This window comes from Rhinolophus sinicus, chromosome 6 (genome assembly GCF_057876585.1).
Source record: "Rhinolophus sinicus isolate RSI-liver-muscle chromosome 6, RSI-T2T, whole genome shotgun sequence".
NCBI lineage: Eukaryota > Metazoa > Chordata > Mammalia > Chiroptera > Rhinolophidae > Rhinolophus > Rhinolophus sinicus.
In genome coordinates this window covers 51,987,835-53,071,388 of record NC_142506.1, presented here as the reverse complement: position 1 = coordinate 53,071,388, position 1,083,554 = coordinate 51,987,835, and the positions used below count along the sequence as shown (strand labels likewise).

General features: G+C 39.4%; 4 protein-coding genes across 27 annotated transcripts; 2 read left to right on the top strand and 2 right to left on the bottom strand.

Annotated features, from left to right (window-relative positions):
* Positions 1-241,849: 241,849 nt before the first annotated feature.
* On the bottom strand, positions 241,850-250,513 carry ZBTB18 (zinc finger and BTB domain containing 18). 6 transcript variants are annotated; one of them, XM_074316837.2, is made up of 3 exons: positions 250,303-250,426; positions 247,873-247,956; positions 241,850-245,495 (listed from the first exon to the last, which is right to left on the bottom strand). In XM_074316837.2, exons 2-3 carry the CDS (start codon positions 247,883-247,885, stop codon positions 243,913-243,915), a joined length of 1,596 nt encoding a protein of 531 aa, XP_074172938.1. In that variant the 5' UTR covers positions 247,886-247,956; positions 250,303-250,426; the 3' UTR covers positions 241,850-243,912. The 6 variants fall into 6 exon arrangements, with proteins under 6 accessions (XP_074172938.1, XP_088655241.1, XP_074172940.1 ...); XM_088799115.1 differs by lacking the exon at positions 250,303-250,426 and adding an exon at positions 249,413-249,537; XM_074316839.2 differs by lacking the exon at positions 250,303-250,426 and adding an exon at positions 246,091-246,123 and having other exon boundaries at positions 247,873-248,754.
* A 151,163-nt stretch (positions 250,514-401,676) lies between these two features.
* Positions 401,677-655,512, top strand: AKT3 (AKT serine/threonine kinase 3). 4 transcript variants are annotated; one of them, XM_088799111.1, is made up of 14 exons: positions 401,677-401,957; positions 412,312-412,468; positions 532,883-533,008; positions 554,205-554,316; positions 566,308-566,452; positions 573,669-573,800; positions 588,290-588,355; positions 589,705-589,773; positions 605,970-606,092; positions 614,419-614,547; positions 625,935-626,149; positions 632,130-632,217; positions 643,308-643,410; positions 649,917-655,512. In XM_088799111.1, exons 2-14 carry the CDS (start codon positions 412,423-412,425, stop codon positions 650,000-650,002), a joined length of 1,440 nt encoding a protein of 479 aa, XP_088655237.1. In that variant the 5' UTR covers positions 401,677-401,957; positions 412,312-412,422; the 3' UTR covers positions 650,003-655,512. The 4 variants fall into 4 exon arrangements, with proteins under 4 accessions (XP_088655237.1, XP_088655238.1, XP_088655239.1 ...); XM_088799112.1 differs by lacking the exon at positions 589,705-589,773 and having other exon boundaries at positions 401,703-401,957; XM_088799114.1 differs by lacking the exon at positions 412,312-412,468 and having other exon boundaries at positions 401,722-401,957.
* SDCCAG8 (SHH signaling and ciliogenesis regulator SDCCAG8) lies at positions 655,133-866,480 on the bottom strand. Of its 7 annotated transcripts, none has more exons than XM_074316832.2 (18): positions 866,044-866,480; positions 854,742-854,894; positions 853,956-854,041; positions 850,093-850,206; positions 844,497-844,622; positions 835,188-835,328; positions 829,327-829,391; positions 827,101-827,289; positions 818,750-818,888; positions 809,009-809,161; positions 803,376-803,510; positions 800,513-800,629; positions 771,513-771,655; positions 740,358-740,485; positions 738,159-738,267; positions 728,358-728,489; positions 664,806-664,932; positions 655,133-661,154 (listed from the first exon to the last, which is right to left on the bottom strand). In XM_074316832.2, the coding sequence occupies exons 1-18, from the start codon at positions 866,108-866,110 to the stop codon at positions 660,858-660,860; spliced, it is 2,421 nt and encodes an 806-aa protein (XP_074172933.2). In that variant the 5' UTR covers positions 866,111-866,480; the 3' UTR covers positions 655,133-660,857. The 7 variants fall into 7 exon arrangements, 6 of the variants coding, with proteins under 6 accessions (XP_074172933.2, XP_019602382.3, XP_088655235.1 ...); XM_019746823.3 differs by having other exon boundaries at positions 655,133-655,474; XR_002138627.3 differs by lacking the exon at positions 655,133-661,154 and adding an exon at positions 727,699-727,753.
* Positions 866,481-867,087: 607 nt separating this feature from the next.
* On the top strand, positions 867,088-976,194 carry CEP170 (centrosomal protein 170). 10 transcript variants are annotated; one of them, XM_088799108.1, is made up of 22 exons: positions 867,088-867,227; positions 892,801-892,946; positions 899,609-899,698; positions 906,479-906,560; positions 913,681-913,736; positions 913,833-913,995; positions 915,134-915,268; positions 923,058-923,534; positions 927,888-928,051; positions 928,238-928,531; positions 940,302-940,451; positions 943,034-943,160; positions 944,607-946,433; positions 953,449-953,683; positions 956,367-956,429; positions 963,159-963,336; positions 965,332-965,502; positions 969,897-969,985; positions 971,380-971,473; positions 972,230-972,281; positions 973,852-973,977; positions 974,465-976,194. In XM_088799108.1, exons 2-22 carry the CDS (start codon positions 892,842-892,844, stop codon positions 974,473-974,475), a joined length of 4,689 nt encoding a protein of 1,562 aa, XP_088655234.1. In that variant the 5' UTR covers positions 867,088-867,227; positions 892,801-892,841; the 3' UTR covers positions 974,476-976,194. The 10 variants fall into 10 exon arrangements, with proteins under 10 accessions (XP_088655234.1, XP_074172926.2, XP_074172925.2 ...); XM_074316825.2 differs by having other exon boundaries at positions 953,557-953,683; positions 973,852-976,194; XM_074316824.2 differs by having other exon boundaries at positions 963,159-963,255; positions 973,852-976,194.
* The last annotated feature ends 107,360 nt before the right edge of the window (positions 976,195-1,083,554 follow it).

Here is a 1,083,554-nt window from a genome sequence, read left to right as displayed (position 1 = left end):
GTTTTGTGGAGATGGTCTAGAAGCTTCCTTGAGGCCTTCCCCAAAGTCTGCTCCTTCAGCCCTTCCAATGATTTTTGTAAGCATCTTATTATCTATACCAAACTCTTTCTGTTTCCTATATTGACCTCAGAGTTAAACATAAAATATATATTGTTTTTGGTCCAAATTTTCATATTGCATCTGATTATCTACTGGAGAAGACTTGCCACAAAAAAAAAAGAAAACAGTACATCTAAACATTCACTTGAGAAAGAGTCAACCATGGGGGAGGAAACTGAATGCCTGGGTGACAGAGGTGGGAGAAAGCCTTACATTTTTACAGTTTACCTTTTGTGCACCTTACAAATTTTGTACTATGTATGTGTGTGTGTGTGTGTGTGTGTGTGTGTGTATATATATAGTCACAAGCTGCTTAACAATGGGGATATATTCTGAAAAATGCGTCATTAGCTAATGCCGTGGTTGTGTGAACATCATAGAGTGACTCACACAGCCCTATAGCCTAGCCTACTACTGTAATTGTACCTGCTATAATTATATGTGACTGGCCGGGCAGTAGATTTTTCTTTATACCAGCATCACCACAAGCACGTGAGTAATGCATTGTGCTATAATATTACAATGACTAAAATGTCACTAGGTGATTTTTCAGCTCCATTATAATCTTATGGGACCACCATTATGTATGTGGTCCGTCATTGATCGAAATATTGCTATATGGTGTGTGACGTAGAAAGACAGCTGAGCCTCTGATTTGCAAAAATGTGGCCAACAGTGTGGCATTGGACTGAGATGCCTATGACCCGTGGCAAGTCATTTCCCCACTGCAATGGACTGAATGTTTGTGTCTTCCCTGAAATTCAGATGTTGAAACCTTAACCCCAATGTGATGGTGTTAGGAGATGGGGCCAAGGTGAAAGGTCATGAGGGTGGAGACTTATGAATGGAACTAACGCTCTTAGGAAAGAGACCCCAGAGAGCTCCCTAATCCAGTTTCTGCCATGTGAGGACACAACAAAAAGTCAGCAGCTTGCCACCTGGAAGAGGACAGTCACCAGAAGCCCACCATGCTTGATCTTGGACTTCCGGCCTCCAGAACTGTGAAAAACAAATTTCTGTTGTTTATAAACCATCCAGTCTGTGGTGATTTGTCATAGCAGCCCGAGCGGACGAAGTCACCTGCTCTGTACATCAATGAACACAGTACCTCTCTGGAAGGTTTACCGAGGCAATAATGCGCGTGAGTGTTTTGTGACCTGAAAAGCACCTTTAAGAATAAAGAAATATGAGTTTCTATGTATGAGCATATATTACATGGCAGGTGACATGTATTAACTCACATTAGCCTCCCAGAAACCCTATGAAGTATTACTGCTATTTTACTGACAAGATGTACTGAGACATAAAGCAGCTTCTACAAGGTCACCAAGGAACCAGGATCAGAAGCCATTTGGCTCCAGAAACATTTACCTTAACTACTGTACTATACTGAAACAACCACAGAGCACCCAGACCATTAGCCAATACAAAACTGGAATGACCTGCAAGAAGCAACAACGAGGAAGGAGAAAGGACTGGAAGAGTGTGATGCCTCCCTTTTTCCTTTTATAGTCAAAACTTAACTTATTGTCCACAGGCCAGCTAGCTGCTTTATTTCACCTCCGAGCATGTTTTTCAAGCAACTTGAAAATTTTCAAACAAGATTCCATTATAACAGAACTGTTTGGCAATCCATGGCGCCTGTTCATTATTATGTAATGTGTTTTTACTTCCAGGACTGGCGTGATTATAAAATAAAAAGAAAGGAAGAAAGAACAAAAGAGAAAATTTGAGTCAGCAGAGCTGAGCTCTTCCTTTTTTTTTTTTAATTTTAATTTTTAAAAAATTACAGTTTGCCATTCAATATTATATTAGTTTCAGGTATACAAGGCAGTGGTTAGACATTTATGCAATTTACAAAGTGATCCCCCCAATAAGTCTAGTACCCATCTGGCACCATATATAATTATAATACTACTGACTATATTCCCTATGCTGTACTTTACATCCCCTTGACGATTTTGTAACTGCCAATTTGTGTTTCTTAATCCCTTCACCTTTTTCACCCTAGTTTGCGCTCTTAGTTTAACTTGCAAAGCTCTGTGACGCCTGGGGTTTTAATTCACTAACAGTGCCATGCTGGAGAGAAGAATGCAAGATATTCAGGACACTGTGCTCCTAACAAAGAGAATACAAAATGTGGCTCTGATGATGGAGTGATTACTCAGAGCCTAGAAATTCTGCATCAGCACCATAGGGACTAAACCAGTCCTGGGTTGCCATGCTTTGGCCATGCCATAAAAACATTTTCAGAAGAACCCACAACGGCCCGCTTTGAGTCTAAGCCTAAGATCCCAGAATAATCAGAAGACCCCGGGAGTGGTAACAGACCTGGCATTTTGCCTCTCTGCAGAATTCCTCTACCATGCATATAAGGGATGCCAACCACATTTTGTGACAGTAGTTATCATTGCTTGAACACCTAAGAAAATGTAGTTTGCAAAAGGATAGGTCAAGTCGTTTTATTTTAGTCACCCTTAAAAAATAGATTCACATACCAAATCTAAATGTGATAACTTCCATCATTCCCATACTCAGCCAACACTGCACAATCACCGTTCTCAACACCGTGAACAACATAACTTTCATCTCCTTTAAAGTGTATAATTTTTTTAGTTGCCTTAATAGAAGATTTTTCCTCAGACGTGCCCCAAGTAAAACTTTTCCAGAGCAAACATGAGTTCTATCTGTATCCTCGTCTTCCTTCATTTCAATTTCAAACGGGGAGTAGGAAACTGTAAACAGTTTCCTTTTTTCAAACTGAAAACATAATATGCTCAGAGTAAATAATGATGCAAAATAATATTAAAACCATCCATAAACAACTATTTTCATTTTTTATATTTTATATACATGTATATGTATGTACTTAAATACTTGAGCCCACAGCAGATATTCTATTTTATATTCTTTGGTTTTCATTTAACAATATATCATGAAATATTTCCTATATTGCTACAGAGTATTCTTAATTCTAATATTTAGTGTTCTTTGTTTGGTGAGGCCTGCCCATCACTCAATTTAAAACAGAACTCCACTCTACTCCCACCCCCAGACTCCTTATCCATGCTCTATGTTTTATTTTTTCCCCAATGCTACCATCATCTGCCATACTGATGGTTTACTTATGTATCTTGTTTATGTTTGTCTCCCGCAGTAGAAAGCAATCTCCTTGAGGGCCGGGAGGTTTGTATGTTATATTCACTGCTGTGTAACTGGGGCCAAGGATAATAACTGGCACACGGTAGACATTTAATAAACATTTATTGAATAACTGAATATGTCGTAATTTATGAAATCCCCTAATATTAGACATTTTGGTCAGGCTGAACATTTACAAATATATTTTGATTCTATTTAATTTATTTCTTAAGCTACATTCTTAAGAATGAGTCAAGATTGAGCATCTTCATGGCTTTTCTTTAGGAAAATTTCAGCCACTTTCATTAATGAATGCTGGCTTATAAACCACTGTGGTTAGACTCCCAGGGCACAGAAATTAAAATTTAATAATCAATTTTTTATTATGCTGATTCAGAAGGTGAACTAAGGTCAATGAACAAAAGATGTGCCTTGCAACAAATTTCCTCAAAGTTAATATTTAACATGTTGACTTCAGGAACAAATATGTAAGATTTTTTTGGCCAACTTTCTCAGCAACATTTTGGTATTATAGAATACATTATGGATCAAATCAGAATTTTATAAACTACAATAACATAGTAAAAAATCCTGATAACATTTGCCCATTTATGGTAAAAATTGTTTTAGCAAACTACGGGAGAACTTTCTCAACCTGATAAGGAACAGCTATTAAAAACCTACAGCTAGTACCATACTTAATGGTGAAAGACTGATTTCTTCCTAAAATGAGGAGCAATGCCAGGATGTTACTCTCACCACTTCTACTCAGCGTAGTGCTCAGTCCTATCCAGTGCAATAAGGCAAGAAAAAGAAATAAAAGTCATGCAGATGATAAGAAAACTGGCCCTATTTGCAAATGACATAATTTCTATGTAGAAAATCTTAAGGAATCTACAAATAAACTCCTAAAACTAATAACTGTTTTTAACAGCATCACAGGAGACCAGCTCAACATTTAAAAAATAATTATATTTCTGTACTTTAAGTAAAAAATTGGAATCAAAATTTAAAACAACTGTTTACAACAACTAAAAATAAACATTGTGTATAACTTTAACAAGACATGTATAGGCTGTGTATGCTGAAAACTACAAAATGCTCACAAAAGAAATCAAAGAAGACACACCACATTTGTGGATTAAAATATTCAACATAGTAAGGATGACAATTCTCCCCAAATTGGTTTGTATGGTAAAACTTCCCAGCAGAATGTTTTGTAGATGTAGACGAGCTTATTCTCAAGTTCATTTGGAAATGCAAGAGAGCTAAAACAGTTTTGAAAAAGAACAACCACATGCAGACAGAAACAGGATGGGAAAGTTCTCAGCTAACAACCATTATCTACCAGACATTTTATATATGGTGTTTCATTCAATCCTCAAAAGAGTCCTGAGAAGTGTTCATTATTATCCTGAATTTGTAGATGTTAAATTGCATGTTTAAGGTCACACAGCCAGTGAACAAAAAAAGCCAGATCTGTTTGACTCCAAAGCCCATTCTCCTACTGCAGTGCCATTCACTCATTGACTCACTCAACAAATATTTATTGATCAAAGACTTTTGCTTGGCACTCTACCAAGCACGAGGTAAAAAGCATTTAGCAAAAGATATGTGGTTTTGCTCTCGTGTTACTTACATGGTGGAGAAGGAGAAGTCAGGCATTAATCATAGAATTGCACAAGTCAATACAAGTTACATGAGTCAGCAACTGCTGAAACACAGTCCTTTGACAAGGCACCTCCCAGGTAGTCAAGAGTCTTTGTCCCCGCTTTCTTTTTCAGAATTATAAAGGAAAAGGCTTAAGAACCAGTAAGTCACATTTGTGTCTGAAAACCTGGACATTTTCCCTGGTACAAAGCATGTGTGAGAAGCTTTCCTCATGGAGATGGGCTTTCTAAAGTTTAGAAAACATTTTTTAAAAATTGGCATCTATTTTTAAGGTAGGAAATAGTTAAAACTAATATTGGTTAAATCAAAGCTTGGTTCCTCCCAGGACAGTATCAAGTGGAACCAGTGGTAATTACCTGGTCACTTCAATCAAATTGTGAACCTCAATTAAATAATAATTCACAAGTTATCATTTAATGAATGTGTCCAAAGAAGGGGCTGGAGCAGGATATTAAATTCAGGGTCTCAAGATGCTAATGTTATTTATCTAGTAATTTTAGGAAAATTTAAGGAATAATCAGGGGGTGGCATTTAAACTAGTGTGTAAATGGCAGCAATTGCTTTTCTAGATGAACTTTATAACAGCAGAATCCTGGGTGCTCCCTTTCCTTGGAGGTGTGGCATCTGTACTCATGGCTTGGTGGAAGTTGGGTCCCTGCTCAAAGCCACACCCTACTGTCCTGCCGGTGAAGAGAAAGTATGCAGGTGGGGGGGCTCTTTCAGAATTGGTATGACCCATCAGTTGAGTCATCCGAGGAGTCTGACAGCAGCCTAGCTGACTGCAGCTAGGACAATTGCTTCCAGCTGGCTTTGAGCATGTGCGTTGTGAGTGAATGTTTAGAAAAGGGTTTTTAGTAACTGAGTTACTTTGACAGTTCCCTATGGCTTCTGTTTCCTCAGAAAGACTGACTGCCCAGTTCAGGAAGTTCGTTACTTACCTCTTCCTTCTTCTTCCACCTTCCCCGCAATCCTACTGTGAATTCTCCTGCGTGAATGCTTTTCTCTTCCTCCTTCTCCAGTCTAAATCCCACTCATTCTGCAGGGCCTAATTCAAGTCCTATATCATCTCCTACAAGGCATCTATTCTGAGTTCCAAATGGTCCAACGTTCACCTCTGAATTGCCAGAGCCCTTGATCAATTTTGTTATGTATTTTGGTTCTAAGACCTTTCCTCATTGGTTTATTGGTTTCTGAATTCATTTATTCATTCTATTGTTTAAGAAAATATTTAATGAGTGACAACTTTGTGCCAGGCCTTGAATAAGGCTCTAGAGATTCTTTAAAGAGCAAGACATGAGTTTCACACCACGTCTTGCCTTTCCAGATTCAATGTAAGCTCATAGATGTTGGAACTGTATTGTTTTGGTCATTGTCATTCTCCCACCTTATTGTCTTGAGAAGTGTTTCCCATCCAAGGATGTGCTCTATGCACTCTCTGGAATGAGTGCATAAAATGAAAGAATCCATCACTGAGTCCATCAACTCAGTAACCTGGTAACCCAGTTAACCGTTTGTAAGCTTTGTTCTTCTTGTGTCATAGACCACCATCTACCTTAGTATAAACATGTCCCATTCCTAAGAAATAAAAATCTTAACCTAAAACTATGCAAATTCAAAGTTGAGAGGTATGAATATTCACTTTGTAAAAAGAACTCTTGGCTTTCCAAATGGTTGGCCACACAGTTTCTTTAAATTGTGAGCTCCTGTCTCTAGAACATTTAAAATGCAATCAGCGATTTAGTAATGCAACCACTCAGTGAGAGGAGAGAGATCCACAGGCAGTAACAACCATACTGGTGTTACCTGCGTGGGCTGCAGTGGGTGGAGACTTCCTTATTCTTAAAATCGGTCCTCTGTGGACAGCAGTTACTTCCGCTGCCTCCTGGTGTTGGATATTCTGCACAGGTGCACTGCAGAGCTATAGGACTTGATCCTGTTACATCACTCAAAGGGGATTGTGATGCACCGTGGGTTAGAAAGTTTGGCTGGGTAATGCCTTTCAGGCCTTGGGCTTCTTAAAAGTAGGGGTCCTTTGGTCTCTGTGTGAGCCCAACTGCACATGAAAGAAGGGGTGAAAGTTAGTGTGGAAAGGAAAACCATGTGGGCAAATAACCCAGATTGCTTAATCACTAGAACTTTCTTTTCTATGAAGATTATTCCAAAGACAACATAAAGTCAAAGGTCTGGGTGGTGCCGTATTGGCAAGTACTGCCCTTTGCAAGCTGGGATTGAAAAAGTCAGGGTTGGCGGAGGGGAAAAACGAGTCCAGCTCTTCCTCCTGCTACTACTGAAGGCATCAGAGGAGGCTTTTAATTGTTTACAAATATAGTTTAAACCAGTCCATGGAGCATCGCAGCAGCCTGAGAAGAGAAGAATGGCAAGTGTGTTCATTCAGACCCCCCTTTACCAAAACCAAAACTAAAATAAAACACCAGTATTAACCATAGTCGGCTGGACCGGATACAGGAACTTCTCTGAGTTAAGTAGAGTTTGAAGTAAAGTGTTTCTGTAAAGCTTCAGGTGGCATTTAGGAGAGACCAGGGGCTAGGCTGGGGCTCCCACTGGCAGCCTAACTTCTATGGAACAGACTCAAAATAGTTTAATACCAGAGTCTTGGTGACAGCATTGTGTTGAAAGTAGACAGGTAGAGAAATTTAAAATATAAGAACAGAAGCAGTATCCTGGGCTCACACTAATAGAAATGGTAAATGATTCTCATATGTTGGGTAAGCACCTTCTGTTGCCAGGCATTGTGTTAACTATTTGACACATACCATCTCCAATCCCAACCATGACCATGGAAGGTAAAAATATCTCAATATCTCAATTTGAAATGAAGGCTAAGAGAGGCTAAGGAACTTGCTGAAGTCAGACAGCCAGGTTATAATGAATCTAGCATTTGAATCCAGCTCTATCTGACATTGAAGCCCAGGTTGCATTACATTTTGATTAAAATATGTTAATTTTAATTTTAAGAATAATAACCCATATTCTTCAAAAAGGAGAAAACAAATAAACAAACAAAAAAATTCAGTATTATTCATGGAACGATACCTGGCAATACGAAAAAGGACAAAGAAGAAAGTTAAAAAACAAACACAAATCTCACTAGTCAGAAATTAGCATTGTCCATAGTTGGTGAACATTTTAGCTGTCATTCTAAACATAAATGGATTGTCATTAAGCATTAGGTAGCATTATAAACTGAACTAATTTTAGAAAACTTAGGATCACACTATACACGACATGTATGTAAAATACAAAAATGTAACAATTAAATTTAAAAACATTTTTTGAAAGTGTCAAACCAGAAATAATGATGATTAATCTACACAATATAGGAGGTTGTGTGGATTAGTCATCATAAATTCCTCTAAACGATAGGGATTGTTTTTGCATAAAGTTGCTCATTGATATAAGTTTCTTCAAGCTTGTGCCAGGCTTATTGACCTCTAATACAGTCTTCCATTCTCCGGCTTTAAAATGTCCCTCAAATTTATCCCCTGGGTTTTGTAAATTGCAACCTAATGCTTCCTTTTAGGAGAGTATTTGTGGGATGCTCCTATAAAATTTGGCCATAAAGTTATCAATCCATGATTCTGACATGTCATATTGTCATTTGAATCTCTCAAAAGGCAAAATACTGCTGGGTAATCCTGGCCACCATTCAGAGAGGCAATCATCACCTTTTCTTACAATACCCAGATCTGATTTTCAAGTTTAGAAGTGTACTTATTAAATAACTCTTCCCCAGGATCCACTGTTAGCTCACTGTTTGGGGTCATTTTCTCTCCACTTACTAGCTCGTTTCTTAGTTTCTTTCCTGGTGACATCAGAGAGCTCTGAGATCTTCATTTGCATAGAACATCTAAATATCCTTTTAAAATAAAACATGTGTTCATAATTCAGATAACACAGAAAAACATAGTTTGGAACATTAACATAATCTGAAATCCTTCAATCCAGGGACACCACTTTTAATATTTGAGCTCATTAAACGTATCACAGCTCTTATTGGGGTAGGGTGCTGTGGTATACTCAGAGTTCCATGAGGGTTGACACGAGAGAAGTCCTGACTTCTAATGACCCACACTTCATTCTGGGACAGAGCAACTGCTTTCCTGAAACATCTCCTTTCCTTTCCTTGCCACCTTTGAACATGGAGACAGCCCTACATGGCAGGTTCCTCTGCCATTCCTCTGGTCCCCTTGCTGGCTTCTCCTCGCTCTCTAGCCTAAAGGTGCCTTTCAAACAGATGAGCCTTTTAGTCACAAAGAGTGTGAGGCCACTATAGTGAAGAATGTGGTATCCCACCCAGATTCTCCCCTCCAGGACTGATGCATTTCCACATCTCCTTAGAGTGTATGTGACCACTTGATAACCCACAACTGATTAATCTTAGTTGTAGGTCCTTGCTTTTCATCACTTTGAATATTTCCTGCCAATCCCTCTTGGCCTGCAAAGTTTCTGTTGAGAAATCAGCTGATAGTCTTATGGGAGCTCCCTTGTAGGTAACTAAATGCTTTTCTTTTGCTGCTGTTAAGATTCTGTCTTTGCCTTTAACCTTTGGCATTTTAATTATGATGTGTCTTGGTGTGGGCCTGTTTGGGTTCATCTTGTTTGGGACTCTGTGTTTCCTGAGCTTGTGTATCTATTTCCTTCACTAGGTTAAGGAAGTTTTCACATTATTTCTTCAAATAGGTTCTCTATCCTTTGCTCCCTCTCTTCTCCTTTTGGTACCCCTATGATGTGAATGTTGTTATGCCTGATGTTGTCCCAGAGGCCCCTTAAACTCTCCTCATTTTTTTGAATTCTTTTTTCTTTTAGCTGTTCTGATTGGGTATTTTCTGCTACCTTGTCTTCTAAATCACTGATTCAGTCCTCTGCTTCATCTAATCTATTGATTTTCTCTAATGTATTCTTCATTTATGTCATTATATTTTTTATTTTTTATTGATTCTTTTCTATGTGTTCTATCTCCATTTTTATGTTTCCTATCTCTTTGTTGAAGTTCCTCCTGAGATCATTGAGCATCCTTATAACCAGTGTTTGGAATGCTGCATCTGGTAGATTGCTTGTTGTTTAGTTCTTTTTTTCTGGAGTTTTGTTCTGTTCTTTTATTTGGGAAATGTTTCTTTGTCTCCCCATTTTGGGTGCCTCCCTGTTTTTGTTTCTATGTAAGGCTGCTATGTCCCCCAGTCTTGGTAGAGTGGCCTTAGGTAGTAGGTATGCTGTGGGGCTCAGTGGTGCAGTCTACCTGGTCACCAGAGCTGGATGCTCCAGGTGTGTCCCTTGTGTGGGTTGTGTGTGCTCTCCTGTTATAGTTGAGCCTTGGTTGCTGTTTGCATGTCAATGAGAGGGATTGACCCTCAGACTGATTGGTTGTAAGGACTGGCTGTGACTACAGTGGAGGAGCTGTTGTGCAGGGGCTGACCCTACAGAGCTGGATTCACTTTAGTGGAGCTCTGATACCTGCCCAGTGTGCCCTTTGGGTGTGTCATCCTTAGAGGTGGTTGGGTGAAGTTCTGGCCCAGTCCAAAGCTGACCACTCAGCTTGCCAACCTTGGGGCTTCCTGAGAGGAGACGTGCTGCAGGGCAAGTTACACTTGCCTGTGTCCTGCCCTGGGGTCACCTGGTATGAGTCACAAAGCAATCCAGAGATGGCTGAAACCCACACTATGCTTAGAGTTGCCTTGAGAGGTCAAGCTGGAAACCAAGGCTGGCTGTTGCTAGTGCTAGGCTTATGGCTGCTCAGCCAGAGGTACAGGACATGCCGAAGCCAGATGCTGCTTGTTTAGATTTTGTGAACCTTTGAGAGATTTGAGGAAAGTTAGCAGCATGAGCCAAGGCAGGCTGTTTATACAGAAAAGCCACTGGAAGTGGCTTGGCTGTGCCAGAAATTTGGGTGGGGCATGGTCTCAGGGAATCACTAGGGCAGAGCAGATAAAAGGTGTTAGCCAGTTTGATGGACACTTTGATATGGTGCCTGCCAGTGTCTGCACACAGGGAGGGGAGGGCTCAACAAAGAAACAATGGCTTCCGCCAGCTCCTCTCTCTGGGAGAAAGCTGCCCCTCCAGTCCTCATACTGAAACCAGACAACTCAGTTGCTCCCCAGGTGTCCCCGGTGCCTTTGAAACTGCTGCTCCAGCACTAGAGCTCAGAGTGAGTGAATCCATCAGCGAGTAAGTCTGTGTATGGGCCCTTAAAGAGAAGTGACTGACAGTGCAGCTGCCCTCCATCTCACTTAGCCATAATCTCTGCTGATTTGCACAAACAGACATTATGGGGACTTCTCTTCTGGGAACTGAAACCCGGGGCTGGGGAGCCTGGTGCAGTGCTGGGACCCCTCACTTCTCTGGGGTGGACCTCCACAGCCAATATATCCCTCCTGATTTTTAATGGTCACACTTAGGGCTGGGACCAGCACATTCTGCATCTCTGCCTCTCCTACCAGCCTTCAGGTGGTTTCTTCTGTATGTCTATAGTTGTAGGACTTCAGTTCAGCTAGACTTCAGATGATTCTCGATAATGGTTCTGTGGTTTAGTTGTAATTGATGTGGTCCTGGGAGGAGGTGAGCACAGCATTTACGTACTCCACCATCTTGACCAGAAGTCCAATTTGACTTTTACAAACCTAATGTTTTTTAAGTCGGCATGTATCTTCTCTTCTTTGTGAGAAGCAGTGTAAGTTAGTTAAGAGCAAGAAATTTGGTCTGTCAAAGATATAGGTTCAATTCTCACTGTACTACATTACCAGTTCCATTGGTCATTTCTTAATCTCTAAGGTCCAACAGTTCCTTTTGTTTGAAAAGTGGCAATAATGATATTTTTAAATTAAATGTATTGAGGCAACATTGGTTAATAACATTATATAAATTTCAAGTACACAATATTATCATATGATATCTATATAATTTTTTGTCTGCTCACCACCAAAAGTCTAGTTTCTTTCCATTATAATATATGTTTGTAATAGTATTATTATCTCTAGCATAGAATTGTTGTGGGGAATAAAGAATAAATGCCTATAAAAACAAGTAGCACAATGATTTATACACGGTACATTTCATCAGGCATTAATTGTTATCATTATTATTTCTGTTCTGGTGCCTACACAAAATCACTCAGTCATTAAGTGGCTGGTCTCTGATTCCTAATTCAGCTCTGAAGTCCTGAATCTGAGTCCAGTGCTCTTTTTAATGAACTACAGGTGGGAAATTAAGGAAACAAATGCTTCTGCCATCTCAGACTCAAATGTGCTGCGGTTGCAGGTTGTGTAATGACACGTGTATGCCTATGGCATTCAGTTAGACCCAGATGTCACTTTGTCATCTGGCTCCTTAGGATCTAGATAAGATTACTTCAAACCCAAAATATCATTACATGAAAAAGTCTTAAGCCCTCTCAAAATTTAATCAAATTTGGGGCTGGGGAGATAGCAGGGTTATGGTTATGTTCTTATGTCATTTTTTTTTTTTTACTTCAAACTCCAGCTTCTTCAACTAATAAGTGTGATAGAAAATGCTATTCATACCTCAGTAGCCATTCTGTTCTTCCTCTTGACTAAGAGAATCCTCAAATTTTAGCTGAATGTATAAGACTAAGAGACCACAGAGAGGGAAAGTTGTACAAGGAACCTAATCTAGCAGAGAGGCTCTGAGGGGTTAGGTTCAGGGGAAGGGACATGCAGTAGGTGTTTTAAAGCCAAAAGACCAAGAACTGCTTCTGCTTCATATTAGGAAATCAGCATATGACATTGCTGATTGGCTGGCAAGATCAAGGTTTGTTGGTTAGATGAGCACTGAGTTGGCTGGAATCTGTGCTACTCGTATGTGGGGTTCCTGCCTTGGGTCATGGCCTCCAGTGGCCTCCGATGAGTGAGGATTGTAGTGCCCAGCGAAGTCTGCACCAGTGGCAGCAGGCTGGGTGACCAGGTGGTGTTCGTCACATCTACAAGTGGTTCTATGTCTAATTCCGGCCAAGTAAATGCAACTGGAAGTGTTCTGTGTTGTCTCTGGGAAATACCTTTTTAAAAAGAGGTATGCTCATCTTCCTGTTGGGTAAAAATGCAGATGAGATGCTGGGATTTGAGCAGCCCTGGGACTGTGCGATGGGAGCCATGCATTTAGGACAGCAGAACAGTAAGTTTGAAGAAGGCTGGCTCCTGCATGATTGTGGAGCCACCACCATAACCCTTGACTGTTGTTCTTTGGGCTTTGTTGAAGCTCTTCTGCCAAGCCAAACCCACACATGTGCTGAGCAGGACAAGACTTGCCTTCCTTAAAGGCAATTTTGCTTTTAAATAGGACTTTCCACCCACTCACTCCCCTTCATTCATTCACTTGTTGAAAAAAAGAGTTAAGTATCATATACTCATAATTCCTTCACTTTCTACTTTGGAAAGGACAGGAATTTGAGTACAAAGATAGTGACACTGAGAAAGAGCCAGATGTCATTTTCACCGACATCCTAGTTTAGTCTCCAAACCTTGTATCGCCTCTGGGAAGAAAGGATTGACTAATAATGTGTTTGGCACAACACAATCAGAGTTTGCAGCCATGTTTTTAGTGCTAATAATAACCCTAGTAGGATATGAGCCATTGTATCATTTTGTTGTGGAAACTCTTCCCTTTTTTGCAGCACCATATAGCATGGCAGGCAAGTGGAAATATTTGTCCTTGCCTCCTAGGAGGCTTTGAAAATTAGGTCCAGTTTTTCTGATGCTAATCACTTGGGCTCTGGCTCCTTGATACAGGGTCATTGGGAGGTGTAAGACCCTAGAGAAAAATGCCTGAGATGGGAATCTAGAACATGGACCATAGTAAAAATTAAGTTTATAGAAAATGAAATGCAAAAAAAAAAGTTGTTTACCTAAGTTTTGGAGCAAGAGTCACTTTTGCTAGTCGTTTCAGTTTCTGAGCTCTTACCACCAGCCTGACATATTGTTGAAGTACTTTATAAGATTATTTTTCTTAATTCTTGCAATGTTATGAGGTGGGTACTGCAAAACTCATTTTACAACAGAAGCGAATGATACCCAGAAAAAGGCAATAACTTGCTCATCATTACACAAGCAGAAAAGGTAAAAGGAAGCTCTGAACCCAGGTCTGTGTGGCCCCAAAATTTTTGCTTTGAACCATGGATTTTCATGGCCTCTGTGGGGCATCCTTCAAGCATAGTGGGAAGGCTGTGGGTCAGAGACCTGGGCTGGCACTCAGTAGCTCCCTGTCTTTGGCTGTGTACGAAGTTGGGCCCATCAGCAGCAGGAAATCATTGCCCCATGACCCAGCTTTCCTGCTTCTGTGGTTTCCCATCTTGTTATTTCATGCGATGACTCATTAATGTGGAGAAAACTCCTGGGAGGAGTTTATTGGGCAACAGAATAGGTGATGTTGGGGAGGTTCCTGCAGAAAGAGAGGGGATTGCTGGGGGGGGTGGGAGGTCTCAGTTCCTCTCCCATCCCATCACCCTCTGACTGCAGCCCTTTGTCCCCTGAATTGGGTGACTCAGCACTTGTGAGGGGAGCCAAGTCTGAAATTGCCAGAGGAAACCAAACAATTCTTATTTACCAAACTGTCAAAATCCTATCATTGCAATTAAGGAGATAGGCAATTAACTGTGTCTTAATTACAGCAGCTGCCATTTCATCTGAATGCTGTAATTTACAGAGAGAATGGGAGGAGACTTCAAATTAATGTGTGTCTTTAAACAATGAAAAACAGTGATGGAGCCTGAAGAAAATTGTCAGCAGTGGTCGCTGAGGCCCCTCCTGGAAAGAGGCATTGTGACAGAGATACGCTTCCAGAACGCCATGATTTCCTTTGCTTTTGTTGCCTAATGGCTGCATTCTTAATAAATACCAGAGTGACATTTTTATAGCCTATTTTGTATACAATGCAATTTAGTGATTTCAATAGCAATATCATCTGTGAAGCCCTCTGCAAGTGTCATCTCAGTGGTTTTTTTTTTTTTTTTTTAACTCATCTTTAAAACAAAGATTTTTAAACAATCAGTTCAGACTCATGGACAAAGAAACAAGCTTCTAAATTCAGGATTTTAAAGGATAGTCAGATTTGCCTCTGTACAACCACTCTTTGAGGTAAGCTTTATCATCACACATTCCATACGAGGAAACCCAGGTTCAGAGAAGCAAATAAATTTGCTCAGCGTCACAGAGCAAGTTATGAAGTGGCCAAGTCAATAGCAAGCCCAGATATGACTCCAGAGTTTGCTTTTCCCCTAAAAGCTGGTTGGCAACATGAGGTCAAGATACCACAGTGAAAGACCAAACAGGGAGAGGACAGAGCTGTGGTATATCCAAGGTGAGCATCACTTAGAAATCACTGGGTGTCAAGGAGGATGGCTGGCAGGTCACAGACTGGACTCAAGCTGATTCAGAGCTCTGCCTCAATTCCTGGGTGGACCCAAGGTAGAGTGATAAGAATATAAATCTTTCAAGCTTGAACTCTGGCTCCTTGAGACAGTGATATCTGGAAGAAATGGATAAATTCCTAGAAACATACACTCTTCCAAGACTGAGTCAAGAAGAAATAGAAAAATCTGAACTGACTGATTACTAGTAATGAAATCAAATCAATAATCAAAAAACTTTTAACAAACAAAAGTCCTGGACCAAATGGCTTCACAGGTGAATATTACCAAACATTCAAAGAAGAAGCAACACCTATCCTTCTCAAATTATTCCGAAAAATTCAAGAGGAGGGAAGGCTCCCAAACTCATTTTATGAGGCCACCATTAATTACCCTGATTTCAAAACCAAAGATATTACCAAAAAAAATAAAAAAATAAAAAAAAAAATTATAAGCCATATCCCTGATGAACATAGACGCAAAAATCCTCAACAAAATGTTTGTGAACCCAATTCAGTGATACATTAAAAAGATCATGTACCATGATCAAGTGGGATTTATTCCTGGGATACAAGGCTGGTCCAATATCTGCAAATCAATTAATGTGATATACCACATAAACAAAATGAAATCTAAAAATCATACAATTATATTAATAGATGCAGAAAAAGCATTTGACATAATCCAGCATCCATTTATGATAAAAGCTTTCAGCAAAGTGGGAACAGAGGGAACATATCTCAACATAATAAAGGCCATATATGACAAACGCACAGCTAACCTCATACTCAATGGTGCAAAGCTGAAACCATTTTCCTTAAGATCAGGAACAAGACAAAATGTCCACTTTCACCACTTTTATTCAACATAGTATTGGAGTTGCTAGCCACATCAATCAGACAAGAAAAAGAAATAAAAGATATCCAAATTGTAAAGGAGGAAGTAAAATTGTCATTATTTGCAGATGACATGATACTGTATATATAGAGAACCCCAAAGATTTCACCAAAAAAACCCTATTAGAACTGATAAATGAATTTAGTAAAGTAAAAGGATACAAAATTAACATTCAGAAATCAGTTGCATTTGTAGACACCAATAACAAACTATCAGAAAGAGAAATTAAGAAAACAATCCCATTTATAATTGCTTTAAAAACAATAAAATACTTAGGAATAAACTTTTACCAAGGAAGTAAAAGACCTGTACTCAGAAAATTATAAGACATTGAAGAGAGAAATTAAAGAAGACACAAATAAATGGAAACATATACCATGCTCATGAATCAGAAGAATTAATATAATTCAAATGTCCATACTACCTAAGGCAATACAAAGATTCAACACAATCCCTATCAAATTACCAATGAAATTTTTCAAGGAACTAGAACAAATAATCCTAAAATTTATATGGAACCATAAAAGACCTCGAATAGCAATGGCAATCTTGAGAAATAAGAACAAAGTGGGAGGTATCATGCTACCTGACATCAATTCATACTACAAGGCTATAGTAATCAAAACAGCATGGTACTGGCATAAAAACTGACACATAGATCAATGGAAGAGAATAGAGAGCCCAGAAGTAAATCCATGCCTATATGGTCATTTAATCTATGACAATGGAAGCAAGAATTTACATTGAGGTAAAGACAGTCTATTTAATAAATGATGCTGGGAAAACTGGACAGATACATGCAAAAAAAAAAAAAAAAGAAAGAAACTGGACCACTTTCTTATGCCATATACAAGAATAAACTCAAAATGGATTAAAGGCTAACGTAAGACGCAAAACCATAAAACTCTTAGAAGAAAATATAGGAAGTAAATTCAGAGACATTACCCTTAGTAATATTTTTTCTTTTCTTTTTTTTTTAATTAAAGTTTATTGGGGTGACAATTGTTAGTAAAGTTACATAGATTTCAGGTGTACAATTCTTTAACACATTATCTATATCTCACATTGTGTGTTCACCACCCAGAGTCAGTTTTCTTGCCATCACCATATATTAGACCCCATTTACTGATATAGCCCCTTGGGCAAGGGAAACAAAAGAAAAATAAACAAATGGGACTACATCAAACTAAAAAGTTTTTTCACAGCAAAGGAAACCATCAATAAAACAAAGACATCCTACTGAATGGGAGAAGATATTTACCAATGATACATCTGATAAGGGGTTAATATCCAAAATTTATAAAGAATTCATATAACTCAGCACCAAAAAAACAAACAATGCAATAAAAAAATGGGCAGAGGACATGAAGAGACATTTCTCTAAAGAGGACACACAGATGGCCAATAGACATATAAAAAGATGCTCAATGTCACTAAGCATTAGAGAAATGCACATAAAAACCACAATGAGATACCACCTTACACCTGTCAGAATGGCTATCATCAATAAATCAAGAAACAAGTGCTGGCAAGGATGTGGAGAAAAGGGATCCCTCGTGCACTGCTGGTGGGATTGCACATTGGTGCAGCCACTATGGAAAACAGTATGGAGGTTCTGCAAAAAATTAAAAATAGAAGTACCAACTGACCTCATCTTAATTTAAGTAATGACATCTATAACCACCCTTTTCCAAATAAGTTCACAGTCTGAAATTCTGGGGGCTAGGACTTCAATATATAAATTGGGAGATGAAGTAGTAGACACAATTTACTCCATAACAACCAGGATGGAGGTCATATAGTCTGGGTGATGTATAGGACACATTGAGTGGAGGGCAGAGGGAAGTGAAGCCAGAGAGAGACACTGGGGCAAGATTTTCAATAAGATGTTGATTATTAATAATAATAATGGCAAACATTGGTTGAGAAGTTGTTTTATTCTAGGCATTACTCTCCATACTTCACATAGAATATTTAATCCTTACCATTTTTATCGATGTGGAAATTGAGGTACTGGGGACATACTTTGCTCAACTTTGAAACTTTCCCAAAGTTTCTCCAAAATGGGTTCATTTAAAAAAAGAAAGGAGGAAATGATGAAGAAAAGTCACATTTTCTGGGGTGCAGGAAAGCTGCTTTAATCAGGTTTCTGGAAGCTGGTTCAATGTGCCTCCTCATTAACTAGCCTAAATAGTTTTTTCTCTCCTGAAAGTTGACTGGTCAGGGAGCTTTGAGTCAGGATTGAGTCATGGCTATGGTATGTTCTTAGACCAGAAAACATACTTTGTTTTTTAAGCCACCAAGGAAACGTTTGAATAAAGGAGATGTGCTTCTATAGTTACAGGTCATCTGTGACTCATGATTTTTTGAATGGTTCACAACAGAGTTTGTGGATATTCTTTGCACTTAAAGCTGTCTTCTACTGCCTTTCCCAGACTGTCCGGCACCACTCTTTGATGTCTTCTCAAAAACAAATAAAAAACAAATCAAAAATTCATAATAATTCTGAAACTGGGCAAACCAGTTTAACGGGCCTCAGTACAAGAAGAAAAAAAAGAAAAGAATTGAGTGGCAGATTATTCTTCTCTAATTATTGGCCTCGCACAAATACCGTCTCTGGTATTTCTGAATTACACCCCAAACCCCCAAATTCCAAGCTGGCTTGGAGACAGAGAAATGTTTCTGTTTTCCCTGATGCAGGAACTTTTACCCAGAGATATCGATAACGGCACTATTTTAATAAACAGATTGAGAAGCCTCACCTGAATGATGACTGGGCCATCAGACGATACACTTTCAATGATCATGGAATCACAGAATCACATGCTAGAAGCGACCTCAGACAGCCCCAGTGCCTTCCTCATGTGTTAGGAGTGACAGACGCCACAGAAACAGCAGTGACTTGCCAGGGTCGCAGAGCTTGAGTCCATACTCTTTTATGCATTGAATGCCTATGATTAATTATGACAGTGGGGTGGACACTTGCAAACAATAAAAACTGACGTGTGAGACATTTTTTTCTTTGTAATAACACTTTCATATATAATTTTCTCATTAGAAATTTGTCAGGCCAAATCTATACCTGGAAACACCATTGAGTCTTTTCAGGGACTTAGAAATCAGAGAACCCCTTGATAGGTTTGAATATATATTGGCTTAGGAAGGCAAGGTTAAGGTTTCTGGGGGATTTTTAGGTTGTAATTTCTACAAGTTCTTTTATATTCTCTTCCTCATCTATCCACTCCACTGAGTAAGCACCCTGCTCAGTAAGCCTTGAGCCTAGAGGGGGCCCTGTATCTAGTTAGGAAGAAAAGGAGGGAAGAGCGGGCCCTCTGAAAATCACTTCCAGGACCAGATGGCAGTTGGGAGCTTACTTGTTTGAGGAGGAGAGCTGCTCGGACAGTTAGATGACCAAGTGAAAAGACAGTTATGTTAATCCTCCACAAAAAACAGGTCTAGTATATTTTTCCCAACGACAAGCAAATTGCCCCACTATCATTGATTGAACACTTGAGGTTTTATTTTTTCTAGGTGATTATGTCACAGAAAGTGAGAGAGACTTTTAATGCTATTTCTTTGATCTGTCAATCCTGCAATGGTTGTACACTGGTTTAATTATTGTAGTTTTACAGGACAAGGCCTCCTTGTTACCTGGGTGGGCAAGTAGAGACAGCACTTATTGCCCTGAGAGACCTGTGGGTACTTGGCCCCTGGCACTGGTCCACAGTGCAGAGGGACCCGCAAATCGTCATTGGGAAGCTTTGTTGCTCTGGTTTGACCATGGCCAATGGACCTTTCTAGCAGACCATACATCCAGCCCCTGCTCCTCTTGGACTGCAAATCAGAACATGTTCACTGTAGCAGTTATTTGCACTTTGTCTCAGTTATTTGCCAAGCCAAATCTGCTATATTTTGGAATATAAGCTCCATTTAAAATTGATTTTTATTTAATCGGGCAGTCCAATTTTGTTTGGCTGTCTAACTCCGTTTTAGTTTCCTCTTTGCCACTTCTTCTTGGGCTCATTTTCCTTCTTCTTATTGTCATAAGCTGTCACGGTGTTGCTTCCCCTCGCCTTGCAAATCCCTTAGCATACTCCAACAGTTTTCATGCAAAAATACAATCAAGTTGCCAAAGAAAATGCAGGATGTCATGCACTATTTGGGACTTGCTTTATAGAGTACCATGTAATAGTTGGGACGTACTTATACTAACAATTATTCATTGTTTATCTGAAAGTCAAATTTAACTGAGCATCTGTATTTTTATTTGCTAAATTTTGTCGTCCAAAAATATAGCTAACTGCCTCTGTGCCTCCGAGGTGCAATAATGTACAAGCGGGGTCCATGTCCAGCTCACTGGGCTTCCCTTCCCTTCTCTATCTCTAAAAATCAATGTCCTTTTACTGTTAAGAACATTGGCATAGAGGGGAAGACAGTAAGTTAAACCTAAAGATTTTATTATTCCACGGTGGATATTTATAATATAATTGAATTGAAAATTTGATTTCTTTTTTTCTGACTTAAAAGCAAAATGGAAAAAAAAGAAATACCCCCCTCCATTCAGGCCTCTTGTTCGGGCTTTCCAACCCACAGGCGGACGTGAACTGTCATGAGCACCCCAGGATACCATCCCCTCTGCCTGCACTGGAATTCCTGTGACCACAAACATACCATGGCTGTCATACCCACGTCACATCATGTTAGTCTTTGAGTCAAAATAATCCATGCCGGCCTCCCAGCCCAACGCTGAACTGGAGACACTTCCTTTTTATTCACACCTGAGATGGCCCAGCTCCAGAGAAACGAGGCAAACTTTACACTCTGCTCAGTGACCATAAAAACACAGGCCTAATTCCTGTGTGGTGAAGACTTCCTGGGACAAGTATCTTCAGGGCGGAGCCAATGACCCTCTGGTATTGAGCAATGTTTTCTAACAAATGCCGTCTGTGTCAAGAGGGAAATAGCATTTGTTTATTTTTGCTTCTGTTTCCCTTGCCTTCGCGGGGAAGCGGGGGTGTGAACTGGGTAAAGGGGGTCAAATCTACGGTAACAGATGGAAACTAGGCTTTTGATGGGCACTCAATAGTACACAGATGTTGAATAATAAAATTGTACCTGAAATTTATATCATGTTGTTAAACAATGTTACCTCAATTAAAAAATTAATTTAAAAAAAGGAACTATCCCTCCCACAAAACTTTTTAAAGAAATGAACCAGAATGGTTGAAGGTGGTTTCATTCCCTTCTCACCTACTTTCTGAACCTCAAATGGCAACTAAATTCTCAAGTGATTGTGCATCTACACAGGTGAGATGTTAATGTAGTGTCACATTGTTCCTCCAGTTGATAACAGAATCCTAGTGGGTAGGATTGTCCAACGATTTCTCCCAAGTGCTTCAGAGCAAAGTTATTGGCTTTCTGTATTCTGAACGTCTAGATCTTGTGTGAAAAACTATTCCATTTATGTTAGTACATCTGCCTCTAGAAAAATTACCCGTGGGATAATGATGCTCCCATTCCTATTTCTTACCTTTTGGATCCATCACAAACCCTGGTATTTAAGGTCCTAAAGTTAAATATTCTGTCATGAAGCATGCAATATAAAATACAAGTTAAATAATCCTTAAAGAGAGGCCATATGCCGAAGCAGACAGAATGCACCTTGATGGGGGAATGAGCGTGTTAAGATAAATCATGTCCAGATTGCAAGGTGCAGGATAGTATGGTCTCCATCCAGATTCCCCTGCAGATCTGAAGGACTCTGGAAGTGCTGCTGGCTGAAAGCCTTCAGCTGTCAGTCCTCTCCAGAAGTTGCCCTTGGCTGCAGAGGGCTGCCTTGCCCCAGGTCATGTCCTTTGCACGGGGCAGCCTGTACCCAATGACTGTTCTTTGCAAGGGTGGAAAGGCTCAAATCCCTTGCCCCAAATCATGACAATTCTGAGTGGCCATCGCAGTATCAGAGCTCCCCATGGGGCCAGCTGAGGATTTTGTTGAGACCACAGCACAGTCCAACTTCTCCTTCCCATTATTTTTTTCCCCTTCTCCAGGGGTGTTACTCCCAAGAGCACCTCTAATATGCTTCCTCCATGCTCATCTCCTCCTCGAGGTCTGTCTCTCAGGGAATCAACCTGTCCCTGATGCTACCTGGAATAGTCTAAGAAACTGACGCTAAGACAGGATTCTACAGCTGAATCACCTGCTGTCTTGTTAGCAATGTTGACCTCGTACGGCTGGTGGTTGGGGAACAGCTTAGTCCAGGGAAAAGGTAGCAGTGCAATTGTTAAAACGTTTGCTAGTAGTAAATTTGGATGGTGTACCACTGGGAAGAAATATGCTAGTAGGTGAAATGTGTTAGGTATTTGAGAAATATGGGGGGAATGGAAATTAGAAGGACAATGGAATTGGATAACTGTTGCAAGAAGCAATTGATGTTTTGAAAAATGAAAGGCTGACAGTGATGTCACAAATGTCAAGGTAGTTATGAAAGTCAGAGGCGCTCTTAGAAGCAGATAAAGGAATGCTCACTCCTTTTAAGCCAGAGGATGCTCTCAGGATCTAATCATAAGAGGAGCGGAGCTTGGAGAGAGTTGGACTCTCTGACTTGGTAGGTCTGCTCTACTCAGGTCAGGGCTCTGATTAGTAAAGAAAGAGAATGCAGACATGAGGTGGGAACATCTGGGTTGATGCACTTGAATATCCTGATTTCCTCAACCCTCTTATCCTGCAGCATTAACTCCCTCCTCCATACAAATGGCTAGCTTCCACCCCACATGCTCGAAGACTCTGCAGAAGTCATTCCCTGGCAAGACAGCAAGCACTCTCATCAGGTCTACCCTCACCTGCCCACTTGGTCATTAAGCCAATGACTAGCATGCAGTCATACTGTAAGCCATCTGGGGAAGGGCTGGACCTGCGGAGGGAGAAAAGGAACTAGCCACTGAAGGAGCTCCAGGACCTGGCCAACATCTCCTGGAGGGAGCCTGCAGAGTACATATAGGGCTGGGTTCTGAGAGTGCTGAATCGGAGAGTGGAGGATGAGGTAGGAGGTTGGGGGTTGTACTGACTATACATTCTTGTTTTCTGTGTTCTTGATGCTCTGGCACTTGGGGCCTTGATCCAGAAGAGACGGCTACTCCCAGGGCTAGCTAATTCCTAGTGCCAACAAATGACTCTCCTGCGAGCATGCCTTTCATATGTAAACCAGCCAATCCCAAACCCATGTATCCCAATTGTTTCCTTTAGAAAGCTCCTGGCCTACCTTACCCCAGGGCCAGATACTAGACAACTGTAGACCAGGTCTGTAGTCCAGAGCCCGCTGAAATTATTCAAACTGTCCAATCCTAAACTTACTCAGTGTACCTTTCCTGCCTCACTCATTCCTTCCCAGGAAAACCCTGATAGAAGCTCTGGGCCATGCCCTTCCTCACCTATTTCTGACTCCTGACAGTCCCTTATCCTTCCCCATTTGCTCTGCATGGCGTGCCATGCCTCCTCTTTCTAGGTCTCTAAGTATAAACCTCTTCCCTCATGACAATCATTTCCAGGTTTGCTGTCTTACCATACCTGATTAACCAAATCCTGGATACATTTTTAACATAGGGGTAGAATATAAAGTTGGGCAAGGGAAATTATATATATATATTGGCCAGTTTTTCCTGGAGTTTCCCAAGGAGAGAACAGAGCCTGGGAGACCACACACCCAACAACCTTTTGTAGCCGGCCCGAAAGGGAGGTGGCACACTTGGAAATAAGTAGATTGGAAACAGACAGGAAAACAAGTCTTGAGTTGGGTCTGACGACTGTACCTGTACAGGGTACCCAGCCAACGCTCAGGGCCAAAGGCGTCAACCAAGTCCAGGTCAGGCCAGGTGACCTTCCGGACCGTAACCTTCTGGACTGTGACTTATGACGTGTCACTAGCACAGTTCGCTCAACGAAGTTTGGCTAGATATTATTGAAGACCACCGATTTTAAAGTACAAAGGACTGGATTATGTGAGATATAAACAACAAGATTTCTGAGAGAATTATAGGCTGGAATATATGAAATTTTCAAACGCAGAACTAGGATTCTAAGTGGGGGGCATCCTTCAACAGGCTGGGAGGATGCGTGGGAGCCAGACTAGAGGCTTCGGCAGCAGGGGGAGAAGATAGCCTCCTGTGTCATCAGCTCTGAACTCCTCACACTCCTGGTACCTTCTTTATAGTCATTGTCAAAGCTAATCATTGTATGAGGGGGAAAAAAAGAGGAAAAGAGAAAAATTCGGGTAGGCTAATGAAAGTACTATGGGAGTTTGAGGGATGAAAGGTAAAAATTAAACATAAGGAAAATAAAATTAACATGGAGTGAAATTTATAAATAAAATAAATAACCCACTACTAGACTTATCAGGGGGATCACTATATAAGTTATATAAATGTCTAACCATTTTACTGTACAGCTGAAACTAATATATTGAATGGCAACTGTAATTCAAGAATTTAAAAAAATTAAAAACAAATAAATAACCCACTAAATCTGAAAGGTAATGGAAAATAATAAGAGACAAAATGTCTGAGATTTAAGTAGAAGATTAAAAGGTGAAACCCTTTTATTAACTAAATCAAAAGATGAAAAACCTGGGGTGATAGATTTTAGATTGGAAATTGAACTATGTATCACAGGCAAAACAGAATCGCATTTCTCTTTCTGTGATAGGAATGAAAAGGATAGAAAATCAGGAAAGACAAAGTTGGCGTGAAAGGGAAAAATGTAAGTCTATAAAGTCAAGTTTAAAAGTAAAAAGTGGAGGCATGCAGCACATATGGCAATGGTGGCCTTAGAACTGTGCCTGGGTGCCTGACCGTGTCACAACCATTTGACACTGTACTAGGCTGACCGTGGGAGCACACCCCACATCCTAGGCTCTGTGACCCAGACAGGCCTCTCCACTCTAGTCCTCTGTCTGGCTTGAACACAGCCTCTCACAGTCATGGCCAAATTCTAAATCAGTTCCCTCTGAAAATGGATCTCATGCATCCAAAAAGAATATTTAAAGCCCTTGAGGAACACTGAACATGAGAAAAGTCAAGGCATCAAGATAAGAAAAACGGGGTTCTCATGCTCCTTCCTATCCAGTGAAGAAAGGCTGTCCCCAATCTTCAGAGACCTGCACACAAGACGAGGAATGTTGGTAGAACCTGTGGAAGCTCAAATATTTGACATCTTGTCTTATTCTCTTCTGAATGTTTCCCCCATGAAAACCTTCAAATAATATCAAAACCAGATTTAAAAAAATTGAATGCTTTGTTTTGAAATAATTTCAAGTGTATAGTAAGTTGCAATAATAGTACATAGAGAATTCTGTACTGTGAACCCCCATTATCATTTTCTGAATCATTTGAGAGCAAGCTGCAATGGTAATGTGGTGTCACTGTCACCCCTAAATGCTGCAGTATATATTTCTGGATACAGTCCTGTTGTGGGTTAAATAATGTCCCCTCAAAATGTATGCCTACCCTGAACCTCAGAATGTGACCTTATTTCAAAATAGGGTCTTTGCAGATGAGATCGTCCTGGGTTTAGGATGGGCTCTAAGTCCTTAAAATGAAAAGACAAAAAAGGACTCCAAGACATATAGAGAGAAAGGCCATATGAAGGTGGAAACAGAGGTTGGAGTTATGCTGCCATAAACCAAGTAATGCCAAGGATTGCCAACAACCACCAGAAGCTGGAAGCAAGGCCTGGGATAGTTTTTCCCTCAGAATCTCCAGAAGGAACCAGCTCTACTGACTGATGCCTTGATTTGGGACTTCTGGCCTCCAGAACTGTGAGAGAACTTTCTGTTGTTTTAAGTCATATACTTTGTGACAACTCTTTATGGCAGCCCTAGGAAACTAATACAAACCCTCCAAGTGAGCAAATCAACATTGGCACACCACCACCATCCAATCCACAGACCCCATTCAAATTTTGCCAGCTCAGCCAACCATGTCTCTCTTTTCTTTCCAGTCTGGGATACAATCAATCAAAGAACAGGCATTTCGTTTACTTGCCATGTCCCTTCAGTCTCCTTCCATTGGAATATTATCTCTGAAGTTCCCTTTCATGTCCTTTAGTTTTATAGAGAGAGTACTGGCCTTTTAGGATGATCGTAGACCTGGTTCCGTCCTGTAATGCCTTTTAGTCAGAACTTGCTATGCATTCTTGATAGCAGTGCCACAGAGAGGATGCTGGGCTCACATTACAGCACATGATGTTGTCCTGTCCCTCCAGTGGTGACGCTAATCTTGATCACTTGATCATGTTGGTGTATTCCAGGTTTGTCCCCCCAGCAAGTCACCACATTCTCCTTTGTTATGACACGCATTTTCTGGGGAGATTTTCTGGAATGGTGCCAACATTCTGGTCCTAATCAGCCTTAGCATTCATTGATGACCTCTATCTGAATAAATCGTCATCGTTATAGTGTTACATAGTGGTTGTTTATTTCCATCATGCCTTCTATATTTATTACTTGGCAGTCTACTGAAAGAAAGAGCTTTTACACACACACCCACTTAATTATTTATTCATTTGTTTATCAACATAAATTCCTATTTTACTTAATAAGTCATCCCCACACACTTATTTCCTTATTTATTCATTTATTTATCAATATAAGTTCTTATTTTATTTAATAAGTCAAAACCTGATACTATTATATTTCATTTATCTTATCTTGATGTGTAATCTAAACAATTGGTTCCCAAGAAATTTGAGCCAACTTGACACTTCTTTTCCATTCTTTTTTTTTCCTCATTCATATTCTTTTTTCTAAAGGAAATTTAATTTTTAAATTAAAAAAAATTGTAGAGATTTTTATTAAAATATAGCTAACATAGAATATTATATTAGTTTCAGGTGTACATCATAGTGTTTCAACATTTTTATACCCAAAGAAGTGATCGCCATGATTAAGTCCAGCAACCATTTGACACTGTACCAAGCTATCACAATGTTATTGACTATATTTCCCATGCTGTACATTACATCCCCATGACTTATTTGTTTTATACCTGGAAATTTAGACCTCTTATTCCCCTTCACCTTTTCCTCCCATTTAAAAAATTTTCAATTACAGTCAACATTCAATATTATTTTATATTAATTTCAGGTATACAGCATAGTGGTTAGAAATGTATATAATTTAAGAAATGATTAACCCTGACTAGTCTAGTACCCACCTGGCACTATACATAGTTATTACCATATTTTTGACTATGCTTCCTGTGCTTTACTTTACATCCCTGTGACTATTTTGTAACTACAAGTTTATACATCTTAATCCCTTCACCTTTTTCACCTTGTCCCCCAACACCCTCCTATCTATCACCCCAACAAATCTGGTACAATATAACACCATACATAGTTATTACAGTATTATTGACTATATTCCTTATGCTGTACCCTACATCCTCGTCATTACTGTGTAACAACCAATTTGTACTTAATCTCTTCCCTGTTTTCACTTACCCCCAACCCCCCTCATCTGGCAACCATCAATATGTCCTCTGTATCTATGAATTTGTTTCTGTTTTGTTTATTTTGTTCTTTAGATTCCACATTGCATCTGTCTTTCTCTATCTTACACTCCACTCAGCACAGCACCCTCCAGGTCCATGCATTCCACTGCAGATGGCAAGAGCCCATTCCTTCCCGTGGATGAGCAATATTCCATTGTATATATGTATCACCTCTTCTTCACCCATTTATCCATTAGTAGACACCCAGGCTGCCTCCGCATCTTGGCCATTGTAAGCAATGCTGCAACAAACATGTCCCCTTGAAGTAGAATTTGGGTTCCAGACAAATACCCTGAGTAGGGTTACTGGGTCCTTCTTTGTCTCTTGTCATAGCCTTTGTTTTAAAGTCTATTTGTCTGGTATAAGTATTGCTACATCAGCTTTTAAAAATTTTTTTTTGTTGTTTCCATTTTTATGAAATATCTTTTTCCATTGCTTTACTTTCCATCTCTGTGTGTCTTTCAACCTGAAGTGATTCTCTTGTAGGCAGCATAAGGGTTTTGTTTTCTTATCCATTCACCCCTCCTACGTCTTTTGAATAGAGCATTTAATCCATTTACATTGAAAGTGATTATTGATATACATGTAGCTATTGCCATTTTATTATTCATAATTTTGAATCTCTTTTTTTTTTCCATCTTAAAGAAGCCCCTCTAACATTCGTTGTAATACTGGTTTGGTGGTGATGAACTCCTTTAGTTTTTTCGTGTTGGGGAAGCTTTTTTTCTGTCCTTCAATTCTAAATGATGGCTTTGCTGGATGATCTTAGTTGTACGTCCTTCTTTTCATCATGTTGAATATTTTGTGCAACTCCCTTCTGGCCTGCAAATTCTCTGTTGAGAAATCAGCAACAAACTTATGGGAACTCCCTTATACACACACGTAAATTACTAGTTGCCTTTCTCTTGCTGCTTTTAGGATTTTCTCTTTGTTTTTAACCTCTGTCATTCTAATTATAATGTGTATTGGTGTGGGCCTGTTAGGATTTATCTTGTTTGGGACTCTCTGCACTTCCTGGACATGTATGTCTGTTTCCTTTACCAGGTTAGGGAAGTTTTCAGTCATTATTTCTTCAAATAGGTTCTAATTTCTTTGTTTTTTATCTTCTCCTTCTGGTACCCTTATGATGCAAATGTTGTTACACTTCATGTTGTCGTAGAGGTCTCTTAAACTATCCTTATTCTTTTTTCTTTTTTTCTTTTTTCTTTTTCTTTTTGCTGTCCTGATTGTGTGTTTTCTGCTTCCTTGTCTTCCAAATTGCTGATTTGATCCTCTGCTTCATTTAATGTGCTGGTGATTCCTTCTAGTGCTTTCTTCATTTCAGTGATTGTATCCTTCAATGCTGACTGGTTCTATGTCCTTTTTTTATGCTTGCTATCTCTTTGTTGAAGTTCTCCCTAAGTTCCTTGAGCATCCTTATAACCATTGTTTTGAATTCTGTCTCTGGTAGGTTGCTTGCCTCCATTTTGTTTAGTTCTTTTTCTGGAGCTTTCTCCTGTTCTTTCATTTGGGACGTATTTCTTTGTTTCCTCCTTTTGGCAGCCTCTCTGTGTTTGTTTCTATGTATCAGGTACATCTGCTATGTCTCCCAGTCTTGGCCAGGTGGTCTTAAGTAGTAGGTGCCCTGTGGGGCCCTGGCCCAGTCTCCCTAGCCACCTGCTCTGAGTGCTCCAGGAGTGTCCCTTGTGTGGGTTGTGTGTACTTTCCTGTTATAGTTGAGTCTTGATTGCTATTGGCACATCAGTGGGTGGGATTGACCCTCAGTTTCATTGGCTGTGGGGTTTGGCCATGTCCACAGCCTACAAGTTGCTGTGCAGGGGGCTTACCCTACTGAGTGGATTTTGCCCCAGTGGGCTCTGGTTCCTGTTGAGACCACCCTTTAGGTGTGCCACTTGTAGGGCTAATTAGGTGGTGCTCTGCTGTGGTCTGAAGCCAACCTCCAAGTATGTTGGTTCTGGGGCCTCTTGGGAGGGGCTCTGGTGTAGGCCCATGTCATCCACTGCCTGTGAAAGGCCAGGGAGCACCTAGTAGGAGCTACAAAACAATCCATGGTTGGTTGCTGCCTGTGCTAACCCTAGAAGCATGTAGGAGAGGCCACACTGTGAATTGAGGACAGCTGCCACCAGTACCAGGCTTGAGGTACCTCCACAAAAAGCCAGCACACCCCAAGTTCTGCTGCCATCTGGCAGCTCCCTTAAAGTCCAGCACTTGATACAGCCTTGTACAGTGCATGAATTGGGTGAGGCAGGGTCTAAGGAATCACCAGAGTGGGAAGAATTGTGGTCAACAGATTAATGTAGACTCTGGTTTGGTGCCAGTGCTGAGCCTGGAGCTACTCAGCAACTCTCAGAGCACACTGAGGCCAGCTGCCACCAACCTGGATCCTGGGGACTCCAACCGTTTTTCAAGAAAGAGTGCAGTGTGGGTGGGGTTGGCTCTCACAGAGAAAGTGCCTTTGGTATTGGACGAGTTGGGTGGGGTGGGGTCCCAGTAAGTGAGCAGGATGGAGTGAGAGGAGCTTACCAGGCCAATCAGATTCATATTTGGCCAGCAGAGGTGGGCTCAACACCAGAAAGATGGCACCTGCCTGCAGGCTGCATGGAAAGAGGACTTCACACAGAGAAAATGCTGACTGTCCTCCAGTCCTCCCCCCCAAAGCCACACACCTCAGTCTGCCCCTCCGTATCTCTCTGATGTCTCTGATGTCTCCCGAGTCACCATCCTCCACCGGAGCCCAAGGTGAGTGCCTGCAAGTGAGTGAGTCTATGCTCGGGCCTTTTAAAAGGATGTCTGGGTTTCCCGCAGTCTTCTGTCATACCCGGACGGTTGGAATCTCCACTGTTTTTCTCAGCCTGCTGTTGTGAGGGCTCCTCTTCCTGGCAACAGTACTCCGGGCTGGAGAGACTGGTTTGCAATTGGGGTTCCTTGCTCCTCTGGGTGAACCTCTGTGGCTAAGATATCCCTCCTGGTTCTCAACTGCTACATGAAGTTTGGGGCTAACTCGTTTTGCATCTCCACCCCTCCTACTATTCTCGATGTGGCTTCTTCTTTATATCCTCAGTTATAAAACTTCTGTTCAGCTAGACTTCAGATGGTTTTCCAGGTTGGTTGTTTCATAATTTAGTTGTAATTTTAATGTGTTCACAGAAGGAAACAGGCAGTTTTTATGTGCTCTGCCATCTTGTACTTCCCTCTTTTTCCAAACAATTTCAGATTTAGCCAGTGGGCTCTCTTTCAACTGGCTCCTGTATCTTTTTGACTTGTCTCTATCATTTTTTAAACATCATAGTTTCTGGTACAAGAAGATATTTCAGGGTTACCTTGTTCCTGTTCTAACCCTAGAATCAGCCATTTCCTGGTTCCTTTTAGTGGAGAATGTATTTAGAAACCAAGGTTAGAGTCCCATGTGCTCATTGCTACAAGGATGTTGTTTCTGGGTCCTCTCAGAAATATATACACATTTTAAGAAAGGAAAAACTATTAAAATTACCCTGATGATAACCACTTTGAACACCTCTTTTAATTGCAGAAGTCAAACGTGACTTGTATTCATCTTTTGTTATTGGTATATATTGAGTATTACAATTTTGATACAGTTTTTTCCTTTCTTGAAATGTGTATACATTTCTCTCTCTCTCTCTCTCTCTCTCTCTCTCTATATATATATATATATATATATATATATATATATGCATATATGTGTGCATATATGTGTATATATATATATATATATATATATATTCTAGCCCAACATAAATTCCAGCTCATCACTCAGCCCTAGACACTGAGGCCCCTAAGAGAGGAAGGGAAGGGAAGAGAAAATTGAAAAGCAGTTTAAAAGAAAAACATGGCAAAGACGTGTCAAGTTGGTTCAACCATCTAGGAAGCCAATGGCAGAATGTGAATTTTGATTTTATAGCACTTTATTTTACACTTAAGTGAAGGAAGAAGTGAAGGGCATTACATGATATTTGGTCAGAAGAAGAGAGGTCTGAATTCTACCTGGCTCCACCATGAGGTCTACAATTAAGTAAAGCCAGTGGGAAAACAGTGAGCTGGTGTGTGTGTGTGTGTGTGTGTGTGTGTGTGTGTGTGTGCAGGGGGAGGGAGGGCGCAGAAAGAGAAGGAAAGAGGTGAATATTAGGGAAGTCAAGAACTACAGTGGCAGAAATAAGGCTTTTCAGAAAGTCCTGGGGGCAGAACTCCTTCCCAGGGTCTCCTCCTCACCCTCTGACGTTGGGGGCAGTTCTTTCCCCATCCCAGATCTGGTCCTTCCCCCTCTTGGTCCCGCTTTTCCTTTTCCCCAGCACCTCTCCTCCTGCCCCTGCACTAACACTGGGGGTACCCTTATCATAGCCCCACCCCAGGCCCTGATACCCAACCCACTTTCCTTTTATCCTCAGGGCTCCCACTGCCATCTTTAACCTCTTGGGGACGTCTCCTCTCCCTACATTCTTATGCTGTAGAAAGCAAGGTGGATCTGAAGTCAGGCAACTTGAGGATTTTAAACCCTATGCTTTCCACTGTCTAGCTGTGTGTGTTCCTGGGCAAAGGACCCTCTGAGCACCTACTTCATCACCTTAAAACTGCGCACGACAATATAAATCTCTCAGGGCCTATCTGAGTTGTAAGGGAGTAAACTAGCGTTTCCTTTCTTCCTGCACAAATCAGGACGGCTGATGTTGGGCTGCTCATAAGTTCCCATCTGTCCAGAAGCAACAGTCAAGTACAGTACTGGCAAAGACTTGGAGGAATGACCTTGTTTGACTACACTAAAAACCTTTCCTAAGTAAACTTCAGATATTAGGAAGGAGACAGAACTCATGGCAAGAGAAAGTTAGCCAAAATAAACTTCCCGTGACTGGGTGACCTGGAGGAAATTGATAAGTATAGTTGACTTCTGTTTTGAAAGAAGGAAACAGCAAATGTAGTATTCCAAAAACGGCATACAGAAGTATGTACTTAAGTGGATTCTGGCACTGGGATTCAAAGAGTTAAGTCTAGTCCTAATTCTCAAAACTGCTTCATTTTAATTTTAGTATTTCTTATTTGTTATTTCCTAGGGTGTGTTGTAGATCACAGGGCCATTAGGGGGAAAAAAGTTACTGGAAAACCTGTGCAAGCTAACAGAGTGGGCTCTGACTGCCATCCTCCCTGTGACAGCCCCTCTCTACCGTCTCTGTCCAAGTGACACTTTCCAGTGTGGGTGAGGACTTCTTACGGAAGTGAGGCCAGGCACTTGGAATGTGTCACTTGAAGCAAGAACAAGTCCTCTTCTTTCCTCTGAGCAGTGATTGCCCTTTATTTTGGCAAAGATGCTGATTTGCCAATGGGACAGATTTGTCAGGTGGGGGCGTCTCTCCAGCCTATCGTGGAAAGTTTCAGTATTGAAGTCACTCAAGAATCTCCTTTTAAATCAGCCTCCCTGAGGGAAGGCATGGAGGCCCAGGCTGCTCCTAGTACCTCTAGCGTAGCCACTTCCCCGAAGCTTTGTGCTTTTTGGCCTCGTCCAAATAAATGGCGCTTTTCCCGTAGCACTGAAAATTCACTCTGTGACTTTCTTACTGGCGGATTTGGTTTCAGAAGGGAAACTAGCAGCCCTTTCAGCTGCTTCTGTACTGGGGGCTGGCTGCCCACAGGGGGCGCCAGTGTGTCATTGTCCCCAACTAAATCTGCCCTGGAAAGAAGCAAGAACAGCTTCTCTCCCATCCAATCCATTTGAGGAATTGCTGCCAAAACACATCTTCCTAATGATTGAGTTTTCTTCTCTGCTCAAAGCCCATCAGAGACTTCCTGTCGTCTGCTGGAAAAAGCCAAATGATCAGTGGTCTCGGCTTCAGATCAAGCTGAGATTCAGTCTTGTCTGAGGCAAGCAGGATGATGAAAGAAGCATGGGGCTTTGGGGTCGGAGTAGAGGGAGGAGGTGGTTTGTATCTGGGCAAAGGAGTTGTGTTAAATAACAAAACCAACTGAGGACATTTGAAGATCTAATTGGCTTTATTAAGTGATTCGTGAATCAGGCAGCATGCCATCTAGCAAGGAGAAGGGCTCTCCAACGAGTGGTACCAAATGGAAGATTTTTATAGTCAGAAGGGGGTGGGGGGCTGAAAAGTTAAGAGCGGATTGTTTCAGGCAAGGACACTGTCCCTTAGGGGAAGGCAGGGATCTTATCAGGCAGGTCATCTCAGGAGCGTTGGTCCGGAAATTCCAGGCTGCTTGGTTTAAAATTAGACTCCTGGAAGAGGCTGAAACTGCAACTAGGTTAGTTACTAAGTTTTGGTTTGTTGACCTGGCTTAGCAAAAGTGACTCCATTTTGGCCTGTTGTTTCAACGGAAACAATAAAGACAACGAGCGAGAGGCAGATCCCCTGATGTCCATCTCTGTTTCTCTGTAGAGAGAGACTGTAGGCAGAACCCACAGGACCTACTTTCACACAGGAGTGGGGACTCACGCTTTGGTGCTCACTCTGCAGGTGATAAAATGTGACACACAGGGAGGGAGGGAGAGGGGCTGTCTCCTCTGCCTCTGCATGGAACACAGTGTGGCTCCAGGGGTGAGGCAACAGCTGCCACAGTGGCAGTCCTCACATGGCTCCGTGGGCAACAAACAATGAAGGCACCAGGCCCAAAGAACACGAGAGGACTCTGTGAGCCTACAGAACAAACCCCAAGGACCCCACAAACACTTGAGAGGATTTTGCAAAGTCAGATAACTTCTAATTAAGGGTGTCAGGGCACGAGCCAATGAAATAGGGTTAGGACGGTGGCTGGGATCCCATTAGCACCTGTAGGATGAGAGGCAGAGTAGCTGTCCTAGTTCCTTCAAGGGGTGGCTTGTAAACAATGGAAATTTATTTCTCACAGTCTGGAGGCTGGAAGTTCAAGGTCCAAGTGCCAGTGTGGCTGAGTTCTGGTGAGGACCTCTTCCTGTCCTCATGTGGTGTGAGGAGGGAGAAGCTCTCTGGGGTCTCATTTTGAAAGGCATTGATCCCATTCATTAGGGCCCCCCCATGACCTCATCACCTCCCAAAGGTCTCATCTCCTAAAAGCATCACATTGGGGGTTGGGATTTTATTATGCATTTAGAGAGGAAGGGGACAAAAACATTCAGGCCATAGAAACAGCCACATACTTTATCATCCTGAAGGATTTTACTACTGAAGTAACTCAGGAACTCCTCCTTGTAAACCAGTCTTTCCTGGGTATTTGCCATTTTATGACTAGAAAAAACTATTATTATTTTTCTATCACTGCTCTCAAATATATTCGGTCAGAAACTGTTTCTCCACTCCTGGACAATGGCTTGGGCAGGGCCTATAACTTCTCCAGTCACAAGAGTCCCCATTTTCACGCATTAGAGTAGTGTCACTTTTGAATCTAAAGTCAGGGCTTCAGTCTTTCCGCCGATTCAGGGCTGAGGTGTAACCAGGTCAGCAGGTCTTGCTCCAAGTCCTCCGCTCACTCTGCGGCTTCTGGGTTGGCTGGGGGAAGGGATGAGAGCAAACTGTGACACTCTGAGCATGAAAGGGGCACTGGTAATAATTGGAACATTCCCCAACAGACTGGTGCAAAGCCATCTTTTACCGCCTGGGTGGCCAGGCCCCACCCTGCTCTTGCAGGCTTATTTGTCATGATCCTCATTTCTGACAGTGATGTGTTTGGGCCACGATGGACTGTCTCTTCCCACCCCCTCTGTCTCTCCCAGGCTTCCTTGGGAAACTGATAAAATGTGAAGACCCAGACTAGGACCTTGTTTATCTAGCGGATGTAGTGCTAGCGCTGTATCTTATCTACTGTGCGATTGTGGGCAAATCCTCTGTCCTTCCTGAGTCTTGCCTTCTTTACCTGTAAAAGGGGAAAGTGCCATTTGTTCCCCCGGATTGTGAGATTAAATGACATACAACATATGAAACTATGAGGTGAACGTCACACGACCATTCGAATACTAGGATGTTTTCCTTACCATTTCCCCCGCTCATTTATTTCTAGAGGAAAAGGGAGCCATGAAAGTCGTGTGGAGAGTGTGGGGGAAATGGCACAAGTGTTTGTATTTTGCTCTCTCAGACGTTCTCAGGATTTGTTTGATTCTTCACATCCTGTCCGCCTACACGGAGAAGTTTACGTTCTGACAATGGAAGCGTCTTGGGAGCTTTGTCAGGTGTTTCAGCGATTTCCCCCTGGTACCTACATCAGTTTCTGGCACATAGTAGGAGCTCCATAAATATTTGCTGAGTGAATGTAGTTTCTAAGATAATAATACGAAATATATTGGTTGTGCTCTTTCCAAGCCCATTTATTTCCTGCCTCCGTTCGAGATTCCCGGCTCTGGGCTTGTTCAAAAGCTGTTTGTTGAGCCCTGATTCTGTGCTGGAATCTGTGGAGGAAGTGAGGAGTGGCAGATACAGAGATGAATCAGAAGACCCCTGACCTTTAACAATTTAAAGCCTAAAAGGGAAGAAAGGATACAAATATAAATGAATATAACCCTTCCCTTTACTGTCTCCAGATGAGAAAGTATTACAAGTATCTTAGTGCTTAAGGAACACAAAACTCCATGCATTTCAGGGACCAAATTATGTACAAAAATATGCCTTCACGAAAAACACGCATTTTTTAAAGCCCCCTTTTTGAAAGGACTTCATTTTGCCTTTTTAGTTTTTCCTCTTAAACTGTCTGATAAATTTCTAATTTCCTAACAGTGGTCATCCCTACCCATGACATGCCAGCATCTTTTATCCTCAACCTGGATATTAACTCGTAGTAAAAAATCTTTAAAGATGAAACAGTCATCTAACTCAAAATGGGAATCAGGACAGCCCATTGCATTGGATTCCCAAAAGGGGCTGGATTCCTGGGATGAAGAGCTGCTCCTCTCTGACTGTGAAGACGAATGGGTAGAACCCCAGCTGAACACAGAAATGACTCTGTGTTAAATGTTAAATGCAAATTCCTAATGGGTGAGCAATTGGCTGGAAGGAACCAAGACAACTGGGCCAGACACATGACCTTCAGAATAGGTGGCAGATGGGCAGTGTGAAGAACAGCTAGAGAAGTGACTGGAGATCAATTGAAGAGCTAAGGAAGTAGCAGTGGGGTCAGGAGAGAAATACGGACAAGTGAGGCAGTGTGGTACTTTGGACAGAGACTGATTCTGAGGCACTGGGGGGTCAGGGAGGCCAGGGAGACTCCAGTCTGGAGTGTCAGGCAGACACCTGTCTGAGGACTTTTGTACTAAAGCAGGAGGTTGAGCGCAGAGGAGGCTGGAAAGCAGCCTGGCTTCAGAAGCCTGGGGTTTAGTCCTGACTCTGCTAAATGACATCCAGAGTCCCTGCAGCTCCCCAGACCCTGGTGTCTTCAACTGCCTAAGAGGGGCTACAGCACACCATTGGTTCTCAGGTTTCACTGCAAATTAAATCGCCGAGGGGTTTTTAAAATCTACCGATGGCTGGGTTCCACCCCCCAGACGTTCTGATTTAATTGGGGTGGGGCCTAGACATGGATACATTTTAACAACTTTATTGAGATATAATTCACATGTCCAATATCCACCTTTGCAAGTGCACAATTCAGTGGGTTTTAGGATACTTCCAGAGTTGTGCAACCATCACATCTATCTAATTTTAGAACATTTTCATCGCCCCCAGAAAGAAACCCATGTACCTACTGGCATTCGTTCTCTATTTGCCCCTCCACTAAGCCCTAGGAAACCACTAATCTACCTTCTGTCTCTATAGGTTTCTCTGGACATTTCATAAATGGAATTAATATGTGATCCTTTGTGAGGGTTTCTTTCCCTTAGCAAAGGGTTTCAAGGTTCACCCACGTTGTAGTGTGTATTAGCACTTCATTGATTTTTTATGGCCTAATAATATTTCACTGTGTGGATATATAATATAGTAAGCATGGATAGATTTTAAAAAAATAGACTTTTTTTTTTTAGATCAGTTTTAGGTTCACAGCAAAACTGAGAGGAAGGTAGAGAGAGTTCCCATGTATCTCCCGACCCCACACATGCTCAGCCTCCCCCACTGTTAACACCTCCCACCAGAGGGTACATTTGCTATAATTGATGGACCTACACGACATGTCATAATCACCCAGAGTCTATGGTTTACATGAGGGTTCACTCTTGGTGGTGTACATTCTATGGGTTTTGACAAATTCGTATAAATGACATGTATTCATCCCTCCCTCCCTGTGAACCATTGGCAACCACTGATCTTTTCATTATTCCTATAGTTTTGCCTTTTACAGAATGCCACATCCTGGGTAATTTTAAAGTTCTAATGGGCAGCCATGATTGAGAACTGCCGGCACGCATGGGTGGGCCAGGAGAGCCAATAAGAGACTCTGTCTGGCCAATAAGAGCCCGTCTCCAGCGGTACCGTGTATGCGTCCTCACTTCCTGGTCAGCTAAGAATTTGTAACCCTTATTTGGCAGTGAGCTTGGTTATTGGTGCTCTGAGGCTCTGCTTGGATATGTGGCTGTGGGTGACTCTTTGATGATGAGGCCAGAAGGTTATAGGTTAAGATCTAGAAAAGGGAAGAGAAGGTGCTGCTAGAACCTGAAAGTGATTCCATGGAGGTTGTGTAGAATACAGATTGAGTTGTGAAGGTCAGAATAAGGTCACTGGTGGAGTGCCCTTGCAGCCATGCAAGTTCCTCTCCTAGAGCCTTTGATGGGCCCTTTGGCCTATGGTCCATTCAGCAGAAGACCCCAGCTGGGTTCTTGCCAATTAGATGGGTTGGTGCCAACCCACTGAAATCACCATTTACTGGGTCGAAAGAGATGGCCACATCTGTCCCCATCCTGTTCGGAATCTTTATTGCACCCAGAGGTGTTTCAGCAGCTGTTCAGACTATTAGTGGGAAGTGCGCCGATACTTCTGTTTCTGCTTTTTTTTTTTTTTTTAACCTTGAAAGAAACAGTGATGTTCAACGCTATTACAAAGCAAGATGAAGACAGATGAAGGTGTGAAAATCACAAATGTAGCCATGAAGACACCTCCCATTATTCTGGGGCTCCCAGAAGGGACCCCTGCTTCCATAACTGTCCCCACCAGGCTCCTCTCATTCAGCGGCCCCTGTGATCTTTGTAAAACAGAGATCAGGTAGCATCTCCCTCTCCTCAACTTAGCACCTCTCAATTGCTTTCTTACCGTTAGGATGAAATCCAAGACACTTGAGCTGGTCTTAACCTGCCCTGTGGATCTGGACCTTGCACTTGCCTTTTTCTTCCCCTCTCCAATATACACACAACCCTCTGTCTCAGCGTCAATGTCTTTTCCTTAGAGACACTTCTTCCTCCTCCACCTGCTGTCAAAAAATTAAACTTTATTCCTTTCAGAAGAGTCGAACATTCTGGAATAGCTATCACAGGAGATAAGCTAGGTTGCCAGCTGAATTTAAGGAATGGCAAAATTAAATTAAAGCCTATTCTTACTTTTCTCCTGATATCCTTTGATTGCCTCATCACACAGCTCATCACCATTTGGAGTCTACGTTTCTCCTGTTTAACAACCTCGCTTCTACTAGACTGAGCTCCGTGTTGGATGTGCTCCTACTCTGTCCCCCTGTGCGGTGCCTGGCTGTGGTTTTGTGCTCACCGAGGGGATTGCACGCATGGAGGGATTCCTGGGGGTCTGCAGCCCTGGGGGTGATGGGGTGAGGGGACTCTCTGGGGCTGTGAGTACCTGTGGGAGCTGGGAGAGCTTGGGAAGGTTATAAGGAAAGGAGATGTCTGATTTCCAGAAATATAGTAATGCCATCAAGAGTTTTTGAGTTTGTGTGTGTGAGTGTGTGTCTGTAAGAGTATGTGTGTGAATGTGTGTGTGTGTGTGTGTGTGTGTGAGTGTATGTGAGTGTGTCTTTGGAAATGGTGCAGCACAAGGAAGGGAGTATGCTGACAGCCACAACAGTTAAGAGAGATAAGACCCCAAGTGTGTGGAATAACCTTGCCATCTGTCCTTCCTTCCCTGCCGGCCAGCCTGGCAAACTCTCGAGAGGTGAGCATAGGGCCTAAGGTGGGGGCTTAATTGTGGCCCTTTGGCTACACTCTCTTCCTGACCCCACCATTAGAAAAAATCCCTGCTCTCAGGATGTTCGAGTGTCCAGAGGGAGGTGGGGAAATTAATGGAGACGAGAGAGCAGCAACGGCAGAAAGATGTCCCAAGGACAGGTCCAAGCTGCCTCGTTTGGGAGGGTAGAGAGTCCATGTTGAGTCTGTGTCTTTGGGTTGGATATTGCTTGTAGAAGGCTGCAGAGAACAGTTGTTTGAAGGGGAAAGGAGGTTAATTGTTTTAACTTGAGCAGAGTAAACTTGGAAAGTGAGAAACCCTCCCTCTTCCAATAGGTCTCTGGTCCAAAACCACACCTGGCCTCGCATCCTTCTAATGATAGTCCCCACAGAGTTCCAGGTGTTCAGCCCAGTGACTGATTATGCGCCCTGCCGAGTTGAGAGGGACAAGATGGAGGCTATATATAAATCCCACAAATTTTCAAAAGGTAAAAAGACGCGTGACCGATTACGAAAGCCCACACTGCTCTGGGGGAGTGCTGAAGCTTTCATTTCTGTCCTGGCTGATGTCTTGCCTTTGTTCCTTCTTGGAAGATGAGGAGGTCCTGTGGCCACAGTTCCCCATCTGTGAAATGGGGTGAGATTATCAACCCTGTGGGAACTCGTCTGTGTGAGGCACGTTTGAAGGCCTCAGGGTACAGCCGCTCAGTGCACTCTGGAGAGCTGGTGCCAGTATTCCCAATGGCAAAGGCACCAGGGCCAGCTGACACTTCAGGTGGTGTCTGAGAGACCGGTGGGGGCAGAGCTGGCAGTGACGGCTGCCAGGGAGGACTGCAGAATGGCGGCAGCTGTGGGGAGAGGTCAGCAGGCAGCCCCAGTGTCAGGCAAGGTGGTGCCTCTTGGAAGTTGATGGCTGGCATCCGGCACTGCTCTGTCTCTGCTGCAGTCATGGAACCGTGCTCATTGACAGAAGGAGGCTAGCACTTGGTGATGCCAGGAGGAAGGAAACTTGGAAAAGTCATGAAAGGTGAGCACAGAGTTATTCAACAAAATGCAGTCTCTTGAATTAGGACGCACCCTGTGAGAGCTGATTCTGGGGTGAATCATGGTCTCTTAAGATGGAAGAGGTAGGAGAGATCCTCTTCCCTAATTCCTCTGTTTTATAGAGGTGGGAACTCAGGGTCAAAGAGTATCGGTGGCTTGCCCAAATCTTACAGCTAAATAGCAACAGATGAGTAGTAATTTCTTAGTGCTTTACTCTTTTCAAGATAACTTATGGTACATCATATGTCAAACTTTTGGAATTTACTTTTCCCCCAAATAAAAGTAGCTTAAAGAGGCAACGTGGTATGGTGGATGGAACTCTGTCTTTTGGGGGCTTGTCCATACTCGGCTTCTACACCAGGAGATAGCCTTAGAAATGGCAGTTAGTGCAGTAATAAAATGTTTGGCTGAGACACCGCCTTACCTAACCCCTTGGGGTGAGAGGTGGGAGATGCACGTCCCCTGGGGAAGCAGAGAACTGACCCTGAGTGGGAAGAGACGTGATTCTGGAGCACAGTCGGGGGTGATGAGGGCTGTAATTAACATAGTCCCGTGATGGGACTTTCAGTGAACTACCCTTCAGCCCAGTTTCTGGAACACACATTTCACAAGCAAACAAGATGACCTTCCTGGGAGCCCGTGGGCTGTCATCACACTCTTCCTTCCCCCACCCTCAAAGTCCCACTGGCAGCTGCCGCAGTGCTGGCGACCATTGTCAGAGCTGTGGTGAGAAGCCTGCTGGCAGAAGTGGTGAGAGCTCAGCAGTGCTTCATCAGTGCCTACAACAACCACAGTGACACGGTCCTCACCCTGCCCGTAACACCAGGTGACCCTCATGAAGGGGAGGGGGCCTAAACCGTATTGAATTGTTGATCCACAGCTTTGGAGTAGGGCAGTCAGGGTGCCACTGCTCACCTGTGGATCTTAATGGTTGGGGGATGTTGAACGAGTCACTTTACATCTGAGATTCAGTTTCTAAGACTGCAGAGTTCCTCTATGATGTCTAGTAACACCGTAGAGTAATTAGGGCTATTGTAAGAATTAAGTGAGATAACAGGGTACAGTACCTGGAAGAGTCCCAGGGTTCCAGGGGTTGTTCAACAAATGGTATGTCCTTCCATTTCCCCCTTAGGGTTAAACCTCATTGAAATTGTCACCTATGTTCTTAGTTGTCTTCCATTTGGGGAAGTAAACATCACACACACACACATTCATACATATACTCTTGTACATAAATTCTACAATTGAAGAATCATAGACTCTTAAAGGCACCTTGGAAATGCCCCAGGCTTGAGTTCTCATTACACAGGTGAGGTACATGAGGCCACAAGAGGTGATGTGGCTTGGCCAGTGTGGCACAGGCACAAGTGACATAACTTGTACTCAATTCTAAGTCATGTATGGTCTCCACAATTAGTTGTGAGGTGTTTTGGGAGTGTGGTCCCATTCCTTGGTGGTTGATATCTAAGTGCTGAGCTGTGTCTTTTGATACCAAGACCAGGGGTGGGGCACGAGGCTGATGCATTATCTGGCTGACCCAGCATGTCTGATATAATTTCTTCCTCAAATATCTCTGGGATCAGAATGCATCAAGCCTGGCCTCATGCAACTCAACCTGAGACCAGAGATATTTGAAAACTATTACGTTGCAATCTTCTGTGTACCATGATTGAGGTTGCCTCAGTTTTGTGGGGGTTGGTGGGAGAGGGGGGCCGGAGTCAAGGTCTTTCAGAGAAGTTGTCTTGGCTCATACTAGATAATTCATGTAGAACACGGAAAGGAGGTGTCTCACTCTGCACACACAGCACGTACACGCACATGCACACACGTGCAAGCTCTCTCTAGCATGATTGCCAGCTGTCTGTCACCTCTTTCACTTGGTAAAAGGGAAATAAGACATGTAAAGGTGAACTAGAAAGAAGTCACCTATTGGTTCCTAGCCCGTTTCAGAAAGGAGCCTAAGTGTATTTTCTATTTCCCACCTTTCTCCTCTTTTTCTTTTTCTTTCTTTTTCTTTCTTTCTTTCTTTCTTTCTTTCTTTCTTTCTTTCTTTCTTTCTTTCTTTCTTTCTTTCTTTCTTTCTTTCTTTCTTTCCTCTCTCTCTCTCTTTTCCTTCCTTCCTTCCTTCCTTCCTTCCTTCCTTCCTTCCTTCCTTCCTTCCTTCCTTCCTTCCTTCCTTCCTTCTTTCTTTCTTTCTTCCCTGACAAGACTGGAAATCCCCTAAAAATTGTTAGATTCCTTCTCATCTCTGCTAGCAAATGTTTTCTCTACCTAAACCTGTAAAAATAAATCATGATCAGACATCACTTAAGGGCAACATCCTTCTTGCTCATCTCTCCTGTGTATCCGCCAAGAAAATCAACTAACACAAACACACTTCACTCCCAGGCTCTAAAGGTGGTGTTGATTTTTTCCTGACTTAATATTACTTTGCTCATTATGGAGAATTTGAAAATCATGTAGAAGTAAAACAAAGAAAAGATACTTATAATCCTACAAACTCTGGAGCGATCTGTGTTAAAATTTTAGTCTTCTTTGTTCTTCAAGTAAAGACCATTTATTAAAAAAAGAAATCCAAACTAATGCCAACAGTAACATTTTGAGTGTTTTTATTTTCTTGACATTATAGCAGGAACTTTTCCCACGTCATTAAATAGTCTTTGAAAACATAATTTTTTATGACTGCATATTACTTCCTAATTTCACTCTTCCTCAGTTTATTTAACCAGATTCCTGCTGTTGTACCTTTAGATTTCCAATTTTCCAATATTATATGTAATTCTGTGATTAACCTCCTTGTATACAAACTGTTGTCCACATCTCTGATAAACCCAGACATCAACTGCAATTGTCCAGGTGAAATGGTCTCAAAACCCCAATTCCAAAACCAAAGGAAGCCCAAGACGTCTTAAAGATGTCTGCTGCTTGATCGGCACGGGTCCCCTGGCCCCCTCTGCCCTGGGTGTGAGCTCCCCCTGGGTTCTGGGCCAGGTTCACCTTGACATGGAACTCAGCTCCATCGTTGGCTTTCACAAGAGGAAACCACTCACACAAAGCAGCAATGTGTTTAGAAGACGTGACTGAAGATTTTGGGGTCCTGGGGTGGGGCTGCTCGGTAGTCGTCTCCCTCCCTCCCCTTTCTGCTCCTCCCCGTCCAGTTCTCCCCTTTGGTTATGCAGAGCTGAGACCTTGTCTTTGGCAGGCGTGAGGCCACCGGCCACCCAGGCCCTTGAGAGTGGCCTCCCCTTCTACCCAAGCACTAATCAAGACATTGTGTTTTCTTAGTACAGAGAGTTCCCTACCTAAGAGGAATTCTGGTGCCAGCAGTTAATTCTCACACTTAGAAAAGATGGTAGCGTAGCAGGGATTGAACAATGTGAACACTAGGCATTAAAAGGTGTTCAAAGCCAAGAATTAGGTGTTGGATAAGAATGTAAATAACAACATAATTTGTTTACACTGCCAGATTCCAGAGTCACCGTTTCAATATGAACAGCTGACTTAGCCAGAGAGCCTACGCCTGGGCGTTACATTTGCCTATTAACAACCCGATATCATACATAATCTAGAAAACTACAAATCAGAAGAGATTTTAGTCTCTGCCTAAACCACGCCACTCCTCTCCGTCCCCCATCCTGCCTTGCCCAGGTGACCTAACAATATGTCATGTTCCTGGCACGTGTCAACTCCTCTTTCTGGAAGAAACACTTATTAATCCAGCCTTAGAACCAATATTGGATGCATCTAGAACTCTGTTAATTCTGTGAGTGATATGTGTATTAAAATGGATACAAAATATGGAACAGGTATATATTTCATCATATAAAACTTGACAATTAAAAGTGAATACCTAGAAGAGCATGGACTAAGTCACTCAGTTTTAAATGGTGAAGGCTGACAGAGTGAACCTTCTGGAGGTGGTGTGATCAGGGGGAGCCTTTAGTTCAGTCAGTCAATCCAGAAAATATTTATTAAGGTTCAGATGTGTTTCCAGATGTGAGAGAGCAGCAAACGTTTGTAAGAGAAAAAAACACTGGGAGGCTGGGGCCTAGTAAGTCACAGCCCAAATCCCAGGGGAAAAAGATGCATATGGGTTCTCTGTCCAGGAAGAAATTATCAAGCCTGAGGCTTCGAGTATTCTGAGGGTGAGGTCTTGAGGGTCCTGAATGTGCAGCTCTGGTGTCCTCAGGATGTGTTACCACATTGATGTGTGACTATCAACCAGGGAAATTCGCCTAGGATTTGAGTGTTCAGAGTTTTTTTATTGGGGTTTCATTTTGTAGGCCGGATGAATTGAATCATTGACCATGGTGATTGAATTGAATCTCCCTGCCCCAGAAACTGGGCTGACATCACATGGGTCAAAGAGTCACACCTCTAATAACATGGTTGAGTTTTCTAGCATGGCAAGCCCCATCCTGACAGTATTTAGGGAGCCACCATGAGTCACCTCGCGAGCATAAACTCAGGAGGGGTTCAAGGAGTCCACCATGAATAAGACATTCCCATCGCTCCCGAAATTCAAGGGTTTAGAGGCTCCCTCCCAGTAACCAGGGACAAAGGCCAGTCAAAATCTTTATTATACAACACATATGTGGTCAGACAATTAAGTTTGCGAACTCATCCTAGAAAAAGTGCTACATACCTCATTGCTGAATATTACTATGGTCACCTTCGAAGTACTCCCCTTGGGAAGCTATGTGCCGAAGCATTGCCTAGTCCACACTTCAAAGCAATTTTGGAACTCTTTTTCTGGAATGGCCATCAGAGCTGTCGTCGTATTACCCTTGATGTCCTGAATGTCATCAAAATGTCTTCCTTTAAATATTTTGTTTATCTTCAGGTAAAGAAAGAAGTCATTGGGGGCCAGATCAGGTGAGTAGGGAGGGTGTTCCAATACAGTTATTTGTTTACTGGCTAAAAACTCCCTCACAGACAGTGCCATGTGAGCTGGTGCGTTGTCGTGATGCAAGAGCCATGAATTGTTGGCAAAAATTTCAGGTTATCTAACTTCTTCATGCAGCCTTTTCAGTACTTCCAAATAGTAAACTTGGTTAACTGTTTGTCCAGCTGGTACAAATTCATAATGAATAATCCCTCTAATATCAAAGAAGGTTGTAATATAGTTGCAACAAGTTTGCAAACTTAATTGTCAGACCTTGTACCGTATTGCCAAGTTTTAATATATTTCCTCTACTTCTTCTCCCCAAACTTTTCTGAGATCTGATATATAGGGTAGGAATTATAACTACTGGGTTATATATATAAATCTAAAAAAAATTATCCTAAAATTAGTGTATTCATCCAAATAAGTGAATTCACTGGTCTATATTTAAAGCTGGCACTGCCCCCTCTTCCATTGCGTCCATTTGCCAATCACAGATGACTACGTGGGTGTGGAAGCACCATGTGGCAGCATATCCTGAAACATTCTCCCCCCCTGACCTTCTGCACTGTCTTGGGCATGTAGCTGGCACTGAAACCCGATGCTTGCATTTCCCAGGCCTATCTTCTTCAACACATCACTGAAAACTAATGGTTTTGTCTGCAGTCTTATTGTGTTCACAATCACTTTTGCCTTGTCAGGTCATATACACTTTAGCCCAGAGAGTTCAGCCACCATTCCTTTAATCCCTACTCTCATTTGGCTCATATGAGTACTTAAAAGTTATGGGAAAGCTCTGAAGAAAACCCTCACCCTCTAGTACCTTCCTGTGGAAAGACCCTGACTGCTAGCTATCCGTCTCCCAGTGAACAAAGGAGGTAGAACCACCGACTTTCAGAGGTGGCCTGAGGAAGAGAGAGCCCCAGGGTTCCATCCATAGGTTGGTCCTTCTGGAAGATGCTGGAGCAGAACAATAAGAGTGAGGTGTGGGGAAGGAGTGGCTTCTCTGATTGTGGAGTTCTGGCTTGTCTCTAAGCACTTGAGAGGGAGCTATTCACTCTGCAGGGCAGGGTATAACTTTCCCCCTTCTATCCCTCTGACCTGCCACAGGACTCCCCTTAAGACACAGCCTGCTTCCCTCTTCTGTATCCCTCACCAGCTAAAACACACAAGCTCACTGGTGACACTCAGGATCTGAGAGGAGGCTTCCTGAGGATGGGCCCAGGTGAACCACAGGTGAGTGTGGAGCTGGCAGAGCCAGCCCCGGGGGAAGATGGCCTGGAAAGCTGAGTCATACCTCTGCACCACTCACCCAAAGATGTGCTATCTCTTTGGCTGTCATGCTATCTTCTCTTTGCAAAACTGTTGATCCTGCTGCCAAATATACCCTCAGCTTGCCTCCTGCATCAGCAAGATGTGACAAATTGAGTCACGGGAGGACACAGAAAGGGCCAGCCTGTGAGTGGGAAGCCTCTGAGCTCAGACTATTCCCTTGGACATTTTGTCTGTAGGCCCAGCGCTGGCTGGCCCGCCAACCCAGGCAGAATTGAAATTTAGCACAAGGTGAGGACTGCAACATTTGGGTTGGTTCACCAAGTCCAGAGCTTGGCACCAGACGTTCTTGGCTTCCTCCAAACAGCTGCACAGAAGCAGTGGCCAAGCCTGTCTTGTGTTTGATGAGTCATCGCGAGTCAGCACCATCCTATAGTGCTGCTTTAGCTGCTGCGTCTGGCTCAGGCTTTTTCCAGAAGACAAGGTAGCCCAATACCCAAGCCCCAACTCTAATGGGCACTTCGTGATTCCATGTAAGCAAACTTTAACCTCATCTCCATGCCTCATTATTTGCTCACTGGCTCTATGAAGAAAGGTGGGAGAAAGTGGTTTGACTTGAATGGGAAAAGTGAAAGCAAAGAGAATTTGACAGTTTGAGCATTTAGGAAAGCATATGCCAGTGTGAATCCTTCTCTGTTCTTATCCTAAGGCCAGGGCTTTATACTATAGAAGGGTTAAGCAGCAAAACAAGTTTTGAGTCTGGAAAATTTTTACCAAGTATGATTAGAGAATTTATTTCTTTAGAGATTTTTTTAATATAAATGTGTACTGTGTATAAAGTTTCCGAGGTCACTTTTTCTATGCCTTATCTTATTTAAGCTTTACAAAACTCTAAGAATGAAGCATTTATTATGACCTCCATTTTACAGAAGAGAAAACAAGGTTTGTAAAAATGAAATGATGTGCTCCAGTGTTCTGCCACAAACAGTTGACTGGTACTTCAACAAAGAACCAACAATCTGATTCGAAATCCAGTCTATGTTTTCTCCCAAACAATCCAATCTTTTCCCTGAGATATCTTAAATGAGAGGCTGTCTAAATATTTTGAAGAATCCTTCAAACAACCTGTGTTTTATGATACTTAGCAATTGGTTTGATGGAAGCCTGCGCATCCCGCATGTGGCCACAAGATGGCAGGATAACCTCGGTGATGGAGAAATTGGCTCCATTCCTCGCACCGGTAGAGGGCTGTAGTTCCTCGTTTCAAAAAGGGAGAAATGAAAACAACACAAAAAAAGGAAAAACAATACAATAAAACTTCAGTCTCTACGCTGATGAAATAGGATGGTGGGAGGTTTGTTTTTCTTTTTTCTTTTTCTTTTTTAAATGAGGCAGTGAAAGTTCAAACAAGTCTCCATTTTCACCACTGTGTTTGCTTTTAGAGGCACGAGGTCAGGACTCGGGCCAGCCGCCTAGCCTACATTATTCATCTGTCCAGCTCCAGTCCTGGAACAAATGTGAAGAAATGAAGTAGCTTCAGTCGAGGGGAAACAGTGTTGTTATTGTTGCTGGTGACAGTTCTATTTGCCAACAAACATAAAAACATACTTTGGAACCCGGAATGGGCTTGTCAGAGGGAACTTTTGTTCCATGTTTGGGCTGGGACGCTTCCAGATAGAAATCAGGCTGGCATTTGAACTTCAGGAGGCAGGGAGAGAGCTGCGCACAGCAGCGGCTGACCCGAGAGGCAGGGCCATCAGCTGCAGTTTTCATCTGGGTGTTGTTTGACTGCCGTCCATGAGCCTCTGCCTTGCCAGCTCGGGTCACTGCCCTGACTGGGTATTACGGGGGAGGAGGGCAGGGCTCGCAGTCAGGATGGCAGGCTCGCCACAAAAGGGGATGCACAGACTTTGGATTCCGAGCTTTGGGAAGCTAGGCCTCACTTTGGGGCTTTGGGAGAGCGCAAGCGGGCCTGACTTTGCAGGATTCTTTTGGCGTCAGGTCCCAATTATCGCGAGATTGTTGGCATGGCTGTTGCTACATGGATGAGTTACTCTAGGGATAAAGCCGTCCTTGCCGTGTGTGCTGCCGAGAGTTTAGGAGAATCAACTCATGTTAACGCCAGGCCTAAAGCATAATTCAGAAGACCAATCTGCAGGTCCCTGCTACTGTTGCATAATTCAAGTTGGAGGGCCTGTGCGGAGCTGTCTGGGGGCTGCCGCCTCTCTCTGCAGGTGGGAGAATCTCGCGTGATGGACTGGACTTACCCTGCAACGGTATCTATTTGGAGAGAAGAGAGTGCCATGAATGACTACCTTGGTGAGTGTCATTCACACACGTAGAACTGAAAGGACTTGGTGAACAGCATCTCATTGCTCCTCTCATCACCCTCTCCAAGGCCCAGCATCACTGGACGATTTAAATTGAGCTTTAAGCTGGAAAGGCATCTTAGCGATGATCTGGGCTCGAACTGTCCTGTCTAAGTCGGGGAGTTCCCCATAGGAGGAGTTCAAGAGATGTTCAATGAATGGACGAGCCCCTCCTTTTACAGACGAAGTGAAGCGATTGCCCCAATCAAACACCTAATTGATGGCCGACCAGGGATTGGAACAGAGCCATCCACTCATGTCTGCACTGCTTCTACTCCATCTTGCTTCCTCACATTTTAAAACTCTAATCTACAGTTTGCTTCAGGACAACACAGTGATACGCCAGAGGCAACCCAAAGAGAGACCTCTTATTTCCAACTTTCAGATTCATTTGAATCTCAGTTCCATCCATTGGGCCTTGCAAACTTCAACTGCCTCTAGAGCAAAAAGTTTTACTTCCATCATTCAGCCTCAGATTTATGGACGTTTGTGATAAAGGAATAGAAGGCATTCAACAGAGCAGACAATTTTTTTTTTTTTTTCTGTCAAGGGTCAGATGGCAAATATGTCAGGCTTTGCGGGCTATACAGCCGTCTGTCACAACGACTCAATTTCGTGGTTCTAGCATAAAAGCAGCCATTAGAGAATGCACCGATGAGTGAGCATATATAACCTTACTTACAAAACCAGGCGGGAAGAGGACTGGATTTGGCCTTTTGGCCAAAGTTTGCTGACCTGTGCAATGGAAGACTCGGTCTCAGACTTGTTCATCTTCAGCACATTCCAGGTCTAAGCAGAGGGATATTGCTCACCTTTGCAGAGTGTACTGATGTTCAGTTGTGTCGACTGAACTTAATAAGCAGAATTCTTAATGGTTTCGATCAGGAACTTGATGGTCCTAATGAGGTGACTTGTTTGTGTGGGGCTCTTCTGTTTGTGTATTAGGCCATTGGAGCCTGGGAGATCGGTGGATAAAGCAGACATGATACCAAACCTTTGAGATGAGGAAACAGGCGGGGGAGGAGTGAACACCTTTGTGACTGTCCAAGGTGTCTAATGTGTGCCGGAGGCTATGGTATGGCAGGCCCTGTGCGCCATCATCTCAGAAGATCCTGGGAGAGTTTCATTATGCCAGTTTCAGAGATACATACTCAGAAAGATTAAGGAATGTGCTCAACTCTTGTTCTAGAAAGCAGCGCAGTCTCCCCTGTACCACACTGCCTGTTTAGTACTTAGAAGTAATCACGTGCTCCAGGGCAAGGGAGGCATACTAAGAATCTGCACATGCTTAACTCCTGTACGATGCTTAGTGCTCAAGAAATGTTTGCAGAATGTTAAATAAGTATTTGGTGGGATGACAAGATCTTTTCCTTGCGATTTTCCCCCCTAATGTTTTCTATAAAAAATAACTGTCCCCTCCGGTCCCACATTGGCTCGACCCCCAGATTTGAGCTATTAAGTGTAGGATTTCCCCGTTATTCCGAATGATGTGGTGCAGGAGCCCTCCCCACACCCAGCAAACAGCCACGGCTGCAACCAGTGCCCTGGGTGGTGCCAGGCCAAGGGAGGAAACATCTGGCGACAGGGTTCCTGGTTCCTCACAAAGTTCCTGTCTTCCATTCCGAGTGGGCAGAGGAAAGCCACTGATGGAAACAAGAAGCACCGTCCAGAACCTCAACGATGTATTATTCTTTCTCAAAATTCGTGGCAAATATAGCCATTCTCTGATAAAGCCTGGGGTCTGCAGACCAACCTTTGTCATTTGATTGGGCTGGGAACTGCGGCCTAGGCCTTGTGATTATAGAAGTTGGTTTGCTTCTCTCAGTTTCAGTTTCCTCCTGAGGCCGTCCCAGGTAATCCCCGATGCCCCATCCAGTTAGAGGAAGAGAGCAGCCAGTGACCCGCTGTTGTTCTCCATGTGAAAGCCCGAGGGGTAGTGAAACCACATACAGATAAAGAGGTGACGTTGTCCGTAGTGAGGACCAGGCTTTCCCCTGATCCAAAGGCCACCTTGTGTGTGACACACTCTGGAGACGTCTTTGCACCTGGACTTCTTTATGGAGCAGATCTCAGTTCATTCTCAAAGAGGAATCTGAAATAGCAGAGAGAGGGGAAATTTCGCTTCTGCCAAGATCCAGGGAAGATGCGCTGTGTTAGAATTTTGTCAGGGGAAGTGATGGAGTGAGTGGTTGGGAAATTGCTGAAGCTACAGGGAACCAGCCGACACCACCCTCCCCTCTGAGGAGGTCTTGCTGTGGCAGGAGACAATGGGCTCGGGGAGGGGGATTTCGCTCCCCTCCCCCCCCAAGAGCTTGTTAACATGGACCAAGTGATTGCACTGTCTTTGGGTCCATTATCTGTAAAAGAAGGACATGGGATAATAATTTCAAATGTGTATTGCACGCCAAACACTGGGAGCTGGATGTCTGGAGGGTCAGGCCCTTTTTTGGAAGGAGGTGTGGTGTGATGTTATTTTAAAATATTAACAGTTTTGAGCACTGTATAATAGAAAAGATTAATCCTTTGTCATATTTGATGCTAAATTATTATCCAGTTTTCATTTAATTTTTTTTGACATATGGAGCATTTGATGTAGTTAATTCTAGAAATTCTTTGGTGATTTTTATTACATTGATTTTATGCTTTCAAAGTTTCTTCTTTCTCATACAGAGACAAGTATTCATGCATTCTTTTAATGGTTTTATTCTCTAGATTTAACTTTTAAACTACTATTTTTTTTGTTTTAAAATTTGAAACTAATGCTTAACTATTTAAAAATGTTGACTAGCATGTATATATATAATTTATATATATATTTTTCATGAAAAATTGAAATGGCAGGTTCACACCCAATCCCATTACCTTCCCCAAAGACAACTACTGTTAACTATTGATGTGTGAATTCAAACTTTCTCTAAATTTATGGCATATGTGTGTACATGTGTATGTGACATCTATTTCTACATAAGTAAAATGCACACACATGCATATATATATATATGTGTATATATATATATATATATATATATATATATATATATATATATATATCATTCTATAGCTTGGTTTACTTCACGTAACACTAGCTCTTGGAGATCTTTCCATGCCAGTGCATGTAGCTTGACCTTATTCTTTTTAATTGCATGATATTACATGCTATGCATGCACTGTAATTTCCACTTGACTTTTAAATTCATCTAAAATTTGTGTCAATGAATGGTGTGAGTGAGATGAGGGTCTAAATTGATTTCCTTTCCCCAAACAACCAATTTTCCCAAGAGCAACGCTTTCCTATGTGTTGAGCGGCGGGGGAGGGTGTTTTATTTTATAGACTGCTTTCTAAGTTAGCACACAGGACAATACACTTTAGAAATAGGTACAGGGAAATGTGTATGCCACTCTACAAAGAGAAAGTGCGTTCCCATTTGTAATCTCTTTTGAATCTCACTGTGACTCTCTGACATGTGAAGTATTATTTTTTCTATTCTATACCTGAGCAGGTGAGATATAACGTGTGAGGTATAAGGTCAAGGGGCTGCCCAAGGTCACACAATTAAGGGTGGACTGTGTCTCCTGACTTGGAAGCAGTAAAGAGGGAAATTGCTTCTCCCTTCCTTGCTCTCCCTCCCCGCCTGTTCGTCCTTCCTTCCTATCGAGCTTCCATTACATTCAACAATTATTTATTGAACCTCTACTATGTGACAGGTGTTGTGCTGGCCTTTGCCATAAACAAGCTTCAGGACTTCCCTCTTCTCAGCTTCAGCTTCCTCGCCTGCATAATGATCTGGGAGGTACCTTCCTTTAAACTCCAAGGTTCTATGTAAAAGGTTCTTTCAGTTAACAAGGAAATTAAATTCACCAAATCACCAACTTCCTTGAGCATTTTGTTTAAAATCAAGAACCTACTATATTATTTTGGGAACTTCATAGGGTCCCAGCCCTGGAAGGGACTCTGTGCAATCAACTGTTCTGTCAGGATTCTTGCCTCCGACAGGTGGGTGATGGATCAGTTTTTCAAGAGAGTTGTTGCTTAGGCTTTCTGTTCTTTTTTTTTTTTTTTTTTTTTAAGGTTGATAACAAGAAACATTTATTACTTCACGATCTCTGTGGGCGAGGAATCTGGGCATGGCTTGACGGGGTCCCTCTGGCCCAGGGTCTGCCACCAGGCCGCAGTCAAGGGTGGGCCTGTGCTGGAGTCAATGTCAAGGTTCGTCCCAGGGAGGACCTGCTCCCAGGCCCTCTCTATGGATGTGAGCAGGATTGCTTGGCAGGATTCCAGTGCTCACTGGCTGTTGGCTAGAAATATCAATTCCTTGCTCTGAGTGTCTTTCCATGGGGCAGCTCACAACATGGGAACTGACTTCTTTCAGAGCAAGTGAGCAAGAGACGCTGTGCCAAGATGGATGCCACCGTCCTTTCGCACCTCATTTTGGAAATGAGATCCCATCACCTCTACCACAGAGGCAGGGAGCTGGGGGCTGGCTTAGAGACCGCCGACCATCGTAGGAATTGCTGTTCCTCAGCTGAGGCCTAGAGAAGATAGTAACTTTGCTAAGGTTATGCAAGTGGCAGTGGAGAGGCTGGGTGAAAACCAGGTGGTCTGGCTGCAGACCTGGCGCTCATTACCACGTGGCTCTCCTGCCTCACGGTTAGAAGGTGGTGCAGACTGATGTTACACTTGTGGGTTATACAGCGGAAAAGCCCGAGTAGGGCAGGCATCTTCACCTTTTCTTTGCAATAGGATTAGAGGAAAAGTTAGCACCTGCTTAGTTAAAGTAGGCTATTGGCTGCCTTTCCTTTGTCTGAAAATTTCAAATACATGCCAATACTAATAATTTTCAAAAAAAAGAGTAAAGAAGAATGTAGTCCTCAGTTTCTTGTGTCTCCTTCCAGAGACATTCTATGGATGTACAGGACTTCTGAGGACAGCCTTTCTGCTTTTTTTAAAAACAAATACACACATAGAAGTAAAAAGTCAACACATAGAGTGGGAGAAGATAAGGACTCAGTATTTATTAAAAACAAACAAACAAACAAACAAACAAACAAAAATCCTACAAATCAAGGAGAGGTGACCCAACGAGAAAATGGACAAAGACATTTTATAAAAGACAGAAGGGCCACATGCCACTAGACACAGAAAGAGGTACCAGACTTCACCCGTCATCAGGGAAGGTTACAAAGCAGCAATGAAACACCAGTACAACCCACAGGATGGTGACAGCACAGAGGGTGGGCGATACCAAGACCTGGTGGCCACCAACTGGCATGGGTGTGCCAGTTTCTCCATAGCCTCATCAGCACGTGGGCTGTCACTGTATTTCACTTTCTCCACTCTCATAGGAGCACAGGGTTATCCCATGTGGTCCAAAATGCATTTCCCTGATGATTCTAAACGTCCCCCCATATGTTCACTGGCCCTCTGTATATCCTCTCCTGTCAAATGTCTGTTCCTGTCTTTTTTTCCATCATTTAATTGGATTATCTATCCTTTAACTGTTGAGCCTTGAGCATCCTTTATACATTCTAGGTTGTTCCTTTTAAAAAATTTTTACTCATGAAATTTTTGGGGAAAGCAATGACTATACATCATGTGAATTTTCTGGTTATTTGTGAGAAGCAGCAGGTGTGATCAGAGCTCTTTGATTTCAACACTGACTTAAAATTTGTCTTTTTATGAAATATTTCAATACTCAGAAAGGTGTAGAGAATAATATATGGGCTTACAGAGACATTTATCGAATCTTAACATTTTCCATCTTTGTGTCAGATCACTTTTTTTTAAAGAAAAAATAAAAACAGGTAAAGCACTCTATGCACTTTTTCACATTCTATTTCTGCTGATCCAGCTGTGACTGCTATTCTGAATTTGTTGTTTATCATTTCCATGAAAGTTTTAATGTTATTTTTATCCATAATGATATATAATACTGGTTTTCATGTTTTAAGCTGTGTCTACATGCTATCATACTGTACACATTGTCTGGCAGTGTGTTTTTCTTTTCTTTTAATTGAACATTATGTTTTTGAGGGTTCTGTGTTAATAGACTTGTATATAGTTCCAGCTTATTCATTTTAATTGCTGTATAGTATTCTGCTGTACCACAGTTTGTTTATCCGTTATCTCATAGGTGGGTTTTATTCTGTCTTTGTTTTACCCTCCGTTAAAAATAGCACATCTCTAGGAGTTGCTAGAAGTGGAATTGCTGAATCAGAGGTGTGTCTAACATATTAGTCATGCTTCTGAAAGGGTCTGTACCAATCAGTGTTCACACCCCCGTAACGTGAGAGTAGCGTTTCCATTTCTCTTCTCTACCTCTTCACACGCACCTAATATCATCGGCCTTCTTCTGTTTGCCAATCTGTTGGTGGGAAATGGTATTTCAGTAGTAATTAATTTGCAATCTCCTGACTTCCAGCTTGGCTAAATACCTTTTCACATATGTGTTAGCCACTGGATGTCCTCTTGTGAAAAAAACACATCCATACCTTTTGCCTACATTTTGTTTGGACTATCTTTTTTTTACTGATTTGTAAGAGTTTTTCACATATTCTGGATTCTCATCCTTGTCAGTTATCCTTATTATGAATATTTTCCCTCATTTTGCTCAGCCCATGATTTGTCTTTTAACTTTGCTTAAGCTGTCGTTTTTGAATAAAAGTTATTAATGACAACATACTCAAATGTATCAGTCTTTTTCTTTATGATTATTGTGTATCTTGTTTAAACATTTTTTTCTCTACTCTGAAAAACTCTTCTATTTTCTTCTGAAAGTTTTGAATTTTGATTGTTTTTCAGTTAGGTATTAATTCATATTTTGTTTTGATGTACGTTAAGGATATACTTTCAATTTTGTTTTCCAAATGAGATAACCTATTACCCCAGTATTGTTTATTAAATTTTTTAATTTTTTCCCCCACACAGTCAAAATGCCATACATGAAGTTTACAGATATGTCTGGGTCTGTTTCCTATTTGTTTACTCTTGCACTGATGTCACAATCTCTTAAGTACAGTAGGCTAATAAACATTTTTAATATTTCATAGGCATGTTGGCTTTCCTTGTTCTTTGCCCTCAAAATTGACTTTAACTGTTTTTGTTCTTCCATATACATTTCTTTTTCTTTTTAAATCAGTGTGTCAAGTGTTATCTAAACCCAAGAGCTATAGAGAACTGGAGAGAATTTGTGAAGAATTGACATATTTATGATTTGCAGTCTTCTCAGCCATAAGTATGGTCTAATTCTCTATTTATTCAGGGTTTCTTTTTTGCCTTTTGATAATATTCAGTAACTTTCTTCAAAGAGGCTTGACCATTGTTAGACGGGAACCTTGTTCTTTGATCTTGATTTCTAAGAGGAAGGATTTCCCTGGAGCACACTCTGCTTCTTCACCCTCTTCACCCTTGGAGAGATGGAATGATTCATCTGAGGTCAAATTTGCAAAGACCAAGTCAGTTTAACGCCATCCTTTTTTCTTTTGGGGAATAAGAAGCCTGTAGTGAGCTGACATTTTTCTTGTTTCTCTAAGGTAGGCTTGTTTTGTGCTGGAAGTTCTGTTGAATGTAAGTTATGACAATAGCATCCTTCTCTCATTGCTGACCTCAGAGAAGTTTCAACGTTTTTTTTTTTCAATTAAGTATGATGTTTCTTGTTGGCTTTTTCATAGATACACTTTATCAGTTTAAAGTAGTGTCCTATTTCTAGGTTGCCAAGAGTTTTTTTCATGAATGGATTGTTGAATTTTATCAAATTATTTTCTGCATTTATTAAAATAATCATATTACTTTTCTCCTTTATTCTATTAACAGGTGAATTACACCAATTTTTTTATAACTAAATTTTTATGTAATTTAAAACTTATATAAAATTAATTTGCACAAGGAACTTATAACTCTTTACCTATATTTGCTAGTTTACATTTTGCCTCGTTTGCTTTATTGTTTTTCTACATGCACATATACATGTGCATGTTACTTATTTCTTCTGAACTATTTTAGATTAGATTGGAGATATTATGTCCTTTCACCCATGAATACCTCAGTGTGTATTTACTAAAAACAAAGACATTCTCTTATATAACTAGAGTTCAATAATTAAGCCAGGAAATTAAACATTGATCCATTACTATTCCTATGTGTGAATGTTAAACCAACCTTGCATTCTTAGAACAAATTCTACTATGATATGACATTTTGTCCTCAAATATCATTGAATTTGATTGGCTTTTTTATTTTTTTAAATTTGTGTTTAAGAGAAAGCTTGGCCCTATAATTTTCTTCTTGGTAATGCCCTTCCTCAGTCTTAAAAGGCTGGGAAGCATTCTCATTTTTTCTATTCCTTGTAAGAGTTGTAAACTATTGGTATTATTTCCTCATTAAATGTTGTAAAGAATTTATCCCTGCAGGGGCAGGAAAGCTTTTAAATTTTGGATTCAATTTAGTAAATGTAAGACTAGATTTTCTCTTTTTGTGTTCATTTAGTAAATGTTTTTAAGAAAACTGTCATTTAATCTAATTTTCCAAATTATCATCATAAAGTTGCTCATAATACTATCCTATTATCTTTTTAATATATGTGGATATATAGTCATATCTCCAATTTCATTCCTGCTATTTTTATTTGTTCTTTCTCTATTTTTTCCTTGATTAGTCTTGTTATGGATTTATTAATTTTGTTAGTCTTTAAATAACCAACTTTTGGCCTTGCAGATTCTCTCATATATTTATTTTCTAATTTATTTATGTTTTTATTTTCTTCTTTTTTCTTTCTATGGGTTTAATTTGCCATTCTTAACTACTTAAGGTAGATATTAGAACATCGATTTTCAGCCTTTCTTCTTTTCTAATATATGCTTTTAAGGTTATAAATTTTTCTTTAAGCACTGCTTTGGCATCTTTCCATATGTTTGGATATATATAGTGTTCATCATAATGTCAAAATACTTTCTATTTTCTATTGTGATTTCTTCTTTGACTCTTACATAATGTAGTAGTTTATTATTTCATTTAAGTATATATGGAAAGTTTCTATTTTTATGTAATTGATTTCTAGTTTCATTTTACTGTAGTCAGAGAATATACTTTAAATGATCGCTATATTTTCAAAATTTTAAAGACTAGTGTTATGGTCACTATTGGTAAAAGGTGCAGGTATTCTTGGAAAAGAATATTATTCTTTAGTTTTTAGGGACAATATTTTTAAATATGTCCATTAGTGCAAGTTGGTTAATGATCTTGTTCAGTTCTTTTACATTCTTACCAATTTTTTTTGTCTTTATCAGCTAATGAGAAAAATGTGTTAATATGTTTTTATGATTTTGGATTTGACAGTTTCTCCTTTGTTATGCCAATTTTTGGTTTATGTGTTTTGGAGCTAAGTTATTAGCTACGTAAAAATTTAAAATTATTTCTTAAAAAGATTTTTATTATATAGCTAACATACAATATTATATTAGCTTTAGGTGTACACTATAGTTATTAAATATTTATATACCTAAAGAAGTGATCCCCATGATAAATCCAGCAACCATTTGACACCATACCATGCTGTTACAATATTATTGATTATATTCGCTATACTGTACACTATGTTCCTATGACTTATTTGTTTTATACCTGGAAATTTAAAACTCTTATTCCCCTTCACCTTTTACCCCCTTTTAAAAATTTTCAATTACAGTTGACATTCAATATTATATTATATTAACTTCAGGTGTACAGCATAGTGGTTAGACATTTGTATAACTTAAGATGTGATCCCCCTGACTAGTCTAGTACACCTGGCACTATACATAGTTATTACCATATTATTGACTCTATTCCCTATGTTTTACTTTACATCCCTATGACAATTTGTAACTACCAATTTGTACTTCTTAATCCCTTCACTTTTTTCATCGTGCCTCCCAACCTCCCTACCATCTATCATACCGATAAACTAGTACCTATCTGACCATACATAGTTATTACAATATTATTGACTCTATTCCTTATGCTATACCCTACATCCCCATGACTACATTGTAACAACCAATTTGTTCTTCTTAATCCCTTCCCTTTTTCCACCCACCCCCCAAAACCCTCCCATCTGGCAACCATCAATATGTTTTCTGTTTCTGTTAGTTTGTTTATTTTGTTCTTTAGATTCCACATATAAATGAAATCACATTGCATCTGTCTTTCTCTGTCTGACATACTCCACTCAGCACAATACCCTCCAGGCCCATCCATGCCACTGCAGATAGCAAGAACCCATTCTCTCCCATGGCAAAGCAATATCCCATTGTATATATGTACCACCTCCTCTTTATCCACTCATCCATTGATGGACACCCAGGCTGCCTCCACATCTTGGCCATTGTACACCGTGATGCAGTGAACATATGGATGCACATGTCCCCTTGAAGTAGCATTTTGGGTTTCTTGGGATAAATTCCCAGAAATGGGATTACTGGGTCCTTCTCTGTCTCTTGTTTTAAAGTCTATTTTGTCTGGAATAAGTATTGCTACCCCAGCTATGTGGCTGGCTTGGTCTGTACCCTGGTCTGCACTCAGCCGCTGCTTACCACTTTTTGTTTCTATTACAGAGGACTCAACAAAGAAATGATGGATTCTGCTAGCACTTCTGTATGGGAGAAAGCTGCCCCTCCAGCGCTTGCCCTGGAGCCAGATATCTCAATTTCTCCCTGTATGTCCCTGGCGCCTTTTGAGCCACTGCCTCAGTGCGGGAGATCAGAGTGAGTGAGGCCATCAGCAAGTAAGTACATGCGCGGGCCCTTTAAGAGGAGTGCCTGAGACTGCAGCTGCCTTCCATCTCACTCAGTCACAACCCAATTTTTAAAAGTCACACGTGGGTGTGGGACCAGCCCATTTTGTGTCCCTGCTCATCCTACCAATCTTGAGGTGGCTTCTGTATGTTCTTAGTTGTAGGACTTTGGTTCAGCTAGACTTCAGGTGATTCTCAATGATGGTTGTTCTGCAGTTTTGTTGTAATTTTGATGTGGTCATGAGAGGAGGCAAACACAGTGTTTACTTACTCTGCCATCTTGACTGGAAAACCCCTTAAAATTGTTATCTTTTCCTGATGAATTGAACTTTTTATCTATGGCTGAAAAAACTCCAATCTGATAATCTTTGTTTTTGTTTTTTTGTTGAGTTTAATCAGATTTCATTTTTGTGATATATTTTGACTTATATTTTCTAATATTTTTCTTCAAGTATCTTTTTTGGCACATTCTCCCCACTGATTCCTCTTGAGAAAGTTATTGCACCCCCCTCTCCAACTTTGTTTCTCTGCTGGTTTGGAATTCTTCAAATATCCATTGATCACAGTCACACCTGCTTCATGTTTTGCTATAATTGAAAACAACTTTAACTTTCTAATTTTAATAAAAAATTAGATTTTATTTGTGTTTTTTACTGTCCATAATTACAATTGATATTCTATCAATTTCCATACTCACCATTTTTTTTGCTTGCTTGCGTACCATAGTTTATCTTTGGGTTTAGTTTTGCTTTCTTTTTTTCTTACTAAGGAACATCTTACAGTAAAAGTGTGTGGGGGTTTAAGCAATCTTAATCTTGACTATCTGAAAATATCTTTCTATTACTCTCATTGTTAAATGGTAGTTGAACTCAGTATACAATTCTAAGTTAATGCTTAGTTTTCCTCAGCATTTTGAAACTCCATTGTCTTCTGACCTCTGTTCAGGTGGATATGAAATTTTCTGAGCGTCTAATTGTTATTTCTTTGTAGATAATTTGTCACTTTTCTCTTGTGGCTTTTAAGATTTTCTCTTTATCTGTGTAGTTCTATAGCTTCACTATGATGATTTATTTACTAGGGAGTTGAAAGACACTTTTCTCTAAGATTTCATGCCTTCCTTCAATTATGGAAAATTCTTAATTATTATCGTTACAAATATTATTACTTCTCTGACACTCCCAATGTTCACTTCTTTTTGTAATCCTATTAAATGAGTATAGCAGTTTCTTTCTCTAGCCCCTATATCTCTTAACTATGAAAAATACATATATACATTATATATATATATACATATAACCAGGTTTTATATATATATATATATATATAAAAATTCTCTCTCTCTCTCTCTCTCTCTCTCTATATATATATATATATATATATATATATAGAGAGAGAGAGAGAGAGAGAGAGAGAGAGAATTTTTTTTGTTCTGTTCTGTTTTCTGAGTGAATTCTTTTGTATTCCCTTCTAATTAGCATATTCTTTCTTTTACAGTGTTCAGTGTACAGTTGATTTCATATATTGAGTTTTTTTAAATGAATCTATTTTTGTATCCATCCTTTCTAGTTGATTCTTTGTCATATATACCTGTTCTTTTTTCCTTCCCTTTCCACGTTTTCTTAGTGTCTTAAAATGAAAGTTATTATTTCATTTATGTCTTTGTGCATTAGAAACATACTTTTTTATTAAAAAGAAGTCTTTTCTAGGCTGCTCCATACATTTGATTTAATAAGAAATGAATTCACATTCAGATTCTTGATTTCATTCTCATTGGCCTTCCTCATGTTTTGGGATTTCGGTTATTTTGAGTGGGAGATTTTTGTTTATGTTTTTTTCTTTCTCCCAACCTCACCCTCTCCACATATTTGCTTCTCGCTGTAGTGATTTGATAATTGTTCAGAGCTGTTGTCATTCAGGTCTCTGATCTTGAGTCATTTCTACTATTGCCGGGCTTTCCTTCCCTAGTAATATTGGGGATATCATATTTACAGTCACTAAATTTGATTTAGGTTCTTGTTACAAAGCTTTTTCCTTGTCTTCATGTCTCCCTGGACTGTAAAACCAAAGCCTCAGACACTATCTTATCAGCAGTTAAATTTTTCAGATTTCTTGCACAAAGAGGACCCATCCAGCTATTGCCTTTACCAATGGAGATGACTCTAAGTCTCCTCTCACAGGGAGAACTGGTAATCTCTTTGCTCTGCAGGAGTGAAATTCTAAACCATCATTACTTGCAGGCCTGTGGTTTCAGCTGCCGTTCACCACTTTTTGTTTCTATTACAGAGGTGATTATTTTGAGCCCACTTACTTTGCTTGTTTTGTTTCTTACCTATTATTGATATGTCTTTGCTGCAAAGGGGTGTGAGATACAGCTTGAATTCAATGCTGGCTTGACCAGGGTTCTACCCTGTTTTTAAAGATCTCATCCTTCTTCCTCCAATGAATGTGTGCCCTTATGGTCAAGTAGGTTTGGATATAGCTTTGATGCTGGGCCCAGGTGAAAATCGAGGACTCCTTTTACTCTTAGCTCCCCAAAGATATCCTGAGTTATATCTCAGGGACCTCTGCCTAGGAAAGGAACAGAGGAGTGTGAGATAGCAGCTGCAAAGATCACAGTGTTCCTTATGTGGGTGGTACTGGGAGAGAGGAGTGGATGGAGGGTGAGGGGCCGGGCTTGTTCTCACCTTGCTCTCTTCCACCAAACTTCCCAGAGTAAAGCACATTTTTAACTGCTAGAAACATAGATATGGAAATGTTGAAAGAACAAATAATTAGTTGCCTAAATTGTATCTCTTTTCTATATTTCTTATGACACTATAAAAACCTCAAAAATTTCCAATTAGGTAGAAAATAAAAATAAAGAAAAATTGCAAATGTTTTTGGTACCATAGACTAGAATATGGAGTAGAATCAGAATTTAAAATTTCTGCTGTAGTTATTTTATATTACTTGTTTCTAACGAGGAAGATTTGAAATCTTTAAGGAAGATTGGAAAAAAATAAGCTAGCATATTGAAATGCTCTAACTTACATTAATTAGTTGATATTTCTTAAATAAAAAATTTCTAGTGAGTTTGGATTGTGTAAAACTCTTGAATTGGAACAAATCTAGATCAATTCCCCCCCACCCCCCAGGATAAAGCTGAACATAACAGCTGGTTCCGTGTGAATTGTCTCTTTATAGCCTGTTAACACAATATAGAGGCACATTCAATTTTGTGTGCCTGTGTATGTGACCACAAGGGGTTAAAAATCTCAGGTTCTCTTAATTCTGAGAGCATGTGGTGGCCAGCCCAGAGCCAGATTGAGCCATGTTAATTTCCCAGAAGATTTCAAAGAATTATCTTTTGAAAAGGGGAAGTTCGGGCTAATAAAAACCAGGATAACCTCCGGCAGTCACATGGAGAAGAATAGAACAAATTACTCCTGGCTTGTTCGACATCGTTGCCAGGGGCTTTCTCTGGCCTAACCAGACTGCTCTGTTTTTCTTTATTCCAAAGAGAGAAGTTATTTCAGTAATGTCCTGGGAAAGGTAAGGGCAGCAAAGTTGTGCCAAGTGCTCCTCTGTGTTCTGTTGCTTTGCTTCAGCTCTTTGGGAGGCGTGTAAGGATTGTAAGGGCTTTGGAGCCATCAGTTCCTGGATTTGATTCCTGTTTTGCCACTGACATCCAGGGAATCAGGGAAATTCATGTTTCCATTCTGAGGTTCAGTCTCTGTATTTCTTAAAGAAGATAGTTAATGCCTAGCTCACGGTCACAATGATGAAGATACGGATACAATGAGGCTTGGAATCAGTTGGACATAGTAGGTACTGAAAGAATGCCTAGGGGCACCAGAATTCCCCTTATTGGATCAGTTCCTCTCTTCCTCTCTGACGGTTCCTGAAACCTCACCTCTTTTGTAAATAATTTCTTGAAGGTTGGGGCCAGATGATTATTGCAGGTTTAGTGTTAGAATTTTTAAAACAAAAGATCAGGTATCTATTGGCTGTGTAACAAATTACCCCCAAACGTAGCAGCGTAAACAACCATTTTACTGTGTTCACAGATTCTGTTGGTTAGGAATTCAAAAAGGTCCCAGCCCCTGATGCTGTGGCCTCAACTGGCAGAACTCAAAGGCTGGGGGTGAAGGGTGACTGATCAGCTGGAGAAAGAAACCTCCTTGAGGTGTCTTTACCCACAGTCCGAGCTGTCAGTGTGGCCCTCACATTAGAAACTCCTACACATGGCATCTCTAGGTGGCTTGGGTTTCCTCACCATATAGTGGCCTGTACTAATAATATGATAACTAAGGGTCTGAAGGCAAGTCTGAAGAGAACCAGGCAAAAACTGTAAAATGGTACGTAACACATTTGAGGTCCCAACCTGGGGAGTCACATGACGTCACTTCTGCTGAGTCTCAAGCCCCTCTGAGTTCAAAGGAGGAAACATAAACTTCACCCCTTGATGGGAGGAATGTCAAAATCACAATGTAAGGACACAGGAATGGGAGCTATTATTGTAGAATCTTTGGAAAAATACAATTTGCCACTGGGGTGAAGCAATAATAAGTCCTTGAAATTTTTGAGTGGATCTGTCAGGAGTGTGAAAGATAGATTTGAGAAGAGTAACTACAAGGTCATTGCCACAGTGATTCAGTTGGAAATAATGAAGGCCTGAAAAAAGCAATGACAGAGAGAATGGAGAGAAGGGGATGAATGTTGCAATTGGCATCCGGATAGGATCAGTCTCATGCCGGCAAAGAGGAAGAAGATGAAAAGGGGGAAGAAGAGTCCACAAAGGCTCTGAGGTTTTGAGCATGGGTGCTCAGAAGGGTGGGGCTGCCATTTACCTGAAATGGGGAAATCACAAGGAAGAGCAGGGACCCCCTCTTCCCTCTTCACTCACCACAGACTTGCTCATTTTCCAATCACTCACGTATGTACTGCCTCAATCTATTTTGCATGCACGCCCTTTGCTGTTCGCAGATCTGCATGTGAGCTCAGATCCTGAAGCCTCAGCAAGTCCCTAAAGGGCTGGGAGGGTGACATCAAGCGCTATGCCACAAATGAAGCCATTTGCGAATGTGATTTGGAGTCAAGCTCCTATGGTAACTGAGCGTACCGAAATAACTGAAAATCCAGGGAGAAACATTTGCACATGTGGAACTTCTACAGAAGGTCTTAATACATCACGGAAGGTGTGATGCAAACATTGCCTACTGGAGGCTCCGGGGTTCCTTTCTTATGGCATCATCTCTCATTGGAGGTCAGGCTCGTGAGGCTCCATAATTGATCACATTTTCATGGCTTTGCTGGCAGCACCCTTTTCTACCTTGGTCTCTGTTATCCAGGCCACAGAGGTGGTTTAAGTACATGGCTTAACTTTACTTCGTTCCGGAGAATATTGGGTTCACAAGAGATGTGACAATGAAGTTAGTTGTAAGGTTATTTTAAAACGTTCCAAATGAATGCTATCGGTCTCCTGGTGGTAACAGGAAAGACAAAGCAATTGTTCCCGGGAAACTGCTGTTGCTCAAATATTTTAGGAAGTAGCTGTTAGGAATTGCTTTCAGAGTCACTCTGTGAACCATCGTCACTATATACCTTGTTTTTGATCCCAAATTATCTTACTGTATAAGTCAGAACACTTTCATTTGCAAGTGACTTTGAGGATTAATCAACTTAAGTGAAAAAACAAATGCATTGGTTCACTTAACTGGAAAGGCTGGAGCAGCTGGCATCAGGTATGACTGCATCCGGGAGCTTAAATGGCATCATCGGCTCTCTGCCTCTTTCACTTCTCTCTGTGGGTTTGGCTCCTTCTCTGTCACTGCAGGTGGGCTTCCCACAGACCCAAGATCATGTCACCCCAGTTTAGTAACCTCAGGGAAAGGAGGCCTGATCCCCAGTGACCCCCACTGCCCCTTTCCCACCATTGTCCTTACCTCATTCCCAAGCAGAACTCTGATTGTCCCAGACTGGGCCAAACGTCCATTGCTGAGGCTAAGAGGGAAAGATGTGTTACTCCAAAACAACAACAACAACAAAAACAGGGCAAAACACAGGCTCTAGGAAGACAAACATAGTAGTGGCCAGTGGCTACCTCATCGCTTTGATCCTCATTCTTGCCATAGGTTAACCTTTAACTGTTCCCAAAACCTACCCTGAGAGCTTGTTAGAGATGCAGACTCTCGAGATCCATCCGAGCCCTACTGGGTCAGAGCCGCAGGTGAACCTCAGGTGAGTCTCACCTACATGGATATTTGGGAACAGCTAGGCTAAAGGAGAAAGGCTGTGGTAGTGCCTCTGAAGGAGCTTTCCAAAGAAGGCTTTGAGAAGGTTCTGTGCATGGCAGCATGATGGCAACAGGCAACCATCCTGCCCAGGTAATACCACCAGGAAGGCGGAAGGCAGCAGGCCAGTCATGGATGCAGACACCAGACTGCGACCCAAGGTCAGAGTTAGACTAAGCAAAGTTCGTGCTGCTGGTTCTGCTCAGCTAGGAGCAAGGCACTCCTTGAGCTCCCTGAGTGGAGCCAAGTGGGTGCTGGAGCCTGGGTGGGCCATGTCTGCAGGAAGTGCCTTCAGTGGCTTCCACAGGGTAGAGAAGAAAGCATCAAAGCCAGAAGAGTCTGTTCCAGGGCTATCATCATATAGTCAAAAGGTGACATTACCTCTCTCTGTGTCTCTCTCTCTCTCTCTTTTTTTTTTTTCAGAACCTGTACTACAGTCAGTTATAGTGATTCTGAAATTTGGATCCTACCTAGTTGCAAATAGAGCCACTTCATGCATAAGAGTTTATGCAAAACACAATCATACCCAGACAGACTTTGCCCTTTCCCAAGCAAATTAGTCATAGGCATTAGATGTGGAAATTAGATCAATTCTCAGTTGACTCAATCAGTCCCTTCTCTTTTATTTGCCTATTTTAAATAGAATATTCCTGTAAGAAGGGTACAGAAATGAAAGCCAGTGGAAGCGTAATTAGATGGAAAGGTGTAGAGGACTCGGGGCCTGGACCAAAGACTGGAATGGCTTCCTGCTGTTGTCTCAAGGATGGGAGGCCTTGGGGGCACAACCCTGGAATATAACACAGGCTAGAAGCCAAAGAGATGGGGAGCGGATTTTCCCTGGGTCTCCAGGCTCCTCTGTCCTCGCACAAACAGGTCTCACACAGTGTTTTTCACATGTGGGTATCTTCTCAGGGCTGCCCACAGTGCCAAGAGCCTGGAGACACTTTTGTTTCCAACAGACTGTCAGTCCTAGAGTGTGGGGGTTAAGGGCACAGCTTCCGGAATCAGATCCACTGGGTTCGAACCGTTTCTTTGCCACTCATTACAAGCATGATATTGGACAGATTATGTAAACTTCAGTCTCGTCGACTGTAAACTAGGGCTGGTAATAGGATCGTTATGAGGCTCAGAGGAACAAACGTGCAGGACGTGAGCCGGCTGAGGTTTGTCTTCTTCCGAGCACTTGGCACAACGTCGGTATTCGCCTCTGACTGAGTGCTACTCCACTTACCCCATGCTTAGGCAGGCACTCGATCAGGAGTCGCTGTTTTTATTCCCTAGTCTTTGTTCGATTGTGTATGCTTTCCTTCAAGGTGCTGCCCTGTAAGCGCCCACACCGACTGTAAATTAATAGTAACTGAGTCTTGAGCTTGTCATGACATCCCATTCTTGAGATCATTGGAGACATGGTGAGGTCTTGGAGAAACGTGGAGTCCTGAAAGAATTTAGAGCTCACACTAGGCAGTTATTGGTCTCGGTCACATTCCTGAGAAGGTTCTGGCACTCCCACTCACTCTTCCAGGTCCCTGTGGCTCCTCTTGTAAATAGCTTCTTCCCAAACAGGACTTGAGGGACTTCAGTTAGTGGTTCTCTAAGAAAGATCACCTCATTCTTTTCTGTAATTTTCAGTACTAGGCCTGTGCTCACATGAGTATTTGGGTTCGTGGCCTGGGTTAATTTTTCCTGTATTCATTCCTTACAGTTGCCGAGCCTCTCATCTGTGAAAGGCAGGGTGTGCTGCGCCGGAGGGAGATAAATGCCGGCATCAGATAATCACTTTGTCCTCCACGCCTCTGTCTCCATCACTCCCGTGGCTGCACTTGGGAAGAAGCAGGCAGGGTCCCATCCATCTTTCCTTCACTCTGCAGAGTCTCTCTCCTTGAAGGTATCCCTGGTTACTGGAAAGCCAGTGATTCCACAGACTCTACCTGTGCCCACAACTCTTTTCCAAACTCAGGACTCATGTTTTCAAGTCTGGTGACAAACGCGTTGGCTGCTGGCTGAGCCTCCTTCTCAGGGGAACTCTAACCAGTATCAGTCCACCCGAATTTTTGAAGGGCTGTGATGATCTGGCTTTGGGTTCGTTTGCTTATTTGTTTCCTGACTGGCAGTTTTTCCTGAGCAGATCTCTGACCGTTCTCCCTTATTGACTTGCCCTAGCAAGTCTTTCCTCCTAGAACATTCTGCTTCTCTCACTTCCCTGCCTTCACCTGGTTATGACTATGACCCGTCCTTAGAGGTACAGTTGGGCCCGAATGACCCCAGAGTCAGGCCTCTGAGTGACGGTGTTGGGGTGCATGTACCATCCCCTTTACAGATGAGAAACCCCAAGAGGGCAGGAGCCATTCCGCAGCTTTCTGTCTCACGGAGCCTCTAGCAAAGTTTTCATTGGCTGGATGACCTCAGACGAGTTACTTACCCTCTCTTCATCTGTGGGAGAGGATCCTGTTACCCAGCCTCAGAGAATAAGTCATCGAACAACCTGGCTTCGTGCCCCATGCAAAGTCATCATTTGATATCTCTTTATTTCCTTCCTCATTCTTTGCGCTTCTTAGATATTCAAGACACATTTCCTGAATGGGTGAGTTAATTAATAAATACATAAATCAGATGGATTTTTTTATTCCAAAGTGCTCCCAGCCCTGTTGATCTTCCGTGATGCTGATGACATGATTATTACGTGAAGACACCTGTAGCTATGGTCTGTGTCACCAGTTTCTCCCTCTTGGCATTGTTTAGGGCTTGGGGTAGGACAGAAGAGTAATTCAGCCTATGTAAACACTGGCTGTTATTCTTTTAAACTTTTGCAAACCTGACAAAAGAAAAAGTCTATTCCACTGTTGTTTTAATTTGCATTTCTCTGATTACCAGTGATTTGAAACATTTGTGAAAAAGCAACAGAAATATGCATTGTGATCCTCTTGAAGGCTGCTGAGAACTTCTGTGACCCACCAGGCACAGGATTTAGAATGGCTGGGCGGGCAAGCTAATGTAATCAAATTCCCAAGTTTTCCCAGGTTGTGAGGTCATGCAGACTGTAACAGACCAATTGTGTGGCCAGTGAAGACTGGTGTTTCGGCAAGGGCCACTCCCTGGCAAGCCCTAGCAGCCTATGTGAGCCTCTGACCTGCAGTGTTGAGCTTTGCCCCCGTCAGTAGACACAGCCCCCCACAGAGACTCCCCTCCTTAGAAAATCTCCCTCCTGTTCCCTAGCCTATCGCCAAGTTCCTGGGACCATCTGACCTCACAGGACGACCCCTGAGCACGTGTCTCTCGCCCAGAGTCAGAATTTGACTTCTCAAGCTCTGGGGAGTGACCTTCAAGGCCCACTCCTAGGTGCTCACTCTTATGTCAGAACAGACTCCTTCCCCAGATGGATGATAGGGAAGGAAAGTCACTGTCCCATCAAGGCGACTCCACCTGCTACCTGTGAAGCCCAGCCTTGGCTTTCTGCTTCTGTGGAACAGCCTTCACATACAATGACTGGGCTCTTCAGTCTTGAACAGTCCTACCTATGGGGCTTTTGTAGAAAGTCAAGATGGGTTTTAGCAAACCCTGTCTGGTCCTTTTTCTGGGGAGCCTTGCCTGCCCAAGTGATCATGGCTTGTGACATCCAGTCTCTGCCCCTGACCTCCTGTGAGCCAGTACTTGGAAAATAAAGTGAAAACCATTAACCAAGAACAGGAAATATTTTCCAGAGACCATATAATCTAAACCCATTTTTAGGAAAGTAAGAACAGGTTGTGCCACCGTGAGCAACCTTTTACATGATTCTGTGCAGTGATTTACCCTTCCCATTCTGGAACTGGATCTTTTCTACCCCTTTCTAAACCAAAAGTCCCTCTGAATTACATTTTCCTAACATAAGGGGAATCATTATGTCTAGATAAACCAGTTCACTATAAAATATCTTGTCTTTTCCCTGGGTTCTAATGATCAAAATTACATACATGCTGATAGATAGATAGATAGATAGATAGATAGATAGATAGATAGATAGATGATAGATTATAGATATAGAGATGTATGTATGTGTGTATGTATGTATGTATGTTGGGTTTCAGCCAGGTTCCATGAGTACACATATAAATGTCATTCTAATAGTAATTTAGTGAGGCAGGAAGAAGGCAAAGTCAGTGTCAGAGCTGGATTCAGAACACCTATAAAAGGGGTTGTCACCTGTGGAGGGCTCTACCTGCCCATACTTGAATAATGGAGACAGAAGAGCCAAAGGCAAGGCTTCCAGGATTGCCATCAGCCTCATGCTGTCCTTGGATCTCTCTTCCAGGCAATGACCATATAGCAAATCAATCAGTGGCCATAGAGCAAATCAATCAATAAACATTTATCCAGTGTCTGTTAAGTACCAGATCTGACTCAGTCTCCGAGAGAAAAGCAAAAAAAGAAGAAGGAATGACTGAAACTTACCTTTATTCCTGTAGAAAGAGAACTGCTAGAAGTCTGTCAATGTCATGGAAAGTAGTAAACTGTACACCTTCATGCGCCATAAAACACCTTTCTAAGAGAAGCACTGTGATGTTGGATAACTGGGCGAGTGAGGCCCTTTACCCTTATAAGTAACTGGGTTAGTAAATAGTAAATGCCTGGGTTGAAATTTTGGCTGTGCCACTTACTAGCTGGGTGGCCACTCTGGGTCTCAGCTCCCACCTCGGTAGAACGGGGCTAATAGTAGCTACTTTCGCCTCCGCATAGGGCTGCTGGGAGGATTCAAGGAGGTAATTCATGTAAAGTGCTTAGAATGGTACCTGGCGCATAGAGGAAGTGCCATGAATGTTAGTTACAATTACCACTGACCTCCATTCTGACTGTGAATGTCCAGGTCCTTGGCAATCCAGACGCAGAGCTGACTTATGTGGGGAGGTCTATAGCAAGAGAGGCTGTAGACCAGCAGAAGATAGAGCTGCTCAGATGCAGGAGGTCAAGGAGTGGTCAGGCAACATCCATCCTGGAGTGTTTTTTCTTTTGTTAGGAAAATGTACAAACACACAAAACAGTAGAGAGAACTGTGTAATGGATGCTGACCAACCCAATTCCTGGATGTGACGGTGGTTCGCATATTTATCGTATTTATTTTCTTTTTTAAAAATTTCACTTAAGTATTTTAAAGTAAGTTGAAAATATCATCACTTTCCATCCCTCAGTGCTTCACGGTGCATCTCCAAAACATAAGGACATTTTCTTCCAGAACCACAGTAGCATCAGCCCACTTATCATATCAATGATTTCTTAATCCAACACCCAGGCATCTTGGAGTGTTTTGAATGACCCTTTTGATTCCAAGATAGATTATGCTGGAGAGGAGACCTTTTGAAGACAAGATATGAGTCACTGTACATAGGAAAGAAAGTTCCAGGTGTTGGGAAAGAGAGAGGAATGTAAGGTTGGCCAACGTCCCTCTGTGGGCCCTCCACATACCCATGGAAAAACAGCCTCGCCTGAGATCCTTTGTGTAAATGTGCTCATTACAATTTGCTGCTTTCTAAAGGAGGAAAACATGTTTTTGAAGGCTGCTTGACAGACAAGAAGGATATTAATAAATGGCATGCAAATTTCTTAATTTCACTTTGGCTGAATATGTGATTGCTACTTCTGAAATACAGGCTGGTGATGGGACTTCTTTTTTAAAAAAGATTTCTTGAACTCTGAGTATCTTTTGGGCTGTCCAGCTGAAACTTGGTTGGTGACTAGAGGCAGGATCATTCTGACCCAAGAGGGGGTAAAATAAAGACACATTCAAATGAAAATTGGCCCTAAATCAGAAGTTGACAGTTTAATTTTAAGACTGTGTCTTGTGGGGAGATACTGCAAAGGGTTGACTGAAAAGCAGAAAAGTGCTTTTTATAGCTCTGTTGCTCACACATGAGAAAGCAATTTCATCGATCGGTCTTTTTGCACTTAACTTTTGGGCTGTTGCTGTTTCTCTGTTTCTCCCTCCATTCCACGTGTTGCGGAGTGCGAGCCACTCTTCACTGCCCCAGCTTGTGTATTGGGCTTCCCAGTTCAAACAATGCTTTTCCCTTTCTCCCGAAAATAGGTGTGAGGGCCGCTCCTCATTGGTCTATGCGATATGCAGGGCCCCCTTTGGTCTCAGTGTTGGCCGGTGGTGTTGCAGGGTGGGAATCCCATAGTATATACCCTTGTGATAGTTAACGACATGCTCTGGCTCAAGAAGACTTGGACTCAGAACCTGCCTCCACCACTTCCTGTTGGTTCCCCTTTTCTCAAGGGCAGGGATGAGCCAGTCTTTCAACCATCCCATTCTCTTATATGTACATCTTTGTGAAGACACTTCCATTTGTTCTGGAAAAGATTATCGTTCCCCAAGAAGGAGTGAACCACTTTCTTACATAATGAAGAAACATCACAACTGCAAATTGAAGGTGAACGTTAAAAGAAGATGACCATTTGTATTCTGCTAGGTGTTCTTCACTTCCTGGCTTATTCAGTTTTAGTAGAAGGAACTCAGTTTTCATCTCCTCTTCTGTGAATAGATATGTCTTTTCTTTCCTGTCTATTTTGTGTACTTAGAGTAAAACTCTACAGTATCCCAAGTTCAAGATAGAAAAATGGCCGGTTATATAAAGGAACATGTTTATGTGATCCAGTGGTCATAACCAAGCATAAGTCAAATAGAAGTTGGTTGTGTAAAGCTATTATTTAAAAAGTAACCCAGTGTTTATAAATCCCACTACGTGGATTTATAAGTCATACATTGTAGTCTTCCATAAATTGAAAATAATATCACCAGCTATTAGCAAGTCATGAGCTTTGAAGAATTTGTAAAATAGTGTTTGTCGATGCTAATAGCGACTTTGAAAGATCTGAATATTGAACCTTAAACTTAGCCTAGTGTCATTGTTCAGAAGTCAACTGGTCCTGGGTGGGCATCTCCTCAAACCAGAGGATGACAGCAATGCCAGGGCCCAATTCTTTAAGCAGGTCAGGAGAGTACAGATTCTTTAAGTCGTTCTTTACGCAGGTCAGGAGAATACAGATTTTTTTAAAAGATTGAGAACTGGGAAGAAGTGCTGAGAGGTATAATCAATTGTTAAGCATTGGAAAAAGGGAATTTAAGTAGCCTTGTGTAACATTCAGCATAAGGAAAAAGAAGTAAACGAGAGAGAAAAGGAATCTCTTCCTCGACACAGGCGTAAATGAAAGCTACGTGTTCAAACATGAGCCATGTGAATCAACCACCTTATTGGTAATGCATGGTGATGGTCTCATGAGGCACCAGGAGAGTGGAATTAGAGGACACAGCTGTAATCTCACTCTTTCCCTCATTCAAGGCCATGGGAATCATAGAGCTTGGGACCCCGTTGCCTTTGTTCAGATGCCATGTCACTGTAGCCATGGATTCACTGTGAACCTAGCAGACAGCCCCTGAAATTGTTTGGTAGGATGGATCCTGACTTATAGACAGGTACCAACATTCCATGCCAGGTCCCAGCTACTGTGGTAGATACAACTCATTGTTCACCCATCACCTACATCTTAGGCTTTCTTACGTAGCCTCAATGTTATACAAGGACGATATGGCTGAGTAAACACACTCTTTTTCTCAGTCTTCATCACAGCTGGTGGAATCCACTTAGCGTAGTCTGGCCAGTGAGATGGGGGAAGAAGCCCTTGGGAACATGTGCTTTTTAAATAAAAAGGCCAAGCTTTACGAAGAGAAAGCCTCTTTTTACCTTTGTTTCCTTCTCCCCCACCCCCCTGAATGTAAATGTCAAAGACACATGTGACAGTGAGTTAGTATGGAAACCTGACCATGTTAAGAATGGAGTAAGGAGTAGAAAGATGGGAAGGACCCGGGTCCCTGACAGCTCCACTGAGTGACGGCACCTGCCCTGGACCTCAACCTCCACACCTAGTCATGGGACAGAAATAAAGCTTATTTCTTTAAGCTGCTATAGCAATGCTTTCTGGTTTTTGTAGCCAAATGCATTCATAACTGATACTGATCCAAAGAAAGGTTCTTCCAGAAAACCTGAGCCAAAGTCGCTTAGCAATTTATTAGCTGCTTCTCCTAGAAAACAGCACATTTTCAGCTCTAAAAATCCATCTTAAAGGAAACTTCTGCTGTTTCTTCTTTTCCAGATATCAAATGTGTGAGGAGCAGTGGTTCTGTGCTGACACTGTGTGACTTCATCCTTCTAGTATCGCGATCTTAATGAAAAGAAAAAAGCCTGTTGACTACAATATTTCAGCTTAGTTTCTTTGCTCTCTCCATTGCTATCAAAACGCTTCAGTATTGGGCACCCAGGAAAAGGCCATGTTACTTTAATTTATATGGCATGACCTTGACCACATGTCAGATAGAGGAAAAGCATAAAGCACAGAACAGCTTCAGACATCCCCTTGTATGTTTCAACGGTCTTCACAGACGCTTTACCATTCACGAAGGAAGTGTCCTTGTCCTGAGATGAACAACATCTCAACACCCCACGGAGTGTGTATTTGTGCCAAAGTCCCTGTCCCACTCATTCACAAGGTAAACGGGCCAAAGCCAGTCTTTTTCAACCTAAGCAATTAAATCGTGTTCCTGGATACCAGATGAGAACTGAAAAGCAGACCAGGAAGTTTTTATGGACACTCAGTACCCTTTTTCATCTTTATTGACTATGGGAAAAACCCCACAGTGGGATGAGTACCACCGGAAAACACAGTGTAGTTGACTACCCCTGAATCCTTCTTGAGGCACATGGCATGGTGCTGTGTGTTGGCCACAGTTTGACGAAAGCTGAGGTCGACAGCCGCCTGAGCTGTGTCTTGGCCATCTGTCAGTGGTGTCAGCTGTTGGAGTCAAGGTGGCTCAGCTGGGTCATAATGGCTTAAGGACTGTGGTCACAGAACTGGTCAAACAGGTTTTGCAGGTCCCTAAAAAGCTAAAAAATAGAACGAAAGCTAAGAAGACTAAGTCCTTAGTCCAAGGGGCCAGAGGCATTGCTGAGATATCTATAGGATCTGTCAAGCAGTGGAGTGGAATTATTAATGCAGCAGAATTTTCTAGAGCCTGCAAGTTGTTTCACAAGCAGTCCTAGTTAAAGAATTCTGATACATTATGAGGAAGCCCATTTTAAACTGACCTGACTAGCATTTCCAGATTGAAAGAATCTTGCCTGGCTTGACAGAATAACCCCAAAGTGAGACTTTGGAACAGGAGACTACCGTGCTTCCCCGAAAATAAGACCTGTTGGACAATCAGCTCTAATGTGTCTTTTGGAGCAAAAATTAATATAATACCCTCAGTCTTATTTTACTATAATATAAGACCCGGTATAATATATAATATAATATAATATAATATAATATAATATAATATAATATAATATAATATAATATAATACCGGGTCATATTAATTTTTGCTCCAAAAGACGCATTAGAGCTGATTGTCTGGCTAGGTCTTATTTTCAGGGAAACATGGTAGTAGAAAATCTGAAAGTCTGTAGGGCTTTGATATAGACCTGCTGTCACGTCCTGGCTGCTCTGATGGGCCCTAGTCCTAGAAATCTTATGTGTGCACACGGAGACCACAGATAAACCTGGAGTATTTTCCTGGATCATTGATTTTGCTTGATGATAAATAACCAAGAACATTGTTACACTTAAATAATATATGGTGGAATACAATGCAAAATTTGCATGAATTTTAAGGAGAAACACAAGCCGTCAAAGAAATTGGCATTGTTGGTGGGTTGTTAGGCAGTCGAATCCATGCTTCTCTGAACCAGCAGGACGGCTCTGGGGGTAAATAGGTGACAGATGTTCTCTTTAGAGCAGCATCTCCTTGAGGACAGGGCCATGCGTTGTTTGTCTTCCTCTCCTTAGTGTCTTCCAAAATAATACAGAAGAGAATAAGGGGGAAAAAGGGGGAAAATCACTCACTATTTCATCCTCTGCAGAAAACCACAGGTGACATTTTGGTGACTTCTTTCAGGATACCTCTTGATGTGTACATACGAGCACAGCATAGATGTATGGAGTCCCTTTACATAAAGTGCTCATATTTGTCTGTGTGCTTCTGTAATGGGCAGGAAATGTTTAAATGTTCAGATCAGTTTGACGTAGGTTGGCTCCCACAAACTAACATTTCCAGATACTCATTGCAAACAAGTTTGCACACCAGTGTGAATAGGGAAAGCCGTCTACGTTTATCAAGATGTAATAAATACCATCACTCGCTTTAAAAAAAACCAGCGACACAGAAAAGGGACTTGGAGGTCCTCAATAAATGAGTGTTGGATGTGTTTCCAAGACTGGAAGTTATGGTGGCACGATTCTCTAGGCCAGAAGGCACATGTGCAAGTGCAAGGGCTCTCAGGTCGTTTTGGGTGTGAGGCCTGGACTACAGGAGTGTCACTTGCCAGCATCTTTCTTAGTTTCACCACCTGGGAGCCTCCAGGGGTGGGATGAGACCCCTCCGAGGGTGAACTAGAGAGCTGAGCCCATCTGCCCACACTGATGGATCCCGATGTGACAGGAGCCTGCTGGGATGGACATGTGCCAAGAGTGGCCGACAGCAGGAGGCCCAAGTGAGTGAAGTGGGGCAGGGAGGCAGAAGAGGCCCTTCACGAGCTCCTGGGTACAGCTGTCGCCAGCATGGTGTGGGGGGCTCTGCCGGGAAAAGCCAGCCCCGGGCACACCTGCCCAGTCTGAGGTCCTGGGCTGCTTTGAGTAACAGCTTTGTTCTGAGAGCAACTTTGCAAGGTGGTTCTATAAACTGTGGCAGGACCTCAGATGGGGACAACAGACCCACACCTCTCTCCTCTGTTTTATGTGCACTGAGGCTGCAGGCTCTGCCCTGACTTTCAGTGCCTGCTAGAATATTCTTCCTCCCCACATCCCCACCTTTCTCCTCTCTCTCTCTCTCTCTCTCTCTCTCTCTCTCTCTCTCTCTCTCTCTCTCTCTCATTCACACACACACACACACACACACACACACACACACACAGAGTGCTTATTCTACCCCAAGGTCCATGAGTGGGGGGATTTTAGGCGCTTCCTTTCCTCTGAGCTAATGTATTTAAAAAAGGTGGTCTCTGTAAGGGTAACACATAAAAGTGGGTCCTGGGGGGTAAAGGGGAACCACTAACTCCAAATGCTTGGACATTTTTTTATGACCTGTGCATCATGACTAAGACACTGGTGTTTAAATCAACCTGGATAGGGCCATAGTTGTTTCATCTATGAGCCATAAGACCAATGCCACCTTATGTAACGTGTCCATGCAATGGGGAAATGGCTGCAGAAGGCAGGAAGGATGGGCTGACCACCTAGCAGAGTGCTGGCCCATGGGAAGTGCTCAAGAGGTGGCAGCTGGATAGAAAAATCTCCCTATGGGCTGAACTTCCCAAGCCCCAGATTTCTTGGTGCTGGACACTCTGTTGAATAAGGATGTAACCCTTGAAGGCTTGGCCCAGGTTCCACCTGTTCCCCAAAGCCTTCCTTCTGTGGCCTGGCCATGCCTCAGTCATGGTTCAGCATCCTGTGTGGGTCTCAGCTCCTGCTACCCTTCAAACTCTCAAGCAATTAGGATTTATCCTTGTGCATCCGTGTCTGAGTCCAGCACGGCATTCCGTAATGTACAGCGCTACGTTGGATACAGTGTAGCTTACTGGCTAAAGGCACAGGATTTAAATTCTGACAGAAATGAGTTTGAATTCCAGCTCTGCCACTAGTCACCTATGCGACTGTATGCAAGGGTTTTTAAGCCTTCGGGGACCAGATTCCTGAATAGAAACATGGGCGTAATAAGAGCATCCTTATAAGAATTAAGTCAATAGTATTTGTAGACTTTTGTAAAACACATGGTAGACACCTAATAAATATGAGATATTGTTCATATTATTAACACTTTTATTATTAATGTATTTTAAATTAAGTTAGTACTGAAAATAAAACATGACAGCACTGATGGTTTTTGACCTACATAGAAGAAAGCTGCAGCCTGTTATCCTCCCCACATGCCTGGATGCCCTGAGGCTCATTCTTATCTTTAAGGCAGGTACAGAGAGAGGAAAGAGAACTGTCCCCACCTCTGGCAAAGGAGGGACAGTCCCCTGTCACGCATAGGGACTTACCGCTTTGCTCAAAGCTCCCTTGGTTGCTTTGTGGCAAGTTCTGCTTTCCAAGACCATTGGCTGATTCCTGTTTGTGATGCTTTTTGGGGAAAGACATGAGATCCACACAAGGTTAATTACTATGATGCAAGGGAGAAAACCCGCACAACTGGTCATAGTCCTCTTGGGCAGCACACATAGTCATTTCCCTTTTTAAATTATGACTCTTAATTTTCATTTGTTTGGTATCTTCTTCATTCTGTTTCTGAAAAAAATAAAAATGCAGCCGCCGCCATGTTAGATCATATAACTCTACTTAAAGTCTCTCAACTTTTCCCCTGCCACTCAGATATAATCCCAGGTCCTGCCTGACAACAGCTCACACAGCACTGCAGGACCTCCACTCTCACCCCTCACTCACTCACTTCTTCTCTCATGCCTTTTGGCTTCTCGGTTCCAGCCACCTGACTTACTTGTAATTCTTGAAATATGCTGAGCAACCTCTTCCACAGGACCTTTGCACATACTGTTCCCCTGCCCGGCATACTTTTCCCTCAAGTGTCCTCCTGGCTCACTCCCTCAGTTCTCTCAGGCCTCTATGTAGAGGTCATCTTATCAGAAGGGACTTTCCTGACAACCTCATCACACTCTGTTCCATTTCCCTCATTTTGTTTTCCTGCACAGCACTTATTACCTCCTGAATTGTGTGTGTGTGTGTGTGTGCACGCACGTACTTCTCTGACTTCTCCCACTAGGATGTAAGCTCCCTAAGGGCAGACATTTTTACTTTGTTCACTGCTGTAGACCCAGCACCTAGTGCCATCCTGACGCACTGTGGGCACTCAGTAAATACTGAATAAATAAATACTGAGTGAGCAATACTCTCACTCCTGATCATGTGCGCTGAGCACGGAGGATGGACCATTTTTGTAAATGCCCTTCATTCAGAGAGGCTTCAGGGGCTCTGTAGTGAGGGCCCAGTCACTCCATGGAAGACAAGATCCAGGATCGGTGGCACCTTTTTCCACTGTGGTGCCCATGACTGTTTTGTGCAATGGGCCTGAAACACAGCACAGCCAGCAGGTGAGGGGGTGGCTTTCTGACAAACAATCTTACATATCATACATGCTCAATGCATATTTAAATAAAAAGTACTAAAGATAAAAGGGGGAGAAATGGCTATGTAAAAATCGACCTTATGAGATACATGTTAGTTTTCTTTGCAAGAGGGTTGGGAAAAAGGATTCGTATACTCAATGCCCTTTTCACTGCTTAATCATGAATTTTCACGAAGACAAAAAGGTGAAATTTTACTTTTTACAGAGATGGATTTTTTTTATGGCGACTTTTTTTTTTTAAGTAAATGCTCTTTGTAAGAAAAATAAAAGTCAAATAATGCAGAAGAGAACAAGGAAGAAAAATAAATGTCCACGCAGCATCTCATCCTCTGTGAACACCATATACTATAACATTTTGGTCACTACCATTTGGAGACCTCTAGATAAATATGTACAGCGTAGATGCCTGGATTCCATCTTCACCCCTTCTAAGCTGCTTTCTTCACCCATTACTATGTTTGGAGGACATGTTTCTATGGCAAGATATGTAAATCTTCACTTTTTAATAGGCTTTAGTGGAATCATGGTATTTTGTTGTGTGTAGCCATTTCCTCACCGATAGATACTTAGGTTGTTTCTGACTTTGCTAGTATATGAGATTGTATATACAGGCGACTCCATGGGCACAGTCCAGGTGGCTCCTGTCCCAGCTGCCCCTTTAGTCACCTATGGCATCACCATCACATAGGCCAATGGTCTCTCTTCCCATGCACAGCCTAGAATGCACTGTCAGAAAGGCTCCCGAAACCCAGTTCTTAATATCAACCAAATAGGCTCTATGCGGTGCATCTACTACGTATAGAGAAGGACTTGCTTACTTGTTGCTGATTTCCTAGAAAAATTCAGAAATGCTTTTATATTGTACTTGGTGTCAATTGTGGCTCTCTAGAATCCATTCCCTCTCGTTCTGATAACCGCAGTTCATGGAGGGTTATCCCTCTCCTGCTGGATATGCTCCGGATGGATTTGAGGGTAGGGATAGGTGGACAGTCGTTAAAACCTGGTGTATGGTTCCCTGAAACAGCCAGCCTCCACTTCCATTCCTTCCCTCTGACCTCCTGGCACCCCACAGCCTCCAGGTCACAGGTTTGGAAGCCACTGGGATTGGCATGAGAGCCTTTCACATGGCAGACCCTTCCTCAGCAGAGATACCAGGAACGCCCTAGGAGAAGGTGTGTGCTATCTCAGAAGGTGCCTTAACTATCTCCTTTCCTTTGTTTCAGGGCACAGGGAGGAGCAAAGTCTTGAAATAATAGACTTCAGTGCTATGTGGGTTTATTTTTCTTTTTAATTTCCTCTCATCTTGTCCCATCCTTATACTTAGGGAGGCTTCTTTTGCTAAACTCTGCCACGCTGGGTCAAAGAGGCCCTCACTATTATTAACCTGTTGGACAGCTGAGGACACAGAAGCACCCAGAAATGATGTGACCTGCCCAGGATCACGTGGCAGTGCCCCAGAGTCCTGGGACTCAAGCTTATGATGGTGGGAGCTGCCAGCGGGGGAGGCGGCTCAAGTTACAGGACCAGGTCATATGCTGGGGGGTCAGCTGCTTTTCTTTTTCTCAGTTCAATGTCAAAAGAGCCTTGGAAGGATGTGGTGAGGAATGCTGGTGATCTCGTTTTCAAGGGTCTCTAGTCACATTCTAGAGATGGATGGCGACATCTTCCTCAGGTCTGTCACTAGTATGGGTGGGTTGGGAGCTCCCAGGGTGGGTAACTCAGTCGTTTACTGAGGCCCTCCATGGACAACACTATGTACCGAAGGCTTTCAGCTGTTCAGCCCAAGTGACCAAGTTATAGGAAAGAGGAGGCGGGGGCAGGCAGGAAGGAACTACTCTGACTGAAAGTCTGCTCTGAGCCAGGCATCGTGTACTGTTTCATTTTCTCCTCGTGCCAACCTGGAGAACTCAATCAACGACTTTGACTCTTCTCCTCCTGTGAGCGGAGGAAATACATGATCAGAACTGCTAAGTGGAAAGTAGCCATTACGTGATGGAGATGGGGTTTTAATTCCTTTGTGTCTCGATTCGAAAGTTAAGCTCTTCCCTGATACCACATTGCTGACCAGTAGAACGCTTATTTGTGCAGTCAGTCTCTTTGGAGTGAGACGTCTTCCTGCGAAGGAAGGACTAAATCTCCCACAGACTCACTTTTTCGTTTTCCTCACTGACATGTCATCTGAGGAGAACGATATCAAAAGTTGGTGTTTTTTTCTCTCAAACTCTTGGGGAGTCTCTCTCCAGACTGCAGTCGGCTCAGGGGCACCATTTTGGCTGCAATCCCGCAGAGTTTCATTTTCACTTTTTTATTGGAAAATCGAAATCTGGGGAATTAGAACCTTTCCATATTGATTTTTCAGGGGCAAGTGAAAATTACATTCTGTGCAGGACCAAGAAAGTGCCACCCTGAGTGGTGATAGGGCCGACATTGAAGTGACGTGCAGGAAGGGGAAGGAAGGGGCGCACAGATGTAGTTTCTGTGTAATCTTTCAAAGTGACAAAGCAACAGCGAATTTTTGATCCACATAAAACAGATTCCCGGAAGACAAGTTTTATTTTGTTTCTTCTTTTAGCACGTCAGGGATGGAGCGGTCATGTCCACACATGGCCCCGACCTCCTCCAAGCCCGGGACTGCAGGACTGTGAAGAGAGCCAACCAGAGTTCTGGTTTAGTTATCACTTTGAGGGCCAGGTAGTTCTGGGCCCAGATCTTGCTCTGCCACTTCCTATCTGGATGCCCTTTTGCAAATGACTTAATTTCCTAAACCGCAGGTTTTTTTTTTTTTTTTTCCATCTGTGAATGGGGGATAATAATAGAAACTACTGCATAAGGTACCAGTGAGGATTGACTAAGTATTAGTTGGCCAACTGAGTGAATAAAGCAGATGATTCATGGAAAGCATTGGGTTTGACAAGACAGGTATCAGCTGTGTGGAGTGGCCATGGCCTGTGTCTCAGCTGGGCCAACCCCCCAAGAAGTGTGAAGTGTCACAGAGCTCGGGGCAGGTGGAGCCATCTGAGCTATGTGCTGCCATTTTGGATTTTATTTCTGTTTTTCCCCCCGCTGTTCTGTCAAGGTAAATGCCTTATAGTTAGCTGCAGTTGAAAAGCTGTTGTCCCCTTGGAAAGTCAACCTCTGAGAAAAGACATTTGGAGTTAATGTCCAGAAACAATCCCTTCTTTTCTTTTCTTCTTCTTGCCTCCTCCTCTCTCCTCTTCTCTGTAGCACCTGTAAAATGTCCCATCTTTTTCCTTTTCCATATGCAGTCTAATTGATAACACCAAACAAAGCCCTGAAACGATTCTGGCAGGAAATAAATAGGCCCCTGAGAAGTAGAAGAGCACAGGACTTTGGAATGGAAGATGTCAGCAGCCCCAGGATGAGACGCCCACACCAGGCAGGGGGAGCGGGGCCGAGCCCAACTGCAGGATGCCTCTAGGTGTCCCCCAGGCACCCTGCTTTGAAGGTAACCCACGACCTGGCCTCCACAAACGTTTCAGCCAGATGTGCAGCCCTAGGAGTGAGAAGCCAAACAACTGCTTTGAAGATGAAAAGCCCAGGCGGGGAGCACGCTCAGCAGCTTCACTGTTACCGGGTGATGTGTGTAGCTATGCAGAGGCATCCCCTCCCAGCACTGTCACTGCTGGGAGCTGGTGAAAGGCAAACTCAGCCGGAAGTGCCAAGTGCAAAGAAGAGGAGCAAATAAAATGCTGGGGGCGGGAGAAAGGGGAGGGGTGGGTGCCTGTGCTTTGAAATGCTGCCACGGAAAGTTCTCTTCAATGGATCTTCTTCCAACCTGCCCGAATACAACAACTGGACGTGGCATGTGACAGGCGCTGCAGACAGATCCCGTTTCACACATGCAGCTGTAATATCTGGCACACAGGTGTTTGGTTCTGTTTGCCAGCTGCTCTGCAGCGCCCTGCTTCTTCGCCGGATGGGGCCGGTGGGGGGGGGGGGCAGGGGAAGAGGGGGAAACCCTCTCACTTGTTGCTGCCAAAAGCAAGGAGGGGGCTGGAAATTCCTGCCACCTGGTTAAGTGCTCACTGTTCCAATCAGTGCTTGAGTCCCCCTGTGCCTTCCTCTGTGGGTCCCCAGGCCTCTGCCCCTGTGCTTTCCCGGGACAGGGGCTGTGGTTGAATGGGAAGGGATGCAGAGTGACTGGGAAGTCTCCAGCAAGCTGGCCAGGGCCCGGTAAGCTCAGTTAGGAGGTAGTGAGCCCAGGGAGATTAGGCCACTTGGCTTTTGAGTCAGGAAGACCCGAGTTCAGGTTCCAATCAATGCCACCTCTGAGTAACTGGGAAATCTCAGCCAGGTTTCTTAAACTGTCTGGGCCTCATTTTCCTAATCTATAAAATGGAGTATGTAATACCTGATCCACCGAGACCCTTTGTAAAGATTTACAGCATGTAAAATCTTCAGGGAAGCAGCACTCCTAGGAAAGTGAGAAAGGGCAGGGACTCCCCAGACTCCCGGGATGTCGCCCTGGACGCCTGTCATGCAAGCTTGGCCCAGGTACCACCAGTGTCTGACATGGGTCATTGGTTTCCTGCTCTTTTTCCTTTCCCAGAGAGGGCTGGCCATTCCAAAAACTGAAGTCATGGAGGAAAGGAGAAGCAGAGAGTTTGCGTGTGGACCCCCTCCCAGCCCGCTGGGCCAGGCTCTCTCCTTTCCCTTCCCAGCACTTACCAGTTTGAAATTCTGCAGGACTGTAACGGTTATATGGAGGTCTCTTTCGCACACTGGACTCTCTGGGGGCCACGGGCCATGCCCACTTTGCCTACCATCTGTGTCCAGCACATGGGAGAGGACTGATACACGTTTGTCGCAGGAGTGAAGGTGTGAATGGGTGGATGAGCAGGAGGGTGCCCTCACTGCCTCTGCCGTCCCTCTTTTAAGGACAGAAAGCATGCATGTTCAAAGGATGGACAGTGGCCACATGTCCTGCCCCATGTCCCTCCCCGGCCCTCAGCCCTGCCCGCTCTATTCCTCCCAACACTTCTCCCAGCAATCCTCCCTGCTTTGCCCCTTGGTTTCCTGCTCCGTGACCACATTTTGCCTTCTCCTACCTCCCCTCTCTGTCCACAGCTCCATCTCCCCTGCCCCATCTCTCCTGAGACTGGGACTGCCCAGGTCAGAGCAAGGTTCCAGGAGGAAGAGAATGACGGGAGCTCAGGGGCAGGGGCAGGGGCGGTGCTCTGCTCTGTGCTTTGGGCCTAGTGGCTAATGGCTGCCTTTCTGACTTTGCGTCTTGGAGGTTGCAAACTGTTTGCTGAATGAGCATCCTCGGGTCTACATCCCTCATGTGCATATTTTTTCTTTTTCTTTTTTTTTTTAAATCACCACAGTCTCATTTCTCTCAAGGAGTTGTTCCCCTTGGAGCTATGCTGGGCCAGTGGGAGAGCTCTTGCCACAGTCCACCCCACTGCTGGGCCTAGCTTAAGACATCTAGCTTAGCGTGCTAAGCTAGATGTCTCTCCCAGAAAGACCTCCCTCTCTAGCGTAAACCCCCTCAACTACCCCTCTTTGATCATTGCCAATGTCCAATTAATTTTCCCTTCTGGTGAGAGGGAGGAGTATGAGGAAAGGAAACTAGTGTTTATTTAGCACCTGTTAGGTGCCAGACACTGTGATAAGCACTTTCTAATCAGCGCGCCACTGAAGTAGGTGCAACCACTCTCCCCACGTTACAGATAAGAAAATTGAGGAAGAGAGATTCGAGAACTTTCCTAACATCACATAGTTGGTAAAGGGCAGAACTGGGGTGTGAACCCTGGTCTGTCAGATGCCTCAGCTGTGGCTTTTTCCATGTCATTCAGCCTCACTAAATAACCTTTACACTGATTTGTGCAGATAAACTAATAGTCATAGCCTACGGGCCTGCATCCTTTCTTTCTGGATATCAGTGTCCTCTTGAGGGATAATGCCAGCCATTTATTCAGTCATTCATCCAACAAGTAGGTATTAAGCACCTACTTAGAACTAGGCTGTTCTAATAACAGGAGGTAAAGTGATCAATTACATTGACAGCGTCTCCCCCCCACCCACCGAAGAGCCAAGCACTGAATGGACGAACACATAGCTCAATGAACGGGTTGATTATAATTATATGAAGTGCTATGAAGGAAGAGTGCTGGGAAGAGCTCGTCTGGGAGAATCAATGAAGTCTTCCCTGAGGAGGAGACAATACTCCCCTCTGTGCTGTCAGCCAGGCCAGTGACTCGAAGGGCAGTCACTTGGGGTGAGGACAGTCCTGGCTGATGGGCGGGGGAGAACCCAGATTGTGCCATTTCAGACAGACGTGGATCTCTCAGGTCTCCAGCGCCTCACATCGCACTCTGAAGGAAGTAACAGCATAGACACCTAAGGAAGGAAAAACCCACACCAGCACAGAACCACGCTGTCTTGGCACCAGCTGGCCCACGCAGCACGTGGCTTCTGCTTGGGTCTGTATTTTTCCTGGTGCCTGAGGGATTGTCTCAGTGACCCTCACATGTCACTCCATCAGGAATGGAAAATCACTTGTTGAAAACATAAACAGAGCATATAAGAATTGGCAAGGCACACACAGCTAATCACCATTCTCTCTCCTCCTGCCCGTCCTCTGATCCTGTTTATGAGCCATAGTCTCCATGTTGTTTATCACATTTTGGCTTTGCTCTTAAGAACACGCAGAACAGCTCCCAGGAGACTTTTACTTAATCCAGATAGAATCTCTCTGTGTTGTAGGCTGCAGGCCCCTTTGGTCATGTGACCCAACACAGAGAAGGGAGAAGCAGGGGTACAAATCCAGGCTTCCCCAGCCCCTGAAAAGTCTGGTTTCTGATGGGGTAGACCAAGCCCCCCTCACGTCCCTCATCACCATCATTCAGTGAAAGCTGCAAAGATTTCTTTCCTGCTGAATTCTGAACCTTGCCCCAGGGTTATTTTGGGCAAGCTGGACATCAGATCTCTATCGTTCCTTCCAAGATATGAGCCAGCCAGAGGGACACAAGAAATGCTTAGCCCACCTTTCCTATTAATGAGGTATCTGGGGGTACTCTGGGCTGCATAAAAGGAAATCGTCAGATCTTTTCCGTGGAATGCCGGAAAGGAGCCGTATTTCCCGATCTGGTCCTCACCAGCCAGGCCTGACACTCATGGCAGCCATGTGCTGTCTCCTGACCACTCTAGCATCACGAGGACCCAGAAAGACCAAAGCCCTGGTTTACAGCCCTGACTTACCAGCAGCCAGCTTTCCGGCTGAAGGTTCAGCCTTGGGAAGGGAATGGGAGACTCAGGTTGGGAGATGGGCTCTTGATGCTAGAAGACCGTGTGGTGAGCTTAGCTGACTTCGCTGCTCCCACACAATGCCTCTCTACCTGTCAGAAGACAGAAGGTTAACTCACTGGCTGGCTGTGCCCACAGGATGCAAAACCACTGGTCAAATTGTTTTGTTTCCAACACCTCAGCGTGGCTGTCTTGGCTCTTAAACACATCCTTGGTCAGGGTACCTGTGTCTTCTTGGTACTTTCCTCTTCAACTATAAGCAACATTTCTACCCCATAAGCCTCAATGTACACATCCATAAATGGGACTTCGCTCTGAAAACAAATGAATCTCCTGAAGTGCCACACTTCTGAATCAAAAGGCACGAAGGCTTTCTCCGTCTGTCCCAGCAGTTACATTCTTGCTGCCTCCAGTGTTCCTTGGGACCATTTCTCCAGAACTCCAGCGGCTACCTTTCCTCTTGGCGACTCTGTAGGTGGGCGGTGGGGGTGGGATGAGGAGTCTCCTGTAGTGTTAAAACAGTCAGGGTTGATAGGAGGTTATCTAACCGATAGGCCCTGCAGACTCTGAAAACAACCCAAGTTTAAGCAACTGTCTGATGTGTCATCTCAGCCGGTATGATCTAGAGATCTACAAAGAAAGTTGCCTTTTTTTTTTTTTCAGAGGACACTTAAATGTTCCGTTTTCCTTTGCCTTCTGTGTCTGGCCAATACAGTCTTTGGGGTCTGTAAGCAGCCAGAAAGAGCTCTAACAGTCTGTTTACAGATTCTTTCTTTCTTAAAAAAGTGTGTGTGTGTGTACATGTACATATACTCCCATACCCTGGGCACTGTCCAGCTCCCAATGAGAAGGGCTCTGTGAGGATCAGAGTTTTGGTTTTACCCACCCCGCACTTCCTCCAACATGAAGGTTTTGAATTCGGAAATTGACCCAGCCTTTCCCTGAGAAAATGAAATGGACACTCTATAGTTTCCATGTCAAGGAAACACGTCGAACACATTCAGGCACTAAAAGACTTTTCTCAAGGCTGGTGATAACACCCCACTTTCTGTTCTGGCATTTGCCATATTAGGTGGTTGAGATCGCTGGAGAGTTTTCTTCTCTTTTTGTTCGGGAAAGTTAAGAAGAGCGACGGTCTATTGAAATTCATGTAGAACTGATTTCTAATCAAGTCCCAGTGATAGACAGATTTGAACTATTATTATTGCTATTAACTCTCTGAGAGTTGACACACATACTAGTTTCCTTCAGCTCAATCAACACGGAGCCCGAGTCTATCATTTTGACTCTTTGTTGTAGGCTCACTCTTCAGAGCTACAGAAAAATGAGCCCCTTCCCTCCTCATCATTGCCTCTAGGTGTGGAGACAGTTGTCATGTGTCTTGAAAACCTCGGTGCTTTTCTCCAGGAAGGCCAGCATCTACTGGGTCCAAACCACTTAGAAAGGGCTCCTTCCAGTTTCTCCCTGACCAAGGACTCTACTGCTGGCAGGGCCTGGGCAGATTTCAGCCCTGCTGAGCAGACTTCCTATGGGTCTCTCATTCCAACTGTAAGGCTTCCTTTCCTCATTGCAAATGATGGAGAATTGATTATACCACCTTATCAACAGACCTATGTAGAGGCCTGAGCTTCTCAGCTCCATCTCTGGATTTCTGTGAAAAGGTTCGATTAGGGAATAGTATTCAGCAGAAATGTGAATGCAGGAAGACAGAAGTGGATGGGGACTCTCCCAGCTCATGATGCAATGCCTATAAGGAAAAGAGGAAAGTCTGTGGCGATCTTGGTCCATAGATTTTGTAGACAGGAGTATGGAATTCTTTCTTGAGTCATTTTGTTGAGGGTTATGGCAAATGTTTTATTGACACAAAACCCCCAAATTGAGGCCTTTGACCAAGGAGATTCTTGCGAAAAGAGCTCTTCCCCATTAACCTGACACCAAGGGCTGGCCTATTAACTGCCATCCAAAGCATCTAACTCACATCCTGATTCCTCTTTAACACCATCAGCATGGTTATTTAAATCTGCAGATTTCTCATTGAAACCGCTTCAATTTTTGCTGGTACAACCACAAGGGAGAAGTCTGCACGTATTTAATGGTCAGATTTCATCCTACTTCTGGTTCCTGTCAACTTTTTTGGTAGTAAATAGTATTTTCTGAGTGTCCCTAATAAGAATTCTCAAATAGGACACAGGTGCTGTATCATGGAACTCACCATTGGCAGGGGATCTGTTCTCATTGGAGGCAAGAGTGCCCAGCCCCCGTGAGGGCTGGAGGAAATGACAGAGTAGATTATCTCAGCTCTCACACCCCCTCTTTCCCACTGTCATGACCCAAATCACATCATTATGCTGAGATTTACTATGATCCTTCCAGAGCTCTCTTTCTGCTCTTCCCAGTTTACTCTCCCCACTTCCACTGGTCAAACTAATTTTCTTAAGGCATTGCTTTGTGTATGTCACTCTCCTCCTCAAATGACCACTAGTTGATAGCAGCATTTCTTAAACTCTGTAAAAGGATTAATAGGCATTCCATGGAAGAAAAAAAAAAAGAGGATTTTGTAGACAAAACAAAATTAAAGCGTTTCTTTACAGCAGGACTTTTTGGAGCCTTAAGATGCTAATAAGCATTGCAAATTTTCAAGCATTTCCCCCAAATTTACTTGACTGGGTTCCTGGCAGGAAACAGATGGCTCATTCAAAGGAGTAATTGCAGGGACTATTAGCAAAAGTGTGAACAGATTAAGGAAACCAACAAGGGGATGATGGAGCACCCAGGGACTAGCAGCAGAGGGAATTTGGGATAAGGGAAGAGAACAAGAGCCTGGGACAGGCACCGCCTGACGGGCTGAGACCTTCTGCACAGGGCCCTGCCACTGCCAAACACAGAGTAGCAGGGAGGAGCCAGTGGAATCACCACCGTGGCCCCTTTCGCCTCCAATCCTCACGTTATCTGGACCCAACTCGGAGCCAAAGGGCATAGGAGTCCAAACCCTATGGTTCATAGAGTTCAGTCTTCCAGGACCAGAGGGAGACAAAGAAGGAAGCTGGAGAGTGGATACTGAGCACACCTTCCCCCCGCCCCCTTGGAACATCTGTTAACAGCTGGTAGAATACTATGTTTTCCAGAACACCATCGGGCCAGCGCTGGCCTAAACGTAGAGTCCACACCCCTAGGCTGGGTGATTGAGTCCCTCTATCCTCTGTTCCCCACCCAGCTCCCCAACCTCTTCACACACACCCCCACTTCCTCCACAGGGCCTTTCAGCCTTTGTGTCATATCATTCTTGCTGTTGAGAAAGCCCATCATTTGTGACTTGTCAGCTCAGGCTCCCCCCATCTCCCTTCTCCTCTAGGGACTTTAATCTGTTGACCATCTCAGACAAAAGTTCACTCTTTGTGTCCTCGGTGTCAGGGACCAGTTTCCAGTGATCTGAAACAAGGTTTTGTGTGGCTTCCAGAAGCGAGAGACAATCTAAGTGAAGGTGTCTGTGTGCCCCTATACATCAGAAGGCCTGGAACGTTTCAGTGCGCTATGAGGACAGAATATTTGAGAGCAGGGCTATCCTGGGAAGCTCAGAAGCCTGGGCACGGGGCCCTTCGGACTTTCTAGTCAAGCTCCTGATTTTGCACTTAGACTCGGTGCCTGGATTTCCCCTTAGTCTGCACCAGTACTGTATCTTTTCTCTCTATAAAAAGCTCTGTGATCCTTGAGTCCACAGACACGTGCCATTTCCCCTCCTTGCCCTGAGCTGTCATAGTAGCAGGTGTCCCAGCGGTGCTGGGAGGGGAGGGAGTGTGAAAAAGGATCAAACAGTGGAGCTACGGCTTAGAAAAGAGATGCCATTTCTGTCTGGGAAGCTCACTGTTTTGGAGGCTGGGATGAAACTATCTCTGATCTCCCCATTCAGGGCGGGCAGATCCGTGTGTGTTGGGGCATTGGGGGGAAGGAGTGGCACTGCTGGCACTGAGAGCCTGCTGGGAAGGAAGCGCAGGGCCTGCCAGCTCAGCCTTGACGTTTGTCTTCACCCCTCCTCCTGCCCAGCTCTCCTGCACAGCACTCCATTCTCTTGCCCCAGTTCCAGTTTCACTGGATGACAGGCAATAGAACCTTTGGTTACCTCCTTATTCAGCAAGGGGGACAGTGTGACATTTTGCGGGAACTGGGGATTCGGGATGCTAATTTCCCTTTCCCTAGACTTATGTAAATGTGCTGGCTTCAATATTCCAATGAGTCCCCCATTATCTGAACTTTTTCAAATCACCCCATTGGAGGGAGTGCAAAACACTCTTCAGCTGGTGCCTAAACAGCTGGACGATACCTCCCACAAAGGGCTCCAACCCCTCTGAGGGAAACCTTACCCGCAGGTTCTAGATTTTCAGGGAATGGATGAAGAAAATTGCACCCCCTGCAGCATAAAGTTTGAATGAGACTTTAGGCCTTCTTTGTCAATTGAATGCATTGTTTTGAATCAGCCATTTACAAGGCACTGAGCTCAGAACTTCTGGGGACCCCAAAATACTTAAAATATAGTCCCTGCTCTCAATAAGTTTGACATTTACAGAGGTTAATAAAGCAAACATACCTGTACCCCTCCGGCCAGGCAGACCAGGGTAAGTGGCCCTAGAGAGGGTCAGGCCACTATGGGAATGTCAGCTGGAGCCAGGCTGGCCAGGGCCTTTGTGAAGCACTGATGAGGTGTCCAAGGAGAGACTCTGCAGAAGCAACAGGCCTTGGGGAACCCTGGGGGTGTGAGCAGTGGCCACCCTTCCCTATCTAGGAACTGCAAATTGGACAGTTCTTTACTTCTGCCATTCCCCAGTCCCCACTCCCACCCCCACCCCCACCCCCACCCCGAGTGTTTCTGCTCATTACAATCCAAGACCATGGGGTGAACACAAGGTCTGTCTGGGGAACTCAGGGGAAGGTTCTGGATCTCAACTGGAGCCTCAGACCATCCTTCTCAAGGCTGATTTGTCGGGCATATTTCACCGTGTATATTAAGTGAACTAGAATTCCTTCAGAATTTCTGTTTTCCTGGGAAACGCCACTGGTAACACAGAAACTCTTTTGACAATGGGAGATGAACAAGTTAAGAAACAAGAGCTTCCTTTTTTCCCCTTTTTCCTTTTTGGCAGTATCTCCTCTCTCGCTCCAACAAACAGAGTGGTGCAGGTGAGATAGCATTGCATTTTTATTTTTTTTTCTCCAGCAATTCTGCTTCTCATATTCTCCCTCTGGCCTCTCTTTACTTTGACACAGAATCTCAATGCAGCCAATTACCTGATGTGGGACAGGCTGAGAGAGAGCGCTTATTATAGCACGTTCTCCTCTCAGCCCCCGAGGCCGGCGAGCTTTAGTCTCCCAGCTCCTCCCCATTTATGCCACATTCAGTTTCCAGATCACAAAGGCACACACTGTAGTCCCCTAATAGATCAGCGTGGCCTGATAAACGCCTCTCACAGTTAGCACTTTGTGCGTCTCCCGGGAAAGGCGGTCACTCTCCCTTTAGACAATTGGCAGGTGGAATCAATAGCTGCATGGTCTCCTGGGATGGGTGCCTTGGTTCATTCCAGCCACACTGGAGCCTCCCCACCAGGCCCTGCCAAAGGTTTCTCCTTCAAGGGCAAGGTCAACACCATCCCTAGGTGGGGAGGGGCAGAGGAAAGGTTCTGAAGCTACAGAGTTACAAAAGGACTAGGAAGAAATGGCAACTGACTTCTAACGCTCCTCCATTGCCTCAGACTTTGTGATTAGAAAGCAAAGAATGGGGAGAAAACATTCATGGATGTGAAAAGGGGCTTTGATGGAGTGATTGAAATTGACATATATTCGTGTCAAGTGTACAACGTAGAGATTCAATATTGGTATATATTATGAAATGATCACCACAATAAGTCTAGTTAACATCCGTCACCACACATAGTTACAAGTTTGTTTTTCTTGTGATGAGTGATTTATTTTATTTTGATTATTTGGCTAAGACCTATTGGCCAGAAGAGATGAGTATCTTCACTGTGAAATATCTAGTAACTAGGTGTGAAGGAGGGTGAGTGTGAATGTATTGATGTCTCCATGTGTCCAGGTGTCATAATCCTGCGTTTTTGTGATGCTGTGACATTCTATGCTGCTCCCCAAACTTCTCCCCCGCCTGCACCTGCCCACGTGCTCCTAAAAGTACTGTATGGGATACAGCTTTACATTATGTAAGAACATGTATTATTATACATTCTTTCTACCAACATCCATCCCACATTTAAACTTCACATCTTTTTGGAGTCATTCAAATGTAAGAACCAAAGTAAAACAAAGTTGATTTTGGAAACGTTCTGAAAATTTTGGCTCTCCTCCCATATAACTTGATCGCCTTGCCCACTGGTATGATGGTGGGAAGGCTGGCAATTCCTTTTCCAGGAGGGCAGTGAGGGACCGCAGCCAGCCAGCATTCTTAGCCTGATTGTTACAGGTCTGAGATGTGCAGTGTCCTCATCTGCTTGGGCTGCCGTAACAAAAGACAACACACTGGGGGGCTTAAACAACAGTTCTGGAGGCTGGAAGTCCAAGATCAAGGTACCAACATGGTTGGGTTCTGGTGAGATCTTCCTGGCTTGGAGACAGATGCTTTCTCGCTGTGCCCTCACATGGCAGAGAGAGAACAAGCTCTCTGGTATCTCCTCTTATGAGGACACGAGTACCTCCAGGAGGGCGGTCCCTACCCTCATGACCTCATCCAAACCTCATCACCTTCCAATGGCCCAACCACAAATACCATCACATTGGGGGCTTCATCATATGGATTTTTTTTGGGGGGGGACATAATTCAGTCCATAGCATGCAGCTTTTGTGTGTTTTAATGTTGCTCCTGTGTTAGTAGCAAAAATGTGACCCAACTTATCAGAGCCTCTGTGATGTGCAAATCCTGGAAGATGTGTTTGTGTGCAATGTCAGATTAACTTCCAACCCCCAGCCACACACATGACCCCAATGGGTCCTCCCAGAGCTGGTCCACTTGTCCTCATCTTCAAATGAGGAAACTGAGGTCTGCTGGCATTAAGGAGTCTGAAGTCCTTCTGAATTTACAGCGGAGGTGTCACAAGAACTCTGTCTCCTGTTTGCTCATCTAGTCCCTTTTTACCAGGCAGCATGCTTCTGGAACCTTCTTTCTAGATGGGAGGCCAAGCTAAGAACAGAAGACAAGTGGAAAATAATGGAGAAGGCACACAGCATAGCTGCACAGAGACATATGCTATGTACCAGGTTGTGGGATGAGACTGCTAAGAAACCCACACTTCCTTCTTTCCACTGCTTGGACATGAGTTGCTTTCCTCCTGAGGGTCGGCGGCGCCTCCTCTCAGCTTCCCTGCTTCTTCTCAGCCTTTCTCCTCCCCTTAGGCCAGAGGGCACAGCCACGTATTGCAGTTGTTCCTCGCAGCACTTAGCTCCTGCTTCCACTGGAGTCTCCCCTTAAAGAATCTTGGCAACACTTACAGCGTCTAGTTTCTGTTTTTAGAAACAGCAAAACAACATGAAAGGACAGCGCCTCTCTGATAAGAAGCCACCTGATAAACATCAGCTTCCTCCCATTGCAGCTGCGATTTGGGGGCTCTTTTCACTGCCCAGGTTGGCGCAGGCATTTGGGACCACACCCCTCCTCTGCCAACAACAGCTTCCCTGGCACTGTGTCCCCTTCGCCAATCCTGCCTGGACTCCCTGCTACTTCGTGGTCCAAATCAGAATACACACACACACACACACCAATAGGTATGTTACGAATGTATATGTATATACATCTATATAGGCTGATATATGCATCATAAATGTGTATATATGTGTGCATGTATATAAATACACACATACATATATACACACACACGTATATAAATACATACTTCTATGCATGTATATATGCACCTGTATACCTACCTTTACTAGCATTTGCAATGCAACCTGGCACTGCACTAAACCCTTGGCTTATTTTACTCCCATGCCTACTCTATGAAGCAGGTATGGGCCATTCTGCAGATGAAGAAACTGAGGGTAGGAGTTGTTTGTCAGCAGCCCAGGGGACGTGGCTAGTAAGTCGCAGGGCAGAGTGCAGTCCAGCGATGCATTCTTGCCCTAAGATTTTCCCAGTCCATTTGGCCAAGGGATGGACCCTCCACCCTCCAGACCCCCGGGGAAACTTTGGCCTGGGCTCATTTTGGAGTAAACTAATGTGGCTGAGCTCTTGCTCTTTGCCCAGACCTGAACTTTTCTCCTTCCTATTCTTTAATGTTATCGAAAAACAAAACAAAATACCAGAAAGCATGGTTTATAGTGCATGGGGCTTAACCTGACTTAATATATGGACCGCACATATTTCTCAGAAATCCCTTATGTTTAATCGAATGCAGGCTGTTGACCACGTCTGAGGAAAGGCCTGAGCCACCAAGGGCTAGGGTTCATCCACAGTTCACATGGCAGAAATGAGTGAGTCACTCATCAATGGCACAGCCAGGGCTGGATTACCCTGTGGCTTCCTTCCTTAAATGGACAGAGATTCCAACTGCTGCGTGAATAACAAAGACCGTAATGTCCCACTCACCAATGGGGAACAGGCCAGTGAGCAAAGGAACCGCAGCAGCTGTTTTTTTCCGGAGTGCTGAAGGCTGCAATCCTAGCCCCCCTCAGCTGTCATGCTCAAACCTTGTGGGGTCCTGCCGGCCGGCCGAGAGCACAGATGGCCCAGGGCCATCGGTCCCACCCCTGGAAAACCGCAGGGGGAATTAGTGTCCTGCGGACAGGGCGCCCCCAGCACACCAGCTCTCTGCCCAGGGGAGCGTGGCGCTTTTATCTGAGGGGAAATTGCATTAGTTGGCAATGCTTTGGGCATTGGAATGCCGCTAAGAATGCTCAGGACAAAGCTTATCTTCTCCCTCAAACCTTTTATGCCTTATCTACCCTCACTTTCTCCTTCCTGCCTTTTCATTCTTGATTCTCCGTTTGTGTGTGTCTTTTGGAGTATTGGGTAAGTGTTGGGTAATTATTAAGTGTTAAATGTATTAAATAGTCATCGTGCAATGTGCTTCCTTGTTAATTAAGCTACAACAGAGGAATACAGAAGGTCACCCCCACCCTGACTTCTGATTCTTTCCTGCATAAAGTGTAAGTCTGTGAAACACTAAGCTTTCACATTCATTATAATCACTTATAAAAGCGCATCAGGACAGAAAGAACACTAGAAAGGGGGTTGGGAGCAGAACAGTTCTGGGACCAGTGTGCAGGGCTTCCCGTGCCAACTCTGTCATTTTCTCGTGGGGCCCTGGGCAAGTCCCTTAAGTAATCGGAACCTCGGCTTTCTCATCTGAGAAATGGGAACAATCATACTGAGCTTCCTAGGGCTCCGGTGAGGATCAGCAGTGCATGAGGAAACGTGGCGTGCTCTGCGGTTAGCAAGAGGGAAGCAAATGTGAGCTCCATTGTTCTCCTTCTCCCCCTCCTCCCAAAATAATGGTATTTTCCAACTCCAGTGCAAACATCACTTGGATAGGCTTTGGCAGATAACTTAAGGCAAGCTGGTTGCCCAGAGGAATTTGCTGCATCCTCAGGCCTCTTCATGATAACAGGACCGATTGTGTGGAAGCCGATGGAGCCTTTGGTTTCTGGCCAGAATGCAGAGGCATGAGGAACCCTTTCATGCTGTGAATGGCAGGGTTTGGTGAGCTTCTTTGATGAGCTTCTTTGTCCATATTCAATGAGGTCAGTGTCCCTTCCCTAGAATGGGAATGGGGTCAGTGTCCCTTCCCTAGAAACACTGCACCCACATCTCTGCCTCTTAAAGAGGCTGCTTTGTTGTTGCTTTATCTAAACTTTCTTTAAATTGACCTCCTTTCTCCACTGTTGGCTAAAATTCTGGGCCCTGATCAAATGTATCTGAAAGGAGCCCTAATGCCTTTGGTTAAATGCCAAAGGAACAACTCTCCCTCTGGGAGGGGACCCTCTTCTGACATCCCCAAAGCCCTTCAGAGCATGCGGCATGCTGACCCCTGGGTACACCGCAGAGGGAAAGAATCTCAGGTCTCTCCCCAGAGAAGAGAGCAAGCGGTGCCTGCCTACACGTTCCAGGGCCATCTCCCCACTCTTTGCCCCGCAAGACACCCCTGTCTCCGGACTCAGCTACTGGTCCAGGATCAACAAACATGTTGACTTACAGTAAGTCCTCTTGGCTCCCCAGTCCCCTGCTGCCGCCCAGTGCTAAGAGCTATTACATGGTATTTAAATGTGGCCGAGAACCCAATGAAGCTGGTGTGGTTTGAACCTAGTGAGCCTGACCTGACACTCCACCCGGCTTGTTGGGTTTCAGTGGCTAAAACGGTCCAGTGTGCTCATAGTTATTTCTTGACACATATTTCACCCTCTAAAATGACCTCACAAATAAGGATGGTGGGCATTGTAATTCCATTTTGACGATGAACGAGAGAAAGAAAGAGAGATCTGGAAGAATACAAACCAAAATGTTAACAGAAGTTACATCTCCACTGAGGAATTGTAGTTCATTTAATTAATTGATTTTTCTCCTGTTTAGCTATATTTTATAAAATTTCCCTAATGGCCATGTTTCAGGCTTGTAATAAAAAATAGATAAAAATTTATACTTTAAAGTAAACATTACTAAAACAGTAGCCCATAAAATTCATCATGCTTTCCCCCAAGAGGAGCCAAATACTGAGTTTTCCTTTTTTTCAAGTATAAATCATTATTTGCTCCGTGTGAGTTGGTGACTGCTATTTACAAGGCTATTTTAAACTAACAAGCTTGTTTTGGAAGGTTAGGATAGAATTAGAGGGAATTACAGGATGTGAGTTGGGCAATGTCTTGGATACAGTACCTGTTTTGATGGACAAGAGAAGAAACGATGTGGTGCCTCTTTGGCTGAAAGGAATCAGGATCAGGCCTCTTTAGGTTTACAATGGAATCAAGTGACTGCCGTTTTTACATGTCAGTTAAAAATCCAGCACCCCCTAATGAGGTTAAGCATGGATCGTCTCTCTCTTTCCACTTCTTTTCCCAAGACTATTTGGTTAAGGAAGGGGTTTGGCCTGAATATGACCTTTAGCGTTTGCAAGTGTGTGTGCCCCTTGGTGAGGGACTAAATCATTTTTCAGAACAAAAAGGCAGAGTTTGTACATAAACAAGACACGTAAAATAACTCAGATCGCGCGTAATGGATACACAGAAGCGCTTTCTGACCTGCACTGAAGCCCGAAGAAGATAGAGGGCGCTGTGGTCGGATTTCCCACTTACTCCCCAGGTCCACTGTCAGGACCACGCCTTTTCTTTCAACTCGATTGCTTTCTCTCTGTCTATGCATAACTGGACTGGCTGGTCCAGTGTTCCACTGAGTGTTTTCTGTCGGCCTCTGTTGTGCCCCGGAGAGATGCCGATGCTCCAGCGCTCGAGGGCCTCTGTGCACGGGCTCCGGGTGTGGAGGGCAGCTGCTGAGGGGCTGGCACTGCCGGCTGGACCCGGAGCAGCAGCACGGGGCAGTGGGATGCCAACTCTCAACAGAGCAGATAAGGCTTGATGGACCCTGGCTCTGGGCAGGCCGGGTGAGCCCGCTATCCTGGAAAGGCTTAGAAGGTGTTGCAAGAATTTGGCCAGTATCATCTAGCTACAGAGAATCGGTGCTTCTCCATTCAGTGAAACTTGGTGAAGACTTCATGGAGTAGGAGGCTGGTGCCCGGATTATGGCTAAATAGATTTCCAGAATATCCTGGGGGCTAACCTAAGGGAGACCTGCTGGAGAATTGCTCTCAGGATGGTTAGGAAAGGAGCTTGTGATGTTTTCATGGGAAATGGTTTGTTTCCTCTGTGTGAAAAGCACTCATGAAGCATGTTCCTGCTACATGTTATACATGGTTTTGTGTGTAGAGCCAATGGGGTGGCTTGAGATCTAGCGTGTTCAGAAGAATCCTAACTCTGGTACCTGTTCTACTTTAACACAGTTTTTCAAAGAGAACATTTACTATCATGCACTGTTCACTTGGGAAATGGGATCAATATCTGACTGGATATTGGTTAGTTCTGCTATTTGACTGGATATGGCTCACTGGTGGAACTTGGCTTTGTGTAATAGGAGGTCCATCAGAATTGTTTATAAACTGTTCTGTGGTGATGGTGGTGGTGGTAAAACTTGTTTTCATGTTGACGTACATGGCAAGTTCATAGACCGCCAAAATTACAAAGATAAATCTTAATTGGGGGCCTTACAAATTCAGAATTCGTGATAACTCAAATGTGATCTATGAGAGTTTATCTTTGTCTACTTAACTAGCTCTTTCTTCTTAAAGAATACAAATTAGTAGAACAAAAAAAGGATGAACAACGTTTGAAATTGATGCAAGACACTTTTCAAGCACCCTCAAATATTTTAGAAGAGCTAATTACAGGAAGAAAAGTAACATTGTTCCAAATAAATAAACATGTTTTGAACACTTGGCTAGTTACTCTTGAGGGTGGGGTGGGGAGTTAAGAATATAAAGATAACCAAGACAATGGGTGCTCTCAGCATTTAATACCAATGCCAGGGGATCAAATAAATTGGATGTGAGACAGAATGCTTTAAATACATCCTTTTCACCCTCAGCTTTCTTAAGAGGGGATATTACATTTCTTGCTGTCCCTCTTGCTGCTCAAATTCAAATCTTAAACTAATGAAGCCCAATTGCCAATCCTACCAATCAATGGACACATTTAGCTTCCACAAATCAGTAGTCAATCAATAGCTTGTCTCCAGTTCTCTTCTTGCTTAAAACTTTAGCAGCATTTGATGTAATTCACTGTTCTGAACTTGTTACACTATCATGCCTATCTTTTTTCCTGCTTTCTGGTTACGTGCCTCCTCTGTGAATATTCTTTTTCTGTCTCTTACTAGCTCTTCTGCCTGTTGTGTCCAGGTGAGAGGTTACAAGATGTTTTATACATCTTGATCTGTTGTGTCATTTACTTCACTTCCATTATGTCTCTTGCCACAATATCTTGAGTTGTTTGTTTATGCGTCTGCCTCCTTTACCAGGCTATTTGAGGGGAAGGACCATGACTTTCATTTTTGTATCTTTAGCCCATAATTAACATTGTAGCATAAAGTACTTGTACCAATAGGGCGGCAGTAGGATTAGAGAGAAGCGCCTAGGGAAGACATTTTAGATGTTGGGTACCTGTTGGCCAGTTAGATGGGAAGCCTGAGGAGGTGGGAGAAGCTGAAGAGGACTCTGAGCATTGGTCAGAGTGACTGGTAATGCTGCGATCAGGCACACAGAAAGAAGGGGGCCCTGGAACCAACATGCTGGGTTTGGGATGCATAGAGATTAAGGCCCAGCAAAATTGGGATGTGGAAATGTTTAGGAAGCAGATGGAAGCACAAAACTGTACTGATCTACTGAAACTAAACACATTAAAACTGGGAATTTTAAAAATTACATTACTGATTGAATAATGGCATCTGTGGGTTTAGAAGGTCTTTAAAAATCATCTGGTCCAGTTGGCTATCGATTGCTTTAATCCTCTCTAGAACTTTCCCACGGACCTTCTTCCACTTTGGTCTCAGTTGGCGAGCTTTCTCATTGTTTACAGAAATTTTCCTTTTGTATTCATCTTCAAAGACTGTGGTCTGTTTTACTCCCAGTATTAAGTTGCTCTGGCCTTTCATCATTTTATATATATATGTATGAAAACTTTCATTGAACATTTCTTTACCTGGCTTGGGTGTCCATAATTTTACTATTGGACAATCTGAAAATAGGGTTCTTCCAGACTCCATAAGAGAAACTTTGGGTTAATTGGGAGACAAAAGGTAAGAACTAGCTTAGCTCACAGCAACTGCCTCCTCTTATCTCCAAGGTGTCTACTCCCCTTGGATTTTCTATCTCTTAAGGAAGTTGGAAGGAAACTGCCTGGGAGTGGATCTTGGCTACACTATTACCTACCAGCTGAGAGGTATTGGACAGGTTACTTAGCCACTCAGAGCTCTGGCCCCTCCCAGTGAATGGAGATACTGAGGGTGTTAACCTCATAGGGTCATTGGGAGGATTGCATGTGAAACGCTTAAATAGTTTCTGCCCTGTAGTAAGTCTTAATAAATAGTAGCTCTTATTATTACTATCTCAGGCAAACCCAGCCACACAAAGAACAATCTCCACTGGCGGAAACATGCAGTGAAGGAAGAAACCTGGCAGAAGTAGTCCTCACCTCACCTAATGACAAAGAAAGGAAATGGCTAGAATCAGTGAGGTCTAAAAGCAATGGAGGGGGAGCTTCAGCCCTGAGCTGAGGGTCAGCGACTCACAATATTCCAAGGGAGAGAATTACGGGAAGACAGCTTCCGGCAATTAGAAGTGAGAATGTTTTCTTCCTCATCGTGAGGCCTATTTTAAACAGTTTGGCTAATTTGGTGATGATTAAATTAACACTGCTCCCATATGTTTTTGCTTTCTTTTATGCAGAATACGTCTGCCTTAAAAGTTGTAGGTAAATTATTAAGGAATTCTTTGATACTTTGCACATAGTAAGCACTTAAATGTGTTGAATGGTAAATTATTTTATAAAGCTGATAACAATAACAGTTAATATGTTTGAGCACTTACTATGTGCTTCATATTATTATCTTATTTAATTCTATAAAGTTGGTGCTATTACTATTTCCAGTTAACTCTTGAAGAAACCGAAGTCTAGAGAGCAATGAATCCTGGGTATTGTCAAGATCTCTCTGTTATTTCTTAGTTTGCATACTTGAATTTTTGTTGTTGGGTATTTTTAGAATAGAATGCACCTGCAGGAGGAATGATAGAAATGACTTTCAATAAATCTCTAAATAGACCAGGCTGCTAAAGAATCAGGAGGGATGCATATGGCTGAGCTGGGGAGACGAACTATGGAAATGGTGTGGTGATTCTCAGAGGAGGAAGAATGAGGAAAAGTGAACTGAAGCCACCTGTGAAAACAGACTCACAGAGAGCCCTTGGGCAGAGCAATTACAGGTAAGCCTGAAGGATGCTGGCTTTCCCTTCACCTAAGACAAAACTGGCCCATTATACACTGACCCCAGTCAACCTGTCTAGTTCACCTATTATTTCCTCTTCTCATGCCCTACTTTCTCAATACAGTAAACTCCTTTTGTTGCCAAAACATACTATTTCTTTTTCCATGTCTCTGTTTTCACACACAATATCCCCTTTATCTGAAATGCCCTTCTTCACAGCCCCAGCTGGTTAATTTAATGAAGCCACCATTTATTTTGTGTCCATTTCACATAGATTATCTCTAGTTCTTCTTCTGCAGGTCAGGCATTATTATTTCCATTTTGCAGATGGAGAAACAGAGGCCCACCAAGGCTAAATAATAAATCCAAGGTTACACAATTAGATCTAGGGCTAGAGTGTAGGTCTGTCTAATTTTGAAGTCTGTCACTTTCTCCTTTTTCCCATTCCTTAAGAAATTCCCAGTCACTCTTCGAGATGGAAACCTAATACCATTTCGCCTGTGAAGCCTTCACAGAATTCCTCAGATAATTGCATATTCCTCTATAATCTTGTAATACTCTATACACACCTACAAAAGCAGTATTTATTAAGGTTGTATTCTAATTATATGTCTGCATGGCTGTCTTGTTCCCCTGGTATGCATTTCATAAGGAGAGGAAAAGGATGTATCTTTATACATCTTTGTGCTAATATCGTCTGTTTCCTCCGTCTTCCAACTAAGGCTTCCACGTTGCTTTTCATATAATATACACTTAATAAATTATTACTGAATTAATGAATAAATTAATTAATGCTAGGGAGCTCATTTATGAAGCTGTGAACTTCCTCCTCTTTGCCAGATTATTGATTCTGCCTTTAAGTATGTTCCTTGTCTGCATCCCACACAAGTGTGATGCACTACCCAGATGGCTAGCCATGGAGGCGTCCATCTTTGGAGCCCAAAGCCCGCTTCCCCAGCCAGTGTGCTGGACATGAATGGAGCCCATACCAGGCCCTTGGCTCCCTTCTCTGTGGCCCCAGCCGCAGCAGCAGCTCCAAATCTAAGGACTGTGTGAAACTTTGGATTAACCCTTCAGGATCTGACCTGATAGCAGAAGTCCTTGGCTTTTCTGATCCAAACCCATTTTAAAGCATTTGCTGAATCACCTCACGTCAACATAATTCAGCACAGACACGCTTTAAATGTGGTGGCTGCTCTGTCTGATGTTTTCCCAAATGTATGCTGTAGCCAAACATCCAAGCCCCAACACTAATCTGAAGTTTATGTTTTAATATAAGCAGAATCACTTAACCTCTTGGAGGTTCATGCACATTTCTTGTCAATCATTGCTTGGCCTCTCTGTCAGTCTTTGACCTATCTTCTTTTAGATTTCATCCACCTCTCCTCCTTCAAAACATGATGTGGCTTGTTTCCAAAACAGTTATCTAAAAATTAGATAATTGGATAATGAACTGAGCCAGCCTCCATCATTGAAAGGGTTAACACCCCTTCCCCAAGGACTGACCAGAGCTAAGCTGCCACCCAGGTACAGATAGTGACGTGTCTATACAATCAAAACAGTGTAACTGGGCAGCTTCAGTCCTGAAGAGGCATTTTCATCAATATTTTGGCCACGATGTACAGTGGCAATCGTCATTTAATTTTTTGTTTTTCCAAGTCAAGTTGTTGTCCTTCTAGTCTTAGTTGTGGAGGGTGCAGCTCAGCTCCAGGTCCAGTTGCCATTTTTCTATTTGTAGGGGGCACAACCCACCATCCCTTGCGGGAGTCGAACCGGCAACCTTGTGGTTGAGAGGACGCATTCCAACCAACTGAGCCATCTGGGAGCTCAGCAGCAGCTCAGCTCAAGGTGCTGTGTTCAATCTTAGTTGCAGGGAGCGCTGCCCACCATCCCTTGCGGGAGTCGAGGAATGGAACTGGCAACCTTGTGGTTGAGAGCCCACTGGCCCATGTGGGAATCGAACCGGCAGCCTTTGGAGTTAGGAGCATGGAGCTCTAACCGCCTGAGCCACCGGCCGGCCTCGTCATTTAATTTTGATTCTTAGAGTTGTTCTGTAAGGAACATAGACTCCTTGCTAGAGTGACAATCTGTTCTGGTTTATGTCATTGTTCCAGTGTCATCCTGTCCAGATTTGCATTTGTCACAGACAGAAGTGTCCAGGTTTGGAAGATAAAAGTTTCCTTACTCCTTGCTCTCTCCTTATCCAGCGCCATCCTGTTAATAGGACACATGGACCCTTGTCCAGCTATGCGCTAACTGTAGCCAGGGAATATACTGTACTATGCATCTGGGCATGGGAAGTAACCCAGCCAGCAAAGGGCAGGTGATTCAACAGATGTGGGCAAACAAATGGTGAGCTCGTTAAGTCATGCCGACCCGGCTCTAGCCCAAGCAGGGCAGGCAGCTGTTGGAGGATTATGGAAGAAGACCCACCCAAAGGTGGCCCCTGTCACCAGGCAGGACAAGGCAGTGCGTGTGTGAGCCTAGGAGCTTTTAGGAGACTGCATTTTTCTGGCTGAAGACATTATGTAAATGGAAGAACCATTAACTGATTAACAGATGAGTATGAATTAGCTTGTATGATTAAGTAATTAATACCCATTGTGAACTAGCAGAGCCTGAAGACAATGGAATCTGATGAAATGAGACTAAATATTTTGCCTATGCCATTGCAAGGTTTTTAGGTAGATGTGTGGCATCTCATTTGGATGTGATTTCTTCTACTTTTTTGTCATAGACATGCTGTCCACACTGCTCATCACATCAATCCTCCTAGGAGCCCTGGGAGGAAATGTCTGCTGTCCCCACTTTATAGATGAGGTGATTGGGCTTGGAGGGACCAAGAACATTGTCCAAGATGGCAGAACCAGGATTGATAGCCAGATGGACCCAAATCCCATCACCTTTCCATGGGGCCAGCCTTCCACTGATGGATGATGGACACATTTAAAGGAAAAGTGTGGCATGTTCTTGAAAGTGTTGTAAGAAGCCGTGGTGGTTGTGAAAATGATGATAAGAAGAAAAATGTGAAGTTGGTCATGGTGATGACTGCTTTAAATACTATGTGCCAGGTACCCTGCTAAGCCTTTTACATTTGTTGTCTTATTTAATCCTTATAAAATGCCTGTGACGTAGATGTTCTGAATCTCTTTTGGCAAATGATAAAAATTAATCAGTAACGGAATGGTTGTGTCAGAACTCAAACTCAGCTCTCTCTGATGACAAAACCTGTGTCGCTGGCCCTTGCATTTGCTGACCCCTGGTCTGCTGGAGTGGTACCCAAGGACAGACAAAAAACTTTCAGCTAGATACTGATGCCAAGAGGTCCTGAAGTGACCAACTCTGGAGCTAGAACTTACTGTTCTCCAGCAGGATTTTGACGCAAAAAGAAAAATCCTGAGTAATATAATACTAAGAAAAGTATAGCATTATATTAAGGGTCTAAAATAATTAAATATTAGCTAGAAAATTATGGATCTAGAAATATATATTTTCTTAAATTTGTTTCTCTGCATTATTTTTGTAAATAAAGATTGACAGTCATGTTTAACTAATTTAATTGATTACTATTGAGATAGGGGAAAAGATAAGGAAACCTCTTAAGGTCTATTATAGGAAGAGATTGACAATGGACAATTTGAGATCTTTGTGTTCCTAGGGATGGGACTCTACCAAAAGAAATTCAGGATGAGGCTAGAGTACTGGAATACAATTTTTCTTTCCAAAATTTCCTAGAGATGGGGCTGAAACTAAATCCAGAGTATTTTACTTGGGAAAAGCCAATCAAATGCACGAATAGAAAATAGGATAGTATTCACTTTGCTTAAGTGAAGACAAAAATTGACCTCGCTCAATGAAATAGAATAGAAAACCCAGAAATACACCCACACTTGATGGTCAATTAATCTATGACAAAGGAGGCAAGAATACACAATGGAGCAAAAGACAGCCTCTTCAATAAATGGTGTTAGGGAAACCGGACAGCTACACGCAAAACAATGAAACTGGACCATGTGTTTATATCATATGCAAAAATAAACTCAAAATGGATAAAAGACTAAATATAAGACCCGAAACCATAAAACTCCTTGAAGAAAACAAAAGCAGTAAACTCTTTGACATTGGTCTTAACAATATTTTTTGGATATTTTTCTTCAGGCTAGAGCAACAAAAGCAGAAGTAAACAATTGGCACTATAGCAAACTAAAAGGCTTTTGCACAGAGAAAGAAACCATCAGAAAAAAGAAAAGGCAACCTGCTGTATGGGAGAAGATAATTGCAAACGATATAGTGGCTAAGGAGTTGAGTCCGTCACCACCAGCCTTCCTATGGGTACCCAGCCCCTGACCTCACACAAGTCACACTGCCAACCCCAGCCTTCTTTTCCCTAATAATTTGTGTCAGAACCGCATTTGGGTCAGGACCCAAAGGAGAAATCCCTTTTGTTTAGCCCCACCCCCTGAGCTTCTGAAGGCAACAACAGGGGTTCCCCCACGTGGAGCCAGCACCTGGTTCCTACAGGTATTGACTAATGCCACCAACACTCGTGAGAAGAGTGCTCAGAAGTCATCTGTCCCCAACTAGTGGCTCAACTCTATTATCTGAGTAATGCTATGACCCCAATAGACCTGTAGGCCAGTTTTTCCTCCCATTTTTAATGTCTTGTCTCTGATTTTGCATGTATCCCTCCAGATTTTCGCGTTTCATCCCATATATTCTTGAAACCCATGTGTGACATAAGTCAGCGTGTAACTAAACCAGCAAACACAGAGCCCAGGTTTGTAGGATTATCACAACCTATTAGCAGGCCGTATTTAAAGCCTCCTTTTAAGAAGCATGACAATATTATGACAGCTCGCTTGCTGTCCCCGTCCTCAGAATGATCTTTTGCTGGATTTTTTCTTTGTAACATTACGTTATTAAGAGACGATCTCGGTGTACGTGTGGTGGGTACATTTTCTCCTGAAATTTCCCTTTCTCCAGTCCTTATTTTCTACACTTTATGAAGTTCCCCTGACAAATGTTAGTGCTCTGACTGCCACACATGCATTCCAGCTTTAGATTTTTTAATATTTGCAAATAAGGTGGAAACACTGCTTACCCCAAGGGACAGGGCATCAATTCTGTGGAAAACTAGGGCACAACAGCATTAGGGGACCTGGTCCCCGGGTCCCTGGAGCAGGAGAGCCGGTAAATCAGAGCCCGATCTGTGCCCAGTCTTGGCCACGCTGTCCCTGTCACTGGGGTTGGGAGGCAGCTGAAGCCAGGTGGGTGAGGAGCTGAGCGGCTGTGCTCTCTCTAAGGTAGCCAGATGGCAGGGAGCTGCCTGCTGGGCACGAGAATGGCCAGCCCAGGCATGGGCACTTTTTGCTGGAATTTGCTCTCTGCTATCAGGGCGCCAGGTGAGATGGGTCATCTTCCGCTTCGAGCCAAGTCACAGGACAACAGGAGAAATCTACCACCTGGCCGAGACACCTCGGTGAACAGCCCTCACACAGGCTGAGCTGCAAGTTGATGCTCAGAGAACAAAACTCTTTCTTGTCTGGTCCTAAAGAGCTCCCGCCATCCAGTCCTGTGCAGGAGCTTGGCCGTTGCCGGCCTTTGAGGGCTGAGCTTGATGTTAATTTACCAGCCGAACCTCTCAGCTGACCCCGAGGTGTCTCACTACTGTGCTGCACCCCTCCCTCTGTCCCACCCCAGGCCCAGCTCGGGTCCTCGCCCCGCCATCTCTTTTCTTCTGTGCTGCTTATGGAAGGAATGTGAGTCACAATAGATTTAGTAGGGGTTGAACTAAATGACTTTACAAAGAGAGACAGTTTTATATGAAAGTAATAGCCTAGAAGAGAGGGGGTTGGGAGGGGATGTAGGTGTGAGCAGTGCTGTTCGACTTCTAGCTGGGTAATCTGCTTGGTGGTTTGAACCAGGAAAGGAGACATTTTAGGGAGATCTGCCTTACAGGCCTTGTCAGCACTCCCGACAGGGTTGTTACCTCTCAGTGACTGGCAGGTACTCGACACAGCATCAGAATCCAAAAACAAGGGTCTTACAGTCATTCAGGCTGACCTCGTCCCTTTAGCAGTGAAGGCACTGGTGTTAGGTGTTTATGGTGGGAGTGCCCCCCACAGATTTGGTTAACATTTATTCATGTTTGCATACCTTTTGGGGGCCCCTTACCCCTCCCACTCCTGCCAACAATTTGAGAGAGCCCCTGTGATATGCAAATTATGGCAGAGAAAAAGGATGGTCAAGTCCTCGTAAAGAAAATTGTGAATTTCACCTGATTTGCACTCCAAATTGTAGGCGACGAACCTTGAAGAACAAAATGGGAATTTGGCTGAGGAGAAAGACTTGATTCTTAGTTCTGTGAGACCAGGCTTTTGTTTTTCACACACACATCTTTAGGTCTCTGGAGAATAAATGCTGACTTGGGTCCTAAGGTGAACAATCTTTGCAGGTGTTGATCAATCCAGGAATAATATTAAAAATGGGACAATCAGAGGACCCTCTTGGATATTGTCCTGCTTGGCGCTAAAGAGAGTTGTACGTGGTAGACAGGAGACAGGACCATGGAGACAAGACAGCTGCGGGAGCATGAGGAGACTTCAAGGAGGCCTGGCATGCCTGGGGGTCCCTGCAGCCCCAGCAGAGCACAGACCTTTGGTGCCAGGCCTCAGCGCTGCTGGGAGGTGGCCAGGCTGTGACCCTAAGACGGTGCCCAGGCAGGTGGGAGAGAATGAGCAGAGTGGCCCTGCAAACAAACTGAGGAAGGACAAACACACAAATGAGGCAGGATGAGGGTGAAGATGGGGTCAGTCAGGTAATGGCCTTGGAGAATGTTTTGTGCTGGGCAGCGTCTGTTAAAGCTCAGAGCCCTGCTCCGGGTCACGTCAGCTTCCGCCTGGAGGTGTCTTGCAGTCTGACAAGTACCTGGAAATGTGGGGTGTGTGCTGCTGGTTGGAGGACCACACCTTGAGCAACTGGGAACTCAGTAGCCTCTTGGGGCCCCTCCCGGCCTCAAGCTGGATGACCTCATCTGAAGATTCTCTGAGGATAAACCCCAAAGCCTCACACAGCATTTCTGACACTTGGAGGTTCCAGGAAGGTTGCCTGTGAGAAAGGAAATCCAAGCCTAGGCAGAGCCACCCTTTGAGAGCTGGAGCCAGGTGACCTGCAGGAAGCTGTGACCTCACAGGCACCACTGGTGCTTTCTAGCATAACTTGACCCGAGCTCAGGTGTCGGACCTAGAGGCTAACTGTGGAGTGTTGACAGGAGTCCCACCCATCTTTCAGTCTTTGCTCAATGTCCTCAAAGCCTTCCCAGTTTTCTAGTTTCCTCACCTCTTTCTTCCCTCTTCCCTATGAAAATCTCTTCTCCTACAAATAATTTTATAAGTTCCTTTATACTGGAGTATAAATGATGGAGAAGTCTTACACATTCCAGAAAGATTGATATTTTAAGAAGGTCAAAACCTTGACCCAAAGGAATGAAATCTTGGCAGTGTCAAATAAAAAGTCCCAAACATTGGTGTATACAGTTAAGCACATTTAAGAGGATCTGCACAATGTGTGTATTGACCTTGATTAGGGGGGACTTTTAATCCTATGTGGAAGGAATGGCCCCGGCATTTTTGAGGTGTGGTTTTATTGTTGGGGAGGTGGTGGTGGTGGAAGAAATGCTGAACTGTTGGCTGTCAGAATACCTCCCCCTGAGGGTCTCCATTCTCAATCTATAAAGTAAGCAATCTGGCCCAGGTAGATGACCTTTAAGAACTTTCCTGTTCCTGAAGTCAACAGTTGCCCTTATCACACGGGATCCACCATCCTGAACCAGGAGAAGCGGCTAAGAACCCTGGATGCTCCATCAGGGGCCATCTAGACAGCAATCCCATCAGAATGAACCCTAGAGGATTTGGAGCCTTTCAAAGTAGTGTCAACACGATACTTGTACCTGGTGGTCTCTTTTGAAAGGAAGGGGGAAGAGAGAGTGAAGGTAAACTCCAAGAGAGGGGAAATCTCCTGTGTGGCTCCTAGCGCTGACCCCAGGCCAAGACCAGCCTAGAAGGGTTGGTATCAGTGATATAAAGCTTGAAACTTGATCCTTTCCCAGGGAACAGAGTGGGGGTGCAGTTCCTGAGAAACTAGACTGAACAGAAATTAGCCTTCACCAGCTGCTCTTGTAATTACATTTAAATTCAGTTAAACCAATTTCTCACACTTGATAAAAGCAGTTGTCTTTCCAAATTATTCTCAGACACAATATAAATACACTGTTCCAAACACAATATAGATACACTACTGCCAGATTAGAAAGGTCTTTCTCTCTGGGTCTCTCTGTCACACTGTTTTCTTTGTCCTTTTGCTGGGACACAGTATTTTGTTAAGAGTTCAGAAAACTGAACTGTCCTATCAGCATAAGATGCTGTGACTCATTGACTCACAGATTGTAAATCAGGCTAACACTGGATTTTAATTAATTATATTAATTTTAGGGGGAAACAACAAAACTGAAGAGTCTGCAGTGCTTCATTTACTGAGAAATTCTGAAATGTCTTTTATTTTTAGCAAGAGCCACAAAAACATCTTATACCGAACTAATGTAAAAATCAAGGAAGAGTTGCATTACTCAGCGTGATCACGCCCTTTAAAAGGCTTTGACATTTTCTTTATTTTTGAAAAAAATTTTAGAAAGAAAATTATATATATATGTGTGTGTGTATGTGTGTATATATATAATATATTACGTACACATTTACACAAGCATACACTGTATCAGGCCCTCTTTGTAACAGTATTTACTACTGACTATAATTCAGTATAAGGTGTTTCTATCTTATATTTTTAAAGATATGCAAGACCTCCATGGACAAAATTTTAAAACCGTATTGAGAGATATTAAAGGAAACTTAAACAAACTGAGAAATATACCATATTTGAGGATGGGAAGACCCAATATTGGACAGATTCTAATTTTCTCAAGTTGATTTGTGGAGCCAATATAATCGTAATCCTAATCAAAATCCCAGCAAGTTCTTTGTAGAATTTGACCAATTCATTCTGAAACTTAGACGTAAATTCAAAGAATATCTAACTCTCTTGAAGAAAAGCAACAAAATGGGAGAACTTGCTCTACCAGACTTGTTTGAAATTATAGTATAGATGGTACAGTATTATTAGTACAGAGATAGACAGTGGATCAATGGAAAGGAATAGAGAGAACACAAAAAAGATGTGCCTATGTGTGGGCACGATATGTGATGAGGTGCCTGACAGATCAGTGAGGGAAGAGATGCCATTTCAATGGTGAATTCCAGGTAGATTAAAGGTCTAAATGTGAAAGGTAGAACTATAAGCTTCTAGATGATGATATAGAATATCTTCATATAAGAAATATATGCAATATCTCTTTAAATGAGATGCAAAAAGGAAAGATATATGAATTTGACTACATTAAAATTAAAAACGTGTATTCATCACACATAAAACCAATAAAGGGTCAAACTGTAGGTTGGAAGAAAATATAAAAGTTATGTGTTCAGTATTTTTAATTTTAACTGACAATACATTGAGAACATATAGAAAAACTATTCCATACCAATCAGAAAGACTCAATCCAGTAGACAAATGGATAAAACCCAACAAATTACCAAAGAAGAAATCCGAATGACCAATAAATATGTGTAAAAGCATTTTATTAGTAATGATGGAAATGCAAATTAAAACCACAAAAAGATAACATTATGTACCCACCAGATTTGCAAGAATTAAAAAGTTTGACAACACGAAGTATCAGCCAAGATGTGTAATAATGAGAAGGCTCATATACTTCTGAGGTGGAGGAGAAAGAGGTATAAACGGGTATAACTGCTTTAGAAAACAATGTGGCATTATCCACTACAGCTGAAGATGTACACAGCTTATAACAGCACTTCTACACATGTCCTAGAGAAACTCATGGTTGTGTACACCAGGATATATGTACCAGAACGTTTACAGCAGGATTGCTCATAATAACTCAAAACTGGAAACAAGCCAAATATTCTTCTACAAAGTATGGATAAATCAATTGAGATAGTAATGCAAAAGAAGACCATATATCTATAAAAATAGATGCAGTTATTTGCAGCACAAATGACTCTCATCTAGGGTTTAAAAAAAGATAGAAGAGAATGCATGCGGTATGATTAATTTAAAAACAGGTGAAACCAAAGGACAGAGACCAAAGAGGTGAAACTATCAAGTCAAGCCAGGAAAGGATTATCAGAATACTCAGAACAGTAATTTCATCTATGGTACAGGGAGAGGGATGTGACTGCAGAAAGGTTATGGGGGCTTGCAGCCTGCAGGAAACATTCTCATTCAATTACAATAGGTTCACTTTATTACTATTTGTTAAACTGTACATGTATTTAAAACTTTTTTTCTGAATAACTATTACATAGCACAACAAAAATATTTTTAATTGCACATATAATTGGAGTGTTTCCCCAAATTTTCAGTTTTCTGGAATTACTCTGCCCTTTAATATCCAAATAAGAGTAATGAGTCTTACTCTGTAGGGAGTCTAATCCCCACAATCATGAAATGCTTTTAGATCTTCTCATTGTTTTAAATGGACTTTCACTTCAAACTACTGACTCAGGTATCCCCTGGGCTACCTGGCCTCAGAACAGAAGACTGGATGCTCTCTGCTACCCCTATTCCAAGCATAGGCACAATAATCTCCAATCTTTTTTGATCAAGTGAAGTATTTTTAAGCATGCACAAATATGTGACTATTTACTTATTTATAATTTTCATACATGTACTACTATTTCAAGTGGATGTAAATCCATATTTCAAAAATGTTCACTTTTTGGTCACCATCTTGACAGATGTAATTAGTCATTATTATTGTTTTCCTTAAAAATGTGTTTGATGAAGAGCTATTTTCTTGGGGTCAGTTTGTTTGCATTATCAGCATTAACTTTAATCTCCATTTTTTTTCTTTTTGGCAGAAATATTTTAAAACCACTTGTCCATTTTTTTGTGAATATGAATTTAGTTAAAACTAGATGATGTTATCCATAGACTCACTCAACTGCCCATGTGTAAATTACAATACATCTCAATAGGTCAGAAGTGATGAATAACACTATTTCAGTTACATTTTGTGGGGTAAAAAAGTACCTTCCCAAACTTAATGGCTTGAAACAACAAACATTTATTATCTCATAATTTCTGTGTATCAGAAATCCAGGCCTGGATTAGCTAGGTGCCCTTGTCTCAAGGTCTCTTATGAAGTTGAAAGTGTCATCCAGGACTGCAGTGTCATCTGAAGGTTTGCTGGTATGAAGGTGGGGATAAGGAAAGAGGGGTTATCTACTTCCATGTCAACTCATGCGGTGGCTGGCAAGCCTCAGTGCCTTGCCACATGGCCTCTCCATGGAATTGCCTTACAACACCCCACAGGTGAGCAATTCAAGAGAGAACCCAAGACAGACGTCGCCGTATGACCACAGGAGTGAGTCTGCAGCCAGGGCCAGCTTCACGGGCATATGACCAGCGCAGTGTCACTTGGTCTAGCCTTAGAAGGGCCCTACACTTGGTTTAATGCTCTGCTGTATCATCTTGAAATGCTTAAAAAGTTTTGAACTAGGGGCCTTAGGTTGTCATTTTGCTGGGAGTCCTACAATTTATGTAGCAGGTCCTGTACCCCCAGAAGCCATGTTTTTACTAAATGTCACTGAACTCAGATTAGAACTACATTGTAGCAGGTAAGGACAACTAACATGAGGACAATCACAGGCTCTCTCAGGAATTTCAATGAGAGTCAGAAACTGGGAATAGGAATCAAGTCACAAAATGGCAGAACTCCAAGAGAAAGTCCAAAAACATGTTGCTTCTGGGTCATCAGAGCAACTTTGGGGCTTCCCAAGTCCTAGGCATTCCAGCTCTTCCTTGAATTGTTAGACCCTAGGCTTTTTCCAATAAATTTCTTTTTGCTTCATTTAACTGTGTTTGGGATCTATTCCTTGTAACCAAAGAACCTTAATGAAGTTAATCAATTTTGTTGGTTTGTGGTGCTTTGGCTATGATGGTACAATAGATTTTAGCCTAGTCAGAGGTATGCTGGAGGTGGCTTGCCCACACTTGCAAGAGTGAATTTTGTGCATTTCTTTCCAACTTCATGTTCAGTGATGTCATAAAGATATCTTCAAATTAGCCAAAGTGGGAGAATTTACACCACAGAAATCAGAAAATGTTATGTATCAAGAATTTCCCCCCAGAGAACCAGTTGTTAAACAATTACCAACTCACTACTCGACCTAGTCCTGCTTTAGGATACAAAGAGAGAGTTACATGGGACTAGGCTCTGTTAGAATGAGGCAGGGGTAAAAAAAGAGACAGCCCAAACATCACAACAAAACCCAGATCCTCAAAACTAATGTTGCAATGGCTGCCTTAGAGTAGTCTTTCCAGCACAGAATGAGAATTGATCCCACCACATGTCTGCCTTTAGCAGCCATGAGTGCCTCCCATCCCATTTATTGGAACAGAGGTGAACACATCATCTGAGGTGGACCAATCAGATTCTCTCTCTTGGAATTTGAAATGAGGACCCAGAAGTTTCCTGTTCAAGATGGAAGAATGAGCAAAGTATTTATTTCTCTTACTCCCTCTCAAGACCCCAAAAGAATAAATAGGAATAAATCCACAAATATGAAGAGAATCATTAGCAGACAAGGTATTTCAACATATTTCTGGAGTATGAAAAGAGTGAAATCCTATTGACAGACAAAACAGTGAGGATGCATCAGCCCAGGTGACCCTGGAGGTTCTTACAACAGAGGGGCCCACCTGCCCCACAGAAGCTGGATGTACTCCAAGCTTAGTTGGCAGGTACAAGATTCTGCTTACTAAATCACAGCACCAATATTTTCTCCATGCTTCTCTCCCCTCTCCTCTCCATCATTCTTCGGAAGGTAGCCCAGTTCTTTACCCAAAGGCAAAACAAAAGAGGGCTCAGCCTAAACAGAATTAGGGCTACTGGGTGGATGTCACTGTCCCTGGTTGTAGACCTCTCCCTTATTGCATTTGGATGCCCTCCCAGCCCCAAATCTGGTACCCCACCTGGCCAACTCCTCCATTGCTTATTCTGAAGTAAATCTTGCCAATTGTTGAGCCCTCCTTACATCTACAAATTTCCTGACCATTCTGTTTATGGATGAGCAGGAGAACAGACATCTACATACAATAGCAAATAAAACCCAACTACAACCCAGAAACAAATCAAACCACTCTCCCATCCTTAATTATAAGGAGACAAGCAAAGTTAAGGAGACCTCAGAATTAAACAGGTAGCATGAAAACCAGACAAAACAGAATGAAACACAGTAAACTCACCCTGCAAAAAAGGAGGTCACTAAAACAATACAAGAGAAAATTGAAAATCAAATAAATACCCAGTACAAACATTTAACGTGCATCCTAAGTGAGATACAAAAAGGAGGGGCTTCACATAACAAGAACAGGATGCTTTGAGAAAGGAACAAAGCAAACAGACAAGCAGTGCAAATGAAACAAGAAAGAGCTCCGGCATGCTAACCATTCAACAAAAAATTCTAATACAGATGTGGCCATTTTCTCCGTGAGGGATGGAATTAAGGAATATTTTAAAACTCAGAAGCTGGGCTGACTATGTTTCCCATGGGAAAGCTGCAGCAGAGCCAGCCAACCTTCAGAGAAGAGCGAAAAGTCAGAGGAAAGAATAAACAGAGCAAGAGTACAGCTGGATTTTCAACTTCCTCCCAGCTCCTAGTTCGCGCTCCTTGAGAAGCCCCACTGCCTTTGAGTTCTCTGAGATACCCCAGTAATTTCTTAATAAATTCCCTTCTTGGTTCAAACTAGGTCAAGTTGGTTTTTGCTAGAAGACAAAAGAGTCTTAACTAAAACGTAGGATTGAAAACTGGAAGGCAATCCAATCTTCAGTCCTTTAGGATCAACTGGAGTTAAATGGGGGTTCAGAAGAAGAATCAACTCCCGTGGGAATCTTGTGCCCTTGTTCCTTTGGTTGACTTTTCCTAAATATTATACTGACATTCAAATTGCAAAGTTGGACAGCAGATGCCCCACATGCAGTGTTCCCTGCATTTACATTTATTTTCTTAACGTCTTGAAAGAAAGATGGGGCTTAGCCTGCCAAATCTCTAAGTACCTTATAATAACCTATTCAGACATCATATGGAAGGATTAATTTAGCCATTTCACACATTAATACAGTAGCAAACAAACTAACCTACCTTTTTATGTATCCAAGGCAGCCTGGGAATTTTAAATGTGACTGTGGATGTACCTGAAAATAATATATTTTTATGCTTAAAGCCAGAGTTGGGGAAAAAACAAAAAAGCAACCTAAAGAGGAGCCTCAGAGAAGCAATTTGAGGGGGAGACCATTGTATCAGCTCCTAATTCTCTTGCTTTCTCCTCAAGATGTTTTCCCAAAATGTTCTTCCTTCACGTTGCCCTCCAGAAGGCACTGGGAACTGCTAAGGGGGCTTTGGCGTGTTCTGATATGGAACTAACACACATGGCCCTGGTATGATCCAGCTAAAGAAGAGAAATTAAGCTTTTCAGGAGAAAAAGAAAAAGATAAGTTATCAAGAAAGTGGAGATCTCAAAGCAAAAGATGAAAGAGATTTCACAAAATGGAAGATGCAGGTAATGGGGGAGAAAGCCTTCCTGATCCTGCAACCGGCTGTGCCTTTTTCACATGCACAATATTTTTATTTTCCTTTATTGATGTTGGTCTTGTTGGTTTGTTTGTTTGTATTCCAGGCTTGAGACATTTTGCCTTCTCAGCCCAGCCACATTCCACGAATTTGTTGTTTAACCGCAATACAATTGAGTGCTGCAGGAAAGACGAGAAGAAGCAAGAAGCATCTCACACCCATGTGGCCGCCCCATAAACAAAGGGGAGTCTCGCGGTGCCAGCTCTTGGCCTCAGCTGGGCCCAGTGGGAAGCTGCTGTCCCTGTGCCAGGGTGAGGGCAGCCACTGAAGCAGATGCTGGGCAACTGAGAAGAACTATTGATTTCAAATGCTCAAATTCCTTCGGGTGACTGCTGTCCTCCTCCTCTCAGTGGGAAGATGGAGGTAGCTGGGAGCTGTATCGTCCACCACTGGCTGCCAACATAGCGTGACTTGGGAGAGTTGTCACCAGCCTCTGTCCCCAAGCAGGAGGTTTGTTAGGAACCAGCATTGTCTATTTATGAAGATTTTTGGAGAAGCCAGCAAATATTAGGCTTTGAAGCAGAACTCAGGTGAGCTCTCTCCCCTGCGTGGAGGATTCAGGAAGGCGGTCTGGATGATCAAGAATGATGTCCTTTCCCCTCTGGTTCCCATTGGTATTCCAACCTGGGCCTGGCCTGGGAGGAGAAGCAAAGGTGAGGCGTGCATGGCTTCTGGCTATATCCATGCTTCTTCAGAGAGAAAGAGAGACACTGGCACTTTTTGTGGCATCTCATATGGAGGGGAAAGGCCAAGATAAATGGATAGTTTCAAGGTCATTAGCTTCCTGAGTTCACAGTTTGCTTTCTCTGCCAGAGGACTGTGTGGAGAGGTTATAAATGTTTGCGGCTGGACCAGGGGAGTCTGTTGTTGGGTCTGGGGCCCTGAGACCTGCTGCCAGTGCCAAATTTGGACTCTGGAGCTCTGGAGTGTACCTTCTCTCTTTTCATACGCTCACCCTGAAACAGTCTGAGCCACAGAAGACAGGGTCCAACCTCCTGGACACTCCAGGGCCCCCATCATTGGTGACTGGCCTTCAGAGAAGGGACCTGGGAAAGGCCCAGGGAAGAACTCACAAATGAACCATTGTGTTCTAACATAAGAGAAAAAGAGACAAGAATTACATAGAAGGCAAACCTTTAAACAGAGAGGGAGATAGAGGTGGGCCGCCTGATAGTGAGTGGGTGGAGGTGGGAAGGCAAGGCAGGGTGCAAGGAGGTGGGGTGCGAATAGGGAACCACATTCTTTCTCCCCTGTGATCTGAGTTTGTGTTTGGTTTCTCTTCATTGCTTTCTGGGCCCTCCAAGTTCTCTTTGACTATACACATCCTCACTTCTCTTCTTACTGTTTTAGATTTTAAGATTTTTATTAAAACATAGCTAACATACAATATTATATTAGTTGTAGGTGTACTCCATAGTTATTCAACAATTATATACCTAAAGAAGTGATCGCCATAAGTCCAGTAACCATCTGACACTGCACCACGTTATCACAATATTACTGACTCTATTCTCTATGCTGTACATTACATCCCCTTGACTTATTTATTTTATACCTGGAAATTTAGACCTCTTATTCCTCTTCACATTTCTCCCCCATTTTTAAATTTTCAGTGACAGTTGGCATCCAATATTATTTTAAATTAATTTCAGGTGTATAGCATAGTGGTTAGACATTTATGTGATTTATGCAGTGATTCCCCTGACTAGTCTAGTACCCACCTGGCACTATACATAGTTATAACCATATTATTGACTATATTCCCCGTGCTTTACTTTATATCCCATGACTATTTTGTAACTGCCAATTTGTACCTCTTAATCCCTTCACCTTTTTCACCCTGCCCCCAACCCCTTCCCATCTATCACCCCCAAAAAATCTAGTACCCATATGACACTATACACAGTTATTGCAATATTGACTATATTCCTTATGCTCTACCCTACATCTCCATCATTACTGTGTAATAACCCATTTGTACTTCTTAATCCCTTCCCTTTTCACCCACCTCCAAACCCTCTCCCATCTCGCAAACATCAATATGTTCTCTGTATCTATGAATTTGTTTCTGTTTTGTTTATTTTGTTCTTTAAAGTCCACATATAAGTGAAATCACATTGCATCTGTCTTTCTCTGTCTTACACTCCACTCAGCACAATACCTTCCAAGTCCATCCATGTCACCACAGGTGGCAAGATCCCATTCCCTTCCATGGCTGAACAATATTCCATTGCATATATGTACCACCTCCTCTTTATACATTCTTCTACTGACGGACACCCAGGCTGCCTCCATATCTTGGCCATTGTAAACAATGCTGCAGTGAACATATGGATGCACAAGTCCCCCTGAAGAAACATTTGGTTTCTTCAGATAAATACCTTGAATTGGGGTTATTGGGTCCTTCTTTGTCTCTGACTATGCCTTTGTTTTAAAGTCTATTTTGTCTAGTATAAGTATTACTACCCCACCTTTTTTGTTTGTTTGTTTGTTTGTTTCTGTTTTCATGAAATCTCTTTCATCCCTTTACTTTCCATCTGTATGACTTTCAATCTGATGTGATTCTCTTTTAGGCAGCATATGTAAGGTTTTGTTTTCTTATTCATTCAGCCCTCTTATGTCTTTTGAATGGAGCATTAATCCATTTACATTGAAAGTAATTGTTGGTAGATATATAGCTTTTGCCATTTTATTATTAATAATTTTGATTTTTTGTTTCCATCTTAAAGAAGTCTCTCTAACATTCTTTGTAATACTAGTTTGGTGGTGATGAACTCCTTTAGCTTTTTCTTGTCTGGGAAGCTCTTTATCTGTCCTTTGATTTTAAATGATAGCCTTACTGGGTAGAGTAATCTTGGTTGTAGGTTGTTACTTTTCATCACGTTGAGTATTTTGTGCCAATCCTTTCTGGCCTGCAAAGTTTCTGTTGAGAAATCAGCTGACAATCATATGGGAGCTCCCTTATAAGTTACTAGTTGCCTTTCTCTTGCTGCTTTTAGGATTCTCTCTTTGTCTTTAACCTTTGCCATGTTAATTATAATATGTCTTGGTGTGGGCCTGTTTGGGTTCATCTTGTTTGGAACTCTCTGCACTTCCTGGCCTTGTATGTCTATTTCCTTTGCCAGGTTAGGGAAGTTTTCTGTCATTATTTCTTCAAATAGGTTTTCAGCTCTTCACTCTCTCTCTTCTCCTTCTGATGCTCCTATGATGTGAGTGTTGGTACAATTGATGTTGTTGCAGAGGCCCCTTCAACTATCCTCGCTTTTTTGGATTCTTTTTCTTTTTGCTGTCCTGATTAGGTGTTTACAGCTACCTTATCTTTTAAATTGGTGATTTGATCCTTTGCTTTAATCTACTGTTGATTCCTTTTAATGTATTCTTTATGTCTGACTGACTCATTCTTATGGTTTCTATCTCTGTTTTTATGTTTCCTATTTCTTTGTTGAAGTACTCCCTGAGATCATGGAGCATTCTTATAACCAGTGTTTTGAACTCTGTATCTGGTCGATTCTGGTTTGATGCCAGTGCTGAGCCTGGAGAAACTCGGCAAAAATCTCAGAGCATGTGGATGCCAGCTGCCACCAGTCTAGGTCCTGTGTACTTTGACAGTTTTTCAAGAAAGAATGCAATGTGGGCAGGGGTAACTGCTCACAGAGAAAATGCCTCTGGTGTTGGGCGAGTTGGGTGGGGTGGGGTCCCAGTGAGTCAGCAGGATGGAGTGAGTGGACCTCACCAGGCCAATAAGATTCAGATTTGGCCAGAGGGGGCAGGTTCAACACAGGAAAGATGGCACCTGCCTGCCGGCTGCACAGGACTTCACGCAGGGAATAGGCCGACTGTCTTCCAGTCCTTCCCCTGAAGCCACACATCTCAGTTTGGCCCTCTGTATGTCTCTGATACCTCCCGAGTGACCATCCCTCCATTGGAGGCCAAAGTGAGTGCCTGTGAGTGAGTGAGTCTGTGCGTGGGCCATTTAAGAGGATGGCTGTGTTTCCCGCAGTCTTGTCGTACTTGGGCAGTTGGAATCCCCACTGCTTTTTCACAGCCAGATGTTGTGGGGACTCTTCTTTGTGGCACCAGTACTCTGGGCTTGGAGACTGATTCACAGCTGGGGTTCCTTGCTCCTCTGGGGTGAACCTCTGTGGCTAAGATATCCCTCCTGGTTCCAACCACTACACGGAGGTTTGGGGCTAGCCTGTTTCGCATCTCCACCTCATCTACCAGTCTCGATGAGGCTTGTTCTTTGTATCTTTGGTTATAAAATTTCTGTTCAGCTAGACTTTAGATGGTACTCCAGGTTGATTGTTATATAATTTAGTTTGTGTTCATGGAAGGAAGTAGGCCCAGTGTTTATCTTCTCTGCCATTTTGGATCTCCCCTCACTTCTCTTTTTAAATTCAACATTTTTATTGTGCTCTTAAACATTTGACAGGGAAAGAAAACCAAAGTTAAAGTTTCAACTATATGCATGATTCCAAATTTCTCCTCAAACCTTGAAACTGTACATGGACACCTTTCTACATCAATGTATGCATACATTGCATATGCATTCTGTGTTGTCCACATAATGAGATTTACCTACAAATTTGCATATATTAGCATAGATCTCATTTTTTATCTCTACATGGCCATAGAGTAGTCACTGAAATGATATTTTAGCTTTGGTCATTCCACTATTTCTGGATATTTGAGTTGAATATCTCTATCTCTATAATTTTGTCCCAGGACTAAATATATATATATATATATATACACACACACACAAACACACACATGTATGTAACATATATACATACATATATACATATATCACTTCTCTGGGTTATACTTAGAGCTCCAATTACCAGGATAAAAATATATAAATTTTCATAGTCCTTATTACTTACTACCAGATGTTTCTCCAAGGAATGGAAACCAAACCCTGATATGCAATGTTGGGAAACAGGGTGCAAATGAAGGCTGTTCCTCTAATCACAGTCAATGTTGACTTGTATCATTTTTCATTTACTTTTGCAAAGCCTCCCCTCTTCCATTTCTTTTTGCTCTAGTTGTCCTTTTTTCCTGCACTCATTTTCCCAATCCTCCTCCTGTATATCCTGTTTCTCTCCTCACAATCTATTATTTAGTGAGAAATCTAGCACACTGTACATTTGGCAAACGACTGGCCCCCATGCAAGCTGCCCAATAAAATGGCCTAGAGAGGTGCTTGTTGTTGGCCCATTAAACACCCCATTGTGAGGCTTGACCTCCAGATGCAGAGTTTCTGAGCAAGAAGGTCTTCTCACTTCTGCTGTGTGCTGAACCTCGGTGTTTTCCAAATTCACCTTCAAAATGTAGTTAATGGGTTGATGGGGGTAGGAGGTGAGGCACAGACCACGGCCCATGTCCCCTGGTTCAGCATTTTAGATGTGGGAAGGCAAGGAGCAGGAATGAGATGATTTCCAGAGGGATCTTGCTGTGCCGTGGTTCACTGCTCAGAAAAGACCCCAGTGGCCAGCAATCCTGCAAGTGGCCATCCCTACCTCCACCATCTAAGATGCTCACACACTGCTTCCGTAGAGAAGAATGGGGACAGGCAGCCCCCACACTTTCCGCAGGACTGAAAAAGTACACCAACGTGAATTTGTCTCTTGGTGAAAGGAAGATTAGGGCCCTGGAGACAGCACACAAACCAGAACTCTCTTGCAGTGGGGTGACTTCCTAGGATTCTAGACCCACTGTGTATATCCTTCAATCTCTCACTCACAGAGTTGACCAGTTGGGATTAACCAATGAGCAGGCACTGATAAAGAGTAAAACAAAACACCCCAGATATGGTATTGTCAGGGTGCTTGGTACCTGTTGGTATCTATATATTGTTTGGATCCATCTATAATTGTGGATTCATGATGCTCCTAAATGGGCTGTCTGAGCAATTTGACTTGTGGGTGCTTTAGGGAAAAGCAGCTAAGACTTCTCAGCAAGTGAGTAACATTGGCCCTGCATAATTTTGGATGGAGCAGGCCCTTTTCACCTGCCTTTGCGTATATCTCATCGGATCTGTAACCCATACTCCGTACCCCATATAGGGCAGGCGGTGGGAGAGGCTGCAGTACATAGGTGTTAAACAAATGAATAAGCAAAGGTATGCTTATTGTCGTCACTTTAGTGATGAGGGGACTTTGGTCAAAAAAAAGTTCAATGTCTTGCACCAGGGACATGGGTATTTAACTGGACACCTGGACCAGAATCAGGCTTCTGTTTGCTGGCCGGACAATTTCCTCTTTGCCTGTCTTATGCGGTGGTGATGACTAATTATTGCTCATGTCTTCATAGGGCCAAATTTGAGAAACTAAAGCAACATAAAGAAGGAATTATTCACCATCAAGGTAGCATAGCACCAGAGTGCACCAGAGGCGAGCTCTTGATTCTCTCTCCCAGGGAGACTTTTAAAGAAAGAACAGACCAGTCATCTCTCTCTTGCGGACAGTATCAGCCAATCACCAAGCCCCATGTAGCGGGTGTAGCTTTGTGCTGTTCACAGAGCAGTTTGCATTTGCATCACCTCATTGGATTCTCAAGCAACTTTGTACAAATAAGTATTGTTGCATTTACTGATGAGGAAATTGGGATGCAAAGCAGCTCTGTTCTTTCCATGATCACACAGCTAGTAAGAGGCAAAGCCAAGATCAGAATATCCATCATTTCCCATAAGCAGTCAACACCAAAGATTAGGGCCAGGTCCCTGGCACCGGACTTTCCTGGGATCATTAGAATAGCAAACATGGGTTAAGCGTTAGTGTGCCAAGTATTAAGTCATCTGGTTCTCATGGCAACCCTATGAAGTGGGCACTAGCCTCATCTGCATTGTGCAGGTGAGGAAATTAAGGTACAGAGAAAATAACCACTTGGTCAGTGTCACCCGGCTGGTAAGTTGCAGAGGCAGGATTTGAACTCAGACAATCTGATGTTAGATCTTAACCACTAACCACATGTCTCCAAGGAAAGGTGCCGATGCGGTTATCATGTGTCTTTTGGAGAGTCCGCATGTTTCTTTAAGGATAGTATGCCTCTGTTGCCCTGACAAGCAGGGGAATGCCTCCCCTGCAGAGATAGGACAGGCTGATACAGAAACTGGCCCCACATTTCAGAAGACTTTCTGACTTTAAGTTCTGAATTCCCCAAAACAGGGAGCGCTTAAAGCTGAACCAAAAGAAGTGAGAATGAACGGGGGAAGTGTGGCTCCTGCAGAGCTCAGAGCTTCTCAAAGGGCCAGGAGCAGCATGAGTGGCACCCCCAGTAAGGTGCATGGTGGCTTGGCCTTATGGGGTGTGCCTAGGCTGCAAGGGCAGGTCCAAGAGCTGGGCGTGGGTCTGTGTGATGTCCCTGAGAAAGAAGACAGAACAGCAGCACAAACAGAAACGGTTAATAACTCAGATGCATCAATAGTCCGTTAGTAGCCCTGACACAGTTAGGGACTCCCTTAGCCAAAAGAAAAGGAATAGCTTTTGCATTTTTTTTTGAAACTGCTTGCTGGGGGCTGGGAGGTGCCATCTCCAAATGTCAGAGAGGGACAGGGGTCTGGAGAGTTGCTAGATGAAGTGACTTGGCCCCAGCAGCGGAAGGTAAATTGGCAGGGTTCCGTGAGGCCTGGGCTGCAAGGTGACACGCATGACTGGTCCCGGCAGCAGCATGGGTTCTGACACCGAGCCCAGGGAGGCCTGGCGGCTCAGAGATTGGAGATTGGCGCCGAGAGCCTCAGAGTTGGACAATTGGACTGTTCACAGTTGGGCCACTCTGGGCTGCCACTAGCGCCGGCTTTTTCTGGATGCCATTTTTCCTTTTCAGAAGCCTTTTCATTCAGGGTCCCCTTATCTTTCCTTCTGTTTCTATCTTCATCCTACACAAAGGAAGAGGAGGCTAAATGTTCAAGGGTTCCCTTGCCCAATATCCAGTGAAGTCCCTCATTTATTAATTCACCCGTTAATCACTCATGATTAATCATTCCATCATTGACTGGCCCCTGCCTCTCTGCTAAGCCCCTTGCTAGGCACTGTACATGCAGCACAGATAGAAGGCAGGCATGGCACCTCCCTTGAGGAGTTTCTAGACTGTTAGTCTGGGAGGTGAAAACAAATATCAGTTTCAGCAAGAAAATAATTAAGCAAGGCTCTGTGAACACCTGTACGTGTTAGAGTCAGAGGTAGGGCTGATTCTGGTTACTTAATGGTCCCTACGATAATTGTCCTTGGTTGCCGTCCTGTGATGTGAGCATCCTCATACGTTTCTGTGTCTTCAAAGAGGAGACAAGAGTTGAAACAGGAGCAGGGTAGAGTCCAGGTCCCTGGCTATCCTGGTGACTTATGTGTCCTCACCACTGACAGAGAGAAGCATAATATTGAAGGACCTCACAGCAAGGTCTTCCCCCAGCAGGGTGGAAGTGTGGGGAAGGGATGGCGACAATTACCTGGGAGGAAGCATTTTTAAAAGAAATCTTATGTTCGAGAACACTCTTATGAGTATCTGCCACATCGTGGGGATTTTATTTCCTTCGCCTGTAACCTTGGAACGAGCCTGAGAGGTGGGCGTGGTAATCTCCACCCTGTATGTGTAGCAACTCGAGGCTCAGAGAGGTTACATGAGCCATGCCAGGTCTCACGGCTGGTTAGAGACCTAGCAAGTGTTTGAACTCGCAGAGCAGAAATCCCCACAAATAGATAGGAGGTTCTGGTCAACTGTTCCATTGATGAGTGTGTAACCGGGCCAGCCAGACTTGGGCACAAAAGTTCATGAAAGAATTTCCATGGAGGAATCAGTCAGCTGAGCTGAGATTCTTGATGAAGGGATGATTTGAGTTTTGTTTTGTTGAGCTTCTGGTCTTTGTTCATGTACTTAAGGAGAAGGCAGGGAGAGGGCTCTGCTCTGCGTTCCTGGACAGGAGAAATAGCTCAAAGCTGTCTGACTACAGCTGGAGTTGTACCTGATTAACTTTGCCTGGTCAGTCACAGAGTGAGTACCTAAGAAGGGACATTAGAAATAGTGATGGGGACAGAGAAAGGGCCTGGCTGAGAGTGTGCACCCTGACAGAAGGGACTTTGGGGGGCTCGGCAGCCAGCTGAGGTGGGAGCACCTGGGGTACTGAAGGGAGGAAGGGCTATTCCTGACATAAGGTGAAGAGGACGGCACCAGATACTTTCAGCAGCTTCACCATCAGCTTAGAGCTGGTCCTGGAGGAAAAGAGATGGCAGGGCGTGTCCCACTCACAGATCACAGACTTTTAGTCCTTGAGAAAAACCTTGAGATCATATAGGCCACTTCTCTTATGCTGCAGCTGAAGATACAGGAAGGTAAAGTGACTTGTCTAAAGTCACAGAGGAAATTAAAGCTATAGCTGAGGCTGATTTTTGAACTCTGTCATGTACTATTTCTATCATATCATATTTGAGACCACAAGTCAGGAAACTCTTTCTACAAAGTGCCAAATAGTAAATATTTCAGTCCTTGTGGACCATCCAGCCTGTGTGGCCATTACTCACCTCTGCTGATATAGGCCTGAGCTGGCCACTGGCGGTGCATAGACCAATGTGCATGATGTGTTCCAATAAAACTTTATTTAAAAAGATCAGGGGCAGTCTGTATGTGCTCCATGAGTCATAGTTTGCTGACCTCTGCTCCAGGTACTTCCCTTCTTCAGCTTACCCTCCATGTAAGGAAATGGTCGCAGGTTAGAGTCAGAGTAGTTTGAAGGACAGAGGTTCATCTTAACAAAATTCAGGGCACTGAGAGCAACCGCAGCCCTGTGCTGCATCATCTTTAAAAGAGTAAAAAGAAGTGGTGATGGTCGCCAGATGGGAGTGGGGTTGGGGGGAAGGGTGAGAAAGATGAAAGGAATTGAGATGCACAACTTGCCAGTTATAAAAATAGCCACGAGGATGCAAAGTACAGCATAGGGAATAGAGTCAGTAATGTTGTAATAACTATGTATGGTGTCAGATGGGTACTAGACTCACTGGGGTGATCCGTTCATAAAGTACCGAAATTTCTAGTCACTATGTTGTATACCTGAAACTAATATAATATTGCATGTCAACTATAATTGAAAAAATTGAAAAAAAATTTTTTTAAAGAGTTAAGATGTCAACTTTGTGAACTTGAACAAAAAGAATCATTTGAGGAGAGAAAGAGTGAAGAGAGACAACCCTTCCAAATAGTGCTTTCCAGCTTACAGAGAATCACGAATGAGAGCTGATGGCTAATTATGAAAGAGGGCTAGAGCATGTACATTTTCTAATTTACCTCTAGCAAGCCTCTTCTTCATTTCAGGAGGGGTTCACATTAGAATTGATTGGAGAACTAAAACAGGTAGAAAATTATTCCCCGGAAGCACCCCCATTTACCTTTCAAGGGCACACAGTTCCCATAAAACTTATTCAAAAACTTGAAGGTGTCTGGCCATGTTACAGCTCAGTCCAAGAATGTGTGGAAGGAAGAGCATTGACGGGGCGGAGATAGAAGGAGAAGTGATTTGAACCCAAGCGATTGTATATTAAATAAAAGAACACCTTTCCTCATGATTTTGCAATGATGGGTTTTTATGCATTTTCAAATTTGGAATCTTAGTGTCCTTGATGGGAAAAATCTCCACAGCAGTCACTTTGTTTCAATGGCATCTTTAGAATATATATCTTTCTGGTAGAGCATATTCCTTCTACTTTATAAGAGAAGTGACCTTTAAAACTTTAAAGACTTTGGATTTCCTAAAGAAAAGACTCCAAAGGGGCTCATAGGTTTGTGGTGTTTGGCTCACTTGGAAATATCTAGAATGTGAAGATTAGCAGAGATAAATTTTATCAATCCCTTCCAGTTCTGATGGTAAAGTTTATATATTCCAGCCACTCCCAACTTCCTGTTTTCCCACTGTGGGGGTTACTAAGAGTTCTTGGAACTTGGAAGACATAGCTTCTCTTGAATCTTCCAGCTCTTGTCACTATGTCCAGGTGCAGGAAGGTGAGTGGCAGCAGCAATGGTGACACTGGGTATTTCGGAATTGATTTATAAGATTCCTTACATATGCCGCTTGGCGGGACACAAGTATAGCTTATAGATAGGTTCAAGCCAAACCATTTTGCATGACTCCTTCAAGAGCTTAGAGGAGGAACTAATGGTAACTGCTATTATAAGTACCTATCTGGTGGTATTGGCTATAACGTTAAGTTTTTAAATTAACTGTTTTTCATGCCCAGAGATTGTGATCTCTTGCTTTAAGCCTGTGATTCTACACGGCACGTGAGTACCTCTGGCACTCACTTTATCTATCAGTTCTCTATCTTCTCCCTATTGAAATGCTTTTGAAAGGCAATTAAAAATTGTTGATTATCCCCATTAGGTGATCTCAACTTACCTTTGGGTTCTGTGAAGTGAATTTTGATTGCTAGGAGCTGATTCCTTTTTATCCAAGTAGAAAGAATATGGAAACATTTCTGCCTTGCCCTTCACGTTTGATTGATACGTTTCACTTTGAAAGCTAATTATATGTGATGTGAAGGGAAAACGGATTCAGAAATATCAGTGTTCTTTTCATGAGTTTCCACTCTGAAAATGTGGGTCATCTGTTCAGTTTTCTCATGTCTCCGTTTACTGATTAACCAGCTAAGGTAATACTCCTCTAAGAAGAGTGAGTTACGGAATTGACCATTACAACCCATGGTCTCAAAGAATCTCAGTCCAGGAAGAACAACCCAGGTCATTCTGTCTGACCCTTTACTCACTGGAGGAATGCTCTTCAGTGGCCATGACATGTTGCATTCAGTCCCTGTGCAACTTTTCCAGGGACTGGAGCCCTCCATATTCAAAGCAACCGTTTAATTTCTGACTAGGTCTAATTGTTAGAACCTTCTTTCTTATACAGTTGACCCTTAAACAACGTAGGGACTAGGGGCACCCCACGCAGCCAAAACTCTGCATATAACTTTTGATTCCCTCAAAATTTAGCTACAGTCATCCATCAGTATTGGTGGGGGATTGGTTCCCAGACCCCCATGAAAGCCAGAATCTGTGGATGCTCAAGTCCCTTATATACAATGGTGTGGAACAATGTATGCAGTCGGCCCTCTGTATCCACAGATTCCCAACTGAGGATCAAAAAACTGTTTTCCATACACGGTTATTTGAAAATCTGTAGATGAGAAACCTGGGGATATGTAGGGTGGACTGTATATTTACTGAAAAAAAATCCACATATAAGTGGAGCTACACAATTCAAACCCATGTTGTTCAAGGGCCCACTGTACCCGAACACATTCCTAAGATATCTACCTATTGGTTTTAGTTCTGCCTCTTCAAGCAAAGCAAAACAAATGGAATTTCAACTCTTCAGTTTGACTTCTCTTTTATAGGCGTATTTGTAAGCTGTTTGAGGCACACTGTGAAGAGAGCGTTTTGAGAAAAATGAATGTGTTGTTGCTTTTGTCATACTCATTCCTGTTATTCGTGAACTCTCAAGTAAACAAACAAAAAGTAAAGTGGGAAACCTACTGGGTATATTTGTTCAATACATTAGGCTTCCGAGACATAGGTAACCCAATTTCTGTACCACACATCACTAAATCCTGCTTATATGATGGCTTTTCTCTCATCTGCAGTGTTTACATAGCTAATGAGATGGCTGCATTTTATGTCTGATGAGGAAGAAAAGGACCTGAAAGTCCCCTAAGACTTTCAGATATGTATAATAAATGTTAGCACTTACCATCAAGATGTTACAGCACCATTTAGGAGAAATTTTATTGAATCCCCTACCTTAGGGGCTGGGGGAAGTATTATTACTCAATTATTTATTCAACAAATACTTGTAGAGTATCTATTATGAGCATGCAATGTTCTAGATGTTTCTGTTACATCAGAGAACAAACAGACAAAAATTCTTGTCCTTTAAAGCTTATATTCTTATGAGGGCATCTAAAAAATGTGCAATATAACATCAAAATATACGTAAATTACACTGTAGGTTAAAAGGTGGCAAGAGCTTTAAAGAATTGAAAACAGAACAAGATTAGGGGCAGGGATACTGGCAGCGTGGGGTGAAGGTTGCAATTGTAAATGCGGTGTCAGGGTGGGCCTCCTTGAGAATGTGACAGTGGACAAGGAGACTTACTAGGAATGACCAGGGAGGTAGAAGGAAAATCAGGATAAAATAAAATATAAAAATGTTGTCTTAAGTATTTTAAGTCACGGTAGAAATCATTGAGGGATGCCTTTGAAAAGCTTACTACGATTTGGTCATCATGAGCTATTATAGCTTTGTGAAAGATCTTCTCTTGGGTGTGAGTGCTGGTCCGTCAGTATGCTGAGAGGGGAAAGGTGAGCCTTCCACAGGGCTGACTGTAAGAGAGCCCAGAGGGTAGAGTGAGACAAAACCAAATCTGCATAGTCAGAGTCACACTCAACAGCCTAAGGCAAGAAGGTTGGACGTGATTCAAGATGGCACCTCCACAGGACAGAAGAGGACAATGGCTCCCACCAGTGTAAGCAAAGACAAGATAAAAACAGAAGGAGGAACTCCTGGTATGTCTATGGCAACTGAGGGTACAGTTAAAATATACATCTCAGGTGATAACTCTCCACACTGTTCTGAAAGCAGAAGAAATCGGGAGATAAATAAGAGAGACACTCCCCTAAACTGAGCTGAGAAGAAGGGGTTTGCACCATCTCTTAGTTCTCACCAAGGTTTGAAATAAATGAATGAGCCTAGGAAATGTGCCTAGGACCTAAATCCTAAGGAAAGTCACTGCTGAGCCAAATGATAGAATGTAAATTCAAAAGCATACTACCTTGGGTTTAGAAAGACAAAGGATGGAGTTTTTGTCAGAAGAAACTATCCTCTGAGGAGTTAAAGTTCTATCAAACAATTGGGAAATCACGGAAAAGGACTGTCGTTCTTCATTCTTCGGGTGTTTGGAGCCATACTTGTGACAGATCTCTATAGTAGAGTGTGCACTGCCCTGATATCCCCTTCCACCACAGGATGGCTTCCTTGGGCACCTAAATGAATTTTGTGTGCTCTATTGTGAAAGAACTACTGGGAAACTAGAGAGCTGGGGGAAGTGAGCTCATAGGGATACAAGTTCAATGAATGGAATTCCCCACATGATACTTTTTCCCTTGAGAACTTGGGGCAGCCCATTCCAGCCATTAAGCACCATACAAGGTATTTAGGGGTCCAAGAAAATATCTCCGATCTGAAAAATTTATTGGTCCAAAAGAAAACTATAAAGTTGAAATGAATAAATATTAATTTGCATAACATGCCATGATGACCACTTCTTTAATTGCTAAATTTAGTGGTCATAAAAATTACACTGAACTTGAAAACAACGTATGGATTTTCTCTTTACAAGATTTCCTATGTAGTCACAAGAGCTGCCAGCAAACCATTGTGTATCATGATTTAAATTACTCACAGCCAAATAACTTCAAAGGCAAAATTACAATTGTAAAATTTATTTTTATAGCAAAAAAAAAATACCCTCTAATGTGTGATGTGGGGACGTTTTAGTAGGTGTGGTGTGGAGTGGAGTTGGGACCTCCAGAAGTAAGTCTAGGGAGTAAGAAGCTGTGAACATAGCCCTGACCTGAGGCCATATGTTGGATGTCAGGAAGACAAGCACTCATTTTAATCCATACAGTTGGGAAGCCAAGGTATATAAAGACAAAATATCAGTTACATTACAGGCTTTAGAAAAAGGGTCTCCAGTTCACGTCTCAGGGTGTTTTGGTAGGAAAGCCTCTTTGCTGCAGCTTCCTGTGCGTTAACTCTGCCCAGCCCCCCACCCTCACCTCTACCCCCCCTCTTCCTTCCATAACGTGGCCTCATTCATTTACTTCAGTGACTCCTTTCTGGAACAAATTCTCACACAGCAATCCTTTCCAGAATGCTACAGTGACAGAGTTCTCAAAGGCTGTGATTGATGGGATTTGAAACACTCTTTCTTTTTGGAAATATTTATATTTGATCCCTTTTGGACAGACTGCACATAACTAGAGCTTATCACATTGCTGGAAATCATGGGCAGACTCTAAGAGACAGCAACCCTGAGTTGCCGAGGCCTGGAGAGTAAAGATTAATATCCATTTGTGCTTTGCCGTCCTCAGCCCCTGATAACTGTAAATAACGTTTGGAAAAGACCAGGGTGCATCACGATCTGTTACATGGTGGCGGTGATTCTGGTTGTTACGTCCTCCACAGTGATTTATCCTTCTCTGCAGTGACACAAATCACGGCTCTTGCCTGACACTCTGGAATGTACAATGATCTGCTAACTGTAACAGTGATGAATTTGTGCTGATATCATAACATTTTTAACCTGAGCTAAACCTGACCTCCCATGCCAATTTGGAAAGGCATTGAACAGAAATTTTTGAAAAGCTCTTTGGTTTTGCTGGGATTACACCAAAACTCTCTATTTCACCTCTTGGGGGGACTAATTAGAAGTGGTACAAAATAGTGAGAAGGCCAAATTTGAGATAAAAAACTTTTCTCAACTTTTTCTTACCTGTTATCCTTTTAGCAGAAATAATATAGTAAGAGATTCGTACAGACTTGTCTTGTTCCAACAATGGACATCCTTATGAAGAGGAAGAGAGTTTTGGTAGTTTGATCTTTCCAAATCTGAAAAATCAAGCAGAGTCTACTGCTCTCTCCCTGGGTTTTATTTGAAGTATGTGTAGGCCTTTGTGGACAAGTGTTTGTGTCTGTATGCACATATATATACACACTTGTCCCATGAGTGGGCAAGCCATGGAATCCAGGCTTTCTCAGGCTACTGATAAAAGTGAACTGGCATCTTAGGATGACTAACCATAGAACTGGAAGGTCTATGGGCGGAGCTGGGCTCCCTGTTACTCTCTAGTCCTGATTTCCTGTTAAAACTTTATGGTTCCAGCTTCCGGAAGAGGGATTCATATAGGCACCCATCTTGGGAAGAGCTCTTCTTTTTGCACGTGGGCAGCTGGCCAGAGGTGTGCGTCCTCCCATGGCTGTGGTGGTGTTATTTCTTTTTCTTTCCCAAATAAACTCTCTGGTGGTGAACTACCTAGAGAATTATTTTGTCCAGTCGACATTGCCCTTCAATGATTTTCTCTGAAAATAACCAATATTCTCTGAAACAGGGTATGGGGACTCAAGAAGGTCTATGGGAGGTTCTACATGAAAATGCTCTATTTCTTTGGATCACATTCCTTTCTGTGAAGTGTGGGAGCAGTAGGAAATGCAGAAAGAAAGAAAAAAAAAAGGAAAGGAAAATCTCATTTTTCCTATCTGGAGCGGTCTTTCTATTCTATTCAAATTGATTGCCTTTTCTCATTCATATGAGAAACCCAAGGATTTGGGGTTAGGAAATAATATTTGAATTGCAATTATTCACACGTAAACGCATAACTTAGAAAGGAAACAGTTGCATTTTAGACCAAAAACTATTTTGTTTTAAAGGTATTTGTCCTAGGTTCTCAGTTTTGAGATAGAAAATGAAATAATGCTCCAACCTGGTAACACGGGGAAGAGGTGAATTTTCCCCCAGGTTCCACCTTGCTCAGAGCCCCGGCTTCTCCACCCACACCTCAGTCAGTGTTGCCTCACCTGATGCCCGCTCAGTGTCCTTGCTCATGCAAGGGGTTGTCCCAGGTTTTCAAATGCCTGTCAGCGAGCTAAGATGACAAATTTGCCTGTGATAAAGCACTGAGGCAATATGCATTTTAGCTGAAAGTCTCCTGGAATCAGCTCTGCTCGGGCTGCCGAAGCCTGCAGTGACTTTGAGGGCGAAATTTCAGGTGAGTGCAAATCCAGGGAAAATGGAAGCACGTTGGTATTGGTTACACCCCCCCCCCCCCCCCCCCGACTTCTTTGTCGGATGAACAAAGAAGATCCCATCTTTTTTCTGCCTTCGTTTTCTGATGTTGAGACCTGGAATTCTGAGTCAATGTCCAAACAATAGAAATTGCACAAGTATTACCAAAAGTGACATTAATTTGCTCATTTAAAACCTGGATGAAGAGGAATGACAATGAATTTTCAGTACATACCAGCACTTTGCACAGTACTCTGTCGTATATAGTGGGTTATTAATACCACCCAGAGCCTTGGCAAACACCATCGTTGCCACATTCTACTTTTTCATAAACATCTTATCTCATCCAACCTAACATAACTCCTAATACTTTATATAACCATGAAATTCAACACTCCACCTTCATTGGATATATCTTCTTGTTCAAAGCCCAATCTCTCTTAAACTCGCTTCATATGACAACAACATTAATTGCTATTTTATGCACATACACAGACAGACTTCTTCACAACTTTCCTTCTTGGTAACTTACAAGTGCACTGGTTGACAGCACCCTCAATTAGCAGAGTCATTTCCATATCCTGGACACATACATTGATCAGAAAAGATGACAATTTATTTTTAGACAGACGCAGACTGCATATTTTAAATATATTTCCCATTTGGCAAAAATGGTGTTGTAGCTAATGTATGTACAATATTTCCAAAAACATTGGTACTTTCCCATAAATATCTTCCATATTTTTTTCAGTGAGTAATAAAAAAGGTTGAGGTGGGATGTGTTTTATCCCACCACATTATATCATTCCTATTTTTCCTCTTTGTTGGATGGCAGTCAGGGGCCCTGATGCCAAGCTTTGGAAGCAACAGCATCTGGCTCCTTGGCAGATCCTGTAGGCAGACTTGTTGCCAGCCTCTAAGCTGTGTCTGGGTCTGTTGCATGGTTTGGCTGCAGATGGACGCTCTGGGTTGCCTCGTGCTTCTGGAAGCCAGTCCTGGCTTTCCTTTGATTCTGAGGACTTTACTCATTTTTATTCATTTGTGAAGAAGGGCCCATCCAAATGCTTTATGAAACAAACACTGGAGAACATTAATGGATCAAATTTTGCCTTTGAAAAGGCAGAGGTCAGTGTGTATTTGGACAGGAGACATGGCATGCTGAAGATGCGTCTACACATGCCCATGCGTCTTTCCATGAACTTCTATTGTGAGGAGCTTGGAAAGAGGCCCATTCTGTGTTCACATCACTCCCTTCCCGGGGATGGGGCTGTGTGGTTACCTGGAGAGACAGAAAGAGGGGAGAGCTCCGACTTCCTCAGATCAGGGAAACCACCCATTCCTTTTGTCTTTTCAATGAATCAGACCCTGAGGAAATGAACACACATGACGAACGTCTGCTCCTCTTCTCTCCTGTTCCATACAATTGCCCATGTGAATATGGGATCATACATGGTAGAGAGAAGGTGAACAGTAAGTCTTCATTTAGTTTGAATTAAGCACACATATCAAAGCCACGTCACTTCCATTAGTGGTCCCTGAGACTCTGGTCTCTAGGGAAAGGCTATCCAATTTTCTTAGCATTGTGAAACCCTGTCACCATTTATTTCTTAAATGAGTCTGATCCTCTAAAAAACTCTATAACCCCCCCCATACACACCCATACTTTAATTAAAGTATAATTTATTTCTTAAGGATTATTATAAGAATTTCATGACATTTCTTGAGTACATTCACTTGATTCATTTGTTAGCAGCCATTTATAGAACACGAATTATTTGCTAAACAGAAAATTCTGCTGTTATGGAGTTTGCGCTCTACGAGGGGAAGATGGGAAATAAAATGATTATCAAATCAATTACCAGGATAATTTTAGATAGTAATAGTGCTATGAGGAAAAGAAAACAGAGTCATTTGATGAAGAGTGTTTGTGAGATAAGAGAGCGATTTAAGATTGATTGGGAAGGATTATTCAAGGGAGTGACATTAGGTCTACCTAAATGACAATGAAAGAAGTCAGCTAATCTGGGAGGTCAGTGTTCCTGGAAGAGGAAAGAACAAAGGCAAAGGCATTATGGTGGGAATAATACTGGCATGTTTGAGGAACAGAAAGATGTGAGATATTATATTAGAGAATGCAGAGAAGAATTGTAAGAGATCCTATTGGAGAGGCAAGCAGGGGCTAGAATACACAGACAGTGCTGCAATACTGTGGGTCATGGGAAATGCTTGGAGTTTATTCTAAGAGCAATGGGAAGCCATTGATAGTTTTAAGAAGGGGAATAACATGATCTAATTTATATGTTTTTAAAGAGTTACTCTGGCTACTCTGTGGAGGAGTAAGAATAGGGAAGGTGAACTACGTAGTTAAAAGGTTGTTGCAATAGTGCAACAGACTATTTCAGACAGTGGTACTAGTAATGCCTACATTTATTAAGTGCTTACTGTGTGTTAGGGATTGGCACTGCTTTATCTTAGGTGATCCTCATAAAAAACAAACAAACAAACAAACAAATGAACCTGATTTAGAGATTATCTTCCCTATTTAATAAGTGGGAAAAAAACCACAGGATTTCAACCTACATTTGTTGAATTCAGGCAGGCATGTTGCCTTCTCATGCTATGAAACCAAACCAGAGTAGAAAGCATACATTCAGATATCAGAGCATTACATATCAATGAAATGAACAAAGTTCTTTCACAAACTCTATTTGGGATTATAAAATAACATGGCAGATTGTTCTCAGAAAACACAAAGAACTCAGACAGGGATCTCAGTTTATCAAGGCTTAGGATGCCTTTTTGTGCAATTTAAGAATCATGAATGCAATTCTGTTTTCAATACAGAAAAGCTGGGTTTTCCTTGAAAACTTTGCCTGGCTTTTCCTTCAACCCTAAATTCCAATGGCTCTTTGAATGCCTCTTGGCATACCAATGGGCAAGGAAAAGAACTTCCTCTGAATTTTTCAGGTGATATATTTCACATGCCTTTTAGGCACCAAAGTTATCTATTTACTTGAACTGAAAGTTTCTGGAGATACTGAGAAAATTAAGTTCTAATATACCCAGAAGTAGGACGGGGCTCTGCCAGCAAATAGGTTATTTACTGTTGACTATTGTACAAAAAACAAAGAACTGTAACATAGTATCACTCTCACAGAGACATACATAACTACCTAATATCTCTGTGGGAGTAAATCTGCAATGCAGTATTTGTGTGTCAGTTTAGTTCTCTACCAGATTTTCATATCTAGAGTAACCTTGGACAAAAGAACACTATTCTCAGATCGTCACTTCGTGAACTTCACCAATTCTGTTTTTTTCTTTCCTTTTTTCACTTATTACAAATATCAGTTACCCATTACTTTTATATTGGTTCCCACTTCTGGTATCGTATCATTTTTGTAAATAGCAGAAGTTTGTTCTTATAAACTTATGTTAAACATCATCAAACTCTCTCAATTAGTCTAAATAAGTCTAATCTAATTAATGTAAACTAAAGTTTTTAGCCCTATTGAGCAAGCAGAATCCCCTACCAAGATGATAAGCTCACTTGGATTCAAATGATTGAATCCTTTGAACCAAATAGTCAGAGATTTTTTTAAATCAAATATTTGTCTGAATCAAGTGGGCAATGGCCTGAACATATCAATTAATGTAATTAAGAAAATAGGACCAATTATGTATACATGTTCCATTATAGCATTCAAATCACTTTCATTTGAAGCCCATATTTTTACTAATACCTTTGGACAGAATATTTTCCTTTATATCTCATATAAAGGAAAGACTTTATATACTCCACCTAGCAGCAAATACTTCCTCAAAATACTGCCACTTGGTTTATGTCAGTCAAAAGTCTTATATCAGCTTGAAGTATTGTGAAATCTTCACTACAACTTATTGTTGAAATGTAGCTAGTTTCATGGCCTTATTACCACAGACATTAATATCCGGGCATACTGACCTTGAGATTCTTCATTTAGACGTGAGCAGTGAGCATTATTACTTTAATAACAACACTACAAAACAAAAAAGGGGATGATCTTGAAGGCCGAAGTACCTTCTTTACTAAATTGGTTCAGGATCTTCCTAAAACATTTACCTTTTCTGGACTCAAAACTAATAGCTTTTGGGGTTCTTCTTTTAGCTCTGGAGTTCTTTGAAAAGATGATATCTGAGTTAAGGTGATTAGGATTAATTCTAGGAGAGGGGGTGTGGTCAGAGGTGGCTGTCAGAAACCCCAGCAGTTCACAGGGCTTTTCCCTTCAGTGTAGGCAGCGTTTGGTTGGGTGACTGCATATTGTGTTATGTGAGTTCCACATTATAGCATTTTGTGGGCAGTCCGGTGGCACAGTTCACAATAATAAGTCTTTCAGAGCCACTTGATCTCCTGAATAGATCATCTCTATGGTGTGGTAAGGTGATTGACCTCGTTGGTCTCTAGTCCGAGGATCCACCTAACACAAGCAAGGTAGGACTGATCTGTGGAATAATTGTGAAGGTTTTCAGCTCCCAGGAAAGGCCCTGAGACTGAAACAAATGGTCAAAGTATGTCTTAGTAAACATTAAGAAGCTTATTTAAGTTTCCTCTCCTCTTTCCCCATCTGAAAGTTCCCATCGACTTTCTGCTTTCCTTGACACCTGATGGTGTTCTGAGGACCCTGCTTTCCTCAAAGCTCTCACAAGCTATTTTTATCCTACATTCCACATATCACAAGTCCTAAAGGTGCCCCGTGGGCATCTTTTCTCCCTTTGCTTCTTCCTCTTTCCTTCTTCAAAACCCTCCTTTGACATAAATATCATCAGACTTTACTACTCATAGTTCCTCCTTGTTTTTTGAGCCTACGGACCTCCAAGTTCCTCTCAGTCTTTCAGATGTGAAGGACTTGTTTCTGACCCCGTCTCCCACTGTCATCATTCATGGTGACTCCATCCTCCATGTTGATGATCCAGCTGACATCCTGGTCTCTTAGTTCCTTGACCTCCATTGCTCTACAGACATTTTCCTATAGAGCCGGCTACATATTCCCACGGCCATACCCTAGACCTTGTCATTAACAACTACACAGCTTCCAAAATCTCAAGTTTAGGAATCTCACTCTTGGACCACCATCTCCTATCATTCCTGTTAATGTTCTATTATCCCCCCTAATAGTAGTATGTCACTAGCATGAGTGACAATCTATTGGCCCACCTCTATTATTTCACTATTCCGTCACCACCACCACTACTGCCATCCACACACATATATTCTCACTTCCTTTCTTAGCGTAGATTCCTGGCACTGCAGTATAAACATTCCTTTGCAAATACCCTTAACCACTATGCCTCTTTCTTCCTCAATCATGCATGCTTATTAAAATTCCAATACTTGCCCAACCTACCCATTCAGTTATTCTTTGCTGGGACTCAAAAAGCTGAAAGTTACCGAGCTGAAATCACTTTGTCTCCATTTCAATGGACATACACCTGCTTCTTTCTTTTCTCTTTAAAAAAAAAAAAAAAGTGTTTTTAGTTTTCAGTTATGGTTGACATACAGCATTACATGAGTTTAAGGGGTACAACATAATGATTAGACATCTCTATAATTTATGAAGTGATCACCCCAATAAATCTAGTACCCATCTGAAACCATATATAGTTATTACAATGTTATTGACTATACTTCTTATGCTATACCCTACATCCCCATGACTTCTGGGTAAAAACAAATTTGTACTTCTTAGTCCCTTCCCCCTTTTCACTCACCTCCCAATGCCCCCTCCTATCTGACAACCATCAATATGTCCTCTTTGTCTACCGTGTTTCCCCCAAAATAAGCCCCAGTTATGATCATCAGCCAGACGGACGCATTTAGTACATTATGACGATGCTCCCGAAGAAGATGACGTGACTGTATTTAAATAAATTAGATTGTTGTACATAAAAAAAATAAGACAACCCCTGAAAATAAGCCCTAATGTGCCTTTTGGAGCAAAAATTAATATAAGACCCAGTCTTATTTTTGGGGAAATACAGTATAAGATGTGTCTTATTTTCAGGGAAACACAGTATAAGTTTCTTTCTGTGTCTGCACCCTAGGAGAGGAGAAGGCTCAGCAAAGGAATGAGAGCTTCTTCTAGCCCTTCTGTCTTGGAGAAAGCTGACCCTTTAGCCCTCGTCTCAAAACCAGACAATTCATTTCCTCCCCCTATATCCCTGGTGTCTTTGGAGCAGCTGCCCCAGCGCTGGAGCTCAGAGCAAGTGAGTCCATCAGCAAGTGAGTGTATATGTGGGCCCTTTAAAAGGAACACATATGACTCCAGCCACCCTCCGTCTCACTCAGCCACAATCTCTGATGGTTTTCATAGCCAGAAGTTATGGGGACTTCTTTTGCCAGCACTGGAACCCTGGGCTGGGGAGCCTGGTGTGGGGCTGGGCCCCTTGCTCCTCTGGGGGGAGCGCAACCTTGCTCCTCTGGGGGGAGCTCAACCTGTGCAGCTGAGCTATCCCTCCCAATTTTTAACCACCACACGTAGGTGTGGGACCAGCCCATTCCACTTCTCCACTCCGCCTACCAGTCTGGATATGACTTCTGTATGTCCTTAGTTATAGGACTTCTGTTCAGCTAGACTTCAGGTGATTCTCAATGATGGTTGTTCTGTAGCTTAGTGGCAATTTTGATGTAGTCATGAGAGGAGGCAAGTGCAGCACTTACCTACTCTACCATCTTGCCTAGATACACCTTCTCTTTTCTATGGCTAGTTCATCCATTTGTCATCTGAATCTCATCCCTTATGCTCTTCTCAAGGACTTTACTTCTGCAATTATTTCCTCTCTCTCTTCCTTAAATTTTCTCTGTGTCTTATATTCATTCCATTAGCATCCATATTAAACACAAATTCCCTGACACCTCTTCCCATTCTATGTTCAACGTCTTTTCTGTGCTTCCCTTCATAGGAAATTCTTTGAAATAATTGTTATAACTCATTGTTTCCATTTCTTCACCTCTCAATCTCTCCTAAAACTAATCCAATCAAAATTTCCCCCGTCCGTTGCACTAGAATGGCTTTGTTCAAGGTCACCAATGCCAAAGCCATGATTCAGTTCTCTCTCCTCCTCCTCCTAGACCTCTCAGCAGCATTTGGCATGGGTCACTACCCCTCATTCTTAAATACGTTATTTCCTGGGCTTCCAGGACACCACATTAGATTGGGTGTCCTCCTACCTCATTGGTTCTATGCTAAATTCCTCTGATGGCTCCTAGTCTCCATTCTATGTGTTGAGGTCTCCCAGGATTCTGTTCTTGACTTTCTAATTTATCTATTAGGTTGGTGCAAAAGTAATTGTGGTTTAATAGGTTAAAAATAATTGCAAAAACTGCAATTACTTTTGCACCAACCTTATATGTTCTCCAAGGCAATCTTAACCAGTCTCATGGATTTAAGACTTATCTTTAGCTACTGACCATTACATTTATTTATCCAACTTTGACATCCCTTTGAGCTTCAGAATCAAATGCTCATCTGCCTACACAACATCCCCACTCAGATGACTAACAGGCACCTCACAATCAACAGTGTCAACACTGAGTTCTTGATTTTTCCCCCTCCCCTCAGGTCACTTCTACTCCATCACAACCAAGCTTTCCCCCTTTCAATATACGGCATCACTGTCCACCCAATTGCTTAGATTAAAAACTTTGGTGTCATTATTGATTTTTATGTTTTCTTCAAACTCTACATCTAACCCATGATTAAGTCCCATTGGTGCTACTTCTAAAATATATCCCCAAACTGACCACATCTCACTATCTCAACTACTACAACCATGGTCCAAGGTCCCATCATCTCTCATCTGAAGAGTTTCCCTGTCCCTCTTCTTGCCCCCTACTGGCCACCTTGCACAGGGACGATGAAGTAATTTTTCTAAAGCCTAAATAAGATGATGTCACTTCCCTGCCCAAAGACCTCTGATGTCTTTCAATTATGTTTAACCTAAAATTCAAGTGGCCACCATGGTCTGGATACTGCCTTCCCTTCTAACCTTTCCTGGACCCCCCTCTCCCTGTCGCTTTCTATATTCCAGCCTCACAGTCCTTTCAGCCACACAATTATCCTCATTGGAGACCATTGCACCTGCTGTCCTGACAGTTTGGAGTATTTGTCTCTCCGATCTTTGTGTGCCAGCCTCCCTCTCACTCGGGCCTCAGTTCCAATGGTGCCTCCTCAGAGGGACTTCCTCATGCCCTTGCTCAAACATTGCCCTGCCTCCCAGGCCCAAACCCAGGTGCTCTCCTTATAGTGCCATATTTTATCTCAGGGCACCTAGAAGTACCTGGAATGATCACATGTGTTTGTTTTTCAGGTTTGCTACCTGTCTTCATTAATTAGAATATAAGACGTTTGACAGACTAAATGCTAAGATTATGTTTCTTTCCATCAATCACAGAAAAAGAAAAACTGTGGTGTGATTTAATAAAATGAGCATATCTCTTTAATATAATCGTTCTCATCAGCAATTCTCATCCTAATGAAAACATCAAAATACACCCAGTGACTACCCCCCCACGACGCTCAGGGTTGATTGCTTTTGTATTTCATGATGATTAATTGGCAGAAACAGGTGTTTGGAGAGTAGGGATGCCCTTTTGGGAGACTTTGGTAATGTCTACAGTTGAGCTCTGTGTCAGTCATGTGAAAATACTTCAAGTCCATGCTTAGGATGTGTGTGTTCCAGTGAACTCCTGTCAGTTTGGTTTGCTCACTTTCCAAAGTGAGCAAACCACTTTTGTTTGGACTGACCCTAGATACAACCGCTACCTCCTGAAGACACAGAACTCTCCCCATTTGAGGGCTTACTCGGGGCCTGTGTGTCTAGGATGTGGAGGGATAGGGGGCGCATGAGTTCTGATGGTAGAACTTCCTTAGTCATGAGACAGTGAAGCCCATGAAAGCGCTGGGTGACCAATCCCCAGGAACCACCCCAGGGGGGAGGCCAGTACGGGTAATGCCAGAAGCTATGGAGGTGGTCTCATGTGGCTAGAAACACCTTCGGTGAGGCTTAAGAATATTACGAGCTACAAACTGAAGAAGCAGGGGTAATGGCAAAGGCATTCCAAGAATCTCTTTGCACTGGGAGTACATGCAGGAGGAAATCCTATCTGGGAGGGGAAGTGAGTCAGAGCTTGCTTACAACACTGGCGAAGGAGGACAATCACATTGTAGGAGAGACTTGGCAGTATATATCCTTGGGTTTAAAAAAACTCCAATTTCTTCATGTTGCATTGTTGAATCCTAGAACAGGTGTCTTGGGAAGGGTCTTTAGGAGAACCTGTCTGTGGGGGGAGGAACAGGTCTGGACCCTGCTCTGAAGGACAGCCGCTCTGGAGAGCGCTAGGAGGGGCCCCTTTAAGGCATTTCCGGTGTACCCAGGGCCTTCCTGGGGAGTTGGCAGCTGTTCAAGAGCTATGCCTTACTCCATCTTGTTAGAATATGAAACTAACCGTGGACATGGCGCATTTAGGGAGCTGATCCGTCGTTTACATCGTGCTTCAAGTTCCTGAAGCCAACTACAGTAAACGCTTGACATAAATTGTGGGAAATCACTCAAATAATCTTGCAAACATCCATCTAATGCTTAAACAAAGGCCACCTAGAGATGAGAAAAAGGCTGCCAGCAAGCAGTGTGCAGTTTACCTGGGAAACCCCAAGGAGCAGTGTGAGGAACACGCAGAGAGGGAACTCGCCCCTCTGGGCTTTAAGCAAATTCCACTTATTCAATTCTCTTTTCTTCCAACCTAATTCCAAACTCTGTCTCAGAAACTCAGGAAGAACACCTGTTCGTTTTTCACAAGGTAACCAGCAAAAATACCCCTGTGAACGCTGGGGCGTTCTACTTAAAGGATAAACCCTGAATATACCATCTCCACCCACTGTGGACGGTCTTGTTGTGACTCATTTTGCCATTTGGTGTGAAATTCTCATGTGAACTGAACTATTGATGGCCTTAGAGGAGGGAAGGAGGCTGATGCCACCACTCATCTCCTTACGAGGAAATGGCGAACCAACGATAAAGGCAAACAAGCAAACAAACCAGTGTGTGCCCAGGCAAATAGCGCCTGATGAGCCACAGATGAGAAGTGTCATGGTGCCCCTCTGCCTTACCTCACACGGGTCCCCCCACTTGCACCTTTCACAGCCTCCTGCTTAGAATTTCAGTTGTTCCTCGCATAATGTCAAGGGACGATAAGAAACTATTTATTACTCTCATGGGTCCAGACTCTTGATGTAGGCCATCACCTTGAAAGATTATTTCAAGTGAGATTTAGCAAAATTTATTTGATATTTATTCAACAACCTTCATTCTCTGTGGGTCAGCCTTGTGGACTCACTGGGAGTCCAGAGAAAGAAAAGATACAGTTCCTGCTGTCACGGAGCTCATGGTTCTGTGAGAAACAGACCAGCAAATCAACAATTACAATCCCCAGGGCCGTGCTGTCTTGAGGGTGGGGCGGTGGGGGTGGAGCTGCAGAGCAGGTGCAGAGCAGGTTAAAGGTAAAGCTGCTTAAGTTAAGTTTTCAAGGAGAAATAGAAGTTAGCCAAGAGATTGTCAAGTTAGCCTAAAGGAGGAGAAAATGCATTCCTAGACCCAGAACAACTGATACTTGGTTTGGATGTGTGAGGGAGCAAGGAGGCGCTTCCAGAGGTCTGGCTGGAGGGAAGGGTGTGTGTGGGCATCAGAGAGAAGCTGAGGTGGGCAGGGACAAAGCAATAAAAATCCTTCTAGGTTATACTGAGGGTGCTGACATTTACTCTGAAGTCTGTGGAAAACTTGGTATGATCAGGCTTATATTTTAGAAAATCATTCTGGTATCACTATAGAGGACAGACTAAAGAGGGAACAAGACTAGAGGTTTAGGATGAAGGTGAAGGTGTGAGACTGACAGATTGTTCCTAGTAGAATTGACCAGAATCAATGACCCACTGTATAAAGTGGGAAAAGAAGTTGGATGTGATGCCCAGGTTTCTGATTTAGGCAAGTCCAGTTTTGTTTATAAACGCAACATTGAAAGGATGTATTTTTTTTTTTTAAAGGAGACAACACTTTTAAATTTTCCAAAGCAAACATTGCAAAGTTCCTAAGGCAAACTCAAATATTTTAACTTTACAAGCTTATTCTAGGTTTCACTTTGACTTTGAATCAAGAGGCAGAGCGCTTTAAGCCCCCAAGAGGAATCTGGATTGCAGACTTGAGTTATGATGGCTTGATGTTCTCAGGGTATATTACAATTCCCGCTTAGATGGGGTGTGACCTTGAACACACAAAGGGTGAGGATCCCAAGAATAGAGATTCTGCTGCCGTGCAAGTGAGATATATAAATATGAATGTCAAGTCACTCCAATGCATGAAAGGCTTTAAAATGCCTGAGAGTTCCAAAGTGCACTGGGCTTCACACAGCACAATGAAATGATAATGAAGACAACCAGTAGCAGGGACCACCCACCAGCGGTTTTACTGCTGTAACTAGGAATGAAGGGTCTCCCTGGAACTATTGACACTGGATGGCATTGTCATTTTTAGCACATGCTAAAGCTGTGATTGTGAAAGGAATTGTCTCTGTTAAACCAGAGCCAGACTATTTATGGACGTCCCTGCTCCCACCACATTCCAGTGCCATGGCCATAGGTAAGAAAAAATGGAAAATGGCTGCTTGGTTGCCACACATTTCCCATCAATTCCTTGTCCATGCTTAATTAACCGAGGAAGAAATATGTTTCAGAGGCCTCTTTCTAGAGGCCGTTGAGCTTAAGTTCAGCATAGGCCCCTACCTTTCTATCTATTCCCTGGTCTTCTGGGAAACCTCGGGTCACACTCCCATCTCAGGCCACCCACAAAGCTATAGGTCAAAGGACTGCCCTTAACCTTGATTCAAGTTTCTTTCTGCAGTGCTAAGAAGAGATAAAATCACTTGCTTTAGTAAGTGGAATGCAAAGATCAGATAATAATAACCTTATTGGCCCTACTTTAGAAACACTCACACACAGGCATGTGCACACACATATACCAAGTGCTCTCACAATTTATACTGTAGGAAGTGAGCACAGGAAAACAGTGTTTGTGTTGGTCTTTTCATTATTCCCTAGTGAAGAATACTCAGGGAATGAAGAGTGTGGTGAGGCTTCAGGAGTTTTGAAATCTTTCCTACTCGTTTTTCAACTCTATAGTCCAAGCAGAAGGATTGGGAGGAAGACGGAGTGGTGAGAAGTAAATGGTCAGTTTTGGTTTCGGCCCTATCTTGGGAACAGACCAAGAAAAAGAACTTTGGGGTTAAGTAAGTTTATGCATTTTCTTCTCCTCTAAGAAGTGTGGTTTCATTGATCTCAACTGCTCCGTTCGGCAGCATATTTGGCTTTTTTTTTTTTCAGGTGACTTCTAGAATGAGGGATTCAGGAGGGATTCATTCATTCAAAATATGCTGTGTGCCTGACACAGCCCTCACTCCCTTCCCAGCACCTACTAGGCTTGCTCCATGTAGCAGGAGTTCTGTCAGTGCTCATATGCGTTCTGCCAATTAAGTTCCCAAACGTGTTGAAAGATGTTGCTAAACTTTTTTTGATATCAGAGGGATTATTCCTTATGAATTTGTACCAACTGGACACTTAACCAAGTTTACTATTTGGAAGTGCTGAAAAGGCTGCATGAAAGTTAGATGACCTGAACTTTTCACCAACAATTCATGGCTCTTGCATCACGACAAGGCACCAGCTCACACGGCACTGTCTGTGAGGGGGTTTTTAGCCAGGAAACAAATAACTGTATTGGAACACCCTCCCTACTGACCTGATCTGGCCCCGAGTGACTTCTTTCTTTACTTGAAGATAAAGGAAATATTGAAAGGAAGACATTTTGATGACATTCAGGACATCAAGGGTAACACAACGACAGCTCTTACGGCCATTCCAGAAAAAGAGTTCCAAAATTGCTTTAAAGGGTGGACTAGGTGCTGGCGTCAGTGCACAGCTTCCCAAGGGGAGTGACCTTAATGATATTCAGCAATGAGGTATGCAGCACTTTTTCTAGGATGAGTTAATGAACTTAGTTGTCTGACCTCATAAACTGAGAGGAAGTCCTCAAGACCAAGAAAACTTGCAATGACAGACACCCATCTGACAAGCATTGAGGCCAGGTATAAAACAAAAATTAACCATCTCTGCTGATAGGTTGGTCACTTCATAGGGACTCGGGGAATACCAACACGAGGGGTGAAGGCATTGGGGGAAGGCCCAGTGAATCCTAAAGCTAGCAGCTGATGAGCGCTCTGCAGTTTCAAAGACAGCCATGGAACCATGGCTAATACACCGGAAGCCATGGAGACAGTGCCCCAACCACAGCGAAGCACACCTGTTGGAAGAGTCAGCACTGGAGTGAGACACACCAGGCTTGGATTTTTACCTTTGCCTTTCGTGGGCTGTATAACCACAGATATGTCAATCTCATCAAGACTTGGCTTCCTCTTGGTAAAACTGGGTATGAAAACAATATAACTTTCTTGTGGAATTATTATGAAGTGATGTGGAATTATTATGAAGTGATGTGAAATAGTGCCTGGAACATCTTAGTTCAATACTGAATTAGCTATTAGTATATGATTATACTTTATGGGGCCAGAGCCCAGAATACGGCTAGCGGATGGTTTGGGCACAGAGTAGGGGGCACATGAACTTTGACCAGAATTGTGACTTCCAAATTAGGCATAGCTTTGGAATAAAATACATATTCCGAATATCACTGGCCTCATTCATGTCTCGCCTTCCCACCACATACACAAACACTGCTTATCTGTTTCACTGCTGATTCCAGTTCATGAGGGTTCAAAGGACCGTGTCAGGCCTTCACCACCAGGAAGACCATCTGTAACACAGTTTGCCTTCATCTCCCTAAACACGCAGGAAAAGTACATGCCTGAGAACCCACTACCCTTATTTCATCACTTTCCACAAATTTTTAAATTGTCTGCAGCACAAATTTTGCTGGATATCCAGCAAGTGCGGTCTACCCAATGGGCCTGAAGTTATAGACTGCTAAGAAAACTTTCCATTTCCTTCCTAAGGGGAACTTTTGTTTGCCAGCAGCCCAGACAAAAGCTCTCCAGATTATAGTTCTGACTTTGAGTAAGCCTTAGATGTGTCTACGTCTTGTGGACAAGGTGGGTTATAGGTAGGTAAGGGAATTCAGGCAAATACACACAGCTTCCCACTTGTTCAGAGTTCAGGATGGTGGAGAAGGGAAGGGGAGAAGATAGAGGGTGGGAAGGAGAAGGAAAGGAGGTAGATAAAGAAGGTAGACAGGAATGTGAAAGAATTACCTATATACTTAGTATTACAGATGGAATCTGGCATGGCTTTAGAGAAGAAAAATCCCTGAATTCAGAAATAATAACTTTTCTAATCTAATGACTCCAACTGAAAGAGGAATAATTTTTATTGGCAAATTTGGTTATTTTTCACTCCTATAATTTCTAAAGATAAATATGTATTTCATCTCTGATTTGTTATTATTAGGTTGGTGCAAAAGTAATTGCGGTTTTTGCAATTATTTTTAACCTTTTAAACTGCAATTACTTTTGCACCAACCTAATACAATTATCACAGAGTGCAAAATTGAGGATACAGGATGGCAAAGTGCAGTTCATGCAAAAAACTGGATATTTGTACCAAAATAATGATTCCCTCTTACCAATGTCATATAAACCACTCTGGGCCTATGTGTAATATCTGGATAGTACTTGTTACAGTATTGGCTGCATTTAAAAGTAATGGGATTGAGAGGTTATAACTAATAATCCTTGATATAAATTCTATGGTGTTCTCTGTTTTTTTTTAACCAGCCTTTGAAATTTAAGTTTGTATAGAACTGAGTTAATAAGCACTTGCATACACAAAAGGACTCTGAATACTTTCAGTTAGATTAAATTTTTCTAAAAAAATGCTCAGTATCTGACACAGATACCTTTGTTTTCAGTTAGATCTAAGCTCTTTATCCTCAGAAAGCAACTGAATATAGCACTATTATTCACAATAGCCAAAAGTTGAAAACAATTCAAATGTTCATCAGCAGATAAATGACTAAACAAAATGTGGTGTACACATACAATAGAATATTATTCAACCATAAAAAGGAAGGAAATTCTGATACATGCTACAACATTAATGAACCTTAAAAAATTATGCTAAATGAAATAGGCAAGTCACAAAAAGACAAATATTGTACAACTTCAATTATTTGAGATACCTAGAATAGGCTAATTCACAGAGGCAGAAAGAATAGAGATTATTAGGGACTAGGAAGAGGGGAGTTATTGTTTAGTGGTTACAGAGTTTCTGACGAAAATGTTCTAGAAATAGATTGTAGTGGAGGTTACATAACATCGTAAAAGTACTTAATGCCATTGATTTGTATACTTAACTCTTTTGCCATGATGGTCGCATATATCCGAATGAATATATATGAAATTTTTATACATAAAAGTAATGTCATTTATATACAAAGCAGCTCAAATAGTTCTTTTAAATGCATAAAATAGTCAAAATGTCAACTTATTGTTTTTTGTGGATTTCTGACACATTTTGGAAAAAAACCTTGAAATAATTAACGCAGTGAAAGAGTTAAAAATGGTTAAAATGGTAAGTTTTGCTATGTACAGTTTACTGCAATTAAAAAGAAACAAACAAGCCAGAGAAATATCAATAAGCTCTCACTACTGCCTATGACTGGCCAGGGGCTACCTGGTAGGAACTACAAAGCAATCCACAGTTGTTTGCTCTCTGTGCTGGACCTGGAGGCTCATGGGAGAGGTCACACTACAAACTGAGGACAGCTGCCACCAGTACAGGGTCTGGGGTAGCTCTGCAAAAGGTCAGGGCACCCTAAGTCCTCCTGCCACCTGTCGGCTCCCTTAAGTTTCAGCCACTGATAATGCCTTGTGTTCTACATGAGTTGGGTGAGGTAGGGTCTCAGCGAGTCACTAGAGTGGGAAGAATTGTGGTCACCAGGTAAATGTAAATTCTGGTTTGGTGCCAGTGCTGAGCCTGGAGAAACTCAGCAAAAGTCTCAGAGCACACCAAGGCCTGTTGCTGCCTGCCTGGACCTGCCAGACTGATAGTTTTCCAAGAAAGCGTGCAATGCGGATGAGGCTGGCTGCTCATGGATTAAATGCCTCTGGTGTTGGACGAGTTGGGTGGGCTGGGGTCCCAGTGAGTCAGCAGGATGGAGTGATCAGACCTCACCAAGCCAATCAGATTCAGATTTGGCCAGAGGGGGCGGGCTCAACACAGGAAAGATGGCGCCTACCTGCAGGCTGCACAGGAGGAGAAGGACCTCGCACAGAGAAAATGCTGACTGTCCTCCAGTCCCCCCACTGGAGCCACCCACCTCAGTCTGCCTCTCCGAATGTCTCCGATGCCTCCTGAGTGACCGTCCCTCGGCTGGAGCCCAAGGTTAGTGCCTGCGAGCGAGTGAGTGAGTCTGTGCGCGGGTCGTTTAAGAGGATGGCTGGGTTTCCCACAGCCTTCCGTCCTACCTGAACAGTCAGAATCCCCACTGTTTTTCACAGCCAGAGGTTGTGGGGGCTCCTCTTCTCAGATCCAGTACTCTGGGCTGGGGAGCATGGTGAGAGGGGCTGGGATCCCTCACTCCTCAGGGGGGAACCAGGGCAGCTGAGGTATCCCTCCTGGTTCTCAACTGCCACACGCAGGTGTGGGGCCCATTCTGCATCTCCGCCCCTCCTACCAGTCTTGGTGTGACTTCTTTGTATTTTCAGTTGTAGGACTTCTGTTTGGCTAGACTTCAGATGGTTCTCCAGGTTGATTGTTCTATAATTTAGTTGTAATTTTAATGTGTTCACGGAAGAAAGCAGGCCCAGTGTTTATTTACTCCGCCATCTTGGATCTCTCTTCTAGTGCTATTTTAAAAAATACCACTCAGCAGCTCGTATATTAGCCTATCCTAAACACTCACTTGTAGTGATTAAGATTATTTGTACAAGGGAGCTGTTGGGAAAGGGCCAGGAGAGTAGTTTCCAGGCTCTCGGCCTCACGTGGAAAGGTGCTGGCTTGGTTATATAACGTAACATGCAAGTACTCGTGTAACTAATTGGCCCTCAGCTGTCACCAGTTAGCTGTTGGCCACTATTGTTTTGTATATAACTGCCATGGCTATGTTAGCAACTGTGGGTGTCGCGGGTGTCACAGATCCTACTTCCTGTGTCTCACCCTGTGGCTATCAAGAGTGTGGTGCAGGAAGACCCCTGGTTGGGGTATTGGCGGATGTTTGCTTCTTGTGTCTCGACCAGCCGCCATCGAGAATATAGTCGTATGAACCCCCTATCAGTGGCTCCGTTGTTGTTCCTTTTCGGCCTCACAGTGTCCTGCATTCACCTGGCGGGAGCTGAGCCCCAGCATTACCTCTGGCATTACAGGAGCCAATCCAATTTCCCCTGAAAGTCATCATAGATGAGGCCTCTTAACTTGGGACATGTTGCCACAGAATTGCTGGAGATCAACAGCTTGGTCAAACAAAATTGGGATTATTTTGAAATAAAATTCTTTAGTCTAAGAAGTATGTCCTAAACTGCAATTGTTGGTACCCTTGGTGATGACATCAGGGGAGCACACACTCTTAGGACTGAGAAAAGATTGCCTGATGGGCTTTGAAAATAACAGTGAGTGTTCCAGCTGACATCAGCCAGTTCAGTACCAGGGTATTGAGTTTTGAGTGTTAACATGGCAGTAACCAAGATGCAGGGTGGGAACCCATTTAGAGAGAACCAATACTGCATTTCAATCAAAGTAAGATTCTGGTGGCTAGGTGCCCATGTGCCCTGTTCCTACAAACTTTCACTATCCCCCAAAAGATAGGAAGAGGGGCAGTTAACATGAATTGATCTATGATGTCCATTCCTCCGGGAGACATTGGCCTTGAAGGAAGAACCAAAGAAGCAGCTGGGTGCAGTTGCACGGTGGGAAAGTTCAAGGAGGGTATGTAACCAGCGTCTCTATACTTAAGTTGTCAATTGCCACAGCTAGAGACCTATCAGTGGTTGTTAACAGTGAAACAAGTCTGTGGGACTTAAAAAGCATTGTAATAGAGTTGAGTGGGAGAGGGACATGGCAGAATTGCCTGTATATCCATTACAGATACACTCTGATGGGATTTTAGAGATGTGCTTTATGCCAACTGAGCTGAGAAAGAACTGCTGTGTGACTCCGTCCTAACAATTCACATGTAAGGATAACTTTTGGCTGGTGGTCACAGCTGCTGTTGACAGTTTTGTGTGACTCTGCCTGTGGCCTGCTTTGCACAATAGGGAGTCATTCTGTCCCTCCCTACCAAGGCCAGGGGCGGTCAGCCTGTTTGTTGCTGCTGCCACTGCCACTGCTGCTGCTGCTGTTCCTCAGCTGTCCACAGCTAGGCCATGTGTTTGACGCTGGGCACAGTGTGCCTTTGAGGGGGCTCTTTGGCCCATTCATTGCAGCTGTCCCACCTGTGCTGGCACGGAGCAGCTGCCGGGCCCCTGCACACATCCTGCCCACAGAGCCCAGCATTCTAGGAGGCTGCGGAAGCCACGCCTTGCTATCTGCTGTGACTGTCTTATGTCCAGCACTGGTGGCTACCTTTCTGCCAGTTGTTTCGTGTTTCCTGGGCCCAGGTCAGGAGTCTCATGCCCACGTGGGTGGGTTAGTTGCCCACACTTGTTCTGTGACTCCACAAGACTCTGCTAACAAGGAACCTCATAAATGTAAGCTCCTGATTGTAGGGGAGACTGGTCAAGAAAACATGGTGAACTGATGGAAAGGTGTCACTCATACTGCAGACACAATTCAGAATTTACTCCCTGTGAGCCATGGCTAGTAGGAGCCTCGCTATTTCAAAGGGAGCACATTGGCCTCACCAGCTCCCTGCTGAGCTCGGTCTTTCAATACAATCTTGCCTTAATGAAAGGTTCTGCCTCTCAGTGACTTCTTGACTGCACAACAGAATTTATTGATCATTTAAAATCTTATATCATTTGTATAAATCGCTGGCTGTGAGGGGCCTTTCATTGAAGAGGGCTGGAAAACGAACTTAGTGTTTGCCCAATCCAGTGTAATGAGCGGAACTTATAAATTAGATAAAAATAACCTCCGTGGACTCTATGTGTATTTCAGACTTCAGGACATACACTGTTTCTACAGGATTGTCTCAGGGCTAAGAATTGTACTGACAGGGTATTGAATTAAAAATCTTTCCCCAGGGGGAGTGACACTATCAAGATGACAACACAGATCGTCCCGACTTTAGTCGCCCTCACAAAAAACAAAACCCAACTATCCACTATCCATCGATAAGACACTACTGTGAAAATCCCAGAACATGGGGGTGAGGCTGAGGCACCCCTTAGACCACAGGGACCGAGAAGGACCACATGAGAAGAGGAAGAGGGGCAGCTACACTCTGACCATGTTGCCCCTCCCCCAGGCCAGCACAGCGCTGCTCTAAGAACCTGTGATTTCTCCTGTGGGAAAAACAGAGCCCAAGGTGGACATCCACTCTCTGACCATTGCTGGATGTTTCCCAGGAGGCCTGCCTGGGTCTCACATCACAGGGATCACTGGGAAATCTGCAGGATTCAACCACTGGAGATCAGATAGAGGTGGAAAAGGGAGACAGGCTTATAAAACCAGTGCTCAGACCATATTCCTGCTTGCAGTAGGGCCTGTGCAGAGATCCCAGCCAGCAGCTCTGCCCTCGTGCCCTGCTGGTGGGAATGCGAATCGGTGCAGCCATTGTAGAAACCAGTATGGAGGCTCCTGAAAAAATTGAAAATAGACCTACCACGTGGTATATAATTCTACTTCTGAGTATATAGCCAGAGGAAATCAATTCACTAACAGGAAATCAATTCACTGTCTGTAAGAGATATCTGTACCCCCATATTCATTGCAGCATTGTTTACAATAGCCGAGACATGAACACAACCTAAGTGTCCCTCAATGGGTGACGGATAAAGAAAATGTGATATGATATAGACATAGATGACATAGATATAGATATAGATATACACATACAACACACATATAGTATGCTATACACACACACAACAGAATATTATTCAGCCATAAAAAGAAGGAAATCCTGCCATTTGTGACAACATGGACAAATTATAAGGGCTTTATACTAAATGAAATAAATCAGACAGAGACAGACAAATACTGCATGATCTCATATGTGGAATCTAAAAAAAAGAAGAAAACCAACTCATAGAAACAGACAGCAGAAGGGAGGTTGTTGCCAGGGCTGGATCAGGGGGGTCAAAAGGTACAAACTTTCAATTATAAGATGAATAAATTCTGGGGCAATTATGTATATATAGTCTGGTGACTATAGTTAATAATAGTGTATTGTATATTTGAAAGTTGCTCTTTTAAGGAAAAGTTCTCACCCTACGTGCGCGCGTGCACACACACACACACACACAAATTGCAATAGTGTGAAGTGGTGGATATGGTACTAACCTATTGTGGCAATCATTTCACAACATATACGTATATCAACTCTTTATATTGTATACATTAAACTTACACAATGTTATATGTCAACTACATCTCAATAAAGCAGGAAAAAAGAAAAAATATATTTCCCCGGAATTTCTGAGCCAAATTTTTAGAACAAGCTAGCTTTAAGACCACTTGCACCTTAAAAGCTGCCTGAATAAAATAAGAAAACTGATATTAACTTGATGCTCAATCCTGTTCTGTATAAATGCAGACTGAAATAGGAGGTCACTCCGTTGATAAAAAGGTGAAACAGGTGATGAAACGCCATATTAATCAAAAAGGTATCATTTCAATGAGACTTGACCCTTATCTTCAAGGCACTCATGGCAGAAAGGAAAAAGCTGATAAATCACGATAACTGCAATTCTCAGTTTGAATTTTCCTGTCCTTGCAGAGGCTTCAGGGGTTTAAAAATTAATACCTGATTTATTAAAATTAAAAATTCACAAGTTCACAAACCTAATTTTAAGGTTGAACCTTAAGCTTTTAGGTTCAACTTACAAATCTTTATATTCTATTCATACATCTACTACATTTTTACAACCACTTTTAAGAAACCTTTCACTACTTAATTGAATTCCCTTAAATATTTTAAACTGTACTTATGAAAATAATATACTCAATTTCTTTTATAAATGCTTCAATTGTCTGATTAATAAAAAACTTTTCCCAAGTACTTACATTGCTCTTTTAAAACTAATAAAAGGAAACTTATACATATAATGAATATTAAGCTCTTTAAACTGTTTCTATATTGTTTACAACCTTGGTAATATTCTCCTATATTTTTCAACTTAGAGTCATAGTCAAATTAATTAACTGAATTTCATATTTTAAACTGAAATGTGAAATTAGAATGATGTTCTGTTAGATGTTGAAAAGTGCCTATTTCTCTTAAATATTCCAAATATTCAATAGAGCACATATACACATATTATTTCCAAGGTTAGCTAAAATCTTAATATATTTGTTTGATTTATTCAACATTTAAATATTTAATTCTATATCTTCCAAGTGTTAAAAAAAACAAAACAAAAAAACCAAAAATCTTACCCACCAAAGAAACAACTTTGTCATCCTAACCCAAGAAAGTACAATGAGGTTTCTTAAAGACCTAGGGTTACGCCTTCTCAGAGAATGGGACTTGATTCTTGCTGCAATGATGATTAGACACAATGAGATCACTTTGTTGTCAGTATAAAAGGTACTCCAAAATTTGATAAAGGGATTGGTCTTTTGTCCACGCCCCAAGACTTAAATTCTATCATTTCTTAATTTTCTGTCTACTCCATGAAATCTGCAATCCCACTAAGATGTAATTAATTTCCTCCACTACCTCAGTTGGATTTGTGTTTCTTCGACCCTTTTGAGACATGTGAATATCATCTTAATGGATCTTGAATATCTCCCAAGTGTTTGCCTGCAAGATTCTGTACCTACAACCAAAACCATGCTAATGGCAACAGTAGGCCACATTACAGACAATGAAGGAAATATGCAGAGATGCTATGGATGAGGGCTACCTAACCCAGCCTGATACAAAGGAGCTAGCAAAGTAAGAATGGAGGCATCCTGGTTAAATCCATGTTTTAAGGCGAATACCTTGGCGGCAATGGGGACAATTTATTTGACAAGACTGAAGGCAGGGAGGTGAATGCAAAAAACCCTGGTGAAAGATGGTATTAGGGAGTCAGAAGTTACACACAAATGAGAGGAACAAATACATAGATATGTAAGAGATAAATTAGAAAGATGGTGATAGATTGGAGGGTAAAGAAGAGGAGTCTGTATTTTTCAAAACCCAGGATCTTAAGCTAGCTTCAGAAACAGTTGAGTCTGGGCTGAATGTTTTAACAAGTATCTGTAGGTAGATAGTCCATGTCGTTGCTTGAAGTGAGAACAGAAGTTTCTGAATGACAGCTGCATTAGGGTTGGGTAGGAGGACAAAGCTGTCATTTTGTTATGAACGTACAGGAGACAGACTTGTACTCTCACGCCTTCTGAAGGTCATCTCCTTTAGCGTAAAGGTCACTTCTTCAGGAGAGCCTTTCCTATGCTCAGACACAGTGAGGGTGCCCTTTCATACACTCTCATAGCTCCTTCTATGTCTTCCTTGAAGCACATATCCAAACTTCCAATTAGAGAATTATTCATGTGAGTACTTGGACAATATCTCTCCCACTCTGAGAGAACTGGGGCCATGCCTGTCTGTCATATTCTCTGAAAAATCCCCAGAACTTAGCACAGTGTCTGGCATTAAAAAGAAGCTCAATAAGTATTTATTGAATGAATGAATGAATTAAAGTAATAGATAGCACAGGTCCCTGAATGTAGAGACACTCCAATATGTCCCTTACAATGGGACTCTGAATATTTTTAAGTCTGTGCAAAGCTTGAAGAAAGCAGAGCGTAAGAGTGGTTAAACGCATTGGTTTCAGTGTCAGACAAACCATGCATTCAGCTGCCTTTTACCATATGTAACCTGGGTGATTTCAAACAATTCCCTTAAACTTTTAACACTTTAGTTTTCTCATTTGTAAAATGGGAATAACTATGTTATAGTGTGCATATGTTCAGCTTTATTTCAAATAGTAGATGATTATATGTGAAATAATTTTAAGCCAGCAAATATCTCAAAGCCAGCCATGCAATATTCACCTTTGTCTTACTTTGCTTTAGATGTAAATGTATAGAACCTTCTAGAATAGAGGCAAAGGTATCAGTTTAAAAGTGGTAAATAGGACGAAGAAGATAGTGGAGGGCAGCCTTTAGACCTGAGATGTTAGGCAACTCTTAGAACATTTTGTGCAGCTCTCAAAAACAATGAGACGAAAAATAATTCCTTTGTGAATCATGTTAACAAAATAATTAAAAGTAATACTCAGTTGCAAACACGTTAAATGATATTTTAACATAGGGCCTATGACTAATTTAATCCCAACATTTCATGTAAACACTTGTCATAGGCATTCAGCATAATTACTTAGGATATTACATTTTGAAAATACAAATTGTAGAAAAAAAAATTATTTTTATCACTGAGGAATGCTGACTCCAAGCCTTACAAGAAAGGTGGCGTCTCAAGTCTGTCACCATATTTATGATACTCTGATTCATAGTAACATTTTAAAAAATACAAATCGTAGACTTGCTTGATATCAGTGGGGGCTTCGACTCCTAACCTCAGACTGAACGTGGCCTCTCAAGTTTATTGCCAGATTTATGATTTTATAGTGCTTTGATTTATAGTCGCTAGAAAAGTTACTGTACAGCGTTCTAGTTTTTATCATAGTCATCTTTGAATGTTTATTTATGATCATGTGAATATTGTGCTTCAGTAGTTTTGTGCTTCTGAAAATGTTATGACCCGTAAGAAAAGAATCCATGGGACATCTGCTCTGCCAATGATCCTGGGCCTTCTAAAGCCATGGATCTCATCAAATTTATTGACATGGTAGCTTACTTCACACGAGGCAACAATGAAGGGCTGTGCCTTTTTTAGTTACTAAGTAGACATAAACCAGTGGCTGTTTGTGGCTGTCCACAGATCACATTTTGAGCCCCCCTGTGGTATTTTAGAGCCTCCTTTTAGTAGCAGGATGTAAGAGGGGTACCAAGTGGGGAGCTAGGGTGCACAAAGTGTGACTTTCACTTTGGTGGGTGTTGAGTGTTATTCCTATTCCATTTGGAACTGTCTGCATGGCCGAGGGGGTCTGCCTGGGGAAAGCGCCTCCCGAATGTAAAAGTTCTGGCTTGTATGTACTCTACACAGAGGATGTATTTATTCAGGCCAAGATGCAAACTCAAACCCCCTTGCCTTGTGGAAAAGCAAACAGAACTCAGAATTGCTGATGTTCCCTCAATTCACTTGCAGTTTAAGGAGAAGGGAGGCCTCTTTGCCATTTTCTCAAAAGTGTGGGCTTTCCAAAGATAGGGAGCCCCATGCACTGCCGTGCATGCATCTCGATTTAGTCACAGTGAGGAGGGGTTGGGTGTGGAAATGTCAGGACAGTGGCTTCAGTGGAGTAGCCATGGTTCCCATTGGCACAGCACAGGATTTTGAGAAGCAGGGCTGCATAGGAGACGAGGGTGTCTCTGGAATACTCACCTGTGGTCTCCAAATCCCTGAGGAAATCAGTGTGTCTGCAGATACCTTGATAAATAAGCAAAGCACAGAAAACCCACACAGCCTGTGTGTATTCTGGGGAGCTGTGACTCCTGACCTTACCTTGGGCTTCTGGAGTCCATCTCCTTCCCTGAGCTGTTTCCATGTGTCTGGAGATAAACACACAGTCCACGCTCTGCCCTCTGTTGCCTCTCAGAATGGTGACTCATGGGCACAGTAAGTATATTCGCAGTCCACCAGGTGAGGCACCTACACATCCACTCATGTCGGCGCATATGGGAGATTGACAGGCTCTGTGATAGGCTAGCAATTCAAAGTCTGCTGGTTTGCATCCCTGCGGTGCTGTGTGCGACCCCAGGTCAGCCTGGTACCATTCCTTCTGCTTCAGTGTCTGCATCTGTGAGGGGGAGGACACGGCAGCACAGCTGGGAAATATTAGTAACGTGTTGCTGTTAAACTGATGGATGGGAGGCCCTCAGGGCTCTGTCACCTTCTCCTTAGAGGATGTGGAAGGCTTCCAGGACATGAACCCTTGAAGTGTGTGCTTAGATCCTCACATAAATATGCCGCATCCCATTTCTGGATAAAACCTCACTGCACCCCTCCTTTCTTGGCCAGGCATTGCCCTTGCTGCAGTTGCCATTGGATGCCAGTGGCAGGCTGACACAGTAAGGGAGAAGCTAAACAGGTGGAGAAAACGGGAAAGTCAGAGACAAAGAGGCAGAACATAAAACTGTGCCCATGCTGGAGGGGCTCAGACTCTTAGGGACACCATGGGTATTAGAGTGAGACAGACTCAACATCAAAGCCCCCAAACTGCCTTACACCTCATTTTCTCCATCAACAAAATGAAAATGACAATAGCCCTTACGTCAGAGTATTGCTGTGGAGATGAGACCCATAGGTGCACGCAGAGCCCTTAGTACCTGGTGAGCGTTCCATACACGAGAGCTAAGTGTGACTATTAATGCCTGTGCTCACCCAATAGTGTGACTGAAACATAGAGGGTTTTTATTTCTTATTTACCATCCTGTCTTTTTCTATATATGTCTCGTGGCCTAAATTGGGAATGGAGATCTAGCTGGGAGAGGGACATTCTCCCAAATGTGGATTTGTTCTACGTTCTTTATGCACCTTTGGAATTCACCTACCCCTTCAACGTTTCCCTGCTCACAATAAAGCATCATCTCCTGCTCTTCTGTGGGAGCCAATGTCTTCTGAAGAAGAGGCATGGAGTGTAGCCAGAGCAGCTGGGTATAAGTCAGATGCGCTATGGAGGGAGAAATGTGTCTGGAAGAGCCTTACAGGGAGACAGCCCATCACACAATGATGTTATAATCGCTTGTCTGGTTACCTCTCTGAGTTGTCAACTTCTTAGGGGCAGGGAGCCTACTTCCCAGGGGTTTCAAAGAGGGGTGTGTGTAAAGTTCTCAGTACAATGACTGGCACATATTTCTCATGAAATGCTACCTGTTCAAATGTTGCTTCTGATTATGAAGTTTACGATGTGTATATTCTTAGGGTTTGGCTTTTAGGAGGCATGTTTGTTGAACTTTTTGTTTTTAAGTCTGTTGTGATCATTTATGGAGTCTATTCCTGTGCTGCCCTGATGGTTTGATATTCTTGAGCTTACCATGCAAAAAATAATGGGAAGAAAATTCTATGTTGTCTGAAAGTCCAGGATATGTGGTGGCTGAACCTAGGGGGATGGTTTCCCATCATTCAAGATTGAAAGGCAAACACAGGACAATTCTCACACCTTCCCTAAGTCACCCAGTGTCTAAAATATCCAGATGAATTTATTCTCAATAAAGTGGATGTTTAAAAGCTGTTTTAGTATTCAATGAATGTTGTTTTTTCATATCCACTAACATTATGTTGAACCATTTTAACCTTCCATTTTTCATGGATCAAAGATGGTCAAATATTGGCATCGTAACAATAGAGGTGACTTACACATACAGGTATTGCGTTGAAATAAAACAAGAATTTGTCTAACAGAGATGCTTTTCAGTATCCATTTGTCAAATAAGAACCATGTAAGAGGTCAACAGTTCCCACTCGACATGTACAAAGTTTTGACTAAAATGATCTGTATTGTCCCTTTCTTAACAATAGCCTGTATACCCACTGAAAAAAGATTTAGTCTGAGTTTTTGATTCATTTTTTTCCCTAAGGCTTGCTGTGGAAATTGCATTATCACTAAACAATTTCTTTTTTTTAATTTAGCAGAGACCCAAACAGAGCTTATGTGCCAGGCACTGTTGTAAGTACTTTATACATATTGTTTATCCTTTTCGCAATTCTATGAGATAGGTACTATTATTATCCATGTTTTACAAAAGAGGGAATTGAGGCATAGAAAGGTTGAAGAAATTTGCCCAAGTTCACACATCTATTAAATAATAGAAACAATCTACACTTTTTACTGTTCTAATGTTCCTTCGTGCCAAAGACGGGCACTAAAATAATGACTAATGAAACACACAGATGGACTAATAAGGTGTTTTTCATGTCTACGCAAAATTGTCTATTCTATGTTTTCACCTGTTGTAAATGGTCAAATAAACTGGAGTGACTACCCATCTTATTCGGTCCATTCCACAGAACAACATACTAAGGTAACTAGCTGAGAAAAGATTTAAGTGTTCAAAAATGGTTTTGTTGGCCTGTGTGCCCCTTTTGCTGTAGTATATGTATTAAAGAAAAAAGATGCAAAGGAAATCTAAGAAAACTTGGTACCAGAGAAAAGTATAGCTGAATTGCAGCTCTGCTTGTTACCAGCTGCAAGACCTTGGAGAATGTACTTGACCTTCACGAGCTTCCATTTTTCTTCTGTACAGTGGATGTAATAACACGTCTCTCAGAGAGTTGTAATGATGATAGGAGATAACATACATGTGGTGCCTAGAACAGCGTCTGTCTCATGATAGGTGATTAACACATGTGCTCTTCCAGAGCTCTCAAAACGGGCAAATAATAGAGTCTACCATGCCCAAAGCAAATTCTTAAACAAAATTCTAGCACATCATGTTTCTTCTCTGAATATGTTTTCAACCATTGTAAGAATTTTATTCTAGTCCATTAAAATTGTGAGTCATCCATTCAGGGGATAATTAGAAAATAAGAAAATTGAGCTTAGACATTCAAAACAAAGATGCAAGAGTAGAGGTTTTGCAACAAAATTTTAGGAAAGAAAGGCAGCTAAGGGAAAGGGAACTAGGTTCCTAAAAGTAGACTTCTTTGCTGAAAAAGAGAGAATTGAGCTGTGCATATAAACCTGTGAGCTTTTCAGCACCTGTGTAATGACCCTATAAACAGGTGTGTCGTGGGGAGTGGCATAAAGCCTTTTCTAATTCAATAATCCTAATTCCTATAAACACTGAAAAACTTGGAATGTGAGAATCAAATAATATAAGAAAATTTGTGTATTTGAATGGAGAATCAGATAGAGACTTAGTACCATTATTATTTGCAAGAAAGAGATACGCACACATAACCATCTGATTTAAATGTTGGAAAAAGAAATCCTCGTAGACAATATATTATAGATATAAATTAATTTCATGATGTTTATTATTTCTAGTTTGAGCAATGAAATAGGTCATTAATGTTTATTACTAATTGCTGTGCTGTTTTATTTTAAGAGATATGAAAGTATGTACAAAGTTTTCATAAATTCAATCTGTGACCTTTGCCCCAGTAACCCTGTTTCTTCCTGAAAGATCTTAAGTTCCTTGGCTGTGGATTTTCTACCCTTCAAAGTAGGAAACTAACTGTCACCATCTGAGGCACCACTGAATGTTACATCATATTATTTATGTATTTCAGCTGCCTTGGTAAGATGCTTTGTGATACTTGATTGGTACATCTGATGGAAGCTTTGAAATGCTGTGACAATAAGGAAGTATACTTTGAATGACTTGTTCACCACTGTTTTGAGTGCTCAGAAAACATTTTGTGAAAAATGGTGTGGTACTGCTATTTGTTCCCTTTGGTCACCTGAAATAGCTCATCATTACGTGACCACATATGCCTGGCCAGCCAGGAAACTCAGCCAACCTCTGTGCTCAGCTGGGATAGCTTTTCTCATCAAGATTTCTTGAGATCTTCCCGTCTTCTTGGCTACCGCTATGTTTTCTCTTTAGTCTTTTGTCAATGATTTGGGACATTATTGTACCTATGCTTTTATTAGAAGTTGCTGAAATCACCCCCCTTTTTAAAAGATGCTTATGGTATATAAGGAATGAAATAGTAATTTCAACTCCTAATATAGATGAGACTAGGAGACATTGTTCAGCTCCAGTCTTTGTGTGTATTCTTCTCTTTCTCCCGTGTTTGAAAGTGTTGGTTTTCGGGACACTGCTGCAAGACCCACGTTTCACGATGCATTTATTTCGCTGACTGGACACATTTACATTCGGTGGTTTCTGCCTGCATTTGTAGTCCAGGTTTTTTCAGGAGCACTGTTGACTATTTAAATGAACTCTTCATGAATGCGTTTAGATATGCTTCTATTTGCATTTAATATAGATGCAAATGATTGTTCAGGAGATTGCATTTTAGCCGGTGGTAAATTATAGACCCACAATAAATAACAGTAATAGCACGAAGGAAAAATTTCCAGCTTTATGTACAGGTAGCAAATGCTGAAATCATAAATTGAAAGACAAGAAACAACCAGAGTAGTCATCAAAACTCTGCTTGCCTTCACCGGAAATGCTAACCTATACCAGGATAAAGAGTATATCTAACAGAGTCTTGAAGATTTCTAGAGAAACAGCCCCTCCATCTAACAAGACACCAATTTCTAAACAGCTTAATTGAATTAACGAGAAGATTATTCACTTGGCAGGATGTTGTGTGTATGTGGTGGGGGTGGAAGTTGTTGATAACAGAGCCAGATTCGGGCACAATTGGCTACTGCTGTCAATTTAATTAGTAGTATAGATCCTGTGTCAAATAGTCCCTTATTCCAGTGTTTGGTGTGAAAAGAAGTATCAATCATCCTTGGTCTGTTTGGTTGCGTGCATAAGTTTCTTCTCTGCTTTTTCTTTCCCATTCATTCACTCGACAGTGAGCACCCACTATAGGTAGGAATTGGGGATACAAGATGGCCCAGAACCTGAAAGGCATGTGCGTGGACTCGAAGGAGACCACCTTACTTTGCATCCAAAGAGCTTTCCTTTATGGTTTCACTGATAATATTGGGGTTTGTTTTGAAAAATGTGTACATAACAGCTTATGAAAATGTTCATGTCAGAATCCTAGGGTTTAAAACAAACCATAGTTTTACCCCCTGGTTTGTGACATTTAAAATTATGTGCCCTGACATGCTTTGAGTTACATGTTCCCAGGTTGTCTTTTAACATGGAGGAATTGGGAATTCTCATTGAGGGGCCCACAGAACAGGCTGGCCTCAAGTCACTGAGCTGGCGATAGCCAGTGCGGTCCGATTTGAAGAGGTGGTAGTCCCCAAATCCCCAACTCTCACCTGTCTTTTCCCCCCTAGAGCATCACAATTTTGGGTCTCAGAGGCTGAAGTGACATCAAGAGTTCCCTTTTAAGTGAGAAATCTATGGGACAGCATGACCGGGACAGGAGCACCTGGGAGGTGGGGAGCAGAAACCTGGAAAGGGGGAGACAGAGGAGTTGGAAGGGGAACCAGGGTATTCTGCAGCATCCATACCGTGTCTACTTTAGATCCTCTCATCCAGAGATGCTTAGAGATGAGGACAGAAGGCAAGTATGTGGTTTCCCCCTTCCTCTGTTGTGAGAGAGGGGCTGCCCTCCCTGATTCTGGTGAGGTGTTTGATTGCTGTCAGCACCCGTTGAGTGGAACCCCTCTGAAGACCTGCTGTTTCACAACCATCACACAGGTGAGCACTGGCTCAAGGAACAAATCTTCCTGGGGGTGAGCTGAACCATTTTTTCTCCAGGGCCAGGCGTCTGTGCTGCTAGTGGGTTGGCTAACAGCAGAACCAGACTGATGAAAGAGGGCCCAAACCAGAGAGTGCCCTGTGTAATAGTGAATAGATATTTGATTAGATATAGAGTTTAATCTCAGTGATCTCTCCACAAGCCCAAGTAAGAACCTGGTACCCCTGTGTTGCTCTGTAGCTGGAAAAATGATTTTGTCAACGTTCTACAGGTAGGAACCCAATCAAAGCTTTTGCTGCATAATTTTAGTGTCTTCAAGAAGACATGTTCTCGTAGTCAATGGTTCTTACCTAAAATGAGCATCATTAAAATGAATCCTTTTTTGTCCATAGTAACTGATGAGAGCAATTTGCTTCAAAATAGAGGTTATGATTGAGAAGACCATCTGTGTGCTTAAACCATTCCAGAAAGGTCATAATTATGCTTTTAAAAGAATGTTTTATATGTGAGAATTCATAACATTAGCCATGTACATACAATTCTTTTCAATGTTTAAAGTATAAGCAGCAGCATCTAAAAGTGGTTTATATAATAATGTCAATTCTTTAAAGAGAGGATATTCTGGTTATCTACTCCTGTATAACAAACCACCCATTAGTGGCATAAAACATCAAGAATAATAATTTGTTGTTGTTGTTTGTTGTTGTCTCTCATGTGTTAGGGGGGTTGATCAGGCTCAGGGAGGCAATGATTCCCTCAGGATTTGTATTTGCTGAATTCTCTTTGTTTAGGCATCCAAACGTCAGGTTCTTTGTTTAAACTGTGGGGCTCCTTTCTGATCATCATCTTTTACCCATGAGACAGTCTGACCTCAAGATCGTCTTCTGTTCATTCCAAAATAACAACAACCACTTCTACAGCTTTTCTTGTGTTTATTCAGGGTACTTCGGTCCCTAATTTTCAAAATACTGAGAATTACATAGTAATTCATAGTAAATGATACTACATTCTACTTTGCATCTGAATTTTTTTGTGTCTGATTGTTCCTATTTAAAGCGCCCAATGGGTAGGGACTATTTATTACTTATTATTGTGTCTTTTATAATGTTCAGTCAAACGCCTCAGACAAACTTTTGTTGATGGTACATAATGTTGAATCTATGCGTATATTGTGTATCTATCATACCGTGGTGTAATCACTACCTATACTTTTCTCAACTACATTGTGTTTCATGTGACTTTGTATGCCTAATAACTGGTACTTAGAATGCATGCAAAAATGTTTTTGAATGAGATGTTCGTTGAATAAACTTGTTGGATGGAAGGAAGGATGGATGGATGGATGGATGGATGGATGGAAGGAACATCAGCTGGTAATTTTAACCAAAACCAGAATAAATTAGAACTTTAAATTACACAGGTTTACTCTCCCTTTCTTCCTTTTAGGCAGACTTTTTTTTTTTTTTTTAATTTTATTAGTTTCAGGTGTACAAGACAAAGCAATACTTAGACGTTTATCATTTATATCCCGCACACTGTGTGATCCCCCCTCCCCCATCCACTACCCCTCTGACATCGCACACAGCCATTACATTTCCACTGTCTCTATTCCTAATGCTGTACTCTGCCTCCTGTAACCATATACATACACATATATACATATATAAAATTATAGTTGGCATTCATTATTGTTCAGCTTCAGGTGTACAGTGCAGAGATCAGGCACCTACATCACTCCTGAGGTGGTCTCCCAAATGGGACACGTGTCCATTGGATACCCTACAAATCTTTACATTATTGATTATGTCCCCCAAATTAATTTTCAAAACCCCGTGGCCATCTTGTGGTTACTGACTGTTTTCTAATCCCCTCACCTTCCCCCTTATCCCCACCTCCCTGCCCATCTAGCAACCCTCAGTTTTTCCTCTCTGTCTCCAAAACTGTTTCTGATTAGTTCATTCACTTATTCTTTTCTTTAGATTCCGCATAACTGAGATCATATGGTATTTGTCTTTCTCTGTCTGACTTATTTCACTTAACATAATGTTCTCTAGGTCCATCCATGTTGTTGCAAATGGTAAGATTTTTTCTTCTTTATGGTTGCGTAATACTCCATTGTATAAATGTACCACAGTTTCTTAATCCAGTCATCTACCGATGGGCATTTCGGTTGTTTCCATGTCTTGGCTATTGTGTATAGTGCTGCAATAAACATAGGAGTGCATAAAGATTTTTGAATTGGAGTTTTGGATTTCTCCGCATAGATACCTAGGAGTGGGATTGCTGGATCATAAGGTAGTTCTATTTTTAGGTTTTTGAGATACCTCCATACTGTTTGCCATAGTGGCTGCACCAATCTGCATTCCCACCAACAGTGCACAAGCGTTCCCTTTTCTCCACATCCGCGCCAGCACTTGTTGTTTGTTGATTTATTGATGACAGCCATTTTGACTGGGGTGAGCTGGTATCTCATTGTGGTTTTTATTTGCATTTCTCTGATGGCTAGTGAGGTTGAGCATTTCTTCATATGTCTGTTTGCTTTTAGGCAGACTTTAATCTGATTCAATGGTTATCTGTTTAATTACCAGTTAGTTAATTAATCCATTTGTTAACTAATCCATTTAATTAAGTTGACTTTTAAGCGGTGTGCACATGTTCAGAAATGATTTTGTTTACAAATGATAAAGGAGGAGGGAAAGCGGCTGTGCTGAAGTTGACTGAATGGAGTATCCCAGACGTGCCACGCTCTGCATTGCACAAGCCCCCCAGTGCTAGTGGTACTCAAGTGAGTCAAATGCCCCTGCTTCGTGAGCACCAAGATATCTGCAGAAATGCATGGCTTCCGTAGTATTTGTTTCCTGAATAACAGCAGCAGAATGCTTTGGGAAGAGGCCCTGAGCTACTTGGAGGAGCAAATGGATCTGAAATGCTTGAGGAGGTGGAAAAGAAAGCGAGAGAGCTGAGAGATCTTGGAAGGAGAGGACTGGGGATGCCAGAAATGAAACCGAGTCCCCTGCTGCCACCTCCGCCAGGCTGTGGCATTTCGCTAAGCCTTGGTTTCTTCATTAGGAAAATTTGGGGGTTGAACTGCTTGATTTTTGAAGTTCCTTCCAGATCTAAATTATCTTGGTTCTATGTGAAGCCAAAATAAACAAAAAAATGGTATCTCCTTGTGCATATGTTCCTCCAGATAACCCAGTGGGAAAGGAGGAAGCCTGTTTCCAGCTCCCTGCTTTAGAGAAACCAATTCACAAGCCATTCTGTAATCTCAGGGACATTGTGCGAATACCTTAGGAAAGTGAGTCTTGGTTGTGTGGGAGCCAGGGCGCGTATGTGTCAGAAAGAGCGAGCCAGAAAGCTTCACGTGTCGGTCCTCCGTATTTGGACTATTATCCCTGACTGTCAGAGAGCACCTTCCTGTTCAGGGTCTGGTCGACTCTAGAATTTGCAGACCTCTACAATATTTTAGATACAAACCTTTCCAAAACATTGCCTCTCCTAGTTTCTTTTGGAAAGGAAGGCTTATCTGCCTCCATGTAACACTCCATTCCACTGGATTCTTTACTTCTTTTTTTCTGACTCCTCCAGGGTCAGAGCTGGGCATGCATTTTGTTGTTGTCTTTGTTTTAAAACGACCTTAACATACTGGAAAGGGATCGGCAGATTCAAAGAAAGGAGGCATCATTCACACTGAAGCCACTTTTTGGGGAGAGCACTCACAGTGCAAAATGAGACTCTTCAGTGCCATTTGCCAGGGAAAGAGAGTAGCAGGGAGACAGATGTTTGTGTCATTATTTGTATTTGTCACCACCATCACTGGTCTGATAGGTCACCATCTGAAAGGGCTGGTGCAGAGCAGAACAGCTGTGCATTACCTATTCTTGTGACTTCCAGCAAGACTGGGGAAGGAAACTGTGGCTTGCATTTTCTTCCTTAATTTAGAAACCATGGTTTTTAGAATAAAGATATTGAGCAATCTTTCATTTCTAATGTTATGAGACAGACCTCCCTTTCCTCTTTCCAACTAGTATCTTATCCCATTGCTCTTGGCAGGTAGAAACTTTGTAAGAAGCCAAAAACTAAGGGAAAGTGGACAACATCAGGGTCATATGTATATCTCTCTTTTAGTCTGTTTTGAAACATACATGTCACTTTTTCATATCCCAAAGGCCCAACTAATTTATACTGGGGTTTTGTTGCGTGTTAGCACCTTTGGACCTGGGTAATGACGTTCAGATTTTCTTACTCAGTGAGAATGTGAACATCTTTCCCAGGGTCACTCAAACTCATCCTTCAGTGCTAGACTTGAGCAACTGACGGGCTGGGAAATGCTGCATTCTTGTGTGCATTGGGCAGGATTTCCTGCGAAGGGTCAAGAAAACATATTTTCCCATTGTCTTTGTTTAAACTGTAGAAAGTCTTTGTGTCCAACTGGAGACCCTTTTAGTCACTGCCATGGCAACTAAGGAAGATGGGCAGGTCAATCTTTGGCACTGATGGCCATTTTCCCAACAAAAACAAACGAGAACCTTCAGCTCCCCATTCCCGTTCCATTCACCTAGTTAGTAAAATGGGGGAACTGCAGCTGGAACCATATAGAAGCCACAAAATAGGAACCAATACTCTGGAGGTGCAATTGGGTTTATTAGTGCTTTTGCTTAATACTATTTTTTATAATGCATCTCTGTGCGAATGATACAAACGCATATCAGTATATAGGAAAAGGGGAGAAGAGGGTCAGAAATAACTCTGTGAATCTTGAAGTGATAGTCTCCAAGTCTTGCCTATAAGAGATACATTTATAAAGGGGAAGTGCTAACGTTATGATGGGGAGCCAGAAGATGGATTAATGATCTGGAATGTGGAATGTCAGTCCCAGGTTTAGTATAGGGAGTTGGCAACAAAAAAATCACAATAGAAGCAGTAAGCAGGAAATCTTGGATCTCAGTCTCCAACTCGACAGATCTGAAGCTCTGCTAACCGCAACCTGGAGCCTGTTTCCCACACTGCAGGTGTCTGTCAGCTGAATTTCCCTTATTATTCAACCACCGTCTTCCTACTCCCTTGATGCCCTTTAAGCAGCGTGCACTCTGTGACTTTACAGAATTTGTTTGTGGCTCTTTGGAGATGGACATCTACAATGAATGCATTGGGGCCATTGGCTAGGTCAGTGTTTCCCAGAATGGCTCCATTAGGAAGCTACATTTCAAGGGCTTCTTTCCTTATCTCTCAGAACAACTCATTTGCTGTGGTCCTGAGTGCATGGTAGAGGTCAATGTCTACCAGAACACTGAAAATTGAGAAGTCTTATAACAAGGCTGAAAATGAAAGTGAGTGTATAGAAAAGTATTCTCAATAGGGTTGCATGTTGGTTTTGGACAAAGGTCCTGCAGGGCTTTTAGCAAGCGTTAATGCCAGTAATCTGTCAAACGAATAAACAACAAAAAGAAAATGAGAATTGGTCATAGGTGTAAGGATCTTTCAATAGCATTATGGCAGCCGGTGTTTCCTAGGTTGGAAAGTAAGATAAACCATCTGCCATACCATCATTAATGGGGCACTGTGACATTCTTCTCTTGTCAATCAATAACGTCACCAGAAGGAAGCTGTGAAGCTAAGAATAGTGTGGCAGATAAACCCAAAAGGTCAGCAGTAAGTTAACTCCTCTCTGGAGAGCTGTCCGTTAATTCCATTAGGATGGAAACAACTTTTTTATTCTCATGCGCATTTTCAGAAATTCTGCTTAAATTAGGCAGTGATAAATTGACCCAGAATAATTTTACACACACACACACACACACACACACACACACACACTCAGAGTGTGTCCTGGAATGATGACTCGAAGACTGAAAAACTAGATTCCCCTCCTCAGACAAGTTCATGGTAAAGTCTGAAGTCTACATCTCCCTGAACTTGGATGCATTGAATGGGCTGAGGAGCACACACTTTAATGTATTCTGTCTAAAGCACTGTTCCAGATTCTGTTTTTTTCTGCCAGGAAGTTACATAAAGAAACTTGCATTCTCATCATTGAAAAAAAAAAGACCCACAAAATTTATATAATATAGCAATCCAGACATTATGCTCTCACTACCTAAAGATAAAAACTGTATGATTCCATTTGCATAAAGTACAAAACAGTGAAAACTGATTCAGGCGATTAGACGTCAGGATAGTAACTCTCCTTGTTTGGGGAGTGGGAGTTAGTGATTCTAAAGGGCTTCTGGTAGCATTCTGCTTTTTTAAAATCTGGGTGCTGGTAACATGAATACATTTAGTTGTAATACTGTCAAGTTCCACATACTTTTTTCAATTAAAGTTTCTTTAATTACCCAAAGGTGACATAAACCTTAGGACAGAAGTGCAAAGGAATCACTCAGCAGGGTCTGGAGAGAATGAGATTGAAGCAGAGTTTAGATTGATGGGGAGGATTTGAGTCAGTGGAGCCAGTTCAGCCAATATTTTTGCATGTATGCAAAATCAGTAGTATGGGTCCTGTAATTTTCTTGTGGTGTCCTTGTCTGGTTTGGATGTCAGGATAATGCTGGCTTTGTAAAATGAATTTGGAGGTATTCCCTTCTTTTCTATTTTTTGGAAGAGTCTGAGAAGGAATGGCATTCGTTCTTCTTTGAATGTTGGTAGAATTCGCCATATAAGTCATCTGGTCCTGGCTTTTGTTTGTTGGGAGGTTTCTCATTACTGACTCAATCTCCATAGTAGTAATCGGTGTATTCTGATTTTCTTCGTGATTCAGTCTTGGAAGTTTGTATGTTTCTAGGAATTTACCCATTACTTCTAGGTTGTCCATTTTATTGCTGTATAATTGTTCACAGTAGTCTTGTGACCCTTTGTATTCCTGTAGTATCAGTTGTAACATCTGTTTCATTTCTGATTTTATTGTTTTGAGCCCTCTCTTTTTTTTTCTCGCTGAGTCTAGCTAAAGGTTTGTTGACTTTGTTTATCTTTTTAAACAACCAGCTTTTATTTTCATTGATCTTTTCTATCGTTGTTTTAGTCTCCATTTCATTAATTTATACTCTGATCTTTAGAATTTCCTAGTTTCATTGGCTTTGGGCTTCGTTTGTTCTTGTTTTCCTAGTTTCTTGAGGTGTAAAGTTAGGTTGTTTGAGATTTTCTTGTTTCTTGAGGTAGAGGTAGGCCTGTATCGCTATGAACTTCCCTTTCAGAATGCTTTTGCGGCATTCCATTAATTTTGGTATGCGGTGTTTCCATTTTCATTTGTCTCATTTTTAAAATATCTCCTTTGATTTCTTTGTAGTCCCATTGGTTGTTCAGTAGCATCTTGTTCAATATCTACATATTTATGTGTTTTCTAGTTCTTTCTTTGTAATTGATTTCTAGCTTCATACCATTGTGGTCGGAAAAGATTCTCGATGTGATTTCAATCTTCTTAAATTTATTAAGACTTGTTTTGGGGCCTATCTTAACATGTGATCTGTCCTGGAGAATGTTCCATGTGCACTTGAGAAGAATGTGTATCCTGTTGCTTTTGGATGGAATGTTCATATACGTCTATTATGTCGACATGGTCTAATGTGTCATTGAAGGCTGCTGTTTTCTTACTGATTGTCTGTTTGGATATCTATCCATTGATGTAAGTTGGGTATTAATGTCCCCTACGATTATTGTATTGCTGCTTATGTCTACCTTTAGGTCTGTTAATATAAGCTCTATATATTTAGATCCTCCTATGTAGGGTGCATAACTATTTACAAATGTTACATATACTAGCACACTGGAGCATGGCAGAGGGAGAGTGTAAGGACAGTGCTCATCCACAGGCTTTAGTGAGGCAGAGGGAAAGCACAAAAATGCCGCCCACCGACACCTCTATCCCTGGAGACAATCCCAACAGGCCCCTCCCATGGATGCTTTAAGATTAGCAAATGAGTCTTCTTCCCATATAGTCTGGGTGCTTTTCTAACTGCTGCTTCCATGCTGGGCCCTGGGATGAGGCGTCTTCCTGCAAGTTCTTTAAGAGCAGTTTCTCCTTTTGTGATAGCCGTTGGGATTTCATGGATGCAAGCCCCATTGGTTTTGAGGCTAGATGTTTTGGGGGCTCATCTCTCAGGTGCAGGTCTTAAGAGTTGGATTGCCTGAAGTGGGGTATGAACCCTTGGCTCCTCAGGGGGAAGCTCCAGATTTGTGCGAACCCTCACAACTGTGGCTCACTGTGTCAGGGGTGGAGTCTTTGGTGAGACTGCATTTTAGCCTCTCCTACCCACCTCAGTGTGGTCCCTTTCTCATTTGATGTGAAGGGACTGTTCAGCTGGTTGTCAGGTCTTTTTCAGAGGCAATTGTCCCATATGCAGCTACAGATTCAGTGTGTCCGTGGGAGGAGCTTGCCATCTTGGCCCACCCTTCCTGGCAGCATGACTGAGCATAAATAGACAAGCAACAAGTGCTTACAGCATTAATGAGTAAATTAATGAGTGGAAACCTGCTTCTCAAGCAAAGACGCAATTTGAATCCTGTCCTCTGATCTGAAGTTCATCACTCTTGAGATTATGCTAACCTGATGTGCTCATGGATAATATAAAAGCTTACCTGCCAGTTAGCTTGGAATGTCTCTGTCAAGAGACTCTTTTCCCCAGCTAGTATTAGAGATACGTGCACAAGTTATTTTTCTCATGTATGCATTCATTCATTTCTCCAACAAATTTTTAATGAACAGATACTGCTGGCCCAGCACTGTTAGTTAGTCCCTCTGAGATTTAGATAGATGGTATGCAAAGCAGAGTCATTGCTATCTTGTCTGGTTATCAGAAGAAACAACTACTGTTGGGACAAAGAGAGTAAAGACAGAGTTCATGTCCACAGGGAACTCAGTCTAGTGCGGAAAAGAGAAGAAATAAAGTGAATACAGCAAGGTGTCCTGAGGAATTTGTCTTAGTCAGCTCGGGCTGCCATAACAAAATACCATACACTGGGGTGGCTTATAAACAACAGTAACATATTTCTCAGAGTTTTGGAGGCTGAAAGTCTGAATGCCATCAGGGTGTCAACATGGACAGGTTCTGGTGAGAGCCCTCTTCTGGGTTGCAGGCTGCTGACTTCTCATTGTATCTTCACATGGCAGAGAACAAGAGAGAAAGTAACTGCTCTCACGACTCTTAGAAGGGCAGCCATCCCATGCATGAGGGCTCCATCCTCATGACCTCATCTAGTTCTAAATACTGCCCAAAGTCTCCATCTCCTAATAACATCACATTGGGGCTTAGGATTTCAACATATGAATTTGTGAGGGACACAAGCGTTCAGCCCATAAGAGAAATGTGTGGATGAGCCTTTAGAGAATATTAGTTTTCTTTGTTTTGCCTTTCTGTTACTTTGGTACCAAATAGAGTCATCCACTCCAGAATCACTAGCATTTCTTTTAATTATTTCTTAACCATTTGATAAAGGTCATGGAAAAATTGGCTAATAAGCTATTTCCCTTGAAGATGGGTGCTGCCATCTTTCAATGCATGTGGCACTTGGTTCTGTCCATTAGGTATACATTGATACTATCAGAGGGTTCCTATTGTGTGAGTCCCTTTTGGAAACTTCAAAGGCTATTGACATCTTCAAAATCATTAAAAGTTTATTTGTCAAACAAGGGTGTGACTTGGACAGAAAATCTTGGTACTTCTTGAACTGATGAAGCACTTGCTATGCTTGGCATCAACCCACCTGGTTTCGCTTCTTTGGTAAATGAGGAGCACAACATCCCATCATGTCTCATTACTTTTGACACTGGCATGTGCTCACATCTAAGACGTGGCCAACAATTTTGAAATTGTGTTCACTGCTGTATAACATTTGTCAACTTCATCAGTGTCAGAGCCTTGAATTATCCATTAACTGTGTATAATGAAGAAGCGATCCTGTTCAAGAGCTTTTTGTCAAGGAAGTGGAGGAGAATATGCTATTCTTCTTTCATCCACATAAATTCAGTGACTTCCCAAATGTCAAGTCTGGAAGGATTTGGTTGAACCTCAGGCAGAAGTGATTTTGTTGTGGTTGGCTTGTTTGCACTGAGAAGAAAGAAAGGCTCTCAGAACATAGAAGAGATTATTCATGGGCTTGACTTACTTGGCAGGTAATTTTTTCCATAATAACACCACCAATCTTTCCGTTCAAGGCCCTGCAGGCATCATTATGGGTGCTCCTGCTCTGAAAGAAGAGAATGAGGGCAGGCAATTCTGTAAACTTTCCAGTTCTGGAGGAAGTACTTCTGTAGGTTGAAGTCAAAAGGGCTAAACCTTGCCAATGTCTTTGAAGGAAGATAATCTGTTGTGTGGTGGTCAGCCTCCAGAGTGACCCTCCATGAATCTCACGTCCTAGCATTTATACCCCTGTGCAGCCCCCTCCTGCAATAAGTAGGGACGATCAGTGTAACTAATAATAGATTACAGAAATTATGGTGTGTAACTTCTGAGGCTAGGTCATAAAGACGTTCACGTCCATACTCGTTTATGTTGAACCTTATCAACCTCCATTTCCAAGTGTACTAGTTTGTAAAATTGTACTCCCATTTAGGAGGTGTATCTTTTTGAGGCCAATAGCTCCCAAGCATCTGGGTACTTGGAATTCACTATTATGGAAATCAGAGTAACCAGTACAAGGGGTTGGGAAAAACAAGAGGTAGCTTCCGCAACTGGCTACAGCTTGGGGGTGCTGTCTAGTGAAAAGCATCATGGGAATTTCCTCTGCCTGCTTCGGCACTGCCCAACCTGCCTGCCCCTCTGTTTGGGAGAAAATCTGTTTAAAAAGAATCACCGACATTAAGACTTAGGGTCAGGATTTCATGTCCACTTTTTGTGTAAAGCTGAACAAATTTTGTCTAGGGATGAGAAAAAGGATTTTTAATCTTTCTCCCAAATTGAAAGGTATTTAGATATATTCATGCCTTGCATTTAACTTTCCTTTATTAATTAGGAGGGACATCTGCATTAACACAGGATCATTAATTTATGATCTAGTGTGTTTTTTCTCACCTTTAACTTCCCTGATGAAAGAGAATGAAACAAAAAGGGACTGTTTGATCAAGACTTCTCCCACAGATTTAAAAGATGGCCCTTGAATAACATTAAAGATATTGATTTTGCTGTGGTCTGTCTAGTTTGTTGTGAGACAAACATGTTAAACAAAAATGGAGGCATTAAATTCAGATTTTGTGTTACTACTTGCTAAATGACTAACATGAAAGCATGTTGCCATTCTCTCTAAATTGTAAATAAAACCAAACATCAGTAATGCCATCCTCAGATGTATCATTTCTTAAAGCTGAAATCACAGTTGCCTCTGAGGGACTGGCAGAAAATGATAAATAGTTTTGTTAGACTTGCTCAGTCAGGGCACATCCTTCCATATCCATTTTCTTCTCTGTCAGTGTGGTATGAGTTTGAGTCTTGGTGAATTTTTCTGATACTACGTTCTGGACACAATCAGAGTCATTAATTCCAAAGAGAATCCTCAGAAACATGTACCACAAATGTATCTGTTTCTGATGGCTGTTGTAACACGTTTCCACAAACTCAATGCTTTAAAATAACTATTGTCTTACCATTCAGGAGGACTGAGGTCTGACCCAGGTCTCAGTGGGCTAAAATAGTGGTGTCCACGGAGTTCTGCTCCTTCCCGGAAGCTTTAGTGGACAGTCCATGTCCTTGCCTTTCACAGTTTCCAGAGGCCCCCTGCATTCCTTAATTCACGATCCCCTTTCTCTGTTTTCAAAGCCAGCGACGGCAAATTAAATCCTCGTACTGCATCGCTCTGACCCTTCTCCTGCCTTCCTCTTCCATGATTAAGGACTCTTGTGTTTACATTGGGCCACCTGAATAACCTGGGATTATCTCCCCTTCTCAAAACCCTTAATTTAATCACATCTGCAAAGTCTCTTTTGCCATGTAAGGTAACATACGAGTATTCACAGTTTCAGGGATTAGGATGTGGGCATCTTTGAGGGATCATTATTCTGCCGCCCACAACAATTATAAGAGTGTCTAAAAATAACATTCCAACAATCATGTAGGATACAGTGCATTCTTCCTTCTGAAAAACGGTGTTTTACAAATTATAAGGAGCAAACGAGTCCTCCAGGTCTGTAGCCACTAAACTATCCTATAGACAGACCAGGGCAGCCAACAGCAGGGTATCTGCTTCCTTTGCAATGAACTTCCCTCTGATCTGATCATGAAAAGAAGAGCAGGCAATGCACAGCTCAGTGCCATCTAGAGAGGACCGTGCATTTCACAGTGGTGCCATTGTTGCTGTTCGTAAGATCCCATCACAGTATCAAGCATTGGTCCTATAAGTGTAACTGTTATATTTAGACATTTTTATTTTAAGAATATTTGATCCATAGGGAAGAAATATATGTCTTAAATTTGTTACATATGAAAGAAATAGGGAAGGCAGCCATGATTTCTTTCCATTTGGGCTTACTCTAGTCTCTCTCCCCAAGAGGCAGGCACATCATGGAGCCACATTTTGGGTCATGCTAACCATTTACTTCTCAATAGTCATTATTTATGGACGTGAGCAAGCAACACATTACTTAACCATGCCCTTTTCCTACTAATACTTACAGTGTTTTCATATGCAAATTCATAATTGTTCTTATTCGCATGATATATAATTGCTAATTTATAACGTTGGAATGGTTGCATAACTCTGACAGTATGGTATGTGCTCAGTAATTTAATATATGTGAAATTCATTCAATTTTGATCAGATTAGAAAAAAACAAATGAAAATGAAATAGCTACAATTACAAAGGACACATGTTTAACCAGTCAAAAGTTTCTGTCAAATATGCATTCCATATGTGAATTTAATATACCTGGAAAATGCCACGTGGGATTCCAAACATGAAATAAGATGAAACAGTGTCCATTTGGGCTTCTCAGATAGAGTTAGGGCAAGAGTGCGTAAAGGAAGATTTATTTCTCTGTTGGGCAAATGGCACCAGTTTCCTTTTGATGGTCAACTGTTTCCAACCCAGTTAGAAGGGGCCCTGGTGTTGCAAACTGCACCCTCCATCATAAACATACTTATAGTTACAATAAGGGTAAATGTAAGACATGTGCAGCCCACATTTTTATTCCTATAAAAGTACCTTGGACAAGTGAGAAGGAAAGACAATGTTTTTTTTCAAATCCTACAAGTGGTTTCAGTTACTCAATATGTTTGTCTAATTGCTCAAATGTTACCTACACAATATTGAGAACAGACATTCTTTTGTAAAGTTTCTTCATCAGCTTCTAGATATTGCCTCTCTAGCATAAATCCCCTTTTCCTGTATGCAAAAGCTGAAAGAAGCTGAGTTCTTGCCTTACCTTTGCCATTTAGTCTCAAGAAGCTTTATCTGACAAGCATAGCATTTAAATATATATATATATATATATATATATATATATATATATATATATATATATATGCAGGGGACTGCCAACAACTGCTAAGAAAACAACTGTAGCCCCCTGCGTTAGTAGCTTCCCCCTCTAACTTCATAGACCTGTGGTGTTGGCAGTAATTGGAAGGTGGGTTACAGGGGCATTTCTCTCTCAAGGGAGACAATAAGAATATTAATATTAATGCAATAGCTGCTCCTTCAGATGGCAATGGATAAGATGAAATGATTTAAAGGAGGCTTGATCAATCATTCCATTTCTTGGCAAGAAAATGATGCCTTTGCATTTAAGAAAGAACATCTGGGCAGAATCACAGTGGTTAAAAGCATTGGGTGGTTGGCAACCCAAAATTCACCTCTTTGATAGAGTTAGATTCTCCCCCCTACCCCCCACCCCGGGGACTTCTGGCCCTGCTGGGGGCAAAAGCAAAACTTTGAAATGCTTTACTTGAAAAGATGTGCTTCCATTTCAGAACTCTTTTTGTGACCTCACTGCTTACTGATTTATTAGCGGGGTCTAAGAAGGCATCTGGAGTAGCTGGTCAACTTGTCTGATTCTGAAGAAAGGGTGGCCACCTGGGAGCCTTTCTGACTCTGTGACCGCACATCTGGCCCACAAAGCTTTTTCTGCTCCCATGATAGCTTGAGAAGTGTCTGCAACCAAGAGCTCTTGGGAGCAATGTGGACAGTTAGCCAAACCTTTCAAAGTCTGAGAGTCAAGAGGTTGCTGCTTGCTTGTGACCAGGGCACCAGCAGGGCTGCAGCACAAAGGGACCTTGCACATGGCAGATAGACACGGGTGTCTGAAGACATTAAACAGTTCAAGGTTTCGCTACTGAATGCACAAGTGATGCCTTGTGTAGGAAACAAAAACGTGTGGCCTCAGGGAGGGGGTGGGGGCACTCTGCTCCTTTTTCTGTTCTCTCTCTGAATAGTGATGACCCAGCATGGAGACATTTGTGACCTGCGTCCCCCTTGCCAGATGCCAGACAGCCATTAGTTCACTGGAGGAGCGTCCTTCCCAGTGATATTCCTGCCATCCATCCACTCTCCCACCTTTGAGGGTCGTAGCTGTGGGTACAGAGCGAGATGGGGCTCATCAGGGCAAAATCAGCACAAGAAATAAACGGGGAGGATTATGGGAAGGCAAAGACACCCAACTGCATGTCAGAATAAGGAGGGAGCTATTCAAAGAGAGGCTTCCAACCTAATAGAAGCTTTAAAAATCAGAGTCACACCCCATCTTCCCAAAGAGCATTCACTCACACAGGACTCCTTCCCCCAGTTTGTATATTTATGCATAATACCTTAATTATACGACCCCCCTAAAATACCCTTTGCTACTTTAAATACAATGAGGCTCATCCTAGAATTCTTGACAGAAAACCTGGTAATAACTGTATTGGCTACAAGAATCCCTACCCCTCTCTCCTTTTCTCTTATATCCTCTTATTCCTCATTAATATGTGATGCTTTGATGTCGTGTTCTTGCCAAGTATTTAAAACATCACTAAGAGCATCAAGGAACACTTTCACGTGTGTATCTGCACGTGATGTGACATTCCTCGTTGCTTAAAGATAATTTTCTTGTTTTCCTCATTAGAATATAAACTCCCTAATGTCACTGAGTTCCCAGTACCTAGAACTGTACCTGGAATTTAGCGACTTAATAAATAAATACTTGTTGACTAAATGAATGAATGAATGAATATAAATCTATTCTCCACCCTCCAAATGCAGAGAGCCCAGGAAAGAACTACACACAGGACCAAAAGCACAAAGGAGGCTGACATTTAACCAGGCTGTGAAATACTGGCCAAGTTCTAGTTCATCAGATGAGGATTGATTTGATTAAATAGTATTCCATTTTTGGACCACAAGCAGGTGAGATGGTTCAAAGTCCTCCATGGAAACATGTGTCCATACACGTGGTTTCTAAAGAAACTCTATTCTACTCTTTAGTACATTATGTTATTGCTATGGAAACGGTAATATTTTAAAGAAGAACACTGGAACTTTCCAAAAACAGTATTTATTCTTCTTATACTAGCAAAATAATGTGTTTTGCCTAAGAACTTGTTAGGTGGCCTGCAGCTAAATATAAAGAGACAGATTCTCATCATGTGTAAGTCTATGGGAAAATTTGGACCCCCGGCTTCAAGATCTGTTTTAAAATAAACTCAGTGCAAAACTCTAGACATATTTGAGGCCTTCAATGAAACACTTAATATGTTAGATTTGTTTTTCAGTTAGAAAAACTATTTATATTTGAGCCCCACAAACACCCTCTGCGGGATTACAAACTGACATTGCCTTTGGATTTTCAGAGGCCCAGTACCACTTGCTACTTTTGTCTGTTACTTCATCTGTGTGGTCCTAGCTTTCCTGGACTGGCATTCCATTTTGACCAGAAGGTTATGAGAAAAAGTATGAACCCTTGCCTAGGCCGTAATAGCACAAAAGAGGAACAAAATCGGATTCGATGAATGCCATCAAAGGGTCACTCAGCTCTACTTCACAGGCGAAAGTTCAGCAAGTATCAATTGATGATATCCATACGTACAATTTGGCCTTCTTCACTGATCTGTTTTTAAAGCAAACCTAGGATGCATATTGAAAACCTCTCTTCGTGCTGATAAAAAAAATTCAGGGGCAATTTGTTAAATAGCCTAGTGATCATAGTTCCTATGTTGTGTTATGTGCGAAAGAGATTTTAGCATTTGGGAGTTTGTTTTTAGTCCAAATAAGTTATGTGTGTGCAGAGGGGGTAACACCCTTCTTCTTTCTGAGTGATGGAAAGAACACAGACTTGAAGCCAGAGAGGCCTAGATATGTTCTCCACCTCTGTCACGTGGCGAGCTGTTTGCCCTTGAGCAAATTACTGCCTCCCTCAGTCTCACTCAGCTCCCCAGCTTATAGGGCCACCCAAATGAAAGCACACAGAGAGAGCTTAAAATAGGTCTCAGTAAACTTTGTTATTTTGTCTCTGGTACTACCATGTTTCCCTGAAAATAAGTCCTAGCCGGACAATCAGCTCTAATGCGTCTTTTGGAGCAAAAATTAATATCAGACCTGGTCTTACATTATACTGTATTATATAAGACCCAGTATTATATTATATTATATTATATTATATTATATTATATTATATTATATTATATTATATTATATTATATTATATTATATTATATTAAAATCCGGTTTTATATTATAGTAAAATAAGACTGGGTCTTATATTAATTTTTGCTCCAAAAGATGCATTAGAGCTGATTGTCCAGCTAGGTCTTATTTTTGGGGAAACACAGTATAAAATAACCATTGCATTTCTCTCTACTTTTTTTTTCAGCTTGTCACAGTGCAAGTGTCTTTAAAGATTTCAGCAATTGAAAGATATTAGAATCATGTTTCTATGGACATAGTTCATTTAAACCAAACATTTCTCCTGTTAGTAATTTAGTTCAGATAAAGGATAAATACTTATTTGACAAAATGTATTGCTCACATTATTATAATTTATAATTATGTATCATCCATCCTCTATGCAAGAGCTCAAAGGGCTTTACAAATGAAACAATACTTGTAGTCTCTAAGAATATAGGTAAATATTTTATTGATAGGTAAACTAATAATAACAAATGAAGTGATTTGCACAGACTTTATGCTACTTTTATGACATACAACACAAAGCTTCTGTATTCTATCTGTACTTCATGAATGGCAAGTATATGACACACGTGCTCCACTCTCAGCCATCACAAATTGATCAAAGAATGGTTTCATGTTGCTTCTCAGAATTTTCAACACAACACACACCAAGCAGCCACCATCAAGCTGTAGAGTCACTTTATTAGTTAACTCTATGTGCTTTCCTTGAGTTAGACTGTTTTCCAAGTGTGTTGTCTACATTACAAATGATGTCACATAAAAGACCACAAAGCTTCATTTGCATGCTTCCTCTCTGTTAGTTTTAAATGTTCACCAGAACATATCCTTGAAATTTTACTTGTATGTCAGTTTTAATTGGACCTGTCACAATTACCTTAACCCTGTCTCAACACCTTAACCCTCAGAGAGAGAGAATTTGCTGAAAATCCTCCCTCCCTCCTATTCAGAGAAAATAATATCCACCTCCAACTTCTCCAAGACCTCCCTTGAAACCAACACTGGGCTCCATCTTTTTACCGACTATATTTCACCATTGATCGTTTCTTCTTCCGCCTACTCCATGACCTGGCTCCATTATGTTTCTTCTTTCTGACTTCTATCTTTCACATCTCCTTTTTCTACATCTTTCTTTATTCACATTTTTAGAAGAAATCACCATCCTGTCCGGCTCCACTGCTAGTGCATGTTTCCGGTATCAGCTGGGCCCTCAGAACTGCTCAGCAGTTCTTCTGGGTGACCATAGTTGGCGCCTTTCCCCATGCATTTCATCAGACTTCCAAATCTTCATCAGTCTTCTCAGTCTCCACCCCCTGGCTCCCTTGACTCAGCAGATGCCAACCTGTCAAGGAGACCACAGATGCCATTGGGTATAGACTCCCCAGCTCCCCTGAGCTCCATCTGAACCTCTGCATATACTTGTTCTTGGCTTGGCGTCACCTTCTTTCTCCGCAATATACAGCCCTCCCCTTGGCCACATGCCACTCACCTAATCCAGGATTCTCTGTTCTTGTTTCCCACCCCTCCTCCAACATACCTTTAAAATTCCCGAGCCTAGAAATGAGACCAAGAATATTTCTCACCAAAAATAAACAAGCAAGGAAGCAAGCAACAACAGAATACTTTCTTTGAACTTGAGCCTAACGCTTGTGCTTCATCCCATCTCTGTGTGTTTTTCCTGCTCCCTCTGCCTGGGTAAGATCCTGCCTACTCCTTAAGACACAAATCAAATGTATTTTCCTTCCCCAAATGCAAATAGCCACTTTCTCAAGCTTGCATAGCAACTTGTGCCTCTCTTATCAACAGCGTCTCTTCTTTCTTGGGTCATAATTACGTGTTTGCCTCCTCTCATAACCACTGGAAGTTAACTGAGATCAGAATCTGTGTCCGACTTATCTTCTATTCCTAAAAGCACCCAACATGTGCCTGTATACAGCAGGAACTTACTTAGTCACCACCATTATAGCGAGATTAAGAATCTGAGGCCAGACGTTCTTAGCAATATGCTGTAAATCACAAAGCTTGTAAGTGGCAAAGTTGCCACAAATGTTAGTGTTCTTTCAACTCCTTGAGTCCAGTACTAAAAATTTTACTGCATTGGCATCACAATCATACCATTTTTGTAGTCTGTAGCAAGTTTCTTTAAATGTCTATTTTCCAAAGGCTTTTCCAACGCATTATTTCATATTGCACATAGTAGGAGTTAAATAAATGTTAAAGAAATGAATAGAAGAATACGTTTTGGAGATGATATCCATAAAGCTTACATTTATTAAGGGCCATCAGAGGTGTTTCAGGGAGAGGGAAGCCCAGGGGAGGGGTCATTCTGCTCACATGCCAAGGTCAAGTGCATACTTTTCTGTGGACTATAGTACTGCTCAGAAGGAGATGAGTTGCCTGTTGGCCCAATCATGAGGCTCCATTCTTTTTGCTGTGCTACATTTCCATACTCAGGATTTTGACAATTTAACATATTTTAAAATTACAATGTAAGTGTCATTTGTTTTCCAAATCTAGTTGTCATATTCTGATCCTTAAGATCTGAGATAAAAATATTACCAGTCATGAGGCAAATATTAGGAGATGATTTACTTCTGCTCCCAAATTTCATATCAAGGAAGCATCTTTAAATGTCAAGCCAGGAGAGCAATTCCAGATAATTAAAGAAAACCAGTCAAGACCAGTTTATTGTCCACTTTCTGTAAGGCCAAGTAGAATATAAATTTCAGTATGTTCAGTTGGGACATCTCTGGTGAAGAGAATTTGGGTGTCTTTGTTGCTTTTCAGGTTATTTACAGTAATTGGTGTCCCCTGGATCTAAGTTTTATTATATTTGACAATGATAGGATTGTCAAATGCTGAGGAATGTACACTGTTATGGATGGTACACTTCATGATTCTGAACAGGGCTGGTGAAAACGTTCACCGGAACTCAGAAGAGTCTATTCAAAGAGTGTAAGAACTCTATTGCACCTTAAATAAAAAAAGACTTTGGTAGTAGGCAAGAAAAGGGAAGTATTAGCCCTCAGCAGAATTTTCAGTAGTTGCCTCATGGAAAAGGTTCTAAATAGAGTAATCACATAAAGGTAAACTTAATGGTATAAAGAAATGATTGAGCACATTCAGGTGAGACAACTAAATGCTGGATGTATTTGTTTTTCATTCCTCGTAAAAAGGCAGGAGCTGTACTTCATATCTGTGGGAAGGAGTTATAGGATTGAATCTGGAGATTAAAATACATCCTAATTGCTTTAGTCAAAGGAACAGATTTTATATATGAAAGAGACCTGTAAGCATAATTTAGGGAAGGTTTTGGCATGGAAATGAAGTATCAGTTACAACTCCAGTTCCCAACCACCTTACACAACTTGTCTCCTCAAGATGGATATTTTAATCTCTAATTTATTAAAAGATGAAATGTTGGAATGTTGGATAGATTGAAATCATTTGTCAGATCACGAAGTCCTCATAACATTTCTCAGCCTTAATAACACATCTGCTCTTAGAATGTGGTCTCTTGATAATAGCTGTCTGAAAGTGTCTGAATTTAGGGATTATTTGAGACAACAGATTTCCTTCTATTTGGAATTCAATGAGGCATCTGCTCCTTTACCGTTAGCTTTGTGTGATGGTCTCAAGACATTCATAAAAGGGCAGATCATTCTGAACATGATGAGAAGAAAAAAGGACCTCTGTTGACAATATGAGATTTGGAAAGAGGGACTGAGAACGTTTAAAGGTAGTTTTTTATGTTTAGAAATATTATCCCACAATTCCTTTTCCAATCTGGGGAGAATATGGTGGCTGGAACTGAAGGAGTAGGAAAGCACTCCAAAACCAACAATTTAGAGAAGCCCTTGATAGAATGCTAAGTAGAAATTCACCAAATTTTATCTGATTTGATTCAGTACAACCAATAGGACTCAGCGGAAATGGACAACCAAGGTCATTCCAGAGACCATATGCCAAACGAAATGTCCAACTGCAAGAGTAGACTAAACAGAATGAAAAATAATGTGTAAAAATTACCTTCTCCAAATTTTACTTCTAAGAGAGAATGTTCCAGAAGTTGAAACCATAACAAAACCTTGATGCACTTCAGGGATAAACTGTACATACAAAGAAATGCAGGTCAAGAGCTCAAATATCTTTGAAGGTGCTTGACTGATAAGGAAGAGGCCATTATCAACTTCTTGATGGCGTTTAATTATAAAAATTGCCATGTAGAGTTGGGCAAGCTCATTTTGAAATGATGGTGTCACCCTTTTGTTTCTACACACACCTACAAACATATTCTTTACATTGAGGAAAAAGTAAAAGAAAAGTTTAAGCTTCCTGATATTTGCTTATTGTCATCCTACAGATAGTTCCACAGATGGCATTAATGGATTTATAACAACACTGAGATAGCATTTTTGATTATAAAAACCATACTTTCCTATGAATCAGCCCACATTACATGTACATATACATCTATACAACTAACACCTATATTAGATATATGGCATTTTAAATATAGCTCAATTCTCCGATTGTATAACTGCATGAACATACTTATAACGATGAAACATGAAAATTGGGCCATGCTTGAAAAAATCCAGCTGTCCAATCATTCAACATATAAGATAACACTGAATTGTTTGAGAATAACTACAGGTGTTACGAAAAACACCTCTCCAATTGTCTTTTGTTTTCCAAGGTGTCCTTATTCGCTGATCTTTTTGTTACAATCGATCTTTCTGACACCATCGATTACCCTCCCTTTGGGAATATTTTTGCCTCTGGATTTTCTGCACCCTACTATCTCTTGGTATCTCTTAGACAACTCTTGCCCTAAATCCAGATTTTCTTCTTCCCCAGAGGGGTTCTCAATGGTGTCGGGTTGGAGGGTCAGGAATCACATCCTGGGGAGAATTTGTCTGTGTGGGGGGCCTTTCCAGTTGTCCCAGTGATTGTGAAGGGCTATTGGTATGTAATGGGAGGAAGGTGGAGGAAGGAGAGAAGAACAAGAATGTTAATTTCCTGGGATACACGGAACAGTTCGAAATGACAAGGACTCATTATGCCAAAATGCAAGTAGCACAATACTTTTGAGAAATACTGAGTAGGAAAATCGAATTCTTGACCTTTTATTCATTATTTCTGAACCCCTCCTCTTGAGCACTTTGCTTCAACTAGGATCAAATATCCTCTCTGCCCAAGGCTCCCCTATCTGTCTCTCCCACTTTGCCCCTGAGTGTTACTCCAAGGTCTGAATGCCAGTTGCTGCTGAAGATTTCCCCATGGGCAGTTCAGACTAAGACCCACCCAGAAGCCTAGCAGATGGCTCATCGTTTTTGCTTCCTCTTTCTCCTTTATCCCCCATCCACGTGATTGAATTCTCTTAAATGACAATGTTTTTTGGAAACGTTTCTTTTCCATTGCCACAGCTATCCCTTGGCAGACACCTGTGGACCCCATAGCTCTCCAGCCACACCCCCAAGGCAATCCCTGCCCTTTACCGTCCATCCTATACACTATTGGACAACAATTCTTTTATGGAACATAAAAGTTTTGATCATCTGCTATGACAAATCTCACCTATTAATTCTCATTGTAACTCTTCATCTCACCCTCAACGATCCTCATCTCTGTCTCCCAGGTCACCCTTCATTTTTTGCTGTCTCCTTGTTTAGACCTTCTGTCCAGCCAAGCTTATCTCCTTGACAGTATAATGTGAAGTTTTCACTCCTTTCTTGGTACTTTTGTACCTATCATTAAAGCGGACCCCATCTCCGCTCCTGCCCTACTCGCAAGCTCAGTGACAGCATGCTGTGGAGCCATAGCAGAGCCTGAGAAAAAAGGAAAAATCAGTAATATCAGTCCTGTCTTTCTTTAAAATTTTGCCATTTGTTCATGATTAATTTTTTGGTATTAGGTTTTTTTTTTTAAAATATGGCATTAAAATCTTCTTTGTCTTGATGACTGAGTTTTTCGCAGCCCCTTAAGTTTTGCCCCAGAAGGAAATGCCTCACGTGCCTGGCCCCAGTGCTGGCCTTACTCTGGTTTCCTCCTCCCCACTCAGCTCCTCCTGCAAGGTGTCCCTGATGAAGACTTTCAGAGCTGGGAGCCCTCTTGATCGAATGCTGTCTGTCCCCAAGTGCACTGTGACTATATGTGCTTGTCATCTGCAGTTTTGGGGGTATTTGGCCAAAGCTGCTATGCTTTGCTCTTCACAGGGCTCATTACCACGCTCTACCCAGTGAATGCTTAATACATATCCACGAGCATCACAGAATGTAAGAGCCAGACAGTGGCTGAGACTTCAGAGAAGACATAAAGATGAAATAATAGCGATGTTGACCTTAGAGAACGTTAAGAGAAATAGACAAAAGAAATCCTCACATTATTCCACGATGATCTGTGAATAGGTCAGGATGAGCTCATCAAGAATCATGGAAGAATCCTTTTCTGTAAATAGAAAAGTCAAACGGGCAGTAGCTCCATCACTATGGCCACTTGGGGGTGAGTCTGAGCAACCCCCGGGTTGTTCTGGGTCCCCTCCCACGAGTCACTTCCAAAACTGCCCCTTCTAACTGTCGCCAGACCCTTTTGATTCAAACAATCCATCTCTTTTAACTGTGAAAAAGACTTGGAACAGCTCCTCCTACCTTGGTGTGAAAACACATGGCTATCAAATAACAAGGTTAAGTATTTCCGAGGCATGTGGCAGAGTAAATTAGTTTCATCTCACTAAAGAAAGAAGCCATACCACGTTTGAAGATAAGCACATGTGAAGCTGAAAGTGGGACTTTAGGCACTGAACAGACTCTCCGTGACACTGCTTTGAAAATGAATACATTCAGAAATTTGGACTCTTTAACTTCACCCTTGTAACAGTTCTTTTCTCCCCCTCCCCCCAGCATTTGATTGGATTCTGATATTCAAAGAATGGGCAGCTGGGAATGTAGGTCAAAGCTTCCTCTTTCCTCTGTGCTTCCTTCCATCTCTACCTCCTCTTCACTCTCTTTCCTTTCCAGCTGCTTTCTTCTCCTTTCCCACCCAAATCCTCTGTCACACTTCCAGATATGGTTAATAACTCTAACGGTACTAGAGCAAAACTGAGTAAACTTGATGGCAATAAATTATTTCTCTCTATAGCCACCTTTTTAAATAGTTTCATTGTGTGATGCTTTTTCATGCAGAGCAGACACATAAATTATATGTAGGCGGTTCCAGGCACTTCTAAAATGCAATCACTTCTCTCTAAGATTTGATTATTTTGAACATTAGACAGGGGACAATAACAAATATCTTTTTCAACCAGAAAGGAACAGGAAAAGGGGTTTAAGTAAACATGGATTCTCTGCTGCTGTTCCATTGGGACCCACTTAACTACCCAGTTTTAATAGGGTTACTCAAGAGGACTTACATTGTCTGGGTCTCTTAAAAGGCAGCGTGTTCCCTCAGGACCACACAGGATGATGGAGGGCAGGGGCTGAGCAGCAGAGGAGACTCAGCCGTGGGTCTCTGTTTGGCCCATCTCCCCTCCCAGCAGGGCCTTTTCCCCCAGGTATTAGCTCACTGCATCTATTGGCATCAACAGAACTTCTAGCGCAAAATTTAGAATTTATTGAACAAAAGTTCTCCTATTTTAAAACCCGCTGGTAAGCATTCTTGTACCATCAGTATTTGAAAAGCCAAGAAGAAAGACATTGGAAAATCATTATATATCTGCCCAAACAATGTTTTCTATTTTCTGACCTCTAAACAAAGACATTTAAAGAAACCAGTAAGAAGCATGGACAGTGAGGTCAGATGTTAAAAGAAAACACATGGAATGTGTTTTATTGAAACATAAATATTATGTATGTATTAAAAAAAAAGGAAGGAAGAGCATACAACTCAAGGAGATTATAAAAGTTTGGGAAACGTATAAGAATAATCTAAGGGAGTGTATTCGTTTCCTGCAGCTGCTGTAACAGATTACCACCAACTCGGTGGCTTCAAACAAGAGGAATTCTCTCACAGTTTTGGAGGCCAGAAGTCCAAAAATCAGTATTGCTGGGCTGCAGTCCAGGCATCAGCATCGTCTGTGCTCCCTCCGGAGGCTCTAGGGGGGAAACCATCCCTTGTCTCTTCCAGTTTCAGGTGATGGCCACCATTCATTCTCTCATGGCCGCATCCCTCCAATCTCCACCCAGTCACATTGGCAGATGTCTCTTCCATCTGTGTCAAATCTCTCAGCCTCCCTCTTAAAGGACGTGTGTGATTATATTTAAGGCACACCAGCATAATCTCCCCATCTCAAGATCCTTAAATTAATCACACTTGGAAAGTCCCTTTTCCCATATAAAGTAACATTTACAGATTTTGGGAATTAGGACCTGATATGTTTGTGGGCGATTGTTCAGCCAACTACAGCAAGCTGAAGCCCAGGACAAGCTCAGGATGACAGAAATGGCTTATTGGGCCACATTTAGAGAGAGATGATGAACAAAGAAGGCATAGGCTTATTTCTAAGCAATGCAAATAAAAATGGAGCTACCCATTGCTATTTAGCTTCTAGTTTTTTGAAAAGGGAGAATAGTCTTCACATTTGAAATGGTTAAACAGATCAACAGGCAAAGACTAAGTTAAGCAAGCAACTACTAAGTATGTGTATTTAGGTTTTTTTTTTCAGTGTGTGAATTCAAACTTGCCTGTCAGGCTCTAGAAGAGTTGGCAGATGTGGTCCCAGGATCTCACTGCCATGTGATTTCTCATTCGTCAGGTTGTGGCTTAAATGTCACTTCTTCAAAGAATAGTCCCTGACCACCCTAAGGATTTATCTGTCCCCACACTGGCTTGGGAACTTCATTGGACAAGGATTATTTTCTTGTTAGTCACCATTGTATACCCAGAACTGGCCATAGTCCTTGGTACATAGAAAATAATTAATTACTGCTTATTGAATGAATAATAATAGCTAACAATTTTGAGTACTTTGTATGTGACAAACACTCTTCTGAGTGCTTTATATGTATTAACTCAGGAAGGAAGAAAGGGAGGGAGAAAGGATAAACAGGGAGGAAGAAGAAAGAGTAAAAAGAGGGGTATGAGAATATAGATTGACAAATGTCTCCATTTTCAAAAGGGGGGACAGCAAGAATTGGAAAAACTGAAAATTGGTAAGCCCAATGTTTATCCCCATTAAAAATCTAGAATAAATTATTAAACAGAGAAACAGAGAAAATCTAGAATAAATCTCTAAAACAGCCTGGATTTAGGTCCCCCCAAACCAGTTCTATGAGTACAGTGTGAATAGAAATATATGTGAAACAAAATAAAGTGCAAACCTAAAGCTCTTAGCCTACTGCATGCTTAGTATCAGTTGCCATTAGGCTCCAGCCAGGGGCAAAATGTTGTCACCATCTAATGCTCCAATCACAGCACTAGAGTATCCCAGTTATGGGAATCACAGAATTATGGGCAACACGGCAAAGCGGAAGGGACATGAGTCAAGTTGACCTAGGGGACGTGAGAAAATTACTCAACAGATCTAAGGTTTTCTTTATTTACCTATATAATATATGCCTGAAGGAATTAGGAAGATTAAAATAAATAAAGAATGAAGGTTCTGGCACATGGTAAGTTTTAAATAATGTGAGTTCACTTATTCCTTTCTCCTCCCTTTAACCTCTATCGTACTTTGTACAAGGCCAATCATGGATAGAACAGTGAATTCAATTCTGGTCACTACGTTTTAAAGAACGAAATGACAAACTATAGGTACAGCACAGGAAGGATATTAGATCAAGGAAGTTGCTGAAACTATGTCTTATAATAATAATAATATCTTGTGTTTTCATAACATCTTCTAATTTTCAGAAGGTTTCATCCCCCAAACAATACTGTCAAGTAAGTAGACAAATACTAAAATGACATTTTATATAAATGCCCAGAGAGGTTAAATGGCCCCCCAAATGTCACACTGCTCATAAATAACTAACGTGGGATACAAGTGCAAGTTTACTGAGCATAATTTCTTCTGTATTACACTGCCTCCCTCATAAGCAATGGTAGAAGGAACTGGGAAATATTCTGCAGATATTTAAGGGAAGAAATGATAACTGCCTTAAAATATGGAAGGACTGTCCTGTAGTAAAGGGAATAGACAACTCACCCAAGTGCGGACCAGGTTTCATGGGTAGCTGGACAAGCTTTGGCTCCAGTTCATGGGCAACTTTAGAGTCAAGAAAGGTAAGCAACACGCGACTAAAGTTGACTAGTGAGGTATTCAGGGATGCAAAGCAGGGATGTCCACATTGGGATATCAGTTCAACTAGATTCATTCATTTAGTCCATTGTTAAATACATAATTATTGAGCAAAATGCTGGGCTATGCCTTGTGGGAGATAAAGAGTTAAGCTGGTGCCCCTGACTATGTTATGTCACCTCAAATGTTCCCCAGCATTTTAGAAATCATGATTGTGTGACATTTTTATTTAAACAGATTTTTAAGACATTTGGGAAAACAAATGGGCATCAGCAACGAGACTTCTTCAGCTGACAGTGGTGCCTACATCCACCTAAACGTTGCTTTATTTTTCAATATCGGATGGACATATGCACAGCTGTATGAGCATTGTGTTCATCCTTTAAACTAGAAATAGACAACGTGACAGCGTGACGGTTGTTTTCTCTTGCTCCATCCTCCTTCTGAGGGACTCAGTCTACTTACATTCTCGGACAATCTACAATGCTAGCTGCAATGTGTAGGGAGGTCAGTTTAATTCTCCACACCTTTGAAATTTTAAAAATGTAACCATGTGCTCTTCTGAAGCATTTCAATATTTGCATTTCTAATTTCTATAAATTATAAGCATTTATGTTATGAAACTTGGAAAGATCACTATTTGTCTCGAATTATACCGGCATCCGAATTATGCCGGCATCACACCAGAACACAGAATTGTGGAACATATGAGACAGAAACCTGACACTCAGTTCTCTGCGATGTGTTAAACAGAGAAAAAAAAAAAAAAATTGTACTGCTGTATAAAAAGCTGGATAATCAGTCGCAAACTTCAAATTATGAGATTAAATCAATAAAGAAAACAATTGAAAAGGTACATACACTCAAATCAAAACCTTTGGAGAGAGTCCAAGGGGCGTAATGGAGAGCTGAGTAACGAAATGAAAACGCTCTCTTGAACTGCTATGGAATTTATAATCTGGATTAAATATGGATTTTGCTCAAAACAATAACTCATGTATGTTTTTCTTAAAATGGTATATTGAAGTGCCTTGGGGGTGTTTCGGAAATTTGTTGCTGCTTCTTAAAAGAAGAGACTATTGCACTCAATGGCACATGGGGAATGATGTTTTCTATGATTGAAAGAAAAAAGACAATAATTATCTTTTCCAGTAAATTAGTTTTAAAAGCTAGACTTAATGGTTCACAAGCAATTCCCAGCCCACCAGATTTTCCCAGGCCTTCTCATGTTTATTAGTGTCAAAATAACGATGCATCTAGTAAGAGAAAGCCATCCGAGCCTTAAGAAATCACCAGAAAACTCTGATCTATGGATCAGAGTTCCAAATTTTATTAAAATTCTTACTTCTCACAGACTGATTTATCTCTGCCATGATCTCTCAAACCCCCATCTTCCTCCTAAGTCCCCAAATCTGTGATGTTCACAAATTAAGTAGATTGCTAGCTACAGTTGGACTAATAACACCTTCCACAGATGTTTGTGGAGTAGAACTTGGATTCCTGATTCAACTGCTGCGTACGCAAAGATTTTTTTCTTTGATTAATGATTAACTACTTTAAGAAGTAAAAATTTAGACATTCATTGTTTCAAAAAGCTATTACTTTATTTCTTAAGTTTTCACAATAGAAGTGAGCTACAAATTTAAGGGTTGATCAGTGATTGAAAAATTTGCCTCCCCTGTAGGATCAGTGAAAAGGAGAAATGTTTTTCTCTTTTCAGCTGTGTCATAGGATTGAAACTTGTACCTCCAGAACAAGAAAGAGACTGGTCAAATTGCATTTAATTAACAAATATTAAATCAGGATATAAATCCTCTTACTTGATTCATGCCCTTCCTTCTGCAATGACTCATTTCTTGTCTAAACTGTTATTTTAAGGTTCAGAGTAAAGGAATCTCATCCAATTTTGACTCTCAGGCTTCTCTTACTGGGGTCTGCATACATTTGCCTACATGATATATCGCAAAAGACTTGTTACTAAAAGAACGTAATGCCAGGGTGCTATTTAGAATTGTATGATTATAGAATCCTATCGCAAAAAAGGCCTAGACCCTTCCTTTGGATCTTCTCCACTTCTGTTCAAAGGAAAATCTATCCTGTGTTTTAAAGGGCTACAGTGAAACAGATTCTGTCATTTTCCTCAAGGCAGGTTCCTGCATTTCACAACTCTACCATGGGAAAATATTTTATATATTTGACCTACATCCTTCCTGTTCAAGCAAATACCTATGTATTACACCCCAGTTTAAGAATAGTTGTGTTACCATCCTCTGTGAGAGACCATTGTGCAGGTTCTGGTCAAATGTTCCCATTATGAATGATTTGCTTCAAAGTGTGTATTCCATGGTAACCACTTTAAGAAATCTAAACTATGTATTTTCATCTTTCATATAATGATTAAAAGTACCATTGTAGGTGTCAGGCCTTAGTCCCTATTCTGACTGTGATTTATTAGCTGTGTGATCTTGGGCAAGTTGCATACTAGGGTGGGCTGAACACACAGAAGTTTGTGGGCAAAATGCAGTAAGATAATGCTTAGCACACTGCCTAGCACAGTCCTTAATAAATAATAGTTAACATCTCTTCAATAATTTATAAGCCTGGCTGTCAAATTTATAGATTTAGATGTTGAATTGTTGTAAAGGAATTGCCATGAACTGGAAAGTTAGCCTCTTAGGTAACTTCAAAACCTATATGATATCCCACTTGAGATTTAATATTGGTTCACGTGGAGTGATTTCTAAATCACTCCCTAACATTATAATAACATTATAAGCACAAGAAATACTCTAGTACCATGGGAAGTTTTGAGTGGACAGAGGTTTAAATGATCTAAGAGATGGGCCATCCATGATGAATCTTGTTTGCAGGTAGATTTGGGCTCTTCAGGATAGTCCAGTGCTTTGCAGATTTTTTTTCTTTCTTTCTTTTCTGAAAAATGTTAACATTTTCTTTAACCTATCTAGGGGAGGGTAAGATGAGAGAGTGTCCCTGACCAAATCAGGTGGCAAATAAGAGAAGTAAGGCCTTAGAGAAGAGACTTCCAGGATATAGTCTGAAATGTGAGAAGCAAAGAAAGAGTTGATATAGCAGGGAGTGTGGTTGCAATGAAATGATGCCCGGAAAGAAAGTGAGCTTGATGGCGGCAAGCAGCCTGACTTTGTGTTGGGTCCTGATTGGGGGGGGTTGGGGGGCGAGGCAGTGGGGGGTGCAGTCAGAAATGTGGGTTGACTAATGGACGGAAGAAGGGAGAGTCTCAGGAATACCGTCACAGGCATCCTTTGGGTTGGGAAAAAGTTGGCTTATACCCACATCTTAGAGAGGGTTTTATGGTATGCTAATGTGTGCTGAGCCGGAGGTGGGGAAAACACTGCCCTAAATTACACTTCTACTTTCCAAAGCATCAACTATCAAATGATATTTTAAAAGACTCTCCAGGTTACTTCATGTAATTGGGTCATGATACTTCCAGGGTGCTAGGAAAACACCTTGGTCCCCCACATTGTTCTGCAGTACCTAAGCTCAAGGGTCATAATGGGGTCAATGCACAAATGTTGCTAAGAGCAATCAACCACACCTGTGTACTTTTCCTTACTTTCTCCCTCCCTGCCTTCCTTTCTCCTCTCCTTTTCTCATACAAATATGGAACAGCTTTCTCATTCCTTAGTTCTGGATCCTCTGTAGTTTTTCAATATCTGAAATGCACCCCAGTGATGAAAATCTTCTCAACACAAAGTACTTAATATGGAGTATTTATTGAGACACGAGGAAAGGAAGGTTTTCTAATTTTGTTTTTAAAATAGTATAATATGTACTCATATATAGATAGATATATGATAGATGATAGCTAGACAGATAGATGATAGATGGATATAGAATTATGGGTTGATATAACTATAGCTATAGGATCAGAAAGAAAACATTTCTGTATTAAAATGATATCTCAGAATAGGCCTTATATTTTATGGTATTCACCAATAAAGTAGACAAAATTATGAGGTTAACCATTTTTTAAATCTATCATATCTCACTGTGTAGGCATTGACCCCAAAATGAAGAATGTTGGTTTCAAACTTTTAAAAAAATGCATGTCTGAAGGTAAATTGTACTTTAAATGAGTATTAGATGTTCTTCCTAGAGAAGCCTCGGGAAAGAAGGCAAAATTTCTGTGATTTGAAGGTAAAATACCAAAAGGGTAGAAGCCTGAGTTAATTGCTCACAAAGTATCAAATCCTAGTTTTGATGAAAGTCTTCTTTTGGTGTTTCAGGATCCCATTTCCTAGACTCAGGGAGTGTTCAGACTGAAGGACATTGGGTGTTCCTTAGTTCCATTTTCTAGTTTCACACTGGGAACCTAAGACCCTCAGAGAGGTAAGAGACTTGTACAAGATCCCCCATTTAGTAATGAGCAGAGCCAAGCCTGGAAGGGAGGGCCCTTGAGTCCCAGTTCAATGATTTTTCCACTACAACGCGCGTTTTCTCTTAACAGAGATGGAACCTGCATCAAAAGTCTCCTGAGAGATGCCATGTGGGGTTTTTTTTTTTTTTTTTTAATGTGATGCATTTTTTATTCCACTTTGAGAAAAATACTGCCAAAGTGTTCTTTAGGGAGTAGAGCCTCTATAAGGAGAGGAGGGCTTTCATGTTTGGAGATCACAGTGAATAATCATTCATTTAACACCTAGACTGCACCCCAAAGGCCAGAACCACCCTGGGGAAGATGATCAGATGGAGAGCATTTGAGTTGTGTTTGGGAGAAAGAGACACAGAGAAAAGTTAAGGAAATTGGCAGCCAAGAGATGGTGGAACAGAACTGAAAAGTGAGCAAGACTGGAGAGTGGAAGAGCTATAGGTATCAGAAGAGATGCTCAGATCATCTGTCTCATCTAAACATACGATTATCTTTATACAACTCTAAAATATATTTTCTTTGTATACATTGGGAGCCCAGTAAGGAACTTGACAGATACCTCCTGGCTCTCTTAGGGGATTGGGAATCTTGCATCTTACATATATGTCTGTATGTTTTTCATCCATTAAACCCTTGGGGAGCAAGGGGACAGTTTGGGAGAATAAAGGAGTCTGGATGGGGTCAGACAAAAAGGAAAACATCAAGAGATGAATAGAACTGAAACCTAATGGCTGGATGGGACTAGCACAAAGTGGTTTGTGCCCAGTTCAGCGGTGAATCAGGGTTCAGTTTCCTTAAGACAGATAAATTCTGAGGATTTCCCCCTTTGTTTTAGGATAATAATAATATTTTACCAAATTTTTACCGAAAAGGTAATTTAACGCTAAGTCCACAGAATGAGTCTAGATATTCTATTAATACTTGGTACACAGCAAAATTCCACATCAGAATTTAAAATTTTTTAATACTTAAAATTTAAAATATTTCCCAGAGAGTATTAGATGTTATTATGTCCTGTTGCTTCTTGTCCTGTTTCTTCACCTGTAGTCGGTGCTGAATATATAGATACTGGTTTAGTAGCCATCCAATGGTTTGTTAATGGACTTACAATAATATTCTATGTGTAACACGAAGTTCCTGGCATATGCACACTCAGGAAGCATCCTTCCTGTGTTTTCTTCTCTAAACAGTCTCAGAGTATAAGAAATGTTTTGAGGTCTCATATCTAATAGTTTCATTTCCTTTCTTTTTTCAATGATGTGGAGAGAAGAGTCTTTTCAGCTATTCCTAGGGATAATGCAGTTGTACACTTAGATTTTTCTCTGGATCGCCTGACCATGAAGTAATGCAATGGTGGGAAAGAGCATATTCTCTCTTTACAGCCAAGTTCACATTCATTCTGAGAGCAAGACTCCGGGGATCTCCATGTTACCCTAATGATCAATGCAGACAAAGAGCACGATGAAATAAAAGACAGGTCTCACTTAAGTCTCTTCCTAAGGGTCTTAGGTCCTCGTCTGTGAATGTAGACTGTCCGGGTCCCTCTCAGATGACTGCCTACTGCCCACTGCCACTGTCACAGAGAGGAGAGCTCCACAAACACCAGTGTCTGCAGGGTCCCCAGATTTCCAGAGGGTTCCAGGAAAGGGCCTTGGGAATACGGTTTTGCATTTGAAAGAGCAGTCCCTAGTTTGGACCAAATTTTAAATTATGGCTTCCTCAACAGAGAGCATCTGAAAAAAACAAAACCATTTCTACTCACATGAAAAAATACTCAGCAGACATAAAATAAAATCTCTGTCCAGATAAGTATTAAATTTCCACTACAGAATCACCAAAGTCATCAACACTGCAGGTGGCTTTCTGGGACTCCGAATCATTTATATCTCCTCCAATAGGCCCCCAGGCTGAGACAAGCAAACTCCAGAGATTTATAAAGTGACCACGCCTTCTCCCAGTGAGGGATTTCTAGAAAGATGCAGAGGTGGCATTGTATTTCATCCAAAAGACATATGATTCTAGGCAAGTTTTCCTTTGTGACTTAAAATCCACTTTTGATCAATGTTACTTCCTTTCTTTCATTTCTAACAAGTAGTTTTAATAGAAAAGTCGTGATTTTTCTAATACAGCCTTTTAAGCAATCCTAACAATTCTCGCCACACGTCATCATCACTATTATTACCATTATTTCCAAATTCAAGGAACTCCACTTCCACGTGTTTATTTGGAGTAACTTAAACCAGATCATCCTTGAAAACACTGCTGTATTTTGTGATCCATTTGAATTAAAGTGCTTAGGCTTCCGTATCAAGCAGAAAATGACCTTAAATACACCTAATTTATTATTGAGTCCATTAGGTTTATGTTAATAAGTAAAACCTCTGCAAGTCTTCATAATAACAATAATGTCTTTCAAATGATTCTGCACTTAACGGCCAATTTCAGAACATTGTAAGTTGTTAACAATCAATTTCCTGGATATTACTATGGGTCAGTTTATAAATATCAGGTTATATAGGTCCTAGCATTACCTTTGCAGGCCAGTTACAGGATTATATTAATATTCTGTGAGACATTGTGTCATGATGATTTTTTTTTTTTTTTTAAATCTGATTCTCGGCAGGTTCCTAGGCTTTTGCACTGACACTTTTCTCTAACTTTTTCCCCCTCAGGATCAGGTAATTAAAAGGGTATTGATGCAAAGGGAAGCTGAACACCACATGGCTTGGCAAAGTGTTTCCATAAACTCCTATCCTGTAGCTGTGGATACAAACTCAAGCTGGTCATGTGCAGGACTCCAGCACGTCGAGCCCACTACCCCTCGGCACCGCCAAATGTTTCAGCAGCTGCCCTTTTGTCCTGTTTCTTAAATAAACAAAGAACAGATACAAATTAATGACCTAGATTTATGGCAAAACACACTGCCTTCCCAGAGCAAATAGCCTTAAAAGAACAGATGCTAAAATCGCATTTCTTACTCACAGACCCCCAGAGAAGATTCTTCTGTGAGCACGTTAGTTTCTAGTCTATAGAAATTAATAATTGGGAGAAATGTAATCAGGTTGGGCAATGTCACGCTTCCCCCGATTTCATGAGCTTCCAGGCAAGAGCACAGCACACCCATAGTTTGGTCCACGATCGGCTGCCCCCTTTTTGTTCCAGGACCTTAATAGCTTTATTTCACGTTTGCATTTCATTTGACCTTTCGCCAAGGAAGATCAAAAGATCATTTTCTCAGGATGTTAGATAATACTTCATGATTGGATTTCATTTAATATCATCACTACAATGGTTTCTAAAGAGCATCGGGAATGTCAGGAAATACCCTTTGTTTTACTCTGAACCTCAGGATGGAATTGTATGAAAATGGGATTGTTTCTGTTCGACTCGGTTCAAAATTGGCTTTCTGCTTTTTTTTTTCTTGGTTTTTGTTTTAGTCAGTGCCAACTACACATAACAAAACCTGATAGAAATAATGAAAACCTCGCTGGTGATTTTGCATCCAGAGACGTAGCAGAAGCTTCATAATTTATGGCAAATGGGAGTGGAGCTAGGTCACCTCCAGGCAGGCGTTAGAATGAAAAGGTACAGTCTGTCATTGGCCACACGTTGCGCATTCTCTTTATCCCACACTGTACAATATTTCCAATCTTATTCAATAATTTAATATACATTTTCTTGTCAAGCTTCTTGGCAGCAGGCTATGCAGCTTGCAAGATGGACTGAGAATGCCACAGGTGGGCTGATTAGCGGGTGGCATTTCTGAATTCTAACAAGCTGTTAGCATTATGTCTGTTTGCTTTAGGTACAGATGTGAAATGATTTGACAGTAGATTTCAAAAGTGTGTTAGTACATTTTTGTATGTCAAACTATGGTAATATGTTTTTTTTTTAATTTCACACATCGATGGTATGTATTGTATTTATTAATTTCAGAAAGTGTATGCCACTGACATGGCATAAAAATTAAGCAGTATCCATAATGTATAAAACGAACAGATTGAATAAACATCCCACCCCCGGTTAATCAGAAAGTCTTATCTTGTGCTTCAGAAAAAGTCAGAGGTTGGAATAGCTCAGCCAGGAAATATGAGTCTTTGAAAAGTTTGTTTTAATTGGTTTTATAGTGCGATGGTGATTTTTAAAAAGGAGGGGGGGGGGGAAGAAGCAAAAGGGAAAACAACGACCACATGCGACAAATGGCGTGTGGAACGCTCGCCAGTCACATTAAGTTACATCTGCCCTTGTCTAAAATTTCAAAGGTGATTTCAAGATGTATAAAGAGAAGTCTGCTTAACATGTGAAAAGGAAATTTAAAATAAATGTTAGAAATTTATCTTTCGGTGTATACTTAAGGCTCCGATACAGACTTGTCACCAGAGATGCCTGAAAGGTAGAGAGTAAAGTGGGTGACGTCTACAGGTAATTCCAGGGAAAGCTGGGGTGGGAGTGTGGAGGAGGCTTTCTTTCTGACGGTGGGTCAGCTATGGCACAGGAGGAATTCAAGGGGAGACGTTTGTGCTCAGGCAGGTGGGGACAGTTCTCCTTTGGGCAGCTCTCCTAGGGGTTAATGATGGCTCACCACTCTCCACTGCATTCTCTTTCCCAGTTCTTGGAGAATCCATCCCTAACAAAAGTAGCCACACCTCTACCTGTAAGAGCTTTACAGTTTATGTAGATGGAAGGATGCCACAGTCCTTCTCTGGTAGGACCTGAGAAGTCCTTCGATCCCATTCCAGTAGGGTCAGAAGGAAAACCTCAGTATCTGAGCACAGATACTAAAGGTAATCCTGATGTGTATACAGAAAGCTCTCGAGTGTGTGGACACCAGGGAGTGTAAGAAGGAGGAAGGCCCCCAGGGAAACATCAGTCAGAATTCTGCAGCCTTGAGGCACAAAGGTAGAAGCTTCCAGAGAGAAGTGCCCAGTCAGCACATCGACCAACAGGCATGAGAAGTCATGGCAGCAAAAACCAAGCAGCATGAAAGAGCGTCATATTTGGTCTCCATCGTTGATGTTCAGAGCTCTAAACGATCTTAAAGAATAGCTAATAAGACACTCTGATTTGAAAGATGAAAAAATCGTGGCTTAGACAGGGAACATGTCAAATCTTTTTACAAGCAGTGCTTCGTTTGTTCATCCCAGCAGTGCTGTGAGGTGAGCTGAAAGAGCATGCTTCCCAGGTGAGAGAATAGACTTGGGGGTGAGCTGTTTGTTCGTGGTCACACAGCTGGGCTTCGAAACTCTGAGTCCACTGCAGTCAAGTAGTCGCTAAATATCTTTATAATCATACTATTCATTCAGCCCATGCTTATTGGGCAACGACTTTGTGCCGGACATTTTTCTAGTTGCTGAGACTCAACAGTGAATAACACTGACAAAAATCAGTTGTTCCGGGGAGCCTGCCTTCTGGTGGGAGAGACCGTAATAAACAGAATGGAGAAGAGACTTTCATAGTATGTAGAAAGGTGAAAGGGCTCTGGGGAAAAATAAGCTGATGGGTGATTCTGAGTGTGGTGGGTAGAAGGTGGTCAGGGAAGGACTTTCTAGAGGAAGGGAGGCAGTGAGCCACACAGAAGGGACACGTAGAAAGGCTGAGGTGGGAACTGGCCCTGAAAGATCATGGACCAGCAATGACTTCAGTGCAGCTGGAACAGCAGGAGCTGGGGGAGGGCCGTCCAGAGGCTGCCCAGGAGGTACCGGGAAGGGTGCAGGATTTTGAGGCCACTGTAGAGACGCAAGGCATTTTGGGGCATTACCATGGGAATCTCACTGTAGTGAAAGGTCCTTATATTCTGATGTGAGAAAGCATCCCAAATTCCGCATGACAGACCTCCAAGTGAGCTTCTGGATCCCAACTCATGTAAAAACTGGACTCTGCCCTTGAACATGTACCGGGCTTGAAACAACACTGTTCCATCTGGGGTTCAAGCACTTTGCATATAAAACTAGAACATTCTTTTGTACAAAACGGCTCCTTTTTGTTTTAAACTTCTGCCATGGTTTCCCCCAGTGTATCGTGTCTCCTCCTCTTACCATAAGGGTGTTCCCTAGTCATTTCCATTTATTTCAACATCAATAGTTTTTAATAATAATAATTCTAGCTCTAAACCTTAGAGACAAGATTTCTTTGTCATTTTTATTAGGCTTTTCCCTCATAAAAGACCTTTGGCTAATAAAATAATTTTTTATTAGCTTATATAGTCTACCATCTCAAATATATCCAAACTTTAAAAGTAGTAAGAAAAACGGCATAATATGGAGTCCACATGGCAATCCTTGAGCACTCAACCCAAGTGAGGTTCTGTGTGGTTACCCCTTAGCCTCCATGCCTGGATATTGTAGGCGCTTAGCAAAAATCTGTTGAATATTAAAAAGGCATTTGCATCAGAAAAGAAAGTAGAAAGCAAAGGAAAATTATTTTTCATTTTACTTTCTCAATACAATGGCAATGTGGGTTGTCTCCTCCTCCATCGTACCAGCTATTCCAGAGATAGCATTTGCAGGAGGAATGTGACGCCATTTTTGAAGGGCATGGAGCCAGCAGAAAACCCATCTCTCCTGGGTCATCCTCTTGGGAGGGGGTTTAGACACAGAACATCCATTGGGTGTTATTCCTGGGTGATGGGCTTTGATGTCTCCTACCAGCCAGGGATGCTTACGGAGAAGTCAATGTCCACAAACACTGCCTGACCTCCAGCGTTTGTCCAGCTGCTGCAGGTCGTCCCAGCCTCCCCGCTACAGCCCAGCTGCTTCACGCTGCCATCGCGTGCCTAGCATCACTCACCCTGAGGGTCAGCCTCTAAGACCCTGCAAGTTTTCCTCAGGGCTGGAAAGTGACTCCTCCCCACCCCCAACATCACTGTACACGATACCTTTAAAAAGCTCAAGTCATGAAGTAGACACCAGTCTACATTTATTTCCGGCACAATGAAAAAAGTAGTCTTCCTTAAACACACACACACACACACACACACACACACACACACACACACACACACACACACACACAGAGAGAGACTCACTGATATTGTTAAAGAACATTTCTTTATTGCAACCTGCCCATCTCTGTGCAGAAAGGGAATGCCACTGGTTTGTCTTATGGAGGACCGGCACTTGAGTGATGCATTTGGAGAGATGATGAATTTGCACGGATCCAGCCCCACTCCCAGCTTGCCCGGTCCCCCCTGTGACCAATGGCAGGCATTTGTGAGACAGCTGGCGGGGTGAGGGGTGCAAGCTGAGGCTGTGCTAGAGCTCACTGGCCTCTGCACGGATCAAAGGCTCATTAGCATCCCGCTCTCACCAAATCAACTTATTGGCTCAGACAATCTGTATTGCTTTAAACCTTTAGACAGCTATAAAATGTATTTGTCAGTGAGGCAGGGTTAGGATCTGATTTTTTTGACAGGTCCCATCTAAAGACACAAGGGACACAATCCGAAAGCCATACGTGTTGCCTATGTCGTAATTCTAGTTTTCTTGCAAATACAAATTAATAATTATTTCCCAAATAACTTTGGGTTGTAAAGTATGACAAATAAGTCATTAAAATGCAGAAAATATCTCACCTGGAAGATCTGGTGACAAACTACTCAAAATATGACTTACGGTTTATGATGTTTCCAGGATTTCCTGAAAGATTTATAAGATCGTAGAATTCACAGTGTGGCAATGCATGTTTTCTGATCTATTGAATATTCTTTTTCTGTGTGTGGCTCAATAGACAAAATGAAAGTCAAGAACTCAAAAGATATTCAATTCTAATTTAGATTTCACCATTGACTTACTATGTGTCTGATAGAAGTTATTTTACCCCACTATTTGCTAATTTTGTCAGAAATAAGATGGGAATTACAACAGTCAGCTACTTACCCTTTGGGTAAACTGTGGAAAGAATAATAAAAAGAAAATTGAAAAACCTCTTTATGAAATATAAAGGTCTAGCACAAAGATAATGAAAATTGCTTTCTTTCTAAGGGAAACTTGACTGTGGATGTGGCAAACTTTACATGCTTGCCGTGGAAGTGTGCCCATCCCGACAGTTTCTCCGTGTAGGCTGTCCGGTCTGTGGGAAATAGCGAAGGCATCAACATTTCTGCTGTTCATTTTCCTTTTAAGAATCCACCAGTTCCCATTATGTTAGTGCCTGGGAGGAAAAGGAGGCGGCAGCCTGGTTTTCAGTTGGAGCTTGATGTTATCTGTGTGGTTCTCAGGTACTCAGAGCACAGGGAACCTTGCAGGTGTTGTGACTCCCGTCCTGTGGGAAGCCTCCAGTGGCGACGTCGGCAGTGGAGCTGGCACCATGGTAAAAGCTAATAGGACTGTGGCCGCCTGTGGCTCGGGTCTACCTGTCCAATTGATGGAGATGTTAAGCCTAGGATGGCCAGACTCTTGGTTTTGTGGTGTACACATAGTAATTGGGAAGGAAGGAAGAACAGTCATTTTGTTAGATCCCAAAAGGAAATCATGGAAGCTATACACTAGATATCTTGAATGTGTGTGTGTGTGTGTGTGTGTGTGTGTGTGTGTGTGTGTATACATATATACATATATTGTGTTTTTTAGAGCGCCTCACATTGCACAAAGTGCAAGCAGGAAACAGCTGTTGAGTGGAGGGGATAATGGATGGCTGGTCTGGTGAGCAGCGTGCAGGAGATGGCTCAGTGGTCCTGGGCAGGGGCGCGGATGCGCCTGCCAGGGAGAAGGGAGTGCATAGGAGCAATAAATCAAGTCAGGAATTCCAATGACTGGGTTTGCAGTGAGGGTTTGCTTCTCAGTGGGCTGCCTTTTTCTCACTCATAATACTCTTCAGTAGAAAAGAGAAAAAAGAGAGAAACTTTAGGACCATTTATATGATAAGCCAATTCGAGGGGCGGGGGGGAGGGGAGGTGACATCAAATTACAAACACTGACCATTTTCAAGCCAATCTCTAAAGAAGGACTTTCTGCCTTTTTGCTCAGCGTGTAATTAGACACTTGAATTCCTACCCAGACTATATATTGCCAAATAAGGGGAGTACAGTTTACATGACTTAAAATTGACTTTAAAAATCGAGATTCTCGCTCTATTAGTCCTTCAATGTTTTTAGAGCCTTGATGGGTCACGTTCCACATCCTGGCATCTTTATACAGTAACTCCCTCTATACTATTTTATGCAAATTAAATAGTATGTCTACAGGCACGTTAGCATTTTTAATAGCTTAAAACCTTTCATTTGAGTATAAATAAATTAAAATTTTCAGATGCCTTGCCATGTATTTGTACTTATTTATACAAGGTTAAGTTTCTAGTAGACTAATAAGCCAGTTCATTTCTTAAATGATAATAATGTATAAAGGCTTTTAGTGAACAATGTGTTTTTGCATCCAGATTGAGACGTTGTTGCTGTTAGATTGTTTTTTTTTTTTAATCCTATACATTTTACTAAAAATAGTTTACCAAAAGTAAAGTCTGGTTTCATTTAATTGTGCTTTAAAAAAAATCCATTATCTGCCAGGAATTAGTTACAGTAACATTAAAATTCGAAACTATAACCTGCAAAAGTGAAATCCCAAATAAAAGAAATTTCACCATCAGGATGCAGAGATGCATCCGTTTCTTGGTCTTTTCCCCTTCACTTCCTGTGCTGGGTATTTCACAGTTAATGGCGAAAGGAAAGGAATTAGAGGCAACCTGGTGTGCTATGAGGTGGGCAGAGTTCTTTGCTGGGCACCATAGGATGACGGCATTCTCTTGATGCTGATACAGAAAGAAGGGTCATAACTATGCCAGGACAGTAACAGCAGGGGCAGCTGCCACCCCCACTGGCACATGCCACTTGACTCGGTGCCTAAAGATAACAAAACAGAGCCATAGGAAAACAGAAGAATTCCATTAGCCGGAGCAGTCATCCTCCGGGAGAGGTGAGCAGGCTTCAACCTGCCAAAGTTCTGTGAGTAATGAACGCGGCTCCAGAAAACTCATGGATTCCACTACAAGGTTTTTCTATGTCTATCAGCAATTTTAAATGTATGCTTCTCTGTTGTCTCCTCCACGCCATGCTGAATTGGCAGCTTGGAAAGAAAGCCGAATCTCCTCTTTCCGGGAGGGGCTCTTTCCTCAGTGAGAAGAGCTGGGTTTAATATTTGGGATAGACAAGGAGAGGAAAAGGAATAAAGTAAATCAAAGTAGCAGGGAAGCAAAGAAAGAAACCATTTAAAACATTGATGTTAATCTAGTGCAGAGCAAAGGAATAGACAATAGGCAATAAGAATCATACCTTCCTTCTTCAGGAGAGCTTCTTGGCTTATTCAGAGAGAAAAAAGAAACATATATATATATATATATTATATTATAATATTATACATACATGTATTATAATATACATGTATTATACATGTATTATAATACAATGTTATACATGTATTATAATATTATACATATATATTATAAATATATAAATATATAAATATATATATATATATATATATATATATATATATATATATGTATATATGGAAAAGAGAAATCAAGAGGTACAAAGAAAAAAAATTCTCCAAGCAAAGAAAAGAATGACTACAGCAATAAGATTAAAAATGTGAGGTACACAAAAATCAGACAATTTGAAGTACATCAGGAAACACCATAGGAAGGTAATCAAGATGTCTAAATATTAGATATCAACATGAAAGTCAAGGAATAATAGAAAAAGCAACCAAAAAGGATTTCAATCTTGATCTAAATTATGTGGCAATGCCATCTTCTGGTAACCTGAACTTCTGGATAGTTCAAAGTGAACGTGGGAAACCTTAACTGCCCTGGTAAGCACAGCTGAGTGAACACAGTTAACTATTCCCCTGAAGACTGAGGAATTCTTGCCATCAAGTCGTCAGGAACTTTAATTCTTATTTTCTGCTAGAAGCTCATTTTCTCCAGCCGAGTGCAGTGTTTTAACAGCGTGGGCTCTGGAGTCATACAAACTTGAGTTCAGATGCTAGCTCTGCTCTGTACTAGTTGTCGGATTGGTTATGTAACTCGTTACAGTTACAGGCAAGTTGCTTAAAACTCAGCTCTATAATGGGGATAATAATAGTAACTTATTCATCGGGTTTCTATGAGCATGAAACGAGATACTGGATGTAAATCACTTTAGTACAATGTCTGGTGTGCAATAAGCACTCAGTAAATCTTAGTTTTTGTTGTTTTATTATTATTACCATTTCCACTCTGTCTGAGGAGATATAAATTAGTTCAAATATAAATTAGGTCAAATATATTGGTTCAAATATATATTAGTTCAAATTTATTTGTCATATCATATCACTATTATAAACTTATTTTCTTAGAAGGCTCAATTGTCTCTGCCTTTCAAATAGAATCTAACAAGAGAGAAGGTAGATAAACCAGGAGGGGAGGGAGAATTCGTTCGATTGAGGATTACGGAGAAGTAGCCTACAGTTAATGTTCATTGATATTTCAAATTTAATGAATTATAGTATATAGTATATAGTATATAGTATATAGTATATAGTATATAGTATATAGTATATAGTATAGTATATTTAGGAACAAAATCATATTTATCATTTTTTTCCAGTCTCCTAATCGTAAAATGGAAATCCACTACCACTTTCTGTTCTACGTCTACCAATACTGACGTTCTAGTTTTTAAAGCAACTCCACGTGTAGCCAATTATCTCAAGCAGAGCGTGACATTCTCAAATTATTTTCAAAATATTGTTTAGCCTAAATTACTTAAAATAATACAAAAACCAAGCAAACAAACAAACAAAAAACCAACAACTAAATCACACAGCCTATTTTTCATGGACCTCCAGAACTCAGGGGCAGCTCTAGAGAAGCTGGCTGCTCAAAGAGCCCAGACTCCCCTCTGCCCACTTGAGAAGGGAGTTTACTATGTGGGTTCTCCACAAGTGTTGAGAAACTGAGAAACCCGTGGAGGCAGACAGTGAGTAGGACGTTTCCTGATGGATCAGAGACTTGAGTCAACTCGGTTTTAATACCTGTCTAATAGGAGACTGAATTCCCAGCCCAAACTGCATCTTGGGAAAATCTGCTGGGTGAGTCTTAAAAAATATAGATGTTTGCAGTCTCCATTTGATGTTTCATTTTAGAAAGTGGTATTTAACAGCCCAGAGACGCCTCACCTGATGTGGGGAGCACGCACCGTCTCAGCCCCTCAGGTACATCTTCCCTCCACAAGACCGACCCTGCTTTGCATGAAGGAGTTGACAAAAATCACAGCCCAAGATGGTATGACAGCAGCTTGATTAATAACGATTATCACAACAGATGGAAAACCGTAGACAAAACTTTCCATAGAATGAGTCTACCACGAAATTTCTTGATGAGACAGAAGGATGGTTAGCTACCACAGAATTATTCCTTACTTAACAGAATAAAATTGCTGAATTTCTACCCACCCCTTTTGATAATTTTTCACAAATCTGCAGGGACTTCCATTTGAGATGCAGGCCTCTCACTGACATGTGAAATGTTCTGCTTACTAGGCGGACGTGTGATGCTTCTCAGGGCAGCGAAGTGTGCGTCCCTCTTGGATCTGAGAAGAGTGGCTATCGAGGACGTCCCTGCAGCACTTTATCTTTCCAGTTGGGTGCACGTCCTCGGACCTCTGCTGCTGAGAGAAAGCGAGTTTTACAACCACCACTAGAAGGATTTCTGATTATTTGAGCTGTTTTGCTTCATCCCTGCTTTTTGTGGTTTAATTTCGTTTGCAGCGCAAATAGCCTCAGCAGACACTAACCATTAATTCTGGAAAACAGAGCCAGTGTCTCCATTTATTCCCTCCTTCCCTGCACGGCCCAGCTCAGCTTGGAACAGAAAGGACCCTGCTTTTCTCATTTTGCTGCTGCCGTTAGGAGGAAGTGCCCTGAGTTCCCTCACACGTGCTGCAGGACAGAGGACCGAGGAGGACCGGGATTCTGCCTGTGAGATAGAGGGAGGTGACAGGAGTCAAAGCAGCAAGAAGCAAGGAAAGGCTCTTCTTTCAGCTCCAAAGAGCCTTCCAGTGCTGGGTAAAGATGCCAGTCGGTGCCTGAGTCTTCAAACACCGCTCTGCTCTCCCTTCCCTATACCAAGGGGAGCCCCCTCCAGCAACTTTGCTTCATTACCCTGTCCTGAGAGGCTAGAAAAGCCCCTTAGCTGACTAGTCCACAAATGGTGCCTCAACTGCCAGCAGATTCCCATCACGTATACGATTCAAATATTCATTATGCTACTGAACACTCTGTGTTTCTGCCTCCCTATTAAAGAACTGGAATAGAAAAGAAAATGCATTTGCTAAGCAAACTTGAACACCCAAACCCTATCAGAGAGAGGCTGGAGGCACGGGAAGATGGAGAAATAACGTGTTTGTGCCATTGGGTTTTAAACTTCTGCCACCAAACAGTCCTGGGTGAAAACTGAAGGGCTAAGCCAAAAGAATGCTGAGCTTGGGAATCCAAAGACCCAGGTTCCATCCAATTCCTGCCTCCACCCCTCATCTGCGTGCCCTTGGACTAGTCACTCATCCTTGCTTGCAGTCTCCCTGACTGTAAAATTGAGTTCACAAGACTATTGTAAGAATCCACAAGAAAGCAAAAGTGAAAGCACTTTGTAAACTCTAAGGGGCTGTAGTAAGTTCTAAGTCTGTGCCTAGAATGCATGACGGTGTTTCCTTGGCACGAACCAACAGGACTGAGGAACAGGTTCGAGAAGGACTTACCCTCTCAGGTGTAACTTGGTGATCCGTGTCTGCTTACCTGGCCCCAGCGATGGTGAGACTGCCAAGGTTGACTCTGAAAAAAATAGGGCAATGTGTATTTCATATTCAGTGGGGAAATATAGGATAGTCGAGATGAAATGTAGTTTTGGGGCCAGAGATCCTGGGCTCAAAACCTCCTCTACCCTTTGCTGTGGAACATTGGGCAAGTTATTTAACCTCACTAGGCCTCTTCCATCTCCTCAGCTGGAAAATGGGGCGTAATGGCATTGTCCTTCCTAGGGTTGTGATGATGATTTAATGAGAGAATGTACGTTAAACATTCACCCCAATACCTGGCACCTGGTCAGGGCCAATAAATATTACCCAACCTTTGTCCTGTGGAGTCCAGAGTACAAATCTGAACTGTTCTTTGCAAATACAGTTGACTCTTGAACAACGTGGGTTTGAACTCTGCAGGTTTTTTTCAATAAATACGGTAAATATATTTTCCTTACGACTTTCTTAATAACATTTTCTTTTCTCTAATTTACTTGATTGTAAGAATCTAGTACATAATACATATAACATGCAAAATATGGGTTGACTGTTTACGTTACCACTAAGGCTTCTGATCAACAGTAGGTTATTAGTAGTTAAGCTCTGGGGGAGTCAAAAGTTATATGCAAATTTTCAGCTGCGTCCTAATCCCCACCTTGATGTCCCCCACCCCGTGTTGTTTGAATCAGCTGTGCAATAAGCATTATGTGACTTGGTAGTGTTCCGCCATTCATGGAGCCCATTTTGAAGCCATCAGAGTCAAATGCTATCACAATCGTAAAAACCTTTCTTGATCCCATCCCAAACCCTGCTCCTGGGTTTTATTAATCTAAGTGTTGCGTCAGGACCAGCTTCGTGGGTTATAGGGCCTGTGCCATTTGAAAGAACACACACTTACAAAGACCCCTACACTGGCCTTAATGTTCTGCTGTTGTTCTCTTTTTGAACAGGGGACCCTACAATTTTATTTTGCACTGGGCCCTGTAAATTATGTAGCTGGTCCTGGCTAGAATGCTTTGTTTTGCCTCAATTCTGCCTTATAAATATTATGATTTGTTTTTAACATGCCTTTTAGAATACATAGTTCATCCTCCTTATTCATGAATTCCGTATTTGCCAATTTGCCTACACACTGAATTTTTTTGTAATCCCCAAATCAATACTCACAGCATTTTCAGCCATTCACAGACATGCACAGTGGTGAAAATGTGAGTGCTGTACACACATTCTTCCAGCTGAGGTAGAACAAGGCGACACTCTGCCTCCTTGTTTCAGCTCAAATTCTGTGAACAAGTGTCCTTTCCATAGCCTATTTAGTGCCATGTTTTCCTAATTTTTGTGCTGTTTGTTGGTGATCTTGCTGTTTAAAATGGCCCTCAAATGTAGTGCTAACGTGCTATGTAGTGTTCTTAAGTGCAAAAGGCAGTGACGTAACTTATGGAGAAAATACGTGTGTTAGACAAGCTTCCTTCAGCAAAGAGGTACAGTGATGTTGACTGTGAGCTCAGTGCTAATTAATCAGTAATATATATTAAGTAAGCTGTCTTTAAACAGAAACATACATAAAGCAAGATTACGTATTGATCATTTGATGAAAATGTCATGACCAGAGACTCCCAGAAACCTAACTCTGTATTTCCCCTAGGAGCAATGGTTCAGTGTTCTCTTAATTCAGTGTTTGCAGCGATTTTATAGAACATAAATGCTGCAAATAATGACAATGGCCTGGAACTCCTTTAAGGGCAGTGACTCTGTTTTATTCATTTTCTCTTTCTCCCATCATGTTTGCCCCCTGCCCCAGTGCCGAGTAGAGTGCTGTGAACATATTGGTATTCCAAAAAAGTGAACTGAATTAAGTTATGGTTCTGACTTTGAACAAGGATTCAGAGCTGATTGTCCATTCTGAGATTTTAATGCTACTTCCCTGTGAAATCAAAGTCCCCTTGTGATATTATGGTTATATGAAAGACTGTTCCACACAGCAAAAGCTGTAGGTTACTCTCATTTTTTCCCCTGGTGAAATGAAAAAGTTTCGTAACAAATGGTCATGAATTAATGCACCTAAATTTTTCATGATCCTCAAATATTGAAGGCCTACACTTGAAATTTAAGAAGAACGTGGTTATAGCGCTCTATGTAGCAAACTAAGGGGTCTGTATTCTTAGGAAAAACAAATTTTGGATATAAGACAGACCTAGTTTAAATCCTACTCAAGTGATCCATTTATAAGAGGTTAGCTGGAATAAATAGCCTGGCAAGGAATGGCATCACTACTTGGGACAGGCATTGAAAACTTCTAGAATAACAAATTTATCATCTGTTCAAAGCAGATAGGATTACTGGATCCCAGGCTGGAGTCTGCAAAATGCAGAAGTGGATGAAATAATTTGCCCAGTAATCAATACGATAATGGAAATGCCCATTCTATCATAGATGAGTTTCCAAATCTGAGGAACATGCGTTTTCTATTGGCTGAGTCCAAAACCTACTGAGACTATCATTATTCTCCTTGGGGGGGAAAAATTGACTTAATCATTTTATTCATGGCATGTGAGGAGTAACTTATATCTAAAGGGGAGAAAGAAGTGAGAACCTGACCCCCAGAATAACTCCTTCCACTTCCCTCTTCCCATCATCCATCTCCATGCTCTTGGCTCTTGGCCCCTGGTTGTGGGCTCTGACCCCTCTCTCTTTCCTCAGCCTTTCCTTCTGTGGAGGCATGTTCATAACTAGAGAGGCTGCTTTAAAAGTGGCCTTCTTCAAAAGTAATCGGCATAGACCACTAAGTAAACAAGTAACACTGAGACAGACTTGGGCACAAGAAAGATGAGCTTCAGAGTAGTTGGACAAGCCACTGATGAAACAAGCATGAAAGCATAGCAGGTAATGAAGAAACTATTGATGCGTCCTGACAGCTGATGAGTATAAGGATTTAGACAATGTGTCTTTTGAGAAGAGAACCTAAAAGATGCTCACCACCCTTGATGACATGTCTCTTTGGGTTTGGCTAGTAAACAGCAATAAGGTTATTTGAATTGGAAGGCAGGTGAGAACGAGGAGGTTCCAGCTGAGGAAAAAAACAGTCCGAAAGGCCTGGAAGAAAGGTATGGAACGGTGAATAGTCCTCTTGGGTTAGAGTGTAGAGCATGAGGTCGAACGTGAGAGGGGAAGAGGGAATGGAACCTCAACTATTCATCTGAGTCTTATGATAAAAGCCCATGAATTCAAGGAGAAGGTGTACGTCGTAAGCAGTAAGCAGTGGGGATCCACTGAACATCTCCCAGCAGGGGAATAGCATCCTGAGAAGCGCGCTTAGAAGATGAACACAACAGTGGTGCATAGACAATTGGAGAAAGACAAGAACGGGGAGAGAGGCCAGTGAGGAGGCTTTGGCTGGAGCAGACAGCAGCGAGGAATGAGTGTGGTTCTGGTGGGAGTAACACGGAGATCGAGTCTGTGGGCCTGGAAACTGAGTAGGTGGGAGGGGTGGGGGTTTTGCACAGAGAGTGGGCGATTCAGTGATAAGGATTTTGGGCTCCAGTGACTGGGAAGCAGAGGTGTTAGGTGAGTGAGGTGAATAGAAGAAGGTTTTGGCATGTGGTGTTTAAGATGCTGCAAGCAATTGAAAATTGGCAGACTCTAGATATGACTTCATCTGAATTACATTTCAGATATTAATGCACCAACTGTTCCAACTTTGTTTCTTTGTTACCTACCAATAGTTCTCCAAGAAAGAATGTCCAGGCTTGATTTCTCATACTTGGGGTAGTCTAGGCAGAGTTTAAACCTGGCTCCGATACACTGCTGTGTTAGAGACGATGTTTTTCCCAAAAGACTGAGCAGAGATTAAAGTAACATCTTTACATCTCAAGTTACTTATAGAATTAGTAAAATCTTTCTCTTATCCTTTTTACCCCTCCTCCAATCTCATCCTTCCAATTACACACACACACACACACACACACACACACACACACACACACACACAATATCGAGTTTCTATTATTCCAAGCCTAGTGCTAGCATCTGTGAAGGATAGACACAGAGGAAAATAAGACATAGTGCTATCTTCAAAAGAGCTTATAATCTGGTGAGGACTCCAACGGTTGGCTACTTTTACGGTTACTGAGCACCCACTATGCACTGAGCACTGATGTAGGAGGCTCTAAGAGGCACTATTGCCCAGTGGTCAGGCATGGATTATAATGGTTACTGTGTGGGCCCTGGAGCCAGAGTAGCTGGACCCAAAGTCTGGCTCTGCTGCTTATTCATTGTGAGAACTTCAATTATTAAGGGATAGTACCTCGGTTTTCCTGTCTGTAAAATGGGAGTAATAATACTTTGTAGCGTTTTATGACGATGAATATAAGTTAATAGCTATAATCTAGTACATAATGTGCTACAAACCCACACATGTTCCGAGCACATGAGAAGCACTTAATAAACCTCTGCATATATTATTATTAGACAGCACCTTTATGAATAGGATCTCATGTATCCTTGTATTAGTTGTGCAAAACTAGTATGATTTCCTCAGTCATGAATGAGGACCTCAAGACTCAGGGAGAATAGCTGATTAGCCCGAGGCTCAGCAATGCAGCAGTACAGCTTGTCACAGGGTGGAGCAAATGAAAAGATGGTGCTGTACATCTCAATCTGATCTAAAAGTCTCAAAACGGGCGACAATCTTTAAGGGGCTGAAAATTAAATAATCGATAATGATTAGAGCTGCTAATATAATTCCCTAATTTAAGCTTTCTTAACAAATAAGCTTTTAACATTATTTGATTGTGATAATGAATTAGATTGACCAGGTATTTTCCTCTTTGATTTTGTGAACGATCTCCGGAGACATGGCTTATTGAAAAATTAGCTCCTAATTTCCTATGGCTGAAATCATTTTGCTAAAACTAATAAATAAACTGATGAATTTTTAGAGGTCAAGTTATAGTCAGACATCTAAAGGCTCTGTATGAAAGTTAACAAGGGATATACACAGAGAAGCACACAAGATCAGATATGAGGCCACAGGATGAGCTCTGGGTTGCCCAAAATGAATCACATCATAGGGTGAGTCCTGGCCATCAAGCTGATGTGGAGAAGTCTAGGCCAGGCTGACTTTCCCTTGGGAAAAGTCATAGCAGTTTGATATTCCTCATTTAAGATTCCTTCCAAGCTCTACCTTCAATTTGCCATCTGGTCAACCTCTAAGGACTGGGCTTGGGTCAGGCTTTTGCTTAGGCTAGGTCAGGTAAGAGGTCTGCCTAGAGTGGTCCCCAAATCACATAATCCAAAGGGAGAACATCAAACCTAGCCAAAAACGAAAACCAGCAGCCAGTAAAAAAAGAGTTGGACCAAGTACCAAGACAGAGACACAAAAATTAGACTACAAATGAAAAATGGGAAATAAATCTCAAAAAGATCCAAATAGTTCAAGAGCAACTCTGCTGGGTATAAGGAAAAACCATTCCTTACATGTAGGAGGATTCCAGGCCCATTACTACTGGGAGGTAGCCTGGATGGACAAGAAAGTAGCTATTTATACACATGTCTTCTCTAAGCCTTTTGAGACCATGATGTGTGTCTTGTCATTTTTGTACTATCTCCCATAGAGTCTGACATATGGCAGACACTTAGCAAATATTTGTTGAATGAATGAAATGATGAATAGAGTTGAAAAGGCTACCACCAGCACTACTACTGCCTCAACCACTAATAACATTTATCACTTTTTGGACATTTGCTATGCACCCAAAATTGTGCCAAGCACTTGATGTATATATTTTTTTATTTAATTCTCACAAAAACCTTATAAAGCAGATGCTATTCTTAGCTATTTTATAAATGAGGAAACTAAGACTTAGAGAAGTTATTTTTCTCCAAAACTGCATACCTAATAAGTGGCAGAAAAAGCATATTAACCCAAGTATATCTCACCCCTCAGTCCGTGAACTTGACCACTGAATTGTACTGTTTTGGAAGCTCAGCCTTGTTTGAGCCTGAATTGGATTCTAAAGGTCATATAAGAGAATTCCCTTGCCTCCCTTTAACTCCCACCACCCAACTGAGTTCAGGGCCCCTCTTCTGTACTTTTTGGTTATGTCTCCACCAGTACATTCAATACATTGTCAAATAATTATGTTTAGATGAATGTCTTCAACACAGGGACTCATGTTTGCTTACGGTCCCTTATCAGGAATAGTGTAATATCTGGAATATGGTAAGTGCTAAATGAATGTTTGTGGTGTTGATTAGTTATTGACTTCTAAGAAAATGGTGGTCATTTTGAAGACTATGCTTAAGAGAGACCATTTTGATTTTGACCCATGGATTCCCTCATGTAAGGACTGAAAGATTTGAGAGATAAAATAACAAGGCTGTTTCAGCCTTGTCAGAGGAGACCTTTAGGGCTGGATTTATTGTGCTCTTGGGTGAAGTGTTGGTCCTCAACTTTGCTGAGCTGTCAAGAACAGTGAGTTTAGGTATGGGGCTGGCACTGGAAGGGGAGATCTGTTATGAGGTGTTACAGGACCTCTGGACCTCCAAGGAGGTGAGGCAGAGGAGGCCAGGAGAAACAGAACACCATTTCCCACCTTAAAATTAAAATAATAAAATAAAGGAAAAAAACTAAGCTATAAGAAATGTAAAGCTTTTAGTAAAAGGAAAAAAAAATAGCATCCTCAAGTAATTGGTTAATAGCACAGATTTTGAAGTTAAATTTATTTCAAATTCTGATTCCTCTCATTACCTGTGTTTATATAGAGCAAGTTACTGATTCTAAGTCTCGGTTTTCTTGTATCTGAAATGGTACTGATAAGGTCTACCTTATATGGTAAGCATTAGGTAATACATGTGAAATATTTAAAACAGCACCTGTTATATAGTAAAGTCTCAATAAAAGATAGTTGTTACTGAAACAGTTAAAGTTTATACATTTACTTACTAAATATTTATTCAGTACCTATTGCGTTCCAGGCACTATGCTTTCCCTTCAACACAGAATGGTGAGGCCTGTGCCCTCGTAGAGCTTCATGGTGAGCTGTAAAAGTAGCTACAGACTCTTCCCTTCTCTGTATCCCCACCCCCATCATGCACTTTGAGTGACTTCCCACTTTGACTCTGAACTTAGTTGGCCCTGTGACTTGATTTGACCAATGGGATGTTAGTCAACATGATACCGTGTTTCCTGAAAATAAGACCTAGCTGGACAATCAGCTCTAATGCATATTTTGGAGCAAAAATTAATACAAGACCCAGTCTTATTTTACTTTAATATAAGACCCAGTCTTATATAATATAATATAATATAATATAATATAATATAATATAATATAATATAATATAATATAATACCGGGTCTTATATTAATTTTTGCTCCAAAAGATGCATTAAAACTGATTGTCCAGCTAGGTCTTATTTTCTTTTCAGGGACACACGGTACAATTAGAGGCTTGAAAAAGCCTTGTGCTTAATCCCTTCCGGCTGTTCTTAGAATCCCTGTTGTCACCACCATGTGAAGGAGCTCAAGCTAGCCTGCTGGATGGTGAGAGATATAAGACCCAATTGCTGTGTCTTCCTGGCTAATAGCTGCCAACTTCTAAAATATTAGTGAGGCCATACTAGGGTCATTGCTTCCAGTTGACCCACTAGCTGAGCACTGACACATTTGAAATCAGCTGATCAGTCCTAAACCAGAAAAGCTACCTAGCCAGCTCAGAATTGTGAGATAAATAAATGGTGGTTGTTTTAAACAATTAAGTTTTGGGGTGGTTTCTTACACAGCCAAAGCTGACTGATACAAACTTACAGACTAGCACAGAGGTCAATAAATGTTTTCTGCAAAGTGTTGGATGGTAAATATTTTGGTTTTGCAAGCCATAAGGTCTTTGTTGAAACTATTCAGCTCTGCTGTTGTAGCCCAAAGGGAGCCATAGACAATATGGAAATGAATAGTATGTCTGCTTTGGCCTGAGGGCTGTTGTTTGCTGACCACTTCTATAGCACGGGAAACAGACATCACTCAAATAATCCCAAAAAGAAATGTGTGCATATAAATTGTAATAGCTGCTATTCAGCCATGGCCCACTGTGCTATCAGAAAGAATTACTGGAGAACCTGTCTCAGGCTGGTAATTCAGATACAGGTTCTTGGTCAGATTTCCCAAGAAGCAAACCCCGAGGTAAGGATTTGAGGGCAACTGATCAGGCCCTGTTTGGGAGGTGACCTCAGGAAGCTCGGTAGGAGAGTGGAGACATGAGACACAGAAGAAAGCCAATACAGAGCAAGTTCATGAGCAGGTTGCCCCGTGGGCAAGTGAGGCTTAGTCTGCTGGGACCTCCAGGAGAAGCTCTAGGTCACCAGGGGGGGAGGAAGCTGGGCTGTCTGTTCCCCAGCTCCCATCGATCAGTACAGGTTTGCTGGGTATAATTTGGTGGAAGGTGGCCCCTGGAGGAGTTCCTCCTGCAGTGCTCTGGCCTCCCCCACCGCCTTCCCTCACATACATACGGCTGCAGCCCGAGAAAGCGCTCGGGCGGAGAGTAGCAGCTCTCAGTAAGCAGCTGAAGTGGGAGGGAGGAGGGCCGGGGGGTGTGGGTGGACGCCGGCTGCATCTGCTGCAGAAGGCCTCCCTGTGGGAGTCAGGTCTGAGTCGAGCGCTACAAGATGGAGAGGCTTTAAGGTGGAGAAGCCACAGCTGAAGCGTAGATGTGGATGAGGTCACTTGGGGAGGAGGATATGCTGAGAAATGAAGAGAAGTCTGGAACTAAGTGTTTAGGGAAACTTATATCTAATGTAGGATGAGCCTGAAAGGGGACTGTATTAGTGTCTTCGTGTCGCCGTAACAAAGTACCACAAACTCAGTGGCTTAAAAAACAAAAACGTATTCTCTCACAGTTGTGGAAGCCAGAAGTCCAAAGTCAAGGCGTGAGTAGGGCATGCTGTCTCTGAAGGCTCTAGGGAAGGATGCTTCCTTGCCTCTTCCCGGCTCCTGGTGGCTTCCAGCAATCCTCACCCTTCCTGGTTTTGGGGATGCCTCTCTCCAATCTCTTCCTCTATCGTCACGTGGCTTTCTTCTCCCTGTTCACGTCTGTGTGCAAACTTCCCTCTTCTTATAAGGACACCAGTCATTGGATTAGGACCCACCCCAATGACCTCATCTTCACTTGATTGCATGTGCAAAGTGGGAAGACCCAGTTTTGAGGGACATGTTGAATAGGAAGGTGACCAACACAGTGCAAGGTTCTGAGGAGACAGGAGAAGACGGTCCCTGGGACCAGGCTCCTCTGTCATAAAGGCAGGAGGGAGGAGTGGAGGCCCCAGAATTTTCTCCTCTGTACTTTAAGCCCTGCTTTTCCCTCTAGTGGTCCCATTTGCCCATCCCAGGATAATCTATGTGGTAACAACTACCACTGATGTGCCCCCAGGGAGAGTTGTTGTTCCACATTTTCCTAGCAACGCCCTTTCATTTGTGACCCTTTACCAGTGTTTATCAATAAATGTCTTTTGTGTCTACCAAGGTCCTGTCTAGAAGGCCTGTCCTGGAAGGAGGGAGCACAGGATGCAGGGCTTTCGTACATGCATGCGTTATCCCCTTGACCTTGAGAACAGCTCCACTAAGGAGGCAGGGCGGGATTATTAGCTTCACTTTACACAACAGGAAACTGAGCCTCTAAGAAGGGTTTCAGACAAGATCACGTGAATTTAAACCCACTTCCTCGGATATCTTGTTGGGGCTTTTTCCACTGCAAAGAGCTGCCTCCCTCAATGTGGTATTAAGAGTGGTTTAGAAGTTACATCTGAGCAGGAATACTGTGGTTTCCAGAAGGAAATGGGTCACTTTTTCAAGATTTGTAGAATAACAAGAACTATTCATGGCCTTGCTTTCCTAGGAATAATGAAGGGGGTGGTGTCTTGGGAACTAAATTTACCTTCCTGAAGAAGGTCATAAAACAAAATGGTCCATACGAAATTATTATAGAAGAATGATTTCTCATCATATTAGAGCATAATCTATCCAGCACACATTTACTGAGTTCCTACTACGTGCCAGGTATAGTTCTAGGGCCTGAAGGATAGAAATGAATTGGGCATGGCCTCTGTTCTCGAGGACCTCAGAATCTGGGAAACAGACAGACACGTGTGTCGGGGGAGGGGGGCAGGGGGCAGAGCAGGCCACCCTGGCCACGCGGAACAATGAACTCTAGGAACATACTCATGTGTTTGGGGAATGACGATACTTCAAAGATATCGCTAGGACATGCAGTCTGTGAGAAGAGAGGGATGGGAGAAGAGGGTGCCCCATGAGGGGAGGAAGTGAGTTCAGGCTAGAGAGGCTATAGTAGCAATAATAAAATATAATTCTGTGGCATTTACAGTTTACCAAACACTTTTATATCATTTCTTTCGCTTAATCTGCACAGCAGCCCTTTGAAAAGTAAACAGTAAAGCATTTCTCCCTACACGGGTCGCTCTGGTAAATGAGCTCTCTCTGAGCAGTAATGTATTCAAAATGAATAGAGTCAGAAACTTACCCATCTTACACTGCATATTCATTAGACTCATCTTTCGGAATTGCACTTGACAGTTTTTGCTTGGTTTGGGGGGACTCGAATTTATCAAGCTTAGCCTAAGCAATGTTCCACACGGTCCTGTCTTAAGGTTCCTAATTCTGCCAACGAACTCTGAATGTTGGTTGAAGTCCCAACTCCTGCCTTCCCCACGTCCTGCTCCCTCAGCCAAGTGTGTGTTATCTGCCATGACACAGCTGCAGTCCTTCCTGTTCTTCTGTTAACTGATCACCAGTGTGGGCACTGAGAGTTGACAGCTTCAACTGGAAAACTCATTCAGGTGGAGTTCTCGGCAAGCCTCCTAACGATGAACTTCCTTCTTAATGAAATGATTCTTACACCACAATTCATTCATCCATCCATCCATTCATGCAATAAATAGATCCAGTGCTGCTACACGCAAGACACATGGATAGACCTTGTAAGGACTCGAGATAACAAGACACGCGCAAGGTGTGTGGAGTCTCCTGGGAAGGGTAAAATGAGCAGATCAAAGAAGTAACATGCAGGTCAAAGGGACACGGGAGGAAAGGGAGCTAGGTTCCTAATTATTCTGTTTCTTCAGTGATCACTTATTAAGCACCAATTGTGGGAAAGGAACTGCGTCAGGTTCTCTGCCAGATGGTACCTTATTGAATCATCACGGCAAAGACCTAGATGCTCTTAGCTCCATTTTTCAAATGAGAAAACCAAGGTTCTCCTTACATCCCTCCATTTTCAGTGGCTTCCTGGAAGAAGTTTGCTGTTTGGGGGTTTGTGCTGTTTTGTTTGATGTTGTTGCCGTTGTTCAAGTTTGCATAGGATGTTAGCATTTGGATAGAAGAGGATTTAACATGACCCTAAGAAGTTTGGCCTTCAGGGACCCTAACTTACACGGGTTCCTTTCAGGGTCCTAAGATGAGCCACAGAAATGTTTCACGTTTTCATATGGTTTTATAAAATTTGCCAAAGTAATATATTTTAGCATTCTTTTTCTTAAAAAGGCTATCCCAAATTGAGTACACTTCAGAGTCTGGATACGCCTCTGCATGTAAAGATAGAATGAAGGGCCGGCGGAAAAGGAAACTGCTGAGCAAACGCCGTCAAGTGGAGAAAGGTCGGGCCCACGTGGGAAGGTGTGTGTGTGGCCTGTTGTGCGCAGGAGCAATGCCAGGCAAGGCTGGGGAGGATGAGACGGTGATGTCCCCAAGTCCTGTCCCAAACCCCCAGGCGAGTGTGCATTTGCCGCCTCTTGTCCTCTTCGCAACAGTGATAGAGGAGCATGGCTTCCCAGGGCCCAGCTCTCCTCCTAGACTCAGTGGGTCCTCCCAACAGCTTTCTCTATGGACCATTCCCTCTACCTCCTGGACCTGACCTGCTCCTGCGCCACTGGCCCCTGCCCAATAAGGCGCAGTAATGATCCCCCGTTGAGGGAGATGGCGGGTGGGGGGAGAATAAGAAAAGAAAAAGGTCTTTAGAAGATTTCTCCTCTCCAGACTCAGACCGTTCGTTTTCTTCTCCATTCTTGGCTGAAAGTTCTTGACAGATCGTCTTCACTTACTGTTTCCATTGTGTCACCTCGGGTGACTTCTCAACCCACTGCAATCTGGCTTCTCCCCCACCAGCACCAACTCCTCGGAAACTTCTCGTGCCAAGGTTGTCAGCAGTCTCCTTATTAAAGACACCCAACAGCACTCTTCTGTCCTTATTTTCTTTGGTGTCCTGACCCAGGACCCACGTCCCAAAGTTGTCCCCCTGCCTCCGTGCCCCCTCCCTCTTTGTCTTGGTTGCAGGCCCTCCTTCGCGTGCCCATCCTTAAACACTGGTGTCCCTCAGGTTCTGTCTTAGGCTCTCTGTGTTTTCTCAATCACAGTGACTATTTCAGTGCGTCACAGACACTGGATCCCATGTTGTCCCAAGCTGAGCTCACCCCCCCCACCCCCATCCAGACCTGAGACCTGCTCATCCTATGTTCCCTTCATCTACACAGTTGCCCAAGCCAGAAACCCGTGAAATGGGCTTGTCACCTCCCTCCCTCCCTCTCACCCTCTACCTGAAATAACTGCCAAGACCTGCCAACTCAACATCTCCAACATCTTTCATATCTATCCACTTCCATCTGCCGCCAAGGCCATGGTCACTTTCACTGAAAGTGCTTCCTAACTAACTCCCTGCCTCCCTCCTCCTCTCCAACCATTTCTCCAAACTGCAGACAGAATGAGCTTTCTCACATGCAAATCTGTTCACATTACTCTCCTGCTTAAACACTTCAATGGCCTCTGTTGCTCCCAGGATTAAGTCTGAATTCCCGGACAGGTTTTTCAAGTCTTTTGCAATCTGGACCCACTCCCTTCTATTGTCCCTTTCCTCTCATAGGCTGAAACCATATTGAATTGCTCATATTCTCTTGCCTCTGGGCCTTTCGCTATCCTGTACCCTCTCCATTTCCTGTCCAGCCCACACCCACTTGCCTTTACCTGGCTCACCTCCTATGCCTTCTTCAGGTGACTGTAGACAAGTCGCTTTTCCCCAGAAGCTTTCATGGACATCCTGGGACTGGATTAGGGGCTCGGGCTATGTAGTTCCAAAGCACCCTGTCTGCGGACCCCATTACACTGGGAGATCCTTGAGAGAGGCACCCAGAGTTTGTTGTTAGGCATCCACAGTGGTGATCTGATCCCAATGCCTGGCACATGGAGAGATATGTGTTGAATAAGTAATGAATGAAAGGTTGGAGGAAACCAGACGAACTTGTACAATGAATGCTAGGCTGGGGAGTTTGTACTATTTTATTCTGTGAATGAAGTGGAGCCACTGCAGGATTCGGAACACAGGGGAGAGTTGACCCGACTTGTGTTTTCAGAAGCTTCACGCTGATGTGGTGGTTAATGGCTTGGTAACGATGGACGAATCCTAAAGCAGAAAATGCAGTTGGGAGGCTCTTGTGAGGGTCCAGGCAGAAGGCAGCCCAGCCCTGCACAGGGCACAGGAGCACATGGCCAGTGCCATGAACTGATGGGGACGTGGGTATGAGAAGAACAGAGCAAGTGGTTGTGGGTGGCCCTGGGATGGACTTCAGGAATGACCAAAGGACAGTCTTGTCTCTTTGTCCTCCGCAGTTTCAGGATCTGAGGTTTTGTGCTTCTGCCCCAAGCCCTTAGGTGGACAGCAGATGTTTGCCTAGACTTGGGTTATTCTTGCTGTTTGGGTTGTTATTTATCCAAAGAGAACTTGAGTGATAAAACTGACAGTGGCTTGCACTGGTGTCTCTTCACACAGAGAGAGTATAACTCCAACCCCGTAGGACTTTTAAAAATAGTTATGGTAGAGGATGGTGGGTTTGGCATTTTATTTTGTTTTTCAATCTTGAAATGCTCTGTCGTCCCACCTGGGTGGAGCTGTCCCCCATTCACCTTTCCTGGGCAGCGGCAGTGGCCATCACGGTGTGGGCCATCATGCCACAGCCAGGGTGGCAGCCACCAGGCCCACCAGAGACAGGACCACAGTCAGGAGGCCCAGCTGGTGCTCCACTGGGTACAACTGACAAGAAGCTCACGTCTTCTCCCGTTTCCCAGCAGATGCAACTCCAGGACACAAGGTTTCTCTGAATGCGATTCGTCAAGCATAGCCTTGTGGGGTTCCCATGTTCAGCAGTTTCCCCAGGCTCAATATTTCCAAAGCACTTATCTCTGCTGGACAAGCTATTACTGGTGAAGCAGGAAGGGTAAAGCCGGGAAATGTTCTCACTGAGTTAAAGCGGATCCTGTTGCACTCCCGGGTGACAGCACAGGACAGGCAGATCTATGATGGTTATAGTTTAGAGTGTGGACCTGGAGGTCAGACCACCTGGAATCAAAGCCCAGCTTTGCCATTTACTGGCATCGTGACTTTGGGCAAGTCATTTAACCTTTCTACACCTCTCAGTTTTCTCATCCATGAAATGGGTGTGATAAAAGTAACTATGGCCAGGGTTATTATGAGCGTTAAATGAAACGATCCTCGTGAAGCGCTTAGCACTCAGCACATTGTCACCCTTACACAGTGAGATTTTCCAACCTGCAGACCCGTCAGCAGAGTCAATAATTCTAATGGCCATCTGATTCCCACCCCGGTCTTTAGGGTTCCCCAGACCCACGGGCTTTCTCTTACTCTTATTCTTTTTCTATAGTCATGAAATTGTATTCCTTCTTGAAAAGAGCTTCCAAAATGTAACTACCCCTGGAAATGATTTGTAATAACTTTCTCTTTTCTTGCCTTTTTTCAAATGGTCGTAAAATACAAATATAAAATTTACCCTTAGTGACATTTAGTACATTCTCAATGTTGTGCAACCATCGCCACTATCTAATTCCAGAATATTTCATCACCCAAAGGGAAACCCTGTACCCATGAGCAGTCACTCACCACCCATCACCCCTCCCACCCCACCCAGGCAACCACTAATCTGTTTTCTGTTTCTATGGATTTGCCTACTCGGGACATTTCATATTAAATGGAATGCTTCTTCATTCCTAAGACAAAGTTTCATTTCCACTTGAAGAAGTAAGCTCAGTCAGGTCCCCCAGACCTAGGCCTGGCTCTGTATGACTGGCGGGGGGGGGGGGGGGGGGGAGTTGACATTTCTACAGCTTGGTTTCTTCCTCTAAAAAGCAAGGATGATCATAGGATCCTCAGCCAGAGTCGTGTGACGGATAAGTGAGATGACACATGTCCAGTGCTTAGTAAGTGCCTGTGCGCTCTCAGTGATCATTAGTGCTATTTTCAATCACACAAGTAGTGCAGGCTCATTGAAATAGATTTGGAAAACAGAAGTGTCTACCTGAGAAAAGAAAAATGCCCACGTCCCTCAACTACATGGCCGCTGAGGGTCACTGGCCACATCTTACCTTAGTGCCAGCAGCAGTCTCAGTAAGTGGACCTAGGCCTGCCTCTCTGCACTGTCCCTCCAGGGGTGACCTTGGAGAAGCCACTTAGCTCCTGTGAACCCCATTTCCTCATCCGCAATAGCAGGAAGGCATCCACTGCTTAAGGTCGATGTGAGAATTGCAAGAGATGTTCAATGTCAAGTGCCTGACTCATAGAAGGGTCTCAGCAGCAATGGTCATGACTGGGCCCCAGGGATGTCAGCATGGGATAAGAGGCAGTAAGTGCAGAGTCGGGGAAGAAGGACATCCAGAGTCAGACGCCAGGAAGGACTTTGCAGGCAGGGAGCTGAGCATGGTAGGGCTGTGAGCTGTTTGATTTCCCTCGCGAACCTTCACACTCTGCTGCCTCTATCCCACTATCCCATTCCCTCTTCTCCAGGTCCCTGTGTTCATAGGGCAGTGGTCTGTGGGTGGTGCAGACGATGGGGGAGTCGTGAGAACAATAACAATAGCAATAGCAATAGCTGGCATTTACATGGAGGGTCGCTGCTTGCCAGGCACTTCCCAATCCCTTCCTCATTCCATTCTCAACTCCAAGGGAGAGCGGGATAGGGAACCCTGTGGTACCAGCCCTCTGAGGATGGGGGCAGAGGGGCTGCTAGAGTGAAGTGCAGTCCCACCCGCCCGTTTTCCCCAGGGCTCAGCTCTCTCAACCACACCTCCTTGGAATCTGAGGAACTCAACACTTCTGAGAAAGGACCAACGAAGAAGGCAAACACACAGGCTTTTGTGCTCAATTCAGAAAGCCTCTAGAAAGTAATAGGCCCGCTTCCCTCGGGGATTGGAACCTCCTATAGGAAACTCAAACTCCTAGGCCAAAGCTGCACACTTTTTTAAAAAAGCCGAAGCAAGGCCACCTCAGCTCAGAATATGTCAGACTTCAATTAAACGTAAGCTGATCCCTTAATGCACAGCGGAACTGAAACAGGGCCGAAGCTGCTCACGGGGTGTTGCCCACATGGCACCAGGGAAGTCTGACTCCTGGCAAAGGGTACGTATAGATTGGCTGTGTGTCTCCCAGATCATGAACACTGTTGGAAATAACTGCCCTGCAGTTTGCTCTATCAAACCAGAGCTGACTGACCATTCCTAGCACTTCGGCGGGCTGCAGATGAGCCATCTCCTTTACCATCCTCAGTAGTGCTGGATGGCAGAAGAGGCACTAGGCAAAACCAACGGTTATCTTTCCACCACGAGTCTGCTGTGTGACCTTAGGCCACTCACTTAACCTCTCTGGGTCTTAATTTCCATGCCCGATAATGAAAGATTTGCCTGAGAGAATCTAAATTCCTTTCTAGCTATAAAATCCTTTATTGGGTCTTTTTTCATTGACTTTGGAATCAACCAATGAGGCCTAAAGAAGCTGTGTCTACATACTCTTCTAGGTTGAACAACAAACCCCTTGGACAGTCTGAGAGATTGTCCCTTTATGAAGCGGGCTCCTGACATTTGTGTCTCCCATAGGAACACACGCATTGGCATCAATGTCCCCTGAGAACCAGGAGGCTCCAGGTGGCCAGACGCTGAAGAGCAGAGGCCTCTCCACCACCTGAAAGAACAAGCCACATCCCCCAGTGGGGCTGAATGTGGGGGGACCCTTTACCCTTCGCACAGGTCCAGCCCCAGGGAGCCACACAGGTTTTATGCTCACGCTCCTGAAACATCATTGTAAGTAAATACAGTTTTAGTCCTGCCCTCTCCGCTTAGAAGAGCAACAAGTATGAACAGGAAGGAGAAGAGCAAGAGATGAGCGAGGCAGAGCTTTGCAGATGAGACTGGAAATCCGCTTGAGAGGCAGGACGGAGAGCTGGTGTTGGCTAAGGGGAGACTGGCTGCCATTCCATCTCCTGGGACTCAGGTGGTGTTTCCCAGTGTGCTCTCACCCCCGGACTAGACTGGAGAGTCTAACTCATGTTCCTCCTTGCTTTACCTGCGGAGATTCCAAACCCAGAGAGAGAAGCCATGAAATCTGTATCAGGAAAATCCTGGAGCAGAAAGAGAAGGTTGGTTGCCAGGTGAAATTAGAAAACTCAGGAGGTGGGAACCACAGTAACACCCAGTGCCAGCACAATGCCTGGCCCACTTTGAGTGTTTGTGAGCGAGTGGGTGCGTAAATGCAGGAAGGAATGAGTGAATGAATGAATTACAGCAGGGACTAAATTAGACAAGTATTTGGGTCCCTCTTCAAGGGTGAATACCGCCCATTTCACAGCTTGTGCTGCTTTAGTAGTAACAAGTGAGAAAATATGTATTGTAGGTTCCAGGACAGTGGAGATGGTAATTTGTGGGCAGGTCCCAGGAGAGAAAGGCTGCAGGTGGGGGGAGCCAGCTGCCCAGGAAGCAGATGGGAGAGACGTAGGAGGTGGGCGCAGCTGAACCGTGGGGGGAAGTCCGGGCAGGAAAGGGGGTTGGTCAAGCAAGGACAGGAGGGGGAACTGGCACATTTGGGGTGCCCACGTGGTGGTCTGGGCCCTGGGCCAAGCACCCTGCGTGTGTCATCATTTAATTCTTCCAAGAGTCCTAGGAAGTCAGTATTATCTCCATTTTATTGAGGAGAAAACTGAGGCTCAGGGAAAAGAAACACAGCCAAGTTCAAGAAGCTGGAAAGTGGAAGGAAGCATTGGGATTTGAACCCAGGGTTAGCCAATTCCAGAGGCAACATTCTTTCCTCCTTCCATCTGGAAAATCATAAATTATGGAGGCGACACAGCATAATGATACAGGATCCATGATGACCCATAAGCCTCCATCCTGCCACCTGCCACCCCACAGCCAATCAACTCCAAGTCCTGTCGATCTGTGATCCACTTCTTTCCATCCCTCGCTGAGCTGCTATCTTAACCCGGCCCCTCCTCATGTTCACCTGAACCACAGCAACAGTCTCCTGATGGACCACGGCCCTGCTTCCATCTCCTTGTCCATCTACCCCCAGTCCATGTGCACGAAACAACGAGAGTGTGCTTTCTGCCATGCAGATTGAAGTGTCCCTGGCCTGCTCTGGGATGAGGTCCCGGTTCTCTAGGACCTGGCCTTGCTTATCAGTCCAGAGCTTCTCTCACTGCTCGCCCTCTATAATGGATTGCACGATGCCCCCCATCTCCTGCAAAAACAAGACATGTCCACATCCTAGCACCTGGACCCTGTGCATGTGACCTTATTTGGAAAAAGGGTCTTGGCAGATGCAGTTAAGTGAAGGACCTTGAGAAGAGAAGATCACCCTGGATTACCTGGTGGGCCCTAAATCTCATTACAAGTGTCCTTGACAGAGACGCGGGTAGAAGGCCACATGGAGGAGGCAGAGCGTGGTGCGCAGCTAGATGGCAGGATTTCAGAGACAAGGGAAGAGTCTCCTCTAGAGCCTCTGGAGGGAGTGCAGCCCTGCTGACCTCCGGATCGTGGCTTTCTGGCCCCCAGAACTATGAGAGAATACATTTCTGCAGTTTTAAGCTACCAAGATGGTGGTAAATTGTAATGGCAGCCCTGGGAAATGAATATGCCTTTCCCCACAGTTTCCCAGACATACTGACTGGCCTGAGACAGAACTAACAGGCTCCTCAGAGCTGCCTGGTTCTCTTTCTGGGCCTTTGCACTTGCCGTTCCCTCAGCACAAAACACTCCTCCTCCCTCTTATTGTGTGACCACCTCCCACTCTCCTGTCACTTCTGCTGAAACACCTTCTCTGACACGTCACCCAGGTTAGACTCCCCTTCCTGTGTGTCCCTGCTTGCGACATAACACTTAGGCCACTTTAGTATAATTTTTTTGTGCCGTGATTTCATTCACCGATAAGTCAGTTCTAGAGGACTGGGCCAAGTGTACAATTGTCACTTAAAAAATATTTGCCCTCTGCCATAGCACTTTCTTCCGACCCTCCCACACCCAACTCAAACTTGCCTTCCCGAGGCAGGAACCCATAACTAGAAACTATCCTTGGTTCCCTGGGAAAATCTTCCTCGCCTCTGTGTAGGCCCCTCAAACTTGGTATAGTTCTATTTCCACCTCTGGGAGGCTTGTAGTAAGGCTTATACTAACAGGGGCTGTAAAGAAGCCATTATATGGCCCCCTCAGTTACCCCATTTTCCGGGTAGCAGTGGCTGGCTTGTGGGTAAGGATATCATCTAGATCAGGTTAGATTCTTCCCTTGGGATTTAAACACAGATGTTCAGAGGATGCCATCTCTTCCTCCTGGGGTCACTAACAGGACAAGGCCAGCTAGCTCCATCTTTGTCCGTGCCCAGTTCCCCCATCATGTGAGGAAAATCCACCTGCAGCTGTAAATACAGAAGTAAACCCAAGAAACGGGTGGGGAAGAGAATGAGAATGAACTTCATGTCATCAACTGTGTCCTGGTACCCAGTCAGCCCTGAGGCCAGTGCCACCTCCAGCTTTCCCCAATACATGAGCTAATAAATTCCCTTCATTTCCCGAGCTAGTCTGAGTCCATTTTCTGTCCCCTGTGACTGAAAAGGTCCTGGCAGATGCCATGCTTCCGCTGCTTGAAAGGCATCATCTCGCCAATCCTCACGCCCTTCTAGCGGGAGTTACAGACTCTCTATTGCAGAGGAAACGCCTGCCCCCGCTCACCGCCGTGAATCAGGGAGGCCGGGGTCTGAACCCACTGCTGCCACCTTCAGAGCCCTAACTCTTGTCCTATCCTGTCTTCCCAGCTGCCTCCCACGAGGCAGGCAGGATGAGGAGAAAATCAACAAGAACTGGAAAAGAGGCAACCTCCTTTGTCAGTCTCCAAAGGCCCTGGAATGCAGATCACGGTGATCTGAGCAAAAACAGCAATCCTGAAATCCACAGTGCCTGAAAGACTCCCATTCTCCAGAGTCTGTAACACTCTGCATCAGTGAGGCTTCTGCTTCTCCTGCTGGGCCGTGAGGACTTCACTCTAACCAGTAGGCTTCTTCAGACTGATTATTCTGCATCTTTAGCAATGGGACAGCATGTGCCTAAGGAGTGATGAGCCACACGTCCCAAACCGTCTGTGTCTGCCATTTAAAACTCTCTCCTTCCAACAGGCAGGTGCATTTTCGAGCTGTGACACTGGCTGCATCTGAGAGGGTTAATGCAGCTTTGTTAGGGAGCCAACACCTGGCTCTGAGCACCTCATTCACATTAACCAAAGCTCTGGACTCATGCATTCCTATGTCCCCGGGGAGAGAATGCATTTCTCGCCTCTTTGTTGCACGGCCCCCTTCCTATGTCCCCAACATGTAGAAAGAGAGGACGGTCTTCTCCGTCCATTGCGCTCCATCGTCTGATCACCCCTGCCTCGTCCACAGGGCACCTGGGTCACTATGAAACAGCCAGGCGGTAAGGTCAGAATTGAGTTCTGTGGCCTCACCAGGCAGGTTCATAAAAATGTACACAAATATGCTCCAAGATTACAAGACAATGGGTAACTTGAGAGAGAGTAGATGAACTAAATTGAATGAAAATTAATGTTTTACAGTACTTAAAAAATCATACATATGTCACTTAACTATTGAGCCACGGTTAGAGATTAATAACTTCTGTTAGACCCCAAGGTAGAACATATTATTGTCACCTCCAGATAAATAATATTTTGTCATCATTTTCCTTTAATTTCAGTAGAGAAATGTAATAGGCCCCTATTGTTTTGTAAACCTAGCACCAGCCTCATTTCAGGGAATCTGTCCCCTGAACCCAGGGGACCACGCCCTGCCCCTCCCACATACGTGCCCACCACTTGAGTGTGACCACCATGGGGCCTGCAGGTTGGTACAACGGGCCTTGCCCTTGGCACAGCCCATTGGTCGAGCAGTGGGCACCCGATCCAAACAGACCAATCAGAATTCTCCCCCAGAATTTGGGAACTGCAACTGACAAAAGAAGTCAGCCTGTCCCTGGGTGTCTGAAAATGAAGACATGTGAATGCAGAAGCAGTTGGCAGCCCTGTTCCACCATGTGGACTGAGGAATAGAAAATGCCAATCAGCAGAAAGAGAATCAGAGGCAAGGAAAGGAGAACAAATCCTGACAGCCTTCGAGCTCTTTCTCCTAGCCGCTCCCAAGGCCTATCCATATTTCACTTTTGGATTTCACTGAGTCCAAGTAGCCTTATAATAAAATTCTTCGTTGGCTTAAACTAGCTTAAGTTGGATTCCTGTTCCTTGCAACCAGAAGAGTTTTAACTAATACAAGAATGCAGTCCTATTTCAGTCTCGCTTACATGCTAATCTTGAATTCCTCAACCATTTTACTTTGTGATTTCAGAACGTAAAATATAAAAGCGAAAATATTTGAGTTGACTCTTGTAGAAATGAGTCCACACTCACTCCTCCATAGTAGGATGGCCCTAAGTACATGCTAGAAACACCGGGAATGACTGGGTCAGTGGCCTGGCCCCCAGTGGTGGAACATGGCATTTTTATGACAGTCACTAAGAATTTGGTCTTCCCCAGTTTTGGAGCCCGCTTGTGAGTGTGGTGTGCTCTCCTTTGGTGACCTACCTAACTCCAATGATCTTCAATCTGTAGACCTGTCACCAACCCCCTTGGACACTCCAGATTCCGCGAACCACACCCCCAGCTGTGGTCGTGGGCATGCCTCTTCCTAGGGAAGGTGCTTATCCACCAGAGCTGGTCTTTTCGGACGCAAAGCCCTGTGCTGTCCTAGAAGACAGCAGGGAGCTGTCCAACCAAGACTGCCGAGGAGCTAAACACGCAGAAAACCACATTGCAGGACTGACAGGGAGCCCCCTCCACTAAGTTCACTGCTAATTAAAATAACGCACAATAACAAAACAGGTGCTATTTTCCTCATCCCCTTTCCCCAAAGTAGGTGTGTAGTACAAAACTAAATAGATAAATAGACCACGAAACTAAAGAAGCACTTGCTTGATAGAACCACTTAGGTCCCTCAGGTTTCTCCTATTAAAAAATAGAAATGCACTCAAAACTCACTGGGCTTGCCCAAAGCCAAGGAAGCATATGTCTAGCACATGTCTGGTATGTGCACATGTAAATATGGTCGGATATCGAAACTCCAAAGGCCAGTGGACATGCTCCCAGCCCTGCCCGGGCCCTCCCTCCTCTGAGTGAATGTGCCTTTGATCCCAGGGAGCGTCAGGAGCCTGAGCAGCAAATTAGTCACCGTTTTTACTCTAACTGGAAAAATATTTATGAGCCCCAGTTTTCAGCCCCAGTTCAATCAGCATGGCAGTTACACAGGTCTAACTACCCGAGAATTTAGAGCTGGAAAGCAGCTCAGAGTTCTTTGGCCCAAGAGGTGTATGTGAAAACTGAAGAAAAAGAAGGCATCAGAGAGGTGAAGTCCCTTGTTCAAAATGGCACAGCCAGTTAGCAGAGGACTGGAGAGGAGAATGCATGTCACCCATTCCAAGTTCCGGGCATAGAAACCGGCCCTTTGCAGAAAGCCTCCTGGGTCTCTGAATCGCCCTGCTCCTGGGCAGCCCTGCTTGTGTGGAGGCTCCAGAGGTCCAAGAAATGAAGGGCACTGCCTCTTCTAAATTCTCCAGGGAGAAAGTGCCAAGGCGCTAGGGGCTGGTGCGGCAGGATTTTCAAAGGCCTGCAGTGGGAGCCCGGTGCACAGGGACACAGTCCAGATGTCCTCATGTCCCCTCTGCAGACGCAAGGCTCACACTGCTGCAGTCCACCCCACGCCACAGCAGAGCTGCACCAGGCTCCCCCAAGCCCTCGGCACCCATTCAGATCACACCCAGGGACACCGCTGAGATTCTCACCCGAGGGGAAGGCTGCCCACTGCAGGGCACGACATGGTTCTGTCCTTCCCTCCCCTCAGCCGCCTTGCTGGGAAACAGCAGAAGAAAACAATGAAACTGCAGGGCAAACAGAAGTCAAACTGACACATACCTCACTCCACACTTGGAAGACAGGGTCCACTAAGCAGCTTGAGTGGGACTGAGAAAAAACTGTGGGTTTTCACAGAGCAGGTGGGGTTCAGGGCGAATCCAGAGTGTCTGGCTAATCATTCGAGATGGCACCTTTGTTCCGTTTCAAAAGGTGCAGTTTCAGGGACATTTTTCTTTCCCCTGGAAAAGGAGGCTGTAAAGACAATGTAAATTTGTTTGAGCTCAAAATGTGAAACAAACTGATGTCATGCCTTCTCAGCTTTCTGAGTTAGGGATGAGGGTGGAATTTAGCATCACCTGAAGCTAAGAGTCACCTGAGTAGAATTATAGATTGTCATGAACCCCCACTGACACCTCCAGAGACGTCTAATTCTCTTGGACTCACACGGATGTAAAAAACCAGTTATCCTCTCCTTGCCCCCGATCTTCTATTGAACAGTAGATGTACCCAGGACATGTAGGTTTTGGAGCTTCATTGGGGAGAAGAAGGATGTGGAGATTTCTCCGTCCCTATTATTTCACACTCTGTGTATGGTTTACGTGTCAGCTGCTACCTGAACAGAGGTGGCAATTCCACATAGGCTGGCCAAGAGAAGAAACCTGTTCTCACTCGGGTTCTATAAATTACTCATATTCTCACTTTAATATCAAGTACGATATGTATTAGAGTGCATGGTTTGGGCTAGACTCAATTTGGAAGGCTGTCAAATAAAAAACAAAATAGGAAAGTCAATCCAAAGTAAAATTCATGACATGATTTTACTCCCATTACATTCCACTTCACAAATGCATATGTTTTACAATATCTTTAATAATAATTATTAAACATAGTAAAATACTTCCAAACTTGGCTCATTGCATAATTGTACTTCAAGTGAAAAAAAAATGATCTGAAGGCTTGTCAATATGCCACTTCCTCCTCCCCCAGCTTTTAACAGAAGCAGCCTCCAGTGGAATCATCCAAGCTGTGTTCAAGAAGTTGGCAAGTAGGTCCAATTAAATGTGGTTTTACTGTATTCTGGCGTTTGCATATCTAGTTTGCCAAGAAGTAATCTTTCACAAAAAAAAGAAAAAAAAAATCTGTACTGGCCCAGACACAGCCTGGATGGTGCAATGCATCACATAACTTTACCCCATGACTAAGATAATCATTTTTTCTTAAATAGCTGTGGAAAACGTATCATCCCATCCATCATAGTCCTATATGAATCCCAAAACACCATCCTTTACAGAGACGCTTACATTTATACATGACAAACTGAAATTCATCTTAATAGCTCTGTTTATTTTAATTATTAAACTCAAAAGGAGTTAGCTTTTAGCCACCTGAGCTGGATGTATTTATTCAGGTGTACTCCAGTTGGATTATCTGAACGAGGCTTTCAATGATCCTGTTGACTATTAAATGCCGACTTGTCAAAGCTGTAGTCATACACATTCACAAACCTAGGTACCTGAACTCAGGAGTGAAATGCTTCTCTGAGATTTGCAAATGAAATCCTGGGCCTTTTTTTTTCTGATGTTTTATATACACTCCTGATCCCTCATGGGGGAGCTGATTCTCGTCGCCCTTTCCAGCTAACCAAGGCTCTACGTGAACCATCAGCTGTATCCAAAGTCCAGATGGAAAGCTGTCAGCAAAGAGACTCCTTCCGCTCTGCCTGCTGCATGATTCATCCCTGGCAGGAAGACAGGCCCGGAGGTGGCCACACCACCTTGACTCCCGTAGGTGAGCCAGGACAGGACCCCAGGTGCCCATTCCTCAGGTCAGCAGGGAGGGATCGGGTCAGAAAATACCATGAAACCCACAACCTGCCTTGGTTGTTAACCATCATGAGCTCATTAAAAACACATGCAGAAACGGTTAAACCAAATCCTCTAAACCTTTTGCAGAATTGCCAGTCGATTAGAAGGTCTGAGCTCACAGCAAAGTCTCCCTTCCAATGTGTGCAATGGAGCAGCTAATGTCCTTTGGACTCTTGTCTGTGGCACCAAGCGGAGGGAGGTGGCGGGGAGGCTTGTTTGTTTTTGGTTCTTCCTGTTGGTTTTTTTTAACTTTTTTTTTTTTAAACCAAACTCTTACATATATCAACCAAAAGGACTGTTTCACCAACCATGTATTGCTGGTATCACTGCCTTTAAAAATAATCTATGAAAATGATAAAATAAAAAGGAAGATTTGTATCATATCCAGGGGCAAAAGAAGGAAAAGGAAAACAGATGACTGGTGCGAATGCCTTTGTGACGTGGCACTGCCTCAGAGGGCGCAGTGGACACGCTGAATGGGGATTTTGAAGCCTCTTATGTGGAAAAGTTGGATTTGGGCAGTACTGACTCCAAGTTTCCATCTCAGGAACATAGCAGCATCCCATGTCATCGAGTTGTGGACTCAGCCAAGAGCATCTTCCTCCGAATGGATTTATTTGCTATGATGCAATTTGACCATAGAGTTGCACTGCGCCACAATGTAGCTCTAACAACACGTGAAATAGTCTGAGACTGGGATGCTCTGAGCGCTCACCTGGCACGTGCCACCTTCTCCCAGTGAGATCAGAGTAACTCATTTAAATCCTGGGTTAATCATTATAACATGTGTGCTTCCCTGGGGAGGTGTCCCTGTTCGTTATCAGCATATATATTAATCAGACTGTGTTTTATATTAGGATACGAGAGTAAACATAAACTGAAGGTCTCGGTCTTGGTCTCTTCAGCCTTCAGGGAAAACATATCTGTATCTGACTTAGGTTTTTGGATTAGACGATTCAGATAGAGAGCTGAAAGGGCTTTGAGAGCTTTGGCAAAATGAACACAAGATGATGTAAGTTGTAGGAGGTTCGCATAGCTAAACATGTACACACCTACACACCCACCTGAGAATGTGGGTATCACCTTTTCATTATTACAGTACTTTAATTTTCACATTTCATATAGAGATTGCTTTCCTCCAGGCCTGCTGAAAACTGAAATGAACTTGAGACCATTAGTGCTCAATGAATTTCAAGCATAAAAATCTACATTGAAAAAAAAATCCACATTGGTAAGAAGGCTTTATGATAGAGAGAAACTTCAACAAGAATTATTATAATAGTGATGTCCCCTCAAATGTACATAGCACCATTTTTTCTGAGAACTTACTGCTTTTGCATGTTCATTTTCACATTCTCCTAAGGAAGAAAGCAAGATGAGTATTATTATCCTGGCTTTACAAATAGAGAAGCGAAGGTATCAGGGTGGGCTTCCTCCCCACCTCATTGGTAGACCTTCTCCAACTTTCTCTCAAGTCTCCTTCCCAGCAGATGATGCTGAGACAAGGAGGTGAGAAACAGTCCAAGAAAGCAAGACTGAAGTTCAGAGTACGTGGGAAAGTATTCAAGTCTCCCATTTCGGCAGCAAACAAGTTCTGAGGTCCCTAGTGGCTACCACCCTCTGTCGTGGATTCATGTTTCTCCTTTCCCTCTTGCACGTCCAGCAACAGCTCTGTCAGCCTTGCAGTTTCGCCTGCAAGTAGCAGTGCCTCGCTGTGGTTGAACAAATAACATGTTTTGGAAATCCAAGCAACCCTTTCCTGGCTGGGAGCAGACAGGGAGAGCACTTCAGTCAGGAGAATCCTGCCAGGGTTTCAGCTCTTGGGGAGCCGGAAGTAGAGAGGCCAAATCCTGTCCTCCTCTGACACCAGGAGAGGCTTTTCTGCTATATTTTTTATATAGTTGATAGCATCCAAGTCAGAAAAAGAAATTGTATGAAAACCACCTTGGGTTCAGTTTGTAAATATATATACAGTAGACCATAGTAAGGGCAATATGCTAAATATATATTTACATCAATGCATATTTGATCACTTGGGCATAACCAGAATGTTGATTTCCGATTCGTACTTGATCAAGGATGTGCCCCGAACAGGAATCACACCTTCATGGGCCCCTAAAGAGAGGAAAACCTCACGTCTAAAATGATAGCTAGTCAATGGTTTGGGGAATGTATGACATGTTTGCAAAGTCCTTTGACTGTCTTCCTTTGCCCCACGCTTAGCCCTGCACCTGCCACTCCACTTTCAGGATGAATAAACCAGGCGTCCCTTGTGCCCCTTCCAGATCTAGTTTTTGGGATTTTGGGGTTAGTCTCTGTGGAAGAACATGTGATCTGTAAGGGGAGAATATGGGACACACCACATAGGTCTTCAAATAATGGGGAATAATTGGGCCATTAGATTATTATCAAATTCTGGCCCCCAGATTTTTGCAATTTGAATAACAAAATTAACTCATTATTTCAATAGCAACCAGTCCAGAATGCAAATTTTAAAATTCAGGATACAGATGTAAGCCTGGAATTGCTTTTGATTGTAATGCTTTAAAGTTACATTATTTTAGGAGAGAGAAAAATCAGGTAGGTAGTGTAGATAAAAGTAACAATATGAGGATTGATTGTCTCATTTTTCAAGGGTGTTATTTGACTGACTTTTAAACAGCAACACTCAGTCATTTAAAATCCTTTCATGCTGGTCAAACCTACAAACTACCTGTATTTTGACCAAAGTGTTTTGTTTTTGTTTTTGTTTTTTGTTTTGTTTTGTTTTTGCTGCAAGATAAGCACCTTTACGAAGCAAATTGAATAACCGATGACAAACCCTCCCTGCCTCCCCCTTTAGCACATAGGATTCTAGTACTGCTTTGAGGTGTCCCTCAAGTAAAATAACATAAATAGAATGTGAGAAATCACCACATTTTCGAGACACTTAGTGTGAAAACCAAAACTTCATTGTGCCCCGACATGTCCTCTATTTTTTTTTTTTTTTTTTCCTCTTAACCTAAGGATTTCATCCAGTTCCATATTGAGTACCCGGAAATGTCTGGGCATATTTGTCCAGCCTCCCTCACGGCATAGAGGTGGGTTGCTGGTGCAGACGGTTAAATTGGGCCAATCTCAAATGTAGTTTTCATTTCAAATTTATTTCAATTTTGTTTTCAAAATGGTAGAAATTCAGATACGAAAACAACTTGGTTGGAACGCAGCTGTGTAACCGTGTCAAAATCACTCAATGCATAAAATGTACTGTCATATAATTAATAAAGGACATTGAGAAAAACAGGGGGCAGACCATCAAGTATGAATTTTAGTTGGAGTCTCCACAAAAATAAGAACCTAAACGAATCTTCCATCTGCCAGCCTTTGGTTTCTTTCGGTTTATTCAGTTGCAAAATCTTGGGGGTTTTGAAGAGAAACAAATTTTATACTATGGGCTCGGGTGCAATGTCTGTGCTTTGCATATACCATTTTTTCTCCTGTCACATCCTTAAGGGACCCTCTTTCTGAAAGGTAGTTAGTTATAGAAATAACTTTATAAATTAGCTTTTCTTGGAATATGGTCCTATGCTCTAATTTCTTCTATTCAATGAAGATTTTAAGTAACAGGGAAACAGTTATAAATTATAAGAAATGGATTTTTTTTTTATACTAAACACAAATAGATGGCACTAACTTTTATGGCTGTGACTCACAAGCATAAATACTTTTCTTAAATGTTTTAATTATCTATTATTGTACCATTATGCTTTTCCAAATATTGTCTGAATCGACATCTTTAGGTAGCATTGCTGTCTGTCTAGTAAACATGCAATAGGCATTTCAGTATTACGAAACAGCTCATTTACATGATACAGTTCCAACGAAATGGTCCACCAAAAATGTAGCTGTATATTTTTGGTCTGCTTTTAAACACAAATTTAAGAGGGTCATAGGAAAAGTCTAAACGCTCTGATTTTGATCAAAGATCATTTCAGAGCATTAGACATAGAAAAACGTTAGGGTCTTTGATAATCCTCTCAAAGGTGAAGTACACACTGTATTATGATTTTTAATGAAGTGAGTATGTCCTTTTTTATACTTTTAAGTAATATATATTTTTAAGTCATAGACGGTTAAGATCTATTCTGTTAAGCTGTGTCACATATAAAAAGTTAGGTATGGTTTGGCATAGCACAGATAAATAAGGTTGTGCTATTCTTTCAAGTTCAGTATCATTATATGTTGCGTATTGAAACATTCTGTATTGAAACAACAGATTTAATCCATCCTGTAAATATTTGCCAATATTCAAATACATTTTTCCATGTACCACTTCATATGAACTACAAATATACCTTTTATAAACTTCAATATTTAGGCCAACATGACTTTAAAAAATTCCTATATAGTTATTGTAAGCATGCATACTGACATTTAATAAAAACAACTTAATTTAATGATTAACTACAGAGATCATAACAAACTGTAAATAAGTCATTTCCATGAATGGACTCTATGGGTGTCACACGGCCTCTCAAAGCCACTCTTAATATCCTCACTGAAACTGTTACTGACTAATGTGCTACATTTTAAAGCCAAATTGGGTTTTTACTCTTCTCTTGCCAAACTAACTAGAGAGAATGCCTCCTATAGCAAAATGCAAGCTCAACTGCAAACCCATCCCTAAAGAAAATTAGGAAAGGGGAAGAAGTGCCTGAAAATTTAAGAAAAAATTTAGTTTTGAAAGACTTGTTTTGTAAACTACCCCTTCAGCCCAAGGAAAGTACCATACACACATAAACCCTAGGGAATGTGATTTAACAGTATACTAGTCAATGTCAGAACTAAATCAGGAAAGTTAACTAGATAAATCATCCCTCTCAAAAAATTCTGATTTCTTTCAAGTGCTTGAATATTTTAGAAAAAAAATCTATGAGCCTGAATTATCTGGATAATTCAACAATTAAGTGTAAGCAGATTCTCATAAGGTATTTGGGCTTGAAAGAAAACCTTTTCAAGCTACTGTTTCATTTCTATGACCTCACCCTTTCCTGTTACAAAGTTTTAAATTAAAGAATTCAGCTTCTTTTACAAGAAATTACAAAAATTAATTAGTAAAGATTTTTAGGGGGTCAGTTTGCAAAAATACTGAAAGTTTAATTTTTAAAACGTCTCTGAAAAATGAATTAATATTTCTAAAAACCTCCAGTGACATCAATAAGATCTGACTGCTTTAGCTATCCTTTTATAATATTAAGAAAACTTGAGAAGGGGTGGGGAGGGTTAACAACATAAACGGTTTCTTTTTATGTAACTAAATTGACTTGAAGTCCAAAGATAAGTGGTTCTACATTTTAGACCACAGGATCGCATTCTGTAAGCAAAAAGTAGTGAAATTTTAACATAAGGCATAAAATCCTATCCGTGTAATAAATTTGGGCTATAGCCAAAATGAAACTCCTAAAAGCTATTTGCTTTTAAAAAATAAATCTATTGCCTTATTTTTAAAAATGGTATTATCTCTAGCATTTTAATGGCAAATGACTTTAATGAAAAGGATTGAGCTTACTCGATTCACTGTACGTTATCAGCAACTTCAAACATTACAACAAACAATTACAGCAAAAATTTAGATCAATATCTACAAATTAAATCTAACATTATCTGGGTTTCCTAACCAGAAGTATGTAAGTTTCCCTCTTTATATTAGAAGTCAAAGAAATGTAAGTTCTGTAGAAATAAAATATAGTCATAAAATTCAGGAAATTTTGAGATCTTGAGACTTTTTTATCATCTGATACAATGGGATTTTTCAAATCTAGTTTTTATATACTTTGGGTTTTATTGATCAAACTTGGGAGAGTCGATTTTTTTCAGTAGTGTTACTTCTTGGGCAAAAAGAAAATAACTGTTTTCTTTGATGATAGTTCAAAAAAAAAAAGATTTACTTGGAAAATGAATATTTCAGCCATTTTAATGTGCGCTATTATATAATTTTAATAGTGTTACCTTTTTCTAACCTTCCAATAACATGTTTGTAGATAATCATGACAAGTCTGTTAAAGAAAAAGTCTACTTGATTCATTTATTAATGTGATAGCATAATTAACTAGAAGGGAAATCCAAAACCTAGCACACAATGCTGGGCCCACAGCCATCTAGGGCATAATTGATTATCTAAAAGAAACAGATGTTTTCAAAAGTAAATGAAACCACATATTTAAAATACACGTATGTATCAGCCAGGTGTCAAAGTTGGGATCAATCTGAATGGTTTCCAACATGATTACATGGCAAATTAAATTTTTTTTTAATGTAGGGAGTAAACAACTGATTCCTTCACTTATCAAATGTGATGATTTGCATAATTATTCTCCCAAATTACATGTCAAAATAGTTTTTATAAGTATATCCAGTTAAGATAATGCTCCTCATTTTAACTTAGATGCTAGTAAGTGGAACTAAATTATAACTCTCAACATCTTCAGAAAGCTTTGAGATACTGTGACCAGTTGCTACAGGAACTGAAAACAAAATCCACCCCCCTCCTTTTTTTCTTTTTTTAAATAAGCTTGTAACTGCTCAAGAAATTATTTTGTGGAGCTCAACTATACCTTTTCCTTTCATGGAAACAATGTTTGGTTGGTCATGAAACCAAGTGTGAGTTGAATGTAACAGAAATCCTGTCTCAGTAACAAAAAAAGGGAAATGTAGAATTGCAAACTGTAAACTACTGATTGTGCTTTACGATAAAATCTTTTCGGATTCCCACCCAATATCATCAGGGAGCTTACAAACAGTACAGTTTCAAGCTCTGGATCTTATACCCCACTTTTTCTATAAAATATTAATCTTACTATAGGCCACTTGACATAAATGTATTTGATTTTGACGGTACTAATGTTAAACTATGTTTTCACCTGGATCTTTAAGGCTGTCAGGTATGGGCCATTCCAGATTTTGGGACTTGCAGAAACTCTCAGGTCCCTGCTGTCCGGGCCAGCACTTAGGACCATATGAGAGTGCCCTTACAATAGCGTCAGCAAGTGTGAGTGTTCCATCAATTCCTTAGGTCAACCCGGAACGTTTCTCACCCTGCCAAGCCCAATGGGACAATCATGAAGTTGGGTAGATCACAAAAATTAGAGAACAGAGTTCTTTTGATGGTTGCATGTACCTAAAACTTGACAATTAAAAACTGGGAACTTTTGAGTTCTCCCCGGAACTAAAAGGATATATGAACTAATCTTGAACAATCGAATGCCTGCTAATTTGTTTGCCTAGAATTCCAGTCATTAGCCAAGCAGTCTTCCAAATTCAGACATCCAGTCTCCTTCAATTTTCCACTTAAACCAGAACACAGAATAGATCTGACCAATCAATTTAGGATAAAATTACTCACGAAATGACTTATGGTGTATGGATTAGCTGTGCAGCAGATCAGGAAAAACCAAACCTATGTTGCCACTGGAAGTTTCATGGATTCACAAATTTCTAGGGAATTACCCTAACATTCTTCATCTAGGTTATAGAAAATGGGTCACACTTTTAAAATGTGCATTTAGTGTCTTCTTAAATGACTAGAAGCAAAAATGTTTGCACGTTTCCATTTGAATGATTTAAAGCATTCTAATAATTTCTTAAGTTCTGAATAGAAAGGACATTAAAAATAAAGATACACGGATGATACACATTTAGGATCTATGTAGTATATAATCACCACTAAAATAACGCACAAGAAATTCTGAGTTCATATAATTTATTGCAGTTAGCACACAGTTTAAAAATTCACCAACACACCAATAGTACAAAACTAAACAGCATTATAAGTTATTCCCCCCTCAGGAAAATAAAACATACTATGATTGTCAAAGCTAGATGTCAGTCTAAGTTTTAGAACCAAGGAAGAATGTGAAACTAATAAAAGGAAAAAGCAATCACTCACAATGACCACAAAAAGAAAATCCAAAAGAAAGTCCGTTTTCTCACAGACATTGATTGTCTTCTCTAAATTAATAAAAATTATTTTAACATAAACTGTATTTAAAAAAACTAGAAACTCTTCAAGTAACTAAAGATAATGCTCCAAGGCCATTTTCACAGCTTTTTTTGTTTGTTTGTTTGCTTTAAATGCCATTACAGCCAAATTAACACACATTTGACCAAATATTTCCAAAACAGTCCAGCAACACACAATGGAGTTTTCCATTCAGTATCTTAAGCACAAAAATAGGCTATGTTTACAGTAGTTAAGGCGATCAAATTTTAAACAAAAGCAATTTAAAAAAAAAAAAAGGGAAAAACAGCAAACGTTTTCCATGCTACTCCCATAGACCTTATTTGTAAGTGCAAGACAGGAAAACAAACACTGTGCAAAATGCTCTTGCCCTGTGTGCTGGTCATTAAACCACACGCTGGGCTGCAGCCTCTGCTGCCACGATCCATAGTCTACTAACCCCCTTCCCCATGTCAATCAAGGCAGTCCAGTCCTTTCAGCCTGGGGCTTTTTCAGTCCATAGAATCTTTTCATGAGTTGGTGGGGAGGGAGGGTAAGGAAGAAGGGGAGAAAAAGAAAAGGGGAGCAAAAAAAAAAAAAAAAAAAAGAATGACCTATTGTCAATTTGTGCAGTAGTTATTCTAAAAATGCTCAACTGGGTAAATGTGTACACCTAAACTTTGAGCTGGCATGGGTTTTGTGCAATTAGAAGTTTGTTATAAATGCACACTGCACATGCAAATCTTTAAGCCGTTTGTAAACATTTATATTTTCCTTGTTATGTAGCAAAGTTATCAATTTGCAGCTTAAGTTTTTATTCAGCTTAACAGTTTCAACTTAAAGACAGTGGGAAAGTCAATTTAAATTATATAAAATAAAAGTAAAAACAGTGCATTTACGTTCTTCATAACACCAGTTCTTTTTCCAAATGGTGCTATTTTTCTAAGGAAATTAAATAATTTTAAACTCACTCATTAAAGTTATACAATGCAAACAAAGACAAAAATATATTGAAACTCATGCATTTCTGTAGCGTTAATATTTACTTTTCAAGACTCAACTAAGAGCATCAACACAACCTGTCAAGTTCTTTGACACCCCCCCAGCCCATGTAATCAATTACAGTATACAATAACAGTAATTCACATTTTTCAACACACAGTTCAACACTGCTGAAGCTGCGATATCCTTTTTCATCCCAAGCAAACCTTCACAAAGACAGCGTCCCAGAGATCCCAGTGTACTTTCAGAATTTCTCTCATTGGGAACCGTCAGAAAACCAGAAGTTGCCACAGAAAGTTTTTAAGTCAACTGCTTGTTTAAAAATAGATAATCCAGCATTTCAGAAATTTTCCATTTGGGTCTAAAAGCATTCAGGTTTCCAAAAGCCAGAAAAGATTCATGCAATTTGAGACATATAAAGAGGCTAATAAAACTGGAGGGAATTTCTACTTAAAAAAAAAAAAGTGGGGGAAAAAGAGAGAGCTCAAAAGACAATGCAGTGTTGACAAAATTAAGCCCTATGATAGGCATTTTGCGATAGGACGATTTGTTTCAAAGGTTCTTATTGGCTTACTTCCCCTACCCCTTCGAAAGAAAAACACTTCTCTATTCTCCGACTTGCTCTAGTTTCTTTTATCAGAATGCTAAATTAGTGAGATTCTCATGCTATTCTAAAGTGCAAAAACAAGTTAATATCCCAACTTTTTAGTTCCAGGAAACAAGACTGCTTTTAGACCGTACCACAACTATATAGAGATCTATTTATATATATGTATATATATATATATTATTTATATATATATAAAATTATTTCCAAAGTTCTTGCGAGCTATCTTCTAAGGTCCAGTCTCTGACAGTGGGCAAGCTCAGTGCTTCGCTTTTGACAGACAAGGAGTTCACCAACTCACAGTGGAACTTGCGGATGTGTCTGTACAGGTCCCCCGACTGCGTGAACCTGCGCTCGCACCACTTGCACGCGTGCGGCTTCTCGCGGGTGTGCACCACGGCGTGGCGGCTCAGGTTGTGCGAGTACTGGAAGCTCTTGCCGCACTGGGTGCAGGTGTAGGGCTTCTCGCCCGAGTGAGTCCTCTCGTGGCGCTTGAGCGTGTACATGCAGGAGAAAGTCTTCCCGCAGAGCGAGCAGGTGGGCACGTTGACGTCCGCGGCCGGCTTGCTGCGGATGCCGTCCTGCTCGCGGAAGTGCGTGCTCAGGTGGATTTGCAGGATGTGCGGGCTGGGGAAGACCTTGTTGCACAGCGGGCACATGAAGATCTGGCCGGCCGGGCTCAGGATGTTGGAGACGTAGGGCAGCAGGCTGCTCTCCATGCCCCCCTCCACCTGGACCCGCTCGTTCTCAGGGGTCAGCATCTCGTCGTCGCTGGCTTTGTCCTCGCGCTCGAGCTCCCTCAGGACCGAGTCCTCCCTCAGCGGAGCCAGATGGGCCGGCTCGTACTGTACCCTGTTATTAGTGCTCACACTGTCCTTCCCAGTGCTACGCTCCATGTCATAGTCATTAGTGCCAACATCACTCTCATCACAGGAGGCCTCTTTCTCCACCTTCACCTGCACCAGGTTGCTTCTCAGCACGTCCTGTGAAGAGAAATAAGAGCTGTTCAGATTTTCAACTCCTGAAAGGCTGGACTTGACAGACAGGTCCAGCACACAGTCAACATCTGCCGAATCCCTCACGGAGGTGACAGACCTCTGGGACAAAGACTCTGTTGAGCTGCAGGGGCTGGCTACTGTTTTTCCAGCTGCTGTGGCGTGTGGCTCTGCCTCTCCGCCCGCCTGGGGGATGCCTGCTGAGTCTGAGGGCAATCGCATCCACATGTTCCCAGGCTCGGCTGCCAAGTCCCTTTTGCTGGGCAGGATGTTCAATTTCTCATCTTCTCCTTCATCTTCATCACTGGGCAGATCGCCGGCCATGTGGCTGCTGCCATCGGAGAGACTCTCGACTTTGTCTGAACAACTTGAAGCATCTTCTTCCTTTTTGGTGCTGTCTGCCTCCGTGGTGGCTTTCTCTTTCAGCTTCTTTTTGCAGACTTTGACAATGTCATACATGTGGAGATAACTGGCAGCTGCTAGCACGTCTTCAATGGGCAAGTCTTTGAACTGGAGTTTCCCTTCATACATGAATTCAAGCAGGAGAGCGAAAGCTGGGGCTGTAACAATGTCGCTGTTCAGATGAACAATGTCTCTTTTGTCCAGCTGGTCCTTGTAAAAGAGGTGGAAGTACATGCTGCACGAAGCCAGTACAGCTCGGTGCGCTCGGAACTGGGCATCTCCCACCAGAACAGTGCAGTCACAAAGGAAACCCTGATGCCTCTGCTCGCTCAGACACTGCAGCAAATGTCTACTGTGGTCTGGAAACTCCATACTGTCTTCATAACCTGGGAAGAGAGACATTTCTCATGAGAGCCTAGCCAGGAACAACTTTACAACTTTTCAACGCGAGTCCCCCCTACAAAAAAATCATAATTCAGCTCGGCCTCCGAGGTACATGTTCCTGAATTTTAATCAGGCATATGACCCGAGGACTACCAAATCACATGCACAAAACCTAGTGCAAGAAGAAAAATGCACATTTTTCCAAACTTCCTTAACCCAGCCAGTCACTGATGCATCCCCACCTTCCTTGAACTTTTAGTCAAGTTTTAAAAGGCTTAATTTCAGGATAGTCTCTTACTGAGAATAAGAGTTTAGATCTCTTTCGGAAGAAATTTAATTAACTCTACTCAACAAAATATGTCCTACAAAACCTACAAAATAGGTTTAATTTCAAAGGGAACAACTCATATAATGAACAAAGAAAAGTCCCAAACGCATTCTGAAAGATTCACAAAACTTGTTCGACCATCCTTTTTATTACTTTTGATACTTGACTGCACTTAGAAAGCACAATTTAAACACACATATTCGGCTGAATCAAAGAAAGAACCCATAATGAAATCGCATAATTAGTCCAGAAATTAGCAAACAACTTACTTTTAAAGTCAAAGTGTTACAACAACAAAAGCCCTGTGTATAAAAACAGATGTTAATGCCTTAAGATTTGCAGGTATAGCACACATGTATGAGATCAGAAGGAACTACACCAACAGATGGAAAAGATCATCTTTAGTATGAACAAATCCAAATATTTTTTAATGAATTGAGAAAAAAACGGTTATATTTCTTTGTGAAATCTGTACATCTAGAATATTAGGAGCCAGAGGGCTTTATTTAACTCTGAAAATTCTTATCTGAACTTTGATTCTTTGTAAAGCAAGAGGAGTTCCATATTAAAATTAATTCAAACTTTTAAATAAAGGCATATTACGTTCAAATGAAACTGGAAAGCTTTACAGGTTCAACATAAAAAAAAAAAAAAAAAAAAAAAAAAAAAGGCTTGCTAGAAAAAGAAACTATTTTTTTTTCCTGACTCTGCCTTACCTCTGTCAACAGAAAATACTTTGTTTCAACATAACTTGATATATTTTGATTTCCCACTAGCTTCTATTCTTTCAAATATGCATTGTTGTCCTGATTTTCTGGTGGTGGTGTGGGGGGGTGAAATGGAGGGAGAGGAAAGAAAAGCTGTACAATGGGGCAAAATTCAACTGCAAAACTCAACTCCTTAAAATAAAGAAAACCCAACTTTCCCTTTCCTGTGACCAGAAGCAAGGTTCCACACTATCCATCTCAGAAAGTGTATTTTGGGAATGGACACATATTAATTTAATACTTAGAAATCCCTTCCCTGCTTCTTCTACACTTTGCCCAAGATGGACTAAAACTTTCATCCCAACCCCAAATACATACTGCAACATGCCACTGCTAGAATAAACCAAGATTTACAATACAATCACTTTAAGTGCCCCACAGCTAACATCAATCCTAATCCTTGGGAGGGCTAAAAATAAAGATTGGAGGGCAGCTCACAAGGTAGCCGTGATCAAATTAGGAGGCTGAGAGGACAGAGAGGGACGAAGAAGGAAGCTTATAAACATCTGATCCAGCTGACTGTGGCCATATGGCAGCTGCTGCCCAGATAAAGAGATTAAGAATAGAGGAGTGCGATTACAGCTGTCTGGCCAATTCAGGCAGCTCAAATCTACAAGTTCTAAATTAGTCGCTAACACAAAAACTCCTGCAAATAATTATTGTTATGCTGAAATAAAAGATCTCTTAAATATATATTTGAAAGAGAAATGAGGAAACCAGTCAAACTATTCTCCTGAGGACAAAAGTTTTTTTTTTCCTTTTTGAAAAACCTTCGGTTTCAAAAGTACGATACAGCTGTATGTTTCAGTGGTACTGCTGAATGTTTTGAAGAATAAAGTTTCACAGTGGAATTAATTACACAACAATCTAGCTTCTTAACTAGAATAATCTTCTCATGTAAGTTTGAATGCTGGATTCCAGAGAGTTTACTATTTCTCCCCCGACCCCAAAAGCAAAAGGAATCTAAACAACAGTCAAAAAAAAACAACAAAAAGCATTTTAATCCAAAGCTATCTCAAAAAGCAGTATTTCAAAGCCTTTCTTAACATTTCAAAACTTGAAATATTTCTGTGTATTAAAGTAATTTACTTGCTCAAGCAAAAGGGATAAAAATCAGAACTAAACAAGCCCAAGACTTTCAACTCCAATAAGATGTTCATTTAATACTCAATTTCATACATTATTCCTAAACTGGGTTAGAAAAGTAATGTGATTTAAAAAAAAATTAAATAAACAAAACACCAAAAGACAAATATGCTCCATCTAATCTCTTGCTACTCCTACCTTTAGGACACATAAACCTGATTAAGTCCTTTCCTCTGAGTCTCGCTGGCTCCAGGTCTGTTACATCGATGGAAAAAAAGCAGACTAAGAGAGACAGATGCAAAGTGGAGATGATGTTAGAGAGGAATGAGATACCTTCTCCACCACAGATCCGCACACACTAACTCCCTGTCTGTGTGTTAGAATAAAAGGCTGAGGGATGGCAGGCTGTCAGCTGCTCTGACATCATGTTCAGATGGAAATGCTACCTCCAGCTGTGCTCCTTTTAATGCCATATGCTACTCCTCTACACTCCTGCCACCAGCTTTTTCTTAGGAGAACTTTTCTCTTCTGTTAGTATAAACAAAATACTTCAAAGTCTCCCTTTTTTCCCCCAAACTTTCTAACAGAAGAAATTGGAAAAACTCAGCATATGGAGTTCTACTGTATTTATGGAATAGCAACACTTCTGTCTTAAGTTGGTGGACTGGCTTACATACTGACAGCACACTCAAGCCACGGTGCTATTCAGGAAATCCAGACTCACTTTTATTCAACTCCAACGTTTAGTTTCAAAGGCAGTTTAGGGATATTTTTAAACCAACCCATTTGACATCTTTAGTCCCATTTCAACGTTATTACGGCACTTTTTTCTTTTTTTTTTCTGCTGAGATAATGAATGGTATACATATCTCAGGATGTTGGACGACTATTCAGGACTAATACTTCAGCCTGGTTCACCTTATTATTTCACTCTTATTTAACTACTTATCTACATCTACCTTCTCAGGAAAATTTCTCACATTGCCAGTTAATGCAAATTTCAACTCTCAGTATCAACAAACTGAAAGTGCACTTTCTGAAATCCTGGAAAGTACTTCAGTTCAAGGAGACAAATTAATAAAGCCATACAACCTGCTGCAGTCACTTAAAATGAATGCCACACCTGCATATCTGATCTTTCTGCTCAGAAAATGCAGAACCTCGTCTTCCCCTTGATCTGTGTCCCATAACAATCTTTTTTTTTTGGGGGGGGGGGGTCACTGTAATGTGCAGGACAAGAAAACCTTTCAGGGAGAAAGGGTGGGGGAGCCAGGTCTAGTAAGTTTGGGAACTTTTTAGCTAGACTTTGTGGGTCTTTTTTAATGGCTGATGAAATCAGAACGTAATACAGGCTAGGCTGACCGGTGCCCGGCAAGGTGCGGCGACATCTGTGAATGTCAAATACATCTCCGCAGACTGCTGGGAGGGTGAGGAGTAGAAAAGGAACTGGGCCTCAGGCACAAGTGTCGCAGCCCTGGTGATAATCACTCCGTTCTCGTTAGAAAACCATGGCAAAGAGTTAAAAGAGTAACAAAAACCAACGTCTCTGTCCTGTCCTTTCTCGCTTTCCCAAAGTCGCAAACCTAACTTTCTCTGACTTCGCGATGAATGACATAATTACGAATGCCTATTTCAGGAAGCACTCTTCGGAGATAAATTCCTTCTCAGCCACACAACCTATTCCCCACAAACGCCCTCGCCCCATTCCAATATATCAGACATTAATCACCCCATTTACCCAGTGGGGTGGGGGGTGAGTGACAGTTTAATGAGTCCCAAGCACCGCAATGGGCCAGCGGCTCCCACTCCACAAATCAATCCCTTCACGTCCAGCTACCGCGGGTCCGGAGAGGTTGGTGAGGTTGGGGTTTTGTTTTTCAAAGAGGTGGGAGCAGGGGGGCGCAGTGGCAATGGGGGAAGAAATGCAAATCTTTGCGTAGTTGGCTGTGCATAAAACACTCGGGGAAAGAGGAAGGTTAAACCACAGGGAAGGAGGTGGAGGGCGCAGAGCTGGTGCAGCAGGAAAACACCTTAAACAACAGACGAGGAAACAGAGCCGGGTCACGGCAACAACAAAAGAAAAGTCGTAAGAAGCAGCCAGGGGAGGCGAGTGGTTGCTACCGCTTCCCCGCCGCCCCAGCGCGCGAGCCCCCGGGGCCTCCCGGCAACCGCACCGGCCCGGGGCCCCTCCCCCGCCGCCCCCTCCCCCCCGGGCGCCGCTGCAGCTGCACCGGTCCCTGGAGCCGCGGCCGTCCCGGGCGCCACTGCAGCTGCGGCGGCTCCCAAGCCCCCTCCCCCCCAGCCCGCCGCCCTCCGCACCCGGGAGGCGCCGCCGCAGCTGCACCGGCCGGGAGCCCGCCCCGCGCCGCAGCTGCACCGGCCGGCCGGCCCGCACCCCCCCCCCCCCGACCCCGCAGCTGCAGCGGCCCCGTCCCCGCGCCCGGGCCTCCCGCAGCTGCGCCGCCCCAACCACACAAACTAACTCCACTCGCGGGGGCGCCCCCGGCCCGCCCTCCTCCCGCACTGCCCTGCCGGCCGCGGCCGCACAGCTGGCGTCCCCCGCCTGCCAGGGGCCGGGGCGCGGAGGGGGCGCCGGGTCAGAGGCCGGGGGCCGGCGCCGGGACTCACACGGAGCGGCCCTAAGTCACCGCGTCCCCGCCGCCGCCGCGTCCTCCGCCTCCTCCTCCTCCCGGCCGCCGCCGCCGGACTTGGTGGGCTTCCTCCTCCTCGTGCCCCCCTCCCTCCCGGCCCCCCCACCCCCCCAATCCCGGCTCCGTCGCCCGCTCCCCCTGCCCCCTCCCTCCCTCCCACCCACCCCCGCTGGCAGCCGGAGGAGCGCGGCAGAGCGAAGAGGGCCCCACTCTCAACGGCTCCCCATGGCAGCAGCCCAGCGGCGGCCGCAGCCTGCCAGACACAGCGAGGGAGCGAGCGAGGGAGCGAGCGCAGAGCCGCCGGGCGGGGGGGGGGGGGGCCGGGGCGGGGGGGGGGGAGCGGGAGGGGGAGGGGGAGGGGGCGGGAGGACGCACCACGCACGCACGCGGCGGCGCCGGCCAGATGTTTCCCCCCCCCCGGCCCGCCCCTCTCCTCCCACTGCCTCCCTCCCTCCGGGCGTTGGGCTTCTGCGATTGACCGAAAGCGCCTGGACCCGCGCTCCCCGCCCGCCCCCAGGCCGCAGTCTCCTCCAGTAGTAGGGCGAATTTTCAGGAGGGCGGAGGCAGTGGCGGGCAATCGTGGGACAGACAAGAGGACCCAGCCAATGGGAGAAGCGAACCGGAGCTGCCGCTCGCGCGTGCCAATCGCAAGCAGAAACTGTTGGAGTGGGCGGGGCCCGGGCGGGCGGAGGCCGGTAGCGGAGCGGCGAGGGGCGGAGTCCTCGGGCGCAGCGGCGGTGGCGGCAGCGGCGCCCCTCTGGGTGACTTGGCCGTGAGAAAGTGAAAGGAGCCCGCAGGCGGCGGCGACAGCTGCGCTGGGAAGGGCCTGTTTCCATGATCCGAGGCCTCGCGCGCTTTGGGGGTGCGGAGCAAGCTTCCGTGTGCACCGTGACAACCATAAATATACTTTTAAACGTAGTGGGGCTTGGCCGCTCTAAGTTACGCAGGTATCCTCGGGAGGCAGGGCGCTCAGGGACAGATGACTCGAGTCCGGCATTAGGTGGCTCCCTCCGCTCCCTGTGCTGTGGGAAACGACGCCCAGGTCCTCGCCTGCCCTGACGCTGGGGACTAGGACTAAGGAACGTTCTTGCCCCGTCCTGCGGTGTCCCGTTTCCAGGTGCACATCGGGGCGGGGCGGACGCGACCGGCTCCGTGAGACTCAGTTTCTGGTCGTCATCTCCTCACGTCGTCTTGTTACAGGCAGAGCAGAGCGCCTGTATTTTTCGCAGAACCCTCATGTCACATGTGCTTGCACTGTTACAAGTAAAGACATTACCAAGTGACCAAATTTTAGGGAATTACAGCAAAATTGATACTTGTAGAAGCCTTAGCCTGATTCCTTAATTAGTACGTACCAAGCCACAACTTTAAACTACAGAGGGAGGATGTAAGACTGTTGTATTGCTTTTCCTGCCTTCAGATAAACTTTCATTCGATTCCTGTTCTTTGCAATTAAACTGTGTTAATTACAGCTACGAAGAAATATAGAAACTTATACCCTCTAGAAATTGTAAATCTTGCTAAGGAGGCAAGAATTACAAGTAAAAAGTTGAATAACAAATGAAAAAATGGTTCGAGAATATCAAATAGAAAACTGCAGAGTAAGGCAGTCAGTAGTACACTAGTAATTGTCAAATGAAATGTGTTTATTCTTTGCTAACTGAACCAGGACTGGCAAGCCTGTTGCTAACCAACTTGCCAGGAGACCTTTCAACTGGGCAAAATGTGTTCTCATTTTGTTCCAGGTAAATGGGTAAACTAAGTTGAAAGTATTGTGTGGGCAAATCAGACGTGGAATTACTAATGAGGTGAAAACGGGCACACAAAATTCTGGAACTGAAATACTACTGTAATATCCTCTTGGATATTCTGTAGTGATGTTCTGTACTGTCTTCTCAACCTTTTTATATGCCCTGGTGATTGATGGCTGAAGTCAAGGCCATCCATATGATAAATATAATTTTTTTTTATTCCATGAAATAAGTTGTTTATGTGCTTTTGGTGAATTCCAGATCTTTCAGTCTGTTGGTCGGAGGCCCAATTTCAGTCTAACCTGTTTCAAGTTAGGGAAATTTATAAATGTTCTTGAATGAAATACTGTATAAAAAAGATGTGAAAAGGGGTACATGCTTTATTAAGTTCAGGAAAAGAGGAGGAAAAAATGTTTGCATTATTAGAGCTGTTTCTCACCTACTAAAAGTTAAAAATAAGTAACAGATCTCTGGATAAATAGACAAAGTGAATTGATAGTGTCAGGACATTAAGTAATAAATTCATGAGAAAAAATAGAACATTCAGATTGCCCACAAAAAGCCTAGAAATTCAGCTCTATGGCTACTAGAGACAAATCACTGCTCTAACAAAAGATTGTAGAGACCACACCTACGAGTAGAATAATAGCCCCAGATATGTGCTGGACAGACATTGATAGATCAAAAGTTGTGAGCATTGTTTTTCAGATCTAACAGTCTTTACTAGAGTCCATTTTGAGGGCTGATTAGTGTAGCCAGGAAATACAGATTAAATGGATATTTAAGGAAGTAAGTATGTTGTCCCTCAATTATGTAAAAGATTTTAGAAATTTATGAAAATGCATGGGATATTCATACATTGTCCGAATCAGTAAACATGTTACTGGAGTATTTATCGTGTTCAAGGAAGGGACGCTGATGGGACACGGAAGATAACAAAAAAGTATGAGACAGGCTCTCTCCTTTCTGGGCTTAAATTTTAGTTGGGGAAAAAAAAGGCATAAATATATAAAAATCTGAAACAACAGAGAAGCTAAATAACAATAGCATATGAGTGTCAGCTAAATTTACTGTTCAATTGTTACACGCATCTTCTCCCAGGTCCCTGGAGCAGTTGTATTTTTTCTGCCCTTTTTTTGCATCCAAAAAAAAAAAAAGTCTTTCTTACTCTCTGATTTCATTTTAGTGTCTTACTGTAAAAATGATGCTTTTAATCATCTTTGGAAAGTCAACATACAAATTGTAAATAAATAAAAGACTGATATTAGACATATTATAGTACAGAATGATTACTATTTCTTTGAGCACCCACCGGAACCATGGAAGGTCATAAATCAAACTCTAAATATCTTCTTCAAGTAAGAGCCCCAAAACAGGGTCTTACCTCAGCACAACAGATTTAGCAAATCACCATGGTACAAAGCTATTGACAGAGTTGGAGAACCAATAATCTTTCTTTTTTCTCTCCCCCAGTGAAAGAAAAAAAAAAAAGCAAAATGTACAGTCTCTAAAGTATCAGAAAAATACTATTGCTTCCCTTTGGAGGTATCCTAGTCCTGTATCTTTCCAATTATTCCATACTTTTCTGGGAGTCCTGAAATTATAAATGAAACAAGTCAATCTAACTATTCATGGTTAGATTTCTTGCCAGAGAACAAGTTTTATGTTTTAATAACACATGCATTTCGACCAACAGCAATTTAACAGTATAAAATGTTGATAGATCAAATAAAATTTAATTTGATGAGCAAATCCAGAAAATGAATTTCTGACTTTTAAATGTGAACCACAGATTGAATCTCTGAAAAATATCAGTGTTTTTATTACACTTTGTGCAAGAGGTCATGTTGAAAAAGTTATCTATGAAATTAATTCATTGACTTTTTATAAACTTCATGTATAATTGGATTTTTTTCTTAAAAAATTAGGGAGGCAACAATAATAAAAGACAAGATATTTCAAAGTGTAAATTTTAAATATAACTATAAAATGTAATAAAATGTGAGTAGACATGAACTTGGTTGGAACCTAGAGAGAAAAAACACTGAAATGAAAAATTTGTTGAAGCTTCTATTAAGCCCATTCACTTTCAATGTCATAGCACACATGAAATTCCATTAATTTATTTAGTGTCTCTCTCTCTTTCTCGCTCGCTCTCAGTCTCTTTGGGCTGTTTTAGAAATGAACAGGTTGAAATGGCCTAAAGGGAAGAAGAGACACAGAAATACTACTGAGACAATAGTAAAAAAAGTAAATGAACAAACTGGAACACACACCACAATAATGAAATAAACAGGGAGCATATTCCCTAAAGCACTATTTAAAAAAAAATACATAATTCTGCAAAGCATTTTAAATACCAAATCATTCCCTGGATTATACATTCTGTAATCCTGGAATCTTTTTATTAAATTCCTGAACTATGATAAGCCATAAATACGAGATAATTTATTCTAATTCTCAGCCCTGAAGACAGAAATAATGTTATCATAAACTCTTGAGGAAAGGTCTTTAGCAGATTTACACTGGGCATTTGGGATACACCCTCTAGACTGAAAGCACAGTGAGCCTGCACCAGTAATTCAAATCTATTTGAGGGTTAAGGGCAGAGAAAAGCAAAAGATAGTCTTCCCAGAACTGTTTTCCTTGTGTAGCTTTTACATGACCATCATAAATCCAGAGTCGGCATAATGGCTGAAGGAAGCTGGTAGTTCAGGCTTGGTTGATAACAAGACTGGCCACTTAGGAGAATTTAGAAAGAAAGCAAAGAGCCACCCAACCCACACCTTTCTCTTTCTCAGTCTCTCTGATCTTTTCTCTCTCTCTCTCTCTCTCTCTCTCTCTCTCTCTCTCTCTCTCTCTCTCTCTCTCTCCTCATCTCCTCCTTCACCCCCCTGGAGAAAATGCATTATGCCTTCTGGCATATGAGAGGAAAAAAACATACAATGATGCTTTTTACAGTTAACTTTGTGCTATAATACATTTATTATTCACTTTGTGTATGATCCCAGGTGACTTTCAAATCCCAGGTTAGCTTTCTTCCTTGCTACACAGAATGCCTTCCTGCCATCCGTCGATGTGAGTTCAAGCAGTTAAAAATTATTTAAATACTACCCTATACAAATATATATAAACAAGTCTACTGCCCTTGAAAATCACACTGTACCTCCAAAATCCAGATGTTATAGTTGATCTGTTATTTTGGACTTTGCATTAATTTAGATAATTAAAAGATACATTCATTTCATCTGTGGGATTTTTAGGTTTAATTCTTTGAAATAATCTGATGAAACATGACATTTCCAGACGAATAGATTCTGTTAAAGAAAGATTTAATATGAAACCTAAGCTATTCATGCCTAATTTTTTAAACAATGTAAATCTTTAAGAGTGTTGATTGTTTTAAAGTTCTGTAAAATATATAGTAAGTAGAGGTAGTTTGTTTTGTTTAAAATGAATAAAACTTCTAAAGATTTAAATGCTGCTATTCTTAATTATATTCATTTGCTTAAATTGGGTCTTGTATAAATTGGGATGCAAATAAACTTCGGTAGAAAAGGTGAAGTAAAGAGAACAAGAGAAGTTACCAGTAGGTATTGGTGCTATGCACCTACTATGTATCAAGGGCTATGCTTTTGACCAAAAGATAGAAACATCTATCTCTCTGCATTGCAATACAGGGAGAAGTTTTTCCTTCCTTTTATGCTTGTTCTACCCTTGAATTCAGCATCTTCTCGGACTTTAAACCAGCAGAAAAGAAAATGATACATTCAAAAATTGTTTACTGAGAACTTACGTACATTAGAGAAATAAGGAATGCATTCTCACAGTTCTTGCACAATTTCCATCATGTGCTAGGTGCCAACAATACATGAAATAATGTAATTCCCCTTATATTTAGGACTTCATTATGCGTGAATGTCATTGTGAACCCACTGGACAAAGATAACATTTCATTTTTTTCTTTCAGTGGCTCAAAATACATACCAACCCTAACTATTGAAATAATATAAAATTGTCTTAATAAAAATCTTTTTTATAAAGAAGTGCTATCCATTTAATGCAAAAGTCTTGATACATACCAGATGCAAACTATTCCTGGTAAGAAGAGCAGACAGAAGGTTAAATCTCACTCCAGAAATTTACTTCGCCCTTAGTGATAACATACAACTCAGGAAGTTACTTCCCTTACAAAGAACTAGCATTTATGCTGAAGACTAAAATGATTATTTTTACAGTACCCATTTTACAATGCAAATGGGTATCTAAATTAAACTCAGTAAAAATAAGCATTTTCATGTGAAGCTGCAGTGATGACTGTGGGAGACAATAGGAAAAGTGTGAATAACTCAGATTTTAGATTCCTTCTAGGTGCCTTGATGCTTTCTGTGTTCCTTAAGGGATTGGCAGTTGTTTAACTGAGAACCCATTGCTATGAAGTTGTTTTACAAAACTGAGGCTGTTCGGCAAGGTCGCAGCAAAAAAAAAAAAAAAAAATTGAGTCAACACATAAAACGAAAAAACCAACGACTAGTCTACAATGTCAAGCCATGCCTTAACACTTGGAATATGGGACAGATGCAAGAACACAGGCTCGCTAAGACAGAAGAGCAACAAGAGTCTGCGTAACAAAGACACACGCACAATAGAGCATTTTTGATAGAGACAAATGACAGACAGAAGAGCCATAGAAGGGACAATAGCCTTATGGGGGAGAGGTAGGGCTGTAAAGAACAGTGAGAAGATGGTGACAATACAGAAGAATAATGGAAGAGAGGAGGAGAGGAGGAAAATGATCCCAACGGGCAGTGGTGTGTGGTAGAGGTCTTGGTGATGGAGATGGTGGCAACAGCAAGGCAAATAAAACAGAGACGTCAGTATTCCTTTCTGGGCTCTGCGGATCCCGTGCTACTCTTTTTTGTCAAATTACATCTTGTTCATTGTCCTTAAATAATACTGTATGAAACTAGCCCCAAAGTATAGAGGATTAGAATATACTTGGTATTTAACTCTTCCCAGACATTAAGTTGCCATCATCAGGGGACAGGCACACACACACTCAGGTATCAGTTTGGCTGATTTTTCTGATAAGACCTGTTTGATATAAACTAGATTTTCTTAATGTAAAGTCAGAGCGTCGTGTCACACTCATTATGTAGTTTTGGGTTCACCTTTCTTTTGTGGGGATGTATTGACATTTCATTGAGGAATATGAATTCTTTATTAACCTAACTAGTCACATATCAGAAATTTATTCATTCAACAGTCATTAAACATCTAACATACAGAGGACCTGGTACTAGGCATGTTGGCCTCCATGTAAAACATCTGGGCTGGATCATAACCAGATACATTCATCAGCATTGGAAAGAAAGAAGGTTGAACTACCTCAGCAAAGTGAACCAGGAAAATTCCTATGATCTAAGTTACAGACTCTATGTTAGTTTACTATCTTCCTTGACAGGACATAAGCTCTCTCAGGATGGGGACATTTTCTATGACATTAGCAACTTCACCCTACAATGGTGATTCGCACATAATAAGCATTCAAGGACATTTGTAAGCAGGCAGGGAGGGAGAAAGGTAGGAAGGTAGGAAAGGAGTGATGAAAAGAAATAACTTCTACATTTGCATTTTTCCAGAGACTGGGGGGAATGGCAGTACCTGACATCTTCAACTGCTTCCTTCAAAATCAGGAAAAAGCGAAGTACAGCTTATTCTGTAGACTACCAGAAAAGTGTCAACCTATTTTCTTGGGGGGGTATTCTGAGGGGTACTCTGACCCATCATAGAAATAATCCAGATGGATGTGGTAGAGACTTACTTCTGGCAGAATCATAGCAATTCTTTAGCATATGTAAAGAGTATTTCATCTTTGAGATGTTTTAGAAATGAGTGATTCCTCAAAATAAGATGTGTTGTTATTTTTCGTTACTTGGAAGAGAATGTTGATACAGGATGGGTAAGTGGTTTATCCAAGGCCCCAAACTAAGATTGGTGGATTGCAAAACTAGTTAGTCGTCATCATTGTTCTTCAGATATTTAGGCCACTCTGAAACTAAAAGGAAAACCTCCATTGTTTTTAAACAAATCAGAATCTGCTAATCTTTGAAAATAATTCAATCTATCATGTCTTTATCTTTAAGGAAAAAGTCCATGATCTCAATTGAATCATGCAGACAAACTAAAAATATAATGAAAGGAATTATTCCTGACTTTCCAAGTGTAGCTTCTACTAAAGACATATGCCATCGGTGGATATAAATCAAGGTGCCTCCAAGCAAGAGATGTTTTCTCTTTCCGGAGATTCTATTAAGAGAGTAGCGTCCTAATAGCAGTAAATCTGATGCTGAGGAATCTATAAAACTATATATATGTGTGCATCCTGTGACTCTGAGAGATAAAAGATTATATTTTCATTTGCATGGTTTGCAGGATTTTATTTGGCAGATAGAATGACATGGACTATGCAGAGCCCATAAAACAAAGTGAGAACAGCAGCTCATTTGGTGGCAGAATGTAATGGTTATGGCTAAAGGGCTTACATAATTCATCTCAAACCCTTATGCCTATATTTATTGTTGTTTAAATGAAAATCAAACTCTCACAGCCATAAGGAGGAATCTGGTCAGAAATTTGATTGAGATCTTTCTTCTTATGCAGCTTCTGAAGTTATCAGTCCACAACACTTAAGAACAGCTACAGAAATATCCAAGGGTGAGGACATTAGTATTTCATCTCTCCAATCCTGCTTCTCTAAACAACTCTAAAACTCCCACAGAATGAGAGGAGAGACCCTGTTCATTATTCTGACCGGGAAATCCTAGTTAGTTAGACTCAGAGAAGACTCAGAAACATCATTAGCCATTGTTAAGAGACGATGTTTAGCATTCAGATGATGTTTAGTACAAGATAATACTTTGAGGCGGCTGGGAGGGGCAACACAAAAGGAGAGTTGAATGTGATATTGGCCCCAACCATTCATGCAAGTGTAGTGCCTTTGAATATTATTTAAAGTACTTCTGCCATATACTTTGAAAAGAAGATTTTTAAATTCATGATTTGTAAGTACTTTATTCTTGTTATTATATACTACAAGAAAACTTTGGCTCTTAGTTGTGAATGCTCAAGACTGTGGATTTTGCTGTTTTGGGGAAAGGTTTTCGGTTTGTTTGTTTGTTTGTTTGTTTGTTTTTAAATAACCAGACCTGAAATATAGTTTGTTAAAAAGAAACCTATATTGAATTATTAAATGCACATCTGGATAAGGTTTAAAAATATCAGTGATTATCACACCAATTTAATGTCAGTGGAACTAACTATGTGGCTTAAAACAATAACATTTTTATTTTTTGCAGATCTCATGGAGGTGACATATATGATATTGATATATAAACATACATTTTATAATGTTAATTAAAATTGCATGCCATTCAATGAGATAGAAATGTTTACTGTTTCTGGGCTATTATATTTGTAATTAAAGTAGTCTTGAAAATAAAACAATACATTATCTCTTAGTCATTTTTAAATGATCAGCATACCCTCTCCAAACAAGTTAAATAGGTATGAAAATAAATAAAAATATATGGCCTAAATTTTACCCACCATGAGCAAGTTGCTATTTTTGAAACTGTGCTATCCCTCTTGATTTTAGAAATTTTTTGTTATTTTTAGGTAAATCAATGTAGTATTAAAGTGAATAGCTCTAAGTTTCCAAATTTGGAATTTTTATGCTATTTAAGTTATTATATGTACACATGAACCAATTTGGAGGGGAAAGACAAATACAAAAAAAAAGTTATTTTAAACCACTGCTAACTGCAAGTGAATAATTTATTTCTTAAGTAATGAGATAATTGACAGACTTCATCTTGCTTTGGTAGTAAGTCTGAGCTGTGTGTGTGTGTGTGTGTGTGTGTGTGTGTGTGTGTGTGAAAGCATAGCTTTGATTGCAAATTCCTCAAGTTTAATAGGACTCAATAATTAAGAACACATCAAGGAACATCCCCAAACATAAGATATTATACATTTTCATTTGAAACAAAAATCTGGATTTTCATGAATGTATTGTAACCTTGTGTATTTATTCTCATCAGGAAGATGTTTCCTTGCTAATCCACATTCATCTTTCAATCAGTTGATATTGATGTCCTCCCAGTGGATGCAGGGAAAAATCTGACAAGTAAAAAGGGGGGGAAATGGTAAGCTAACATGGAGTAAGGGAATTTGAGAAAGAAAGAGAAGAAAAGATCAAAAGGGGAAAAAAAGAAGAAAGGAGAATGGAGAGAACCAAATAGAAGTAGACGAAATTTTAGGAATAAAATAATTATACAAGGTTTTAGTTAATTCATTTTTCAAAATATGTAACTTTTAGTTGGAAATAGTCTGCCCTAATATGTTAATTTGAAAAAATCTCCCATCACTAAACTAAAAAATGAGGCACCTAATGCCTTGTAAACATGAATATTGAAATTCTAAAATCTTGATTGCTAAAGGGGCTATGCTACTATTTTGGGCCGCTACTCCAAAAGAGATGTATGGACTTCTGAAGTGAGAGAAGAAGCAAGTAAGCAAACAAAACAAAACAAAAACATTTTTTTTCTTTCAAAGACATTCTAGCATGAAGAAGCATCACTTTCTGAACTGCCCGTTATCAAGGCAAGAAGATGTTAATTTAGACAGAGTGAATATTCAGATACTACTATCCTAAATGAGTGAATGGAGTGATTTATAGTTTCCCCACCTCCATGCTATGTGCCTTCAAACCTCACCTCCATCACGGATATTTTTCTTTAATTTTTTTTTTTTTTTTACTTTTGAGTTCCGAAAGCATATTATTATTATTATTTTTTTTTAGTTTTGCACTCTCCAATAGTCCTTATTTTCACTCAAAATTACAATACAGGGGACTATGGCCAATGCTATGCAGATGGCCAAATAGATAATAAAGACTCAGTTCATGAATAATATCCACTCAGAAAGAGGACAAAAGCAACAGGAAAAAAGAACCCAAATTGGACAAAATGTGCGTGCTATATTTAAAAAAAACACACACGCGATCATTGTGAGAGATCATTAAGGGTGCCCTGTAGTTTTAATGATATGCCAGGGGCACCAATTTGATGTGACTGTTTGCTCTTATAGTCAATAAAAAAAGTCGTAACTGCCATCAAATTTAAATTTAATTTATTTTCTACCCAGCCCTTTCTGTTTTCCTTGGTGTTTTTTTTTCTTTTATAACATTGACACTTTTTTTGTTAAAAAATGTGTGAAAGATTAATTTGTAGAATGAGGGGAGCTGTGGGTGCACAGCACAGGACAGATGGCATGGGTGGGACATGACAGTTTTCGTCTGTGGCATCATTTTGTTGTTGCTGTTGCAAGTGAGCAAAATAAAGCTACCGCTCCTGTGATCATTTCTATGGGAGCCCCTCAGATAAGGTGTGTTGCTTTTCCTCATGCAGGGCCCTGTCACCCTCCACCCTATCTCTGGCCTGCTCATGAGCATTCTTAATCAGCCGGAGAGCACTTGAATTTTAAAATTGTATTTATATAGAATTCCACCTGATTTTTGTACACAACAGAATGAGATTCCCTTCTTGCTAAGCTGACTATCTTGAAATGAATTAATAGCCTGTCCTCTTTGAGATCCTGTATTGTAAACCCAAATGCATGAGACGATAGATGCAAAAGAGGATCATGTTTTTTAAAGGAGAGGATTTTTTTTTTTTTCACCAGTCAAAATTCTACTCACATTCAAGGGAAGGGCGAAACCATGCAGATTTATATATACATGTTTGATTTTTGCTTGGAACAGCCCTAATTTACACGTAGGTATAGTAGGAGTTTGCTACTGGAAAGGTTCTTATTGAAGAATAAAGCAATTACCACAGAAAATCGCTGTCATATGGCACACACAGACATTCCGAGAAAAAGTAAAACTTTGAGGAGGAAAAGGGGAATTCAGGACAGCATGTGGGAGGGAAGATGCGGATTCTTTTTATGCACAAAGAGATCCATTAACAATATCTTTATCAGTTTCCTTCCTTCTTCCTTGTTCTCCACCAATTTGCAGTGCCCAGGATATGTGAACGTGATTACAAATAAATGATTGGTGGGAGGGGGGAGTAAATAAGTGGGCGCCTTTGAAAATGGTTGGTGGTTAACTCATGGCAAGACAAGATTTGCCTGAAGAAAAATCTCCACAGAACCTTTGCCTCAGACGAGCGCTTCTGTCGCAGGAAGGCAAGATGGGTGACAAAAGGATGCTAGCAGCCACAGAACTGACGTGTCCTTCTTCCGCAGTCATGCGGCTGCTTCACCCTTCAGATGGCGGTGTTCCGATGGATAGGGCACTCTTATTCAAGTCATTTAGTATTATTATGTTATTTTCCTAATTACACCATAGGCTTTCCCCTGGCGGGATCCTCCCACGTAAGGCAGTGCTCCCCAAATGTGTTTCGTTGACATACCAGCACCGTGGGATCCTGGGTTTAGTGAGGGGCCATGTGGAGACAGCACTACAGGTGAGTACAAAGCAAGAGGTTGAGAAAATGACCGTTGGCCCCTACCTGTGTAATTGTAATCGAGTTAATTTAACATGCCTGAGCCTCAGTTTCCAGCTCTATAAACACAGGGAAGACAATAATAGCATGTATCTTTACCATAGGGCTAGTGCAGAATTAAAAAGATAGTCCTTTGTAAAGCATTTAGACAGTACCTGGCAGGTAGTGAATTAGCCCTCCTTTCCCAGGAGTCACTTTCTGGACACTCCCAATTCCTGATGCCCAAAGGCACTCAAAGGCCCAAATCTTTGAGATGAAACACTTTATCTTCTGTTTCCTTAGGGGTAGTGTGGGCAAATATAGTTCTGGGACGGATGTGGGTGGAGAATGAGGGAGAAAGATAGGTACATTTTTAATACCAAATACTCAGTATTGCATGGAGGGAGTGTGTTACTGATGTCATAAGAAGTAGGGTATGTTGGGGAGGAACAAACTTTCTTCTATCCTCAAGGTTCTTCTGTTTGTTCTAATAATCAAATAGACATGAGACTGATTAGCAAGAGATAATAACCAAATATAATACATACCTATGTATGCGAACCCCATATACCTTAGAGAGTCAGAGACCCCACATGCACAAGAGGTTCAGAGAGAGAAAGGGGGATTGTGGTATATAAGACCTCCTGAGAGAGGGATGAGGTAGTACATCTTGGGGGCCTCAAAGGGTCATTGCAGGATGATAAGAAAAACAGATCTTTAATAAATAGTAGTTTACCCTTATAAGTAGATCAAAAGTGGTTATCTTTGATAATCTCTTATTATGGGCAAGGCCCCTAATTCAAATTCTTCCAGGTAGTTAAAGGAGGGGCAGAAGTTTCTCTTGGGCCTGAAGGTAAAATTGCCTTTAGTTCAAAGTAATCTGTCTACAACTGAGCACATCTTGGGGGGGCTCATTCTGAACCCCCACAGTTGAAATCTGGTGTAGGAATTATATGCCTGTCAAATAGAGTACACAGAAAGGAAACATAGTAAAGAAAGGTGTCTACCACATTATCTAATTTAAAGAATTATCTATTTTATGTTTATTTGTTCTACCAGAATTTCTCCATGGTTCAATACAAGTAGCAGGCATGGAAAAGTAGTACAGTTAAGTTCTTGCCATTCACTCAAACACATGCACAGACATAAACAGACTCAGAATAAATAAACAGACTCTCCATAAATCAATACCACAACCACAATACTAGCCCTGCTTAAATGGAAACAATTGCAGTCTTTTATTTATACTCATATGTGCATGTAATTACTTATTTCTATGCATCCTAATATACAAAATGTAAAGTCTCCCTATTCTTCCTTTGTTTTCTGATGCAATTATGTTTATGCCCAAAACACTGGAGAATAGTTAACTCACTGACTCCAGAGGAATTCTGATGGGATGAGACTGTGCTGGAAATGGTAAGCTGTACGCATTACATATTTTTGAATATAAATAAAAATTTGTGTATATATACACAGATGTATATCTAAAATTGCATTTTGTATAAATCAATTTTTCCTTCACAGTAAGAAGTTTGTACTTATCAAATGCAGTAAAGGCTTCTGGAACTCTACCCCTATAGTTGTGCTACCTTTCTTTAGTAATAAAACTATCCATTTTTACTAAGTACATGGCTACCCAAAATACCTAGCTTTCTTTGCAGCTAGGTATATCCATATAATAAGTTTTGGACAATGAAATATAAGTAAAGTGTTTTGTCACAGTTTACAGAAAGTCCTCTTAAAATGTTAATATGACTTTTGACCCCTTTCTTCTTGGTCCCTTTCTAATATCTGGAATACGGATGTGATGGCTGGAGCTTGGACTGACACAGCGGACCAGAAGAATGAGAGCTACACTATAGGGAGGCTGGAGCCGTGAGCTAGATGAAGCTTCTAAATTTAGTGACCTCCTAAAGTAACCACACCAGCCCAGGACTTCCTATTTCTCGACTTTGTTTCTGTAAGAGAGAATTTATATCTATCTTATTTAAGGTCTGGTTATTTAGAATTTCTTCACAAACAGCTGAACCAAATTCTAACTGATGATTTATATATGCCTTTTCCCTAAAGTACAGGGGAAAGTAGGGATACAGGCTCACCTCAGAGATACTGCGATCTCAGTTCCAGACCACCATACTGAAGCGAGTATCAAAATAAAGTGAGTCACATACATTTTTTGGTTTCCCAGTGCGTGTTTATACTATACTATAGTCTTATTAAGTGAAATAGCATTATGTCTAAAAACACAATATACATACCTTCATTAAAATATACTATTGCTAAAAAAATAATGCTAACCATCATCTGAGCCTTCACAGAGCTGTAATCTTTGCTGGTGGAGGGTCTTGCCTAGATGTTGATGGCTGCTGACCGATCAGAGTGGTGGTTGCTAAAGATTGGGGTGGCTGTGGCAATTTATTAAATTAAGACAACAATGAAGTTTGCTGCATCGATTGACTCTTCCATTCATGAACTATTCGTAGGATGCAATGCTGTTTGATAGCATTTTATCCACAGTAGAACTTCTTTCAAAATTGGAATCAGTCCTCTCAAATTCTGCCACTGCTTTTTCAGCTAAGTTTATGTAATATTCCAAATCCTTTGCTGTCATTTCAACAATCTTCATAGCATGTTCACAAGGAGTAGGTTCTATCTCAAGAAATCACTTTCTTTGCTCATCCATAAGTGGCAACTCCTCATTTGTTAAAGCTTTGTCATGAGATTGCAGCAATTTAATCACAGCTTTATGCTCCGCTTCTGACTCTAGTTCTCTATAATTTCCACCACATCTGCCGTTACTCCTTCCATTGAAGTCTTGAACCCCTCAATGTCATCCATGAGGGTTGGAATCAATAATGTTGATATTTTGACCTTTTCTTATGGATCTCAAATGTTCTTATTGGCATATAGAATGGTAAATCCTTTTCAGAAGGTTTCCAATTTACTTTGCCCAGATCTAGCAGGAGAATCACATATAGTTGATGGCAGCTATAGCCTTATGAAATGTATTTCTTAAATAATATGCCTTGAAAGTCAGAATTCCTCCTTAGTCATGTTCAACAGAACATATCGTGTTAACAGGGGAGTTGGGTGGGGTGGGTTCCCAGTGAGTCAGCAGGATGGAGCGAGTAGAGCTCACCAGACCAATCAGATTCAGATTTGGCCTCTGGGGGGGCGGGCTCAACACAGGAAACATGGCACCTGCGTGCCTGCTGCACGGGAAAAGGGCCCACACAGGGAAAATGCCAACTGTCCTCCAGTCCTCGCTATGCAGTCACACACCTCTGTCTGCTCCCTGTGTGCCTCCAACGTTCCCCTGAGTTACTGTTCCTCCGCTGGAGCCCAAGGTGAGTGCTTGAGAGTGAAAGAGTCTGTGCGTGGGCAGTTTAAGAGAATGTCCGGGTTTTCCTGCAGCCTTCTGTTCCACCTGGATGGTGGAAACCGCACTGTTTTTCACATCCAGATGTTGTCGGGGCCCCTCTTCCTGGTACCGGTACTCTGGGCTGGGGAGACTGGTTTACAACTGAGGTCCCTCGCTCCTCCGGGGGGACGGGGGGCGCCTCGTTGGCCGAGATATCCCTCCTGGTTTTTATCCACCACACAGAGGTTTGGGACCAGCCCATTTCACATCTCCACTCTTCCTACCAGTCTTGACGTGGCTTCTTTTTTATATCTTTAGTTATAAAACTTCTCTTCAGCTAGACTTCAGATGATTCTCCAGGTTGATTGTTCTATAATTTACTTGTAATTTTAATGTGTTCACAGAAGGAAGCAGGTACAGTGTTTATTTACTCCGCCATCTTGGATCTCCTCCATGTTTACTTGCTTTTAGATCCCACATATAAATGAGATCATATAATATTCATCTTTTTCTGCCTTATTTCACTTAGCATTATGTCTTCAAGGTCCATACATGTTGTCACAAATGGCAAGATTTCATTCTTTGGCCAACTGCTGTTCTTTTGATTCCTACTATTATATTGTTCTTTCTCCTTGTTTATGTGCTTTTCCCTTGATGAGAGGTAATTCTCCATCTTCTATGGAGGACATTAAGGACGTTTCCATAAGGTTTTATATTGCTCAAAAAAAAACAAAAAACAACAGTTAAAAATGCACTTAAGTGGTGGTCTGGGAATATATTGCTGGAGATTACAATGGATCATTACGGCAGATAGAGCTTTTCCATTTCTTCTTATACTACTGTTGTGTATTTTATAGGCTTTGTGATTATGTGCTACCTGATACTCATGCAAAATAAGATCATTTAGGGTATTTTAAATAGAGTTAAACCTTCCAAAATCAGCCTGAGAGAGAGCAAGATTGAAGGACATAGATATAGATAAACAGGTGGGTGGGTGGATGGATAGATAGATAGATAAATAGATAGACAGATAGATAGATAGATAAAAGTCTATCTTCCCTCCAAAAATCAATCATAATGATTTTATTGACTTAATGCTTCCTTCAAATTATGGACAATTATTAAGGACAATCCATTTGAGGTAACATGAATGGGATAAAGAAAAATAGATTCAAGAGGAATGAAGTCTAATATTCCATTTCAACTGAATTACTAGTTTGTATCCTGCATCATAGGGCCAATTATTGTTTATCACATTTTACATTGAGAATCTTTCATTTTAATAAAAAGTTTGTAGCTTCCATTTTCAGATCCATCCAGAAGATGTTATTGTTAACTATTATTTCCTTTCATGGTTTGATTTTGAAGTCCAGCTCCCTTCCAGAGGTTTGAGGACTATGATGGGGAGAAGGTAAATGTTAGAGTATTTGTGTGTTTCCCAAGTGAAATATAAAGTAAGTTTTAATGTTTTGGATTATTCATTCACTGGAAATATAGGAGTGAATTTTAAATTTTTCTATCAACAAAAGAAATCTGAAGTATTGATGTTCATATAGAATAACAGAGGAAAGCATACAAAAAATGCTTTTGCAAAACCAGGAAGAAGATAAAAGTGAGATTTTCAACTGACTTCTGTATATTTCAAGGAAGCTCAAATTTGGGATTTGGGCATTTAGGATTACTTGGGCCACATGTTAGGATTATTTGTTACACATGCAATAAATCTGGCACATAGTAGGCTCTCAGATATTTCTGAATGAATGTATGTAAATGACCAGGAGCCCAGAGGACTGGAAGAAGAGAGGGTGAGAAATGAGAGGACTCTCAATGGTGCCTGGTCCTGCAATCCCAGCAGGAGGCACAGCTGGACAAATGGGACTCCATCATTCCTAGCGATGTAGCAGATAAGGTTGCCAATCTGAATGGTTACTGCCCTCTTGTCTGCCATGAGGAAATCACCAAGCATCTGACAGTGTTTTGTGGCTTACAGAAAGAGATTTTTCTGACCATGGCTCTGAGGTTTAGGAAAACCATCAGGAATTCTTCAGTCTTCCAGTGCTTTTTTGGTGTGGAGCCAGAACTGGGCTAATCTCTCGCTAGGTATTCAGGATTGGAGGTCTGGCCACAGCCTTTAGTGCTCATGAGAATCATCTTGGGGCTTTCCCCAAAATACCATTGCCAGGGTCCTACCTCAGACTTACTGAATCCAAATCCCTGAGGGGAGAGTCTGGGCAGGGGCTCTGGTATGTGTGTCTTAAAAGCCTGCGCATTGAATCCATTATTTGTCAAAGATTGAGAAACCCTGGCCCGTGTCACCTCTGCAGTTGAATGAAAACTCAGCATTAATTGGGGCTTTGAATGCAGTTGTCACAGCTCTTGGTCACTCATTGTTAATAGAGTGATCATGGATAAAATGTTAACCTCACTGCAGTCTCTGTCCCCACCTATAAGACGCAGGGTATAGGCTAGGCATTTTTATAATGTGCCATTGTATTAAACACTTAGAACTTAGCTATCTAATGCCTAGCCATTTAGACTGAGTTCTTGTGAATATATGAGCACTAGAAAAAAAGAAAGACTGAGTAAGTGCAGGTGGACTATTAATAGTCAGAAAACCATAACTAACAGTCGGCATACTCATTTAATGTCGTTAAAGAAATTAGTACATTTCTTAGTAAATAAGAGGCTAGAGCATGATGAAATACAATTAATCATTTTTTGTTCAGAAAATCCAGAAAGTAGATTATATCCAGTTAACAGCAACCTGGTCTATAACCAAAGACATGTTCAAATAAGAGGCCAAAGTCAAAAAAGTAGATTGCAGTTATGAGACTATCAAATAACTAAAAAATGGAATAATTTCCATTGTCATTTTTCAGGTTCTTTTTATTATCGCCATCGCTTTAATAAATTGCAGACAGACAGGAAGAAAGGACTGTTGGGATTAGTGTTGTGTGGTGTTTTTTTATTTAGCCTGCTGTCTTTTTGAAATACCGGTTTCTATCTATTCCAAGTCTTTTGATATAGATCAGTTAAACCTGAATGAACAGAATCTTCTCATTTAGTTTGCCTTATCCGAATAACAAGAATGGAGTGTACTTTTTTCCCCCTTCGATAGTTTATAAATAGTTCAAATGAAAGTACCTTTTCATACTTACTAAGCTCGTTATTGAAAAATTACATCCCCTCATACATCTGGGCCTTTCTATATCTAAATGAAACCCTTTGCACTTAAATGTACATGGCAGGAAAAATCAGCAAATACTAATGTTTGAACCCCAAGGGGGCAGCCTGTACACAGATGAAACTATGACCATGCACGTACACAGATTTTGTTGCCTGATACCAGGCCTAGAGGAGAAAACCAAAGCCTGCAACAGAGACTGCACTCAGAGAAGTGAAAGAACCCAGTACTCGGGTGTATTCAAACTCATGTAAACTCAAAAAACTCAAAATCCTGACTTTGTTTCAAACCACGGCATGAGATTAACCGTGCATAAACCACAGCACATTTTTGTTAAATTCACATTTATTTAGGAGAACATTTCACCAATTTTGCAGTCAGACGTTGCGGCAGCAGGCAAGAAGTTATGTTTAGGAGTCTAGCCAAAGACCATTTGCTCCTTCATGAGTGGGTCCTAAAAAGGCCAAAGCCAAAATATCAAGAGGGGCCATTATCTGGGCAGTGGCTACAGGGCCAAGCCGCCCCCACAAAGGAGTGCCATTGACTGCACTGGAAACTAGATGAGAGCCAACATGTGGTTAATACAAGCCCATTACTATTATGAGGAAAACAACCACAAGTATCAATGCTGACGGTGGTCAGAGCATTTTATATTCAAAGAGTGGCTTATGGATTGGTTTGGCTAAAAGTCTTGACCAAAGGGCCTAACGTGCAAAATTTATCTAAAGACTAATTTGCTTCTCAGGAAAGAGATTTAGGTAAGGGGGAAACAATAGCAGCAATTACAGTGAAACTGAAAGGCAATTTACTTGGTTCCTATTGTTTTCTAACTGTTACCAGAGCGGCAAGACCATAGCTTCCAGTTCTCATCAAGACAAATTATGGCAAGTCAGACACGGTTTCAGGCTTAGAGAATGACTTTTTGATGTGATATAACTCGGGTATGCTGGGAAAGAACAGCGATAAGAAATGACTCCCAAAGTTAAGGATTCACAATGCCTCATTCATTCATGTGTTTGTTCAAGCAGGCTTTGTGGAACTCTCTCCACAAGGTGTGAGAGATACCAATACACACAACACTGTCTTTATCTTCTAAACCCCTTCATCATACTGTTATTTTATTTATTATTTTTATTTTTAATGGTATGTGGAGTATTTATTTAGACCAAGAAAAGAAATCACAACAGATTACACATTTTAAGAAGGCTGCAAATAGTACTACCATTACAAAATCAAGAAATATAACATTTAATTAACTACCCAACATACCACCGATCGTTTTTTCCAAAATTTCTTGGCTATATACTCCTTGATTATCTCTGCATATGACAATATTTCGGTTTGTTTTTTCCTTACTAGATTCCCTTTGCGGGGATCCTGGTATATGACAGGTTTCGTACCCAGGTGCTTTATACACCTAACCTCATTTCCTGTCACAGCAAGACATGAGATTAGTGTTATGAATATGACAGTGATTTTTTAAAATAGCTTTTTAATAGAGAGGATAAAAAGTTAATTTAGTTTTTTAGCTTCTAGCGTGGTTGATCAATTTGTCTTTATTATTGATAATTGGGATGCATAAAAAAATCACTTCACACATATAATATAGGTATTGCTGCAGAAATTCTGATTAATTCTATTTCATGCGATTCCTGTTTTAAAAAAGAAAAGAAAGAAAATGTATGGTGAATTTTAAATTATACACACTGCATTATTAAGTATATTCCTGACAGGAGAGAACTCCCAATGTGGTTTGACATCAATGAGAACCAAATTTTCCACTTATAATTACACACACACATACACACACACACACACACACACACACACACACACGGTGCCAAAGAAATGTATACACATTTTAAGAAAGGAAAAAAATCTGTTTTTAAATTGTAGTACTCAATATATACCAATAACAAAAGATGAATACAAGTCATGTGTATACATTTTTTTGGCACCCCTGGTATATATGATGAAGAATTTTCCACCGACTATGTTCTGGCTCTTCATATTTCAAACCTTCTTTCTCCCAACTACCCCATACTTCCAGTGCCAGCCATGTGTTCATATCACATCATGACCTCTAGCCCCGCACCTCCATGACAGAATGTTGGGGTTCACAGGAGTACTCCTAGAATCTATTGCCAAACAAAGACAGCCAGCAATAACTTAATTCAGTGTAAGTGAGATTGCAATGGAAAGACACACTCTCCTAGAGCCTGGGAAGAGACCCCTGGAGCTTTTCTCATTAACTTCGTGATAAATCTGCCTGTTGTAGTTACTTTTAATTTTTACAAAAGTAATCTGTGTTCATCCCAACTGGTGAAGCCAATCAGAAGTTAAAAAAAAAAAAAAAAAATCAAGGACAGGACAAATAAAATAAATGCTTGATCAGAAAAAGAACAAATCAGAGGAGAAGCACAACAATCACTTGTCCATAGTAATTCCAGAACTCTGCTGGGATAGGTATTATGAAAGGTAAGGAAGGTTCTTCGCTTAAATCTTGCTCTTCTTTCCCAGTATCCCTTGTCCATTGTACTCCGTGGCCTCTGGCTTCACTATTCTACAAAAGGGTGTTGGGAAATATACCTTCCTTATAGGCTGCTCACTTTCTACTGCTGCAAATATGAGATGCAAAGGTTACTTTCCAACTCAAGTAATCAAAGGATTTCTTTGAAAACAAGATTCCCCCAAAAACTTGGTAGGCCTCTGTCAGCAACATGTGCCAATAACCACACCCAAAGTTCTTTCCTACATGTAATTCTCAAGCCTGATTTCCATTTCTGCTTTTCTTCTCCAGTTTCTCTCTCTCTCTCCCCCCAACCCCAATTTAATAGGGGTTATCTTCAGGTCAACAGACTTGGATGAGAAGACCACACTCTTAATCAGACCTTTGATGTGAGCATGTTTAAATAGACCTTTGTTATTCAGTTTTTTAATATTGTGTTTTCTATCTGGGTGTCTAGAAGTAGTCAGTTTTCTAATATTTTAGCCACCAAACTTCTAGCTACATTCTCTTTTATTTATGCTTGGAAAACAATCAATTCTTGCTTGAGCTTTTCTCTTTCTTGTAATGCTTTACTAAATTTAGCAAATAGTAGCCAACATATGCTATTACTCTAACTCTTTCCCAAAACTTCCTCTAGGGCTTACTGGACAAGTAGTGTGCCACCTTCTAAGCTGTCACAAGCAACAGTTATAGCAAATCTTTTGCCATGACATACCAGGGCTCTGAACTAATCCAAACTGTAAAATCTGTTTCCACACCATTCTCAACCCTTGATGAATTCAAGGTCGCATGTTTTGGTTCTTTTTTCCTTACAACAGCATTCAACTTCAAGGTTTCATTTTCTGTATTAGTCACGATAGATTGACTGCTATTACAAACAATCCCAAATTTTCAGTTGGCTTAATAGAATAAAAAATTTTCTCTCTTATCAGTATCTAATGCCGATGATCAGGGCATTTCAGCTTCATGAAGTCATTCAAGGATCCAGGCTTCTTGTGTCTTGAACTCCACTCTTTTCAGCCATGGTTGAAGAACATAGATAATCAATCAGGAAGCTTTTATGTCCTAGGCATGGAAGTGTGTACCTCATTTTTATTCACAGTCCATGGGCCAGAACTTAGTTGCATGACCACACTTAATAGAAGGCGAGGCTAGAAAATATTGTCTAACTCTGTGAAGTCTGATGGTCCTCAAGAACTGAGTGGCCTAGGAGAAACTGGGTCATAGTTGTGTAACCAAGGCATTGTGCTGGAGGAACATGATGGACGATTGAGTTTCTTCCTGCAGCCCCAGGTGATCAAAATGAGGTCATTGTGACAGACCCTGCCAGGAAGGAAGATAGGTGCCTCAAAAGTATTTCATCGCTCCTCCTTCGTGCCTGCCAAAGCTCTGGCAGAGAGGTGCCTTATTACAGGAAAGCATGCATGTGGCCTAATTACTCATCACACTCTTCTGTCACTAGACCAGACCTCACAACTGTACCTCCTGGCAGCTTCTTTGGATAGCATGTCCCAATTTCCAGCCACAGTTGACTGGGTCTCAGAAGGATATTCCATACACACTGGGCCAATCAGAGTCCAAGACAGACACAGTCATAGCAATGTGCATAAAATGATGAGAACCTGTAAAGCTGGCCAGGACTGCTCCACCTGCAAATTAGACTGGAGAGGAGGCCATGGCAGTGTGGGCGGGAAGATCTAGGAAAGCAAAAATAGTATTGATACCGCACTGCACAGAGCAAATGGGTAGAATCCCTCCCATAGCTCCTCGCCTGGGTCTCGGGGTGGGTGGGGTGGGGAGGGTGCCTGAGGGACTCATACTGTCATTTCTTCCTCTCCACCTTCTTCCCCTCCTCCTCCTCCTCCTCCTCCTCCTCCTCCTCCTCCTCCTCCTTCTTCTCCTTGTAAACAAATACTCTACACAGTTCCTTGAGTTTCCCCTAAGAGGAAGGGCTGAAACATCTACCTATACTTGTCATCACTATTCATTTTTGGGTAATGGTTCTCATTTTGATGACTACAGCAGAAACAGGATTTCTGGCCACACTTTCCCTAGGTGGAGCCAGGGGACTCATTCTGTCCCAAGGGCTGAGAAGCTGTGACTCTTACAGGTTGAAGCTCACAAGAGGTAATGCTCACCCCTCCAGTTGTCTCTCCTCCTGCGAGGACAGTCGAGGAGGCCTCATGATGAGATGGCAGAGTTGCAAGATCAGCCTTGGTTGTCGAATTACATCATGGTGGACAGACACCTGGGAGGGTCACCCACCCCTAGTGGACTTCCTAAGTGAGACACAGACCCTTCTGGTGTTAAGTCATTGACACTGGGGGCTGTTCTTTACTGCAGAGTAACATAACTTATCCAGCCTAATATCATTAATAAGTTTTTGTTTTGCTTAGGACTTTTAGAGGAGACAAGAAATCACCAACTCTGTAGAAATGGAAGGAACTTTACAGATTAATATTAGACTCACCCAGTGCAGACTTATCTCTCAATGGAAAAATAAACTTCTCTCCCTGTGTCATTTATTCCCAAGCAACCCCACCACACCGACTCTTCCCAGGATACTTGGCTGTGATAGCTGCTGTCTCCCCCAGGTCTGGCTTCTTGTGGCACCCAGAATACCTCCAGGAATTCTGGCCTCAGTGTGTCCATATCTCTTTTCTTCTCAGTTTAGTGGAGGCAATATTGGGATTTGCCAAGTGGAACCTTATTATTAAGAAATGAAGATAAAATCAAATACAAATATATAGAAACAGATGGGTTTGCTGAGTATAGATTTCTAATCAAAGTATATTTGATCCTCCTCTACCAAAGTGTTGGCTGGATATTTTGTGATCCTTGTGTCTTTCACCCAATTAGTGAAGGCTATACCTGAAACAGGAAGGGGAGATCCCGACCATCTTACAACTTGGTGAGATGCTAGCTTTGTTCATTGCCCCAAAAGTATGACAACGTATAAAACACACTCCTTTCTACAAAACAATCATATTCTTTATGAACAATATAACTCTTCCAGAGCAATAATCCCATTAATAATTAATTTGTGATTTTAGAGCCCTTTGTATATTCAAAGTAATATCTATAATATTGTGAACAATAATAGTCATCACCACATCTTAAGCCTCTTCACACACAGAAGGGAATAAGGAAGTTCTTTATAATGTAAATTATTCCTAAGCTCTAGAAAATTCAGTTTACCCTTATAAGCATTACTTAATTTCAAATTCTTCTTTTAAAATATATCATTGTTGGGGCAGCAAACTCCATATTTAATTGCCAATTCTTTCAAAGTAAAACTATATTGAGTCTTTGAGTGAGAGAAAAGTGACCATAGATGGCAAGTTAATGCTTTTAGGGCATGGTTTAACTAACTCCCTAGAAGAAGTAAATCATATATTTCTAGTGTGTGCTATGTTTTAATTTACTATAAACCCAATGTTTGGTATATGGTTAAGAGCATGGACTCTGAAGTTAGGCTCATGGGTTTTAATTCCTCCTCTGCCACTTATCTAGCTGTGTGACGTTGACCAACTTTTTTAACCCTCCTGGACCTCATCTTAACTGTAAAATGAAAAGCTTAATGGTCCCTACCTTAAAGCAGTACCCAAAATATAGTAAGCTGGGTACTATTGAATTGCAAGTGCATGCAATTCAAGTACTTGTTGAATAAAAATGAATTCATAAAAACTAGCTGTGAAATAGAAAAATGGTGAAAAACACCAATCCTTGATTCTCCATCACATCCAAAGTTGAATGCAGAACACAAAAGTTCCTGATGCTAATCCCCATCTAGCCACAAAAAGCAAAAGAAAACAATGGGTATAGGAACTGGTTGTTTGGGGAACTCAAAGTCAGAGGACTCAGACTGTGGATAATTACATAATAGTGAGTTAGTCCCTGGAATATGCCAAAGTTGGACTAAAGATTTCCTAGGGCTACTGGAGGTGCACAGGAGCACAGCTGGTGGGAGTGAAGCCCAGTACAGGTGCCCACTGAGACCTGGCATTGAGTGCAGGTCCAAACTCACACATCTGCTGCTACAGAATCCAGAAAGTTCTGACAACCAAAAATCATTTGTTTATTTGTTTGTTTGTATTTAGTAAGTGAAGAGCAAACTCATGTGGCATCAAAACTTGTCTGGAATGGAGATGAGGCATTTGTAGTCTTTATTTCTCCCTCTCAGTGAATCTTCATATGTGTCACTACAGAAACAATAATGCATTTGTTTTGGGGTGCTCCCCAGATCTCGCTGGGATGTTATGTGATTTATGCACCATGTTACCTTTCTAAAATCTGAAAAACCCTGAATTCTAAATCCCATCCAGCCCCCCAAGTTTCAGGTACAGGATTATAGACCCAAATCTTCTTCCATGTGATGCTTTCTGTTGGAAATGGGGAGCCACTGACAAAGCTACGTTGTGCTCAGTTCTGAGATGTGAGCTCCATGGAATCTTTTCTCTCACCTCCTCAAGGCCACAAGGAGAAAGAATGGAGCCTCCAATGAGGAGAGACAGAGAGACAGACAGAAAGAGACAGAGAGAGAGACAGAGAGAGAAAGAGAGAGAAACTTTGACAAAATATTAGAATTGTTTGCTCTGTGAAGTCTTTTCTCCATGGGAACTGCTGCTGGGAGGTCTGCTGTAAAGATTTGCAAGGGGTGGCTGGATGGGGACCAGGACACAGAAGACATGGATGACCAAACCCTAGAGGCTCAGCAGTGGCTACATTCCCTCCCCAGTAAGCTGCGGACAAGACACAACCATACAGGGATCTAACAGAAAGGCTATGCTGCCACCCAAACCGTGTTTGTGTTTGAGCCTGATCTTGAAGTTCTTCTCCAGTCTCACCCACCTTGCTTACTTGGAACATCCCAGAAGGCAACCAAGTAGTTAAAGTGATGGGAAGTCAATTCCCCAGCTATTCATGGGGATTTGCATCCTGTCATGGCTGACCATTTTGAGGGGTGGGACCAGGTGGCCTCTAAGCTTCTCACCTATATACTCAGCAACCCCTACAAAACTATGTAACCCAGACGACCCCTGGTCACTCTTACCTCTTGAAACCAAGACGATTAAGACTTGGGCCCTAAATCCACATCCTGTAGAAGTCAATATACAGCTGTGGCAAGGGAAGCTCCATGAGGTTTAGTGGCATGCTGTTTTAGTCCGTTCGGGCTGCTGTAACAAAAATACCATAGCCCACGTGGCTTAAACAACAAACATTAATTTCTCACATTTCTGGAGACTGGGAAGTCCAAGATCATGGCACCAGCAGATTCGGTGTCCAGTAAGAGCTCACTGGCCATCTACTTGCTGTGTCCTCACGAGGTAGAAGGGATGAAGGGGCTTTCTGGGGTCTCATTTATAAGGGCACCAATCCCATTCAAGAGGACTCCACCCTCATGATACAATCCCTTCCCCAAGACCTCATCTCCAAATAGCATCACATCGGGGGTTAGGTTTCAGCATGTGACTTTGGGGGACACAAACATTCAGTCTATTATACACATTTGAGTCCCAGGACCACAGGTAGCAGAACCTGAGCTGAGATCTGTGCCTTCTGGCTCCTGGTTCTAATGTCACTAGCACATTTCACTGTCTGTAGAGTCAAACACAAACTTTAATGGAGAAGCAGAGGGGTCCTATCTAGAAAATTGCACAAGTCCATAAGCATACATTATGCAAATATCTTGGTATAAAGCCTAAAAAAATACTTGTCATGGCTTCAGTGTTTCTATTCAGTGAATGTGACTATTGTCTCTCTCAGTGGCTTCCATTTTAATGACACAGCACTGTCTCCAGGAGGACACTGTCTGGTGAGGGCAGGTAGGGTCAACAGGATTGAAACTGCAGTAGACGTCACAGACGCTCCAAGGTGGGAGAATGCACTAATTGAAGTTGTGTTAGATGATTGTCTTAACCATTGCTAATTGTTATCGAAGCAGGGCTGCTTCAGAGTGATTCAGGGCCACCTTCACAGATAAAACTGCTTTTCAGGAAAGTGGGTGGGGCACAAAACAGTCAAGCGTATTTCACAGATGCTTAATGAAATAAGAAGCAGAAAGAAAATAAATCAGTAAAGCAGTTAACCCATTCCTATTTATGTTTGTTTCAAACCAATTGTAATTAGGAGACAAAACAGAAGATTAATAAATCAGACCCATTATCACTTGTCATTTTAGTCATCAAGCCATATGTCCACCGTGCTTCTTTGATAATAGCTGAACACAAGAATTGGGACAAGAATAAAGAATTGTGGTCTCGGGAAAACGGTTTTCCTCCCCCATAGAGCTAACTTTGTCACTTTTCTGAGTGATAAACACAATAATGTTATATGTAGGGTTGTTGGATTTAGCAAATTTTAGCAAATAAAATATAGGACACTCAGCTAAATTTGACTTTGAGATAAAAAAGAAATAATGTTTTAATGTAAGTATATCCCAAGTACTACATGGGACATAATGCAATATTTAGGACATACTTATACTAAAAATTATTATTTAAAAAAAGATTATACTTTTTATATTACATTCAAATTTAACTATGTATATTGTATTTTGTCGGGCAATCCTAACTGTATATTCATCGTGCTGGTATATGCCTCATATGTATATTTTGAAACAGCATTAATATAAGAAAAATAACAAACATGTAGCACAGACACAGTCTTCTCTAGGCAGTATTTCACAGTTGGATAAAGACGTTTCTCCTAACTTTATAGAATTTCCACCCTAGAGAAATGGGGTATGGAAGAAGCCGCCGAGGGTCACCCAGTTAACATGCAGTGGAGCTAGGATCCAGACCCAGGTCTGCAGCGTCCAAAACCTGCCCTTCATCATGACCTTGCATCACCTCTCAGACATCAAGACAGTAATGCATGAAACCATTGCTTTTTTTTTTCTTTTTTTTTTTTAATTCTGGTAAAATAGATATAAGATAAAATTTCCCATCTTAACTACTTTTAAGTGCAATTCAATGGTGTTGATACATTCACATTGTGGTACAGCAATCTTCAGAATTGTTTTCATCTTGCAAAACTAAAACTCTGTACCCCTGAAACAACTCCCCATTACCCTCGCGCTCAAGCCTTGGTAACCACCATTCTACTTCTGTCTCTATGAATTTTACTATTCTTGGTCCCTCATATAAATGGACTTATACAGTTTGTGTCTTTTTATGACTGGCTTATTTTACTTAGCATAATGTCCCCAAAGTTCATCCATGTTGTAGCATGTGTCAGAATTTCCTTCATTTTTATGGCTGAATAATATCCCATTGTGTGTATATATAATATTTTGTTTATTCATTCATCTGTCAGTGGGCACTTGGATTGCTTCCACCTATTGTGACTAATACTGCTATGAACATGGGTGTACAAATATCTGTCCCTGCTTTCAATTCTTTGGGGTATATACTCAGAAGTGAAACCACTGAATCATATAGTAATCCTATTTTAATTTTCTGAGAAATTGCCGTAGTGTTTTCCACGGCAGCTGCAGCATTTGACATTCCCACCAACAGAACACCAGTTTCTCCAAGAGTTCCAATTTCTCCACATCCTCACCATCACCTGTTACTTTCTGGGGTTCTTGTTTGTTTGTCTTATATTATCCATCATAATGGATGTGAGGAACCATTGCTTTCTGTCTCCACGATAAAATCAAATAAAAATTATAGTTTGATTTTTTTTATTGAACTTTTTTGGAATCTGCAGACTATTTGACTGAGTTATTTATTTTATTTGCCACCATAATTGTTATCAACATCAGTTAATAATAATAATAATAATGACCAATGTGCACTGAACACCTACTGGAGGAGAGGCACTGTGCTAACTGTTATGCAGTTGTTCTCTTGTTCAGTTCTCACCACAACCCTACGAAGTAGATACCTGCTGTTATGGTTCCCATGTGACAGGTGAGGAAAAGGATGCTTAGACAGAGGTTAAATATCTTGTCCAATGTAACAAAGCTTGTAAAGCTAGGATTTAAATCCAAGTCACCTTCCAAATCAAGTTGACCCATCTTAATAACTCTGTGTTTAATCCCTTAGGGAAGTGCCAGACTGTTTTCCAAAACAGCTGAACTATTTTACATTCCCACTAGCAATGTGTGAGGGTACTGATTTTTCCTTATTCTTTACAACACTTGTTGTCGTCTGACTTTTTGATTCTAGCATCTTAGTGGGTATGAAGTGGTATTGGTGTTTAAAATTCGCATTTCCCTGGTGACTAATGATGGTGAATATCTTTTTATGTGCTTATTGGTCATTTGTATATCTTCCTTGGATAAATGTCTATTCAGATGCTTTGCCTATTTTTAAATTGTGATTTTCTTTTTATTACTGAGTTGATAGCGTTATTTATATATTCTAAGTCATATAAATCAGACATATAATTTTCATATATTTTCCTCCATTCTGTGAGTTGTCTTTTCATTTTCTTTATGGTGTCCTTTGAAGCACAGAAGTTTTTAATGTTGATAAAGTCCAACTTATCTATTATTCGTTGTAGTTCATGCTGTTCATGCTTTTGGTATACATCTAAGAATCCTTTGCCAAATCCAAGGTCATAAAGATTCCTTCTAAGAGTTTAATAGTTTCTCTTTTACATTTAGGTCTTGGATCAGTTTGAGTTAATTTTTGTATATGGTGTGAGATAAATATCCAACTTCATTCTTTTGCATGTGACTATCCAATTGTTCCAGCACCATTTGTCGAAAAGGTTGTTTCCCCCATTGAATGGTCTTGGCACCCTTGTTTAAAATTACTTGACCATAGATTTATAGATTATTTCTGGACTCTAAATTATATTCCATTGATCTATATGTCTATCCTTGTGCCAGAACTGTACTGTCTTTATTACTATTGCTTTGTAGTAAGATTTGAAATCAGGAAGTATGAGTCTTCTACTTTGTTCTTTTTCAGATTGTTTTGACTATTCTAGGTCTCTTGAAATTTCATATGAATTTTAGAATCAGCTTGTCAATTTTTACAAAGAATTCAGCTGGTAATCTGATAGAGATTGTATTGAATCTGTAGATCAGTTTGAGGAGTGTTGTCAGCTTAGCATTAAGCCATCTAATATATCGACATGGGATATTATTCCATTATTTAAGTCTTCTTTAAGTTCTTTCAGAAATGTTTTGTAGTTTTCAGAGTATAAGTTTTGCACTTCTGTTAAATTTATTACTAAGTATTTTATTCTTTTAAACACTATTGAGAATTGAGTTGTTTTCTTAGTTGCATTTTTGGAATTTTTGTTCATAGGAAGCATATAGATACACAGCTGACTTTGGTGTATTGCTCTTGTATCTTGCAACCTTGCTGAACACACTCATTAGTCTTAACAGACTTTTTGTTTGTTTGTCTTCAGGACTAAAACTTTAAACCTTCTTGATTTTGTGGAAGAATCATTGATCTCATGAGATTTACTTTCAGAAAATAATTTATTACGTTAGTAGTCCATAAGATGAGATGTGAAATCTAATTAAAATATGAATAAAATCTGAAAACCGTCTGGAAACTCTAAGATAAAAGTTAATAGATCATTATGGAAGAGTCTCTCATTTTGCATAATAGGATTGAAGGTGCCAGTTGTTGGTTAGGAAAAGTAAAATGATGCAACATTACCCAATACAACTTTCTGATGATGACAGTGTTTTATATATGCATTGTCCAAAACACTGGCCACAGGGGTATATTTAATTTAAAATAAAATTAAGTAAAATTTGAATTTAAATAAAATTTGAAATAATTAAAATTAAATAAAATTAAAATTTCAGTTCCTCAAATCAGTTCCCTATTTCAAGTGGTCAGTATATATGTAGGTAGCACAGATACAGAATATTTCCACCATCACAGAAAGTTCTATAAGACAGTGCTGCTCTAGAGTCTCTGGTAAAGTAACTACAGCTGTGGGCTGGAGGGAGCTAAGAGAGGAAAAAGTGGTATTTCCATTTAAAAATGATTTATTAAAAGAGCAAATTCAGTATATTAGGTAATTAATTAATACCTGTATATAACTCTTACAGAGATCTCAAAAGAAAAGGAATTCACAATTCATGGTCTCCCTATATCTTCAAGAAAGGTTGAAATGTGACAAAGAAGTAAAAAGGAAAAAAAGTAATTCTAGAGAATCATGATTTTGAAAATCTAGTGTTAGTTTGAAGGAAAAAAGAAAAGTAATAAACTATGGTGTTGTAACGATTCTCTGTGAAATCCTGCAGGCTCTCCCTGCGTCTAGCTGCAGTGACTAAGTCCAAGCGCCACACTTAACAAGTGACCTTGGGCGAATTAATCTTTCTTGTTGAGGTTCTCTCTTCTGTAAAGTGAGGAAAATCATGTAAAGCACTTAGACATACATCTAACAAATAGAAAGCATTCAACACATATTAGCTATTATTATTATTACAAGAGGGTAAGATAATATCGTACATAATAGTGATTTGTGCTTAAAACCCTTCAAATGACTTCTTGTTGCCTGCAGAATAAAACCCAAGGTCCTCAGTGTGGCCCACGGGGCACATACATGTTTGGTCTGCATCTACTGCTCAAGTTTTCTCTCTCAGGGATCCCTTTGAATTCTCAGCTTTATTAACACCACATAGCTTATAGTTTTTCCAAACACCATGTCATTTTATATTTCCATGACTTGCTCATGCCACTTGCTCTGCCCAGAAGCCCTCTCCAGTTTTCTTGACCCAGTTAACAGGTAGTGATCCTTTATGATGCAAAGAGGTTGGGTTAGAGGCCGCTCCTACAGACTTCCACTGCTTCCTAATGTGCTGTTTAATATTGAAAGTATCTGTTTAGGTGTCAATCTCCTCCACCAATAAGTAGAAAACTCTTACTATGTGCCACATACTGTGCTATGCTTTGAGGGTGTAAGGAGGAATGACAAATATGGTCCCTGTCCCCACTAAGCAGAGTTTGGAGGCAGGGAGGGACCATGTCTCTGGTGCCTCTTTATATCCTCAAAGCATAGCAAGCACATACTTAATACATAGTAGGTTCTTAAAAATGTCAATCCAGCCAGAATCTGACATGTGGAGAAAGGACAGCCTAGTCTAGTAACGCACTTCCTCTTAACATGTATTTTGTTTCCATATGGAATTATAAGGCTGTATGGAGAGACATTCTGGGGGCCAGTGAAACTTTTCAGCATCCTCAATTATAGCTAATTTGTACTTCTCCTGGATGAGCATTAGTGGGTCAGTTTCTATGTTTAATATTATACCAGATGAGGATAGTATTTGATATTATATTGGATAATATATTCTAACTAATATGATTCGGGAGTTCAGTCCCATAGATAGTTAAGGTAATGACTTAGTCATAAGGACTATAACCACATGACCCCCACCCTCTGGGTTTTTCCAATACACAGCCTAAGACAATCAAGAACAACAAGTATGCACCATGTTGGATAAAGACGCATAGCTGTTCCCCACTACACTGTGAATTTCATGAAGGTGGAGCCTCGGGTCCATTCATCTCTGAATCTATAATGTCTAAGATGATGCTTGGCCTATAGAAAGAGCTGGAACATCTTGTTGAATGGGAGAAGGAAAAAGGCCAGGAAAAAAGGAGAGGGATAAAATGGAACCAAGAATTATCTCAGACCCCATAGGGCCACAGATGGTGACTATCCAGGGACTTAAAGGGATTAAGAAGTACAAGTTGCCAGTCCTAAAAATAGTCAGGGGAATGGAAAGTATATTATTGACTATGAGGAATATAGTCAATATCATAACTGTATGGTATCAGGTAGGTACTAGACTTATGGGATTATCACTTCATAAGGTATATAAACATCTAATCACTATGCTGTATACCTGAAACTAATATTAGGTTGGTGCAAAAGTAATTGCGGTTTATAAGGTTAAAAATAATTGCAGAAACCGCAATTAGTTTTGCACCAAGCTAATATAATATTGTGTGTCAACTGTAATTGAAAAATAAAATTTAAAGAAAGAGAAAATTAGGAACAGGAAAAATAAAATTTAAAGAAAGAGAAAATTAGGAACAGGAAAATTAGCCAACCAACTATAACATGGAATTACCTTTGGGCAAAAGGTACAACAGTTGAATTAAATCACTTTTACCAAAAGCTCAGTTTCATTTCATTACTTGTTCAGAAATTGCACAGACTATTATACATTTTATCAGTTACAGGAACTTGTCATAACAACCCTTTTCCAATTGTTCATAATTCTCTAAAATTTCTGAGAAATAACTTTCACAGTATTTTTAATTTGGTAAAATTAAATCCTCATCATTTCCCCTTTACTATAAAACACAAAATAGAAACAAAATCAAAGATCTTTCCAGGGTGAATCAATAAGAACTGGGGGTCCAGGTTAGGAAATATTAATTACTCTCTTTCTCTGAATCTTTAAAAATAACATTTTTGTTACAAATTTTACTTTTTACACAGCATAATGACATTTTCCCTTTAAACAACCCAAAGCCCCAGTGCTAACTTATGTTTTCCTTCAAGGAGGATATAATTTCACATTCAACCAGCACAGCAGTTTCAGGCCTACCAATTAGGTCCTGGAAGGAATTATCCCCCTTCCAGTTACCATCGTTCTCGCCTAGCAGAAACTGCAGAATGAAGTGAGAAGACCCACATAAAGGTTAGGAAAGCAATCCAATAAAGTGAAGAAACCTGGATGCTGCATTCTGAGAGCACCATTTATCCTCACTGTGCTTGGCATTAATAATTAGTATTCCTGCCTGGAGAGGAGATATTTCCAAACTTGGACTTGTGCATTGATTAAATTTGGAGTTCGATTTTGCCTCGTAATCTTTGTTGGCACTGGCACTGAGCTTGCTCTTTTATGGGTGCCCCCCTCGAACAATACAAGTAACCATTTGAAAAGTCAAATAACAGGAGTGGTTTTTAGGGAACCAGGAGCCAAACTGATTCACCACGTTGGCCTCCTGCCCAGGGGTGAAGATAATGCTAGGTGGTTGCAGCAGTAGGGACTGTGGGTGGGGGAATATGATTACACTCAGGATTCCCCACTGCATGGCTGGACAGGCAAGTTAAGGGATGTCTAGGTTGGGAGCAACAATGGAGGTGACTGGGCTAGAGCAGGCCCTGAATTAAGTGGCTACATTCAAAGTTGCCATAGAAACCCTGCCTGAATGTCCACACTTCTGCAGAATTGGTTTGATGTTTAAATGTGAATATGCCTTCCTACGTGTCATGATATATGAAACAGAAAGTAGATGAATGAGGGAGAAAGAAAACATCCCCTAATGTTTGAAATACTTAAGAACTGGATACTTTTCCAAAACTAAGTCATCCTTTTAAACCGATGACGGAAGTAGAAGTAGCGTGGGGAGCCAGGCTTGGGAGCTGTTTCTGCCTTTACGTCAAATGCGTGCTCTGAAAGGCACTGCTGTAATTCAGCGAGCCCAGCTTGTACTTGAAGCCAAATGAAATGCAAAGTTGCCTTTCAATAGCAAACCTCACTGAGGAAGTGCCAGTTAGCGATTGGGAGAAGTTTCAGCTACCGTATTTTCACATATTCAATGTTACCACCAAATGTCCGTGAGAAAACATTTGGAGGCTCTTTAAAGCTGCTTGCATGATCAATTAATCTATAGTATGTTTTAAATAAATATTTCTGTTAAATGTAACAAAAACCGGCATTTGTATGGCGTGCACCTAAATTATCTTCATCATTGCAAAGCAGATGCGGAACGCAAGACGAGGCTAACCATCGGCGCTGTAATTTGCCCAGTAACATTGTTTTAGATCTAATTAGTGCTTATGCAGATTCTTTACAAAAATGTGAAAACTGCACCAGGATGTAATTGTTTAATGAATTTAGTGCAAAGCACATCGGCATAAATTCCATTTTAGCTGAAAAAACTAAGTTCAACTGCTATTTGCTCCAGAGCCAAAACATTGTGAATTGTGCCCACTGTGCTCTAGCCCTGCTCTGCTGGCTTGGATATTTCAAATAAATACTACAAAGTTAAAGCCTCCAGCTGCAGACCAACCCATCTGTAGATGTTTGTTATATTTGGCAGTATTGTAGAATGATTGTGCCTTCCTGCTGGAAAAAAAAAAAAAAAAATGAGAGAAAAAAACAAGGTTCTGTCAGCAAAAAAAAAGTAAAAGTTTGAAATATGCATCACCCAACAAAAGCCAAGTTTCGAATCTGAGTCTAGTTTACCTAGCAGTGAACTTGAAATAACTGTTCCCGTTGAGCCTATCATGTAAACCGAAGAATATCTTTTTTCTCTGTTCTCCTCAACATTTAGTTTCTATCACAATCACAGAAAATAGAATTGGACAGAAGTGTGATGAAAATGGAACCTTTCCTTAAACTTTTCTGGGGTTCTACTAGTCAATTTTTGTGATCAGTGTTTAAATATAAAAATCCGTAACTTCTACAAAAAGAGATAAGTTAGTCATGGATGTTTGTATGAATGGCTGGAAAGGTGCCACTTCCCAGTATTTGGGGTTTTGGGGGTTTCTTGTTATTATTTTCTGTTTTGGCTTCTGCTTTTGTGTGTGCAGCACAATGAACTGCTGAACCAAAGTTGTTTGTTCCATTTAATGATTTCTGCACACATGGGGGTAGTGGGGTGGCCGGCGGGGCTGGGACTTGGAGGTGTGCAGTATTCAGATGTTTGGGCCTCCGTTAGAAGAATTTTGTAAAATGGTAAACTGCAAATATCATTCTTCATTATTCACCTGAAATGTCCCAATTTAGGCTGACACAACCCTGAAAAGCTTGCAGTTACTGTTCTGATGAAACCAGAAATGTTCGTTCTGTTTTTGTTATTTATCTATTGTGGATCCAGTCTCAGGCTGTCTGAGGTTAAGGTACCCTGGGAAACCCACTGAGAAGGCCTGCAGGAAGTTGGGGGGAGTGGCGGGCATGGGACCCACACCTGTGAGGGGGTGAAGGAGGAACAGGAATGGGCAAAAGAAATTGACTTTTGGTGAGGTCACAACAGAGACCTCAGCCAACTACATGGGGTGCTCTGAAGCTGGGGTGCACCTTCTGAGTGCGACTGAATTGAGGCAAGGGCCCTGGGCCTTTTCATCCTCACCTCAAACAGGCATCAGGTGTGGGCTGCCCCTGGGCGGGGGATAGGCCTGCTGAAGCAGCTCCCTTTGGCTTGGGGACTCCATTAGCTGGCTAGAGGCTGGGGAGATGAGTGCCTGGGTCCTAAGGGGGCTCTTGGTGGTGAACCACCACACGGACTCCAGTCCAGTCCTACTTTGTGTGGTAACTTCCCCTCATCTGGGAGCCATGCCTCTAGTATTCTCATGGGTCTCTTTTCCTGCAGAAACTTCAAGAGGAAGATCAGTGTGGTGAACAATAGCCCCAGTGACTGTCACTGGTCTGAGGACTAACTCAGATGCTGCTCATCTCCCATTCTATATGCCCCTCACTCCCAGCTAGCACCTTTGCTAACACAGATGGCTTACCTGGTGGGCAAACCTGAGCCACATACCACAGACACCAACATAAGTTACCTGGGTGGCAAGCAATTTCTCCTCTGCCCCTTGTATGACAGCGACCCTACCTCCCCTTATGATCAGAGTCAATTACTCCCACCAGGATGCCTTGTCTCATCCTTGCCTGGTAGTCTCTGGACACCAGGATCCCAGTGGCAGGTATAGTTCAAGTTCAGTGACTCTTGCTCTGCCCCCTGGTGGAAGCATTGCCTTTCTTGGAACCAAAACGTCTCACCCCTGCGGAATCTAGCGTGGGAGGGATGGGAAGCACCAATTCCCCTACTGAATCACTGGGAGTGATAGTAAGTGGAGCTATTCCTCCTTTCAAGCTTTGGTTCCCAGACCTGTGTATTCTACCTACTGGAGGTACAGTGCCATATGATGGTCATTGACGTAGAGTCCTAGAGGGTGGTGTCTCATACTTACAAGGAATGATCTTCAAGCCAGTGACTAAACTGCTCCTTTACAAGACGCCTCCATCTCTCTCGTTCAGGCCAGCAGCTTCTAGGTGGTACAATATGTGACAGGACCAGTTAAGCCCTTGGTCACATATTTCCTGCTGCATCTCCTTTGCTGTAATGGATTGCTTGGTCTAATGCAACATCATATGACTCCTGTGTCTGTGGAACAAACACTCTGTAGGCCTTCAGGTAGTAGCTTAGACCCTGTAAACTAAACCCACACCTGGCATATGTACCAAGATAAATCACTTCTCCTTCTGGGTGGATAGGGTGCAATGCAACTAAGTTCCCACTAAATGGCTGTTTGGACCCTTTGAGGGATGGCATTCCAGTTGGGGCTCAGCATTTGTCATTGTGGCTTTCAGTGGCAATGACTAAGACGACCTTGATGAGTGGGTGCCCACGCTGGCGAGCCCATATGTAGCCTCCATCCCCGTGGTAGTAACTACTGTGTTTATGTACCAATTGTACCAGCGCTTGGGTAGCCATTTATAGAAGCTGGCTGACAACAGCCAGTGAATCGTTTTGTGTTTTCATTGTTCAGTACCTTGGCTGTAGTAGGTGCTCTCTGGTGGGCATGAAGAAGTGACATAAGGGACTTCACTCGCTGTGCTACTCCCATAGTTCTACCCACGCGCCCCGTCCCCAGCGTCCTCGTCACTCTCCTTTCCAGTCTTGCTCCTTCCAGGTCTCTGGCTTAAACTTTGCCATGAGTGTCTGCATGGGCCACTTCTTTTTCCTCCAAAGTAGATGATCACGTGCATAGTCCAAAGCTCCTCCTGTGGAGGAGGATTTCCCCTTCCCTCTGTCTTTCAAGGCTGGTGAATTAAATGAGGCCTATGATTAGAACCACTACCTCCAGATACGTTAGGTCTTTATGGGTGGCAATTATCTCTAATATTCTCTCTAGGCTATAATATTGTTTTCATCCAGTATTTTGGCTGGGAGGGGAGTTTCAGAGGCTTCCTATTTGGCCTTCTCTACTACAATAGTTATTACTCCACAAAATCACAAACTAAGGATTCAATGTGAGGTTCTGCCAATGACCAAGTTTGTCCATTCCAATTCTACATTCAGAGACTGAGGAAATGATCACTTGGTAGGTTTATGGGCCCAGGGGACCCCTATTAATCAGTCCAGGTCCAGGTCTCCATTTATGACTCGGCCCCCCATACCCTATTTTAACAGAAGGAGCATGACAATGCTTCAGATCCCCAGGCATCAATTTGAACCCAGACCCCATGGCCAATAATCCTGGAAATGTCTGGCTGTTCCCTTTTCTCTCCTTATGATCACCTGAGTAAAGGGCTATTGGGCCCTTTGGGGAAAGACTAGGCAAATCATTATCATATACAGTTGCCATTACTAATCCTGTCTGGATTGGGGAGATGCCCTAAAGTGTCTCCTGTATTCCCAACATACTCTTCCTCTTGACTGTGAGAGTTCCTCAGACTTGCTTTGTTTCTGATGATCTTGACATTTCTGAGAAGTATTTTGTAGGATGCCCCTCTGTGGGGAGTTTTCTGATGTTTTTCTTATGTTTATACTGGGGCTACGGGTTTTGGGAGAGGAAGACCACAGAAGGAAAGTGCTGTTTTCATCACATCATATCAGGGGTACATGGTATCAACAGGACTGATCCTTGTTGATACTAACCTTGATCACATACCTGGGGTAGAACTAGTCAAGTTTTTCCACTGTAAACTTGTTTTCCCCCTTTGCATAGTGTCCTCTTTTGGAAGGACATCAGTACTGGCAGCCCAAACTGAAGGAGCAAGGAATTACATGCCCCTCCTTGAGGGTGGACTAGTTACATAACATATTTATAATTCTTCTGCACAGGCGATTTGTGCCTTCTCCTTTATTTATTTATTTATTTATTCAATCATTTACTTATATCAGTATGGATTCGTGGATTTATTTTATTCTTTGTGTTATAATCCAATACCACTTTATTTATTTTGTTGCTCAGATTGTTCCAATTTTGGCCATGGGGAAATATTTATTTATTTATTTATTTATTTATTTATTTATTTATTTTAAGGAGGGCGCAGCTCACAGTGGCCCATGTGGGGATCAAACTGGCAACCTTGGTGTTATTGGTGCCACACTCTAACCAACTGAGTTAACCCCCCCCCAATAATATGCTTTTTAAAGCTAAATTCACTTGGGTTTCCTGGGGTTTTTTTTTAACCCAAAAATCCTACTTGATAGAGCTTCCCAAAACAAGATCTTGCTAGATCATAAATTACCAATAAGTTAGCTGTGTAGTGCTTTTAAAAATTTTAGCAAGGTATGTACAAACAGGCACGTTGCCTGAAAACGTCACATTTACCTTTCTTCCTGTGTTGCTTGGCCTGATGTAATTATAGAATAAACAAGCACATCATTCTTCTCAGGAAATGAATACTGGTCCTGGACCTCCTACTGACTGGCTGAGGAGCATCATAAAGACAAATGGTGAGATTAACCAGACCCAAAATCGGGCACCACAGTCAAGGACACTATAAATATTTAATCAGATGTATGGATACCGTTGGTAATGATACTTCTGTTACAAAGAGAGAAATCACAGGAAAAGAGATGCAATTCAGTAAAAATACATGTCAACTAATGTATTTTAGTATTGGACGTCAGAATTTCTTTGGAGACCCTCATGTGTCTGATCCTCAGCTTCAGGAAGTCTCAGCCTTTCGGAAAGAAGTTTCCTAATCTATCAACAGGGGATGATACTGTCTCACTACTGGAGCCACAGGGTTAATTTGCAAAGATAAAAAGGAAGAGATAACTGTAAAAATGCTTTTAAAAACTTAAGTACTATGTAAATCCAAGGTACACTTATCATGAGAAAGTTAACTCTGTCCAAATTTGTGAACTAATTAAGGTATTGATGCAATTAAGCGCATACCACTTTTTCAGTCCTTTTCCAGGATTAGAAATCTCTGACACACCACATTTTTTGTAGATAAATTCAAGTAAATGAACATCAAGAGCAGGGGAGAAGAAAACCAGTCGGGAAATGGTGGGAGTATATGTGGATGTGGATGTGGATGGAGGTGTAGTCTGTGTGCACGTGTTTGTGTGTGGATGTGTGTGAGCCTGTGTCAATGTGTGTGTGTGTGTGTGTGTGTGTGTATAACAGCGACAAGCCTACATCCAGCCTTGCCTGGTATTGGTAGTGGCAGTGGAGGAATTGGACTAACAGGCTGAGAGGACAGTGACAAGTAATAAGAAAGGAGAAGTAGACAGATGGAGACTAGAATTCAGCCTCTCTTTTCTTTCCAGTCTCAATGGACAGAGCCATCTCTGCCCCAACCAACTACATCCCAAGTCTGGAGGCTCGTGGCAAAGTATAGGGCCCAGGTGAACTCACTCTCTCCCAGGAAGAGCGGTCCCAAGGCTTGAGACAACCATTAGGGAGGAGATGGGCTCTCCTTCCCTAGATAGTTACCAAGTTACTGCAAACCTCTGTGCCAAGTACTGAGGAAGTGGGGGAGGGGCAGAATTCAAAATTATTGGGGAAAGGGAACAGGACTTCATTGGGGAACAGTGTGTACTTCCAGGACTTTTTTCCAAGTCAAGTTGTTGTCCTTTCAATCTTAGTTGTGGAGGGCACAGCTCAGCTCCAGGTCCAGTTGCTGTTGCTAGTTGCAGGGGGGACGCAGCCCACCATCCGTTGTGGGAATCGAACTGGCAGCCTTCGGAGTTAGGAGCATGGAGCTCTAACCGTCTGAGCCACCAGGCCGGCCCTTAATTTTTTTAATAAAATTTTTAATAAAATTATTTTTTTAATAAAAATATATTTTTTTAAGTGACCATTTTTACAATTGGAATATTTTACACTACTATCTAGATTTCTGGCTTCTCTTAAAATTGTGAGATCTGGCAAATCTCATGCTGAATTAATTTGCTGATGAGGACCCTTAGCTGGAGCTGAATGGTGGCAACCTTCTCCTTAGTCGGGGGAGGAGGAGTCTCAGGTTTCCCAAAATCCCATCCAGCCTTCTTTTGTTCCCAACGTACTCACCCATTTCAAAAACCTGTGTGACCACAGTTAGCATTTTGATCTTATAAACCTGTTCTGTGGAGGAGGAGGAAAAGAAAGATGGTGAGAGGTAAGAGAAAGAGGCGACTGAAGAAACTGGGGCTACAAAAGAATGAGCTGAAGGAAGGAAAACGGAGTCTTTAAAAAGATAAAATCTTTTGGATGAATAATACAAATTAGCTAGTGGGAAATACTCCCGACTAAAGATTTTTGAGAAAAAAATACTGGGGAAATCCAACAGCTATCTTTCCCTGGTGCTTAAACATAACTGACGTGGACAATGAACCAGATGCACTTTATGATGAAGGATTTTGTAAAATACACATTTACAAAGTTTAATCAGGGTGACGGAGTCTAAGAAACTCTAAAAAAACAATTCCCCCTGGTTTGGAATATTATTATAAAAAATCTTTTTAAATTAGCTCTTTTAAAACCAGTTTCCCCTGCTCATTTCAACAGTGGATTCAAATCAACCAGGTATATTTCAATTTCTGCAAAAAAGAAACATTCTACGTGGTGTGTATCTCTCCATCTAAAAAAAAAAAAGTGATTAAATTCAAGTCCTGGGTATTAGAATTATAAAGAAAGCATGTAAAAGGGAAAAACGCGTTTTTACAGAGGTATCGAAGTAAAATTGTCCCATTTGATTAAAAGTATTCCATATATGCCCCCCAAAACTCTTAATATTTAGGAATAAAATTACGACAAATAGACTGGAGCTCTCTAGGACATGTGGCTAGAAAGGCTGACAATGAAATCAGCAAGAAACTGCTTATTCAGACTCTTCAAACAAAAATGAATTGTTTTGATGAATGAGAATTCTTTAATGAATTACCATATGACATGCCAGTAATTTTTTCAATGTCAGGCAGAGAAAGTTTTCATTTGTCTTTTGTTCGGCTACAGCTACTTAAAAATAATGGAAGGTCATGGCCGCTAAGACAACACTTCCCATTATGGTCCTCCAGAGGCAGGATATGCCCACACTGAACCCAAAAAGAAGGAATTAGGGTGGGATTCAAATCTCCAAGTCTCTGCCTCGTTCTTGTTTTCTCTACATGGAGATGTGTGGCGGCATTTAATGAACCCAGCAGATGACATTTGGCTACCAGCAGTGTCGTGTCCAGATTTCACACATTCTACACTGTCAGCACAAGTGTTGCGTGGCCACATCTGGAAGTCTAGGCCATAGGTTGGGGACAGTGTATGAAAAACTTGAGGGATGTTGAGTGACTGGAGAGGTGGCTGCTGGAGCCACAGTTGGAAAGGAGAAAAGGAAGGCACCTGAGGGGCCAGTAAAGGAGCAAATGGAAGTGAAGTGACCTGTCCCAACCAAAGGTCTGGAGCCAGGAGGGCCACACGCAGCTCAGATGTCCATCCAGGAGCCTCCCTAGGGCTCAGGTGAGCCTGAGCTCAGCGTGTGGACACGCAGCGTTGGGTGGACTCACCAGGACATCCTCTCAGGCCTGAATTGTGAAAGGCTGCAAGCTTGGTCCTGTTTTAGTGCTCAGGCGGACATTTGGGGTCTTCCCTGCCCTGTGTTGGTCCCTCTCCCCACTCCGTCCACATGGGTTTTGTGGCACTGGTCCCATCCCTGGCTCCTGAGGTGGGTATGTGACTTAGGCTAGGCAAATTAGAACAAAAAGGACTCAATTCTAAGACTTGTTCGATCTATTGGGGAAGAGAAATTATTCCTATGGGGCATCCTGAGAAGGCAAGACTTGATAAGGCCATAGCTACTGACAGCCATCTGCATTCCCAGAACCAAAGTGACCCACAGGGAAAGTGGGCAGGAGCTTTTAGGAAAGCAGAGCATGATGGTTAATTTTATATCAACTTGACTGGGCCATGGGATGCCCAGACATTTGGTTGAATATTATTGTGGATATGTGTGTGGGGGTGTTTCTGGATGAGATTAACATTTGAATCAGTAGATTGAGTAAAGCAGATTGCCCTCCTTAGTGTGGGAGACCTCAACCAATCTGCTGAAGGTCTGAATAGAACAAAAAGGATGAGTAAGGGAGAACTGCTGTCTCTCTCTGCCTGATTGCCTTTGAGCTGGGACATTGGTTTTCTCTTGCCTTTAGGCTCAGATGCAAACTGGAACTTACACCACTGGTCTCCTGGGTCTCCAGCTCACTGATTTCAGATCTTGGAACTTTTCCGAGATAGCATAATCCAGTTGCTTAAGATAGATAGATAGATAGATAGATAGATAGATAGATAGATAGATAGATAGATAGATAGATAGATAGATAGATAGATAGATTTGTGAGGGAAATGGTACCACTCTTGCTCTCTGGTTTGTTGGAACTTCCAGGCCATAATGATTTCCGGTGATAGTGGATATCAGGGGTGAGGCTTCCTGGTAGTCAGCAAATCTTGGAATGCAGCTGGGATGGTAATAGAAAGAGGATCCAACTCTGAAGGGGCAGGACAAGGACCTGGCAAGAAGCAGGTGAAAGGGCAGCCAGGCTGAGGTTGGGGGCAGGCTTGGTCCCAGGAGGAACTGGACCAAGGACCCAGCCAGGACCTGGGCAGGAGATAGTAAGGCCAACTATGATGCAGGCTGGGGATCTAATTAAATGCTCATAAGGGAGCTCAGTTATGACATCAGATTCCCTCAGTATGGAGGAGTCATTTCCAATGCCCCACCAAACTGGGCATCCATGGTCCTGGGTTTGGACACAGCAGAACATCTGGGAGCAAGTCCCACAGGACCCGGTAACACAAGTAGAGACTGATAGACACTAAAGCAAAAAGGGACACGCATTAGATTACAAACCTTTAGTTGTATTCCCTTGCCTCATCTTCCACCAAAATATGTAAATATACACACAGCTCTTTTGGAGAAAAAGTTTTCTTAACGAAACCTTAAAAGAAATTCATCACGTGTCCTTGTACAGGGACATCTCATGTCACCATGGATAAAGTCCATGGTGAACTTTGAATACAAACAACATATTTTAGACCAAGTTTATTTGTAAAGTCCGAACATATAGCATTAAGTTGTGGCATATTGAAGGCATTCTTTACAGCGTTGTGATAATATGACCCAAGAGCTTTTCTTCCTGATTGTCTAATGTCACACAGAGATGGTACTTGGAGAAATACACAGTACTCGGAGACACTCCCCAGATGAGTCATGCATAGTCAAGTCTGTGAGTAACTGTGCCTGCAGGTCAAACATGTTGATTAACTGCCTCTCAAATATCAGACATCCAGAGTGAACCCGGGCAGTGTCCAGTTTTCGTTAATTCTCGAATGAACTTCTAACCACTGCCTTAGTGCAAAGGTTTAGGATTGTTGGTTACAGTGAGAACCATATCTTTTAAAACCAGATGCAAGGAGGCAAAGTTGTCATTTTGTTGAGGAAGTTTAAGAATAAGATGCATATTTTCACCATGTGAGAAGTCCAACCTCCTGCATGAGTTGGAAACCTTTCCCTGAGAGAAAAGGGTTGACTCACCCTCAAGGACTTGTACAAGTTCTCTGTTAGCATCTGCAGTATGCCTTGCAGAAGGGATGTTGATGTAGTTGTCAATAGAGGGTGATTTTGCGCTCCAGGCGACATTTGGTAAAGTCTGCAGACATATTTGGTTGTCACAACTGGAGGAGGGGTTTTGCTGGCATCAAGTACCGTATTTCCCCGAAAACAAGACCTAGCTGGACCATCAGCTCTAATGAGTCTTTTGGATTAAAAATATTATATTGTATTATATATTATATTGTATTATATTATATTATATTATATTATATTATATTATATTATATTATATTATATTATATTATATTATATTATATTATATTATAGTAAAATAAGACCAGGTCTTTATAATATAATACAATATAATATAATATAATGTAACATAATATAATATGATATAAGACTGGGTCTTGTATAAATTTTGCTCCAAATGACGCATTACAGCTGATGGTCTAGCTAGGTCTTATTTTTGGGGAAATACAGTAGGTAGAGGACAGGGATACTGCTACATAACCTACAAAGCAAATGTCCTATAGGACAGCAAAGAAGGGCCACATTCAAAATATCAACACTACTGCTGTTGAGAAACGGCCAGAATGAGCTCATTCAAAAGCACACCTGCAGGGAGGTGAGTGGACAGATCCACTGGATGGACAATGCACCCACACCCACATACACACACATACACTAGGAAGCTGGTGTGGCACGGTGGGACAAGTGGTGTCAGGTCACCTGGAAGACTCCAACAGCGGTGTTACGAGGTCTTGCCTGTGTGTTCATTTTCCCCACTGAATGATGAACTCTTTGACAGTCTACTCCATCTCCAAATCCTCAGTTAATCATTCCTTTATTCAGATAATATTCGTTGTATGCCTATTTTGTGTTAGATGCTAGAAATTCAACCATAAATAGTGCTTGTCTCATAGCCCACAATCTGTAAAATTTTGTTGAATGATTTTCCCATTCAATTTGAGAATGTTTGATGGGTAAGGCACTGTAGATTAATTATTGGATTTTATTATGTGGCGACATTGATGTTTATGATGTAGGAAGTGTATGTAAATATGTACTGATCCAATGAGAGCCTATAGACAAACAAACAAAACTGAGAATCCTTACGGTAAGAATCCAAGGAAGTGTCTTAAATCAGTGTATGAGCAGGTGCTAGGAATGAATGCAGGACCCACTGCCATTTATTGAGCTCTGACCCTGACCCTCATCCCTGTACCCCACCCTAGGCAGCATGAAATGTGACTTCGCATGTGGCACATACAGACCTGGTCACAGCCACTGAGAGACCGCCGTAATGTCATAGTGCATAAAGGAAGGAGGGTGGCATGCAACGGAAGGCTAGGAGGTGGAGCATAATGACAGAAAGTGTTCGCCAGGGGAAGAGAGGTATAGTGACTCCAAGCCCTTTGGAAAGACATCTGATTAACTCTCAGTATCCATTCTCTCCTTTTCCTTTTAATAACCAAACTCCCCAAATTTTAGCCGAGCAATGACTACCCAGTTAAAGATTGTATTTCCCCCACCTCCCTGGCAACAGATATGGCCATATAAAAAGATTCTGGCCAAAGGGATGTGAGTAAAAGTGATGCAACTTTTGTGTTACATCATTAAAAGAAAGCTGTTTGCCCTGGGTTATGAACTGAATGTGTGTGCTTCCCCCAATTTATCTGTTGAAGCCCTCATCCCCTTGTGCTGATATTAGGAGGTAGCTTCTTTGGGAGACAGTTAGGCTTAAATGAGGTCATGAGGGTCGGGCCCCGTGACAGGAGTAGGCCCCTTACAAGAAGAGGAAACGACCAAAGCTCTCTCTCCACTGTGTGAGGATATAGCACGAAAGTGACCATCTACAAGCCAGGGAGGGAGCCCTGGGCAGGGCCCGACCCTGCGGGCCTGATCTCCAGAACTGTGACTAAATGTCTGTTTTTTAAGCCACCCGGTTGTGGTGTCCTTGCAATAGACCAAGCTGACTAATGCACTCTGCTCCCCCTTCCCCTCTTCCCGAGGGCTGGGACACTGACATGGGGCTTATGAGCCAGTTTTGATTATGTAGATGAAGACAGCACTCCAAGAGATGGCAAGCTACAAGAGAGAAGGAGCTGGGGCCGCTGGGATACCCCTGTGGAGTGGAGCCTAGTGCCAGCTCAGACTTTTATATAAAAGAGAGCGGAATCTTCTATCTGGTTTAACCCTCTCTTTGCCTTCTCTGTGGAAACATCCAAACCAATATATTAACTAATAAAAAAGTTCAAGCTGTAACTACAACACAAGGACACAGGACTCCTAGGTAACCCCCACCCCACTCCTGGCTCTCGTCATATTGTAAAAGGCAGCAGTCGCTTCCAAGTAGTGGTCTGTGGGTCAGCTACATCGCAATCGGCTAGACAAGGAGCTTTAGAAAACTTAGAAGGGCATTGACAGCTATCGCTTTATCCAGATGATTCTGATGTACAGCTCCTAGACCACAGCACTCATGCCACGTTTTGTCCCTCTCGGCACTCAGCTCCCTCTCGCGCAGGCTGCCATTAACATCCCTATCTGCCCTTCTCTGTTGGCATCTGCTTGGATTCTTTCCTCTGGCTTATTATCACCTTTGGCTCCCCAGCTGGTTCGCAGCAAGGACACACCTTCCCCAGGTGTGGAATCACAACACTTTCAGATTTGGGGCTCTCCTCCCATTAGCCTGGAGGAAGTCTCCCCTCCACAGTGTCAGCCTCCCCTCCCCTCCAGGGGAATATGACAAAGAGAGCCCCGGGTAGGCTATGTCCTGTCCTGTGATGGTGAGGAAAAACCAGCCAGCTTATGTTATAACCTTCAGTGAGAGCCAAGGCCAGACCAGCTTGTAAACTGAAGGCCTCCCGGAGGTTTTCCTGCATTACCGGCATCGATTGCAGGCCTGGCCTCCCCAATTCAGGACCATGGGCCTCTTTGCAGTCCCCCGGGAGATGCTCTGCCACCCATGGACAGCTGAGCCCTGGAGACTTCTCGGTCCCTTTCCTGAATCACTGCGGAGTACTTCTTGGAAACGCCCTAGCAAAGATCCCCAGGGAGGCCTCTAAGTCACTGGTGCCCCCAGAATCTTCTGGAGGGCTTGTCACAATGCAGTTAGCTGGGCCTCAGCCCGGAGTTTCGTGTGCAGTAGTTCTGGGGTGAAGCCTGAGCACACACGTATCTAATAGGTTCCAGGTGATACCAAGGCTGCTGGTCCAGGGCCCACACTCAAACCACTGCGCTGAGTGTCTGGTGTCTCCTGGGGGAGAAGTTCGCGGGACCTCCCTGTGCAGCTCATGGAGTTTAGGTGGAGTAAGTCTCTACAGGTAAAAAAGAAAAAAAAAAGAAAAAGAAAAAAAAGCCAATGGGTGGGAAGGGAACTGAGAACAGTAGGCAAACAATATCTCAGACTATGGACTCTAACAGAACTCCTTGGGGTCTGATGTTGTCCTGTACTGGCTACGTGACCAATATCTCTGAATCTTGTAAATGGGAATACAATACCCACGCAACAGGATTGTTGAGAAGATTAAGGGAAGGAATGGCTAGGAAGCTCCTGCAGTGCCTGACTCAGGTAAACAGTAGGTAGCCAGGAAATGAGCGTTCAAACCCCTATGTCAGTTTCCCACATTGTTCCCCATACAGTTTTATGACATTATTCAGAAAATCATGAGGCACTAGATTCCATATGTGAATCGACTTCTTATTTCTGAGTCTCAAAGTGAAGGAAAGCGCCTACCTCCTTAATTTACACTGTAACATTTTCTAAACATTCTTTTCTACTTTAGTAGTTTTCTCTGTGAACAACTCACCCAATAGACAGAGGAATTGATTTCATTTTCTCTAAAATTACCTACAAAGGGCATGTTTTCCAGGAAGATGTGCTTATAACTTCTGTAATTTAGATCAGAAGCTTGCTTGCCTTGTTGGGAGTTTTTGTGGTCCTTTCCAGTGAAAAGGTGAGAGGGAGAGAAGTGGCCAAAGTCTATAAAATTCCAGCCTCGATACTTCTCAGTAGCTTCAAGCAGCCTGCCAGCACCTCTTTCTAAAACAGTCATCTGCCTCTGCTGAGCGCCCAGCTTCTGTCTGTGGAAACTCCCAATAATCAGCCACACTTCCCTTAGTTTGTTAAGAGTTGATTGTGCAGTTTATGAGCTACCTAGGTGTTTTGCTTCTACGTTTTCTTTTCTCAGAGGCATTTCTTTTTTATCTCTTCAAAAAACTAGTAGAGTGTTGTGTACACAATGGGCTTAGTAAATATCATTGTCTGGCTGAATAATGTCTTCTGCCTGCCTTTTTGACATTTTTCTGTTCACAAGTTCCAGAGGAGTCAGAAAAAGCTAAAAGAAAGGACACTCAAAAGAAGTAGTGCTTTTTGGGCAACTCGGATAAATGTATGGGGGAAGGGCTTACAAAACCAGAAAGGTGGATACTAGCGGCTTAGTAACCATATTGAAGAATTTCCGAGACTAAACCATCCAGATTCTTTCCTTCCCAACATCGCTGGGGTGGTAATTTCATGTCCCCTCCCAGTTATTTTACCTAATAACCTTCCCATACTGGTTGTCAACTAGTTAGGAAAAAAATTTCTCTACAGCAGGGCCCTGAGCAGTGAGTCAGTGCTCTGTGGAAGTAACCAAAGTGGCCCTTTTGGGGTACATAGAGGTAACCAAAGTGGTCTATGAGGGGCAACAGGGGCGCAGAAGTAGCCAGAGAACGTGGCTTAACTATAAGCATCACAGCCTAACTTCTCCAAGTGTTCCTTCTCTCAGTGAATAACATCGTCATCCATGACCGAGCCAGAAATCCAGGAGTGATTCCTGGCACCTCTGTCTCCCCATATTAAATCTAGCATTGTGTCCTACCAATGCAATTTTACCACTTAACTATCTCTCGCATCTGTCCATTTTCTGTTACTTCTGCACCACCCCAGTCCAAACTATTGCCTGTCATCTAGAAACTGCGATAGTCTCCCATCTGTCTTGCCTGCAGCCATGCCCATCCCATTCCAATCTCTCTTCCACACTGTGGCACAGTGGTCTTTCAGCATGCGATCTGATCGTGTTCATACCTTCTTAGAATTGTTCAGTGGCTTTCCTTTGCTTTTAGGACAAAGACAAAACTTCACCTGACTCAGGACAGTCTGATCTCTGCCTACCTCTCCAATCTCCATATTCACCCAATGCCTGATACATAGGAGACCCTCAATATTTATTGAGTAATGAATATGCCACATTTAATTCCAACTAAATGAATAAATTAATGAATGAATAGGTAAATGAGTAGGTCACCTTCCCCTTAGGACTTCACAAAATAATCTCTCCATCCACCAATGGAATCTTGAAGGAGTCTTCATGTCATGACAACAGACACAGGCTCTAATAAAAAATTAAATTTTATTAGGCTTCACTCATCCCATAGCTAACTTTTGGCTTCCTTTTCTCAATCTATGCAGACAATGATTCTACTTACTCTGTTTCCCCGAAAGTAAGACCTAGCTGGACAATCAGCTCTAATGCGTCTTTTGGAGAAAAAATTAATATAAGACCCGGTATTATATTATATTATATTATATTATATTATATTATATTATATTATATTATATTATATTATATTATATTATATTGTATATGACCAGGTGTTATATTATAGTAAAATAAGACTGGGTCTTATATTAATTTTTTGCTCCAAAAGATGCATTAGAGCTGATTGTCTGTCTAGGTCTTATTTTCGGGAAACATGGTAGTAACTCAGCCATCTTCTGAATACATTTTAATTCTCTATAATGGCTCCTATGCCCCTCCAAGGTTGACTATCCCTTGGGGCCCTCCTTTCCTTCTTCCCACATGGGCAGCTCCCATCTGGTCTGCCATGGGATCATGGGAGAGACCCACACATATCCAATAATTTTCCAGATGTCAAGGCCACCGAGCCCAGAGACACTAGTTCAGTATCTCTTAGAAGGGTCACAGAATCTGTATTTTAATCAGCTCTCCAGATAATTTATTTTGCTGCATCTGGGCAACAGCACCTACCCCAGTACTTGTCTTAGGAGTACCTCTGCTGATTCTCTGTTTTCAGCTCTGTGTCCCCCCTGCCAGGACGCCAACTTTTTCTATACCAGAGTCTAAAGGGATAGTCTAAGGAAATAATTATCCCTCTGATACAGGACTTCTTGAACCATCAAAGTATCATTGAACAAAGTTTTATGGATAACATAATGCAAATTTTAGTACAAACTAGAATTTTAATACAACAAGAAGATAATAGAACTGTTTTTTCAGACTATACATTCACTGTCATGAAATACATGATCAGTTTATACTTTAAAACTCTGGTTATCACTCACATAAAAAAATGCCTTATGAAGATCTTAGCATAGCATCTAAAACAGTCTAGGTGCTCAATAAATATTTTTTGAATAAGAAAATTGTTCAAATGTACTCCCCGCCACCAAAAACCACCCTCTCTGATGATGTTATTAATGAATTCTCTTAGAAATCGGAGCTGGCAATTGTAGAGACAGGTGTCTTCACAAGCATGCTCTCATTTTCTGTATTTGGAAGTTGAGGGCCAAATACCAAGCAACTGAATCCTGTGTGACTGAGAGCAGAGTTACTGGTTGGGCTCAGTGTCTAGGTTTCTATTGAGAGAGAATATTAGTCAGATCATTGAGTGAGTTTTGAAATAGTCTCTTTTGGTATAAAAGCTATTAAAGTACACTTAAAATCTAACGGCTTGCACATTTTACTCTGAAAGCCCTACCAATCAAATGTTGGAATAGCCTTGGTTGAAGTCAAATGAATGTTTTTTTCTTTTTCATATTTGGAAAGACAGCGATAATATGTTAAAACTGAAAAACAGCAAAGTAGCCAGGGATGTTGACTCCCTTGAATCTAATCCTGGATGAACACACCAAAGAAGAGATTAAGAGGCTGAAGCCTAAGCACCACAGAGCCGAGCTCAACAATTAACAAGGGAGGAGTGTGGTCTGGAGTGGGAGAAGGCCAGAGCCACTGGATTCCTTCCTTCCTATTGTTCTGTTTCCCTCATTTGAATTTCTCTGGGGAGACAATTTTGTGCAGCAACATTAGCCCAGCGCCTAGGAAAGGTGGCTCTGGAAAGATAACATGAGGGCAGTATCAGTACCCACCAGAATAGGAAACATGGCAGAGAGGCAAGCAGGCTGGTAGGAGTCTGCACACCTTCTCTTTGTCATCCACCTATGAAGACAGAAGCACTGGGAAATTCTCTGGGGCACAGATGATGCCTAAAACAGACATCATCTACAGTGAGTGGTTGAGCAAGAGTGCAATCTAAGGGTCTGTTTACCTTGAAGAGCAGCCCTACCCTCCAGACCTAAACTAGCCTGGAAAGCACAAGCAAGATTTTCTCATTGCCTCCCCCAAGGGCAAACACTGGTAGTCAATGTAGCTGAGTGTCCCAACAGAAGAAAAGGCAAATTCAGAGAAAAACAATAAAACAACTGTTGCAGAGAAAGAAAAAGTAATGGGAAAGACAGAACAATAATCTTAAAGAACATAATTAATAGCCCCCACATAAAGAAGGATATTGTACATCTGCAAGAGGAACAGCGACTTTGAAGAAAAAGCTATTAGAAATATTGTATACAGAAAAAAGAAATAATAATTTTCCAAGTAAAAGATTCAGTGAGTAGACTAAATATCAGAATGGATACAGCTGAAGAAAGATTTAATGAGCTGAAAGATCAGGTCAAGGAAAGCATCAGGAAAGGAAAGACTGAGAAAAAAGTTAAGAGGCATGGAAAACAGAAGTAAAACCATCATTGTCTGCATAATAGGAGTCTCTAAAGAAGTGAAACAAATAAATAAGGAGAAAAATATTTAAAGAAATAATTTCCCAGAATTAGAGAAAGATAGAATGTTTAAATTGAAGGTCTCATCCAGTGCCAAACAAGATAAAAAAGAGTGGGGACAAAAACATAAGTAGACACATCATAGTGAAATTTAGAAACATCAAAGCTAAGGAGAACATGCTACAAAACTCACAGAGGGGAAGAGCATATGACCTTAAAAGGAAAAGGAACCAGACTGATATTCACATTCTTGATAGCAGTAAAGAAATATCTTCAAAGTATTAAAGATAAGGAACTTTGAACCTAAACATTTTTATTCAGCCAATCTTTTATTTACATGTGATGACAAAAATGAAGATATTATGACGCATAGTGGGTCTAAGAAAAATGTATGCCACAGATGTATGTCTCTTTGCAAGACTCCTTGGGGGATACACTTTACGAAGGGAAGTTAATCCAGAAAGAAGCAACAAGATATTAGGAAATAAAAAGAAATAAAGTACTGATTTATGATTTAACATAGATGAACCTTTAAAGAAGCTAAGTGAAAGAACCTAGTCTTAAACCCAAATATTATATAATGCCCTTTACATGAAATGTCCATAATAGGAAAATCCACAGAGACAGAAAGTACATTAATGATGCTGGGGGCTGAGTGAAGGAGTAACTACTAACAGATAAGATGTTTCATTTGGGGAGGTGATGTAAATATTCTGGAATTAGATGACAGTGATGGTTGCACAACTTTGTGAACATACTGAAAACCAAAAAATGTATACTTCAAAAATAATTTCTCAATAAATTAAAAGAAGATACTAGGAAAGTCAGTATTATTTTAAAAATGTGCAATGATCCCCCCTGCTTCGCCTGCCAGCTGCCAAAAATATCTATAATATTTCAGACTCAAAAACTCCAGACAATAGCAACTACCAGGAGGTGAGGGTGGAGGAAGAAGAGACCAGAAAACATACTAAGAGATTGTTTTCTTATTCAGGGGGAAGACATAAATATGCATAAGTCTTACACATTGATAGGGAAAAATAAACATAAGTGGAAATCTAAATAAAGCGGGGAGTAACCACCACAGAAATAGCAATATCTAGTGTGGTTGAGTTCAAACATGTACATGTTACTTTTTGACAAATTCTTCGTATTTATTTTCTTTTTACATTGAGTAAATATATTTTATATACACTGTGTATAAATAAAATATAGTATCATATATAAATAAAAATCCATTTTATATTTTTGTATATAAACTAAAATACTTTATATGGATTTCCTATTTATATATTTACATAAAATAGATTTTAAAAGTGCATTTTATGCACTTTAAAAATTATATTTGTAGATATATTTTCTATGAATTTCATATCAAGGCAGTAAATGGACCATTACAAACGTTTTTTAAAAGAGATTTGTGTTTGGTGGAGTTGAAAATCAACTGCTCCACACCATCCCAAGGTATCACCTCACTACCTGATATCTTTCCTACTTATTTCTCTGTTGTTTGTGTGTGTGTGTCTGTCCCGCCTCTGGAATGTAGGCTCCATGAGAGCGAGGTCATGGCCTGTCAGCACTCCATCCTGTCCCAAATGCCTAGAACAGCCAGGCACACACAAGACCACACTCAGGAATCACGTCTGTTCATCCACACTGCTTGCCTGCGAGGAGCACAGCCTGAAATGGCTTCTCCCAAAGAGCCAGGCGGGTCAGCTCCGAGCCCCCACAATATAAGGAGGAGGAGATTGAAAGTGCTTTAATTAGCAGAGAACCATGTGATTTCACTGATATGTGGTATATAAACCAAAAACAACAAAAGAACAAGACAAACAAATGAGAAACAGAAACTCATAGACACAGATAATAGTTTAGTGGTTGCCAGAGGGTAAGGGGGGTGGGGGGTGGGGGGTGGGAGATGAGGGTAAGGGGGATCGAATATATGGTGATGGAAGGAGAACTGACTCTGGGTGATGAACACACAATGGGATTTATAGATGATGTAGTACAGAATTGTACACCTGAAATCTATGTAATTTTACTAACAATTGTCACCCCAATAAATTTAATAAAATAAAATTTAAAAAAAAGAAAAAAAAAGAAAGTGCTTTAATTCAAAGAGCCCTGGCACGGTGGTAATGTGTCCTTCCACCCACTCTAACAAAGGAGGCCTGTCCATCCCTAAAAATTTATCAATGTAAAGAAAACCTCTTTGGACCCTGCGGCTGCTGCAGGAACCAACTTTGCAGTTGGGACGTGATTCCCAGAACAGCCTCTGCCCAGGAAGCACTGTCCCTCTGCAGAGAAGGGCATCGAGAGTCTCTGTCCACCACCTCATCCTATCCACAAAAATTCCGTCAAAACCTCACTGAGAGGGTGAGAGCCTTGGAGACAAGTAGATCAGCAGTGGAGGGGAGGGGACTCAGAGGAAGCACATCCTGTGGTCCTTTATCAGCAACCCAAGCCATAGAGAAGCCGGCCCTGGTGACACAGGAGAACGTCTGCCTAGGCTGGCTGTGGGAATGACTGGGAAGACTTATCGAAGTGCCTACCACCATCTGGCCACTGAGGGCCGTCAGTAAACATCTGACACATGGAAGAAGAAGGAAGGTGCTCAGCCCAGTGCCTGACTCAGGGTTGTCGTTCGATTAAAGGCAGCTCTTAGAGGAAGAGAGAAACAGAACACCCAGGTTTGAAGGAGGAGGGTCAAGAACAGCAAGGAACTTCCGAGGGTTCTCTACAATATTTTTGAAAATAAGTTTGTTTATTATAAATTCATTTGGGGAACTACCTTCATTTGGCAAAGTGGTTCCTAGCTTGAGAAAACATTCACCATAGATTTGCTTTAAAAACGAAATCTTTTTCAAAATAGCGTTGCACATATCACACATTTATTCACATTCCATTGTCCTGAGCAAATACATTGCTTTGATTGAATCACATCTGTATTAATATTTGAAATATTTTAATAATATAAAAAATGGTGAAGGGATGCTTACTACTTCACTGGGGAAAATGGAAAGAAATTAGTTGAATTACAGTGGGAAAGGCTTAGTGTAGGCATGAGGAAAAGCACATTGGTATTGAGGGCAACCATAAACACAACGTAATTCCCAATTAGTTTTGTTAGGTGAATACCCTCACAGTCATCATGACAGACACCAAGTAGTCCCCTGACATTGGAATCAAGGGAGTCAATTAGGGAGGTCCCTAATATTCACAATTTCCATATTTTACAAAGGCACTTCCAATTTGGTTATTGCAAACTTTTAGATCTGAAAGGAACCTGAATGGCCATTTAATTGAATCCTAATATTTTCACAAGTGGGATGTGAGACCGCAGGAGGTTGAGCTAATTTGCCAAAGATTGCAGAGCCTGTGAACTGTGCACTCGGGACTGGAACCAATTCTCTCAAACACCATTTCGATGCTCTTTCTAGCATGCTATCTTATTGCCACCCTCTCACTCCTTTTCGTTGCTGTTCTCCTAAGTCTTAATTCATTCAGCTACATCCCCTATATCAAATCCAAATTGAACCCCAAACGCCGTTCCTTTTTCACCTTCCTGCTCAGCGTCAATGGTCCACCATTGCTCAGTACCTTTTTCATTTCACTTTGTTGAAGCCATAATCTCACTGTCTGAGGGCTGTGTCTCCTCCAATATTACATGTGACAGAAAATATATTCAACAAGTTTAATAATAATATTCATGATATTTGATTATAGTAATGAGGTTTTGCAGGTGTAAATTATGACTTTTGCCATTGAAACCATAATTTTTACAAAAGGGAAGAGTAGTGTGGGAAAATATTCTCACCACTGGTGAAAAATCACGTTTTCACAGGGTTTGCAAACAGGGAAATATTTGTGGTTTTGTCTCATATGTTTTGCTTTTTTTGGCAAAAGCAAAAGGCAGTTTTCTTTGCAATAAAAACGGCCTTTCGTTTTCGCCAATGCTTCACATCCATTTTTGCCAAGCAAAAAGCTGTTTTCCCGGGAGGAAACAGCTCAAGCTGAAATAAAAGTGAAGCACAATTTGTAAAATTTCCCTCTTTGAAAACAAAAATCACACCACTCAATGCAAATGCCACCTAAGGGGCCTTGCACAGAGACAGATAATGGTAAAGCATACATATAAATAAGCTTTCTTTCCAGTAGACGCAGAAATAAGTCCCAAGTCATATGGGTAGAAATTTTTAAATCGTGCCCAGAATTAACACAAAGAGTCTAGTCTTCACCTCTGTGATCCAAATGTGCCTCAAGAATAAGTCTTAAAACACTGCTGGTTGGATCCATCTGTGTCATTTACTCTGCATGGCTTCTGTCTTAATAATGTCTTACAACTTAATATTATACCATGGTCCACTTTGCTACTTAACAAAATTGTGCAAATTAGGAAGAACAAGCATTCTCTCCATTTTGTGTAACTTCACCAGACATTTAATGGACAGGAAGGGGTGTGGCTCTAATGGCTGTCTTAGGTAAGGACACTGAAGCTCACTAGTGTTTCTTTGCCAAGGGGAGTACGTGCCAGAACTTGGAGTAGAATCCAGATGTTCGGACTCCTTTGTGCCTGATGCTGGCACTTTTTATAATAAACTCTGGTCAGAAGTTCCCAACATGGTCATGGAATTTTATTTCTGTTCTATTTTGTTTTGCTTTACGTTTTCCTACGTATGGCGATAGCTGTGCATCCTTTGAAATGTCACAGCATATTCTTTATCCGGTCATCTCTGCTGCTAGAAAGACAACCCTTATAGAAAATTTCGGTTTTGAAAAAATCAGAAGTTTCCAATAGCCTTGGCAACTGCAAACAGATGATATACCTAGCATCACCTTTATGGAAGTGGGTCATTTATTATGTAGAAAAATAGGAAGAGTGAAACCATTTTTGACTCATAGCAATATATAATGAGCTATTCTTTGAGACTTCACCTCTGGAGAAACTTTATTATTGGATGTATTCAAACAAAAGCTTTAACCAGGTTGCAGAATGGGCCTCAAGCTCCTAATGTGTTTAAAATAAGATTTTTGACTCTAAAATTCAGTATTTATCAGAAATATTATTTTATAATTTATTTTTCCACATTCAAGCAGCCACCAAACATAAGAGTAAATACTTTGCTTAAATTCCAACTTATATGTGGACGTTCAGGTAAACCCTGTGGGGGTGTCACACACCAATTTCACTTTCCCCTGCTATCTATCCCCGTCCTCCACCATCTTCTTTGAACAAGAGCTCAAGTCACACCTCCTTTGAGAGCATCTGACTTCTCTGATCTTCCACCTTTCCCGGTTTCTCCATCAATTCTAGTCCATCTTACAAATTTTATCATTATGTTACAGAACTGTACCTTAAAACGGTAAAATTTTATGTTAAATTATATGTATATGTACCACAACAAAAAATTAGGAAACATGATTTTATTTTAGACAAGGCCATGTTTAAATCTAAAGAGCTTAAAAACAAAACATTTATGCAATTGTTAGCTTAAAAAAAGTTACCACTTAATTGTATATTGTTTGGAGGGTTTCACTTGTGTACATTATTTATTATGTCTTCCTGACTGGATTGATTGCAAGCTTCCGGCAAACTTGAACCATGTCTAAACCTTAGTAAGTCCCTCTCACGACTTATAATAGTACTGTGACACAGCAGATAATAAATCAATAATTATTTATTGATTAAGAAGGATTTAGTTGGACACATCTCAATCTGATGCTTCCCTTAAATTTTTAAATAAATATTGAAAGGACAGCCACATGGAAAGTCACAACATCTCATTGCATTTTATCTCAAAATTCTCAATATTATTTAATCCATTTATTCTTTATCCACATTTATGTTTCATATTTGTGTGGAGGAGATGTCACAGAAACAGCAATGAAGCCTACCCTCTGGCAGTAAACAGCAATGTGCAGTAACAAACTACAGGGTGTGGTACCTCGGACAGCGCCTTGGCGTGTTGTGTGATTTCCACCCACATTCCATGAACTGGAGTGGGACATTACATGCAGTAAGCCTTCAGAAAGCAAACAACTAAGAAAAAGAAGAATGGGCAGGGATGGAAGCAGCATGACAGGCAGCAGAACCGTGGTACTCAATTAGTGCATTAGTGTACTTCAGAAACCCCGAGGGTACCACTTGGAAGCTTTGGGCTTCCTGTCTCCTAGTATATCATGGGAGGCTGGGGACTCCTCAGCGTCTACATCAGTCAGATGATTGCAGGACATCTGGAGCACGTCTGCCAATGCTGAGTCACCTACACTGACAAGAGGAGAGGAGGCTGGGCCAGCTCAAGCCGTGTGGCTCTAATGTGTGTACACTGTTTGCCCTCCAGCATACACCGTGGAAGGGCCATCAGTTCCGCAAGGGCAGAGTGGTGTCTGTCACCCTTCCCTCCCCAAAGTGAGTGTTACGAAGCTGACATTTATCAAAATGAACAAACAACCGTTGCCTGTGAAGTGTGCCCTGAATAAAGGGACATCAAAGAGCATCTAGAGTTGGTGACGAGAACCAGACGCTCTTGAGACAGTGCCTCCCAACACAAGCTTTCACTCACACTGCATGACATGTTATTCTGTGTGACCAGCTATACCCTCCAAGAAGGAAATCCTCTGCCCATGACCTGACTTCAGAGGATAGAGGGAACAGCAGGCAGGTTTCTTCTTGAGATATAGCCCAGAGTGTCAGCCTCTTGTTTCTTATTTCTCATATACAGCAGTTCATTTATATTCCACTGGGCTTCTGCACATAAAATTTATCTCTGTGTGGGTGGAAGTAGCCCCAACTTACTTCCGTGCTGTTCACAGAGTTATTCTCATTATTGGTACATGATGTGCTGTCTCTGTAACTCACTGTACTTAGAGAAACAAGTGTTGGACTCTGGAGAGGTAAAATCTAGTTTAATTGCCTTAGCTCTCTTGTTGCCATCAGTGTAAACATTGGCCCCCCTCACTCCTCATCAAATGCCTATTATCACCAAATTTGGGTCAGTAATAAAACGAGTGTGGATTTCACTAGAGACTTAGGATTTGAACTGTGCTCAGTGCCCTCTATTTCTACCGCACAATGCAAATTGGTAAACTAATTTCCAGTTTCCATATCCCCTGCTGAGAAACTTACTCTGACACCACACATGATCTTAAATATAAGTTCAACCGTCTATAGGTAAGGATTTGTCTGGTTTCAGGAGACAGTACTAACACTTATTGAGTGCTTTCCATGTGCTAGGTATTTCCATAGGTCTTGTTTCATTAATTCTATTCACAATAGTTGTGGAAAGTGAGTATTGCTAACCTCATCTTCTGGATGAGAATACTAAGGCACAAAGCTTAGGTTAAATAAATGGCCAAGGGCCATGCAGCTGGTAAGTGGCAGAGCCAGGATTTAAGTCTAGGACCGCCTTTTCCCATGGTCCATGTCCTTTCTGCTCTGCCGTGCTGCCTCTTCTGATGGATGCAGAACCTGTGGACGAGAACTGCCTGTCATCAAGCATCAGTTGGAGTGCAGTTGAAGAGAAAGCCAAGTGGACCTTGTTGACAAGTCATAAATGCTTCTTATTCTGCCCGGTGTACAACAGCATGGTGCTTGAAGAAAGAAGCGGGCCTCCATTCCTCAAACCCTGTGAGAGGCGGCTGAGTACAGCTGGATCCCTATGCCTTCTTTCTATCTCGTTTCTCAAGCATCGTAAGGAGCCATGAGCCTTAAATGACTCCCTAATATCTGACTCTGGTTTTCCCACCTCCAGAGATAAGAGACTGTACTTGAGAGGGCTGCAGAAAAACATCCCTCCTCAAACCAAGATCTCAAAGGAAAGAGCACGCGCGTTCTCAGCCTCCAGCAGCTCTGAAGCCAGCCTGTCCAGGTTCAAATATGGCTCTGCCACTTACCAGCTGATTGATCTTGGGCAAATTGCTTCTTTTTTCTGGGTCTTGGTCTCCCCATGTATAACAATGGAAATAATAACAGTATATATTTCAAAGGGGTGTGGTGAGACTTAACAAATTAATGTACATACAGCACTTCCATGATACCTGGAAAGGTCTTTTATCCATTGCTGCCATGTAGGTAGATTTTCCCTATGCACCTGTGGCAATGGCCCTGGGAGAGATTTCCTTGCCTCCCCTGGGTTTGGGAAATGCAGTTTTTGTGTTTTCTGTTTGATTTGCCCTTGAAAGAACCCAGTAGACCTGGGTTATTTTCTTTGTATCCATGGATTCATTCCTCATTTCCGTCGTCTATTATTTGGAAAAGGCAAGGAGGCAATGCAAGATGCCTTTGTTCTGGTGAGGCTCTTTGATTGGGAATGGAACCTTCACAACCTTCCCCATGGCCTCTCCCTGGCATCTATCATGACAATATGCCGTTCTATTTCAGCCCATTTTGTAGGCTGTGGATGGGTTCTATGTCCCACAGTTGGTTTAGTGGATCCAAAAGAACTACTGAAATGAAGGCTCTTGACCTCAAGGACCTTCTAGCCTGTATCCTTTTAGTAGTCCCCCAGTTTCCTCTGCATCTACATAGAAAATCCGGCTTATTGATTTGTTGCCTTTCTGATGGTAGCACCTTGACCTCATGAGTTCAGAAGTTTGCTGAAGGTGGCAACTTTTACTGTATCCTGATAGCTTGATATCGCTGTGGTTAAGAAACACTCCTGAGTGCCTTCTAAGACAATTAGTTTTAATGTCCCTTTCTTCCTCCATTTCTACAAGTAGAAATATTTGAAAAATGTATAATGAGATGTTTTTATAAAACCTTGTCCAACACTTAAGAAACATTGGCCCACCTTAATGGGCCAAGTATTATTCTTAGCACTGGGGAAAAAACGAAAAGAACAAAGCAGGCAAATCTTTTGCTTTTATGAAACATGCATTCTAGGGGTGGGAACAGCCAATAAGCAGGTAACCAGAAAAGCAGGATCATTTGTGTTAAGTACTAGGGAGAAAAAGGAAGATGAGGCAGAGGAAGAAGAAAGAGGGGGACAGGGATAACAGGATGATATGACAGAGGGTGAGTTACAGAAGAGGTGGCAACACCAGGGTGATTTGAGATTGAGTACATGGGAAAGGCCTTTCTGAAGCAGTGGCATTTCAGTTGAGACCTAAGGGAAGAGAGAGCCAGGCACTTAAAGAGTTAAGGGGAAAGCATTCCAGGCAGAAGGAACAGCAAGTGAGAAGTCCCAGAGACAGAAAAGAGCACGATATTCAAGCCAGGGAAAGCACGACAGTGCGGCTGAAACGAGGAGCGTGGTCCAGCACATGGGAAGGAGTTTGCATGCGATGGTGAAAACATGTCCAGCGTGTCAGCGACTTGTACAGCATGCTGGGCCCCACACAGAGACCTTGCCTTCCTTTGAGCTGACATACTCTTGTTCCAACTTTAAAAACCATTTGCGGGGGCCGGCCCAGTGACTCAGGCGGTTAGAGCTCCATGCTCCTAACTCCGAAGGCTGCCAGTTCGATTTCCACATGGGCCTGTGGGCTCTCAACCACAAGGTTGCTGGTTCAACTCCTCAAGTTGATGGTGGGCAGCACCCCCTGCAACTAAGATTGAACACGGCACCTTGAGCTGAGCTGCCTCTCGAATGGCTCAGTTGGTCCATGGCTCAGAATGCGTCCTCTCAACCATAAGGTTGGAATGCGTCCTCTCAACCACAAGGTCGCCGGTTCGACTCCAGCAAGGGATGGTGGGCTGTGCCCCCTGCAACTAGCAACGCAACTGGACCTGGAGCTGAGCTGCGCCCTCCACAACTAAGACTGAAAGGACAACAACTTGACTTGGAAAAAAGGCCTGGAAGTACACACTGTTCCCCAATAAAGTCCTGTTCCCCTTCCCCAATAAAAATCCTTAAAAAAAAAAAAAAATTTGCTACGCAAAAATTGTCAACAGTGCTAAAGAAGAGAAAGCCTAGGTAGGAAGCAAGTTTTAAAGAAACTGTGCCAAATTTGGATGGAAAGTTTAAAAAAAAAATCTTTAGTCGAGTGCTCATATTAAAGACAAAGACTGGTCAGTGAACAGGAATTTAAGTTCTTTTGAGTAACAGTTTTAATTGCTTTAAAGTGAATTATTGGTATCAGAAAGGGCAAAGTTTATGTTATGCATTCAACATCCCAGACATAATGCATCAATTAATTAGTATAAATAACAACGTTTTCCTGGTTCCTGGATCTGAACTTAAAAGGAGACAAGGCTAGGGCAGCTCATTTCTCTGATGGGTGCCAGAAACCAGAGTCTTGTGTTCAGAAGCAAAACCTAAGAGTGAAAAAAAGTAGCATGAATCCCTTAGAACAACTTGATATAAAAGGGTATTTTGGATAATTGCGTGGTATAATTTGTTAGTTTACGCATTAAATGTTATTTCCCCATTAAGAGAGTATCCATTGCTTCTAGAATGCGATCCAAACTGTTGTTTTAAATAGCTAATCAAATAGTATTTAGGAAATGAATGCCATTTAATTTTTTAAACTCTTTCATTTTATTGTTTGCTCTAATTTATCTAAAGGCTCTGCTCTTTTGTAACATTCAAAATGAAAAGAATAAGAAAACCTTTAATAGCAACAGCACACAAAAATGATCATTTTCCCGATTACAGTGAATAGAAAAGAAGCCCCTTGATTTAGGAATAAGAACTTGCTCTCTGGCTGGTTTAATTAAATACCTAAACGTTAATAAAGCATTTGTCAGTGAACTATTTAATTACTCTGAAGGCAAAACACTCCCCCATGTTCATTTTCCAGATGAGAATAACGATTTAGGAAATAATCTCCCAGATAATGCACTTTACAATCTCTAGCCAGGAAGAAATCATCTCACCTTCTTCTCCTTCTTGTAAAACTAATGCTAACCATTGTCTTTCCATGTATTTCAAGCCAGAAAGGAAAGATCTTCCCGAATTTACAAAATAAAATCACTTTTCTAACAGTTCCTTTTAGAATGGGCTCCAAGTTGCAAAATAAAAAATACAGCATACAGCTCTTCTCTGTATTTATATCGTCTGTATTTACATCAGAAGTGAATTTTAATTTAGGAAGCACAGCAACTTGTATTTTAAGAACAAATTAGCCTCATTAGCTAGTACAAAATGCTGCTCTTCCAGCTATGATTTTGAGATTTAAAAAAAAAAAAATTAGATTCATCTTTCCTTTGCTATCAGAAGCCAACCTTCAGATTAAATGACAACCTCCAGCCACACATAGATAACATGGCAGATCAGTTGTTGCCTTTGGTCACTGCCTTTGCAGATATCAGGGGCACCCAAAAAGATGGAAAAGATAAGCCATCTGCCACAAGCACTTACACTAATACCAAATTTTAAAATGGCCCTGTCTGAGCAGAGCAGCATCCGGGAGATTTCTGAGGTTCTGACAAATGAGCAGATCCACTTAGTTCTTCAGTGTTGAAGGGTCATGGCCAGGGTAAATCTAATGGCTTTGGAATGAAAAGTATGATACCAATGTAAACTCATATTTTCCCAGCCATGGCCTCCTTTTACTCCCCCCAAAAGATACTATAATAATCTCATAGCTTTTACTCATAGTTTTCCTTCTTGTAAATTTCAGTTCTCCATTTGAAACTACAATGTGTACTTTTATGCTAATTACCTTTTAGTAATTCTTGACTCATAGGTAAAAGATCAGGGAAACACCCTTAAATTTAAATGCTCCATTCTTGTTACTTTGTTAAGTCAAATCACACAGGCCATTTTTCTCATAAATCAGCCCATCACTTGTTAATCACTTTTGTTGTTTTGTGCTGATTTCCCTCTAGTTCCTTTATATCTGTCTGCTCCCAAGATACACAGACCTGAACAATATTTCAGGTGTGTTTCTGCCAAATGTACTAAATTACTCCACCTCTCCTTCATGATATGATGTCTCTACACATTCTAGCCCCAAATCACATTAGCTTCCACGGGATATTGCAAACACATCCAATTTGTTGTCCACTCTCTCCTCGTCTCTTTGGCATTACTGTTTTCTGCATTTTCCCCTCTGGTTGCTTTCTTCTCTAGTTTGTTTTTCCCCTCCAAAGCATTAGGGTTACACCTGCCTGTCTTAATTCTCATTTTGTTTGATCCTTTCCATATTTTTAACCTCAGAAACCCAGTGTTGCGTTTCTCTTTATTCACTGGTGTGTTTCCAATGCTTCTTGATTTAATTTCATCTGTAAATCTAATTAACATTCTATTTACTAGATTTTTTTTTCCAGGTTACAAATGAACGTGCTCAGGAAAAAATAGCACTAACAGGAATTCCCAGGGCCCTTCTCAGCCCCTCTCCTACTGGGACAGCCTTGGAAAGTGCAATTAACTTTCTCCAGCTCGAGGGATGGCTGCTTCAGTCACTTTACACCATTTTGATGGACAGCTGGGTCTCTCCCCTAATCAGCCAATTTGGAGATACAACAATTACCAAAGACAGCAATTACTAAATGCAGTCTGTCATCATGAAGATGCAGGTTGAGAGGAGGAAGAGGAAAGAAGAAATGGCCCAAGTTTAGAGTCAGAGGATAAAAACGAGATCTCAGCCCTATTGAAGGAGTGGGCCTAAAAGCGGGACTGTGAAAAGTGAAGAGACTGGGAGGTTTGAGGAGGTGAAAATGCAGACCTGGTTTTCCAGCCTTCAGTAATCAAAGGCTAGTGCTTGCTAGTGTTGTTATTCTTAAAGATTCCAAGAGTTTCTTAAAATCATGCTCTGATAGGTAACAATTACTCTTAAGGTATGTCTTTATGTCTTTCTGGGATTTTTTTTTGTCGTTGTTATAATCTAAGTATATTTCACTTTGTTTTTTAAAGTGAATATAATGACAGGCAGATCTTTTTCACAATGATTACAATCCATAGAGCTTTGAACAGATGTCCTTTCACTGTTTTCTTTTTCTTCCAGCTCAGTAATTCCAAGTTCTTGATCTTTCCCTAAGTTCACTTTAGCACCATATATTTTCTCTAAGTTCACTCAAAAACACCATACACTTTCTCCATATTCACCGAAAAGACCCCAACATGGGATACTAATCAATGAGAGTGTTATTTCTCAAATGTAATGCTCATAGTCTTATAAGATTAGAAAAACATCATAAGGAAGACAATGTATCTCTATTTAAATATGTATTTAATTAAGATGGTTTCTAATTAAATGTATTTTTTTTAATATGGGGAGCAGGAGAACAAGAAAGGCAATTTTTTACAAACTGGGTCAGTGGAGCTTAATAAAGAAATTGTCCCCAACATCTATTGGCCATTTGTCGGGAAAGAGAGGGAGATACACTAAAAGTATGGTTGCCAGGAAAAACTTTTTCATATTTGAGGGGGAAACAAATGTCATTAAAGGATCTTATGAATATTTTACAAAAGTCTTCTACCTTGTTTCTCTCCAACTCTTTTTCTGTTCACATAAAACAAAGAAAAGGAAGAGGAAACCACATAAAAATCTACATTTCTGATGAGCATTAAAAGGAGAAAAAGGGTTTTAGAGTGGTGGTGCCCGAGAGAGATGAGAATTATGAAGGCAATCAAATGTCCTCTGTCAGGTAACTAGAAAATAGATTCTGGAAAACTTTTGACACCAAAGCTTATGGAACCCAGAAGCAGGTGAAGCTCAAACTGGAAGCTCAAACTGGAGGCTTTGGACAATCCTAGGCTTCAGAATAACTGAAGCTCTGTAGGTAAAAGCAAGTTAAATAATTTTCTCTCCAGAACAGAATGCAATGCATCCAAATTGGATTTAGCAATGATCTTGATCCCTGGCTTTGTCCCCTAATGGTTGTACGGTCTTGCTTAAGACATTTGATCTCTCCCTGACTCAGCTTTCTCATCTGTTCAAATATCCTCTCCCACCGGGTTGTACTAATGATCAAATGAAATAATGGAAGTGAAACCTCAAACTTCATACAGAAATAAGACATTTTTCATAATTGCTTTTCACAGAAACTTGAAATGTTTTCTTGTTAGTGAGAGTATTTATAGTGACCATTAATCATCACTAGAAAAACACTCAATTTTATATTCATTAATCCTAGACCAGTGATAGTAACACTTTCATTTTCAAGCAGACCAGGAAACAGATAAAAATTAAACATTTGAAATCTTAAAACATTTGAAATGTCTATTAAATATGTAATTGCATATGCTTCTAATTGTGTTGATTATGTAACAACCTATTTAAAACAATTAGACTTAGCATGCAGTTTTTCATAGGCTTTCAATCTGAATGTTTATATTTTGGAATTATTCTATCATGTAAGTACTTTTAAATATTTTGCTATGTTTCCATTTATTCTATTTCTTTATCACACATGATATGCAGTAAAAAGCAAATCATGTAATGTGTACCACGCTGAAATGATCAAATATTTGACAATCACAGTGAAGAATTTCCAAGCTATGAATGACGTAGTAGATACTTAAATTCATTTAGCTATTAATATTTATAAATATTAATTATAATATTATAAGTATTATATTATAAATATTAATATTTAGCTGAAACAACTGTACCTCTCATTTGTGAACCACTTATATATTAGTGAACAGTTGACCCAATTTGGTTGCAAATGTGGCTGAAATTAACCAGACTACAAATATTTATTCTGATTACTGTAGTTGCTAACTGATCAGTGGTCTAATCTATTACTTACTGATTATCCTGCAAATGGCCTGTGCATGTGGACACACAAAGCATGTTATAATTTAGATTTGGCCTCCAATAATGTACAGGCAAAAAAACAAAACAAAACAAAACAAAAAAACACACCTGTAAAGTATGCTATGAAAAAATTCCAGGTGTGTGTGTGTGTGTGTGTGTGTGGATATGAAATTGATATTGCGAATTGGTGTTTCTCTAATAAAATGACTATCAAAGAACTTTTGTTACCAATTAAAGGACTCCTGGTGATTATATAAAGATACTGAGTTATCCATTTGTGAAAAGAAGTTTGAGAATAGATGAATATAGTCTAAAGGATCAAGAGTACACACACCTGAAGTCACCGGTCAGTTTAGCGTCACTAAAAGTGGGACAACAGGATATTGTGTGCCTCATAACATGATGCAATAAGAAGTAGTGACGCAGAACCAACTATGAAATGTTCCTGCCTACAACTGGAACCAGAATCTAATCAAGCCCAGAGCTCTAAATACCAGGAAATACAGGGACAGAGGGCCAGGTTAAATGTCTTGGCAAGGAAACACTTGGTCAAACTCAGAAAGTAAGACATTCCAAAGGACAAGTGACCTGTTTATCCAACTAATCAATGAAATGAAAAAAGAGAGAATAAAATAAGCTTAAGAGCTGTAATGAGGACATCGTTTGGAAATTGATTTCAACAAACTAACTGAATAAACATACCTCTGAGACAGGCAGAGGACTCTGAAGACGTACTAGGAATTAGATGATATTGAAGAAATAGTATTAGTTTGGGTTACTTTGGTTTTTAAAAACTGTTCTTGTCTATTGAGGATGACTGAAGTAGTTCAGGGTGAAATGATATTTTGAATTTGCTTTAAAATACTTCAGGAAAGGGAGGGAGGAAGTGTGTGAGTGGCTGATAGTGGGAAACATGACACAAAATTGGCAAAATGTTAACAATCTTTAAATCTTGGTGATGGATACCTGAGAGCTCATTACTCTAGTCTATCTACTTATTTTGTAAGTGTTAAATGTTTTCATACTAAAACATGTTTAAAACAGTAAATGTATCTACACTTCAACTGTTTATTCATATAACACATTCATAGATATCAGAATGATAGTTTTGGGGAATAGATTGTAGCTTACATCTTGATTTGCTTGCAAGATCTATACCACGAATCACCAACAATAAGCTCAATCTAAGCTGCAATTAAACAACAGCCCAGTAATCTCCATACAGGACTACTCTTGTTTCTCTTTAAAAAGCAAAAACAAAAAAGTACATTCCATCTAATTCTCATCTATCACTTCTTCCCTCCTTTCCCACTTCCAATAGACTAACAAGAGTGAGTCGTTTCGTAGCTGTGTCATTGCATCTTGATAATCATCACACAGTATTCTTGATGGGACCACGGAGGGAAACACAACAAGGTTGGTGCTGTACCCAGTGCGCGAGTTGATGCTCATGACTCCAAAGGAATGCTGGGACTGGGGTCTAGTTAGGGGCCTGCAGCTAGTGCATTGGGAGAATAGAGTGAGGGTGGAAGGAGACGATGTCTGAATATAAAATATCCTCAATTCTTGAAATTAATATATAAATTTCCCTTGGATTTTTGTTTCACATTTGTTTTTTTTTAATTAAATTTATTGGGGTGACAATGGTTAGTAAAATTTCATAGGTTTCAAGTGTACAATTCTGTAATACGTCATCTATGTATCATACTATGTGTTCACCACCCAGAGTCAGGTCTTCTTCCATCACCATATATTTGATCCCCCTTACCCTCATCTCCCACCCCCCTCCGCCCCTTACCCTCTGGTAACCACTAATCTATTGTCTGTGTCTATGAGTTTCTGTTTCTTTGTCTTGTTCATTTGTTGCTTTCAGTTTTATATCCCACATGTGAGTGAAGTCATATGGTTCTTGACTTTTTCTGTCTGACTTATTTTGCTTAGCATAAAAATCTCAAGATCCATCCATGTTGTCACACATGGCACTGTTTCATCTTTTCTTATGGCAGCAGAGTAGTATTCCATTGTGTATATATACCACATCTTCTTTATCCAATCATCTGGAAAGACATTTCGTGTTCATGGATTGGAAAAATCAACATATGTAGTTAAAATGGCCATATTATCCAAAGCAATATACAGATTTAATGCAACTCCCATCAAAATCCCAATGGAATTTTTAAAAGAAATAGAAAAAAAATCATCAGATTTGTATGGAATCACAAAAGACCCCGAATAGCCGAAGCAATCCTAAGAAAAAATAATAAGGCTGGAGGTATCACACTCCTTGACAAACAGAGCAACAATAATCAAAACAGCATGGTATTGACAGAAAAACAGATACACAGACCCAATGGAATAGAATTGAAAACCCAGAAATAAACCCATAAATATGGACAGATAATTTTCAACAAAGGAGCCAAAACCATACAACGGAGAAAAGAAAGCCTCGTCAATAAATGGTGCTGGGAAAATTGGAAAGCCACGTGCAAAAGAATGAAACTAGACTGCTATCTGTCACCATATATTTAAATTAACTCAAAATGGATCAAAGACCTAAATATAAGACCTGAAACAATAAACTGCATAGAAGAAAACATAGGTACTAAACTTATGGATGTTGAGTTCAAAGAGGATTTTATGAATTTGACCTCAAAAGCAAAGGAAGTAAAAGCTAAAATAAATGAATGGGAAAAGCTAAAATAAAATAAATAAACTAAGAAGATTCTGCACAGCAAAAGAAACCATCAACAAAACAAAGAGGCAACCAACCAAATGGGAGAACATATTTGCAAACAACGCCTCCGATAAGGGGCTAATATCCAAAATATATAAGAAACTCTTATAACTCAACAACAACAAAACTAACAATCCAATTAAAAAATTGTTTCATATTTGTAAATGGTTTTATTTTACATGGCTATGCTTTATTTTTGTTCCCCACCTCTCCAACATCACCAATACTTTTTTAAGCCTAGGGGGAAAAATGTATCCTAGTTTGCCATGTGCAAAGAGAAGCTGCCCCAGGGACAGTGGAGGGCCACAATGTGCAACAACGGTTTCAAGGGTGGAATGAAAGCACATCCTGAAGTCTTGGAGCCGAAGAGAAGGAAAAGAGTATTTACATAAGATGAGACGCCAATCAACTGGGAAGTTCAATGTGCTTAGAAATACATAGTGGATGGGACAATGATGGAAGAATCACATTGCGGCAGCAGATTGCACCTTTCATGTTTAATTTTCATTTAATTCCTGAGAAAGGCAGAGGCTCAAACGAATGACTCACTCTCATTCTTATCCTTCAGAAAAACTTTTGCCACCTCCTCAAATGCCAAAGCCTGGAAATAGCCCTATTTGTTACCCCCTCTGAATTGATTGTTTTTCACGTGGCGTTTATCGATTAGAAGCCATGTTCGTCTGAGCATCAGCCACAAAGCGGTGTTTCAGATCAGTTGAAGAGGTACAGAATGGACATTTTCAGGCTTTTCATCTAAACTCATTCATCTGTCATCATCTTGGTGCCCGGAGAGGGCAGTCAGCCCTCCCCTTACCTCCTCCACTATCTCTTAGTTGCTCTATGTCATAAAAGTACAGGTAACAAATTAAAGTATTTTATCTGTTTTAAGCAGAAACATTTTTGTCATCTCAGTCAAGAAATGAACTAAAGTTAAGTGATAGAATTAAAGTTCTGAATAATAAGCAGTTTCGTTGGGTTCATCATGAGGTTATAGCACAGTTGAAGTAATGGAGAAATTGAAATCAAATATGTTTAAATGACTTTAAACAGTTGTTTTTTATTAAATGTAAGTAACAATATGCATGGTTATCTGGAAACAAAGACAGCATGGTTTTAATGGTCAAGAACTTGACATGCAGTGAGAAATAATTAACCCTTATTGCAGTGGTTTCCCAAAAGCCTCAGAACACATACAAAACATTCACTGTGCTGCATTGATTATGAATATTATGCTGATTTTAGTTCAAAATAAACTGGAAAACCTAAAGAATGTTGACTTTCCTTGGAGATAGAGAGTAGATGACATTCGAGTAATCTTTTTCATCTATGATTTTCCTTGGGGGAAGGAAATTGGCTCAAATGGATGTGTTAAGTTTCAGTCTTTAAGAACTGAGAAATGATTCCCTTTGTTTCTTCCTAACAGAAAATTAGCCATTAATACTGAGGGTGATTATTGATTTTTTTAAAATTCTGAATTTGGTATTTCTTAGATCGTAGGTTCATTTATTCAGCAAGAATTTATGGAACATATACTATGTTCCAGAGAATGTGTGTATAGATTTAAAACCATTATTTAATCCTTTGTTTTGTAAAATTATTTTATAATTAAGTAAAGTTTTTGGCTCTCCCATCATATGAACAATAAAATTGTTTTTTGTCACAATAAAAATATTACAAGAAAACAGTGATTTCTAGCCTCTAACAAAAGAGTTGCTTTGTTCTCTCAACTTTTCATCTGACATTAAATGTCATTGCCCAAAAGATTATATTATATTGTATTTTTAATTCAAACCCAAATCATAACATTTTAGATGAAATTAGAGCCAAGTCCCATTGGTATTTGAAAGTGGCAATATCATGATTTCTCCATATTATGTATTCCAGCTTTTTTTTTTCTCATTTCCCAACCTGTTCTGTAGACAGGTTTCCAATTCAGTACCATGTCTTCAAGTGTGATTCTAGGAAGGAAATTCAATACAATTGGAAAATATTCATTATATTTTAGAAACAAATAGCCCTCTAATTCGATAATGAATTTTGGTCTAAATGCAAAGTGTACTTTTATTTCCAAAAAGCTGACCTTTATTTTCCACAAAACTCCTAGGAAGAAATCCCATTCATGAATTTTATCTATATCAGAACAAAAATATCTAATTGCCTCTTCTATGAAATCTGTATTTATCAATTATGGCTTTCTCAGGGAAATTCTAATTTGCAAAAATGCTCTATATTCCAAGCTTTAACAGTTGGAGGTGGATGTCCTTAAGGATGGAGGAGAAAAAAAGTTCTTTTTTAAATGGCACATTTACTAATTATAAAATGCTCTTATCTTTCTGCAGCCAAAGCCAAAATGAACATGTGCCTTGTACTAAGAAATCCCAGGATTGTCACAACTTGTGCCAGCTGTTGAGGTTATGACACCTGTGCCAGCATCGCCAGCTCTGCCCACTGTCATCTGTTCCAACTGTTCCATCTGCACTGTTTGTACCAATTCTCCCATTTCTGCATCTGTACCTTCTGCAGAAATGTTTCCAACAATGCCAGCTGTGTCATTGGTGCCAAATATGCCAGATGTTCTATTTGTCCACCCCGGGCCAAATCAATGCAGTTTTGTGCTCATTAGTTTTAGCTGGTAGATTCTATTTTACAATTTTTTGAGATGTATTTAGATTGAATCCAGGCAAAAATTCCCCTTACAATGATTTTACATCTATCTATCTATCCATCTTTTTGCCACCGCAGCTTTATCTAAGGACATAAAGTAGGTCAATGCAGTCTGGTTCATATTAAACCCCTTCAAGATAACAAGTTCAACGTTAATTGTAGGAGGGCACTGCCCACAATGTAAAGCTCTATAGAAGCAAATATTGCAAAAGCCATGGAACAGAACAATAAATGGGCAAAGTGATTAAAAAGGAATAAACTTTGTTCTGATAAACAAATTGAGAATGTTCAAAAATCAATATGTTGAGCCGATTAGTGTAATCTATGGCATAATGTTCTATTAAGCTGCCTGTTTATTGGTCTTTTCATTGACAGAGCTACACATGTGGATTAATGTGTGTGTCATACAGTCCATTTTCTGGGTTCCGCTCTACAGAGTGTTAACCAAGGGCACACATGGGTGGTACGGCCAGACCTACTGCGCCTGCCACTTCCTGGTAGAGCTAAGCAAGTTCAGGAGCTGGTCCTCCAGCCAGAAGCGAGCTTCTCTCTCATCTCGCAAATGTCAATTCTACCAGTGCCAACAGAAACCAGTCTATGAATAAGAATGCTCTTTCAGCTTTAAAGTTAAAAAAAAAAAGTATTTTCATACTCACAACCTCAGTATTCCACATCACCACCAGCCAGAAAGTAGTGTTTTTTTCTTCTCTCATTCAGAAAAGCTTTTTTTAAGGAACCCTAACACTTAATGTCTGAATTTTAACCCAGATTCTTGCCTCTCAAATCATTTTCTGAGGCGGAGGATAAGCTTAGGGTTTATTGCTTGAAAACTGATGGTTTAACGGAGAATGTGAGGTCCAGAGGATACAATGCTACCTCCTGTTTATTCAGCCTGGATTATTTAACTTACCCTTCCCAATGATGAAAGTTGCATCTGTTCCCTAATGTTTGAACATGTTAATGATGACGTTCTTGACAACGGATAAAATGTCAGCTCACAATTATGCCCAAAGATTTGTACTACCTCTACATGTGACAAGGTCCAGTGAAGAAATGTCTCACAGCTTTATTAGGTTTTCAAAATCCACTCAGCAAACACTAAGCTTCCACGATGAATCATCGAATTACCCTAAAACTAATGAATTTATCTAGGTCTTAGGCTAAAAATCCCGGTGACATCATTTGTTCGCAAACAAGGGTCTGTGCACAGTGGTCTCAGTACATGCCAATATCCCTGTGTGGGTAGCACACCCTCCATTCAACCCTACTTCCCCTTTACAGGGTCGGTGATTATTTCCCAGTATCCCAAGTCTTTCATTCTTCTACCTAAATTTTATCTGTTTCTGATCTTCTCACTGTGTACTTTTTCCCAATCTTCTCTGAACACGGAGAGGACAATTGCAATTAACTAAGATGGTGGCTTTCTATCAAAATATACCCACTTCCTAGCTTGAGGGATCCAATCTGAGTCTGCTGACCTTACTTCTAGAAATGCCACAGATTTTTTTCATTTTAATTCCCTATGTTACTTGATGCCAGGAGGGAACATCCTTAATTGGGATTAAAATAGTTTTATGACTCGTTGGGAGTGCACCCTGTACCTTCTCAGAACATTTTAATTAATATAACTTCTGCTCCCTGCTGACAAAGACATTTCCGATGGTGTTTTGGCCCAACATATTTACCGCCTTCATTGATGTGAGTCATTTGAATACTTGGAGGAATTCATAAACTTCATGGTTTTATGTAAAATAGAGAATTCAGCGTTAGAAGTGCCAGGTAGACATACACAGCTGAGGATATTTTTTATCATCTATCTGACCTCTTTTACATAAGTCCTTAATATGTTGACAAGGAGAACACTCTGATTTATGGGTAAAGCACAGAAAACCACACATTTCAAGTTTCCAATGGCAAAGCAGAGAAAAAGACCCAAATGATTTTGAAATTTGCTGTCATTCCATTTAACTTCTCCTTTAGACAGCTGTTTCTCTGGAATGAGTAAGTCACCACAGAGAAGAATACCGTCCACTGATTCTCTAGCCATTTGGAGTAAGCAGACCTCAGTCCTCTTAAGTTGTTTGAGTATTTTTCTACCCACTTCCCTAATATCACTGTCCACACTTTCAAATTGGGAAAGAAAACAGAAAATCTTAACTTTGCCATTGCATCATTACCAGATACATTAGTATACTATGAGTGTCATTCTTTAAATCACAAATTTACTAGTAGTTGTATGGTCAACATTTATGAAAAAATGATAAAAGGTAACAATAACTCACACTGAGGTGCCATGGCTCAATTGGTACCATTGCTGTCATTTTCATAATTTTCTCACTCATTTCTACACTCTGTTATTTTCAGGCAAATGACATTGCTTGACTCACTAATATTCCAAGCTGTCGTAATCAGCTCCTATGTGAGTGGTAGTCCCCAAACTCCAGTGTTGACATATGTAGATAAACCATTTACATCTTGAAGTGAAGGAAGTCTGTCAAAATGCAGAATAGTTTGAGAGATCAGAAGAGAGGTTAATCAAAAACAAAATAAGGCAGGGACAGAAAAGAATAAATCACTGTAGCAACTCAATAAGATAAACGGCAGGAGTAGGTTGTCTTGGTTAAATGAAACAAGGAGAACAGAGATCATTAGGAATTAATAACTCACAAAGTTACCGAATCATCCAGTAGAAAGGAGCCTCACACTTACTAATCCAATCAGAAAACTGAGGTCCTCAGAAGTTAAGTGACATATCCAAGGCTCACACAGCTAATTAATGACAAAATCGAGCCTAGAATCAATCTACCCTCAGCTTCCTCATCTGTCACGTGGAGATGATGATGAATTTAACCCATAGAGCTGTTGTGAGGATTAAGTGAGGACAGGGGTATAAAGCTTCTAGAACAAGGTCTGACAGATAGTAAATGCTATCATCATCACCGTCATCATCATCAGGGTGCTTGACCCTGTGTGATTTTTACTTCTCTAGGGTCATACTAGCTGCCTCTTGCAAATCTCAGCATTAATTTAAAGTCACACTTCGATCCCTGGCTATCCATCATCTTATTTCCATGCTTGCTTTTTGATCATCAAACTTGTCCTCTGAAAAAAGAAGTTGGCATGTGAGTCTGGAATTCAGCTGTGGCCCAACTACTTGATTTTCTGCATCCTACCTGGCACACAGTGCAGAAATTCAGTCAAAGCTGAGAACTCAGGGGTTCCCACGTTAATGGAAGGAAGCAAAGGCGTGATTAATCTGGACTAATAACGGACACAGAAACAGCAGTGTTTGGCTCTAGAAAGAAAGCAACTCTCAATCAGTAGCACGCTCGCAAGTACTCATGCAGATACTTTCCAGGTACCTCTTTTGTGCCAACCACAGGTATGTGGGTCCTTGCCGGGCGATAGAAAGGAAGGCCATGGGGACTCCACTCCAAATGGACTGAGCTAAGCATGCTGGGAAATTAGGAGGAGAAGACAGAAAGGAAAATATAGTGGCTACAGAGTGAAACGAATGTCTCCTATTTGTAAAGCACTTCACAGTTCTCAATTTTTTTTTACTATTACCTTCTGATTCTAGGCTTCAGTATTTGGTGCCACAGTGGAATCACCTAGGGTGAGGGTGGAGGGGGCATTTGAAAAGTAGGGTGCCAGACCCATTGAATCAGCATCTCTCCGGGATGAAGAACCAGGCGCCAGTGCTTTTAAGAGACTCACCAGGCTATTCAGATGCACCAGAGGGTTAAGAACCACTTTTGTAAGCCCAGCCAGTACTCTTTACTCTTCATTTAAAGCAGCCTCCTAATAGAGACATTTAAATAAATTTAAATTAATTATTTAGAACTTCAGAATTTTGAGCTTTAAATGTTACTGCATGGGAAAAGGTTGGGTTAAGCCTCGTTAACTTTTCTTTTCCAGGCTTCTGTTTTCAGATTCGTTTCTTGCTTCAACTCAATACTTTGAAGGTGGACTGAATCACAAAAGCCAGAGATAGAACATTAGCTCCTGAACTTGCTCCATATGCTCCTGTAGGAGTTTGCCTCGTTGTTAACCTTGTTACAACTCAAGATCCATTATAACGAGTGTTGCGATGAGTGATGACACAGACGGAATCGTGTGAGAGATACGTCACTGCACTGGTAGTGCTATTGCAAATGCACAGGGCTCTACCTAAATTCATTCACAGCATCGTAAGTATGAATCCACAGTGTGTTGGACATATATTAGATAGCTTTTTTCAAGCAAACCTTTCAAATCATGTTTAAAACAGTTCATGGCACTTTCATGCATGGAAGCAGAGTTTCCGAGCCTGTAGACAATGGTGCACTTGTGTGGCCCAGATGGCTCATGGGGGTGCCAGGACAGTGACCCCTCCATCCTGGAGGCAGCTAGAGCATCTGGGCTAGTTGTCTTCAGACCTTAACAACCTCACCCCATTGGCAAGACGAATATTACCATTTTCTACATGTGCCATGCCATGAAGAATATTGGAGAACACTGAGTAGCATGAGTCAAACCCTGGGGAAGCACTCTCTAGGCAAGTTTTTATTTTGTTGACTATCCCAAGTCTTTATTTTGGATATTAATGCAAACAGCCATCACCTGTGACTATCATTCATAAAAGAAAAGGGATTATTGAGCTACTGGTTCCTAAAATGCTTTCATTTTAAAGTAGTTAACATCATGCAAGAGAGTGCAGGCCAAACATACAGTGCCAATAAAATATTTTCTCGAGAAGAATCAAATTTTTTCTTCCTGACTTTCATTTAGAAATTTTTCAATCCTACAGAAAAGCTGAAATAACATCACCATAAATATCCACATTCCCTTTACCTATAGTCACAAATTGTTTACAGTTGGCCACATTTGCTTTATCTCTACCTTTTGTAACAAACAGCATTGCCATCCTCTCTGGCCCATCTGTGAGGCTGTTTCACTAAGGCCCAGGAAACTGAGACATTCCTCTGGAAGGCTGTACATCCTACGAGATAAGGAGTCATCTGTGTAATACAACTTGCCTGTCTCAGAAATAAGCATAGGTGTTCATAAACCCTTCAAAAGGCAAACATTGTATCAGGGACCCTACATTTAATACACGTTTAGGAGAAGGAAGTTGTGTTGGTTTCCTAATGCTACCTGTAGGGCCATGCTCCCTCAGAAGGCTTTAGGAGAGGATCCTTCCTTGCCTTTCCAGCTTCCGGGGGGTGCAAGCCAATCCTTGGCTTGTGGTAGCATACCGTGAATCACTGTCTCTGCGGTCACATGATGGAGTTCTTGTGTGTCTGTGCCTGTGTTTCAATTTCCCTCCTCTTATAAGGATGCCAGTTACTGGATTAGGGCCTACCCTAATCTAGTATGACCTCATCTGAACTTGATGACATTGGCAAAGACCTATTTTCTAAATCAGGTCACATTCACGGGTAGCAGGGGTGAGGATTTAAACACATCTTTTTGGAGGACACAGTTCAACCCACAACAGAAGGAAACTGCAGCTTTTTCCCCTTTGTGCTTTGCAATGAAAGGAGACTCAAAAATGGTTTTTAATAAGCTCAGGATGCTACAAAATTTCCTAGGGGAAAAATGTTTTAAAGTTACACGAAATAGAGAGATTATAATTTTAAGATGCACACTAAAAAAACTAAAAGACAGAAAAACCTGAAAATGTTATCTGCATTATTTGATTTTATTTTGAACTTTTAACACGTGAGTCAAACCTGCTAATAGGATTGATGAAGACCTGCAGAGACAGAAGCACCATTTGGGGGCAGTTGGGTAGATAACTGTTCAGACATGAAAGTGAAAGTGAAAACAATTCTGTGGGCCCCCAAGATTAGATATTGGTAGTAATGGTTTTAGCACCTCCAGAGATTATTAGTCATTTCAAACATTTAAGATTGCCATTGCAGAAACAGGGCATATAGAGTCAGAACACCAAGGTTATGTAGATATTTGCAATCTCATAAACTGTCCTCGTGTCAAGCATGAAAAATGCACTAGGTGCCTCACATAACCAAACACCGGGCATGGATGCCCAGACCAGATCTATGATCTAAATCAGCAAAGACAGTTCTCCATACTGCTTTGAAAAGAATGGCCACACGTGTTACAGTTTTATACAATCATCTCTTTCAGCAAAACCAAATTGCTCTATCACCTTTCAATCCAGATCATCAGAGGAAAATGTTTTCAACCCAATTTGTAGCATTTTGCTTCTGAAGACCACACCCTGCCTGGCCAGTCACTTTTACAATCACCATTTTCTCACAGAGCTAAGTCCCAGGATACCAGAATCTTAAATAAATGGATTTATAGCCACTCTAACATTGCAGGGACATCCTAGCACTCCAGCTAATACCTACAAAATCACTGAATCTATAAAGCGCAACAGGATTGTCAGAAAGCAAAACCGACAATATTAAGTCACTCTGTGTTTGGCTGTCTCACCCTCAGTCACTAAGGTAGGACTCGAGAATAAATTAGCAGTCACTATTTCGGCCATTCATCTGGTCTCCTGTGAAATAGTTCCAAACCAACTTCTACCCAACTGTCAGCAGGAAGAGGCCTCAGATATAATCTGGTCCATGGAAGAACATACTCAAGACTGAGCCAGCCTCCCAAGTCACCGGTCACCACCTTGATTGGTCAAGGTGCACTGGAGACTTTCCACAGATTGTCATCTGAAAGACATGCTAAGATTCCTCTGTCCTATAGTATTTCCTTTGCCAGACTGAACCAGCATTTAAGATACTCAACTTTGTAAAAGATTTCTATTAAAAACATAGTTAGCATACAATAGTAGTTTCAGGTGTACACCACAGTTGTTCAACATTTATATACCTGAAGAAGTGATCACCGTGATAAGTCCAGCAACCATCTGACACCGTACCACGCTATCACAATATCATTGACTATATTCCCCATGCTGTACATTACACTCCCATGATGTATTTATTTTATACCTGGAAATTTGAACGTCTTATTTTCCTTCACCTTCTCCCCGCTTTTAAGGTTTTAGAAGTTACGGTTGACATACAACATTATTTTATATTAACTTCAGGTATACAGCACATTGTTAGACACTTATATAATTTAAGAAGTGCTGACTAGTCTAGTACCCACTTGGCACTACGGAGGGGTTAATCCTCTAGGGTCACTCATGTCATCCAATTTACAGGCAAAATAGAGCACTAGGTTGTTTGCCTCCATTTCGTTTAGTTTTTTTTTTCTGGGGTTTTCTCTTGTTCTTTCATTTGAGACATATTTCTTTGTTTCCTCATTTTGGCTGCCTCCCTGTGTTTGTTTCTATGTATTAGGTAGGGCTGCTGTGTCTCCTGGTCTTAGCAGAGTGGCCTTATGTAGTAGGTATCCTGTGGGGCCCAGTGGCGCAGTCTCCCTGGTCACCTGAGCTGGGTGCCTCAGGAGTGTCCCTTGTGTGGGTGTATGTGCCCTCCTATTATAGTTGAGTCTTGATTGCTCTTGGTTCATCAGTGGTGCCAAGATGGATTGACCCTCAGGCTGACTGGCTGTGGGGCTTGGCCACATCCACAGCTTACAGGCTGCTGTGTAAGGGGCTTACCCCACTGAGTGGGATTTTCCCCAGTGGGCTCTGATGCCTGTTGAGACCACCCTTTTGGTGTGCTGCTTGTGGGGCTAATTGAGTGGTGCTCTGCTGTGGTCTGAAGCCAACCTGCAAATGTGTTAGTTCTGGGGCTACTTGGGAGAGGCCAGGGACTACCTGGGAGGAGCTACAAAACAATCCTCAGTTGTTTGCTGCCTGTGCTAACCCTGGAGGTGCATAGGAGAGGCCACGCTGCAAACTTAGAATGGCTGTCAACAGTACCAGGCCTGGGGTAGCTCCACAGAAAGTCAGGACACCCCAAGTTCTGCTGCCCCCTGCTGGCTCCCTTAAGGTTTAGGCCCTGGTAAAGCCTTGTGCAGTACACGAGATGGGTGAGGTAGGGTCTCAGGGAATCACTAGCATGGGAAGAGTTGTGATCAACTCTTTTTAATGTAGACTCTGGTTTGGTGCCAGTGCTGAGCCTGGAGCTACTCAGCAAAGTCTCAGAGCACACTGAGGCCACCTGCCACCAGCCTCAGTCCTGTGTACTTCAACAGTTTTTCAAGAAAGAATGCAATGTGGATGGGGCTGGCTGCTCACAGAGAAAATGCCTCTGGTGTTGGGCAAGTTCGGTGGGGTGTGTCCCCGTGAGTCAGCAGGATGGAGTGAGTGGAGCTCACCAGGCCAATCAGATTCAGATTTGGCCGGAGGGGGCAGGCTCAACAATGGAAAGATGGCGCCTGCCTGCCTGCTGCACAGGAGGAGAAGGATCTCACACAGGGAACATGCCGACTGTTCTCTAGTCCTCTCCCTGAAGCCACACACCTCAGTCTGTCCCTCCGTATGTCTCCAACATCTCCTGAGTGACCATCCTTCCGCGGGAGCCCAAGGTGAGTGCCTGTGAGCAAGTGAGTCTGTGCGCGGGCCATTAATTAAAAAAAAAAAGAGGACGTCTGGGTTTCCCACAGCCTTCTGTCCTAGCTGGATAGTCGGAATCCCCACTGTTTTTCACAGCCTGATGAGGGGCTCCTCTTCCCGGCACCAGTACTCCGGGCTGGGGAGACTGATTTGAGGCTGGGGTTCCTCGCTTCTTTGGGGTGAATATCTGTGGCTAAGATATCCCTCCTGGTTCTCCACCGCTACCCGGAGGTTTGAACTTTCACGTCTCCGCCTCTCCTACCAGTCTCGATGTAGCTTCTTTATATCCTTGGTTATAAAACTTCTTTTCAGATAAACTGCAGCTGGTTCTCCAGGTTGACTACTCTATAATTTAGTTGTAATTTTGATGTGCTCACAGATGAGGCAAGCACAGCGTTTATCTACTCTGCTATCTTGCATCTCCTCTCAAGATTCTCAACTTTCATGTCTCTCCTGCTTTCTCCCAGAGCCCCTTTCCAAATGCTCCGGCTGTGCTCTGCACAGCACTAACCACACTGTGTGTCTGCCTTTCCCACTAGGTGACGGACTCCTTTAGGCAGGGACTTTCTCTTAGTCATCCCTCTACCGGCAGGGCCTAACTCAGCGGCTGACATGTGGTAAATGCTCAGAAAGTTCTTGCTCAATGAAAACAATCTTTCTAGAAATATCAGTGCATGAAGCCTGCCTTTACAAGCTGAGTATAAATTCACTGTATTGAAATTTATCAAAGTAGTTATTTCACAAGTCACAGAGGGAATGAGATTTGATTTGAGTGCATATGTTTTCATAGGGTTAGCAGGAAGAATGAAGTTAGAATTTAGGGAAACTGTTAAGAAAAATTATAGGTTTAACAGCAAATTTCAATCATTAGCAGGGTAGGATGAAGTGTTGGGAGAGGGATGGCTGACTGCTAGGGCAAGTTGAGGGCACTGGGGACCTTGAAAGGTGGTCAGAGACTTCAAGATGGAAAAGCAAGTGGTCTGGAAAAAAGCATTTCTCCACTTTTCAAAGTGACTTAAAGCTGTTCCTACCATTGCTCTTTTCGGCAGGTCAGGGTAGTTCCAGGGTGTTTAACATTCAAGGGATTTAACACGCGTGGTTTTTTGTGTAGCCTAAGGTATAACTGTCACAGGCTAATTACCAACAGTGACCACAATCCCCTTTTATGAACGAAGTCAAGAAGACTCTGAGTCAAGAAAGCATCCTCGCTGCACAACCAACTGAGGAGACAGAAGACCCACCACTTGTCTGGCTTGGTTCTCTCTCTTTGTCCTTTCCCTGCAGCTGCAGCCATGTTTAGTTTCGCCCTGGTGTCCTCTTTGGTGATGGACTCCAACATGTCTGGTTCTTTCTCCCTACTCTCCCTCAACACAGGACCCAAGTTTGGTGCCTTTTTCCTATGTTGAGTCAAGTTAGGTCATAACTTGCATGAGGAGCCCTCTGTGAGGGGACTTGCGCACAGGCAGATGTACTGTGAAATGAATGAAGTTTAAGATTCAGGGCCCTTCACTTGCCCAGGATTCTTCTGGGAGGGTCCTCAGCAATTTTACATTGCCCTTGTGAAATATTCTTCACAAGTGTGAATACATACACATACATACATTGACTTACACCCTGTAAACTTTGGCCCCCACACCAGCATCTGGGTCTTGCATAATCGTTCTGGACAATCACCGTCCTTCTCCGACTAACTGGCTGTCAGGCAACCTGACCTGGCCTAGAAAATTCCATTCCCCAAATCCAATCCTTTCGGCTCTTTCCAGGTCCCTCCACTGACAACAGCTCTCTCGTCTCCCCATCTGTTTATCATAGATTACGACTTGTCTCTGATCTCGTTGAGCTTTCCTTGACCAGAATCTGGGGTTGTGCAGATAAGAGCTTTGTCTCTGCCTTGGCTTGCTTCTTTGTTTTTTCTAAGACTTCCTCTTTCTAGCCATTTCCTCCTCCCCACTGAGAATACAGTTCTCTCCTGCTTTTAAAGGCACATGTCATGGTACAACATAGAATTCTATTTGGTAGTGAAAAATTACTGAAAAAAGCACTACTGAAAGTCTTAGTATATAACTACAGTAGAATTCAAGGTCAGTCTATGATGGATTCCTGAGCATTTCAGCCTCCCTTTGAAATGATAACTTGAACTAGATTCTGAATTACTGGTTAACTTCAGTTGTTCAGTTAGTTCAGTTCATCTTCACTTAGGCATTTTTTCCTGCCCTTGGGTGCTGTTAGGGACGCAGTTCTTATGACCTCATCTCATAGAAGCCTTCTTTAAATTCATTAAAGAAGCAAGCTCTTTCCTAGGCATTTGAACCCACTTTTCCCTCAGTCCAAACACTCTTACCCCATACTCATGAATAGGCTGATTCCTTCCCATCCTTCATGACCCAGGAATAAATAGTAAGGCTACTGTCATTTTCTCTTTGCACATTTTGTTTCCTTATCAGAATATGTATTAGGTTGGTGCAAAAGTAATTGCAGTTTTTGCAATTTTTTTTTAACCTTTTAAACCACATTTACTTTTGCACCAACCTATGTATAGTAGGTTGGTGCAAAAGTAATATACACATATACACATATATAAGTACATATACACATATATATGTATATATAATATATATTATATAATATGTAATATATATGTTTTAGTTCATTTGTTTGTTTACTTCTTTTTCTTTTCTGTGCCTTCCTTCAAACCATAAGTGCCATGAAGGTAAGGACCATGCCCACCTGTTTTCTCCACTGTATTCACAGCACAAAGCATGAGGGAAAATTGTCATTGCCACGACAACAGGCCAGATCACCTTACTTGTCCTGGGCTTTCTCTCAATCCAGGCACTTGGGCTTAGAATGTTGTCCCAGGCTCCTGGGTGAGCGCTTCTTAAATGGGCAGGAACAAGGAAGCCGTTATTGTCATTGTCTCTTTCAGAGCTCAGGAGCTTCCATTTCATGTGTTATTGGTACTGGTGTGGAATCGCCAGAGCCTCTATTTTCTGTCCTTCTCACGACTTCCCCAACAAGCTAGCTCTCCTGTGCTTGCTTACGGACTCAGAAAGAGCAGGCCAAAGGCAATGGACACCATAACGAGCTGGCTGGGCTTCCCAAGTTCCAGCTAGGACTTCCCTGCACTTGAGACACAGGCATTATTTACATAACTCTCCCCCACAGCAGAGACAGGCGATGGTCTACTTCAATACCAGGGACAGCTCCCCCGAGAACGAGGGAGGCCCATGACTGCCTGGGCCCTGGTGCCGAACAAGGTTTCTGGGATTCGGCCCCTGTCCCATGCCCTCCTTTGTTACAGCTTTGAGCCTCTGTAACAACTTCAGAGGTTCAGAGAGCATGAGAAGGCTATACTGGGTTTAAGGCCAGGCTTCAACCAGCCTATTGCTCAGGGATTTCCTATGGAATCCAGTATCTCAGACTCACCTTTGGGTACATTGGGCATGTGGTAAGGCGGGGGCGTGGTGGGGGCAGGCTCAGAATCCCAGCTTCTTCCATCAGGAATGTATAGTCTGGTAAAGTCTGCATTAGTCTTGGCAGAATGTTAATGTGGAAGTTAATTGTTCCGGCTGCCTTTTCCTTCTGTTCATTCCTACAGAAAGGGATATTTAGATTGATGCTGGCTCAGATGACAGAATCTAGACCTTGCCTCTAATATTAATGGGAACAAAGCAGGGTCCTCAAATGGCTTGGAAATTTCTAGGACCCAAGTCCTCTATTAGCCTTTATGGATGTGGATTCCTTAGAAACTTGGAGTCAAAACAGAGCTGAGAAACAGGGGATGTTCTCTCTGAAACATTCACCCTGAGGCAGTTGCACATGTTTACGGCTCTGAGGCCAGTACAAGCCCATGTGCCTGAGATAGCTATGGAGCTGGCTGAGAAGGCAACAGCAGTAGCTGCTGCCCCTACCAATAGTAGCTGGCAGGAAAAACCACCAGCAAAGATCCATGTTCGATGGAGAACAAACGGTTTCTTAGGAGTGGTCCACTGCAGGCAGAGTACTGTAACCCAAAGGACTTAGCAGAAAGGGACTGCAAAGGAGGCCTTTCTTGGATTTCAGCATTGTACTGTGTTGTGCTTATATGTTTGGTATTGATTGAGAAGGTACGTAATGGTAAAGATGCTATGAATTTGGCAAGGCCTTTAATGGATTTATATCTAGTTCAATTAGCCGCAGAAGCATCTACACACAATTTCAAAACAGAATGTGCGTGGTTGCATAAGGCATCCTAGATTCAGTCTCTGAGGGACATATGGATGCCTGGACCCCTTGCAACACCTCAGCACAGCCCAGGCATGACAGCTCTCATATGCTAACCATCAGTCTATGGTATAGTATCCAAGGGCTTAGCTCATCAGGCATGACAGAGGCATCAATAGGGTTTGTTCAATGGGGTGATGAACCCAGGCAGTGGGCAGGCCCTCAGGAACCAGAAACCAGGTGGATGTTGGGACTGCTGACCAAATGGGTGGGCAAAGGTGTATGGTGTGGCTCAGCTCCAGGGAGGAAGGCTCACAAGAGCTTTGTGTGGTATGAAAAAAAACCTGTCCTGCAGGCTAGGGCTCAGGGCTGGACTCTGCTAAGGAGAGGCTATCAGAGGTAGGTGTTAGAATAGGCAGGCAGCTGGTGAATGGAGCATCACGGGATATGGCGGATGCAACAACTCAACAGACCTACAAGAGATCGAAGTTTATCCTTGGCATTGGTTGGGAGCAAAGGACATTGGCAGGTGTGACACAGCTGTGGCATCCTGAGTCTGCAGAGCCTCTGACTTGATTTCCAGAGTTAGTGGATGGTAGATAGGGCTGAGAATGCAGACATCTTTCTATCATCAGGATTGATTCAGGTCCTGGAGCCAGACTGAGCCAGCCAGTGGGGCGTCAGAACGTTCAGCCAGACGGACTGAAGGCAGTGGCTTCTGAGGCAACAAGGAGCTGCCCATAAGCCCAACAGGACAGGACATCCCAGCCTTATAAAACAGTATCACCCAGGCTCACCATACACCAGCAGACACTCCCGAAGATGCCGAGCATTCAAGTAAGTGAGAGAGAGAGAGAGAGAGAGAGAGAGAGAGAGAGAGAGAGAGAGAGAGAGAGAGAATATAATTTTTGAGGCTCCCCTCTTGTTGCACTCTACATGTATAATTGCATTCAGTGGGGGAAAACATTAATACTTGGGGCCTCATTTCCAAGAAAAGAAAACAAGAGTCAAACAGCTTTAGGGGCAGAATCTTTGTGGGCTCTCTTGATTCCAATCCTTATTGTAATTCACGAGCCAAAAGCTTTTCCACACCGCCCCCACAACTCAGACTGAAGCTGCCTCTCCAGACTGTACGAAGCAGCTCCTGGAAGCAGCCCCCTCCCCACGGCCTGCAGAAGCAGTTCCACATCCTTTGTCTACGCATCAAAAACAGGATGATTAATGTAGATGGGGATGATGCTTAAAAAAGGATCCCTGAGACCCAGGGATGTTATCTAACTGCAAGCGTCTCAAAAATGCTTTTCCCAAACCTCAAAGCCCTCTCCATCAAACACACCCAGTGGAGCAGCCCCGGAAAGCCAGGACAATAAATTGAGATGAGTAGTGCTCAGAATAGTAAAAAGTGCTAGGAATGGCCTAAAGTCCAAACAATGCATCGTGGTGGGGAGGGAATTCTGCCCTGAGATGAGCATTCGTGGAAGGTAATAAATAAAAACTTCGGAAAGAAGGGAAAAGCCCACGCCAGGAAAGGACAAGCACATAGCTAACTGGCTAGGAGAGTCTTTATGACTCTGACAGGTGACACACACTGCCAACCGCACCTGAAAAGAATCGCTTTTTGGCAAGAGAGGATGCTAGTTAATTCAAGAGGAAATTTCCAGGCAAAGCCCCTAATGTCTCTGCTCTGTGTTAGTGCAAACCTTTCTGAGACAGTAGCATCCCTACTCAGACTGAACTTTCCACACAGCCCATACCTAAAGTTGGCACCTAAGGGTAGGACCCTGACCCAGGCACCCCATCTGTAAATCAGGTGGGACAGCTGCCTCAAAGCATGAAGGAAAGCCTACGTCCTTCTGGCCACTCAAGTCACAGGGCAGAGTTTCTACAGGTAGGAGGGGCCATGGCTGGTTCTCTTCCTACTTCATCACCCCTTCCCCCCATGAAGGGGAAGTTCAAAATGTTTAGTTCATCCTCCAAGTCACCAGCCTTTAATACGTAGTAACAAGAATAGCACCGAGAGCTGGCCATTTACTGTCTATGGAAAGGGCTCAATGACATGTGCTACCCATATGAAAGTGACGGTCTAATGGCTTCTGTTTGCCTACCCAACCCCTCCACTCCTGCCATCTTTCTTTCTAGGGGAACCCTGATCAACCTCTCCCCTATGAAGCTCAAGCGATACATAAGAAATTGACCTGGTCCCCATCTCCAGACGTAGGTGCTGATGGTTCTAAGTGAATCATAGTAAACCCATTCTCCTTGCCAGAGACTGGCTCGGGAATGTAGGCACAGCTCCTGGTCTCCCTCTAGCAACCACACTAGTTTATGTGTGGGCATGTGACCTAAGTTGGCCCAATTGGCCTGAAGGCAAGGATTTCTGCTCCATTCTCTCTTTCTCTCTCTCTCTCTCTCTCTCTCTCTCTCTCTCTCTCTCTCTCTCTCTCTCTCTCTCTCTCTTTCTCTCCCCATTCTTTCCTTCGTTCCTGTCTAAGGAGGAAGTCTAGTTCTGCTGCTTTTCTAGCTGTGTGACTTTAGGCAAATCCATCAACCTTTCTGGTCTTCAGTGTTCCTCATATTTAATAAAGGAGCTGAAATAGAATGACCTGTAAGATCCCTTCAAACTCTAGCATTTATGATATAAAAATTAAATAGTGCAATACTGCTACTAAAATACAAGTGTCATATTAAATAGGGAAACCACTGAGATTAGTTCAAACTAGTACAAGCTTAAGGCAGAGAGTTGCCAAGGCAATAAAAAGAGAAGGCTTGAGAAGACGTGAAGCAACCTCCCATACACAGCAGACTTCAAGTCAATGAACACAGAAAATCAATGAGGCGAAAACCATGTACCCCTGAGAATGAAAGAGGTGAAAATAAATTGACCACAAAATCGCATGTTCCCTTTATACTCGGCCAAATATACTCTTGGTTATGCCTCCTGGCTCTGACTACCCAAAGAAGATAAGGAGAAAGGGACCCAATGCCTTATTCATGAGAGAAGGACAGCAGAAAGCACTGGAATGATTGGGAAAGAAGAAATGTTACACGGGCCAAGAGGCTCTGAGAGCCAGTCTTAGCAGCATGTTTTGCTTTTCCTTCTACATTCATGTGGCCATTTTGTTCATGTTGAGTCTCCAGTGCACAAAGACTGTCAGCTCGGACTAGTTTTGCCCCAGTAATGGACTGTTTGGGGAGGCCTGCTGCCACTACCTATCTATTCACTCCAACAAGGCAGGGATGCAGTGAAAGAATCATGAGCGCAAGTACTGGGTGGCAGACAACCTGGGGGTGAGAGCAGGAAAGTACCTTGCTTAAGGATCCAGGAACAAGTAAGGCAGTCTGTGTCCCAGGTAGTGAGGGATGCATTGAGAGCTTGGGAGAGGTGGAAGAGGATGTTTCTTTACACTGTGTGGGATTCCCCGCAGGGAGGCAGGGAAGCATTCACAATTTAGCATGATCCTGGCATGAAAAATGCTACAAATTGTTGTTGCATTGATGACCAAAGGGGGTCAAAATACATGAAAGTCAATGAAGACACTTTATGGCAACAAAGTTTAGGGGAAATTGAACAAAGGTAGAAATTGGGGATAGGGGTCTAGTGCAGCAGAAATATATTTATGTTAGTGGTCCTCAACCCTGGTTGCACTTAGAATCACCTGAGATTATAAGAATAACAGTCATGATGCTTGAACCCCACCCCAAGGAATTTGGATTCAACTGGTCTGGATTCGGGTTAAAGTTTGGAACCACTGTGGGGGGCGGGGGTTGGGAGCATGGAGTGAAAGCATGGTTCCAATCAGTGTTTACTACTGGCTCTTCCAGTCTACAGGGTTTGACAAGCAGTTGGCAGGGTGCTTTTTATAGGACGAGGGTGTGTCTGCACACCACCAGTGAAGTGCCATCCCAAACCCTTTCCTCCAGGACTTTCATGGCTCTCATTTTCAACACTTGCAGGTTAAAAATTTCAGAACAAATTAATGGCTTTCTTAGACCTCCCATCCATGTGATCCCTCAACAGCAGTGCCATCCTTTACACTTAGACATGTCCCAGGGAGATTTCTGAATTCCAAAAATAAAGATTAAAAAAAAAAAAAAAAAAAAAACCTTTTCAGAAAATTAAGTTATGAGCAGTTACTTCAAAGGAAAACTCTGGAAAACACACCACTGTGAAGATTTGTCCCTTGGTGGACCCATTTGTAGAAAAAAAGGAGGGACTAGAAAAGAAGCTGGTTAAAGATCATTAGATTCTTGACTGACAGTCCACCGAGTGGCTGCGAAGCTAATCTCCCAAAGGCAGGCTCTCTTTAAGCTCATTAAAGTTTATTTAAAAATTACTTAAGCATTTTATCAGGAATATTAATTTCTTCCCAGAAGGAAATTGAGAAATACATCATGCAAAATGTTCTATGCAGACGAGGTTTGGGACAATTTTGCCTTTCCCGTGAAAATCTTACAATTTTCCAAGAAACTAAAGCAAACCTCTTTGCTTTAATTTATTTTAAAACAAAGAAAATCATTCCAGTATCATCCCATACTTAACCTTAGAACCAAAATGAGCAATGTTTTCAAACTTTCTAGAAAAAAAGTTGTGTGATCCAAGATTTCTATACATACTTGATAATAATTATTCATACGTAAGGGCAAACGTAAAAATATTTTTGTCATGCAAGGATTCCACATGTATCCCATTTTACGTTTTCTGAAAAACTCATTCAAGGAAGTACTCTAGCAAAACAAAAATAAAATTGCAACAAAAATTTCTAGGAAAAGGGAAGAAATTGTATAAGAATTATGGTAAGCAATTGATTAAGTAAAACTTAGAGTTAAATAGGTGATGCTAATGTTATTGTAAAATGTAAAGTAAGTGCTAACAAAGACTTCTTACAAAATGGAAGCATGAGAGAGAGAGCAGCGCAGCTTTGTAAATTCTCTTCTGTGTTATCTATTCCTTTTATGTTGTTTTGCCATATGGCCCCAGGGAGCATATAGATAAATGGCCCATGAGTCTTCTGCCTGGTGGACTGGAGTTTTTGTTTTGTTTTGTTTTGTTCTGCATACTGATCTTAGCTTATAGCAAAGTGCTTCTTACTCCAGCAGCACCAAATACTGACATGTTCTCAACTCATTCCGAAACATGGCACTCCTTAGGGAAAACCTTAGAAAGCCATCAATAAATAAAGCTAGAGATATAAATATGAAAATGATCAGCATCTTAAGAGTTTTGCCCTCTTAGTCTCAAAGCACAGAGCAAAGTCCAGCTCCTCCAAAATGCCTTCCATGAAGAAGCTAAAGGAGGAAGTGCCTGGCACATGGCAAGCAATCTATACTTCTTTTTTTTTTTAAAGGAATTAAATAGAAACAAGTAACTTAGCTGATTTACGTTGCCACTGCCGTGATTTGTTAAGAATACATTTGATAAGTGATGTGCAACCACAGTGAGTAATCGTAGAGTCTCATTCACCTGATTTACTACAAGTCAAATCACAGGTAGAACCCCCCCAACCCCCATCTTTAGTAGGCGTGCTCCATCCCTTACTTAGAACAGAGATGTTTGGGTGGGTGGGGGTTTGTGAGGGTTCCACAGCTTGGGCAGGAGGTCACATGCCCAGCCATAGACTGTAGAGTCTCAGCCCCCTCCTGGCCACACCCTTGGAGCCATTCCCTACAGCCTACCAGCCTACAGTCCCCTGTCCTATTCTCTTCCTCTCTAGCTAAAGGGGATATGAAATTCAGAAGACCCACTGGAATGCAGCAATGGTGGCAAGTTACCAATTTATCTTTCTCCATACCACTCACAGATGTTGAAAATGTTAAGCTAAGAACTTCATTCCTTAGTCAGTCTCTCTCTCTCTCTCTCTCTCTCTCTCTCTCTCTCTCTCTCTCTCTCTCTCTCTCTTCCTCCCTCCTGTTTCCACCCACCCTGATACCATAGCCTATTCCAACATACTCAATAACTAAAGGCTCCCTTGACAGAGGCTAAAGTGACCTGGGCTCACTTGCTTGGCTCCCAGGGACCAAGTCAAACTCAGTTTTTAGAAGGTGTAATAGGAAGCCTCATCCTGCTTGTACCATTCTCTCGCCCTGAGCCCTCTTATCTGTGACTAGGAAGGGGCAGACAGTGCCTAGCACCAAACATGGCTTTCTAACTGACGATTCGTAGAAAGGTCCTATCAGATCTGAACCTTTATTTCCAGACAATTCAAACATATGCTTGGAGTTTTCTCCATGGCACATTTTCTTCTATCTTTTTGGATACAGTCTCTCTTTAAACATCCAGCAGTTTGGCTGGGATGCTGTGTAGGTGGCAGGCGCAGTGAGAATTCAGAAAGAAACAGGAAACGAACCCAGTGGTTCCCTCTGTTTGGCATCCTAGGGAGGGTCCTCGGGGGCTGAAGTGGGGAGGGCAGCTCTGGAGACCCACATGGAGTCCATGCACTGGGCTTAGGTGGGGCTTAGCTGGCAGCAGGTAGGGCCCAGACGCGGGTGGTTTTCCTGCGCTGCTGGCACCAGGGAAATCTTGGAAGGAATGAGAGGAATGAGCCGGGGTGACAGTCTTGCTTTCTCAGCCGCCTCGCCCCCATTCACCTCCAGGGCCATAATCCCCCCTTTGTGCTCTCAGCAGGCACCAGGCATTTGTAATTCCCCTCTCTTTTCCAGGTCCAAAGCCTAGCTCATTAAGTCCCTCTCTGACGTGCTGGGGAGCTCTGGGCTGGACAGAGATTCCAGCGAGTTCCTGGGCCCACTGAACAGGGCAGCTCTTCCCACACTCCCGACCTGGGGGTGGCCTGCATTCTGATGAGAGCAGAGGAAGTGGCCCAGCCAGATCTTGGGGCCTGAGAGGGGGACTGTCAGCCGAAAACACTTTTGGGACCCTTGAAAGTGAAAGTGGCTCTACTTTAAAAAAAAAAAAAAAAAAACCTGAATCCACTCCGGAGGTCCTAGGGGAAAAGATTAGAATTAGCTCTCTTTCAGATTTGCTTATTACTCAGGATGCTAAGAATTGGTCCAAAATTCCAGGGAAGGGGGTAGGATAGGGGAGCTGGGATCCAGCTTTCTACATTGAAATGCCTGTTGTCTACAGTGTTCTATAGGACACTGCGGGGTAACATTTAGAAAAAGAATCGCCTGTGAGAGAGAAGGGGAAAAGAAAGTGATTCAGAGGAGGGTGGAGGAAAGCAACCAGTCAGTAAACGTAACCCGTCACTGAACACTATCTATAGGCCAGGTAATGGTCTAGACTGCTCCAACACAATATATCATTTAATCTCACCGTAGTTCTGTGAGTCTGAGGTAGAGCATACTATTCCTATTTGCGGACGAGGACAACAAAGCACCAGGGTATCAAACAAACTTGACATTGAATGGAGATTTGAGCTGAAAGTCTAGCTCCCGAGCTCTGAGCAACTCCGGGAGCACTGCTCCGTTTCTACTTTGCAAAACCAGGCTAGTTGGCAGGCCTTGGGGAATTTACCTGGTTTTAGGTAAACTCTAACTCCACCGCTTAGGCAAGTCACTTAATCTCTGAGTCCCAGTTTCTTTATCAGGAAGCAGGGTGACAGTTGTTGATTTTTCAGGAATGTTGTGAAAATCAAATTAGATAGTGCATTTGCATTTAGTGTGCAAAGGAGAAGGCACTTACCAAATATAAAATAATTCCATATTGTGCTAGTCCACCCCTGGAGTGGAAGCCTTAAAAATATCCCTTGAGAAGGGGACCTGTGTCACTCATTAGCCCTCAGACAATCTTCCACTTCCACCTCCATTATTTGTTACACAGACCTCGAAAAAGCCCCTATTCCAATGGGGCCTCCTTCCCCTTTGACAGAATTTTTGTTCAGTCTCTTGAATATACTACTGAATTTAGGTTGCTTCCCACAGGTATTTCCTCGTAACTTAGAAACAAATGCCTAGATATTATGTTGGTTCTAGGGTTGATATCTTGGTCTGGGGGTGGGGAGCCCAGTTTCATTTTAAACATGGGGCCTGAGCTTAGGAAATCACCAGCTACCTCTTCATTCACTCACTGCCTAGGTCCTGCCTCCATAGCTATTGTGTGTGTTGGGGCGTGAGGGGAGATGCTCCCAGGCCCTCCCCTGCTTTCTAAATGCTGTATGAGGGAGTAACTGAGAAAATCAGTCAGAAAAGCTCAGCGGACGCCCTTCGGGAAAGGAAAAGGGAGCATGCAGGATCCCTCCCAAGGCTGGTGTACTAGTCTAGAGCTGCTGCAGCCAGGCACCATGGACTGAGTGGCTTAAACAACAGAAATGTATTTTCTCACACTCTTGGAAGCTGGAGTCTGAGATCACAGTACCCACAGGATGGGTTCTTTCTGAGGGCCATGAGAGAACGCTCTGTTCCAGGCCTCTGTGCTTGCCTTGTAGATGGGCGCCTCTCCCTGTGTCTTCACATGGTCCCTCTGTACATGTCTGTGTCCTAACCTCTTCTTCTTATAAAGACACCAGTGATATGGATTAGGGCCTACCCTAAAGACCTCATTTTAACTTCAACGCCTTTTTAAAGACGCTGTCCTCAATTATAGTAACCTTCTGAGACACTGGGAGTTAGGATTCCGACACACGCTTTTGGGAGGGACACATTTCAGCCCAAAACAGCTGACCTGGAAATGGGGTATATCCTCTGCGACACATCTGAAAATATATGCTTCTTTAGAACCCGCACATAAAGATCTGACCCTCTATAACGAAGTCCTTCTGGAAGAAATACCTCTGTGCTGTACACAGGCGAAGTGTCATATCTCAGTTACGTGTGGCTATTGCTGATACAGGGTGGGAAGCGTCTACTGTACTCATTATCAGTTAAGGTCATTGCCCATTACAAGTATCTGTGGCCTATGAAGATGCATGGCACAACTTTTAGGAAGGCCTGAGAGTCAGGAGACATTTGTATCTTTTAAAAAAGTGGCATGCCTGTTTTTCGACGAAAATGTGAATTCTGAAATTGAGACTATGTTATAATTTACTGTATTTCCTTTTTGGCTCTGGTAACCAAGAAACTTAGATCCAAATTTGTCAGTCGGTCTTGGTAGCAGTATAAGACTTTATGGCCGGTGTATCTCATAATATCTTGTATTATGGTCTTCCAATCCTGTCCACATTTTCTCTAACCCTGATTCTCTATTTATGTATGTTTTCTCTATTATTAGACAGTATGTATTCTAGATACTGCATCCTACCCACTGTGGAGTGTGGTAAGGAATATAAATCAATAAAACAAATCTTCTACATCTCTCTGACACCAATAATGAAACATCACCTAGGAAAGAGTTGCCTGTGCTATGTGCCTGGCTCTTCCATTTACCTAGGAAGACACTGACTTACAGGAATTCAATGAGAATTAACAATATAGCTGCTCTAGAGAACTTTAAGCTACTTCAGGAGCAGAGAATTTATCAATAAAACCACGACACCCAAGGAAGTTAATATTCTTCTGAAACCAAGTAACAGACCAGCTCTTGATGTCCTGCTCAGCTCCTGTTCCCAGCCCAACTCCAGTGTTCCTATTGCTTTATTTTGACAAGATTTTGTTTTTGTTTTTGGGTCCCCCGTGCTATAACTTACAAAATTGCCCCTTGCGATCCTAAATTCAGAATACCTAGTTGGCAAAACAAAATGCCAATAATCAGAGACGATATTGTTTACTATTATCATTATTAGATGCATTATAGAGTCTGTTTTTGTGTCATATGGAGGACAGGAAAGTAAGGTACACTGTCCAAATATTTTCCATGGAGGTGGCAGGAGATAAGACAGCATGAGGGCTGGTGCCACCTAATGCTAAATCATCACTCGATATACAGAGTGAATAGCTGATATCCAGAAGTCAGCATCGAGCTTCTTTCTAATATGATGAGCAATGGCCATCTGTCCGCACAAAGCCAGACAGCGTGACCTTCAGTTCCAGGCGTTGCTAGCACCGGCTCTTTCCCATGATGAAGGATGAAAGAGCTGCTTTAATAAGTTTCTGTTATTAGCAACAACAAAAACCGAAGTGCTGGTCCATATTTTTATTACATTATTTTCTCCTAAAAAAAAAAAAATAGAGGAAAGATCAATGGGAACCTGGGCAAGAAGTTAAAGCTTAGAGATGTATGATTCTATTTTCTTAGAAGGAAGATGTATGCATATAATTAATATGCAATCAAAGAGCAAAGCAGAGATATGCATTATACCAGAAATTCCTTCATGTTTTATTAATCTAAACTCCATGGAAATATCTGGCTGGAACAAAAGCCACAGATCAAAACCTCAGGCCACTAAATCTCTATTGACAAATTGTAAGTTGCTCTAAACTCTGTGACTACTGTTGTTGGCACAGAGACTGTAAACAATAATAGAGGTGGGTGAGAAAAAAATCACTACAGAGAAATAATCTTGCCAGTGAGGGGTTTGTAATCTAGATTGACTCATTAAACCCTCATGTGAATTGAGTGCATTCCCCCATTTGTCTCCTGCATTCTTTTCTGTGTCTGTCATCCTTGGGATCATTAGCATCACCAGAACAAAAAAGGGGGTTGGGGGAGGAAGTGGCTGCTTCGCAATGGGATCCCATCATTTGACAGATAGTAAGATAACTGTGTCCAAGATCAACAGAACCAGACATTATAAAATGTTTCTTTAAGCCTGAGTGGTTCTCACAATATCAAGCAAATATGTATGCTGTGTGTTATTTTTGTAAAGAATTCCATTTTTCCATAACCTTTTACTTAGCTCTCAGATTTAAAAAAAAAAAAAAAAAAAGCTTTTTTTTTTTTTTTTAAATGTAAGTCATTTCCTAAGAACTTGGTTTAATAGATCATTTAAAGAAACAGGAGACACATAACAGATGTTGGTGTATCCCTTAGCTAGAGTTAGAACTTGAGTTAAAAACCAACTAGCCATGGCTTAAGCCATAAGAATTGGCTTATCCTCAACAAGAGTCGGGAGGGATGGGTGGCTTTAGGGTACTTCTCCAGCACAAAGGTACCTCGAGGGCCTAAACTCTTTCCATTCTACTGTTCCATCATCCTCTGTATATTGGCATTTCATCCTAATATTTGTTGGCTCAGAGTGCACAGTTGACTAGCAAAGCTCCAGCTGTCATTTTCTCACTGGCATCCCACAGCAAGAAAGAGAGGGCAGAGGCACACCTTTTGTCCTTACTAGGCTCCCTCTTTATTCCAGAAGGGAGATTTCCCCTGGGATCTTATTGGTAGAACTGTTTGCTTGTCCCTCTATAGACCAATCACTGGTGAAAATGAAAAGAGGTTTAGGCCAATCATGATTCACTTTCTGAATGAAATCTCTGCCCACTACCTGCTGGGGAGAAGACGTGGACAAATGGCTATTGGGAAGGCAAGGGACACTGTCCATCCCAAGGGGCCAGGCCCCAGCAGTCTCCTCCCTAATCTCCAAAAACTCTACTGTCACATGGACTTTACTTGAACCTTTCCATGAACGGCCCGTGTGAAATAACTGCACATCAGATAAGGTATTATATTCAAACTCTGTTTCTTTTCTGACTTTCCAGGCATTTTCTTACAAATTTTCACCTTTCTATTAGTCTAGCTATATAATTTTTCTTCTGGCAGAATCTGTCTGTTTTACTCTTAGGTTTGTCTCTGAGCCTTCTCTCCTGTTGCCTCCCCTGTTTGAATAAACTTGTCTTTGTAGATCTACTGATCCACTTCTATTTCACAAAAAATGAAAAACTCAGTGGAGTCTGATTGTAGTTATCTATTCAGTTTTATATGGTTAAAACTGTGAGTCAGTCTGTGGGATCAGAGCTGAGAACAGCAGGGCAATTTTCCTCCGTGACAACAGGGATGGGGCAGAGGCCAGAGCTGGGCCCTCCTTAAGGCTTTTGTTATTGGGCTGGACACTGTACCCTGCTTGGCCACGAGTGTCCCTTCCTCATTTATCTTCCATGAGCACCTGTTAGATGCATTTGAAAAAACAAACGAACAATCTTCTTTGAAAGAGGGGTTCTCTCAGACTGTCCAGTCACCAATGCTGCTTTTGGCCTCTCCCGCCAAGGCACGGCCCAGCTCCACGCCACGTCTCCAGAACAAGGGACCAGCCTGACCTAAGGCAGGACATACTCCATCAGTGCCACTTCACTCCGTGGCTCTCATTGATTGTCCAATCCTAAAAGCACATTATCAGAAAACTGTCGGCTTCTTTAAAAAAAAAAAAGAAAGAAAGAAAGGAATCCAGACCTGCTGGGTGGGTTGCCAGTTAAGGGAGATTGTCTCTTGTGGGGAGAGCAGTGGGATCGTGAAGTCCGGCGTTGTTCTCTGTGAATCTTCTCTGATTGTCAGCCTCACCACAGGCCAGGCTGGCCTCGCTGGGGCAGTGGTGGGAGGAGGCTGCCCTCCCTCCCCAAGGCCTGAGTCCACACCTCCAATTTCCTCTTAGTATCCTGTGCTACAAGTTGAAGTGAGGGCGCAACACGTAAACAAGACTTTTCTAAAAAGGCAAGAAAAAGGAAAGAAACAGAAGTGATTACTAGATTATCTAGCTTACTACAAATATGGTTTCTTCGTTGTCTTCTTGGGGTCCACCTGCAGCCTGGCTCCAGGCTCACCTTTCTGTATCAGAAGCCACTGGGGACAGAATGCTAGGACAGGGGCTCTCTGCCAGAGGCTGACAGCAACATGCGACTCTAAAGTCATGCTTCTTGACCAGGGATGATTTTGCTCCCCAGGGGACATTTGGCAATGTCTAGAAATGTTGGTTGTGACAGCTGGGGTGACGCTACTGATATCTAACAAGCAGAGGCCAGGAGCACAGCTCAACATCCTAGAATGCACAGGACAGGCTTCACAACAAATAATTACCTGGCCCAAACTGTCAGTAGTGCTGTGGTCGAGGAAACTTACCCTAGAAACACTACCCCACCTTTGCAGGAAAAATGGGGAGCCTGTGGCCCTGATTCTGCCCTATCACCTACCTCCCTGGAGGCTTATAAGGGTGGTGAAGGGGACGCAAAGGACTATGTATAAGAAAGTCACTGGTGGTCTCTGTGGAGAGTGAAGGTCTGATTCCCCCTTACTTTAAGCCTGAGTAAGAGGGGATTTCAAGAAACACATTTCACCAGCTTGATATGGGTCCTCTGAAATTTAGGTGAAACAGGCCCTGGCATCTAGCTTTTCTGGGGTAACAATATAAATAGAAGAGGCTGACTAGAGCAGCCAGAACACAGAGAGGAAGAGCTGTATTGGGAGCAACTTGTATTCTAGCAGCAGCAAAAAGGGCTGCCCGGGGTTGCCTTAACCAAGCAAAACCAAACCCTATCTGCAAAGACCCTTTGAAGGAACAGACCTCCCCAGCTTGGATGAGTGGCTAGAGTCCCAGCACAGAGAAAGTAGGCTGTAGGATGGGTGCAAATCCCTGAGGGGCTGAGGTGAGTTCCACCACTTTCTCTCCCACAACAGAGAGCAAGCACACTGGAATGCAGGTTCCTGAGAGTGCTTTCCGGAGGGATAGTCTTGAACCTGCTCTTATGCGTTTCTTTTTTATTTTGGTGCTTGGTTGTTAGTAATAACTTACGTGTCAATACACCTCCAAACAAATGCTACCACTCTGACAACTGAGAACTGAAGCCAGCTATTGCAAAAGAGCTTTGACCTGGATTCAAATCCTGGCTCTGCCACTTAGGATCAGGACCTTGCCCTTGACATCTTTGTGCTTCAGATGTTTTATCTGTAAAGTAGGTCTACAGTTGTTATGTAGATTAATAAGATAAAGCACTTAGCACAGGTGTTAGAATAAATGGCAGCCTTCTGTGTATGTGCATGTGACCTAAGATGGAACTCAAGAAATTGCAACACAGAGAATTTTTCTTTAATTCTGCCAGGGTTCTTAATGTAGGAAAAAAAATAAATTATGAGACTCTTTCTGCTCCTATTGCCAAACTAATGTACATGTAACAGTGTTTCCCAGGGCTATTTGTATGTGTTAGGATGCTTTCCGTTACAAGAACAGAAAACCAAATGCATTTACCTTAAACCATAGAGCATTTATTAGCTCACATAACAAGAACAGTTCTAGGATTAATCAGCAACCCGATCTATGTCATCAAGAACCTTTCTTTCTACTGTCCCATTCCCAAATGTTCTGACTTTTATCCTTAGGCTTATTGCCTCAGGATCTCAAGATGGCTGCAGTAGCTCCAAGCATTTTATCCTTACACAATGCCATAAAGAGGTGGGAAAATAAGATTGTTCTCTAATGTTTTCTTTTGAAAAGCAAAAACCCTGTTCACAGAAGATCACTACTCAGAAACCTTCCTTTGGCATCTAATTGGCTGGAATCTTAGCACACGCTCTTACTTAACCAATCACTGGCAATGGGAAATGAGACCACCAGGAAAGACTTGGACCAATCGAGATTTACCCCAGGAGTGAGGCAAGCCCTCTTCCCAGATACTAGGACAATGGAGATAAGTAGACACATAATTGTGGTTACTAAGCCACTCAAAGTATCTCTAGACTAAGCCATTGTAAGAACACATGAATTTTATCCCTAGTGCAGGGTAAATACCGTGTTTCCCCAAAAATGAGACCTAGCCAGACCATCAGCTCTAATGCATCTTTTGGAACAAAAATCAATGTAAGATCCGGTATTATATTATATTATATTAATTATATTACTGGGTCTTATAGTAAAATAAGACTGAGTCTTATATTTGTCAGTGGCTTTTGTTATTAAACAAAAAAAGCTGAATATCTCCTTAGTTGAGAAAATTAATAAATCTCCCCATTCTTATATTCAACACTTGATATCAATGGCTAGTTTCAGGGCTTAAAGTAGAAAGGGTCAGTTGCTTACAATTCAGTTCTGCACAATAACTTTTCCCCACAAGCATCTTGAGGGCTTTTTCTGTCACTGTTGATTCTGTGACAAGCCTTTATAGCTACATATTTTTGTAAAATATCTGCAAAATAATTATGTTTACTTAGAAAATAAATATCAACATATTAATCTAGTTTTTTTAAAAATAAAAATTCCTTTTATCTAACACTTTGCATCAGATATTTCACAATCCCCCCCAAAACAGGCATCTCATTATATTGACTAGATATATTCCAGCAATGTGTGCATGCATGTGTGTGTGCGTGTGTGTGTGTGCGTGTGTGTGTGTGTGTGTTGAAGGTGAGTGTGCATTTTTGGAGAGGGGCCCTGCATCAAGTACTATAATGTATTTTGCCCCCATTGATGTCTACTCAGGTAACAAAAATATCAAGGTAAAGGAACAAATAAACTGCAGAAATAAAGGCTTTCTACATAGTTGTTGCAGAAATACCAACTGCGGGCTTTTGGAACAAATGATTTAGCCGCTCCCCATTGATCAAATATGGTCTTTCACACCTCTGTTCCATTTAAACATGCTACTGCATTAGCCCCAAACCGTCTCACTCCCACTACCACTTGTCACTCTGCTTTAAATGGGACCAAGTCTCCGCTGACTGCCACAGAATCAGCTAGTCAGCTTTTCCAATGCAGGTTCCCTGCCTCACCTTCAGAAATTCTAACCCAGTGGGGAGGGGATGAAGCCAGGAGATATGAATTGTTGTCACCTCTCTAAGTCATTTGAAAACATGGGCGAATTGGGGAACCATCGTTCATATCCTCCTCAAATGTCACTTTCTCTTGGAGGCTTTGCCTAATCCTCTCAGCTTCCTCCAGCTTCTCCCAAGCATCGTACTTATTCTTATAACCTGTATCTTAGCACTCGCCACACTCAGACGTGTGTTCCCTGCTTCTTCTCCCCCTCTGCTCCCCGTAGAGGCCTCTCAAAGTAGGATCCCCACCATGTTACTCTTCCTGTTCCTGCCACAAGGCTCAGAATATTGTAATCCCTCATTCATTTTCGTGGAATGAATCAATCAATGAATGACTGAATCAGGACAAATGGTCCACTGTTTTTGAAAATGAAAGGTTAAGATGGGATCTGATCCTTGGTGCTCAGGTGTGTCTGCTGAGACCCTCTGGATTCCTCTTCCAAGGGGGACTCTCATTTTTGGCTGTAGGTCCCTTCCTGCAGCCCCACAGAAGTGGCCCTTCTAGGAGGCCTGACACTTCAGGCTCCACTCCCAAGACAGTTTTTCTTTCATTTTGACCAGGAGTGGGGTTGCAATATTAAACTTCAACGATGTTGGAGTTTACAGAACGATGAACATCTAATTGGGCAAGACTGCACTTGAGATTCCAGGCACTAAAATACATCAAATTTGAAAGAAAGAGAAACGTGTAATTTAGGGGAGAACTCAGAGTACATTTTGATAGGGTTCGATCCATAAATTTATCTCTTGGCTTCCACAAACACCATAACACATTTGTCATTTCCTGGGAACTGACTGTTAAATTAGATGTGTATGGACAATTATCTACGAACAAGCTTCTGAAATCCTCACAATGATAGGAAGACAAAGTGGTTGCATGAAGAAAGAAGAAACAAAACAGAGAAATAAATGTGTACAGAAGGGCATTATACCATCCAAACGCTAATTCGAATTTTGGTGGTCAGAAAGGCCGCTAGGCTGTCTGAGAGGGCTGAATAAACGGGAGGGAACAGTGCCCCTTCCAAAAAAACTGTGAAAAGCAACCAGAGGACGTAGCTGTTTAGGAATGCCTGCTTGGCGATTCTTATTTACCACTGCAGAGCTTAAGCCTCGCTGCCTACGCGGTCACAATATAAACAGGAAGGATTAGCGTGACCCCACGTCCCCAAAGACTGAAGCAGTTCTGGAACAGCTCCGGTTACCTTGCATCCTGAGCAGCCTGCCCTTGATGACAAATGTCCCAGATTCGGGCGTTCTTTTTGTAGTCCATGGGAAAGCACGACTAATCCGCGCGCACACTCGTCGGCACCATTCAGCTCCCGCGCACAAAGCGCTGGCTGCGCTCCCGGGGCGCCCGCCCCGACGCCGGCTCCAGGGCCAGACCAGACCATGCACGCACGCCCAGCTTCACCTTCAGGTGGGCGCACCGCGGTGGTGTTCTCCATGCAGAAGTGGGGCGGGCACCAGGAGAGTCGGAAAGTAAAGAGCATTTCCACCTCCTCAGGGGTAAGGCTTTGGAGAACAGAGAAAAACAAGTTGATCAGGTTGGTCTTTTTCTCAAACCAGTTCTTGTTCTAGCTGGACCCATCCCACTTTTTAAACTCTCCATCTGCTTCCCTTTCCTTTTCCATTCTCTTGGTTCACTTAGCACTTTCAGTGGAAGGTTCTATTCTAATGCCTTACAGGGACTGACTGATCTAATCGTCATAACAACCCTGTGACATAGGAACATTTTACAGAGGAGGAAACTGAGGCACGAAGTAGCCCTGGGGCACTGGACATGGAACCAGGCATACAGAACTCACTGTCTTCGCCCCATAAGCTCCACGTTGCTTGGGGCTGTCACTAGTACAGGTTTCTGTAACCCACCTCTATTTGCATCTCAACTGTCTCATTTGGAGAGAGCTAGGAGTTCACACACCAGTCAGATGGACAAGACAGTGTGGAAGAGGCAGGAGAATCGGTTCACAATTTATCAAGGGATTTTCACCAGCAAAGGCCTGCCCAGAGGAAGTTCCCTTGCTTGTGTAAGCCCAGGGTCAAGGAGCTCCCTACTGCCACCAGCTCCAGTTTCCCCATTAAAGGACTTAAAGAAAAGTCTCTGCCTCTGAGGAGGGGTTAAAAAACCAAGTTGTAAAAAACGTGAACCAGATACTTTCAGTTAGATGGATGAAAGGAGGGTGTTCTACTGGGTGACGAGTTTCTTAATTGGTGACAAGTGATCTTGGTAGCTTGAAAAATGCCTAAAATAGTATGTTAGGTACCTGGGAATAATTTGATAATTCAGAAAACAACAAGGCAGTCAACAAAATCCAGAAAGTCCAGGCAGATTTTTTAAGGTTTGAGGACAGAGTAATCAGAAAATTGTGCTGAATATGAGTGTTGGGTGAGGAGGTGGGGCTCACCTTTGTTAGTGATTAAAAAAGTGAAATTAAACAACAAAGAGATACCGAATTTTAAGCTGGCTAATAATAATAATGGCTAATGATGTCGAGTGTGCCATGTCATATACTGCCGGTGGGAGTGCAAATTGGAGCGAACTTACGAGATGATTTGGAAATGCTTATCAAAAACCTTCAATGTAAATATTTTTGACCCAGCTGTTCTACTAGGGAGTTTTAGCCTAAGGTAATGATTTATTTATTTTTTAAAAATATTCTTATTAAAAGTATCACTAACATACAATATTATATTAGTTTCAGGTGTACAGCATAGTTATTCAACATTTGTACACCTAAAGACGTGATCACTGTAATAAGTCCAGGAACCATTTGACACCGTACCACACTATCACAATATTACTGACTTTTTCCCATGCTGTACATTACATCCCCACGACTTATTTGTTATATACCTAGAAATTTGGACCTCTTATTCCCCTTCACCTTTCCCCCTCCTGCTTTTTAAAGTTTTCAATTATAGTTGACATTCAATATTATTTTATATTAATTTCAGGTGTACAGCATAGTGGTTAGACATATATATAATTTAAGAAGTGATCCCTCTCCTACAGTAATAATTTAAAATATGTCAAATAATTTGAATAGAAGAAGAGTCAGTACAACACTGTTGATAATAACAAAAGAATAGAAACATCTAGATGTCCTACAGGGGGCTGGTTAAATAAATTATAATAATCCACACAATTAAAACAGCTTACCATATATTGATAACAGAAATAAAGCAGATTTTTAAAAGTGTGCCTATCACAATGCCTGTTTTGTTTTTTGAAAAAAAAAAGTCTATAGAAATAAGAAGGGCATACAAAATGTCAATTCCCCATGATTGTGTTTTATTTTCTCCTTTCTATTTTCCTGTATTTTCTAATTTATCATCCACTAATACGTAGGAATAAAGAAAAACAAAGTATTTATTTGTCAGGACAAAAACCGATGTCTCCTATGTCTGCCACAATGGTAACATGAGAGCAGCAGCCTCTGAGTTCAAGGTAGGACAGTCCTCCAGTTGGGCAAGAACATGCTCAGGCTTCATGATTTTCATAATAGAATGTGAATCTCGGCTCATTGGGTGCCTGGTGCCCAAGCAGAAAAATGTGCTTCAGTCAACAACACCGCTTCCATCCATCCACAGGTCTCAGGCCGTCTCTAGAGAACTGAACTGGACAGTGTTGTTATCCAGCTGGGCACATGACTATCCAAGAGACGTGAGGTGGTCAGGGGCTCACTCGCCACTGCTCTGTGGGTACTCAGCATAGTACCACTCCACAACAGTCAGACCGCTAGCTCTGCACACAGACCTCATCAAATTAGTAGTCTGCAGAAATGCCTCTGCTTCTAGAGGGATTTACAATGAAATAGTCATTTGAAGAATTCCTTTCCTAAAAATTCTGTGTGCAAATGTTTTCATGTCATGTAGTACCTCTGTGTATGCACTCTCCTGATAAAATCTCTTCATAGCGGTGGCGTTTAAACTGGGCTCCCAGGAGATGCAGCGGGGGCTGAGGCCCAAACCCCTCTCCCACTAGAGAACTCTTCTTTTACTTGTTCTGTCACAGATGCCAAATATAGGGCAGTTTCACCCCCATCCAAAATTAACACTCAGAAAAGAGGAATTCCTCATATATTCCTCATATTCATTTTTTTTACCACAAGATATTATTTTGGAAGGACATAGCCTGATACCATCTTAGTCAAAACTAGTCTTGAATATTTTAAAATAAGGTGAAGAAATTTAACACAGATTTAAGTAGCTATTTCTGGAGATATGACCTTTCAATTGGAAATTTCTGGATGCCATAGAAATACGCCTTTTAGAGTTGTGGTTTTTTTAAAGCAATAAAATAAATGATTATGTTGTAAAGATCATAAATACATATTGTATTTGTTTCCTAGGACTGTTGTAACAGTCTTATAAACAGAGTGACTTAAAACGACAGGAATTTATTGTCTTGTGATTCTGGAGACTAGAAATCTGAAAGTAAGGTGTTGGCAGGAGCACGAGCCCCCTGAAACCTGTAGGGCAGAATCCTTCCTTGCCTCTTCTAGCTTCTGCTGTTCGTTGGCAATCCTTGGAGTTCCTTGGCTTGTAGATGCATCATTCCAATCTCTGTCTCCATCACCACATGTCCTCTTTTCCTGGTTGTCTCTTGGCTCTCCTTGTTGGATATTGGCTTAAGGGCCCACCCTATTCCATTATGACCTCATCTTAACTAATTACATCTACAAGGATCCTATTTCCAAATAAGGTCACATTCTGAGGCACCAGGGGTTAGGACTTTAACATATCTCTTTGGAGGATACAATTCAACTCATAACATATTTCTACCGAACACATTCTTTAAAAACCAACTGTTTGGTCTTGTGTAAATGATATTTGTGTCTTGCGATAAAATTCCAATGACTGCATCATACGAGAATTCAAAAACTGCTATATCCCAAATAAATTAGATGAAAAGATAATATTCTCTAAATAAATGTTGTAGATGACTCAAAAAGCAGCTCCATTTGATGACACTGTGGGATAGTTAATTTCAAGTGTTAACTTGACTGGCCATGGAGTGCCCAGATTAAATATTATTTCTGAATATGTCTTTGAAGGTGTCCTGGGATGAGATTAGCATTTGAATTGGTGGACCCAGTAAATTAAATGGACCTCCCCCAGGTGAGTGGGCATCAGCCAATCTATTGAAGGCCAAAATAGAACAAAAGATAGAGGAAGGAGGAATTCACCCCTTCTGTCTGCCTCACCATTTTCTCCTGCCTTAGAGATTTACACTATTGGTTCCCTGGTTTTCAGGCCTTCGAACTTGGACCAGGTTATACCACCAATGTAATTGATTTGCGTCATACCAATGTAAGTTTTGTTTATATAATTACACCCGTGTAATTAAATTTTACACCAATGTAAATCTACAGTAATGAAAAGAAGGGCTTTTCTGAGTCTCTAGCTTGCAAACAGCAGATTGTGGGACTTCTCAGCCTCTGTAATCATGAGCCAATTCCTCATAATAAATCTCCTTTTGTATATGTAAATATATGTATAATGTAAACATATAAATATTTAAATATCTATAAATACCCTATTGATTCCATTTTCTGGAGAATCCTGACTGATGTTGAAAATTCATTTAAAGAGTTTGAATAAAATTATTTCTTAATATTTGAGAGTTTTAAATTAATGTTCTGTTTTACATACTCAGGATCCCTTAATATATAATATATATTGAGTTTCCAGATGTTATTCACTTGAAATAGGATTCCAGTTGCTTTTTTAAGTGTGAGCATAATCCTGGGCTCTTCGCTTAGTATTTTAGTATATAATTTCTTCTAATTCTATCTGATTTTTACTTTTCAATCTTTTTTTTAAGAATGTTATTTGTGGATGTCTACTATATATACAAAAATACTTGCTAAACACAGGGGACATAGTAGTGAATAAAACAGACATCCTTCTTGCTCCTATGGAGTCTCCATTATTCATACTAAAAATTGCCTTTAATTCTGTTTAGAGTTGACTATATTAATAACATAAGGGGCTATAAGAAAGAAATAATAAGAGATGAAAAGAAGGGACAATTCAGTGAGGGATTATTGGTGAACAATATGTGGCCTCCTAAAACTGTTAATTTTTAGAAATTTGTGGTCAGTTTCTTCATACTAACCTGGAAAAAGATGGACTAGATTAGAAAAGAAAAAGAGCGTTGCTTCCAGCAATCATTAAAACAAACTCCTGAGCCACTGCCATGTGGTGCTATCCCAGGGTTATTGGCCTCATTGTTCTGGATCCCAGCGCCCATGGTCTGTCTGTACGACAGCTCACTGGGCTGACAATTTTTTCTCATTTTCTTCCCAGTCATAAACCTGCTCTTCTACTATTCTCCTTGACAGAAAATGGCACTACCGTGTTTCCCCGAAAATAAGACCAGGTCTTATACTAAGTCTTGCTCCAAAAGATGCATTAGGGCTTATATTCAGGGTATGTCATCCTGAAAAATCATGCTAGGGCTCATTTTCTGGTTAGGTCTTATTTTCGGGGAAACACAGTAGGTTATTCAAATGTACCAATCAATCTTGACTTCTCCCTCTCCATCGTACCTACCAAATTAATCACCAAGACTTGGCAATGCTACTTAGAAAGTATCTTCTGAATCCATGTACTTATTTCCATAACCACTGCTACAAGCCTAGTATTAAAAATAAAGATTAGCATTTATTGAGCACCTAATTTATCTCAGGCGTCATTTAAACTCCTTGTTTGTAGTAACTGTTTTAATTCTGACTCCAACTCTATGTAGTAGGTACAATTATCCTGATTTTAGAGATGAGGAAATGGGGTACATAGACATTAAGTAATATTCTCAAGGTCACACAATGAAAAAGTGACAGAGCCTGGGTTCAACCCACAGAAGACTGCCTTCCGAGCCTGCGTCCTTAATGATAACACTGTATAGCCCAATGAGCCTACTACTGTTCCCTAAAAGTGTGCTTCCTCTCTCAGAGCTGAGCACTTCATTCCTCATGTTTCTCATCCCTCTTTGCCCTTCCCCTACTCTCAACTGAGGACCTTCCCTTCCTTGAAAAAATAGACGCCACCAAATCCACAAACCAGCCCTCATCAGTCCCCATCTTTGCTATGTCCTTGGAAGAGGTATCCACGGACCCACAAGGAGTCCATGGAGAAAATTCATGAGTTTTATGAACTCAGATGAGAAAAAGATCATATCTTTATTTTCATTCATGGAGCAAGCCACAGTTGTATTAGAAAGGCTTTTTAAAATCGTTATCAGCGGTAGAAATCACAGGTGTTTTGATATGACACTACAGTTTTGCAACTATCTCCAAATACCATTCCTGCTTCATCACAATTTCAAAATTACAGTAGTTATTAGACCCACTGCTAGATCTTGTAACATAATATATTAATAAAGAACCACACCTATAACTATATAATAATTTGATTTTTTAATACTGTATTCACTATCAAACTCCTCCTCCAAACTCTAGACTCGTAGATCCAACTGCCTCCTGTCATCTCTAGTTGAGTGTCTAATAAATATCTCAAAGGTAATATATCCCAAACAGAACTCTTGATTTTTCTCCCCAAACCTGTTGCTCTTCTCAGTCGCTCACATCTCAGGAGATGGTTCTACCATCCACTTGGTTGCTTACACCCAACTTACACCCAACCTAGGAGTCCTTCATTCCCCCTTTCCTCTCAGTCTCCATCATCAAGTTCCCTCTGAGGTCACTCCCCGGCACGCTGCTCTCCCCACCACTGCAGCCAGCCTCCCAGAACTTCTTCCCATCCCTGAACACTCCAGGCTTGCTCTCCTTTCAGGGTCTTGGCACTCACTGTTACCTCCATTCGCATATCCAGATTTTCACCTGCTTTTACTTCCTCAACCTTCAGGCCTCAGCTCAAATGTCACGACAGACTATTTTACAACCTGTAGCTCATGTTTCCATGTACTTTGCTTGTTTTCTGTCTGTCTCCCCTCTAAAACATGAGCTCCGTGAGGGCGAGGATCTTTTCTGTGCTATTCACTGCTGTATCCCCGGAGCCTGGATGTGGACCCCATAATAGACCAATCAAAATGTATTGAATTAATAAATGCTTAGTCAACTAATTAATATGTGGCTACTCTGAAGATTAATTAAAATAGTGCAAGTTCATCCCTCAGCACGGTCCCACCACATGGGGAGGGGTCAGTCACTTTTCCCCATTGAGGCTTCACTTTCTCACGGTAACACCACTGTGGAGATGACCTGAGGTTGGCCTGACAAATGTGTTCTCCTGATGACTCGAACATAAAGCTGGAATTTAATTTAAATCACAGAAGAGGACACTGCATGCACAGATAAAAATGCCTTTGGGCAAAATGAAAATAAATGTGGGGTCAATTTATTAAAACATGCACCCCAGCAAGAGGATGGATTTTGGAGCAAGGTGGTCCTGCATTCAAGTCTTTTCCTTTCTAGGTTTGCATGTGGGCAATTTCTTCAAGTTCTCTGAGCCTCAATGGCCTTGGCGGTACAGAAGGATAACAGTATCTACATTACAGATGTGACAGCCGAGTGACATACGAGTAGACTAAGAAAACTCATAGCAGACGCTCTCTATAGTATCATTTTCCTTCGCCGCTATAGCAAATCCCCTTAAAAAAAGCAAGTACTTAAGCATGGAACCTGACAGAGCTCCTGTTTGGTCTCATTTTTTGATATTTAGTGTTAGATATAATAAAGTTTTTTTTTGTTTGTTTTTTGTTTTTGTTTTTTTAATCCATGCACTTCAGAAAATAGGTTGTTGCCAACAAGGAGAATTTACCAAGCGTTTCTTTATGCCACAAAATTTTTTTTCTTTCTTACCAGCATTGCATTTGAATGAATCCTTTCTCCAGTGATCACGCTGACATGGAATCATATCTGTATTCAGCTTAGACTCCCACTGTTCTTTAGGGGTAATTTTCAAATCTTTCTACACAAGTCGACAGGCAGTTCCCATTGATAAATAGCCACCTTGGTGCTTGTCCCCCCTGCGTACTATTTTGACAGATCACCCCCTTGAAGAAGTTTTCTGTGCTTAAGAAAAGTAATTTGTCTACAGGAAGAGGGTATTTTGAAACCACCCTTCTAAACTATGTCAAATAACAGGAATGAAAGAAAAAAATGAGCTTTGGAGTAAAAGAGATAACACCTGAGTAAAAGAAATCTCAAAATTAAAAGAACAGAAAAGATCAAGAGATAACAAAAAAGGAAACTAGGAACCTAAATATGTGTTAGAAATAGGCAATGAAAGTGTAACTGCTTTCTTATCCAGTAGCGACAGTTTTAAGTGACATGAGCATGTTAAAAGAACAGGAAAAGAGGTATTTCAGATCTGTGGCTTTGCCCTTTGAAAAATTCTCTCTCTCTCTCTCTCTCTCTCTCTCTCTCTCTCTCTCTCTCTCTCTCTCTCTCTCAATCTTTCTCTTTTAGAATTTCAAGATATTGAGAACCCATTGCTGGAGTTAATACACAGACACAAGTCCTTCACTGAAAGTGATTTTCCAGGAATAATTTTAATAAAAATTATAACTTCAAATGAATAGCACTAAGAAAGTAAGTTATAGTCTAACCCTTAAACATATCAAAATGTGAATCACTAAGACTTTCTGTTCATTGAAGTACCAAATAATTCGTTGGTGCTTGGAACCCTTTTCCCCCAAGAATTTCTTAGTAACCCTTCATAGTTGATATAAATTTATCCGTAAGTTTCTTTGTTTGTTTAAATCACTTGTGATTCCACTTTTTAATACTGTTTGGTTAATACCGCTCTACTCTCCATCTCATTACCTGTCTCTTTAGAAACACCTTCATATGGGTAACATGTGATAGCTTTCATTCTAAGTAACCCATTCCTGCAGCTGTATAAATCTTCATGCCCTGTTTATACATAGGAAGGCTTTTACCAATCAAGCTCTTTTGGTTTGGTGATTAGTTATGGAAAGGAAGGTACCCACTAAGAATGCTATCCTTCTGAATGCTTCCAGGGTAATCAACATTTCTGTTAGTTTGCCTAAAATCAAGGCGTTTGTAGAACTTGTGTTTTAGCATAATTAGTAATTTACTTAGATAATTAATAATTATGCACACCTTTTGTCCTGTAGCATAAAATAATACAGAAAAATAATAGCCATATAAAACTACAAAGTAATAATTTGCACTGAAATTCAAATTTTTAAAAAAGAGTATTGAAAGATGTTGGTTCTCAGTGAAACATTGTTATATTACTTCTATCTTTATGTCTGTTATGGTTCCCGGGAAGAAATATTCCAAAAGACTAACATTTATTGATCCCAGCTGATTTTGGCCATAAACAACACAAAGCATATTTGTTCTGTTAGCTATTAGACATATATGTACATTCTTGGCAATAAAGACACACGTATAATGAGAAGAAGGACCCAAAGTTGGGAGGCCACTCACTTTTTTGGGGGAAATGTTGTAAGAATTATAAATGGAGGTATTTGCAAATAGGAAAGATAAACATGAATTTCAAACGTGTGGGACCTTAGTAGCTAGTCATAAGAGCTTGCAATAACCCCGCACAACTTGTAATGATTTTTTTAGGGCCCTTATTCCTGAGGATTCTATATCTGTATATATGTGCTGCTTAAATATCAAGTTGCAATTTAAAAATTCAATCATTCTGATGAATTCTCTATTTGAGATTTTTAAAAACCGTAAGTACCTGGAAACCTCATTTAATGTTCTGAACACAGAAAGAAATTATAGCTTACTGGTCCAAAGCTTGCCTGTTTCCTTATACCTCAATCATATTCTTAATCACTGAAATAATTTAAAATAAATGTGGTCATTTTCTTTCATGTTTGAGTAGCATATGTTACAGTCAAGAGCCTCACTCACAAATTTTGCCACCTTTCTCATGTCCTCATTTATTCTTTTCAAATGTTAATAGGTGCTAACATATATTGTACATCTACTATGTTTTAGATATAGTATGATAGACACTTTATGTGCACTCTTTCACCTGCTATAGTTTCCGTTGTATAGCTAAGACATTTGAGGCCTATGGAGAATAAACCACTTGAGTGAGACCACCCAGTTTTTGGTATGGATCTAGTATTTGAGTCTCTAGTGAGGAGGTCTAGATTCTTAACTGCAAAAGTTGAAACTGACTAACTGGTTTTAGCAAAAATAAAAAAAATGTATTAAAAGGACGATAGACTATGTATAGAATTTCTAGGAAGGCTGCAGAAACAGCTATAGAAAAATGGCCAGGAGAAAAGGGAGGCTGTGTAGGCAGAACCATCGCCCAAATCATGACACTAAGCTAGTCTGGCTGATTCTGCTGTGCAGTCCTGCCAGACGTGAGTCACAGTAACTTGCAGCCCCAACAGTGCCAGCACAGGGCACTAGACATTGGTGCCAGCACCACCATTCTTAGAGCCCGAGAAATTGGGCGTTGTAGCTACCACTGCTGCCACCAGAAAGAATCTTTCATTTTACCTGTTTTTCGAGTCACCAGATCCCACTGAGAAGTCTGGGGCGGGTGAGTCTAATTGACTGAGTGTAGGTCATGTGCCTGGGCCCTAACTGCAAGGAAGACTGAGAAATGAGTAGTTTGGCCCTGTTACCTTCACTAGGGGGAAGTGGGTTCTAACTTGTACCGAGATTCCTATGATGAAAAATTTTCCCCAAAGAGTAAAAGGACCCATTCCTTTTGTTCATCATCATATCTCAAGCATTTAACACAATACTAACACTAAGTAGATGTTCGATAAAAATATATAAACTGAACAAATGAATGTATGATCCAGTTGTCTCTGGGAGAGGCAAAAGGAAAAGCAAGAAAACACTATCAACAACTGACAGCACTATTGAAATGGGGAAATAGGTAAACCAGACTCAGTAGAAGGTTCTGGGTAGTGAAGCTGAAGCTGACAAGGCTGGGACTGGGCTGCTTCCTTAATTCCTGGGAATGTCATTCTTCTGTAAGAGAATGCCCCTAAAGAGCCCCAGTATTGGTCACTATAGCTGTTGTCACCTAGGTCAGAAACAACTCATTCGAAAGTGTGGGGAAACAGAGAGCACTTGCTGAGGACTAAAGATTTTATGCACATGCTCTCATGTAATCATCAAAACAACCCTGTGAAGTAGCTCCTCTTTGTAGCTCCATTTTACAGAAGAGAATAGCAAGGCTTAGGGAGATTGCCTAAGGTTGCACAACTAGGAATTGGCAGAACCTGGCTTTGAACCCAAGTCTTACTGACTCCAAATCCACCACCCTTTTAAGAACTACACATCACTATACAACAAAAACTTAAAACTGTACAAGTAGGTTATTCTGCAAGACATTTCTGTTACAAAATCCACTGGTTTCACTGTCAACTTACTTCATTCTTTTTTATTTCATCATTTTACAGAAGAAACCAGCCTGCTCTTGAGCTGGCTCCAATGAGGGAAATGGAGGTCTGAGCTTGAGCTCTCCAAGGTTCTGAAAACCAACGTTTGAAATTTTAAATTTAACTGCCAGAATAAAGGTAGCATCATTTTATATTGGCTCTTCAATTTTTACACCCAGGGCAAAGCCATCTGTGAGCAGATGAAAAATGAAATAATTATGAAATTTAGGCAGTTCTTAAGAAACTAAGTTTTCAGCACACCCACATCCATTCACTAAAATTAAGGAATATGAACTCTGAAAACAGACTTCTTTTATACACGTTTGGCTTTCCTCCACAATTATGAAAGTCAGTCCATGCCAGTAATGTCTGAAATCACGATGGGAATTTTCTGAGTGCTGCAGTAAATATATCCTCCTGGTTATGCATCATCATTCCTGGAACGTAGCTGAGGCCAGGGTAAGCATCTGGAACCAGAGTACCTGGTGGCATAGGAAAGAGACAGCCAGTGGGGTGAGGATCAGAGTTAGAATTGGCAGCAAGAGAGTCTAGAAGAAGAGAGGAAATCAAAAGGACAGGAGGGGTGTCAAGATATGAAATAAAGAGAAAAAAACCCTACAAGCTTGAATGGGGCCAGTCAGAAAGGAGGTGAGGCTGTGTGGCCAGTGGCAAGTCGTGGCTTTCAATCCATGGGGAGAAAGGTATCATCTGCTCTCTCTTTACGACTAACACCAACTGCAGTGATGCTGTTTCTTTCCAAGTCTTTCTACATAGCTCCACAGGGGTTGACATTGGGCTGGACTGACATCTGCTGCTACTTCTTGCTGCATTCTGTGCTATTTGGAGACATTCTATTGATATCATCCTTCTTTGACCTTGCTTCACTCTTCCCCCTCCCAACTCTCCTTCCGCTGTCCTATTTGTAGCAATTGCTTTAGTCCACTAACAAGAGCTCTTTTATCTATTGGTGATGCTCTTGCTTTTGTTTCCCTTCTCTGTTTGGAGTTAGCTTCTTGATATAAAGCCAGCACGAATTCTCCCTTGTCCTTGAGAAACTGTTAAACACAACTGACTTGCAAGTTCTACTGCAGGTAAAAGTATAAGCTGATTCTGTACTTCATAGTAGTCTGTTCAGCAGCCTCAAGCTTTAGCTAAGCAAATAACCATTTTCATTTGCAGAAATTGTCATCCTGCCCTGGTAATCACAATCTCTAGCCACGAGTTACAGAGACCACATGTGTTTAGAATAAATAACTAAAAAGAACTGAGCTCCTGTCGTATGGATTCTGGCTTAGGCTGTTTGGACCCTGCCATTGCAGCTGAAGATGAGTTTCTGCTTACAGAATACTAATTGCTATTACTATGCTGAACTGGTCTCTCTTGTGAAAGGAAAAAAAAAAAAAAAAAAAAAAAAAATATATATATATATATATATATCTCAGAGAAAAACTTATTTTGGGTTGGTCACTCAAAATCATAAGCTGAGTTGGGAGAAATTCTATGTGCCAAATATATCTCCAGAATTTTTACTGAAATGCCTTTGGGTTTGTACCAAGTCAGAAGTATCATGATATTTTAGTTATCATTTAAGTTTTGTGTGCTAACTTTGTCACAACAGTCTGTCAACAATATTTACGAAGGGCTCGTATGTACACAGAATAGTAGAAGGCTGATCTTATTGTTTGTTGGACTCTATTTAGATAGAACAAATTGATCTAAAAATCTGTTGACAAGAGATTCACCATTGATCACACATTCTTTTTTTAAAGTTATAAAATTTTTCTTTATTCTTTTATTTTTATTAAAATATAGCTAACATACCATATTATATTAGTTTCAGGTGTACCTCATAGTTCAACAGTACCCACCTGGCACTATACATAGTTATTACCATATTATTGATCATATTCCCCATGTTAAAGAAGTGATCACCATGATAGTCCAGCAACCATCTGACACCGTACCACACTATTGTAATATTATTGACTATATTTCCTATGCTGTAGATGACATCCCAAGACTTACTTGTTTTATACCTGGAACTTTGAAGCTCTTATTTCCCTTTATCTTTCCCCCTTTTTAATTTTCAATTACAGTTGACATTCAATATTATTTTATATTAATTTTAGGTGTAAGCATAGTGGTTAGACATTTATATAATTTACACAGTGATCCCCCTGACTAATACCCACCTGGCACTATAAGTAGTTGTTAACATATTGTTGATTATATTCCCTGTGCCTTACTTTACATGCCCACGATTATTTTGTAACTACCAATGTGTATTTCTTCATCCCTTCACCTTTTTCACCCTGTTCTCAACCCCCCTCCCATCTATCATCCTGCTAAATCTAGTACCCATCTGACATCATTCCTAGTTATTGCAACATTATTGAGTATATTGCTTATGCTATACCCTACATCCCATGACTACTGTTTAACAACCAATTTGTACTTAATCCCTTCCCCTTTTTCACCCACCCCCAACCCCCATCCCACCTGGCAACAATCAAAATGTTGTCTATGTCTATGAGGTTGTTTCTGTTTTGTTTGTTTGTTTTGTTATTTAGCTTCCACTTGTAAGTGAAATCATATGACATTTGCCTTTCACTATCTGATTTACTACACTCAGCACAGTACCCCCTAAATCAATCCATGTTGCTGCAGATGGCAAGATTTCATTCTTTTTTATAGCTGAGTAATATTCCATTATATATATATATATGTATGTATGTATATATATATATATATATATATATATATATATATATATATATCACCTATTCTCTATCCATTCGTCCATTCAGGGATACCCAGGATTCCTTCATAGGTTGGCTATTGTAGATAATGCTGCAATGAACATATAGCTGAGCATGTCCCCTCGAAGTAATGTTTTGGGTTTCTTCAGATAAATACCCAGAAGTGGGATTACCAGCTCCTTCTTTGTCTCTTGTTATAGCCTTTGCTTTAAAGACTATTTTGTCTGGTATAAGTATTGCTACCCTAGATTGTTTGTTTGTTTTAATTTTCATGAAATATCTTTTTCCATCCCTTTACTTCCAGTCTGTGTATCTTTCAATCTGAACTGAGTCTCTTGTAGGCAGCATATGTAAGGGTCTTGTTTTCTTATCCATTCAGACCACCCATCTTTTGACTGGAGCATTTAATCCATTTACATTGAAAGTAATTATTGAGAGATATGTAGTTATTGACATTTTATTATTCATATTCTTGAATTTTTTTTTTTTTTCATCTTAAAGAAGTCCCTCTAAGATTCCTTGTAATACTGGTTTGGTGGTGATGAACTCCTTTAGCTTTTTCTTGTCTGAGAAGCTCTTTATTTGTTCTTTGATTCTAAATGATAGCTTTGCTGGATAGAGTAATCTTGATTGTAGTTCTTGGCTTTTCATCACTTTGAATATTTCCTGCCAATCCCTTCTGGCCTGCAAAGTTTCTGTTGAGAAATCAGCTGACAATCTGATAGGAGCTCCCTTGTGGGTAACTAACTGTTTTTCTCTTGCTGCTTTTAAGATTCTATCTTTGTCTTTAATCTTTGGCATTTTAATTATGATGTTTCTTGGTATAGGGCTGTTTGGGTTCATCTTGTTTGGGACTCTCTGTGCTTCCTGAGCTTGTATATCTATTTCCTTTGCCAGGTTAGGGAAGATTTCTGTCATTATTTCTTCAAATACGTTTTCAATTCCTTGCTCTCTCACTTCTCCTTTTGGTACCGGTATAATGTGAATGTTGGTACACTTGATGTTGTCCCAGATGCCCCTTAAACTTCCCTCCATTTTGGGGGGTTCTTTTTTCTTTTTGCTCTTCTGATTGGGTGTTTTCTGCTACTTTGTCTTCTAAATCATTGATTCGATCCTCTGCTTTTATAATTGACTGTTGATTCCCTGTAATGTATTCTTCATTTCTGTTATTATATTCTTTATTTCTGACTGGTTCTTTTTTATGTTTTCTATCTCCATTTTTATGTCCCCTGTCTCTTGAAGTTCTCCCTGAGATCACTGAGCATCCTTATAAGTACTGTTTGGAACTCTGTGTCTGATAGATTGCCTATCTCTCCATTTTGTTTAGTTCTTTGTCTGGAGCTTTGTTCTGTTCTTTTATTTGGGGCATGTTTCTTTGTCCCCCCATTTGGCTGCCTCCCTGTGTTTGTTTCTATGTATTAGGTAGGTCTTAGTAGAATGACCTTATGTAGTAGGTGTGCTGTGGGTCTAAGTGGCACAGTCTTCCTGGTCACCTGCGTCTTTCACTCCAGATGTATCCCTTGTGTGTGTTCTGTGTGTCCTCCTGTTGTTGTTGAGCCTTGGTTGCTATTCGAATGTCATTTGGACTGATTGACACTTGCGCTCATTGGGTGTAAGGACTGGCCATGATTATAATGGAGGAGTTGTGGTACAGGGGCTGATCCTACAGAACAGGATCTGCCTCAGCAGGGCTCTGGTGCCTGCCCAATCCACCCCTTGGTTGTATCGTCCTTGGACGTGGCTGGGTGATGCTCCAGCTCATTTTAAAGCTGGCCACTGGGCACCTGGGAGGGGACCTGCTGCAGGCCAAGTTTAGGTGCAGCCCGTGCCCTACCCGGGGCCACATGGCAGGATCCACAAAGCAATCCGCAGATAGCTGCAGCCCTCACCATGCTTGACAGTGCCTTGAGAGGCCAAGCTGTGAACCAACACCAGCTGCTGCTAGTGCTGGCTTAGGGCTGCTCAGCCATAGGTATATGACATGCTCAAGCCAGATGCTGCTTATCTGGGTCTGTGAAACTTTGAGAGACCCTAGGAAAATTTACAGCATGAACCAAGGCAGGCAGTTGGTACCAAAATGCCACTGGAAGTGGCTTGGTTGTGCCTGAAAATTGGGCAAGGTGGGTCTCAGAATCGAGAGGGTGTGGGGAATGAATAGTGTCAGCCAGCTTGATGGAGACTCAAATATGAGTCTTCCACTGCATGCAGGGAGGGGGAAGGCTCAACAAAGAAACAATGGCTTCTGCCAGCTCCTTGTGGGAGAAAGCTGCCCCTCCAGTCCTTGTCCCAAAGCCAGACAACTCAGTCCCTTCTCCAGGCCCTATATGTCCCTATTGCCTCTTCAGATGCTTCTGCCCCAGCACTGAAGCTCAGAGCCAGTGATTCCATCAGTGAGCAAGTCCATGCACGGTTCCTGTAAAAGTAGCGCCTGGGACTTTAGCTGCCCTCTGGCTCACTTAGCCACAATCTCCGCTGGTTTTCACAACCAGAAATTATGGACACTTCTGTCCCTGGCACTGAAACCCTGGGCTGGGGGGGCTAGTGTGGCTCTGAGGCCCCTAGCTCCTTTGGGGGGAATCTCTGCAACGAAGATATCCCTCCTGGTTTTTAATGGTCACACGCGGGTGTGGGAGAAGCCAGTTCCTCATCTCTGCCCCTCCTACCAGTCTTGCAACTTCTTCTGTATGTCCTAAGTTTCAGGGCTTGGGTTCAGCAAGATTTCAGGCAATTCTCAATGATGGTTGTTTTGTAGTTTCGTTGTAATTTTGATATGGCATGAGAGGAAGCAAGAGCAGTGTCTGTCAAGAGCAGTGTCTGTCAGCAAGAGCAGTACTCTGTCATCATCACCAGAACTCCTGGTCACGTATTCTTTGATGTACCTTCTTTTGAATGAGCTTAACATCAGATCTTAGCAAACTTGGAGATAAGAGGACAGTATTAACCCTTGCACCCAGGTGAAAGTTTTCCTGGTTTGGTGGGAAGGCTATGGATGCACAGTCGGGGGACTGAGGATTAAACCCTGGCCCTGTTACTTACAAGTTGCTTGAGCTTAAGCAAGTAAATATGTTTGAGCTCTAGTTTACCGTCTCGAAAATAAAGGTAAAAACCTTGCCCTGACTATAATCACAGGATTATCATAAGGATTAAGTGAAACCATGATAAGCACCAGTTTTATACACTGTAAAATACCCTACAATGTAAGGGATTAGAAACTTTGATAATAATTTAACACAGTGACTGTGAAATGTACACAGTGACTGTGGATCACAATTCAGAGGATGGCCGCTTCCAATTGTCAACCTGCTTTCCCTAGTACAAGTCAATATCATTATTATAAATTCACAATATGCTTCAATTTTTTCCTTTTGGGGTTTTGTTCCATTGGATGAATTAAAACTGAAAAATTATTGGTAGGGCCTGGAAGTAATTTTCTTCAACAAAGCTCTTTCCATTTTAACAATATTTTTATAATGCATGTACAGTAAAGAGGATGATTAAAGTAATCTAAAATATATCTGAAAATGTCTCACCAAACAAATGAAGCGATGCTACACATTTCTGATTAGTTACCTCCTCCCAGGCATCTAATGTAAAGTGGGACCATTAGCAGGACATCTAGAGAGACGCATCCTCATTGAAGAGAGTTCTAACAGTCATTAGAGAGCATTCTAAGAGCATCCTCTCCAGATGCATGTTTTCCGGGAAATGGTATCTTCCCTGTTTCAGGCAGTGATCTGGCAAAGGTCATTGAAATTACCACAGAAGAACTGAGGAGGGGATTGAAAAGCTAGACAGAGATTTGACCTAGATCAGCAAAAGTTTCTAGTTTATGGTCCTCAACCTTTTCCCCCAAATTGAAAAATAAAACAAAACAAGTTTGTCTTCACACACACGCACAAAGTGGGATAGCTATAAAATCACAGAATAAACAGTCTGCAAATATAGTCATTTAGCTTATTAATAAAAACCACTATATTGTCCTTTGATTTCCTCTTATTGCAAATCAGAAAAACTTCTTCTAAACCCCACACTAGTTATTGGGCCAATATTTGGTAGTAGTTCAGGAATCCTTTAAACTTTGAGAGACTGTGATCACAAAAATGTATTAAAACAAAATTACTTCTTGTTCTTTGAGCACAAAATAATAATTTTTGCTTAGAGTGTATAAACAGCTATTTGTAAGGTTATGGGTAATTTCAAATTTTGAGAGCCTCTGCCATCATCAGAGTTTTGATGAAAAATCGTTTGATACATTCATCACTAACTTCTGGCCACTCACCATCATACAATTAATTCACTTACAGAGCTAACAGAAAAATAGGAAGTGGAAAGCAAACTAGAAAAAAAATCTATTGCAGATTTTCCCTTGATAAAATTGTACAACCTGTTCAGATACTGTAAAAGAGGACACTTGACATTTTCCCCAGGTGGAAGGAGGTGGAAGGTTCGATTTCTCAGGATGTTGCACGAGTGACTTCAGTTGCTCTTTGCCAGGAGTGCTCTTTTCTGTTTCTATTAGCTGTGAGTTTCTCTGCATTCGAGTTCCATCTGAGAACCCGACTAAACTTAGCTCATTGCAGAGAGAACAGCTCCCGCTGGGAAGGTGTTATTGGATAAAGTCCCATGACCCAGGTACCTGAGAACTACAAAGCTTTGCTATTTTGTTCATCATGAAAGAAGAAAAAATATATTAAAATACATTTTTGTTTTTCCTAGCCATAATCAGATAGTCACTGGAATATCTGGACCATTTTATATGGAAGCTCAAGAATCAGGATAAATTGTTTCTTAGCAGAACAAAGAATTTTTTAAAACAAGTGATATATTTCCTGTAAATGGAATGAATAAGATTGTGACTGTGCAATAATATTTCAAAACTTAATAAATGTGCTATACATAGCCCTTCCTTTTAGTGTTTCAGGTACTCTCTGCCCAGTGGAGTGGCTGCGATGCATCATAATTGTTTCCGTCAAACTCAGGTTTCTTTTTTTAAATCTCCTGAAGAGGCAGAGTGGATTTCTTGTCCTTATTTTCTCCCTGTTATCACAGCGTTCTCTGAACCTCAGCAAATGGAGGAGAATGAGTTCAGGGAAAATTAACCCGTGCGGCACTAATGCTCATACACATTCATTCACTCACTCATTTACTCTGCAAGTATTTGCTTACTGTCTAATCCAGGCAAGTCACTTGTGCTAAATTCTGGGATTCCCAAAGTGATAAAAAGAGTTCACAGTGTGATGGGATCAAGTTAGCACGCATCAACCCCAAAGTGGTCAGGACAGTATTTCTCAAAATCAAAACTTTTTTTGTTACTACAAGCCACAGTAAGAACTAAACTCTATTTCCTAATTCGGTGCTCATATCGACACACGTGCACCTTCATGCACATACATTCAAACATTGATGTAACCAACACTTAACAGAAAGACAATTTCCACAAATCAAACTTACCCTTTCTACATGTGATGCACTATAATATTTTCTGTTCTATTCCATTTCATTTTTTAAAGGCTGACATGACCAACTATTTTGATTTCAGAGCCCACTGTCACAACATGCAGTTTGAAAAACAGTGGTCTGTGATAGGGGAGTATGCAGCTGGAAATATCCAGAAAAATCTTGGAAATAAAAACAAAAGATTAAAAAAATTAGAATATTTAGGCTTATTAGATATTAACCACAGGGATATATGGGACATCCTCTGATGTGGAAGTGATAAGCTTGGATCTAATAAAGTACCACTTCACAAAGGATACTCGCTGATGGGTAGAGAATTTTAGGCTTTGATTATACTGCAAGTGATAGTAAATATGGAAAAAAATGAATAGCTAAAAATTACCAAAAATTAATTCTATATCTGTTCAATGCACTTGCACCCTACATCTTTTGCAGTCTAAAGAGAAGAAGATAAAGGTGAAGCAAATATCTGATAGAGTTAGTTTTCAGACATACATCCAAATCTTATAAGAAGCAGCAGAGAGAAATCTGAGATATAAATATAATTATTGTTAAACACTTTCAGAGACTAATTGCTAGATCACCTCACAAACGTCTTAAGACAGTTCTGCTTTTATTGCATCATGTTTTTCTCAGGGATGTAACTTCCTGCCTACTTCATCCCAGTCTCTATTGGATTGCCCCCCTTAGCTGCTCCCAGATTGCTTCTCTTTTATTGCGTACCTTCTCCTTAGGTGATCCATCCATTCTCTTGTGTTGAACTTTCATCTGAATGCACTGACAATATAGCCAACCCACATCTCCTCCAGACACATTAATTTGCTACCAGTTGGGCCAACCAATCTTGGGGTCCTATAAATGCCTAAAAAATGTTTATATCCAAAGCCAAACTGTCCCCCACCCCCACCGTGAGATATATCAGCTTCTTCTGTTCCTATGCTTCCCAACACTAAATGCTACATAGAACCAGCCCATTTCTACGTAGGAGGCATGCTTTCTCATGTCCCCCACCCAATCAATCGAGTCACGAAGTTCTGCCAATTTTACCTCCTCAGTATATGTTTGAGCTGACCCCTTCTTCTTCATACACATGCTTTCTGTCTTTGCTCCAGCTCTCAGCACCTCGGACTGGTGCAGAATCCTTTCTGCTGATCTGCCTCTGGCCTATCCCTGTGGTGCACAGGCCCAGTGTAGCTCCACTCGCTTTCCTGAGAAGCCTTAGAGTGCCTGCCCTGCCTCCAGCCTCCAGCCCCTCTCCTACGGGTTTTGTAAGCCCAGTTGCTTATGCTTTACCACAAACCCCACGATACCCTTAGCTGATGAAAGAATCAGACCCAAAGGCAGCCAATCACAAGCCTAGGAGGTGATCCAGCATCAGATACCTGCCCAAAGGGGTAAGGGTAGGGGTGCTTTACACTGGTTTAAAACTGGCTGCCAATCAAATCCTCCCTCTTGGGGAACTGAGATACACAGAGAAAAGCTCAGAGAACAGCTGTCTCTGTGCAGGGAGGCACCAGGGACAGCCTAATGCTGAGGGGCTAACAAGATAATGCAGGGACTTGAGCTGCATAGAACGATCAACAACGTTGTTCTGATTTTCATGTGGTCTCTAGCTGTGCAGTGGCTGTCATGGTTACATGTCTTCCCTACTTTCCCCATGAAGCCTTTCAATTGTCCCCCATGAAGTAAGCAAGTCTCTATCCCTTAAAACTTGAAAAAGCCTGACTCTGCTCATGTTTTCTAATCCATATCCTACATGGCTGGCTGCAAAGGAGCCTGCAAAATACTAACGTGAGGTTCATTCCTGCTTCATAATTCTGTAAGGCTCCCCTTCCTGACAGGAGGGAAAAAGCTCAAGTTCTGAGTGTGTCATGATGTCCGGTCTTGCCTTCTCTGCCTGCCCAGCAGCCCAGAGGAACTCTGACCTGTGCTGAAATCTCACATGCATGACCCTATAGAACCTCTTCCTTCAGCCCCAATCCCACTCCCCTGTCCCCTTGATAGACTTACATTCTTTTCCTTCGGTATTACCCTTTCTGTCTCCCAGGTTTACATGGAATGTCTGTAAAATTCCACATAAACCACCATCATGTGCACTGTAAATGTGCACAAATCTGTCTAACCTTTCTGCATCTAGGATGGAAAGGCAGGGCATTGCTTTGTAATTCCTAGCAGTCTTCATTCTTTCCCTTATTAAGGAAATACTTATTGAACGCTTACTATGCACCAGCCTCTGGAAATACAGCACTAAATAAGACAGCCTCTGTCCTCCCTGAGCAGGGAAGGTCAGCAGCAAATTACACACTGTGCCCAGTGCCATGGCACTGATAGAGCAGGACATCATGGGAGGCAACAGCACAGCGGGGGGAGGCCTTTGTGGCCCTAGTGATATTCACGTGAGACCCAAGTAAGGAGTGAGCTCAATGGGAAAGAGTTTTGAGGAAAGGAGAAAAAGAGAAAAAGGGATGGGAGAGAAGGTTAGCAGAAAAGGAAACAGCATATATGGAATCATTAAAGTAAAAGAAAGCTTGGTAAGTTGACAGAAAAAGTAAGTTCCTTGGGGCGTAGGAGAGGCTGGCAGCAGTCACTCATGGTAAGCTGCATCTGTCATACTATTGATGGAGCATTTTCTTCTGAGGGCAGTGATGGTTTTTAAGCAGGTTTTATTCTTAATGATCAAGTAACTTGAGTATCAAGTTGAGGGGAGAGTTGGGAGGTGAGTCAAAAGGCCTTTAGAATAACTTAGGTAAGCTCTGGTGGCAGTAGAGGTGAGAGAAGTGAATACAACTGGGAGATTCAGAGGTTGACAGATCAGGACTGGTGACTGATTTGATATAGGTGTGGTGGCTTTGTAACGTGTCGTCTTGGCTGGGTTGAGCTACTTTTCCTAGAATTCCCTTTCCTGTGTATTTCCTGTTAAGGTGAGCTGCAAGAGAGACTCTCGTGGGAAATCTGGAGGATAGAAGTTGTTGAATTAGTTAAACAAAGAGGCCATTAGACTGAGGTGGCAGTCATGCCCGGGAGGCCTATATAAGCAAACCAAAACCTAAGCCTGTAGATGCCTCAAGGTGACGAAATAAAAATGCTAAGGATCTTGAGATTATAGTGCTAAGCGAAATAAGTCAGACAGAAAAAGTAGAGAACCATATGATTTCACTGATATGTGATATATAAAACTGAAAACAACAAAAGAACAAGAAAAACAAAGGAAGAAACAAAACTCATAGACACAGACAACAGTTTAGTAGTTACCGGAGGGTAAGAAGGGAGGGGGTGGTAGATGAGGGTAAAAGGGATCAAATATATGGTGATGGAAGGAGAACTGACTCTGGGTGGTGAACACACAATGGGATTTATAGATGATGTATTACAGAATTGTACACTTGAAACCTATGTAATTTTACTAACCATTGTCACCCCAATAAATTTTAATTTAAAAAAAATGCTAAGGACAGCCAACCACAGCACATATGGAATCATTAAAGTAAGAGAAAGCTTGGTAAGTTGATAGAAAAAGTAAGTTCCTTGGGGCGTAGGAGAGGCTTTCAGCTATAGCCAACCGAATAATTTCCTTTCTTTGCTTCCGCACTTTCTCTCTAATGTCTTTCCCCAGCTCCTAACCACTTCCAGTTTAGCACACTCTGATTGGAATTGATAAATGCTCAAAGAAACCCTTAAAATTTTTTTTAAAAAATATGCCTCACTTTATCTTTTAACACAGTGAAGCAACAAACATTTTGTAGCTCACACACGTTGTCACTTATCTTCAGGCACATATACCTCAATGTGTGAGGCAGCTGCCAAGCCAGCAATTGCTTCCCCCCCCCCCCCCGGCTGTGTCCCCCTTCAGCCTTTCCCACTCCTGGACCAGCTGTGCGTGGCGGTGTTTGGTCCCCCACATCATCAAAGCCAGAGACCTGACATGGGATTCAGTCTGTCCTTAGGGGCTCCAGTTCATGTTTATGAGTTCTAGATGGTTCTTACCTTCTCTCTCTTTACATTCATCTTTCCTTCCTGACTGCCCATCTTGTGCACTTTAAGCTCCAATATCAGATACAAAGAAAATAGCCTTTCAGAGATGGCATAACCAGTGTCCACATTGTGTAAAGTCAGTTCCCTGTAACAAGTCCCTTGTATAGGTGTGTATATACATACACGTTCATGTCTATCTACTTATACCTATCTATAGATAAACATATGCGTAGTGTGCAAATATCTCCTGGTGCTTCTTTTCTCTGATTGCTACAGTAGGGGTTCAGGGAGAGATGGGAATCAAGAATAATTTCTAGGTTTCAGACTTGGGCAGCTGGATGGATGGTGATATTATTTATAAAGATAAGTCCCCAGGGCAAAGAGTAGATTTGAGGGGAAGATGAAGAATTCCGTTTTGGACATAATTAAGTTTGTGGTACTTGCAACACCTTCAGTTCAACAGGTAATCAAACAAAGCAGGTCTGAACTTGAGACCTACACAGCATCACAAACCCAGTTGCAATAATAGAATTGAAAAATAAAAAGAACCCAACCAAAATCTCTTTAGTAAATTTAAAGAATTCTACACAATAAAAAGCTTAAGCATTAATTTTCCTTCTTGCTTAGTTTAGAGTGATCATTTTAAAATGTTGAATAATTACGAAGCTAATTTAGTGTTTTAGATCACAATAATAGCTCTTAGTTTGCTAGCTGATGACTGATAACCCAACTTTCTAATAATTTTCATAACTTACAAGAGCATACAAGTTTTATTGAGCCTACAAAAGTTCCATCAATTTGTATATTTAATAAAGATAATAGCCTCCTCTTTAGTTCCAGTTAAACCTTTGATATTCTCATCACATTCCCCCCCCACACCTCACCAGACTAAAAGAACACAAGAATCTGCTTTTAAAAATGTCTTTTAATGTACCCTCCCAAAGAAAGATGCTCAAAAAAAAGTAAAGAAAAGAAAGAAAGAAAAAAAAGGAGAGTATGTGCCTTAACTTCATTTATACCACTAACCTATTTTTATCATGTGTCTGATACCATATTTAAAAAAAAAAAAAAATGGTTGTGCCATGAATTAGTTTAGATCTCAGTTCTTTGGATTATAGTGTTCCTTTTTGAAATGACAATAGCCTAGCAACCTATCCAAATCATTGCATCTTTCAAAATGTGCTTGTTATTCTAAGGGAATCATATACACTTGGTGAGACTGTCAATACAAAAATACTCTTGAGATTTTCTTTACTGACCTAAATAAATAGTTGCATGAGTTGCGTTTGCACATACCCACTGTCAATATCAGAATGCCAATAGAAAAAGAGCCCAACTAAAAACTCCTTTCATAAAGTTAAGATATTCTACACAATTAAAATCTGAATCCAGTTTTTTTCATAATCTTTTGTAGGGCGAAAATACCACATGATCTCAATGTTCTTCATAATAGATACTTTACATACTTAGTTTACTCTCACTACTCTGCCATGAGATGAGTCATTATTCAGTTTTCATATTTTCCAGGAAGAAATACCCAGGAGTTAGGTGACATGTGGTAACATAGTAAGCAGCTGTGTCAAAACTGGAATTTATAACTTTTAATTCTCAATACCCAGGGTATTCAAGCCACAGTCCTACAAATTTTACTTTCTTAGTAATAAATGTCAACTATATTATATATCTGACTTGTAAAATGAAATCTGCTATAAAATCCCATTTACTATTTTAAGTAGAAAATCAGAAAACACAATCCAGGAGAACGTGAATGTTAAAACTGTAGCTAATCTTCTTACAAATTGAAAACTGCTTAATTAAACCAATAGGGCAGGTAAGGCAATTCTGTTATTTAATGACAAACCTCAAATGTTTGAAATAACCATCTTAATAATCAATATCATGTTGAGACTTTCACCTCACATTTATTTTAAGGGATGTCTTGTTTTGAACAATCATTTCAAATCCTAGTAAACTGAAGAATTAATTAGCAAGCACGGAGGCTCAGCAAACTAATGCTTTAGTCTGTCCAACCATCTGCTCAGGAGCGTCCTTCTCAGATCTTGGCACTACTGAAGATGGGGGAGCACGGTGCTTCCCGTGCTTATGCTGGGAGACAAGTTGCTCCTCAGTAGTTAACCTTCCATCTTCCAAATACTCACGAAGAAACACAATCTTAGGAATAAGCCCATGAAAGCTCTGCCTCCCTTTGCACTTACAGTCAGAACCCCAGTGAGGCCAAGCTTTCTTTAAGAGCAAGGGTCATTGCAGAACGACTTGTCTACCCAAGTGAGTATTATCCCTTGCGAAACAGGTACCTTGGGAGGTTCTAGTCTTATTCCAAGCATAATGCTCTTCAGATCATTTTTTTCAATTCCATTTTTGGAATTTTGTTTTGCATATTCATTCTCAAACACTGGGAAAGAATCTTTGTCTATTGAATATGGTTAGCTATTTCACGTAAAAATATTATGCAGTCATAAACTAATGAGACAAATCTTTTTTTGAGACAAATTTTACTTTATAGTTTGTAAACTGAATCAGGAGGCAATTCAAAAATCGGCGTGATTTGAATAAGCACATAGCTTGCTCAAGGGTCTGTTCCTGGTTGGATGTAAAGGACTGATAGACTTGTTTACAAAAAAGTCTCCTATCCTTAAATAAACCCAACATATTTACCAATTGAAGTGTCAACCTGTTGGTTTGTCTGCTCAGTACTTATCCTTCCCTCTTCTGATGATAGTGCACTAATTTCCCTTGGGAATAGGCCCCTTACCCACTTTCAGTCCACTTGGTTTCTGGGGAGGGTGGGCGACTTGACCAGACTAATCCATCACCATGGCTACTGATGCTGGTTCAGGGTTGGTCCCCAGACCCAAGCGTGAGATTGAGTTCTAGGACTGTGGCTGCAACTGTTGGGCTAGAGAAACTTGTTTTCTTCTGGGGTTACCAAATTAAAAATATGAATCTGTAACTTCTAGAAACCATCAGGCATATGGGGATCCCTTCCTGCGGATGAAGCCAAAGCAGAGTGAGCTAAAGCTGAAAGATAGAGAAAGGAGGTCCTGATGACATCATTTGAGTAGCTAGATCCAGCTCTATCTGAAGCCAGGACCTTGAATTTTTCAGTGATATGAGCCAATAAATTCATTAAAAAAAAATTTACACCCACTTAAGTGTGTTTCCCTGTACAATAGATTCAGTCAAGAAAAACAAAAACAAAAACCAGAAGATGTTACAGCTTATACATATACAAATATTAGGTTGGGGCAAAAGTAATTACGTTTTCTGCAATTATTTTTAACCTTTTAAACCACAATCACTTTTGCACCAACCTAATATAATGTGATTTCTGTCACTTATTTTGCCATGAAGTTTCGTTTGACATCTTTAATTGTGTAGATTTCATTTTTCAATTTCATAGCTACATAAAGTGTTTTTTAATTTCTGAACTCTTTTTATGGTGTTGGAGGTTTAGTGGTAGACGTGGGGAGGAAAAGGTGGTTAAACCGTAAGGCTATTTTCATCAGTGATTCCTTAAGTTTGGAATATAACGATTTTGAATAAGGTATGTTCAAAGCCAGCAATGTTACCTTAAGAGGCTGAGAGAATGTAAACCAGAAATCAACCCTAACATCTTTCACCTTCCCTACTGTTACAGCCTTCCCTTTGTCATTCAGGTTAGCTGCCCTTTGAGTCTTTCTGGCAGGATATTTCCTGGGCTATCATAAAAAACAAAAAAAACAAACAAGAAAAAACAGTCTTGGTCTATCATATTTCAGCACAGCAAACCTATTGCAGGCTTTTTTTCTCTAAAAATCTGATCAATACATCTGTTTCCCGAGGGTAAGAAAGAACAAACAGCAAGTCCTGATAAGCCTGCCCTGGCATTGCTCATTTCCTCAAATGCTATACGTGGCAGACACTCATTACTTTAGTCCTCTGCTATTAATAAGCCTTCTTGAGGAAACGCTAAAAGCTCTAATTCCATCCAGATGCAAGAAGTATGCAACACACAGCACCTCATCCCTGATGTTCTAGCGAAATTACTGTTGTAATTTTGACTTCATGACTCAGATGTTCTCTCTGTCCTAAAACCTTAAAGCAGGGAATCTGGAGCCGGCTGCCTTTTCGGCAATTGACTTTTCAGCTACTGTAACTCATACCATGACTGTGTGATATATTTTCTCTCCTTGCAGAGGAAGGCAAGTTCGCAGTAAAGAATTAGCTCAGGACTTCACTTCCACGTACTCCCTCAGGGGAAAATTACAATGCAGCTCACTGCAAATTCAGTGTCACGGAAAGAAGATTTCCAAACAAGTCCTGTGCTGAAGATTCCACAATACTACCACTCGACATGCAAAGAGTCAAAAAAGCATTATTCTGTCAGGCCCAGTGGAGAGAAATGAGCACGTGCCAGGCAGTCTCTTATATGTTGAACCAAATCCTCAGACGCAATGCAATGATGAGCCTATGATTTCCATCTGTTTCTTTTTCTGCAGAAAACGCAATCTCCTGGTCCCCAGTTGCTCAGTGAAATGTGCCCCGCTGTCATTTCTCCCGTGGTTCTCTTCCACAGCGATATGTATTCTGGGTATCATATGCTTCTGAGAGGCAATGGCATTGAATAGCTTTAATAGATTTTTCAAGAAAAGTGTTCTGGAACCTTTGTAATAGAAAGTTTAGGAAAAACTATTTCAACCATTAACATTTCTTTTATGAAGAGCTTACCTAGACCCCACACACTCCAAGTGAGGCTATATTAAAGCGGAATACCTGTTCAGAAGAAAAACAAGTGTATGGGAAACTACTGCTTCCATTTGGAATAATCACTGGCTGTTTGAATAAGATTATACCCAACAGAGGAAGAGAGCAAACTCTGGGAAGTTTAGAAAGGGCAGGGTTTTTCTAGAACACCCTTTACCCTATTAGGTCTATTTTGGGGAAGACAAGTCAGAAATGGGGGCGGGGAAAGGTAAAAATTTTAGTAAAAGAGTGGATATTTATGCAAAAATTGTTAAGGAAAAAGTTGTTTATTCAAAAAGTTGCTGTTTCTTGAATTCATTTCAAATGAAGCTCTCTGTTTAAGATCTTTGAAAGTAAGTTTATACACCATCACATTAATGGTCGGTTTGAGCTTTCTTTTGTCATTATATAACTTCCAACTTGGAGAAAAATACTAGTATTTATAGATAGTATTCACAAATTATGCAAATTGAAAACATAATAGACCTTTACAGTGTTCACATCACCACATAGAGTGACTAATTTTTCAAATTAGTAAAGGAAGTTAGAACTATGAGTCAGTGAGTGGATCACCCTAATGAATGAAAACAAAATTTATGCTTCTCCCAGATGGACTGTATTTTATTTTAAAAATATTTATTAAGGCTTATTAATTTTGTGCCTAAATTTTGTTAATAGTTTTTCCCCATATGCATTTCAACTCTTCAGTATGTGATAGTGTTTATACATGCACAATCTAATACTGAGTCAGACAAGGAACGAACCTTGACAGATAATGCCAATATACAAATAGTACAATGTATTCTAACCCACTCAGAAGTACAGGCATCTCACTGTAGTTTTGAGAATGATTTCAATATTTAACACAACCTTTAAGGCAGGAAAATAGTTCTGTGCTGTTAATCTACATACCACCTACTAAATTATAAAAACAGTGATGGAACCATTTATAGGTCCATTTTTTTAATACCCTGTCAAATTTTACATGTAATTAGATTTGGGTAGCAAGTCTTGTTCTACGTAAAAAAACCCCCAAAACCCAAACTTAGTATAGACTGTAGCAAGTGTATGACTATACTTAAGCACTGTTTATTTATTCAGCAAACATTCTTGAGCACCTACTATGTGCATGGTACTATTCTAGGTGTTGTGGTGACCAAAGAAAAAGGCACAGGCTCTGTATTTAAGGAAGTTCACCCAGCATAGAAGTGGTCATGTGAACAGATATGACACATACATACAGGAGCACGGTGGCATGCTTCCAAAAGTATAAAGAAACAGCCACTGAGGGAACTGTGCACAAATTAGAAAGTATGAGGCTGTAGTTTCAAAGGGCAAAGAATTACCATTAAGAGAAGCAGTTGGGCTGATGATGAATGCCCTTTAAATTTACAAAAAAAAAAAGAAAAGAAAAAGAGAAAGCACCAAGAGTTCTATAACAAAATATGGAGATTAATAATGTGGCCAAAATCTTTTCCTGAGGAGAAAAATTGAGGTCCAAAGGGAAAAATGTTAAAAATCCTCAGGGAGGAGGGACTCACTTTAGTAGCAAAATGAAGCTAAGTCTGAGAGCGTACAAGTGTTACGCAGTCTACAGGGGCTTTAGCACCAAAGTTCAGCAGCTGTGTAGAAATCCAAGTATAGTTAAAACAAACCTTAGATGAGTGCAGTGGAATCAGAGAGGATAATAAAGTCACCTTTTAATTAGGGAAGCTTAGTGTTGTAGCCCAGAAACCTTTTAATGCCAACCTGACTTAAAGCCTCAAAAACCTCGTAGACATGGTCTCGTTCCAAAGGAGAGTCAGGATGGGTTTGACTTCCTTCCTTCTACTGGTTTTTGTTGAATTCTAAAGGAAAATTGGGGTTAGGATACATAGTAATTACAAATAGACTGATTATAAAGGTGTCACAGTTGCCTAGGTATTTCTATTTCTTTAAATTTTACTCTGGAGTAGTCCAACCGACTGTACTATACTGTAACATGTGTGGAAAGCCATTGCAATAAAGATATATATGTGTAAAAGATATGTGTGATTGAAACTAATAATCTTTTCTACTCTCTTAACTATGTTTGCGGGGTGCTTGGATCTTTGGGGGCCATAGTTCCATAAATGAGCACACCCTCCACACTCACAGACCTAGAAAGGCAGATTATCTTAAATGCAGGCAAGATATTTGAAATAACAAGAACAGCTAACATCTGCTGAGTTTTGCTATGTACCGGGCACTGTATTAATTATTTTGCATGTTGTGTTTTAATTAATTCCCTCAACTACCTTAGAATCTAGGAACCATAATCATCACCCTCATATATGTGAGGGAACTGAGAAGAAATTTGCACAAGATTGCACAGCTGACAAGTGGAGAAGCCAGAATTCTAGGCCAAAGGAGATCTGACTCCAGAACCCACACAGTGCAAACTCGTTTGCGTTTTTGAGGTATAAGGAGCAGGTGGGTAATGGCTTCTGAGTAAGAAAGAGAGAAAACTAATCCAGGGTGGGAGCATGAAAGGGAAATAGGGAATAGAAGTCGTGGAGAACAGAGGGACAAAGAGCAAAGACCCAAAAAAGGAACACAGTAAAAGTGTGGTCATTGAAAAACAAACAAACAAAAAATTCCTGACCACTTCACTCCCTTCTCACCTTATTCCCTATCACCAAACTCTCTTCTTTTCTTTCAAAACACTCATCACAATCTGTAGTTTTCTTTTATTTTTAATCTCGTTTACCTCCCACACTAGAAAGTCTGTTTAGCCCCCAATGTACAGATAGCACAGAGCACGGCATGCAATCAGCAAGCAAGAAGCACTTATGGAATTAATAATTAAATCAATCAGTCAGATAATACAATTTTCAGAACTAGGCGCTAAATTCCCAGTAACGTTTATTTTTTACCAATCAGCTAAGAATTATGGCTGCTATTCTGTAACAAGAGGACAGACACTAACTAGAACATATTCTCATGGACTTGGTCTCTGCCTCTCAGGCTGGTGATTCACATTTGCTTAGCAGTCAAGACTCAGGGACATGTGGAAAATAGGGGTGTTTAAGGGGGAGGCGTGTGGACCTCCTGGAGATCAATGATAGAGTCTTTTGATTAGTAGATTCTGTGCTATTTAAATTTGTCATCAAAATAGTTTCAGAATTGCCTCCCCAGAAGAGGTGAGCTTTGTTGGAGGAGTATGTAGGAGAAAGGTGATGTCAGATGGAGAAGAGAATTTTGTTTCCACCACGTAGGGCCATGTGGAAGCACATGAGGAGGTGGAAGTATAAGGGGAAAGTGGGAGTGGTAAGCAGTTGTGATTGAATAGAGTGGAGGTAGCAAATGTGGGAGGAGGAAGAAATGACAGGACTCAGTTGAGCAGTGGGTTTAACAATCTGGCAATAAACTGGGAGCTAACAAGGCCCACCTGGAGTGGTTAGCGACAAAAGAAACATTTGTAGCTCACCGAGAAGATTTAATTGAGGAGGAAATAATATGACGTTTGGCTAGCATGAGACTCATGCTGTATCTTGGACCCAACTTCTTTTGGAATTTTGAAATGGGCAAGAAATGACTGACATGTTTGTATTTCTGGATGGAAAACTTGTTTCTTCGGGGATATTTTAGCACCCGTGCCAGCATCGTTGTTATTTGCACCATAGTGATTTTGACTTGACTTCCATGCTTCTTAACATGACACATTTTGTAACTACTATCATCCTTATTTAAATGGTTTTGTTTTATTCTTTGATTAACTTCTTGGCACAGATGTACTTTCTGCTGCTAATCATAGATGTGTTCCTTTTCACTTTTTTACTTTCAATCTTTTTCATGATAGTTCGACTTTGCTTGGTTCTTCTGTCTGCTGTATACATATAAAACCTGTCTTCCATTTTCAGCCATAAAGGATTCATTCACCTTTAGAGATCCCAACGTTCATTTTTTTTAAAAGCCTACAGCCCATCTGTTGCCATCTCCTCTGATATTAAATTTTATTACCCTTTGTTGTTTCCTCCAACTTTTGGCAGAAGAGAGTATTCTCCAATAAGCCCACTTACTTCATATGACAAGAAATGTATCAAGCTTTTACCAGCTTTCGCTGCAGACACATCATTAAGCATACCCCACAATGTGTACACTTGCCACTTGTTTATGGAATTGATGCCTTCCAGGGCAACAAGAGAGAATCTCACTCTGTTCTAATAAGACAGTCAGTCTTACATAACCTGATGTAATGTGCAAGGTGGGGAGAAGAGATCCCAGTTAGAAAGAAAAGACTCAGAAATTGGAGCGCTGTATTACTTATCTATGGCACTATATCAAATTACCACGAACATGGCAGTTTAAAACCAACATAATGCATCATTCTCTCCCAGTTTCTGCAGGTTAAGAGTTTGGGCACGCAGCTTAGCTGGGTCTTCTTAAGGTCTCACAAGGCTGCTGTCCAGGTGTCAGCCAGCCTGCTTCTTCTCTGGAGCTTAGGGTCCTCCTCCAAATTCAAGTGGTGGTTGGCAGAATTCCATTCCTTGCAGATATAGGACTAAGATCCCTTCTATTGCTGGCTGTCAGCGGGGCCATTCTCGATTCCTAGAGGCCACATAGAGTTCATTGCCGTGTGCCCCCTCAGGGGTCCTCTTACATGACAACTTACCTCTTTCTAGGCAGTAGGAGAATCTCATTTAAATTAGAATCTCCATTCTAATAAGGCAGTCTTACATAACCAGACATACTCACAAGAGTAACTGTCCCTATAACGTTTGTGACACAGCTGTGTCAATGGAGACCCCCCCTTCAATAGTAATGAGCTGTTCCTCCCTCTCCCCTCTGAGTTAGGTCTGTGGAGTCCTATAAAAGATACAGGACTTCCATGACCATCCGTCATACCGTAGACTGAATTGTGTCCTCAAATTCTTATGTTGAGCCCTAAGCCCTAAATGTAACTGTATTTGGAGATAAGGCCTATAAGAAGATAGTGAAGGTTAAACGAGGTCATAAGGGTGGGGCCCTGATATGCTGTGACTAGTGTCCTTATACGAAGGGATCCCGAGAGTGATGTCTCCCTGTCTCTATCTTTATATCTCTCTCCCTCTCTGTCTGCCATGTGAGAGACATTACATGTCTGGCCATCTACAAGACAGGAAGAGAGCTCTCACCAGGAACCAGACCCTGCAGAACCTTGAACTTGAACTTCTAGACTCCAGAACTGTGAGAAAATTAATTTATGTTGTTTAAGCCACCCAGTCTGTTGTATTTTATGACGGCAGCCAAACCTAACTAACACACGTCAGTAACAAGGCCAAACTCCCCCCACCTCAATGTCAGTGGAGGCCATGTGGGGAGCAATAATGAAACAATCACTGATTGCATAGATATTAATAACAATGTCTTGTAGGGATTTTTAATAAAAGATATGTAATTAAAATGCACAACTGCAAAAACATTAATTTAGTAAGTATGGAAGGAATTGGGTTCAAGCCTTGTTTTGGGATTTTTTGGGTTTTTTTTAACCTCCCCCTTCACTCCAGGAGGAGGGTAAAGGTATTGATTAACTTCAGATATTGGTATGTTAATTTTGCATGTTGTAATTTCTAAAGTGATTACTAAAATAATAGATAAAGAGAGTGATTGCCAAATCAATAGCGGACCGGAAAAAAAAACACACGATAAAAAATAATCAGTCAAAAAGGGGGCCGGCCCGGTGGCTCAGGTGGTTAGAGCTCCGTGCTCCTAACTCCGAAGGCTGCTGGTTCGATTCCCACATGGGCCAGTGGGCTCTCAACCACAAGGTTGCCAGTTCAATTCCTCGAGTCCCGCAAGGGGGCAGCGCCCCCTGCAACTAAAATTGAACATGGCACCTTGAACTGAGCTACCGCTGAGCTCCCGGATGGCTCAGTTGGTTGGAGCGTGTCCTCTGAACCACAAGGTTGCCAGTTCGACTCCCGCAAGGGATGGTGGGCTGTGCCCCCTGCAACTAGCAACGGCAACGGCAACTGGACCTGGAGCTGAGCTGTGCCCTCCACAACTAAGACTGAAAAGACAACAACTTGAAGCTGAACAGCACCCTCCACAACTAAGATTGAAAGGACAACAACTTGACTTAAATACATAAATTAAAAAAGAAAAAAAAAAAAAAAAAAAAAAAAAAGAAAATGCCTCATAGATTAAAAAAAAAAAAAAAAAAAGAATCCATTCTTAAAAAAAAAAAAAAAAAAAAGGATATAAGAAAGATGTTGGGCAAAGGGGCATGAACATATATACCACTAGCCTGACAGAACATAAATGTAAAGTCACGTTTATTAGGGAAACTTGAAGGCAGACAGCAGCTGAAAAATACCACTTTGGCCCCGTTTCTCATCATCCAGTAGAGAGGAAAGCTTGACGGGCAGAGCTCCAACAGGACACTGTCCTATGCTATTCTCCGTGTTTATGGAAGAAGGCAGGGGACACCAATTCAGCTCTGTAACAATGGGAACATCCCGGTCAAGAAAATGGCCTTATTAAAAGCGCTCTGGACCTCAGCAGTCTACATCCTCCCACTGAGTCAGGATCTGCTGAGGGAGCTTGTTAAGCTACAGAAAGTAGTAGAACAAATGGAAACCATCAAATAGGATAAGAGATTTTTAAAAAAAAAACAGTTTTGTTGATTGGTATAGGAAAGGCAAATAAACTAAATGCTCTGGTTAAAAGACAAAATGGTCAGATTTCACTTTTAAAAATCCATACAAAGCATAAGTATACAGAAAAGTTTAAAGAAAGATTTAAAATTAAAGGATGAAAAATCATGTAAATACCAACCAAAAGAAAGTTGATATAGCTTTATACATATATATAAGACACACATATATATAGAGAGAGATATATAGATATGTATATATATATATATACACATATACATACAGCTTTGATTACTATACTAAGACTGACTAATATCCTATACACATATTTATCTAAAGTAGTCCTTTTAATTAAGAATTTTTGAAGACAAAAGAACCAAATGTTAAGCAGACGTAAATATTCCTATATATTAGAAATACAGCATCTAACTGAGGGTTTAAGTAAAGAAAATGGTACTTCATATAAATGTTGGTCATTTGACCCCCTGGAGCATCATTAGCTATCCCTCTGAGCTTTGTTTTTTGTCTTTTTAAAAATTTCTTCATTTTTTTTCCCCTTTTATTTTTTCAACTGAATAAATTTGACATGTAACATCATGTAAATTTAAGGTATACAATGGTTTACTTTGACGTATTTGTATATTGTGGTATGATTGCCATTGCAGAAATATTTATCACATTACTTAATTATAGTACTGTATTGTTATCTATATTCATTATACTGTGCATTACATCTCTGTGGCTTCTTTTACCACTCATTGCAAGTTTATACCCTTAAACACCATCAATCTTATCCCCCATCTCTGGTAACCACCATTTTATTCTCTAGTTTTTATCTGTTTGACTTTTTCATTTCCACTATGCTGTAGGCTCTCCCGTAACGTTATCATAGCACACCTAATTGACAACTTGGGGCTTGTTTTTCATGTATTAGTCAGATATTAAGCATCAGTTGAATTGGAGAAGGGAATCAGGTTAATCATGAAGAAATTGAGAGAAAAAAAATCTAAGTGGAGCTAAAAAGAAGTTGGAATGTAAATATGCTGTGTTGTTGAGATCTGTCCTCAATTGAATTGAAGTCTGAATTGAATTCTGTACTGAAGGAAGGGCCTGTGTTTTGTGGCAATGTGGTTTTCTTTTCTTTTTTTTTTTTTTTCTTTTTCAAAATCAGGACATTAATCGTGTAATTGGTAAATTAATTTAAAAAAAAAATACTCTGCTTCTGATGAACATAGAAACAAAGAAAAATAAAGTGAGGAAAGAAGGTAAGGTCTCAGTTTGAAACCTGCCATTTTGGGGAAGAGTTGAGGTTGTTAACCCTCTATGCAATCATTGGGCAGTCAGGAGGAGTTCTGAAGGTGTCTTGACAATTTTTAAAGTAATTCTGGAATTTGCAATAGAATAAGGTACTTAATGGGAAGCCAACTTGCCTCCTGTTCTGTTTCCCACACCTGGGGGATATTCATTTAAGCATAATTGGCTATAGGGTAATTATTTAATTTGTAATGATTTTTTCTTACAGTGATTTGGGTGATAAATAGCTTTTATATTTTAAAAAATGACCCTTTCTCTTTCTGAAGTTACAATATTATGATTTTGAAAATACATTGGTTGAATTACAGTACTCAAATGCAACCAGATTCAAACGCTGAATAGATGGGTTGACAAATGAGGACACTGTTACCAGTTTAATCCCCATATGGGCCAATTAGTTTCACATAGAGAAGAACTCTGTTCCAAAGCCACAGATTGCACCATTAACCCCAGTCAGCCGCCTCCAAATTGTGTGCCATTGATCACAAGAGGCCCAGGTATGAGTGTCGATAGCTCAGAGCAAACCCATCATCACCTCTGAGAGCAGAGCCATTTTGTCATCTCCTATACTCTTCATCTCATAGATGACAGGGAAGATTACAGTAAAATAGAGAAGTTGAAGGCCTCTCTGTTCCCCCATTTCCTGTACCCTGTAATCTAATCATAAAAGGTGAAAAATTACCATTGCATAGCTTCCATTTTTTAAAGAAATCTGGATATTTCAGAGGAAACTGACAAAAAGCATTATTGATAAGCAATGCTACAAGAAAGCAACAAACAATTTATGGATTCACTTCATCAATACTCTGTGGTACCTTAGACACCTTAAAATTGACCCAAACAGCTAAGAAAAGCCAAATACATGCTTTCTAGCTCTTGAAACCTTATTACTTCTGGTTAGTTTGTGAAGTAATAAAAATGAATATCAGAAGTAGAATTATATTAAATATGAAATCTGCAAAATATGACACCTGAAACATTCAATGAGTCTAAAATATAAATTTTTCTTAATCTTGTTTTTTCTCAAAGCAAGGAAATCGTACCTAATTTCTTGCTATGGGAAAAGTTTCCGAGCCATCCTTAACTTGGGACTCAGCCTGAAAAATTATCTCGAAAGGTAATTTGGGGTAAAATGAGGTCAAATAAAAATAATTTAAAAATAAGCATTGATAAAAATAGTGTCATCCTTACCATCACTTCTGCAAACCTATAATAGATGTTTTGATATGTGGATCCATTTAGCATACTTATCTTTTGGTAATAAAATGTAATTAAGTTAATGGTAAAACTGATTTTAGCAAAAAGCTGATGCAGTTTTTTGTAACAGAGCCAACATTCTTGGTTCTTTACATATCTTTTGAATTAAGCCAAGAATTTGGAGAATAAAGGCAAATGATTTAAATCTAATGACCGGGAACTTGGGTAAATTCCCTTTGTGATTCACTTCTCTGAGGCAGGAACTGCTTTGCATATAAGACCTGGAGTTCATGAACATTTTCTAAATATTGAAACCATTATAGTCTTCTTTACCTTACATTCCACATCATGTTTATTATTCACATTACTTATCACTCTTGCCATTTCTCACCCCCCAAAGCCACCCAACCACTAAATCGTGTTTCTTTCCCTTTCCTAAGTGCTATAGGGGTAAAAGTTTCAGAGTAAAGTATAATAACACAGCTCTCACCTCCTTGTGAATGTGGACCCCAATTGGGAAACACAATAGACAAGGCGAGCATTGGGGGAAAAATGGTGTCTGAGACTGTTTCTGATTAGTTCATTCATTTATTCTTTTCTTTAGATTCCACATATAAGTGAGACCATATGGTATTTGTCTTTCTCTGTCTGACTTATTTCACTTAACATAATGTTCTAGGTCCATCCATGTTGTTGCAAATGGTAAGATTTCTTTCTTCTTTATGGTTGTGTAATACTCCATTGTATAAATGTACCACAGTTTCTTAATCCAGTCGTCTATTGATGGGCATTTCGGTTGCTTCCATGTCTTGGCTATTGCGTATAGTGCTGCAATAAACATAGGGGTGCATAAATTTTTTTGAATTAGTCTTGGATTTCTCCAGATAGATACCTAGGAGTGGAATTGCTGGATCATAAGGTAGTTCCATTTTCAGAGACATAGAGGAAAAACTGAGGGTTGCTAGATGGGAGCGGGGGTGGGGATAAGGGGGAAGGTGAGGGGATTAGAAAGCACAGTCGGTCACCACAAGATTGCCAGGGGGATACGAAAGTCAATTTGGGGAATGTAATCAATAATGTTGTAAAGATATTGTAGGGTATCCGATGGACACTTGTCTCATTAGGGAGACCACCTCAGGGATGATGTAGATGCCTGATCACTGCAGTGTACACCTGAAGCTGAAGCTGAACAATAATGAATGTCAACTACAATTTTATATATATATATATATATATATATATATATATATATATATATGTGTGTGTATATATATATTCTGGTGTCCCTCTATTTGAGGGACAAGTCTGCTTCCCCCATGACAAAAGAAGCCTGCTGTGCAGGTGTGGCCTGTGGTTTTCTGATTCTGGGGTGGAACATTAAATTAACAAGCTTGTCTGTAGGCTTGTGTGTGTATATATATATATATATATATATATATATATATATATATATATATATATATGTATATATATATATATACACACACATATATATATATAGTTACAAGAAGCAGAGTACAGCATTAGGAATAGAGACAGTGGAAATGTAATGGCTGTGTGCGATGTCAGAGGGGTAGTGGATGGGGGGGATGGGGGTTGTCTCTGTGTGAGGGATATAAATGATAAATGTCTAACTATTATATTGTTTTGAGCACCTGAAACTAATTAAAAAAATGTTTTAAAAAATAGTGGCTTTACATTAGTAAAGGTTGGGTTGGACAATGCGCAGTTAGGCCTACAGACAAGCTTGTTAATTTAATGTTCCACCCCAGAATCAGAAAACCACAGGCCACACCTGCACAGCAGGCTTCTTTTGTCATGGGGGAAGCAGACTTGTCCCTCAAATAGAGGGACACCAGAATGGCCTAAGTGTCCAGTTATTTCCACCTAAAGTCCCCAATCAGAAAAATCCCTGGGGAGGAAGGAATAAGGGATGGGAGAGGTCAGGAGTATAATTTTAATCCACATGGAAACAAGAGGATAGGAAAAAAGGAGATTGCTGCTCACCACAGAACTATTCATCCATGAAACTGATTTTCCCAAGACATGCTGGCATTTTCACTCAGGTCCGATTCCCAGGTGAGACCAACTCTGAGATGGAGATTGGCTTGCAGGACGTTCTGGGGATGTGCTCGCAGAATACACAAGGAAGACAACTGACTGTGCACACGTGTGTGTGTGTGTGTGTGTGTGTGTGTGTGTGTGTGTGTTAGGATGGGGGGCTCTGGGAGAGCTGTTGGGGAGCGTAGGGGTATGAATGGTCCTACAGACTTGTTCCAAACTGAGGCAAGGGGCTGGACCTTACAATCCCTTGACTGAACAGTCATTAGGAAGGGGGTATAATCTGGGGCACAGTGGCTCTCAGTAGAGGACAATTCCTGGAAAGGGGGCTTAATTTAAAAATGTCAGCAATTAACATTCCTAGCAGCTGGAGAAATGTCTCTTTTAGTCCCAAAAGAAGGGGTTGCAGATCTGGGCACTACAAAGTTGAAGAAACTCAATCAAACATAAGACATATACAACCTTATATTCAGGCACTAAAATGCAAGGTGTTCTGATTCAGTCTTCATCCTACCTGCATCCCACAAGCATTGCCACTTGGTCCTTCCTTCTTCATGCCACCAAGCGCCAAAGCTGTCAAGTTTCCTCCACTTGTCTACAAAACTCTTTCTATTTCTGCAAGTCCTTTCCCTCTTATCTGGTACAAGTACCCACCGCCATTTATGGTTTATCCTTTTATTTTATTCTCCTCCCATATCCTTTAGAATCATTCCTCCATAAATAATCCCCTTCTTCCCTTCATTTTCAATCTCTTCCCCTCACCTGGCTCTTTTCCCTTTCCCCATTTGTATTGTCTAATTTCTCTTACCCTTACAAAAATGAAAAGTCTCATCACCCTGGATCCCCTTCTGGCTACCACTCCTCTGCTCTGCCAAAATTTGTGAAAGAGCAGAGTGGTCTGGTATAAAGAACACTGGCTCTGGTGTAAGACAGACCTTGGTGTGAGTCCTGGCGTTGTCCCTTGTTAGACTGGGAAAGTTCCTGAATCTCTCTGAACTCATTTCCTCATCTGTAACCTGGGAATGCCAATTCCTATTTAATGAAGTTGTCATGAGGATTAAGTGTCATAGAATAGATATGGTGGGCCTGAACTTAATTTCTCAAATGCAAGTGTTTAGGAAATGTAACTTTATTTCTAGAACTCAACTTTACTTATATGTTGAGTCTCCATTGTGCTGGGTGGTTAGAAACTTCCTTTTGGCCTGGGGTTTTGATGAAGTTCTGTAGGGAAGGCAGAGGGGAGAATGACTTACATGGTATTGATTCATAAGGAGAGAAAGGGCTGTTGGTCTTGGTTGTCTGTGCACACTGTGTTGGTCACCTCAATTGCCCCTTGGTTGTTAGTCCTTCAGAGTTATAACTGAGTTGTCCCTCAGTCCTTTTAGTGTCTTTTGTTGATGTATTGGAACTGCAGAGCTGATCCTGCCTCATAATTGAGCTAGGGGATCTCAGATGTCTACCTACGCTCAGAAATCCTGGTCACACAAACTATGTCGTTGCCCAAGTCACGCTGGGTCCCAGGAAGCTCTGTGGGGCCTGAATGCCTACATTAACCAGAGGGACAAGTCAACCTTTGGTTCTTCCCTCCATCCAGGCTTTCATGAGGAAGAAACACAATTTCCCTCTGTTTATGGAATCCTGAAGGCTGTCAGTTTATTTATTCATTCCCCCAGCTGGGCTGGCCCCATAGGGTAGGATATGAGGCCTGCCCTTCCGCAGAAGCCCACCCATCTACTCCTGCAGTCCCTTCTTTCTACTAGCCTGAAGAACTTTCTAGTGGTGGTGGTGGTGGTGTACAAGTGTGTGAAGCCTCGTCTTGGCATCATGGATTCTCCCAAGTCTGCTGTTTTCAGCCCTAGAATCATTTCCACTTCTTCCCCAGGGTTAGGATTTTGAAATAAAAAGCCAGGAAAGGACTCCTTGCCTACTCAGTCGGCCCTGCCATCTCTTTCCTGAGGGAATGAACTTTTCCAGCTCTTTAAATGCTGGTGAAGAGCTAGGGGAATCAGAAACAAGAAAACAATTGTTAATATTTCACAAGAGTGTCCTGTCACACTTAAGCAAAGTGCCAGTACAGAATTCGGCTCACAGTAGGTTTGAATAAATATCAGTTTCTACTCCCATCACACCCCTATCCCCTCTTTCTCAATTGGCCATTTTCTCTTTAGTTCAGTGAAGCTTTCAAACCCATTGCACGATGAAATTGTACTTCCACCGATGACTCCCCAGCTGTAAAATTTGGTAGAGACCTATCAGATTTTCTCCTGTATTTGACTTCCTTTGCAGCATCTCCACTGGTGACTATAACCCCCTTTTGTGAAATGCTTTCCTACTTTGGCTTTATAGCTTCTTGTTTCTCTTCGTACTCATTTGGCTAGTTTTTCTTCATCTCCTTCTGCCCTCAAGTGTTAGTGTTCCCCAAGGCTCTTTTCACCACCTTGCCCACCATCTGATTACTCAGTCCTGATGATTCCACATCATGTGACTCTGGAGAGTCTTCCTTCTTCTCCCTGTCCACCATTCTTACATAATTATAGGCTCTTATTTCCTCTCATGGTTATTGTCAAGCCCAGCTCAAATGTCTTCACATCATTGAAATCCTCTCTGCACCCATTTTTTTCTTCCTGGAGTCCCTGATGTGAAATCTCTCTTGTATCACTTTGTGTTCCTTTCACAATCTGGAATGTCTCTTACTGCCTGATCAACTTCTGAACTCATTTAAAAGCTAAACTAAAATGTCATTCGCTTTTCTTTAGGTTGACCTGACTTATTCCTTTTCATTCCTTTATCAATTATTCCCAGGATGTGTTCTCTTATCCTTTTATACATATTTCTATTGTCACACTTGTTTGTCTTCTAGTTGCTTATTTATGTTGGTCTACCAATAGATGGACTGTCTTGAAAGTAGGCACTGGGTTGTTGTATTCATATATGTCTCTAGACCTTTGTCTGTATAGAAAGTCAACAAGTATTTATGGAATTATGTTGAAGTGATTGATAAAATTTGAACTGTATAATCGGAGGTGTAAAAGATTTTGCTAGGGCTGACCATAGGACTAGGCAAATATGCAAATGGTTTTATGAAATCCTGGCTGGAGATTTAATAAAAAGAGGTTACGATAACCCATCATTAAAGAGAAAATGCATGAAGAATAAAAGTTGGGAACGTTGCCTTTTTCCTCACTCTTTGAATTGTCCCTTACGAATCATCTAACGAAACTTTTGCTCATAAGTAAGTTTCCTAGATGTCACGTAACTTGAGGACTTTCTCAGATATTTGGAAGAAGACGTCTATAAAGAAGAAAGTTTTCAGAAAATGAGAGGTAGAAGGAGACCTACTGTGTTTAGTGCACAACCTGTGTTTAGCAAATTGTTACTCACTGACTTGCATACGAAAAGCTCACAATAAAAAATAAAATAAATAAAATTAAAAAAAATAAAAGCTCACAATAGCAGTTTGAATAGAGCAAGAAAAAGTTAAGGAGTTTAAACTAGACACCAAAGTCCAATCATTTTCTGAATTTTTTATACTTTGATATAGAGCAAAGGAAGGCAACTCCTCTTTGGTAATCACAGACATTAAAGAAAAATCAAGGCAGTCTTCCATTAAAAAAACTCTATCTGATTTGAGATTCATGCCTGCATCCAGGGGTTTTCATGGCTCAGTGTAACCTTCATTGAAGTGACCAACTCTTGATCCAAATTATACTTCTATGTTTTTATTCTGTGGCACGTTTTTATACCATAGGCTCTTTAGAGATAAAATTTCATAGTGTTCAATTTTAGATTTTTTAAAGAAAGACTTGAAAAATTAAACAAAGACAAGAGTATAAATATTTAATATCATTAATGTAGGTAACAATGTATGAAAAAGCAATTCGATGTCATATTTGTCAAACAAATGCACACAAATGTAGAGAAGATGTTATTTAATTTTGTGCCTTGAACACCAGTTAACCTTAATATACTTTTTCAGTAATAGCTGGTAATTTTTATACACGTAAGTGCACGTCTACATAAGAAACAGGAAATACTTACACCATAGAGAGAATATGCTTTTTAATAGGAATTTAAAACTGAAGTTTCAACTGAGATCCCAAAATACAAAAAGTATGTAGTGTCAAGTTAGGTTATTTGAAGGTATTGTGAAGAAAATAGTTTAAAGCCTATTCTATGACTCAAATGTTCTTGTTTACTTTAAGAATATAAAATAGTGGAGAAAATTCAAGATGGAGGAGATTCGTGAAGGGACTATACTGGGGAAAAGTGAGCTCCCCATCTCCAGTGAGGAGAGGGTGGAGGACGCTTCTTCAGCTCATGCCAGGGGGCTTCCATGGGTTTCCATGGGATCATGTGGGAACTTGGGATGTTTTCCCTATAATGAGGGGATTCTGTGGAAACTGGGAAACAGGCTGCCCAACTGATTCTGTAGCAGAACCAAGAGAGAGAGAATGACCTGCAGGGCAAAGAATGTGTGAGTGTTTCCCATGGCCCAGATAAAGTCCCATGGGAGAGAGCGAGCTGGCCTGGAGCCATCTTGAGTCCTGCCTCAGAGACCTTCTGCCAGAGGGTTTGAGGACTCCAACAGGGAGACTGCAACAGGACTGAGGAAACAGAAGCTGAAGGGTGATCAGGAGTAGCAAGCTGAAGGCAAAGGTGCATCAGCCATGTCAGGGGGTTGACCTTTAAGAAACAGCCAGCCAGCTATTTCTCCAGCAAAATGGGATTATTTGGGAACAACAAAGAGTTGTAATTTGGTGCCTGTGGTCTAATGGTGGGCCATGGATAAGTCCAGAGAAACAAGGGAGAGGAAGTCTCTTTTATGGACAAAGAGTCCATCTTCCTGTTGGAGATGCAAGGTACATCTCTTCCCATTGGGGTCTACGTGCCTGAGAGTTCTAGCTTCTAACCTCTGACTCCATTTTAAATGAGATTTCTGTTTATTAACTTTCACAAGGGGTTGCAGTTAGAGGAGCGCAGAAGCAACTCTCCGAAGAGGCCCTGGAGAGCCAACCTCAAATACATGCCAGCAGCTACAGGGCTGTGCGATCTGTGCACACCTGCGCACACCTGTGCACAGGGACCTGAACTTGCTTTAAGGCTCTGCTGCTGCCACCTTGAAATTCTTAATTCTTTTTCAACATTTTCATTCTGCACTGGGCCTTGCATATCCAATTGCTGGTTCTGTGTGTTGGGCTGAGTGTGTGCAAAGCTGGCTTACAAGGGTACCAGCTGGATAAGAAGAACGGTTTTGTCCTTCACCCAGAAACTGATTTGTGGGGTGGAACAGGAAAACAAGATGGGGAAATAGAGAAGCTGAGCTTGCCTGCTTTCCCACTACAGGCTTTCAGCCTAAAGAAAGCCAAATTATAAACTCAAATTCAGTGTTTTAAATTAAAATCCAACTTCTGAGTTGAGATAGAATTTGCAGCTTAAAGTATCTAGTAACTAATGGTCAATAGAAAAAAAATATTGAGACTAGATATCCTCTTATTATAAAAAAGTAAACCAGTATTATTTAATGAATTCAACAACTGAAGTGTCCTTCGTGGTTAAAAAAAAAAAAAAAAGTCATGGTGGGTTTTAAAAAAGTCGGGTGTAGATATAGAACTTTCCAGTTGATTCTGAAAGTATTTTCATTAGCAGAAGAAATTATGTTCAAAATGGGTGGGGAAACTTTCTGGAACAGAGCTGTATTACATGAGACAACTGAGGAAGGAGTTGAGGTAATTACCTAGGGTTGGAAATTTATTATCATTATTTTACTGCTGGCTGTTGTATTGAAAAGTCCAGTCCCCACAGAACAGATTCTGAAACAACTAGAAATGCACACCACTTCAGGAAGTTAAAATTATATCCCAAAATGAGGCTTTGGGATTACAATATGTATGTATTAGTTTTATTTGCATACCTTGATTTTCTCACACAGCCAGGAATAATAATTATGTATGCTTGTTGGTTTGGAATTAGGACATGAATTCTAGCTCAATGTCCCACAAGCAGTTGTTTAATTGTGGTCAGTAACTTTCTGTGACCCAAGAGTCCTGAAATACTAAATGTAATGTCTAGAGATTGCTTAATTGCTAACAGACGTAGCTGTCTGAGAGAGAGTGACAATACTGTCTCTCTAGTAACGTAGCAGGGGGGAAAAAAATCTGACAATGAAATAAGAGGGAAGTTTCCAGAGGGCCTTTACGTATCCCAGTTTCACATGGCATCCGATTAGTGCGATACCTGTTCCTTAAGTATTCTCACGAATTACTGATACGGACATTTGACCTATGCCTTAAGAAAGACATTTGTGAAAAAGAGAAAACGACAGTTAGTACTGATTACTATTGCAAATGACTTTTGTGCTACTTATGTGGATATAAACTGTGTTCTTTTGGAAATTGTTCTATTAATCATCTAGGATATTCACTAATTACAGCTGTAGGCTTAACATGGCTGTTTCAGAAATCAACTGTCGCAGAGACTGGCTGGCTGTTCATCAGAACTATTTCTTTTTCTTCCCAGCCTAGACTCCACTTCATGGCCTGCCTTGTCGTTAGGTGGCTTGGGAGAGTTGTCGCTAGTGGAACATGAATGGAAGTGACGTACATAAAACCTTCCTTGAATGATTCTTCATGCTTTTCCCGCTTCTGCCAGCTTGAAGTTGTGATTATGTGATGAACATTTCCGAGCTCTAATGTGGAAGAAACTTGGGCTCGAAGCATTAAGAATAAGTGCTTAAAGGAGTCTTGCTTGTCATTCAGAACTTTACACGAATAAGAAATACACTTCTATAGTTGTGTGCCAGGATAGAATTTTGTATTTATTTGTTGTAGCAGCTATTGTTACAGTGAATATATTCACATTTATGGTAAAGGAATTTTAGCTGGCTGACCAATCACTGTTTTAGATACTATCTAATACTTCATCACATTTAATTCTCTTAATAAGCTGTTGAAGTAGTTGGAACTGTCATTTCACATATGAGGAAATTAAGGCTTAGAAAAGTTAAGCAACTTGACTGAGACATAAATTCTGTTGAGAGGGGCTTTGAACTCAGGTCAACAAGTCTCCAAATGCATTCATGATCTTTCCAATAAACCAAGAGGAAAGTGCTATGTAAACTGCACATAGGGCATGGATCTATTCGTTCATTCATTCATCCATTCATTCAATAAACACTTATTCTATGTGTACTTTGTGTACCTGTTGTAGACACTGGAGACAAGAAACCCTTTTTAATAAGACAGAGAAGCAGTAACTTTATTTTTGTTAAATTAATTTTCGATAAATCTCCAACCCTAGGTAATCCGATGTCCTGAAATTCTAAATGTGCCTTCAACTTTAACTTACTCCCAAGAAATGGTGGAAGTACTAAGAAATAGCTCTCAGTATCTAATTTACTCATTGGTAGTCAAGAAGAGTGAATATTTTTCTTAAGATGCATAAATTACTATTCCTGAGAGATGTTAGCCTTAAGAATATCTGGCTTAAAAAGAATGAGGGCTTTTTGTCTGAAATTTAGGAAGGACATTTCCATGGGTGAACATGCTGCTTCTCCCCATATTATTGGGATGTGGTAACAATAAAGATAAGAGACATCTAGCATACATTCTGTTCAGAGTACCATCATACCACAATTGACAGAGTCTGCCAAATTCATGATGGCACAGTCTGAGAAAGAACAATGCTATTTAAATAAATAATAGTTTTATAATAAATAATTCTATAACAACTAACATGCTTTTATTATAGAAATTTATGAAACTATTATAGAAGAGCAAAGTAGAGCAGAAATAAAAATTTACAATTTTTCAAATACTGTACAGGAAGCCTAGAGTATATAATCCATTGATAGTTGATATGAAACTTTAGTGTTTAATCCACCTAAGATTTAATACCATCTGATGAGACTAAGAGAAATATTTTGAGGCAGTATGGCTCATAAGACAAATTTGGTTTTTCCAAATATGTTGATGCTAAAGTTAGAAACAAAAATCGCAATTGATGAGATATCTAGTAATTCAGAATACTGTAACTCTCAGAGTTAAATATTTAAAAGAGCTTTCCAGATACTCTTTTTAGTGGTGGTGGTGTAAGGAACTATTTTCTTCAAAATAAAAGTGGATTGGGTCACTGTAGAATAGAAATTTGACCCATTTTTGTGTTTTACAGCAAGAACTGTAATCGAATCATTTTGCCAGTAGGGACTGTTAGAAGTCTGATAATTATGGGAATAAATTACGTATATTTCATACACAGATAAACTGAATAAAATTAAGATACAGTCTTTTATTTTTCATTTTACTTAGTTCACCATGTGCTGGGAAATATGGGGAAAGGAGAAAAGCAGATATTGAGGACTTTTCTCTCAGGAGAACTGTGTATCTTAAAATGGCAAGTTTTTAAGGTATAGAATGGCCAGGGAAACCTTACCCTTACAAACGGAGAACATTGACTTAAAAAAAACAAACCATTTTTTTCCCTTATTAGGTTTCATACTCTTGTCCACAATCCCAATAGATGTGCATTTCATAAGAGACCAGATGTAGACATAGTTGTATAAATACAATTCACTATATAAATACCAGGGATATAGTACAAAAGAATGACTACCATCAATATTGTCAGGACATGGAAAAGCAGAGAAGGAAGTGCTTGTCAGGAGGAGAAACTGTTCTACAGAAATAAGCCAAAGCATTAATAAGAAACCTTGCATTAGGAGACATAACAGGTATAGTGCCCTGTGGTGAAATAACATGGTTTTTTCAAAGTGTTCAGAAGTGACAGAACATGCTGTAAGAAAAAACAAACTTTATGGAATGTGATGTATGGTAAAACATGGCCATTTTGCAAAAACAGTGTCTCCATTGCAAATATTCTCAGGAGCCATGAACTTACAAAGAAAGAAACGGTATCTTCTTCGTAGCGAATGCAATACATCATGGCTTCCCCAAAGTCAATGAAAACTAATATCCCTAAAAAAGGAGTAATTTTAAGAGTGGATTACGATCCTACTGCAACCTGGGTACTATGTGTGGTTAGGACTGCTGGCAGGAAGCGCTGTGGGTGGCTCTCCGGAGAGGTGTACTTGGACTGGACTCTTGGGACAGAGAGAAATTGCTTTAGGTTTTGGACTGACACCTGAGGTGCAGATGGGTGGGGTCCGTTCCCGCGTACCCACGCTTTCGGAGTTACCTCCGCACAGAGCACCGCACTTCTTGGTGCGAGTGCTCCGTGTGCCCACCGGACTACCCCCGGCACCGCGGGGGGCGGGCGGAGATGCCCCCGGGCTGGCGGCGCGCGTGGAAGGCACCGGGCTCCTCAGCGGGCAGCGAGCCTCCACGCCCCGGCCTCGGGTGCCCGCCGCGAAGGCGAGGGGAAACCCAGCTCTTCCCGCCCAGGAATGACGGCCCCCACTCCCAGCTCCGGCTGGCTGGGGGGATGTTCTCGCGAGAGGAGAGGGGGCGCGGGGCGCCGCGGGTTTGGGGGGCGCGGGGAAGCCTGCGGACCCGGGCCTGGCCGGGAGGAAAGCGGAGGCGGCGGGCAGGCCGGGGACGCGGGGAAGCCGCTCCCGCCAGTCGCCGAGAGCCAGCCCCTGACGTCAGGAGTTTTCCTCAAAGTCAACAACAAGCCCCGCGGCGGCGGCGGCGGCGGCGGCGGCGAGAACCGAGCGGCGGCGGCGGCCCCAGGAGGGAGGAAGGAGGGGGCGGGGAGGCGGCGGCGGGGTCCCCCCGGCGAGGCGCGGCCGGGAGAGGAGGCCGCAGCCCCCCGACCCGTGCCGGGCGCGTCCGAGGGCCCAGCGCCGCCGCCCGCCTCCCGCCGCCGCCTCGCCGGCGTGGCCCGGCCCCCGCCCGAGCGGTGTTTTCTGGGGATGAATTGAATTTGTAGCCGATATCCGATTCCCAAGTAGAGTCTCCGCCTCCTCCCTCCCCCGCCCGCCGCCGCCGCCGCCGCCGCCGCCGCCGCCTCCCGCTCCAGCTCCGCGGCCCGGCCCGGCCGGCTCCCTCCCTCCTCCCCTGCAGCCCTTCGCCTGCCCTCCCGCCGGCCGCTCCGGGCTCCAGGGGGCCAGAGGCTCTGCGGGGTGGGGGGAGGACAGGAGGGGAGGAGGAGGGAGGGGGACCCCCGAGTCGCCCCCTCTCCTCCCCCCGCCCCCCCGGCTCCATCCTCCGCCGCCGCCCGAGCAGCTGCGGGGCCGCCGCCGCCGCCGCCTTTGCAGGTAACAGCCGCCGCCCCCACTCGCGCCCCCTCCCCGCCTTGCCTCCACCCCCTCCGGGCCCCCGGCTTCGTCCTCCCTCCCGGCCTCCCTAGGGCGGGGGGCGGCGGCCGGGTGGGGGGAGGCGGGGGCGTCGGGGTTGTCACCGCGCCGGGGGCGTGGGCGGGGGCTGGGTCAGCGGAGGCTGCGGTGTGGGTGGGGAGGCTGGGGGATGCCCGGCGTGGATGACACGGGCACCCCCTCACTTTCCAGGGGAAGCTGGGGACGGCGGTGCGCGGGGGGCTGCGGGAGGGTGTCCCCGGCCTAGCGGTACCGTCCGCGTCTGGGCTGCCCCGGCCCTGGCGCCTTCAGTCTCTGCGCAACTCCACTCCCTCCGCTCGGCCCTCCCCGCCGGGCGGCGCGGCGTGGGGAGGGGGCGCCCGCTCGGACCGGGGGGTGGCGGCGAGGTTACATAACGCGTGGAGCGCCGGTGGCAGTGTTTGGGTTGGGGGGAGGGGGCTGTCTGCCGCGCTCCTGCGCCGGGGCTGCCGGTGCGCGAGGGGTGGGGTGAAGGCGAGGATGCACCGGCGTCCCCCGGGGTCTCCTTCCTCCCCACCCACCCCACGGCCGGCGCGCAGGAAAGACGGCGCTGGGGCGGTGGGTAACGTGCTTGTCTGTGTTTTTAATAGTAGTGGGGTTTCGATCCGCTTGGGACTTGTGTGCTAAGAATAGAAATGTGCGGAAGATGCTGGGTTTGGCGGATCCAGTGATGCTGTCGCTGCTGGCGGCGGCGGCTCTGGCTGCAAGTAAACAAACCAGCCTCTTCCCCGTCCACCACCTCCTCCTGCGCCTCGGTCTGCATCAGCCATGATGCCGGTGGGGCCCTCCAGAGCCCTAAGTTGAAGCTAGCGGGTTTGCTGCGTTCACCCTGACTCCTAGGCGGGGTCACCCCTTGTTTGGGATTTCCCGGGAATAGACCGTTAGGCTAGATTGAATCTCATTGGGGCCAGGTTTTCAGTACTGATACTTAGTTTATCTTCTGAAAAGCAGAGGAAGTGCTTACCCATAAGTCAAGGCTAGGAAGCTCACATTTCTTACCTCAAAATAATGTGATGGAAATAAAACCAACTCATTTCACCAGTGTGGTAAATTGGTTGAAAGTCCAGTAATTTGTAATTCATAACGTTTCCAAATAGAAATTCAACAGTGAAACCTATGTCTATTGAGTAATTTCTAGTATTAATAAAATGTTCACAATCTTTAAGTTCACCTTAAATCGAAAAGGTACGAAATAATCACTTTTTTGCAGTGAAAACATTGCTAACTGCCTCAAATCATCGGTTTAGATATGTGTTCCATGTTTGGTAAAACGTGGTTATAGAACTTGTAGTAGACTGTAAATCATTAGACAACCACTGGATTTTGCTTTTGGTGGAAACTCATTAAAGTAGATCATAGATTGTTAGGAAATCATTGGAAAAAACCAAAGGTGGAACAGTCCAATAAAGATGGTTTAGGAAACTTTCTCTTCCCAACTTGAGTGTCATTGCAAAATATGTGTAAATGAATATGAATATTTCAGGGGGTGGTCGACTAATAAAACACACATGTTCAGGACATAATTGTCTAAAACATGAAAATATTTTTATTAAAATATCTATTAATGAATTATTAGTTTTCCAAGTTATATGACTGCACAATTATTTGAAAGATATATATCAAGACTGTAGGTATTTTTTCTTTTGGCAGTACATAATCTTGACTTTGAAAGTTTACCAAGGAGATTATTATATTTGAAGATCTGCTTTTTGTTTTTCTCACTGGGGTTGACCCCGATATCTTTGATTGGCTTGAGCTTCTAGTTTTAAAGTGAGAGAAGTATGCATATCACATGAATGAGACAACACTGGAATTGAGATGAATGTAGAGTTTTAGTTTCTGTTGTATATTTGTACTGTGTATTTGCAATAGTATGTTTGCTTATAGTATTAAAGAAATAGTCTGATTCTGCCAAATAATTTATGAAACTTTTTTGTATTCATTTTTGTCCTGTACACTTAGCCTTTGCATAATTACCTTAGTGAATTGTTTTGCAACTTTAACTTTTAGTTTGACATCAACTTAGTTTAAGTTTTGTGTGTCTGAGTACTTAAGGGTTCGACTTTGGACTTTTTTGTTTATGTAAGTTTATGGCTGTAAAATATTTTAAATAAGATTTCATTCATTCATTCAACAAATGTTAGCGTGAACTGTGTTTGGAGCTGGTTTGATGAAAAACTTTTCTTATTTACATTTCATTCAGAAGATCACTACCATTAGAAAGAGAATTTGTTTTCAGATGACTGCAAATGATCACATGTTTAACCAAAACATGTCATGGGACAAATGTACTTAGCATAAAGTCTTGGGTAAAGTACGGATCTAAGATTTTTTTAAACTCTACCTTTTGTTTTAAACAAGTGAAAGGTTTTTTTTTCTTACAAAAGTTCAGTGGAAATTTCCAACTATTTGGGGTTCTTTAAAAAGAGGAAACTGTTTTACCAAATTGATTTTGTGGAAGTTTAGAGTTTACTTCAAACTTTGCATATTTTGGTGAAAGGATAGCTACACTTTCTTTGTTGTTACACCTTTTAGTTCAAGAATTCACCCTTGGGAAGATAAGGTAATTATTGTTAACAATGTGTTAATTGGATTTTTAACATGATTTGATAGAATCTTGTCTTTAATCACAGTGTGATTAAGATTCAAGCATTAAAAAACATTGAAACCATTTAAATTTGAATAACATAACATGCAAGACAGAAAAATAAACCATTTCATTTTGTTTTGACCAAATCGGTCTTGTAATTTGACTTGCATTTTAATTTTTCCAAAGTTAATAAAAAATTAATGCACATATTTTTTATAGATTTGTGTTAGAATATTTCATTCACTTAAAATTGTTCTGTTTTTAAACTCCAGGTTTCAGAGTGTACATCAGGATTCTAAATCCTGGTTTTATACAACGTGCACTTTTCTGTAGTCTCCTGGAAAGATAGCCCTGAATCATCTGATGTTAACTTCAGTATTTCATTAGGGTCTGGTATGTCTGATAGAGCTAGAGTGAGTGTAGACTTAATACTGTCCAATGCCTGGTGAGCTCTTGTCATGTGCCAGGCACTGTTATACGTGATTGACATGTATAAATTCATTTAATCTTCATGATAACCCATGCTACACTTCTGAAATCAGTGATTTTCACATGAGAAAACACTTATTGTGGCACTATAAAGATGTTTCATTTTAACTTTTTTCGTTCTGAAACACTTCTTTTTAGTGTTTTTCCTAACTTGTTTGTGCCTATTATTAGAGTTCACAGTGACAGTGCTAAATTTTGATAATGTCGTGCAATAAGTTTCCACAGAAATCAAGTTAATATAGTAAAACGTTTATTGACTGATCCATAACATCCTTGTTTCGTTTGTTTCAAATGCTGAACTAAATGCCTGAAATGTCTATAGCACCATTCTTCAGTGTATTCGATGTAAATACTTTTCATTTGCCAGGTGATCTTCAAATAGTAGTTGATTAATAAATTAATGTATGCTTCTTGACCTGTGGGTTTGCTTTTTAGTTCTTTTTCCTTTTTCAGTACTCTTTATTTCTTGCCAACTGAAGATACTTTACACATCTAAATAGGTATGTTTTCTTAACATTGAAAGGGCAAAGTAAAAAGATTTACTAGAAGAAATCACTAGAAGTGTTTCAAATGAGAATTTCTCTCCCCTACATTAATTAAAGAAAGCCTCTGACTATATTTGTGGGGCTGGAGTATTGGAGGGGAAGGAAGATGGTATTTTCCCAGTACTGGAGTTCAGATTTTGTCTGCGTGGAATTGGTGTTTGATTATTTTCCCAACTGTATTGGACTTTGGAGGACAGGAACTGTGTACAATCACATACTGTCACCTACGATGCCATTTATAAATAAAGTAGATACTTAGTAGATTTGAACTTGAAGAATGATAAACATTAGCTATGGGAGAGCTGTAGAGTTCTTTAGAGTTCATCTAATGCTACACTTTTATGTTTATGGCTAAAAAAGCAGACACAGAATTAAAGGACCTTATACAACATCGCTCTGGAGGGGGCAGAGTTGGGAACAGGGACCCAAGTATTTTGGCCTGTCCAGGCTCTTCCTAATGTACCATGGTGATGAACTTTGTTACAGGATTCCATATCCACTGGTTAGCTCAGTGTAATCAGATACAATCTGTCATACTGATTCTTGGCATTTAATGGACCATACACCAATTGTATGTTGTACAGGTGTGTGATTTATTTATTTTTTTTCATTTTATGAGGGAGGTCCCCAAGGCAAATTTTAGAAGGATTTTACACATGTATTGGAAAAATATGGCCAACTGTGCAACCAATGTTCTTTTACCGTGTTTCTCCGAAACTAAGACCTAGCCGGACAATCAGCTCTAATGCGTGTTTTGGAGCAAAAATTAATAGAAGACCCAGTCTTATAGTAAAATAATTTATTCTATTAATTTTTGCTCCAAAAGACGCATTAGAGCTTATAGTAAAATAAGACCGGGTCTTACATAATTATATAATAATTATAAGATTACATATAATCTTATATAAAACCTGGTCTTACTTTGCTATAGACTGGGTGTAATATAATATAACATAATACCGGGTCTTAATTTTTGCTCCAAAAGATGCATTAGAGCTGATTGTCGGCTAGGTCTTATTTTCGGAGAAATACGGTAGTAACAACCCTTGACCTGCCCCTGTTATTACAGGTAACTTTACATAGCGACAAGCCCACATTTTACATGAGAAATATAGAGAATAATTTGTCAATAGTATGTTCAGTGGTTTAGGAATCAGAGGGATCCAATAAGCATTTTCCTAATTGTTCCACATTAGAATATTAAATATATCACCTAGTGGAAGTTGCTTTTTAATTGGATTAATAATGACCGTGGGTTGAAATGACACTCAGCACCCTAACCGGGTAGGGAAGAGAGGGGAAATGCCTTATGTTTCTGTATATATATTTCAAAGTTTGCAAAGTTGATTCTTAAGCATTGGCAATTTGAAAGAACTGCTATTTTGTGTGAAAGTCAGAACTCTTACCTATGCTTATTCAGGCATTTTCCCATAATGCAAAACTCAGTGAAGGTAACTATAGAAATAATTTTAAGAAAATCCACATAGTGTATTGTACTCTGAAGAGAGGGAAGGTATTCAAAATTTAATTTGTGTGGCTCACTTCCCTATATGGTATGTTTTTTTAAAACAGGATAATAACTCTTGAAAGGGACGGACTGGCTTAGAGTTAGTTATTCAAAGTGCAGAGCAAGTTGCCTTGAATTTCCCTGCCACTTCAGTATTTTTCCTTTCCCTCAAATCCTTTTGCAAGTTTTATATAGATAGCCTTATGCATTTATTACGGCATATATTAGTTTCACCTATTTCTAGTAAATAGGTGAATACCACAAACTTATATTATGGTTACCTTTGACCATCATTTGTATTAGTATTTTCAAAGTAGCACAATTCTGTTGTATATGAACATTAATTGTCTTTATTAATTCAATTTGGCTAGCATATCTAAAGTATATAAAAATTGTGGTGTGGAGCAATTATATTCTATATAGTGTTAATTATAGACAACTCTATAGTTTAGAGAAAGTTGTAGTACATAATTTGTTGTGGTTTTTAACTTAGAAATTGACATAGTGGAAATTATTAACCTAGGATTTTTTTCTTGTAAAAATGAGAATTGCTGGGGTGCCCTTTATTATAACTTTGTCACCCTGCCTTTAGTCTTCTGTTAAAATTTCATGTGTGATACCACAGTTATATCTTAATTTAAATTTATTTGAATATGTTGTACTTTAGTGGACTTCTGAAAAATACCTTGATACGGAAAAAATTGTTCAGACCTATTCTCAAATGTTACACATATTTTTGAGAGTTCATATCATGTTATTTGGTAGAAAGCATACCAAACTTATAGAAGACTTGAATTGCAAATAGTCATTCTTGTTACTTGTCACTAACTTATTCTGGTAACTGGGGGGAAATAACGTCAACATTACTGCTTAGTCACAGTTTTCCTAGGTTCAAAATTGTGGACGCAATAGCTACTGTATGGGTTTGTTTCTAGAGTCAAATGAGGTTAGATATGTGATAGTACTTTGATGACAAAGGTTTGGAAAAGATTTTTAAATACTTTGTTTTGCTTGCCTCCCTGTATCTGTAATATAGTCCTTGTCACAGAGTAGACAATCAATACATATTTATTAACTGAATATATATTATATATAATTATTTTCTTGAGTGAAATTTTTAGAAAATGTTTGAAGTTTAATTTTTGCTTCAAATTGAATGATTAGTTGCCGTAAGTAAACAAGTATCTTTAAAATATTATTGTAAGTATCATTAAGAAAATATGCCATTCTTTTTCTTTTTTCCTCCCATAATGGATAATTTTGGGCAGTCTTGAGGCTTGATATGTTTAGGAATTGAAACTTGAGCATTTCAACAAAAAATGTCAAAAATGTCTAGAACAAAAGGCTAATTTTAACGTGTGTTAGTCCTTACAACTAATGGAGGTCTATAGGAAACATACTTCAATGAGTAGGGAAGAATATTGTAATTTGAATTATTTATATGTAGGTGCTTCTATAATGTTCAAGTTCAGGATTGTTTTTAAGATGGCTTAATCCCATTCTCGCCATTGACGTAGAATGTTAGTTTGCTTAGTCTGTTCTTTATTAGTTATCTAAAGCTGCATCTTCATTCCTTGGTTTATCCACTCATTCATCTATTCCAGATTTGTTGAGCATCTCTTATGTGTCAGGCACTGCTCTACTAAATAATAATGCTACTGAATGAGGTAAAAGATGTGAGAATGTTTTGTAAATTGTACAATGATGCAATTCAGATGCAATTACTATTATCATCAAATTCTCAAATAGTTCTGAACAAAAGTGCCTTTAGTGTAACTGCTTTGTGTAAATTCTACATTGAATCTGCCAAGAATTTTGTGTGAAATTTTTTATAAGAATGAGATTACCTAGCAATGAAAATTTTAATGCAATAGGCTTAAAAGAAAAATAAACGAAATTTTGTCTGTTATAGCTCATTGGAAAGAACACATTTCGAGAGAATTTAGGACTGTGAGGAGGAGGTGAGGTTCACTCTACTTTAGGAAACAGATCACATCCTGGAAGGCCAGCTCATCGTTTTGCAGATTAGTGTTCCTTGTGACATGGGACACTGAGTGGCAGAGTGGAGATGAGTTGGTGCAAGAGTGTGGCCACTGTAGGAACATGAAATCAAAGAACGTCGTTTACTGCTTACAAGTCAGTAGCTTTGTTTTGATACACAAAAGACAGCATTTATTTCTAGTGTATTGATCACAATTGTATGTAGTATACCTTAGAATGTCTTTTAAGTTATGTTCAAAGAACGTGTCATTTTAGTCAGTAGAGACACGAGCAGTTTTTAAAGCTGAAAATTATGGCTATGGGTAGAATCTGTTAACATCTTAAGATACAAATGGATAAAACCATCTCTATAATGTGTGTGTTCACTGGCCTTGATGAAGATGATAAGTTTTGTCCTCTTGATTCAACATATATTTTAGCAGTTTCATCTAACTATAGAAGCACTGATAAACATTTTTATCTAAAATACTAGTTTTTTGAAACAGTTTCATTATGAAACAAAATTCATTATGTCTGGTTGATCTGGATATTGCAGCATATTTTTTATACTAAAGAGGCAGTGCTGGTGGAAGGAGCATGTGCCTGGTTGTCTCCTAAAGTAGCTGTGTGACCTTGTGCAACTCACTTCATCTGTCTTGCCTCTTTTCTCAACTGTAAATTGACGTTCTTGTCCAGTTAAGTTTCTTCTAATAAAGAGATGTCCACTTAAAAAAATAGAATCAATTTTCATGGCTTTGGTTTTGTAGCATTTTTAGTAAGAGTATTGTAACACACATTATTTGAATAGGAAAGTACGTATTTTAAATACGTTTATTGGATATGTATTATCTTTTGGTATTGCTAAGTGTTGATCCCTGGTATCTTTCTTCCATTACAATTCCAGGAATATTGATACGAATTTTCTTTGACCCAACTTATATAATTTTATAGGCTTTGATAGCTATGAGGCCCTTTGCTACAATACTACCACAGAGAAGTTCTGCAGTGCAGCTCTTTTGAAGGTACCATTTTGTGATAGTGTTCCCAATATTTAATTTCCTTGTAATGATTTATGTAGTGTAAAGAGTTAACCCCTTTTGTTATCTAGCTCTATATGTATTATGTAGCCAGTTGACCATGTTGAGTTCTTTAGGAAGTTACATAAATCAAACTAAAATGATCTTTGGATTCTTTAGTGAGGATACTTTTGTTTGTTTGTTTGTTTTGCCTGGTTTCAGTGGTAAATTGGGTCTTGTCTTGTGGCAATGTGGTCATATCCTGTCGCCATTTCCCAAAGTGTGTTCCTCTTGATATCAATACATGTTACTAAAGAAAAAGAGCCCTCTGTGTTCAAATACATTTAGGATGTGCTGACATAAAGTTACATGCATTTTGTACCTTTAATATGTTAATAGTGATGTTTCAAGAGAAAGACGTGGTTTGTAGAATTTCCCAAACTTACCTGACCAAAGAATTGGTTTTCTTTTTTCATCTTTCTTTTTCTTATTTTTCCATAATTTCTCTTAATAGTCTGTCCAGCAGATTTTGGGGAAATTCACCCAGATTCTGGTATGCCTTTTGACTCTACAGTAGGAGATCCTGCCGATTTTGAGGACAGGCTTGGCCCTACCGTAGATGCTGCCCTGGGCCCTGTGGCACATGGTGCGGGTGGGGTGGCCTTCCCTCAGCCACACCAGCTTTGTAGGCTTGCTTAAGAAATTGTTAAGTCTTGATTCCTGACTGCTAAATGATGAGGCTCTGCATTTAATTTGCACTGTAAAAAGAACTGTAATTCAGTTCAGTAGTGAAGGAATCCAACCTTGGAGTTACTGTTAGGCATTATTTATCAAAACCCAATTTAAGAAAAATAGTATAGTTCCATAATCCATCTATCCATTTTGCTTATTAGCTAAAATTTATGCCTGTGTTCCTGGACCACGTTTTTTGGTCCCTCTCTGTGGAAATGCTTTAACTCAATGTTATCTTGGTGTTTTCCTTTTTAGGTTGAGAGGGACAATAAGAAATTGCTCTGTGAAACTCATTGCTATGTATATGTGAGGATATTTTTGAGGACTTTGGTTTTTACACTATAAGGTAGCTTGTAAAGACCTGTGGGATAAATTTCAGATTTTTGTCCCAGGAAGAAGTGTATTCCTTCTGAGCAACTTCTTTTTTTCTTTTTAAAAATACTTACGACTACTGTAAATATTGAAACTAACTGTGTTTCCTTATTTACATTGCTTCCTGAAAGCTTTGTGCCAAATTTGTGGCCCAATCTTCCACAAATATGTAGATTTTTACTCTGGCTTCTTTTTATCTTTATTTAAGGTAATACAGTTTTGGAGTTGAGAGTGCAGGCACTGGAGTCAGACAGCCTGGATTCAGGTCTTGGCTCCATCATTCATTAGCTGTGTTAGAATTGGGCATGCTGCTTAATTTCTGCAAACCTCAGTTTCCCCATCTGTGAAATGGAGTTAATAGTACCCTCTGAGGGTTGTAGTGAAGATTACCTGAGAATAATAGATGGAAGAACCTGTAAGAGTTCTTGACGTATCTCTTTTCCACTTTCATATTTCCATTGTTTCATATTCCCTTTGTCTACTTTAAAAATATTTGATTCTACATTATTTATAATGTTTTACTTGTAATCAACCTAAAATATTTCTTGGAACAAGGCAGAATAAGCATAAATACATGGTGGTTTTCTTAGCAAATTGTATTTTACAGAAAATACAGCAATGAAAAACATTCACAATTGCTTTCCCATAACTATTTCTAAATTTACAGAAATTTTGAAACTAGACATACATGAAGATTTACTTTTAGTCCACTTAACTTTCATTCTCTTCCCTTTTCAGCTCAAACACACATCACCAAACAAATTTTCTGTATTATTTGTGTAGGTGTGATAGTGGTTTTCTTAAGACAGTTTTTTGTTACACCCTCTTAGGTTAAAAGTTTCACTATCGTTTGAAATCTGTCACAAGACCAGGGAAGTGCATTCATTATAGAACTATTTAATAAATAAGTTCCCCAGTTTGAAGAGCTAGACTTTTATGTGAGTTCAGGCCAGTTGAAGACATTTACAAAGAATTAGTTGTTTGTTATTGCTATGTGAGTTGCAAGAATGGAAAAAAAAGAAATTCTTTCTTCAATACTTCCTTCCAGGCTGAGTCATCACTAGAGAGTGGGAAGGGCAGCAGCAGCAGAGAATCCAAACCCCAAAGCTGATATCACAAAGTACCATTTCTCCAACTTGGGGGCTAGAGGGGAGCCATCATGAGCGATGTTACCATTGTGAAAGAAGGTTGGGTTCAGAAGAGGGGTAAGTGTTCAACAAAACCAAAAATCATATGGTTGGTAAGTGTGCTACCAGTTAGTGGTGTCCTGGAAGTTGATGTTTTTTCTGATGCTGTTAACAAAGTAAACTGTGTCCGGTAAGAAAGAAATGATATGTAGCACGTGTGTTAGAAATTTGCTTGTTCTTTAGGATTTCTTTATAATTCTTGATTTCGATCATTTATAGTCATCCAGTATGTTGTGTGCATGCATGTTACAGAAAATTTGTGTTGTATTTTTCCTGTATTGTCTACAGACTCTATAATCCAGAGAGGTATCTTTAGAATGATTTAATATCTAGAAAAGTGTCTAACTTGTATGTATTTAAAGACATGTAAGCATAAATAAAATTATTTAATTATATTAAGCCAATTTGGGTGGTGGCATGGGAAGGGCTTAAAGTAGTAAAGGGGAACGGGTTCACCCACTAACTCATGGATTCAGCAGTCTCATGAATTAGGTAAGTAAAGTCCTGAAGCAGAAGAGCAAGTGAGGAAAGGGTTTCTTTGTGTGTTTAAGTTTATGTCTTTATTTTTTATGATCTACTTTTAGTATTTCTTGTTCACTCCTACTTTAGATAAATAATTCATGTGCATTACTGTACTTTTGTAATATCACAGGAAGAACTCTTCAGTATAAAACTTAGTTTATCCTCTATGAGATCACCTACTAATGTGGTCAATGTGTTTATTAGAAATCTAGAGTTTAGACTAGTTGCCAGGCAACTACTGTGTATCCACATGGCCATGTTGAGTAGGATGAGGGCTGTTCATTACAGTAACTTAAATTTGAAGTTACTGTATATCTGTTTTCTGGTTAAAAGTTACCTCTTAACATGGTGATTTTAATATTCTTTTAAGGTCTGTGCATACCTATACTGAAAAGCTGTTGACAGTAGTTAAATGTGATTATGTATTGTCGAGTTTTTAAAAAACCAGTCTTAATTGAGTTATAATTTACATATAATAAAATTCACCAATTTTAAGTGTACACTTTGATGAATTTTTCTATATTCATACAGTCGTGTAACAAACACTATGATTATAACATAGAACATTCTGTCACCCAAAAAGGGTCCCTCATTCCCTGATGCAGTCAGTCTTCTTCCATCAATCCTAGTAACCACTAATCTATTGTTGCTATAATTTTGCTTTTCTAGAATTTCATATAAGTAGAATCATATAATACGTAGTCCTTTATGTCTGATTACTTTCACATAGCATAATACTTTTAAGATTCATCTATGTTGCGCATAGCATTAATTTCTTTTTATTGTTGAGTAGTAGTCCTGCTGTCTGGACATAATGACAGTTTATCGGTTTGCCAGTTGACACACATTTGGGTTGTTTCTAGTTTTTGACTATTATGAATAAAGCTGCTATGAACATTTACGTGCATGTCCCTGTGTGATGTGTCTTCATTTTTGGTGGGCAATAACCTAGGAATAAGATTGCTGGGTCATATGGTAAGTGTATGTTTAACTTTATAAAAACTGCCAAAATGTTTTCCAAACCGGCCAACTATTTGTATTGATTTCTTTTATATTTGTATTGATTTCTTTTCTTCTAATATTATAAACTCAGAAAGCATTTTCAGATTGCAGTGCTCTATGAGGTATTCTTTTTGTTTATTTTTTAACTTGTCTATTTTACTATTTTTCTTGTTTTTTTGGGGGGTAAGGCATGGCAAGTCACTTAAACCTCTTAGAGTTTTACTTTAATAATCTCTAAAATCGGTTCTCACAAGATCATTGTGAGTATTAAATGAGATAATAGATATGGATATGTTTTGACAATTTTAACACAAATATAAGCTGTTGCTAACACCACATTTTATCAAGGGTTTAAGGTGATTCTTGAGTCTATTTAATTAATTGTGTCTCCTCTGAAATACCGTAGTAGAAGGTTGGTATAGTATGTGGGATATAGAAAAAGGAAAAAGTAAAAAAGAATTTCTCAATGTTTTTCCTGCAGTGGTTAGGGAAAGAGGATTCGTGTGTGCGCGCACGCGTGTGTGTATTCAGGAAGTAATAGTCTTATAAACATAAGAATTTGAATAGTACACAAAGGTATAAAATGAAAAGTAAAAATCCACCTTCTACCTCTTCCAACTAGTTTTTCTCCTCAGAGATAACCATTTTAGACCTTTTGTATTTATAGTTTTTCTGCTGATTAGTCCAGTTTTATATGTAATATGCTAAATTTTATTTTTGACTAATCTTACATAATCTAGTATGTCCCCATTGTGAAAAATGAAGAATTTAACTTTTAATACCTATTCTCTTCATTTTCCCTTTTTTTTTTTTTTTGGCCTTTATGGTTAAACATCTAGCTTGCATACGATTAATTCTATAAATTATTTAGACATTATTTTGCCACTTTATAAGCTGAGAAAAATTAGTACCTTTCACAATGTTTCCCTTGAATTTCTCAGATTCCTTTCCCAATTTATGTCAACTGTAACATTTATTTTATATTGTCAAGGTTTAATAGTTATACTTGTTGATTCCGAAAAGCAGTAATCAATATTATGCTTCTGTAAATAATATTAACTACTAAGCAAAGTAGTGTGATGAGTGTCGTGGTATCTATGGAGAACAAATGGGTTTTTTAATACACTGTTGACTTTCAAGATGTGGTACAGTAGTTTGGCTTCTAGTTTGGGCTACAACTGTTTTTCCTAGGTTTTCTAATTGCCACATTTTCTCTCTATTGGTAGAAGAGTATATGCCTTCATCCTGTAAAGCTGGTTATCCAGCTTTTTAATCATACTATTTGTTGAAGTTCTATTATGAGCTGATTTTTTTCTGGGTATGGTGCTCAGCTAATAACTATGTTATTTGCATTCTTGGACAAGTTCTGTGTTCTCTGAGATGTCATGTCTCTTTTTGGTTTGGATTTATTTCACAATTTGCTGCAGTGCTTCCTGAAGTAATTTTTTCAGAAAGCATGTGTACGGGTCCTTGTCAACAGTGTTTGAAAACTTTTTCACTTTCACACCTGATACATATGTTGGCAAGGTACAGAATTCGGTTTAAAGACACTTTTCTCCAGAGTTTTGAAGGTTGTATTCCATTATGTTTTAGTAACCCGTTTTACTGATGAGAGGTTTGGTGCTAATAGGAATATTTTCTTTGTAGGTACCTGTTTTGGTTCTCTGGAAGCTTCTTGTGTTGCTGCCTCTTTACCCTTGGCATTACAACATTTAGGGAGGATGAGTAATAGTCCATTCTAATTCATCCTGTAAAGCATTTGGTGGTGGACCCTTTGAAAATGTAGACTTTCGTGTCTTTTTTCAGTTCTGGGAAATCTTCTGTATTTCTTTTATTACTTGTTCCCTCTGTGCTCTCTATTCTTTTAAGGTTTGTTTTTTTTCTTTAATTTCCCCTAGAGCTTCAATATCAATGCACTGTTTTAAAATTTTTCCTTCATTATTTAGGTCTTTTTTCCCCTCTTTGTTCCTTGACTTTCTCTTCTAGCCCTTTGTTATTTATTTCAGCTATTATTTTATATTCCTGGAAATTCATTGTAGTCTATAACTACCTGCTCTTATTTTACATATATAATATAATCTTAATCTTAGGATACTAAATAGGTTTTATTTTTAATTTTTTTCTCCTCTTGGAATAATTCTTTCACTTTATTTATTTTGGTTCTTTTTGGTGGTGTTAGTTTTCTTCAGGTAACTGGTGATCCCTTTTTGTCTGGGTATATTTGTGAATGAAAGACTGGGGTTACTGGTGGTGTCCTCTGTCTATTTTTACAATTTATGTATTTTGTCTATACTTATGACAAGTTAGAGTCACTGAATGAGGATTTGTGATAGTAGTGTTTAAATTTAACTGTACTCTTGAAGGCATTAGTTGAAATATTAGGGGAAACCAAATTGGGCATTTTTTCCCTGCAGCCTTCTTAATTTATTCCTTTAAAGAGATTCAGTATTATTTTAATAATAATTTTGTGTTTTAGTGAAGTAAATTTCAGTGTATAATCTCTTGGTGTTTGGCTATATTTTGGTTTGAAGAATTTATTCTAAAAGAGCATTATTAATATTTGCTATCTGTTTACCCTGGGCAGATGGTTACCACCTGAACTTGGGTGTACTCGTTTAAGAATAAACATGGTAATATCTGCTGTCTTTACCTCACTGTGGTTTAATATTACAAGCTAATGTGTGTAGAAGAGTGTTTTTAAAGTATTAATAAAGGGTACTGATATAAAAAAGTTATAGCCCTTACTTTGAATATCAGTCCTTTTTCTCAGACCCGTTTTTATGAATCAGTGCTTGTTAGTTTCTATTCAGATATAATCTCACTTTATTTGTACGTCTAATGTGGATAAGTTGTTTTTCAGTAAATATCTTCCAGAACAAGGGGGGAAAAAAAAAGACTTAAAAGTAATTATTGACATTGTGTAGCATCATCAATGCTTTCCTAACTTTGTTATTAGTGGCATATCAGTAGTGAAGCCTTTTTTCTGTACTTTTCTGGAGCAGTTGCAGAATGGTGAGTATTAATTGAGATAACATGTTCACATAGTGTTGTTGATATTAGAAATGACAATAAAAGAAACAGAGAGTAAAGTATTGTCTACATTTTCCTCCTTTATGGCCCTGGCGGAGCACCTCACAATTTGGCTGCACTTCAGCGTAGGAGATGTCTGCATATACAGTGAACACTTGTCAGGTTGTCTCCTTTGAAGAGCAGCCTGTAAGGTACATTTCAGGGGACTCGAGATCTCTAAACTAGATGTCAGAAGTTTTGCTTTCTTAGTTTGTTCCATTACAGCTAGTGGTAGTATTTGCTCTGAAGAAACTTACTGTGTTAAATAAAGGGGAAATTTAACCATCTTAAAAGATCTAAGTTGCAGAATTAAGTAGATTGCAATAATATAATCCAGGGTTTATTGTAATGTATAAAATTTTGTTTGCTTAATAGTACAGTTTGTTGAAAACCTCATTATGCAGTGGAGAGCCAGTTCCTTGATAAGTTAAAATCTGTAATGTTTTTCTAGTCAGCTCATAATCTTACTGTTTGGAAATTGGTACAGATTGAAAGGTGGTTTTACCATTGAAAACATTTTGATTGATGAAAGTGCTGTGTGGATGTGTTAATTTCTTAAACTTTTTTCGCATGGTTATCTAACAAATTGAACTTTGATGTGTGTTTTGTGTACGGAACCAGTTTGTGCTTTCAAAGAACTTTTCCCCTTAGTTTGCCTTGTACTTACAGTTTCCATTTCAGGTATATCATAAATGTGTCCTTTGAATTATATATTTGTTTTATATTCTGTATAGTAGTTTGTTTAGATGAACTAGAACATTAGTATTGATCAATTCCAAGCTAAAACTTTATGAATCTCTGAGTGTTCTCACAAAACAGCTTAATCCCACTATGCAAAATGTACTTAATAACATAAAGATTGTAAACTGGGTTATATATTAATGTGTGATTGTTGGGATGTAGTCAAAATGCATAGTTTTTTGGGTGCTCATCTAAGTCCAAGGGCCTTTGCTTCTTCTGTACATTGTATGTACTTGTGTACCTTTTGTTCATGTTTTATTCACGAAGTGACTTTTGAAACAAATTATGAAGTGATTAAGGAAAAAGAAAATGACCGTATGATTTCCTGTTTACTACTCAGCAGCAAGCATTTTCCATAGAGAGAAAAGAGCCGTGGTAGTGACTGTATGAACCACATGAAGCTCACTTTGACTCTTGACCTTTTATAAATGGAGAAGAAACATGGAAAAATTAGATTTGTTGGTAATGGCGTTAAAAGTCTGAGATTTCATGTATTTACAATAATGTGAAACTTGTTTCTCTTATAGTTTTAATATATTTGCTTTGAAAATGTTAATCAAATGCAAAGACCCATCAAGTGATGAACTTCTACATGGATTCTAGAGTTAAAGAATTGTAAAGTTGCTGTTACATACATACACACACACCCCCTTCCCAACTAACAGTTGAGTTTTGTATATTGCTTTGTATCCTGCAGTTTGGTTCAATTCTTGTTAATGTTACTTACTTTTAAGACTTTCTGTGTAAACAATCAAGTCCTTTGCATAGAGCCTCAGTTCTGCTTCTTCCTTTCCAATCTTCATGGCTTTAATTAATTTTTCCGTTTTATTTCATTGGTTAGGACCTGTAGTACAACGTTGAGTAAAATTGTGAGAGTGGACGTTTTGCCTAGTTTCTCTTATTGGGCAAGCATTTATTTTACCACTAAGTATCATATTAACTGTAGGTTTTCCATTGCTGCCCTGTACTGGGTTGAGAAAGTTCCTTCTATTCCTAGTTTGCTGAAAGTTTTTTTCTGTTTTCTTTTTTTTAATTGTGAGTGAGTGTTCAATATTTTCAAAAGATTTTCCCTCACCTATTGAAATGACTATTTGCTTTTACCCCCTAGTCTGTTAATATGTTAATATGGTGTATAGTGTAGCATACAACTTTCATTGCTGGAATAAAGCCCGTTTGGTCATGATGTATCTTTAATATAGTATCAGTTTTGACTTAACTAATTTTGTTAAGGATCCTTTTTTTTTTTGCACTTACGAGAATATTAATCTATAATTTTCATTGCAGGTTTTGATATAATGGTTATGCTGGACTCACAGAATGGGTTGGGAAGTAGTCCCTCCTTAATTTTTGAAGGAATTTGCATAAGATGGGTTTTATTTCTTTTGTAAATGTTTGATAAAATGCATCAGTGAAGCCATCTGGATTGGAGATGTTTTTGAGATTTTTTTAATAATTCAATTTCTTTAATAGATATAGGGCTTTTCAGATTTTCTATTTTATCTTGTGTCGGTTTGGGTAAATTGTGGTTTTTAAGGAATTTGTCCGATTCATCACAGTTGTTGATTTATTAGCCATAAAATTGTTCTTAATATTCCCTTATCCTATTAGTGTCTGCAGAGTCTGTAATGATAATCCCTTTATTAAATTCTGATTTTGGTAAATTGTGTTCTCTTTGATCAGTCGTGCTACGGGTTTATACATTTTATTAATCTTTTCAAAGGGTCAACTTTTTGCTTTGTTAATTTTCTTTGTCCTTTGTTTTCTATTTTATTGTTTTTGCTCATTATTATTTTAATTTGCTTGACTTTTTCTGGCTTAAGATAAAATATTACATCATTGATTTTAAATGATTTTTTTAAATATAGCATTTAAAACTATGGATTTATCTTCCGTGCTTAACTGTATCCCATAAGTTTTGATAATATTGTATCTTCATTATCTTTAAAATTTTTTATTAGTTTCAGGTGTACAAAGCAATGTAATAGTCATACATTTACACCCCTCACAAAGTGATAACCGCCCTCCCCCGCCATTATCATTTAGGTAAATGTTTTCTAACTTCCGTTGTGATTTCTTTGAACAGTGGGATATTTAGAAAAGTGTTACTTAATTTCAAAATCTATAGGGGTTTTTAGATATCTTAGTGTTATGATTTCTATTTTATATTTGATTGTGATTACAGAAGGTGTACTCTGTAACAAATTTCAGTCATCTGAAATTTTTGTGTTTTTTTTTTTTTTAATGGTCCACCATATGTTCTATCTTGATTTTTTGCTGTTGTGGGTGTAGTGTTTTATGAAAGTCTGGTTAAGATGGTTGATAGTGAGTCATATTGTCTGTATATTTACTGATTTTTTTTCTTCTATTGATTATGACGGGTAAAATCTCCAACTATGATTGTGAATTTGTTTCTTTATTCTGCCTGTTTTGCTTTATATAGTTTGAAACTCTGTTATTAGATGCAGCCACATTTACGATTATTACATCTTCTTGATGTATTGTCTTTTATCCTATGAAATGTCCGTCTTTATCTTTTATTTTGAAATTCAGTGTGTCTGATAGTACTATAACCACTCCAGATTTTTTAGATTAATGTTTGCATCTTAGATCTTTTTAAAATACCCTTTTACATTTAGCCCCTCTGTGTTTTATATTTAAGCTGCCACTTTTGTAGACAGCATATGTTTGGGGCTGATTTTTTAAAAAATTTCATTTGACAGTTTTTACTTTTTAATTGGATGTTTAGACCATTCATATTTATTAATGGAATTATTGACATGGTTGGGTTTCCTATTTGTGCCATGTGTTTTTTGTTCCTTTTTATATTCTTGCATTTTTTCTTTTGAGTTAGTATTTTTTTTACTATTCCATTTTATTTCTGCTATTGGCTTGTTATGTCTCTTATTTAAACATTAAAAAAATCTATAGTTAATGTTGATACGGTTGAATTTAGGTCTACTGTTTACTTATTTTCTATTTGTTTCATTAAAAAATTCCTCTTCATATTTTTTTGCCAGAAAAAATTCTTTTAGTATTTCATTTAAGTTCCTCTGTTGGTATCAGTGGGGGTTGTTGCTCCCATGGAACTATACTTGGTTTTTGGTGGAGGTTGTGAAAAACATATCTTACTATGTTTTTGCGTCTCCAATAGGGTGCATTATATAAACAAATGTACAGTATATCTGAGTATTCAAATTTTATGGGATGGGCTAGAGTTATTAGGAAAAAAAGGAAAAAGGGCTTGTTAGGGGGCCATGATGGAAAAAACTTTGAGAAACACTGCTCTGTCTTTATTTTAGCTTGCATTGCTTACTTAGTGGTTGTTGTAGGGCAGTGGTTTGCAACCACGGTTACTTTACTCCCCAGGGAACATTTGGCAATGTCTGGAGACATTTTTGATTTTCATGACGGGGTGATGGTGCTACTGGCACCTAGTGGGTAGAGGCCAGGGATGCTGCTAAACATTCTACGATGCGCAGGACAGTCTCTCCAAGAAAAACAGTTTTCCACTCCAAAATATCAGTAGTGCTGAGGTTGAGAAACCGTGCTTTTGGGATTACAATGTGTATCCCTAATTTATCACATTCCATACTGGGTTAATATTTTACCCCTTCATGTAAAATACAAGACCCTTGTAGTACTATAGTATTACATCCCTTGAGTGCCTTGTTCTCATGTATGTTTAGATATAAATATGTAATAAGCCTCACGGTACAATGTTGTAATTTTTGCTTTGTCTTTTTATGTCTTTTAAAGAAGAGCAGGAAAAAATCGCTTTACTATGTATTATATTAAATTCAGTTTTTTTGATTTCTTCATTTCTTCCTATAGATTTGAGTTTTTGTCTGATATTATTTTCCTTCAGCCTGAAGAGCTCTCTTTAGCATTTCTTTTAGAGCAGATCTGTTGGCTACCAGTACACTCATTTTTTGTTTGTCTTAAAACTTTTTCATGTCATCTTCATTTTTGAAGGATTTTTTTTTCATTGTATATAGAATTCTGATTTGATAGTTGTGTTTCTTGCCTTAATTTAAAGCTGTTATTTCGTTTTCTTTTGGTCTCCATTGTTTCTGATGAGAATAAGGTATTGCTTTGTGTTGTTCCCTGTATATAACATGTCAGTTTTTCCTGGCTGCTTTCAAGATTTTTCTGTGATTGATTTTCAGCTGTTTGAATATGATGTGCCTAGGTGTTGTTTTCTTTGTATTTATCCTGTTTTGGATTTACTGAACTTTTTTCTGATCTACAAATGTATGTTTTTCACTAAACTTGGGAAGTTGTTGGCCATTATTTCTAAAGAACATTTTCTATTCTGTTCTTTCCTCTGCTTCTGGGACTCTGGTTACATCTATGAAGACCACTTGATAACATCTCACACACAGGTCGGTTAGGCTCGGTTTTTTCTGTTTTTTGTTTTTTTTCCCCCAAACTTTTTATCTCTGTTCTTCAGACTGGATAATTTTTATTAAGTTATTAAGTTCACTGACTCTTCAGCCATCTCTAGACTCTTAACCCATACAGTGAATTTTTCCACCTGGTTCTTCTTTAAATGGTCCTGTTTTTTCCTCTGTTGAAATTCTTTATCTCTTCATTTATTATGACCATATTTTTTAATTCCTTGAGTATTTTTATAATAGCTGCATTAAAGTACTTGTCTGCTAATTCCAACATTAGGATTTTCTTGGACTTGGTTTCTGTTTACTGTTTTTCTTTGCCTATGATTACATTTTCTTTCCTCCGTGTCTGGTAATTTTCAGTTGTATACAGTTCATTGTGGTGATATATCATACAGACTCTTGATCTGTTATTTCCTTACGAAGACTGTTGGTTTTTGTTCTAACTGCTGCTTACCTTGAGTCTACATCTCCACACTTTCTTTCCCTTTTTGTGAAGAACAGCTGAAATCTGCTTTGCTGCTTTTTTCTGCTATTTTTTGCTTTCTTCTTTCAGGGTCTTTGGAGTCTTTCCTATGCATGCACAATTCAGGGGTTAGCCAGAATTTGGGCAGAGTTTATATGTAGGTTTTGGGGCTCCCCTCTGTGTTTCCCTTTTTTGTGTGTTATCCCTCTCACTTTTCAGCCATTTTGGCAGATCTGAACTACGCCATCTGACTCCTTAAGCCAGCAAGACTATGATTTTCAACCTGAGTTTTACCTATCCTAATTCAAGGAATGGGGGCGCCCCTCAAGCAAAAAAGCATATAAATGTGAATCTCACCCAATGCAGTTCAGTTCTTTCAACTTCCCTCCAGTTTCTACTTGCTTTTGGTGCTTTCCATTGCCTTTAAATAGTTGTTTCTATATTTTGTACAGAGTTTATAATTTTATGTATGGGAAAGTTAGTCTAATCCAAGTCACCCTACAACTACTGTAAGTGGAAGTCCACTAGGTATATGTTTTAATGTATAGATGTAAAGTTTTGTTTGAGCTTTATAGTCACTTGGTTTTGTTATTTATCTAATGTAATTTCTCATAACAAGTTAGGAGTAGAAATTTGATCAACATTTATAGTTGAGGAAATTAATGTTTTAAACCAGCTGAATTCCAATCACCTGGAAATATAGCTGGACCTTTTTTCTAAGTGAATTTATAGAATTTTAAGTTACAGGAGACTTTGGAAGTCGTCTATTCTTATCCCCATTTATTTTACGGCTGAGAAAACAGGTCATTTTCTTTTTTTTGAGTTAGAGGCAGAGCCAGGACCAGTAGTGGGGATTCCTTTATTTCCAGTTTTATCATACTTCATATTTTGTTTCTTTCTCGACACTCATGAATGTATCAAAGTTCTTTTAAAAAATCTTTTATTAGTATTGGTTAGGGAGGGCTTGGAGCTGTTGGCCAGGAGGGCTAAACCCCTGAGAATGGAAAGGGGAGCATCTTCCGTCTCCTGGAACCCTCACACTGAGTAGGATCATTCCCTGTTCTGTGTTCCAGCAGGAATGTAGGGAAGATTGTATTATTGCCCTTGGAGAAACCTCTCCATAGTTTCTATATCCTTTGACATAGAGAAACTTTCTTTAATTATCTGTTGGCATTTTATAGTCCATCACGTTATCTATTGATGTGATAATCATGCACCTACCACTGTATTTTCTGCTACATGTGCTTTTGCTTATGCCTGTTTTTCTACTTGACATGTTTTTTTCCCTTTGTCTTTGTCAATGAAAATCTTGTATGTCTTTCAAAGCCAGATTCTAATATCACCTCCTCAATATTTTTTCAGATCGCAGTCTTCAAGTTAGAATGTTTCTTGTTGTCTGGAATATTACTTCACTTTCATGCCTTTGCTTTCTTATGGCTTTATATTGACTAGTGATTACATAGATGCAGTATGTCTGTTTCTCCGTTGTAGATTCCCTGAGGGCAGGAACTGTGTCTAATACAACTGTTTATTTCCCGTATAGGGCCTACCAGTACCTCGAACATAGTAGGTTCTTAATCAGTCTTTGATGAATGAATGAGGAAGAGGAAGAAAACAGTTGTGGAAGTTCAAATGGCAGTACATCACAGGTTTCGAGGCAAGGAACTAGAATTGGGGCAGCTAAGGCAAGGCAGGGAACACAGACTAGATCAGGGTCTGAAAGCAGCCTGTGTCTAGGATAGGGTTTTGGAAAGGACAGTGCTGCGATTCTAGATCAAGTTGTATATCTGTCAGGTGTTGTGTGTAGGAAATGGAACAAACAGCATAGGAATTGGTAGAAACTGAATGGTTATTCGTGGCAGAGGTAGCGGGACAGAGCCCTGATAGTCCTGGAATGGATTAGTATGTAAGGTATCTAAATTAGGTAAGTGGGACACTTGTGCGAATATAGCAGTAGTCACAGTTCTGGAACATTTATCCATATTTTAAGGGTAATTTTTGTTTTACTCTTAGAACTGCAAAGTACTTCTGAGTTCATGAAACTTAACTTTTCAAGTCTATACAAAGAATCTTTTTTACTGTGTTTTTGATGGACTGTTCATCTCAGATACTGTGGGTAACTAAAATCTCACTTTATGAGGTGTAACTGTTTCTTTATCTAACAGTTCTGAGCACTAGTGGTCTTTGTTTTGCCATCCTGAGCCATAGGAAACCAATAGTCTCCCAGGTGACGGCCTTCAGCTATTTCAAGATCACTGATGTCTACCCAGAAATCTCCTTTTTAAGCAAAGTGTTCCCTTTTCTTTATTTTTTTTTACTGTGTGACATGGTTTCCAGCTCTCTCATTCATAATCTTGGTGTCCTACTGGGTAAATAGCTGTTTGTCAATATTTCTCTTGAAATGTGGTGCCTGGAAGTGAACATAATACCACAGGTACGGTCAGTGCAGGGAAGAGTGCCCCTGGACCGTTAGCTCCCAGCCTGTCATTGCAATCTAAGGGTGAAGTTTCTTGCTTCAGTTTTACCTTTTAAAAGAACTTTTTAAAATGTTTTGTTTATGCAAGTCATTTACATATGCCAGTTTGGTGTCCAGTTTGCTACCAATTTACATTACTATCAGTAGTTTGTGAAAGTTGCTGCTTTCTCATACCATAGCCATCATTGGGTGTTATTCTTTTTAATTTTTACCATTTTATTGCTGTTTTATTTTACATATCTTTGTTACTGAGGTTTAACTTTGTGTTAATGCTTTTAAGCCATTTTTTTCCCCTCAAATGAATTGCTTGCTTTTGTTCTTAGTCAATTTTTATGAGGCCTGTCTTTAGTCAAGTTTATACATTTTATATGTTCTAATTTATTTGTGAGAGCTTTTTATATTTTTTGAATACCATTATTTTATTAGCCTTTTTTTTTTGTTGCAGATGTTTGTCCTGGTTTGAATATACCTTTTAACTTTGTGGTATGTTTTTGTCATGTAAAAGTTTTAAATTCTTATGCAGTCTAGCAAACTTTTTCCTTCTAAGGAGGCCATTGAGATCATATTTAGAAACTAACTCTTGCCCTGTCTTTTTGGAGCATCATTAGGATTTTAAAAAAAATTGTAATTAAGTAATAGATGAATTCCTTTTGTAAAAGATTCAAGCAGTAAATATATAGAGTATGACATGATTCCTCCACTCCCGTTTTCCTTCTCAGAAGTACCCACTGTCAAGTGTGATCTGTCAGCACAAAGCCTAACTTTTCCTTAAATATTCAAGAACCAGAAAGATACTTGCCACGTTATAAATAGTTTTTGCCTCTTGTAAAGAGATTCAGATTCAAGAGATCAGGCAGGGGACAGGAGGAAGGGTAATTAAAGAAATGGTACTTTTACACTTTATTCTATATAAACATTGGGATCTTTTTGTTTCATCTCACTTTACACAAATGGCACTATAATCACTTTATATGTTATAGAGATTTGCCTGTGCCATTGGAACATGGTGACTCAAAAGAAAAAAATGGCTAGTGTGACATAACTTGCTTTTAGTGAATCTGTTCTTCTCATCCATCAACTTTTCTCATTTTTAAGTACTGATATACTGTCAGTTTTGTGCAATGGTTAAGAGGCTGAAACTTAACTTTAAATCTTGGCTTTGCCATTTATTAGTGAATGTTGGCAAAATACTTAATATACCTTAAATAAACTTCTCTTCTAAAATGGAGATGACAATAGTATGTGTTTTATATGGTTGTAAGACTCAAAGCTCTGAATGTTTGATAACTCTTATTGCAGTGCATGGGAAATACTAAATAGTTAACAGACAATAGCTGTTATTATCATTTAATAATCTGTTACCGAATATTGCTAAATTAGACATCAAGTTTACTAATATTTAACATTTAGGCTTATCCGTTGTTTTCTTCCATAAAAACAATAATGATACTTGCCCTTTTCAGTTTTTTTTCCTTAATATCCTTTGAATACGCTACATTTCTCCAAGATTATTGATGTGAACTGGCACTCAAATTGGTAAGTTACTGTGTACTCAGCACCTTTGGTGTCCACAATGGGTCCTGATGGTCCTTTGTGGGAACATGGGTATGAAAGAGTTGCTCGTCTGGGATCCTTCCCTTGTGTCGGGCCTGAATGTATGCTCTCTTCCTCAGTCTTCATCTTTTACAACTTAAAAATTCGTGTTTATCTGTAACAAGCTATTTCAGTTCGTCGTACGATTTACAAGTTCTATTAGTTGTTTCCTGTATTTGTTCTTCATTATATTTCTCTCATCTTGTTCACTTTTTCTTAAATGAATTAGTGCTAAAGCAACAAGTATATACACTTTTTTCTTCCTCACTCAGGAGTGGGTAAAACCAAATGACTACATTTTAATCCTATGGTTGAACTTTATGATTAAAAATGTTTGCGTATAAGAACACTAATTTTCTTATCTTACACAGTTGAAAGCTAAGGCATTCTCTCTACAATTTGTGGGTCGAGAAATGGAGGCTTACGTGTATTTTTTTAAACATTGTAATATATCAGCCACTAGAAAAGCTAAAAATGAAAATAAAAGTAATACAAATTGGGAAGACGGGGAAGGGGAACTCAATTTCTCACCTTCATAGTGGGAAGTCAGTTGTTGTGGTTACAGATGATAAATTAAGGAACAGAGTCATAAAGCCCAAAGTATTAAAAGTGGCTATTTTCGAGAAGTGGACTGGAGAGAGGTTTTGTGTGTGTGTGTGTGTGTGTGTGTGTGTGTGTGTGTATGGTGGAAGAGATACTTATTTTAAAGTCATTCATATGCTACTAAATTTCTTTTTGCATATATTAATAAACTATATCCTTCATGATCATAGTTTATAAAAATAAAAACATAGTTTTGTATATTAATATATGTATAAAAATTGATTAGAAGGAAATATACCAAAATATTAAAAGTGATTATTTGTAGGTAGTTTTTTTCTTTATTATATTTTTCTGTATTTTGTAAAATTTCTAAAGTGAATATATTGCTTTTATATAGTCAGAAAAAGTATTATTAAGGGGAAATATCTAGGACCTCCTGGATTAAATTTGTCACTTATTTGGCATCAATATGACTGTTTTTTATTTGTACAAGTACTGTAACTTTTTTTTAAATTAAAGGAATTGTACACCATTTTCTCTAAATGTGTGTAAATGTATTAGTAAAGCAGGCATTCTGCTAAAAATAACAGAAAACCTAGCCAACAGTAACAAGACAAAGGCAGATTTAATTTTTTCACTTAGGAAGGGTAAAGGTGGGCAGTTGCTGGTCATTTAGTAGATAAGGATAAAAATCATCAGATTCCAGCAGTCTCTTTCTGTGGCTTCACCTTTCGCTTGTTGGTTTTTCGATCTTACACTTGTTGCTTCAAGGTTTCAAAATGGCCGTCCTAACAAATAGATTACATTCCTGTTCAAGGCAAACAAATAAGAGATGGCTAGTGTCAGCCCCTGCCCTTTTTATTAGGAAAGCAATAGCTTTCTCAGAAGTTCACTACCAGACTTCCTTTTATGGCCTGTTGTCCAGAACTAGGTTATGTGTTCCCATAGCTGTGAGAAGGCGAATATCTGGCTTTTAGTCTTTGTAGTGGGAGGTGGCAAGGGCGAAGAGAATTGGGAAATGATGTCACGTTAGCCAAGCAACAGTGTCTGCCACAAAACGTTTTGATATCTGTCATTAAACGTTTTGATATCTGTACTTCAGTTCTCAATCAGATTTCCAGGACAGACAACAGCCTTTCTAGAAGTCAGATTGAAAATTGGGCACACAACTATTCTCTCAAATTTAGCCCTGTGAAATTTATTCTAAAATTGCAGACATTTGTCTGGTCATAGGAGTTCTAGGCTTGTACTCCTTAATGAAAAAAGGTACTTTGTTATTCTGAATAGTCAATTAGGAGATATGTTTGTAAAATGACCCTCAGTTTGACTTTATTCTTGCAGGATTGAAATTTCAGTTTCTAGCCAGTAATCTGAGGATTGTGAGTTTTTAGTGTGTTAGACTATTATGTAAAGGTTTTCATTTTTGTTTTTTGTTTCTAAGGCAGAGTATGCAATGAGACTGGTAGTCACAGGTTTTATAGTTGGCAATTCCAACTCTACTGATCTAGACAATACTGGGTCAGCCCAAAATACCCAAATTATGTTGTTCAAAGTATTAGATCTTATGTTCACTTGGATTTTTTTTCATCCGCATACTTAAATGGGTATTACCCCTTATTTTGTTACTCCTCTGTCACTGACTTCTTTAAAAAGACTTTTAACTTGCAGATTTGTATAGTTGTCATTGTGATAATTATGGTTTTCAACATTAAAATGTTACTGAATAAAACATATTACTATCAAATTAGACTTGCTTATAAAAGTTTAGGTCTTAATACCTGGGTTTATCAATGAATTGATAAACATTTATGGTCTTCTTTTTTTTTTTTTTTAACCCAGTAACCAGAAATATTTACTTAACTCCAGGCCATTTTTTTCTTAGTCCCAAAGGTGTTATCACCTTGTGCTTTTGAGGAGAGAAAAATTGTCCTTACAAAGTAAATGAGCATATTCATTTGTAGTCCTTGGATAAGCTAGTTTATGTAGTTATAGAAAAATATGTGCCAGAGACTGGGGAGGATATGAAGATGAAGAAACAGGTCACCTACCTTCAAGGAGTCGAGTCTTATGGGGGGTAAACACTCTTTAAGATGAATCAATTTCCTCATCTGTAAAATGGGGGTAATGCTAATCCTTTCCTACTTCCTGAGGGTTGTTGTAAAGATTGAGTTAAATCATATGAAAGGCTTAGAATTATGCCAGACACATAATATGTGCTTCATAAATGTTAGCTGGCATTACTATTATTATTACAAAACAGAGACTTGTACAAAGTGCTTTAGGAGCACAGAATAGGCAGGTTTGACATCCTGAAAAAATTAGGGGAGTGATGAGATTTTGACCTGCCGTCAATTCCACTTCACAGTTTCCTGGCTCGTCTTTGCCATGCTAATGCCTAGTGTGTAGTCAGTCCTCAAAAACTGGTGAGTGACTCAGTCAGAGAATGAGCTACACTTATACAACTGGGATTTGCTTAAAACACCTTAAAGTAGAGGTCAGTAAAATCAAAAAATTATTTATTGTCCAATCTTCCCTGCCTGACTTAATCCTAGGATCGAATTTAGAATAGTTTTTTCAAGTAAGTAAATAATACAAGATAATTCAAGAAATTGAAAAGCTGTTTTTCCAATCAGGCTTTTGAAGCAAGCTGGATTTTAAAACAGTGTAAATTAATATTTTCTAGCAAAGATTTCGGATACAAATATCTTATACTTCAGACTATAGTTATATCCATATATTTTGGCAGTATCGTGTTGTTTTAGATCAGTATAGCAACATCAGTTATCCATTGCTGCATAACAGACCACATGGCACTCAGTATTTTAAAACAATTACTCTTTTTCAAGATTCTGTGGTTTGACTCAGTGTTTCTACTGGTGATCTCTCTTGAGGTCACTCATGTGGCTGCATTTCGAAGGTAGTTGGGCTGAACTGGGAGATCCCAGCTGCTTTGCTGCCATGTTTGGGTCCTTGGTGCTGAGTGCTGGCTGGGGTGCCTCAGTTCTCCTTCCCGTGGCTTTCTCCAGCAGGGCAGTTTGGACTACCTTAGAGCATGTGCCTGGCTTCTGAGAATGTAAGCTACCAGCCCTCCTGAAGGCTAGTTTCAGAGATGGCACAGCATTTGTTCTAATACATTTTGTTGGTCAAACAAGTCGCAAGGCCAGCCTAGATTCAAGGGGAGGAAACAGAGTCCATCTCTTGATGGAAAGAATGGCCAAGAATTTGTGGCCCTCTTTAATCCACAATAGTAGTATAGTGCCTTATTATTTTTGATTGGGTATTTACATCCTACCCTCCATATTTATCATTTATTTTTTTGTTGTTTTTGTTTTTCTTTTCTTTAAAGATTATTGGGGTGACAATTGTTAGTAAAGTTACATAGATTTCAGGTGTACAATTCTGTAATACATTATCTATATTTCACATTGTGTATTCACCACCCAGAGTCAGTTCTCTTTCCATCACCATATATTAGACCCGGTTTACCCTCTTCTAGGCCCCATTTACCCCCCTTCCCCTTACCTTCTGGTAACCCCTAAACTATTGTTTATGTCTATGAGTTTTTGTTCTTTCTGTTGTTTGTCTTGTTCTTTTATTGTGTTTGGTTTATATACCACATATCAGTGAAATCATATGGTTCTTTACTTTTTCTGTCTGATTTATTTCACTTAGCATTATAATCTCAAGATCCATCCATATTGTCACAGATGGTCCTATTTCATTGTTTCTTACTGCCGAATAGTATTCCGTTGTGTATATATACCACAACTTCTTTATCTATTCATCGATCGAAGGACGTTTTGGTTTTTTCCATGTCTTGGCCACCGTAAATAAAGCTGCATTTCTTACCTTGTGTTTTATTTCTGTCCTTTTTTATTCTCAGTGAATATTTGCAGTTTGTCTTAGGTTTCACAATTTAAGTTTCTGTTCTTTTGATATAAACTTGCTTTCTACAGTGTGGATTTTAATTCTGCCTTTGTGTTGGTACTTTGCCTGTGTGTGCTTTTCTTTTCTCTTGTGTCCTGCATTTTAGCGATCTCTTTTTTCCTTGTATCATTTATTTTTACTGTTATGGAATTTATTAACATTTTTCATTCATAACATAAATTGCAGGTGTACTAGTAGGACTGGAGGTAATGTCAGAAATCGGGGGCGGTGTCTCCTGTATCATGTTACTGATGTTAGGTCCTCGAATCTTTGGTGTAGGGATCCAGTGGAAGATTGCCAGGTAGCCCCTGTTGACTGAGACAGTCCTAGTGGTAAGCCATAATAAGATTCACAGAAGACCCACGGAGGTGTTTCTTTTCTTTCTCTTTTTCTCTCTTTTTTTCTTTTAAAGAGAATTGAATTGGCAGAAACACTGTCAGCTTGGATTGAAAGGGACAGAGATCATACAAATGAAAAGTGGTCTTTGGATCCCTGAACCTCTACAGGCAGGAAGCATGCTGAGAATACCACATAGCTTCAAACATGAGCTCCCTTTATGGAAAAGAGAGGATGACTCAGAAAGCAGAACCAAGAGCCTGGAGGGCAGAACCAGGCTTTGAATTCGAATCAGGAATTGCCTGTATCCCACTGGATTTCAGGATTGCTGTGAGCCAGTGACTCACTCCACCTCCTGCTTGACCCTTTTTGAGCACCAGTGCTATGGTAGTTTCCCCATGCTTTTCACGATGTTGGTCTTGAGTTTCTGACCCACAGCAGCTGTGAGCTAATAAAGGTTTACTGGTATTTTAAAGCAGTGAGTTCTGTGGTGATCTGTTATGCAGTGATAGACAAGTAACTAATGCATTGACAATGAAGTTTAAATTGGAAGACTCAGAAGAAAACCCTGCCCAGATGGCATGCTGTGGGGTGGGGGAGAACATTACCATGGAGGAGAAATAATACCTCTGATTTCAAAGGTCATGACCTGTTAGAATCATGGGATGACGATATGTTACTGGAAAAAGATGTAAACTCAAGAATATTCCTAAATGCATATTCAGTTAAACATCAGAGAAAGGAGTTATCTGACAAATGATTGTTGCTAAGAACTACAATTTTATGTGTAAAATGGGGAAGAACTTTTTCTACTTATTTTACATTTAGCTTAATCATTTGGCCTTGTTTCTTAGTGAATGAAGTTATGTTTACATAGTACATATTCACAGAGGTTAACTTACTTATTTTTTAAAAGTATTTAAATAAATGTTAGATATTGTAGGGCTCTATACTCAGATCTTATCAATTAACTTACCTTTAAAGTGAATGGAAAGAAGAACAATTACTTTTACTTCCTTTTATTTTGAAAATGTTAAATATAAAGAAAAGTTGGTGTTAATGAGCACATAAACATCCTTAAAATGTTTGCCATATTTGCTTTATGTATACTTCTTTTCCCAGCTTTATTCAGGTACACTTGACAAATAAAAATTGTATAGATTTATGTTGTACAGCGTATTTTGATATATGTATACATTGTTCAGTGACTACCACAATCAAGCTAATTAACATATCCACCAACTCCCAGTTATAATTTTACTTTTATTTATTTATGTTTTGGTTGAACCATTTGAAAGGAAGTTGGAGATACTTCTCCATCCCTAAGTTCTTTTAGCCCGAATTTCCAAGAATAAGGTATTCATAACGACAGTACAATGAACACAACTAAGAAAATGAATATATTCAGTATTCACATGTAATATGGTAGTCCAAAAATATTTATACATTTTAAAAAATCCAGGATCCATACCCCATATTTGTTACGTATCTAGACAATTTTATCTGAAATAATAAAAATCTGACATATTTTTATTATATTGATGCTAATTTTTTTGAGGATTTTATACATCAAGTTTCTGCCTTGTAGAATGTCCCACATTATGGATTTGTCTAATTTTTCCTCATTATTACATTCAGGTTGAACCTTTTCTGGTGAGAATACTTGATCAAGAAGGTGACTTCTGGATCTTTTCACTTTAAAGATGTAATTTTCCCACTTATGAATATGTAAATACGTGGGATCATATAATAGTTTCCAACAACCTTTTACTTTGGTTTTAAACTTTCATTGATGATACTTGCTGAATCAATTTTTGCATTGTGAATTGTAGGGAAATTGCTTTTTAATGACCATATGTAATAAATCTATATTTGCAAGGAAAAAATGCGCTACCACCATTGAAAGAAGCCACTGTTGCTTTTCTTTCTAAAAATAAATAATATTATTTGCACTGTGGATTTGAAGGTATTTATTGTCTGAGTTCCATGTATGTTTATTTTTATTAATGAGTAATTTTGTAAAACTCTGATTTTTGTTTAAAACAATAAGTTACAAAATTAAAAACAAAGTTAATAACAGACCTATCCAGTAGTTTTTAGAATTCCTAATAGTGAGCAGCTCATCAGTCATGCAATATTTATTGACTACCTGCTAAACTTCAAGGAATTGTACCAGATAGTATAATATACTTAACATTAAAAATTGTAGTCCTCAAGTACTTACCCACTTGAGAAGATAAGACACATATGCAAAATAGAAGAATATTTACAGCAAGAAACTGCCAAATGACTGATTAGTCAATAAAATGCTTCCAGTGCTCAGAAAGCCGTCAATGTGAACTTGGGCATGTGCAGAGCGGTGTAGGTATATGAAGTGTCTTAAGGTGTTGCTAACATTCTGAACCCGGGTCTTGCAAGTCTACTGTCCAGTAAATAACGAGTATCTACCATATTACAGCAACTAAAGAAACAAAAAGGATAAAACATATTCCTTGCCCCTGAAACATAATTATTGAGTGAGATTAAGAATACAGGAATGTATACTACATAAAGTCATGGAAATGATGCAATAAAGTTATCTACCTAAGTGCCATGGCTGTATAGAAGCGGGAAGCAGGAGTTCATGCTTTTGAGGGAGAGGTGTGTGACAGGAATGGCCCCACAGGAAGTAGCATTTGAGTATGACTAGGAAGGTTTTAGATTGAGAATGGAGGAATATTCTAGCCAATAGAAAGATGGACCTAAATGCCCAGAGGTGTGACAGTGTGTGCCATAGTTTTAGAGAGACCAGTGATGAGTTTTCAGGAAATTTAGGGGTGGTACTGATTTGGGAGGGGATAACATAAATGGTTATTCACCCTCGTGTGTGTGTGCAATTTTTTTGTATACACGAGAGTAACACTTGAAATTTTAATGTTCAGTACAATTTTTAATAAAAAGTGTATGGAAATATGAGCACTGGACTGAAGCATGAACCTGAGAAACACTTAACATACTGACAGTTGGGGAATGGGATGAAAAGGAGACCTGTTTAGGGAAGTACAAAAAGTCGCTAATTAAGAGAAGAGAGCTGAAATAATGTCATTACAACGAATGGATAAGAGATTTTACATGAGGATAGTTCATGATATACAAGAGTAATGTCAAAGGAAATGAAAACAAAAAAAATGCCGTTGGATTTGGCAATAGAATGTCATGAATTCAGTTTCATTGATCTTGGGGTGGCAGGTGGAAGCCATATTTCGAGGGAATAAGAGAATGATTGATGCTTAAATATCAGATTCAAACTATTTGAAAAATTTGGTAGTGAAAAGTAGGGTAGGAATAAAACGAAGACAGCTTGGTCAAGTGAAGATTTTTTTTTAAAGATAGAAAACGTAGTATGTACAGTATATGATGGCAGAGGGGCGCCTGGTCGTGGGGGAGGGGATACTACAGTTGGTAGAGAAGGAGTCATTGATGTAACAAAGGGTTGGGAGGAGATGCGAACCTAGAAGAAAGGGCTTGTCTTGAAGGAGGAGAGGAGAACGTCTACTTAGTCAGAGGGAAGGAACTGAGCATGAAAGACGAGCAGAGAGAAGGAAGGATTGTTAAGGAAGAGAACAGGAAAGATGGACTCACATGACGGCTATTACGTTCTTGGTGAATTTGGGGAGCGCAAAGTCATCTTGGTTTTAGACTTCCCCTTCTATTTATGTATCTCAGGGTCCCGAATGGAGGAAGTCCCCACCCACCCAGCCAGCAAAATCTGTAGTCAGAGAGTGGCATGGCGTAAAGCAAGCTAATAAAGGGCAAGGTACTAGACACACGGGCTTTTCTACCATTAGAAGACTATTGTAAAGAAAAGATTGAACACCAGATACTCTTAATATTATTTTGAAATGCAATTGTTAATACGTAAAGATTTACAATCACCTTATTTAGGAGTACTAAATGTATTACTGGGTTTAGTTTTTAAAGGTTAGTATATAAATTTAAACTACATTTTATATAGATAAAATTATTTTAAATGTTTAAAAATTTGCAGCATAGTTTCTTTCCCCCTCCCCCCGAGGACTTTCCTTTATGGAGATAATTAGGTCTCTTAAAATTAAGTAATTAAACAAACAGGATGATTTCTTATAGCAATAAGCCCCACCAAAAAGTAAATCATGGTATGCACTAGAGACTTACCCTGGCTGGGGACAGGGATAACGTTGCATGGGGTGATCTTGGAAGGAGTCTTCAAAGAGGTAACTTACTTTTTTTAAACCTTACTTTGAAAAATTATTTTTAAAAATTGTGGTCACATAGACATGACACAAAATTTACCATTTTCGCCATTTTTAAGTATACAGGTTAGTAGCATGAAATACATTCATGTTGTGCAACCACATCCATCTCCAGGACTTTTTTCATGTTACAGGACTGAAACTGTCCCCATTTAACATTGACTCCCCATTCCCTTCTAAATGAGATGACAACAGGACACAGAAGTTGCTATACTGTTTTGAAATAAGAAAGCAGATGGACAGGCAGTAACTGACTTGGCAGAGAGGAGAGGTCCCAATACCTGAAAGTGCACGGTACCTGGACGAAGTTTACTGTTGTGTCCAGAAGCTTCCAAGGACCTCAGCACTGGGAGGCACCAGACACTTAAGGATGGAAGAGCCAGTGGTGGACCTGAAAATGGGGCTTGGTTGGAAAATCTGTGTGCTTACAGGCACATGGGTTAGGTTCTCTCCCGAGATACCCTTGTAGATAGGCGGTGACTCCCTCCACCACCAACCTCCGGCCTCAGGAGACCAGGGTTTATTCTTTATAAAATTAAAGAAGTTCCTGCATTCTGAAGCCAGGAGCAATGCGTTTCTGACTGATTTAAAACAAGATGATTAAGGGAAATCTACTTCTGAACTGGGGAACTTCTAGCTTGTTTCCTGAAGAATTCTGGAATTCCTCCTTTCAGAATTCCACTCAGGCCTGACCTGCTGATCTGCAGAAATACTGAGATAGCTTCAGACACCGACAGGCTCACCACCACAGCACGCTAAGTGAACTCTACCAGTGGACAAGGCCTGTTTGTCCACACAGCTCTCCATCAGTGCTTTTCAGAACCTCGTTCTTAAATATGAACGATCCAAGATCATTGGACTTTTGGGAAAAGTCTCAAAAAAAAAAAAAAGATAAAGAGATGGAGGAAGGAATGATACTTAGAGTATTGGGAGAAAACAGACACTTACAGGGATTAAAAGAAAGCCTAAAAGAAAGCAACCCTCTAACGATAATATCAGAGAAGTCACATGTTTTTCTCTTCTCACTAAAACGATAGAGAAAGCAAAAGCAAAAATCCATGCGGGTAGAGAGACGTGGATGAGAGGTGACAGCAGACAGAAGATAAGAACTGAAGACTGGAAGCTGAGAACCTGATGTGGGAGTGGTGACTGATTTACTAGAGCTGAGAAAGCAAGAAGCCTAGTCCCCTGTTGTGCCATCAGAAATTGGTTTTCCTTTAGTTATGATGGGCTGTGCTTTATTTGGACTACTAGTTCTTAGGTTTTGAGTAGTATACTCTTCTCTCCCGATTGGAGCTGTTAATAGGCTGTCCACCAGTGGAGAAATCAGAATTAAAATGCAGTCCTTGTTTCCTTATAGTTCTCCAAGTGGTCGTGCTTTACACCTTCTTACTGTTGTAAGCCAGCATTTCATGGGCAGGCACAGCTAATGCTTAGTACCTGGGTGGCAGTGACTGTGTTTGAAAAGGAGGTGGAAAAGAAAATACAGACAGTATTCAACCTAAGAATGTGTTCTAAATTTTGTTTGTCAAGTAGTTGTTTCAAACTTGGTACTTCCTGTTGGAATAATGTAATAAATGATTATTAGATTCCCAGACTAAATTTTAAAGGACTTTTTATCAGCAACTAAATGGACATTGGTGAGTTCTCTCGGAGTCCTGACATCTTTGTGTAATACTTTCTTATGAAGAAATACCTTATTGTGGATTTTGAGTCAGACAGACTTGAATTCAAATCCTCCCTCTGCCATTTTTCTGTTATGTAACCTTGGGTAAATTATTTAATATTTTTGAGTCTCAGTAAAATGAGAATAAGACCTGATTCAGACGGTAGTTGTGCTGATTGAGTGACATTAAAATAGATAAAGCACCTAGCTCCCTGGACTCTGTGGGGTCCATAAATGGTTGTTTCCTTCACTTCCACCTTTGTGTGGTATGTAGATTATTTTTCTAGGACTTAAGGGAAGTGCAGATCAAGGGAAGGTATGTAACATTTTTGAAATGGAATTCCCGTGTTTTTAAATTTTGCCTTATTTATTTACAACGCTTGTGTTCCTTGTCGTTCGATACATTTGCTATTGTAATGCTATAGAAAGCAGGGCAATGGGACTCAGGATATCCAGGGTCTGGTCAGCTTCCTTTCCTGCTACTAACTAGACGAATGATGTTCATGTTACGTCCCCACTGTGGGTCTCATTCCTGATCTGCAAAGTGCAAGTGCTTTATTACAAGGTGATTTCTGAAAGTTTGTTTCTGTTCTCACATGGTACGATCGTGAGATCTGTGAAGCTGGATATCTTTTTACCACCTGGTTTTTATGGGGTGTTGAGGAATGGGATACATTTATTGTTATAGACTCAGTTTAATGTGTCTGGAGGACTTGAGGTGATTGGGCATTACTAGAAGAATCACTGATGTTTGTCTTTTTCATTGGAAAATACTTCTAGCTATGAAACCTACCTTGGAGTGGAAATATACCAGGGGTGGGCATTGCTTTTCTTCCTACAGAGATAACCATTATTTTCAAAGTCATAGTGATTTTACCAATGCTCTTACAATCCTTTTCCTCCCAACAATTATGGACATTCTTATTCCTGGGATGATTTGGGGTGTGCATGTCCCTGTGTGTTTTAAGTAATGTTTAATGTTTGTTACACTAATCTCAGCTCACTTGTCACTACCAAAGGAATCCTTCTCTGACTCTGGGTTAGATCATGTTATTTCTTTACATGGTATTTTTCCCTTTTCATAGTCTGGTTTATGCGTATGTCTGGTTTCGTAATATCTTTCTTGCGAGCTAGACTGCAAGCTCTTGGAGGGCAGGGACAGAATCTCTTTTCTGACTTGCATCTGTAATGTCTGGCACAGAGTTGACAGTCAGGACATATTTTTTGAATAAATGAATAAATTAAAATTGTTTCCCAACAAATATTCAATGAGTAGAAATATACTGGTAAATAAAAGCTCAGAATACTTGTTAGAATGAACGATTGTAGCTTTCGCTATTACTAAACATTGAATTTAAAAGGAAAGAATAATCAAGGTGGTTGTATAAATGACTTTTATTATTGTTTGTGCAAGAACAGTGAACATTCCCTAGTACAGGAAGCAACTTTTGAAAACTGCTGGCAGAACTAAGAAGTCAGACTGTCCTTGACCCTCAGATCAAATGTTTTAGAGCCTGAGTTTCCTTAAATCCTCTTCAGTTTGGAATAAATATTTTGACACAATGAAAGATTTATTCTGTAATTTTTGGTCCTCATAAACAAAGAGCTTAACTAAATTTGCTAAAACAAAAACGAAAAACTTTCTAATTTTTACTAGTTCCATTTTTAAAAAAGTTCATTTCCTTTCAAGTGCATAATACTTTGAAATGAGCTCAGCTGTATTAGCAGATAAACATGTTGATTCATTTGGCCCAAAGCTACTGAATGAAGCCTGGAGGGGCACAGTTTGTTCTTTCTCCCACCCCGCAGCAGAATGTTTTTCTTCCTCTCCTCCCTAGTAAGGGAGGGGACTGGAATAAGTGACTCCCCTTCTGTAGGTTCACCTGAATTGTTTTGGAGGGAAGGGAAAAAGAATTCTTCACTATTTACTTTTCCTTTTTAAAATTTTAATTCTTATTAACATAAAGCAGGTGCGTCTCTTCCACTGTGCATACTGTAATCGGTATGTTGAGTAGTAACTGTCATATATAACTTCACCGTTTTTACAAAGCCATCGATTTTACTAATCTGTTCTGAGTAATGAATCTATTGTTATGAGTCAGAGGTGTCTTCAAGTGTGTTTCATTTTGAGGATGGACCTGATTTTGTATGCTGCATGCAGTGGTGTTGGGATAATAGATACACTCACAAACAGTGAATTGTGATAGCAATATTGTGAAGTACACGAAGAACTTTTATAAAGAAATTAGTATGATCCTTGGTATTTTGGAATTGTTTTTTAGGAAATGACCAAAATATGTGGCTTCTGCTATTACATAAACCCTGTAAGCAATTGTTTGTTCAGCATTGTTTCCTGTGTATTGTGCTGTGAATGTGCAAAGATTACTAAGAGATTCTCTCTGCCCCCATGTAGCTTACTATCTGTGTGCTATTTCCCAAAGCTTACATCATTAATGTCTAAGTGTTCCAGCAAAATAGATCTGTCTTTGAATAATTTGGAAATAACTGGAATGAACAAAACTGAAGGTTTCTTTAGTATAAGGTTCTCAAAAGTATACATTGTAGAATTGCAAAGAGGAATTACACTTTATAAGGTTGTCCAGAATTCCTTCACACGATTTTTTCCCTCATGAGACGTATGGTATGGAATCTGAGGGGAAAGGCTGGCAGTAGCATGTGGAGGAAGAGGGTGATGAACACGTCATTGAACACTCTGTGGGAAACACTGGACAGTGTAATATTTTTATCAGGCCCACACCTCTGAACGCCGACTCAGAAGTCTAGCATTTGGTGTTGAATCTGTTTATGCTGCTTAACCCTTTCTAGGGTTGGATGGGGGGTTTCGATCTTTTGACTGAATCAGTAAATTGGAGATGGAGATGAGTAATGAATATGAAAAATGGCATCTGTTATCTCAAATTCCGCCTGTCTCAAAGCAGACTAACAATCTCTCCCAAAGCAGTTATATCTCCTAGTGTTTCTATTTGATTGTACTGTTTTACCCCCTCGCTAGGCACAAGACCACACTCATTACTGACCTTTTCCATTGTCTTACCCATCCATAGCCCCAGTACCTGTAACCAAATGCTGCCTACTTTCTCCTTATCATTCATAAGTTTTTCCCCCCATTCTCACCGCTGTTATCCAGCTTAGATTCACGTGAAGTAAGTGGACAGTAAATATTTGTCAAATGATGGAATCTGGACTACTGGAATACCCTCCAGTGACAGATGTGCTTTAGGCACTGCCTGCTCTTTTCAGTCCTGTGCTACTTTGGTTTACGTTATATTGTGCGATTTATGTTGAGTTCCTGCTCTAAGCCCTCAGTAGCTCACTGTTGCAGAGGAAAATGGCTCAAATGTCATAGCCTGGTGCTGTCGTCTGGCACCAATCTACCATCCACTACAGTCTGGACCTCGTTACTTTTTGATTTATGTCATACACTTCTTACTGTCACTACTACTCACCGTTTCCCATGATGTTCTTAACTTTCACAGTTTCTACCTGGTGGCATATGTTGTTCCTTCTACTTGGAACACCTTTTTTCCCCCCCACATATTTAATACCTAAGCTCATAACCAAAATTCACATGAAATGCTGATACCTCCATGATCTCTCCAGCTGAGAATGCCATGTTTTTTCTTTGAACACATCACTTTTCTCTGTAAAAAAAAAAATATAACTTTGTACTATTTTGGTGGTGTTCATACGTATTATAATAGATATTAATATACCTGGCATGTGGGCTCTAAACTCTGAGTTTCTTGAGGCAAGATGGTACAGAGTTTGCTGAAACAGGTAAACCTCCAAATCTCAGTGCATTAATATAATTTGAGCTTTGTCTGTTGCTCAGTCAAGTCCAAACAAGTACAGTGTTTCTGATTTGCAGGCTCCTTCTCTCCACCGTCTTGAGCACATGGTCCAACCTGTGCTCCATCTGCATGAAGCACAGGGGAAATCACAGGGAAAGATGACCGTGGAGGCTTCTAGTGGGCCACGCCTGCAAGTGGCACTCATTTCTCGTGTGTCACTAGCTAGTGCTCAGTCAGATGCCCGGTATGACTGCAGGGAGAGTAGAAGCAGGTGCCTGCGAAGAAGAGGCTTTTGTGAACACAGGGCAGTTTGTCCAAGTGCCCAAAAGCTTGAACCCTGAAGTCAGACAAACCTGGCTTTTCATTCTGGCTGTGTCACTTACCAGCTGTATGATTTTGGACAAGTCACTGATCTATTCATCTGTGAGATTTAACTAATAACGCAGGGAAAGTACTTGGCATGTACTTCTTAATACATTTCAGCTGTCATGATCGTCCTTATTGGCATATCTTGTATCTGGTTGCATAGGTGCTTATCGAATATATGTTAAATGAATTTAAACATGGCTAGTTTAAGGAATTCCTTGTGTCATAACTCCTTTTCTTTAGTTAATAGTATTATGGTGAGAACTATCAAAGGAACTCAACAAATGATACTATACCAAATTACATTTTTGCCAAACTGAGTATTTCATAAACATATTTTGAAAAGAAGAATGAATAATATTTTTGGAGAGGTTAGAAGATAAAGTATGGAAATCTCCCAGGAGGTAGAGTAGAGTAGAAGAAAGTAGAGAATAGGAGACAAAAAGTTAGGAAAATTAGAAGATTGGTCCAGAAATTTTCCAAATCAGAATTACAGACTTTCAGAAAGAAACCAGAAGAAACAGAGGTGATAAAAGTCATTAATGAAATAAATCAAGGAAGTATTGTAGAACTGAAGGACAAGACTTTTTTCAGATTGAAAGGGCCCGTCAAATGCTCTGTACAGTGGTTGATGACAGACCCACAATAAGGCACATGTGAAGTTTAAGAACTAGACCCACATACAAAGGGTCAGTAATCGATGCCTTTAGGACTCTTTAACAATAGTAGAAGCAGGAAGACAATGGAGCAGCAGTGCCTTTAAAATTCTAAAGAAAAATGATATCTAAACCTGTCTAACTATACTGTTAATCAAGTTTGAGGATAAAATAAAGGTATTTTCGGAGAGACAATGTCTAAAAAAAATTCATCTCCCACAAGCCCTCAGAAAGCTAAGGAATGTACTCCATCAAAATGAGGGAATATATCAAGAAAGAGGAGGACCTTGTAGAGAAGAAAAGGGGTTCAGACCCAGCAGAGCGTGAAAGGAATACCCGGGATGGGAGCTGTACAGCTGGCCCAGGGCAACCAGTCTAGTGGGAGCAAGACAAGACAGGGAGAGACTTTTTCAAGAAGATGAAATTGATAGAAATCTGATGTGAATGAATATATTCAAAGAGATTTGTCAGACTGGAGAGTCGGGGGTTAATCAAGGATAAATGCATAGTAGATAAGAATATAAGGATAACTATGTAGGAAACCATGTCAACCAGAAACTAGACAATTACGAATTCCAAGGAAGACAAATGTTTTGTAGGAAAAAAATGGTAATTATTGTTTACTGCTTGGCTCAGCGCTATGCAGTCATAATTATTTAAGCCTTAAATATTGACCTAACCAAAGTATTGAGAATGGGGGTGGCAAGTGTGGAGGGTGGCAGGACTAGGAAACAGCTAAATCTTAAACTTCATCAGTAGGCAATCACTAGATAATACCTCCAACTGACCATTTGAGAAGCAATAATAAAAACATGTTATATCACTTAGAGAGATCAAGGTAAATTTCAAAACAACTAAAAGTTTTTTTGTGAAAGGAAATGTTGAAAAGAGGGGCTGGACACTAGTTTTCCTTAGCAAACCTTGTAGATCTAGTTGATTTAAAACAAAAAACAAAAAAACGGAAGCATTTGAGATTTTACAAATGTGTTTTAAATTGCTTCCCAGCAGTTATTGTCAGTTTTGGCTCAAATAAACTATTATAAAAAATTAAAAAAAACAAAAAAAAAAAACACCAAAAAAAGCAACTCTGTGGGTTTGGAATGTTTATTTCTGAAACTGTAGATTTTAGCAGATATTTTTTCTAGATCAGAATTTTTTCAGTTGTTTTAGCATCTTAGTTAAATGTTATTTTAGTTGGGTTAAAGTTTCTGTAGTGTGTAATTGGATTTGAACCATGTAAATCATCTTGTCACCGTCTCCATCATTCATCCTCAAAGACCTTACTTACGGGTGAGGTGGTGGCTGCCAGTCCTTCCACATCAGGCTCTCTGGGACCAGCGTTTCCCAGTTTAACCTAATCCTACAGTGCTGTTATTCTGTCTCTCACTCCTAAATTTATAGATTCTGTTACATTATGTTCTCCTGAAATCAGTTCTTCTATGGACCTCCCCCACCCCACCCCACCCCTGTTTTTTTGCCTTAATTTCTTTGCAGCCTCTGTTTCTTTAGCATTTCAGTAGCAGGCATACTTTGTTTGGTGAGAAGCCACTCTGCCCCTTGCATGACACCTCTCCCCCCAGGCGTGGATGGAAGGGCAGAAGAGGAGATCTGCAGGTGAGTGGCACAGTTGAGCAGCGCTGTCACCTTCCAGCATTTCGGGTTCAACAGCTTCTCATCGTTAGTGCTGTGTTACCTTCAGATGCTGTGAATAACTTCAGGGTCATGAGTGACTGGTTTACTTATCTGTCAGCTCAGAGTTCTTAACTGTATGTAAAAACTAAGTCACTAGCAGAAGGGGAATTTGTTAAGAATATTGGAGGTCTCTCTGAAGTGATGGGAAGGCCAGGCTGTGAGATTGGGGCTCCACGGCTGGGAACAGTGCCTCCGTTCCTCAACTAGCTGTAGAAGGACACTCAGTAACTGAGCACGCTGCTTTTGAAGCTTGTCGTCCTTTATTACATCAATACAGCTGTGAGACTCTTCAATGAGCAAGTTGTAAGTTGAGGAATGATTACTTTTCCTTTCAAGTGGAGATCACTGGATCATTGGATCAATGGGATGCCTGGATTTGTATATCCTGGCATTTTAAATCCAGAGATGGGGAGAAAGAGGAAACAAATTTTCAGGAGATGAAAGCGTAATTTTGGTCTACTTTGTGCTGAATACCCTTTTTGAAGCAGAGCTAGGAGATAACCTTAGGTCAGTGCATTTCTCAGTGTGTTCCGGGTACAGCCCCTGACCCAGGGTAAGAAGGCCTCCAAGCTGGCATCTCACATGAAGGTGCAGGGCTAGAGGCTGGATGGTGACATGAACTTGTATTGTGGCAGCCAGCCAGCCCTGGGAGAATGTGGCTAATGGAGCAGAAACCAAGATTGACCATTTGCAAGTTTGTTGAACATTTTTCTAATCTTACAGGTCATATGTGAAAGATACGTAAAAGAGTTTTTCACAAATTCGACATTTTGAAGTATTTGCATGACACTACCAATAGTTGTAAAGCTGAAAGAAACTTTTCTAAACTATTAGTAATAAAAAACAAAATTTCACTCTCTAGATAAAAGACTTCTCCCTGGTCTTCCTGTAGAAAATGCAATTACAAAATCATTGTCATATGAAGAGGCATTTAAGTAGTAAGGTCAACATATGTAGGAAAATTATTATAAAAGGGTGCCATGGAGTTAATTATTAAAAATATGTTATTTAGAATTTTTTGATGCGGTTGACAACTCTTAAAAATTTGTAATTTGATATAGTTTCCTTTCTCATAGTAAATAAATATTCAATTTAGGACCGAATTTTGTTTTCATAGTTTTGTATTTCTTTTCTGAAGAGAGCCCTACCCTCAATTGCGTAAGCTTCAAGCTCCATTAAAACCTGGATTTCCCCCTGGATTTCCTCATCTGCCTCTTTAACCTCATCGTGTAGACTCACCCCCTAACTCAGTGCAGTCCGGATAGATTTATCTTTTTATTCCTCAGATGGGTTATGTTTGTTCTCATGTCAGGCCTGTGCACTTGCCTATTACACTCTTTCCTTAGCTTTTCGAAGGATTTGACATTATTTACTTCTCAGGATAGGTGTCAGTCTTTGACCCCCCCAATCTGAAGTATCCTTTTCTTTCTCTCTCAACTCAACCATCGCCTGTTTCATTTTCATAACATTTTGATATCCGGCTTTTTGTTTGTCCATATTTTTATTGACTGCCTCCACTTTTTAGGGTGTAAGTGTTCACTGGTGTATCCCCAGAGCCTGGAATAGTGCTGGGACTCAGTGGATATGTGTTGGCTGAAAACTGATTCATGAGCTGGAGTTTGTACATTGTTACTATTTATTTATTTGCTAGTACAATTTCTTAGTTTGTTATTTTTTTTTTGCATGTAATTTGTGTATTCACTGAATGTGCTGCTGGGTTGTCTTATCAGTTTGTATAGACTCTCTTTTGATCCCTTCTGCTGCAAATACTGCTTAAGTCTATTATTTGCCATTATGTTTTATTTAAAACTATTCTGTTTTAGAATATTTAAACAAATAGAAAAAGTATAGAGAATAATAAAATGAGAACTCAAGTATGCATCTCCTAGCTTTGTTATATTTTATTATCCTTTTATTAATTAGGCATTATAAATACACTTAAAGTTTATGCATTCCTTCCTAATATTACGCCCTTTCCTTTTACCTTACTTATCCAGAGGTATACCTACTTCAGTGTTTTAGCATTCTTGTGTCCTTATATTTTAACATTTTTATGTATAAATAATAGAACTAGTATGTTTTCAAATTATATAAGTGATACCATACTACACATCTCTTCTGCAACTTTTTTTTGGGCATTACGTTTTTAGGATGTATTTATATAAATACATGGAGTTCTGATTTCTTCATTTTCACTGCTGTGTGGTTTTTACATGTTCTGTTGAGGGTCTTTAAGTGGTTACTAATTTTATCCCTATTACAAACAGTGGTGCAATGAATTTTTTTGTACATGTTTCATGTGTTTGTGTGAAATTTTTTCTGGGATATATTATTATGAAGGGGTTCAGAACAGGCCTCCCCAAGATGTGCCAGTTTGGGCTGTGAGTTTTTTTGAGCTGAAGACAGTTTGGACCCTGCAGACTCAGAAGGGACTTACGCCCCTCCCATAACTACTTAGAAGGATCTAAATTACGGTATTCTGCCAAGGGCATAATTATTCTCCTAATCTCATTTATTGAATAATCCATTATGATTGTTCTATTTATATGTGGGTTTGTTTTTGGGTTCTCCCTACTTCTCTTTTAAGTCTATTTTTCTATTCCTATGTCAATACCACTTTATAACAAGTATTGATGTCTCTAAGGCAAGTCTCAAACTCTTTGTTCTTCATGGTTGGTCTGGCTTTTCTTGTGTCCAAGCAGCCACTAAAAAAGGAATTGTTAAATTCATTTGATTTTTAGAATCAGTTTTCCAGGTTCCATGAAAAGTCCTGTTGAGATTTTGCTTATTTTAAGGAATATAAAAATACGACCTTTTCAAAATTAAAAAAAGTAATAGGTGCTCATAAAGATTTGTGAAATACAGATAAGTTAAAAATAAAACTTAGGAAAAGCATCCATAACCCCATTATCTAAACATCACTATTATCGTAGCATTAGGAATCCTACATACTAGATTTGATTTTGTAAAAATTAAATCTTCTCTGTAACAAAGGTGTCAATATGTTTGGAAAAAAATAGGATTAACGTCCTTATACAGTGTGCTTCCATAAATCATTAAGAACAAGATAAACATCCTAATAGAAAAATGAGCAAAGAATATAAACAGGCATTTGACAGAGGAGGATGTACAAATAGCAAAGAACAAATGGAAAGATTAGAAAAAATGAAATAAAACAAAAAACGAAGCAGCAATCTCCCCACTTGTACAGTATTGTGTATAAAAAGAAAAAAGTTGGAGACAATCTTAAGTACCACCAAAAGAGGAATAGTTACATAAGTGCATCCATATTGTGGAATTCTGAGCAAACAATCTAAAAAAAGATTGTTCTATTAATGATATGAAAGAATGTCTACGGCTTCATGTTGAATAAAAAATGTAAAGTGGAAGAATGGTTTCTATAATGCGATACTATGTTTATAAAGAAAATTATATGTATATCTTTATTTGTTTGTATGTAATATTTTAGAAGTCTATATAGATTTCAGAGTAGTTGCCCAGGAATGTGGAGGTATCTAAGAGAGGAGACTTTAATTCTACATTATTTGGATTTTTTTCAAAATCATGATCTACTTTGCAATTAAAAAAATGGTTTGTCTTTTTTTGGTATACCGTATGTAGTTCCCCATAGTGTTTGTTTTTTCCTAGGCATAAATTTATTTTTATTTTTTAAAACAGTAATCTATAGATAGATAAAATTTTACGCCTTACATTTTTCAGTCAATGGAAGGATTCATTGAATGGAGTGTTTCAGAATGCAGGCTGGAGTCGGCGTCAGTCTGGTTTCTAATCTCAGATGTCCTAGAAGTTTTCATCTTGACATTATTTCAGACCCACAGAAAAGTTACAGGAATTACAAAGAAGTCCATATGCCCATTCCTCAAATGTTAATGTTTTTCTACATTTGCATTATCTTTCTTTTTTATCTCGCTCCTTTCCTCTGTCTTCTTGCTTTGTCCTTCTCTATATGATTTTAAAATACATATTTATATGGAGGCATTTTAAACATACTTCAGTATATTTATCTTTAAATATAAATTTTTTGGAAACATTCGGGAGTAAATTTGAGATATAACACCGCTTTTACCCTTACATACTTAAGTGTATGTTTCCTCAAAAAAGGATATTATCTACATAATTAAAGTATAGTTATCAAAATCAAGACATTAGCATTGATACAATACTACGATCCAGATACTGCCAATAACCATTATAGCCCTTTCTTTTCAAAATATTCTTGGGTCATCATGCAGGTCTCATTATTCAGCATCCTGGTGTCTCATCATGCACCCAAGACGTCACTTGTCATGTCTCTTTAGTCTCCTTTAATCAGGAGGCACATAATGTTGACTTGTCCCAATCTTAGTGATGTTACCTCTGATTACTGGTTACAGTGGTGTCTGTCAAGTTTCTTCTCCGTTGTAAAGTTATTGCTTTTCCCTTTGTAATTAATAAAAATCTTGTGGTGTGATACTTGGTCACTGTAAATACCTAATTACTCCTCAGACTTTGGCCCCCCAATTTCAGCATCCATTTATGGTTCTTGTTTGAATCAATAATTAATGATTCATTGTGATTTTCTAATTCCGTTGTTCCTTTTTCATTTTAATTGACTTTTTATTAATACTATAAAGACAAAATTTCTCCCTCATCAATTTTATTTTATTCAATGGATTAAATCTTTTATCATCGTTAATTTTGAAATGCTCAAATTATTTTAGATTTGGCCCATGGAAGCTCCTTCAAGCTAGCTTCTGTATTCTTTTGATATGTTCCCATCAATTTGTGAAGACTTTTTTTTCTTTTGATGCTGCGGGATACATTTTAATGACATGATAGCATAAATCTTCAAAATGAGGGCTGGAGAATTTAACTGTAGGACTCAGTTCCCAAGGCATCAGATTGTCAGTTTAAAAAAAAAAAAGTTTTTAAATTTACAGTTGACATTCAGTGATCTCACTTATGTGTGGAATCTAAAGAACAAAATAAATGAACAAACAAAACAAATAAACTCATAGATACAGAAAACAAACTATGATACACTTGTAGATACAGAGAATAACCATGTACGGTATCAGGTGGGTAATAGACTAATCAGAGGGCTCACCTTGTAAATTATATAAATGTCTGACCACTGTGTTGTATACCTGAAACTAATGTAAAATAATATTGAACGTGAAGACTTTTTTTACATTCTGACACAGTAAGATACTCTGGGCTCATCATCTAGTTTCCCTTTCCTAGCTCTAGAATCAGCCATTTCTTTAGGAAGTTCTGGTTTCTTATAGTGGAGAACAGTATTATATTTCTTTTATTCTTAATTACCTATATTCTTCATTACTGTATTCTTTTTATGCTATTCTGATCCGTTCGATTTTTGCATGAATACTGTACTGCTGTAATGATTCAAGTTTTGTATATATCTATTTTTCTAGTGTGAGTTTATGTTTTTATTGTGAGATATACATACAAAAAGTTATCTCAACATATGTGACCATATTAAAGGATAATCATAAAGCAAGTACACATGTACAAATAGCCTAGCTTAAGAAACAGAATATTAGCAGTTTATAAGGAGTACCCAGTGTGACTTTTTAAAACAATTAAATTTATTGGGGTGGCACTGGTTAATAACATTAGATAAATATAAAGTCAGGTGTACAACTTTATAATATGATGTCTATATACTCTATTGTGTGCTTAGAACTTAAAGTCTAGTATTCTTCTGTCACTATATACTTGACCCCTTTTACTCTCTTCATCCTCTCTCCCTGCCCCCTTCCCTTCTGGTAACTACTATTCTGTTTTCTGTATGTATTAGGTTTTATCTATTTGTTTGTTTGTTTGGTTTGTTCGTTTTTTATTTTATATCCCACATATGAGTGAAATCATAAGGTTCTTGTCCTTTCCATCTGACTTATTTCACTTTGCATAATACTCTCAAGATCTGTTCATGTTGTTGCAAATAGCAATATTTCATCCTTTTTATGGCCTAGTAATATTCCATTGTATATATGTACTACCTCTTTATCCAGTCATCTGTTGAAAGACACTTGGGTTGTTTCCATGTCTTGGCTATTGTGGATAATGTTGCAATGAATAAAGGAGTAGATAGATCTTTATGAGTCCATGTTTTCAGATTTGTCGGGTAGATACCCAGAAGATGGGTTGCTCAGTCATATGGTAGCTCTATTCTTAATTTTTTGAAGAACCTCCATGTTATTTTCCATAACGGCTAAACCAATCTACATGACAATCAGCAGTGTACAAGTGTTCCCTTTTCTCTGTATCCTCTCCAACACTTATTTTTTGTCTTATTGATAATAGCGATTCTAACAAGTGTGAGGTGATATCTCATTGTGGCTTTGATTTGCATTTCCCTTATAACTAGTGATGTTGAAAATCTTTTCATATATCTATTAGCCATCTATATATCTTCCTTGGAAAATTGTCTATTCAGGTCTGTTGCCCATTTTTTAATCAGGTTGTTTTTGTTGTTATTGAGTTGTATGAGTTCTTTATATGTTTTCGATATTAGCCCCTTATCAGAGGTAAATCATTTGTAAATATCTTCTCCCATTCGGTTGGTTGCCTCTGTTTTGTTGACGGTTTTTTTTTTGTGTTTTTTTCTGTGTAGAAGGTTTTCAGTTTGATGTAATCCCGTTCATTTATTTTTTTCTATTATGTCCCTTGCCTTTGTGATCAAGTTCACTAAAACCCCACTGAGACCAAGGTCCTTAAGTTTCTTCTGTGTATCTTACTATTTCAGGTCTTGTGCGCATGTTCAAGTCTTAATCCATTTGAGTTAACTTTTATGTATGGCGTCAGAATGCAGTCTAGTTTCATTCTTTTACAAAGTTTTCCCAGCACCATTTATTGAAGAGTCTTTCCTATTTCCATTGTATGTTTTTGGCTCCTTTATCAAAAATTAGTTGCCCATATATGTGTGGGTTTATATCTAGGCTCTCAATTATGTTCCATTAATCTGTGTGTGTGTTTGTTTGCCAGTACTATACTGTTTTGATTGTTGTAGCTTTGTAGTATGGTTTGAAATCAGGGAGGAGTATGATACCTCTGGCTTTGTCATTTTTTCTGAGGATTGCTTTGGTTATTTGTGGTCTTTTGTGGGTTCATACTAACTTGAGGATTTTTTGTTCTATTTCTGTGAAAAATGCCATTGGGGTGTTGATGGGGATTGCATTAAATCTGTATATTGCTTTATGTAATCTGGCCATTTTAACAATGTTAATTCTTCCAATCCAAGAACTCTGAATATATTTCCATTTCTTTGTGTCATCTTCAATTTCTTTAAACAATGTCTTGTAATTTTCAATGTATAGGTCCTTCACCTCCTTTGTTGATAAGTTTATTCCTAGGTATTTTATCCTTTTTGTAATTGTAAATAGGATTGTTTTCTTCATTTCTCTTTGTGATATTTCATTGTTAGTATATAGAAACACACAATATATTTTGTATATTGATTTTTTTATCTTGCAATTTTACTGTCTTTGTTTATTGTTTCTAATAGTCTTTTAGTGGAGTCTTTGGGGTTTTCTATGGATAGTATCATGTCATCTGCAAATAGTGACAGTTTTACTTCATTCCCAATTTGGATGCCTTTTTTTCCCCCTTGCTTGATTGCTCTGGCTAAGGTTCTGGTACTATGTAGCGAGAATGGACATCCTTGCTAGTCCTGTTCTTAGAGAAAAAGTTTTCACTTTTCCACTATTGAGATGGTATTAGCTGAGGATTTCTCATATATGGCCTTTATTCGGTTGAAGTACTTTCCTTCTATACTCATTTTATTGACTGTTTTTAAATCATAAATGGATGTTTTTTGTTGTTAATTACTTTTTATGCATCTATTGGGATGATCATATGATTTTTTTTTCATTTTATTAATGTGGTGTATCAAATTGGTTGATTTGTGGATGTTGAGCTATCCTTGCATCCCAGAAATGAACCCCAATTGATTGTAATTTGTGATCATTTTAATGTATTGTTGTATTCAATTTGCTCATAATTTTGTTTAGGATTTTTACATCTATATTCATCAGAGATACTAGCTTTTAATTTCCTTTTTCGTGTGTGTTGTCCATGCCTGATTTTGGTATCAGGATAACGTTAGCCTTGTCAAATGAGTTGGGAAGTATAATATTCCCTCCTCAATTTTTTGGAAAAGGTTGAGAAGAATTGATATTAAGTCTTTTTTGAATGTTTAATGAATTCACCAGTGAAGTCCTGGACTTTCTTTTTTTTTAGGGGGTTGGGGATGGTTACTGTTTCATTTTTCTTTCCAATGATAGGTCTATATAAGTTTTCCAGTTCTTCGTGGTTCATTCTAAGATTGTTGTATATTTCTAAGAGCTTGTCCATTTCTTATAGATAATCGAATTTGATGGCATATAGCCTTTCATAGTAATTTGGTATATTCCTTTGTATTTCTGTGGTGTCCATTGTACCTTTTCCTTTCTCATATCTGATCTTGTTTGAGTCTCTTCTCTTTTTTCCTTAGTGAGTGTAGCCAGGGGTTTGTCAGTTTGTCTTTTCAATGAATCAGCTCCTTGTTTTAGTAATTATTTCTATTTTCCTTTTGTTCTCTATTTTATTTATTTCCACTCTGATTTTTATTATTTCCTTCCTTCTACTGACTATGGGCTTCATTTGTTCTCTTTCTAGTTCTTTAAGGTGCAATGTTAGATTGCTTGAGATTTTTCTTGTTTCTTGAGGTAGGCCTGCAGTGCTATAAACTTCCCTCTTGGTACTGCTTTTGCTGCATCCCCTGAAATTTGGAATGTTGTATTTTCATTTTCATTTGTCTCTATGTATATTTTGGTTTCTTTCATATCTTCTTTGACCCAGTAGTTTTTCAGTAGTATGTTATTTAATTTCCACATATTTGAGGTTTTTCCAGTTTTCTTCTTGTACTTTTCAGTTTCATAACATTGTGGTCGAAAAATATGTTTGATACGATTTCGGTCTTCTTAAATTTGAGACTAGTTTTGTGCCCCAACCTATGGTCTATCCTGGAGAATGTTCCATGTGTACTTGAGAAGAATGTGTAGACTCTTGTTTTGGGACGGAAAGTTCTAAAATATCGAAGTCCATTTGGTCTAATGTGTCATTTAAGGTTGATACTTCCTTATTGACTTTACATCTGGTGTCCCCTCCATTGCTGTCCATGGGGTATTCAGGTGCCCTACTATCATTGTGTTTTTGTCAGGTTCTCCCTTTAGGGCTTAGTATTTGTTTTACATACTTTTGTGCTGTCAGGTTGGGTGTGTGTGTATATATATATATATATATATATATATTATGGCTTCCTGATGAATTCTTCCTTTTGTCATTATAAAATGTCCATCTTTGTCTCGTTACTTTTTATCTTGAAATCTATTTTGTCTAAGTACTGCTACACCCACTGTTCTCTGGATGTCATTTGCTTGAAGTATCATATTCTACCCCATTTGCTTTAGAGCCTGTGTTTGTCTTTGCCCCTGAGATAAGTCTCCTGCAGGCAACATATAGTTGGATCTGTTTTTAAAATTCATCCTGCTACTCTGTGCCTTTTGATTCGAGAGTTCAGTCCATTTACATTTAGGGTGATTATTGATGAGGAGGATTTACTATGTCAATAGTAAAGAGGACTTGCTCGATGTTTCTATTGTTTCTTTCTCCTTGTAATTCTGTCTGCTACTTTAGTTTGGTGATTCTCTGTGATTTATTTCCTGTTCCTTCTTTTTTATGTTTTGAGTCTTAGCTCTGGATTTTTGTTTTGTGATTACCTTAGGTTTGTGTAAAATGTGTCACATATACAATAGTTCTTTTTTTCTGATTGCCACCTATTTTCATTCACATGTATCCATTCAGTCCTTTTTCTTCTCCCCTTTTATGATTTTGTTGTCACAAATTATCCCTTTATATGTTGTGCATTTGTTACCAAGTTGCAGTAGATGGTTATCTTTAATGTCTCCTTTCCTCTTTAATCTTTATGTTATAATTGTTTAATAACCTATTCTGAAGTAGATTTGCAGTTTCTTGCTTCTGCTAATCACCTTACTCCAAGTTTTGTATGCTTTTGTCTCTTTGTTCTTGGTAGAAGAGCTCCTTTCAACATTTCTTGTAATGCAGGTTTTGTGGTGGTAAATTCTCTCAGCTTTTGTTTGTGTGGGAAAGCCTTTGTTTCTCCTTCTATTTAAAGGGTAACTTACTGGATATGTTATCCTTGGCTGGTGGTTCCTCTCTTTCAATATTTTGAATATTTCTCCACTCTCTTCTTGTCTTACAATGTTTCTACTGACAAATCTGATAATTATCTAGTGGGGTTTCCTTTATAGGTTAGTCTTTTTTCCCCTGGCTGCATTGAGAATTCTTTTTTTGGAAGTTTGAATAAAACGTGTCTTGGGGACGGGTCTTTTCTCATTGATGTAATTAGGTTCTGTTAGCTTCCTGTATTCTAAAGTTCGGTTCTTTCCAGAGGCCTGGCAAGTTTTCATTCATTATTTCTTCGAGTAGGCTCTCAGTGCCCTTCTGCCTTTCTGCTTCTTCTGGTATGCCTATGTTTCTTAGACTGTTCTTTCTAATGTAGTCAGACCGTTCTCATAGAGTTCTCTCTCTCTTTTTAAATTCTGGTTCTCTCCTTTCTTCCTCCTGGGTCATTTCTAGGTCTTTATCTTTGAGTTGGCTAATTCTCTCTTCCATATGGCCTGCTCTATTTCCAGTGGTCGCTAATGCATTCCTCATTTCATTTATTGTATTCTTCAGCTACAGAATTTCAGTTTGGTTCTTTTTTATAGTTTTAGTCTCTTTGGTAAAGTACTCCTACTGATAATTAATTTTATTTCTTGAGTTTCTTCATAATTGCAATCTTGAATTCTCTGTCATTTAAATCGCAGTCTTCCATGACTGAGTTTGGTTTCTGGAAACTTTTCATTTTCTTTCTGTGCTCCCAAGTTACCTTGGTTGTTCTTGGTATTTGATGGATTGTTTCTCTGTCTGTACATTTGAGGTAGTGATCTCTTTTCTTGTGTACTGTTTTCTTCTCAACCATTCCACAGGTTAATAGGTAGGGTACTTCCTTTAGTTTTCCAGTAGGTGGTGCTATAGCGCAAGTTTTTGTTTTCTCTTAAGTGCACCATTTGGGCCTCTGGGATCCTGGTGAGTGGTGTCGCTTCAGTTAAGGAAAATGCCAAGTACCCACTGGAATGGTAGGTATGTGTGCTCTGTGACCAGCTCACCTCATTTATGGGGCACCACCATTGTGGTGGGGGAATGTGGTAGGTGGTGGAGAATCCATTTTGTGAGAATCCAGAGGTACCTCCTTTTGCTGCTGTATTTTTGGCTTTACAGGGCTCTGCCAGTGCATGTGGGGCAGAGGGGCCACATTTGTGATCTCTCAGCTCCTTCCCCCTTCCAGTAATGGTGATTGGCCCACTGTTTCGTTTACAGCTTCCTAGCCACCTACCCAGCTCTGCCTGATGGGGGCTGGGGAGAGTGGGGGGTGGGTAAGAAGGGGGCGGAGTGGGTAAGGGTGTTGCCTTTTCTGGGAGGGAAACTGCTTCGTCTCTCTTGTGCTGCAGGCCTTAGTGTGAGGCCAGACTTCTCTCTGCCATAGTTGGGTTCTGGTGAGAGCTGTCTTCCTGATTGCAGACGGCCATCTTCTCATTGTGTGCGCACATGGTGGAGGGTGACAGAACAAGCGCTCTGGTGTCTCTTCTTACAAGGGCATTAACCTCATCATATGGGCTTCACCCTTGTGACCTCATCTAAACCTAATTACCTCCCAAAGACTTCATCTACAAATGCCATCACGATGGGGGGTTAGGGATTAAACATGAAATTTTGGGAGACACAAACATTGAATCTATAGTTATGAGAATTAAATAATTATGGAAAGTAGTTAGCACTGTGCCTCAACATAAAAAGTACTGTGTTTATTTTATCTATTATCATTATCGTTATTTTGACTTGGCATACATTTTGCATACGCAGTAACTGAAGAAATGAGAAAGGATTTGGTGATGTTGCTCTTCATTGATGGAGAATATGTGAGAACATTAGTGAAGAAGGGAAATGGAGGAAGAGGAGCAGGGTTGTAGGCAGGCTAATGAGAGAGGCTTTCTTCACTCTGTTAAGGAGAAGATGGATGCACTTGTCAGGTTTACAGATGTAACATAACTATGGGGAGAGTAGACGAGATGAGACCCTCTAATATTCTTTATATGGATGTGACCTTAAAATGCAGTTCTTTGTTTTTATTCAAATCTTTATTTTCTTTTCTCTGATTTCATTGATAAGGTTGAGGTTTTTTTCTGAGCTCAGGAAAGCAGAAGTACCACTTAGATCTTTATACTCATAATACTAAATTTGATTTGCTGGATTTTGAAAAGTTCTGTTTAAAGCATTTTGAATCTTTGACATATTTTGATATTTTAAAATTGGAGTGCAATCTATTCCTACCCCCTAGCTTTCAGATTGAAGCTTTCCTCTCTCTAAGTAAGTGAATCAAGGACTTATTTTTCTAGTCTTTCTAGAACTATTAAGGATCGCCAATTCTTTTACTTTGGGCAATAATTGTCTCCACATTTACTTTATAGAGTCCTCTTTGGTGGAGCCCACAGGTGGAGAGGAAACACAGGATTCATAAGATGGCGGGCGGGTGAGTTACTGAGAATTTGGCCTGGAACTTGGGGAAAAAAGTGGTAGTGGTTACACCACAAGAGGAATAAAATTTGAAATATAAATTTGGACATTATGCTGTCATGGTGAGGTCTATAAAGACAATATCATGGTTTTGAGTTTTTTCTTTATGGAAATTTTGTTCATTATTTGTTTTGTCTATAAAGACAATATCATGGTTTTGAGTTTTTTCTTTATGGAAATTTTGTTCATAGCTATCATGCCACCTGTATTATGATTCACACAGCAACTCAGGACACAGTTGACAGTTTGGAGTTTGGGGAAATACAGAGCAAACAGTTCTCCGAGAGTACATCTTTCCTTTGGTGATAATGGTCAAAGGTATATCATTAAATTGTGGTTTGGGGCTTTTCTTTCTTGTTTTAATAGCAATATTTTAATAAATACTGCTTTACTTGTGATAAGCAGACAAACAACCTTCTGGAACCAATGAAATCAAACTTCAGAGAAAGAAAATAAGAAAACCTACAGGGAGATGACCTCTAATTAATATTAACATAAAATAATCATCAAGTGACATTTTCATTCTGAAGAAAAATTCTATGTCCAAGATCAACTTTATTATAACTATATGATACAAACTCAAAGCTGTGATTTTATACAATAAAATCAGTATATCAGCAATGATATAAATAAAGGGAAAAAAGGCAGTAAATTGAAGTCATAAAAGGAATGGAGCCTGTAAGAGTGGAACTACATATAAAAAAGAGAAAAGTCTATGGGTCTGTATCTATGGCAGGTGTTTATATTTTTCAGTTTAAAAATTACCTTAATTTGGTACACTGGTTTACTGATGAATTTATCAATTTTATGTGCCTATGTGTGGTGGTATGTGTTAGATGAGACTAATTGTAAGTAATATTATGAAGTAGAAAAAGTTTGTCCCTAGGACCCACTTACTGCTCTTTTCTTGTTCCTTCAACCTTGTCATTTAGTAGTCACCCTCTGTAGGTCTTTTCCCCTGTCTTATCACTGTCAAAAGAAATCTCCAGTACTTTTGGGTCATGGGTTATCTTTGAAAGATAAATAGACACACTAATGGCAGATTATTTTACATTTAAGTGGGGCTTTTGAAAATCCAAACAGAAATTCCTTATGGTTAAACTTCAAATATTGATGTCTGTTGGGGGAAATATTTTTAGAGGAGAGAGTTTTTTTACTCCACTGCATAAATTACAACCTGTTGCCAGGAAGGAGAAGAGAATTAACTCTGTTATAGGCCTGATACGTGCTAGTGTCTGGGCATCTGTGCTCGGCCCCTGAGCTGCACAGTATCATTTGGGCCTCACAGGGAGCTGGTGAGATCCGCATTCTTACTCACATCTTACAAAAGAGGAACTGACGGGGCACAGATTGATGAAGTGACCTTCCTAAAGAGGTCACAGTGGAGGCACATCTTCAAATCAGGACTCCCAGATGCCAGACTTTTACCTTTACCACTAGACCAGCATTTCACAGCTGTTTTATTCTTTCATTTTACGCATACTTCTTTCTGGTGAACACGCAATATCTTGCCCTCAAGATTCCATACATGTTTTATAGGGATGCTTCCCCAGCTCCCTAGGCTTTGCTGCTTGTGGTTGGTGAGTCTCACTTGAACCTTTTGTTGTGTTTTTGGCGAGAAGTGCCTTATAAGCAGAGATGGCTGACGGCCACAGCATTCCTGTCTGAACAGAACTGAGGTAGGTTTGTTTGTTTGGAGTAGATTGGCCAACGCTGAAGTTTGTACTGCTAATAAGGTACTAGTATTGATGTGTTATGTGTGAACTGTAACGTTTGGGGAATTACCTCAGCAAGAATTAAATTTCTTGTTATTGACATTTTCGAACAGATGCATTTAGTATTACAAACAGTTTGAACATGTTCATTCAACAAAGGGTTATAAAGTATGTCCTATGTGCCAGGCCTATGTTAGAGTCTATACTGAACACAATACTGAAAACACATGGTTTCTACCCTCTGTGAGATGATAGTTTAGAAGGGAGACAAACGTGAGCTAACTATTAAAATACACTCCAATGATGACAATGATGGAGGTCTGGAGAAGGGAGAGTGCGGGCACTGTGAGAGGAATAGTGCTTGGGGGACGCAGGGAAAGATTCAGAGAAGTTGGAAGTTAAGCTGAAGCTTGAATTTATTTGTGAATACCCCCCTGCTACAGTATGTATGTTTTACAAGACTTCTCCTGTAGCTGCTCATTTGTCTCCCTTTATTTTTCTGCTCTCCAGCTCTTAAATTTCTCTGGTTTTTGGAAGCAGGCAGACTTAATTTCTGGGGGGTACAGGAAAGTCAAATTAATGTCGATTGCTCTACTTCTGCATTCTTTACGACATGTCGTCATGTCATCGTGCGTGAGGTATCACAATGGTGGCAGGAAATGATGAACAGAGGAGGGTAATGGAACTAGGTACCTGATTGCTTTATCATATTTACTGTCACACAAATGGTTTTCTTCTGTTTAGGATCATCTAAGGACTGAGAGTGTGACTAACTATGCTCCAGAGCTAAAATGAAGTTAAAGGACAGTTGTCTGGAGGAAAGCATTGTATTCAATAGTATACAATTTTCGGGCCCATTTTGGTGGTAAGGCTTTGGGTTCCTCTATGATTCAGTATTTATAAACATGCTTATTTCTGTCTCATATGCATGCTGCTTCTCACAGGCACCTTGGCAGGTGTTCAGCAATTCAGTTTACTTGAGAAGCCACATGATATTATATTATGGAAAGAGCCCTGCATCAGAAGTTAGGAGAGAGAAATTCTAGTCCTACCTCTGCCTCTAACTAATTTATTCTCTGCCTTTGAGCTAGTCAGTTAACCTCTGTTAGGTCTCAGTGTCTTGCATTTTAAATAACAGGATAGGATAATGCTCTCTAAGGGGTTGCTCAGCTCAAAACTTTTATCATTTTAATATTGACGGGCAATTATTCAACTACCAAATTTTTAACGAATGCTTCCCACATTTCAGACCCTGTGCTACGTGCAGTCAATAAGAGACATGGAAGAGAGACATATAGATAGAGCAATGGAAGAGAATTTAGAGTCCAGAGACAAACCTATACATCTCTGGTCAGTTGATTTTCAGCAAGGGTGGCAAGACCATTCAACAGGGAAGAATAATCTTCAACAAATGATGCTGGGACAACTGGATTCCTGCATGCAAAAGAATGAATTTGGACCCCTACATCACACTATATAAAAAACAACTCAAAATGAATCAAATAGCTAAGGATACGAGCTAAAACTATAAATCTCTTAGAAGAAAATTGATAAATCTTTGTGACCTTGGATTGGGCATTGGCTTTTTAGATTTAACATCAAAAGCACAAGCAACCAATGAAAAAATTGATAAATTGGACTTCATTAAAATTAAGAAAGACTTTTATGTGTCAAAGGACACTATTAAGAAAGTGAAAAGATGATCCACACAGAATGGGGGAAAATATTTGCAAGTTGTGTATCTGATAAAGACCTAGTACCCAGAATATATTAAGAATTTTTATAATGCAACAATAAAAAGACAAAATAAAAATGGGCAAAGGATCTGAATTAACATTTCTTCAAAGAAGATACATAAATAGCCTACAATACATGAAAAGGTGCTCAACATCATTAGCCATCAGAGAAATGAAAATCAAAATCATCTGAGAGATCACACCCATTAAGATGGCTGTAATAAAAAAGACATAATAAAAAGTGTTGGTGAGGATATGAAGACATTGGAACCCTCATACACTGCTGGGGGGATTGCAAAATGGAGCAGCTGCTTTGGAAAAGAGTTTGGCAGTTCCTCAGAAAACTTAAATATAGAGTTACCATATGACCCAGCAGTTCCATATCTATGTAGGTATATACCCAGGAGAATTGAAATCATGTATCTATACAAAACATATATTAATGTTCATAGTAGCATTATTCATAAGCGCCCCAAAGGGAAAATAACCCAATGTCCAATAACTGTTAGGTGGATAAACAAAATATGGAGGAGTCTATAAAATGGAATATTGTTCAGCCAGAAAAGGAATGGAGTACAGCTAGCTACCTGCCGTGACATGGATGAACCTTGAAAACCTTAATGCTAAGTGAAAGAAGCCAGACACACAAGGTTACGTATTGTATGATTCCATTCGTGTGAAATGTGCAGAATAAGCAAATCCGTAGAGACAGAAAGCAGTTTACTTGTTGCCAGGGGCTGGGAGGAGGAGGGAATGAGGAGTGATGGCTAATGGGTTCAGGGTTTCTTTTTGGGGTGATGAAAAGGTCTGCAAGTAAATAGTGGTGATGGTTGTACAACCTTGTAAATATATTAAAACCCACAAATTGTATGCTTTAAAATGGTGATTTTTATAATGCGTGAATTATATCTCAATAAAACATTTTTTAAAAAGCATGGCCCTTCATGGTGCTAAAATGAACTGTTAACAAGATAGGGATAGAAAAGGGTTCTGTGGGAGGATACAGTATAACATTCTGTCCAATTATTTGGAGTTGGGGTCAGAGTGTTGGAATAAGTAATATTGAAACAAAGATCTGAATGTCCAGTTGAAATTATATTCAGGTGAAAAGATGGGCAGTAATGGAAATGAGGAAAGAGGGAAGAATATATCAGTTAGAATTAAAAGCTTAAAGCCAATTTCAGCTGTAATAGGGTATAAGCTCCTACCTCTCTGTCACAATACAAGGTTAGTAAAGACTTTTTGCATTAAGTAATTTAATTATCCTGGAACGTTTATTATGAAAAAATATCTGAGCTTCTTCAGGGGAAATCAAAGCATTTATTTTTCATGATTTGATTCTAAATATTTTTAAATTTTAGTCTATGGCATTTTATAATTTTAAAATTTCATGAAACCAGAGCTGGATTCTAGAAGTTGTTTATGCTAGGATTTTTTCCTCCCCTCTGTCTATTTATATATTTTATAAACTAAGTTTCCAACCTTCCTTCCTATAGAAATTCTGTTTTCATTCCTTTTGACAGTTTGAGGTTAATTTCAGATCCTTGTAAGCATTATTTATTACAGAGTTAGGATAAATACATATATTTATTTTTGCTTTGCTCAAATATTTATTTTTGTTTGCTCTTAGGTAGTAAAATATTTTATTAATAAATTTCAAACATGCAAAAGTAAGAGAATAGTATAATCAACACCCATGAAATCAATACCTGCTTTACAAAATTTTAACTCATGGCCAATTTTATTTTATTATATATCCACCTATATAGTTTTTTACCTCCTGGATTATTTGGAAGCAAATCTCAGACATCACATGATTTCATCTATATTATTTATTTCTAAATAATTCTTTTTAAAAAAAACTTATTGAGTGTTAACTTGGAAATTTATTTCTTATGAAAACATTATTTGAAAAGTTATGAGTTACTGGAAATGAATAGTTAACTCTTTTATGCAGTTTAAAAATTACTTACATATTCATTTCTTCTAATAAATACTAGGTATGCTTATAAAATAATAAAATTGATGCTATGAGGATGTGGTTCATATACAGTCTCTATGCTCCTTGTTGTGATTATATTAACTACCCTGTTTCCCCGAAAATAAGACCTAGCAGGACAATCAGCTCTAATGAGTCTTTTGGAGCAAAAATTAATATAAGATTTGGTATTATATTATATTATATTATATCCAGTCTTATAGTAAAATAAAACCTGGTATTATATTATATTATATTGTATTGTATTGTATTGTATTGTATTGTATTGTATTGTATTATATTATCTGGTCTTATTTTACTATAAGATAGTGTTATAGTAAACACTATAAGACTATAGTAAAATAAGTAAGACTTATAGTAAAATAAGACTCGGTCTTATATTATTTTTTGCTCCAAAAGATGCATTAGAGCTGATTGTTGGGCTAGGTCTTATTTTTGGGGAAACAGGGTAGGACTTAGGTGTTATCAAACTCTACAGCTAGTAATTATTTCCTTCTCCATGTTCAGTGGTCTTTACTGTTTTGCCTTCTAGGAGAATCTGTATCATTTAATGTTATTGACTATCCACTCATTGAACACACGTGTCTCTTGACTTCCCTGACATTTGACTTTCTTGGTTCAGCCCTTTTACTGACACGCTTTCTTTTGATGCCTACAAAATATAACTGTATCCCATCCTTACTCTGTTCTTGTGGCTCTTCTGCCCTCTGTACAAATTCATAGTTCTGGTGTCATGGCTACGTGATACATTATCTACGTATTAGTGAATCCCAAATATGTGTTACTAGTGAATGAAAGAACCTCTCTTCAGTGTTCTTTATTTAGTGTTCTAGTTGAATATTTAAAATGTTCCCATGGATATCCCATTGTCATCATAAATTCAGATAGTCAAAACTGAATCCATGTTCTTTTTTATTAATACTGATTCCCCTTCAGCTCACCTCTAATGACAGATCACTAGGTTTCTTCTTCTGATCACTACGCTGTCTTTCTCTTCCTCCAGTCCCCTATGCACATGCTATTTTCTTGTCCTGTTAATTCTTCAAAGTATGTAAGTTGTTTGCATTTTTCATTATTATTGCCTATGCTAGGCATTTTCTTGCTTTAGGAAACTTTCTAACTATTAGTTCAGCTAACTTCTTTGTAATCCCATAAACCCCAAGTGTTTTCCACAGTCAAGAAGATCTATTTACATGTTTCTCCTTCATTAGAATTCAGGCTCTTCAAGGGCTAAGACTGGATTTTATTCATGCTTGCACCATACATAATACATGAGACATTGTAATATTCATTAAATGTTAATTGAATGGAACTCCTAATCTCTTCACCTATATTCCTGCAAAATCTACCTAACGTCTTATCTTTCCTTTGCGGTATATTCTATATAAAGTAATCTTAACCCTTTGAGAATCTAATGAAAGCAATAGTCTCTGTTAATGTACCATTTCCATCATGGAACTTATTGCAATCTGAAATTATTATTGCTATTTTTATAATGGTTTCGCCTCCTGGAATGTACCCTCTGATTTTAGGGACCATGCCAGTCTTAGACATTTTTGTGACCTTTAATATAACACATGGTAGGACCTTAAGGAATATTTACTGAATGGGTATTCTACCACCTCCCCAGTTGATGCAAATGTATTATGCATTTATACATAATACAAATAATTTCACAATAGTTAACCAACCTTAGACTTTGGATCTTTGATTTATTGTTATCAGACTAATCTTTCTAAATAGTACTTTTATTAATGAAAAGTTCAGTCAGACTCCTGTGCCAGATCTAAGATAGGTTCTGGGAATATAAAGGTAAATAAGCACATCATGCCTGCTTTTTATGGAATTTAGAAATAAAGAGGAAGAAAAGCTTAAGTCTCCTTGAGGAGGTCAAGGAAAGATTCCTAGAGGACATCTGATATCTCAAAGGTGTTTTTCAACTCAAAAATCACTGTTGCCCTTTTCCTTAGCACACAGAAGACTGGTGGCTGCCAGTCTGTTCCTGATGCCGCCCTCATTCTGATTAACTTAAACATTTGCTTCACCCCAAGTAGTCACTTTGGAATTAAAATCTAATTCCTTACTAGACAGAGATTGTTTTTAGATCCTCCATTATTCTGTTAGCTGAGATAACTGAAAGGAGAATTCAGTGGTGGTCCACGTGGCTTTCCTGAAGCCCTTGCAAGCTTTTGTTGTTTGTGGTTTGCTTGGCTTTCTTTTGGTTAGCAATGGAATCAGGAGACATTAGCACTTAGCACTAATGTACTGTATTTATTAGGTCATTTTCTCTTTCATTCCCATTAAAATGTAAGCTCTGTGAGAACAGGATTTTTTCCTGTTCTGTTCATTGCTTAAAGAATATTTGTTGAATGAATACTTAGGCCATTCTTGGTAGCCTTAACACAGGAGTTGAAATAAAAATGGTAGAGATAGAAGCTGGTTTACCTGGTTGAGGGTAACTCAGGCTGGTAATTCAAAATCAAACAGGAATAGTTTTTTTTGTTGTTTTTTTTTACCTTTTAAAAAGTTTAGTAAAGAGAATATTTATGAAAATGCTCTTCTTAGTTACTTTTGTTTTTACTGCTGATAGCTTGTAAACTCTTTTTAAAATGAACATGTCCTCTTAGGTTTCTTTTTTGTAATTTATCTAAGTTTTATAATCATGTAATTTATTTGCTATTGTAAGTCATATGATCTCAATTTCTTATGACTTTTTTAGACTTTTAGAGAAAATGAAAATTTTAGGTACTTTCTTCTTTAACCTAAATGCAGGTATCAAATTATATTAATAAATTTTTAGACCTTAGATTAATTTTATTTTTTAATTACTAAGCAAATATGCTTAGTAGTTTATGTGTAAATAACTTTGTTATTCAAAGCTAGAATTAGACATCTGTCTAATGAATGCTGTTCTAAATGTTGCTAAATGATTAATAGTAATTAAAAGGTTAAATATAAGCTGAAGAAAGCTTTGAATTTTTAAATGTTTGCAACAGCTAGTAATCTGACTGATGCAGACATTTTTGTCAAAGTTGAAAAAGTTAGAGCTAATTAATTTCTTGGGAGACATATGATGAAATTGTAGGTGTGATAACATATTTGAGTAACATATGGCAGTTATGGGGCACCTTTCTAATGACTGAGCAGCCAGTTAAATATAGACTTTTTTTGGTGTTTTTCTTTCATTTCCATTCTTTGTTACTTGTGTTTTTTAACACCAATTTTGTTTTCTAGAGGTTCATAACCAGGATTTAATGATTTATATTTAAAACATTAACATGAATATGTAATTCTATTCTAAATAGCATAAATTTTAGTAAAAAGTATTTTTTTTTATTGTAGCCAATCATATTTTCCCTCAGTGTATACTTATATGACTGAGTAAACCTAATGTATGGGGAATTATACTCTCCATATATGTTCATCAACTTAGATTACCCTTGAATGAGGACCAAAAAAATGTTAAGTGGTTTTATAGATACATATTTTTAAAATTTAGCTGTATTTTTCTCTTGTAAAGATTCACTATTTGCATTTTGACTAATTTCCTTCCTCCCATTCTTACTTTCTGAATATTGCTTGATTATGGCAACAAATTAGAAAAGAAAATAACAATTCTGTTATTCAAATAGTACCTAAAACTTTGATAGAGGAATTTTGAGTTAAGAGTTTTGGAAACAGAGGTAATTTAAGTAGTGAATTATAGTTTGTTTTCATTTTTTTTAAGTTGGATTTTTACCACAATTTATATGATTGTAATCTGGTGTATAAGTCTAAAATTTTCTGTCATTCAGAAATATCCACAGTGAAATAAGAGTTCAGGATGAAAATACATCTGTTGTTCTCCAGAGCCAGCCACTGGAGGGTGTTCAAGTTAACTTTCCTTAGTCTCAACATTCCGCTGATTAGATTGATGAAATGAAAAAGTAAGTGAAGGCTGTGCTTTTCCAACTCGTCTGATATTAAAGCAAAAGTAGTATTTATATCTAAAATGAAATAAACTGAAAGGCAATATAATTTTAAACCTTGAAAGGTGATGTGTAAATTCTAGAATTTTTAAGGTGATTAACTAGAACATTCCTTTGGTTTCTATTCTAGACCCTCTTCAAAATATTACTGTATTTTTTAATATACTTACTTTAGAAATTTGCATATCCTATTTAGAGGATCTAACATGCCTAGAAACCTTCCAGATTGACTTACTAAACTTTTTTGATATTATCATAATTGTTTTCATTCAAATTTGAGTATCTTATGAAGAATGTTGGTATGGACATCTGTTCTATGAATTCTTCCTTGCTCTAAATCTGTAGCAGAATTTTTCTTGTCAATTGACATGCTTTTATCAATAGTGATAAAGACGTATCCATGAGGGACCTGCTGGAATATTTTGTCGCACGTGGGCTCTGAACTCAAGCCTTATGTTAAATAGTAAAGGTGAAGTTCCAAGTGATTCACAGTAAAGCACTCACTTCTCATTCATTTAATAAAATTTGTAAAATTTGGATTATTATCTAATTATCTGTGAACACTCAGTTTTAAAGATAGCAGGATTCCCTGAAATAACAGCTTACTCGTTTGAAAAATGACTCGAAGGATTTATTCTGGGGCTGTAAACTAGAAATAATTTAATTGGTAAGATTGTACTGGTGGTTAGAATCCCCAGGAACAAAATCCTGGTGGATAGGCTATTTATTCACTTTTTAAAGCATGTCTCAGTAGAGTAAAATGATGATTTAGAAATTGCCTGTTTAGTTTTATTAATTATCAACAATAATAAACTTTAAGTTGAATCATTTTTCTTTATTAAAGTAATATTCCATGTAATTCTGTTTAGCTACTAGGCAGAATTTAATGAAGAATGGAAAGATGATAATTTTTCATTCAGTAGGAAAACTTGATACTTGATTTGATTTGATAGTTGAGTAATTACGCTTAGAAATACTATTTTTTTTTGCTTTCATAAGTTGTTAAAATATTTTCTATTCAGATAAGTATTTTTATGTTATAAATAAGTAAATGACAGATATCAGATCTATAAGCCAATGTTAAAATTCCCAATAAAATACTTGGCCCCAATCCTGAAAGCCATGGTTCATTCTAGAAATGTTTCTGGAACAGTGAGCGAATGATTTTGGAAGATTAGAAGATTTACATTTTAAATACAGTGTCAACAATCTTTACCTTACCATGCATAATTTGCATTGCTAGATGTGCTGAGGTCAGTGTTTAACCACGCACATACCTTATTTATTTTCTGTAATTACTTAGTCTTGAAGGGACTTATGATTGAAAAGAAGGGTTTGAGAGAAAATATGTTCCTAGTCTTCTTAACAGTATGGAAAGCAGTCCATGTTGTGGCGCATGATGCACTCTGCCACACAGAGACGTGGTTTTGGATGCTTTCATAGCCATCTGTAGAGGGTGGATCATAGATTATACATGAGTCAGATAAAAAAGATAATTTTGACATTATCCTTCCTCCCTGAATACCTTGCTTCTGTAAAATGGTGTGCTAGCTTGAATAAATCATTACAAAGGAATCTCAAAGTTGGCAATTAAAATATATACAGGAAATTCATTGTTTATGATTTTATTTTAGTGTTTTCTGTTGACAAGGACAGTTTTAAGAACATATGATCAGCAGTCTAGCCTCAAAAGAAGTGCTTATTTTTTTGCCTCTAGGAATGAAAAATTAATTTTAATAAACATTTTAAGTCTATCCATTTTACATAATTTAGTCACTAAATACATGCCAGAACTTGTCAGAAACTCAGAATTACGATGAAGATATTAAACTTATTCTTCAGAAATTTGGGGGAAACTGTAAATGCTTTATGCATTTACAATAACCGGGTATACTGACAAAATCTATTGTTTTGACTTTTGTTATTTGTTTATTAAATTTATTGGGGTGATATGGTTAATAAAATTATATATGTTTCAAGTGTACAATTCTATAATACATCATCTGTTTGTTGCATTGTGTGTTTATCCAATGTCAAATCTTTTTCTGTCACCATATATTTGACCCCCTTACCCTTTTTTACCCCCCCACCCCCTTTCCCTCTGGTAACAACTAAATTGTTGTCTGAGTCTATGACTTTTTGCTTGTTTGTCTTGTTTGTTTGTTGCTTTCAGTTTTATATCCCTCATGTGAGTGAAATCATATGGTTCTCAACTTTCTGTCTGACTTATTTCACTTAGCGTGATAATCTCAAGATCCATTCATGTTGTCACAAATGGTAGTATTTTATCTTTTCTTATGACCTAGTAATATTCCATTGCATATATATACCACATCTTCTTTATCCAGTCAACTATTGAAGGGCACTTTGGTTGTTTCCATATCCTGGGCACTATAAATAATGCTGCAGTGAGCTTTGGGGTACATATATCTTTACAGATAAATGTTCTCAAATTTTGGGGGTAGATGCCCAGAAGAGGGATTGATTGCTGGGTCATATGGTAATTCTATTCTATTAATTTTTTGAGGAAACTCCATGCTGTTTTCCATAGTGGTTGTACGAATTTACAGGTCCACCAGCAGTGTATGAAGGTTCGTTTTACACCACAACCTCTCCAACACTTGTTCTTACCTGTCTTGTTGATAATAGCCACTGTAACAGGTATGAGGTGGTAGGTATCTCACTGTGGTTTTGATTTGCAGTTCCCTAATAGCTAGGGAAGTTGAGCATCTTTTCATTTGTTGGCTGTTTGTATACAGTCTTCTTGGGAGAAGCGTCTGTTCAGGTCCTCTGCCCATTTTTTTATTGGATTGTTTGTTGTTGTTGTTGTTGATTTGTATGAGTTCTTTATATAGTTTGGATATTAGCCCCTTATTGGAAGTGTTGTTTGTAAATATCTCCTCCCATTCGGTTGGTTACCTGTTTTGTTGATGGTTTCTTTTGCTGTGTAGAAGCTTTTTAGATATACCTAGTGCCGTTTATTTATTTTTGCTTTCACTTCCCTTGCCTTTGGGGTCGAATTCATAAAGTCCTCTCTAAGCCCAGGGTTCATAAGTTTAGTACCTATGTTTTCTTCTATGCATTTTATTGTTTCAGGTCTTACGAGTATATTTAGGTCTTTGATCCATTTTTATGTATAGTGACATTTTAGAAATTAGATGCCAGATTTGGGTTAGGATCAGTAGGTCATCCAGCAAGAAAGATTCCAGGATAAAGGAACCAAAATTCATTTTGTCTTCAACAATAAAATGCTTAGTGTGTTTCTTAAAATGCATTCATAGTATGTTCCTTGAAAAAAGTATGTCTTTAAGTTAACTGGTATGCCTAATGTTAAATCATTACTATATATCAGGCATAATGCTGTGTGCTTTGCATTAGATGACATTTATGTGTTTAAACGGTTAAGGATAAAGCAGAGAAAGATCATTAGATCTCTGATCATAGTCATGGGAATGGTCGGTGTCTTATTTGGGCCCAGACATTTAGGTACCTGGGACATGCCATTCATTGCTGGATATTGATACTGCAGCTGGTTTCCAGTGATCCCAAGGATGTGAGAAATCTTTCCCAAATATTGCTCCTTCCCTGATTGAGTTTTCAGGAGCCAGGCAACATGTTCTATCAACTCCTAAACTTAATATTTGAAATTCAGTTAAGTAGTTGGAGTAAGGGTAAAGTAGGAGGGCTTACCGAGGGGGACCTGAGTCTAGCTTCAGTCCGCCATTCCCCAACCATTCATTTGTCCATTCAGTCAAGGATATTTATTGAGGACCTACTATGGAGCTCCACAGAAGTGAGGGGGATAGCAAATAAACAAGACAAATGCATAAAGCTTATGGTACAGTAGACAATAGAGAAAAATCAAGTCTGGAAGATAGGATATGAAATGTCAAGGTTGACAGGGATAGAGAGGGGTTGTCTGGGTTGAAATTTCAGATAGGATGGCCTGAAGAACATGAGATAACACTAGCCACGTGTGAGGGACAACTGTTACAGAAAGAGGGACTAGCTAGTGTAAAGACTGTTGAAGTATGTTCTTTAGAACTTCCTTTACCATGGCTGGCTGGTGGTAAACTCTTTAGTTTTTGTTTGTTTTTTTTTGGTAAAATATATGTAACATAAAAGTTACCATTTTAGCCATTTTTTAAGGTACAGTTCAGTGACAGTAAGTGCATTCACATTGTTATGCAACCATCACCACCATCCCTCTCCAGAACTCCTTTCTTCTTGCAAAACTGAAGTTGTACCCATTAAACAATAATTCCCCATTCCCCCTTCTTCCAACCCCCAGCAAGAACTATTCTTTTTTATCTCTATGACTTTGACTACTCTAGGTACGGCAGTTAAGGGGGATCATATGGTATTTGTCTTTTATGACTGCATATTTCCCTTTGCATAATGTCCTCGAGGTTCATCCATGTTGATAATACCATGTGTCAGAATTTCCTTTTTAAGGCTGATCATATTCTGTTGCATGTGTGTACCACATTTGTTTATCCATTCATCTGTCGATATCTTTTCATTTGTATTTGTATGAAAATGTATTTATTTTGCCTGCATTCTTGGAAGATATTTTTACTGTGCACAGAGTTCTAGGTTGGGATTTATTTTTTACTCAATGAAGATAATCATTCCTCTGTTTTTGAGCTTCCACTATTAACTATTGGAATGTTAGTTGTTAGTGTAGCTGTTGAGCCTTGGAAAGCAATCTGTTTTTTCTCTGGATACTTTTAAGATTTTTCTTTTTGCTTTGTGCCTAGGTGTGGATTTCTTTTTATTTATCATGGCTCAATATTAATTAGCTATCTTGAATTATACAGATTAATGTTTTCCAGGAAAATTCTTAGCTGTTCACTCTTCAGATACCCATACTCTCTCAACATGTTCTCTCTCTGATCTCCTAGGATACCAATTAGAAACTTGTAAAATCGTCCCTGTGTGTCTGCTATGTTATCTTGTCCGTTTCAGTGTTTTCCTTTTTTTTTTTTTTTCTTTTCGTCTTTTTGTGTTTCATTCTAGATAGTTTCTTCTGACAGTTTCCCAGTTCACTATTTCTCTTCAGTGGTATCTAATATGATATTAAACTTGCCCACTGAGTTCTTATTTTTGGTCATTATATTTTTCAATTCTGGAATTTATATTTGTGTTTTTCAAATGAGCTATCATTTGTATAGTTCTATATTTCACTGCTGAAAATTTCAAGTTTGACTTTTACCTCCTTGAGTATACTAAGCCGAGTTGTTTTATTCACATTCTGTGATACTTTCAATATCTGAAATCCTGTAGGTCTGTTTTTGTAATTTGCTGTTTCTGAAGGTTTTTGCTTCCGGTGTCTTGGCTCATCAACGTGCTGGTGATAAATATTGTCGTTTCTTGTTATGCATGGGAGCTAGGTTATATAAAGTAGCTACAAATACTGAATTGTTGCTTTTAGGGAAAATACAGGATTAGGTTCCTACAAGCCTCTGGTCACAACATTTTCATCAATTGATCGATACGTAACCTTTTATGTGTTTCTGTTTAAAGACACATTATTTAATACACATTATTGATTTATTCACATCAAACTCACAGCCAACCACACCGCAACTCATGCCTGAATGAAGCCTACCTAAAACACGTGTTTTTCTCTGTAAAGCCCATCTTGCACTTGGGAACACTAGATAGCCCTTCAGCACTACTCTTGGGGGACATTTTAAACAGCCAAATCACTAACAAAAAGCACAAAAAGGTGAAAAATGGGGTACTAGATGTTCTGTGTAAGGACACTCTCAGTAGGAGAGTTGAAGCAAGAAGGCAGAGTATTGCCTTGTGGGATTTCACCTGGAACATGGGTGTTGGGTGATTCAAATATTTTGCAGCTCTGTGCGTGTCTGCAAGAGGACCCTTTGTATTGATTTTTGGATTATACATTTTAGTGAGTAGGCAAATTTGCCAGTCAGAATCCAGGAATAGTGAGAATTGACTTCGTATGCTAGATACTGTGTTTGAAAATTTTTTGTCGAAATCAGAAGCCTTGAATTGTGATACCTTCCCCAAAGGGATTTTCTTTTGTGTCTGCTAGATGCCTCAGAGGCATTAGCAATCTAGGAGCACCTTCATCCAAGTTCCAGTCGTGAGGTTGCTGATCCGTCCACTCCCAAGTCATGAAGTTAGGCTGCAGATCTGTGAAAGACGAAGCTGATTTTTTTGGTTCTCCATTACCTAATTCGCTAATGACAGTAGTCATTTGTGATTCCAGCTTAATGTGGGAGTTCGTTTATTGGCATCCTTATTTTGTCTAATATTTTAAATTATTCTCAATGGCTATCCATCTGAATTACCTAATCTTACATTTACAGAAGGAGAATTTCCCTTCCTTTTCCCTTCTTCTTAATTTTAATTTCTCCTGTCTCCTTGTCATGGATTTCATATTACTGTCGCTCTTCCCTTGAGTTTTCTTTGGTATTTGAAGCATTCACCATAATTGTTACAATATTGAATAACTGTTCTCATTTAAGTACATCTTAGATTTACACTAAGAGGTGGTTTTCACATTACTTTAGTAATGTCAAAAATAAATTCACTGATTAAAAGAAAAGCAAGAAACCTGGAAGTTAGAACATGACCTGAATTTTTTAATGTTTTTTTTCCTTTAAAAAAAATAATTTTTAGAGTTAAACCTCAGCCCTCATGTTATTTTAGAAAAGTATAGTATAAAACATGACTTTTCAACATAGCGTTCACTTAAGTTTTTATTGTATTTTATGCTATGGGACTGGCTGTTGTGGAGAAGTTAAATTTGTTTAATGTTACCTCCTATCAAGATTGTCCTTGTTCCCCTGTCACCCATTTCCCAGCAGAAGCTCCAGTGCTCCTGTCAAACTTAAGTCAGATGGTGGCTTCTCTGCCCTGAAACCTCCCATAGCTTCCCATCTCACTCAGAAGAAAAGCCACAGTCCTTTCTGGGATCCACAAGGCTCTACAAGCTCCTCATGGTCGCTGTGACCCTATTTCCTACCAGTTCCTCCCTTGTTCTTCATGCGCTAACCATTCCAGCTTTTGTGTGTTTCTGGAATACGTCAGGCATGTTCCCATCTCAAAGCTTTGCTGTTCTCTATGTCAAGAAATCTCTCCCCTCTCCAGATAGCTGTATCTCGTTTCCTCACATCTTTTCACTTTTTCTTACAAGTCAGCTTCTGGATGATACATACCATCCTTCGTACCTTATCTAAAACCTCAGTCCTCCTCCCAACACTTTATATTCCCTTCTTCCCTGCTCTGTGTTTTTCTCCTCAGCATTTATCAGCCTCTAACACACACTACACACCCTACTTGTTCCTCCTCCATCAAAACAGAAACTCCTTGGAAGCAATGTTTTTTCTCCACTTTATCCTGGTGCCTGTCATAGAGCAGGGCACTCAATATCTGTTGAATGAATGAAATGTATTATTAGAACCTATTTAATTAAGAGCTTTAATTGTTAGATAAGTCTATATGAAAATGCACAGAGGGAGTGGAAGTGTAAAAACCTCCACGTTTTATTTATTTTTTATTTACATTTTAAAATAATTTCAAACTTACAGAAAAATTGTAAGAATAACTCAGGCTTTTTTTCCTGATCTGTTTGAGTGTAATATGCTCCATTACCCCTGAATACTTTGTTTGTTTGGATTTTTATTACAAACAAAACATTCTCCTATATAACAATATAACTGTTAAATCAAGAAGTTAATATTGATACATCAATCACTGCCATCTAATTGTCAGGCCCCATTCAAATTTTGCCACTTGTTCCAATAATGTCTTTTATTGAAAAATTCTAATCCAGGATCTTGCCTTGCCTTTGGTTGTCAGTTCTTTTTAGCCTCCTTTACTCAGGAATGGCTCCACAGTCTTTATATTTATGACCTTGGTGCTTTTAAAGATTACATGTCAGTTATTCTGTAGAATATCCCTCAATGTAGGGTCGTCTGAGGTTTCTTCACTGTTAGATTCAGGTTATACATTTTTGGCAGCAGTTTCTCAGAAGTGATGCTGTGTTTTTGTTGTATCTTCCCAAGGTGGTGTTCAGTTTTGATTTATCCCATTACTAGCGATGGTACCTTTCAGCACTTGACTGAAGTAGCGACTGCTTGTTTTCTGCACTGTGAAGGTCCTCTCTTTCCCCTTTTGGTATTATTACTTTGTAGGGAGAGCATTTGGGACTATATAAATATCATATTCCCATCAAATGGGCACCAATTGGTTTTAGCATGTGTTGATGTTTCTTGCCTGATTTAATTGTGACTAAGATGGATGTCAAATGATGATTTTCTAATTCTGTTATGTTTTATAAATTCAATACGATTCTTCTATAAGAGTTGGTTGGTTTATATCAAATGGGCTCACAGATTCTTGTTTCATTCAATGAGTTATAATTCTTCATTGTTATGTATTTTGATGGTCAAATTGATTCAGATTGGGTCAGTCAGTGAGAGCCCCTTCAAACTTCTGTGACCTTTAACATGTCTCCTCTGTTATTTGAGCACCTGCCTATGAGATGCTCCAGGTTCATCTCCCAGTATCCCTGCCCCAGCTCTGGAATTCCTGTATTACAAGAAGCGGTGTCTTTTGATGTAGAAAATGATAATTGGAATCCAAATCTGGGCATTAATTGTGTTGTCATATTGGATATCACTGTTCTCAGGCCTTTTTGGCAAATAGCTAGGAAACAGTATATGTGGATGTGTGCATACATTTTTATGTGTATTAATTTCTGCATCTATATATTGAAAAATGAGTTGATATTAATGTCTCACTTCCTGTTTAGCACCACAGGGTTCTTTCTAGCTTTGCCCTTTCTATATAACTTACAGTGAGAAATCTGGGTTCAATTATCTTTAATATATTACTTATTTAATCAGTCTCTTGCATGTGACCAGTGTCTTAATACTTGTGTCCACTTACATGGTTGGACGCGACCCCTTATGTCAGCTTCTGCCTACAGGTTCCTAAATCCCGTGACCAGGCCTAAAGACGGAAGGAAGAATAAAACCACCTTCACAATGTAATGCTTACTCTGGAATTCTGTAGCCTCGGTGAAACTGCCTTATAATAAGGGATTCTATCGGTGTTTTAACACATTTTTTGCGGGAAATGAGTAAACTCGTCATATCGCTTTTTATACCAAAGCGCGGGAGACGAGAATAACACATATTTTGCACCTCTTTTTAAACTAAAACACTGAAAGTTTCATAGAAAAATATCAAATAGATCGAAAGATATGAATATTTTACAGAAAGTCTAATTTTGGCGAGAAAATGTCAAAAAAGCCCCGTGTTACGACGCGATTTGGCGGGAAAATGCCCGCTTACAAAGTTAATAACTGTTCATCTTTGATGGGGTGCAGAATGTGGCTAAGCCTTAGAATTTTATTCTGGTCTTTATGGACGTCGCTGTGTTTTGAACTTACCTAATGGCTACCTTGAAGCGAAGCCTGTTCTAATTAAATTGTACTTTATAAGAAATGGTTTGGAGAACCCTGAGAGTTTTCTTTGTAATTTAATTTATAACTTTGATAACATGGAGAACTGTAAGGGGAAGCTCACTGAGGTAACAGTTTTGCTCTTTTACAGCTAATCTGTCAATATATTAGTAATTGGAGCATTTCAAAGATTCACTTACACTTTAACCCTTAACTTCCAGTCTTTCACGTGGGTTTGCAAAAGTGACAAACAGCAGGCAATGCGAGAAGAAGCCCATATGAGGAGAATTACTAAAGGGTCTTGAGTGATGCATTGATTCATTAATTTATTGACCATTTCATATACATCAGTTCTGTTCTGATGAGAAGATTGTGGTTCAAAATAGACGGGGTTCTTGCCCTCATAGAATGGGGTTTCTCAACCTTAGTACTTTTGGACTAGATATTCCTTAGTTATAGGAGGCTGTCGTGTGCATTTTAAGATATTCAGCAGCATCCCTGGCTTCTACCCTCTAGATAACAGCAGCTTTCTCCCTGCTCCCCCACTATCCCCAACATTTGTGATAACCAAACATGTCTCCAGATATTGCCAAATGTCTTCTGGAGGTGGGGAGCAAAATCACCACTCCTGAGTGCCACTGCTCACAGAACTTACAATCAAGTGCAGATACAGATATTAAACAGCTAGTCATTCAAATATATAAATATTTATATATTCAATTATATATACAATTATCAACCGTGATAAGTACTAATTAAGAAAAGTACAGAGAGCCATGAGACTAATCAAGAGAATACCGTGTTTCCCAGAAAATAAGATCTAGCCAGACAATCAGTTCTAATGCATCTTTTGGAGCAAAAATTAATATGACTGGTCTTATTTTACTGGGTCTAATATGATATGATATGGTATGATATGATACGATATGATATGATAGTGGGTCTTATATTAATTTTTGCTCTAAAAGACGCATTAGAACTGATTGTCCAGCGAGGTCTTATTTTTGGGGAAACAGGTTAGCAGCTTCATACTGCATATGGAGTTCAGTCAAATAGAAAAAAGTTCTTATTGAGTATATGTGAGTATTCTGTACTTGATATGAGAAAAGAAACTTAAGAAACTTAGTCTTTTACTTTAAGGATAGCATAACTAATATTGTATCATCTAAAGTAGGACCCTTTTAAGAGTATAAGAGTGCATTATTAATAACGAAGCTGGGACAGTAGGCAGAAATGAGGCAAATCCTACAGATCGACTTCCATAACCTACTTCCACGCTTCCATAATTTACTCAGGGAAAAAGGCCCATGTGTCATCAAACAGAGAGAATAATTCAAGGCAGTGTATCAATTAAGTGCCAAACTATGTTACCTTATTAGTACAAGAGGCGGTTCATTGGTATTTCTCCATCTTGACTTGATAGAAAGCTTCATGGAGAAAGATTGGATTCTAATTGTTCAACTTAGCTTTTGAGGTTCTTTCTAACACGACTCAGCTGTTCCTCTTAAGTTCTTACTGCTGCTGCTTGACCTCCTGACCTGTTGAGGAGTTTGAACTTGATGTAGCAGACAATAGAGAACAACTGGAGAGTCTCCACCAGGAACGTAACATGAGGAAATGGTTGTATCTCCTGGAAGGAACCCTTCCTTTCTATACCAACCTTGATAGTATCAACATTGGGTTACAAAAGAACAACGTTATGCAACTACCAAGTATATATACTGAAAGAAAAATTCTTTTTTAAACCAAGTATCTCTAAGTCTAGTATTTAAAAAAAGCAAAAAATACTAGGGTCACTTCCTAGAATTATTTTTATACTAGATTAACTTCATGTTCCCTGATTTCCTTTTTTAAATGTTGCTTTGTTTTAATTTCTATAAATTTAAGACACCATAAATTATAAATTTGAGTTAGAAGTATTTAAAAATTCAAGTTACCTTTTAAAGGTTTAGGCGTGCCTTTTCACTTAGTTCTTTGAGTCAGTTTGCGGTCTTCTGGTGCCTGCTGAAATCAGATGTTGGGTGAGGGAAGACTAAAATTTGAAATATGTGGCATTTGGGGAAGTTAAGGCAGATCAAGGTGGTATGACATCATGGAAGAGACATGAAGACCCTGAAACTGGTAAAAAGGACATAGAAAATATGCCAAAGGTATACTTCCCCATTTCAAATATTTGCTTACGGCCAATTCTGTGCCTGGGAAGAAGGTTAAAAACTTTAATTTCCTTTTCCCCACCCTTTCATTCCAAGGACCTAGATTTAAGGCTGTTTTAGCTGGTACAGATTAGTACTTACTATTTAACTGAGTTAAATAGACCTTTGTGACATCCTCAGATTTAACAACTGGAGTATTATTCTCTGGAACAAAGCATTCAAAGTATCCAAAAGCTACCAGTGAACTTAAAGGCCCCTTACAAACTAGGGGACTACCTGCAAAGTGTTAGTTATTTAAAAATTTAAAGTTTATTTGAGCTTGAAAAAATAAAATTAAAATTTGAAAACACCAAATCTAAGACTTTGTGTGTAATTTGAAATGAGGTTGTTTTAGAAAATTAAATTTGGCAAGTGATTAATCCTTAATAAGGAATAATTGTTTTATCTATTTTAGGGAAAAATTAATTTAACAAACCTATTATTATGTGAAATTTAGGTAATGAACATGGGCAGCACATAATTTCCATAACATTTATAGCACTGACCACAAAAAGGGCTGAATTATATCATCAGATACAAAGAATGTTCATTTCAGAATCAAAGCTGTGCAGGAAGTACTGCTCGTGGTTACTATGATTATTCAGCATTGCAGGACTATTTAAAATGCTGTGTCAAATGGCTTTACCTTTCAGGTGCTTATGCTTGCTTTTGGATAAGCATCATATTTTTTGTACTTTCCAGTATTGAGTGGATTTTTTTCTTACTTGAAAATATTTTCTCATCCAGTGATTTTTGGTTTTGTACCAAAAGTAGAGAAACTTCCAGTTACTTTAAATAATAAAACAGAGGTCTCCCAACAAGTGCCATTTGGGAGCCCTTGACAGCGTTAGCCCTGGCCCAGGGGCCGGCTGTGATTGGCCAGCCAGACTTCCGTAGTGAGGTTGTCCCTCCTCTCCCTGTAGCCGGTGGAGTTTTGATTGGGTGGGACGTCAACGTGAAGAGCAGATTATCTAATCACAGTAGTCCTAGGCAGTCCTGGCCCCAGAGTTGAAGTTCCTGGAAGGCAGCCCACCTCCTGAGCCCTCCATGATCTCGAGGAACTTGGCCATGAACCCCTATGCAGATACTACTATTCTGTGGCCCCTCCCCCACCCAGCCGCCCAGTTCTGCTGTGGCTGGGTCCTGTTTCAGTTCTTCCATGCGTATCTGAGGCCTATTCTTGTTCATTCAGGAATAAATGTTCCTTTCTTCTCCGTTTTGCATTTTTGAATTGGAGTCCCCATGTCCCTCCCGGATCAAAGCACCTCTCTCCCTCCGACAGCAGATGAGATTTGCTAAGGCTCTTTAGAGCAGAGCCACACAGCAGAATATCCTTACTTTCTCTTCAGTGGATTAAAAAGACAAAGCAAAACAAAAACAATTTATCATTTTAAAAGATGAATATAGGACTCCCCCTCAAAAAAGGAAACGAGAGAATATTATGTACATTAAAATTTAGGTATAATTGCTATTTATTAGACTATTAACTCATTTCAGTTTTCTTGATAATTAAATCCAAATGTAAGCATTTGGCCAGAATGTCCACTTCCTGTATCATTGCCTTGGATATACTTCAGTCTGTCTTAGTTGGTCTGCTAATGAGTCTTCGCACACACTAAAACCTACCCTGTGGCAAATGTCTTCATAGTATAGAAGCTGGATAGACGGATGCATCAAGTGTAGTGTTGTTCTTCACGATTCTGTCCTGATGACTTGCTACAAGTTCTCTTTGCTGTAGTAGTTTTTTTTGAGAAACATGAAGCATACATATCTGTTTTGATGTGAATTAGAGTTGTGACATAGAACGATTTTCACAAGTAAAATTGTGTTAGATAGCTCAGAATTAGTTATCTTTTCTCCAGAGCATCGTCTAACTTCCTATATGTGTGTATACCTAATAGTGTGAGTACCAGCAACTAAAACAAAAAGGAAGTCAGTTTTCTTTCTTTTTTAAAACATGATTTTGTTTCTTTTCAGTGAATTGACTGATTAGTCACGTATTAGAAAGCCTTAATCAAAAAATGTTTACTAAGAACCTAGTGTGTAAAGAGTAGTATGTTTAGATTGAGAACATTTTAAAGAAATATCCACAATTAGGGGACAAGGGCATTGAGCTTGCGACCCTAGTAAAATACAGTGTGTGTGTGTGTCTGTTTGTGTGTGTGTGTGTGTGTGTGTGTGTGTGAGAGAGAGAGAGAGAGAGAAAAGAGAGAGAGAGAGAGAGAGAGAGAGAGAGAGAGAGAGAGAGAGAGAGAGAGAGAAAAGGGGGCGGTTAGGGAAAATGGGAGGGAGGGAGAGATGGTGGGTGAAGGATTTATATAGTAGCAAGTAAACATGATGTAAAATTTATAAGACCTTAGGACACATCTAAAGGTGACATAAAATGTATGTTAATACAATACAAAAGTGGGTTCATCAAAGACAATAAATTATGATTGGAAATAATCAGGGAAAGTTTAAATGAAGTAGGTTTAAAGTAGTATTTTAAAGGAAGGAGAGAAGATTAGCAGAATGTAAGTTTGGATAAGTTCATAGGCAGATTAATTTCCACTTACTAACTGAACCACTTTCTTATCGAAGCAATACTTTTGGCTCTTTACTTTGAAGTCTATAGGAGGGCATATTGTATTTAGGCAGTATAAAAAGAAGTAGGCAGGGAAAGAGTTAGGAAGGAGACAGGAAAAAAAGAAAAAGATTGCTCTACCATAGAAGCCAAGTGAGAGCAATTATCACAACATCATGTAAGGATTTAAGCAGAGTGAGGCCTGAAAAGAAGCCACCGATGGCCTCATTAGTGACCTTCTAGAGATCAATTTCAATAGTGACGATAAAATGCACATTACAAAATGCACATTACAAGGAGTTGATGACTGAATGGATATTGAAGAAATCATTATTGATTATTCTTTTGAGTTATTTTTTGATAAAAGGAAAGAAAATACATCGGGTCAATGAAAAATGATGTTTGGATGGGATGAGCATAGTCATAGGTTGTAGGCTAAGAGTCAAAATGCAGAGGGAAATTCTAAAATTTCAGGAGAGATATAATCACTGGCAGAACCAAATTTAGAGATAGATGACAATAAAAATTGGACACAAGAATAGGGACTACCTCTTGAAAAAGAGGGTGTATGTGTATGTCCTCTGAAATAGAGAAAGAGATTATCTCAAATAGAGAGATGGTTTCAAATATAGAGTTGGGAAGTTGAGGTTATTTACATTCAGTAGTTTCCATGTTTTCTAGGAGGTAAGGTTATTATAGAATGAGACAGTTGGGGTTGCAGAAAGAGAGGTTTGAATAGGGTAAAGAAGATTGATTGCTGGTAAATAATCATCTATCAGTTTGACTTACAGATGATCAAGTCAACTAGAGACAATTTTCCAAGGTTGTGTGAACTATGGTAGATTCATTTGGCTTCGTTTCATGGTTTAATACAGCAGCACTCAGAGCAATTACACAGAAAATAGATCACATAATTTACATAGGGTGGAGATTTATAAAATGAGTTCCATGAAAGAAAAAGTAGATAGAGAAACCATAGAGAATGAGATGAGTGAGGGTGGAAGGGAATTTATAGACTGGGAAAACAGGGAAAGAATGAAGGACTCGAAGTGGTAAGGCAGAGGAAGGAGGAATTCAGTAGGAGTAGGGAAATTGAAATACTAGCTTAAAATATTAAAGGTAGAGCAGCTGATTCATGCAGTAGTGTTTGTGTGCCTACCACGTGCAAGGAAGGGGACTGTTCATTTGTAGTTCTCTGAGAGATGGAGTACTGAATACGTACTGTGCAACGAAGCCGCCACTAGATGTCACTCTGACTCATATGGCAGTGCTAGCCTTGACAGGCAGTCCGGAAGACACAAGTCATTTAAACAGAATTTTTAAGAATTTATGCAGATTGATTCTTGATTATCCAGGTATCTTACTTGTACACCTACACCTTGAAAGAATACCTCCTTTAGAAGAAAAGCAAACCCTGGAAGGTTCCTGTGATTGATTAATACGGCTTTGCTGATTTAGTTGTACTACGGTAATCACACTAACTAGTAGTTTTCCTCCAGTACTTAAAATTTTTGTAATTGTACCGCAAAGCTTGTGAAGTCGTTTTCTTTCCTTAACACCATTTTAGTTATTTGTCTGCTAGATGGGTTCTGGTTTTATGGGGACTAATGAATATTTATAAGCAGTAATGAAGCTGCTTATTTCTAAGTGGTGAACCTGGTGTGTGTCTTTTCCATAGCTGTGAGTGTAGCTTTGCTTTGTGTGTTCTCAACTGTACGGAAGAACGCAGTGTTTATCCATCAGTTTTTTTTATCTCATTCTTGTTGTCTGCTTTAACCAGATAGGATCACCAGGCATACTTTTGCTTCTGTATCTTTATGTTCAAATAAAGCAGTCATGTTTAGAAAGCTTGTCTGACATCCTGCCTACCCACAAGGTTATCCAACTTGGTTCTTTCCAAACCTCTGAACAATTTTGGACAGCTAGACACTGTAATTATTAAACATAGCAGAATACATACTGTAATTATTATGCAAAAAAAAGACAAGCCGATAATCCTATCTTGTTTACTTCCTCAGAAACATGTATATAGAAAACACTCCAGCATGCTATATATTTTATAGGATCTGCTTATGTTTTTGTGTTTCACTTATGTTAATTATTCTTCATTGGACTGAGGAAAGATTGCCAGAACTGTTGGGTCTCAGTATATAACCATTTGAAGATCATTATAGTAGAAAAAGCAGTGTCACATTTTCTGCATGTGATATGTCTAACCATGTATCTCAGTGCTTTTTACACACCTCATTTCATTGCTGACCCATAGCTTCCACTATGATCTTAAATCATTTTTAGCCATATTTGCAAAAAACCAATACTATGTCTTAAGTAAACTGTCTTAAATTTATCCCTTTTGAATTGTGTTGTGTTCATGGACAAAGTCAGTTTATATTTTAAGGTAGTTTTCTGTGGTACTCCCAATGTAATATTAACACTTCCATTTGGAAAGGTACCTGTTTGCTAACATCATTCCAATCTGTATAAAAACAAATATTAATCAGGAAATCCCTTTGCGTCAGTTGGCCAGGAACGGGACCTGTGCCACCAACATGATAAGCTTCAAAGAAGGAAAAAATACATTATTTGGAGTAAGTGGAAATAGGCAGAACATGGTACTACAACTTACTTTGACAATTGTATGTAAGACTTTTCCTTGACTGGGAAAAAAATGCACCTTTTTATGGGTTTTTAAGAGTAGATGTTAGGTAATATTTTGGTCTCTTAATTGAAGATATCTTTCTTTAATCCCTTCATGTCTCTTAGGAAAAAAATTATTTTGCTTTTTGGTCATGTGAACAGGAACATGTTACATCTACTGAGGCATCCTGGGTAGAATGCTAAAAAAGAGCAGGCAGTAAAAACTTCCCAGCAGTGACGTCATAATTCTGCGTTCTCAAATGTACGTTGAACCAATCATCATGGATTATAGCCTCTATGATAAAAGGCATTAAAATATGATGCAGAGGGCTAGCCCGGTGGCTCAGGCAGATAGAGCTCTGTGCTCCTAACTCTGAAGGCTGCCGGTTCGATTCCCACATGGGCCAGTGGGCTCTCAACCACAAGGTTGCCAGTTCGATTCCTCGAGTCCCGCAAGGGATGGTGGGCAGCGCCCCCTGCAACTAAGATTGAACACGGCACCTTGAGCTGAGCTACCAGATGGCTCAGTTGGTTGGAGCATGTCCTCTCAACCACAAGGTTGCCGGTTCGACTCCCGCAAGGGATGGTGGGCTGTGCCCCCTCCAACTAGCAACGGCAACTGGACCTGGAGCTGAGCTGCGCCCTCCACAACTAAGACTGAAAGGACAACAACTTGACTTGGAGAAAAAAAAAAAAGAAGTCCTAGAAATACACACTGTTCCCCAATAAAGTCCTGTTCCCCTTCCCCCAATAAAACTTAAAAAAAAAAAAGGGAAAAAAATATGATGCAGAAATGCCCCATTAGTGAAATTCTCTGGAAATTATTCTACAATTCATTTTTTACTCTTTAATTCACTTTGCCATATCATTTTCAAAATGAAACTTCTTTCTGACTTTTTTTTGTTGGCAACTGGAAAGAGTGTTCATTTCATTTCTTCGTTTGGAGTTTTACAGTGAAAATATTACATAGTCCCTTTTCAGAATGCATTCCTTTGTTGTGCTAGGAACAATAAGTTTATTTAGATAATGGCCATCTCCACTCTCTATCTCTAATCCCCAAAGGCCTTAACCTCCACTAGGAACAAATGGAGATGTTTGTTTGCTTCAAATAGCTTCCTGGGCATGTAAAAACTCTTTTGACATCATTATTTAGGGGCTCCCATCCTCCCAGTGGAATCATGGCCTAATACAAAAACTTTGCAGCTGGTGAGCTCCCAAAGCCCCTTTTGATGTTTGTTTTTAAGCTCAGCATGGCCGCCTGCAGTTGTTTCTTTCCTGTACTGGAACCACTCCTTCACACCCCCCCACCCATGTTCATATTATTCAAGACAATAAGAATTCTCCAGAGGTAAAATACAGGGCTGAAAATTTCTGATGCCTTCTTCTTCATCCTCTGTTGCATATTCATAAAGTTTATTGGAGATTTTCAAGGGAAAGATCTTGAAACTCTCTTTTTCTTTCTCTCTCTCTCTCTCTCTCTCTCTCTCCTCCCCCCCCCCGCCTCCTTCTCTCTCTCTCCTCTGATCCCTCACGGTCTTTAATAAATTCATTTCTTTAACACAATTTTTAAAAATCAGCAGCAGTAAATACCCAGAAGTTATGGGACTCGTTCTCTTCTCTATAGAGTGTTTTTTTGAGACAGACTAGGAGTCAGAGTCAGTCTGCAGTTCTGACTGTGGCCTAGTTATCAAACTTGGAAGTTTCTTCCTTTCTTACTATGATCTCTGTTGACAAAATGGGGGTACAAGTAACCCAAGCAAGTAATGACTTACGAATTCAGTAGCAATTAATGAATTACTAACTCAGTGACGCACGGATTGACAAGAAATTGTCTCTAAAGTTTTTTTGTGTTTTTAACTGGCTTTATCAAATATATGCTTGTATTGGTATTATTAGGATAAATCATGTTTAGTTCATTGAAACATAAAGTTGGAATACACTTTAATTGAATAAGTTGGTATGATTTAGGTATTATAAATATTTAAATAAATATGTGTATATAAAACTGAGAAGATCTAAGAAGACATGGGACTGGGACTGAAAGACCAAGTTAGAGATGAATGTTAAGCTACTGAAAAAAAAATAATATATATATATATGTATGTATATATATATATATATATATATGTGTGTGTGTGTATATATATATATATACATATATATATATATATACACACACATATATATATATAGAGAGAGAGAGAGAAACATGTTTGAATATGAAGTACTACCTATATTTTAATTTAGTAAAGTAATATTGTACTAGGGCTAACTGGAAGTAGAAACAGCAAGTGAAAAATCATCCAATGAACCTGAAAGTTCTTTTCATTGGGAATTTGTGTTTTTGCAGTTTGTTGACACTTGTATTAAAGTTATGTTCTAGAGTCAATGTAGATTTTGCTAAATTATATTTTTGAAAGTCTACTTAATGCATCTTTTAATTGAGATATAATTGATATATAACATAAGTTTTGGGGTACAATGATTCAGTATTTATATATACTATGAAATGACCATCACAGTAAGTCTAATGCATTGTTTGTTTGAAAGCTATTTTCAAGATGAATACCACAGGTACTGCAAACACTTAATATAATTATTATATGTCTTGAATTCACTAAGTCCAACTCCCAAAGCATCCCAAAGGAATTCCCTTTGCATGGTAAAACCTCTGTTCCTAGTCCCAGTGATTAAATGGGCAGGAGAATACACTAGAGGTAAGAGTAAAAAACCCTCATTTGCAGAGCTGAGTGTTAATATCATCTGTTACCACCTATGTTAGTGACTTTGGGCAAATCACCTTACTTGTTCTTTTTGTAAAATAAGAGGAATTGATTTCAGTCATCTCTAAAATCCCTACATGTTTTAACATGGTGCGTTATTTTTAAAATCATTGGTTTTGGTGTCATATTTCTTTTTCTTATATGGATGTGCCCTATACTTCTATTTTAGAATTGAGATCATTATAAGAAATTTTAAAAACCTTCCTTATCACTTGCAAAAGAAATATATTTTTGAGACTAAAATATATATATATTTTAAATGTCTGTGGACTAATAAGCATAGTTATCACAAATAAAATTTCCACGTGGTAACGCAAATAGCCATTTCAAAAATTACCATTGAACATAGCAAGGAATATTGGGACCAACAGATGATGGTGCAAAATATAAATCAAGGGAGTGTATTTCTGTTACAAGTAATAATGTTTTAAGGTGAACTTTTTCTTAAAGTATAAAATACCTACAGAGAAGTAAAAGAATCATAAGCATACCCCTCTGAATTTTCACAAAGTGAGCACATCGGGTAAGTAACCCACGTAAAAAACAACCTCACCCCTGCCTTCTAAGCCTTCTTCAACCAATGAGTCTCTACCCTCCACCAAGCTAATAGGATGACTTCTTCACCATAGGTTAGTTTTGCCTGCTTTTGCATTTGGAATCATATGGCTTCTTTTTTATTGTCTTTGTAAAAGTCACCCATGTTGTTTGCAACAGTAGTTTATTGATGCCCGTTGTTAAATAATGTTTTCATTGTATGACTGTGCCACAGTTTATTTATCTGTCGTCCTGTGGGATACTTGGACTGTTTTTACTGTGTGGCTGTATGTCTTTGGTGTGCTACATACAGATTCTGTTTGTATATACCTAGAAGTGGGACTGCCAGATCATAGCGTATGTGTATGTTCAGCTTTTGTTGATGCTGTCAGATACTTTCCGAAGTGTTGGTTCTTTACATTCCCCTCAGCAGTTTGAGAGTTCCATTTGTTTTTCACCAACACTTGAGAGTGTCTGTCTTTTCACGTTCAATAATTCTGGTGGGTGTGCAGTGATACTGCATCGTGGTTTGAATTTACATTTTCCTGATGACTACTGGAGTTGAGTACTTTTTAATATATTTACTATTCATTTGGAATACCAAAATAATTTCATGATACTACATTTCAAAGACATTAAACTTCTTTATGCTAAGAAGGGACCTTGTAAATTAGCATCGAAAACATTTGGTATAATGACTTGCTCTATTTCGGTATTTGATAAGTTGTGAAAGTCTATGAAAATCTTTTCTAACTTAATGAAACTACTCTTGTATTTCACACCACAAAGTTAATTTCAAATGCTTATCTTTTAAGTGTTCTTAGGGCTAGTTACTGATATTTTTGAAAAAGAAAAACTATCAAAATGTAGTGTAAATAAATAGTATGAATCTTTTTCCCACCAGGTAAAGAAATACTAGACCGTGTAGAGAATATAAAGTTGATCTATCTACCCAATCTTAGTTTTAATGGTCAGTTACAACCTTATCTTGTAACACAGGGTTTGGGATTACCTTGAGCCGTATTGTAGAGCCATGTTTCTGAGGTAAAGGCCTACTTTTCCATGTGCTCCTACATTTTCCAGCTTTCCATGGAGTTATGGTGGATCCATATGACTAGTTTCTGACCAATGGACTGTGAGTGAAAATATTACGTGTCGCTTCCGGGCCGAGACACTGTACCTCTTCCCTTGATCTTTTTTCTTGCCATGGTGACCTTGGAGACCATGTACCCCAGAGCTTATATATTAAGCCAGCCAACACTTGTCTGTTGTAGCAGTTAATGTTCAGTAATCTAATACGGTTTCAAGTCACTAAATGGTCTACACATTTTTTCCCCCAAAAAAGTTACCCTGAAGCCCCTGCGTTCCTGAGCATTCAGAATGCTGGCTTTCTTAAATACTGGGATTCACATAGTATGTTTATGAAGAGAAATAGGTATCTGATAGGAAAATGAAAAAGACTAAAAAGTTTGTTTTACTATACTACCAGATGAGAAGAAAACATGAAAAGCTAAAGTTTAAGGTTTCTGGTTACCAGAGAGTCATATTTATCATTTATATGGAATCCCATTTTTTCATGTGATTTTAACTGGTTTGCTTTTTAAAAACATTTTCAATTTAGGAAGGTGACAACTCTAACAGAAGGCATATGTCATAGAATGTATTGAAGATTATGAAAAACATATAGTCTACAAGTATTTGTTGAATATTGTGAATACAAAGAACTTACAGCCTAATTGATATGAAAAATAGAAAACTGAGGTCCTTTTCATTTTCATTTATCATGTAAAACATTTTGCACAAAAGTGATTTCTTTGAAAAGTTCTAATTGGTTTATTTCTTATTCTTGGTTTTCTTCTAAAAGAATTCTCAGCAACTAAAAATAAACCTGAGTTAGTACTGAGGTAGGAAGTATTTTATATACCATCATGTGTTTCTTCTTGTGTTTAATTACTTAAGCAACTTTAGTAGAAAACTTTGGAAATGTGAGATGGGTGGCACCAGGGAAATGATCTTAAATAGACAAAATTGGTTAAGAAATTGAAATGAATAATAAGCATGTGGTAAAAATATGCAGCACTCTCATTGACCTATTTAAATATCTTATGTAAGATTATTGTTGGACTATGTTTTATAAATTTTATAAAAGGAAAATCTTAATTCCCTCTGTTTAACCTCTTCTGTAGTTATTGTCAGGATTAATATTGTTACATGTAAATTCTCACAAGTACGTGTGATAGAATTGTCATTGGCTAAAAAGTTAAATAACATCGATATGAGATAAAAAGATAAATGCTCCTTAATATATTATTGGAATAGTTTTTTTACCAGTGGTACTGGAAATAGGTAACCTAGTGCCATTTTTTGTGTAATTTGATTTGTTTAGAGGAAAAAACAGAAACATTCAAGGAAACAAAAATCAATAATGTCCAAAGACAAACAAGCCTTTTGCAGAAAATACAGGTATATGTTTTCGTAAAACAAAAGGTCTAACATGAAAACACTATTAGTCTTTAAAGAACTAGGCTGGAATTTAGACTGATAGTGTTCTTTATTGACCATATAAAGAATATACAGTCATGTGTGTGATAAAGTTAAATTAATGATAAAAATTTCCCAGATGTAGCGCCAACATTTCCTTTAAAAAACAGATTTCCAGGTACTTCATAGCTTGACCAAATACTTGACTGAGGTCCGCTCCTCTCAAATTTCACACCTTAGAACTTAATGCCTAGAAAATCACATAGATCAAATGTTGGTGCTTCTGGAGGACCTGGTATGAATAATTACTCTTTCTTTTCTGGCCTTCTATACAATATTAGATGTAAAATGAAGAGTAAAGATGATGGTAGCCAAAATATAGTACTGATGAAGACTAAATTGGAGGTCTTAGTGTGAGGGTCAAATGAATTGCTGATTGAATTGCAGTATTAGGCAGATTTTCCCTTGTGCATTTCAGGTAATACAAGGAAGACAGTGCCATAGAGCATGGGTCTTTTTCTGGAAAGGGCCAGATAGTAAATATCTTTGCAGGCCATGTGTTTTTTGTCACAACTCTTACCTCCTCAACTCTGCAAACTAATGGGTGTGGCTGCATTCCAATAAAACTTTATTTAGAAAAACAGGCAGCAGAACTTGTGTAGTTTGCTGATCTCTTGCACAGAGGGACAAAGGCAACTTTGCATTTTTGCAGCAGACTAGCCTCAAAAGGAGTAAAAGGGGTTGAGCTTAATTCTGCAAACTAAGGTGTTTTTTTTCGCCTCAAATTTATCCACCAGGTAAATTACTCTGTCTCACCAGAATTTGAGTAAAGGGAGAGAAAGAAGCCTGGAATTATACTAATGAATCCCCCTTCCAACAAGTAGCTTCGGAAAAGTTTTTCTCTAATCTTTTCCAGTGGACACACAAGAATCCATTAGGCACAAAGTGTTACTTCGTACTGAATATTACAACTTTGAGAGTCTTGGTATTTCAGTGTTAAGTCTGGCCTAGTTTCTCATGGTCAGTCTATTTTTGGCCAGTGATAATGAAACCATGCAATGAGCTCACAGGAGGGCTCTTGTCTTCCTGTCACCTATGTTGACATGAGCACATATCTTGGCTTCACTTAAGATAGCTCAGATGACTCTGTTGATTGATTCATATTTACTGAGTGCCTACAAAGTGCCAGGCGTTTTAATAAATGCTAGGGATGCAACAGTGAACAAGAGTGACATGGCTCCTGGCCTCACAGGAGCTTGTGTCCTGTAACAGGAAGGGATCTGAGAAGAGAAATGATCTCTAAGTGGAAACCTGGAGGACGAGCTGGAGGTTGCCAGGTGACAGGGAGGGGAGGAAGTCGAAGGGACAGAGCTCAGGATGTTCCTGGGAAGAAGCCTCGTTTGACTGGAGCAGAGAGTAAAGGGTCAGTGGAGATGAGGAAGACGAGTGCAATGTTTCAGGGCCTCCGAGGAGCGGGGTGTTGTCAGGAGATCACTACGCAGCAGTCACGGGGCTTTAAGCCATAGGATGATGTGAACGCTGCGTTTTTGAATACGCTGTCTGATTAGAGGAGGCAAAGATGGAAGGCCTACAGGTCTGGTGTCCAGCCCAGTAGCCATGAGTCCCGGGCACGTGGCTGTTGAGTATTGAAAATGTGGCCAGTGTGGCTGAGGAGCTGGATTAGGAATTCTGTTTCATTTTAATTTAAAAACTGAAGCAATAGTAAGTATTTTTCCTTTAATTTTTTTGGTAGGACCACTGTAATGCATAAGCAGTTGAAAATGTAATGTCTAAATTGAGTTGTGTGCTGTAGGTGTAAAATACACACTGGATTTTGAATTCATGCTTTGGAAGAAAAAAGAACATCGAACATCTCAATAATTTTTTTTTTATTGATTACTTGTTGAAAGGATAATACCTTAGATATCTTGGTGAAGTAAAATAATAAGTTGAAATAATTGTACCTTTTTAAATGTGGTTTTGAGAAAATGTAAAGTTCCATATGTGGCTTGCGTTGTGCATCTGTTGGATTGCTCTGGCCGGAGATCAGTCAGGAGACTTGCAGGAATTCAGGTGAGAGTTGGTGATGATGAGACTTAAGGTGTGGGCAGCCGGGTGAGGTGGATAAATCTGAGAGCTATCTAGGAGGTGAGACCCAGAGGATCTGGCTTTTGATTAAATAGAAGAGGTGGAGAATTAGTCAAAAGGAACAAAAAGGAGCCGCCAAGCATTGAAGTAAGGAAATGTATAATAGTGATAGTAGCTGATAGCAGATTATACAAACCAAAAATGCATGCTGTTTATCATTGACAATTGAAATAAAACTGTGTAGTCAAAACAGTAGTTTTCTCCTTCTACTATTGGACTTTTTAGCATTTTTTAATGTTTGCTGTTAAACCCTTTCCTAGGTACTACCTAGGAAATGGTTCCTTAGAGTTATATAATTTAAATTTCTTAGATTATAGCCAAATGCTAAATTTTATAATGTGCCCGTGTACCATCTTTATATCCTTGCCATTCATCTCCTTCAATCAGTTACCAACTGGTAAGAAGGATACAAAGTTTATGTGTAATTTTGAGTATATAAATTCTCTAAATACCCTCACATTTGATATGATAGTTGAAATTTATTTACACCTTTTCTTTAAGCTTAAGCTTATTCCTATTTAAAAGAATAATTATTTACGTGTGGAGTTTTACTAGACCCCTCTCTATTTTAAAGTTGAAGCCCTAAGTATCTGACAAATGTTAAATGTTTAATACTTTTTTCCTATTGTCCTCCTAAGAAATAGGATGCATTTCTGGCTTCATTTTCCAGTCTCTTAAGCATATGAAAGTAGTCGAGACAGTTTGTTGACCCCAAAGAGACCTTTTAGTCTCTGGCTTGTTAGACAACAGGGTCTGCCCTCTTCATTGGCATTCAGATCACAGGCGGCCCCTGGGCTCAGCGCATAACCAAGCACAGCTTTAGGATTTAGACAAAGCCACTCTGGCAGAGGGACCCAGTTGTCAGGGTAGCTGGCTGTATTGTAAAGAACTGTTGCATAATGGGCAGACCAAGTAGAACTATTAGGATGCAAATGTGAAAAAAATGGTGGAGCTAACCTGCAAAAACAAACATTTCTTTTCTGGTGAAGAGTCTATTCATGGTGCTTTCTTCTATTGAACTTCTCTGGTCTATAGAGGTAGTTGGTGCAATTTGAGTATATTAGTTTATCTTAATCTCTGGTCTTAATGCTACTCTATATTATTTTAAATGAACAGCTAATTTGTATGAAGAGACTAGAGTACTTTAGTGTGTTGGGATCTTTTCATAATTTACAAGTGTGTCTGTCCTATGTTAGCCTCAGTCTGTTTTTGTGATTTTTACACCCAGATTAGGAGGATGAGGAATCCCTTTGGCCCTCGATTTCATTTCATCTGATTTATAGCAAAATGGACACCCAGTCACTTCCCCCAGTGGACTCTCATTGTTGTCTTATTCAGTGGAGAATCTTTGTAGGCTCAAGAGGAACGTACGAAATCCTTCAAACAGGAGTTCAATTTTGTTTCACTAACGTCTTATTAAGAAAATTCACCCTTTGCCTTGTCTTTTTCACTCCATTCATTCCTGTCTCGAATGCCGCTTTTCCTTCTGCCTTCTACTTCTTTCTTCAATTTTATTTTTCTCTTTTTACTCTTCATCTTCCTTAGCAAATATGATGGAACCCACACATTGGTAAATGCTGTGGTAGGGAAAGAGATATAATAATAATAAGTAAAAAAGGGGCTTTTAATCTAGACTTAGGTATCAGGGAATAACAAAGGTAGGCAGGCTCTATTAAACAGTCACTACTGGCCGAGCACTATTTTAGCTGCTTCACATGAATTATCTCACTTAATTCTCACAGCAATCTTATGAGGTAAGCACTATTATTATCCCCATTTTGCAGATGAATATACTGAGGCGCAGAGAAATAGTGACTTGTCTAAGCATACACGTCTTGTTGCAGTTGAGTCAAGAAAGGCTTTCCAGAGGTTGTGAAGGTAAGACTGAGTAAGAGCTACCTGTTAACAATGTGAAGGGAAGCAGGTTCCTGGGAGAGAGACCAACAAAAGGTGACAGAATGGAAGCAATCTGGCACCTTTCTGGTAGTACAGGAAAAGTGTGGGGCTGAAGGCAATCTGTGAGGTACTAGTAATGATACTGGAGAGGGAACTCCTCTGTATTCAGATACTATTTGACATTTGCTGTTTAAGTGCGCTATACTATAGTTCATTCACTCAGCAGGTATGTGTGTGTCCGCAAGTGCCAGTTACATGGGAACTGTCCGTCCGAAGGGTGCAGAGAAATACCCAATACGGGGAGCATCCGTCTGAATGGAACTTGATGGACTTGGAGGGTTTTTTTAATAGATGAATCTGCAACAATCTGCTTTGTTTTGTTTTAAACTGGTATATGCTTAACTTTCTCATTTTGTAGTTAGGCTTCCATTTTTTCAATCTTAGCATTTAGCTCTTTTCAAGGTTCCTGAGTTCTTTAAGATTCTGTTACTGTTTTCTCCATTCTTGTTTGGTTTTGTCTTTGAAATATGTTTAAGAACAAAGTTGCTCTGCAGCTGGCATTTTCCTGACTTTTAAATCTTTATCTCTTTTCTTGCTATTCTTGCTTTTCGTTTTCTTCTAGGACAGTGCTTCTTTCAGCCTCATTGAGTATATTTCACTTTTGGTAAATTTTATTAACATTGGGCATCAAGTACAGCCATTTGAGGACTTTTCGTTTTTTCCTTTACCTCAGTTTTTGTTTTTTTGTTTTTTGGAAGCTGAATGTTGGTCATTATAGCTGAATAATGATCAGTGATTGTAATTTCTAACATACTGATCACTCACTACAGTATATGCCAGGCACTATGCTGATTGCTTTGTATATATAATGTAAGCCTTATAATAACTGTATGTGGAGGGCAGTACTATATTTTTGTCTGATTTTGTAGTGAAGTAAATGGAGCTTCAGAGGGATTAACTCTAGATTACGCTGATAGTAAGTTGGAGAGCCAGGACTTGAACCCAGGTATGTGACTGTAAAGCACACACTTTTTACCGTCATCTCAAGCCTTCTGTCTGGTACTTGCATATTTTTATGTTTACAGATTTGTGTTTTCTAAAATAAATGTGTAGCAGATCGTTTAGACTATATATAACCAAAGCTAAATGTATATCCCCCCCATCCCAATTTACCTACCACTATACTTAATGTTTACTTAGGACATACTTTGCATTTATCACTAGCAAAAGGGAATAATTTCACTTTTTAATAACAATTGAATGATTTATTTTCAAGTTCAAATTCATTCTGCCATTCTACTTGTCTTCCCATGACGCCATCTTAGATACCTATCATTTTCTTCCTCTCCTTTCTGGGTCCTTCTAAAACGTGACCCTTCTGTTGGATTTAGATTTTGTTTTCCACACATGATTGTGTAAAACATGCCTTGCTTCTGTAGCTCAGTCTAATAGAAAAGGAGGGAAACAGCTGGAAAAACTAGTAATGACGATGATGACGACAAGGATGATGGTGATCAGACTTAGCCACTCGGATGCTGAACTTCGTTTCTGGGAATGCTACACTAGTGTCCAACAATGAAGAAAAAGGGTGGAAAATGTTACGAAAGAAATAGAACAAAATATTTTTCCAGCTGTAAAATAATATTACTATTTTCAGTATGAGTAGCCTGTTGTTACAGTTTCAAATATCTTACTACAATGATATTTTAACAAGTATTTTAAAGTGATTTAATAATATGACTTTTCCTTTTTATTGCTCACATTTTTAAAATAGTATTTTGGCATTTCAGTTTATTTGTGGACATTATGCACTCAGTCACTCACCGATACATTCATTCATGTATTCAGGAACTCTTTATTGGTCAAATACTTACTGTTTACTGGAAGTGCTAACCAGGTACAGTGGATACACTGACACATGAGCTGAGACAGTCTCTGGTGGCTCTGACTTGACATTGTATCTAGTATTTTGGGTTTTAGGAGGATCAGCCCAACCAAAATTTTCCTTTCAAGAGGTCCTGCCATATTTGGCTTTTGTGTTTTTTGGGCTTTGTATCAATACATTTAAAAATCCTGACTTTAGAATTATGTTTACGTTTATATGGATATTGATTTGGTTACTATTTATTTTTATGATGGTTAGACTTTAGCTCTTGGCATTCTGAAATTTCCTTTTTTCCACTCAAGTGTTATGTTTTTGTGCTCGACCCACACTATGTAGTTATAGCTATAGCTGTAGCTGTTGGTAGGTCATGCCTTTTAACTGCTGTATAGTATTCCATTTGAGTAAATAGCATTACATTTTACTTATTCTTTAGTTGGTGAGCTTTTATAATATTTCCCCTTTTCTGCTTCTATTTAATCAACACTACAGTAATTTGAGTCTCCTCTGAGTCAAAACTTTAAACAGCTTTAGAAAAAGAACTATCTTTTGTCCCATTATTAAATGTTTTAAAGCAAAAGTTTTTGAGTTTTCCATTTGGTATTTTTGATAAGGCTGTTTTCCAGAAGGTTCTGATTAAGTAAGTTTAAATTGACTCCGGTCTGTCATCTGTCTCTACCTTAAGAGTGAAAGCCCTGACTGAAATGGTCATTTTACTTGAGTGCGTGAGTTGGCACAGCAATACTGAACAGGTAAAAGTAAACAAAGTGTAGGAAAGCAGCTAATTATAGTGATGGCAGCTGGTTTCAAAGTACTCCTAACAGTTTGTGCCGAACGTGCACTTGGAAGCATCAAATGGGTGCGAGTTGTGAAACAGAACACCTGTGTGTTGTTAAGCATGTGTTTATGCAGATGACTGTTGTCAAAGCACCTTGATGCAGACTCGTCCTGTTTACACTTAATTCTCCCCAAAGGATTAACAGTGTTCTCTCCATAAATTTGCAGTCTATTCTCCTCTCAAAGGCTGCTGTTTGGAGGGTGGTGTGAAAGAGGCAACAAGTGCTTGCTAATCACTTGAAAATCCGTAATTAGCTGCAGTCTGGTGCACTGGATTCCTTGTAGAACCTTTACAGTACTGGTCGCTCGGAGCAATAGATGTGTTCCCTGCAGTCGTTGAGGGTACTTGTTTGTTCGTTGGTATTTATTCTTTACTTTTTCTGAACTTGGGCTAAGTTTTTGTCATCAGAACTCAAACTCTTGTTCTCTTTCGTGAACCAGTGCCAGTTATACAATACTCTTTAAAGTCACTACTAAGGAGCAGTGTCGCAAATTTCTGCATCACCCAGAGTCGGAGGTTACTATTTAAAAACATGGATGTATTTAGTATAGTAATTGCAGTAGTTGAGAAACTTTCCAGTTTATTGGATAGCTATACTCAATCCACACGGGAGGATTTTCAGACCAATTTAAAAAATGTAAGTTTGAGTAGATCTGTCCTACAAGCAAAGAAACAGAACACATCCTCCTGTTTCCTAGTGTCCTAGCTTTGTACCACACTGTTGAGTAGTTCTGACTGCACCTTGAAATGTGGGTGCAAATGAGTGTCATAGGCATGACCAATAGCCTTCCAGAACAGCCCTCTGCTGTCCTCGTCCACTCCCCACCCACTCACATCCACTCAGGGCTGATCCCCAGGAAGTTGTGGGCAGAGGGGTGCTCACTCACTTAGCATTTTAGGGGTCTAAGTGTGGTTTTCCTCCCTCCATGAAATATTCTGAGAGCACCATCACACTGCAGATGTTCTGATTTAGAAGTGTTAACAAAGAGGACACTATTTGTACGGATTAGAGAGGAAGCTTGTTACCTTTATCTCCCCAGGAGGCGATAGTGTTGGCCTATTTGACTGAGAATCCTACACATTTCCTAAAGTGTGACATTTGAGATTATTTTAGGTGCTACAAGGGGGACTACTTTAAATTTTGTTAGTTATGTACTTATTTTTGTATATTAGAAGAATGTAACGAGCCTGTCAATCCTGTTCTTTCATGGTGTGGACATCAAGGTGACTACCCCCAATGGAGGCCAGACTGATCATTTGTTCAGAGCTTGCCTGGCCAGGGAGCCAGCCACTGGAACTTACATTTGGCTGATCTTCAAGGCAGGCAGAGGAGTGGGGAAGCTTTATGGTAAAAAAAAAAAAAAATGAGGAAGGGGCGCTTCAGGTGTGCCCGGATTGCAGGTGGTTGGCAGCGAAAGCTGAAGGTGGGCATCCTGTGTGATGGTTTTGGGGATCACATTTAACTTCCTCTGATTGTCCCGAATTGGAAGCAGCGGCGAACATTTGGGAAGTGGCAGTTTTTGACCAAGTCCTGAGTGTTCTGGGCAGTCTGCTGCAGACCCTGTGGTTTTGGCTTCCGGGGCCGGTTGCCAGGGTCAGAGTCCTTTTGTCATATAGATAGTCTGGTTTTCCTAGCCAGCCTTTCAGCAGGTAGAGTTGTGAAGGTAAGACTAAATCCTTTTAGGAACCCAAAAAATGTAAACCTATGTAAAGAATATTAAAAAGATGATACACATAGCATGTGAGATGACAAAAACTGTGAAGGTGGTACATAAATCAAATTAGGGAAGGAAACTAAACATTGTTGAATTATAATTATGTATCAGGATTTTCACTAGGTGTTTTTTGTATTTTATTTCATTTATCCTCTTAAGAGCTCTACAGGTAGAATATTCAAATCCTGAAATTAAAAATGAAGATGCTGAGAGTTAGTGAGTGGTCCAAGGTTACGCAGCTAGTAAACAGAGGGGTTAGAATTCAACCCGGAGCTTTCTGACTTGAAAGTTACTCTAAAAAGAGGCATGAACTCTTAATTTACAAATGTAATCATGCCATGAGCTGAGATATTTGCATGAAAATGTTTTACTTATAGTGCCTTCTTTTTTCTCATCACAGATACTTTTTGGATAAAGGGGGGCTAAAACATAACTTCTCTGTTGACTTAAATACCCACGACTGCTAGTTTCCAAGTCTGTGGCCACTTGCATCCTTGTTTGGAGTTGGCCCTGCTATGTGTGTAGAGGAAGCTTGGCTTCCCCACTGTTACTGTTGTACTGAGACCATCCAGTAAGTCACTTGCGTTTTGCCATTACCTGTTCTTCTCGCTCCCTCTGTTCTTGTTGCTGTATCAAGCAAATGTACTCTAAATTCTTGTAGACAGTTCTCTGTGGTCTTATCGTTGGTGATCTTGTCATGCTATTCGACTTAAAAGTATGCCCAAATGAACGGCTACAACAACACAGTCTACAGCTGTAGCAGGTCACTGCGTTCTTTGCTTTCATTTGAGCTTATGGTGGGTTGCGTTTAATGTCCCAGATACTTACATTAACATTTTATGTTATAAACAAAAATCATGCAAAGATATTTTTGAAACATAAATATTTATGCTCATAGTAAGGAGTAAATAGAGAAGGAGATACTAAAAATGCAGGCAGGATGAAAAGAAATTATTCTGGTATTTAAAATGACCCATTCTCATTGGGGGAAAATTAAAAATATATATAAAGAAGAAAATTATAATCTTTGTTAATTTTACTCTCCAGAGACAAGTTATTAATAGATTGTGTTTCTTTCATTTGTTTTGTCTTTGCATATATTTGTATGTATTTGAAATTCAGGGCGGGGAGTGGTAGATGAGGGTAAAAGGGATAAAAAATATGGTGATGGCAAGAGAACTGACTCTAGGTGGTCAACACACAATGTGATGTATAGATGATGTATTCCAGTATTGTACACCTGAAACCTGTATAACTTTACTAACAATGTCACCCCAATAAACTTTAATTTAAAAAAAGTGCAATATTTGGAATTTTGTGCCTACTTTTTTCTCTTACTACTATAAACATTTTCCCATGTCATTAAGAACTTTTTTCATAAGCATTTTATACTATAATTTACCTAACTGTTCTCCTTAATCGTTAGATAGTTAAAATACATTTTGGGTTTTTAGAAATTAAAAACTTTTTTTCAGTTACAGTTGACATTCAATATTATATTAGCTTCAGGTGTACAGCATAGTGTTTAGACATTTATATAGCTTACAAAGTGATCTCCCTGCTAAGATCATATCCCACTGACACTATACATAGTTATTACCATATTATCGACTGTATTCCCTATGCTGTACTTTATATCCCCATGACTATTTTGTAACTACCAATTTGTACTCTTCAGCCCCTTCACCTTTTTCACACCAGGGTGTGTGTGTGTGTGTGTGTGTGATGAGAAGTGCATAAGGATTATGATACAACAGTAATGGATTCAAAAAAATCTTAGCCAATTGCCTGTTGATACTTTTCAGTGCGTAGTTGATGGGTATTTCAGGAAGTGGCTGGACTGAACAATCAGACCATTTGCCTCGGCCAGGGTCTCCAGGAACAGTGAAGTCCTGTAAGTTGTTTAGGGAATTGACAGTTTCAGTCTTTAGTTTCCAAGTCGTGTGTGTGGTTTCTGTTAAGCTATTCACATCATAGGATTACAACATTTTACTTTTGGCTGCTGAATGGCAGTTTTTCACCTAATTTAGAGAGATGTGGCTGAATGCCATATAGTTAGGTCAATTATAAATTGCCAGACCTCCTCTATGGGTAACTATCAAGTCAGTATTATAATTCTCTTATCTATTTATTTTTTTAAAGTCAGGTTAGGGTCAGATCTATTAAATTATTGAGTTGATGTTTATAAAATATTTATGATGCTTCATTTTCTTGGTTCTTTTTCTTCCTTTTGGTATAAATACTTTGAAATATGAGGGTGAAGATTCTTTTACTGTAGACAAGAAAATGTGAAACTTGGTTTCATGAGTTCTAAATACCCTTTAGGTATTGTTTAAAGAATGCGGCTTTCAATTTTGCATGTTTCAACCCATAAATTGCAATTGAGGGCAAGAACCCTTATAATAACCTTTGGTATTGTGGGTGGATTTTTGAAGACTGACCCTAGGATTAAATGTCCATTATTGCCCATTTTTTCCCTCCCTCCCTTAACAGATGTCAGGTTGAGCTGCCTTGTCCTAATTTTGTGAGTATTCCACTTCAGTATGTTACATAGGTTTGGCTCCTTTTAAATGTTACCGTGTTCACTTGAACTGAAAACATTTATACTGGTGTGAATTGCTCATTTTCTGTCATAACTGGGGGTGTGGAAGGAATCTGCTGAAAACTGAGTGAGGCTGTTGACAGGAGGCAGGTTTTACCTCAGTGACATCTTTTTGCTCTGCTCAGGCGGGGAGCCCTGGCGAGGCCACCTATGCAACGGCCCAAACAGGATGGGATTGGCAGACTCTTACCTGCTTTTCTTTGACTTGATGTGGATAGATTTGTTGAAGGATGCCAAATGTTTGGGTAAAACGAGTTCCTTTTGGGTAAAACAAGTTCCTTTTTGCTCTCTGTCTTTGTCCTTACCAAATTACCAGCTTTTTCGTGAGGATACGGTGTGAGAACCATGAAGAAGACAAATGTGACTCTTATTTTGAACCTTCTATCTTACACAGTTGGTCCATGTTTTTTCTTAATTTTTTTGACAGCTCTTCTGTAGCTGTGGGACTGTGCGCCTGCCCTTTCTCTTGGGTTGAGAAAGAGAATATTGGTTGAAGCTGAGCAACTGAAGTTTTTCAGGAAGATTATGGTCTGTTATTTTGAGAAGTTACTGTTGTAAGTTTATCATAGAACCTGAACTTAGATATTACTAATATTTGCTATATTTTTAGGTTATTATCTGCAGTAGTTGAGTTCACGTTAACGTATAAAATATTTTTACATCTAGTAGGTAGGTCAAATGATATTAACCCTACTTTTTTTGATAGATTAAAAAAACAACAACAAAAAACTGGATTCTTCAGGGAATTTTTCCAAATGTTACCACTGGAATTCACTTATACATCCTCTAACGCATACATAATCAATCTTGTTGTTATTATTTACCTTTTATAAACAATTGAAGTAGATTTGACCTACTCATTGAGGAGCAGATTATCCCCCTGTTGGAACTCCAAATTCATCAAACTGAGTATTCGATATAATGCCCAGCAACAGGGTAATCAGAACAGACTTAAAAAGACCATTAGCACCCACCAGCATAATAGACATATCATCGTTGGCTGTGAAACTGCAAATCTGCCCTGTATTAGATCTTCATGAGTACTAACCTTTTCAAAAGGGCAAGAGCCTTCCTGATCTTCTACCAAGAGCTTGATAAATGAGTGAATGCACATAACCACATGTCTCTGTGTACTTTGAGCGACTGCTCTGAAAATTGGGATAGTGTGTTGCTTATTCATTTTGAACAGTGGTGACATCTTTTAGCCACATATATGTGGCATTTGTATGCTTTTCATTAATACACCTAAATCTTGTAAACTATTCCCACTTCCATTAATTTTTCTTGGCAATGATGTTTTCAAAGAGTTACATACATCTAACTGTATATTGAAAAAGCCAGAGTGGCCTTTAAAAGGAATGCAAAGATACATGATCTCTTACACATATTATTTTAATTTATGTAGTTACCATTGAGGACCTGAATAAGTGAAGTTACTGCTGGAGTGTATTATTCTTGTGTTTGAAGTAGAGACAGAAAAAAGGCTGAGATCTACTGCTTTGTTATCCAGCGGTACTGGTCACCTTTTCCCAGAGAGTGGCCTGTAATTTCTTTTCCCTGCCCCTTTGTGGATAACACTTTTCCCTCCTGGAGCACTTTCTTCGCTCTAGTCAGATGGCGAAATCCTACCTATCAGTCCTTCAAGATGTAGTTCAAGTTTCATCTCTTTTATCCTGGTTCCATTGTCCCCGTATGAAAATGAATTCTCCCTTCTGGAACTCTGCCAGCACTTTTGTCAGAAGTATTCTGATGTACTTATCATTGTTTTGTCATTTGTGTACCTGGCTTCCCCTTTTCTGTTGTAAGATATTTTAGAATAGTCGTTGCCTGTTATTCATCTTTTTCTCCCCAACATCTTATCACTGTTTGTTGGCCACCGATATGATGAAGTATGGATTTTAATTTAAAATTCAAATATGTTCTCTCTGTAGAAATTTATTGCTTATTATTTCTTAAAGAGTGGGCTATAGTCCATCAGTATTAGAATTTCTTGGGATGCTTGTTAAAAATGCAGTTTTCTAGAAACTGGAATTCCTAGGTTTGGGATTTTGTAAGATGGGTACATTTGCATTAAGCACCCCTGGTAAGTCATATTTACACTAAAATTTAGGACTACTCTTAAATTTTGATGGAGATCAATAAGAAAACGTATCTCAGCTTAGAGTTTTTATTTAATACATAATTTTGTCAAAAATACAACTAACTTTAAGGTATAATAAGTATTACAATGTAGAAAAATTTTCCTTATGTTTATATTTGAAAAAATTATGTCTTTGGAAACTAACTTCCATATTGAGTCTCAATTTTTGATCTTGTTTACTGATTTGTTCACATAATAGTTGTCTTAATGTTTGCAGGTTTGTACAACTAAAAATAGAGCTAACAAACTGGTTCTGTTACTATCGTGTTTCCCCAAAAATAAGACCTAGCCGGACAATCAGCTCTAATGCATCTTTTGGAGCAAAAATTAATATAAGACCTGGTCTTATTTTACTATAAGACCTGGTCTTATTTTACTATAAGACCAGGAATATAACATAACATAACATAACATAACATAACATAACATAACATAACATATAACATAACATAACATAACATAACATAACATAGTATAATACAATATAATATAAAATAAATGTAATATAAGACCGGGTCTTATATTAATTTTTGCTCCAAAAGATACATTAGAGCTGATTGTCCAGCTAGGTCTTATTTTCAGGGAAATGGGTTATGTAAAGTAGGCAGTAGTACAAATGTGCCCTCAGTAAGGAGTCTTACTTTTCTCTGAATTCTTAGTGCTCTTTTCCCCTCAGTTGTTCTTGACTTTGCCTCGCCTCCCATTGCCTCTGTTGTTTCCCGGGTGCAGACTTGTCCCTTCAAGGACCTCAGAGACGAGGGCCTTGTCTTCCCCACCTGTCTCCTTGGTACAATGGCTCAGAAAAGTGTTTCTGAATAATTTGAGGAGTATTTATAGGTTACTTTTAAAATTGAATTTGTTGTATCTGACTTGGAAAAAAGTTGTGCATTTTGTAAGAATCAGTTTGAAATGAAGTTTCATGAGAGACACAACTTTGTTTAACTTGGATTTTGTGGTGTCTTCTAAAAAGCCAATGAAAGTTCTCTGTCCTTTGTTGTCTGCTTTCCTGAGGGGGTGGTGGCTTCATCTTACATGTACCTGTGAAAGTAATGTCGGGTTGGTAGAGGCTTTGAGTATATGGATCAGAACCTTGAACCAGTAACAGTACAAAGTGAGACATGTTAATGTAACCTAGTGAATTACCTAGAATTCCAGAGAAAATTTAACTTGCCTTCTTGGATCTGGAGCTGGAGGGGCAGTTGAGTCAGAGTCGACAGGGTTCAAAGGGATAAATTCTGTACTTACGTCCACTAGGACATATAGAAAAAGAAAATACTTTGAAAGTTTGGATCTTTTTTTTTCCATATTTTCTTCTTGCTGTTTTTTTTCCCTTGATCGTTTTGAATAGTGACAGGCATCTATGAATAGTGATGAATTCAGGAAAACTCCTAGGCTAGGCATTATCTTGACAGTTGGCGGACAGATGCTCCTGATTTGAGTGTGAGACTGAGGTATTCAGAAAGCACTTCAAAACACCGTCCTGTGCCAGCCAACTTTATTTTCGTTATATTGAGCCCGAGTTTTTAGCTGCTCTGTAATTATGTTCTAAGCCGCTTTGTAATAATGCTTCTTGAGGCACGGTCAGATAGAGAGCTGTGTCAGATATTTATGGTTTGTTTATTTTGAGCATAACAATATCTAGTCATCTTTATAAATTGTCTTTCAGACCTTATTATTTGTAAACTGACATATAAGGAAAAAAACACAAAATGTAGATATTGACTGTTTCACTTTGAACACTTCAAATGGAAATGATAAATGTTGAATGAAAAATGGCTTTGATAATTTTGAAAAAGAGTATTTAGATTTATTTCATGCATTTCTTGAGAAAGATTAATTACTTCATAGACAAGTGATATGTTTTTATATCACTCATGTCTGATGTATTTGAGGTATGTTTCGTCATGATAGTTCTTTTCTGAGTTATGTGATATTTTATTAAAGACATGGATCTTTCATTTCATTTTTCTGCATTTAGGAAGAACGTGGCCTTTTCCCCTGGGGATTGAGTAGGGCATTCTTACCCAGGGTTCTCCAGTTTGGAATTTGTTCTTGTTTGAAAGAATTTGTTGACTCACGGTGTAATGTAGGGACCCCTTGACTTTATTTAGAAGCTGTGGCCTGGGAGCGGAATATCAGGTCCCTGGGAAGGTGACGTTTTGTCATTGAGGAATGCCTTTGGTAAAACAAATTTTGGTAGTTATATTATTTTCTCCTTAGCACTTTATTTATATGCATGAACTCAAAAGCATGAATAGAATATGTTTTAGAAATGTAAAAAATGAGGTAACATTGCTTTGATGGAATTATGACTGTATATAACAAAGTAAATTTAGGTTTGTTGCTGTTTCAATTATGTATCTATTTTTCTAAAGTTTTGTATTATAGCATGTTTCTCTTTTATGGTAACAAGTTCAAATATAAGCAGAGTATAATAATAAATACTTAAGCCAGCAGTCTAGTGCTTGCAGCATGAATTTAGCAGATGTGTCAAAATGTATGAATTGTTCCTAATGTCAAACATTTTGTTCATGAGAATAACATAACACCTGCTGTGACCTTTTAAGCTATGTAAATTTAGTGACTGTAAAATTAAAATGTATTCATTTCCGAAATGAGTTATGAAATTATTTGGAATGTTTTATGCTTGGCTCTTTTAGAGATTTTATTATGTAATATGAAGAGATTCAAATCTGGTATAAAAACTGAAGTGTATCGTAATGCCTAGGTTTCTTCTGTGTTTTAAAAAAGTTATCTGTAGGGTAATCTCCCTGTTGTCCCTTGTCCAGGAGTAACAGAAAGCGTTATTTAATACCATGCTAACATCTGTTTCTTTTTAGCACTGCAATTATTTAAGTCTATGGATATACTGATAACCTTCTTAAAGATAGGATTACATTGGAATAAGGAAATTTCCAGGGTTATTAATTCCCTTTCTCTATAGGATATAAAAAATAGTAAGAAAATATAAGAATTATAAGACTACTACTTATTTATCTTTCCTAGTCCTGTTTGCTAGTGGAATGTGTTGCAGCACATACTTTAAAAGAATGGATTTATTTTTTTTCTGAGATACACTGTGAGATAGAAAAAAAAAAAAGAAGTGGTGATGCATTTTGATTTGCTCTAAATTGCATTAAGCCTTAGTGTTTATACTTTACAGTTTTGAAAGATAATTCATATTTGAGTAGAATACCTCTTTAGCTGGTTATAAACACTTGAATTAAGGCAATATTGTGATATTGTCAAGTCTGTTTTTTTCCTCCCTCACATCTCAGAGAATCCAGGCCAAGTCGGAGACCCTATTTAGGAGAAAAATCATTGAACTCTATGTAATTTGGTAAAGCACATGAAGATTCTCACATTATTTTTTACTTGTATTTGACACTTACTCGTATTTGATTTGTGTGTGTGTATCTTACCAAAAAGATTTTAAGCTCCTTAGGAACAGAGACTGCTTTCATTTTTATCTTTCTCTCTCTTTTTTTTATTGTGGTAAATTATACATAAAATTTGCCATTTTAACCATTTTTATTTGTATGGTTGCTTTCATTTCTTATGTGTCCCTCATAGTACAAGGTAGTTAAGTGAGAATTTATTAAGAATATGCATTAGATGTTCAACATATTAGGCATTGGCTACTTGTTCACTAAATCCATTTGCTCACCCCTCTCCCAACCTCAGCACACAGCTAGACTATATTTCCCAGCTCTTTCGATGTCAGGTGTGGCCAGGAGACTGTAAGTTCTGGCCAATGAAATATGAGCAGAATGAAGGTATGTCACTTTCAGGCATGGCTTCTTACATCTGCTGTGTTTAGCCCTCTTTCTTTTATCTCTTCTAATGGCAATCATGAAGCCAAGGAGATGGTAGAATCTCTAGAAGGAAGGAGTCTGGGTCCCTGAGTCACTGCCTGGAGGAGAGCCAGCCACTGAAGAACAGTTGTTTGACTTTACATGATCACAAAATAAGATTTTGGTTGTGTTAAGCCACTAATATCTCATGGTTTATCTCTTTCAGCAGTTCACTAATACACTCAAAACTTAATAAAGAGAATAGTTTACTCAAAATTTAAATCTCGTTTGTTAGGAATTGGAAGTGGGAATCAGGAAAACAAAATGGAATTGTGAAGTAAGAAATTGAGTGTGATTCCATTTGGAGGAGGAGTATTTGTGGCACTCAGTGAGGGGAGATGAATAAAGGACAGGAGCAAACTTTGGAATGTTGTATTAGAAAAAACTAAGAGCAGGGAGTTAAAATATAAACAAACGAGGAGGGCTGTCCTTGGGAGTTGGAGGAGTAGGGGACATTGTGATAAGAAAGTCAAATCTCAGAGTCGGATAGGATTTTAAACGCTAATGGTTGTAAAATGGGAATTTTGCCTCATATGCAATTTACAAATGTATTTTTTGCTTATTGCAGGCTTAGTTACTATCCTGACAAAACATGATATTCAGAAAAAGGTGGCATGTTTAAATGAACAGAGTTGCAAACTTATATACTAGTGTGCTGTGATTTAGATGCATCACTTGAAATATTTTTTGAATGAGTCATTCTCTTATGTATATGAAAAGAATTGAATTATGGCTATGTTTTATGCAAATATAAAATGCAGTGTATCATATTTTTACTATGCCTAAATACATGTGAAATTTACCTTGTGTTTTAGAACTTCACTCCAGAACCAAAACTATGTAAGATACTGGATAGACTATTTTAAAAGGAAAATGTTCATCACTTCATTTTCTAGCATTTACTTTCTTTCAGATTTTAAGTTGACACCATTTAACCTTTTGCGCCTCAAAACTTGATTGTATAAGCTAATAAAAAAAGCACATTGGTAAAATGTTCGTGGCTTAGATGACTTAAAAAAAACACTTTAAAAATGAAGAGTTAATCCATGTAAGTTAAAAATATACTACATGAGTGTCCTGATGCTTTCGAATTTTATCTCCTATGTAAATGATTACAAAGTGAATCTGTGCAGTCATTGGCTTCTGAATACCCTCATCGCAGGTCTTACATATGGTGGCAGTGGCTGTGAGATGTGGGGATTTTGTTACCCACTGTTCACAGCTGCTTTGGCAGCAGATGAAATTACCTTTTAACCAGGTGGTAAGAGACTATCTGACCTGCGCCTTGGGTGTCATTGTTATGGAAGTAATGGCTACTTCTGATTGAAGGGAAAGGCCCTCTTTCTCCCTGTGTGTAACATCCAGCACAAAAGGCATATAGCTCCTTCTTTTATCTTACACCTACTCCCAGGCAGGTCCAAGATCATAGATATGTTGTATTATGTTATGTCCTGGTTCCAGTGTCCTGGATTTTAAAAATAGAAATGCTATTTTAAAGGTGATTTGAGTTTCCAAGATTTCTTACAAGTGTAATGTAGAATGTATGCTTTATGATCTCCAGGTTCATAGCTGGAAGTGCGGTGGCATTGAAATCAAAAGAACTGGTCCATGGACATGTCTCTTAACAACTCTGCATCTTTGTTTCTAAATCTGTAAAATCATAATTTCCTAGAGTTTTAGTGTTAAAAGTGACCTAAGGAGCAATTTGGCACAATCTTCCACTCAAATTTCTTTTAAAGTATCTTTATATATGGTCATCCAAAGGTAGGAAGTTCAGTATCTTATTATCTTCTCTTTTCCGGTACTTATTGTTTCAGAACTCTTAAACAAAACCTCTCTCCATTATTCTGTGCGTGTCATGTGCAGGGACAGAAAGACAGATGGGAATATTGGTACATGACCTGTGTGTCTCACATGTTGAGGGGAGGATCACATTGAATCATGGGAGTGAAAGCAAAGTGCTGTAGAAAGAACAAGTCTTGTAATCACTGCGGAGCAATGCTTTTTCAAATAATATAGGCAATAACTATATTTATATCAGTAAAGGTTTTTCTGTGGTAAATTACGTTTTAAATCTCTGACCAATTAAATACAGTCATGTGCCATGTAAAGAAATTTTGGTCAATGAAGGACGGCATGTACGATGGTGGTGTTACAAGGTTGTAATGAAGCTGAAAAATTCCTGAAGGCTAGTGACGTTGTAGCTGTCGTATCATCCTGGCACAGTGCATTACTCACGTGTTTGTGGTGACGCTGGCGTAAACAAACCAGCACTGCCAGCCATGTAAATGTATAATTCATACCATTATATACAATAATACTTGATAGTACACTACTATGTTACTGGTTTGTGTATTTACTATACTATATTTCTTATTATTTTAGGGTGCACTCTCACTTATTAAAAAATAAGTTTCCTTTAAAACAGTGTGCCGTGTTACGCCATCAGCAGTGTCATACATGTCATGTTACTGCATCACCTGGTTGCATCGTTTTCTCTTGTACTTGATTTAATCTTATGTTTTGTTCATTGTGGCCCCTAAATGTGCAAAATCCACTGCTACCGTTGGCAGTAAGATACCACATCGAGTGACTGACCTGGAAACAAAATTAAAAGTGATTAAGGTTCTGAAGGTGGGGAATCAGTGGTGCCCAGTCAAGCAGATCCCATTCCACCACAGTTACGATTTTAAACAATGAGAATAACATGATGGAAGCTGTTAAAGGAACTGCTTCATCGAGGCAACGAGACTAACACAAGTTTGAGGGGGCCTATATCAGAGGTGGAGAAACTACTAGTGACCTGGGTTGAAGACCAGACACAGAAAGCGTATCCCACTCAGTACCATGAAGATCACGGCCAAAGCAAAAAATTACTTTGCGATGTGGAAAGACAAGGCGGGTCCCCACTATGATGTTGAATTTATGCTAGCTCTAGGTAGTTTAAACAATTGAAGAATTGTTATTCATTATATAATGTGAAAGTGAGAGGTGAGTCTGCGAGTGCTGATGTGAAGGCAGGTGAAGAATTTTTGGAAACTTGAGAGAAGCTGATTGTGGAGGAATATTCGTTGCCAGAGCAAATATTCAATATAGATGAACCTCCCTATTCTAGAAACAGATGCCTGGAAGGACTTCCGTCCACAAGGAGGCCAAGTCAATGCCAGGTTTCAAGGCTTTTTAAAGGACAGGATAACAGTCTTGTTTGGGGGCAGTGTGGCAGGCTACAAATGGAAACCTGTTGTGATCTGGCATGGAGAGAACCCGGGACTCCCAGCATATCAGTGAGCACCCACTGCCAGCGCACTAACTAGAGGAGCAACCAGAAGCCACGATAACCCGGCTCCTCTTCCAAGAAGCCCTCCTGAATTGCTGTGCCAGCGAAATGGGGAAATACCATTTGGAAAATAAGAAACCTTTCAAGAATTTGCTTCTTGTTCCTTATGCTCCCGGACGTCCTCCCTTTATTGATGATCTTCATCCCGATATCAGAGTGGTATTTCTTCCTCCAAACACCACCTCCTTGATCCACTTGGACCAAGGTGTTGACCTGCTACCCGAGGAGGACCTTTGACCTGGCCATCACTGCACCTGAGAAGGGCACTGAGAGACACTGATGCAGTTCTGAGTCATAGTGACAACATCTATGACTGCATCAAGACCCTTGCTTGGGCTTGCGGTGATGTCCCTGAGGAGTGTATGAGTGGCCCTTGGAAGGTGACACTCAAGAGGTTCATTCGTCCATGACATCAAGGATTTGCCGGAGACGTGGAGGCTGCAAAAATCCACAAGGCTGTGGGTGAGATGGCAAACAACTTGAACCTGGGTGTGGATGGTGACATGAGGAGCTTCTAGAGGGGCTTCCTGAGGAATTGACTAATGAGGAGGCGTTAGAACTGGACCAGGAATGTATAGCTGAGGAAGAGGCAGGAGGAAAGGACATTGAAAGAGAAGAAAAAGAACAACTCTCAAGAAAATTCACAGTGAAGGGGTTAGCAGAAGCCTTTGCAGACCTCTCCAAGCTTCTTAGAAAGTTTGAAAACGTGGACCCAACACCGGCATGTTTTCATTAATGGAGAGGAACGTTCATGGTGCATTATCTGCCTACAAGCAGATCTATGATGAAAAAGGAAAGAAACCAAGCAAACTGGCGTGGACATGTTTCTGAAAAGAGTGACGCCTCCTCAAGGAGAGCCTCGGGCAGCCCCTTCAGGAAGTCCCGGAAGAAGGCACTGTTGTCACTGGAGATGACAGCCCTGTGCAGGTTATTGCCCCTGAAGACCTTCCAGTGGGACAGGAGGTCGTGGAGGCGGGAGACGGTTGATGCTGATGCTGCCGACCCTGGTTTAGGCACGTGTCTGTGTTAGTATCTTAGTGTTAGCAAGAAAATTTAAAAATTTACAAATAGAGAAAAGCTTATCAAATAAGATATATTTTTTGCGTACAGCTGTTTTTGTGTTTTAAAGCTAAGTGTCATTACAAAAGAGTCAAAAAGTTTAAAAAAATTAAAAGTTTATAAAGTAGAAAGGTTACTAAAGTAAAAAGTAAGCGAAGGTCATTTTATTGCAGAAAGAAAAATATTTTTATATATTTAGTGTAGCCTCTCTGTACAGTGTTTGTAAGTCTCCCGTAATGGACCGTCACTTCTCAGGCCTTCACACTCATTCCCCCTCACTCACTGACTCACCCAGAGCCACTTCCCGTCCTGGAAGCTCCCCTCATGGCAGGTGCCATGTACAGGTGGACCATTTTTTTTATAGCATATTCTTCCTGTACCTTTTCTGTTTAGATACACAACTACTTACCATTGTTACAGTTGCCGACAGTATTCAGTGCAGTAACATGCTGTACAGGTTTGTAGCCCAGGAGCGGTCGGCTGTACCATGTAGGCGAGGTGCGTAGGTGGCTAAACCATCAAGGTTTGTGTAAGTGCTTGTGTCATGTTCACACAACGAGGAACCTGCCTAAGGGCACATTTTTCAGATCCTTTCCCCGTTGTTAAGCAGAGCATGACTAACCTGTGGAACCCTACCTGTTTGTCAGATGGAGTCTGCAAATCCTTCCAGTATTTTTCATACTCCCTAGTTTTTGAAAATTAAGTCTTGACCCACAATTTAAAAACTATTGGACAGACTCTTGGGAAGACATTTAGATTCCTAGTGTATAATAATAGTAACTAAGATTTGTATTGTAGTTATATGGAAATCACTTACATATTTCTGCCACAAGATTAGTGTTATTTTTGAATATATTAAATAAAAACTTCACTAGTGTAAAAACATGACTATTTTATGTACTAACTCTGAATGATAAGACTCAAGTCGTTTTGCCTGGATGTTGTAATAGTTCTCTCTAGAAGGCATATAAAACATAAACGAGTTTGGGGTTCAATTTTTGTTTTTTAACATATTCATTGACTTATTCCACAAATACTTCAGTTATTAGTAATTTTTCCAGTTGCCAAAACTAATCTAGTAAACTAGAAATCTGTTTCTTGAAACACACACACACACACACACACACACACACACGGCTGTATGTACTAGAGATTCCAATGATTTATTGCTCTGTCTGTAGCCCTTTGTAAAGGGAAGCTACTCCACCCTCATCCATTGTTTGGGGTAGACAGCCCTGCCCTAGTCAAGCTGATCAGCAGACACCTGACCCAAGAGCTCCTTCAAGGACTTGGAGAGGTGAGAGACTGAAGCAGCTAAGAGATGGAGAGGTGAAACCGTAACAGTATGTTGGGGTTAGAATTGCCACTGAGGGGCTGACTGCAAGGTGTCCTTCTGAGGGAACAACACCTGTGAGTAAGCTGAGGCGCTAGTGGGTAGAGAGAATGTGGAAAATGCAGCCGACCTACTGAGAGATGCAGGGGGAGAGGTCAGAGACTAGAGACAGAGACCAGACCAGGCAATCCCTGAAGAAGACGAAGGGAAGTGATGTCATTTTCCAGTTCTAATTTGCTTAAATTCCGCCTACACAGCTCTCTTCCTTGGATTACGTATTTGTATTCTTATAATAAATAACCCTTTGCTTCTGTTAGCTCCAATAGGTTTTTGTTCCTTGCAACTGAAATAGCCCTAAAAGATCGCTAAGTTTAACCTGGGATCAGGCTTGGCATCATTGTCAGGGCATCAGTAGACCACTGCATTTTTTTCTTAGTGGTAACAGACTTTCACCAGATATTTGCAAGTATTTGATAAAAGTACCCCCACACATTATATTTGGTATTTGGTACCTCTTAAACCTGTGATGAAGACTTTGGTTATGCACATTTAACAAGATAATACCTACCTTTTACTTTTGTGGTATATATGAGCTCTTAAAGAGACACTGTAGGTAAATCAAAACGAAAATGCCTATGAGACATACTAGTATCGTTTGGTTCTGTAATTCCAATTTATGAACATCTTCTTAACAACTTAGTCTGAGTTTAGCTGTTCCCATCGCCACCCCCTGTAGGTAAAGGATCGTCTTCAGAACTGTGATTACACAAAGGAAGAATTCTTCTTAAACTACTGTTTGTATTCTTGACAAACGCTTCTTAGTTGGAGGGGCTTTTTAAAATAGTCTTAATTTATCCCTATGGACAAGTAGATATTTTGGCATTGTTACTGACATAATGCAGAATGGTTTTAGGTAGTTTAGAAATTGTTGACAGAGTTAAGAAAAACTGATGATCTAATGTCATACCAGCACTTTTTCTGAAGCCAGCCCATTAGTCATTAAATTTTCAGATCTTAAATTCACATCCAACATTCTAAGTATTAAAACTAAATGGAGGTTTCAGCTTACAGACATTTCTGAAACTTGATTTTCCTAACAAGAAGAATCAAGTTCTTGTTTCTCCACAAAGAATGGCTCTTCTTTATTGTTATGTGATGAAGACATGTCATTTGATGGTCCCATCTTTGAATCTGTTTTCCAACAATATTTTTCTTATTTCTTTTGCTCATTTAATTAGCCAGGATACTTACGATATAATTCTGCACAGTTTTGATCCCCCCTCCTTGTAGATTGACCTCTTTTTAAACACCAGTGTCATGACCTTGTTAATATGATAGGATTCACCTGGTTTCCGAGTATGCGACTCAGACATGTACTGCTGGTCAAATCATTCCCAAGCAGCACATCAGCGAATGTCAAACCAAATTCTGATCTAGCATAATGAGCTTTTAGGACCCACGGTAATATAACTTGAAAATGTTTAGTAAACTGTAAAGCAGAATACAAAAATGAAGTAATTTCATCTGAAGGTAAATTTATCCTCTGGCTCAATACAATTAGCATAAAGGGAAGCCACTATACCAGCGGTAGTAGGTGATCAAGTTTCTATCTTCTAAGATAGAGATTTAGCATAGAAGATCAATTATGGAAGTTACTGGATGGGATCGTTTACTTCTGAATGTAATTATGGCTACCTCCCTTGGTGGGATTGCAATCTTTTACAGAATTGGAATTTTATATACCGTGTTTCCCCAAAAATAAGATCTAGCCAGACAATCAGCTCAAATGCGTGTTTAGGAGCAAGCATTAATATAAGTATTGTATTGTATTGTATTGTATTGTATTGTATTGTATTGTATTGTATTGTATTGTATTGTATTATATTATACCTGGTATTATATTATACCTGGTATTATACCTGGTATTATATATTATATTATATTACATTATATTATATTATATTATATTATATTATATTATATTATATTAATTATATTATATTATATTATATTCCCGGTCTTGTAGTAAAATAAGACCAGGTCTTATATTCATTTTTGCTCCAAAAGATGTATCAGAGCTGATTGTCTGGCTAGGTCTTATTTTTGGGGAAACACAGTATATAAAACTTCAACCTTGAGCTGTATGAGCTAATAATTCCTTAAAATATTTCACTTTTTCATGTTCCAAATATATTGATCAGAACAGTACTTGTGATACATGTAAATTGTAGAAATTCAGACCTATGATTTCTGTCCCTTTGAAATTGTAATGATTCATATGAATTCTAGTCAAGTATTTCAGAGTTTAAAATGTAATTCATAGAAGGTAGATAAACACTTTACCTTTTTCCTAAAAAGGCACACAGCTGGCATTAAAATGAATTTGCTTTTTAGAGAAAAACAATTATTTTCTGCACAATTTTTTTATCAGAAAAATGTCACTTTGATATACTCGTATATTGGATTGATAAGCAATGCCCTAATGTCATTGAAGACTTTTTTCAAACAGAAGGCAGATTTTTATAGAATTTTGAAGTGAACAAACAAAAATAGTAAGTCAGTGGATGTTCAGATTTTATTTTAGAAATGTGAAAACTTTTCAACATTGTATCATCCTCCCTGTGCCTAGCATGGTGCTTTGCATATAGTATGTAATAACTATTATAGATAGATAGATAGATAGATAGATAGATAGATAGATAGATAGATAGATAGATAGATAGATATATAGAGAGAGAGGAGTTACATCTGCTTCAGTGAAATATAGAATTGAACCAGATGGTCTTAAGGGAAGGTCATTCTCTTGATGATTTGGTATCTTTGAAATGGGTGGGTAGGACTCTTTCAAACATCCATAGCTTATTCTTTGGAATTTTCAGAATATGCGGTACCTTCACTTAGCAACACTCCAATGAACCTATATTCATTCTTTTTTATTGAGTTAAAGAAAAAAACATTTTATAAAGTGGACACATTGTTTAATTTTGTTTTGCATTTACTAGATTGCAGTGCAAGGCTAATAAATTAAACCCAGGCAGTTCTGTTGCTAATTACACACAACTTCTCTTGAGTATCAGATATTCAAATCCATTTTATGAATATGGTAGAGAGAATAACAACTGTAAAACAAAGCAGTGTGCATGTAAGTGACTGTTAGCGTGCATTTCAGAAAGGATAAATGCTCACCATATGGTACAATTACTGTGTCCAAGTTTTCAAATTAGCTTCTCTCATCCTCCTTATTACTGTCTTTAAAAAGAGAGGAAAAAACCCAACATGATTTATCTACTCTGCAGCAGAACTCTTGACGCAAAACAGCAGCCCAGTTCTGTCCAGTTTTTTTTTCCCCTTAGCATAATAGAGGCTGTCGGACTTTTTTATACTAATTACTGTGTGAGCCTCAGATGAACCCCCTTCAATTCACAGGGCTTTGTTAAGGGAGGAGCTGTCAATGTGTCTGCCCGTTTGCAGCTGTGCTGTGGCTTTAGCTTGCTTAACATTATGCTGCTTTTTAGACTTGACAGAAGGGATTTTTTTTTTTTTTTTTATTAAGGCAAAGCAGCCTTGTAGCGAAATGGTTTAAGCAGCTGCATTGTAGGGAAGCACAAAGAAGTTATTATTGTGTCTGTTTAGGGGGGGAGGGTGGAGGGGGAGATATTCGGCTGCTGTTCATGCCGATTGTTGACTTGCCATCTGCCAGATAGGGAGAAGAAAAAAATGACAGCTCCAGCAGGGTGTTCAAGAGGTTGTTTGGAGAGACGCGTAAACATGTGCAGATGTCGAACTGAATAATGGCTTGAACTTGAGACGGTTTATGATGCTGCTGATGTTTGTGCATATACAGAATGAATGTATGTGTGGATTTGGTTAACCAAGGGTACATACTAATTATCATTGTTTTCCTGCATGCCCCCCTCCCCTTATTTCGTTAATTAGTTTAGGGCCTTAATACTTCCTCTTCTTTCTCTTATTCACATCTAGTTTTAGAAAGCAACTTCTTTAAAGAGCAATACAAACTTTCCTATTTCTCCACATAGAGGATAGCTAATCTATTGGGTTCATATTAACGGCAAACTGCTAACTGATAAGAGGAGATTTTGATTAGGAAATCAGGTGAATTGCGTGCTCTTAAGGCATACATAACCAGTTTAACACTACCCACTATGTAAACTATTATTTGAAACTGAATTGATTTGTTTCACCACTAGGGGTGAGATAGAGAGTACCAAATTAATTTTACTAAGTAATTCCATCATACTTTGAACTTAGATGTTGCTGCTTGTGAAAAGAGTTGTATGCGAACCTGGCCTTCTTGGTCAGTATTCTTGCTCTTGGTGTCATTGATCATCACGTAAATGACAGGCACTCATTTTCATCATGGAGTAATGAATTGGTTGTATATTTCCTTCTAATCCCTTCTTGTCATTAGGTATTAGAGATTTGCTATATCGGTAATGTTTTTAAATGCTCTGATAACACTTACATTTAGGGTGAAGTGAATATGTTTATTTAAATATCCATTTTATTACTTTGACCTTAGATAATTGAGAAGAAACAGGGATGTTAAGTTAAATTTCCCAACGGTATTTGTATTCTAGAACACCTCAAATTTTTAAAAAATTTCAAAACCAATCATAATATGAGTGAAATTACTAGAAAATGAAAACGATCCTTGACTTCTCCTTTTTTTTATCTTTCCCCCCCTTTTTTTTTAATTGTTTGGATTTATATTACAAGAAATATTTGTGGAATTAAAGAGTATTTTGACTTTCGGTAAATTCATGCTTTCCGAAAACATTTGGGGTATTATTGCATAATTATTAAGCAAAAATGTCTAAACTGTCTTTAAAAGGTAAACGTACTGATAGAGCTTTGTGTCCAGAGTAATGCCTCTCTGAAAGGGCTAAAGGAAGATTAGCTGTTATTTTCTATTCTTCATAAAGAAATAAAGACCAAATGTATTTACAAAAATTTTCTGTCTCACTGTCTTTTTGCCCCTCAAGTCACTTGAATCTGTATTTGCTGAAAAGGTGTGGAGAATCATCCAACAGCTACACTGGACCTTTCCTTTGTCTTGTATATTTAGTTTTGTTTGTTTTTTTGTAAAGCCATGGATATATCTATATCTTTGTATGTGGAATTATGCCCAAATATTTATAGTTTCGTAGTTAGTCTTGATATCTCTGCTAAATTTGGGAGCAAGCCACATGCCATTTTCCAGGTAGAGGTATTATTAAACTGAGAGAGTGGTTGACAGCCATCAGGATGTCAGTGAGTGGCTGAACAAAAGCAAGATTGTATAAAAGCAAACTTGCAATTGTATGCTTTATTCACCATATCATATTACTTCTCATTTCTTCAGAGTTATTTGTAAGATTTGCAAAATCTTACTAGTACAGGCTAGTAGTCTACTAGTCTACATACTAAGGTGTTTGAAATATTAAAGACAGGGTGTCTTTGAAGTTACATAGACCAGATTTAAATATCACTTAGATGAGTAACTTTATGAAAGTCCCTTAACCTATTTAAGTGTCAGTTTCTTTATCTGTTGAAAGAAGGAAGCAGTAACTGCTATTCTAGGATCTTGTGAGGGCTAAATAAGATAATATATTTAGAATGTCTTCAATAGTAGCTGTTAGTAATATTTTTAGGTGTGATGTGTAAGCCTAAAGGTCTAACTATTGTAATTGAGTGCTTATATAATGCTTTGACTGTTGCAAAGTTAGCATACAAACTTTTAGAGGCTACTTTTGAGATGTAGATTGTTTTCTTAGAACCTTATGTTTATTTGGTAAAATCGATTGTTTAAAGAAAGTATAAAGAAAACCATTGAGTGTAACAATTTTTGGGGTGTGGTTTGAGTGGTTATTCAGTAATGATGATTTTATATTGTATACTATAAAGTCATTTTTCTACTTAAAAAATCCAGCATGAGATTGCAAAAATTGTATTCATGCCTTTAATTCAATATTAATCTCATGTATTTGGGCTACAATTATTTTTAAAGTAAGATTTTGGAATATATTACAGTTAATAAATAATGATTGTAGTGAACAAACAACACTAAAAATAATGCTTTACCCCCCTCATGGAGTTTTACAGCGTTATTTAATTGTCACAACTCTTTATTTTGCAGATAAAGAAAGTGATGAAGCTCATATAGTGATGAAGGTGCTGGGATTAGCAGAGGTGTTTTCTTAGAGGAGTAAAGTGGAAATGGCTTTGATTGACTGGAGGGAATCAATAAATTCAGTACAGGGGGGCTCATTCCCGCACAGATGTAGGTGGTTATATAAGCTTTTTCTTAAATCTTGTTGTTTCTGTTAGGCATCGTCTTTTAGTAAATACTACTCAGTAGAGGGATGTTGTACCTTGGAGAGCTGTCTGATTCAGTTTCTAAGAGTGATTAATAGGACAGGAGGACTTCAGTTTTGGTTTTGAAGAATAAGTCGGTTATGTTAAAAAAAAAAACACAGCAAAAACTCAATTTGAATGCTATAAAATACAATGCTAGCTTCATATAAGGATATTTTAATGTTTAATAGTACATGGTGATGGACGCTAATATTCATATACACATAGTTAAGTGTTATAGTCTAATTTAAAAAAAAAAAAAGGTGTGTTTACCAAAAATAACTCCTATGCCAAAGAAGTGGAAATATCCCATGGCCTATGAAATGTTTCATAGATAAGATGAAACTATTTAAAATTTTCACATATGAATGAATCTGTACTTTGTGTATTTTCAGGATACTTAAAAAAAAGAACAAAAAAACTTTAGGAACTTCTAGCTTTAATGGTATAGAGATGTATTTGAATTGTGCCTCAGAAAAATCCTGCATGAATAGTAATTTTTTAAAATATTGGCCAGTAAGTTGAAAACAGAAGAGAGTATTTCACTGTCTGACATATTCTTTAAGGCATCTTGCTAAATGTTTTGGCTTAAAATTTTTAATGTGTTTTCGTTTCAAGAAAATCTGATTAAAGATGTTGGTAAACTTGGTAGCACTTTTTAGAACAGAAGATGATTAAGATACAAAGGCAGAAAGGCATAAACCGTGAAGTTCATGTATTTTTTTGGCTAGGCAAGTCACTTATTTGTTTGAGACTGGAACACAGCATCAAAGTTCATAATTTTGTACTTTTAAGTGAAAGCACATAGAGCAGCAGCTGTTGTTTCCTGGCATCTTTCTGAAGAGATATTTAAACTTAAGTATATATATTTGTTATAGAAAGTAATTTTATGAAATGACCTTCTTTCCAGCTCTGCATATGCATTATGTTGAACTGACTCTGTTAAGATAGCTCTTTGTACTGTTTTTTTTTTTTTTTTTAGTAAAATAAGAGTTGGAATTTAATTAAGAATTTTTTTCTTTGACCTTAAAAATCGCCATGGTATAATATAATTTAAAAAGAATGAAACTTTAATTCCAGTAGTGCATATTTTAGAAACCTAGTTTATTCAAAGTTATGTCAGGAATGGGATAGTTCCTGAGTGGAGAGTAAATACCTTAAGATGTAGAAGCAGGACTTTTACAAAAAGTAAATACAAATTCTAAGTAAAAGCATATTTCTACTAAATGAAAACCATGTGTCAAGAGCTCTTACAGTATAAAAGTAAATTTTGTTATTCACCTACTTGTGATCATTTTTATCTCCCTTCAGTAGGTCATTCGTGATAAGATTGCTCTTTGCTTCTTAGGCTGGTTTATTTGGGGGTGGGGAGGTGGTGTCTCTGACATGAAAATTAGCACTTTTTATGTACTTAAATGCACAGTCTGTCATGCTACTGGATTAGATAGGGTTAGTTATTCAGTGTTTTGTACATAAAAAAAAAAAATGTTTGGCAAGTAAATGAATGCCAGAAAACTTGTTTCCTACTTTGTGTGAAACAGGTACTTTCTGAGGTAAAGGAATGAAACACTCATCGCTCATTACATTAGGTTCTAGAAAGTAAACTGATAATCCTTAAGCTGTGTAAAGATTTTTACAGTTTCAGAATCAGTATGAAAAATAAGTGGGTGCTTGGATCCGACACTGCCAGTTTGTCATTTGTATTATATTTTATTAATAAGCAAGTGATTCGTAACAGATGAGCCTATTGGCTGTTGGCTGCTGGAAGAAGAAACCTGATCACCTATAGTTTGGGGCTGATGTTAATCTCTTTGAATTACTTAATCTTTATTGAAAGATTTATATGTTCTGATGTCCTGCAATTTTTTAAAAAAACAAATTATTCTACAGAGACCATTATAACAGGAACTTAATAGAGTATTTACACAATGCAGAATCATTTCGTATGAAATTTTCATTTCATTGTGTTTTGCATGATTTCAAGGCTTCAAGTCATTCTCCTTCATGATCCCTTGATTTTAAGAGAATCTTTCCTTTCAAACTAACTGGAAACAGTTGAAAAGAAGCATTATTATGCTTATAGAGGTATTGACAATGGCAAGGAAAGAAATACCTATATATGTTTGAGCAATTATACGTTTTTCAGGGTTTTTTTTTAAATTATTTTTATTAGAATGGTAGGTAAAGGTTGTTTTCTGAAATTTCTGTCTATGTATTAGGTAATACTGCCCTCAGAGGGCCAAGGTAAGTAAATTCATTTTTAACATTGAGGAGCAGCTTTTCTGCTGTTTATCTGATCTGTAAGTTTGCTTTGGGAGGGAGAAATGGACTTCTTTAAATAATTGCATAGTGTGCAGTTTGTGGTTATATTTCTTTCATCTGTTCTTTTAAAAATGTTAGATATATCTGTGCACTTCAATTTGATGATAACATTTAAGCACATTTAGTTTTTTTCTAAGAAAGTGGTAACAGATGACTGGCCACAAATTGCCAAATTAGAGTGGCTTACAAAAAGGATAAGAAAATTACCTGGGAAAATTAAGGTGATTTTACTTGGGTGTGTTTCACTTTCTATCTCTTTGATAACAGATGATTCTGGTATTCAAAATGATCTGAACCACACTTTTGAATATATAGCAGCATTCATTGAAATGGAAGCATTGTATTCCCTTCAGTTTATAAACTTAAGCATAATCACATGTTTAAAATACAATATAAGCCAAAAATAACTTACTTCACTGGATATCTAATTGTTAAATATACATATACCAGAAGTTGAAATATACCATTATTCCTAAGCATTTCTAAAAGCCTAACATTCATGTGTGGTTTGACATGTCTCTGAATTCAGAGTATTTGAGATTAAATGATAATTAATTTGTGCAATGAAAAATGGGAAGAGTGGGAAAAGCCCAATTTCAGAATATTGAGTGGCACACTTTTGCTTTTGCTTTTCGTATGTAGTAACTTTCTTATGCAATAATTTGAAAGGAATGTTGAGGTAAATATTTAGTGGTAAGTCCAATGGAATGCTTGACTTTTCCCCCTAGTTTTACTTGATATTGAGTTAAGAAAGATTTTATTTCTGTGACAGCATCATGTTTTTAAGAAGGATTTCAACTGAACGAGCATAAATGACGTGCAGCTCATGATCAGTAATAATGGGGGATGAGGACAGGACATTAGCAAAGTAAATAACAAAACCTGGAATTTTATACACACAACACAGCACCTACTTTACAACTAATGCGCAACAGTGATAAGTCTGGACAAATGAAATTAATAAATTACATTTTAAATGTTTGATTTACTTTTGTGTAGTTTAATACGTTGTACGTATTAGGTACTCACTAAATCTTTTTTGATTAGCCATACTTTACGATGTTTATTCATTTAACAAATGCTTGTGTAATACTTACTATGAGCCAGATGTTGTTCTGTGTGGTCTACAAATCTTAATCTCTTCTTCACTATTACTGTCCCCATTTTCCAGAAGAGAAAGTGGAGGCCCAGAGATTAAGCAACATGCCCAAAGGCATACAGCTAGTGAGTGGCAGAGCTGGCATTTGAACTCTGTACTTCAGAGTGTGTGTTCCCAACCACCATGATATATACAGAGGGTGCCCAAGAAAATGTATACACATTTTAAGAAAGGAAAAAACTGTATTAATTGTAATACTCAATATATATTGATAACAAAAGATGAATATAAGTCACGTTTGACTTCTGCAATGGCAAGAGGTGCTCAACGTGGTTCCCATCAGCGTCCAGACACTTTTGATTACGGCGAACTACTCCTTGAGCATAGATAACATCTCTTAAAATGTGTACACATATTTTGGCTCCCTCTGTACATGCTGCTTCATGTTGGAAGCTTGAGCAGTGAGGCACAGTGGGACTTTGTTGATTTCAGTAGGTCTCTTTTCAAATCTTAGCTTTGTCCTTTACTTGTTCTCAGTGTCTCGTGCCTCAGCGTGGCCGTCTGTGCAGAGTGAGGGCGCTCTGTCACCAGCCTCTCCACGTTGCTGTGAAGAGGTCTCTTTTGGGTAAAGCCTGACTGCTTGGCTCAGGTCCTTTTCTTTCCTGTGCTCCCATTTGCTTACCTTTCACCATTTACAGGCTGTGATCTGCCTCAGTGCGGGTATTTCCTTACAAGGAAAAAACAAAAAAGAGACAAGAGGCATTATGAAGGCCATGGATTTACCCTAAGAGTAGTAGAGTTTGTGGTTTGATGCAGTGTCATTTTGGGGTCCCAGGCTATTGAAAATTTATTGTAGGAGGCACCTCACTCCATTAGTGAGAGTCTAAGATAAAACTCTCTTCTACCTCATCGAGTTTTGTCCTCTAAGGTAGTTGTTCTAATGCAGGGGTAAAGGGTTGGATCACCAGAGGGTTTCCCACTGGCACAGGGTTACTGATGAGCCACACACTCCAGCTTCTCTGCGGAATCTCGGTCACTGCCACAGAGAGACACTGGCGGTGTGTCCTGTCCATCAGTGTGTCATCACAAAGAAATGGACGGAGCTACACGGGGTTGTGTCATACAGTGATATTTCCGCATGAGAGCTTTTCTGACGTGTGTATCATCCTTATTTTGCCCAATGGTGGGATTATTTATCCCTTCGATTAATGGGTAAATGCCAGCCTGCTCTGTGGTAGGTGCTGGAGCTACGTGGCGAGTAGCTTTGTGTTATGGACTCACTGTTTTGATATTTGATACTCATTAAGGCTCTTTATTGTAGTGTATATATAATACAGGGTATTAATGACATTGATTTAAATACTTACAGAATATGGTGTGGTAAAATGGAAAATATTTACTGGAAGGAAGTTGTAAAATTTCTAATGAAATTATCTTTTTCAGTTGGTTCAGTTCTCTGAAATAGTTTAAAATTCTGTGGCCCTAGTTACTTTGTTAAAATAGTACAGGAATGATGGTGTGTTTAATGTAGTGTGTAGAGTTTGAGACTTTGCTGTACTGCAGAAAGCAGATGAAAAAGAAAGCTCTGCTTTCACAGTCTACAAGGGCGTAAATGTAAGCAAAATAATAATTTAGCTCACATTTAACCCAGCAGGAAGCTGAGTGCAGATTGAGTAATTCTCCACAACATATCTACTGCTATGTAAACTAATCTCACAGTTTATTCTTCCTTAAATTGCCAAGATGGCAATTTTTCTGTTGGCTAGTTTGTATAGATGCTTTGTTCTCTCTCTTTCTCTTTTCTCTCTCTTCCAGTCTGTTTTCCTTGCTTTCGCAGTAAAACTTAATACTATATTAAGATGTTCTTATGTTTAAAAATAATAAGTATCATATTTTTGGTTTAAAGTGTAATGTTTCCTAAAAACAAAGGGAGCCATAATTGGATTGACTAATTTACAGAATACCATGCAACAAATCCCAGAATGCTTAAAGACAGATGATAATGGTGCAGTGTTCTGGATAACAAAGGAAAATGATAAAGTAGATAAAGTACTGACAGACCAGCCCTTCTGAGATCTGAGAGAGGTTGGCATTCTAACATCTTGTGGTGCTCAGTGCATAGGTACTTTTCTCATCATTGCTTCAGCTTCAAAGCAAAACATGGACCCCAGCCTTCTTTAGGAAGTAGATAGGAAAACTATTCTTAATATAAAAATGACAAGTTCATGCATTATGCAGTGGAAGCAAAATTTTTTGACTATAATATACTTTTCAAAATAATCATGAAGGAGCATATGTGCAAATCATAGAAATGTGGGTACATCTGGAAAGCTTTTAAGGCATCTTGGAAGCACAACACAAAATCACCAAAATTGTAAACACCTTCCATCTGGCCAATTGCAGTGGTAACACTGACCAGCGCAGAGCAGACACATCTCTTGGTGACCTTACGCGATAGCCAGACAACCTGGGTGAAACCACCATAAAGATTTGAGTGTTTTGCAATCTGACCTCATTAATCAATACCGAGTAGGAAACCACGACAGAAAAGACCAGCATGGGCAGTGTCTTGAAACTTGAAAGGCTAAGGTGTGTTCTGTGTTATGCTAGATGAAAGTAGCAGCGTAAACTCTATTGCCATGTTCCTGCTTGTATTGTCACGAGGCTTCGAAGAGGAATGTGTGCAGCACCTCATCTTGGCATCAGCACAGCAGCAAACCAATTCTTTCATGAAATATTGAAGGATCAGATGCTGATATTCCATCTCGTCCCTTCCGCCACAGCAATGCACCAGCCACACATACTATTGAGTACCCTTTTCACAAAGCACAGAAGATGCATGCTATTTGGAGATGCCAAGGCATAGGAGATACTGCCATCCCTCGGTACGACTTCCTGGATTGCTAAGAATAGTTTAAAAAGTGGGAGACATGTTCATTTTGATTTAATTGCTCAGATCACCTCGTTTTCTCCAGTTCTGTGTTCTCACAGCTGCCGGCTACACTTGAAGCCGCAAGAGGGCAGGTATGAAGCCTGTATCACTCATTGCTGCATCCTCAGTGCTTCTACATATGTTGACTCACAAAGTATTTTTGAATGAATGAATCTGTTAGAAGCCTGTTTCCCCCCATTCTAAAATAAAAATGTTTGCAGAACCTTATCCTTTGATGTGTGATACTCATTGAGCAGTACCTCAAAATGAGCTGGGCAGCAGTCCGTAATACTTTTGGCATGTTTTGTAGACATCCCCTAATTTTCAGTATATCAACACCCCCCCAAAGCTGGTTGAAGACAGTTGGTCAAAGAGACTTCATAGATGGGTCCACAGAACTTTACACTTAATTTGCCAAAGGGTAAGGGAAGAGCAGATTTGAAAGGAACTGATAAAAGGGAAATGATAACCTAAAAATTTAAATTTGCAGGAACTGGAAAATCTGCTCAAGATATATTTAGTAAATACTGAGAATACACAAAAGCCTTTTCCTTTGGTAAAAAGTTACATTTCAGATTGTCCCTGTATAATTGAAAAATTGTTATGCTACCTACTGTGTTTCTCCGAAAATAAGACCTAGCCAGCCAGTCAGCTCTAATGCGTCTTTTGGAGCAAAAATTAATATAAGACCTGGTATTATATTATATTATACCCGGTCTTACATTATATAATATAAGATCCGGTCTTATATAATATAATATAATGTCTTATAGTAAAATAAGACCGGGTCTTATATTAATTTTTGCTCCAAAAGACGCATTAGAGCTGATTGTCTGGTTAGGTCTTATTTTCGGGGAAACACGGTAGCACATTGCAATGTAGATAATACAAAAATTTCTTTAGAATTCTTTTTAAGACAGCTATAAAAGACGGTGATAATTTCAGTGAGAAACACACTTCTTCTACTCCCTGGGAGACATAATAGGGCTTTCACTTAGAACTAATTGGAGTATGGTACTTGCAATCCATTATATAAAAATGTAATGGGCATTTTTAAAGATTACAAATGTTTTATTATGTTTATCATGTATTTTTTTCAGTATATTTGGCTTTAAGATATTTAAGATAGTGTATGTACACTATTATAAATTATTTATCAGTATTTGTTTATGGTGCTAATAATTATTTATGAAAATCCACTAGTGGAAAAAATCTGCTGTGTTTTCTTTTAGGTAGTTCATCTGTGTAAGTTTAGTTGGCGTCTGACAACAAGCAACTAAATATTTAGTGTGTTATGAACCATGAAATTAAATAGATTTTATACTGAAATCAACATAAAAACTTATTTTGTCTTAGGTGAAAATTGATCTTCAAGGCTTTCACTTAACGGTTTCTTAAAGTCGTATCAATTTATTTTTACTGAAAGCTGCCATTTTTTTTGTTTTAAACTTCTTTGGAAATTCTTAAACTATTTGCATTTTCATGGTATGTCATTGTGTATGTCATTTAATAAAACTAATTCAGAGAGATCTAAGACTTGCTCTTTTTTTTAGAACACTAGTGACCGCACTGATATCCTACCTCTGTGTTAAAAAAGAAGTAAAAGTCATAAACCAATTCCATGTTTTAATATTGGGTAGCTTTTTCGTTTCTTTAGCTAAGATTCAAGTTTTATGTAACTGACATTAACTAAAGAGACTTTTTTTTTTTTTTTGGCTGCTGTAGTAAATTTATTACTGATTTTGCCTGTTGCCTCATTTATGTAAATACTCCTGAGCAAATGCAACACTGATTAGTAGGCTATTCAATGTGAAGTTGGAGATGGATTATAAATGATATTACCATAAGTGATAATGGTTCCATTTAATAATAAAATCTACCACTTTGGTATATGTCACATAATGTTCTAAGTGCTTTTGCATTACGTCCTTAACAAAAATCCTTCAGTGAGTACCATTATGATTCTCATTTTTCAGAGGAGGAAACTGAGGAGTAGAAAGTTTTAAGTTTCTGCAGCTAATAAATGGAAGAGTCAGGATTCAAACACAAAGCGTGTGGTTCCAGAATCCTTGTTCTTAACCACTACTTTGTTTTACCCAGAGGATTTTAATGATGTGAGGGAGTAGGGAAAGAAATGAGGCCCACTTTGAGAAGTGTACTGACCCTGTATTGACCACAGCAATTTGCTGTAACTTTTATTTTACAACATAGCATTTGTTTTAGGTCAAGTTTCTTTTGTTCTGAAAATGTGGCCATATACCTTACACAGTGACTTCTTTTTTGTGTAAATAGTAATGGCTCCCTCCCTCTGTAAATAATGAAAGTTGTAAAGAGGTTGGTTTTTATTAATATATGCATTAAGTCTGAATATCACCTGTTCATTTTTTTCCCTCAGAGATGACAAAGAGAAATAATGATACATCTTAAAAACTTGGATTGTGATTAAACATGGAATGAAATATTTTTTAAAAATATTCTCAGGGAAGCTAAGTTTATAATTGTTTCAACTTTATGATAAATCAAAACAATAATGCCTCTTTCCAGACATACATGTGAGAATGTTTTCACCCTCTTCCTTAGGGAGGGATTAGATTTTGAAGACTGGTATGTTGTAGCAAGTGTGAGTGGCCATTAGTAATTTAAAAAGTTGTATTGTTTGGATCTATTACAGAAATCAGAGTTTCAGTTTGCAATACAACTGTTGGTAACCAGCATCTTTTTTATTTTCTTTGTATTTTATCCTAGGAAAGTAGCATATTTTTAAAGTGATGTTTGACTATTTTGTCTAATTGAATTCTAAAGGATCACGATTTTATGAGATTTGTGAGAAACAGTGCTGTGTTGTGTAGATTTCTTTTCAATTGGATTGTATCTGTGTCTGTTTTAATAACATCTCAGTGAATCCAGCTAATTGTGTGTTTAGCATAGCCCGTGGCAGTTTTGAGGCTAGGCCTCCAGTAGATGAACGAGTATGTCTGCACTGTTCTCAGCCAGTATGTCCTTCATTGCACAACTGACGTTCTACTTGTGAAATGAGAGTTAGGACCAGGCTGTAGAATACAACTTAGCCTTAAAACGGAATTAAATGTTCATTAACGTCATTTATTTTTGAGGACACAAGCTGAATGATTTCAAAGGCTCTTTTTTCTGTATGCATGTCTGAACAAATCTAGACATCCCGTATTTATTCTAGATGTAAGACCATTTAAACATTTTAATCTGTGCGTTTTTCATCCTTAGACATTGTTCCTAGTTCCTGCTTTGGCACTTTCTGATGACTTTAGCATTATAAAGTCCAAGTGTGATTCTCAGTAAATTTAAATGAAATAAGGTCTGTAGTATATGAGGATTAATTTAGATTGAGTATTATTAAATAAAAATGTAATTTGAAATTAGATGAACAGTAGGAAATGAGCACTGTCAATTTTGTTGGATAACCCTCAGTTGAATGGATCTTCCCTAATAAAGATGATCTATTTGAATAGCCTATCACAATATTTTAGGTGGAACGTTAGTATGAATTTAAACTCATACCATCTCTCATCTCACGTTATTATTAAAGATTAAGCTTGAGAGCCAAAATATTTGTACTCAGCCAGCGAAATCAAGAATGTCTTCTATGGCCAACATTTTTGCCCAAAAACATTGAGGTTTGTTTGTTTTAAGAGATTACAGGAAATAAATTATTAAGGTAAGAAAATTAACAAAAGTCCAGAAACTGAAATTGTAATAACTAAGTAAAACTGTGCACCCTCGTGAACAGCCTGGCCCAACCCCGCCCTTCACTCTACTATTTGTAGCAATGGTGTGGATGGTCCGCTTTGCATTCATTAAGTATTAACTGTGAGTCTCTATGCCATTCATACCCAGAACTTAATTAATCAGTAGGGTTTTTTGTTTGTTTGGTTAGTTGATTCTATAAACCTTTGCATTTGTTTCTTAGGGCTGCTGTAACAAATGACACTCAAACTGGGTCGCTTAACTCGACAGACATCTATTCTCTCACCAGGAGTAAGAAATCAGGGTGTCAGTAGGGTCACCCTTCTGTAGGGCATCCTTGCCTCTTCCAGCTGCTGGTGTTCCCAGGCGTTCCTTGGCTGTAGTGCATCACTCCAGTCTGTTTCCATGGGTACATTGCGTCCTCCTCATCCCTGTCTGTGTATCACATCTCCCTCTGCCTCAGTTCTTATAAAGTATTTGTAATTGGTTTAGGGCTCACCCAGATAATCCAGGATAAACTCCTCCTCTCAAAATCCTAAACCGATCACATCTTTTGTCACATAAGGTATTTTTCCCAGGTGTAGGGACTGGGCTGTGCCTATATTTTGGAGTTTGCCATTCAGCCTCCTACAGAGGCAAAAGATCGGAATGCTTATTGGGAAGTATGTGTTTTGACGTTGGTAACATGGCAACAGCATGCTTCAAAATACATAAAACCTCCCGCCAAGTACGAGAAAGCATTGGAAGCACCCATTAAGGAAGATAGAGAGTTAGGACGAGGTTGTGTTGGAAATCTTGTCCAGTTGGGACTTTGGTGCATTGATGAAGGTTTCTCATGGCAGTGCCTACACTTTTGAATGGCCATTGGTAGGTACTCATAGGGCGATCTCTTTGAGGACGTGGTGCCCCATAAATGCTGCTGTGTTTTTTTTTAAAGACTTTCTCCCCGTTATTACCAGGTTGTCTCTTAAATTGGTTGAAACCTATGGGCTATAAATACAAAAACATGATGCTACTTCGTTTTAATACAGCCGGTATAAACTTAGGTGTAAATGCTATCTTTAAAATATCAGATGGGGTTGACCTTAAAAGGGTTGGTGTTGAGAGGATACCCTTGTTCTGGACATCAGCCCTTAGGCCAGGATGCTTTGGCTGTATATTCAGAACAGCCTGAGAGTATGTACCTTACCTGAACACTCACTGCCTCAACTACTGAGTCCGTGAGGGAAGAGTTCAGTTCCTTTCCCATGACCAGCTGGATAAGATTGGTTTTCTTGGGAACCTCAAGGCTGCGGGAACAATTCTACTTTATCATCAGTGTGCACAGGGTCCTGCCAAGGCATCCTGAATAGCTATAACTTTACGCTCTTTTTAGCTAGGAAACTTCTCCTGCACTGGGTCTAGTAAATGGCAATAAAGCTTGCTTGCTATATTTTATGTGAGCTTGTGTCGCCTGTAAGGCCCCTTCCTTTGGAAGAAAAAGAACCTCTTCTCAGTTTCATTTTTGGAACTAGAAAATGAATATTTAATTAGGCCAACACATCATGCTATTATAAAAAAAGGATCTGCTTTCAGAAAATATTCAGAACTCTTCTCCAAATTTTAGGGGGCACTTGAAATCTAGTGTAATACTGGAATATCAGCTCTATGAGTTAGAGACCTTGTCTTTTTTTTTTTTTTTTGGTCCACTATTATATCTCCAGCACCTAGAACAAATTAGTAAATAAACGAACTCTAAGCATCTTCTCAGAAAGTCCATATTATAGATGGAAAATGGCAAGAAGTCAAAAATAGGATTTGCGTGTCCTCATTGAAACTTGGCAGATCCACTGTTAGCTTAGTGTGACAATACAATTGTTGATAAATTTAACTGAATTAATCAAAATTATTAATAAAATTCTATGAGAAATAGTATTTTTTATCAAGAAGGGAAATTTCTACTTTTCCATTTTTCTCTGTGTGAATGACTCTCTCATTGTCTTGTATTATGTATTAGGGATGCATAATAGAGTTACTTTAAATAACTTTTTGGCGACCAGAAGTCCTACTATAGACCACATAAAATATATTAAATTTTTGAAGATTTGTTTAATAAAAAAAATACATGTTTTATGTGGTGACATTTTGTGTCTTCCAACTGAGCATATAAATACTTAATGGCTGACAGGAAATATTCTTAGAAATGAAAACTTGATTTTTATTTCATTTAATTTCGCATTTTTAAATAAATATATTCAGTACTTCTATAAAACAAGAAATGGTGTTACTTCAGATTTTTAAAATGAATGGGTTTCATTTTATCCTTGGTATAATTATTAAACTATTATTACTTAGCTCAACAGACAGCATCTTGTACTAATATAAATCTGTTACTGTTTTATAGCATTTAAAGTCTAAGTATTATATCCCTAATTAGAGAATATAAAATAAGGTTAAATTTTATATAGGAATACATAAATAAAAGTGGAAAAATAAGTGCAATCAAAAAGGGAACTATTTTATTGTTTTAATTGGAACTATGAGTTTAACGTTCTGGTTTTATAAATTTGGCATGCGTTTGTTATATTAAGGCCATATGTTTTCAGTAAAACAAAGAGGAGTGGTGTTAGGTGTCTTTTCTTCCCCTTTAAGTTTCCTTTATGTGCTCATACACCTGTGGGGATGGTGTTCAGATACGTATCCTCCATTCATTCATTCATTTAGTAAATTATTGTGCATCTGTCAAGTGGTTGGGCCTGCGGTGGGAACTTGGAGTATATCACTACACGGAAAAAGAATTGACATATTTACTGCCAATAGTGAAAATCAAGTTTTTAAGCAAAAATTAGAATTTTGGAGAATATATCTTCCAGCGTGAACTTGACAGCTTTCCCAGTGCTTGCTTTTCTGATGAGATTTACAGTGGTAACAAATGAGATTGTATAATGAAATGTGTCAATATTTGGAAGGTCACTATAACTCAGTGGACCAGTGTTTTCTAAAAGACCAATGTGTGTTGTTACAAAATCATACATTGTATGAAAGATCCATTCAGTATGCACTATGGGCGAGTGGATTTTCATGTAACCGAGCACAGAAAGTTCATTGATGGGGTTTCAAATTCCACATTGCAAGTAACCTGTTAGAAAACTACCACTTGTCAAATGCTGGTGTAATATCAAAGAAAGATACCCATACTATCTGAACACTTCCCTTTTCCAGCTGCATATCTGTTGGAGGCAGATTTTTTCCCCCTATATTTCAACCAAATTAATGTACTGCGACAGATTGAATGCAGACGCAGATAAGAGAATCTGGCTGCGTTCTATTAAGCCAAACATTAAAGAGATTTGCAAAAATGTAAAGCAGTTCTGCCTTTCTCACTAATTTGTTTTGTTTTAGAAAATATAATTATTTTCATAAAAATTCTTGTTCCATGTACTGAGTTTATTGTTATTTTTAAAAGAAGTAAAGGAATTTAAATTTTCTTTTCAATTTCACAGTACAGTAAACATTATAGATGTCATCCACATAAACAGAAACTTTGGGGGGAAGGGTTTCAGTAATATTTATGGGTGTAAAGTTGTCTGAGCTAAGAAGGTTGAGAGTTGCTGATTCCGAGGAATGATTCCACAGCTGAAATTCCTGTTGGCGGGAGGTTATGGAGGAGCTTACATTTTATGCTGAGAGACTTGGCACTTTACAGTAAACAGTAAGGAGTCTGAATATTTTTGAGCAAAACAGTGATATAATCCAAGTGGCACATACAGACATAAGGGTAATCTGGAGGTGACAGATGCATTAGGATGGAAGGGGGATGAGTAGATGGGGGAGCGCTCCACAGCGGCTTAGCAGAGGGCAGGTGTAAGGTGTTAGCCCAGGTATAGGTTGGGCTAAAGGACAGAGATTTGGGAAGGTGATACTGATAGGATGAGGGAAGGGAGAAGTCAGGTGTTAGGTTTGAGATTGGAGAACTGCGGTGAAGAGAAACTGACTTGCAGGGAAATTGGAACTGCTTCCAAATTGTTGTAGTACTATGCTGAAGCATTCAAGATTAAATAACCAGGTAGAAATGTCAAGTAGAGAACTGGAAGTTGAGACCAGGTGTCCTTCCAGCTCTGGTGGATTCCCAGAGCATTTCAGTTGCCTACAATTCTGAAGAGTTCTTTATGAGGTGAGCAAATGGTGATCTGGTTGTTAAAATTTATATTTTGGTAGGTAGGTGGTAGCTTTTATCAAAATCTGATAAAAATATATACACTTACTGACTTTTATGTGCTTGGCAGTGTACCATGTGTTCTTACAGTTATGTTTGTGTATGTGAGTGCGTGTATGGTTTTTAAGCTCTAGTAACCCATGTCCTTTCGTTTCCTTGACTTGTTTACAGTATTGTACAGAAAGTTATTTTCCTATGTAGAACAATGAAATGTTACTTAAACAAGTCATGATTTAACAAAAAAAATACTCTTATCACTTTCTTTTTAAAAAAACGACACAATTAGTCTGTGGTACATGGAAGAGAAACATCTATTTCATGTCCCTCTTATGCTAAGTGTTTTTCATAGACCTTCCCTGATGCTGTATGGATGATTTACCAAAGCTTTTTAAAACGGCTGAAAATATACTCTAACAACCATCTGATAAAATGAAAAACTGAACAAAATGTGTACTCAGATGAATGATTCTCTGAAGAAATAATGGGGCAAATGAATTATCAAAGTGTGAAATCATTAAAAACAAAACATGTTTGGGTTCTTGTTGAATCTTAATTGTAGGCTTACGTATTTTCTTTTGTACGCTAAGTTAAAAGAAAATTGCCTAACTAAATTTTTGGAGGGCAATGTTGTAGGACATATATTGTGCCATAATTTATTTTTCACATAAAAGCTGCTGTTCATTTTTTCCCCCAGCATTAACATGCATGCTTTCCTCATGTAGGAGAATATATAAAAAACTGGAGGCCAAGATATTTCCTTTTGAAGACAGATGGCTCATTCATAGGATATAAAGAGAAACCTCAAGATGTGGATTTACCTTATCCCCTCAACAACTTTTCAGTGGCAAGTAAGTTCATTGTAATTGTTGATTCACCTTGCATTTATTTATTTGCATGACCTTATTATGTGTCAGATATCTTAAAATACGAGAAGCCTATGAAAAAGTTTAGGTTTGCATTGAATCGCAGAGAAGTTTTCAGCTTTGATAGAATTTCAGTTCCTCAGCATAGGGATTACCAATAATCTGTGGTCTTGTATAATGAATAGTTTAGTCTTTTTTATTAATATATGCGTTTAATAGTTTAATATTTTTATAGTTAACACTTGAACGTGATAATTATGATTCCCCAAATACATACCTTAAGTTTTCCTTTATTAAATGGAAGCAAAGACCTTTGAACTTGGTTACTAGTGTGAACTTGGTTTGAAGATGTCTCAGTACTTAGTGCATTTCTAATCAGTTTCCTATCATAATCTTAGCTCTTTTGATGGATTGGATGATGAGAAACAAGTGATTTACATTAGAAATTATTTTCTGGGAAGATTTTGTGTTTGTAGTTAAATTTTTCTTCTTTACAAATATCTAACAAAGTGTTTGTAATTTAAACTTATTTAGAAATTGTGTATTTGTTTGACTATAGCACAAAGTAAACTGAGGATAATGATGATGAGAATGACAACAGTTATTATTTTTATGTTACGAGCACACACTTCAGACTGTTCAAATACTTATTAATCAATGAAAGAGCTTTATCGTGTTAATTCAGAAGTAAAGCATTTTAAAGTTAGGTTAAAATAAACTTGCATAACAACCAAAGTCTGTACCGTTGAGATAAAATCTTTAACTAGACACCATTCTTAATTTTGATTTTGCTTTTATGTTGTTATCTGTTAGCCACATTTGGAAAATATGAGGGAAATTTGAAGCAAAAAAAATAAATAATAATAAATACAATTAAATAGTAACAATAAAAATTCCAAGATAACAAAAGACCTTGAATGTTATAAAAGTCATTTTACCATAATATAGAGCACCAACCTTTTTTATAGATAGTATCTCTTAATTTTTTTAAAGAAGAAGATAAAACAATAAACCAAAGGTTTGTGAAATCATTTGAATGATAAAGATACTAACTTAAAAAAAACAAAAAACAACAACCTCTCTATTTATGTAAGTGGATTCTTATGTAGGGATTTCATTTCAGAAAAAAAGTGAGAACTATGTTATACATATGTATAAGTTAAGGAAATCAGTTTTCCCCTCCCAAATGTTCATTAGATATTTATAGCTTTCTTTCAGTAGAAAATTATTTTTAAAATCCTATTGTGAGTTGAAATAATATCTTGTATTTTGTATTGACTTAAGAACACATTTCCGTTCTAAAGATCTTTTGGGCGAGTATTTGCTTTAAAGTGATAGAAATGAGCTTTTCAAGCATTAGCAGCATACATTGCTATTGGCCTACCCAAAGTCAGCATAGTTTCTTAGTTTCTCGATTTTACTAGCAAATGCTATTGGTTTGTCTGAAATAATATATAAAAGTACAGAACTCCTGTATCTGCTGATCAAAATGCAGCATTTTTTGACCTTATGAAATTTCACACCCCAACAAGTTTTAAAGACGTACTGTATGTCACCGTCTGCCAACATCTGCTCCAACACTTCCACTGGCAGAGGCTGAAATAAATGCTGCACTCTTGGGGAGAGATTCTATTTAGTGACTGACAGTCAGCATAGCCACAAAATAAGTATTAGCCGACATCTGTAATCTTTATATGTATAATCCAGTAGTTGTGGGGAGGTCACCCAAGTGAACAAGTAAAGTTGTAGACCAGCTCCTTAATTTTCAGAAGTGTGTTAACATGGATCTTACACTAACTAAATTCTTTCAAACCGATTATTCTTAAAGCCTGATTTATTGCAATCTTAAATTTTATAAATAATAATGACCCGAGGACATAGTGAGTAGTGAAATGGGCTCTGGTTAAAGAAATGGTGCAAATTTCAGCTTTGCCATAAGCCTTAAGTATGACCTTGGGCGGGTCATTGTCTGAAATTCTCTGGTCTTTATTCCCTTCATCAGCATTAGTGAAAACACTTGGATTCAATGAATTTGGAAGGCCCTTTTTAAGTCTCTAACATTCGGTGATTCTGTGAGGGGGAAATTGAGCGGCCCTTGAGGAGTGAATAGGACTTAAACAAATTAAAATAGAGAAGGATATGCTGGGCAGAGGGTGACAAAATGTTTTTATGAGACATTAAAAGAAAGAATAGTTGGAGCAAGTGAGGGTGACTTCACCAATTGTTTCTCTATTGTCCAGACCCCTTGGGTATATGAGAAAAGAGACTGTTTTACAAGGTCTTTCTAAGGTATCTTGGGAAATGTTATATTAATGTATACGTATATTCCATTGATAGCTACGGTGAGTCCCATTTTTCCTGATAATTAAAAATGTTACTTAAAATTAATCGATGTGGGTTTTAATGGTATTTTACCAAAATTGGCTTTTTACTTACATGAAAAAAAAATAAAGTATGAGAACTGAAGGGACTTAGAATTGATCTTCTGAATCTTCATTAAATTTCAGATTCCTTCCTTTCTGATTTATAATATCCAAAAAGACAGTCTGTTCTCATTGTTTCTACTACTCAACCTACTGCTGTCTAGCTTCCCCTCTTATTTACTGTACTTAATTGAAATCACTTTTAATATATTTTCCAGTGACCACTTAATTGCTAAGCCTCGTGGACGTTTTTCAGTTCTTTTTTCTGGCCTTACATCCGGGCTGCGTGTTATACTATCGACCACCACTTCCTCCTTGGGACGATTTCATCTCTTCTTCTAGAATGTCTCTCTCTCCCGGTTTTCTTCCTGTGTCTGTTGTGTGCATTTTGGTGTCTACCTGGGTTCTGGCCAAGGACCCTTCTCACTTTGTACCCTCTGCCTGCGTGGTCACATTCACTTCTAAGGTTTCAGTTACTACCTGCATGCAGCTTACTCCCTCCCACACGTGGATATCTTCAGGGCAGGCCTCTCTCCTGAGCAGTAGGTTACTGAATTCACCTAATTTCTGAATATCTCTACTTAGGTTGTTTTTGGACTCAACGTGTCCTAAGCTGAGTCAGTTTTCCCCCTATATTCAGTATCTCAGTTCTGTCTTGAGCAGAAATCTGGATCTAGTCCATGACTTTTTTTTTTAAATCTTCACGTCTTCACCCCAGTCCCAATTCATTTCTAGTCCTGCTGATTTTGCTTCTTATTTATTGAATTTAACGTCTTTTCCTGTAATTACCCTAACACAAGCCCTCGTCATAGATTCTTAACTGGAGGCTCTGCTTCTAGTTTCTAGCACTTCTCATACTTCCTTCACATGACTGTCAAAGTGATCTTTCTAAAATTAAATCTTAAGTATGTAATCCTGTGAAAGCCCTGCCCTGGGTCTTTATTGCCTAGTGGATGAAGTCCAGCTTCCTTAATAAATCACAAAGAATCTCCTCGATCTGGCCTTTGCTTTCAACTCTCGCTTCATCTCTCTTCTGTGCAATTCTACGTGGGCAGGACTGAACTGTTTCTAATTCCTGTACAAACTGGGCTGCTTTTCTACTCTGAGCCTTTGTGTATGCTGTTCCCTCTGATTGGAACGTCCTTCTGTTCTGTGTTTGCCTGGATAATTTTTTTCTTCTTCATTCTTTAAGACTTAATTCATAGTTAAATCCCCAGCCTCACTCCTTGCTAAATTACCTTTTGTTGCTATCACATTGTTTCTGGGTTATCTTGTTCACGTGTGTGCCTCATCCACTAATCGTGAGTTATTTTAGAGGAAAGAGCCTAGTGTTATTTATCTTACTTCTCCTAGTGCCTGTATATTAGGGCTTAATAACTGTTTTTGAATGAATATCTGAAAACATCTAGTTTTCCATATTTTTCAATTTGGAGATGAGAAAAATGGAGCCCTTAGAAATTCAGCGATTTTTTTTTTAAGGTTGCTCTACTAGGTAGTGGTAGTTAAGTATCAAGATTAAAACTCAAATTTCTCTACTGTCGTTTAAACATGTTATTCCCCTCCCCCACCCACGTTTTGTGATATTTTCCCTAGATTAAGCCTTGAGATTTGATTTTGGGTGGGAGTTCCAACACTTAAATTGCTAGATACCCTTTGCATGCAGAATGTAAACTCTCCAAGCCCTATAAAATGTGGATAATAACCTTCATCCTTCAGATGGATCAAATACGAACTACATGTAAAGTGCCTTCTAAATAATAGTGCTGTAGAAATGTAAGTAAAAATAGTTTTTAAAGAAACGTACATTTCTAATCAGACTTGTGGTTTGGTAAACTGCTAATTATGGATGGAGATTATCTTTGCACAGGAAACATTACAGTTTGACTGAAAATAATGCAGGATACCCACAAGCATTGTTGCAAAGGTACTGGGAGCATAATAGTTTGCTTGCCCAGTATTCAGGGTCTTCAACACCGACAGTTATCAGTCGAACTCAGAGGTAGAAGCAGTTCCTCAATGGACAATCTTAACATCAACGTGCATATGTCTGGGGCCTCAACCTACTTTTGCTCTCTTCCCTTCCTTCTGTCATTGAGGGGAAGGGGGCGATGCCAGGCTCTGTTCCCAGGAGCTCCTCCTAGAATTCTACCGTCTTCCTTATTACAAATATTGGCCCACTCGGACAATATCTTTTTCCTCTCTGAAACCTGCCTTTAATCCCGTTTTTAAAAAATAGGTGGGTGTTCATTCTTAGGCCAATTTTAAAAGTGAAATGAAGTGTTGACTCACTGACCCATTTTTCTTCTTCTGTTTGAAAAAAAATAAGGAAATTACGGGGCTTAACCCTACCAAAAACATCCTTACCTCTGAATGAATAAATATTAGACTCAGAGATTATAAATATGTAGAAAAACCTGTTGATTCCTACTAGTGCTTCCACTATGGCGGGTCATGGGCAGAGAGGAACAGCTGTGACTTGAGCCGTAGTCTTGAATAATACACACTACCACCCAGAATGAGCAATCTTCTAAATCTAGAATAACCCTATGCTGTATAATATACCAGGATTAGGAGATCAGTATAGCTCACTTTTAAAGGGTTTATTGGTCATTAGAACCACATTAGATACTAAACGGAGTATTAGATACAATTTTTGTATGTAGGAATTTGTCATTGGCTCTGGAAGACATTCACATAAAACACACAGCAATGGGAGGAGAAATGAGATGAGTTGCCAAAATGAACTTTATAAAGAAGGAACGCTGTAGAAGGTGAGAGAAAAGGTAAAGGTAAGCTAGGGTGACTAGCTGTTCATGAGATGAGGGTAACAGGAGCCCTGAAGGAGAGGTGATATGTCGGTTTTGGGAAGAAGGAAGCCATTATCAGTGAGGTTAACTACATAAGCAAACATCCGAAGTCTGGAATTAAGGAGTAGCTTGTTTTATGAATAGTAAGGTAATATCCTAGATGGATAGAGAATTTGTTGGAGAAAAAAAAAAAAATTAGGTAAGTTGTAATCAGATTGTAAAAGGTCTTGAATACCAGTTGGATGTTTTTAATGGAAACCGATTGGAAACCACTGAAGGCTTTTGATCATGAGGTGTCCAAATCAGTGTTTGATTAAAAAAACAAAACAAAACAAAAAACCTGTCTGGTTATAGTGCGCAATAGGAGGGATACTCATACATCTGTAGACAAATTGTTCTCTTTCTCTTTTCCCCATGAGTCCCACAACATAGTGTCTTGTTTTCCTTACTTTCCAGTCTCACTGCTACCATCCTACTTGGGTTCTTCCTCAGTTTCCCCTGGATTATTTCAGTAGCCTCCTAATTGATCTTCTGCCTTCAAATGTTCTCTTCTCTGGAGTGTTTGGAAGCAATGCATTGGGTAGATTTATCTTCCAAAAAAAGTTCCTTTGCAAATACCATCTCCTTGCTCAGAAAAACATCTCAGATTTTCTCCATTTTTCACAAGAGGAAGATGAGAATTATTATTTTTTGATGTATTATATATCAACAATTAAACACTTGCCAAAATCATAATTATGTTTATACTCTATATGGTTTCAGTATTCCTTTTTTCTTCTATTACTCCTTTTTTTTTTTAAATAAGGTGTTTTTTTAAAAATATTTTTGGGGAATATTGGGGAACAGTGTGTCTCTCCAGGGCCCATAAGCTCCAAGTCGTTGTCCTTCAATCTAGTTTTGGAGGGCACAGCTCAGCTCCAAGTCCAGTGCTATTTTCAGTCTTTAGTTGTAGGGGGCGCAGCCCACCATCCCATGCAGGAATTGAACTGGTAACCCTGTTGTTCAGAGCTCGTGCTCTAACCAACTGAGCCATCCAGCCACCCTTCTATTACGTCTTAATGTCCCACACATTTTCTTTTTGACACAGATTGCTACATCCTGTTAGGTTCAGTTGCATACAGAATTCCTAACCCTATTTTTGTTTTGAGTGATTTTCAGACCATTTTATATACTTAATCATTTGAAGATTTGGTGGCTTCCCCCCCCCCCATAATTATGAGCAGATTTTGGGCAAACAGAAAGTTATGTCTGATGCATCTTATTGTAAGAAATAGATGCCTTACTTTATGAAATTCATCGTAAAGTAAATTACTATAAATTTAATCAAATTTACCTCCTACCTCTCATTTTTATAGGTGGTACTACTATATTCTTGCATTTGTAAAATTTAACCTGTAGACCACGTTTAGATTGGGGAATGGAGAAAACCTATTTGAAAATCACTTTAAAAGGAGATTGTTTTTAGTAATTAACAAAGAGTGATAATGCCATATTTAGTCACATAGTTCAAACACACTCCAATTTGACAACGAAAATAATCTCCACAAAATTTCTATTTTTCCCTTTTTTCCTACATTATACAACAAATGCACAAAAAAGAAAAAGAGCGATCCCATTTAAATGGCTATGACAATGCAGTCTAGAATCTCCCGTCTGGCTCCTGGTGGGAGAGCAGCCCTCTGCACCTCTGAAAGGTTTCATCATCTGCTTGTTTTCTATAAACATAAATCTACATGTTTGTCATTTGTGTTTCCTATTAGATGAGCTCACTATTTTACTTCCTTCATTACTACAATATAGGTGACCTCAGATGCCTGTTAGAACCCACATTTGCCCTCGTATCTTTCATTATCCCTCACCCTTCTTTCCTGATTTACTCTGAAGCTAATCTGTTTAGTTAGTCTTTGCCTTCTTAGCCTCATTCATCAGAACATTAACATGTATGGGCCCTACGCAGAATCAAGGAGAGACAGAAACTTCTGGAGCACAATGGCTGTGTATACTCATTTAAAAAATTCCCTTTAACATTTATTACAAGCTCTAGTATACTGAAAGGTCGCTGGAAAGGTCACTGGAGTCAGGAGCCCTGAGTTTGAGTTTTGGTTCTGCTACTTTATTAGTTGTGTGACCTTGGGCAAATTGCATAACCTCTCTGATCTTTTTTCTCATCTTTAAACATGAAGTAAATAATATCTACTCAAGTTTATGGTGAGGGTTAAATGAGATGATATAGTTGAAAACATTGTATTATAACGTGCTGTGCAAATAAAATTATTAATGTAAGATAGAAGATGGTGAGTACTATTTGCTCAGTTGAGTTAAATGGTAGCCATTCTTCTCTCTCCAGCTGAATTACACTGCAGTGGGGAAGGGAAGTGCTTTATTGGATTTTTCTTTAAAGACCATTATACGTTTTAAGTAGAACCTATTTATAATACAAAAATCTTTTGCAGTTGAGGTCAGTGGCTATGGTTTGGTTTGGGAGAAGGAAAATCCCTGTTTCACTTAATGCCACGGACTTGATCTGTAGGGACTGGTCCTTCTTATAACTCAGTAATGTGAGCCAGACCCCTAAACCACACCATAGCCGCCTCTGGCCAACGAAGACCTCACTGCGGCTGAAAGGGTAGCACCACGGGCTTGGCCTCCGAGGAAATGGGTGCAGCCCACGTTCCTCCAGCCCTGGCCTTTGGAAGACACAGCTTCATCGGTGGATGAAGGCCTGTGTGACTGTCATTACCCCTTTTTAGTTAGAGGTGGTTTTTGGTTTTTAACAACAGTAATAAAATCCTTAAATATGTTTCTGACTGTTCTAAGAGTATCCCTCCATTGGGTAAACCATCCCCAGTGGATGGAAATGGTTACCATCCATTGGGAAAAATATTAAAATTAATGTGGGTCTTCCATTAGATGATTGCTTGTTTGTAAGATGGAGGATGCAGTGGGATTGTTCTTAGGGAAGGCAGGCAAGGAGTGATCAGCTTCAATAGCTTACAAACGCGACGTGAGGACGTCAAAGAGATCCCAACAGAACCAACCTTCCTCCCTCCCTTCATTTGCTGCTTTTCCCTTCCTCCCGTCTCTCTTATACTTCTGCTAAGGTCAACAGTCAACTATTACTTATCCAAGGATACTTAAGTAACAGACCACCATCTGTGTAGTTATTTTCACTGAATTATTCTTAAGTACTTTTACCTCTGACTCCTTCCTTCACTTCCTTTTCTAATCATCCCAAACAACACCGCACACATTTATTCTGATGTGAAATGTCCTACCTCGTGTGCGTATGATTTAAAGTAACACAATGTAGAAACATAGAGGAGCTATCCCAAGTAAATTTAAACATATTTTTTTAGTAAATCTAAGTTCTAATGAACATTAGAGAGTTTTTATTGAGGGGTTATTGTGTTCTCAACGTTGTACCAGGTTGTGAGGGGAAAAAAGAAGGAAATAAGGAAGGAAATCAACCTTTCTTTGAGTGTTACTATGTGCGAGCCCCTTTGACATATGTTATGTCATTTAATCTTCACAACAACATCTGAGGTAAGTATCTTATTCTCCTTTTTGAAGAGACTGAGCGAGGTTACGTGACTTGCTTTGGGTCACTAACCTGGCAAGTGGTAGAGCCAGAATTTTCAGCCCATGTCTACCAGATGCTAGCCTTGACGCCTGGTTCGTTGTATTAATCCACAGATACAGGATGTAGGCCTTGGCTTTGAAGAATTTATAATCTAGTAGCAAAAATCTGCCACAGACCCTTGGAATTGGTATTTTGAGATGTTTTATGGTTCAGTTCTGAAGTAAGTTTATAATTAATATATTCAGTCAGAGTTGAGGAGAGGGAGGTATCATTAAGGACTGGGTCATCAAGGAAAGCTTCATCGGAAGTTGGGATTGTTTGGAGAGAAAGTAAGATTTCAAAAGTTAAAGTACATTCCAGGTAACAGGGATACCATTAATTTGAACTTTACCTGGACCTCTTATTGTTGCTTATAATGGGCATGGAATCCTCATGTGAATGAAAGCTCCAGGGGGTATTATTTCTTGCATCCCTGTATAGAGTGAAAAATATAAAAGGAGCAAGAAGGATAAATGATACAAATAAATATGACAATTGAAATAGTTAGCAGACTGCTGTAATCATGTAGATACTTTGTTTTCTCAGGGTCAGAGTTAGGCACTAGGTCCCTGGTTAGCTAACCTGGAATTGTATGTGGAGTTTTGGTAGTGACAGTGCCGTGCACTTCTCCCCCCCGTAGAATACAAAATAATGTTACTGATAGAAATAAATACTCCATTTTAAAATCCCATCGTAAAGCACTATTTTTTCTTTAGCTAAAAAGGCTTTACACTCTTTTAGAAAAGGGTACAATATCTCTGTATCTTTTTATTTAAAAATGTCCGATGACTTTCATGTAGGAGAGGTGAGGGTGGTGTGGATGGGGGGTGAGTGGGGGTGGGTGATGTGGGGGCCTCTCCACCTGCAGCCTGTGTGTGATAAGAAGCCGTGGTCGGTTTATCGTGTAACTTTTACATAAAGTTAATTACTAAGGTCAATACTTCTTAGTTTTTCTGGTAAACATTCCCTGATTGTATAACATTACCCAACACCAGCCAGCCTTTGATACTGAGGGTCCTTGTACTGTTGTTTTATCTTATTACCGATCCCAGCTTTTCACACCATGACACCATTCTGTCTCTGAAAGGTGAAAGTAATTCTGTTTGCACACCTTTCTGACTATACTCATTTGTGACCTGATTAATTTACAGTTCATTTTTCATTAAGTTGAATGTCGAAGTCTACCTGATTTATTTAGTATTTATTTGTTTGTTTATTTATTTATTCCTCTTCTTCCACGCCCCTCAACCCACTCCGGTTCAAGCTGTTGTTTCTTGGTCTAGTTGTGTAGGACACAGCTCCCGGCCCATGCTGGTGTTATGAGCCTTGCGTTCCTCCCGGCTGAGACAGTCAGTCGCTAGTCTAGTCATTGGTTGGCCACTCACAGCCGCTCACTGCAGCCCAGCTCCAGGGAGAGCTGTTGTTCACAATCTTAGCTGTAGAGGGCGCAGCTCACTGGCCCATGTGGGGATTGAACTGGCAACTTAGGGGTTAGGAGCACAGCACTCCAACCACCTGAACCACCAGGCCGGCCCTTAGTATTTATTTTTTAACTTACATTTTTATTTTCTGGAAAGTAGAAATTATTGTGTAATTTTTAAAATTGTAAATTAAAAACTGGTTACATGCCTATCATATTTGGTGCTTTAATTCCATTTTATAATTAATACATAAGAAATTAAGAGGGACTTAAGGAAGTAAGGGAAGACGATTGACATTTTTTAAGTGCCTACTATATACGAGGTGCTTTATTTATATGATCACATTCTGTCATGACAAGAACATCCTGAAATAAATATTACCTTAAAAAAGATCCAAAAACCTAGGTGATGAAACTAAGACCTAGAGAAATTAAGAAACTTTACCAGAGTCTCAGAACAAGTATATGGCAGAAGTGTGATTTGGACTCTGGTCTGTCTAACACTTGGCTTGAATGCATTTAGTCCTAGATGGGGTTCAGAGATGACAGCTCTCTTCAAGTAATGTTTAGTCAGCACCTACAGAAACATTGTGTTATGCCAAGTGTTATACATAGTAGGTTACTAGCAGACTCTCACAGTTCTCGAGAGTTGTATTCTATGTACCAGTGGTACTTATGCAATAGCAGAGGGACAAGCATAGAGACGGTATCCAGGTGGCTGATTATTTGATAGAAATTTAATATTGGGTCAGTCACTTAACCACCCTGGGACTCAGAGTTCTGTCGTCTGTGACATGAAGGAGTTAGACTGAGGGATTTCTACAGTCCTTTCTTCTAAAAGTCAATGACTTGCTATCAGCAGCAGTTAATAATTTCTTGAAACATTCAGTGTATTGAGAGTTAATGATAATAATTACCGCCGTTGAGCACCTGTGTGCTATGTACTTTACATGTATGTTGCTAATGCTGATAGCATTTTGCAGGATACACAGTCTCTCTCTTACAGCTGGGAAACTAGGCTCATGGAGTTTGCCAGTCATCATGAATCTACTAAGGGATGGAACTGGAGGCTAAAGTCACAGCTTTCGGGTTTCAAGGCCAGTGCTTTTTCCACACCACTGCTTACCTAAAGCGTCTCTGGTTGCCGTAGGCTCTCGAGATAAGAAGTTTTCTAGTGTGGGCAGTTCAGAGGTGTGGGCTTTTGATGGCTCTAGGCTAGTTTATATGTCAGTATCATGGATCAAATCTTGCCATTCTCACCTAGTACATGAAAGTATGATTCAGAGCTTCTGGACATTTCTATTTAAGGAAACTGAAGCTTACTACAGAGGAGTCACTGGGATATGAAGATTTCAGCTTTGCTGTTCTAATTAAATCACAGAAGTCATAGGAGAAACACTAATTTTTAGAGACAGAGTCATCTGGATATTTAGTATGAATTGTATGATCATTGCATTTTTAACAAATGGGGCTTGAGGGGCACGTGTTTTGCTGCTCTCTCTGCAGTTATACACTAAATCACTACCTTTCAATTTCCCCCCACCATAGCTTCATGTTAATTTAAAAGCATATTTTGTGTAGAGTTACATAAGGCCCAAGACCACAGTGGTTTGGAAAGACCTTTCAGCTCTGGAATTTAGGGAAGATATAGAGGCATTCTTTTGGGTTGGAAATAATACATAATCAAGCAGATGCTAATGAAAAAATGAAATGTAGGGAAAGAGAAAAGAGAGTAGGGCGCCTGTGTGAAAGCTGTATAGAGGCGAGTACATTGCCCCTTTATTACAATAATGTTTCTGCACTATAATAAGGTCTTTCATTGCAAGTTCAGCTTTTTTCATTCATTTGTTTTGTGCTCTGCTTCCTGTTACTAATTGTCAGCACAATAGTCTTCCAACTATGAAGTCTCAGTGTCCTTTTGGACCAATTTGTCATTGTCTTTCTCCCTCACCCCCAACCCATGCACTCAGAATCTATTACTATGGTTACATTTTTAGACATTTGAAACATGCCAGAATAGTTCATGATAATTGAATCATCCAACCAGCAAGTTACTGCTTCCAAAAGCACAAAGTTCCTATCTCTATAGGATACTCTTAGAACGTAATTAAAAATAAACTTACAATATTCTCTTTATAACATTATTTCATATACATTGTTTCCTTTGAGAGCTTCACAATCGTCCTCTGGAAATAGGACATTTTGTTAAAATATTTTTGTTACCCTGTATTGTTTACAGATTCACTGCTTGCCTCATAGATTGTTTGGAAATCTGTGCCTTTCAGAAGTTACATTTTTTCCTGCTAATGACTATCTTATAGATGGTTTCAGTATGACTAAGGAATCAACAAGGTTGGCTTAGATTGACAAGCGTAAACAAGTCTGATACCAACCTCCAGGCAACTGTAGTAACATGTTAATTAATGTTAGATTTTTAATGTTTTGACCAATAAAAATTTCAAATGTGCTCAGATTTGCACCAATAATCTAATATTTAACAGAAAGATATATTTTCAAATATAATTTCTGTAAAGAAATCCTGAAACGGTATTACTCCTTAATAACTTATCTATCACCTAGAACTTTCCCTATCTTGTTATCATATTATCAAAGGGCACTGGTGCTTTTGAATGTAATATTCTCACAAGCCATGGCAATTATTTCTAATGCATGTATACAAAACAACAAGTTTGGTCAATTTTCTTTGGGGAAAACTATTTCAATACTCTATATACCACCTCTTTATATCAATTTAATTGCAGAAAACTAGTGAAGTATGTAAAGCTTGTTATAAAGAAGCATACTTTTATTATTCTTTCTCGTAAGCAGCCACCATCCCTTAAACAGTATGTGACATACTAAGAAGAGCCAAGAATTTAGAGCTAGAAAACCTGGACAAGAGACTCAGTTTTACAATCTTAGTGACTTAATGATTTTGAACACGTGACTTAAAAATCACACAGCTTCTATTTTCTTATTTGTAAAGTAGAAATGATGAAAATACTTTAGAGCTTCATTGGGAGGATTAAGTGAGAAACAATGCATATAAAATCTTTATGTTCTGGCGAAGCAACTGATAATATGCAAAAATAAAAAATAATGACTTAGTTGTAATTTTAAAAAGAATAAATTTCGGGAAAAATGTAATGGAAAGCAGTTTCCCTACTAACCTAAATGGGCAGAAGATTTAAGATGAGGTTTTTTGTTTTTTTGTTTTCTTTTCCTATTCTGTTAAAGGTGAATGAGCTGATTATTCCAAAATATGTTCTTCATTTGACTTGCAATCCATCATGAACTGTTTTGTGCTATAATAAAGATCCAGAGACTTCTTTATGGTTGTGGTTGAAACCTTTTAAAATCAGGATAGCTTGTTTGGTTAAGGACTATGTAGCAGATGCTATTCTTGTAGATAATGGTTTCGAGTGACTGGCAGTTAGGGAGAGGGAAGGCAGCACTCAGTGTGTTTACTGTTTATTCACCGTGGTGTCATTGATAAGCGACTATGAAGTAGTAAATACATGAGCAGAAATTGATGCAAATAGTTGTAACTTTGAGTTGATACAAAATAAACTGATTATTTTGCTGTGACACCTTTAAACTTCAGTGCCCAATGAAATAGTCTGAACTTAACTTGTGATAGTTTCTTTAACTAGAGCTGTCTTTATTTTAGATATTTGTCTATATATTTTATATTTTAAAAAGTTTTTTCCACATTCAACCGTTTAAGCCTTTTGTAGTTTATTTTGGTACATACATGGAGGAAAGAATCTAGTGTTATTTTGCAGCGGGCTTCTGTTTTTGACTTTTTATCATGAAAATTTTCAGACATACATATAGATAAATAGAGAAAATAACTTATTGAATCCTCATATATCCGTTACCTAGACTTACCAGTAAGCATTTACCATATTTGCACCATCATTTTGTTAAAATATTTAAATTATGATATGACATTTTTACCCCTAAATTCTTGAGTATGAATTTCTGAACAATGAGAACATTTTCCAGCATAATCACAGTACCGCTATCTCACCTAATAAATTTTTAAAATCTTCAATATTATCTAATAGCAATTCATATTCAGATTTCCCTGGTTGTTGCCTAAAGCATCTTTTACAACTGGCATATTTAAACCTGATACATTAAGGACCAAACGTTGCATTTGATGGGTATGTCTCTAAGCCTCTCTAGTCTAGAAGAGTTTTGTATCCTGTATCACCTCCCCCATCTCGGTTATAGTCACTTATTAAGGAGACCAGGCTGTTTGTCCTATGGATAGTCCCCCTCTTCTGGAATTCTCTGATGGCTGTTTCTACAAGGTGCCGTTTAACTTTTTCCTCTACCACTGTATTTCCTGTAAAACGGAAGTTCGATCTAATGATTCCATTAAATTCATGTTCAGTATTTCTGTCAAAACTATTTCCTTGATGATACTATGTACTTCATATCACATCATGTCGGGCGGTACTTCATATTTGGTTGACCATCTATTAGTGATGCTGTCATTGTTCATTGGTTTCAGGTGGGGAAAGCTTGATCTCTCCATTATAAAGTTAGGTTCCCCCTTTGTGGCTGGCAGGTAAGCGGTGGGTTGACACATTGGCACCATGCAGTAGTCAGTTCTTCATCAGTTATTTACGTGATGATTTTAGTATCCATTGATGATCCTTGTCTGAACCTATTTTATTAGGTCTAGATGATCTTTTAGCGGTTTTTGAAAATGTGGTGTTAGTTAGCAAAGACACAAATTCGTTACTAGATTGGGCTAATGTTAGTCATATATTCTTTCATTCTGTTTACTTATTTATTTGAGACCTGCTCTGTCTAGGCACAGTACTAAGTACCAAATAATAGGAACCTTGCCCTCAGGAAATTTTCAGTCTAAGATACATTCTTGTTGGATTGTTTAAAAGTTGTTATCAAATTCCAGTTTCATCATACTTCAATTATAAATTAGTTTTTCTTATTTAGTTAAAGCAAAAATAGTGCTCATGATTATTTTTCAGATTTCAACACAGTACTCAATAGTAAGCTATGTTGAAAGTGGTTAGATATCATCCTGTTTATATCTGAATAATTCACTTCTATGTGTTTCATGGATTATGATCATAAATGAACTGCTTACTCTGGTTTATGAGTACAATGGAGTTCCATGTTCCATTAAATCCAATGATGTGTATGTCTAATGAAATGAAAAATATTTACAACCTATTAAGTGAGCAAAGCACTTATGTAATAGATTCCTTATAGTCTCATTTTAAAACAATGCTTAGAAAAGAGCTGAAATCTATATGAAAACATTAGCAATGGATATATTTGTGTTTTTTTAATTTTAGTTATACCTACTTATGAATATTTCTATAGTAAGCGTGGGTGATTTGAATATGAATTTGTACAATGAGAATAAATGAAGAAATACGTTTAAAAACCAACTTGCCTACACAACAACGTGAATGCACTTAATGCCATAGAAATGTACATTTTAAAAATGGTTAACATGGTAAATTTTATGTTACGTGCTTGTTTGTTTCCTCCCTCCCACCACAAAAAAAAAGGCCAAAAGGCTGTGGCTATTATACGGCAAAAACTAAACCAAAAATAACTTGCTTGATCATATATTTTGAGTCCAGTCCATGTTGCTTGACTCATAACTTTCTCTGTTAGTAAATGCCTCATTTATGTCTATATCCTAATTATCCCACAGTGAGCACAGTATATTTTTAATTGAAATTTGAAGTATGCAGAGAGTATGTACAGAACAGTTGTGCTAGGAGACTCTTCAGGTGCGTGGTTGTTTATTTATTTAATTTGAAGGACAGACAAGGTGGAGAAATGCTGATGGGGAAAAGGTTGGCTCTGAAATGTACTTTTGGTAAATGGTGGTATGTGTGGTGACCATATTCATTAAAGGAAAGTGTGTTAGAAGTTCACATTAACATGTCGTGATACCAAATTTAATTTAAATCCACAAATCGTAGCCTGTGGCAAAGTTTATGATAATTAAGTCAAAATTTGAAACGTGTAACATAAAGTAAAAAACATCTTTTAGAGTGAAATATAACTTTAGTAACCCAGTCTTACTCTTGTCATTTGTAGAATATTTTGTGTTACGAAATAAAATGTAAGAACTTGTGTTCTCTCCTGTTTCCTTGTATAGAGAAGGGTATGTTAATTCTGGGTAATAGGTAAATGGTTCTGACACAAATAGCCAGAAACATGGAGCTGGATCGATGCAGGTTTGGGAATTACTTTGCCAGCATTAGTAACTGGAAACTTTCATTATCATTGGCTTTATTTGTATTGCAGGGGGTGCGACCCAGAAGTGAAAGGACCCAAGGCGCTGCTGCCCTCCTTCCCTCTCCTTTCTCTTCTGCTCCTCATTCTAAACCACTTCCCCCCACATGCCTGCTTAGAGAAGCAAAAGGTGCCAGATCAGGACCCTGCTAGGGGACAATCCTCATCCCTAACCATCCCTGTGCTGTGTTCAGGCCAGGAGCAAACACATCCGGGCCCTCTGCCTCCTCAAACATTGTTGTCCAGTGAAAATTGTCCCGGATGTTTTTGTAGGAGAAAAGGTGTCATAGAAGCATGGGGAAGATACTGGAAGCTGTAGAAGAGGGAATGCACGGTCCCATCACTTCGACAGACAAGATTCCTGATTTTTTTAAGGCGATTTTTGTAGCGTATATTCTCTCCCAAAGATCATGGAATTTAAATTCACATAGACCTGGGAGTCAATCTTCTACACTTACTTACAAGCTGTGTGTTTTGGGGCACGTGATTTAACTGGTCTCAGTCTCTGTTAGCTCATTTATAAAATGGAGGATAATGCCATAACACCTCTTAGATTTGTCCTTCAGATGAAATGAGTAACATTAGTACCACCAGCCTGGATCCTCCTGGGCTTGCTGTCCCCAAGGCACCTGCCACACCTACAACATTTGCCTCTCAGTGGATTGAATGACTCTCTTCAAGGTTGATGTGTTGAGGCTTAATTGGGCACTATTCCTTTTTGTTCCTGAATAGTAAAAACTTTAAACAAAAGAAAAAAAAATGCCTTTTGCCCCTTTTAAAGAATATCCACAATAATAATTATAACTGGGGGCTTAAAAATAAACTCTCTTTATGGGCGTTATAACTCACAGCATTATTTCATTATGTGATTTAATTAGAAATAAAACCTATTATTATGCCTTTGTTTTTCACATTGAATGTTAGTAGGATTTATTTTTAAAAGAATGAAGTTAGTACTTAAAACAGGTAAAGAGGTTGAAATAAAATTTACTCGTTTAAAATCCAAACACTTGATATCCAGAACAATTCTTTTTGGTATATAGTTTTAGATGGGGCATGCTGTAGTTCCTTTAATTGGCTCTTAGGTTTACAGAGAAATTATAGCTCTGAATGAATTTGGCTGTCTATGGTTCAGAATGGTGTAAAGTAAACAGTGTGTTTGAAATTTAGCTTGTAGTTTAACTTGGTCATGTGAGTTTAACTAATATAACTAATATAACTATCTAACTTAAATACTGGCGTAACAAATTACTGAGAATTATTCATGGGTTATGATATAATAAAAGTTAGTTACGGGCATTTTATATAAGACACTTGATTTATTCATGTGTATTAAATGGTTCCAGAAATCACAGATTATCATTTGATCAATAGCTTTTTAGACTCCCTAGCTGAAAGTTCCACTTTTGTTTTTAAATTTTAAATTTGCCTAGCTTTAATTGGGAATCTTTATATAACTAAAATGAAAATATTCTTCTAAAAAAAGTATTGACTATTTATTAACCACCATCCACTTTAAGACATCCCCTTTACGAACAGGAGTCCCCTTTAAAAAGAAGAGTTTTTCGACATGAACCATGTTCCGAAAACTTGCATGGCGTATTTTTCTTCATTTTACAAAGAGCTGTGGGGTGTGTTCATGGTTCCACATTCCAGCTAACATAAGAGAACCCATGTTTTTATGTTTACTGGCTCACTTGTTTTAACATGGTATTTTGAAGTTTCAGCTGTTGTGAATTCAGACTCGGGTCTTTAATTACGTTTGTGTATGTGTAGCGGTGAACCTGAGACATGTTGGGAGACTCTTCTCTTCTCGTGGTTTTGACCCAACTACCATTTGAATATCCTGAACCAGCTTTTGGTAGCGGCTTCTCTCTTGTACGGTTTCAATCGAATGGGTATTTAGAAATTGGATTCATTTGTAGAGTATTTCATACCAAAACCTATGAAATATGGGTTTATGTCCATTATACTACTTGTTCATAATTACATGTAACATTTTTGTTGAGCTAGAGGACCTGATGAAAACCTTTATACCATGAGAGAACTAGTACTTTATAATTACATGTGGAGAATGATAATAATAGAGTTTGGCATGTGCTGTGGGCTTGTAGAATTTCTTAGTGCGCCCAGAAGCTTGTATAGTGAGTGCACGGCCCTTAGCTGTCATTTCGTACATGTGGTTGAGTCCATGAAGACTTAGCAAATTTAATCAAAGCAGCCAAGTTGTACATAACTACTTATATTATTATTTTAATATTTTCCCAAGCCATCCTATATAAAAATATAAATATTTTTTTCTAAACAGTTCCATTTCAGTGGTCTGCTTGGGAATGGTAATTAAAGTAATAACCTTTATCATTTTTTAAATTACAGTAATTGGTAATCACTTGGAATCTCATGTAGTATTTTAAATAGCTCTTAAAATGATAGGGTTGGGAAGTTCTTTAAATTATAGCATTTACACATTAGGTATAGTGTTGGAAAATGCTTCATTTAATGTTTGACTTTACTTTCTGATAGTGCTTTTAAAGATGAGAAACGTGGGGGTGTAGAGATATAAAGTGTTTTGCCTGTCACACAGCTGAGAGTGTGACAGGCTGGATTGAGTCTGGTATTGTAATTTTAAAGTCTGTTCTCTTACTTACCTTGATACCACCACAATGGGGACCTTAAATAACCTCAAATAGGTGAACCTTAGATGGAACATTCCTTCTTTTCTTTTCTGTTTTTCCTCTTTCCCTCTACTCCATAGTTCATTCTTGAGTATTCCTGTCAGGCCCGCCCCTCTTTTAAGTGTCTGTCCTCTGTTCTTTACATTAAAAGCCAGTTGGTGAGATGTTCAATCATCAAACATTTATTCTGTACCCTTCCGTTCTGTCACTGGCTTAGGTGCACTGAGGAAGAATTATGCACATAATTCCTAACTTTGAAGTAACTTATCTAGCTGGGACATCAAATGAACACATATTAGACACCTATAAGACTGGAGTTTTATAAAGAAGTAAATCGCAAGGAACAGTGGGCTTCAGAGACAATCACATTAGGTCTGGTTTTAGGCATTGGGCAGTGAGAGTCTGAAGGAGATTTTGCATCAGTGGAAAAGCCAGGTAATGGCAAATACTAACAATATCAGAAAAGAAGATCTCCCATGTTTTCAGTCTGGATGATGGAAACATTAGGAAACCGGGAGGAGGAACAGATTTAGTGGAAAAGATTACTGGATTTGGTTTTAGGTGTGGTACCAGTAATTCAACGAGGTAGAAATAGCCACTGTATAGTTAGGTATGTCTGTTATAAAATAGAAATCCAAGAGGGAAAGAGGTTTGGCTTTTGATATTGTTGAGCTGAGAGATGATGGCTGAAACCATGAAAGTTGTTAGAAAAGAGAAGAAACCTAAGCAGAGGTCCTCGGGTGAATGATCATTTTTAGTGTAAAATGTCAATAAAGAATTAGTTCAATGTGGTTAATGACTTGGTCCTATAAACACATAGAAATTGTAGTTGCTAGTTGCCAATGATGGAGCTAGGACAAAACAGATAAGCAACGAGAAAGCAGCTGAACTTTTCAACTAAAGGCAAATTAGTTTCTTTCAAAAGAGCAGTGTCAGCAGACAGCACTACTCTACTTTCTCTGGTCCAATAACATGTATCCTTATAAAGTCTGGCTCAGTCCAGTCCTAATAATAATAGCTAATAGCTAACATTTAAAACTTATTATGTGTCACACCCTATGCTAAATGTTATACTGATTTATTAATCCTCACACCAATTTTTTTGGTGTAGATACTCTTATTGTTTCTCATTGAATACTTGAAGACCAGAGGGGTTAATTAACTTACATGATTGCATTGGTAATGGTAGGGAAAAAACACAGTGAATTCAGCCAGACACACTGGTGTTAGAATCCATACTTTTCGCCACTAGACTATTGTGTTTTGGTCCTTTTCTTTGAAATCTCCCTAGATGTTCCCTGGCAGCATTTATTACTTTCTGGCTGACTGGCTCTAGGGGCTGCGATTACTAAGAGTTATAGGTGGCATGTATTGTCAAAGGGCTCATAATCCAGGTAGAGATAAGGACACCTTCCTAAAGTGATAAATAATATAAGATAGTCTATTTGTCACTTCGCAGTGAAAAATGAGGGATACAATAATAAGTTATGAGAATATGGCGGTGGGGGCGGGCAGGAATGGTCAGCGTAGAACCAGGTTGTTATAAAAGGCTTCGTGGAAGGAGTAGGATTTGACCTGGACCTTAAAGAACAGGTATTCTTTTGACTGTTGGTGATTGCGTTTGGATAGGAGTAAAATAAATGGAAAGCATTCCAGATAGCAAGAACAGCTGCAGCAAAGGTATTGCTATAGGAAAGAGCAACAAGGTGTATTTGGGGAAGGTTATGTAGTCCAGTTTGGCTGGTTCGTAGGGCACTTGGCTAGAATGGGTGACGGATTGGAAAGGAGTACGGAGGTCTGAGTGTGACAGCCTGGATGGGAGAGCCGTCGAAGGCTGTGAGGTCGCAATGGTTTTGGTTAGGATAGAACTCTATTGTTTTCAACTGTTTATTTCTTGGTGTAAGTGTAAGTATATTCAAAGAGACATTTTATTTTCTTTCTAGAATGCCAGTTAATGAAAACAGAACGACCAAAGCCAAACACATTTATTATCAGATGTCTCCAGTGGACCACTGTCATAGAGAGGACATTTCATGTAGATACTCCAGAGGAAAGGTAAGAAACTCATTTTTTCCCCCCATTTTGTGAAAAAGCAACAATAGTCTAAAGATGGGTGTGTACCTGACGTCACCATTTGTAAATATATGTAAATATATTTGTAAAATGCTGTAGTCCCTTAATTATTTCTCTGGTATAATAAATGAGTAACAGAGGCTTGCAAACTTCGCAATCAAAACCTCTAGAAGTTCTGTAAGATACACTTAAGAGAAAACAGAACATTAAAAAGTTAAACTACGAATTAAAGAACACATTTTTATAACCAAACTACCTTTTAAAAAAGAATTGTGGATTGATTGTGTTCATGTTTGGAATTCCAAGGGCAGAGATAGCAAAAGATTTTAGGTAGCATACCACTATGCTAGTGGCTGCCTGGATATTATTGAGAAGGGTGCTGAGATTGGGTCCAAGCTCAATTAGAAAAAAAATACCAGGACTGATTGGCACTAAAGATGGAGTGACCGCGTATTCCTAACCCGCTCACCTGCTTCACCAGCACCACATTTTCACCCTCCTGATCAACTACCAATTTCTACAACCCTCCCCACCCCCAAATTCTGTTTAATACCCTTTTATGTGGTAGCTCTGATACAGTTAGGTCCAGCAACCACAGCCATAAAATCATTTTCCTGCACATATGTTATCATATTTGATCCAAATCAGCAACTTGGTGAAGTTAAATATTATTAGCCTTATTTTCCAAGTGAATAAATTAGGTCTTAAGAAACTTGTGTAAGATTAAAAAGAAACCAACAAAAACAAACTCTTCCAAAAACCTAGTAAATAGTAAAGTGTTTTTTACAAAGTACTTTTTTGATCAATAAACAGTAAATGGTAATGTATGATTACTTTAGGGGGAAAAAAGAAAGAAAAACAGAAAAGAACTAGAAATTACTCATAATTCTAATTCCATAACCAGAGTTCAGGACTGGTATTTTCTTTTATGCACTTCCAATCTTATTCTGTGAGATGTATTTGGGTAATTAATATACATTGAATTCTAGGTGTCTTCCCCACGCACCCCATCTTCCCTGGGCTTTTCTGTATGCTGAGTCCCCCGTTTGCTTATACCTTAACCCATTTGGGCTAATTCCTATGTATATTTCAGATCTGACCTTAAAATGTCATATTTCCTCCAGACCTTCTCTGACTCTTGTAGACTACGGTAGGCCCCCCTGCCATATATTTAGCTGTCTTCTTGTATCTTTTATATCAGGTATATCACTACTATAATCTTAATTTTCCTTGTTCACTAAACTATAGATTCTTGCCTGGCAAGGATGATGTCTTCCTTGCTGATTATTTCATCTTTAACACACAGTTCAGGTTCTGACATACTAGTTGTTGACTTGTTGAATGAATGGAACTTTTCTCATGTCAATATATATTCTTTGAAACTATTAGTCTTCATAGATTCATAACACCCCATGAAACATGATTCATTTTGCCATTTGTGTTTGCAAAGCTGGACTTAAGCCACATCTTAAGACTTTAAAATAGTTTGCTGTCCCTGCAATATCCCACTACTTCTCTGAATAGTCAATCAGTTTTGGTTTTCTTTTTTCAAACTGAATAATATTCCATTCTATATTTATGCCATATTTTCTTTATCTGTTCATTTGTCAATGGACATTTGAGTTGTTTCCACATCTTGGCTGTTTTGAATAATGCTGCAGTGAGTGTGGGAATGCAGATATCTCTTCGAGATCCTGATTTCATTTTTTTTTTCTGGATAAATATGAGCCCAGAAGTGGGATTGCTGGAGCCCATGGTAGTTTTATTTTTAATTTTTTGAAGAACCTCTGGTATGTTTTCCATAGTGGATGCACCAATTTACATTCCAACAGCAGTACACAGAAGTTTCAATTTCTCTACATTCTCACCAACACTTGGTATTTTCTGTTTCTTGTTTGTTTTTCATGATCATCCTAACAGGTGAGGTGGTATCTCATGTGGTTTCACCTTACATTTTTTCATATATCTGTTTATCATTTGTATGTCTTCTTTGGAGAAATATCTATTCAAGTTTTTTGGCCACTTTTAAACTGGATTGTTTGTTTTTTTGCTATTGAGTTGTAGGAGTTCCTTACATATTTTCAGTGTTAACTCCTTATCAGATATACATTTTCTTTCATTCCATAGATTGTGTTTTCACTCTTGATTGTTTCCTTGGCTGTGCAGAAGCTTTTTAGTTTGTCGTGGTCCCACTTGTCTATTTTTGCTTCTGTTGCCAAGAAACCAATGCCAAAACCAATGTTAAGCTTTACCCCTGTATTTTATTCAATGAGTTTATAGTTTCAGGTTTTGTGTTCAAGTCTTTGGTATGATGTAAGATAAAGATGCAGTTTCATTCTGTTGCATGTGGATATCCAGTTTTCCAAACACCACTTAGTGAAAAGGCAATCCTTTCTGTATTTTGTGGTCTCAGCACCCTTGTTGAAGATCATTTGACCATGTGTGCATGGGTTTATTTCTTGGCTTTCTATTTTCCGTTGGTCCATATGTCTGGCTCTATGCCATCACCATACTGTTTACATTACTGTAGTTTTGTAATATGTTTCAAAGTCCGACTTTGTTCTTCTTTCTCTTGATTTTTTTTTTCTTTTTTTTTTTTTTTTCTGCTATTTGGACTCCAGATAAATTTTAGAATTATTTTTCTATTTCTGCGGAAAATGTCATTGGATTTTGACAGGGATTGCACTGAATCTGTAGATCACTTTGGGTATTATGGGCATTTCAGCAATATCAAGACTTCTAATCTGTGAACACAGGATGTTTTTCTATTTCTTGCTTTCATTTCTGTTTATCAGTATTTTGTGGTTTTCAGTCTACAAGTCTTTTGCCTCCATTGGCTCCTTGGTTAAGTTTATTTCTAAGTATTTTATTCTTTCTTTTTGATGCTATTGTAAATGAGATTGTTTATTTAATTTTCTTTTTTGGATGTTCATTGTCAGTGTATGGAAATAAACCTGAAATGTATGTTAATTTTGTGTTCTGCAACTTTGCTAAATTTGTTTATAAGTTTTAACAGTCTTTTTGTGGAACTTTTGGGGTTTTCTACTCATAAGATCTTGTCATCTGCAGAGATAATTTTACTTCTTTCTGTCTGATTAGCATGCCTTTTATTTCTTTTTTCTTGACCAGTTACTCTATGACTTTAAGTACTATGTTGAATAGAAATGAAAAGAGTGGGCATCTTTGGGTGGTCTGCTATTAGAGGAAAGCTTTCAGTTTTTCACCACTGAGTATGATATGAGCTGTGGGCTTTTTATGTATATAGACTTTATTGTGTTCAGGTAATTTCTTTCTATTCCTAGTTTGTTGCGTGTTTTTATTGTTCAAGAGCATTGAGTTTTGTTACATGCTTTTTCTGCATCTATTGAGATGATCATGTAATTTTTTATCCTTCATCCTGTTAATGTGGCATATCACATTGATTGATTTGCATATGTTGAACCATCCTTGCACCCTGGGGATAAATCCTACTTGATCATGGTGTATGATACTTTATGTGCTCTTGGATTCAGTTTACTAGTATTTTGTTGAGGGTTTTTGCATCAGGGATATTGGCCTGTAGTTTTCTATTCTTGTGGTATCTTTTCTGGCTTTGAGTAAAATTCTAGGGTTATGGCATTTCAGGGTGATGCTGGCCTTATAAAATAAGTTTGGATGTTTTTCCCTCTTCTATTTTTGGAAGAGTTTAAGAAGTATTGGTATTAATTCTTCTTTAAATGTTTGATAGAATTTGCCAATGAAGCCATCTGTTACTGGGGTTTTCTTTGTTGGAAGGTTTTAGACTGCTGATTTAATCTCCTTATTTATTATTGTTTTTTCAAGCTTTCTACTTTTTCTTAATTCAGTCTTGGTATGTTTTATGTTTCTAGGAATTTATCCATTTATTCCAGGTTATCCAGTTTATTGGCGTATGCTTGTCATACTAGTCTTTTATAATCCTTTTTATTTCTGTGGCATCAGTTGTAAGGTTTCCACTTTCACTTCTGATTTTATTTGAGTTTTCTCCCTTTTTTCTTAATTATTCTAGCTAAAGGTTTGGCAATTTTGTTGATCTTTTTAAAAAAATCAAGTGTTAGTTTTATTGATTTTTTTTCTATATTTTTCTATTTTGTATTTTGGGTGTTTCTGCTCTAATCTTCATTATTTCCTTCTTTCTGCTAACTGTGAGCTTAGTTACTTATTCTTTTTCTAGTCCCTTGAGGTATAAAGTTAGGTTGTATGTTTAGGATCTTTCCTTTTTTTAACGTTGGCATTTACTACTATAAACTTCCCACTGAGTATGTTTTAGCTATACGCCATCAATGTTGGTGTGTTGTATATTTGTTTTCATTTGGCTCAAGGTATTTTTTTTTTTTTTTTTAAATTTCTCACTTGCTTTCTTCTTGGATCAATTGGTTGTTCAAGAGTGTTTTAATTTCTGCATATTTGTGGCTTTTTCCAGTTTTCCTTCTATTGAATTCTAGTTTCATTCCATTGTGGTTGGAAAAGATAGTTGGTATCATTCATTCTTCTCAAATTTGTTAAGACTTGTTTTATGACCAAACGGGTGATGTCTCCTGGAGAATGTTCCTTATGCACTTAAGAAGAGTGTCGGTTCTGCTGCTGTTGGGTGGAATGATCTGTATATGTCTGATAGGTTCATTTGATTTATAAAACATTGTTTAAGTCCTCTGTTTCCTTACTGATTTTATGTCTGGATATTCTATGCATTATTAAAAGTAGCATTTTGAAATCTCATATTGTGTTGCTGTCATTTCTCTCTTCAGTTCTGTCAGTGTTTGTTTCATATATTTGAGTGCTATGATGTTCAGTGCTTAGATATTTATAATTGTTATATCTTCCTGATGAATTGACCCTTTTATCACTGACAGTTTTTGATCTAAAGTCTGTTTTGTCTGGTATAAGTGTGGCCACTTCTGCTGCTTTATTTTGTTCACCATTTTCATGGAATATCTTTTTCCATCTTTGTACTTGAACTATGTGTGCCCTAAAATCTAAAATGAGTCTCTTTCGACAGCATATCATTGGATCTTTTTAAAATCTACTTAGACTTAGATACTCTGTCTTCTTATTGAGTTTAATCCATTTATGTTTAAAATAATTACTGGTAGGGAAGCGCTATTGCCTTTTTGTTCATTGTTTTCTGTCTATCTTATTTCTTTATTGTGCTTCTTTTTCTCTTTTGCTGTGTTCCTTAGTGTTTCATTGATTTTTTTTTTTTTTTTTTTGGTAGTAATGTGCTTTGATTTCTTTCTCATTTTCTTTTGTGTGTCTTTCATAGTTATTTTCTTTGTGGTTATGTTGGGGCTTTTATAAAACATCTTTAAGTTAAAACAATCTATTTTAAGCTGATAACAACTTCAGCTGCACACAAAATGCTACTCTTTTATTTCAACCCCCGTGCTTTATGTTCTTGATGCCACAAATTATCTTTTTATATTGAGTACCCATTACCATTTTTATATTTATAGTTTATTAATACTTCTTTTATCTTCTATACCAGAATTAAAAGTGATTTACATTCCACTGTTAACAGTATTGCATTATTCCGTATTTGGTCTATACATTTACCTTTACCAGTAAGCTTTATACATTTATATCTTTTAGCATTTCTGTCCTTTTGTTTCGACTTGCAAGACTCCCTTTAGCCTTTTTTGTAAGGCAGGTTTAATGGTAATGAATTTCTTCAACTTTTGTTTACCTGAGAAAGTCTTTATTTCTCCTTTACTTTTGAAGGATAGTTTTGCCAGATATTGTATCCTTGGTTGGCAGTTTTTGTCTTTTAACATTTTCAATATATCATCCCACTCCTATTTAGCCTGCAAGATTTCTACTGGGAAATCCACTTAGAGAGTTTTATGGGGCCTCCCTTGTAGGTGAGGAGTTGCTTTAATCTTGCTGCTTTCAAAATGCCCTCTTTGTGTTTAGCTTTTGACAATGTGATTATAATGTGTCTCAGTGTAGACTTCTTTTGATTCATCCTAGTTGAATCTGGATGTTTATTCTCTTCCCCAGATTTGGGAACTTTTTTGCCATTATTTTTTCAAATAAGCTTTCTGCCCCTTTCTCCCTCTCTTCTCCTTCTGGGACTCCAATAATGTGTAATGGTCCATTTGATGGTATCCCATACATTCCTTAGGCTTTTTAGAATTCATTTTCATTCTTTTTCCTTTTTGCCACTTTACCTGGATAATTTCAAGTGACATGTTTTTGAGTTTGCTGATTCTTTCTTTTAGTTGATCAAGACTGTTGTTGAACCTGTCTAGTTAATTTTTTTAATTCAGTTATTGTGGTTTTAAGCTCCAAAAAACAACAAAAAAATGTATATATTTTTTCTCTCTGTCTTTGTTGATATTCTCATTTTGTTCGTGTTTCATTGTACTGAGGTTATTGAATATCTCTCCGATGGCTATTTTTAATTCTTTGTCAGATGATTGACATACCTGTCTTTAGAGTTAGTTTGTAGAGATATTTTTGTTCTTTGGATTGGGCCATGTTTCTCTGTTTCTTCTGGATCTATGCCTATAAATCTCCAATTACAGGGACTTGCAGGGTTTTTTATTTGTTTGTTTTTAGGTGTGCAATCCCTTGTTCTCTCTAGTGCCTGTTCATGGTACTGCAGATTCTCAAGAGCTACTTTGAGCCCCTTAGGTTTCTTTTGTTCTCAGTACCCCCTAGGCTTCTAGCTTATGACGTGTCCCATCAGCGTTCTGAGTCTCATGAGACAGAAATCAGAATTAAAAATGATTTACATTCCACTATTAACAGTATTTCAGTCCCTGAAAGTCCAGAATATTGGACACACACTCTTCTCTTCCACGCCTCCCTCCCCCCCCCCCCCCCCCCCCCCCGGGGAGAAAGGCTGCTCAGCTTTACCATCCTTCGTACTTACGTCCTCAGGAGCAGCAGCAAGTCACCCAACTCTGTTTTCTTGTCAGTAGCCCTCAGGCATCTATAGTATACCAGGTCTTGTCAGCACTTCGAGGTGGGCGAGGGAAAAACTAGTTCTTTGGGCTCCCTCTTGAATTGCTAGAACACTGCACACATGCTCCAGCTCTTTCCCTCCCCAGGGAGAAGCTGCGAGTTATAGGTTTTCTCCTACTAGTTCTGTGCTTAGCTGGGAAGAGGGGCTGTGATGAGTGAGTATGTGCTAATCCAAACTGTCTCCTTTGTTCTCAGTATCTCTAATTTGTCCTTTACTATCCATGCTTTGATTAAGGCAAGACAGAGGCCAGTCTCTCAGGCAGCCTCCCAGACAAGTCAGAACATTGGATGTGTGGCCCAGTCTTCTCTTTCCCTCCCCAGTGGGGAGCTGGGAATTTCTTTCTATCTTTGCCATGCGGAGCCAGGGGAGGGACTGGAGTAATTGAGTGCCACAAACTCCTACCGGCTCTGATGCAGCTGGTTTTGTCCTCACCTGGGATACAGGAGCCTCTTACCTGATTTTTGGATTTCTCACAATGGGAATTAATCCATGTGTTGGTGTAGATTTGAGTTGGTGTTTACATGGGTGAAAGGAGAATCTGGGGCTTCCTATTCTGCATCTTGCTGATATCTCTAGGGCATTATTTTAGGTGAACTTTAGGTTTTATTTTTAAGATCTAAGCAAAATTCCTGTTAGTATTTTGAGTGAACTACCTTAAAATTATAAATTAATTTAGAAAACATTGATACTTTTATAATATTTAGCATTCAACTATATTACATGCTGTTTATACTTAGTTAATTCCGCCAGTAGATTTTTTTTTCTCTCTATTTAAAAAAGTTAATAGTAAGGTTATTTTTAGCTATTTCATATTTTTATTGCTGTTGTGATCAGAATGTTTTTCATTATTTTTCTTATATTTCTTGTATTTAGAAGGAATGCTGTTGGTCTCTGTTTATTATGTAACTAAAAACATTTATTCTTTTGCAGGCATGACATCTACAGATAACAATTTTGCCTCTTCCTTTCTGATCGTTTTATCTATTATTTTTCTGTTTTTCAGCAGTATTTCATAATTTTTGTGATAGCAAATGTATTTGTTTTTTCTCTGATGTAATGAATGCACTATTTCAAATAATTCATTCTTAAATGTGATTTTTATGTGTACTGTATTATGTCATGCAGGAATATCCACATTACAGGCCCAGGTGTTTTCCTTTCTTACAGCTGGTCACCTGCCTTGTCACTCCCATGGCCCCGTCACACTCACACCTACGTGTGTCTGCACACGCACTCCCCTTATGTTACCACTGTGCTGAGCTGCTTATCGTCTCCCAAGTACTAATTCTGTGGTGGGCTCTCACATCACCTAGGGCTCTTTTTGGCTCTTTCACCCCTACGCCAGGAATACCTTCCCTTGCTTATCTCTTCCTCTTGCTATTAAGTATCAGTTCACCTTGTACATCTCCATTCACAAATCACCTCCTTCTTTGGTCACCTTCCCAAACTTACTATTGTTTTTGTTAGAACAGCACTGTGCTTAGTGCATTGCTGTTCTCGCTTTACCTATAAAACTTAATTAAATTTACTCACAATATCAAGCTTTCCCCTGCCACTGTGAGTTCTTACTACTCCATGGCTTGTTTGTGCTTTAGTAGCATACACATTAGACCTTTTAATTAAATGTTTGTTTTCAAATAAATGATCAGCTTGTGAAAATTAAGTTTTTATATTAGTGGTATATATGTTTGAAAAATGAATTTATTTGCTTCATAGTGGTATCCGTTCTGTTTTCCAAACTGACTACATTTTCCAGCATTACTTAAGAATTGGAAGAGTGGAAATCCTCTTTCAATTAGTGAGACACTTGGGCCCAATACATTTTAACAATACTTTTTACTGGATTCACCATAATTTAACTACACAGCCTATACAGTTGAACCTTGAACAGCACATGTTTGAACTGCACATTTTTTTCAATATATGCTGTAAATGTATTTTCTCTTCCTTACAATTTTCTTAACATTTTCTTTCCTCTAGCTTACTTTATTGTAAGAATACAGTATATAACACATATAACATACAAGATACATGTTAATTGACTATGTTATCAGTAAGGCTTCTGGTCAACAGTAGGATATTAGTAGTTAATTTGGGGGTGAGTCAAAAGTTATATGCAGATTTTCAACTATGCAGGGCATTGGCACCCCAACCCCCGCATTGTTCAAGAGTCAACTGTATATGCCTGTGTAGTTCAATTATGGTGAGTTAGGTCATTTAGGTCCACCTAAGAACTACTAGAAAAACAGGATGAAATGTTTAAAGAGAAAGGCTGCCAAGAGCCAATAAGGGTATGAAGAGTTATGGTGCTGAAAGCATATGGAAAAAAAAAAACCCAGAGAGATGAGCCCAGTCTTTCACTAAAGGTGCCTACCGATTTTAGAAGCTGTGTCTGAGATGTTGAGAATTAGAGTAACTGTCAGAGCTGAGAGTCACATTCTGGAATCCAGGGCCTGCGGAAGAGAATGCGTGGTAAATCATGATAGCTTAGTCTGGTACTCTAAGGGAGTATACCCTAGAAGAGAGGGTGAACAAATATAGACTTACCTGTTAAGAATTGAAAACCAGCTATAAATTATTTCAGACCTTAAATTTGGTTAACATGATCCACTTTTGCTAGGATCCTAGGAGCCTCTTAAAAACAAATATAAATAATCTCTAATGGAAGATTATATCTTCCTAAGCCCCAAACTATTTCTTTGCTTTTTCATGTACATTGTTCAAGACGCATCAAAAAATAAACAAGTACACAAAGATACAAGACAATGTGGCTAAAACCACAGAAACAAAACAGACAACAGAATCAGATTTGTAAGCCCCAAATGATGGAGTTGTCAGACAGTGATTTAAAAAATTATGATAATGAAAATGAGGCATATCAAAATTTGTGGGATGTAGCTACATGAGTGCTTGGAAGGAAATATATAAAATGCCTATATTTGAAAAGGAGGAACTTTTCAAGTCAATAATCTATCCTTCTGTCTTAAGAAACTGAAAAAGTGGAGTAAAATTAAACCCAAGACAAACAGAAATAAGGAAACTATAGAGATCAGAAATCAGTGAAGTAGAAAGCAGAAAAATAATAGAGAATAATCAATAAACCAAAGCTAGTTCTTTGAAACAAAATTAATAGAATTGAAAACACCTTGGAAGACTGTTAAGAAAAAAACAAAATAGAGAAGACACAATTTACCAATACTACTCCAAGCAAACAGACAACTTAAGCAGCCCAGCATCAATGAACAGAATGGAGTTAGAAATTAAAACACTTTTACTCAAGGAAAACTCCAAGTGCAGATGGCTTCATTGGTGTATTCTATTAAATATATAAAGAAATATTACCAATTCTACACAATCTATTTCAGAAAATAATGGAGGAGAGAACACTGCCTAACTCATTTTCTAAAGCCACTGTCACCCTCATTCCAAAGTCTAGGCAAAGCTATCATAAGAAGATAAAACTATACTTATGAACATAGATGCAAAATTTCGACAAATAGAATTTTAAAAATATGTAGCAAGGTAGTACATCATGACCAGATGGAGTTTATCCCAAGAATTCAGTTGCATTAACATCTGAAAATCATTCAGCTAAATTCACTATACTAATAGGATAAAGGAGAAAAACTACATGATCATTTCAACAGATGCAGAAAAAATATTTGACAAAATTCAGCACCCTTTTATAACAAAAACACTGTTGACTAGAAAGAGAAGGGAACTGCCTCAACTTAAATAAGGGTATCTACAAAAAATGCTACAGCTTACGTAATACTTAAAGGTAGAAGGCTGAATGCTTTCTCTGTAAGTTCTGGAACAAAGTAAGAATGTCTCTTCTCACCACTTTTATTTAACATTGTAGTGATGGTATTATAAGTCAAGAAAAGAAATAAAAAGCAAACAGAAAGGAAGAAGTAAATCTGCCCTTATTTGTACAAAAAAGTGGTTACATGTGTAGAAAATCCAGAAAAATAAAAGCTGCTAGAACTAAGAAATGAATTTAGTAAGGCTGCAGGATACAAGGTCAACAAACAGTAAGAAACTGTATTTCCTAATACTAGCAAGAAAAGTTTGAAAATGAAATAAAAAATAAATCCCTCCACAATATCATAAAAGAATACTTAGAAATAAATTCAATTAAAGATGTGCAAGACTTTTTCACAAAAATTACAAAACATTGCATTGGGATATTAAAGACCTATATAAATGGAGAGCTATGCCATGTTCATGGATTGGAGGACTTAATTTGTTACTTTGGCAATTCCTCCCAAATTGATCTACAGATTTAATGCAATTTCATTTAAATTTCTAATAGACTTTAAGAAATTAACAGGATGATTTTAAAATTTATGTGGAAATAAATGATCCTTGATCTGATGGGACAACTATCAAAAACTAAAAGCTTTATACTGGTGCTCAAGAGACTTATTTAAGCTACAATTTTTGCCTATCATTTTTTTATAAAATGAAACTTACCTGTGATCTGGGAACAGTGAAAGATTTGGGCCTTGAAAACCTTTTCTTATAATAGAACTTCCGTTGGACCACAGTAAAGATCTTGAGTATGTCAATGATGGACTTAAAATGGCTGAACAAACATTTAAAAAATGCAGCAAACTCTTGGGGGTCAATTTACTTTATAGATAAGATGTGTACAGACACTTAACTGCACTTCTAAAGGGTTTTAACTGAACTTTCTTATAATTCTTTTCTTCTTTTTCTCATTTAACATACCTCCAAATAAATACTATGGCAAACTTTAGGGCTGTAATGTAAAATGCGTTTGGGATTAATTTCACCTTGGAGTAAGGGTGAGAGAATACGTTTGTGAGTGTGTGTGTGTGTGTGTGTGTGTGTGTGTGTGTGTGTTATCTGTTATCCTGGTATAGACTTTCTTTGTGTACATTTCACACTTTATAAAAAAGGAAATATTTGAATTATTTACCATCCTTTGTTAATAAGAAATTTTACCTGTTATAATTTTATAGGGAAGAATGGACAGAAGCTATTCAGGCAGTAGCAGACAGACTTCAGAGGCAAGAAGAGGAGAGGATGAACTGTAGTCCAACTTCACAAATTGATAATATAGGGGAGGAAGAGATGGATGCTTCTACAACCCATCACAAAAGAAAGGTAAAAATAATAACTATTCCCCTACTCAGCATACTTATGTGTATGGAAGAAATATGTTAAAAACTGCCATATGGAAAAAATGGCAGGCAATGATCTTATATGGGTGTGGTCGGTTTGGGGGTGTGGTCAGTTTTTATTCCGGTGTATCTGGCATACCTGTCCTTGTTTAAAATCAAATAATTGAACCATCAGTTCATTTCAGTGGTTCAGCACTGAGCACCTACTACTGACAGGGCTTGTTAGGGAATTGTGACTGGTGTGCCATTATGCTACTTTGTAACTTGCATTTTCCCCTTATTGTTTTTAATACCATTTTAGAAATTTGGAAATAAAATATTTTCCCTAATGATTCGGTCCTTTTCCATTTGGCATCCGGTGTGCTCCTGAAAGAAGCAGCGCAAATGGCTCTGGTGTACTTCCTGCTTGGGGCCCGAGCTTCACTAATGTCAGCAGGAAAAGTGAACAATCTTGGAAACAATCATTTTTTATTTTAATGGCTGCCCCTGAGCCAATGAGGGAAACAGACTTTTCCTTCCCTCAGTGCTCCAGAATAATAAGCACCATTTATATATTTATAAGCATTGTAAATTATGTATTTCAGTGCTGTGGGAAATTGAAAAGCAACTTCCTTATGTAAGAAATTGTATTTTACGGTTAATCTAAAGGTGTAAGTGTTCAAATAGATGACCATCCCATTTATCATGTTAGAATATATTTGCTATAATAGATTATAAATTAATCTTCAGGTAGGAAAACACTGATTTTTAAGGTAAGTATCCATGTACTTTCGTATTAGCACAGTGTTTCAGAACTCTGGAGTTAGACTGAGTTCAGATCCTCCTATGTGCCAAGTGTGTGAACTAGGTGAAATTATACAGTCACAGCTTAGAGATAATTATCTTTCTCTGAAATTCCAATTCTAATTAGAGTAATATTCTATGCTTGATCTTAGCCAACTGGCTGAGAACCCTTTGTGTCTTCCCTAAAGATTTATCCTTTTATTTGTTGCTTGAACTGGATCCCTCTTTTTTTTTTTTTTTTTAAAGTCAACCCCTTGGTCCTCAGTCATTGCAAAACTAAAAACACAATCTAGCTTTACCCACCTACTCAGATAAGAAGGCTTCTCTTCCAAGTGTATGTGCACATTACACAATTAACTTGAAATTTAACTGTGCTTATAATTTAAAATCTGATTCCAGTTAATCTTATCTTTTGAATTACAAACTATTCCATTCAATAACAAGTTATACCAGCTATACCCTGTTTAATTCTGTGGAATTCCTGAAATTCTGCTTAATCACTAAGATTAATAATAAAATACCGTTGAGGTAGTTAGAGGTTGAAAGTGGGAGTCTATAACATCCTAACTAGAAATATTGTTATTAATGGATGGAACAATTTTGGAAAGAATATGGAAATTTACCAGAAGAATGCTGAATAGAGACAAAAGATGTAATAATGGAAAAGTATGGGAGGATTATTTTTTTAAGTCTGGTTATATATAATTATAAAAACAATACGTTTTCCTCTTTTTACAGTTGTGGGTGTGGATTATCTTAGAATTCATCACCTTCACTCATTAACACTTCTGAGCATTTAATATGAGCTTTTTTGTTCTAGGCTCTGAGCTACTTTTATATATCTTATCTTATTTAATTCTCATAAGAATCATCTGAGGTAGGTACTGTTATTATCCCATGTTACAGTTAAGTCATCTGACATTCAGAGAAATTAAATATCTTGTTCAAGCATAGAAGGATTTTCAGTTATACACTGTACAACTTCAGTGTGCAGCTTCTTTCTATTTACTGATTCATATATCTTGAGCCTCACTAACCTCTATAATTGTTACACTCATAACATAACCAAGTTATATTAGAAACAAAAATATACAGATATTGTCTCCTGTGATTATACTCTATTTCTCAAATTATTATGTCAAAATGTTGGACTTAAACAATGTTTGGATATTACTTAATTTTATCTTAGAGTACTCTTGGAAAAAAATCAGAATTTTAATATTACCGAGTAGTGGTAAAAAAAATGAGATCTTTGGGTCCTACAGCCTGGGTTCAAGTCCTGGGTCTACCATGTGTGTAGTTGTGTGGGAAGTTTCTTAATCCTTCTGTTCTTTGGTCCTTTCATCTATAGAAGGGAGATAACACTGGTACTTAATTCGTATAGTTGTGAGAATTAAAATGAGGGAATACGTGTAAAGTGCTAACATGCTAAGTGCTCACTGAATATTAACTCTTATTGTTAGGTAGTATTCTACTTCGTCCACATAAAGATAGTTAAAAACATACACATCTTTTTAAAGCCGATTCTCTGAGAAGTCTCTCCCTGAAACTGAGTCTGGAAAATGAAAACTTGATAGGAGCACTTTGAATTTTGGGGGGTTCATTGTCTTATTTGGCCTGTATCTGATTTCCATTTTTTTAAAATTTCATTTCATTTAAAATTAAATAGCATAAAATAGTTTTAAATGAACAAGTGTTCAGAAAAAGATCGAACGTTGTATTGCTACTACTACCTGTTCTATATTACCGTCACTTCCCTAAGATATGTCAGTGGCTCTAGAACTGCTTGCTTTGTGTGTCTTCAGTTATAAACAGGGCTGGAGAAGTTCGGATTAGTTTTCATTTCAGATTGTGAACACAGAGATTCTGAAATAAGAATATCCTTCTCCTGATTTACAGAGCACATTTTCTTCTCATTCCCTTTTTGAAAATTGAGCAGTAGGATGAGGAGAATGGCCCCTGACGGTCGCTGTGCTTAGCGTCGCCTTCACTCCGTCTCTTGCCTGGAGCAGGCAGATGGTCACTTCCCTGAGCGGTGGGGTGTAGCCACTGTATCTGCTCTGCAGGCTAAAATCTCTCTTGGAGAGAGAAAGACACTGCATGGTGGAGGAAGGAGGCACAGGCATCACAACTCGATTTAAGCGCTGTTCTGTGTTTAAATTAAAAGATGTTTCAAAAGGTTTTCTTAGAGGACTCAGAAGTGCCTACTCGTGGCTGTCAAGCTGCCATTCTCCAGATCCTGTCAGGGGTGCGAAGGGGCACCACATAAAGGGATCAACAGCCAACTGAGACTCCATTTTGCTTAATTTTTAAGTGACCATGTAGGCCTCTCTGGGAGCAGCTGGTTATCGGCTCACGATTTATGGATAAATTGTAAGCCATACCTCCTGTCTTCCCATTGAGTCTGACACCAGTTCTTGGAATTTTATTACCTACTGCCTGGCTACGGTAACTCAAAGCAATGGTTAGCATTGGGAGAAAGAGAGAAGGGAAGAGACGGTGGGACCTGCTGAAACCATGTCCTCTTTCACTGCCTGCTCAGAGAGGGAGCAGTGGCATAATCAGTGCAGGAATTGATGGATTCGATTGAGTTTCCCCTTCCCTTGAGAAAGAGAAGCAGAGGAAGTGGGAGGCGGTGTGGGCAGAGAAGTGAACTTGTTGATACTTCCCTCCCCACTCCTGCTTTTCACTTAAGTGTCCTACAGAGCTTGATTTGGTTTAGTTCTTATATTGTAAATGTATGTGGAATTTATCTTTTTTGACTAAATTTACGAAAACTTCTGTATTCTTTTCCAAGAGATTCTTTGTATTCCTCTTCAGTTATGTATTCACATTTTAACCTAATTTTTAGACTAGACGGTCTTTTTTCATGTATTCTAGTGTATGTGATTTGAATATATTTATAGTTGGTTATATATGCACATGTATTCTTAACCTAAAACAGCCACATTGATATGTAGAGATTATGTAAAGGAAAGAGTATCGTTATATGAAATACTTCCCTAATAAATTCTTAGGATTGGGTTTTGGAGGATTAATTTTTCTGGCAAGTATCTATGCTCTCATTTTTTATTAATAGCTTGTATCTTTTCCCTTAACACCATCCAAAAGAGGAAAGCATTTTGTAATAGGTTACATTTCATTTGTAAAGACTAGATAATTACTGTGTATACTGCACTGAACATGAGCATTTGGTATCAAAGATACTCTTTAAAATGTTCCGAAGTTTTGTCAAAATAGATATGAAATCTGTTTTTTTATTTTATTACATAGAATGCTTTTTTTTAAAACTAATGTCAATTTCCATGCAAATTCCTCTTTTTTTAAGGTTGACAATCAAACTGACAGAAGCTGTGAAATTTAGAGTTAAGGCTGTCGTACTTTTAAAAAACCTCCCTGTCCCTAAGAAGTGCAATCCTAAAGGACTATAGTAATGTTTTATAGCTATGTATTGCTTTTTATCTGAAAAATTTCATAAGGCAGTTTACAATTTTTACCCCCAAGAATTCAGTTTGAGTTTATGTGATATTTAGTAATAGGACACAACAAGTATCATTTTCCAGGGCTTTTAGATAAAAAACAAACAAACAAACAAAAACAATGAGGAGGGTGCTGCTCAAATGAAGCTTTAAGCAATAAAATGACATTATGGTTTATTGATGAGAATAACGTCTCTCTCTATTGCCATGGAACAAACTACCCAAGTTTAATGTCTTAAAACAATAACAGTATATTATTTCTCCTCTTTTTGTGGTTTGCTTGGGCAGTTCTGCTGGTCTCAAATGTATCTGTCAAACAGCTGCATTCAACAGGCACGCAGGCTGGGCTGGAAAAGGCAAGAAAGCCTTTCTCACATGTCTGGCTTCTTGGTTCTCCTCCACGTGCTCTGTCTCTGCATGTGGTGCCTCATCTCCTAGGGCCTCTCTGTCCTGCCTGGACTTCCTACAGCATAAGAGCTGGCTTTTAAAGAATGACTCTTTAAGAGGGAGAAAACCTAAGCTGACAGGCTAAGGCTAGGTCTGGAAATGGGACAGTGACACTCTGATCCTATTCTGTTTTCCAAGATGGACACCATGGCAGCCCAGGGAGAGGGAAAGTTGACTCCACCTCTTAATGAGAGGTGTCATGTGCACACAGGGAGAAGGGGAATTAGTGCCATCCATCTTTGGAGACTACATAGCACAAATGGCTTTCTGGTTCTGTAGTATTCCTTGATTTTTAAAATTTATTAATGAAAATGAAATTACCTATTATTTGTTCAAATGACGCTGGCTTTGTTAACTGTTTTCTGTATATTTAGCCCTACTTGTTTGATTTTCAGTTGAATTAGTAAATGTACTTTGTTATTTTCCCTGATATCTTTTGCTACTTTTCTTTTGAACTAGAGATATTATTGAATGGCTAAACGCATTATAACTTGACATTTGGGAAAACTATCAAAATTATAGGTCGCAAATAATGTTGAAAATGAACATAAGCATGTATAAAAATTTTAAGAGTTTTTGTGTATATATATATATATAACATGAGGGATTTTGGTTTGTAGTTTTCTTTCAATGTTTTTCTCTGGTTTTGGTATCATGATAATGATGACCTCGTAGAAAAAATTAGGAAGTAATCTCTCCTTTCCAATTTTATGTAGGAGTTTATGTAGAATTGGTATGTTCTTCCTTAAATATTTGTTTAATTCACCAGCAAAACCATCTGGTCCTAGAGGTTTCCTTGTTGAAAAGTTTTTTGTTTATTTGTTTTTTACCACAAATTCAGTTTCCTTAATAGACACAGGACTATTTGAGTTATCTACAGCAGGTCCTCTAATAACTTTTCGTTCATTGTCATTTCACTATAACATTGATGAGATGCTGTAGGATTTTAACTTGTGTTTATATTAGTTAGCCTATGGTAAAAATTGGTTGTGTTATAAGTCATTTCATTTAAAGTCACAGAACCTGTCAACAATGTTAGATGGGGATTTACTGTATTTGTTCTTGAGTGAGCATTGATAATTTGAGACTTTCAAGGAATTTGTCCATTTCATGTAAGTTGTCGATTTTTTAGATATAAATCTGTTAATAATATTCCCTTGTGATTATTTTAATATTTGTAGAATCTGTAGTGATGTCATTTCTCTCTTTCCTGATATTCATAATTTGCATCTTCTGTCTCTATTTTTCTGACCAATTTCACTAGAGGTTTATCAATTTTATTATCTTTTCAAGGAACCAGCTTTTGGTTACATTGATTTTCTCTACTGCTTTTTGTTCTTTTTAAAAATTTAGTTGATTTCTGCTCTGATATTTATTATTTCATTTCTTCTAATTCTTTTGGGTTTAATTTGCTCTTTTTCTAGTTTCTTAAGATAGAAGCTGAGGTCATTGATTTTCTGACATTAACTTCAAATGGGTGGTAAACAGGAAAAAGTAGTTTCAAAAATCTTCAATAACTTCTCATTGCCTTTAAGATAAAACTCAGATCTTTAGTTGTTCATAAACCCACCTACCTAAACTGAATTTAAATTTAAGATGATATACTGAGCATACTGAGTTACCTCCCCTTCCATCTAAAAGCCTATTAAAATGATAGTACAGGAATTTTAAAAAGGGATAGGTCCATAAAAATGAAAAGCTGGATATTGGAAGATCATTAGTGGACAAACAATATGAAAATTTTGGAAGTTTCTGGAAGGATGTTGCTTGAACAGGAAAAGCATATACAGAGGGAGCTGTAGAGAGCGAATAGCAGGTCAGCTTGGCAAAATCCTGGGAATCACTTGATTTAGAAATGGGAATGAGAAATGAAACTGAAAACAGGCAGATTAATTAAAGACATTCTTAGAGCTTCCTGACTTCCTGTTCTGAATTGCATTAATTGCTTTCTCAGAAGTCGTACCACTATCTGTTTTAGATTTCTTTGCACTGGGCTTCAGGAGATTGTTTTCAATATTTCTTATATACCTTTCTCTTTATTGGATTCCATCCTCATTTTACTGGAGTAGATTTTCAAGTATCTCTCTTCAAAAGTACTGTTCCTTTGGATGTATTTGGAAATCTTTGTGGGGGCATTTTTGATTATTACATTGTCTGGGGGTAGTAGCACTACTAAATCCTTAAAAACTCAGATCCTTGAAAGTGAGTGAAAATTGTCTTTCCCTTTACCCTTGCACTTGATAGGTAATTTGAGTAGCTGAAGAATTCTTGTCAAAATTATTGTCCCCAATATCTGAGAATTGCTTATATGATTTCCAACACCCAGCATTGCTGATGAGACAGCCAATGCCAGTCTGATTCTTATTCACTGAAGTACATAAAAATTGGTAAAATTTGCTTTTGAGTGGATATTGCAAATATATACATATATGTTTACAAATAAATTGTATCAAATATTTCATATTATATTTTTTAATTTGTATTTTTCAGACAATGAACGATTTTGACTATTTGAAACTACTAGGTAAAGGCACTTTTGGGAAAGTTATTTTGGTTCGAGAGAAGGCAAGTGGGAAATATTATGCTATGAAGATTCTGAAGAAAGAAGTTATTATTGCAAAGGTAACTGAAATTTTTGTTTATGCTCTGCACATGTGTGTGTGCTCAGGCATGCTTATGATTCATGTAGAAATTCCATTACATAACCAAAATGTTGATTGTAGGCTACTGCTACAGTAATATCTGTATATTAATATTTATATTAAAGCTTCAAAAGTTTATAATGTTATCAGACTATTATATAGTGAAACTATTTTATTTTATTCCCTTGAGGAGGTAGAAATATTTATTGTATGTGTGTTTGGGAGAATGTTTTTACTATATATTTGTGACATATATCACTAATTATACTAATGTTGCTTTTTAATGCTTTCCCCCAACATTATGAATTTCTTATTAAAGAGTGATTAGAATAACATAGATGATTTGTACCCATAAATTATACAGCTTCTATAACACTAAATGGGAAAGCATCCTTAATAGATTTCAAAATACTGAAATAATGAAACTAAAAGAAATGATAGTCTTTGAAATTCTTTCAGGAGGTCCTATCCTCTGCCCTGTAACTTGATTCAGCTTAGACCTGTACAAATCATTAACATATAAATGATGCCAATTCTCATTCAGGGTTCTGAATTGAATCCCAATTCTCTCAGGAGAAAAATGTCATACTTTATAAATTGGTCCATGCTTTTTGTCTTGGCCTAATTCAACAAGTGACATGTAATATTATTGTTATACTTTATAGGCTACTTTAACTTGCAGTTATTTGCGACAATAGTTTCCTCATCTGGAGTGTGTTGCTCCACACACTTTATGAAGTTATGCTCCCCCATCTTTGTACATTTGTTTCAATCTCAGATCCTTCACAGTCAGTGTCTGGTATTGGAAATAACATTGACCTGAATTCATACAGGCCCAGGTTTATATCCCAGCTTTGCATGTTATCACCTAATGACCTTTAACAGCCAGCTTTGGGGGACAGGGGTACTACTCCTTTGGGGACATTTGAAAATGTTTGTGGAGGAGCATATTTGCTCATCACAATGACTGGGGTTGGGGGACAGTTACCAGCTAGAGGCCACACATGCTAAATGTCTTGCTGCAGGGTCTTTGTTTTTTCATTTGTAAAAATTTTATTTGTGATAAAAACTATTCCTAAACAGGAATATTATGAGGATTAGGATATATAAATTATCCAGGATGTATTATAATTAAACTGGTATTTTGGGAGGAGTAGTATAGTAGTAGCTTCTGCTATGTACTAAATGATACTAAACAAATTACTCAACTTTTCATGCCTTTGTTTCTCATCTGCAAAGTGAGGATAATAATAGTGCCCATCTCCTAGGGTTGTTGTCAGGATTAAATGAATGAATAAATTTAGTTACATGTTATTAAATAAAATTGAATTAAAATTAAAATAGTGTAAAATAAATATATTATTGTTATAAATATTTGCCGTGATTATTAATATTACCATCTAGTGTGTGTCACATGTGTAAATATCATTTCCATTCTGTTTTTCCTTTTATGCATAAGCCTCACTCGGATCCTGTCTTATCTCACTAATTAATTACACTTTTCTAAGTAACTGTACAGAATTGGGTGTATTTCACAACTGATAGAATATTCTGATTGATACAGATCCTTGCTACTTTCCCCAGCAAATCCATTTATTAATTTCTCAAAGGAAAATACTCATACACTTATTCACAGCAAAATGATTAACAGTGTGACGTTTTAGAGTCTGACAAGACCTGGGGTTTGAATCCTGAGGTGCCCTTCTCAGAGCATCATATCACGGAGTAAATGATGTCCGTACACCTTATTACTGTTGACAGTAACCTCCAGCACTTGATTAAACTATTGTCTACCAGGTTTCTCTGTTGTAAAGTTAATGTTTTTCTCTTTGTAATTAATAAATGTCTTACAGGAAATACTCCTTGAGAGTATGCAAGTATCCTTTTCCTTTTTAAACTTTTGCTTACTATTAAACATCGATCAGTGGACATTGTCTACAGCAATTACTACTGTGGTGATTTTCTATTTCCTCATTCTTTATACATTTATTCTTAGTCAAACTAGAAGTTTGTCAATTTTGTTAAGCTTTTCCGAGAACCAACTTTTGGTTTCATTGATTTTTCTCGTTTTTTTTCTGTTCTCTTTTTAATTTATTTCTGCTCTAATCTTTATTATTTTCTTCCTTCTGCTACTTTAGGGATAGTTTGTTCTTTTTCTAGTTCCTTAAGTTGTAAAATTATGTTGTGGATTTGAGACCTTTTTATTTTTAATGTAAGTGTTTAAGGCTATAATTTCTCCTTTGACACTGCTTTTGCTGAGCCCATAAATTTTGGTATGTTGTGTTTTTGTTTTCATTTATGTCTCAGTATTTATTAATTTAATTTCCCTTGTGACTTCCTTTTTTATCCATTGACGATTTAAGAGTGTGTTCTTTAATTTCCACAAATTTGTAAGTTTTCCAGTTTTCCTTCTGTTTTTGACTCTAACTTTATTCCATTGTGGTTGGAGAAGAGACTTGGCATGATAGCTATCTTTTAAAATCAATTGAAACTTAATTTGTGGCATAACGTATGTTGTATCATGTAGTATGTTCCATGTACACTTGAAAAAAAATGTTTACCGTTGTGAAATAGAGAGTTCTGTGTGTCTCTTAGGCCTTGTTGATTTATTGTGTTAAGTCTTCTATTTCCTTATGTATTTTGTCTGGTTTTTCGATCCCGTTATTGAGAGTAGGGTATTGAAGCCTCCAACTATTATTGTACAACTATTTTTCCCCTTCAATTCTGTCCAGTTTTGCTTCATACATTTTGATGGTTCGTTATTAAGTACATAAATGTTTATAATTTTATTTCTTCTTACTATATCCTCTTTTTTAATACATAATGTTTTTCGTCTCATAACCTTTTACTTATTTATTTATTTGGGTCTAATAATGCGATAGCTGCCCTTGCTCTATCAAAATGTTTTATTGTACTGTACTCACTCTTCTTGTGATGATGTGAGATGATAGGATGCCTATGTGATGAGATGCAGTGAGGTGGATGCTGTAGGCACTGTGCTATAGTGCTAAGCTATATTGACCTTGTACTGTTGATGATGTGTCAGGAGGAGGATCATTTGCTTTGTGTGATCTTGGATCATCAAGCCATGATGATTGACTTTGGATAACTGAAACTGTGGAAAGTGAAACTGCAAGTAAGGGGGCACTACTCTAATGTGGTTTGGTGTGGGTTTCTGTGAGTTTACCCTGCTTGGAGTTCATTGAGCTTCTTGGATATTTTTATTTTTGTCTTTTATCAAATTTGGGGACCTTCAGCCATTATGCCTCATATATTCTTTCTGTTTTTTTCCCCTTCTAGAACTCCCACAGAGCTTATGTAGGTCCACTTGATGGTGCCCCACAGATGCCTTAGGCTATGTTTGCTTTTCTTCAATCTTTTTTCTCTTAGTCACCCAGACACTGTAATTTCAATTGTCCTATCTTCAAGTTTGCTGATTTTTTCTTCTGCCTGCTGAAATCTGCTTTGAATCCCTCTAGTGAATTTTCCTTTCCAGTTATTGTACTTTTAAGCTCCAAAAATTCTTTCTGGTTTCCTTTAGTGTCTTCTATCTCTCTTTTTTTAAAAAATGTAGATGTTTTGTCATTGGATTAACCTTTAATTTTGCCAGTCCTAAATATTAAACAGCTTACAGATGCTCTCAGATTCACTCACTAACTTCACTCACTTACTGACGCTCTCTTTCTTTCTCATTCAAACATTTATAGAATGTGTGCTGCATGCTAGGCACTGTGCTTACAAGCCTAAAAGAGAGGTCACATCTTCAGCCTAAAAGAAAGGTCACAATCTGGTTGAGATAACCAATACATAAATAGATAATTACAGTGAAATGATAGAACTAGGCAAGAATATGGTGGGAACGTACAAGAGGCTAGCGAGGGTAACCAGCGATGGGTCAGGGAAGGTTTCCTGGAAGAGGTGGTTTGACCTTAGTCCTTTTTTAAAAAATTCACATATAATTGACATATAACATTATATTAGTTGCAGGTGTACAACATAGTGATTCGATATACGTATATATTGTGAAATGATCACTGCAGTAAGTCTGGTTAACATTCATCAACTCAGAGTTACGCTGTTTTTTTCTTGTAATGAGAACTTTTAAGATTTGCTCTTTTAGCAACTTTCAAATGTACTATACAGTATTAGTAAGTATAGTTACCACCCTATATATTATATCCTCAGGATCATTTATTTTTAAAAAATTTTTAAGTACCTCCATACTGTATTTTCCATAGTGGTTGCACCTGTTTACATTCCCACTAACAGCAGAAGACTTACTATCATCATTTTGTTAATTACTTTCTATTTGTTTTGTAGTTCCTTTGTTCTTCTCTTCCTTTTTGAATTGATGCTTATTCATAGTGGTATATACTTTGATTCTTTTCTCTTTATCATTTGTGTGTCAGTTTTTTGCTTTGTGATTATCATCATGTTCATAACCATTTTACAGTTATCATAGCCTATTTTAAGCTAATAACAACTTAAGTCTAATTATATAAAAAAGTTCTACACATTTGTTTTATTGATGTCCCAATTTACATCTTTTTATGCTATGTATACATTAGCAAAATAGTATAGCTGTAGTTTTTTTTTTTGGTTTTTTTTTAACACTTCTGTCTTTTAACCTGTATGCTGGGGGTCAAAGTAATTTACACACTACTATTACAGTATTAAAGTATTCACGAATACTCTAATAGAGTGCAGTATTAGTGAATTTGACTATATATTTACCTTTATGAGTGAATTTTATACTTTCATATGTTTTCATGTTACTAATGTGTATCCGTTTATTTTCGCTCAGAGAACTCCCTTTAGCATTTCATGCAAGACAGGTCTACATGTGATAAATTCCCTCAGCTTTTGTTTTTCTGGGAAAGTCTTTATCTCTTCTTTATTTTTTCAGCTTTATTGTTAAGTGACATTGATGGAGAATAAAATATAATGAAAAATAGGTGTCACAGTACTTTAGAAACAGGAAAATAAAAGTAAAAAATATTCTAAGTAAAAATAGGCCTCTGTTAAGAAACACAGCAAAAGGTACAAGGACAGTGAGAAGCACATAGTTGAACTGACTACTAAATGTCATCAGAGAGGTGGATTGGAAAGAAACCATCAGTCCTCCTATTTTATGAATACATGATAATGAAAGGACCTCACAATGTGACCCCATTGAGGTTCCTGGGTAGGCAGCTCCCTAAGATTGCCCCAGGGGAGGCACTGGGCAGGAAGTTGGGTGGAATCTTGAATAGGAACAAAGGAAGGAGTGTTTTATGGTTATGCATAAATGTGTAAATTCAACCATCAAAATCCACATGTGTCTGAGAATTTCTGGGCCACCTCAGACTATTGCTTTTCTGCAGTCCCTAGTCAGGCCAGCATGACAATCAGTCATGCAGCTACCTATCCGGATTGCCTTTGTCCTGATAATTGGTTGACATTAAGGAAACCAGGGACCAGGAATAATGACACACACTTCTCCAGTGCCCTGTGCAAGTTGGCCAGTTAAAGAAGAAACCATAGTAGATTGCATCTTCCTTGCTGTTTTCACCTCTCCAGAGGCGTCTGACTATGCAAAGTGGAGAATATACATGTTACTATTTTCCTTTTTATGTCACCCCAAGAGTGTCCATCTTGTTTCACTGATGGACTCACTCACTCTGAGCTCCAGTGCTGGGGCAGCAGCTCAAAAGATGCAAGAGACATACAGGGAGAAACTGAATTGTCTGGCTTCAGGGCGAGGGTTGGAGGGGCAGCTTTCTCACAGATGGATGTGCTGGCAGACGCCATTTTTCCTTTGTTGAGCCCGCCCCCGGCCCAGCCTGCACATATCTGAGCCTCCATCAACCATTATGGAATGCCTCACTGAGATAAAATTTCAGCAAACATTTGAAGGATGTGAGGAAGCAAGCCATTTGAGTATTTGGGAGGAAGGAAGAATATTCCAGAGAGAGGGAATCACAGTTGAAAAGGGACTGAGGAAGCAGCATACTTAGCATGATCCCAGAATAGCTAGGAGTCTAGCATGGCTTGTGTAGAGTAAGAATAGAGTACGATTATTTAGGTACTTGTAGATGTTGTAAGGATATTGAGTTTTACTCTGAATGAAGTAGGAAGCCATTGGAAATTTTTAAGTGGTATAATAACATGATCTCATTTTTGTTTTAATGGTATAACTTTGGCTGCAATATTGAGAATAAACTGTGGGTTGGAGTCAGGGAGCTTGTTAGGAATTAATTGCAATAATCCAGATAATTGGTGATAGTGGCTTGCACTAGGACAGTAGTCAGTCGTGGAGGTGGTAAGACATAATCAGATCTTGGGTATATTCTGATGAATAGCCAACAGGACTGCCTGACAGATTGAATGTAGGGTATGAGAGAAAGAAAAGAGTTGAGGATCACTGCCAGGGTTTTGGCCTGAGCAACTGGAAGGACTGTGTAGCCATTTACTGTGATAGGGATGATATTTTCTCTGTGGGAGAAACAAGCTTTTAGATGGCAGATTATAAATTAGATTTTGGATATGTTACATTTGATATTTTCTGTTAGACACTCAAGTTGAAGTCATCTATTAAATATCTGTGTCAACTAGGCATTTCTGGAGTTTAGGGAAGAAGTCTGGATTTGAGAAGTCCAAGTTTGGAAGTCTGTCACCATGTACACTGAGCCACAGTCTGAATGAAGTCACCAAGGTAATGAGTGTACCTAGAGAACAGAAGAAGTCTGAGGAGTGAGTCGTGGGGGCACTCATAGAAAAAGGATTCAGAGATAAGGAACCAGAAAAAGACTGAGAAAAGGTGACCACGAAAGAGGAGGAAAATTAAGAGATTGTGATGTCCTGGAAACCATGTTTTCAGGAGAAATGAGTAATCAAATGTGTCAAATATTATTAATGACTTCTGTTCTGAGTAGGATGTAAGATCACATTTTGAAAGTGGGAGGGAATGAGGTTGAGATAAACAGAGACAAGTTAATGAAAAGCTCCTGGATTTGAAATCAGATAGATCTGGGTTCCAACCCCAGCTCAATAACTTAACAAGGGAAGGTCACCTGGCAGGGTTGTGTGTACATTTCAGCATAAATACTGAGCATGTGAGGAGAAAGTTTTGGAACAACCAGATGAGGAATGGAAGAGTGATCTCAGTAGGGATGAGTGAAAGAATCCTCACAAGAGTCAGCTGAGATCGGAGAGGGGATTATCAGCGTGCTAGTCAGTATCTTTACGGGGTTTCCCCCTCCTTTTCATGTGGAATATAAAGGTGAGATTGTAGAGATTGATTTATTCCAATCCGGGAATTGGAAGGGGCAGAGGGAAAGAAGGGAATGTAGTAAAGGGCAATAGAGACAAGCACCGTACTCTACAATTTAAGACAGACTAGCTTCTGAAGTGATTACATCATGGTTGCAGTCAAAGGAATCCATGCATCCCTCCATCCAAGTCATAATTTGGAACAGGACCGTCAAGAACAAAGCATCAAATGACAACACTTGAGAAAAGTGATGTAGTGTTTAGACAACAGAGAGCAATTGCACTTTCATTTTTCTCCATCAAGGTGAAAAAAATCTTCAAAAAAAGAGAATAGAAATAGAAATCAAGGAACAGTGAGAAGACAGTGTGACAAATGGAAAGTGGGAGAAGTCATGCAAGTCTGCATCTGGACAATGCCCAAGTTTTCAAAAATGGGGAAAGTTAGAACCCCAAATTTAGAGCTTGATTATTGTGCTATCTTTCCTATGGGGAACAAAAATATACATTGCTAACATATGGCTTATTAAGATAGAGAACAAGTAAATAATGACCACTGATGGTCATTGTGGTGTAATTAACAATAAGTGTGCCCAAGTATTAGGTTGGTGCAAAAGTAATTGCGGTTTAAAAGGTTAAAAATAATTGCAAAAACCGCAATTACTTTTGCACCAACCTACTAAAAGCTTCTACCCTCTTCTCCCTGTTTCCCCACCTGCTCCATTTCTATAGGTATCATTTATTCCTCTCAATGGATGAAGGAAATGCTTCAGACAGGATGTACCTTGATTTGAGCTAGCTTCGGATAGTCAGTCATGATAGCCTTGTGTTCAAGATGGAGAAAATAATGTGAATAGAGTTAAAGTACCTAGTTAAGTAGATCCTAAGCTGTTTGAAGAAGATGGAAGGCAGTGTTGTGAAGTGGAAATGACCATTAACAGTGAACTTAGGTGGGATCAGTCGTGATTTTCTCACCTGCTCTTGAGCAATTTAACTTCTATGATACCTACCTGCTGAGTTGCTACAGGGATTAACGGAGACGGCACCCTTGGTGTCCCTGATAATGGAGTACAGATGTTCTCTCCCTCCACTTCTGTGCCATTTCCCACTCCTTATGCCCTCCAACCCCCCCAAAATCCAATTAACACAAAACAGCAAGTGGGGCAATAAAGAGAAAATTTGAGACTGTGTGTAGTAGAGAGGGAATGATAAATTGGAGAGGATTGGGGAACTAAATATGTGGAGGACTATTATTCTGCTTCATGTCCTCAAGAAATAACATCCCATTCCCCCTAAAGCTTCACTCTATAAAAGCAATTATACTTAAAAATTCATTATTTGGTATTTTACTGCAGATACAGTCATGTACCACCTAGTGCCCTTTTGGTCAACAGTGGAATGCATCGAAGGCAGTGGTCCTGTGAGATAATAATGGAGCTGAAAAGTTCTTATATCCTGTTGACATCATAGCTGTGTGCCGATGTCATAATGCAAGACATCGTCACATGTTTGTGGTGACACTGATGTAAACAAACCTACTGTGTTGCCAGTGAGATAAAAGTGTAACACATGCAATTAGGTACCGTACGTAATACTTCCTGATGATGATGAACGACGATGTTACTGGTTTGTGTATTTACTTATACTGTACTTCTTGTCATAATTTTAGGGTGCACTCTTTCTAATTATTAAAAGAAGTTTAAAACAATGTGCCATGTTACCCCAGTAGCAGCGTCGTACATTTCATGTTACTGCATCACCTGGTTGCATCATTATCTCTTATACTTGATTTAATCTTATGTTTTGTTCATCGTGGCCCCTAAACGTGCATAATCCACTGCTACTGTTGGCAGTAAGATACCACATCAAGTGACTGACCTGGAAACAAAATTAAAAGTGATTAAGGTTCTGAAGGTGGGAAATCAGTGATGTCCAGTCAAGCAGATTCCCTTCCACCACAGTTACGATTTTAAACAATGAGAACAACATGATAGAAGCTGTTAAAGGAACTGCTTCATTGAAGCAACGAGACTAACAAAAATTTGAGGGCGCCTATATCGGAGGTGGAGAAACTTCTAGTGACCTGGGTTGAAGACCAGACACAGAAAGCGTATCCCACTCAGTACCATGAAGATCATGGCCAAAGCAAAAAATTACTTTGTGATGTTGAAAGACAAGGCGGGTCCCCACTATGATGTTGAATTTATGCTAGCTCTAGGTAGTTTAAACAATTGAAGAATTGTTATTCATTATATAATGTGAAAGTGAGAGGTGAGTCTGCGAGTGCTGATGTGAAGGCAGGTGAAAAATCTTTGGAAACTCGAGAGAAGCTGATTGTGGAGGAATATTCGTTGCCAGAGCAAATATTCAATATAGATGAACCTCCCTATTCTAGAAACAGATGCCTGGAAGGACTTCCGTCCACAAGGAGGCCAAGTCAATGCCAGGTTTCAAGGCTTTTTAAAGGACAGGATAACAGTCTTGTTTGGGGGCAGTGTGGCAGGCTACAAATGAAAACCTGTTGTGATCTGGCATGGAGAGAACCCGGGACTCCCAGCATATCAGTGAGCACCCACTGCCAGCGCACTAACTAGAGGAGCAACCAGAAGCCACGATGACCCGGCTCCTCTTCCAAGACGCCCTCCTGAATTGCTGTGCCAGAGAAATGGGGAAATACCATTTGGAAAATAAGAAACCTTTCAAGAATTTGCTTCTTGTTCCTTATGCTCCCGGACGTCCTCCCTTTATTGATGATCTTCATCCCGATATCAGAGTGGTATTTCTTCCTCCAAACACCACCTCCTTGATCCACTTGGACCAAGGTGTTGTAGCAGCTTTTCTGACCTGCTACCCGAGGAGGACCTTTGACCTGGCCATCGCTGCACCTGAGAAGGGCACTGAGAGACACTGATGCAGTTCTGAGTCATAGTGACAACATCTATGACTGCGTCAAGACCCTTGCTTGGGCTTGCGGTGATGTCCCCGAGGAGTGTATGAGTGGCCCTTGGAAGACCACAGTCAAGAGGTTCATTCGTCCATGACATCAAGGGTTTGCCGGAGACGTGGAGGTGGCAAAAATCCACAAGGCTGTGGGTGAGATGGCAAACAACTTGAACCTGGGTGTGGATGGTGACATGAGGAGCTTCTAGAGGGGCTTCCTGAGGAATTGACTAATGAGGAGGCGTTAGAACTGGACCAGGAATGTATAGCTGAGGAAGAGGCAGGAGGAAAGGACATTGAAAGAGAAGAAAAAGAACAACTCTCAAGAAAATTCACAGTGAAGGGGTTAGCAGAAGCCTTTGCAGACCTCTCCAAGCTTCTTAGAAAGTTTGAAAATGTGGACCCAACACCGGCAAGTTTTCATTAATGGAGAGGAACGTTCATGGTGCATTATCTGCCTACAAGCAGATCTATGATGAAAAAGGAAAGAAACCAAGCAAACTGGCGTGGACATGTTTCTGAAAAGAGTGACGCCTCCTCAAGGAGAGCCTTGGGCAGCTCCTTCAGGAAGTCCCGGAAGAAGGCACTGTTGTCATTGGAGATGACAGTCCCGTGCAGGTTATTGCCCCTGAAGACCTTCCAGTGGGACAGGAGGTCGTGGAGGCGGGAGACAGTTGATGCTGATGCTGCCGACCCTGGTTTAGGCACGTGTCTGTCTTAGTATCTTAGTGTTAGCAAGAAAATTTAAAAATTTACAAATAGAGAAAAGCTTATCAAATAAGATAAATTTTTTTTTGCGTTTTTGTGTTTTAAAGCTACATGTTATTACAAAAGAGTCAAAAAGTTTAAAAAAATTAAAAGTTATAAAGTAGAAAGGTTACTAAAGTAAAAAGTAAGCGAAAGTCATTTTATTATTGCAGAAAGAAAAATATTTTTATATATTTAGTGTAGCCTATGTGTACAGTGTTTGTAAGTCTCCCGTAATGGACCATCACGTCTCAGGCCTTCACACTCATTCCCCACCACTCCCTGACTCACCCAGAGCCACTTCCCATCCTGAAAGCTCCCCTCATGGCAGGTGCCCTGTACAGGTGGACCATTTTTTTTATAGCATATTCTTCCTGTACCTTTTCTGTTTAGATACACAACTACGTACCATTGTGTTACAGTTGCCGACAGTATTCAGTGCAGTAACATGCTGTACAGGTTTGTAGCCCAGGAGCAGTCGGCTGTACCATGTAGGCGAGGTGCGTAGGTGGCTGAACCATCTAGGTTTGTGTAAGTGCCTGTGTCATGTTCACACAACGAGGAACCTGCCTAAGGGCACATTTCTCAGAACAGCACACCCAGCATTCCCTGAAAATGTGTTTCAGAACTTTTTCATGAAGACATTATTATACTTATGGTATACCCAAGCATTTTTAGCACTCTTCATTTGCATAACCACGATCAACAAATGGAGTTTTAAGAAACATCACATTGTTTTAGCCACTGTTTTATCACTGCTATTTTTAACTTTTGGTTCTTACATGTTGCTTTTAACTGTAATTAAAAATTATTGGCATCTGTGTTTATTTTGTAGCTTGTGCATACCTTATCCTCATAGCAGAAACTAATTAGTATGTGAAATACAGTACCATTAAATTTGCATTAAAGGGGAAATTCTAATCTGATCAGATGTGAAATATGGTAGAAAATACATTTAAATATATTAAAGTATGTATGTGGTATTAATGCCGTTTCATTCTTGTAACAAAGAAATACTGTTTTAGCTTTTGTATACATACGTTTTTACTTGACTTTTTCAATGTGTTTAGGCAGATTACAGAATTTAGAAAAAATTAATCTCAAGACAGTTACTAAGTGATTTAGAAAAATAACTATTATATGTGATGGCCTTGTTTTAACAAACTAGAATGAAATATTTCACAGAAATATTTTCTGAAGCACTAGAATATCTTTTCTGGTTCCAAATGGGTTTCATACTTACCCTAGTTTACTGCCTCAAATCACTTAACATCCTAAATCATAACAGGTAAATGTTCTCGTCTGTGAATCTTTCTGACCACCTATAAAGAAGTATTTCTTTTGCTTCACCCTCCTGTTGGAAATATATAACTTTTATGCTACTACTGTTAATTTTATATGTTACAAATATTTCAAAAGTGTCTCCTTTTTTCCTGTTCCTGCTGCTGTCATAGTACTCCAAGCCATCGTCACTTCTTTCTTGGAATACTGTAATTGTCTCCTAATTGATCTCTCCTATTTTTGCTGTATTTCTTCTCAGAGGACCCAGAGTAAACTTCTCAAAACAGAAATCAAATTGTGTCACCCTCCCCACCCCATCCCTCTACCGGCCACAACATCCCATTAACCTGATTATACTCTTCAGATAGCATTGGTTTTCCTTCATTACTTCATTTACAGTAGTGGATACCCCTCATTTTTTCTTAATACCGTTTATCAGAATTGGTAATCATATATTAAATTGGATATTTATCTGTTTATCTTTTCCACTAGCCTGTGAACTCCATGAGTGAAGGGATCGTGTGTTTTTTTTAAAGCAGTTTGTACCTGCACTACCGTTAGTATTTAGTATGTGCACATCAAGGCTTTTATTTTGTAATGAATGAATTTGATTCTGTATATCACAAAATATCCACTTGCCTAATCTTTAAGGATTTCATATTCGTTATATTCTCATAAACTGCAATATCCCGTTGGCTTTGTTTTTTCCTCTAATACCGATCACCATCTGATTAAATAATGAGAGTTTCCTGAGGGCAGGACTCCTTTCTGTGGGGTTCACTGTTGTCTGCAATGTGTAGAACAATACCCAGAATCTATCTGTTGCACATTTGTTGAAGGAATGAATGATTGAATAAACGAAGTTGAACACACTTGACATCTTGGAATTCATTCCTATGGTAAACAGTTCAGTTCAACAAACATTTATTAAGTGTCTACTGGATGCTAATCATTATGTTACACACTATGGGTATAGAAATCGGTAAGTTGTCGTGTCGTTTCTACTGATTTATTTGTATTAAGATATTTGCTATTGTTCTAATTAATTTAGTAGTTATAGTGTGACGTGACAGGGGCTTGTTTGAGCATTTAAGCCTGACTCTTAAATTAAATAAGACTGGAGTGGTTTCTTGCTCATGCTTTGTTTCACTGGTTTTAAATACTGTGTCATTATTTACACTTTATACTTTCTGTTCAGACATAATTGGTCTCACCCTCTTAGAATGGTTTTTGGGTCTTAGCATCTTTGATCAATCTATTGTTTATCTTCTAGGTCTGACTAAGGTCAGATGCTTTTGTAAAGACAATACAGTGTCCTAAAATTTTGCTGTTCACATCTTAACTTATAATCTAATTGTGAGTTGCTAACAGTGGTAAGAAATGAATCCAGCTAGGGTTTTGTTTAGGATCTTGCCAGAAGCAGAGACCAGAGATGCTGTGTTGGTTTCAGCAGTTATCTTCCTTTCTTTTTTAAGATGGAGTTATTTTTGCAACATAAAACGTTTTCCATTTCTCCATATGTTGAAGAAAATCTCTCCTAGTTCACTTTTGATGTCAAGATGAAATTTATGTACAGAATTGGGGTAATGCGCTATTAGTGTATTTTTGGTTTGAAATATACCTAGATTTCAAACTTGTCATTTAGACTAGCTTGTGACCTTTTTCTTTTTAAAGAAGCATGTTAAAAAGCCACAAGCAAAAGATGGAATTTTTATACTATGTTCCTATTTCTAAAAAGTATAATTTGGAGTTAGGTCTTATATGTGTATTCTCTGTTCCCCTTTCCAATGACTGATTTTTCTTTTAAGTAGGAGACTTACAAATTCTATGATCTTTCCTGAAACGTATTGTTTATATCCTCCTGAGTAAAACGTATTTCAGTCATGGAAATATTAATTACTCCATGCCTAAACGTTAGTTGAGAAGGCATTCCCTTCAAGGGGATGCCTTACTCTTTAATTTTCTACGTCCCAGATAATTTTTTGGTGATTTTTGTGTCATTATTGACATACATTGATTAAGTATGTCCGAGTTTATATGACTTCATACCTTATAGCTATCTGATTTAAGTCATTAAGTTGATCTTTTTTTTCTGGTGCAGGGGAAGCTTACCAATAAACGGAGCATGTCATCGCGTTCTAAAATCTTTTTCTGTCTGTAGGTTTTGCCTCTTCTGGTCTTAGAGAAATAGTGAAAATTTTATATTATTAGTGCTCAGAACGTATATTAAAGGTTTGCCTTTTTCTTTTGTAGGATGAAGTGGCACATACTCTAACTGAAAGCAGAGTATTAAAGAACACTAGACATCCCTTTTTAACAGTAAGTGACTAGAGGACAGATGTTACAACATTTTAAATTTAAGGGAGTTTTATTACAGAAACTAAGCTATGAAAATAACATTTTACATAACATTCATCTAGATACGCCATTTTCTGTGTGGGAAGACTGTAAGTCAGATTTCTTTGAAGTTATCAGAATGCATGGCTTAAGTTTATAATATGCGTGCATTAGTAATCTCTCCCATTATACACCTATTACTCTTTTGAAATTTCACTGCCTTCAAAAAGAAATCCGTAGAGCAAATAAATTACATGTGGCATTTTGAGGATGGCATTGTGAAAAATAGTGGACTTAAAAGAGGTTCTACTGAAAAGGTTTAGGATTTTATGTTGCTTTTGTTTATTGGCTTCTAATAAATATATAAATTATCAGGCAGCATTGTCTTCAAATATGAAAGGCAGAAATCTTTACTGAATTTTTATACAAATTGAAACTTCTTTTAGTTATAGAATACTTCTAAGAACTAACAGGAATACGAATACATTAAATTAAAGATCGAATAAGTCATGGTATGTTTTCTTCACTCGACAAAGTATAAACTTACTTAGTTGTTATGAACTGAGTTTTTTAGTCCTGTTTCTAAATTGCTTGTAATCGAGGCATAATTTCGATTTGTGTATATTTCTGATTTCAGTGAAGTAATTAAGAAAAAAAATAACAAAACAGCTAGACTTTCAAAAGGGGGCAGCTTTTAAAGATTTGGGATTACTTAAAGTAGGAATTTTTAGAGGTATCATCAGCTACCTAGACTTACGTTGTTACATTGCTGTGTGTTTTTTTGTCCAGTGTATTAAGATAACTCTAAAGTTCTGGTATTTTTATAACTAATAAAATTACATGAATCAACTCTGTTGGATTGGGTCATGTTATGCACCCAATATGCAGTAATTTATGTTGTAACTATGGTAGATCCCCAAATATAACTATTACAACTATATTCCTAAGACTTCCCCTAGAGTAATTTGTAGGCCTCACTTTAAGGTTGCATTGGTCCCCTTTGGGGACCAATACAGTATGAAATGGATGGCACTTCCATAAATGGATGGCATTTCCACTTCAATAAATTGGGAAGTGCTCATTACACAATCACTAAGTTTATTTTATTTAAAATTTTTAGTTTTCCCGTAACAATACTCATTGCTGATCTAAACATAATTTGTTTTATGTCTCATAAACTCTTACTTGAGTATGCACCCTTAAGGAGTAAACAGACTCTTCAACAACAATAACAATTCATTTCGTCAATCATGCTTACTGTGTCTAAGTGTTCTATTTTGGTGCCATTATAAGAATGTAGGATTATAACATTTTTTCTTTTTCATTTCAAGTCCTTGAAATATTCCTTCCAGACAAAAGACCGTTTGTGTTTTGTGATGGAATATGTTAATGGGGGAGAGGTGAGTCACGAAGTGAATCCCGCACTTGCATTTGCATGGTAATATTGTCATTAGTTTTAAAAAGCTATTTAAAATATAAGTCGTCATATCACAGTTCTCACTTCTTGATAGAGATCGATGTAACTCTTTTCTACTATTGAGTAGATGGAAGCGTAATAATTCCTAATGAAATGTAATGATTGTTTGTCTTTTAATAACTCTTTTATATACTGGAAAGTGTAATTGTATTCTTCTTTTCTATATTTTTCAACTGTAAAAAAATTGTACCAAAAGTAAAATCATGAAATCATGTTATTTAATTTTGAAAATCTTCATATAGGATGTACGATGCTTTACAAAGTTCTTCCTCAAGTTTTTGTGAAACTTGTGAAAAATATTTTACTCATTTTAAACTCAGTTGAACAATAGTCCATAGGCTCATTGTGGCTGCATGGTAGTTAGAGTAACCTCAGCTATAGTTTTTTATTTTTAGGGATTTTAAAGGATGTTATAGTTTTGAGGAGAAATTCAGTGATATTAGTAGTACATTTCATCTATTCCTTTATTTCTTATCCTGTCTCCTCCCTATTTTGATGAAAATCAATGTGGGGGGAAATGAAATTTATTGGAATAGTTAACTGGAAATAATTTATGTTGTGGGCTTTCTAAAATAAATTTAATTATTAAACAGGGGCCTGTAGCTCACAGACTTCAAAAGTCTTATTTTCCAAAATAGATTAAATAGAAAATCCTCTATAAAATATTTGCTGCTATTGAATTATCTGACTTCGGATTAGTTCATTGTGAAAATTTGTTTATTCATTTGGTAAGCACATTTGGAATACCTAGGCAGTGTGGGTTTATCAAAGTGTATTAAAACAACATCCTTTCTATGAAGGAGTTTCTAATTTATCTTCTTAAGTGTATTACAAATTAGAATATATAGCGAAAGACCCAAGTGCTAATAAATTCATAAAAGAAAATGCTTTATGCGTTAGGCCTTAAGTGAAATCTCAGCAGGGGAACTGCCTTGAGAAGATGTTTCAGGCAGAGAGGATGATGGGACCAGGATCACTGGTGGGTGAGCAAAGGGCACGGAAGGACCTGAGCAGAGTGAGAGAATAATAGCCCAGGCATTCAGGACTGGGCCCTGGCAGTCAGAGGTTCTCTGAGAAAATACAGACAAGATGGGTGTCGTGGAATCGTATAGGGTTGTATGCCTTAACGACTGGTTAATTGGATGTGGGTAGAAAGGAAGAAGTATCAAAAGTGATTTTTGGCTGGAATCAGGAAGAAATAATAGATGTAGTGAACTTATGAAGAATGTGTTGAAGTTAAGGTTGTAAACTTGGTTTTGAAAAGGTTTTTCCTGATGCTCCAAGGAAATACGTATGTGGTGATATCACAGAGAATAAATACAGGGTCAGAACTATGGATACCGATTTGGAGCCATTCCTAGAAAGGTTATAATATAAGTTATGGAGGTGGATATTTTCTGTTTCATGGGAAATTAAATTGATGAAACTTCTATGTTAATATCTATCAAAATTAAAAATGCACATTACTGGAAGTGGACCCAGCAATTTCACTTCCAAGAATATACTGCACAGATACACTCACAAATATGCCACGGAATGATTTATGGGTAAATGTATTCACAGCAGCATTGTGATGCCATAAGTGAACATTCAGTAAGGAGGCTGCTTCAGTAAATTGCATCGTATGTATGAAGTGGAATACTTTATGTCTGTTAAACAGAGTAAGGCAGTGCAATATGGGCTAATCCAGAACGATTTCTGAGGTACATGATGAAGTAGAGAAAATAGTGCACAGACAGAGTGTAAAGCACGCTACCAGGGTGTTGAAAGAAAGGAAGACTGTATATATGTTTGTATATACACTGAATATCTCTGCAGTGACACACTGGCCATTAGTGCCTGCCTTTGGGAACATGAACTGAGTGGCTGTGGACAGGTGGACAAAGACTTATTTTTCACTTAAGTACTGTAGTGCAGCTTTTATACTTTGTGCCACGGATATTTTTTACTATTTAAAAAGTTGAAGGGAGGAAGATAGGCAGGCAGATGCATGGATGTATGGATGGATGGACGGACGGACGGACGGACGGATAGACGGATTGGTGAATGACCAGGGGAGAGAATCATACAGGGAAAATGATAAACTGCAGATAAAACCTTAAGAGAAACACTCTTAAATCGGAGGAGTACTCTTGCACAGTGTCATGTATTTACATCAATTATAATAACTATCACAGTGTTTTATAATTACCTATTTACTTGTCTGTTTTTCCCACTGGACTCTGAGTTCCCTAAGCGGCTTGTTCACTAATATAACCCCAGCACCTTACACATTACCTGGCACATATTTGACAAATATTTGCTCATTGATTTGAACTTCACAAATATTTACTGGATGATTTGAATGAATTAATAAGTGAATGGACGAACAAATTCTCTCAATGGGAACTGCTGAGGAGTAGGAAAGAAAAATAGGAAGTAATGTACTATGTGGTTTATTTTAGAAAAAAAGTTGAAGATTTGTTTTCAGGAGGGAGTATCTTTGTGTTTATAAAATACATATTTATTGAGTCTTTGTGCGAGGCACTGTGGTAGGTATTGTGGGCCTACAAATCTCAATTAAACGTAGCTCTTACACTCAAAGTTATAGTTTAGTGTGGAAGATAAAGTACAACGTTTACATTAAGTGTAAAAGTGATAATTATTATTTGTTATCAGAAGTGCAGATTAAGGGCTGTGGGACCTCACAGGAGAAAAAGAATTTTGTGTGGTGGAATGAAGGGAAAATTTCTAGAAGCTTCCTAGAAGACGCTAGTTAGCTGGCACCTGTACTTTTATTCTAAACCTAGAAGACTTATGAGATTAATTAATTGATGATTGTTGAAAAAGTTTACACATAAAAGCAGATTTTAAGGCTAGCCAGATGGTTTTCTTTAACTTTGAAACTCCTACATTGTTTCTCTCGTTTGGCATTTCTTCTCTTTTTTCGGAATTTCTGTTTTGGGAGTGTGTTCTAGATAAAGACTGAATTGCTTGATGTATTGGAGCAGATGAACTGATTCTGTATGTGATATATAATTTTGAAATGCATAGATAATAATTCTAGCATTGTCACATGTGTGTGTGTGTGTATATATATATATACATATATATATATATATATATATATATATATATATATATATATATATATATATATATATACACACATACACACACACACTGGGGTGCCAAAATTATATATACAAGTAAACACTTTGATCAGTGTTGCTCAAGCAGTAGTTCGCCATAATCAGAAGTATCTGGATGCTGATGGTAACCACTTTGAGCACCTCTTGTTATTGCAGAAGTCAAACGTGACATGTATTCATCTTTTGTTATCAGTATATATTGACTATTACAATTTTGATAGTTTTCCTTTCTTAAAATGTGTATACATTTTTTTGGCACACTGTATATATTTATGAAATTTAATTATTGACATTCACACAATTTTAGTAAAAATGAAAGTTTTGTATATGTAATCTCCCAATTTTTTATTCTTTTATCAAATGTACTTTTAAATAACATTTTAAAATGTATTTTATAAATACTAGTGGTTATTTAGTTCTTGGGACTTAATGGGATAATTTGAATTCTTGAATTTATCATTTCTGGGGCAGAAATCTATGTTCAGTATATCCTTACGGTGATTTATTTAATGTTGGTTTTGCTTTAGGTTCGTCATGTTGTTTATTCTGCCCAGGGATTTTTCTTAGAAATGCAGAAAACTATATTGCTATAAAAAAAAAACAACAACAACAAACATAAAAAAAGAACCTAAACATAGTACTTATGTTTTTGAATAAGATTGAAATAGAAAGAAGTGAAGTAAGGGAAGCTATGAATTCACACAGACAAGACACAGCAACACTTACAGATACTCCATGGGTTACCCAAGGGGGAATATCTGTATGATATATATGTAGGAGACTTGAGCAGGAGAATACTATCCTGTAGAAAAGTACGCTCCGGTAAATTGACAGTACTTACCCAAATGGCAGCACCCTCAAATCTCTACATCCAACTTTTGCCGCGATCAGCTCCTATCGTGGGCCTATTGAAGTAATTATAACTAGCCCAGCTTTTATTCAACTCATTGTCTGTTGATTTTTAATTAGCGATAGCATCCTTTTAACCTATGTTCTAGAATATTTGTCTTAAAATATAAATACAGCAGTTGAGACATTCCTTTTCTTATACTTTCTTCACATGTTGTGAGTATCTGGACTTTTTTCTGCCTCATATACTGCACAGGACTTTAGTATGCTTGTGGCTATGCTTGTTATTATCATGCTATTTGCCGTATTGTTTAAAGCACTAAATAATCTTGATGGAAGTGGATTGTGAGATAAATACTGATTGTGAAAAATCAGCAGTGGCTCTTTATAGACCTATCAGTATAATGGACTCATATCATAATTGCATTTAACTTTTATGAATTCAAAGAAATAGGTTCAGCGAGAGATTGGATGGATGGATGGATGGATGGATGGATGGATGGATGGATGGATGGATGGATGGATGTAATATGGTGATTCTGCTATTCTTCTTGATGAGTGTACTCAGAGAGTGACCTCAAGATGAGAGACATATAAAATTTTCTGTTCTTTACTCTATGTCAGTTCCTACTTGCCATCCTTAGAGTTTCATGGGATATAAACTCTGGAGCTTAAAAATACATAGTTTTTATAAAACATTGTCGTTAAGTACATTGTCACACAGGGGTTTATCTAAAGAAACTATATTATTTCAATGCTGGGGGAAATACTGTGCTGGTCTTAACTGTATTGAGACAGTATGTTGGTCTCCAGTGTAGTACTCTCCTAGAGAATGCAAGGGTAATTTTGATTATACTTGATAATTTATGTGTTAACTTTAGAACCCACTCCATTGTAGTTCATTTGCCTACTAAATACTTAAAAAGCAATTACTTAATGAGCAGTTACTTCTCCACTTAGGACTCTTCCCCAAATCTTATAACTTTATTTCTTAGAGACCTACAGATTGGCCCCTTGTAACTCTATTTCAAGGCTGAAATCTCCTGGAAGTTGAGAGATTCATTAAGGGGCAAATAAAAAATCATTGTGTAGAAATATTATTTATCCTTAAAGTTTTTATGTGGGTACAAATGCACCTAACACTTTCAGTTATTTACTGTTCTTGTCCACATTTAGCTCATTGTATACTCTATATTAATTTCTTTGATAAAAATTCATTTTATATATATATTTTTTCCCCCTCCCCTCATTTTGTATTTTTGCATATGATTTTCAATTTCATGCCAGTCTTGAGATCCTCTCATACTTATTTTAGATTCTCATTATTTGGCTGGCATTTTGTCTTCAGTGAACCAAAATCATCTCATTTTAAATTTACATAAGGCAGAAGAGCCGGCAGTCAGCATTCTCGTTCTACTTACTAATTTATGGAGGTGTGATTTGGGCAATTTTTAAATTAAAAGTATCATTTCATATTCATAGTGATGATTTTTTAACTTTACTAAATTTATAAATATATAAATATCTTTATTGTCAGGAGTCTGACAAGCTAATTTCTTTGCTAACTATTTTCATTAATATACTACATAGGTTATATCAGAATTCTATTGCTTTCACCTAAAGCTTTTTCAAAAATTCCCAAATCAAGAAGGATTATAATAGTCACATTGGCATATAAAGTTCAAGGCAAAATAAATTTGGGAATATTCTTAGTGTATACTTTTATAATATTTCAAGGTTAGTTTCCTAAAATAAATCATTAAACTAATATATCAGTGCATCTACAGTAGTAATGCAAAGACATGACTAGCCTCAATGTCTAAGATGCGGACTTTCATATCTAGAATCTCAAATGAGGTGACTGGAACTGCAAGAACTAACCAGGCATTTGTCTGTTTCCATGATTCCTCTCCATGTGGTTCTGACACAGCATGGAAATTTCAGGGTAGTCAGACTTCTTACACAAAGATTGGATTACCCCAGAGTGAGCATTTCAAAGTAGTGAAAACAGAAGATACAATACAGTATAATTGGAGACCATGAATACTTGAGGATTTCCATATTTCTCTTTCTTTCCTTCTCTCGTTCTTTCTTTCTCTCTCTCTCTCTCTCTCTCTTTCTCCTTCCTTTCCTTTCCGTTCCGTTCCGTTCCTTTCCTTTCCTTTCTTTTTTTAAATTATAATTTACCTGTGTTCAGAGAATATAGTGCATAGTTTACATCCTTTTGAATATATTGAGATGTGGTTTTAGGCCCAATATATGTTCTATTTGGTGCATGTGCTATGTGTTCTTAGAAAGGATATATAGTCTGGTACCCTGCTATTCTATAAATACCAGTTGGTCAAGTTTTTTGACAATATAATGTTCAAATGATCTATACTCATACTAACTTTATGTCTACTTTTTAAAAAAACAAATATTGAGACAGTGCTGTTGAAATCTCTAGTCACAATTGTGGGTTTATCTATTTTTCCTTTCATTTTCTTATAGGCAGTCTAGAGTTAGTTCATATTTCTTTTTAAATCCAATCTGATAATTTCTGCCTTTTAAATTGGGAGGGTTTAATGTGATCATACATATGGTTTGGGTTAAATATTGCTATTTCTTTTATTTACCCCATCTGTTTTTTGTTCCTTTTTTTGAAAAAAATCTCTTTCTGCCTTCTTTTGTCTTGACTGTTCTTGCTGTTTTCCATTTTATATTATATTTTGTTGTTTTCCATTTTATATTATATTTATATTATATTGGATTAGTTCTGCTGCTTTGTTTTGTTTTCATAATGGTAGCAGTAACAAAGATTTGTTGAATTCCTATTCAGTTCAAGCCCCTGAGAAGGCAACTGTACTCATACAAAGTTCTTTCTCTTACACAGTTCATATTATGCAATTATAAAGAAGACTTACAAGTGAAAATTTTTGTTAATGGAATAATTTATACATTTGTTATCTCAAATTAATAGAAACTGTACTTAGTATCAGATAGATGGTATGCTTTAGAGGCAGGTGACCTAAGTTGGAATCTTAGCTCTACCATTTCATAGCTATGTGATGCTAGGCAATTTTCATAACATCTTTTAGCCTTAGTTTTTCTATCTGTATGATAGAGATAATAATTGTACCTATTTCATAAGGTTGCTTTGAGGATTAAATGATACAATGCATGTAAGTTACCTAGCACAATGCCAACTAATAGTAGCAGCTCTCAAAAATAATGCGTAATATAATAGTAATAGTAATATAACATATATTTATTATATTTAAACATCTGTAATATGGAGATAGCATTTTGTAACTTTCATGATTGTTGTTAGATTTAATGCTCAAAATGATAATGATTATTATTTTTTACTGTATTGGTATTAAATATATTTCTTAAATAACCTAGATATTTCACATATGTGCCAATAGAGTTAAATATTTAAAAATAATTACCTTGATAATTTGTGCCCTTTTAAAAGTATATTTTATTCTCCAAGTGAAGAATCTATTAACATTTAATGTGGTAGAACCAAGCAGTCTCTTTTTAAAATCTTGCTAATATCGTTTTAATATAGTACTTCACTAGAAATCATTTTAATTATAGAAGTAGATTGGGAATTAAAATTGTTTCTTAAAAGGAATTATTTTTTATATTCATCACTTATTAAATATTTTCATTAGCTGACTTTTAATCCCAGAAACTTTCCTTAACTTTTCTCTTGCATTACTTCTTTAAAAATTGCCACCTTATATCTACTTTTTCAGATATCAGAGACCTAGTTGGTGATCTAGAATTGTTTTTGCATTTTCAGACTTGTAGAAGGGTAAGAGGGCAAGAAGTAAAAGAGTAGGGCTTGGAGTGTTTAGCTGATCATTAATAGCTGACACAATTACTACCAAATAGCGGTTTCAGGGTTCAGTTGTCCTGTAGCATCCTAAGCGTTTAATTTGTATTTTAAGAAATTTTATATTGAACTATCTTATTAAAATATGACATTTTTATATTTATATCTTATGTCTATATCACTCTCCTTTCTGAAAGAAATGTACTTCAAAAACTAAATGTGAATTTGTAGTACTGTGCATTAATTTTTCTCTGTGAAATGCATGCACACTGTGAGCTCAGCTTGTGAAAAGAGTAGCCATTATCTGGAAGATAATTAATATGAATTACCTGCTAAGTGAAAGGATACATTGGCTTGTTCCCTAAAAGTAAGCATTAAATGCTCATTTTTAGTGTAACTAATACTTTTAGTTACAGTATATAGAGTATTAGTATAGTATTTGCTCTAGACGAACATCTGTGTCCCCCCAAAACTCATATGTTGAAATCAAGCCACAGGGGGTTGGAGCCTTTGGGAAGTGATTGGGCCATGAGGGTGGAGCCCTCCTGAATGGGATTAGTGCCCTTATACAAGAGAGCTCAGGAGAGGGCACTCTCCCCTTCTACACATGAGGACACAGCAAAAACACAGCTAACTGCCATGAACCCAGAAGTAGGTTCCCACCGTACTCCCAATCTGCCAGTGCATTGTTCTTGGACTTCCCAGCCTCCAGAACTGTGAGAAATAAATTTCTACTGTTTATAAGCCACTCAGTTTGTGGTATTTTGTCATAGCATTGAGCGCGGACTAAGACAGTTTGTCAGTTAGTTTCCTATAGGTGAGCTAGAGCCATTCTTTTAATCTTGGGTCATTTTGCAAACCCAAGGGATGGGCTAAGCAACATGATTGAACAGACTGCCATGTCTTAGTGCTTAATTAATTAGTTGTCTTTAGGATACTCAGGTTCCAATTTCAATTAATATTATGACAAACGTAGTCATTTACATTAACGAGACCTGTATTGAGCATATTTTGTTATTCTCTACTTAATCAATCTTTTACTATTACAATGGAATAACTGAAAACTGTGTAGGCAGTAAGTATTTGCAAGAAGAAAACATATAATTGAGTTTAAAATCTAAGATTGCAGTGGTAATTCTGAGGACTTCTTTTAAGCCCAGATCTTTATTTTGGGGGAAGTTTGTTGCATTAAGAATATAACTGTTGTTCAAATATAGCAATTTATTGTCAAAATAAGCATTCTGAGTTTGTGCTGAAATATAGACTATATATTTAGTAGGTTAAAATAATCTATTTATATTGCTGTGTTTTCTAAAGCATGGCTAAGCACAACACGCACAAAAAAAAAATCTAGTCTTTGCCTAAAGGAACTTAAATTTCTGAAGATAAGCTCCTTGTTTGAGCAGCAAAAACATTATTTTTTAAAATAAAAACAAGGTTATTCAGTTATTGCATATGGTTCATTTTATGTTTGTTTCTAACAAAAATACTTTACTTTCAGAACCTTAGGCCTTATTTTCCTTTTAAATAATTCTTTGGGAAGTAGTTTGAATTTAACTTTATTCTTTGCAATACATACGTATTAAGCACATACGTATGTGCCACATATCAGGCGTGGTGCTGAGGATGCAAAACTATAGAGTACTTGCATAGTCTTTCTGTTTTCACTGTGTCTCCGCCAAGAAAAAAAATATTATAGAGTATTAAATTTGTCATAAGCCTAAGTCAGTACAAGGATCAACAATATATTTATTAGAAACCTATATATAATTTTTTGATTGTAAAAGTAACAATACTACATACTCATCACAGAGAACATCAAAAAGCCATAAAGCTATTTGAAACAAAAGTTTATTGGCTGCTTGCTACAAACTGGTTACTGTGCTGTATGCTTAGTAAGTACTTACTATAGGACATGCATAAGTCAGGGTCTCTGCACTTACGGAAAGCACAGTGTTCTGGGGAATAGATATTAAATAATTACAAACGATTTTTAAGGTATAAAACAAGATAGAAACCACTCTAAATCTCACCATCTAGCACTAATTACTATTACCATGTTAATGTATTTTTTTGTTTTTTTACTGGATGTATATTTTCCATTCTATGTAATATTGTAAAATATATACTTCTCTGCTAATTAATTATGTAGAAATACTATTATTTATTAAATTTACCAAAATTGTAAACATTTAGGTTGTTTCCATTACTTAACTTTACTTGGGTGCAGTCTACATAGTACAATAAGATGGACTCACTCTAGATGTACTCTTACATGACTTGACAAACATATATATGTGTAGTCCCCAGACACAGAACATTTTCATTGCCTCTGTCAAGTGCTGCCATGCCTCTTTGCAGCCCCATCCCCACACCCCCTCCTGCACCTACACGTGGCACTAGGCAACCATCAGTCTGCTTTCTGACACCCAAGATTTGATATACCATTTCAAAACTTCCTTAGAAATGGAGTCTTACAATATGTACTCTTTTGTGTCTGCTTCTTTTCCTCAGCCTAACGTTTTGGACAATATGCCTTTCGTTGTTTCTCTCAGTAGTTTGTTCCTGTTTTTGTTATGACCCACGCTGCAGGCCTCTCTCCAGTGTTTGCTGGTCGTTCCGCACGCCAGTGGAGGGCCTTTGCATTGTTTCCAGTTACTGCCTTGTGTGAGAAAAGCTGACATACACGTCCATGTCCAAGTTTTCTTTTCCCTTGGGTAAACACTGAGGGGTCTGACTGTTGTTTGTGGTAAGCACAGGCTTACATTAAGGAATTCAGAAACTGTTCCAAAGCAGTGGTGTCATTTTGCCTTCCCACTATCAATGTGATGAAAATTCGAGTTATTGTACATACTCACCACACGTGGTAAGTCCTTTTAATTTTAGTCATTCTAGTGAATACAGAGAAGTGTATTATTGGGATTTTTAAGTTGCATTTCTCTGATGACTAATTATATTAAATATCTTTGCACATACGTACTGGCTAGTCACATACATGTGTTGTGACCTGTCTCTTCAAATGTTTTGCCTATGAATTCATTGGGTTGTAATTTTATTTTTCAACATGATTAGAAGGCTGTTTTCACATTTTTGTCATTGTCTATATGACTGCAGAGAATATCCTTGTGTAGGAGACTTCTACAATTCCTTTTTTTAAGGAAATTTCTAGAAGAGGCACTACCGTACTCTAAAAATTACCTTATTTGTTTCCTATTGCCCTGCAAAGAATTTCTGTCTCTTTCCATACCAACCACCAGTATATAAAAATACTTAACCTCACTACACTTTCACTGACAATGCTATTTCTCGATGGGTTAAATTCTCGTTTATGTTTTTATCTCTACTTCATTGATTATTTTAATGTGGGATGTTTTTATATACTGTAATTTATATTCCTTTGATGTTAATTGTGTGCTTTCCCCTTTTTTCCTTTGTTTTAGTCTTTTTATATAATTTATTTATATATTAAACATATGGACTTTGTAATATTTATAAATACCCAGTTTTATTTATATTTTTCTACTCCATATAGTTAATTCTACCAATTTTTCCTTTTATAATTTGTTCCATTATCTTTATGCTTGGAAAATCCTTTATCCTGAGATCAGATAACTGTTGATTCATATTTTCTAATTTTTTTAAAAAACTAGTGTCATTTTATATTTAACTATTAATCATATCTGATAATTTTTTTGTTATGATGTGAGATGAAAAGAATTTTACTTTTCTCCAAAGTTAAGCAGTTATTGTGGCATCATGCATTAAATAGTCATTTTTTCTCAAATAGTTTGTCACATATTATCATCAAGTTTTATCATATATTAAATTCTTATAAAGTAACCTATTTCTGGCTGCCTCATTTCATTGATCTTTTAATTTGTGTGCCTATTCCATATGAATTGTAGCTTCATAGTGTCTCACAATTTCTTCAAGCAAAAGTTTTCCTGAAAGCATTTTTAATATGTTGCAGCAGAAATCTTCTGTTTCAGTAACATCTTGGCTCATCTCATTCACTTTTTGCTGAAGGAGTCACGTGGCATTTCTATTTTTACATTCTCTTCTGAGCTTATGAAAGTATGACATCTCTTCTCTGAAAGGTAACAAATGACCTAATTCCTATGCCCCGTAAACGTTACTTCCTTCCCGAAACTTTCTCTTTTAAAAAAAAAAAAATTTTATTGGGGAGGATTGGGGAATGGTGTGTTTTTCCAGGACCTGTCAGCTCCAAGTCAAGTCATTGTTTTCACTCTAGTTGTGGAGGGCGCAGCTCACTGGCCCATGCAGCTCACTGAACCCGCGACCTTCGTGTAATGAGCACTGTGCTCTAACCACTGAGCAAACCGGTCGCCCCCCGAAACTTTATTTTCCTTCATTCTTTAGATATATTTTTCTTTCCTTTTGTACTTCTCTTGGGACTCCATCACAATATCCTGTTCTGCTTCTTTTTCCTGTCCTTATGTGCAGTGGTGCCCTAAGATTCTGAGCTTCATTCTGTTTTCAGTCTTTACTGAATTCCTGGGCAATGCCATGCTTCCTTGGTTTTAACAAGATCCTTTATGTAAAGGACTCCTATATCTACCTCTATACCCTTGGATCCCATAATGTCAAAGCTGTGGTATCAAATGCTTATTTGTCAACAGGTCAGAATAAAACCCGTTGCTCCCCTGTCCCCATTCCCATTCTTTCCCTCTACACCACCAGCTGCAATATCTACTCAGCCATCCACAGGGAAAGCCCAACTTTGCTGTCCTCTCCTTGACCCAAACAGTTCCCTTTGGGACATTGACTTTCTTGAAATGCCAGTTACTGTCACTCTCGTTGAGGCCCCCCCAGAAGATCTTACTTACCTCATATGTAATGTCTGATATTATCAAACATACTAATTCATTTATTTAAATGTGCTCTCTATTTTATAACTGCCATATATTTAGTAGAATTGTTTATATACCTGGTTTTTCTAACCAAACATGGTATCCTTGCAGATTGGTACCATCTCCCCTCGTTGTGTCTGCAGCTCTTCACAACAGTTGACCTAAGTTTTGTTGTACTTCATGTACTGTTTACCTGACTGTCGTCTCAGATCTTTTTAATTGATTCTCTAATTGCTGCCAGAGTTGTGTTTTCAAAATGATGCTATTTTTTTTAATCCAAAACTCTTTGACGCTTTTTATCTACAGAATAAATCTCAAAGCCACATCTTGGCCGTCAAGGTCTGACACAATGCAAACTTGTCTTTTTTTGCTTACATCCTACCAACCGTTGCCCTGAATGTGTATTATTTAGCTACATGTGTTCTTTACTTGTGTTTCCTTGCTGTTGCTGTTTTTTTTCTTTAGAATTAATTCTTTCATAAACATATTAATTACCTATTATGTGCAGGTACAGTGTTAGACGTATAAAGATGGATAAAACTTGCGTAACAGTCTTTTGTAGGCTTCCCTTATATTCTCCATTTGTGGAAAAAAAAAAAAATCCCATCCTTCAAAACCTAAGTGAGATATTACCTTATGTGTGACGTCTTCTCAGATCATCCCAATAAAGATGAATCATCCAAAGCATTTTTAATATTGGAATTACAAAACTTATCACAGCCTTCTTGTTTTTTTTGTGTGTGTTTTTTTTAATTAAATTTATTGGGGTGACAATTGTTTTTTTTTTTTGTTTGTTTTTAATCTATGCATGTATCTCCTTCATTGGGTTGAGTACCTTGAGGTCAGAGGTTATGTCTTTTTTTTTTTTTTAATTTATTGGGGTGACAATTGTTAGTAAAATTACATAGATTTCAGGTGTACAATTCTGTATTACATCATCTATAAATCCCATTATGTGTTCACCACCCAGAGTCAGTTCTCCTTCCATCACCATGTATTTGATCCCCCAGAGGTTATGTCTTAATCATCATTATATGTCCTCTTTTTCTCTTTTGAGTACCCAACACAGTGACTTTAAAATAATTGATGCTTATTAAATGGAAAGTTGGTTCAAAGCCAAGGAATATGCAGAGAGTGAGGTGGAAAATCAAGAGAGGATTGTATTACCAAAGCCAAAAAAACTTGTTTTAGGGAGGAGAGTGCCATAATAGGTGGTGTGCTAAGCTCCAGAAGAGGAAGTCGGGTGTAGACTGTAAAGAGATTGACAGTTAAGAGGTTCTTGGTTATCTTAACTAGAATAAGTTTCATAAAGTAGCAAGAGTAGACATCAAAGGACAGCAGACTGGGAAATAAATAGAATTGTTCTCCTTAAGTATCCTGTTTAGCTGATATATTTATAGAAATTGGCTGGGAGACAAATTGAAAATATATGGTCTAAATAAAGATCTAGAATCCTGCATGTATTATATTGATTTTGAGAGCATCCATATCTTTTGTACAGTCGATGAGTGGGTAGTAGGCTTGGCATTATTTTAAGAAAGTTTATAAATTTAACCACTACTTTCATTCCATTAGAAGACTACCATAAGTAATCTACGTAGAAGTCACAAAGTTTCCTTCATCAAAGTTGGCGATATTTTGTATAAAGCATGGCAGAAATTATTTTGACCCAGAAATTATTCAGAATGATTTTACTGATGTTCACGCTTCTTTCTACTTATTGTCGTCATTTGAATGGTCGTGAATTAAGTGTGTGTGTGTGTGTGTGTGTGTGTGTGTGTGTGTCTGTGCATCTGTCTATATAAAATAAATAAATTTTGAAAAATTTCCCTGAGTAATTGTATACGTTGGCTTGATTTTTGGCATACTGTATTTGATCATTTGTCAGACACATTTAACATTTCTGCAATCAGAATGCCTTTTAAATATAAAAATGTATATTTATATAAAAATATCAAGTATGATGGTGCCAGTTTTAATTGGCAACATTTTTTTTTTCTTTCTTGGTGTTAACATAAAATGATGATAGAGCCCTAGTGATAGCATCTTAGATTTGATAAAATATGACAGTGGAGTAGAGAGCATTAAAGAGTAGAGATTATCTGCCTAATATTTTAGTTATACTGTAACTAATGTTGAGCCAGTTTTGTTTTTTTTCAATAGTTGCATGATATTGCCTGTCTCTGTTTACTATGACTATGGGTGATGTATAAAGTTTGTGTTAAAACAATGGTAGACTCTTAAGCAGAGGTGAAGGTGGGAAAAGGGGAGAAAGAATCTGTAGGGAACCTCTTTTATGTACCAAAGTTACGATTTGGTGTGTGTGGATCAAATCTTGTTAACCGTAATTGTTATAAATTTGTAGAAGCACTAAGAGTCAGTAATCCATGTTAAGTTAATTTCTGATGTTGCAGTCAAGGATACGTTGACCGATCAGTTAATTTAATCGCAGACATGAATTGACTATCTAACATGATACCTGGCAATGTACTCAGCACTGCCAACAAACTTTCATGGTTCTTGGGGGTTTCTTAACTACAGTGAAACGAAATAGTGCAACAAAGGTCAATAGTCAATTCATAGTACCCGAAACCTGCTCCTTCCTCACATACACTGTCCAACTGAGAGTTGACAAAGGCAGCTTCTTGAATAAAGAGCTGGTCTAGATGGAGCGCTGGATGCTTAGCCGCAGGGAGCACCCAATAAATCCTTGTTGACTACTGAGTGGTGATTAACTGACACATGGTTGGCCTTACAGTTTAAGTGATTATATATGAGAAAAGAGTGGTGGTGTAGTTTATTATTGAAGATAGAATATGCATTGAGAATCATAAGGGGAATGGGCACTTCTCAGACCACTTTGGGCATTACTAAAATAAAAAGTTAAATCCTTAGAGTTTCTCACCATAGAAAACATTGACTCAAACTTTGAAAACCTTTCTAGGTCTCACGATGAATATCATGATGAATCAACCAAGGTAGAATAGAAAAGTTCCCATAAATCAGCGTCAGCAAATCAGTAGTCCTTTCTTTGCAATCAAATGTAAATCAAATAATTAAGTAGAACTATTACATCTATGCTCGTGTTCATTTATTTTCATAATGTCTCAGTGCCTTGAAAGAGGGAAGCCACCGTATAGGAAGGGGGAGATGCAGTCCGATGATGCATACTCCTTTCCTCTGGTAACTGAAGGTTAAATGGGTAGCAAGCAGAATGCCTTAAACAAGATTGGTATATTGATTAAAACGCTGATTTAACAGCTCGCAGTCTCCCCTTGGAAACCTGGAAAAGATAAGCCAGCTGCTGTCTAAGAGTGCTGAGTGCCCACGGAGAGTACACTATCTATCATCACAATATGGTGATGAGAGGTGTTTTATGTTTGTGTTAATTTCCCCCACTAAATCAGTAATTATTACAATGGTGTCCCTGCTGTTTACCCTGCAGCTGTTTTTCCATTTGTCGAGAGAGCGGGTGTTCTCTGAGGACCGCACACGTTTCTATGGTGCAGAAATTGTCTCTGCCTTGGACTATCTACATTCCGGAAAGATTGTGTACCGTGATCTCAAGGTAAAAAGAAAAAAAAAAAAGTAATCAAAATTTGTTTTTGCAGAGACTATAGGGACAAACAATGTAATTACAAAGTTACATGGCTTGGAGAAAAGCAGATTTATTTGGGAAAGAAAACACTCCGTTTAAGATTAGTTTACGGCATTTGAGAGGAAATTTCATTCACTAATAATGTGTATAGTTCTTTATGTCCAAGTTTTTGGTGTGTGTGCCAATGAATTTCTGCTTGACTTCTCTGATTAAGTATGATCTACCAGAAATAGTTTCATTTTTCTGTAAATGTTTTAAGTAACGTTAAACATCTGATTAAGAGTCAAGTAACTTTGCAAGTGACATTTAAAACTAAGTCTCATTATAGTCTAACATCTTATGATACATTATGAGGAAACTTTTATAATAATACTTTATTGGGAGGAAATATGTTTTGATTTTTATATTAACTTTTTGATGGGTTTAAGTATCTAAAGCATTTCAATATAGCCTTTCATTAATTTGTTAGTTTCTATTTTAAAAAGTACTGTTTGTATTTCATTGGTAAGAGTGACTTGACTTCTCAAAGTGCCTTTCTGACGATATCCTCAGAATAACTCAGGGATTGGCAAATGTTCTTTAAAGGCCATATAGTAAATGTTTTAGGCTCTGCTGCCTAGACAGTCTCTTTTGCAACTTGTCAACTCTGCCATTGGAGGGTAAAAGCCGCTCAGACAGCACATAAATGAGTGCATCTGACTGTGTTCCAGTGAAACTTTATTTACCAAAACAGGCAGGAGGCTAGATTTTGCCCATGGGCTATAGTTTGCTGACCCCTGGGGTAGCACATAAAAGATTGTAGTGATTCTCTGGACACAGTTTTGAATTAGATCGACCAAATTAAGGAAATTTGTGCCATGACACATTTTGAATAGATTCTAAATGTGGCAATCTTACTTTCTCACTAAGTAAATTACATAATAATCTTATTAAAATTAGATCCAGAATTGCTTTATTTATCAACTACTAGGTCATTTAAAATATAATTTGATTTGTAGAAATAAGAATTACATAAATCTTTTGTGAAATTCTGTTTGTATGAAATGAGGTATATCCATATTACAGCATAAAGAAATCACAATTACCCTCTTACTCTCCCAGCTCACTCATTTTTAAATGCCTGTGATTCTGTTATCTAATTATTTAAAGATGCTCCTATCATATACCTTTATGTTATAAATGACCCTAAGGAGTGACTGTCTTGCAAAGTATTATTGTACACGATGACAATGAAATAAGTACGTATATTTGCATAATATTATTACTTGTTGAAGTTTAACAGAAGCTATAAAATACTGTATTTAGGAAAAATGAGCTACGCAACTATAAAACATCAAGGTGAGGGATGATCAGCTAAGTGCCCAAGTGGACCAGAGATGAATCCAAGTCAACAACACGATTATATTTAGCCGGAAGCTTTTTATAACCAGGAATGTGGCAGCATTCAGCATTCTTGTATTTGATGTCTGCATGGCCAGATAATCCCATAATGTTTAAATGTCTTGAATCTAGATTTTTAAAAAAGAAATTCGTTATATGACATGACAAAACTTAGAACGTAAGTTGTATGGCATTGCCAAATTTTCTGAGAAATAGTTAGCTCTTCTCTGCCTGAATCAGCTCCCCTCTCCTCCCACTTTATACTTTAAGGGGGAACTTCAAAAAGAGGGAACTTCCTGGACTTCAGGAAATGTGAATAATTTTGAAGTGCTTGGTAACATGTCCAAAATGTTGAAAGCTGGAAAGTAGAATTATTAGCTTAAAGAAACAAAGAAAAGAATGCTCATTTGATTGTCAGCATTGATTAAAGAATGATATAATTGAGATGGTCTTGGTCAATATTTACCACTAACCGTTTCTTATTAAATGAATTAACATATTGGTATATTGAAGTTCACTAATATGAGTTTCATTACCTCATCCCTTCTGATGATGGAATTAGACTAAATTTATGAAACTGTAATATAAAGTACCTACTTTGTATGTGAATGCCAGTCATGTAGTTACCATCTGCATAGACCACTAATTTTATGACACAATTAGGTGGTCTCCTTATTTTAAATATAGCCTTAACTTAAAGGTCTAAGGAAATGTATACAGCATGGGACAGAAACCATATGAATATACTTCAAGAAGAATACATACAATGTCAAAAAGCCAAACATTCAAAATTTATACAAGTTATTTGTATCCATGGTTCACAAGATTATGCATGAGAGTGAGAGCCTGTAGGTGGTATCACAGAAATTTAGAGCTGACCCATAGTTTACAAACGAGGTCTTTGAAGCTTCGAAACCTAGTAAGTGACATGCTCAAAGAAATGGACTAAGGTGGTGACATAGCCAAGATTACTGGAGCCCATGAACTTAGCTCCAGGTCTGATGTTTTTTCATCACACCATTCTGACTTTCTAGAGTTGAAATGACATCTAGATAGGAGAGGGCATTGAGAACTCTGGGAGAGCTTTGTAAACCTAAAATTCTAATAAAGCTGCTGAAGATAATGAATGTTTTGAATATGTTTATACCAGACGTATTAAAAAAAGCATCATCAAAGCCTGATTTAGGTATCCACTTTGATTGATCAGTCTCAGATTTGTCTCTCTCATCTCCTTACCTTGTGTTTACTCAAATGCAAATCTTTTTGAGATGCCTGCGGTAGCTGCGCCTCACAAGAAAATCAGTACCCATTCGCCTGCCCCCCATTTATCACTGGAGGTAAAGCCTTACTTCATGTGCAATTTAATAAGATATTTTATTAGTACATGGTTTCTAATAACTTAATGTTCGTAACAGATAAATTAGCACAACTTTCGTTGCATCTTAAGAAGTAAGTTTGCTTAATTTGTCAATACATATCATAATGAGAAGTTTTGTGTCAGTAGCACCCAAATTCCTTGTGATTACTTAGGAAAAACTGATGTTTTTCCTAACTAATCTTAGGAAAATTTTGAAGAAATCTCTTCTAAGAATTTGCACTAGTGCAAAAGCGTTAAAATTTTGAAGAAATCTTAAGAATTTGCTCTAGTGCAAAAGTATTAAAAAACCTCTTTTCTGCTTAGTTCTTATTTTGCAAGTACAACATTTTTTTTTCCCAACAACCCTGACCATCCAACTACAGAGTAGGCTGAATAGGGACATTTGCAAAGTACATATAATGATACTAGAATTCATTAAGAATTAATTTCTCCCAGTTTATGACAGGGTGGTGGCGGGGGACAGAAAATAATACATAAATTGCTACTATGTTCTATTTCTGGAAAATCTAATCTTATTTTCTATCTAATCAGAGAGTTAAATGGTTAATTTAACCACTTACGTTATTACCATGAGAAGCCACTAAATAGATTTAGATCATTTCTAAAGCTCGGTGATGGTACAAAGGGATGGCTTCAGTGTTTCACCGCAGCCCTCCCTGTCTTCGTCAGTTCCCGGACGTTCACCCCTAATAAGCTCACAGCTCAAATAAAGACAGCTTGCTTGCGTTACACGCTGAGTCTCCTGGCACATCCCCCAACTCCTGCTTCTAACCAGACAGTCACTCTGCATTCCCTCTTTTATAGAAACTTGAAGCCACTGCTATTACGACCCCCTCCATCTCAAAAGTGAAAGTGTACTATTGGGCTATGTTCCTAATAAGTAGTAACTTCTTAAATAGCTTAGTAACCTCCCTGAGGGCTTCTCTATTGTGCGTGAGGAATCCTTTTCCTTCTTAAGTAGGAAGGGTGAAAGTGAAGAAATGTTTTCTTCAGTATTTCAGCACACCTCTTAATTAAGTTCCTGCCGGCCAACGTGGGGGACATTTGATACCCAAAAAAATCCCTTGCTCCATTCTTGGGCCCGAGGTAGTCTTGGTACCCAGCACTGAGTTTGATGCCTCTGTGCTAAAGGGGGCATAAGAGTGAGTGAAGGAATCGTTTCTTTATATTTTTGATAGTTATCAGATCCCTTAGGAACTGCTATTTTCATCCCTTTGTTTAATAGCAACGTCAGCCATTTCAATGAAAGATACATATGTTAGAATATATACCTCTATTAGAATATTATATTAGAAAGTTTAAAAGCTTTTAAAAATTTTCTGATAGCTCGCATGGCATGTGTTAGAGCAGAGCTTCCCAGCCTGTGTGTCACACGTGGGTTACAGATGTACTCAAGCCACGCCTCCCTCAGCCCACAAAGTGGTGGGAGGAGCCTCCGAGCCAGTCAGGTCCAGTGCCCGCAGCCTGTCCGCCCATCCTGGTACTCCCTACCAGTTTCACTTTTTATTGTACTAGGAAGTATAGTAAAAGTTTGAGAAGCACTATAGTAAGCACAGCTAGGATTTTTAGTTTAATTTTATTCTAGGTACCAGCGAGAGCAGGAAGGAGCATAATACTTTCTTGCTATAATTTATTTTTCACAAGCACAGAGGAAAAAAGATTGCCAGATAAGATTGCCAAATCTACCATTTGTCTTATATAGACACAGAATCAAGACCCTCTACCAGATAATGCTTATTCACTTCAACTGGGTAAAAATATGTTGCCTTTTTCCATGGCTCCTCTGTGAGGTATATGTCTAATATTTTTCTCTCTTCAAAGCGTGAACTGTTGACAACTATCCTCTGATTATAATATTAATAGTAAGCACTACCCTGATTTTTAATACATAATCTTTTCCGTCACACGTCCTGTTTGACTCCATCATTGCTTTCTGCCAGCAGATGCATCCATTAAGCCTAAACCCAATGTCCTGCTCTCTGTCTTGGAAACTAAGACTGACTGGAGATAAAACAGATGCATTTAAAGTTTTATAAATAGAGAGTCCCTGACCAGTCAGTGACAGATGTGCATTTTGCGTTTTTTGACTACAGAAAAGGAAGGAAAGCCATGAGAGTTAGGACAGAGAACCAAAGAAAGACTGTTTGTAAATATTTTTATTCCCCTTAACGTAGTGGAAGCGTTCCTAAAAATGTTCAACTAAGTCCTCTTTGTCTTAGTGTTCAGTGCCCTGAGGAAGTGATTGGCGTGCAGGTGGTTGCTATGTGTAGACCTTTCATCTGCTTTGAAAAGACTTCAGGTGCTTCTGGGCATCCTTCGCAGTTGTGAATCACAGCACTAATGGTTCTTACATTTTACGGAAACGGTTATGCGTCTGTGTAAAATTTTATTTCCTTTTTAACAAGACTAGGTACTTAATTACTCCCTGACTTATCGTTGTATACATTGGATTTGGGGATATTTTTTAAGGTGATGGATCTCTGACTATCACTTACACTGTGGAGGGACAAATTGCTTTGTCATTCATGCTCAGCAAAATGGTATTTCCGGAAGCTGAGAGAAGAAAAAATGGGAAAATGGACACTGTTGTTAAATACCTGGCTTTAAAATAATGAAATATTTATGTTTTTCTGTTTTATTCAAAATAAATGATTTCCTATTGAAAAATGTTTTTAATGAAATCACTGAGCTGACAAAAGTGTCTTATAAGGTTTCATTCTTGAACTTTGTTCTTTGCCTTTAACAGTATGTTGCCTAAAAGATCGCACACCATTTTGATAACTTATAAATCAACCATTAAACTCTCTGTTTAATAATGACCAACACATTCATTGAATGTTTACAGTGTATTAAGTTCTGCATTCAGTATCTTATTTAATTCTCAGAACAATCATACTGGGTTGTTACTGTTATTTATACCTCTGTTTTATAGACGAAGTTGAGGCATGCAGAAATCAATGGCATGCCCAAAGTCACACAGTGAGAAAGGGCTAAAGCTTGAGTTTACGTGTAAGTTCTCTAGCTTGACTCCCCACTCTTACCCATTTTGCTCTCTACTGCCCCCCATGCAGCATGCTCTCTCACCCATCATCTTGACCCTTACCCATCTCTCATTTGTCATCCCTTAGGCTGACCTTATTTCTTACTGTGTCGTTGTAATTTTTTAAAGTTCATTTGTAATCAAGGAGGATGACCAACTGCCCTGGTTTGCCCAGCACTTCCCCAGTTACAGAACGTTTAAGTCCTGCATCCCAGGAAACCCCTCAAGTTCTGCGCACACTGAGACTGTCAGTCACCTCCAGCCCATTCCTTACCCAAACCCCATCCGTGCATCTCATTTCATTCCTCACCCTGCAACCCTTGGTACGAGGCTCAGAGATGAAGTCTGAGCGGAGAGAATTAGTTGCAAGTCAGGATTTAAAAATACACACACACACACACACACACACACACACACTCAATGCTTGGTATTAAAAACAGTGTTTGTGCATTTTGATACTTCTGTCATTCACTTCAAAATAGCCTTGTCAAAATACGGAGAAACAGTGCCTGATATCATGTTTCCATGAATATTTTCCCATACATATACATATAAAGCACATAAGGAGGATTGGCATAATAATGGAGTAATAATTCATCCACGTTGTATGCCATAGTATTATTTGAAGATTTTATAAGAATTTTTTATATATTATGTTGGCAAAAGAGATTTATTAAATATTTTTTAAAAGATCATACAGCATTTGAAGAACTTAATTTGGTTTTGTTTGTTTATATTGTAACATATTCCTATAGTAAAGCCATAAGCATATTCTTTAAAATTAGGAACAGGGCATATACATTTTTATTCAACAAAAACAGCAGACCTTCCAATATACATTTCTTTCTCATTATGGCAAGTTAGGAGAGGGAAAAAGAAAGAAGGTATTGTTTTGAAAGAGGAGAAAAAAGGACAGACAACCAGAAGCATGAAGAAGGGAAAGACAAACCAAGGCCGAGAGGAGGAGATTAGGAAGAAAGAGAAGTAGACAGACTCTTTCTTGATGTTTCTGATTGGTTTCAGTATTCAGGGCTTCTTGGCACTTGTGCAAATTAGGCTCTATTTTTAGGTTCCAGTTAGTAGAGAAGCATTACGGATGATGCAGGATATCTGGATTTAGATAAAATAAAAGAACTTCTCTTTTTGAAAGCTTCAACATTATATCTAGGGTTCATTCAGCTTTCTGTAGACTGGTCAAAGATAAACTCACTTCTCTGAAGTAGATGCAATAAGTACGACATGTTTGCATGTTTACGTCAGTGGGTAGCACATGGAAGCACTGCAGCCAAGGGCTGGTGTCTGTCCCATCTTCCCTTCAGTGAGCACAGCTTGCTTCACTGTATTTAGTTTCTGGTTTATAAGACATTGGACACGATGACAGTATATCATCACCTTTTATTTTACATGATTGGTATCTAGTTCTGTTCTTACATGGAGGTCTGTTTTGAATTTGCTATCGACTTCACAGTTCAGGTAAGCTCCTTCATGTATCGTCACATGAAGGAACAGAATAAGTGTCTACTTCTTAAATAAGTTAATTATCATTCGTCCTGCTAGTATATTTTTCACCTGTGTTTCTTGTGTGTGCATTTCTCGTGTGTACCTTTAGGTTGTATCTACATGAGTGGGCAAGGTTAGGGCCCTCGTCTGTGTACGGCTGTGGCACTCATGTATCTTGGTGTGAGATCACCAGAACTTTGGTTTCAAAAGGGGATAAAGACATAATCCCGTTATTGTTGTTATTTTTAATTGTACTGGCTTTGCGCAAATCCTTTGCATTTCATAATTTTCACTTGAGGCGGATAATCTTGCTACTTGGTTTAATCTTGAAGATTCTCTTTGGTGTTTTTTTTAATTAATGGCTTCAAAGAGATTCCAACTGCATAATATTTGTGCTATATATTTTCGTTAACTATTGAATGTTTGACTTTGATATTCTTTTTCTCTTTATGTTTAAAAGGGTTGGTATTTCTTTATTACAAAGAACTGCAAAAGAGGATATCGCCTTACCTTACAAAATAAGATTTAGGTTTGATTTACAACCACCACCAAAAAACATTTCTGTAAGTGAATATTTTATAATAGCAATAGATTCCCAAGAGAAATTGTTGAAAACCATCTGTATATATCCAGAAGAAGATGCCCATCTCTTTGGGATTGTTTAGATCACAATTTATTTTTTTTAAAAGGAGGATTGATATTTGCTTTGGAAAGTTAATTAGGCTTTAGTCCTCAGAACTCATGTATCTCACAATAATGGCTCTTACTTCCATTGGTTTAAAATCAGTCATTTTATCATCATGAAGTAGTTGATTAAAAACATGTTTCTTTTTACACGTGAGTCAGGAAGCTGCAGGGTTTGTAAGTACTGACAGTTCTATTAACTACAACCACGTCCTCGTTCCAAAATACCTTACTCAACATTCAGTTTTTCAAAACAGTATTTTCCTATATTTGAAGACTATAGAACAAACCATGTCATTTTTCTTACTATGCAGTTGGAGAATTTGATGCTGGATAAAGATGGCCACATAAAAATTACAGATTTTGGACTTTGCAAAGAAGGGATCACAGATGCAGCCACCATGAAGACATTCTGTGGTACCCCAGAGTATCTGGCTCCCGAGGTACGCTTGCTTCCAGTCATAGAAAAGAATAACATTGACGTCATGTTTTACGAAGTACACTATTTAAGTGTTAAAAAAAAAAAAAGCAGTATCTACTACTCTTACCTGGACTTAGACATGAATGAGATCTGTTTTGCTCCCCTTGTTTAATGTGGTATTATAGGGCAAGAATATATAGAGATTGAATTTTATAGACTTTATGAGCACAGAAGTACAACTACAATATATAGTGAATCAGTTATGATTTCTTGGCCATTACATTTTACTTCTTGAGTATGCTCATTTTGATTCATTTGTTAAAATAGAATAATTGAATGACGTCAGCAGGAATGTTTACAGTTGTATAAGCCATTTGGATTTTCCTTAGACACAAAGAAATAATAATTTGGGTTTGTAGTATTGTGGGTTTCCATACTTAAGTATTGGAAAGTATTTCACTGGGAAAGTTAATGAAGTGACTGTAGCTACATGTTAGAATTCATACCAAAGCCAACTCTATCCAATGACCATCCATGTTGAGGGTTCCCAGTAATTCATTTATTTGTATATTCAACAACTATGTATTCTGTGTCTACTATGTGCTGGGTATTTTTCTGGATGATGTGGTTACAGAACCAAGACGTGAAGGACGCTGCTCTCAGGGAACTTAACTCCTGGGGGAGGGAAACAGAATTAAAATAAATCAATGATATAATGTGATGTAATGAATAAGTGCCGGGAAGAGAAAAAAGCTAGATAAAGGGAAGGGTGTGGTGTGGTGGCTATTTTATTTAGATAATGTTCCAGTTACTATTGCTGTGTGAAAACCACTCCAAAACCTCATGGTGAAAAACAACCATTTGATGTGATCGTGGATTCTGAGTCAGGAAAGCAGACGGGAATCTTCACTCCACAGTGTATGGGGTCTCAGCGGAGAGCTTTACAGTGGTGGGGAGGGGGGAGGTGGCTCTACAGGCTGGAGGCTGGAATGCGGCAGCTTCTTCACTGACGTGCCTCACAGTTGACTGGCTGTCAGCAGGTGCTGTGACAGGACGGACCACAGGAGGGCTTCTGGGAGCCTCAGCCTTTCCTGTGGCCTGGGCTTCCTCATAACCGATCCAAGGGGAGTCACACTTCCTTGCCTCTGGGTTCTAAAAGTGACTATCCTGGGAACAGGTTAGGAGCTGCTTCCTCTTTTTTATTTTTTTTGGTTCCACCTAGGAAACCGTGAAAAAATGTTTTATTCATTTTCGAAATTTTCTTTTCATAGTCTGTTTTTTATAATTTTATTGGAGTAAAAGTCACCATAAGATTGAGCCTTTTAAAGTACACAGCAGTGGTTTTCAGTATGTTCACAGAGTTGTGCAACCATCACCATCATCTAATTCCAGAATATGTTTATGACTCCATCAGAGAAACCCCATATCCATTAGCTCTCTGTTCTCCCCCTCCTCCCTGGGCAATTACTGATCTATTTTCTGTCTTTATAGATGTGCCCGTTCTGGACATTTCATAGAAATGGAATCCTACAATATGTGGCCTGTTGTATTTGGCTTCTTTCACTGAGTCTATGGTTTACAAGGTTCATCCACTTTGGGGCATATCAGCATTTCCTTTTTATGGCCAAATAATATTCCATTGTATGGAGAGGCCTCATTTTGTTTATCCATTTAACAGTTGCTGGACATTTGCGTTGCTTCCAGTGTTCAGCTCTAAAACTGCTGTGAACATTTGTGTATGCATCTCTGTGTACGTCCTCATTTTGGAAACCACACACCATCCTTCTGTCCTGTGCTCATTGGTGAACCAGTCCTAAGCCTATACAGATTTAGGGTGGGCTGTAGACCCCATGTCTCTGCCGTAGAACAGCATGTGAGATTGAGATATTGCTGCAGCTGCCTTTGGCATATAGAACCTTCTACAGATAGGATGTTCAGAGAAAGTGATGTGGGACAAGAGATCTGAAAGCCGAGAAGCAGGCAGCTGTTGGCAAAATTGAGGGGAAGAGCATTCCGAATATGGAGAGCAGCTGCTGTAAAAACCCTGAGTCAGGAACCAGCTCGGTTCTTCCCTCAAACTCCAGGGTTAGTTCGGCCAGAGCCACAGGGAGACGTTCATCTTTGATGGATGAAGATTACTATTTATTGAACCTCTTCTATGTGCCATATGCTACATAAGTATATTGCATATTTAGAATAACCCTTTTGTGATAGCAAACCTGATTTTTTTTAAGGTGAGGGAACTGAGGATCAGTTTTTGTTTTTTTGTTTTTTATGTAAACTGTACCCAGCTTGGAGGCGGTGGGGATAGAATCACGATTCTGAGTAGGTTCATCTTATAAAGCCCACTTGTACTTCTTTTACTGAATACATCATGGCCCCAAAAAGGCACAATTTAAAAGCCACTTGAAGATGTCAAGAATTGTCATTTTTAAAATAAATGCTTTGTAAAGGACTCAAAAGAAAAGGTAATCAAAAGAAATTAGCAAGTAGGAATGCATTCAGAATGATTCCCTTTTACATACAGAGTAGAACTCATGCCAGCTCATTACAACAGTCCTTTTCAATTAGGGATTAAATTTACATTTCAAGAATGTTGAACTATTGTAAATAAGTGCAAATAATTTGAAATACAGTAGATTTCCAAATATTATTTTGAGGACTGCTCAAAATATCATTTTCTCTGTTACAAAATCTAGAGTTTAAAACTGTCCATTTTTGTGGCTGAATTAGGAAAAATTTTAGAAACAGTTCCTTGTTTATTCAAATACAAGATCATATTTTCTAGAATAGGATTGTTTTTGTGAATGTCATGGAAAACAAATTCTTTGTTTCTCTGAAGTTTAATTACCCCTGCTATACATTTGCCATAGATGATGTTATCCCTTATTTAGAATAACAAAATTAGTTGTGTTACAATTAGGGGAAATTATTTCTGAAGAAGATAAGTACATCTCATTTTAGAAGCAGATGATCTTCTAAGAAACAAAGATATTGTTCTATATGCAAATATCATCAACTGAAGAACAAAACCAAGAATTTAATTCAAGAAGAGCCCAATTGTTTCTAAAGGGAAAGTTTACAGTTCACAAGAAATTATCAATTTCTATTTAAAGGCAAGTAAGGAAACATTTCTTCATATATATATATATATATATATATATTATTGCAGAAGTTTGGTCTTTAGAAGCAGTTTATGTTCCCACGGCTGATACTTGCTGATTCATAATTAAAATCTCGACACCTCATTTTTATAGGGGAGAGTGATCACTGTAGTAGTTACTGTTTGAGGATGACAAATCTTGAAACAACTAACTTCTCACGCAATTTTAATTCTTAATATTTTAAGTACTTATGTCAAACACTGCATGTGTGTTAAATCAGGTAACTTTGAATGTGTGTACTCTCACTTTTAAAAACAAGAAGTTAAGTCTTTATTCTGGTCTCTGATATGGACCATTTCCCTAAAGAAAATTCTTTCATTCACTAAGGACTATTTATTAGGTGCCATGCATTACATTAGGTGCTAGGAATGCAATGATAATAAGAAGTGGTTTTCATCAAGTATCTCTCTGTTTACTAAGGTGATAAGATATGGAGAGTAATTACTACTGTGCAAACAAGAATTGTTTTATTGGAGTTACGTGGGGTGTAGCGGAAGGGACAGGAAAGGTGTGAGCCTGCAGGGAGGGTCTGGTGGCAGGAAAAGGAAGCCGGGAGAGGAGAGGCTGGACACAGAGAGGGGATGGGAATGCACATTCAGATTTGACCTCATGGAGAAGGGAAAGCCACTTTGGAGTAGAGAAAGGCAACACTGATCAGACATACGTGGTCAGATTTAGGGAAGGACTAGCAAGAGCAAACATCAGCCTCTTCCCTTTGCTTCAGACGGTGTCTCTCACTTTTTCTGAACCCCCAAATTTCTGGTGTGTACCCTTGTTAAATGCCAGACTTCCCCTGATCGTATATAAGTGGTTGTCTATCAGACCTCTGACTACTGCTTTCCTGGTAAATTTCTCACCATCAGAATTTCCCCTTCTCTTCCTGTAGAAAACTTGTTTACACATTATGGAGCGGTCTCCTTGTAGTTTCTGCTTCATCTAGCAATGGTCATCCTTTACCTGTTAAGGTGTTGAATCTGGTAGAAACAGCAGTTTAAAGATAGGTGAAGGGTGAATACACAATGCAATATACAGATGAAATATTATAGAATGGAGCCCTTGAAACCAATATCATTTTATCAACTGATGTCACCCCAATACACTTAATTTTAAAAAAAGATAGGTGGAGGGCATTTAAAAGATGCTTCAAAAAGACTGTTAGAAATCAGTTCAAACCTGATTTAACTGTCCTATATATCAGATGCATAGCCGATTTTAAATAAACTTCAGTTTTAAATGACCTTAAGTTTCTTCTTGTGGTAAAAACCACCAAAAAAGATAATTACTATAGTATAAAAATGCCATTTGTTGAAAAACGAATATTTTTAAAATATTTGTTCTCTTATCTCTTTTGATGAAGAATTATATATAGATCTTTAGTGTTAAAGGGAAAAAATCATGTATTTTTAAAGAGGTTGCAGAGGTACAGTCCTAGCAGGCATATAAACTGTGCATTTAGTGTGATACAGCTCTAAAAATGCATTAGTATGAGAGTATCTAGTTTTAAACGAATGTGGTTTTGCTCTTCCTAACATGAGAAGGAAATAAACTTGACCTGCCATGCATTAGGGACCATAAGATATTTTGACGGGATTTTGTCTTTGTAATCTATACTATATTTTCACACCTAGAGATTATAAAAGAAATTAGAAATCACATATAAAATCTTACTGTTAAATTTTATTTGATTTGGCTCTCATTGAATCCAAACCATTTTATGCAGTGCTAATTATTTAGTCTCAGCTTTGCTCTTGAGTTAGCAGTACCTGATCAACTTTCCAACTGTAAAACAGTTTGAAAATCAAATGTAGCTTACATGCAAGACCCAACAAAATTAAAAGTGTTAAGTACGTTTTGGCAGTTCACTTTTATTATGCCCAGTCCTCAAATGTACCAGCAGATAATCATCTGAATGTTAGTTATTTTTCACATGCTTATGTGATCACACAAAAAGTACATGCTAAAAAGAAGCAGATGGTGACAGATGGGGAAGGTTGAATAAGGTGGTTTTGGAAACCTAGAGAAATGCACTTCTGTAATAGTGTAAAAATAAAAATTATTTGATAATCAAGTTAGAACTAACGAAAAGATTGCAGAAATGACTTGATTGTTGGAAAATACATAGTATCTTGTTCTGGTTCCTATTCAGAGAAAAAATGTATATACTTTTGTCTCATATAAGTGTAAAAATTATTGTTTTCAGTGGCTGAAAATGTGTTTTTTGATGCATTCTTAGTTTTTAGAACATTTTTAGAAAACATTCAGTTGCTGTCATTTTATTCATTTTTCTTTTGAAACCTACCAACTTTAGTATCTCTTTATATAATACATATTCTGAAAATACCTGAAATAGACCAGAATATTTTGATAACTATTTTGATACAAAAAATAGCTCAATCATTGTGATGCTATACAAATAATAGCACAAATGGAAATGAAATTCTATGTAAATTTAAAGCCAAAGATATACATTAACTTCTTGAGAATGAGTTGAGAGAATCGTATAATGTAAGGATAAGGGTAGTTGCTAGCATGGAGTGGTGTAGGCGGGGGAGTAGTTAGAACCTAACATGATTTAAATATGTTGAATGGAATTTTATTTATTTATTTTAAATACAACAAAGAATAAATGTTGAAGACGTCATCTTATGGGCTCTGTCAATTTTCTCTTTAGGAGAGCTGAAGAGAAATGAATGAGGCCAAAGTTACTTACGTATGCACATTTAATCTATAGGTAAAAACAGTAGCACACATAGTTACATTTTGCTTAGCCCTTGGACAGAATTCTACTGTTTCTATCAAATTGCGAAAGTAAGTCTTAAAATTTGTAAGCTTTTTATAGAAATAGAAACCTGTTTTAATAGCCTTTCTAAAATGTGTACATGCCTAACATTTTATTTAATTATTTATAATTCATGAAACACCTGTCCTCTTAACGTATCTTTGAAAGCCTTCATTTTCCTGATGGTTTTGAAAAGGTCTCCTCACCAATATTAAGGGGAAAATTACATAAAGGATCACAGTGATTAGTTTGGGTAGAAGTTGTATGCTTTATAGTCAGAATTCATATTTAATAACTTCTGTCGTATGTGTTGGGTTAATACTGATACTGTTTCTGGATAGTACTAAAAAACATCCCATTTTGTCCCCAAATTGGACATTTTTAAAACATGAACTAAAATAATATTTTTTTAGTTCAGTGTTAATGTCTGTTTGTGTTTATAGGTAGCGGCTTTTACTGGCTTAGAAGTCTGTCAGTTCTTGTAGTAACTGTAGTAACTAACTTTATTCCCCTAAAGTTTTTTTTCATTGTTATGTGTGTGTGTTTGTTTTTGGTTTTTTTTTGCTTTAATAGTCAGAATATTTGCATTCAGTTTAGAATGACTCTAGTTTAAGCACAGTTTGATCTTAAATACTCTGAAGCATAAGAACGTAACAGAACTAACCCTAACTGGTAACACTAGTGATAACCTGTAGTATCTTACAATGGCTATTTTTACTTGGGTTACAAGGACCCAGTTTCTGGGAATCCCATAATGTCTGCTGCTTCCGGTTAAAAAGGAAGTATAGAACTCTCTGGGAAGATATGTGTAAGTATGATTTAGTCACCAGTATTGTATCCACTTAGCTTTTCTCTTGTTCAAGAACATTGCCTGTTCTAGCCAGAGACTGCTTTTGTAAGTACGATGTTAGCTGTATCCAAGAATTGTGTGTGAATGCTAGGAACAGTCATAGGCTTACAGCATTCTAATTCACAGCACATGGCAGCTACGGTTTCAGTCTCTTAAGAATTATTAGAGCATTTGAGAATATATATTTATGAAGAAAATACCAAGAACCCCTGGAATCCGTACTTCTTATGAAATATATACTTTGCCTGAAGCTGTAATACATTTTAGAATCTGATTTACAAGACTTAAAGGTCTTTTTTTTGGAAGTAAGTTCCTATGATGTTAAGAATATATAAAGGGTTTCCATAAATGGTAAGGTATATATAAGTGTGTGTTTATGTATAAAACACATATATCAGTTACCTGAAATATAAGGTTACCAGAAAAAAAAATTTTTTTTTTTGAATTAATGGTAAATTGGTTCATCCAAGTTCGCAGTTTACTTTCACAACATAGGTGTGCAGAGAGTTTGTTTGGATGTTTAACTTTCCCCCCATCTGTTCTGTCAGGATTATTGATCGAGCAGTAAGCCACTCTAGGGCATACGTAGCCTCCTTGCAATTGCTCGCCTTGGGTGCATTGTGTAGCCTTGGCGAACAAGCTGAGAGAGGGGTGTCTTCAACCTTCCAGTAAATCCTGATTGGGAAAAGAATTTTGGAATATGGTTTTTGAAAGTGCCCACTAGCCAAATACATATGTACATTGGTAATTTTAATTGATGATAGCATTTTAAAATGGATGGTTTATTATTTAATATCATTCTTTTAAATTAGTAACCAATCAACTGCTATACGTGGTGATTTTTTTTAACTCACATGGTTGTCTTATAAATGAAAGTGTCTACATCAAATATTACCAAGTATTAATCAAATATTACGAGAATATTTAATAGTAGTTGGTACCTGCTGTGACCTCCTTGAGTCTTAGGTTTTATTATATCAGAAAGTGAAGCAATGTCTGGCTACTGGTGAAATTGAAACCATGCCTTGTTCCCTAGAGTTTGTGCACTGTTTGGGTATTGCTTTGATGTGTCCTCCCATGTTTCCCCGAAAATAAGACCTAACCGGAAAATAAGCCCTAGCATGATTTTTCAGGATGACATCCCCTGAACATAAGCCCTAATGCATCTTTTGGAGCAAAAATTAATATGCGACTCGGTCTTATTTTCGGGGAAACATGGTATCATCATTTTTCAACATTTACATCCTCTGTTGTGCTTTATCTCTATTTGAGCATTTGTAGTAAATGTAGTTGTAAAGTAAAACTACATCTATGGTGACAGAACAATAAGGATAGAAGAAAAAACCAAATGTCTATATCCATATTTAAACCTTGAGTTTTGTTTATGTCAGTAACATTGATTTTTATGGCAAAGAGATACTTTCTTTAGATTAATTAAGTGTTTTAGTGGATTATTTCTCTGGGAGCAGGTTTTGATCTACATTTATATCAAAATTATATGATAAATTGCATTGTAATGGAGTTGAAATGTACGCTACCATTGTTGTACCTGCACATTACCATTTACCATGCCCTTTGCAGCAGCCCTCAGGATAACCACGAAGTAAATTAGCCTTTTTGCTGGGGGGGCTGGGGGGGGAATCATCAGAGGTAGCCAGAAGGAATTACAACTCTTAGGTTAAAGAATGTAAATTTTATGTTACTGCAATTTTGGAAAAAGAAGTGCTTTCAGTAAGGGAGAAAATTATCTTCCAAAAATAATATAAAAGAGGCTGTGGATTTTTCACTCTGGAATTTCTAGAGTATTTCAAAGTATTGTGTTTTGAAATAATTTATATTTAAGGAGAGAAAGAAAGGATTTTATGTGAATAATGGTAACATGTTTTATATTATTATCCGTATGTAGAATATTTAATCACTTTTATTTTTATTTCTTGCGTATTTCATCTTCCAGCTGTTTGGAGGTAGGAGTTGAAGAGAAGTCTTTCTTTTTAATTGATAGCAAAGACTCTTAGATAAGAAGGATGGCTGAATTGTTAGGGTATTTTTAACATTGCCTTTTAAGTTTACATGTCAAAAAAATACTGAATTGCATCAGATCTGTTCAGTACAAAGTGATACAGTATACAGATCTAATTGTGCATTATATCTGTAAATTAAAGCACATTATGTTCAGAAGCAAAGCCACTTAGTTTCAGAATCAGTGTTCATTTTACAAAGCTAAGTAAAATACACTTTAGTTTATCAAGCAGATTTTTTTACAATGCAGTTTTATTTTTCGGATGTTTATTTCTCTTCAAAAATAAAACCTTTTTTTTTTTTTTTAATGTACTCACTTTCCCTCTGGCTGCAAACCAGGTATTTAAACAAAAATAAAGGATTGCCAGTTTTGCCAGCTGGGGATGAGAACCCGGCTGGTGAAATGTGGGTTCGGGAAGCAGTTAATCCAGCTTTTATGCTTTTTATGGTTTTATGGAAACAAAAAAAAAAAGAGGTTAAAAACCACATTTGGCTCTTTTTTGTGTGTGCCACTGTTTTGTTGGTGTTGTAGGAATGCAGTGAAAGATTACTTAGATTAAAAATTTTTTAGGTAGTAGGTAAAAGGCTGGATCTGTAAGATAAAGGCCCCAAAACAGTACATTTTACTAATTGGACATTAGATTCTTAAATAATCAAAAGTGACTGGTATTTAAAAATTATATATGCAGCATTTCCTTTAACGAGTACACAAGTAGAATTCCTCTGCTTCTTTAGGTTATTTCTTGTCTTCTGTATGTTCTTACATTACTCATTTCAAACAAATAGACATTTGAAATATTTTTGGCTAAACAAGAATTTGTTGTTTTTTTTCCCAAAAATATTTTGCTTAGTTTGTGATTTACAAAGTATTTTTGGAAAAACATAGGAACTGGACTCATGTTCTTATCTTGCCAGTGTAATTCCTAGTACTCTTTAGCCAGAAAACAAACAATGAAACGATTGAATTTAAAATGTTTTCATAGCATTTGAAAACACTACTAAATATATATTTAAGTTTAACATAGTTCCTTCTTGAAATTATATGCTCCATCTTTAAATACCTTGCCTGCTAAAGTGCCTTAGCTATCAAAAATACCATGTACAAGTCTACAAAATTGAATTATTGGTAAATTTTAAATAAAAGTCACAATAGGAGTAATCTTCAATAGCATTTTTACTTATTTGAAACTAAGAAAGTTTGGAACATGAGTACTACGTACTTTGTTCTGTATCAAATTCTCTTATATAATCAGTTATAAGATTTTTTAGTTGATAAATTTCATGTGTATGATTTTCTTGATCTATTTATCCCAAAGCTGAGGATCAGAAAAAGTAAGCATTAAGATGATTCAAATATAGTGGCTTAAAGTAAAATACTGAAAGTTCCAAATAAATGCATTGAATTCCATTGGATAAGGAACATATCTAATAAAAAAGTAGAATCAAAGTTTTCCTGGGATATGATAACATGACAAGTTATCATGTTTTGATTTGAACAGGTTGCTCTAGCCTGAACATAGCCTGATACTTTCATGTCATTTCTTACTAAATTTAATTTCCATGTAATGTAATTTGGAAATCAAATTTAAGGATACATTACAGGTAATTGAGTCCATGATTTTTGTTTTTTGCATTTAACAAAAATTGTTGTGAGGTTCTAATGCTTTGGATACCAAAGTTTATTACACCCCAGACAATAAATCTTCATATTCACTTTGTTGACTAAATATTTCCGGAAAGAGTTTAAACATGGAGAGGACTCCACAATTTTTCAGATTTTTTTGCTTGGTGGTCATGCCTGTACTCTTTTCTGTGACATTGTGTGTGTTTACTCCTATCTTTCACTCTTTGATTTGTGTTATTTCTTCTTAATGCAGGAATGTGTAAAGCACATCATAAGCCTTATCAGCATGTCTTAGTTCTAAGTTGTGACTTAAAGTCCCCATTAGAAACCAGAATGAAAAAGGAAATAGACCTAAGAAAAATATGCAAATATACTAACGGTTTTCATTTGATCCTTAGTGCACTCATATACTCACTTACTTGGAATTGCTTGTGTGATTTAACCTCTTTCTTATATACTGAACATTTTGGAAAAATGGAAAATTTCACATACCGTGTTTCCCCGAAAATAAGACCTAGCCAGACAATCAGTTCTAATGCATCTTTTGGAGCAAAAATTAATGTAAGACCCGGTCTTATACTAAAATAAGACCGGGTCTTATATAATATAATAAATGTAATATAATATTATAATATAATGTATATAATATATAATACCTGGTCTTATTTTACTGTGATATAAGACCGGGTCTAATATAATACCGGGTCTAATATAATACCGGGTCTTATATTAATTTTTGCTCCAAAAGACGCGTTAGAGCTGATTGTCTGGCTAGGTCTTATTTTCGGGGAAACACGGTATTTGGTATGATTTATATCTTTTCTAGGATGCTTCATAGTTTAAATGTCAAGCTGTAAAAGTAGCCTACCTAAGCTTTGAAAATTAGGATTAATTTTTACTTAAAAATCTTGTTTTATAAATAATGCTTTAAAAGTTAATGTACAATAATCTTTTTTACTGGTTTCACTTTTAGGTATTGGAAGATAATGACTATGGCCGAGCAGTGGATTGGTGGGGCCTAGGAGTTGTGATGTATGAAATGATGTGTGGCAGGTTACCTTTTTACAACCAGGATCATGAGAAACTTTTTGAACTAATTCTAATGGAAGACATTAAATTTCCACGAACACTCTCTTCAGATGCAAAATCATTGCTTTCAGGGCTCTTGATAAAGGATCCAAATAAACGGTAAGCCACAAATAACAGTGAGTTACTGATGAATGTGGTTAGAAATTGTGATATGGAAATTAATTCAAATATATATATAACTAATTCTAAGAAGCAATGTATTTGGTGTAAACGTCTTCCCACTGAGATCCTGACTTATTTTTAGCTGCATAATATAGAACATTTAAAAAATTTCCTCAACTGTTTCTGACTTGGAAATTTTATGCAGATTTTACCAAATAAGGATCTTGAGAGTTGTGTTATCCCTAGTATGAGTGAACTTTCTTAATTGCCCTCGTGCTTGCTTTTATGGGAATAAAAGGACCCCTTTTGGTCTTTTCAGTCTCTGGGCCTTTATGTTTCTGCCGATTCACCTTATAAAAAAGGATAGGCCTGCTCGTACTCCCTTCCCACCCCTACTATGTCAACATATTTAACTACCTTTTTTGCTTACTGTTTGAAGATATTCTTTTCCACGTGTGGCTGAAAGGACTAATGGCAAAAAAGTAAATAAATAAATCTTGATACAATTTGTCTTTCTATTTCAATAACTTAAGCCCTTTGCTTAATGAGCTCTAGGATTCTCATTTTTATGTTTATATATTCATTTACACATGCGTTTTATAAGTCATGTGAAATGACTATTAATTTTAACATCCCTTAATATGTGTGTTTGTGTATATCTATGTATATATCTCCATCCTTCCATCTAGATGTGTATGTGCGTGACAGTATTTTTCTGAAAATCTCTTAGATCTTAAGCATCCTGAGGATAGACCATTTCACATATTGTTGAATATATTTCATAACACTTCACATAGTGTTTTTTGTTTTTTACAATATTGTTTATTGTTGATGATCAGTATGCATTTGTTGATATGAATGAGTGAAGGAATAAATGAATAATAGATAAATGAATCCTAAAATGTGAGCTTTGTCTACCTTTGAGGTGCTTTCCATTACATGCTTCTAGCTTTTAAATTTATGAGGAATGTGATTTTACCTTCAGCAGAAATAAGCAAACGTAATAAAAGGTAACATCTTTTTTTGCTTTGTGAAGAACCATTCAAAAAGGTACTTCATAATTCTAGTAACTGCGATTTTACATTTGTAATGTGATTCTTTTTATTCAGGACATTTTCATATCTATTGTCTTCGTTGCCTTTTCAGTTCCCCATAGAGAAATAGAGTAGCTGTTATTCTCATTTCCACTGGCTTGAGGAGAAAACGGAGGCCCAGAGAGGCTTAAATAATTTATCTTAGGTCTCACAGAAAATTCATATAAAACAAAAGTAGAAATCAAGTTTCTTGGTACCTATTTGATATTTTTTTATATATCTTTATTACAATGCATTAATTTCTCAGTTGGTTTAGGTTTATGAATGTATTCCATTTAATGTGATGATTTACACACATTAGTGTAACTGGTAGTACTTGGTGATAGATAATTTTTAAAAAGAGCTGAGATTTCCATTTTATCTACTTGATTTTGGGGTTTAATATTTGGCTATGGTTCCAAGGGCAGTGAATTTTTATCCTATCCTTTCCTGATTTCTCCAGGTAACTTTCACAACCCTTTCCTTTGTGGCCCCTCTATAAGTGGCTTGTAGAATAAAATTTTACTGGGGTTTTCATGTCTATGTCGCATTCATTTTTTTTTTTTTTTGTCCCTTCCTCCCCCACAATGGATAGCACCTAGTAGTTACTTAATAATTGTTCAGTAAATGTAAGATAAATTTGGAATGTTAGTGGCCAGGCATATATTACAACTCAAAGGTTTGTGTACCCAGAGGCTCCTATAGTCTAAACAGAAGCGGTATTTTCAATTATCTGCTAATAATTTCCTTTTATAGTAGATGTGTCAAGTCCCTCCACTGCTGCTTTAAAACATTGGGAATGCAAGGATGAAGAGCATATTCTCTGCTCTAGATGTTCATAGAATAACATGGGGCCCAAAACATGTATTCACAGATGCTCAGGTTAAACTACACACAAAATGCTATTGAAATTATTAGCTCTGTCTAGGGGAGTGGAAGACTTGAGCTGGCTCATGAAGGAGTTGGAATTTGCATTGGCGTTTATACAGAAAAATTTACATGTAAAGAACAGCTAGAATTGCAAATGAACATGGCATTTGAGAAGTTCAGTGACTAGAGTGTAGAATATGAGTTGGGTAACATTGGGAGATGAAGCCGATATGTTGGATTATAAGGACCTTATGTTTCTTAGAAAATATTTTATCTTTATTCAGAAGGGGATAAGATGCCACTAAATTATTAAAAGTAAGGGGTGGATAATCAGAGTTGTGCTTTGTAAAGGTAATTCTGGCTGCTTTGTCATGGATGGATTAGCACAATGAAAGGCCAGGGGCAGGTAGGCAGGACAGGTAAGAATGTGAATGCAATAAAAGATGGGGTCCTTTCTGAAGCAGTGGAAACAGAGCGAGAAGTAGAACTTTGTGAATGATTAAGTGGAAATGGTGAGGATGTGGAAGGAGCAGGGATGCCTCAGGTTGCCAGCATGGATGACTCGTTTGGAGAATGGAGTAGTGTTAACAGACAGGAAATGGAGGCAAAGGAAGAGGCTTGATGGGGTGGGTGGATGTTGATGTTAGCTCTGGCTATGCCAAGTCTGAGGTGTCTATAGAAAACCTAGATGGAGATGTCAGGCAAGCTGCTGAGAATAGTACCAATGAGTAATTAGGAGAAACCCAGTAACTGCACATCTGGGTTAGGGATCCACAGCCACCTGGGAGGTAGATGGAGCCAGGTGAGTGGTAGAGAGAGCAGAGTATAGAGAAGACGGCCCGGGACAGAATCCTGGGGAACCTAAAAAGTCTTTGCAAACACAATCAAAGGTAGCATTAGCGTATACCGCCTTATTCCTGTTCAGCCATTTAAAATACTGCCTGCATTTTTCTGATCCTCTTTACTGAATTGTTGTCAGTTCTATCACATGGCCAACTGTCATTTTGCTTTTATTTCGTATTCTCCATTACTTTATGATCATTCTGTTAGTATTACCTTTGTCCTCTGCAGCGTTTAGAGGAAAAGCACGACCTCATGTTGCATTCAATAAATTAGGAAAACAGGAATTCTGTGATGTTTCTAATAATGAAGAATCCCTAGGAGCTGGGGATTCCGTGTGGCATTCTGATGCTGGAGTTTGGCATTCTTAGACCTATAGCTCAGTACAAATCCTACTTTGATATTATTTTGAAGTCTTCAGTTGTGTATTAGGGAGCCACTGACATGGAAATGTTTGACAGCTTCACACTTCGAGGAAACTTGTGTTAAAGAGTCTCTCCCAGCTTCTACAATGGCAGTCTAAGATTGTCTTCTTAGACTGTGCATGGCACCCATGGCTGATACCTCAGTTGTGTATGTATTTGATAAATACAGATCAAGTCCTAGCTATGTCTAACGCTGAACTGCTAGAGTACTGAGGGGTGACACAAAAATGAAGAAGTGAAGCTGGATTAAACCTTTTCTTTACAAAACGATTGCGGTTCTCCATCGCATCTCTTACCTACCTCATCCTCCATCTCATATATAATTCAAAATGAAGACATCGAAATACACAGTAAGATAAGTATAAGAAAACACAACGAGCTTCTGAACTTTCTCATGCAGATTACTTTGATGCATACTTTGAAATGTTAAATTCTTCTCGGAAACATGTGTTTTGGTGCTTGCTTTTCTGGCTCCTTAAGCACAAGCTTAAAATGCTTTTTGGGTAATCCAGTACTGATCCCCGCTCTCAAAAGAATTCCCAAATCTTCGGGGGCGGGAGGTGGTGGGAGAGACATACGCAGCTTGAAATAAAATGAACAAGAGTGAGGCCAGGAAGTGGAGCGCTGAGTGTTAACCTAAATACACATGGCCAGCCTGAAAGTTCCAAATGCGAACATGGCTGAAAGTTCCAAATGTGATCCAATCTGGAAGTTCCATATCTGGGGTGTGGTTCATGCTGTATGGATCTGGGGCAGGGGACCTCGATTGTAGAAACCACTGAGCATCACTAAAGATGTTCAGATATCAGTTAATTCTATTATTTTCCAGTCTGACAATGTGTCAGACGATCTTGGATTCTTCCGTATTTCTTATACCTAATCACGACCAGAATTCATTAGACTAGTATAACGGTTAATTTCCTACGACCTATTTGTTTTCCTTCCTACTGAGTGATGTGTGGAAGTTGGCACGTACCAACTCATAAGAGCCAGTTATATTTCAAGAATTTAGTGACCTGATTGTTTAATACAGTCATTATTAAAAATTAAATTATATAAGTTTATAAATTAAAATATTAAAATCAAAAGTAAAAAAAAACCCTCAAAACTCATCACTCCTTAATAATTTCATTACATTTTGAGCTTACTCATACCTGCAGTATCTGTATAGAAATACTGTATAATAGTTTGCTTCTGGACATCTCTTCCCACTTCTCTGTTGAGTGACATCAGGTTAATAACTTGAAATTGGCCATGGTGGGAGTATTTACATCACCAGAACTGGGAAACCCTGTAAGTCAGGGCTTGATTTATTGTTTTGTGGATTGTTTATTCTTAAGAAAGTGATAGATAGAAGGTTAATAATACAGATTAAATCTTAAAGGTTATTTTATCTATATGCATTACGCTATGAATGGCACCAGAAATGAGGAAATATTCTTCTCCTGTTCCCAAACTATTAATCATTCAGCAAAGAAGTCACTCATGTAACTGACAAACAAGTGAAGTTCTGACATATGTCTCTGTTGTATGACTTTCAGCTTAGTCTTTACCATAAACAAAAATATCAGCCAATACTCATGTCAGAACTACTCATAAATCAGTTCGTGGCTTTGGAGTTCAGCATAAAATAACAAAAGTTTTGTGTGAGCACCAATTGGTTAATTTATAAAAAAGGACATTGTGTGTTTTTATTATTCTTTGTAAATTTTGTAATTCACCTTTATATTAGTACAATTCATTATAAATACATATATTATATGCATATTATATGTGTGTAATTTCCCCCAGAGACCAGGTTGTTAAGAATTTACCAGGGCCCATCATTCCTAACCATGAACGAGACCGAATAAAGCTTGCTGTATCAATTTGCGATTTAAATAGGTTTCCTTGACTTTGTTTTCTTCATTCTTTTCCTGTTCTTTCTTTTCTCTCTCTCACATTGCCCTCTTTCCCTCCCTCCTTTCTTCCCTCTCTGTTTTTTCTGTTTCTCTCATTCTTTCTTTGTCATGACTAGTATGTACTATATTACCCGAGGAAGCAGAAAACACCTGAATTTCATATTGTGTCAGGTAGCAGTTAGATAAGAGTACTGCCAAAGATGGAGATGGGGGCGGGGGTGTATTTTTAAATTTTTAATTTATATTGAAACTTGCTTAGCAAATTCCATTGTAATGATTTCCTAGATTAACAATATAATTTCTGTGGAAACTCATTTGAGATATGAAAATAGTCCATGAGTTTCTATTAGAAAAGTTCTACAAATTGTTTGTCTAACCAACTTAGCCAATTCAGAATTTATGTTAACAAGGGTGCATTTTTGACTTGAGTCATTCTGAAATAATTTTGGTTTATAGAATTGACAATGATAATAGCTAACATTTGTTGGGCTACATGCTTACCTATGTTATTTCTAACCCTTGCCATAATCCACTAGGCTAGTAGTATTATTCCCATTCTACAGATGGGAAAACTGAGATTAAGCAACTTTTTCATTGTTAAATGTCTTGTAAGTTCCAGAGCTGGTTGCCTATTTCAGGTTCGTCTCCATAGCCTATGCTCTTTTCAGATACCATACTCTTCTGAGGCTCATTCTTATTAATAATATATTAGAGAAATTAGATGTTACAGAAAAAGCTGTTTATTTTTAATGGGTATTTATCAAAAACTATGTATCACACAGAAAATCACATTTCACAAAAACTTTTTGTATGCATTGGGCTTATCTAAACGTTTTAGACTCATTTAATTTTTTTTTTATCCTCATAGTCTTGGTGGAGGACCAGATGATGCAAAAGAAATTATGAGACACAGTTTCTTCTCTGGAGTAAACTGGCAAGATGTATACGATAAAAAGGTAGGTTATCTTCATGGCATCATGGTATTTGTATACTTTGGCTAAAAAAATTTTTCAAGTGACTGAAATTTAATGATACAATGTAATTTTACATTTTTACTCTATTGTTTAATTGAGTATTGAACTTCTCAGCACAAAGTTTTATTGATAATTTTGACTCCCAAAATACATACATGAAATTGTATTCAATATGGTGAAACAGTTGATTTTTCTTTGTTACTTTGCTTTGCATTGTTTCCTTACTTCAAAAAAATAACTAGCCAAAAAAGATTATAATTTTAAAATTTGTCCTTATGCCTTTAAATTTTAAAATGAACTCTTCAGATATATTTATACAAACCTTTATTTTAAAAGGAATTTAAAAGCAGTTTAGTTTTAACATTTAACAAAGTAATACATTTATTTGTCTTCTTTTGGACTTTTCCGTTATTTGAAACAGAACTTTAATACCTGTGAAATGGATGCTACAAATTATGTACCTTTATTTTTATTGTACTGTGATTATTACTTGTTTTTAATGCTGAAGTTTCTGCTTTAATTCGGGAGCAGGGTATTATTGTGTCGGTTCTATCTTTTAAATTTTTGTTTATTTTATTTTTACTACTTCAGATATTGTAAGTATAGACACTGATTTAGATTTTTTGATTTTCAAATGCTCATATAGAATTTTTACTGTGAAATTTTCATGTAAGCCAAGATTTGCTAAGAATTTTTATCCAGTTATTTTGTGTAGTTTGTCCTTCCATTTCAGTTTATTCCAGCTTTTCATATTTTCTCTGAAAGATGTATCAGTCAACATTTATGTAGTGTCTGTTTTGTGCCGAATATTCTCTGTTAGTCCCTAAAGCAAAGGTAGAATGATATCATATGAGTTGTAAGGAAGTAAGACAAGTACTTCTTTCCTGTATTATGTTATGATAAGAGGGAGTGTGGTGATTTTCTAAGCGTTTCTTGTAATGAGGTGTTTAAAATCGTTGCCCCATATTTTATTCCAACTTCAATTAAACTCTCATCTCTTGAGTTTTGTACCTTGTATAAAGCACTGGTGGGTATCAGATCCTTGTCAACCCTTATGAGAAGCATGACCATCCTTAAATGCCCTCAGTATTTATTCACTTCCTCTGGGCAGCTCTACATCCACTTTATAACGCTGATGATGTTCCTTATGAGTTGTACAATCTGTGGCCCTAATGAACTATGTACTGTTGTTACCGTGTTAGTCCACTACAGAAGAACCTGAGAGAGATCCAGGTCTTGTCATGTCTCCCAGAAATAACACATGGTCAGAGGTTTTCCTTGGTGCGCAAGCCACAACTAAATATCCCTGTTGAAGAAAGACTCAATCAAAAAAAAAAAAAAGAAAGAAAAGTAGAAAAAGAAAGAAAAATTATTTTAAGAGATAATTGTGAAGCCCTAGTGTGACACTGCTATCTTAAAGAAGAGGCAAAACATGGACTTTCTTCAGTCCTGTTAGGAGACGAGTCGCTACAAAGATTTCCTCATGAGTTTGGCTCTCATGTTAAATGGTAGTTTGGGGTCACCTGGAGAAAGCTCTGAGACCCCAGCTAGCCCACCAGTGAGAAGCCAGGCTTACCTGTCTCTGCTCCACTGGACTAGACACGCCCAGAGTGGAGGTGACATGAGACACCCAGGCAGCTGTCTTGTGGTGAATGGAATCAGAGGCGTCCCCAAGTGGGACAGGGAGGGAGAAGGAACTGCCAAAATATAGCTTTAGATGATGTGTGTGGAGAAATGAGTTTAAATTATTAGAACTGATAAAAAAAATAGATGATCCTTAATTTGAGCAAAGGTTAAGTGTCTTGCACAGAAAAGCATACCACAAAAATTACAGTTTCCATGAGCAATGGAATTAGTCATAGCCTGACACCTGCTTCGGGTTTCCTCGGGTCTCCTGGGTGTCAGAGACGCACCATGTCTCCAGCCATCCTCACGTACTTGGACAGCAGCGTGAGAGCAGCAGCCTGACATTTTAAGTCTCTTTCTAAAATGCTGTGAAAATGGGATTTGGGTCTATTTAGGGTTGTATTGTATCACTAATAAACAAGGAAATAATTATGGGAATGTTGATACCAGTAGCTATTTTAATGAATTCAATAAAAATTCTAGTGCTTTGGACAGTACAAATTATAAAATAATTTATAAAATCAGGCATTTTTATAGGACCCTTATATCCTTAAAATGTGCAACTTATTCATAAGAGGTTAATTCATCCCTAAGATCAGGCATTTTGAATTACAGTTTTAGTATGCTTTGGGAGATATTTTATTCTTATATGAGTATTGGCCATTTTTCTATACATTGTGGCAAATCGAGAGATGAAAATACAAGTAAAGATGCTGGTATCTTTAGAGAAAATCTGGATCTCTCCCAAAGTAAAACATGAATTAATCTTAATTATGAGGGGCTGATGTGGCTGTCTGAAGAGGATAGCACTGAAATGTGGAAATTCTTGTCCTGGACTTGCTTCTTCCTTCCCAGGGTGGAAATGGACAAGTCATTTTACATAAAAAATTATGATCTCTGAAGTGCCTTTGACATTGTCTGGCGGGATGTCCTCAATATGAATTTATCTAGATAAATTTCTATATGGGTTTTACACTCAGTTTGTCAGCTTCTACAAAACAAGTCTGCTGGATTTTATGTGAGATTATGTTGAATCTGTAAATAAATTTGGGGAGAATTGACATTTGAACAGTACTATCTTAGATCCATGAACACAGTGTATCTCTTCATGGATTTAGGTCTTTCATTTCTCTCAGTAATGCTTCATAATTTTCAGTGAATCTGACTCATATTTTAAAGATTTATCCTTAAGTATTTCATGTCTTCTGATGTAAATGATATTTTAAAATTTCATTTTCACATTGTTCGTTGCCAGTCTATAGTTTATTTTTGTAGATTGACCTTGTATCCTGCACTCTTGCAAAACTCACTTATTAGTCTTCATACCTTTTTTCTGTAGTTTACTTACGAGTCTTTTCATGATGATCACATCGCCTGTAAATAAAAAAGTTTTCATTCATTTTCGATCTGTATGTATTTTTCTTTCTTTGGCCTTATTATACGGGCTAGGACTTCCACTACAGTGTTTAATAGAAGTGATGAGAGGGGCATCCTGGCTTTGTTCCTGATCTTAGGGAGAAAATGTCTTTTACTATTATTATATGATTTTAATGATCACAGCTAGCACCGAGCTCTTGCGTTCTAAATATCATTCTCCAATAAGAGGAATCAAGACTGCTTGGAGACGTGGTTGGTTCCAGAGCTGAAATGAAGAAAATAAAAGATGAGCCCAAGAAATTTCCCAGAAAAGTAAAAACCCAAGAAAGATAGATAGAAAGGGGCATGTTAACAGGCCACAGGAGCCAACCTTAAGGAATTCTCGGCGGTGAAAGCTGGAACAATTTCAGTAACTAAATAAATAAAGATACCGTCTTTATAGTGTTTGTAGTATATGTGATGATGACCTCTCTTTTATTTCTGATACTCGTCATTTACGTCTTCTCCCTTTTTTCCTTGATTAATCTGACGAGAGGTTTGTCAATGTTATTGAAATGTTTTCAAGAACCAGCTTTTGGTTTCATGGATTGTTTTGTATTGTTTTTCTGTGTTCAAATTTATTCTGCTCCATATCATTTCTTTATTCTACTCTTGAGTTTAATTTGCTCTTTTTTTTCTATTTTCTTTAGGAGGAAGCTAAAATTATTGCTTTGAGACCTTTCTCTTTTTCTAATATAAGCACTAGTGCTGTAAGTTTCTGTCTAAGGACTGTTAGCCATGCTTTGCAAATTTTGATATGCTGTGTTTTTATTTCAAAATATTTTTAATTCTCCTTGTGATTTCTTCTTAACTCAGGGATTATTTTGAAGTGTGTTGTTGAATTTCCAAATATATGGATTTTTCAGACATCTTTCTTTTATTGTCTCCTAAGTTAATGGTCTTGTAGTTGGAAAACATAGTTTATATGCTATTAACCCTTTAAAATGTATTCAGATTTGTTTTGTGGTCCAGAAAATGGTTTTCCTTTATGTTTGAAATGGTTCTTTTTTACTTTTTGACTCAAATGAAAGGTGAAAGAAATGGAAACACCAAGCATTGGCTACACAGAAAATTGCAGAATAGAAAGAAGGAGCAATAACTGAATGGAGCACAGCCTATAGATTCCCTTCAGAAAGAAAGAGAAAACTTGCTTTTAGAGGGTAATGTAGGCACTGGGTAGTTAATTTTGGTCACTTGGTTCATATTCATTTCAATGGAAAGGCAACTGTTTAAAAGATAATGCTTATTCTTATTACTCAAGTGCAAGGAACAGACGGGGCTAAATGAAATAATCGCTCTTCTGAAAGGGTCTAAGCCAATTTTTCGTACATTACTAATTTAATTTTAAGGCTTTCAATTCATTCATTAAACTCCTGTGTTCCTATTTGAAGATTGATCTTCATCTCTGTCCCAGATTCTAAATTAGAATTTTTAGTATTTGTATAAAACTACATGTTTACCATTTAAAATGCTCTTCATTCTTCTTTCAAATTAATTATTTTTTTAACTGTGATATAATTCACCCTATAAAGTATACACTTCAGGAGGTTTTAGTGTATTCAAAGAGTTGTGCGGCCACCATCACTGTCTAATTCCAGGATATTTTCATCTCTTCATTCCTTCTCGAAGATTCAGGTTTCTTTCTGGTATCATTCCCTTTTAGCCTAAAGAATTTCCATCATCATAACTTACAGTGCAAGTCAGCAGGAAAGGAATTTGTTTTCTTTTATCTGATGTCTTTATTTTGCCTTCATTCTTGAAGGATAGTGTCACTGAATATAAAATTGTGAGTTGATAATTTAGTCAGTGCTTATTCAATTATTTGTTCCCTTATAAATTATGTGTTGTATTTCACTTGCTGCTTTGAAGATATTTTTGTTTGTATGGTGGCTTTAGTCAATTTGACTAGGCTAAGCTACATTTCCCAGAATTCCCTTTGGTGTGTAAGATTCTTGCAGGCAAATCTGAGGCCAGAGGTGAAGCAGCAGCCATTTTGTAGCTCGTCATGTTGTTGCTTATCTGTTAGTTCACTTCATTGGCCTGAGGCAGTGGTCAGGCCTGCATCGGCTCTGTCTCCCCCTGCATTCTCTTTTAGCTTTTCCCACTAGTATGCCAGGGTGTACGTTTAGCTCCATGGCAGGCACGTAGCTTGTGTAGGATGTCCACATCAGAGTCAGAGGCAATACGAAATGGCATGGGTTTCAGCCTGTCCAGGTAGGCCCCAGCTCATGCTTTTTGAGGTTCCACTTTATTCTCCTGCTTTACACACATCTTCTCTTCTCCCCTTCCTGTCCTATGGACACCAGGCTCTGGCATTAAACGTGAAGACAGAAGCCTTACAGAGACTGCATAACCAGCTCTCACAATTGAGTAAATTCAGATCTCCATAATCTGTTCACACAGGCACACACACACCACACAAACATGCACGCATACATACATCACACATAAACTACTGCTACTACTTCTGTGCACCTGCTAACAAAAGTTAAAATACATAAAACAAAAACTAATAAAACTGCAAGGAAAAACAGACAAATCCCAAGAAGTAGAGAGAAAATCATTAAATTTGTAGAAGATTTTAGCAATACTATCAACCAACTTAATCTAATTGATACGTAGGGAGCACCACCCAATAATTGAAGAACACTCATTCTTTTCAAGGTCATCCAGAACTTATGGTACATATGTTATACCATATTTAGAGTAAAACAACCCTATAAAAGTAAAAGGATTCAAATAAGTTAAAGTATGTGCTCTTTGAATGACAGGGAATGAATATAGAAATCAAAACAGAAAGCTACATGGAAAATCCCCAAGTATTTGAAAACTAAATAAAAGTTTAAATAATCCATGTGATAAAAAAGAAACCAAAAGGGAAATTAAAAAGTATTTTGAACTGACTAAAAAGGGAAACAAAACATGTTTAGCTGTGGGGTACAACTGATGCAATACTTCAAGGGAAATTCCAATTCCAAATGACTGTATTCGAAAAGAAGAAAGGTCTAAGATCAATGACCTTATCTTTCATCGTAAGAAACTAGAAAAAGAAGAATAAATTAAATCCAATGGCCAATGTGATGAGGCAAGAAAAAAAAAATGTATGCAGATTAGAAAGAAAGAAGTAAATCTTAGTCTTCATTCATGGACAACATGATTATCTATGTAAAAAATCAGATGGAATGTACAAAACAGCTACTAAAGTTTAACCCATAAATAGATTGATATAAGATAAATATATAAAAGAATGCAGGGTACAGAAACAACTGTAATTTTTTATACAGCAGCAACAGACAATCTAAAATGAAAATTAACAAAAAATGTTATTTACAATACCAACACAAATATGTTTACTTAGGAATACTTTTTACTTAGGAATATGAAGTACTTAGGAATACTTTTGACACAAGATGTGAAAGACTTTTATACTGAAAATTAAAATATATTGTTGAGAGAGATTAAAACAACCTAAAGCAATGGAGCGATATGTGCCATGTTCATGAGTTAGAAGACTCAATATTTTAACAATATCTATTCTCTCAAGATTGATAAATTCAACACAATCCTAAACAAGATACTAGAAGGCAATTTTGTAGAAATTGTTAGGTTGATTAAAAATTCATATGTGATGCAAAGGGCCTAGAATAACCAAAACAACTTTGACAAAAAACAAAGTTGTGGGACCTGTACTACTCAACTTAAAGACTTATTATTAAGTCACAGTAATCAAGACATTTTGTTATGGACAAATAACATCCTAATTGCCCGTAAAGATGGGTGAAGAGACCAGTGAAATATAATAGAGAGTCTGGAAATAGACCCACACATACTGGGGGTTCCAAAAAAATGTATACACATGACTCGTATTCATCTTTTCTTATCAATATATATTGAGTATTAATAGTTTTAATAGTTTTCTCCTTTCTTAAAATGTGTATACTTTTTGGGGGGCACTGTCTGTATATGGTTAATTGAAAATAGTTCAAATTCAACAAATGGTGCTAAAACAACTGGACATCCTTTTAAAAAAAACAAAACACGAATTTGCAGCTTATAAAACATTAATGCAAAATGGATCATAGTCCTAACTGTAAGCCTTCTAGAAGAAAGCACAGGAGAGAATCTTTGTGGTACTAGATAGTACAAAGATTTCTTAGATAAGGGCAAAAGCATGATCCGTAAAGAAAAATTAATAAATTGCACTATCAAAATTAAGAATGTCTGTTCTTCAAAAGACATGCTAAGGAAAAAGCCACCAACTGGAAAAATACTTGAAAATCCCAAATCTGATAAAAGACAAGTATGCAGAGTATGTAAAGAACTTTGGACTTAATGACAAGGGCAAATATTTGAACAGATACTTCACCAAAGAAATAAACTCGTGGAAAAGATAATTATTCATTAGGGAAATACCACCACAGTGAAATAACACATATTAGGATGTATGGTATTGAAGACTGACCAAACCGATGTTGGCAGAAATGTGAAAACAGCTGTATAGCTCTCATGCACTGTTAGCAGTGACCTAAAATGATGCAGCTACTTTGGGAAACAGTTTGGCAGTTTCTTAAACAGTTAAACGTACCTCTCACGTTTGACCCAGCCGTTCTGCTCCTTGGTATTTGTCCAAAATAAATTGAATCTTATGTCTATACAAAGACTTGGAAATACAGATTTCTAGCAGCTTTATCTGTAGGGAGTCCCAAACTGGAAGCAACCCAGATATCCATTGACAGGTGAATGGATATACAAGTTGTGATACATCTGGAGGATGGAATATAACCCAGCAATAAAATGGGTAAGCTATTGATACATACAGTGACATTGATGAAGGTCAAAATCATCATGCTAAGTGAAAGAAAACATACAAAGATTACGTACTATCTGGTTCCATTTTACATAAAAGTCTAGAAAATACAAATCAGTTGTGGCGGACAACATGTCAGCCCTTGCTAGCCGGAGGATAGGAAAGAGGACGGGTTTACTTAGGGTCATGAGAAAGCGTTCGCAAGTGATGGTTATGTTTACCATCTTGATTGTGGTGATAGTTTTATGGGTAGATACATATGTCAAATGTCAAATTGTATACTCTTAATATGTACAATTTATCGTATATCGTCATACCTCAGTAAAACTTCTTTAAAAGCCCTTGCCCTGATTGAACTTTTATTGAGGATGAGGTGTAACGGTAATTACATTAAACAAATGAATTTTGTGTGTGTGTGTGTGTGTGTGTGTGTGTGTGTGTGCATGCGAGTATGTAAGTGTGTATTTGTGTCAGATGTTGAAAAGTCTTTTGAAGAAAAATAAAGCAGGGTGGGGATAGAAAGTGATGGGGAGGGCAACTGTTTGAGAGGGGAGGTCAGCTCAGTCTTCTCTAATATCCGGTGACATTTGAACAGACTCAGTTCCCCTGTGATCATTGGAACACTATTTTTAGGTCTGTTTCAGTTTTTTAAAGCTACAAGTGACCATTCTCTCTCTCTCATCTAAAAGGATAGCCGCCTTCCCCTAACCTGAAGCTTTGCAGATTCAAGTTTTTGCCATGAGACAGAAGCCGAGCAGGAGGGTGGGGAGGGTGGGGAGGGTGGGGAGGGTGAGGAGGGTGAGCAACACCTACCCTACCTGCCCAATAGGAGCCCATTTCTGCTGAAAGAATTTCTTGTGGTTGATTTTTGATTAGAAGGATGAAGGCCTATTTCTTTGCACATGTCTCGGGTGGTGAGTCAGTAGACAGTTACAATCAGAATCCCAATCTCCCATTTCCTGCCAGATAAAGGCTGTTACCCCTCAGTTTCTAAAAGGAAAACCCCCAATTCTCCAGTCTTCATCACCTTTGGTGTTGCTATGTGCAGGAGCATGGTGCTGGTGAAAAGAATGCCATGTGTCTGAATGGGAGAGGGAAGGTTCCCATCAGTGGAGTGAATGGCTTGCTTGTGTCCAGTGGACCTATCAGAGCCACTGGAGAGAAACTTGTTCTGGTGCCATCGCGGGGGTCTCGTCCCCACAAGGAAAGGAGCGTGTTCCGCGGGGTTGAAATTGCTAGGGAGGAGCCACGCTGTTCTGTAGTAGCCATTACCAGTTGATATGGAACCTGAATTTGATTTGATCCCCAAAGAGTGCCTGCTAATAATAGAGACTTTAGAATAGCTGTGTATTGGAACAAAGAGAAAGAATGATAGAAAAGAGATTAAAAATGCCATATAACATGTGCCATAAGCTGAAATGTGGTCCTTGAGTTTGAAAACGTGCTTTTAATTCTAATCATGCCCTGGTTTTTTTGTTGTTTGTTTTTTTTTTAAACATGGTCTGTCTAGAGAATAATTTAAAGCTTTTTGCCTTATTATTTAACATAAATTTGGTGACAGTAAGAGTGGGAAAATGCATTGATCTAAAGCCAATTGTGTATTTCTGTTTCTGTAAACTTTTGATAAAACATACTAATTCCTGTCATTCTATTTTTCTGTTTTCTGTCCACGTGGGAATTTTATTGTAAAAGCAGCATGTCGTGTTCTGAATGGTAGTGATCGGAACATGTGCTCTGACTCCAGGCCCTGGGACTGGCCTTCCTGTGTTTTACAAGAACCTGTAGGCTCTGCCTGTGAGGAGCTGCCAAGCAGGGTCTCCATCCTGGCTCCAGCTCCCCCCCATCCTGATTCCAGCTCCTCCCCATCCTGGCTCTAGCTCCCCCCCATCCTGGCTCTAGCTCCCCCCCCATCCTGGCTCCAGCTCCCCCCCATCCTGATTCCAGCTCCCCCCATCCTGTCTCCAGCTCCCCCCCATCCTGTCTCCAGCTCCCCCCCCATCCTGGCTCCAGCTCCCCCCCATCCTGGCTCCAGCTCCCCCCCATCCTGGCTCCAGCTCCTCCCCATCCTGATTCCAGCTCCCCCCCCATCCTGACTCCAGCTCCCCCTCCATCCTGACTCCAGCTCCCCCCCCATCCTGGCTCCAGCTCCCCCCCATCCTGGCTCCAGCTCCCCCCCATCCTGGCTCCAGCTCCTCCCCATCCTGGCTCCAGCTCCCCCCCATCCTGATTCCAGCTCCCCCCCCATCCTGACTCCAGCTCCCCCCCATCCTGGCTCCAGCTCCTCCCCATCCTGGCTCCAGCTCCCCTCCATCCTGGCTCTAGCTCCCCCTCCATCCTGACTCCAGCTCCTCTCCATCCTGGCTCCAGCTCCCCCCCCATCCTGATCCAGCTCCTCCCCATCCTGGCTCCAGCTCCACCTCCCCATCCTGGCTCCAGCTCCTCCCCATCCTGGCTCCAGCTCCATCCCCCATTCTGGTTCCAGCTTCCCCTTATCCTGGCTCCAGCCCTCCCCCCAGCCAGAGGAAGTTCTCATTGCTCAGGCTTCTGTAACCTGTAGCAACCCCAGACTTACCCCACCCTCCACCTGCTGCAGGCCTGAGGCAAATGAGTCCTGTCAACCTCAGAGTAGTTACTTTTCATCTCTTTTGGGTCACAGTCCCCTTTGAGGATCTGATAAAATTTAATAAAACATTTGCACATATCCTGAGGGGCTGCCTAGAACCCCTGTTCCAGAGCAGGGGCAGGCATTAATGCCCATCTCAAGTCAGCCGAGTTATGGTTCTTTGCCAGGTACAAGGGCAGTGGTCTCTGTGGCCTGGGGACTGTTTCTAATAATAAGCCATTGGGCCAGGTACCAAGAAGGGAAGTGACGGGGTCCTTTTACTGCCCTGGGAAGAACCTACATTTGCTGCCACTATCCACATCCACATGGTTTTGTTGTGTGTTTGTTGTTGGGCAAAAGATTAGGACAGACTTCTCAGTATCCTCTCCCCCCTATTCTTTGGTTCTCCTTTGCTCTGTTTCGCATAATCCCTCAAATTTAATGCAGAATGACCATCATCCTGCTCTCCTGCGCTGAGACTGCCATTGAGGAAGCCCGGACCTCCTCTGCCTCACAGTGACTCAGCAGCCTGGTCTCTCCCACTTTTCATCGAATTTTATCCTAGAAATCAAGCTTTCTAAGTGGAAATCTGCTGACAGTGCTTTTGCTTTCTCCTTACAGCTTGTACCTCCTTTTAAGCCTCAAGTAACATCTGAGACAGATACCAGATATTTTGATGAAGAATTTACAGCTCAGACTATTACAATAACACCACCTGAAAAATGTAAGTAAATCTAGAAGGCAAATGACAACATACCAATATAACCAAAGAAAACAGTCACTTTTTTTATTAGCTATTTTCAAGATCAAATCCCACAATGACTTAGTTCATTCCATTTAAGAATGGAGTTCCCAGTGTGGAAATATAAAGACCGATAGCTGAGAGAAAAGGTTTTTCAGGTGGAAACAATTGCATATGGAAAAATTGTAAACTGAGAATTATAGACTGAATTATAGAGTAATTAGCCCTCACTGTTCTCTAATAGATTCTTTTGCTATCAGCCGAAAGGATTCTGAAAGAGAGAGCCCGCCTGTGTCTCCCACTCACATACCTCCTTCAGAATTTTGCTATTTCTGGTCTTCCGCTTAATAGTTTTAAAATTCACTTTAAATTGAATCACTCTTTTTTACCTACCTTTGTCGTAAGCAATACTATCTGTGAAGACTTAATTTAGTTTGCCAGCAATTTTTGATGCATGTAAATTAAACTATGTATCTATTAAAACTATATGTTCAGGTGCCAGTTCAAATCATTGCTCATACACCGGTATATGCCCCACACTTTGATAAATGTTCTAAATAAGTGGGATTTAATGGAAGAACAAGTTATTAAATATAATTTATAAACATTCTGATATGCTGACATAGGTCTGTATCTGTCATCATTAGTTTAGGACTGAGAATACAATTGAGGCGCAGGGACATTATTTGGGTAGCTAAGAGATTTCTTCAAGTCACACATCTTTTGGCTCACACAATAACATCATGTTGGTTTTTCCTTTTCTTTTCCTTTATGTTATTTCCTATGTTTCTTTTCCACTCTTTCCTTTTTAAAAAGCAGAGGAGTTGATAGTGCTGAAATACACTGAGTATCCCAGAGAGGGAAGACTGAAGCGCAGTGCTGTTCCAACTATGGACGTAGTCAAGAGATTGCAGCATCGAAGGGCAATCTAGGAGTCATTTGTCACTTAGGCCCAGAGTTTTTAATCTGGGGCCCATGGCCTGACAACAAGGGACTGTGAACACCCTGAATTGAAAAATATAATCACGTGTGCATAAGTGCACTTTGCTTTCTTTGGACTTGCAAGAATAACCCCTTAACTTTCATTTTATAAGGGAAGAAATTGAAACCAAAGAAAAATCAAGCTTCCCCAAGTCCCACAGTTAGTGTCAGCCGTAGCCATAAGCAGGACTCACCAGCCTGGCCGAGGCCCAGGTTAAGGTGTGAAACGTCTGTTGCCGAATGCTGCTCGTGGTATGTCACCAGTGCCGAGGCAATGGGCTTCCTTTCTGTCTCGCGTGCCACTGCTAGAATCTTTGAACCTCTGAAGCTTTGAAGACAGGTTAGAAAGTCTGTGGAGTTGTGGGCGAATAGCTGAGGATTGTCTGAGAAGAAACAGTGGGCACTGGCCTTGGCATAGTGTCTGTCTGGCCCCAGGCAAACCAGTGAGCTGTGAATTAGGCCGAGTACTTTCCAACACAGAGCGTTCGCTAGGCCTCGTTGTTCAGCTATGACCTTCATTGTAGTAGTCCGACCACATCAGTGTCCTGCTTAAAACCTTCCAACGGCTTCCCATTGCTCTCCACATCCAAACTGCACACACTGGCTGCCACAGCCCTGCCTGACCTGGGGCCCATCCCCCTCTGTGACCTCATCCTGTTCCGTGTCCCCTCACTGTCCCTGTGTTCCAGCCACACCTGAACACACCATGCCTCACCGTGCCTGGGACTTGGCGCTTTACTTGCTCTCTGCCTCGAGTGCTCTCTTCCCACACATTTGCGGGAGCTGCTCCTGCTTGTTCTCCAGACTCAGCTTAAATGTCACTTGATCAGAGAGCTTCCTGTAACCTTCCAACCTAAAGAACAAAATGCAGCGCATCGAACACCGCCCCCCATCCCTTAATTCTCTACACTGACCTTTACTGGATGATGAATTTGGTGTTTTGCTTACTGTCTGTTTCTCCAACTAGAATCCAGTCGCTCTGAGAAGGACTGAGTGTCTCAATCACTGCTCGCCCCAGCTCTTAGCTAAGTGCCTGGCCCAGGATAGGTAGTCAACAAATATGTATTAAATGAACAAACCAATGATGCTGAGGGCCTGGTGGTTTCAGGGCCTGAAGGAGGCCCAGTTCCTTCCAGATCGTGCAGTTGCCCATCAGCGTGCAGAATTTTGTGTGTTTGGCCTCCCCAGGTGATACCCACAGTGGGCATTGGAAGGTAAGCTCCTAACATGTCTCTGTCTCGCCCTCAGCCTCTTTGAGACAGTTTCCTTTGTTGAATGGAGCTTTTGGCATGGGGAGCCTCCTTTCAGGACAACTGAATGTTGTTTTGGAAGTTATAAACGTAGGTGGGCTCTGTAGAGGCCAAGCCTTGGGTCCATCCATATGTTCCTTCAGAAAGCTGAAAGTAAAATCCCAGTACAGAAGAGGGTGGTAGGGGTGCAAAGCCCGGGACTCAGACCCTGCTTCGCATCCTGGCTCTGCCACTCACTGGCTCTGGAATGTGGCAGGTGAAGCCACCTCTTTAGGAAAGACACTGAGAGTCCTACAGGTTTGGATAACCCTAGTTTTCAGGTTGTATTTGAGCCCCAGATTAACCAGTGTGTGGTGTTTTTCTGTGATCCTCTACATGAGGAGCTATGACTGGCTCAATCCAGGAACGCTGAGCAGAGAGAGTGGGCGTGAATGGAGGGCCACCGCGAAGGGACTGACCGAACACTAACCGATGCTGGGAAGTGGAAGACTAAAATGACCACAGCAAAACAGTTTTAACATCTATCTGAGGAGGAACAAGTCAAATTAAAAGCTTTTTAATATATTCCTCTGTAGCCATCAGTTTCTATTTTTATGAATGACTTGAATTTCAAAGGCCTGTCAAGAAACAGAATCTCTTGGAGATTCAGCTTACCTGCCTTATCCCTCACTACACTCTCACGTGGTGGTTGTCATGAGAACATGAATAAGTATTTTGAGAACTTCTCAAATGAGACGGAAATATCTGGAGTTTTAAGTCACCCGGCATCGTTTCTAGAATATAATCCAGACCTAGTGACTCAGCTCCTTGATCAACAATAGAATGGAACTGAATGTTACAATTGAAGGTTTTTCCTGGCCTGTCACATTTTGTCACTAGCAGCAAAACTCTGTTCTTGAAAGAATATATATTGTTACAGACATGGGTAGTGCTGGATCAGCCCAGTGACTCAGTGTGTTTAAAAGCTAATACAGCTGAGACAAGACTGGATAACAAGCCCGTGCACTCTGCTGACTCCAGGATGGTGTCGGAATCCATCTGGTTGTAGGTCTGGCCGATCTGGTTTGCGGGTGTGGCCCTGAGCGGCCCCAAACTGTGAGTCCAGCAGCGTCACCTGTACCTGACAGGGCACCAATCTGTGGTCGGGAGGGCACTGGACGTGCCATCCTGTCTCCCGATGCAGGGTCCAGAGAGGAAAAGCAGATGGAATCGCTCAGCAGAGCAGTTGGAGGCCAGGCGGGCCCCACGGCCTGTCCTGTGTGGCTCAGCTGGGGGCTCGCTCGGCCCTCTGGCACCAGGCTGCAGCCTGGGCTCCTGCCAGGAGGGGCCTCGGTGGTAGTGAATGCAGCCCTGGGTTCTTCCAGGGCACAGGGCAGCGTTTGTAGTTTGATGGTCCCTGGGTATGTGTTTCCTAGATTCCCTTAAGAAGCAGCCCCAAGGAGAATCAGTGAAACCTGGAGATGTGCTTACATTCCACATGCTCGTCCTTCCTGCAGCTTTGAGCTGCGCCCCGTGAGGAACCACCGTGCTCCTGCCGCTGGCACAGAGGCTTGGTTCACAAAGCCCGCGGTGCTACCATGCGTTAGCAGTGGTCTTCCCACTCGCCACCTTGCTTGTCTAAAACAAAATGGAGTTATTTCTTAGAACAAATCAGCAGTTAGAAAGGCAGAGTATTCCTTTTCTACAAACAGCTGCAGTAACATGCCAGATTGTCCTCGCTGGTGTTAATTAATTGAACAGATTTTGGAATGTGTCGTCTTGCATTATATCCATTAATGATCCTCTGCCTTCCCTCTTACAGAGAAAGAGGATTGCTTTGAGATCTATCCTAGTAGCTTTTCCTGCCATATAATTACATTTGTTAAATGTTCTAAGAAAATCAGGCAACTGACGCTACTTGGATCCACATTCAGACGTTGAACATTCTCTTTTCTTTTTCCAGATGTGTGTTATTTGGGTTTGGGGGGCATAGTTCATGTTCATTATCATCATTGTGCCCTATGACCTCCTTTCAGAGCAGGATTGTATAGATATATAGTCAACTGGGTGTGACAGGCTCTGGCCGGGCTCTTAGCTGTCACGTCATTGTCATTGCCATCTAGTGCCACCCTCCACAGCCCCACCTGCCTGTGCAGCATGGAGGGCCCAGGGGAACTCCTCAGTCCTGCTTCTCCAGACTCACAGCCCTCACAGTGACCAAGTGTGAAAATCAGGAGGGAGCTTGAAGGAGGAAGGGATATAACTAGCTTTAAAGAATATCGAGGTGAGGGCCCTCATATACCTGTGAGATTTAGGTTTCTTTGTATTCAGAAATGTGATGAATTTGTTACTGAAGTGACTCTCTCTTAAGTCTCAGCTACCGTGTAATAACGCCTCCTCCTCAGAAAGGACCTCCCACACCTCCCCCTGTCCTGAGCCTGACCCACCTGGCATGAGGCCTGGTTGCGGCCCAGGAGCCAGATAGCTTCTGCCCGTCTCTGGCTGTACAAGCACCAGGCGTCCTGCCCGTGCCGTCCAGGGCTGTCTGCACGTTCACTGTGCAGAAACACACTCAGCCAAACAAAGCTGTTAGTGGGGAAAACTGTTTCTTTGAAATATGATTGGCACATGTCAGAATATGAACATTAAAATTTCAGCTTTTTCTCGAGATAGTTTTTATACTTTGTGACTGAACAACAGGTATGCCATCTGCAGCTCCTACCATCGTTAGTGGAGCTGAGAATACTGTGGAAAGTGTTTCACCTAAAAGATGCATGTGATTTGCCTGGTACCTCACCAATATTTTCTAATCAGGAGGCAGAGATTTCCCTAAATAATACTCTTCTTGGGAAATGTGTAGTTAAAAGCAGAGAGGCCCTCAGAGGTTTCCAGGGAGCCGGAGCCAGAAATGCTCCCTGATGGGCTGAGTCACACCTAATGCAATGATACTTTCTAGTACATTCGAGGCCACAGATTTTGGTTAGCAGCGTGATCCCATTTCTAGACTCTTCTGTATTAAGAACAGAATATCAAAAAGAAGCACTGTGAGAAAAGAGCAGAAAAGTTCGCTATTATTCAGAGGACCGCAAAGCATCATCCTTTGTTGTGGGCCCGGGTCAGTGCCCCACGATACAGCGGGTCTGGCCTGTGTTCTTTCTCCCAGTGCATGAAATTGATGATCCCTGGAGAGGCTGGAAAATGGAAGAGTTGGTAATGTACTTCCTTTATGTATTTGAGGAAATGGAATTGTTTTGCTTGACGAAAAGAAGCCTGGGCATTTGAAAGACTCCCTACTCACTTCATTGTAGGACAGCATGCAATCAAATGTACTTGAGTAGAGTGGGAGATTTCAGGGGATGCCTCCCCCACAGACAGTGCCCTGGAGGGCGGCACCAGGGCCTTTGCCGAGTCCAGAGCAGAGCACAGGGAATAGTGTAGATTGCGTGAGGGAACGTGTGAGCACAGACAAGGAAGAGCATCCTGTCATTGTGGGAATAGTGATGGGAAAAGGTTGGGAGCCATTGGTAATCTTTCAAACTCAGGAAAAGAGGAGACATGAGAGACAGGAGCAGCTTAAATGTAAACAGCCTGTTTCCCTGCTTTCAAGTCTCTTGTCTCTTCTTGCTATTTGTTTCCTCGTGAATTAGTACTTAGATGCTGACAACTTTCCCTCTTTATCTATTCTCTTTATTCTAGTTTAAAGTTTTATCATAGGAAAACTGGGAAGGGCGAGTGAAGGCAGATAGTAGATAAATCATGTAAAATCTTAAACATGTAATCAAGGACGCCAGTGCAATGGAATCATATGAAGCTTTATTTTTCAATCACACCTAAAGCACCATGAAGAAGAAATGCAAGCATTTGAAGACAGTTGATACTGGATTCCAGATAGACAGCTCGGGTGCCTTTGAGTCATTGACTTCTGTCATTTTGATGTGCACTTTCATGAAATTCAAGGTTATTGAAAATTGTTCCTTCTAATTTAAAAAAAATCTTGTTTTCTTCAATAGTATTTTTTCACAGTTTTTTATTGAGTCTTACAAAGCTGGTGTCTCGAAGGTGATGATTTGATAATATTATTTCTTCATAGACCATGGGTTTGAAAATGAGATAATTTTGAAATAAGTTTAGTGACTGTATGTTTTGTTCAGGATAAACCATGTTTCTGAGTGGTTGCGTCGGTTCCTCTTTATTATCATAGAAGTTAGAACTGTACAGACCAGACAGAATGTTGTCAAAAACAAATGTGACGTTAAAATAGCTGTTTCCTGCCCACAGATGATGAGGATGGTATGGATTGCGTGGACAACGAGAGACGGCCGCACTTCCCGCAGTTTTCCTACTCTGCAAGTGGACGCGAATAAGTCTCTCATTCTGCTACTTCACTGGCATCTTAGATCTATTCCTGAAAACGGTTCCCGGACACCACACCAGTCCTAGCTCTCACAAACAGCAGCAGCGCCTTCAGACATCCCAGACCGATCCAGGGTCTCCACCCCTCACCACCTCTCACCCACATGAGAACACACATATACGCAAATACACTCCACTTTTCGTTTGTGCATGAAATTGTATCTCAGTCTAAGGTCTCATGCTGTTGCTGCTACTGTCTTAACTATTATAGCAACTTTAAGAGGTAATTTCACAATCTTCGGAAGTCATGAGCCCACCATGATTCATTTGTGCACCGATTGTCATCTTTTGATCTTTTAGTTTTTGTTTTTCCCTAACAGTGAAGGATAAACGAGATACACTGATTCTAGGTACAATTTTTTTTTTTAACTTTCTAGAAGAGAAATCAAAAACTAATTAGACTAAGAAGATTCAGTTTATAACTCAGAACAAGCGATTGTGGAAGGGTGGTGACGTGCATGTACAAGAGTTCAGTAACGCGTGTCAGAGCCGCGCCGGAGGTAGGCGTGTGTCAGATCTGGCTGAGAATCACTAGGAAGCGCTTGAGAGACGGACTGAACATCTGTTGAGATCCGTATAAATCCCAGTATATACATATGCGAATGCCTGTCGCTGGGTACCGCAGAGGAAGCCTGGGATCTTATTTGGACGTCCAGATTTCATGGGCAGTCATGGGCAAACGGACATGGTTCTACCAAGGAAGGAAGCAAGCATATGCACAGCAGACGAGCTCACTTACAGGGTCGATGATAGAATTTGCACCAGAGAGCATTTTTTTCCCTGTGCTTGGAAACCTCTTTTCCATTATTAATATTTATCGCCTCTGATGGCTGAAGAATGTAGACAGGTATAATGACCCTGCTTTTCACCAAAATTTGTACACCAGGGTAAACAGGTGTTTGCCTTCTTGTTTTAATTTTTACTTTCAGTTCTCTGTGAGTTAGCTTTTTCTCAGATGTTAAAACTTTGAATGTCCTTTTATGATTTTGTTTATATTGCAGTAGTATTTATTTTTTAGTGATGAGAATTGTATGTCATGTTAGCAAATGCAGCTCCAACTTCACATAAACTAGACTTACTGCAGTTTATTTTGACCCATGTGCGAGGAATGTACACACCGATGAGAATCACGCACTTTTTCTCCTACGTGAAAAATTTTTGATGAGGCTCTGAAATTGTACATATTGGTTAGAATTTGGCTTTGGGAGAAGAGATACAGTCATCTAACCCCTTGGCACTAAACATGAGAAAGTCCCCAACTAGCCATGCCAAGGGGTTAATGAAACAAATGGACGTTGATGTTTGCTCACTTGAGAATTGAGATGTTATGACAGCCCGGCAACATAATGGAATGAAGACAGTTGAGACCCGAATGATGATAAAAGTGAACTTTACTTGGCAAAATGAACACATCTTGAGTACTTGCGAAGTAGGCAGTAAAGGATAAGAACCGGGTGTGCTTATTCTGATCATGGTACATTAATCGCTGAATTAAGCCATCAGGGAAACAAAACAAAAGAACACCTCCAACTTTTCTTTTTCTGTCTATACTCATGTCCCCAGATCCCACCATTTCTCACTGAAAGGGGACATGTATGCAAACCTCATCTTCCTCCTTCCTCAGTGACGATCTTCAGATGAAACCCTTTGGTGCTAGGAGCTGACATTTCCCCAAGCAGCCGATGAAGTCCAGGGGCTGGGCGCCTTCCTGCGGCGAGAGGGAGGCTGTCCGCTCCGTGGGGTGACCATGGAGATGTATTTTAGTTACACTATCCGACAGCTCCCACATGGAAGACTACAGTATGACGTAGTATCCTGATTGCATTGTCTGAAAGAGCATGTGACTTTCTCAGTAGGATGAGTCCTTTATATGCAGATGTCTTAGCCTCTTGATGCTGGGAGTGTGGATTTATAGACATGAAACCACTGCTGGCAGTGGGTGGACCACTGGGACCGACGGGGGGTTACAGGGCATTTTACTAAGGCAGCTAAGACATATTCAGACATAGATTTTATCCTAATTTTTCATATCTCTACCCGAGTGAAGTTCATCCTTAATATAGGAAGTTATGGTAGCAAATGGTAGTTCATTCTTAAACTTACACATGTCGCTCAACTTTTTGTTGTTGTTTATTTTCCACTTGGAATTATGTTGAATGTTTCACTTTGACAAGAAAGTAGACTAAAAGGTATGTCTTGTAAGTTGTCTTGCATTCATTTTATAAAAAAGAAACAGGTGAGAGGAAGAGAAGAAAGCTGAGGCTGGCCGATGATCACAGCGTTCATTCCTTTAGGAAGAAAGTGTGACACTAAGCACATCGATAGCTTTTTTTTTCTTCTTCCATATCTTAAGGTGATTTCCATGACCTTGGCCAAGGACTCCTGCGTCCTAAGGATTAATGACAGAGTTGACAGGGCCCCGGGCTGGCCACTCCTCACAGCTGGCTCTCAGTCCCCAGCCAGTGTTGGGGCTCAGTCACTTATCCCCTCCAGGATTCCGTTAGTGTCACCAAGGTGTTTTCTTGGCTTAGATTTTTGAGAAACCCTTCCTTTCACTCCCAGATCTCGATCAGCTGGCATAGTGGAATAATAGAAAAACAGGAATAGGGGTAGGAGATAGCTAAAACTTCCCTTGTGTCTGCCCATAGCTGTAGCTTTGGATTCTGGCAGATGGAAAGGCCTAAAACTTGGAATCATTTTATCAGAACACAGTTCAGACATTGCGGACTCCATCTTGAGCTGACTGTCATGAAGTCTGCCCTCTTGTCGTCTTGGAGGAAACTGGCCATTTCTGCTTGGAGTTTCGGCATGGTCGCTCACAGCTTTGCTTTCTACACTAATCACATAGCATTATTCCAGTATTGTTTTCCATCGCCCATACCTGATTTCTGGCTTCTTAAAGCTGACTGTTCTTGCAGGGGCCACTTGCTTCTCCTAGAGTACAAAAGTAAGGGTCTTCCTTACTAACTGCAGGGTCTCTATATTACACCTCAGTGTACACACTTTGCTGCTACTGTTTGTACTGTCTTCAGTAGAATTTCCTTATCTTGCTCCTGGTAGTGCATTACAGGCAAGCATGAAATGTAAAGTATTTATTTAAATAAAAAGAAAACCTCTAAATTGGTAATTGAATTACCTTCCTGTAGCTTTATAGTTTGTGACATTTCTTGACCTTGCTAGTTCTTTCATCAGATCCGCGCAAGACCTAGTCATCTGGTTAAGGATTTTAAGCAGACGCAACTACGAACCCAAGAAACTGTATTACTATTACTGTTGGTCATACGAAAACTGTTTATTTCCTTAAGTATATGACCCACAAGGATGTGAAATAACTACAAGAAACTGTTTTGTACACTGTACATCCTTAGTATTTTTACACGTATATAATAGGGGTGCACATTATTTTCCTTCGTACAGACAGCTTAAATAAAGCACTATGGCAATCTGCTACTTCTCTGTTTATTGTTGTGGGATGTGGTTCTGTAATCTCAGAAAATTAAATACTCTTTTCTGAAAAAAGAAAAGAAAGATTTTTAATAGCTCCACCTCGTGTTAACTTAACCCTGTAAAAAATGTGACAGGAAAATATGTAAATTTCTTGTAGCTCAAAACACATGCAGGATTATTTTATTACTTCAATAAAATGGCAATGGTGCAGTTGTACAAACTCTGATGAAGGGCTACGTCCACAGGGGGAGATGCTGACCTCCCAGCACTGGGTGTCGGACAGACCTGCTGTGAAGCCAGGGACGGGAGAGGTCTCCTGGGAGTTCCGTGAAGACCCTAGTAACCTTCACACCAGATGGTTTGCACCCAGAATTCTTAAGGAGAGTAGCTCACTAGTTATGTCTTCCTGATCATGTGTTGCTCTGCATACTTCCTTTCTGAGAATATATTTTTAGAACTTCATGGCAGATTAACAAACTTAGACGTGGGTAATAGAGGGGTAAGATGGTTGGACTACAATCTGATGGACCTAGAGTCATTTTGGATGGGGCCTTTTTCTGATTTTACCTCATAAACCTCCTATTGTAGAAACTTGGCTTTGCTCCTGTGACTAAGCCAGAGAGAGGAGTGGCTTTGGGACCAAAGTTAGTCAAGCATGTATGTGTATGTCACACAGCCAAATTCGAGGGCATTCTTACATGTGCTCTTCTCTCAAAACCACTGGGGTTGACAGATCCAGGAGACTAAAATAAAGTGACCTCTATAATTCTTTCAAGGTGCTATTTTTAGAATATTGTATAATTTATTTACTGTATTCCTAAAACAATTAGGGACAATTAACCTATCTTATGTGACAGCCTTTATGTCTAGCACATTTGATGAAATCAAAAACTTCTGACTCAGAATAGAAGTTCTACTCTTTCAGGCTTGAACCTTTTCATGCTCAAGAGACTCTAATGGTCTTTGCATGTGTATCATCCCACCGCCTCCGAAGCCTGATCCACCTGCCGTGATGCTGAGAGGCCTTGATGGGGATGATGGTGACAGATCGCTGGCCAGGGACAACAGCCTGAGGTCAGGGATGTGCCCCCAAGGCAGCCCTGCCTTTAGTGTTCCATTGTCATCTTCAAAGACAACGCAACATTTCAATGCCCATTTTTATTACTTTTAAGCATTTGAGGGCTTAACTGTGTATAGTTGAAATACTATTTTAAACTAAAATGATGTGTGTACAGATATCCGATAGAACTTTGAGAAATGTTGTAATTTCACTAAATACGTTTTTAGGTTCCTCTCAAATACTGCATATTGAAGAAGAAACGTGACACCACCCAGCCAGAGATGCTATTTCGTCTGTTTTTTGTTGTTGACAGAGTGGAGAGAATAACGCGTCATGCTTCCTGCTGTCTCCTGACTGTGCACAAATTAGCAGGACGATAAATTACGGAGTCTTATCGGACGTTGATTAGAGGCAAAGTTGAAGGGTGATATGTAGATCAGAAAGAGGGAAAGAAACATGAATGGCAGGGAAAAAGAGTGTGGTTCTTAATACCCTTTGGCCTAGTTGATATATGTGCCTTTTTCGTGTGTTTTGTTCATCACTACAAGGTAAAAAGTAAACATTGCAATTCAAGTCTTTAAAAAGTTCATTTATTGGAATCCATATGTGTAACATAGCATACAAATGAGCAGATTTAAAAATATAATAACTTCAAGCCATTTCTGGAAACATACACCAGGAGGTCTCCTCGTCTAGTGTCAGACGTCAGCTCCAGCTCGTCTCTCGTGCAGGGACCGCTCAGCCTCAGACGTGGCGATGACGGGGCAGCCCACTGCCCTGTGAGGCGGGGGCCACCGGAGTCGCGGTGCATTGTGACATATTACGTGCAAATCAGATGAATGTAAATATCTCTTTGTAAATCATTTATTTCACTGTTTCATCCAGGTCAGCAATCAGATTGTGGCATGCTGGGTAACTGGAAAAAAATGATAATAAAAAGTAAGTTTAAATAGATCCTCCTCCTCCATGTGATTTGTCTTCTCACTGGTTTAGTTAACTCTTCTCCATTTTTGGAGAAAAAAATTCCTTTGGCTAAAAATGTAGACGTTGTATGTAACCCAACTGTATGGAAAGTTTATTCCTCATCTTTCCCGCAGATCATGTGGGACTAGAAGGTGAACTGTGTTGTTTTAATGTGTTAAGTCAGAAAACAACTTGTATTGCAGACATCTGTGTGTCTCCTAAAAAGAGCAGTCTGGTGACAGCATGTGGCTAGAGAGCCATCTCTTCCCCTGTCCAGTTAAGGAGACACTTGATTCGTGCCAGTGACTGAAAATCACAGCGAGGGCAGCGAGAACAGTGGGAGTTAGGCCGAGTGTCCCTAAGAAATTTGTTGTGAGACAATACACACTGAAACCTCCAAACTTTTAGCAGACAACTTCCTGTAACATATAAAGACATTTTCTGCAATTGAGGATTTGGTACACGGGGTCTCTTAGTTTTAAACAGGTAAAACTGTTTCAGAACTAGCTCATGACAGTTGGGTTGGGGAATCACAAGTTAGGAAAACACTGGCTGGCGGGCTGTTCAAATGAATGGAAACCACATCGGGAAGGGATGTCAGAAACTGCTGGGAATAGTAGTAACGTTCCACAAAACATGTCTGAAATACCTGCTCTTTACTTTGTGGGAGGATGAGTAAGACCACAGGCCTTGCCCTCCAGAGTGTAAAGTCCCTGAGATGAAAGGGACTAGACAGAGGCCTAAGACGGTATCTTGCAAATCCCAGTTTTCACTGCAGCAGATAATTGGAACGCAACATAGGCACAGGCCCAGCCTGGTCTCTGTTTAGAGGGGCATGGTCTTCATGAAAGACAAGGGCGCCCTGCAGGCCCCTGAGTTAGGATCAGAGGGAGGGCGCTTGTCAACCCAGTTTAAGCCATGATTTCTTGTTGAGGATTTCCAAGGCGGGACAGTGAGTGAAACCGAGATCAGAATTCACGCATGAAAAATACGAAAATCAGCCTGTTGCCGTTTTAAAATGAGACATGGTAATGTTACACTTCAAGTAGATTTCCCAGTGTGTGTGAGATACTGACCATGACAGTTTAATGCATGAGTCTGAGTAGAATGGCTTTGACACAGAGCAATCGTAATATGTGTGCAGCCCCATCTCACACTGAACACGTGGGGTCTACAGCAGGAGCCACTGCGTCGCGGGAAACGTGTGGTGTATGCGTGCCGTCCTGGGAGAGCTGGAGGTGGAGCAGACGTGGGTGCACCCTCTTCCTTCGAGCCCACAGGGGCTTGTGTTCTCCGGGCCCCTCCTGACTGGGCCGCAGGGAGCCCACCGCGCCCCAGGGCCCTGCCTTGGCAGAAAGGGTTTCCCTTCTGTCTTCAGTGTGCTACTCGGCAGAGGCTGCCACCAGCTCGATTCCACCCTCAGACGCCGGGTCTCCATCTAGAGCAGCTCTGCCTTCCAGTCTCCATGGAACTGACCCAGTGCAGTTTCACCAAATGACTGGCTTCCATCACCCTCCAGCTCCAGGCTCCTGCGGGCGGGCTGCCTGGTGACCTGGGTGCTCTACATAGAGTGGCTTGCTTTCTGACTTTAGGCACTCAAGGATGTCTTTGAATGGGAGGATAAGCATACACCGCACCGGGCACATTTCAAAAGAAAAATGTAGCACACCCGTAACTTGCACAATACAGAACAGTGGGAAGGGCCTGGAGGTGATGGAACTGGGGAACAGCAGCATTTCCCGTGACGGCCCTCGGTGTGGGTTCCAGGGCCATCCAGGGCCAGCATCAGCTGATCTCCCTGCTGGCACGCAGACCACTCGCTGAAGCCAGTGACCCCCAGCTCCCGTGTGTCAGGACTGACACAAACGGACAGGCGGGAGTCCCCCGAATTTCTCTCCTGTAGCAAACCAGCTGTCATTTCCCCTCCACAGTTTTATGTTTTATTTGGTTTGGGTGCAAAGCCTTCTATTCACCCTCACTTTTATATTATATACTCACTGCTCAGTCCCCAGTGCCTACAAGTGCCCGACCCCTGGTGACATTCAGTAACTGTGAATGAATGAATGAATGCATGACCCTATTACGTCACTGTTTTGTCTGCTTCACACAGTATTATGTTAGCCTCGGCCTGCTGAATCTTTAGAAAAGAACATTGCTCAGTGCTCTCTCTGTCCTATCGTATGTCAGAGACAGAGTAGCTTTAGTTACTGCCCACCTCTGGCTTCTCTGCCATCACTTCTCGGGGATCCTGGCCTCGCTTATTTCCAGGAAGTTGGTTCCTTCGTCCACACCGCGGGGTCACAGTGTGGCTATGCAGGAAGGATGAGGAGGCGTGTGCCAGTGGGACATCAGCCGTCTGAACTGTGGCTTGAACCCTGACCTACCATCTTCCCTTCCTTCTGCCTTTCAGTTTGCCACCAAGGCCCCTGGCTGTGGCCCTGTGGTCGTGTGGTCACATCTGCAGTTGTCTGCAGCTGCCCTCCAGGTGAGAGGAGGGCCCACAGGGCACCCCGGCAGCTGCTCTGAAATGGTCTACAGATGACATAGAAGCCCCCATCAGCAAGCCTGCTCTTGCCTACCCACTTTCTTCGTTCTCATTTTAAATCCTAACAGAGCCTTCTCTCCACAAGCCCTGACTTTTGTGTCTGATTTATTTCTGAAGTTTGACATTAAATTCAGAGTTTCAAGAAGAGGTCCCTTTCAATGACCTCAACTGCTCCACAAGCGACCACCATGCTGTAAGGTCCAGCTGAGTCTTTTCTGCTGCTTTGTCCCCAAGCCTGTGCCCGGGGCATCATGGCAGCCCCTGGGCTGCTCACAGGAGGAGCTCCCAGCCTCAGCCAGAACACGTCTCCACCCCAGCCTCACAGCAGCCCCTGCAAATGAAATACCCCTCCTTCCTGCTCTCCCCCTCACTCATGTGCAGTTTGTTTCTGTGTGGCCAGCTCAAAAATGGGCCTTGTCCGTGGGCCTCTGGCAAGAAAGCATCTATTTTTAACCGGAGAGGGCAGGACCCCTCCGCCCACCTCCATCTGGGGCATTTCAGTGCTTGCCCTGGGCTGACAGAGCTCCGGGGAGGCCCAGCACGGCCCTGGCTGTGGCTCCCCCAGCCCAGCCCCGCGAGGGGACAGAGAAGCCTCCTTCCCATCAGTATAGGCAGCTGCGCCTTCCATGCAGCCTTGGCCCAGGGAGTGAACACCAGTCTCTCTAGAAGTGACTTTCCTACCCACTTACTTCTCAGTTCTCTTCATCTCACCTTTCAGGGCCTTATTTTTCTATCGGTACAAAAAGGATGTTGTTAGACAATTATCCAAGTGGCCCTTTCATGCCTACAATGATCTCAGTGGGGACGCTGCTGGCTTCAGGTCACGGGTAATGCGCGGGGCTCCCTCTTAAAGGGAAGCTGGCTCTATTATTAATTTTTTTTAAAATCAGAAACCAGGGCTTTGAACCTAAGCAATTGGACCTCAAACATCCAGGCTCGTTAACGCTGTCCTGACCAGCTTCCTGAAAGAGCACGTAAGCAGGCAAGTTTGCATTTGTGGGGTAAAGCAGGAGTCAGACTGGGCAGGCAACCTGGAACCAACAAGCCAAGGGAACAACGGGTGGTCACCGATGTATTCAGGAGGCAGGTGCCCACACCAGCCCTCTAGAGAACTCGTGGAAGCGTGGCCTTCAGATGTGACTGCTGACCTGTGAGAAGGCTTGGGGTCCACACCTGTGAGAAGGTTGTCCTTCCCCGTCCACGGCAGGGCTTGGGGTCCATGCCTCTGAGCCAGTCGAGTCCTGTGACCCCCAAGAGACAGAAACTCTGGCTGAGGCCCTCACCTGCTCTGGGCACAGCCTTTCTTGGAATCTGGCTGTTGCCAGCTGCAGAGCGGGCAGGAGTTCACGGCAAGGGCACAGGCCCCAGCTATTCACTCTTCCCTCCCAGCTGCCGGCTGGGCCGCGGACGATGAAGACCCTGCGGCAGCTAGAGTTCAAAGCCCCGTTTTCCCCAGACTCCTGGCCCGGATTTGCTGCCTCTGGGCTCCAAACAAGAACAAGCACTGTAGAAGCCAGAACAGTGAAAAGGTAGAGGCAGGAAAACAGCGTCTTGGGACCTGCGACTTGGGACTGGACCTGGGGCTGTGACGTGAGCGGAGGCAGGGAACCCAGTGCCCAGACGGGAGGGGTCAGACTGAGAGGACACCCACACCCAGGGCTGGCATGCTGCCATCTCTCCTCCCCGGAGCTCACTCAAGCAGAGTTCCCTCTGCAACTCGCGGGAGCCCGAGTGTGTAATCTTCCAGCTTTCTAGAATCCCAGAAGTCATCGGAGCTCCTCTGCACATGGGCAGGTGTCTGTGTTTTACATGAACCATGTTTCCATAGTAAATAGATTTTAAGAATTCCCAAAGGACAGACAGTGTCACCAACAGCAGAGAGTGGAGCGAGCCTCTGGCTGCCTCATGTTTGAAAGCGTTAAAAATAAAGACAACATTGACATTTGGGGTTGTAATGTAACGGAATTACAGTCTTTTAAAGGCAAGAACCACTTATCTACACTACATGTAATATTCAGTGTTTTGTTCACTTGTCTAATTGGATTAAAATATTTAGCTCCCTTTAAAATCTTGATTGTGAATTTATATTGCAAAATGCAATGTCTGACTCGGGAAGCAATAAGTGCAGCAAATGTATCTGAAGCGATATAAAATTCCAGTTTATTTTTCTTCCATGAGTTTTCTTCTGAAATTATTCACTCTTGGACAAAGTGAACTGTTAACGGAAGAGCAAGTTTGGCTTAAATGAAGCCGTGTATGCTTTTCAATAATAATTACGCACAGGACCTTCAGTTAAAAAACAAAAAGTTAAACCATGCTCTTTCAGTTGCTTGGGAAGTTTCTCTGAGGTCGTAAGACCCATATGTTAGAAATGCAGCGCTAGAGGTCTTATGTCATTCTTTAAAAACACTCAGGCAACGGGGAGTTAATGACATTTTAGCTGCATATGTTCAAGTTTATTTAAAAAAATATGCAAGTCACTTTGGTTGACAGTGTCTTGTACACAGTTTTGAAAGAATCAGGGCAAACTTTAACAGAGTCAGTTTTTATTTGAAAAATATTTTCTGGGAATGTATCAGTGTTTATTTTTGAGACTGACAATTCGGGTGAAAATCAGGATAAAAACAAAAAAACAACAATTTGGTTGAAATCAAATTGTTTGTTTTCATCTATTTGGAATTCTTTCCAAAAAATCTTGGTTCAGGAGGACGCTTTTTAATTTATTTTATTCAATGTATTTCCTGTTCTATTTCACCATCTGTCTTCCAGGTAACTAACTTCGCAGAAGCTCCTATGTCAGCTGAGCGAAGTCCCCAGGGTTCAGGGAGGGACGCAAAAACCCTGCGAGCACCTCCAAGCAGGCCTGGTGTGCAGGAGCGCCCCCTTCCGCTGGCCCCCAGCCCCACAGGGCACTTTGAGCCCATGTTTCTGAAGCCACCCTCTTCCCGTCGCTCCAGGTCACACGCGGGCCTTTCTTCCCTTCGTCGTCTTCTGGGTCTTTGTTTCTTGTGGTTTGCAGCGCTTTTCCACGAGTCCTTTGGCGCAAGGAGACGATGTCCATGATTTTGAACATAATCACATATGGCTGCTGGATCCGCACACAAGTTTAAATCAAATTAGAAAGTAAATTCACTGCCAAAAATACTCAAAAGTCATAGGGCCAACTGATTAATCACTGGTAAGTCAGTTTCAGATGCTGTTTTTTAAACCGTAGAAGTGAATCATCTGAAGGGACTAAAAAGCAACCCTGTCCAGACTGAACACGGGACAGGACCAGCCTGTTGAAACGGTGGCTATCAGAAAATGAAACTCAGCTGAAACCATATTCATCACCAAAGAAACATACAAACAAAATCAGATTGATGTATAAACCAGTCCTCTAAGTGGACAGATAATTTCCGTTCTTTTTCATCTCTCAGATGCCATTCTCCCCAAGGAAGACACTAATTCCCTCACCAGCTGGCACCACCCTTCCCGGCCAGATGTTAGAGCCCCAGGCGCTGGGTCACAGACCCCTGACCTGGCTCCAGCTGCCAGGCCTCGCCTGACCTCTCCTGGGACCCTGGACACCAGTCCAGTACTCCCCCTGCTGGGGTGCCTCCCAGCTGCTGCTCAGGGGAGGCCCGACACAAAGACACTGGCCCTGCAGACAGATGCAGGGGAGTCGAGTCTAGACTAAGGCCGGGTTAGTGCTTCCCCGTCTCTGTCTCTCCACAAGGACTAGTGCAGCATCTCACGAGTGAGGCAGGGGATTAATAAAGCCATTGTTTTTCAGTCGGTCTTAAACTAAGAACAAGTCAAAAAAGGAGATGAGCTTAGTAGTCAGCGCCCTGAGCAATGAGCACTGGGTCAGGCCCGGGGTTGGCCCGCTCTCACCAGAGTGGCTCTCACCCCAGCAGCTTTTAAGGGCAAGATGGGAATTCTCACGGCCAAAAATATCACTGTGGCATAATTACAACGATGACCAGCTCCCTCTGCCAGACATGTTGTACATGTTTCAGAATTTAAGCAGAAACAATTTAGGAGAATAAAGCCTTCTAAATGGGCTCGATGCTTCCTGTCAGAGGCCACAGGCCAGCCCCGAGCCCTGTCACCTGCGTCAGGGCACAGGCTGGGTTCACAGGAGCACATGAAAGGGACGTGACTCAGTTTCCAAGCAGGTGCCCAGGCCAGAAAATATCCATTCTCCTTTGGGTATTAGGTAGACAGAGCTTTTTAGAGTTTGACATGCAAAATTCAGTGACTCTGCTTAGTTCATCCAGGCGGAGAGCATGGAAGCCTGCGGATGAAGCATCCCTAAACCAGGACGAACCTGGGAAACCAGGAGTGTGGCTGGTCACTCTAGAACCCTCAGGAGGCCGTGCCCTCTGCAATACCTGCGGGATAAACAGCCCTACCCGCATCAAGGGCTCACTGTAAGCCAAGCTCACAATTCAAGTTTACTCCACGGCTGAAGTAGGTCTGACGCCAGGTTGGGTGGGAAGAGTAGGCCTTTGGTTTCAGCAATCAGCAGAGCTTGCAAACCTGGGTCCCTGCCTCCTCTTTGAACACTAGTATTTGCTACTGAAAGCCAACAGTTCCTCTACCAAACTTTGTTTGTCGTGTTCATATTAAAATAACTCCAAATGTAACATGTGCATCTGAAAGACCCCTTTAGAGATGAGCCAGATTGGCCCATATCAGAGAGCAGAGGATGGTCAAATCATTTATGTCGCTTCAGGCAAAGGAAGAAAGGCCTGCTCGTTTTTCTGAGGATTTTCTGAGGTTTGGGTTTTTTTTTGGTTTTAAATGTATTTCACGAAAATTTTGCAGTCCATGTGGTAATTACCAGATTTTTTTCAGCCCTGGAAGAGGCTTCTAAGCATGAACGGTCCAGGGTAAGATCTGAGTGGGCTGTAAGGTAGGCAGATGGGGAGTTAAAAGGAAAACCCCAAATGAGAATGATCTGATCCAGAGCTGAGAGGGAACTGCCGTGTGCTTGGAGCTTGTGGAGAAGACACCCCACAATCCGCTCTTCAGTAGTTCCTGGCTTTTAGAGGCCGGAAGACTTACTCACGTCATGTCCCTCAACCACACATGGCAGGAACCCAGTCACCTGCCTGGAGACCCACCCAGTGTCCCGACCTTTGGTTGGCACCACGTACGCCTCCCACAGGACTTGCCCAGTCAGATTCCGGCCCAGGTGAGGGAGGGGTGCCTGAGCGTGTCTGAGAAGCAGGGGAGAGAGGAGTGGGCATTGCCACCTCGGAGCTGGCTTCTGCCTTCCCAGGACTCCTCCCGGGGCCTTCTCAAGTTTTAGGAGGAGAGAGGAAAAGAAAACCCTGATATTTCTTCAGCAAGAGACCCTGCCGAGCACCTCACAGCTGTCCTCGTTTCACGACCATGACCCAGTGTGTTAGAATGTAGACTCCTGGGCCTTGATCCCAGAAGGGCTGCCTCAGTGTGTGTGAGGACAGGCCCCGGAATCCACGTTCCTTTTATCTGCTTAGAAGCGTCCAGATGGCTGTGGTGCAGGGTACATGGCTTGGACTGAGGGCAGCGTGCACCATCCCTTCCCTGTGAGCAGCTGCGGAGGCACTGGGGACAGGACAGGTGTGTCCCCGTCGCCAGGCGTTAATCCAGTGACTGGCATGGGGTGGCGGGGTGTTCACTTACTATCTGTGGAACAAATGAGTACTTTGCAGAGGATGTGGTGGGCTGAGTGGGAAAAATCACTCAGGAGGTAATGGCTCCCCATACCCATTCAGCATGTGGTCATTTTGAAGGGACAATGAGAGACAAGTGCTCATCCTTTTCATTTCCAGATGCGTTTTCCCATGACTCATTCCCAGCACGACAGTGTGACGTCCCCCAGGCACTCACAGGGCACCTGGGTGCAATCCTAATTAAAGGCTAAGGCCACGCAACCCATCTACCACCTCATTATGCTAACACATTGCTTCCGGGGCCAAAAACTGCAGCTTCTCTGACAGGAGGAGAAGCAATTTAAAAAAAAAAAAAAAGGGGTTTTATTCCATATTCCAAACTCACTTCAACCCTGTCTTTCCTCAATTATCCCTGCTTATGGCCCCAGGTCTAACCCGAACAGGGAAAGCCTAAGCCATGGAATGAGACTTAGGTTTCATTTCACTGTCCCTACCTGCCAGCTATAAACACTTGTTTGAGCCTCAGTTTCCCTATCTATAAAACGGAGACTGATCAATCCTGAAGGCTTGTTCAATGGTCAAGGGAGTTACTGCATGTTATATATGTGACACTGCTAGGCTCTCTGCAAGAACTGGAAATCTTAGCTCAACTGTCAGTCAGCTAATTTAGGACAAGACTCCTGCCTTCCAGTCACAATGACTCCCCTCACTGGGAGCCTCTCGTTCCTCAACCAATTCAAACCTCCAGGGGCAGTTCAAAGCCAGCCTCCTACAAGCCTCCTGAGGACCGTAGTACACCCCACTTCACCCCTACAGGCCCCCTCCTCCCGCACCCCTGGCTGCGGTGCCTGCCGGACACAGCTCAGCTCTCGATTTGGCTCCCTAAAGAGGACAGGCCTGCAGCCCATGGGTCTCGATGCCCCATTGTGTCCAGCAGTTCTCAGGATCGTCCTCCTGCCTTATGAGGTGAGGAACGTGATCACTCTTCTAGTTAAGATGCAGCTCTGCAGGCAGCCACATGCAGACCCCAGTGCGTCCCCAGCGAGGGAGTTCGCCCTGAGGACTCGCACCCCAGCCCTGGGTTTGCACAGTACCTGGGATCGCAGACGTCCCACCTCTTCCGACAGGCTCTGCCTCTCCAGCAGGAGCTGGTTCTGCTTGTTGAGCAGCTGCACCAGTTGCTGGGCTGTGGCCTGGCTCTGCTTGTCCAGCTGTTTCAACCTGGAGGAAAATCCATGGCAGAATGAGACATGGGTCCTGAGAACTGAGAACAATGGGCTTCCGAGTGAAGGAGGACGATGGCTCACTTCACTCCTTTCACTGTGTCCCTTTGTTGGTGTATCTGGGGTGTGCCTGACAGTGAACTTTAGGCTGTAAGTCTAGGGCGATTCCAATGTGCGAGGCTTCGCTAGCAGTGGCCTTGGAACACATTTGTTAAGTTGAATGTGAAAAGAAATCAGCAGCCTTCGTAATCAGAAAACACACAGATAGGGCGGATGGGTGGCTCAGTTGGTTAGAGCGTGAGCTCTGGGCAATGGGGCTGCCGGTTTGATTCCCACATGGGCCAGTGAGCTGTGCCCGCCACAGCTAGAATGAAGTCAATGAGCTGCCGCTGAGCTCCCGGATGGGTCATTGGTTCGAGCGCGGGCTCTCAACCACAAGGCTGCCGGTTGGACTCCTCGACTCCTGCAAGGGATGGTGGGCTGTGCCCCCTGTAACTAGCAACGGCAACTGGACCTGGAGCTGAGCTGAGCCCTCCACAACTAACATTGAAAGGACAACAACTTGACTTGGAAAAGTCCTGGAAGTACACACTGTTCCCCTTCCCCAATAAAATCCTAAAAAAAAAAAGAAGAAGAAGAAGAAGAAAGAGAGAGAGAGAGAGAGAGAGAGAAAGCGAGAAAGCGAGAAAGGAAGGAAGGAAGGAAGGAAGGAAGGAAGGAAGGAAGGAAGGAAGGAAGGAAGGAAGGAAAAGAAAACACAGATAAGTTGGATAAGTAAAAAAACTAAAAACTTAAACTCACAGAGGTCAAAGATGAGGGGCCTAAATGCCACCATTGTTCAGTTGGAAACATCTGGAGCAGAGGCCCGCCCTGGCTGGGGAAGTGGGTGAGGGATGATGGAAACACTAGACTAAGGGTTTTCCATTATTAATCTCTCAGTCACAAGCTCCAGCGTCGCTGACCAGATGTCTTTAAAGATCCTAAATTTGTCATTCTACTAATGGGCTCTCCTCTCCAGACTTGCTAATTCACTCAAACTATTATCCTCATTTGTCCACAGACGGCTTCCTACAGCCAGTAGCACACACACCCGTGGAAATATAGGCGTGGATTAAATTTAGAGTTGAACTACCCGGAACTAACTGTTCTGGAAAGAAGTTGGAGGTGTCATACGGCCTTCCTCACAGTTCTTTCCACCAAAAGCACCAACAGTGAAATTAACTTGTGTTTTCCCAAGATAAGGATTTGAAAAGCACAGGATGCATTTCAAACTCCAGGCTCGGTGTCCAGTAGCTAGCCACAGACCTCGAAGCCAGTTCTGCAGACCCCGGCCTTAGGCTGCCCTTACTTCAAGTTCCCCTGCAGGTGTTTCTGGAGGGCTGTGAGTGCAAATAAACATCTACCCGAACAGAGATCCGGACCTTACGGGTGGGCAGGCCCATTTACTGAAAATCATGCAGCATCAGGAGACAGGTAAACCTGCTTTCTGGGAAACCTAACAACAGGCTGGTATTTGACTCACGCCCTCCCTACATTCTCTTGCCAACGGCTTCCCAGATGGCACCCACCTCCTACGCCTGCTGCCCTTCTCGACCTCGGACGGATGGATTTTGCGGGCGTCTCAGTTTAAACTGCCCCAGAAGGCGCACTTATTGCCACTCCCGTGCCCACCTGTCCCCTTCTCCGAACACTCTGTGGGCTCCCGGTTCTCAGTCACACCGGGGGTTTTGCTACTGTTCCTCTGGTTTGTTCCTCGCTTGCACCAGTAAGACGCGAAGAAACTGGACCCCGCGGCGGCACCGAGCAGGCACTGCGCATGCTCACACAGCCGCGGGGGCCTCAGGTGGGCCGCGCCCTCGAGCCTGCTGCTGCCTGCTGGTCCTGGAGGAGGAGCGTTAAGGACCAAGGGCACGACTTGGTTCTTCCTTCTGTGTCTGCGGCTGCTCAGGGTCGGTGCATGTCCCCGAGCCTGGGCTGCGGTCGGCCCTGTCCAGCCTCCCAGCTCCCGGATCAGGCTGGGGCAGAACCACACAGCAAGGACGCTCCATCCAAGTGGGAGTCCTCCAGCTTCTGTACTGTGTCAATGACAGTAATGTCCTCCTGGTCCCAGTTACACATCCTCTGATCTTGGAGGAAGAAAAAGGCGGTTTCCTCTGGTGAAGCCATGGCATTGCAGCGCTAGGAAGCCCAATCTGCCCCCACCGCCGCCCATCACAGTCTCAACTGGAAATCGTTTTTCCTGAGAGCACAGTCTCAAAACCACCCCAATGGCATCAGACCAAAGAGAAGTTTTCCTGCACTACCTCCTGGGCAGGTAGCACCTGGGAGAGGCAAGCACATCCTGAGCGACAGAGAGGCTGGGCCAGCCGGCTGGCCGTTGGGTGGAAGGCTGGGGGTCTGGGGGTGGGGGGAGGGCATGGCCATTCTGCCCAGGTCGGCCCCCTGACAGATGCAGGCAGACACCACTCATGTGCACGGTAGTCTGCTGTCCAGCACTAGAGTGGGTCCCATTGAAGATGCAGAGATGAGAACAGCCGGTTTCTTTGAGAAGCAGACAATCTAATGCTTGGCTTTTTAAATCAGATGATAAGCACCCTCATTAGCACTTGAGCTCTCTAAACCCTTAGGTGCCTTTCCCCCTCCGATTAAGTCGTGGGTGTGGAGAGAGCCACAGGCTCAGAACTACTGAGGCAGCAGCCCACTGGCTTCGAGCTTGCTCGAAACAAATGGAACAGAATCATGACATAATTAGATGATCCCATGAAGGCTTATAGGTCAGAAGGCGCTGGGCATGGCCATTCTCCATGGGGTCCCTTGCCCTGTGCCCTGACGGATTCGGGATAAAGGTCCTGCAGACTGATGGGTTCAGGTGTTGTGGGCTCCTGAAGAGAGGCGGCTATCCAATCCAGAGCTATCGCTGACCCACAGCCTGCTCACGCAACACAGAAAGCTGACTGTGGGCTGGCCGCACCGGCTCACCACTAGCCAGTTCCTGTCTAGACCCTCTTCCTGTGGAGCCCTCGGAACTGAGATGAAGCTCGGTTGGTGGTTTGCAAACTGTGGGCCACGGGTCCCTGCAGCAGTTCCCGGGGAGCACGCAGGCCCCACCTGCACCCGCGGAATCGTGTCCCTGGGTACCAGCCCATATCACAGCAGGACACCAGCTGCCCAAGGTTTTCCCAGCAGAAGCAGCACGGAGGTGAGGAGGGAGCCCCTCGGAAAAATCCTGCCTTCCCTTTGGGACGCTGACACCCTCACTAGCCTCATGGCAACAGAGCTAAGGACGGATTCACTCTGACTCAACTTAAGCCAACTTGAACACTTAAGCAGTCCCTCTCAACAGTGTTTTTCTCTCTAAAAAGTACGCACATGCTCCCTCCTTTTTCAGGGTCCACCTCTATTCTGTCACTCCACGTACAGCAATGAAGTCAATAAGAAGCTCAGAAAAGGTGAAAACAACACCCAAACTCACATTTGCTGAAAAAGCTACTCAGATTTTAGATAAAAGGGACTTGCTAAGGAAATATATTTCAGTGGCAGCTCTCTCAAGGCCTATTCTGAATATTGGGATAACAGACTTTCTTTTTTTTATTTAAAAGTTTATTTTTAGAACAGACTTCCCCAAATGCTGCACACCCCAGCCTACACTCTGTTCATGGATGTTTCATTACTATCAATGAGAAGATATTTCTTGGGGTGCGCTGCTGACACATTAGCTGTCTTTGATTTTCCACTGTGGTTATTGCTCTCATTTTTGTTGTCCTAAGTTCACGTCTGCAGCCAACCACAGCTGCAGGGACCACCACTGACAAGAGCTAACACTTACTGAGCCCTGGGCTTATTCCTTCACACCGACTGTATGATTAAAAGCTCACTACAGGGCTGGCCCGGTGGCTCAGGCGGTTAGAGCTCCGTGCTCTTAACTCCGAAGCTGCCGGTTCGATTCCCACATGGGCCAGTGGGCTCTCAACCACAAGGTTGTCAGTTTGACTCCTGGACTCCCACAAGGGATGGTGGGCTCTGCCCCCTGCAACTAAGATTGAACACGGCACCTTGAGTTGAGCTGCCACTGAGCTCCCAGATGGCTCAGTTGGTTGGAGCGCATCCTCTCAACCCCAAGGTTGCTGGTTCGACTCTTAGACTCCTGCAAGGGATGGTGGGCTGCAACTAACAATGGCAACTGGACCTGGAGCTGAGCTACGCCCTCCACAACTAAGACTGAAAGGACAACAACTTGGAAAAATCCTGGAAGTACACAGTTCCCCAATAAAGTCCTGTTCCCCTTCCCCAATAAAATCTTTAAAAACAAAAACAAAAAACACTACAATCCTATACGGTAGGGGCTAGCATCCCATTTTACAGATGAGAAAACTGAAGCTGAGAAGTTTAATTAACTTGTACAAAGTGACACAAGAAGTAAGCAGTAAAATGTGCAGGCAAATGTAGGCGGTACCAAGGTGTTTTTAACCTTTGTTAATGGTTGGCTAATTCATTGAGTTAATTCAGCAAACCAACCAAACCTTGGTAAACACCTCTCCTGGGTCAAGTACCAAGGTGGATACTGGGCATACACTGAGAATTACAAATGGTCCCTGCCCTCGGGGGTCCCCAGACAGTTAGGAGAGATGAGCTTGGAAACCTAAAGTTGCTTCACTGCAACAGGATATAAAAGTGAAGGTATAAAAGTGTTTGGTCAGTGGGGCAGGTACAAGGTCCAGGAAGGTTTATCTACTCAGGAAATAGACCATCATCATCATCATCATCATCATCATCATCATCATCATCTATTGAGAGCTAACTGTGTGCCAGGCACTGTGCTAAGTACTTATCACTTATTAACTTTGTAGTGCTTATGACAATCCCACGAGGCAGGAACTAGAATTGTGTCCACTTCCGGGATGAGGACATTGAGGCACAGACAGGTTGAATGACAAATCCAAGGTCAGCCGGCTGGCAAGCCGGGTTGTGAAAAGATAGATGGGTGTTGGTCTGGCAGGGGTCAGGGGCTGGGTCTTCCCACAGGGAGGCAGCAATCAAGGTGCTGGTGTCTGGAAACTTCACGTGTGCAGTACAGCTCAGCCAGAGCCTGCAGGCTGCTCAGAGAGGGTGATGCTGGGATCCAGTAGAGCTCTGCAGCCCAACTAACAAATGTGGACGTTGTCTTTCAGGCAATGGTGCCATTTACCAAGAAAGAGAGGATGGGAGAGGGACAGGCATGGGTAGAGGTTCGGGGGCCAATGGAAGTACCTGTGAGCCAGCCAGCCACCCCTCCCACCGTCCCCCGCAGGTACTTGGCTTGGGGCCTAGGAAGGGTCTGGCTGTATCGCCAGCTGTGTGGGTCAAACCTGCAGACATGGGGCAAGAGTCACCCAGGAAAGCCTGGCAGAGATTTTCTAGTTTGTTAAAAATACAGCTACCCGAGCAGCACCCCCGCCCACAGAACACTGGCTAAGAACCCCTGGTGCTGTGAGAGGAAATAAGGCAGGACAGGGTCTTGGGGAGCAGCCACATTTAAAGGCCCACAGGGGACAGAGAGCCAGCAAGATGACCGGGAGGTAGGAGGAAAGCCTGGACAGAAGAACCTGCAGCTAAGGAGGAAAGGGCGTGCAACGAGAGCAGTGGGCATGTGTGTGACATGCCGCCTGGCGGTGACACGTGGTGCGGATGTGCTTGTCCTTTCAGTAGGAGGTGTGGCAGAAGCCTGATTGCGGGAGAGGCGATTCTGGAGAGGGGCTTGGCTGGGGGAAGGCAGCAAGAGGGGCGCAGACGGTAGGAGAGCCTTGCGCTGGCGGGCAGGCTTTCCAAGGCAGCAGGGCGCCCTGGGCAGAGACTGGGGCCCTCCTCCCTGAAGCTGAGGCTGGGGGAGCTCCTGCTCAGCGGCCCCCGTATTCTGGCCCCGTGGAGGGCACGTCTGTTTGCTGAGGAAGGAGGCAAGGTAGTGGCCAGGGAGCTGCTTTGAAGGATGCGGGTGCTCGCAGGGGCAGGGTCGTAAGGGCCAAGCTGAGGGTTTAGACACAGGCCCCGACTTACCCTTTGGATGATTCCACCCCTTGTCATATCCCAGCAAGGCCTGGACCAGTGGCCGAAGCTCCTGCTGTCCATCTACCCAACGCCCGTCTGCTCTTCCCACCTGTGACCTTTGCAGTGGGGGTTCCCTCTGCTGGGAACAGGCTCCCCTTGGTGCTCTCAGGGCTGGCAACTTGCCAGTGTTCAAATCTCAACACAATGGTCATACTGAGAGGATGCAATTTGTGGGTCTGCTTGGGTCCCTCGCTTTGCGCCATTTCCTCTACAAGACATGAGGTAATCAAAGGATGGGGTGGGCCTGTGGTGGAGCCTGCTTAGGCCCCTCCTGCAAGAAGGAGCCCCCGCAGCCTGCAAAGCACACACAGGCTTCTCACAGCGGGAAAGAGATGGAATCATCACATTTCAGAGCACATCCCTACCGGGGATCCTTCTTTCCCCTGTATCTCATGTCCGGGAGAGGCAGGTACTCTGTCCTTTCCCAGAGACACCCGGATGTACTCATCGTCTGCATCACGCTGTTAGGGTGCCCAGGGGAGCTGTGGCCAGGCCCAGCCCATTGGGGTGGGAGGCCCTCCGTGCCCATGAAGCACTGGTGGGGGGTGAGGCCCTCCGTGCCCATGAAGCACTGGTGGGGGGTGAGGCCCTCCGTGCCCATGAAGCACTGGTGTGTGGGGGGGGGAGGCCCTCCGTGCCCATGAAGCACTGGTGTGGGGGGGGGAGGCCCTCCGTGCCCATGAAGCACTGGTGGGGGGGGAGGCCCTCCGTGCCCATGAAGCACTGGTGTGGGGGGGGGGAGGCCCTCCGTGCCCATGAAGCACTGGTGGGGGGTGAGGCCCTCCGTGCCCATGAAGCACTGGTGTGGGGGGGGGAGGCCCTCCGTGCCCATGAAGCACTGGTGTGGGGGGGGGAGGCCCTCCGTGCCCATGAAGCACTGGTGGGGGGGGAGGCCCTCCGTGCCCATGAAGCACTGGTGTGGGGGGGGGAGGCCCTCCGTGCCCATGAAGCACTGGTGGGGGGTGAGGCCCTCCGTGCCCATGAAGCACTGGTGGGGGGGGGAGGCCCTCCGTGCCCATGAAGCACTGGTGGGGGGTGAGGCCCTCCGTGCCCATGAAGCACTGGTGTGTGGGGGGGAGGCCCTCCGTGCCCATGAAGCACTGGTGGGGGGTGAGGCCCTCCGTGCCCATGAAGCACTGGTGGGGGGGGGAGGCCCTCCGTGCCCATGAAGCACTGGTGTGGGGGGGGAGGCCCTCCGTGCCCATGAAGCACTGGTGGGGGGGGGGAGGCCCTCCGTGCCCATGAAGCACTGGTGGGGGGGGGGGAGGCCCTCCGTGCCCATGAAGCACTGGTGGGGGGTGAGGCCCTCCGTGCCCATGAAGCACTGGTGTGGGGGGGGGAGGCCCTCCGTGCCCATGAAGCACTGGTGTGGGGGGGGGAGGCCCTCCGTGCCCATGAAGCACTGGTGTGGGGGGGGGAGGCCCTCCGTGCCCATGAAGCACTGGTGGGGGGTGAGGCCCTCCGTGCCCATGAAGCACTGGTGGGGGGTGAGGCCCTCCGTGCCCATGAAGCACTGGTGGGGGGTGAGGCCCTCCGTGCCCATGAAGCACTGGTGGGGGGTGAGGCCCTCCGTGCCCATGAAGCACTGGTGTGTGGGGGGGAGGCCCTCCGTGCCCATGAAGCACTGGTGTGTGGGGGGGAGGCCCTCCGTGCCCATGAAGCACTGGTGTGGGGGGGGGAGGCCCTCCGTGCCCATGAAGCACTGGTGGGGGGGTGGGAGGCCCTCCGTGCCCATGAAGCACTGGTGGGGGTGAGGCCCTCCGTGCCCATGAAGCACTGGTGGGGGGTGAGGCCCTCCGTGCCCATGAAGCACTGGTGGGGGGTGAGGCCCTCCGTGCCCATGAAGCACTGGTGGGGGGTGAGGCCCTCCGTGCCCATGAAGCACTGGTGGGGGGTGAGGCCCTCCGTGCCCATGAAGCACTGGTGTGGGGGGGGGAGGCCCTCCGTGCCCATGAAGCACTGGTGTGGGGGGGGAGGCCCTCCGTGCCCATGAAGCACTGGTGTGGGGGGGGGAGGCCCTCCGTGCCCATGAAGCACTGGTGTGGGGGGGGGAGGCCCTCCGTGCCCATGAAGCACTGGTGGGGGGGTGGGAGGCCCTCCGTGCCCATGAAGCACTGGTGGGGGGTGAGGCCCTCCGTGCCCATGAAGCACTGGTGGGGGGTGAGGCCCTCCGTGCCCATGAAGCACTGGTGGGGGGTGAGGCCCTCCGTGCCCATGAAGCACTGGTGGGGGGGTGGGAGGCCCTCCGTGCCCATGAAGCACTGGTGGGGGGTGAGGCCCTCCGTGCCCATGAAGCACTGGTGGGGGGTGAGGCCCTCCGTGCCCATGAAGCACTGGTGGGGGGTGAGGCCCTCCGTGCCCATGAAGCACTGGTGGGGGGTGAGGCCCTCCGTGCCCATGAAGCACTGGTGTGGGGGGGGGAGGCCCTCCGTGCCCATGAAGCACTGGTGTGGGGGGGGGAGGCCCTCCGTGCCCATGAAGCACTGGTGTGGGGGGGTGAGGCCCTCCGTGCCCATGAAGCACTGGTGGGGGGTGAGGCCCTCCGTGCCCATGAAGCACTGGTGGGGGGTGAGGCCCTCCGTGCCCATGAAGCACTGGTGGGGGGTGAGGCCCTCCGTGCCCATGAAGCACTGGTGGGGGGTGAGGCCCTCCGTGCCCATGAAGCACTGGTGGGGGGTGAGGCCCTCCGTGCCCATGAAGCACTGGTGGGGGGTGAGGCCCTCTGTGCCCATGAAGCACTGGTGTGGGGGGGGGAGGCCCTCCGTGCCCATGAAGCACTGGTGTGGGTGGGGGAGGCCCTCCGTGCCCATGAAGCACTGGTGTGGGGGGGTGAGGCCCTCCGTGCCCATGAAGCACTGGTGGGGGGGTGGGAGGCCCTCCGTGCCCATGAAGCACTGGTGGGGGGTGAGGCCCTCCGTGCCCATGAAGCACTGGTGTGTGGGGGGGAGGCCCTCCGTGCCCATGAAGCACTGGTGTGGGGGGGGGAGGCCCTCTGTGCCCATGAAGCACTGGTGTGGGGGGGGGAGGCCTTCCGTGCCCATGAAGCACTGGTGGGGGGTGAGGCCCTCCGTGCCCATGAAGCACTGGTGGGGGGTGAGGCCCTCCGTGCCCATGAAGCACTGGTGGGGGGTGAGGCCCTCCGTGCCCATGAAGCACTGGTGTGGGGGGGGGGGAGGCCCTCCGTGCCCATGAAGCACTGGTGTGGGGGGGGGAGGCCCTCCGTGCCCATGAAGCACTGGTGGGGGGGGAGGCCCTCCGTGCCCATGAAGCACTGGTGTGGGGGGGGGGAGGCCCTCCGTGCCCATGAAGCACTGGTGGGGGGTGAGGCCCTCCGTGCCCATGAAGCACTGGTGGGGGGGGGGAGGCCCTCCGTGCCCATGAAGCACTGGTGGGGGGTGAGGCCCTCCGTGCCCATGAAGCACTGGTGTGTGGGGGGGAGGCCCTCCGTGCCCATGAAGCACTGGTGGGGGGTGAGGCCCTCCGTGCCCATGAAGCACTGGTGGGGGGGGGAGGCCCTCCGTGCCCATGAAGCACTGGTGTGGGGGGGGGGAGGCCCTCCGTGCCCATGAAGCACTGGTGGGGGGGGGGAGGCCCTCCGTGCCCATGAAGCACTGGTGTGGGGGGGGGGAGGCCCTCCGTGCCCATGAAGCACTGGTGGGGGGTGAGGCCCTCCGTGCCCATGAAGCACTGGTGTGGGGGGGGGAGGCCCTCCGTGCCCATGAAGCACTGGTGTGGGGGGGGGAGGCCCTCCGTGCCCATGAAGCACTGGTGTGGGGGGGGGAGGCCCTCCGTGCCCATGAAGCACTGGTGGGGGGTGAGGCCCTCCGTGCCCATGAAGCACTGGTGGGGGGTGAGGCCCTCCGTGCCCATGAAGCACTGGTGGGGGGTGAGGCCCTCCGTGCCCATGAAGCACTGGTGGGGGGTGAGGCCCTCCGTGCCCATGAAGCACTGGTGTGTGGGGGGGAGGCCCTCCGTGCCCATGAAGCACTGGTGTGTGGGGGGGAGGCCCTCCGTGCCCATGAAGCACTGGTGTGGGGGGGGGAGGCCCTCCGTGCCCATGAAGCACTGGTGGGGGGGTGGGAGGCCCTCCGTGCCCATGAAGCACTGGTGGGGGGTGAGGCCCTCCGTGCCCATGAAGCACTGGTGGGGGGTGAGGCCCTCCGTGCCCATGAAGCACTGGTGGGGGGTGAGGCCCTCCGTGCCCATGAAGCACTGGTGGGGGGTGAGGCCCTCCGTGCCCATGAAGCACTGGTGGGGGGTGAGGCCCTCCGTGCCCATGAAGCACTGGTGTGGGGGGGGGAGGCCCTCCGTGCCCATGAAGCACTGGTGTGGGGGGGGGAGGCCCTCCGTGCCCATGAAGCACTGGTGTGGGGGGGGGAGGCCCTCCGTGCCCATGAAGCACTGGTGTGGGGGGGGGAGGCCCTCCGTGCCCATGAAGCACTGGTGGGGGGGTGGGAGGCCCTCCGTGCCCATGAAGCACTGGTGGGGGGGGAGGCCCTCCGTGCCCATGAAGCACTGGTGGGGGGTGAGGCCCTCCGTGCCCATGAAGCACTGGTGGGGGGTGAGGCCCTCCGTGCCCATGAAGCACTGGTGGGGGGTGAGGCCCTCCGTGCCCATGAAGCACTGGTGGGGGGTGAGGCCCTCCGTGCCCATGAAGCACTGGTGGGGGGGGAGGCCCTCCGTGCCCATGAAGCACTGGTGGGGGGTGAGGCCCTCCGTGCCCATGAAGCACTGGTGGGGGGTGAGGCCCTCCGTGCCCATGAAGCACTGGTGGGGGGTGAGGCCCTCCGTGCCCATGAAGCACTGGTGGGGGGTGAGGCCCTCCGTGCCCATGAAGCACTGGTGTGGGGGGGGGAGGCCCTCCGTGCCCATGAAGCACTGGTGTGGGTGGGGGAGGCCCTCCGTGCCCATGAAGCACTGGTGTGGGGGGGTGAGGCCCTCCGTGCCCATGAAGCACTGGTGGGGGGGTGGGAGGCCCTCCGTGCCCATGAAGCACTGGTGGGGGGTGAGGCCCTCCGTGCCCATGAAGCACTGGTGTGTGGGGGGGAGGCCCTCCGTGCCCATGAAGCACTGGTGTGGGGGGGGGAGGCCCTCTGTGCCCATGAAGCACTGGTGTGGGGGGGGGAGGCCTTCCGTGCCCATGAAGCACTGGTGGGGGGTGAGGCCCTCCGTGCCCATGAAGCACTGGTGGGGGGTGAGGCCCTCCGTGCCCATGAAGCACTGGTGGGGGGGTGGGAGGCCCTCCGTGCCCATGAAGCACTGGTGGGGGGTGAGGCCCTCCGTGCCCATGAAGCACTGGTGTGGGGGGGGGGGAGGCCCTCCGTGCCCATGAAGCACTGGTGGGGGGTGAGGCCCTCCGTGCCCATGAAGCACTGGTGTGTGGGGGGGAGGCCCTCCGTGCCCATGAAGCACTGGTGTGGGGGGGGAGGCCCTCCGTGCCCATGAAGCACTGGTGGGGGGGGGGGAGGCCCTCCGTGCCCATGAAGCACTGGTGGGGGGTGAGGCCCTCCGTGCCCATGAAGCACTGGTGGGGGGTGAGGCCCTCCGTGCCCATGAAGCACTGGTGGGGGGTGAGGCCCTCCGTGCCCATGAAGCACTGGTGGGGGGGGGGAGGCCCTCCGTGCCCATGAAGTGCCTGCTGCTCCCCGGCTGTCACAGGGCTCAGCAGGGTCAGCTAGCCCACGAGGAAGGCCACTTCCATCCACTCTGCACCAAGGCTGGAGTTACCTGCTTACAGGTCCATTTCCTTAAGGGCCTGTGGTGCATAACTGTCACCGCTGGGCAGCACTGGGGCCTCTTGGGGAAGAACAGCGGCTGTACCCATGCTGGGTACAGTGGTCAGCAAAGGCTCCCCAGGCATTACAGGCGGCAGGGGCAGCGGTTACCATGGGAACACGCCTGTCTTCCTAAAGCCCAGGATGCAGAGGCAATGAAAGGGGCTGGTAAGTGTGCTGGGCCCCGCACGTCTCTATTGGTCCAACAGCCGTCCTCTCCGTCACACCCCGCAGGCATGATCAGAACCAACATTTTTTTTTTTTTTTTTAATATGCAAGACTTTAAGTAAGATGGAGCAAGTGGTGAAATACAAAACAACTTTATAGAGCTGAGTGGAATCTTATGCAAAACAGAAGCAGTGCAAGCTGCCAGCTCTGGTCCTATGCTTCAGACACTCGTTTGCAATGAATACTGTGAAAGCAAGTGAATACATATATTTAAATTTTTTTATGTTGTATGTGATACACACAAAATATATGCAGTGTATAAATAAGTTATGAGGTATAATAATCAAATGAACACTTGTGAACCTGGGACCCGTACTGCGGGGCCACTCCCCGTTTCCGTCTCCAGGCCAGACCCCTTCTTTCTCCAGAGACGGTCCATAGCCTATAAGTGTTTTGATTAGAGGTTTTAGTTTCATTCAACAGTTTCACTCAACAGTTTCACCTCCTGGGAGCTTCATACAGACTATGGTGGGTTTTTGTTTTTGTTTTTTCCGGTGGTAAAATGTCTTTTGTCCTGAAATATTTTCTGATCAGAATCCTTTCCTTTGGTCATTCTGGTTACAGTAAAGATTTTCTTTCCCCTTCTTTGATATGTGTTCTCAAAATGCTCAGACCCACAATTTCCCTGGGAGAGGGGCCTCCTCATGGAAATGAAGAACATGTTTCAACCAACACATGGATTTAAAAGGTGCAATTATTCCAACTGTAAAACATGCACTCCGTTCTTTGCTACTCCCAGCAGAACGCTCTAATATTTACTGAGCATGTACTATGCGCCAGGGAGCATTGTAAGCACTTCATATTTATTAAGTGATTTAATCCCAACAATACCGCATGGTAGGAGTTCCTATTGTCTGCATTATTATCACCTGCATCATTCCTGACACGAGAAAAGCAAGGCCCAGAGGAGTCAGACGTTTTCCCAGGCTCAGGCAGCTAGAAGGGGTGGAGCTTACCCAGCCACAATGGCACACTCCTCCCTCTGCGCCCCTCTCGCATGGGTGGGGTCTCCCCAGTCACCTGTCTCCCACCTCCTTGCCTCCTTCCTCTCAGTAAACACAGCCCAGCCTCCCAGTTCTGTAGACCAGTCGCCTGAACCTTCTGACCCTTTGCAGCCCATCTATCCTCCCATCGCCCCTGTGCTCCCACCCACACTTACTTAGCCTCTCCCACAAGCTGTGGGTTCCTCAAGGACGGGAACGGGACCTGTTCAGCATCCAGCAAGCAGCCTGCCACTTAGACCATGCTGGATAATGTGTCAGAATGAGTGAACCCCTTTACCAAAGGACGATATTTACACCAGATATAAGACCTGTGATTTCATCCATAGTATCAGGATGCTTTACTATGTAACAACTCTGTTCCTGAAAGAGCATAATGTATAAATTAAGTAATTTCAACTATGCCATTGAAATTTGGCTTTTCATGAAAAGAATCCTAGGACAGATGAATGAATGAGTATTGAACTTGGAACCAGGAGACATGGCTTCAAAATCCCACCACAAATTACCTACTTTACTTGGACAAGAGGCTTGATCTCTCTAAAGTCAGCTTCTCCATTTCTAAAGCTGAGACATGAAGACCACCCTCCCGAAACAGAAGCAGAAACTCCGGGCGGGGGCCCAGCGGTGGATGCTTCAATACGCCCTCTCTCTGGGTGATTCTGGTGAATTCTCAAGTTTAAGAACCACTGGTGCACAATTCCCAATGTTAATCGTACATACAAAACAAGTTCTTCTGGAGAATTTCTTTTTTGTGTGGCTCCAATTCTGATCACCAAAACAGCCAACTGCCTACATGAAAACTATTCCAGTCTACTCCAAAGTTCTGGAGTCAGTCATGAAAAGTTAAGTAAATCAGGTGAGCGCTGAATCTCAGTTTCCTCACATGTGAAATGAGAGGGTAAGTTGGCGCTGGGCTCAGCACACTTCACACCACACACCAGACCCAGCCTGGTCTACTGTGAGGTAAGGATGGCTCTTACATTTTGAAATGATTGGGAAAAAATTGAAAGAAGAAGAATATTTTTGTGATGTGAATATTCTATGAAATTCAGCTTTCAGTGCCCCTAAGTAAACTTTCATTGAAACTCGGCCACGCTCGCTCCTTGGAGCATCCTCTGTGGTGGCTTCCGTAGTCTTACGGCAGAGTTGAGTGGCTGCGACAGAGAACATATGGCCACACGCAGAGCCTCACACATTTATTACTTGACCCTTTGGAGAACAAGTTTGCCAGCCTCTGGGTTAGAGGATGACTGGGTTATCTTTCAGCTCCAAACCTGTACAATACTGTGACTTTACAGAATTTGACCATGTTCCTGCCTTCAAACACTGTCAGCTCTCTCCTCATAATAATACACCTAGGCGTCCAAGTTGAAGTTTGAAAACCCAATTACCGTAATTACTGCTCTTGGTAATTAATTTTGGTGAATAAGCCATATTAATTTAAAGTTGCATACTTTGTTCCAATACCCGAGAATTGCTGCCACATTTTACATAATTCCATCTCGTTAATGTGGTCACACAGAATCAGCACGAAGAAGCCACGTGCTTAGGGATCTGGAACACATTCCAGCCAGTTACCCTCACTTAGAAAATTAAGGCAGTTTCAATGGCTGGTTTGCCATTTAGATTTCTTTTGCCCAAAGCCATCCTATTCAATCATGATTTTAATAGAAGTAATTCACTCTATAAGGATCAAGCGATTCTGGGGTGAATTTACATTTCCAATAAAGATAATTTACATTCTTGTAGTACCCCTTTAATTTTCCATTCTCTCAAGTTTCCAATCAGCCTTGGCTGCCTGTGGAAGTAGAGCAGGGTCATCGTGTTAGAGCTGAGAGGCACCTCGGAGGTCATTCAGTGCAGCCCTTTACGGTGAACCTGAGGCCCAGAGAGTACAAGTGACTTGCCCAACGTCACACAGCCTGTCTGTGGTAAATCTAGGATTGGAACCCATGTCTCTTGACTCTAAATCCAGTGCTCTTTGCAGCATTTTAAAATCCTTTTTTAAAAAGCGCCTGACTTCTAGTCCACACGTAAAAATAAGGATTTCAGGCAAGGACCTGGACAAAGGTAACACAATAGCCAACTTCCTGGGAAACGGCTGACACAGAATCATTTTCTGAGACCTAAGGGTGTGGGAAAAAGAAGGAAATTCTCCAGACAAGTGCTTTTCCACTAGCTCATTAAAGAGAATCAGTTTGGTTCTGTTTTTTTGTTCTTTTTGAACTTCCACTGTATTACCGACTGAGTTTTGTGAAATACAATAAAAATGCTGTTTGCACCAATTGTTATAAAAATGTCTAAGCACTCTCAGTTTCTGTCTCCTATCGTCACTGACCAGTTTGCGGACTGGATCTGGACCTGGTCTGCAGGCGGGTGTTGGCAGGAAAGATGGAGAAATGGGAAGGAGGCCGGAAACTCCAAAGATCACCTTGAGAGACTTGGGGCTGGTAGGCTCCCCTAACTGCAGCGCCCTCAGGGAACAGGCTGCCAGTGCACAGGGACAGCACCCTGAAGCCTCCCACAGTGTCACCTGGGCTCTCAGACCCACTGCTTTAATAAGAGCTTCCACCTCAGCTCACGTGGGAACATCTGCCGCACGGCGCTACCTGGAATCTTCAAGAGCAAGTGCTGTCTGGCCTGGGAAGGCTGGGCATGAATAAAGGAGCCTGGTACCATGGAAAAGCAGGGACAGGTGCTGGCATGTCAAGCATCTCAAGGTTTCCTGAAGAACCTAGGAGAGCATTTGCCTTAAGCCTCAGGCACCTTTAACCAGCTCTTTCTAAAGCAAAAGTAGAGCGGTGGTGAGTGCAGCACCCTCCCATCCCCCCACCCCGTGCAAAGAAAAATAGGGCAGAGGAATGAAAACTGCTGAAAATCACAATCTTTGCAGAGTAGAATCCAGGCCACATCTGGCTCAAGGCCGTTTAGAAGCACTCGCAGAACAAAACACACTGCGTCTCATACCATACCCCACCTAAACGTAAGCACCCTCTTTTTCAAAACTGTTTATCTGGAAGTAATTTCACACTTATAAAAAGTTGCAAGGATAGTACCAAGAATACCCGCATACCCTTTATCCAAATTCACATATTGTTATCGTTTTGCCCCATTTTTTATTCATTCTCTCTCCATGTATGTTTATTTGTATGTATACATATATTTTTTTCTGAATCATTTGACAGTACATTATGTACACTATTGTCCTTTGCTCTCAGACCTCAGTGTTTACTTCCTAATGATAAAGATACGGTCATATGCCCATAATATGCTCTCAACTATATAAAGTTCATACATTTATGTATCAAATATATAAAGTTGCCACAGTAACTTTAACATTGCTATGATACCTTCATCTAACTACTGAATTCCAGTTTTGTCAGTTGACCTAATAATGTCCCTCTTCTTCCTTCCAGAAAAGATCCTTTGCATTTAGTTGTCACATCTATTTAGTACCCTGTCATCTGGGACAATTAAAAGACCCATTTTATTTTGATGAGTGCTAGCTGCAATGAAAGCAACCACACTCTTAGAAGAGGACCTGGAACTATCAGGATGCATGGGGGTCTTGCCCAGATGCCTGCTCGGGTTTTTGCAGCATGGTGTGGTGTTTGCAGGCAGATTCTGTTCTAAGCATGGCCTCCTGGTGTTTCCAGGGCCGAGACCCCTCGGGAGTGGTCCTGGAGGACGTCAGGTTCTGCACTGTAGTGAGGTTTCCCTCTGTTTCCTTCACATTTGATCATCCCTGGGGTAGTCAAATTGGTCACAGAGGTGTGATCGAATAAGAGTGAGCCCATGGCAGCTAAGTCACCAGATTCAATCACTGCAGTGCACTTACCGGCACACATCTTAATTAGGTTTTAATGCAAGTAATTTGATAACGACTCCTGGCCATCCACTACAGAACTGTCAGTGCTGCAAGCTTTTTATTTAGCTCCTCTGCCGTCTATATGGAGGCAGCCTCCCCGCTGACCCTTGTCAAAGAACCCCATCTGCTGGTTGCCACGGTAACTGAAGGCGACCAATTGAGCTGAACAGAGTGACTCAGAAATAAAATCTGCAGCCAAAGGAATTCTGCTAAGAGTAATAAATCATTTAGTAAAAGGGGGTCCTCCACACGGTGATGAGTGTTGGGATAATATGATGGCATAACTCTTCTAGCTAGAAGGTCCACGGCAGATCAGTGAGGCGGCCTGCTGGGGGCTCATTTGGTTTCTAGTGGGCTCCAACAGCAGGAGAGTCCGATCCTGCCCAGTTACGTGCCATCGTGGTGGACAGGGAACCAACAAAATCAATTGTTTAATGTTTGGGCTGCGGGATTTTGAATTTTAAGAAGTGGCAAGAGAACCAGTCTAGGCTTCCAAGCCTCCTTACTCTATTTTTTTTTTTTTTAAGTGGCTCAAGTAACCAAAATGCTCCATGTAGCCTAGGAGACCACTGTGGCCTTGAGGAAGGTGACAAAGAACAAATATTAAGATTGCTTTGGAATGAGAAAGCCTAGCCCCACATCTCTGTCATCAATCAACTCGTACGTGCTGCCAGCAGAAACCATCCATATACAAGACACTCAGCCCTGGAGATGGCAGGGAGAAGGGGTTCACTCTGAGGGCTGGGACAGTCACCACAGGTCATCTCAGCGAGTGTCAGGGGCCCTACCTCTTACAGGCAGGAGCTGTCAGTGTTCCTAACTGAGCAAAACACACGTCTTTCCGAAATTAAGGTCTCCTGAGTAAGAGCAGCAGAGGGGCCACAGAGGGGAGGCCCTGCGGGGGCTGCTCTGGAAGATAACAGGCATCACACCAGGGGGCACCCCTGGCAGGGGGCTCAGCGCTCTACCCACTGTACCCCAGCCCCTCACCGCACAGGCCACAGCTCCCAGGCATGCACCCCACTCCTGGTGAGCACCTGCTGTGTAGACTAGGAATCCCCTGCAGGCAACAGTGCCCAGATTTTAAGAAGAAAAAAAGCCTCCGACATGCTAACATCATCCATACAGCATTTAATCTCTCCCTGCCAGCCCCTTGGAGATTGCTAGGGGAGAAGGCAGGCCTCAGGCAGTGGAAACAACTGCCCTGACAGCCAGTTACAACAGGGGGGTGAGGGGCTGTAGGCCATAAGGGGCTCTGGGGTGTGTGCCCGGGGGTAGGTGGGGGTGGGGGGGTAGAGGGAGGGCTGGAGACAGCCTCTCTGCACAGGCTGCCTACCACAGTTGTCAGAGGTGTGGGGCAGGACACCGCCATCCTCCCAGCCCCTGACCCACCGGCTGTGGAGCCCCCCCCCCCCATACTAGTCACCCCAGAGATAATTTCCTGCTTTAGAAAAGAGCAACTGCCAACCAGCAGGTACTTATAGGTTTCTCGCCCACGCTACCAACAAAAGGTTTCGGCTTAGAGTTTCAGTGAAATCCAGTTGACGAGTTAGGAGCGGTTGTGTGTGCTCAGGACCAGCCGTTGCCGGTGCCCAGCTCGTCCAAAGATCCCACCCATCAAAGAAACAAAACACCTCCCAGCGCGTCTCCCACCCCCTTGCTGGGCGACTGTGCTTCTCTGCAGGTTGAAGCGTCTCAGCTCCACGCGCGCCTGCTCCCCCAGCCACCTCGGGCGCGCCGGGGCTCGGGGTACCGCTCTCCTGCGCTCAGGCTCCGAGCGCCCCGCGACGGGCCCTGCCGGCCGCGTGCCCGCTGCGGTCCCCGCCCATCCGGACCTCCGGGCGGCTGGGCCAAGCACCCCGCTGCCCCGCGGGAGAGCCCGGCGCCTCCGAGCGGCGGCGCCCGCACCTGGAGGGCAGCCACGGGCGTGGGGTCGGGGTGCGGGGGCGGGGTGCGGAGCATCTGGCTCCGGGGCTCCGCGGGTGCTCGCAGGGCCTCTGGACTTTGGCAGGAGGAGAGGATTAAACCGAGATGGCAGTTGAGGGAAGGTGATGGGTGAAAGCTTCATTAACTCCGAGCTCACGTCCCAGTTTCCTTCCCCTGAGAAGCAGTGAGAAAAAAAATTTTGGTTTCCTTGTGATGAGAAAGGTGATGCGTGCTTTTCTTATTTTTAATTTCTTATTTGTAAACAAAAATATTAATCATTGTTTGTTGATGATCACGGAGGATTCAAATTTTAATTAAACAGGAAAAAAAATCTTGGCTAATGGAGAGGACAGAGAAATATTACGACCCGTTTTAATTTCTATGTTAGTGATTAAGCTTCTCATGTGACATAATTGAAACTGGCAAAGGTCTTAAGAACTCAGAGAAGTGAAAATTAAATGGTGCTGAGAATGACATTTCTTTATTTTTTCCGATTGTCGTCCAATAACTGAATTGATTTTTATGATCAATCCTTAAATGTGCCCTGCAAAACAGGACTTCTTAATTCCATAAAAATGTTTTGAGTGCTGCTTTATGACACAGTTGCTTATACTTGAATTACCCCTCGTTCCTTACAAAGTTACCATTAGTTTCACTTCTAAACCCTACATCCCATCCTTTATCTCTGCTCACTCTGGAGTTCTCCATATTTCAGTTCCCAGACTCTCTTGAACTGTTGCACACGCGGGGAGGCTGAGCCCCCAAAGAATAATCAGTATATTAATTTCGCTAGGAGACAGTGAAATTTTTCTAACACAATTTGCCCAACCTGAACTCTTCCCTTCAGAAACACTTTGCGTTTAAAAAGAAACTCCCAGCATGAACTCATAAGGAGAGACATGTAACAGACAGTACATGTGGCCGTTGGGCATACAGCTCAGAATTAAAAGAGAATTTCTTATGTTGTTTCTTCTGTGCCATGTGCATAATGTACATGTGGATGAAACTGACATCAGACATTTAAAGCAAAAAGGGGGAGGGGGAGGAGGATGTGATAGTGGCGGGAAAGAGAGAGAAAAATATGTTGATAAAAACAGTAACTTCTGTTAATCTACATTTTTCAGTTACTGTCTTAATTAAGGTTGTTAGGAAATATGTCGCAGTTTAATTGCATTGTTTCAAGAGATTCTAATGCTGACAAATTTAAGCCCATGTACTTGGAAGGTAAAAAAGATTAAAGTGGTAATTTCTTCCAATTGGGAGATGATCAAAATTATGCTTTCAATAGACACTGCCCCTCCAGACCCTAAATTCAGAAGACAAAGGAAGAATATCCTAACACTTAATGTGTTCAGAATGAAACAAGCTCTGAAAAAAGGAATGTGTCTTTAACCTATGTATATACGATAGGAATCGTTTTTTTAAATACCAGTACAAAGAATTCACAAAAATGAAATAGCACTTTATCTGAAATTTCTGGGTGACATCTTTATCCCTGCAGAAAACAGTTATTGATGAAAGAAGTTGGTACCAATCTTCAAATGATTCTCAGATGACTTTGTTTAAGACGGTACAAATCATGTGTCTCAGCCACAAGTTCATAAACATAACAGTTTGAAGATACATTCAGATCTCCAGGCCCTGTGCCCTTTTCATCTACTGGGATGCAGTCACACTTGCCCTAGGTTTCACTTATTTCTCTTTTCGGGGGAAGCCTTTCCGTGTTTACTCAGCAAAATAAATTAGAATGTATTTCCATTGCTCAAAGTACCTTGGATGAAAGTTGGAGTAGACACATAGATCCCTAGTATTTCCTCCAGATGGCCACACCTAACTCACTTTTAACCCAGGGGCTGCCTTTCTTACTGGATCCCATCTCCCATGGCTGTTAAGGTGGGCTCACTGCCTGTGAGAAGGGAGGTAGCCACTAAAACCCTCCAGGAGCCCTTGCCATCCGGTGCCCTTTTCTCCTTGGTGTGCAGCACGAAGGAGCACTGATGAGCAACTCCCACTGACCCGACTGGCCTCTGCATTCAAACTGGTTGGATGATTTGGTCGGATAAATGGACCAGTTCTTTGACAGAATCAACTGCTTGCTTCCCCTTCCGTTAACCACCATTTATAATTCACCTGGAGCCTCGGAGTTTGTTATCTATCCCACTGAGGAGGTGGACCTAACTTTTCTAGCAGCTGCAGATATTGTCTATATGTGCAATAGCTGCAGATATTGACTGTATGTGCAGGGAAAAAATAAGATCAGCTTGCCCTCAAATGTAGCTGAAATGTCCAAAGAGCTTGGCTAAGAGAACAGACTTGAAAGATTTGCTGTCACTGGGGGGTCTCAGGGCTCCTTCCGCCTCAGCCTCTCAACACACGAATGGTCAGCGCACTTGCCCTCAGTCTGGAACTCCACCGATGTGCTACCAGGATCACAGGGTCTCAATTATTAAACTCACATCTGCACTTTGCACTGGGAAGTGGCATCGTGGGGTCTCAAATCGCTGAGTAAATGGCCTGCGTGACCTAAAAGTCCACTGGTACACAATTAGTATAATTTTGTTTAAAATGCCACACACAAGGTCCCATATAGCAAAGGGGACACGTCTCTCAAGTGCTCACCACCTGGGACCACATAAAACTCTCGGAGGACTCACTGAGAAAGAAAAGATTTTCCATCTGCTGGGGTTTCTGAAACTTCTGGTGGGAGGACACATCCCCCCACTGCTGGGCTGCCTCCCTGAGAAAGGGCTTTGCCGAGCCTGAAGCCCTGCAGAGGGACAGGGAACAGGAGAGCATTCCTAATTACCAGGTCGGAGACAGACAACAGGCAGGCCGACCCAGAGGTGGGCAGAACCCAGGAGCGTGATTAGAAGTTGAAAAGTTCTGAGTCAATCTCAGAGTTCGAAGAACATTAAAAGAAGAATACAGAACACTGAGGGGGGAGGGGGGAGGGAAGCAGTACCCGCCTGAGGGCCAATTGCCTCTCCAGCAGCGGCAAGGCTGTTCCTGGGCTCGCAGGACCATTTGTTCCATTACACAATCTCCTGAAGCCATTTAGAGAGAGCTCAGACAACTGCCTGTACCAACACGACACATGGCTTCCCATCCCGACTCTTTGCTAATCCAGACGCTCCAACCATCTTTCTTTAAGATGCCATATGGTTGGCAGAAGCCTGTAGATCTAGCAGCACATCTGCTTGTACGTTTCTTCTTCCCTCCATCCCCCCAACAAAAGAGGGCGAGAGAGACAGCCCGAGAGGAGGGCATGTGTGTGTGTACCTCTGCCTCTGTAGTGATTTCTTTTTCAGCTTTCTAACTAAACAAAACTATTAAAGGGATGATAGAAATGACTCAGGCCTGGATCATTTTTAACTAGACAACCTGGCAGTTTATTTGCTTGTCAACGATTTAAAACCAGATTAGAAAAACAAAGGATGGATGGGGTCCTCTCTCCAAAGGCTGATTACTTGAAAAACCACTTCAAAGCACTCCTTCTGAGTATCCTTGTGAGGCTTTCTTCCTGCAGGAGAGGGCCAGCACCCTTGCCTGAAGCTATTTTTCCTCTTTTTGGTCAAGGAAGAGGATGAGCTGAGAAGCTAGCAGATACCCAGAGCCTGCTTTGTTAGCAAGCACTGCCGGCTGTATGCTAATGAGTCGGCACGACACACTGCTTTTTTGGTATGATGAGCAAAGATTGTTGACACTGTCGAAATCCTGGCTCTCCTGGCCTGTGAGCACACGGCTGCGTCCTTGGAATCCGGCCCCCAGTAAGACAGGCTGCAAAAAAATAATACATTCTACTCTCCTGATGACTGAAATCTGGCCATTTGTAACAGAGCAGTTGGAGGTGGGGGGAGGGTTAGAAGAATATTCTAAAATAGTCTGTCAGGCCAGGAGTCCAAAAGACACAGGTAAAAATGATGTGTTTCTTCCAAACTAAAAGTTAAACCTGGCAGACACATGTACGTGGTCAGGACCAGGATCCTGACTTCAGGGGCAGCCTCTGCCTCATCGGGGCAGCTGGGACGTTTGCTCCACACCTGGCTGGAGGGCACTGCAGGTGGGACAGCCCTGTTGATGGTATATCCCCATCACAGGTGAAAAGCTAAGTTTCTGGTCTTCTTGTCATTTTCTTCGAATTATGTGTTAGTTGACCCTACATGGCTTCCCAAGTCTGTGGGACTATAAGACAGCAAAAACACAAAGCAAACATTCTGTTGTTGCAGAAATAGGCCTTTTTTTTTTATCCCCCAAGATCAAGAGTGGAAAGGGAAGCGACATATCCCGAGTGCTGAGCACGTTCAATAAAACATCCCTTTACCTGCTTAGTAACTCTGAGAGGTAGGTATTATTATTCCAATTTAACAGATGAGGAGACTGAGGCTTAGAGGGATTAAAAAAAAAGAAACAGAAAATTAACAGGAGAAAACGCCCCACAAAACTTTAACAAAGCTATGCAGCCAGGAAGTGCCAGACTCAAAGCCCATGCCAGTGTCCTCCAGCTGGTGCAGGGACACATACACAGGTGCATTTCCTCCTGGATACATACGCTCGGGGTCCAGGAAGCCAGCCTGAGCAGATATCACTGTTAGCTGGTGAGCAATAAGCCACTTACAATTTGTATGCGGGCAGGGGCATCAAAATGTAAATTCCGTTTACTTGTAATCTACAGTATGAATGAAAATTCATGTAACTGATGTATAAAAACATGAGGAGTGACTAAAGAAGCACTGACCAGCACAGTGAAAATATCAGAACGAGTCCATTCAGGTTAGTCACCTTGGGGACAGCGAATCTATTCCAACCTCTCTGCCATAACCTAGGACTTGCTGACACAGTCCTTCTCGTTGGAATTTCCCTCATCGCCGAGGCCTCCGTGAGTGGGTGTCTGTGTAAATCTGTGAATGAGTATTAAATGTATTTCATAAAAATTGTACGTTTTCATATAAAACGCGTACAGTGTATGCCATACTCCTCAATGATGACACAACAGCCCAGACTAGGTGATATGAGCTCGATTTCTATTATCGGCAGGAACAACAAACTATTATTAACAATTCTATTCTTATCATTGAGATGTGGCTAAGTAGAATGATGAGATTGAATTAAAAAAAAAAAATCTAGGTTGAAATCTGAGCGTGATTACAGGCAAATTCTTCCAAGCCTGTTTCACTTCCGTTATAAAAGGGTTCTACCCACCTCACAGGATTCTTGTGAGACCTGGAGAGAGTATGTGAAGTACCTGGCACTGAGTCAATTCTCAGTAAATGAAAATACAATTGTTCTTGTGATTATTTTTAATAGTGTGTGAGAGCATTTACCAAGTGTTTCCACACACATTAGCTCATTCAACTCTGACAACAGACTGGGAATGTAGGAAGAGTTTCTTCTAGCTGATGAAAGACATAATTGAGATTCAATAATAAAATAAGTAAAGCGACATGAGCCATTACTATTATTTTATTTTTACTATTTTTTGAGCCCTTCGTATGTGCAGTTACAACACTAAGTGCTTTTCCAGCCATCTTGTCATCAGAACAGCCACCCTCTGAAGAAGGCATTATGGTCCTCATTTTATAGCCATGAAACTGAAGCTAAGAGATGTTACCAATATCTTGCCTAGATTCACAGAGCTAGTAAGTGGCAGAGCTAGAACGCAGTCCCAGGTCTGTCTCCCAAGCCCGTGGTCCTAACAACAGCTGTGAACTAGTGAAGACAGGCCTAAAAGCCAGATTTCTCTGTTTGAAACCTGGTACCCTTTTGTCTACACCACATAAGGCTGGAATGTACCAAAAGCTACTGGACATTTGACAAGGAATTCCTAGCATAAAAATCCTTGTCCTTCCCGATTTCCATGTAAGCTGCCGTGTTCTATCAGGGCTCCGGGTTCAAGCATCCTGCGTGCTTCTGCACACTCACGCAGAGCTTCATGCTGGGTGCTCCGACAGCACCGTCAAACATCAAAGTGTTCTTTCTAAGATGGCAGGACATGACATATGCATCTGACTGCATCACACACTTAAACACACACCAACAAAGCTGTCATTATGTATTCGGAATCTAATTTAACATCACGGAGGTTGTCAGAAATTTCTTAATCAAGAGGATAGTCTTTCAATAAAAATTAACTACCAATTGAAGGCTTGCAAATCGAAATGACCTGTTAGGGACGCTAGAACATTTGGAGGTGGCTGATCAGATGCTGACATGAGGAAACGGGAGCGGGGGCAACCAAAATCTGGATTTATGGTGCACATATGTGCTTTTATCCAGACAACTCTTCAAATACACCCTCAGAGCTGCTCTTATGAACTCTAGCTTCTAGACAAGGGGCGGTAATCTCAGGTGTGTTTTCTCAACTCCTCAGCTCCATTCCAACCAGCACCCGCATCATCTTTATCCGATTGGACCTGGACTCATTACTGAGGGTCAAGTGCCCCCACTGGTTCTCTCCTCTACTCCCACAGCTTCCAGTCTCCTCATTTCATTGCTGAGTCCAACCCAGTTCACAGCAGAACAGGACGTCAAACAAGCAAATAAATGAACGAGCAGACAAAAGCCGTGGCTATCTCTCCAGTGAGCCCAAGTTCATAAACTGTTTATCGCATTGTTAGTCATTGGTCAACAGCAGTTTCCAGGGGGATCTGAGCACAACAGACTGTGAATGGATGGTTTCCTTGGAATTTAGTGCTGGGTAAGTGCCCCGCTGGTTTCCAACTTAAAGGACAGAAATCTCGAAGGCTTCTTAAAAGTATTCCTGAAAGCATCATTGGGAGGCACCTGCCTATTAACTGTCCGACTGAGAGTGAGACTAGGTTCACCAGAGGCAGCTATTTTAAATTCTTTGTCCTTCATTAATTTGATAGGCTGGAATAGTCCTGGGCTGTGGCACGAGAACAAAAATGCTGTTTTATTCTAACTTTGCTAAAGGGTAAGATGCCCTTTCTCTATCAGATTTGAGGATGCTTTCCTGAGCCAGCTTATCCACTCTGAAAAGTCCTTTTTAACACGCGCCTCCTAGAGCATAATACGAGCCCTGATTTCCTAGGACACGTTGTTTCCCGTGCCACGCACAGTAGGAACTCACACAGATAATGTTTGTTGAGCACTTACTATGTGCCTGACACTGTCCTGAACATGTCTGTGTAATAACTCGCTCAGTCCTGTGAGCTAGATAACACAAGTGTCATAATTTTATAAAGAAGTTTAGGCCCACATTAAATGGCTTGTCCCGACTCACACAGTACGGAAGAGGTAGAACTGGTGACTCAAGCCAAGCCATCTGGGATCAGAACGCACCCGATGCCCAGCCTACCAGCCATGGGAATTTGGTGACATTTAGCCTCTCTGAGCCTGAATTTCTTCAGAATAAAATCTAATTTTAACAATACTCGTCCCACCTATCTATCTCATAAGGTTGTTGGGAGATTATATATTATTTCCCCCTCGCACACATGTTCCTGCTTTCTTTTCCCACGTGCAACGGTCTCTTCTAGGCCCAAATGGGTTGTGACCTGTTTGAGGGGAGGGGCCAGGATCTAATAACATATTCTGGTGGCCACTGTGGCCAGAGCTGATAGATAGTGATCACTGCATCCACCACAGCCTGTAAACTTCCACTTTGGGTGCTAACTGCGACCCCCAAAATGAGAAACCAAGGAGGCTTTGCGTTGCCAATTCAAGACAGGGGCAAAGGATCACTCATGCTGTATTTGGTGCTGAAGTGCTTTTTCCAAATGGTCGCAGGTGAACGGAAAAGGCGGTGCAATTAGCCAGCCTCACTCACTAAGATGTGAAGAGATGGTCTGACCTGGAATAGCCTAGGGCAAAACAAGGGCATCTTCTCTTCTGGAAGCCTCTGCGATCAGGTTTGTCCTCTGCCCGTGGTGCCAAGGGATAGTAGAAGCAAGACCACAGCTGACTGAACACAGCTAATATGATGAAAAGGGTGAAGCGATAACACATAAAAAAAGAAATGCTGCCTTTCTAGAGACAGAGAAAATTGTTAATACAAATGAACAGCTGTTTGGGAAGAAAACATTATTTTCAAAACCCAGACAAAGCTCTATTTATTACATTTCAGAGACACTTAAATTATAGTGTCTGAAAGCTACCCTTTCATGGGTATCTGTGATACCTAAATTATCCACAAACCTGAAAGGTTAAGCCAAAAAAAAGACTTTACTGTGAGAAAGACTTATACAGAGAAAGTTCCTCTTTTTCTTCAAGGGAGGAGGTGAGTAAATCCACTGTGCAGCATAACCGATCCAGCACGAACCGTCATGAAATTCCAATTGAACATTAAATTCAAAATTCATTCAGAGATGTTAACATAGGCTGTTTTAAAATCTAAATGCAAACGGCGCTATTCCCATTGTGCTGTTGCTATTCTTATGTTCATGTGGGTTCTCTTGGCCCCCTGCTCTGCTCCAGGCCTCCCTGGGGGGTTCCACAGAAGTCAGGGGCAGCTCTCTGAGCTCCCAGTGCTGGGCTGTACGGGATGTGCTGCATGTACAGCCAGTGAGGCAGGCCTGGGCTCCAATGTGTTCCCATACAGCCTGACCCTTCTGGAGGAGACCAGGGCTCACCAACGCCTTTCCCATCAACTAGCATGGGTCTGGCTGCCTCTAGGTATTTCCAGAGAATGGCTTGTCACACTCTGGTTAAAAAAAAAAAAAGAAAAAAAAAAGTCCTGACTGAGGAAAAATAAAGAAAATCATATTTGGTGCGCCTAGGGGAAGTTAAACAATGAGTCAAGTGACAGATGAGGGGTCCCTGTCATAGTCCAGTGTAGATTTCATTCTGCATCTTTTCAGTTCATCACTCCAGTCAATTCAATTCAAATAAACTACAGACTTCAGTTCGGGTTGGAAAGACAACAAAACAACAGCATAAAGAAGTGTACTGAAATCCATAATCACCTGTGATATTTACAGGTACTTTCAATCTGTTTCCTTACTATGGGGTGACCTGAGCTTGAACGCCAAGGCTTTCTCCAGCAGGAAGGAGTCTTTGTCACACGATGCGAGCACACTACCTTCCTCCCTTCGTCAACTTCTTGTTTATTGTTCTACCTTACTTCCTACACACCTCACCGGGTGTTGTGCAGTTTAGTAAGTTAGGGAAGGCTTGCGATTTTTCTAATGAAAGGTGTTATGCTGTTATGTAAATACACAGTATTATTTTGTCTTTATTCCAGCATTACTGGTTTGAAATAGTTCAGTGTGTGTAAATATGCTTAATAATGTGTATTAATTGGATTTTTTTTTTTAGTAATTCCCTGGCATCTCAGTTAACTAAGCAGTAGCAGGCTTACTTGCACAAGGAAATATTAAGTATAGTCTCAGACAACTATTCACTGCTCTTTGTCCCTTCCAAAAAAATTCTAGCTACAGGAATCCACCAAGCACCTGTAGTCATTTGCTTGAATGCTAGACAGACGCAATAATTTGTGACCTCCCATGAACATAAACAGAGGCAGATGTCAAGGTTAAAATTTATAACATCGCAACTAACCCACCCCCGAGGATGGGAACAAGTACGTAAGCTCCCTGTAAACAATTAGCATAACTACAAAACAAGTGTACAACACTCAGACAAAAAAATTTTAAGTACCACCAATACCACCACATGTTTTAAGTTGGAATCTCCAAAAATAAGTATTATTCTGAGGCTCGATTGTCACTCAGGGCCTTGTCAGCTCTTGATGGCCATTTTGGTCCAAGCATGTTAGCAATCTCAGGTCAGGAGGACCTGACCCGTGGCAACTCAACTTTCTTCACGAGGTTCTGAATAAATGGTTAGTTCTAGTCTTCTCTGTGGACAACAGCCCCCTACCTCAGTGGCTTTCATGGGGATACCGAGAGTTTGCATCAGTTACTGTTACTATTTAAGCAGCCTTTATGGGCATGTGCCCCTTTGGCAGAATGGTCTTCTTACCCTTTCTATCACAGATAGCAGACAGTTCCTCCCATGCAAATTGAGTCAAAAGCATGGGCTCTAGAATTATCATAAAGGTGGGGAGAAAGTGTCGATGGAGTGCTGAGAAATGCACAAAACTCATCAATTGGTGAGTTTAATGGGTAAGGTTCCTAAATATAATATTTTTTTGATTATGTGTATTATTTCTTCCCTCCCCCAATAAAAGTCTGCCTGTAAGTCCATCCTGTAATTGGATTGTGCTGTACAGGCATTACAGGAAGTGGCTTGAATGGGGTGGGGGTGGGGGTGGGGTGGGGGGCTGGACAGCCACAGGAACACGCCAGGCTAGCTGGCTGGGCTGGCAGGAGGCCCAGTAAGGGACGGAACCATGCCGTGAATATAAGGGCGGTCAGCCAGAATAGTCTCAACTTGCACTGCTTCTCATCTTGGGTCTTAAGTCTAAAGTGGTCTCTCCAAGTGTGGAACCCAAAGAATATTATTAAAGAGCCTTATTCTGTTCTCTGCATACACCCTGCATCTCTTTGGGAGTCAAGCATCACTCCTTGTTTCTGGTCTCCTCACACCTGCTCCTTCTTCTGTGCCCCCATTATGGCTCTTATCACAGTGCATCGTAAGTAATGGTCCGTCTCCTGCACTACGGCGTTTGCTGCCTGCGAGCAGGGGCTCAGGCTCACCAGTGCTCACAGCGTCCAGCACAGTGCCGGACACGTGTGTGTGGGTGAGTGTGCGTGTGTAAGAACGAACTGTAAGGACAGCGTCCTAGTGGACTGACTGTGCTTCTAAAGCACCTGTTGGCCTGGGACCAGATGACACCACAGCATAAATTTAAGGATTTGTTTATCCTTTTTATAAAGACGGCTTTCAAAGAGCCACTGGCAAAAGCTGACATTTCCACCTTCAGCTGAAGTAGAGAGTTGGATGCATTTGTAGCAGTCATGTTACTTTTGCCTCCCAAAGAGCTTGGCACATACATATATATATATATATATATATATATATATATATATATATACACACACACACATATATGTATATTTATTATTATTATTATTATTATTATTATTATTACTGTTTGCTAAAAGAAAACTAGATGAAAGATGGCAATGCCTTGGTACATAAGTCCTTGGGGACTTTCCAGGAAAACCATTTCATTGGCAGCAGCTGGAAATGCAGCAGCACTGTAATTTTGCTGAAGCTATTTAAATGCCATACGTGCTGTATATGCTGGTGTTGTCTAGCTGACCCAGAGGCAGGGACTTTAATGCAATGTGAAGAAAATACCACAATATTCACTTGTACTATTATTCGCTCATTCATCTGTTCAACACATATTTGCCAAACAATGTGCAATGTCTTTTCTACTGGGTATTGGGAAGACTGGGGAGCAAGACAGACAAGATTTCACTTCAGGGAGGTGGTACAGTTGTTAACGGGATCCACAGTTGTGGGAATTTTGCAAAGATGCTTCTAGGAAAGTGCTAGGAGAGAAAAACCTCACTGGTGGAAAGGAGGCAAGTTAAACCCAAACTTTGAATTAAGGAATCATGTAATGGCCTCATTCCAAAGACGATGTGTTTCAATCACCTTTGTTTAAACAGAAGTCAAGTACATTTCTGAGCTCTGGTCACAGTGGCCACCAAAATATGTTAGATCCTGACCCCTCCAGTCAAAGAGGTCACAACCCATTGGGGCCTAGAAAAGACCTTTGCACGTGGGAACAATAATACAGCAACACATGTCTGTGCGGGGAATGGGCCAGGCGTGAGTGAGTGGTCTTAGAATTCAGAAGAGGAATTCATTGAAAAAAACTTCTCCACTGGCTCTAGAAGACTGTGTATTACCGATTTAAAACACATGCACACCGGTACATTTATATGCGCTGATAACCCAAAGTAAGGAACGGGATGGAAATGAAGTAGACTGCCTCACTGGTAACGAAGGTTTCAGTGCAATGCACTTCAAAACACTGTAGAATGGTAATTCAGCTCAGACCTAACTGGATGTGCCAAGAAAGAGGAAAATGTTTCCCATTAATGCAGAATTTTTTGGAGACTAAGAAAGTGGACTTTTAAAGCCTCTCAAAGACTCTGCAAGTCATGCCATACAGTTACCGGGAACTGGTAACTCCTGAAAACCATGCTGCAGAATTACAACAAAGGCTTCAGGTGCCTCTCTGACCAGCCAGCACTCAGGGCGTCATGAGGTCAGGGACATACTGGAACAGTCGGTCTGACCCAACGTGCTTTCTCTTTGATCAACCTTATATGTGACTGTATTTTAGTAAATTACCCATGTAGTTGTATTTTGACAGCTCTCTTTACAGCAGTAAAACAAAATGTGTGCATCGCAAATGGCAAAGATTCAAATTTCAGCTATGTTTATCCAAAATAGCACTGAACTGCTTCTGTACTTATGCTATACTGCCTACAGCTTTACGGGAGGGAAGACAGATGGGATGAATTTAGCAGGGAGACAGCTGTGGCTTGAAGAAGAGACAAGCAAAAGTTTTGCTATCAGGCTTCATTATGTATCAAGGTACCAGTAAAATCTGTATCTGGAAGCAGCCAAAAAAGTGTTTTTCATTTGACTAGTGATAATTACCTTTTCTCAACAGCTGACAATGTTCTAAGTGGCATTAACTAGGTATAATAATTAAGCTATGAGATGCAACAGGCAGAGCCTTTCTGGGAACTGTGGCTTCCCTCAGGTATGCCGGGGGCATTGGCGGAGGGGCTGCTGATTCCAAGCTCTGGAGAAATGCAGCAAGCCCCGGAATCTGCGGGTGGGAGTCCACACGGAGAGGAAAAAGGAGACTGGATGCTGGGAGCTTATTCTTGTGACCACGACATTACTGAAAGAATGCTTTTTCACCCATTTCTTACTGATGAACGTGCATCATTCACACTTGGCCCCAGTCGACTGGACGTGGGAATGGAGAGTTGGGCTATTTATCTTCTGACTCACCTTTGTCTGTGTTACCATGTCCAACTAGATGCCCTTCACGGCTGATCTGCTTCCACTTTCTGAGAACAGTCCATTCCCAGTGCTTACACTGCTGAGGTGCTGACCAGTGACTGCAAGTGAGGCCTGCTAAGTGGCCACTCCCCACGCAACCGGTTCCTTTCTCACCTGTGGCTCAGGGAAAACGAACAAACATGCTACCGCAAATCCTAGAGGCAAAGTAGTGTTCACTGCACACACTGTGTTCAAGATAGGAAATCATGTGCTCGGTGAAAAAATTGTGCCTCTTCATAAACTACCTAAGTTTCTGTGTGTGTGTGTGTGTGTGTGTGTGTGTGTGTGTGTGTATTATACACATTATTAACACCTGATAAATTGAATACATTTGTTATAAATCTAATTTGTGCCACACTGGTGAGTAATATCATGCTCTGCCCAGATCAATGCCATTAACATTGCATGGTACCAGAAAAAAGAAAGGCAGAGAAAGCCTAACAAAGGAACAAACAAAATGCAACATGTATGTAGTAAATGCAGGTGTGACAGTGACACTTAGCGCCATAAAGTTTTCCTAAAAAGTGTAGGTTTACACATCGCCACTGAGTGGTAATAAATGGAAATCATTCCCGTACTCAAACATACGTGTAAATTGACTGGAAGCTTCCTCACTCCCTAAATATTTTACCAACACTATTCCCACTCTTTTAAAGGTTGCACATTTTATTTCCTTCTATGTACAACTATTTCCGCCCCCCACTCCCCCACCCCCCCACCCGCTTAGCTTTTTTGTAACAGCTCTAATTCTTCAGTGACTTTTATTCCTGGCAACAGTTCCCAGTCCGTCTCCAACTAACTGCGTCTCGACCAGCCCCCCTGATAGCTACTGATTTCCTGAGCCCAAAAGGACCATCTTCTCTTTAGAGGCAGAGAGACAGTGAGGTATAGAAACGAAACTCAGGCTTTGGAGTCAGACAAAACCCATTTACATTCCAGCTTTGCCTCTTACGGGCTGCAACTGCGGTCACATTTCGTTCCTCTGAGCCTCAGTTTCCATGTTTGCAAATGGGGGTAAACCTTAGAGGGCTGTTGTTGAGGACCCCGTGTAACGTCAGAGTAAACTGTCAATAACTAGGCAGGGCGTGTTTTGTGATGGAAAGAGAAGATTTTACTGAATTGACTTTTCTGCCATTCTCTTATTCCAAATTATTGCTTCTCTTCTTTTTCATCAATCTGGCTTAAATTTAAAGTAACACACACATATTTGAAACTGTTAATATTTTACTGTCTCTACCACATTTCATTGCACTGATCTGAATATAAGATTTTCACATATAGACAGAGGCCTATTTCTTAATGCTTAAGAAATGTATACAAGGCCTAGATATGTCAGGCATAGAAATGTAAGGCATGAATGTTGGGACTCAATTTAGAAAGATCAGATGTTCCTGATGGAACACAGTAACAGTTTAATGGAAGAAAAACAGCTCAGAGGGCACAGAGGAACGGGAACATAAAATAATGCCTATCTAATTGTCACTACAGGAGGAACTCTTAAAAAAATTTTCTAATACGAGAGCCAAAATATTTCTAAGATTCTTCACATCAGCGTCTCCTCTTTATAGACTTGGGAACGACACTGCCTGGGTTCAGGTTCTGCCTCTGTCATGTGCTCGCTGGGTGACCTTGGGCCAGGACCTTCGCCTCATTATGTCTCATTAGTAAAGTGGAGATAATGCTAGCACTCGCCTTTAGGGTCGTTTTAGAATTAAACGTATTAACAAAGGTAAGTGCTTAGAACAAGAACAGGCCTAATTCATAGCGAGCACTATCTAAAACTAGCTGCTGCTACCATAATAATGATAAACATTTTTATACATTTATCATGTTTTATAATTATATACTACAGAGTAATTATTGCTATTGTATGGGGTACCAGGAAATTTGTACATGGTAACAAGAAGTTTGATACAGTGTTCAGCAGCTGTCAAACTATGGAATCTGGGGGATGAAGAAGAGGACCCAGGAGCCTTGAAGCACAAAACGAGAGCAGAGGCAGGGTCCCGGCCAATGGGGTGGATAAATGTCTCTCACAGCGAAGGTCCCAGCCTTGTCTTGGTGGAATCGTCAGACTTCTTCACAATCTGTACGCTCCTCCAAGGAGTAACTTGGTCAGACCCATACAAAAGTCAAGATCAATTAGAACCTTGTCTTGTGCCTCCGGAGCCGTCATTTCCAGATGGATCCTGAAGGTTCCTACAGGGAGATCTCTATGCATACTAGGATACTTGGCGATTCTATTTCTGCCAGAGAGAGGTACCTTGGGTATTGCAGCCAGTAAAGAACAGCAACAGCCTAGTAGCAACTGGCTTGGGTATTGCAGCCAGTAAACATACAGCAACAGCCTAGTAGCAACGCTGTCTCACAGTGTAAGTAAAAAGCTCCCTGGCTCTTGGGGTCCTCATATTGTAAAGGACAACAACCACCCTTGATAACCACTTACAGAGGTTTTGGAGAGCACCCACTGAAATCCATAAAGCATGCTTGAGGTTGCAATTATGTAAACACAGAAATGCTCTCGCTTTTAAGAATCGATGTTGAGTGACTTAAATCGATGTGTTAAGGACAAAAAGTTTTTTTAAACTAATGAAAAATTGGACTTAGATACTATACTCGGACATCAACCATCACCATTACAAAGGCCCCATTTGTCGCAATGTTATAAGGACTGCTACCAGCAGAAAGTTCAGAAATAAATACACTGTATTTGAACAACTATTTATCACTGTGTGATGCCAGGCAACAACGGGCCGAGGAGAGAAAATACGTCTTTACTTAAAGGGTAGATTCTTTCCCTGTATTTTCTACAGGGCTTCTATATTATATTTAAAATTATCAGCTATAAAGTGATCAATTTAAAAGGAAAAACTATGCCTTGGATCCAAAACCAACTATTAAACGATGTGGACATTTAAATGAACTATTTCTAGTTTTGTGATAATTCTCACATTGATGTGACACTCAGAATGAAATTACTTCATGTTTTCAGGATCAACAGGATAGACACACACTGAATTTGAATATTTATGAGATCCTTTCCATAAAGAAAATCATGAAATAATCAAGAAACTGTTACAAAGCAGGATGCATCTGACCCAAAATAGAAGGTCCATTTATTACTCACAAAACACTAATGTTTCTAGCATGTGCCACAGATACCTATGATTCCTCTGCCCGTTTTCCTTTTTGGAAGTTCATCACTGTACATTCTGTGACAATCTGCTCCCCTAGAATTTGGAATTTGAACAAAGCAGATTTGGTTGCTTTTCTTTCCCCCTAGATGAATGCACAAAGACCCTTAAAAAACAAATGTTCTTTAAAAGACAGTGTGGTGTGTATTTAACATTTATTTAAAAAAACAGTATCTATCCAAAGATTTTCAAGCTGAACTCTCGCTTTTCCAGCCCAATTCTACAATAAAAAGTTAAATAAGATCAGAGTAAAAGGTCCAGGGAAAGCACTGTAAGAAAGAGGGGATAAAGATAGAAGATTATCCCTTAAAAGAAAAAGAAGAGAAAGAACTAACCTCCCCTCCCACCAAAAACAAACACGTAAACTCCTCCTGATTTTTTTTTAAATGCTGGGAATAATCCACTTTGACCTTGGCATGTTGGTGGAAAAATAAAAGCTCAAAGACTGGTTTTCCTTATATATTTGTGTGAAAACAATTAGAGTCACAACTAACAGCTCAGTCCCATTTCTTCTGTCATTTTCTCTAAGCAGATTCTCCCATACAGGTTTCATTACAACTGGAGGCATCCATTTCTTAAAAACACTATTTACGTTGCCACTATGTCCCCAGATCTGTCATCGGACTATATTTCTGTAGGTTCGTTAAACTAATCCCCTGAAATGCCCCATAGGTTTTAGCTTTGAATAGCTTGAATGACCCAGGCATGACCCAGGTCACCTGCATGACCCAGGCCAGCCACAGAGTCAAGAGGGGACCATCTCCACTGGCCAGGGTGGGATCAAGGACAAAATAGAACGTGACCACTCCTCTCAGACCTAATTATGCCAGGCTTTCCCTGTCAGAGAAGCAAACCGAAGAGAGGAAGCTGAGGAGCAGGGCTTTCCGTCCACATAAACTCTGCTTGTTTGTCCGATGGACCAGCAGGTGGGGGAGACAGCAAACTAGGAAGACGAGGGCCAAAGAAGAAAGGCCGAGCTCAGTCCCCCAGGCCTGGGCAAGGTGATTACCCCCAGGGGTCCCTGCCCCTGGAACACGCACACCTGGAGTGCAGAGACCACTCTGACCCACTTTTTGTTTCCTCTGGGCCTGGGACAGTGTCCAACCAAATATTGTGACAAATTTGAAACTGCTGGTTTGTTGGGTAACGATTATCAAATGTACTCTGCCCTTGAAATGTGGCAGAAACAGAGGGTTCTAATAAACTGAATCACATTTATAAGCATTACAAGGGAACTTACCACCACGAATTACGTTGTTAAGTGAGGAATGACCACTTAGCTAATCCATTTTTTAAATTTGGATTTAATATATTAGGTTTGCCTAAAGTAATGACAATAGCTTGGCTTTCTATCAAGCTGAATCTGCAGTAAGACATTTTGAATTAGGGTCATTTATTAAATTTCAGAGCCTCCAGTCTCTTTGCACACTTGAGTGTGATCAAGACAGACAGAAGTAAAGCAATTAACTGTTTAGCAGCTGGCCCACTTTTTCATGCTAGGAAAAAATAAAACCTCAAAACTCCCTGGGAAGTTTTTGCTACAGCTTCTAGCGCGTCTTATGCCTTCATTCTGAAATAGACTCCCATCTTTTAAAATTGTGCTTTTCTTCAGACATGTGCCCTAGATTAGTCTTAGGAACTATGGCATTTTTTTTTTAAATCATAAGTAGTGTATATCACTTTAAAACGAATATTGATTTTGATTGTTCAAACTACAATGAACACTGTTACAAAGTTATGAGATGGTGGAGTCTATTCACCTCATCATGCATTTATTTCCACCTCCTCTAGGAAGCTTTCCTGCGAGCAACCCAGACACCAAGGCACATTGTTCTGTTTACTGAACTCCTGACCAGACAAATGGTCAAAGTGCCGCGTCGCTCACTACGCGAGATGCAAGAATAACTAAAAAACTCTTTTCTCAAGCTGCTCACCATTCCAGGGGCAATGTAGGTCTTTATAACTGGAAGTCAGAGCTGGTTACAGAAAGAGCATGGGTTGGTGATGGAAGGAGAACTGACTCTGGGTGGTGAACACACAATGGGATTTATAGATGATGTAATACAGACTTGTACACCTGAAACCTATGTAATTTTACTAACCATTGTCACTCGAATAAACTTTGATTAAAAAAAAAGAGCATGGGTATTAGAAGTCTCAGTCACTTCATAATTTCACCTCTGAAAGACTTTCTCTTTGACCAAACTCTAGTCAGGGTCCTCTAAGCCCGCTTCTCAACTAGGCTTTGACCTTGGGCTTCAGTGTCCGCCCCTGTCAAGCCTGCATTGCCTAGTTTTAGCCAGAATCTTGTCATTTAGAGAGAATCCCCCACTCTGGACATCTGATCCAAATGCCGTATCCTTCACCGTCCCTGGGTGATACCTGAGCACCCCGGCCTACCTTTAAGAAGGATCCTGTGAGTTGGTTTACCCAGAATCCCCCCGTAGCCTGACGTTTCTTCTTATAATTTTCTATCCACTGATCCCCCACCCCCATCCTGCTCCTTGGCTCTAAATCTTCGCTTCTCCTCGCTGTATTTGGAATTGAGCCCTGTTCTACACTGAGGTGTCTCTCCCCCGTTGCAATAGTTCCTGAACGAAATCTGTTTTTACCACTTTAACTCCTGTCAGGCTCTGCTTTCTCCTTGATACCTCTCCAAGACTCACTTTGCTCCTCTGGAGAACAAGAGGATCATTATCCATGATAATAAATGAGATAACATGCGACACTTAGCTGGAGCCAAATCCATACTAGCCGCTCAAAACACATTGCCTCTTTTTTCTTTTTTCTTTTTAAATCATACTTAAAATATACATTCTAACATTCCCCAAAGGTACAATAATATAGACTGTAGAGTGCTGGAATTGCAGGGCAAGGAGAAATGTATTTAGAGTGGATGTGTCATCTCCCACGGCCCCAAGAAAAGCACACGTGAAAGAGGCCTCTGCCTAGATGACAAGGTGTGAGCCTGTGAACAGGAAACTCGGAATTTTAGACCCATTACAATTAGCTCCCACGTGCTCTGCTTGGCACCCTGTGTCTCAGACTCATTGTCTCAAAGAGAAAACAATACTAATAATCCATCTCGCACAGTGTATAGGAAAAGAAGTATCTATTTCACATTTTAAAGGTCATTGAATATATAACAGCTAGATCGTTGAAGCAAAATACCATATTCATCAGTGAAATAGAAAAGTTTAGCAGCATTCATCTGTTCTCATTTTAAATTTACCACAGTATGTAAATGAGAGGATTTAAAAAAGCATCAGGCAAAAATCTGAGCTAGGTGCAAAGAAAAGCACAGTCAGAGGCAAATTTGTGACTGTTTGAAGTGTAAGAGTTTGCCAAACGGGCTGCTACTCAGATTTTACTACTAATCTGAGCGTATGTAAAGCCACTAGAAAGATCCCAATTATTGTTAAATACCCAGAGTAGAAATTTGCTGCTAAACGGCTGTACAGCATCGGTCTCAGGTTGGCTTTTGTAAACATCTTATTTTATGTACCAAAATTATCACAGGAATACCAGGCACAAAGATGAACTTTAAACACACACTCCCAGTCTCCGATACAGCCGGAAGAGAATAAACCAAATACAGTTTGGATTAGAGACTGAATTACCTGATTTAAAAAATATTTTGCTGTCGTTGAGAGAATCTGCTTAGCCAGGAACAGCAGTTATTCTACCAACGTAACATGTTAAAACACGATTGATGGCAAAATGAGATAACCTGATCATTCTTAACAGGATTTTCTTACATCCAGAATATTCACACTCTATCAGAAATGTACAGAGGCGGGTTTGTGATTCACACTCTTGCAGAGCTCGGTGGGCCAATATGTTACATGGAGACATCAGCCTACTATTTAAACAGCACCCTGTCTGGTTTCTATGGAACAAACTACCTTCAAAACCAAAATGAACCATGTTAAATGAAGCAAGTCAAACTCAAGAATACTGCACACACTCTACCCCAAGAGTCAGGAGACCCGGCCTTTTACCTGTGTGGACCCTGCTGACTGGGCCTGGGGCCTCGAGGCAGCCAAGAAGAGTGTAATTTCAAGTCAGGAATGGCCTCGGTGACCACAGAGTCCAGCTTAAGAGACAAGGAGACAGCCACCCACTCCAGCGCCAAAGTGAACCCTGCTTCAAGACCAGTGTTTCAACAAGATGAGCAGAACTCCCAGGATGCTTTTGATTATTTCCTGCTTCTTCAAGTAACATCACGATATTTAGCCAACTCTGAAAAATGGGGATAATAAAATAAATGTCTTTTCTACCTCAGAATGCCTAGTATTCAAAATGTCGGGAGCATTTGAGATCTTGCTCCCTGGTATATGTCAACAGTATGGCTGAAATAAACTCTTAAAAAATTAAAAAAAAAAAAGTCATCTGGGCAGTAGGAAATTTGTGACGAGCAGCACAGCCGAGGAAACAAACAAACAAGGTAAGTACAGAGAACAGTGGTCAGGAATTCGTCAACGTTTTGCGAGTCTGGTGTAAGACCAGATCTAGAACCTTGCCTGACACAGTGAAGGCACCGGATCTACTTCCCAGGAAAGAAATGAATACACGTTAAATTTTGCTACATTTTCTGGAGCGACAAAGCCCATCTATGGAATTCAGTTCAAGAATCTCGTTGCAGAGAGAAGGGAGAAGAAGTCCATGATGCTGATGAACTGAACAGAAGAAGGGCCTGAGACGTAGGAGGAAAACGTGCTAAAAACAGATCATTCTAAGGCAATGATTGAAGTGATAGACAAGAGAAATCAAAAGGGCAAATCGAAAAACAAATGAAGGCATCTAACCCTACTTGGAAGGGCTTAGTCAGGGAAGGTTTCCAACAAGAGGCAGAACCTGAACTGAGCCCTTTTTCTTTCTGTTCTTTCCTTCTTTCCTTTTTTTTTACTGTTTACATTTTTTTTTTTTTAACAAAAGTAACATACTCAATGGAGAAAACTCAGAAATTATTGGAAAATGTGAAGGAAGAAAACACACCAATAACCCTATTGCATAGAGACAACTAATGTATTATATTCTCATCATTCTCATGCGTGTCCTGGGGTGTGTGTGTGTGTGTGTGTGTGTGTGTGTGTGTGTGTGCAAGGTTGCAATGTTAAACTTACTTTTTATTTGAGATCCAGGCTCGTTTGTATGTGTATTTGAGGCAAAAGCTGGAGCAGAGTTAGATTATTCTGCATTATAGAGGGGTAAGGAGTTTGTGGTCCCCAGAACGTGACACACCAAAGAATTTGAAAGTTAAGGGGAGGGGAGAAGTAGGGGAAAGGAAAAAGTTTCCAGAATCAAAATAAAGCCTAGAATGGAGATTGTTACATTGTTTCTAAGGGATGTGTGACGTAAATGTTCTCCATCTTCTTTCTTATAACATCCTCAGTCAAGTCCATGCTGATCAGCAGTGCATATGAAGTCTTTCGGAGAACTCAAGGAGTGCTGAGTTCCACACACAAGGTGGCACTGGGAAAAACGAGTCTACATGTGTGGGATACAAAAGCTAGAATGTGAAGAGGATATTTTGGGTACATATCTATATCTATATCTCTATATCATCTGTTTTGCAAAAACTGAAAACATATAATATATACTAGTTTTATCCTATTTCCTCTTAGAAATATATTTTGAACATCTGTCATGTCAATAAATACTTTGCTTCCAATAAGTGATTTTATTGGAAGTTTAGAATTCCACTGTAGGGAATTTATATAATCTGTTTAAGTAACGAATCTCCTGATGTCGGACATTTTGATGATTTAATAATTTGATTTGATTATGTTCAATGTTCTTCTCTTAGAAATAATCCTACTGCGTGAAGTCATAATTAGTAGGACTGGCCAAAGAGAAGTAACATCATACTTATTACACTCTATTACCTAGTAGGTGTCCATCCTGTAAGGGAGGACTCTTTGACCTAGTCCCAAGGGCAGAGCTAGGGGTACAGGAAGTGTGCTGCAGGGGCCGGGCTCAGCCTGGCCTGGCTGTAAGGTGAGGCAAGGCTATTCATCTGCAGTGCTTAGCAGTCAGTAAGTCAATTACAATCTCTCTTCTGATAGAATTCTTAACACCCATCGCTTGGGATTTAAAATACTTACGCAAAAGCAAGACGTCTAGTTTATAGTTTAAATGGTCATAGGAATAAGTGATACTTACATTTGAAAACAAAAATGCAGACTTGCTTTAGGGACAATTTAAACTGAACAAAGATATAACCAACAAAGTTCCTTTCAAAATCATTGGCATTAAGGCATTCTGCAGGGTCATTCCTAGAGATATAAAAGGTGTCGCTGGGATTTAGACCAAAGAAACAGGTACTAGCAGTAAGAGGGGAAAACATTACTTGATTCTCCTCTCTTCTCACTTTTCATATCCCATCAATCGCTAGCCAATTCTCCCTCCTAAATAGTCCTCCAGTCAATCCTCTCCTTCGTCTCCTTTCAAGCGCTCATCATTTCCAACGTAGTTTCCCTGTCTGGCTCCCTTAGAATCCATCCTCGGGCTGCCACCAGAGTGAGCTATTTGAAATGCAAATCTTCTCTAGGCCCTGTTTAACACCCCTGATGGCTCCCCAGCCCTACAGAGTAAAGAGTCCTGGAATGGAGCACCAGGCCATCTCTGCTTCCCACTTTCCACCCACGAACACTGACCCGTTAGTAGTTCCTACGCCACGGGAAGTCGCTTCTCTCCCCAGAGCTTTCCTCCAGTTCTCCTCTCTGCCTAGCGTGCAGCCTGCATAGCCTCCCAAGTTAAGTTCTGGCGTCCCTGTCTCCCAAAGGTTCCCCCAATGTCTCCCAGGCTGGATTTGTGTCTCTCTTCAGTCATCCTGTGCTGCTTCGTGCGTATCTCTACCGCCTTCTTTACCACATGCGACAGGTAAGGCTGGAGTGGGGGCCTCTCTCTACCATGAACAAGAATCCCTGGGGGTGAGTTCTAGCTGAATCCATCTTCTCTATATCCAGGACCAGCAGTTCCTATCACATAATAGGGAGTCAGTCACTTTTGTTTGTCTTGTTTTGTTTTGAATGGACCAAACAATACTGTAGCTTAAAAGGGTTGAAAAATAGCTAATAAAGCCAGGTGAGTTCAAATCCTAATGGCTTGGTAGAAAGAACAGAAGACACACGTGGAATCGGCAAATATTAATCCTAACTGTTAGCTAACAGCTTTAAAATTAAAACAATTTCAGTTCCTAGAGAATTGTTCATTAATTCAATACATATTTATATATTGGGACTTCCGAGAGTCAGAACACCTGGTCCACACGGAGGGCTTCACAATCTCATAAGACAGAAGGACGTAAAATACCATGAACATAGTGCTCTAAGTGCTCTAAGTGCTAGAACACAGAACCATTTACTACAGACCCAAGGGGGAGTGACTAACTGGAACATGGGGCTCTCAAGAGAGCTCAAATTTTCTCTTAGCTCCACCCCTACCCAACCCCCCATTTCTACCCTGAAAGTAGTTCTCATGTGCAAAGTCTGGAGATCAGGTCCAAACACATTTTCCTTGGGGTCATGTACTCTCCATATTGAAATCGGGGGGATTTAGAACCCCACGATGGAGTGTGGACCTAAGGGGAAAGGGCCAAGGAGGCCGCCCGGTCTTCCCCAGCTGCAATCTCTTAGGCCTCCCTGCTCTAGACAAAAGCCAACAGGAGTCCAGGACTCTATGATCCAGCCAGGCCCGGCAGGAAAGAACCCCATAGGTGAGCACAGTGGCATAATTCAAAATAAGAAATGAAACGCAACACTAACACTGTGTTTTATGGGCTAAGGGAAAAAACTGGAGCACTTCCAGACACAGGTCACGAAAATGGTTATGTTAAGGTGGGAGCGATGCAGATGCATATTTGGTCTGAACCAGAAATGATGACCTGTTTCCATTCTGCGTGGCCACGTAGAAGCAGCACAGTGTTTCCCAGCCTCAGTTCTATATTCTCTCCTTTTTCTATGATACAGAAATCACCAGCATAATGGAAAATGTCAAACTTAGCTGAATAGAAAAACTCTTACAAAATCCGCAACTGAACAATCATTCTTTAATATATCAGGCCACTGGGGAAACTGAAAGCTTGGAAAATGCATAACTCATTCCAAATATATAACTCGTTCCAAATGACTGTCATAAAATTTGTAAAGTCAAAGTCATTTATGGAACTGCTAACAACCTTAACAAGCAGCTCCATTAAACATGACCTACGAACCTTGCAAAAGAAGGACCAACTAATAACACAATGAGTAGTTAAGTGGCCTAAATGAGTGAGGGAGCCATTCTGGTTTTAATGAGATCAAAGCATATTTAACAGTTGTGATTAATATTTATTGAGTGCTCACTGGATGTACATCATTATACAATGGAGCTTCAGATTTATATTGCTTCATGATAGTAATTAGACACATATATTGAGTGGTTTCTCCAAATGTGAGGATATAGATGAGAGGTTATAAAATATTTTTTTAAAAAGTTGTACATACGCATCAAATTCTATTATGGTCTCATTAGTTTTTCCTTTCTACAGTTTTGAGACTTTCAAGGATGAGCTAGAAAATAGAAAAGATTACATATTAATGTGTTGAATGCCTGGCACTGTGCTACATGCTAGCGAAACAAAGATGACCGGGATGTGTTTCCTGTTCTTAAGGAGTTCATATTCCAGCGAGTCATACATTCAGAGAGTAATTATGATGCCCCTTGTGTGCTCGATCAAAGCGTCATTTGAACAAAGTGTTTGGCGGGAGGTGGAGTTAAGGAAGTCTTCACGGAAGTGATGACAGATGACCTGGCTCTTGAAGGAAGAGGTCTTGAGGCGGAGAAGGAAAAGGCACTCTGGGCTCCAGAAGCACAGGTGAGAGTGTCTGGACTGTGAATTCTCAAAGACAAAGGCTGAATCTGAGCATCTTTCTAAACCCTAGACCACAGGTCCTGGTTACCCAGCTGACACTCAGTAAATAGCTGAACAGTGTACGTATAAACAGTGAATGAACCAATGAATAAATTAATAAACACCCATCTTCTTTCTATATATATTCCAAAATGATTCTAGATCCCTGAGAAGAGCGAAGACCATAACAACAAAAATTCCCTTTGGAGAGCGTGTGAACCGAGACAAAAATTGATGTTTACTCCCCTAGCTCCTCACAGCCAGATGGGGTGATGGAGGTCACCACGTCCTCTGGGGCCCACTCCTCTCCAAATCCATCCTTGACAGTCTCAGTGACCTCAAGTTCACCTGTGGACAACAGGTCCCATTGTTGGCAGTGTGCATGGATGCCCCGCTCCTGCCAGGAGCAGCCCTTCCTGCCTGTGAGTTAGAAAGCAGGGACTTGGGAAGCATGCCGCATATGTGTGTGTATAGAAGAAATCAAAGTGAAGATAAAAACCAGGATTGGACTAGGAGGGGTGAGGGGATGAAAGATGATTGCAGAGCCAGGGAGAAACCATTCAGGCCTCCACGCAGGGGGTCACTTTCAGTTAGAATGGCGATATGTCTCCAAACACATCCCCGCAGGGCAGTTTGTAGCCTTCATGCCTCGTAACCTTATCTGGGAAGTCTCAGATTTTTACAAGTATTTTTTAATTTATATTATTTTAATTAAAGGCAACTTAAACTTTAAAATGATTAATAATTTCTGAGACTCATAGAGGCTTTTACTATGCCAATGTGCATTCTGACTCTCCAAAGAATGGATCATTTATGCAATATGTCCCCAAACTTAAAACATCCTGCATTTCTTTTCTTAAAGACTGTTTTGTAGGACTGTTTTGAGCATTCACAGAATACGTAGGGAAAACCCACTCTTTTGGGCCACAGCGAATGCAGCAAGGATGGAAGAGGCAGTTACATAGCACATGGCTTTGGTAAAGCAGCTGTGTGCTATAATCACCATCTAGATAAATACCATGACCTACTTAAGAAAGGAAAATAGAATGGATGCTCGGACAGAAAGCAAGATAAAAGGAAAAGTGGAAGGATGATATTCACCCAATTGAGAGAGAGGATGGTTGTTCTCTGCGTGTTGATTTGTTCATTCATTATTTAGGAAGGAGAATTAAAGCATTCATTAGTGCCCTTTAAAAACCAGGCATGGGTTCTTACTCCAAGAATTTATCTAAACCTATTTTGAAACCATTTGCATTTTGAGCAGTGCAACCTCCTAAGAAAGCAATCCTTCAAGAACTTGTGCAAGGAACAGATCAGCTTCCTAAATAAAGCAGGGCTTGCAGCCCCAAGCACCTCGAACTGAGTAGAAGGTCACCCAAAAATCTATATACAAAGGGTGGTTCTTTAGACTGAGCGGTGGCCATGTCTTTGACTGCCAAGCAGCTGTGGAAAGTCTGCTTGGCATTAGAATGCTCGACTGGCCCAGCTGGAGCGTGGGGTGAGGCTGACCTTCCTAACCCAGGGAAAGAGAAAGCAAAAGGGGTACAAAGAAATGCCCTTTCTTCTGCCTCCAGGTCGGTCTCTGGTACAAAGGGAAAATGTGCACCTGGAGAACGCAGCGCATGTTCTTCTTACGAAACCAGTCGGGACGTTGTCCACCTTCATCCATCTGCCTCTAGTTGTTCCTTCCAAAGTACAGTAGAAGCTCCCCGAATGGACAGCCACGTACCCTGGTCACCTGAAAAACCAGCCCTTTCCTTTCCTCTCTGTCGTATGTACACTATGATGTCCAGGGCACATGAACTACGTACGGCCCCTGACGGCCATGCTCCAGTGCGACTGGGCACAGCTGTTCCCGCCGGTCGTGTTACATTTGCCAAAGTCAGTTGTGGTTCTTCCCAGATCTGTTGATGCTGCTTACAGAAGCATAATTAATTTTGAGTGAACTCAGAAATATGATTGTTAAAAAAAGGGTTTGCTGATTCTATGAAAACGAAATAGAATAATTTAGAAAGAGCCAACAAAGCTGAGTTGTTTTTTTCCCCGAAGTCTGTCAAATTAGGTGTGCATGAAAAAACTGGGAAAGCCCTGGCAGAAGAGCGTCACTAGAATTGTGAATCTGCATGGAGGCGCCTTCCCAAGCATCTTTATGTCCTTGCAATTTTGGTGTGGTTTACCTAGGAAAAACGACGTGGCACTCCAAATCAGGGGAGCCACACACATACAAAATATCTTGGCCCAACATATACATATCATATAGTCCTTGTTAGAATTTCCTGACCATCCAACTTCTGGCCTCGGACTTGTGGGATAAGATGGCTTCTGCTAAACATCTAATTATTTATCTGCACTTAACATTTTCCTTTTGATTATTAGTGCTGGCCTACCTCCTTACTTCTGGGAACACATAAGTTATTGGGTGGGTACAGTAGAAAACACTAGACCAGAAGTCAGAAAACCTAGATTCCAGTCATTAGCTGAACTAGTAGACTTGGAAGTCACCTTATCTCTTTGGGCATCAATTTCCTCATCTATAAAGTGACTGGGTTAGGGGTAGGAAAGGGGGTGCGTGAGGGGTAGATGATAAGAGAAGGAGCTGTACTACACAATCTTTCAGATCTCTTCTGATTCTTTAAAATGACATTCTATGTAATTCGGGTCATATAAGATAGGCAGGATTCCCTAAAACATTTATTAATTGTTGTTTGGAATATAAATATTTGAGAAAAGTATAAATTCATTCTTAACGTTAAGAATAAGTAAATTTATTTGAGAAAAGTAAAATTATTTAGAAATTTTAATTACAAAGAAGAAAACATAAAGGAATATATATATAATGATTAAAATAAGATTTAAATTACCAACATAAAATTGATCGTTGATATCCTTATAATTTGGGACTGGGAAGAAAGTCTCTAAGATGTTATATCTCAAATGTTCATGCTTTCTATAATAAAACAAACTTTTGTAAAAAAATTATTCTTATTAATTTATAGTTCCAAAGTAGATTACAAAGCTATAGATTTGGGAATAGTATGCAATATAAAATTGTTCAAATAATGTCCCGTATTAACTTTACAAATACAAAGCTACAAATAATTACTGACTGGAGAAAATAAACTACTCACAGAAACATATGCTGCCTTCTTTAAAATTTTTAGTTTTGCAACAGAATTTTTTTAACAGCAATGAGACTTGACAGAAATATGTGTTTCTAAATAAAAATAAAATTATTGGAGAGCATTGCCTAACACATTGTTTTGATGTCTTCCATTTTAACTATTAGAATGTTGCCTGAATTACTCTTTGTGCCACAAAAATTACACAACCAGACTCACATACAAAGATAAGAGATTTAAATCTAAGTACACATCATCTTTTAAAATAACCGTTTGCCACTTGTGAGTGGGAAAAGTCAGCAGTGTGATATTCGCTTTATATGCTGCCTTGGAGTCAATATCAATTTCAAGTTTGCTTTTATGATTCAGCTATTCCAAGAGTCTGAAAATATTTCATTAAAAATTAATGTGTTATTCACACAAGTGGCAAATATTGAAAATTAAGAATATAAATAAAAAATAATAAAAATAGTAAGTCTACTAATACTGAAGAGGAAGGAAGACAGGAGGGGGGAGGAGAGCATGTGAAAAGCAGAGAGATTTTAAACATCCGGTTTCTATTCTGGTCCGTTTATAGAAACAGACAGACACAGCAAGCGGAAGCCAAATATATTCTCAGGCTCCGACAGGATTTGTTTTCTATCTTGTCATTACTTTTACTATGTTCTCCCTAATAATATTTCTCCACTGATCTAGACTTCCTGATGGACAATACCAGTCTCATTCAGAGCTTACAAATGAGAGTGGTGGGGGATGCAGGCACATTCATGGAGTCCAGCTGCCTTGCGAGCCTACTCGCGGGGGTTTGAAGCTTTCCCAGGAACCCTTCAGCACAAAGGCACACAACCAAGGAAACTTCATGCCCCACCCTCTGCATCCTTCCCTAACCACTTTGAATGGTTTCCTTAGGACCCAACACACAATCCCTGGCAGAGCAATAGGTACCTGGTCAATACACAAAGGTAGAGATGAATGCACCATGCCCATTTCATTCATGATGGCACAAACGCAACAAGCTCACTCAAAGGGCAGCCCCTTTTTTCTTTCCGTAAGAGTGATTCCATGTCAAACGGCAAGCAACTACCTACCTTATTCCATCCCAACCCTTTCAATTTAAATGTCATTGAGAGAAAGTCACATTGCTAATTAAACATGCAGCCTTGGACACACACTTGCCCCTGCATCAAAATAAAACACAATAGACTTCCCCTACACCAAAGATAATGAGGCAACTATTTTGAAAATATGAAAGGTTTGTTTATGCAGGCTATAAAAACATCCCTTTGCATCAAAATAAGTGTCCTTCTTTATTGCACACTGATTATTTTCTATAGAATTTAAATTGTACATGAAATTATAATTGTGCCTTGTTTAATGTAAATTGATTGTCTCAATTATTGGGAAAGGATTTGAATTTTAATGGACTATTTTGCTGGAGATGGTCCAAGCAAATCAGCAAAAACTCTAATAGCTCTAACTGTGGAGGTACACAGCCAAACATTTATATAAATCAGGTCTCAGCATTGGTCCTAAGGTACTATAGAACAGTTAGTCAGTCTTTCTCCATGAAGAAGAAATCAGCCATTAATGTTGGAAGAGTCTGACATTGAGGCTGTAATTTGCTTTCTCTCTCTCTGAAAAAATGGGAAGATCCACGTACTAGTAGAAAGGACTTTTGTCTTCTTCTTTTTTTTTTTTTTTAATGTTCTTTCTACAGACTAGGTTGTCTGTGGAAATCAGGGCTTTACCCTGAAGGTAGAACTGACATAAAATCCAGCAGCACTGTATCACACAGGCACTAAGACACACTTGAACGTGACATCTGAATGTCTGAGGGACGGCCACCCCAGGAAGTTGGCTGCTGTCACATCCCAGCAGCAGGCCATGTAGTTACTGCTTGCCATGTCTCCTTTATATAAATCCAGTGTCTACGAAGTCAAACAAATCTCCTCCATCCTTACAATCACGGCTAGAGCAGACCTCAGCCACTTTGCTACCCAGATGGTTGCAACATTTTTATAGTGAAATTACAACCAGTGATGCCGGAAGTATAGATCACATCTGCCCCCAACAGTCGAAGGTCTTTTTCTCAGACCCTCAGCCTCAAGAAGCACTGTTGATTCAGGTGTAACAATCACCTCTGGGTATAACATGATGAAATATTGACTACACAGCCAAATTTATACCTCAGCTAAAAACCATCATAAATTTATTTTAACTGCTATCTACTTGAGATATTTTAGGAATTGAAAATGCAAGGTTTTATTCATTTCAGGCTTGAGCGAGCCTCTTTTTGCAATGGGAAACCTGCAGTATTAATCTAGACATACATACAGGTGTTAAATACAGAGTATAAATCAAGATTTGGCCGGTGAATAAGGATTTCTTCTCCTGTTCATCAACCTTTCCTGAATGAATGTCTGTAGTGCTAAAGAATCAAGCAGATTATAAGGCATTTCTTTCTATAACAAAGTTCAGAAAGGGCAATAAATTGTGACCAAGTACAGTTCTGATGGGTTTCTTCCTAAGTGCTGATCTGACTTGTATGATATAACCTTAGTGTTAAACATAGTTCAATGTCTCGATGTCCTTGAACATATTTTTTAAGAAACCAGAGTTTCCTAGCAACTAGACATTTGATTAAAAATCCATGTTTCATAATTAGTAAGCCTCAGGTTTTAGATGATATAGCCTAACAGTGTGAATTCTAATAAAAGACGACACCTAAGGCACACCACTGCACTGTAAAAGAGTATCCAGTCTGGCCACGAGTGGGTATCTCGAAATAAAGAGCCAAAGCACAGCAGCAGAACCACGGACAAAGGGAGGAAAAGTCACGTGAAAGTGATGGGAGCATCAGACAAAGAGGGAGAAGATGAAGAAGGAGCAGACGAGTATCACTGGCTGGTTAGAAAACAATTCAGCATGAACAGCACGTTTGGCATCTTAACACCCATCCACCCCCATCCCCACGTTTGCAGAAGACAGGCTGAGCTTCGCGTAGCAGCCAGAGTCAGTAATGCATCAGCTAGATGCATGTCTCCTTTCTCCTAATGCCACATTTGCCTGGCATATAAACATTAACATTTGCATTTGGTGGAAAAGAATGACTCGAAAGCCACTTCAATGCTGCTTTTCTATATTTCAACAGGATGCCTTTACAACACCTGCTTTTTAAACTGCTGCTTATTTCCCATGGTGATAAGAAGAAAATGGTTCTGCCCCTGCTCCTACACACACACAAAATACTTTGTGGGTAATAGCCATTTTTAAAATGAATGAATTTCTAGGAAGTGAAAGCCCAGAAAGTATCACTCTGTATCACAAAGATACTATCGTAAAATCAAACACTCTCTTGAATTGGTTAAACTTCAATCACCAGCAGTGTGCATATTACACAGTGGTGAAAACAATTCCTGAAATGGCTTTTTCTCCATAAATAGAGATGTTCAACTGAACGAAGGCAAACACTTTTAAAACGCATCGCTCTTCTGATGTGATCAGAAGTTATATTGTTCAAAATTCCCAAAGAAATGTCCGAAACAACATGCAATCCCATGGAAGAGTTCATTCATTATGTCCGACAGTCTAGATTTCATCTTTCCTGCCACATCAAAGAGCTATAGGAACACAATAAAGTGTGCTGCCCGCCCACAGGGCCGCCCGCTGGCTTCAGTCCCAGGTGTCCTGCCAGCCAGGCTGTGAAGTGCAGCGATTCCTCCCCGAAAGCCGCCCCCGCCCGCCCAGGCTCTCTGACAGGTAGACTGGCTGCCCTCCGAGTCAGGTGAAGACGGTCTCCCTTGGCTCCAAACCCCACAAAAGCAGCCTAAAGTTGAGTATTTCCTGAGAAAATGTGAGGTTTTTGCTGTCCTATTAGCGGAGCTTATTTAAAAGAAGACCTGCTATTTTGTGTTTTTCTTTTCCTTGGGTTTATTTTTATTTAATGATGATAAACTATTAAGTTTGAATTGCAACATAAAATGGAAGAACTTGTTATTATAACAGAAACACACATTGTTTCTTATGTGCCAGGCCGACTTTAAGCTCATTTCCGACACAGAACAACCCTAGGCAGTAAGATCTATTGTCCCCGTTTTACAGACTACGAGGCTGAGTCACCAAGAGGTGACGTCACTTGCCCAAAGCTCCACAGCTTATTCAGCGGTGAAGCTGGGATTAGAACCCAGGCAGACGGCCCCAGAAACTACATGTTCTTGACCACTATGCACCATATGCTCTATTAGTCATTATTTAAAAAAAACAAAAAACAAAAAAAACCCTCATTCAGTCTTGCTGTCACCTGGGGAGATCGCTAAGGCACATTAGCCTGAAAATCCTGTAGCAGAGAACTTGATGCTTAGAGGCCATGCTGCAAGCTAGAATGGGAAGATCTGCTGGGGAGCTTTGTGGACCGGGACCCTGGAGGCCAAGTCCCATGCTGACGGCTGACTTGCTGGGGACACTCAGGGGCGCCGTGGCACTGTGGTTAAAGCGTGGGCTCCAGCCTAAGACAACCCTGCATTGCTGGACCGGTGAAGCTGCATATTAGCTATGTGATCACAGGCAAGTCACGTGGCCTCAGGGCCTCAGTTTCCCCTCTAAAAATAGGAGACAAGAATACTGTTCTCAATAGAATTGATCGAATGGCCTCTCTGCCGTGGATTCTTCACTTACAGAACTGCAGTCGTGTGTTAGAGGTCACGAAGTTCTACCTCCCTAACAAATACTGTGGTTCCACGATGCGATGATTGTAAGACAGTGGATTATAACACTAATACTGCACTGTATTGATAGAGTGCTTCTGTTTTCCCCCCATTTTTCACACCTATGACATGACCTGATCTTCGTAACCATTCTACTTGGTATTTAACTCCATTTTATGGAGAAGGAAAGGGAGGCGGAGTTCATCTGGCCTGTCCAAAATCATATGTTGGCAAGCGATGAGGTTGGGCCATAAACACTAGCCTGTGCTCTTTCCTTATTGTAATTTGCTATATTTCCACAGAAGACATTCCCACGTGCAATAAACTTACAATATAAATGGAGAAAGTGAAAAAATATGAACAAAACAGAAATACATACAAATTGCTCCAAGATCCTAGGGAGAATGGAATAGCTTTCTCTGAGTGGGTCGTGTCAGGAAGCCTGTACTAAAGGGGGGGTCTCAGGCATCCAAAGAGAGGGAAGCACCCAGGCTTGCTTGAAGAGGGAAAGAAGCCAAGGTAGAGATTCCAGGAGGAGAATAAAAAAAATGACAGATATTTAACCAAAGACACACTTGTACGAATGCTCGTAATTGATGGCTCTGGAAGGGAAGAGAGGCAAACCAGTGGAGAGAATAGGGACACACATAATGAAGACCCTCTCAGGAGCCGGCCTTGAGGCTGACATTATTAATCGTTTATCCATGAAAGGTGTCAGATTCTCTCAGTGCCATCCTCTCCCGCCCTCAATCCCTTGCTGCTACTGTTGAGCTCACTGACTGCATGGTGGCCAGCTTCGTCCTGCCACCTGAGGCTTGGGCTCCTCCTGCCACTTGGAATCCAATGATAGGGCAAGCTCTAGATTTTAGGATATGGCTTCTGAAGCAGCTGCTAAAGGATTGGTTAGTTTAATATGGAGTGCAGGGGAATTGTCTCCCACAGGGAGAATTTTGGACCCATGAGAGATGTGAGATAGAAGTTGGGCAGATCAGTTTCCTCTCCTTTCCTCCCTCCAGGGAGCTATCTGGAGGCACAAGTTCCCTGTACAGCCCATCCAGAAACGACCTGTGTGGTTGGATTCCTGGTCCTGATCACGGAGCAGTCGCCAGTATGGTGACACATTGCCTTACACTGTTTTCCATTCTGCCATGCCTCACATTCCTTTCCCGCACGCTCACTGCCCTGTTTCTATATCTAAAAACTGATATAGAAAGATACACATCAGAGGAACAAGTCACGGAAATGGAAGTCGTCTGATAAGGCAAGCAAAATGACTGGTGAAAAAGTGAATACACCCAGAAATCAGAACCAAACTTGAAGTTAAAGATGGGAAGTAGTAAGCAGAAAGCTACCGGGGTGGGGCGGGGGGCGGGGCACTCTGACTCACCATGTACGAGACAAACGGCATGGTGTTTAAAAGGCTAAGATCACAGAAATGTGTCCCTTCACTTACAGTCCTTCAGAGGTTCTCTTCTCACAGTGCTCAGAATACGACCCAAACATTTTTACACGATTCAAGAGAAAGACTCTTCCAGCTCTAATTTCTGAGAGTTCCACTTCCTCTTCGGAGGTAGGAAGCCACAGAAGAAGAATATTCTCAACCTTACAATGAGAAAAAAGTCAGCTAATCAACAAGGCCATAATTTTTCTTGTACCAAAGAGAGCTGAGGGTAGAAAACCACCAGGTGAACAAAATTCCAGAAAATGAGACACCCCTGAGGAGAGACAGAAACACTTGAGCCACTGTACCTTTGGCAGAACGTAGAGGAGAGAAATGGCCATTAGAAAAGTAGGGAAGAAGAAAGCAGGCAGTTTTAACGGATTCTTAGAATGTGGGCCAGTTTGACAGTCTGGAATCCCTGGAAGCCTCTGACACAGGAGGATGAGCGAGTTTACCCTCATTCTTAAGCACCTCCCACTGGCTTCCTTCCAATGGATGCTCAAGAGAAAGACTGGGGGCCAGAGAGGAGACAGGAGAGTCACCCCCCCACACCGCTCGCCACCAGGTGATGCAGGAGCACAAAACCCTGCCCACTTATTCAACTCTCCTTTTTCATAGGAAGCAAAAGCCTCAAGCTTCTGGAGGAGGGGTGAGAACCTTCCTAGGAAAGCGCTCACTGCCTTTGGGGGAGGTTCGAGGTAAAGCTATCTCTTCCAGGAGGATGGGTGGAAACCTCTGGTGCCTGGCCCTGGGAACAGGTGAACTTTCACGGAGGGAGGAGTGGGAGCAAAATCTATCAGTGATGTGATGGGCAATGTTTGAAAACCAGCTCTCGGGAGAAAGAAGTCCTGACTCATAGTGTCTGTCAATTTTTTGTGTGCGATGGAAACAGTTTTACTATGGCCAATGTAAAGCTCCCAACATGATGTCAAATGGCTCACACATTTCTAAAATTTTAATAATCAGCTCCAGTACACAATTGCATCTGACCCTGAGGGAGCAGCAGGAAATCCCATCTCTATCATAAGGCAAGATGGGAGGCTAGAAATAATAATAATAATAATAATAATAATAATAATAATAAACAGCATCAGAAATAAAGAATTCCTTTGATGGGCTTATTGGCAGAATACATTCAACAGAGGGGGCAAAATCATTAAATTTAAAGGTTGGCCAATAAAAATTATCCAAATTGAAACACAAAGAAGAGAGAAAGGAGTTGGAGTGGGGAGTAGGGGGTCCAGGGAGAGAAAGGACTAGAACAGTGCATCTAAGGACTGGGGGACAACATCAAATGATCTAACCAATGTGTAATTGGAGTCTCAGGAGGAGAGAAAGTGAACGGCAAGATCCAGCTCCCGCCTCTGCCCCATCTGCTGTCAGTCTCCCTATATATTTTAAAGCCACAGTGTCAGTTCTCGAACAGACCATGGTCTCCTTGACCCCCAGGACCTTCAAATATGTATTCCTTTTTCTCTGTTAAGATTATTTCTACTTCTTTTCAGGATTCAGTTAAGTATTACTTCTGTAAGGAATTGTTATCTATCCCTCCAAACCTGGGGTGGGGGACCTGCCAGTCTGGGATACCCCGAAAGCATCCCATGTGTACTCTTACCACAGCATGTCACCCCTGTGATTGCTGTGTCCCCGCCCTCCACAATACTCAACGCTTAGTAACTGTTAGTAATTATAGGAATATACGAATAAGCTACAAAACAGAGCATGAGCTAGGAAGGAACCTGGTTTACATGTTCACATTTAACATGCAAGGTTTAAAATTACAGAATCTAAAGCAAAACAACAAACATGACTGCAAAAATGAAACACAAACCCTGTTTAACTTAAAAGCACTAAAGTATAATTTAAATCGTAAGAGTTAGAATAATGAAAATGCTAATCAGAAGTCCTCCATCCACCTAAAACATAAAACCAGAGAGAGAAATTTAGCTGCAAAGAGTGCACTGACGCAAAGAGGTTTTCACTAGATATATGGGAGGAATTTTAAAGGGCTTTTAAACATGGAAATACACTTTTTGTCCTCTAAAAGAAGAACAGAAAGTTACCTGCTCTGTCTTTTTAGCAAAAGTTCAGTCCAAAGATACACAATCCATGCCCACAGCCCCTGTGGTCCTCCGCACAATTCCAACATTGGTTTAGCACTTAATTTTAATTGAATATTTTCCCTCATCCATAATTGTGGAGAAACAAAAAATAACAAACATTATAAAAATATTAAAACTGGCTGGGTATAGATGGTTTGTCAGAATATTTGCTTTCAAAAAGGCATTAGCTTCTTTCCGAGTATCTTATGTTTTTTTAGTTTTCTTCTGTTTTAATTTTTAAACGCTATAACATTTTCCCTCCAAGGAACAGAAGTTAAAATCTGTTAGCCATTTTTTTTCCCATTTCTAAAGAAAAAGCCTAATAGGTAAAGTTACAATTGGGAATTACAAAAGAGCACTCCTCACTCCCAAGTCTGCTGCTGAAAATGATTTTCTTTTTTTTTTTTTAAACAACTAGGTAAACGTATCCCTCTTGAAATTTTATTTGGGGCTCCTATTGGAAACTTTAGACATTGAACACAGGACACACACAAACACACACACATTCACATATTCACAACACTTAGAATTTATCACAGGCATATCCTAAGTATGGTCCAAAACATTGTTTGATAAACCAGTTGTTGAAAATTCAGAAGGCATTTTCCCTGAGAAATAACATTATGTAAACACGGTATTTTGTTCTACAGACCAGCTCACAAGAGCCAATTTAACCCAAAATGTCCATAAACTACTTCTGGAAGTTCCTGGAGTCTAGAACAGAGCCTGGCATGTGCTAAGGGCCTGGTCAATATGTTAGATGAAGGAAGTTGAATGAATAGTAGCGTAAAACATTTGTTGAGCACTAAGGCTGTGCCAGATACTATTCTAACAACTTTTCATGGATTATTTTAGGCAATTATCAGAATCCTACAAGGTAGCATTTTTCAGATAAAAAAAGTGAAGTGAAGGAGATGAAATCTGAGATTTAGGGAGTTTGCTCGCGACCACACGATTAGAAGTAGTAAACTGAGGAAAACCCAGAGAACCTGGGTCTAACTGCGTGGTCTTAACTACTATACACCCTGTCTTTCTACTTTCAGTTTTAGGTCTTAAAAGCAGAGGAACAGAACCTGAAAGGAGCTTAAAGAATGTAAGTTCCATAAGGGTAGGGATATCTGCTTCTGCTTCAGTGGTCAACCCCGAGCAAGCACTTCAGTGACATATCACACTCGATACACATTTGATCAATAGGTGAATGGAGTCTTTTTCCTTTTCCTGGGTATTGGGCTGGTTTATCATAGGAAAAAGTGTGAATTATATTAAAATGTCTCTGGCATTTTCCTAACTCTCTTTTGTTGGGTACCTTTCCCATTTAATCTTTTCCTAAGGAAATCAATTATGATAGTGCCTGCCTTGTTCCAACTATGGTAACTGCACAAGATGCTTTAAATAATGTATTATCCACTCTCAGACCAAAATCCTAACTTCTCCGTTTGGCAAACCTCCTCTGTTATGGGGAGGAAAGCAATCTGACTTCAGGTCTTCCCAATACGGGATAATTGAACATGGCTTCCAGTCCTGTTAGGGATTTGTCAATAATCATTGGAATAAGTGGATTTTAAGACTACTTGTTAATCCCAATTAGCTTATAATTTTGGCATAATATGGGGGAAAGCATCAGTTTTCTAAGCTCTTCTGGTTTTCATAGCTTCCAACTCTGCACGATAGCTGCAGATGACCCTTAGGCCCTTCAGGGGCAGCCGCCTACCCGATCCACACACGTCCTCGACCCAGTGAAAAGAAAGCTAGTGACAGCAAAGAAACATTTCAAAATAAACAAGCTTCAGTGAGCTTCTTTCTTAGCAACATATGGATTACTTATCGTTTTCTATGGTTTGGTATTATAAAATAATGGCACACAAATATAAAATAACACAGCAATTTTACTTTTAATAGTATGTTGTCAGTTACTTGAAAACACAGAGTCTCAAGCAGCACATCACCAAAGGAGTGATTCTCTAAAATAAACTGATGGGAGGCAGAGATGAGAGGTGGGGATTATACACACATTTGCTTTAGCAAGAGACGCAGAAGATTCACGTCTGAATCACAATTCTTAGAGGACTTGAAACATAATTACTGAGGAACCAATACACGGCTGATGCAAGTATGTGAGACTTTACTGGAGGAGGTTAACAAAACTCCGAACAAACAAAAGCAATTACCATGAAGCTAAATTAAGAGCAATTTGTAATGAAAAGCAAGAACAGCAGCCTTTGAAAACCAAGATGACCTCAGCACAACACTGATAATGCAGTAATAACTAAATGTCCTTCCCCCAAACCATCAGAAGTCAAATGATCAGAGCTCGTGCAGTATGACAGGAGCTCTGCAAGCTACGGAGGCAGCCAGGGAACAATGCATTCTCAGGTTCCTACGGAGGGATGTCTTAGTTGCGTCCAAGTTTTGGCAATTATGAACAGAGTTCCACAGACATCCGTGTGCAGGTTTGGGGTGGACAAAAGTTTTTTAACACTTTTGGGTAAAAAGTGTTAAAAAGTGTTGGAGTGCAACTGCTGGATCGCATATTTAGTTTTGTACAATAAGAAGTCACCAAACTGTCTTCCAAAGTGACTGTACCATTTTGTGTCCCCACCGGTAATCAAAGAGATCAGGCCTTAGGTGTTGTATCGAAAATGTCACTGCCATATCCAAGTTATCTTCCAGGAGGGTATAGTTTTGTGTTTTATATTTAGGTCTGTGATCCATTTTGAGTTAATTCTTGTGTAAGATGCAAGATCTTGTCTAGATGGTTCTATTTTTGCGCGTGGATATCTGATTGTTTCAAAACCATTTGTTGAAAGACTATCTTTGCTCTATTATATTGACTTTGCTCCTCAATCCAAGAGCAGTTTATGATATTTATGGGTCTGTTTCTGGCCTCTCAATTCTATTTCATTGATCTGTTTGTACTTTCTCAAATACCACACTGTCTTCATTACTGCAACTTTGTAGTAAGTATTGAAGTCAGGCAGGCTGCGTCCTCCAATTTTGTTCTTTATTATATGGAAATTGTATTGGTTATTCTGGGTTTTTTTCCTCTCCGTATAAACTTTAGAATCAGTTTGTCAATATTCACAAAATAACTTGCTGGGATTTTGATTGGGATTGTCTTAAATCTATAGATCAAACTGGGAAGAACTGACACATTGACAAAATTGAGTCCTCTTGTTCATGAACATGGGACATCTCTCCATTTATTTAGTTGTCCTTTGATGTATTTCATCAGCTTTATAGTTTCCCTCATATAACTGTTATATATATTTTGTTAGATTTATACTTAGGTATTTCATTTTGGGGAGTGCTAATGTAAATGGTGCTGTATTTTTAATTTCAAATTCCACCTGTTCATTGCTGCTATACATGAAAGCGAACGATTCTTGTATATTAACCTGACATCCTGCAACCCTGCTATAATTATTATATTACTATTCCAGGAGTTTTATGTTAATTCTTTCAGATTTTCTACAGAGGTGATCATGTCATCTGCGGACAAAGACAGTTTCCTCCCCAATCTGTATATCTTTCCTTTCCTTATTGCATTGGTTAGAACGTCCAGTATAATGTTAAAAATGAGTGGTGAGAGGGGACATCCTGGACTTGTACCTGATCATTGTGAGAAAGCTTTGAGTTTCTCACCAGTGTGTGATGTCAGCTACCGGTTTTTTGTAGATACGCTTTATCATGTTGAGGAAGTTTCCCTCTATTTTCAATTCACTGAGAGGTTTTATCACGAATGGGTTTTGGATTTTGTCAAATGCTTTTTCTGCGTCTATTGATATGATCATGTGATTTTTCTTTTTTAGCCTGTTGATGTGATGGATTACATTAATTGATTTTCGAATGTTGAACCAGCCTTGGATACCTGGGATAAATCCTACACGCTTATGGTATACACTTCTTTTAGAATACTGTTGGACTCTATTTGCCAGTATTTTGTCTTTTGTTTTTAAATGATGAAATAAAGGCTAAGATTTCAGGCTTCTATTTTCAAGTACTTTTCTGAAAACAGTGAGTGGTCTTAATTCCCCCAAAATGAAATCTCAAATTGGATAAGAGTCAATGCTATATTTCCTATTTTGACATTTGTCTTCGAGGAATAAAATTTCTATTAGAAAAATACAACGTACAGATTTGGTAAAGATCATCCTGAGGCTACTTCATAGAAGGCTTATCAATTTTTAACTCACAGTTTGTTACCTTTCAATCAGCAGCTTTATGTCTTTGGTCAATGGTTTTGATGTATGTAATTTAGACAATACATTAATATAAGAAAGAAAAAGAAAACTGTGTGACACTGTATAACTGACCAAACAACCAGAATGGTTGGGTTGGTGACACTGCACTTGACCCCATGAGAGCACAGGAGGGTGCTCAGTGGGTTTCCACGGGTTCTAGGGCCGGTTCCCTCTTGCATACACTATAGCGCTCCCACATGGCTCTACCTCTGGGGGAAATATATGAATCAAGACTCATTTTAAAACATAACTAGAAACACGCCATTGCTATCTTTATCATGAATTTCCTGGACTGCCTCTGTAGACACTAGGAGTTCCAAACCACCAGCTGGAAAATGTAATTTTCCTGACTTTATAACTTTAATGGTCTCGACAATCAGAATTTAATACATTCACTTCCACTCCAGCTTAAAACATAAAATTATCTGTTCCAAAATGTTCCTCCCAATCCATCCTCCAACCACCAGTTGGCTGGTTTAGCTCTCTTGCTCTGCCTTGCTTTCCTTTCCCTTGCAGCGGAATCTCATGAAAAAGTGGTTTAAATTTGCTATTTGTTTTTTGACTCATACTTTTCAATCCACTCTAATATGGTTTCTGCACTTAATCTTCAACAAAAATACTTTTGTTAACACAAGTGATGTTCATGTCATTAAGCCCATTGAATACTTTTCAGCCTTACTTCATCTCTCAGCAGCGATTGGTTGATCCCTTCCTCTCACCTGAAGCATTTCCATCTTTTGGCCCACATGATAACATGCTCTTCCAGTCCCTGCTTATTTCTCAGGTTACTTGTCCCAATCTCTTTTGCCAACCTCTTCTTTACCTTTAAAAATATTAGTGTTCTTTTGGATTCAGTAAGCTCTTCTCCCTTTATTTTTTCTCTCGGTGACCTCATTTACTCACAAGGTTTCAAACATCCTCTATAAGCTAAGGGAGATTTCTATCTCTAGCCCAGACATTTCTCCTAAGCATGGGGCATTATGTCCACCTGCTTATTCAACATTTCCATTTGTACAATGCATTTGAACATGGCCAAAACTTAACACTTGGTCTTATCCCAAACCCAGACCACCTCAACCACAAACCTGCTTCTTTTGAGCCTTCTCTCAGTTCTCAGTAAGGGGCACCATTAGGCATCCATGGCTCATGTCAGAAATATGGGCGTTACCCTTAATATGCCTGCCCCCTTTCTCTACCCAGTGCAGTCAATCAATTATTAAGTCCTGCTGAATATACCTCCTAAATGTTTCACCAATCTGGTTACTTTTCTCTGCATCACCATTATCATCACTACAAGTCTTAGCCATCATCGTCGTTTGGTAACTGCTCCCGTAGCTCCCCAACTGGTCTTGTGTAAACACTACGGCTCTGTCTCCATCCTTTATCTACTCTGAAGCTGGAATGCTATTTTTAAAATGCAAATTTAACCACATCATTCTCCTTCATTTTTTAAAAAAACCCTTTTAATTCCTTTCCTTTGGTAACAGGATAAAGTAAAAGGTCTGTAATGAAAACGTAAAGGCCCTGCCTTTAGGTCTGGTCCTTCCCCCCTCCCCCCTCCCCAACTACATCACATGCCATTCTATCCCTTACTCCTTAGGTCAAACACAGTTTCCTTCCTTCTTCAAAAGGACCAGCTCAGGACCTTCAATTTTATAGTTTTCCTTTCTCTAGAACAGGAGCTGGCAAACGTTTTTAGCACAGGGCCAGATAGTAAATACTTTAGACTTGTGGGCCAATAGGTCTCAGTCTCTGACTCAGCTACCCAACTCTGACATTGTGGTGTGAAAGCAGCCACAGACAACGTGTAAATGAAAGAGCATACAAAAGGGGCTGTGGGCTGGGGGCACAGTGTGCCAGCGCCAAGGCTAATGGTCCCTACCTGGTCCTCGCTGACGCATTCATTTCCAATGTTATTGTCTCAACGAAACTCTTCCTGGTCAGGTACGTCCCCGTCTTAAACGTGCTCGCACCACAACGTGTATTTCTCCTTCATAGAACTGATCATTACTGCAATTAATCAGGTATTTGTGAAATTCTTTTGTCAATATCCATCTTCCCTACGAGGCTGGAAGCTCCATTAGACTAGAAATTATATTTACTTTGCTATTTTATTCCCAGCATGTGGTGAGGAACATGACACATAGTAGCAATCAATAAATATTTATTGAATGAATGAATGATTAATTTGCTATCTGACCTTCAGTTGGCAACTTTATCTTTCTGAGCCTTAGTTTTCCATCTGGAAATGGAAATGACAACAACAGCTACTTTCCAGGTTTGTTTCAAAGTGAGACAACATGAATGACTGTATTTTGTGAACTCTAAAGCAATGTACACACGTAAGACAGGAAATATTAGAAGTGTGTCTTGGTTGCCTAGTATAGGGGCAAATTATAGCCCGAGGGCCAAATTCTGTGGCTTGTTTTGTTGGCCCTCTAGGGAAGAATGGTTTCTGCTTTTTTAAAGGATTGTAAAAAACAAAGACAAAAACACAACAAAAAAGACCGTGTGTAACAGAGACCATGTGTGGCCCACAAAGACTGAAATATTTTGCTCTCTGGTCCTTTACAGGAAAAGTTTGCTGACCTCTGGCTTGTCGGGGCTTAAGTAAATATTTTAAAGAGTGAATAAATGAATAATTCTTACTCTGCAAATATACACAAATTTTTGTATTTTGGTGACTGAAAAGCAGTGCCATTTTCTGACTTCCTTTCTTCTAATCAACAGAGCAAGTGATCAATGTTGTAAAAATCCCCCCATGACCCCAAGACTCTTTATGTTTACTTTAAATTAAAACATAAGAAATGAAAGGAGTCTATACACATTTGCATTTTCCCTCATTTATATCAACAATTGTTTTTGAAACAGAGAAGGCATGGGTGTCTGGGGAAAGGGACAGGATGGGGAGCTGGAGGCCAACCACACCATCTCCTCTGGAAGGCTGACTGCTGCTACGGATGCGATTGCGGTGCGGAAGTCTGAATCTACCGAAACCAATTCATTGTGTGGTGTAAAATACTGAACTATTTTTCCTGGGGAATCCATCATTACACAGGAATTAGAAATTACACATTTATAATAGGAAATAACAAAGGGCTGTGTTTATTACCAAAAAAACACAAAAAAACAAACAACAACAACAACAAAAAACAAAAACAAAAAAACTGCACACACACAAAAAAAGGAATTTGGAGTCAAAAGATTTAAGTTTGAACTCTACCACTTACTCAATCTGCCACTTTGAGCAAATCCATTAGTCTCTCTGAACTTGAGTTTCTTCATCTAGAAAAAGAGAATACATATCATCCATGCCACGTGTTTTACATATATTATATTTGGTCTTTATATCAAACCGCTAAGTAGATATTATTAGTCCCAATATATAGATGAAAAAAACTGATGCTCAGAGAGGTCATGTAACTTGCTCAAAGCAACACCACTAGGAAGAACCAGAAAGATTGGCGCCAAATCCTGACTCCAGCAATACAACCTAATGAAAATATTTAACCTTCTTAGGCCTACTACATGTTTTATCTTACAAAAAGCATATAAGACCTAATTTCTAGAAAAGAAGTGTTGAAATTCCTCCATATTACATGATCAACTTACACCCGAAAGGTGGGTGGTTTTCCTACAGTTTTCTCTATCAAATCTAATTATATATCTTTTAGAGACTCGTAAAGAGGGGATGTGCTCTCCTCTCAGAGTATTATAAGAACAGCCTAAATTGAGCGAGCAAAATATATAAAAGTACTAGATTTTGAGCATGTCCCTTGAATAGCGTAGTCATCATGAATTCTATTTATTCCACAGCAAGTCCCATTCTGTTTATGAACCAAACAAATGCAGTATATGGCACATCGGTTGCTGATTAAGCCGTGATTACCTTTGCTTCATTATCTCATGCAGCCTGCCATGTTGGACACACTGCTCCTCCAATTCATCGTTCCTTCGCTGTAATTTTTTCAGTTTGCCATATGTATACCTTTTCTCTTGACTGAGCTGAGCTATTTCAGATCTAGAGAAGTGAAAACAGACATAGTAGATGTGCAAGGTTCTTATTAGTAGAGCATGTTTTTATTGTACAAACTTAACATTATCGTAAATTCGGTATTTAAACATAACAGTGTAAGTAAAAATACTATAAGACAAATTATCTGAGAAACTGCAAGATGTCTAGCAGAGGGAATCTATATTGCAGGGATTCAAGTGGTAGACAGATAAAGGAATAACAATTACTTTAATACAGAAGGCTCCTCCAAGGAGCAAGACAAAAACAATAATGATCAAACCGTTTTTTTCAAAGACTATCATTCATTTACCAAATATTTACTGAGGGCCTATTATAGGTGAGCCATTATGCTGTTAAAGGAGCAACCCCAGGCCTAATCTCTATAACACAGAGTTGTTTCTTTTAATTAACATAACTAATTTAATGGCACATGATGAAAATCATGTAGCTCCAACAGGCGTAATAATGAAAAATGGCATTCCTCTACCCCCGGACCCCCAGTCCAGCTGGGCAGTGACAAATACTTTCAGTTTTTTGTTGTTGTTTTTTAAAGCTATGTCGTCTGGTATTTCTCTCTGAATTTCTTAATATGCTTATAGCAATACCTCTTGTTCCGTCAATTAAGAAATTTCTACTGATTCATTATGGTAGATGAAGGTTCAATTCTTTTATATGCCCTCTTCCCCCATCTCCAGCTTGTCAATGTATTTATTAGCATTTCAGTTTGAGGGTAAATCATTATCAGTATTTACGTTATGACTACCTAAGTATTGGTCCTTGCTAAGTAGTTTGCTATGATCACATTGCCCTTGCATACATTTATTTTCCCCAAATGAGTGGGTTTCAGTGTAGAGCGATTGGGAGGCAAGCCATCTTTCCTATGGGAGATTCCCAATATTAGGACCTGTAATTCTGTCCTCTGTGGCCATTCTGTTCTCAAGAGAAGGAGCCTCCAGTTTCCTGTTTACTGTGTACAACCCTGACTGCCAGGGGCATAGGGGCTAGATGGAAACAGAGGGGTGAGGATCTCACCTTTCAGAATGCAGACTTTCTATTAATCCTGGTACTCTAATTTTAGTGCCCCTATTTTAACCAGAGCCTGCTGGTTTAATTTCTTCAGAGAAGAAGCCCCTAGTTTCCTGGGTGGAAGGGGGATAGTCAGTCACCTGGCTGCATGGAGTCGGGTGGGACTATCAATTTTGATTTCAGTCCTATGTTCCATGCCTGTCTTTCCAAGTGTTTCTGGAATCCTGAGAGCAGACCAGCTTGCTTCATGAATAAGTATTACCCTCTGAAGACACTTAAGATTCACCTGCCTTCACTTCGCTAAGTCAGGTACCATTCCTCCAGTTTTCTTTCTGTCTTCACACATTTCATTTGGGATCACACACATCGACTTTGGCAATAGTTAATGTCCCTCGGGAAATATGTTACCTTTTCACTTTCTTGGATGACTATCTCAAATCAGAAAGATGTCTGTTCAAGAAAAATTGCACCCTTGTCCTTGTTTTAATCAAAGATTGCTCCTACTGCCACCATTCCATCCTGTTCTACTGCCTCACAGGTTAGAACTAAAAGCTTAAAACTCTTGCATATTAAAATATGAGGAGTTAAAGACTGGCTTGTTTCTTGAAGTTTAAGTAAGACACTTGATGTAAAATTATTTCCCTCCAAAGAAACGATTCCTCCATTGGGTGAGATAGTCTTTTCTTCCTGGTCAAGAAAAGATTTGGATTTTCTAAGAGAACTTATTTCAAGGACCAAACTGCTTCACATGTATGACGCAATCTCTCACTTTTAGTTCACTTCATCCCTCATTTTATTTTCATCTTGGTTCAAGTGTCACGTCAAAGGAAGCTTGCCCTGATTAATATCTTGTAGTTCTCAATATGTCAGCACATTTTCTGAAACTACCTCTAGCTTTTACGCATATATTAGCTCATAATTTATTCCTCTGAGTTGTAGTCTATGCCTCATCTTTCTTACTAGATCATATATGAGGGCATGGATTAGCTCATTTTCAAGCTCAGATCAAGCACTCAATCTACATTTGCTTCTCATAATAAGAATTTATGTATATTTGAAATAGTTTAAATTAATTAATAATGACTTACATTTTTCCTTTCAAAATCATATACAACATGAAAGAATTTAGGGGCAGTTATAAGAAATTGCTAATTTAGCATTTTTTCAAGATAAGTGTCTCCTATCACAATATGTACTATGCACTAAAATAAATTCCCAAAGGACAAAAAAAAATTTCCTTAAACCAGATTAGAAAAAATGCAGAAGACTATCTATAGTCAGTGACTTTCACAGGAAAAATTGTCACATTTTAAAAGAAAAATCAGTAGATTTTATAATATAAAATACAAAACTTTTACACACAAAAATATCATGGTGTCACTGTAGCATTGTATCACAAAGCAACCGCTCAGCAAACCAATATCTGGAAACTTAACTCAGAAATTTGTCAATAGAAGATTGGTTACAATGGAATATAAAGATGCTATTCTGATAATGTGGTTATCTGCTGGTGTTATTTATTGACCTAAAAATATGACATATTGTTAAGAGAGGAAAACATTAAAAATCATATATAAGTGATTCCATTTTATAATTAAAAAAACATTTTGACATGTGTACCACATGTTAATATGGATTATCGCTACATGTCACAATTAGGAATTAAAATTTTTTTCCCTTTTCCATATTTTCTGAATTTTTACAATGGCCATCTATTTAAAACAAAACAAAACAAAAATAAAGTCACTTTGACTTTGGAAAAAATTCATGAAAGCAAAATACAAATTTTTGAAAATTAAAAAAATAAAGAACTGGGAACATAAAAAAGAGACAAATGAAGATTAGAAGCATAATTTAACAATGTGTTATCCCCACTCTCCATCAAAATTCCAATTTAAAAAGTACAAGGAATATGAAAAATATTCAGAGGAAGACACATAAGTGGTCAATAAACATTTATAAAATATTCAACTTCACTATTCAAAGAACTGCATAATAAAACCAGATTACAGTTCACTATTTATTGCATGGCTACTTTTTACCAGATAGTGGAATCCATCCTTTACAGTACTGATCTCAATTCATCCTACAAGGTAAGTGTTTATTTCCTTTTCTCTGTAAGGTCAACATAAGATTTAATGATTTGCCTAAGATCACCCAAATGGTGACTAGCCAAGCCCAAACACAATACTGCCTGTCCAACTCTAAAGGGGTTCCCCATCCACTGTGTGCTATTGTCTCTCACTTTTTTTTTAAATCTCACTTCTTTTAGTCACGTACTGATATACGTACGTATCTACTGAGCAGAAGTTAGTGTAGTACTTGAGCAAAGTAATACACATTCATCAATTAAAAACGGTTCATATTCTTTGGGCCAGCAATCCCCTTTTCGGCACCCCAACTTTGGGAATCATCAAAAATTCAGACTGAGGTACAAAATTATTATTATACTATTCATAACAGTTAAAAGTTAGAAACATCTGAAATGTCTTAGGCATACAAATGATTCAATTAAAATTATGTTTCCAGAATATTCAGTGATGGAGAGAAATGTTCATTAGATAATCGTAAATGAAAAAGCAGAATCCAAAACTGTATATATAGTATAATCTCACTCACAATATAAATGTATGTGTGCACATGGAAAATGACTGAAAGAAAATATGTTCAAAAATTAACAATAGTTAGTTAGATGGTTATGTCACAGGAAATTTGTTCCTTGATTCTTTTTTGTATTTATATCCAAATGCCCTACATTGAGAAAGCCTTACTCACAGAATCACAAAAATATAAATGTTATTTGTATTGGCACAATATGTATAAAAGGTATTTTACTGGTACAATATTTTTTCTGCTTTGCATATTTTGGGGTTTCTTTTCTTTGTTTTTAATGGTAATTTGCCTACCAACTTCCAATGTTCAATAAAAATTTGGGAAATGTACATGGACATCATATTTTATCTGCCTAGAGCCCATGATATATTGAATGAATTAGAAGCTTGCAAAGTTCAAAGAGTAAACTTAGAAGTTTCTATGTTAGTTTGAGATGACATTTGTGGCATGATTATATAAAAGGATAATTGACTGTAATCCATTTTCACAGAAAATTTAGGTAATTTTTGGCTTTACAGAAGCATGAACTTTTCCATGCATTTTTATATACCAGTTATATTGTGTAATTGCATTTGCATGAAGTATAATATTTTACTACTATAATTAGGATTACAGCAATAATTGTTTTAAGGGAAAACACGACCTCTTAATATTTTATTCTTTTGGATTCTCATGTGACTTTTGGTAACAATTAGCAGAGGCCGATATCAGTCTTCTCTTGTAGAATATAATTTTTACAACATCCCAACCTAACATCTAAACGTGCAAGGGGAAAAAAATAGTTCAAGCGGGTGTGTGTTCTTTACTTCAATTAAACTCACACAGTTGGATACCGACTGTTGCCAAAACAGTAATATAATTTATACATTATAGTCCACACAGTAAAACTACACTAAAAGTCATTTAACAATATTTATAACACCATAAAATACAGTGTTAAAATATATGAACTGCAATATGTACCAGAATTATAAAATTTGTTTCTCATCATCAGCGATTAAAAGCAGGATCATTGCTCTAGCCTCAATACCCACAACCCTGGTGACAGATTAGAATTCAAATCTTAATGATCAATTTACAATTAACAAGATAGAAGTGAAACAAATTAAACCAACCATTATATATAACGAGACCCAATGGACTCCCATTGTTCCTCTTAATTACAAAACGCAAATCACAAATACACAATGGGCACTGTTCGACATCAATCCGCAAGCCTAGCAACCCAGAAAGTGACTGTGATGGAAAAGAAAGAAGAGAGAAGCAAAACCACGCCGCCCCCGGTTCTGTGCTCTATATCCTGTTCTTGTCGTGCAAGTGTTGAGAGGCTGAAGCCTAGCACACGCTTGATCTCCACTCCGCAGCTGGCAGAGGCTCACTCCTCGCCAGCCAGCCCAACCTTTCTGAGCTCTTCCCAAGGCCCGTTTCAGATCGCACTGCAAACTGCACTGCAAACATTTTACTGCTGATTCATCAAAGCGCCTGGGGAGAGGCAACACTTCCTCCACTTTGATAAAGAAAAATCACAGTTGCACCAAAGATATTTAAATATCTCCACTTACCAACTTCAGAAACAACCCTATCACTGTAATGAGCCCCCAGAGTCCTGGGGAATAAAGATGAAAGGGGAGCTAAAGTTTATGTGAGCTTCAACTAAAATCAGCCAGAATGTCTGCCGGGTGCCAACCGAAAGAAAACGAAATTAATGCTCTTGTCTGATGGTCACACACAAGCTATATAAAATGCACAGAGCCGGCAGCTCATTTTTGGTTGTAAAATGGGATGCGCCATTCACGGGCTCTGGGGTTATGGACACCGTTCGAACAGTGTGGAATGCACACCGTGCTAATCACGGCGGAGGGCTGACAGAGCACAGAAGCAGTAGGCACTGCCAGTATGCGAATGGGGAGAACACACACACACACACACACACACACACACGAACCATTTCGAAACATCTTCCCCATAGCAGCCGAGCACGAGGCTGGGGTAAGGAGTAAGGGTGTGCAGGAACGGTGAGCCCAGATTGTCAGCTTTCCTAGTCATTCTGCATGGGCTCTTGTCAAATGACTAGATCTGTGACTTAAAAAAAAAAAAAAAAAAAAAAAAGCTTATTTTAAGGGGTATAAATCCATTTGTTTAGTATGGGATTTTGAGTAACATGACTCTCAGAGAAATGCTACAAGGAGCAAAAAAGAAAAAAAAAGGTGTTTTAAGTTGTTGATCAACAGAAAATAAATACACCTACTTTCAGGAAAAATTTTACTGTTGTACTCTGAGGAAAACCTGGATCAAAATTACCATAAGGTTTAAATAATTATTTTGGAGACTGAGCTTCCACAATGACGATACTTTAGAAAGCTCAAAAGAACTCCCAGATTTCTTCACCTCAAAGTACAGGGGAATTTATTTTATCGCAAAAATTTAGCATAGGGTGTGTAGAGGCACACTTCTGGTGGGATTCTGCAGGGCTTAATAAGTTTATAATTTTTATTAAAAAAAACACCCCTAGCTCTTCAAGTTTTATGTAAGTGGCTTCAAAGCAGAAAGTAGTATCAAAATGGAATGTTAAATTTTGCATGAATTTTGAGAATCTCTAGTCTTCACACAGAGAGTTGTGGGGGCAAGAAATTTAAGGGTGAACAAACAAACAAACAAATCCCTAAAATCACAATTTATCCTGTCTACTGCTTTCTCATGAGACACACAAAATACATTTTTTGTAAAGTTTAGAAGAATCCTTTCAAAGTTTTAACAATAATTAGGAACAATTTCTTGAATGTTTACTATTTGTCGGGCCTTAGTTTTGGGTCAACTTGTGAAGTTATAGGAGCTGCCTATTTTATTATGCAAATTGACACGACAAGGTGAGGGAGCAGGACCTGAATGGCAACCGGATTCACATTTTCCTGATGCTGTTTTGCCCTGGAAAAGGTTTTCATGGTACTATAGACTCTATGTCTGAGAGAAAATGGCATTCGGACCCTGGTGAAGACAATGATAGCCGTGAAGTGACATCCCCGTTGCGAGTGAAGACCCTTCAAGCATTGCCACGATGACAAGAGCAGCTACTGTGTCTTGTATGTGTCCCTTAGCATTGTGCTAGGGGTTTTATAGCCGTATGTACACTTGTGTGTGTCTCTATAAATTTCTAATTCCCACAACAATTCCATAACGTGGTTTTTGAAATGTTTTTCCAGATGAAGAAGCTGAGGTTTGGACAGAATAGGCAATGTACTCAGGTTATGAAGTTAAGTGGCAGAGGGAGAGTCAAACCTGGTTCTTTGTGAATTCCAAAGGTTGTTTTTTTTTTTGTTTTTTTTTTTTTTTATGGTGCATTGCCTGTGTTATCAACAAAGGAACAGGCTGGAACCAGAGTCAGATCAGGATATGGGGGTATCACCACACCTTTTTGTTTCATTCATTCATTCATTCATTAAATGAATAAATATGTATTGAGTGACATCTGTGTGTCAGACGAAAAGGAACACATTCAGTTGACAAAGTAGTGGTCAGGAGCTAGATGGATCAGAAGCAAGAGGAGCCAGACAGGGGCTGAGGTTCAAGTTCACTAGACCAGCACAGGGTAAGGTGATAGCTCTAGAGCAGGAAAAAGGGGGCTAGAGATGCAGAGCACAGGTTAACCCTCACCTGCCTAATATATCTACTTCTCAACAGGAATTTAAAGATTAATTTTTCTTCCCATCATAACTGCTTTAGCCTGGATTTTCTTTAATACTAGATGTAAAATATTGCACTTATTGTAAGTAAAATCATAGGCTTTTGAACCAGAAATACCTAAGTTAGAACTCGAGCTCTCCCACTTACCAGCCATTTAAACACTCTGAATATTGATTTTTCTCATCTATAAGAGAAGACTGTAATTCTCGTCTCAAGATGCTGTGAGAATTAAATAATACATAGAAGTACGTAACACCCCTTTCTCTTTTATCCAGTTTAATTTCCTGAATTATGCCTCTTTAGAGAGCAAGATAATTAATCAATAATCAATCACAAAGTAATGTTAAAATAATGTAATATTATAAACACCAGATCAATATAATTTTTTCTTAAATTATGTAATCTTGTTTGTTTACTTCTAACACATCACTTACTTTTGGATCTATGTGAGGCAAATCAAATATTTCTGGTTAGGAATAGCTACTGTTGATATTTTATGAGTCTTTTTCATGACAGAATCATGTGGGCTTCCCTGTTAAATTTCCTGAAAATATCTGGTATTGTGGCACCCTGAGCTTTTCCCCTTTCCAAACAAGATACTTAATTAGTATTTGCTAAGGAGGAGCACACGTCAGAGCACGTTCTCAGTGGCTATAGGAGCGTCTGCCTTCTCGAGAGTAGAAAGAACTGGATTCATAAGCCCTCTGATTCCCCAGAAGATTCAGAGATGGGGATTCCATCGGCTAAGGCAGTTTATTGATGGAGGAACACAAGCTAGGGCTCAGAGTGGTCAGATCTGCTCTGATCTACCCGGAAATGCTTTCTGAATGCGATAGCTGTGGCATACTGCTTGCTCTGTGTAGACCTGAGTGAGTTTCAGAAAAATACAGAACAGCAGATATACAGGTTATTTTTTTCATTAGGTTATGTGGTAATGTGCCATTTGATATCTAGCTAATTATGTGAATGTTGTCTTTTATAGTTCAGTTCTATCCAATTGGAGGATTCTGTCCAATATCATTCATTCATTCATTTTCATGAGGAAACCACAGTTCAAACATGTCAAATAAATTTGTCTGAGATTACACAGTTACTGTCAGAGCAGAGATGAGAATTCAGGCTTCTTATAAATTTGGAATGTAAGATGATTCATTCTTTGAGATAATCTGATTAGAAAATGTGCAGGAAAAAATTCATTAAGATCCCAATGAGTAGGTTTATAAAAGAGTAGTGTACATATAAAATGAATGATGGCTGTTCTATTAAAATAGAAAGTTTTAGAAAGAGAAGGAAAGGATGGTTTTGGTTGATTTATTTCAAAGCATCATCTTTCATTTTTATATACACATATTTCATCTATTATAATTTGACCTAAAGATAGCTTTTGTCGGTTTAGGGAGAGCTGTGATAATAGACTAAGATGTGTTACACGTATCAACATTAAGACTTTAAAACTGCTTGATTTATTTGCATCTTTTAGTAGAATAATTGCTATCTTGTTCAATTGTAAACACTAAAACGTCAAATAACAGTACGTATACATACTTGGTTAATAACAAAAAAACACACCAAGGTGTGTGTATGGACAATCAAGTGTTCACAGAGAGAAAATATTAACACATACAGTAGTTCCCCCTTATCCACAAGGGATCTGTTCCAAGACCTCCAGTGGATGCCTGAAAAAAACTTTTTTCCTATACATACATACCTATGATAAAGTTTAACTTGTAAATTAGACACAGTAAGAAATTAACAACGATAACTATTAATAAAATAGAACAATTATAACAGTACATTGTAATAAAAGTGATGTGAAAGTGGTCTCTGTCGCTCTCCCAGTCTCTCAAAATACCTTACTGTACTCTACACACATTTTCACTTAAGGGAAGCACTTCATAGCTTCTCTTTGGAATATCCACATTGCCAGCATCACCACTCTTGTGCTTTGGGGCCATCGTTAAGTAAAATAAGGGTGACTTGGATACAAGCACTGCGATACCTCGACAGTTGATTTAATGACTGAGACAGCTACTAAGTGACTAACAGGCGGGGGGCATATACAGCTAATATAGGGCTGGACAAAGAAATGATTCATATCCCAGACGGGACTGAGCGGGACGGCGTGAGATTTCATCACACTACTCAGAACGGCATGCAATTTAAAATGTAATGATTTATTTACTTCTAGAATTTTCCATTTAATATTTTCAGACCATGGCTAACTGTGAATAACTGAAAGTGTGGAATGCTAAACTGTGGATAAGGGGAGACTACTAAAGCTAATTTTGACATTTAACATACTGGAAATGTTTTTTTAAGGAAAAATTAGAGTACTCACACAATAATATTACCTACCTGCTTTTTTGAGAGACTTGCTCCAGTTTCTTGGCTAATGTACAGCATTCTTCCTTTAACTTTGTCAAAAATGTATTCTGGGAGGTCAGCAATGAATACTGTTCATTTTCTAGAAATAACAATAAACCCCCCACCAACATAAGATGTTTATGGTTGTAACTCTGCAGTGTGTCCATATGTAGAGCGGTAAAAGCACTAAGACAAGCAACACATTTCCCATAAGCCACTAGATCACTCTCGTGTCCTAAGTCACAGGACTGCTCACCTGGCAAGACACTAAATCTGGTGCAACATTTATTTTTCTTATACACCAGAAACATTTTTGATCATACCAGATTGGTGTTAATTTTTAACATGTTAATAGAGTGTCAAATATCTCAAGTGAAGTCATAGATGCTTGTATCTTTGTAATATGCAAGATATTATATTTCTATTTTGACAATTTTACTATAAACAGTGTCAAAATTATTACAACCAGATAATTCAAAACTAAAATAACTGAGGACCTCTGATTTAGACTGTAATTCATGCTTTATGTTTCATATTTGCTCACATATTGCACTACCCTCCATCTTGCATCTATTTCTCTAATTATGAAGGTGAAATACGTAATTTGATTTCATTGCCAACAGTATAAGCTTCAATGAAAATCTGGTCAAAGAAATTGAACAGAGAGTGGTATTTTTGTGCAACATAAAAGGAAGTGTTGTTAAGATGGTTCTAACAGGTAAATTCTTGTCTTGCTCACAGATTCTGCCCGACTCCGTGATCCATAGGCTCCTGCTAGCAGTGAGGAGAAACAATAATTTATCCTATTTGCCACCTTTTGTTTTTAGTGGAAAAACATCTACTAAGTCTGGTGAATTTTCATTTCTCCTGGCCAAATGCCATTAGAAGAAAGTCTACTAAAAGTACCGGAGGGAACTACGTGAGTCGTATAACCTTTGCCTCTTTACAAGTAAAGAGATTATTTAATGAACTTTATGTTAGCAATTTTTCACCTATAGGATAAGTGATCATTTCTTACCATGTCATCAAACATAGTATACATTAAATCATGTGAAAATTACTTTCAAGTGTAAGGTTTAATAAGGCCCTTTATTTCTTTTCAATCTTAGCTAATGATTGGCAAAAAGCGTACAGCATTCAAAGCAAAATAAATCAAGGCACTAAAAATTAAACACCATTTTTCTGGAAGAGACAGGATCAATTAAACTTTTGTTTTAATAGTACGATCAGTGTGGAGTACGTGCTGTGGAATTCTAATGAGTGACACTGTCTTGTTTTGACTAACACTGTCTGTGAACACACAACTCACACGTGAAAAGAACTACATAATGCTCTGACGGAACAAATCAAACTGCCTCTTTTCAAAGTGCATTTTACTTTCAAATTAAAGGTAAAGAGTTACTGGCCAACTCAGTCTGCAGAATAGCGCCAATGTGATGAAAGATGGCAATTTTTAGCCAAGCTGCCAGCTGTGGTCAATGCCTTGTATTAGTGAATTTTAACGGCAGTTGTGAGAACTTGAAGAATGCAAAGGATTAAACATCACTCTAGATTGGGTTGGGGGAGGTGGGGAAATCATACAAATGCTAAAAATGTTCGAAGCTGCAAAGATTAAATAAAGGAACATATCAATTTGGAGCCACTGAATTACATCCAGCTGCGACAGTGAATTAAGAACCGATTAATGGCTAAAGCTTTTCTCCAGTTTGGACGCTGAAGCAAACTCATTAGGCTTTTAGAGCAGCTATAATGTGTGTACTGTGGGAACTGTTCAGTGCTATTCAGGAGACTCTAACTGTAAGCTCAGAGCATTTCCCGCAGAGCTTCTGATGCTATTTTCTTTATATAACATGTGTGCCTGAAAACCCAGCCAAAAACAAGCCCTTTGTTTTTCTACTTTGTTGTGGTCTCTCTCAGCTTTACGTTTCTTGAACACAGGTAAATAAACTCATAATCCAGATGGTGCAACAGATGTGAGAGCAGCACTCTGAAATCAACAGACAGTGGGCAATACTTTCCATTTTCCCTTTTAAACGCTAACTAATATGTAATTCGGAATCTCCGGTGTAGTTAGCATCTGCTCCCTTCGGCCAGCCAAAGGTTACAGGTGTTCCTGGTGTCATTTCACAGTAAGGCGTGGGCCCGGCTTGTGAGCGAGTGCCCAGGCTCTAATCTTTCCCCACCACCTACCAGTTTTGTCATGCTGGGCCTCCATTTGCTGTATCTTCTGTGTCAGCTCCTGCTCTCTTTGCTGGGCCTGAAGGGCTTGGGCCTTTGCTTCACTGCTAAGGCTCTGCTGGATGCTCTCTTTTTCCAGTCTACAAAGCAGAGAGGAGACAGACAGAAATTGAATCTGCAGATGCACGAGCCCCATCATTGCCCTACAGACGGCAGAGAGCTGCTCGGGAGTGAACTCTTCTGCATAAGAAGACAACAAACAATCTTTCTACTGACCTCTGCTCTCCTTTAGGGGGGAAATCCAAAGGACCTTTCATACCATGTTAGAAATACATGCCATAAATCCAAATGGACTGAGTATGCAAAACATCATGACAACTGAATAATGCTATTGGGTAGCTCTAAAACACAAACACCTTTCTCTCTAAGACTCCTAGAGTTCTGCACCACCAATTAGTCTTCTATCTTCTGCATGGTTACTACTTCCCAAAGATCCTGGAGTTACAGGAATAGCATGGCTCAATACACCAGAACTTAAATTCTGGAAACTAAGTTTTGGAGACCACCTCTACTTTTCCACCTGACCTTAAAATGGAATCTCACATACAATGTAGGAGAATCTACCTAGAGGCAAGTGAAGGCTTCTGTAGTGCCACATACACATTTCTGTTACATATTTTCACACATTAGGAAATGTAATATGAATATATAAATACGAATATGAAAATGAGTAACTTCCCCCAGCACATCATGAAAGAACTCCTTTTGGGTCATGTTGAGAGAAACTGCAGGATGAGATGCTTCCACAGTCAAAGACAATATTCCATCCCACTGTGATTGGATATCGACCCATCCCTTTGGGACCCAAAGGTCAGTATCTGATCACGGTGGCTCCTAAAGCGAGAAACCTCCTAAACAATTAGGACCTGAAGGACGCAAAGGACCTCATGGCTACAGCACTTGGATACTGACACTGTACACACACACACACACACACACACACACACACACACACACACATTAGGTCAGCTCTTCATAGTCTAGATGTGGGTGATACGAGGGTTTCCTCCAATTAACTGACTTAGGTTATGTCTAACCCTGATCTCCTTGTGGGCATTTCTCATCCATGCTGCTTTAGTTCACTAATTGAGATATTTACTGCTTTGCCTTTGCCAAACTAAAAATAAACAATTCCAAAAAGCTATCACTACTAGTCTATGTACCGCTGTGGAACTTCAATTCACTGGCTTCTAATTATAAAGCAACATAAGGAAAGCCTGTATTGAAATTGGTCAACGCATGCAGTAATGTTGTAGTGTAAAATTCCAAAAGGAAAATACACCCACACCTCACTCAAAAGGAATCATCAGGGGTCCACGCTAAATGTGAAATAAGGTCCTTTCTAGCTCTTCTAATAACAACACCCCCTTGGATGTGCTCCAAGGTCTTGCCTCACACTCAGTTCCAAACTGGTGTGTACCAACAAATGGACAGTCAGACGAGGCCACTTTTTGCCTCCCCAGTTCACACCACATATTTTTCTGGCCATGGATCATGGCACATGTCTCTTTGCTTTCCTGGGATGTTGCCCCCTACAACCTTCATCATCCATCCCCCACCCCAGCCACATCCCCTTGCTCATTGTACACTACTCCTTTTAAAGGCCTGCTCAGAAGTCTCCCCCCTCCTTCCACTCTTTCCTAAATTAACTTATTCTTTCCTCAGTGACCTCCATATATGTTGTGTGTGTATATATATATATATATATATATATATATATACACACACACACATCCTTTTAAGATAGCATTTGTCACACTTAGTTCTTGGGTCACACATCTGCCTCCTTTGTCATCTCTGTCTCTCTACACCCTGAGCCCAGCTCAGGACTTGGCACATAAGAAGTAGGCAGAGAATGTTCAGTGAATGGATGTTCTTATGCCCTGGCCATAGAGGGAAGGAAAGCTGCTGTCTTTCCCTGAAGCTGAAGAATCTGCTCAAGTCTTGTATGAGGAGGCAAAAACTTTTGGAACATGTTAAAAAAGAAGAGTGCCCAGAAGAGATGCCCCTTATGGCTTGGCCAGCTGGACACAAAGCTGCTGAAGGAGATTGCCTAAAAAGAGCATTGTGGATTCTTTCACGAGTAACCATCCCCCAGTCAGACCCTGAGTTAGAGCAGTAGGGAGACCTGGGGCCCCGAGCCCCCTAATAGTTGGGTAACCATAAAACGCATTGCTCAAAAGCAATACCCATTTGAGAATGAAAAGGGGCACGATTACTAATTACAGAGAGACAATAGTCATAACTGGGCCCGTCCTTTGCAAACTGGGGCTTATGGTTCCCCGACATAACGGGGTTGCAAGTTGCACCATCAGTTTTTAGAAAGAGAAGCTGCCTAATTACTGATGTCCTAAATCTACTATAGAAAAAAACCCACAAAAAACAAAAACTATGGTTATTGTGGTTCTCTTAATAAAGTAAAATAATTTTTAAAAATTCCCTTCCAACAAACGTTGAGTTACACATCAGCTATTGTTTCTTGAATCCTCTTCCGCCTTCCTCCAGTGTTGCCTTCTCCCCTTGCAGGTTCTTTTGACTTAGTAGGCTTTTTATAAAACCTTAGAACTGACAGGGAATCTCATATTTGTTTCATCAAATCCTCTTACATTATAGTTGGAAAAAAAAAGGGGGTCATAAAAAAATAGAAATGTGCTCAAAAGTTACAATATACATAAATATGTGAAGGCAGAGGTAGTATCTGAAATACCTTGAGTTAGGAAAGCCTTTTTATGACACTCTAGAGGTAATACAGCAATGGATTGAAAATATTAATAAAAACCATTTAGGTATCCAAAGAAGGGATTAGAGAAAAATCCAAATCAATTCATTTACTATTTATTATGATACACTCTGCTAGGCACTGGGTCAAATAGAGATAAACATGGCATAGTCCTTGCCCTAAAGGGAAATTCACAATGGCCAAAATAGAAGGTAGAAGGTGGCATACACCACAGGGAAGGTCAAGGGACATAACCACCTAGGCACAGAAAAATGAGAGGTTGGTGGCAGCTGAGTGTGAGAGCCTCATGAAGAATAGCTGAGCCAGTCTTCCCCAACTGGTTTTCATTCAGTTCTCACTCAAAACACTGATGATCTCATTTAACCAAATCTGTGGTTAGCCATATTTTAGAAATCGGAATAAAAGCAATGGTGGTAAAGAATTTCTTAGCTGTTAAAAGGAGACTGAATCATAACAGCTAAGAACTAGAAACAACCTAAATGTCCGTTAACTGCTAAATGGGTAGACAAATTGTGGTGCAGCCATACAATGGAATACTAGTCATAGTAGCAATGAAAAGGAACAAAGTACCGTTACATACAACACGTGGATGGACCTCAAAAGCATATGCTTCAAGAAGCCAGACACTGAAGATATATTTTATTTCATTGATATGACATTGCAGAAAAGTAAACACTAGAGGGACAGGTCAGTGTTGCCAAGACCTGGAGGTAGGAGGCGGGCACACGGAAACCTTTTTTGTTGATAGAAATGTTCTATATATCATGAGTATGATGGCTCCGTAACGCTTTGCATTTGTCAAAACACACTTAATTGCTCACTTAACATTGTTGATTTTTATGACATTTAAATTTACCCCAACAGAGCTGATTTTTAGAAGAAGCAAATACACTAGAATAGGAACATCCACCTTTTGGGCCCAGTTACCTCCATTACCTGCGGTCACACATGCATGTGTGGGCCGTGCTGGTATTTCCCTGCTAACATTTAGGAGCTAAAAGGAGTGAACAAGTCCTGGGTAGGCCTCAAACACGGACGAGGTATACACAGAGGTTTAGTCACTCCTTCTTTCCAATTATAGCTCTGGTTGATTCTATTTTCTAAAAAATGTCTGCAATATTGACCATCCCCTTAAAAAAATGGGAGTGAAGAATTAACTTTACATTTCTGATCCTCACCTTTTCTATATCATTTATTATTTTAAATCTTGCTATTGAAAACATATCCATGACTTAGTAAATAGATTTTTAAAGTGCATTTTTAAATTTTACAGCCACATTAAGGGCTAGAAATGTCTGATGATCCTAAAATTCATCAGTGAGTCTGGGACGGAAATGATGAAAGCCTCAAGGACGTGGTGGTGGTGATTTGAGGCACCAATCCCACCTGCCATGATTCTATTCACTTCTATTGGTTGGAAGATGTTTCCCTTTTAAAGTACAATATCGAGAGCTTTGTGACAGTAGCATGCTGATATGACAAAACTTATGAGGCAATTCATAACATGCTTACTATCTGAGAGCGCTTCTGATAGAATTACAGAGAAAAGCGGCAGGTAGGGGCAGGGTGCTACTCGGAGGTAAGACACACGATGGCCATTTGCCCCAATGTTGGCCCAACGACGTTGTAGAACCTACTCTCCCCTCTGTCCATAACTGGAAATTTCTTCCTCAACAGTGAGAAAAGTGGCTCCCATTATCTTTAACATATTTACTCATTTGATCACACTTAGAATACATAGAAAGTACTTTGGAAACTAACCTACCATGGAAACAAATCTACTTATCCCTAAAATTACATATTTGCTTACAGTTTTGTTTTGCTTTGTTCGTTTTGTTTTACAAAGGCATGTGCATCATTTTACATTTTCAGTGGGTTCTCTCTGTGTTATGGGAAAATGACATCTTGAGAAGCAAAGGAGTACAGTAGAAATGGAGGGGCCGGCCCGGTGGCTCAGGCTGTTGGAGCTCCGTGCTCCTAACTCCGAAGGCTGCCGGTTCGATTCCCACATGGGCCAGTGGGCTCTCAACCACAAGGTTGCCAGTTCAATTCCTTGACTCCCGCAAGGGATGGTGGGCTGTGCCCCCTGCCAACTAGTAGGGGCAACTGGACCTGGAGCCGAGCTGTGCCCTCCACAACTAAGACTGAAAGGAAAACAACTTGAAGCTGAACGGCGCCCTCCACAACTAAGACTGAAAGGACAACAACTTGAAGCTGAACGGCACCCTCCACAACTAAGACTGAAAGGACAACTTGACTTGGAAAAAAGTCCTGGAAGTACACACTGTTCCCCAATAAAGTCCTGTTCCCCTTCCCCAATAAAAATTAAAAAAAAAAAAGAAATGGAGTACGGCCTCTCTCTCTTCACTGCCTACGTGACTATGGACAAGTAACTTACTTCTTTTAATTCTGGTGTTCTTCATTCAAAAAGGACAGAAAACAATCCTACCTTAAAGGATTAATAATTTAGTAACCTATTATTTACTAATGTTTATCATAAGCTAAGCTGTTTACGTGTATTCTTCTATTTAATTCTCACACAAACCAATGAGGTAGGTTCTTTTATTAGCCTCACTTTATAAATGAGGAAACTGAGGCCTGGAGTGTTACACAGTTTGTGCCAAGTCCCCCATTTATTGAGGGTCATAGCCAGGAAATTTAGGCCTACCTGACTTTAAATAAAATCCATAGTTCGAATCTCCATGCTTCAATTTCTTACTTCATTAGGGATGCAGAGACTGAGAGAAGGTTGAAAGGATAAGAAGAGTCTGATTTCAATGGTCCACGTGTGTGTGTGCCCTTTAATGCCTTCATTATTCATCTCAGGAGCCAGAGCCCAAGTTAGTTCTCTTCCTTCCCCATTTGTCCCGTATGTTATTGGGTCACTTCCTCCTACAATGACACCACTTGTATCTTTCTTTAAGAAATGTATTGACCTGGGCAAAAACACTGAAAGGCTCACAGACAAGATGAGGGATAGACATCTTATCTGGAATGTAAGTGCCTGAAGAAGAGAGACCTTTGTTTTCCTCACTAATGTATCTCAAGAGCCTGGAATCCTGCCTGGCACACAGTTGTGTGGTCAACAAATATTTGATGAACAAATGAATGAATCAATACCTGTTAAGAGATAGGAAGGAGTAAGTATCCTCACAGGTTAAAGGATCCTCCTGTCTACCGATTAGAAGAAGAGAATGGGAAAGATAACCCTTATTTTGGCCAATAATGTAATTTAGTGTTATTATTATTATTGATGATGATGATAATAAAAATATAGTAAATAATAATATAACTTAATATTATTGGCCATATAATAAGTATAGTATATTAGTAGAGAGCATGAGGTCTTCTACATTTGAAACAAAAATCCTCTCCTTGTTTACCACTAACAGGGGCTGTGTTCTCATATTTGGGCAAATGTAGGAATACTGGGATGGAACAAACAGGGATAGGAAAATACGAGAGGACTAGGATTCAGTAACCCCTACTTCCTCAAGTACAAAAAACTTAATGGCATCATATATATTTCCAAGAGTAAATTATGTCTATTTGCTTCACTGCAAAGAATGTCAGAATTTTAAGCACACTGTTGAAAGATGAGTTATCAGATGACAGCATGAGTCACTTCTAGGAAAGGAAGCAGAAACAGAAAGGAGGTCAACTTCTTTCAAAGGAATAAACACAAAAGAAAGGAAACAATTTTCCCTAAAAATAAGTTTCCCTCCAAAAATGTTCTCTTATAGTATCTCCAAAATAATCAGAAAACTTACCGTCAAGGCAATGGAGGTTGTGCTTGACTAGATATTATCTGCTTCTATTACACTGTCTGCAAAACTCACATTTACTTAAAGCAAATCCACAGACTCTTACCATCTCATCCTCCTCCACATCTGTGCTTTCTATTTTACAAAGCACATCCAAATGCACTGACCTCTTTATTCATAACAAGTCTGTAAGGCAGGGAGATGGAGCAGATATCACTGTGAGATAGATGGGGCCTCTCAAGCTCAGAGAATTAAGAGATTTGCTCGACACCTCACAGCTAGTAGTAAGGGACATAGCTACAACCAGAACCCATCTTCTCACTCCAAGTTCAGTGTCCTTTCCATTCCATGGCCACAAACAAGGGGTTTAGTCAAACTCTGCTGGTCATCTATAGTCAACAAATAATTAAACTCCTACTTTGTGCCAGGCATGAAAGCATGGGAATGCATCAGTATATAAGACACAGACCATGACCACACCTTCAAAGAGCTCACAGTCTAGTGAAGAAAAGAGACAAGAGAGAAGAAAAGAGACACGAGACAGTTGGTGGAGGGGAGATTGAAGAAAGCTAAGAGTGGAGATGCCAGCACAAGTCAGCCATGCAGCTACTTCCAAGGGCTTCATCGTGAGGAAACCAGGGAGGCAACGTAGGGTTTTAAGTGTTGTGATCACCCTGGGGCTTTAGAAAGATCACTCTGTGTGCAGTGCTGGGCACAGATGGAGAAGGGGCAACACAGAAGCTGGGAGAGCACTTATTACTATGGCAAGAGCAAGAGCATTTCTGTAATTGGTTCATAGACATAATAGATACCACAGGTAGATACTGAGAATGAACAGCCATCAAATGCATGTTTCACTAACTTTGCGCCTTACAATGTCCTCATAGCTCAGAGGTCTCTGATGAATTAAGTAGCCGAATGGGGCAAAGTTCCTGTGAGATAGGCAGGCCCTCCTATATTCTATTTTACACCATCAGCCTGGTTCACCAGACTAGAGTGAGGACAAATATGCTATCGCATAAAATAAATTTGATCATGATTTTGCCTTTGCATCTTCATATTATCAAAATATTCATATTTTCCACCTGTGACTTTTCTATATAAACTAATCACTTTGGTCCATTCCTGCCTTTCTTCTCCGGGAATTATCAGTTCATGTGGATATTCCCACTAATTAATCCTCCTGATGAGTACCTTCAAATCAGACATCGGTAGGATATTATATATTACACATTGTTTATTATAATGGCATTCCTGAAACCTGTCAATAAATACACAGCATTGACAGATTGCAGCACAACTGAATTTGAAAAGAGTTCCCATTCTATTATTAAAATGTTTTTGAAATTAATTTCTAGGATCCATTATTAAATGGGGAACATATTGGTTACTTTGTGGCTATTAAATTTACTCATCAATATGCAATAATAGTGAGAACTACAATTATTAAATACATTGTACAGTATCTTATTTCTCAAGCATGGCAAAGTAATGCTTCATTTATCTGGAATATTGGGAGATAAGGTACTCCACACGAGAAAAATTTCCAGATATTAGACCCACAGAAATCTATCAGCAGTAGAACTATGTCTGAAATCTATTAATTATGTCTCTGCTTCCTTAACCAACCTACACCAAACATAACAAACGCTTCTTGATAATCAAGGTCGATAATTTCAAATGAGGTAGGTCGGCCGCTTGCCACGGTTCTTCCTGTTGCTAGGAAGCTCCTAGGGACCACTGCACACTGTGACGTCTCCAAGTGCCTAACATAGTGGCTGGGAACAGAAGACACCCAAACATATTGGTTGCATGAAAGGCCTCAGATGTTATTGTAAAGAACCAGAAAGTACATGGAAGCATGTTGATCTGTTTCTTGTCATTTTTTTATTGCTGTTTCGCTATGAGTTGCGCCATGTTTTGTTTTGAATGTTGTTGTTTTTTTTAATATCTGAAAATGATGTCTTAGGATAGTTCTACTGATTCCACATGGAAAAGTGCAAGGGTTTTGCAATAGTTATATGCTTCTTAAAAGTATTTTTTAATTGGGTCAAGATGGTGGGGTAGGTAAATGCTGTACTCGCCTCCTCTCAGGACCACATCAAAATCACACCTAAACAATAGAAGACCCATCACTGACCATCACCTGAAGTCTAGCTGAACAGAAGTGCTATAACTAAGGGCATACAGAAGAAGCCACGTCAAGACTGTGTGCCAACTGTAATTGAAAATTAAAAAATTATCTTAAAAAAGTACTTTTTAATTTATATCTCAGTTTGCAATACCTATGTGTGAAATGTCTGGATTTATCAGAAGTCTAAGTTTGAGTAAGTGGGGAACTGCTGTCATGAACACAGCAGAGTTTTCATTGTTGCTGAGGTGGTGTGCCCTGGGTGAAACACTGATTATGTTTGTATACAGAAATTAGGATCGTATTCTGTTGACTAATCTTGGCTTGATAACAAAAAAAACAGTTCATTTTTAAAGCTTGATTGAGATCTCCACTTTTGCACACAGTTCTGGAGCTGAGAAGTACTACATTTACAGAAGAGAAAACTGACTTGAGGCCAAAGCTTTCAGATTCCTATTCTAGGACAATTCTCACTCTTCCAAATTAAAAAAAAAAATCATTGATCTTGCCACAGTAATTAGGTCATTTGCCTCATCAAAACATTTTTCCTTTTAGCTATTTTAGGATTTAACATTGTTTCTATTTGGCTTGTAACTACTCTTATCTACATTCCTTACTGTTCCCTCTGCTTCAGAACGTGTCTGCAGGATGTTCCTCTTGCTCTAGCCATTCCTAGGTCATCGTCCTCACCACTCCTAGAGGCGCAGAGCTGCCCTCTCCATTCCTGAAGATCTGCTTCTACCTTTATTTTACGTCTATATTCAAATTCATTTCTGTGAGGGAGCTTGTCCTGAGCCTACCCAAACAAGGGGAATTCATGCCCTGAGAAAAGGAATATAAGTACCTAAAACCCTAACATACTTCTAAAAACAATCTCAGCCTTTATCCCTTAGCACATAAGTTCCACTGCCAGCAGGGTTGGGTCATTCATCTGTACACAAGGAAGTGGGGGTTGGGGGGCACAGACTTGGATGTCAGCCAGACTTGGCATCAGAGGCCCAATTCCCCTACCTACTAGCTATGTATCTAAGCCAGTTACTTCCCCTATGATTCGGTTTTCTCGAAGGCAAATGGGGTTAATAAAAGTATCTCTCCTTATAGGACTACCAGGATATGGTATGTAAAATATACTTAGTAAGCACTGACACATCCCACTGTTCAAAAATATTAATTAATACAGTGTTATTGTTATCATTGTTAATTCCTAGAAGATGACTACTCAAAGTGTAACAATCAATACAGTTATCTCAAAGACAAGCAACCTTGAGGAACGAATAAACAATTTACTGATAAAAACTGCATAGGAGGAGGCAGTATTGCACACTGGATGCGAGCTCGGGCTTCAGCCGTACATAGGTCTGGATTGGAACCCTGGCTCCACCGTGCACTGTGTGACATTAGAGTGGGCGCTCGGCCTGAGGCTCAGCTTCTCATTCCATAAAGTGATGTTATCAGGATACATGAGCTACTCTACATAAAGCAAGACGCAATATCCAGCCCAGGTCACCATTGGAAAGCTGTCTAAATTCAACTTCCATGTTTCCTCGACAATAAGACCTAGCCAGACCATCAGCTTGAACGCGTCTTTTGGAGCAAAACTTAATATAAGACCTGGTCTTATTTTACTATAATATAAGACCGGGTCTAATATAATATAATATAATATAATATAATATAATATAATATAATATAATATAATATAAATTATACTGGGTATTATGTTATATTATCTTATAGTAAAATAAGACTGGGTCTTATATTAATTTTTGCTCCAAAAGACGTGTTAGAGCTGATGGTCCGGCTAGGTCTTACTGTTGGGGAAATGCAGTAATGGACTAGAATCTAGGTATTTCATTGTGGCATTTAGTTTCAACAATTCTTAACAGGTAAAGGCAAAGATGGGACAGTAAGATGTGGAAGAACTTATGAAAATGTGCTGTTGGCACAGCGAATTGCTCTACTGCTCTTCAAGTTAACAACCAGTAAGTGGCAGCTTCCTCTGTCCTCCTCCTCCTTCTCAAAGGGACAGTTCTTCCAAAAAGGACTAATCCAATTAGTCTGGCTATTGGTTCCAAAACTAAAGAGAAACATGGCATGATTTCTTGTTCTTATAGAATGATTCCACTTACGGCAGAAATAGAACTCAGGGTTTATGCTCATGGCAAACCAATTGCGCTCATACTGGGCATCATGGGAAAGCTGGGAAAACTAAAACACAAGGGCTAGGACTGCCATCGCTCCGGCAGCCACGGGCCACATGTGGCTACTGAGCCCTCGAAACATGGCTAGACTGAGTTGAGACGTGCTGCAAGTATAAGTAAGACACACTGGATTGTGAAGAATTAGGGAAAAAAGTTTAAAAAAAATCGAGTTAATAATTTATATTGATTACATGTTGGAATGATACTATTTTCTATATAGTGAGCTAAATAAACTGTTATTAAAATTAATGTCACTTGTTTCTTTTAAAAATATGGCTATTTGGATATGTAAATTCCATGTGGCTTGCATTTTGGGGCTCCCATTATATTTCTTTTGGACAGCGCTAGTCTGAGCACAACTCCTTCACCTACTTCCCTGTAGCAAAGCATCATTTTTAATCCCGATGTTGCACAAGTCAAAATAACCATGTTGCCCCAAACTGCTAACTTTAAGTGCCTCATGAAAATGGCAAACCTCATAATTCTTATAAAAAGCAAAAAACTTTTAAAATAACATTTTTTTTAACGTTGATAAATTTCTCATTTAAGCCACGTGCACACCATTATTTGAAAGGAGAAACAAAGGAGAAGAATTCTGATGGAAAATAGCTAGAGCGGAGGTAGTCACCATAGTATACAAATATAAGCGACACAACTTTTTTTTTTTGTAAATCAAATCTGCTTTGAAGCATCTCCCAAAATACGTATTCATATTTAAAATTAAATTATTATGCATATTAAATCTATTCTATACAGCCACATTCATAAATTATAGAAAACTGTCCAGTTCTGTACCTGGATTACAGATACCTAATAAGTTAATGTGCAGACAATTGGAAAATCTTTATTAGTTAATAGTCTTCCTATAATTGTTAAATGGGAAATTCTCTCTAAGAGATTTTCCCCCACAGATTTCTTTCCTGAATCTCCAATAATCATCCTCGTATCATTCATTAATTGCTTGTTTCTAGGTTATCTGACACTTCCAAAGTTTATCAAGAGGACCATGTAGTCATATTAGTTAGTCGATCAATCTGTCAGCCAGTTTAATAAATTATCCCACTGCCTGGTGAGTTAATCTGTTGCCTTCGTAGTTTTCATTTTTTGCAAAACATTATCTGCACTTCGTGGAATACAAATAAGCTGATATATGGTTTCAAAACTCTACAAAAATTGCTGGAGCTTATTTGTCATTAGAAATAGAATTCGAGGACCCAGAAAAGGGGGTCGGTGGAAGAGCCAGGTCCACACATTGTAAACCTTCGCGAGAATCACAATTCCAGTCATTATTATCGTTACAACATCATTATTTATAGAAAATCTCACCAATAGAAGCTGCTTGATATAATTATAAATTATAGGCACCTCTAAGGGTATTTACAGGAAAATTAACACATTATGAGTGCTAAACTTCTCGCCTTCTCGAGTTACTGCCCATGAGTTATTCCATTTCTTCAGAACACAGGAAAGGAAACACACAGAAGGGAGAGATATCGAATACCAAAGGTCAAGGGTGAATAAAGTCTATTGCAGAGTCGGATTTAGGGGCCTGCATTTTAAATCTGTGCCAGTAATTCCTGGCAGCAGATTGTCTAAAAGGAGTTCTATCCAAAAGTATCCGTAATATTTTATTCTCTGAAACCTTATTCTAAGAGTCAAGCCTTGGAATGTGCCTAAATTCAATGAGCTTACTGGCATCTAGTTACTTGTGAAATTTATTTTCAAGATTATTAACATATAAAGACAACAGTGTAACAGTAGATATGGAAGAACTTATTGTAATGTGCACAGCTAGCTGTTCAAGTAATAGCCAAAAATGTTCTCCCACTCTCGTTTCTATTTCAGAGGCCTCACTAAATCTAAATTGAAAGTTACCTACCTACCTAACTGCTCTCTTCGTGAATGAAAGTGATGTGGGTAGGAGAGGGGGAAGGCTGTCAGGGAGTGAAGTTCCAGAGGTACTGATGAGATAAGAAAAAAGTAATTCCCATGTGACAATTCTCAATTGTCCTACCACAATACAATTTCGTTCTTCCTGGAGTGTATTCCCAAAAACCTGATTCCTGGGAATACAAAAGTTTCCATAAGTTGTATCAATGTGTGAAACATTGAAAACTAAATTCCTTTCTAAGAGAGGCACAATGTACTATAGCATATGAAAGGCGCTGAGAAGCCCTACTGTCAAGAACCCTATTTAATTAAACTTTCCAAAAGGAATTAGTCACAGAATCTGTTTTTTCACAACACTCACTATCAGAGGCAATATATAGTATATATAATATACTATACAATATATAGTATATATATGTATATACATATATTATATATGTGTGTGTATGTATACATACACACATATATTATGTATGTATATACATATATATACATACATAATGTATGTGTATATAATATATATTACTATATATATACAGAGGGTGCCAAAAAATGTACACACATTTTAAGAAAGGAGAATACTATTAAAATTGTAATACTCAATATATACCAATAACAAAAGATTAATACAAGTCATGTTTGGCTTCTGCAATTACAAGAGGTGCTCAAAGTGATTCCCATCAGCGTCCAGACACTTCTGATTACGGTGAACTACTGCTTGAGCAACGCCGACCAAAGTGTCCACTTGTATACATTTTTTTGGCACCCCTAGTATATAATGGAAAAAACTGTATTCTGAAGCCTAACTGTCTGGGCTTGAATCCTAATTCCACCACTTTGTAGTACTATGACGTTGGTCAAGATATTAACCTCCATACACTTCAGTTTTATCCGTAAAAGGAGTTCAATGCAGAATCTTCCTGCAGGGTCATTTGGAGATGATTGAATTAATGTGAGTAAGCAGTGTGTCAGGGAGCTATCTTTACCGCCACCCCCAGGAGGAGTGTTCCAAGTAGCTGTAATTGCTGTTTGTGAGCTAATGCTCTTTGCTTTTCGGTTTTGAGAGCTAGTAATCATGTACCAAAATCCAAAAAGAAAATCATTTTCTCTTCAGCAACAGGTTGGGCAAGACTTCTACAGGAAGATTTAATAGGTTTATTCAGACAAGTCATATTATCAATGGAGACAAATGAAACAGATATGGAAGACAGGGAAGAACACTGGACCGAGAGTCAGGAGACGGAGCGTCTACTTTCAGCTTCTACTAAATAACTGTTGACATTGGGCGAGCTGCTGAGTTTCCCTGCAGCTCCGTTCTCACAAATGATAATGATTGTTGGACTAGACAGGTAGTTTCATTAAATCATTCAAGATGATCTTAAGAAAAGTTATAAATCTAAATACCGTTTTTTAGGTTTCACACACACACACACACACACACACACACGGAATGTAGTTACATGAACCTAGGCTGTAGGTTACCTGTGAAGAAGGATCATACCCTCTGCGTTTTAGATATTTACAGTGCCTAGTGCAGCTGGAATAGAACACGCACTCAATAAACGTTGAATGAACGCCTATTGAACAGCAATCCACCCATTCTCCTCACATTCAAAACAATTCAAGAGCCCTATCATGTAAGACACTGCACTGCATCCAGCTAAGTTCGTGTGTGTCTGCAACGCCATTAGTTCTACCTGTAAAGAGATTCCATTTAATTTGAGGTATGAATATCAAGTGACGGCACTAATTGTTGCAGTTTCTTTTTACTACCTTTCAATTTGAATCCCATAATCCTGATGAGTTTTATGGTATTATTTTACACAGCAGCACCATGCTAGCAGCATTATTATATAAACATATTCAATAACTATAATGGAAGAGATGGCAAAATCAGTACATCACAATTAAAGCAAGTATGTTCCAATCAATTGTATGTAAAATCTTAGATTAATAAGAATATCTGTTGGATGATCACTTCTTAACAAATAGGGCAAGTCACATTTTGGAGCTGATTTTAAAATAAGGGTTATCAATTTCCTATTTTTCTTTCCAATAGGTAGTTATATACAGCTTCATCCAGTCTTTAAAAAAGACCAAAAGCGTTGATCTCCATAAGACACATGGGCGTAAGTAAATACCCTCTATAACTGCTAATCAAATTTCAGTTCTTTCTTTTTACTGACAAAAACATGTCATGAATCATAGACGTTGTCTCTAAAATCAAAATGTCTCGAAACTCCCCCACCCTAATGCGATGTCATCTTTTGATCCAGGCTGCTCTGAATGTGTATACAGTACTCACTGAATTTACTCTGAGTATCTCATCTGTGTGAAAGTACAGAAATTCTTATGGATAAATTACTAGATTATAAAAATCTCAAAATAATTGTGCCGTTTCGTCGTCTTTCCTGGTGATTGCTTCACAACAGCTCCTCCTCTATTGGCATCTCTTTATCGGTAATGAAACAGAGAAAACTTTTCAAGGACAACAGTGGGAGACAAGGACCCACGTAAGTGTGTGCATGTGACCAGGCAGATGATGTGCAAGGGTAACCTGATTTGTAGAAAGTTTAATTGTAATAGGTCTAAGAAAATGAGAAAGTCTTCCTTCCTGCCCCACTGTCTGCTGTTCCTATTGTCAGTGATTCTGGAGTTTGCAGGTGTCTGCCCGAGGGCAGGTCACTGAAAGTCAGTGGAAATCAGGGCAACCTCAGCAACAGAAATTAACCTGCAGATCATGGCAGGCAAATGTCTATTTTAGAGAGCATGATTCCAACCACCACACACAAACTGGACTTCACAAAGGGAACAGAGACTCGAGACAACAAAAGCAACCAACAGTATCTATTGGAACATTGCAAATTTCTCTGATATTACAGATGTCACCCAGCAATGCATGCATTTGCTTCCCATAGCTGAACAAAACTGAGGCGTCACAAGATAAATTTGAATGGAATGTTAACCTTCACTTTAATTTTTTTTTTTCCTTTTCCTAGCTGATGACACAATTTCAGTATTACCACAACGGAGCTTCTGGCTGGAAAAAAATTAAATTAATAGATGGATAAAAAAGCTTAGAAACTTATAAAAAATAAACAACTTTCAAATATCTACACTTGATGGTGTCAAGAGCCAAGATAAATGTATTTCAATTGCAACTTCCAAACTAAACTCACAAATTACTACCATTATGCTAAGTGTGAGCCACCCCACTGTGCAGTTTTGCTTTGTGAATTTTTACCTTCCTCTATGAACACTTTTAGCCACTGATCGCACAGCCTTTCAATGTTTTCTGCCTTTTCCTTTAAATAAACTGGCTCTGGCTCCTTCCATCTGGTTCCCCTTCCGTCAGCAACCCTGCACCTGTTCACACCTCCTCTCCTGTTGGATTCCAGTGAACATTTCCTCCTCTGCCAGGGCTATTCTGGCACTCGCAACCTTTCTGTCATTCAATCCATCTGTCAGAAGTGAACTTTGTTTACCGCAAGCTTCTGCTTTCTTCTTCAAGAAGCAAAGCCCCTCAAGGTCATTGTCAACTGAACTGTCGCGAGGATTTAAATCCTCTACTGCTAACCAGCAGAAGAGGAAGTTCTGTTGTGTACTATACTTGTGAAAATTACTTTTGGGTTCGGGAAGACAATAATTTGGAGTCAAAGTAGTAAGACAGGGTGTTTTAATGATCATTTGTAAAACCAGACAGCTGATATGTATTTCCTTCATGTGTGTCTGCACTTCTTATTATATCGAGTATGAACTATATGTATAAAAGCAAAATAAAAGTTTTAAAGTGAAATCAAAATATCATAAACAAGCTTACACTATGTAAAAATTGCTTCATACTATATAGCATTAAGTTGAGGAATAAATATTTTCACTAATGAATTAGCCAAGGAAAAGAGTATTCCAATTAACAAATTTTGCACTGAAATGCTTAAAATGTACAAATATGTACCATTTCAATTATAAGCTACATATTAACACACAGCTCCATTACTGCTCTGAAAAACTTAACCCATAATATATAGATCAATTCATGTATATTTTAAATTCCATCATTTAAAAAATAAAGTTTTGCTTAAATAATATTCAAATATATGCTGCAAAACAAACACATAATCTAGCTAATAAAATATGTTGTATCAATAGGCCAGTTTTGTGAGAAAAAAAATTAATTCCTAGAAATTAGGTGAAAATTATACTTTCAGTTGAATTTACTCTGTGTCATCTACAGCTATCGAGTACTCACCCTCCCTTCATAAATCGGACATAAAATCACTTTATGTTGAATTGTTTCCCAGTATTTTAGACAATCATATTCTTTAGGGAAAAGGCAAACCAAAGACTCAATTCAAAATTCTTATAAGAAAAAGGGAGATCACTTTTTAGGAAAACTATATGACCAAAATTTTAACCAGAGCAAATGTGAAGAAAAATGTGAACCTATATTCATAACGCTGCTTTTATATTTTGAAGAATTTATCTCAAGATGTAATTTTATTGCATATGCTTTTATTAAGTAAAATCAATCTAGTTTATAAAATTTTCTAAATTATTTTTAAAAAGATAAAAATTCAAGCTTTTTTCATTGACATAAAATTCAAAGCAGGTTTTATTAATAAAAGCAATCTAAACACATGTAATTCAAAATTTGAATCTTAAGGTTTTGCTTGATTAAATATTTAAAATTTATAAAAATATTTTATCAGAGCAGTTTATCAGATGTGTTTAAAAAAATTATTGTAATGTTATATAAAAGCAAAAACAAAAAAACAAAAAAGCTGAAAATCCAAGAGCAGAGACATTCTTTTTTAACTCAATTTCAATTTTATTACTTATCTCCAAAACACCCTATGTCCTATAAATCATTCTTATGTAATATATACAATGTAATTTAACATAGGGATTTTGAACACAAAATATGAATTCTAAGAGGTGCTTTCCTTTTCATCTTCCTAAAACATAATTTCTAAATAATTTCTCTTTATGTGGAGTAAATTTCAGAAACTGCATCTAATTTACCCAGCAAGTTAGTTAATACTTTCCTGGGTATTTTTTTCCTTTTAGTGTAATCGGTGCTTGATGGTAGTTTGGTTACCTGGATCCCTGCTTCTGAATAGCATGGAAAGAATACTGGTAATTTGATCACTTCCATGGTCTAATTTGCTAGATAAAAGAGACAAGTATTAGCGAATTGCTAGTTTAATAGAGGCTGCTTAAATCACCATGAAGGAACTCTTCATTCTTAGCAAATTGCGTTTCAAAAACACACTAGTAGGCTTGTTTTGGAAAATTTGTATGATAAGAACATAAATAAAAAACACTCAGTTTAACATCATTTACAGTCACACACAGATGCATGAAATGTGCATACACACACCACACACACACACACACACACACACACACTTTTCCCCTTTTACGTAAGAAAAAGAATAGGGAAATGATACTATGATTGCTTTTACAAATGGACTAATTTAAGGAATTCAGAGAATACTGTTTATATTTATTTGCCTAATGTGTCATATGCTCACTTTATCTTTTAAATAGAAATACTAGGAGAAAGTTTTAAATAGTTTGATACCAACACCTGAAACACAAATTTTACAGCACAAATACAGAGGCGCTGAAGCAATGCTGCCAGGTTGCACCAGAGAACTGAAAAGCCGTTTCTAAGGGCGCTGCTAGGTGAAGACGAGCCGAAGTCGTTCACGTTCTTGAATATCAGTTTTCCTAAAACAGCATATGGACGTAGGATGGAAGGTAAAATATTTAAACTCCCTAATAAAGAACTGACCTTAATTTATCTACATTCTGAACGAGACTAACAGTTCTGCTTTTCTAAGAAATGAAAATACTGTTTTTCTCTGGTTTATTGATTTTTCTGCCTATCTATTCACGAAGTCTTTTAAACAACAGGATATTCATTCTTCCGCCCCCTTCCTCAATTACCTTAAGGCAAGACCTCCTTTCAGATGTGGAAATATTTGCAGGACTGAAGGACAAAGAACTGAGACATTTTCACAGAGTTGATGGGGGGGGAGGGGGAGAAGGATGTGAGAGATTCTGTTAAGAGTAGGAAGAGACTACATGACAACTTTAAATCTGCCACAATCATTTACTAATGTGCTGCGACATCAAATAAGTCTAATTTTTTGACAGCACCAAATTAGATTTATTGCAGAAACTGCTGCATAAATAGCATATGGCTATGTTATACCACCTATTTCAAATCCTGGTAATGTTCCCCCTCCCCCTCCAAAATGAATACATTGAGCCAAGCGACAAACCTCCTGCAAAAAAAGAAATATACTAGTTCAAAAACAGATGTAGGAGATCTGGATTTCTTTGTTAAAGTAATAGTTTTAGCATTGATGTCCCACTTCTATATTTAAAAACAAAACGAAACACATGACTCCTTAAATAAGTTATTAAATTGAACAGGTCAGTTTTTTTCTTTCATTGCTTTCAGAATGACTTAACTTTTGTTTTAAGATTTTTCTACTCTGAATTCCGCCTAACACTTTGATGTTTGCTCCCCAGTTACACAGAGAAAAATAGAAGGGCGAGTGGGTCTGAAGCAAACATGGCTTAAATAGGTTAGGAGGCATTATTAAGCATAAATGCATGTATCTTATGGCTGCTTTTTTGTTTTCATTTGTGAAAGACATATGTGGTAGAAATCATACCAAAAAGTCTTTTCTAATTTTAACTGTAGCCTTGATACTGCAAACTCTTCGGTGCGTAAAATACATAAGCTGATCATTCTACATCCACACTGTACACATTAAGACGGCAGAGCCACATAAACGGCAAAAATCAAAGTTCCGTGAAAGCTGGGATTGAAAAGGCACACGACAAATTCTGAGAGGGACACTTCTTCCTTTCTCAGTCCCTCAACCCTGATGCCCACCCCCACCCCTCAACCGTGATACAATGCAACTCCATTTTTCTTTCCGAACAAAAGTTTCAGTTCTTCTGAAGATGGGAAAGACATTGCAAGGTCTTATCTCAGACCAATGGGCACACCACTGCAAACATCATGGCACTCGGCTACCCCGCAGACTCCCTCTCTGTGGTCAGTCTTCCCAGCTGCCCTATCTGTTACTGTCTGATTAGTTCTGCTAAGGAGCCCCTCCCCTGCCAGCTTTCGGTGCCATCTGTTCTACACAAGATGGCTGCTGCCCAGCAACCTAACACTGCCCTCCTACCTGGCACCCGGCTACCATCCTTACCCCAAAGTGCTAACACAGGTTCTCACTGCTGGCAGAGTCAGGATTTCATTACTACTACTTTGACAAGTGCAGGGTTGTTTGTAATTTCTCTTTTATCCTGATTTTGATTGTACAACCACCTCCCACTGATTCAGTTTGCTTCAGTTTTGTTGCTCACAGATTTTACTCTCCACATTAATCTCCCTCTGGCATGTTACTGCATCTGTTCCCTTTTTTATTATTAATTTTCAAATTCCCACCATTTTTGACAAAAAGGAGGTAATCTACACTGTGTTTCTGCCCATTTCATTTTCTTTAATTTGGAAGATAAGTATGAAAGCATGCCAAAGAAGTTAATTCTCCGTTAACAGTTTATTTTCTGGCACCCCTAAGCCTTTGTATATGAAAAACAGATAGGAATAAATGTTGACTGAATCACAACAACATAGTCGCAACCATTCCTGAATTTAATGAAAAGCAAACATATGAAACAGCATCTAAAAAGTTTATTAGTTCCACGAGTTGTCTCATGCTTTCTTCCACTTTTAACAGATAATTTCTTTGTGCAAGTCAGTCTGAGTGCAGGATTGGGGTTCCTCTGTCGTTCTGACATGGGGTCTATTTCCACTGTAGACGACTTTTATTATTCCTTAATGTGATTATCATCTTTCCTCAACTCAGACGCTGTTGACTAATTCAATAACGAATGATTCTGAACAAATGCCTTATTTCAGAAATAGGTTAAGAAGAGAGAACTGCCATCGGCACGACAAAGCAGAGCTGATTCCATTAGCTCTTGTTTGACAAACAGTTAATACCCAAAATGGCAAGTGGGTCTCCTCTAAAGACAAAGAGGGCACTGAAGAGTTAGAAAACAGGAAGTCATCTTTTGAACAGTATTCTCCCTTTGTGTCCCTCATTTGTCAACACCACCACCTTGTTCAAAAGGACTTGAGTGCTGACCGTGCCTCAACTGCCCTGAAGTTTTTTAGATCGAGCATTGCACGGTGACTGCTACTCATTTTACGTGAATCCATATTAACAGCATGAGAGTCCCTGAATAGATGGGCAACACCTCCGAGTTACAGAAACCTGAATGAGTTTCAGTGATTTTCATTCTCATATCGGCCCTCGGAAAATCACAGGGAAGCTCTGCAGGGCATAAAGCGCAGCAGGAGGTTGTTCCCAAGGTGACAGAAGATGACCAGAAACAGAACTAGGACCAGTGTCCAGATCAAGTGATGCCCTACCTGCTCAACCCCACTTCAGCTCGGTGACCAGAAAACCAGCAAATCTCGAATAACTGCTCAAACCCACTTTTGGTGCTTCATCTTGCACACCCTCTACCCTCCACCCTTTGCCTGTATTCCGATAGCAACTTGTTACTTTATTGTATATACTTCTTTTGTTGGTACGGTTATATTAATAATAAGTCTCTCTCCCTCAACCCAGGGTGCATTGTTTGGACAAACCTCCAGGTCAAAAGGAGGCTTCTCGGAGGTAGACACAATGCAGGGGCAGCGGGATGTGTCACTTAGACACAGGTGCCCCTTCTGTAGGAACAAACACTCTGCCTGTTCCCCCCACCCTCCCACCGGTGACCCATGCCAGCTGGGGACAGGTCACGCAGAACCAGCGTGGGGCAGTCTTCCCCTCAGCTGGACACTGGCTTTTCAGGCCACTTGCATTTGGTACCCACTCTGAGTTCCTGAGGTCAGGGAACTATATTCTCTGCTCAGCCAAACTAACAGAGTAGTTGCTTAATACTAGTGTTTACTAGAATTGGGCCCTGGTCCCCCAGGAACAGTGTCCAAGAGGGCACTGAGGGGGCTACATAGGGGGCCACATAATCTCCAAGCCTCTACTTTTCTCAGAATCCTTCAGCTTTCATCCAGGATTTACCAATAAATCACTGTATAATCTACTTGCAGGTATCAGGGAAACTGTAAATAACAAGCGAGTAATGCCTAATAATTGGTCTAACCAACACCTCCCATTAGGAAGAGGTGTGTAAGAGGAAATTAAACAACACGTTGATGAATTTTTTCATACTTCCCTTACCCTACATTGATATTGGAGAGCAGAACTTTCTTTTAAAAAATATTCCTACTTAGGGCTACTAGGATTATAACAAGTCTGTTTTTTCTTTTGTTTCTTTTTTTCTCCTATTTTCATTGAACTTGATGTTTATTGTTGCTGAGGCAGGCAGAGTGGTGTGGGCAATCCTTTCTCAGTTTCCTCTGGGCTTCTTCAGAAAATGAGTTGGCTGCTGCCACCACCATGCTGCAGGCTGTGGGCCTGGGTGGCAAGGGAGGAGATTTCATCCCCAGCGTCGATTTTCATTGCACACACATGTGGGCTTCCCAGAACGTAGAAGAGCGAGCCAGGGAACGGTAAGCAGAACCTGCAGAGACATACTCCCTGGCAGCCTGGGACTCTGACCTCCCCCACCTGGGCCACACAGAGACCAGGAGACCAGGGTTCTTAGCACATCAAACAGGTGGAACAGAGTGGGCTCAGGCAACGTGGCATCCACCAGAGCAAAACGAAACGCCTTTTCTTTCCTGGCTGCCTGACAGCCTGTTCTCTCTGATACTGGGTGAGGGAAGGAAAAGAGGACACAATTTAAAACAGTACCAAGGCCATCTATTTTGAGACTTGATGTTGGTTACACATACATCCATTTAAAATTATTTTTGACATGTTCTCTGCTTAATTTATTCATGAAAGGAGTACAAGAAAAAAAAATGAGCTTAACTTTTAAATGGAAACTTCAGACTAAAAATTCTTCAATAAACTCAGGAGAAGAAAAAATAGAGTTCACTGTGTAACAGAGAGAACATGACAGTGCCATACTAGCCTCTTCAAACAAAGAGGGATGGAAAGCTTGGTCTTTTGACCTAAGCTAGTTGTCACCTGAAGATGAGTGTGGTTCCTTCCTCATTTTCCCTAATAATAAAGAGGAGAGGCAAATTGGTTCCACATTTACATAGAACTTGCTCAGCTTCGCCTGATGCCAGACATCGTGTTGGAGACACAGAGACAGAAGAGGCCCGATCCTGGCCCATGAACTGAGAATTTTATGACCATAAAAGGATTGCTGTTTAGGTTTGGAATACGTTGTTGCGCTTATTTGTGAATATGAGTTTCAAGCACAGGTTCTGGAGTCCGATGGAGCCAGTTCAAACCCTGCTCCTCTGCTCTCTCCTTCCTCCTTCCCGGCGGTGCGACTTCATGCCCCACCTTTCTAAGACTCGGTGTCCTCGGGCTTGCTGTATGGCAGGGTGCTTCAAGCTTCTTGTGTAAAAATATGTAAATACATTTACAATTTTCTAATCCTAGGCAAAGCTTCAGTTTTATAAAATGAAATAAAAAGTCAATAATATTGTAGTAACCATCTATGGTGTCAGACTTATGGGTGGATCACCTCGTAAGTTGTAAACGTCTAATCGCTATGTTGTACAGCTGAAACTGACATAATGTTGTATGTCAACCGTAATTGAAAAATACATTTCAAAATGAATTACTGAAAAAAGATTTAAAAGATATCCCAAACAGCCTGCTGACCATGCACGTGGGTATTGCGACAATTTAAAATTGAGATGTTTCCCCAAACACTCAGTTTTTGTACTTATCTTGCTGCATAGTGGTAACATGCAGCCCACCATGGACGACACTGAACACGGCAGTGCTGAGGAATCCAGGCACAATGCACGGCACGTACAGCACGTTTACTTATGCATCTTTTCCATCTCTCTTTTTGTATATTCTGAGGGTTCTCTAAATAAAACCACAGCGCGACCCTGTGGAGAAGTGACCATTATCCTTGGACTTATAGTATGTGACAATGGAGAATATCACTGTCAAACCCACATGAGCAGAGACGTACACTTCTTTCCCCTCTTTCCACTTCAAACCATTCCTTAGTCAAAGGGAAAATCAGGGATTGCATTCATAAAAGACAGTAGAGGAGACACCTGTTGTTTAATTTACCCAGGATCCCTGGCACCTTTCCTCCAGTAAGATCACCTCTCGTGCTGAGTGCAGCTCTTTTTCCTGACTCCTGGGGTTCTGTGGAGGCTGCCAGCCCACGCACCCAAAAGGATGTGTGTGCACGCACTCAGTTTTGACACCTGAACTTAAGGCTTTGAAACTGGAAGTGGAGGAGCTAGGACGTCCCATTCTTACAGTTTGAAATCAAGGCCATCCCCTTCATCTTCAGTTCAGACTGAAGGCTGTGTCTCCCCGGTGTGGAGGAGCCTAAAAGAACAAGGCAACATTCAGACAGAAGTCGAGCCCTGCAAGTGACGGCAATGACAGTAAACTGGCACTGCCTTGAGTCCCTGCTCCAAGGAATCCTGGGGCCAGCTGCACCTGCATTTCACATGGTCTGGTTATCAAACTTATCAGTTTCCCCTTTTGGGGTTTCTGTTACTTCTACCAAAGAGTCCTGACTGACACTGGTCATCTGAGAGGTCAGGCAACTAAATTCAAGAAAGCTTTTACGAAAGTGATTATGTGGAAGCTGAATGCTCTGGAAAAGAAGCCTTAATAACCTCTCCCCAAGTGAACCACCCATCATAATAGGACAACCTGGGGACTCCTCTTTTATACGCTTTTGCACTTTCAGAAAGATAGAAATACGATATGTATCTGCCTAGGTCATAGGTCAGATCTTCCCATTTGGATCACAGAAGTAGGTCAGAGCATATCACCCATGTTACGGACCTCGCTTAGATTCCTGCTCTGAGAAATGCTTTGAAGTACCTATCACTGAAAACATTATGAAAACGGGAAATAAAAATTTTAAAGGTAGCCCTCCTGATACAAGCTGGAGCCGACAGGTTCAATGGCAGGTAGGGCTCCCTTTGACACTTGGTGCAATTCAATTTCTAAATTCTCTGGAAAATAAACAGAAGGCTTCCTATAGTAATTCTCCTCCACATTAGATCTGAGAAAAAGATGCAGGATTGTGTTTCAAAGGAATGTGTTTTGATAGGAGCACAATAGGTGTGGAGGAGAGTGTTTGCCTGAGTAAGAAGTTAATAACAATCACAGAGACATTCAGAAATGGTTGTTTTGATGTTACATCATAAAGTAACAGGACCAAATATATGTAAATGGTAGTCTTGTCAGAGGGATTTAAACCCTGTAGCTCTTTAAAGATGTCTGGACATGTCAAAAACAAATACAAGAAGGAATTTCCACTTTTTTATAAAAGCCTCTCTTCGTGGAAATGAAGATGTTAAGGAGAATGATCGTTGTACTATAACCTGTGAAATGACCAAGGCAAATGATGAGCCAAGGGGAGTTTCTTAGGAAAAGCCCAGGCCAAAACTACAATTCACTAATCTGTATTTATATCACTGTATAAGAGACCGCTAACACTTATTTCTAGTATAAATTTATGCTACTGATTGTCTCAGCTGTCTTTTTGGGAACAACTGCATGAATCCATTTCCCTTCTAATTCTCACAGAATTACAGCCTGACGCATAACAGCAGAGGCTTTGCAAGCAGATTGCCGGGATTCAAAATCTGCTTCCACAACATTTCAACGGTGTGACCTCCACTGAATCATTTGTCTTCTCTGTGCCTTAGTTGCATCAGCTGTAGGACAGGGAAAATACAGTCTACCTTACAGAGCTACTGGGCGGACAAAATGAAAGGTGCTCAGCTCTGCGGCTGGGACACAGCAGAGGTCCAGTAATGACGGCCACTGCCTGTAGCTACAACCACGATTATTTTTAAAGAGCTGCTACACATAGCATGTACCACAAAAATCTTAAGATGAATATATTCTGAGCCTCAGATACAGACACGGTTACGAGTAGATATTTAAATGATAGGTATTTAACTTCCTCTCATGTATACACGGGCACTTCCCAAAAGCCATTTCCCACTGGAATGTCCCACGGAGGGCCCCTCATTCCCATTTTACTAGATCCAAATTCTACCAAGGTCAGTAAGAAGTTGCCGGTCCCTCTGTAATATGTTATCTGGAATCTCCCTTCTGGATCTTGCACTTATCTTACCATTATTTCTATCTCTAGCTCTACAATCTTAATATTGGGTTTTGAATGAATCGTCATAAACTCTCAATATAGTCACCATTCCTAAAATAATGACTTACTGATCCCCAACTCTTTGCAAAGGACTGAGCTAGGTGCTCTGAGAAATGGAATATTAATAAGACCTCTCCCCCAACTGGAAGCATGAGACATTCCAGAAGAAAAGAAAAGCAGGTACCACCTAAAAGTCCGTTTGTTTCAGTTTCCTGTTTTGAGGCATCCATTCAGTGTGTAGTCAGTGCCCTCAGCTCTAAGTGGGCAGGAAGGCTCACGGGGAGAGGTGCCCTTCTGGCAGGGGTCATCGGGGAGGGCTACAGTCAAACAGTGAGGATCGCAGGGAGACCTGGAAAAGGAGGTCAGATTACAGTAGGGCGAGAGAAGCTCAAAGGGGTGCCCTAGGTGCAGAGGACAACAAAAGGGGAGAAAAGTCCAAAAGTTCAAGGGGGGGGCTGCATCTGCTTAAATTTGGCTGGAAATCAGCCTGCAAGAGGATGAAATTGGCGGCAATGAAGTAAGACAGGAGGCGGAGAGCCTTCAGGGAGCCTTCAGTGCTGAGTGGTGCGGACTTCTGTGATAGTCAGCACGGCACCGGCGAAGGTTTGCAGAGCAGGTGACAGAGTCAAGGAAGGGCTTATGAATGTTCCCTTGGCAGGGGCTGCGTGAGAGACTGGAAGGACGGCAGGAGACTATTTTCATCGCCCTGACGAGAGGTCAGCCTAAAGTACGATGAAGGTAAATGGTGGGTATAAAGGACATTTCTATGAAACCTCCTGGAAGTTCAAACGCAGGAGACATTTTCCACAAAGGATACTTCAAGCAATTTAAATGGCTAGCGTCTCGAAGTAGAAACTCAATAATGCATTGTGCTAAATCATTGTTACAATAATTGACTATTGGAGCTAGAAGGAAACAGAAATCATCTAGTCCAACCTCATTTTCTAGGCAAGAGAGCAGGTTCAAAGAATTAAGTAATTTCTCAAAAGTTGCAAAGATAGTGAATGCCTGGGGGAAGATAGTAAAACTCAGTTTCCTCCACCCTGGGATACCTAAGAAAAGTATATGGCTTTAATTATTTCACCAAAACCTCCCCTGACTCATTCTTTATTCTTTTCTTATACCCTGGAGACTCCATTTCACTGTCCTTGGCTTTTCTTCCGTAGTATGTACTTTAAAAACATGGTCTTCTCCAGGTGCTTCCACCCCCTCCTAATAGCTTTATGCAAACCACCCAGACCTTTCTCCTCATATTGTACCTACACTGGACACCCCCATCAGAGTTCCAAAATAAAACATCTTCTTTTCCTGTTACTGCTTTTAAGTTCCCTGGTTGGGTTAATGGATCGTTCAGTTAACACAGGCCAGAAACTTTGGAGTCACCTTTAACTCTGGCTTCTTCTTCGTCACTGCAAGTGCCTCTTGAAGATGCTGTTTCCTTTCCATTTTACTGGCACAGTCACAACCCAGGACTACGACCGTGCTTATATCCTAATGCGGGTCCTGCCAATCATCTCTTCCTCAAAAAAATCTATGTTCACAGTGCCCTTCAATTGCTTTCTTTAAATACACGTTTGAACCCATCATAGTTCCAGTTCTCTTGACTTCTTTCTTGACTTAAACCATCTCCTCACTGAGGGGTTGTGAACTTTTTCTGTAAAGGGGTGGACAGTAAATATTTTAGGCTTTGAGGACCATCGTCAATTCTGCCTCAGCAGCGCCATACATAATAATAAAGGATAATGGTGGCTCTGCCCAGTACAACTTTGTTTATAGATGTATAATTGTGTATGTATCACAAAATATTATTTTTCTTTTGTTTTGCCCCCAACCATTTAAAAATATAAAAACCATTCTTAGCTCATGTCTCACATAAAAACAGACAATGGGCCAGATCTAGCCTGTGGGCTGTAGTTGCTGACTCCGTCCTAACTGGTCTTCTTGGTTCTATAGTAACTCTCCAAGTTCACTGTCGACACCGCTGTCAGGATCCCCACCCAAAAATGTTGATCATGGTGACAGCCCTGCTTGCAACACATCAAGAGTAAACCATTATTCTCAGAAGAGCCAGAGCTCCAGACCCTTCCTCTGGTCTCTGATCCCCTTTCCAGGCCAAACACCTAACCTGATCTTAAACCTAACCTAAAATTGATCTTGTCAGACTGTACAAATTGATACTGCACAGGAAAACTCTCCATGGAGTTTGTGTTCTCTCCCATCCTCATGGCTTCACATATATTGTTCCCTCCAGCTGGGGTACTCACCCACCTTTTTCCACGTTGAGAACTCCTATTCGTGAACTCATTAATCAAGGTCACTACCAAACAGCTCCTCCTCCAGAAAGCTTTCCCTGACTGTCACCTCCACCTCCAGTCCAGAATGAGCCAATTCTCCTTCGTGTGAGCACCTGTGGTAATCTTTCCTTCTGTCATTGCACTGTGACTCCACCTACTATCATTGCATATATAGATCTGGCTCCTTAGTAGAATGTGAGTGACCTAAGGGTAGGAGCTGAGTCTTATTAGGTTGGTACAAAAGTAATTGCGGTTTTTGCGATTATTTTTAACCTTTTAAACTGCAATTACTTTTGCACCAACCTAATATTTTATCTTTATGCCAAGAGCCAAGCCACATATTTGTCGAATAAGTGAATGTTATACTTATCAACGGGGTCCTTCAGTAAATGCTGAATCCCTATTTTCCATTTTAAGTCCAATTAGACAATAGAGGGAAATACCAAAAAAGTGATAGGTTATTTTTCTTTTAGATTGATCTACAGATTTCTACTCCAGTTTTTAAATTTTCTTGGCCTTCATTTCATTATTACTTTGTAACCTGATTTTCATATTTAATTTTGAACTTTGTTTAGAATATGCCATTCAAAATGTTTAAGACTAAATGAAGAGCTACCTGTGTGGGATTCATTTCTTTCAGCTGGTATACACTGAAAAAGAAAGACATAATGTTTCTCAACCACACAGTAGAGAATCAATAAAGAATAGTCAGGGGAAGCAAGCTCTATAGAAACCAAAAAAGTATATCAGAAATATTTAGCCACACAACCACGTCGCATTTGCAGTGCAAAAGAGAGATATATACACAGTTCCTTGCATTTTTACTGTCATCTTTAAATTTACGAATGTGGATTTTATAAAATATAAACACAGACCAAGTGTAAAATGCTTACAACAAGAGTACTGCACTTAGAACACAGGCAATTAAGTTTTATTTTCTGTAAAACTGGGTTAAATTTTCATAGACTTGGTGTAAATAAAGCTCAACAGAAAAAGCTTTCTACAGAATCAAGCAAAACCGTTTTTCTTAAGAACAAAGGAATTAGTTACCACTAGTCCACTTTCTGCAGTTGCTTCATCTTAATATGCTCTCCTTGCAAGAAATTGATCTTGTCAGACAGTACAAATTGATACTGCACAGGAAAACTCTCCATGGACGATGACTTCAGAAATTAACTCGGAATAAGACAGAATGGCAAAGGGGGCCAAACCAGCATTAATATTTACTTTCAGAAGCTCAGCCACATTCAGACATTAAAAGCTGTCTGATTTCTGTGGTTTAGTAGTGCTTAGCACACAAACGGTTGGATCTTCAATACAAGTCTGACAGAGAAGAAAAACTATTACCTATCATGATGAAGCTAAATTCCGAAACCTCTAAGATTAAGGAACCACAGAGACTAGGCTAACGTTACATTCTCAGATCTATGATGGCAATGCTTTACGTGGGCATTAAAAGAACAGCTATTATGCTGCAGTATTCAGCAATTTTTTTTTCATAAGTGTTTTATCTATTGGGATTTTACCAGATATCACACGTGTATAAATGATTTATTTTCTTTCTTTGTTTCCTTTCTTTCTCTCTCTCTCCTTCTTTCTGCTCTTTTTCTTTCACTGTCTAAAAAGGAAGTTGGCAAACCATTTGGAGTATTATCATAACAAAATGGTGTTTTTTTTTAAGTTTGATTTTAACAGAACTAGGGGCATCTTAACACTAACCCAAAACTTTGGGAGGTTCATCAACCTCTAGAATATTTTTTTCTCCGAACGCAGGCTGTTCAAGTGGTGCTTTTCTCCATCTGTTACCACACCGTGCTCAGAATTACACTGTCATATTTAACGTAAAAGGGATCGTACCCTTTCATAGTTTAAATTCAACATATTACTATGATTAGAAGATCAGCATTTTTCTAAATTATGAACAAAACCAAATATCATAAATTTACATGTGTATTTAGACAAAATTCTCTTTAAAAGCCGAAAACCTCCAAAAACTGAAGAATCTCAAAGACTTGACCTGAAAATTGAAAAATTATACTAAAACTGAAAGTGAGAAGAAACCACTTCATATGGCAATGTGAAATACCTACAATCTCTGTTTGAATATTTCTGTGTGTATTTAAGTGTTTGTGTGTGTGTTTTCAACATAGCAAATTATACAATGTTTGCTACCTAAAATGTCTTATTGTAATTTAGGGCTGAGTTATATGTTTACTAAAGTTTCATGACAATGATGGTCGTATCACAATATCTCATGGCAGAAACAATGTAGTTTGAAACTGTGGTGGTGTAAGCATTATAGTTTAAACATGAACAGTGCCAATCAATTTCATCTTTAAATTTTATACCTCCTTAGGACTCAGATTCCTTATTTTGTATCAGTTCCATCTCAATTTGCATCTCAGGATGTCTTTTACTTTGGCTCTTTAACCACTGACAGCATCTGATTATTTTCCTAAATAGACTTCTCAGATCCTTCAGTTCCACATTTTCATTAGACACATAATTAACAAGAGAGGTAGTGGTGGTGGTAGGAGAAAGACGTCATTTTGCTTGTATTGATAGAGAATCACCTAAATATTTGAGCATTGTAGATGAAAGGTTTTGTAATATACCAGTAATTCCCTGCCACACTTATCATTCACATGTCTGGGTGTTTTGCTTACCACATCTCCACTTTGCTTAATATGCCTGAAAGCTGTGTGTGAAATGAATGACTAAGACGAACTCTAACAACTGTTTGGAAGCCTGTGGCAAAAATCAGCGGAATGAAATTGGTGCTACGGTGCGTAATGGGATTAGGGAATACCTGGTGAGGTGCATTTGGTGCTCGGCTTCGCCCAGCATTTCTGTCAGTTGCAGGCACTCCTCTCTGGCCTGGGCTGCCTTCTGCTGCTCCCGTTCCAAGCACTGCTTGCTTTCACTCAGTTCTAATGTCAATTTCTGTATTTCCTGAGGTAGAGAGAAGAGGGGGAGAAAAGCACCCATATAAAATACATACACTTGAACTCAAAATTATCTCATTTTTGTTTCGGCCATGAATTTTAATGTGATAAAAATTATTAGAAAATGTAGGCTAGCTTCCATTTTATGACAAAGGGAATTAACAAAGCCAAAAATGCACATTAGTGAGGTTTTTTTTGGATCGTAAGATGAAGTCTAATTTTTCAAGTGAGATTAAATGATTTTAATCATTTTAGTCAAAATGGATAATTTGCACTTTCATTCTAAGGTTCAGTCCCTTTAAAAAATATTAACTTAAAATATCACTGTTTTTAAAATGTAACATTTTTGTTTGTGAAATTAGATCAGACATATGCAGAGGCTTACACCAAATATGTGGCTCTTTTCTGAAAGATATATTTATTTGGATATTTTAAAAACCAAATCAAAGGGTAAAATAATTTCAGATATCTGTTAGAAAAATGTGAGGTGTAAAAGAAAGTACCATGATGATTCTCAATATTATTTGGAAAAAATAATTTAGGAAAAAAATACAGCATGAGAACCTTTAAGCCTTTAGAGTATATAAGACTTCTGAGCTAAAATAATATTAAATTAAAATTGTAGTTTAAAAGGCAACAACAAAGCACTCTCAGATTAATAAATATGAACATTTAAAATATATGAAAATTTATGTTGTTTAATTTTTTAGTCTCAGGGTGAAATTATCCTATCTTACTGAAACATCTGAAACTTACTGAAAATATTTCAAAGCAAAAATATCTCACCTAGAACATAGTTTTAAATAATTTATACATTAAAGTAGAAATATTTATTTATTAAAGAACATTTACAAAAAATTTTTAAAAGAAATGAGATAATTATTCAGATTATTAAAACAAGAAAAACAAAAAAGGGGAAGGGTAGAAACATTTTGAAATTCAGCAGAAAGCAAGAAACACTTTTAATACAAAAAATGCAATCCCCTTTTAAAAAACAAAATCATGTCTAAATATTGTTTTAAACTTAGTATTTAAGCACATTTCAAATTTCCTCATGTCATTTCTCAATATTCAGAACAATATTCAACTATATGTAATACATCAGGCAAGAAAAACTGAATAGTTCATTTTTTTACATTTATTACATTATAAATATTCAGTTTATCCCCATCAAAACTATATATTACCAACAATATAATAAAACAACTTATTACAAGTTCTTAATATTGTTTTATGTTTAAAAAGCTATGTAATAATGAGTACATAACTTTCATTCAGAGTAGATTTTCCACATCTTTTAGATTTGAATACTAATAAAATTTGTTTCTTTAAAATATTTTAAGCTGTTAAAGTTATACCAATATATTACACCTCATAATTAAATATAATTAAAGAGATGAAAAAATCATAACAGAAAAATCTATTAAGCTTTATTTGTCTAACATTTGGGAAATTAACAAAAGCAGAGAAATAGAGAATTGAAATTACATTGACTTTAAAACTTTAAAAATTAATTCATTATTGTTTTCACACTGTGCAATATGTAAGACACTGTACTGAATATTATGCTGGACTCACAGAGTTTCCATCTCTACATCCAGGAGTTAACAATTCAGTTGTATAAATGAGACATACATACACAAAAAGACTATTAAAATACAAAGCACATAAATGTATATTAGAGAAGATCCGTCCTTTAACAGGCCAGATTAAATATATTAGCATGGGCAAGAAAGTGGGAAAGAAGGTAAAGGTACACAAACTCATGGAATGACAGATTAGAACACATTATGAAAGGTCTTCAATTCGAAATTAATAAAACTTATTTTTCTTATATGTAGTGAGGAGATAGTAATGGTTTAAACAAGTATGCAATATGAGAGAAGCTGAGCTTAACAAAAACTGGATCAATGTGTATGATTGATTTAAGATGGCAGAGACTGGCAGTAGGGAGTCCACAGAAAGATAGCTGAAATATTCCAGACATGAGGAGCAGAGACATATTATTAAAACATATATATTAAAATAGAAATATAAAGAAAACGCGGTGAGTAAATGGAAATAAAAGGAAAGATATCAGGAGACATCAAAGAAGACTCCCAGAATGTTGAGTTAAGAGGATACAAAAGAATGACAGAAATAGAAAATGTACCAAATTCCAAACTTTCTTTAAAAAGATGCAACAATTTTTATAAGCACTATTTAACAACAACATATGGAACCTTACATTGATAATTAGATTTTAAGTATAAATCATCTGCTTTCTTAATCTCACGTAATAAAAACTCAGAGGCTCCACTGGAAGATAGTCAAACAGAGATAAAGAACATGGGCCCAAGAGTCAACACAAATATCAGGGTTTCATACACAGCTCTGGCACATTCCAACTCTGTGACCTTGGACATTATTCAATTTCTTCAATATAAAATGGGAGTGATAACTGTAGCAAACTCCTAAAACTATTGTGAAGATTAAGTTAGCAGATGCCTACTTAGCCGAGTGTCTAGTACATGGTAAGAGCTGAATAAAAAGACAGCAAGTATCATTAATTATTACTGATTTTTTTCTCTATCTTTCAAGAATAGCAAAGAGATAAGTACAAAAAGTGACCTGCCGAAGGATATGTGGTTATTATTGAGGACTAAAGAGTTCTTGATTTATGGGCGGCCAGATGGCTCAGTTGGTTGGAGCGCAGGCTCTTAACAACTGGGTTGCTGGTTCGAGTCCCGCATGGGCCAGTGAGCTGCACCCTCCACAACTAGATTGAAGACAATGAGCTGCCGGAGCAGTGGCTGGATGGCTCAGTTGGTTAGAGTGCAAGCTCTGAACAATAAGGTTGCCAGTTCAATTCCCGCATGGGATGGTGGGCTGTGCCACCTGAAACTAAGATTGAAGACGGCAACTGGACTTGGAGCTGAGCTGCGCCCTCCACAACTACAGTAGATTGAAGGACAACGACTTGGAGCTGATGGGCCGTGGAAAAGCACACTGTTCCCCAATAAAATAAATAAATAAATAAAAGTTCTTGATTTAATTCTCCCAAAAGGCATTATTTTGGTGAAAACTGAATAAAACTTTATTATACTTTCAAAATGAAAAAAGCATTTTGTTAGGAAGGTGAAAAATTACTGCCTGCTTTTGATTATCTGTATCACAAAAAGAGCTTATTGGTGCAGATAATAAAAATCAACAACCAACCAACCAGCTGGACGAGGGCTCAACACTTACTCCCTGAGTCAGGAAAATCTGCCATGGCACCAACTCCAACAGTTAGAAGAAGAATCTCCTGCCAGAAATGCCATGGTCCCACTGGCAGGATAACCCTTTGCCTCACCCAACTAGGTCAGGGCTGCTTCACTGGCTGTATGTAGTGGCTCAGGGATGAAAGACCAACAACAAACAGTCATAGGCCAATTGTACATTATTCTTAAACTACACCATTAACCTGTAATGTCTACAGTGCAGTTTGATGTAGTAATCTTTGGCCAATTGGGCAAAGACAAGTCCAGATAGCTTTATACATTACCAAAAGATACACTTCAAGCCACCGAACAACTAACAGGAGAATAGTACCAAGGATGGGATATGGAGAAAGAGGGACTCATTACTGATCATTTAGAATCTATACTGTAGCAAGTTTTTGTTTGTTTTTAGGAAGCTATTTTTTTTAAATTTCTTCTTTTATTTTATTTTATTAGTTTCAGGTGCACAAGACAAAGTAATACTTAGACGTTTATCATTTATAGCCCTCACACTGTGCGAAGCCCCCTCCCCCATCCACTATCCCTCTGACATCGCACAGAGCCATTACATTTCCACTGTCTCTATTCCTAATGCTGTACTCCGCTTCTTGTAAGTGTGTATATATATAATGTAGCAAGTTTTTTAAATTAATCATGGACACATATAACTTTATTTTTATTATTATTCAAATTTTGTTATCAAAGTAATTTAAGTCAAACAGTATTCAATTGCTCATAACAAAGAAGGGCAGTGTCCATGCTCTACCTCTTGCCCACCTCCAAGCCTAATACTCAAAGGCACACACTATCCACTCTTCTGATATTTATCTTCATCTTTTTAAATGACATACTTATAATGCTACTTTTTGATTTTGCAGTATTAGACATTATCTATTGACTTCCTATATGATAAAAGGGAATGATTTACATCTCTTATATCACCCACCCAGCATATCCACATCATCCTCCCATGTAACAATTTTGATTAAATCGTTAGCCAGCAGTCCATTCACAGTATAATGACTACAGAAATATTGTTAACAACCAAGACAAGTAATATTTTGCTTAAATTAATTTTCTTGTACAATATTTTATTATTTCCTGAATTAACTGCCTAGTTTTGAATAGTTTATTTTTCTAGGTAACTGACATTTTCCCCTAAATGATCAAACAGATCTGTCAAATACCCAACAGTAATATTTTTCCAAATAATGGAACACAACAGATAAATTATCAGTTCCTTTAGTAAAATTTTTTTCCTGTAAAAAATACATCCTTCTTGGTGCCTTATGTCTGGCCTGGTTGATTTCTATATTGGGTTAAACCTTACCCATGTTCCTATTAGACTTCCCTGCTTTCTGGGTTGTAAGTCAGTCTTTATGTTTAAGCCAGTTTTTATGTTTACTCTCCCCCGCCCCCCCATGGAAGAATACTTAGCAGGTTACTTTCATAAGAAAGGTTACGTGAATAATACATTTTTTAAAGTATCTGTATGCCTTAAAATGCTATTATTCTATGAATACACTTGATAGTTTGGCTAGGTATGAAAAATCTATGTTGAAATTAAATTTTATTCAGGATTTTTAAGGGGCTACTCCACTGCCTCCAAGAGTCTAATATCACAATTGTATAGCTCTATGCCATCTAATTCCTAATACTTGGTCTATGCTTTGCTTTTTTGTTTCTGAAAGCTTTTATAGTATTTTTTTCCCCTGGCAATTTTAAATTTTACAGGTTTGGACCTTGGAATGGGCTTTTTTTAATGCTTTGTGTTGGGTGGGCTCTTTTCAATCTGGAGGTTTGTTTTCTTTAGTTTAAAGAAGTTTCCATATATTATTATGTTAAAATATTTTCCTGGACATTGGTTTTTGGCTCTGTTGGATTGATCATCTAATTTTCTTATATTTTCTATCACTTCATCTTCTGATTCTAACTTCTAGAAGATTCCCTTGACTTCATCTTCCAAAACTTCTACTGAATTTAAGAAAATATTTCTCCCACATTTTTCATTTCCATGAGGTATACTCTGTTTTCATTCTTTTACATAGCATGCTATTTTTATCTTATTGATATACCTTATCTCTCTATTAGAATATTATAGTATTTTAAATGTTCTCCTCTGCTCATTATAAATTGCCTCAGTTTCCTTTTTACTGTGTATTTTAGACACTCCATAATGTTAGAGGCTTTCCTTAAATACTAGTGATACTAGGCTGTTCTTTCATATTTTAGAAAAAAGTAGTTAACGAAAGTTTGGATGTAATGGCTTTTGGGTAAAGTGATAATTTAGATTACTGTTCAATAAATATCCACTTCTCTCTCTCTGTTCCCCTAGGAATAAGATACATTTTCTCTCCCCAATAACTTTGGGCTTGGCCATTTTATTTCCCTTGGCCAATGGAATTTTCATGGCTATAATGTAAGCAGAAGTCATAAATATGTTTATGTGGTTTAGCTCTGCTTTTGTATTCTGGTGATTCTCCAGGAGAAAAGCATGCCATGGATAGCTGCTGCCCCTTTTGCTTGGATAATAAATACACGTGGAGCAAAACAAAACCCAAACCACAGCCCAGGCAACCCACAACCCACAACCTGAAGCTGAGCCACCAGCAGAATAAATCAGCCAAATCTCAGTTGACCAGAAGACTCATAAACATAAGCATAAAGATGGCTATTATAAGCCATAAGTTGTTTTTTTTTCAGTACAAAATAATTGACAGACCACTTTAAAGGAATAAGGAGTGCTACAACTGCATATCATCTTAACATTTTATTTGGTCTTTGAAACAACTGCCTAGGGTAGTTATCCCCTTTTACACAAAAAAGAAATTGAGGGTCAAAGACATTGAATGATTGTCCAAAGAAGTAAATGTAAGCTTTGAACCAGATTTTCTAACATCTCTGCCTCCACACCATAAAATAGACAATGGCTTTAAATATTTTTACTTTTCTCTTTTTAACCAAGATCCATAGAAAGAAATCCATTTTATATCACAAGTCAAAAACATACACAGTCTCGCACACATATGTATAAATGTAACTAGCACTTCATAAAACTATATTAATCCTTACTATGTGTAAAGCACTCAGATATTTCCTAGTCCTTCTTATTCTATTTTACTTCTCAAAACAACAACAACAACAACAAAAAAAATCTGGTTTCAACCCATAAAATTGATTTCATGAGCCTGAAATTTGAAAAGCAGTGTATACTTTTGATAATTTAAAAATATATTTTTTACAGAAATTAAGTAGAATCAAATAGAGTTTCTTTAAGAGAAGTTCTATAATACATTTCTCCTGACTTCCTAAGAAAAAATAGCTGAAGAAGTAAATGTAAAACCCATTTGAAAAATTAAATATCATCTTAAACCTAATGGGTAACTTTATCTGGAAAGCAAAAGTAGTATACAGAAACTATTTTAATCCAATGGTAGTGATTTATCCCTGCTACTAAACATTATGTGACTTAAAAAATCATTTAATAATCTTTAATACAGGGTAACTTATTTGTATATGTGAAGAAGAGAATGGGAGAAAAGAAAACAATGCAGAGTAGTAAGACTGAAAGCCAAAGTCCTTGCACATTGAAAAAGAAGAGCCTGTGGTTTTGAAGCTGAAAAAATTTGACAATGTGATGTATCACTTAGGAACCAATGGATGATTTCATAGAGCATATTTAGCAAAATGGTATATGATAATGAACAATAAAACATTATTACTTAGGAGAGAAATAATAGCTTCTATCAAGTTCTGTGTGGATAAAAAAATTGTACTCGCTGGAAGTTTAGTATTCACCAGTTGACACTTTTATTAACTCGCAGATGTTAAGAATGATTTTACCGAATCATTAATAAGGTTTTGTCTAGAGCTACACTAGCTACCTGTGGCTATTTAAATTTAAGTTAATTAAAATAAAAAAATGAGTGCCTTAGTTGTATTAATCACATGGTAAGTGCTCAATAGCCACCCATGGATGGATCATGGTTGCCATATCATACAGTGCAAATATAAAATATTTTCATCATCACAGACAATTCTATTGGATAGCACTGGATAGCAAAATTATTTCTAAGATTCCCTCTCCAAACTAGACTCTTGGGAAGCCAGCCTATTTGAATAAAAGGATAGTATAAGTAATAGAAAAGCCATCTTTATCAATGGACAGAAAGAGTTTTCCTCTTCACCATAGCAGACTGGAAGGTTGCTAATACCATTCTAGAAGTTCTGTTCATAGTTATCACTGTGGAGGGCACACAACATTGATTTAATAGGTTTTCATTGCAGGCCTAATAGTAACACTGATACCAGCTATCATTTTTGAGTGCTTACCATCTGTTCCAACGATGTAAGTAAAATGATATGAATTAAAATTTTTGAGAAAGGGTATGAATGTTTCCATTGTGGTAGGAATATAAGGCTCTAAACACATATAAAACCAATACATACAAATCCATGTAGACTATGTAAATTATGAGCGATTTATGAGATTTTCCAAATTAATTTTGACCACATGGAATACTTACCTTTCAAACTGAATTTAGAACATAACCTTCTTCTGAAAAGTCATTACACTATAATGAAATATACTGAATTTATTTTAGTAGTAGAATTTATTTCAAAAGCATCACAGTTTTAGTTTTATATTTATAAACATTTTGGAGGTTGAAGAGGTCAGTTGTACTTTACTGTATTTGATGGGAGAAATTAGTTGCTTCTGCTATCATTGGTAAAGACCTCTGGATTTGCCTGTACAAATAACAAGGATCTACAGTAGCTTCAAAGATTTGAAAACAGCTTCCCAACACCACCCCTTGAGCCCCCAGCTGTGAGTTGACTGAATCAGTAATACCTGACTACTGGAGAACTACTAAGTTTAATGTGTCTGCAAGTAAAACCTTCCTAGGAATGGCTGTTTGATCACTTATAAATCCACCTAATTGAATTACCGTCCAAGAGAATATTTCTATGTTTTGTTTATAGCTACGTCATGAGGGCTATATTAACGGAGTTAATAAACTCAAACCATTTTAGATCTGTAGCAGTTCCATGTTTTACAAAGCTGGCAATCCTATGGCATCTATTTTGCTGCACATACCATCAAATGCTGCATTAGGATATTTAAATACAACCATCTCATAACGTTGTCTGTGAAGAGAATATAACTAAAAAACTTATGCAGGTATATATTCCTGTGTACGTGTAAAGGAATTCTCTTACTATGCTATAACCACCCCCTGTTGTAACTTTTAAAACAAAGAAAGGTTCAAAAAGGTAACAGTTTGGCTTCTTATTTTCTAGAAGGAAATCTATGCCAGTAATGTGCTTAACATTCTAATTTAATAAAAAGGGAAACATTTTACATTTGAAATATTAATATATAAAATTAACTTTATGGGAATGAAAATTGATGCAATTCTATGGAAAACAGTATGCAGACTCCTCAAAAAATTAAAACTAGGGTGACCATATAACTTAGCAATTCTACTTCTGGGTGTATTTATCTGAAAGAATTGAAATCGCTATCTTGAAAATATATCTGTACCTTCATGTTCATTGCAGCATTATTTAAAATAACCAAGACAAAGAAATAAACTATGTATACATCGATGGATAAATGGATAAAGAAAATCCGGTATACACATATACAATGGAATATTATTCAGCCATAAAAAAGAATGAAATCCTGCCATTTGTGACAACATGGATGGATCTAGAGGGTATTATGCTAAGTGAAATAAGTCAGACTGAGAAAGACAAATACCATATGATCTCACTTATATGTGAATCTAAAAAAAAACCAAACTCAAATATAGAGAACAGATTGGTGGTTGCCAATCTGGTGGTTGCCAGAGTCGGGGGTTGTTAGGGAGGTAGGTGAAATAGGTGAAGACTGCCAAAAGGTAAAAACTTCAAGTTTTAAGATAAATATGTTCTGCAGATTTAATGTACAGTATAATGACTAAAGTTAACAATACTATATTGTATATTTGAAAGTTGCTAAGAGAGTAGATCTTAAGCGTTTTTATCACAAGGAAAAACAATTATCTCTGATGGATGTTAACTGTTTGTGGTAATCATTTCACAATAATATCATTCTGTTGTACACCTAAAACAAATATGTTATATGCCAATTACATCTTAATGAAACTGGAAAAATAAATAAAATTAAATATGTATTTACATATATTTAAATATATACACATATTTTAAATATGTATATTATATGCATACATATATTAAATGTATGCATTTAATACATATTCACATTCTAATGCTATTTAATAAAATAAATAGGGGACATTAGTGAATAAAAAAAGCCAAGAAGAAGCTGTGACTCCTTCCATTCTTCGCTGAGATGGGGGCCAGGAACCTTTCGCTGGAAGGCAGGACCGGGTGGTCGGGAACATAACCCCACTGTTTCTGAGGTGACAGTCACCAACGCAAAGGAGTGTCTGATCTGTATTTCCTAACAAATTAACACAATTCCTTTTTAATAGTAACTCTAATTTAATTCATGTTAAAAAAATGTTAGACCTAATTCTACCCAATCCTTTTGAAGGTACTTCAAATGTATTTTGCTTGCTACAATGAGTATATTCTAAAGAAAAATAAACCTGGAGTTGTTTCTCTCAAAATGAAAACTGTATTAAAAATGGGAAGATCTCTTTTCTGATGGGATATCCTTAGATGAAAACATTGATCTTTTCAAAGGCAAAAAAAAATATATTGTTTCATATACTTTTTTATGAAAGAGGAACTATCTAGTAAGTTCAAAAGCTGAGAGAGAAAACAATTACTACAGGAAAAAGATCTATAAATAGTTACTACAAACTCAAATGTTCATTATGGTTGTTGACTTTTTATCACCATTTAAAAATTGTTTTATCACTAATTGAGAAAACCACTCAAAGCAAAAATAAAATAAAATCATTCCAATTTAGGAAAACAAACTGTTAATTTATTTCCTTAAACAATTCCTTCCCAAGCCCTCAATTCTATACAATAAATATTTTTGAGTACCTAGGATGTGCCTGCTATATGCCAGACTTTGTATAGTATGTATACATTCCATGTAGAATCCAGATGGCCAATTACACACATATATCTCCAATCTGTCCACTCTTCACCTCACTCTGTTTTTATTATCCTTCATAACTACTAAAATATAAATTAATTCCCTATCATTTTGATAAAAAAGCAAATCCAATGCTACATCCAATTTATATCATTTCCTCCTCAAATTTACAATTATCTGGGCTATAGTAAATAACAAATTATTACAATACACTTGTTTAGTTCTTATAAAAATTTAATAGCAGAAAATGCCTTATAAGCATTAATATTGAGGCATTAGTAGTCATATTAAATGAAGTCTAACCATAATTTTCACATTATATTACTATGTTTGGGGATAATTTTTTTCCTTTTATATTAAAGCTATTAATATTTTCCAATAGAATAATTCAATTGAAAAAAAAATATATATATAATTAACATAACTTTGGTCAAACTGCCTACTACATATTATAGTGGTGTTGCTAATACAGCATTCCCAATGTGTAGAAATATGACTAAACACAAATAAAAAATATGACTAAATATAAAACCACCTTAAAACAATTTTAATAAACAAGAGAATGAAAGGCATTTTCAAGTAAGATAAAGATGCTTTCACTATCTACAAAGATGAATATGTTTAAATGAACTGAAAATACTGCTATTTTTAAAGTTATATCTGATTATGCTACAGGAAATTATAAGTAAATTTAAATATGTGAAGTTTACTATGTATTTATAGTTTAGAAAATATCTTTTTTAGTATTAAATGTATTTACAATGCCTTCAGGTTATCATTATGAGATTAAAAATACTTAAAATACATCAAAGGTATAATTTATAGCCTTAAATCAAGTAATTCTTGAAACTTTTTGAAAAACACTAATACCTTAAATGAATTGCAGCTTAAAGGTCACTGCAATGTGAAATTTCAACAATGTCCTGTATTTTCCTATATTTATGCTTCAAATGTAATTTTTTTCAGGTACTATAATTACAGAAATACCGATATAAAATTTAAGCATGCTTTCAAAGTAAAACAACTTTTATAGTAGATATAAAAGTACTGACAACTACAAAATCAGTTTCCTAAAAATCTAGTTAATAAATCCGCTGCTATTCCAATAGTAAAGAGGATTTTTCAGTTATTGTATCAACTATTAAAATTGTGTAAAAATAAATCGGTCCATTTATTCTTAGCCAGAAAAAACAGGCAATTCCAGCAAAACTATTTTGTCTCTTAGATAATGCATACATTTTTATTATGTTCCAACTAGAACACATTTAAATTCTTATACTCAATGTTACTTTTTTAGGCATTCTCAGAAAAAATATCAGTTAAATATTCTGATTCCTAAAGGGAAAATACAAGGAAGGTTTTGCGTGACTTTGCACCTAACTTTCAAGACTTCAATGTCCATTTTTAAGTCATCAAATAAAATTCCTCGACCATCAATATTGTGCTGACTATATTTCTTCTAAAATGTGCTCTTACCAAAATATTTCGGAGTTAACTCCCCTGTTTACATCAAGACTTTGTTTAATAAAAACACAGGCCTTTATTAAAAAAAAAAAAAAAAGATACAATTAGAGGTAGAAGATACCTCAGTCATCATCTTTATCTATCCCCTCCCTTTACCGATGAGAACACTGGGGTCCATTGATAATACGACCCTCCGAAGCTCACTTGACTGGACTAGAACTCAGGCTTCAGACCCTCCGCCCATCCCTGTTTCTCTTCAAATCTGGCGTGAGGCCAAACCACAATGCTAACTCAGTTACAAGCACAAACAAGCTCCTATTGGCAATAATTAATTTTTTTTAATGCTATAAAGAAAACACATTATCTGCTTGTCCTCTGGCCACTTCTGTTACTCAACAAGAAGTGTTTTCTTTTGCTCTGTGTATTCTCTTACTAAATTCTGTCTATCTCCGACAATCAGAACAAACTTAAGACTCAGACTCGCTTTTTAAAAAATGAGTCTCATAAGATCATATACATCATTTCTTAATTTAGAGAGAAATACATTTTATTGGATTTTATTTTTATCAATATTATTGTTTAGTACAGATGCTAGGGCAAAATAAAAGATTTCTTATCTCTCAAACCAAGAAAAGCTCAAACATTTAGACCCAATTCAAGATCATAGCCTTTCACTTCAAACTGAATTATTTTAAAAGAAACCATATTTTAATTTTTCACTGAGTCAGTTTCAAATGACTGAGAAAACGAAACCCCTATTTACGTAGCCTGGACCACTTCACAGTAAAGACAGTGGAACAGAGTGCCTCTTCTTCCCATATAAATACACTGGACCTCTATGAGGTCATCTCTCTTTCTGCCTTCCCAGTTTCTGTTACTCCTCAGTGCAGCTGTCTACAGAGAACACCAATGTCAGTGCTCTGGCTTTTAGGTCCTAAGGAAAGCAGGAGAGGTAGAGTATTACTGAAAGCTTACCTCCAGCATTCAAACCTACAGGCTCTGGCCTGAACACTTATGCTTGGATTCAAAATGTTCTGACCATTGAAACAGCTTGTCTGTTTCACTCACCTCTTAGCGGCTACTCTGCCCGTGGTGACACAAAATGGATCCTCTTCCATTGGAAAACTGGACCATTTAACCTTATCTTGTCTGAAGCTTTTCACCAAAATTAATGAGATGTTCTCATGGGAAGTGGAAACAGCAAATTTTAACAACAAAACTAGGTTTATTTTTAGAGACATAACTGATTGAAAAAAAAAAAAAACCCTTCTGTAGTGAGACATGGAGTACGTGATCTCACCTTATGGGGAGTTTTTAGAAAATTCATTTTAGCTGTGGGTTATATAAATATTTCTGTAAAATGCTATTTGTGGAACTTAAGAATTTATCATACTTTGCCATAACTCAAAAATAACCTATATTTTCTAACTAATTTTGGGAAGAAGCTTCCAATGTAAAGTAGACACTTTAGTTAATAAATATTTTGAGTATATGTTCTTTTAAATTAACAGCATCCACATACAAAGAAGTAAATACATCTATTCAATATATTGACCATCTAATCATAACAGTTCTGTGTATGTATACAGCTTTTCATAGTTTAGAAAACAATTTCATATACATTGCTGAACTGATATGCTGTGACAATTAGAAAACTAACATAACTTTTGCTTTCACTCATTTGCATAAAATATAGACATAACACAGATAAATATAGGGCAATGACTAGGGCAGAACAGTTTTTTATTGAGATATAATTGACGTATACTGTTGTATTATTTTTAGATGCACAACATAATGATTTAACATAAGTATATTGACAGAACACTTTTAAAAGGATTCATTCAATAGAATGCGTCAAAGAAATCTCAAAAAATAATTTTATAGACTCTAATTCCTCAAATTTCCAACTTGGTCCACTTATCCCGGTTATTTAGATGAAGAAATTGAAAATTCAAGCAGGCCCATTCCCCTTCCATTGGGAGCTTCCCAACACAGGTTTAAATCCTGCCAACTACAAATCTGCTCCATATTTTGAAGGCACTTTGATTTCTTAGCCATACATGCCTAATGTCTTCATTACTTGCCATCAATGTAATCATTTGGCACCTGGCTCAGTGCTACGGAAGCATACTCCTTGTACATAGTAGGTACAAAGTAAATGTCTTTCGATTTGACCAGGATTATTTTGAAGATGGCAAACAGGTTCTTTAACAAGAAAACACATCAGTTAAAAAACAAACAAACATATGGAAGATAGAAAATATCCAGCCATGAGGGGGGTCTTCTGCTACAGGTCACAGGACTATACTGCTTAAACCCCTGATTTTAATGAGGATACCATGATGTGCTGACCAAATCTGCTTGTGACATAAACCTGAGAGGAATCATTTATTATGGCGAGATGTCAAAACCAGGATCCAAAAGGATTCAGGCAATGATAGATCCAAATTAAAATGACCACGTTTCAGAGACCAAGGCAAATACCCGTATTTACTGCCCAATTGTAGGGTAGCAGACGGGGGGCCATCAGTGGTTTTAATTGAACTTAAGCTCAGCAAGAGTTCACCATGCGACATGTTTGGTAAACACATAACCTATATGATAACTGGCTCTGAAGTTAGATTACTATAAGCTTAGATGACAGCCCCACTTCTATGGGGCTTCCTGGTCAGGCCATACTAACATATCATATTGGGTTACCACCACTCTGGAAAGCAACTAGATAAAATGGAACACAGTCAGGGGAGAGAGAGAGACGAAAATGGAGAATGAATAATAATCACAACATTAGTAAAAATAATAATTATTAACATTTATAGACCAATTATTACATGTCATGTACTAAACTATGAGATTAACACAGATTATCTCAAACTTTGCAAAAACCCTATCGATCTTCATTCTACAGCTAAGAAAACTGAGGCTTGAACATATTAAGTACTTTGCCCAAGTTCACCAGGTAGCAGGTAGTGAAGTTGGAATTTGACTTAAGGAGGCTACGTCCAGGGCCTGAACTCTTGGCTACCTACCCACCTACCCACCTACGCACCTACCCGCCTACCCACCTACCCACCTACCCACCCACCCACCTACCCACCTACCCACCCACCCATCCAATTGCTGTGATCCTAACTGCATGCTACGCATGACACACTGGAATACAAAAGTGAATAAGACACACAAGAGTCTCTGACCTCAAATAACCCACATTCCAATGGAAGAGACCAACTTTTTAAAGTAAACAAGCAATAAAATAATTTAAAAATTATAATAAGTTCCATGAATGAAACAAAAATAACGTACTATGAGAGAATGGGGTGGGTGGAGTGGGGAGGATATATGTTAGTAGTTAGAGAAGTATGGATACTTAATGGAAACCAAAGAGAGAGAGAAAGCTAGTTAAGCACAGGAAGAGTGAGGAAGAACACATAGGTAGATGTTTGTCCTGGTATGTTTGAGAAGCTAAAGGAAAACCACGGAGGCTCCAGAGAATGGAGACAAGAAGAGTAAGTGAGAAAAGAATGAAAAGACGGGCAGTGGTCAGACAGCGCAGGGACTCCTAAACTCTGGAGTTAGGCTTTATGTTTCTAGATGCAAATGGCAAGCCACTCCAAGTGGTCAAATGGAAGAGCAATGTGATTCAAGTCACATTTTGCTTTTGCTAGAGTGCTGAGTATGGACTGAGGGGGACATGCTAATATTGTGGTTGGGGAAGATACAAAATAAATGAGTAGGATATGGAGTAAAATAAAGCAGAAAGGAGAGCAGGTTGTACTGGGGGAACGGTGTGTAATTTAAGACAAGGTGGTCAGGGAAGGGCTCACAGAAGAGAGGATGTAGAGCAATGGCTTAAAGACATCGAGCTGGTCATTTAAAAGGCTATCCTGGGGAACAGTGTTTCACGCAAATGGAACAGCAAGTCCAAGGGCCCAGAAGTCGGTGTATGTGATGTGTTTGAGAAACAGCAAGGAAGCCAGTGTAGCTGGAGCAAAGCAGGAGATGAGGGCGGAGAGGTGACAGGAGGGCCGCATGTACGGCACTTTACAGATTATAAGGACTGAGATGGGGACCATGGATGACTGTACTCAGAGAGTGACAAGACCTGACACATGTTTGAACAGCATCCCTCTGGCTGTGAAGGGACTGAAACAGAGAGAAGCAGGGAGAAGGGAAGCCGATTAGGACATGGTTCCAGAACCCGGGGAAGATGACAGTACCTTGACCTAGAGGGTAGCACTGGATGTAACCGAAGAAGACATATATATGGGTGGCTAGAAAGACGGTTAATAGCATTAATCACTAGGGGAATGGAAATTAAAACCACAATGAGACATCATTACACACTCTGATTTCAAGTGGTATGCAGCTCCTTCTGCCAAGTGATTTCAGTTTTCTGGGGCTCAGTCTTTCCATGTATATATGGAACAGTGCCTTTGCATATTCTGTCTCTTTCACCTGACTGGCCTTCCCTTCCCACTCTCTCTGCTCCCCTCCAGACGAGGCTGAAACATGACTTTATGGTAGAATTCTTTTTTTTAAGTAACAGGCATAATTCACATACAATCCACCCATTAAACTGTACAATTGAACATATCTTAGTATATTCAGTCATGTAACCATCACTCCAATGTTAGAACACTTTATCACTCCCAAAGAAACCCCGTACCATTAGCAGCACTTCCTGTTTGCCACCAACCCCCTTAGCTCCAGGGAACCACTAATCTTTCTGTCTCTGTAGATTTGCCCATTCTGCACGTTTCATACAAATGAAATCATACAATGTGTTGTCTTTTGTGACTGGCTTCTTTCACTCAGCACAGTGTTTTCAAGGTTCACCATGTTGTAGAATGTATCAGAACTTCATTCTTTTTTATTGCAAATATGTAGATATAAATATAAATATAGATAATCACATTTTATTTATCTATTCATTAGTTGATGAATATTTGGGTTGTTGCCAGTTTGGGGTTATTATAAATAATGCAGAACACTCAGATGTTTTTGTGTGGCCATGTTTCATTTCTCTTGGGTATATACCGAGCAGTGGAATTGCCGAGTCATATGGTAACTCTAAGTGGAAGCTTTTGAGAAACAGCGAAACTGTTTTTCAAAGCAACTGCACTACTTTACAATCCTACCAGCAATGTATGAGGCTCTGATTTCTCCATCCTCACCAACAGTTGTTGTTTTCTCTCTTTTTTATTATAGCCATACTATTAGGTGTGCAGTAGCATCTCATTTGGGTTTTGACTTGCAGTTCTCTGATCGTTCATGATGAGCATCTTTTCACATGCTTATTCACCATTTGTGTATCTTCTCTGGAGAAATGTCTATTCGGATTCTTTGCCTGTCTTTAAATTGGTCTGTCTTTTCATTATTAAATTACAAACATGCTTTAAAAATCATAGGTACAAGTCTCTTAGTAGATGTATGATTTGTAAAATTTTTTCCCCATTCTGTAGGTTGTCTTGCCAATTTCTTGAAGGTGTCCTTTGAAGCACAAAAGATTTTTTAATTTTGATGGTGTCATTATATATATATATTTTTTTGTTGTTGTTGCCTGGGCTTTTGGTGTCATATCTAAGAAACCATTGCCTAGTCCAAGGTCACAAAGATTTATACCTATATCTTCTTTCAAGAGTTTTATAAATTTAGCTCTTACATTTAGGTCTTTCATTTATTTTGAGCTAATTTTTGTATATGGTATAAGGTAGTGGACCGACTTCATCCTTTTGTATGTGGATATCCAGTTTCCCAGCACCATTTGCTAGAAAACTATTCTTTCCCCATTGATTTTTCTTACTATCTTTGTTGAAAATTGATTGACTGTTGAGTAGAATTTTTTGAACCATTCACACCACATTAAGCCACTCCTACTGAGCCCTCACCTTACCACATTTAACTTCCTCACCAAACTGTAAGAGCTATATGCATAAAAAATATGTTTTATTTTCATTGCAAACCTTGTTCTTACTTGTGAGTGACACATAATAGGGTACCAGTAACTATTAGTTAAATAAATGAATGCATACGGGTGAGGTAATCATTCTCAATTCACTCACTATCTAATCACCCACAAAACGAAGGGGGCAGATTAACTCATTAAGGTCTTTTTGGCTCTGGGTCCCCACTAAGCCATTGCTCTTTACTGAGGCCCTCCATTCATGTGTGGCCACTGAAACAAGGGATGCTAAAGATAAAAATTATGTTCATGAATTGTATTGCTTTGTGGTGAAAAAGCATCTTCTGAAAAATGCCAAACTACATGAAGGCACTCTCAACAACCAGCAATGGTTGGGGGTAGGGGTGGGGGCCATAGGAGGTTATCGTAGCAACTATAGTTTAAAAAATCCATAACTGTGGATCTCTCCTGAAAATACTGATGGAATGTAAGGGTGGGTCTGTGGTCACGTTTGCCTTTTCTGAGTTATGGTTTAATATGAAACAGGGTAAACAGAGGTAAAAGGCCAGTTGTTTTTAGGGTAAATGCCTTTTCAAATCTTATTTTTTCCTATCTTTCTTTTCCTCTATTATTTTTTCCTCCTTTTTTTTTTCTTTTTGTTCAAATCTTTTTTTTTCTTCTTTTTTTAATTAATTTCAGGTGTCCCCTTCTGTTTTTATAACTGAAACAACTGTAGGGTCCTTCTTTCTCTCCTGACTGATGAGGTAAGTCTAATGCATCCTAAATTCTGCATTTAGAGATTTCAAACTTTAGACTCTGCTCAAGAAAAATCATCGTAAGTCACACTTCTACATTATTTATTAGTAAGACATAAAGATATATATCCACATACAGATTTTAAAATATAGATATACATAAATATTTGATCCATCCATTGTCTCAACTCCCCATTCACACTAAAACATGTCTGGTTTTCATTATGTAAACTTATATGGTTTCAATCACTATACACATAGTGGACCTTCAGAAGCAAATTAGGGAAGCAACACTTACCTAGCCCTATTAGTCGATGGGAAACTTAAGTGTAGAGAAAAGTTAACAATGGCACCCTAAATTTTCTAATTCACGTTAGAGTATGACAATGACCTCTACGTATGTTTGAAGTCAGGTTTCTATGCAGAAAATTCTGAGCAAGTGGAAGAAGGGTCCAAAAGGAAAGGTAGTACTTGTCATGATGGGGCAAACTTTCAAGTGGATCAATCCTTCCTCCTTCATCTTCTTAAAATCTCCCTAAAAGCTTTTACCTCCCCTTTTCTCTTGGGTGCCACTCTCTCTAAGCAGACGTGAGCACTCCTTTGCACTTTAATGGGGATTTTTGACCATAGCTTGACTTATGATTTGTGAAGCCAGGCTGATGCTATTAGTTGCATGACTTATGATCTTATGATACGAGAGGGAGAGAGAGAGAAAGAGAGAGGGAGAGGAAGAGAGGGAGACAGGAAGAGACAGAGAGGGAGAGAGGGAGGGGGGGGGAGAGAGAGAGAGAGAGAGAGAGAGAGAGAGAGAGAGAGAGAGAATATCAGAACTTCAATTGTAAGCACAGAGATTCTATGTAAAGAAGAATATTCCATTCCTCATAGGTAACCCCAAAAATCCTCAAGGAAGGCAGAGGCAAGCTAAAAATAAGGACACTGCTGCTTTCTTGCCTTTTCCTTAAAAACTAAATGGTACTGTAATTGATCCACTTAAGTACAGATGTTAACACCAAAAAGGGTCAGATTAGCTTGACTATTTATCTGTTAGAAGAGTAATATGAAAATCTAAATACCTTGCAATTTATTAACAGTCCTGAGCAGCCTGCAGTTATATCTAGAATCTCGGTCTAGGGCAGTCTCTCACACCACGCCAGTGAGGTTCAGGGAAACATGCCAGGAATATGTGAAATATCTAAGAGAATTAAAAACTTCCTTTTTTTGTTTTCATTCTGATGATTAAAAAAGAAAATCAAAATGCCAAAACCTTAATATAATCATATTCTTGGTCATTTGAGACCAGAGCTGTCGCATTTATGATGCACCAAGGGAGAACTGAAAGTGAAAGCATTTACTATTAAGGCTGCGTTTCTCCAGCAGGAGTACACTGTTGTATTCCCAGGAATCATGGGTTCACACGGATAAGAAACTCTGGCTATTTAATTCCATAGGTTTCATGAAAGCTGGCTTATTCCTCCAAAAATACTATTTTGGACAGTTTGCTGTTGCCTAAAATCTTTCCAGGAAAACTTCATTCTTAATTTAGAGTAGGGCTTTAATCCTTATTGCAAATAAAATTATGTCAGTCTTGTAATTAAATTCAACTGTTTAAAAGACATTTTATTTTTCTATTATTAATGATAATGAAAAGAATATGATTGAAAATTGCTAATGACAGTAAAATTACATTGTTATAATCTTAACAGAAGAGTCATTTTTATAAAATCAGGGTGACTAACTAGAAAATTTGGAATGACACTCGAGACTCATGTAATTTTTATTGATTTTATTAATACTTAATTCATAAGAAAGTGGGGCAGAGAAATATTTCTTTGTTTCTAGAAGCACAGGAATTTAGAGCTAGAGAAAACCTTACCTATCACTTACCCAAGCTTCTCACTCCGCTGGGAGAGAAAGTGAGGCTCGGAGAGTTTTGCTCAGGAAGTTAGCAGAGAAGCCAAATCAAAGCCAAAATCAAGAGGTCCTGTTCTCGGACTCCATGTCCATAGGTAAAGTAGTACCTGGTATACTCTGTAATTCACCTTCCATCACTAGCAATGTGGAAATGTATAAATCATTATAGTAACCATCAATTCTTTATTTCTGGAAAACTAATCCTACTTGATTCTTACATTGTTAATAAAACGACATTTTATTGCATGTTATCTGAAATTTGAAAATCTTAAAATTGTTCCACTACATAGAAACTACTGCAAAGGAAATGAACAACCTATGCAAACATCCCCCAGACATAATACAATGTCTGTGCCTGACTGCAGGGCATGCAACATGGTATAAGTAGGCAATTACACTGGGATTCGGAACTTTATAGAAGAAGCCCATTTTCTATGGGGAAATCTTTCCTAACAGAGACGTGGCACTTGAGACATTGAGGTCAGTTACACAAGTGTGCTATGGAATCAAAAGACACACTTCCTTGAATGCGCCCTCCTTCCCCCGCCCCACCTTCTCTCCTCCTTCCCATCCCCAAACCTCTGCTCAAGCTGCCACTTTGGACCTTCCAACCGAAATTCCTTCCTCTCTCACCTACGCTGGGCAACATCTTAACCATCCTTCAAGGACGTCACATGTCCCACTTCCGAATCCCCATACCCTTTTGTAGTTTGTTGATCATAATTACGATGTTCTCTTTGACATATATTTATTTGTATACCTTTTTTATATACTCCCTTCTTGAAGAACAGAAATTCATTCTAGGCCAGCACAGTGCATGCAATATATGGTTGTTGAATTAAAGCAATAAGAGAAGTTTAGGGTTAAACAATTCTAAATTTGTAGCAGTGTCTGTGCTTTTCAAAATCTGACTTAGTCTCACTTTTCCTTTAAAAGTACAAGTAAATGGCCATACGAAGGTGATCACTGTGAAGAATAGGCAGCACATAAAAATGCTTCACATAGTGTGAAGTGCAAAAAGTGAAAACCAAATTTATCTCTAGGCTATGTTTATTACCTGCAAATATTATATATGCATATGGACAAAAAGTGGAAGGTAAACAGAAAAAGGAAAACAATTTGCTCTATTGGGTGACAGAATTATTGGCTTCTGTGAATGTAGTTATGTTGATACAATAAATATTGTTTTTAAATATAGACATATGTGGTAATTAGGAATATTTATAGCTGGATCTTGGTGCTCAGATTTCTGGATTGTCATACAGAAAGGCATGTGCACTGCCCTTTGTGTAATGGTCTCAGCTTGCTGGCCTGTGTGGACACTCATTGAGGACCTACTGTCACCAGGTAACCACCAGAATCGCAGAGAAGATACTGCAGTTGGTACCTGAGAAAACACTCTACAAGGTTGGCAGGTTGGTCTCGTGAGTCCAACTTTTAAAGTCAAAATAAGCGAAAATAAATTTTAAGGCCCCAAATATGTATCACCCAATGAAATTGAAAATCCAAAATAAATTATACTTATTTAGGGCCAGTTGTTAATGAATCTTATGACCTCCTTAAGACAAAAATACTCCTTGAGTTCAGTTTACAGTTTTAGCTTCTTATCTGAAGGCAAACATCTAGTTCTGAATATTTATCTCACAAGGCATATTATTTCTAAATGGGCTTGTTTTGTTTCCTATTTGTGCCCTTATCTCCTAAATAGCTCTCAGTCACTATCTTCAGATATATTGTTTTTGCTTAAACATTTGATCTTAAAACTATGTTATTAAAAACTATATTATGACGGTGACGGCATTATCACTTTTGCTGGAAAATCAAATGCTGTTTTTTTGGACATAAGCAGTTCTACAGTGTTTCTATGGATGAGGTACACATAGTCTCCCACCTAAAACCACTGCCCAAATCATTAATGAAGTTACTAAATGCTCAATGCCCCAGGATTCCAGCGTGGGGTTATTTACTGGGTTGATTTGGTACTGTCTTTTGTGTAAAAAACAAAACAAAACAAAAAGCAAACTTAGTTTTTTTACTGCTAATTTTGTGGTTTTACTAACATGATTACAATTTAAAATGAAGAAATTAACTTTCCATGGTGTTTTAGAAAACTAATAAGTTCAATCATATTTTAATTAAACGGAGCTATTTTAAATTATTTACCTAATCCCATTTGTCCCATTCAAGCATCACACAGTGCAGGAACAAAAGAGGCTGATTTATTAGACATACGCCAGGCTGAGGAATTTTCTCAGAATTCTTGGTTAGGCTGTGATAAGGACACAAATTTATCTAAGTGTGCTGAACAATGCTCTAGGGCATACTTAGGGAAGATGCTATAAAAAAGCTCTATTGCATCACACACACAGAACCAGATTCTCCCTTTCATGGGCTGTAGCCAGCATGAAGTTCACACTACATTAATTTGCACTTGTCGATATGCTGCTTTGCAAGTATTTTTAAGGCATGTTCAAATGTGTACTCTGTCTCCTCATCTAGAATATAAACTCCCTACGGGCAGGACCAGGGGCTTCTAGTCACCACCCCACAGGTCTCGTGCTGGTCTGGGCAGGCCACGCCCCTGGAGCTGCGGCTGTGTGAGTGAGGAGCACGGAAAGGAACAGGCTAAGCCTCCAGCAGCGAGAGGAAGTGTGAAGAACACTGGGGAGTAACTCTGTCATCGCCAGGACCGAGTGATTACATGTGCTAGCGACATGCCCAAGTGGCCCCTCTCCCAGTCACTTTTCAGGGATAGAAGTGAGACTGCAGGTGGTGGTTGGATAAGACTCTAAAGTCTAGCTCTCAAGAAGCCATCTACTGCCTCCATATATTCCCCGAAAGCCTCGTGAAGAGAGAACACAGAATTACAGACACAAAGCAGAGAACGGAGCTGAACAGGATTTTACTTGAATCTGTTGGTGCTAAATTGCAAGTAGAAAAAGACTAATACCACCACTAGCCACTTTAACAGATACCAGGACTATTGCTAGGATGCTTCCAGAATCAAACAGGAGACAGTGGACCTCAGAGGGCTATTAGCTAGGTCTCCCGGTAAAGCAGATTGCTGCTACGATCTAAAACTGAAATTTCAGGGAAGAAAGTTCCTGGCTGCCTGTTGCAGCAATCTGTTTCCATCTTCCTCCTGTCCGAAAGTTCTCATTTCAGGCTATTGTGAGTTCCAGTTCCTGTGATTAAATCACTTTATTCTTATTCTTTCCATATTGAAGATCAAGAGCAGGTGTTTCACTTTCTCCTTGAAAGAATCTGTCAAGTCCCTGAAGATGGTGAGCGAGCAATAGTTTCATCTTCTCTGTGTAAAAAGGCAGTTCTTTAACTTTATTGCTTTTATTTCTCTTGCTTTAAATAGGACTTGTTTATAGGACTTGCAGGGCTCCCTCTCATCTTTACACAAAGCCATACAAAATAGATGCACTTCTTCCCACCATCTAAATAACTCAACTGAGCTTAGGAAATAACTCCCGTGTCATGTTCAATGTCAGGATTAAAGTGCTGAATCGTACTGCTGTAGATGTGAGCAACCCTCAAATCCTTTTTGCCCCAATTTATCTAGCCAAAATGTTCAAAGCTATTTCTTTTGAATATGCGCTCCACCCTTAAATTTCTGCTTTGATTACCCCATTCAGGTAATTTTGAACTTCGTTTCCTACTCAACAGTAGTCACAGCTCCAAAGTGATAACATACATGATACTGGTAGGAAAATCTTATCTAAAAAAAAAAAGAAAGAAAGAAAGAAAAAAAAAAATTCTACCAACCTAAAAACAAACACTGTAAACATCAACAATGTTTATATTTATAGTCTGATCCAAGCCGTTATGAAGCCAGGTGCCACTAACAAGGTAGTAACACTGTTGCCAGTCATTCACCCACTTGTCACTGCCATTAGATGATTGAGAACAAGAATGCGGCCTATTTGCTACACTGTAAAATATTCTAAAACCATGAAGTTATCATTTAAAACTTGCGAGTCTCCTAACTCAAATCTGCACGTTCTCATATGGGAAGGAAAACTTTTCAACAGTTGTATTTCTATACTTGGACAGAGGTGGCAAACTTCTTCGGTAAAGGGACAGGCGGTAAATATTTAGTCTTGGTGGGCTCTGTGGTCTCTGCCACAGCTCAGCTCTGCCTGTGGAGCAGCAAGCAGCCAAGCCCCTGTGTGGCTGGGCTTGAACACAACTTGACCTGTGAAAACGGGCAGCCGCAGATTTGGCCCGTGGGCTGTGGTTGGCCAAGCCCCTTTCACAGACACAGGGCAAACGTGCGTGCCTGCGTGTGTAAGTCGGGTACATACACAGCATCACCACACCAAATCTCCGCCTGTCCCCATAACCACGGCCGCTTCACGGGCATCAGATCAGTGCTTGCAGTTTAGTGGTCGAAGTCCTGAAAGTCTTTAGGACTTTATGCTGGAATTTGTGTTTCTAAGTGAAGCCTGATGAGACAAGGGAGCTCAGCTCCCCTGTGTGGTCTTGTTTCTCCACTGCCCTTCGGCAGCCGAGGCAGTCGTCATACACGTGTCCCCTCCAGCTTCCTCTTCCCCACCCCTGCCTGGCAACCTGCTGTCCTCCACCCAGGGTGGCATGTGTTCTGCTGCGTCCTTTGCCCTGGCAGGAGTCTAGATGTGAGCCCAGGAAAGGGTGGATTGAATATGTACAAATGGGCATCTCAGCGCAGGACATGGAGGGGACCGTCCCTGCTCCAGGCTGGCAGCACCACAGCACACTCAGTGGACTCAGTGTGGAGCCTCTGCCCCCCAGATCCAGGTACCAAGTGTATACCATTGGAGGCTGCAGTCTCTGTGGGGTCCTGCATCGGACCACCTTGGATGGGGAAGAAGGACGCCCTCCCCTCCCCGCTGGGGTGGTGTGTAGGTCCTTGGCTGGTGGCAGGGAGCACCCAGAAGACCTGGGCCATGAGAATGCCCAGTCATGGGGCCTCCGTGGCGTCTGCACTCTCCCGTGGGTATCCCTGTGCCAGAAGGACTCCGACATTAAATAGCAAACAAAAAACACTACGACAGGTTGGGGGGGGTGAGGGAGAGAGACTGCAGATTAAAGGAAAACAGTTTATATTTTTGTACTTTGAATCTCACTTTTCTCCTAATTTTTGAACAATGGCCCTGTATTTTCATTTTGCACTAGGACCTGATCAAAGGTTAGGGACTCGAAAGAATCATCTTCTGAGATTCATCTACCAAAATGGAAGTTGACAAAGAAAATTCCACTCATTTCAGAGTCAGCTAACCTTTGCAATGCCAAGTTAATAACAGGGCTTCCTGCAGCATTCCTAAATCTTAAATGTAAAGCTCTGAAATTAATTATGTATTATGAGTTTCAGACTCTGTGGGGCTCCTTTCAGGATATGGTGATTGGCACTGCTGCATGGTAGCCATTTCCCTCAAATAGTCTGCTGCAGGATTAATTCATATTTCTTTTGAATGGTAAGTCACCTTATAAATAAATACAAAGCATAATCAAAATATTGTGCATGAATTTTAATAAGACAAAGAAAATTGAAATTCTGTAATATTTCCCATTAAAGAAGGTAATACTATAACATTAGAATGTTACCTATTTTCCTTATTTGAACAACTGTTGCTGAGACAGTCAAAGAAATTTGCGTATGGGTTGGGCATTATATGATATGGCAGAACTGTTAATATCGTCAGGGGTGGTAATGACAGTGACTATGAAGAAACATATCTTAGAAGCCCACTGACGTATTTACGGGTAAAACAACGGAATGTCTGAGATCTGCTTTGCATACTTTAGCAAAAGAAGACGTGGAGGAAGAAGACAGAAGAAGAAGAGGAAGAGGAAGATGGAGAAGAAAAAGTTCATGATAAAGAGGACAAAGAGGAAGGAGAGAAAAAATGAGGTAGATGAAAGAGGACTGGCATCGTGATGGCGCTGATGAAAACATGGGGATTCATTATAATGCTCTCTCTTTATCCTCATGTATGTTTTTAAATTCCCGTAATGGAGTATGTATACCTGTTGCCTACAAAAATTTTCTAACACATTTTTTGTGTGTATTTGTTTTTTTGTAAGAAGCATCCTCGGAGGCTGACAGGAGCTCTCTAAACTGAAGGGATACAAAGGAACTGATGGCAAGGGTAATCCACCCATCGATTCCTGACACAATAGAAAAAAGAAAAGGAGAAAGTGGGAGGAAGAGATTGCCATTGTTACTCTCCTAATCTTTCCTTCTAATTATGCCTGAGTCAAGGCTCGGGTCACAAGGAAAATGATTTTAGTGGTCAACCATTTGCCCTATTTTGTATACATCAAAAAAGCTCTTGTTCTCACCACATTCCAATCTCAGTTTCCCACCTACTTTAGAAATGTATCAAGTGTTCAGATTAACAAAAATATGAATAAAATGACTGTTACAAGGGACACCTGGTTTGTAAACCTACAGATAGCCTTCTTGTTATTCTGAATTGCAATATGTAACACTTTAAAAGTTAAACACACTTTATATTATTACCAGTATTTCTAAGTGCTCAACATGCCCAGCTGCTAAAAGTTAAATGTAAATTTCTCTCTTGAGTGCAGATGGTGGCCAAGCAAAGTAGCTCTTGGGTCTTAAGAGACAGAAGGTCAGGTCATGGCTGAAAGACCAAAGAACAATTGCTGCTTTGCTATTCCAGGTCACCCATGGAATGAGACACCACCACTTTCTTTTTTGAAACTGTCTGTTCAATACAAAATAGTGACAAAGACTACCTATAAGATTTCCTTACATTCTGTCCAAAGAAAAATGGTAACAAGCACATCGTATCACAAACATCTTGTAACTGTTCAGAGGTTTTATTCCTGACTTTCTGATCTCCTAAAGAGGCACATCTCTCTAAAAACAACACTAAAAATCATTATGAAACTGTTGATGTTTCACTATTTAATGGGAAATGTTTATAAATGAAAACTGCTCCTACTAAAATCTGGCAACTTTAGCCTCTACATCATCGCTGGTTAATTAAAATGAGATATGAGATAGCGTTAAAGACAACTATTACAAATACTTCTACACATGTTATCATTTACAAGTGATATTATAATGTAATTGTTCCTACAGTGTTTTTTTCTCTCCAGAACATTATAATATAATTTCAGATAATTCAGAGGCTCTTCTTTGCTTTATTTTTCCAGTTAGTCTAAAACGTTATGCTGGCAGATGCTATAGAACAACACAAAAGGTATATAATAATGCTAGTGAGCATGCCAACGTGGTGCTTTTAAAAAAAATCACAATACATCAAGAAAGGAAAGTTCTGTGTTTGGTTTGGTAGTCCTAACCTTCAGTACCTGATAAAAAAGACGTTCAATTCCACTACCAGGCACGCCCCCAACTGGATGGAATAAATTGGTTGCATTATTTGTACATGCTAATAACGAAAATTCTCCTGAAAATGTAAAACTCTACAACACTTTGACTATAGTGGTACAAAACCAGAATTTGAGTTTGGTGTTTAGATTTTAATTTAATGTCAGGGATTTCAGTGTTCACCTGAAAAACTTTTTATACTAAATTTCACTATTACTTACATTTTCAATACTTTTCCCAATTGGGTTTGCATCATTTACACAGAAAGTCACTAGCATTGAAAGGGAAAATATGCAGGAGAACATGACAAAAAGTTTTGAACTAGGAATATATTTCTTAAAAATTCACTTAGGGCTACCTACTTTTAAATTGTAGCAATTTCTTTAAAATAGCGATACTTAGAACTCAGTCTTATTTTAATTGAATAGATTTATCAATGTGCATTCATTGAATATAAAGAACATAAGCCTTCAGTGTTCTGTACTGTAACATAAAAATAGAAAATCAAAAGTCAGCCTATTAGAACTGCCTCTCTAAACTCTTTATTCGCATTGTCAGTTAAAATTGGAGTATCTACATGGTATCAACAAAGATATAACATAAAACATCTGTTCAAACTGAAATTGAAGTAAGCAGCATCTTTCCCCTAACATTTCTAATTTCAATGTATTTAGCCATCCTGAGCAAATGTACTCGTGGTTTTCTTAGTTAAAACTGGTTCCATTCTGCCAACAATCAATTTGATTGACATATTTACATATCAGCTCATCTCATCTTACAAATTTTAAACTTTTTCACTTAAAATTGGATTCAAGTTGGCATCTTTCAAGAACTTCATGCACGTATATTTTAGGTTCAAACTGTGCATTAGAACATTTTTTTTTTACTTTTGTAAGTAATAGATACACATATCCAAATGTATATTTATGACCTGTCAGATTGGAATTTTAAATTCATGCAGTTGTAGTCTCACCATTTCATGTGAAAGGTGATAATTTTAGGCAACTATATATGAAATTCTTTAATAGTATAAACTGAATTGTTCCATTACTTAGAAATAATATAATAGAAATAAATGACTTAGGAATAAAACCACATCAACTTCAGAAAGAACATTAATTATGTTTTAATTGCTTCAGTTACGCTTGTGTCATCTCTTACCTGATCTTTAATTTCAAGATCCCTTTCAGTTTTCGCTCTGTACTCTCTGTGTTCCTTTTCAGCCTCATCCTTATCCATTTTGGTTTTATTCAATTGATAGCGCATTTCTCCACACACCTGTTAGATTATAAAAACTAGATCAATAGCTGCTGGAATCTACCAGGCAACGCCTGCAATTAGATCTTTTGGTGCCCCCTAGAGGTCATATAAATAAAATACAATAGAACTTTCCTAAGAATGGCACTTTCTGTTAGAATATATTTAATATAATATTCTGTTAAGATGTATTAGGTATTACTGAGTCTAACAATTCCAAATTACAGATAAATAAATGTAGAACTAAGGAATTTACATAATGTGTTCACGATTTATTACGTAAAATAATAGTTTCGATTGCATATTATCATCCAAAATGCACTGTTTTCTCAATTTTAACTAGGTAAAATTACTAATTAAAATATTAAGTTATGTTATCATTCATTCAAATTTTGATATTTAAATAAATATTCTGTATTCTAAATTTTTCCTTTAAAGGCTTTATCAGTTAGGCTTTTATTTAAAGAAACAAAAAAAAAACTCTCTCTGCTAATAGATCATATTACAGATAGTTAGGTGTACAGTAGTAGCCAGTATTTACTGGAAGCTTTGTAGATAACATCAATTTTACCATGTACAATAACATGTGTTTAAGTTAAGAAAGATTGTCTGGTAAAAGTCATAGAATGGAACTAAGTACACACTGCACTTATAACTACAGATTTAACATAAAAGGAAAATGTACATTTAAGTAAAATGATTTTAATATATCACTATATAATGAACACACATAGTATCGTAAAGTGTTCTTTATACATTTTTATTTTCCAATCCAGGGCCTCTGCAGACATAAATATATTTGGAAAATGTAATTAGCAGATAGATGGAAATACAGAAATTATAATAAGCCTCCAAGATAACTCAGAATCTGTCGAGAAATCAATTAATACACAATTCTGCTAAATCAGCCTCTAGTTTATAAAAACAAGTTTTAAAAATCATGTATCATGTGATGGTTACATTTCTTGAAACTTTTTAATTTTGGTATTTCTCCAAAAATGATGATTACAACTTTGGAAATCAGTTTCATCATTATTGAGGTACTAGAATCTTAGAAAACCTATATGCATTTCCTATGTTCAAATAAAAAATACTTTTAAAAATAAACTAATCTGTGTTCAAAAGTTATAGTGACAAGACAGAAGAAAAAGTCAGTAAGCTTTTTCCAGTGGCTCTCATCAAGTTAGAAAAAGAATAAAACCACTAAAAATTCTAAAATTCAAATGCTTTCAGTGTGTGAGAGTTGAGCCTTCCCATTTCAAAAAAAAAATTAGTAATTCACAAAAAGTTATTAATTTTAAAGCTAAATACAATTTACAAATTATGAATGACAGAAAAGAAGAAGAGAGGCTCCCATTTACTTTCTTTCTTAGTTCTTCACTGCTCAGATCTATTTGATTTACATACATGATTGAAAGGGTCCTATTTAAGAACTACTTTACCCCTTAATTTTATTTGTAAAGTTCCCTTGCCTTACTCCTTTCAGGATATCATGTGTTAAGTTTATCCGTAACATTTCAATTCTATCTATAATAAATCAACAAGTTAAATTGAACTAGAATTATATTATCTCAAGGTTGGAAGCAACTTCAAGGCACTCTGTTGATACTTGAGTCCCTTTGGACAGTTCTAAAGACGGAGTGTACTCATTCTTCACTGTACACATTTCAACAGAACGTCCTCGCCCTATAATGAGCTGAAAACTCTTGCAACAGCTTTCACCCATAAATTTGGGTGAACCATTTCTATCCCTCTGCACCAATGCTCGCTCTTTTACCCTTCCGTTCACACAAACACATCAGTTATATTAGCAAATATGATATTTTTAAACTTTTACGGTTGCTAGCTTGGATTTTACAAAGCAAACATTAATTATAAAACTCAAGGAAGAAAAAAGAAAAAATAGGCTCCCTTTTCTAATGGTAAAGTTCATTTTAATTACTGAATTATAAAGCAGCAATGGCATTAACATGTGTCAAATTTGGGGCAAATATGATGAGAAGTAAAATTCATTATGAAAAGGATATGTATTTTAACAAAATAATCTGTGTATGTATTGGTCAAATATAAATTCATTTAACTTACTACATCATGTACACACATATTTAGTGACTCAGTTTTAAAGGAAGTGATTGCTGAAATCCACATGGACTTCCAATATTTCTTAAATATGTACCTTCCATTGGCCAGTTAAGATCATTAAACATTTTATTTCCAGGTTCACAAATTTGTGATACCCGTACAGCAAACACTGTGGCATTTTAAAGTATAAATTTAAAGATGAATAAAATAAGAAGTTATAGTATTAGAATCTTGATTTTAGAGACCAGGTCTGAAAAGGAATGGGAGGTGGAAATTTTTTTATGGTAAGTATACTTTTCATGTTGTAAATATATGTCTTTTAGTATTGTTGCGAAGAGCTGTCTCTGGCAAAAATTACTCATTAATGAATTTAGAAATACAAACTTTCAATAATTAAAGCCATAAAACTTGCTTATTTACGAGTCTGTCTCAGCCACTGAATTCTTAAGGTTTTCAAGGACACTACGTGTGCCTAATTTATCTTCATATTTGTAGCACCCAGCGAAGGGCCTACTGATGATAAGAACTGTCATGTTAACCAAACGACCATTTTCGATGGACCTTTATTATCCTGAAATAACAAAACTTTTCTGCTCCAAACTTCTTTCTGAGCTCTGTATGTTAGGACAAATTTTTTTCACAGAAAATATTTAAGTAATTATTAAACTGAAATCTCTCTTGGTACCTTTGTGACATCCATTTCTTGAGAAGTAAGCTGGCTTTGAATTTCCTCTAGTTGATTAATAGCTGAAACCTTCTCTCTTGTAACCTTTTCCACCTGGGCCTCCAGTTGGGCAATATTCTGAGACAGGGTCAACATCTGTCAGAGGAAATAAAAGTCCTAAATGATTACGTCACTTGAGTTAATACAGTTTCAGCATAGCCATGGAGCTGTCTCTGTAAGTCATTTCTCTGTAGATTGGGTACGTCCATTTCTCCACCTCTTCCACTCATCTATCCCCCATGACTTAAATATGTGCCTCCCTCCTGTTCATTCCCCGGTCTCCACCCTCATTTTGGAAAACATATAACAAGGCAAAATCAAAGTTTTGGTTGAAACTCTAAGGTGACAGATATCGGATACCTACGTAAGTTACGGAAGAGACGGACATGAAAGAATTTCAGGAGAGCTATCAAGGAATCAGACAACTCTTAAACCCCTTCCCACATGGAGGGCATACAAGGCTTGATTGGGAGAGCTGGAGAGGCAGGGATCTTTAGAGAGAGATACTGCTGCTCTACGAAACCCACCCCTGCCCCACACCACAAAGCGGAGGCTCTCAGCAGGTCCCTTGGTTGGTATCTGCCCTTCCACCCCCACCCCCCCAGCCTTCCCATTCTCTAGCTCTCCCCATTCCTCCTGGAGCACTGCACTTAGCCCCTATGTCCTCTCCTCCAAAAAGGCTTCTTCGGCCTCCAGCTCCCAGCACAAAACAGAAGCCCCTTCATACACTCAGGGGTGATATTCAGCAGATGTGCCCGGGACTGTCACGCCCGTTGTATTGCAGCTGGCATCCACTCACACTGACTGCCGTCCACGCCATCCCAGTGGTTTACGATTTTGACAACCACTGCGGCACGCGCTCCTACGCCCACCTCAGCACACCTATCACACCCCAACCTCTGCCTCCCTCCAGCCAGTACTTCTCACGCTGTTGGTAGCTGTCTGCTAGTTTCCTCATTAGACCGGCAGTTCCTTAGAGCATGGTCCTCAAGGGGCACCACATGTTTGATGAATAAATGAATAATGATAATAAATGGCTTCTCTGAGGGACTCTATGGAAAAGCTTTCTTCTCAGGGTTAGAAATGCTTTCTAGATCTTAGATTTAACCTTTACATATTTTTTATTGTTGTTTGCAATTATATTTTACTCTGATTCAGTCAGTAAAAACTTTCTAGACTCTTAATTTCTTATTTGTATTAGCGATTTTACAATGAAGAAGAAATGTGACCTCACCCCACAGCAAAACATATAGGGATATCTATCAGTTTTTAAACTGTTAAAACAAGAACTGGTGATGAATTTGAAATAATAACATTTGAAATCTACCACTGTACCCTGACACGGGTATGAATTCAGCTTTATAACTGAAATCAGGAGCTAAAATTTTGTGATAAAATCCAAGGTAGCCTTTGAAATATATGTCTAACGGAAGTTGACACTTGTGAAAATAATGAGCCCTGTAGCTATTTTCTAATGCAGACAGTAGATGTATTAACTCTCCTGGGGATTGTGGAGAATTGTACATTTGACATATTGTGGTTTCTATGTCCTTCTTACCATCAAAAAATTGGCTACAAATCTAACTTGCACATAAAATTATTTTTACTAATATCAAGCTACAAACCATCCTTATGCATATTACAATCTCAACCTAAAATTAAAGGTCAAAAGAAGTTACATGTAACAAATTAGTTTAATTTCTTTAATTTAAAAATTCAAGTTCATGAATATCCTTATTATGAATGTGTAACTATAGCTTTTCTGGAACCACATAGCAACAACAAACTTTAATTACCAGCTACTAAAAATCATATATTACTTACTTATGTGGAGCTATACCTTATGGTAAACATATTAACATTGTGTGACTTTTGAAATAAATACGCAGACATATTAGCAGAATTGCTGACTGTAGATACTGAGTCAGTTTCTATCACAAGGCATGGAACAAATCACACCCCTTCCATATGATCCCGTCCCTCTGCCACCCATCACTTCTTTCCTCTGCCCATTACCTGTCTGCTGCCTCCTGTCACCCACTTCCCGAGGCCTCCCCTCCTGTTGTCACACCTTCTTTTCCCCCACGCCCACCATCTGGAAGTCAGGATCACCCTGCAGGAGCTTCTCCATCCACATCTGTTGCAGAGACAGAAGTAACACCGACAGCTGCAACACTGCTGGGTGTCCAGGGCGCTGACATCAGGTAAGTCCTTTACACTTTGACAGGGGCAAGCCAGAGACAAGGACGCCCAGCTTGGAGAGCCTGATAGGAATTTTTACACTAACACTGTCCCCGGTGTACGGAACATGGAAGGTGCTCCCCATCCGGAGGCACAGGAATTAAAGATTCCAGCAAAGGGCTGTTATCAAGGGAACCAACTAAGAAAATGCGCGGACTGTAGAGGGCGCTCGACATATACATGATGAATGACTGAACTAACAAATCTCGGTGGCTCAGTGGAACCCAGGACTGCTGGGAAAGACAACAAACAAACTCACAGCAAGTACCCTTCATAGGGGCATGATTCAAAACCTGTCTAGGTAGATGGCATCTGCTCTCCTAGAGTTTCCCCCACAGATGAAATTTAAAAAAAGAGAGAAAGAAGAAAAATAACAGAAAGAAAGAAAATCTGAATGTATTGCAGGCATTCCTCGCCGCCAGGAAAGCAGGAACGCTTGCTCCAGCACTAAGCACAGAGCACGTACATGGTTAACTGTTCAGTCTCCCTGTGAGTTAACTTCCTGCGCTCGGCAGGATGATATACATTCTCTCTTCCAATCCCCTTGGAGAAAGAATTATATTGGGTTAATTTTCAATTGAAAAAATGAAATTAAAAAATGAAATAATTTGCCCAAGTTCATTCAAGCTGATAAATAACAAGTAAAACTGGGCTTTATATTCAAATCTGTCTGCTTTTACTCACATGAAGATCCAAGAAATCTACCCAATATAAGACTACTTTTCTCTTTTTCTGGAGTCAGAATGGTAACAGCCACAAGCCAAAACTTATTAAATGTCCACTCTAAGCCAGGTATTATTTATATTAGGTACTTTCAAAACATTATCTTATTTAATCCAATCAATTCCTTGAGAAGATCAACTCCATTATTTATACTTTTGGAATTTGGAGAGATTACATGAATTGTTCAAGGTCACAGAAAGGTCAAATTAGATTCAACCCTAAAGTCTTTTACCCCAAAGCCACTTAGAGCGATTTCCTGGTTTGAGCACTTACCTCAATGCTCAGACTACTTTCAGCACTTTATTCAGACATTTATACTTAGGGCAGGACCTTGAGATCAAATGTCAACCAAGACTTACTGGCAGCAAAACAAATGACTCAGACTCAGAAATACATTGTATTTCTGTTGTCACCTTTATTCATGAAATAATTGTCCATATAAGAAAGACGTTCTATTACCTGTGAAAGCACCTGGAATACTGCCGGGCACTTTTCAGCCTTCCTTTGTTCTTTCTTGCCAGGAATTCTCATCAACATATTTTTATACAGTAGAACTACTCAGCAAGGTAACAGGTTTCCACCAGACACCCAGAAAAGAAAAATCTCTTCGGTATGCACAATAGCTGGTCTTTGCTATTGATGCCGTTCTCTCTCTCACACGCAACACTCAGTTCACAATTTTAACTCCCTCCATGTCTTACCCATGTTGGTTATAGCCAGCATTCCTTCCCATACTCTGCATTTCTAAATGCTCCCTATCCTTTGAAGGTCAGTTAAAAACATGCCACCTTCTCCACAAAGCCTTCCAAGATCTCTTGCAGACAGGGATCTGTTCAGATCCTCTGACCTTTCAGCATTTTAATCATACCTTTCCAATGGTATGGAGCCTTTTTGCTTGCGCTTGTATTACATTCATTAATTCAACAAATATATATTGAGCACATTTTATGTGAGAGGAAAGGGCCACACAGTGAAAATGTTAACAGACCATACATTCAGGGGACTCACAGTAAATTAGGGGAGACAAATAATTCAAGAAGAATTTGTAATAAATTTAGTTACGGGGGCCCATAGGAGAGACTCTCAATTCATCACTGGGAGGCTGTGAGAAGAGGTGGTACCAAGAAGAATTTTGAAAGATCCATCGGAGGGGGGAGAGAAAGGCTCCTCTAGGCAGGGGGCAAAATTCTGAGATGACAAAACAGCATGGCAAATGGGTGTGTCCGCACATCTAAGGAAGTACAAGCAGATCAGTATGGTGGCAATGCAAGAAAGAAAAGTGAAGGGACATGAGACTGGAGAGCCAAAAAAGGGAAGAAGACTGTAGAATCTTCATGCTCTGCTAAAGGATCCTAAATTTTAGCCAAGGGCTTACAGGGGCACATGAAAGAATTTTGAAGCAAGAGACTGACATATTGCGAAGCTCATTTTGGAGAGATCATCCAGCTGTGCTTTGAAGGACAGCTGGGAGGGAGGTGCGACTGGATGCAAGGAGCCCACCCAGGTTTAAGAATCATCCCGGGTGAGGGATGGATAACAGTGGGATGGAGAGACAGGGCAAGGGAAAGTTCCTAGGGGCCCGAGCCTCTAGAACTTGGCAACATCATGACATGTAGGGTTAGGGAGAGGGAGGAGACAAGGATGAGAGCAAGATTACTGAGTGGGCAACCGGATGAATAGTAGCTCCACTAGAAAAGCAAAGAGGGAAAGGAGGCTGGTTTGGGAGTTCAACAGAGCCAAAGATTTCTAAATTAATACCATATATATGGAATTAAAGCCACAGCAGTGTTAAACATTAACTCACACAGCAACTAAATCTGCAGCTCAGTAGATGGTTGCTGTGTGAGTTAATAATCACACGCTGGAATACTGTAACAACACAGTATTTGGGGTAGAAGGTGTGAGTCTACTTTTTTAAAAAAATTAAAAAAACAACAACAACCCATGTAACAGTTGTTTTCAGTTACCTCGTGGACCACATCTTGCTCAATTTTACTCTACTGTAGCAACTTTAAAGCTAGGTTCCACTCAGCTCTGTATTCCAATTGGTAACTGTTTTCCAAACACTGCCTATTTCATGTTATCTGTTCCTGTGCCTTTAATTTCCCCCTTCCAATTATTCATCAGGCTATGGCCATTATTCATCATGTAATTTGTTAGAATCTATTTTGCACAATACACATAATCACTTTTTCTTGGTTACTTGGTTTCTCACAAGTGTTTTATCTTCTGCAAGTTTAATTTTGGGTGAAGGATGATGTGGGGCAGTCATCTCTTTTTGATTTAGCCAAAGTTGAAATAAAATCTGGGTATCTGAAGAGTACCTGCCGTCCCCTGACATACGTGAGAGAGGGGACCAAACAGAATGGCAGGATTACAATAAATTTCATAATTTCATATGATGGAATCAAACTGATTATTCTATTTGGAAAGGCCAGGGAATATAACCTTTAGTGAGAAATACATGGAAAAAATAGAAAAATTTTATGATTCTCAGTTATAAGAAATTCGACTACTTACAAGGTTTTAAAATTTAAAGCTCATTCAATAATTGTAGGCCTATAGTATCATTGGTGACATCACCAAACATTTCTTCTGCAATGTGGATAATGAACTAAATCCTTTAGTACCTTGGATCTCATGTCCTCCCGTTCTTTTGCCGTTTCTTTTTTCATCATCTCTTTCTCAAAGGCCCTTTTCTCTTGCTGAGATGACAGTTCTTTTTGAAGTCGGTCTGCTTGCCCCTCTAGTTCACTCTTCAACTGTTCACACTGGATTAAAGCCTGCCAGAATAACACAGTAAAACGGGAGCTTAGAATTTGGAAAAAATAAGGGGAAAATGAGACAATTAAGCTTTACTTTTATTTAAAATAGTTAAACACACTATAAAGTCGATTAGAAACATTTTATATTGTTTGTTAATACAGTATCCAAATGTTACATTTATTCATATATTCCAATTTTCATAACTAAGGCTATATTAACTTATCAATTAACAAGATTTAGATGATAGACCTTAATGAGGGTCACTGATGAGCAAAAATTATGAAAAAGGGATCAGAAAAATAAAATGTTCTAGTATTTTCAATTATATAACATGTTTATACTATATGAAATATGTAAATATTCAATTTAACTGATTTTTTCATTTGTTCATGGTCAAAAATTATTTGAATACTTTAAATAATAAACAGATAAAAATTTTTAAATGAGATTTTATATTTATCATTACATACAGGTACCTATTTTAAATCTTATATTATAATCAAGTTCCTTTAAATGTTATTAAGATAAGATTTAGTTCCCTAGCTTTAAACACATAACTACAATAAAAATTAGGTAGTAATCAACAGTTAAGATAAGGAAAATACTCATAACCGCATTTACTACCTAGTTTTATAACACGAGAACTGTTATCTTCCATTTCTGATAACTTAAAAATTCATAATTATCCATTAGTCTAAATTTCCCACTCTGCATTTCCAGAAGTAAAAATTCTAAAACTTCCTCTTCGCTACATTCATAATATATTTATACATAATACCCAGTAATAAACTACAGCTTCAAAATCCCAATTAAAAAAAAAAATCCCAGTAAAATCCAGGTGCTTAGCATAGAAAACCTGAGTCATTCTCTGGTGTCTCAGTCTTATCCCAATGGCCCTTATTTACAACAGCTACTTCACCCATCCTCTATTTTCCCCTGAACTGGTAGAAAGAAACTCAAGTATTATATGACTTACATCCTGCATGATTATAAATTTGACAGTCACATTTGTCGTTAGGGAGAAGGAAATGGTCTCAGTAAACCTGACTGTAAGTTTTATACATAGCTATGCTTCCCTCTGGTGAAAGCTATAATAAATACAGACAATAAGTATTTAGGATATGTGAAGTTTCCTCTCTTCATCTGGAAAATATTAAACTTCAATTTCTTTTAAACTCTTCTGGAAAGTTTCTGTACTACTAGATGAAATATGAGGTTAAAATTAAATTGTCTCAGATTAACTGATACGCAAAACCAATGACTAAAAAAATGATTCTCCTAGAAAGTTAGTCCCAAGTTCAATTCTAGTTGAGAATGTTTTGAAAGGAAAATTTTAAATTAGATTTTAAGAGACACGAAAAAGCATATTTTTTTCAAAATGTAAGCACTTGGAACTTGAAATAGAGCCTTTTGTGCTTCAGAATATAATGGCTCTTGTGAAACATATTTTATAGGACACTAATAAAAATGCTCATAACTTTTGCCAATATAATGAATACTGGTAAGAAAGAATAAAATGATTATTGAATATAAACCAATATATCCAATGAGAAAGTTTTTAATTGAACAAAAACTCAGGAGTCAAGATTATTAAGTATAGAAACAGTAGAAGGGACTGCTGAAGAGCAAAATAATCAATTAAAAGAATTCAATCAATTCAGGAACAAGGAATAATAAATGACCCTGACCGAGTAAAAGGCCTAAGAGTCTAAGATAAGATGACATAAAGCAAAAAGTATAAAGAAATTGTAAATCACCTAAAGAAAATCATTGCTGAAGCCTTGGTTTTATGGTTGGCCTTCTCTCTATTAGGACTAGCCACCACCAATGGGTCACGCTGAGGAAGTATAAAAACAGTAATGAAACACTGAATAACAATATTAGATTAAAAACTGGTTATCAACAACCCTCGGTGTGTAACCAATGATGCCACATTATAATATAGCATTTACTTTTATTTGCTTTGATTTTAATATATATGCCCGGTCACAATGAAGAAAATATCAAAGCTTAATTACACTTGGAATTAGAAAAGTGATTTCATATTTCTAAAGATATCTGTCTTACAGTGGACCTCACAATACTAGAAAGATTTGGTTCTACTAAACAAATATTTATACACTATTTCCATTAAAGGTTTCTCTTTTAATTCTAGGGTTCCCGTTCCTAGTTTCCCAGAATCCCAGATGATTCGGCACTCCCTGATTATACTAATCTAATCATTTAGTAAAGATGTAACTGAGTTCTCAAAGCTAGATCAGTCAACTGTCAATTACAATTGACTGACATCTCTTCAAAGGTGACCAAGTTATGAATAATTTCCGGCTTGCAGAGAAAGTGAGTGGTGCCTTCTCTCTTTCCGTGAGCACAACACCTGGAAATGGCGGAAATGGCTGTAGGTCTTGAGGAGCTGGGAAATTATACTTTCCCCCCACCCAGTAGATTCAGTCCTCAAGGGACCTTTTCTCGTCTGGAAAATGTCTTTATTTGTGGTCATTCTATGCTGGCCACATTAATACACTTTTCGAAACATAATTTATTGGACTTGATACTCCCAGTCCTAGTTTATTAAGCCAAAGAGTATGCATTATTATCTTAGTGGGGTCAAAACACCCTCTAAAACAAGTTTATATCTAGTCAACTCAACTTTTAAAACAGGAAACCTGTTTCAGAATATATAAAAGTCCTTCCCAACTGCCAGGGCTAGGTTCCTAGAAATTCTTGTGATAGAATTTATAATTAAAGATCTTACGAGAAGTACAGGTTTCACTTGCGAATATAAACCTTAAAACTTATGAAAATGTTTTTATTTTTATGAAATAAAGCCTATGAAATAAAAATGATTATCAACACATTTTAAACATTTAACTTATGAATAATGCAAACTACTGATATTTAATTTATAAACTCTTGCTTACTAGAAACCTTATCAGTCTTATGCCTGTCTTCCATTTTCAAGATATTTATAATTTGTTTTTGTTTTGTGGCAGACAATATATATATACATATATATGTATATATGTATATATATATATATATATATATGTATATATACATATATATATATATATATATATATATATATATATATATATCAAGAAGCATTATCTTCTATGCCTGTGCCTATAATCAAATACTCAATGCTTTTCTGATTTTCTTTTTATTCAGGTTTCTAATTCTTGCCTTTCTGAGTCTGCTATAGTCCAGGAAAAAGCATAATTTGGATCCTTGAAAAGGAGAAAAAAGTTCTGGGGACATTCATCCAACCTATTGGATTGGTATTTTTGAAAAAGTATTTCTTTGGAAGGTTATCTCATTTAGATATGCTCACGATAACTTCATGCCAAAGCCAACACTTTCCCTCTGAATAAAAGCAGGCAGGTCTACGGCCTGGTTAATAATCTTTCCATCTTGGAGCTTTATCAAGGCATCACTGCAAAAGCCACTACTTTTCCACCCTCAATTTATTCCCAGGTTAATTTTCTTTATCTCTTTTATCATCATCCTCAGTTGTAATGACTTGCAATTTTCAAAACAAAACCAAAAACATTTATTGAGCACTTACTATGCGGCAGACACTTTGCTAAATGGCTTATATGGATTAATTTACTTAACTCGCTCACTAAATTTTAAGTCAGCCTTATCCTTCAGTTGAAGAAATTGAGGCTTTGAGAAGTTAAGTAACTTGCCCAAGGTCACCCACCTAGAAAGTGGCAGAGTAGGGATCTGATCGAAGTAGTTCCACAAAAGAATCTATGCATGGCACTATAATTTTCTCATGTTATAGATTTGCTTTCTTATAAAATCCTCTGCTGTTTTCACTACCACTATAAATGCAAATGTATGAAATAATTCATTCTTACTTAGCATGCAATATGCAAAATGGAACGCTAGATGGCACCAAACGTCAAGGAACTATACAAACAAAGTAACCGTTTCATTGCTAAGTAAATAAAGTAGTAGGTTTTAAAATTAAAAAATATATATGTCATCTCACTTTTTTCTCTTGGAAAGCAAAATTTCTAAAGTGTTGTAACATACCTTACAAATAAAAGTAGTAGACTTGCACTGCATTTTGTAAACTGGTTAGAAATCTTTGCATTATTATTAATTCAGTGAAAAATGTTACAGATTCGCAAGACACAACAGCCTCTCTAGTTTTTAAGTGTTAAATTTTTAAAAGCACTAACTACAAACATTCGTATTAATATTTAAAGCTAATAACCGACTTTCATTCAACAAACATTTATTGTACAACAAATACATAAATGGCCTGAGGAATTATAGTGGTAGATGTCACAGATCTGACTTTTAAGGTCTTTCGGGGAGCAGAGCTATGGAAATTATACACAGCATCAATCGGAATATAGAGGAGGAAGAGATGTATTCAAACAAGAAGGGGTTGTGAAAACTTTGGGGAAGACTGCTACCTGTGTTGATCCTCATGGGTTGAACAGATATTTCACAGATTAATACAGTGCAGAAATGTAGAGTACTTATAAATCCATGGCAATGGTCATTTGCAGGTGACATTCTGGAGACAGCACTGGTCATGTGAAAGAATGGATAGTAAAAGATAAGGATAGAAAAGTTAGAGCGGGACCATATTGTGAAAGATCTGGAAGGTCATGTTAAGGCATTTGTCTTTTATGGCACTGCAGCAGGGGAGCTGCCTGAACAGGGAGATTTACAATTCAGGAAGATGTTGGCAGTACTGTGAAAGATACACAGGAATTGGAAAAGACCTAAGGGAGACCAATTTAGAAGATGATTGCAATAGTCTGCAAAGGTGGCATAAGAGTATGTGACGACCTGAACCAGGGCAGGTTATAGGAATGGGAGGGTGGGTACAGCTCAGAAAGGGACTCTGAAGAGAGAGTGAGAGCTTGGTCATGATTAGGTGTGAAGAGTCAGAGGTGGGGAGGAGCCAAGATACTATACAGGATGCAAGCCAGGGCTATTGGAAAGATAGTGATGCCATCATTTTTAAAAAATAATAAAACGGTGGAAGGAAAGGAGTGGTAGACAGGAAGGTGGAGAAAATAATTTGGCTGTGTAGAGTTTCAGATACTCATGGAATATCATCCATTTATAGAGGTCTAGTGGCAGCAGGAAATGTAGGTCTGAGGCCCAGGAAGGCTGTTAGAGCTAAAGGCACGACTGGGGATGTTCAAACGAAGGCAATGGTTTGGCCATGAGAGAAGACACAAATCCCCGGAAATGAGGGTAACATTGGCGAAGGACCCTGTGAAGAAAGTCCGTATTTAAGGTTTGTGGAAAACAAGTTAAAAGAGACTATGAGGAGTAGACAACAGCAATACAGAAAAAAACCACATGAATGTAATAGCAGATAAATTGAGGGAAAGAGATGATATATTATAATAGGACAGTTTCGGCTTCCAAAACTGCAGAATCGAGTCAGATGAGGATGGAAATGAGACCGTTGGGTTTAGTAATCAGAAAGTGACCGGTGGCCAATAAGTGAGCAGTTCAGTATGAAATCTGACTACAATTTGTTGAAAGCCTGACTGCAATGTGTTCAGAAATGAATGGAAAGCTGCAAGGGCAGACGACTGTTTTGAAAGGTCTGGCAGTGAAATGATGGTGAGAAGGTAGCACATTCATGAAAGCTGATCGACAGAAAGGTGTGTTCTGTTTGTTCAAACTGTAGATAGATGAGGGGGGTAAACAGTAGAGAGGGAAAGACGGAAGATACAAGACAGATGTGATGACAAATAGCTCAGGGTCCCTGAAGCCCTAGAAATAGGAGATACCAAGAACTTAGAGAAAGAGATTCATCTTGGGAAGTAAGAGGGCCAGATAAGCAAAAAAAAAAAAGAAAAAAAAAGAAAAAGAAGATCCACGTGTGGAATGAGAAGGGGTGGTGGAGGCTCCTGTCAGTTGGTCATGATCTGGGTAAAGCGGGTCATCTACTGAGACTGTGCGAGGAGCAGAGCTGGGAAATGAAGAAAGTGAAACTCCTGTCTAACGTATATAAAGGTGGTCAGCTGCAAAGAAACAAATTGTTACACAGAACTTATAAGCACTGAAGGCAACAGTATCACTCTCCTGTGGAATTCATTCCTTGGCTTTCTTAGATGGCTTTCTTTAGCGAGAGGCTGAAAGTACTAATAGAAAAAAATGCGACTGGGCTTAATGTCCACTGGCACTGGCAAAGTAGGTAAACCAGAAAGATAAGAATAAAGAAATTCTTTATTTCTTTGGTGTTAGTGAGAACATATTACAGTTCCCTTAGTCAGTGGATGTTGACTGAGTACCACTATGTGCTAAATGCAAGATACTAGGGATTTAATGGTGAACGAGATGGATACTTTCCTTCCTGTCAGAGACTTTCATATTTAGTGAAGGATACAGACAAATGAGCAATATTAATACGTTTCGATAAATGCTGTAATGAGGAGTGGGTGTCAACTGGGGGCTCCCCACCCAGGAGACAGTTGGCAATGTCTGGAGACATTTTTGGTTCTCAGAACTTGGGGTGTGCTATTGGCATCTAGTGGGTAGAGGCAAGGGATGCTGCTAAACATCTTTCAATGTGCAAGACATCTTCCAAAACAAAGTATTGTGTAGCCCTAAATGTCAACAGTGCCAAGATTGAGAAACCCACTATAAGAGGTACATCAGCTCTGTACATAGGGGAATAGGTTTTCTAGGAGAGTGGCATGTAAGCTAAGACCTGCAGGATGGAGACGATATCCAGGCAGTGGAATAAAGGAGAATTTGCATGGCAGGTACAAAGACACAGAAACTGGAAAAGCATAGCACAGTCAGAAGGATTCACAGCCAACGTCACCACCGTCGCCGCCGCCGCCGCCGCCACCACCACCACCACCACCATCACCACCACCACAACCATCACTACTTACGCAGGAAATATTCTGTGCCAGAGTTTCTACAAAACAACTGATGGACATTTTAAAATGTAGTCCTCACTAACAATCCTATGAGTCAGACATTATTTCCATTTTACGGATGAGGAAAACTGAAGCACAGAGAATTCAATAACGTGCCCAAAGTCTCATAGCCAGCGAAAGGTGGGGCTGGACATTGAATTTAGGTCTAGCTAACTCTAATAAGACCATGCCCGACCTCTAAACTCTACTGCCTTTTGAAGCTGACAGTGGCTGAGTCTGCTGGAGGATCAGGTGTAAGAGGAGAGTGAAGGTGCAGTGAAGGGTTAAAAGGACCTCACAGATGTGGGAAGGAGTCTGGAGATTGCCCTGAAGGCAGTGGGAAGTAACTGAAGGATTATAAATAGGAGAGTCACATGATCAAGTTTGCCTTGAAAAAGGATCATTTCTGGCTGCAATGTAGGAAATTGAGTGAAGAAAGGGACATGAGGCGTTTGTAACCCGTACACCTAGAGATTACGGTAGTCTGAACAAGAAAGGTGACAGTGAGAAAAGAGCTCAAAAAACTGCAGAAACTAAGATTTGTGCTTAGTGATTGGTTGGAAGTCAGGCATGAAGGAGGGGATGGCACCCAGGTTTCCGGTCAGGGTGTGCTGGTGGGCAAAGGTGCCATTCAGTGAGTAGAGAACAGCAGTTTGGGGGGAGTGAATATAATTAGACCAGTTTGGGATTGTAAAATTCATATTTAAATGGAAAGGGGGGAAGACCAGCCTGGAGACAACGGATCAAATGAGATGTGAGAAGAGGCTGAGGAACTAACTAGAGGCAGGAATGAGGACACCGAGTAGATTTACCTGGGACAGGGAGGAAGAGAAAAGGCTCCGGTCAGAGAGAACAGTTCCAGAATTTAGGAATTCATGGACAGTATAGTTCACGTGGGAGTTACAGAACAAGGGAAAATGTTCGAGTTACGGAAGCCAAAGTATGCTGGGACTAAGGTATGCATATATTAACAACATGGATGTTGAAACCTTTAAAAACGATGAAAGCGGGTAAGATGGAGGATGTGATGGACTGAACATCTGTGCCCCTCCAAACACACTGAAACCCCCAACGTGATGGTATTAGGAGGTAGGGCCTTTGGGAGGGGATTGGGTCATAAGCGTGGAGCCCTCATGAATGGGACCCCAGAGAGCACCCTCACCCCTCCCACCATGTGCGGACACAGCGAGAAGATGGCTGGTTATGAAACAGGAAGTGGCTCTCACCAGACACTGAATCTGCCGGTGCCTTGATATTGGACTTCCCAGTCTCCAGAACTGTGAGAAACAAATGTTTATTGTTTAAGCCCCCATCTATGGTATCTCTGTTATAGCAGCCTGGACAGAATGAGACAGTGGGGAAAAGGGTCAGATGCTAAAGCTCTTAAAAAAATGTCAAAGATACACAACTACTTTAAAAGCCCAAGTAATAAAATGGGTGAACTTCTTCAAACACGTGTCAAAGAGTGTCTTGTAGATTGAGAGGTTATATTAACTAAAATTGGGGAGAGGAGAGACAACAATGTTTTCAAAGAGGAGTGCTAACCGAATTTCAAAGAGGAAACCTAATTGAAAGCAGGTGCCAAAACAAAAGCCTGGTAATGGCGGTCGGTCGGCCGGGAGTAAAGTGAATGCTGAGTCCTCCATCGTGGCCCGATGAGATGAAGTGAGTGGCAAAGGGCCTTCACTGGAGGTTCTGAGAGTCATGACATGATCACAGGACAGCTAGACTTCAGTACACATGAAGAAATAGGAGAGCTGAAGGAAACAGGGACGTATGTTGGGGGCTTTGGTCAGACCTGAACATAAGTTTCGAAAGCACGGGGCATTGGTAACGAAAACAGTGATGGGCCAGGGGCCTGGAAAGCATTGGGGGTGGACTGAGGCCAGAGCTCAGGCTCTGACTGAGAAGAGGCAACTGTAGAACAATCTAGTATTTCACTAAAACACTGATGCTGCTAATATGGCTTAGACCAATGCTCACCAACAGAACTTTCTGTGATGATGGAATGTCCTATATCTGCACTGTCTGATACAGTAATCACGAGCTGCATGAGGCTATAAGCACTTAAAGTGTGGCTAGGGAAAATACACAGCAACTTTAATGGATTAAGGTGTGGGCCCCAAACACAGCACTGCACCGACAGTAACCTCCTAGTATTCAAAGTGCCTAGCACACTGCCTGACCACTGTTCACTATTACTGTCATTATCAATATCCTTCAGCATGTTTCATCCGACATCCAGTGGATCCAGACTCATAGCTAAAGATGCTACTAAACACACATATATTATTGTCTGTGACATACTTGGATGTTCTCAAAATTTCCCGTGTATAGAGGGAAAACATTGTCTTTAAGCATACATGAATACACAAATGGGTGTTAAGATTTTCATAGCAGTAAAATCTATCAGCAAATAAAAGATTAAGGAGACAAGTGTCTCAAAGTACTTTACCCCATGGCACTATGTTCTCTGTATAGTGCTATAACAGGAGTATTTGCAGAGGACTAAGAACTCTCCAAATAGCAAATTTGTTTAATTTAGAAAAGTCAACATGAACAGATTGGTATTCATTCTGTGTGTTTGGGGGGGAATAAAGAGTTTAGTTACGGAAAAATAACAAAAGAAACACTCCAGAAAAACAGAAGAGCAAACATGGTAGGCCTTTATTCTAATCTTGTGAGACTTGCCTTTGTTTTTTCAAAACAGGCCTCCTCGGTCATGTGCACAGCTTGCTTCACCTGCTCGTAAGCACTCGCTTCTCTCTGCTGCATGTCTGCTAAACTGCTCCTCACGGAAACTAGTGCAGACATTAAGTCATTCCTTTCTCTGTCAGCACAAAAAACAAAACAAAAAAACAACAACAACATTCAAAACAAGAAATGATCACACACGATCGTGTATTCCCACGTCAGGAAGAAAAAAGCATTAACACATATTGGAAGAAGAGGCAGGCAGTGCACCCCAGAGAAAGACCCTCTGTCCGGACTTGGTGACGGGCTGGCAGAGCAGCCAGGAAGCCTGCAAGCGTTCGTGGCAAGACTGCATCTGCTGGGACAATAACCTATTGTGGCAAGCACAGGCACACTGGGGGCTGCAGACTAAAGCCCTGAAAAGAGGAAAATTGTTTAAAAATAAAAGGGGGGTTGCTGAAAAGGGAAAAAAGCAACAAGGTGGGGAAGGTGGGGACTGTACCCCAAAGCAGAAGTAAACATGTTATGAAGGTCTTTACTAACAATTGTCACCCCAATAAACTTTAATTTAAAATACAAAAACAAAAACATGTTACGAAGGGCCCACTAAGGTTTTATTTACACTGCTGGTTCTCATTTACTTGAACAAATGTATAACCTTTCCTTTTAATCTTCCTCCACAATCCTCTCTTTCAATTAAAATCTTTCACCAACTTATGAACACATTTCTTCTTTCAATGGGTAGTACTGTTGAGTCCTTCAAATGCCCTGGTTACACATATAATGCTTGCAAGTTAACAAAATCTTCTCCCACTAGGTTTCATTATTGCCTAGCCCCACGCCCTCTGCAGCAATTTTCAGAAGGACCCTAAAGTAAGCTGTTTCTCCGGGAGAGAAGTGAACCCAATGCCAAAACGCTTTGGAATGTAAAATAGCAAGGATCTAATCTCATGGGTTAAATAAACCCCATATAAAAGAATCCAGGATATTTGGAATTTATCCACTGGATAAAAATGACCAGTAGACCAAAGAGAAAGTAAGGTGGGAAACTTTCTATACACTCAAAGCCAAAAAATACAAGTTGGACTGTTATGTGTGATATTCCATGCTTGGTTAAAGAGCTCAAATTTTAAACTGTGGTTTCAAATTCAGTTGCAGTAACTGCTTGCCGTTTCCTTTTCATTGCCAAGGTCTAAACTATCAGGGAAAAGCCAACTGTGATTTTTTTTTTTTTTAATTTAACAAACTTTAAGGCCTCATAATTTAAAAGACTATAAACTCTGAGTTTGAATTGCTTTCGGAATTAACCAATGACTCCATTAAAAATAAATCTGTTAAAGATGAAATGATTTAAACTATCTGTGGTATTTGGAAAGAAGCCATATTTTAAGAAATACGTAATAGTGAACAAAGTTACAATTATTAGCAGTTTCACAAAAGCTCTTTTTGTTAAAAAAAAAGAACAAATTGCTGCAAATATCATAAGATTCATGGGAGCATGATAACCTTCATTTTAGAATTTCCTGATGTGTTTGTTTTAAATTGAGAAATACAATTTATTTTGTTTAATTTTTTTAGTTCTAAAGAAAGTTTTTAAGACAGGAATTACTTATTTTTAGGAAACATAAACAAACACAATGATTATGTGAAAATTGGAAGAATCAAAGCAAATTATCCCAGTTGTGTAACACATAAATTAAATGCAAGCAAAACTGAATTTATATCTGTTTACATTTCAAAACAAGCTCTAACGTAAAAAGGGACTAGCTTCATAGAGAATATACACTCCAACTAGAACCTATAATTCTACAAGAAAACAAAGTGTCACTGTTAAGGGTAGAAAGTCAACATAGGTATCATACAGTGACCTTTCTAAAGTTCTAACACCTATTGAAAAACCAGTTACTATTCAACGATATACTTATCTGTGCCTGATCCCCTGCCATCATCAAAGCCAAAGCTCCAAATAAAAAAAATTAACAAAAAAGCTCAATGTTTATAAGTTAACAGATCACAACAGATCAAAATCTAACACATTTGTTTCTTATATTTAATACTTTTATTCTCTTTTTAGTATATCCTGTTGGTAAGAGCGGTTTGCCACACAGTATATACTTAATGAAATAAGCGACAGGAAAAGAAAATAATGAATAATGACTCTGCTGCAGGAGGGCATCAAAAGAGGTGAAATAAAACCTCCTCTTAAATTCTAGTGTTTTATGATCTAAGTTGTAAGTCACCAGATTATTGAGAATTGGAAACTAAAGAATTTTAGTTGCTCTGGTTCAAAAATTTTTCAGAATATCAACTCGCCAACTTCAGACTATTGAGCCACAGAAAATCATCAAAGATAAACCCCCAAACACTCATGTTTTGTTAAGCTCATCCTTCAACAGAGAGACTATAAAATGATTCTATGAATAATCTGCGTGGCCACTGGATTGACACACTCTGATTTCTCTGAGAGAAACGTACTACACGCTTTACAGTGGCCATCAGGAGAGATGGTCAATTGTATATACAACTTACATTTTGGCAATTTAGGATTACCCACTCAGTTGCTGTATATTTTGGTTTTGACTTGTTAGGTTTTGTTTTGTTTCCGCTCAGCCAGTCCATATGCCAAACAGCTAGCGCTCAAACAAACAAACAAACAACAAAACAGGTCCGGGCATTTGAGCCCTGTTCTTGGCACAAGGCCTTGCTTCCGATGTTCATCTGTGCTGTCACCTTCCTGATTGTGTTGCCATTTTTCAGCCTCACACGATGACTCATTTGCCCTTCAGAAACAGTCAATTCCAGCCATTCCGGGTAACTACCTCTGAGATCCTGCTCCAGAGTTCCCAGCCCACAAGGCCAGCCTGAGCCAGGCCTGAGGGAGCCTCTCCCAGTGGGAAGCTGTACAAGTCAGTGAGAGGGAGAGGGCAGTTCTCCAAATCACCATCTTCCATGGCGAAAGTGCTGCGAGTATGGGCAAACACCCTGGGAATGTTTGGAGAAACGCGATCAAGGAGTGTTTTGAATCACAGCATAACATCAGCACCATTCCTGCATCCAGGGCCCGATGAAGAGCCTCTGAGAGGAGGATGAGGTAAGGAGCGTGGGCGTGAGTTCCAGGATGGACTCACTAAGGAGCGGGTAGCATTTAAGGAACTTAGTGCAACAAGCAGAGCAAAAAGGACTGAGAAAGTCCCTGAATAACCTTGACCCTGACAGGTTAAAAATAAGGAAAAGAGAGACTTGGTCTGATACATACATGTATGAGCTTCATCTTAAAGTACGCAACACCTTCCATTTCTAAGTTAGTCCACAATTACTAGCGGTTTTGAGCATTATTAATAAGTATTATCACTGTTTTTTTAAAACAAAAGTCTAAAAGGCTGACCTCAACATTTCCTTGTTCCTCATTTCTGGGAAGTTCCGGCCGGTTTTTCAAAGCCGACTCTACAGAACACTGCCAACGACCCACCCCAAAATCTGGACTGAAGCCCCAGGATAGCACAGTAGTAACCATTTCTCCTTTCTGAAAGTTTCAGTACACCAAGACTTCTCCAAGGCACTAGGAGCTACAGAATGGCATTTCCTACAGAGCAGCTCCATCTTCATTACCATTCAAAGGTGTTTTGATCATAAGGTAAGAAAGAGAGGTTCCTGGGACTCTCACCTACCTCATGGCAAAAGGAGGCCTGAGTGACAGGCAGAGGTTCAGACACAGTATGAGCACTTCGAGTCAACGTTCAAAATACATCCAATGTCATCAGTACTTGTTAAGCATGCTCTTCAGAAGTCCCGAAGGTCCCTAACCAAACGCCACAAACATATGGGTAGTCTGGTCTCCAAGTCGTGCCTGATCCTCTCCGTTTCAAGTGCCCAAGTCACTCTTATGCCATATACTCAATACACTACATGCTAAAGATCAACAAAGGAGTTCAAAGCTGCTGTCACAATCCCACATTTCCAATACAGGCCAGGAAACTCTTTTGATTTATCATATTTAGGACATACATTTTTTCAAAATTTCATGCTAACGTCATGCGGGAAATACTATGCTACAGCTCATTGAGGGGTCGGGCTTCTAATTATGCATACAACTAGAAATCCAAACCTAAAAAGTGCTGGTCACGTTTCAAAGTCAGCGTAACACTCAATATTCAGCACTGTGCATTAGTAAGTTGAAAGAAGCTGAACCCCAGTTTAGGCCAAGGGAATCACAGAAACAAAGATTTTCACTGACAATGAAAGCAGAAACCTTCCACTGTATTCCGTTATTAAAGCAGAACATGAGCCAGTGATATGCTGACAAAGCAGAATGTTGAACGAGAAGGCTGACATTTATTTTAGGAGGCTAAGAGTTGAAATTTAAGAACGGAGACAAAGGAATACATAACTGAGCCAGCATCTAATTTCTAAATGACTGCCAGACTTAGAATCCATGTAAACATTGTAGCTTCCTTTTAAAATATTTTTCTCATGATCTACAAGGACAATATGAAAGGCAACATAATAGAGGAGAAAAACCCTGTGTTTTGTTTGTTGGTTGATTTTGCTAGACTACTTAGTTTTAAACTCTGCCTCTTTTTACATGTGGCTTTGAATATACTTTTTCTTCTTTAATTTTTTTCATTATATTCTCCTTGTAAAATTGCCAACACAGTTAAAGACCTATTTGACACCTACTTTGAATTTCAATGCCTTCTTCCACCTCTTCAGTAATAATCACTGGCAAATATTGGGTGTTTATCCTTTCAAATCTTTTTCTATGCATATGTATGAACTAGAGAAAATATGTAGTATGGTTGTGTATGGACTTTTAAAAAAATACAGATAGTTTCACACCACCAGGTGTATCTTTCTCATCTTGTTTTATTTTTTTCTTTCAAAAATATATTTTGGAGTTTAGTTCCGTATTTCTCATAGAGATCTATTTCATTCTTTTTTTTTTTTTTATTGTGCAAACAATTTCATAGTTTATCTAGACCATAGTTTAGTCATTCTCCTCTGAAGGATACTTATTTAGGCTGTTCACACCTGTACTCAGTTTTCATACTCACAACACTTCCAACACCAAATGTGTGGGTTTTCCACACCAAGCAACTCTCTAATTCTTAGCAGACACTAATACAATTCTGACACTGCCGGGGATTAGCACAGACCCCACAAGTTAAGGCTCAGTCACACAAGACTGTCCCCCACGTTAGATGCCAATTGCAAGTCCCTGGCTGTCATCTGTACCTCTGACAAACTGACCATAAATCAGGATTCCCATGACACCTTCCTTGGGTTCGACAATTTGCTAGAACAGCTCACAGAAGTCAGTAAAGTGCTTTATTTACTATTCCCTGTTCATTATAAAGAATACAACCAATGAACAGCTAAATAGAAGAGATGCATAGAGCAAGGCCTGTGGGAAGGGCCCTGGAGCTTCCATGCCCATTCTGTGAGCACCACCCTCCTAGCACCTCCATGTGTTAACCAACCCAGAAGCTCTCCAAACCCCACAATTTAGGGTTTTCATGGAAGTTTCATAGTCATGATTGAGTAAATCATTGGCCACTGGTAACTGAACTCAATCTCTAGCTTCTCTCCTCTCCCTGGAGGTTGAGAAGTAAGGCTGAAAGTACTAATCATAGGGATGGTTCCCCTGGCAACCAGTCCCCCATCCTTAGTGGGTTTCCAAAAGTCATCTCATTAACATAAACTCAGGTAATGTTTATTTAAAGGGGCTTATTTTTTTAAAAAAATGTTCCTTTTACCTTTATGCTCAGAAATATTTCAGCAGCATGGAACAAAAAACAAATATTACCACAAAAGATGCTCCTATTGCTCTTATCACTTAGGAAATCACAGAGGTTTTAGACGGTCTATGCCAGAAACTGGAGATGAAGACCAAAATACGTACTTCTTATATTACAATATCACAACACCATTACAAATAATGCTGCAAAATCCATTCCTATAAATGACCCATTATGCACATACATAAGTTCTCTAGGGTAAATTTTGAAATGTGTAATACACAATTTAAATATTAGTGAATAGTGTTAAATTATCCTGCAGCATAGTACCAGTTTATACTTCCACCTTCAGGTATGAAAATACTCACGTAATCGTGGCCTCACCAATTCTTGTGATTATTAATCTTCTTTAATTTTCACCAATTTAATGAGTTGGTTCTATTAAAAATTGTTATTTCCTTGAATAACAACAGAATGAATACCTTCTCGTCTATTGACACTGTCCTCTTTTATTGCTCACCGATGCCTGTTCTTTATTCATTTTGCAACGGGACAGGTTGCTTTTTTTTGGTAAATTTCAAAGGAAATTCTTTATACATCGTACCAATTTTCTGTTATATAAGATGCAAATGTTTTTCCCAGTCTTTTCATTTAATTTGTAATATTGTATCACAAGAAAGTTTTTTTCATCAAGTAAAATGTATCTTTTTTTTTTTCCTTTATGATTTTCATTCTTTGTGTCATGCTCAGGACTTTAAATAGCCCAAGGCAATTAAGATATTTTTCTATATTTTCTTCTAATACTTCTATAGTCAGAATTACATCAGGGATTTTAAACCATCTTGAATTTATTTTTGTGAGGTACAGTTCTATCCTTTTTTTTCCCCCCCTGAAATATAAACGAGCTATAAAATGGAGATAACCTCACAAATGCTTTACTGAGATTAAAAGAGGTTATATTTTTAAATTGCCTGGCACTCCTTGGTCTATAACAAATGTTTACTACATGTTAATTGGATCCGAAATATATTTAATAGATTTATATTGATATGGAATCTATATGAATAATTTAGCAATATAAATTAATAATTAATATAATATTTAACAGAAACAGGACCATCAGTGCTGATCATAACAAGTACCAGTCAGTCCACACTGGAGAAATTCAGTTTTTGTATAACAACAAGTAGCTTAGTCATGTGTGGAAAGCAGGGCTTCCAGGCGGTTCAATTGCTCTGTATGGGGGTGTGGAAGGGTTTTAATAAGTGGGGAACGAATACTATAGAGCAGGAACTGTTTTAAGCACTATATAGGTATTCTTTAACCCCTCAAAATAACACTTTCAGTTAGGTACTTTAATCTCCATTTTAAAAACGGGGCCATTGAGACACAAGAGGGTAAGTAACTTTTGTGAGGGGACATAGTAAGTTAGCAGTAGAACCAGAATATGAATCCAGGCAGTTTGACTCTAGCCACAGGCTAAGCTGGCTCAGTGAAATCCCAGGAGGCAGGTAATAGTCCTCCAAACAATAGGAGACTCCATACTCAGAAGAAATTTGGTCAAAGGTTAAAACATAGAGCAAAACCGGTCTGACATTAATGACTATGGTCTTTCCATTCTCCACACCAGTTTCAGCTGGAGGATCTCTGACTGTTAAGCAGTAAATGCCCAAGGCCTTGTCATGTGAACCGTAAGCATTCACTGAGTGCTTACCGCAGGTATGGGGCTAGAAGCCAGGGATACAAAAATAAACATAACATAGTTGCTGCCTCCAGGTATACAGAATATATTATATTAATAAAATCACAGAAGAGAGGAGCGTAAGTCAGTTGAGGCAAAAATGGAGCAAGGCTGGTGTGAGAACACTTCCAAGAGGAAATGAGCCCAAACAGACATAGAGAGGTGACTTGGGGCACACAGAAAAGTAGAGGGCCTGGTAGAACACACCCTATAAATCATCATTGGATAATATATTAAATAAGAATTTTCAACTTTCACAGAATAAAATTTTCACAGGAAAAGACTTCCTCTGGAGTAGTGAAAACAGAACAAAAATAGATGTACACAGAGACCTGCAGTATTTCAGCCTAGAAGAAAACTGACTACATAAAAGCTCATTGATAACTTGTCCTCAGTTGATCCTTGAATATTAATTAATACTGGGATGTGGTGGGGCCTTCTTCCAATGCACTATAAACTCCTTCACATGCTGCACACACAGTAATAACTCACTCTTCCTAAATGATAACAGGGAAATCCAAGATACGGCAAAATCAAAAGGATTCCTCGCAACTCAGTTTTGTTAAGAATAGTGCTGGACTTATAATTACAGAGTCATAGAAATGAACCGAATGGTAAAGACTATCTACTTCAATTTTCTCACTTCAGGATGAGACTGAAACCGAGAGAGAGAAAATTACTTCTCCAAAGGGACATGTTACCCCCACCGTTGGCAGAACTTGCCTATTCCATCGTCAAGAAAGCTACATGAAGGAAGCTTTTAAAACCCATTTTATCTGCAGCTTCACACTAATCACATGTGATTTAGCACAATGCCCCTTTCAAGATAATCTCCACGTTGCCAAAGACGCCACACGGAGAAGCATACTTACTTTGTCAGTCTCTCAATGGTCTGCATGTGAACATTATTATGGGTTTGGGAAAGGACAGCTTCGTGCTGAGCGCATTTCAAACAAAGACCACCAACACGGTTAGAGATATTAGCAGCAAGAAGAGACTCTTTGTGCTTTAGTCGCTCTTTAAGATCTTCACAATTTTTCTGAGATTCAGCTAAGTCTTTCCTAAAAAGAAAAGGGAAACAAATTCCAGTAAATGGCGACATAAAAGTACACTACTTCCCAGCGTCTCATCAGACTTATCATTACTATTATTTATGGGTGTCTGCGTTATGAGATGCTTTACATACAATGACTTAGTAACTCTCATCACTACCCTGAATTGTAGCTGTGATTATCCTAATGGACACTTGGAATAAACTGAGACTTGACTATACTAAAGAAGAACTAGCCCAAGTTCTTATAAAATTAGTCTGCCTATGATATTGGCTCTCTTTTCACAGGATCCCATCTCCATTACATTACCCACAAAACAAAAATAAAATTCCAAATGAAAATTCTAAATAGTTTCACTTAATAAGGGGGTGGGATGACATAACAAACATTCTTGAATTGAGGGGAATACCCAATTTCAAGTGTTAACCCCTTAACGTTTATAGAGTACCTTAAAGGATCAACTAAAGGGCACGGATTTTCTCCACAACTAATTCATTGTTGCCCATTTTTCCTCAAAAACATTGAAGAACTTTCTAACCATAAAGTTCTACACAGAACTGTTCCAAAAGAGAGCAGGCTACAGAAAGAAGTGCTATGGAACTTTCCAGTCTTAAGATTTTGTAAGTAACAGCTATTAGCTAGAAATATGCAGCTTGCTAAAAAATGGGCAGAGAAATTCTGTGTGTTTTGTTTGTTTGTTTTTATTTTGTGGGATAGTCCTTGGAGGACGTTTTTCTCCAAGTTTTGGTCAAGTCACCTTGGGGAACTGAGCTTCCCTGCACAGACATGCCTTCCCTATTGTATAGAGAAGCTTCCCAACTCAAAAAAAGGGGAAAGTTGCCCTTAAGTTGTTGGACGGAAGGCAAGCACTTTATCTCTGGCTCGTCTACTCTCTGTTGTGTTTCTATTATACTCAGGGACCTAGAGCTCTCCTAACTTGCTCACTGCCCCAGAGGAAAAGCCAGTAATTAAGGCACCTGGCCATCCCACACTACCTCAATTCCTGGGACCTGGGGAGCTTTCAGGCAGCCTGCGGGAGGTGGAAAAGATCCACAGGCAATCAAAAGGTTAAAAAAGCTAATCGAATGACAGTATGAAGTTGAAAAAACATGGAGCTGTTTTTGCCCTATTCCCAAGATAATATCTCTGACATAATAAGTTTTCTTTTTAAGTTCACATAGAAAAACAGTCTGGACGTTCAAAGGCTTTGTAAAAAGAACCTTGGAAGCACATTCCAAAGTCAAAGGGTCTCCATGACTATTTCTGTCAGGTGCAAGTTCAAAACACTCAAGTAGCTCTGGTTACTTGAAATGGCAAAAAAGAAAAAGAAAAAAAAAGAATTACCATAAAGCCAGAGTTTCTGAGAGTAGTGATTTTCTTTCTTTCTTTGAGAAAATGCCTCTTTCAATAGTCTTAAATTATACGAAAAGAAAATGAAGAAATAGAAGGATGCAGGGAGCAAAGCCCAGTTCATTGTAAGGTGGTATTTTAATGTAATTAAAGATGGCATATTTGAAATCTGAATAAGCCAAAATAAATCACATTGTTTAATAATGTATATAATAAATATAATGAGCTAGAAATATATTACTTTAAAAACCAAAAAAATCAAAACACAGTAGATATCAAAATATAACAAAGATAAAAAGCAAGAAAGCAATAATTAGACCACTTTTTAAACATTAAGTTTCTTAATGAAAAAGTAAAAATCTCTATAGAAATCCTAAAATGAATAAAGATATGGTATGAAAAGCATAAGGACAGATTAAAATAGGCGAACAGTAACATGAGCAGTGAAAGCCATGAGTTTTGAGTTCTTAGATGTCTAGAGACATCTCTAGATGTCTCTAGAAAATACATGGCCTGAAGATTTTAAATTTTATTTCAAATTGGAATTATTAAAATGTTTTATATTGCAAATGTTTTATATTGCAAATAAAATGTCATCAAGTAATTCTTATATTGACTAAAACCTGGACTTCAGCAAACAGTCAAATATATTTTAAGATCATTATGCTATGACTTAAATGGATGATAATACTTTACCTCAAAAGCTTTAATTGAGATTCCAGGATTTCACTCTTTTCCTCATAAATAAGTTTCAGCCTCTCCTTTAAAAAAAAAACAACAAAACTATATTTCCTCCATGTCTTATGTTTTATGAGCATATTTTAAGTAAACTCAATGTTTGTTTCTTTGTACTCAAGAGGAAAAATAATGTGTTGTCTCAGAAAACACACATACGCATACACACAATGGAATACTATTCTGCCATAAGAAAAGATGAAATAGTTCCATTTGCAACAACATGGATGGATCTTGATATTATTATGCAAAGCAAAATAAGTCAGACAGAAAAAGTCAAGAACCATATGATTTCACTGATATATGGGATATAAGACTGAAAGCAACAAAGGAATAAGACAAAGAAAAACTCATAGACACAGACAATAGTTTAGTGGTTACCAGAGAGTAAGGGAGGAGGAGGGGGGTGGTAGATGAGGGTAAACGGAGCCAAATATATGGTGACAGAAGGAGAACTGACTCTGGGTGGTGAACACACAATGTGATATATAGATAATGTATTACACAATTATACACTTGAAACTTACGTAATTCACTAACCATTATCACCCCAATAAATTATAATTTAAAACAAACAAACAAAGAACTACTGAGTCATAAAAGGACAATAACTGACAATTTTTTTTTTTCCAAAATTGTATAAGTCAGGTCTTACTTTAAAAAGTGTGATGCTGGGACAAACCAATTATAATCAATAAGGTCAGTGAGGGCAAGGATCAAATCCTATTGGAATCCCCTATTGTGATTGCTGTATATTTAATATACAATAGATATGTATGTATGACATACAACTGCATGAAGTTATAAATCATATGACAGATGAAACTATCTATAAGCCTCTCCTGGTAACCAGTTATTCTTTCATTCAACAAATATTTATTGGGTATCTAACACGAAGATGCCTAACTTCAAGGAACTTAGATTCTAGGAAGGAATAGAAAGAGAGATGAATATTCAATTATACATAGTTTACGCTATTGAGGTATATAGAAGGTAAAATGAAATCAGAGAGGCAGGAATCTGTAATTCAGCCAAAGAGAAGTAGAGAAAACTTCACGGAGAATGTGCTAAGATTTAAAGGATAATTTCCAACAGAGTAAGGCACAAGGCTGGAGATGTAAAATACTAGGTGGAAAAGTGGACAGAGATGGGTTAAGTAGGTAAGGTTGGGCTGTGGGAAGAATAAAAATATTAAGACCTCTATTTAGACAACTCATGTAGTCTCCATAGAGTAGAGGCATTGGATGAACACTGAAAACTTTTTGTCAAATTTGAATCTTAAATCACTCTAAAGTGTGGAAAAAGGCAGACCAATACAGAAGCCATTGTAAATACATAGGTAAGAGATAAGCACATGAATAAGAATAATCAAGCAGTAAGTATAGAAAGAAATAATTTAATACAGAGCTATATAAAAAAGTGAAATTGACAGAATTTTATGACTCAATAGATATGGAGGAGAAAACGGCATTAAATATAATCCCAGGTTCCCAAATTGAGTAGCCAGGTGAATATTGGTGCTAAGGAGTTTTTCAGACTGATTAAGGGAGGAAAAATGGAATCATAAAAATATTCAACTAATTCAAAAGAACACAGAAAAGGAGGAAAAGGGGGACAAAATAACAGATGGGGGGAAAAGAACCAAATAGCAACATAGTAGATTTAGACACAAGTGTATAAATAATCACATTTAAAAAGTAGATGTTAGATTGGATAAAAAAGCCAAAATCAGCTATCTGTTGTCCACAAGAAACACAGATTAAATATGAAGACACAAATATGTTAAAATGAAAAGGATAGAGAAAAAAGATACCATACCCTGCTAACACTAATCAAGAGAAAGTGGGAATCAGTCAAAATACAAAAATATATATGCTTTTCTCTGTACCAGCAATGAGGACTTAGGAAATGAGGGGAGGGAAAAATGGGAGAGGAAAGAAGGGAAAGGAAAGAAAAGGAAGAAAGAAATCAAGAGAGTTAGAAGCAAGCCACAGAATGGGAAAATACATTTACACTAGATACAACCAACAAAGGGCTTGTATCCAAAATATATAAAGAAGTTCAAATAATCAATGTCGGATGACTCAAAATAATGAATAGGATATTTGATCAGGAATTTCACAAAGGAGGGCACCAAATGACCAATAAATATATCAAAAGGTATTCACACAAGTAATCAGAGAAATGCAAATGAAAATCACAATGAGATAGCACTGCAAGCCCACCAGAAAAACTGACAATATATACTGTGTTGGCAAGGACATAAGCCACATTATCACTCATATGTTGCTGGTAGAAGTGTAAACTGAAAAAAAATCACCTTGGCAAGTTTGCTTTAACCTCCTCTTGAACATACACACACATACATACCCTAAGACCTGCAGTTCCACTCAAAGATACATACCCAATGTAAGTGTGTGCAACGCACACCAACAGACACATAAAAGAATGTCCACAGCAGCAAGATTCACAATAGCCCCAAACTGGAAACAATACAAATGTCCACCAATAGTAAATTGGATGAACACATTGCAGTATATTCACACGGTAGATCCACCAATAAAAATGAACAATTCTACCACTTTCAATGTGTATGAATCTAACAAATACAATGTTGAATAAAAGAAGCCAGACACAAAAAATACATACCGGGTGACCCCATTTATATAATGTTTTAAAAAAACGGGCACAAATCAACTGGAATGTTTAAGGGTCACACTTAGGCAACTTTCAAAAAAGTCAAGATAATGATGAGCTTAGGGGAATAAGGAGGCAGTGATTGGCAGTGGGCGTGAAGAGGGCTTCTGGGACATGGCAATGCTACACATCTTACAGGTGACAATTACACGGGTGTTCATTTAGAGATAAATCGTTAAGCTGTAAATTGTTTTGTGCACTTTTTTGAATGTATGTTAAACCGAGTCATTAGAAAAGTTAAAGGAGGATGGCATGATCAACCAATGTAAATATTATGGAATGTGCTGTAAGGTTCAGAAGATGATGATTGATATGTGGAGGTCATTAATGTCCTTACAAGAAAAGGTTTAGGGGAATACAGGTGGTAGAAGCTCAAATAAAGTGTGTTGAAGAGGAAATGAGTGGATGGTGAGGAATGGAGACGCAAATAAAGACAACTGTTGGAAAGGTTTTGATATTTGGGGGAGCAATAGTTGGGGGATGGTTCGAAGGGTATGTAGGGTCAGGAGAATATATTTTGTATTTGTTTGCTTTAAGATGGGAGCTATTAAGGCATACATTCTGTTGAGAATAATGCAATAAAGTGGGATAAAAGATAAAAGTCCAAGAGAAGATACTTGCAAGAGTGAAACCCTTGAAAAAAGTGAAAGATTTGGAACACAGAGCACACAGATGCAGGGATCGACCTTGGACATAGAAAAAAAATGAATCTACCGGGGGTGCCAAAAAATGTAAACACATGACTTGTATTCATTTTTTGTTAACAGTATATGTTGAGAACTACAATTTTAATACAGTTTTTTTCTTTCTTAAAATGTGTATACATTTTTTTTTGCACCCTCTGTGTAACAGTTCTAAACACAACACTAAAAGGAGATATAAAAGAGAAATTAATTCTAATGTGGGAAAAGTTGGAGTGGGAAGCATGTGATGAGGGAAGGTGGAATGGGAGGGGCCATTTGAACTGAGCCTTGCAGGCTGAAAACATTTTGATAGGTAGAAGATAAGAAGAAAACATTTTAAGTTGGGATGATTGCAAAAACCAAAGCCAGTTATTCAAAGAAAACTAGAAGCTGATAATATAGTTATGAACTAGTAAATGGTCTGTGTGCCTACAGCTGCATTTGTGAGAGTGACAGAAGAGTGAGACAGAAATCTGGCAAGACAGTTGGAGGCAAATTCTGGATGGCTCAAGAAAACGGTTTTGTGTTTTGGGTATTAGTGATTATCATAGATTATTCAGCTGAAGAAAAAACACACAATTTAGTCTTTCCGATACTTTTTAAAGAAAGGAACTCTTTCCTAAATAATAGAATAAAGCTTGGATTAGGGATTGAGAAAGGGGAGGGAGATTAGGACCAGAAAGAGCCTTTAGAAAACTGTTAACAATAACACCTATAGATTGTAATGAAAGCTGAACTATGACTCATCCAGGTACAATGCTATTTTTACATTTTCATCATTGTTGACTGATTCTGCCATGTCAAATTTAATGCAAAGAAGACCAAGCAAGAGAAAGACAAAAGGTTTGTTACCCAGATCAAAGGATTTAAAAGTACCACTTGATCTTAAAATGAAATTATTTTAAACTCTTTGGGAAATGAGGATATTCAAAAGCAGCTGTGTATACAGGGGAATTTAGAAAGCCACAGCATGCCCAGGGAAGACACACATGCAGAACAGTCCTGAGTAAGCTTTCACTTCAGGCTGATCCCCAGGCTCAGAGCAAGCCTGACTAAATGGTGATGGACTGCCCCAGCACAGAGCCAATCTGCAAAGCCTGGGAGAAGTGGTGGTTCTGTCCTTCCTTAGTGTGTGTTTTTGTGGTTGGTTGGTTGGTTGGTTGGTTGGTTGGTTGGTTGGTTGGTTGGTTAGTTGGTTGGTTGGTTGTTTTAGCTCCTGGCATTCAATGACTCTCTGTCAAACATCAGCTAATGAAACAGAGACTTCAGTGATCACACATAACAAAGAATAGTCTTTACAAAAATAGTTTGGAAAAGTCTTAAAACAAAAGAACTATTACAGCATTTGACAACAAGAAAGACAGAAAACCTTGGAGGAAATGGGGTATTTGAGTTACCACAGTATAACGATTCAGTTCAACTACCAATTTTCAACAACAACAAAATAAGTCACAAAGCACACGAAGAAACAGTAAAATGGGGCCCATTCAAAGGAACAGAATAAATCGACAGAAACTATTTTTAAGAAACTATAGACATCAGACTTACTAGACAAAAATTTTAAAACAACTGTCTTAAAAATGCTCAAACAGCTAAGAGAAAACATGGACAAAGAACTAAAAGAAATTAGGAAAACAAATTATAAAAAGGAACTACACAGAAATTCTGGAGCTGAAAAGTATAACAACTGAAATGAAAAATTCACCAAAGGGATTAAAGAGCAGACTTGAACAGCAGAACAAAGAATCAGCAAACTTGAAGATAGGACAGTTGTAATCACTGAGTCTGAGGAGAAGAAAGCAAAAAGAATGAAGAATTATCGTATGATCCAACAATTCCACTTCTGGGTCCTTATCCAATAGAATTGAAAGTAGGGACTCAAACAGATATTTTGCATTGATGGTCATAGCAGCCTTATTCACAAGAGCCAACAGGTGGAAACAACCCAAAAGTCCATCAACAAATGAATGAATAAACATACAATGGAATAGTATTTACCCTTATGAAGGGACGCAATTATGACACATGCTACAACATGGATGAACCTTGAAGGCGTTATGCTAAATGAAATATACCAGACATAAAAGAAGGACAAATAAGCATACTGTTTGATTCCACTTATGTCAGGTACCCAGAATAGGCAAATTCATAGAGATAGAAAGTAGAAGAAGTTACCAGGGACTGGGGAAAGAGGAGAATGGGAGTTATTGTTTAATGGGGACAGAGTCTTAAATGTTTGAGGTCATGAAAAAGTTCTGGAAATGGATGGTCTTGATGGTTTCACAACATTGTGACTGTAATTGATGCAAATGAATTGTACACTTAAAATGGTTACGTGGTGAATATTTACAATCTAAATTTTATGTTATGTACGTTGACCACAATTTTAAAAAGCACAAAAAAAAGAGTGGGTGCGTAAGGGAAAAGCACCCAAAGTCTCACCAAATCCAGCTTCCATTTCTCGGCCTCCCCACCAGGTGCAGCTTTGGGAACATCTGCGTTGCTGTGGGAAAATGATTTCTTGGCATCTTCCTCCACCCTGGAATCTTCACCTGTTGTAATCCAAGAATTCTGTATGTTTCCCTAAAATAAAATATGTCAGTAATTGCAATCGACATTTAACTTTCAATCAACGTGCATGCTTTACAAATGGAACACTGATTCTCATCTGTGATGTAAGAATCAAAAAGCCGATGCCTCTAAACCAGAAATCAAGAATGATTTTACATTTTCTGGCTACTAGGGTCATATTCCACAGCAAGTGTTACAAAGTCAAATTCCTCCACATACAGACAATAATGTAAATGAGCAAAGGGGGCTAGATGCCAGTGTATTCAACAAAGGAACTTATCTCTTGCTTCTCTGAAGATATATACTCTTGAAACACATAGCTCTCTCTTGGTTTCTCTTTCATTTTCCACATTACATAAAGGCATGGCTAATAATAATAACTGTTAATACACATGGTGTTTGCTATGTGCTAGACACTGTTTATGTGCTCCACATATATTCATGTAATCGTTACAACAACCCTCTAAGTTTCATTGTTATTTTCATTTTATAGAGGAGGAAACTGAGTCACAGAGTAACTTGCTAAGAGTCCCTACTGTAGGAGGTGGCTAAGAAGTGGCACAGCTAGGAGCTGAACCCTGGTGACCTGACTCCAGAGACCATGCCTTACACCACTATGCTCTCTGCCTTCCCAGAAAAATATTTATCTTTTCTGAGTAAAACAGTGCCGGTGATAAACAGACCTGACATGGGGCCTGCATGTTGGATTCAAAAAGGAGTGGTGGGGACCATTACAAACCATTACAAACCCAAAGCAGCTGCCAATACTCAGTTCCAGTCAATGGCTGCCATACGTGAACGCAAACTCATATTACCAAATCTTCTCATTTTGTTTTTTTTTTAAAGATAAGCCAGATATCTGGGTCTTCATTTGAAACACTGTTCAATACTGGTTCAAGGTTCATCAAACAAACAAAACAGGTCTAGTGATGGAAATCGGTGTACCCACTATCAGTCTGCCCCCCTTTGGCACCCTCTCAACATTCAGTGAAATAAGCAGCCCAGAGATCTGGGTAATTTACGTGTGCAACAAGGACTGAAATGCTTACGTTAATTTAATTCAATAGATAATTACTGAACTCTCGCCAACGGCCAAAAGTCATGGTAGTACTCAAAGAGAGGACAGGTCCCAAACACAGAACTATATACTTCAGTATCATATCACCTAGACTGTGGTAAACCACAATCATCCAAAGGAGAATCCTGAAATTCTACTCCATATTCTTCCGGAAGTTTGGTTTAATACAAACATTTCTGTATATAATCCCTACTATGTCCCGGCACTGTGCTAAGCGCTTACAGAGCAAAAATAAGCAAGACCCATCTTAGTCTCAAGGAGTTTCATGAGGGAGAGAAACATCTAAGCAAGTAATTTCAATTTAACAGGGTGTTAGGCCAGAGGTGTGCATGGGGGACTATGCCAGAATACAGGAGAGACAGTAAGAGCAACGGGAGATTCAACGAAGGTTTTCAGGAGACACGGGTGTGATTATCTTGAAGGATAAATAAGGCAAGCTGGATGGGAAGGACATGCCAGGAAGAGAGAACATCTGGAAAAAGTCACAGAGGTGTAGAGGCGTGAAATAGGCTGGTGCCTGCAGGGGACTCAGGCAATTCAGCAATACTAGACATTGAAGCATAAGGAAAGGGTGTCAGAAGGTGAAGTTAAAGAGTCAAATAAGGGTGTGGAAAGAATGGCATAAGCTGGAACTTGATTCTGTAGGTAGGGACAAGTCTCCCAAGATGGACTGTGTTCAAAATTGCCTAGGAGAGCAGTGAAGGAGGGTGGTATTAATTTCCTGCAGAAAAACTGCAGAAAGCATGTAAACCTCAGATCGCTGCCTTATGATGTAAAATATTGTCATTCATTGGAAAGAAATGCTAGCCTAGTTGACACTTTGCTCTTTCACAGATAGCTTTAAAAAAACTTGAATGGTATTTTACCAAGACTTTAAAAATCTAATTACATTTACACCCCTGAAGATCCCTGAAACCTTTGATTTCTTAACTGAAGAGAGTGGTTGGGATTGGAGGGGATGAGACTAGACATGGAAAGAAATGGCTCAGAAAATTTGCTGCTTTATTTATTTTTATCTTAAATTATTTCATTAATTTTATCATCAGCACTCAAACACATTATTTAATGTGTGCTAGAAAGCAGGTGAAACGCATGACGTGGATTACATACTTTAATCCTCACAAGAATCCTATGAATTATGTACTATTATTAATCTCCATTCTATCAATGAGAAAATCCATGCTTGTAAAGGTATAACAAACTATAGCTGAGAGCTGCATTCTGCTCTATACTGCAATAATAGCATTCTCTTATGACAGCTCTATAATTATTATTGTTATTTACATAGACTTGTATATGTTGGAAAAAACAACTTGAATTTAAAAACTGAAGCTCACTGCTAAAATAATTTCATCTTTTGTTGATTCCAGTTCTTTCCACCCATGATCCATTTGGGATGGCTTCAGAAAAGAGAAAGGGTATGAAATCTGAAGCAGTTCATTTAGTGTCTTCATAAGAAGTTCTTGAGAAAATAGAACTTTTCGTTAAAATACATATGTATTTTTGTTACCTGTGTTTTACTTTCATTCTGATTTTATATCTCACATTACCAGTGATAATCATCCTTATTTAGCATTGATGTAACGAATCTGAATAAAATCTCAGCATTTAAATAGTAACTGTGAAATTTTATAAAACTTTGATATTTTTCCCATTAGAAATTTGTTAACATGATATGAAGCCACGAAACGCACTATTGATAAGATTTCAAACTTAAAATTTTTTAAACATTTGAGTATTTTTTGATACTTTGCTTTGAGAATTCTAAAATAGCTAAACTATGAAGTGCAATATCCAGAAATAATACACTACATCATATGTTTCAATCACACAGACAGAAAGTAACCTAACAAGCATTTGAACCCAAGCATTCTGAATCTATCCGCCAAGTCTTTTGGGTTGAAAGCAACAGTAATATAACTCAAACAGGCTTAAGCCAAAAAGAAGTACTGACTGACTGAAATGTTCAAAGAGGGATTTTTGGCATCAGGCATAACTTGATCTATGCGTGTGAAGAATTCCAAGTTTCTTTCCTTTGTGTTGGCTTTGGCTTTCAATGGTACTTTCTCCACTTGGAAAACGGTTGCCTAGAAGCTCCAAGTTTAAACCCCACTGTCTGAGCAAAGCCTTATGAATAGATTTCCTCTTTACAAACTCTTCCAACAGCATCCCAGTATTGAGTCTGGTTGTCTCTGATTGGGTGGCCTTGGTTGCCACAGTTGACCAATCACAGTGGCCATGAGGCACTAGTTTCTGAGGGGGAGACCTGAATCATTGGATCTGTCCTGAAGCCACAGGTGTGGTCAGACCAGTTCAAAGAGAGCCAGTTACAGCAGCTGGAGGGGAGCTGCCACGAAGAGGTGCAGGATCTAGGGAGGCTCTGCGACCAGGAAGTAGGTGGGGGGAGCACTGACATTTTCTGCTGCCCTCTCCCCACTGGAGAGGTGTATCTGCAGAGGATATGCCATTTCACACATCAGGGGAAGACGCTTGTCCAGAGTGACTTCAATGTCATCCTGAAGTCTTTTTTGAGAAAGTTGGAATAGTTGAGATTGGCGGGGTTTGTTCTTTCCCCCCCCCCACTTAACTGGACGGTTTTACAATCCCTGTGGAGTCTGTATTGGCTTGGGATTAAACACATAGCTTCTGTGGCAAAGAAGCCAGGAAACACATCCCAGCTCTGCCACCTTTAGGTACAGCAAAAGTCAATGGAATCACATGTACACATTATACACATACATAGCAGCTGGCAGTTTGTGGTTGGTAATTAGTATCTATGTTACGATATTATTGCAATCATTATTATTAAATATCAAACTCTTCTTTCACTGGTTCAGAGATTTCAGTGATCAGTTATGTTGAAAACTAACCTCTGTCTTCATAATCAAAACAAAGCACTATAACTATGGGAAAAATACTCTTTACTGAAATTATTTTTTGTCTGAATGCTTGAGATTAAAAGCTTTTTCAGTTGGATACTTTGTATGTTTTTGTCATAAGCCTCAGAAATACACTGTCATAAAAAGACAACAAAAGGCCATGCATTCAGACAAGTATCAGAGCCTCTATTTTTCTCTTTGTAAATACATTTTTTTAGATTTGTTTTATTACACGGGTAATACATGCTCAGTCTAGGGAAATAATGGAAAATAGAGATAAACAGGTAGAAAATAGAAAGCATTCATATCCTCGTCATACATAGTTAATAACTTTTCAAATGCTCACAGACGCACAACATGCATTTTTTAAAATTAGATAATTCTGCATATACTATAAAATTCACCAGAGTTGGTGAAGATTCTTCTTTGTGAACAAAATTTCTTCTAGAACTTCATTTTTATTTGCACTAGTTTGGTATCCAATAAAATGAATGAATAAGAAAACCAGTTATCTGAGGTTAACTGTTGGCAGGAATATGCCATTTTACTAAAATGTCAAACTCAATGTGTGGTAAGTGGCCAGGCTTTTTGAAAAGGACAGAAACTAAATTTATTATAATAATTTTATTTTGTGTTAGCAAAATTCAGGTTGCATTTGTAACTACATGCTAATTCTGAGACAAATAGACGACACAAAAGACATTGATTTGGGGGTATGTTTTCTGACAATTACATGAGAGCACGACTGCTTTCCTTCATGGTGTATAGCTTTGATTTGCACAGAAGGATCGAAACTGTTTGCCAATAAAAAATGCCTGGGGATTTATCAGTTTCCTTGCTGTAGAAGCCTCTACTGAGTCACCATCAATTTTCTGTAGTTGTTTATTGCTCAGACTCTACAGAGCTTTGTCAATCACTCTGCATGTGATTAGATGCTTCTCTAATCTTTTGTTGCTTGAAGAAATCCTGCATCTTCTACAATGTTTACAATTTGGCATCACAAAATGTTTTTATCATTATTATTATTAATTTAACATACCATTTAGAATATAAATATTTAGAACATCCGACAATGCACAAGGGAATGACAAGTGATTTGACAGAAGGAAAGGAAAGATGTTAATGTAAATACAGAGGGTGCCAAAAAAATGTATACACATTTTAAGAAAGGAAAAAAAGCTTATTAAAATTATGCTGATGGTAACCACTTTGAGCACTTCTTGTAACTGCAGAAGTCAAACGTGACTTGTATTCATCTTTTGTTATTGGTACATATTGAATATTCCAATTTTAATACAGTTTGTTCCTTTCTTAAAATGTGTATACATTTTTTTGGCACCCTTGGTAGACTGGAGCTTGATTTTGTACATGGTTAGTTTATTAAGGAATCTTTTCCTGTTGTAATTTTATTTATAGCCTGCATTTCTTTACATTACACCTGTAAAAGTAAGGCCTTCTACACCACACATGTCTAAATCCGTTCCTATGGTTAGACACATTAAGATTCATATATTATAAGATGTGTTTTTTCCTATTTCAAAAGAATATTCGTATTAGACCAAAGATATTAGATGAAAGATATTAAGCCAAATTCCCATAAATAAAGGAACTCTTTACCAATTCTTTCCAACGAGACAGGGCACAATGTAAAGTCATTTGTTATGTTATTACTGCTCTTCTTCTTTATTTCAGACAGGATACACATGAGTACAGGTTTTGAGGATCATGGAACTTGTCCTCCCTAGTGATGAAGATCCATTAGAATACTGATGCCCACACCTTCAGTCACCTACTAGTACCAAGTTAGCTTTAGAGGAACCTGTACTTTTGTCTTAGAATCTGCAAACAAAGAAAGAACTTGCCTACTTTTAGAAAAGACTTTTATTAAAATATAGCTAAGATACACTATTATACTAGTTTTAGGTGTATACAATAGTTTTTCAACATTTATATACCTAAAGTGATCACCGTAAGTCCAGCGTATTATGCTATCACAATACTATTGACCATATTCCCTGTGCTGTACATTACATCCCCATTATTTGTTTTATACCTGGAACTTTGAACCTCTTATTCCCCTTCACCTTTCCCCCTCCTTTTGACATTTTTCAATTACAATTGCCATTCAATATTATTTTATATTAATTTCAGGTGTACCGCATAGTGGTTAGGTATTTGTATAACTTAAGAAGTGATCTCCCTGACTAGTCTAGTACCCACCTGGCACCGTACGTAGTTATTACCATATTATTGACTATATTCCCTATGCTTTACTTTACATCCCCATGACTATTTTGTAACTACCAATTTATACTTTTTAATCCCTTCACCTTTTTCACCCTGACCCCCAATGCCCTCCCATCTATCACCCCGATAAATATAATACCCATCTGACACCATACAGTTATTACAATATTATTGACTATATTCCTTATGCTATAACCTATGTCCCCATGACTACTTTGTAATGAGAAATTTGCTACTAAAAAAATAACAAATTTTATCTTAGATCTTTGAATGAGTATACATGCCAAGATTTCTAATGAGTAGCATATTTTAATGTAATTTTTTGAGAAAAGCCATCCACGAAGGGAAATTTTGTAAGGAAAAGTGATGAAAAATGAAGATAGAAATGAAATATTCTTTAAACATTTTTAGCTTTAAAAAAACAATCTGCTTGCTTCTTCAGGTGCTAGGTCATAAACTCGGTAAAAGCCGAAAGTCATGTGGGCTACTCCCTAAGTCCAGAGCTAAAATTCAGGAACAAAAAAAAGGAGGCTCGTCTCTTCTCTTCTGAAGGGAATTTTTTATCTCAGGGCAAACAAACATGGTTTGGTTCAATACTGATAAGCTATTCCTAATTTATATAGAAAGGCAGTATAATCTGAGGCTAGGTGAATGGTTTGGGGATCAGAAAGCCCCATGTTTGAGTCTTAGGTTTGCCATTTTCTAGCTTCGTGCCATTAGACCAGTTATGCTGATTACTTAACCACTGTATACCTTAATTTACTCATCTGCAAATAGACATAATAAATGTTATTATAAAACTGAAACAATAATATGTAATTAAAGTGCTCAGTACAGTGCCCCAAACCTCATAACCATGAGGTCATCAGTAAATATTAATTATGTATTACTATGTAACTATTTAAGCTATTTTTCAAAAAAGCTGAAAACCTATATTCAAATACATCAATAGCTGAAAACCTATATTCAAATACATCAATAGCTGTGCAAGATCTACCATCAACATAGCAATAGACTCATTAAAAAAAAGTTGAGGAAAAAAATGAAGATACTATTTTTTGATCGGTTTATATTTAAGATACTCTAAAAAGTTTCATTTGCATGATAACTCAGTGCAGCACCATGCCGTTTGCTGACATGCCTCAGTTCACCTATACAAGTAAAAAGTAGGGGTGACAATTCTGTAACAACAAAATAACACAGAAGACTAACATTAAAATAGATTATCAAAATCACCTGATACCTCTGCAACAATCATTTCAATATCTACATTGTATTTAACTCATGGGAATGTTTGAAAAAAACAAAACCTCTCTAAGACTCTGTCCTTTCTACAATTATGGCTGTAGTTTTCCTTAGCAAGTTTCCTTTGTTCCCATGGCAAAGCATGTGTGCTTTAGCCACTTCCTTCCCCTTTTATATTACTCACTTATCTTGCCTTCTGATTCACTGGTCTGCCTGATTTCCTTTCTCACTTTACTTCCCCTTTTTCTACTTCTTTGCCATTGTATAAATATTGTAGGCTATGAATAATTGAATCACAGTTCGCTAAGTGACTACATATTTAAAGAAAAGCAAAAGAACGTATTTATTTTTAAAATGAGCTACTTCTGAGTACTTTTTGTATGGCTATGTCATCTTCAAATTGACATTCAAATAATAAGCCACTAAGATGGAATTTTTAACTACCAGTAACATAATAATATGAATATTCAGAAAAAGTCATATAGTGAAGGGAAAACAGTTGAGAGCAAACTGAAATGTAATTGCAGAAAAATAAACTGAAATATCAGCCCACTTCATTATTTAAAGTCAACACAAGCAACTACTTCTAAATAGCAAATTCTAACACACAGAACTCAAGGATTACAAATGAAACATCAGGCCAGGTCAATAAAAAATGTCAAAAACAAAAATTAGAGGACACCGAGGTAAAACATTAAGACACACATTTGTTTTCTTAACAGAACTGATTCACTAATGACAACTCTTTCCAAACCACCAAAGTCCCTTGTAAAATAAAACTGTCACGGGTAAGAACTAAAATTTCCGGACAGAAAGCTGAATTTGTCTCCTAAAGCAGGACAAGCTGTGAAGAACTAACTGCATCTTATCGCAAGAGTGAAAAACTTTTTAAAGGCCAAAGTACATGACAAGTCCTAAAGAGATATTAAGTTTAAATACTCTTTAAATATCATCCCAAGAATTATAGAGATCATTTAATCCACTGTTGTTCAAAATGTGGTCCACTGAAATGAAAATCACTTAGGCAACTTGTTAAAATTTCACATTTTTAATTCAAGGACTTGACCCAGAGCCCCTGAGTCAGACTCTCAGGGGAAGGAGCTCAGGAATCTGCACTGTCAACAAGTGTCCCGAGTGACTGCTACTCACATTAAAGATTAAGAACTGCTAATATAGGTGAAGCTTCTCCAATTGCCAGCGAACACACGAGGGCCCATGAGGTTAAGCCATGTTGGAAAGCCCTATAAAATTGCAGGACTGGCTACACACATACAGCCTAGGAGGGACAATGGGAAGACTAACATTTTGATTCTTGGATCTTCAGGTCAGTGTTCTTTCCGCTACACCATGCTGATAATTAGACTTAATTGGAATTCAGAGCTCAAGGAAAATTTAGAGAAATACAACAGAAATCTAAGCTGTAGTTCTGGATTTAATGAAGTCCTTCCTATATAACGCACTTCCTGCTCTCAGACCTGCTCTTTCCACATGGAAAAACCACAAATGGTATGCTCGAGAAGAAACTGGAGTAGACATTAGACATCACTACATTATTTCATTTGAGGATTCCCTCCACCACAGTGAATTTTAACTTTTGAGGCCCCAAGCAAATACCAGCATAGTACTTTTGGCAAACTTCAGAAAGAGAATCTAAGCAGTTGAGAAGGCTGGGGGAGAGGCAGGAGGGAATATTCAAACTAAAATACAATTATGGCTTTAAAAAATGCTCACAGATGCATCCAGAAGTGTTTGTTCCCTCATTGCTTCTTCTTGTCTTTGAGATTTCAACTCTTGTTGGAGCCGTTCATTGTCAAGCACAACTACTTGTACCCTGTTTTTCATTCCAGAGAGTTCCTCCTATAAAAAGCAGAAACAGATACCAAATACATTCAGCATGTTTAAGCAGTGCTGCTATTTATTGATTACTACACAAAAAGCACGGAAGACTTATGCTCTCTATACATTTTCTGAAGAACTATGATTATATTTAGACAAACAAAGCAACTGAAACATTAGTTAACAAACAAAGAGAAGGCTGGAGGTGTGTAGCTTAGGGCCTGCTAATGGCCTTTTCACAGAGTTGTGTTGTTTTTGACTTTTTTTTCTCCAAGGGATTAAGGCTTATAGAAAGGATTTAATTAAAGGGGTTATCTACAAGACTTAAGAATGAGGTAGACTGATGAAAATTAAGGTAAGATATATTATTACTCATGCTGAAGTACCAATAAGTTGTTGAAAACTGAAATAGGACTAAATAGATAACAGAGGACTCTGAGATAAAAAGGCCTGGAAAGTTACATTGATTATCTATGAACTGATAGCCAGATTGAAGGAAATTATGAGTGAAATAGTTCAGTAGAGAATTCTGAGTGTCTTCTTGGCCTTGCAGGGTATAATTTAAGAAATTGAGGGTAAAAAACAATTAGAATAGCTATTGAGTGGCACCTCATTCTCTGAAAAAAAGGCCAAAAATATCAATATATTGATGGCACAATACTTAATATTCAATATAACCAAAACCTATTGTGCAATATATGCAAATTCCATTCAATTATTTTATTCAGAAAAAAAACCAAAGCTATAATTGAAAGCTGTGATTTAAAATATATTGCAGATTTCCATTTTTTGGTCTGGCATACAATGAGCTTAGAAGATATCACGCCCACATTCACAACAAGAGAAAAGGTGAACAAACTGAAAAATCAGCCACTCTTCTTGAATTCATCAGAGAACTGAAGTCACATGAAAAACTGTTATCTGCAGAACTGGAGAGACAAACCGGTGTTCCTAAGAATCACAGCCAACCAGAGCAGAAACACGTGAGCGGAAACACCCAGGGGAATGAATGCAATGGCAGGAAGATGAAATGCTCAGTGTAGACAAGTTTGAGAGTTGAAAACTCTAGAGGGAACTAGTGCTAGGGGGGAGTCCTACACTTTTGTAAGTTTTATTTCTAGGATACCAGGTTCTTATAGCAAAGACTAGAGAAAAGTCCCTTCATGCCTTCACCAGTAGAAGAGGAAAAGCAGCCATTTTGAAATATGCCCAAAGCATTCTGTTCTTAACAAGGCCTGCCTTAGGAGAAATGATTTTTACCAGAGCCAAAGTAACTGTTTTTTCTCAGATGCTAACTGACCTGGGGGAAGGGAGATACCCAACTCTAGGTCCCTCTAGCCTCCTGTCTCACTTAAAGGGAGGGGAAGACTGAGAAACACTTGTGAAGGTCATGTCCAAGGGGCACAGGCTGACTAAAAGACTGAGACCTAATCACAAGACTAGGGAATGCTTCCCCTACTCACACACCATACCACCACCTCAAAAGGGCTCTTACATAATACCACGAGTGCATTAAAATTACTGCACATCTTACACCATATTTAAGAAGAATTCCTGAGGTAAGCCCAAAGATAACAATGGCGACAAAAAAACAGGACACTAGAGGAATTTTAGACTACAGCAACAGCAAACAGTAAACACAGCCCAACTCTTAGCTAGATTAAAATAAAACCTCACACTAAATGCCTATTTCCCTCAGTTCCTTTTACCCAGTACATCATGTCCTGCATTCAACAAAAAATTAGAAGGCATACTGAAAGTCTTAAAACACAGTTTAAAGAGACTAAGCAAGCATAGAACCAACCTTGGATATGGTAGAGATGTTGGGATTATCAGGTTGGGAGTTCAAACAATTATAATTAATATGATAAAGAATCTGGTGGGAAAAATGGATGACATGCAAGAACAAATGAGTAGTGCAAGTAGAGAAATGAACCTCTAAGAAAGAATCAAAATGAAATGCTGGAAATAAAAAACTTTGTGATAGAAATGAAGGCTGCCTATGATAGGCTCATTAAGACACTAGACACATGCAAGGAAAGAATTAATTAGCTTGAAGAATTGTCAATAGAAATTCCCCAAACTGAAATGCAAAGAGAAATAATGAAAAACAAAACAAAAACCAAACACTTTATCCAAGAACTGTGGGACAATTACAAAAGGTGTAACATATGTATAATGGGAATTCCAGAAGGAGAAAAAAAGAGATAAGGGAGAAGAAATATTTGAAGCAATAATGATTGGGAGTTTTCCAAAGTAAATGATAGGCCCCAAACCATAGATCCAGGAAGCTCAGAGAATACCAAGCAGGGAAATTTCAAAAAGTCTCTTCCTAGGCATATTATATTCAAACTGCAAAAAAAGAGAAAAAATTTAAAGGTGGTGGGGGAAGAGGTGACCCTTATCTATAGAGAAGCAAAGATAAGAATTACATCAGACTACTCTTCAGAAACCATGCAAGCAAAAATAGAGTGGAATGAAATATTTCAAGTATTGAAAAAAGAAAAAAAATCCCCCAACCTAGAATTCTGTATCCAGTGAAATTAACCTTTAAAATTGATGGTAAAATGAAGACTTTCTCAGGTAATCAAAAATTGAGGAAGTATGTCACCAGTAGACCTGCCTTACAAGAAATGTTAAAAGAAGTTCTTCAGAAAGGAGGAAAGTGATATAGGTTATAAACTCAGATCTACATAAAGACAGAAAGAGCATTAGTGAAAAAACATATGGAGATAAAATCTTCAATTTTTCTTAATCTTAATTGATCTGTATACATATAGATCATATACATATATACATATGTATGTATAGCATGTAATAGTTTGCTCAACATCATAATAGCAACAGTGAATTTGGTGATTATAGCTTATGAATAACTGAAATGAATAACAGCAATATTAGAAACAACAGGAGGGAAGAATTGAGAATACTCTGTTAGAAGGAACGTGTCCTACCTCTGAAATGGTAGTGTTACTTGAAAGTAGAATTAGATTAGTGGTAAATGTAATTGCAAACTCAAGGACAATCACTTATAAAAGTAAAGAAGTTGAACTTCTTTTTTTCTGCTAAGAGAGGAGAAAAACTGCAATTATATAAAATGCTCACTTAAAACCAGATAAAGAGTGAAAAACAAAATAAAAAGAAATAAAAAACAAGGACAACGAATAGACAACAATAACAAATATGGTTGATATTATTTAACATCCAGCCATCTATTAAACCTCCATGGTCTGAATACACCAGTGAAAAGACAGAGACTGCCAGAGTGAATAAAAAACAAGACTCACATATATGTTGTCTATAAGAAACCCACTTTAAATATAAAGACGCAGGTAGATTAAAAGTAAAGGGACAGAGAAAGACATACCATGCTAACATAAATCAAAAGAAAGCTGGAGCAGCTATGTTATTTTCAGACAAAGCAGACTTCACAGGAAGGAAAACTATCAGGGATAAGATGGGATATTACATAACGATAAAGAGGTCAATTCTCCAAGAAGACAATAATCCTTAATGTGTATATGCCTAACAATAGAGCATCAAAATACATCAGGGAACAACTTATAGAACCATAAGGAAGAATAGATGAATCCACTATTTCAGTTGGAGATTTTAACACCTCTTTATCAGTAATTGACAAATCCAGCAAATCTGGCAGATTAGCAAAATATCAGTAAAGACGTAGTTGAAATGAACAACATACCATTAAACAACTGGATATAATTTACATTTATAGGCTACTTCATCCAACAATAACAGAATATACATCCATCCCACACTAACACAGATCATTCACCAACACATACCATAGTCTGGGCCTAAAAACACACCTTAAACTAAAAAGAATAGAAAGCATAAAAAGTATGCTCTCAGACTACAAAAGAATTAAACTAGAAATTAATAACAGGAAGATACAAAGAATACTACCAATATACTTGGCAATTACACAACACTCTTCTAAACAACATTTAGGTCACAATCCCAATCAAAATCCCAGTATGTTATTTTGTGGCTATTGACAAACTGATTTTAAAGTTTATATAGAGAGGCAAAAGACCCAGAATAGCCAACACAATATTGAAGGAAAAGAATGAAGTTGGAGGATTGACACTGCCTGACTCCAAGACTCACTCCAATAATCAAGACAGCATGGTATTTGTGAAAGAATAGAAAAATAGATCGGTGGAACAGAATAGTCAGCCCAGAAACAGACTCACAAATATAGTCAACTGATCTTTGACAAAGGAGTAAAGGCAATTCAATGGAGACAGTCTTTCAACAAATGGTCCTGGAACAAAGGGACATCCACATGCAAAGAAAATGAATCTAGATACAGATCTTACACCTTATACAAAAACTAACTCAAGACAGAGGATTGACCTAAATGCAAAACACAAAATTATAAAACATTGAGAGGAAGGATAAGAGAAAATATTGGTGACCTTGGGTTTGGTAATTTTTTGTAGATGTAATACTTAAAAGCACAATCCATGAAAGAAAAATATTGATGTCGACTTTGTTAAAATTTAAAACTTCTGCTCTAGAAAAGACACTGTTAACAGAATCAAAAGACAAGCCACACAATGGGAGACAAAACTTTCAAAAGACACAGCTGATAAATGACCGGTATCCAAAATAAAAAAGAACTCTTCAAATTCAACAGTAAGAAAATGAACAACCCGATCAAAAATGAACAAAGGATCTGAGCAGATTCCTCATCAAAGAAGGTACATAAATGGAAAATAAGCATATGAAACAGTTCAACATTCTGTGTCATCAGATAATTGAAATTAAAACAATGAGATCCCACTACACACCTCAACACTCTAAAATCCACAACACTGACAACATCAAATCGGGCAAGGATGTGATACAAAAAAAGTATCTGTAACCTAACAAAAATATCACATGAGCTGATGCACTGATATTGAAAAATGAAAGAAAGAAAAACTGAAACATTAACATAACGTTGGGAAGCCAATGGCATTACTGACAATTTCTAAACTCTGGAGAGTCCAGCAATATAACTGTTTAGTGTTACAAGCTGTAGGTGACACATTTGCTTTCTTTATCATTATCAGGACCCCCCATGAGCCATTCTTATTCAAAGTCAAGGTAAGAACTTTCATACTGACAATGGAACAGATTTAGTCTAGTAGCTTAGAATCTGCTTGCTGCACCCCAGCTTCAAGAGGGTGACAAATATGGGGGAACGATTGGTGTTACCATTCCAAAGCATTTGCCATCAGCTGGGCTAAAGTAAATGGGGTGGAAAGGAAAAATTCTGAAACATGAGATCATACTATCAAAATATTAGACATAGTTTGGTATGGACTACTGGAAAATTAAGCAATCAGAAATGGCATGTAAGCATGGCAATTATGAGTGTATTGCTATACACATGAAGACTAATAGTAGCAAATTTTCATACAAGACGTCATTAACACAAATTTTAACTTAGGAAGGTTTAAATTTTGAATGAGAAACTTACCTTGCAGAACTTGACTTCTGCCTCTAAGTGATGGATGTATTGAGACTGGTCATTGATGATCGGGACGAGGTTATGCACAGTAGGCATGTTGGTTTCCTCGTGTTCGGATGAATTCTAAGGGAAAAAACAACAATACATGAAGCATGTTTGGATTTAGCCCATCAATTAATATCCCCATATTCAGTTTGGCACTGATGTCATGTAAACACAGACTAGATCACAGTGTGGCTAATAGTATTTATTTCTCTATCCTATAAATTCCACGAATAAGTAAGATTCAGGGATATGAACATCATTTTTTTATCGTTGATATCCAGTATTATATTAGTTTCAGGTGTACAAAAAAATGTAGTGATTAGACATTTATACACCTCACAAAGTGACCATCACCCCAATAAGTCTATTACCCATCTGACACTGTACATAGTTATTATAATATTATTGACTATATTCCTTATGCTGTACTTCACATCCCCCATGATGACTTTTTTTTTCAATTATAGTTGACACTGAACATCATTTCATTTTTTAAAGATGGAAGGTGAAAGTGGTTATAAAAAGCACGTGGCAAGTGGGAAAATGCTGGGGTAGTATAATTGGCTTGGGATGAACCGCCTATTTGAACCATTTGAAAATGTGACAGCCTATTCAGTAATGCTGAGGTACAGGGACAACTCTCTTCAAGAAAGCCCATGGAAGAGGAGTGCTAGCTAAAGCTGCAGAACCGCGCCCCAGCGAAGGGATTCTTTAAGACAAGTGTTTGATGCCAAGTGTATGTCAATGAGTAAAATTCTATCTTCAAAGGACTTGAGTAGGAAAAACCCGCCCTGTGGGTCTCCTTTCCCTCCTGTGTGTCTCCTTTACTGTCACACAAAACACTTCACTTCTGACACTTCTGGTCACCAAATGTGTGGGGTTTTTCCCACACCAAGCAGTTCTCTGTGACATCAGGGGGCTGTCCTACAATTTGACTCAAACCTACCTGGAGATAGCGCCAGAGCAGTCCCACGAGACCGCTCCCACCCCACTTCAGATGCCAATCGCAAGTCCAGGTTGTCAACTGTGCTTCTGACTGATTGGCTGTAAAGCTGAGCTTCCCATGACCTCCTCTTTGGGTTTGCTTAATTTGCTAGAGCGGCTAACAGAACTCAGGGAAATACTTAAGTTTACTAGTTTATTAACTGACATGACAGCGGATACGGATGAACAGCCAGATGAAGCGATATATAGGGTGAGGCCTGGAAGGGTCCCAAGCACAGGAGCTACTGTCCTCATGGAGTTGGGTGTGTCACCCTCCTTGTACATAGAGATGTTCACCCACCTGGAAGCTCTCCAAACCCCATATTGTGGGATTTGATGGAGCTTCCTCACGTAGTTACGATCAACTCCATTTCTAGCCCCTCTTTCCTCTCTAAGAATTCCAAACAGCTAATCATGGCTTGCTTTTCCTGGTGACAGACTCCACACAGAAACCATCCAGGAGCCCACCTAGAGTCACCTGATTAGAACAAAAGAGGCTTCTAGTGCTCTTATCACTTGGGAATTTACAAGGGTTTTAGGAGGCTTGTGTCAGGACTGGGGTCAAAGCTCAAATACCAGAACGAGAGATGCTTCTGGTACTTTTATCAGTTAAGAAATTATAAGGGTTTTAGGGGCTCTGTGCCAGGAACCAGGGGCAGAGACCCATCCATAGGTTTTCTATTATCTCGCAGGGGTACGTCAGTGCACATGAAATAGAGGTGCCCTGCACAGAGGAGTCCAGGGACGAGACGTCAGACAAGGTGTTAATTCTGGTCACCTCTGCAGCATTTCTGGAACTGACTTGTAACGTGTATCTTACCTTACCCTAAAAGGATTGCAAAATTTATAAAATCATGTATCATACCATATTTTAAAAAAAAGAAGAAATAAGGAAAAGGGAAAATGAGGGTCAAGCAGCTAAATGAACAAACACAGAGGAAGAAAGCTTGAGATGAGACACACAACCATTTTGTTTCCCAATCCAGTGGAAATTCCAAAAAATGATGAAGAACCAGTTCTCATGGCTGAATAATTAAGTAGAGTCTTGCTTTTCAGCACATTTAAGAAATTTAAAAACCAAAGTAAATGAACTATCTGTGGTAAGTAGAAAGCAATTAATTATAGCCATTCATACTAATAGAAATGAGTCTGGAATATAGGCAAATATGAATTAAGTGTTCCTATGTGTGTATAAGGGATAGTCTATGTAAAAAATAGAAACTCAAGCAAATACTAGGTGGAAAATGTTCACAAGAAATCATTTGTATAAATTTTAAAGGGTTTATGATAGTGTGGATATCCACATTTTAAAATAATAATAATAATAACAATAATACCTAGATATATTTTCCATCTCAACAGTGCCTCACTTTCACTCTCAAGACAGCCACATATTTCCAGTATGTCACGTTGGCTGTTAAAAGTGCATTCTAAAGTGTGCCATCTTCAAAAGCTACTCATTATTATTATTATTATGACTTGTGATCATTAGATAGATGCAGGTTGTACACATTTGGAGTCCAAGTTCCGTTCTTTCACATAGCTCCCTGTGAGCAGACCTGGGTATCTGTAAAGTACATACTGCACATACTGAAATGACCCTCCTGCTGAAGGTCTTCCTGCCTATCCAGTTTCAATCAGAGCCGTGATATCACTGCTCAGTTTTATCTTTAAACCATTAATAAGCAATCTGAGCAATGGCATCTAATCGATTTAAAAGTACCCCACCCAGTGTGTGCTTGAGAGCACACACTAGAAACTAGAAACTAGGTGTCAATGGTAATAAATTCACTGAATGATGAAATGTTTTATCAAAATTATAATTTATACCTATAAATACGAAGTAGAAGTATGGGAATTTCTCTAAAGTGGGAATTAAGCATGAAAGTAGGTGTCAAGCAGGAATGAAGGGTTAATACGGGGGTAATGGTACGGCGTCTCAGCTGTGAGCAAAGGAAAGTGACATGTCTCCATGGATTACAGCATACAGCCTTGGTATCTAACTGTCACACAAAAGGAAACTGTAAGGTGGTTATTACTGCTATGACATGCTGTATTTGTGTCATATTTCATAGGTTTCCAAAGACTTTTAAATATATAATCTTATCTTATTATTACAAAAACCCTGTGAGATAAGCATAATACCCTTCCAGGGAGTATGTGATATACCCTAGATAGACCTAAGGCCTACAATATTATTTTGGCCACTTAAACCTGGCCAAATCCTTCCCTCTCAGCTTCCCTTACCCGTATCTTTCCTTCACACCTTAGCTTTTAGCATATCACATTGCTTCAATCAGGAATAACATACTCTGTGAAAGCATCAGCAATAAAAAACAACCTCAGAAGAAATAAAGCGTGACCTCTTGTGTCGCACCATTTTATGACCATATATTTTTAAATGTAGAATAAGATTACATTCTTTGGTTTTGACATTCATAATAAAAGAGTATTACAAAGAAGAGCTAGAATTATAATTAAGTAAATTCTAAAAATGATCAAATACAGATAGAACCTTCTAAAAAAGAAATGGCTAATCTTCTCCATATTTTGTTCTTTTTTTTATATTTGGTAACAGTTGCAAAGTAAATTCTGCAAACTATTTCCTCACTCACATTTTTCAAGTGAATAATAAACTTAAAAGTCAGGAATCCATCTGCCATAGAAGTGTGTCTTCTTCAGCCAGAATAGTCAGAGGGAAGGTAGTTTCTGTTCCTGCTTTACTCTGTTAGCATGCCCTGCTCAGACTCTGTCCAAAACATACACTACTAAAGTGATACTGTAAAATTAAAACATAGTTACAAAAATAATGCTTTCGTAAGGTTGCAAATGTTGATACTTACCAAAGGGGACATTTTTCGTCTTCTTGATGGAGATACCTCACTTTCCTTAGCTGCTTGTTGGTGCAACAAAGCTTTGAGTTGATTCACTATAAGACAAAAGCAATGGGTTTATTAGCCATGTTTGAGATCCATGGTTTATTTATCATCACCCATCCATCTAACAAATACTATTTAAGCACATATTATACATCAAGAACTGTGCTATTGGCGGGATTCAAAGATAAAGATGAGAAAATCTCTACCACTTAAGAGCTAAGAATTCACTGGGCAAGAGTGATATACTACAGATGTACAACAATATAATTATAGGTAGACCTAGAGCCATACATTGGGCTCCAAGAAGAGACAACACCTAATCGTGCCTGTTTTCACAGAGGAGACAACACTGTAAAGGACGAACAGGAGATCACTAAGCAGAAAAGGGTGAGGAAAATTCCAGCAGGAGGCATGGCACATGGAAAAGCATAGGAGCACAGCCAGACTGTAGGTCTGATTAGAGCCTGGCTTGCAAGATGGATGGTTGGGAGCAGGATAGAAAAATGAAGCTGGCGAGGTAGCCATCGTGAAGAAATATTGCTACGACATTACTAAGAATTTTGGGCTTGAGCATTTTAGGCATTGAGAAGCCAGAGGCAAAAAAAATGAAGCAAGGGAATTATGGTAGCTGCTTTGTGTTTCAGGAATAAAATCCTAACAGTCGAGTGGAGGAGAGACTGCTGTCGTGACTGGATGGAGTGGAAAGAGTCCCCATGTGTCACCTAGGTTGGGACTGACGCTCACACTCACCCGCGTGGCTGTGCTGTAGCTCATGCCAGGCAATGCCAGAGTCTTCATTTCCTTCATCGGGGCTGAAAGAAGGATCCTGCGCATCTTCCCCAACAGTGACCGCACCTTCTTTCAGGGCGCTTTTCAGGTGGAGAATGCTTCGATTCGCACGTTCTGCAAAAGTATGATGAAAGTGAGGCCAGTGACATCTGGGTGACCCCATGGACACTTACTCAAGGCAGTTTCTAAAGGAGAAGCAATCATTCCGATATTTAATGAAAAAATGTAGAGTTCTGTTTCTAGCTTGCTGAGGAACACGCTGGAGGAAGTGAGAGAAGAGTAAGATCACGGGTTAGAGGTTAGACTTGCTGGGCTCTAAGGTCCCTGACACCTTGGTGGTGAATAGTCACCAGCTAGAGGACCATCAACCAGGAGGATCGAATAGATGAGCTCCTGGCCTATCCACCCGCTCAAACAATAACCAACAGGGGAAGCGCTCTCCCTCCCGTCAATGTCTAAGGCTCTGTTACTTCACCTGGGACACTGGGGTGGGAAGGCAGAACCCACAAGAGGGACTCTACCACATCGAGCTCCGGCCCAGCGAAGACTCCTCATCCCTGGGGGCCTGAGGTCCCTCCCCCACCAGGAGACATCCAACTGCCTGGCCTAGATTTTATCAAAATTTGAATAACTAATGTGCTTCTGGCGGCAGCCTCCGTAGTACAGCCCTTCATCAGTCCACACTACATCTCATGCAGAAACTCTTGGTGAGCGCAACTGACTATCCCGAGAATTGAAGCTTGAACTCACCAGCACATACTTAATATAAACAGCCTAAATGAGCATGTCTGTAAGGCATTAACCAACAGCACGCAGTGGAAGTTACACCAGGCCAGAACAGGCCTCACCTCTGCTTCCTCCCTCTTAGGATGATTGTTTTGGGGAGCTCTAAGCCACTAAGCAGGAAGTCTGGTTACCCCGCTGGAGGTACAGTGAAGAGGCCATGTAGAAAGGAAAGGCCTTGAGACCACATGGAGAAGGAGCAAAACCCAGCTCTGCCCACAGCCCAGTGGAACCTCCATGGCATGAAAGACACTGGAAGACCTGCCAGCTGAGTCCAGTCAACCCACAAACCTGTGAGAGATACTAACATGCTTTTAGTTGTTGCTTTCAGCCACCAAATTTTGGGGTACTTTGCTATGTAGCAATAGATAACTGAAATAATTATTCAGGAAAACACTAACCCCAAAACGTTTTCAGCAAAGGATCCAACTCTTACATTAATAACAGAACTATGTTATGACACTAGTGATGACATGATTAATAATTCTACCCACCTTATGGATATTTTTATATGAATAACAACTGGAGAACTAGGCAATCAATTGGTAATTTCATTCATTAAGGTCCAGTTAATTTTTCAGGTTTAAGCTTCTTATTGTTTCTTCTAATCTTATGATTAAATTCACTAGTTCCAATCAAGAAAACAATACATATAACACAAAATTTTCCTGTATTAGAGCTGGGACCCAGATTTCAGTCACCATTTTCAAATTTTGACATCTGTGTTTGAAAGTTAATTTTTAATGCATGAATTTACCATATATATGTTTATATATCATAGAAATTTATGTTAGAAAAAGATGAATTCCCACACAAGTTCATGTACAGCTAATATCTAACTATTTCAAATGGATTCAATCTAAACCATTCTAAGTTCTTCAGAGGAGCTGGTACTTTCCCTACATAAAAGCAACTCAAAACAATGATGGCAGTGAAGTTCTTACTCTCCTCTGACTGAGGCCCTTCTTCGATAATTTAGACCTATTTCTTCCTATGTCCTCAGGAGCAAAAGCTCCCATTCCTTGCGACCTAAATGGGAACCCTAAGAAAGCAACAAACACCTACATTTTCATTACCAATCATCCCTGGGAGTATATTTATAACATATATCCTATAGCACCTTGTAAAACAGATTCCATTTTCTCTAAGCTCATTCATTTCAATGGAATAGAAAAAATAACCATAACTTAGTAGAAGAAAATATACCCTAAAATATACTCTATATTACGAAATAGCTAATGTAGGCTCTTCACTTACAGAAACTCATTTTCTACCTTGATTTAAACAAAAGAGAACCAGTCTTTTAGGTCAGGGTTCAATGCTAACAGAATGAAATTCTATTACTCATTTACACAAGAGACCCAGTGAATTTATCGCTACATTTTTCTCCATACCAATCCTATTTCCTCGAACAGGATTTTGGTGCTGATTACTAACCTAGCCTGGCCTCCTCTTACTCATCATGAGTTTAAGAAAAAGTCCAGAGAAGATGCATTCCTGATTTTAGCAAAATAAGCAACAGCAATAGTTTCCCAATAACTCAGTATTTTCTAAAAAGACTTGTTAATGGAAAAGGAAAATCAAAGTGTTACCTGATAAGCAATTTAGTTCACAGAGCTTTAGATTTATGCACTCAAATCTATGAAGAAAGCACCACTTAGCTTTATTGCATCCATTAGAAAGGAAACAGGGTTTGACTAACATTAAAAGTGTGCTCGTGGAGCTATCAAATGACTTCACCTTTCAGACAAAGGATAATTATTTATTTATACCTAATCTGACTAAAATTTAATAAGCTATATTAGGAAAAGTAAGGAATATATGAAAACATTTGCATAGATGAAAATCCCAATTGGTAGAGTTCTCTCATCAGATTACAATGATGGCAGAGTTTGATGAGCCCATTTAATCCCTTTTCTAATGTTCTGTTTAATCCTTTAAAATGTATAACAAAGATGATGTGTTAAATTGCACTAGGAAAATAGTATTATGTGAAATACAGAGATATTGAATTCAACAGCTCCCTCAAAGAAAAGGGATACACACGGCTTGAGGTTTTTTTTGCAACCAATGACTTCACTTACTAGGATCAGAGAGGAAGAGAAAGAATTTGCAAGAACTGTGTCCTAAAACTAAAACCAAGAAGTAAGTGATATTTTTAAGTCATTTCAAAACATGTATTATACACTTAACAGACAGATATAGTTAATCCTAAAGAAGAATAAAGCTCAGTTGATTTAAGACAAAGAAACCCCATTGCTCTCAAACAGGAGCCATTGCAACTGAAGTTCCCCATAATCCTTAGTGAGAACATTCGTCCCCAGACGCAGTTACCTGCTGCTTGCACATGAGGAAACCAGATCAGATAGAATGTTCCAGTTATTTCCTATCCCACTGGGAATGGGCAAAGCTTTAACTGCCTATAACCGAGAGACAGAAGGAAAGAATACTCATTTCCTCTTCTCCCCTGAGAGGACAGAAAGGGGAGTTTCACAATGCATCCTGCTTTTTTCTCTCCAGCACCAACTATGAGCTGAATATAAACTGAATTATGAATACAAATACAAATAGGACTTCTGGGACCCACAAAATCACATGAACATGTGTAAGTAAATAATTTTTCTGCTAGTCCACTATCCAAACATCAACCAGTACAAGGAGCACTGAAAAGGTTACTGAGCTGCTGACTGCTGACAATTTAAGTCTGTCTTATCCAGTTTCCCCACTTCTAACTCTCAGCTCACCGTGGGGCCTCTCTCCATCAAGAGGTTTTTGAACAAAAGGCAAATATATCCTAGGCTAGGAAGGATCAGCACTTATACACATACTGTGAATTATTAATTTCTACATTCCCCATCTGTACTAGGAGATGGGAAGGAGAATTATCCTGGTGACAGGGAGGAGAACCACACCCTGGGAAGCGCCCAGCTGTCTCTGAGAAAACATGCAATCAGCCAGACCTCCCTAGGCTGAGATCCGAGAGGCACCATGGTTCTCAAAACAAGCTTAGACCAAGGCAGACAAGCAGAAAAATGAGACCACAGTGAGATAAGAGCTACATGGGTTTGGCCACACTTGACTGGGCCTCAGCCTAGCTCAGAAGATTGCTGTCCCTGTTTACTAAGGGACTGACAGGTAGTACGACCAAGATAAAAACAGCATAATCCAAAGTCAGGCAAAGCCAGTTTTGAAAACGGCAATGACAGTAGTGAAAGAGATTAAAAGTAGTAAACAGAAACTAAAAAAATCTCAAAGAAAATGCTACCCTAAGACTCTTAAGAGCTGACAAATGTGCTCAAGTCGTTGGCGCCAGGAGTGAAAGATAATCCGAACAAGAATGTAAACATCTTAAGAAAGCAGTGTCTGGAAGATCATCAATGATGTATGGGTGCTGGCAAATCAAGGAGATTGGCTAGATGCATTATGAGGGATACACCTGGTATTTTTTTGGCACCAACTGGGAGGACTTATGCACCTGTCACTTTCCATTGATAAAGACGTAATCCTAGCCAGACTGGCAGAAGCCAGGCAAAATCACCAGCTAATACAATCTGAATCCTTAATTATAATTACTCTCAAGTATGATTCTGGAAGAGCAAGGGCTATGAGCTAAGCCTTGCTACTTTGGGAACATGGTTTCTCCACCGCGGCACTATTGACCTGTGAACCTGATTATTCTTTGTTTTCAGGGGCTGTGTTGTACATGGTTAGCAAGCATCCCTGCCTTTACCCACTAGGGGCCAGGAGCACTTGCTCCCTCTCTTCAGTGTGACAAACAAAAACGTCTCTAGACATTACCAACTGCAGAAAAATCGCCCTGGTTGAGGACCACTGGTCTAGATCAATTAAAGAAGACATCCAGTGTTTAGTCTTGGGGACTTTGCCTCAAACCTACCCCATCACTGCATTTTAACTGCAGCCACCTTTTGAGGAAAAGCGGGTAGGGCAGTGAGCTCCTCTGGCACAGCAGTGGTGCTGGAGTGCTTCAAAGCCAGCTGTCAAGAGAAGGTGTTACATCTAGATCCACTGGAATCAAGAACTTGGAATTCACCTTCAACTTCATTTCATGTCAAGGCCTAACACATGAAACAATAGTTATGCTCTAAGGCCATTATTTTTTCAGAGCTACTGTTGGTTATCATGCTTTTAAATAGTCCAGGGGGCTTTCATGAACCCACCAAACTCAAGATTGCTTTGGCAAGTGCACTTCAAGCTTTCTCTACCTTTTGACCCTGAAAGCAGCATCATTAAGTGAAAACGTAAAACACCTTAGCACAAACCGATTAAATGCTCAGAGCATAAGTTTTTTAAACATCCCAAGATAGAATATAATCATTGTCAGTATCTCAATCTAAATCTATTTTTCTGTCCAAGAACATGTGAAAATGCCCTTACAGTTTCGTAACACTGAACTATTGTTTGGTTGTAGATGATTCCACGGGTCACTAGTTACTTGTAAATCACCCTTTTTTGGTGGTTCAGTCCTGTCTTTTGCTTATTTTAGGGAAGGAAACCTGGAATTCTACTTGCTTTCTCTTATTCTGGTAAAAGAAATAATCATAAAAGTTAAAACTACTAAGAAAAGCCATATGAGTAGATAAGCAAAAAAATGAACTCAGATATTTACAAGTTGTTATCTGCATTACCAATCCTTATTTATTAATAGCCAAACCATACCAGTTCTTTAAATTTTAGAAAACAATGATGGTTCAGTCTGCACTGAAATAACAAAATAATTTTGTCATTTCATAACGAATGTTTCCAAAGTCTTTATTATATGGTTGCCTCTTTTGGTGCCAATGAGAGTAATAACAAAACAAACAAATAAGCAAACGTTAGCTGTGGAGAATGTGTGTGTGTGTGTGTGTGTGTGTGTGTGTGTGTGTGTATACCGTGTTTCCCCAAAAATAAGACCTAGCTGGACCATCAGCTCTAATGTGTCCTTTGGAGCAAAAATTAATATAAGGCCTGGTCTTATTTTAATATAAGATCAGGTCTAATGTAATATAATATAATATAATATAATATAATATAATATAATACCAGGTCTTATATTAATTTTTGCTCCAAAAAACACATTAGAGCTGATGGTCCAGCTAGGTCTTATTTTTCGAGGAAAACATGGTGTATATATATGTATATACATATATACATACTTATATATATGTATATACATATACTGTATATGGCAAAGAATATAAAAAGTATTCAGGAAACATTTAAGCAAAAAAATAAGAAAAGGAAGAGTAGGAGGAATTGCAGAAGGAGGAGAGAGGGGGAGAGAAAAGAAGGAAAAGAAGAAGAAACACAAATTTGATGAGTAAAACTGAGAAAAAGAAGAACTTTTGCTTAAGTTACACACGTTTTGTAAGTGTGTCAAAGGTCCACATGATATCACTGCTGGATAATTCAGTGACCAAATTATTGGCTAGTAAGATTAATGCAGGCCTTCTACAGATGTGAGCCCTTCCCTGGGAGGAAAAGCACTCTTTGTAGGCTCTGCAGAGATGTGTCAATCACATACAAGTAAAATATAGAACATCAACATTATCTTCGGTTTTCTCAAATTAGATCAATTTACAAAGAAAAGGATCACCCCCAAATTACATATTTTATTCCCTTTTTTCAACCTTTTGCTTTCTATGAACTAGTTCCATTCCTTACTCTTATTTTTATTAGATAAAAACATAACCTTTATCATTCACATGGTCCAACCCAGTGTTGATGGAAGAGACATTAGAGATCCAGGGGTCTGAGAGTGACACCTGGGTGACGACCAGGCTCTCACGTGTGTCTTGCTTGGCCAGCACAGTGTGGGAAGAAGGGAGAAGAAAAACAGGGAAAAAGGAAAAGAGGGCGGGTGCAAGAAACTGGACTGTTTTCAGAAAAAGCATCAACTGCCCAGTTTGGCCACACGCCTCACCATTCCCTAGTGCCTTCCAGTGACTCATTCACACATGCTGTCATCTGTTTGCCTCCTAAATGCAATAATTCCCAAATCTAGTCCAAACTTTATTTTACAGATGAAGACCAAGAATCCAAGAGCAGTTTATTTGTTTGCCTGAGGTGACCGATGGTTATCAGCAAAGCAACTGTAAGCGTTCAGCGACCTGGCTCCTAGTTCCACATTCTCTTCTCCATCATATTTGTCCATAAATTCAGTCTAGAGCCTGAAACACCGAAATGCTGAAGTGGAAAGGGTGAACCAGGATAGAAAATGTGTATGGAAAATAAATGATGTATTCCTGGCACTGTACAAGTTTGTTTCATATTTCTTTATGCCCACCCAACCAAAGGTAGCGAGGTGAATAGGTGAGTCATGTATTCAGGTCTTGATAAAACTGTATTCATAGCTAACACTGTAGCAATAGACTAGACATGATTCTGTTATTAAGGCTGGGACATTGCATTTCTAGCAAGTTCTCTCCTTCTAATACCATATCCCTACATTCCAGTGTACAGAACTTGAACAGCCTGGATTGCCCATTATTCTGGTTTTTCTAACCCTTTCTTGGCTACAAACTGCTTTATTTTATACCTCACGGCCTTGTACAAGGATGTGTTGAATGTAAATTAGAGGAGGGGCATTTGCTTTTCTCCCCAGTTATCAATATAGTTCTCAGCCATTCTGCAGGTCTTGAAATACAGTTGCCTGCAGAATGAATGAACACCTAACCATACTGCCAGGAGACCTTCCAAGTCACTTCCGGTTCTATGTTAAGCTCTGTGACTCTCAGCATACTTGGAATATGCTCACTTATTACCCCACTGGAAACTTTCATATCATCTACAGTGTAGGGATAATATTACAGATTTGTGGGGCAATGAGGTCTTTCAATTTTTATGTCAGAACTCTAACTTTGAAGGAATGTCATTAAACCTGCCCAATTTCTTGCAGTGGGGGCATAGACAACCAAAAGCAGGAGATATCCTTACAGGGGGCAAACAATGAATGTATCTGAAAAGTGTAAGGGAAAGGAGGAGAGGTGAGGGTGGAGTGTGAAAACGGGCTCCCTATTTCCATGGCTGCCCGGGGATCATCAGAGTCAAGGAGAGGCAAGACGTCCACTCAGGTTTTAAAAGCAAGAAAGTGAACTTTGACTCCGCTGTCACATCAGAATTTCAAATTCTTAATATACTATAATACCGAAAATTATATTTAAAGTGAAGAAATGAGGCAAAGCTATAAAAAATGGAAACTTGTGAAAGCATTTTACATTTTTATGTGGTTACTTGCTGTCTGAATATAAATGAAGGGATACAAATAATGATTACAAAAAACCAGAGGAGTAACCTGTGAGGAAAGACCATAAATGCTTATCAGCCTTTTCTCTAAGAAAGAATGAGGCAAGACATTTTGGGGAAGTAATGGCAGATAGACAAAACCAAACAAACCAACAAAACAAAGCAAAAAACTTTAAATTGCATTTTGTCTGATTGTATAGAACACAATTTCAAGTTATTAGCCACAAACACTCAAAATGAAGTTCTACCTATAAAATAATGCCACCATACTTTGTTCAGAAACACAAATGTTGACTTTAAAAGGAATTATCCTACTTAAAAGGGGGTAATTTATATGTATAAAGTGAAGAACTTCTGACTGTGCCTCCCTTCAGAGTTAGCTTTGTTTTGTTTCCATCCATGAGCTGTTATATAAACTAAATAAATGTAAAAATAAACAATGTTACTAAATAAATAATAAAATAAGTCCTGGAAACCCATGAAAACTCAGGTTCCATTTCTTGATTCATTGTTAAAACGATCACTAAACATTTTTTTTTAAAGTTAACTTTTTTCTCTGCTTTGTCTGCTCTTGATTATAAATGTTTTCACTATCACATTGTTAGCACACTAAATTTAAAACTTATTTTAAAATGTATTAGCTTTGAATAAAGACTCTTCACTTTGTAATTACTGAAAGCATTAGCATGGGTATTAAACATAGTAGTACTCTAAGGTTAGTTGAAATTAACAATTGCATCAAAATGCCTAATATTAAATGGCCCCTAATACTTACATAAAAGTTCAAAATAAGGACAAAGAAGGAAGAACGTTAAGAGATACTTACAATGGAAAACAAAAATTTTTTGCCAACCTCAAAAATTAAACAGAATCACTCACATTATCATTGTGCACAGTATTTTTCTTGCTTTCAAATGAAAGTTAGAAGTGGTTATTTCTGCATCTAAAAGTTCTGGAAACATCACTAGGATGATGAAGATATTCATTAAGACCAATTATTTTACTCTTGCAGTTTGAATACTCACAATGTTGACAGTTTGTAACACTGCTGACAGGTGGGAACAATACATAATAACTCTTACAAAATCTAGAGTCACTTGAAAATAAACTTTCTAATCTTTTTGAAAAGTCTTCCCTTTGTTGCAGGTACCAATTATAAATAGCAGCTAACATTTAATTAGTGCTTCTTGTATGCCAACCACTGATCTTTACCCTTATTTTCTTTCCTAGTAATCTGTAATTATTTTGTTTATTGTCTTTCTCCTCCACGAATCCAGAGGCTCCAAGGGGACAGGGACTTTGTCTAGTTCCTTATGTATCTCCAGGACCTAGTATGCCTAACACACAGTAGGCATTCAATTAATAAGTGAGTCAGTGTTCTAAATACTTTAAATAATTTTTTAAAACTGTTGGTCATGACCTAGAGGGTTAAGAAAATGCAACAGAAGAGAAAATAGAGTGCATTACATTTAGTATTTTTTAATGAAACTTTTCTTTTAGTTTATGTATTTGTCCCATATAAAATGTATTTTTACTGATGAGTGACAGTAAAAAGAAAAAAAAAGTCTCAAAATTACTGCTTTACATGGATTATTTCATTTGCTTCTCACAACAACCCTGTAGATGACACCATAACTTCCACTTTAAAATAACAGAACTGGAGCTGCCCAGTTGGTGAATGCATCCATGTGCTGGCATGGCAATGCACCCAAAGAGGGCTTCCACAACGTAAGGGTTCAGACCCCCAAGACTACCTCCACTTCATATGCCAGTCATGAGTCCCAGGTTATCAATAGTACTTCTGACTGATTGGCTATAAATTCAAAAGGTTCCTACAACCCCCTCCTTGGCTCTATTGTTTATTAAAATGACTCACAGAACTCAGGAAATCACTTTATTTACTATTACTGGTTCATTATAAAGGGGTACAAACCAAGAACAGCCACATGGAAGAGATGCATAGGTGAGATATGGGGATGGGGTGCAGAGCTTCCAAGCCTTCTCTGGGTGCACCGCCATCCCAGCGCATGGATGGGTTCACCAACTGGGAAGCTCTCTGAACCCTGTTGTTTGGAGGGTATTATGGAGGTTTCATTACATAAATACGACTGATTAGATCATTGGCCATTAGTGATTAACGCAATCTCCACATTCTCCCCTCCATGGAGATTAGGGAATGGGGCTGAAAGTTCCAACCCTGTAATTATGGCTGTGTCTTTCTAGTGACCAGCCCCAATCCTGAAGCTGTCTAGGGGCTCCCAGACACCAGTCATCTCATTACATACAAAGACACTTTTATATGAATGAAACTTGAAGGCATATGCTAAGTAAAATAAGCCAGATATCAAAGAAAAAATATTGTATGATTTCACTTAGATGAGGTACCTAGAATAGGCAAATTGATAGAGACAGAAAGTAAAATAGAGGTTTACAGGAGCTAGAAAGAAGGGGAAATGGGGGTGGGGGGAACAGAACTAAGGTTTTTAAATGTTATATATGTCCAAGGTGACAGAGTATGAACTTCAGTTCTATGGCTACTCACTCATATGGTGCCATACTAAAAAAAAAATCTGAATTAACTAAATATGGTTTCAGTAAGTAATAGTAATTGTGACAGGATTCATAAAGAAAAATATAGGCTTTTAAGACAGGCCTGACTGAATTTAACTAAGCAGCTGTGTGGGCTTTGTCCTAATTTAAGGTCTTTGCACCTCCATTAATTTCCCCATGTGTAAAATAGGGATAGTCATAAGGTTGTTTTAAGTTTTAAATGATATAATGTATGTAAATAGCCTAGAGCACTAAATAGAGCTGTTGTGATTAAAATAATTATTAGTGCTTTCTTTTCCTGGTCCAATAAATCATTCAATCCACTACACCATACTGTGAATGTGTAATAGTGTGTAGCAGGAACTCATTAAAGAGCAAAGTATGGGAAATGTGCAAAAGTGGCATAGAGCCGTTCAAGAGGTTCTGCTGGCGCTGGGTGAGAAAGATGCTAAATCAAGATCAGAGAGTTGGTTCAGGTAGCTAAGGGAACTAGGGAAACACTAATGGTTAACAGTGAAAACACAAACGATCTCATTCTTCCTCAAAACCATCCTTCAACAGCAACATCCATCTTCTTCCTCTGCAGCCTGGCTGGGGCCGAACCCAGGTGAGAGGAAACACACCTAGTCAGCTCCCGCCCACTAGGCCCTGGTACCAAGGGGCACCGAGGTTCGGAGCAACTCACCCCGGAGACTCCGTCGATAATGCCCCAGAATCTCCTCCAGGGTAGAGTTCTCCGGGGACTCCGCCATGTACAGACTCGGGCCCAGAGATGGGAGTTACGTGGGGAAGAGTCCAGTGTTCTCCCCTCCCAGAACAGGCCTTAGCGCCCTGGGTGGACCCGCCAGCTTCCTGCCGCTGCTGTCAATGGGGAGCATGGAACCCCGGGCCGGGCTCGCGGGGGCTCTTCCCACCTACTAGCCCTCTTGGTGGATGACGGGAGTTGTGGTTCTCAGACTCCGAGCCTGCAGTGTCCAAGTTTCTGAGAGCCCTTCTAACTACACTACAATTCCCAGAGGGCACTGCGCTCCCAGAGTCAGCTCAGGCCGTTTGGTTGCCGGATCCGGTTGCCAAGAGACTGCTCGGAAGCTCCGCCCTTTTCCTGATTTAGTCCTGCCTTCATCCCATCCTGCTGTTTGGACCACCCAAAATGACAGAAAGGGCTCGCAGAAGGCCTTGACTCTTCTAAGCAATTTGCTAATATGCAGTCGATGCTTGAAGATTTTCAAGGACGCAAATAACAAGCTCAACACTCTTCAGCCACGACATGTGCCAAAACAGACGAATACATTCTCAAGAGAAATACGCTCTAAATATTCCAAAGAGCCTAGATTGTGAAAGGCGGCTGACACTACAAATCCTAGCATGCCCAGCCACCCGACCTCCACTTGGGGTTGGCGCACTGCCCGCTGGGAACAGTAGTCCTTGTTGGTAGCCGTCCCTGCTAATGTTGGGGTCCTCCTCATTGTTCAAGCTGGTCTTTGAGGCACGCCTGCGCAGTAGGCAGCTGTAAAAACCTGCGGCGAGACCCTCTGCTCAGCCCCTTTTCATTGTCTGTTTTTGGCGCCTGCGCAGTAAGAGATCGTTGGGACTGAGCCTGGAAGGGGGTAGGGCCGGGCTCCTCGCCCTTTCCCCAAGCGCCTGCGCATTAGGCGGCCGCTCTTTGCCGTTACCGCTATGTGTGGGGCGTGTGTGGAATAACGTTAGTGCCCAGCGGAGCTGAGGGGCCGGGAGCTCGATCACAGCGGCCGGGACGACGACGACAGCGGCAACGACGACGACAGTGTGGGGGGAGGACGGCGTGCGAGAGACTCACGGGACGCGACGCGCCCCGCCTCCCCCGTCCGGTCCCTCTCTCCGCGGTGAGGGGTAAGTGATGCGCTCAACTACTGGGTTAGGCGCTGCCGATCCCGTCGCGGCCACTTTTCCACATCCTCCTCCTTGGGTTTGCAGCGGGGGCTCGGGCCGCGATCTGCGGCGGGGCTAGGGTGCGGGGCCGGGCGGGGCCGGGGGCGCTTCCCGGATGCTCCTCGCGGCGCCGCCACCCCCACGCACCGGCCGGGGGCTCGGCCGGGCGGGCCCTCGTCTCCCCACCCTCACCCCACCCCCACCCCCACCCGCCGGCCCTTCGGTGCTGCGGCCGCGGCTTTGCCGGCCCGTGGCCGCCGCCGCCTCTTCGCCGGAACGTACGGAATCATTTCAGCTCGCTCCGGGCTTTGTGCAGCCCTCCCCCATGCGCCGTGGCAGCGCGAGGGGCGCGGAGGGAATGGCCGCGCTGTGGCTGGGGAAGTGCTTTTTCCCCGGCTGGGAGCAGCTCACAGCGCCGATCCTTTTTTGTGGTTGGTTCTGGGCTGTGGGGTGGTTGGCGGAGGTCAGGCGAGGAGCCTTTCGGACGCGCTCGGAGGGCGTGGAAGAGGTGGTGTCACGCACCCTGCCAGGCGACCGGACCCCGCGTGAGCTTTGGCTCCGGAGTCAACCCCCGGGAGGAGAGAGTGGCTTCCTGTCGGTTTCATTGTCCTGAGATTCAGACGTGGGGTGTGGGTACGGTTCCCTTCGTTTTATTCCCCAAGGGGGGAAATTGAGCGCGGCTGCTGAACACTGGGCGGGAAGACGTGGGATTTGTAGAATCTCTGTTTTTCGGTGTTCAGCAGACTGTTGTTTATTTATTTGAAGAATGAAAGCTCCTGGAAGACACGGACAGTGCCCGTGCAAGCATTGCCAAAGTGATCAATATAAAATTGCTAGGTGACGATGAAGACTGGACTAGGAAGGGCCTGACGCCGAAGCTATTGTGTAGCAGGGAAGTGAAGCAGCAGAATTGTTTTTTCACTGGGTGGGTAAATGCATTCACGTTCCTACGGGAACAGATGAGGCTACGTCTTGCCGTTTTGTGTATTTAAGCAATCGAAGCAAACAAAAAACAGACCTGGTGCATTTCTGTTTCTGAATTTTATTCATGCTTGTATTCTCTTTGTGAAAATTCACTCCCGTTAGAGGGAAATGTGGGGAAGCAGATGCTACACTTGATTGAAGATGCATCTTTTAAAATGATTTGATCCTGAAGCTTCCAATGTTTCCAACCGTTTGCTGGTTTTAAAAGGAGGATGAAGCAGGGAGGGGAGGAGCAGGTGGAGGAATAATGTGAGAGGAGAGAGTTCCATTATGAATACAGTATCCAAGTCTTTACTGATAGAATCCTAGCTGGGCATGCTTCAAAGATTTATGACTTCAGCTCTGAAAATATTACATTGCAAGTTACAAACCATTTTGTATATTCTGCATTATTATTATTTTATTGAGTTATACGAGGGTTGCTTTTTGTTCTTCCTAACTTTATAGATATTGCATAGTTAGGGTCTTTTAAAACTGAAGAGTCTAAGTGCACTTGACAGAGACAGAGGAAGATAACTAAAATTTGGAAAGGTAACTGTCCGTCCAAGCCAAACTGCTAATGAAAGGCAAAGCCAAATAAAACCAAGGTCTGTGCTGCGGAGTGCTCTTTCCACTAGCCCCCTACCCTGTGGACATTTATGGAAAGCTGCTCAATGTCAAGTTCATTGACACCCCAGTTGTATTAATCTAATCCTTTTCTTTGTAAAGTAAAAGTAGTAATTCTACTGAAGTGAAACTTTAGTTTTATGAACTTGCTGTTATAGGAAAAGATACTATAACATGGGATTTTCATAAAAAGAGAAACTTGGGTTATTTTTCCCTACTACTTATTAGAAACCATATTTTAATGTTATTTCCTGATATTCAGAAGTAGTTTATAGTATGATCAGGTCTGTAAACTCTGTTAAAAATTGCCACATAACAAGAAACTATGAAGTCCATTTTTCTTCGATTAATGGATTATATTAAACGAGAATTTACCTTTTGAGAAATAACTTTGAACTTTTTATCAAAATTAAATTTGTTTTTTTATTGAGTTGATTTTGCCATAAAGTCCTTTCTTGTTCTTATAATTTTTATCCTACATTGCATTTTAATAGACTTTTAAAACAGAATTTATTAATGTTTCTCTTAATTTCAATTTACTTAAAAATAATCTGTAATTAAATTCAGTATGTGGAATTATGTTAAATCAAACTTAAAATATATTTTACTGGTAAATTTTGTGGTGTTCTAAAATGACTTTGTATGGAAATAACCATCTACATGTTTTTTTATCTTCCCATTAGAATGAAATTTATACTATAAAACATATAAATTATTATACATTATGCCTTTTGATACAAATATCAAGATGCTTTAAAAAGAATTCTCTGCATAGTGATTTGTTTTATTTGTTCCAAATATCAGGTTTTTGTTTCCTTTTATCACTGGAAAAAAATTTGTTTTATTGTTGCATCTGATAGTAATCAAATATTACTCATCTGGTACTGAATACTGTATATCTATAAAGTTGTCAACATGTTTTTAATTCAACAAAATGTATTTCTGAAAAATAATTTTTGCTATTTTAATTAGTGAGTAATGATTTTGTTCTTTTCTATGGTGAACACCAGCAGTGTTAAGCTATCCTAATAAATGTCTAACAGATAGCATGATACTAAGTTGCCAACTAAAATATCCGTACAGTTGCAAATTACACAGGAAGTATAACAAAAGAGCAATTACATACTATCTGAAAAATCCTTGGTGGATAAATAATACTGGCTGGAGCATTAAATGCTGGTGGGTTTCAGTAAGAAATGGGTTTCCTGTTATGAGGAGAAACCTCAGACCATCTTTATTTCATAAACTTTGGTTAATTACCAAGATTTCTAATACTCAGTTACCCTTGGTGGAATGGGTTTTAATTTATTTACTCATACATTTCTTGAGGGAAGTGCTCAGCAATGAGTTAGCCAGTATGAGCGATACAAGAGAATAAGCCAGTATGAGCGATACAAGAGAATAAGAAAACATCCATGTCTGGTAGTAGGGTTGATTAAACTGGATATATAGTCCAGTTAGTTGAAATAATTGTGCAACAGTGTGTGGCTATGTGTAGCGATACATATATATCCAAAATGTATAACATAGCTAACATGTACTGGAGGTAAAGCCTTTATGTCAAACAAAGGTAGAAAGGATACCAACAAAAAGGTTTAAGAAAACCTTACAGAAATTACATACAAATAGGGATTGTACAAAACATAGAAGTGGAAAAGAATCCCAAGCATACATTGCTTAGGTTTGAAAACAAAAAAATTAGACAGCAAAGAATGTCATTATTTAATACATTAGTAATTAACAAATAGTATAGAAAATATTACCTTTCGGGACATGATATTTGTTGAACAAATGGGTAATACCTGCCATGTATTAAGCACCTAGTATGTGCCAGACTATGTCTGTGTGTGTGTGTGTGTGTGTGTGTATAATTCATGCAGCAGTCTTGTAAGTAAGGTATTATTTTACACATTTAAAATTGAGAATATTTGAGACTCAGAGTTAGTGAATAATTTTGCCTTTGTGTCACACATTGCTAAGTGGTAGAACCTATAACTGAACCTTTGTCTTCTCAACTAAAGCTAAAATTCTTTCCACTCATGTTTTTTAGTAAGTTTAAAAGGCAACATTTATTCCCTTCTGATTCACAAAATTTTAGAATTACAGGAGACTTTAGTAGAAGTCATGTCATACAGTGTGCCACCTACTTCTAATATCTCTGGAGATCTTATTGAATCCAGCTTCTCCAAGAACAAGACTTCCATGAACAAATTGGCATAGGATGGCTTATTTAGCTTTTGAAAAGTATAGAAAGATCTTACTTACATAAGGACCCAGTCTTATATTATTGTAAAATAAGACCCAGTATTATACTATATTTTATATTATATTATACATTATACCCAGTCTCATATTGTAGTAAAATAAGACTGGGTCTTATATTAATTTTTGCTCCAAAAGACGCATTAGAGCTAGGTCTTATTTTCAGGGAAACATGGTAGTACCTGCTGAACTATGTATTACATAACTTCTTCCCATTGGTTGCAGTTCTGTCTTTATGAGTGAGCTACAGTAAGGTTCTTCTTAATATATTGGGTCTCTGCTAGGTTTTCTCCTTTCTAAATTAAATATTATAACCCCTATAACTTCATGTGACATGGTTTCCTTTACCTTTCTCATCTCTGTCAACTAAATTCAATCAATTTTGTCAATGCTATTTTTTTTTCTGATACGGTTTCCATATTTAATTCTGCAGTCATGGTCTGAATACAGTGTAGTGAAATTACCCCTTCCTTAATTCAAGCCATACGCTTGTGTTTACAATATAAAATTGTGTTAACTCTTTGAATAACAGTAATATCCTTGTCAGTTTTAAGCAAAAAATAAGAGAAAATGTTATGTGGTTTTTCAAGTTATATTTATGCAATTCAGGGATTATTTTTTGAGATTCTGTATTTCTACTTTTCTAATGTTAAAATGACCTTTCTTTATGAAATGACAGTATTAGGTGGTAAGTTTCTTTTGCTATTTACCTTGGACTTTTTTTGTTGTTGTCATTTTGTTTTGTTTTAGTGTTCTTAGATAAACAATAAAATCTTGGCAGCCTTATGTTGTTTCTCATTTTGTTTTTTGAAAAATTAGTCTGGAAACCGCAGCATCTTTTTTATGTTAAGATCTCTCCCATTCCATATATATACATACGTGATGTTTTTTGAAGCACAATTTACCTTTAACCCTTTTAAATGTTATATTGAATGTAACCAAAGTTAAAACTTGTTGAGATCTTCTTGAATTATAATTGTGTCATCCAAGGGATTAGCTTCCCTTCCTGGCTTTTTGACATTTGTAAATTTGACAAGCCAGTCCTCTTGTTTTCATCCTGGTCATGTACTAGATATAGCCAAGGACAAAGCCATGCAGATTTATAAATAGAATAAATGTTACACAAATAAAATATGCTGGAGGTAAAAGATGAACCAAAGATAATGAAAACAATTGGAATATTTTTGTTCTTAATTAAGGAGAAAACCATTGTATCCTCTAGTACTAAAGGTGTTGGTTGAAGTTTACAGTCTGGTGAGGGATATGGATAATTATAAAATTATATGATAAGTAAGCATAGGTGCTATGAAGAAAAATAAATCACGAGCAGAGGGATAGAGTGACAGAGGACTGCTATTTTTTATTTCTTTTTAAATAGTCATACAAATAGTAGAACATTCAGATGGTTCAAAAAAAATCACAGTATTTTAAAAAGAAATTATGTGACATGTCCTCCTATCTCTTTCCTCAATCCAATAAGTAGCTATTTATTATGTCTTATGTATCCTTTCCGTAAATTTGTTTTTCAATTTAAGCAAATACAATGTGTATTCTTAATTCATCTCCTCTCTTTTACTGAATGATAGCCTCTTTATATAATTTTCTCTACCTTGAGAACTACTCTTTTGTAGAGTAGTCAGGGAATACCTCTGAGAAGGTGACATTTAGCAGAAACTTGCATTAGGTAAGGAATCAGGCCAGGTAGGAATCTGGTTAGAAAGCTCGGTGGTCCTGAGACAGGAATGTGATGAGTGAATTCAGAAAACAGGCCATTGGCTGGAGGTGAGTAAATGGAGGGAAAACTGGGAGGAAATGAGGTTGGATAGAAATTGTATTGGTTGCTTTTATTTAATCTGCCTTTGTGATTTTATTCGAGGGCTTTGAGCGGGGGAATGACCTAAGAATTGGGTTGTATTTTTAAAGTGTGGTCTGGCTGTTTTGTGGATAATAGACTGTGGGGGAAAGAATGGGATTAGGGAGATGAGCTAAGTGACAGTTGGAGTGATCTGGACTAAGAGATGCTAATGGTTTACACATAGAGTGATAGTGTGAAGACAGTGAAAGTTACCTGATTTTAAAACATGGAGAGTTTTGGACATGTTTAGTTTGGAATGTCTAAACACCTAAGTGGAGATATCAAGTAGGCAGATGGTATAGGTGATGATTCCTTATCTGTAAAAAATACTTCGCTTGGCTTCTGCGACACCACACTCACCACCTCACTGGCCACTTCTTTTCAGTCCTTGATACCTCCTTCTCTCTTGCAAAACTTTTACTGGGACTTTCAATTCTAGGACTTCTTATCAACCTAATTAATGATCTCTCAACCTAAGTAATGTCTTCCAGTCTACAGCTTTAAATATAGTCTACTGAGGATGCTTAAAATGTTAATATCTTCAGTCTGAACCTCTCCTATGAATTCCAGACTAGTACTTCACCGATGTGAGGCATTCTGTGTTGGGCTGTGCAATAAAAATAAGAGCCGTTGCTTGCGTTGAGAGGGCATGTTGGACCTTCCGTTTCTCAGTGGTGCATAACGAATTCCAGCATGTTAAGGAGCTACTGTACAAAATCAAGAATGTGAAATTTGTAAATTGGAGAGATAGGAACAAATACGATGCAATTAAATGAAGGGTAAGTAAAGGAAAATTTAGAAATTTGGGGAGGGTGGCCTGAGGACAAAGGGATGAGACTATTAGGTGTCCAGCAGAAGCATGTCTAGTAATTACCATGAATAATGCTCAGAACGTAATTCACTCATACTTCATGATTCCATCCATAGAATCTCGTACCTTTTTGTTAATGGCTTTTAGGTTAATTGCAAATTAATGCCCCCTGCCCCTAAATATGTAAAATAAGGTATATACATATAAGGTGAATAAACCCCACAGAAAACTGCTGTCTTGACAACCATTTCTTTCATCTACTTCTCTGGTATCTATTTTTGGCAGTACGATTTCTAATGTCTGACTTGTGTTTTCTTCCTTTTTCTTGGGCCCAATTTGTAGTTTCCTCTTCTAGTCTCAGCATTCTAAATCACATTTTTCATATCCCATGTCTTAGTACCTTTTTAAATTTGTTTTTATTAGTTTCAGGTGTACAGAACAATGCAATAGTTAGACATTTCATCCCTCGCAAAGTGATAACCTCCCTCCTCCAATCTTTGCCCCTCTGACATCGTATGTATCTATTGCAATTCCATTGATTCTCTTCCCTATGCTGTGCTCCATATCCTGTGACTATATATTAAATTATAGTTGACATACAATATTATTCAGCTTCAGGTGTACAGCGCAGTGGTCAGGCATCTACACCATCCATGAAGTGGTCTCCCTAATAAAACATGTGCCCAGCTGACACCCTACAGAATCTTTACAACATGATTGATTATATTCCCCAAACTGACTTTCGTGTCCTGGTGGCAATATTGTAGTTACCAAAAAAAAATGTTTCTTTTTCTTTAGTCTTCACAATTAGATCCCATTCTCCCCAACCCTCTTCTCCCATGTTGTCAACCCAGTCAGTTCAAGCCAAAGTCTTTTGAGGAATTAGAAAATACACATTTTTGTGGTAAACATCAGTGACTTATCTAAATAAAGTGAGATTAAGAGAGAGAGTACCTGAGTGGTTGGTAATGTCATTCACCAAGAGAGGGAAAACAGGAGGAAAGGCAGATTTTGTTTAGAAGATCAAATGATTCAGTTTTTTTCAAAGTAATTCTCGGGTCATTGAACTGAAAATGATTTGCAAGAAATTAGACATATGGTTTGATAGAAGAGGTTTTGACTTTAAATTTAGATACGTAACTTAATGTCATAAGCAGTCTTGAAGTCCAGTGGCTTCAAAGAAGTCTCAATGGGATCATGTATTGGGAAGTAACTCCCCAAAAAACAAAGATTTAAAGTGAAATAGAGACTTTCAAAGAGAATGAGAAGAGACCACAGAAGTGAGAGGAAACCAAAGTGATATTTCTGTAAGTGAAGAATGATCAAAGGTATTGAGAGTTGATGTAAGATAGGAATGTTAGCAATCACTGGATTTAGCCATTAGGAGGACGTTTTGGAGAGAGGAAGAGGACAGAAACTCAGTCAGTCTTCAGTACATAGGGTAAGTTCAAGAGAAGTTGAAAGATAAGGAAGTAGAAAGAGCAACACAGTCTACTCCTCAGAGCCTGACACTGAAAGGAAGGAGGGAAGGTCCTTTTAAATGAACTGTATTCTGTCTGTTCTTTGATTTCTTTTTCAAGGTTTCCAAAATTTGTCGTGCTTTCTGATAATTCATTTTAAACAATTCTGCTGTAAAACAAAATTTCAAAATGCAAAAACTTACCCTTAAAACCAAATAAACTCTTACAATATACATTAATCCCGTTTTTTGAAAGTTCGTTAATTTTAGGATAGCATTCTGAAAGGCTAAGATATCCTTAGATTCTAGTGGGCATTTGTATTTTTATGTTCCCACTTTATCGCATGTACAAGAAGCTAGTCATAAGAGCTGGATTAAAAGTTTTCTTAACAGGAAATTACATTTCTTAAAAATAGTAAAGCAACTTTTCAAAATTAGGTACTATCTAACGGTATCATGTTCAAAATCCCAAAGTTACTTTGGCCTTGGGGATCCAAATTTACTGGGTACTGGGTACTGAGTATCATGACAAAATTACTTTCTGAGTAGATGATTTGAATTTTTCTCTGTGATATATATATATATATATATATATATATATATATATATATACACACACATATATATAGCCGCCAAAAAATGTATACACATTTTAAGAAAGGACAAACTATTAAAATTTTAACACAGTATATACTGATAACAAAAGATGAATACAAGTCAGGTTTGACTTCTGCAATTACAAGAGGTGCTCAAAGTGGTTACCATAAGCGTAATTTTAATACAGTTTTTCCTTTCTTAAAATGCGTATACATTTTTTGTCACCCTCTGTATGTATGTGTGTATGTATGTATGTATGTATGTATATATGCACACACATACACACACTATACGTTCTAAAAAGTTTACTATATGACAAAATTCAAATAAGATATAAAAAATCACTTCTTAAAAACATAAGAATTTGGATAAACCTGTGCTGGATCCAGCATAAATGAAGAAAGCAAAAGCAAATGTTTATGAAGCATATCAGTGTCAAAATAAGAACAGAATAAGGCCTAATATCCAGAGCAGGGAAGAATAATTAAGAAATTTATGAATCAGAGTCCCTAAGCACTTACTGGGAACAAAAATTACTTACTTTTTTCATATTTTGAGTAAGTGTATTTATTTAATAATGTAAAAGTCCCCGTAGGAAATGATATAAAATTAATGGATATCTAAGAAATGCAAGATTATTATATCTTTTGATAGGATTTTTGAATGTCTAATGGAAGCAGTAAACTAGTTAAAACAAAAAATTTAATAGAAATGCCCATAAGAGTATCACTAATTAATATATGTATATATTTTTTCTTTTTGCTAACATTTACTTTGTAGATTGGTCTTTAGTAGTATGATGTGATTTTATCTGTTTAATATAGTCATAGGAAACCATTTTTCTGTCAAAAGTTGAAAAACTGCAGGGAAAATGTAAGGGAGGGTCGCATGAAGGCAGGAACCCAATTAATTTTTTGAGACAATCACTGTATAAACTAAAATTTGTTTCATAAATTAAAACATATCATTTTATTTAATAAATACTGTCATCACATATCTGCTGCAGGAAAACCAGATGGCTTAGTTATTTTCAGTCACAGATGACTTTTGAGGTTTCCTGACCTTAGGATAGACGTACACACAGGCAGATACACATATACGTGGTCCGCATGGTATAAATAAAAGACTGCTGTGCACAAAGAATTAGGTAGAGCTCCATTTTAGTGTTGGCACTGTGACTTCCTAGCTATATGATATTATTGTTGAACAAGTCTTTAATTGTAATGTCTCATTTTTCTCATTTGTAAAAATGAAAGGCATACATGGAATCATTTCGAAGGTTACCCCCAACTTTTATAGTAATACTGTGTATGCGAAAAGTTTAAATACATATTCTTGTTTTCTGCTTATGGCCCATTGAGTCTCACAAAGAAATAAGAGTGAGTCAAAGGAATTGAAGGATGTGTGTGGCATGCAGTTGTGATAAAGATGAGGAAAGAGAGGAGGAAGAGAGCTCGACAGAGGAGGAAAGAAAGGTAGGATTGAAGAAAGAACGTTTTTGGTAGGTAACCTTTTTTTTTTTTTTTTTTTTGACATACCCTGACATTCATTTGGTCTCAGAGCATTATCTCCTAGTAATATGTAATTGTTAAAAGTATGATAATCTTTTATTCTATTTCAGCTGATTTTTATCCTCAAACTTGCAGAAACTCTTCTCCAAATGAAATGAATGTCAGTAGGTAATTGTTCTTTAGCTATACATAGAGATTCCCTCCCATAAAAGAATTGCTGAAAGAATTGCCTTCCCAGAAATATTCACACTACAAAATATTTCCAGCGAACTATTGCGAGTCTCATGGTGTTCTGGTGATGAAGAACCAAATCCCTTCAAACATCAGTTGTCTATGAATAATAATTTATGAAAGAAGAGACCGATATAGTAACAGTCGAAATGATTATTGAAAAATTTCAAGCAAAAGATAGGCATGGTTGCTGATGTATTGACTCATTTGTACAGATGCTATATGTACCTTTATAAATGAAAATAAAAAGCTCTTTATGCTCTTTTGATCATATCAAAATTTTTCAACACAAATTATTTTCAGATCATCCTTTTCTGTATGTTTATATTGTTGATGTGAAGTATTTCAAGCCATCCTTAATGAATGTAAATAACGATGTGATTCCTGTTTCTATACAGGGCTAGCTAGGGTAACCACTACTAAATGTGTGAATATTTAAATTAATTAGAACTAAATACAGTAAAAAGTCTTCTAAGATGCGTTTGCTGTGTTTCAGCGACTCGGTAGTTCCCCTGTGGCTAATGGCTAATGTACTGGACAGCGTAGGTACAGAAGCTTCCCAACATCATGGTCTTATTGTACAGCACTGTCATCTATATTTAACATGAAGGTAAAAGGAAATACTGCATAATTTAGGCCAATAATCAACCGTTACTAGGAAATAAGTGCATTTGTGATGTATTTATAAAATACATCCTTACTTAAAAACCTACTCTGAGACTTTAGTTATTCTGCACTTTGAAGTTTGATTTCAGTTTTCATGTGTTGTATGATATACTGTGGTTGAAATGATTCATTCCAACCTCCCAAACGGTCAATGTAGAACAAATAAAGGAGAAAGGTAGTGATAAGAAACAATTTATAAAGGGCACATTACGCAGTGATATGCCTATAATTCATTACAGACAAATGACAGAAGCAAGAGCTTTCGGCATAGAATTAACTAAGAAAGATGAATCAAAAACGTTTGGCTTTCAGGGTTTTCTAGACCCTTATCTCATGCTGCTTTCTTCCCACTAACATTCCCGCCTATACATTCTGTTTCACTTCTTTGAGACAGTTTGGTGTACCTTTTCCTGCTCCTCGTAACATATGACCTGACAAGGTGTTTCAGATTCATAGTTGTTCAGTGAGCCTAAGGATAGTTTACTGTTCTTTCAAATTCAAGGTTTCTGATCCATGCGGTATCCTGATTTACTAAATTTGCCTCATTTCTCTAGATGGGTCAGGTGACTTTTAGTCTCAAATTAATATAAATTGATTGATTCTTATATGTCTATGGACTGCTCAGGGAAAGAATCTGGGAGCCTGCTGGTGGCCAAACACGAGGGTAAGAGATTGAAAATAGACTGAATTTTGCACGAACTGTGAGTGTTTATTGCTCAAAAAGATAGTGTGAGAGAACATGTTATTAGATAAAAATATATTCCTTTTTAGTCATATTCAAACTCTTTAGCCAAATCTGAGTCTATAGGAATTGGGATCACACGATCATTTTAAGGTATACTTGAGAAAAATACAAAGGATACAGTGGTTATGGAAAAAGCCTGAACTTTGTATCTGAAAGCCCAGGTTTGAGTCCATATGGCTCCTGTTCCTACTAGATTTGTGACCTTGGGCAAGTCATTTAACTTCAAGGGGGAAATGTTCCTTACATGCTTAAGGGAGTTAAATGAAAGAAAGAAAGCTTAAGCACCTCACACAATTATTGGCACGAAGGAGGTAGATGTTTGATTCTAAATTTTAATCGATTTACTAATATAAAACAACAAAATTGTTTTAACAGTAGTACAGTTCTACAAAAGAAAGCCAGTCAGAGTTTGCATTTTTCATAAACTGACAGAGAGTATTTGGCAAAAACTTTTAATGTCTAGATAGTTTATGGAAAAAAACGTAACTTGTTTTCTTTTAAGCACTTTATATATGATTTTTATGAACAAATGATGTTTTACTAAATCACTGGCTTTTCCTACCATATCTAAGTCTTTTGAAAATATATAACAAGCTCATATGGATTATATGGCTATTGATATTTGACATGTCATCTTCATTTATTTTTTTATGAAAACTTGTTTTACACTTGAATGCTATTTCAGGCAAAAGTCATAAATTACATTTTTTTCCCAGTATGTATTTGCCTTAATTGTCTTTTTAAAGCTTTAATTAACTATGTGTGTGTGTGTACACACACACACACACACACACATACACACACACACACAATGATAAAGGCAAAATTTGTAGCACTCGTTCCAAACTAATCTTGAATATATCAAAGTAAAAAATTTCCCAGTACAGAGTTTGTTCAAATGAGCTTGGAATCTTGGTAGGTATCCAAAAAAAGCACAGCTGTGGATTTATTTTTTTGGATTAGCTGTACAGTTTCAAATGGGGGGGTGGGGAAATGATTTTTTTTCCCAGGAGTATATTTCATTATCTGTCCCAAGTCAATTATACAGTGGAGCTGAATTTTTGAACATGTTCTAGGTGTGTGTGTCAGATTCTCAGACATGTTTCCTGGGACCACCCAGCCTAAACAGCGCCGCCCTGAAACTGTTCTGTCATGCTGTTCTCTTTATCTTCTTATGTTCCTGGCTTCCCGTTTCACTAAAGTCATTGTATTCATTGATTTAGCTCTTGTTTGTCTATATTTGCTTCTGTGAGATTAGGAACTTTTTCTATCTTGATCGTCACTCTCTCCCTGTTATCTATAGTGCTTAGTACTTAAATACTTGTGAATGAAGAGAAAATGGTTAATTCACTTCACAGTACTCTATAAAATGGAATCTTCTTGTGGAATTGATGTATAATGTTTATGTCCATTTTCTAGAACTTATATGATGTTTGTAGTTAATTAAAAACGTGTGTGTGCTTGTGTGTGTGTGTGTGTGTGTGTGTGAGAGAGACGTTACTAAAATAGTGTCTGGCAATAGTAAATGCTACCTATTATTATAAATAAAAGATTATTGAAAATTATGTCCATTTGTACTTGAGTCCTTTGTTGAAGTGCAACCCTAATTATTTTTCGTTTTCAGATATATGTAGTGTCGGAAGGCAGAGGCTTTAGTGTTGAGGATATTCTCTATTTGGGATTTAGTAGGGGGAAAATGTTAGATATGAATCCTGAACTTAAACATTTGTTTAAAGTTTACTCACTTATCTTTTGGGTACTTGGTTTGATGGGATAAAAAGACATGGTATTTATAGGAGCTTTATTCATAATTGGCAAAACTGAGGAACAATCACACGATTGTTTGGATGGATACATAAACCATGGTACCTCCAGACATGAAATATTATTCAGTGCTAAAAAGGAATGAGCTATCAAATGGTAAAAAGACATGTAGGAAACTTAAATGCTTATGACTAAGTGAAAGAAGCCAATCTAAAAAGGCTACATACTGGATGATTCCAACTATATGATATTCTGGGAAAGGTAAAACTGTGGAGACAGTAAAAAGATCAGGAGTTGTTGGGGGGAGGGTTGAATAGCTGGAGCACAGAGGATTTTCAAGGCAATGAAAATACTCTACATTATTGATACATGCCATCACACATTTGTCCAAACTCAGAATGTACAACACCAAGAGTGAACTGTAATGTAAACTGTGGACTTTGGATGATAATGATGTGTTGATATAGGTTCAAAAATTTTTTAAAATATTATCACTGATGGGGAATCCTGATAAAAATCTCTAACTTCCCCTTCAGTTTTGCTGTGACCCTTAAACTTCTCTAAAAAAAGTAAAGACTTAATTTTTTTTTTTTTTTAATTTTAAGACAAGTTGTATATGGCAATGAGTGCAATGGCTTAGTTCATTTTAATTTATGAGCTTTATTGCTGGTTCAGATGACAATTTCAGGAGGTGAACTTTATCACTTATTTCCTCCTTGTTTTTTTTCCATTTATGTTGTTATAAAAATCACATCTTCTTTCTCCTACTACTTATTCATTCAGGAAACAGAGCTGGGCACTGGGCCAAGCCCACGAGACCATTGGCAGTCTTTCATGCATCTTGGTACTAGAAGAAAAAGTGTCTCATGGATGCATACATAGATAATATTTTATTAAAATGAGAGTTGCACAGGTTAGAGGAAAGCATTTTCAGCTGTGTAGATTGGTAGTCCTAATGTGAAGCCAGTTATTTGTTACTCTGCCATAGCAGGAGTTGTGGGGTAAGAAGGTTCACTTTCTGTAAAGCCATCCGGTGATGAATCAGTCAACCGATTGCTGGAAGCATAGGATAGACCGCCCTTAACATGCATTGTAGCCCAAGTGATTGCATACACTGACCGTCATTTGTGTAGCCTTTCCCCCTCAAACCTAGTAATCTGAGTAAACAGACCTTTGCCGTGGGGCTGGTTATGTGATGTATTATTTCATAGTTCCACTGTAATGGTGTTACGTATCAAGTGCACTTTTGTTGCCTGTCTCACAACTCTGGAGAGTAATTAAGAGCACTCAGACTCTTCTTGCCACCAGTCCTCAATTTGAATTAAAAGTGACTGGAAGCAATTTTTTAAATATAAATAAAAGCTATATATATATATATATATATATATATGTATATATATATATATGATGTTGAAACTTAAAAGTACGGTGAAGCTGTGTGCTCTGATGAACATCTGCAGAATTTTTATTTTGTTTTCTAAAATTTAAAGCTTAAATATTAACTTTTTAGTCCATTAGATCGTGAAATGAGCTCTGATATAACAGGTGAGCCCATTTTTAAAACTAATTCGAGCTACTAGGCATATAGAAATGGGACTGTGGTTCTGGTTCTGTGTTTATCTCTATCTGACCTCCAGATGCCGGAGCTTTTAGCTTTTGTCAGAATGCTGCTAAAAAGAATCCTATGACGAGTATATACAAAAACACAACGGAAGAGGGGATGCCGTAGCTAGAATTTAATGGTTCGACTTAATTGTAGCAGAGGTTAAATGATTAATTTCTAACCCCGTATCCTTGGAGATTTCAGGATTATCCTCACCTCAAGAAGATTTGTAGCAGCTCCAGAGCTACTCATTTATTTATTAAAAATAGCTTGTCAGATACTCGGTAGAGGCCAAGCATTGGACTAGGCTCCGGGGATACAGAGATGAAGAAACATCTGTATTTCAGCTCTAAGCTGATGTGGAATTATACCACCCCCATCCTAGTCTGGGGTAATAACTTGTTTGTTCTAGTATCAGTTTAGGCTTATCTCTGTCATGGCATCAATTGACCAGCATTATGAGTTCCTTGTGCCAAGGTTTTCTTGCTTGTTTTGTCTTTGTGCACCACCCTAAATGCTCAGAGTGCCTGATTTGGTTGGTTTCTCAATAAGTGTACTGAAAGAAGGGGAGATCGCGGAAGATAGACTTTTCCTGCCTTCAAGTAGTTCACCAACTAGAGACATAATCGTATAGTAACAGTGCACTATCATTAATGCTATAAATTACAGTTTAAATTATAGCATAATAGATGTTAGAGCAAAGTATTGTAGGGCTACAGAGTAGAATGGTTTACTCTGTCATGGAGAAAACCTTAGAGGAAGGCATTGTCTGTTTTATACTTTGTCATACTCTGTGATTTCTTCAATGCTGAAATAAGCACAGAAGATAGAGACGAATAAAATTTTATATTAGGTCTAGTCTGCATATCTAACATTGTAGGCTTTTAAGATTAAGTTACTCCAGTGCTAGAAATGACAATGAGGTTTGCTGGTGTAGCAAATGGAAGTTTTGAATTGTGTTTTAGTCATATTGTTAAACTGTTAAATTGTTAAATTGTTTAAATGAAGCAAAAAAAAAAAATTGTATTCATTTCTCAAAACAGGTTTTAATGTTCGTAATTCTTAAGTGAGATTTCCTAGAAGTTTTACTTTTGTAATCAAGGCCCTTACCTGTCTGTTCTCTCATACCCCAAACACACACATGTATTTAGAGTTTTGTTGATTTCTCAGAATAATGTATAAAACTCTTAAGACTCTGAATCTGTTCATCTTGTTAAATCTACACCTAAGCCATACACATGTTAATTGTATATTTCAGGATTAATGGGTCAACGTATGCTATCCGGCCTAATCCCTGAAACTTTACTAAGAAGTTTTGGACTAATCTTTTGGTCTCTTAAATTCCTCATTAGATAAAGTTCTTCTGTTGTCTGTCAGATAAGTAGTAGTGCCCTAGGTGTATCAAATTCCTTTCTTTGCATTCAAAGAACTCTAGCATTCTTAATTAATTCTTTAATTTGGAAGGGTGATACTTGCTTTTACAATAACATCTCAACTATACGATTCCGCTGCCTACCAACTAAAAATTCAAAAATTAACTAATTATAGCCTTCACAGTGACAGAATCTACCTTTCAGATCCTATAAATGAAAACACATGCAGTTTATTCACAGCTCTCATTCCGATTGTTCATTTTGAGCCTAGTGGAAATAACTTCCTGTGTTCTTTTTAAGGCCTTGCAGGAGGTAATGGAGCCGTTACAATGAAAAATGACTAGTGATAAAAAGGAAGAAGACAGGAAAAACAAAGGATGTGAGTACAGGATCTCAAAAGTAGAACTAGGTACTAGGACAGTACACCCATATTCCTTCATAAATTCTGAGGAAATCACTGTTTTATAGGACATTTTAATAATTGTTGATAGTAGTGATAATCATGAACTACAATAAAGAGATAAATACAGTAGTTAATATTTTGAGTTCTAAATGGTAAGGAAAATATGAAATATATTTTAAAATATTTTCATCCAAAATGGTAAAACTAAAAACTTGTATTGATACTTGAAGGCAGGGATGTCAAACTTTTTCTGTAAAGAGCCGAAAAGTAAATATTTTAGGCTTTGTAGGCCATGTGATCTGTTGTGATGCAAAAGTCTTCGTTAAATTGATCCCCTATTTTATTGTTATTGGTACTATTATAAATGGATTTTTTTCTTAATTTCCTTTTCTGATTGTTCATTGCTAGTGAATGAAAATGCAATTGAGTTTTGACAATATTATATCCTGCAAGTTTTCTCAATTCATTAATTACTCTAACAGTTGTAGGTTTTTTGTTTGTTTGTTTGTTTGTTTGTTTGTTTTGGGTAGGATCTTTAAAGTTTTTTACATATAAGATCATGTCATCTTTGGACAGAGATAATTTTACTTCTCCCATTCTAATTTTCATGCCTTTGATTTCGCTATTTTACCTAATTACTCTGGTTAGGACTTTCCCATACGATGTTAAATAGAAATGGTGGAAGAGGGCATTCTTGTGTTCCTGATTTTAGGGGCAAAGGTTTCAGTGTTTCATCATTGAGTATGATGTTAGCTGTGGGCTTTTCATATTTGGCTTTTATCATGTTCAGGAAGTTCTCTTCTATTCCTACCTTATTGAGTGTTTTTATCATGAACAGATTTGAATATTGTCAAATGATTTTTCTTTATCAATTGACATGATCATGTGGATTTTTTCCTTCTTTCTATTAATTGATTTCTATTATATTGATTCATTTTCATATGTTGCACTGTCCTTGCATTCCAGGAATAAATCCCACGTGACCATAGTTTATGATCCTTTTAATATGGTGCTGAATTTGATTTGCCAGTATTTTGTTGAAGATTATTGCCATCAATAGAAAATATTGGTATAGTCTTCTTTTCTTGTAATTTCCATGTCTACCTTTAATATCAGGTAATACTGACCTCAGTAAATGAATTAGGATGTCTTCTTCCCTTATCTTCAATATTTTGGAAGAGTTTTAGAAATATAGTTGATTTCTTTTCAAATCTTACAGAATTCCCCATTACTACTTTTATTTCTAATTTTAGTGATTTGAGTCTCTCTTTCTATTAATGTAGCTAAAGGTTTTTCATCTCTGTTGATCTTTTAAAGAAACAACTTTTGTTTTTATTGGTTTTTATCTAGTGTTTTTCTATTCTCATATATGACTTATCTCCATACTAATCTTTATAATTTCCTCCCTTTTTTTTAATTTCCTAGTTTCTTAACGTGTACAGTTAGGTTATTGATGTGAGATCTTTCTTTTTTAATGTATGCATTTACAGCCATGAGTTATCCTAGTTGCACTGTTTTTGCTGTATCCCATAAGTTTTGGTATGTTCTATATTTGTTTTTATTTGTCTCAGTGTATTTTCTTATTCTCTTGTGATTGTTAGTTATATCCATTAGTTGTTAAAGAGTGTGTTGATTAATTTCTACATATTGAGAATTTTCCAGATTGACTTCTGTTAATGATTTCTAATTTTAATCCCGTTGTGATTGAGAAAGTTGTTTTGTAAGATTTCAGTCTCCTAAATTTATTAAGACTTGTTTTAGGCCTAACTTAATGGTCTCTCCTGGAGAATGTTCTACCATATGTGCGCTTGAAAAGAATATGGTTCTGCTTAGTTGAGTAAAGTGTGGTATATATGTTTGTTAGGTCAAATTGATTCCTAGTGTTGTCAGGTTATCTATTTCCTTACTACCCTGTTTCCCCGAAAATAAGACCTAGCCAGACCATCAGCGCTAATGCGTCTTTTGGAGCAAAAATTAATATAAGACCCAGTATTATATTATATTACATTATACTGGGTCTTATATTAATTTTTGCTCCAAAAGACGCATTAGCGCTGATGGTCTGGCTAGGTCTTACTTTCAGGGAAACACGGTAATCTTCTGGCTGGTTGGGTTTTTCATTGTAGAAAGAAATATTAACATCTTCAACTGTTTTTGTTCAACCATCTATTGCTCCTTCTAATCCTGTTTGTTTTTGCTTTATATATTTTGGGGCTCTGTTATTAGATGCATATGTGTTTATAATTTTTTTTTCTTGCTGTATTGAATCAATATATAGTGTCCTCTTTTTCTTTTATAACCTTTTTTGATTTGAAGTCTATGTTGTCTGTCACCAATATAGCTACCTCAGCTTTCTTTTGGTTACTATTTGCATGGAATATCTTCTTTCATCCTTTTGCTTTCAACCTCTTCGCATCTTTATAGCTATAGTTTCTCGTAGACATCATATAGATAGATCCTGTCATTTTATTTAATCTGCCTTTTTCTGCCTTTTAATAAAGTTTAATATGTTTACTTTTAATGTAATTTCTGAAGGATTTACTTTGGTCATTTATGTATTTTCTGTATGCTATGTTTTTTTTTTCCTGTTCCCCAGTTCCTCCACTGTTGCCTCCTTTTTTTTTTTGGATTTAGTTAATATTTTATAATGTGCCATTTTAACTCCCTTCTTTTTGCCTTTTCTATATGTTTATCTTAGTTATTTTCTTAGTGGTTACCTTGAGGATTACAATTAACATCTTAAACTTTCAATAACCTAGTTTCCATAATACCAACTTACTCTCAAGCATTTATAGACACTCTGCTCCTATTCACCTCCATCTCTTCCCCTTTATATTGTAGCTGTCACAGATTACCTTTTTATATATTGTATTCCCATTAAAACACATTTATAATATTGTTTTATGTATTTGCCTATTAAATTGGCAAAAAGAAATTACCAACCATACCCAAAGTACAATAGTACGGGATTAATACTTATATAGTTATTTTTATCAGTGTTCTTTTTTCTTTTCTTACGGCTTCTAGTTACCATCTAGTATCCCTTCCTTTCAGCATGATAGCCTCTCTTTTGCATTTCTTGTAGGCCAGTCTACTGGTAGTAAATTTCATCAGCTTTTGTTTAACTGGAAGTGCCTTAATAGTAATTTAGTCTTAAAAGATAGTTCCTAGATATAGAATTCCTGCTTGACAGCTTTTTTCCCTTTCAAGTCTTTAAATATGCCATCCCACTGCCTTCTGGCCTTCAGGAGTTAAGAGGAGAAATCAGCTGTCCATTTTATTGAGTATTCTGTGCCTGACAATTCTTTTCTCTTGCTGTTTTCAAAATTGTCTTTCTCTTTCAGTTTTGACAGTTTGAATATAACATATCTCAGTGTGAATGTGTGTGTGTTTATCCTGCTTGGAGTTTGTTCAGATTCCTGAATGTGTATATTTATGTCTTTCCTCAGATTTTGGAAGTTCTTCCCATTATGTTTTCAAATATTGTTTCTTCTCCTTTCTTCATCCCTTTTTCTTCTGCGACTCCAATATAACGTACGTATTGGCACATTGGATGATATCCCACACGTTCCTCAGGCTCTATTAATTTTACTTTATTCTTTTTTCTTTCTGTTCCTCACCCTGGATAATTTCAATTGTCTTTATCTTCAAGGTCACTGATACTTTCTTCTCCCTGCTCAAATGTGCTATTGAATCCCTTTAGTGAGTTCATCTTATATAATTTCTCTTTATTGATAATCTTGTTTTTCTCATGTGTCATTTTGTTGATTTTCTTTGACTAGACACCAGAGTCCTAAAATAGTTACTAAGGCAATTCAATAGTTGTTTAGCTGGAGGGATGGATTCCTGAAGCTTCCTGTTCCCATTTTTCCACGATATCCCTATGTAGCCTTTATAGAATTTCTTACCAAGGTAAAGGTTAACCTGGGCAAAACAATGACTGATATTAGTGTATTTATATATTATTTCACTAGAATGTTCTGTTAAGGTAAAGAGGTTTTGTTCATTGCTTTATCATCAGCTCCTAAAATTGTGCCTGATAAAAGGCAGAGTGAGTAACTGGTAAACAAATGTATTCCAAAATACTTCCTCAGATAACCCCAATTTTTTAACTAATCCATTAGTTTTCCTTTTCCAAGCTTCTTTTTAAATTCATGCATTAACCAAGAATATTCTCTTAGGCATTTCACCTGAGGGTAAGGAAATATTAGCATATCCTGTTACAGGATGAACTACACCTTCTTCATTGCTACAGTGACTAGGTGCATATTCAGAGTTAGATTAACTTGACTGTGCAGACATTTACCCCTTATGTTAAGTTTCTGTTGAATCATAACTGGTGCTTGCAATATTTTTAGTATCTAACTTGAAATTTGAATTCAGAAGAATGAGCATGAAATAGCCAAAGTAGAAATATGGAGAGTAGATACTATTGTTAGGAATTTATTTCTCTTAGAGTAGCTAAAAATCTTGAATCAATCTGCAAAAAAGAAAATGTAAGACTCAAAACCATAAAAGTCCTAGAAAGAAATATAGGAAGTAAATTCAGACATTACCCTTAGTAGTATTTTTACTGATATATCTCCTTAGGCAAGGGAAACAAAAGAAAAAATAAACAAATGGGACTACATCAAACTACAAAGTTTTTTTCACAGTAAAGGAAAACATCAATAAAACAAAAAGACATCCTACTGAATGGGAAAAGATATGTGCCAGTGATACATTTGACAGAGGGTTAATATTCACAATTTATAAAAAACTCATATAACTCAACACCAAACAGTCCAATTAAAAATGTGGGCTGAGGACATGAATAGACATTTCTCCAAAAAGGACATACACGTGGCCAATAGACATATGAAAAGATGTTCAACATCACTAATCATCAGAGAAATGCAAATAAAAACCACAATGAGATACTACTTCACTCCTGTCAGAATGGCTATCATCAATAAATCAACAAACAACAAGTGCTGGTGAGGATGTGGAGCAAAGGGAACCCTTGTGCACTATTGGTGGGATTGCAAATTGGTGTGGCCACTATAAAAAACAGTATGGAGATCCCTCAAAAATTAGATTCCTCAAAAATTAAAAATAGAACTACCTTATGACCCAGCTATTGCATTCCTGGGTATTTATCCAAAGAAATCCAAAACACTAATTCAAAAAAAAGATGTGCACCCCCATGTTTACTGCAGCACTATTCACAATAGCCAAGATATGGAAACAACCAAAATGCCCATCAGTAGATGATTGGATAAGGACATTGTGGTACATGTATACAATGGAGTATTACTCTGCCATAAAAATATAAAATCTTACCATTTGCAACAACATGCATGGACCTAGAGGATATTATGCCTCAGTTAAGTAAGTCTGACTGAGAAAGACAAATACCATATGACCTCACTTATATGTGGAATCTAAAGAATAGAATAAATGAGCAAACAAAACAGAAATAGACTCAGAGACACAAAGAAAAAAACTGATGGTTGCTAGATGGGAGTGGGGTTGGGGAATGGGGGAAGGTGAAAGGATTAGAGAGTACATATTGGTAGTCACAAAATAGTCACAGGGATGTGAAATATAGTATGGGGAATATAGTCAATAATGTAAAAACTATGTAGGGTGTCAGATAGGTCCTGGACTTATTGAGGGGTCACTATAGATTATATAAATGCCTAATCACTGTGCTGTACATCTGAAATTAATATAAAATAATACTGAATGTCAGCTTTAAATATATATGTATATATATATGTGTGTGTATATACATATATAGTAGCAGATATACATATATACGTGTGTGTATATATATATATATATATATATATATATATATATATATATATACACACACACACACACACTCACGGGATGTAAAGTACAGCATAGGGAATATAATCAGTGGTATTGTTACAGCTATCTATGATGTCAGGGGATAGTAGATTTGGGGGACGGGTTTATCCCTTTGTGAGAGGTGTGAATGTCTAATTATTATGTTGTTCTGTATACCTGAAACAGAAAAAAATGTTAAAGAAACTGGACTCTAAATAACAAAAAAAAAATCTGCAAAAAAGAAATAAAGGGAAAAGTTATTATGACATTCATAATCTTGACTTTCGAGTCACATCTTTTAAATATTTTGTATGACTAAGTGGAAGCACACATAAAGCACTTATACTCTATACCAAAATACCATGGTTGTCTCAAGAAAAAGCATTTGTGTCATTAAGTTTAAGCTGAACTAGCCACTTCTTTCTTGGAACATCATTTATAATTGAAACAATGACTGACAGACAGACTATGATTTGTAGACTTGAGTACAGATGCTTCTCAACTTAGGATGGTGTTACATCCTGATAAACCCATTGTAAATTAAAAATATCGTAAGTCAAAAATGAATTTATATACCTAACTTTCCCAGCATCACAGCTTTCCCAACATCGTAGGTTAGCTTTGTATGGTAGATAATCGTGCTCGAAACACTTACTTTAGCTTACAATTGGGCAATTAATTATCTTGATTTCATCTCAAGAGTAATTGCCTTTTTCTCACTAGAAGCAGGAAACATGTTTTGTAGACACAATGGTGTGTGAAAACACAATATCCAAAGAAATACTATCAACATTGTCGAGTATCAGTTGTTTATTCCCTTCATTGGGAGCTGTGGCTTCCTGCCACACTGCCCAGCCTCACAAGAGAGTATTTACTACATATCACAAGCCCAGGAAAAGATCAAAATTCAAAAATTTGAAGTATGGTTTCTACTAAATGCATATTGGTTTTATGCCACCATAAAGTTGAAAAATCTTAAGTGGAACCATGTAAGTCAGGGGACCTTCTGTATTTGGCAGACAGAGTAAGCCTGTCACTTCAAAGAAAAGAATTGACAATATTTTTTTCCCCAATAAAATTTGAACTTCCAAGAAAAATTTAGAATTTTAGGGAACTTGGTTCTGCCACCATGAGCTTAACAGCTGACTGGTACAGTAAGTACTCATTTAATGTAGATAAGTTCTGTACTTTAAGCAAAACAGCATGTAATTAAACCAATTTTATCATAGGCTAACTGATATACATAATACGCATCTTATCAACATTTATAACAAAAATACGTTATTCCAGAACCTGCTGTAATTAAAAACTTTTCTGATGATATGGGTGATGAAATTAACAGATGTCATGTTTTTAAATAGTAAAATGAACTCTGTGTCATCATTTGGAAGATCTGTCTAACTCGGGGAACCAATACCTATTTTCCAAATGACCAATGCATGATATTACAAAATCCCTCTAAAGTAGAAGTTGGATTTTCTTGTAACATCGTATGAAAAATTTCATATTCTGTGTTGTAAATAACTTTCAAAAAACTACCACTTGTAAAGTTCTGTGTATGTAGTTCTGTGTAGTATAGTATTAAAGAAAATTATCTACACTTACTAGAAAAGACTTAAAATAAATTTCCCTTTTCCAACTTACTAAAGCCAGGTCTTTTAAAATATTTCAGGTTAAACAATATATGGTAACAGGTTGAATACAGAGCAGATATGAAAATCTATTCAGCTGGACGTTAAAGAGATGTTTTAAAATGTAAACCAGTGCTACCCTTATCACTAATTATTTTTGTTTTGGAAAAATAATTATTTTTTATTAAAATGTTAGTTATTTTTGCATGAAATTGATTAATTTATTATTTTAAACAAATTGATAAATACCAGTCTATCAGTTTTCATTTCTAGTATGGTAGTGATTAATGTATTTGACCCATGTAAACATTGTTTTTAGAGTGTAAAAAGGTCCCAAGAACAAAAAGGTTAGGAATTGTTGCTCTAGAAAAATGTATAGAGAAAGTAAACTACATGTTAGGACAGATAAATTGAAATTGTATGTTTTTGAAATTGCATTCATTGGTCTTCTACACTTGGTAGACAGAGAAGCAATTTCTTTGGTTTTTTCATTGTCCTTAATCTGATATCAAATATATTCATTTGAAGTTAGTCTTTCTCAAATCATTTATAAGTTAGACATTCATTTGTACAATATTGGTAGTATTTACTGAGAGGTTAGCATTCTGATATGATCATTTGCTTGAGGATTCTACACCTTTATAAGTAATGCCCAAAGTTTTTCCGGAGTATCATAAATGTTTATTAGTTGACTGCCTACTTACCATGTTTCCCCGAAAATAAGACCTAGCTGGACAATCAGCTCTAATGCATCTTTTGGAGCAAAAATTAATGTAAGACCCGGTCTTATTTTACGATATTATGAGACCGGGTCATATAATATAGTATAGTATAGTATAGTATAGTATAGTATATAATATCGGATATAATATAATAATATAATATATACTGGGTCTTATATTAATTTTTGCTCCAAAAGATGCATTAGAGCTGATCGGCCGGCTAGGTCTTATTTTCGGGGAACCACAGTAATTGCCTAATCTCTTTATTTTTAATTGAACTCTTAATGGAGTCTGTGGACTTTGCTAATGAGAATTTGGTAGATATGTCATTTCCTGGGACCTGTAAACTGTCTGTGTAATCAAGGGTAAATGTTAAATACAGTTCCATTCTGAGACCTACTTACAGGGTTTGGTGATTCAATGCTAAAGTTAAAAATATCTGAATGTGTGTTTTTCTAAATATCTCTCTACAGGATGACGTAGCTTTGCTAAAGACTTAGAAGCTAAGCAGAAAATGAGCTTAACATCCTGGTTTTTGGTGAGCAGTGGAGGCACTCGCCACAGGCTGCCACGGGAAATGATTTTTGTTGGAAGAGATGACTGTGAGCTCATGTTGCAGGTAATTGCATCGGCCTCCTGTATGTGTCTCCTCAAATCCTGGAATTGGTAGAAAACATTTTTCTATTTCTTTGGAGAAGAACACTACTTAGATAGGAACTTTCTGGCTCTCTTTTGGCTCTAGCTACCAGTTTAATTAATTAATTTTCTCCCCCTTGAATCATTTCAAAATAATTCTTAGGGATTAAATTTTGAAAAATGAGAGCTCACAGTAGAGAAGCTCATTCTTAAGTAAGAAGTATCACATGCAGTTTTAAAATTAGACTTGTAAATAATTCATAAAATTAGCATGGCATGAAGTAAAACTGAATTTTAATTGTGGATACTTCAGTGATACTGATACTAGTTTACTTCTTTTAGAGATGTTTCCAGTAGTTTGCGTATAATTAAACATTGTTGATATTTATTGAACTATGTATAAAGGAATTACTTCTAAAGATACTTTTAAGATGTTTTTTAGTAATTAGCAGAAAAACAGATCTTCAGATTTTTGAGAATTTAGATATTTTGGTAGGTCCAGCAATCTAGAATAAAGTCTTATTCCCTTGCCCTGCCCCCCTTTTTTTGGTTCAGAACAAGTACTTAGAGTAGAAATGTTTATTAGCCCAGTGGTTCTCAACTGGAGGATCCTGCCTTTCCCACTACACCACCATACACACAGTCTCCTATATCTGGAGACATTTTGGTTGTTACAGATGGTGGGGGTTGGAGGTGGTTGCTAGTGACATTTAGTAGGCAGAAACGAAGAGGTTGGGGTACTGCTTAAAATCCTGCAGTATACGGTGTGTACTTATTCCAGCCCCTGCCAAACACACACAACAAAGAATTACCTGGCCCAAAATATCAATAGTGGCAAGATTGAGAAACCCTGAATTATTCCTAGAAGAATCAAATTTGCATATGCTTATTATATTTTTGCTTTAAAATTAAAGAACTTATTTTATAGTTTTGAGACAATAAAAGTAAAGCAACTATACAACTTTATGACTATACAAGTAAGTTGCATATACAGTGACACCTTAATTAAACAAATTCAATGAGAGAAATAGAATAGTACAGAGATTTTTCTGGCCTTCTCCATGAGATGGAGTGGTGAGCATGGCAACTGAGAAAAGGCAGTAATGATTCTGTTTGGATATAGGCCCATCGCAACTGGACCATATCTTAGGTTCAGATGGGGGAACTCATGTTTTCATTTTAAGGCTTTAAATATCTGAAATCATTCTACACATTGGTTAGGTCACTGTGATAATTAATTTAAATTGTTAGAAGTACAAGTAGTTAATATTTTATTCCTTTTTAATAACTGTATGAAAGATCTTGTAAAATGTGGTTAAACTAATTCTGCATTTATGGTTTAAAACTCTCCATTTTTATCATATAGGAAACCAGTTGTTGGATTTTTAGAATCTCTGCCTCTGAATAATTTTTAGGAGTTTCTTACCTTTAAAGATTTCAAGTACAAGTAGATTTATTGGCATTTTAAAGAATACTTTGATGGTAACATGGCTTAAACCTAGTGCAAAAAGGAAACAAATGCTCCAAACATAAGATCTGTTTGATTACAGTTAAATTTTTTTTGATAATTTATGACAAAAGTTTTTTGAGTTTTATGTTTTTTGTTATTTCATCTCATTCCAAAACAAGTAGTCTGAAAAATGTGGTCATTGAGAAGAAATGTGCTTGGATATTAAAAAGTAGGTTATCAAACGAGATTCTGGAATTTGAATTCTAATTCTACCACTTACCTTGCAAGCCATTGGCAAATTATACTTGCTGTGCTTGTTTGACTTTCTATAGAATGACGATATACTGTGTTTCATAAGACATATGCAAAATAAATCTTAGCCGTGGATGAAAGGTGTCAAGTATAATTATTGGATGAAAATTATACTTTCTCTTATTTGAGTAATGCATTAATATTACTACTATTAAAAGAACCTTGCATTTGAACAATATTTTCTACTTCTTGATGTTCATTTATGTTATTTCAGTTCTTCTCAGCAATTTTCTGAAAGATATAATCATGTCAATTGTACAGATGGTAAAATTAAGATTCAGAAAGACTTAGTCACTGGGCCAGTGTCACATAATCATTAAGTGGTGGAAGCTGGTATTAGAACCTTAATAACGTTGGCTCAGAGTCAAAATAGTCTTTCTGTTCTACCACCCTGCTGCCGCTGCATCCATGTAACCTAAATTGGTTTGGTAACTTAATTCTCATGCGAGTAAACATGCACAAACTTCTGTTGTAATAAATTGAAGACTTCTTTGTACAAATAGTTACATTTTGAAAAATGTTCCTATCTAAATTCTAATTTTATCTTCATACAATTTTCAGTTGCACCCATGGTTGAATTTTGCTGTTTTGAGAATCATATTAATTAAACATGTTTTTATTCTGATGCATAATAGAAACTTTAATGAAATTATATATGCCTTACTATTTAATATTATAATTTTCGTACTGATGTAGGAACAGTCCCCAGGAGGACAATGGAATATGTTTTGAAGATCATAGGTAACTTATTTTCATTCGTCCTTTGGGGCACGTAGTAAAGGATAAATCACTATGGTTGTAAAAATATAACTGGGTTTTAAATAATTTTTCAGCTACAGTATCTTTTAAAAACATTTTTAAATGGTGATGGCACACAATGGCAATCTCTCTCTCTTTTAAGTTTGTCTTAGCGTAAGTATCCATGTATTATTTCTGTGTCTTTTTCTTCCTCTTAGATCTTTAGTAGGAAAAGCAGTACTATAAGGGGTAACAATGATGTTATTAATAAAAAAGTAGCCATTTCACACCCAAAGCATATATGACATATACCTGGTAATCATTTGTACCATTTCATGTGTTTGTTTTTAGTTAGAAATTAGTCAACTTGAGTCCTTGATGTTTTTTCATTGTGCCTGGCCTGAAATTGTTTTTTATGTTTTGCGTTTATTTGATGGCAGGCTTTTTGTTGTTTGTTTGTTTGTTTGTTTTGCAGGAAAGGAAAAAATGCTTTTGCTACATTTTAATACTTTTATTTTCCAAAATTTTCTGGGTTTATAATTAATTGTCTGAGAGTACACATTTTTCTGTTTGTTTGTTTTGGTTCTGTTTTTTTAAGTCACCCAGTTTGAAATTTTCTTAAAAGTTGATTTGAACTTTGTAACTTTAATACTTTTGCTATTTTATTATATAAGTAAACTTTTCTACTTCCATTTTTTATGAAATACGATTGGCCAAACAGCATGTACTTTTATTTCCAACAAACCTTTATTAAGCACCTACTGTGTGCTAGGCTCTATGCTAGGTGCCATGAGATCGACGTGTGTGCAGATCAGGTTTCTGTCCTTGAGTGCTTAGAGTCTGGGAGAAGTAGAGGCGCATCTAAACAAGTAATTATAAAAACAGTGTGCCACAGGACACAAAGAGAGAGTGGTCATTTCTACCTGCAATGAAAGGTGGGGATGAGGAATCTGGAAAGACTTCATGGAGGAGATGGCTTCAGCTGACTAATATTAAAAGATGAATAAATGGAATGTTAGAGGGTGGTACATGGTATTGGAGATAGCATAACATGCAGTGTCTGTTTAGGTCATTAAAATAATTCCTTGTAGTCTGCATATGGGCCAGCAAGGCAAACAGTTTGAGAGTTTACGACTTGGGAGTTAGAAGAGGCCAGATCTTGGAGGGCCTTGGTGCCGTATTAAAGATGATACATTTTACCTTAGCCAGGAAGGCCGCAGAGGAGCCTTTAAAGCAGGGTGCTATTGCTTTTTCTGACCCCACGTAACATCCGCACTCCTTCACTCCTCAGTCCCCAAAGTTGGAGTGGCATCTCAACTCAGTATACTCTGTTATTCTCTTATGTCTTTCATATGTTTTACATTTTCTAGTGGGTGTTCTTATACTTATTTAACCCCTTATTTAAACAATTTTAGAGCAGGGTGAATGAATATGAAATTTAGGGTCTTCCAGGTTTCTAGCTAGTTGTGAACTTAGTGAAGTGACGTCTCCCAATTATTTCTCCTCAAACCATTTTTTCTATGTATGTCTGATCCACATGTTCCTCTTCCCTGAAAAGCTGCCATTCCTTGGCTCCACGAGCAGCCGGTTCACTTGGTTCTCATATCTAATGGTAACTTTTCACTTTTCTTTGTGATTTTCCTTTTCTCAACTCTCTTCTAGAGTTTTCTCCGTGAATTTCAGTACACGCTTCTAAGGACTTTTTCTTTATATTCTCCTCACCGAGAGATTATTTATGATGATCCATTCAATATTTATTGAGAGCCTACATATACTTGAAATCTCACTTGCCTTACAACATATAGAGATTTTTATATTTAGACTAATTCAGCTTCGTAAATCCATAATGAGAAATTATTTTTCTAGTGGTACTGCATTTCCTTCTTATAACCCTAATAACTGAATTTAGTACTTGATTAATTTAAACAGAACAACAAGTACAACAATAAAAACCAAAATGAAGTTTAAGTAATTTTTAGATTTAATGCAGATGTTTTACAGTGGTTACACCTGTAACTTGCCATAACAGATGGGTTTCCAGTTGAGATACAGAGAAATGGCGGTGATACTACTGTTTATAAAGTTCCTGTTAATTCTGAGATTTGCAATTTGTCCTAGAGAAATTGAGATTTCAGAGAAAAAAACAAAATAAAACCAGAAAACAATCTTTAAAATTTTTGAGAAGAACAAGAGTGTATGTATGATTAATGTTTAGGTTTTGTTGGAAGATTGTTTTAGGTCACGCACTGTTTCTTCCTAATGTCAGTTACTTCAATATAGAGGTTTGTATTCCAGAAGGAAACACCAAAACTTTTTCAAACTAGAGTTTAAGCTAATTGGGGAAGGGGCTTTTAGTTTTAGTAATATTTACTTGGAAAGTATCATTTCAACTAGTATTTACATCTGACTTGTTAGTTTATTAATTGCTGACCTTCTCCCCCTTTTGTTTATGTGGCTAAGAGTTAAGCTCTGTTTGCTTTAGCTAAAAGTGTCAGAGGTTAGTTAACATTTCCTGTAAGTGCCCCTTTTGCTGTCTCCTGTTGTCTTTGAGTTTCCCTAGAGACTCCTTCTTAAATTGTCTTGAGCTTTGTTTTTTTCCCATTGTAATCCCTTATTATTATATATATTTGTAAGTCTCTGTTGATGCGATGGTAAGGTTTGTGGAGAGGGGAAGCATTCTATAATTCTATGAATTTTTGTTTGTTTGTTTTTTCTTTCTGTCCTCATTCTTGGGTAAGACAGGGAGGCTGAAGTTGGGTATTTCCATTCTCCCAGGTCAGTTAGACTCTGGTAAAACCTATGTTGGTTGAGCTCTGGTAAAATAGTTTTCCTTGAGGGAAGGCCATTGGTGACGAGAACAGAATCTTCCGGCTATATTTCATTAAGGTTACTTTTCCCCTCACCCTTCCTGAAGCAGAAGACTTTTCTCCTATCTTCCCTCTGAGATTTTTGTGAGCCTTCTGGAGATAAAGCTCATGAAAATGCAATGTCCTCTCAAGGCGGTGCCCTGAGTGTTTTTATCTCTTAAGCTAGTTCACATGCAAATCTCCAGCAGTTAGTTACCTTTAAGTTTTTCTACCACTTGCTGCCTGCAGCAGTGGTTTCTGCTCCTAGTACTCTGTCATTCTCTGTATTCACCTGTCTCTCCAGTTTTCAGGTTGGCAATTGGCCTTATGACCTCAGTTCTTGGATGAAAATAAAATGAGTTTTTGATTGTCAGTTTGGTTACCTTTTTTGTTGTTTTGAGGATGAGAGCGATGACTTCCAAACTCTCTATGCTGAACTGGAAACTGGAAGTCACGTGTCTTCTCCATTTTGGATACTTCTTGCTTTTTAGTGTACCAAGATTCATGTGGTAACCCTGTAATAAACTGTTAACTGAGTTCAGATTCAGTGGTTCTCAGACTATTTCTTCCTGTGACTATAGATGTATATGCTTCCTTTCAGTAAAACTTTCCACAGGCTTAGAGTTTATCTTTCAGGTACTTCCACCTGCAAACAGTTCACTAAGCTCTGGAGAGAGGGAGCTGAGGGTGAGAACTTTAAAGAGAATTAAGAGCAATTTTCAAAAAACAGTTTGCCATTTGAATTCTTTTTGACTTTCGCTGTTTTTCCCTGTCAGAGCTCTTTCATGAATTTCAGTTTTACAATCTATGTGAAGATAATTTTATTCAGGAAGATGGCATGTTGTATCCCTTTTCTCTTACCTTTGGAGTACTTAATTTATGTTGTAGTTTTAGGTATTAAAGAAGAAAATCCTGTAGGGTAATTTTTTTTTTTTTTTTTTTTTTTACAATACGATGCATAAAACATAAAATTCATGATTACCATATAACAGTTTGAAATTTAAAAAAATTACTCGTATAGTCAACAAAGTCAGCTGATTTAAATTCTCTCAAAAGTAGGATGTGTGAATTTGGTAGAAAAGAATGTCTTAAAATCATGGCTGCATTCCTCATTGGGGAGTGCCAAATTTGCGTTATATAGTAACACAGTTTAAATGTCATTTAATCCACTTTTACTTTGATATTTTCCTATATTTGTCTACTATCCTATTAATACAAAGTATCTAGCCCAAAATTTGTGTGTGTGTTATTTATTCCCATATATTCTCCTATTTATTAACTTTAAAAATTTTCTTTCAGTCTCGTAGTGTGGATAAGCAACATGCTGTAATCAATTATGATGCCTCTACGGATGAACATTTGGTCAAAGATTTGGGCAGCCTAAATGGGGTAAGTAAAGAGCTTATTTTTTGTTTTATTTGAATATGAATTTAATGTTGTAAGAAGACAAATGAGATTACATTTTCTGTTTGTATTGTATTTCCTTTTCTTAAGTTTACATTTTACTTTTAAATATTTGCTAGGTACATAGCACTTTGGGGACCATGCAATAGAATGTGAAACTAGTCCATGTTCTCATGAAACTGTATAGGTAGTAAATACTTACAAGAATTCAGGAGGTTCTTGATTATTATCTGTTATGTTTAAAAAGACTTCTTTATGGAGATTAGATGAAAGCTTTATCTCTCTTAATGGCTTGAAATTTATGTGTGGGAAAACAGCCGTAAGGCATAGCAGTAAGAATGCAAAAAAACAGCACTCGTGGGAGACAGAGAATCGTGGGTTAACTTTAGAAAATAAAGGTGGAAATATGGTTTGGTACCAGATGATGGAGGACCTCTAGAACCTTCTATACTAGAGTAAAAAGAAGTGAAACACATCCATTTACCTTAACAAATATGGTTATGTGATCTAACCACCAGTGTTCATTACTGCTTCTTTGGATTCCTACTTTGAAGATATTTTTTGTGTTACTGTAGTAAATTTTTCCCTAATTCTTCCATTGATCTTTCGACATTGGAAAAGTGTAATTAGCCACATAATAAGAGAATACTGAAGTACTGAATAATTTGTCTTACTACTTTTCTTATGGCTCTGCTAGCATAAGCAAATACCGTATTGTTCATATCTGTGTTGTTGAATATCTTAAAATGATTTTAACAGAAACTAAATGTATTCCAACTGCTTTTAAGTGCTACTGCTTTTCAAAACATACATTAAACATGTGGAAAACATATGCAGAAATTTGGCAAATACAGTAAAACATTTTTTCTTGTTCTGAATTGGCCTGCTACTGAAGGACTTTGTATGTATTCGAGATACTTTTTTTGTAGGCATGTTTTCCTGTTGGTTTTATTCAAGCCTTTATTTGATTCTCAGGCACATAGAATTAAGTCTAAATTCTTCAGGTTTGACCTGAAATAGCTCACAATTGGCATCACCCACATTTCCAGATTCATGCTACATCACACTTTCCCTTGCCATGCTTCCAAAACAGTAGTTTCATACTATACTGTCTCCTCCAAAGAATTTGTTAGATTTTCTTCAGCCTAGTACTTCTCCAATCTGCCTTATAATTTATAAAATTTATGCTTATTTTTTAAAGTAAAACCAAAATTCTACTTTTTTCTGAAGGGAGCAAAGAAAAGGTATTTGGGGATATTAACTTGCTGATATTGTTAACAAGTTGAATGGATGAAAGTAGAAAGTGATAGGCAAACTAGGTGGAAACTGTTTTAACATGAGGCATATATAAACAAGCAGTTTTGATTTCCAGCTCCTATTTGCAAAATTGTTTCCTTCTTTCTCCACACCTACAACCGTTTGTTTTAATCTCTATTTTGGGTGCTTGATTATCAGCCTTGTATTAAATCTACTTTTGCATTATCTGTTGCTGTGATTCGTTATGCGCTCCTAACAGTTCATATGTCTTTTGCATTTATAAATATATCACAGCGCCTAGCTCAGGGCTCTGCACAGTGCATGAACCCAATAAATCTTTTTTGAATGGAATTAAATTAATTTTCTATATGAGGGACTTTACAGTGAAAACTTTTAATCTACTTCTGCATGTAAAATATGTTAACAATGTTACATCCTGTTTTTAAGCCTAGAAAGTTTCATCTTGACCACAGTGCTGTTCAAATGTGTCTTTGCATTCTTATCTTGGAAAATAATAAGTGAGAATTACATCACAGTGTACTTTTTAAGAGACTGATCAAATATAAAAATTAATTGGTGTTGGTTGTAAAAGAAATCAGGTGAAATATTAACTTCTAAGTTTCTGTAGGCTGACCTTTCTCATAATTTCATTATGTTAAATGATTTTATGAAATACAATAACTCAGAGAGCAAATCTGCATTTTGAACTTGAAATCAGGACCTGGATTTGAATATCAGTCTGTAATTTACCAGTGGTATAACCCGGGACAAATGAATTTCCCTGAACTTTGGTTTCCTCATATCTATTCCTATTAGTTCTCAAAGTTGTATGAAAATTTAATGAGTTGAAGTTTTGAGTTTGAAGACTCAATGCAAAATTTATTTACCTTGCTTTAGCTTTAAAATAGTGAAACAATAATTCCCACTTTGTAGTATTGTGAGGATTAAATGTGACAGTACATGTGGTGTGTGACTATTCCAGAACTTCAAAGCATTACACAAATGATAAATGTACTGTTACCCAAGTAACAGCCTAGAAAATATGCCAGGATTGACTTTGGTAGCCAAAGTCTATGAACTGCCAACTAGCATGCATTTTATTCCTAAGAGAATTTGTAGACTATTGTTCACAGCCTACTTACTCTTAATATTCATCAACTTGTAGAAATTTGCGCATCAGGTTAAAAGTAGTGATTTCAGAAGTAAGGGGACACATGTAGTGGTTATGAGCCCTGCTTAATTCGTACTAGTGATGTAACCTTAGACAGGTTGCTGCATTTTTCTGTTCCTCAATTTTTTAATAGAAATAGTAAAATGATAGTCCGCTCAGGTTGTGAAGCTATAAATAAATTAAGTTTAAACGCTTTTAATAATAACCACTCTTCAGTGTTATTGGTGTTATGGTAAGAAAAGCAGTTAAAACAAGGTTTGCACCCTGTAGCCTATTCAATAAATATACTGTGTGTGTGTGTGTATTTTAAAGCATTTACCAACTAGACTCAATTTATAAATAACTCTACTTGTGACTTCCACTCCTTCTCCCTTTCACTGTACCCTAAAATATAATCCCACGGGACCTAGATCTACACTTGATGTTATTGCTACCAGAAATGAGGTCGCTCTGCCTGGGTAAGCTGGAACTGGTTCTGGAGCTGATGTGGTAGTTGGGTAATTTCCGTACAAGCCCCTTGAGAAGCCTTATTTGCCTTCCGTTCTTCCTGCCTCCTCGCTCCCCCGGAGCATGTGCCCTCTGATAGCACCAGGCCCTCCGTGGTACCACCGCCATCCCTCCCAGCTCCGCTTTTTGTTACCAGGCTGCTCCTCAGCTCCCTGAGTTCCAACCCCAGCTCTGTCCTCCTTTCACACTGGAGTTCCTGCCAGCATCAGACCAGAGTGCGCTAGAGTGGGGAAGACATAAAGGAATGGTTCTGAAAGAAGAGGAGAGTTGTCGCTGGCAATGTGAGTGAAGTGGTTGTGCTCCTGGCCACGCCGCTCACATTTCCACGAGCATTAATATAATATGTGGTGGTTATATGATGTTATCCTATCAATTATACAATTTAGTTGTATGTGAATTAAATAGGTATTTATCTAGTTCGGTTATTTCTGTGAGGTTAGTGGTTTGCATGGAGGAGTGTGGGCAGCTGGCCTGGCTTGGACACCCAAGCTTCTGTGATGTGGCGAGAGCGTGAGATCTGTAGCTCAGAGGCCTGCATCTGAATCCCAGCAATTCCACTTCTCAACTCAGATCTTGATTGTTACTTCACTGTCTGTGTCTCATTGTCCTTATCTGTCCTGCCTACCAGATAGAGGTCTGATCAAATGACACTGACTTAAGAAAAAAAAAAATCTATTTTTCTGTCCATATTTAATGTATGAAAATGCTTTGTAATTGCTTTAATACAATGATTTTTGCATGTGTTGTTCTTTGAAATTTTCTCCTTTTATTACTTTGGACCTTCAGGAGACTACACATATTTTCCTCCAGATGTTTTCACTTGCAGTTTTGTGAGCTAAAACTTTGTGTCTAGCTTATATTTTCTAAGCCTTTTTAGACCTTAGGGAATATTTCTCTCATAAATGCCAGCATGTTAAAAGTATATGTTTCTTGATCTCTGAAAATACCTAGTGTATGTTAAACAAACAATAGAGGCTTAATAATTAGGAGAATTGAGCAGTTTTAAGCTTTAAAATGAATCTTATAGGTCATCTTCACCATTTTGAGTAAATATGGTGTTTTACATTGAGGTAGTTTTAAATAAAATTGGCTCATAACTGTGACATTCCTCTTGCATAGTATACATAATTATTTATCTTCTGCTACCAAACATCAGTGAATTAATATTTTCTTCTATTCTTCTCTTTTCTGTCATTTTCCTCAGCTTTTTTGTTTTGTAATTATACATAGAACATTTTGGTAAATTCAAGATGTAAGTTTTAAAACACTAAAATGTTTGCTTTGGAAATGAACCTGAAATTAGTGTTTAGAAGTGCTGAAGCCTTTGAATTTTCTTTTTATTAACATTTAGACCTTTCTATGAAGCGTGTTAAAAGCTTGTAATTTAGGATTACTCATAAATCATGCCAAGGTGTGATCTCGAATTTTAGCAGTATTCCTCTGTCTCCATATTATCTGTGCTGGAAATAAAAATCACAACTTCTAATTTTTTCTGTAGACTTAAAAACTATATAACCCTAATAACATAATCCCCTGATATATTTTACTGTACATCGTTCAGGATCCTTCTAAACTTCCTTACCATGGAGGGACCCTTCCCAAGTGTTTATCCATCTCAAATCTAGTAAAATAGAAGGTGAAAAAATGGAATTCAAAAGGAAAGAGTAAAGTAATTTTTAAAGTTTCAACTTATCAAAGAAAAACTTGTCGGGTATTTACATGGTGTCTGCATTCTGGGCAATTAAGTATAACATTGTTCTGTGTTCTATAAATCTAGCAAATTCTAGGTCTTTAACTTCCAGTATGCCAAGAATAACAGTCATTATCATTTACCATCTGTCTCCAATGGACCCTTTGTTCATTTACAAATAGTTTATACAACTAAGCATAAAAGGATAATGAAAAACAACTTGAAATTTTAGTTAAAATTAGTCATGACAAATTCAAATTTTTATTCCATATTTTTCTGACTTTGAAAGGTACATAAATACACAAAATATTTCATGTTCATTGAGCACCACTAACTAATCAGTTGCCATGCATTCACCTGGAACATTTATATCCATATATAAATATCAAATTCAGATTTCAAGTACATCTCTAGCTGGTATCTAGTTTATCATCATTTCTAGTTCTTCTTCCTCTTACATTGTCAAAATACATTATTTTAAAGACTTGGACAGCTTAAAATTTTTTTAAGAGATGGCCATCTTCTTCAAAAATTGCAGAACATTTCTTATTTTTAGGTTTATAAACAACAAATCAGTCCACTAATTTTATTTCTACATCACTTCTTTCCTTCTAGTTACCTTTGTATAGATACCTTCCTTGAGCATTTGTACACTTACGAACTAAATCAAATAAGTGTTGGAACACAAACATCAATAAAATGAAAGAATACTGTCAAAATTTCTTTTAAAATACATAATGGCTTAGGTTTTTGTTGAAAATAGCGCATGATTCTTCTTATTGAATGGCTAACTGGAAGAACAGTATATGTATTTTTTGTATTTTTTGTCATTAGGAACATTCTTCTGTCTTTTGTTAGAGAAAATTCTTACATTCGAGAAAATCCATTTAGGGTTATCTTCATCTGAAGACTCATGGTCTGATATTTTGCTGCTGTCTTTTTGTATTCATCTTATAATTGTGAAAGATCTTCGTGTCTGTTTTCACCTTGCTTTTATGGATGTTAAATGAAAAATTCTGAATTCTCAGTTGTGCTCTTTGGTAGGTGGCGGGGGGTAAAGGACAAAGATAGTATCTCCAGATGTCTTTTATGTTTTCTTGGAAAGATGGTGCAATATTTTGAGTAATGCTGTAAGAAAACTGGAGGTTGGTGCAATAAATGATTTATTTCATGATTGCATCATCCTGCTATGTCTCTGTTTTTCACAACAGTAGCCACTGCCCAATGTGGCTATTGAGCGCTTGAAATGTGAATGGTCTAAAAAAAGTACAAAAAAAGAATTTAAAATATCTTGTTAATTTTTATATTGACTATTTGTTAAAATAGTACTACTTTGGACATGTAGATTAAATTAAAAGTATAGTATTAAACTAATTTTACCGCTTTCTTTTTAGCTTTTTAATGTGCCTACTAGAAAACTTAATAGTATACGTGTGGCTTGCAGTATATTTCTGTTGGATAGTGATATTTTAGGTAATTCATTATTCTGTTTTATTTTGGTCATTTTTAGCATAGTTAGAAATAATTGATGAGTAATGATGAAATAATTACAGGATGATGAAATAGCAGAATGTTTCAAGATACAGGAAAAATAAGATCACTAAGATCCCATATGTATTTAAGATTCATAAACGGGTCCAAAGGACTCATATGGCAGTTGTAAAATAGAATGTGTTTTATTCATTTTCTTTAAAGTAAATTTTCTTTTTGTTATTTTGAAAAATTCGAAGAATAAAAGTAATGAAATACCAAGTCTCAGAAATAATTAGAATTGGCCAAAAAAGCTAAAACTGAGTTCAGTACACCCTGATGATCGAGAGTTAAGTATTTTACCCTTTACAGTTTGCCAGCTTCTGAGTAGGGGCTTTTCTTGACATCATTTTTAGGAGCCTAAATTTGTCTGGGCAGCATGGCGCACTTAGAGAACAGCGACCTGGTTCTTGGTGTGTTAGCAGTAATAATAATACAGGGCTGAGTATGAAATCCTTTATCCGCGTGTAAGATGCATGACACATGTTATGATACACGAACTGTATTACCCACCATGTGATATGTACTTCTCAGTATCAGTTTGGAGTGTTTGCTGATCTGAAATGTAGTAATTAATACTTTACATATAACCTCTTTTTTTTTCTTACAGACTTTTGTGAATGATGTAAGGATTCCAGAACAGACTTATATCACTTTGAAACTTGAAGATAAGCTGAGATTTGGATATGATATCCTTATATGATTTTGTACATTTATTAAATATTCAGAAAATCTTTACTCTGGTATAAATGAACATTTCTTGAGATATAAAAATTCACAATATAGGAATGTTAGAAGTCTCTGTGCCTTCCCATGCTAAAATACATGTTTAAAAATAATATACATATTTTTTGTTACTATATCTGTTCCTAAAAATAATCCTGGAAAAATTGATGGACACAACTATTTTTCCCTCCTTCTCTCTATATATAGTTTCAGCAGAGGTCTCCCTGCAGTGCTGCTGCATATGTAATTTGGGTATCAAAGAATGTACTGAGGAGAGGACAGAAGTGTTTAATATTAGCCCAGCCCAGGGATATTTTTGTTGTTGTTGGACGATAATGGCACAGATACCGCCCCAGAGGAATGTACGAATTTAACCCTGCCTCTCCTTCCTTCCCCACTTTTATTCCATTTTATTTATTCCATCTCTGCTGCCTATTTAATTCAAAATTTTTATCCACTTAGTGTGTATTTAAAAATAGGATTCTAAGACCTGAACAGGAACATGAGTGTGTTCTACTACCTAGGATAGGGTAAAGAATCACTAGAGAAGAGAAGGGATGTGGTTGATTGGAGAAGAATAAAAACGTTTCTATTCATACTAAGCAAAAACTTTGTAAAATGGACTTATTTAAATACAGGTATTCTACATTATGCAGGTATTAAAATATAGGTATTCTACATTATGCTGAATGTTTTCCTTCAGTTTTAATTTTTTTCCATTACTACATTTATCTGGACTTCAGTATTAAGGAATGTATTAAACATATTGGCTTCGATGGAGTTTTATCATTCTGCAGAGAAAATGTAGTCTCAGCAAGTAGAGTGGATATTTAAATGTATTAACACTTTAAAATTGTTCTCAGAGCATAACTAGTTTTTATTTTATGTTTAACTTAAACTTTATGAAAAAATAGTTTTGCACATCACTTTACCATTCCAGTTGTAGAGCCAAAGGAACATATGAAAAGTGAAACTGTTAAACATTAATACTTTTGAGTTATGTATTTTAAATCCTTTTTAAAATATGTACCATAAAATGCAGTGTTAAGGGCAAAGGGCTTGAAGCAGGAACGTGTTTGGCTTGTTTGAAGAACAACATGAAAAGTCAGTGTGGCTGAAACCAGTGAAGAGCAGGATAGACCAGAATGTAACTCCTTTGTTGTTAGCAAAAATCACTTATCTTTTAAAGGGATTTAAATGATAAGAAAAATGTTTTCTATTTTTATGTCCAGTGTACGCATATCTTAAACCAATGTAGCTACCTTTTCTCATGTTCTTCATTCCTTGTTATAGACTCATATTTTCATCTAGTATCATTTTCTTCTGCCTGAGGGCTTCCTTTAACATTTCTTTCAGTATAGTTCTGCTGGTGATGAATTCTTTCAGCTTTTTATCTGGAAAAGTATTTCATCTTAGTTATTGCAAGTTACTGCTTTCCGAATTCTAAACAAAAATTCTGGGTGACATTTCATTTCTTTCAGTACTTTAAAGATGTTACTCCCCTATTTTCACTTGCATCGTTTCCCTTAATCCCTGGTTTTGAGCAATTTGAGTATGATGTTCCTTGGTATAGTTTTCTTCGTATGTCTTGTGCTTGGGATTTGTTGGACTTCGTGGATCTATAAGTTTATAGTTTTAATCAAATTTAGAAAAATTTTCAGCCATTATTTCTGTTAACTATTTTTTTCTGTCCTATTCCCTTTTCCTTCAAGGACTTCAATTAAATGTTTATTAGGATACTTGAAGTCATCTCCCATCTTACTTATGTTCTGTTTAATTTCTTTTCTTAATTATGTGTTCTGTCTGTGTTTCAATTTGAATTGTTGTTACTGCTGTGTCTTCAAGTTTACCAGTTTTTTTTGGTGATGTCTAATCTGTATAGTTTTCATATATAGATGTGCAATTTGGATTTTGTTTTCGATATCTTCCACATTTCTACATAACTTTTTGAACATAAGAATGCAATTATAATTTAACTTTTGGCATCTTTGTTGACATCAATGTCAGTTCTGTATGAGTTTCAATGGATTGATTTTTACAAGCTTAGTAATTTTTGGTTGGATGGCAGATAATGTGAATTTTACTTTGATAGGTATTGTATGCATATTTTGTATTTAAATATTGTTGAACTTTGTTTTGAGACACAGGTTACTTGGAAATAGTTTTATCACTTTGGGTCTTGCTTTTAAGATTTGCTAGGCTTCTAAGATTAGTCTGGGGCTGATTATTCCGCACTACACAGGCAGGACCTTTCTCTGTACTCTACTATAGGGATCAGCAAACTCATTGGCTAATCTAGCCCTCAGCCTGTATTTGTAAATAAAGTTTTATTGGAACACAGTCACACCCACTCATTTACTTATTTCTATGGCTGCTTTTGCACTACCACAGGAGAGTTGAGAAGTTGCAACAGATATCATATGATCTACAAAAAACATCAAATATTTACTGTCTGGCCCCTTACAGAAAAAAAAAAAAAAAAAATGGCTGACCTCTGCATTGTCCAGTAACCGATGATTCATGAGGTTTACTGTTCCAGACCCTGTGTGAGCACTGGGCACTATTTTCATACTTTCAGATGGTTCTTGCCACTGCCCTAGGTAGTAGTTTTCTCATATTTGAGTATGATGTGCTCATCAGTACTCAGTTGCGTACTTGAGCAAGACCCTCTTAAAACGTCTGGAATTCCTTCCCTGGCAGCTTTCTTTTCTTCAGCACACAGTCCCATGAACTCTAGTCACCTTCTTCCAGAGTCTCGACCCAGTTTCCTCCAGGCAACCTTCCAGGCTCTGCCTGGATTACCTCTCCTAGTGTGACCTGGAAGCCCTCTTAAGGTAGTGAACTAGGGTAGTGACTGGACTTAACATTCCAGGAATCACTGTCTTTTGTTGCCTGATATTGCTTGTCTTGATAACTGTTATTTCATATATTTTGTCCATATTTTTGTTATTTTAAGATGTCTTGGCCCAAAGCTGAAGTCTGATAAGTGGAGTTTGGACATTTTAAATATACAAGTTGAATCCAGGGGAGGACAGAAATTTGGGGACTTTTATTTAAAACCTGAGAACAAATGGGATCACCAAGGGAGTGAATATAGATTGATAAGATGCAAAACTGGTACATTCCATCATTAAGAGGAGGGAGAGATGAGGGACTAGTATAAAAGACTAAGAAGGAACCACTAGTGAGCTGGGAGGAAGGAAAATCAGTTTGGTATGGTTTCTGTGCTTAGTTAAAAATGATTTATTAAACATCACTTAAGTACTTTAATTCTCCAGATCTCCCCCTCCTCACCATCCCAGTCATATGAGTTATTATAAAATATTATATGTAATTATTATATGTATTATATGTAATTACATATATAAAAATGGAATTCTCTTTTCCCAAGGTTGTCTGCTTCTGCCATAATGGCCCACAAAATAATTAGGTTAATCATATTAGAAACAAGGTAAAAATCGTTTTCATAGCTTCTAAGATCATGATTTATCTATACTCGGAATACTGTATGTAGCATTGTTTGTATGGGAGTCCAGATAATGGCTGCTAAAATGATGAAGGGGGGATAAACATTAAAAATTTCCTCTTCATTCAGAGAAGTTAAGGTTTTTTTCTGATTCATGTGGTTTATATCCACAAAAAAATCACACTTTTCCAATTTTCTTAAAAATATACGACATTTCTCAGAGCTTAAAAGAACTAAATTTAACAGATTGAAATGAGCCATTAGATAAAAAAATAAAGTCAGAGAAGAAAAGTTACAATCAGTTGTTGAAACACTACGTTCCTATAGAATAGGGTCTTCTATAACGTGGACAAGGTATTCATCTGCTAAAATATATTTTTTGGAATATACAGACAAAATTAATAGATTAAAACTTTGTGAAAGGTTTTCTACCATAACTTTTTAAAAACCTTTGGCACCTTCTGCCTTCTTAGTACAGCATGAACCTGTGTAGCATAATTGTATATTTCATTATCAAATGTAGTCAAATAAACGAAGATTCCCATACTCCTAAGGAAATTCAAAAAGAAAAGTTCTGGGCTAACTTTAAGGAGAATTATTAAAGATGACCTTCTTGTTTATCTATTTTTAAATCACACATAAAATATACATATTTAGAAAAAAACGCTTCCCGTTTTTTTCATTGTATAAAATAATTGCATTCAAATATTCTCATTTATCTGACATCAGTGTCTTCAACACTATGAGAATTACACTTTTTAGTGATATATACTAGTATTTCAGAGAATGTTATATTAATACCCATCTAAATCGTTTGAGGATACAGCACTTTCTGAAACCTTATAACACTGGAAATCTTGTCCCAAATAATAAAAGCTCATTATGTAATATTTAGGAAATTTTTTAAAATTTCCCCTATTCTGTGATTGGTATCTCCTCAGTGAAACAAATTAATGACTTAATTTTACAAATAATTTTTGAAAGATGTGCTCACAATGATATCTGAAAACGTATTTTAAAGCCAGAACCCTAGGAGTAACTAAAACTGTTTAAAATTTTGTTCTCTTTTTAACCTTAATTGTCATTAAGATAAAAGATGGTATCTTAGAACACATTTCTAGTATACAGATGTTTCCATGATCCCATGTTTAGGTAAACATTTCCTGAATAAATTGAGCATCGGGATGACTTAGAATAACAATCATAGTCTTACGTAAAGAAATGGGGACATAACCTATAAATATTATGATTTTTAATAAACAAGAATTTAAACTTTTTGTAATTTACTTTTTGGAATTTTTGTTACTAGTTTCAGGTATACAAAACAGCATAGTGATTAGATATTTATACCCCTCACAAAGTGACAACCCCAACAAGTCTACGACTCTTATGACACCATACATAGCTATTATTACAAAATACCATTGACTATATTCGCTATACTGTACATGCCATGACTATATTTTTTAGTTATAGTTGACATTCATTATAATTGACATTCCATATTATATTAGTTTCAGTTGTACAGCAAGTGTAGTGGTTAGGCATGTATATAATTTATGAAGTGATCACCCTGTAAGTTTGGTGTCCATCTGAAACTACATAGTTTTCACAATATTATGGACCGTATTTCCCATACTGTATTACACATCCCTGTGACTATTTTGTAACTACCAATTTGTACTTCCTAATGTCTTCACCTTTCTCACCCATCCCTCCCTTCTAGCAACTATCAGTTTGTTCTCAGTATCTACGAGTCTATTTCCGTTTTGTTTGTTCATTTATTCTATTCTTTAGATTCTACATATAAGTGGGATCATATGGTATCTATCTTTCTCACTCTGACTTATTTCACTTAGCATAATATCCTCTATAATTGACATATGACTATAGTTAACAACACTGTATTGTGTGTTTTTTATCTTACTGACATGTGTAATTGTGCCTTAGTTTGACATTTTATTTAATTAGCAAGTTAAAAACAGTCACTTAGGTTTGAACCACCAGGAAGATGGTAGGCAAGCTGGGGGTAAAAGCTGGAACTAGGACAACCATAGTCATACCCGAATGCTCAGGTAAATTCATGACCTAAACAAGAGGATTCTTGATTCTTCAGTCCCACACCCAGAAAACTTTTTTATAGGTAAAGTGTTTAAACCTAAGATGTATGGCCTGTCTCAAGTTTCCCCTGGAAATCATCACCAAGAAATCCTCACAGCAGGCTAAAATGTGTGTTTCCCACTGAAAAAAATAGAAATGGTTTTCATTTTTTTAAAGATGCCGTGTTTCCCATTGAAAATGTAAGAATGGTATAAATCTTCTCCAGCTGTTAACGAGTTTCTTGGGTTTCTTGGGGATAGACAAAATTACTAGACTTATTTTCCAGTGAATACATTTAGTTGTGAAGTATACACTTCTATATATACCAGCAAATATTTACCAGCATATGTATGTTAAAACAAGGAAAGTTTTAATATTTCACAACTGTAGGAAGCCATATGCAGTGACGGAAGCCGCGGACTACAGTCAGTTGACTAAGTTGTCGTCTTTGGGTTCTGTCCCTCCAGTCCAAAAGTTCTTTAACTGTGGAATAGGAAGCCAGGGTAATGGAATTGAAAAGGACAGTCCCCAAAGCTTTTCAAAGTTCTTTACAAATCTGAATTTTTATTATTTTAATGAGTAGAAATATAGGTTAAATACTTGTTAACAAGTGTACTGCTCCTTATGTGTTAGAAGTCTTTCCCCCCAGGTAGTCGTGGTAATTATAGCTTTCTAACCTTGAAGTCATGAGTGCTCTGAATTGGTAAAGAATGGAATTCAATACATGGTTATAAAAGTCCTTTCATTACAGGGTTAAGTAATGATGGGAAATGTGACCTCTACTGTTTAGTGAAAGATGTTTTTAATATACAGAGGCATTGTTCTTTTGGGCATAATAATGAAAGCATTCATTATATCTAGTACTTGGTTCTAATCCGTATAGAATCAGTTGTTTGACAATGTAATCTGACCCTGATTGCAATTTCTTAGGAAGAGGGGTGGTTGTGGTTGATGTAAGGACCCTAATTATAGCATTTCTTTTGCATTTTCAAAATGAACTTTATTTTTATCGATGCCTGTGGAATCTTGAGTCATTGAATTACTTCAGAATTAAAGGTTGGGTAATCACTGATGAGATACTTCCTTTTACATTTTGTGATTAGCTATCAATATAATTTGATCCAGGTGCTTTTTTTTTCCTTGCAATCATATTGTTACTGAGAACTGAAAATGTCTTTTTGTGCTGTGATTAATTATCCAGTTATTTACTTCTTGAAGGTCATAATTACCTAAATTTAGAATTACTTGTTAGATTTTAAGATTTTCTTTAGTATTTAAAAATGAACACTCACAGCCCATGACAATATTCATAACCAAGAAGTTCCCCGGAGCTAAGCTGGAAAAAAGAATGAAAATTTTATATTTTTGAGCATACTATTTAACATTTAACTCTTAGGGAAATAGAAGTTTGCTGTAATTACCTGTTTAAAAATATGACAATTTTTAAATTTGTCTTTGATTATTTTAAGCTTGATTATCAGAATTTAGAAAGCGTATTCTTCCTTAGCCCCGTTTACATACTAATCTTTTCACTGTAGTACGAGGAGAAATGAGGGTCCCTGAAGAAGCTCTAAAGGTAAAAAGTTGTTTCCTTATTTCTTTTGTAAACCTACCGTTTACTAGGGTTGATTTCACTCATGGATGTTTCACTTGGATTTTAAATGTTTTATAGCATGAGAAGTTTACCATTCAGCTTCAGTTGTCCCAGAAGTCTTCAGAACCAGAATTACCAAAATCTGCATGTGCCAAAAGCATAGATTCCAAGGTTGCAGAAACGGCAACAGAAGTACAGCACAAAGCTACAGAAGCACTAAAATCTGAGGAAAAAGCCATGGGTAAGTTACCCTCTTTGAAAATACCATGTTTATACTTGATTATGTAGAAATGTCATGCTTTGTTCTAAAAAACTCGGCCAGGTCCATACAAAAATAATAATGACATTTCACAGTGGGTTTTAAAGCAGCCAGTGCTTTCACTAGAAAGCATTACAAAACACATTATATGACATTGGTATGTAGGTGCGTTTAATATGTTTAAATATTTGAGGGTAGTAAATGTAAGTTACCGTACAATATTTTTATTATTTCATGTTTGTTTTTTCTTCTGAATTATAAAAACTGAAGTGAATTAACAAAGAAACATCCAATGATGCTACATTATCATAATTATCACTTATCATGTTCCAGGAACTGTAAGAAATGCTTTATATAAAAATCTCTTTCATACAAAAGCAATTTTTTAAATTTGATAAACATTACCAAATTTGTTCAGATGTAAATCTATTAGTCCTGTTAACAGTTAGTTTAAGTTTAGTTACTGTACAATACCCTACAGCTTTAAAAAAAAAAGCTTTTTAAGGATCACTTATACCAAAATTTACTTTAGTTTTACTTTTTATATTTATACTTAATGAGTCATTTCTATAAACCAAAGACTGATAAAAAGCTATTGGGCTATAGCAGTTTGCATACCATGTTTCCCTGAAAATAAGACCTAGCTGGACAATCAGCTCTAATGCGTCTTGTGGAGCAAAAATTAATGTAAGACCCAGTCTTATTTTACTATCATTAATATAATATAATATAATATAATATAATATAATATAATATAATATAATATAATATATAATATAATATATAATATAATATGTTACCGGCTATAATATAATATAATAACGGGTCTTATATTAATTTTTGCTCCAAAAGATGCATTAGAGCTGATTGTCTGGCTAGGTCTTATTTTTGGGGAAACGTGGTACTAGCCAGTGCAAAGTTTCATTTATTCAATCATGTCCAACATTGAATAAGGTCTTACACAAATACTAAGTTGTTCAACTTACAGTACTGTTCAGCTATCTAGACTATACTTTGCTTTTCATTAAGTAAATCAACCAGGTAATTTTAGCATTCTGCAAAAGCATATTCTTTTTTCTGTTTCATATGCTTTAGACAGATTTTTCCCACCTCTTTCCAGATACTTCTGCTATGCCCCGTGGTACGCCATTGTATGGACAGCCGTCATGGTGGGGGGATGGTGAACTGGATGAACAAAGAGCTTTCAAGTCAAATGGCAAATCGGAAGAAAAAAGTCACGAAACTGGAACATCAGGTAAAAAAATCTTAGACTGTGGATTTGGGTATATTTGGGGAAGAATTTATTATCTAAGTAAAAAAAAAAAATCTGTGTACCCTGAAAAGAGATCTATTACTCTTTAATTTGATATAAAATATTTGATTAATATTTTAATGATATTGCCATTTTAATTTGAATTTATTCTGAATAATTCTCACATAAATTATTTATTCCAATATCTTTGGAAATCACTTTTGTTTAAAATGTTTTTTTCCAGCTGATTTATAAGATTGTTAAAACTTGGGAAAATATTAATAATAGGACATTTTAAAATAATTATTAAAATGTTTCAATTAGACCAAAATAGTAGGTGCAAACTAATTTTGTGTTTTCATTAGATTGACAAGTATATCGTCATATTTTTAAATGAATGATTTATATTATGTTTAGAAACATGATATGAAATTAAAACTTCTTTAAAACTTCAGTGCGTCCAATTTATGGGGATATGGTAGCAATCAGGTTAGCCAACCAAGTTCAGCAGCCAGAAAGAATGAATAGTTCCGGGTCACATTCTAGGATTAAAAATAGTAGGTACAAACTAATTTTGTGTGTTTTCATTGGATTGACAAGCATATAGTCATATTTTTAAATGAATGATTTATATTATGTTTAGAAGCATGATATGAAATTAAAACTTCTTTAAAACCTCAGTGTGTCCAGTTTGTAGGGATCTGGTAGCAATGAGATTAGCTGAGTTCAGCCGCCAGAAAGAAAAAATAATTCCAGGTCACGTTCTTCGATTAATAGTCGAGGAACATATTCTTGTTTCTGGGAGGGTATAGTAGTGAGCTAAGTGTCCAGAAGTCAGAAAATCAGGGTTTCCAGGAAATAGATGGAGGTATAAACTCGTCTGTTACGTGAGAACTTGGCAAAGACATCAGTGCCGAAGATGGAGCAGCCGGTTTCTGTGATAACAGCACATAAGGATCCAGAACTGAAGGAATTAAATACAGGCACCCAGGGAGCTGGATGGAAAACCAAGTCTGACTCTGAGTCAGACTTCTCAATTTTCTACCTTTGATCCTAGATCTACAAGATAAAGACAACATTGTTCTTAGCTGGAGAATTAAGAACACTGGTTCTTTAAACATGCTCTAATTTTACCAGGATACATATCTCAGAAAGTTGGCTTTATCAACTTGATTTTCCAGTGCCCCAAATGGAAATTGTCAACTTTGCAAATAAATTCCCATCACAGCTTCCTTGTTTTTAAGATGAGCACTGTTTTCTTCATGTCCCAGCTCAGGAACTTAGTGTTAGTGAGCATATCCTCAGATGCAAATAAGAGAAATGCTTCCTGAGACAAAACAGGAAGGACATTTCCTGGCTTAAATCTCTGAACCTCTTCAGGACGGGTTAATGCAGTTTTCAGCAGTGGCATCAGCTAGCTAGTCTCTGTCTCTCAGCCCTTCTATCCACAGTGGCTATATGCTGGGGAGTTTCCCCTCAGACTCACACACTGCCTGCCAGCAGCAGTCCGGGATGTACTACTTTGATCACAGCAGGCAGAAAATAACAAAGGTGGCTCCTAGAAGACCCCTCACAATGGGAAGAACTTCCCGCAAAGTTTCAACACATCTCTTTCCTCATTGGCCTCTCACAGATTCAGGAGTAGGTCAGCTGCTTATCACTGAACCAAATCCCTTAGCAAGGATTATGAGATTATCCTTAAACCAGCCTTGCCCACCCTGAAGCTGAGTGTGGGGTTAATTTTCCCCTAAGGCTCGTGAGCTGTGTCAGGAAACAGTGGGTACCTGGGAATGTTGGAGTTCCTTTAGGAGAGAGGAACAAGCAATGGATATTGGAAGGCAATCAAGGATGTCTACTTTATTTGAAGTCTGTATCTTACCTTCCCCTCATCTGTCTAATACGTTACTACTTCTGTTGCCTTTTTTTTCCATTGAGTCATAATTGACCTTCCTACCTCCAGTTTCAACCCTCCTGCAGTTCATTTTGCACAATAAATGTAAGCTGTTTATTCTTTCTTTCACGAAACTACAATAGCTGTCTTTTTCTTGCCAAATAGATTTTGTGTCAAAGTTCTCTCTAATTTTGTCCCACTTTCCTTAGAGAACCTTGTCATACTGCCGGTTGTTTTTGGTGCTCTCTCCCAATGCATTCCCACATAAATTATACTAATTCCTGCCTGCTTTTCTCCCACAGACAAATTTACACATACATCAGATGATAAAAAAATTCTAAATGATGTATCTGCATATATGTATTCTAATACGTAACACTCTTGATTCAGTATTTGGTGTATATGCCTTCTCATCTAAACCTAAGTTCCTTATTTCAACAATCAAATATTATCACTGTGCAATAGAGCTACCTAGGAGAGAGAGAGCGAGAGCGAGAGAGAGAGAGAGAGAGAGAGAGAGAAAGAGAGAGAGAGAGAGAAAAAGAGAGAAAGAATGTACTAATTATTAGGTGGTTAAGAGAAAACACAGCAGAATGTAACAGCAGTATTGCCAAATTCTGAAAATAATTGTGATAGTGATTTTATCTGGTCACTAAAAATCAATTCCTCTCTTCTCACACACAAAACAACTTTTGAAATCTAAAGTACATAACTTCTAGAATACAATGAAGTATATGTGTAATTTCTGTACTGGGGACAGAACCATGATAGATTCATAATAGCTAATACTTCAGTGGTGCTTACTTTATCCAGACACTTTCTAAGTATCCTGCATATGTTTAATCACTTAATTCTCAGGTGGTTGTTATTTTCCTCATTTTATAGATAAGGAAACTGAGGAGCAGTGATGTGAATTTACTTACCATGGTCACTCAGCTAGCACATAGTGTAGCTAGGATTTGAATTCAGGCAGCTTGACTCTTTAACCATAATCAGTTAACATTTCAGCAACCATTTCACACACACAATCACTACAAAAAGATATACTTTGTAGAGTACAAAGGTTTAAAGAAACACTCTAAAAACAAATTGGCATGAAAAATTAATCCCTCATAACTCAGCATAATAAAATAAATCTCAAACTGTGAAGCATTCAGCAGCAATCTTATCTATGTGAATGAAACTAAATTCTTAAATGATTATCAGCTTATATGGCCTGTCTTGCTGAGTGTCATGCCTGGGAGATGACAAAACGTACCTCATAATCTTGGGATTGTTTTTGAGTAAGAAGGAGTTAAGTGATTTATATCTTGCATTTAATCGCTTAAAGCATATTGTCAGATCCAGCTGATTAAGAGACTTACGAGAGTCTCATTTGCTTTCTTATATTAGTATACTGTTGTTTCAGATTTATTGTTTGTAGTTTTATTTTTTTGTTGTTTTTTAAGTTTTCTTATTTATCAATTATAGTTGACATACAATATTATATTAGTTTCAGGTGTTCAACATAGTGATTAGACATTCATATAACTTATGAACTAACTGATCACCCCAATAAATCTAGTACCTATCTGACATCATACAAAGTTATTATTGTATTATTGACTGTATTCCTTATGCTATACTTTATATCCCCATTACTGTTTTGCAACTACCAATTTGTAATTCTGAATCCCTGTACTGTTCATTCACCCCCAGCCACCCTACCATCTGGCAACACTCAAAATGTTCTCTGTATTTATGAGTTTGTTTGTTTTGTTTGTTTATTTTGTTCTTTAGATTCCACATATAAGCAAAATCATGCAGTATTTGTCTTTCTCTGTCTGACTTACTCCACTCAGCACAATAACCTCTAGATCCATCCATGTTGTTGCAGATGGCAAGATTTCATTACTTTTTTTATTTTATGGCTGAGTAATAACTACATTGTATATAAGTACCATCTCTTTTTTATCCATTGATCCATTAATGGACACCAGGTGATCTCCATTATCTTGGCCATTGTAAACAATGCTGCCATGAACATATGGGTGCACGTGTCCCTTCAAAGAAATGTTTTGGGTTTCCTCGGATAAGTACCCAGAAGTGGGATTCCTGAGTCCTTTGCTTATATTGCCATTGTTTTAGAGTATTTTGTGTGGTGTAAATATTGCTACTTTTTGTTTATTTGCTTCCATTTTCATGAACTATTTCTTCCATCCCCGTACTTTGTTTGTGTCTTTTGATTTGAGGTGAGTCTGTTGTAGGCAGCATATATAAGGGTCTTGTTTTCTTTTCCATTCAGCCCTCCTGTGTCTTTTGATTGGAGCATTTAATCCATTTACAATGAAAGTAATTGTGGGTAGAGATGTAATTATTGCCATTTTATTATTCATATATTTTATCTTTTTTGCTTCTTTAAAGAAGTCCCTTTAACATTTCTTGTAGTACTGTTTTGGTGGTAATGAACTCCTTTAGCTTTTTCTTGTCTGGGAAGCTCTTTCCCTGTCTCTCAATTCTAAATGATAGCCTTGCTGGGTAGAGGAATCTTGGTTGTAGGTCCTTGCTTTTCATCACTTTGAATATTTCCTGCCAATCCATTCTTGCCTACAAAGTTTTGGTTGAGAAATCAGCTGACAGTCTTATGGGAGCTCTCTTGTAGGTAACTAACTGCTTTTTACTTGCTGGTTTATTTTGTTTTTACTTTTAAGATTCTCTCTTTGTCTTTATTCTTTGCCATTTAAATTATGATGTGTCTTATTGTGGGCCTCTGTAGGGTTCATCTTGTTTGGGACTCTGCACTTCCTGGGCTTGTATGACTCTTTCCTTTGCCAGGTTAGGGAAGTTTTTCATCATTATTTCTTCAAATAACATTTCAATTCCTTGACTCACTCTTCTTCTGATACCCCTATAATGCAAATGTTGGTGTGCTTCATGTCCCAGAGGCCCCTTAAACTAGTCTCCTTTTTTTGGAATCTTTTTTCTTCTTGTTGTTCTGATTGGATGTTTTCTGCTACTTTATGTTCCAAATTGCTGATTTGATCCTCTGCTTCATCTGATCTGCTGTTGATTACATTTATTGTATTTCTCACTTCAGATATTGTATTCTTTATTTCTGACTGTTTCTTTTTTATGTTTTCTACCTCCATTTTTATGTTTCCTATCTTTTTGTTGAAGTTCTCATGGAGATTATTTATTGAGCATCCTTATAACTAGTGTCTTGAACTCTGCATGTGTCCCCATTTTGTTTAGTTCTCTTTTTGGAGCTTTGTTCTGGCTTTCATCGGAACATGTTTATTTCTCTCCTCATTTTGGCTGCCTTTTTGTGTTTGTTTCTCACTAAATGTTCACAACAATCTTATGGATAGATATAACTATTTCTCCATTTTACTATGAAGAAAATGAGATTTAAAGACTAATAGAGAGGATTTATCTGATTTCAAATCTTATCCCTGCTTTCCACTAAATCAGGTTGCCTGGTTATAACCATCTGGCCATAATATGATGCCTTTCCACTCTATTATGCTACTTGACATTGTTATATAACCAATTTCTGGATAAAATAAGTGTTGACTTGTGTAGGTCTCAGGTTTCTAGTCCTTGGAGTAAAGATGATTTTGCAGTAGGACTGAGGGAATGATATCCTTAAACTCAATGGTGTGCAGTTCTTGATCTCTTCTGTTTTAATGTGTTATAATGTGAAAACATGTTGAAAGTATGTTAATATTAAAATTGTAGGAACTTTTCATTCACAATGGAGGAAAAGATTTCTTTGAATGCCGAGTGACAAGTGGATAAATCATATAACCCTGAACCAGCTTTTTGTGGTTTTTGCTTCATAGTTCAGTCACATCATTTTCTATGGGTATCCAGGTGGTGCTAGTAGAAAACTACCACCCCTTGTTCCTAGCATTACTCTATTATCTGAAGGATGAGCAAAGCAGACTTAATGAATAAATGAATATATGTGTATACATGTTGGTTGGATAGGTTTATAAACTAGTTGTACTATATGGAATTGATCAAGTGCAGTACATTGTACATAAATCAATGTATAAAAATAACATTTATGAATGAGCTTATTAATACATGGGGAGTGGTTAATGCATTTTACTCTCACGGCAGTTTTGAGTGACAGGCCTTCAGAGTAAACACTCAAAGTCTAATAGGACATTTTATTATTAAGAAAAAAATAAATTGTGCAGCATTGGTGCTTTAGTGGTGAGCATAGCTGTCTTTCAAGAAAAAGATAAATTAACTCTTTAATAAAGTTTTTAAAGCATGACCACATTATTAAGAGTCATATAACGTCTTGTTTCAAATAGCATGTAAAATTTTTGCTTTGATAATGTAGAGTTTTTGTTGATACACTTTTTTTTTCATTTTCAGTGGTGAGAAAAACTAAGTAGATTTTGAAAAGGATCATTTTTACATTGAAAATTGATTTTGTTAGATATTGTTGTTTACCTTGTGTATAGATTTTTTTTTGCTTTTTTTGTTTGAGTTTGATGTCTTCTATACCCTATCCCACACATGTGAGTACAGAAACATTGCTGTCCCAATCTTACATAACCTAAAAGCAAACAGTTTTATGATTGGTTCATATTCAGAGTACTGCCCAAAAGTCAGGTACAGCGCCCGAAGAATTCCATCAAGGTTTAATATTCAAAAAATGTTTCAAAAGACTAAGTACTCGCTTAATTGGAAAATGATTGGAAACAACCTTGTTATTCCTCTATTGCCCTTTCTCCCTAATAAATGATCGGGAAATGGTTTTGCTATCAATATATTTTTAAAAGGAATGCTTTTTTGAGCTTTAGGGAAATCTTTTTTATTTGAACTCACTCTTTACCATCTTGATAATGACGTGGTTCTTTTGCTTCCTGAAAAACAGGGCTGTTTTATATATATACATTTTTGCATTTGCATTTCTAATAACATTTAAAGGAAAACATTTCAATTATTTTTATTTCTATACCTTTACATATTTTACGTATAAATTGTTTATTTTTAGACCTTTATATTTGTTTCTGGGGCAGCAGAAGAGCAATGATAGTGTTCCAGAGGTGCTTGCTTCTTCCACCAACTTTTATTGTTAATCTGAGATTTATAATTCTGCTTTCCTCCAAGGGTTTTTAACACTTGTGCATATTTTGCTGTATAGAAATGTACATTAATTATCTTCTGGAATTAATGGCTGGCAACTACATTTTCTATTTTTACCTTATTTCTTTCACACTGCTGCTTGTATGGCAATGCTTCAAGCACACCACATGTTTTGTCTTGAACATTCTTTTATTCTTTATAAAATGTATCTATCTTCTTGCAAGGATCATACTTCAGTAATATTTTTTTGGTCATTGTAAAAGTAATGGTTCTGAAGGCATTGGTGAAGAGTGGTAAGTGGAATCATTACTTCTAGAACATCGCTTACATACTGACTTCATGTTTATTTCCTCACTGGAACACCTGTTCTCCTTTGGAACTCTACTTGTGTTCAGATATTTCAGATATTTCATCCTCCTCACTTGATAAGGAAATCCATAGTTTTTTCTGTCATTCAAGGTATCTATATATACATTGAATATGCATCTCCATCTCCATGCGATTTCAATTCTTTTGCACCTGATGATTTCTAGAGCCAATTGGGAAAAATAATGGACCTAGCCATTCAAGGTCCCTCTCTTATCTGCTTTGCCATCCTTTGCCATTGTTGCTGCTTATCTTGCATCTCCTACTGGTAACCAAACGCCATGTTTATAATCAAAATTATGTCTTCTCTTTGACATTTGCCATTGTTTTTCATCCAGACTGTGATCTGCCATCTAATACTCTTGAAGTAGTACAAATGGCCATTACTATGCTCCCTCAAATGCTGGAAGCTCCCAAATATTTTGAATTTTCTCTTATTTTTCTCATTAGGGTGCAGCTTAGATGCCAAGCAAGTTGAGGAACAGTCTGCAGCTGCAAATGAAGAAGTACTTTTTCCTTTCTGTAGGGAACCAAGTTATTTTGAAATCCCTACAAAAGAATTTCAGCAACCGTCACAAATAGCAGAAAGCACTATTCATGAAATCCCAACAAAAGACACACCGAGTTCCCATACAACAGGTGCAGGGCATGCTTCTTTTACCATTGAATTTGATGACAGTACCCCAGGGAAGGTGACTATTAGAGACCATGTGACAAAATTTACTTCTGAGCAGCGCCACAAGTCAAAGAAGTCTTCTCCCGGAACTCAAGACCTGCCGGGGATTCAAACTGGAATGATGGCACCAGAAAACAAAGTAGCTGACTGGCTAGCACAGAACAACCCTCCTCAGATGGTCTGGGAAAGAACAGAAGAGGATTCCAAAAGTATTAAAAGTGACGTTCCAGTTTACTTGAAAAGGTTGAAAGGTAAAGTGAATTGATCATTTCAGAACTTCCTATTTTATGATAAAGAAAATTCAGTCTTCACAGTTACCAGACTACTATTAAATAATTGTGTGGTAGAAAACGTCGGCTTTTCCAAGGTTTATATTTGATTTTAAAGCTCAAAAGCAAACCATACTGCCCATGTCCAACTTATTCAGAATAGTCTGCCTTTGTTTTCTTGCCAAAACCAGATTGGTTTTGTAAATTTAGATTTATGCCGTTAAATATGTCTCCTTTTCCTGTGAAAATAGACTTAGTTCACCAGCGGAATTCCCTAGAACACAGTTCTCATCATTTTCTTGATTTAAGCAAAAGATATATTCAATTCTGTTCTCTACTATGATACTTCAAGTAAACTGTCACTGTCTAGATTTTGAAAGAAATTTTCAGCCATTTGATAATGAACAAAAATTTTTACTACTTTGGTCACATTGTTGATAGAGTGTTTCAAACTGTTCTCAGAGGTTACCCATGAAACAAAGATTTTTATTTTAGAAATACTGAGAATCAATCGAATTACTTTTTTTTTCAATAGTAAGATTTTTATAAAAATCACAATTGAATTATTTCTTTGTGAAATAGTTTTTATGTATGTTTTATTAATTTAATACTTGGCCAAAATTAGCAAAATCTTTAAACCTGTACCTTGAGGTATTAGCTAATCAATTTTTTCCATTGGTTTTGCCAATTAAGGTTTCTTTAGAATTACTGAATACAGTTTTGTGTTATTCTATTTAATAAGCTGTCTACAAGTGGAATGATTACATGTTAATCTGACCATTCTGTTAACTATACAAGGAGTTAATGAGCTTTAGAAAATGCTTATTGAGATCAGAGACTATATGTTAGTTACCTTGTATCCCTAACACTTCACCTGGGACTTCAGTATGTGACAGGTACTCAGTAATTTGAATAAACAATGAATAACTTCACTATCAATGACAAGAAAGGCCCTGACTTAACTCTTACTTTATGCTCTGGGAATCTGATCAAGTAATAAAGAAATACCTATTTCTGATTTGCTTCTAAGGTACTTCAGGGTAATGAGATGTTGAGATTATCCAATTCTTTGTTAGAGCCTATTACTATGTTTAATTGAAATCATAAGCAATTACCTGGCATGTGTCCTTTGACATGTGATGGTTATTTTTTACTTCTATATAATATTAAATACATAGTTGAGACCTATATGTGTATGTATAGGTTCAAGCTTACAAATAAAAGCTATCCATTTGTAAACTGACCATTTTTATGAATTGGATAAATAATACTGATATCCTAGTATCATGTAAAAGGTAGCTTAAAACTTAAAAATTTAGAAGTAGCATTATCCTTTTAAAACCACTCTTAAGAAATGTATAAAAAGTAAGTTAAAAGATTCTTTTAAAAGCTACCATTTTTAAAAATACCTGCGTCAAACCCTTTTATTGTAACTTTTTTAGTCAGTATCACTATTTTCCCTATTCACTGTTATTTTTAAGCCATCATTTTAAGACATTCTCTGTTCTTGAACAAGTCTATATCCAAGTAGAAGCATTAATGCCCACTTTCCCACTGTATCTATACATTAATGATTAGATATTTGAAAACCTTATCAGAAATTATACAATCAAAGTACTGTCATCCCTCAAAGGTGATTTATAGGTAGACATATATTCTAGTTTGTTGCCATTGTCTTGAACCCTTCTTTTGGATTTGCCCTCAAACCATCTTACAAGCTATCCAAGATAATGTCTTTGTGACTATAAAACTCAGTTTGGTCCAAGATAGATCCATTTTATTTCTCCAGATATATTTACGAATGACATTTGATTTTTCCCCAAAGTCAGAGCTGCTATTATTAGATAAAGATTTTCCATGCTTAGAGTATCAGAAGCATATACCTAGACTAAATACATGTAATTATAGTAAGTGGTAACAATTTTACAGTAACTAGCTTCTCAGCAACTGTTGAGAGCAGGCAGAAGCTTGAAAGTAGGTAAAAGAAAACAAACACAAAACACTCTGCTCCTACAAGAGTAAAGTGCATGCGCTTTGGGACAGTGGCGAAAATCATGTTCACAAAGCCCATGCACTCTCACCCTTCAGGAGCTGCAGCTGCTTTGGGCCACAGCCCCTGGCCTCGTGGCGCTAACCCACCCTAACAGCACTGAAAGAGCGTCAGCTTATGTGGGCGTGGGGAATGAGAGACAAAAGCCACAGAAAGAAACGTGGTGAGGACAGCTTCCTAGGGATTGTTTCGTTCAGTGGAAACAGAAATTTCAGTTCTGATCAGATGTCTCATCTTGTGTGACACTGAGAAATACAAGAAGGAATAATAATTTTCCAGAAAAGAAAGTGGCTAATCTATAAATTAAAACAGAATTTTTAAGCTTTAACTTAAAGAAAAGATACTGAAATGCCTACACTACTTATGTGCCAAATTTTATATGTTGGTACAAGAACTAAATTCTGTAAAAATAGTGTTCTCATGTTGTATGTGTGTGATATGGGTTATTTGGTCTTACTATGCAGGAAATATTGGAGTTTAGTTATATTCCGCGCTTACAAACTGGGTTTCTTTTCAATATATCCAATGCTACAATGAAACAGGTTGTAAAATGTCATGTTTTTCATGAGTTTATATTTATTTGAACTAGTGGTTTTGTTTGGTTTTGCCTTCCAACTGCTATCCCTAATTGGGGTAGCTTAATGACCTAAGGCACGGAGTCCATCAATTAAACACGTTTGTTGTTGTTTTTTTCTTTTTAGTTTGCATTTTGAATGGTTACTAATTTGAAGAAAGAGTCAGAGTTGTTATCGTACCTGAGGTTTCTAATATTACTATCACGGTGCGGGGAGTGCTCCCCCAAATCCCTCGTTGGGACTTAACTCCCTTTGCTTCCCTTGCCTATTTTCCAAAGCGTCACCCTTTTCTGTGCGCTTGCCTTTCTCTTCTCTGAGTCTTCTCACTCCTTTATTGTACCACATTTTTACAGCCAGTCCTCTCACGTGAAATCATTAGCACCAACTGGTAACCTCTATTAGAAGCAAGCCCGTGATCATTAAAACTCAACTTTTTCCTGGGACGTAGGTTCATTGTCCCTCCCAACCCCCGAGTCTGCCAGTTCTGTTCATCTTATTCGATGTCACCTTCTTCAGCAGATAATCAGATTAAAATTTTTAGCCCAGGAAAATTTAAAAATCAGATTTCCTCATGGAAACATTGGAATGTACCTGGTTGACTAGGTTCATTTATAGCTTTCTTCTAAAGAATCCATCGTTTAAGGCCTCATTTTATGATTCAGTCTAAAACATGCATAGGATAACGCTGTACTATCTAATAATTCTGTGCTACAATAATATGTTGTTATTTGATTATTTCTTCTAATATTATTATTTAGGTAATGAGAATTTTAAATCTGAAAAATCAAGTAATTTTCATCAAGTTTTCATTTAATCCCAAATACAACTATGAAGGGTAGCAAAAAGCCTTTGTTAGAAAGTTGATGTTTCAAAATCCAAATATATTTTAACTTGACTCTATATGCTTTATGGAGAAGACAAATAGATTTTTGTATGGCCATACTTAACACTGTGTCAGACATTTGGCCAGTAGATGCTTAGAATTATATAAGATTTTATAGACTATACTTTTTCATGATAGGCCTTTTAGTGTGCTGTATTTCACTCTTGAAAGCCACCAGAGTTTAGAGCACCAATGCAAATTTTTAAAAATTCTCATAGCTAGAAAGACATTTGTAAACAAATTTTACAGTAACTGGTGTAACCTATAAATTTACATCTTTTTGTGGAAAAGGAAATGTATACTATATTTACGTCAGTAGTGTACAACATTGAAAGTTAAGATCACATATTGACGGCATTTGTATTCTTGTTTCCTGAATAATGATAAGCATTTCAGTGGGATTGCCCTTTCTCCTCTTTCTTTTCCTCTCTAATGCTAGAAACAAATCTTTGATTGCTCAAATAAGGTATCAGGTTTGAAGGCAGGATTAATGTTTAATAGTGTTTAAATATATACTGTCACAGATGATATATGAATAGCATTGCTTATCTGTTAAGACATTGGTAAATCATTATAAAGTTAAAATTTGGAAAAAGAAAGACAATCCTATTCGCTTGTTTATAAAGGGCCTCATTGTTGGTTGAGCAAATTTGAATGTAAGCATTGCAGTTGAGGGAAGTTTGCAGAGCCTGTTACTGAAAAGAACGTATGACTTTGGATTGAAAACGGGAAGGGGGCAAAACAAACAGCACTTTTGTATATGTTTCTAATTTTCTACATGGGATTTTTTTTCCTTCTCTATTATGTGGTTTCTTTTTTGTGTCCAGGAAATAAACACGATGATGGTACACAGAGCGATTCAGAAAATGCTGGGGCTCCCAGGCGCTGTGGCAAACGGGCAACGCTGGAGGAACACTTAAGGCGCCACCACTCAGAACAGAAAAAGCTGCAGAAGGCCCAGGCTGCCGAAAAGCATCAAGACCAAGCTGTTGTAAGTCAAACTGCTTTTATGATTGCATTCTTTGAGGAAGACAATCCCAGAAAAAGGAGGTCATACTCTTTTACTCAGAGTGCGGGAATCTTGTGTCAGGAAACTACTTATTCAACACCACATACAAAACTTGAAAAAAGCAAGTCTCCAACAGCAGATGCCAAAGTGGTTTCTTTGTCTTTACAGACTAGCTCTGCGCATCACAGAGGGGGGCATGGTGTTCCACATGGGAAATTGTTAAAACAGAAATCAGAGGAGCCATCGGTGTCAATTCCCTTCCTACAAACTGCATTGTTAAGAAGTTCAGGGAGTCTTGGGCACAGACCGAGCCAGGAGATGGATAAAATGTTAAAAAATCAAGCTACTGCTGCTACTTCTGAAAAGGATAATGATGATGACCAAAGTGACAAGGGTACTTATACCATTGAGTTAGAGAATCCCAACAGTGAGGAAGTGGAAGCAAGAAAAATGATTGACAAGGTAAATAATTGAAATTTGGGTATGATACTAGTTTTCGTGTGGTGTATTTGATTGTTGGAAATTATTCGAGTCAGCATGAAATGTTCTCATGCAGACAGTGGTTATTGGAACTTTAGGATTTTGTCAGGGAACGGCAAGACTAACAAGAAGACCAAAATGCTTTCTGATTTTATTCTGCTTATGTTCTGAATTTGCCTGAGTTTCATAGGTCAAGTCCTGTACGTTTAAACTGTTTGGACCTTTTAAAGTTGTATAAATTTAAGATAGGATTTTTAAATAGTATACTTTGTTTGGCCATTCTCCCTTTGCATTTATTTAAAGACTAAAAAAACAAACAAAACCACGTTGCTATGACTGTTAAAATAAACATAAATATAGCTGATAATAGGTTTCTTGCCTACTAATTTTACATTGGAAGCAGATGAAAATACATATGTTTTAATCAATTTTGTTCTTAGTTTCTTTTGTTAATTTCTATTCACTGCTGTCTTTGGTGATAGAAGAGAAGCATATGAGAACAAAATCAGTTTGTTTATACTTTGAGTGCAACAAGTGTATGTCCAGTCAAGATGATTATTTACATTTCAGATCTATTCTTTGATGTTATTGGTTACTATGTATAATGACTGTTGTAAAGTAGTTTTTCTCAGTTTTCCTTACAATAGAAAGTTGACTTTAGAATCAGCTGTTTATTTTACCCTCTGGAAAATAGCAACTTAAGTTTGGCCAAGCATAGATCTTTTGTTCAAGTTCTTATCACTCAATGTGTGAGCAGCAGTAGCATCACTTGAGAGCTTGTTAGAAAGAAATGCAGACTCTCAGGCTCATCCTAAACATACTGAACCAGAATCCGCCTTAAAAGCAAGATCTCCAGGTTATTCAGAAACACATTGACATTGGAGGTGCACTAGTGTAAATGGTGAGTTTACAGAGTGGTCTTTCAGGGAGAAGACAAGATGACCTTTGGAATGCAGGAAGATGATTAGAATTTTCATTTACTTTTCATTTCACAGTTGTTATTTCAGTGTTCTGTCACGTATATAATATTATGTTGGTAGACGTATGTAATTTCTAAACACACATTTATTGAGGAACACAAGCTCAGGCTTTTACTGTTGAACTGCACAACTCCAGGCTTTGGAGACTCATTAGTCTAAGAAATACGAGTAGATGTTACGCGATCAGTGTCACGATGGTTGTTAACAAAAAAGTGTAGCAGGTAAGAAACAGACGCATAAAGTGAGTTGTCTGATTATATTAAAGGAAGTCTGTGGACAGTGTTAGCATAGAAAATGGCTCTTGGTGATTGTGAATTCTTGTCATCATTGGGAATTGATAATGACATTTCTTTCAGATGACTTTAAAGTTCCTAATTTTCCCTCTATTTATTGAGAACAAGTAGATTTAAAATGCTGTCAAATAGAAAATAAAAGAATAGGTTTTGAAAAAAGAACGCTAAGAAGTTTTAATATTTTTTGCTATTATGCCTTTGTTTGGTTTGTGATATTTTATTTATAGCGATAGATATTTTCTCTCTTAAAAGACTATTTTACAGTGAGGGATTATAGTATTTAAGAACATGAACACTTGCAGGCAGACAGACCTGAGATTGAGTATAAACTCTGCATGTACTAGCCCTTGAGTAAACTTGAGTAAATTAACTTCTTTAATCCTGTTTCTTTTTGTGCTAAAATAGAAGAAATTTCACTAGGTTATAAAAATTCAATAAAATACATAAAATGCTTACCACAATGCCTGTTTTATAGTAAGAGGTATGTAAATTTAGCTGAATTATTACCCTTACTAAGAGTTTCCACATGTGGATCTCCACACAAGGCACTGATCAATCCTGGAAAGTTCTCTCAGCACCAAAAGGGTCAAATCTGAAGCCTGGTGGAGGTTCCATTACAAGGCAGCACCCGGCCGACAGCAGAAAGCTGAGAACAAAGTCATTGTTGCAGATGAGACTCTAGGAAACTGCAGGGTGGAGAGCGTGGCCGCAAAACCTGCTGTCCACTGTGTGTAATTATCAAAAGCATCTTTTATTTCATTCTTAAAAAGACTCCCAGTTTCAATGACAAATAACATGGTCACACTGGATAGAGAAAACCAAGATTTAAAACAGGATTCATTTAAGGAATTAATGGCGGTATGTGACTGAGTCAGTAATTCAGTCATTCTTTGTTTGTGTAAACCAGAAAACAAAGCTGAGACCATTACTGTAGGGGGAAAAGAAGAACACCACATTATCTCATGAATACCAAACCAAAGCTGAGAGGCTACCAGCCGTGGTTAAAGCCAGAAGGCACATTCAGGCTCTAGGGAAAGGAGCAGGGCAGCAGGAGTCAAGTGTTTGAAGATGAAGTAACCTCTGCGTGTGGAGAAAACAAAAACCGAGAACAGCCCGAGTCAAGGCATAGGAGGACTTCAGGAGGAGGAAATGCAGGCATCACATCACATGGCTGACGAGCTCCGCCATCCTTTTAAAGTCAGGGTGTGTGGGGTAGACGGTGGGGCCATCCGCTCCGGCCCTCTGAATTTCACTGTTTGATCCTAAGAAGTTTTGTGTGGTCTCTTTCCTTTTTCACTTCATTGTGTGAGACCTGGCTTATTTCACTGATTTATTCATTTAGCAACCTTTATTCAGCATTAACTACGTGCCATGCTTTGTGTTAGGAGTGCATTCAAATTGAAAAGAGAGTTCTTCCCTTCAAGAAGTGAGTATGTAGAGGGATGGAACTGCATAAGTAAAATATGTGAATTAAAAATAGTACAATGAGTGCTGTGATAGACGTAAGTGTTTGGAGGAAGGGTACCAGTAGCTTCCGAGAGATGTCAGGTTAAACGTCCCTTCTTCAGAGAAGTGTTTAGCTGTGCTATCTAAAGAAGCCACCCTAGTCTCCATCGTTGTAATCATAAGCTTTATCACTACTTGATAGTTGCCAATTTATTTATTCACCTGCCCACTCCCCCATAACACACACACACACACACACACACACGTAAACTCCATGATTGCAGGAATTCCATGACTGCTAGTGTTTGGCATTTTATATGGTCTCAATAAAAATTGAATTTAGTTGCCAACTGAGCTCATTTTGAAACAGGTGGAATTAATCCTTTGACAGGCATGGTAAAGCAGGGCTTTCCATACGGAGCGGTGTTTTCAAAATCACGGGAGGGTGGAGGACTTGTTCAGAGGACCACTCTTAACATTAAGAGAGATGAGATTGGACTAGATATCAAATTCCCTTTTGAATTAGACTAAGGACTCTAGATTTTTTAATGATGAAGGCATTGGGGAGTCATTGCAAACTTTTAAGTGGGGCAGTGACTGTCTAATCGCTGTCAGAAGTGTGAAGAATGAATTGAAAATTGGAAAGGCTAGAAGCAGAGAAGGCAATTAAAAAGCTGCTGACAGGTCCAGCAGTCCATTGAATATAAACATCTGGATCTTAGGTAAGAAGTCTGGGCTAAAATACTAATTTGGGAATTACTAACGAGTAGCTGAATGCAAAATGATAGATGAGTCACCTAGAAAGAATGTATAGAGTGGAGACAAAGTATGAAATTCTTACAGCACCAACACCGGTGGACAAAGGAACAAGAGTGAACAAAGGAGACTGAAAAGAATAAAAGGAATAAGAGAAACAAGAGAAAACAGCATCTTGGAACAAAAAGTTGAATCAAAAGGAAGTAAGCAACAGTGTCACATGATACACTGATGTTAAGTGTGCTGAGCACTGAATGCCTTCTTAGTCTTTTCCCAAAATACGTTGTACTCCAAGGCCTAAAGGAAATAAGCAAAACATATACCGGGGTGTCAAAAAATGTGTACAAGTGGACATTTCGGTCAACGTTGCTTAAGCAGTAGTTCGCTGTAATCAGAAGTGTCTGGACGCTAATGGGAACCACTTTGAGCACCTCTTGTAATTGCAGAAGTCAAACGTGACTTGTATTCATCTTGTGTTATTGGTATATATTGAGTATTACAATTTTAATACTTTTTTTTTCCATTCTTAAAATCGGTATACATTTTTTTGGCACCCTCTGTATTTGCATGTTAACTTGGAAGAAGTTGCATATAGTCAAAATAGGATCTAAAGAGGTGACCAGGCTGAAATGTCATAGCTTTGCTTTTCTGTGCTGGTCATAGTTAAAAGATAGTGAGAGATCCCTCCCCAACCCCTAGGTTATGTGATTACAGCGTTTTGGTTTGTGTTTTTGTGTTGTGCGTTTGTTAGTAGTTAGTCTTATATTATGCATTGTCCCAAAACTTAACCTCTCAAAGTATTAACAAAATGCCTCTTATTTGTAAAGATCTCTAAAGTTTTACATCTAAGCTTACATGGAGATGCGCTATAATAAGAAAGTGCTGTTGACTGCCTGGACAAAAGGTAATTGTCTGCCACAATAATAATAATCTCCCCCGCCCTCCCTCCTGGACCTTCCTATTATAGCTAGAGAACCCATCATAGTACCAGTAGTACCAGTTTCTTCTCCCCGTTTCTCCATCAAAACAGACACTGCTGAGGGAAGAGGAGATGGCGTCAGGGCGACCACCTAGCCGCCAGGCTAAATGAGAAAAACTTGTAGTGAGACCAGAACGCTAATGAGTAAATGAGCAAGAAAATAATTGGTCATTGTAGAGGGCTTGAGGATCTATCTTTTGGAAAAAAAAAAAAAAATTATTTCTCCTTTTCAGAAATTTCATACCATACACCAATTCTGCCAGATACTTTTCCTTTCCTGAGTTTTGATTCCTGTCCATTGTGGCAGCATATTTCCCCCAAAATGTGTCTAACTAGCATATTCTCTTCTCTCATGGGGCTTTGTTATCTATCAGTGCTTATTCTGTAGGCGACAGGTCGTAGGGAAGCATCCAGAAGCAGGACTAGAAGCAGAATGAAGAACAGCTAGAGCAGTGGTTCACGCAGCCCAAAGACGGCCGTGCTGAGAACCTGGATCCAGCGGTAGCGGTTTGGAAAGGGGATATTCCAAACCCTGACATTCACAGCAAGATTTTAGATCAGATCCGAGTCAGAGCCAGGGAATTGGGATAAAGCAGAGGCAGGATCTAGGCAGACGGTGCCAGATAGGACACAGAGGAAGGCAGGGTGTCCAAAGCGTTCTCAGACGTAAATCAGGTGTGTGGGAACTGAAAGAGTAGGTCACACAGGAGCCTTGGGCAGGAAGCCAGGACTTGGATCACAGGCAGCGTTTGGACTTGAACTTGACACTTTTTTCTACTTCCTGCCAATCCAGAAACAATCTGTGTTAATGGGCCAAAGCACACAGTGGTTCCGAAAAGATAAATTGTGACAGCTTGAGTTTTCTTATCCTCTACTCACTGAGCAATTTTTTAAATCTTTTTTATCAGGAGAATTTACTTTTGGTCACTTTGATTGATGCCCCTCTCCCCTTCTGAGCACCCCCATGTCCCTCTTAGGTGTAGGAAACCCTTTCCTGCTTTAATTCCCAAAGCTTTAATTCCTGCTTTAATTCCCAAAGCTTCACAAGGGAACCCTCACCTTTTTTAATTCCCAAAGCTTCACAAGGGAACCCTCACCTTTTTTCATGCAGAAGCTTAACATTTAGTAGGTTTGCCCCCATTTTCTCTGTTATTATGTGAAACTTATTTATTTTCCTGTTTAAGAGACTTTCCAGTTCCTGTGCCCTCAGTCTAATGAGCTCTTTCTTGTGTGTTTTGCATACCTAGCTCCTCCTTATGATAACTTGCAGTGGCTTTCTCTAACTGCCTGGCTAAAGTAGCCCCAGCATTTACCTTTTATATCTCCATCAGATTACCATGTTTTATTTCCTGTGTAGAACTCACTGCTAGCTCGTTTATTTTCTGTCCTTTCTAGAATGATCATATTTGTCTTGATCACGTCTGTGTTTCTTGGGCCTAGAACAGTGCCTGGCATGCAGTAGATACTCAGTATCTCTTGAATGACTGAGAAGAAAAATATGTTTTTTTCACTTTTGTCAGTGTTTGTATGTGGTTAGCTATATATTATTAGCTAATTTACTGTGATAAATTTATACATTGATCACATCCAACCAGGCCTCCACAATTTTTTCTATTTCTTTAATGTGCAGAAACTAGTTTATATCTTGATCCTAAAGTAACTTGTTAAAATGTATAATTTAAAACCTTGCCTTGTGTAAGCTTAGCTTTGTAAATAGTAAGTATGAAAGCTACCTAAGAATATACGTTTTGTCAGAAGACATGTGTGAGTTTCAGGGGAATTGCCTTGATTAGCCCAAGACTAGAGATACTCTGGAGTTTCTAGCAATGCTGAGCTAATGACTTAGCACCTAAAAATCTTCTTGGCAAGGAAAGGGTAAGATGGTTATTGATGAGCAGCCAGATTTTAGGGATGAAAGGAAGGGATGTGTGACAAGGAAATGAGCCATACAGAGGATAAAATTTGGATATTTTAACTATAGAAACATTAGATTAGACTTGAGCATAATTTGAAGATATGAAAGAAGAGTCTAATAGAAAAAGAATGCTAAACAGTGATGGAAAGGGAAGAGGTTGTGGATATAATACTCCTAAGGAGTGGGAGGAACACAGGATTGATTCAGGGAGAGCAAACATGTAAGAGCATATGTTTACCCAGAGAGAGGTTAAAAGGAAGAAAATGAATCCAGATAGTACCTTTTCTAAAACGTGGAGGTAAAATTCACATGGCATTCACCATGTTGGCCATTTGAAGTGTACAGTTTAGTGGCTTTTAGTACATTCAGAGCTATGCAACCATTAGCACTAATTCCTGGACATTTCCATCACCCCAAAAAGAAATCCCATACCCATTAAGCAGCCACTTCCCATTCCCCTTCCCTCAGCCCCTGGCAACCATTAATCTACTATCAGTGTCTAAGGATTTGCTTATTTTGGACATTTCATAGAAATAGAATCATACATTATGTGCCCTTTTGTGACTGACTGACTACTTTCACTTAGCATAATATTCTCACGGTTCATCCAGGATGTAGTATGTCTCAGTACATCATGCCTTTTTGTGACTGAATAATGTACTGTTGCATGGATGGATATACCACATTTTACTTATTCCCTCATCCGTTGATGGACATATGGGTTGTCTCCCCTTTTGGCTGCTGGGAGCATTTGTATACCGTGATAAATTATAGAATGTCTCTCCTACCTCCACTCTGAGTTCTTTTTTCCTAACAATTTTGTCTGAATTTTAAATTTAAAAGTTTATTACAAATACGTTATGAAAATCCTGTGTTAAACATTTAGAACTTTCTATACCACTGAGTTTTAAGGGATTTTTCCTTTTAAAAATGAAATTAGAATTTCATGGAAAATTGTAAGTTTAAAAACATTCTCCTCTGTTAGATCATCCTGATTTTGTTCCCTGCATGGAAAACTAGTTTATATCTTGATCCTACGATAGCTTGTTAAATTGTATAATCCTGCATAGTTCTTAAAGTAATTATATGTCAAGTGATTTTCATAGGATATAGGAACCTCTACTATTGATTTCAACTGGTATAGACCCTGCTCTCCTTCCCTAGGGGGGTCCTTGTTCATTAAGGAAAAAATCTGTTCTCCTGAGGTTGAAACTTGGCTGCGTTTTTACTGCGACAGTTTGATATGATCCGTATACTAATGCAGTCCTATTCTTCAGTTATTTTAAAATAAGGCCACAAAAGCTTGACATTTAACCTACCATCATGTTTCTCCTTCTTGTGGAAAAATGAATGCTGAATTTCAAATGATTTGGAAATCTTTTTAACTAATAAATTAAGGACTGTTTCTATTGAATTAGCATTTTGCTCTATATTTTCATTGCCATATTTATATGCGTCAGTCTTCCCCCCTTTCCCACCCCTTTTCACAGTGGTCTCTACTTCCTGTCACAATAAGCACTCCTATATTTGATGTTACCAAAGATAATCTGACCTGCCCTAACCCTACTCAGCAGGCCTGAAAGTTACCCCCAGGAGAGCTGACCTTGGTATACCATCGTTCCCCTCTCCCCAACTCGCCAATTTCACAATTAGAAACTGGGCATTTTCTATACATTCAGAGCTTTTAAATAATAATGACTATGATGATAATATGCTAGTGAAAAAACTGGTCAGACTTTTCGTAGGCTTCGTTTGTATTGTACATACTAGTTCTTTATCATCTGAAGAATGTTTAATTTTTTTTTAAATTTAATACTAAAATCTAACAATACAATCTGGTTCTTAAAGAAATTTTGTTTTAACTACAGAGTACTCCTGCATGGTTCAGGAGACGTTCCTTTTTTATATAAGCTCCCATATTAGACTGAAGCTCCTCAAGAGTGAGGACTAAGTCATATAGGCGGCCCTTGGTATCTGCCGGGGCTTGGTTCCAGGACCCTTCACAGATACCGAAATCTGAGGATGCTCAAGTCCCTTATATAAATGGCATAGTATTTGCATATCACCGACGCACATCTTCCTGCATACTTTAAATCATTTCTAGATTACTTATCATACAATGTAAATGTTACATACATAGTTGTTATACTTTATTATTTACGGAGTAATGACAAGAAAAGAAAGTCCGTACAAGTTCAGTACAGATGTAACCACGTAGTACAGGCCAGCAACGGAACTTTTTTTTTTGTTTAACATTTTTTTTTTTTAACATTTTCAATCCATGGTTGGTTGAATCTGTGGATGTGGAACCTGTGGATACAGACGGCCAACTGTATATTTTTAAATCCTCTGGTGGCTAGCACAGTAGCCTGCCAATAGTACTGTAACTGAGTAACAGGTTGTTAAAATTGTTTAGAGTAACCACCGAGATAATAGAGTCAAAATACCAAAGTGAGATGCCAAATGTGAGAGGCACACATTCAAAGGAAAAGACTGAGAACATGTTCCATGATTCTTGGAGTGCGATAGTGAAGGAGGTGCTCTCTCCTTACCCTAAACTTAAGAGGCCATGGTAGGGGTCACAGGTCACTCCCCAAAACAGAGATGCAGCCACCTGGATCAAGGAGCTATAGAGACAAGCACATGAGCGCCACTCCCTACCACTAAGATAAATGAGTTATCCTTAAACATGTGTCAGGCCCCAAGAGTTCAGATAGTACAAGTTCAGAAAGAAATTTTCTACCCCTATATGACCCCTTCCTTTTACTCCCACCTGGACAAATTAGAAACTAACTTACACCCTTTGGGTGGAGGGTTCTGTTAGAAAAGAAGCATAAAAGTTAGATAGGTATTTGACTTCACTCTCTTCCCCACCATAGAATTCTAGTCTAAAAACGTGCCCAGCTGAATGGAAAACCCGTATTTTGTGCAATACGAAGGTGGGGGTTTGATTGAGCCCAGTGGGAGAGGGGAAGAGGAGGGAATCATGAGCCTGGGTTAACGTACTGCATTTGAAATATCTTTGAGCCATCTAGGAGGAGAGATGACAGACTGGTAAGCAGCTGTCTATAGTTGGAAATTGAAGTGAAGCCTTGGAGGTGGGTGAAATCACCTAGGGACAAAATCTAGAAAGAAAATCTAGCAAACTTGTTCTTCGCTTTGAGCAGTTCTCAAGTTCTGTCCAACTATTAGGTTGTATGTCAGATGGTATGTACTTTTTTTAAATGTGAAAAGTGTAATACCTTTAAAGTGTATAGACAGTATAAGCTCTTTATGTCCTCTTTGTTTTCACATGCAAGTTGTCCCAAATGGATGTTTTTGTACCCAGGCACAAAAATGATGATACGGATTTCAAGCTGGGCTAGTCAGTGCTATCATTAATTTTTCAAAACACTATTAGAAATACAGGGATGAACTTGGAAGGCTTCTTTCCCCATGCATTGGTACTTCAGGCTCTGTCGCTTGTTTGGGCAGTAAATAATTGTTACTTCTATGACAGATGTATGTATAGCTAGCTGTAATGCTTTAAAAGGAATCTGTAGAACGTCATCTGAGTATTCTTTCTGGACAACTTCAGCTCCCCTTCCCTAAAAGCATTACTTCTTTGTGTATGTGTATGCCCTTTTTTATCATTTCAAAATAGTGTCAGAAGTGATTTGGAGAGATTTAATATATTTTATTTGAAACAGCTGTTATTTAGATATTTGAGGAAATCAAGGTTTGGAAGTCCATTTTGAGTATGGATTAAAATTAAATGTCACCAAATCAGAAAACCACTTAAGGTAATTTGTAAATTAACATGTCAAAGAGATGCAATGTGCAAGTAACATCACATGTGGTTATTTCTATTTTTTACTTCCAAACTTGAATTAGATTTTTTTTTTCCTAGTAGTAATTATAAAAATGAGATAAACTTCAGGAAATGTGGAGTTCAATGACTTGAGTTAGAAAACTTTTTAAATCACAAATAAGTTAAGTAGGTCTAATTTGCCTCCTGTATAAGTAGGGTTAAAGGCAGAGTACGTAGAAAACTACACTTAGTAATTTTTATTGCTTGTTCTTGTTAAACTTACTAATTCTAATGTTTAATGAAATGAAGCAGGTTTTTTCCCCTTCAGAACACTGTATTTTATGTATTATTAAACTTTATATTTGATTTAAAGTTAATAATACACAATTTGCTCTTAAAGCAAAGATAATTCCAATACTGAGTGAGTGGTTCAACAGACTATTAAGTCATAATTCTTGAAAACTATAGTTATATTTGAATTAAGTGTTAAGTAATAAGGCCATCTAGTGGTAAAATTCCCAAGTTTCAGTTATTTTGAAAATCTGCTATCTGCCTTACTAAATGTGGACATCAGAATTTATCAGCCAGATGTATGGTCATTAAAAAGTTTTCTAGAAAATAGTTTAAACAAAGGTATTTTTCCCTTTTCATAGAAAATGAAATTTCTTTGTTTATGTTCTAAAGCTCCTTGCTACAAAGCACTGATTCAAACACATAATATTTTTCTTGATCATAATAATTAAAGTCACAACTGATACCTGTAGACAATAAGCATTGGGAACAAAGTAGAGACTCGGGAATGTTAATGTTTGTGTAGTTTTAACCTTCTTCCAGTCTCTTTGACAAAATCAAGGCCTATTATGAGCCAGGAAATGAGTAAGACTTCGGTCCTGCCCTTAAAAGCACATGATTGTTAGTCTCTGTATTTAGAATATTTCAAAACTGTTTGCAACTGTAGAGAATCTGCTTATTCAAAATGCTGATCTGTGTGAGCAGACCCAGAAATCTGCATTTCAAACAAAGGCTTTTGAGTGACTTTTAGTTTAAGAATTTAGTTTAAGAATTATGCTATACGCTGTACAAAGATCATACAATAAAATCTGTTACTTGGGAACTTAGAAAATTATATGTATAAATTTAACGCATATGTAAATGTACATTTATTAGGAAGGAACACATAAAATCAGTCATATGTTTATAGTGTTACAATATGCTTCTCAAAAATAATAGAACAAAGAGACAAGCTAGAAATGAGTTGAAGTACTTTTTAAACTCTGCGTTATGACAGTTTTTAACATCATTAACATCTCTTGACAAATGAAGTGTAATATCCTGAATATTTCTTAGTTCTTAAACAGTACGTTGCTCAGTATTAAAAAAGGACAGTTACATTGACCTAAGCTGCCACTGCCCTGTTTTTCTCTCCAGCTATCATTCTATTTGGATGTTACCTTGTCATTTCACGAGTTTTCTCTCATTACTGAAATTACCTATTGCAATTAATTTCAAATATTTTTATTTGCCTTTTAAGTTACTGAAAATATTCACATATTAATCTGGCTTTTCATTTATAAAATGATTTTCTCCTCCTAGGTATTTGGAGTAGATGACAATCAGGAGTATAATAGGCCTATTATCCATGAAAAACACAAAGATCTGATAAAAGATTGGGCTCTCAGTTCTGCCGCAGTAGTAATGGAAGAAAGAAAGCCACTAAGTACACCTGGGTTTCACAACTCAGAGGTATACATCTCTTCCTCATAACTTTTTACATGCATAAAATGTAAATTTTTATTATTTGTAGTTATATTATTTTAAGTTGATATGTCCCCTTGTATAATAACTTCTAAAATCTAAATTCTCACAAATTATTTGTTCCTAATGAAAGCCTAAAGCAATTTTTTGCAGTAATTCCATTTCAGTTTTTGTTGGTATGTTCTTTTAACTAATATTTTTTTGTCAATGAGGGAAAACGTTAACTTCAGTAAGCAGTTAATGAGCTATATGCCCGCTGCTCTAATTGGCATTATGAGGTAACACAAAAAAATACACACTACTTATACTGTAGAAGATCATGTATTTGGAAGGGAAAGACCTCCCGTGCCAGGAAACAAAACATGTGCAAGGTGGTCCTTGATGGATACAACTTGTAAATCTCAATAAGTGCCATTGCAGTATAGCCGAGGATGTGATCAGAATAATGTGAAATTAATTAAGGATGGCTTGGTGCAGATAGTGGTTACCGAGTCAGTGTGGTATGGCAGAGCCAGAAAGACCAATCCTAGAACGATCGCATCTAAGAGAGTGCTTTTGACCCAGTCACTCCCCTCTCTTAAGTTCAGTTTCTCTCATCTCTACAAATGGTATTTTAAAAAAAAACAACTACTTACAGGGAGTTTAATGAGGTATATAAAACAATTTATTCCCTTATTGAAAACGATCTTAGAATTTCATTCCACACTGATATGTCAAAACCTAAAATATGCATGTAACTGATGTTTTAATTATAATTTGTTCAGAAAATAAGAACTAACATTCAATGGAAGCTTTCTGTGTACTATTTTACAAAGAAGGAAACTGAAGTATGTGGTAATTAACTTGGCCAAGGTCTTAAAACTAGTACCTTGTAGAGCCAGAATTTGAACTTTAAGCAGCCTTGATTTCTAAATTCATTCTCTCACTCATTATGCTGTACTGCCTCTCAGGAGATGAGTTAATGTAAAGTATACAAATGGTAAATAAATATAAAATATAAATAAAATCTTGACATAAATAAAGTGTTATGTTTGTATGAAATGTAAATAAAATATTTTTTGTATACAGGTAAATATACCTATCCCTTTATGCTCAGCCATTTCTTAAAAACTGTCAAAGCAGTTATTGTATTTTAATGTTCTTTTTCCCCCCTTGATCTTAGAGAATTTTTATTCTATTTTACAAGATGCTTAATTTGCTTATCAAAAGCAAGTGATACTTATTTGACACAATGTTTTGGTATCCTGATTAATCTAGATAGGGTTCTGATGAATGTGAACTTAAATAGTCTCATTCTTTTTCTCTCTATCCCCTCAGCCCATGCCAAGTAAAATTTATCTGTAGCCCCAGTATGTACCTGCCTTTTAAGGAGTCACCTATAAACAGGCCATTAGAACAATTTCACAGACTGGTTCTACATAGTGTTTGCCAGTGAAACCCACTCTATCGTGGTTATTTCCTGCATGGTGCCAATGGCTGTGGTACTTCCTTCCGTACTCAGAACTGCGGGAAGTTACTATAGACTCTTGAAAGAGAATTCGAGGATTCAGCAGGCTTTGGTATTCTTAGGCTGCATTGTATGTATGTATGTCATTATGTATACTTACTGGTTTAACGTGTTATTCTTGAAATCATATAGTATATGGTCTGTATGAAATATTTGTTTCATTAGTTTTTAGCCTGTCGTCATTAATACAGTAAATCTGACACTTTTAATAAAATTTTATTTTGAATAATTCAAAATTTTTGGTCGTAGTTTTCTCTTCCTTAGTTATCATTCCAGTTTCAATATTAAGCCTTGGCTTAGATTTTCAGTGAGGAAACGATTTTTTCTATACTCCCTAGGTTTTCTATTTTAGATGCCTAGATGGCCCTGGTCTTAAGAATTACCATTATATGTCCCTAAGTCTATGGAACAATGTAATGAATTCTATTTCACGCTTGACTCTACGGTCTCAAAGAGCACTTGTCTTAAGGACAGATCTAGGTTCAAGATGATTATAGAAAAAGTCTTAAAAGTAATGATTTCTAGCTTTTTATGAAAACATTGAAGTGTTATACAAAGAAGTATAAAGCTTTGGGTTTGTTTTTTAAATCCCTGAAGACATGACCTGGCAGATTTAATACTCCTTGAGACTCTTGGACCAATCTGATTCCTGGAAACATCTCTCAGAGGGCCAGAGCGCAACTTAGGAATAGACCATTAGACTCCTTGTTCAATAGAATGGGGTACAACTAACTGTACTGTTGTCGCCACAAAGCTATGCTAATATACCCAAGTTTTTCTAGCAGCAGTAAATTTTATGTCCTAAGAGTTTATTTTAGTACCATTGTTAGTCGTTACTAAGTTGAGAAAATTATACTACATTCATAGTAATAATAAAATGTAGTGCAAAAAGGGGTACCTAGAGAATCTTCATTTTATATGGGGAAATTTAATAAATGATAATAAAGCAATATGATGTTTAAATATTGCTTTGTATGACAGGTTAATGTGACCAAATGGAATTCTGTTTCATGAGAATCAGATTTGACCATACGTATTATTTTATCTTATTTTTCTCCCTTAGGGAGGCACATCTTCATCTGGAAGCAAGCGTTGGGTTTCACAATGGGCTAGTTTGGCTGCTAATCATACAAGGCATGATCAAGAAGAAAGGATAATGGAACTGACTGTACCTGTTTCTTTAGAGAATGGTATTTCTTTGTGTGTATCTGTCTGTCTGAATCACACATCAGTTTTCAAAAAAGCAAATCTATATAGTAAGAAGTAAATTAAACCTTAATAAACATTCACGTATTCTCATGTGTATATGTGAATACAATTTTGTTTTCACTAATGCAGATATCATTAAAATTAACTGATGATACAGAGATGATTTATAGATGAAGCACATAATATGCACAAATTTATATAACATGAATATCTAAAAATAAGATTAACACAATTCCAAATTATCCCATTCATTAATACAACAGATGTTCAAACTTTGTGCCATTCAATAAAAAAGATTTTACTTAATACATCTTTTGCAAATCTATGTAATGTGATTTGTAGTACCTTTAAATTATATTTTTGTGAACTGAAATAGTTTCTTAAAAATATATATATGCCTCTAATGATATTATTAGATTCAGTTAATTATATTCTTAATTAAAAACAAAACCCTCAAGAAGAACTTACATGTGGCTTTTTATCTGTATTCTTAATTTTGTTACCATTAGAAATGGAAATGGAAATTTATTTTGTCTCTGACTTATAGCACCCCAAAAAGATGCTTTAAAAGATTAGGATGCTTTATATGTTAATATATATTTCTCTGAAAAGACTTACCCCTTTTTTCAGAAACACATTCCATTTATTCAGGAAAATACTCCTTAAGTATTTTCAAATTGTCTCACATGAAAACATCAAAGTATATATTTTCTCACTGGTGTCTACTTACTTGAAAGAGGGAAAGGGATCATGTATTTCGTATGAGGCCTTAATATACCAGACAATCATAATTTAAAATCCCCCGTTTGTAAAATTATGACAACTCCTATCACCTTTTCTCATACTTGTAATTTAAAAAATTATTTTAATCAGCTTTGAATTTGATTTTTCGAAAGCCTTGTTCAACTCCTGTATTTTCTGTTTTACTTAGGAAATACAACTTGTCATTCTTTCAAGTGGATAAAAATGCTTATTAAAAACTAGGTATATTCTTAACTATGTAATTGAAAGTATAGCAAATAAACTATTTCTTAGTCATTCTCTGTGCAATTCTATAATACACTAGTTAGAGTCTGTTGTCTTGAACAAAACTTAGAGGATGGGATAAGCCACAGAAGCAAGAATGAACACAATGAATACATTAAAACAAAATAGGAGCTGCAGACGTAGGTTTCAGATCCGATGACCCTAATTTTCATCTCATACTATTTGCTTTCCTGACTCCCCTATCAGTAATCTGCCTATTTGTGCACTTTCCTTTGTACTTGCTTTTTAAACTGCTCTGTCACAACGCTGGCTTATTTATTCAAAGTTCTATTTTATACTTACACCATTTCTTAACTTACACTTCAAAACCAAATGTAATGTGATATTCTTTTTATTTATTTATTTGCCCTAATAAATTCTTTGTTTGGTTTCCTTCATAGATACAGATATCAGTGAATCTGGCATTTCAGTGAGAAGCACTGGCTCAGCAACTTCGTTGGCTAGTCAGGGAGAGAGAAGGAGACGAACCCTTCCCCAGCTTCCAAATGAGGAAAAGTCTCTTGAGAGCTCCAGAGCAAAGGTTATGACACAGAGGTCAGAGATAGGAGAAAAACAAGACACCGAACTTCAGGAGAAAGAAGCGCCTACACAGGTATACCAGAAGGATAAACAAGACGCCGACAGAGCCCTGAATAAAGTGAACAGGGCAGTAAATGGGGAGACTCTTAAAACTGCTGGAGATAATAAGATCCTGCTGCACTTAGGCAGCTCCTCTGGAAAGGAGAAAAGTGAAAATGATAAGGAAGCTTCTTTGGTAAAGCAAACATTAGCTAAACTTCAGCAACAAGAACCAAAGGATCAGGCACAGTGGACACCTACTAAATTATCTTCAAAAAATTTTTCAGGTCAGATAGAGAGGTGTAGGGAGGAGTCTGTTAAACAAGAGTCACAACCTCAAGAAAAAATTCCAGGACATTCTGCAAGCAAAGGAGAAAGGGCGGTACAAAATGAGGGCAAGCGAAGAAAAGCTGAGGAAATTCTGAAAAGTCACACTTCAAAGGGAGGAGACAAGAAGGAATCGTCCAAGTCATTAGTGCGACAAGGAAGCTTCACTATAGAGAAACCTAGCCCCAACATCCCCATAGAACTTATTCCCCATATAAATAAACAGACTTCATCCACTCCACCATCTTTAGCTTTAACATCTGTCAATAGAATACGAGAAAGAAGTGACTCTATGGATACCGATTCCAGTATGGACACAACCCTTATTCTAAAAGACACAGAAGCAGTAATGGCTTTTCTAGAAGCTAAACTGCGTGAAGATAATAAAACTGATGAAGGCCCAGACACTCCCAGTTATAATAGAGACAACTCTATTTCACCAGAATCTGATGTGGACACAGCTAGTACAATCAGTCTGGTTACTGGAGAGACTGAAAGGAAGTCAACCCAAAAGCGAAAGAGTTTCACTAGTCTCTATAAAGACAGATGTTCCACAGGTTCTCCTTCCAAAGATGTTACAAAATCATCTTCTGGTGCTAGGGAGAAAATTGAAAAGAAAACAAAAACTCGTTCCACCGATGTAGGCTCAAGAGCAGAGGGGCGTAAATTTGTACAGTCCAGTGGAAGAATCAGACAGCCGTCGGTAGATTTAACAGACGACGACCAAACCTCTAGTGTACCTCATTCTGCTATCTCGGATATTATGTCATCTGATCAGGAAACTTACTCTTGTAAACCTCATGGAAGGACTGCACTTACCTCAGCTGACGAGCATGCACATTCCAAACTGGAAGGAAGTAAAGTCACTAAATCCAAGACTTCTCCCATCGCGCCTGGTTCATCCAGTAAATCCACCACTCTTCCACGGCCACGACCTACCAGGACTTCCCTGTTGCGCCGAGCACGACTTGGGGAAGCTTCAGACAGTGAACTTGCTGATGCTGACAAAGCATCCGTTGCTTCTGAAGTGTCCACAACAAGTTCAACATCAAAACCTCCCACAGGCCGGCGTAACATCTCTAGGATTGATTTATTGGCCCAGCCTCGCAGAACGAGGCTTGGCTCGTTGTCAGCCCGCAGTGACTCTGAAGCAACAATCTCTAGAAGTAGTGCCTCTTCCCGGACCGCAGAAGCCATCATTAGAAGTGGAGCCCGATTAGTACCTTCAGATAAGTTTTCGCCTAGAATCAGAGCTAACAGTATCTCTCGACTCTCAGACTCCAAGGTCAAAAGTATGACCTCAGCACATGGCTCTCCTTCAGGTAAATTGGGTCCCAACTTTTTATAATATTAGCATATTTATTGTATGTTTTGGGACTCCTTTTTAAAAAAATTAAATCTCCAGTGTTGTTTCCCAAAATACTCAACAGAAAGGTTATTGTATAGAGGGTTTTTACCCACAAAAATTTTTTTTACGTAGCTTAGTAAATAGAAAATCCAGAAGTTAAATACACTTCCTGTCAATGTCCTAGAGCAAAATAGTGATTTCAAAATTAGAGGTGTGTTGAATTGATCAGGAGTTTTAATTATCTAGGTGGTGAGCTATCTGGATTTGTGTGTCAAAATTAGGTTAGGAATTATTATCTGGCTTAAATAGTAGGAATTAACATTGTGCTTCTAAATATCCTCACCTAATTAAAAGTCCTTACGATCCTGAAGGAAAGCAGTTTATTACTCCTTTATTACTCCTTGCAGAGCTAAATGAAATCATCAGTATTTTACCCTTTTTTCCTATTTTTTTGAAATCTCTCATATACTTTACTTTTAAAAGTTAAATCTGTTTATGGTTGGGGCAGGTGAAACTAATCCTTAATTTATTTCAGCAGAAGACGATGGATTCATGAGATAATCACTAAGCACACGTGGGTCCAACTAGGCTATAGAAATTGAACTGGTTATGAGCGTCGTCTCATAAAGTGCTGTTTTATCATCTGACTGTAGTAATTAGCTGCCACTGAACGTATTCTTTACAAAAGCTACGCATTCCCCAACAGAATGTAATTGTTTCTGGCATGTTTGTCTGTGTATATATTTTATGTATACTTTATATTCAGAGCTGACGCCAGTGAGAATACATGTGTGACCAAAGCGTACTGGGACAGATGTCTGTGTGTGTCCTGTAAAGATGGTGTCATTACTTCATAATCATCAGCCTCATGTATGGGTGTGATTGAAATGGCCAGTGGGGGGAGCCAGCTGTTAAAGGACTTGAAGATTTATTATCCTCAGTCAGCAAGCATCTCAGTGAGCCCTGAGTTAAGAGCGAAGGGAAAGTTGGTATGCAATCTTAGCTTTTTATTTTTACATCTGCCACAATATAGCCCACAAGACCCAAAACTAGAGTACTTTGCATGTTATTTTTTTTCACTGTTCATTCCTCCTCTCGTCTCCTCACTATTGCTTTCCTCCAATCTGTTCACATTTCCATCTCTCTCCTGGTCAGTGGACGTGGTGGTGATGGTCATACCTCTGGTAGGAATGTGTAGGCTGCAGAGAGATAACATATAATCATGATTCAAAAAAAAAAAGCATTTTCCTTATTACCCCTGTCCTTGTTTCTTCTACGCTTCAAGGGTTGGTTGGTGGTTCATAGACTTACTGCCAAATGTTTTTAAACTAACTACTATCTTTTGGTTTATGTTTACTTGGTATTTCTCCTGGTGTTCCTTGTGGCTCTACCTCTTGAATTCACATTTCCTTTGTCCTGCTGCATTCTGTGGTCTGCTCTGATAACACTTCTTCTGTCATGTTGCTTGTTTCGTCACGTCATCTCTAGTACATAGAAATGTTTCAGTATTCTCCTGTCTTAGCACAGGCTGTAACATGGGTTGTATGTCACCAAGTTTTGTGGAACAACTCTTCCCTCTGTACTCATCGGCCAGCTCTTAACACAGTGATCTGGTGTTATTCCTCAGTGTGTAAAATGAGGGGCTTCTTTGAAATACAAACCAAATGTGATAACTTCAGAAAGTCTAGGAAACAGGTATAAGATGCCATCTTATAAACACGTCTTTAAAGATGTTTTTGTGTTTTGCTTCTTTGAATACAGAATTTGATAAGCATGCAGTTTTCCATGTCCAGAAAGTACCTTGAATTGCTTAATGAAATTCTCCAGGGCAAATTGAAGTATGTGATTTTAGCTTTCTTCATGCTTAATAGCAGTGTATTAAATAATTAAAGTCACGGAATTTAATATCTAGAAGGGTTATTCAGTTTAGGGAGCTAAGGCTAAGAGATGAAATAACCTGCCCTGGTCACATAGCTCTGGCAAGGACAGGATGACAATCCAAGGCTTTTAAGTTCCAGCCTGTGGCTTTTTCTAGCACATCTAGTCTGGCTCTGAGAAACAGTCTCTGTCTCCTTGTAAGCAAGCTACTAGAGGACAATTAGACTATTATATTGTCTGGAGTATATACCAGGCCAGTATACAATATAAAGGTTTTAGTGTTATTCATTATACTCTTCATAATTCTGATGTTTTACCAAGGTTTTGTTCTCTGTTCTTCCTTATGAGCATAAAGCCACTGGGACCCAGGACTGAATATTGAGAGTCTCTCAAGATGCCCATTTACAGTATTATATCTTACCTAGAAAGACAGTGGCCAGGATCTTTCAGTCAGTGGTAACATTAAAATAGTTCCATGGGGTACGTACTAAAAAAATAAACATACTTTTTTGATTTTGCTAATTGAGGTACCTTTGATATTATGATATTTCTACTTAAGGTAATTAGAATATCTTGAATGGAAAAGAAAAGTCTTAGCTTTTGAAATATGATTTAAAAGGATGTGCACACTATAAACTTTAATGATCTTTGAAAATTCTGAACTTAGAGCCTGTGATATTGTCCGAATTGGCATATGTAAAAATAATTCTGTAATATTTCAAATTTCATATTTTAGGCTATGCCTAAAAAAGTTTTTCAAAAAAATGTATTCTTTGATTCTGATGTAATTTGCTTTTAGTTTAACTAGTTTTCCCCACAAATTCCTTCAGTGATCATTCAGTATCAACTTATATTGATCTATTTTATACAGATCTATTTTAATAAGCTATTTTTAAACTAAGTGCCCCAATTTATCTAAATAGAGCAGCTGGTTTTCATTATGTTTTAAATGTACGTCTGAAAAATAAAAACATTATTGTAATATCCTTGGAATTTTTTAAGACTGTTTGCTTTCCCTTTTTATTTCAGTTCTCAAAATTTATAGGTGGTAGGAATTAAATGTTGGTCATTCATGGCTTGAGTTATTTCTTTCACCAGGTCAAAGACCACTGTAGAGCATTGTCAGGGATTTTCCCCAAGTGATCTTATTGCTGTGTGTTATAAATACAGAGGGTGCCAAAAAAATGTATACACATTTTAGGAAAGGAAAACTATTAAAATTGTAATACTTAATATACACGGATAACAAAAGATGAATACATTTCACTTCTACAGTTATAAGAGGTGCTCAAAGTGTTTACCATCAGCATCCTGACACTTCTGATTACGGGGAACTGCTGCTTGAGTAACGTTGACCAAAGTGTCCACTTGTATATATTTATTTGGCACCCTCTGTATACATGTAAAAAGTGTTTGTGGTTTAATTTCCCATAAAAATATTCTTATATAAGGTATGAAGGTGCAGTGTTTGTTGTCTGAAATGCTTTTGTTACATCTGTAAATGTAGATGTATTTTAAAGCCAACAAAGTTTTGATAAAAGAAATCAGAGCATTCACAGATAAATGATCCTAATAACTCTTTTTCCCTTTTTTAATTCTCCAGACTTCATGGTATATTTTTATAGTGACTATAGTTTATTCTACAAAAGGAGGTGTTGCATAATTTTATAACTAAAATAAGTTTATAATTAATTTTCACATTAGCTATGAAATTAATTAAACCCATCTTTCTCTCATTTTATTATATGTGTTATCCAGCATTATACCAAACAAGAAACCTCTTAGGGACTAGCATTTCAAATACCTTCAATACATATTTTTAATTTAAAGGTTTATCTGAAATGCCTTAGTAGTGCCAGCATATCAAATAAGCCTACTGATATAAAATTAAATTTTATTCTGTAAGTGATTTTTACCTAAGCAGAATAAAATTCAAGGGGAAGAAGTAACATTTTTCTTCAACACAGGTAGAAGTAAGAAAATCTATCATTCTATGAGAAATCAAGGATATCATTTTTTTAAAAATTAGTCTAACTGGAAATGTAAAAAAAAATTAAAATAGAGAGATTTTCTGACATTTACTTGTGAAGCGATTGAAATTGCAAGGAATGGGTTTTGAACTCTGTGGAGTCAGTAAACTTGCCTTAAACTTTGAATTAAACAACGCAAGACCACTCTGGGCCTGTTTCTTCTCTATAAGTTAAAGAATTCTATGTCATAAGTAGGCATTGGGAAAAGTCAAAGATATTCTAAGTGGAAGTTCTTCTGCAGTAACTGGCAGATTGTAGAGATTTCTCTTCAGAAAAAATATAGCTATTTATTGTTTGACGCAAAGATTAAGAAAACAAAAGGTATTGAAAGTTCTTTGAGAAATAACAGGTTAGGGGTCCTGGCATTAAACTCCCTTTCCCAGTTCCTTTCTCACCAACAGGCATTTCATTCCGTTTTTAACTCTTCTTTTTGCTGTCACACAAGCTAAGTGGTGTCCAGAGGTAACTTCAGCTTTGCTCCCTTCACAGTGCACTGGTGTCTGATGTGTTTTCCATTGGTAAAGCTAACCCTTAATTATCTGAAGATTAATCATATTTTCATTTCTCTGCTATACCCTACTTTATCCCTCATTTTGCCCTCAATTTTAAGAGAACAAACCTAGAAATGTTACCTTTCTGTTTTTCAAATATGCTTTATTCTTTTGCTTTTAAAGATATTATTAGAAGCTTCACTATTCTTACTGACTTCTTAGATAGACCTATAAAAGTAGATGGAAAGTTTACAAATTTCTTTTGAAATTTTTTCTTTTTTTCTCTAAAATTCCTCAACAATTTTCTGAACTTGTGACTCATTATTCAAAGTTAATTCTAATATGACTCTACTTGTATATTGTCACCTGACATTTAACATTAATGGAACTTGGTTCTCAGTTTCTCATTCTGCTTTAATGCATTGTGCCACTCATTGTCTGTATCAGCCATTGATGCCATTCTTTCTCAATTACCTCTAAGTTATCTACCTTAATTCCATCATCCCTGCTTATGGTTTCATATCTTCTGAAATCTATTAAAATTCTTTGTTATTGGTGTTGTGTTCTCTTCCAAACAATTTTCAGTAATAGGTATGGTTACCACGGTTTCCAAATCAAAAATCAGGAAATTTAACAAATTATCTTTTTCTTATTGATGAATTTCCTTTTATAAATAATATTCTAAGGTACCAAAGTAAACATTTACCATTAAATGAAATGCCTTTATTGAAAACGACAAATTTGTTTTACCGTATTTCTGATTTGGTTTGCTATATTTCTAAAGTTTTTTCTAAAACCTCTTTGCTCTTGTTTCTAAACTTTTCCTAAAATGTTTTCAGGTCTCAGGGTCAGTTCAATTAATGGTAGTTTTCAAATGTCTAGAAAGAAGTAAATTTTTCCACCACGGTAAAAGTATTATTTATATTAATGATATTTTATTGTATAATGTTAAAGTCAAAAATTATATTTAATCCTCCTTAAAAAAACACTGTAATTAATTACCGCGGGTTGTGTATATTCATTTGCATATACTTTTACAGAAAGCCATGAGGTTTCTGCATCTCTTCATCCTCTCACACACGTGGATATAGTTCCAAGCTCCAGGAACTTCAAATAGGAGTGTGAATCAGGACAGTTGGCGAGGCTCTGATTTATGGCTCATTTCTGATTACAGAGTTCTCTGTTTTGTCTGACACCCAGCTCAGATATCAATTTTATCTCAGAGCCAACTCAGTCTTACAGAGCCCACACAAAAATGTAGTTTGGGGAGGAAAAGACAGGAAAGGAATAAAATTCTAAGAGAGTAGAATGAAGGAATTCTAGACTCCACCAACCTATGCCGCCTAAGGTCAGTTTCTGTTTCTAAAGAGACAGAAAAAGAGACAAACTCTACTAATATTAATAGCAGTTGGAACTTACAGCAGGTGCTCAAGTTTTGTTACTTTAACCACCAAAAAAAACATCACATGGTTTTTACAAGATTTTTCCTAGTTTGAGAAAAACAAATGCTCAGTATCCAGGAATTCATTCATTTATTGAAAAATATTAAACATTTGCTAACCAGACACTCTGCTAAGTGCCAGCTATGCATTAGTGGATTAAACAGGCTTGGTTCCTGCTCTCCTGGAGTTTACCATAAATTAGATGTTATCTTCCTGTTTTTTCAACCTCTTTTATGCTTCACAAATTATTTGTGCATTTGACTCTTATGTTAGCAATAGTAAAGTGTCTGCATTGTCTTCTGATTTTTCAAATGTGTCAGTAATACCATTTTTATATGTCTTTATTAACCTTATAAATAAGAAAGTGATTGCCACTTTCTTTAATTGTGACTATTCACAATATCTCCTGTGCTTTAAATGTCAGTGGCTGTGAGAATAGCTTATAGAGTTTTGCTCCGTGTAAGTTTTATGCCATTGTCTATTTTCACCGTATGCTTTCAGTGTCAAAGCAGCAGAGTTGTACTGAAGATGCTTTGTTGTGTTTTTACCATGTAAAAAGATTTTTTCCAATCATAGCATAACAGGATGTTGAATGACAGAGGTAATGTTTTTTTTCTGCCATAAAGGCATAATTTCCACAATAGGAATTATGCATATTTGTATGTTGGGAAAAGAGGTGTTTTTTTTACCATCTCCATGTTGAAAGTCCATGTGGCATGAAGAAATCTTTTCCCTTATTTTTTATTTTTGTTGTTGTTATTGTTGCTGTCATTTCTTTAAAAAATCCATATCTTCACTCAAATGAGAAATATATGCAATTAAAAAGTACCTGAGTTAAACATGTATGAATAGAGCTTGCTTAGTTGTTTACCATTAGTGAATTTTTCATCTGAATGTTTATTTACCATACTACGGAAAACATGGTCTTTCAATTATTTTTAATTATTCATTGTTTTTAATTCACCAAAGCGTAATGTTTCTATCTTTAAGGAGTAGTAGACTTATGCTTTTTGTGAGGTATGTGTATGTCACTTATTGAAAATTGTGCTGTGTGTGCTCTCATGGTGTTTTTGAAATCATGATTTTTTACTTTATCTCCTTTAAAAGATAACATAATAATTCTTTTTTTAATAATTAAACTAATTTAGTAAATTCAAGATGGAGGCGCTTTCCTACTGATTATGCTTCCACCTCAGAAGATGAATTTGGATCAAACCGTAATTCCCCTAAACATACCCGTCTACGTACTTCTCCAGCCCTGAAAACGACTCGATTGCAGAGCTCTGGATCAGCAATGCCTACTAGTTCTTCATTCAAGCACCGGATCAAAGAACAGGAAGACTACATCCGAGATTGGACTGCTCATCGAGAAGAGATAGCCAGGTTGGTATTAATGGACTGTCTTTAAGAGTTGAAATTTTTTGCCAACATTTCAACGTGATAACAAAATTTACCTTTTATTTTTTTTATTTGTACTAATAGTCCAAAAACTGAAATCTACAGGTAACTGTGAACTTAGTTTTCTTGGAAGTATTACTTTTCATCCATTTTGTTTGTCTTATATTTTGTATTTAATGACAGTGCTGCTAACATTATAGAATTAATTTATTTTGGTTACCTTTTTTTATTTCTAGTAGAGATGTGGATGGATTAATATAATTTTTGAAAGGTAGAATCAACTCTACATATTAAGAATTGTGCAGCTAAATTTTTTATTACTTTTACCTTTCAAAGAGGTAATAGTGTACTTGTTAGAGGTATGTTGCGAATATGGGGAGAATAGAGTATGCAGATTTTTACTCACACTTCTATGAGGTTAGTAAGTACAGTTCAGCCCTTTAATAATTAAATCAAGATATGATTACTTTGACTATTGTATAAATGTATTTATTATAATCTTTAGGTTATATAATAAATAAAATGTATGCTGCAGATCTGATTTTTAATTGATAACATATTGTGGTTGAACATTGAAGAGAGGCTATAATCAAACAGATGCTATAGTAGTTAAAATATAACTTTTTTAAAGTTTGTAAGATATTAATTAAATTTTGTTACAATATGTACCATATGTTACCTAAGCATTTTCACTGTATATATCCTAAAATTACTTCTGTCTTTAAAGACCCTAATTTCAAATTTTACACTTGGTGTTATTAAAGAATTATATATAATAGTCCATAGATGCTTTTAAAAACAACAAACTTTTACTGTAATTTAATGTTGTTTCTTTTTTTCTTTACTCTGTTGACTTCTGTGTTTTTTCTGGCTCATTACATTACATTAATGTAATGTTCAGGGGTTTTTTGTCTTTAATGACTATATATACTTGTAATTGCTTGTAATTCTCAGAGGACATGCCCTTCTAATCTCATTGTGCTGCTTAAACATTTTTGTTTTACCATATAAATAGCATTTTTATTAGAATAATTATTGAAGCATGGTAAGCCAGTTCTAGTTAGAAGAAGGGCAGTGGATTATTATGGGTCCACAGAATGCCTGTAGAGAGAATCTTGACACATTTTTTATTCTTGTGGACACAGCTGGCAACAGCAAGCCTTGCTCTGTCTCCTCATTTTCCTCTTGCCAGGGAGCAGATGTCCCACTGCACAAGCTCAAGTGGTACCTGAGGGACCTAGTGTATGTCTACTTCCTCTCAGGACTCCCCTCTCAAGCTCTCTACTCCCGATTAGAACAACTAAACACCTTCTTGGTTAAACCCACTTCCCTTCCCCAGAACAGAAAAGAGTTATAATATGAAGGGGAAAGTGAGTGGGCACTATGTGCTATATTTTCACTTGGTTCCATTTTGTTATTATGTGCATTTTATTACTATTGTCTATGTGTATTTTATTATCTAGAGCAGAACTTGAAGGCCAGGCCATTTAATTTCCAATGATTTTATGTCTTTTCCCTGTAGTTTGTCACTAGCACTGTGCTAATAAAACTTGCCTTTGGAATTTTAGTTTTTTAAGGCATATTTTTCAGCCATACATACATCTTAAAGCCAGAGAAGGGGTTTCTTTTTTTGTTTTTGCTTTTGAAAGTATCTAAGGTGGGGGATGGGGGTATGGTAGGAAGGATAGAAAGCATGGAAGGAAAGAAAGTTAATGTTGATATTTAATGTTCCTAATGACACTGGTAAGTTTGCTTAACATGAAAAATTTATTTTCAAATAGCTATGACTCGCAAACTTAAATAGAATGTGAGAAATAGTTTTATTTCTTTAAACAGGCTACCACTGTCCCTTAGAATTCACATGCTGAGAGCAATACTCACTGAAGAGTAATGGGTAAAAGTACTTTTATTTGAAAAGCATAATCTTGATTTTAATTTATTACAAAATGTTTTATGCTTATAAAGCATTTATATCTTTTTTGTTGAGAATTTATGGTATATCACTTATCTGGCACTTTATAAATCTGTACATAGTAATTATTTACCTGCACTTAAACTTAAGGCACAAAAATAAGATTCATTCAGAATATAAAGTATGTAAGAAAAATATAGTATATTTGGTTTTTCAATATGAAGAAGAAACTTTTTCCGAGTATCCATCCTGATACATATGCTTTTGGTAGCCCTGCCTTACTTTCTCTATTATAACGTAGATACAGATTTCCTTCTAGAAGGAATTTGATAGATTATACTGGTTTTATGAATTTTAGGGTAAACAAAGTTACAATACCACCTTTATAGATGAACAAATAAAATAACATTTAACCTAAAAATTATGTTAGAAGATTATTTAATTCCCATTTGCATCAGAAGGCACTCAAAGATATTTCAGTATTTTAGACTAATTATTGCACATACCACTGTAACATTAAACTTTTTTAGGAGAGCATTCTAGTTAAGAGCATATTTTGTTTCAAGGCTTAGCAACCAGTTCATTATAGTTGTGTTACATGAAAAAACAAAATTATAAAGGCAATGTCATATTTTATATAATGTTGACTGAAGGTATTATTTACAAAGGTGGTAACTTCTTGTTTTACACACCTTTGCAGATCTGTTTTGGATTGTACTTACATATGCGTACGTTCTTTTTGTATGTTATATACAGACATACCTTGGAGATATTGCAAGTTGGGTTCCAGACCACAGCAGTACAGCAGGTTGCAATAAAGTGCGTAGTAATCTTTTGCTGATGGAGGGTCTTGCCTTGAATCTGTAAAACAAAAAATAAACAAAGAAACATGCATTATCTGTGAAGCACTGTAAAGCGAAGTGCAGTAAGACAAGGGATGCCTGTGTATACATACAGTCCCCACTCCCTCAACAAAGACGCCTTAAACACCTCCTCTGAGCATAACGTAGTGTTCAGCCTGGGTGGATTGTGAAGACGACTTAGACATGGATGTCCTCAGAGAGTTCAGTGTCGAAGGAAGGAAGCAGAGGTGTGTGTGTGTATAACTGACAGAAGGCAGAGTGATGTAAGCGGTTTAAAAAAGTATGAAGTTTTAGTCAAGTATTCGACATGAAGGCATAGAGTTCATTGATGACCAAACTGAAGTCAGCACGAAGTCAGCTAAATAAAGGGAGATTCTGATTGCCAGCTAAAGAGTCGGCTTATTATTTTATGTGTTTTCAAGCTTTTTTAACACAAAAATAACTTTAGATCTAAATTAAAGATAAGTAACTGAAGATTTTGTATAAAATTGTTTCAGAGAAGAGAGCCTAGATATAGATAGACTCGTAATCTATTCCAAAAGTTGATGTGCAAGGTATTGAAGACCTGAAATAGGATAGTAGTGTCAGTGAGGGTACAAAAGAACAAAAGAATGAGATATGGACGTGTGACAATTGACAGCATTTGATGATTGCCGGAATAGTAAGGCAGAATTAAAAATGATTCCATGGTTGTTCAAATGGGAGGTGGTTAAGTAAGAGTAAGGAACATAAAAAGCAAAGAGAAAGAAGTTTACTTTGGATGTGCTGACCTTAAGGTACTTACGGGACCACCATGTGCAAAGTCTAGCAGACAGCTGACCTATCACTCTGAAACAGGAAGTTGAAGAGAGCTGGAATCATAGTTGTGGAAGTCATACAAAGAAACAGTACTTGAAGCTATAGTGTAGTAGATGATATTGCCAGGAAGTGGTGAGTGAACTGAGAATACTGCTGAAGTCTGATGGATAATCTAAATCATAGGGCTGTAGTATAGCCAGATGGTCAAGAGAATGGACTCTGGAATCAGCCCTTCTTGATTCAAACCTCACTGTACCACGAGGTCTGTGTGACCCTGAGCAAGTTAAACATCTGTAGTAGGGACCTCGGGTAAAGTGGACATCACAGTGACAACTCAAGAGAGCTGACAAATGATGCACGTCTGTAACGTAGTGCTTGACATATAGTAAGTTGTCAATAAATGTTAGTTACTCGTATATTTGAGTGGGGTGCAAAGAAAACAATGGGGGTGTATATTCAAATACTGTTGAACTTTCCATTTTCTGTTTACTTCATAATTAAATTTATGAGACTCCGACTCCAGACATAACTGGAGTTTCAGAATCAACATTAAATTCTCATAATTTATAAAATACTTTATTAGGATTTACCCTCTTGGTACCTAAGAATCTCTACCGAGGTTTTGTTCAAATTTTCAATCCAGACACAATTATTTTAAAATACTCTTTTGTCCTGATAATAATACTGGTATATAAGTGGTCTGATTTTTTTTTTCTTTTTTAGTATTGAAATGATTGTTAAGTAATCGTGTCACAGAATACCCAACAGTCCTATTCCCTGATTTGATTAACCCCAAAGTAAAGTCATCTGACTTTTCAAGACAAGACTAAATATTTTTAAAATTTCATTAGTGAAATTCAAATAAAATACTGAGCAAATTATTATAAAACATTTAAAAATAGAATTGTAGTTTATATCTTTCAAACTGAAAATATTTGCAATTAAAATTATGAATGTGTGCTAATCTTAACAGTAAAAAAAACACAAATTATTTGTAATTTTAATACGTTACTAAAAGCTTTTTGTCTTGTTTTTTGGTAAAAGCCAGTTTAATTTTGTGGCCAGAATTAGGGGGTATAGGCTTCCTTATAATCTATACAGTAATGTAACGAAACATCTTTATGTATTACAATCTATTTCAATAAAGTCTTTAATTGCAATATAATTAAAAGATATTCTACATTGGTGGTGTGGGTGGAGGTGAGCTTCAAAAATACCAAAGTATTTTTTGTTTGGGGTAAAAGATTACAGAGATAAAAGTTACTTTATCAAGGAATAAGGTACATCTATCTCCTCAATCAGATTTAACACTTTTATTGATTCAAAATAGCTAAAGTCTAGATCCAACCTGTTTCTGTTACTCTGTTAGGTTAGACCAGCTCCAAACAGTGAGAGTGGGAATAAAATGCCTGCCCACAAGTTCAAATGACAGTTATTCCTCAGTTTCTGTTTTTCAACATTTCCTAGCACTTTTCTATGCTTTCATCATATTCTCTGGCCTGATGGTACCTTTTGCTACCTTGTGATGTGTCTTATTGTGGGCCTCTTTGGGTTCATCTTGTTTGAGACTATACTTCCTTGCTTGTATGTGTATTTCCTTCCCCAGGTTAGGGAAGTTTTCCATCATTATTCAGATACGTTTTCAGTTCCTTGCTTTTCTGGTACCCCGGTGATGCGAATGTTGGTACACTTGATGTTGTCCCAGAGGCCCTTTAAACTATCCTCATTTTTTTGAATTATTTTTTCTTTTTATTGTTCTATTTGGGTGTTTTATGCTACTAAATCTCTGATTCAATCCTGTGCTTCATCTAATCTACTGATGATTCCCTCTAATGTATTCTTCATTTGTTATGGTATTCCTCATTTCTGACCTTTTTTTTTTTTAAATGTTTTCTGTCTCCATTTTCATGTTTCCTATCTCTTTGTTGACGTTTTCTCCGAGATCACTGAGCATCTTTATAACTAGTGTTTTGAACTCTGGATCTGGTAGATTGCTTGTCTCCATTTTGTTTAGTTCTTTTTCTAGAGTTTTGTTCTGTTCTTTCATTTGGAACTTGTTTCTTTGTCTCCCCATCTTGGCTGCCTCCCTGTGTTTGTTTCTATGTATTAGATAGGACTGCTATGTCTCCCAGTCCTAGTCGAGTGGCCTATGTATTAGGTATCCTGTGGGACCCAGTGGCACAGACTCCCTGGTCACCTGAGCTGGGTGCTCCAGGTGTGTCCCTTGTGTGGGTTATGTGTGCCCTCTTTTTATAGTTGAGCCTTGGTTGCTATTTATACATCCTTGGGAGGTATTGACCCTCCCACCTTCCTACTAGTCTTAGCATATGTCCTTAGTTGTAGAACCTAGACCTCAGTGATGGTTGTTCTGGAGTTTATAATTTTGTGGTGGTCGTAAGAGGATATAAGCACAGAAGTTATGTACTCCACCATCTTGATTAGAAATGGAATGTTGTGGGGTTTTTTTAATTTTTGTTCACTTCGGAAATGCTTGATTGTCAACAATGTACTAAGACTTTCAAAGTTATCTTCTTAGCATTACCTCTTTATTTATGACTTTCTCAGTTTAGTTGAAGTGTATTTATAAGCCTAAGCCTAGTTTTAAGACTCTTTATACATTTCACCAAGCATAACTTAACCTGTCGCACTAAGCTAGCATTTGGACAACGTTTCATTGACAATAATGGGAAGTACCTTTTTATTTACAATCAAATCTCTACTCTTTTGATGTATTTTATTCCTCTCTTTGGGCTTCTCATTAAATTACTCTGGCTGCCCAAGAGAAGCCTCCAATTTCAGCTCTTTAGTACCCCACCCTAAGCCACTCTTGTGGCTCAGATTACCTATTTGTCCAAATTCTCCATGCTTTCATTGATTGCTCACAAGAGATGGAGTTTGCTATAATTCTTTAATTAAGGTTTTGGGTTATTTGATCTGTTATAAATGCCACCAACATATAATAAATATAACTGACAGTTTCCACCAAAAGAGGAAGATCTTTCCTTATCAGTAGGAAACTGTTTTGTGAGCCGTCCATATAGTCTATACTTATGTCAAATACATAGGTTAATCTTGAAGTCTGTTGAGAACTGGATGATTTCTCATTCTTTATTATAGTGTCAGGCTCAACATAAGCTTTTCTGGAATGGCCCTTAAATGTCTCTTTTTAATCTAATTTTATATTTTATCACTCTTGTCATTTAAAAACTAGACTAACTTTATTTATTAAAAGCTAAGTAATTAAAGTTGTAGTTACAATCTCTTGTCCAGTATTAAAGTAACAGAAGGTTTTATTTGTTGTCATTAACTTCAGTGTTAAGATTCTAATTTGTAGCTCATTGGTTCTTTTTTTCCAGTGATATCGAAGGTAACCTCATTGTAATGGTTTATGTTTATATCCTTTGAAACTACTTACGTATAGAGACTTCTTTTAAGTTAACATGCTATTGAAAATATAAGCAGATTTTATCCTTTTATAGTTAATTTAAAACCTAAAAGAGTGTTTATGTTGGCAATTTAAATCAAAATCTGATAGTTCGGGTTCTTTTATAGTTGTTAGATCACACTTGCAAATATTACGTGTGTTTAATAGGGCATGCATTTCACACGAGGATTCTAATTTCAATATTTCTTTTAAATTTCCAGTGTACTAAAAGCCTATTATGAATACATTTTCCCTCTGTATTTAACTCGTCAGTGAAAAGATAACTTTCAATTGAGTTAAATAGGAGTGATATTATTGAGATAGTTTACATAAGAAAATCACAAACTTGGTAAAGTATATCCTTTGTGTTATCCCACCTTTTTGCAAATAATGCATATTTATTTATTCAAAATTTTTGAAATTGGATCATTGGTTCTGACACTCAGGAAGATAAAAATCTAGTACTGCTGTTATAGAACTTAATCCCCCTTAATCTATACCTCTTTCAGTTAGGACTATTGTCCTATCCATATTTTGTAATAAAATGCAATTAAATGTGAAAATTGTCTATTTTTCAAATTTGAAGGCTTGACTTTTTATTGGTATTACAAATGAAACATGAATTTCAGAATTCCAAATAAAATGGTCCATTTCAGAACTTCCTCTTCTAGCAGATTTGATGGGGCGGAGATTGAGAGTAAGAACAGGGGTTATAAGCTTGGAGTTTAGAGAAAGAGCACAGATACAAGAGATGTAAAGAAATGCATTATTATAAAATATTCCAATTAGTATAATCTAGAATCATTACAGAATTAATTTGTAAGCTTAGATTTAACAACCACATGAATAGATCCATACCCTATACTGAATCATAAATCTGCAGTTTCTTCTTGAAGATATTCATAACTTTTTTCTTTGATAATTTTATCTGCCTATTAGAATCCTTAATACTGGTTTTAGTGGATGCTGACATTTTTAAGCATTGTGGATTTAAATGAACTTAATGGTTTATATTATTGAGTCAACTTTCAGGTAGGAATTGCCATGCAAAGAAACAGCTGGCATATACACAGCATACTTACAAATTAAAAGAAGGCTTTTTTGGTGCTTATTGACTGAATAATATATCTTTTGTATATATTGAGGAGTTCATTTTAGTACAATTTTTACTACATAACCTGTTGAGATTGCTGTGGTCTTTGCTTGTTTCTAATTAATTCATAGTTTTCACAAGCTTCATTGTTCAAATGTCTGCATAAAAAACTTTAAAAGAAAAAATAGAATTTTGGTTAAGCTGATGATTATCTTTTTAAATCTCATCAAGCTTGGTAATTCTGTTTTTCATCCTAGTTCATTTATTTCAGGAAATAGCAAGAACTGAATATATTATCCAAGGGAACACTTTAAATTCTTTCTTAAAAATATTACATCAACAGTTAATAACTTTTTTAAAATTATGTATGGAATGATAATGTGAGATGTAGCATGACATAAAAAGGTCTAGTTATGCCACTTACTATTTGTGACCTTAACCAAAAAAGGGTCACATAAGCTCTCCTAAGCCTCATTTTCCTCTTCTGTAAAACGAGGTGATTAATACCTCTCTTAGAGGAATTGTGAGAAAGGAGTTGATGACTACAAAGCTTCCTTATAATGGTGCTGCTCATTGTGTTATATTGTAATGGTTTTGATTATATTATAATATAATGGTGCTCGTGACATTATTCTTAGCTTATTAGGGCAGGGACCCTGTCTGCTTCTTCACCACTGTAGCCCTTAGGGCCTAGCTCATGCCTGGCATATAATAAAGGATCAGTAAATATTTATATTGATAAATAAAAAAGAATTGACCACAGATTGCTTCTATTGGGCCGTAAGCTTCAACTTAGCTTCTCTTTTTAAATTTATAGTTTTTATGACTGCATCTTTATCTTTCAAGCTCACATTTTGCATAAGTTAAAAAATGCTACATTGTACTTCGGATTTTAAGAGATATACAGTTCTTTGTCAGAAACCTGCTGAATGGAACGTTATTGCTGTGGGTTTAATGACTGCAGTAATTTTGAAGTAGCGATAATTGTCAAAAATCTCCAGTAATGCTGATACTACTGTTGTTTGTTGCTTGTATTTATAATTTAAAAAAATACTAAGCTTCAGTGAAAATAAAATTGTAATTGCTTTTTCTCATCCAAGTGTATTTTGAAAAACTTATCACTGCTTCAGGGTGTTTCACGATATTTTTCAAAATGACAACTTATAGATTATATAAAATTTAGTTTGATTAATTTTGGGATTTAAAGTTTAAGATTTTTAATATCAAAATAGTTAATAGCATTTCCAAAGAACCTTACGTTTCTGCTACAAACCTAGATAAACGACTCGTTACTGATTTTCTCATAAATGATTTTTTTCTAGAGCTATTCTTTCAAAGGAATTAAACTTCTTTTCTAAAATTGTTACCAGGATCAGCCAAGATCTTGCTCTCATTGCTCGGGAAATCAACGATGTAGCGGGAGAGATAGATTCAGTGACGTCCTCAGGCACTGCCCCTAGTACCACAGTAAGCACTGCTGCCACCACCCCTGGCTCTGCCATAGACACTAGAGAAGAGGTAGGAGATCTTCATGGAGAAATGCATAAGGTTCTTTCTTTTCTTTATTTCTTTTGCTTTTAGCTTTTTGCTTCGTTTATTTTAGTTCTGTCCACCTCCTTGTTTGCATGAAGCTCTGCATTTTCTAACTTTGCTTTAACAAATTTCTTTGATGTTTTTGTGACAAAACTAGTAAAGGCTGACATTTGGTCTACTATGAACATGAAGTTGTAGAATGCTTTTTAAAAGTACTTTGCTAGTTACTGGTACATACATTCCCTTAAACTATGAATATAAATAGCACCTGAAAAGCAAACGAAAATTTGATAAACGATTGTATAAAGTTTCAGTAAAGTTTGGCTATGAAAATACTTCAATTAAATGGCATTTTCAAAGCTAGTTAATGAGAAGATATTTTTAATAGCAAAAGAAAAATTCTATAGTTTCACTACTTTAAATATTCTGTTGATGAATACACACATACTCACACACATACTCAAGGATACTCTGAGAATTGAAATACACCCACACAAATACATACATATTCAGTTTTAAAACATACATGTAAACTCTGCAATGTAAGTCAGCATATAGCCTATTGCCCTTCCAAAACCAGGGCTGCTCTGCAACTCCAGGGGGGCACCTTTTACATAAAATTATTCCTTTAACATATGAAAGTAATGGTACTCTGGTCATGTTGGCTCTCTGGATCTGGTGCAAAAATGCAAGCAAGAGATTGGCATTTGAAAAAAGGAATTAAAGTTGTACTAGGACAAAGACACACGCATTGGTTTAATTATCATCTGGCTGTTTCGTGCCACACTGTCCGGATTGAGTAGTTGGACACAGACTGTATAGCTGCAAAGCCTAAAGTATTCATTCTCTGGCCTTTTACAGAAAAATATTTGCCAATCTCTAATATTGATGATTCCACTTCCTTGATTTATAAAATAACGTTCTTAATAGTAACCCAAAATGGCTAGCCTTTCTGACAAATTTAATTCTGGTAAACTCTGCTAATAATATTTTCTTCAGTTGCTTTTTGTCACATTCCTTTAATAATCTGATTCTTTAGTAGTCATTTTTTGGTTGTTTTGTTCCCCTTCCTGTGTTGTCTAATTTTGTAAAAGATGTTTCATCAATCTGTGTAGTTTTGTTACCACACTGATCAATTGTAAATGTATATAAAATCATCCTTATTGGTGAAAAACAAAAGGATCTTCTTGGTGGCAAGACATACACAATTCTTCTGGTACATTTAAAATGATAAAGATATTAATTTCTCTGCTGTCTAAATTTTATCTAACATGATTATACATTCATTCAGACCTAGTAAAATTATTCACACATTTCAGTGACTAGTTTTTCATTTTTCCTTTTTGTTTTATTTCTGAATATTGTACTAGAGTTTATTCCTTCTTCAGTAAACCTTTATATTGTATGTGTATAATTTGCACTGTAGGTGGCAGTATATCCTTTTTATTGGAATATGTAATTTCTGTAGCATTGTTAAAAGTTTATCTGATTAAGACCAAAATACTTATTTTGCGGATTTAAATTTTTTTCCTTTTGTAAACTTAATTGGAATTTACAATTTATGTATCTGTGAAGAAATTTGACACCTGGATTGGGGAGGAAAAAAAAGGATAAAACGAGCTAGGAAACTAAAAGAAAAAGAAACGTTATGTTACCACTGGTAAGACAATGTGAGTAACACGAACTCCTTGTCCATCCACATGGCTCACCTTTTTCAATTTACCATCTGTTTTCCATTTGGGGGAAATCTTATCCATGGAAGAATCAAATTTATAATAGCTATATGTTTTGGAATTTAAAAATAAAATCTATATGGATGAACATATATTTTATAAAACAGACATCTCTGAAGTGTTTATAAAAAGAGAGCGTAATTGGTTTATTGAAGATACACTTCTATTACTCACTGAGAATGAAATAACTTCTGTCTAATCATAAAAATTATAATGCTAGTATCTGCGCTTTTCCAAATCACTCCAGTCTCATAAGGGTTTGCTTTTGTCCTATTAGTTGGTTGATCGTGTTTTTGATGAAAGCCTCAACTTCCGAAAGATCCCTCCATTAGTTCATTCTAAAACACCAGAAGGAAACAACTGTCGGTCTAATGATTCCAGGCCTCAACCATCAGAGCCTCCGGATCACTTAACAATTACAAGGCGGAGAACCTGGAGCAGGGACGAAGTAAGTAAACCATAAACATTAACAAATGGCAGAGGAGGGATGTCCCATCTGTGGGAAAAGAAGGAACCATTCAAAAAATAGGCTGGAAAAAAGTGCTTGTCTTTATGGGTAGAATGAAATTTTATCTTGACATCACATCATATACAAACAATTAACTCCAAATGGATTACATTCTTAAAGACTGAAAGCAAAACTCTGTGACTTTTAGTAAAAAGTATCGGTAAATCTCTGTCAACACTGGTAGGGAATGATTTTTTTAAAGACACAAAAAGTTTTGACTTTAAAAATTGATAAATTTGAGTATATTAAAAGACTTGTATGAAACATACAGCCAAGAAAGGATTCATATCCAGAATATATAAAGAACTCTTAACCAATCAATTTAAAAAGGCAAGAACAACCCAATAGAAAAACAGGAACAGTATTTCACTGAAGGGAAAATACCTAAGGCCATAATATCCAAAGAGATGTTCAGTTTCACACATGTTCAAAGGAATACATTCAAGACTACAGTGAGATTATTTTATACTCATTGAATTGGCAGCACATAAATAAAATCAAAAAATATTTTACGTGGTTCATAGACTTTCTTATGGGTTGCTGGTGGAGGCTCAACTGGTACAGTAAGTTTGGAAAGTAGTTGGACATAATTTCCTGAAGTGGAACATAAGCATGGCACATGATCTAACAGTTTTGGTGCTGGTATATCCCCAAGAGAAAGCCTTCCTCACTGACAACAGGAGTCATGCAAAAGAGTTTTTATAGTAGGCCCTGTGGACAATAACAAAAACTTGGAAACAATCTAAGTGTTTATATTCGTAGAAAAGTGAGTGTATATAGTGGTGTGTTCGCAAATTGAACAACTACAGCCACACACCACCTAAGGAAAGTTCAGGCAATGACGGACGGCATGTACGACGGTGGCCCCATAAGATTGTGATGAAGCTGAATGTCCTTTAAGACGTGGAAGGATTTGTGGTTTGGAGGATGTTTTTTTCCCTGACAGGATCATTATCTGTGGGGCTTGGTAATAAATGCCCCCTCATTCACAGCACCTCAGCTCTGAGTGCACAGATTACATCCCAGTCACTCAGCTCCTGACCTGTCTCAACACAGAGGAGCCTGTCCCCCCAGTGTCACACATTCAGAGGGAGCTGCAGCCCTCCCAGAGCTGGCTTGATGGTCTTCAGAGGACATGGCTGTAATTCTTTATTGAGAACCTGAGATCCTGTACAAGGACTCAGGTCTGCAGGAGCCACCTTCACAAGCGTTAATTGTCACTGCCACTTTAGTGACAGCTTTCTGTGATGGTGTGGGACCAGCCTGTTCCTGTGTTTTGGAAATATTTTCAGGCTGTAATGGTCTACAGCATAGATGAGTTTTATTTATTTCATCAGTTCAATGCCATCGAGAGCCCTTTGTGTCAAATAGGGTTAACAGAACCAAAAACCAATTTCCAAATTTAAATACCAAGTCCTTAGTTCTCCACCCTGTGCGTGTTAAACACCCTCTTTTTTATGAATACCACAGAGTTCCTTAATCTGACCACTGCTCCAGTACGTAAGAGCCCAAACCACATCGTCATGATAACCCCGTATGTTCTTTTATCTCTTTATCTTGGTTTCTTATTCCTACTGGTCCTCAGGCCGCTTTCACTCCCTCCCAACAGTCACTATTAAGTGATCTACGCCTCACCAGCCAGTTTCTCCTCCATATTTCCCATCAGCCCAGCCCACAGCCCTGTTCATGGAGCAGCACTGCCAGCTTCCATGCCCTGTTTCTGACCTTGTTGGAAGGAAGCAGGGAAGCATAGTGTTGATAAAGTCCCCAGTAGTGGACAGCCACGTCCTAGGTCCTGACACTCACCCCCCACGCACACACTGCCTCACCCAGAGCGACTTCCCGTCCTGCCAGCTCCACTCATGGGAAGTGCCCTGTACAGGTGGACCACTTTTTATCTTTTATACTGTATTTGTACTGTACCGTCTCTTGTGTTTAGATACACAGATAGTTACCGTTGTGTTACTAGTCATAAGTTGCCTACAGCATTCAGTCTAGTAATGTGCTGTACAGGCTTGTAGCCCAGGAGCAATAGGCTGTACCATAGAGCCTGGGTGTGTAGTCGAATGTACCAGCTAGATTTGTGTAAGTGCCTCTGATGGTCCCACGACGACGAAATCGCCTAATGATGCATTTCTCAGAATTTCTATTTCCCCATTGTTAAGCAACACATGACTGTATAGAGTAATCAAAATAAAGAACTATAGTGATATAGATGAATTTTAGCAATATAACATTAAATGAAGAAAGTAATTCTCAAAAGATTGTATAATGTGGTCCTTTGTCATTAATTTTTAAAAATGAAAATAAATACTGGGGACAGAAATAGATCTAAGAAATGACAGAAAAAAGAAAGCAATGGAATGATGAATGGAATTCAGGATATTCTTTACCTTGGGTGAAGGAAGGCAGGGAGATTGGATGGGGGAACTGATATGACTAGAGGTAGATCGTTATCAGTTTCTTCATAACAAACCACAGAAATCTCAGTGGCATAGAGCAATAAGCATTTGTTGATCACACACCTATGGCTTAACTAGTACTGCTCATCTGGATAATCAGAAATTGTAGGTTGGGTCCAGGTTTGCTCCATGCGTCTCCATATTGCTTGGACCAGTGCGCTAGCTAGGGCTTGTTCTTGGGGTGGTTATATGAGAAACAAGAGAGCGAACGCCACCATGCAGGCACATTTCACGTCTTTGCTGTGCCCTGTCTGCTAACCTCTCACTGGGGAAAGCGAGTCACATGCCTGAAGCCAAATGCCAGGGGGTGGAAAAGTACCCTCTTCCCATGATAGTGCAGACAAGGAGGGAATATTTTTGAACAATACCTATTCTGTCACAGTGGTTATTGTTAGGTCCTAGCTTTGGGGTAGTAGATTCATTAAGTGTTTATTACATCAATTAAAAAAAAGAAGGAAAAAGTGATCCAAGTGGCCGATGATACATGATTATGATGAATGCTGTGTACCTGTGGACCAATATGGATAGAAATTATTAAGTTATCGTTTAAAAATATAAATGTGGCCATGAAAAATCAGGGAAAGAGGGGTTTATTGAAAAGGCATATGTAATGGAAAGTAGATGACATGAGTGGGGAGAATTCAAGGACAGAATGAAGTTCATTCACCAAAGAATGGTTGTTTAATTAGTACCATGGAAAGAGCTCATGGGAAGGACATGCGGAGGTGATACCGGTGCCTGCACAGGGAGTGGGTGGAAGGAAAATATAGAAAACAGCAATTGACAGGAAGGGTTAGATCATAGGTTGGCATGTGTGGATCCCTGGATTTCAGGAACAGGAGCTAAAAGATCTAGTTTTCCACAATGCCTTCTTGTTCACGTCACTGCTCACTGAACTCCCTTTTATTGCAGTTCATACGACACTGAATCACAACATTTAGCACTTATTTATATTCTTGTTATGGACTGTTTAGTAGTATTTCCTATACAGTACTGTTATCCCCCCCACTGGTATTTACAGCTTCTTAACATCCAAAGCCCTATCTTGTTTTCTGGATTTTCTTACAGTGTCCGGATACAGTTCTGACAATATAAGTTCTGATTTTGGAACCCACATTGAGCCCCAAGTTCAGCCCTTTTTCCAGTGTTCTGCACTAGCTATGCCTTCCATGGTTTAGCCCTTGACAAACTGCAACTCGAAGGCCCAATCCAGCTGCTGCCTGTTCTTGTAGTTTCATTACAACACAGTCATGTCCACTTGTTTGTGCTTTCATGGTACAGGGAGATTGTTGAGTGGTATTGACAGAGCCGTTGGCCTAAAACCTTCACTCTGTGGCCCTTTAAAGAAGTTTGCAGACCTCTCATTTTGTCCATGAGTTTCAGCTTGGAGAGGTACCAACCCCCATTATAAAACTTATTATTCTGAGTAAATTTTAAAAATGTATCTATCCCACTAGACTCTGCCCTGGAGAGCACTGAATTCTTATTATTTGATGAAAGGATAGAGAGTAAATTTAGTATTCTACATTATTTATGTTTTCCTTTTTGTAATAATTTGAATTAGAGGCATAAGAATCAGGATCATGACCATAATTGAGGATAAGGTGATAAGGATTGGTTTTTGAAAGTGATATGACCAAAAGAATATGGAAACTTCACAAGTTATTTAACAAGAAAGGACTTTCTCTGTTAACATTTACTTCTTTCTCAATTTAGTTATATGTTCCTCTAATTACATTCTTCATTGATCTTTTGTTAAAGTTGGCATAGATACTAAATGCCCCTAACTATAGTGGGTTGTGACTAGTATTCTTGGTGGTGATACAGTACAGTGGTGATATTTTAATGTACTTTTTTCTTTGGCTGTTTCAGGTCATGGGAGATAATCTGCTGCTGTCGTCCGTCTTTCAGTTCTCTAGGAAGATAAGGCAGTCTATAGATAAAACAGCTGGGAAGATCAGGTACAGTTTTGTTAACTCAGACCCGTGCTTACGTCATTAACAGTCTCCTGTCTCAAGCCTGCTCCCACAGCTGTTAGGAACTGGTGACGTCAGTGGCCCTGAACTTACTGTTGCTTTGTGCTTTCCGTGGTCCTTCGTCTGTGTGTCCCTTGGTGTCTCTTTTGTAGTCATTGTTTTCTTACTTTCCACCAGTCCTAAACCTGTTAGGACTCTTACAACACATAATAATTTACTTATGCCTTAATAACACAGTTATTAGGGTAACAGCTCTTAGGTTCTGGCAAGGATATTTAGTTTTTTGGGTTTGGAAAATTTAACAGTAGATCAGAATATTCTTATGTCAGATTCTAGAACCATAGTTGCCTTTTTAAGCGTGGTTATGTGTAATTGTAGATGTTCCAGACTTGATTGGATATTGATGAATTTCTTGTTTTTAAATAACCTGAACCTGGCATATTGATCTTTGAAGAAATACAAATAAGAATGTAATTTAGTTTACTACTTAAATACTGATCAGCCTCCAACGATGATATTTACTTGTACAGTGTTGATGTTTATATAAGGCATCCAAATGAGATTTTCAGGTTCAGTGAAGAAATGTAAATGAAATCAAAAGGGTGTCTAATATTTACATCTCTTTAAAACTACTGAGTCATGTCTCAGATTCCAAAGTATTGGGGAGAGAAAGATACCACATTTGAAAGACAAATCAAAATTTTGTGGTACTTTATTTCATAATATAACATATTTGAGCTTAGTTTCTAACATAAGGATAATTATTGGCAGTTGATTTATCCAAAGGATAGTGTCTTAATTCCTAACAGGTAATTATGTATAATATACAACATGAATTAAGATTTTTAAAGCAAAGCACAGTAAGCACTCCAGTTTTCAACTTTTAAAATAATGTTCACACTTTGCTCAATCAGTAAAATTATTTTTCCAATATAAAGAGGTCTTACAGACATAATTGTTTAATACCAAATGCAATCTATTTTTATCTTAATTTTATATGTATCCTGCATATGTTTTAGTTGAACAAAGTTGTGTTTTCATTATAAGTGGTGGTTATATGGTTAATTATAAATATTAGATTAAAATTTGGGGGTTATATCATTACATTTGTTTTATATTTGGTTTTCAATAAAGAATAAGTTAAATACAAAAGGATTTATGTGTATATTCATAACCACCCAGGTACTTTTTTAATACAGATCGCATATAAATGAGTTTATTGGTAATATTGGCTAAGTATTTAATTTACAGTTTATGCAATGTTTAATGGTTTCTTTATCCTTGTGTAGCTTTAAAAAGAAAATATTGTTTCTGTATTGTTAAAAATGTGATGTTTCTAAAACATGAAAAGTAAAATGCTTATATCTTTTGATTTATAGAATTTTATTTAAAGATAAAGATCGGAATTGGGATGAAATAGAAAGCAAGTTAAGAGCTGAAAGTGAAGTTCCTATTGTGAAAACCTCAAGCATGGTATAGTAATGTTTTTAATATTAAAACATTTTAATAGCGAGGTTTTATTTTAAGAGAATGAGATGCTAATTTTTGAACTGTTTTTTTTGATTGACATTTTTAAAGGAAGATATAAGTACACGAATTTGGGAAATTTTTATGCCTTCAACTGTCTTTGACAGGGGTTTAAAATGTTTATTGCTTTAAAGTTGCGAAGGGTATGAGGAGGAACCTTTTATGTTTCTCACTATTATACATTCTTGTTCTTGTAATAATTACACATTATAAATAGGCAATTTTGAGATAAAAGCCAAACTCAAATATAAGTTGACTTGAGTCATTCCCATTTGCTCAATAGTCTGCTTGTCTCCTCAAGAATTTGTATTGATTTTCATTGGTCGGGGAGTCACCCTAAAACTGAGCTTGGCACTTTATACATTTTTCCAAAGAAAATCCTTAGGCACTTTGCAAAATTGTTGCAAGTTTGATCAATACACATTTTTCAAAATCTTTTCTTATACCATAGTATTGTTATGAACTGTTCCATCGTCTGTCATCTCATTGAAAAAAAGTAATTCTATTTCAACATTAAAGATTTTAAAATTTGAATCTTGTTTACTAGATACCATAATTATTCCATATCCTGAAATATTTTGCTACAAATTAGCGCCACGTGGATAATGTTAAGTATTCCCGATAAGATGAGTCTGAGAGTCATTGCTTATCCAATAAAAATGTTTTACATAAAGCTAACTTTTGCTATTGCTTTCCCTGCAGGAGATTTCTTCTATCTTACAGGAGCTGAAAAGAGTTGAAAAGCAGCTACAAGGTAAGTTTACTACTGAATGAAACAAAAAGAGCTAACAGTGTAGGATAAGCGCATTCTAAGTGGTATTTCTTCAAATATTAGAACATTATTTGATTAAATTTAATGACATATTGATAAAGATACAGAGTTCTACATATCCAAATTACCCATAAAAAGGAATATACCCATATAATTAAAAACACAATAATGTTAAGTCTTGGGCATATTGCTAGATGTTACAAACTAACTCACAATATTATATGTAGTACCTATTTTGCATATATATATATGTATATATATGTATACATAAAATATGTATCTATATATGTATACATATATATGTATATATATGTATGTATAAAAATTTATTAAAATATGTGTATGCAGCTGAAAATGCTTATTGGCAATTAGCATCACTTATTTGATGTGAAAATTCTCACATTACATTTGTGGTGTAACCCAAATGAACTTGTATTCTAACACAGATAATAACTGGATGCACGATAAGAAATGAGTGCATATTGGCCATAGGGACCAGAAGAGGAGGGAGAGAAGAAAGACAGAGACTGTTTGCCTCCTAAACTTTGACAACACCATTGTTTTTATGTCACGTCTCAACATGCATTAATGCCTGTGTATGCCTTGACCCAGAAGTCCCGGGTGCTACAACACGCAGATTCCAGAGCGAACTGCTAATTCTACTTGGTTTTTATCACAGGCATAGTATGTTAGTCCTGGCTAAGTGATTTGTAATCGTTATTTAGCCTCTACACTCCTGAGCGTTTGGATGTACCCCCTTGAGTAAAAGTGCCTTGCTAACGTGCTTGTTAGCGGGTCCAGTGGGGGTGTACTTCAAAAGGACCTCTTAGGTGATTCTAAAACCTATCATGCTTCCTTCTCCCAAAGCCCCACTGTACCCAATGCCAAGTTGAAAATTACTGCCGAAGATTTTCCCTCGTCCCCTCAAAGGTTTTTTGGATTGAAAACTAGTCTTTATTGGCCCCTCCCAGGGAGGTAGTCTGTTTGGCCCGCTGGGCTGCCATGGGTATTAGCTTAGTATCCAGGCTACGAGGGGTCCTGAGACTCAGTGGTGCGCACACACTCGCAAGGGCTGAGGAGTGACATTGTGCTGTGGTAGCATCCAGAGAGCTGATAATTCTTTGGGTTTCCCCAGTCTTCAGATTATTCTGAACCCCATCATAGCAACTAATCCCCCGTTACTGAGTGATAAATATAGCTGGCAGTGTTTAGTGAAATAATAACCACTATTTTCACTTATCCTATCACAATAATGAAAGCAAATTTCAGAAGGATCTTTCCTGAATTCCGTATCTCCAAATCCCAGTCTTCCAGCAGGCTCTGAAATGCCCAGAAGTGAGCTACTTAAGAGGAGCAGAAAAAGTATTCAGGTCTCTAGTCTGTAGATCAGCTTCAGAATTATTGACAGTGGGGTTTTCAAAACAGTATGGAAAGGATTAGCCAAAATTAAGCGTCAGATACAAGCATCCGTAGTCAAAATACTATCCAAGTCATAAGCAACGACTGTGTCTACCATTAAATCTCTGTTTCCCATTCCTTTTTTTTCCTTTAGCAATCAATGCTATGATTGATCCAGATGGAACGTTGGAGGCTCTGAACAACATGGGATTTCCCAGCGCCATGCTGCCCTCTCCACCCAAACAGAAGTCCAGCCCTGTGAATAACCACAGCAGCCCGGGTCAGACACCAACACTGTGCCAGCCAGAAGCTAGGGTCCTTCATCCTGCTGCTACCTCAGTCTCAGCTGAATTTGAGAACACAGAATCTGAGGCTGATTTCAGTATACATTTCAATAGGTTCAACCCTGACGGGGAAGAGGAAGGTGTTGCAGTACATGAATGACTCTCTTGATTGATAGAAAATAATTACCTGTGGAATGACTAGGAATATCGGAAGCAGCATAGTGTTGACTTGTGCAAAACATGACAGCTTGGTCAAGTACAATCTTGTTATCTCTGGCTTCTTAATTTTATTTATTTATTTTTTCCTATAATGTGGTGTCCTAGTCATCCTTTCCAACCACTTAGATAACCACTTGACGCACATATAGGAAAAAGCAGGTTGTGGCAGTTTCACCTTTTTGTGGTTTTATGATTTTCAAACTGAATTATATAATTGCATTCTTTCCCTTCATAGATCTTTGTGTTTTTGTTTTTGTTTTTAAGCCGTGCTGTGACCTACAAGCAAACTAAATACCCAACATTTCAGACCCCCATGTCTCCTGTGCCAAGCTGCTCCCTGAAATGGACTCTCTCTCCATCTGTACAGATTTCTTAAACACTTATATTTGCTTCTCAATAATAGGATTTCTATTAGGACTCATTACCATTGGATACAATGACATATTACTCTCTACACTCAAACTGACCTTTCAAAACAGCCTTGTGTTCTAAAATTTTCCAACATATATGTGATTTATATAACTTTGTTGCTACGTAAATTGTCTTGGGGTTTTACTAAGATGAACTATAATGTTTGCACTAAGATTTGCTGGGAGTGGTAGGTGGACATAGCTATATATCAATAAGGACTAACCATCTTTTTTTGTACATAGGAGATTGATAATACTGTATTTGTTTTAACCCCACAGTGTTTTACTCCACTTTCGAAAAGATGAATTTGGCACTTTTTTCAATTTTCTTTGCTTTTTTTTATGGGAGTAAGATTTTGTCTCTCATTTTAGGGCAAATGATAACTAGAAAGATTAAACTAGACAGATAGTGTAAGTGGAGTATATTTTTAAAACTAAGAACATGTATATTGTTTTCCTGTGTTCCCAAGTTTATATGTGACAGTTGGAAAAAAATCCCCTTGAAATGATCATGAAGTTAAATTTTTCTTCATTAGGAGATTTGTAGATCCAGTAGTCTAAGATTAGTTGATAGTTTCACTCCCAAGCAGTGAATTGCTTCTGTGTGTTTGTTTCCCTGTAGGACCCAGTAGTCAATCCTGTCTCAGTCTTTCTCATTTGTAAGAACCCTGCAAGACGATGACAAAGGCTTTAGGCCTGCGCCACTAAACAGGAAGCCTGTGAAAAATACCTTCTATAAGCTTGCTTTTTCTCTTTCCAGTAAGGTCACATTTGGATAAGTTTAAAAAGAAAGTAATTATCTTTGTGTTTCCAGAACACTGTAATTTGGGTGAATCTTAATTCAGTTCAATATTATTAGAAGACTTGGAGATTCTCCCTGACCCCATCAGTCTATAAAGGTTAAAACTGCAGTTTTGCAAATTTATGAAATGGTCTTTAATACTCCAGCAATAATCCTGTGCTGTATTTGTTTTAAGAAACTAACTCTGTATACTTCAAAATGTTGCAGGGTTTTAAAAAGCCTGTGCTGTTGGGCCAGTTAATAGACTAAAAAAACTCTTTTTGTAGAGATGTAAAAACAAAAGTCTGTTGTATAATGGAACTCATATTTTTCTTTAAATTAAAAAAAAAAAGGTAAATGAATTATTCTCCTTGTAAAGCTAAATTCCCCATTCTATCTAATAAAGGAAGACTGGAAAAAGTTTTTAAAGAACATGAATGGAAAGATACAAATGCTTTGAAGGAATAAATGAAACATTAAAACAGGGTCAATCCATTTGAAGAAAAAGTCAAAATAATCACCATTTTTCCCTCTTTTATTTAATGTTTGGGTACTGATTACATCCACATGGAAGTAAAAGGTAAGGAGTTATTTAGAAAAATATTAGCATCTACTCTACTTACATTATTGTTTAAGTGTTTACACGGTTTTGTTTAATTATAAACATTTGGCCTTTTACTATGTTATTTTTATTTTTTATGAATACATTATTCTCCTTATTTATTTTTGTTACATTTATTACTTATGTTATTTTGTTATGCATTTACAACTCCATTTTTAAATAAAGTGTTTCTGGAACTGTATACAGAGATTGTACATTTTTTTTCTTCTGCCATCTGGATTGGTAATACTTCATCATGTTGCCAGTAACCATTTATACACCATTTTCCAAAGTCTAGCAAAAGAAAGACTCCTTCAATTTTAATTAATATGTGAGAATAGCCAAGAGGGTAAGAGGAAATGAAGGCTGCCTTGTTTTCTTTTGACATTTCTAAGCCTATACTCCCAGACCATACTTCAGGCTGTGACATCAGACCGTTTCGAGTGGCTGGTGACCTCTGGGAACTCATTTGTTTTTTATGCTATTTTTCCAGAGATGGGGTTCATGGATGTGTCCATTCTGCCTGCCAAGTGGAAAACTGGCTAGTGGCCTGAATGGGAAATACTTCTAACCAGGTTGTGCTAACCTATTTGGAAGCAAATACAAATTTCAGAAAAAGAACCAGAATCCAAAAATACTGGAGCCCATGGCTAGGATGGGGGAAACTGACATTAGTCTCAAGTATCTACTTTTCTGGAGAAAAACAACATTCTGACCCATTAGACCTCAGAGTTTTCCATAGTTTACTTCTTAAGAAAAGTAGCTCGATAAAAGCTAGTAAGTATAAGAGAATATGAGCCATACAATAGAATATTTTTAGCCACAAAAAAATAAAGTACTAATACATGCTACAATATGGATGAAACTTGAAAACATGCTGAGTGAAAGCCAATCACAAAAGGCCACGTATTATGAGTGCATTTATGTGAAATGTCCAGAATAGACAAACATGTAGAGACAAACAGACTACTGGTTGCCTATGGCTGGGGCAGGGGGGATGGCAAGATGTGGGGTTACAATGAAAGGGTACAGGGTTTCGTTGGGAGTGATGAAAACACTTAAAATTGTGATGGTCACAGAACTGTAAATATACTAAAAACCATTACATTGTGTACTTTAACTGATTTAATTATAACCAATATCACCTATACCTATATAAAATAAGTATGTAAATTTCTCAATAAAGCTGTTAACAGAAGGGGAGGAGGGGGAGGAGGAGAAATGCAATGTCAGGTGAAGATGCAACCTGACTGCTGTGCCATGGGAGCGGCCATTTGTGTGTCTGTTAGCATCCCTCCTTTCCTGTATGTCCCTGTCTTCTCTATTTTCCTTTGCATTGGGTTTAATGTCTGATTGGTTCCTTCATTAATGAGTTAAATAAAATCTTTGATGTGTTTCTTTTTAATAATAGAAAATAGGATATTTGTCATGATTTCTAGTTTATCAAAATGAATTATACTGGGAGAATGAGAAGCCAAGACATACTTGCACAGTCGATATTGTGTTCTTACCAAACAATTTTAATATCACCGTTTAAAACTAGCAACTGCTATGTGCTGACACTGGTAGGTTCACTTATCTTCACAACAACCCAGAATTACAGCTGAGAAATACTAGTCCCATTTTACAGAGGTAGGGGCTTGAAACATAGTCATAGCAGAAAGTCACTCAAATAGCAGAAATCCTGCAACGAAACAATGTAATTTAGGCTTTGGGCAAATGATTTCAACTTAGCCTGTTTTTCCTTATGGGGTGAGGGACTGGACTAGCTCATCTCTAAGGTATCATCCTGCAGTTATTAGTTTGTATTCTCTGACCTTCAAACATTGTGCTCTTTCTCTCTTCCCCCGGATTTGTGCCAGAAACATGTTGCTATCTTTACAGTAATTCTGCCTCTTCTGTTCCCTTAGATACTCTCATTCGTGTTATTCCTGAAGCTGCTAATCCCAGAAAACTTCCAGCTCTATTGCTTCACTGTAAGATTTTGCTCATTTCACGTTTGCCCACATAAAGACTCCCAGTGGCTGGGCTAAACCAGGATGTCCTAATGACAATGGCATCATTTCCAGGAAAAAGGGCATAGCACTTACAGAACCCCTTCCCCAGGGCAGGCGCAAGGTGCCCAGGGCAGCTTTGAGAGTTTGTTTTCCTTCATACTTCTCCCTTCCACCAGCATAATGCTCAGAGCCTCTAAGAAGGAATGTGGCAGGACAGAAAGCGACATTTGACTCTTAATTTTCTCTGGTTTTGAGGTTTTCAACACCAAAGTCCTTAGGGGAATGTATACAACTTCGAGAAATAAAGCAAAGCATATTTGCAGGCTTCGATGGATGTCTTAGCTGGAATTAAAAGAGGGAAGGATTTCTTACATATTAGAAAATGAGGACCCTGGGTCTCCAGAGAGGGGAAAGAACCTGCCATAGCTTCCCAGCAGTGCCAAGGGAGACAACACGTACAAGGGAAAACTGACACAGGCAGCTGGGAAGTTCTGGACTTAATTGCACTTGGAAGCAACAGCCTTATGAGGGACCAACTGGTCAGGTTCCTAGGATAGGACTCGGGACTTCTGCGGACAGCTTGACACCATGCAGTCCTGGGGCCGATGGGCTATTTCAAAAGGAATGAAGTCAAGTATCGTCTGCCTGCAGGGATGAGGAGCTTGAAATAAAAGTTAAAGTGGTTCAGAGAAAAGGGGATATTTCTTTCATAGTCAAGTTTATGGATTGTGGACTGATTAGATGATGATAGATAGATAGATAGATAGATAGATAGATAGATAGATAGATGATAGATAGATAGATAGATAGATAGATAGATAGATAGATAGATGATAGATAGATAGATCGAGATGATATCTATGTCTACTTAGGCATATATAGGTCTCTCACTCGCTCCCTAAATATGTACGTGTAAAGATGGTTATAGATAACAATTTACCCCTCTATCAACACAGCACAGGCAGAGCCAGGGTTTAAGCCCAGATCAATTCGTGTGGAATAGTCCTGGCAAATTATTCATAGTTCCCTCTCGCACCCGCAGTGTCCCTCTCGGGATAACAAACTCTATGTTCATTGGGGTTGAATGCCAACAGCGCTGCACACCACTTCTGCCTGATTCTCCAAAGCCCGGAGACAGGAGGAGGGAGGAGTGGGACCCAGGAGCGGCGCGCTGAGTCCCGTGTGAGCGACAGCCTTGGGTGTCTGGCCTCCCGCGTCCCTGAAAGACGTGGTCTCCAAAAGCCTGCGCCCTAGGCCGCAGCTCAGGCCCCCAGGGAAGGCGGGAAGGGTGAGGGCGCCTGGGTTCAGTAAGATCCCTGGGGTCTATCTACGCGTTTCAGCCGGGGAACGCGCAAGTTCTGTGGGCCTGCAGCTCAGACCCGTTAGAAAATCACTAGAAAGCAAAGAATACAAAGATACATTTACAAAATTTGGCGCTGAAGGGAGTATGAAGATGAGACAAGAAATGACAACTAATTACAAGTTTCAAAAGCTGAAAAAAGTCCACACCACCGCCGCATCCAGAAAAAAAGAAAGCTCTCCAATATCTCTCCCTGCAGTTTTGGGCCGCCTTCTCTTTGATGACCACTACAAGTGACGGCAATTTTGTAATCTCACTCTCTACAGGAAGAACAGAAAGCTCCTTCGGTCTCTCCTCCAGCAGCATTGATCGTTTTCCTTTTGATAGTTGGGGTGCACTAGAGACTTCACACATGGGCGGACTCACGGTTTATCGCTTTGCTGTAAAAGCACAGGCATTGTGAGGAAAACCTACTCCTCCAGATACGCCATTTATGTCATAGAATGGAAAGACTGTTCCGCAGACCAGCCAGCCTCCAGCCCCATTCATGGCGGACCTCGTTTCTCTCCACCACGCACGTGCTGCCTGTGGGGCACATTCGCGTTCTGTCTGTACCAGCAGGTCACAGGTGGCAGATGGCGCTGGTGCCAGTGGCAGCTAGGCGGGTGTCATGCGGGTGACCCTGCTCACAGCGCCATTTGTCATGCGGGGCGGCCTGCGGGGTCTCTGCTCCCGCTCCCCACACAAGAACGCAGGATATGGTGAGGCCAAAAAGGAACACCCACGGAGCCATAGGTAGGGGAGTCATACCACTATATTCTCGCTGGCAGCACTATACTCTCACTGGAGGCTGGATCCACACTGTCCGCAAACCGCCATCCACACTTGCCAGCCCAGCCGCCATCTTCTTGCTAGCCCCCATTCTTTTCTCTCTTCTCTCTGCTAGCGTAGCCACAGCAGTTATACTGTGGCCAATGGCTCACTGGTTACAGCTGACGGCCAACTAGCCACAGCTGATGGCCATGCAATCACAGTTGGCCATTTACTACCTGAGCCAGCACCTGTCTATGTGAGGCCGAGAGCCTGGAAACTACTTTCTGAGCCTCTGCCCCCACAGCGGGTTTATGGAGACCACTCTTACACCGGAACTGGTAACAATAGCTTAACTATGCAGAGAAGAGACTGTGAACCACATAATCATAGCCTACGAAACCCAAACACAATATATCCCCAACTCAAATCTCCTTCTCTGGATCCCCAAAAATGTCCATGACTATTCTGACATCACCTGACACCAGGGGAAGTGTGGGGGCGGGGGATTCAGAACAGAAAGAGACAGTAGTAGCCTTAACCAAGTACAAATTTTACACAAAACATATGATCCTGTCCACACATGACTAGGTCCATCTAGAGATTTGGAAGGGGCGGGTACAAGCAAAGAGCCTTGAAAAGTTTTTTTTTTGGATTCACTGTAAAGCCACCTTGAACGTACCTTTGTTTTCTGCTTCCCCATGCCTCTCTAGCCAGCACACTCTAGCCTCTGGCAATGTACTAGGTTATCTGTTCATTCAGGAAGTACGATCCAACACCTGCTTAGGCACTGTGATTGGCACTGCAGTACAGCAATAAGGATGTCAAGAGAAGTTCCTGACCTGGAACTTTCTGGACTCCCGCACACTGAAGCCGATTTCCTAGCCCAGTGTCAGTCCTGACACAAAATTGTGCGAGTTCATAAAGCAACTCCGGGGTTTATGGTCTGGAAGGAAACCTCTTCTCCCCTCACCTTTCTCCTCCCACCCCCACCCCCCACAGCCAGTCTGTCAGCAATTTCTGGGATCAACCCTCATATCACCTCTAGGCACTGTCGTAAGTTTCCTGCAGACTCTAACAGAAGGTCCCTTTTGAAAATCTCCGGGGAGGTGATTGATGGATGCCTTGACCTAAGTGCCACTATTTATATTCATAACCTATATCCAGTGGGTCAGCAAATACTGTCGCCAAGGTACTCCTAAAATTATGAGTTTCGAGCTATTGCATTTTATTAAGACTGGTAGAGTCATCAATATATCCTGAGGTAGAAACGAATCCACAAGAAGATATGTTTTAAGATATGTTGTCCTGGCCTTCTAGCTTCAGCAACAATAAACCAGATATGTTTAAAAATCGCTCTCCTAAATGCAAATTAAAACCACAATGAGATTTCACCTCCGTCCTGCCAGAATGGCCATCATCAATAAATCAACAAACAACAAGTGCTGGCAAGGATGTAGAGAAAAGGGATCCCTCATGCACTATTGGTGGAATTGCAAATTAGTGCAGCCACTATGGAAAATAGTGTGGAGGTTCCTCAAAAAAATTAAAAGTAGAACTATCTTATGACCCAGCAATTCCACTCCTGGGTATTTATCCAAAGAAATCCAAAACACTAATTTGAAAAAAAATATATGCACCCCTATATTTACTCCAGCACTATTCACAATAGCCAAGATATGGAAACAACAGAAATGCCCATCAATAGGTGATTAGATAAATAAACTGTGGTACATTCATACAATGTAGTATTACTCTGCCATAAAAAAAAGAATGAAATCTTCCCATTTGCAACAACATGGATAGACATAGAGGACATTATGCTAAGTGAAATAAGTCAGACTGAGAAAGACAAATACCGTATGATCTCACTTATTTGTGGAATCTAAAGAACAGAATAAATGAGCAAACAAAACAGAAATACTCATAGAGAGAATAAACTGATGGTTGTTAGATGAAAGGGGTTTGGGGATTGGGGGAGAAAGGTGAAGGGATTAGAAAGTACAAATTGGTAGTCACAAAATAGTCATGGGGACGTGAAATACAGTATGGGGAAATAATGTAAAGACTATGTAGGGTGTCAGATGGATACTGGACTTCTTGGGGAGATCACTTCGTAGCTTACAAATGCCTAACCACTGCGCTGTACACTTGAAATTAATATAAAATAATATTGACTGTCAACTATAATTATAGACAGATATAGATATAGAGAATATAGATATAGATATAGATACAGATAGATATAGTCACAGGATGTAAAACACAGCACAGGGAATATAGTCAGTGGTATTGTAACAGCTATATACAATGTCAGAGGGGTAGTAGATTGGGGGGGTTATCACGTTGTGAGGGGTGTAAGTGTCCAATCATTATGTTGTTTTATATACCTGAAACTAATAATAAATTTAAAAAAAAATCTCTCTCCCTCTTAACATGAAGAAACCTGAATAAAATATAACAAACATTTTAATAGCATAATTGAATTAGAAAATTCCCAGGGGTCAGAATTGAAAAGGAAATGGAAATACAGAGCTGATTCTGTGGTCTTGCTGAGAGATGGCTGGTCACTGGTTCTTGGTGACCAGGGGGCTTGGGCTTTACTTAGTGCAAGGAGAAGAAAGGACCCTCAGCTGTGTGCATGACAAGCAGTGGAACAGAGATTGTCACATGTGCCACCTCAGGAAAAGGGTGACCTGGCATGAGAAAAAGACCGTGTTTGAGGAGAAAATAGAGGGTCTTTTTCCAGAAATAAGTTTATACATGGATCCTCAGATTCATAAATCACAATGAGTCTCAAGCCTGATACATTTTTCTTAAATATCTGGTTGCGTTGTAGTGACATTGAAGAATACCAAAGGCAAAGAGAAAACTTTAAAAATCATCAAAGAGGGAAGAGAGGTGTTTTATTTGTTTGTTTGTTTGTTTTTCTACCAAGAAGCTCAACTAGACTCAATAGCAGCAAGAGCTAGAATACAGGGGACTAACATTTGTGCAGAAGTACAAAAGAATATGTGGGAATGATACAGGCTCATTTTTGAATTGAGTTATCCCTGAGGGTAGAGAGAAGAGGAAGGAGGTGAACATTGGGTGAGGCTTTAACTGGGCTAAAATACTTTCTTTATTAAAAAAATAGCATTTTTGTTTACTAAAATGATGGGTTCAAAGCAAAGAAGACAAAGCATTAATACGTGTTTCATCTTGATGGTATGCCATAGAATTTATTTTCTGTGCTTTTTTGCATGCCTGAATTATTTCAAGTTTAAAAAAGTGTTTTCAGATATATTTCCTTCCCCTTTTTTATTTCACAGGTGTGTGAAGAATGTCAATCAGGAAAAGATTAAAACTGATACTGAATTTATGGCGTATCTACCAAGGACAGTAATTCATCAGATCTACTTGTCATATGCACTTGAAGGAGACCAAATGCAATAAGAACTAAATCGGCCCTGAACTTCTCTTCTGAAAATGAACTAGCGTTACTGAAAAGAGCAAACTCTGCTAAGCCCATGCATTACTCCTGCAGTTATGGACACTAGGGCTTACGTCCAGCCTCCAAGCCTCTGTATGTCCTGCCTGCTATTCAGGAAAATTGATATGAAATGATGATCTGAATACCTGATGGAGTTACTAAAGAAGATTTTAGAATTCCATTTTTCAGAGTCTTTTTTTTTTTTTTTTTCATTCAGTGGCTCTTTGGTCAATTACTTAGCTGTGATCTCAGCTGGATGCAGGGAGTGGACTAGAGGACTTCTCCAAGAGTCTCTTGATAATCCATCACGGGTAACTTAACATATTTGCCTAGCTTATTACCTTCATTGGTTTCCAGAGTGTTCCAATGTGGGGAATTGTTCCTAGAAAATAGGAGTGAGGGATTTAGGGAGAGGGAGACAGGGAAGGAGGGAAAGTTAATAGTGATGTATTCTCAGGTCATCTCTCTTACAAGCAACACGGGGCTTGATCCCACCAGGACCACCTACTGGGATGTGTAGACTGAGCACGGGGGAATGGGAGGAGCTGACTCACCAGCTCCCGCGGTCCTATTCCAGGGTTGCACCCTGTGGCACTGAGTCTCTTGCATTCAGGTGAAGCTTGTGTGACTGCTGGGCTGGCTTCTGCCGGGGTTCCATGCTGTGGTGTCAAAAAGCAAGAGAAACACTGCGGCAGCCGGGAAGTGCTTCAAGGTTAAAGTTGGTTGTAGAAGCAATGGCTGGAGTAAGAGGTGGGCCAAGAGGACGCAAGGCAGGGCACAAATTTTGTCCCATATGGTGGTCACTGCAAATATGATCATTTCCTGGGTTGTAAAAAATTTAAACCCACTTACCAACTCTTTCAATCCCACAAGAGACCATACTGGACAAATCCATATGTTGTTCCCATCTTATCATGCAGAGAGCAAAACTGTACATCAGGCTTGCTGACTTTTAGCATTGGAAATTATTATTTTTCCTTCTAGTGCATCTAAATCCAAACAATATTATATGAAATAGGTCATGACCTGGTTTTCCAAGAAAGCAGTAAATCCATTCCAGAATCCTTCGGAAGTGTGCTGATACGATGTGTTTGGAGAAGATGCCATTCATTAAAGGCCATTAGGGTTATTTCATTCGTAAAGTGATAAGCAAAACAGAAAACATTTTTCTCCTTCACGTTTTGTGCTACAAGGATAATAATAGGGCAATATATTGCTTAAACTGCATTATTTATCTCAATATTCAACTTTGGATTCTCTAAGTAGCCAAGCATCACCTTCCTTGGGTTTGGAGAAAGAACACATCTGAAAATATTTTGGTTTGCTCTTAGATTCCAAGATTCTAATGAAGAATTTATAACAAGGCTGTCTTACAAATAGCTGAGATAACCTACTAGAAATGCCAATACGCTGGGCATGTGTGTGCCTACATACTTGGCGTACCTGTGGGCTCCTTGGAAAGACTGGGCAGAACACTTCCCAAAGTGCCTCTTCCAAAGTGCAGGGAGCCTGGATGAGGAGTTTACCAAACCTCTGATTACCAGGATGAAGGAAACCCCTGGAGGCCAGAGGGAGGTAGTTTTCAAACAAAATAACTGGCGGAATAGGAAATAAAGACCTCATTTCACCAAGAGGATACATACCTATATCCTCCAGGTAATCCAAGGATGACCGAGTCCTAATGGTTTTCTGAGACAAAGTCCTGATGGTTTTCTCACTTGCAGGCCTGTCTTTCTCAAGGTGACTTCCCAGGGCTCCACATCACACTGGGGCTGGCTCCCCATCTGTGCTCTGCTGCTCTCCAGGGTCCGGAGCAGGGAACTCGGCAGCGGCTGTGCCTCAGTGTCACCTGGTCCTGAGGGTCTGGGATGCAGCCCCAGTGTCCAGCTGGTATGAGACAGCTTCTAGGCAAGCTCACAGGCGTCATGCGATTTCTGATTTTATCTGAGTCACCGTAAGGTCTCATCTTGCTCAAGGAAATCTACAGGGATTTATCCCAGAATGGAGTTGGTTGGAAAGAAGAATTAGACTATCAAAAAAAAAAAAAAAAGAGAGAGAGAGAAAGAAAAATATTCACTGCCTTCGGTGTTTCTAATTTGTGGTTTTAGATACCTCGGATCCTGAGACTCTGGTGTAACTTATTTGGTGTGTTTCATCCCAAAGTAGCCAGCCAGCCCCTTGGCCGAGGCCACCACAGTGAATCAAAGTGGCTGCAACTACAGCGAGGCCACTTCCTGTTCCATGTTTGAGTTTGTGGAGCTCTGCCATATACATATGTCCCCGAAGGCTCATAATAATCCAGTGGGTGTGTTTTATTGCCCACTACACGGATGAGCAGAGACGGGGTGTACTAATGACCTTCCGAAGGTCAAGAGCTTCTAAGTGGCAAGGCCAACATTGCCATCCGTGTCTGTTGCGTGTGGTTCCAGTGGGAGGTCTGACATCAGACAATGGGAAAGTGAGACCTGTTTCCCTCAGGGTGCAGTGGAAATCTGCCTAGATGGCCCAGACTTTCAGATTTAACACGTTTTACATTAAATCCGGGTGTCTTATCTTGCACTAAACCTCCTCTCCTGTAGCCTTCCCCATTTCAGCTAAGGCAACTCCATCCTTCCAGTTGCCCAGGCAAACAAACAAACTCCCTGGGAGGAGTCATCTGCACCTCTCCTCTTTCTCTCACACCTATACCCGATCTGTTACAAAATCCTATTAACTTTGCCTTGAAAAACATCCTCACCACTTCCCACCCCCTCCACAGCTATCTGCCTGGTCTGAATCACCATCATCACTTGTATGGATTCTTACAATGATCCCCTACTTGGTCTCTGCTTCTTCCCTTTGTCCCCAATATAATAGCCACAGGGACTTTTTAAATTATGTAAATGTCTAACCACTAAGCTGTACACCTGAAAGTAACATAAAATAATATTGAATGGCAGCTCTAATTGAAAAATTACAAAGGAAGGAAAAGGTGAAGAGGAATAAGACATTGACATTTTCAGGTATAAAACAAGTAAGTCATGGGGATGTAATGTACAGCATGGGGAATATAGTCAGTAATACTGTGACAGCGTGGTACAGTGTCAGCTGGTTGCTGGACTTATCGTGGTGATAACTTCTTTATATAAATGTTGAATAACTATAGCGTACACCTGAAACTAATACAATATTAGTTAGCTATATTTTAAGAAAAATCTTTTTTTAAATCCCATCCATCTATTTTCAGTAAAACCCACAAATGTATTCCTGAGTGCCTATATGTTACACAGAACCATGATAATCTTCAAACAAAGAAAAATCCTAAAACAGTCCTTGACTTCAAGGAGTTTAAAAAAAAAAAAAAGATTTCAATTCCATAAAGGACACACACATGATAGCAGGTGATAGGACAATGAAAGTTGTGAGAAAGAGCAGGCTTACTAGGCGGCAGGAAATAATTACAGGTTATTTGTGCTTATAGCTAATGAATTGGTAAATGACTATGAAGACCTAATAACACAAAGAATGTTATACTTATTCCTTGTTTAAACCCTTGTTAAGGATAATATTAGATTCCTTTCCTGACAATGACACTGAGGGAGACTTTATGAGAGAAAATGTCAGTGGGCCTCAAAAATAGGGAGCGATGTCATTTTGATAATATCATTAACGGATCTGTCATTCTTGAACACAGTAAGACCTTTTCAACGTTGATTCATTCTTTCAGTTGTCACCTCTTGGTAGCAAAGAGAGGCATATGTGTGCTGGCTGCTGTATTAAACAATGTACATTGTACGCTCCAGATAGTCACTCACTTAACAAAGACAAGGCCTACATCACTCATGGCACGAGATAGATGCTGATAGAACTTATATATCAGGAAGGCTCATGACTAGAAAAATGATAGACTAGCCAGGGTAGAATAAAGCGCCATCCAATGGCTAGAGCAAGTAGAAAGGAACATGTGCTTAGAGAGATGTACAGAAACGTATTCTGCATATCCATGGAAAATTTGTGTTTGCCAAAAATATAATTATCATTTATATATTTTAAGAGGATTTCTGGTTTTACAAAAGAAATTACCATAGGCTTCCTCTAACTGGCAGCATTCCCGATTGAATTAAAACTGTCATTTGATTTACCTCAATTGAATTTATGTGCAACTATTTACTGGTAAAAGATGTCGCTCCCTAACCTCCCTTTATTTGTCCTGAAATTGTATTGAGTTTAATAACTAATATGAAACAGCATCTAAAAAGGCAGAATCCCAGGGTTGGAGGGTCACTAAATAAAGAGTTCCATTTACAAAAACAGAACAAAATAAAACAAATTCCTGCTCTGTGTCCAAGAGCAGCTCCTATACACGCAGACCAAACTTGAAACTCATTCTCTCTTATGTCTTCTTTCATTTCTTTCATGCTCTGGGACGTTATGAAATTCCTTTAAAGTAGGCCAGGGAGAAACAGAATTACATCAGGTAGATGGTTTCCAATCAGCCATGAACACAAAGTCCCAGATGGCAAAACAGAGTTTTAATTCTGCTGTGTGCTGGAATTATTTATTGATCCCTATTAAACAGCCAGCAGCTCTGTATTCTAAACGACTTAGATCTGCATTATAAACATGCCTCCTGCTCTGTGACTGTTGACATTTCTGGAATGGAATTTGATTCTGTTTTGCCTGAGCCTCTTCACAGGTGGCCGGTCATTATTTGCAGATAAAAACCAGTTTTCAGCCTCCTCCTTAAGATATATTGAAGCCGTGAGAATTCAGACTGGTCTTAGGAGAGCAAAGGGTCTGGTCAGGGCTCCAGTCATCCACTCACACCAATTAACCAAAGCTCAGAGGGTCATTCCTGAGTGCTAGTGGATCAAGAGGGACACATGGAGGGAGGGGTGAAAAATGATGAAATGAGAATTCAAAATGAGATCTGGATAGATAAGGGGTAGGACAGCTCACATCCTTAGGCCAGCTGGGCAAGAAGAGCAGTCCGGGGTCTGGGTCCAGGCAGGTGACAAGCATATAGTTAATTGAAAAAATACTAGTTGAGGACCTACTAAGTGCAGAGCAATATTCAGAGTCTAGGCTCTGAGGAAAGATCCTGGGAAAAATGGAGCAAGGGAGCTTGCAGAAACTCACCAGTAAGAAACCTGAGATAGCGTTCATGTAAAGTCATGTCAAATTACATTTTAAATGTCCCCCAAGAACCTTGCTGTTAGAGCAGAGATTCTCAAAAAATCGCCTGTAGATGGACAGCACCCTCATTTTTGTGGCGCAAAAGGAGAAGTGGAGTGTGAAAATTGCAGATTGAGGTGCCACATCCCAGACATACTGAATCAGAATGCCTGAGAATGCTGAATTTAAAAAGAAAATAAAATCACTCACTTCCAGTTGTGAGTCTTTGATGCAGCTTTTTGAGACCCACATATTTAAAAGGATCTCTGGTGAATTTTTTGTAAAATATATATAGATAGGTGTAGATATAGATATAGATATAGATATAGATATAGATATAGATATGGATACATTCTTTGAAAAAGTGGCAGCTAAAGTTTGTACTAAAGCCCACACTTAAGAATTCCCATAACGCTTTCACCAGATTTCCCTCTTGCTGCAGCCCGCACCATTTATATTAGTGCTGCTAAAAATAAGGCAGACTTGAAGTTGGATTCTCAGAGCCTAGGGTTCTAACCTCCCAGTCAGAAGTGTCTCATCGAGAAGTGACAACCTCCAGGTGAGCTTAGACCTGCCTGGAGGGCAAGGACATATGTGTTCCATACCTTTGTGTGTCCTCCTCCTAACCCAGCTCTAGAATACTGTAGGGGCTCAATAAATGATTGATCAGGTAGCTTGTGCTTCTTAAGAGACCACCTTTAAATCCAGTGGTTTGAAGGAACTGTCTTGCTCAGGATCCGTGGGCCCGCTGGGCGTGGGCTAAACTATTGGCTCATCAAGTCTGGTTCTAAACTGTGGTTGGGCCCAGCTTGGCTACGTGTCTTTCCTCCTTCTTGGATTAACCAGCCGGCTACCTGGGGCGTGTTCTCATGGCAATGGCAGAAGCCCAAGAGGGAAAAGGAAAGCTCATATCGCCCATTGAAGTTCATGCACAGAACTAGCAAACTGTCACTTTGCTCCCATTCAATTAGCCCAAAGTTATAGATTGGGGAAACTGATATCTTAGGGGAAAGAACTGCAAATCTACACAACAGGAAGTGTGGATTCAGGGAAGGATGAGCAATTGGGGCCAATAATTCAATCTATCACAGTCAGCAAACATGAACAGAACGAATTCTTATACTTGCCTGAGTGCAGAATGAGGAAAATGTGAAAGTAAGACAGTTTCCATGCTACAGTGAATTCCTTGCACCGTATAGCCATTAGGAAGGCCAATATAAGACCAATTATGAACTCTATGTGCTTGATGAAGTCGGTTACTGTTAATTCATAACACTTGGCAGTATTTAACAGGCCAAATACAAGAATATCGAGGGCCAATAACAGTTTTTAGCAGAGAGGGAATGAAAGAATATTCCCAAGCCACCCGTTTTCCAACTCTCTGGGATTTCCTGAGTAGTGAGAATCACACTGTCCGTAATCACACCTTTCCTCTGGAGACTTGGAGTGAAATCCAAACACTGAAGTGAGTGTGGCCGCAAATGACCCATTTGTGACTTCACACTTGATGAATGTCACTGATCTTCAATTAGCTACAAAGAGGTGTCCTACATCTTACTACGATTTCCTCATCCTAAGAAGCATTAGTCCTTTCTGGGGAAAACAATTATGTCCCCAGGCAGAACTCACTCCAAGTGTTCAGTGCAGGTCTCCCATCCATCCTGGTACTTCTGGGATGGCTGCCTGTGCTTCTCGATTGGTGCTGGTTGATGACAGGGACTGTTTCATCAGGCAAGGATCCCCAGCTCGTCTCCATGACTGCTTTTATCAGCTTGGGGATTCTGAATATCCTACACCCCGATTGCTTCGGAGGAGTGTTGCAAAGATGAAAACTGTATGTCTGTCACTATTACAGAGAACAGAAAGTTGGGGCAGAAATCTGAGTCCCTAAATCTCCCAGAGATAAGAAATTGAAAATGTAAATATATTGGGAGTTTGGAGTATAGAAAGTAAAACTCCACTGCAACCCAGTAGCATAAAGACTTCCCAAGGTTCCTTGGGTCCCTTGTGAACTCAGTGGTCCTTGAATGACCTAATATAGGCTTTTGCTCAATCTTTATGGATTTAAAAAGTCTTTTTAATGAGAGGAATCAAAATAGAAAGAGAAGTGCTAAGTATTGTTAACACTTAGAACTTGAAGCCCTTATTGTTAGTATCCCCTTCCTCCTTGAATAAAAATACTGTTTTTCCCCGAAAATAAGACCTAGCCAGACAATCAGCTCTAATGTGTCTTTTGGAGCAAAAATTAATGTAAGACCTGTCTTATTTTACTATAATATAAGACCTGGTCTTACATAATGTAGTATAATATAATATAATATAATATAATATAATATAATATAATATAATATAATATAATATAATATAATATAATATAATATAATAATACTGGGTCTTACATTAATTTTTGCTCCAAAAGACACATTAGAGCTGATTGTCTGGCTAGTTCTTATTTTCGGGGAAACACGGTAGTGGTGGTGGTGGTAATGAGGTGTGTGCGTGTGAGTGTGTGTGTGTGTGTGTGTATGTGTGTTTCCTACTTGGTTCCCAGAAACCTTCCAACTAAAAAGAAGTCCCCCACCCCTCTCCTGTTACCAGCTGTTCTCCTCTGTGAGCCTGTTCTATCAGGTATTTATTCCTTTACCAGATTCCATATTCCTCCCCTCCATCCACCAAGGATTGCTCTGAGTTATACTCTCTGGAGACGATTTGCAGTTTGGCTCTCACAGATGCAGGCCTTTTGGCTCTATGTCTGTAAAGAGCTCTGGCTGCCACTCTCACCAGCTTTTAGCACCAGTGAAACACCCTGACATCCTAATTAAACTGTTTCCAGATCTTCTCCTCACCAAGGAAAATGACCCTCTGGGCCACCCCCAGAGGGTCATTTTTGTTACCTTGTGAGCTCTTTTCTGCACCAGACAAAATGAACCTCAGGAGCTTGTGCTTGGAAAATCAGCCTCTAGAGGCAACAAATTAATTAACTACCTAATTCCATTCTGGCTTTTTCTGCAGTTGACAACTTCTTCCTTTTCTGAGAGCAGATACCCTCACCTCTTCCTGCAACATGCACCACGGAGGGTAAATTCTCTCGAGATGAAATCTTTCTTTGGCATCATTTAGTGGGTTTGTGTTCCTGTAAATCTTTGTATCCAATGTGTGGTGGCCTCTCTATTAAAAATGCAGCTTGAGCCACTTGTACCTGATGAATTTATCAGTGTTCTGGCAGGATTTCTAGTTACACAGAAAGGTGATTATAGAACAATTTACTATGCAATAAACTTAGATAGACCATTCACGGACACATTTTTTATTATCAGTGCTAACTGGGACCAGAAAGAGCCTGGATAATTGAAATTCTCTTCCATTCCACAAATGCTACTTTAGTTGCTGTGGTGGTTTTAAATGTGTCAATGAAGTTGAATTCCATTTCCTGGAAATCTCTTTCCTATTGGTATCAGGCTAAGAGGGATCGCTAGACAAATTCTTATAGGAGGTATTGGGGGAGCAATTGAAGCAGCAGCCATTTTGTAGCTCATACACCTGCCCCTTCTCTTCTGTCTCACCTTGTTAGCACGAGGCAGCTGTTGGGCCAGCACCTGTTCCACCCTCCCCTGGATCTTCCTTCAGCTCCCCCCCACTCCTGATTGTGAGTTTGGTTCTGGAATGAAGGGTCTTCACTTCTGCAGTGCATCTACACCATCAAGGTCAGATGTAGCAAGAATTGACACGGACTTCTGCCCAGTTTTGTGGGCTCCAACTCATGTTTATGGGTTTCACCTTTTCATCGCTCTCCCCTACTTTACATACATCTTCCTTCCCCAACTGCCTGCCCTATAGATCTATGTCTCCTATAAAATCTCCTAGGGGTTATGCTTCTCTGATTGACCTTGGCTGATACAGTGGCCATGGTGAAATGTCTCCCAACCAAACCACAGCAGTTAAAGAGAAGAAAAGTACCGAGAAGGTGGAAAAGCAACGGGTTGTGTTCTGGAGGGTAACAAGGTCTGAATAAGAGCAAGAGGCCGTAGTAGGTGGTATAATGCTGACTGCATGTTCCTGAATTCATTCTGGACCTTCTCCTTCCTGGTTCTTAGGCTGCTTTTAAGATTCTTCTCTTTAAAACTGGTTTTAAGCAATTTGATTATGATGTGCCTTAGTGTAGTGTCCTTCGTGTTTCTAGGATTTGGGAGTTTTGATCTTAGATCAAGTTTTCCCTGCTAAATCTGTTTAACGTAAGAGTGTTTTCTAATTGCAAGTGAAGTACTAAAAAAAAAATGAAAAAAACAAATACACAAAAAGCCCTATTACCACATACAATTACTTATACGGGTAAGTCATGACTTTTTAAAAGTTTCACAACCAAAGCAAAACACGAAAATCAATTACATGCCAAGAAAGATGTAATATGGCTATTTACGTCCATAGCCCCTGTGGAGGTTCAGAATAGGTCTCCCCAAGACGTGTCTCTGTGGGTATGTGGGTTGTTTTGAGGTAAAGGCAACTTTAGCTGCGGGCTCAAGCTAAGAAGGACCACTAGAGAAACTTCTGCGCCTCCCTTAATGACCTAGAAGAACTTGAATTGGGAGCCTTGCCCATAATAGAGATTATCAGAGAGATCTTCTTTTGGCCTGTCTATGGGGCACGCAACTACTAGTTACTGAACATGTGCTCTCCCTGCCATGACCTTCTGAAACCCAAGGCACCTTAACTCAGAATGTCAGCTGTGCCCATTTTCCCTTTCTCTCTCCAAATCTCTCAGGCATTTGGGGTCCCTGACTCTCTCATGTATGCACGGTTCCCACACATATGTCTGTTATTCATTTTGGTCATTTTTTCTTGTTACTCTCTCTCAGGTCTGTTTGATTAATTAGACCCGCCAAAAGAAACTTGAGGATAGAGGAAAGTTTTTCCTCCCCCATACCCCAATTTGAAATTTGTTTTTATTAATTATCCTGACAAGTCAATGTAAATGTGTGTGTCTAAAACACATTTATAGTAATGGGATACTGTTTTCATCTGTCATATAGAGAGATTGTAGCATTTTCTATAAGAATTCATTTTTAAAGCTGCTCCTATGCTTTTAAAAAAAGGTTATAAAACAACTGTTTTAGGCTATGTCCTGGATGCTGTTTCTTAGAGGGAGTCTTGAATGAATATAAAGTGGGACAGTTGAGGCACAAGGCGTGAGATAAGCACAGGGGTAGAAAAAGGGTATTTACTCAAAATAATGAAGAGCATCAGGCCCTAATGCTGTACCCTGATACATGTTCATTTCAAAAGCAGTACTGGGCAAGTTCAAGATCTTAATTTCACTGTGTTCTTTTCTCTACACCAGAATTTCCTCCATTTCAAGAGTTTTCCCCAACACAAATTTCAGATGTTAATAGGGCAAAAGGGATCCTGGGAATAAATAAGTTTGGGAGAAATCTTGCAAAACCCTGCAAACAGTGTCCGATTCCTTAATATGCACAGTGCATATTAACATGATAGAATCTGACAAGTCCTGTTTCATTGTGCTTAATATTAAACTTAATATTTCCTGAGGGAAAAGTGTTATTTGTGAAATCAATTTGGGGACCGCTAATGCAGACATTCAAATATTTCTGATAAAAATAGGTGCCATTATAGTTGTTATTATCATTAGAACCTGACTTTCCATATTACGTGTTCCTGTTTTTGTCATTGTTCTCATGGTGCTCTGTGTAATATGTTGCCACTAGCCACACGCAGCTATTTCAATTTAAGTTAAAAACAATTTAAAATTCAAGTCCTCTGCCACACCAGTTACAGTTAATTACTCAACAGCCATATGTGCAGGGAGCTACAGTATTGGGGAAACGCTGCTGTAGCTTGGTTTTTTCTTTTTCAGGTCCAAAAATAATACCCCATTAATGCAGATCTTTATAAATTTCCAAAACATACAATGTTGACACTATTATATAGAGTTCTCAAACACCTTTAAAAACATCAATTTAATAATCTTCATAAAAGCTTTATAAAGTACTAAGCCTGATTCCTTCCTGGAGAGAGGGCCTCGGGTGTTTTCATTTAAGGGAAGTTTTAGTTGCTGGATTTAACTTAATTGCTCAATTAGTCATTTGTAAAGTTCCCTATGGGCCTCTGAATGTGCCGTAAGCAAAAGCAAAGAATAAACAAAACTGGAGAACAAATCCTCCCCATTTTATGATAGAAAATGGAGGAGCTATGTGTTTTCTGGGTACCCTAACAGGTACAAGTAGGGATGGTCATTTGTCCCTGTCAACCAGAATTAATTTTAGATTGCAATAAAGAATTAAAAGCATTTATTTGAGCAAAAGGAGCTATGGCCCGGGAGACAGAGATGCAGGTAGTAACCTAAACTTTGTTCTTTCAAGACAAAGGGGAGGTCTCTTTTTACAGCGAAAGTCCCTGCCCAAGTTTCCAATTAGATCTGTTCAATGTAACTTAGGTATCCAACTGTGCAGTTCTGATTGGACCGAACAGGCCTCAGTACACTGGTAGAAAGATGAAACCAGCGCTTTCCTGTGGTACTTGACCAGATGGTGTAAACAAGCAGGGCATAGGACGGGAAGCTGAGAGTTCAGTCTGAGGTTCTTTCTGGTAGACAGAATATTGAGGAGCCCCTGTCAGCAAATCACTGCTATACTCTTATTATTTATAAAATTTGGGCCCTTGGTTCACGATGGGGTGTCCATCATCAAATGAATCTTTCTTCTCAGGGTTCATACCCCTGATCTTAAGGTGTAACTTGCACTTTGAGCACCTCTCCCAAAAGGGGACCAGGCACTCTTCTTGGCTATTGGTGTTAGGAATTGTTCATATCTTTATCCCAAACATCTGCTCCTTCAGCAGGGTCAAAACTTTCATACCCACACTCCACACTGTTTAGATGTGCAAAGGAAAACATAGCTTCTTTGTTTCTTTATGGGTAATCTAATTAATCTTTTCCAGGAGCCCCTACCTGTAGGAAGGATGGGAACAACAGGTTTAAACCTGGTAATTGATGGTAACAAAATCTTCCATTTTAGGTGATTCTGTTTGGATCATACTGGTTTCAGATTTCTCCTGTCTGTCTCTCTCCAGGAGGGTCTGTTTCTAGGACCTTCATGGTGGAGCAGAAGGAGGTGGTACCTTCATGGTGTCACTCTGGGTCCACTGACAGAGACACCTCTGGATCCTTGCTGATCTCTGCCTTCAGGAGCTGTTGTTCTGTTGCATTCTCTGGCCTTCTGATGACTCAGTCCTCTCAGCTGAGGTTGTCAGATTCAGCAATAAAAATACAGGAATTTCACATAAACAACAAACTTGAATTTGTTACCACATTCTGACTGCCAACTATTTGCTGGGTGTTGTGCTGGGAAGGTTATAAGCACAATCTTATTTAGGCCTCTGATGAGCCTATTAACAATGCTACTGATGTCAAGCTGGGACTCATACTCTCATCTCTTTAGCTCTGAAGCCAAGGGTACCACACACTGCCTTTCTTTAAATTTCTTGAACTATGGATCTTTTTGCCTCCATTTTCATAGAGACTATAGAGAATGTTAAATGTAAATATAGTCAACTTACTTTTCCCTTTCTTTCAAATCTGCATGTTCCCATCCTTTCTTCCTGTATTTCTCATGCTCTGGACTTGGAGGAAGAGTTATGTCTCTCCTCCCTGTACCTGACTCTTGACCATCCCTCTTCTACTTCCTCCAAAACTCTGTACCATCATTTATAACCTCTCTCCTGGTTCCTGAAACTGGTCCTTTGCTGCCTCCATGCCCTTAACAAATAAATCTGGTTGGATCTGTGCCCCGACCTGAACTGACTGTCTACACTCTATTTTTCTTTCTGACCAAACTTCTTGCAAAGTACTGCAGCTCTCTGTCCTCATTATCTCTCCTAGCCTCACTCCTCAGCCCACTGCAACCTCTAGCCTTTTAACTGCAAAATCTTGAACAAAACAAAAACAGAAAACAACCCTATTTCAGTTTATATCTTACTTGAATGCTTGGAGGTGCCCCATATTTATATATAAAGGCAAAAACAAATTAAAAATAAGAGGTACAATTCTCTCTGTTGAAAATAAAAGCAGAGATTTCTCCCCCTCCCATTTTCTTAGAGTGTTTACTGTAAAAACCTTGTACATTTTTTCTCCTCTCTTAGAAGTGTCTATAAATCCTTTTGAAGACTTAGATAGGACTTTTGTCAGATTTATGCCCCAGGAATGTCATTTCAAGGACCTGGAAGCCATCTCTTTGGAATATAAACATAAAGGGTGATACCACCCCTGTCTTCCAGTTTCTGGGGGAGGGAAGGAGCCTAACTTTGGTGGTGGCAGGTGCTTGGCTTCAAGTTACAAAACTATGCCCTGGAATAAAGATATGAGAAGCTGTTTGTCTTTTGGATAAAACCAATTAGCTAATACATGGTCATCCCAACTACTAAATAAAGTTAGAATGAACTATGGGTGCCAAATGGTGCTGTCAAGTTTCTGGTCAAGATGGTGGGATAGATAAATGCTGTGCTTGCCTCCTCCCACGACTACCTCAAAATTACCACTAAACTACAGAACATCCATCATTGAGAATCACCAGAAGTCCAACTGAACAGAAGTCCTGTAACTAAGGAAATACATAAGAAGCCACATTGAGACTGGTAGAAGGGATAGAGATGCAAACATGCTGGTCCCACACCCATGTGTGGTGGTTAAAAATCAGGAGCAATATATTGGCTGCAGTGGTCTCCCCTGAGGAGCAAGGGGTCCCAGACCCACACCAGGCTCCCCCGCCCAGGGTTGCAGTGTCAGGAAGAGAATAATTCCTCACAACTTCTGGCTGTGAAAACCAGTGGAGATTGTGGCTGAGAGAGATGGAGAGCTGCTAGAGTCCCAGGCACTCCTCTTAAAGGGCCCACACACAGACTTACTCACTGATGGACTCACTCACTCTGAGCTCCAGTGCTGGGGCAGCAGCTCAAAAGGCACCAGGAATATATGAGGAGAAATTGAATTGTCTGGTTCAGAGTGAGGGCTCGAGGGGCAGCTTTCTCCCAAACAAAAATGCTGACAGAAGCCCCTGTTTCTTTGTTCAGCCTTCCCCCTGCCCCAATTTGCTGACACAGGCTAGAGCCATATCTGATTCTCCATCAACCTGGCTAACATTGATCGTCTGCCTCTCCTGGTGATACCTTGAGACCCTGCTCCACTCAACTTGCAGACCCAACCAAGCCACTTTCAGTGGCTTTTCCATACAAATGACTTATGCTACAGACATCCCTAAAATCTCTCAAAGGTTCAAAAACTTCAAAAAAGCAGCTTCTGGCCTCATGCATGCACCATACATCTTGCTAAGCAGCTCCAAGCCCAGCACTAGCAGCAGCTGGCCTTAGTTCACAACTTATCCTCTCCCAGGCACCTATAAGGCCAGCACAAGTGGCAACCATCTGCAGATCATTTTGTAGCTTATACAAGAGGCCATGGGCAGGGCACAGGCAGAGGCTGAGCTTGCCCTGGAGCACAGCCCCTCCCTAGAGGCTTCAGAAGAAACACACCTAATGGTCAGCTTCAGAAAACATTAGAGCGCCACCCAACTACCTCCACAAATGACACACACAAAGGAAAGACCAGACAGGCACTAGAGCCCTGCAAAATCGAATCCTGCCCCATAGGGTCAGCCCCTCTACAGCAGCTCCTCCACTGTAGTCATAGCTGGTCTTCACAACCAATCTGCCTGAGGGCCACTTCCTCCTACTGATGTGCAAACATCAACTAAGGCTCAACTAAAACAGGAGGGGTCCCACAAAACACACAAGGGACACACTGGAGCACCTGACTCAGGTGACCAGGGAGAATGTGCCAGTAGGCCCTACAGGACACATACTATATAAGGCCACTCTAGTAAGACCAGGAAACATAGCAGCCCTACCTAATACATAGAAACAAACATAGGGAGGCAGCCAAAATGGGGAGACAAACAAATATATCCCAAATGGAAGAACAGAACAAAGCTCCAGAAAAAGAACACAATGGACAGAAGCAATCTACCAGACACAGAGTTCAAAATACTGGCTAGAAGGATGCTCAATGATCTCAGGGAGAACTTCAACGAACAGATAGGAAGCATAAAAATGGAGATAGAAAACATAAAAAACAACCAGTCAGAAATAAAGAATATAACAACTGAAATGAAAAATCCATTAGAGGAAATCAACAGTAGATTAGATGAAGCAGAGGATCAAATCAGCAATTTAGAAGATACAGTAGCAGAAAGCACCCAAACAGAACAGCAAAAATAAAAAAGAATCCAAAAAAAAAAAAAAAAAAATGGGGACAATTTAAGGGGTCTCTGGGACAGCATCAAGCATACCAACATTCACAATTATAGGGGCACCAGAAGGAGAAGACAGAGAGCAAGGAATTGAAAATCTATTTGAAGAAATAATGATGGAAAACTTTTCTAACCTTGTGAAGAAAATAGATAAGCAAGCCCAGGAAGCACAGAGAGTCCCAAACAAGATGAACCCAAAGAGGCCCACACCAAGACACATCATAATTAAAATGCCAAACGTTAAAGACAAAGAATCTTAAAAGTATCCAGAGAAAAGCAGTTTGTTACCTATAAGAGAACTTCCATATGACTGTCAGCTGATTTCTTAACAGAAACTTTGCAGGCCAGAAGGAATTGGCGTGAAATATTCAGTTATGAAAATCAAGGCCCTATAATTAAGATTACTCCACCCAGCAAAGCTATCATTTAGAAACCAAGGACAGATAAAGAGCTTCCCAGACAAGAAAAAGTTAAAAGGAGTTCATCACCACCAAACCAGTATTATAAGGAAAGTTAGAGGGACTTCTTTAAGACAAAAAAATAAAAATAAGATTAAAAATTATGAATAATAAAATGGCAATAACTACATATCTACCAACAATTACTTTCAGTGTAAATTGATTAAATGCTCCAATCAAGAAACATAGTGTGGCTTAATGGAAAAGAAAATAAGCCCCTTACATATGCTGCCTCTAAGAGGCTCATTTTGGACCGAAAGAAACATACAGGCTAAAAGTAAAGGGATGGAAAAATACATTTCATGAAAATGGAAACAAACAAACAAAAATCTGGGGTAGCAATACTTATACCAGACAAAATAACCTTTAAAACAAGGTTATAATAAGAAATAAAAAAGGACCTAGTAATCCCACTTCTGGGTATTTATCCAAAGAAATCCAAACACCATTTCAAAGAGACGTGTGTATCCATATGTTCCTTGCAACATTGTTTACAATGATCAAAATGTGGAGACAGCCTGGGTGTCTACCAATGGATGAATGGATAAAGAAGAGGTGATACATATATACAATGGAATATTACTCCGCCATAAAAAAAAGAATGAAATCTTGCCATCTGCAACAACTTGGACAAAACTACAGGGTACTATGTTGAGTGGAGTAAGTCAGGCAGAGAAGGACAAATGTCATATGATTTCACTTATAGATGGAATCTAAAGAACAAAATAAATGAAGAAACAGAATAGAAACAGACTCACACATACAGAGAATGCTTTGACTGTTGCCAGATAGGAGTAGAGATAGGTAAAAAACAGAAAAGGATTAAGAACTACAAATTGGTAGTTATAAAATAGTCATGGAGATGTAAAGTACAGCATAAGGAATATAATCAATAATATTGTAACAACTATGTATGGTGTCAGATGGTACTAAATTTACCGGGATGATCACTTTGTAAGTTATATAAATGTCTAATCACTATATTATAAGCTGAAACCAAAGCTGTGTCCAATGTAATTGAAAATAAAAAAATTATTTTAAAAATGGTGCTGTCCAGTCCTTTTACTTGAGGACCATTATTGCTTATCTTGAGCACATGCACGTAACTGGCTGTATCTGCTTGGCGATATAAAAGAGTGTGAAATCTTTCTGTCTTTGCAACCCCTTAGCCAATTGCCTGCAACACACATCACATTCTGGCTTAATGCTTACTCAATAATAACTGTTTCCTTTCCCTACTGCCTTTTAAGAGAGGATTTCTGGGTGGGGAGAAGATTTTGTGTTTAATTCTATTTCACCACCACATACTTGTGAGGGCGGGCTGTAGGCGACACTTGCATTTGGCTCTGTGATGTCATTCTGCCTTGTGTTTCCTCCAGGTCTCTGGCCTACCTTGGGCTCCATGCGAGCTTACTCTCTTTCATTTATCTTAAACAGTATGACCTCCCAGGTTCCTGCCTGAGTTCTAGTTTCTTCCTAATTTCAGCAATTTCAGCCACACTCAACCTGCATGCTAAGGAGAGCTAATTCCTTTCGATGTCCACTTCAGATCTCACTTTCAGACTTGATTTTTTTGTATTGTCTATTGGACATTATCATAAAGCACCTTTTCCCATTAGCACACCAGTGGAATGGACAGAAAGAATTTTGGTTCGCAGTAAGAAACGTTTTTGTTCCTGTACTAGAGCTTAGCCATGGCTCTGACAGCTAGTCCTGCAACCATGGAAAATTATTTCTAACCTCTCTGAGCCTCACTTTCTCCATCCGACAAATGGAAATAATACTAGCACTAGTATGAGTATTACAAGAGATGATACATATATAGAACTGGCACATAATAGGCGCTTAATAAATTGTAATTGTTATTATTATTTGTTCAAAAATAATAACAAAATAGCTTCCCTCTTTCAAACGCAGGCTGTGTCCTTTTTCTCCTTGTCTTGTCTAATGGCCGCTACATCCTCTTACTCTCTCAAGTCAGACGCTTGTTGACAGCAAACGAACCACCAAATCTCATGAACTGTACTGCCTACGTATCTTCAAATCTGTTATGTCCTCCGACTTTGCTGCCTCTGGCCCTTCTCACCTCTTGCTTAGATAACCACAAGTGTTCCAGTCTCGAGGTCCCTTCTCCAGCCCATGCTCCATATTCAATAAATATCTGATGAGTGTTGTTGTTTAATAATGTAACCAGTGTTCTTTCTAAAAGGAAAATTTGTCTGTGTCACCCAGCTGCGCTTTGCCATCCTTTAACGGTTACCCTTTCCTGCGAGATAAGATCTTCACGTTTTATCCTGGCATATCAGACCCAAGTAGAGCCATCTCCTGCCATTCTGAACTCAGGCCCTGCACCCCCCCCCCCCTTGCCAAGATACCGGCTGCTCCCTCCCGCCACCATGCTGTGCCGTGGTCTGAGCTTCTGTGCTTGTCCTTCTCTTTCCTGAGAGTCCCCTTGTCCACATTTCTTCCTTGCCCAGGGAGCTGCTGCTACCCACCTTTCCCAACTTTACACATCCTTCCCAAGCTAGGAGGTGTCACCTCCTAGCTTTCCCTGACCACCCAGGACAAAGCATCTCTATTCATTCATTGTAACCGGCATAATAAATCACCACAAGCTTAGTGGCTTAAAACAACACAAATTTATTATCTTACAATACTGGAGGTGACGAGTCAAAATAACTCTCACTGAGCTAAAATCAAGTTGCTAGCAGGCTGATTTTTCTGGAGGCTCTAGGGCAGACTCTGTTTCCTTGACTTTTTCAGTACCTACAGGCCCACGCTCCTTGGCTCACGATCCCCTTCCTCCATCTTCGAAGCCAGCCTTGTAGCATCTTAAAATCTTCATCTGATTCTGAACTTCTGCCTCCTTTTTTTTCTTCTTTTTTTGGTAAAGGACCATTGTGATTAGCTTGGGCCTGCTCAGATAATCCAGGCCATCTCCCTATCTGAAGGTCAACTGATTAGCAAACTCAATTCCATCTGCAACCCTAATTTTCCTGTACCATGTAAGCTAACGCATTCACAGGTTCTGGGGATTAGGACATGGGGGGCTCTGTGGGGTCATTTTTGTGCCTATCTCAGTCCTGCATATTCCTGTAGTACCTTGTACACCCTAATTATAGCTGTCATGCTATGGGATGGTGGACATGCAGAGCAGTCTGCGATGGTAAGGACAAGAATTGCAGAGACCCAACTTGGCTTTCTATGAAACGTGAAAAATACCTTCTTGCTGCTCAGCTTCCTGGTTTGTGAATTGGGGGTGATAATATCTATTCCAGAGTTGTTAAGAGGATTAAATTATATTGCATAACACATGTAAAGCACTTTGTAAAGTGCTTGGCACGGCTTAGTTGTTAAATAAATGTAGCTTTGTTATATATGCTCATACAGCCATGACAAATATGACACTAGTGACTGCTGAGGGTAGATGAATTGCATTCCTTTGCCCTCCCTCCTTCTTAATTTTATCTGCTTTCTGTTAGACAGAGGGGATCGCAGAGGGGAGGAGATGAAGCAAACCTCTTATATACCCTCCAGGAAGAATCCACTTCCTAAACCAGCTGTCAGTGTGATGGGCAGGAAACAGTGCGACCCCACTGTGCTGTTTGACAGGACACTGAGAGACCAAGCACTGCACCTGGGCTCTAATGAGCTGCCAGTGGGGATGAGGTAAGTATGGGGACAGGAGAGCAAACCTAAATAAAATGCAGGGAAAGGGCATTGTCTTCAGATTTCCCTGAATGTCGTGAACATCCAAAGACGGCAGATTCCATATTTCATAGTGAACTTAGATTTCCTCAGTAATTGGCAAGTGAGAAATGCTCCGAGTATCTTCAATAGACCAAGAACAAGTGGGGTGCATGAGAGGAATTTGATTAACTAAGTGAGCAATGACAACCAGTCAGTCTCAGAACATTAATTTAGAAAGAGTTATCAAGTTAAGTCTTTGGCAGGGAAGTAATGCCAGGACATAAAGAATGCCTGTCCTATTTTTGCTGGCCTCAGAGAGAATTTCCTGGTAGTGTCAATTTTTTATTTGCATCAGAGCCCGCTGCACTTTTGACAGTTCTATGTTCCATGGAGAGAGTATGGAGTTGCTTGGGAGGATAACTCAGCTCAAAGAAATATCAGAATCTTCCTAAGCCAAATTAACTATACCTACGTCAAAATAGCATAAAAATTGTTTTTCTTGTGTGTGTGCATGTTTGTGTGTGTGTGTGTGTGTCTGTAGATGGGGGAGGAGGGTTATTGTATGTTTTTCCTATCCCATCAAAGGACAAAACAGAGCAGGTCAATTCTATCTCCATGCAGACATCCCCATGGAACTGATATATTGCAACCACTAGCAATTCTTAGAATTTGCTCTGCGTGGTGAACACACAATGGGATTTATAGATGATGTAATACAGAATTGTACACCTGAAATCTATGTAATTTTACTAACAATTGTCACCCCAATAAATTAAATAAAAAAAAAAAGAATTTGTGAAATCAGGTGCTTAGTTGAGGAGAATTTTTGAAAAATCCAGGTGACTGCCATTTAAAAGTTTCTATCAGTGTTCTGAACTCATACAGGAAAATTCCATCTACTTTTGGGACAGACTTTCTTTAAAAAAGTGGGGGTGGTGTGAGTTCTGTCTAGTATTGTAAGCTGAATATATTCACTCTCTTGGTTACAAAGAGTAGAAACCAGGTCTTAGGGGCATCAGAAGGAAAGGAATTATAAGAACATCGGATAGCTTATGGAATTGTTGGAAAGACTGAAGAACTGGGCTCAGAAAATAGATACCCAAGAACTAAGGAAAGCTATGAAATTAACTTCACAGACAGGTCTAGACACAAGAACATGCTGTTAAGACGCCACTGCTACCTGTGGGCCCGACCACTGCAGAGCTGCCCCCACACGCTGGATGGTCATCAGCGGAAGTTGCCCCTCTTATCACGAGAATAAGGGCTGCTTACATGTCCTTAGTCAGAGCTTATTCAGATGGCCTCACCTAACTGCAAGGGATCCTAGGAAATTAGCCTATTTATTTCAGGTGTTGTTACACAGCTACGATCAGGGTTCTGTTAGTCAGAAACACGGAGAGAATGGATATAGGGAAGCAACTAGCATCCCCTGCCATTGTGGCTTAAAACTGAAAATCCGTGTGCGGCTTTCTTGGTGTATTCCAGAGCATTAGTTCTCAGTAACACTTAGGAAAACAGAAGAGATATGTGTAACCATCACAATTTTAAGATCCTAGATCCAAAGTGTATTTTTAATAGGTATATATATATTTTTTTTAAATTAAAGTTTATTGGGATGACAAGTGTTAGCAAAGTTAGATAGGTTTCAGGTGTACAACTCTGTAATGTATCATCTATATATCACAGTGTGTAAAAAAAAAAATAGTTACACATTTTTCAAATATATCCTACTCTTTCAAGTGCTTGCAGAAACGGGTGCGAGGTAAGGAAATGTGTACTGTGTCCCAGTTTTGGTTATTGATCTGTTTTGTACCATTTGGGAAAACCACTTGAAATGTCTATGTGGCTGTCTCTTTATTGGTAATTGAAAGAATACTTATTAAGGAGGAGTTGTTAATTCTAGAAAGGGAATAAGAGAACGTCTTTCTGGAGCTAGAGGTACTTTCTTAGTAAATGCACGTTATAAACGCCTCATTGTTTTTGAGGGGGCCCTCAGTTATGTCTAGTCATGAGTAACTTTGTCAAATTACACAAAATAGATTTAATGTTAGACTTTTGGGGGGTACAGATAATATTAACTTTTATTGTTAAAGTGTGTTCCCCTGAATAAAAATACCTAATTTTCCTCATCCATTAAATAGCTCAATAACGCTTACCTCCCAGAATTATTGTGAGAATTAAATGTGACAGCCTATAAAATGTGCTTAGTGCAGAACCCCACACACAGTATGTACCCAATATGTTGTATTTATTAATTAATAATATTTTTATGGTTAGAGGCTACCTGTATATGTCTATGCAAAGCAATATAGTGGTGTCCAAAGGGGGATTATCTTTGAAACTCTCTTGGTTTCTGTGATAACTTTGAGACTTTGGTCATTTATGTAAGTGATTTACTACTCTGATAAAAATTCACAAAAGTGAAACTGTATTAAATAACTGTGGAAAAAATATGGTTCCCACAGTAGTGCTAGTTTTCATAAATCGGCTAAACTGAAGGAAGCATGACAGAGCTCTCGACACCTATGTGACTGCCCCCCGCCTCCTGACAGCACTTTCCTTTACTACCTGATGGGAGATTTGGTTCTGGGGAGAGTCGTGTTCTTTATCAGTAAGGAATACTGGAAGAAAAAATGATAGAAAAGTTTACTTTTAAAATGAGTTACGACTGGGTTAAACTGGAACTCACCTTCCAGCATTTTCAATGCCTTGATCTTTCCCACTGCTATTTGTGTAATGTTGGCATTCTGGAGTTGATACAAGTATATAAATCAAAAATACTCTTTTCTGTCTCGATTTCATTGTGGTTAAAATGAGACAAATCCAGCTGAACTAGAACAATAAGATTATAATAATAGAATTGCTCTTTTGGGTGTTTCCTCAGTACCTGGGATTCAACCTTACCTGAAAAGGATCTCAAAACTAAAAAATATCACATGAATAAAAACAAAGGGGACACATTTTTGAAGACATTTTAATCCCTGTGAAATTTGTAGGCATAGTAACCTTACACAATTGGAGATATAATAGAGAAAGTACTTAGCATCCAAAATCAAGGCGATAATTCTAACAGTACAATGGGATAAAAATATTATAAGACACCTGGAAAATAATATATAGCATGTAACAAAATTTATCCAAAAAGTGTTGTCTTCGAGTGATCAAACCCAACATCTGCAGAATAAGTTGCATGTAAATGTAGGAATGAATAAAAGAAAGCACAATAGTTCTCCAAAGAACTGAGGAAATTTGGGGGTAAATGTTGCCACTACATGGAGAAAAAACAATTATGACCCTACAATCCAGTTAAGATGGAACATAGTTCTGATGAAAGTAACAAATAAACAGAAATCTTTCAGTCTTGAAATCTGTCTCTTGCCAGAGTTTTGGGACACAGGTCACCACATGACACTACTTTTACTTAAAGGAATACATATCACCCCACACCTTCCAAAACAAAACAAAACAAAAAGAAAGATTCAGAGGAATTAAGAGAGAGGGGGAAATGCAAAGTAAGAGGGAAAGGGCGGTGTCCACCAAAGATCATAAAAGGGTTTGTTCTTCATGGGGAAGAAGTCCCTTGTCCCATCAGTGAATTCTTCACTGGGTGTTTATGAAGTCCTCAGCAGTGCACAATGCGTTGGGTGACACTGCTGATGCATAGTGATTTTGGAAAAGCAGACACACTTTACTGTTGTATTATTGTTTTTAAGTTCTCTACAGGCAATACCTACTTGCTTACCTCATGGGGGTAGACCGTTCCCTCCATCCTGCCCTTGTTACATACTGCAGGACTTTTGGGTTTGATCAAACAAGCCATTTTAAGTGATAATTAGATAAGGGAGATTGGGGAGCAGAGTGGAGTGCAGCTTAATTTCAAAAGGGAATTAATCGTGTGTCTTTTTTTAAAGGCCGTTGCTGTTTCTGACTTGTTCATTGTTCATCACCTGTCTTGGGTCACATCAGCTCTGTTTCTTTCAGGCTATGTATTGCTGACATCATGTCTGCTGTTCACGATCCATGAAACCACTTTAGCAGTGAAATGGCACAACCCACGCTGGGGTTCAAAGCAATTTTTTATCTCCCTCTCTAGATCAGAATCCAAACTATGGAAAAATAAGGACATGTCAACCTTCCAAAGTACTCAAGTCTTCTAAAAGTTGACCAGCAGGTAGTTACGTACTCCTCCTCTCACTTAGAAAAATAAAATAAAAAGCGCAATAGGAAATATTTTTTTTCCTCGTTAAGACTACATTATTATAGAAAATACAGTCAGCAAAAAGGAAGGAAACAGAAGGCAACTATAATTCCACTACTTAGAGATAAATATTATGTCTTTGGGTATATGTGTACTTATAATGATCTATGTATACTGTATATATCACATACACACACATACAGTGTAGATAGATGATGAGAGATAAGTAGATAAATGATAGCTCGTTATAGGTATACTTAGATATACAATTTTACAACCTTTTCTCACTGAATAGATTATAAACAGTATCTATGTTATTACCACAACATTCTTTTTCTTGAAGACCTTCTAGAATCAGGCATTTATTCCTCTTTCTGGAGACCCTGTACTTTTTTTTTTTTTAAAGAGTTTATTGGGGAAGGGGAACAGGACTCTATTGGGGAACAGTGTGTACTTCCAGGCCTTTTTTCCAAGTCAAGTTGTTGTCCTTTCAATCTTAGTTGTGGAGGGTGCCATTCAGCTTTAAGTTGTTGTCCTTTCAGTCTTAGTTGTGGAGGGCGCAGCTCAGCTCCAGGTCCAGTTGCCGTTGCCAGTTGCAGGGGGCGCTGCCCACCATCCCTTGCGGGACTTGAGGAATTGAACTGGCAACCTTGTGGTTAAGAGCCCACTGGCCCATGTGGGAATCCAACCGGCAGCCTTCGGAGTTAGGAGCACGGAGCTCCAACCGCCTGAGCCACCGGGCTGGCTGAGACCCTGTACTTTTAACAGGCCTTTCTTCTGTCTGTTGGAAAGAGCTATTCTGGTTGTAGTTATGACCAAGGAAGGAGATATGAGACGAGGCCTAAAGTTAAGTGTGGAACTGCTTTGTTTTGGTGAATATTGTGTTGTTTTGAGAGGATTTAGAAGTGTGAGCTTCAGGATATTTGGTCACCATTCATTAAACTCTCTGAGAAGTGGCAAAACTCAAAGATTATTTATGGAAGGATTCATAGTTTAAAGCTTATGTGTCAGTAGCAGAGAAGACATCTAAGCAAATCCAGACTCTTGAGTCCTGCCTACATAGTCCTTAGCCTGGCAGATAATCACTTGTTTAAGTAGGACTGACAAGTGCATTTAGTACTGGAATCAAGCTGCTGAGTCAGAATCCTCGGGGTTAAGGGAAAAGGCCCGCCAAGTTCAGGAGTCCCTTGTACAGCAGCCCCAACAGCAGGTGGCCGCCTAGCCTATGACTGAATTCCATAAAAGCTCACTCTTCTAATTGCAACCCATGTCACTGATGGGTCATTCTAAAATTATCAACTTATTGCTTAGGTTGAGCTGATTTCTGCTTCCCAACAACTCTCTTGCATGAGCCTGCTTTCTGGACCACCACAAATTCGTCTACTTCTGCATGAACCTTCATACTTGTCTTTCCTGAGTCTTTTCTCCCCTAAAATAAACATCCTCATTTTTGTAATGGTTGACATACCAGATGAATTTCTTGGGATGCACTCCTTATGTAAGTTTTTTTCTCTGTGAGTCATTCAGAATAAGTATGATCTCTAAGTTTGTTCTGGACAGTAGAGAGAACAGTCGAACTGAGATCTCTGATGATTAAGATCTAAAATATATATTAATAGACGTGATCTGAGACTAAACTCATCTTTTCCTTTTCATCTGAATCACTTTGCTGGATGAGAGTTGGTTATTTTTCTGTTTGCTTCCTCACCAGATATATGCCTCACTTTGTCTTCCTTAAAAGGTTCCTTAGGAGGCTGACTGACCTCTACTGAATGTACCTCTCAGGTTGCCCGGCTCTCTAAGCTTCTCTAGCTTCTGGTTGGCTTTGGCCAAAGGGAGGCCCCAGCATGAGTCTTGAGGGTAAGAGCAAAAAGATACTGAACCATTTTCAAAAAGAAGAATGGATGTGTCGCTCTACCCATGGCCACAACTCCTGCTGGGAAACTGTGGTGTCAGTCCCAGGGCAATTTACCATTACTAATTAGTTGCTCAACCCCGTAAACTGTCCCTTCATTAAACTCTTCGCAGCTAAATTCTGACAGTACCACCATTTCCTGCTGGGACATAGACTGATATAACTCCTTAGGCACCAAAACGCTGAGGAATTTTTTAAATGAACTGGACCAGAACAGATTTTCTGATGCTGTATAAAAATATTTTTTAACTCCCAAATGTAGTACTTTGAACTTAGCCCTCAGGGAGCTCTTTCTGTTGGCGTTGGACAGTCATTTTAGATTGTTGAGATAATTTGGATCTTGATTTTATTAATAATCTTAGCCTTTCTTTTAAATAATTTGCTACCATGTATAAATTTTACTAATATGTGATCTCTGTCTTTATCCATGGAGAGGCAGTATAGCATCATGAGGCAAAACTGACTTTGGAAGAGAGAGAGTTAGGCTTAAATTACTAACCATGTAACACTGGAAAAATTACTGAAACTTCATGGACTTCTGTTCCTTCATCTATTCGATTAGCAAAATGCCTGAAAATTTTGGCGTGAGTAAATGTATCATGAACATACAAAGATTCAGTATTTTTTCTTTCTGGTGAAAGGCATTGCTATATAATTTTATGTATGTGTTTTAGGGCGTCTAGCTAACTTCTTTGTTGCATTATTTCTCTGTCATGAGATTAATGGTTAAGCTAAACTCTCACCATCATTTTTTTCTATATCTCTTTGCATTTCTTGAAATTTTATCTTTATGAAAGTTTTATGCATAAAAAATTATTCACACAGTTCTTGTGTATAACAGTTGGATTTTAACTTTTTAAGCTACTTTTATGTTCTTTAATCTGACTTGGCCTTGTATTCACAGCACAACTTAAAATTCCAGAGAAAAGGACAGATCTAAGATGGCAGAGTAGATAACCACTCTGCTTGCATCCTTCCACGAACACATTACAATTACAACTAAATTACAGAACAATCATCTTGAAGAACCACCTGAAGTCTAGCCAAACAGAAGTCCTATAACTGAAAATATAATATATGTGGAAACTGGTAGGAGGAGCGAGATGCCAAATGGGCCCAAACCTCCATGTAGTGGTTGAGAATCAGAAGGGATATCTTGGCTGTGGAGGAGCAAGGGACCCCAGCCCTCCACACCAGGCTCCCCTGCCCAGAGTACAGGTGCCAGCAAGAGGAACCCTCACAACACCTAGCTATGAAAAACAGTGGGGATTCCAACCAACCGAATAGGATGGAAGGTTGCAGGAAACCCAGACACCCTTATAAAGGGCTCGCGCACAGACTCACTCGCTCGCAGGCACTCACCTTAGGCTCCAGCGGAGGATCAGTGACTCAGGGGTTGTCGAAGGCATATGGAGAGTAGACTGAGGTTTGTGGCTTTGAAGGGAGGACTGGAGGACAGTCGGCATTTTCCCTAGGAAGTGTCCTCTTTACCTGCAGCTGACAGGCTGACACCATCTTTCCTGTGTTGAGCCCGCCCCCTACGCTTACGTTCAAACTTGAATCTGATTGGCTGGGTGAGCTCCACTCACTCACTTTAACCTGCTGATTCACTGGGACCCTGCCCTATCCAACTCCCCCATAAAGCCACCCAGCCAAGACTGGCAGACATAACAGATCTACCTAATACATAGAAACAAATATAGACAGGCAGCCAAAATGAGGAAACAAAGAAATATGTCTCAAATGAAAGAACAGGAGAAAAATCCAGAAAAAGAACTAAATGAAATGGAGGCAAGCAACATACTAGAGACAGAGTTCAAAACAGTGGTTATAAGGATGCTCAAGGAACTTAGTAAGAACTTCAACAAAGAGATAGCAAACATAAAAAAAATACATAGAAACCACAATAAAGAACCAGTTAGAAGTGAAGGATACAATAACTGAAATGAAGAATGCACTAGAAAGAATCACCAGCAGACTAGATGAAGCAGGGGATTGAATCAGCAATTTGGAACACAACGTAGGGGAAAAATACCAATCAGAGTAGCAGAAAAAAAGAAAAAAAGAAAAAAAAAGGAATCCAAAAATTGAGGAGAGTTTAAGCACCTCTGGGACAACATCAAGTGTAACAACATTCACATCATAGGGGTACAAGAAGGAGAAGGGGAAAAGCATTGAGAATGTATTTGAAGAAATAATGACTGAAAACTTTTGTAACCTGTTGAAGGAAACAGACACACAAGCCCAGAATGCACAGAAAGTCTCAAACAAAATGAACTCAAACAGGCCCACACCAAGACACATTATAATTAAAATGGCAAAGGTTAAAGGCAAAGAGAGAATCCTAAAAGCAGCAAGACAAAGGCAGCTAGTAACTTTTAAGGGAGCTTCCATAAGACTGTCAGCTGATTTCTCACTTGAAACTTTGCAAGCAAGAAGGGATTGGCACAAAATATTCAATGTGATAAAAGCAAGGACCTATAATCAAGACTACTCTACCCAGCAAGGCTATCATTTAAAATCAAAGGACAGATATAGAGCTTTCCAGAGTCATCACCACCAAAACAGTATTACAAGGGAATGTAGAGGGACTTGTTTAAGACAGAAAGAAAAAAATCAAAATTATGAATAATAAAATGGCAATAGCTACATATCTATCAACAATTATTTTCAATATAAATGGGTTAAATGTTCCAATCAAAAGATGCAGGAGGGCTACATAGATAAGAAAACAAAACTCTTACATATGCTGCCTACAAGAGACTCACTTCAGATTGAAAGACACACACACAGACTGAAAGTAAAGAGATGGAAAAAGATATTTCATGAAAATGGAAATGAAAAAATCTGAAGTAGCAATACTTATTCCAAACAAAACAGACTTTAAAGCAAAGGCTATAAGAAGAGACAAAGAAGGACCAGTATTCCCAATTCAGGGTATTTATTCGAAGAAACCCAAAACACTACTTCAAGTAGACATGTGCAGCCATATGTTCATTGCAGCATTGTTTAAAATGGCCAAGATGTGGAGGCAACCTGGGTGTCCATCGATAGAAAGAGGAGGTGGTACATATATGTACCATATATGGAATATTGCTCAGCCATGGAAGGGAATGGGTTCTTGCCATCTGCAGTGGCATGGATGAACTTAGGAGGTGCTGTGCTGAGTGGAGTATGTCCGACAGAATGACAGATGCAATGTGATTTCGCTTATATGTGGATTATGAGTAACAAAATAAACAAAGAAAACAGAAACAAATTCATCGATACAGAGAACATTGTGATGGTTGCCAGATGAGAGGGAGGGTTGAGTGTGTGGGTGAAAAAAAGGGAAGGGATTAAAAAGAAAAAATTAGTTGTTACAAAGTAGTTATAGGTATGTAGGGTACAGCATAAGTAATATAGTCAATAATATTGTAACAATTATGAATGGGATCAGATGGGTCCTAGATTAGTTGGGATGACAGATGGAAGGGGTTGGGGGCAGGGTGAAAATGGTGAAGGGATTAAGAAATACAAATTGGTAGTTACAAAATAGTCATGGGGTTGTAAAGTAAAGCATAAGGAATATAGTCAATGATATGGTTATAATTATGTATAGTGTTACATGGGTACTAGACTAGTCATGGGGATCATTTCTTAAATTATATAAATGTCTAACCACTATGCTGTACACCTGAAATTAATACGAAATTATATTAAATGTCAACTGTAATTGATTAATTTAAAAAGGGGGGGGGGGCAAAAGGGGAAAGGTAATAAGCGGTCCAAAACAAGGTATAAAACAAGTCATGGGGATGTAACATACAGCAGAGGAAATATACCCAATAATATTGTGATATCATTGTGTGGTGTCAGATGGTGGCTGGACTTACGGTGATCACTTCTTATAAATGTTGAATAACTATGATGTACCCCTGAAACTAATATAATATTGTATGTTAGCTATAGTTTTAAACAACAACCTGAAACAAAAATAAAGTAAAATAATAAAATAAAATCCCAGAGAGAAATTTGAGTAAGCATCAGCATGATGTCAGAGTGGCAAATAGTGGTCCAGGACCATGGAGAGCTCCCCTCCCCGGGAACAGTCTTAGTCACTCCAGTATCTTGAACACTGTAAATTAGAGTTAGAGAAGAGATATGGAGAGTCACCTTATAATGATTAGTTGATTTCTGGTCTTGTATAAGATTTAAGAGAGGGCTGATAGATGGTGAAAGTCCAGAAACTGTCCAAAGTAGAAAGGTCATTGCTAGTGTTCAATATGTTTATCCCATTGGGCAAGATTGTCTCTATTATAAGCGAGACTGTCTTAGGCTGTTTTGGCTGAAGCATGTTTCTAAAAATTTACCCAATTAACTTCCATTGTTGTGGTTCCTTGCTCACCAAACATTATTCTAATTATAATTCAGCCTCCCATATAATTCCATCTGCAGGGAGAGAATGTACTTGGTATGACAATGCTGACATTTCCCACGTCACTGCAAATGTCTCAGTATAAATTTGATAACTTGGCACCTTGGTTCTATATTTGATTTTATGTGTGCTTAGTGTGATGACTTCACTTCCAGAAATACTCATTCTTTCTCAGATGTCGATAAATCAGCTTTTGCACGTACAAGGTTGAGAGTGAAACTTCAAACTTTATGAGTCCACTAAGATATTGCCTGGTGCTGGTCATCTGCCAGCCTCCCCTTTGACATTATGGTGGACTTTCCAATAACTGCATGGGCCAGGTGTGATCAAGGAGAATGCCTTGTGGCCCTCCACCAAACTCCCCATCCAAGTTCACACTGACTTACCAATGCCCACTAGCATATGAAACTCTATAACTGAATCTGAGTGCCTGACATGAAACAATGGTGTGAGGGTCAAGCAGCAATGTGGATATTCAAACATCTGTTTATTTCCTGGGAGAAAAATTTTAGTTAAAGGACTGTATTTTTAAATAAATGTCTATGTTCTACTAAAGAAATGCAAGGAAGCACTTAATTTGTGAATTTGATAATTGCCCTTCTCAACTGAGAACATCAGGTTTGACTATTTGTCATTAATTTATAGATTTTGCAGAGAATAATCCCAAGGACTAAATGACATGGTGCCTACAATGGGCACCTGAGGAATGGCTATTACAGTCAATCTCCTGAGGCTACTGAGGCTGTCACTGTGGCACTTAGGTCTTTTGTTTGGGCCTTGGAAGTGATCTTTTTTCTGGAAGACAGTATAACAAACTTGGCTCTTATTTATCACACACACATAAATACCTGAGGTTCATTGATTTCTGACTTTTTAAAAACCTGTTACTAGGAAGACACATCAATGCACGTCTCCTACGCCGATAGTAATTAAGGCACCTCTGCTTCCTTCCTAAGGCATTTTTGTACGTATTAAATGCAAAAAGGGCATCCCTTGGTTTTTATGGAGTCCCTTTCTTTATGAAGTCCAATGGCCACATTTCTTCAATCTCAGTCCGTGATATTTACTAAATGCCACTAAAGCAGAAGTGAACAATAGAAAACCACATTTTACAAAGACTTTCACCTTGGTATCCTAACCTTCCCTGTCATGATTACGAGATTTCTCTTTTCTACAGCAGTTGGTCTCCTGCTTGTGGATGGAGGAATACAGGTGCCTGTGCAGCCTCCTGAGAGCACTTGTATGACCTTTCTAGAAAGGAGGTTCTTGGATAATGAGAAAAATTTTAAAGATGGAATGAGTCAGCAGTAATAGCAGAGGGAGAAAAATGTACATGATCTCTCCAAGAAGCCATCTGGCAAGCTAAGGATTCTGAGGGAAACCCCTGGTTTCAGAAACAACTCAGGAGTTGCTCCTGTCCTGTTAGGATGGGCTGATAGGAGATTGGGGATCCCGGGCATTGGCTGCCTAATTTCTTGCCTCAATTCTGGTGCAAATAAGGAATGGCACTTCAAGGATTTCTGCTTCTGCCACTGTAGAGGATACAGCAGGTCCTCGAGTAATGTCGTTTTGTACAATGTCGTTTGCTTATAACATTGATGAGAAAAAGTTAAGTCGATTCCTGGCTGGGGCCACTGTCTGTGTGGAGTTGGCACGTTTTCCCACGTCTGCGTGGGTTTTCTCAGGAACTCCGGTTCCCTCCCACATCCCAAAGATGTGTACATGAGGTGAATTGCATCACCACTGTCCCAGTCTGCGTGAGTGTGGGTGTGGGTGTCCCTGCGATGGAAGGCTGCAGCATTGGGGTAGGTCCTGCCTTGCACTCTGAGCTGCCGGGACAGGCTCTGGCCACCTACGACCCTGAACTGGAACAGTAGATTGAAAATAATGACCTTACTTGTTTTTCATTCATCTTTCTTAAATGTATAGCTCACATTTATTTCAATGTTTAATGTTAGAAGTGTTTTGAGTCTTTATTTAGAAGTTCAGTGATGTTTTGTAGCCAGAAATATGCTGTAAGAACTTAATTCTTTCTTACATCGCTTAGCTTAGGGTAAAATTGATTTTGTTATACATCATTTCTCTTAAACTCTCAGTTTCCAAGAACCTATTGACAATGTTAAATGAGAACTTAATGTACTTGTCACTCATTGGCCCGGAAGCATCCATATAATTGCTATTACATAACAATCTCCCTTCATTAGGACTTCCTCACTGTGAGTGGGGGCATGTGACTTCATTTTTGCTGCATAGACATTCTCTGTGGGGTGCTAAACAGTGAATGAGAGATGGGCAGTCTTGCTGCGTAGGCGCCGGTAGACTAGAATGTTCCTGGGGCAGCCTGTATTTTCTCCTGCTTAGTCCTGTGGGGAAAATCCTTTTGTTCTGACTTGTCCTCCAAGTCTTGTTTTCCAACTCCCCATTACTTCTGTGAGTCTCCCCACCCTTATTTTCAAATAGATCCCTATTTTAAAATCTATCCAGAATAGTCAGAATAGATGTTGAGGCTTGCAACCTAGGACCTTAACCAATGTGTTCTTTCTCAGCATTGATAGACATCTTTATTACACATTTTGTTTTGTATTGAAAAAGTCAGTATAAGCTAGGATATGCTGTGATAACAAACATCCTCCACAGGGAGCTTTGCTCATCAAGGTCACTTGGGAACCAGACTTCTGGGTGTTAGGCTACTGTTGGTGGAAAAAGTGTAAATCACAGTGGGATTCATAGATGATGTAATACAGAATTGTACACCTGAAATCTATGTAATTTTACTAACAATTGTCACCCCAATAAATTAAAAAAAAAAAAGTGTGAATCACTCTCAAGCACTTAGAGCTTCTATTGGAAATGACACATCACTTCTGTTCATATTTCATTGACCAAACAAATCTCATAGCCCTGCCTGCCTTCAAGGATGGTGTGGAAGGGCAGTCCTACCATGTTTCTGGAAGGATAGCCGGCCCTAATTGCTACCACAGCATAGGGTTACAGCCCGTCTCACAGAGTTTACTGTGTTCCCTTTGTGTGATTTTCCTATCTGCCCAACAAGAATGGAAGCTCTTCAATGCAAAGAAGTCATTGTAAATTTCCTTTAAAAGACCTGCTTTGCAGCTCTCACACGGTGGGCATTGCAGTTTTCTTACTGATGAACCCAATCTCCTCAATAAAATGAAATGTTGAGAGACGGGGTTAAAATTTAAATAACATAGACTAATGGAAAAATGTAAATGACCTTTTAAGATAATTGAGACAAAAACAACTGTGATATCAACACAATTCGACTTAACTATGTATAAATAATTTGCAGAAAAATGAAAACCCCTTGATAGCCAAATCAATACATTACTATATGAGCATTTGTGAGGAGTTTTTTTGCAAAGTAACAAAATAAACCAGTAGTTTAAGATCATATTAAAATACAGCAAATGTTTCTTTAGAAAGCAAAATTTGTGGGGAGCATTATTTCTGAAAAATGTAGCATGTAGTTAGCTCTTGTGGGTTCTCAGTCTGCCTGGGAAGAAACCAAAAGGTGGCCTGAAGCAAGAACAGGGTGTCTTTATGAAAATACAACCTCGAGCTGATACATTGTTTTGGCTAAAGATGTCTCTAAAATTTCTTACAGTTTACCATCTGTCAAATGGGAGACCTTGGATGGAAGGTTCTTATTCTTTATTTTCCATTTTCTTACCACTTCTGAAATACACATGCACTCGAACACACACACACACACACACACACACACACACACACACCAGCTCATGCAATTTCTTTCCTGTTGGCAACTTTGATTTTATTAGGGATTAATGTACCAACCTACTTTCTCTCTAGAGAGACTAAATAAAACCAAACTCATTTCCACACAGTTAGCCAGCTGGAGCCTTTAACTGCTAAAACATGCTCGGTTACCCCCTAAGTCGGTAGTTTGGTATTAATCTTTTGAAAGTATGCTTTGAGCCCATTATGGTGGCTTCAGGAGGCTTTGGTGAATGATTTTTTCCCCCAGGGACAACAGAGCTGCTGGCATTCACCCCTGAAGTACAGAGTCCCTATTTGCCCTTCAGAGTGGCTGCCTGAACTAATTTATTGCTCAACTTGAAAAGCCATTTTGTATAACTCAGTGCAGTTGTGCCTCGTGTGTTTCACCAATAAAGGGGATTGAGAAATTACTTTAGTTGATTTCTCATACTAGCAGCGACTAGGGAAATCACCCATTATTTATTACCTAGTGAGGACAAAATGGGCACATTTGCTACCCAGCACCCACCTCCCAGCACACACAGACACCTGCCTCAAGCCCTCCCTGTCGCCAAATGACTACAGGGTTACCCCCAGGGGCTGCCTCCTTTCACCTTCATCACTTCTATAACCGTATCATCCCCAAGGAACCCTCAGTTTCCAGGCAACAAAGAATTCACATAAAGATAACATCATTGGGAGGTTTTTTTCCCCCCTCATTGGCAGTTTACATTTTCCTGGGGCTTATAAATCTCCCAGCATTTATTAAACTTTCTGATTAGATGCGGGCTTATTTGTGAAGCTGTCTGTCATCGTGCTTAAGACTGAGGGGGCCACAATCTAGCCAGGAGTGTGGCTAATTCCGATTGTCCTTCCCCCTAGCTTTGGAGCAGCAGGAAGCACTGGGAAGCAGCCCCTACAGCAGTTTGGGTGATTGCCCACTGTTCCTTCCAGCCACGCTGAGCAGCATAAGAGAACTGGTGACTGGTGTTCCTATCGCCACTGAACTCGTTTGCTTGATTTGTCCTTGCATGTCCTTGGATGGATTTGCTCTCTGCCTGTCCAGTGTGGCTTGGACAGCCTGTTTTTGGGATTGGCTCCCAAGTTGACTCTGATTTAGAGCTACAGGCCAAAACGCGACAGCCTTGGCAAAACCAGAGGTGCTGGAAATTTCGTGTTGGGACTCAGGAAGATTTTTTTTTTGGATTACTAGTTAAAATCACACCCAAATCTTTACAGTGGTTAGCTCTGGGCTGTGGGATTACGGGAGACGTTTATTTTCCAAAGAAGAAAACACGTGGACTTTCTGCAATGAGTAAATATCAATAAAACACATGATGCCATTCAGAAATTGCCTCACTGTCATGTTGCTGTTCTTACTGGTGGTGTTTTTTCTGATGGATAGGAATCTAGGCAGGACAGTCCAAGCAACATAAACAGTGTTTACCTTGATAAGTGTTCTCACTTAACCCCTGGGAATTTACAACACGAAAGTGTCCCATGTGATTAAATTAACAGGTTCAGAGAATGGATGGGTGCCCTGCTTACTTCCTTCCATCCTTTCTGGTAGCTGTCCTGGCTCACAGCACGGTGAGAATCGTGATTATAAAGAAAAGCATGGTACATTCTTGTAAGTGGAGCATGCACGTCCCTCTTACCCAGCGATGGACCTTCTCTCTGCCTCCGACTAGCCACACTTCTAGGCCTCCTGGATTTTATCAGGACCAAGGGAATGGTCAAGGTCCTTTTTGTTTCTCCATATCCACTTTGGAAAGCATTTAGTACATGTCACAGGTTGCGAAATACAGTTACAAGTTCCTCTTGACATGGTTGGCATGGCCCTTTGTATGGATGTGCATATTTCTCTCATTGAGAGAAGAAGCCTATTTAATGGATTCTGGACAGGCCTTGTGACTTGTTGCAATAAAACTATGGAGGAAGCAATGTTATGTGACTTTCAAGACTAGACAGTAAGAGGTCTTGGAGTTTCTGCTCTTAGTGTCTTCAAATGTTTCACATGAGACCACTGTAAGGAAGATGGTCTGGCCTGCTGGAGGATGAGAAGTCAATGGAAGATGATTGAGGCTCCTAGTCATTTGCTGGTCACGTGAATAAGGACTTTGTGGTCCTGCCAGCCCAGTAACTCCTCCCACTGCACAGTCAAATGTGGGAATCCAGGAAAAAAATAAACATGTGGCTAATTGTGGGGTCATCGTTACACAGCAACAGATCAGTAAAAAGTCCAGTGCCCTCTAGAGACTAAAATACCTAAATCCTGTTCATGCAGATACACAGTTAGCAACATATGGATGTGGCTGTGGTATTAATGCTGGTGAGAGAAATAAGCAGTGGCCGGAACACGAGGCCTCCTGTTCCTGGATCAAGAGTTTAGACTCAATCTTAAGAGCAGCTACAGTCAGGTTTAGGCAAGAGTGTAACGTGGTCAGGTTTTTTCATGATAGAAAGTTATTCTGGCATCCACGCAGGGAATGGAGTAGAAGGAATCGAGGCTGGAGGCACGAAGACTGTTTGGGAGGCCATTGTATGAATCTGTTTGAGAGTTGATAGTAGGCTGAGGAGCAAGGCAGGTGTCAGAGAAAAACGGATTCAAAGACATGAGAAATATTAAAAAGGTAACACTGACGGGACTTGATTGGATGACAAAACTCGGTGGAGAACAGCGTCCGCCCTAGAGGCAGAGAATCCTGAAAGCTGGGGAGACTAAATTTGGAAAGAAAAGGAAAGACGATGAGTTTCAGTTTTTAAATGTTGTTTGAGGGAGAGGCGTTCAGAAGGAGAATTCTGATGGACAGTTTCTTGTAGGGACTACATTTAAAGAGGTCAGAAGTGAACTTACAGTAAAATTGAAACCACCAATAATTGTCAATTTTTAATAAAAAATATTTTCTTTCTGGTTGAAGGAATTATACATGTAAGTCAGAAAATCGAATTTTGTTTCTTCTGGCCAACGGGTGTCACACAACCTAAAGAACAGAACATAAACACTGATCTTATAAATTAACTGTAACGCTCATGAAAGGACAAAGAAGATTGCATTTCATGATTTACGAGGGGTAACATTTTAGAGTTGATTTCATCAGGGAATTCATTAAGCCAATACAGAACCATGCCATTTTAACTGTACTGTTTAAATATCTTTAGCTCTCATTTTTTAATTAGCAGAAGCAAATAAAAAGAGCTTCGTTTTTACTCTGGGAAATCACTCTTCTGTACTTCAAGCAACTTCAAATTTGTCTTGATTTTGCCATTCAGATAATCACAGTGATTATAAAAATAAATACTAATTTCCTGAGTAGGCCATACTTCGCTTCAGTTTCTCTCCTGTAAGTTTGTATAAGAAATGGGAATAATACTTATTAATAGGTCAGATTGATAGCCACTGGGCCAGCTATCAATGGGAAGTATCAGACAAAACATGTAATAAAAATCTTTTAGTGCCAGAAGAGACTTTAAAGATTATTCCCCCATTCCCTTCACTCTCACTTCTCACTTTCTCTCTCTCTCTCTCTCTCTCTCTCTCTCTCTCTCTCTCTCTCTCTCTCTCACACACACACACACACCACATACAACATGCACACACACACCACGCTCAGATACAGACATACAGTATATTAATAAAAGCTAGTATTTATTCATAACTTCTTATGTATCAGGCACTGTTTCTAAATGTTTCACCTATATTGGCTCATTTAACCCTCGAAACCCAACAGAGTAGATATTATTACTATTCCTTTTTATTTTACAGATGAGGGAACTGAGACACAGAGAGGTTAAGTAACTCTCTCAAGGTCACCCAGCTAGTGAGTGGTGCAGCTGGAACCACCGAGGTAATTTGTCTCTGAGACCAACCCAACGGAAAGAGTGTCGGTGTTAACTGGACAGCTACATCCAAAGGAATGAAACTGTCTTACACCATACACAAAAAATGAACTCAGAATAGATTAAAGACTCGAATGTCAGACCTGAAACCATAAAACTCCTAAGAAAACATAGGCAGTAAATTCCTTGACATCAATGTTTGTGATGATATTTCGAATTGGACACCAAAACTGAAAGCAATGAAACAAAACATAAACAAATGGGACTACATCAAACTAAAAAGCGTTTTCATAGCGAAGGGGACCATCAACAAAATGAACAGACAACAGACTGAATGACAGAAAACATTTACAGATCATATATCCCATAAAGGATACCTGTCTCGTATATCACAATATATAAAGAACATGTGCAACTTAATAGCAAAAAACAATCTGATTTGAAAAAAGCAAAACTGGTCAGAGGATCTGAATAGACATGTTTCCAAAGAGGACACACAGATGGCCACCAGGTGCATGAAAAGATACTCAGCATCACTAATCATCAGGGAAATGCAAATAAAAACCATCGTGTGTGTGTGTGTGTGTGTGTGTGTGTGTGTGTGTGTGTGTGTGTGTCCATCCATCACTAGATGCACATAAAAGGCAGGACAAAAACATGTAAAAATACGTATTGTATCCTTATAAGAGAAATCTTAATAACCTAGCAGGTGCTCGTATATATCAGGTTGAATTAGTTTTCTATTGCTGCGTAACAAATTACTGCAAAGGTAGTGGCTTAAAACAACATTCACTTATTATCTCTCAGTTTCTGTGGGTCTGAAGCTGGGACGCAGCGTGGCTGGGTTCTCTGCTTAGGACCTCTCAGGGCTAAATTCCGGTGTCAGCTGGGGCTGCCTTCTCATCAAGCCCTCTTCCAAGCTCACTTCCTGTATTGTTGCTAGAAGTCATTTCCTGTGGTCATAGGTTAGTCTTAGCTGCTAGAGGCGACGCTCAGGTTCTTGCCATAGGGTCTCATCCATCTTCAAAGCCCGCTGGAGAATTTCTCTTGCATGAATTTCTCTCATGATTCTCATCACTCACTTCCTCATCTCTGACCTTTAGGCCCATCTATGATCTGAAACCCACAGGCCACCCCAAGTCACCAGCTGAGCGTCTACTGCCATGCTTGTCTCTCTGTGGTCCTGTTCTAAGCTCTGACCGAATAGTCTTCTCTCTTCTGTGGCTCTTGTCACTGCCCCACCCCAGGACTGGAAACCAGAGCTTTGGCTGTGGGAATGGCTGGGAAATGGTGCTGCTGTGAAGCTCACACACTCCTGCACAGTAACGTTTGACCACTGTGGATCCAGGGCCTGGATACTGTACCCCTCGATGCTGCTGCCTTTTTGCTGCCCAGGCTGGACTGGACTCTGGTGCTGGACACGCCTCATTTCTAGGTGTCAGATACTCACCTTGCACTCTCTTGTACCATGAATGCACTTTTACTCACAAACGAAGAAAACCCAACCCAAAGTGATTTAAGCAAAAAAGAGAGTTTATTGTTGAACTTCAGGAATAAAGAGTTTCAGGTAGGGCTTGATCCAGGGGCAGACCCTCCATTACCAAAGGCAGTTTCTCACTGCCTCCTCACTTGGCTGCACTTTTCTCTATGTTGGTTCTGTTCTCAGAAAGGATTGGCCCTGTGGTCGCAGAACGCATGCAGGGGCTCTTCATTTTATAGCTTATCAGAGTCAAATCTGGGAGCAAATTCAAGTCCAGAATTCCCGTCACAGTCTTAGAGACTTTCTCTGGCTCTGATGGGGTCACTTGGGCATGCCTGAGCCAGTCACACAGCTCGGGAGGATGAATAGCTCTGATTGACCAGGTGGTGAGCATCCAAAAACATACAGGCTGAGGTGGGGGTGGTCGCAGTGCACTCCCAAAGGAAAATTGGGGGTTTCCCCCCAGAAGTAGGGTAAATGGATGCTAAGTGATCTTGCGCAGCAAATATCCACTGATCCCTTTTGTGAACTCTGGACTCTCCACGGAGACTGTTGACCGAGGCTGCAGCACCTGGGGGTCAGCATCTGCATCTGGGACATGCGCCCGGCTTGGGAAGGCCCTGGCTTCCTCACCCCCACGCCCTATCCCACTCAGGCCACATTAGCCAGGCCCCTCTGAATGTCCAGGTGTGTCAACAACCCCAGGTTTCTCTAACCTTTGTTACTAATCCACAAACCCCCAAGCAACACAGAATTTTCTTTTGAAATCCAGAGTGGAAGATGATCAGCTGAATTCAGGAGTAAAGGGAGATGAGGGAACCTCTTTTATTAAATCCCTTCCTTCTATCAGAGGCCATTTCATTCAAACTCTTAAAAGCTCAGGATAATTCGCCCCCCACCAAGCTGCACTGAAAGGGAATGTCTGGCCAGCTTGAGGCACCGGAGTTGATTGTAAGATAAGAGGCTGCACTTTGTTCCCCAGGAGGAAGCTGCTGGTTGAGACTGCGTTCCCCACCCTGCTGGAGGTGACAAAGCAGTGGGCTGCCCGAGGCTGACACTGGAGTGACAGATAATGAAAGGGGCAAGTAAAGAAGGAGGCTTGGCTGGGACAAGCCTTTGTTCTCTGGGCCACACGCCAGAGATGGAACATACCCAGGCCGCCTGAAGCTCCAGTTCCTGTGTGCTGCTGTCTTTGGTTCAGGAGGAGATTCCAGCAGGGGTCAAACTGTCTGCATTTCTCTGCCTCAGGGAGAGATTAGCTACTCACCTATTTCCACCTTTATTTGGGCTGACACAAATTTCCACAGAAAGCATACCTGCTAGACCAGGATTTTCCTCACGGGGCAAACGTAATTAGAGTTGACAAAAACAAAGCTCCCAAACCCCACTTTGAGGCAAAGCCCTGACTGGTGATCAGGCTTAATGCATCTGAACAAACAGGGGACGGGCGCTGCATTTTTCCTGCGTGTCTCCCCATCGATCCTGTGGTTGGCTTTAAACTTCCTCCATTCAGCTGCTGGGGAGCCCTCACTCTATAATCTGCTTGTTTTCAGGATGTCCAAGGAGGAAGGTCTGCTGGTGCTTGAAATTGGATTGTTTCAAGGAACCAAGATGTGCCAGAATGACATGGAAGAAGGCAAAATATGGATGCGTCCCTTTCAACTTTAGGACTTAAAGGGACTTGTCACCAATGGCTGACAGTTTTTCTGTTCTCACACCTGGTTGCCGGAAGTGGTGAGGTGATCAAGGCTGGGTTGGAATTCCTCAAGGTCCAGGAGATTTTCCCCTGGGACTTGTGTGATGGGAACAGTGAGAACAGTGGGAGAAGGGGATTTACAGCTCCCAAATTGATGTAGGTGATGTTGGATCTGCCGGCAGTTTCTGGGTGTGGGCCAGGATCTTGTCTCATGAAGCCGAAGAATGGAAACACGGACCAGGGAGAGGCAAAGAGTTTCAAAAAGACGATAGTTTATTAGAGGCAGGATAAGAGGTTGCAGCTCCCGAGCGGGAGGGGGTCCTGAATGGGGGGTGCCCCGTGACTGAGGCAAAAGCTCTTACTTTTATACCTTCCCTTGCCTGTTTGGGGAAGGGGAGCTGTTTGGAGAAGGGAACTGGCGCCTTCTAATGAAATTTGTTTACCAGGTTTGTTCTGCTTGCCCATCCTAAAGGAATTAGCAAAGTAACCCACTCTTTATCTATCAGATCTGCTCCATTTGTCAGGCCAAAAGGAATTTTATGATTAATCTGAAGGCCTTGTTACATTATGTCCTGGAGTGAAGGAGTGATTTCAAAACCTGAAGTTTTAGGATATGACTCTCTTTGTTTATTCCACCAGGGACTTCCCTGTCTACCTAGGGACATGCTAACTCTCCTGTATCAAAATTAGGGAATGTCCCATCTTCCCTGGGTGGGAGCATCCAGCCACAGGTGAAGGAAATAGAAGCATTGGCACTTAAGGAGAATCCCAGTTCCACTGGCCAGCCTGTTCGACTCACACTGGAGTTGGTCCCAAATGGTACCCAGGAACCTGCTGGCAGTGGCCTTTGATAGCTCCCAGGTCTGGGTGGCCTGTGGACCCCGAGAAGAAAGATTCATTTGATATGAACCCCGAGAAGGAATGTATCTGCTAAAATGGACTCCCCATGGTCAATCGAGGGCCCACATTTTATAAATAATAAAAGCCTAGCCACCATTTCCTGACAGGGGCTCCTTACTACTCTGTCTACCTGGAAGAACCCCAGACTGAACTCTTGGCTTTCCCCGCTATACCCCGTTTGTTTACACCGTCTGTCGACAACTGCTGGGAAGCCCTGGTCTCCTTCTTCTACCAGGGGATTAAGACTTGCCCTGTCCAATCAGAGCTGTGCAGTTTGGACACCGCCTTTCCATAAAACAGACCCAATTGGGAACCTGAGTGGGAACTTTCACTATAAAAGACGGCCTCCCCTGTGCCTCAGGGGAACACAATTTAAATTGCTGCCTGAATCTGTGTCTCCTGGGCTGCAGCAGCTTTTGCTCACATAAATTATTTTATTCTTGATTTTAGTTGAAAATTAATTTTGGCTTATGGGCCACAGATTTGTTTTTTACTCACATCTCTCTAGTTGTTGAAAAATGAAAGAATATCAGTGGAGAATATCTTATAGGGTTGCCGTTGGTGCTCTTGCCAGAGAACCGATACTGGTTGTGAACAATGGGCCACATTTCTGCACCCCAGACATAGGACATTTTTAATGGTGTGGCAAGGAGTTTGTTGGACGCTTACAAAAAGCAACACATCAAGTTATTGATTCAATCATTTAAAGTGCATTTGCTATCTGCCTATCTCTGTGTCCAACTCTGTAAAAAGGGTCCGTGTATGTAACATTTGTTAAATTTCTTTGCATCTTTGTGTGAGCACAGTGCATGACATAGGCCTTTGATATCATTTTGTTGTTTTGTTTTTGGTTGGGTGATCAGATGAGCAAGGGATTAAAATTCCATGTTTGCTTCCCATCCTCACCTACACTGTCCATTTGGGAAATAATTTGTTTTCTTGGACCCATCATATGACGTTGTTTTTATTATTCTTTAAATTATATTTGGCATTCAATATTATATCAGTTTCAGGTGTACAGCATAGGGGCTAGACATTTATATAACTTACGAAGTGATCACCCCAAAAAGTCTAGTACCCACCTGGCACTGTATACAGTTATTACAATATTATTGGCTATATTCCCTATGCTGTACTTTATAATAAAGTACTGTGACTATTTTGTAACTGCCAATTTGTACTTCTTAATCTTTTCACCTTTTTCACCCAGTCCCTCAACCCCGCTCCCACCTGGCAACCATCAATTGGTTCTCTGTATTTATGAGTCTATTGCTGTTTTTCTGTTCATTTATTTTGTTTTTTAGATTACACATATAAGTGAAATCACATGGTGTTTGTCTTTCTCGGTCTGACCTATTTCACTTAGCATAATATCCTCTAGGTCCATCCATCCACGCCTATATGGTCAATTAGTCTATGACAAAGGAGGCAAGAATATACAATAGAGTAAAGACAGTCTCTTCAATAAATGGTTTGGGGAAAACTGGACAGATACATGCAAAAAGAATGAATCTGGACCACCTTCTTACACCACATACAAGAATAAACTCAAAATGCATTAAAGACTTAAATGTAAGACCCAAAACCATAAAAATCCTAGAAGAAAACATAGGCAGTAAACTGCCTGACATTGCTCTTAGCAACATTTTTTCTGAGCTATCTCTTTGGGTCAGGGAAATCAGAGAAAAAATAAACAAATGGGACTACATCTGACTTTCTTTGTTTCTAATTAATAGAATCAAATGGATTTTATAAAACTAACTGAAAAATTTCCAATGAGGCCAGCTCACAAGGAAATTTTTTTTTTATAAATATCAGGTCATTGCTGCTCTGTACCTCAACTAAGGGTATAAAAAGTTTAGACTGCCCCGAGGGGCTCTTGCCTATTTGAATAGTATTGCTCAGAAATGAACTAGCACTTTGGCACTTTTGTATTTATGACATCAAAAGCACACAGATAAAGGAGATCCAAAATGGCAGAGTAGATAAACACTGTGTCTGCTTCCTTCTATGAACACATTAAAGTTACAATCAAGGCTCAACTATGACAGGAAGGCACACACAACCCACACAAGGGACACTCCTGGAGTACTGGAGCAGGTGACCAGGGAGACTGTGCCAGGGCCCCAGAGGGCACCAACTACATAAGGCCACCAAGCCAAGACTGGGAGACAAAGCAGGTCTACCTAATACATAGAAACAAACACAGAGAGAAAGCCAAAATGGAAACAAAGGAATGCATCACAAATGAAAGAACAGGAGAAAACTCCAGAAAAAGAACTAAAGGAAATGGAGGCAAGCAACCTGCAAGAGACACAGTTCAAAGCAATGATTACAAGGATGCGATTTTGCTTGTATGTGGAATTTAAAGAACAAAATGAACAAAACAGAAACAAACTCATACATATAGAAAACATTTTGATGGTTGCTAGAAGGGAGGGAGATTGGGTGTCGGTGAAAAAAGGGGAAAGGATTAAAAAGTACAAATTGGTTGTTACAAAGTATGAGTTATTATGGGAATGTAGTCATGAGGATGTAAGATATAGCATAAGGAATATAATCAATAATATTGTAATAACTATGATGGTGTCAGATGGGTTCTAGATTTATCTGGGTGATAGATAGGAGGAGGGTTGGGTGGCAGGGTGAAAAAGGTAAAGAGAATAATAACTATGTATAGTGCCAGGTACTAGACTAGTCAGGGGCAACACTTCTTATATTATATAACTGTCTAATCATATGCTGTACACCTGAAATTAATATAAAATAATATTGAATGTAAATAAATGTAACATCATCATGTATGGTGGCATATCAATAAATAATATTTTTTAAAAATATACAGATTGACATTTGAGTAATTAAGTCAGCCTTCAAGATATTTCGTTTATGTCATGCAAAATAATCATCTTCACTGAGTCTTCAAAGAATTAAGAAGTTTGATGTCATGTCAGCACAGCCGTTATTGAGTCTTCTTATTAAATCTTAATACATTAAAAGGCCTCCAATTTTGACATATCTGGGGGAGTTGATCTCATTGTGTTAACCTTAGTGATTGAGGATGTGGTCCGAGAGAGCAGAGCGTACTCTTAGGAAAATCTGCTAATTCTGCTCTCTGAAAGAAGACTGGGAGACAAGAGAGAATGCATTCCCATTTATTACCTAAAGGTTTACTTCCTTGTAGTGCTTGGGAAATGGGATGACACTGTGTGCCTGGGTCATGATTAACAGAGTAAAGCATCATTTCATATCATACCAGAGAAATAAATAACTTTGGAATGTACATAAAAATCAAAAAGTGAGGCATATCCCTCTGGGAATGTTCTCTGTCTCCGGAATCCTGCTTCCATTAATATATATGGATAATGCCTGACATTATTTTATAGTTATGTGCCTGTCAGCACAGTATTTATTAATCCATCCCTAGGTTTTTTTGTAGTTGTATAAGGTGATGAAAATAGTTCCAACCCCAATGCTATCTATCCAGTTGGACAAATCTTTAAAAAAGAAAACATTCTCTGCTGAATTGTAAAGCATCTCACCAGGTAAAGGCTGTTTGGGGGTGCTTTGCCATTGTCAGGGCTTAGTCAGGGGCGTGACTAGCCAGTCTGGTGATGGCTGTGAAGCCAAGTTCAGATAACTCTGGAATACTCCTGGCCTCTGGGGCAGTTCTATGCTGCTGAGTTAGTTCTTGCCCACCCACTTTTGTTACTCTTTTACTTTATGACCTGGAGATTAATCTTTTCCCTGAATCCTTATTTCCAAATAGTGGAAAAAGAATAAAATACCCTTCACAGTTTGAAGCTGAAACAAATGGCCACGATAAATATTCATTATTTGCAAGTAACTGTTGTCGGCATCTTACATGTTTAGCTTATGTCATCCTCATAGCAACCCCAATGAGACAGCTCCTATCATTATTCCTACTTTGCAGGTGAGAGAAGTATCAAGAAGATCGACTACCTCACCCAAAGCACACTGTCAAGACAAGAGCCCCGGCAGTGGACAAGAACCTGGGCTCCCCTGTGAGCACTTGCTCATAAGTGCCTGGGAGCCCTAGAAACACAGGACCATGGACGGCTTCTTAGGTTATACGGCTATGTCACCTTTCTGTAGGCCCATCAAAAGGCAATTTTATTCATTAAAAAACAAACAAGCGAAAAAAAGAAAGAAAAAAAAAAAGAAAGAAAGAAAAGGAAAGGAAAGGGAAGGGAAGGGAAGGGAAGGGAAGGGAAGGGAAGGGAAGGGAAGGGAAGGGAAGGGAAGGAAAGGAAAGGAAAGGAAAGGAAAGGAAAGGAAAGGAAAGGAAAGGAAAGGACCCCAAAGAAGAGAAAGGAAGTTCCTGTAATAGAGCCATTTAGCATCTTCCATTTGTTTCACATCAGTTAAAATGAGCCTTGGTTGCTCCGCACATATTCTGAGCAAAGAACTTTCCAAAGCACTTGTGGTTTACTTTGGTCGAGACACAGAATAACTTCTCCCATCTCAGAAAACTTTCCTAGACCCAACACAGCCCTATTTGACCACTGTAGTACAATTATAAACTCAGATCCTAACACAAAAAAAATGAAGGGTGAATTTGGTAAGGGATTTCCCCTTTCTCCTACCCAGACCAGTCACTCAAGTTCTTAATGTATAAAATCTTTAAGTAAGAAGCATCCTCACAAGGCCATCCAGTCAGATTTCTAACCCAAACACGGAAATCCAGCACACAGAGCTAGAGTGCTTGCCTGGGCCCAAATCCCGGCACTACCACTCAGCAGCAGGATGACTTTTAGGAAGTTATTTAACTTCTGTAAGCATCAGTTTTCCTGTCTGCCAAATGGGGATAATATTACCATGTTTTCCCCAAAATAAGACCTAGCAGGACCATCAGTTCTAATGCGTCTTTTGGAGCAAAAATTAATATAAGATCCGATCTTATTTTACTAAAGACTGGGTCTTTATAATATAATATATAATATAATATAATACCTGGTATAATATAATACCTGGTATAATATAATACCTGGTATAATATAATATAATATAATATATAATATAATATAATATAATATAATATCGAGTCTTGTATAATATAATATAAGACTGGGTCTTATATTAATTTTTGCTCTGAAAGACGCATTGGAGCTCATGGTCCGGTTAGATCTGATTTTCAGGGAAACACGGTAAATGATTTATCCAAGAATATACCACTAGTCAAGGGCAGAATCAACACTAAAACTGCAGAGCTCCTGGCATCTCCTCAGTAGTGTCCTTTCCTTTCTTAAATTGTGTCAAAGGCTACCTCCCTGAAATTTTTCCCTGTGGGTACAACTTTCTCCCTGTCATGGCCCCTGGCAATAAATACTCATCCTTTTCAAACACGTGTTGAAATGAGATTTCACATTGTCTGTTATCGGACTTTTAAATACTAGAATTCTCGTCTTTCTCTTGGCACTTGTAAGTGCTTCACAAATAGGTTACAGAACCAGAAAAGCGGCTCTTTATAAACATGGCATGGCTGAGCTATTTCTTATATATCTTTTCCACATCTATTAAGGAGTGATCGTGACACACAACTACCCATATTCTCTGACTTGGTCATATTATGAGTAACATTTTATTCATCCCTTTGTTGCCCAAAATGAGTCCCTACCCTTTGTCAGCTATTGTGGATACACAGACTAAAAGACATACTCTCTGCCCTCCAGATGTTAATTGAGAAGTGGAAATGCAGATCCATGAACAACAGTATGAGTAACTGGGCAATAATTAATACAATGAACGCAGGGGCATGGTTCTCTAGAAGCAGAGAGAATGGAGGTTTAATCTGTCTTGGGTCAGGGGTGCAGATAGGGATGTGGGTGAACCCGGAAAGAGACTCAGATGAGGAGATGGTCTGTGGCTGCACGGAGGTAAGTGGTGCCACTACTGTGACAGACACTGACTAGTTATTCAAGAATATGCCTCCTGTTCTTTCTGGGCGCAACCGTGCTCCTGTGGTCAGGAGGCCACGTGACGGAGTTTTAGCCAATAAAATATGAGCAGGAGTGGTGAGTGCTACTTCAAGGCGAGGCCCACAAATTCTCTACCATGAACTCTTCATGTTCTTTCTCCCCTTATTGTCTAGACACTGACAAGAATAGTGACCAGGAAGCCACAAGCTGCAGATGGTGGAGCCACAAGATGGAAGGGGCTGGGTCCCTGACTCAGAAGAGAGCCCCCTGCTAATCAGGAACACGTATTTCAGATTTTATAGACGTGAAAAATAAACTTCTGTTATGTTTGAGCCATTACACATTTGGGGGTTAACTTTTTGTTTGAAGCAGTCACTGTTACCTCTGTAATTACTAACCATGTGCAACATGTGCAAACCAATCAAACTAGCCACGCCAGTCTGAAAAAATATACCACTAGTAATTCTGTCGTTTCAGTTTTCTAGATGATGAGCTAACTTGGGAGCTAGACTCACAATATGTTCCTCTCCTGGAAAATTCCATTTGAGATATATTTGGCCCCTTATCCTTAAAGAAATCATTTCAACCCTGATTGAAATGTTCCTGTTTCTCATAGATAAATGGCTTACTCTATAGCTGGTTGCTGATGCTTTTTTTTTTCCCCCTAAGCAAAAAGGAAGTAGCAGGAAGCAACTTTACTTCTTAGAGAAGAGAAAGAGGACTGGCCGCTTATGTATAAGTGTGGAAAAGACAAGGAAGGAAGAGTATTTTGTCTCTCATCAGTGTGATTTTTCAGGACTTTCCCTCCAGTTAGATAGGCTTCCCACATTTCTAACTTGATCCTAATCAGATCATATTTCATTATATTTTTATTTTCACTTTTGACTGTTTTGCCACAAAATAACCCATGGACTTCAATCAAGGAATAAATCAAATAAGGATACGATCACATAAGGAATAAATTGGAGAATATACAAGAAAAAAGAAAGAGGTGTGCATTTTGACATTCCTCTGGTACATATGACACACATTTTCTACTCAGTCATTTATGCATCTGTATTTGTTACCTATTGCTAAATAACAAATTATTCCGAAACTCAGTGGCTTACAATACCAGTCATTCATTATCCCACAGAGTTTCTGAAGGTTAGGAATGTGGAAATGGCTTAGCTGGATGATTCTGGCTCAGGGTCTCTCATGAGGGTGCAGTAAAAACGTGGGCCAGAGCTGCATCCTCTGAAGGCTTGACAGTGGCTGGAGGATTAGATTCCAAGATGGCGCACTCACTTGGCTGTTGGCTAGAGGCCTTGACAAAGGGCTGCTCCGGACATGTCAGCTCATTTCACCCAGAGTGAGTGATTCAAGAGAGAATGAGTGATGATAAATCACGGTGCCTTTTATGACCCCGTTTCCCAAATCATACACCATTACTTCTGCTTTATTCTTTTCATTAGAAGTAAATCACTAAATCTAGTCCATACTCAAAGGGATTTAAGTTCCACCTCTTGAAAGGAAGAGCATCACAGAATTAGTGGATGTATTTAAAAACCATCACAGCATCCAATATTTATATAGGACCTTCTTTGTGCCAGACACCATTTGAGGCACCGGCGATCCAGGAGCAAAGAAAACAATGAACATCCCAACAGAGTATCTGCCATGAATCTTAGCAATTAATGTTAACGGATCAGTTTGGAGACATTTTTTCCAGCCCCCTTTTTCTACTACAGGCTGTACTATCAGACAGTCAACCAATTATTGTTGCTGTTTGAGTGTCTACTATGCTGGACAGTGCAAAGAAGGAAAATATGGTATATGGAATGTCCAGTTGAGGACACACAATAATCATTTTCCACCTGATATTTATTAATCATAAATATAACACACACATTGGGATATGCTTCATATTGTGTACTGAGGAACTTCAAAGAGACCTTCATGCAACCAGAGATTTATAGATTTTTCCCACAAATTCTGTTTTCTGGTCAGTCTTTTGGATAAGTTGCCGACAGAATAAGAAGCAGAAAACAAACTAAAGAAAGTTAGCATAATTTTCACGATATCAATACAGTGAGTCACATATGACTCACGATAATAATAACTACCTAAAAATTACATACTCACTGTGAAATCAATTAATACAGGTGGCCCCTCCAAATGACTCCCTCTGATAAACGGATACATGGATAACCTTGGGTGCCCTGATGAGTGCCAGCTCTGACTTCAGGGAAGCGATGCCCTGTAATTCTAAGAGCTTATTCTGTCTCACCCTAGCAGCTGTGAGCAGGACGTACTGGTGTGGCACGTATTGAAGTCTCCTAGAATCACACAGTCAGAGGTGAAAAGGGCCCTTGTATGTAAACTAGCACAATCTTTCCATTTTACCACTGTAGAGACTCAGGCTTAGGGAAGAGAGGGGATTTGCCCTGGATCGTCCAGTGGCTGGCGGCATATTTGAGATTACAAACCAGATTCCTTGGTTCCAATCCTGATTTCGTTCTCTAGAGTCCATTTTGCCTCTTCCAGTAGCAGTCCCCAAGGGTGCCTACAGAGCATGGGCAATGCCATGGTTTCAGAGGGAAAGGGAGTTGGCTGTCAGCCTCTGCAGCACTCCTATTCTTTGGAAATTGCTATGCAAACATTTTATGAAATGTAATGATGGCCAATATTTGTGGACTCACTATTGCCAGGAACTGTTCTCAAACTCATTTAATTCTCACTAAAATCCTATGAGGTTGTTGTTACTATGACCATCTTTTTACAGCCAAGGAATCCAGGCACAGAGAGGTGATGTAACTTGCCCAAGGTTGCACAGGTAGTAAATATCAAAGCTGGGCTTCAAATTCCAATAATTTGGCTCTAGAGCTCATGCCCTTTAGCACTAAGCTGTCACTAAGTGCACTTCTGCTCATCAACAATGTTTTTCCTCTTTGTGCTTAAGTTTTTCCTGGGGGGGGGGGGTAGGGGGTGTTCTTTGCGTGTTCTGGGCCCTAGCCTGGACTCCCCCTAAGTACTCCTAATTAGCCTTTAGGACCGATCGCAAGTCCTGCCTCTTTCAAGAAGTCTTCCTGGATTCCCTTCTGGTTGTAAAGCAGTAACTTTTGCTCCTGAATCCTTGCAGTACTCCTCATTTAGCACTTTCCTACCCCTCACTGCAGCAGAAGTTTCTTTACACACAGGTGAACAATAACCTGAAGCGATGGTGTGAGCAGTGGGCTAGAAAAAGAAGGCCTGGCTGGGCTCTCGTCCCTGTTGTGCCAACTTGCCCAGTGACCCTGGAACGTCTGTCAGGCCATCTGAGCTTTTGGATCTGTACAAACAAGTGTTGGCTATTCTGCAGTGCCCAGTGAAATGATTGATTCAGGCAAGCTCATCAGTGCATGCTAAAATATTAGGTGAGAAAGTATGGGGAGAAAGCTGTCCGTGTGTTTTGAATCTGTCACCCCACGGATTACTTACTATTTGCAAAGGGAAAGCATACCTTTACTCTGGAGAGATCCGGGGTCACCATCTTAACCAAGAGCTCAAAATGAGCGTCATTAACCCAGGGGCAACCTCAAATTATGGGCCTCCATGTAATATGAAATGCACTATCGATGAAGTTCTTTCTCTTTTTTTCTAACAGCTTTATTGAGATTCAATTCACATGCCTTACAATTCACCCATTTAAAGTATTCAATTCGATGTGTGTTTTTTTTTAATATTCACAGAGTTGTGCAGACCTCACCAGAATCTGACTTCAGAACGTTTTCCTCACTCCCAAAGAAGCTCCTTTGCCATTAGCAGTCACTCTCATATCCCCCTCTCCTGCCCCCAGCTTTAGGCAACTACTAACCTACCTTGAGTCTCTATAGATTTGCTTATTCTGGACATTTCATATAAATCAAATCATATAACACATGGTCTTTTGTGACTGACTTGTTTCACCTAGTATGTTTTCAAGGTTCATCCTCATATCAGTACTTCATTCCTTTTTACAGCCTAATAATATCTCATTGTATGGAATGAAATGTTCCACAATTTGTTTATCAGTTAACGGACACTTCGGTTTTTCCCACTTTTTTGACTATTATGAATAGTGCTGATATTCACTCATGTACAAGTTTTGTGTGGCCCATATTTAAATGTCTCTCTTGGAGTGGAATTGTTGGATCGTATAGTAATTCTATGGTATATATACTATATATGGTCATATATATATATATAATTTTGAATGAATTAAAATTTTTTCTCCTTTATTCTGTTACTATTGTGTATTATTATAGTGTTTTAAGACCATTTTTAGAGCAGTTTTAGATTCAGAGCAAAATTGAAAGGAAAGTACAGAGATTTCTTATCTACTCTCAGCCCTCACACGTGTAGCCCCCACTCCCCTCCACCATTATCAACATCCTTGCCAAAGTGGTACATTTGTTACAACTGATGAGTCTACATTGACACATCGTAATCACCCAAAGTCCATAGTTTACATTAGGGTTTACTCTTGGTGTTGTATATTCTACAGGTTTGGACAAATGTAAAATGACCCATATCCAACCTTATGGTATCGTATAAAATGGTTTCACTGCCCTAAACAATCCTCTCTTCTCTGCCTATTCATTCCTCTCTCTTACCCAAAGCCCTGCAACCACTGGTCATCTAGTAGTCCTGTCTCCATAGTAGTTTGCCTTTTGCGGAATGTCATATGGTTGGAATCATACTGGTTGCAGCCTTTTTAGATCGGCTCTTTCATTTAGTAATATGCACTTAACATTTCTTCATGTCTTTTCATGGCTTGATAGCTCATTTCTTTTTAGCACTGAATCATATCCCATTGTCTGGATTTACAACAGTATAGTCATGCATTCACTTACTGAAGGACATCTTGGTTGCTTCCAAGTTTTAACAATATGAATAAAGGGCCTATGAAGACCGGTGTGCAGGTATTTGTGTGCATGTAAGTTTCCAACTCCTTTGGGTACATACAAAGGGACACAAATGCTGGAGTGTATGTTAAGAGTATGTTTAATTTTGTAAGAAACCATCAAAATGTCTTATGAAGGGGCTGTACTATTCCCACCATCAATGAATGAGAGTTCCTGTTCCTCCGCCTCCTTATCAGCATTTGGTGTTGTCCGTGTTCTGGGTTTTGGCCATTCAAGTAGGTATAGAGTGGTACCTCATTTTTGTTTGAATTTGCATTTCCCTAATGACAGATGATGTGGAACGTCTTTTCATGTGCTTATTTGCCATCCATATATCTTCTTTGGTGAGGTGTGTGTTAAGGTCTTTGGCCCATTTTTTAATTGGGTTGTTCATTTTCTTATTGTTGAGTTTCAAGAATTCTTTGTATATTTTGGATCATTGTCCTTTATCAGATGTGTATTTGATAAAGTTTCTCCCATTGTTGCTTTTCCTTTCATTCTCTTAGCATTGTATTTTGTAGAGCAGAAGTTTTAAATTCTCATAAAGTACAGCCTATCAATTATTTCTTCCAAGGATCGTGCCTTTGGTATTGTACCTAAAAAGGCATCACCATAACCAAGGTCATCTATGTTCCCTCCAATGTTATCTTGTAAGTGTTTATAGTTTTGCATTTTACATTTAGGTCTATGACCCATTTTGATTTAATTTTTTGAAGGGTGTAAGGTCTGTATGTAGGTTAATTTTTCATTTCGCATGGAGATGTCCAGTTGTTCCAGTGCTATTTGTTGAAAAGATTATCTTGGCTCTATTGCATTGCGTTTGCTTCTTTGTCAAAGATCAGTTGACTACATTCATGTAGGCCTACTTCTAGGCGCTCTATTTTGTTCTATTGATTTATTTATCTATTTTGTCACCAATACTACACTGTCTTGGTTATTGTAGCTTTATAGTAAGTTTCGAAGTTGAATAGCATCATTCTTCCAAGTTTTTTCTTCTCCTTCAATAATGTATTGTCTATTCTGGGTCTTTTGCTTCTCCTTATAAACTTTAGAATCAGTTTGTTGATATCCACAGAATAACTTGCTGAGAATTTGATTAGTATTGCATTTAACTAATAGATCAAGTTAGGAAGAACTGACCTCTTGACAATGTCGAGTCTTCCTATTCGTGAACATAAAATATCTCTCCATTTATTTAGTTCTTCTTTGATTTCATTCATCAGAGTTTTGTTGTTTTTCTCACAGAGATCTCATACATGTTTTGTTAGATTTATACCTAAGTATTTCATTTTGGAGGGTACTACTAATTTAAATGGTATTATGTTTTTAAATTTCAAATTCTACTTGTTCATTGCTGGCATATGGGAAGCAATAGACTTTTGTGTATTAACTTTGTACACTGCAGTCTTGCTATCTCTTTAATTCCAGGTTTTTTTTGTGTCATTTCTTTTGGATTTTCTACAGAGATGATCATGTCATCTGTTAACAAATATACTTTTATTTCTTCCTTCCTAATCTGTATACTTTTAATTTCCTTTCTTCTTTTACTGCACTCGCTAGGACTTCCCGTAGGGTGTTGAAATGGAGTGGTGAAAGGAGATATTCTTGCCTTGTTCCTAATATGTTGAATGTTTTTAAGAACTGCCAGATTGTTTTCCAAAGTGGCTGCATCATCTTACATTCCTACCAGCAATGTACGAAAGTATGAAGTTTTCTTATGAAACATGTTTAATTAAGCCTTTAGGGTTGACTTTCAATTTACAGGAAACATTGACAGAGAAGAAAGTTAATGGACACCATGAGGAAGCAATCAGAAACATCAGAAAATCAAAAAGTGTGACATCCTATAACTCGCCTATTCGCTTTAAAGAGTCAGTGAACCAATGTCCTGAGAAAAAGTGGGGTGGTGATTAAATGATAAGAAAGAAAGAGAGAGAGAGAGAGAGAGAGAGAGAGAGAGAGAGAGAGAGAGAGAGAGAGAGAGAAAGAAAGAAAGGAATCTGGTGCGCAAACTTTAATTGGATCCTGGTTAGAACAAAACAATACAGCTCTAGATGACATTTTTGGGACAAATTGGGAAATTTGAATATGTATTGGGTTTTAGATACTGTTAGGAAATAATTATACCACTTTTTAGATATGATATTAATATTGTGATTAAATGGGAGGTGAATGTTCTTATTCCTAAGAGATGTGGCTGAATTATTTCAGGGCTTTAAAACACACACACACACACACACACACACACAGACTGATAAGGCAAGTAATGGTAGATGTTAGTTTTTTAATAGAGGTGATGGATATATGAGTGTTCAGTATATATTATTCCTTCAGCTTTTGTGACTGTTGACATTTTTTAAAATAGAGAGTTGAAAAGGAGATTATACGTACCATGAGTTATAATTTTAGCTGTGTCTCCTCAATTAGGCTGCAAACCCTGAAGTTCTATTGAACCTGTGCAGCCCCAGGGCCAAACCCAGGGTCCAGCTCCTTGAATGATTCTGGCAAAACTGCCTCAATACAGATGTCTAGTCATTAACCAGAGTCAACAGAGAAACTCATGCCAACTAGCAATTCCAAAGTGTCATTGGAGTGGAGAAGGCCCTGACATCCCTCACTCTTTATAGCCCTAGCTTGGAAAATGAGTGGGTGGTAATTGCAGTCCTGTTCCTGAGGCCTTCCAGCAAACACAAACTTTTCTAACTTTGCTCCCAGAGGAGTTAATGCAGAAGAAAACAGAGATCAACCAGCATCCCAATTAGCATCACTCATGTTGATTGCTGTTCTGCCCAAGCTGCTGCAAATCAGCTAAGTAAAATCCTGAAACAAAACACATCCCCTGGGGTACTGAACTCTTACTGTCCTAAAAGAAAGAAATTTGGAAAGGTTCTTGGCAGATATGCACCATTGTATTGCACAGGGGGCATTTCCATGACTAACCCTAGTGGAGGGTGAGTTTCTGAGGATTTTACAAAAATATCAGGGTCACTTAGGCCAAGTAAGAGCAACCCTAATGTAGTATTACTGTCAGCCTTTTGTTTTCTGGCTGACCCCCATTGCCGGGAGATGGAAAAGAATTGTCTTCTGCCAATGCAGCTTCCTTCATTTCAAAATACAAGTTGAGTCACTTTCCCACTGCAATATTGGTTTTAGAATTATGGGTGAGTGCAGAAACATAACATGTACCTCAGGAGATAGAGAAAAGTAAGTGCTTGAACAAGATAAGCCTATGTGGCCATTCCTCATTCAAAGGCGGCACATCGCAAGTCTCTTGGAGAATCCTAATTTCAAATGTTCTGCCTTGTTATTCCCGTAGACTGACAAAATGTCCTGGATATTCTTTTAGTTTGGAATTGAATCTATATTTCTTAGATGACTGATCTCCATCCCCTGGTGATAAAAAAGAAAAACTTCTTTTTAATACGCTGGGTTGTATTAATTTTTGGAAAGCGTTACCACCAGGGATTTTGTTGCAGGGAATGGGCTATTTCCCTGATAGAAAACAGCTTTGTTTTAGCACAAAGTCTGACCTCAGGCTCTGAACTCCAAGAGCACAGTTGGTAAAGTATTCTGCACCTTCACTAGCTGTGGATTCAGACCCTGTATCTGTCCAACATATATCCAACTTTTGTTTCCAAACACGTGATGGTCATGGCTCTGCCCACGTGTTACTTGCATTTGTAACCATTATTTCTGGAATTCGGTTAGTTCACAGAATGTAGGTTTTATAGAGACCACATTGATCTTCATTAAAACTTCCAGGAGGACAAAACCAACCCCATTACATTTTACACCAGGGAAAGAAAACTGACACAACAATTAAGTGACTTGCCTCTGGCCGTATTTCCTAAGGTGTTTATCAGAGAAAGAAATCCACACTTTCCAGCAGGCTTGGTGAATGATACTGCACACCAGCTCACTGTTTCAGAGGGCTTCGATGCATATTAGCATATTGAGAGCTTGGGGAAGTCCTGCAGTAAAGATCTGTTTAACCTTAATTCAGTGTTTGTGAAATAAATTGGCCCACAAAACGTTTTTTAAAAATTGCATGATACCGGTTAGTAGCTCAGGGAAGACACTTTGGAAAATGAGGACCTATAATTACTATAAACAAGAACGTAGTACTCCAACTGTAACAATAAGTAGGAGACAATCAGAGAAATTTGAATGCTGATTGAATATTTGATGATATCAATGAGCTATTATTAATTTTTTAAGCGTAACAATGAGATTCGGTTCTGGTTTTCCTTTTTAACTTCTTATCACATACTGACATATTCATAAATGAAATGATTTAGTATTTGAGGTTAGCTTCAAAATGATCCGGAAGGAACAGCTTAGAATAGGTGGCTTCATGAGTCAACATCGTTGAAACTGTTTAAACTTATTTTTTTAAAAAGAACAACCTTACGTTCTTAAAGGTCCTTTTCTAACATTGGGGTTCTGAGTGCCTGGTTGTTGTTTTGATGATATGAGCTTGCTTCAGAAAGTATTTCCAAATAACTTCTAATTTGCAGAATAGTAAGTAGCAAAATGGTGTTTTCTAATCAGATGCTGAAGAGCTGACCTTGGACTTTCTCCAGCACCCAGCCAAGGCTGCCCCCAAGCAATAAGCACTCGGGGGAGGAGCCAGCAGTATTCCAATCCCAGTGCATTTCACTTATCCACACCTTTTAGTCCTATGGGCGGGACTTGCTAGGATCCCAGAATCTTAGGTTAATAGACCAAAGATCTCATTGAACAAGTTACAAGCAGGAGTTCCAGCGACTGTGTTCATTACGCTGAGCCCCACTGGCCCAGGGAGACTTGGCTTTGCCTCCACAGATCACCCACCCCAGCTGTGAGATCTCTTAAGGGCAGCCCACCTAAGTTCTATGTGTTCTGTTTCTTCACCTGTGAAACTGGAATAACAATAATAATATCTTCTGTATGGGGCGGAGCAGAGTTTCGTCACCCTCAAATATGTTTTTTTTTTTTTTTTTTTTTTTTTAACATACTGATTATTTTAAGCTGGTTATTTTTACAAGAAACAAAAGACTCAGGAAGAACCTTTGATCTTCCCCCAAACTGCCTACAAGAATTTAGATAGAGGATCTCCTCTAAGAAGGGACATATCCTAACAGATAACTATAGCTTAATATGAACGGGGTGTGATGGACAGGGAGAAACGTAGCAAGGCCTGTTTGGTCAAAGTCTTCTCTATGTCCCATTATGAAAGATGCCTCCCCCCACCCCTTAGCTCAAGATGGCACATAAGCCTCAACTGTCAGATTTGTCCTTGAGGCCCCATATTCTTATGGAACCCTTGCATGTACACATGTAATTAAATTTGATTATTTTACCAGTTATTTCTCCTGTTAAACTGCCTCATGTCAATTTCATTATTAGACCAGCCAGAAGAACTTGAAAGGTAGAGGAAAATTTTCCCCTCCCCCACATTCATAAAGCCATTGTGACTATTAAGTCAGATGACCTAATATTAAGTACCTAGCGAATATTTATTTAATAATGATCCATCATTATTGTCATCACCACCAACAACTTTCTACCTAGTCAGAGGCAGAGATAGCTCAGTCAGGTCCTCTGAGTCCTTATTTCCCAACCAAGAATGGGAAGAAGTTATGAAACTAATGGAAATATGTGGCTGCCAAGCAATCACCAGAGTCTGAAAACAGCACAAAATGATTACTTTTGTATCTACATTAGGAAATGTGTTTTCTCTTTTTGAACAGTCTTTAGCACAACTTGTTTAAGTGAGAAGGTCAGGCAACATCATCTTGATCTAGTTTATTGAATTAGAAATCGGGTTATATTCTAAATATTAAAACTTTATCAGTGGTTGGTTAAATACCATTGCTAATATAGCTTATTTTTGTTCTAAATCTTTGTAGCAGTCCTGGGAAAGGCATGTGTGAAGTGAATATTTACATTTGAATTCTACTAACTTTAATAATGACTTTTATAATTTCAGAAATATGATCACCTCAGGAGAAAAAAAGTCAAAAATGAGTATGCAGAGAGGAGCTTAGTCATTTAAGTGTTCCTTGCAAGAAACAGTTAGTCTTTATATACCTTTAATTTCCTGTACAATTCCTTCAAGAATTCAAATAATCAGATCAAATGATTTGAGATCATTAAACAAGTCATGTTTTTTTCATTCCCCTCGGGTTGTCACAGCAATTGCTTAGAACCTAAAAAAAAATCGGCTCCACAAATTCAGAAAATTTCAATATAAGCACTCCCTGATTTTCATTCTTATCAAAAGCAGCAAGAAAAGAACGATGTGAGCCAAAGACTAGGGCTTTGTAGAATAGCAGACCTGGATTCCACTGAGAAAATTGCTGCACCTTGCCAAGCTTTGATTTCCTTATCTATGAAACAGTTTTACCTACTGCAGTGGGTGATTAAAGAAGGGAAAGGCATAAAGTATGCCAAGGTTGGCACATAACACATTGAACATTAGCTATTATTGTTATCAATGAACAATTGTCAAACGACTTACAGATTTTTAAAAAGTGGTTTAGCTTGATGGGAAGTTTTGAAATGTCGACTAAATCTATGGGGTTCCCTTCTCCCCTTGCTCTTTGGTGATTGTCTCCACTTCTGGCCTGCCAGTCAGTGGGGAATAGTTGTATGCCCCACTCTCCTTGGAGCGGCACGATTTTAATTCATTAGGTTACTTTACACCCTCTGCTCTCCGAGAGGCTGGAAAGTGTTATTCTTTGGTGGACTGTATGGCTTGTTGTGGTTGTTGGTGTGGCAGTGACATTCTGTTGTGACAGTTTACATCCTACGCCAGAGTGGAAGTTCCTAGAGGGCTCCTTTAATATCACCGAGTGCCACTCCTCTGACCACTGCTGAGAGATGACTTAGGAAAAATAGATAAGATGGCTGAATTGGACCATTGCCCACCTGGTTGAATCACCGCAAGAACTGATATCTTTAAAGAGATTGCTTATAAAGTTACCATTAAAATATCGAGTTGGGTTTTTAACCATTCATTCTATGCTTTCTGGTTAGTGACCATGTTGTTGGATACATTTCTTAGTAAAGCCCAAACCTGGGAGTGCTTAGTTGTATAAAAATGGATGTATCCCAGACAAAGTTGGTCCTGAGGGAACTTGTGATCTGTCTCTCCACCAGCAGTGGACTTTTCCTCCTTTCTCCCTGTCTCTTTTCTTTGTCATTAAAACAAAGATGTAAAAATAACACAAAACCCACAAATCTACCCAGCTACTCTACTGAAAGCTTCCATTTTACTCAAAAAGGCAAACATAAGTAGATTTGTTTCCCCGGTTTTACCCTTCAGCCAGCATATATGGATACCGTTTATTTTCTCAATTTAGAAGCAAACCATGCTAAGTCATAATGAAATGCAGATGAGTGCCCAAGTCCACAGACACACTCATCATCTCCAAAGGAAATTTATAAACTGTTTAATCCTTGCAATTGCTCCTTGTCCTTCTGAATATGAAATGTCGGGCGTTTATTACATTGTTTTATTACCTTATTAGAAGGGTATTATATAATTTCAGCCAATGTATTCTCCATACTTCTTTGACCTCATTATTCTCCAGAGTCCCAGCTCTGAGAACGAAGGAATACATAGATTAAAAATAAATAAGTTTAACTAGTTAGTGTGCTCTGCACTTGTTGTTAACTCCCCATTTCATACCTTAAGAGGACAGTTCTTTATTCTTATAATTTACTGCTGAGAGTTGGGGTCTGCAGAGAGAAAGTAGGACTTTAAAGTGGTTTCTATCTGATGGTGTATTATTGTTAGGGCGAATATGTCAGCCTAGCTCAAGGACCTAGTTCTCTCTGCAAGTCTGAGGAACTAGCATGCATTCAACTAGCTGAACTAGAGTGTGAAAGTATTCGAATCAATTTAGAGTCATAAAGACCCCAAACCACTCTTTGATAACACAGTAGGATCCAATCATCAATGAACTATAGTCACGCTCATATTCTTCCCGGCTCTAATGGAAATCCATTTTTCCTCTGGCCCATTGAAGGTCCAAAAACAAAGAGCTCTTGGCCAAGCAAGGACAGGTCTTAGATTTCCGGTGTTTATTTCTGATCATTTGGAGTCACTGGCTTAAGGCTAAATAGATTTTTTTTGTCCAGTCATATAGTTCAAGGGGGTATGTACATTATAGAGGCAAAAAAAGACCCCAATGTTGTTAGGAGTGCAGAGGGAAGAGGAGAGGCTTACAAAGTTCTAAAGCAGAGGCAGGTTGGGATATAGTTCTAGAAAAATAGATCTCCTTCATAAAACACAGGAAGAGCTGAACAATAAACATGAGGCCAGGATAAGAGTGAGTGAGTCCTGTTTGTTTACTTCCAAAGAATCTCCTCATTGTGGGCACCAGATGGCCTGGCATAAAAAGTCTCAAACCATGAAGCAGTCTGCACATTAACAGGAAGGCTTGTCTAAAGATCAAATGAGGCTGATTTGTGTTTCCTCATCCCCTCAGTACCTGCTTCGTATCTTTAGGGAGGCAGACTATCTGAGTGTCCTTGGATATTGGCAGGACAGTCCTCAACCTGTCAATCATTGGGAAAGGAGCTGCAGTCTGGACACTAGAGGCAGAAACCAGCCAGGGGAACAGAGCTGGACAAAAGGCCACACAACCGCTAACACGCTCAGGCCAATGGGTCAGGCCTGTTGGTTATCCTTAGAGCTGAGTTGGAAATGGATCCATAAATGCCAATGAGCATAAACAACAACAACAACAAAAACCCTGGAAAAGCTGTCTGAGCCATCGCTCTCCTTTAAGTTTGCTATGTCCAGCTGCATAGCTACCAATGGCCCGGGCGCAGTCCTGCTGTGCGACTACAAGCAGGATAGGATTCATGTCCTTTTGACAACACCATCCAACCACATAACAGGAATTTATTTATTTATTGAGAGCGTTATCAACCTGAGCATGATTTGTGGCTGGCTTTCCAATTGGGCGGCAACCTTTAGGAGAAGCCCTCACCCCATCCTGGCAACAAATACGTTCTTTGCCTTGAGCGTTCTAAAACCTGTTTCAAACTAAGAGAGCAGCGAGAAGGTACCAAGGCCCAGGGTTTCCTCTCAGACCACAAGACTTTGTGCACAGAAATGTACCAGGGCAGGACCACAGGCTGGGACTGCGTTGTATCCTCCACTCCAGCCCCAGCACTGAGCCTGGCAAGTAGCAAGTACTTCCCAACAATTGATAAATGACTATAGTAAATGATTGGATGCATGGATGTAAATTCTTTACGTTTCAGCCTCAAGCTTGTTTGCAAACTTAACGGTAAAGTTCAATCCAAATAATTATATTACTTATACTTATTTTCAGAGTTTCCTTGAGAATTAAGAAAAAAATGACAAGGAGTATAGAAAGGGCATGATATCCTTTTTAAAACTGAGATAGAACTGATATAGAACATGTTTGTTTCGGGTATATAACATAATGATTTGATATTTGTCTATATTGCGAGATGATCACCATAATAAGTCTACTTAACATCCGATCCTTTACACTTTAAATATTTTAGTTAGTCATCACATACCTTTTGGTACCCTGCGTTGGGTACTAGGTATACAGTGATGAACAGATATGGTTCCTGTCCTCCTTTCAGTAGTCTGGGAGTAGGAATGTATACATATACATATACATGTATACATATACATATATATTATATATTATATTTATGTGTATGTACATATAACCATATAACCAAAGACTGTGATAAATGCTATGAAGTGAATGTTTGTAAGATGCCATGAGAAAGACCAACAGAGGCATTCTGTTTGGAATGAAGACTCAGAGAAGAGAGTTTTGAAAAGGTGACAGTTAACCTGAGACCTGATGGATGAGTAGTCATTAGCCAGGGGGAGAAGGGGAAAGGATATTTTATTAGAGGAAGCAAGCAGTATGTGTTCACTCTCTCCGACCTCCCAGGTCTCCCCAACAGAGCTGCTTCATCTGAGGCTGTCTCTGTTACACAGGACCCTTAGTACCCTCAAGTAGGAAGACTGTCGCATCCAGGAACCAGAAGAAGGCCCATGTGGCTGGCAGAGGGGTGTGTGTGGGCTTGATCAAGGGGCTGGTGGTGAGCACCCAGGGTTTGTGAATTTGACATTATCACTAGCATTGTAGAAATTTTTTTCCCATTTGATAAACTCCTATAATGCCACCTATTCCTCTTTAGAAGATGTGTTTTCTGGTCCAGGTGTCCTATCTGATACCCTTCAGCGCCAAGCTTATGCCTGGCTTGAGCTCAGATGAGACAATCCTTCCAGTAGCTCTAAGAATTTGTATATATTCATATACACCTGAGCAACTAATCTTGTGTGTCCTAGTATGTGTGTTTGTGTGTGTGTGTGTGTAGACTTCTGACACATGAGATGGAGTTCTCAACTAATGAGAATACACTTACCATAAGAAAATCTGATGGTTTTGGCTGCACCTTCTGTCTTCTTTTGTTAGATCCCTGCCCTAGCAGGGCTTCATCAGGACTTCACTTTCTACCTACAATATCTATGGTTATATGTCCACTTTAGTCCTAGATTGTAAGCTACTAGGGGCAGGCTCCAGGGCTGACCCCTCCTGTGTAACCAGCACAGACAGTCCTCAAGACTGGGACCTCTTCGCTTAGCTGAGGTCCCTTTCGCTTTCCAAGCACTGAGCACTGCTGCATAACAGCAAATGGGGGAGTAATGGTCTAAGTCAAACAAACACAAACAAACGAACAATGGTCAGTATATATTTTGGCCTAGCCAAGTTTCATTTTACCTTATTTTCTGCCTTATTATAAGATATTGAATGGCTTTTGCTACAGAGATCTGGGAAGGTGTCTTTCTACTCTTGGTGTTGGTTAAAAAAGAAACAGATCAATTAAGGGAATAATTTGATACATGGCCTGGGGAATCCCAGAGACCTTGAGTCTTTATAGAACATTATTAATTGGTAAGTTGTACCTTGCATGGGGTTTCATGTGTTTTGTAACAGTAACTGCTTTGGTTTATAGTTTTCTAGAGCTCTTTTAGAAATGCATCACTTTTGACAGAGTTGCTGTCTTATTTGAGTTACTGAATTACAGTTAGTCCATTCTAGGGAAAGGGATCATGTTTTAGTCAATGTATCAGCCTATAGAGGTACTCATAGACATTTATTCAGATGATTATGGAAGTCTAGCATACGCAGATGCTTCCTGGGAACGTTCCTGTTTATATCCTTATGTTGGCCACATTGTTGAGCTCTAAATGCATCTCATGACTTCAGACCATCACAAGGACTTCTTCTCTAGATCCTCTGCTGGCATGAGGAATCTAATCTGGGAGCAGGTACTGCGCTCTACACACTCCACTGGACCGGGAGCCTGGACTCCTGCAGAACAGAATCTCTTCTTGCTTGTGTTCATAATGATTTAGCACAGTCCTTGATACACAGTGAGAGGTCAACATGTTTGTGGATGGCAGTGAACGAATGCATTCCCAGACAAGGGATTGTACTGGTTCCATGACCATGATCACTAGAGCAGTGAGTGGTCAGCTCTGAAGAGATTTGCTCTTGCTCAGAGTCACCTCCTAAAGCCTCAGTTATCCTTACTGTTGTTAGATGCTGATGATAGCATTAGCCAGAAGAGTTTCGTCTTAGAGCATTCAACCAACCTGTCAAGGAGATCATGTGGTTGCCTGGGGTTGAACTCTCTTCTTTTTCTTAGATGGGGACAAGTCATGCTCTTTTGCTGGGTGACTCAGTTTGAAAGGTTCCTCACTGCATCAGTGATTTCAGGTAGCCTTAGCCATCCCCAGAATCTGTGGCAGAAATCCAGCTGTCTGGCTTCCAATACAAACCCCAAGGGGAAATCCTTATACAGAAGGCCAGAACAAGTCATGTTTGTAGTAGAAACTGTCAAATGCTCTGATTAGAGTAATTTTTAAAAGTCCTTGACTCTCTTCACACACCCAAGAATACTACCTCTGTGCCGTAGAGGCTGCAATTCTCATCACTTCTCAAAGACTGAGAAGTCTAAGGAAGATGATTCTTTTCTGATAGTTTATACAGTAGCGAAGATTATTTTAAGAGATGTACCCATATTTTTAAAATTCCTGTATTAAATTGAGACAGCAGGTATCAATAGAGAGAGGTAAGGTAAATATCAGGGGCAGTGCTTAAAATTAGGGAGGAAAAGGAGAGGAAAGAGAGAAGGAAGAAGAAGGTGAGTGAGTAAGTGTGCGTGCGTGAGAGAAAGAGAGAGAGAGAGAGAGAGAGAGAGAGAGAGAGAGAGAGAGAGAGAGAGAGAGATTATTTTATGCTCAATGCTAAATGGAGCCCACAGAAATTAGAATGCTAAATTTCTTATTTCCTTACTTCATACATTTTTGTTGTTAAAGCCTATGTTAATGTGAGGAAAGATACCAATAAGCTGAATGGTCATGTTTCAGTTAACTAAATAAAAAATTGGCAAAAATGTTAGCATTCTGAGGGCAAGATCTTATTTAGTACTGTATCTCCAGTGCCTACGACATTACATTGCACCTAATAAGCCCTGGACAAATATTTACGAATAAAAAAATGGATTGAACACTATCAAACATTTACAGAAGAATTAATACCAACTCTTTACAAACTGTTCCAAAAAAATAGAACAGGGAGGAACATTTCCCAACTCCTTTATGAGGCCAATATCATGCTGATAGTAAAACCAAAGACATCACAGGAAAGAAAACTACAGGTCAACATCTCTTATGAATATAGGTGCAAAAACCCTCAAGAGAATACTAGTAAACTGAATTCAGCGACATATACAAAGGATGATATACCATGAAGAAGTGGGGTTTATCCTAGGAATACAAGGTTGGTTTAAAATTTGAAATTAATTCACGTAATATACCATATCAATAGAATAAAAAACAAAATGCACATGATCATTTCAATAGAGAAAGCATTTGAGAAAATCCAACACCCTTTCACAATAAAAAAACTCAATAAATGAGGACAGAAGGGAACTTCCTCAACCTGATAAAGGGCATCTATAAATAAACCCACAGCTAACAAGATACTTAATGGTGAAAGACTGGATGTTTTCTTCCTAAGATTAGGGAAAAAATCAAGGGTGTCTGATCTCATATTTCTATTCAACATTGTACTGGGGATTCTAGCCAGAGAAATTTGTCAAGCAAATGAAACTAAATGCATCCAGATTGGAAAGGAAGAAGGAAAAGTATCTCTATTCACAGACTATCTGAGCTCATATACAGAAAATTCTAAGGAATCCACTAAAAAACTATTAGAATTGATAAAGTTCAGTGACATTTCAGAATATAAGATCAATATGTAAATATTAATCATATTCATATTTGCAATGAACTATCCGAAAATAAAATGAAAACAATTACATTTATAATAGAATAAAACATTTAGAAATAAATTTAACAAAAGAAGTGCAAAGTTTATACTCTGGAAACTATAAAATATTGTTGAAAGAAATTAAAGACGATCTCAATACATTGAAAGATATTCCATTTTCATGGATTTGAATATTGTTAAAGTGGTACGCTTCTACAAATTGATCTACAGATTCAATGCAATCCCTATTAGAATCCCCTCTGACTTACTTGTAGAAACTGACAAGCTGACTTTAAACTTCATATGTAATTTCAAGGAACACAGAATAGCCAAACAGTCTTGAAAAAAAAGAACACAGTAGGAGAATTCACACTTCATAATTTCAAAACAATGGTAACCGAGAAAGTGTATTACTTACTGGCATTATTATAGGCATATAGATCAATGGAATAGAATTCAGAGTCCAGAAATAAAACCATGCATCTACGGTCAATTGATTTTCAATAAGGTTGTCAATACATTCAATAAAGAAAGAGTAATCTTCAGCAAATGATGCTGGGACAATTGAATATCCACATGCCAAAGGATGAACCCCTGACTCACACCACATATAACATTAATTCAAAAGGGATCAAAGGCCTAAATGTAAGAGCTACTCCTATAAAACTCTTAGAAGAAAACAGAGGTAAATCTTTCTGACCTTGGATTCAACAATAGTTTCTTACATAAACCAAAGGAAAAGCAGCCAAAGGAAAAAGAAAAAAATTGGACTTCATCAAAATTAAAACCTTTTGTGCTCCAAAGAATGTTATCAAGATACTGAAAAGACAACGCACAGGATGGGAAATATTTTTGGCAACTCATATAGTTGATAAAGGAGTTGTATCTAGAATATATGAAAAACTCTTACGACTCAAGAATAAGAGAACAAATGACCCAATTAAAAATGGGCAAAGAATCCGTATAGACATTTCTCCAAAGAAAATATACAATTGGCCGATAGTCCACAAACAGATGCTCGACATCATTGGTCATTATGGAAATACACATCAAAACCACAGTGAGATACCTACCTGCATATTGACAAGGATGGCTGTAATCAACAAGTCAGATAAAGACATTTATTGGTGAAGATGTAAAGAAATTGGAACCCTCACACACTGCTGGTGGGAATGTGAAATGATGCAGCCATTTCGAAAAATATCCTGACAGTTCCTTAAAAAGTTAAACAGAATTACCACATGACCCTGCAATTCCAGCTTAGGTATATACCCAAGAGAAATGAAACATCTATCTACATAAAAACACATACATGAATATTCATAGCAGCATTATTCATAGTTGCTTAAATAGCCAAAAGTAGAAACAACCCAAATGTCCATCAGTTGATGAATGAATAAAAAAAAAAATGTGGTAAATGCACACAATGGAATATTATTTGGCAAGAAAAGCACATAAAAATGACTGATACATACTACAACATGAACGAATATTGAAAACACTATGCTAGGTGAAAGATATTAGTCATGAAAGACTACATATAATGATTTTGTTTATATAAAATGTCTAGAATAGGTAAATCTATGGAGGCAGAAAGTAGTTTAATAATTGCCTATGGGTAGGAGTGACAGAGTTTGTGGAGTGATAGCTAAAGAGGACAGGTTTCTTTTTAGAGTGATGAAATGTTCTAAAATTGACTGTGGTGATGGATGCAGAGCTCTGTGAACACACTAAAAAGCATTTAACTGTATAGTCTGAATAGGTGAATTGTATGGTGTGTGAGTAATATCTCAATAAATCCGTTACCAAAAAAAATGAATTAATAACTTGAGGGTTTGGAGATTTGAATAGAGTCTATTACATAAAAAATAATTACATAAAATATATACCTAAGTTCTAAAATTAATGAATAAAACTTTTAGAAGTCATACAAGTTCTCTCTTTCATTAAAAAAAATAATTCAAGTCTATTAAATTGGATTAGATTTACTCTACAATTCTGCCCAACACTCAGATTCTAGGAAATAAATTTTAAGGTGGAGTTTCTCATTAGCCCATGTTGAGACAAGTGAACTGATATGATGCATTTAAATACATTTCTAACTGGTAGACTTGGATAAAACTGTGACATCCTCTTTAATTCATATAAAGTCAAGCTCCCTGGTGGCCCAGGTTTAGCACAGTGTGGCATTCATAGGAAAATCAAACTGACATCCAACAACAATATTTGAAAAGCAACTTCAATATTATAAATAACTCCCCAAAGTATTCTTAATACAGAACAAACTTATTAAAAATTTCCCCCATTGCTTCTCTTTCTCAATAACTTATGAATATGACAAATACCCCAATAACTCACTCCTCCTTTATCTGAACTCATTCCCCATCACTCAAAAAAAAAAAAATAAAATAAAATAAAATAAAATAAAATAAGAAGAACAACAAAACAAACCTCTTTTCAAACCTGCCCTGATGGCTCTTGTTTTTTCCTTCTTATCTCACCTTCTTTGTTTAGTCTATACTCATTGGCCAATAATTATTTGTCATTTCCAGTGTAAATCAATTCAGTCCACTGTGATGCCTTTGAATTCCCCCTCTCACTCATTACCCCATCTCTATGCAAGAAAGGACATGAGGACAGAATTCACATTAACAGGCAAAAAGGGGAAAGAGGCTGTAATGTTATTTTCCTAGCCACATTGCCCAATCCACTTAAAAATTAGAAGTGACAGGTTAAGACTTGTGGGAAAAGAAAATGGGTCTCACTCTCTGCTTTCTGGAATCTTCTACTTACAAGGGTAGCGAGAACATCAGTTAGTTGGAAGTATGGGGCGGGGGGAGGCGTTATTTTTCTGTGTACCCAGTGACTGTCTACCCAGTTTGAAGGAGAATCGTTTTAAATCTTAGAAGGCATGACTTCTCCATTCATATTGGTCATCTTAGATGGACTGACCTCAAATCTTTGAAGTCAAGAAAATTATAAGGCATCTTACGGATCTAAAAGAATCCACAATGACTCTATTCTTTAAAGGAGAAGCCCTGAGGATGATGTCTGAAATGCCAATGAGAAGACAAGAAAAAAGGGGTGAAGAAATCATTAATTCCAGGAGCGTTCAGACTGCTTTTCTGGTTCCTTGCCAGCCAATAGCACTTATTGACTGATTGTCCTCTGTGTAACAAGCACCAAATTAGCCTTTAAATTGCAGGTTCTGTCAAGAGAACTCTCCCTCAGCCAAAGTTGGTACATCTTTCCCTACAAATGAGCATCTTCTGGGAGTTCCAGGCATTGTGGATGCTTCTTCTGCACAGGAGTTACGGGTCGGTGCTCTAAGCTCACACAAATAGAAGAGACAGACTATGGTCTCCATCATTCCCCTGGTTATACTCCTCTAAGTGGGTAAGAAAATTTCCATCAAAGTTGAAATTCACCTTGAAGTTTTGGAAAGTTCACTTAATTAAAGATGATTTTCGGACCTGCCGTTCTCTCTCTTATGTTTCAATTTTCCATCATGGCGTCTTTCTCCGAGAAAGGGCAACGAGAGGCATCCTATACAGATCTCTCTCTGGGTATCACTGTTTGAAATGTCAGTTGTGTTCTCTGAGGGAAGATGCCAGGTAAGGTGCAGTCAGTGAACGAATCTAAAGTCATTTGATACTTACCCTCATTGAGAGAACAAGTTTTCAGAGGGGCAAGGAACCAGCTACTCTCATTTGAACTCTTTCTTCCTCTACTTTCTTCTCCCAGCCACCTTTTGGCTATTTTTGAATTTGTTAGCACCAGTGAATAAAAGTTAAGGGAGAGGAAAAGAAGAGCAAATCCTGCTTAGTCATACTCAGGTGAAATGTTCTGGGGGTAGATTTGAGACAGTTGCCAGAGTTCAAAACAAAGTATCCATGACTTATCTATGCTTTATGTGGGTGGGTGGATGATCAAGAGCAGTAACAAGCGGCAAGACAGAGGCGTCTGACTTCCCAGCTGGGTGTGCACCACCATGTGTGCACCGCCTGGCTCCCTTCCAGAAAAACTCTTCCACACTGGGAGGTTCTACTTCTTTCCGTAAGTTGAAAAGCTTCCTGTTTGGCCTTGGCTGACCTTGGGAAGCATGCACCATGGAAGATGACCTTCCGAGCAGAAGTGTATGTACACCATCCCTCTTAGGTTCCAGTCAAGTGAGCTTGTTTTCTTGTCAAAATAGAAGGCAAAGCCTCATCTGCAATCCAGAGGAGGCTGTCTTTATAGCCAGAACCCACACTGGAGACTGGATATCAAGTCAAAAGCATTCCCTGGAAAGTCCTCAGCAGTCTGAACAAAATAAGATCAGATTGTAAACTCCAAGCCCAAGGGAGGGGCTGATATACGAGTACGTCTCCTATCGCACTTTTCTAACATTCCAGATTTTCAGCTTGATTGGATATGCGTCAAATATGAATGGCATTGAGTCTTCAGGTCTGAGAAGTAGATGTCATAGGAAATTAGTAACTGGGAAAATAGGGCATTCTTTTTAAAAGGCAATCAGCAATTTCTTCGTGAAATTCGAAGATTCTAAAAGAAGAAACGTTGTAAACTTTTAAAATAAAAAGCACTCTTACTCTGTCAGCTGAACAAAGCGTGCTCTGAATTAGGAGCTGTCTGGAAGAGGATGCACACGAACTCACTCTATCGTTAGTGTGTAATGAGCAACACAGTTACCAGGAAGTACACGGCAATCATTGCACAGTGCCTGATGTTGCCACGTGAGGATTGTCCTTTCTAATTAGTTTGTGAGTTGGGGGAGGGAGGAAGTTAGGAACAAGTAAGGAAATGATTGTAGACCTTCCAAAGGTCTGGCTGTTTCCTGTGGTTCAGATAAATGTGTGTGGGGTTGCCATTGGGGACGCTGATAGAGCCGAGAGGAACCCCCATGTAATCATGACCTCCCCGGTATATTTCTCCCTCCCACAATCACCAGTAGTTCCTGAATGTTCTAAATCAACCTTTAATAAAAGGTACTGTTTCCATGCTATCTCAATTTTCCATTCTGTGCCTAGCATTTGACTGCTGACGTTGCTTAATATCTACTAATTATTGCTAAGAATGAATAAAATAGTTGATTCTACATACATACTACTACTTTATTTCTAGATTGCCAAAAATTTTATTCTTCACAGTTTTATTATAGTTATTGCCTGGATTCACTGTAGCAATTGATTATTAATGAACTCTTAAACATTCATTTGTGGTATTAGCAGGAATAAGGCAGAGCCTGTCTCCTCAGGAGCTCGTAGTCTAGCGGAGGAGGCAAAGAACCGTAAAACACTGGAGTCAATGCTGGGGTTGTGGATAAAGTACTGCTCCAGGTAAAAGGCACAGATGAGGCAGTTTTCTGTGACTTTTTTTCCTGGGAGACTTAAAGGACAGTTACCCTCTGTGAAAAACAGCCATGTGGGACTCCCTGGGTCCTCAGGGAAAAATATTTCCACATCAGGGGGTGTAATGCTAGAACGTTTGCTTCCTCACAAAGCATTGCCTCAACATCTCAGAGTTGAGGCACTGGATTACTCTGGAGGATAACTGCAGTCACCAGTTATTTAGATATGAGTCTTTTAGATAGACTGATCACATGCCTGACATTCCCTGCTCTAGAATCTTCCATCCGCCCCATCCTCAGCAACTGTGGGCTGACAAGTTAAACACTAGGAGCATAATCACCACTGCATTCACGATGGATTGTGTCCTGCCAAACATGCGACTTACGATCTTGCAGCTGGAGAGGACATTTTGTTTCTCCCATAGCATCACTATAACTGAATGCATTGCTCTGACCAGTGTTCACACAGGCTTAGGAGTTACAGTTCCATAGACAGATGCTGGAAGAAAGGAACTGCTGTGTGGTACACCGGTTGGAAAGCATTATGGCAGAGAGTTGTCCTGTCAATCAGTGGATTCCCTAGAAGCACCCTTACCTAACACCAATTACGGAGGGGAAATCATGGGTTGGAGTTGTGGGAAGGGCTGTCAAGTTCCCACTCTGGTCCACAGCAGCATGGAAGCAGTATTTTCAATCATCCTGAAATCTCCTATGCGCAGAAGGTTTCCTTCCATCCCTGCAGATGACTGCTTCTGACACTCAGAAGTACCAAACCCTCCCTCCATGTACCTTCTCCACCGCTATGGGTTGTGCCAACCAAGGGCAGGGGGTTAGTGAGTTTAAATTGACAGACTCTAACTAAGCTAGGCTCTGGGGCAGATTTTCAAGGGCCTACCCTGGTGGCAGTGCCAAGGCAGAGGCTGTCAGCCTGGGAGAAGAGTGGCCTTAGCTCTGATGGCACACAGAGGCTTAGAGGTCATTTTGCAAACAGTTGAAGCATTAGCGGGTACAGTTGAGGGAACACAAAGGGACAGACTCTCCACTCACTTTCAAGTACTTCTAAACAGGGTTTACCTCTGTTAAGATCAGAGAATTAATCTATTTGTTCTTTCAACAAATATTTGTGGAAAACCGTCAGGCATTGTGTCTATTAATTCTGTGTCAACTTGGCTGGGCCATGGCATGGTAAAATACTATTTCTGAGAGTGTCTACGAGAGTATTTCTGGAAGAGATTAACATTTGGTAGACTGAGGATAGCAAATGTCCTTCCCCAGTGTAGGTGGGCCTCACTTAATCCATAAAATCCTGAATAGACTAAAAGGCTGAGTAAGAAAGAAGTCTCTCTCTGCCTGATTGTCTTTGAGTTGGGACATTGACAATCTCCTGCTTTTACATCCAGACTGGAACTAGTATTATCAGCTCTCCTGCTTCTTAGGTCTTCATGTTTCGACTGGAATGATTATACCATTGGCTCCCCTGGGTCTGAAATTCTAAGCTTCCATAATAGCATAAAGCAATTTTTTATAATAAATATCTCTCTTTTCCCCACCTCCTCCCTCCCTCTCTGTTTCTCTCTCCCTCTCTCTCTCTCTCTCTCTCTCCACGCACGTGCACGCACACACACACACTCACACACACGCACACACACACACACTCACACACACGCACACACACGCACACACACACACACATGCACGCACACACGCACACGCACACACACACACGCGCACACACACACACACACACACACACACACACACACACACACACCCCTGTTGGTTCTGTTTCTCTGGAGAACCCTGACTAATACAGCCATTGTTCCAGGTACTGGGACAGAGATGTGGTGAAGAAGAAAATAACGGCCCTGGTCTCTCTGCTCGTACATCCTTGTTGGGTAAGACAGGTAATAAACAAAGCGAACAAACAAGCAGGTGAACAAGAAAGACATCGAATAACGATCATGGCTGTGATCCCTACAGAAGAATCCAAACCAAGTGGTGTTTAGCACATTGTTAGGTAGCAGAGTCCTGCACATTCAAGGGCTTTCGGCATCCCTGGCCTCCCCCCAGACGTCACGCACCCACCCCCTCCCCACAACGCTGACCAAACAAATGTTTCTCCACGTTTCAAACTCCCTTTCAAGGGGTGTGCCACTGGTTTACAGTCATAATAATGTAAATCCTAATCATTAATCAAATCAACATTAGTGGATGGTAAAGAAAGAGGGTGCATAGACAAAAGAGGGGAGGTGGTGTACGAAAGCCTCATCCTCATTTTCCATCTTGGAAAGTCGAGAGTCAATTCTTAAAACTGACCATGATCTATATGAGATATGAAGTTAAATACCACAGATCAAAAGGGTTACAAGTGGCTTCTTCCAGGGAGGAGAGAATGGAACATAAAGGGGTGACTGGGGGTACCATTTTGTGTAAGAAGACCTATGGAATGATTCGATTTCTTAAAGTTTATGCAAGTATAATTTTGATAAAATTTAAAATGAGATTGGGGGTAGCGGTGGAAGCACGGAGACTAGTTAGGAATACCTCTGCTTGTAAGCCTATCCATCTATCCACATACCCATTTTACAGAAGGTGAAAATGGGGCTTAGGAGGCTTAAACAGGTTACCAAGTTGCCCAAGATCTCAGAGCCAGCAGACGGAGGAACCAGAAAGCAGCCTGACTCCAAAAACGTGAGCCCCGATCGCTGTCCTCTGCTGCTTCTAGAAGAGCAAGTGAGAGGAAAGAGCGAAGGGAGTGGGCAGCAGACATGAGGGAACCAATGAGATCTTCTCTGAAGGTGCTTCTAACGCTTCTACCTTTGAGACTCCAGGTGTTGCCCAGGGGAACAGGGTGGCATGTGTGATTTAAAGACCTCCCTGTTCACAGACTACAGCGGGAGGGCAGATAAATGGAGGGAGGTACTCCCAGGGCTACTACTAAGAGAAGAAAGGGGACCTAGCAGTGTCACTGGCTTCAAATGCTGCCTTCCCAGAGTGAGGTGAGAAGCTCGAGTTGCACATTTGAAATGTCTGATCCCTGGGGCATTGCCTCAGTCAGGAATGGCCTGTATATTTCAAACACCTGCCCTTGTCAGTTTCTCTTGGGTGACTGCAGAGCCTACCTGTATAATATCTCTCTGTGAATATATTTGAAAATAATGTCATCCCCAAAATAGTTTGGCTTAGGTTTTTCAGTGTTTTTTTTTTTTTTCTTGACACAAGGGAAATCTCATTCCTATTCCTCAAACACCCCATTTTTTACCTCTATTATATCACTTATCGCATCAGATGTTTTCTATATACATTATTGTTATTTTAATCACAACATAATCTTTTCTCCTGGCAAAAAATTGGAATGAATTAGAAAACTACAAATAAAATAAAAGCCACCCATAATTTTACCACATAAAAATAACCACTCCTTGTACCTGGTGGTACCATCTCCTTCATACACACGAGAACTCTTTGAAAGTGTGATCAATGCTTCGTCTATGAATCTCCAGCCCCAGGCAGGGTGCCTGGCACAGCTGATACTCAATAAATGTTTGCGAAAGCTTTAGTTAGGCACCCAGTGTTTAAATAAAAAATATATTTTAAAATGAAAAAAAAAAAGTAGCTTGTCCACTTGAGGAGAGAGGTGAGGAATCTTAGAAGTCTAAACATCAACTTTAAACCACCAAGCACATTTCCAAGATCCTTTTAAGATCCTCTACAATCTTGCTCCTTTTCCAAAATTTGTTCCTGACGATTCTCTGTCAGCTCTTACTGAGTTATTCTCACAACCTCATGGGTTCACGATGATCAAGAACCACCACGTGGTTCCCTCTGATTATTTTGTCTATTGAACCAAATTCCGAAATCTATCATCAAACGTTTGCCTTCCCCAATCTCCAATTCCAGCTTCCTGAAACTTTTTACTTTCATCGGAGAACACATGATGATTTTCTTTCATCTTGATGTTATTTCCTTCCCCAGTTCTTCTGGGGAAGGAAAGGTATACTCAAGGATACTCAAGAAGCAGTGTGTGGGTGCTTAGAGGCAGCTCATACTGGCTTGCTAGAGTCAATTGTCAGAGTTTCAGGAATTTTGCCAGCTGGTTATTAAACACAGACATCATTAAAACTTAAAATTATTTAAGCTTACAATTAAATAACATTAAAAAACAGATACTAAATATGTAAAATTTATCACTTCCTAATTATATTGCTATATTATGCTCTTGGGGTTACTGGTCCATTGGTGGAATTGCTATATAATGGTATCGTATGTCCATATCTTTCCAACTCTGTGTTCAGTGATGTCATGTAGGTAGTTTGATATCAGCCTGGGAGGGAGAATTTTCACCATGGAAACTGGTACACTGTACAAAGCAAGGATTTTTCCTTTGTACAGCCGGTTGTTAAACATTTACTAGTACACCACTGAGTGCGATGGTGAGGGTACCGCCATAGGAGTACACTGTGGGAGGATCTCAGTCTCCGGTCAACAGCTGTGTCACCTTGGATGAAATGCCTAATCTCTCTGAGCTTTCATTTCCTCTCTGTAAAATGGGTTTGTTGTGAGGATCAAGCAGGGGAAAGCATATAAGACACTTGTCACAATTCTTAGCTTATCATACAGAGTGTGCTTTCAAATGATGGCTAATACAGTTGGTCATAACTCCAGCCTTCTTTTCTTTCTCTTTCTCTACGTAGTAGGAAGAGAACGCTTCTTTTACAGATAGCTGCAGTTGCTTGTGTCAGCTACAGAAGTAACACAATTTGTCTCATGGGTAAATTTTTCCAGTGTTTAAGGATATGCCCTGTTGGAGCTTGAGGGACCAAAGAAAAGCTCCCTTTGTTACAAGGCTGTAACATTCAGTACGAGATAGAACTGAATTCATCTGCACTATAAAGAGGGAAGAATTTGGAGATTCGATGGGCAATTCATAAAGGAGCAGTGAAAACACAGCAGGGTGTGCAGGGAACTGCAGAGCTCTGAGTAGTCTGCAGATGCAGGCAGAAGAGCTGGCTGGCAATGAGGAACCAGGTAAGGGCTGAGGAACAATCCATCCAGGGAGAAATTCTTGGTGTTGGGGGTGGGGTGGGACGTCCAACTTTCCAGGCGAAGTTGTTCTGGTCTTGGCTTTATTTTCCTCTATTTCCTCCCAGGCATGTAATAAAAGTCTGGGGCATTGTGTTAGTGGTGCTTTGGGGAGTCAAAATGAACCAATTGTAAGGGTCACAGAAAATTCAATGGAAAGAAAGGGTGTTATAAGAACGTAATCTGCACGTCTCCCCCCTTCATCCCTTGGGAATCTACAGAAATTTAGTGAGCTCCCTGGGTCCCCATAGTATGAGATGGAAACTTGAGCTGTTTTTCTTAACTATTAAAGGCAGGCTAGGAAGACATGTAGGCTGCAGACTTATGGGTTACAAGTAGCGGTCTTATCCAAGTTCCACACAGATATTGACCCAATCCATCTCTCCAACTGCCCGGTTAACCTCTCTGCCTTCACTTCAAAATCAGCAGATGAAAATTGAAGTTAGTAAACCTTTCCCACGAGCGTGCTCCTCTGTGTTGGTCATTTTTATTAATGGACCATCTCCTTTTAAGATGTTTGAGGTAAACCACTCCTCGAAATAGCAATCTGACAATGCATGTCCCTCAATTCCAACACATAAATTAAATACGTTACTGCTGATTAATAGCATTTTCTTTTTTCTAAAGGACTCTTGACAATCACAAAGCATTTCTACCCGAACTATCTCCCAGGATCAGACAACAATCTTGTAAACCATCAGGTTTTGTCCCATTTTGCAGATCAGAAAACCAGTGTTCAGCAGAGAGGAATGGTTTCCTCACTGTCAATCTATGAGCAGTGCCACTGGTTTTCTGACTCCTGGGCCAGCGTTCTCTAAGACCAATGGCACCCCACTTGCATGGGGTCTAGCTCTTTGGGTAGAATCACAGGCCTACCTCTAGACCCTGCTCTGCAGCATCAGCTCTTTTATGAAAATCTCCCAGGTGGTTATAAAGTGGAGTCATTGTTGAGAACTACTGTCCCAAAACACCGGCTGCCCACAGGTGGAGTATTCTATGTTGTGGTCTCCTACAGTTGGCTACTGAACGTGTACTACGAGTAATTCTGAACAACAAAAACCCGATCATAGTTATTATACTGAAGTGTTACCTGTTTCTGACTCTACTAAGTGTGATTACTGCTATGAGAGTTAGGAATGGCTTGCACACATTCCTGGCTGAGATGATGTTTCAATTGTTTCCTACCAATCTCTGATGTTCTGGTGCTTTTTTATCAGCAAGGAAAAGCTGAAAGTGAAGAATCAGGATGCTCTTGGAAAAGTTTGTTTTATTTTGAGGTGGAATAGAGAAGAATAAGAACAAAGAATGCTGGTGGCCTTGCAGGTGAGACAGTCCTTTTCTGCTTAAATGAGGGGTTTCCTGAAAGGGTAGATCCATGAGTCTCAATATACAAAGACTAAGCCAAGTGTAACCCTACATGGGGACGACCTGGAGCTGGAACCACCTGGAAGCACCACCTGGAGCTGGAACCAAGAAGGTGAGGATGCCTGGTATCTAGCACCTATAGTTATCAATCAGTGTTCCTCTCCTCTCTCCATATTTGCACATGGTAAACCTCTGTGCTGTCTTCAGCCCCATACCAAATACCATCTTCCCTACCACCTTCTCTGAAGGGTCTTTCCTTACTTATCCAGGCTGAGTTGATTTCTTTTTCATCGTGTTCCCATGGCATACCATGGTACCACCCTCTTTCACATGGTGTTATGTTATTTTGGTTGTTTTCTATCTGTTTCCCCAGTTAGAATCTTGGCTCTGGTGGGCAGAAATGATTCATTTTCATGGGCGATACCCCTAAAGTGATTCTTGGAACAACTTGCTAAATGAATGGAAGGGTCAGCCAAGCAGGGTAGGAGGTGTAGGCAGTAGGAGGGCTTCAAGGAACAAGGTCCAAAGAGCTGTGGGTGTAGTGTTCTGGTAAAAACTTCATCATAAAAAAATGATGTCTTTGAATTGGGAGGAGAGGGAAAAGCATGTACAGACAAAATGGCTCTTATGTGCCAATGAAAGTGACTAAAAAAGCAACTTGAAAACACTTTAAACATAAGAGATTTTCTGTGGATGTGTTGGATAGGACCCTATTTTATGATGGATTAGAATGACAGAAGATGAGAAGGAATACCAGGCATCAAATCCGTTATCCGGAAACATTTGTCACACAGGTGTCACAAATACTCAGGACTAACTCCCCCCATATGATTATCACAGGTGACATAACTAATGACACATCTTCTCATTGAGAGATGTGCCCTTTTAAACAACCTTGGCAAGGAATTAATCCCCAGGACAACACATTGCTACAAAATAGCCAAGTTATCAATCTCTCAGGTCTTTGGATTTAATTTTACTTTTCATTGCCTTTTTTAGTATTAGTGACAAAGAGTCAGTCAGAAATAAGAATTTTATGTGGTGAACTATCAAAGAGAGGTTTGACCTAGCCTTCCAAAAGGCTGAAATAATTCGGGCAGACCCAGAGTGATGAATGCTATCTATAAGGGCATGTTTATGAGGGTGTTAAAAATATCTATATACGGAGTGGATTTAAGACAGTGGAGTAGGTGAATCCTAAATTCATCTCCTCCCACAAACACATCAAAATTATAAATAACATAATAGAACAACTATCACTAAGAATCTCCTGAAGGCTACCTGATTAGAAGTATAACCAGGGATACAAAGAAGAACCCATGTTGAGACTGGTAGGAGCGGCAGAGACACAGATCAGTCAGTTCCCACACACACAGTGGGACCTGATATCTCAGCTGCAGAGGTCCGAGCCCTACACGAGGCTCCCCCACCCAGGGCATCTGTGCCAGGAAGCGGAGTCCCTATAGCACCTGGCTTTGAGCACCAGCAGGGATTACCTCCAAGAGAGCAGAAGGGCAGTGGGAGACTGAGATGCTCTTCGTAAAGAATTCGGGCACAAACTTACTAGTTGGAAGCTCCAGCTAAGAGGTAGCCGTTTAAGAAGCCTTGTTATACAGGGAGGAATTAAATTGACTAAGTTCAGGGCAATGGCTAGAGGGGCAGGGATTGGTGGGAACTCTCTCCAGAGATGAAAGTGCTGATGGGCACCATTGTTCCTTTGTTGAGCTCTGCCCCCACCCAGCTGGCCAGGTGCAGATGGGTGTAAAATCTGTCGCTTTCCATTAATCTGGCTAATATCGTTCACCCTGTTCCAGTGTTTCCCTGAGGTCCTGTCCCACTGAACCCACTTGTCTGGCTGGAGCCTCTTCCAGTGGCTCCAGGCGCTGCACATAAGCCTCGGCTTACACTGTAGTTCCTACCGAGTCGCCCAAGCCCAGCACAAGCAGCAGCTAGCTTCTGCTCATATATTAGGTTGGTGCAAAAGTAACTGTGGTTTTTGCAATTATTTTTAACCTTTTAAACCACAGTTACTTTTGCACCAACCTAATAGAAGATTACTCCAAGTGTTCTCAAACTTAGTACAAGCAATGGACAACCCCAGCTTGCATTTTAGCTCCTACCAAGTGGCACCAAGCCTGGCACCAGTCATGGCCAGCCTTGGTTTGCATTGCCTTCAAGCTTGACACAAGTGGTGGCCACCTTAACTCACATAGAAGCCTTTTCCAAGCATCCTCAAACTTGGCACAAGAGGCAGCCAGCCATGGCTTGCACTGCAGCTCCTATGAAGAGGCCTAAAGCCCTGCAGAAGCTGAAGCCAGCTGCAGCTTGCATCATGGCTCCTACCAAGCAACTGAAAGCCTGGCACAAGCAGTGGCTGGACTCAGCCCACATTGGAGCCCCTCCAAAAAGGCTCCACAACTGACATACCCACTGCGTGGCCTGGGCCAGCACCAAAGCACTGCTAAAGTGACTCCGGCTCTGTGGGCCAGTCCTCGCACACCAGCTTGTCCACTGTAGTCGTGGCCAGTCCTTGCAGCCAGTCATCCTGGGAGCCAACCCCACCCATCGATGTGCTCACAACAATCATGGCCCAATTACAACAGAAGGGCATATGCAGCCCACACATGGGACACCCCTGGAGCATCTGGCTGTGGTGTCCAGGGAGGACTGCACCACTGAGCCCCACAGGGCATTTTCTACAGAAGGTCACTCTTTCAAGACTATGTATTGGATCTACTTAATACATAGAAACAAAGACAGAGAGACAACTAAAATGAGAAAATAGAAAAATATGAAATGTAAGAACAGGACAAGATGAAAGGAACAGGACAAAACTCCAGAAAAAGAATGAAATGAAACTCAGATAATCTACCAGGTAAAGAATTCAAAACAATGATTATAAAGAGGTTTAATGGACTCAGGAGATGAATAGATAAACTCAGTGAGAACTTTAACAGAGACAGAAAGTATTTTAAAAAGAAGGAATTACAACTGAAGAATACAATTATTGAAATGAAAAGTACTCCAGAAGGAATCAATAGCAGATTAGTAGATGCAGAAGAATGAGTCAGCTAAGGTAGTGAAAATCACCCAATCAGAACAGCAAAAAGAAAAATAATTTAAATAATGAGGATGGTTTAAGGGACAACATCAAGCACACCAACATTTGCATCAGAGGGGGCTCAGAAGGAGAAGAGTGAGAGAAAGGCATTGAAAACCAATTTGAAGAAATAATGATTAAAAACTTTCCTAACTTGGTGAAGGAAAGACACATCTAAGTCCAGGAAGCACAGCATCTTGAACAAGATGAGCCCAAAGATGCCAAGGTACATCATAATTAAAATGCCTACGATTAAAGAGAAAGAGAGAACCCTAAAAGGAGCAAGAGAATGGCAGCTAGTTACTTACAAGGGAGCTCCCATAACACTGTCAGCTGATTTCTAAACAGAAACTTTTCAGGCCAGAAGGGATTGGCACATAATATTCAAGGCGGTAAAAAGCAAGAACTTACAACCAAGACTATGCTACCCAGCAAGGCTATTAATTAAAATTGAAGGTTAGATAAAGAGCTTCCAAAACAAGAAAAAGCTAAAGAAATTCATTACCACCAAGCCAGTATTACAAGAAATGTTAAAGGGATTTCCTTAAGAAGGGTGGGGAGAAGAACATAAATATAAGTAATAAAATGGCAATAGCTACATATTTATCAAAAATTACTTTAAATGCAAAAGAATTAAATACTTCAATCAAAAGACGTAGGGTAGCTGAATGGATAAGAAAACAAAGAACAAGAACAAAACTGAAATACACACAAACACATGGAGGCTAAATAACAGGCTACTAAACAATGAATGGGTCAACAATGAGCTCAAGGAACAAGTCAAAAGATACCTTGAGACAAATGAAAACGAAAACAAACAATCCAAAATCTATGGGACACAGCGAAAACAGTCCTAAGAGGAAAGTTCATAACAATAGAGATCTACCTAAAGAAGTAAGAAAAATCTCAAATAAACAATTTAACCTTACAGTTAAAAGAACTAGAAAAAGAATAGCAAATAAACCCCAAATGAGTAGAAGAAAGGATATAACACTGTGTTTCCCGAAAATAAGACCAGGTCTTATATTAAGGTTTGCTCCAAACGATGCATTAGGACTTATGTCCAGGGGATGTCATCCTGAAATATCATGCTAAGGCTTATTTCCTGATTAGGTCTTATTTTTGGGGAAACACAGTAAATATCAGAGTGGAAATAAACAAAATGGAGTCTTAAAAAACAATACAAAGAATCAATGAAACCAAGAGCTGTTTCTTTGAAAAGATAAACAAAATTGATACATTTTTTAACCAGACTCATCAAGAAATAGAGAGAAGACCCAAATAAATAAAACCAGAAATGAAAGAAAAGTGACAACTGACACCACAGAAATACAAAGGATTATAACACTACAAACAATTATATGCTAACAAATAGGACAATCAGGAAAAAAATCAATAAAGTCCTAGAAACACAATCTTCCAAGACTGAGTCAAGAGAAAAAGCAGAAAATCTGAACCGACTAATTAGTATTAATGAAACCAAATCAGTAATCAAAAAACTCCCCCAACAAACAAAAATCCTGGACTTTTGGCTTTACAAGTGAATTTAACCAAATATTCAAAGCAGAATTAACACTTATTCTTCCCAAACTCTTTTTAAAAATTCAAGAGGCAAGAAGTCTCTCAAGTTTATTTTACGAGGCCACCATACACTGATTCCAAAATCAGACAAAGACATTACAAAAAGAGAAAATCATAGGTCAGTATCCCTAATGAACATAATGCAAAAATCCTCAACAAAATGTTAGCAAATCAAATTCAGTAATAGCAAAAAGATCATACACCATAATCAAGTTGGATTTATTCCTGGGATGCAAGGTTGGTTCAGTATCTACAAACCAATTAACATGATACATAAACAAAATGAAAGATAAAAATCATGTGATCATATCAATATATGCAGAAAAATTGTTTGACAAAATCCAGCATCCATTTATCATCGAAACTTTCAGCAAAGTGAGAATAGAGGAAACTACCTCAACATAACAAAGGCCATATATGACAAACAAACAGCTCACATTACACTCAAGGGGAAAAACTAAACATGTTTTCCTTAAGATCAGGAACAAGACAAAGGTGTCTATTTTCACCACTTTTATTCAACATAGTATTGGAAGTCCTAACCACAGCAATCGAAGAAGAAAAAGAAATAAAAGGCATCCAAATTGGAAGGAAGAAGTAAAACTGTCATTATTTGCAGATGACATGATACTACATATAGAGAACTCCAGATTCAACAAAAAACTATTAGAACTGATAAATTAATTCAGTAAAGTAGTGGGATACAAAATTAATATTCAGAAATTGGTTGCATTTCTATACACTGATAACAAATCATCAAAAAGAGAAATTAAGAAAACAATCCAGCTGATAGTTGCATAAAAAATACCTAGGAATAAATTTAACCAAGTAGGTAAAAGATCTGTACTCAGAAAATTATAAGACATTGAAGAAAGAAATTAAAGGAGATATAAATAAATGGAAGCATATACCATGCTCACGGATAGGAAGAATTAACATCATTAAAATGTCCATACTACAGATTCAACGCAATCCTATCAAAATGGCATTTTTTACAGAACTGGAATAAACAATTTTAAAATTTACATGGAACCATTAAAAGACTCCAAATAGCCACAACAATCTCAAGAAAGAACAATAATTATGGAGGTATCACTCTACCTGATATCAAACTATACTACAAGGCTATAGTAATCAAAACAGCATGGTACTGGCATAAAGATAGACACATAGATCAATGGAACAGAATAGAGAGCCCAGAAATAAACCCATTCCTATATGGTCATCTCATCTATTTCAAAGGAAGCAAGAACATACAGTGGGGTAAAGACAGTCTATTCGATAAACAATGCTGGGAAAACTGGACAGATATATGCAAAAAAAATGAAAGTGGACCACTTTCTTATACCATATAAAGAAAAACCTCAAAATGGATTAAAGACTTAAATATAAGATCAGAAACCATAAAACTCCTAGAAGAAAACATAGGCAGTAAACTCCGACATTGCTCTTAGTAATATTTTTTTGATATATCTCCTTGGTCAAGGAAAGCAAAAGAAAAAAAATAAATAAAAGGGGTTATATCAAACTAAAACGTTTTTGCACAGCAAAAGGAGCCAAACAAAAGAAACAGCACATGCAAAGGCCCTGAAGCAGGAAAGCCATTGGCAAATTTGGGGGAAGGAAAGAACAATGGTGAGCAAGAGATGGAATGGAAGGTGAAGAGGGAGAGTAGTAGCCAGCGGCCAGCTCACGGGGGGCCTGTAAGCCATTGCAAGGAGCTGATTGATCAGACCAGCAGGAGAGTGATGAGATTTTATTTACATTTTTCAAAAGTCGCTTTTGCTGTTGTATGGAGACTAAGTCTGTAGAAGAACAAGAATGGAAACTGAGAAACCAGCTAGTAAAAGAATACTCAGGTCAAATTCTATGGTTTTTAATCCTGTCTCCTCCGCAAAATGTACTTAACTCCCAAGTTACTTAACTATTAAGTATATGTTTTACAACCTATGAAATGAATATAACAACAATTAAGATATATCTGCAAAAGGTATTGCTAGAACCAAATGAAATCTTACAATTGAGAGGACTTTGACCAGCACAAAGCATTTAATGCATCTAAGGATTAAATCCCCCGTTTCTAGTCTCCCTAAACTCCCTGAAACACTACATCTGACACGGCTTCTTTCTCTCTCTCCCGCTAATCCCCTACCCATCAATTCTTTTGGAGCTGCTGTAATACATTGTAATAGAAAACATAGTTCACAGATACCAAAAGTGATTCAAGACCCTCAGTCTGTGCTTCCCCAAGTCCAAGATAACTAAATTCCTCCAAAGAAGAGGAGAAAAACAATCAGTCATCCTCTTTTACTTTCTTCACTCCTAGATTGCAGACATATTTTTAAATTTATTTTGAAGTTATACTTGACATACAATCTTATGTTAGTTTCAGGTGTACAACATAGTGGTTAGACACTTGTGTACCTTAAGAAGTGGTCACCACGATAAGTCTAGTCGCCATCCGACAACATACATTGTTATTATGATACTATTGGCTATATTCCCTATGCTGTACTTTACAGCCCTGGGATGGTTTTTGTAAGGGGCAATTTGTACTTTGCTAGGTTTTCGCTCAAATGTCACTTTCTTAAAAGACCTTTTTTGATGATCCTATCTTACAGAGCACCCCCACCCTACCCACCCGCTGTAAAAGAGCTTCCCAGCCAGTGCAGGTTAGTAAATCAGTGTATTGCTAATGCGTGCAATGGTTGTTAAGCCCTAAGAAAGCCTGGAACAGCTAGAGTCCAGCCTGGGTTGCTGTCAGCTATTCACAGCCTCGTCTATCTACACTCCAGTGTTCACTCTGCAGCTGCCATCAAGTTTTATGCATCTCATCATGGGAACACATTTGGGAATCACTGCTGATATCACCCTGCATTATTTTTTTCAAAGCATTTATAAGGATCTGAAATCAACGGATTTGTTTACTGGTTAATTTCACCTTCCTTTGCGAGAATAGGCAGACTTTATAATCCGTTTTGTTCATCCTTGTATATCCTGCAATGTCTAAAGTAGCACCTGTCACATAGTAGAGGCTTAATATTTATTTGTTAAAAGAATGGGCCCTCTTTATTGTCCAGAGAGCAGTGTGGCAAAGACTGGTTAGGAATTGGGGTGACATTCAAGCATCGAGCAAGTGAAATAATCCAACAGCTGTTGGAAGGATAGGTCAAACCTTAATCATTCTAAGGATTTAAGCTGCTACTACAAGCCCAGAAGTAAAGTAAATGTAGTTGTATAACGTTGTTTCCAAAAGAACAAAGTCATAGCAAGATCAGCAGATTTGAATATAAGCTACGTATGAGGCTGTGGAAGGTTCTGCCAAAATCAGTACTTGTAAATTCATAATATTTATTTAACATTTAATACTAAAACCAAACTGCAGAGATTTACTGAGGTAATAACTTCCATTGTTTGGGGACTACAGGAAAATCAAGCCATAAAAATAAGCTTCCTTTTTTTATTGTGAGTTTCTGCTTCTCATAAATTTCAGCTCTAAGTCAGTAGATAAATGAATGAAGGTCAAGCCTTACAGCTTGAATGAGTAAACGGGTAGCTATAATTTTGACAGCTAACTACTGATTGTCTCTTCTCCAACAAAAAACACAGAAGTACAAAAGGAGTTACTATTCTTTGTAAAATGTAAAGCTGTGCCAATAACAACATAAACAGGGCTACATGGAAGAGTTTTACTTCTGTCTACTAGAAGTTTTATCATCAAAGTGCACACAAAAAAGTCTGTTCGTTAGGGAGCTAGGGAGTCTGTTTGTTCCCCTAGCTACAAAATTTCTTATGACCTACCTCTTTCTTAACTCATCTGACACACACTTGAGCAGACAGCATAGCTCTTTTTCATTTAAGGCACATACATGATCTCTATTGCCAAATTGGGAAGAAGTATTCCTACAGCGGTTTCTGCCACATGACTTCAGAAAGAACCATTATCTGGGGAAGTCGGGCGGCCAAACGTCTTGTTTAAGGCACTGATCAAGTTTAAAGTCCATCTTGCTGTCATCAGGAGCTGTGCAAGGGGAATGCATCCTGCTCTATCATGGTTCTTTTCATTTTTCAATACTGATTTCTTGTAAACAGGTTTCCGGATTCTGGAGGCCTTACTAGCTGAGAAGGGATATTAGCAAGAACAATCTTATGCTGTGTCTGCATGAGGTCTCTGTGTACAATTGGTTTCAAAGGAAAACGTTCAGTCAGCCAGCCTTTATCTTTAGACGTGGGAACCAAACAACCTACTTTACTGACTTGGCTCCACTGAAGAAGTGAAATTTCTCCTGAATCAACTCGTCAGTGTTAAGACAGGGCAGCTTTGGCCAACATTACAAATCAAAGGGAGGGGAAAAGAAATCGAGGAATTAGACTGTGTAGCAAGTGTACCTGGAAGAATCTTCACTTGAGTATTTTTTTGATTGAAAGTAACACACTTTTCAGCCTCTGATGCTGCTAACCCGAGAGGCTAGTTTGGGTGACAGCATGGTTTGATATTTTCTTTGTGACCCACAGTGAGGCTAAGCCTTCACCTTGAACTTCCCATGAGGCAGACAGTCTCTTTACTATCCTGCTAAGAAGCGATACTCACTTCTGCCACTAAGCATTTGCCTGCCCTGACACGGCCTCCTTTTGTGCTGCACAAATCATGGGGCCGTGAGAATATTACACTGAACTATCAGTCCTTTGGTCAGATGAGAGTCAGCTTTTGGTTAAAATGGGCATCATTTAAAGACCTGCTCACTGTAAATATTTTAATTAGAGGACCAGGTGTTTCATACTCACCTGAAGACAAAACTAGCACTACACCTATTGAATGTGATTCTGGGAGACACAGTGGGTGTGTGTGGAAGTGAGTTAAGGGCTGAGGGTGGGGATGGGGTGGTGAGGATTCAGCATCCCACTTTAAAGAGATATCCCAGAGGAGTCAGGCAAGTTTGTCAGACAGCTGGAATGGGAGCTGGATGGTGGGGAGGGCAAGCAGTGTAGCATGCTTTGATGTCTATCTGGTAAAACTACTCAGGGCTGTACCTGGGCGTGGTTCCCTCGAGCTCTCTTTGCTGGGCCAACTACACAGGTTCTCAGGACGTGGGGGAGTCCTGAGTCCAGAAGCACAAAATTTCTATACTTGAGGGTACCTTGGAGCTTATGCTCCACTCTCAGTTTACAGACGAGGAAACTAAAGCATCAATCGGCACTTACCCATGTAAAGTGTCAGAGGAAGAGCTCAGACCACCAGCTCAGGACTGGTTTCATGGCCCTGTGTTGTCACACAGGTCCTGTGCTCTTCAGGGCTCTACATGTGGGGTTTAAGGCTCTTCTGTCGCCATTTTGAAATTCTTAGTAATGTTATCTTTGAACTTGGGTTTGTAAGAACTGTCTGGTGGGGCAGTGCCCATGAGCAGGAGAGAAATGCACAGTGTGCACGTCCATTGCTCTGTGCCGTACCCGTTGCACGGTGTTGGGGTAACACAGGCAACCACTGAACCCCGGTGGACCACGGGACTTCATGAGACTCAAAATGAGTTCCCAGTAAGTGTGAAGTCCATGGCTGAGTAAACCAGAGCACTGAGAGCCCCCAAAGGCCATGCCTTCCATTTCAACCATCATTTGCTCCCAACATAGAAAGAAAATGGCATTTACGAAACCCATATGACAAAGGAACCCCATCATATTCTTTCTTTCTCATGTCACTTCCCTGTGTTAACCAACCATTAACACTGAAAATGATGACCTAGAAGAAAAGGCAAAGATAGGACAACCCACGGTTCCCTCACTTTCAGTCCTTTTCCCCTTATCAGTAAGTTGATGGTAAGGTGTGTTGGTAGAAGGAGCCCGTATAAAGAGATATAAAAAAGACAGCTGAGTTAGTTTTGTGTAGTATTTCTGCTGTTCTGGTGAGACCAAATACATATGCACACATAAGCTATGAAATAAGAATTGCGTAATTTTTGTGATTCTGCATTAATTAAATGCTCTTCTGTTTGCATTTCAAATGTGCATTCTAAAGATGGGCAATAAAAAGGTGAACACTAAAATTCACCTATTAATTTAAAATTTTAATTTTGCTTTACTTAGAACATTAAATTGCAAATAAAGACACCATGACAAGTTGAATGAGACTGGAAGGATAAAGCTTTCCATTTTAGCACTTTTACACTTTTTTTCTTGCTTTTTGAACAAGGAGCCTGTGTCATGCAAATTACATAGCTGGCCCTGACCTGATTCCCACTGCAGTGGTGTCTGAGTGGAGAGCCTCCAACACAACACCAGTTCCCTGGGAGAGGTGCAATGAAGGGCAAGTGGACTAAGAAGGAGATGGGAAGACGGAAGCAGGAATCCCTCCCCAGGTGTAATCATGTCACTCGGGTTTCTACATGAAAAATCTGCAGCAGCTTTACAACGGTCACCATGGCAACTGGTAATGCATTAAAAGCGAAGAGTTAGAATACCTTCCCACTGGCTCTCCCTCCAGGAAGGAATCTCCTTTAACTAAAATATGTTAATAGATGCAGCCTGTTTTCCTTTCATTCTTTCAGTCCAGTGAATAGGATAAGAGAAAAACAGAACCAATCCATTGTATTCCATGATGTAGGCTTAGGTTTTCTCTTAAGACATAAAATCAAGCTTCTCTGTCTCCTAGATTTCTGTTAGGTTGTAGTTCTCGATTTTCTTAGAACTGAAAGAGGACATCTTTTGGAAGGATTTGTTAGTAGTTTTGTCTGAGTTAAACTTGGAAGATTGAACTCTCCCCCAGCATCGAGTTTACTGTGGAGAGAAGGTAGTAAATTTCAACATTCCCACCCACCTTAAGCTTTAGAGGGGTCTTTTATGAGCAAGGAAAGAGGAGTCTTCTAGGATTCAGGGTGACAGAGTGGCCGATTCTGCTTGGCCACTGGGAGCTAGCTCTGGGAACGCTGTGTTTACATGTCTGGTTGTCACCAGGAAACTTTGCAGGCAGTTCTCCCAAGAGAACATGAGGGAGGACACTGAATTAGGACCCTCTGTCATCCAAAGAAATCCTCAAACAGCCCTTCCTCATGAATTCAATCCAGTTGGCCTCTCATTTTTCAAGAATGATAATTACTTTATAGTGAAAGTGGAGGACTCTCAAAATCATTCATGAGTTTTCAAACCATAGAACCCCTGCCTCTGAGATTCAGACACACACGTCATTCTCCTCCCACCCGATACTCCCTTTCGGGTGGAAATATGGATCAGGTGGGGCTTCAGATGAACTCTGCTCTATGCCCAGAGCATAAGCAGTAACATATGACAAAGCAAAACAGGACAAGACGAAACACCCCTGTCCTTCCAATCCTCCACTACAAGATACACTGATGCTTTACCACACACCTGCAGAGCTCCCGTCCTCAAACTCCTCTGTGTTACTTACTCGATGGGAAAAGAAACAAACCCACTAATGGTGCACTTCTGTGGAGAAGAGATAAGTGCCTAATTAGGAAGGATTCGAAAAGGAGTGATTAAAACATAGTAACATCTCAAAGGAGTATTTGATGTGATTTGGGTATCACTATGGTCTAAAGCCTGAACACATTAAACAGCAGTGAATTAGAGTCACAGGGCAGGCGAGGCAGAAAGAAGGAAATGGAAAAGGTCTGTTGGGGAAGAAAACCTTCAAAGAGTTTTCTATTGAAATAACTGACAAGTGGCTTGTTAGAAGTAGGTCAGGGGAAAATATGTATTTATATATTGACTCTCCGTCCATCCTATGTGTCTGGCTTGTTGTCCAGGAAGCTTTGACTCTGTGGTCTATGACCATTAGAGTATAAGGACTTTCAACATGGCAGAATGTCTGGAAGTGTCACGTGCTGGGATTCAGGCTGATTTCTTTGCAGGGATCCTTATATTGCCCTTCAATTTCTTGCTGAAAAACAAACTCCTCGGACTTCTAGGCTCTCCCACCTTCCTGCATGCATACCTCTCATACCGCCCATATCCTAACAGGTTAAAAAATCCTTTTCAGATTATTATTACCTTTTGCCCTTGCTTCTGTTATTGCAGTGATGTAGTGCAGTGGGAAAGGCAGGGGGATATAGAGTCAAGCTGACCTGTATGGAAAGACCAGCTCTCTGGCATATGAGCCTTGTGATTTTGGAAAAGCTATAATGCAGTTTCTTCAGCTGTAAAGCAGGGTTGATGGTAATACCTATTTGGAACCGCTGTTATAAGATTTAAGTGAAATAATATATGTGAAATGCAGAATGTACATTATTCAAGAATAAATGACCAAGGTAAATTACTCGGGCATCAGTCATCTGCACCATTATAATAGTTTACAATCCCTAGAACTTGTGAATTTGTTACTTGACATGGCAAAAGGCAGCTTGCAGATGTGATTAAACTGAGCACCTTGATGTGAGATTATCCTGGTTTCTATGGGTGGGTACAATATAATCATATGGGTCCTTAAAAGTGGAAGAGAGGGAGGCAGAACAAGCATCCGAACGATGAGATGTGAAGACTCCACCCACCACTGCTGTCTCTGAAGATGGCGGAAGGGCGCCCGTAGCTCAGCAAATCGGGAGGCCTCCGGAAGCCAGAGGAGGCGAGAAAATGGATTGCCACTGAGAACTTTTCCTAAACACATGTTACACTGCCCACACCCTGATTTTAGCTCAGGGGGTCCTGCGTAGAACTTTTCACTGACAGAACTGTAAGAGAACGAATTCACATCTTAAGCAGCTCAGTTTTCAGTAATTAGTTATAGCAACCATAGGAAACTAATACACTCACCTTGAGTAGTATTCTCCACCCAACAGCCACAGGGAAGTTTTGAAAACCTTATACAAATCATGTTCCTTTTGTGCTCAAAACGTTCCAGGGGTGTCAGTCTCACTCAGAATATTCCAAAGTCTATCAATGGTCCTTAGGACCCTACAGGATCTGGCCCTTCCACCTCACTGACTTCAGCTCTATAAATCTTCCCTCTTCCACTGCGTGGCTATTCCGGACACTTGGCAAGACACGCCCCCCCCCCCCACACACACACACACACATCCTAGACTCAGGTTCCCTCTACCTGAAATCCTCCATCCCCAGAGTCGGTGTGGCATGGTGGGTAAGCGCATGGGCTTGGGCCAGCTCACCTGGGTTCCAACCCCACCTCTGCCACTTACTAGATAGGTAACATTGGCTTACGGGCTTCAGTTTTATCTGCAACATGAGATAATCACAGCACCTACAGCATATGATTTTTATGAGGATTAAAGGGGTTAATTTGTGTAAAGAATTTAGGACTGTACCTGCTTCAGCCAGACCCCTCAATAACTGTTTCAGTACGGCTGTGTGGCTCAGTGACTTTTCCTGCCTTTGCTCAGCTTACACTCCTGTCATTCTGTCACTGCTTTCCTTTTATCCTCCCTGCACTCATCTCCACCTGCCATGTTATGCATTTACTTGCTAGTTTCCATTGTCTCCCCTACGTGAGTGCAAGTATCGTGAGAGCAGGACTCTCTTTTGTTCACTATGAAATCCTCGGCCCCTGGAAGAGTGTGTGGCTCCAACAGGCTCCCAGGATTTGTCTGAGAATGGATTCATTCCTGCCGGGAATGCCAGCGAGGAAACATCTATAGTAAACCTGTGGTTGAACCATGTGACACCTCGAAGGTGATTTTGTCCCCAGCGTTGATGATGTTGCACCTGTTCACAGCAGGAAGTGGTAGAACCTGCATTAGAGTCCTGGTTATGTGGCATCTCTGGCAAAGTTTGGTATAGGTACTTTCTCATGTCCCTTCCAGCTGTTGCCTTTTCCATCATGGCCCTTCAGTGGGGCTTCTTGGTTCTTCAACATTCCTACCTCTAGGAAGCACATTTTACTTTCCTGAGTTTTTAGGTACATACTCGGCACCATGTGATGGTTGATATTATGTCTTAATAAAACAATTTATATACACTGAGTGAGCATGAGGCCCTAATGGAACTAAAAATGCCATGACCTCAGATTACCTCTAAAGCTGCAAAGTGTTGATGATAAGGCAAATAGGAGGGACTAGCTCTACAAGACACTCCTAAAATCATGTCACAAACAATTGGCATTTGTAGTTCTTACGGTTGGGCTGTCATTTGTTAATGGTGATGTAAAACTGCTGGGAAAAAAAATAGAATGTGGACTATTTGGACATTTAGGTCCTGTGCTGGTACAGAGCGTTGAGACTAACATTATCTGAAGACTTTTGTTCCTCAATATTGATGGCATCTTACTGCCACATACAGATTTTGTGCACCTGTAAATATTGGATCAAGTATTGTGAATAAGCTGATTATTCAGGCCATGAATAGATTTTTTTTAATGAAATGAATGATGGTTTATTTGATTGAATTAAGAAAATCAACTGGTTGACTTGTGTACCAATAAGGGTTTGGGTACAGGTAATAAACACGACTCTGTGGGGTGTTTTCTTTTTCTTTTTCTATTGTGGTAAAATACATATAACATAAAATTTGCCACTTTACCCATCTTTAAGTGTACAATTCAGTGGCATTAAGTACATTCACAACTAGTTGTGCAACCATCCCCGCAATCTATTTCCAGAAGTTGTTCATCATCTGAAACAGAAACTCTGGCCCATTAAATAGTAACTCTCCATTCATCCAGCCAGGACTCTCTTAGCCTTTCCCGTAGAGAAGGTCTACTGGTAATGAACTCCCTCAGCTTTTGTTTGACTGGAAATGTCTTAATTTCTCCCTCATATTTGAAGGATGGTTTTGTAGATATGGAATTCTTGTTTGACAGCTTTCTTCTTTCAACACTTTAACTATTCTACCCCCGCTGCTCTCTGGTCTGAAAGGCTTCCACTGAAAAATCCAGTGATAATCTTATCGAGAATCTCTTATGCGGTGAGTTGCACCACCGTCAACTATTTCCCTAAACCCAAAACACTTCTCTGTACTCTCCATACTCAAACTAGTTCCTCTAGACTTGCCTCCTCCATATTTCTTGCATGTATCCCTTTCTTTCTATCCTCACTGCCATGAACTTCGTTCTTCATCTCTTGTTAGGCTTACAACTTGCTTCCTACTCTGTTGCTCCAAGTGTACTTTTGACTTTCTCTAACATTCTCCATGTTGCATAAATTTGGCTAATACGAAGCTATTATGAATGTGACGTTCACCTTTTTATAATTGTTTATTGGTTCCTCATGGCCTTTAGCAAAGTCCAAACTTCCAGCCAGGACATGTAAGGCCTGTTAGCACAGGGTCCTCCGCCTCACCAATCTCCCCTACTTTGCCCAGTTTTCTCAGTCTTAATCAACTACTGGCGTTGTCATGAAAGTGTTGTGGGTATCTTTTGTGACCATTTGCCTGAAAAGTGCTTTCTTTTCATCTTCGCTTGGATCATTTCTACACATCACTTAACACTTATCCTAGGACACCGCATCTGGAAGCCTCGCCACGCCATTTTCTCTCCACCACAGATTAAATATTTTTCATGCTACCAAAGCATCTTGTACATACTTTTATCACATCACTTAGCACGCTGTATTGTACAATCTTTTGTTTATGTAAGTGTTTTCACACTATACAGTAGGGAAGGTACAGTTTTTATTTAGTTTTGTTTTTAATGCCTAACAAAATGTAGGCTCTGTAAATCCTTGTGGAATGACTAAACATATGAGTCACCACCATTCTTATTATAGGAAAGCATTTTTTAAAAAACTGTCAGCATTCCTCTCATCTTTTTCTAGAGAAAACAAAGAAAAAAATAAGTTACACTATTATTAATACTTTATAAATACCCAATAGATGAAAACATGGAAAGAATTGGCTAGTTTCTATAATGTCTTTCCAAAGAAATGAAATGAATGCACTACAAGTAGATTCTTTTAAGACATTTTTTATAATGTAAAAAGTTCCATTCTTTGATGTCTATAGGGTAATAAACACAAACCATACTTTTCTCTGTCAATTAGATGCTTGTGGATTTGTGATCCATTCACATATCTCACACTGAGCTATTCTCTTAGTTCCTATCATTTCTCAAGCAGCCAATTTTATTGTTTTCCATTTTCATATCACCTTCCCAGCCCCTCTTACCAAGAGCAGACCCTGAAGCAGTAGTTTTCCCTCTGTTGGGGAAGCCTCACTGTTGCTGCAGGACCAGTGTTTCTTCCAGCACACAATGTACTCTCACACTGAATGGCATTCTATTCTTGTGTTTGTCGAATGTTTCCACTGGTCAACTTGCACCATTACTCTTCCTTATGACTGGGCTTTCTTGATTTTGGTTGTGATGACAGTTAATGATATAATCATTCTGGAGTACAGCCCTGCACATTGCATTACCTCCTATAAAGGAGTCAATTTATTCCATCAGAGCTGGACAATGCCCAGAGAAAAGAGTGTTAAAATCAAATTAGGCCAAGTCCGTTGAGCGAGAGAAAGTCATACAGTGTCCCTACAAGCTGACCAGTCATTTCTTTTGGAGAGGACATTAAAATTAGACTCTAGAAGAGGCAGTTTAGATAAAGGGGAAAGTAGCTTCGAATTTCCATGGGACCAAGTGCCTAATGTACTCCTTGGAAGATGTAGGAAACATAGGCCACTGCAAAACTTACGCTACACCCCTCCTCAATTTTCCCCATTGAGAACCCTACACTGTAGCTGAGTGCGGCTACTCACTCTTTCCCAGTCGTCTCCTGAGCATTCTCGTTTCTATGCTTTTCAGCCCATACAGTTTCCTCTTCTTGGAAAACATCCGGGAATATTCTATTTCTCTGAGTCCTTCTCATTCTAAAAGATAGCTTCCTACATGGGACTTCACTGGTTTCCCGTAAGGCGATCTCTACTTGCTTCTACAAGCCCTGAACACTTGCTTTAATCCTCTCTGCATTAAGATTACGTTAAGATTATTTATTTTTTTCTCTATTATGCACCTTAAAATCCTCTGTCCGTGCCTAGCAAAGTGCCTTGTGTCTAGTAGGGGCTCAACACGTGATTATTGAGTGAACGCTGCAAACGTGCAAGGTTCTTGGTGCTGTGCAGAGCACCGTGGGACTCTCAGGGCAGAACAGACAGAGCTGGGACTCAGGGAGGTCACTGCGGCCTGACGGCTGTCAGCACTGAGACGGTGTTTCCATAACTAAGGCATAAAAGAAAAGGTGCTGAGTCAAGAGTCACATTAGAAACATCAGGGCTTTGACATATTCCTGTCCTTTGAGAGGGAGAGAAAGATGGAGAGAGAGCCAAAGAGAAATCTGGAAGTCCTGCTCTGTTCTGCCCTGTTCTGGAGCGGGGGAGTTATTCTGGGAAGAAGAGGATGTGACTTCCAGGTCAGCGGGATGAGCGCAGCGGGCTGAGGAATTTTACGTTTCTTACATTGAATATATTGACAGCAATGACCTAAGCTTTTTATCTAAGGAGCATGTAAGTGATTTTGGCAGCCCTAAGGGAGCCACCAGTATTTGGAGAGGGGGTTCAGGTAAAAATAATATCAGCCGTGTACACTCAGCTATCCCAATGGTCTCAAGCTCTGTATAACACTTGTAGCTGACGGAAGTTTGGTCTGTAAAGTCGACCTTCAGCTATGGTTCCTACCTTGAACCCTGGGGTCCAGGGCTGTTTTTCATCTCAAAAATCCGAAAAGAACTCACATGTTTACCCATGACAGGCTGCTCTGGCTAACTAAAATGTCATGTGTTTGTACTTTGGGCTGGAATTAGATCCACTCCGGTTGAAACACTTTTATGCTAATTTGAAGTTCATTGGTAAAACGTGAACTAATTTTTAAAATGCAATTTCTTTGCTAGGTAAGCTCTTTAAAACTTGGGTTTTCGGAAGTTTTCTCTCTTTTGATCTGTGAGGAGATGCAGGAATATTTTAATTCCCCGGCTCTGAGGTATTCTGCATTCCTGTGTGTTGTTACTATTGAGACAGGTCTGACTTTCACTTCACTAATCTTTTGTACGTTTAACTAGCTAATTAGCATCAAAGTACTTTTTTTGGTGTAAGTTTTCCAAAATTTTTAGGCTTTTATAATCTGCTAATGACATTCATCTAAATATACTGTTTCCTATTCTGAAAATTTAAAACATTTTTGAATAACACAATGCACAAAATATTTTTAAAAAATTGTAGTATGATTGTTTTATCACTGTATATGTAAGGAGATTATACTGATGCAGTTACTGTTTCCTTTTGACATTTTAATTCAAACGATGAGGTAGCACCATGGAAAAAATTGTCATATATAATCGCACAACACTAATAAAATATATTTGAATTTCTTGTGCTCTATCCTTTAGTATTTATTTACATGACTTATAAATGTTTTTTTAGTAGTGTTGAAATCATTGTAGGTATGCCATTTTGTTTTTGGTATTCTTTAACTAAAAGCCATATAGTCTCAAAATAGTTTACCTAAAACAAACAGGATAAGAAGTCAAGAAGATAACAATAAAAATTGCTATGCTTAGAATTCGGGAAGGGTGTTGATAGGGGATAAAACAGGGAAGGGAGTGGAAGAAGTCAACACTTATGAATTTTTTGATAGCAAGATTTTAAATAAAATTAGGTGTATATATGACAATATAAATGAAATATACTTAAGCTACAAGACATAATAGTACAATGAATGCCGAAAGCCTGCCACCCAACTTAGGATCTTGAACAAATATTCATAAATTGCACCTACCTATGAGCTGTTCCACTCTTATCCTGTCCTACTGCCTAGTCCCCAAGGAAAATTACTCTCCTGAGTTTGATTTGAATTATTCCCTTGCTTTTGTTATGTCAGAATTTGAGGTACTCAATAATGTAGCTTCAGGCCTGTAACTTAGTTGTAAAGCTAAACCCATGTAAAAACCAAACACAGACTATAGACCTATCAAAATCTCAACAAAGAAAAATCAGAACTAGGGGATATCCAAGATGACAGAGTAGATAAACGCTGTGCTTGCCTCATCCCATGAACACATCAAAATCATGGAACAATCAACCTGGAAAACCATCTGAAGTCTAGCTGAACAGAAGTGTTATGACTAAGGATATAAAGAAGATGCCACATTGAGACTGGTAGGAGAGGCAGAGACTCAAAACAGGCTGACCCCAAACTGCCTTGTGGTAGTAGAAAACCAGGAGGGATATCTCGGCCACAGAGGTTCCCCATGAATGAGTGAGGGACCCCAGCCCCCCACACCAGGCTGCCCAGCCTGGAGTCCTGGTGCCGGAAGAGGAGTCCTCACAGCTGCTGGCTGTGAAAAACAGTGGGGATTCCAACCATCGGAGTATGACAGAAGGCTGTGGGAATCCCAGACACCCTCTTAAAAGATCTACACAGGCACTTACCCTGGGCTCTGGTGGCAGGATGGTGACTCTGCAAGTGTCAGGGACATATAGGGAGAGACTCGGTTGTGTAACATTGGGGTGAGGACTAGAGGGACAGTCCCCATTTTCCCTTTGTGGGCCCTTCTCTAATGCAGCCGGCAGGTGGCACCATCTTTCCTGTGTTGAGCCCGCCCCCACAGGCCAAACCTGAACCTGATTGGCCTGGTGAGCTCTGCTGCTCCACCCTGCTGACTCGCTGAGACCCTGCCTCACCTAACTTGCCTACAGCTGGAAGCTTTACCAGCAGCTGAACTTATGGGAACTGGCAGGTGGCAGCAGGCCTCAGAGTTTCCTGGCTTTTGGCAGAGCTACCCCAGACCTGGTACTGATGGCAGCTGTCCTTGGTTCGCAGCGTGGCCTCTCACACTTGCCTCCAGGTACAGCTCTGGCAGCAAACAACCATGGATGGCTTTGTCGCTTCTACCAGGTAGCCCCCAGCTTGTTAGAGGCAGTGGGTGATGTGGGCCTGTACTGGAGCCCCACCTCAGAGACCCCAGAACCAACATACTTGGAGATTGGCTTCAAACCACAGCAGAGCACCATCCAATTACCCTCACAAGTGACACACTCAAAGGTCGGTCTCAACAGGCACCAGAATCCACCAGGGCGAATCCTGTTCCATGAGGTAAGCCCCTCCCTCACAGCAGCCCATAAGCTGTGGATGTGTCCAAACCCTACAGCCAGTCAGCCTGAGGGTCCATACCACCTCCTGAGGTGCCAACAGCACTCAAGGCTCAACTATAACAGGAGGGCACACAACCGACACAAAGGACACTCCTGGAGCACTCGGCTCAGGTCACCAGGGAGACTGTGACACTGGGCCCTACGGGACCCCTACTACATAAGGCCACTGGGCAAGACTAGGAGACATAACAGCCCTACATAATACATAGAAACAAACACAGAGAGGCAGCCAAAATGAAGAAACAAAGGGATACATCCCAAATGAAAGAACAGGAGAAAAATATAGGAAAAGAACTAAATAAAAAGGAGGCAAGCCACATACCAGATACAGAGTTCAAACAGTGCTTATAAGGATGCTCACGTAACTTTGTGAGAACTTCAACAAAGAGATAGCAGCATAAAAAAGGACATAGAAAATGGAAACAAATAAACAAACAAACAAACAAAGCTGGGTTAGCAATACTTATACTAGACAAAATAGACTTTAAAACAAAGGATATAAGAAGAGCCAATGTAAGGACCCAGTAATCCCACTTCCTGGTATTTATCTGAAGAAACCCAAAATGCTACATTGATGGGACTTGTGCATCCATATGTTCACTGCACCATTGTTTACAATGGCCAAGATGTGGAGGCGGCCTGGGTGTCCATCAATGGATGAGTGGATAAAGAGGAGGTAGTACATATACACAATGGGATATTACTCGGCCATGGAAGTGAATGGGTTGTTGCCATCTGCAGTGGCATGGATGGACCTGGAGGGTACTGAGTGCAGTATGTCAGACAGTGAAAGACAGGTGCAATGTCATTTTGCTTATGTGTGGAATCCAAAGAACAAAATTAACCAACAAAACAGAAACAGACTCATAAAAACAGAGAACATTTTGATGGTTGCCAGATGGGAGGTGCTTGGGGTGGTTGGTGAGAAAGGGGAAGGGATTAAGAAGTACAGATTGGTTGTTACAAAGCAGTCACAGGGATGTAGGGTATAGCATAAGGACTATAGTCAATAATATTGTAATAACTATGTATGGTGTCAAATAGGTACTAGATTTAATGGGGTAATAGATGATAGAGGGGTTGGAAGGCATGGTGAAAAAGGTGAAGGGATTAAGAAGTACAAATGGGTAGTTACAAAATAGTCGTGGATGTAAAGCATAGAGAATATAGTCAATAATATGGTAATAACTATGTATAGTGCTGGGTGGGTACTAGACTAGTCAGGGTGATCTCTTCTTAATTTATACAAATGTCTAACCATTATGCTGTACACCTTAAATTAATATAAAATAATATTAAATGTCAACTGTAAATGAAAAATTAAAAAGGGTGGTAAGGTGAAGGGCAATAAGTGGTCCAATAAAAAAATAAGTCATGGGGGTATAATACAGCATAGGGAATATAGTCAATAATATTGTGATAGCATAGTATGGTGTCAGACAGTTGCTGGATTTATCATGGTGATCACTTCTTTAGATATATAAATGATGAACAATTATTGTGTAC

Excerpts from the sequence above, each read along its gene's own strand:
- AKT3 (XM_088799111.1), top strand. The coding sequence starts at position 412,423 with ATGAGCGATGTTACCATTGTGAAAGAAGGTTGGGTTCAGAAGAGGG. Across the intron at positions 554,317-566,307 it reads GTAGATACTCCAGAGGAAAG|GGAAGAATGGACAGAAGCTA; the intron begins GTAAGAAACTCA and ends ATAATTTTATAG. Across the intron at positions 643,411-649,916 it reads AATAACACCACCTGAAAAAT|ATGATGAGGATGGTATGGAT; the intron begins GTAAGTAAATCT and ends TCCTGCCCACAG.
- CEP170 (XM_074316822.2), top strand. The coding sequence starts at position 892,842 with ATGAGCTTAACATCCTGGTTTTTGGTGAGCAGTGGAGGCACTCGCCAC. Across the intron at positions 892,947-899,608 it reads ACTGTGAGCTCATGTTGCAG|TCTCGTAGTGTGGATAAGCA; the intron begins GTAATTGCATCG and ends ATTTTCTTTCAG. Across the intron at positions 928,532-940,301 it reads CAAGAAAAATGATTGACAAG|GTATTTGGAGTAGATGACAA; the intron begins GTAAATAATTGA and ends TTCTCCTCCTAG.
- SDCCAG8 (XM_074316832.2), bottom strand. The coding sequence starts at position 866,110 with ATGGCGGAGTCCCCGGAGAACTCTACCCTGGAGGAGATTCTGGGGCAT. Across the intron at positions 854,895-866,043 it reads TTATCGACGGAGTCTCCGGG|AACGTGCGAATCGAAGCATT; the intron begins GTGAGTTGCTCC and ends ATACTTTTGCAG. Across the intron at positions 854,042-854,741 it reads GCTACAGCACAGCCACGCGG|TGAATCAACTCAAAGCTTTG; the intron begins GTGAGTGTGAGC and ends TTTGTCTTATAG.